General features: G+C 42.0%; 2 protein-coding genes and 4 pseudogenes across 2 annotated transcripts; 3 read left to right on the top strand and 3 right to left on the bottom strand.

The window, feature by feature from the left end:
• Positions 1–26,853: 26,853 nt before the first annotated feature.
• Positions 26,854–42,600, bottom strand: LOC139002492 (endosome-associated-trafficking regulator 1 pseudogene; annotated as a pseudogene).
• Positions 42,601–303,060: 260,460 nt separating this feature from the next.
• FOXC1 (forkhead box C1) lies at positions 303,061–306,465 on the top strand. The gene is made up of 2 exons (XM_070405827.1): positions 303,061–305,005; positions 305,225–306,465. The coding sequence occupies exon 1, from the start codon at positions 303,061–303,063 to the stop codon at positions 304,699–304,701; it is 1,641 nt and encodes a 546-aa protein (XP_070261928.1). The 3' UTR covers positions 304,702–305,005; positions 305,225–306,465.
• A 9,727-nt stretch (positions 306,466–316,192) lies between these two features.
• Positions 316,193–980,291, bottom strand: GMDS (GDP-mannose 4,6-dehydratase). Its single transcript, XM_070403469.1, has 11 exons — positions 980,065–980,291; positions 834,876–834,920; positions 816,356–816,443; positions 814,716–814,825; positions 667,701–667,893; positions 666,786–666,890; positions 626,051–626,178; positions 431,538–431,656; positions 411,850–411,946; positions 316,859–316,927; positions 316,193–316,636 (listed from the first exon to the last, which is right to left on the bottom strand). The coding sequence occupies exons 1-11, from the start codon at positions 980,164–980,166 to the stop codon at positions 316,574–316,576; spliced, it is 1,119 nt and encodes a 372-aa protein (XP_070259570.1). The 5' UTR covers positions 980,167–980,291; the 3' UTR covers positions 316,193–316,573.
• Positions 412,996–413,535, top strand: LOC139001985 (small ribosomal subunit protein eS24 pseudogene; annotated as a pseudogene).
• An 18,095-nt stretch (positions 980,292–998,386) lies between the features above and the next one.
• On the top strand, positions 998,387–1,001,038 carry LOC139001983 (protein SDA1 homolog; annotated as a pseudogene).
• A 26,293-nt stretch (positions 1,001,039–1,027,331) lies between these two features.
• On the bottom strand, positions 1,027,332–1,027,707 carry LOC139002491 (small ribosomal subunit protein eS21 pseudogene; annotated as a pseudogene).
• Positions 1,027,708–1,133,991: the final 106,284 nt, after the last annotated feature.

Below are 1,133,991 nucleotides of genomic sequence, written 5' to 3'. Positions count from 1 at the left end.
TCCCAGGACTTTGAATTTGACTGAGTGTGAACCCCAGGACATGAGGAATGGAAGACCTTTTCCTCTCTCCCCTGGTAATCACTAGGGTACCCTTTCATCTCTTGCTCCCCAAAGCAAGCCCTCATCTAGAGAGAAAGTTTAGTTTATCTCCCACTCCACCCTCTTATTTATACCCCCACCCCGCAGTCACTGGGGTCTCTAGCCACTGTCATTTGCACTTTATCCAGGACCTCCCCACTCCCATTACTTAAGCCCTTCCCCAAGTGTCCCTCCCATGGCCTGTGAAGCCATTATTGTCACGCTTACATTGCTTCCTCATGGAGGAGATGGAGGTGAGGCCCAGGGAAAGCCCCCGGCAGAGGCCTGGTGAGGCAGTGGTGCATGTCCCCTTGCTTGAGTGGCCTGGAAGCTAGGTTTTGTTTCCTTCAGCTAGAAAGACTTCAGAGCCGGCATGCCGGGAAGCCCCAGCTGCAGCCAGCCTGCGCTCTTCTGGGCAAAGCCTCTGAGGTGGCTCCCCAGTCCCCTGTGGGAGGCCATGTTGTTCCTGAAACTGATCAGACAATGCCCTGCACCCAGGATCACACCTCCTGGAGAGAAGTAAGAAGGGGTGGAGGGGGAAAGCTGTTTCCCTTTGGAGCTGGGGAAGACTGCGTGGTTCCCATAAGACTTCGTGGTTCCCATAGTATTACGAATATTGAGAAGCAGCTGTGTGTGGTTCTGTAGCATCAGGCACTCTGCTAGCTTGCATGCAAGATCTGTCAGTTCTTCAAATAGTCTTATAAGGTTCACAGTGCTAACTCCACTTCCTAGATGAGCAAACCTATTCACCCCTACACAGCCAGTAACGGAGAGGGTCGAAATCCTAACCCGAACCCATCGGACTTCACACATCTGAATGGAGTGGTCACCAGAGGATGGGGTGGCAACTGAAGTGGGAAAGGCTTTGCTGAAAGGGTAGGCATGCCATGCCCAACGTGCCAGGGCGTCCATGCCATCCACCCTGGCGATGCATGTGATGCACACAGCATGTATGAGGGCATCCATCCAGGGGCCCATAAATCACCCAAGGCCCAGTCTACACCACTGAAACCTCCCTGCAGGCCTGGAGGAGACAAGGTCTGCAGGCGTCTGGAGAGGGGCCAGTGCTTGCTAGGACTGCCGTTTTCCTGGATGTCCATGTGCCTCCGAAGCCAGGCCTTCCCCCAGGGTGATGCTCCTGCTGATCTTGCAGGACTGTTTCTCAGACCAGGCAGAGACTGAGTCACTGAGGGATTTTTAATTTGGAAAACAAGATTACAAAAGAAAAAGAGAAACCACAATTCTATTAAGAATCACATGTAGAACAGGCTGCAGTTACAACTTTCATTTTCCTTCCCCACGTTCAGTGCTGACATTAGATGAGGCTTTGCAGAATTTCCGAGCAGGCTCTGCGGCAGGAGTGGGAGGTTTGCTTCTGGGATTTCTATTTCCTTTACCAGCAAAGCCCAGGTGAAATGTTAAATCTGACTGAACCACTGGGGCAGGAAAGAGCATGAAGAGGCTTTTTAGAGTAAATTAGGGTACCAGGATGCTCTCAAAGAAATGGGAATTAAATATCTAAGCAAGTGTGCCCCAGTGAAAAAGAACTGGTAAGAGAAATTGAAATTTTCAAGGCCACCCCAGCTTTTTTTTTTTTTTGACTGTGGAGGAAGGGTGGGAGATCTCAGCCCTCCTTGGACTGTGGCTGGAAGACCACCCTGTGTTCCTGCCTCTGCAGTTTTTAAACACAGCCCTGGAGTCTCAGGGCAGATGCTCAGCAAGGGGCGGCGACGGCCTTTGTTGTCCTGTCTTCCTGCCAGTCCTCCTCCTAGCCCGCTGCCTCTGTCACTGCTTGTTTGATATTTTCAAATCCGGCTGAGGCAGATGATGGGGCCACAGGAGGAGAATCCTTCAGGGCGTCTTGTTTGGTTTGGAAATATTTAAATGTCTGCTGCATTTCCTCCGAGAGGGGAGAAGTCAGGGCCTGTGGGAGAGCCCTGCCCTGCAGCCACAGCCCTGCAGGGACCTGGCTCCTCTATCCCTGCACTAGGGCCCAATCCCCAAGGCTCCCCCTTCAGCACCATGAGAAACTCAAGACCAACCCAGACATTCCCCATGACCTGTTTACAGTCCAGTGACTCAGCTTGTCACTCTCTTTAAGCCACTGCAGCAATTGTCCATGATCACAGAAACCTGCTCAGCTCCTGGGAAGATCGTCAGGCATTATTAACCTCCACTGAGGGACCCGTGTTTTCCATGGGTTTCAGTGCAAGTGGCCACCACAGACGAACACAGCCTTTAAGAATGAAGAGCGTATCATTAGGACATTAACGCCTCTGCTTTGTGATATATGAAGCAGCAAATGGCTACACAGATTGATTAAATTCTTCAGCTTCCCTTTGGCACATAAGCACCCCCCAAAGCTCTTGAACCTCCCTGCACTCTACAGGCAGCTGTGACCCTCACCACGCTACAGCCTGTGACCAGGTGGACTTACAGCAAAATGCACACCTCCCCTTGGGGTCCCAGGCACCTGATGTTGGCAGATCTGTATACTCACACCCACCTTCAGAGCGTAGCCAGACTGACAGAGGAACGTGGGAAAGTGGGATATGATACTGATTAACTGATACGGAGTGGGCTTTGCTAAGTCAAAATATTGATTGATGTGAGAGCTTGTGGTCCAAGGAGATTTGACTCTGTAAACACATGGCTCACCATCGTAGCTTCCTGCATCAGGCATAGCCCTGCCTCTTCTGGGAAAAAGCACAGCCCGGCTTTACAGGTTGTCAGGAGTTTTCTGAGGCCTGCCCTGGACAGGTTAGAAAATGGAACACTTTTCCCTTCATGCCTCTCTATATGAGGGGAAAACTCATCATGTTATAATTCTCTGTGCAGACAGCTGACACAGGCTGTGGCTGATCATCCAAGTGTATGGAATTGCCCCTTATGAACAAGTCAGGGTCACTACACTGAGGTTTTTGCCAGAGATTATAACCTTAATCTCTGTTGTTCAAATCTTAGCAAAAGCTATTTTGTTTTCATTTTAAAGATTTTAAATTGATTTTTAGAGAGAGAGAAAGGGAGAGGGGGAGATAGAGAAACATTGATGAGAGAGATACATCAATCAATTGCCTCCTGCATGCCCCCTACCAGGGATCAAGCCTGCAACTCATGCCTGTGCCCTGACTAGGAAGAGAACTGGCAACTTCTCAGTGCACAGGATGACACTCAACACAACTGAGCCGCACCAACCAGGGCAGCAAAAGCTAGTTTAAAAATATAACATTTATAAGAGATTACCCAGCAACACGCAGTCCATCCATTCTACATTCCATCCTTAGCTCACCAGCCCATCAGCCCACCAGAAAGCTAAGAACTTGGGAAAGAATTTTTCACACATACAGAGTTGCCTGTCTGTGTCATATTTGGGCATTAGCCTGAAGCCCACACTGAGGGACCTTACAGGGAACAGCTATTCCATTCTCACTAGTATGTTTACTGGAGAAGGGTTGTTAACAATATGTCCTGCTCCATCGTGGCATCCTATAAGTACCAATTTAAGCACTGGTTCTAACCAAGGGCTCTGAGTCACATAAGTGATGGTCACAGCTCACTCTTAGCTTTGGCCACAGGAAAGTTTCCGAACTCAAGCCCACCCTCACTCCTCCATAACCATAGAGCTCTGTTTGGTATTCCTTTTGCATTCTGGCTCTACCCATCTCTCCTCACCCGGCTTCCTCTCTGCAGTTAAATGCAGGGTGGGGGCAAAAGAAGGTTTACAGTTGTGAGTACATAAATCACAGTTTATTTTTATATTATTATTTATTAATTATTGTGTTATTTTCCATATAAACAACTATAAACCTACTTTTCCCCCACCCTGAATATGTTTGCAAGCTGCCTCGTCCTTTCTTTCCCCCCCCTCCTTATCTTAGAAAGCTTATGTTTTAATTTTTAGTTTTCTAATTTTCTATTTTGTTTTAAATTTTGTTACATTTTCATGAACACATGCACATCAGAGATGTGCAGCAGGTCCACTAGTACAGAGGATGAAAACTGAGCCCCCTGCACAGTCTCCCCTCAGAAACGACCACTGCCTTCCTTCTCTCGTCTCTCAGGGACAGCAGACACACACAGGCCTCTAGTCTTTATTATAATTTTGATATGTACTAAGACCAAGTAAAAATTTCCCAGTTGACTGTTTCCTTTTTATTCTTCTGTACTTACTTATGAGGTCTTAGAGGTCTTGCTGAAAAGAGCTATGGATTTTCTTAAAGACACACATATGCACATGGAAATTGTGTTTTTTAGTGTGTAGAAATTGATCAAAAATTTTTTTCTGCCTGAGCTGCTACTCAAACAAGATAAAAAATCTGGAAAGAAAGAGAGGAGCATGAAGCAAAGGAATTCAAACAGTCCTTATAGCCTACTGCAATGGAAGGCAGATGTGCCTGTCTAAAAGCAATTCCATCCACTGCTGAAAGGTTGGAGAGGTTTCTAGCACCAGCAAAGGAAGGATGAGGATGTCTGTAGCCTGGTGTGTTCCCTTGAGCTGCAGGCCTCAGCCTGGGGACTCAATAGAACACAGCAGTGATCTGGGCAGCCTCTTGTCTGTGTGGTCCAGGGGAATGCATTACCAGAGGGAAACGGCAAGTCATTGATTTGGGGCTTCAAACACAATCTTGTGGCTTTGGGATTTTTTAGAAGAATCATAAAAATAAATACACTTTTTTATCTATAGAGTCAGAAACCATTGAACTGTATTATACATCTAGAGGCCTGGTGCACAAATTCGTGCATGGGTGGTTGGCCAATTAGGGTGGTGGGGGGGGACCAATTGAGGGCAGGGCCAGCAGGGGAAGGGGCCGTGGGCAGTTGGCCAGCCGGCCTTGCCTCCTGGTCGAACTCCCAGTCGAACTCCCGGTTGAGGGGACAATTTGCATATTAGCCTTTTATTATATAGGATGGAAATCTCAGGAGCAGAGCATGTGGGTGGGTGCTAAGACAAGCCTGGGCCTGGGCTGATGACAAGCGCTGGGCCTGGCCTCTGAGTCCTCACATTACCATTCAGGTGAGGTCAGTCCTCATTCTCTGAGTTTATAACAAATCTGCCCAGTTCTGAGGAGAGAGGAGTTCCAGGTGTCCTTGTCTGGATAACCCAGTAGCCAAGGTTGACTGCCTACAGGTGGAGACAGGACACTGTTGTTCCACTGTTGTGCTTGCACCCCAAACAGATCCTTCTGTGTAGGAGCTAACAGGCATGCCCAGGGGGCAGTTATGAGAAGAACCCAAGCATTAAGATATAGCAGCCAGTTCACACATATTACCTCACTTAGTCCTCAGTGAGCCTTAGGAGTTAGGTCTTCTATTATTTTAATAAAAGGGCAAGAGGCTAGGACTGATGCAGTGATTCAACCCGAGGCAATAGGGCAGCTTAGCAAAGACACAGGAGAGGAAGCAGGCTCTCGGCTTTGATTTTGAAAGTGTGGCCATTGCCCTTCAGAGGTCCGATGAGGGAACACAGTTTTGTGATCTTGGAAGACAAAATCTGAACCATTCTGGTAAAATAACAAGACCTTAAAGCATGGGCAGCAGTAGTTCTCAACCAGGGACAATTTTGACCCCTGGGACAGAGGGCAATCTTTGAAGACAGTTTTGCTTGTCACACTGCAGGGCAGGATGCTCACTATGGCAGCTAGTGGATAGGCTCCAGGTGCCGGGAAACGTCCCACAGCGCGCAGGCAGCCCCACAGCAAGGACTTATTGACCCAGGATTTCATACAGTTGACAGAGATTAAGAAACTCTGGTCTATTGGCATAAAAATGTCAAATTTTATAATGGTTTCAACACTTTTTAAGAAGTCTTATAAATCTTTAAAAAGAGCATGCTTCTCTACAGTCACCTTGTATCCACCAAGTTAAACTTTCTGTGTCTTTTGGTGACTGGTGTACTCCTGTTAGCTGCTATCATGGGAGATCATATTGCCCAAGTAAGAGTATTCACAATACAATCTACCTAAAGAAATATTCCTTGTTTTGCCACAGATCTACACTCCAAGATGAAGGAGAAGCTTCGAATGAATATGGATATTTCCAGGCCGGGTCTGCACTGCACAGCAAGAGAGAGGATGGGATACCTAACAAGGCAGCAGGGCACTTCTTCTGCACAAAGCATATTGACTTTGAAAACATCTAATAAATGATAGCAATTGTTAGGGACTCTTAATAAAATGATTCTCCCAGAGTTCCCTGGATTTATCACGGATTTTAACATCACTTTTTGATGGCAGCTAGTTTATCATAATTCCACACCTCTCAGACGCAGATGTAGTTTGGGCTGAACAAACCCCAGGGGACTCATGAGGGGTCCCAGCACAGTGATGGCTCATCCTCCCCCAGATGAAGAAGGAGATGTGTGTAACAGGGCTGCCCCTTCTTTACTCCAGAGCATTCTTACATCTGGCAATACTAGAAACCACAAGTCAAACACAGAATAACTCAACTAGCTAACAAAGAAATGAGCAAGAGAGTCTCTGGCAACCTAAATTGCTATCATTTCATTTCTCTTCTTATTTTCCATTTGAAAGTTTTCACTAATTCTGGAAATACCATTTGACTAAGAAGAATATACACAGATTAATTATGAAACATATAACAAGTTCCTCAAAAGCTATTGCTTTTATTCATTGTTATAAAAATATTTTTGAAATAACATTAATTAAAATTTGCAAAAAAGAAAACAAATCACTTATAATACAACACTTTCAGGAATTTAAACAATAAACACAAAAGAAGCGAGAAGGGCAGAGTGAGTCTGCACCTGGAGCAGGCATGGCCTATGGACCCCCTTAGCTGCAGTCAGTGTGGACCTATAGGGTATGTTGATTTTCCCAAATCCAGTTTATTATGTAAAATCTCCCAATTTTTTAATATTGTCTCATACTTTTTAAGGTACTGTGCCGGCTAAATAAAACACATCTATAGGTTAAATTCAAATGACAGCCAACCAGTTAGAAAACTTTGGTATATAAATTTGCATCCAAATATGAGTGAAGAGAAGACATTGGTATGAGTTTATATATTTTTATAATTTTATAATCAGAACACACTGGAAGAAATAGTTGCAATAATATTAATGGGTTTTAGGCCTCTGAACTTATTAAAAGGCTTTTGAAATAATAATGTAGTTAAAGAAAATATATTGGTGGAACTCATTATACATTTAATCAGAAAAACGTGTCTTAAACATAGTTGCATGCATGTAATTTAGAATTCATCTTTACAAAGAGAAATCTACGGGTAACATAAGTGCAAATCAACTGAGGGTGAAATTGAGAAGATTCTTAGACAATCGATGAGGTCACTATGACACCAGGCACAACTGCAAGGACCATTTTTGAGGATAATTATATTCTTAATAATAAGAAAAATGTGCCTTTTCAATGCTAAAACTAAAGGAATTAAATTGTGACTCATATCATAAGTGAAAATAACTGTGGAGTGTTGTACGCCCACTTCTGCAAAGAGATTTCCACCTTTACAGTAAGAGGAAAGGTTGACCATTTCAAGCACAGATATCAGAGTGTATATGCCATAACTTGGAGCTATGAGTTTATTTATTCATAACTCAAGGGCTAATGTCTATCCACTCATTACTTTTTGAGCATCCTAGACCTTAGGAATATAGAGATCAACAAAACTAACATAGGCCCCACCCTCATAGAGTACATGGCCTGGTGGAGGATACATAACATAAATACAAGTATCCAACTCTATAGCTATAAAAAGCCAGCGACCAGAATGCCATAATGACCAGAATGACCGGTCATTATAATGCCACTGTGGCCTGAAAACCGGCCTGATGGGGGGTGGGGGTGGGGCCAGCTGCTGGCCAACCTCCTGCAGCCACTCCCTCAGGCTGGCCCCACCCATGATGAGTCCCCACCACCCTGATCAGCCTGCAGCTCCCTACCCCCAGCCCAGCCCGTCCCTGGTTGCCCCCCTACCCCAATAGGGTGTGGGGCAGCCGGCTAACCTCCTGCAGCCCCTCCCCCCACCTGGCCCCACCCAAACTGGCCCCCCCACCTTGATCAGGGGCAGGGCCGGCAGGCCAACCACCTGCAGCCTCTCCCCCCAGCCAGCCCTGCCCCTGATGGGCCCTCGCCACCCTATTGGCCTGCAGCCCCTCCCCCCAGCAAGCTCCACCTCTGATCGGCCCCCCCACTCCAATCAGGGACAGGGCCAGCGGGCCAACCACTCATGGCCCCTCCCCCAGGCTGCTGACCTCCAATTACCCCCCCATTGTGGGGCTGGACCCTTGGGCCAATTGCCCGTGGCCCCTCCCCCAAGTCGGCCCAGCCCCAATCGGGGTGGGCTGGCAGGCCAACCTCCCATTTCCTCTTCCCTACAGGCCCAGCCCCGACAGACCCCCCCACCTGTGCACGATTTCATCCACTGGGTCTCCAGTGCCTATATATAATTGTAAGAAAGTGATAAGTACAATGAAGATGTTAATTGGCCTATGGAAATTACTGTGGGTTCTGTCTGCAATAAGCAATCTGAAAATACATGGGGGAAAATCAAGACAACTGACTATTGTGCTATGATTAGCATCCAATTCATAGCCCAGATTCTTGCCTGAAGCAGTTAAAGGCATACTTGGTGTACCAGTTAATGCGGATTTTATAATCAAAGAAAACATGATAATTTCAAGAGAAACATTAAAAGTGCTTTATTCAAAGTAATGTCCATTGCTAGCTACACATTTCCCCCATCTTTCAGGTAATTTGTGGATATCATCCCACTAGAACTTTTCTTGATTTGAGGCAAACCATTCAGAGACCCAACTTTCCACTTCTTCGTAGGTTTTGAAGTGCTGCTCAGAAAGTGCGTGTGTCATCCATCGATCAAAACAAGTGCTAATCTGAAGGAGCAAGGTCTGGTGAATACAGCGGGTGGGTTCATACTTCCCAGGCAAGATCTTTTAACGTGTCTTTAACTGGTGTTGAAGTGTGTGATGGTGCGTTATCATGTAGCAAAATTACTTTGCTGTGTCTTCAGGCACATTCTGGTCATTTCACTATCAAAGCATGGTTCAAATTGATTATTTGTTGTCAGTAGCGATCAGTATTAATGGTTTCACCTGGTTTTAGAAGCTCATAATACACCACACCTTCCTGAGCCCACCAAACGCAGAGCTTGTCTGCGATGTTGATGGTTGACATGGATCAACCCATGATTTTGTGCGTTTGGGATTCTCAAAATAAATCCACTTTTCATTGCCAGTCACAATTAGATGCAAAAAAGATTTTTTTCGTGCCATTGAAGCAACATTTTACTGATGACTTTTCGGTTTTCCATTTGTCTTTCATTCAGTTGATGTGGCACCCACTTTCCTTCCTTTAAAATCTTTCCCATTGCTTGTAAACTATCGGAAATTGTTTTCTGAGCAATGTTTAATCTTTCTGCAAGTTGTTTTTGAGTTTGACACGCATCGTCATCCAATAATGCTTGTAATTGTTGGTCTTCAAACTTTTTCAGTTGACCTGGATGTTCTTTGTTTTTCACATCAAAATCATCACTTTTAAAGAGTTTAATCCAGCGTTCACAAGTATCTTGAGATGGAGCATGTTCACCATAAGCTTCCCGAAGTATAAGATAGCTTTTTCTTTAAAATAAAGTAATGAATTAAAACTTCCCACAAATGCTCTTTTTTTTTGCATGAAATTTGACATTTTTTAAGCATAAAAATGTCTATGATGTTAACACCTTCAGAAAATTTGACATATGAAGTTCTGAAGCTTGTTTGTCAATACAACAAAATAGCATACATACCAAATCGCATATATATCAACATGTGTAACTCCATCTATTGAAAAAAACCCACATTATTAACTGGTACACCTAGGAAAGGTTCTTTAGGGGGAAAACCTTGACAGTATGAAGGTGAAAGTATTATAGAAATATTTAGATGCTGTAATTAAAAGCAAGTATACGGTTTAAAAGAAGTAACTCATTACCACATTAAGACAGAGTTAGGATGCCCTAATCCAGCGGTTCTCAACCTGTGGGTCGCGACCTCTTTGGCGGTCGAACTACCCTTTCACAGGGGTCGCCTAGATATTTACATTACGATTCATAACAGAAGCAACATTACAGTTATGAAGTAGCAACGAAAATAATTTTATGGTTGGATCACAACATAAGGGACTGTATTTAAAGGGCCAGAAGGTTGAGAACCACTGAATCAGACCATATCAGGGACAGTCATCTCTCACAGCAATGACCTTGCACATCAAGGGTGAGGAGGCAGAGCCACTCTTACCCTTGGCCATGGTAAACCCAAACATAGACTAGTATTTCATAATAGACTGCTAGTTCCCGAGGGAGACTGTGAGATCATCCCCCACCCTCAGTCTGAGAAGACCTCCATCAACCCCCAGACGATTTATTAAGTACCTGCTCTTCCGAGGCAATTTTAGCTTGAGCTTATGATCTACCATCACCACAAATGATTTGCTATTGAGAACACATAGACAAGCTTGACTGTAAGACAGGAGCATCAGCAAATGGAGGTTTATTTTTTCTGCTGTGCAAGCTTTGAATAAGGACTTGTCAGTGAGGGGCTATCAGTGTGAGACCAGTGTCCTAAGGCTAACTCCTATTGTGTTGGAGAACTGAATGCCAAGTTTTCTCTGTCATTTTTTTTTCCATCATCTTTATGAACAGAGAGGAGTGAACAGAAGTGAGAATCAGGCTGTGGTTTTCACAGGCAACACCAGTCTTTTTATTTTATTTTATTCATAAAGTCGTTATATTTAGTTTCCAAAGCAGAAATAAGAGGTGACCACAAGTTAATCCACTCATGAACTGGAACCCCAAATCTCTAGCTCCAGCCAGCGGGGTAGCAGACAGGGCTGGGGACCGGGACCAGCACGAGTGGGGCCCCTCCTCTCTGAGATGGTCTGGCATCAGGATGTGCTCGAGAGCCCGCACAGTCTGGGCCTTGAGAGATGTGGGGGTCATGAGGTCAGGACTCATAGTTGCTGGGTTCATCCTCATCTTCCCCAAAGCAGCTGTTGGCTTCCACCTAGATCTCATCATCCTCCTTGTGGTTTGAAGTCTGAGCCCGGCTGGGCGGGGCCGTGGTCTCTAGGCAGCACTCTGCCAGGGTGGGCACCTGCGCGTGGACAATGTGCACTCCCAGCCCAGCCTTTGCTTTTTCCACTTCTTGTAATCAGGGAAGCGTTCACTGTCACCTATCTTAAACAGTGTTTCCCTCCTTAGCTGTTGTACTGCCAATCACAGCATGGTCCTGGCAAGGCTGCCAGAAAGCGTGCAAATAACACGTCTTGACACTGACAATCCAACCCACGGAGCAGAGAGGAATGTGAAGCACGGTGAGCTGCCGTCACAGATCGTCACACAGGTTGTGAACATCCGCAGTCTGCAGGTCCCGTCCGTACAGCTGGGGAGAGGTGATACGCAGTGGTGGCAAAACGGGTGAGTTGAAGACCAAAGACTTGAGCGTATCTATTTGTTCATCAATAAAAATGGGAATGAAACAGGCTGTTGTGAAGATTAAATAAGAGAATTTGGTAAGCCCTAACTGGTTTGGCTCAGTGGATAGAGCGTCAGCCTGTGGACTCAAGGGTCCCAGGTTTGATTCCGGTCAAGGGCATGTACCTTGGTTCGGGGCACAACCCCAGTAGGGGGTGTGCAGGAGGCAGCTGATGGATGTTTCTCTCTCATCGGTGTTTCTAACTCTCTATCCCTCTCCCTTCCTCTCTGTAAAAAATCAATAAAATATATTTTTTTAAAAAAGAGAGAATTTGGCAAAAGTTCATTTACTCTATTAATTCAGATAATTCATAGTAAATGCTCAATACATTTAAGCCATGATTATGATTTCCTGTTCACCTTCACTGGCTACTTCTGTCTGGGTCTGTCATTGAAAGCAAAGGAAAGAGTGGGCCACGTGGTCTCACAACTTCTTCCTGGCCCGGAAACTCTGTAACCAGAGGACAAAAACCCATTTCAGGGGCTTTCAGAACAGAAATCTCCTCTGAAATTAGAGGGCCCAAGTAAGGATCTTAAGTAACAGAACAGAATGGGGGAGTGGTTCAAACTGTGTTTGATGCCAAGGTTTGATACAACTCCCAGATTCGGGCGATCACAAGTGCCTTGGCTGATGCAAGTGACAGAAAGCATCTACTTTCACCTGGCAAGAAAAATGAGTAATTCACAAGTTGTTACGTTTATATATATAATTTTATGTTTACACTAATCACCATTATTGAATACTTATATGTGCTAGATATCATAGTAGGTGTTTTTATATACATTTAAAAAAATTTTTTTCCAAATAACTCGGTCAGGTAGATTTTTATGGATAAGGAAAAACAAGGCTCAGAATGGGCAAGTAACTTGCCCAAGGACACAGAGCTCTTATTTCCATGCTCATTGGTGCAGCCTGGAATTGCACCCAAGCTTATGAGGCTTCAAAACCCATTCTCTTTTCATCATGCTAAGTGTTCCAAGTATCTGTTGATTGTTTTTACAGGAGGAACTTTTATTAATGTGCATAAAACAACAACACCCTGACTGACCACTTTCATCAGCCCATACCAGGGAGTCCATGTGAGTGAGCGGTCAGGCACTGCATGAGCTACCCAGTCTGCTCAGACCAGGCACAGAGAGGCAGCCAGGGGTCAGCAGGGACACACAGTGTTTTAGGGAGTCACTGTCCATAGTGGTAAACAGGAAGGCAGTTGATGCTGATTGTACAGTGAAGAAAAGCCACTCTCAAATTTCTACTGCATGTGGCTTCTCATAGCTGGAAAAACCAAGCCTGCCAGTGTCATCTACCACCAAAGAGAAAGGAGCCCCTAGGCCCTGGAAGATGGACCACCCACGAGAAGTCTAATCAGGATCAGGCTTCCCAGCACTGGAGAAGACAGGGTGCACCAAGATGAGACAGTCATCACCGTGAAATGCCTTCCAAGCCTCCCCTCTAAGCAGAAGTCCAAGTCAATCGCTCTAGCGGGGAGAGGGCTCTATAGGGTCATTTGACCAGGTCCTACCCCTGCAGCCTTCAGGGAACCTCCACGTGAGGCACGGAGCATGATGTCTTTCTCCTCTTTACTCAAAATCCAGCTTTCCTTCCAAAATGCCCAGCCTCCAGCTCTGCACTGTAACTTATCCTCCCAGCCCAGAGTCGTATACGAACACCTAAACGACCCTTACAGAGCAGCTGTTCTATAGCTGGCACTGCTTCCACCCAGAGGGGGGTGTCATCAGCTGGTTTTTACAGATGAACTAAGTGAGGTTCAGAGCGGTAGCTAAGCTGCCATGGCCACAGAGCAAGTAAGTGCTGGAACTGGGCTTCCAGGCTGTGACTGTGGGGCACACCTTGCTGTCTTACCTTTACACCAAGAGAGAATAGATACAGACAAAAGCTAAACAATAACAAAGGACAATTCAAAAGCAAAGGCATGCCCAGGGCTTGGCCCAGTGCTTCTCTGAAATTCCTGTGGCGCTGGGCATCCAGCACCAGCTGATGGCACTTGGGGAACCCATTTCAAGGATTTGTTTTGCATAAAAGGAACATTCCTGTTGCTCTTTCTTATCTCCATTGATACTGCGGACAGCCTTCTGGGGTTTCCTCTACTATTTCCCACCCTGTCCATGTCCAAGCAACATCCTCAAGTGCCCTAGGTCCTCTGCACCGGGCCTCTAGTATTGAATAAGAGCAGGGAAAGTGAACATCCTTTCTTGTTCCTAATCTTAAGGGAAATGCTTTTACTAGTAGTTTTTGTCCACTGAGTATGATGTTGGTTGTGGGTTTGTCCTATATGCCCTTTATTACATTGAGGTATGTTCCCTCTATTCCCACTTTGCTGAGAGTCTTTATCATAAATGGATGCTGGATTTTATAAAAAAAAAATTCAGCATTTATTGATATGACCATGTGATGTTTATCCTTCATTTTGTATATGTGCTATATCACATTTACTGATTTGTGGATAATGTAACAACCTTGCATCCCCATAATAAATTCCACTTGATCCTGCTATATGATCTTTTTAATGTATTGCCAGATGCAGTTTTCTAATATTTTCTTGAAGATTTTAGCATCTATGCTCATCGGGGATATTGGCCTATATTTTAGTTCATTTTAGTGTCTTTATCTGGTTTTGGAATAAGGATAATGCTGGCCTACTAAAATGACAGTGGGAGTCTTCTCTCCTCTTGAATTTTTTGGAATAGTTTAATAAGGATAGGTGTTAGTTCTTCCTTGATTGGTAAAATTCACCTGTGAAGCCATCTGGCCCAGGACTTTTGTTTGTTGGGAGTTTTTTAAATTACTGCTTCAGTTTCACCTGTTGCAGTCTGTTTATTCAGTTTCTGATTCTTCCTGATTCAGTTTTGGAAGATTGTATGTTTCTAGGAATGCATCCATTTCATTCATAATATAAAATTTGTTGGCATATAGTTGTTTGTAATATTTTGTTACAATCCTTTGTATTTCTTTGGTGTCACTTCTCTTTTATTTCTGATTTAATTTATTTGGGTCTTCTCTTTTATTTTCTTGAGGAATCTGGTTTAAGTTTTTTCAATGTTGTTTATCTTTTCAAGTAATCAGCTCATCAACCAAAGGACTTGTATGCATGTATATTAGCATAACCAATGGACACAGACACTGGGGCCATGGGGGCTTGCCAGGGGTGGGAATGACTGGGGTGGGGGGGGGGCGTCAATTGGGGAAAATGGAGACATATGTAAACTTTAGACAATAAAAAAAAGAAGAATCAGCTCATGATTTCATTGATTCTTTTTCTTTTTAAATCTGATTGGTCTACACATTGCATTTGGGAGATATGTCTCTTTTTTAAAATATAATTTTATTGATTTCAGAGAGAAAAATAAGAGAGCAATAGAGATAGAAACACCAGTGATGAAAAATAATAATTGATCGGCTGCCTCACACTAGGGATCCAGCCCACAACCTGGTCAGACAGCAAGGTATGTGTCCTGACCAGGAATTGAACGTAGGCCTCCTGATTCATGATTGACACTCAATCACTGAGCCACACTGGCCACGTGGTTTCATTGATTGTTTGTATTTTTTTATACTCTATTTCATTTATTTCTGCTCTGATCTTTATTATTTCATTTTTCCTACTCATGTTTGTTGTTCTTCTTCTAAATTCCTTTAAGTGTAAACTTTTTTTTTTTTTGAGAGTTTTCAATAATAATTTTTATTTCTTAAAGTATTACAAAGAGTATTACATATGTCTCCTTTTTCCCCCCCATGACATTCCCCTGGCCCCTACCCCCCCGCCCCCCCCCCCCCGTGTCTTGTGTCCATTGGTTAATCTTATATGCATGCATATAAGTCCTTCAGTTGGTCTCTTAATCCCCCCCCAACCCTCCCCAGGCTCCCCATTGTAGTTTAACATTCTGTTCAATGTTGCTCTGCTTCTGTATCTACCCCTGTTCATCAGTCCATACTGGTCCCCTTTATTTGTCCCAACCTCACTGGAGTAGTCTCAACCTCACCAGGGCCATCTGAGCCTCACCAGGGCCGTTTCAACCTCACCTGGGTCGTCCCTACCTCACAGGGGCCGTTTCAACCTCACCGGGGTCATCCCTACCACACCAGGGCCATTTCAACCTGACTGGGGTTGTCGCTACCACACCGGGGCCGTTTCAACCTGACCGGGGCTGTCCCTACCACACCGGGGCCGTTACGACCTGACCAAGGTTGTCCCTACCTCACGGGGGCCGTTTCAACCTCACCGGGGTTGTCCCAACCACACCGGGGCCGTTTCGACCAGACTGGGGTCGTCCCTACCTCACGGGGGCCGTTTCAACCTGACCGGGGTTGTCCCTACCACGCCGGGGCTGTTTCAACCTGACCGGGGTTGTCCCTACCACACCAGGGCCGTTTCGACCAGACTGGGGTCGTCCCTACCTCACGGGGGCTGTTTCAACCTCACCGGGGTCGTCCCTACCTCACGGGGGCCGTTTCAACCTGACCGGGGTTGTCCCTACCACGCCGGGGCCGTTTCGACCTGACCGGGGTTGTCCCTACCACACCGGGGCCGTTTCGACCTGACTGGGGTCGTCCCTACCTCACAGGGGCCGTTTCAACCTGACCGGGGTTGTCCCTACCACGCCGGGGCCGTTTCGACCTGACTGGGGTCGTCCCTACCTCACGGGGGCTGTTTCAACCTCACCGGGGTCGTCCCTACCTCACGGGGGCCGTTTCAACCTGACCGGGGTTGTCCCTACCACGCCGGGGCCGTTTCGACCTGACTGGGGTCGTCCCTACCTCACGGGGGCCGTTTCAACCTCACCGGGGTTGTCCCTACCACACCGGGGCTGTTTCAACCTGACCGGGGTTGTCCCTACCACGCCGGGGCCGTTTCGACCTGACTGGGGTCGTCCCTACCTCACGGGGGCTGTTTCAACCTCACCGGGGTCGTCCCTACCACGCCGGGGCAGTTTCGACCTGTCTGGGGTCGTCCCTACCTCATGGGGGCCGTTTCAACCTCACTGGGGTCGTCCCTACCTCACGGGGGCCGTTTCAACCTGACCGGGGTTGTCCCAACCACACCGGGGCCGTTTCGACCAGACTGGGGTCGTCCCTACCTCACGGGGGCCGTTTCAACCTGACCGGGGTTGTCCCTACCACGCCGGGGCCGTTTCAACCTGACCGGGGTCGTCCCTACCTCACGGGGGCCGTTTCAACCTGACCGGGGTTGTCCCTACCACGCCGGGGCCGTTTCGACCTGACTGGGGTCGTCCCTACCTCACGGGGGCTGTTTCAACCTCACCGGGGTCGTCCCTACCTCACGGGGGCCGTTTCAACCTGACCGGGGTTGTCCCTACCACGCCAGGGCCGTTTCGACCTGACTGGGGTCGTCCCTACCTCACGGGGGCTGTTTCAACCTCACCGGGGTCATCCCTACCACACCGGGGCCGTTTCGACCTAACTGGGGTCGTCCCTACCTCACGGGGGCTGTTTCAACCTCACCGGGGTCGTCCCTACCACACCGGGGCCGTTTCGACCTGACTGGGGTCGTCCCTACCTCACGGGGGCCGTTTCAACCTCACCGGGGTCGTCCCTACCACGCCGGGGCCGTTTCGACCTGACTGGGGTCGTCCCTACCTCACGGGGGCCGTTTCAACCTCACCGGGGTTGTCCATACCACACCGGGGCTGTTTCAACCTGACCGGGGTTGTCCCTACCACGCCGGGGCCGTTTCGACCTGACTGGGGTCGTCCCTACCTCACGGGGGCCGTTTCAACCTGACCGGGGTTGTCCCTACCACGCCGGGGCCGTTTCGACCTGACTGGGGTCGTCCCTACCTCACGGGGGCTGTTTCAACCTCACCGGGGTCGTCCCTACCTCACGGGGGCCGTTTCAACCTCACCGGGGTTGTCCCTACCACGCCGGGGCCGTTTCGACCTGACTGGGGTCGTCCCTACCTCACGGGGGCCGTTTCAACCTGACCGGGGTTGTCCCTACCACACCGGGGCCGTTTCGACCTGACTGGGGTCGTCCCTACCTCACGGGGGCTGTTTCAACCTCACCGGGGTCGTCCCTACCACGCCGGGGCCGTTTCGACCTGTCTGGGGTCGTCCCTACCTCATGGGGGCCGTTTCAACCTCACTGGGGTCGTCCCTACCTCACGGGGGCCGTTTCAACCTGACCGGGGTTGTCCCTACCACGCCGGGGCCGTTTCGACCTGACTGGGGTCGTCCCTACCTCACGGGGGCTGTTTCAACCTCACCGGGGTCATCCCTACCACACCGGGGCCGTTTCGACCTAACTGGGGTCGTCCCTACCTCACGGGGGCTGTTTCAACCTCACCGGGGTCGTCCCTACCACACCGGGGCCGTTTCGACCTGACTGGGGTCGTCCCTACCTCACGGGGGCCGTTTCAACCTCTCCGGGGTTGTCCCTACCACACCGGGGCTGTTTCAACCTGACCGGGGTTGTCCCTACCACACCGGGGCCATTTCGACCTGACCGGGGTTGTCCCTACCACACCTGGACCGTTTCAACCTCACCGGGGCCATCCCAGCCTTACCGGGGAAACAGGAAGTTTGGCCCTCTGTCCCCTGCTGGCGGCTCCCCACTAGACAAAATCTCCAGGCATTCCTGGTGGTTGCACATCCAGCGCTCCTGCCCTCCACCAAGTGCACAGACTGCCTGTCTGCTGTCCCCCAGCGCCCCACAAGAGACTGGGACCAGTGGGCATGTTTCTGCGCTTGCTGGTACAGCAGTTCCACAGTGCCGGCCGAGTCAGGCCCAGCCCTGGCCGGCCCCGGACCCGACTCTGCCCCCCGATTGCGTCCCTCCCAGATGCAAGGAGCTGAAATCTGCAGCCTGCTGGGATGGGCTCTGTACATGGTGCTTCAGCACATCCTACTCAGTCTCAATGCGCTTCTTTCTATGCGAGGAGTTGAAATCTGCAGTTTGTTGGGTTGGGCTCTGTACTTGGTGTCACATCCTACTCAGTCTCAATGTTCTTTCTCTCCTTCCAGTTGTAGAGCTTCCACTGGGCCAAGTTTCCCATGGTTCTGTATGATAGGTGTTTGTCTGATATTTGGTAGTTTCGATGTTGTTGTGCGAGGTAGCACGCACAGGTCTCTTCCTTATGCCGCCATCCTGGTTCTCCTGGGTCTGCTTCTTGAGTGTGTCTCCCATGGCTGCGAGCAGTTGAAGTCTGCAATTTGTTGGGATAGGCTGCAAAAGCGCAGGTGGGTCTTTTTGTGCACCTGGCACAGCTTGGATGGGGATGTAAATTGATTAAGGCTGAGACTCAGGGAGTCGCCATGGCGGAGCAAATAGCACTGGCTGAGTCTCCGCGGCCCCTTGACTCTCTGCCAGGGCTTTGTGTCCCCCAGTGCCAGCGAACAGCTGTGCAACAGAGTCTCCCTCGCTTTCTGATGGCTGCAAGGCCGTGCTGCCTCTCCCTGTAGGGTCTGGTGCTTCACGATCCCGCCTGAACCAGCTCAGTGGATTTGAAAGTTTGCAGAAGAAAAGGTGCTTCTACTTGTGGGTCTGGCACAGCCCAGATGGGAATGTAAATTGCTTAGGGCGGGATCACAGGGAGTCGCCGGGGCGGAGACTCAGCGGCCCCTTGCCTATCCAGGACACCAGGACTTTGCGTCCCCCAGTGCCGGCGAGCAGCCGAGCGCCAGAGCCTCCCTCGCTTCCTGACCGCTGGAAGGCCGTGCCGTCTCTCGCCTTGGGGCCTGGGGCCTCAGAGACCCGCCCGAACCAGCTCAGTGGATTTGAGAGTTTGTAAAAGCACAGTCATTCCCTCTTGTGCCTCTGGCACAGCCCTGAGGGTAGGGCGGGGTCACAGGGAGTCACCAGCGTGGATGAAATAGGGATGGCGGCGTCTCCGCGCCCCTCGCCTCCCCGGGACACCAGGACTTCTTGTCCCTCGGTGCCGGCGAGCAGCCGCGTATCAGAGCTTCCCTCGCTCTCCGACCACTGCAAGGCCGTGGCCGCCTCTCCCTGTGGGATCTGGGGCCTCAGAGACCCGCCCCGAGCAAGCCCAGAGGATTCGAGGGTTCGTAAAAAACCGAGAATCCATTTGCAGCCCGCGTGGCGTGTGACTGCGTACCTCTGGTTTTGGTGCCTCCGTAGCTCCCACTCAGTCTCACTGCGCTTCTTTCTTTTCCTCCAGTTGTAGATCTCCCACTGGGCCAACTTCCCCATGGTTCTGAGTGGCGGTTGTTTACTTCATAGTTGATAGTTTCAATGATGCTGTGAGAGAGCAGCACACACAGGTCCGGTCCCTACGCCGCCATCTTGGTTCTCCCTTTAAGTGTAAACTTAAATCATATACATTAAAAGTGATTATTGCAAGAGACAGATTCTTTATTCTTTATTCTAACTATGTTCTATTTTTCTTTTCTCTTTCTTAAAAAAGACCTCTTTTCTTCTTCTTTTAAAAAAAATCCTCACATGAAGATATGTTTTCATTGATTTGAAAGAGAAAGGAAAGGATGGGGGGGAGGAGAGAGAGAGAGAGAGAGAGAGAGAGAGAGAGAGAGAGAGAGAGAGAGAGACTGATTGAGGAAAACATTAATCAGTTGCCTCCTGCATGCACCCTGACTAGGAATCAAACCCACAACTTTTCAGTGTATTGGATGATGCTCCAACCAACTAAGCCACATTGGTGGCCAGGGCCTTAAAAAAGACCCTTCAACATTTCTTCTAAAACTAGTTTTGTGGTAATGAACTCCTTTAGCTTTTTCTTGTCTGGGAAGCTCTTTATTTCTCCTTCAATTTTAAATTATAGCCCTGCTGGGAAAAATAGTCTTGGTTTTATATCATTGCTTTTCATCACTTTGAATATTTCATGCCAATCCCTTCTGGCCTGAAGTGTTTTTGTTGAGAAATCAGCTGACAGTCTTATGGGCACTCCCTTGTAGGCAACTAACTGTCTTTCTCTTGATGCTTTTAAGAGTCTCTCTTTGTCTTTAACCTTTGTTGATTTAATTATGAGGTGTCTTGGTGTGGGTCTCTTTGGATTCATTTTTTGGGGGACTCTCTGTACTTCCTGGGCAGTGTGTATTTTTTCCTTCACCAGGATAGGGAAGTTTTCAGTCATTATTTCTTCAAATAGGTTTTCAAACCTTTGCTGTTTCTTTTATCTTTTTGGTACCCCTATGATGTGGAGTATATTATGCTTCATGGTATCCCAAAGATCCTTTAAACCAGAGGTTCTCAACCTGTGGGTCGTGACCCCTTTGGGGGTCGAACGACCCTTTCACAGGGGTCCATCGGAAAACACATATTTAATTACATATTGTTTTTGTGATTAATCACTATGCTTTAATTATGTTCAATTTGTAACAATAAAATTGGGGGTCACCACAACATGAGGAACTGTATTAAAGGGTCACGGCATTAAGAAGGTTGAGAACCACTGCTTTAAACTATTCTCATTAAAAAAAATTCTTTCTCCTGTTTGCTTCTATTATTGGGTATTTTCTTTACTTGTCTTCCAACTTGCTGATTTGATCCTCTGCTTCATCCAACATACTGTTTATTCCTTCCAGTGTATTCTTCATTTCAGATATGACTGGTTATTTTTTATGGTTTCTATGTTGGTTTTCATGCTGTTACAGGTCTCACTAAATTCCTTCAGCATCCTTATAACCTATTTTTTTTGAATTCTGTATCTGATAAATTGCATATCTACATTTTATTTAGCTCTTTTTCTGGAGATTTCTTTTATTCTTTCATTTGATGGCAAGTTTCTTTGTCTCCCCATCAGGCTGCATCTTTGTGTTTGTGTCTATGTATTTGGTAGATATGCTATGACTCCCAGTTTTGGTTGAGTGGTTTTATGTAGTAGGTGTTCTGTGAGACCCAGTGGCACAGCTTTCTTGATCAGCCAGTGGGGTGCTCTAGGTATTTCCCTTGTATGGGATACATGGGCCCTCCAGTTGTAGTTGAGTCTTGATTGCTATTGGCTCATTTGTGGGCTGACCCTCAGGCTGGCTGACTGTGAGGATCAACCTTGACCACAGTGCAGATGCTGACTATACTAAGTGGAATTCACTTCAGCAATGTCTGGTTCCTGCCAAGATCTCCCTATGGATATGCCGCTTGTGAAGCTCATTGGATCCTGCTTTGTTGTTGTCCCAAGCTGGCCACTGAATGTGTTAGTTCTGGGGTCTCTTGGGAGGGACTCTGATGCAGGCCAATGTCAGACATTGCCTATTACTGGCCCCGGGCAACTTGTATGGAGCTACAAGGCAATCCACAGTTTGTGGCTACTTCTGCTGGGCTCTGAGCTGGAAGGACAAACCTGCGCACTAAGGCTGGTTTTTACCAGCACCAAGCCCAGGGGCAGGTCAGCAAAAGTTCCAAGTCATCCCAAGATCTGCCTTCAACTGCCTTCACCTGCCTTCACCTGCTAGCTGACTGTTAGGCTCAGGCACTAAAAGAGCCTCAGTCACTGAAAGGTGGTACTCAAGTTGCATGAAGTAGGTTGTTAGTGAGTCACCAGGTAGGGGTGATTAGTGTTCACCAAATTAACACACACTCAAACTCTGTGCCAGTACTAAGTATGTAGTCACTAAGCAAAAGTCCCAAGGTATACCAAGTTTAGCTGAACCCCTCTATGTTCCCCTTCTATATGCCTACAGGTGGGGCAGGGTCTCATAGAGTCATCAGAGTGAGCCCAGCAGTTTATTAGGCCCAAACCGACCAATATTTGGCCATATGAAGGGAAGGTTCTGCACTGGTTGGGCAAGTGAGGGTAAATGGTCCCTGTGCTAGAACCACACACCTCAGTCTGTCCAAGATTCTGCCATGAAGCTGGGGCTAGTGGATCACCCATGAGAGAGAGGTGCTGGACAGGCTTGCGGGAAGGTGAGAAGAGTGGCCCCTACTCTAGAACCACACTAAGTCTGTTTCGAATTCTGGGCAGGCCTCTGCAGGATGGAGCCACCAGGAGTCAGTAGGGTGGTGCTTCTGGGAGCCTGGAGAATAGGGCCAGCAGATCTCCTGTGAGGGGGAGGTGTCAGTCAGATTCATGGAAAAGTGAAGGAATGGCTCCCAACACAAAGGTACACAACTCAGTCACCAAACCCCCTGAATCTGCCCAGACCTCTACACCTTAGCCTAGGCAGCTGACTCCTTAGCAAGGCTCAGTCTCCACAGGGTGTGGTGAGATTGAGTCTAGAAGGTGAGGCTATTGCATTCCCCCAGGCTGGTGCCATATGGAGGGCAGTGTGCCACCCAAGAAAGACATGTGGCATGAGAGAGAGACTCACCATAAATATCCTGGGTGTTGTCCCTTCAGGTCTGTCCCCAGAACCACAAACCCCAGTCTCTCCTTGTGTGATTCTAGCCCATTCTGCCCTCTCTTTGCTTGAGCCCATGGTGAGTGGCTATGAATGATATTTTGTGCATTGGGCCTTTAATGGTGCCTCAGCTGACTCCCATTTCTCTGTGGTATACAGAATCTCTGTTGATTTTCATAGCCATATTTTATGTGGGTACCTCTAACCAGTTCTGGTGCTCTTGGCTGGGGAGTCCAGCTTGAGGTTGAGACCCCACACTTCTCAGAGGGAACCCCCACAGCTGAGATATCCCTCTAGACTAGAGCCTCAGCTGCTACCCATTGGAGCGGGGCAGCCCTTTTGTGGTCTCTGCCCTGTTTACCAGTCTCGGTGTGGCTTCTTCTCTAAATCCTTGGTTATAAGACTTCTCTTAAGCTAGTCTTCAATTGTTTATTATGGTTGCTTGTTCTATATTTTAGTTGTAATTCTAGTTTGGTCCTCACCATTCCACCCCAATAACCCCAACCCAACCCTAGGCAACCACTAATATGCTTTCTGTCTCTATGGATTTATCTGTTCTGGACCATTTCATGTAAATGGGATCATACACTATATGGGGTGTTGGTTTTTGGGGGTGGTGTAGGGAGTGGCTATAGGGTTAAGCCTCAGGCTGACCTGTTGGCAAAGCCACAAACAAGTCCCAGCTTGGAGGGCACAGACCTCTTAGCATAATTAAACTTAACCTTATGAAGCTCCCTAGATCTTATCTGGGTAGCTAATGGGCTGTGGGAGGTGCAGCAAGCTCTGCCAAAACAAGTGAAACTCACAAGAACATTGTAACTATGGTGACCACTACCTTGTTTACCTCTGGCTATAAAATAAAGGCTCAGCTTGTCATCTAGATCTCTCTCTGTGGCCTCAACCAGGCACAGGAAGATCCACCTAGACCCAGCTTATTCTCTTTGTCTGTCTTTTCTACATCCTTCGCTGCCCCCCCCCCTCAGGCTTACCAAACCCTTGGCAGAGCTGGCCCAGCACACGTGGCACCCAGCGCGGCGCCTGAGTTCAGGGGAACTGCAGTTGTCAGGTGAAAGGATGCTCCAGTGAAGCATGTGCAAAAAGTAAAAAGGAAGGTAAGGAGTGAAGTTTAGTAATAACTAGGTGTAAAATATGGGAAATTCAGGATCACAGGAAAAGAATTATATGTATCTATGCTTAAGGCTATGCTCCAAGCATGGGGCTGTTCTGTGAGGTATCAACAGCTTTTTGATTTGTTGGATTTTGTAAGTAAAACCTGCCCATGGTTTCCTGAGGAAGGAAAGGTAAATGTAGAGGCATGGGAGAAGGTAGGAAAACAACTTAGAGATCGTTATGTAGTTGAAAGTCCAGGGAAAATTCCTCTCTCTATTTTCAGTCTGTGGTCCCTGATTCGGGACTGCCTAGAGCCCACTCCTGAAAGGGAATGAATTAATGTGGCAGGGGAACTAAGATGGATAGTGGAAGGTTACCAGAGGCTTAATATTGTCACAAAGGTTTTTCTCTCACCTGAAGACTACTTATTATGGAAGTATTATATGCTTGTTTGTGCTGACATTGGACCAGCCTATGTTCAAGGAGCAATATTAGCTGCCCCATTAAAGGAGATGTTACTCGCTGATCAGCAGAAAAAGGAAGGGGGCTGCTTTAACTGTGGAAAACTAGGGCATTTTGCTATAATCCATTGCCCCCTAGGCAGGGAAACTTCAAGCAGGGCCAGCCCCAGCCCCACCAAACAGTAGGGGCCTTATCCTTAACCCCACTTCAGCCTTTCCAGCTGGCTCAGTAAACCTTCGTCATGCCACCCTGGGAAGCGCAGGATTGGCAAGTTCTTCCTGAGGTGATAGATCAGGACTCAGGCAATAGTGGAAAGCACCAATCCTACTTAAAATGCAACTATAACAACAACAAAAAGGAGGGGAAAGGATGTTATGTGTTAAAATTTTTAAATTACAATGCAGAGGGTCTTACAGTGGCCGAAAGGCATCGGGCCTCCTGTACAATAGCCTCTGCTGGGTTAGCCCGGTGGAAGGATGCACAAACCAGACAAGAGTTTTACCAGATTTAGTAATGATGTGGGGAAGAGGTTATGTTTTGTATCTTTCCAGAAGGAGGAGTGCAGCCAATTTGGGTACCAGAGAGTTACATGCATCACCACAATGGACCCAGAGAAGCTCCTTGTCCCTTCGTTCAAAAGACTGAGAGTTACCCCAATAACAGCAATATGATGAAGGCTATGCAAGAGATTGTGGTGCCAACATGGGGTCATCTGAAGAAGTTAACGACTGAAGGAAAGCAAGATGTGGAAGCTACTCCCTCAATCATGTATCTGGCTATGCTAGCATTGGTTAGCTGCCAGTCTTCTGCAAAGTCTTGCACAGCCAAGTCTGAGGACTTTGAGTAAATCAGCAAAAGAAACTCATTTAGTAGAAAAATGTTACTGTGGTTTGATTTCTCTCTTATTGCTGTGTTGCATTGGCACTGTTTTGTTATTCTTACTAGTTTTAAAATGTTAACACATTGGTATTGTTTTGTTTTAATAGCCAGAGTTTTGTTCTTTATCTTCAAGTTTTAAAATAACATGTCTGTAGTTTAGGTTTTGCATTGGCATTGTTTTGTTATTGTTTTAATAGCCAGAGTTTTTTTCTTGATGCTTAAGTTTTACTTTCATTATAGTAGCTTAAAAATAAAAAGGGTGAGATGTAGGGAGCGGCTATAGGGTTAAGCCTCAGGCTGACCTGTTGGCAAAGCCACAAACAAGTCCCAGCTTAGAGGGCACAGACCTCTTAGCATAATTAAACTTAACCTTATGAAGCTCCCTAGATCTTATCTGGGTAGCTAATGGGCTGTGGGAGGTGCAGCAAGCTCTGCCAAAACAAGTGAAACTCACAAGAACATTGTAACTATGGTGACCACTACCTTGTTTACCTCTGGCTATAAAATAAAGGCTCAGCTTGCCATCTAGATCTCTCTCTGTGGCCTCAGCCAGGCACAGGAAGATCCACCTAGACCCAGCTTATTCTCTTTGTCTGTCTTTTCTACATCCTTCACCGCCCCCCCCCCCTCAGGCTCACTGAATCCTTGGCTGAGCTGGCCTGGCACAGAGTGGCGTTTTTTTTGGGGGGAGGAGAGGGGGTTTATCTTAGAATTTATTAAGAAAGCTGTCAATATGAAAAGGAGGGAGCCCTTGTTTTAAAAAATAACATCTACAGGAAAACAGCCAGCAAGACAGAGTGATGTTATGCCTCCCTACATCAGAAAGCAGCTGGAAAGGCAGCCTGGGAGATTCATGCTAACCAGGAAAGCTCTGCACCTCCTCTGAATTCCTGAATTCTGCACTTCATTATACAAAAGGTCACTTGGAATGTGTATTAAAATCCTCCAACAAAAACATTTTTTTTTCAAACCTGAGGCCCCTTAAAGAGGTTCATTTTGATGGCCTCATAGTGTAGAATCTGTGCCAACCATGGTCCCTCCAGGAGGAAAGCAGCGTCCAACTACATGGGGTGTCCACACTCAGGCCATAAATCACAGGAGCCACCCCTGTGAAAGCTGTAGGAGTGGACTGAGCCAGAGGGGGCACTGAGCAATGGCAAAAAGGCATAAGGCTCCAAGGCAATCATTTGAATTTCGGTTAATTTAGTGTTTTCCTTTACTTGTGAAATCAAGGAAATTGATTGAACTTATCTTAGAATGAACATTCTGGGATAAGAATGGAAGAATCATTTCACAGAACTGCTGTTTTCATGTCTAGTAACTTAAAAACATCAGCTGCTTATATAAGCATCTCTTCCAGTAGATCACTGAGTCTATAACAACTGGGAATTCACCAAGAAGGAAGGGCTGCATAGACGAGAAACCTCAGTGAGACTCACTACAGAATTTAGCTGCTTCTTTTTGTGGTCAGCTAATAATACTGTTCTAGTTCATGAAATTAGCATCTCATGATAAATATTTTTACTGCGAAGACTACATGTTTACAGACACAAAGGCATTTTCAAATCCAGTAAGTGGTGATTGCAGGATGTAAACAGAGCTACGAGCTAGAAGTTTCTCAAGACTCCTCCTCCCATCCTCTTTAATTTCAGAGATTCTATCTATAGATTTAAGGATTTCAGCAACAAGGTTGAGCATTTGGGCTCCAGAAAACAGCTGCTTGATGGAGGAGTGCCTGTTGTTCATGAACATGCTCAGGTTCTGCAAGGCCAAGTCCCTGTTCTGCTTCACCACCATCATGCTGGTGCCCTGGCCCAAGCAGGGCTGTTCTTGGGCTTGAAGTTTCAGACCTGTGCCAGGAGCGAGCTTATGTTTTGTTTGTTTCATGACATGACTTTCTACCTTTACTGCACATTTGGTCATCAGCTCCAGGTTCTGCTCCACCTGCTGAACCATGGATTCCAGGTTGTGGTAGTCACTCTCCTCCTTGATCATTTTTGCTTCTAATTTCCACTCAAACGTCCTCACCATTTAGGTTGAATCTCAGAGAAGCTCTGCACCTCCATCAACTTTCTTCTTAGTTTCAAATTCTCATCTTTCAGTGCTTACTAACTTATCTGCAGCATCCAAAGGTGCCTGTCCCCCCAAAGACTATCTATGGACTGCAAAGTCTACGCTGGCGCTCGCCACTGGAGAGACTCCAGAATCAGAGTCACTCAGTGTCCATGGAAGCAGGGCTCTGCCTGCCAGCTCTGATGGGCTGGAGAAGAAGGAGATGTATGTGCTGTAGGGCAATGCACTGGCTGAGACCCTTGAGGAATGGGTCTGCTCCACAGCATGTAGGCCCTATCCCACCCATCCTCATCCTCATCCTTGTCCTCCTCCTGGAGGTCACTAGCCTCTATTGGGTCTTCCAAAAACGACTGCTGGTATTCCAGGCTGAAGCCCACGGGTGCGAGGCCAGGGAGCTACAGTTGAGGCCCAGTGAATGCCTTGTGGCTTCCTTTGAATGAAGTCTGCTGTGTTGGCCATGTCTTCTTTCCTTTTTAAAAAAAAATAATTTTAATGTTTTTCTTTAACCTCCTATATCCAAAATATTGGCATTTCAAAATGTAACCAATGTAAAAATTATCAATGAGATGTTTTACAATTTTGCACTAAATTTTTAAAAATTCTTTATTGTTTAAAGTATTACGTAAGTCTTCTTTTTCCCACATTGACCTCTCTCCAGCTGCTCCCACTTCCAGAACATGCCCTCACCCTCCTACTGTCTGTGTCCATTGGTTATGCTCATATGCATGCATACAAGTCCTCTAGTTGATCTCTTATCCCCTCACCCCCCACCTTCCTTCATATGTTGGACAGTCTGCTCGATGCTTCTATGACTCTGGTTCTATTTTTGTTCATCAGTTTATGTTGTTCATTATAGTCCACAAATGAGTGAGATCAAATGATATTTATCTTTCACTGATGGATTTATTTCGCTTATCAAAATGCTCTCCAGTTCCATCCATTCTGTTGCAAATGGTAAGAATTCCTTCTTTTTTACAACAGTGCAGTATTTCACTGTGTGATGTACCACAGTTTTCTAATCCACTCATCTGCTGATGGGCACTTCTGCTGTTTCCAAATCTTAGCTATTGTAAATTGTGCTGCTATGAACAAAGGGGTGCATATATGCTTTATGATTGGTGTTTCAGTTTTCTAGGGATATATTCCTAAAAGTGGGATTACTGGGTCAAATGAAAGTTCCATTTTTAATTTTCTGAGGAAACACAATACTGTTTTTCACAGTGGCTGTACCAGTCTGCATTCCCACCAGCAGTGCAAGAGGGTTCTTTTTTCTGCGCATCCTCTCCAGCACTTGTCATTTGTTGATTTGTTGATGATAGCCATTCTGACAGGTGTGAGATGATACCTCATTTTTGTTTTGATTTGCATCACTAGGATGATTAGTGACTTTGAGTATGTTTTCATATGTCTCTTGACCTTCTGTATGTCCTCTTTCAAAAAGTGTCTATTTAGGTCCTTTGCCCATTTTTTCATTGGATTGTTTATCTTCCTTTTGTTAAGTTGTATGAGTTCCCTATAAATTTTGGAGATGAAATCCTTATCAGAGATAACATTGGCAAATATGTTCTCTCATGCAGTGGGCTTTCTTATTGTTTTCTTGCTGGTTTCTTTTGCTGTGCAGAAGATTTTATTTTGATGTAGTCCCCTTTGTTTATTTTCTCCTTAGTTTCCATTGCCCCAGGAGCTGTATTGGTAAAGACATTGCTACGACAAATGTCTGCTATTTTGCTGCCTATGAAGTCTTGTAGGATTTTTATGGTTTCCTGTCTTACATTTAAGACCTTTATCCATTTTGAGTTTATTTTTGTGTATGGTGTAAGTTGGTGGTGTAGTTTCATTTTTTTTGCATGTATCTGTCCAATTTTTCCAACACCAGTTATTGAAGAGGCTGTCTTGACTCCATTGTATGCTCTTGCCTCTTTTGTCAAATATTAATTGAGCATAATGGCTTGGGTCGATTTCTGGGTTCTCTGTTCTGTTCCATTGGTCTATATTTCTGTTCTTGTGCCAGTACCAGGCAGTTTTGAGAATAGTGGCTTTGTAGTATAGCTTGATATCTGGTATTGTGATCCCTCCAACTTTGTTCTTCTTCCTCAAGATTGCTGCAGCTATTCAGGGTCTTCTTTTAAAATTGCAGATGAAGTTTTGGAGAGTTTGTTCTAGGTCTTTGAAATACGATGTTGGTATTTTAATGGGGATTGCATTGAATCTATAGATTGCTTTGGGTAGTATGGACATTTTAAGGACGTTGATTCTACCAATCCATTAACACGGTATAATCTTCCATTTTTTTATGTCTTCCTCTATCTCTTTTTTCAGCGTCTTGTAATTTCTGAGTACAGGTCCTTTACCTCCTTGGTTAAATTTATTCCTAGGTATCTTAATCTCTTTGTTGCTATGGCAAATGGGATTGTTTTGTTGTTGTTGTTTTGTTGTTGTTGTTTTTTGTTTTAGTTACTCTTTTTGTGAGTTCATTATTGGTGTATAAAAAAGCCATACATTTCTGGGTGTTAATTTTGTATCCTGCTACATTGTCGAATTCATTTATTAATTCTAGTAGTTTTTTGATGGAGTATTTAGGATTTTCTACGTACAATATCATGTCATCTGTGAATAATGACAATTTTCTTCTTCTTTACCAATGTGGATGCCTTTTATTTCTTCTTCTTGTATGATTACTATGGCTAGCACTTTTAGTACTATGTCCAAAAGGAGTGGTGAGAGTGGGCATCCCTGTTGTTCCTGTTCTTAGGGAAAATGGCTTTAGTTTTTGCCCATTGAGTATGATGTTGGCTGTAGGTTTGTCATATAAGGCTTTTATTATGTTGAGGTATGGTCCCTGTATTCCCACTTTGCAGAGCGTTTTTATCAGGAAAGAGTGTTAGATTTTGTCAAATGCCTTTTCTGCATCAATTGATATGATTATGTGATTTTTGTCTCTCAATTTGTTTATGTGATGTATCTCATTTATTGCTTTATGAATATTGAACCAGCCTTGCATCCCTGGAATAAATCCCACTTGGTCATGGTGTATGATCTTTCTAATGTAATGCTGGATCCAATTTGCTAGAATTTTGTTGATAATTTTAGCATCTATTTTCATTAGGGATATTGGCCTCTAATTCTCTTTCTTTGCAGTGTCTTTATCTGGCTTTGGGATTAGGGTAATGCTGGCTTCATTGAAAGAGCTTGGAAGTGTTTTTTCCTCTTGAATTTTTTGGAATATTCTGAGAAGGATAGGTTTTAGTTCTTCTTTGAATGTTTGGTAAAATTCCCCTGTGAAGCCAACTGGTCCAGGGCTTTTGTTTGCTGGAAGTTTTTTGATTACTCTTTCAATTTCATCAGTAGTTATAGGCCAACTCAGGTTTTTTTCTTCTTCCTGATTGAGTTTTGGAAGCTTGTATTTTTCTAAGAATATGTCCATTTTGTCTAGGTTGTTCAGTTTGTTGGAGTAGAGTCGTTCATAAATTTTTTTTTTTTTTTTTTTTTTACAATCCTTGGTATGTCTGTGAGGTCAGTTGTTACTTCAAGTCTTTCATTTCTGATTTTGTTTATTTGGGTCTTCTCTATTTGTTTCTTGGTGAGCCTGGCTAGAGGTTCATCAATCTTGTTTACTCTTTCAAAGAACAAGCTCTTGGTTTCATTGATCTTTTGTATTGTTTTTTTGGTCTCTATGTCATTTATTTCCACTCTGATCTTTATTATTTCCTTCCTTCTGCTTACTCGGGGCTTTTCTTGTTGCTCTCTTTCTAACTCTTTAAATTGCAGAGTTAAATAATTTATTACCATTTTTTCTTTGTTTTATGAGGTATGCCTGTAGGACTATGAACTTCCTTCTCAAGACTGCTTTCATTGCGTCTCATAGATTTTGGATTATTATGTTTTCATTGTCTTTGTTTTCAGAATGCTTTTAGTTTCTTCTTTGATCTCTTTGGTAACTCGGTCATTGTTTAATAGCATGCTATCCCTCCAAGTGTTTGATTTTTAATTGTTTTTATTGTAGTTGATTTCTAATATTATGCCATTGTGGTCTGAGAAAATGCTTGATATGATTTCAGTCTTCTTGAATTTGGAGAGACTTTGCTTGTGATCCAAATATCTGGTCTATTTTTGAAAATGTCCCATGTGCACTTAAGAAGAATGCATATTTTATAGCTTTGGGGTAAAATATTCTGAATATGTCAATTAAGTCCACCTGATCTAGTGAGTCATTTAGGATTGCTATTTCTTTATTGATTTTTTTGTCCAGAACATTTATCCAGTAATGTCAGTGGTGTATTAAATTCCCCTAATATGATTATATTGTTGTCAGTCTCTCCCTTGATTTCTTCCAGAAGTTTTTTTATAGATTTGGGTGTCCTTGTTTTGGGTGCATATATGTTTACCAGAGTTATATCTTCTTGTTGTATTGATCCCTTTAGTATTATGAAGTCACCTTCTTTATCTCTTGTTATGGCCTTCACTTTGAGCTCCATTTTGTCTGATATAAATATTGCTACCCCAGATTTTTTTTTTTCATTTCCATTTGCCTGAAAGATATTTTTCCAGCCCTTCACTCTCAGTCTGTGACCCACTTTTGTTCTTAGGTGGGTCTCCTACAGACAGCATATATACACTGAGTCGCCAGATTATTATGACTACCTGACGTTTGTAGGCAAATTAGCTATAATTTCGCGCTGAAGTTGCTAGAGGGCCAGACCATTATAAATAGGGAAGCAGGTTGTTTACCATGATAGTAGAAGTGATTTTTTTCTGAATATATGGGTAAACAATTCGATTTAACAGCCTTTGAAAGTGGGATATATATATACACTGAGTGGCCAGATTATTATGACCACCTGACGTTTGTAGGCAAATTAGCCGTACACTGCATCGTATGGGATATGGAAGCTGAAGGCCTGTTCGAACACCTTTGCTGTCTGCAGTTACCAAGATAAAACGTCTCCAATTTGCACAGGAATACAAGGATTGGACAGTCGAGCATTGCAAAAAAGTCATGTGGTCCGATGAATCATGTTTCCAGTAGCATCATGCAGATGGCAGAGTGAGAATTTGGTGGAAACAGCATGAAAGCATGCACCCCACATGCATGAGTATAACTCTTCGAACTGGTGGGGGCAATGTTATGGTTTGGGGCCTGTTTTCCTGGCATGGTTTGGGCCCTTTGATTCATGTGGAACAACGTCTGAATAACACAACATACCTAAGTATCATTGCTGATAAAATTCTTCCTGTCATGTTGATGGTGTATCCCAATGGAGATGGCTTCTTCCAACAAGACAATGCACCATGCCATGGTGCTCATATTGTGCAGGAGTGGTTTCAAGAACATGAGGGAGACTTGACCTTGGTTAGGTGGCCCCCACAATCACCAGATCTCAATCCAATTGAGCATTTGTGGGACGAAGTTAAAAGAGCCACCAGGCAGCTGGTTCCACAACCATCAAATCTCACAGAATTAGACAGTGCTATTCAACAGGCATGGTGTCAGATTCCTCGCATCACCTTTCAACATCTCGTGGAGTCAATGCCAAGAATTGCCACAGTTTTGAAGGGAAAAGGTGGCCCAACGAAGTACTGATGGGGTTGTCATAATAATCTGGCCTGTCTGCTAATTAACTAATTGGGTACTCTGCTTCTTCTAGTCAACTGTTGAAACCTTCCATACTTTTTTTTTATTATTATAGCTATATCACTCTATATTTCCTCTTGATGTTTATATAAGTTGTTGATTTTCTCATCTATCCGGTTTATGAACTATGTGACCCTTATTCTGGATTCTTTTTCTGACAAATAGCATGCCTCCATTTCATTTAGTTCCTTTTCTGGAGATTTCTCCTTTTCTTTCCGTTGGGGGTTGTTTCTTTGTGTCCCCATTTTTATTTTTATTTTTATTTATTTATTTATTTATTTATTGCTTAAAGCATTACAAAGGGTATTACATATGCCCATTTTTATTTTCACTGAAGGATCTAGGCGTCGAGTCGTACTGGTCCTGTGACTGCAGATGTGAGCTTGGCGGATGGTCGCATGGTCACCAGGTCCGGTGTAGATGTGTCAGGCTTGGAGGCAGTTTTTGTGGTCGCAGCACCTGGAGTTGCTGTGGGAGGCAACTGGGGTTGCTGTGTGGGGCTCAGCTGCTCATGTTCGGTTGCAGCATCAAGGGTTGTTGTGTCAGGCTTAGTGGTGGTTAGCATGGTTGTGGCATCTGGGGTTTCTGCATAAGGCTTGGCTGTTCTCTTGCATGGTCTCAGAGCCCATTGTTGCTGTGTAAGGTTTGTCTGTTCATGAGGTCACAGTGCCCAGGGCTAAAGCATTTCACTGGCTAGAGGGGAGTGCACTCCAGAACTCACAGGAGCCTGAAGCTAGGGAGGCTGGAGTCTCCACGTACGTGGGTCCGCAGCCAAGGCAGCAGGTCCCTGACTGGAGGGGCTGTAGGGTCCTGGGTGGTGTCCGAGGGCACCCTAGGTGGAGGTGAGGCTGGGCTCCCAGTCATAACAGTACTCCCCTTCAAGATGGCATGGCCTCTGCGGCAGAATCGGGACACACACACACACACACACACACACACACAACACAACCACACAGTCTCTTTTTGCTCACTCACTCACTCACTCACTCACACTCTCTTCCTCACTGCCATCCTGCCAGCCATGATCTTCCTTCTTTCTCAGTGTCCTCTTTCAACAGGCTGAAGTTCTTGGTTTTCAGAAACTCTTTAAAGGAGAGTGGATTTGCCTCTTCGAGATCTGCAAGTTTATCATCTCCAAAATGTGTCTCCTGGGCTCCTGATGAACCTTGCTTAGTACACTTCCCCTTTCCTTAGACAAAATTGTTCAGAATGAGGAGGCTGTGGGCCTGGGACAGGGAGGAGATGCCAGGCAGTGTATGTATAGCCTGACAGACATCCATGCTGGCCCTGTGAAGCACCGGTCCTCCCTAGCCTGGCAGCAGTGGCTCCAGGGCTCCGGCTCAGCCCTGGCTGCAGCCCAGTTCCCCACCCCCATCCTATATGAGCTTTTATGTTTATACTAGAGGCCCGGTGCATGAAATTCATGCACAGGTAGGGTCCTTAGGCCTGGCTGGCAATCAGAACTAATCTGTGGGGCAACTGGTGAAGTGATCAGGGGAGCCCCCACTGGCACTCACCTTGGCAAGCCTGGCCCCGCCCCCCGCCACCGCCACCAGTCGCCTCTCTCTGTGGAGCAACCGGCGGGGTGATCGGGGGGCCCCTGCTGGTACCCACTTTGGCCGGCCTGGGGTCTCTGGGCTGGGGGCAGCTCCTGCATTGAGCATCTGCCCCCTGGTCGTCAGTGCACATGAAAATAACTGGTAGTTCTGCCCTTTGTTCTGCTGTTCTGTCAATTTGCATATTAAGCTTTTATTATATAGAATTCTTTCTTTCAGGATGCATGCATGTTGCAGTGCATATAAGTTCTTTATTTCATTACTAGAGGCCCAACACATGAAATTCATGTATTGGTACAGTCCCTAGGCCTGGCCTGTGATCAGAACCATCTTCCCCAGCTGCCTGCAGCTGGCCCCACTCCCCGCTGCCACCCACCTCTGGTTCCCTGTTTGCCATTGGGTGATCAGTGCCTGACGGCCGGAGGAAGGGACCGAGAGGTAGACTGTTCCCACCTGCTCGCAGGCCCCACCCCTGTCGTGGGTGGCCATCAGGTGATCAGAGCCTGCTGTCCAGGGAAAGGGACCAAGAGGTGGTCAGTGTGCCTCATAGTGACTGGTCCAGCAGTTGTTCTGGTTGTTCTGCCGTTAGGGTCAATTTGCATATTATCCTTTTATTATATAGGATAGAGGCCTGGTGCATGGGAGGGGGCTGGCTGGCCTGCCCTGAAGGGGTCCCAGATCAGGGTGGAGGGTCCTCACTGGGGAGAGGGGCCAGCCTGGGCGAGGGGCTGGGGGCAGTTTGCAGGCTGGCCATACCCCCAATCAGGGTGGGGGTCCCTGCTGGTGGGCAGGGCTGGCCTGGGCAAGGGGCCACCGGGGGTTTGCAGGCCAGCTATGCTGGGGGCAGTTTGCAGGCTGGCCATGCCCCCAATCAGGGTAGGATGTTACCGCTTGGGGGCTGGGTCAGCCTGGGTGAGGGGCCATGGGTGGTTTGCAGGCCGTGCCCCCAGCTTTGTCAGGAAGAACATCTGGAATGACGTCTGGAAGACATCTGGTCTATCTGGTTTACTTAGCATATTATCCTTTTATTAGTATAGACTGGCTAATATTGTATTGCATGAATATGTTGTATTTTACTTATCCATTCATCAGCTATTGGACATTTGGGTTATTTCCACTTATTGGATACTAGAGGCCCGGTGCACGAAATTCGTGCACTGGGGATGGGGGGGGGGGGGGGTCCCTTAGCCCAGCATGTGCCCTCTTGCAGTCCGGGACCCCTCCCTTGTTACTGCCCACCTGCTTGCTGCTTCCTACAGCTTGGCTTGCTGCTTCTTCGTGCTGCCACGAAGGCCTTGGGTCTGCTGGGTGCCGGGCCTGCGGGTTTGTGTCTCTGATACCCCCAGCAGCCCCAGCAGCCCCAGCACCACCTAAATAACTTAAGGGAAACTTTATTTAGTCTTCTTTTAAAAGCAATCTAGTTTAAAAATGAGTTGCAATTAAGACAGAACAAAGAACATGGTACCTAAGAGTGAGATAGACTGACAGAGGAGAGGCTGGGCACTGGTCAGGGGCTTACATGCCAACTGTTCTCCACCTGGGAAATGATGTAAAATCGGTTTCTTTAGTTTTCTGCTTAATGGTCTTCTCCAGCACTGAGGTCAGAGGAGCCGCCTTCCAGCCCGAAGACTGCTTCTCAGAGTCGAAAATTTCGCCACAGGCCTCTGCCTAGGACAGGACCTCTGAACCCCCAGGGTGCATAAACACACAGGGCTTCCATCAGGCTCTGCTGATCCCGGGGCAGGAGGCCTCTCGGCTCCACTGATCCCGGGGCCAGGAGGCCTCTCGGGTCTGCTGATCCCAGGCCCGGAGGCCTCTCGGCTCCACTGATCCCGGGGCGGGAGCCTCGGAGGCCTCTCAGCTCCGCTGATACAGGCGGCCGGGAGGCCTCTCAGCTTCGCTAATCTGGGGCCGGGAGGCCTCCTGGCTCCACTGATCCCGGGGCCAGGAGTCCTCGTGGCTCTGCTGATCCGGGGCCGGGAGGCCTCTCAGCCCCGCTGATCCTGTGGTCGGGAGGTCTTTCGGCCCCGCTGATCCCGGGGCCGGGAGGCCTCTCGGCTCCGCTGATCCCGGGGCCGGGAGACCTCTCTGCTCTGTGGCTTCAGGGCTGTTTGGCTTCGCTCTACCGCTTGGAGCCTTAGTATGCAGATTAACCACCATCTTTTAGCTTCTATAATTGAAACATTGTATCTTTTGGAGCTGTTGCTTCAGGAGCTCAGAGCCCCCCAGCTGCAGGCGGGAACCTTGGTTTCCTCTATAGCTGGGGCAACCAAGCATCCTGTTCTCAGCTGCCTGGCTGCTGGTCGCCATCTTGGCTGACAGTTAATTTGCATATATTCACTGATTAGCCAATGAAAAGGGTAGCGGTCATACGCTAATTACCATGTTTCTCTTTTATTAGTGTAGATTATGAACAATGCTTCTATGAATATTTGTGTAGAAAAATTTGTGTGACCATATCTCTTTATTTCTCTTGGGTAAACGCCTAACAGAAGAATTGCTGGGTCATATTGTATTCTATGTTTAATCTTTTGAGGAACTGCCAAAAGTTTTCAAATGAGGCATCCCCATTTTACATTCCCACCAACAAGTCATGAGAGTTCTGATTTCTTCACCTCTTTGTCAACACTTGTTATCATTTATCTTTTTATTTAGATATAGTTTACTGGGTCTGGAATGGTATCTTATTGTGCTTTTTATTTGCATTTCCTTAATGGTTAATGATGTTGAGCATCTTTGCATGTGCTTATTGGAGATATATATATATATATATATATATATATATATATATATATAGTATATATCCTATATAATAAAAGGGTAGTATGCAAATTGTCCCCTCAACCAGAATTCTTCCGGGAGTTTGACCAGGAAGCAGGCTGGCTGGCTGGCTGGCTGGGGGAGGAAAGGGAGGCCACGGCCTGCAGCTGCTAGGGACCCTACCAGTGCATAAATTTCATCCCATGGGCCTCTAGTATATATATATCTTCTTTGGATAAATGTCTACTCATCCTTTGTCCATTTTTAATTGGGTTATCCTTTAATTACATTGTTGTGGTTCTTTATATATTCTGGCTATAAGAGCCTTATTAGATACATGGTTTGAAAATATGTTATCCTGTTCTGTGGATTGTCTTTTCACTTTCTTCAGGGTATTATTCTCAGGACAAAAGTCTTTCATTTTAATAAAGTCCAATTCATCTATTATATTTTTTCTCACTTGTGCTTTTAGCATCATGTCTAAGAGGGGTTTCTTTAATCCCCAAATCATAAGATTTATAGCTACATTATTTTCCAAAGGCTTTATAGTTTTAGTCTTACATTTAGGTTTTTTATTTATTTTCAATGCATTTTTATGTGATGTAAAATAGGGGGTACAACATTATTCTTTTACACCATTCAATGAAAAGACTATTCCCTCATTGAATTTCCCTTGTTGAAAATCATTTGGCCATGATTATAGGTTCTCAACTCTGTTCCTGTGGTCCAGATGTTTGTCCTATGTCTTGATTATTGTAGATTTGATGTACAGTTTTAAATCAGAAAGCATAAATTCTCCGACTTTTTTTTCCAAGAATATTTGACTACTCTGAGTCAATCCTTGCATTTCCATAGGAATTTTAGGATCACCTTGTCAATTTCTGAAACAAATCCAGTTGTAATTTTTATAGGGATTTCATTTAAGCTGTAGATCAATTTGGAAAGTATTAGCATTTTAACAATATTAAGTCTTCTGGTCCATGAACATGGGCTATCTTTCCATTGGTTTGGGTCTTTTTTACTTTCTTTCCACAATGTATTGTAGTTTTCAGAGTACAGGTATTGCACTTATTTTGCTAAATTTATTCCAAAGTATTTTATATTTTTAATGCTCTTTTAAATAAAAATGTTTTATTAATCTCATTTTCAGACTGTTAATTGCTAATATATAGAAATATAATTGATTTTTGTATATTTCTTTTTACACTAAAATCTTGCCTGAATTTCAAGTAAAAAAAAAAAAAAGACAAAATGAGAATAGAATGTAATATGAGGAAGCTGAAGAGCAATTTTGTTTTTATAGATGAAGAAAGAAGGACTATTGGAAAGAGTCACTCAGCAGCAACTGAGACAGCTCTGCTGCAGCAGAAGAATAGAAAATTCATGTATTTATTTGTTATTCATTAAACATGTATTTATTATGTACCTACTATGAGCAAGTTTGCCTGGACTTAAGTACTAGTTCTGCCACTAAACAGAATTGTCAACCCTGCCTATGACTCAAATTCCCTCATCTATTCACTGGGAGAATAGTGCTTACCTCCTACGTTTTTTTGTGGGAAGTAAATGAGGCCCTTAAATAGTACCTGGCTGAGGATAAGTGCTTTGCCGGTCTTAGCTATTGTTTTTTATTATTGCTAGACACTACACACAAAAGTGAGCAAAGACAAAAATTCATGAAGCTTGCATTTTAATGGCAGGGAAGAGTGACTAGGAGGGGAGACAAATAAAGAAGTAAAGCAATGAAGATGTCAAGTAGTGATAAATACTATGAAAAAAAAAATAAAGCAGGGGGGAGTGGGGCCAAGCATTTCAGGTGGAGCCAGACCTTTCCAGTGAGGGCAGGTTAGATTTCTCAGGAAAAGTGAAATAAGAGCAGGGCCTGGAAAGGGTGAGGGAGCCATCCCAGGAACAGGGCATTCCGGAGAAAGGAGCAGCCACTGCAGAGCCCTTGAGCAGGAGCATGCTTGTCATGAAGGGGATGAGGGACAGAATTAAGGCCAGGGGGACTAGAGCTGAGTGAAGGCAGAAGGGTGAGGGAGTGAGGCAAAGAAGGGGCCCAAGTTAATGTCCTGCTGGGCCTTGGGGAGCAGGAAAAAAAGCTGGCTTTTATACACACCAAACTTCCTTACTAGGGAGGTGATCCGTTATCTCACTAGGTGTGGGGAGCTGATATAGGATTAAGCCTAGGACTGACCTGTTGGCAAAGTCACAAACAAGTCCCAGCTTAGAGTGCACAGTCCTCTTAGCATAATTAGGCTTGACCTTATAACACTCCCTAGATCTTATCTGGGAAGCTAATGGGCTGAGGGAAGTGCAGGAAGTGTAACTATGGTCAAAACAAGTGAAACTCACAAGAACAGTGTAACTATGGTAACCACTACCTTGTTTACTTCTGACTATAAAATGGTTGGTGCGGCCTGAGCACTGGTGGAAGTCCTTCCTCTTCAGTTGGACTTACCCGCCTGGCCCCCCAATATTCCCAAATTATCTCTTGTCTTTTCTCTTTCATTTGTGTGAGGCTCCTCTTCCAGATCCTGAACCCTGAACCATGAGGGACGTGGAGGGAAGCATTTACAACAACTAGGTAACAAACCACACCAAAACAAAGTGGCTTACACCAACAATATGCTATTTTCCACAGTTCTGAAGGCTGCCTGTCTCACTGGGTAGGATGCACTCAGCTCGTGGCTGGGTCAGGGCCAAACAGCCTGGTGCATTGGTCTGGTGCCTTGTGCATGGGAGTTCTCATGACTCAGTTTGTCTAGGCCAGTGCTTCCTTCCAGGGCAGCAGGAACATTCCAGAAGGGTAAGCTTTAAAATTCAAATATCACTTATGCTACAATTTATCATCAAAGCAAGCTGCAGGGCCATCCCACATCCAGGAGGTGGAAGAGCAGACCTGCTGCAAAGCTCTGCACCCCATCTTCCATCTACCATGCGTAACTGTCAGACTTGGTGAGTGGCTGGTTCAAAGTCTGTTCTAGGGAGTGGTATGAGCAGCCCTCAGTCTCCTTGGAGTTAGGTTAGATGTAATCTGAAAGTCAGGCCATCTTTTCACCTAGACATCGTCTGTGGCAAATTCTGCCCAGGACATATTTTCAGCCTTTCATGGATCAAAGTGGCACCTTTGCCTGGGGCTCCTTGAAGAACCACTATTTTCCTAAAACTACTCTTTCCTTTTGAGGTTTTGACATCTTGTATTTTGCTTTTTCCCCAGAGCATAGTGGTCTACACTGTGCAATGGAAGTGATTCTGAATGTTTGGCTCGGAAGTCTGGAGAAATCCTCACTGCTAAGACAGACAGAGGAGCTGTGTGATTTCTGGAAGGGCCTGTGCTGCTTCCTAACCTGAGGACTTCCTGAGACTTCTGTTTGATCTGCTTCAGTGCAGCCTGAGTGGGAGGAAAACAGATCTGGTGTCTTGACTGCCATCTAGTGGTAGTGCCCTTAGATGATCAGATTAAATTTAGGTTGGTATAACCTAAATTAGAATATAGAAATTAGTTGTTTCTGTGTCTTTAGTTATTGTGAATAATATTGCAATCTATATATCTTTACAGATAAGTATTTTCAAAAATTTTAGGTAGATACCCAGAAGAGGGATTGCTGGTAGCTCTATTCTTAATTTCTTTTCTTTTTTTTTTTTTTTTAAATATTTTATTGATTTTTCACAGAGAGGAAGGGAGAGAGATAGAGAGCTAGAAACATCGATCAGCTGCCTCCTGCACACCTCCCACTGGAGATGTGCCTGCAACCAAGTACATGCCCTTGACCGGAATCGAACCCGGGACCCCTCAGTCCGCAGGCCGACGCTCCATCCACTGAGCCAAACCGGTTACGGCTATTCTTAATTTCTTGAGGAACCTCCATACTATATTCCATACTGGCTGAATCAATTTATATTCTCACCAGCAATGTATGACAGTTCCCTTTTCTTCCCACATCCTTTCCAACACTTGTCATTACTTGTCTTATTGATAAAAGCCATTCTAACAGGTATGGTGTTGAAACAGCCTAAGTGTCCTTCAGTAGATGATTGGAAAAAGAAAATGTGGTATATGCACAATGGAATACTATTCAGCCATAAAGAAAAATGAAATATTGCCACTTGTGACAATATGGATAGACTTTGATAATATCATGCTATGGAAAAGGACAAGAACCATATGGTTGCATTCATATGTGAAATATAAAACAGACAGCAAAAAATGTGAACAAACAAAACAAACAAACTCATAGGGACAACAGTATGGTGATTACCAGAGAGGAGGGGAGTTTTGGAGGAAAAAGAGAGTAAAGGGGGTTAAATAAGGTGACAGAAGGAAACTGGACTTTGGGAGTGATCACACAATACAATATGAAGACGATGTGTTATAGAATTGTACACTTGAAACATATAATGTTATCAACCAATGTCACCCCAATAAATTTAATTTTTTAAGAATATGGAAATTGAGTTTAGAATTTATATTTAGGTTTTTTAAAATTTCATCTATTTCTTTTAAAAATTGTTTCCCATTTATTTTTATTGCTAAGAGTATTACAGGGGCAGCACAGAATAGTGGTTGAGAACCTGGGCCCTAGAGTCTGACTAGTGGGTTTGATGCCCAGTTTTGTCACGTAAGAGCTGTGTGGCCTCACTGTGCCTCGGTGCCCTCATCTATGAAGTGGGTTGGTAAACAGGTACCTGCTTCATGGGCAGCTGTGCAGATCACTGACTTAGTTCATACTAAAGCACCCAGAACACTGTGTGCACAGAGTACTGAAAAAGTATTGGCTGTTATTATTAATGGTCTTGAAAGTCCAGGGGGAGCTTCTGTGTAAAAATGTAAACCTTTACTGGCATACTCCAGAGATCATGAATCAGGGCTTGGTTAGGGAGGTGAGGAGGAAAAGAAAGACAGTGGAATCACATGGGACAATGACAAGCCATATTTGTGTGTTTATAGTTGTTAAACTCCCTCTTACCCACATTATCACCACCAGCAATGAGGAGGAAAAGGAGAAGAGGCTTTCAATGAAGGCAGATCTGAGATGAAGAGATATCTATTTCCTGGGTGTGTTCCTTCCCTGTAGGATTACTGTGTGTGAGCTAATATATTTGACAGTTACCACAAGAGCAAGGGTGTACTGCATTGTTAGAGATCCTGTGGCCATGAACCTGTGTTTTCAGGGAAGATGGGCTGAATCCTTGGAACTAAACAGAGTTGACATCTGTTAACCCTTGATTCCCCCAATCCTCATTACCTGCTTGCATGTCTACTTTTTATTTTTATTTTTTTAAAATATATTTTATTGATTTTTTTACAGAGAGGAAGGGAGAGAGATATAGAGAGTTAGAAACATCGATGAGAGAGAAACATCGACCAGCTGCCTCCTGCACATCTCCTACTGGGGATGTGCCCGCAACCCACGTACATGCCCTTGACCGGAATCGAACCTGGGACCCTTGAGTCCACAGGCCGATGCTCTATTCACTAAGCCAAACCGGTTTCGGCATGTCTACTTTTTATAAACAAACAAAAAACCCTACAGTTGTATCATTTATGAGTTGCTGTTGGTGTTATTGCTTTTAGGACTACATGTCTTCAAAGGGAAATAGATATAAGACAGGTTTTTCTCTTTTGGGCCAGATTACTAGTTTTACTACATAATTAAAACAAAATCGAGTATTTTAATATAGGAATAAGGTAACTCCACTGTGTTTCTATAGGCCGACTTCACTCTTTAGAACACGTTCATCTCATGTACTCGGCCATCTCTGATTTAATTGTTTCATCTGTCTTACATTTTAAATGCCTACTGAATAAATCTGTGGGGGGAAAACGGCTTGAATCACTCATGCCTACTGTTACAAACGTCTGCTAGGGATTACCATAATGAAGTGTTGTTCTCTGTCCACTTGGCCAAAAACAAAAGGCTCTTGCTTACACCAATCTCAATACCCAATAGGCTATTGTTCTTTGCATGGAACCTACCCCCAAATGAAGTCATTCTGGTGGGACAGTGAGGAGAATGCCTCAGGCCGTGACCTATTTTCAAGGAACAGCCCCTGACAACTCTCCAGGGAGGACCCTTTCGAAAACTGCTAAGTTTAGGGAGACAAGAGAATCTATCCATTTCTTTAAATACACTTTGGGAATTAGGAATTAATGATTATGTTCCCTAGTCACACTATAGCTATTGCCCACTCCCTCAAGATAATAATACTACCTGTCCTCCAGGTAGAATATTAAGTACATTGTATCATCAAAGACTTTGCAAACATTATTTCATGTAATCTTCCTTTCACATGTTTTGGCTTAGAGCCCAGAGAGTTTAGACAAATCTAAAGTTTCACAGTTGGTGAGTGGAAGGAGTAGAATTCCAAGCTCTTCAAGCATTTAGGAAAAGTCTCTGTAGAAAACTAGAAAAAAAGCAGCTCAGACATTAGCCTGTTGTGTGAAAACATTCCCTCCTCCTTCGTGTGTTACTTACCAAGTGCAGAGAATGCTCACACTCCTGTTGGCCTCGCCTTTCTCAGCCTGTCCTTACCAGGGCACATATCCTGATTTTGAACACACAGCATTTTAAGAGTGAGAAATAAGGAAACTGAAGACCAGAACTACCTATCAGAACAAAAACTCCCCAGTAACCTCTGCACAGTGACACACAATTTACTGAAACATCTTTTACATATGTTGCACAGATAAGAGAAGATGTTATTTAAAATTACATGTTCTAACTTAGGACTATTAAAAAGTGTGCTATGCTCTAGCCTGTTTGGCTCAGTGTATAGAGCAGCCGTGGGCAAACTACGGCCGGCGGGCCGGATACGGCCCGTTTGAAATGAATAAAACTAAAAAAAAAAAAAAAAAAAAGACCGTACCCTTTTATGTAATGATGTTTACTTTGAATTTATATTAGTTCACACAAACACTCCATCCATGCTTTTGTTCCGGCCCTCCGGTCCAGTTTAAGAACCCATTGTGGCCCTGGAGTCAAGAAGTTTGCCCACCCCTGGTCTAGAGTGTCGGTCTTGGGTTCAGTTCCGGGTCAGGGCACATGCCCAGGTTGCAGGTTCAATCCCCAGGACGGGGCGTGCAGAAGGTAGCAGATCAATGATTCTCTCTCATCATTGATGTTTCTATCTCTCTCTCCCTCTCCCTTCCTCTCTGAAATCAATAAAAATATGTATATTTTTTAAAGTGCGCTATAATATCAGGACTCTATTCTTATGCACAAAACAAGCAGAGTTTGTGCGAGCACACATCTTATTTTGGAATAATGTACCCCTTGATGCCATCTCTGGGTGCTCATTTATAGACAATCAGGGTCTGAGAGAGAGAGTCCCCAAGAGCAAGTGGCTGCCTTGAGCAGATGCACAGGAAGGCAGGCTGGCCATGCATGCAAGCTGAGGACACGCAATCACCCACGCGGAAAGGGCTTCAAAATCTTAACTCTGCAGTTGACTGTAGCAAAGATCATTATTTCAGTAAGAAATGATATTTTTCCCGCATAGGATTCTTGTAATGAGGGAAAAGAACAAAACTAAAAGTAAAACTCAGAGCCTGTATTTTTTGGTAATGTAGATGAAACACTATCTGTATGAATTTTCCATGATTCATACCATAGTATTGTGGACTTACTAAACTTTAGAAACAGGAGTTTAGGATAACTTTCTGCATCCTAGAGGTCAATACAGGAATACTGGGCCAGAGCCTTGGAGTCAGCCAGCCTGAGTTCAACCCCGCTCTGCGGCCTCGAACTCTGAGGCCACGTGCCTTCGCCTCTCTGGACTGCCTTCTCCTCTCTGGAGAAATTGGAGCTATGATACTCACCTCACCATTTGGCCAGAGAATCAATAAAATATCATTTGAAGTTATTCCTTTCATACACATCATCTGCTTTCAACTATAAATCCACAGAACTCTATAACATATTCCTGACAAGAAAAAGGTTAGTGCAGTTTTATTTAAAATGACCATCTTGGAAAGTGGGAGGTAGAGGAATTGATGAAAAGAAATAATTTGCTAAGCATCTGGAAAATATAATACAGGTATCCTATTAAGAAATACATATCACCATAAAAAAATATACATCCTCACAAGAAAAAAGTCATAACTGCTAGGTGTGGTGATGGATGTTAACTAGACCCCTTATGGGATCATTTTGAAACATATACAAATAATTAATCATGTTATACACTCAAAACTAGTGTAATGTTATATGTCAATTATATCACAATTTTTAAAAAAGAGAAATACTCATCAATAGTTCTGAGTGAGGAACTGCTGGGAAATTAATTAATTTTTCCATATTAGTTTAGGTGTGCATGACCAGCAGTGCTCAAAAGAATGATTTGAGCCTGGCCAGTATGCCTCAGTGGTTGAGCATCAACCTACCAGTATGAACCAGGAGGTCACAGGTCACAGGCTCAATCCCCAGTAAGGGGCATGCAAGAGGCAGCTGATCGATGATTCTTTCTCATCACTGATGTTTCTCTCTCTCTCTCTCTCTCTCTCTCTCTCTCTCTCTCTCTCTTTCACTCTCCCCCCTCTCCCTTCCTCTCTGAAATCAATAAAAATATGTTTTTTTAAAAAAAGAATGATCTGAGCCAGTGGTTCTCAACCTTCCTAATGCCGCCACCCTTTAATACAGTTCCTCATGTTGTGGTGACTCCCAATCATAAAATTATTTTCGTTGTTACTTCATAACTGTAATTTTGCTACTGTTATGAATCATAATGTAAATATCTGATATGCAGGATGTATTTTCATTGTTCGCGACCCATAGATTGAGAACCGCTGATGGATGCAAAGAAACCGAAGCCATTGTATAATGCTTCCGGGACGTAAAATGGTGCATCTGCTGAAGAAAACTGCATGATGATTCCTTTTAAAATTAGAAAAAATTACCATATGATCCAGCAATTTTATTTCTGGGTATTGTTAACTGATGGTCATTGGTGCCAATTCAATGCCAACAGAAATTCCCAAGTTGGGGTGAGGTGAAAAAGGAAACTTTATTCAGTGCAAACAGCTCAGTTATGATATAGCACTGCTGTGAGGACAGCTCACTAGTGTTACAGCTCAGTTATGAAGCAGCACAGCTGTGGGACAGCAAGGCTGGGAGGTGGCCCTGGGGCGAGGCATCCCTTGGGTGAGGTGGCTGCGCTGTGCTCTGGTTGGCTCCACCAGCTCCAGTCTGCTCTGCTCTGCTCTGTCCTACTCTGCCCTGCTCTATTCCACACCACTGATCTGGTGAGACTTAGGTATTCAAGCTCCAGCTCCAGCTGTGGAAACCCAGTTTTCTGCTTTTAGTGAAAAGGGAAAGTGCTCTCTGAGCCAGAGGGGAGCTGACTTATAAAGACAGAAGTCCCTACTCCTGATCCCTGATTGGCCTGACCTCATGCAAATGAAGACTCCAAATCCCCACAGTTTAATTTATCCATAAAGCACTGCCCTGATTGGTTGGAATGGAGCCACTCAGTCAGTAAAGTTGCTGATGAGGATATAGCTATGCAGTTCTGATTAAATGGAGATGTGACCGGTTGAAATATGTGTTCTGTTAGTTGAAATATGACTCCAGAAATTCTTTTATATGGGCTGGCTGGGATGGCAGAAACACAGTGCAGGCAGGCAGTTCAGCATAGGAAACAGGCAGTTCAATGTGGGAGGTAGGCAGTTTAGTGCAGGCTTCTCCATAAAGCATGGCTTGTGTGAGAAGTTCCTGTGTAGAAATGGCTGCTAGGCTCTGTTTTTTAAATCTGAGCCCAATTAGCCACCAGGAGCCTTTCTTGGTAAGTATCTTTTTTCTCAGAGTCCACAGTATATACCCAAAAGAATTAAAAGCAGGATCTAAAGGAGATATTTGTACACCCATGTTTGTAGCAACATTATTCACAATAGCCAAACGGTGAAAACATCTTGAGTCTATCAACAGATGAATGAATAAACAAAAGTTGGTATATATATATATACAGTGGAATATTATTCAGCTTTAAAGAGAAAAGAAATTCTGACATCCTATATAATAAAAGCCTAATATGCAAATTGTTCCCTTGGGCGGTCATTCAACTGGTAGTTTGACCACTCGCTATGACATGCGCGGACACCAGGGGGTGGCGTGGAACATGGAGGTGCTGGCAGCGGGTAGCAGTGGAGGTGCTGCCAGCCCCAATGGGCCCAGATGAGAGCCGGACCATGGCAGGATGGTGGAGCAGGTGAGCAGGTGGCGCCAGGTCAAGGCAGGTGCAAGAGGAGTCCAATTGCCCCGCCAATTGCCCAGCAGACGGCAACCAGCGATGGCAGTGGGGGGTCCAATGACTCAGGTGGAGGGGGTATGCGGGGGTCTGGGGTCCCAGGTGCTGCCCAGGGCCCAGAGGTCAGCTGGGACCTTCCCTTCCATGCCAGACGCACACTGTTCGATCACCAACCAGGCCTAGGGACTGCACCCATGCATAAATTTCATCCACTGGGCCTCTAGTATTTTATAATGGATGAACTTTGAAAATATTATGCCAAGTGAAATAAACCAGTCACCAAAAAAAAACATATATTGTATTATGTCACTTACACAAAGCTTCAAGAGCAGTCAAATTCATAGAGACAGAACCTAGAATGGTGGATGCCAGGGGCTGAGGCGTTAGCGGTCAATGGGCACAGAGTTTATATTTGGGATGGAGGTAATGGTAGCACAGTTTGAATGTACTTAATTCCATAGCATTGTGTACTTGCTACAATTTAGTTAAGATGATAAATTTAAGTTGTTTGCCACAATAAAAGACAATGATCTATTGTGCAGGAGAGGGAATGCCCACTTCTCATGAAGAGGCCATTCTTCTTGTCTCTGGCCCTGGCCATGAGGATAACTCTGCTTTTCCCTGGGACCCTTTGGCCAGGTGGGCACTGTGGTGCAGTGGAAGTCTAAAGCTCTGGATACCACAGTAAAGCCCGCCATCCCCTGCACACCACCCCAGAATTATTTTTATGAGGGCAGATAGCCAAGATTAACCTCAGAAATAAAACAGGAGCAGATAAGACATTGAGAAAATGATAGGAACACACAATTTGCAAACAACTGGATTCAAGAGAACGTGTGCAGTATAAACATTGGAAAGACGCCATCTGTCTGCTCCAAACATGAGGTTGGAAGAGGGGGAAATACTCTCCTGGTTTTCTGGGAAAACTCGACTGTGTGGCATGGGGAGAACGGTCTCCTTTTCTTCCAGCTTTATTGAGATATAATTGACATAGAGCACTTTGTAAATTTAAGGTGTACAAAGCACCACAATAGCGTTAGTATGTACCTCCATCACCTCGTATAATGACTGTTCCTTTTTTGTGGTGAGAACATTTAGGATCTACTTTATTAGCAACTTACAATCATATAATACAGCATTATTAACCAGAATCGCCATGCTGATGTACAACATGAAGCCCCAGAAATTATCCATCCTATAACTGGTATCTTTAAAATTGTTGGGTTTTCAGAGCAATAGTAAAAGTGAAGTTTTCTTTTGTAGCACAACATCGCCATCTCATGGACAAAACTTATATGATGCAAAGTTTCTCTAAACTGAACACTCCCTAAAAGCCTCTGCCAGGAGCTTTCTGCTTCCACCAGAGCAGTCCAACTCTGTACCTTAATGTCCAATATGCTCAGAGGTGGTCCAGAGAGAACTGTTTCATTGGTAAGGCAAATATTTAAGGCAAAGATCTGAATTTCATGATGTCTCCACTTTGTTCTTAAGATTAAAATATCAGTTTTGGAATTTGAATTTCAGATGAGGGTCTGATCACTAGCATTAGTTTTACATTGAAAACTCCCACGAAAGTAGACTCCACAGAAACATTTGATCCTGCCTATAGGAAAAGGTGAAAGTAAACGGCACCACAGCCAGCCAGATGAAACAGTCTGCAAAGAAAAATACCCCTTCCAAGTCAAATTGGAGCCCTCTCATTTCCTACTTTTAAATTTTATTAGAATGGCTCCAGTAGTCTCTGGTGTGTCTCCGTGCTGTTATCCAGCGCTCTTCGTTTAAAATAACTGTGTAAAAATTTACTTTGCAAGTATGGGATATCTTGGATGTTTCTCCAAATCAAGGCTTAAATGGGGAAAGTATTTTTTTTAATTGTATATATTTAAGGTGCACAACAATTACTACCATCAAGTTAATTACCATAAATGTCTCCTCACAGTGATCTTTGTGTGTCATTGTATGGTGTGAGCACCTGAAATCTCTCTCGACAAACTTCCAGAGTCAGTACAGTGGTACTAACTACAGTCGTCACAGTGTATGTTAAATCTCTGGACTTGTTTGTCCTACACAACTGCCACTCTGTACTCTTAACAACCATCTCCCATTTCCCCACCTCTCTGCCCCTGCTGATCACTGTTTCACCCTCTGCTTTTATGAGTCTGACTATGTTAAATTTCACACATAAGTGAGATCATGCAGTTTTTTATGTCTGTGTCTATTTACCATAATTTCCTCCAGGTTCAACCATGTTGTTGCAAATAGCAGGACTTCTCTCTTTTTTAAAACTTAGTATTTGTATTTTTAAGTATTGATTCATCCATAGTCACCGTTTTCATGCTGTGGCTGTTGTTAATGATGTTGCAACAAACATGGGAGTGCAGATATGTCTTCAAGGTACTGATTTCATTTCCTTGGGATATATACCCAGAAGTGGATTGTTTCTGAACTCAAGGGGTTTGCCACTGGGGTTACTCTATTAAAAAATGAGACGTGGTTGTTGTAAGGTAGTTTTACTTACTTGCAGCAAGTAAAGGAGACAAGGGATTCATATCCAAAGCTCTGTCTCCTTGAAGGGAGGCTTAGCCATGGCTTATATACATATTTGGTCAATTATATGTTGATTTCTTCTTTGCAGTTGGCTACTTTTATTCATTGAGTTCTTTACAGCTGCATTTGCAAAATAATGTGCTATATTTAAACATTTAGCGAGAAATAGCATTTAGCACTTTCCAGACCTTGAGACCCTTGTCTTTTCTAACAGGCTGCTGGGTCATAAGGTAATTCTATTTTTAATTTTTTGAAGTTTCCCAGAATGGCTGTTTCCCACCAAAAGTGAATCAGGGTTCCCCTTTCTCTACATCCTCGCCAACAGTTGCTCTCTTTTGTTTTTTGTTAACCATTCTGGCAGTTTGGGTTTGCATTGGGGAAAATGACTTTTTAAAGCGAGTCTTGGTGTTCATTAGCACACATTGCTCTCTCCAGCTATCCTGCAAGCTCCTAGAGATACAACTGTAACTGAAAACAAAGACCTGGCTGCCCCCTTGGGAAGGAGATGAGGAGGATTCTTCCTTCAGTCTGCTTCCCTCTGCAGGCTAAATCTGGCCCGAATAATTTTCTCATTGATTGCAAGAAACAGCCCAGAAGGGTGGGGGACCTGTAGTGCCTTGTGAAGGCCTGGCCTTTTAGGACCTCAGACGTGGGGTTCCGGGGAGAGAGGAACAACATTTCCAAAGATATTAGAGGGTCACCTGTGCCCTTGAATTACTTCAGTGATTCTCTTGTTCTAGCTGGTTTTGTACCCAGTATCTCTTTCCCTGGCTTCTTGAGCCAAGAGCAGTGAGTTCAGGTGGGACAGAATCTTCTGGTTTCTGCCTCTCTGGCTGCTGAAACGGTAAAAGCTCCGGGGGTCCCACAGCAGGACTCCCTGTAGCATCATCAACCTTCCCTCTTTGTGGGATCATTCCCATCAACAGACAAACATGCTATCCTTTCTCCCATTTTCTTATCATCTGTCCCAATTGTCTGCTCCTCTCTGCAGCAGAATGTGGAGCACAGCTATTTGTAATCTCGGTACTCGCTTTCTGTTTAGAATTCCCTCCTCCACCACCACTAAGGCCCAGCGCCTTCTCAGCAGCTCCTGACACAGCCAACAAGGCCACTCCCTTCTGGAAACCTTTCCTCACCAGCCTCTAGGACACCACCTCTCCTGCTCTTCCTCTCACCTCACTCACTCCTCCTTTGGGATCTCCTTTTATCTTCCTAACCAATAAGTATTGGAGAGCATTCTGGATCAGGCCTCTACCCATCTCACCCAGGCCCAGGCCTTGAATACAATCTAGATGCTAATGACACTCGAACACCTCTCTCCTAAACACCTACTGCCTCCCTGCACCTCTGCTGGTCTGCCTAAAAGACAACCCCAAATATAGACTGCCCCAATCCAAACCCCTGGCCTCGCCTACAAAGCCTGTTCCTACTCAGAACAGCACCTGCTCACTCCCACCGGCCCAGGCCTAAATCCTCAGAGTCAGCTTCAACATCTCGCTTTTTCTCACACATCACATCTAATTCATCAAAACATTCTTTTGACTTCATTTTCAAAACAAAGCTGAATCCAACTGCTTTCACTATCACCACCCTGGCCAAGGGACATGATCTCTCACCTGGATTATCACCAAGACTCTCCTCCTGGTCTCTTGACTCCTTTGCAATGTATTCTCAACATGGCAGCCAGATCATATCATTGCCCTGTTCAAACCCTCCATCAGCTTATCCTCTGATGCAGGACAATCCAGAGCTTTTGCTTTACCTACAAAGTCCAACATGAAATGCTCCTGAGCACCACCTCTTAGCTCTCCCTATCTTACCTCTCTGCCCTTATCCCCCTCCGTTCTCCATCCATTGGCTCCCTCCAGCCACATCTGCCTCTGTGCTATTCCTCCACACATCTTGGTAAACCTCCAGCCGGAGCACACTTGTCTTCATGTGTACCCAGCTCATGCTCTCACTAACTCCAGGCCCTCGCAGAGCTTTCCCTGACCACCTACTTCCCACCCCTTCTCTGCTTGGTCCTTTTCCCCAGCAGGTATTCCATGCTGGGTTTCTATTTAGTTCTCTCCTATTGGGATGCAATGTGCTCTATCAAGGCAGACATCTATGTTTCTCTTCACTACTGCCTCCCAGTGATGGGGAGGGTTCATGGCTCCTGGTAGAAACTTGATCAACATCTGCTGACAAAGCAATGGGTGCAACATGGGTAATGGGAAGCACGTGGCCTTTGGAGCCAAGACACAGGTTTGAGCCCTGGATTTAACTTTTATTAGTCAAAGATTTCTAAGACACAGCACCAAAAAACACAATCCATAAAAAAGCAAATTAATAAATTTGATTTTATCAAAAGTTAAAAAATATCTGCTCTTAAAAAAAAGACTATTATCATTCATTTATAATTAAAACACTCAATAAAATGAGTACAGAAGGAAAGTACCTCAACACAATAAAGGCCAAATATAACAAACCCTCAGCTAATGTCATACTCAATGATGAAAACCAAAAGCTTTTTCTCTAAGATCAGAAGCAAGACAAGGGTGACCACTCTCACCAATTATTCAACATGGTACTGGAGGTCCAAGCCAGAGCAGTCAGGCAAGAGAAAGATAAAGATAAGACATCCAAATTGCAAATAATTAAGAAAAATTGTCAGTTTTTGCAGTGATATGATTTTTATATAGAAAACCGTGAAGACTCCACCAACAAACTATTAAAAACAATACACAAATACAATAAAATTATAGGATACAAAAATCAATGCATAAAAATCCATTGTATTCATACATACTAGCAATGAAATTTCAGAAAGAGAAAAAAAAATTCCATTTGAAATTGCAATGAAAAAAATTACATACCTAGAAATAAATTTAACAAGGGATTTGAAGGACTTGTACACTGAAAACTACAAGATATTATTGAAAGAAATTGAAGATAACACAAAGAAAAGGAAACATACTCTGTCCATGGATTGGAAAAATTAACTTACTTAAAATGGCCATGTTATCTAAAGCAATATACAGATTTAATGCAATCCCCATCAAAATCCCAATGGCATTTTTCAAAGAAATAGAACAAAAATTCATCAAATTTGTATGGAACTACAAAAGACCCTGAACCAAACCAATCCTAAAGAAAAGGAACAAACCAGAGATATCATGTTCTCTGACATAAAAATATACTAAAAAGTTACAATAAAAAACAATATAATATTGGCAGAAAAACAGACACACATACCAATGGAACAGAATTGAGAGCCCAGAAATTAAACCACATGTATACGGGCAACTAATTTTTCAACAAAAAAGACAAAAACATACAACAGAAAAATGAAAGCCTTTTTAATAAATGGTGTTGGAAAAATTGGAAAGCCCCATACGAAAGAATGAAACTAGACTGCTATTTGACACCACTAAAAGCAAAAATAAATGAATGGGACTATGTCAAACTAAAACGCTTCTGCACAGCAATAGAAACCATTAACCAAACAAACAAAAATGCAAGCAACCAAATGGGAGAAGATATTTGTAAACAATACATCTGATAAGGGACTAGTATCCAAAATATATAACGAGCACATACAGGTCAACAACAAAGCAATCCAATCTACAAAAATGGGCAGAGGACTTGAAAAGACACTTTTCCCAGGAAGTCAGATGGCTAACAGATATATGAAAGATGTTCCTCTTCGCTAGTTATAAGGGAAATTCAAATCAAAACCACAAAGAGATATCACCTCATATTTGTGAGAATGGCTGTCATCAATAAGTCAAGAAATAACAAGTGTTGGAGAGGATGTGGAGAAAACAGAAATCATCATATATTGCTGGTGGCAATGTAATTGGTACAACCACTATAGAAAACAGTAGGGAGGTTTCTCAGAAGTTAAGAATAGAGCTACCATATGACCATCAATGCCTCTTCTGTATATCTACTCAAAAAAGCCAAAACATTTATTTGCAAACACATATGTAGTCCTATATTCATTGCAGCATTATTCATAGAGGTCAAGACATGAAAACAAGCATGATGTATGATTGGATAAAGAAGAAATGGGGGACATCTGTAATAGTGTCAACAATAAAAAAACAAACAAACATGTGACACATTTATAAAATGGAATATGACTTAGCCATTAGAAAAGATGGAATACTGTTATTTGTGAGAATCTGGATGGATCCTGAGAATATCATGCTAAGTGAAATAAGTCAGACAGAAAAGGTAAAGAACCATATGATTTCACTCATATGTGGAATGTAAAATAGAAAGCAAAAAATAAACAAAAAACTTATAGACACCTACAATAGTAGTTTCATTACCATAAGAGAAGTGGGGGTGAAGAAGGTAAAGGATGTCAAATATATGGTGAAGGAAGGAGACTAAACTATGAGTGGTGAGTACACAATGCAATATACCGATGATGTATTATAGAATTACTAGAGGCCCAGTGCATGAAATCCGTGCATGGGTAGGGTCTCTAGTGGCTGCCGGCTGCTGGCCGGGGCTTTCCTTCATTCTGTGTCACCCCCTGGTGGTCAGCGCACCTCAGAGTGAGTGATTGAACTCCCAGTCTCCCAGTCGAACTCCTGAGGGGACACTTTGCACATTAGGCTTTTATACATATAGATACACTTGAAACATATATGTCACTCCAATCAATTTAATTTTTAAGAAAGACTTATGAAAATGACAAGACAAACCACAGACTGGGAGAAAATATTTGCAAATTATATATGTGCTAAAGGATGTGTTTCTAGCACATAGATAAAAAGTCCCAAAACTCGAAAATAATAAACAGAAAACCTAATTTATGAAAATGGAAAAAATATCTAAACAGACTTTCACCCAAGAAGATATAAGTATGGTGATATGCAATGAAAAGATTTTCAACAGCATTGATTACTTGAGAAGTGCAAATCAAAACCACAGTAAAGAAGTACTACATATGTGTTAACTAAAGAGACTGACCACAGCCGGTGTTGACGAAGAAAAAGAGGAACTGCAACTCTCATAGTGCAAAGGGAGATAAAAAATGGTGCTGTCACTTTGGAAAAGGGTTGATAATTTTAAAAAATCTTTTTAACTTTTCTTTTTTTTTCTTTATTGATTAAGGTATTACATATGTGTCCTTAACCCCGATTGCTTCCCACTGCCCCCCACTTGTGCCCTCACCCCCCTAGTGTCTGCGTCCATTGGTTATGCTTATATGCATGCATACAAGTCCTTTGATCTCTCTCCCTTACCCCCACCCTCCCCTGCCTTCCCTCTGAGGTTTGACGGTCTGATCGATGCTTCTTTGTCCTGGATCTGTTTTTGTTCATCAGTTTGTTATTCATTATATTCCACAAATGAGAAGGGAATCACATGAAGTATAAAAAGTAAAGAAAAGCAAGGCACTGAACCCAAGACTACTCTATCCAGCAAGGCTATCATTCAAAATTGAAGGTGAAATTAGGAGCTTTGCAAACAAACAAACAAAAAAGGCTAAAGGAATTCATTACCACCAAACCAGCAATGTAAGAAATGGTAAGGGGACTGTTGTTAAAAGAATAAACTTAACCAAGGAGGTAAAAGACTTGTACTCAGTAAACTACAAGACATTGAAAAAAGAGATAGAGGAAGATATAAACAAGTAGAAGAATATACTGTATTCATGGATTGGTAGAATCAATATCATTGAAATGTCCATACTACCCAAGGCAATTTATAGATTTAATTCAATCACTATTAAATTACCTACAGCATATTTCACAGATCTAGAACAAATACTCAAAAAATTTATATGGAACAAAAAGACCCTGAATAGCTGCAGCAATCTTGAGAAAGAAGAACAAAGTTGGAGGGATTACAATGCCAGATATCAAGTTATACTAGAAAGCCAATGTATTCAAAATAGCCTGGTACAGGCACAAGAACAGGCATATAGATCAATGGAATAGAACAAAGACCCCAGAAATCGATCCAAAACATTTCGCTCAATTAATATTTGACAAAGGTTGTAAGAACATATGCAAGAATATGCAATGGAATTAAGACAGTCTTTTCAATAAATGGTATTGGGGAAATTTGACAGATACATGCAAAAAAAAAAAAAAAAGAAAGAAAAAGAAACTAGACCACCAATCTACACCACACACAAGAATAAACTCAAAGGGAGGAAGCAAGATGGCGGCGATATAGGCAGACGCGTCCCAGGTCTTGTCCCGGAGCAAACGGAGTAAGCAGCTGAAACTAATAACACCCACCCCGAATTGGCAAATTTACTCAGCTGGTGAGACGGCTTGCAGCCTGGAAGGGCAGACCTCCCCTGGAAAGGTTAAAAACCAGGGATCTGGGCAGGAAAGTTTGCCAGACCTGAGCCCAGAGGGTCGGAGGGAGACCGCATGGCAGACAGCCGCGTCTCTTGGGACAGACACAGACCCTGACCAGGGTAAGGAGTTCCGCGGGTTTGCTGGCGCCAGGAGATTTGAGATTTGGATTTTGTGATTGCGGAGAACTGAGACTAAAGGGGGCATCCTGAGGAACTGATCAGACCGTGCAGTGCCCATAAGAGAGGAGCGTTTCCCAGACCATGCAGTGCTGGTAAGAGGAGCGTTTCCCAGACCGGTAAGAGGAGCGTTTCCGCGGCCGGCCGGCGTTTGTCTGTTTCTTTGTTTTCACTGAACCCTGCTCATAGGACAGTTCGGATACAGACACTCACCTGTGCTGAAGAGAGGGTGAAGGTGCAGACGAGGGGAATCTGGGGAGAGGCTGAGGAAAGAGGGGGAGCCGGAGGAGGTGGCAGCGAATTGAGTGCTGAGACCCCCCTGGGCCCAGGACTGGGGCAGCCATTCCTCCAGAGGGTGGAATTCCTCCCCCCAGCCCCCCAGGCAAGGAGCACAGCCACACCCAGATTCCACCCTGTATGAGATAAAGGACTAAAACAAGCTGATTAGTCCCTGGGAGTTACCAGGGTCTGGCCTATAGAGGGATTTTCAGTCCCACCAACAACACAGAGCAGGGTAAGGATTAAAAAAGGATAGAGAAGCTGTATAGCCTCAGAGGCCAACCCAAAAACACTGCCACCCAGAGGTTGAGCCACAAACTGACTCTTAGGGGAATACAAATTAAGGCAGACTGGATCACAAATACGGCCTGCTTTAAAATCAGGACTGTGATTTACAACACGGAGGAACAGTGTAATGCAGGCAACACTCTCCTAAATACCTGGCAGGACCAAGGCGAACCAGGCTGAAGAGTAGAAGAACCGAAAGACCATCACTACTGCAAATTTTTTCTTTTTCTTTTTCTTTTTAATTTTTTCACCTTTTTACTAAGAAACCAATTTTTTTTTCTCTTTTTCTTCTTTTTCCATCACCTGATTTTACCCTTTCAATTACCACATTTTTATTTTTAACCAGTATTATTACTCCTACCATTTTACCATTTTTTAAAGTGCCATTTTATTTTCTCTTTATTTTCTTTTGGGATTAGTGTTCTCCATTCTATTTTCATCGTTCCTTTAGCATTAATTTTCCCTATCTCAATTCCACCTCTTTGCTAAAACCCTCTTCCTTACTTTTCCCCTTTTGGTGTCCTGTTTCTCTTACCCTATTCCTGCTCCAGACCTTCCCAATTCCCTCTTTTTACCCCCTGTCTAATTCCACCCTACTTATATATCCTATTTCCAATCTACTGCTCTAAATCCTTATACACCTATTCTTTATCCTTCTTCACTTTCCAACCATTTTTTTTTCTCTCTTATCTTTCTATTGTTTTCTTGATTGTTGAATATATTGGGCTTTTTTTTTTTTTTTTTTTTTTTTTTTTTTTTTTTTTTTTAAATTTGTTTGTTTGTTTTGTTTTGTGTTTTTTCTTCTTTTTTAGGACTGGTTGTGAGGTTGTTTTTCTTTTTCTTTTTCTTTTTCCTTTTTTTCCTGCTGGTTTTTCCCTTCCCTCCCCCACCCCACCCCAGCTATTTTTGTGCTTCTGTTTTCCCTTACCCCTCTGGATATTATTGGTGGTTTGTAGTTTGCATTCATCTCCAGGGATCTGTTGCTGGAATTTGTTGAGATTAGTGGCAGTTCTATTGGAGTTTGCTCCTCATACGGGGAGTCTCTTCCCCACTTCTACTTCATTCTCTTTTTTCGCTCTCTTTTTTCCCCCCTCTTTTTTCCCAATTCTATTTTTGCACTCCTTTTTTGTTTGTTTTTTTCTTATTTTTCTTTTCTGTTCTCTCTTTTATCTTCTTCTCTTCTTTCTCCCTTATCCCCTAATTCTCTTAATTCGGTTGGTCACCTTTATTTGGAGTTATTAATATTGTGAATATACTTGTGTTCAGTGCCTGGTACGTTGTGCCTTGCTCTGTTGTATTTTGTGCCTTTAAATCAACGCAGCAGATCCAAGCAACAGCAGCCCCCTGATCACCGCAGCCTCCTGATCACCACAGCCTCCTGATCACCACACCCTCTGTCTGTGGAACAGCAACTGTACGTGAAGCCTCCCCCCACCAGCCAGAAGAGCCAACACAGCTGTGAACAACACCCACCAGAGGAGCTGCTGCCAACTGGAAAGCAGCTGCTACCGCAACCGTCTGAGCAGCAACCACAACCCAAGGAGCCCCTGCCACCCAGGGAGCAGCCACTGAACACCTCAACATCTACATATGTCAGCGAGATCAAACATGGGTAGGCAAAGAAACCCCCAAAGGAAAGAAAAGGAGGACTCGCCAGAAAAGCAGCTAAGTGAGACAGAGATATGCAACATGACGGAAAAAGAATTCAGAATAAGGTTCCTAGAGTACATGCACCACATGTTCAAGAAGCAAGAAGAAACAGATGAAAAACTCAACTACTTATGCAAGAAGCTAGAAGAAACAGATGAAAAAATCAACAACTTAAGTAAGTCCCAAGAAGAAATGAAGAGTGACATAGCTTCAATAAAAAACTCCATTGAAAGTATCAACAGTAGACTGGGAGAAGCGGAGGACCGAATTAGTGAATTAGAAGACAAGGAAGCAAAACACACTCAAACTGTACGGCAAATGGAGAAAAAAATTAAAAGACAGGAGGAGAGCCTAAGGGAGCTTTGGGACAACATGAAACGAAACAACATACGAATAATAGGGGTGCCAGAACAACAGAAAGATGAACATGGATTAGAAAACCTATTCGAAGAAATAATATCAGAAAACTTCCCTGAGGTGGGGAAGAAAAAAGTCACACAAGCCCAGAGAGTCCCAAACAAGGTGAACCCGAAAAGACCCACACCAAGACACATCATAATTACCATGGCAAATGTTCAGGATAAAGAGAGAATCTTACAGGCTGCAAGAGAGAGACGGAAAGTAACATACAAGGGATCTCCCATTAGATTATCAAATGATTTCTCAACAGAAACACATCAGGCCAGAAAAGAATGGACGGAAATCTACAAAGTGATGCAAAGCAAAGGACTGAATCCAAGAATACTCTATCCAGCAAGGCTATCATTCAAAATTGAAGGGGAAATAAGAAGCTTCACAGACAAAAAAGGGCTAAGGGAGTTTATCACCACCAAGCCAGCCATGCAAGAAATGCTAAAGGGACTGGTGTAAAAAGAAGAAATATCAAGCTCAGAAAGAAAACAGCCACACACACACACACAAAAAGAAATGGCTACAAACAAATACCTTTCAATAATAACTTTAAATGTAAATGGACTAAATGCTCCAACCAAAAGACATCGAGTGGCTGAATGGATAAAAAAACATGACCCATACATCTGCTGTCTACAAGAGACCCACCTCATTAGAAGGGACTCACACAGACTGAAAGTGAAGGGATGGAAAAATATCTTTCACGCAAATGGAAAGGAAAAGAAAGCTGGGGTAGCAATACTTATATCTGACAAAGTACATCTCAAAGTGAAGGCCATAACCAGAGATAAGGAAGGCCACTTCATAATACTAAAGGGATCAATACAACAAGAAGATATAACCCTGGTAAACATATATGCACCCAATGCAGGAGCACCCACATACATAAGAAAACTTCTGGAAGATATCAGGGGAGAGATCGACAACAATACAATCATAGTAGGGGACTTTAATACACCACTGACATCACTGGATAAATCCGCTAGACAAAAACTCAGCAAAGAAACAGCAATCCTAAATGACTCACTAGATCAGATGGACTTAATTGACATCTTCAGAACACTTCACCCCACAGCTGCGGAATATACATTCCTCTCAGGTGCTCATGGGACATATTCAAAAATAGACCACATATTGGGTCACAAGCAAAGTCTCCACAAATTCAAGAAGATTGAAATCATAAAAAGCTTCTTCACAGACCACGATGGCATAATGTTAGAAATAAACTACAATAAAAACAACCCAAAATACTCAAACACTTGGAAGCTGAATAGCATGTTATTAAATATTGATTGGGTTACCGATGACATCAAAGAAGAAATTAAAAACATCCTGGACACTAATGACAATGAAAACACAACAATCCAAAACCTCTGGGACACAATGAAAGCAGTCCTGAGAGGGAAGTTTATAGCTCTACAGGCCTATCTCAAAAAACAAGAAAAAATGGTAGTCAATCATCTAACTCTACAACTCAAAGAATTAGAAAGAGAGCAACAAGAAAACCCCAGAGTGAGCAGAAGGAAGGAGATAATAAAGATTAGAGCAGAAATCAATGAAATAGAGACCAAAAAAACAATACAGAAAATCAATGAAACCAAGAGCTGGTTCTTTGAAAGGATAAACAAGATTGACAAACCCCTAGCCAGGCTCACCAAGAAGCAAAGAGAGAGGTCCCAAATAAACCAAATCAGAAATGATAGAGGCGAAATAACAACAGACCCCACAGAAATACAAATGATTGTTAAACAATACTACGAGCAACTCTACTCCAACAAACTGGACAACCTGGAGGAAATGGACAAATTCCTAGAAAAATACAACATTCCAAAACTCAATCAGGAAGAATCTAAAAACCTCAATAGGCCAATAACTATGGAAGAAATTGAAGCAGTCATCAGAAAGCTTCCAGCAAACAAAAGCCCAGGGCCAGACGGCTTCACAGGGGAGTTCTACCAAACATTCAAGGAAGAACTAAAACCTACCCTCCTCAGACTACTACAAAAAATTCAAGAGGAAGGAACGCTTCCAAGCTCATTCTATGAAGCCAGCATCACCCTAATACCAAAACCAGGTAAAGACATCACAATGAAAGAGAATTACAGGCCAATATCCCTCATGAACATAGATGCCAAAATCCTCAACAAAATCTTAGCAAATCGGATCCAGCAGTACATCAGAAGGATCATACACCATGACCAAGTAGGATTCATCCCAGAGATGCAAGGATGGTACAACATCCGTAAATCAATAAATGTGATACATCACATAAACAAATTGAAAGAAAAAAACCACATGGTCATATCAATTGATGCAGAAAAAGCATTCGACAAAATCCAACACCCATTTTTGATAAAAACTCTCAGAAAGGTGGGAATAGAAGGATCATACCTCAACATAATAAAAGCCATATATGACAGGCCCACTGCCAACATCATACTCAATGGACAAAAACTAACACCATTTCCCCTAAGAACAGGAACAAGACAGGATGCCCACTCTCACCACTCCTGTTCAACATAGTACTGGAAGTATTAGCCATTGCAATTAGGCAAGAAGAAGGAATAAAAGGCATCCAAATTGGAAAAGAGGAAGTAAAACTGTCCTTATTTGCAGATGACATGATATTATACATACAAAACCCTAGAGACTCCATCAAAAAGCTACTAGACTTAATACATGAATTTGGCAATGTAGCAGGATACAAAATTAACCCCAAGAAATCTGAGGCATTTCTATACACCAACAGTGAACTTTCAGAAAGGGAGATCAGAAAAACAATCCCATTTACCATCGCACCAAAAAAATTAAGATACCTAGGAATAAACTTAACTAAAGAGGTTAAAGACCTCTACTCAGAAAACTACAGGACGTTGAAAAAAGAGATAGAGGAAGACATAAACAGATGGAAGAACATACCATGTTCTTGGATTGGTAGAATCAACATCATTAAAATGTCCATACTACCCAAAGCAATCTATACATTCAACGCACTTCCCATTAAAATACCAATGGCCTTCTTCAAAGATCTAGAACGAACTCTCCAAAAATTCATCTGGAATAAAAAAAGACCCCGAATAGCTGCAACGATCCTGAGAAAGAACAAAGTAGGTGGGATCTCAATGCCAGATATCAAGCTGTATTACAAAGCCACTGTTCTCAAAACTGCCTGGTACTGGCACAAGAACAGACATATAGATCAGTGGAATAGAATAGAGAGTCCAGAAATTAGCCCGAACCAATATGCTCAATTAATTTTTGACAAAGGAGGCATGAACATACAATGGAGCCAAGATAGTCTCTTCAATAAATGGTGTTGGGAAAATTGGACAGACATATGCAAGAAAATGAAACTAGACCACCAACTTACACCATACACAAGAATAAACTCAAAATGGATAAAGGACTTAAATGTACAACAGGAAACCATAAAAATTCTAGAAGAATACAAAGGCAACAAAATCTCAGACATATGCCAAAACAATTTCTTCACTGATACAGCTCCTAGGGCAGTTGAAACTAAAGAGAAACTGAACAAATGGGACTACATCAAAATAAAAAGCTTCTGCACAGCAAAAGAAACCATCAACAAAACAACAAGAAAACCCACCTCGTGGGAAAACATATTTGCCAACGTCATATCGGATAAGGGCTTAATCTCCAAAATTTATAGGGAACTCATACAACTTAACAAAAAGAAGATAAACAATCCAATCAAAAAATGGGCAAAGGATCTAAATAGACACCTTTCAAAAGAGGACATTCAGAAAGCCAAGAGACATATGAAAACATGCTCAAAGTCACTAATCATCCGAGAGATGCAAATCAAAACAACAATGAGGTACCATCTCACACCTGTCAGAATGGCCATCATCAACAAATCAACAAACGACAAGTGCTGGAGAGGATGTGGAGAAAAAGGAACACTTGTGCACTGCTGGTGGGAATGCAGACTGGTGCAGCCACTATGGAAGGCAGTATGGAGGTTCCTCAAAAAATTGGAAATGGAACTCCCATTTGACCCTGTGATCCCACTACTAGGAATATATCCCAAGAAACCAGAAACACCTATCAGAAAGGATATATGCACCCAGATGTTCATAGCAGCACAATTCACCATAGCTAAGATCTGGAAACAGCCTAAGTGCCCATCAGTAGATGAATGGATTAGAAAACTGTGGTACATCTACACGATGGAATACTATGCTGCTGTTAAAAAGAAGGAACTCCTACCATTTGCAACATCATGGATGGAACTGGAGAGCATTATGCTAAGTGAAACAAGCCAGTCAATGAAGGAAAAATACCACATGATCTCACTCATTCATGGATAATAAAGACCATTACAAACTTTTGAACAATAATAGATACAGAGGCAGAGCTGCCTCAAACTGATTGTCAAACTGCAGTGGGAAGGCCAGAGAGAGTTGGGGGGCAGGAGGGAGGGGAGTAAGAGATCAACCGAAGGACTTGTATGCATGCATATAAGCATAACTAATGGACATAAGACACTGGGGGGTAAGGGAGGGTAGTGGTTTGTCAAGGGCGGGGGGGGGGGGGAAAAAGGATACTTATGTAATACCCTTTGTAATACTTTAAGAGGAAAATAAAAAAAAAAAAAAAAAAAAAAAAAAAAAAAAAAAAGAATAAACTCAAAAGGGATAAAAGACTTAAATGTAAGTTGTGAAACCATAAAAATCTTAGAAGAAATCTTAGGTAGCAAAATCTCAGACATCTCGTATAGCAATATGTTTGTGGATACATCTTCTAGGACAATGGAAACTAAGGAGAAAACCAAAGGGACTACATCAAAATAAAAAGCTTCTGCACAGCAAAAAAAAAACAACAAAAAAAACCATCAACAAAATAACAAGAGAGCCCACTGCATGGGAGAACACATTTGCCAATGATACATCTGATAAGGGGTTTATATCCAAAATATATCAGGAACTCATACAACTTAACAAAAGGAAGACAGACAATTCAATTAAAAAATGGGCAAAGGACCTAAATAGACACTTCTCCAAAATGGACATAGAGAAGGCTAAAAGGCATATGAAAAAATGCTCAAAGTCACTAATCATCCAAGAGATGCAAATCAAAAGGACAATGTGTTATCACCTCAAACCTGTCAGAATGGCTATCATCAAGAAATCAACAAAGGACTAGTGCTGGCAAGGATGTGGAGAAAAGGGAATCCTAGTACACTGCTGGTGGGAATGCAGACTGGTGCAGCCACTGTAGAAAACAATATGAAGTTTCCTCAAAAAATTAAAAATGGAACTGCCATTTGACCCAGTGATCCCACTTCTAGGAATATATACTAAGAATTCAGAAACACCAATCAGAAAGAATATACGCACCCCTATGTTCACAGCACAATTTACAATAGCTAAGATTTGGAAACAGCCCAAGTGCCCATCAGCAGACGAGTGGATAAAATCTGTGGTATATTTACACAATGGAATACTACTCTAGTGTGAAAAAGAAAGAACTCTTACAGTTTCAAGAGCATGGATGGACCTGGAGAGTACAGTGGGGCCTTGACTTACGAGTTTAATTTTTCCTAGACCGAGCTCGTTAAGGAGCTCTTTAAGGAGCTCGTTAACTCAAATTACTCTATCAACTCAATGCAAAAATCGGCGGAGAGACAGCTGGTATCTCAAAAAACTCGTTAGTCGGGACCCTCGTAAGTCAAGGCCCCACTGTATTATGCTAAGGGAAATAAGCCAGTCAGAGAAAAATAAGTATCACATGATTTCATTCATATGTGGAATCCAATGAACAAAATAAATTGACAAATAAAATAGATCCAGAGACAGAGAAGCATGGAACAGACTGTCAAACTTCGGTGGGAAGGTGAGGGAGAATGGGTGGGTGGGAAGAGAGATCAACCAAAGAACTTGTATGTATGTCTATATATATAAAACCCTAATATGCAAATAGACTGAACAGCAGAACAACTGAACAACTGGTCACTATGACGTGCACTGACCACCAGGGGGCGCCTGCGGAAACATGGCGGGCATTGGCAGCAGGTGACAGAATGCGGAACATTGCAGGCATCAGCTGCAGTGAGATGGTGGAGCAGGTGAGTGGGTCGCCAGACCAAGGCAAGGTGCTGGTCGCTGTCATCAGGGCGAGCCTCTGGTGGTTGCTGAAAATTCTTTGCTCCCATGCACCACAGTCCCACCAGCGCTTGCACCTGCTGCCGGCGCCAGCCCTGCTCACACCCCTGCTGGTCCTGATAGCTTGACACTGTCAGCACATGCAAGCTGCTGCCTGCTGGCCCCAATCGCCCCTGAGGGCTTCTCCATCTCCCCCTGCTCCTAAGGGGTGATCCGGGCAGCAGCCTCCACTCACACCCTCTTACATCACTGGCCCTGCTCGCATCCACTGCTGGCACCGGCCCTAATCGCTCTGCACCATCAGCGGGTGCTAGCAGGGCCTGCGCTGTCAGCGTGTGGGAATGGTGGTGGTGGGAGCAGGGCTACTAGCAGACAGGGGACCAGGGGCCATGGGAGGAGCTGGGGGGGGGGGGCACAGAGGATGGGCCGAGACCCACCCCTGTGCCCACTGCAGCCTCATGGCCCACAGTTCCTTTCAAGGTGCACAAATTCATTCACTGGGCCCCTAGTATTTATATAACCCATGGGCACAGAAAGTAGGGTGATGAAAACCTGGAGTGGGGGTTGGGGCAGGCTGGAAGATATCAAGTGGGGGAAAGAGGGGACATTGTAATACTTTCAACCATAAAGATTTTTAAAAAAGAAATGGGAAAAAATAAATAAAATTAAATTTAAAAAATTTCCTTAGGAGGAAATTGCCCTTTAGAAAAGGTATGAGAATTTATACTTCCACAGATTGTTCATGAGAGTTCCAGTACCTAAATCATACTGTAGTAGATTTTATCACCCCCTTTTCTCCTTGTTGGTCTGATACACAAAACAAAACTTTTTATTTTTTTCTTTGTTCATTAAGGAGGTTGGACACCTTTTCTTATGTTCATTGGTTAATTTGTAAGCTTCCTTTTCACATTCTCTCCAAATTTTTATTTGGGTTTCTTTTTTTTAAGTTTTTTTTTTTTTTGTCAATAAGAAACACAATCCTTTACCATGTGACTTGTAAATATCTTCACCAATTTAGTTTCAACATGCTTATTTTATTTGGCTATCCAGTAGTTTTAAGTTTGTACATCTTCAAATACATTGGGCATTTCTGACATGGTTATTTGAAAGACTTCCCCCAACTAAGATTATAAAAATATAACCCATGTTTTCTTATAATATTTTATAATTTCTATATTTACAATTAAATTCTCAATCTCTCTGGATTTTATTTTCATGTGAAAACTTAGGGAAGGCTCTACTTCTACTTTGTCTAAATCACTAGTCTGTTATCACACCCCATATATTAAATAATTAATTTTTTATTCAAAGATGACAAGTCTTTAAATATTTATTTTATACATATTGCACTTTCAGTAATATTCACTTTTGGTGCGTGGTTGCGGGATTTTTGACAAATGTGTAGTTGTGTAACCACCATCACAAACAAAATACAGAACAGTTATCACCCCCTCAAATCCCTCTCACTGGCCGTTTATTCAGACCCCACCCATCCCTAACTGTGGCAACCACTGATCTTTTTTCAGTCCCTGTAGCAGTGCCTTTTCTAGGGTGTCATCTAAATAGGACACCACAGTGCGCCTCTGAATATGGTTTCTTTACTTAGCAGAACACATTTGAGCTCCGTTTGTTGTCGTGTGTGTGTGTGTGTGTGTGTGTGTGTGTGAATAGTTTATTTTTTTTACTGTTGAGCAGTATTCCATTGTACCAGTTTGTTTCCATTAACTAGTTGAGGAGCATGTGGAATGTTTTCTGGTTTTTATGATTATGAATAAAGTTGTTGTATGAACTGTGTGTTTGTGTCCCTCCAAAATGCCGATGTCTAACCCCTAATGTGATGGTACTAGGAGGCAGAGCCTTTGGGAGGCGATTAGGTCATGAGGATGGAACCTTCAAAAGTGGGATTAGTAAACTTATAAAAGAGGCCCCAGGGAGCTCTCTCATGCTTCCCCCTGGAAGGACACAGGGAGAAGGTGGCTGTCTATGAGGTATGAGACACTGAGTCTGCCAAAATTTTGATCTTGGACTGCCCAGCCTCCAGAACTGTGAGAAATTACTGTCTGTTGTCCTCTGGTCTGTGAAGCTCTGGTATAGCAACCTGAACCTACTAGGACATCTGCCTACACCGTTTTGTGAGAACATCTGTTTTTATTTCTTCTGGGTAAACACCAAGGAGTGGGCTTCCTGGATCACATGGAGCACTTCTTAACCTCACAGGAGGCTGTCTGCTGATTCCACAGAGGCTGCACCACTTTGCATTCCCACCAGCAGTGAGGCAGTTCCTGCTGCTCCCCACCCTTATCAGCACTTCGCATTTTCAGGTGTCGTTGTTGTTGTTGTTTTAATCCATTCTGATACCTGTGTAATGGTACTCTCATTGTGACTTTAACTTACATTTCTCTAGTGGCTAATGATGTTGAGCATCTTTTTTCATGTGCTTATTAAGCATTCCTATATCTTCTTTGGTGAAGTGCCTTTTCAAATCTTGTGTCAGATTTATTAGGTTTTTTGTTTTCTTATTTTTGAGTTGACCTGGTAACTTTCTTATACACTACATTTTCATATTTCATATTTCTGGATCCTCTGTTTCAGTCCATTAATCTACCTGTCTATTCCTGGCCAGAACCACACTGTTCGTATTACTGTAACTGTTTTATTACAGTAAGAATGTATTTCATTCATATAAGACAAGTCCTCCTTTATTATTTTTCAAAATATTCTGTTATTTTCAAATGTTTATTACCAGGTTTACTTTAGAATAATTTTGTGCATGTTCTCCCCAAATTCTGTTTGGTGTTTACCTGAAATGATAATGAATTAAATAAAGTGATTTAGGAAAAATGATCCTTTTTACTACTGTCTTCCAATTCAAGAAAAGACAGATCTTTCCCTTTATTAAACTCTTTATTTGTGTCTTCTGGATTGATATTTTTTTCAGATATTTGTATTTAGTCTGTTTTCATAGTCAGCACACAGCAGTATCAGAGAAAAAATCAGGAATGAAAACAGGACACAGGACACGTGGGGCAGAGCTCTGGTTCAGTCCCAAACTGGACAGACTTGGGACTGACCCATGACAATGATGTTCTTTACATCTGTCCTATGTTAGGTATTTGTAAAACGTACAGCATTAAATTTGAGGATTAGAAAGCAAACAGCCCCAGTTACAGTTAAGACTCCACCTCCTTGTGCAGCTCATAACTCTTTACAGTGAATGAAAACGCTTTCAGTTCTTTTTTCACCCAAGGGAGAGCTGACCTGTTACAGAGGCATTCTAAAGGAATCTACATGGCCACTGTGGATTGCAGCCATCATCTGTAGCTACACATTTATGACACATTAAAAATGCCACTTTCTTCATTTTTAGAATAAACATAAGCCCATGTGAGCACTTTTGAAAAGAGCTATTTAGCTTGACTTACAAAAGAATTTTTGTGAATAAGAATGCAATTCATCAGCCTGCCTGCCAAGCTGTCTGAACTCTCCTTCTTAGTGATCAATTGATCAAAGTGATCAGTTCTATTTCCAGGTTTCTCTTCTGGACATTACCAAGCCTAACTTTTGCTTCATTTTCAAGACACTGGTTTCTATAATCAACAATTTTGAAGGAAGAAAAGGGATCTTTATATCTGACTTAAAATCTTTTAAACTTTTAATAAGTGTGTTCCCAGCTTCTATGAAGAAGCTTGATCCTACCCTGGCTGGGTGGCTCAGTTGCTTAGAGCATCTGCCCATCCACCAAAAGGTTATGAATTTGATTCCCAGTCAGGCCACATACCTAGGTTGTGGGTTCAATCTCTGATCAGGGCCTCATGGGGTGGGGGGACAACCGATCAAAGTTTCTCTCTCACATAGATATTTCTCTCCACCTCTCTCTAAAACTATCCTCAGGTAAGGATTAAAAAGAAAAGAAAAAGCTTGCCTGGCTCAGTGGTTGAGCATTGACTTATGAACCAGGAAGTCACAGTTTGATTCCAGGCCAGGGCACATGCCTGGGTTGCAGGCTCAATTTCCAGTGTGGAGTGTGCAGGAGGCAGTCAACCAATGGTTCTCTCTCATCATTTGTGTTTCTATCTCTCTCTTCCTCTCCCTTTCTCTCTCTGAAATATATATGTATATATGTATCTATATTAATTAAAGGTTAATATGTTAATTAGACTGGGAGCCCTTCCAGACAAAGCCATGGTTCTAGGGCCGAGGAAGAGGCGGTTAGGGATGATCAGGCAGTTGGGGTGATCAGGCTGGTGGGGGGGCCAGTTGGGGGAAATCAGGCCAGAAGGGGGGGCAGTTGGGAGCGATCAGGCTGGCAAGGGGGGGGCAGTTGGGGGCGAGCAGGCTGGCATGCAGAGTGGTTAGGGGCGATCAAGCAGGCAGGCAGGTTAGCAGTTAGGAGCTAGCAGTCCCGAATTGTGAGAAGGATGTTCGACTACCGGCAGTCGGACATCCCCCGAGGGGTCCCAGTTTGGAGAGGGTGCAGGCTGGGCTGAGAGACACCTCCCATGCATGAATTTGATGCACCGGGCCACTAGTATAATAATAAAAGTGTAATATGCAAATTGACCAAACGGCTGAACAGTGGAACAACCATTGGATGACCTTTCAGAGGAAGCCAGGGCTGCAAAGGCCTACTCTTGAACAAATTTCATGCATCAGGTCTCCAATATATATATATTAGGGGCCCGGTGCACGAAATTTGTGCACTCGGAGGGGGGTCCCTCAGCCCAGCCTGCCCCCTCTCACACACTGGGAGCCCTCAGGGGATGTCCTACTGATGGCTTAGGCCCACTCCCTGCTCCCCTTGAGAGCGGGCCTAAGCCACAGTCTGGCCTCTCTTTGTGGGAAGTGACTGGGCTGATCAGGGGAAGGCACCAGCCCCATCACCCCGCTGCTGCAGCCACTGCCAGTCACCGCAGCCACCAAGGTGTTTTCATCAACACGGACTCCAGCCCCTTCACCATGAAAAAATGGCAACTTTCATTAGGCATTTTCAAGATGTGTCTTTCATAGGATATGACATTTATTTCTTTATTTTTTTTCTTTATCCTCACCTGAGGCTATGTTTCCATTGATTTTTAGAGAATGTGGAAGAGAAAGGGAAAGACAGAGAGAAACATCAAAGTGAGGGGAACACTTTGATTGGTTGCCTCCTGCATGAGCCCTGACCTGGGCCCAGGCCAGGGAGGAGCCTGAAACCTAGGTACATGCCCTTGGTCAGAATTGAACCCAGACCCTGCGGTCGGCAAGCCAAGGCATTATCTACTAAGCCAAACTGGCTAGGTCAGGATATGACATTTCTTAGCCCTCCAGCAGTGGACCTTCTTTTTTTCTCCAGGAGTGTGGTGGAAAAACCCTAGATCACCTTATTACCCAAGTTACTAAGAATATTACCAGTGGCATACAGGGAGCTTAGCCAATGAGTGGTCAGAAAAGGTGTTGCCTCTGTAGTTCACTCCAATTGCCAGCTCCGCCCCTGCCCAGGCCCCTCCAATTGCTATTTCCACCCCTGTCCCTGCGATTGTTGGCTCCGCCCCTGCCCAGGCCCCTGTGATTGCCGGCTCCTCCACTGCCCAGGCCTGAGGCCTCTGGCCCAGGCCTTATGCCTGGGTAGGGGACCCCCTGCCCCCTCTGATTGCCTGCTCCACCCCTCAGCCACCTCCGCCTCCCCTGCCACCTGCCTGGCCAACAGGTCTGGAGACTTCAGTGGCGGGGCTGAGGGTACTGGGCGCTGCCATCTTGTGGCTATGGGCATGGCCATCTTTGTGACAGAGTGATGACTAATTTGCATATTACTCTTTTATTAGATAGGGTATATATCTACACTAATAAAAGACAATGATGCTAATTGACCGTACCTTTGCTACACCCAAGCCATGCCCACCAGCCAATCAGAGCGACTCTATGCAAATTAACCCAACCAAGATGGTGGCCGGCAGCCACGGAGCTGGAGCAAGCAGGAGGCTTGGTTGCCCCAGCGATGGAGGAAGCCAAGCTTCCCGCCTGCTCTGACCGGCTGTGGCCTCTGCAAAAGGCAACAAAGTTTCAATTATAGGAGCTAAATAAATCCCAGATACCTGCTTCCAGTCAGCCTCCACTGGGAGCTTGGGTGGCTGGGGGCTGTGGCCAGCCTGCAAACAGCCATCAGCCCCTCACGCAGGATGGCCACACCCTCATGGGGTGAGGGTTCCTGCTGGGGGGCTTGGCCAGCCTGCAAACAGCCATCAGCCCCTCACCCAGGCTGGCCAGGCACCACAGCAGGACCCCCCCCACCCTGAAGGGGGTGTGGCCAGCCTGAAAACAGCCCTCAGCCACTCACCCAGGCTGGCCAGGCACCCCAGCAGGACCCCCCTCCCTGAAGGGGGTGTGGCCAGCCTGAAAATGGCCCTCAGCCCCTCACCCACGCTGGCCAGGCACCCCAGCAGGGACCCCCACCCTGAAGGGGGTGTGGCCAGTCTGAAAAGGCCCCTCAGCCCCTCACCCAGGCTGGCCAGGCACCCCAGCAGGGACCCCCACCCTGATCCGGGACACCCTTCAGGGAAAACCAGCTGGCCCCCACCCATGCACCAGGACTCTATCCTATATAATAAAAGGGTAATATGCAAATTGACCCTAACAGCAGAGCGACTGGGAATCATTGGTCACTATGACAGACACTGACCACCAGGGGTCAGATGCTCAATGTAGGAGCTGCCCCCTGGTGGTCAGTGCACTCTCACAGCGGGGAGCTCTGCTCAGCCACAAGCCAGGTTGACGGCTGCCAGTACAGCAGTGGTGGTGGTGGGAGCCTCTCCTGCCTCCTCGGCAGCACTAAGGATGTCCAACTGCAGCTAGGCCTGCTCCCCGCTGGCAAGTGGACATCCCCCGAGGGCTCCCGGGCTGCCAGAGGGATGTCTGACTGGCAGCTTAGGCCTAATCTCCCGGGGAGTGGACCTAAGCCAGCAGGTGGTCATTCCCCGAGGGGTCCCAGACTGCGAGAGGGCACAGTCTGTTTTTTGTGCACCAGGCCTCTAGTATATAAAGGAGCTTGGTCCCATTCATTTTGCTTCCTGGAGCTTTTCCATACTACAGAATTCAAGTAAACATTTTAGTCATGATATAGGTTCAGCTTCCTTACAGGAGACTCCAAATCACAGTGGTGTAGGTGAGAAAGAAGTGTAGTCTCTCTTCTGCAGAAGTATGGTCTGGCATGACAGTTCAGCTCTGTGGAGTGGTCTGGTACCCAGGCCCCTGCCTTGCTGCTCTGTCACCTTGTGGTGTGCCTCTTCCATGCATGGTCCAGTGGCATTACAAGCAACCTCCAGTCCTGAGCATCCAGTGGAGGAAGGGAGGCCACGCGCCTTCCTTTAAAGGCATGAGTCAGGACCGGACATGATACTTCCATGCATGTCCCAAAATGCCTCCAAAACTTAGCCATTTAAAACAACAAATATGTATTATTTCACAATCCCTTGGGGTCAGGAATCTGCATATGGCTCAGCTGGGTGCTTGTAGCCTGAGGTCTCTCAGGGAGTTGCTGTTGAACTATCAGCTGGACTGCAGTTTCATCTGAAGCTTTGACTCGGGGAGAGTCCTCTTCCCTGCTCACTCTCATGGCCCTGGCACGACTGAGTTCCTTGTGGGATGTTGGACTGAGGGCCCTAGTCACTTGCTGACTGTGGGCGGGAGGCTGCCCTCAGCTCTTTGCCATACTGACCTCTCCAGATGGTGACTCGCAATATGGCATCTGGCTTGTCTTAGAGCAAGTGAGTGAGAGAGCAAGAGCGAGCATCCATGATGGAAGACAGTCTTTTTATAACTTAATCCTGGAACTGAGAGCTCCTTTTTGTGTAACACAAGGCAGGGCACATATGGGGACAGCCCAGTTTCCCCTGATGAGTTGCTTTTTGCTCAGGTAAAGCACTGAAGAAGAAGACAGACAGAAACCATGATTATCTAGGACACAGAAAGATACCACAACCAGTTACCAAGCCACATCTCAGCAAGGAGGGAGGTTGAGAAATGTCACCTTTATTTTATGCACCTATGTGCTCAACTAAAAAGTATTAGTATGAGAAAGAAGAGGAGAATGGATATTGAGGAATAAATAAAGTGGTAGCCTCTGCCCCAGTAAGCATTCATAGATGTCTTACAGGGTTCTCCTAAACTTTATTCAGGATGGACAAGGTTTTGCAGCAACAAAATCTCTGTGACTAGCTGAACAAAAGCTAAGCTCTTGCAAAGTCCACTTCAGGTCTAGGTCCCTTCTCAGACAATGGCTTTCCTGGGGGCAGGTCAGTATTCCAGGTTGCTTCATGCACCATCATCATATTACTGGGGGAGCAGACAGCAGAGGAGCAGGCCCTGGCTCCTAAAATCACCACCTCAGAAGGGGCACCCAGTCAGAGTATGTCTGCTCAGATCTCACTGATCTGCCTAAGTCACATGGCCACACCTAACTTCAAGAGAGCAGGAAAGCACAATACCCCTATGAACTTGGAAGAAGAGAACCAGAAGAATGGCCAAGCAACACTATGTTATTGATATCTTAAAGGGCTTTGTTAGCCATGGTGCAGCAGAACAGTCCTAGAGAGGCAGAGGGACAGTTCCTTGCCTGCTGGTGGCTCCCACCCTGGGCCATTCCAGCCTGCCACACTGTGCCAGTGGGTTCCCAGGTTCAGAAGACAGTCTGTTAACTCATTAACAGCCAAGAACAGTTTCCAGTTTTAGCTCTGAGTGAACTTGGAAGCCTTTCTGACAGCAGGAACTAAAAGGACCACAGATAAATTATATTGTTTACTTGTCAACATAGATCACCCACCTTTTAATTACTTGGGTGCTTTGGTGACTTATTAAATAACTTAGTGAGGAAGAGTTGCACACAGAACACTTGACAAGAAAAGCCCTCACAGTGGAAGCCGGCATAAACATGAAATTTCTGTTTTCTATAACAGCTGTTAATCATCAGCAGGGACCCATGGCTTTTCTCAATGAGAATCATCCACTCAAGGGTTCTGGTCCCAGATTATGGTGTCTTGTGGCATCATGAGCTTCAGCATGAGCATCCTCTCACCCCCGGGACTCTATGGTGATTAATGACATGTTTGGGTTACTTTAATTCACTTTTTCCAGGCTATCCCAGAATGCTCTGTGTTATATACATTGATATACACATTGGTATTTCTTTTCCCGATGTGACCATCTATCTCCCTTTACCTACTTTGATTGCTTCTCCATTTGGGGAGAGTAACTCTAGCTGTTGTAATAGATAAGTCTCAAAATCTCCAAGGCTTTACATGGTACCAGTTTATTTCTCATTTACTGGAAATCTCAAATGGATATTCCTGATTATTACTAATAGCAGATTCCAATCCACAGAGGATTCAGAGATCAGGCTAATAGAGGATCCATTATCTTCAACAATGTTTCCAAATTTGCCCTAGTCTTCCACATCCCACCAAACAAAGATAGGAAGAAAGCAAGCAGAGAAAGCACTCTGTATTCCTTGGATAAGGCTATCATAATCAAGTAGTGCAGACTGGGAGACTTACACAACAAGAATTTACTTTGTCATTTCTGGAGGCTGAAAGTCCAAGATCAAGGTGTAGGCAGGGCTGGTTCCCTCTGAGGTCTCTCTCCTTGGCCTGTAGATTGGTGTCTTCTCCCTGTATCTTCACAGTCTTCCCTATATGTCCCTAATTCCTTTCTTATAAGGACACCAGTCATACTAGATTAGGGGCCACCCCAATGATCTTATTAACTTTTATTATGTCTTTAGAGACTCAATCTCTGAATACAGTCACATTCTGAGATACTGGGCATGACCACTTCAACATGTGAATTTGGTGCAGCCTCGGGGGCGGCGGGGGGGGGGGGGGGGGGGGCGGGGGCGGGGGCGGGTGAGACACAGTTCAGCCCATAACATATTCTGAACTAAGAATATGTTAGACTAAGAAGTGGTCTCATTTAAAGTCACTGGCCAAAGCCACTGGCCACAGCCATTTGCACAGCACCACCTAGATTCAAAGGTGTGTGCCCTATACCTGGCAACAGCTTCCCAGCAACTTTTCACTGTGGTATGGAAAGTAGGAGGAACAGCTAGTCAACCCTGCCACAGCAGGAATGCTTTCCTTTAAGCCTCTTTATCCTGACTGTCCCAACCATCATATTCAGGTTGACCAATGCAGAGAATTAAAAGCCTCAGAACAGTCACAGAACGCTAAATAAGCCTGCTCACTGTGTACACTTCTTTTCTTTTGTTGTGTGATGAAGACCAGATACAGCTTTCCAGGTTCTTGCATTGCATGCTTAATTCAGAATAGATTTAACAATTTAGTCACACACTGAGATGATAATTACTGTCCTCACTGCCATCATCAAGAAGAATAAATGGTATAGTTAAAAGAGGGAGAGCTGGGAGACTAGAGATGCTGAGGAAGACCATCTGTAACCCCACACAACAATCTGGGTAGGAATCTCCCAAATGCCTGCCATAATCCTCACCCTTCTCTTCCAATTCCACAACAAATGTCAGCCCTCCCAGAACTCCGACCTTCCAGATGTCCTGAAAGACTAGCTGATTCCAGGATGAGGCCTGATGAAGCGCAGCATAAATGCCAGTTGGTAGGGCTCAGATATGCTTAACAAATGGAGATCAAGTCTTAAGAAATAAGACTCACTCTGATCATCCTGCCCTGGACAAAGGTATTCCTAAGGAAAAACCAAGGCACTCATCTTAAAAACCTGATAAGTGTGTGGCCACACTTTTTCTTTTCCTATAAACAGATATAAATAAAATAAATATCTGTATAAAGATTGCATTTGCTTTTATGAAGCAAGATTCATTGTATAATAGTCCCCTCTTAACCATGGTTTTGCTTTCCAGTTTCAGCTACCCACAATCATCCAGCCAGTCTGAAAATATTAAATGAAAAATTCCAGAAATAAACATTCCAGTTTTAAATTGCATGCCATTCTGAGTAGCATGAGGAGATCTTGTGCTGCTGCCCTCTGTCCCACCTGGATGAGAGTCATTTCTTTGCTCAGTGTCTTTATACTGTATAAGCATACTACCTGCCCGTTATCACTTAGTGGCATCGTGGTTAACAGATTGACTGTCAGGAATCGCAGTGCTTGTATCCAAGTAACTTTTTTTTTACTTAATAATGTCCCAAGCACAAGAGTAGTGATACCAGCAATTAGGATATGGCAATGAGAAGCCATAGAAGACTTCCTTTAAGTGAAAAGGGATATATACATAGGAAAAATCATAGTTGACATAGGATTTTGTACTACCTGGGGTTTCAGGCATCCACTAGGGATCTTGGAACATATCCCCTGTGGATAAGGGGGAGGTATTGTATATACATTAATATGCAGCATGCTTTTTTAAACTAAAATATTTGACTTAATGTATATCCTCCCCATTTGAAGAAATCAAATTTCTTTTTTTTTAAATCCTCGCTGAGGATATTTTATCCATTGATTTTTAGAGAGTGTGGAAGGGAGGAGGAGAGACAAAGGGAGAGAAGCATTAATGTGAGAGAGACATATCAATTAGTTGCCTCCCTCACATCCCCCGATCAGGAATGGGGGTCAAGCCTTCAATTGAAGTACATGCCCTTGACCAGAATTGAACCTTCAGTCAGCAGGCTGATGCTCTAGCCACTGAGCCAAACTGGCTAGGGCAAGAAATCAAGTTTCTTTATCTAATTTCTTTTTGTAGATAGATTGATCTATCAATAGATAGATACATAGATGATAGACAAAATTTTACATGAATTAAATAATATCATGTACATCAAGTTTTATTGTTGGCATAGCCTTCTCTCTCTCCTCTGCTTATCTCTTCACCTGTCTTTTCTCTGTGGCCGCCACTGCAGGGCACAACCTGGCACATGCTCTTTCAGCTCTTCATCCATGCTTGTGCAACCACCTGCATCTACAAAGTGTCCTACAGAAACATACATAGAGGCTTTTCATTGTTTGCTTTATAAATGAGATCATAGTATTCACACTTCTCCAAGCCTTACTTTTTTCACCCAAACACTCTCCCTGGAAATCCCTCCAGGTAAATTGGTAGAGCCAGCATTCATTCTTTTTAGTGGCTGCATAATACTCTAGACTCTAGAGTCTAGAGTATGGATGTATCAAAATTTGTTGAACCATTCCTCTACTGATGGGTATATATTTGCAAAGGGAACAGTGCTACTACATTGTCATCAAGAAGTTAATTATTATAAGTTATACAATATCTACAAATGTGTATTCATTGTAACAAATAAGGTAAAAATTGTATACGGCTATGTGAGCATTTCCCTGGTGTCAAGGTGTTAGCATTCTACCCAAGGATCCCCTCAGATGCTATAATGTTGAGCCCTCTTGGACTCTCACACTCCAACCACCCATGTTGTCCCAAACCATCACTGCTTTCTTTGCTCTCTCCTTTGAATGTCTTCAAGTTTGCCAAGCTCTAAGCTTCCCAAGTAAAAATAATTTTTACTCCACTGATCCCAAAAATTTCCATTACTCAATTTTAACAATATTATTTGGTCCCAAAAGAATCTGGAACAGTGATTCTGAAAAGCACTCATGGGACCCTGGGGAAGTTTGTATCTTTTACGAACCTGACCCTTGAAGAAGGGGTACAGGCTTCATCAAAATCCTGAGTGGAGAGGACAAAGACAGCATTAAAATTTGAAAGCAATCTTGATTGTGAATGACCACACAATAAAAACCCACATAATTTACAATTAAAAGTACATTCCTTCTCTCCTTTGTCTGTTGCCTGCCCCAGAAAATGGGGAAATGGTTTTAGGAAAGCCCTGTTTCTCTTGATTCAGAGTGGTCTTTCCTGCCCATTTGTAATGGGTTTCAGCTGGGACTCTTCACTAGCAAGCTGCAAGATCAAATCACAGGGGATTTTTTTCTACACGATTCTAATGCTTGAACAGCTAATATCTTCTCCACCCCTACATCCCCACCCCAGCTGCATAGTCATATTTTCTCAGCCTGCCTCAAATGTTGCAGCATTGTTGCGAAATTAGAATTCAGGTTAAAAGAACTTTAACCAAGAAGATAAACAGCAGCTGCAGAAGGTTTATAAAGAGAGAAAACCTTATTTGATTGCCATGAAGGGTGAGGCAGAGAGATTATTGTGTTATTCCCATGCACAATGGCCTTAATGTGGGAATAAACTTTGAAAAGTTTGGTCCTGGCTGGTTTGGCTCAGTGGATAGAGCATCGGCCTGCAGACTGAAGGGTCCCGGGTTCGATTCCTGTCAAGGGCATGTACCTTGGTTGTGGGCACATCCCCCCAATAGGGGGTGTGCAGGAGGCAGCTGATTGATATTTCTCTCTCATCGATGTTTCTAATTCTCTATTCCTCTCCCTTCCTCTCTGTAAAAAAATCAATAAAATATATATAAAAAAAAGTTTGAAAAATGATTTTAAAAAAGGTATCCAGAGTGGGCAAGGGAGAGTGATAAGATATGAGGTGAAAGCAGGTAGGGCTTTGCAGTCTTGAGGTAAGGAATTTGGATTTTTTCTACAAGCTTAGAGAGCAGTCTTTGAAAGGCATTGTGTAAGGAATAAATTCAAATAGTAAAAATTGCAAACTGATTAATTAGAATATTACTGCAATAGAAGAGAGAAAAGATGATATTGTTTAGGTAAGGATGGTGGCAGGGGATATAAAGAGAAGTGGATTAATTTTGGACATTTTTTTAAGATAAACCAAATTTGGTGGATTTGAACTTGAGAGTAATTTAAAAAGGAAAAAAGGAAGGAACTTGGAAGTAGTGAAATAGGAACTTTAGGGGAACATAGGCAGGTTTAGGGAATTTTTAGAATTGGGGTCCATGGAAAAAAACATAGGGCTACAGATGGGGAGAAGGTACATTTCCATAACACAGGGAAGCCAGGTGCAGTTACATTTCCATAAGACAAGGTGTTGTAATGTACCCAGCAAATCACAGAAGGACACCTCAAGAAGTCAAATTAAAGAGTCACATTTATTGCAATCCGGAACTATGAGGGGCCATTCCCCAAATCTCATAGTAATAAGATGGTCGCAACTCCAGGTTTATATAGGCAAAGATCACAAAGGTATTGATTATATCCCAGGGTTTGGAATGAGGAACCTGGTTTGCAAAAAAGCAGTTTACAGAAGCAGAATTAAGCATGTTAATTACAGTTTTGGGTCTCTGGATCACTGAGTTGACAGAAACACATTATCTGGGACTGCTGGGTTGACAGGAACACATTATCTAGAGCCCCCGGGTCTTGAGACCACTGAGTTACCAGGAACTCATTATATAGAGCCATCGAGGTAATTTAGAGTAATTGCGCTGTCCTGGTCTTGGGACCACTGAGTCAACTGGAATGCATTATCTGTGGCCACTAAAACAATTTAGGATAATTGTGCTGTCCTGTTTCCCAGGTACAGAAGAATGTGCTTTGATAACCAGTAAGATCACAATCAGTGGGTGATAGATCCTCCCTTCCCCCAACTGGTGGGCGGGGTATGACTTAACCTGCAGCCCAGAAATACCTGAGTGACTAACCAGGTACCTTATATGGACTATACATTGGACCACCAATCCACAACTGCCAAATACCCTAAGCCCTTGTCCTATATGGACAATGCAGTAAGCCACCAATCAGTGTGCGCCGAGTACACTAAGCCCCCCACCCCTTCCCATTCCGCCCCTCAAAAGGCGTGCCCACCCCTGCACGTGCTGCTGTTCTCCCCTTGCGAGACAGCCAGCAGGTGCTTCTCCTCTAATAAAGCCTGTAGTCCTGGTTTTAGGCCTCCGTCTGATCTTTCAGTGGGATATTCACATTATAGTTAATAAGGCATTCAATCGAATGGGATGATTTATACAATTCAGAAAATCAAAATAACCTTTCTATTGTTAAACAAAGCAAATAGGTACAGAAGCCAAACAGCAGGGTTAGAGTTAAACTGTAGTTTCTACCTGAGATGATTGCTACCATACTTCAAAGGGAGCAGCAACAGATACATCTCCATAACACAGGGAAGCCAGGTGCATTTCCATAAGATAAGGGAGTGGCAACAGTTACATTTACATAAGACAAGGAAGCAGCAACACGTATATTTCCATAAGACAAGGGAACTGGAAGTAGTAAAAAAAAAAAAAAAAAAAAAGGTCTATATTTACAAAATAAAGAAGGAAGAAAGCCCAGAAGGAATAGGAGGACAATGAGGGAGGAGGGCCTCAGGAGTCACTATAGTAACCAATTCAAAAGGGAATACTGACCAATCAGAGGGATGTCAGGATACAGGAACTGCAGCCTTTATAAACCATGGAAACAGGAAGTTGGTGGGACCCTATCCCTCTCCCCATGTGGGAGTCTGTACTTGTTCTTCAATAAATCTCCACCTTTGCTATACTACCCTCTGTCCGTGGATTCATTCTTCTACTCCAGCGGACAAAGAATCTAGGTTCCAGTCCAAAAAATTCTGTATTAAAATGGTGCATTGGCTGGGAACTTCTCTGTAAGTCAGTCAACCCTCTTCACATTGAACGGTGAGTAGCCACGGAATATGTTCCCCTGTTCCTTTTCTGTCTCTTGTATGATTTTGGAGGCTGACGGCTGCCTGCCAGTCACTTAAACTTGGCTGCTGCCTAAAAAATGGGCCTCTCTCTCTCTCTCTCTCTCTCTCGCTCTCTTGCTCTTGCTCTCCCTCTCTCTTTCTCTTCCGCTGCTCCTTTCTGGATGAATTCTCCAGGGCCAAAAACCAAAGAGGGCATGGTCAGTCAAGTAAAGGCCACTCGGGTGACTGCTGCTAGAAGAAAAAGTCTCCCATGGAAGGATAAACTGGTGCCGGGTCGGGTTAGAGCATTAGGCTTCCACCAGTCGCAAGTCAAAGCCTGGCCATCAACTAAATGAATACTTGGGTCTCTGACCAGCTACAAAGATCAAAGAGGCAATTCTACCCCCACCCCCCCAGCCCCCCACCCCCAGTCCGGGACTCTCAGATGTTCTTACACGAGTAAGAGCCACAGCAGGGGTGCTGGGAGAGACTCTCCATAGCGTGAAGACCGCCTCATAAGGTTTTAACAACACATGTAATTAAATTCTGACCCGTCCAGGGATGCAGTCAAGGGTTAGTCACCCAGCATTATGGGTCCTCGTGGCTGTCTTAGACAGCTGGGAGAGAGACTGAGACACAGTTCCAAAAAGAACCCCAGCACATTTCTGACCCACTACATATGTCCACTCCCCTGGCCCAGATCCCAAGCAGGTTTTAGTGGGAGAATCACCTGCCTTTTTCTTCTGGTCTCTATCTCAGTCAGTTCAAATAGTATCCAGCCAAGGTCACTGCCTCTGCGGTCTAGGTCCCACTAAGCTTAACTCCTCATTTTCCATTTGTGCAGGCTTTTATAGTAAGGCTCTGAAGGAAAAACTTCTAGGCAAGAGTTAAGAAAGGGAGGGCCAGCTAACTGTTTCCCAATCCTGGCATATGAGCATGGCCTAAATCTTCCCATCAGGCATAACAGGAGTTAATTAATCACAGCCCTTCGCCACTTCTGCCACCACCCCTGTAGAGGTTTTAGCCTTCCAGAGAATTCAGCATTAAAGCCAGACACAGCTGTTAAGTTAGCCCATTAATTACTAGGTAACTCGCCTCTCGCCTTTATTGTGATTCTGTAAAATGGTCGCACACTCTTGGGAGTGTTCTTAAAAGTCTCCTTTTCACCATGTTTCTGTTTCCCAGTCTGTCATTTGAAATTTGGATAGGTGAGCCATTTCTCACAAATTAGGGGTGCTTCTGGGACTTTCTGTATCCATGTAGAGGAAAAGGCTAGTTCAAAGGGAGGCGCTCCACCCAATATTGGGTGGCCTCTTGGCTTGAGCCCCATATCTTCATGGATGCTATAGAATAGGCCTATTTTTCTTTGGAAAATGGTGAAAATGACACAAGGGCAATGCGAGGCAATCAGGTAAGCCACTTGGCCAAAATAGTCCATTGGGAGAATGCTGAGGTTCTGCAATGAACTTCCGTTATTGATTGCTTTGCTAGCTTAGTTTGCTCTTTGCCATTTTTATGAACATAGAAAGCCCTTTGTCTCTGCTCCGTGTAGGTTTTGTGCCACTTAGAACCAAAGGCTATTTTGCTGGGTTGAGATTTGAAGATTCTAAGGCTAATTTGAAAGTGTAAAATTTGTGAAGGTTACATATATGTTAACCCAGGGAAGTTTAAACAAAGACCACTAGCTAAAGTTGTAGCCTGCCTGTGGTTGACAAACCACTGTCTTCCCCACCTGGGGCGAAACTGGAGGGGGAAGGAAAAAGAAAGCAGTTTACTCAGACAAGCGGTTTTTGGTTCCAAAAGCGGCAGAATAAGAGGCGGCACTGGCCGAAACTGTGCAGGTGCTTAGAAAAGGGGGCAGGGTGGGGGAAATTGGCAAGGCCCACCCAGCATCATGTCCATTAAACATCTGGTAGGCAGCATAGGTATTAGTGGGGACCAGGTGGTCCATGCCTGGCTGTGATGTCACAAACCCACACAGGCCCTGCAGAAGCAGGAACTAAGGTTAACTATGAGGTGATCACAGCTTTGCAGCTTCTGCGCCCTTGGGGGCACAGCAGCAAGGGAATGGATGGGTGGTAGGCGTGTCCTCCCAGCATTTCCTCTGTGACACATTCAAGTCTATGATATCTGTGTCGTTACTAAGATATAAAAATTTAATGGTCAAATTGAAAATGATTAATTCTCTGGTCAAGACCAAATCTTTATTGTTAAAACCGGTTTCAGGTTTAATAATCTTTAAATTGGGTATATTTGACAGCTTTTCTGAATGTAATATTTCAAGAATTTAACTGAGAGACAGTTTTGTGACATCCCAAGAGCCCTGAGGTGACACAAAGATTTATTCTCTCTCTCCCTAAAAGGAAATATCTTTGAACTAAATTAGACCAATGCAACATACTTGAGATTGCATGAGGAAATTCTGCCATAAAAATTAATAACAATGTTCTATTTAAAATACATATACTTTGAATGTTATAGAAATTTCAGTCTGCTTTAGAAAGGAACTTACACAAATTCAAAGCCAAGTTCAAAGAGGAAACTTTCAGTCAGGGAAAAAGGGCAAGTGTGATAATTCTCTGTGTCTGCCAGTGACACTGGGGGTTTTACGTTTCTTTTATTGGGATTTATAAATTGTTTTGAATGCTTTAATGCACCGTCTGCAATAGGTCATATGCCATATGTTATATATACAAATTGTTATACTAGAAGGTTGTTGTCTCAGAATATTATAAAGCAAAGGTTTTATCAATTGCATTTTATTTTATTTTATATATTTCTTTATTGATTTCAGAGAGGAAGGGAGAGAGAGAGGGAGATAGAAACATCAATGATGAGAGAGAATCATTGATCGACTGCCTCCTGCACACCCCCTACTGGGAATCCAGCCCGCAACCCAGGCATGTGCCCTTGGCCGGAAACGAACCTGGGACCCTTCAGTCCGCAGGCTGATGCTCTATCCACTGAGCCAAACCAGCTAGGGCTATCAATTGCATTTTAAACAAGTCTATAACCATGCCCCTTTTGAATTTTGCCATTGGACAGCCATTGCCTTACTTTGGTGCATTTAAGTCTTTAGAAAACCCATGGAAAGGACTCTGACTTACTCTAAATTGCAGGCTTCTAAACAGATCATATATTTGAACTAAAAGATGTTTGTAAAACTTCAGGAAATTATTAATTGGAAACAATAACCAAAATATATAGAGAAGGTAGCACCCCTTTCCTAGCATACCTGAATAAAATAAGCTTTAAAAAGAAAGTTTAAAAATCTCCTCCACCAATATACACCATTAATAAAAAATAAATAAAAAGATGTGCCTTTTTCCTAAATAGTTCCCTGAAAAGTCAAGTAACATATTCCTCTCCCAGCAGGGAAGCAACCAAGTTGGTTGCCCAGTTTAAAAGAAGGTGACATTTTTAAGGTTTGAAAATAAAACAGCAGAAATTAAGGATCAGAAAAACTAAAAGTTAAGCTAGTGAGCAGGGAGTTTAAAATATAAAATCAGGCAGAGGATGAATCCTTTAATGACAAGGGCATACAAGGGGTGGGGACTGGAGCTATTGATGCTTTACTCGGATCACTGGCCAAACCAGGGTTCAGGGTATTGTGTAAACTCTCTTAAGTCCTCATTCTAGAGTAGACCCCTCAGGAATTCAGTTCAGCAGGCACTCCAACCCACCCAGTTCAGTGGGTACTTCAAAACATTACAGCCACTCAGGCCCTTTTAAATCACAGACGAGGGACCTGAGAGCAAGACACAGGGTATGCAAGCTCCCCCCATGAGTTAGGGAGGCAAGCAGATGGCCTCTGCATGAGCTCGGGTCATCACCACGGTGGTCAGTGCGGCTAGTCCACCTGGCAACCTTGTTCGCGGCAGTACGTGGGCAAGGAACCCCTCACTCCTAGTTTGAGAGTGGGGATTCCCTTCAGCCTTGGCCAGGTGGGGGACACCTCACTGGCAAGGACATCTTTGTAAACACAATGGATACAGGAAACATCCTTGTGCACTTCTTTTTCTTTTTCTTCTTCTTTCTTTCAGATGGGAAGTGTGTTCTCTACACTACAAAAAGACAGTCCATTAGGATGTAGCCTCAAGAATTGGGATAAGTTTGACCCACAAACCTTAGAAAGCGCCTGAGTTTTTTCTGCACTCAGGTTTGGCCTCAATACCAACTAACAAATGGGGAGAGCTGGCCCACAGAGGGAAGCCTCAAGTATAATGCCATCCTACAGTTAGATCTTTTTTTGTAGGAAAAATAGGCAATGGTCAGAAGTCCCATATGTCCAAGCTTTCTTTACCCTAAGGGACAGGCCAGATTTATATATATAAAAAAATAGAAAGTAAATCCCTCACTCCTGGCAATAACAACCCAAAGTCCACCGAGGAAGAAGGTGGAGGCCGTGCCCCCACCCAGGGCTGAGCCAACCTTAGCTTTCCCCAAGACAGATGAGGATCTGGCCATACTTTAGCCCAGATCCCCTTCTTGCCCCGGGACATGAGACAAATTAAAAATAATTTAAGAAAGTTCTCAGAAAGACCCTGACACATATATTAAGGTCTTCTAAAACCTCATTCAAGTATTTGATCTCTCACATAGAGACATCATGCTCATATTAAATCTAACCCTCTCATGTACTAGAAAAAGCCAGGGAATTTGGGTATGACTGTTTTCTTATGCTGGGGGAATAGAGGACTCTGAGGAAAGAAACAGGGATTTCTTATCAGGACAAGAGGCAGTTCCCCCATGGAATCCTGAACTGAGAGGTGGAAAATAAAGCACTGCCAGTTTTGTATTATAGAAGGCCTCAGATGTAGTAAAACAAAGCCTGTTAACTACTCTAAGTTAGCCATCATTAATAAAGGGGATAACGAAAACCCCTCGGTCCTTTTGGGAAGCTCAAGGAGGCTTCTGGTTAAGCGTACCAACATTACCCCAGATTCAGAATCGGGACAACTGATTTTAAAGGACAAATTTATCACACAGGCTATCCCAGACATCAGGAGGCTGCAAGAATTGGCTATTAGTCCCAAGAGTACCTTACAAAATCTCCTGAAAGTTACCACCTCTGTGTTCTATAATAAAGACCAGAATGAGGAAAAGGGAGAAACAAGGGAAACCAGGCCACAGCCAAGGCTCTTAGTGCTACGCTTCGGCAAGACAAGGGCCTCCAATCAGAGCCCAGAGGCGAACTGTCAGTGCTGGTCACCTGCTACAACTGTAGACAGGTTGGACTTATGCACTGAAGTTGCCCCAACGGATATGGTGGACTCCCGAAGACCTGTTCTGCCTGTCAAGGAAACCACTGGAAGTCAGACTGCCCCTGGAGACTGAGGTCCCTTGGGACAGGGCTGGCAACCAGTGGGCCCCACAGGAGTGATGGGGCTCAGGGTCTCTCAATCCGGCTCCTCAGAGGACTGCCATCTCCACCCAGGAGCCCCGGGTAAGCCTGACAGTGGAGGGCAAAGAAATTAATTTCCTCCCCGATGCTGGGGCCACCTTCTCTGTACTCCTCCCAAACTCTGGTAAATCATCCCAGGCAGGTCTGGGAAGCCAAGAAAGAGATCTTTTTCTCAGCCTTTAGGGCGTAGCTGGGTAAGTTGTTCCTTTCCCATGCCTTACTGATCCTGCAAGAAGACTCATATTCACATCAGAAACAATGTCCTCTCAACCCTGAGGCTCTAAAAGGACTCAATATCCTGATAAATCATCTATTTTAGAAGCCCAAGGTTTATTGAAACCTTGTCATAGTCCTTACAATACCCCATTTTAGGGGTGCAAGAGCCTAATAGAGGGGGAGGACTAGTTCAGGACTTATAACTAGTAAATAAGGCAGTGATTCCTATCCAGCCAATTGTCCCTAACCCTTATGCTTTACTTGCCCAAATTCCAGAAAACACAAAGTGTTTTATAGTACTAAATCTCAAGGATTGCCTTTTTCTATATACTCCTGTCTCCTAACTCACAGTCCCTGTTTGCCTTTAAAAGATCCCAATAATCAAAGCCGTCAGCTAACATGGATAATACTGCCCCTGAGCTTTTGGGAATAGCTCTCATTTATTTGGGCAGGCCTTTAAACAACTCAAAAGGCCCTTTTACAGGCACTGGCTTTAAGTCTCCCTACAGGTCGGCAGCATCAACTCCTAGATCCATCTGTCTCTAGTGAGCCTTGAATGCCAGCACAGGAGGAGGATGAAGCTGCATTGCCATCAACTAGATCATCAAATATCTACTCATGTGAGCCTCTAAAGCAGTGGTTCTCAACCTTCCTAATGCCGCGACCCTTTAATACAGTTCCTCATGTTGTGGTGACCCCCAACCATAAAATTATTTTCGTTGCTACTTTATAACTGTAATTTTGCTACTGTTATGAATCATAATGTAAATATCTGATATGCAGGATGTATTTTCATTGTTACAAATTGAACATAATTAAAGCATAGTGATTAATCACAATAACAATATGTAATTATATATGTGTGTTTTCCAATGGTCTTTTAGGCGACCGCTGTGAAAGGATCGTTCGACCCCCAAAGGGATCGCGACCCACAGGTTGAGAACTTCTTGGAGGCCCTGGCCTGCGCTGGGGATGCCTAAGCGTCAGGGGCCAGGCCCAGGCAGAGGACGGATGTGCAGACAGGGCACTGCTGCAGCAGATGGAAGGCATCTATGCTGCCATCCTGGTGTGGCCACTGGAGACCAGCGCCCATGTGCAGGAGCTGTACCAGGAGTGGCTGGTGGGGAGACGACTCCCCCCGGGCCCAGGCGGCCCTGCACACCACCTAGCAGGGCTCAGGGCAGCCTGCCAGGACATCAAGTGGTAAAGTTCCAGCAGATGCCCGGCCTGCAGGCCGCCTGAGGAGGGGTATCAGATGCGTGAAGGAAAGGCTAAGCGTCTCTGTCATCCCTTTGGTTTTCAGAATTCCCTGCTCCCCATCTGTCGGCTCCCTCCCTCTCAGGGGCGCTGTCATCATCATATTGGTGCAACTGGAATATTGTATTTCGAAAGCATTGCCCCAATGTACATATCCTTTTATCCAACAATGAAAAAATCCCAAAGAACAAGAATGGAGACAGACTACTCTCCTTTAGGCTTAAAAAAACAACCCGGAAGTGTCCTGCGAAAAGCTGAGACTTGGTTCTGTCCATGCACCTCAGAGAGATTGGATGAGGAAATGGCCCAGTTTGACCCTGACTTTACCCCTTATGTTACTCTTGAAGGTGTCTTTGCCACAATGTGAATAAACTGCCACCTTTTGGAATAGGGGCTCATACGAAAGCCTGCATTCCCAACTTTTCTTGAAACAAATCTGTGTTCTGCAGCTGTGGCCACTGTCCTGAGACCAGGTCCTGTTGCTCGGAATCAGGAGGCACTGGAGGGGAGGCCCCCATCCCCTGTGTCCTTTTACATTCAGGGATTGAACTGAACTCACTTTGGGGGAGGCTTGGCAAGGGTGACAGGTGTCACAGATGGAAGGATAGAGAATAAAGAGGCGGACACCTGCTCGGTCCCTCCCTGGGGCAGGCAGATGAAGTCTGGCCAGCCCACCCCACAATTGGGTGAGATAGCATCCTCTGTGTCCACTTCTCACCCTGTGGGCCCAGCCACTCCCCTCAGCTCCGGGCAGCCTCTGCATTCCACAACAGCGTGCTCTGCCCTCACATGCTGCTCGCCCTAAATGAGAAGGAAGAGAGCAGTTGGCCCACAGACAACTACACAGAAAGATACACAGCCACCACAGAGCCCAGCACCCCGTGCACGTTACGGCCATCCTGTGAAGTGAGGCCTGTGGCTGGCCTGGTATTGGTTTCTAGAGCACTTAGATTTTGTTAACATGTGGGTGACATTCTTCTTGAACCCCTCAGCCTGTTAGATTTCCCTCATTCATGTGTTATTGTACCTGTGCACCCATCTGGGTTGATAACTGGGACATTGTGTGAAATTATCTATTTTCTGCTTTCAGTCTATTTACAGTGGGGTTTCATCTTCTGTGGTAACATAGATCCATTTCTGATTATGGAATGAACAGTTGAAGTGTCAAAAAAAAAAAAAAAAGCGGCGGCCAGGTGGCTCCTGACAACTGGCAGGAACGTCTATGGGATGGATCCGGATCCCAGCCCAGCAAGTCCCACTGCCCACCTGGAGGGACGATCGGGTTCTGACTCCCCCATCCCACACCCACTGCCTTTGGGACCCTACTCATCCTATCTAATAAAAGAGAAACATGGTAATTAGCCATACCTCCGCTACCCTTCCCATTGGCTAATCAGGGCGATATGCAAATTAACTGCCAGCCAAGATGGCGGCCGGCAGCCAGGAAGCTAGAAGCGAACATGAGGCTTGCTTGCTTTAGTGACGGAGGAAGCCAACGTTCCCTGCCTGCTGCTGCCAGCCTCTGAGCTTGCAGTTTGAAACATTGTTACAAATATAGAAGCTAAACAAAACCCCAGTAACCGGCTTTCAGCCAGCCGGGATCTCAGAGCTGGAGTTGAAACAGTGTTTCGATTATAGAACCCAAACAAACCAGATACCTGCTTTTAGCAGCCGAGGCCTCAGAGCTGGAGCCAAGCCTCAGAGCTAAAGCTGGCCCAGAATGAAAAAAAAAAAAGGAGCGGTTGGGAGCTTCAGTCACCTGCCAGCCTGAAAACAACCCTCAGCCCCTCACCCAGACTGGCCAGGCACCCCAGTGGGTACCCCCACCCTGAAGGGGGTGTGACCAGCTGAAAACAGCCATCAGCCCCTCACCCAGGCTGGCCAGGCACCCAAGCGGGACCCCCACCCTGATCCAGGACACCCTTCAGGGCAAACCAGCCAGCCCCCACCCATGCACCAGGCCTCTATCCTATATAGTAAAAGGGTAATATGCCTCCCAGCACCGGGATCAGCAGAGGCGCAAGGCCTCCCGGCACCGGGATCAGCGTGACAGGGGGCAGCGACCAAACCCCCTGATCGCCCTGCGGCTCTGTGTGTAATGGGGGGCAGGGCCACAACTTCCCTATCCGCCCTGCTCTGTTCATGATAGGGGAAGGCGCCCCAACCCCCTGATCAGCCCTGCTCTGTGCCTGATAGGAGGGAGCTCCCCAACCCCCTGATCACCCTGCGGCTCTGTGTGTGACAGGGTGCGGTGCCCCAACACCCTGATCGGCCCTGCTCTGTGTGTGACAGGGTGCGGCACCCCAGCCCCCCCCCCCCCCACGGGCCCTGCTCTGTGTGTGATGAGGTAGAGCCATAACCTCCCCATCAGCCCTGCCCTGAGTGTGACAGTGGCGGCGCCCCAACCCTCCCCCCGCCTACAGGCCCTGCTCTATGTGTGACAGGGGGCGGTGCCCCAACTCCCCTATCGGCCCTACTCTGTGAGTGACAGGGGGGAGCTCCCCACCCCCCCTGATGGGCCCTGTTCTGTGAGTGACAGGGGGCAGCGCCCCAACCCCCTGATCGGCCCTGCTCTGTGCGTGACAGGGGGTGGTGCCGCAACCTCCCCATAGACCCTGCCTTGAGTGTGACAGGGGGTGGTGCCCCAACACCCCAATCGGCTATACCCTGAGCTTGACTAGGGGTGGCATCGCAACCTCCTGATCCACCCTGCTCTGTGCATGACAGGGGGCGGCGCCCCAACTCCCCAATCAGCCCTGCTCTGAGCCCGACCAGGGGCTGCACCTAGGGATTGGGCCTGCCTTCTGCCACCCGGAGCAGGCCTAAGCCAGCAGGTCGTTATCTCCCCAGGGGTCCCAGACTGCGAGAGGGCATAGGCTGGGCTGAGGGACCCCGTCTCCTCCCCCGAGTGCACAAATTTTTGTGCACCAGGCCTCTAGTATATATATAAAAGCCTAAGCAACTGTTACGACCCAACAACTAAACGACCGGATTGACTGATCACTATGATGTGCACTGACCACCAGGGGGCAGACGCTCAATGCAGGAGCTGCTCCCTCATGGTCACTGCACTCCCACAGCCAACCTCCTATGCCCCCTGCCCCGTGGCGGGCCAACCCCCCTGGTCCCTCCCCCCATCTGGTCCCTCCCCCAGCTAAGGCTCTGGTCACCGGAGAATCTGTGACCAGGAAGCCTGTTGGAGGAGAGTGACCCCAACACTGATCGAGACAGAGTAGCAGCTTGGAGGGGGCAGAAGGAGCAAGGCAACAGCCTAACTGCAAAAACGTAAAGTAAGCACCACTGCCATCTTACCTCTGCCACCACACTGTGCTGCTTGCCCTTCTGCCCCCATTGGCCACTTCTAGCTCGGTCCCACACCTTTCTGGGCTCCCAACCACTGATTGGCTAGCACTCCTATGGAGGTGTGCCACCATTGGACGAAGTCAACTACCTATCATGCTTGGAGGTGGAGCCCTGAGAAAATGAGCAGCTGAGGAAGGGAAAGACGACCTGTCTATCACCAACTCCATCCCAGGGAGAGTGAGGCAGCTTGAGTACGGGCAGTGAAGTAGAGCTGTATTTCCACCTCAGAGCGTAGCTGGTATTTAGGCCGTTTTGGGGCGCTCTGTCTGTGGTCTTTGCTTGCCATTATCTCAGCACATCTACACAACTAGATCAGGGCCTGCTGGCCAAACTCCCACTGTTCCCCCACCCCCGTGCACAAATTCGTGCACCAGGCCTCTAGTTATTTAATAAATAATACTGTATTGTATATTTGATTGTTGTTAAGAGGTTAGATCTTAAAAGTTCTAATCATAAGAAAAAATTGAATCTTCATATGGTGATGGATGTCAACTAGTCTTATTATGGTGCACATTTTGGGAAAAATTTATTTAAAAAGACCTCTTCAAAACTCAACAGTAAAGAAACAAACAATGCAATTAGAAAATAGCAAAGACTTGAATAGACATTTTACCAAGAGTATGTATTGGTGACAACTAAGTACAGGAAAAGTTTTTCAACATCATTAGTCTTTAGTGATATGCAAACTAAAACACAATGATATATCTGAAGATAACAAGCTGATTAGAGTAGCTAAAATAAAAAATAATGATAATACCAAATGTTGAAAAGGAGTCAGAGATACTGATATCTGTGACATTTCTGGTAGGAATATAGAATGGTGCAGCCACCTTTGAAAATAGTTTCACAATTTCTTACAAAACAAAACATGCATTTACTATAGGGTACAGTGATTAGTCTCCCAGCATTTATGCCAGAGATAGAAAACTAGGTCCACTGAAAAACCCACACACAAATATTCATACAAGCTTTATTACTAATAACCAAAACCTGGATGCAACCCAAATGTCCTTTGGCAAGTGAATGGTTTAACTGTAGTACCTCCATATGATGGAATACTACTCAGTAGTAAAAAGGAATTAGCAATTGATACATGCAATAGCTTGATCACCCAGCTTTATGCTGAGCTAAACAGCCAATTTTGAAAGATAACACTACATACTGAATGATTCCATTTATAAAATGGCAGAATTAAAGAGATGAAGAAAAAATTTTCTAGGGAACAGGGATGATTTCTAGGGAACAGGGTTGGGGAAGATATGCAGCATGGTGTAATTATAAGGAGGTATAAAGAAGTAGAGTAAGAGAGTTTGTGGGGTAGAATAGTTGAGATTTTACTTGTAGTTGTGGTTATATGAACCTATACCAGGGATAAAAATGCACAGATGTATACACATTCTCACACATAAATAAGTAAAGGTAAAAACTGGTGAGATCTGCTTAAAGTCTATAGTCCAGTTATTTTTAATTTCCTGGTTTTTATATCATACTAAATTTATATAAAATGTTCTTTTGGGGAGAGAGGTATAATATCTGTCTGTATGAATTTTGCTGCTTCTCATAGGTCTAAAAGGTTAATTTTTTTCTAAAAAATTCTAAAATCTCTAAGGTAGAAGAGGATCATTTTAGTCAAGGATTATGTTATAAAGATGTGGCATCTCACCTGAGCTGGACCCTGACTGTGGGTGCATGCAACACTCCCACCAAGCCCGCTGCCACAGCTCAAGCCCTGCATAACTGGGTGCCTTGACCCTTAGTAGTAGCAGAATGGGGAGACAAAAAAGCAACCCCCAAAGAAAAGAAAAGGAGAAATCGCAAAAAAAAGGAACTAAATGAAAGAAGGCATGGAATATGTCTGAAAAAGAATTCAGAGTAATGGTCATATAGTTCATAAACTGGATGGATGAGAAAATCAACAACATAGTATGTAAGAACCAAGAAGAAATCCAAAGTGATATGTCTACAATAAAGAACATGATGGAAGGCTTCAACAGTAGACTAAGAGAAGCAGAGGACCAAATTAATAAGCGAGAAGGTAGGGCAGAGAAAAAAGCCTAATCTGAAGAGCAGCTGAAGAAAAAAAAAAAAATAGAAAGCAGGAGGAGAGCCTAAGGGAGCTTTGGGACAACATGAAATGAAGCAACATACGTATAATAAAGGTGACAGAAGGACAAGAAGAGAAGCAAGGATTAGAGAAACTATTTGAAGAAATAATGACAGAAAACTTCCCTGATATGGGGAAGAAAAAAGTCACCCAAGCACAGAGTCCCAAACAAGATGAACCCCAAAAGACCCACCCCAAGACACGTTGTAATTACAATGGCAAATGTTAATGACAAAGATAATCTTAAATGCTGCACTAGAGAGACAGGGAGTTACCTACAAAGGATCTCTCATTAGATTATCAAATAATTTCTCAACAGAAATACATCAGGTCAGAAGAGAATGGAATGAAGTACACAAAGTAATGCAAAGCAAGGGACTGAATCCAAGAATACTCTATCCAGAAAGGCTATCATTCAAAATTGAAGGGGCAATCAGAAGCTTCACAGACAAAAAAGAGCTAAGGGAGTTTATCACTGTAAAGCCAGCAATGCAAGGGATTGTTGTAAAAAGAAGGAAAAAAGAAGAAGAAGAAACACAGGCACCAAAAATATAAATGGCTACAAACAGGTACCTATCAATAATAACTTTCAATGTAAATGGACTAAATGCTCTAATCAAAAAACATCGAGTGGCTGAATTGAATAGAGAACATGACCCATACATATGCTGTCTACAAAAGACCCATCTCAGAACAAGAGACTCACACAGACTGAAAGTGAAGGAATAGAAAATACCTTTCAGGCAAATGGGAATTTAAAAAAAACTGGAGTAGCAATACTTATATCTGACAAAATAGATGTCAAAGTGAAGGCCATAACAAGAGATAAGGAAGGCCACTTCATAATACTAAAGGGATCAATACAACAAGAGGATATAACTCTGGTAAACATACATGCACCAAATGCAGGAGCACCCAAATACATTAAAAAAACTTTTGGAAGATATCAAGAGAGAAATCGACAACAATACAATCATAGTAGAAGAATTTAATACCCCATTGACATCATTGGATAAATCTGTTAAACAAAAATCAGCAAAAAAAGAGCAATCCTAAATAACTCACTAGATCAGATGGGCTTACTTGAAAACTTCAGGACATTTTACCCCAAAGCCACAGAATATACATTCTTCTCAAGTGCACATGGGACATTTTCAAAAATAGACCATATATTGGGTCACAGGCAAAGTCTCTCCAAATTCAAGAAGGTTGAAATCATATCAAGGATCTTCTCAGACCACAATGGCATAATATTAGATATCAACTACAATAAAAACAATCAAAAAATTCACTTGGAGGCTGAATAGTATGTTACTAAACAATGATTGGGTTACCAAACAGATTAAAGAAGAAATTAAAAACATCCTGTAAATGAATGACAATGAAAACACAACAATCTAAAACCTATGGGACACATTGAAAGCAGTCCTAAAGGGGAAGTTCATAGCATTATAGGCCTACCTCACAAAACAAGAGAAACTGGTAATGAATTATCTAACTCTACAACTTAAAGAATTAGAAAGAGAGCAACAAGAAAAGCCCAGAGTGAGGAGAAGGAAGAAGATAATAAAGATCAGAGCAGAAGTAAATGGCATAGAAACCAAAAAAATAAAATAAAAAATACAAAAGATCAATGAAAGTAAGAGCTGGTTCTTTGAAAGGACAAACAAGATTGATGAACCTCTAGCCAGGCTCACCAAGAAACAAAGAGAGAGGACCCAAGTAAACAAAATCAGAAATGAAAGGGGCGAAATAACAACAGACCCCACAGAAATACAAAGGACTGTAAAAAAAAATACTATGAACAACTCTATTCCTAGAAACTAAACAACCTAGAGGAAATGGACATATTCCTAGAAAAATACAAGCTTCCAAAACTCAATCAGGAAGCATCAAAAAATCTCAACAGGCCGATAACTAAGGAGGAAATTGAAGCAGTCATAAAAAAACTTCCAGCAAACAAAAGCCTGGGCCAGATGGCTTCAAAGGACAGTTTTACAAAACACTCAAAGAAGAACTAAAACCTATCCTTCTCAGAATATTCCAAAAAATTCAAGAGAAAGGCACACTTCTAAGCTCTGTCTTTGAAGCCAGCATTACACTAGTCTCAAATCAGATAAACACTTTACAAAGAAAGAGAATTACAGGCCAATATCCCCAATGAACATAGATGCTAAAATCCTCAACAAAATTCTAGCAAACTGCATCCAGCATTACATTAGAAAGATCATACACCATGTACAAGTGGGATTTATTCCAGGATGCAAGGCTGCAACAATATCCCCAAATCAATAAAAGTGATACATCACGTAAGCAAATTGAAAGACAAAAATCACATAATCAAATTAATTGATATAGAAAAGGCATTTGACAAAATCCAACATCCTTTCCTGATAAAAGCTTTCAGCAGAGTGGGAATAGAGGGCACATACTTCAACATAATAAAAGCCTTATATGACAAACCTACAGCCAACATCATACTCAATGGGCAAAAACTACATCCATTTCCCCTAAGAACAGGAACAAGACAGGGATGCCCACTTTCACTACTCCTGTTTGACATAGTACTAAAAGTGCTAGCCATAGTGATCAGACAAGAAGAAGAAATAAAAGGCATCCAAATTGGAAAAGAAGAAGTAAAATTATCGTTATTCACAGATGACATGACATTGTACATAGAAAACCCTAAAGAATCCATCAAAAAACTACTAGAATTAATTAATGAATTCAGCAATGTAGCAGGATACAAAATTAACACCTAGAAATCTATGGCTTTTTTATGCACCAATAATGAACTCACAGAAAGAGAAATTTAAAAAAAAAATCCCATTTACCATTGCAATAGAAAAAATTAATATACCTAGAAATTAATTTAACCAAGGAGGTAAAGGACCTGTACTCAAAAAATTACAGGACGCTGAAAAGATATAGAGGAAGACATAAACAAATATAAGAATAAGCCGTGTTCATGGATTGGTAGAACCAACATCCTTAAAATGTCCATATTACCCAAAGCAATCTATAGATTCAATGCAATCCCCATTAAAATACCAATGGCGGAGGAAGATGGCGACCTGTGACCACAGCTACAGAGCCACGGACACCAAGAGTCCAGAAATCCCCGGGGCAGATCCGTGAGTAACAGAGCCCATCCTCCTCCCCCAGGCTCGCGGGCAGCACCATAGTACCTGATAGACCCACCCCTTGCCCGGGCCTCAGTGCTGCTACAGGGACCTTAGCCTGGAAGTGCGCGAACACCCGGAACTTGTCCCTTACAGCGCAGGCTAAGGGAGCCTTAGCCTGGAAGTGCGCGAACACCAGCAACTTGTCCAGTGCAGTGCAGGCTAGGGGAGCCTTGGCCTGGGAGCTAACACGTAAACACTGGCAACTTGTTCCTCACAGCACGGGCCCCAGGACCTGGATTCTCCGGGCAGGAGGCAACACCAAGCACCAGTGACTTGACTGTGTTTCTTATCACCTTTGCCTGGGATCCCTGATTCCTTGTGCATTCATACTAAGAGCCAGTGACTCCAATTCTTGGTGCATGGGCACACAGGGACCCTGACTCTCAAGGCAAGTCTGCACGAAGCAACAGAGACTCTGATACTGGATTCTTGGGGAACTCTGACTCCTGGCACATGCTAGGGGGCTCTGATTTTCAACACACTCCAGGTGGGTCTCTGTTTCAGCACAGTGCAGTCAGGGTCCCTGATTCTAAGTGCGCACAGGAGGCCAGATTGAGCGCTGGTAACGCTGACTCTGAGCGAGCCTGGTTCCCACCAACCCACAACAACAATACATCTTAGTGTCAGAGCTCTTCAGTGACACTAGGGTGGTGCGAAGCTCCCACTGCACATGGCCCAGGCCCGCGCAACTCGACGTTTGAACCATCTGGAGATAATCAGAATGGGGAGACGACACAACCCCCAGAGGAAAGAAAATGAGGAGTCGCCAAGAAAGGAAATTAATGAAGTTGAAGCATGCAACATGACAGAAAAAGAATTCAGAGTAATGGTTGTACAATTCATTCACCAGATGGATGAGAAAATCAACAACCTATTCAAGAATCAGGAAGAAATGAAGTGATATAGCTACAATCAAAAACACCATGGAAGGTTTCAACAGTAGACTAGATGAAGCAGAGAACTGAATTAGTGAGTTAGAAGATAAGATAGAGAAACAAGCTCAATCTGAACAGCAAGTGGAGAAAAAAATTAAAAAACAGGAGGGGAGCTTTGGGACAACATGAAATGAAGTAACATATGCATAATAGGGCTGCCAGAAGGACAAGAAGAGCAGCAAGGAGTAGAAAATCTATTTGAAGAAATAATGACAGAAAACTTCCCAGATATGGGGAAGAAAAAAGTTACACAAGTACAAAGAGTCCCAAGCAAGATGAACCCCAAAAGACCCACACCAAGACACGTTGTAATAATGATGGCAAATGTAAATTACAAAGAGAGAATCTTAAAGGCTGCAAGAGAGAGACAGAGAGTTAACTACAAAGGATCCCCCATCAGATTATCAAGTGATTTCTCAACAGAAACACATCAAGCTAGAAGGCAATGGAAGGAGGTATACAAACTGTTGCAATGCAAAGGACTGAATCCAAGAATACTTTATCCAGCAAGACTATCAATCAAAATTGAAGGGGAAGTCAGGAGCTTTGCAGACAAAAAAAAGGCTAAGGGAGTTTATCACTACCAAGCCAGCAATGCAAGAAATGCTAAGGGGAATGCTGTATAAAGAAAAAATATAAAGGTAAGAAAAACACAGGCACAAAAATAGAAATGACTACAAGCAAGTACCTTTCAGTAATAACTTTAAATGTAAATGGACTAAACGCTCCAATCAAAAGACATCGAGTGGCTGAATGGATAAAAAGACATGACCCATATATATGCTGTCTACAAGAGACCCACCTCAGAACAAGGGACTCACACAGACTGAAAGTGAAGGGGTGGAAAAATATCTTTCAGGCAAATGGAAATGAAAAGAAAGCTGGGGTAGCAATACTTATATCGGACAAAATAGACCTCAAAGTGAAGGCCATAACCAGAGATAAGGAAGGCCACTTCATAATACTAAAGGGATCGATACAACAAGAGGACATAACCCTGATAAACATAAATGCACCCAATGCAGGAGCACCCAAATACATAAAAAACCTCCTGGAAAATAACAAGGGAGAGATCAACAACACAATCATAGTAGGGGACTTAAACACACCACTGACATCACTAGATAAATCCTCTAGAAAAAAAATCAGCAAAGAAACAGCAATCCTAAATGATTCACTAGGTCAAATGGACTTAATTGACATCTTCAGAACATTTCACCCAAAACCACGGAATATATGTTCTTCTAAAGTGCACATGGGACATTTTCAAAAATAGACCACATATTGGGTCACAAGCAAAATCTCCCTAAATTCAAGAAGATTGAAATCATACCAAGCATCTTCTCAGACCACGATGGCATAATGTTAGAAATAAACTACAATAAAAACAATCCAAAAAACTCAAACACCTGAAAGCTGAAAAGCATGCTACTAAATATTGATTGGGTTACCAATGAGGTCAAAGAAGAAATTAAAAACACCCTGGAAACTAATGACAATAAAACCACAACAACCCAAAATCTATGGGACACAATGAAAGCAGTCCTGAGAAGGAAGTCTATAGCACTACAGGCCTATCTCAAAAAACAAGAAAAAATAATAGTAAATCATCTAACTCTACAACTCAAAGAATTAGAAAGAGAACAATAAGAAAAGCCCAGAGTGAGCAGAAGGAAGGAGATAATAAAGATCAGAGCAGAAATAAATGACATAGAGACCAAAAAAACAATACAAAAGATCAATGAAAACAAGAGCTGGTTCTTTGAAAGGATAAACAAGATTGATGAGCCTCTATCCAGGCTCACCAAGAAGCAAAAAGAGGGGAATCAAGTAAACAAAATCAGAAAAGAAAGAAGCGAAATAACATCAGACTCCACAGAAATTCAAAGAATTGTTAAAAAAATACTATGAACAACTCTAACAAACTAGACAACCTGGAGGAAATGGACATATTCCTAGAAAAATACAATCTTCCAAAACTCAATCTGGAAGAATCTAAAAATCTCAATAGGCCAATAACTATGGAAGAAATTGAAGCAGTCATCAAAAAGCTCCCAGCAAACAAAAGCCCAGGATTTGACGGCTTCAAAGAGGAGTTTTACAAAACATTCAAGGAAGAACTAAAACCTATCCTCCTCAGATTATTACAAAAAATTCAAGAGGAAGGAACACTTCCCAACTCATTCTATGAAGCCAGCATCACCTTAATACCAAAACCAGATAGAGGCAACACAATGAAAGAGAATTATAGGCCAATATCCCTCATGAACATAGATGCCAAAATACTCAACAAAATTCTAGCAAATCGGATCCAGCAGTACATCAGAAAGATCATCCACCATGACCAAACAGGATTTATCCCAGGGATGCAAGGATGGTACAATATCCGCAAATCAATAAACATGATACATCACATAAACAAATAGAGAGAAAAATCACATAGTCATATCAATTGATGCAGAAAAAGCATTTGACAAAATCCAACACCCTTTCTTGATAAAAACTCTCAGCAAGGTGGGAATAGAAGGATCATACCTCAACATAATAAAAGCCACATATGACAAACCCACAGCCAACATCATAATCAATGGGCAAAAACTAAAACCATTTCCTCTAAAAACAGGAACAAGACAGGGATGCCCCCTCTCATCACTCCTATTCAGCATAGTACTGGAAGTACTAGCCATTGTGACCAGACAAGAAGAAGAAATAAAAGGCATCCAAATTGGAAAAGAAGAAGTAAAACTGTCCTTATTTGCAGATGACATGATACTGTACATAGAAAACCCTAAAGACTCCATCAAAAAATTATTAGACTTAATAAGTGAATTCAGCAATGTAGCAGGATACAAAATTAATGCCAAGAAATCTAAGTCATTTCTTTACACCAATAGTGAACTTACAGAAAGGGAGACTGAAAAAGCAATCCCATTTACCATTGCACCAAAAAAATTAAGATACCTAGGAATAAACTTAACTAAGGAGGTAAAAGACTTATATGCGAAAAACTACAGGACACTGAAAAAAGAGATAGAGGAAGACATAAACAGATGGAAGAATATACTGTGTTCATGGATTGGTAGAATCAACATCATCAAAATGTCCATACTACCCAAAGCAATCTATAGGTTCAATGCAATCCCTATTAAATTACCAATGGCATATTTCACAGATCTAGAATGAACTTTTCAAAAACTCATCTGGAATAAAAAAAGACCTCGAATAGCTGCAGCAATCCTGATAAAGAAGAACAAAGTAGGTGGGATCTCAATACCAGATATCAAGTTGTATTAAAAAGCCACTGTTCTTAAAACAGCTTGGTACTTGCACAAGAACAGACATGTAGATCAACTAGATGCCCAGTGCACAAAAATTTTTGCACTCGGGGGAGGTGAGGGGGTCCCTCAGCCCGGCTTGTGCCCTCTCGCAGTCTGGGACCCCTCAGGAGTTAATGACCTGCTGGCTTAGGCCTGCTCCCAGGTGGCAGAAGGCAGGCCCAATCCCTAGGTGCAGCCCCTGGTCAGGCTCAGAGCAGGACCGATTGGGGAGTTGGGGCACCGCCCCCTGTCATGCACAGAGCAGGGCGGATCAGGAGGTTGTGATGCCACCCCTAGTCAAGCTCAGGGTATAGCCTATTGGGGTGTTGGGGCACCGCCCCCTGTCACACTCAAGACAGGGTCAATAGGGAGATTGGGCTCCACCCCGTGTCATGCACAGAGCAGGGCTGATCAGGGGGTTGGGCGCTGCCCCCTGTCACTCATAGAGCAGGGCCCATCAGGGGGTTGGGGAGCTCCCCCCCGTCACGCACAGAGCAGGCCGATAGGGAAGTTGGGGCACCGCCCCCTGTCACACACAGAGCAGGGCCGATCAGGGGGTTGGGGCACCACCACTGTCACACTCAGGGCAGGGCCGATGGGGAGGTTATGGCTCTACCCCGTCACACACAGAGCAGGGCCCATGGGGGGGGGGGGGTGGTTTGGGGCGCCGCACCCTGTCACACACAGAGCTGCAGGGCGATCAGGGGGTTGGGGAGCTCCCCCCCTATCAGGCACAGAGCAAGGCTGATCAGGGGGTTGGGGCGTCTTCCCCTGTCATGAACAGAGCAGGGCGGATAGGGAGGTTGTGGCCCCGCCCCCTGTCACACACAGAGCTGCAGGGCAATTAGGGGGTTTGGTCGCTGCCCCCTGTCATGCTGATTCAGGTGCTGGGAGGCCTCGCTGCTCCGCTGATCCTGGTGCTGGGAAGCATATTACCCTTTTACTATATAGGATAGAGGCCTGGTGCACGGGTGGGGGCCGGCTGGTTTGCCTTGAAGGGTGTCCTGGATCAGAGAGGGGGTCCCCACTCGGGTGCCTGGCCAGCCTGGATGAGAGGATGATGGCTATTTGCAGTTGGTCACACCCCCTTCAGGGTGAGGGTCCCCACTGGGGTGCCTGGCCAGCCTGAGTGAGGGGCCGAGGGCCGTTTTCAGGCTGGCGGGTGACTGAAGCTCCCAACCTGTCCTTTCTTTCTTTTTTTTTTTTTATTCTGGGCCAGCTTTAGCTCTGAAGCTTGGCTCCAGCTCTGAGGCCTCGGCTGCTGAAAGCAGATATCTGGTTTGTTTGGGTTCTATAATTGTAACACTGTTGCGGTCCTGCTCACTCCAGCTCTGAGATCCTGGCTGGCTGAATGCAGGGATCTGCATTTGTTCTATAATTGAAACAATGTTGCTGTCCTGCTGGCTGAAGCCCGGCTGGCTGAAAGCAGGTTTCTGGGGTTTTGTTTAGCTTCTATATTTGTAAAAATATTTCTTAAACTGCAAGCTCAGAGGCCGGCAAGGCAGGCGGGGAACGTTGGCTTCCTCCGTCACTGAAGCAAGCAAGCCTCCTGTTCGCTTCAAGCTGCCTGGCTGCCGGCCGCCATCTTGGTTGGCAGTTAATTTGCATATCGCCCTGATTAGCCAATGGGAAGGGTAGCAGAGGTACGGCTAATAACCATGTTTCTCTATTTTTAGATAGGATGGAATAGAATAGAGACCCCAGAAATCGACCCAAACCACTATGCCCAATTAATATTCAACAAAGGAGGCAAGAGCATACAATGGAGTCAAGACAGTCTCTTCAATAAATGGTGTTGGGAAAATTGGACAGATACATGCAAAAAGATGAAACTAGACCACCAACTCACACCATATACAAAAATAAACTCAAAATGGATAAAGGACTTAAACGTAAGACGAGAAGCCATAAAAATACTTGAGGAATCCACAGGCAATGAAATCGCAAACATATGCCGAAGGAACTTCTTCACTGATACTGCTCCTAGGGCAATGGAAACTAAAGAGAAAATAAACAAATGGGACTACATCAAAATAAAAAGCTTTTGCACAGCAAAGGAAACCATCAACAAAACAACAAGAAGACCCACTGCATGGGAGAACATATTTGCCAATGATATCACCGATAAGGGTTTAATCTCCAACATTTATAGGGAACTCATGAAACTTAACAATAGGAAGATAAACAATCCAATCACAAAATGGGCTATGGACCTAGATAGAGACTTTTCAAAAGAGGACATACAGAAGGCTGAAAGGCATGAAAACATGCTCAAAGTCACTAATTATAAGAGAGATGCAAATGAAAACAACAATGCGGTACCATCTCACATCTGTCAGAACAGCTATCATCAACAAATCAACAAACAGCAAGTGTTGGAGAGGATGTGGAGAAAAAGGAACCCTTCTGCACCGCTGGTGGGAATGCAGACTGGTGCAGCCACTGTGGAGAACAGTATGGAGCTTCCTCAAAAAACTAAAAATGGAAGTCCGATTTGACCCAGTGATCCCACTTCTAGGAATATATCCCAAGAAGCCAGAAACATCAATCAGAAAGGATATATGCACCCCTATGTTCATAGCAGCACAATTCACCATAGCTAAGATTTGGAAACAGCCTAAGTGCCCATCCGCAGATGAGTGGATTAAAAAACTGTGATACATCTACACAATGGAATACTATGCTGCGGTAAAAAAGAAGGAACTCTTGCCTTTTGCAACAGCTTGGATGGAACTGGAGAGCATTATGCTAAGTGAAATAAGCCAGTCAGAGAAAGACAAATACCAAATGATCTCACTCATTTGTGGAATATAGAGATCAACATAGAGTGATGAACAGGGTCAGATCCAAAGACAGAGAAACAGCAATCAGACTATTAATCCCCAGAGGGAAAGTAGGGGAGGGTGGGGGTAAGGAGAAGAAATAAACCAAAGGACTTGTATGCATGCATATAAGCCAAACCAATGGACATGGACAACAGGGGGATGAGAGCATGAGTGTGTGTGTGTGGGGGGGGGGGGGGGATGGGGGTTAATGGGGGGGATGATGACACATTTAAGGATAATTCCTTAACTAATAAAGAATTTAAAGATTTAAAAAAATTGTACATCTAGAACTAATCTATAAATCTAAAAGCATAATATGCTAATTAGACTGGACAGCAGAATGACCTTCCGGGTGTCATTCCGGATATCCTTCCGGATGAAGCTGTGGTAGTGGGGGCTAAGACAAAGGTGGTTCGGGATGATCAGGCAGGCAGACCAGCAGTTAGGGATGATGAAGCAGGCAGGTGAGTGGTTAGGGGCGATCAGGTGGGCAGGCGAGTGGTAAGGGCGATTAGTCAGGCAGGCAGAGGCAGTTAGGGGTGATCAGGAAAGCAGGTAGTGGGGTTAGGGCAATGAGGCAGGCAGGCAAGTGGTTAGGGGTGATCAGGCAGGCAGGCAAGTGGTTAAGGGTGATGAAGCAAGCAGACAGAGTGGTTAAGAGTGATCAGGCAGGCAGGCAGGCAAGAGGTTAGGAGCCAATGGTCTCAGATTGCAAGAGGGTGCAGGCTGGCCTGAGGGACAAATTTTGTGCACCAGGCCTCTAGTACAGTGTTTCTCAACCTTCCTAATGCCGTAACCCTTTAACACAGTTCCTCATGTTGTGGTGACCCCCAATTTCATTGTTACAAATTGAACATAATTAAAGCATAGTGATTAATCACAAAAACAATATGTAATTACATATGTGTTTTCTGATGGTCTTAGGCGACCCCTGTGAAAGGGTCATTTGACCCCCAAAGGGGTCGCGACCCACAGGTTGAGAACAGCTGCTCTAGTATAATAATGTATGCCAATTATACTTTTACTAGAGGCCTGGTGCACAAAAATTTGTGCACTCGGGCGCGGGGGGCGGGGGGGAGTCCCTCAGCCCAGCCTGTGCCCATTCACAGTCCAGGACCCCTTGGGGATGTCCACCTGTCGACTTAGGCCCACTCCCCAGAAGATCCGGCCTAAGCTTGCAGTCAGACATCCTTCTAGCAGCCAGGGAGCCCTTGGGGATGTCCGACTAAAGGCTTAGGCCCCCAGGGGATCAGGTCTAAACCATTAGTTGGACATTCTTCGTGCTGCCATGGAGGTGGGAGAGGCTCCTGGCACCACCACTGCGCTGGCCAGCCATGAGCCAGCTTCTGCCTGAGTGGCAATCCCCATATGGAAGTGCACTGACCACCAGGGGGCAGCTCCTGCATTGAACATCTGCCCCCTGGTGGCCAGTGCGCACCATAGCAACCGGTCATTCTGCCATTCAGTCAATGTGCATATTAGCCTTTTATTATTATTACTAGAGGCCCGGTGCACAAAAATTTGTGCACCGGGGGGGGGGGGATCCCCCAGCCCGGCCTGTGTCCTCTCGCAGTCTGGGAACCCTCGGGAGATAACAACCTGCTGGCTTAGGCCTGCTCCTGGGTGACAGAGGGCAGGCCCAATCCCTAGGTGCAGCCCCTGGTCAGGCTCAGAGCAGGGCCATTTGGGAAGTTGGGGCGCCACCCCGTCATGCACAGAGCAGGGCGGATCGGGAGGTTGCGATGCCACCCTCAGTCACACTCAGAGTACGGCCGATTGGGGGGTTGGGGCACCGCCCCCTGTCACACTCAAGGCAGGGTCGATGGGGAGGTTGCAGCGCCACCCCCTGTCATGCACAGAGCAGGGCCCATCAGGGGGTTGAGGAGCTCCCCCCTGTCACTCATAGAGTAGGGCCGATAGGGGAGTTGGGGCACCGCCCCCTGTCACACACAGAGCAGGGCGGATCAGGGGGTTGGGGCGCTGCACCCTGTCACACTCAGGGCAGGGCCGATGGAGAGGTTATGGCTCTACCCTGTCACACAGAGAGCAGGGCCCGTGTGTGTGGGGCGGGGGGGGGGGGGGGGTTGGGGCGCTGCACCCTATCACACACAGAGCAGGACCGATCAGGGGGTTGGGGAGCTGCACCCTGTCAAACACAGAGCCGCAGGGCAATCAGGGGATTGGGGAACTCCCCCCTATCAGGCACAGAGCTGGGCTGATCAGGGGGTTGGGGCGCCTTCCCCTGTCACGAACAGAGCAGGGCGGATAGAGAGGTTGTGGCCCCGCTCCCTGTCACACACAGAGCCTCAGGGCGATCAGGGGGTTGGGGAGCTCCACCCTATCAGGCACAGAGCAGGGCTGATCAGGGGGTTTGGGCATTGCCCCCTGTCACGCTGATCCCGCTGCCCGGAGCCTCGCTACTCTGCTGATTCCGGTGCCGGGAGGCATATTACCCTTTTACTATATAGGATAGAGGCCTGGTGCATGGGTAGGGGCTGGCTGGTTTGCCCTGAAGGATGTCCTGGATCAGGGTGGGGGTCCCCACTGGGGTGCCTGGCCAGTCTGGGTGAGAAGCTGAGGGCTGTTTTCCAGAAGCGGGTGACTGAAGCTCCCAGCCGCTCCTTTTTTTCTTTTTTTTCTTTTTATTCTGGGCCAGATTTAGCTCTGAGGCCTCGCTGCTGAAAACATCGATGCAATGTTGCGGTCCGGCTGGCTGAAGCCCGGCTGAATGAAAGCCAGTTTCTGGGGTTTTGTTTAGCTTCTATATTTGCACATAGTATATAGTTGCTTAGAGTTGCAGCTGAGAGGCTGGCAAGTGAGGCGGGGAACGTTGGAGTCCACAGTCACTGGAGCAAGCAAGCCTCCTTGCCTGCTTCAGTGCATGGCTGCTGGCTGCCATCTTGGCTGACAGTTAATTTGCATAAGGATATGCTGATTAGCCAATGGGAAGGGTAGCGGTCGTACGCCAATCACCATGTTTCTCTTTTATTAGTGTAGATATAGGATGTCCCTATTTCCCCCCTTTTGCCCCCTCTACCCAGCTCTTGCCCCCCACTTCTCTCTGGCCATCACCATATTGTTGTCTGTGTCCATGGGTTGTGCATATATTTTCTTTGGCTAATCCCTTCTTTAAATTCACTTCTTTAAATTCGTATTTTCAGATAAGTGCCTATAACTGCACTATTATATATTTTCTATTATATCATTTAGAATTAAGATATTTTTTAATTGAACCCTTGTAAATTTTAGCACAATTTAATAAATTATGCTAGAAGCAATTAGGAGATTTTTCATGTAATGCAGATACATTTCAATTAATATTTTATTAATTTTTAAATTTTTTAATATTTAAATTTGAAATAATATCATACATCTAAAAAAAACTATAAAATACTACAGCATATTATATATACCCTTCACCCAATTTCTTAGGTGTTAATAATTTAAACATAACCATTATACAACTAACAGAATTTGGAATATATTTTTCTTATAATCTCTTTAATGTTACTTAATCCATTTACTTTGTTTTTGTTAATCTTCACCCAAGGATATTTTTCCATTGAATTTTAGAGAGAGTGAAGGGAAAGGGAGAGACACATTGATTGGTTGCCTCCTGCACATGCTTTGATAGGGACTGGGGATCAAGCCAGCAACTGAGGTACATGCCCTTGACTGGAATCGAACCTGGGACCCTTCAGTCCACGGGCTAATGCTCTATCTACTGAGCAAAACAGGTTGCAGCTTAATTCATTTACTTTTAATCTATATGTGTCTTTATCTTTAAAGTGGGTTTTGTTTTTGATTCACCCTCATAATCTGTCCTTTAATTGGTGCATTTATGCCACTGACTTTCAGAGTGCTTACTGATAGAGTTACTGCCATATCAGGCGGCTTCTGGGTCTTCTGGGTCCCGCACTACCTTGCCTTTTTTTTTTTCTTTTTTTCTAAGACATTTCAATTTATTTAAGAGAAGCTAATATACAGGACATAAAGGGCATGATATTTACAACAGTACAGTAAATAGGTTGGTTTCCCGGTAGGATCAGTAGTCTTTCAGTGAATATTAACCCACTTTCCCCTTGATGCTCGACCCAGCTGGCAGACAAACAGCAACAGTGGGGTGGGATGGGACTGCAGGATAGAAAGTCTTCCTGAAGGGATTAAAAATCACGTAAATGCTAAAATGTCCACGAAGGGGTCTTGGGGGTGAGGGGTGCCTCTGACTCATTCTTTTGAGGGCTTGGCAGCAGGAATGCTGAGGGATTTGCCCCAAACTAACACATGGCCCACCGTGAGCCTGTAAATCTTTCACCCATGGAATATTCCCTTCCTGAAAGAATCAGCCCTAATCCCTCAGCCAGTGCCTGGAGGAGCCGCCCAGGTCATGGGCACAGCAGGACTGTGGACATTTCATGGCATTTCCACTCCCACTCCAGCTGCCTAACAACTCTGCACTGCTCCCCTCGCCCACCTCCCCCATCACTCCATCAGGACACTGTGCACAGGAGGTTACACTGGTTTTCCCATGCACATTGGGAACTGGCTGTTTCTGTTTTCTGGAGTAAAAAGGTTCCTGTGGGTCGGGTAAGGTCTCTGCTTGGCAAGAAGTTCTGTAACAGAGCCACTGACCACACCCACCTCCTCTGGCCATGGAGCAGCTCTGGCCCTCAGAGCTCATCTCTCCAGCAGAACTGAAGGAAAGACCGTGTGTACCCTTCTGTCCCTCACCCTTCACATGCCCAGAACCATCAGTGTCACACTTCCTAATTCCTATCACTGTATTTCATTAGTTCCATACTGTTTTACTAATCATGAATCTAAACAGATTGGTTCAAAAGGAGATCCTTCTATTTTTAAAGTAGCTGGGGCTTCTGGGGGAAGGCCCTGCCTTGCAGCCTGGACCTGCTGATGAGCAGATCCAGGGCCCCAAGGCAAGACTCGCTGCTGGGGCTTCTGGGGGCAGGCCTTGCCTTGCAGCCTCAACCAGCTGATGGGTGGATCCCTGGCACCAAGGCAAGACCCACTGCTGGGGGCAGGCCTTGCCTTGCAGCCTGGACCCGCTGATGGGTGGTTCCCAGGCCCCAAGGCAAGACCGGCTACTGGGAGCGGGCTTTGTCTTGCAGCCCAGACCCGTTGATGGGCAGTTCCCAGTCCTCAAGGCAAGACCGGCTGCTGAGGCTTCTGGGGGCGGGCCTTGCCTTGCAGCCTGGACCACTGATGGGTGGTTCCCAGGCCGCAAGGCAAGACCGGCTGCTGAGGCTTCTGGGGGCAGTCCCCACTGGGGTGCCTGGCCAGCCTGGGTGAGGGGCTGAGGGCTCTTTTTAGGCTGCCCGCACCCCTTTTAGGGTGGGGGTCCCCACTGGGGTGCCTGGTCAGTCTGGGTGAGGGGCTGATGGCTGTTTTTAGGCTGCCCACACCCCCTTTAGGGTGGGGGTCCCCACTGGGGTGCCTGGCCAGCCTGGATGAGGGGCTGATGGCTGTTTTTAGGCTGGCGGGTGACTGAAGCTCCCAACCTCTCCCTTTTTTCATTTTTTTTATTCTGGGATTTATTTACCTTCTATGGCTGTCACTGGAGCTGAGAGCCAGCTTTAGCTCTGAGGCCGGCTCCAGCTTGAGGCCTCGGGTGCTGAAAGCAGGTTATCTGGGCTTTGTTTAGCTTCTATAATTGAAACTCTGTTGCCATCACTGGTGCTCTAAGCTCTGAGCCCGCTGCCGGCTGAAAGCAGGAATCTGGGGTTTCTTTAGCTTCTATAATTGCAACATTGTTGCAAACAGAGCTCAGAGCTGGGCTGCCACAGGCCGGGAACGTTGGCTTCCTCCATCACTGGAGCAAGCAAGCCTCCTGTTCGCTTCAGCTGCCTGGTTGCTGGCCGCCATCTTGATTGGCAGTTAATTTGCATATCCTGCTGATTAGCCAATGGGAAGCGTTCGGGGGTTAGCCAATGGGAAGGGTTCGGGGGTATGGTCAATTTGCATCTTTCTCTTTTATTAGTGTAGATAAAAATAACCTGATGGTACCCATATATTACTTTTAAAATAAAATTGCAGACTTTATGGTCCCAACTATATGACACTATATGAAGACAATAAAGGGGGTTATTAGGGAGGGAGGGATGAATAGGCAGAGCACAGAGGTAATTTTGGACAATGACATTACTCTGTATGATACTATAATAATGGATACATGTCCAAACCCGTAAAATGCACAATGCCAAGAGTGAACCCTAATGTAAACTCTGGACTTTAGGTAATGATGTGTCAATGTAGGTTCATCAATTGTATCAAATATACCACATGGTGGGCATATTCATAGCTGGAGATGCTATGTGTAGGCAGCACAAGGGGAATATGGGAAATCTCTATACTTGTGGCTCAATTTTGTAAGAAAAAAATTACTCTAAAAACTACTACTGAAATAATCTGAAAAATAAAGTCCATTAATTTTTTTTAAATAAAAAAAGAACAGACTTATAGGTGGAATAAATATCAAAATCCTGGTGTTGTCATTCTGCTCCTGGATGGTAGTCACCAGAATTATATGTAGCCATTATCTCACCTGCAGAAGCAGGTGCTTGGTGGTGGTAGCTACTGTTTCTATTATTCAGGATTAGTCTTCGCTCTGACTTCTCAAGCATTGCTCATAACAACAGCCTAGTCAACAGAGGCACTGGAAAACCTCAGGCCTGTACAACATCTCTAGAATTCAAGAAATGTCTAGGCCCATGAACAGCCCAACATTGATACATTTTCCCCCACATCCATGCCCAGAATCAGAATTTTTTTTAGCTCACAGACTGGATCTTCGTTCTCTTTGTCAGTGAGTTGGACTAACAGAAGCCAGAAAAGTTTAGCTATTTTGGAACAATGCCATTAAAACAGCTATTGAAAAGAAAATGTTAAATCATTCTATTTTGTTTTCTTGTTAGTTTATGCAATACTATGTGACAATATAAATTCTGGAGAATGAAATTCATGTTTTGCTCTCGCAGAATTTTTATCAAGATTCCATTGCAAACAAGTCACCAAGTCTACATGCTTCTTGCTTGGGAGGGATTTATATCCCAGGGCTGAGTGAGGTTGCCTCTCTTCCTGCCTTTGTGAAAACCTACTCTGGGTGGTCAATTGAAAGACCTACAGAGGTGGTCCATAACAAAGGAAGGAAGCAACTAGAAGGCCAAGCCCAAGGGTGGCTATCCAGCACCAAGCAGCCACCTAGTGCTCATTAGGAGAGGTAATGCAAGATGCTCAGCTGTCTATGCATCTAGCTGCTTCTCCATGGTATACTTTCTCTTGTAGAGGTAGATTTTAATTACAAGAGCTAAGTTCTGTGTGAGGCAATCAAAACATGTTTGTAAACTGCACCCAATTGCAGAGACCAGTTTGTGGCCTCTGGCCTGTACTCGCTGAGAATAATGTGTGCCATGCCTGGAAGGTTCCCTCCATGGCCATGCTTTATGATGGTGACAGGCCCTCACAGGGTGGCTGCATGGTGCATCTAAGGAGGTCAGATCCTGGGCCCTGTGCTCTTGTCCTCTGAAGAGATTCCCATGTTTTGGTGACAACAGTGTTGTTGGACTACCAGAGCCCATGCCTATTTGGAACAGGGCCACACTGCTGACTAGAACAGTCTGCTGAAGCTCTGGGGCTCTGTAAACTCCTGTAACCTTTGCGAAATCCTTGGAGGTAGCTCTATGAATGACTGAGATGGCTTTTCTACCAGGTCAGCAGAATAAGGGCCCAGGGTCATATTTGATTTGATTTTGAAAGGAATAAAGAAAAGTGACAATTCTTCCCTATTTGTGTTTGTATTCTTATATTCATACAAAATATCACAGACTGGGTGGCTTAAACAACAGAAATTTATTTTCTCACAGTTCTGGAGGCTAGAAGTCTGAGATCAATTTTTAATGGTTAAGTTAATTGTATATAATTCTGTTGTCAAAGTTGGTTCCTTCCAAGGCCTCTATCCTTGGGTTGGAGTGTCTTTGCCCTGTGTCCTACAAGATCTTCCCCTGTGTTTGTGTCCTAATCTTCTCTTCTTACAGGGACACCAGTCATATTTTTTTAACTTAATTACCTTTGCAAAAACCCTCTCTCCAGTACAGTCACATCTGAGGCACTGGGGGTTTAGGACTTCACCATAAGGGGCTGGGGTGGGGAACACGATTCAGCCCAAAACACAAGGAGATGGGGAGCTGTGTCCATGACCCTGAAAGCCTTTCCTTTAACACAAATTCAGATCGTGTTGTTTCAAATTCTACACCAGCTAACTTCTTCAGGTTTTAGGCTTCTAAACTTGCTCCCCAGACTTCCATACAATGGAGAGGCCTCTTCAAAACTTACCGCACATTCATAACAAATGTTTCCCCAGTAAAATGTTCATAGTTCTAAGGCTGATCTTATCAAAAAGCTTTGTCAGCACAAAGCCTTCTAGATTTACATACGGGACTCTGGAGAGAGCCACATGGTGTCAAGGAGAAGCTGGACTGGAGCCTCCTCTTTTGGTAACCAGATTGATATCTAATCCCCTTTATAGTCTTGTTTTTCAACTTAAATTGTATATTCCCCAAGTCCTCTGCTGAATAAATAAATTGAATTAGGGATGGGGTTGTTCAACTTTGCATAATGCTGGCTCACATCTGTGAAATTCTATATGGCTTTGTCTAGGACTTAGACCAGTTATTCTTGCCCAGCAATAATGGTTTGATTCTCACATTAAACTTATTATTTTGATAGAGGGCCAAAAAATGCAGACTCAAGAATCTGAAATGACCCATATTCCTAAGCAAGGCCCTGGCAAAGCCAGCTATCTGTGGGTGATGGGTGAGGGCCATGGCTTCTAATTTTGTGGTCTCCCTGAGGAACAAACGTTTCTTTTGTGTCTATTTCTACTTTGATGTGGAAATAAAAGTACTTATATATCATTGATGCTTTAGAATAAACATTTTATAAGGAACATATGTCCAGGTATTCTGAACTTTGATACCATTACAAATCAAGAAAATGAAGTACACAAGCAGGTCAGGGTCACTCAGTGGAGCCCAGCCTCCCTGCACGGCCTCCACATCTGCAGCCACCACATCAGCCCCGGAGGCTGAGCCCTGTGGCAGCGAAGTCCTGCCACAGACAGAACTCGTCCTCATTCCACAGGAGGCACTTGTAAGAGCAGAGCCCATGGCACAACCTCCAGGAAACGAGAAGGACAGTGTTTTCTCTGAACTGCAGGCCTGATCCTCCCCTCGGTCCTCACTAATGCATTTCTGTGAATTAAGGTGGGAACTTGAGGAAGGGGCAGAAAGCTGCTCAGGCCATGAGCCAAGATGAGTAAGTGCCTTTGTTTGCAGGCTGAGCAGGACTGTGTGCAGAGTGGGCCAGGTCCTGGTCTCCAGGCCTGCTGACCAGGCCCTGGTTCTCAGCTTTGGTGTGGGGGTAGGGACAGAGATTGACAGAATGCAGGGTGAGGAAGCAAAGACTGGGGTGAGGAAGCCTCAAGCCTCCTCATCCCAAGAGTCTTCCAACCAAGTATCATTTTCCCTTCATGCTCCTTTCTTCCTGGGAATCTGTTGCAGCCCACGGCTGCTGCCATAGGCAGGGCTAAGACCACAGACCTCGGAAGCCTACAGATCTGTGCTTGAATCCTAGCTGCCATTGAGTTTGCAATCTTAGGTATTATGCCCCATATTCACTCTCTTTCTCTTTAAAACAGGGCCCACTGCAACTCTCTCCAGCACTGCCGTGTGGAATCAGAGAGTATGTAAAGAACCTGGGGTCTGGTATTCTTATTATTGTGCTTTTTGAAACTTCAGGTTCAGTTCATCATGTGATAAGCTCATTAGAGAAGAAAAGCAAACACCTTGAAGAGCAAATTCTGCTTGTCTGTCCCTCAAGGGCCTCTAGAGCCACACCCACCTGTGGGCACTGCCCTGACAGCCACGCCAGAGATGGTAGAGGCCTCTCACCTCCTTCCTAGTTCATCTCAGGAAGCCCCACGTGACCACTGGCCTCGGTCTGAGCACAAGAGCCTGGAATGAGGAGGCCGTGAGCACAGGGAGGAGAGGCACCCTCTGCATGGACGTGCTTGTATCCCAAAGAGGAGAGGCATGATGTTCAAAGTGCTGGCACCAGAATTGGAGGTTCTTTCTTTTGTGAAAACCCAGCCAAAGCCAATAGGACACTACTTACCAAAGACCATCCTCCATGTCCTACAAATGAACGTCAGGTTTCCCAAAGTAATGCTTAGGGAACCCTAGGAAAAAAAGTTTAATTTTGAATTGGTTCCCATCTCCCAGACTGTGAGCTTACCCTTAAGAAGAAATAATAAAGGCTGTTAATATTTGTATCCATAGAGTCTGGCAGTGTCTGGCACATAAAAACTATAGTAACAGTGCAACAAATGTTTATAGAATGAACCTCTATGCAGGTTAACATCAAAGTCTTTATTTTCTCCATAAAATGGGTCCAAAATATCTATCTATTCTATATAATGAAAGCCTAATATGCAAATTGTCCCCTCAACCAAGAGTTCAACCACTCACTATGACGTACACTGACCACCAGGGGATGGCATGGAACATGGCGGGTGTCGGGGGGCGACAAGGCACTGGCAGCGGGCAGCAATGGAAGTGCTGCCGGCCCGATGGGCCCTGACGAGAGCAAGCTGGACCATAGCGAGATGGTGCAGGTGAGCAGGCAGCACCAGGCCAATCGGGTCCCCACTCTCACCCGCCTTGGCCTGGTGCTGCCCGCTCACCTGCTCATCATCTCGCCATAGCCTGCCCTGCACCTGCATGGCCTCTTTTGGGTGAGCCAGGCTGCAGCTAGCAGGACTGCAGGGGCTGGTTGGGCTCCCCGTGAGTTTGCATAGGAGCTGGTCTGCAAGGCCAGCCAGGAAAGAGCCCGCTGCCCTCCCGGCTTCTGTGCGGTGCTGCTGGATGGCCCAGAGGCCCACACTGCACCCCAGCCCATGGCATCCAGCTGCGCTCACCGGGCATCTCCACATGGGGACTCAGGTGCTGTGACTCAGGTGGATTGGGGCACAGAGGCCTGGGGTCCCAGGTGCTGCCCAGGGCCCAGAGGTCAGCTGGGACCTGCCCTTCCATGCCAGATGCTCGCACTTTGATTGCTGGCCAGGCCTAGGGACCGCCCCCATGCACGAATTTCATGCACTGGGCCTCTAGTATATACGGAGTATATAAAAGGCTAATATGCTAAGTATCCAACCCTCTGACCATTCGCTATGATGCACACTGACCACCAGGGGGCAGATGCTCAATGCAGGAGCTGCCGAGCTGCAGTGACTTGGCAGCGGTGGTTCTCAGGTGACACACCCCTAAACCAGAGAGGAGGGAGCCCAATTCCTTGCTGGGCCATGTGATTCCACCTTTAGCCATGGGTTATGTTGTTGCTGGGGCACTGTTGGCCCCAAATATGGTTTAGTGCACACTTGCATTTGCATTTCACACCCTATACGACAGCAACTTTATAGAGTGCACTCTTGCACTCTGGGACCCGTCAGGGGATGTCAGAGAGCTGGTTTCAGCCCGATCCCCACAGGCCAGGCCAAGGGACCCCACCTGCCAGAGGAACTCTACTCACTCTGCAGACCCCGGGGAGGGACCACAGGAGGTTGGCTCCAGGGCATGTCCAGCCCATCTCACCCAGTCTTGCCCTGACTCCCCAGCCACCTTCTAATTAATTTCCTTTCAATGTGCACGAATCCGTGCACCAGATCACTAGTAATTAAATATTAGGAATTTCTTCAGAATTTAATCTACAAGAAAAGTGTTTTCAAATATTTGTGGGCCACAGAATCGATTTAGTGAATTGTGGGAAGCACTGTTTTATAATGAGGTAGAAAAAAATTGGACATAACAGAAAATGTGGTTGGAAATATCAAAGTAAATGGTCAGAAGTAAAAGTATTTTTTATAAACCTTTGTTTAGTTACATATATGGGTGAGTACTGGCTTGGAATTAAAAATGTATTTCTTAATGTTTATTGTGGAACAAGATGTTGAAAGTCACTGTCTGGGAGCAGGCTCACCGGCCAGCTCTGGGAGGATGACATCTGAGGTCCGTGTCGCTCTTCAGAGCCGGTCCACCCTGGGAGCAGCAGTGCAGCTTTTCCCAGGTGTGTGGAGCAGCTACTGATGTCTTGTCACACCCTCCAGAATGCATTCATTTTATCAAATATTGCCAAGTTTCACCTAAAGAACAAGTTTCTGAGTGAAAAGTCTAGACCCATGCAAGTCTGACATTTGTTGTTTGAATGTGAAAACAAAACAAAACACACAATTAGGACTACATTGGTCTTTCTCGGGCTCCAGAACCTTTAAGGAGGAATTGCAGAAGGTCTGCAGATCCCATGCAGTCTTGGATCCAAAGAAGATACCAGGAGGAGGAAAATTGAGGCTGGGAATTCAAGAGCCATGAGCTCCTATAATAAGAAAGGTCTGGGAGTCAACTGAGCAGACCCACACACAAGTTCTGCTTCCTTTCAGGAGAGTGTATTCTGTCCTGACTGACTCTGTTCAAATGTCCTCCCTTTTATCCAATACAACCTTTCCTGTAACCTTCAGTCATTCTTTCTGAAAGCCAAAGAAAAAATAATTTCTCTATGAAGTCCCCAAATTGACTAATTCTAAGAAAGCTATTGATAAAAGAAAAAGTTTGATAACCAAGGGCTTATATAATCCTCTGAATTAACCCAACTCAAATATTCTTAAGGGACTTGATCATCATTCACATTCTCCTTTGGCTAGCTTATATTTGTCATTGGTTTGATTTTACAGAAAACAAAATGAGTCACAAAGCCAAACTATTATATGAATGTAAAGAAACCAAATACCCTTTAATAGAAACTTTATCAATATTACCAACACCCAGCCTCAGTCTCCGGTGCTTCTGACCTACTGGCTGTGAATCAGAGGTTCCCATGACTCCCTCCTGAGGTTTGGTTAGTTTGAAGAACAGCTCACAGAACTCTGGAAATCTATTTACTTACTAGTATTAAAGAACAAACATTTAACCAAGTAAATCTGGATATCTAAGTGTTTTTATTGAGCAATTCATGAATCAGACAGCATCCTATTTAGCAAGCAAAGAGATGCTTTTAAGGAACTGTACAACATGGAGGGTTTTTATAGGCAAGAAAAGAGTGGGGCAAGGAAGTTATTAGCAAAAGGAAAATAAAGGATTGTTTCAAGCCAGGACTTCTTTTGGAGGAAGGAAATAGTAGAGGTGTTAATATCTCTCTATATAAAAGTCCAGCGACTGAATGGCAGAACTACCAGAATGACCAGTTGACCAGTTGCTATGATGTACACTGATCACCAGGGGCAGATGCTCAATGCAGGAGCTGCCCCCCCCCCCCACCCCCGGGGTAGTGCACTCCCACAGCAGGAGCAGCAGTTTGGCTGACCAGGATGAGCAGCGCTCCCACAGCGGGCCGATCCCCGTAGGCCACGCCCCCCCACCAGTGCACATATCCATGCACTGGGCCTCTAGTACAGATTATAATAGTCACATTCCTGCGAGAGGTTAAAACTGCAATTAAGTCTTGATTTGTTTTCATGAAGGCAAATGACCCCATTCTGGGCCTATTTCTTTTTTAACATGAGATTACTGGCTTATTACAAAAGGATATTAAAAGATACAAATCAACAGCCACATAAAGAAATACATAGGGCAAGATCCCAGACAAAGGAGCTTCTGTCCTCATGGATCTGTGTCCCAATGTGGTGGTATGTAGGTGTGTTCTGGTCCCCCAACCTGGAAGTTCTCTGAATTCCACACATAACAGGATCAGGGACAGACAGATGGAAATGATACACAGGGCAGGGCACAGGGCAAGGAGGTGCAGCTTCCATGCCCTCTCTGAGCAGGCCACTCTCCCAGAATCTCCATGTGTTCACCAACCTGAAGCTCTCTGAACCCTTCCTTTTGGGTTTTATGCAGGCTCTGTTACACAGGCAAGACATTAAATCACTGGCCATTGGTGACTGATTTGATCTTTAGTCCTTCTCTCTTCCCTGAAAATTAGGGGATGGAACTGAAAGTTCCAACCCTCTATTCTGGTAACTAGCCCCCAACCTTAGGTGCTTTCCAGAAGTCACCTAGTTAGCATAAACCCAGCTGTGGTAGAAAGGGGCTTGTGAATAAGGTGCCCGTTTTACTTTGATGACTTTAAAGCAATTTCAGGAACTGAGGAGAAGAGACCAAATATTACAACAAAAGATGTTCCCATTGTTCTTATGCTCAGAAAATTCCAAAGAATTTGGGAGCTGTAAGCCAGGTACTGTGGACAAAATCCAATATATACTTCTTATTATAAATCACAATATCACAACCTCCTTAAAAGAAAAAATGGCCTGTATACCATTCCCACCCTCAAATATTCAGTTCTCACTGCTCTAATAGGAACAGTTCACCTAAGTCACTCAATATGAATACATCCTAAATGAGTTGAAATTAAATACATAGACAAGAATGAAAATCAGTATGATTATGTGAACTCTTTCCTGTGTACAATGGGAAACCAGGGCTTACCTCCCGTGATGGTGGGAATAAGAAAAGCTTCAGGGCTGACAACTGGTCAAACAGGCTACAGTCCTCACTCACACCTGTGATTCCGGGGCCGCTGGGACTGACAGCCAGGCCTGGTGGGCAGGTACGGTGGGGGAGGGCCAAGTCCCCTGGGCTTTCTCAGACACCCACACAAACCGCTCCCCTGTGAGCCTGGGTCCGCGGTCAGGCTGTTAGCTTAGGCACAAATCCCGCCTGCTCAAACATGACAGACACACACTCAGTGTTCCATTAAGGAGCTTGTATTTCACTCCCGGCTCTGCGAGAGCCTGTCATCAACTCTGGGTGTGACGCTGAGCTGGGCAGGGTGGGCAGCAGACTGGTGTGCACACCTTTCACTCTCCCAGGCCTGGACTGAAGCCCCAGCCCCAATTCCACATGCAAACATGGCCTTGGCAAGCAGACCCCCAACATGCTTTATGTAGAGCAAGAAACCACTGGCAAGCAGCTCATTTGGCTGGGAGGCAGAACTGGCCTACGCCTGACTGCAGGGTGTCCGGGAGGAGCAAGGAGGGACTCGGCAGCAGCTGCAGGAGCGCCTCCCCTTGGCCTTGGCGTGGGCATGCAGACCAGTGCTGTGTCCATCCCTGAACCCTCCTGCCTCCAGCTCCTGTTGGTAATATCTCCTCTTCCTCGGTCAGGCTGCCTCTCAGCATTGGACCTGTCCCAGTAGTTTTCAATAACCAACCCTCCCCAGGAGGCTCTGCCGCTGAGCCTCTGGTCTGCCATGCCCTCACAATGCCACCAAACTGCAGAACCAAGTGAACTTGTGGGCTGTAATCTCAGCTCCATGTCATGCCGTGGCCTGACAACATCAGGCCACATGGCAGTCCCACCTCGGTGCCTGGAGACACCCAGTCACAGCTGCGGTTGGTACTGTACCGCACTCACTGTCTAGGTGTCTGAGACCTCATTCAGGGGTCGCCAAGGTCCTGCTGTCGGTCTCCACTCTTCCCGGGGGTTTGTTGTGCACATGTGTGTGCTTTGTGAAAGGAAAGGAGCCAAGGCACTGGCAAGTGGAGAAAGAGGTCTGACTCTCTCAAAATGAATCGAGGGTTTTTTTCTTTTCCTCAGAAACAGAAAGCCATCCATCAACACCACCGTTTGAGGGAGTTAGTGTTATGAAGGATGAGTAATCATACAGCAGCTCACCTGCATGTCCTTGCTTGCTCTCTCTCCTGACCCTTACACATGGGACTTAGGCAGAACAGAGCTCTCATCATTTTACAAAGGTCAGGTATGTGGGCACCCCAAGGTCATCCAGGGAGGTGGCCAGGGTGGTAAAGGGAGGGTTGTGGGTATGTAATCCAGTACTCTTTCCCTTATACACATCAACCTGGGACCGTGAGCCACGTGACTCTCACATCCCCCCACCCCGGGCAGCTGCACCTCATGTCCTTCCACCGTGGGAGTCTGCCCACCCCGTATGCTTCTCTCCTGCCCAGAGACTCTGCCTCACCAATGAGACTCTGCCTCAGCAGAAAGCAGAGGTGCAGGGCAAACAGCAGAATGTCATCATGGCACAACATCAATCCACCTATGAAGCACCTACTCCCATTGTCAATTTATCAATGGCTCCCTTGCTGTACCCTCATGAGCAGCCAGTGGAAACGGAGCCAGACCTATGAAATATGTTTTCCCTGCCAGGAGGCACAATGGTCAGATTTGTCAGGAGGGCATTGGGGAAGCATTACAGAAGGAGAGAGTCTTCCTTTCTGGCTTCAGTCTGCTCTCTTGTCAGGCTCCTGCCACACGCGCGGTCTCTCCAACAGTGGGTCCCACAGCCTCTGAGGCGAGGAGCTCCCCGCCAGCCCCACCACCGGGGTTTCTGAGCAGAGCGCCTCTGATGAGATGCCTCCTTGTGAACAGCTTTCTCTAACAGAAACCTGCTAGAGGGCAGGTTTCCAGCACACTCTGAAGGATGGATTTCCAGGAAGTTTCACTGGCGCAGCCCTGCATGGGTGGCTCTGCTATTCAGGGATCCATGTCCATGACCTTTCAAAAAGGTCTGGGCCTCAGGGCAGGGACTTGGAGCCCTTTCTTGGGCACTCAATCTCAGCCTTAGGGTGGTGGCCACTCCTTATATAGCTGCTGTATCTTTATTCTTTGAATGCTCTTCTCTTCTAGTCAGTCCTCCAGGACTCCAATCCCCTGTGATAGCTAACAATTTTTTATATTGAATTTTCCTTGTTCAAATTACTGTGGTAGCCCTGGCTGGGTGTGTCAGTTGGTTGAATCATCATCCCAAACACCAAAAGTTTTTGGGTTTGATTCCCAGTCAGGGCACATACCTAGGCTGTGAGTTCAATCCCCCAGGAGGGACGTGTAAGGGAGGCAACCAATCGATGTTTCTCTTTCACATCAATCTCTCTCTCTCTCTCTCTCTCTCTCTCTCTCTCTCTCTTTCTCTCTCCCCTCTCACCAATAAACATATCCTCAGGTGAGGATTAAAAAAAATTGCTGCCCAGCCAGTGTGGCTCAGTGCTTGAGCATCAATCCATGAACCAAGGGGTCACTGGCAAGTGGAGAAAGAAGTCACTGGTTTGATTCCCAGTTACTAGGTTGCCAGCTGGATCCCTAGTAGGGGGCATGGAGGAGGAAGCTGATCAATGTTTCTCTCTCATTGATGTTTCTATCTCTCTATCCCTCTCCCTTCCTCTCTCTCTAAAATCAATTAAAAATGCATTTTTAAAAATTACTAAGTGGTTTATGCCTCCTGATTCAGTCCTGGCTGACTCACAGCCCCAGTAGCTATAATTTTCCCCCTGAAAAACAGCATCGGCTTTCTAGATCCTGAGGAGGGAGACCAGGCCAATGAAGGATGTGGAAATCAGGCCATATTGGGCATAATGTAGAATCAAGAGCAGTGGAAGGAATTGTTGGCCAATGTGATCTTCTGCCTGTGCATTCCTGATAGCTGGCTGTGGAAATGGACTTGGGCCTGTTCTGCTGGACTCAGAAGTCATAGAGAGAGATTACCAACAGGCAAAATCTATTGGAGTGAAGAGAGGGCATATCCCAATTCAACTAAGTAAGAACCTCCTAATCATTCTGGCTGCTTCCACCAGGCTTGGGTCTGCCCTAGCAGGCTGAATAAGGGGAGTGCAGGCTGAACAATTGTTTGGAGGAAGTTATGAAGGGGGTTGGGGCATAATGGAAGGGATTTCTAAGTATCCATTATTCTGAAAGATTTTAACAAGTAAAATATAGAGCAGAACATTGCAAAGATAAAACAATAAGAGCCAAATAATAACATTAGACACCTTTAACCGAAAACCTGGGTCTTCATGTCATCCTCACCTGGTATAACTAGTAAAGTCATTATTAAAAAGTTTCTGTTTTGTTTTTAATATTTTGATATGACATTTCTAACTGAAGAAAAACAATGTGTCAATAATCACACTGAAATCACAGTTATATTGGTTCTTTAAATATATTTAACCATCTGAGTAAATTACATTTTCAACTAAGGTAAAAACAATCAACTAAGGTAAAAACAGTATTACCAGCATGTATATATTGTATAGTTCTATAATTTAATTTTCACTTTAATCATAAAACTCATTTGCTGTTTTTTATCCTAGGAACCCAAGGGCTGCTTAACATAGACATTTATGGTGCACTAAAGTTACTGTGAGACTATTTAAATAGTTACATTAAGTGCACATAAATTTATGGTTCTATAAATGTCCTCTTGAACTGTATAAGATATAGTTCTCCTGGAAGCCTAGCTAAGAAATTCAAACCTAGTTTCATAACTAGTTTCCAATCAGCAAGTAACGTTTTTATCTTCATTGCTCTAAGTTAACAAGCTTAACAAGTACACAGAAAAGGTCTGACTAATCAATCCAGTAATTTAACCAATATCTATTACTTGTCTCTTCCAGCCTCTGAAGAGAGCAATGAGAAAGACAAATGTGGCCGTGCCTCCCACAGTGAAAAAATCATGTTTCCTCATATAAGTGGTACACAGAATTCTGAGAGTGATGGGGGCGTGGGAGAGCCTGGGAGGAAGGTGTGTCAGTAAGGCCTCCTTGAAGAATGGACATTTAGGCTGTGTCTGGAAGGCTGGAGGCAAGAGGCAAGGGAGTGGGAGGAGGGGGTGAATATTGTACATCATATACTCTCATGTAAGAACATGGCAGGAGCAAACATTTAAAAACGAAGGGCACAAGGACTGAGGGGAGGGGAGATGGGGAGGAAGTCAGGAACCAGATCCTTGTGGATCTCACAAGCCACATTATAGATTTAGAACTTTATATTTAGCTTATTCATCTTTATTCTTTGTTAAACAAAATTATCTTTATTGTTGAAAATATTACAGATCCCCCTTTTCTCCCACTTCCCCCTCCACCCCACTCCTGCCCCACACCAGGCCTTCACTGCACTATTATCTGTGTCAATGGGTTATGCATATATGCATATATAAGTTCTTTGGTTAATCTCTTCCCAACTCCACTACCCCCTTCCCTTTGAGATTCAGCAGTCTGTTCCATGCTTCCATGTAATAAAGATGAATATTGAAAATCATTCTGAATCTTAATGTCATAACACATCAAAGTGTGTGTGTCTGGGTGTGCACACATGTGAATTAGTGTATATATTCATTGGGTTTATATGTAAGAAATATTTCTTACCACTCATTCTAATCAAAATGTAGAAAAATAGTAGTATATTATGTTTGCACTAAGAAAGCATAGAAGGCTTTTAAATCACAATAATATGACCTGACTACATTATAAAAGTTTTATCCTGGTGGCAGAGAAGAAATGCACTGGTGAGGAGTGAAACTAGAAGCAAGAGAAGTACCTGCAGTTGAAAAAGTTCATTCTGCCTTAGATCTGGGGATGGAAGAGACAAACCTGAGAAGCATTTGGAAAGAGGCACACAAAGATTTGGCAATAGAGTAAGCGTGCAAAGTGAGGGGCAGGAGGAATCATGTCTGCCAGCCGGGATTCTGGCCTGAGCAATGGCTTGAATAATGGGCCGTCTTCCACCAAAAGGAATCATGTGGAGGCAGCACATGGGCATGGGGAGTGAACGGCTCTATTTAGAAATGTCCAGTTTGAAGTTTCTGCAAAACATCAATTTGGAGATGTTAAGTAAGTAGCTGGATACATGGCTCTGGAGCTTAGGAGAGAGGTCAGGACTGCGAATGAAGATTAATTCAGACATTTATTCGGCAAATATTTTTGAGCTCAACCCATGTAACAGGCACTGTACTATGTTCTAGACACACTTTAGTAAGCAGACATTAGCACCTCCCCCTTGGAACTTAGAGCAACTGCCATTTAACTGAAAATCTAAGTCAAGGGAGTGGATATGCTTGCTGAGAGCAAGAGTTTTAAATAAAATTAAATAGGTTTAGAATTTCAAAATATAAGATTGAAATAAGAGTAGCTGAGAAACACAAAATAGCTTCCGAATAGGCAGACGTGCCCCAAGCCTTATCCAAAAGCAGATAGAAGGAACATCTAACTCGAATAACATCCATCCAGAATTGGCAAAGTGGACACAGATGGTGAGACAATTTTCAGCCAAGAAGGGCAGAGGACGCCTGGAGAATGGTAGGATCAGGGATCTGGGCTGGAGAGAGTTGCGAGACCTCCAAGCCAAGAGAGTCCAAAAGAAGCCACACGGCACCAAGTCCTCATCCCTTGGGGACAGGCATAACATCTGACTGTGGAAAGGAAGTCCACAGGGCTGCTGGTGGAAGGGGATTCTAGATCTAAGTTCACAGCCATGGGAGGCTGAGCCCAGAGGGGGCGGCCTGAACAACTGCCCAAGCCACGCGGTGCCGGAGGGAGAGAAACTCTCAGTGGTGCAGTTGCTTACCCTCTTTTTCGTCTTTGCTTTAATTTGCTAAACCCAGTTCATAAGACCTTTCAAATACAAACACTCACCCATGGCTGAGGTGCAGGTGGAGGTAAGGACTTGCAGAGTCTGGGGAGAGACTGTGGAGGAGAGCAGGTTGGGGAGCAGTGACTGGGAGTTGGGCTCTGGGACATTCCTGACACTCTGGACCTAAGCAGCCATTTTTTTCCTGAAGATCTAGCCTCTCCCAGCAGTTTTCAGGCAACCAATACAGCCATACCCATACTACACCCTGAGTAGTACAAAGGACACAAAAAATCTGAATAGCCCCTAAGAGCCCTCAGGGACTGGGTTGAAGAGAGGCCATTCAGTTCCAGAAAGCAATACAACAATCTCCATAACTATAGCCCTGTCAGAAATAGCCCCTTGAGAGATTAAGATTGACAGCGGGCAGACAGGCTAAGTGGGCAGATTGGTCTCGCCTGCTGGCAGTCAAGGCAGTGGAGATAGATACAAACAGAGGAGCAGTGGATCACTTGGAACTTCAATATGATACTGACTACCTAACAGGAAACTGAGAAGTGGCAGAAAGTACAGAAGAGTGGGATCTTAAACCAGCCCCCATGGGGCATTAAAACTCGGCTGAAACAAACATCATTTCACTTTCTTTTTAATCTTTTATTTAAAACTAGAGGCCTGGTGCACAAAATTCATGCATGGGGGATGGGGTTCCTCAGCCTGGCCTGCACCCTCCCCAATCTGGGACTCCTCAGGGGATGTCCAACTGCTGGTTTAGGCACAATCCAGCAGTCGGACATGCCTCTCGCAACCTGGGACCTCTGGCTCCTAACCGCTAGCCTGCCTGCCTGCCTGATCACCCCTAACCACCTCTGCCTGCCTGACTGCCCCTAACTGCCTCTGCCTCGGCCCCACACCCAGGACCCAGGCTTCCCTCCTTCAACTGGCGACAGGTGCCCAGAACCATGGGTGGGCAACTTCCTGGGCCCAGCTTTGTCAGGAATGAAGTCTGGAAGACGTCTGGTCTAATTAGCATATTACCTTTTTATTAGTATAGATTTTTTCTTTATTTTTTTGTTTGTTTTTGATTGTCTCTATATTTTTTATTTTTTTGCAATATTTTTTCTTTATTCTATTTTTATTTTTTATTGTTATTGTATCTGATTTTTTATTTTTTTACTTTTTATTAATCTATTTTTTTCTTCTTTCTCTTTCTTTTCTTCTTATCCACTCATCCTCTTTCTACCTCCTCTGTACTGAACTGAGATCCTCCTCATATTCATTCGATTACTTAACTTTACTTTCTGTATATACACTCGTCCTCTACAAATTCTGCCCCCACCCTCTTTTCTGGGTGTTTTTTGTTTGCATTATTTGGTTTATCTGTTTGTTCTGTGGTGTTTTCTCTCAATATATGTATACATATACATTTTTTCTTATTCTTCCTTTTTCTTCTTTTTCTTTTCACTCTTACTATTTTTTCTATCATCTATATAATTTTTACTCTCTTTTCTCTCCCCTAATTCTCTTTTCTTGGGTGGTTACTTCTATTGGGGTTATTGGTATCATGAGTACATTCATATTTTGTTCCCTTTGTGTTGTGTCTTGTTGAGTTGTATTTTGTGCTGTTTGGTCAACATGGTAGAGAGCGAGCCACATAGCCAGACACCCTGAGAGGAGACTCCATCCACAAATGGGATAATAACACTCAAGACCCACTCATGCCAAGAGAACCCAAATATCCCAAGGAGGCATCCCTAGATTGCCAAGCCCAGAAGACCGGAGAGATTGTACCACTGGTCCCACAAAACATGTACTATATAAGACAAACTCAAAAAATCTGGGAAGACATAGAAGTTTGATCTGATATATAGAAACAATCAAAATAGAACAGCAAAAATGGGGAGAAAAAGGAACAACCCCCACTTGAAAGAAAAGGAGGAATCACCAGAAAATGAAATAAATGAAATGGAGGCAAGCAATTTGTCAGAAAAAGAATTCAGAGCAATGGTTATAAGGACACTGAAAAGGATGGAAGACAAATTCAACAACATGTGTAAGTACCAAGAGGAAATTAAGAAGAATCAAGAGGAAATGAAGAATAACATAGCCACAATAAAGAACACAATGGAAAATTTCAACAATAGCCTTGAAGAAGCTGAAGACCACATCAGCAAGTTAGAATACAAGGTAGAAAAAACCACTCAATCACAACAGCAACAGGAAAGGAAACTTAACAATTAGGAGGAGAGCTTAAGGGAGCTTTGGGACAACACAAAATGAAACAAGAACTGCATAATAGGGGTGCCAGAAGGAGAGGAAGTGGAGCAAGGAATAGAATACCTGTTTGAAGAAATAATGACATAACACTTCCATGATGTTGGGAAGAAAAAAGCCACAAAAGTCCAATAAGCATATTGAGTCTCAAACAAGATGAACCCAAAAAGACTGACACCACGACACATCATAATTAAACTGTCAAACATCAACAACAAAGTAAGAAATCTTAAAGGCTGCCAGAAAGAAACAGAAAGTTACCTATAAGGGATCTCCAGTTAAAATATCAACTGACTTCTCAACAGAAACACATCAGGCCAGAAGGGAATGGAATGAAATATTCAAAGTGATGCAAAGCAAGGGAGTGAATCCAAGAATACTATACCCAGCAAGGCTATCATTCAAAATTGAAGGTGAATTCAAGAGCTTCATAGAAAAAAAAGGACTAAGGGAGTTTATTATCACCAAGCCAGCAATGCAAGAAATGCAAAAGGGACTGCTATAAAAAGAACAATAGAAAGGGAAGAAGGAATAGCAGCATAAAGAATAAAAACGGAGAAACCAAGATGGCGGCATAAGTAAACACCGGAAATTGCTGCTTCGCACAACCACTTCAAAAATACAACTAAAAGACAAAACGGACATCATCCAGAACCACAGGAAGGCTGGATGAGTGGAAATTCTACAACTAGAAGGAAAGAGAAAAGCACACTGAGACTCAGAGGAGAAAACACAGATGCCCAGAGGAGGTGTGGAAGTAAACTGCATAGGTACGGAGGCGCACGTGGAAAGGGCTGGCAACTGAGGACACGGTTGTCTTTTTCAATTGGGAGGGAGTCTCAAGCTCCCGCTCTGAACTCCAGTTCCGGTCGAGTCTCTGGGGATCCAGACTCATACGAGGAGAAACTGGACTGTCTGGCATTGGTCGGAACTCGGGGGCGGCTTTCTCTCAGAGGTGCTTGCAGCGATTACTGGGACACTGAGACATGGGGCCTCTTAGGGCAGGGCTGAGGAGCAGCCATAGCTGTTTGCTCCACCCTGCTGATTCCCTGAGACCTCACCCCACCCAATCTGTGTGCAGAGGCTTTTGCATATGAAAGGCCTGGCCCTTTGCAATCTGAAAATTACCTAACAAACTGCAGCTGGGTCAGAGAGACCCAGAACTTCCAAAAGAAGGCCCAAGGCCCCACAGCAGCTTGCATTGCTTCACAGCTGGGCCTCATCTGGGCACCTCCAAACCCCAAACAAAGAAGAGGAATCTGCAGATCTCTCCATAGCTCCTGCTGGGCAGCCTTAGGCAGAGGCTAAATTAGCACCTCCTTAGAGATCCAAGAGCCAGTCTACCCAGTGGTCAGAGTGGGACCATCCAGATTACAACTCCTCAGATCCATAAGGGACACACTCAGGGGGCAGACTCAGCGAGCACCAAAGCCCCACTGAAGCAAGTCTTGCCCCAGAAGGGTGTCTCCAGAACAGAAGTTCTCCCACCGTAGACACAGCTGATTCTCACAGGCAATTGGCCTGGAGGTCAATTCCTCCAACTGATACCAACAACAATCAAGGCTTAACTACAACAAGACTGTGCACAAAGCCCACAAAGGGATGCACCAAGAGTGTCCACCTCAGGTAACTGGAGAGGCTGAGCCACTGGGCCCTATAGGACACCTAGCACAGAAAGCCACTCTATCAACACAGGGAAGCAGCCAAAATGAGGAGACAAAAAAAAAAAAAAAAACAGGTCACAAAAGACAGAAATGGAGGAAAGCAAACTACTGGATATAGAGTTCAAAACCACGGTTATAAGGTTACTAAAGAATCTTCTAGAAACCGCTGATAAATTTAGTGAGACCCTCCTAAATCTAGTGAGACCTTCGAGGATATGAAAAAGGACCAACTAGAAATTAAGCATACACTGATTGAAATAAAGAATATTATACAGAGATCCAACAGCAGACTAGAGGATCCCAAGAATCAAGTCAAAGATTTGAAATACAAAGAAGCAAAAAACACCCAACCGGAAAAACAAAAAGAAAAAAGAATCCAAAAATATGAAGATAGTGTAAGGAGCCTCTGGGACAACTTCAAGCGTACCAACATCCGAATTATGGGGGTGCCAGAATAAGAGAGAAAGCAAGATATTGAAAACCTATTTGAAGAAACAATGACAGAAAACTTCCCCTACCTGGTGAAAGAAATAGACTTACAAGTCCAGGAAGCACAGAGAACCCCAAACAAAAGGAATCCAAGACACATCATAATTAAAATGCCAAGAGCAAAAGAAAGAGAATCTTAAAAGCAGCAAGAGAAAAACAGTCAGTTACCTATAAGGGAGTACCCATACGACTGTCAGTTGATTACACAATCAAAACTATGCAGGCCAGAAGGGAGTGGCAAGAAATATTCAAAGTGATGAATAGCAAGAAACTACAACCAAGATTACTTTACCCAGCAAAGCTATCATTCAGAATTGAAAGTCAGATAAAGAGCTTCACAGATAAGAAAAAGCTAAAGGAGTTCATCACCACCAAACCAGTATTATATGAAATGCTGAAAGGTATTCTTTAAGAAGGGAAAGAAGAAAAAAAAGGTAAAGATACAAATTATGAACAACAAATACACATCTATCAACAAGTGAATCTAAAAATCAAGTGAATAAATAATCTGAAGAACAGAATAAACGGGTGAATATAATAGAATCAGGGGCATAGAAATGGAGTGGACTGACTATTCTCGGGGGGGATAGGGGTGGGGGAGGTGCAGGAAGAGACTGAACAAAAATCATACACCTCGCCCTGACCAGTTTGGCTCAGTGGATAGAGTGCTGGCCTGCAGACTCAAGGGTCCCAGGTTCGATTCCAGTCAAGGGCATGTCCCTTGGTTGCAGGCACATCTCCAGTGGGGGGTGTGCAGGAGGCAGCTGATCAATGTTTCTCTCTCATCGATGTTTCTGACTCTCTATCCCTCTCCCTTCCTCTCTGTGAAAAATCAATAAAAATATATTTTTTAAAAAAAGAATAAAAATGGCGACAAACAAGTACCTATCAATAATAACCTTAAATGTAAATGGATTAAATGCTCCACTCAAAAGACATAGGGTAGGCAAATGGATAAGAAAACATGACACATATATTTGCTATCTACCAGAGACCCACCTCAGAAAAAAGGACTCACACAGACTGAAAGTGAAGGAATAGGGGAAAATTTTTCAGGCAAAAGGAAATGAGAAAAAAGCTGGGGTAGCAATACTTATATCTGACAAAATAGACCTCAAAGTGAAGGTCATAACAAGGGATAAGGAGGGTCACTTCATAAACTAAAGGGAGCAACTCAACAAGAGGATATAACTCTGGTAAACATATATGCACCCAAAACAGGAGCACCCAAAGACATAAAAAAACTTCTGGAAGATATCAAGGGAGAGATCAACAACAGTACAATCATAGTAGGGGAATTTAATACCCCATGGACACCACTGGATAAATCCTTTAAACAAAAATCAGCAAAGAAACAGCAATCCTAAATGACTCACTAGATCAGATAGACTTAATTGACATCTTCAGAACATTTTATCCCAAAGCCACAGAATATACATTCTTCTCGAGTTCATATGGGGCATTTTCAAAGATAGACCAGATATTAGGACACTGGCAAAGTCTCTTCAAATTCAAGAAGATAGAAATCATATCAAGCATCTTCTCAGATCACAATGGCATAAAATTAGAAATAAATGACAATGAAAAAAAATCAAACACGTGCAGGCTAAATAGCATGCTATTAAACAATGATTGGGTTACCAAAGAGATCAAAGAAGAAATAAAAAGCATCCTAGTAACAAACGACAATGAAAACACAACAATCCAAAATCTATGGGACCGAGTGACAGCAGTCCTGAGAGGGAAGTTCATAGCTCTACAGGCCTACCTCAAAAAACAAGAAAAACTGGTAATAAATTATCTAACCCTTCAACTTAAAGAATTAGGAAGAGAGCAACAAGAAAAGCCCCAAATATGCAGGAGGAAGTAAATAAGAAAGGTTGACAAAGAGACAAAAAAAAAAATACAAAAGATTAAATAAAACCAAGAGCTGGTTCTTTAAAAGGATAAACAAGATTGATGAACCTCTAGTCAGGCTCACCAAGAAACAAATAGAGAGTACCCAAATAAACAAAATCAGAAATGAAAGAGGTGAAGTAACAACAGACTCCACAGAAATACAAAGGATTGTAAAAAAAAAAAAAAAAAAAAAAAAAAAAAATACTCCGAACAACTCTACTCCAACAAGCTGGACAACCTTGATGAAATGGCCATATTCTTAGAAAAATACAAGCATCCAAAACTCAATAGGAAGAATAAAAAAAAACCTGAGTAGGACTATAACTACTGAAGAAATTAAAGCAGTCATCAAAAATCTTCCAGCAAACAAAAGCCCGGGGACAGTCAGCTTCACAGGAAAGTTTTACCAAACATTCAAAGAAGAACTAAAATCTACCCTTCTCAAAATATTCCAAAAAATTCAAGAGGAAGGTACACTTCCAACATCTTTCTATGAAGCCGTCATTACCCTAATTCCAAAACCAGATAAAGACAACACAAAGAAAGAGAAGTATAGGCCAATATCCATGATGAACACAGATGCTAAAATCCTTAGCAAAATTCTAGCAAATCGGATCCAGCAATACATTACAAAGATCATACTCCATAACCAAGTGGGATTTATTCCGGTGATGCAAGGATGGTACAATATCTGCAAATCAATAAATGTGATACATCACATAAACAAACTGAGAGAGAAAAATGAGGTAATCATATCAATCAATGCAGAAAGAGCATTTGACAAAATCCAACATCCTTTCTTGATAAAAAACTCTCAGCAAAGTGGGAATAGAGGGCACATACCTCAACATAATAAAAGCCTTATATGACAAACCTACAGCCAACATCATATTCAATGGGCAAAAACTAAAACCATTTCTCCTAAGAACAGGAACAAGACAGGCATGCCCTCTTTCACCACTCCTGTTTGACATAGTATTAGAAGTGCTAGCCATAGTGAACAGTCAAGAAGAAGAAATAAAAGGCATCCAAATTGGAAAAGAAGATATAAAACTGACAATATTTGCAGATGACATGATATTGTACATAGAAAACCCTAAAGACTCCATCAAAAAACTGCTAGACTTAATAAATGAATTTGGCAATGTAGCAGGATATAAAATTAACACCTAGAAATCTATGAACTCACAGAAAGAGAAACTAAAAAAAACAACACCATTTACCATTGCAACAAAAAAATTAACATACCTAGGAATAAACTTAACCAAAGCGGTAAAGGACCTGTATTCAGAAAATTACAGGACACTGAATAAAAAAATAAAGGAAGATATAAACAAATGGAAGAATATACCGTGTTCATGGATTGGTACAATCAACATCCTTAAAATGTCCATACTACCCAAAGCAATCTACAAATTCAATGCAATCCCCAGTAAAATACCAAGGGCATATTTCAAAGACCTAGAACAAACTCTGCAAAAATTCATCTGGAATTAAAGAAGACCCAAATAGCTGCAGCAATCTTGAGAAAGAACAAAGTTGGAGTGATCATAATATCAGATATCAAGCTACATTACAAAGCCACTGTCCTGAAAACTGCCTGGTACTGGCACAAGAACAGACATATGGACGAATGGAACAGAACAGAGATTCCAGAAATCAACCCAGGCCAGTATGCTCAATTAATATTTGACAAAGGAGGCAAGAGCATACAATGGACTCAAGACAATCTGTTCAATAAATGGTGTTGGAAAAGTAAACAGATACATGCAAAAAAAAAAAAAAATGAAACTAGACCACCAACTTACACCATACACAAAAATAAACTCAAAATGGATAAAGGACTTAAAAGTCATATGGGAAACCATAAAAATCTTAGAAGAATCCATAGGTAGCAAAATACCAGACATATGTCTTAGCAATATCTTTACCAATACAGCTCCTAGGACAATGGAAACTAAGGAGAAAATAAACAAATGGGACTACATCAAAATAAAAAGCTTCTGCACAGCAAAAGAAACCATCAACAAAACAACAAGAAAGCCCACTACATGGGAGAACATATTTGTCAATGTAACCTATGATAAGGGTTTAATCTCCAAAATTTATAAGGAACTCATACAACTTAACAAAAGGAAGATAAACAATTCAATCAAAAAATGGGTAAACAACCTAAACAGACACTTTTCAAAAAAGGACATACAGAAGGCCAAGAGACATATGAAAACATGCTCAAAATCACTAATCATCCAAGAGATGCAAATCAAAAGGACAATGAGGTACTATCTCATACCTGTCAGAATGGCTATCATCAATAAATCAACAAAGAAGTGCTGGCGAGGATGCGTAGAAAAAGGAACCCTCTTGCACTACTGGTGGGAATGCAGACTGGTGCAACCACTGTGAAAAACAGTGTGAAGATTCCTAAAAAAAAAATAAATAAAAATAAATGCAGCGCATCTGTGCACAGTTCACAGTGACATATCGTGTCAACACAGAAAAATGAGTTCCACAGAGCAAAATAGTACTCAGAGTGACTTTGAACAAAAATGGTTTCATTGGATTAGTGTGACCTGTTCATAAAAAGGAGAATTTACTCAATAAACCCACCAATAAAGGACCACTTGATTCAAAACACTAATGAAGTAAGATTGGGGACTGTGTCATTTGAGACTATGAATGTACTAAAGCAATATTCCCTGGAGACCACACCTTCCATATGAGTGCTGACAGATGTGGCTTTGATATATCATCATGTTCAAGCCAGAAACGAAGGAAGATATCAACTGACCTGTAAATTGTAACATGCAGTTTTCTTTACAAAGCTTTTCAGGGCTCGAGTCTCAGTTTTCTAACTAGCAGAAAGTGTCCATGCTGCACTATTGACATGACTCACAGGGTGGGCTAATCTTTGTCAACTCAGAAACTTGTCATTTATTTTTTATTGAGACTTACAAAAGTAAGTCTCAGCAACATCTTTAACATCATGGCTTCCTCCACAGACAGACAAAGTGCTCAAGGATGGTGGGGAAAAGCGCCAATGAAGAAAGTGTTACACTGGAAGATGAAATTGTGATTAAGCATGTTATGGAAAAGCTATTAAAGCCAATAGTTCATATTTGAATCCCTAAAGAGATTCATTTAGTTCTGCTAGCTGTCACAAGTGCATAACATTTGTTGAAAATAATATCAACTAAACTAGACTGTCAGAAATGGAAAAACGGGCACTAACTTCATCCTATCTCCTCCCAGACATCCAGTCTTGCTGAGTGAGGAAGAACTAAGGTTACCTGAGTCCTTTGAATCAGACTTGGGGCACAGAGCCCAAAAGTTCCCAGGCACTGCTGGGACAGCAGGGGGCGATGTTAGTCCGCACTGTGGACACCCCCAGCCACTGCCTGCTGCTAAGGGAGCTCTCTAATCCTCAGCTGCCACCCTGGCCCAGCAAATAGGACTAGAACAGAAAGTGGACACAGATAGTGCCCTAAAAGTGCAGGGGAAATTTTCCTGCTGTTAAGACATGAGGCATGGAACACAAGGGGGCATACCAACATTCCCCCCCTCCCCCCATCAGTTTGCTTTTGCTCAGTTTAAACAAAGAAAACAAATCAACGTTATCAAGGTCATAAATTAAGGTCACATGTAGATACCATGAGAATGGTCAGTAACATGAGATTTAGGGATGGAGAAGGGCATCAGGACTGTGGCTCCACACCAATGCATCTGATCCAGCTGCCTCTCCTATCCGAATCAGAGCCTTTCTTTTCCTTCTTCTTCCTCCTTCCTCCTTCCTCCTTCCTCCTTCCTCCTTCCTCCTTCCTCCTTCCTCCTTCTTCCTTCTTCCTTCCTCCTTCTTCCTTCTTCCTTCCTCCTTCTTCCTTTCTCCTCCTCCTCCCCCTCCTCCTCCTCCTCCTCCTCCTCCTCCTCCTCCTCCTCCTCCTCCTCCTCCTTCTTCTTCTTCTTCTTCTTCTTCTTCTTCTTCTTCTTCTTCTTCATTTATTTAGAGAAACATCAATTTGTTGTTCCACTCATGTATGCATTCATTGATTAATTTTTGTATGTGCAACCTTGGTGTATCAGGATGATGCTCTGATGCTCTAACCAACTGAGCTACCCAACCAAGGTTCTCTTTTTTTAATGGGCCTGCAATCTGAGTCTTCAGATATCATTTATTTTAATGTAAATGTCTTCCTCAGCCTCAAGCAGCTGAAATTATATTTAATAGGGTAGGACACAAGATGAGCTTCTTAGTGTTTATGGGAGGTCCTATGGACATAAAAAGAGGTTCTATGGAAAGTAATCTCACAGGGTGATCTGGTCATATGTTTTTATTGTTGACAGTATTACAGATGTCCCCCAATGTCTCCCTGCCCTTGGCTACCCTCCACCTAGCCCCTGCCCAACTCCAGGTCTTCACCACACTATTGTTTGTGTCCATAGGCCATTCATATATGCTTATAAGTCCTTTGGTTAATCACTTCCTATCCCGTACACACCCTCCCCTGTCTGAGATCTGTCATTCTATTCCATATATCCATGACTCTGGACCTATCTTTTTGTCCAGTTATTTTGTTTATTAGATTCCACATAAAAGTGAAATCATGTGATACTTGTTTTTCTCTAACTGGCTTATTTGCTTAGCATAATAATCTTTTATCCATGCTGCTGCAAAGGGTAAGAGATCCTTCATTTTTACAATATAGTATTCCATTGTGTAAATGTACCACAGCTTTTTTTATCCACTCATCTACTGATGGGCACTTGGGCTGTTTCTAAATCTTAGATATTGCAAATAATGCTACTATGAACTTAGGGGTTCATATATTCTTTCTGTTGGTGTTTCGGGAGTCTTAGTCTATATTCCTAAAAGTGGGATCACTGAGTCAAACAGCAGTTCCATTTTTTAATTTTTTGAGGAAACTCCATACTGTTTTCCATAGTGGCTGCACCAGTCTGCATTCCCATCAGCAGTGTACTAGGGTTCCCTTTTCTCCATATCTTCATCAGCACTTGACATTTGTTGATTTGTTGATGGTAGCCATTCTAACAGGTGTGAGGTGATACCTCAATGTCATTTGAATTTGCATCTCTCTGATGATCAGTGACTTTGAGCATTTTTTCATATGTCTCTTGGCCAACTGTATGTCCTCTTTAAAGAAGTATCTATTCAGGTCCTTTGCCCTTTTTAAAATTGAATGGTTTATCTTCCTTTCAAGTTGTATGAGTTTCTTACATATTTTGGAAATTAACCCCTTATTAGATGTATCATTGGCAAATATGTTCTCCCATACAGTGGGTTCCCCTTTCATTTTGATGATGGTTTCTTTTGCTGTGCAGAAGCTTTCTATTTTGATGTAGTCCCATTTGTTTATATTTTCCTTTGTTTCTCTTGCCCTAAGAGATGTATCAGTGAAAATACTGCCTATGTTTTCTTCTAGAATTTTTATACCTTCATGACTTACATTTGAATGTTTTATCCATTCTGAGTTGATTCTTGTTAATGGTGTAAGTTGATGGTTTAGTTTCATCTTTTTGCATATATCTGTCCAGTTTTCTCAGCACCATTTGTTTAAGAGACTCTCTTTAATCCATTGTATGTTCTTGCCTCCTTGGTCAAATATTAATTGACCCTAATGGTGTGAGTCAATTTCTGAGGTTTCTGTTCTAATCCATTGTTCTATATGTCTGTTCTTGTGCCAGTACCAGAACTTGTGTTTTGATTATAATGGCTTTGTAGTAAAGTTTGATATCCAATATTGTGATCCCTCCAACTTAGTTCTTCTTTCTCAAGATTCCTGCAGTTATTCAGGGTGTGTGTGTGTGTGTGTGTGTGTGTGTGTGTGTGTGTGTGTGTTCCATATACATTTTTGAAATATTTGTTCTAGATCTGTGAAATATGCAGTTGGAATTTTAATAGAGATTGTGTTGAATGTATAGATTGCTCTGGGTAGTATGAACATTTTAATGATGTTAATTCTTCCAATACATGAACACAGTATGTGATTCTACTTGTTTGTATCTTCCTCTACTTCTTTGTTCAATGTCCCATAGTTTTCTGGTCTTTTACCCTCTTGGTTAAGTTTATTCCTGAGTAGCTTTTTTGTTGTTGTTGCAATGACAAATGGGATTTTTTTTTAAGTTTCTCTTTCTGAAAGTTCATTATTGGTGCATAAAAATGCCATTGATTTTTGGATGTTAATTATGCATCCTGCTACTTGGCTGAATTCATTTCTTAAATCTAGTAGTTTGAGTCTTTAGGATTTTCTGTATATTGTATTATATCATCTGCAAATAATGACAGTTTTACTTCCTCCTTTCCAATTTAGATGCCTATTATTTTTTCTTCTTGAAATTTTTGGAATAGTTTGAGGAGGATAGGTGTTAGTTATTTGAATATTTTGTAAAACTTGACTGTGAAGCCATCTAGTCCAGGACTTCTGTTTGCTGGGAGTTTTTCTATTGCTGCTTTAATTTCATTAGCTGTTAGTCCATTCAAGTTTTCTGATTCTTCCTGATTGAGTGTTAAGAAATTGTATGTTTCTAGGAATTTGTCCATTTCACTCAGGTTGTACAATTTGTTGGAATATGGTTGTTCGTAATATTTTCTTACAATCCTTTCCATTTCTGAGGTGTCAGTTGTTACTTTACCTCTTTCATTTTTTATTTTATTTATCTGCATCCTCTCTCTTTGTTTCTTCATAAGTCTGAGTAAAGGTTCATCAATCTTCATTATCTTCTCAAAGAACAAGTTCTTGGTTTCATTGATCTTTTGTATTGTTTTTTAGTCTCTGTGTCTTTATTTCCAGTCATCTTTATTATTTCCTTCCTTCTACCTACTCTGGGCTTTTCTTGTTGTTCTGTTTCTGGTTCCTTTAGTTGTAGGGTTAGATTGTTTATTTGAGATTTTTCTTGTCTCTTGAGGTAGGCCTGTAATACTATGAACTTCCTTCTCAGGACTGCTTTCCCTGTATCCCATAGATTTTTGTTTATTTCCAGGAAGTCTTTTATTTCTCCCTTGATCTCATTGGTAGCCCATATTAATAGCATGCTATTTAGCCTCCATGTGTTTGAATAATTTTTAAAAATATTTTTTAAATTGAATTTGAGAGAGAGAGAGAGAGAGAGAGAGAGAGAGAGAGAGACATCAATGTGAGAGTGAAACATTAATCAGCTGCCTCCTGTAGGCTCCCCACTGGGACTCAAGCCCACAACCTAGGCATGTACCCTGATCATGAATTGAACTAGCAACATTTTGGTGTACAGGATGATGCCCAACCAACTGAGCAACACTGGCCCAGGCAATATTTGAAAGTGTTGAGTGTTTTTATAGTAGTTGATGTCTAGCTTCATGTCATTGTGATCTGAGAAGATACTTGAACTTTTTGAGACTTATTTTGTATCCTAACATGAGACTATCTCATGTCCACTTGAGAAGACTATATATTCTGCAGCTTGAAGGTGAAATATTCTGTAAATGTCAATTAAGTCCATCTGATCTAGTGTGTCATTTAGGGTCACTGTCTTCTTGATATTTTTGTCCAGAACATTTATCCAGTGATGTCTGTGGAGTGATAAACTTTCCTATTATGACTGTATTGATGTTGATCTCTTCCTTAAAGTCCTCCAAGAGTTTGTTTTATATATTTAGGTGCTACTATATTGAGTACATATATGTTTACCAGGGTTATATCCTCTTGTTGGATCCATCCCTTCAGTATTATGTAGTGACCTTCTTTGTCTCTTTTATGGCCTTTTTGGAAGTGTATTTCCTCAACATAAGTATTGCTATCCTGGTTATTTGTTTTTCTGTTTCCATTTGTATGGAAATGTTTTTCCATCCCTTCACTTTCATCCTATGTGAATCTTTTGTTCTGAGGTGGGTCTCTTGTAGACAGCATATATATGGGTCATGTTTTAATATACATTCAGCTATCCTACATCTTTTGATTGAAGTATTTAACCAACTTACATTTTAGGTTTATTATTGATAGGTACTTATTTATTTCCATTTTTTCTTTATGCCTATGTTACTCTCTTTCTCTATTTCTTCTTATTATTACAGCAGTCCCTCTAACATTTCTTGTAATGCTGGTTGGTAGCAATAAACTTTTTTTTCAGGTTTTCTTTTTTTTAATTTTTGTTTTACTGTTTAAAGTATTACAAATAGTAGTACATATGTCTCCTTTTTAAATAAACTTTTTTAGACTTTTTTATTTTTTGGTCTGGGAAGCTTTTTATTTCACCTTCAATTTTAAATGATATTATTGTTGGGTAGAGTAATCTTGGATTCAGGTCCTTGCTTTTCATTACTTTGAATACTTCATGTCAATCCCTTCTGGCCTGAAATATTTCTGTTGAGAAGTCAGCTGCCAGCCTAATGGGACTGACTATTTCTGTCTTGCTGCCTATACGATTCTTTCTTTTTTTTTTACCATTTGACACTTTAATTATGATGTGTCTTGGTGTGGGTGTCTTTGGGTTCATCTTGCTTAGGACTCTCTGTGCTTCCTGAACTTGTGTAAATTTTTCTTTTACCAGGTTAAGGAAGTTTTCTGTCATTATTTCTTAAAACAGATTCTTTATCCCTTACTCACTTTCTTCTTCCTCTGGAGCCCCTATGATGGGTATGTTGTTTCATTTCATGTTGTCCCAAAATTCCCTTAAACTGTCCTCATTCTTTTTAAGTATTTTTTTCTTTTTGTTGCTCTGATTGAGTGATTTTTTTTCCCCTTGTCTTCATTGATTCAATCCTCTGCTTCTTCTAACCCATTGTTAATTCCTTCCAGTCTAGTCTTTATTTCAGCTATGTCATTCTTCATTCCTGACTGGCTCTTTTTCATGGTTTCTATGTCCTTTTTCATGCTGTTGAGCATTCTAAAAACCATTACTTTATACTCTGTTTCTGGTAAGTTGCTTGTCTCTATTTCATTTAGGTCTCTTTCTAGAGATTCCTTCTATTCTTTTATTGGGGGCCTGTTTCTTTGTTTTCCCATTTTTTCTCTTTCTTTGTGTTTGTTTCTTTGTATTGGATAAGACTATTATGCCTCCCAGTCTTGATGAAATGGCCTTCTTGTGGGATCCAGTGTGTAATCTCCTTGTTCTTCTGAGCTGGATGCTCTAGGAATGACCCTTGTGTGGGTTATGTGGACCCTCCTGTTGCATGTGGGTCTTGATTGCTTTTGTCCCACTCGAGGATGGACTCAGCCTTCAGGCTTGTGAAGCTCAATCCTGACCATGATGTGCCAGCTGTTATATAGGTGCTAACAGAGTAAAACAAGACAAAACTGAAAACAACACATATACACACACAAAAAAACAACAACAATAACAAGAAAGACTAAAAAAAAAACCCCAAAATATTCAAAGACATGAGACAAAAGAAATTAGATGGGGAAAACAAAGAACCAAAAAAAGATAATATGGAAGAAATAAAGGAAGAGAAAAGAAGTAGAATGAGAATAAAAAATAAAAGGAAAAAGAAATAAAATGAAATAACAGTGATTTTTAAAAGTAATAACAATTAATAAATTAAAATATAGGATAGGGCCCAGCCAGTGTTGCTCAGTGGTTGAGCATCAACCTATGAACCAGGAGGTCACAGTTCAATTCCAAGTCTCATACCCAGGTTGTGGGCTCAATCCCCAGTGGGAGGCATACAGGAGGCAGCCAATCGATGTTTCTCTCTCATTATTGATGTTCCTATCTTTTTTCCTCTCTCCCTTCCTCTCTGAAATCAACAAAGATATTTTTTTTTAATTTAAAAGTATATAGAATAGGTAAAGAAGATAGGAAGAGAAAAGAAAAAATATAATAAAATAAGAAAAAAATAAAAAAGAATAGAGAAAATAAGAATAGAATAAAAGAAAGTAGAGAAATAAGAGATATGAAAGAAGAAAGAGAAGAAGAAAAAACCCTTTGGATCTGCTATTTGTGTGTTCTCTGGAATTGGCTCCAATGTTGTTGAATCTGGCCCCTTGGTGTTTTAGTCCTGGGCCTCCTGGGAGTTCTCAGGTGCAAGTCAATGTGAATCCCTGTCTCTTTCTGGCCCTGAACAACTTGACTGAAACCCAGCACAGTGGGGCCTCTGTGGCTCAGAAGCTAGGTCTGCTCTGGGTCTTGCACCTTGATGTCCCTGTTCTCTTTCTTCCCCCCAGGAATTGTGTTCTGCGGGGGAATTCTGGTCTTAGCTAGAATGGTTTGAACAGACTCGGGTTATGGGTAGATCCCATAGCTTGTAGGAAAGGGGGTGAACACTTTCTCTCCTTCCAATGCTCAAGCAGGAGGGGATTTTAAAAAAGAAATTATCCCTGTATCTCACCCCAGTCTTTCAGTGCCACTGGCCCCCATTGGGTGGGGTATCACCCAGCCTCCAATCAGGCCAAATGTCTGAGTCCCCCATGCCATGAGACCCAGCTGCAGGGATGCAGATTTCCAGCCAGAGCCGTGCCCCCTTGCCTCAGGTCACTGCATGGCAAGGCAGAACCAGCCGTTCCACAGGTTGGGGAAGGGAGGCCTCCCCTACTCTTGTGATGGGCAGGACTGATCCTCCTTCCAGAGCCCCAGTGCTCAGTCCCTGTCAGGTCCTCTTCCAAAAGTTCCTCCAGAAAGTAAAGGGTCCCTCACATTCACGGCTGGGTATGTCCGTCAGACCCTTCCATTGGCCCAAGCTCTGCTGTGTGGCCTCTCCTGCAGACACAGATCAGGGCTAGCTTCCCAGGTGGGATAATGCAGTGTGCTTGTGCTGCTCTCTCCAGCGAGTCTCAGCCTTGGACTTCCACTGCTGTGCTCTCAACACAGCCTCTGCAGTCAGCACTTCCTGGCCGCCTCTCTTCACCCCAGGCACTCCCAGGTCGGTGGCCTAGCCGCAGCTTATTCAGTGTCCATCCAGCCCACAGCACTGCCAGCAGTGCCTGGGGCAGGCGAGGCGACAGCCCCCTCCCTAGAAAAACGCCGTTCCTGGACCCTTACTTTTGCAGCCCTGCCCGGCATGGAGGCCAGCAGCCGGGAGGCTGGTGCCGAGTTACAGTTGCTCCCTTTGGCCTCCTCCAAAAGAGGTTCTGCAAATATCCCAAAATGGTGTGTGCTCCAAACCTCTGATCATAAATTTTTAACTGGACAGGTCGTGATGGGTAATCATGTCCCAGGCATGCAACTCTGTAGTAAAAGGCTTACCTTTGCCTTAAGCAAGTGCCCATTTTTCTGTGTATCGAGGTTAACACACCTTTGAAATTCCCCCTTTCAGACCCCTCCTTCTAATACTTAACCATTCTTCATCCCTCCTTCTAAAATGAGAGAACACATAACCCTAACTGTCCTGTAATCCAATCCCTGCCTTGCTTTCTCCCACCTTCATGTAATCTTTCTTACATTTCGTCCTTAATTTAAAATGTATAAGAGAGGCTGCAAAACTATTATTCTGGCCCTACCTGGTTTGGCTCAGTGAATAGAGTGTCAGCCTGTGGACTGCAGGGTCCCAGGTTCGATTCCAGTCAAGGACATGTACTTCAGTTGCAGGCTAGATCCCCAACCCTGGTGGGGGGTTGGGTGGGAGGAAACCAATAAATGTGAGAATCTCACATTGATGTTTTTCTCTCTCTGTCTCTCTCCCTCCTTCCACTCTCCATAAAAATCAATGGAAAAATATCCTTGGGTAAGAATTAACAACAACAACAAAAACTGTTATTTGGTGGAGCACTTGAGATTTTGCACCTCTGCATAGGTTGTCACTTTGGCTCAAATAAACGCTTATAAAAATTCTCTACAGGATTGGACACTTGTTACATCAACATTCCCATCCATGATTCTTATTTCTTTTATCCCTCATCCAGTCCTTCAGTAAACCCTGCCAATTCAACCTTCAAAACAGGTCCAAGTGCAGCCGCCACTCACTGGTTCCACTGTTCCTGCTGAAAACCAGAATGGTGAGCCGAGGTTTTATTCCTGGGTCATGTCTCGCGACATCGAACAATGAGCTCCACAGACCAGAAGATTTAAGCAAAAGTGTGTAAAATTTATTACAAGCAGATTCAGGCTCCCCACACGGGAAGGGGGTGGGGGGGGCAATAATGGGCTGCCCGTTAAAGCCTTGTAGTCTAGGGGTATATACTTGCTACAAGCCTGCTCTATATCTATCCGCGTTGCCACTTGATTCTCTCAATTGTTCTGGCCCAGCAACAGACCTGAACTTTCCCTGTTCCTATGTGTCAGTTCACATATTGTTGCAGACCCTCCCTAGTTTCACATGCCTCCCACTTTGAGTCCAGTACTGTAACATTTTGTTATTTCTGCATGGTTAGGCTTGCTCAAACTGCCATGTGTGCCCCTCCCTACGTTCTACTTGCCTTTGTTTTCCACTGGACCCTGCCTTGTATGCCTACGTGTCAAGCTAATACCTCTCACTGTCCTGATCTGACCACCACTGTCTTCTGTCATCTGACCTGAGATGAGCTAGTAAGCCAGGACAAGTGGAATAGGGAAACTGAGACAGAGTTAAATAGCCAAACAGTTCACAGCCATCTAGTAAATTGCAAAACCTTATCTTCCCTAACCAAGGACAGTTAAGAGTAAATGGTTTACACTTTTCTCCAGCCAGAGGGTAAATAGCTTAGATCACCCTACTTGGGGAGATAGATAACAGAAATCCAATTAGTGCCATTTGTGTCAACCACACCCAAGGGCAGATGAAGTCAGTGGAATAAACCTCATTTTGTCCCATCAGCACAACTGATGAATATTTTATTGAGATCCTCCCCTAAGACCTCCCCTAAAATTCTCACTTTTAGAAAACAGATAAGAACCCTCAAGGCAAAGGCTCAGTGCAGGCTCTCTCTGGAGCACTGCCATGCCTTTCTTCCCTCTCAGGCACACATCTTTACTTTTCTCTCCTAAATTCTAAGGATCCACATGAGACTTGCAACCAGGAGAGGAATGGGCAGCAGCAATTCATCCCGGCTAACCCCCTAGACCTGTCTGCAGGGCCCCCCTCTCTCTGACTTTCCAGTGAGCCAAAGCAGCCCTGCTTGGGCCCACTTCTCTCCTATAACTTTTCTAGAGAGGCAAAGCAGACTCCCTCTTACTGCTTCCTTTTCTCTAAGCCCTTCCTTTGTGTCACTGTCCCACCTTTAATAAAGTACTCTCAAAATAACCTGGACTCATATTGTGAAATCTTTCCTGCATGAAGTCAAGATCCCATACACTACCAGTCAGTCTGAGGTAGATGCGCTCTGGCCTAGTCCCTTTCGGGTGACAGAACTACTACAAAAGCTTCCTAATTGGTCTTCCTGCACCTCCTTGTCTCTTCAGTCTAATCTCCACTCAGCAGCCAGAGTGATGCTACAAAACTGCCAGCCATGTCATGTCACCCCACTGCTCACAGCTCTCCAAGGGCTTCTCATCTTACTCAGAAAAAAAAGCCAAAGTCTTACAAAGCCCTGTATAATCTGACCTTGCTCTCTCTCTCTGACTTCCTCTCTTATTATAGTTCTTCTTGCTCAATCCATCTCAGACATTCTGTCCTTCTTGCTATTTCTTCAGCTTTCCAGGCATGTGTCCACCTCAGGGACTTTGCACTTGCTGTTCCCTCTGTCTATAAGGCTCTTTCCCAACATATTTTCATGGCTCATTCCTCACCTCTCTCAGATCTTTACTCAAGTGCCCCCACAAACCCTTCCTAAACCCATTTCCTGGCTTTATCTTACTTTATAGCATTTATTACATATAAATATTATGCTACAAATTTCACTTATTTTGTTAAACATTTATTTCACTCAACCAGAATGTGAGGACTAATAAGGCAGGGGTTTATTTATTTTATTCAGTGGTGGATCCCTAGAGCCTACAGCATGTCTGGTACGTTGTTGCTGACTTATTCGTTCACTGGGGGATGAATGAACATTGAATGAGTCACACAGATCAGGAAGGATAGAAGCTCATCAAAGGAGGAAGAGAGAGTCTGAGAACCCACTGGTCATGCCAGACATGCTATTTCCTAGTCTATTAGCTAAGAGTAGCCGGAGGAGTCCTCCAGTAGTGTTTTTATCCAGCAGGTACCCATTAGAGTGTCATGAGATCATCTCAGTGGCTGTGACCATTGATATAAATTTTTTTTAAATAAAATAGACTTTTAAAAATTAGGATACAGTATATACAATAATATAAGTATTATTTCATGAAATTTCTGTTTTCAGTGGGTGTACACATATGAACTATTGCAATGTAAAATATATTGCTTATCATAGTTCTCAGTCAACAACATTTGAGAAACCTGTTATAGATGCCCCCTAGAATGGCTAAGATGATCCTGTTTGAATGGTTCTACAGAGAAGATATTCCGCAGCCTCTGGAACTCCTATTACATGCGTGTTGGTGTGCTTCCATGTCCAATATTTCTCTCAGGCTCTGCTCATGTTTCTTCATTCCTTTTTCTTTCTGTTCAGATTGCATAATTTTTACCTATCTACTAGTATCTTCCAAGTTTGCTGACTCCTTCTTCTTAACAACTCATATCTACTGTTGAGCCTCTCTACCAAACTTTTCATTTTTGTTTTTCCACTCCAGAATACCCATTTGGTTCTTTTTTATAATTTCTACTCTTCAGTGATATTCTCCATTTATCTTACTCTCCTTTAACTCTTTAAATATGGTTTCCTTAGTTCTTTGAACATAGTTATAATACCTGCTTTGAAGTATTTAGCTACCTAATCAATGTCTGGGGCCCCTGTAAGTCAGTTTTTGCCTCTTTCTTTCCTGCATATTGGCCACACTTTCCTATTTCTTTGTATGGCTCATAATTTTTGTTGAAAATTGAATATATAGATAACATATTGTAATCTTCTTGTGATTTTCTTGTTAACTTGGTTGTTTGTGTAATTGTTTAGTGATTAGGCTGAGCTAAACCAGTGTGCAGTCTCTGATGTTCCTTCTCAGATATTTTTCCTTGCTTAACCACCCCCCCCCTTTTCTTTAATCCTCAACCAAGGATTTGTTTTTTTCTGTTGATTCTACAGAGAGTGAAAGAGAGAGATATAGAGAGAGAGCCATCGATTGGTTGTCTCCTGTATGTGCCCTGACCAAGATCCAACCCATAACCTAGGTATATGCCCCGACCAGGAATCATACCTGCAACCTTTTGATATATAGAACAATGCTCCAACCAATGAGCCACCGGTCAAGACTTTGCTTATGTCTTTTAAGCTGGCTTCTTAAGGGTCACCCTGGATCCACATAAACAACTTATTGGTCAAAAGTTGCGTTTAAGCCCCCTAGCCATTTAGATTTTCACCCTTTACTATGGGATCTGTGTGTGACTTGGGAACATTGTCACAGTTCAGGGCTCTTATGATGTTGCCTGTCTTCAGCCTGACACTAGTAGTTCAGAGTACCTATTTCCTGAAAAGGCGCAGCCTTGGGCATGTGTAGTCTTCCAGACAACCAGGAATAAATGTGATTTCATTTTACACCTGGCTTCCTAGGAGTCACCCTTTTAGTTTAGCCAGTGCTTGGTCAGAGGTTGTGCTTAAGCCCTTGTTGATAGGTCTGTGTGTGGTATGGGGAGTGCTTTCATGTGCAGGCACGGAAAGGGATGACGGTTCCTGGTCTTCTCAGCTTGTCCCCTCCTGTGTGGAAGCTCCACCCCATGAACAAGCTGGAGTGGGGCAATCAGGCCCCAGCCTTGGCCTGTGACACCTGGGTAAACCCTCACCCTACAAAGAGGGGCTGTGTGGGAAAGAGGGCCCAAGTCCTCAATGCCATGCCCACCCGGAGCACCACTTTCACAACACAAGGCTAGGGAAAACCTTGAGAAAAAGACTGCAGCTTAGGCAAACTGCAGCCTAGATTATGAGCTGGGAAAGTGAGCCCCATGCTCTTTGCTCCACCTGCCCTGGATAGACTACATCACACAGAGCATGAGGTGGGAGTGCAGGGAGCCAGCCATGTCTCAAATGCCACAGACACTTACTACTCTTATGAAGCTTCAGTAGATTTTCTCAAATGACTCTCCCTTTGCCAAGTGCCGTTAGAATAATAACTAGAGGCTTTAAATGCTTGTTGTGTTGTGTGTGTTTGTTTGTTTTTTAATAATTTTCAGCAGTTAAATGGTTGTTTCACTGAAGACAGGGTTTTCCCAGTTCTTCACACCATCATTCTGGATATCCTACCCCTGGGCTTTTTTTGTAATCCACACCAAGGCCTTACTCTATGAAAATAGCTTTCTATGTGGAATTCAAAGGCTCTTGTGCATGGTGACATCCTGCTACCTTTCAGCAGGTCCCCAGGGAATGGGGTCTTCTCAACCTGGAATCTCAAAGGCCCAACTCAAAGAGAAGCCACGGGAGAAGAGGAGTAATGCAAATTCTGAGCACCTATTCAGGAGTGGTGGTGCCCACTCATGGATAATCTTGTTCAAGACAACAAATATTTACTGATGGAGTCATACACATCAGTTCCCACAGGCTGCTACTTTCCACCAAAATATAAGGACCAAGGTGTGTGTGTGTGTGGCGGGGGAGGTGGTTATTTTATCCATACTGTGTGCCCGATCCTGGAATAGGGCTTAATACAAAGCAGGGAACCCATTGACTGGATGCAATTCATGGCCACCACCTCCATCTGTGATTATGGACAAGATGGCGATGAGGCCAGGATTCTGTGGGAGGACCTGTACTTTCCCATGACATGGCTGTTCAGCCCACTCTCTCATTTATCATCACTCCCAGCTCCAGTCCAGGGTGGTTCCCACCCAACCTCAAACAAGTTAGAGTGACAGAGATACAGCCAAAAATTGTCAGAGCTACTCCTTGAGAAAGATGATTCCTTGTCACTCTGTCACTCTTATATTAGTGTCTCATCTGTAAGAGGGTAAGACATGGGTAGTGAAGTCTATTCTGTCTCCATCCCTGGGGACAGGGAGGCATATCCACCATATTTTTAAAAATAATCATTTTGTGTCATGTGCATGGGGTGACGGGAGGAAAGTCTCCTTCTATGTTATGTCTTAAGCCTTGCCACCACCCCTAGAGTAAGGAATATCAGACCATACTTGAGATGAAGAGATGAGGCTTAGAGAGGAAGTACAATCAGCATTCTATATCCAGTGGTTCTGCATCCTTGGGTTTAACCAATCATGGATTGAAAATATTGGGGATTAAGTAAATGTTGTTGCTGATGTGTACTATGTAGTCAGGCTACAATTTTTGCATCTGTAGTGAACATTTACAGACTTTTTTTGTCATTATTCTCTAAACAATGCAGTATAACAGCTATTTATATAGAATTTACATCATTGAATTAGGCATTATAAGTAATCTAGAGATGAGTTAAAGTATATGAGAAGGTATGCATAAGTTATATGCAAATACTACACCATTTTATAAGACATTTTGATATTCATGGGGATCCTGAAACCCATTCCTGAGGATACCAAGGAACTGTAATTTTAAGGTCACACGACCAGTAAGCCTGAGTGCAATGCTCATGTTCTTTCTACTATCTATGCTAGATCGTCCAGGGAGAAAACCAGTATTTTAAATGTCCTAAAAGTCTTTATGGTGGAAAGAGCCTATAGGTGAGCCAGGAGAAGCCTCTCACATTTTGCATTGGACTATTTAAACTGATTTTAGGCTTTGCTGTGTTGACTGAATAAAAATGATCTACAGTATTATCCAAGACAATTATGGTGATCCTTGTAACTTGCTTGACTCAGCAGCAGCTCTTTGCCAGTTTCTTTGACCACCCCAAGCCCAACTCTAATCATGATGTGGCCCTATAATTATCGCATGGGTTTCTTTTGTTACAAATTTTAATCACACAGTACCTCCTTTTGACTGATGCTCAGAAGTGTTCAATTGGAAGCAGCTGACAGTCCTTATTAATATTTAGTGCTATCACTGGAAAAGTTGGAAGCTGTTCATTTTAACTCAGATGACTAGGATCTAGATGTCAGATTCCCCTTTGCCCAAAGCTCTCCTAAAGCAAAGGACACATTAAATAGTACTTCTAAATGACCATTGACCTGCAGTTCTCCCAAACAAAAGTTTTTTTTGTTATTTGTTTTTAATTAGTTCAAAATTTATGAAACACAGTTTGCCAAAAACATGCCCCTCAGAGACATCTGAGTGCTAAGTTCTGACTGAAACAGGAGGAGGCTCTAACAATTAGGCATATCTTCCATGAGCGTGGGCACAGTCCTTCAGCTGATCTAAGAAGGCACTCTCTCTGCAGCTATGTGAGAGGCTCACCAGCCTCATGACACAGACATGGCAAGAGCATGTGTACATGCTCAGGTCTGGTACTTTGACCAGAAGCAGAGGCATACAATTGTGTGTGCCATACTTAATTAAGTAGGAGTTTTATGAGGTGATGGCAGTACCCCTGGGGCCAACTTAGGGCATGGGCTTTATTGAGCACTAACTGCAACTGACAGCCCTCAGCATGCACACAACAGAGCCTATATTATAAGAAAGTCAGTGTTTCAAGAGAACTCTTTCAAGGCAAAGCAAAGGATCCATTCTCTAGTTGGGGTCCCTGCCCCATGACACCGGCACTTCCAGCTGGAGCTCAAGGTGCACACCAGCAGCAAACATGCAGAAGGGAAGATGGGGAGGCAGAAGGAAAGAAGTGTGGTTAGGACCTGCCAAGTGATCAAAGACAGCAGGTAGCAGAGTTCTTAAGATAAAATCACCTTAATTAGGAATGCCAAGAGTGATGGGATTTTAATTCAACCGTTTTCTGGGGATAAGACAGACCAGGAAGGGGTGTGAGTAACACATTTGGTTTCAACAAGAGGACCAGAGCCAGTCACCTGTCTCAAAGTATCATTGCAACTTCACCCCTCCATCAGCCAGATAAACAGAAGGAAGAAAAAAAAATGGGTGATGCAACTAACCAAAGAGGGGCAGTTCACCCCATAATCACCCATGTCTAGCTTTGGGGAACATTTTTAAACATAGATTTTAAGACACACAAAATGCGCTGCTGAAAATAAAAAGAAACACATTGAAGATTTATACCAGGAAGTCTATGAGTTTTAGCACATAAATGAGTCAGAAAATTCCTTGGATTTGGAGGCATCTTCCTTTTGGGGTTTCATACTTCATCTACATGCCATCAGTCTGGGTAGCTCTGGACAGCTCTCTCAGCAGGACCCCAGAAAGCACGGGTAAACTTGAAATGAGCATTTGTTTCCTTGTAAGATTTATTAAAATAAGATGTTCCATATTCTTTTTATTAATCCATAATATTCAAAGCAAACACTGAAAAAATGCAGGGCCAATGTAAGGAAAAGATCTTCGTGAGGAATCCTTAGAGCTGCTCACATGTTTAAGCCGATGTGTCAGGGTGGAAACACTTGAGACCTTTTCAGGAGCTGGTTAGTGTGGAATAGGGTGACCATCAGTCCTAGTTTTCCCAAGGCAGTATCTATCATTTTATCCAGTTGTCCTAGGGTGATCATTAATAATCCCCCCCTTTTTTGTTAATCCTCACCTAAGGATATTTTCCCATTGATTTTTAGAGAAAGTGGAAGGGAGTGGGAGAGAGAGAGAAAAAAATTGATGTGAGAGAGAGACACATAGATTCGTTGCCTCCCTCACATGCCCCAACCAGGGCTGGGAATCAAGCCTGCAACTGAGGTATGTGACCTTGACCAGAATCAAACCTGGGACCCTTCAGTCTGTGGGCCCACACTCTATCCATTAAGCCAAACTAGCTAAGGCTAATGTTCCCTTTTATTCTGAAAGGCATCCCAATTTGGACACCTAAATTATGCAGTGACCTAGAGCTGGAAATCAATCCTAGAGATCTGACAGCTTCTCACTCTTCCAACAACTACAGACTAGTGTCCTCTACTTGCCTTGGGTGATCAACAAGGCACACGGAAGGCCAGATAGTAGGTCAACCTCTGTGCTTGCTAGAGTGGCCGGTCTGCCCTGCACTAGTGACTATGCTTCCTTTGGCCAGGGTCAGACTTGTGGTTCCTCTGTCATCTGCACCAAACCCTTCTTTTTAGGTTGATAGCATCATATTGACAGGAGGAAGCATTTGTCCAACTTTATTATACAAAGATCAAGACTTCACTCTTTCTCTTCCCAGCTAAGAAGTCCTTTTCAAATTTGTAACAGCTCTTAGCCTCTCTATTTGAAACCAAAACCAAAGATCTCTTTTCTCATTGGGACCCCATAACATTTCAGATATCTTGAGAAGAGATTTTGGGAATGAAGTTGACCAGAAATTCTGAAGAACTGAGAATGGCTCATTTGGAAGATGAAAGAGCTTAGTGTTCATGACCCATAAAGGGTCTCCCTTCCATATGTGATGATGTGGCCACCAAGCAATATATTGCCTTCATGGTTATAGGAAACCTCCATCTTTTCTACCGTTTCACTGGGGTGTGTGTTTTCTTCACTTTCACTGGGACATGTGTTGTACAAACTACATACTCTCCAATTATCTCCACCAATGACAGGATGTGCTGCCCACTGTGCTCAGTAACCTGCCAGGCTGGCTCTGAATTGGGGGACCGATATGTTCCCAAGCTGCAGTCTTATTCTCAATCTTATATACATTTATTATAAATCACAATATCGCACACCTCAAATTTAGTATGTACTTATGTCAAAACTTATCAAATTGTACAATTTAAATGTGTAGTTTATTGTGTGTCAATTATACCTCAATAAAATTGTTTTTAAAATGTTAGCGTGTATAAAATAAAATGCTTGCTTTCCCCCCTTAAATATGTTCTGTTGAACAAACTCTAAAAGAGTCTGAAGATTTTGCTAGAGATAAATGGTAGAAATTTATTCAAGGGTCTTAGAGTTTGCAAACTGGGTACACAGCTAGGCAAAAACCCAGAAGTGTTCCAAAAAACAAAGAAAAGTTAAAAGTTCTTATAGTTAGAAGTACATTGTTGAGAATTATCAGTCCCTCATTCTTAGCCCTGGGATTGGTCCAAAATGGCTGGCTACCAGTCATATGTCAGAGGTCTGGAAGATGGGTGCAAAGAGGTCAGGTCAGTCCTGGTGAGGTCTGGATAATGGTTATCAGGTGAGCGTATAAGTGAGTCTTTCAGGGAGTAATAGATGACCTGCATGTGTGAAGTCATCAGGGGATAATTAGAGGGTTACCTGGAGGTACAAATGTATATCTAGGCATTGATGGAGGACTAGAAAGTTCAAAAGAGTTTAAGTTTCCAGGCCAGTTAGAACAGGGATGGAGTCTTCCTTCCCCCATGCCTCAGCCTTCATAATGTTAATGGTTTAATGGTTTAGCAGCTTGCTTAAAATGACTCCATTTTATATATTCTCTATCTTCATTAATAACTCACTTGCTTCCCCATGTTGCTGCCAATTTAGCAAATTGTATCACATATTTGTCCAAATAAAAACCTAGGCGATGAGTTTTGTCCCTTCCTCACACCCATCTGTAATTCTGTCTATTTTGTGTCTCAAATCCATCTACTTATCTCCCTGAACCTGGTTTGAGCCATCATCACCATGTGCCTCCTCAGGTGCCTGCAAGAGCCTACCTGTAGATCTTCACTCTAACTGCCCTCCTATCTTATTGTTGTGTTTGTGTGTGTGTGTGTGTGTGTGTGTGTGTAGTAAAAATGCACATACATAAAATTTACAATTTTTACCATTCTAAGTGTACCATTTATTGGCATTAAGTGCATTCATATTATTGTGCAACCACCATCCATACCCATAATTTTTTTATCTTCCCATACTGAAACTCTGTACCCATTAAACACTAGTTAGTTGTTCCCACTTTGCCCTAGTCCCTGGAAACCACTGTTCTACCTTCTGTCTCTGAGTTTGACTACTCTGGGTGTTATAATCATATTTTTTTAAATATATATATATATATATATATATATATATATATATATATATATGCCTAATATGCAAATTGTCCCCTTGGAGTTCGAGTGGAGACCTGGAGTTCAATCGCTTGCTATGATGTGCGCTGACCACCAGGGGGCAGTGCGGAATGAAGGAAGGTCCCGGCAGGCAGCCCAAAGGCCCAGATTGGCCCTGATCCCCAGCCAGGCCTAGAGACCCTACCCGTGCATGAATTTCATGCACCAGGCCTCTAGTATTAATAATAGGAAGAGAGCAAAGGGAAGGTCAGGCATTGTAAGCATGGTCATTTAAGCTGCTTCACCAGGAAGCTACAGCTTCACACACTGCAGGGAACCACTGGTCCATTCCCTGCACATCACCCAGGGAAGGGATCAAACAAAGGGGGAGATGGGCATGTGCATGGTGAAGTTAAGGTGACATAGAGAAGGTGCTTGCTTGTCAGTCTAGCCTGGGAAAAAGATCATTGGCTAGAGGGGTGAAGCCACTGCAAGTGCATGAAATCTTGGAAGTGTAAAGTCCTCAAGACAAAGAATTCCCTCTCTCTCTTGCTCTTCTTATTCCCTCTCACTCTCTTGCTCCTTGACCTGCACTGGCCCACCATGTAGCCTTAAACAGCCATGGGCCATGTAGACCTCACATGCAATGGACTGTAGCTGGGATCAAAGCTAAGCTAGCCAGATGCTGGACTAGACTTTAATACAGAACAAAAACTCTGGACACTGGCCTTAATTCCATCCCTGCTGAAGACAAGGTTGGACTTATTCCATGGTGGGACTGACAGAGGTGAGTCATTAAAGAAGAACCCCCTTAATTTTACATAATCAATAAAGCTTTCCATGATACCTCATCCTCCTACGGAGGCCTCAGGAAATTCTTTTCCTCATGGCACCCCAAGAACTCTACTTCTACCAATAACATATAAGTGGAATTAGCCATTATTTGTCCTTTTGTATCTGACTTATTTTACTTAGGATAATGTTTTTGAGGTTCATCTATATTATAGCATGTGACAGGGTTTCATTGTTTTAAGGTTGAATAACAGTCTATCGTATGTGTATGCCACATTTTGTTTCTCCATTTATATATGAATGGACACTTGGATTGTTTCACCTTTGTGAATAATGCTGCAATGCAAATGGATGTGCAAATATGTCTTGAAGTCCCTGCTTTCAATTCTTTTAGATAAAAATACCTAGAAGTGGAATTGTGATATCACATGGTAATTCAATGTTTAATTTTTTGAAAAATCTCTATACTGCTTTCCACCGTGGCTGTATCATTTTACATTTCTATCAGCAATACACAAAGGTTCCAACTTCTCTAAATTCTCACCAACACCTGTTATTTTCTGCTTTGTTTTTGTAATAATAGCCATCCTAATGTCTACAAAAAAAGGGCCACATACTAGACCTGACAAGCCAGAGGAGACCTGCATGGAGGCCTTACAGACTCAGAGACCAAAAGGAACTTTTTATCTAAAAGCAAGTCATGGTAGGTAGTCATGTCCTAGGCTGGTATCTTCCTTGACAATTGTCAATCTTTACCTTAACTGAGCCTGCCTATTGTCTTTTTGAACCTGTGATAACATATTTTTGGAAAGTCATAGTAATCCCCCTCTTCCAGAACCCTCAGGGCACAATCTCCCACAAGAACATGAAACCCTTCATTGTTATCTTATTGCCCAAATACCATCTCTATTGCTATAAATGTTAATTAACTACCCTATACCCACCAATGTGAAAGAAGTATTTGTCTCTTACTTTACTTTTTATCCAATCTCAGAGATTTCTCCACTTTGCTTTCTCCTGCCGCCCTACTCTACCACCATGGATTTTACTTAACTACTTATGCCTCCTCCTTTGATTGTAATGTGTAAAATAAACTACAAAACTTCCATTCTCTGGAGCATTTTTCTCAATCTATTGAAATTTTGCTTCCTGGCAATTGTCCTCAGTTTAGCTCAAATAAACTCATAAAAATTCTCTACAGGCCTTGGCCAAGTGGCTCAGTTGGTTGGGACATCACCCCATACACCAAAAGGTTGCAGGTCCGATTCCTGGTCAGGACACATACCTAGATTTGGGGTTTGATCCCAGGTCAGGGCATGTAGGAGAGGCAACCAATCAATGTTACTTTCTCTCTCTTCCTTCCCCTCTCTCTAAAATCAATAAAGCCATATCCTCCTGTGAGGATTTAAAAAAAATCCTCTACAGGTTTGGATGTTTCTTATGTCAACACTAATGTGTATGAAGTGACATCTTATTATGGTTTTGATTTGCATTTCCCTAATGATTGGTAATGGTATCTCTTCATATGCTTATTGGCCATCTGTATATCTTCTTTGGAAAAATGTCTATTTAAGTCCTTTCCCCATTTTTTAATTGGTAATTTATTACTATTATTGGTAACATAAATTAGATCGTGTCCTCTCCTACTTTAACCCTTTATAACAGGTTTTCACTGTATTTAGAATAAAATCCAAATTCCTCTGGTGGCTGACTACCTCCAAACGATCTTGCACCACTTTCCTATTGGCTCATTAAGCAGTCCCCTGGGGCCTTCCTTCTGTTCTTCAAACACACCAAGCTCTTTTCCTGCTCTCTCTTCATGGTCCTTCCTGTTGCAGCTGAGAAAGCCCTTCCCTGACTGCCTCATCCAAAGTAACCTTGGGTTATGCTCTGTACATCATCTTTTTCATTACATCCTGAAATCATCTTGCTTATTTATTTTGCTTTTTATATCTCCCTCTTTGCACAGCTTCTCAATGCATAGATCATAGTATCTTTAACATCTAGCCTGGTGCCAGGCTCATAGCAAGCAACAATAAATATTTGTTAAATTAATAAATAAATCTATCACTTTCCTGAGACTGTTACCACTATTCATACTTGTGTTACTAGTCCAAAGTTTATGTGCCCAATGTTTTGAAAGGCCAAACTCAAAACATCAGAGTTTGGAATACAGAAAGAGTTATTGATGGAGAAGGTGCCAACTGAGAAGGGAGCCCTACTGCTTCCTCAAATCAATCTTAATAAAAGAGTTCTGGCTTCTTTTATGTCAAGGGAAGGGGGAATGGAGGGGTTGTCTTTGTAAAACTCAAGTCTCAAGCAGAATTCCTCCAATGATTAGCATGACTATATGCAAGACCAAGCAGAATCTATTAGCCTGAAGGGAACAAAGCAGGCTTGAACAGATTGAGTCAGAGAGACTTATCATTTTACTATGTTACACTGTAGCATTTCTACTATTTATTGAGAATGTATTATACGCCAGGCACTGTGCTGGGTATTTTAAATGCATTAATACTCTCAAAAAATCTAAAAATTAGGCATTAGAATGCTTACTCCATAGATGAAAAAATTATGACACTAGTTAGTAATGTAGAAGAGCAGGATTTGTTTCTTTGGTGTAAGAAATAGGCCTCTGTGATCCATCTCCAGCATAGTCAACTTTTAATGGAAACGATTACTGAATTTTCCCAGGGCAAACAGAATGTAGGGAAGGGAAGAGGATATAAGAACAAAGAACTGTGGACGTGAGCCAGCATCTTGGTGGAAACCCCCAGGCACCCACCTCAACAAGACAGGCAGAGGTGGAGACAACTAGAAAAGGCCTCAGCCCATTTTTAAAAATGGCCCAATAGGAGACAATAAGACCTAGGTGAGATGTGAGGAAACTATTAACCCCATAGTACTCAGACAATGAGGAGCCAGAGGAGGAACTGTCGCACCCTAAGGGCATTACTGGACTGTGATGCTACTCCATGTGTGTCTGTACAACTGGACAGACACCCACTCTCGAGAATGTATTAAAGGTCTCATTTTCTATCTCTGAGTCCATTATTTTAATTTGGAAGGGTGAGCATTTGGCATAAGGATTATTTTAAGCTAGTTTTTTGTTTTGTTTTTAAAAAACAGCAGGTATGGGAGGAGCCTTAAGAACAATAGGAGTTACCCTTTTGTAAGAGACATTTACATTTATGAGGGAAATTTCCATTTGTAAGGGTGTCTCCTTCTCTATACCAGGAAGAGAAAAATAATTTAATCTCTAGAACTCTTATCAATGGAAAAAGAAAGAACTTTATAAGGTAAACAGAATTCTGGAGAAGGATATGGTATTAGTTACACAGCCATGTGAATGTACTTAATGCCATTGAACTGTGCCCTTAAAAATGGTTAAATGGCAAATTTTATGATATATGTATTTTACCGCAATAAAAAATCTGGAAGGTGGCTAACTCCAAATCTCCCCTGCCTAATCTGAGAGATGTGGGCAAAGAGAGGGGCAAGTAACTCTGGGCACTGCTCTGGCCCTGCTGCCTTCCATACCTTTGGCATCAGAGCTCCTTCTAGCCACACTCATGGGCTGCTTTCTGAATCCACCTGGCCCGGGGTGGGGGTGGAGTGAGAGTGGGGAACAGTGTGGAGAGAGCCAGCATGTAGGCAGGGAAGGCGGCTGCAGAGTGTTGGCCTGGCTTTCTCCTTCTCCCACTCTCACTTACAGGGTACCTGATGCATTGTTTTTTTTTTAAATATATATTTTATTGATTTCAGAGAGGAAGGGAGAGGGAAAGAGATAGAAACTCAATGATGAGAGAGAATCATTGATCAGCTGCCTCCTGCATGCCCCACACTGAGTATCAAGCTTGAAACCAGGACATGTGCTCTGACCAGGAATCAAATTGTGATCTCCTGATTCATAGGTGGATGCTCAACCACTGAGCCACGCCGGCCGGGCTGATGCATTAATATTCGTGCTCTGCAGAGCACTTCCCCAATTCCTCCAGGTTCAGGACAGCCCTGAGCCCCAGACCAACATGAGAGGCAGTGGACTGAGCCCTGCACCACTGGCTCCCTGACCCAGGTATCAGGTCCATGTGTCACCTTAGGTGAGTCCCACAACTTCTCGGAGCCTCCGTCTCCTCATTGGTAAATGAGAGGGCTGGACAAGATGATCCCTAAAGGGCCTTCAAGTGACACCCTTCTGAGAATGGCCTGGCACAGCATGACCCAGTTAGCGCACAGCAACCAAACAGAGCAGAGTCTCAGGAGGAGGAAGAAGGCCAGCCCAGCGCAGCCTTCTTAGAAAGGGACACACTTGGAGGTGAGGGGAAACGCAGGAAGGGCACAGGTTCTGTAATTTCTTGTCTCCTGGAGCAGCTCGCTCTCCCAGGGAAACATTTCACAGGTAACAACACTCCAGCCTGACACGCCTATTTAGCTCCTGCTGGCTCCACATGGCCTGCAGCAGCTATGGGACCCTGCCCCAGCCCACCCCCACCGCCCCCCACATGATGGCGGCCTCAGGCGGCCTCTGCCCCCAGCCCTCTTCCTCTCCCTCCTTCTGGTGGCTGGGCTAGGGGAGGGAGCAGGTCCATGTGCACACCTGTGCCCACCTAAAGGCTGCATCGGGCGTGCAGCCCCACCTGCCCTGGAATTGCTCTACCTTTAATTAGACTCAGTTTTAGGAGGTGGATGGGAGCACCAGATTTATGGAGCCCTCCCTGTGACCTGGCCTTGCTGCCTCTCCCAGGGTGCCCCCAGCACTGGGGACAGGTGCCCCAAGGCCTCTCCTGGCCTGGACTGGCATTATAAACACTCGAATAAGCTCACAGGAGAGGGAGAACGCGAAGGTAGGAACAGCCAGCAGTAAGCCCACAAGGGCCGGGGAAGCCCTGCAGCAAGTTGGTTAGTTGGTTCTCCTCTGTCTCATCATCGTGGAGTGAATGCCTAGAGACTAGAAGCCTGTGAGCAGGACAGTTGTGTTGTGAAGCCTTAACGACCGTGACATGGCTGGGCCCCAATTTAGAGTAATTTCTAAACTAATAATCACCATCTTCATTCACCAACAGGATAAGAAAGGTGATTCAGTTTCTTAGAAGCTACAGGCCTGTTGCCCTGCTCGGAACCAGGCCAAGCAGTGGTTCGAGTGCAGCCTTCAGCCCAGGCCAAAGTCAGGCCAGCTGCAGGAGCACAGCTTTACCCGCGCACACACTCAGTGAGAGTGTCAGGCTCCACATTCGTAGGATGGAAAACCATCACATTTATTGTCTGCTCTTGTGTGGTATTTCAAGTATAACTTTGAATGTGTGCAAATTTTTAAATGTTATTCATTCATTTGGGTTTTTTTCCTATTTTTTTTTTTAAACCAGGCTGACTCTGAGCCAGACTGCGTCTATCCACATTGAAAGGGACCATTCTTTCCTCCCTGCTCCTGGTCGTGGCCTCCTCCCCACACACCCTCCTTCAAGTGAAACCCAAGTGTTTCCTTTTTCCGTAAGGCTCAGCCAGCCAGGCTTCTTCTAGAAGCCCGTGCTCAGCTCCCGAGGCCAAGCCCTGTGGCTTAAGAAGGCCTCCATGAGTCTTGAAGTACAAACACAGGTCCCAAGTTGGGAAACCATCTGTCAACAGTCCCTATATTTATAACCATAAGGCTAACCTGGTCTCCTGGTGCAAAGCTATTATTCAAACCACCAATCATGTCAAAGAGTTCCTAGATCTTTGGTTTTCTCTTCCAAAAGTTCTCTTTAGCTCTGAAGAAACACAATTTCCTCTGCCATCTTGTCTGATGATCACTCTGATTAGGGCGTTTCAGGGAGGAGGGGCCCACAGCACTCGTTCTCTCTACCTGAGAAGACTCCCCTGAGGGAGCAAGCCTGGCAGTGCCCAGAATTACCCTCAGTTCTCGTCACTGTGATCTGAAGTCAGAGTTCTATTTTTATACACCAACAATGAACTCTCAGAGAGGTCTCAATGAATTCTAACTTGCTTTCAGATTTGAAAAACTTACGATGCCACCTAGAGCAAGCATTTTTCTTTCTTTTTTTACTGCAGCCTTGTCAAGTAATTAAATTAGTTTTGCTGACCTAGTAGTTAAAAAGTCATAAACTCTAGAATCTGCTTCAAAGCAAAGAATGCAAGGGGAAAAGGCCCAAGGGAAAAAGGGAAATGGAGAGCATCAGAATGGCTGTGAATTGACTTTCTAGTACAAATTACTCACTTAGAGCTCTTTGAATTTGACCATAATGAGAGATTGAGCTGGGAGATCTGGGATGCAAAGAAGGAATTCCCAGGGACAGAGAATGTCGCTGGCCATTTCCCTCCCTGTCCTGGGTGATGATGGGTCCCGTGCTGCCTCCTGCTACCGCCTCAGGGCTAGTTCCCTTCCAGGGGCTCTCAGGGTCCTGACTGCTTAGTTACCTTTCCTAACCACATGTCCCACCAGGTGAGCTGACTCTCTGCGGCTGTTTGGTCCTCAGAGACAATAGTTCCCATACACGCTCCTTTCTTTTCAGTAGTGGTGACAAGCTTTGTGGTGTTTTGGGGTTTTGTTCACAGCTTTATTGTGATATAATTTATATTTAACATTGTAGAAGTTTAAGGTCTGCAACCTGTTGATTTGATACACTATATATTGCAATACAATTATCATCATAGCTTTAACCAGCACCTCCATCACATCACATAATAATAATTATTATTTTTTTGTATTGAGAACATTTAAAATCTACTCTTCTAGGAACTTTCAAGTATATAATACAGCATTGTTAACTATAGTCACAATGCTGTGTATTAGATCTCCAAAATTTATTCATCTTATAACTTGAAGTTTATACTCTTTGTGACCCCTTATTTCCCAGCCCCCAGCCCCTGGGAACCACTATTCTAGGCTTTGTTTCTATAAGTTCTGCTCTTTTTGATTTCATATATTTGTGATATAACATAGTATTTGTCTTTCTCTGTCTGATTTATTTCACATAATGTCCTCAAATTCCATCCATGTTGTCACAAATGGCAGGATGTCCTTCTTTCTCATGACTGAGTGGTATTCATATATATCACCCCATTTACCATTGCAACAACAACAACAAAATAAGATACTTAGGAATAAACTTAACCAAGGAAGTAAAAGACCTGTACTTGGAAAACTATAGAACATTGAAAAAGAAATAGAGGAAAACACAAGATGAATACACATGCTGAAATCCTCAACAAAATATTATCAAATTGTACCCAGCAATACAAATGGAAATGAATGTCATGTTTATGGATTGGAAGAATTAGCATCATTAAAATGTCTATACTACCCAAAGCAATCTATAGGTTAAATGCAATCCCTATTAAATTACCAATAGCATACTTCACATAACTAGAATAAATACTCCAAAAATGTATATGGAACCATAAGAGACCCCGAATAGCTGCAGAAATATTGAAAAAGAAGAACAAAGTTGAAGAGATCACAATACTGGATATCAAACTATACTACAAAGCCAGTGTAATAAAAAAAGCCTGGCACTGGCACAAGAACAACCATATAGGCCAATGGATCAGAACAGAGACCCTAGAAATTGACCCACACCATTACAGTCAATTAATATTTGACAGTTAAAAATGGGCAAAGGATATTGGGGCCAGTGTGGAAGGGAATCTGCAGAGCTGCTGGTAGAAGGGAACTCTAAAAATCAGCCCATAGCTGGACTGGGCACAAAAAGGCAGCCTCAGATTTTACCAGTGTGTGGGTGCTTAGTGCCAGAGGAAAAGGACGTGCAGAAGAGACTTTTGGAGAATTGTGTGCAGGGATGGATGGAGAGAGAGAGCTACATAACCAGACACCCGGAGAAGAGAGATCATGGGGAGACAAAGAAACAGCCCGCAAATGAAAGAAAAGGAGGCATCACCAGAAAAAGAAGTAAGTGAAAAGGAGGCAAGCAACATGTCAGAGAAAGAATTCAGAGAAATGGTCATGAAGTGGCTGAAAAGAATGGAAGACAAATTCAACAATATGTGTAAGAACCAAGAGGAAATGAAGACGAACCAAGAAGAAGTGAAAATGACATCACTGCTATAAAGAACTCAATAGAAAGCATCAACAGTAGACTAGAAGAAGCAGAGGACAACATCAGTGAGCTAGAAGATAAGGTAGGAAAACATACACAAACAGAGCAGCATCTAGAAAAAAAAACTTAAAAAATAGGAGGAGAGTCTAAGGGAACTTTGGGAAAACACGAAACAAAACAACATCCGCATAATAGGGGTGCCAGAAGGAGAGGAAACTGAGCAAGGAATAGAAAACCTGTTTGAAGAAATAATGACAGAAAACTTCCCTGATATAGGGAAGAAAAAACTCACACAAATCCAAGGAGCTCAAAGAGTCCCAAACAAAATGAACCCCAAAAGACCAATGTCAAGGCACATTATAATTAAATTGGCAAACACCAACAAAAGGTAAGAATCTTAAAAGCGGCCAGAGAGAGACAGAAAGTTACCTACAAAGGATCCCCCATCAGACTAGCAACTGATTTCTCAACAGAAGCACATCAGGCAAGATGGGAATTGAATGAAATATACAAAGTCATGCAAAGCAAGGGTCTGAATCCAAGAATACTGTACCCAGCAAGGCTATTAATCAAAATTGAGGGTGAAATCAGGAGCTTCACAGACAAAAAAGGACTAAGGGAGTTTATTACCACCAAACCAGCAACGCAAGAAATGCTGAAGAGTCTGCTGTAAAAAAAAGAAATAAGAAACGAAGAAGGAACACAGGCATAAAGAATAAAAATGGCGACAAACAAGTACCTAACAATAATAACTTTAAATGATAAGGGATTATATACCCCAATCAAAAGACATAGGGTAGCTGAGTGGATAAGAAAACATGACCCATATATCTGCTGTCTACAGGAAACCCACCTCAGAAAAAAAAGACTCACACAGGCTGATGGTGAAGGGATAGAAAAAGGTCTTTCAGGTGAATGGAAATGAAAAAAAAAAAAAGCTGGGGCAGCAATACTTATATCTGACAAATTAGATCTCAAAGTGAAGTACATAACAAGAGATAAGGAAGGCCACTTCATATTACTAAAGGGAGCAATCCAAAAAGAAAATATAACTCTGGTAAACATATACACACCCAATACAAGACCACCCAAATACATAAAAAGAACTTCTGGAGGATATCAAGGGAGAGATTGATAGCAATACAGTCATAGTAGGGGACTTTAATACCCAACTATTACCATTGGACAATCCTCTAAACAAAAAATCAGCAAAGAAACATCAATCCTAAATGATGCACTAGATCAGATGGAATTAATTGACATCTTCAGAACATTTCACCCCAAAGCCACAGAATATACATTCTTCTCAAGTGCATATGGGTCATTTTCAAATATTGGGTCACAGGCAAACTCTCTTCAAATTCAAGAAGATAGAAATCATATCAAGCACCATCTCACATCACAATGGCATAAAACTAGAAATCAACTACAGTAAAAACAATAAAAAATCAAACACCTGGAGGCTAAATAGCATGCTATTAAACAATGACTGGGCTACCAGAGAGATCAAAGAAGAAATAAAAAGCATGATGGCAACAAACGACAATGAAAACACAACAATCCAAAATCTATGGGGCACAGTGAAAGCAGTCTTGAGAGGGAAGTTTATGGCTCGACAGGCCTGTCTCAAAAAACAAGAAACAATGGTAATAAATTATCTAACCCTACAACTCAAAGAGTTAGAAAGAGAGCAACTAGAAAAGCCCAGCGTAAGCAGAAGGAAAGAAATAATAAAGATCAGAGTGGAGACAAATGACATAGAGACCAAAAAAACAATACAAAAGATCAACAAAACCAAGAGCTGGTTCTTTGAAAGGATAAACAAGATTGATGAACCTCTAGCCAGGCTCACCAAGAAGCAAAGAAATAGGACCCAAATAAACAAAATCAGAAATGAAAGAGGTGAAATAACAACTGATCCGACAGAAATACAAACAATTATGAAAAAATACTATGAACAACTCTATTCCAACAAAATGGACAAGCTAGATGAAATGGACATATTCTTAGAAAAATACAAGCTCCCAAAACTCAACCAAGAAGAGTCAAAAAACCTGAATAGGTCAATAACTACCAAAGAAATTGAAACAGCGATCAAAAATCTTCCAGCAAACAAAAGCCCTGGTTCAGACAGCTTTGCAGGGAAGGTCTACCAAACATTCAAAGAAGAACTAAAACCTATCCTCCTCAGACTATCCCAAAAAATTCGAGAGGAAGGCACACTTCTAAGCTCTTTCTATGAAGCCAGCATTACCCTAATCCCAAAACCAGATAAAGACACCAAAAAAAGAGAACTACAGGTCAATATCCTTGATGAACATAGATGCTAAAATCCTCAACAAAATCCTAGCAACTCAGATTCAGCAATACATTAGAAAAATCATACATCATGACCAAGTGAGATTTATTCCAGGGATGCAAGGATGGTACAATATCTGCAAATCAATAAATGTGATACATCACATAAACAAACTGAGAGAGAAAAATCACATAATCATATCAATCGATGCAGAAAAAACATTTGACAAAATCCAACACCCTTTCTTGATAAAAACTCTCAGCAAAGTGGGAATAGAGGGATCATACCTTAACATAATAAAAGTCCTATATGACAAATCTAAGGCCAACATAATACTCAATGGGCAAAAACTACATCCATTTCCCTTAAGAACAGGAACAAGACAAGGATGCCCACTTTCACCACTCCTGTTCGACATAGTACTAGAAGTACTAGCCATAGCAATAAGACAAGAATTAGAAATAAAAGGCATCCAAATTGGAAAAGAAGAAGTAAAACTGTCCTTATTTGCAGTCGACATGATATTATACATAGAAAACCCCAAAGACTCCATCAATAAACTACTGGACCTAATAAGTGAACTTGGCAAAGTAGCAGGATACAAAATTAACACCCAGAAATCTATGGCTTTTTTATACACTAATAATGAACTCACAGAAAGAGAAACTTAAAAAAAAAACAATCCCATTTACCATTGCAACAAAAAAAATTAAGGTACCTAGGAATAAATTTAACCAAGGACGTAAAAGACCTGTACTCAGCAAACTATAGGACACTGAAAAAACAGATAGAGGAAGACATAAACAAATGGAAGAACATACCATGTTCATGGATTGGTAGAATCAACATCATTAAATATCCATTATACCTAAAGTAATCTATAAATTCAATGCAATACCTATTAAAATACCAATGGCATGTTTCAAAGGTCTAGAACAGGGGTTCTCAACCTTCTGGCCCTTTAAATACAGTTCCTCATGTTGTGACTCAACCATAAAATTATTTTCATTGCCACTTCATAACTGTAATGTTGCTACTGTTATGAATCATAATGTAAATATCTGATATGCAAGATATTTACAACTTAACAAAAGGAAGATAAACAACCCAATCAAAAAATGGGCAAAGGACCTAAATAGACACTTTTTGAAAGAGGACACTCAGAAAGCCAAGAGACACATGAAAACATGCTCAAAGTCACTAATCATCTGAGAGATGCAAATCAAAACAACAATGAGGTACCACCTCACACCTGTAAGAATGGCTATCATCAACAAATCAACAAACGATAAGTGCTGGAGAGGATGTGGAGAAAAAGGAACACTCCTTCACTGCTGGTGGGAATGTAGACTGGTGCAGCCATTGTGGAAAGCAGTATGGCGTTTCCTCAAAAATTTAAAAATGGAACTGCCATTTGACCCAGTAATACCATTTCTAGGAATATATCCCAAGAAAACAGAAACACCAATCAGAAAGGATATATGCACCCCTATGTTCATAGCAGCACAATTTACAATAGCTAAGATTTGGAGACTGCCTAAATGCCCATCAGCAGATGAGTGGATTAGAAAACTGTGGTACATCTACACAATGGAATACTACACTGCTATAAAAAAGAAGGAATTCTTACCATTTGCAGTAGTGTGGATGCAACTGAAGAGCATTATGCTAAGTGAAATAAGCCAGGAAGTGAAAGGAAAACAACACATGATCTCACCATTTATGGATAATAAAGAACATTATAACCTGATGAACAAAAAGATGGATACAGAGGCAGAGAAGCATTGAACAGACTGTCAAATTACAGTGGGAAGGCTGGGGAGTGTTGTGGGGGGAGGTAAAAGATCCACCGAAGGACTTGTATGCATGCATATAAGCATAACCAATGGACACAAGACACTGGGGAGTGGGGTGAGGGCATGTGCTGGGAGGGGTAGGGGAGGCCAAGGGTAGGTCAATGTGGGCGGGGAGGGAAAGGCAACATATGTACTACTATCTGTAATACTTTAAACAATAAAATAAAATTTTTAAAAAATGGGCAAAGGACCCGAATTGACATATCTCCAAAGAGGACATACAAATGGCCAAGAGACAGATGAAAAATGCTTACAACGTCACTAATTATCAGAGAAATGCAAATTAAAACCACAATGAGATATCATTGCACACCTGTCAGAATGGCTATCCATCAAAAAATTAACAAACAAGTGCTGGTGAGGATGTGGGGAAAAGGGTACACTAGTTCCCTGCTGGTGGAAATGCAGATTGGTTCAGCCACTATGGAAAACAGTATGAAGTTTCCTCAGAAGTTAAAAATGGAACTTCCGTTTTTCCCAGCAATCCCACTTCTGGGAATATATCCTAAACACCCCAAAACACCAATCAGAAAGAATGTATACACCCCTATGTCCAAAGCGATGTTATTTACACTAGTTAAGATTTGGAAATAGCCCAAGTGCTCATCCGTAGATGAGTGGATAAAAAAGCTGTAATTACATTTACACAATGGAATACTATATAGCTATAAAAAAGAGGAATATCTTACCCTTTGGGACAGCATGGATGGACTTGGAAACTATCATGCCAGTAAAATAAGCCAATCTGAGAAAGATAAATATCACATGATCTCACTTATTCGTGGAATCTAATGAACAAAATGAATTAACCAATAAAATAAGACCTGAAGCATGGAGGCATGGAACAGATTAGCATATCTCAATGTGGGGATGGGGTATGAGAGGAGATGAACCAAAGAACTTAAATACTTATATGCATAGCCCATGGGCACGGGCAATAGGATGGTGAAAATCTGAGGTTGAGGGGAGGGTTTGGGAGTTGGGGGAAAGTGGGGAGAAATGGGAGATATCTGTAATACTATCAACAATAAAAAATATATATTTTAAAAACATATTTTTTAAAAACACATTAAAAGCAGAACTACTATATCATCCAGCAATCACACTTCTTGGTATATACCCAAAGGCAATGAAAACAAGATCCTAAACAGATATCTGTATTCCCATGTTTATTGCAGCATTATTCACAATAGCCAATATATGGATACAATCTAAGTGTCCACCAATGGATGAATATAAAAATGATAAAAATGCCATCAATTTCTGGATGTTGATTTTGTATTCTGCTACCTTGATGAATTCATTTATTAAGTCTAGTAGTTTCCTAATGGTGTCTTTAGAATTTTCTATGTACAATATCATGTCATCTACAAACAATGAGAGTTTTACTTCCTCCTTTCCAATTTGGATGCCTTTTATTTCTTCTTCATGTCTGATTGCTGTGGCTAGGACTTCTAGTACTATGCTGAATAAGAGTGGTGAGAGTGGGCATCCCTATCTTGTTCCTAGTTTTAAAGAAAACGCTTTTAGTTTTTGCATTGAGTATGATTTTGGCTATAGGTTTGTTATATATGTCCTTTCTTAGGTTGAGGCATGATTCTTCTATTTCCACCTTACTGAGAGTTTTTAATCAAAAAAGCTTTTTGTCAAATGCTTTTTCTGCATCAATTGATATGATCCTGTGGTTCTTATCTTTCGTGTTGTTTATGTGATGCATCACATTTACTGGTTTGTGAATATTGTACCAACCTTGCATCCCCAGAATAAATCCCACTTGATCGTGGTGTATGATTTTTTTAATGTATTGCTGAATCCAATTTGCTAATATTTTGTTGAGGATTTCCAGCATCTGTATTCATCAGGGATATTGGGCTATAATTTTCCTTCTGGGTAGTATCATTGTTTGGCTTGGTTTTATATAATAGCTGTCCTTGCAGGTGTGAGCTGTTATCTCATTATGGCTTTGATTTGCATTTCTCTGATGATTGGTGATGTTGAACACCTTTTCAAGAACCCATTAGCCACCTACATGTCTTTTTTGGAAAAACTTTCTCTTTTATGAATGGGAGCCTCAGGACCATGGGCTCCAGGGCTAAACTAAACTAGTAGCTGGAAGCACTGCTTTTTAAATGCAGGCTACTTTGAGACTCTAGTAGAAACCTGAACTCCAGCCTCTCAGAGACATAACCTGCTCTCCCCCCCCCCCCCCCCCATACCATATAGCGGTCCCAGAGTGCCGGAAATATCCCCTGACTTCAGGTTACAAACCAAGTCTCTCATGAGCCACCAGGAACTCGTGCTGGGAAATTCTCTCTTGAGCTGGTGAAGGCATTGGTGCTCAGGCCATCAGGAACATGCTGTTAACTGGTGAAGAAGTTAAGGGACAGTTTTAGATGATGAAAAAGAGAAACTTGGGGAGAAATTTGGGGCATGGATGTTGAGCATCCAAAGGTCTTTCTACTTGTGAGGATCCAGAGCTTATCTTGACATTCAATACCATTGCTCTGATCTTAAAGAGCTCTCCCCAAAAAACTTTCCCACTGTCCTAGAAAGATATTCTCCCCTATAAACCATTAGGCTTAGTTCCTGGGAAGACATCATTCCTTAACTTTCTGAAGTCCCTGCACTGTGCCATGTCTTTCCCCCTGGCACAGCAAGAACCACCCACATTGCACTTGTCTGCTCATCTATCTGTCTCTCCCATTAGACTCGCATGTCCTGAAAAACAAGAGCATCTCTTGATTCCCAGCATGTGTTGCCTGATAACAGTATTGTATGAATGACTAGCTTTGGGTACTCAGAACCTGACCCTGACTCTCCTTGAGTAAGAGAAGGTAACAGCACTGAGACCCTTTGCAACCATCTGCACAAACAGCAACATTGCCCAGCTTCCCATAGAACCTAAGCAGAGCCCATAGGAATAGAACATTTGGCATCAGCTTCTTATGAACCAGTCACCATTAGGGGATCAGATCCTACTAGTAGTGGAGCTTCATCACCCCAGCAGAATGATCACACCCCCAGGTGGCTCTCTGAGGATAAGCAATAAGTAAAAGCCTGATAATAAAAGTATTGGGCTCTGGTTGGAACAAGTTTCTCTGAGGATCTTAGCCCAGTCCTTCTCTCTGGGTATTATGGGGCCATTTATTTTTATTTGGTTTTGGTTCATTTTACTACACCCACCCTGGAAATATTCAGATCATCTGTACCCTGTGCTTTGCATCAGCTTCACCTAATAGAGTCTGCTTTGTATTTAACAACCCTTCATAAATTTTCAAAAATATTTTACATATATATAAAATGGTCATGTGGCCCAGCCAGCATGGCTCAGTAGTTGAGCGTCGACATATGAACCAGGAGGTCATGGTTCAATTCAGGTCAGGGCACATGCCAGGGCTGTGGGCTCAATCCCCAGTAGGGGACATGCAGGAGGCAGCCAATCAATGATTCTCTCTCATTGTTGATGTTTCTATCTCTCTCTCCCTCTCCCTTCCTCTCTGAAATCAATAAAAATCTATTAATAAATAAATAAATAAATAAATAAATAAATAAAATAAAATGGCCATGTGTATAGCTTTTATTTTTCACATCAAGCAGGACATTACTTGCTTTGTTCACTTAGCATTATGTCTTGGAGCTCTTTCTGTATCAGTACATCTACAGTTCTTTTTATGGCTTGTTCTTTTTCATGGCTGCAAAGTGTTCCTTTGTGTGGAGTTACCGTAACCTATTTAACCTGTCCCCCACTGGTGGGCATTCAAGTTATTCTTAATCTTCTGCTATTGTAAGCAAGGTTGCATATTCTTATAAAATTATACCTATAGGATATAGTCCTAAAAGAAGGATTGCTGCATCAAAGGGCATGTGCATTTTTAATATGGGTAGAAATTTCCCAATTGTTCTGCACAGATGTCAAGCCAGTCCACACTTGTGTCAACAATGTATGCCTGTCATCACTCACACATGATATTGATCACTTGTTTAATTTTGCTAGTCTAAGTGAAAAAAATCGCATTGTAGTTTTGACTACTATAAGAAGTATATTATTTTTTTCTTCTTTTTAAATTTATCTTTATCATTGGAAGTGTTACAGATGTCCTTTTGTTTGTTTGTCTTTTTTTCCCCCCATTGATCCCCTCCTCCCCATACCTGTTCCTCCCAGGCCTTCACCACTCTAGTGTCTGTGTCCATGGGTATGCATATATGAATATAAGTTCCCCAGTTAATCACTTCTCTCCCATTCCTCAACCCCCACCTCCCCTCTGAAATTTGTCAGTCTATTCCATGCTTCTCTCATCAATGATGAGAGAGAATCATTGATTGCCCGTCTCCTGCACGCCCCACACTGACATGTGCCCTGACCAGGAATTGAACCATGACCTCCTGGTTCATAAGTCAACACTTAACCACCGAACCACCCAGCAGGGCTTGAATAATTATTCTTAAGTAAGATTAGTGAAGACCTTAGTTTCAACATACACCCCAAAATGGGTGTTTGTATAGGAAGACATTTTACAATTAATGATAGTGGCAGTAACTATTGATTATCAGTCACTATGTTGAGCATTTGACTTTTTGCTGGTCTTGCCCTTTATCTCAAGTGCCCTGGAGTATGGAGAGAAAGGGCAGCAGCAGCATGTAATCCCTGGGATCCACTGCCCCTGCACCTGCGTCATTCCCTAAGCCAGCCACACAAGACTGCTGGGTGTCCCTGTACTCTCCTGTCTCAACCATGGGGCTAAAGACCCTCCAGGATTACTATGAAGTTTCCACCTCAAGAGTGACCTGAATAAGGATAGGAGTTGTTCCTCGACAGTCTTTTATTGGCCAATATCTTGCATCACCAAAGACGTTTTAGAAGAGTTGGAATAGCCCATTGGAATATCTTGAGAATCCTCGAACAATGAATATGTAGAAATCAAAGTTCCATTTCCTGGAACAGGGACTGTCTCATGAAAAATAGCGTCTGATGTTTCACAGACTTAACTTACATTAATATAGCATAATGACTATGGAGGAGGAATACTCATGATTTGATCCTGAGTGAAAACAAGATTTTAAAAATAGCAGAATATGCACTAAAATCTCAAGTTTTTAATACATGTATATACAAAAAGGAAAAGAAAAATTACTAGAACATTTATAATGGTTATAGCTAAGAGTGGATTATGGGTGATTTTTTGTTTTGTTTCTGAAAATACTTTTTAATAAATGTATTCTACATTTTTAAAAACTGTCATTTAAAACAAATAACATAGTGGTATCTCATAGGTGGGCAAAGGATTGCGGCTAATGCTATTCTATTAGAATTTTATCCTCTAAAGAGGATAATTTTCCAGAAAAACAATTACTGGACCTTAATATGTCTACATAGGTAAAAAGTGTGCTATTATCCTACTGTGTTATTTTTTAAAAGCTTTATTTCGTTTTGGACATAGATATTTCCCCTACATAGCCAGTATTTTCTCTTTTTAGTTTTCTCACTGCTCACCCTGTGATATGATCAAGACTCCTTTAAAAATAAAGAAACCTGGGTAGGTAGCTCAGTGGGTTAGATCATTGCCCTGATATGGTAAGGTTGCCCGTTCAATCCCTGGTCAGGTCACATATAAGAATCAACCAATGAATGCATAAATAATTGAAACAACAAATCTCTCTCTCTCTCATCAATTTTTTTTAAAAAAGAGAGAGAAACTAGGTAGAAAGCTTGAGATCAGCCAGGAACAGAGACCCCTTTGGTTTTAATAGTATCCTCCGCACAGCTCTCGTTTCTCAGAGGCCTATCTCACTAGACAAATCTGATGTTCCTGTGGGATTTATCCTCAGCACTGCTCACAGCCTGGGGGCCCACTCCCACTACTTGATGACCCACATTTTTAAAACGCTCCTGTGCTAAGGCCGTCTAGACCAGTGGTCGGCAAACTGCGGCTCGCGAGCCACATGCGGCTCTTTGGCCCCTTGAGTGTGACTCTTCCACAAAATACCACGTGCGGGCGTGCATTTACAGTGCGATTGAAACTTCATGGCCCATGCGCAGAAGCCGGTATTTTGTGGAAGAGCCACACTCAAAGGGCCAAAGAGCCGCATGTGGCTGGAGAGCCGCAGTTTGCCGACCACTAGTCTAGACAAATGCGGGAATATGCATACATACCTTAATCCTATTTTGTTTTGAGAGGTTTCTAAATTTTATTTTAATTTATTTTTTAATTAAATCTTTATTGTTGAAAGTATTACATATGTTCTCTCTTTTCCCCCATTGACCCCTCCTAACCCGCCCCCACCGCCGCCCCAGGCCTTCATCTCCCTATTGTCTGTGTCCATGCACCTAATCCTATTTTGAAAGCTACAAAATAGGTAGGCACAGACATTTGACATTCCCTTGCTGTGCAATTGCAGTTATCATAAACAACTGACAAGAGAGCACGTGAAGTTTGCAGATACCTTGCTTTCCGGGACCAGGTCTCTGCCCTCCACAAACCCAGCGCATGCAAGCCATAGGGAGGGCTTGTGGACCTGTCCTGCAGCTACTTTTGTAAACAATCTATACCCTGTTCCCAAATACACCTCACATTGATTGTGTCTGCTATTGTTTTGGAAGCGGTGGTGTTAGGTCAAGTTCCAGAACCACCTTATGACCTAACGAGAACGCAAATCTTCCAGGTCAGGGAAATTCACCTGTAAAAGTCATTTAGACACCATCTATACTAATAAAAGCCTAGGTGGTCCTAGGGCAAGACCAGCTCTCTTCCTGAAGCCGGACAATTCTGTTCCTCCCCGTATGTCTCTGGCACCTCTCAAGCTGCTGCCCCAGTGCTGGAGCTCAGAGAGAGCGAGTTCAAGTTGAAGGTCTTAAGAGCAAAAACTGAGATTTCCCATGGAGGAAAATGTTTCTCCTCAAGACTGCAGCATCAAGGCCTGCCCTACAGATTTCAGATTGCCAATTGCACAGTCATGGGCACTAGGTCACACTGAGGAGCAGAAAAGTTATTGGCTTTATTGTTTTTCACAATCTGGCATCACCTCCATTCTCCAGTGTGGAGCTGATCAAAACACAATGTTAAATCAGTCCAATATTTTTCTCTTATCAGTCCTTAATCTGCAAAAAATACACTCAAATTTCAGCTGCTTACTTTTTCCAAATACCTTAATTTGAAGAAACTGGAACAGCTAAACAATAAAAAATGGAGTATCCCAAATGTATGCCATAGAATCGTTGAGGTGTTACACCCAGATATGGCAGGGTTACTGTTAGCTTGATATAAACATACAGGGCAGGGGTCCAGCAGAAAACAAAGGCAGGTGGAACATAGGCAGGGGCAGACATGGCAGTTTGAGCAGCCTAATCACAGAAACCAACCAAGCAGAAATAATATAATGTTTGTGGACTTAAAGTGGGAGGCGTGAGAAACCAAGAGAGGGCCTGCAACAATAAGGTGTGCTGACACATACTAGTAGAAACAAAGAGAGTTCAGCATAGAAACAGAGAAAAAACACATAGAAGCAGGGAGAGTTCAGGTTCGTTTCTGGGCAAGAACAATTGAGAGAATGAATCAGGTGACAACACAAATAGATATAAAAGCAGGCTTATAGCAAATATATAAGCCTGGACTACAAGGCTTCACCAGGCAGCCCATTGTTGCCCCCCCCCACCCCCTTTCCATGTGGGGAGTCTGAATCTGCTTGTAATAAATTTTCCACAGTTTTGCTTAAATCTTCTGATCTACAGAGCTCATTTTTCAGCATCGTGAAACAACCCTGGGAAAAACCCTCGGCTCACCGGTTTGGTTATCAGCAGGCTGGGAGATCTTTGGACTTGGAACTAGACTTGTCTGCTGTGGTGGGATTGGTGTTGGAGGTTCAACCTCAGCTGCTGCTGATGGGAGGCAGGTGGAACAGGGGTTCCAGCAAGTAGAGTGTTATTAGGCAACTGGTGGGAGGCCAGTCAAGCAGGTGGCCTCAGAGAAGTCCAAATAGGTGGCAGATGGAACACAGCTACAAGCTGCAACATTCAGAGATGCAGGCAGGCAGGCTATGTTAGCAGCATCTGTCAGTGGGTAAGAGTAGCTTACTCAGGTACTGGGTCTGGGTCAGAATTAAGACTCCTTATCTTTGTAGAGTCCAGGAGCGCAAAATTGCACCCCAGGCCTAAAATGACTGAGCAGAGTGCTATAGATCTATTGAAGTTCCATATGAAAAAGAAAGGGTGAGGATAACTAAGAATTGATAAGATAACTTGGGTGGAGGGCCTAGCAAAGGTCTGTGCAATGTAGGCATTAGCTACATTGTTGTTTTCTCATTGGCTTCCTTAGCTCAATGTTAGCATGCAAGATGCAAAGCCAGCAAAAGTTGCCCAGTCCAGGTGGCTCAGTGATTGTCAACCCATGAAGCAAGAGGTCGCTTGTCCTTTTGTGGGCTCAATCCCCAGTAGGGGGCATGCAGGAGGCAGCCAATTGATGATGTTTCTCTCATCAATGTTTCTATCTATCTCTCTCCTTACCTCTCTAAAATTCAATAAGAACATATTTTTAAAAAGCCAAGCAAAATTTTAGAATGAAGAGCATCTTTTAAAAAAATATATTTTATTGATTCTTTTACAGAGAGGAAGGGAGAGGGATAGTTAGAAACATCGAAGAGAGAGAAACATCAATCAGTTGCCTCCTGCACACCTCCTACTGGGGATATGCCCACAACCAAGGTACATGCCCTTGACTGGAATCAAATCTGGAACCTACCTTTCAGTCTGCAGGCCAACGCTCTATTCACTGAGCCAAACTGGTTAGGGCTCTTCTTAATATAATGTATTCTTGAGGCGAAATAATTCAGCTACCAGGGTCCTAATGAAATACATTCACTGCAGGATCAGAGGAAAGAGCCTTGATGAGAAGGACCAACGAGGGAAGTGGTCTGCTTGGATTTGGGGCTGAGCACAGGCCGGTATGTGCTTTGTGAGAGGCTTGTAAGGTTGTAAAGCCACTGTAGTGGACAGTGAGGTGACCTCTTCTATGCAAAGTGAGACCTGCGATGTTCAACACACACACACAGACACTTGCATTAGTTACATTTTTATTTCTGTCATCTTGACGATGATACTATTTGTTATGTGTGTAGCCTGATTTGTTTCCTTTGGAAGTATGGTAGCAATCATCTCAGGTAGAAACTGTAGTTTCACTCTAACCCTGCTGTTTGGTTTCTGTACTTATTTCCTTGCTAAAATAATAGAAAAGTTATTTTAATTTTCTGAATTATATAAATCACCCCATTCGATTGAATACGCTATTGATTGTACTGTGAATATCCCATTGGTTGTGGTCATACTGGTCTTAGAAAGCACATTTTCCTTTACCTGGGAAGAACAGCACAATTATCCCAAGGTCAGGGGGCTCCAGTTAACGTGTCCCTGTTGACTCAGTGTTCCAGAGACCCACACACTATAATTTAGATAACATGTTTAAGTAAACTGCTTCTGCTTCTGTAAACTGCTTTTTTGTAAACCAGGTTCCTCATTCCAGACCACAGAGCTCTAGATAATGTGTTTCTGTCAAATCAGTGATCCGGAGACCCAAAACTGTAATTTAGATAACATGCTGCTTCTGCACCTGTAAACTGCTTTTTGCAAACCAGGTTCCTCATTCCAAACCTTGGGATGTAATCAATACCTTTGTGATCTTTGCCTATATAAGTCTGGTGTTGGGGCTGGGGTGGGCACTATGAGATCTGGGAGAGCCAAATGCTCCCTCATAGTCCCGGATTTGCAATAAATGTGACTCTTTAATTCGACTTCTTGAGGTGTCCTTGTGTGATTCGCGGGTTACATTACAACACTTTTAGTTATGGTGTATGCATTTTTCTACCTATAGAACCACTTTTTCCATTTCTTAAGGCATTTATTTTTTTTCCAGTTGTTTTCAGGAATAATTGACATATACTACTGTATAAGTTTAAGGCAGACAGCATGATGATTTGATTTTCATTCATTGTGAAGTGATTACCACACTGGGTTCAGCTAACATCCATCTAAGATGTGACAAACAAAATTGAAATCTCTAATGGAGCAACTTGAGTTAATTTTCTCTTCAAAGTCAAAACCACAATTCTTAAATTCTATTGTGCTTTTTTTTTTTAAGGTTTCTTACACGGTTTCTTAAATTAGATATTGAATCTTGCGTTTAGATCTGATTTCATAGTTTACCCAGTTTTATACACTACAATAACTCTATTAACTTATTTTCTTAGAGGAACTACTTTTTAAAATTAGAAAGTCTACAATGCTTTAGGGTTCATTTAAAAATCAACTCTAAGAATTCTGTATTTTTTAAAATATATGTTATTGATTTTTTACCAAGAAGAAGGGAGAGGGATAGAGAGCTAGAAACATCGATGAGAGAGAAACATCAATCAGCTGCCTCCTGCACACCCCCCACTGGGGATGTGCATGCAACCAAGGTCCATGCCCTTGACCGGAATCGAACCTGGGACCCTTGAGTCCACAGGCTGACACTCTATCCACTGAGCCAAACCGGTTAGGGCAAGAATTCTGTATTTTTTAAAAATTACATTACTGGCAAATTAATTGTAGATTTCAGGTATCTAAATAGTGACATTTTTAATAAGGCTAAAATGTTCCTGAGTGAGACCTGTGTGTTGTCAGAGGTGGGCTGGCTTCCCAGACACATCTGTGAGGGTGGAGATATTTCTCTTTCATTTGAGGTCACTTTGCCTGGCTCATCTTATCCCCATAGCCCAGTCATGGTTTCACTCACAGTGACTAATGCATGGAGTAGGTATCTGGCAGAGGAGAGCAGAGGCGAGCACACCTCCGAGGAGCTGAAGGCTTCCCAGCCCTGGTTAAATGTTCCATGCTAAGTGCAGTGGAACCTGCCAGAAAGCCCCGCTCTCTCCCCCGCAAATTCTGTTATTCTGAGCTCCTGCAGGAGGCAAAGACTTCCCCACCTCTCTCTCTCTCTCTCTCTCTCTCTCTCTCTCTCTGTCTCTCTGTCTCTCTCTCTTTCTTATTCCTGCCCGTGTGTGTGTAAGCATGTATGAAGGTGTGTGTGAATATGGATGTTACTGTGTGTGACTGAATGTCACTGTGTGTTTAAGCATGTGTAACAGTGAGTATGTGTGTGTACACGTGTGGCGGCATTGGAATGTCAATGTGTATGATTGTTTATAGGTGTTGTATGAATGTGCGTGTCAATGTATGAATTGTGTGACTGATGTGTGAACGTGTATGTATGCATGTATGAAGGTATGTGTGTGCATGTGTGTGTGGTTGTGGGAATGTCAATGTGTATGAATGATTGTGAATGGGTGTATATGAATGCATGTGTGTGTCAGTGTGTGAGCCAGGGAAGAGAGTTCTTTCATTATAACCTCAAGGTCTCAAATGTCAACCTTTGGTCTCCTCTTCAGATGAAGTTAAAGTCACAGCCAGACATGGTCAGCCTTGAACCACGATACCATCCAATTCTAACACATGTCCCCTAGTGGACACCACAAACAAAGTCCTGTGAGTCAGTATTTTAGAAAGTAAATTCTATAATTTTCTATGGTGGAACAATCATCACATGGAATCAATTATTTGGGGTTAAAATCTTTATTAATGTAAACATTAAAAGAGGCCCATTTTAAGGCATTGGCACTTCTCATCGGTCTCCTCCAAGGGCGGCTGGGTGGCACCGCTGGCAGTGGGGTTGCCATGGGGGGTTCCATCCTCAGCAGCAAGGGTTGTGCATCAGGGAGGCTGCCGGGCTGGTGTGCTGTGCGCCTTTCACACCTGCACACACTGGTGACCCCCACGCAGAATCCTGGCTTCTCTTAACAGGCCTGTGGGGTGGACAGGAGGGAACCAAGGCTTGCTCAGGGTTTCTCAACAGACCTCACACCCCAGGCTCTTCTCATGACTATGTGTTCAGAAGCCTCGTGAGAGTGGAATTTCAGGTAGCCTGAGCACGTCCCACCATGGTTCTGTTTTAAGACCTGGGATTCTTTTTCTTTCTCTTTTGTGCATAGTTTTATCACAGTGAAAATGACCATTTCCACTGTTTTCCAGTGCACAGTGCAGTGGTGTTAAGCACATTCATACTGTTGTGCCACCCACCCCACCACCATCTCCATCACTTTTCCCATCTTGTCCAACTGAAACTCTGCCCCCAGTAAACAACACTGCATCCCTCACCCCAACCCCACCACCACTGGTACCTCCATCTTGCCTTCCGTCTCTGCCTCCGCAGGACCTGGGGACCTCATGAGAGTGGAATCACACAGCAGTTGTGTTCTTTTGACTGGTTTTTGCACTGAACTTGTCTTCAAGGTCCATCCACTTGTTGCTTGTGTTTTTTAATTTAATCTATTCAGTTGACATTGATTAATAAAGTCCTGTAGGCATCAGGTGTACAAGTCTATGACACGTCCTCTGTATATTGTACTGTGTGCTCACCACCCCAAGTCTAGTCTCCTTCCATCACCATTTAACCCCCTTTACCCTCTTCCACCTCCACCACACCCTTTTCTTCCTATAATCACCATAGTGATGTCTGTGACTATGAGTTGTTGTTTTTCTTTGCTTAATCCCTTCACCCTCTCACCCAGCCCGACAAACACTTCCTCTCTGACAACTGTCAGTCTGTTCTCTTTCTATGAGTCTGTTTCTATTTTCTTTGTTAATTTATTGTGCTCATTAGATTCCACACATATGTGAAACATACGGTATTAGTGTGTCTCTGACTGGCTGATTTCACTTACCGTAATGCTGTTCAGGTCCATACACGCTGTCCCAAATAGTTAAGATCCCCTTCTATACACAGCCAAGTAGTACTCCATTGTGTCAATGAACCAAAAAATTTTTATCCACTCATCTTCTGATGGGCACATGGGTTGCTTCCAAATCTTGGTATTCCAAATAACACTGCAATGAACAAAGGAGAGCATATATTTTTTTCAAATCAGTGTCTCTGATTTCTTGGCAGACATTCCCAGATGTGGAATCCCTGTGTTACATAGAAGTTGCATTATTAATTTGTTGGGGTAACACCTTACTACTCTCTACAGTGGCTTTCCTAAATGCATTCCACCCCAGAGGTGCCCTTCTCTGAACCTGCACACAATGGTGCTTTCCCACACAAAATCCCTGGCTTCTCTTAAAAGGCTTGTGGGGAGACAGGGGGGAAATCAAGACTTGCCCAGAGTTTCTCAACGGACCTTATACCCCAGGATCTTCTAAACACTGTGTGTCCAGAGGCCACCTCGGAGCTGGAATTCAGGTAGCCTGAACGTCCCACCATGGTTCTGTTAGAAGACCTGGCCTTCTTTTCCTTTCTCATTTTGGCATAGATTTATCACAGTGAAATTTACCATTTCCACTGTTTTCCAGTGCACAGTTCAGTGGTGTTAAGGACATTCAAACTGTTGTGCCTCCCACAGCAGCATCATCTCCATCACTTTTCCCATCTTCTAAAACCGAAACTCTGTCCCCACTAAACAACACTCTATCCCTCACCTCAATCACACCACCATTGGTACCTGTATCTTGACTTCCGTCTCTGACTCTGATGGTCCTGGGGAATTCATGAGAGTGGAATCACATAGTAGTTGTCTTCTTTTGACTGGCTTTTGCACTGAAATTGTCTACAAGGTCCATGAAGGTTGTATCTTGTGTCACAATGTTCTTCCAGTTTTGTTAATTGAATCTATTGGATTTACATTGGTTAACAAAGTCCTGTAGGCATCAGGAGTAAGGGTCTATAACATATCATCTATATATTGAATGGTGTGCTCACAACCCCAAGTCAAGTATCCTTACATGACCATTTGACCCCCTTTACCCTCTTCCACCACCATCATATCCATCACTTTTCTCATCTTCTCCAACTGGAACTCTGCTCCCAGCAAACAACATTGCATCCCTCACCCAAACCCCACCACCACAGGTACCTCAATCTTGCCTTCGAGCTCGCTCTCCATGGCCCTGGGGACCTCATGTGAGTGGAATCAAACAGTAGTTGTTTTCTTTTGACTGGTATTTGCACTGAACATAACGTCTTCAAGGTCCATTCACGTAGTAGCTTGAGTCACAATGTTCTTCCCATTATGGTAATTGAATCTATTGGGTTGACACAGGTTAATAAGGTCAAGTAGGCTTCAGGAGTACAAGTCTATAAACCGTCATCTGTATTTTGACTGTGTGTTCACCACCCCTAATAATGTCTCCTTCCATCACCATTTGAACCCTTTACCCCCTCCCACCTCCACCACCCTTTTACTTCCTTAAATCACTATAGTGATGTCAGTATCTATGAGTTGTTGTTGTTCTTTGCTTAATCCCTTCACCCTCTCACCCAGCCCCACAACCCTTTCCCCTCTGACCACTGTCAGTCTGTTCTCTTCCTATGAGTCTGTTTCTATTTTCATTGTTAATTTATTTAACTCATTAGATTCCACACGTATGTGAAATTATACGGTATTAGTGTGTCTCTGACTGGCTGATTTCACTTACCATAATGCTGTCCAGGTCCATCCATGTTGTCACAAATTGTTAAGATTCTCTATTTTACACAGGCAAGTAGTATTCCATTGTGTCAATGTAGCAAAGCATTTTTATCCACTCATCTTCTGATGGGCACATGGGCTGCTTCCAAATCTTAGTATTGTAAATAACACTGTAATGAACATAGCAGTGCATATATTCTTTCCAATCAGTGTCTCTGATTTCTTGGGATACATTCCCAGAAGTGGAATCACTGTGTTACATGGAAGCATGGAAGTTCCATTTTTAATTTTTTGAGGTAACTCCTTAGGGCTTTTCGAAGTGGCTGCACATAATGCATTCTCCCATAGGTCTCCTTCTCTGCACCTGCACACAATGGTGAGCCCCACGCAACATCGCTGGCTTCTCTTAAGAAGACCGTTGAATGGACTGAAGGGAACCCAGGCTTGCCCAGGATTTCTCAATGGACCTCACACAACAGGCTCTCCTCATCACTGTGTGTCCAGAGGACTCTTGGGAGCAGGAATTCAGGTAGCCATAACTGGTCCAACCATGGTTATGTTTTAAGCCCTGGCCTTCTTTTTCTTTTTCTTCTTTGTATAGTTTTATCAGAGTGAAACTTACCTTCTCCCCTGTTTTCCGGTGCACAGTGCAGTGGCGTTAAGGACATTCATACTGTTGTGCCGAGAACACCACCATCATATCCATCACTTTTCCCATCTTCTCCAACTGGAACTCTGCCCCCAGCAAACAACACTGCATCCCTCACCCCAACCCCACCACCACAGGTACCTCCATCTTGCCTTCCGGCTCGCTCTCCAATGGCCCTGGGTACCTCATGTGAGTGCAATCAAACAGTAGTTGTCTTCTTTTGACTGGTTTTTGCACTGAACATAACGTCTTCAAGGTCGATTCATGTAGTCGCTTGTGTCACAATGTTCTTCCCATTATGTTAATTGAATCTATTGGGTTGACACAGGTTAATAAGGTCATGTAGGCTTCAGGAGTACAAGTCTATAACCCGTCATCTGTACTTTGTACTGTGTGTTCACCATCCCTAATAATGTCTCCTTCCATCACCATTTGAACCCTTTACCCCCTTCCACCTCCACCTCCCTTTTACTTCCTGTAATCACTATAGTGATGTCAGTATCTATGAGTTGTTGTTGTTCTTTGCTTAATCCCTTCACCCTCTCACCCAGCCCCACAACCCTTTCCCCTCTGACCACTGTCAGTCTGTTCTCTTCCTATGAGTCTGTTTCTATTTTCATTGTTAATTTTTTTAACTCATTAGATTCCACACGTATGTGAAATTATACGGTATTAGTGTGTCTCTGACTGGCTGATTTCACTTACCATGATGCTGTCCAGGTCCATCCATGCTGTCACAAATAGTTAAAATTCCCTTGTTTTACACAGGCAAGTAGTATTCCATTGTGTCAATGTAGCAAAGCATTTTTATCCACTCATCTTCTGATGGGCACATGGGCTGCTTCCAAATCTTAGTATTGTAAATAACACTGTAATGAACATTGCAGTGCATATATTCTTTCCAATGAGTGTCTCTGATTTCTTGGGCTACATTCCCAGAAGTGGAATCACTGTGTTACATGGAAGCATGGAAGTTCCATTACTTTTAATTTTTGAGGTAACTCCTTAGGGCTTTTCCCAGTGGCTGCACAAAATGCATTCTCCCATAGGTCTGCTTCTCTGCACCTGCACACAATGGTGAGCCCCATGCAACATCACTGGCTTCTCTTAAGAAGACCGTTGAATGGACTGAAGGGAACCCAGGCTTGCCCAGGATTTCTCAATGGACCTCACACAACAGGCTCTCCTCATCACTGTGTGTCCAGAGGACTCTTGGGAGCAGGAATTCAGGTAGCCATAGCTCGTCGCTCCATGGTAATGTTTTAAGCCCTGGCCTTCTTTTTCTTTTTCTTCTTTGTATAGTTTTATCAGAGTGAAACTTACCTTCTCCCCTGTTTTCCGGTGCACAGTGCAGTGGCGTTAAGGACATTCATACTGTTGTGCCAACAACACCAGCATCATATCCATCACTTTTCCCATCTTCTCCAACTGGAACTCTGCCCCCAGCAAACAACACTGCATCCCTCACCCCAACCCCACCACCACAGGTACCTCCATCTTGCCTTCCGGCTCGCTCTCCAATGGCCCTGGGGACCTCATGTGAGTGGAATCAAACAGTAGTTGTCTTCTTTTAACTCTTTTTTGCACTGAACATAACGTCTTCAAGGTCCATTCACGTAGTAGCTTGAGTCACAATGTTCTTCCCATTATGTTAATTGAATCTATTGGGTTGACACAGGTTAATAAGGTCATGTAGGCTTCAGGAGTACAAGTCTATAACCCGTCATCTGTACTTTGTACTGTGTGTTCACCATCCCTAATAATGTCTCCTTCCATCACCATTTGAACCCTTTACCCCCTTCCACCTCCACCTCCCTTTTACTTCCTGTAATCACTATAGTGATGTCAGTATCTATGAGTTGTTGTTGTTCTTTGCTTAATCCCTTCACCCTCTCACCCAGCCCCACAACCCTTTCCCCTCTGACCACTGTCAGTCTGTTCTCTTCCTATGAGTCTGTTTCTATTTTCATTGTTAATTTTTTTAACTCATTAGATTCCACACGTATGTGAAATTATACGGTATTAGTGTGTCTCTGACTGGCTGATTTCACTTACCATGATGCTGTCCAGGTCCATCCATGCTGTCACAAATAGTTAAAATTCCCTTCTTTTACACAGCCAAGTAGTATTCCATTGTGTCAATGTAGCAAAGCATTTTTATCCACTCATCTTCTGATGGGCACATGGGCTGCTTCCAAATCTTAGTATTGTAAATAACACTGTAATGAACATAGCAGTGCATATATTCTTTCCAATCAGTGTCTCTGATTTCTTGGGCTACATTCCCAGAAGTGGAATCACTGTGTTACATGGAAGCATGGAAGTTCCATTTTTAATTTTTTGAGGTAACTCCTTAGGGCTTTTCGAAGTGGCTGCACATAATGCATTCTCCCATAGGTCTGCTTCTCTGCACCTGCACACAATGGTGAGCCCCACGCAACATCACTGGCTTCTCTTAAGAAGACCGTTGAATGGACTGAAGGGAACCCAGGCTTGCCCAGGATTTCTCAATGGACCTCACACAACAGGCTCTCCTCATCACTGTGTGTCCAGAGGACTCTTGGGAGCAGGAATTCAGGTAGCCATCGCTGGTCCCACCATGGTAATGTTTTAAGCCCTGGCTTTCTTTATCTTTTTCTTCTTTGCATAGTTTTATCAGAGTGAAACTTACCTTCTCCCCTGTTTTCCGGTGCACAGTGCAGTGGCGTTAAGGACATTCATACTGTTGTGCCGAGAACACCACCATCATATCCATCACTTTTCCCATCTTCTCCAACTTTAACACTTGGAGTGCGGGTGAATTTCCCGACAAAATATAAGATGGCTCTGTCTTTTGGTTTTGTTCCATCCACCAAAAGGGTGGATTACAAACAAATATTTGGTAATACGCAGTTACAATCGGCCCGAGTTTACACGTTTCCCGCACTCCACCGAAAATCTATATGAACCGAGTTAAAGACGGCTCCCGCGGAGTACGCGCAATTCACGCGAGTCGACTTAACTCGTTTCCCGCACTCCTGCCCCCAGTAATCAACACTGCATCCCTCACCCCAACCCCACCACCACAGGTACCTCCATCTTGCCTTCTGGCTCTGCCTCCGATGGCCCTGGGGACCTCATGTGAGTGGAATAAAACAGTAGTTGTCTTCCTTTGACTGGTTTTTGCACTGAACATAACGTCTTCAAGGTCCATTCACGTAGTCGCTTGTGTCACAATGTTCTTCCCATTGTGTTAATTGAATCTATTGGGTTGACACAGGTTAATAAGGTCATGTAGGCTTCAGGAGTACACGTCTATAACCCATCATCCGTATATTGTACAGTGTGTTCACCACCCCTAATAATGTCTCCTTCAATCGCCATTTGACCCCTTTACCCTCTTCCACCGCCGCCACCCCCCTTTCCTTCCTATAATCACTATATTGATGTCCTAACCTATGACTTCTTCTTTTTCTTTGCTTAATCCCTTCACCCTCTCCCCAGCCCCAAAACCCTTTCCTCTCTGACCACTGTCAGTTCTCTTCCTATGAGTCTGTTTCTATTTTCATTGTTTATTTATTTTGCGGATTAGATGCCACACGTATGTGAAATTATATGGTATTAGTCTCTCTCTGACTGGCTGATTTCACTTACCATAATGCTGTCCAGGTCCATCCATGCTGTCACAAATAGGTAAGATTCCCTTCTTTACACAGCCAAGTAGTATTCCATTGTGTCAATGTAGCAAAGCTTTTTTATCCACTCCGCTTCTGATGGGCACATGGGCTGCTTCCAAATCTTAGTATTGTAAATAACACTGTAATGAACATAGCAGTGCATGTATTCTTTCCATTCAGTGTCTCTGATTACTTTGGATACATTCCCAGAACTGGAATTACTGGGTTACATGGAAGCATGGAAGTTCCATTTTTAATTTTTTGAGGTAACTCCTTAGGGCTTTCCTCAGTGGCTGCACAAAATGCATTCTCCCAAGGTGCGCTTCTCTCCACCTGCACACAATGGTGAGCCCCACGCAACATCACTGGCTTCTCTTAAGAAGACCATTAGATGGACTGAAGGGAACCAAGGCTTGCCCAGGATTTCTCAATGGACCTCACACAACAGGCTCTCCTCATCACTGTGTGTCCAGAGGACTCTTGGGAACAGGAATTCAGGTAGCCATAACTGGTCCAACCATGGTTATGTTTTAAGCCCTGGCCTTCTTTTTCTTTTTCTTCTTTGCATAGTTTTATCAGAGTGAAACTTACCTTCTCCCCTGTTTTCCGGTGCACAGTGCAGTGGCGTTAAGGACATTCATACTGTTGTGCCGAGTACAACACCATCATATGCATCACTTTTCCCATCTTCTCCAACTGGAACTCTGGCCCCAGTAATCAACACTGCATCCCTCACCCCAACCCCACCACCACAGGTACCTCCATCTTGCCTTCCGGCTCTGCCTCAGATGGCCCTGGAGACCTCATCTGAGTGTAATCAAATGGTAGTTGTCTTCTTTTGACTGGTTTTTGCACTGAATATAACGTCTTCAAGTTCCATTCACGTAGTAGCTTGTATCACAATGTTCTTCCCATTGTGTTAATTGAATCTATTGGGTTGACACAGGTTAATAAGTTCATGTAGGCTTCAGGTGTACAAGTCTGTAACCCATCATCTGTATATTGTACTGTGTGTTCACCACCCCAAATAATGTCTCCTTCCATCACCATTTGACCCCTTTACCCTCTTCCGCCTGTGCCACCCCCTTTCCTTCCTATAATCACTATATTGATGTCCTAATCTATGACTTCTTCTTTTTCTTTGCTTAATTCCTTCACCCTCTCCCCAGCCCCAAAACCCTTTCCTCTCTGACCACTGTCAGTTCTCTTCCTATGAGTCTGTTTCTATTTTCTTTGTTAATTTATTTTGCTCATTAGTTTCCACATGTATGTGAAATGATACGGTATTAGTCTGTCTCTGACTGGCTGATTTCACTTACCATGATGCTGTCCAGGTCCATACATGCTGTCACAAATAGTTCAGATTCCCTTCTTTTATACTGCCAAGTATCATTCCATTGTGTCAATGTAGCAAAGCATTTTTATCCACTCATCTTCTGATGGGCACATGGGCTGATTCCAAATCTTAATATTGTAACTAACACTGTAATGAACATAGCAGTGCATATATTCTTTCCAATCAGTGTCTCTGATTTCTTGGGATACATTCCCAGAAGTGGAATCAGTGTGTTACATGGAAGCATGGAAGTTCCATTTTTAATTTTTTGAGGTAACTCCTTAGGGCTTTCTGCAGTGGCTGCACAAAATGCATTCTCCCATAGATGCGCTTCTCTGCACCTGCACACAATGGTGAGCCCCACGCAGCATCACTGGCTTCTCATAAGAGGCTCGTGGGATGGACAGAAGGGAGCAAAGGCTTGCCCAAGATTTCTCAATGGCCATCACACCCCAGGCTCTCCTCAACACTGTGTGTCCAGAGGACTCTTGGGAGCAGGAATTCAGGTAGCCATAGCTGGTCCCACCATGGTAATGTTTTAAGCCCTGGCCTTCTTTATCTTTTTCTTCTTTGCATAGTTTTATCAGAGTGAAACTTACCTTCTCCCCTGTTTTCCAGTGCACAGTGCAGTGACGTTAAGGACATTCATACTGTTGTGCCAACAACACCAGCATCATATCCATCACTTTTCTCATCTTCTCCAACTGGAACTCTGCCCCCAGCAAACAACACTGCATCCCTCACCCCAACCCCACCACCACAGGTACCTCCATCTTGCCTTCCAGCTTGCTCTCCAATGGCCCTGGGGACCTCATATGAGTGGAATCAAACAGTAGTTGTCTTCTTTTGACTGGCTTTTGCACTGAAAATATCATCATCAAGGACCATCCTGGTAGAAGCTTTTGTCACAATGTTCTTCCCGTTATGTTAATTGAGTCTATAGAGTTGACACAGGTTAGTAAGGTCATGTAGGCTTCAGGTGTACAAGTCCATAACCCATTATCTGTATATTGTACTGTGTGTTCTCCAACCCATATAAAGTCTCCTTCCATCCCCATTTGACCACTTTACCCTCTTCCACATCTGCCACCCCCTTTCATTCTTGTCATCACTATTTTGATGTCTGTGTCTATGAGGTTTCTTTTTTCTTTGCTTAATCCCTTCATCCACTCAACCAGCCCCACAACCCCTTCCCCTCTGACAACTGTCAGTTTGTTCTCTTTCTAAGTCTGTTTTATTTTCTTTTTAAATTTATTTTGCCCAATAGATTCCACACGTATGTTAAATCATATCGTATTAGTCTGTCTCTGACTGGTTGATTTCACTTACCATAATGCTCTCCATGTCCATCCACGCTGTCACCAATAGTTAAGATTTCCTTCCTTTACTCAGACATGTAGTACTCCATTGTGTCATTGTACCAAAGCATTTTTTTCCACTCATCTACTGATGGGCAGATGGGCTGCTTCAATATTTTGGTATTGTAAATAACACTGCAATGAATGTAGGACTGCATATATTCTTTCAAATCAGTGTCTCTGACTTCTTGGGAAACATTCCCAGAAGTGGATTCACTGTGTTACATGGAAGCATGGAAGTTCCATTTTTAATTTTTGAGTAACTCCTTACTGCTTTCCACAGGGGCTGCACAAAATGCATTCCCCCCAGTGGTGCTCCTCTGTGCACCTGCACACAATGGTAAGCCCCACGCAGCATCCCTGGCTTCTCTAAGAGGCCTGTGTGGCGGACAACAGGGAACTAAGACTTTTCCAAGGTTTCTCAACGGACCTCACACCCCAGGGTCTTCTCATCACTTTGTTTATGGAGGCCTCCTGTGAGCAGGAATTCAGGTAGCCGGAGCTTGCCCCACCAGACCTGTCCTTCTTTTCCTTGCGCATTTTTGCAGAGTTTTATCACAGTAAAATTTACCATTTCCACTCTTTTCCGGTGCTCAGTGCTGTGGTGTTAAGGACATTCATACTATTGTGTGGCCCACAGCACCATCGTCTCCATCACGTTTCCCATCTTCTCCCACTGAAACTTTTATCCCCCTTATACCCTCTCCTATGTTCCCCCACCCCATCCCCTGTGGCGATCACTTGTGATTTGACATTTGAAAAGTTATTTGAGATGTGCCTTGAGAGCACATGTAGGATTTGGGCAGATGAAGTGTGTGAGATATGCTCAGGTACATAGAGTGGGCAAGTGGCCTGGAGGTAGGAGAGATGAACACTGTAGACCAGAGCACATACCTTTCAGTGGCTGGTGAGTGAGGGGCAGGGCAGGGAAAGGAAACAGAAGACCTTCCACGGAGGGGGCAGGGCTGAGGAGAAAAGGAACCAACCACAGAATGATCAGGACAAGGAAGATATCAGCCCTCCATGGGAAGGCCGGGAGAACGGGGACTGTGGGAAGGGGCAGAGCTGTGGGAACTGGGAACCCTTCATGGGGGGACAGGGGACCCTCCATGGAAAGAGCAATGTCCCCTGTCATCCCTCCCTCCTCTCTTTTCTTCCCTGCTTCTTCCCCTCCATGAAGGGTCACCAGTCTACCCTTCCTGGCCACCTCCATGGAGGGCCCTCTGTTCCTCTGCCCTATACCATCCATTAACCGTCCCCTTTCCCCTGCCCTGTACCTTCTATGGAAGTAACCTATCCCCCCTGCCCTATACCCTAAATGGAAGGTCCCCTTTCCCCCCTGCCTATACCCTAAATGGAGGGTCCCCAATCCCCTCTGCCCTGTACCCTAAATGGGGGGTTCCCTATCCCTCTTGCCCTATACCCTAAATGGAGGGTACCCTTTCCCCCTTCCCTGTACCTTCCATGGAGTGTCCCTGTCCCCCCTGCCCTGTACCCTCCATGGTAGGTCTCCTGTCCCCCTTGACCTGGACCATCTATGGAGGGTCCCCTAACCCCCTGCCCTATACCCTAAATTAAGGGTCCCTGTCTCCCCAGCCCTGTACCCTTCATGGAGGATCCCCTACCTCCCTGCCCTGTACCCTCCATGGCGGTCCTCTATCTCCCCTGCCCTGTACCCTCCAGGGAGGGTCCCCTACCCCCTGCCCTGTACCCTCCATGGTGGTCCCCTATTTCCCTTGCGCTGTACCCTCCATGGAGGGTCCCCTAACCCCCCCTGCCCTATACTCTCCAGGGAGGGTCCCCTACCCCCTGCCCTGTATCCTCCATGGAGGGTCCCCTACCCCCCTGCCCTGTACCCTCCAGGGAGGGTCCCCTACCCTGCCTTACCCTGCCCTGCAGCCTCCATGTAGGATCCCCTATCCTCCTGCTCTGCCCCCTCCATGGAGGGTCCCCTACTTCCTGCCCTGTGCCTTCCATGGATGGTCCCCTGTCCCTCCTCTCCTCCCCCCTCAATGGAGTGTCCCTTGTCCACCCTGCCCTTCCCCCTCAATGGAGGGTCCCCTGTCCCCTCTGCCCTGCCCCCTCTATGGAGGATCTTCTGTTTCCCTGCCCTGTTTCTCACTCACCCCACCTTTGAGATGTGTGCGCTCAGGTCTCCACTGTTCATCTCTCCTGCCTCCAGGCCGCGTGCCCACTCTCTGTACCTGAAGCACATCTCACCCTCTTCATATGTCTAAATCCTACCCCTCAAATAGCATTTCAAATGCCAAATCACAGAGTGACCTTTAAAATATATAAATCTGATCATGTCATTCTCCTGCCTAATGCACCCAAGGGCCCTTTATCAGCTGCCTCTGCTGTACGAAGCCAGCCTGGTTCTCCCCGCCCCGGGGGTACTGCTGTACCTTCAGTGGTGGCTTCCCCTTCTCCATGTGGCCAGCTCTGTCTCAACAGCCAAGTCGGAGTTTCAATCTGACAAGATCTTGGGGAGCTCTTCCTGAGCCTGCTGGGGAATCACCCTGCAGTGCCCCAGCCCAGCCTTATGGGTATCATGTGGCAACAGGTCATAGAACTAAGACAGGTCACAGAGGTAACCTGGCAACTGTCCTGGGTTAGGCAGATGGGCAAAGTTAACCAGGTGTTTGTTTGTTTGTTGTTTGTTGTTTGTTTGTTTTTAATTGTTTTATTGCTTAAAGTATTACAAAGAGTATTATATATGTTTTCTTTTTTTCCCACCCTTGACAATCCCCCTGGCCTCCCCTACCCCCCAGTGTCTTATGTCCATTGGTTATGCTTATATGCATGCATACAAGTCCTTCGGTTGATCCCTAGCCTTTCCTTCCTGCCCCTCAACCCTCCCTGGCTTTCCCGCTGTAGTTTGACCGTCTGTTCGAGGCTGCTCTTCCTCTGTATTGATTTTTGTTCATAAGTTTATAATGGTCTTTGTTATTCATAAATGAGTGAGATCATGTGGTATTTTTCCTTCATTGACTGGCTTATTTCACTTAGCATAATGTTCTCCAGTTCCATCCATGCTTTGTAAATGGTAAGAATTCCTTCTTTTTCACAGCAGCATAGTATTCCATCATGTAGATGTACCACTGTTTTTTAATCCGTTCATCTACTGATGGGCACTTAGGCTGTTTCCAGATCTTAGCTATGGTGAATTGTGCTGCTATGAACATAGGGGTGCATATATCCTTTCTGATTGGTGTTTCTGTTTTTTTTTTTGGGGGGGGGGGATATATTCCTAGAAGTGGGATCACGGGGTCAAATGGGAGTTCCATTTTTAGTTTTTTGAGGAAACTCCATACTGTCTTCCATAGTGACTGCACCAATCTGCATTCCCACCAGCAGTGCACAAGTGTTCCTTTTTCTCCACATCCTCTCCAGCACTTGTCCTTTGTTGATTTGTTGATGATAGCTATTCTGACAGGTGTGAGATGGTACCTCATTATTGTTTGATTTGCATCTCTCGGATGATTAGTGACTTTGAGCATGTTTTCATATGTCTCTTGGCTTTCTGGATGTCCTCTTTTGAAAGGTGTCTATTTAGGTCCTTTGCCCATATTTTGATTGGATTTTTTATCTTCCTTTTGTTGAGTTGTATGAGTTCCCTATAAATGTTGGAGATTAGGCCCTTATCAGATATAACATTGGCAAATATGTTCTCCCATGTAGTGGGCTTTCTTGTTGTTTTGTTGATGGTTTCTTTTGCTGTGCAGAAGCTTTTTATTTTGATGTAGTCCCATTTGTTTATTTTCTCTTTAGTTTCCAATGCCCTAGGAGCTGCATCGGTGAAGAAATTGCTTCGGCATATGTCTGAGATTTTGTTGCCTTTGGATTCTTCCAGTATTTTTATGGTTTCCTATTGTACATTTAAGTCCTTTATCCATTTTGAGTTTATTTTTGTGTATGGTGTAAGTTGGTGGTCTAGTTTCATTTTTTTGCATGTATCTGTCCAATTTTCCCAACACCATTTATTGAAGAGACTATCTTGACTCCATTGTATGTTCTTGCCTCCTTTGTCAAATATTAATTGAGCATATTGGTTCAGGTCAATTTCTAGGCTCTCTATTCTATTCCATTGATCTATATGTCTGTTCTTGTGCCAGTACCAGGCAGTTTTGAGAACAGGGGCTTTGTAATACAGCTTGATATCTGGTATTGAGCTCCCACCTACTTTGTTCTTTCTCAGGATTGCTGCACCTATTCGGGGTCTTTTTTTATTCCAGATGAAATTTTGGAGAGTTCATTCTAGGTCTGTGAAATATGCCATTGGTATCTTAATGGGAAGTGTGTTGAATTTATAGATTGCTTTGGGTAGTATGGACATTTTAATGATGTTAATTCTACCAATCCAAGAATATGGTATATTCTTCCATCTGTTTATGTCTTTCTCTATCTCTTTTTTCAACGTCCTATAGTTTTCTAAGTAGAGGTCTTTTGCCTCTTTAGTTAAGTTTATTTTTAGGTATCTTAATTTTTTTGGTGCGATGGTAAATGGGATTTTTTTTTAGTCTCTCTTTCTGTAAGTTCACTATTGGTGTATAGAAATGCCATAGATTTCTTGGCGTTAATTTTGTATCCTGCTACATTGCCAAATTTATTTATTAAGTCTAATAGTTTTTTGATGGAGTCTTTAGGGTCTTTTATGTATAATATCATGTCACGTGCAAATAAGGACAGTTTTACTTCTATTCCAATTTTGATGCCTTTTATTTCTTCTTCTTGTCTAATTGCAATGGCTAATGCTTCCAGTACTATGTTGAACAGGAGTGGTGAGAGTGGGCATCCCTGTCTTATTCCTAGGGAAATGGTGTTAGTTTTTGTCCAATGAGTATGATGTTGGCTGTGGGTTTGTCATATATGGCTTTTATTATGTTGAGGTATGATGCTTCTATTCCCACATTGCTGAGAGTTTTTATCAAGAAATGCTGTTGGATTTTTGTCAAATGCTTTTTCTGCATCAATTATTATGACTATGTTGTTTTTTTCTTTCAATTTGTTTATGTGGTGTATCACATTTATTGATTTGCGGATATTGTACCATCCTTGCATCCCTGGGATAAATTCTACGTGGTCATGGTGTATGATCTTTCTGATGTACTGCTGGATCCGGTTTGCTAAGATTTTGTTGAGGATTTTGGCATCTATGTTCATGAGGGATATTGGTCTGTAATTCTCTTTCATTGTGTTGTCTTTACCTGGTTTTGGTATTAGGGTGATGCTGGCTTCATAGAATGAGCTGGGAAGTGTTCTTTCCTCTTGAATTTTTTGTAGTAGTCTGAAGAGGATAGGTTTTAGTTCTTCCTTGAATGTTTGGTAAAACTCCTCTATGAAGCCATCCGGTCCTGGGCTTTTGCTTGCCCAAAGTTTTTGATGACTGCTTCAATTTCTTCCATAGTTATTGGCCTATTGAGATTTTTAGATTCTTCCTGATTGAGTGCTGGAATGCTGTATTTTTCTAGGAATATGTCCATATCCTCCACGCTGTCTAGTTTGTTGGAGTAGAGTTTTCCATAGTATTTTTTAACAATCATTTGTATTTCTGTGGGGTCTGTTGTTATTTCGCCTCTATCATTTCTGACTTTGTTTATTTGGGTCCTCTCTCTTTGCTTCTTGGTGAGCCTGGCTAGAGGTTCATCAATCTTGTTTATCCTTTCAAAGAACCAGCTCTTGGTTTCATTGATTTTATGTATTGTTTTTTTCGTCTCTATATCATTTATTTCTGCTCTAATCTTTATTATCTCCTTCCTTCTGCTCACTCTGGGCTTTTCTTGTTGCTCTCTTTCTAATTCTTTGAGATGTAGAGTTAGGTGATTTACTACCATTTTTTCTTGTGTTTTTTTTTTTGAGATAGGCCTGTAGAGCTATAAACTTCCCTCTCAGGACTTTCATTGTGTCCCATAAGTTTTGGATTGTTGTGTTTTCATTGTCATTAGTTTCCAGGATGCTTTTAATTTCTTCTTTAATCTCATTGGTGCCGGAAGCCGGTCCATCCTTGCTGCTTGACAGTCACTGCAGGGAAGAAACATCTGCACAGCATATGTTTCAAGGGACCTGGCGTATATGGCATACTGTTCTTAATGTTTGCTCACCTTCTTGGCCCTGTGTTTTAACCAAGGTCACCTCTCCGAGAAAGGTTGTTTCCCCAGGTAGGGATTTTTCCCTGAAGTTATGGAGGAGATAAAACCCCTTAACTAAGTGCCAGGCGGGTAGTTAATCACTTTAACTACAAACAATCATGCTTAAGCTACATAATCTTTACTCCCTGGAATGGAGATAAGAAACGCCCTAACCTTTGCAATAGAAATTGACAGGATTAAAATCAACTGGTATAAATACAGATGTAACAAGACAATAACCACCAGAACTTCGCTGGAGATCCTGACCAGAACTTGGCTGGAGTTCCTGGCTACAGATCCTGGCTAGGCTGCTGATCAACTGAATGCTGTCTCCGTGTCATTCCTTCTTCGCCGACTCCGTCCACACCTTTGGGGATCCCTGGACCCGCTGGGGTTGGACCCCAGCACATTGGTACCCCAATCAATATTTAATAACATGCTATTCAGCTTCCAAGTGTTTGAGTATTTTGGGTTGTTTTTATTGTAGTTTATTTCTAATACTAGAGGCCTGGTGCACAAAAATTTGTGCACTCGGGGGGAAAGGGGGTTCCTCAGCCCATCCTGTGCCCTCTCCCAGTCTGGGACCCCTTGGGAGATAATGACCTGCTGGCTTAGGCCTGCTCCTCGGTGGCAGAGGGCAGGCCCAATCCCTGGATGCAGCCCCTGGTCGGGCTCAGAGCAGGGCCGATTGGGGAGTTGGGGCGCCACCCCCTGACATGCACAGAGCAGGGCCCATCAGGGGGGTTGGGGCTCCATACCCTGTCACACACAGAGCAGGGCCCAACAGGGGGTTGAGGAGCTCCCCCCTCTCCCTCACAGAGTAGGGCCAATAGGGGAGTTGGGGCACCACCCCCTGTCATACACAGAGCAGGGTGGATCAGAGGGTTGGGGCGCTGCCCCCTGTCATGCACAGAGCAGGGCCCATCAGGGGGGTTGGGGCTCCATTCCCTATCACCCACAGAGCAGGGCCCATCAGGGGGTTGGGGAGCTCCCCCCTGTCACACACAGAGCAGGGACCATCAGGGGGTTGAAGAGCTCCCCTCTGTCACTCACAGAGTAAGGCCGATAGGGGAGTTGGGGCACCGCCCCCTGTCACACACACAGCAGGGCAGGTCAGGGGGTTGGGGCGCCGCCACTGTCACACTCAGGGCAGGGCCGATGGGGAGGTTATGGTTCTACCCTGTCACACACAAGTTTTTGATGACTGCTTCAATTTCTTCCATAGTTATTGGCCTATTGAGATTTTTAGATTCTTCCTGATTGAGTGCTGGAATGTTGTATTGTTTTTTTCGTCTCTATATCATTTATTTCTGCTCTAATCTTTATTATCTCCTTCCTTCTGCTCACTCTGGGCTTTCCATTTGCGTGAAAGATATTTTTCCATCCCTTCACTTTCAGTCTGTGTGAGTCCCTTCTAATGAGGTGGGTCTCTTGTAGACAGCAGATGTATGGGTCATGTTTTTTTATCCATTCAGCCACTCGATGTCTTTTGGTTGGAGCATTTAGTCCATTTACGTTTAAAGTTATTATTGAAAGGTACTTGTTTGTAGCCATTTCTATTTTTTGTGCCTGTTTTCTTTCTTAGCTTTTTATTTCTTCTTTTTACACCAGTCCCTTTAGAATTTCTTGCATTGCTGGCTTGGTGGTAATAAACTTCCTTAGCCTTTTTTTGTCTGTGAAGCTACTTATTTCCCCTTCAATTTTGAATGATAGCTTTGCTGGATATAGTATTCTTGGATTCATTCCTTTGTTTTGCATCACTTTGTAAATTTCCATCCATTCATTTCTGGCCTGATGTGTTTCTGTTGAGAAATCATTTGATGATCTAATGGGAGATCCCTTGCATGTATCTTTCCGTCTCTCTCTTGCAGCCTTTAAGATTCTCTCTTTGTCCTGAACATTTGCCATGGCAATTATGATGTGTCTTCATTATTCAACAAAGGTATAATTTTGCCTTCTTGGCTTTGATTTCAACTTTTTCTCCAAATAAATTATTTATTTTATAACAATGCTCTTTGGGAGGTGGGATTGTTTTTGTCCTTTGCTTTTCAAATGTGTTGTCCACATATGTGCCCTGTAACGGAGGAAGCTCTTTCTTTGTTGGGGTCCAGCCCCAGCAGGTCCAGGGGTACCCAAAGGTGTGGACGGAGTAGGCGAAGAAGGAATGACATGGAGACAGCGTTCAGTTGATCAGCAGCCTAGCCAGGATCTCTAGCCAAGTTCTGGTCAGGATCTCCAGCGAAGTTCTGGTTAGTATCTCCAGCCAGGTGCTGTGTCCATGTTCTCTTGCTAGGTTCTCCAGCCAGGGTTCTCCAGATTCTCCAGCCAGGTTCTGTCCAGGTTCTCCTGCCATGTTCTGTCTAGGTTCTCCAGCCAGGTTCTATAGCCAGGTTCTGTGTCTAGGTTCTTCAGCCAAGTTCTGTAGTAAGGTTCTGTCCAGGATCTTTTGCCATGTTCTATCCAGGTTCTGCCTCTAGGTTCTGTCTCTAGGTTCTTCAGCCAGGTTCTCTCTCTAGGTTCTGTTTCTAGATTCTGTCTCTTGTTGTCTTGTTACATCTGTATTTATACCAGTTGATTTTAATCCTGTCAATTTCTATTGCAAAGGTTAGGGCGTTTCTTATCTCCATTCCAGGGAGTAAAGATTATGTAGCTTAAGCATGATTGTTTGTAGTTAAAGTGATTAACTACCCGCCTGGCACTTAGTTAAGGGGTTTTATCTCCTCCATAACTTCAGGGAAAAATCCCTACCTGGGGAAACAACCTTTCCTGGAGAGGTGACCTTGGTTAAAACACATGGCGCCAAGGAGAGCAAACATATTAAGAACAGTATGCCATATATGCCAGATCCCTTGAAACATATGCTGTGCAGATGTTTCTTCCCTGCAGCGACTGTGTCAAGCAGCAAGGATGTACCGGCTCCTGGCATTTCTTCCTTCTGCCTCTCCAACTCAGCACCCATCTCAGTTGCCGTTGCTGCCGTTGCTGCCTTTGCTGCCATAGAGTTCCTTTCTTTCTGCTTTTTTGGGGTTTTGATCAGAACTACTACGCTCAGTACTTCATCTCTAATAGACTCAAAAGCCAGGACCCTCAGGGTTATGCCCACAAATGTTCCTTATGTGGAATAACCAAATGTTCTAAACTTAGTCTATTCATTCACTCCTACTGTCCCCTTTCCAGGAGAATGACGTGGAACCCCACCTGCCTGCTAACCGTGCACTGCCTCACAGTGTTTTCAGAAGCCTGCATGGGCTTCTCAGGTACCCTGGGGGTCTCCTGGGGGAGAGAGGCCATCACACTTTTGTTCATGGCTGAGGTATTATTTGCATACAACAAAAGTCACCAATTCAAATGTATGATTTGATGTTTTAATAAATGTGTTTAATCATGTAACCAACACCTCAATAATGAGGTAGAACATTTCCATCATCCTAAAAAGCTTCTGCATGCTACTTTGCAGTCCCTTTTCCCCAACCCCCGCCCGGCAACCACTCATCTTTTTGTCACTGTAGGTTTACCTTTTCTAGAATGTTATGTCAGTGGAATGAGATAGTATATAATCCTTTGCGCAACTTAGCATGCTTTTGAGATTCATCCACATTGTTGCATGTATCATTAGCTCATTTCTTTTTATGGCTGAGTAGTAGTCTGCTGCATAAATAGATAATTTGTCTATCCACTCACCAGCTGATGAACATTTGAGTTGCTTCCAGCTATGAATAAAGCTGCTCTGAATATCTCTGGACAAATCTTAGTGTGAATGTGTTTTGTTTTGTTTCTATCATTAGTAATATAGAAGCAATCCAGGAGTAATCTAGGAGGAAAATTGCCAGATTGTATGACAAGTGTATGTTTAACTTAGAAAAAAAGAAAACTCTAGCAAAGAGTTTTCTAACATGATTGTACAATTATACAGTCCTGTCAGCAGTAAATGAGAGTTCTCGCTCTTCTACATTCTCACCAACACTTGATAATGTCAGTCTTTTAATTTCAGCCATCCTAAGGTGTGTGGTGATAATTCATTGTGGTTTTCATTTGATGTTGAGCAGCTTTTCATGTGCTAATTTGCCACTAATGTATCGTTTTGTATAAAACGTCTACTAAAATCTTTTGTCCATTTTGGGAAGGTTATTTGTTTCAAGGTTTCTTTCCATATTCTGAATACAAGTCCTTTGTCTGCAATACGCTTAATAAATACTCCCATTTTCTGGCTTGCCTTTTAATTTTCTTGACAGTGTCTTTCAATGGTCAAAAGTTTAATTTGAAGAAATCCAACTTAGTGATTTTCTCTTTTGTTTTATGTGTCCTATTTAAGAAATCTTTGCCTAACCCAGGGTCCCAAAGAATTTCTGCTATGTTTTCTTTTAGAAAATTTACATTTTAGCCCTTAAGTTAATGATTCCCTTCAGGCTGGTGTTTGTATATTATGTGAGGTAAAATTCAAGGTTCATTGTATTCCATTTATCCTGTTTTCCAGCCCCATTGTTTGAAAGTAGTATTATTCTTGTCTCTTTAAATTACCTTGGTAGCTTCTCAAAATCAATTGATCACATATCTGTATATTTCTTTCTGGATTTGCTCTTCTGTTCTACACATCTACATGTCTATCCTTATGCCAGTACCACTCTATCTTGGTGACTGTAACTACATAATAAATCTTTAAAACAGGTAGTATAAGTCTTTTAACTTTGTCATTTTCTTCTCCAGAAAATGTTCTCTTTTAGGTCCACTGTGTTTCCATATAAATTTTTAATCAGTCTGTCAATTTCTACCAAAAAAAAAAAGAAAGAAAGAAAGAAGAAGTAAGGGAGAAAGAGAGAGAAAGCCTGTTGTCATGCTATGAAATAAACTAACCTGGAGGACATTATGCTAAGTGAAGTAAGCTAAACATAAAAAGATAAATATTGTATGATTCCACTTACATGGGGTATCTAGGATTGTCAAATTCATAGAGACCAGATACTTGCTGGTTGCTGGGGGCTGGGGAAGTGGGAATAGAGAGTTATTGTTTAATGGATAGAATTTCAGTTTGGGAAAATAAAAAAGTTCTGGAGATGGATGGTGGTTATGATTGCACAACAATATGAAGATACTGAACTGTACACTTAAATTTGTTAAAATGAAAATTTCCTATATTATGTATATTTATCACAACAAAAAATGTGTTATGCTTTTTTTGTAAAAACACCTGCTGGGAATTTATTGCAACTTCATTGAATCTGTTGTTCAATCTAGAGAGGATGGTGCCTTAAAAATATCAAGGTTTCTGATTTTCAAGTGTGGTATATTTCTTCATTTATTTAAGTCTTCTTTATTTTCTCTCAGCAACATTTAGTTTCAGTGCACAGGTCTATCCATATTTTGTTAACTTCATCCCTATGTATTTTATACTTTTTGATGCTATTTCTAATGTTTACTTCTAGCATATAAAAATTATAATAGGTCTTTGTATATTGACGATGTATCCTGAGACCTTGCTAAATTTATTTATTTGGCTTAATAGCTTTTTTTGTAAATTCCTCAGGACTTTCTACATAGATGCTTATGTCATTTGTGAGTAAAGACATTATTACATCATTCTTTCCAATTGGTATATATTTTATTTCTTTTCATTGCATTAATACACCAACTAGGACCTCAGTACAATGTTGAATATAAGCAACAAGAACAGACATCTTTGCCTTGCTCCCAGTCATAGGACGAAATTCAATATTTCACCATTAAGAACAATGTTAGCGTTAGGATTTTTGTAGATGTCCCTTATCAGGTTGAGGAGATTTCCTTCCATTTCTAGTTTGCTGAGAATGGTTTTGTTTGTTTTAACCAGGAAAAAGTATTAAATTTTATCACATTTCTTTTCAACATCTATGAAGGCTCATGTGACTTTTTCTTCTTTAGTCTGTCAAAATGGTGAATTACACTGAGTTTCAATGTTATACCAACCTTATATTCCTGGATTAAGACTCACTTGGTCATAATGTGTGTGTGCTTTTAATGTATTGTTGGATTCATTTATTTGCCAAAATTTGCCACATTTTGTTACAGTGTCTATGTTCATGAAATACGTTGGTCTATAATTTCCATGTAATGTCTTTGTCTGGTTTTGGTATCAGGATAATGATGGCTGGGAAATTTCCCTTTCTTTTCCATTACCTGGGTTTGTAAGAATTGATATTATTCCTCCTTAAATGTTTGGTAGAATTTAGCAGTGAAGTCATCAGGAACTAAAGTTTTCTTTGTGGGAAAGTTTTTAACTATCAATTCAATATATTTCATAGATATAGGATTATTTCAAGTTACCTGTTTCTTCTTTAGGTAATTTGGGTATTACAAGGATTTATCCATTTCATCTAAGTTATTGAATCTATTGGCATAATATTGTTTATAATATTCCCTTTTTATAATTTTAAAGTCTGTAGAATCTATAGCAAAATCTCCATGTTCATTCTTAATATTAGTCATTTGTGATTTCAATCCTCTCAACTGTATTGAGAGTTGTTTTATGGCTCAGAGCATGGTCTATCTTGGTGACTATCACAAGTGCATTTGAAAGGCATGTATACTGCTGGTTGTTGGGTGGAATCTACACTAATAAAAGAGAAACATGCAAATTGATGTCACTCCACTACACCCACCAGCAAATCAGAGCGACCATGCAAATTAACCCAACAAAGATGGCGGTTAATTTGCATATGCAGGCAAAGGCTCCGGTGGGAGTGAAGACTGAAGACTGAAGAGGCTTGGCTTCTCTGTTGCGGCCAGACCAAAGGCCTGGGTCCTGGGTGCCGGAGGAAAACCAGTGCCAGCAGCCAGGGGAAGGAAGGCCTATTGAGCGAATCTTCATGCAATGGCCTTCTAGTGTTCTATAAATGTCAGTTAGGTCAAGTTGGTGGATAGTATTGTTCAAGTCTTCTCTCTTTTTATGGATTTCCTGTGTACTTGTGCTATAAATTAGTAAGGGCCACGTGTTGAAATGTCCGCTATAAACTCTGAATTTGCGTATTTCTCCCTTCAGTTGGGAAGCAGTCTTTGTTTTATGTATTTGAACCTGTCTCATTAGGTGCATACAAATTCATGGTTTTTGTGTCCTGTTGATGAATTGAATGTTTTGACATTTTGAAATATTCCTCTTTATCTTTTTATTAATTGTTCTGAAGTCTAGTTTATCTGATAGTAAAATAGCTTTCTTTCTTTCTTCCTTCCTTCCTTTCTTTTTTTCTTTTATTTTTAGAGAGAGAGGAAGGGGAACGAAGAAACATCAGTATCTCCTTCATGCCCCCTACCGGAGATCAAGCCTGCAACCATGTGCCCTGATTGGGAATTGAACCTGCAACCTTTGGTACAGAGATAACACCCAGCCCACTGAGCCACACCAGCCAGGGCAAAAATAGCTTTCTTTCAATTAGTGTTAACATAATACATTTTTGCCATCTTTTTCTTTTTAACCTATTTGTATCCTCATATTTAAAGTGCATTTCTTATAGACAACATATAGTTAGGTCTTGCTTTTTTATCCAATTTAACACTCCGGTGTGGGGTGAATTTCCCGCCAAAATATAAGATGGCGCGGGCAATTATTTAGGTTTCCCGCGCAAAATCAGGGATTTTTATGATACCTATTACCCCAATGGGTATGAAACGGTTCGCATACGCAGGTAGGTATCTTTGTGAACGGCAAACAAACAAATATTTGGTAATACGCAGTTACAATCGGCCCGAGTTTACACGTTTCCCGCACTCCACCGCAAATCTATATGAACTGAGTTAAGACGGCTCCCGCGGAGTACGCGCAATTCACGCAAGCCGACTTAACTCGTTTCCCCCACTCCAAGTGTTAACAATCTCTGCCTCTTGATCCAAATGTTTAAACATTTGCATTTAATGTTTAATATGTTCAATATGGTGGGTTAAATCTACCGTCTTGATATTTGTTTAATCTGTTCTTTTGTTCCCTTTTTCCTTCTTTCTTATCTCTTTTTAGACTGTTCTCAATTATTCCATATCCTCTCTACTGTGGCTTATTAGCTAAACCTTTTTTATTTATTTAGTAGCCTCTCTAGGGTTTATAATATACACTCTTAATTATCATAGTCTATCTTCAAATAATACACCACTCTATGTATAATGTGAGAACCTTACAACAATATACTTCTGATTCCTCTTCCACATTTTGTGCTACTGTTGTCTACCTACAGCTTTGGCTGATTCAAGTGTGTGTAACCATGTGCATGACCAGTAGTCCCACAATACAGCACCCAGGGCCCACCATATAGGGCAAAGAGAGAAATGGAGTATAATGTCCCATGTTAGTAATATTATTTAGGGAGAGACTGACTGCAGAGTCCAAGATTAATCAGAACAGCCACCAACCAGCCTCAGCCCTGGAGCAGGGTGTTCAAGGGCCTTAGTTGCACCAAGCATTGGCCTTGTTTTTGTTTTTTTTAAATATTTTATATATATATATATATATATATATATATATATATATATATATAATTTATTCTTTACAGAGAGGAAGGGAGAGGGATAGAGAGTTAGAAACATCGATGAGAGAGAAACACCGATCAGCTGCCTCCTGCACTCTCCCCACTGGGGATGTGCACACAACCAAGGTACATGCCCTTGACCGGAATCGAACCTGGGACCTTTGAGTCCACAGGCCAACGCTCTATCCACTGAGCCAAGCCGGTTAGGGCAAGCATTGGCCTTTTATTTGCTGGATCATGGGAGTGTCTAGGAGAGGGTCAGGCATTGCCAGGGTAAGACAGGGAGAGGGAAGGTGAGTCTCAGGACAGTAGTTATTTACTAAGCAGTTTAGAAGTATTTCAGTATTTTATTTTATTTTTTTTAATATATTTTATTGATTTTTTACAGAGAGGAAGGGAGAGGGATAGAGAGCTAGAAACATCGATGAGAGAGAAACATTGATCAGCCGCCTCCTGCACACCCCCCACTGGGGATGTGCCTGCAACCAAGGTACATGCCCCTGACCGGAATCGAGCCTGGGACATTTCAGTCCTCAGGCCGATGCTCTATCCACTGAGCCAAACCGGTTTCAGCAGTATTTCAGTATTTTAACACTGGTTGGCCATTCAGGTGCACACCAGCAGTGTATATGTCCTAGAGGTAGTGAAGTTTCCCCTATACATACTTCCTTATGGAGTCTCCAATATGTATGACTAATATAGTGTGAGAGAATTCTCAGGGGCATGAGAAGAGGTTGATCCATCAGCAAAGTCAAGCATAGGAGGCAGAGCAGAAAGAAAAGAGCTTACAAGTGTCTTATAAATCATAATAATGGCAGGTATTTTAGTACTTGCCATCTATCTCTAAACCTCTTCTCTACCTTTTGACAGTGCACTGTTATTCTCAATCTATAGATGAGGATTAGGAGATAAGGAGAGATCAAGAATTTGCTCAGGGTTATATGGCAAAGAACCTGTATTATATCTATGACTCACCCCATTGCTCCTTTTGATCAAGATGTTTTTTTTTCCCCTTCCAATATGTGAAGAATTTAGTCACTTAAAAGGGTTTAATCTGTACTAAAGAGTGTTAGGAATACCAAATAAAGCCCAGGCTGATGCCTCATCTCTCTCAATTCCTGAAACCTGCATTAATTACCTTTCTCAGTCTAGAAGAGGAATCATGGCTTAAAGCTGGAGGAACAAGATGGGTTACCAAGGCCCCATGCTTGTGGGAAATCTGCCTCATAAATACATAGCACTCAAGCCACCTAACCCCAAATCCCTTAATTGGGGCCACAAGAGGTGATCCTAAGGCAGGACTCCCAGAGCCTGCAGCCTTTCCTAAGTCAATATTGTCCGTGTGGAATGGGTAGCAGCTCTTTAAACTGGAAGTGGCTCCTGCCTTGTATTACTAAACCAAAGGATTAAAAATAAAATGAGTTTACATTTTCTTATAGGCAGCATCCTTTCTCTTAGGTGGCCTTACTTGTTTTTTGAATGGGAAAGTGACTCAGCTTGCTGAATGAAGATTAATCCATTTTCAGCTTTTTAAGTCTGACAAATTATATTTTTTTCTTTTCTGGAAAGGAGCACTAAAAAAACTACTGGTCCCAGTCAAAATATACAAAAGCTGTGAGGACTTTCCGTAACACCAAACTCCCAAATCTGTGACCAGAGTAGTAAGTACAATCACTAATGTAATAAAACTAGTGTGGTTTAAAAGAGCTTTTGTTTAATAATTAACACACTTGCTTAGTGTAGCAACTCAAAAGAAAATACACAAAAAGAAACTGGCCTCATAAACATATTCAACTTATGAATAGACTTTATATTCTACTCTCAGAGAATTTAACAAGACTGTACATCAGAACTCTTGGACCTTTATAAGCTCACTAAACATTAAAAAAAAAGCATCCTCAGTAGACTGTATGCACACTTCTATAGTATTAAATTAGTATTTCTGTACTATAGAGTACATAGGTGACTATATATTTTTAGCTTTAAAAAATATTTTCTCAGTACCAATTTAAAATATTCTACCTCCAATTTACTATTTGATAACTAATTTTCACTAAAAAGTTTGAGATTATCCAAACAGTCTTACTCAAAAAATGGCAAACAGAGATCATTGACAGAGTTCCGTTTCTTACTTAATGTTATCAGTGCCCTAGGCTCTGTGCAGCAGCTGCCTTAACAACATATACATTTACGTGACTGTGTCAGCTTAAATATCTGAGAAGCTCCCTTCAATGCTTTTGCTCACAATGCCTTCTCCCTTGAACTTCAATAAGCAATGTTTTCTGATGGCAGATTGAAGACACACCCATATTCTCCTCCTTGGGATGAGCAGATGGCGTACAATGGACAGGAAGATAAAGCAAGGTCTCAATTTTCCCTCAGCTGATTCCAACTTCCTTTTGTTGATTGATTCCTCCAGGAATCAGGCATTTAATTGTCCAGCAGTCTTAATTTTAGGAGGCGCTGTGAGATATTTTCACTTCTCCATGTGAAATCCTGCTTTGCAAAGTTGATCAATGCAGTGAATTTTGGTGTATAACCAAATGGCCTCAAGATATACTCCAAATTTATTTATGAATTAGTTTGAGTTTAACAAAATGACAGGTGGTAAGTGTTCAATTTTTTTATTTTAGAGGAGTTCAGAGAACTCTGGTGGATATGAAGACTGCTACGAAATGACAGTTACTACCATGATGTCAGAATCCACTAAAAGGGTTCATAATTCATAAAGTGGTTTAACAGTGGTCAAGCCCTAGCCAGTTTGGCTCAGTGGATAGAGCGTCGGCCTGCGGACTCAAGGGTCCCAGGTTTGATTCCGGTCAAGGGCATGTACCTTGGTTGTGGGCACATACCCAGTAGGGAGTGTGCAGGAGGCAGCTGATCGATGTTTCTCTCTCATCGATGTTTCTAACTCTCTATCCCTCTCCTTTCCTCTCTGTAAGAAATTAATAAAATATATTTTTTTAAAAAAGCAGGGATTCTAGGTCCAATCTTTGTTGTATTACTTGTATGTTAGGGAAATAACTAATCATCTCTATACCTAAATTTCCTCATCCTTAAACATTTATCAACCCTATCCTTCAAGAATTTTATTGAGCACTTTGGGATTCAAAGATCATCATGTATTTTACTTTCAAAACAGTTTAAAACCAAGTTAGAGACAGTAGTATATAAGAAACAGTACATAATTACAATACAGTAGAGGCCTAGAGCACGAAATTCATGCACGAGTAGGGTCCCTAGGCCTGGCTGGTGATCAGGGCCGATTGGGGCCTCCCCTCCCTGGCTGCTGGCCACTAGCCAGGGCCTGCCTTCGTTCTGCACCACTGCCTTGTGATCAGTGCACGTCATGTTGAGCGATCGAACTGCCAGTCTCCCAGTGAAACTCCAGAGGGGACACTTTGCATATTAGCCATTTATATAGAGAGAAGAGGTACCTAGGAGGGGAAAGGTGGATTAAAATGTGAACCCTGGAGCAAGATTGCCTGGATTGACATTCTAGCTCTATCACTTTTCTTGAGAAGTAGAGCAAGTTACCTAACTCATGAGCCTTAGGCTCTTCATTTCTAAAATAGTGAGAATAGTTACACCTGAGTGTTTTATGAAAATTAAGTAAGTTTAATAGAAAGAGCTCATCAAAACCACAATGAGGTATCGCTTTGCACCCCTTAGGATGGCTATTATCAAAAAACAAAATAACACCAGAAATAACAAGTGTTGCAAAGGATATAGAGAAACTGGATCCCTGCTATAATGCTAATGAGAATGTGAAATATACAAACACTGTGGAAAACAGTAAGATAGTTTCTCAAAAAATTAAACAGTTACCTTATGACCCAGCAGTTACAGTTCTAGGTATGCACTCACAAGAAATGAAAACAGAGATTCAAACAAATATTTTTGATCCATGTTCACAGTAGTGTGGAAGGAACAAAAAGTGGAAGCAACACATTTTCTTGCACAGATGAGTACACAAAATATGACATATACATACAATGAAATATTTAATTTTAAAAAGAAATGTTGACACACACATGGATGCACATTGAAAACACTATGCCAAGGGAAATAAGCCAGGCACAAATGCATAGACAGAAAGTAGAATGGTGGTTCCCAGTGGCTTTCGGGGTAGAGAATAGAGCGTTGTTGTTTATTTATTTTTTAAATCTTTAAATCCTTTATTAGTTAAGGAATTACTAATGTGTCATTAACCCCAATCCTCCCCGCCCCCCACTCATGCTCTCATCCCCCTGTTGTCCACGTCCATTGGTTTGGCTTATATGCATGCGAAGAAGTCCTTTGGTTGATCTCTCCCCCTTACCCCCACCCTCCCCTACTTTCCCTATGGGGATTAATAGTCTGATTGCTGTTTCTGTCTTTGGATCTGTTCCTGTTCATCAGTCTATGTTGTTCTCTATATTCCACAAATGAGTGAGATCATGTGGTATTTATCTTTTTCTGACTGGCTTATTTCACTTAGCATAATGCTCTCCAGTTCCATCCAAGCTATTGCAAAAAGCCAGAGTTCATTCTTTTTTACTGCAGTGTAGTATTCCATTGTGTAGATGTACCACAGTTTTCTAATCCACTCATCTGCTGATGGGCACTTAGGCTGTTTCCAAATCTTAGCTATGGTGAATTGTGCTGCTATGAACATAGGGGTGCATATATCCTTTCTGATTGGTGTTTCTGGCTTCTTGGGATATATTGCTAGAAGTGGGATCACTGGGTCAAATGGAAGTATCATTTTTAGTTTTTTGAGGAAGCTCCATACTGTTCTCCACAGTGGCTGCACCAGTCTGCATTCCCACCAGCAGTACAGGAGGATTCCTTTTTCTCCACATCCTCTACAACACTTGTTGTTTGTTGATTTGTTGATGATAGCCGTTCTGACAGATGTGAGATGATACGGCATTGTTGCTTTGATTTGCATCTCCTGTATAATTAGTGACTTTGAGCATGTTTTCATATGTCTTTCAGCCTTCTGTATGTCCTCTTTTGAAAAGTGCCTATCTAGATCCATTGCCCATTTTTTGATTGGATTGTTTATCTTCCTATTGTTAAGATTCATGAATTCCCGTAAATGTTGGAGATTATACCATTATCGGTGATATCATTGGCAAGTATATTCTCCCATGCAATGGGCTTTCTTGTTGTTTTGTTAATGGTTTTCTTTCCTGTGCAAAAGCTTTTTATTTTGATGTAGTCCCATTTGTTTATTTTCTCTTTAGTTTCCATTGCCCTAGGAGCAGTATTAGAGAAGAAATTGCTTCGGCATATGTTTGTAATTTCGCTGCCTGTGGATTCCTCTAGTATTTTTATGGTTTCCCTTTTTACATTTAAGTCTTTTATCCATTTTGAGTTTATTTTTGTATATGGTGTGAATTGGTGGTCTAGTTTCATCTTTTTGCATGTATCTGTCAAATTTTCCCAACACTATTTATTGAAGAGACTAGCTTGACTCCATTGTATGCTCTTGCCTCCTTTGTCAAATATTAATTGGGCATAGTGGCTTGGGTCAATTTCTGGGTTCTCTATTCTATTACATTGATCTATATGTCTGTTCTTGTGCCAGTACCAAGCTATTTTAAGAACAGTGGTTTTGTAATACTGTTTGATATCTGGTATTGAGATCCCACCAACTTTGTTCTTCTTTCTCAGGATTGCTGCAGCTATTTGACGTCTTTCTTTATTCCAGATGAAATTTTGGAATGTTTGTTCTAGATCTGTGAAATATGCCGTTGGTAATTTAATGGGGATTGCATTGAATCTATAGATTGCTTTGGGTAGTATGGACATTTTGATGATGTTGATTCCACCAATCCATGAACACGGCATGTTCTTCCATCTGTTTAAGTCTTCCTCTATCGCTTTTTTTCAGTGCCCTGTAGTTTTTCACATATAAGTCTTTTACCTCCTTAGTTAAGTTTATTCCTAGGTATCTTAATTTTTTTGGTGCGTTGACAAGTGGGATTGCTTTTTTAGTCTCTCTTTCTGTAAGTTCACTATTGGTGTAAAGAAATGCCATGGATTTCTTGGCATTAATTTTGTATCCTGCTACATTGCCGAATTCATTTATTTAGTCTAATAATTTTTTGATGGAGTCTTTAGGGTTTTCTATGTATAATACCATGTCATCTTCAAATAAGGACAGTTTTACTTCTTCTTTAACAATTTGGATGCCTTTTATTTCTTCTTCTTGTCTGACTGCAATGGCTAATTACTTCCAGTACTATGTTGAACAGGAGTGGTGAGAGGGGGCATCCCTGTCTTGTTCCTGTTCTCAGGGGAAATGGTTTTAGTTTTTGCCCATTGATTATGATGTTGGCTGTGGGTTTGTCTTATATGGCTTTTATTATGTTGAGGTATGATGCTTCTATTCCTACCTTGCTGAGAGTTTTTATCAAGAAAGGGTCTTGAATTTTGTCGAAAGCTTTTTCTGCATCAATTGATATGGCTACGTAGTTTTTATCTCACAATTTGTTTATGTGATTTATCACGTTTATTGATTTTCAGATATTGTACCATCCTTGCACCCCTGGGATAAATCCTACTTGGTCATGGTGTATGATCTTTCTGATGTATTGCTGGATTCAACTGGCTAGAATTTTGTTGAGGATTTTGGCATCTATGTTCATGAGGGATATTGGCCGATAATTCTCTTTCATTGTGTTGTCTCTATCTGGTTTTGGTATTAGGATGATGCTGGCTTTATAGAATTAACTTGGAAGTGTTCCTTCCTCTTGAATTTTTTGGAATAGTCTGAGGAGGATAAATTTTAGTTCTTCCTTGAATGTTTGGTAAAACTCCCCTGTGAAGTCGTCTGGCCCCGGGCTTTTGTTTGCTGGGAGCTTTTTGATGACTGCTTCAATTTCTTCCATAGTTATTGGCCTGTTGAGATTCTTAGAATCCTCTGGATTGAGTTTTGGAAGATAGTATTTTTCAAGGAATATGTCCATTTCCTCCAGGTTGTCTAGTTTGTTAGAGTAGAGTTTTTCATAGTATTTTTTAACAATTCTTTGAATTTCTGAGGGGTCTGTTGTTATTTCGCCTCTTTCATTTCTGATTTTGTTTATTTGAGTCCTCTCTCTTTGCTTCTTGTTGAGCCTGGCTAGAGGCTCATCAATCTTTTCTATCCTTTCAAAGAACCAGCTCTTGGTTTCATTGATTTTATGTATTGTTTTTTTCGGCTCTATGTCATTTATTTCTGCTCTCTTTATTATCTCCTTTCTTCTGCTCACTCTAGGCTTTTTTTTTATTGTTCTCTTTCTAATTCTTTGAGTTGTAGAGTTAAATGATTTACTATCAATTTTTCTTGTTTTTTGAGATAGGCCTGTAGAGCTATAAACTTCCCTCTCAGGACTGCTTTCATTGTGTCCCAAAGGTTTTGGATTGTTGTACTGTTATTGTCATTAGTTTTCAGGGTGTTTTTAATTTCTTCTTTGATTTCACTGGTAACCCAATCATTATTTAGTAACATGCTATTCATTTTCCAAGTGTTTGAGGTTTTTGGGTTGTTTTTATTGTGGTTTATTTCTAATATTATGCCATTGTGGTCTGAGAAGATGCTTGGTATGATTTCAATCTTCTTGAATTTGGGGAGACTTTGCTTGTGACCCAATATGTGGTCTATTTTTGAAAATGTCCCATGTGCACTTGAGAAGAACGTATATTCCGTGGCTTTGGGGTGAAATGTTCTGAAGATATCAATTAAGTCCATCTGATCTAGTGAGTCATTTAGGATTGCTGTTTGTTTGCTGATTTTTTTCTAGAAGATTTATCCAGTGATGTCAGTGGTGTGTTTAAGTCCCCTACTGTGATTGTATTGTTGTCGACCTCTCCCTTATTTTCCAGGAGGTTTTTTACATATTTCGGTGCTCCTGCATTGGGTGCATATATGTTTATCAGGGTTATATCCTCTTGTTGTATCGACCCCTTTAGTGTTATGAAGTGGCCTTCCTTATCTCTTGTTATGGCCTTGACTTTGAGGTCTATTTTGTCAGATATAAGTATTGCTACCCCAGCTTTCTTTTCATTTCCATTTGCCTGAAAGATATTTTTCCATCCCTTCACTTTCAGTCTGTGTGAGTCCCTTTTTCTGAGGTGGGTCTCTTGTAGACAGCATATATATGGGTCATGTCTTTTTATCCATTCAGCCACTCGTTGTCTTTTGATTGGAGCATTTAGTCCGTTTACATTTAAAGTTATTATTGAAAGGTACTTGCTTGTAGTCATTTCTATTTTTGTGCCTGTGTTCCTCTTACCTTTATATTTCTTCTTTTTACAGCATTCCCTTTAGCATTTCTTGCATTGCTGTCTTGGTAGTGATACACTCCCTTAGCCTTTTTTTGTCTGCAAAGCTCCTGATTTCCCCTTCAATTTTGATTGATAGTCTTGCTGGATATAGTATTCTTGGATTCAGTCCTTTGCTTTGCAACACTTTGTATACCTCCTTCAATTCCCTTATAGCTTGATGTGTTTCTGTTGAGAAATTATTTAATAATCTGATGGGGGAACCTTTGTAGGTGATTCTCTTTCTCTCTCTTGCAGCCTTTAAGATTCTCTCTTTGTCTTGTACATCTGCCATTGTTATTTTGATGTGTCTTGGTGTGGGTCTTTGGGGGTTCATCTTGCTTGGGACTCTGTACATTGTAACTTTTTTCTTCCCCATATCTGGGAAGTTTTCTGTCATTATTTCTTCAAATAGATTTTCTAATCCTTGCTGCTCTTCTTATTCTTCTGGCAGCCCTATTATGTGTATGTTACTTCGTTTCATGTTGTCCCAAAGCTCCCTTAGGCTCTCCTCCTGCTTTTTAATTTTTTTCTCCAGTTGCTGTTCAGATTGAGCTTGTTTCTCTACCTTATCTTCTAACTCACTAATTCAGTCCTCTGCTTCTTCTAGTCTGCTGTTGAAACCTTCCATGGTGTTTTTGATTGTAGCTATATCACTTTTCATTTCTTCCTGATTCTTGCATAGGTTGTTGATTTTATCATCCATCCGGTGAATGAATTGTACAACCATTACTCTGAATTCTTTTTCTGTCATGTTGCATGCTTCAATTTCATTAATTTATTTTCTTGGCAACTCCTCATTTTCTTTCCTCTGGGTGTTGTGTTGTCTCTTCATTCCGAATATCTCCAGATGGTTCAAACGTCGAGTTGCGTGGGCCTGGGCCGTGTGCAGTGGGAGCCTCACACCACCCTAGTGTCACTGAAGAGCTCTGACACTAAGATGTGTGGTTTTTGTTGGTTGGTGGGAACCAGGCTCGCTCAGAGTCAGTGTTGCCAGCGCTCAATATGGCCTCGTGTGCACCCTTAGAATCAGGGACCCTGCCTGCACCGTGCTGAAACAGAGACCCCCCTGGAGTGTGTTGAAAATCAGAGCCCCCTAGCGTGCACCAGGAGTCAGAGTTCCCCAAGAATCCAGTATCAGAGTCTCTGTTGCTTCGCACGACCTCTCATTGAAAACTGGGTCCCTGTGTGCCCATGCACCAAGAATTGGAGTCACTGGCTCTTAGTATGAATGCACAGGGAATCAGGGATCCCAGGCGCAGGTGATAAGAAACAAAGTGAAATCACTGGTGCTTGGTGCTGCCTCCTGCCCAGAGAATCAGGGTCCCTAGGTCCGTGCTACACGGGACAAATTCCTGGTGTTCTTGCGTTAGCTCCCAGGCCAGGGCTCCTATAGCCAGCACTGCGTGCAGGATCAGTTCCCAGTGTTCACGCCTTAGCCTCCAGGCCAGGGCACCTATAGCCAGCTCTGCACGGGACCAGTTCCAAGGTGCTTGTGCACTTCCAGGCTAAAGTTCCTGTAGCAGCACCGAGGCCCAGGCAAGGGGTGGGTCTATCAGTTACTATGAGGCTGCCTGCAAGCCTGCGGGGAGGGGAATGGGCTCTATGACTCACAGTTCTGAGGTGGGGATTTCTGGACTTTTGGTGTCCGCGGGTCTGTAGCTGTGGTCACAGGTCTCTGTCCCCAGTGGCTGCAGGGTCTTGGTATGCCTCTGAGATCAGACTGCGTGGTGCTGAGGCCAGGATCCTAGTCTTGAGCAGCTCTGTTTCTCAAGGTGGCATGGTCGCTGTGCCTGTGCTGGCCGCCCAGGAGTGAGCGTTGTTTAATGAGCACAGAGTTTCAGTTGGGGGAATATGAAAGTGTTCTGGAGATGGATGGTTGCACCACAATGAAAGGTGCGTAATGCCACTTAAAAAATGTTAACTTTACTGTATATCTTATTTTTTGTGCCGAGCCAGCTCAGCCAGGTTCAGTGAGCTTTAGAGGGGGCAGTGAGGGATTGAAATAAAGAAAAGAGAAAAAAAGCTGGGTCTGGGTAGGACACTGTCCTCTCTGATGGAGAGCGAGCAACAGTGCCAGAGCCTGTAAGCCACCTCTTTATTTTATAACCAGATTTCATGAGGCAAAGTAAGGACGTGTTTACAACATTCTCCTGGGTTTCGAATCTACTCAATTACATGCACCTGAACTCTATCAAGCCCACATCACTCAGCCATGTGAGACCACAGGCTCAGACCATAGGTTCAAGCTTAGAACTACAGCTTTTGGCTATAATTGTGCTGGGCGGGCTTTGCCCTCCAAGCTAGGACCTGCACGTGGCTTTGCCACAGGAGGACTGTGCCCTCTCATTAGTCTGAGGCTTGGACAGTCCAAACACTGTGGCTGCTCTCCAGTTTTTTAAAAAATGTTTTCATTAACTTCAGAGAGTGGAAAAAAAGAGGGAGTAAGAGAGAGAAATATAAACATCAATGATGAGAATCATTGATTGGCTGCCTCCTGCATGCCCCCCCCCCCCCCCCCCACTGGGGATGTAGCCCACAAGCCAGCACTTGCCCTGACCAAGAATTGAACCATGACCTCCTGCTTCATGGGTCAATGCTCAATCCCTGAGCCACATTGGCCAGGCTAATGTGTATTTTACAATTTTAAAAGCTCAGAACAGAGTCTGCCACATAGTAAGTGCTCAATAAACATTAACTATCCTTAGGGCTTTTGAAAGCGTTTGAGAGAGAAAATTTACACAGTAGATCAGAAATGTAGGTGAGAAGATGTCATTTGAGCTGGGACTTAGTGGATGAGTAAGATGGATAGCAGTTACAGTAATTATTAACATCAGCCCTTGATGAATAAAAAGTCAGATGTTAGGTGAAAGGGGTCTTCAAATGCTCATCAAAATTTAAAATGAATTAATAACTATTACATGCTAGGCATGGGGGTTATATTGATGAAGGAGTTCGAAACACAAATAGGTAAGCATGGAAAATTAATATATTCAAGGATGAAATACCTCTTACTTAATTCCACATTTTATAGGCCAGTTTGCAGTCGTTACTTAAAACTTTGGACTTCAAAGAATTCTGGTTACATCTTAGATCATCCAGTTTTTCCACAACCCCACCATTCCACTCCCTTTCCACTTATTTTTCTACTAAAATCCCAAGTATACATTTTAATAACTCAATGAAATGTACACTTAAAATGGATGCATTTTATTTTATGTAAATAGTATCTCAATAAATTTCATTTACAAACAAAACAAAATGACAGTATATTTTTAATAGTTCATTTAGAAAAAAGAAAATGACATTTTTTTAATAATTTTTTTTATTGCTTAAATTATTACAAAGAGTATTACATATGTCTCCTTTTTTTCCCCCTGCCCTTGACAATCCCCTGGCCGCCCCTACCCTCAGTGTCTTATGTCCATTGGTTATGCTTATATGCATGCATACAAGTCCTTTGGTTGATCTCTTACCCCCCGCTCCTGCCCCCCCACCCTCCCCGGCCTTCCTGCTGTAGTTTAACAGTCTGTTCAAGGCAACTCTGCCTCTGTATCTATTATTGTTCAAAAGTTTATAATGGTCTCTATTATCCATGAATGAGTGAGATCATGTGGTATTTTTCCTTCATTGACTGGCTTATTCCACTTAGCATAATGCTCTCCAGTTCCATCCATGCTGTTGCAAATGGTAAGAGATCCTCCTTTTTTACAGCAGCATAGTATTCCATTGTGTAGATGTACCACAGTTTTCTAATCCATTCATCTACTGATGGGCACTTAGGCTGTTTCCAGATCTTAGCTATGGTGAAGTATGCTGCTATGAACATAGGGGTGCACATATCCTTTCTGATTGGTGTTTCTGGTTTCTTGGGATAAATTCCTAGAAGTGGGATCACAGGGTCAAATGGGAGTTCCATTTCCAGTTTTTTGAGGAAACTCCATACTGTCTTCCATAGTGGCTGCACCAGTCTGCATTCCCACCAGCAGTGCACAAGTGTTCCTTTTTCTCCACATCCTCTCCAGCACTTGTCGTTTGTTGATTTGTTGATGATAGCCATTCTGACAGGTGAGAGATGGTACCTCATTATTGTTTGATTTGCATCTCTCGGATGATTAGTGACTTTGAGCATGTTTTCATATGTCTCTTGGCTTTCTGAATGTCCTCTTTTAAAAGGTGTCTATTTAGGTCCTTTGCCCATTTTTTGATTGGATTGTTTATCTTCATTTTGTTAAGTTGTATGAGTTCCCTATAAATGTTGGAGATTAGGCCCTTATCAGATATAATCTTGGCAAATATGTTCTCCCATGTAGTGGGCTTTCTTGTTGTTTTGTTGATGGTTTCTTTTGCTGTGCAGAAACTTTTTATTTTGATGTAGTCCCATTTGTTTATTTTCTCTTTAGTTTCCAATGCCCTAGGATCAGTATCGGTGAAGAAATTGCTTTGGCATATATCTGAGATTTTGTTGCCTTTGGATTCTTCTAGTATTTTTATGGTTTCCCGTTGTATATTTAAGTCCTTTATCTATTTTGAGTTTATTTTTGTGTATGGTGTAAGTTGGTGGTCTAGTTTCATTTTCTTGCATGTATCTGTCCAATTTTCCCAACACCATTTATTGAAGAGACTATCTTGACTCCATTGTATGTTCTTGCCTCCTTTGTCAAATATTAATTGAGCATATTGGTTGGGGCTGATTTCTGGGTTCTCTATTCTATTCCATTGATCTATATGTCTGTTCTTGTGCCAGTACCAGGCAGTTGTGAGAACAGGGGCTTTGTAATACAGCTTGATATCTGGTATTGAGATCCCACCTACTTTGTTCTTTCTCAGGATTGCTGCAGCTATTTGGGGTCTTTTTTTATTCCAGATGAATTTTTGGAGAGTTCGTTCTAGGTCTGTGAAATATGCCGTTGGTATTTTAAGGGGAAGTGCGTTGAATTTATAGATTGCTTTGGGCAGTATGGACATTTTAATGATGTTGATTCTACCAATCCAAGAACATGGTATGTTCTTCCAACTCTTATGTCTTCCTCTATCTCTTTTTTCAACGTCCTGTAGTTTTCTGAGTAGAGGTCTTTTACCCCTTTAGTTAAGTTTATTCCTAGGTATCTTAATTTTTTTGGTGCGATGGTAAATGGGATTGCTTTCTTAGTCTCTCTTTCTGCAAGTTCACTATTGGTGTATAGAAATGCCATAGATTTCTTGGCATTAATTCTGTATCCTGCTACATTGCCGAATTCTTTTATTAAGTCTAATAGTTTTTTGATGGAGTCTTTAGGTTTTTTTAAGTATAATATCATGTCATCTGCAAATAAGGACAGTTTTACTTCTTCTTTAACAATTTGGATGCCTTTTATTTCTTCTTCTTCTCTAATTGCAATGGCTAATACTTCCAGTACTATGTCAAACAGGAGTGGTGAGAGTGGGCATGCCTGTCTTGTTCCTGTTCTTAGGGGAAATGGTGTTAGCTTATGTCCATTGAGTATGATGTTGGCTGTGGGTTTGTCATGTATGGCTTTTATTATGTTGAGGTATGATCCTTCTATTCCCACCTTGCTGAGAGTTTTTATCAAAAATGGGTGTTGAATTTTGTCAAACGCTTTTTCTGCATCAATTGATATGACTATGTGTTTTTTTTTCCTTCAATTTGTTTATGTAATGTATCACGTTTATTGATTTGCGGATATTGTACCATCCTTGCATCCCTGGGATAAATCCTACTTGGTCATGGTGTATTATCTTTCTGCTGTACTGCTGGATCCGATTTGCTAAGATTTTGTTGAGGATTTTGGCATCTATGTTCATGAGGGATATTGGCCTGTAATTCTCTTTCTTTTTTTTTTTTAATATTTTAATAATTTTTATTTCTTGAAGTATTACAAAGAGTATTACATATGTCTCCCTTTTTCCCCCCCTTGACATTCCCCTGGACCCTACCCCCCCACCCCCCCACCCCGCCCCGTGTCTTGTGTCCATTGTTTAATCTTATATGCATGCATATAAGTCCTTCAGTTGGTCTCTTAATCCCCCCCCCAACCCTCCCCAGGCTTCCCACTGTAGTTTAACATTCTGTTCAATGTTGCTCTGCTTCTGTATCTACCCCTGTTCATCAGTCCATACTGGTCCCCTTTATTTGTCCCAACCTCACTGGAGTAGTCTCAACCTCACCAGGGCCGTCAGAGCCTCATCAGGGCCGTTTCAACCTGTAATTCTCTTTCATTGTGTTGTCTTTACCTGGTTTTGGTATTAGGGTGATGCTGGCTTCATAGAATGAGCTTGGAAGTGTTCCTTCCTCTTGAATTTTTTGTAGTAGTCTGAGGAGGATAGGTTTTAGTTCTTCCTTGAATGTTTGGTAAAACTCCCCTGTGAAGCCGTCTGGTCCTGGGCTTTTGTTTGCTGGAAACTTTTTGATGACTGCTTCAATTTCTTCCATAGTTATTGGCCTATTGAGATTTTTAGATTCTTCCTAATTAAGTTTTGGAATGTTGTATTTTTCTAGAAATATGTCCATTTCCTCCAGCTTGTCTAGTTTGTTGGAGTAAAGTTGTTCATAGTATTTTTTAACAATCATTTGTATTTCTGTGGGGGTCTGTTGTTATTTCGCCTCTATCATTTCTGATTTTGTTTATTTGGGTCCTCTCTCTTTGCTTCTTGGTGAGCCTGGCTAGAGGTTCATCAATCTTGTTTATCCTTTCAAAGAACCAGCTCTTGATTTCATTGATTTTCTGTATTGTTTTTTTGGTCTCTATGTCATTTATTTCTGCTCTAATCTTTATTATCTCCTTCCTTCTGCTCACTCTGGGGTTTTCTTGTTGCTCTCTTTCTAATTCTTTGAGCTGTAGATTTAGATGATTTACTACCATTTTTTCTTGTTTGTTGAGGTAGGCCTGTAGAGCTATAAACTTCCCTCTCAGGACTGATTTCATTGTGTCCCACAGGTTTTGGATTGTTGTGTTTTCATTGTCATTAGATTCCAGGATGTTTTTAATTTCTTCTTTGATCTCATTGGTAACCCAATCAATATTTAATAACATGCTATTCAGCTTCCAAGTGTTTGAGTATTTTGAGTTGTTTTTATTGTAGTTTATTTCTAATATTATGCCTTTGTGGTCTGAGAAGATGCTTGGTATGATTTCAATCTTCTTGAATTTGGGGAGACTTTGTTTGTGACCCAATATGTGGTCTATTTTTGAATATGTCCCATGAGCACTTGAGAAGAACGTATATTTTGTGGCTTTGGGGTGAAGTGTTCTGAAGATGTCAATTAAGTCCATCTGATCTAGTGAGTCATTTAGGATTGCTGTTTCTTTGCTGATTTTTTGTCTAGCGGATTTATCCAGTGATGTCAGTGGTGTATTAAAGTCCCCTACTATGATTGTATTGTTGTCGATCTCTCCCCTGATATCTTCCAGGAGTTTTCTTATGTATGTCGGTGCTCCTGCATTGGGGGCATATATGTTTATCAGGGTTATATCCTCTTGTTGTATTGATCCCTTTAGTATTATGAAGTGGCCTTCCTTATCTCTTGTTATGGCCTTCACTTTGAGGTCTATTTTGTCTGATATAAGTATTGCTACCCCAGCTTTTTTTTATCATTTCCATTTGCCTGAAAGATATTTTTCCATCCCTTCACTTTCAGTCTGTGTGAGTCCCTTCTAATGAGGTGGGTCTCTTGTAGACAGCAGATGTATGGGTCATGTTTTTTTTATCCATTCAGCCACTTGATGTCTTTTGATTGGGCCATTTAGTCCATTTACGTTTAAAGTTATTATTGAAAGGTACTTGTTTGTAGCCATTTCTATTTTTTTGTGGCTGTTTTCTTTCTGGGCTTTTTATTTCTTTTTTTTTTTTTTTTTACACCAGTCCGTTTAGCATTTCTTGCATTGCTAGCTTGGTGGTGATAAACTCCCTTAGCCTTTTTTGTCTGTGAAGCTTCTTATTTCCCCTTCAATTTTGAATGATAGCCTTGCTGGGTAGAGTATTCTTGGATTCAGTCCTTTGCTTTGCATCACTTTGTAAATTTCTGTCCATTCTTTTCTGGCCTGATGTGTTTCTGTTGAGAAATCATTTGATAATCTGATGGGGGATCCTTTGTAGGTAACTCTCTGTTTCTCTCTTGCAGCCTGTAAGATTCTCTCTTTGTCTTGTACATTTGCCATCGTTATTATGATGTGTCTTGGTGTGGGTCTTTTGGGGTTCATCTTGCCTGGGACTCTCTGTACTTGTGTAACTTTTTTCTTCCCCATATCTGGGAAGTTTTCTATCATTATTTCTTCAAATAGATTTTCTAATCCTTGCTGCTCTTCTTGTTCTTCTTGCAGCCCTATTATGCGTATGTTACTTTGTTTCATGTTGTCCTGAAGCTCCCTTAGGCTCTCCTCCTGCTTTTTAATTTTTTTCTCCAGTTGCTGTTCAGATTGAGCTTGTTTCTCTGCCTTATCTTCTAACTCACTAATTCAGTCCTCTGCTTCTTCTAGTCTGCTGTTGAAACCTTCCATGGTGCTTTTGATTGTAGCTATATCACTTTTCATTTCTTCCTGATTCTTGCATAGGTTGTTGATTTTATCATCCATCTGGTGAATGAATTGTACAACCATTATTCTGAATTCTTTTTCTGTCATGTTGCATGCTTCAACTTCATTAATTTCTTTTCTTGGTGATTCCTCATTGTCTTTCCTCTGGGTGTTGTGTCATCTCTTCATTTTGATTATCTCCCAATGGTTCAAACGTCGAGTTGCGTGGGCCTGGGCCGTGTGCAGTGGGAGCCTCACACCACCCTAGTGTCACTGAAGAGCTCTGACACTAAGATGTGTGGTTGTTGTTGGTTGGTGGGAACCAGGCTCGCTCAGAGTCAGTGTTGCCAGCGCTCAATATGGCCTCGTGTGCACCCTTAGAATCAGGGACCCTGCCTGGACCCTGTGAAAACCAGAGCCCCCTAGCATGTGTCAGGAGTCAGAGTTCCCCAAGAGACCAGTATCAGAGTCTCTGTTGCTTCGTGCGACCTCTCCTTGAGAATCAGGTCCCTGTGTGCCCTTGCACCAGGAATTGGATTCACTGGCTTTTAGTATGAATGCACAGGAAATCAGGATCTCAGGCGCAGGTGATAAGAAACACAGTCAAGTCACTGGTGCTTGGTGCTGCCTCCTGCCCCGAGAAACGGGGTCCCTGGGCCTGTGCTATGCGGACTAATTCCCTTTAGCGCGTTTTCTCCCAGCCCAGGGCTCCAAAGCCCACAGTGCAGGTAGGATCAGTTCCCAGTACTGGTGGGTTTGGTTTGCTCCCAGCCCAGGGCTTCTAAGCAGGCTGTGCGTGCGCGAAGGATCAGTTCCAAGGTGCTTGGGCACTTCCGGGCCAAAGTTCCTGCAGCCCTGAGGCCCCAGCAAGGGGTAGGTCTATCAATTAGTTACCCTGGCGCTGCCCGCGAGCCTGTTGGAAGTGGGGATGGGCTGTTACTCACGGATCTGCCGCAGGGATTTCTGAACTTTTGGTGTCCGAAGGTCTGTAGCTGTGGTCGCAGGTCTCTGTCCCCAGTAGCTGCAGGGTCCTGGTATGCTTCTGAGATCAGACTGGGTGGTGCTGAGGCCAGGATCCTAGTCTCAAGCAGCTTTGTTTCCCAAGATGGCGTGGTCTCTGTGCCTGTGCTGGCCGCCCAGGAATGTCCGCGCCAGGAGGGGGACTCCATCGCTTAAGACTGCCTGGTTTAGCAGACCCTTAGAAGACCTGCAGAATCTAACTGTCCCTAGCTCATACACACACACCACACACGTCCACAAACTCCTCTATCACTTCCTTGCGCTCTCACACTCTCTCCCTCCCTACTTTCCTGCTGGTCGCCATTTTCCTCCCAACAATAGACTATTTTAAAAAAACAATATCACAACCAGAAGATTGACATTGATGGTCAAAATACAGTACAGTTCCATCACAAAGATCCTTAATGTTACCTTTCACCCTTGGCTCCAGCCCCACGCCATCCTTTACCCCTGGGAACCAGGAATTTGTTCTCCATTTCTGCATTTCAAGAATGTACATAATTATACAGTACGTATATATGAACCATTCAGTATGGAGCCTTTGGGACTGACTTTATTAAATCAGCACAATTCCCTGGAGATTCATGTAAGTTGTTGGGTGTATCAATAGTTCCTTTTTATTGCTGAGCATCTAAGATGTTTTATTCGTTTTTTAAAAACTAAAGTAAATATGGCAAAAATGATAAAATTAAACAAAGCTAGGTGGGGGAAAAAACCAACCATAATCATCCAATTAATTGAGCAGCAATTAGCAAATATGTTGAGATTGCTTCCAGTGTACAATCTATATTCTAAGCAATATGTGGGTAAAAGGAAATAGAAGACCTGGTCCCAGGCCTCAGAAGCTTACAATCTGATTGTTTCCACTCCTGTTGCTAGAAGATGGACATTGAGATGTCCTTCCCAGGGCCCTGTAACCTACAAGGGCATTTCAGAAAGTATGCTCCATGGAACAGTAATTCCAGGAAATGTTCAGAGGGAAAGAGCTCAGTAGTTAAATGCTTTGAAAAATCATTTAATATTGGCATATTAAAATCTGGGAGAAAACCAGGTGAGAAGTAATTTGTTGCTGGAACTGTTTGTTGTTGTTGTTGTTGCTGTGTTGTTTTCTTGTCAAAATGTATCTGTGACAACTATTCACAGCTATTGACTGCCCATGAAACTCATTGTCAGAACATACTTCAGGAAACACCAGCCCATAGCAAGCAACTGCTTAAAAACTGTTCCTTATTTAAGTTATATAAAAGTTTCAGGATTTAGGGCCAATACACCATTTTCTCAATTAATAACTTTAGTATGCTTTGTTATTTCTGAATATATAACTTTATGCAATAACCATCTCATAGACAAAAGGTGGAAAAAGCAATGTGGTAGAAGGTGTTAGTTGCCTCATAATATGCCTTCTCCCCTTATTCAGTCACAGAATCATGATTTTATTGGGAGTGACAACATGCCCAACTAATAGGCTACATTTCCCAGCCTCCCTTATAGTTAGATATTGACAAGTAACTACAATGAGGCAGTGATGATGGGATTTCTGAGATTTCTTAAAGAGAGTTAGCTCAGTTAGACAGTGAGCCCATTTTGCCCATTCTTGGCTTTTTCATCCTGGTGCCCAGAATGTAGATGTGATGGCAGGAGCTCCATCAGCCATTTTGGACCTTAAGGCTACCTTAAGAGCAGGAGGTATGCACTGAGGATGTATGAGCAGGAAGGCAGGAGAGGCCTGGTCCCTGCTGGCCCTGAGAGTGGGTCACATCAGCTCATGAATGCCTGGATGTGCTTTCCATAACAAAATAAACACTTATATGTTTAAATCACTGCTACATGAGGTTTCCTTTTGTAAGCAATGGAGCCAAATATTAACCAAGGAAAAGAGAGTAACCACTTGAGAGAGTGGTACAGGATTTATTGGCCACCTTTCCAATAAACTTCCACCTTCCCAGCTGTTGCTCCAAGGAAAACATGCTCTATTACCTACAGCAAAATTCCCTTTCCATCCAGGGATTCCTTGTCACCCCAGAATCTTAGCCTGTGGCCCTTTGTCCTTTCTGCAGGACAGGAATTATGTTTTCTTGCCAGATTCCTTACAGAGTTACACCATGTGAGCCTTCGCTGGTCGCTGCTTTTCACAGTGTGAATCTATCCTGTAAATCTTATTCTCATTTTCTTGCGAGCATCTCCTTCTGGATGGAGCCTCTCACCATGAGGTTGCCATGTCATTCAGAGGTGATATTTTCTCCAGGTTCCTCCATCTGTCAGGAATTGAGTTTCCAGTAAGAAGTTTCTTTCTGATTCAGTAAATTAATGTAAGAAGAGAAGCAAAACTATTTTGATGAGAATATGTTTGCTTTTCCAGATGTCTATACAAATTCAAAAGCTGCTTATTTACATTTCTGTGTGCAAAACAAAAATGAAGGAAGGCCCACCATCAAGAAACAAAAGGCTTTCCCAGGGTGAAAATATTGATTCTTCTTCACCTTAGAGATAATGTCATCTCAGGAAAAGTCTAACAAGGTTTATTTTCTTCTTTTAAGCTAACTACATCAGGTAAGAGGAATGTAAGAGTTGAATTTTGTGAAAATTATCCTAGTCCTTTTGAGCTGTTATAACAAAATACCACAGCCTGGGTAACTTTTAAGCAACAAAAACTTAATTCTCACAATTCTGGAGGCTGGAAATCCAAGATGCAGTGCCAGCAGGGTTGGGCAAGGGCCCTCTTCCACGTTGCGTATTGCTGATTTCTCTGTCTTCACACTGTGGAAGGGACTAGGGAGTGCTTTGGGCTCTCTTTTACAAGGGCACTAATCCTACTCATGACCTAATCACCTTGCAAAGGCCCCACCTCCTAATACCATCACATATGCATTTTAGAGGGACACAAAATTTCATGGTTTATTAAGTCACTCGCTTTAATCTCTAGAATAAGAAGGATAGATGTGTGTGTGGGGGGGGGGGGGGGGGCACTATTACAATTATAAGATGACTGAGAGAAAGGAAACTGAAGCCCAGAGAAACAAAGCCCATGGTTTCCCCAATGACACCTAAAATCCAGGGCTCCCAACTCTCCAACCACAGGTCTATTACTGCCACTTTGCCTCATTCCCAATACAAGTGGTCAGGTCAAACTAAGTTCTGCTGCAATAAGAAGCAACCCCAAAATCTCTGTGGCTCAAAACAGCAAAGGTTGATTTCTCTCTCACACTAGATGTCCACAGCTGTTCAGCAGGAGGGCTCTGCTCATCTTAACTAGTCAGAGCCTCAAGCTGACAGAGTTCTACCATCATAGGCTACAGTCTTCAAGGTCACTGCTGCAAGGAAATACAGCGTAGAGGGTCTCACACCACATCTCCTCACCTCCATCTGGAAGCAATGTGTGTTACTGCTCTTACATTTCATTAGGCAAAGCAAGGCTAATAGAAGTTGGGGAACAGTCTACACCTCCCTCTTTGTGCACTACAAAGGTGGGGCTGGTGGATGGGAGACCAAGGCAAGAGTCACCTGCACAATCTGTCTCAAGATAAAATAAAATTGACCGGTGGTTGAGGCTTAGAAAATTACATAAGGAGTCCTTAGAGTCTCAATTCTGGCTGTCTTCAAATCTAAGAACAGTGAAATGAAGACTTAAGACTTCAAACACACACTACTATGGCCATAAAGAAAACCTATTTCTAGGGCATGCTATATTGCTAAGCTGGATGTTCTTTAAAGAATATGAAGCCTGGAAGGAACCACTGTATTTTTAAATTATACCAGCTTTCTAGTGAATATTATTTTCACCATTTTACAAATGATGAAAAGGAGACTCAGAGGATTAGAGAGTTGACCAGTACAATCATAAGAATGAGCTGGATTATCCTATGATAATAAGCACTCTTAAAATTTCCATGCCTTAACATACATGTACTTGTTCTTGCTCACAGGGTATGTCTAAAACTGGTTATCAGGGAGCTCTGCTCTATGCAATCCTGGGAACCAAGGATGATGGATGCTTTGCCACCTCACAGCTATAGCACTGGGAGCACCCATTTTTTTTCTAGTCACAATGGCAGGAGAGGCTAATGATCAGAATGCTTCTGCCTGCACATGACACAAGTCATTTCCACTCAAGCCCTATCAGCATATGGCTGGCTCCCACTGCAGTGTCTGGGAAGGACGGCTCTGTGTATGCAGGGTGGAGTGAGGCTGTGACGCCCGCCAGACCAAGGTGCTGAACAGCAGAGCTGGTCTATGAGGTCACATGAGTTTCCTTCCAGTGTTCCTGGTCAGAAGTCAGAGTCAAGGGCTTAAAGTGAAAATTGAGGTCTAATCTAATGACTCTGGATCAATCACTTTATCTACCAGATACTCAGTTTGCTCCTTTGTAGGTAAGAAAAATATAATCTATCTCCAGGGTGTTTATGAGGATTTCATGAGATAATGAGGACTAGCACTTATTACATCATTGCTGTTGAGGTTGTAGTTTTAAAGCTGTACAATACCACAAATTGACGTTTCTGTCTCTCTAAAATCAATAAATAAAACTTAAAGTAAAATAAAATTTCACATACATTTTCAATTAAATTCATTGAGGTGACATTGGTTAACAAAATTATGTAGTTTTCAAGTGTACAATTCTGATACATCATCTGTATATTGCATTATGTGGCCACCACCCAAAGTCAAAATATATGTCTTTGACCCCCTTTATCCTTTACTACCCCTCCAACCCGCATTCCCCCTGGTAACCACCATACTGTTGTCTGTGTCTATGAGTTTTTGTTTGTTTCTTTTTCTTATTTATTCCATTGTTGCTTTCAATTTTATAACCCACATATAAGTGAAATCATATGGTTCTTGACTTTTTCTGTCTGACTTATTTTGCTTACCATGATATTCTCAAGATCCATCCATGTTGTCACAAAAGGCAGTATTTCACTTTTTCTTATGGCTCAGTAGTATTGCATAGTATATATGGACCACATCTTCTTTATCTAATCATCCACTGAGGGACACTTCAGATGTCTTGGCCATTGTGAATAATGCTGCAATGAACATAGGGGTGCATATATCTTTGCAAATAAATGTTTTCAAATTTGGGCGGTAGATACCCAGAAGAGGGATTGCTGGGTCTTATTTTAACTGTATTCTTAATTTTTTGAGGAAGCTCCACACTGTTCTCCATAGTGGCTGCACCAGTTTACATTCTTCCAGCAGTGAATGAGGGTTTATTTTTCTCCACATCCCTTCCAACACTTATTGTTACTTGTCTTGTTGCTAATAGCCAATCTAGCAGGTGCACGATGGTATCTCATCGTAGTTGTGATTTGACTTTCCCTAATAGCCAGTGTATCTGTTTTGTATATCTGTTAGCTATTTGTATGACTTGAGAGAAGTGTCCGTTCAGGTACTCTGCCCATTTTTAATCGGATTATTTGTTTGGTGTTGAGTTGTATAAGTTCTTCATAAATTTTGGATATTAACCTCTTATTGGAGCTATTGTTTGCAAATATTTTCTCCCATTTAGTTGGATGCCTCTTTGTTTTGTTGGCGGTTTCTTTTGTTGTGCAGAGGCTTTTTATTTTGATACTAGTGGCCCAATGCATGAAATTTGTGCACATTAAAAGGGAATTAATTAGAGGAAATATTTTAATATTGCTATGATAGAAGTGTCAGAGATGAAAGAAAATTAGTAAAATGTATATGAAAATCTTCCTCCGGCCAGAGTCTGGGGCAAGCCACGGGACCCAGAGTCAAGTCCCTGCCCACCCATGTGCAGCTCGAAATCATGCGAGACCCAGACCCGGCCAGCCCCACCCACATTGGGCAAGATCCAGACCCGGCTGGCCCCACCCCCATCAAGACCCGCCAGGTGGGGAGCGCAGGCTCAGGGCCCCCGTCAAGCCCTGCTGGACGGGGGTGCAGCCTCACATCCCCTGGCCCAGTGCCGGGCAGGGGGCACAGCCTCAGGTCCCCCAGCACACCCTCAGGTCCTCCAGCCTGGCGCCAAGGTGGTGGGCATGGCCTGAGGTCCCAGAGCCCAGCACCAGGGTGGGGGGCGTGGCCTCAGGTCTCCAGACCTGGGGCGGAGGGCATGGACTGAGGTCCCCTGTCAAGCCCCGCCAGGTGGGGGGCGCAGCCTCAGGTCTCCCATCAAACCCCGCCATGTGGGGGACATGGCCTAAGGTCCCCCGTCAAGCACAGCCAAGTGGGGAGCGCTGCCTGAGTCCCCCACCCGGCCCGGCGCCCTGCAGCCTCAGGTTCCTGCTGATTGCTTGTTACGGCTCATTACGGGAACCCCGCCTCCGCTGTGGGCACAGCCATCTTCTGACAGCATGACAGAGTGAGGGTCAATTTGCATATTACCTCTATATTAAATAGGATAGTCACATTAATTTATTTTTGCTTTTACTTCCCTTGGTTTGGAGTCAAATTCATAATCACATGCAGATTTTGTTACCAGAAAACAGTGATCGTTAAGTTTTTCAAGCATCAAAATATATTTTAAATACAACATGGATGAACTTGGAAACATGCTAACTGAAGGAAGCCAGTCACAAAAGACCACATGTTGTATGATTTCATTTATGTACAATGTTCAGAATAAACAATTATATAGAGACAGAAAGTAGGCTAGTGGTTGCCTAGAGCTGCGGGGGAGGGGGAGTTCGAGAAATTAGGGGTGACAGTTTACAAGTTCAAGACTTTTTTTGAAATAAAAATCTGTAAATTACAGGCATGCATGCACATCTCTGATATACTAAAAGCCATTAAATTATACAGTTGAATTGTACAGCATGTAAATTATTTATATATATAAAGAAGTAATATGAAAATGAGGTTGGGACTCCATAACGGTCACGACCAGCTCAGGATGAGGGGCCAGGCATGGCTCAAGCCTGAGAGATCAACAGAGGGGTGCTTGCTCCGAGCCTTCATGGCGCGGCTGGGGGCAGGTCCCCAGTGGACAGACACACACACACACACACACACACACACACACACACACACCACACACACGTGGCGCCTGCTCTGAGCCTCCGCAGCCAGATTGCGGCTCATGCACATCAGTAGGACATCCTCTGAGGACTTCTGGACTGTGAGAGGGGGCAGGCTGGGCGGAGGGACCCCCAAACCTCAGTGCACAAATTTCGTGCACTGGGCTTCTAGTATCTTAATAAAGCCATTAAAAATATCAAAAATATATATTACACCATGATATAGTTCCAAGGAGAAAGTGGAGTAAAATATTCTTCAGAAGGCAGGAGAGGTTGGGGTGGGGGGGGGGGGTAAGAGATCAATCAAAGGACTTGTATTTATGCATATAAGCATAACCAATGGTCACAGACTCTAGGGGTGTGAGGGCATGTGCTGGGGGGTGGGGGTGGCTGGGGAGAGGTCAATGGGGGGAAAAGGAGACATGTAATACTGTAATCGTTAAAGAATAAAAATAAAATATTGTTCAAGTAGTAAGGAAAAAAGAAAAATTTCAGATGTCAAAGAAGAGATTTTTCAAATATTTTAAAGATTAATGTCTGCTGAATTACTGAAGAGGCAATAGCGTCTTTAGTCCTGCATGGTGGCTTTGGGCAGTGCTCTTAAAGGACCAATCTGGAATCGGTTTCTTCAGTCTTCCCAAAGAGTCTATAAGCCATGCAATGTCCTTTAATAAATCCCTTTTCTGCTTAAACTAACTGGATTTAATACTGATATCTCCCAGTGAATCTGGGCAATACACATGTAAGCCTCTTTGTTACTCCTTTTCCTATGTATCCTATTTTTATTTTTTCACTAAACCAAGTCACTACACATGGCTCTAAAATATGATATTCATTCTCCTTGGCTAAACCACAGGCTTTTCTTTTTTAAATGCAACTTGAGATTTGCCCTCCATGAAGCCATTTTAGGTGAGTTCTAACACAATCCCCTTTCCTCTGAAACGGTAACTCAGACACTTAGGGGACTTAGAGAACATGAATCAGTTTTAGAGCCAGAGTCAGAGTGCTTCCCCTGGGAACAATTCTTCGCAGAAAGTAAAAAGCATTTTGACCCTAGGAGGGCAGATGAGGAGTTAAAAGAAAAACTAGAGTTTAAGGTTGGAATGGTGTAAGATGTGAAAACTCATGCCTTAAGCCTTTCAAGCCATTTCTCTTCCCCTTTCCTTATCTCTCCCTTTCCCACTCTTGGCAATCAGTAGCAAAACTAGGTGGTAGTTATTCATGCCAATGACAATATTCTCTCATTAAAAAAAATCCAAATCAGGCAGCAAATCCTCCCCACCTTTCAGGAGACCCTGGAACTCAGAGCCACCTCAGTGGGCCTGAGTCTTTTCCAGATCTCAGATGCTGAAGTGCCCAGTGGCGGCTCCCTGGCTTGCACACAGAACCTCCTAGAAACAGGTCCTGGCACTGCTTCCTGTTTTCCATTCTCAACTGTAAACTTTTCAAGTGGCTGGCCCAGAGGATGGCAGGTGAGAATGCAAAAACAAACATACCTAAAGTTTTAAAGAGAAAGTTTCAAAAGAAAACAAAATGAAGAGAGATCATTCCCACAAATATGTGAGAAACCTTTAGGAAATGTGTAAGTTGTGTTTCTCTTTCACTGTGATTCCCAAAGTCACTACTTTTTTTTTTAACATGTGACTGCCTCACTCAGAAGTGGTGTCATGACCATGTCATTGAACTTTGGCAGCAGCACTAAGCAATTTAGAAAATTAAAAGTGCTGATAATTGGCAATTAACAATGTCATTCACATTTTTATCTTCTTACCCAACTAAAGGAAAATGCAAAGTGAACTGGTTAGTTAATCCTATGTGTTTTGTGTCATTTCCATAACTCAATTTTTTTGAATAACAAAACCAACACTTCTCTAAGAACTCAAGAGGCAACTGTGGGAGCATCACTGAAATAGCATTAGGATTTGGAGCTAAGACTTGTATGTACAGATTCCTTAGCTGGAAGGTAGGCTTCCTTACTAAGGACATCTACCTCTTCCTACTTTAATTATTCTTTCTTTTAATGAGTGGATTATGTTACATAGGTTTTTGTTCATAGATGTATATAACTAGAGGCTCAGTGAACAAAATTCATGCACACAAGTGGGGGGGTTCCCTCAGCCCAGCCTGCACCTACTCCAATTGGGGACCCCTTGGGGGATGTCTGACCATCAGGATCGGGCCTAAACTGGCGGTCGGACACCCATCTCACAATCTGGGATTGCTGGCTCCTAATCACTCACCTGCCTGCCTGATTGCCCCTAACCTCTCTGCCTGCCTGCCTGATTGCCCCTAACTGCCTCTGCCTGCCTAATTGCCCCTAACTTCCCTCCCCTGCCGGCCTGATCGAGCTCCCAACTGCTCTCCCCTGCCAGCCTGATCTCACTCCCAACTGCCTCTGACTGCCTGATCACCCCTAACTGCCCTCCCCTGCCATCCTGATCTATCCCCCAACTGCCCTTCTCTGCTGGCCAATTTGGTTCTGATTGGTCAGTTTCTATGCCAGTCAGTGTCAAAAGCTCCACCTCCTAGGCAGCCACTGGCTCCTCACAGTTGACCCAGATTTTGTTCTGATTGGCCAGTTTATATGCCAGTCAGCGTCCCTGGGCCTATCAATGGGGCCTGATCAGAAAGGCGGGCTGATCATCAGCCCCTGTGGAGGCCTGGAGAGAAATGGAAGCAAGGCTGTTGGCCAGGCTGGGAGAGAAAGAGAGGCAAGTTCTGATCAACAGCTGCCACAGAGGCTACAGATCAGACCCTGCCTCTCTCTCTGCAGGCCTCTCTCTGGGCCTGATCCACAGCCCCCTAGACAGTCAGTGCTGGGTCAGGGCTCCCGCAGCCCCCAGTCAGTGCTGGGTCACCACGGCAACCCAGCACTGATTTCTGGTCTGGTCAGCCTTTGGTCTTTAGGACCCTCGCTCTTTATTATATAGATACTTGTCTCACCAGCAATCAACTAGATATTTTAAAAATTGAAACATAGTCTGGGATAAAGTATAAAAGCTGCATTTTGGATATTCTAAGCACTTGTAGTTGCCACTGTCATATTATAAAAATTGAGGTATAGACAGGTTCCAGCACACCTTTGATTGAGAATTTCCGAAAAAAAATCCCCAACTACAGGAAAACGCTGATGAGCCTTACAAATTTGGGACATTACAGGAAGTGACCCTGAGGCATATGCTCTTAAAAGTCATTGTGAAAACAAATGGTGGGTGCCTAGAAAACCAATACCTTCTCACTCCTTCTGCAACTTCATCTTTAAAAAAAAAGACAATTCCTGGCAACCCTTGTATGCATAAATTTATGCAAATGCCACATGGGATCAGGTAGAGATGCTCCCAAATGTGTTTACTTAAAGGCAAAGTCCAGGTACATTTTTTGTATCCTCTTTTTAAAAAAAACACACCATAGTCTTCTAAATACAAAATTTGGTAACAAACACAGGCATGTGTTACTAAAGGTGTCTTAACTACTTCCAAAAATTTGTGAACACATACATGTTTGAAATCCCTTCTTTTCTTCATTTTCAGAGACAAACTTTTAATTTCCTGCTCTGAAACATGTGGAATATCATTTTAAACAGAAGACTATTTGCTGGACTTTCAGGCTTGCTGTGACTGTTCAGGACCAAAAAGCGTTCAGGACTTGAGCTTCTCACACACGGCACAGGGAACTAGAGCAGCACCATGCACAGTCACTACTTGCTTTTCAGCTGGATGATAAATGAGAGAACAGTGGCCAGGTCTTCCCTGTTCTCTGTAGCTGTCCCCAGGGCCTGTGGTATCTTTACTATACACACAGGACCCCAGGAATTAATGATACAACTAGTATTTGCAGGGCATGTTCTCTGTGCCGGGTATGCATGATCACGTGGAATCTCTCACACCATCCCTGGGAGGTAAAGATTATTAATACCTCTGTTTTTTGCCTGATCATAATGAACTATTTTGTAACTTCCAATTTTTACTTCTTAATCAGCTTTCTCTTTTTTCATTCATCTCCTCAACCCTCTCCCATCTGGCAACTATGCAAATGTTCTCTGTATCTATGAGTTTGTTTCTGTTCTGTTTGTTTGTAAAAGTGAAATCATATGGTATTTGTCTTTCTCTGCTGACTTATTTCACTTAGCATAATAATGGTAAGATTTCTCTCTTTTTTATGGCCGAATAATATTCCATTGTATATATGTACCACCTCTTCTTTATCCAATTGTCCATTAATGGACACTTAGGTGTCTTCAAATTGTGGCTATGGTAAATAATGCTGCAATGAACATAGGGATGCATATGCATTTTCAAATTAATGTCTTTGGAAAAATACCCAGAAGTAGAATTGCTGGATCCTAAGGTAATTCCATTTTTATTTTTTTGAGGAACCTCCATTATGTTTTCCACAGTGGTTACACAAATGTATAATCACACAAACAGTGCGTGAGGGTTCTCTTTTTTCATATCCTCCGTAACACTGTTGCTTGTTGATTTATTGATGATGGCCATTCTGACAGGTGTGAGAATGTGGTTTTAATTTGTATTTCTCTGATGATTAGTGATATTAGCATCTTTTCATATGTCTATTTGCCATCAGAATGTCCTCTTTGTAGAAATGTCTATTCGGGTCCTCTGCCCTTTTTTAAATTGGATTTTTGGTGAGGGTTTTATGTTGAGCTGTATGAATTCTTTATAAATTTTGGAAATTAACCCTTATTACATGTATCATTGGTGAATATCTTTTAACATTCAGTAAGCTATCTTTTTATTTTGTTGATGGTTTCCTTTGCTGTGCAAAAACTGTTTGATTTAGTCCCATTTGTTTATTTTTTCTTTTGTTTCCCTTGCTCCAAGAAATATATCAGAAAACATATATTACTAAAATAAATATCAGAAATATTACTGCTTATTGTTTTCTTCTAGGATTTTTATGGTTTCTAGTCTCACATTTAAGTCTATAATCCATTTTGAATTTATTCTTATATATGGTGTAAGCAGGTGATCTAGTTTCTTTTCTTTCTTTCTTTTCTTTGTGTATCTATCTAGTTTTTCCACTTATTGAAGAGACTATCTTTATCCCATTGTATATTCTTGTCTCCTTTGTAATAGGTTAATTGTCATGTAGGTGTGAGTTTATTTCTGGGCTCTCTATTCTGTCCCATTGATATATGTGTCTGTTTTTATACCAGTACAAGCTGTTTTGGTTGCTAAAGCCTTGTAATATAGTTTGACTAGAGGCCCGGTGCACAAAAATTTGTGCACTGGCAGGGGAGGTGGGGTGGGGGGATGTTCCTCAGCCCCACTTGTGCCCTCTCACAGTCTGGGACCCCTCGAGAGATAACCACCTGCTGGCTTAGGCCTGCTCCCCGGGTGGCAGATGACAGGCCCGATCCCTCAGTACCTGCCCCGCCTCCCCGGGTTGCACACACAGCAGGGCCGATCCGGGGGTTGGAGCGCCGATCCAGGGGTTGGGGTCCCGCCTCGGGTCGGGTCGCACATGGGACACCCGGACAGGCCAGCGGATCGCTGCTGCCCCGTCCGGCCACCCCGGGTCAGGTCGCACACAGACACCCACCACCCTTGGTCACAGATAGCAGGCCCGGATGGCGGCAGGGCAGGCGGGATGGCATTGTCCCGCCCTGCCTGCAGTATGCAAATTAGCCACCATCTTTGTTGGCGGTTAATTTGCATATCACACTGATTAGCCAATGGGAGGCGTAGAGAATGTATGGTCAATTACCATGTTTGTCTATTATTAGATAGGATATTAGGTAGCATGATACCTCATTCACAGGATTGCTTTGAGTATTCAGTGTCTTTTGCAATTCCATATAAGTTTTAGGATTATTTGTTCTAGTTCTGTGAAAAATGCCATTAGTATTTTATTAGGAATTGCATTGAGTCTATAGATTGCTTTGAGAAGTATAAACATTTTATTTAATGATGTTAATTCTTCCTATTCTTGAATGTGTTATATGTGCCCACTTATTTGCATCTTCAGTTTCTTTCTTCAATGTCTTATAATTTTCCAAGTATAGGTTTTTTACCTCCTTAGTTAAATTTATTCCTAGGAATTTTTTGAAGCCATTGTTAATAGGATTATTTTCTTTATTTCTCTTTCTGATAATTTGTTCTTGGTGTATAAATATGCACCTAATTTCTGGATATTAATTTTATATACTGCTACTTTAGTAAATTCATTTATCAGTTATAATAGTTTTTGGTGAAATCTTTATGCTTCTCTCTATATGGTGTCATGTCATCTGCAAATAATGACATCTTACTTCTTCTTTTTCAATTTGGGTGCCTTTTATTTATTCTTCTTGTCTGATTGCTGTGGCTAGAACAGCAATGCTCTTAAGGCATATGCTCTTAAAAGTCATTGTGAAAACAAATGGTGGGTGCCTAGAAAACCAATACCTTCTCACTCCTTCTGCAACTTCATCTTTAAAAAAAAAGACAATTCCTGGCAACCCTTGTATGCATAAATTTATGCAAATGCCACATGGGATCAGGTAGAGATGCTCCCAAATGTGTTTACTTAAAGGCAAAGTCCAGGTACATTTTTTGTATCCTCTTTTTAAAAAAAACACACCAGTACTATGTTGACAAAAAGTAGTGAAAGTGAACATCTTTGTTTTGTTCCTGATCTTAAGGAAAAGGCTTTTAGCTTCTTATGATTGAGTATGATATTAGTGGTGGCTTTTTCATATAAGGCCTTTATTATGTTGAGGAATGTTCCCTCTCTTCCCACTTTGTGAGAATTTTTTACCATAAATGGATGTTAGATTTTGTCAAATGTTTTTTACTGCATCCATTGATTTGATCATATGATTTTTTATTTTTCATTTTGTTTATGCGGTGTAGCATGTTGATTCGTGGATATTGAACCAACCTTGCATCCCAGGAATAAATCCCACTTGATCATAGTACATGTATTTTTAATGTATTGCAGAATTTGGTTTGCTAATATTTTGTTGAAGATTTTTGCATATATGTTCATCAGGGATATTGGCCTACAGTTTTCTTTTTTCTGTAATGTCTTTGTCTGGTTTTGAAATCAGGGTAACTCTGGCATTTTAAAATGAGCTTGAGTGCTTTCCTTCCTCTTGAATTTTTTGGAATAGTTTGAGAAAAATAAGTGTTAATTCTTTTTTGAACGTTTGTTAAAATTCACCTGTGAAACTATCCAGTCCAGGACTTTTGTTTGTTGGTAGGGTTTTATTACTATGGCTATGTCCCATAGATTTTTGGATCATTGTATTTCTATTTCATTTGTCTCAAGGTATCTTTTGATTTCTTCATTGATCTCATTGTTAACCCATATGTTGTTTAATAGCATGTTATTTAGCCTCTATGAGTTTGTATATTTTTCAGTTTTCTTCTCATAATTGATTTTTTGTTTCAAACCATTGTGATTGGAGAAGATGCTTCATACAGTTTCAATCTTTTTAAACTTATTGAGACTTGTTTTTTAGTCTAACTTGTGTTTTATCCTGAAAAATGTTCCATGTGTGCTTGAAAAGAATTCATATTCTGTTGCTTTGGGGTGAAATAATCTAAAAATATCAATTAAAACCATCTGATATAATGTATCATTTAAAGCTTCTGTTTCCTTGTTGATTTTCTGTCTGAATTATTTAGCCATTGATGTCAGTGAGGTGTTGTAATCCCGTACTATGACTGTATTACTGTTGATCTCTCCCTTTATGTCTGCCAATTTTTTGCTTTGTATATTTAGGTACTCTTATATTGGGTGCATAAGTGTTTACAAGGGTTCTATTTTCTTGTTGAATTGATCATAATGCAATACCTTTCTTTGTCTCTTATTATAGCTTTTGTTTTAAAGTCTATTTTGTCTGATATTGGATTACCACCTTAGCTTTCTTCTGTCTGCTTTAAATTCCATTTTAATTAAAGTATATTTCCTACATTAAAATGCAGAAATATTGCACTTGACTTCTACAACAATTATGCAAATATTCTTTTATCCAATTTGCTTCATCATTTTGTATTTAAAAAATAATAATATTACAGATCCAGATACAGCCTCACCCCTATACTTCCTTAATTCTTCCCTTCTCAGAGGAAATATCCATCTTACAGTGTATTTTGTACTTATTTCATAGCTAAGGATTCCTAATCAAGATACATCATTGCATATATTGTGTTTTTAAGGTTTACCTAAGTAATATCTGGCAATGTGATCTTTTTGCTACTTGCTTTTTTTAAAACTGATTTTTAAGTTCTTAAGATTTATCCATGCTGTAATATGTACCTTTTAAAATTAATTCTAATTATTTCACTGTATTTTAATTTGTATATAAACAAATTAAAATCTATTTAGCCATTTTCCTACCAAGGGACAGTTGGATTGATTCCATTCTTTAGTTACTACAAATAGTGCTCCAATGGACAACTGGTAACATTTGTCCTTATGTTCAGATGTTAGTATTTCTCCTGAGTGGAGCAGTGATAGGTGTAAGGTGGGTTTTTTGTCTCTATATCTCAAATCCTAACATAGTGCCTGAAATATTAAGTGCTCAATCAGTGTTTACTGAAGGAAGAAATAAAAATATAAACTTTTTATTCATTCCAGAATTAAATACTGATGGACACAAAACTAAAATATCACTAGGGCCCAATTATTAAATTTATGAAGTTATCCTGTGACATTTGTAAATGGAAATGGGATGCTATTTCTTGGCTTAAACTACAGAAATTCCTGTTCAAATGAATCACAGGGGAAACAAAGACATAATGCCAAAGAAAAGCAACTTCTTCCCAAGTTGACTTTAGCTATCTATCCATGTCAGTTCTGAGGACAGACTTCAGTTATTACCATGGGTGAAACTGAAGGCAAGTCAATGATAGGACTCAGATTTATGGCACCAGAGTTGCAAAAGGATCTAAAACCTCACACCTCAATGAGGCCATATTAACTTTCATGGGAATGAACAAAAGCTGAGTCAGAGCATAAACAGATACTGAATCAGAGGATAAACAGATACACTTTACCTCTAAGAGGCTAGTTGTAGCACATTATGCCACATGTTAGAAGCCAACATCAATATCATTGAACTATATGTAATAACTTAATCAATAAAAAATATATGTCATTGAACTGCTTAAATAATTTGATAATTGAGGTGTCAAAAGGGAAAAAACTATTATTCAGTTTTTGATACAGCTTTGTAAACTAAATTTTAAAACTTCATAATATTGTCGTTTTCCAATTTTCCCAGTCATGAACCTCCCATGGGCAAAGACAGTGTCAAGAATTCATGCCAAAACCGGTTTGGCTCAGTGGATGGAGCGTCGGCCTGCGGACTGAGGGGTCCCAGGTTCGATTCCGGTCAAGGGCATGTACCTGGGTTGCGGGCACATCCCCAATGGGAGATGTGCAGGAGGCAGCTGGTCGATGTTTCTCTCTCATCGATGTTTCTAACTCTCTATCTCTCTCTCCCTTCCTCTCTGTAAAAAAATCAATAAAATATATATATAAAAAAAAAAGAATTCATTCATCCCAGACCATGGAACTACCTAGTTCTTCCTTAACCAAATCATTGACAACAGAGATGATTTTATCCTTAGACAAATTTAGATTCACTGCCTGGAGCTAAGAATGAAATTAGCTTTTCCTGACACATAAGTTGCACATTGGAAAGTGGATGCCTGAATGAATTTAAATTTCTATTGAGAGGAAACAAGCAGAATGTTGATGCTTATTAGACAACCAACTGTGTCTGCAAAAGTCCACCTCTTTAACTTTTCAATATCCATGCACATACCTCTTGTCATGCATTGAAATACTCATGCCTACATGAAATATACTCACAACAACTCCAAATCTAGGATCTCTAAGTAATGTGCAGTCTTCATTTCAAGTAGCTTCTCTTTTTCAAGCAATGCACAGAAAAAAATGCAAAAGACTTGCTATTAAAAACAAAAGGCATCTGAGTACAATATAGGCTGGCTTTCATCACTTATCATTGGCTGAGATATGTTGAAAGTTGGGGGACTTGGCCAGAAAGGCATGATAAAATCTCCCACAATCTCACAATGTTTTGAAGATAAAGTCCTATCAGAAAAAAAAGGAGTTTAAAACAAACAATAGGTCTCCATCTCAAGACATTTGTCAGATTCTGAAGTGGTATGTAGCAGCAGTAGGAAATACCTAAACTAACACTCTGAATGGCAAAATGTCCAAGACTGAAGAGACAGAGAACTCAAAGTCAAGAAGGGCCACATCCAAGGGACAGGGATAAACCAGAGCTGAACTGAGTTTTACAAAAACTGCAACCCAGCCCAATCCTGCTTTCATTAAAGTAATCATCTCTGCATCCTACATATAACAGAAGAAAATAAAGACCCTTGATGAAAGATATAAAGAGTCACTATGGTTCTTTTATATACAATGTTAGGTGTACAACAATAAAGAGATAGGAGGATGTGAGCAATAAACAGGACAGAAAAAAACAATAAAAGGGACTGACAAAACCCAGATTTTGGAATTAACACAGAAGAATATTAACTCTATGTCCCTACCCCTCTGAACACACCCAGTCTCGTCTGATCTTGAAAGGTAAGCAGGTTTGGGCCTGGTTAGTACTTGGATGAGTAGGAATACAGGATGCTGTAGGCTTGCCTGGCCAGTGTGGTTCAGTGGTTGAGTGCCAACCTATGAACCAGAAGGTCACAGTTCTATTACCGGTCGAGGCACATACCAGGTTGCGAGCTTGATCCTCAGTGGGGGGTGTACAGGAGGCAGCTGATCAATGATTCTCTCTCATCATTGATGTTTCTCTCTCTTCCTCTCCCTTCTTCTCTGAAATCAATAAAAATACATATTTTTTAAAATAACATATTAAAGAAAGCAGAGAAAAAGATGGACAAAAATCAAATGGAGAAATGGTTAATTAAACAAAGAACTAGAAAGTACACAAAACAATCAAATGGACATTCTAAAACTAAAATACACAATATCTAAAATTTAGAATCCATTGGGTAACTATAATGACAGGCTGGAAACAAAAGAAGTGATATTGAGGACAAGACAATAGATAAAACATAAAAGGAAGAATACAGAGGAAAAAAGGGATAGGATGAGAAACATGTGGGGCACATAGTTAAAAACAAAAACAAAAACAAAAAAACCCTCAGAAACCCCAAGCAGGATAAATAAAAGAAAAACAATATGGGCATATCATAGTCATACTACCAAAACACACACACACACACACACACACACACAAACAAACAAAAAACACAGAGAAATGGCCACAGGAAAAAAGACATATGAACTTCAAAAAAAGTAACAATAGCTCTGGCCACTGTGACTCAGTTGGTTGGAGTGTCATCCCATGCACAGTAGGGTCACAGGTTTGATTCCCAGTCGGGGCATATACCCAGGTTGTGGGTGTGTATGGGAGGCAACCTATCAATGTTTCTCTCACTTTGATGTTTCCCTGTCCTTTCTCTCTCCCTTTTTCTCACTCTAAAATTAATTTTTTAAAAAATTTAAATAACAATAAAACTGGGGGCCATTTTTAAATAGCAATTATGGAAATCAGAAGACAATAGAATAACATCTTTTGTTGGTGTTGTTGTTTTTAATCCTCACCAGAGGATATTTTTCCATTGAGTTTTAGAGTGGAAGGGAAGGAGAGATGAGAGAAATGTCGATGTGAAATTGGTTGTCTCCTGCACATGCCCTGACCAGGGCCAGGGATGGAGCCTGCAACCGAGGTATGTGCTCTTGACCAGAATAGAACCTGTGGCCCTTCAGTCCATGGGCTGATGCTCTATCCACTGAGCCAAACCAGTTAGGGCTAGAATAACATTTTTAAAGTGCAGAAAACCGACCTATAATTCTATACTCAGTAAAAATTTTCTTTGAAAATTAAAGAAATAAAGACACTTCACAGGTAAACAAAGGCTGAGTGAATTATCACAGCATACTGACACTATGAGAAATGCTAAAGGAAGTTCTTTAGGTTGAAGAAAAATTATCATAGATGGAAATATGAAACAGCAGTAGGGAATGAAGAAAGTTGGAAAAGATAGAAACTACTTACTGGAGGCCACCTTTAAAGAAATAGACCCTAGGTTACAAGCCATAGCATGAGAAAGTGTGTCACTGATGATGAACTGAATTGTCCACTCAGGAAAACACTGATTACTTCCTCCCACACATACACACGTCTTCATTACAGTACCTTGAGCAAAAGCAGAAGAATCATACCCTTCCCTTCCATCACAGGCATCATGAATCCTGCTCATATTGTCTCAAGGAACTTTCTCCCATGTGGTAGATAATTATTTTCTTGAGGGGAAAAATCATTTTAAGGTTCCTATTACATAGTCATTTTTTGTTTATTTTGTTTAAAATGTTTTAATATAACAGCTACTTTGAGATATAATTCACATGCACACAATTCATTCATTTAACATGTACAACTTAAAGGCTTTTAGTTTAACAGAGTTCTGAAAACATCACTAAACTCAATTTTAGAACATTCTGTCATGCCCAAAAGAAATTCCATACCCATTACCAGTCACTGCTTGCTTTCTCCCACGCCTAGCACCACTAATTTACTTTCTGTCTCTCTAGATGTGTCTATTCTGGAAATTTAATATAAATGGAATCATACAATATGTGTTTGTTGTTGTTTTGACAGGCTTATTTCACTTGGATAATGTCCTCAAGGTCCATCCATGTTGTAGCATGTGTTAGAATGTTTTTTTCTTTTTAAAGCTGAATAATATTCCATTGTATGTATAGAGCACATTTTGTTTATTTATTTATTTGTTAATAGACATGGGATATTTTCACCTTGTGGCTATTATGAATAGCATTGGTATGCATATAAGTGTACAAATATCTGATACTTGCCCTGCCAGTGTGGCTCAGTGGCTGAATGTCAACCTATGAACCAGGAGGTCACAGTCTTATTCCTGGTCAGGGCACATGCTGGAGTTGCAGGCTCAATCCCCAGTGTGGGGCGTGCAGGAGGCAGGCAATCAATGATTCTTTCTTCATCATTGATATTTCTATCCTCTCTCTCTCCTCTCCCTTCTTCTCTGAAATCAATAAAAATATATTTTAAAAAAACAAATATCTGAGACTTGCTTGTAATACTTTTGGATACATCCAGAAGTGGAATTATTAGATCATATGGTAATTTGATTTTTAATTTTTGAGGAACTACCATACAGTTTTTCACAGTGGCTGTACCATTTTACATTCCCACCAACAGTGCACAAGGGTTTCAACTTCTCTACATCCTCACCAACACTGATTAATCTCTGGTTTCTTTATAGCAGCTATCCTAATGAGGGTTAAGTGATATTTCATTGTGGTTTTATTTGCATTTCCCTAATAATTCCTGTTATTGAGCTTTTCTCTGTTTGTTGGTCAACTGTATATCTTCTTTGGAAAAATATATATTTATATTCTTTGCACATTATTAAATTGGATCAAGTTTATTTTTATTATTTAACTAGAGGCCCGGTGCACAAAATTTGTGCACAGGAGGGGGGGTGTCCCTCAGCCCTGCCTGCACCCTCTTCAATCTGGGACCCCTTGGGGGTTATCCGTCTGCTGGTTTAGGCCCAATCCCTGTGGAATATCCCTCTCATAATCAGGGACCACTAGCTCCTAACCGCTCGCCTGCCTGCCTGCTTGCCCCTAACCCTTCTGCCTGCCAGCCTGATCGCCCCCCAACTGATCCCCTGCCAGCCTGATTGACACCTAACTGATCCCCTGCTGCCCTGATTGCACCCAACTGCCCTCCCCTGCTGGCCTGATCACCCACAACTATCCTCCCCTGAAGGCCCAATTGCCCACAACTGCCCTCCCCTGCAGGCCTGGTCACTCCTAACTGCTCTGCCCTGCAGGCCCAGATGCTACCAACTGCCCTCCCCTGCCGGCCTGATCTCTCCCCTAACTGCCCTCCCCTGCTGGTCTGGTCGCCCCCAACTGGCCTCCCCTGCAGGCCTAGTGGTTCCCAACTGCCCTCCCCTGCCAGCCTAGTCACACCCAGCTGCCCTCCCCTATAGGCCTGGTTGCCCCCAAATGCGCTCCCCTGCTGGCTCAAACGCCCCAACTGCCCTCCCCTGCTGGCCATCTTGTGGTGGCCATCTTGTGGCAGCCCTCTTGTGATGACACCGTGGCGGCCATCTTGTAATGATGTCACGCGACAACACCTAGGCTTTTATTATATAGGACTAGAGGCCCAGTGCACAAAAATTTGTGCACTCAGGGGGTGCCTCAGCCTGGCCTATGCCCTCTTGCAGTCTGGGACCCCTCGGAGGATGTCCACCTGCTGGCTTAGGCCCACTCCCTGGGGGATTGGGCCCAAGCTGGCAGTCAGACATCCCTCTGGCAGCCCGGCAGCCCTCGGGGGATGTCCACTTGCCAGCGGGGAGCAGACCTAAGCTGCAGTCGGACATCCTTAGCGCTGCTGAGGAGGTGGGAGAGGCTCCCACCACCACCGCTGTGCTGGAAGCCGTCAGCCTGGCTTGCGGCTGAACAGAGCTCCCTCTCTGGGAGCACACTGACCACCAGGGGGCAGCTCCTGCATTGAGCGTCTGCCCCCTGGTGGTCAGTGTGTGTCATAGTGACCAGTCATTCCCAGTCGTTCTGCTGTTACAGTCAGTTTGCATATTAGCCTTTTATTATATAGGATAGAGGCCTGGTGCATGGGTAGGGGCCAGCTGGTTTGCCCTGAAGGGTGTCCCGAAACAGGGTGGGGGTCCCGCTGGGGTGCCTGGCCAGCCTGGGTGAGGGGCTGATGGGTGTCTGCAGGCTGGTCACACCCCCTTCAGGGTGGGGGTTCCCACCGGGGTTCCTGGCCAGCATGGGTGAGGGGCTGAGGGCCGTTTTCAGGCTGGCCAAGCCCCCCACCCCCCCGCGACAGAAGCTCCCAGCCTCTCTTTTTTTTTTTCTTTCTTTTTTTTTATTCTGGGATTTATTTACCTTCTATAATTGAAACTTTGTAGTCTTGAGAGGAGCGGCGGGAGGGAAGCTTGGCTTCCTCCAATGCCAGGGGCAACCCACTCCTGCTCGCTACAGCTCGGGGCCACGGACAGCTGAAAGCAGGTATCTGGGGTTTATTTACCTTCTATAATTGAAACTTTGTTGCTTTGAGTGGAGCTCAGAGCCACCTTGGCAGCTGGGAAGCTTGGCTTCCTCCATCATTGGGGCAACCAAGCCTCCTGCTTGCTCCAGCTTCGTGGCTGCCGGCTGCCATCTTGGTTGGGTTAATTTGCATATAGTCGCTCTGATTGGCTGGTGGGTGTGGCTTAAGGCATAGCGAAGGTACGGTCAATTTGTGTGTTTGTCTTTTATTAGTGTAGATTCCTCTTCATCTTTTTTTTTTTTTTAATCTTTATTGTTCAGATTATTACATTTGTTCCTCTTTTTTCCCCACATAACTCCCCTCCTTCCAGCTCCCACCCCACCCTCCACCCTCACTCCCCACCCACTGAGTTCATCCATAGGTGCATGATTTTTGTCCAGTCACTTCCCGCATCTCCCACACCCCTTTTCCCCCAAGAATAGTCAGTCCATTCCCTTTCTATGTCCCTGATTCATTATAGTCACCAGTTCATTCTGTACATCAGGTTATTTATTCACTTGATTCTTAGATTCATTTGTTGATAGATGCATATTTGTTGTTCATAATTTGTATCTTTACCTTTTTCTTCTTCTTCCTCTTCTTAAAGGATACCTTTCAGCATTTCATATAATACTGGTTTGGCGGTGATGAACTCCTTTAGTTTTTCCTTATCTGTGAAGCTCTTTATCTGACCTTCAATTCTGAATGATAGCTTTGCTGGATAAAGTAATCTTGGTTGTAGGTTCTTGGTATTCAGCACTTTGAATATTTCTTGCCATTCCCTTCTGGCCTGCAAAGTTTCTGTTGAGAAATCAGCTGACAGTCGTATGGGTATTCCCTTGTAGGTAATTGAGCCTCTTTCTCTTGCTGCTTTTAAGATTTTCTCTTTGTCTTTTGCTCTTGGCATTTTAATGATGATGTGTCTTGGTGTGGTCCTCTTTGGATTCCTTTTGTTTGGGGTTCTCTGCGCTTCTTGGACCTGTAAGTCCATTTCTTTCTCCAGGTGGGGGAAGTTTTCTGCCATTATTTCTTGAAATAGGTTTTCAATATCTTGCTGTCTCTCATCTTCTGGCACTCCAATGACTCTGATATTAGTCTGCTTAAAGCTGTCCCAGAGGCTCCTTACACTATCTTCACACTTTCGGATTCTTTTTTCATTTTGCTTTTCCAATTGGGTGTTTTTTGTCGAGTCTTTGGTTTGATTCTTATGCTCCTCTGGTCTGCTATTGGGTATAATATTCTTTATTTCAGTCCGTGTATGCTTACTTTCTAATTTCTTTATCGTAGCATCGAGGGTCTCATTAGTTTTCGTGAGGCTCTGCACAAATTTATGGCAAGCCCTCAAAATTGCGATTCTTAGCTCCATATCCTCCATTTCTGTCATGTTTTTTTGTCTCCGCATCTTTTATGCTTTCTTGGTGCACCCCCTTGTGGTCTCTGTGCGCAGTCTTGTTCTAGCCAAGCCTTAATTGTTGTAGTTAACACTAGAGGGATTTGACCACCAGGCCGACTGGCAGTGGAAATCAGCTGTGGGAAAACTTCAGTCCTCAGGGGAGGCGCTAGTCCAGCCCTTGCCTGAGGCGATCGGCAAATGGCTGTGCGCAGGGTTTGGGCGGGGCGGGCTCAACAGGGCGGGGGGGAGGGAGCAGCTATGGCCGCTCTCAGTCCGTCCCCAGGGGCTCTGCCTCTCTGTCCCAGCAATCGCTGCAAACCTCGGAGGGGCCGTAGCCAGACAGTCCCGCTTCTCCCGTTTGAGTCAGGGTCCCTAGAGACTCGCCCGGATCTGTAGCCCAGAGTCTGAGACTCGCTCCTGATTGAAAATGACAATCGTGCCCTCAGCCGCCAGCCCGCTTTGCGCGCGCACCCTCACCACCGCACCGCCGTACCTTTAAATTTTCCACACTGTGCCTCCGCTGAGCTTCGGAATGCTGTTGTTTTTGCTTCTAGTTGAAGAGACTCTCCTCAGCCAGCCTTCCCGTGGTTCTGGTTGATGTCCGCTCCGACTTTTAGTTGTATTTTTGAAGTGGTTGTCCACGGCGGCAGTCTCCGGTGTTTACCTATGCCGCCATCTTCGATTCTCTCCTCTTCATCTTTAGTAACATTTTTATATTGGTCTATTCTGTCTGATATTATAATAGTCACCCTGCTTTCTTATGTTTACTACTTGCATGATATATTTTTCCATTTATTTTCAACTATTTGTATCTTTGAATCTAAAGTGTGCCAGCATATATAGCTTGATATCTGGTATTATGATCCCTCCAACTTTGTTCTTTTTTCTCAGGATTGCTGTGGCTATTTGGGGTCTATTTTTATTCCATATGAATTTTTGGAAAGTTTGTTCTAGGTCTGTGAAATATGCCTTTGATATTTTAATGAGGATTGCATTGAATCTATAGATTGTTTTGGGTAGTATGGACATTTTAATGATGTTGATTCTACCAATCCATGAACATGGGATGTTCTTTCATTAGTTTATGTCTTCCTCTATCTCTTTTTTCAATGTCCTGTAGTTTTTGGAGTATAGGTCTTTTACCTCCTTAGTTAAGTTTATTCCTAGGTATCTTAATTTTTTTGTTGCAATGTTAAATGAGATTGTTATTTTAGTTTCTCTTTCTGTGAGTTTATTATTGGTGTGTAACGTTATATTGAAATAGTTGAATTTATGTCTGCCATTTTGCTTTTTGTTTTCTATATATTTTATGTCTTTTTGTTTCTCTATTCATCATCTACAGCTTTCTTTTGCTTTTGCATTAAGTGAATATTTTCTTGTGTAATATTTTTATTCCTTTCATGATTTTTCTCTATTTCTTTTACTTATTTTTAATTATTTCTAAACATGATTCATCGGATCACATGACTTTTTCCAATGCTTGACTGTCCAATCCTTGTGTTCCTGTGAGAATTGGAGATGTTTTATCTTGGTAACTACAGACAGCAAAGGTGTTTGAACAGGCCTTCGGCTTCCATATCCCATATGATGCAGTGTACGGCTAATTTGCCTACAAACGTCAGGTGGTCATAATAATCTGGCCACTCACATTCAAATATATCCCACGTTCAAAGGCTGTTAAATCGCGTTGTTTACCCATATCTTTAGAAAAAAATCACTTCTACTGTCGTGGTAAACAACCTGCTTCCCTATTTATAATGGTCTGACCCTCTAGCAGCTTCAGCATGAAATTATAGCTAATTTGCCTACAAACATCAGGTGGTCATAATAATCTGGCCACTCAGTATGTGTGTGTGTGTGTGTGTGTGTGTGTGTGTGTATACAAATACATTGTGATTATTATGTTATACAATTGTATGTCTCTTAAAGAAGTTGAGAAAAGAAAGGAGAGCAAGTTTATATTTATAGAGATTCTATTTACCTTCTTATTTACCATTTGTGGCTCTATCTGTTCTTGTGGATTCCACTTATCATCTGGTGTAATTTCCTCACACTAATTCAGCTTTTCTCACAATCACCTCCTTTGAGTGTTTTTGTAAAATACATTACATTCTGTATGTTATTGACTCAACAATACAACTATATAACATCTTTTTGAATAAGAGAAGAAAGGAGGAAATAATCATTACTGGTATCTTTCATCCTATATAATAAAAGCCTAATATGCTAAGTGTCCAGTCATCCAGTCAGTTGTTCAACCAATCAACATATAATATGCTAATAATATGCTAAAGCCCCTCAACCTTTCGCTATGACATGCACTGACCACCAGGGGGCAGATGTTCCAACTGGTAGGTTAGCTTGCTGCTGGGGCCCAGCAAATTGGGACTGAGTGAAACAGGCCGTACATGCCCTGGAGCTCTCCCACAGTCCCTCCCCAGCTGTCCAACCTCCCACATCCCTCCCTGTCCCCGATCGTGCACTGGTGGGGTCCTTCGGCCTGGCCTGCTCCTTCTCGCAATCTGGGACCCTTTGGGGAATACCAGAGAGCTGGTTTCAGCTCAATCCCACAGGCCAGGCCGAGGGACCCCACTGGTGCATGAATCCGTGCACTGGGCCTCTAGTAATTGTATAATTACTTCTATCAGTGTCCTTTGATTTCTCGTGTGTGAATTCAAAATTTTATCTGGGTCACTTACTCCCAACCTGAAAAACTTGCCTTTTATATTTCTGAGTAGGTTGCTAGCAACAAAATCTTTCCGTTTTTTTTAATCTGTAAATATTTTTATCTTCTAAAGACAGTTTTGCTGGATGTAATATTTATTGACATTTTTTCTTCTAGCACTTTGAATGTAATCCCATCACTTCCTGGCCCCCATTGCTACTGATAAGAAGTCAACTGTTAATTATTTTGTGATTCAACTTTTTTTTTTTTTTTTAGAAACTTATTAACTTCAGAATAATAGACTCACATGAAGCTGGGTTGGAGCATGTCATCCTCATCTTTCTAGCTGGTGAACTTGGGTAAATCACTCAAATCCATGAATCCCTGTCAACATTTTTAATATGTGTTTAGGTGTGGATCTGTTGGAATTTATCCTACTGGAAATTTATTGAAGTTCTTGGACATGCAGGTTGATGTTTTTCATCACAATTTGAGAGTTTCAGCCTTTTTAAAAAATATTTTTCTGCTCCTTTCTCTCTTCTCTCCTTGCACAATCATTACATAGGGTTAGTGCACTTCATGGTGTCTTGCATTACTCTGAGGCTCTGCTCATTTTTATTCATCTTTTTGCCTCTCTGGTTTTCAAATTGCATAATTTTTATATTTAAGCTTCCTAATTCTTTTTTTCTGGCAGTTCAAATCTACTATTGAGCTCTTCTAGTGAATTTTTCATTTTAGTTATACTTTCCAACTCTGGAATTTCTATTTGGATCTCTTTTACGATTTTTGCTTATTGATTGATATGTTGTATTTAATGAGACATTTTCATCATATCTTCTTTCACTTCTCTTAGCATAGCTTCCTTTAGTTTTTAAAATATATTTGTAATGATAGCTTTCAAGTCTTCATCTGTTAAATCTGATGTCTAAACTCGCTGGTAGGCAGTTTCTGTTGCCCATTTTTGCTCCTCCATACCCCATTTGTGTCACATTGTCCTGTTTATTTGAATGTCTGATTTTTTTGTTGTTGTTGAAAAACTGGACACTTCAGATAATATAGTATAGCAACTCAGGATACTGATTTCCCTTCTCCCGCTGGGGATTGTGGTTTTTATTGTTGTCATTTGCTCATTTACTATTATTTATTTAGGGATTTGGCTGGCCTAATTTAGTAAAGTTCATTTCCCTTGCAGTGTGAAGCTTCTAATTTTGCTACTCAGAAAACAGAGCCTTAGATAGTGTACAGTCACCCTGGGATGACAGTAGTTTTAGCAGGGCTCTCTTTCACTGTTTCTTTCCCCAATCTATTGGTTAAACCATCTGTCTTTGTTGATATTACATTCAGCTGTTAGGTTCTACTACTTGCCTGCTGGTTGCTCTAGCATTTTTTATAATGTCCTCATGCATAAATTTCTCCATAGTCTCAATCAATTAAATTTGTACCTTTTTACAGGAGTAGTTTTTGAGGCTAGTCTTCAAGATTTTCTTTGACCCACCCCCCAGAACTTTTAGCTTTTCCCCTGGTTCTCTCTGATAAACTAGCTGGCCTACAATTTAGGTTGTTGCCCTGAGTACGAAATTAAGCCTCCTCTTAATTGCTTAACAGCAGAATCCCCATCACTTTTGAAAACTCTCAAGCTTGAACTTCCCACACTCTGTTTTAAACAAAGTAAGTTCATTTGGAGAGAATTTTGTATATCTCTGTTCTAAAGGCCCACCCCTCCTGCTAGCACACTCTCTGTGTCACTGTTCTAAAGCTGGGAAAGGGTAGTGGTGCACTTTTCTTTGAGCAACACCCTCTCTTTATTAGCAGCATGCTGGCAGGTTTGGTAGCCGCTGGTCTTCTCAGCTTGCCTCCTCTAGCATAGAACCTTCACCCTCTGAGTGAGCTGGGGTGAAGTCATTCTGGGCCTAAGTGCTCTTGGCTTGTCATCTTGGGTAGAAGTTCCATTCTACCAACAGAGGAAAGGAGCCCATGACCTCAGCCACACTCACCTGGAATTCAGCCTATTCAACACAGAATTGAAGGAGATGAGAAACACTGGAGGTTTTGCCCTCCTAAAGAGATGTTATAGGCCCTGACTGAGATGATGGGGAAGGAAGCCCTATGTTCTGGGGCACATCTACCTGGAGTGTAGCTTCCACTATGCTGAGCTGATGAGAGTACAGGTTGTGGCTCCAGTGCTACAAACTCTTCCTCTTACCAAGATTTAGTAGAGCTTCTTGAATATATATATATATATATATATATATATATATATATATATATATATTACTCTCTTTCTTAGGAGAATTTTCAGAGATTTAAATGGCTGAAGCTTTTTAAAAATAATTTTAACAATTATGGTTATTATGGTGGGGAACAGATCAGAGATTCTCACACCACCATTCCAGAAGTGAAGCAATCATCTGTGCTTATAAGCATAACAATTCACAGGAAAGAATATTCAATAAATTATGAGTAAGAGGGTAAAGGGAAAGATAAACTTACTCTCACTTAATACTAATCTGTATTGGGATATGTTATTTTTTTAAAAAAATAAACAATAAAAATAAGCAATTTCAAAGGTAGATCATAAGACTGCAGATTCTGCCTTTGTTCACTACTGACTTGCTCTGTGAGTCCCAAGTCATTTTGTAAGGAATTTGACTATCCCAAGGCTGCCATGCTGTGAGGAAGCCCAAACTACAAGGAGAGACACAATTGAGACCAGCCATCAAGTCATCTCAGCCCAGGCGCCAGCCCAAACATTCAAATCATCCCCAGATGTCTAAGTCTTCCCAGCTGAGACACTAGACACTGTGCTTTAATACAAGCTGTCCCTGCTATGCCCTGTCCAAAATTAAGCCTACAGAATCTGACACATAATAAAATATATGTTTTACACCACTAACTTTGGGGTGGTTTGTTACACAGCAATAGGCAACTGACAGAAGAGGAAAACATTCAAGGTGTGTTCCAATAATAGCTCTGTACTCTGATTTATTTCCTCTTCTTCTACATTGAGGTCAGCAGGTAAAAGTTAACAAGAACTTTGTGAGATGTTAGGGAGATGCATCATGTGAGGGAATTTCCATGCCCAGTGGGCTCACACATGCTAGAGCAGTTCTTTCAAGTGGCCTCAGGTTGGGCTCCTCAGATCCCTTACCAGTTGTACACCCAAAAAAGAAAGAGACACAATGAGGTAGGGGGCTGAAGAGCTCCACGAAGTCACATTGACCTAGTTGAATGTACCACAGTGCAGAGACCTGGTGCTAAGTTCTTCACAAACCTGACTGGTCAGCACTCACCAAGACCACAAAAGATAAGTGACCAAAGGGCAATTCATTGATTTACACTGAAAAATATCACCATATGCCTTCTCCCATTCTAGGTGGTGTGATGTTGGAGCTGAATAGTTATCAGAAGTTTGTTTGGTGACCAAAGGATCAAAGCAAGAGGTATTATAAAATAATGCTATAACTAACAGGGATTAAATTCAAATCAGCTGGTAGCTCCAACTCCGCACAGAGGTTAAGGTGAGCAAAGCAGGGACAGGCATGTTATGTGCAGCTCCCTCTCTGACTGACACACAATTTTTATTTTATTTTTATATTAAGTTAAATTCTTATTGCTGAAAGTATTACATAAGTCCCCTTTCCCCACCCCCCCACCCCCCATTGATCCCTTCTAGCCTGCCCCTGTCCCCTGTCCCAGGCCTTCACCAGCCTATTGTCTGTGACCATGGGTTATGTATATACTAGAGGCATGGTGCACAAAATTTGTGCAGGGGGGTGGGGTGTCCCTCAGCCCGGCCTGCACCCTCTCCAATCCAGGACCCCTCAGGGGATGTCCAACTGCTGGTCGGACATCCCTCTCACAATTGGGGACCGCTGGCTCCTAACCGCTCACCTTCTTGCTTGCCTGCCTACCTCCCCTAACTGCCTCTGCCTGCCTGCCTGCTTAATGCCTCTAACTGCTCCCCTGCCAGCCTAATCGCCCCTAACCGCCTCTGCCTCAACCCCCACCACCGTGGCATTGTCTGGAAGGACATCTGGAAGACATCAGTCTATCTGGTCTAATTAACATATTACCCTTTTATTAGTATAGATGCATACAAGTTCTTTGGTTGAACCCTTCCCACCCACCCACTCAACTCCGCCTTCCCTCTGAGATTCCACAGTCTGGTCCATGCTTCTATGTCTCTGTGTCTATTTTGTTCAGTTTATTTTGTTCATTAGATTCCACATATGAGTGAGATCATGTGATGCTTGTCTTTTTTTGACTGGCTTATTTTGCTTAGCATAATACTCTTCAGGTTCCTCCAGGGGTAAGAGATTTTTTTTTTTTTTTACTGCTGCATAGTATTCCATGGTGTAAATGTACTATAGCTTTCTTATCCACTCATCTACTGATGGGCACTTGGGCTGTTTCCAGATCTTAGCTATTATAAGTTGCACTACTATGAACATAGGGGTGCATACATTCTTTATGATTGGTGTTTCGGGTTTCTTAGGATATATTCCCAGAATTGGGATAACTGGGTAAAATGGTAGTTCATATTTAATTTTTTGAGGAAACTCCATACTGTTTTTCATAATGGCTGCACCAGTCTGCATTCCCACCTGCAGTGTATTAGGGTTCCCTTTCTCCACATCCTGGCCAGCACTTGTCATTTGTTGATTTGCTGATGGTAGCCATTCTGATAAGTGTGAGGTGAAACCTCATTGTCTTTTTAATTTGCATCTCTCTGATGATCAGTGACTTTGAACATTTTTTCATATGTCTCTGGCTATCTGTATGTCCGCATTGGAGAAGTGTCTATTTAGGTCCCTTGTCCTTTTTTAAATTGGATTGTTTGTCTTCCTTTTGTTAAGTTGTATGAGTTCCTCATATATTTTGCATATTAACCCTTTATCAGATGTGTCATTGTTAAATATGTTCTCCCATACAGTGTGCTCCCTTTTCATGTTGTTGATGGTTTCTTATGCTATGCAGAAGCTTTTTATTAATACTAGAGGCCTGATGCACGAATTCATGCATGGGTGGGGTCCCTAGGCCTGGCCCAGTGATCAGGGCCGGGCCAATCAGGGCCTACTGGAGGGAGCCGGCCCTCCACCCTCCTGGGAAAGGGGCTGCATCTGCTGCCACCCACCCCCGGTTCCCTGTCCCAACCTGGGGCCCAAAGGCCTTGGTGGAATCGGGAGAGGAGGCAATGGTTGCTGGGCCAGGTATGGAAAGAACAGATACTGATGCCACTGGCCTGCCATGGGAGGTTGGCTGTGGGAGTGCACTGATCACCAGGGAGCAGCTCCTGCATTGAGCATCTGCCCCCTGGTGGTCAGTGCACATCATAGCGACTGGTTGGCCAGTCATTCGGTTGTTCAGTTGTAATGGTTGCTTAGACTTTTATATATATACTAGAGGCCCAGTGCATGAAATTCATGCACTCGGCGGGTCCCTCAGCCTGGCCTGCACCCTCTCACAGTCTAGGCCGCCATGGGGAGCAAGCCTAAGCCTGCAGTAGGATATCTTTAGCTCTGCTGCGGAGGCAGGAGAGGCTCCCACCACCACTGCTGTGCTCGCTAGTCATGAGCCCGGCTCAGGGCTTCTGGCTGAGCGGCACACCCCCTGTGGGATTGCATTGACCACCAGGGAGCAGCTCCTGTGTTAAGCGTCTGCCCCTTGGTGATCAGTGTGCATCATAGTGACTGGTTGTTCCACCCTTTGGTCAATTTGCATATTAGCCTTTTATTATATAGGATAGTCTGGAGGCCCAGTGCATGAAATTTGTGCATGGGGTTGGAGGGTCCCTCAGCCTGGCCTGCACCCTCTTCAATCGTAGACCCCTCAGGGGATGTCCGACTGCCTGCGGGATCGGGCCTAAACCAGCAGTCAGACATCCCTCTCGCAATCGGGGACTGCTGGCTCCTAACCTCTCACCTGCCTGCCTGCCTGATCACCCCTAACCACCTCTACCTGTTGGCCTGGTTGCCCCTAACCGCCCTCCCCTGCCAGCCTGGTCACCCCTAACCACCTTCCCCTGCTGGCCTGGTCGCTCCTAACTGCCTCTGCCTCAGCCCCCGTCACCATGGCTTTGTCTGGAGGGACATCTGGTCTAATCAGCATATTACCCTTTTATTAGTATAGATGGTTACTGAGCAGTGCATTCTGGGGAACATGGGGAACTGGCCCTATGACTCAGAGACCAGGGACTCGACAAGAAGCTGGGAGGCTTTATTGATACTGCCACCAGGGGTGGGTGGCAGCAGAGGACATATTTTACTGATCACTCAGCAGAGGACGGGCCTTGGATCATGGGAGGCTCTCATTGGCAACTCATAGCCTCCCTCTCCATCAGCCGCAGCTCCCAGGACAGATGCATGCACCCCTCAGCAGAGGTGGGGGCACTTGGCCACCTCCCACAGGCTTGCCCTCTGTCATCACCTGGTGGGGTCCACCTTCCGTATATCACCCTCTTGTTACTACTCCCAGGCCTTTCCATGCACTTCCTCTCACCCAGCCTGCTCCTTCCTCCTGTCATGTCTGGAGCCCTAGGTGCTGTCCCTGTGAGGTGTGTGACACTCCCTACTGGACCGTTTCATCTTATTCTTCCATGGCGTCCAGTGTTTCCTCTGCCTCGTTAACTTGGTTTAAATCTGAACAGAAATGGCTCCATCTTCTATTCCTTTTGTTTCCTTTCCACCCCTAAGTTAATGTCGTGTGGTTAGTATGTGGCTATGAGATGTCTCTGTGACTGAGCTGGGAAACCTTTCACGTTTCTCTTTCCTTTTCTTTCATCTCAGGATAACTGAGCTCTGCAGTTTGTGTAGGACCAAGGGCCCTGGGAATACAATGTTGAGCCCTCTGAACTCATTTTATTCTTTATTGTATCATTTGATTACTGGGGTTGAATTAAACACGAAAACAGAGGAAAATATACCTTTAGATATACAATCTGAGTTATTACCCAGAGATTTCCGCGGGAGTTGACACTGAGGCATGAGACACATGTGTTTATTGGTCAGTTTCCTCAACTACGGAACGAAGGTTGAACTTACCCCTCAGATCCTTTGGAGGTTGGATATGATGCATCCAGAGGGATTATCTGGCAACGGGGAAAGTAAGATCGGAAGTCAACAGACACTTGTTTCCTTTACCCAGAGTTAGAAAAACACAACTTCTTTTATCATGACACCAGGAAGGGCTATGCCTGTGGGAGGAGGTGCAGGGAACCAGGGCTGCCCCTTGCTCCTGCCCTGCCCTCCTTCCCTCCATCCCTGCACTGGCCTAGCTGCCTGTCTCAGCCCCTCCCCCATAGCAGAACCACTCAACTCAGGCTCTGGCCCTGCCCATCCCTCAGGGAGGAGCATGCACAGTTTCTTGCAGACACAGAAGCAGCTGTGGAGTAGGGAGGTGGCAGTTTTTCCTGAGGAGGGTGTTTGTACTTTAAAGCTGGCGCTCTCCAAGGGGTCTGCCTTGTGCCCACTCACCAGTCCCCAGTCCTGCTCGCCTGCCACCCAGCCCAGTTCCCCTTGGTTCCCCATTGGTCATCCAGTGATGGCAGCCTGGGGTTGGGTGGGGGGGAGGGACCTAGAGGTGCTCCATGCACTTCCTGGTGTTCAGTCATCCGTTTGGTCATTTATAATGCAGACAGTCCCATTTGTTTATTTTCTCCTTAGTTTCCTTTGTCCTAGGACAGTGGTCGGCAAACTCATTAGTCAACAGAGCCAAATATTGACAGTACAACGATTGAAATTTCTTTTGAGAGCCAAATTTTTTAAACTTAAACTATATAGGTAGGTACATTGTTATTAACTTAATTAGGGTACTCCTAAAGCTTAGGAAGAGCCACACTCAACGGGACAAAGAGCTGCATATGGCTCGGGAGCCGCAGTTTGCCAACCATGGCCCTAAGAGATGTATCTATAAACATATTGTAATGAGAAATGTCTGACCTTTTGCTGCCTATGGTTTCTTCTAGGGTTTTTATGGTTTCACAATTTACATTTAAGTCTTTTATCTATTTAGAGTTTATTTTTGTGTATGCTGTAAGTTGGTGGTCTAGTTTCATTTTTTTGCATGTATCTGTCCAATTTTCCCAACACCATTTATTGAAGATACTGTCTTGACTCCATTGTATGTTCTTACCTCCTTTGTCAAATATTAAATTAGCATAATGGCTTGGGTCGATTTCTGGGGTCTCTATTCTGTTCTATTGATCTATATGCCTATTCAGGCTGTTTTGAGTACAGTGGTTTTGTAGTATAACTTGAGATCTGTTATTTTGATCCCTCTAACTTTGTTCTTCTTTCTCAAAATTGCTGCAGCTATTCAGGGTATTTTTTGGTTCCATATAAATTCTTAGAGAGTTTGGTCTAGATATGTAAATATGGTATTTTAATAAGGGATTGCATTGAATCTGTAAATTGCTTTGGGTAGTATGGACATTTTAATGATGTTAATTCTATCAATCCATGACTACAGTATATTCTTCCACCTGTTTATATCTTCCTCTATTTCTTTTTTCAACATCCTGTAGTTTTCCTGGGTACAAGTCTTTTACCTCCTTGGTTAGGTTTATTCCCAATATCGTAATTATTTTGTTGCAATGATAAATAGGATTGATTGTTTAGTTTCTCTTCCTGACAATTCATTATTGGTGTATAAAAAAGCCATTGATTTCTGGGTGTTAATTTGGTAGCCTGCTACATTACCAAAATAATTTATTAAATCTAGTAGTTTTTTTGGTGGAGTCTTTAGGGTTTTCTATGTATAATATCATGTCATCTGCAAATAATGAGAGTTTTTCTTCCTCCTTTCCAATTTGGATGTTTCTTATTTCTTCTTATCTGATCACTGTGCTAGGACGCACAGTACTATGTTGAATAAGAGTGGTGAAAGGGGATTTCCCTCTCTTGTTCCTGTTCTTAGGGAAAATGATTTTAGTTTTTGCCTATTGAGTATGATGTTTGCTATAAGTTTGTTGTATGTGGCCTTTATTATGTTGAGATCAGCAAAGTGGGAATATGATTCCTCTATTCCAACTTTGCTGAGAGTTTTTATCAAAAATGGGTGTTGTTGCCCAGCCAGCACGGCTCAGTGGTTGAGCATCAACCTGTGAACTAGGAGGTCATGATTCAATTCTAGGTCAGGCACAAGCCTGGGTTGTAGTCTCGGTCCCCAGTATGGAGCATGTAGGAGGCAGCTGATCAATGATTCTCTATCATCTTTGATGTTTCTATATCTTTCTCCCTTTCCCTTCCTCTCTGAAATCAACAAAAATATATATGTTTTAAATGGATATTAGATTTTGTCAAATGCTTTTTCTGCATATTGATATGATTATGTAAATTGTCTTTCAATTTGCTTATGTGATCTATCACATTTATTAATTATAAATATTGTATCAGTCTTGCATCCCTAGAATAAATCCCACTTGTTCATGGTGTATGATCTTTTTAATATATTGCTGGATCTGACTAGCTAATATTGTTGAGGATTTTAGCATTTATGTTCATCATGGATATTGGCCTGTAGTTCTCTTTCTTTATAGTTTTGTTATCTAGTTTTGGAATTAGGATAATTCTGGCCTCATAAAAAAAAAGAGCTTGGAAGTGTTCCTTCCTCTTAAATTTATTGGAATAGCTTGAGGATAAGTGTTAGATGTTCTTTGAAGGTTTGGTAAAAATCCCCTGTGAAGCCATCTGGACCAGGGCTTTTGTTTGATGGGAGTTTTTTGTTTGTTTGTTTGTTTTTAATTTCTGCTTCTATTTCTTTTTTTTTTTAATTTTTTTATTGCTTAAAGTATTACAAAGGGTATTACATATGTGTCCTTTTTTCCCCCGTCCTTGACAATCTCCTGGCCTCCCCTACCCCCCAGTGTCTATGTCCATTGGTTATGCTTATATGCATGCATACAAGTCCTTTGGTTAATCTCTTACCCCCCTCCCTCCTGTCCCCCAACCCTCCCCGGCCTTCCCGCTGCAGTTTGACAATCTGTTTGAGGCAGCTCTGCCTCTGTATCTATTATTGTTCAAAAGATTATAATGGTTTCTATTATCCATGAATGTGTGAGACCATGTGGTATTTTTCCTTCATTGACTGGCTTATTTCACTTAGCATAATGCTCTCCAGTTCCATCCATGCTGTTGCAAATGGTAAGAGTTCCTTCTTTTTTACAGCAGCATAGTATTCCATTGTGTAGATGTACCACAGTTTTCTAATCCATTCATCTACTGATGGGCACTTAGGCTGTTTCCAGATCTTAGCTATGGTGAATTGTGCTGCTATGAACATAGGGGTGCACATATCCTTTCTAATTGGTGTTTCTGGTTTCTTGGGATAAATTCCTAGAAGTGGGATCACAGGGTCAAATGGGAGTTCCATTTCCAATTTTTTGAGGAACCTCCATACTGTCTTCCATAGTGGCTGCACCAGTCTGCATTCCCACCAGCAGGGCACAAGTGTTCCTTTTTCTTCACATCCTCTCCAGCACTTGTTGTTTGTTGATTTGTTGATGATAGCCAGTCTGACAGGTGTCAGATGGTACCTCATTGTTGTTTTGATTTGCATCTCTCGGATGATTAGTGACTTTGAGCATGTTTTCATGTCTCTTGGCTTTCTGAATGTCCTCTTTTGAAAGGTGTCTATTTAGGTCCTTTGCCCATTTTTTGATTGGATTGTTTATCTTCCTTTTGTTAAGTTGTATGAGTTCCCTATAAATTTTGGAGATTAGGCCCTTATCAGATATGACGTTGGCAAATATGTTTTCCCACGCAGTGGGTTTTCTCGTTGTTCTGTTGATGGTTTCTTTTGCTGTGCAGAAGCTTTTTATTTTGATGTAGTCCCATTTGTTCATTTTCTCTTTAGTTTCAAGTGCCCTAGGAGCTGTATCAGTGAAGAAATTGCTTTGGAATATGTCTGAGATTTTGTTGCCTTTGGATTCTTCTAGAATTTTTATGGTTTCTTGTCATATATTTAAGTCCTTTATCCATTTTGAGTTTATTTTTGTGTATGGTGTAAGTTGGTGGTCTAGTTTCATTTTCTTGCATATATCTGTCCAATTTTCCCAACACCACTTATTGAAGAGATTATCTTGGCTCCATTGAATGTTCTTGCCTCCTTTGTCAAATATTAATTGAGCATATTGGTTCGGGCCGATTTCTGGGTTCTCTATTCTATTCCATTGATCTATATGCCTGTTCTTTTTTTTTTTTTTTTTTTTTTTTTTTAAATATATATTTTATTGATTTTTTACAGAGAGGAAGGGAGAGAGATAGAGAGTTAGAAACATCGATGAGAGAGAAACACCGACCAGCTGCCTCCTGCACATCTCCCACTGGAGATGTGCCCGCAAGCCAGGTACATGCCCTTGACCGGAATCGAACCCGGGACCCCTCAGTCCGCAGGCTGACGCTCTATCCACTGAGCCAAACCGGTTTTGGCTATATGCCTGTTCTTGTGTCAGTACCAGGCAGTTTTGAGAACAGTGGCTTTGTAATACAGCTTGATATCTGGTATTGAGATCCCACCTACTTTCTTCTTTCTCAGGATTGCTGCAGCTATTCGGGGTCTTTTTTTATTCCAAATTAATTTTTGGAGAGTTCGTTCTAGATCTGTGAAGTATGCCATTGGTATTTTGATGGGAAGTGCATTGAATTTATAGATTGCTTTGGGTAGTATGGACATTTTAATGATGTTGATTCTACCAATCCATGAACACGGTATGTTCTTCCATCTGTTTATGTCTTCCTCTATCTCTTTTTTCAATGTCCTGTAGTTTTCTGAGTAGAGGTCTTTTACCTCTTTAGTTAAGTTTATTCCTAGGTATCTTAATTTTTTTGGTGCGATGGTAAATGGGATTGTTTTTATAATCTCTCTTTCTGAAAGTTCACTATTGGTGTATAGAAATGCCTCAGATTTCTTGGCATTATTTGTATCCTGCTACTTGGCCAAATTCATGTATTAAGTCTAGTAATTTTTTGATGGAGTCTCTAGGGTTTTGTATGTATAATATCATGTCGTCTGCAAATAAGGACAGTTTTACTTCCTCTTTTCCAATTTGGATGCCTTTTATTTCTTCTACTTCTCTAATTGCAATGGCTAAAACTTCCAGTACTATGTTGAACAGGAGTGGTGAGAGTGGGCATCCCTGTCTTGTTCCTGTTCTTAGGGGAAATGGTGTTAGTTTTTGTCCATTGAGTATGATGTTGGCTGTGGGCCTGTCATATATGGCTTTTATTATGTTGAGGTCTGATCTTTCTACTCCCACCTTGCTGAGAGTTTTTATCAAAAATGGGTGTTGGATTTTGTCGAATGCTTTTTCTGCATCAATTGATATGACCATGTGGTTTTTTTCTTTAAATTTGTTTATGTGATGTATCACGTTTATTGATTTGCGGATATTGTACCATCCTTGCATCCCTGGGATAAATCCTACTTGGTCATGGTGTATGATCTTTCTGATATACTGCTGGATCCGATTTGCTAAGATTTTGTTGAGGATTTTGGCATCTATGTTCATGAGGGATATTGGCCTGTGATTCTCTTTCATTGTGTTGTCTTTATCTGGTTTTGGTATTAGGGTGATGCTGGCTTCATAGAATGAGCTTGGAAGTGTTCCTTCCTCTTGAATTTTTTGTAGTAGTCTGAGGAGGATAGGTTTTAGTTCTTCCTTGAATGTTTGGTAAAACTCCCCTGTGAAGCTGTCTGGTCCTGGGCTTTTGTTTGCTGGAAGCTTTTTGATGACTGCTTCAATTTCTTCCATAGTTATTGGCCTATTGAGATTTTTAAATTCTTCCTGATTGAGTTTTGGAATGTATTTTTCTAGGAATTTGTCCATTTCCTGCAGTTTGTCTAGTTTGTTGGAGTAGAGCTGTCCATAGTATTTTTTAACAATCATTTGTATTTCTGTGGGGGTCTGTTGTTATTTCGCCTCTATCGTTTCTGATTTTGTTTATTTGGGTCCTCTCTCTTTGCTTCTTGGGGAGCCTGGCTAGAGGTTTGTCAATCTTGTTTATCCTTTCAAAGAACCAGCTCTTGGTTTCATTGATTTTCTGTATTGATTTTTTGGTCTCTATGTCATTTATTTCTGCTCTAATCTTTATTATCTCCTTCCTTCTGCTCACTCTGGGGTTTTCTTGTTGCTCTCTTTCTAATTCTTTGCGTTGTCGAGTTAGATGATTTATTACCATTTTGTCTTGTTTTTTGAGGTAGGCCTGTAGAGCTATAAACTTCCCTCTCAGGACTGCTTTCATTGTGTCCCATAGGTTTTGGATTGTTGTGTTTTCATTGTCATTACTGTCCAGGATGTTTTTAATTTCTTCTTTGATCTCATTGGTAACCCAATCAATATTTAATAACATGCTATTCAGCTTCCAAGTGTTTGAGTATTTTGGGTTGTTTTTATTGTAGTTTATTTCTAATATTATGCCATCGTGGTCTGAGAAGATGCTTTTTATGATTTCAATCTTCTTGAATTTGGGGAGACTTTGTTTGTGACCCAACATGTGGTCTATTTTTGAATCTGTCCCATGAGCACTTGAGTAGAATGTATATTCGAGGCTTTGGGGTGAAGTGTTCTGAAGATGTCATTTAAGTCTATCTGATCTAGTGAGTCATTTAAGATTGCTATTTCTTTGCTCATTGTTTGTCTAGAGGACTTATCCAGTGATGTCAGTGGTGTATTAAAGTCCCATACTATGATTGTATTGTTGTCGATCTCTCCTTTGATATCTTCCAGGAGTTTTTTTTATGTATTTGGGTGCTCCTGCATTGGGTCCATATATGTTTACCAGGGTTATATCTTCTTGTTGTATTGATCCCTTTAGTATTATGAAGTGGCCTTCCTTATCTCTGGTTATGGCCTTCACTTTGAGGTCTATTTTGTCCGATATAAGTATTGCTACCCCAGCTTTCTTTTCCTTTCCATTTGCCTGAAAGATATTTTTCCATCCCTTCACTTTCAGTCTGTGTGAGTCCCTTCTAATGAGGTGGGTCTCTTGTAGACAGCAGATGTATGGGTCATGTTTTTTTATCCATTCAGCCACTCGATGTCTTTTGGTTGGAGCATTTAGTCCATTTACGTTTAAAGTTATTATTGAAAGGTACTTGTTTGTAGCCATTTCTTTTTGTGTGTGGCTGTTTTCTTTCTGAGCTTTTTATTTCTTTTTACACCAGTCCCTTTAGCATTTCTTGCATTGCTGGCTTGGTGGTGATAAACTCCCTTAGCCTTTTTTTGTCTGTGAATCTTCTTATTTCCCCTTCAATTTTGAATGATAGCCTTGCTGGATAGAGTATTCTTGGATTCAGTCCTTTGCTTTGCATCACTTTGTAAATTTCCGTCCATTCTTTTCTGGCCTGATGTGTTTCTGTTGAGAAACCATTTGATAATCTAATGGGAGATCCCTTGTATGTAACTTTCCGTCTCTCTCTTGCAGCCTGTAAGATTCTCTCTTTGTCCTGAACATTTGCCATGGTAATTATGATGTGTCTTGGTGTGGGACTTTTTGGGTTCATCTTGTTTGGGACTCTCTGTGCTTGTGTGACTTTTTTCTTCCCCACCTCAGGGAAGTTTTCTGATATTATTTCTTTGAGTAGGTTTTCTAACCCTTGTTCCTCTTTCTGTTGTTCTGGTACCCCTATTATTCATATGTTGTTTCATTTCATATTGTCCCAAAGCTCCCTTAGACTCTCCTCCTGTCTTTTAATTTTTTTCTCCAACTGCAGTACAGTTTGGGTGTTTTTTGCTTCCTTGTCTTCTAATTCACTAATTCGGTCCTCAGCTTCTCCTAGTCTACTGTTGATGCTTTCAATGGTGTTTTTTATTGCAGCTATATCGCTCTTCATTTCTTCTTGGGTTTTGCATATGTTATTGATTTTTTCATCTGTTTCTTCTTGCTTCTTGCATAAGTAGTTGATTTTTTCATGTGTTTCATCTTGCTTCTTGCATATGTTGTTGATTTTTTCCTCCATCTGGTTTATGCACCCTAGGACCCTTATTCTGAATTCTTTTTCTGTCATGTTGCATGCCTCTGTCTCACTTCGCTGCTTCTCTGGCGAGTCCTCCTTTTCTTTCCTTTGGGGGTTTCTTTGCCTCCCCATGTTTGATCTCACTGACATATCTAGATGTTGGGTCATTCAGTGTCTGCTCCCTGGGTGGCAGTGGCTCCTTGGGCTGTGGTTGCTCCTTGGGTAGTTGTGGTAGCAGCTGCTCCTCAGTTGGCAGCAGCTCCTCTGGTGGGTGCTGTTCACAGTTGTGGTGGCTCTTCTGGCTGGTGGGGGAGGCTTCACGTACAGCTGCTGTCCCTCAGACAGAGGGTGTGGTGATCAGGAGGCTGCTGTTGCTTGGATCTGCTGCATTGATTTAAAGGCACAAAATACAACACAACAAGGGACAACATACCAGGCACTGAACTCAAATATATTCACGATATTAATAACCCCAAATAAAGGTGACCACTCGAATTAAGAGAATTAGGGGATAAGGAGGAAAGAAGAGAAAAAGATAAAAGAGAAAAAGGAAAAGAAAAGAAAAATAAGAAAAATAAACAAAAAAGAAGTGTAAAAATGAAATTGGGACAAAAAGAGGGGGGAAAAAGAGCGAAAAGAGAGAATGAAGTAGAAGAGGGGGAGAGACTATTTGTATGAGGAGAAAACTCCAATAGAACTGTCACTAATCCCAACAAATTCCAGCAACAGAACCCTGGAGATGAATGCAAACTACAAACATCCAATGATATCAAGAGAGGCAAGGGAAAACAGAAGCACAAAAATAGCCGGGGGGTGGGGGAGGGGAGGGAGGGCAAAAACCATTAGAAAAAAAGAAAAAGAAAAAGAAAAACAACCTCACAACCAGTCCTAAAAAAGAAAAAAAAAAACACAAAACAAAAGGAGCAAAAAAAACAAACACACAGACAAACAAAAAAAACAATATATTCAACAATCAAGCAAACAGCAAGAAAACAATAGAAAGATAAGAGAAAAAAATATTTGGATAGTGAGGAAGGATAAGGTATAGGTGTATAAGGATTTAGAGCAGTGGATTGGAAATAGGATATATAAGTAGGGTGAAATTAGACAGGGGGTAAACAGACAGAATAGGGAAAATCTAAAGCAGGAATAGGGTAAGAGAAACAGGACACCATAAGGGGAAAAGTGAGGAAGAGGGTTTTAGCATAGAGGTAAAATTGAGGTAGGGAAAATTGATGCTAAAGGAACAATGAAAATAGAATGGAGAACACTACTCCCAAAATAAAAAAAGAGAGAGAGAAAATAAAATGGCGCTTTAAAAAATGGTAAAATGGTAGCAGTAATAATAATGGTTAAAAATAAAAATGTAGTAATTAAAAGGGTAAAATCAGGTGATGGAAAAAGAAGAAAAAGGAAAAAAATTGGTTTCTTAGTTAAAAGGCGAAAAAAGAAAAAAAAAATTGCAGTAGTAAAGGTCTTTCGGTTCTTCTACTCTTCCGCCTGGCTCGCCTTAGTCCTGCCAGGTATTCAGGAGAGTGTTGAATTTCCCTGCAATACACTGTTCCTCCGTGTTGTAAATCACAGTCCTGATTTTAAAGCAAGCCGTATTTGTGATCCAGACTGCCTTAATTTGTGTTCACCTAAGAGTCGGTTTGTGGCTCAGCCTCTGGGTGGCAGTGTTTTGGTGTTGGCCTCTGAGGCTATACGGCTTCTCTACTTCTGCTTCTATTTCATCAGTTGTTATTGGCCTATTCAGGTTTTCTGATTCTTCTTGATTCAGTTTTGAAAGATTGTATTTTTCTAGGAATTTGTCCATTTCATCTACATTGTCCAGCTTGTTGCTATATAGTTGTTCATAGTGTCTACTTATATAAAAATGCTGGGTGTAACATCACAACCCAAGGCGCGACCAACCCGAAAGAAGTCAGTCCTGCGGGGGTTGTCTTGGAAATGGCTGCACCCTCCCCCAGCTGTTCCCCGGAGGGCGAGGTTTCAGGCAGGAACCTGCCCTTAAGGTGAGGTTTTTAAAGCAGGAACCCACCCTCGGAGAGGAGCATGGAAGTACTGAGTCCTGGGTTGCCTTGCCAAGGGCTGTGCCCACCCCGAGCTATTTCCGGCGAGACTTGAGGGAAGAACCCACCCTTGGAGCACCAGGAGCGCCCAGCAGCAGTCAGTACTGGGTTGCTGAGGCAGGGGCCACAGCATGGTAGAACTCTGGGTCTGGCCCAACAGGTGGCATGGGCCAGCCTTCAAACCAGACCCTGACAGTAGGGAGGAGGCAGCCCCATTTCTCACAGAATCTGCTGTTGGATAGCTTGCTGTCAGGGGCCTGCCAGCTAGGAATCCTATTCACCTGCATATCTGTATAAAGTTTTAATACATTATATTAGAGGTCGTGGTGGTACTGTTTTACCCACAGCGTCTACAGGAATTGCTGCAAATTTACTTCTCAGTGGAACCATCTTTCATTCCCAATATAAATTACCGATTCCATTAAATGAAACTTTAATTTCTAGACTCGATATAAATAGTGAAGTTGCTAAAACTATTGAAAAGGTCCAAATTTTCATTATTGATGAATGCACCATGGCATCCAGGCATGCTATTAAAGCCATAGACAGATTACTAAGAAAAATTATGAGTCTGAATGTTGTATTTGGTGGGAAAGTTCTCCTTCTTGGAGGGTATTTTCGACAATGTCTCAGTATTGTACCACATGCTATGCAATTGGCCATAGTACAAATGACTTTAAAGTACTGAAATATTTGGGGATGTTTCAGAAAGTTGTCTCTTACAACAAATATGAGATCAGAGGATTCTGCTTATAGTGGATGGTTAGTAAAACTTGGAGATGGAAAACTTGATAGCAGTTTTCATTTAGGAGTGGATATTATTGAAATCCCCTGTGAAATGATTTGTAATGGCTCTATTATTGAAGCTACCTTTGGAAATACTATATCTATAGATAATATTAAAAATCTATTTAAACATGCAATTCTTTGTCCAAAAAAATGAGCATGTTCAAAAATTAAATGAAGAAATTTTGGATATACTCGATGGAGATTTTCACACATATTTGAGTGATGATTCCATTGATTCCACAGATGATGCTGAAAAGGAAAATTTTCCCATCGAATTTCTTAATAGTATTACTCCTTCGGGAATGCTGTGTCATAAATTAAAATTGAAAGTGGGTGCAATCATCATGCTATTGAGAAATCTCAATAGTAAATGGGGTCTTTGTAATGGTACCAGATTATCTCTTTTTTTAAAAATATATTTTATTGATTTTTTTGCAGAGAGGATGGGAGAGGAATAGAGAGTTAGAAACATCGATGAGAGAGAAATATCGATCAGCTGCCTCCTGCACACCTCCTACTGGGGATGCGCCCACAACCAAGCTACATACCCTTGACCAGAATCGAACCTGGGACCCTTCACTCCACAGGCCAATGCTCTATCCACTGAGCCAAACTGGTTAGGGCCTTATTGTCTCTTTTGATGGCCTTCATTTTGAAGTCTATTTTGTCAGATATGAGTATTGCTACCCCAGCTTTTTTTTTCATTTCTATTTTTATGGAAACATTTTTTCCATCCCTTCACTCTCATCCTGTGTGAGTCTTTTGTTCTGAAATGGGTCTCTTGTAGACAGCATATGGTTGGGTCATGTTTTTGTATCCATTCAGCTACCCTATGTCTTTTGATTGGAGCATTTAATCCATTTACATTTAAGGTTGTTATTGATGGGTACTTATTTATTGCCATTTTAATTCTTTATTCCTATGGGTGTTTTTTCTCTCTCTCTCTCTCTCTCTCTTTCTTCTTCTTCCCTTTAGATGTGTTAGTGCCTGTCCTTAGGTAGCAGGGCCTCATACCACTGCCTGCCATGAGGGATGCAGGCACATCATCACCAGATCATCTACCTTTTGAGAGAGATGCTAGAAATCCAAGTTTTAATTTTAAAATTCCTGATTTTTAAAAATAATGACTCTGAATGTTTGGTAACACCATGTTAGTCCAACACAACACATTCTCAGAATTGACTCGTAGTTGCAACCTCTGGGTGAAAGTCAGGTCTCCTTATGACATGTGGTCATCGTCAGGCTGGCTCACAGAAAGCCCCCAGCTGATTTCAGAGGCAAACTCCTGGACCCAGATAAAGGGAGGCAACCCAGCACTGGCACACAGACCCCACAATGCCCTCATACCAGGCTCAGGTGACATGCTCTCTGAGGAGCTGAAGTTTTGCCTTCTATGGTTGTATCTGCGGCTTCTGGTGCTGATGACATTGTACATAGATGAGGCAGTGAGCACACATGTCATCATTCCTCCCAACTGCCAGATGACCCATGCCAAGCAGTCTGCCAAGGAGCCTGCCAAGGCCAGGGAACTTGGGTCTGAGAGATGTTCAGGGGCGGGAGAGCCCTCATTTATATTCTTTTCACTGTTTTTTTTATCTCCTTGGAGAGCAAACCAGAGTAAAGCAACCTTACATTAACTAAGTCCTATGGCCTATTCTTGCCCATCCCCAAATCTGAGCCCAACTTCACAACCTGGAGCAGGAGAAGGTGACTTTGAGTAATCCTCACTCAGGCTGTTTCCTTCCCATTAAAGTTCTCTGGGCACTCCCTATGGCCCCATCGAAGGTCTCTGGGCACTGCCTATGGCCCCAGGTGCCTATTCCCTGCTGTAGATACTGCGGGCCTTGCACACACAGTGGGCCCACATCAAAACAAACAGCCTTGACAAACAATCGTGGCCCTTTTCTTTCCCAGTAATGAGCTGATGACTAGAGCCTCAATTTTCTGGAGCAGTCTCAATCATGAATGATGGGCTCCTTGATTAGATCATGATGAATGTTGTTCAGGAATTTCCTCAGTGGGTGTAGAACATTTTCTTTCTGATGGCAGGAAATGCAGAGTCTTAGGATTTAACAAACCTGGGCAAGTCCCAGTCTTTCCCAGCTTGTGTCCCTGAATGTCACTTCTACTGAAATCTCAGGTTTCTTGCCTGTGGAACAAATATAACAATCCCTTCCCGGGGTTTTTTAAGAATCTGGAAAATGCAGGGAGGGTGACTTAGCATTTGCGCTCACTAGGTCCCTCCTCCCTGCACCTGGAAGTATTAATCATGGTCCCTAGTTAGAAACTCAATAAACAAAAGTTCCCTTCCCCTAATCCCTGCCAATAGATTTATCTCAACACGAATCCCCACTGGTCACTCAGGGCAGAGCTCCTGTGAAGGCCTGGGGTTTGCCATGTGATGTCAGGATGATGACCACCTACCAACACAGCAAGGAGCCTGGAGTCCTCCCTGGACCTCTGGGTCTGAACGCTCCCCACTCTGGGCCTCCTCCCCTTGTTCCTCTCCTCCCTGTAGGTGTGGGAACTGAGGTTCCTATCAGACCCAGAGGGTTTCACTGAGGGAGTGGAGCTGGGACTATAAAAATCACAATCTCTGAGTTCCCAGGCTCTGTGTCAACCCACCAGCCACGTCACCCCCGCAGCCACTGCGCCTGTGGCCCAGCGTCCCCTGGGTGATGTTAAAAGTACAAGTCTCACTTTCAGAAAACAGGAAGTTGACGGTTCTCCCACACTGACTCTGTGAGCAGCACAGTGAAAGGGAAGAAGGGAGAGAGCTTGATGCCATTTCTACCAGAGAAACCAGAAGATTTGGGCCATGACTTTGCTCTATCAGGAAGAAAGCCATAATCCAATCCAGCCTCAGCCTCGCCATAACACTGACTCCCCACAGACCCCAGAGGCCCAGGGTTCCAGTCTCCATTTGCTTGCTTTCAAAGGAAAAGATTCCAGGAACACCCAAAGTTCTCCTTTCAGAAGCGGCAGGCCCAGATGCCCTGGATGAAACCTGTCCTCACACCCACATGGTGCTGGCCCATCCTGCTCCCTGTCAGAGATGAAAGGCTCGCCTTGTTCTGATGGGAAAACAGGGCTATGGCTCCCCACAATTGGAAAATGCAGTTTTGATGATTAAAGTGTGCATTTCGACAGGCTTTGTGGAAGACATTCTGGGCGAGGTCTGAGGAAAGCAGGCTGCCAGAGCACTGTCTGCCAGCCGTGTTTTCTCTGAACTTCTGGCCCCAGTGGGAAAGGATATTAAAAGCTCATTTTTAAATTTTAGTCATGATCCACAATGCTCAAGGGTCACATCCTGGGGTTCAGAAAACCTATCCGTGAAAAAGATCTGAAAGGCTATAGTCAAGGACTCCTTCCACACAGAAGCTCCAGAGGCATAATCAGGATGGCAAAAGTGCTCTGCACAACAGCGACTTGTACCGTTACACATCCCTAAAGTCATGAGTTCATATCAATAATTCAATCTGCAAATTACCTAATGATCTCTGCAGGACTCTCACACTTGCACATGAACCCTGACTTGATGGGCCTTTGTCTCTCAAATTCTACCATGCTGTCATTCCAATAGTAAGCCCGGTGCTTTTCCTGTGTACTTTTTTGAAGCCAGTTTATAAAGTAACATGCAAAATAATCAATCCTGGCAATAAATGAAAGAGGGACATTGGAGAAAGAAATGGCCTAGCTCAAAATCAATCATTGCTCAATGGATAACTTCATTACTGGTGACTTGGGGAAAACAAAGCTACTCAGGAATGAACAGCTAGTGTCTCTCATTGGCGCCATGGAGAGATTCTAGTGAAATTGGTGACTACAGGAAAGCAAGCAATCCCACACAGTCTTGTTTGACACTCAGAGCTTTCTTCCTTCCTCCCTTCCTTCCTTCCTTTCTTCCTTCCTTCCTTCCTTCCTTTCTTTTCTTTTTTTTAAATTTGAATTACTACTTATATGAGGTACAGTCTCAAATTCATAAAGACAGGAAACAGAATGGTGGTTGCCAGGGGCTGAGGGCAGGGGAGGGGAGTTGTTTAATGGGCCCAGCATTTCAGTTTTGCAAGATGAAGAGCTCTAGAGATCTGGTGTACAACAATGTGAATATATTTAGTACTACAAATGTACACTTAAAAATGGTTAAGATGGTAAATTTTATATTATGTAAATTTCACCACAATAAAAAAAAAAGAGTTGAATTAGTTGCTAACATTTAAAAATCAAGACATCACACTTACACATCTCCATTTCCCTCTCCTGGCCTATAATTGGACAATGAGACTCCACCATCCCGCATGGCAACAGCCAGCTGGGCTGCAAGCGGCTGTCCCCTACATAAGCTCCATTCATCCCAGCCGCCACACCAGGCCACCAGAGCTTCTGGTTTCAGGACCTAGGGCTGGAACAAATGGGACATATTCTACACATTTGACTCAGAGCAATTTAGTTGCAAACATTTTATATAGTCTTCAGAGTCCTATGAGAAAATTATGTAAAATGCATTCTTAGTCATGCTGAACAATAGGTTAGGCAAATAGCAAGTGAAAGAGACCACGGGTTCAGTGGGAGAGCTGCCCCAGAGGCCAGCACCCACACTCATCCCCATCTTGCATTGGCCCAGCTTCCCTCTGATGCTGTGCTGGGCCGCTGCTCTCCCAGCTTCTGCAGAAGACTGGCGCTAGGTGCCAGCTCTCACCTCCTGCAGGGATAGAGGGCCACTCGTCCTCCTCCCAGGACACTCACCACCTGGGCTTCCCCAGGCTGTGGCCAGGGCCCTGAAAGGAGACCAGTGTACGGTGTCAGAATGCGCACTTGTCTGCCTCAGGCTGCAGGAGCCTGGGCCACCAGAAGCTGACTTTGGGAAAGATTTGTGATGTGAAAATCTCTGCCATGGAAACAAAGCTGAGTTCTCTGGCTAGTCATATGCCATCAATCATGGGCTACTGAGAAGGCTCTAGAAGTGACAGCAATCTGAGGCAGCCTGACCCCACCCCACCCACCCCCAACCCAGGGCAGCCGCACAAGCTCACCCTCCTCTTCTGGATCCAGATCATTTCCCAGCAAGGTATCTGCAAGGATCCAGAGATAGGTCAAAAGTTCCAAAGGAAGAAGAATATCTGAAAATGGGCACCAAAGGGAAAGGAATAAGTGGTTATAAAGTTGAGTTTAGCTATCCAAGCATTTGGAAATGCCTCAAAGCCTGACACTGGTTTTCAAATTGTGGTCTCTACAGGGTAAGGAAGGACTGTACTAGTAAGGACAGTGAGAGCCTTGGATACCATTTGTGCCAAGATGTCCCTGGGAAGAAGAAGCACTGAGTCCTGAGGGCAATGAAGAAATAAGCACCAAGAGACAAGTCCAGATGCCCAGCACTCAATAATGACTCAACAATGACATCGAACGTTTAGAAGGGAAGCTAGCACCTGGGCACAGAGCAACCTGATTTTAGAAACCATCTGTGGGTTGTTGTTTTTTTGCATTTATATTTCATTATTTTATGTAGAAAAATCCTGGTTTTAAACAACTTAAGGACAGAATCACAGACAGAAATGGGTAGGATGTGAGGAGGGCAGGAGGGATTGAAGCACTAGCCATGTTTTTTAAAAAAAACCCTACTGTTCTGTTTTCTGCATTTATTTGCTGGAATTTATTACTAATCCAAGCACAACAGATAATTGAGTGGGGTATTCCACTGTCTTTCCAAAAACAATAATGCCACATGTCCAAAATTCCACTGTTTAAAAACCTCATATCCAACAAATCGTTGAGTTCCTCTATGGTAACCATCTCATACCAAATAAATCCTGCCGCTGTCACAGAATGGCATGGTTCTTTCCATTTCTTATGTGGGCTTCGAACAGACCATAAATCCACTAATGAGTTGCTCATATTCTGACCACAGTTCTTTCCACAAAGATTAGACAAGGTATGATGAAGTTAAGCCTGGTGGCCATGCACAGGAAAAACCATACTGATTCTCTCTTTATAAATTGAGGATGAGACATTAGGGGGAAATGCCCAGCAATGTCTCACATCCAGATTCATTGACCATTTATTAGCTGTTTGGACAAACAGCATGCAAAGTTCATCCTTCCAGGGTTCTGGTCTAGTCCACTAGTAACTAGCCATGACTGGCTCAGGTGCCGACTCACCGAGATTAGTTCCTACAGACATCCTGCAGTAAGACTCCAGGTGATCTACAAAAGGCTGGGAAAGAAGATCAGACATGGTCTTGGAAGAAATGGGCAAAAAAGACTGAACAGAAGTTGATAGAGAAGAGAGCAGACAGCTCAACCTCCCATAACCTGAGGGAAGAGGGACCCCCTCTGTGATTTGAAAGCAGAATTCAGCCTTTCTAATTTCTAGAGATGTCACTGCCTGCTTTTAATATCCCTGTTAGACAGAGCGTGGCCTGAAGTACACCCTTTCCTGAGATGGAAAGAGACCCTGTATTAGGCATGTCTTCACCTGGGAAGTGCATAGTTTACCACCACATTAAAGGCCCCTGGACAGGGGACAGCACATTATTATTAGTTAATTCCTGCTCTTGTGACAGATGTAGAGAAGCAATTGGAGGATGATGTGGGAAAAGCAAAGATTCCAGGAAAGGCCTAGGTGTATCAATGAATAGAAAAGTACTTATAAATATATGATGTAATATAGTCACACACAAAATTTCTTTAACCTTATGATACACTGGGTGTCTACAGAGAGGATAAGCACGGTGTGCCTGCAAGGTAACAAGGCTTTCTTTATTCTGTAGATCCCAGCCCTTAGTTCATCCTTCAAGGAGACCGCAGACAGTGTGGAGCACCCCAAGTTCAGAGGAACTGAGACATTGGAAGCCTTCCAGAGAAGAGCCACAAAGTTGAGTTACAGGCTGCGAGGGTTGAGCAATGAAGGGAGGGTCAGTAGTGTGAAACACTGAGTAAGTGCAATAGCTATAAGTCAACCAGGGCAAGAACCAACCTAAAAATAATCACAAGGCCTCCCCCATGAAGAAGGTTTCCATTCTCCTGAGGACCAGGACCTGGGCAGTTGCAGACCACACCTGGGCTCTTGGCCAAAGAACCAACAATATATTTATAACCTGCAGTTTCTGGGGACTGTGATGGCTGCCCTGCCTGTATTGGGATTAGCAAAGTCAGCTGTCATAGACCTGGTCCCATGGAGGGGTGGCAGGCTCAAGCAGAAGCAGTCCCAGGAGCAGTGTGAGGGGCCTCCATTGGTATCGGTGTGCTCACATCTCCCTGTCTCTCCTCTCATCAAGCTCTGTTCCTTTTGCTCTCATCTTTTCCTCTCTTCCTTGTACCTTCTTCCCCTCCTTCCCACTGCAGTGGTCCTTGGTGACCTTCTGTTATGTCAGCTTCCCCAGTCCAGGAAGAAAATGAGACTATGAAAAAAACCATCCTTGAGATCTGAGTGACTTTCCAGATTAACCTCCAGAACTAGACGGTCTATAGATGGAGAGTCTAGCAGATGATTGGTGGTCCTGGGAGACAGTGGGGGTCACTGCTGCCCTCCTCCAGCTCAGTGCTGCCCTGTGAGCTATTCTTCAGCCTGGACCGTGAGAGCAGCACAGGCCCATGTCTGGCATGATGTGTCTGTCCTCCTCTTCCACTCAACCAGCCTGAACCTATCCTTCCCTGAAACATGCAACTTCTTACTCTAAACAAAACAAAACAAAAAATCTGTCTGATCTTCTTTCCCAGCCTTTTGTAGATCACCTGGAGTCTTACTGCAGGACGTCTGTAGGAACTAATCTCGGTTATGGTTTAGCAATGAACCACTCATGCTTCAGCTGCGAAAAGCTCTCCTGAGTTGTCTTCTTTTTAAAAAAGATAGTACTGTGTTGACTGAGAACAAGGTACAATCTTATATTAAGTGATGAAACCAGTGTAAAGAAAATTTCCTTAGCCAGCGCACCTGGAGGAAGAAGTGTGGAGGGATAGGAGTCCTGCTGGGCTAGAAGGGCAGTCCTTTTAAGTACCATCATGCTGCTGTTCAAACCAGGGAAACCTTAGGGCCCTCACACCCTGGGAAGCTAAGATTTTCCCAGAACTTCCTAACATGTATTCACTTCCCTGCCTTAGGAAGAAATCGTCATAAACACGACCATCTTTCTGTAATTCAAATTTAGTCAAGGCCACAGGTCCATCTGCTGAGGTCTGTGGTCATCTCTGATGTAAGAACACAAGACAGACTATCTGCCGACCCCAAACATGGAATGGGGATGAGTGGGAGAACAAGCAATGCAGCCAAAATTCCAGATTTGATTGGGGTGCATGTGAATGTGAGTATTCCTTAGCAATGTTTTGAGCTGCCTCTATTTCTTTGTTTCCTTCCATATGTCCTGCAGCAATCCTATCCCACCCCCAAAAAGCCCAAGATGCTTTTTTCCTTCTGTCACCTGGGTGCCAGTCCTATAGAGTCTGCAGCTCAATATGAGGACCTCCCACTCACCAGGGAGCAGTTGGGCAAAGTTGAAGAGGCTGCAGAGAAATTCAGGCATGTGGTGGATAAGGGTTTATGTCCTATGAGACAGTGGAGAGGAAATAGGTGACCCCAAGGACCTAGAGAGGACATTGACTACCTTGGAGGTGCCCAGGACATCCGAACAGCTCAGGAATCTGAGTCCTGAAGACCCCAGGTGGACACCATGGGCTGAACGTTCCCGGTGACCATTCAGTCACAGAGGAGCTAATTCACCCTGTGATGCAGCCAAATGGGGACAGGGAGAAGTGCCCAAGCCTGGCATAGAAAATACTTTAAACAAACAAACAAAAAAGAATTGCCTGGCCCCTGGGCAGCCTGCCAGCCTGTCTCCAAGGCCATGGCAGCTCTCCACTGGAGTCCTTCCTCTTTTGGTCTGCTCGAGATGCTAGCCACCCCACTGACTCACACTGTAAATGACCCTGCATACCTACGTCACTGGCCTCACTGAGAATGTAGCTTTTAGGCTGGTGAAAAGGATGAGGTGCTCAGCACCTCAAACCAGAACAGGGACAATCTAGAGAGGAGAAGAAGCTCAGGAGCTGGGAGGTGAGGACACTCATTGAGTGGAGGCAAACAGAACTGTCGCTTGGGCAGGTGAAGGCTGTCAGGATCACTCCTACACTGCTAGGGGCCACAGGTGATGAAACGCAATAATTCCACACTGAGGGGGATTATTAAACAGAAATAAAATATATGAACCTGTGCATCATGAGTCATGTGCAAGAATTTCACAGAAACTGGTCCTAACTTCCCCAAACTGGGAATAACTCAGACATTCCACAAAAGTAAAACTAATAATCAGTAGGGTAAAGGAATTTTACAGGCAGTGGAAACAGTGAAGGATAGTTACATGCAGGGAGAAGCATCAATCCCACAATCATGATGTTGAAGAGAAGCAAGACTGAAAAAAATAGGCAACATGACTCCATTTACATAAAAAATTCAAACAGGCCAAAAACCACACAAAACATACATTGTTTAGGGATTATATGCAGGTGGTAAAACTATGAAAAGAAAAACAAGAATCTCCAGAGAAGTGAGATAAAGATTCAATTGGGAGAGCCCGTGGCTCGCTCGCCCAGGGGTGGGATGAGGTTGTGGGGTATTGCAATGCTCCATTTCTTGTGCTGGGATTAGCTTCACTAAGGGGAAGGAAGAAAGATCATTGAATTTGGAAATGAATCCATGGATTTTATTTCCACCTCTGACAGTTATCAGTTATTAAACCCTTAAGTAAGTCATATAACCTTCCTAAACCCCAATTTTCCTACCTATAGAATATATAAATGGTAAAATGGAAATAATAACTCTTATCTCAAAGGGTTGCTGTGTAGCTAAAATGAGTATATATTTTTAAATGCTTTAAATCCCAAATAGCAGCATATACACAGAAGATGTAACTTTATAAACTCCTATCTCACAGTTTTACCTGTACCTGGATATTGACTTGTTAGCTGCCCTCAGTAAACATCTATTTTGTGCTTGCAAGGTGCCTGGCACTGCTAGGCACTGTGCAAACTGCAGTGAGCAAGAGCTGACTTTTCATTGAGGACATTTGCATCAATATGCAAAAGTAAAACTTGGATGTATCAGTAGATGAATGGATAGACAAAATGTGATTCATCCCGACAATGGAATATTACTCAGCCTTTAAAACGAAGGAAATTCTGATACCTGCTATAGCATGGATGCACCTTGAGGACAGTGTACTCAGTGAAATAAGCCAGTCACAAAAGGACAAGTACTATATGATTTCACTCATATGAGGTTCCTAGAGTAGGCAAATTCATAGCAACATAAATTAGAATGGTGGCTTCCAGGGGCTTTAGGGAAGGGAATGGGGAGTTGGTGCTTACGGGGGACATCATGTAAAAAAAAAAAAGTTCTGAAGATGGATGGTGTGATGGTTTCACAACAATGTAAATGTACTTAATGTTACTGAATTGTGCACTTAAAAATGGTTAAAATTGTAAAGTTTATGTTTTGTGTAGTTTACCACAATTTTAAAAATGGATAAGATAGCTTTTAAAAAGTGAACATGGGCAAACACTGGAGGACAAACAAGGATATCCACCTCATCACTACTATAATATCATACTGAGACGCTAGCCAAAGCAATTAGAGATTAGAAAGAAATGTATAAAAATTGAGAGGGAGGTGAGATTCTCACTGTTAATGGATACAACCAGGAAACCTTAAGAAAATCAACCAAAACTACTACAAGCAATACTTCAGGAAAGTGAAAGCAGAATCAACACCAACCTCCACCATATCTTTGCACTTTCTGGTAGTCACAGCCCCATGATCACGCTGCCTGACCAGGGAAGGGCAAGCTGATTTCTAACCCAATACTCTCTCAGATAAAGGCCTTATGCAATGGCACAGATACACAAATGCCTCAGTAAGGGTAAGAGAAGCAAGAAAAACAAGACAGAAAATTAACACATGGAAGAATTCAACAACTTCACATATGCCAACAACTCCCCTTTAAAAGATAGTGAGAATGGCAACACCTTTATGGAAGCACAAGGACAATCACAAGGACAAGACATCTAGGGAAAATTTAACAAGAAATGTGAAAGACTTTTGAATAAAACTTCAAAATGCTCCTGAAGAATATGTGAAAAAAGACCAGTCAGAAATTAAGCATACACTAACTGAAATAAAGAATAATTTTCAGGGATTCAACAGTAGAGTAGAGGGTTCTGATAATCAAATCAATGATTTGGAATATGAGGAAGCAAAGAACACCCAATCAGAAGAGCAAAAAGAAAAAAGAATCCAAAAATATGAAGATAGTGTAAGGAGCCTCTGGAACAACTTCCAATGTACCAATATTTGCATTATGGGAGTGCCAAAAGGAGAAGAGAGAGAGCAAGATTTTGAAAAATATCTCTTTTCCTATTAAAAAATAATGACAGAAAACTTCCCCTACCTGGTGAAAGAAATAGACTTACAAGTCCAGGAAGCACAGGAAGTCCCAAACAAGAGGAACCCAAAGAGGCCCACACCAAGGCACATCATAATTAAAAAGCCAAGGATTAAAGACAGAGAGAATTTTAAAAACAGTAAGAGAAAAGCAGTTAGTTACCTACAAGGGAGTGCCCATACGACTGTCAGCTGATTTCTCAACAGAAACTTTGCAAGCTAGAAGCAAGTGGCTCATCCACACCCAAGCTCACACAGACACAGCCAAAGCAAAAGTGATGAATAGCAAGCACCTACAACCAAGATTACTTTACCCATCAAAGCTATCATTTAGAATTGAAGGGCAGATAAAAAGCTTCACAGACAAGAAAAAGCTAAAGGAGTTCATCACCACCAAATCAGTATTATATGAACTGTTGAAGGGTATTCTTTAAGAAAAGAAGAAAGAAGAAGAAGGAGAAGGAGAAGAAGGAGAAGGAGAAGGAGAAGGAGAAGGAGAAGGAGAAGGAGAAGGAGAAGGAGAAGGAGAAGGAGAAGGAGAAGGAGAAGAAGAAGAAGAAGAAGAAGAAGAAGAAGAAGAAGAAGAAGGGGAAGGGGAAGGGGAAGGGGAAGGGGAAGGGGAAGGGGAAAAGGAAGAGGAAGAGGAAGAGGAAGGAGAAGGAGTAGGAGAAGGAGAAGGAAGAAAATACGAACAATAAAATGGCAATAAATACATATCTATCAACAATTGAATCTAAAAATCAAAATAAACGAACAGGAAATCTAATGAACAAAATAAACTGATGAATAAAAAAGAACCAGAGGCATGGAAACATGGAATAGACTAACGAATCTCAGAGGGAAGGGGGGTGGAGAGAGATTAACCAAAGATCTTATATGCATAAATGAATTACCTATGGACACAGACAATAGGGTGGTGAAGCCCTGGGGTGGGGCAGGAAATGGGTGGAAAGGAACAATGGGAGGAAAAAGGAGGACATCTGTAATACTCTCAACAATAAAAATTTCAAAAAACACACAGAAAAATGAATAGGGGCCAGTTTTAAAAAGTATCAAACATACTCTAAAGATCTACTAATTAAAATTGAAACAGTAGTAGAAGAGTTGGAGCCCTGGCTGGTGTGACTCAGTGGTTAGAATGTTGGCCCTCAAACCGAAGAGTTGCAGTTTTGATTCCCAGTCAAGGGCACATACCTGGGTTGCAGGTTCCCTCTCTGGCCCCAGTCGGGGTGCATGTGGGAGGCAACCAATTAATGTGTCTCTCTCACATTGATCTCTCTCTCTCTCTCTCTCTCTCTCTCTCTCTCTCTCTTTCCCCTTCCTTCCCACCTTTCCACTCTCTCTAGGAATCAATGAGAAAGAAAAAATTATCCTCAGGTAAGGATTAACAACAATAACAACAAAAAAGGGGTCAGAAATAGAATCAAGAAATGTAGAAACAGAGGCTACATTTTAACTCTGAGGCTGTAAAAATGGACTTATTAATAAAATGTAACCAGGTAGCCAGTCAGAAAAAGATTAACTGGATCCATCCCTTACAGAATATACCAAACTAAACTCCAAATGTATCATAGACTTACGTGTAAGAACATGAAACCATAAAAGTCCCGGAAGCCCTAGCTGGTTTGGCTCAGTGGATAGAGCGTCCACCTGTGGACTGAAGGGTCCTGGGTTTGATTCCGGTCAAGGTCACATGCTCAGGTTGTGGGCTTGATCCCCAGTAGGAGGCATGCAGGAGGCAGCTGATCAATGATTCTCTCTCATCACTGATGTTTCTATCTCTCTCTCTCTCCCTCTCCCTTCCTCTCTGAAATCAATAAAAATATATGTTTTTAAAAGTACTGGAAAATTCCAGGCCTTTATAACCTTGAATGGGAAGGTCTTTTTAACTAAGACTCAAAAAATTAGTGGTCATTAAAAAAAGAAGATTGAGAGATTGGTTAATCAAAACATATAAAAGTAAAAAGATGTCTATATGGCAAAGACATCATGGGTAGTATGAATGTAGATAATATTAGGGAATTATTATTTGTTGTTTTGGGTGTTAATAATGGTACAATTGTATAAGAGAACGCCCCGGGTTTTTGGAGGTGCATGCTAAAGTGCTTGGGTTTCATCTTATGTGTGTAGTGCTCATGTTCACATATGCATGTGCTCACACACCCACAAGCTCACACAGACAGGGCAAAAGTGGTAACTGCTATCAATTGCTAAATTTAGGGGGTGGATATATAGGTGATTGGTGCGCTGTTATTTCCATGATTTATTTATTCATAATAGAAAGTTGAAAAAAATACCATAAGCAAAGTCAAACCAATGACAAACTGGGAAAATGATTTGTAATTCATATCATACACAAGGTTAATCTTTCCAATCCATAAAGAGAGTCTATTGATTAAGAAGAAAATTTCTAATAACCCAATGGAAAAGTGGACAAAGGCAGGACTAGTTCACAGAAAAAGATATATGAAACATGACCTTGCTGGTAGGAGGGCAAATGGTGAAATGACAGTGAACTGGTATTTTGTACCTATCAGAACAATGCATTTGCCTTTGACCTAGCCATCCTGACTTCTGGGCACTTAGCTATGGATACTCCTGCATACATATGGAATAACAGACATCCAGGTTGAATTACTGAGTCATTGTTCATTATAGTGAAAGACAGGCAGCAGCATCTCCATGGGCTGTTACGTGAACCTGGGCACGTCCACCACAGAACATCAGGTGGCTCTAAAAGAGAAGCTCCCTTTGGACTAAGGACACATCAACAGGATACAATGTTAAGTGAAAAATATAAGATGCTTTTGTTTATAAAAAGGAGAAAGATAAGAATATATATTTCTTATTTCTTTTTCTACAATGAAACACTAGAGGGACACAACATACTCCCTCCCCCTCCCCCCTCTCCCCCTCCCCCTCCCACACACACAAACTAATTAAAGTGGTTCCATTCCCACTGGGTTCGGGGAACAGGAGGACTTCCCAGTTCAGCCTTTTCCTGCCTTTTCTCTATGTAGCCAAACAACAAAAGTTAATTTTTAAAAGTCCTCAAGAACTTCAGAGTTTCAAATAAAGATTTCTTAAATGATGATGATACTTGTTTTATAGATAATTTTTATGACTTGTCTGGTCAACAACTTGATTCCCAACATTCTCCATGACCTCAGTCATCTCTTTTAAATTGCACCAGTTAAGAGCCAACTATTTACCTGGTGAGTGTCATCCCTGTGGAGAGCTGAGCTCAATAATTCAGAATAACAACAACAAATCCTTTCTCCAGGAACTAGCAACGGGGACTTGCTCTAAGTGATCCCAGCAGCTCTCCCACGTGGTTCTGCTTGTGTAGACACAGCCTGGCTTCTCCCAGATGCCTCTGGGTGCTACCCATCTAGATAATAAATTCCCCTCCAGATAATTCATAAACAAACACAAAGGTGAGAAAACGCACTGTGCAAGAGGCTGGCTGTTGTTCCAGACGGTGGAACTCAGCATTGCTCCACATGCGTCTCACCCAAAACCCAACCCAAAACACACCCCACCCTCTGAGCCGCGCGGATGCCAGAGGCCACACGTGCTGACTGTTCATTCTGGTCTATTCATAGGGGAGACCAGCCAGCGTGTTTGAAATGGCTGCACTATGTGCGGGAAATTCGGAACCATTTGAAACCCACCACCCTCTCCCAGAAGCTAGTTGCTCAGCATGGAAACAGTACTTTGCAGATGCAGCCAGGGTTGGGAGGACATCCGGACTGCTATTCCTCCTAGAGAGGAGGTGCTGTGGGGAAAGGGGCTCAGGCAATCCTGCTGAGCATCTCCCAGTCTCCCCACATCCTGACAAAATATATATATATATATAATTGATTTCAAAGGGGAAGGGAGAGGGAGAGATAGAAACATCAATGATGAGAGAGAATTGATCGGCTGCTTCTGCATGCCCCACACTGAGGATAGAGCCTACAACCCAGTCATGTGCCCTGATGGGGAACCTCCTGGTTCATAGGTCGACACTCAACCACTGAGCCACATAGGTAGGGCCCTACTGTGTGCTTTTGTGCAGGTGCAATCAGCTCAGAAGAGAAAAATTCGTGCACCCAGAGCGGGGGTCCCGCGGCTCAGTGGCAGCACACGGGGCCTCTGAGCCCTGGTCTGGGCCATTACCCCAGTTAGTCACCAGCTCAGGGTGAACCATTTCCGGCATTCTGTTTCCAGAAAAGGCACAGGCTACCTGTCCCGGCAACACACCTGCATCGACAATTTTTCTTCTTCAATATATTCTCCTAAATCCTTTGCCTTTCCCTCCTGTGTTTTTGGCTTCTTCTGTTTTCCTCTTGCAAAATAAAATGACACAGGGAAATAAGATATTTAAATACAGAAAGTGAGACTTCAGTTTTCCCCAAATCAGACAATGTTAGTGCCAAGTTACCATTCAGAGCCTTTCTGAGGAAAGCTCTGGGTTGTGAAAGGGCTGTGAGAACGGCTTAGTCCGTTCTTGCTCGGCAGAACCAGCGCCCCCGCTGACTGGTGGCACAGATCAGTGGACTGTGGGAGGCGGGGAGACACCAAGAACAGTGCCCCTGTGTGGGGACACTGAGAACAGCGCCCCTGTGTGGGGACACCGAGAACAGCGACTAGGCAGGCTGTCACCTACCTCTGACTGGCCATAAGGATCTGCTTCTATCCTCTTATTTCCAAGAGCGAGTCCTTTCTCCAGGGCACTACATGCAGGTTCTCTGTGACTAGAGAAGGCAAGGCAGAGGTCAGGATGGGAGACCCCTGAGTTGCATCATTCATGAAAAGAGATCAAGCCCCGCAAGAGCTCCCTTCTCTCCAGCTAAGACAAAAATGTCTGGGTTAAGACAAACATGACTGAGGGGTCAACCTTCATGCCTGCTGTTGCCTTAGTAAGGCCTTCAAAGGGCCCTTTCAGATTAGGTTCATACTTCCGGTTTTGAAGTAGTGGCATCGGAGTGCATTTGTTTATGCTTAAAAATCACCGAGGCCTGAGAAGTTTGTCCCGCCTTAGTCTCCCTTCCATTCCTGTTGCACACATACAACCACGCACGGACAGTCTTTCTCCAGGGAAAAATGACCCCTTGATTCAGGGTTTGTATCAGCCAGACTGGGAGTGTAGGCCCCTGTGTGAGTGTATGTGTGAGTGTGTCAAGGTGGGGCTATGTGTTGAATGAGCTTGTGGGTGTGCAACTGTGTGGTGTGAGTGTATATTTGGTGTGAGTGTGTGCTGGATGTGTCAAGGGAGTGTGTATTGGGTGGGTGCTCATATGTGTCAGTGTGTGCAAGCATGTGGTATGTGAGTGTGTGTTGGGTGTGAGTGTGTGCATGTGTGTGTGAGTGAGAAAGAGACAGAGCGAGAACATCTCTTGTGTGACTAGGTTACATTTTGAATTACTGGTGAACTGGAGCCAACCAATTCAAATGAAGAATTTCTTTTTTCATTGACTCAAGAAAGGCTTAATAGCTCTGGCAGAAACTCTCCAAAAAAATTTACCTTTGGGCATACATGGCCCGGTACCAGACAAGAGGTTTCAGCCCCAAAGAATTTGGCAGAAAGTTATGAGCAAGTGAATAAAGCGGCTGTGAAATGCAACTCCATTGCTCCCTCTCACTAGCCTGCTCGCTCCTGCTGACCGTGGGAGGCCACCTCTGCGGCCTCCGTCCAGGTGCAGCAGCAGGGCTTGGCAGCTGCAGAATCAAGTCCCATAAAGGTGTTCGTGAGCCTGTGTTAAGCAACCTTTATGGAAATAGTGGAAATACATAGATTGTAGACCTGATAGAAAAGTCTATATACATGTCTTAAAGCTATCTCCTCTATATAGAACCTTACATGCCTAACATACCATGATAATCCTTCCAATAAACTACACACATATAAGAGCATTTTTGTCATTAAATTCATGGTAGGAATTTGTAATGTTCCAGAACATTTGCCAATATATAACATGAAATAAATGGAAAGTGAGGCCCTTCCTAGATTATATGTGACCCCAAAATGCTGGTGGCTGAATGATGTGGGTGAAGCAGTACATGCCCCTGGCTCCCAACCTGACCAATTCTTCACTTCGATGTGCATGTGCCATTAGTTCCACAGATGATCAAAAAGAAAAAAAATGATTCTAAAAACAAAGAGTACAAAAGTGACCTCATATCTACTCTGTTTTATGGAGTTGTCAATTGTCATTTCTTTAAACCTTCATCACCATTTAATAAGCATTTATCAAGCATCTGTTCTGAGGAGACAAAGGTGGGTAAGGCATAGACGCTGCCCTGTGTGACAATCATAATAAGCAATAAAGACTACTTTTCCCACCATCCCAACACCACCAGGCACTGTCCTGGGCACTTTCATTTTAGCCCCAACAATTACAGTCAGCTCCATTAACAACCTTCTGTCCTGAATATGCCGGCAATGTCAGAGATACTGTTCAGAGCCAGCAAAGAAAGTTCCAGTTTTGGGCACGGAGTGAGTATTTGAGAACTGGTGGCTGTGATTGTTCCTATCTAATCTAATAAAAGAAAAACATGCAAATTGACCATACCTTCACTATGCCCCAAGCCATGCCCACCAGCCAATCAGAGCGACTCTATGCAAATTAACCCAACCAAGATGGCGGCCGGCAGCCACGGAGCTGGAGCAAGCAGGAGGCTTGGTTGCCCCAGCAATGGAGGAAGCCAAGCTTCCCACCTGCCCTGGCCCGCTGTGGCCTCCGCTAAAGGCAACAAAGTTTCAATTATAGAAGATAAATAAATCCCAGATACCTACTTCCAGTCAGCCTCCACTGGGAGCTTGGGTGGCTGGGGGCTGTGGGCAGCCTGAAAACAGCCATCAGCCCCTCACCCAGGCTGGCCAGGCACCCCAGGGGACCCCCACCCTGAAGGGGCTGTAACCAGCCTGCAAACAGCCCTCAGCCACTCACCCAGGCTGGCCACACCCTCATGGGGTGAAGGTCCCCGCTGGGGGGCTTGGCAGCCTGCAAACAGCTATCAGCCCCTCACCCAGACTGGCCAGGTACCCCAGCAGGACCCCCCACCCTGAAGAGGATGTGGCCAGCCTGAAAATGGCCCTCAGCCCCTCACCCAGGCTGGCCAGGCAACCCAGTGGGGACCCCCACCCTGAAGGGGCTGTGGCTAGCCTGAAAACAGCCATCAGCCCCTCACCCAGGCTGGCCAGGCACCCCAGCGGGGCCCCCACCCTGATCCGGGACACCCTTCAGGGCAAACCAGCCAGCCCCCACCCATGCACCAGGCATATAATAAAATGGTAATATGCAAAGTGACCCTAACAGCAGAACGACTGGGAATGACTGGTCACTATGACACACACTGACCACCAGGGTGCAGACACTCAATGCAGAAGCTGCCCTCTGGTGGTCAGTGCGCTCCCACAGGGGAAGCTCTGCTCAGCCACAAGCCAGGCTGACAGCTGCCAGCACAGCAGCAATGGCGGAAGCCTCTCCCGCCTCCTCAGTAGCGCTAAGGATGTCCAACTGCAGCTTAGGCCTGGTCCCCGCTGGCAAGTGGACATCCCCCGAGGGCTCCTGGGCTCCCAGAGGGATGTCTGACTGCCAGCTTAGGCCCGATCCCCCGGGGAGCGGGCCTAAGCCAGCAGGTGGACATCCCCCAAGGGGCCCCAGAGTGCGAGAAGGCATAGGCCAGGCTGAGGGGACCCCCCCCCCCAAGTGCACAAATTTTTGTGCACTGGGCCTCTAGTTTAATTATAAATGCAAGATCCTCTTTCAACAGAATCAAGAACCAAATCTCATTGACAGCTATTGCCTAGTGCCTAGCACATGTTTGGCACACACTAGATGTTTAATAATAATGATTTCATGCTTTTCTCATGTATAGAGATGATCAATACCAAGCGTCAAACTGAACAAAGTAAAAGAGAGATGTTGAGAATTTTTAAAAGCTATTGTCATTATTCAGTTGTTGTGCTGTCTCCATAAGAAATGCAAAAATAAGAGGAAAAGTCATAGTATCCCAACAATAATAGTAAATGATGGCTATCAGTTCCCCTGTGGTCAGCCAGGTTCAGAGTGTGCATCTGGGAAGCACTGCCTGAAATATTTGTACTTGGTAACTAAGGTTGAGATCAAGTATGTCAAACTCAAAGGCTAACACGGTCCAAATAAACAAGGTTTAAGTTTACATGGGCCACAAAAAAGCAAAAGCTTCAATTTTCAGAGAAATGTAGGTTTATTTCAATAGAGACATGCAGAATACATAGGTCTGAAATAAATGAGTATTCGTTAACATAAAATAATAGAACATTTTAATAAAAATTAATATTTTTTCTTGAACATTAACTTCCCAGACACTGAATAACTACACAAATTAATAAGCATAATGCAAATACACCTATTTTTCTTGTTCTCTGGAAGGGAAACATTTCCTTTTGGGCACACCAAACAAGTCAGTACAAGACTAAGATGTGGCAATCAGCTGCTAAAATATTCACTGCTAGTATTAGTGGAGAGAAATGGTGTGCCTGTGCATAAGGCATGTAAGGGAAATGAATGCAACATGATTGTAGTAATCAGTCATTAGCGAACGTTGTAGTTCATTATTAATAATTATGTAATAACAGGATATTGTAAAAATTAAGTTATAAAATTTTTATGAAAACATTTCTGACATACCATTATATTGGCTGGGCCACAAAAATATTCGTTGTGGGCCACATGCGGCCCATGGGCCGCGAGTTTGACATGCTTGTTTGAGATGATTATTGATGCAGCTTAAAAAACAAGATCCAAGAGAAGTCACTATACTTTCTCTTTTCTTTTGGCAACTCAAAGTCCCATTCATCTTTGCATTACCCACCCTTAGTGCAGCCTCTCTCACAGTGGGTGCTCAATAAATGCTTCTCACACAATCACATACAGAGAGCAGCATGTCCATGTCAGTACCTAAAAGCCAGGAGACAAATCCCCAGCAGTACTGAGAGGAAAGGAGGGAGCGCATCATTTCATTTACCCAAGACAATGGAGGGACTGAGTCAGTCCCCATTGAGGCCTGGCTCCCACTGCTTCCGCCTGCCCCCACGGGAGCAGCTGTGAACCCACACGCCAGCTCAGCTCCTGGGCTGCAGAGGAGCCTGCATGTTCTGTGCACCCCCAGTCTCCACAGAAGGTGTTTCCCAAGAGGGCGGCCAGACAACAACGGTCTGGGTGAGAGTTCCCTGGTCCACAATGTGGAATTTTAAAATGTACTTTAGCAGCTAAAGGCTTTAAGAAGGCCTGTGGTAGAGGAACAAGTTTGACTTTGCTCAGAATTTCCAAAATGTATGCAAATGCATAATCCATGTCACTACTGTTCTGTGGCACTCACTTTAGGAAATGTGCCCTAGAGGGACGGCTTCATAATCTCACTTTGGAAGCCTTCTTTATCATGAAAATATAAAAAGGACATTTGAAAGTGATCCTTTACTTGAAATATTTTCCCCCCAATAGAGCTCCAAAGGTCAATATCACCAGCTCCAAACAAAATAATCTATCCTACTATATTGAATGCACTCATCTTCAATAGTTCAACAATGATAGAATTCTGGTCTTTAGAATATCCCCAAACTCTATCACTGGGGCCTGGCAGAGGAGGCTAGTACCAGGGCCAGTCAGATCCAGAAACGCAGCCGGTGTTTGATGAGTGACCTTTCTTGGCCTGGTGCAGAAAGATGAGACAGAAAGAGATCATTAACTTCTAACGGAGAGAAGGGTTAAGAATGATTTTCAAAATAATGAGTCTTTATTAACAAGACTATATAAATGCAGTTAATTTGTTATGTGAATTAATTTTGTTTTGACATTAGATATGACCAAAAATTAAATTTCTAGATAATATAATAATCATTAGCTGAAATCAACAGATCTTAAAAATATACATTGAATTTATCAATATATGGTCAATAATCATTACTTACAAATTCCATATTTGCAAATCCTTCTACTGGCTAGAAGTTATTTGTAACCCAAAATCAATAGTCTCATTGTTTCTACGGTTATTCAAGGACATGTGCAGAGCAGAGAAAGTTTAAGCTGCCCCACACCTTCCCAGCTGAGGATGAGCAGGGCTCCACCTCCTCAGTCAGCTCTCACACTGCAAACAAATGTCCTATTCACAGTCTAGTTAGCGCCCCAGCCATGAGTTCAGCTATGTAGTATATGAGGTGTCTTTGAACAGAAACACACATAAAGCAAGGTTATGTACTGATCTGTTAACGAGAATGTAACCAGAGGCTCACGGGAACCCAACCCTGCATTTCCTCCAGGAACAATGGTCCCTATTTGCTAATTCAGAGTTCGTGGCAACCTTATAGAGCTTAGCATCCATGAATAATGAGAATCAACTGTAGTATATTTGGGGAGGACGAGCAAAGTTTCCTTTGAGAAAGTCTTAGTGGATAGAACAGGATCACTGCAGGAGAGTGACAGGCTGCCTGTGTCCATGCTGCATGGTGGGAAGCTGCACCACTGGAGCGAGGCAGCCAGCGTCAGGAGAAACACGCACACAGGAACGCATGACCTCTGCAGCAGTTTGCTGACTCAGCACTATGCGTGACTCCTTTTACTCCTGCCTTCAGCAAAGTTTTCTTTCAATTCCTGGTTGAAACAACCAACTTATGCCCTAGAAGGGAGAATTTATGCATAGCTTGACTCTGCTGCTCTGAACATAATTCTTATCTGAGCTCGTTTACAGTTGAGACCTACTGTGTATAAAATAGCATGATAAGTGCAACTGTTATGACCTCATAAAAATCTGCTGATGTGATCAAACATTTTTTCAGACATTATAGTGTCACCCTTTTCTCTGAAGAATCTAGGAGATCATTCCTGATGAGGCCTGAGTTGGCTCTTGTCCCCAGCTGTGTCACCCATAGCCTGCGTGGTTGGCCTGGCACACTCACACAATGCCTTCAGCAAGATTAATTTCGTTGAGTCTTTGAAAAAGTACATGCTCTGGAGTCAGCCCATGAGTAGAAGGTTACAGGCAAATAACTGATTTTACAGTGTGCCCGGTGGAAAATGCATGCCTAAAGCAGCCAGGCGCCTGTCCCAGTGCAGCATGCTTACTCCATGACACGATCATTCTATAGCTAAAAAGAGATACATTTACAGACTGGAATAGCACATTTTTCCTTTGAACTGATGACAAAATCCTTGGGCGATTTTGAGAGCTGTGCCGAATATATGCAAGGAGCAAAGTGATTCACAAGGGATTTTGCTTGGCTTGCGCAAACACACATTGGCACAAGAAAAACAGGCATGAACACCATCTTCTCAGCTCCATCTGTCACCGAAGGTGCTTTTCCTCCCTGGATGAGCTTTCTAGAAGCCCCCTCGAGAAGGCTGCTTTCACCCCATGAACATCCCCAAAGAATGGGGCGCCTGTGGTAACCTGCCGTGTTTGTAAACACCTCATGGCCAAGCCAAAGGCAGCCAGACCCTGCAGTCCATGTCCAGAGGAGCTGGCCTCTGAGGGCACGCCAGACCGGAGCCCTGCATCATGGGAAGAAGTCCCAGGTAGGTGCCTTAACCAGTCCTAGTTAGACCCTCCTCACCTGCCCTGTCCTGGCCGTTCCTCCAGAGGGAAAAGGGGGTACTTGACAAAGAAAATGAAATGGCTTCCCTTTCTTCCTTTGGAGTTTTAAAAAAAGCAGATTCCTGGGGTACTGGGGTACCGTCATAGGAAAAGGAAGCATTCCTCACCTGATTAGTATTCATTTTGCTGTCACTTGAACCTGCTTGGTCACTGAGGGCCACGAAGGTTGTAAGGCTTCCATAGATGACTGCAGACCTGTGTGTGTGTGTGTGTGTGTGTGTGTGTGTGTGTGTGTCGCGTGCAGGTATGTGTGTGTGAGCTAATTTCTTTTTAATATTTTTGTTTTGCTGTTTTGGAAAAAAAAAAACAACAGACAAAGGCACAAAAAAATGACTGTCTGGCCAAGGAAGAAATTGCTGACAAGCAGAGGGTTATTAACCTAGATAGCAGCTTCCTTGCAGCAGCTCTCCAGGCCACCAGGGGAACTGGCCTTCTGGCCGGGACTCTCCCGGGAAGACGGGGACTCTCCCGGGAAGACGGGAAGCCGTCTGCTGAGTCAGCCCCATTCCCCACCCCCACCTCCCCACCCCGTAAGTTACAAGTCTATTCACATGAAAATCAAGAGGATGAAGCTGAAAGAGTGCCTGTATTTACAGTCTCCCTTTGAACATAAATGGACGCTTCTGATTAAAAAATAAACTTGCAGGTTGTATTATGAATCTCTATGATTCAAAAAGTACAGGAAACAAGGAAACTTGTCAAGGGTTGGTCCTTAATAAAACCCCTTTTTAAAAATTGTGGGGGAAGAGAGAGCCCTATTTTCTCTTTCTTTACGAAAGGTCTGGAATTCTGTTGTCTAAAAACTGCCTCCCTGAAGACCATGGAAAATCTGCCCGTGGAAATGAGACAAGGTGCTGAGCGCTCTCAACAGACAACTGAGCTGAGAGTAACCCACAGCCAAAGAAAAACAACGGGCTTTATGTTCTTCCAGAACAAATCACAACTTTTCCCAGCTCATAAAGACTTTTTATGTAGCTTCACTCAGGCAACACTCGGGCAGGGAGGGTCTGCGGGGAGATAACCACAGTCTGGGATGGCAACTGCCCGGGTGCAGCCACCACACAATGCCCAGGAGTGTCTCCACCTGGCACCCGGCCCTTCGCCCGCCCGCCCGCCCGCCCGGCGCTCCTGCAGCCCCACAGGCCCCGCCTCTGGGCTCTGCTTCCCACCCCCGAGCGGACCATAATGCCAACAGGGTCCACCAGCCGCCGCTCCCTAGGGAGTCGGTCTGACTACCGAAGAAAGCACGGACTTAGAGGTAAAAATTCAAAATATACCTCGAAAACCTCCCAACAGAAGCCCAGCCTTCTCACAGGAGAGATTAAATTAGCCACACGCACCACCACCAGCGGCTGCAAGCACTGCCATCCCACCCGCCGAAAGCGTCTGCGCGCCCCACCCCAGCACAGCTGCGTGGGGCCGGGCGGGAAGGAGGCCCCACAGGAGCAGCATTGCTGAGGACGCTGAGTCCAATGAACCGATGCTAATGCACTGATAGGTGAGCGCGAGCCTCCCACAGTCCCAGGAAACTATTCAACACAGGATGTTGTGTTTTGTTTAAGTTATTTCATTAACACATCGATATTATTCTCAAATATTAATCACTTTATTCATTAATTGTTTAAATGAACTCATCTGGCCACCCATGGCCTCTCCTTTGAAACTCTCAACATAGAAAGCAAGGTGACTCAAACCTCTCACAGTTGAGGTGTTCCAAGGGCTTAGCTAGACCTTAAGGTAACACATCCAAACCCTCAGGACAGTTAGAAAATGTCAGCTAGCTGGGTGGGGGTGGGGTCTCCCCAAGGAGTGGCTGCCCCCCAGCTGCGCTTCATTCCCTGGAATGCCTTGGGGCAGCCCCTGCTGGGACGGCCTGGCCGGTGAGGCTCTGCCCGGCTTCGGCACCTGCCTCCTGCACAGCAGCCTCTGCCGCCTGCTCTGCATTCAGACGCTCAGGGGGGTGAGGGCCGCCACCGACAGACTGTCCAGCAGGTGCCGGAGGTGGAGAGTTTTAGGGAACACGGACGTCTGCTTCCTTCGCTTCACTGCAACATCTGCCTGGGCCGCTTCTCGCTCCTCGGGCCCCACAATCCCCTCCCCCAAATACAATGCAGGACAGCCTTCTTCAGGAGTGACCAGTTAAAGGACCATGTGGGTGGGAGTGCAGCAGGCGCAGCCCTCACACCCACGCAGAGCTGGGGAACCCACGCGCGTCCTGGACGTGTTCTCTTTTGCCTCTCATGCGTACCTTTGGATTTGGTGATGGATGGACCAACGTAGAAAGCCAGATAATTCAAGTTCATTTATGGATTTTTGCCCTCCATGGGGAAACAGACCCACCAAACAGACCCGAATTTGACACTGAGATTCAGCTGCTCCTTTAATGAGCTGGAGTCGGTCCAAGAAGGCAGCAGTAAAACCCATGTGGTTACACTGCCATCCAAATCCACTGGGAAGCTCTTGTCTGGCGAGTATTTAGTCATAAAGCTCAAGGACCTACACTTGGCAAACTCTTCTCCCCTTGCTGGTGTGAACCTCCCATGGCGTCTTTGAAGCCCCTTTGTGCACTTCTCATTGTTGCCACGGGATGGCAATAGAGATCCATCACAGTCCCTGCAGACTGTTGTATTAAAGGACCCACAGTCTGGATTCCTAAAGTAAAAAAGAAAAAGAAAAAGCCAGGAAGTGGGAAGGAGAGTAGGGGGAAATTCGGAAATTCATTCTTATGGAGTCAAGAAGTAACTTCCATCTTCAAAACTGAGGTTCCAGTCTAGTTTACTGGGACTCATGAGAGAACACTTAGCATCAATACATAAAAACTCATAACAACTAAAGTTGCAACAAGTAAGTACAAAATATGAAATCTACCTTTAATTTTCAACTCCATATAAAAATCATTGAACACATTAAGTATGTCTAAAACAAGCTGATTGTGACATTTTAATAATTTCTTTTTCGTAAATGCTAAAGTGCAATAGGAATTGTCTTGGCTGTTATTGAACACAGTAAACTTCTTGATCCTTCTCACCCTTTCCTATTCTCAGAACCTCTCTTCTGTTTAAGGCTGACATCACCTAAGAACTCGGTTCTTCTTCCCCAGGTAAAAGAAGCCAAGAGACTGCATCCTCATGAAAATTAATCTCTCACCGGGGAGAGACAGCCATTTGCCCTGGAGTTGCCAGGCACCCAAACACACACACACACACACACACACACACACACACACACACACCAGCCAAGAACAGCCCATCGGCAATCATCTCAGCTCTCTCCTTCACCTGCCCCTCTTTCACAGCACCCAGCCTTCTCCCCTTCCCACACCTCCTCCACACCCAAGCCCAACAGATAAGATTCATGCAAAATGAGAGGGAAATCAATACTTTCTAAAGCTTTTTTTCCATCAATCCATCAATCATTTTCTTTTTTTAAATTTATATTTATTGTTGAAAGTATTACATATATCCTCCTTTTTCCCCCATTGACCCATTAACCCCACACCAGCACCCTTCAGCCTTCACCACACTATTGTCTGCACCCATGGGTTATACATGCATATAAATACATGCATATAAATTCTTTGTTAATCTCCCTCCGACCACCACATTCTCTCTGAGATTCATCAGCCTGTTCCATGCTTTTATGTCTCTAGATCTATTTTGTTCCATCAGTTTATTTTGTTCATTAGATTCCATATATGAGTGAGAGCATGTGAAACTTGTCTTTCTCTGGCTTATTTCCCTTAGCATAATGCTCTTTAGGTCTCTCCATCCTATCTCAAAGGGTAAGAGTTCTTTTTTTAACAGCTGCATAATATTCCATGGTGTAAATGTACCTACGGCTTTTTTATTCACTCATCTACTTATGGGCACTTGGGCTGTTTCTAGATCTTAGCTATTGTAAATAATGATGCTATGAACATAGGGGTGCATATATTCTTTCTGACTGGTGTTTTGGGTTTCTTAGGATATATTTTTAGAAGTGGGATCACTGGGTCAAATGGCAGTTCCATTTTTAATTTTTTGAGGAAACTCCATACTGTTTTCCATAGTGGCTGCACCAGTCTGCATTCCCACCAGCAGTGCACTTATGGTTCCCTTTTCTCCATATCCTGGCCAGCACTTATTGTTTGTTGATTTGTTGATGATAGCCATTCTGACAGGTGTGAGATGGTACCTCATTGTCGTTTTAATTTGCATCTCTGATGATCAGAGACTTTGGCATTTTTTCATGTCTCTTGGCCTTCTGTATGGCCACTGTGGAAAAGTTTGTTCCCCTGAGCTGCTCCACTCCAGCTTCATGTCAATTTGCAGCGCCTTCATTTTATGAATCAGCAAATGTTATATAAATGATTTACCATTTTAAAGGTGTGATAACATCAGACCAGAGAGAGATAAAGGGCTTTATGTGAAACTCAACGCCATGGTCCTAGGCGTAGCTGAGCCTGTGCTTCTTTGCCTTCCCAGGGGCTATAGACCCTTGTTTATCTCTTCCTCTCGCCAAATTACTTCTAGCCATTTATACCTCTTCTCCCACTGACCCTGCTTCTTTTCCTTCCCCCCTCTTTCTCTTCCCAGCCTCCCCAGGAGTCCCCTGCCTGCCCCACACTCTTCATTGGAATTTCCAGGCCTGGCTGCCAGCTGGACTTTTTAGAGCGGCTGCTCATGATGTGATCATGGACCTCAAATGGAAAATGGGCTTTTCCCAATTCTGTTTTCCCACTTTATAACTTAAAACCCTATATAATCATGCATTAAAGAAATGGTTAGATAACGGAGTCATCCCCCACCCTAACGGTCATTTACATTTTCTATTTTCTTTGATGTTCTTTGTGAGAAAGGATCCAGCAGTGGGTTCGTCACACTCTGCAAGGGCCTTGTGATTATGACTCTTCGTGATCCTATTAATCGATCTTCTCATTAATGGACATCAAATTTGCTTCAAAAAGTATCTTCAGGAAGTTTTTGCTTTGAAGTTTGCACTGTTGAAAACCTCTTTTGTGTTTAAAACCCAATTTACACTAGAGTAGACTGTATAATTTATGTATATTTACAAGTCAAATTCTTAATTGCAATGCAATTCGTAAAGGGCTTTTTTCCCAGACTTCATAGCTCCCTTTGTTTCCCACGGTAACACAATTTCTTCTAAAGCTCAGTGAGCCGGTTCATACACAAACTGCTGCCAACAATGAGGTGCGGGCCAGGGCTCTGAGAACAGCGTTTCCTTGGGCCCTTCCCGCCCGACCCATGTCTCCGTGATGCTGTAAGTCTCTTTATTTGCAGCTTCCTTTCTCAGCAAAATCAGACATTAACTCCTAACTCCTGTCAGCATGTGCTGGTCAGGGTGGAACTCCAGTGACTTGGCACTCCCTGGCACTTAGGAGCACCAGCATGCTCTTTCACTTGCTATTTATAATCTTAAGTTCTTGGATCTACCGATTCCTTTTACAGAAGCATTCCCAAGGTTCTACACTAAGATCAGCTCATAGAAATCCCTCCTTTAACTTTTAAGTTAAGAGATATTATTCTCTCCTTTGAAAACAAGGTAAACTGAGGCACGGCTAAGCACCTCGTGCTAGACGTCCTGTGGATACTTGGAGCAATGGGCCTGGCAGTGTGCGGCCAGAGCCCCTCGGCCCCGATGTGCGCCTGACGCCTCCACCAGGCATGGAGGAAGGTTTCATTTCTGTCAGATTTTGCTTGCAGAGCCTAGCCATTTTGTTCCATTGAAATAATTGGGAGAAGGTTTTTTTTTTACCCCCTATGCATCATTTGGGATCCACTTCAGAAAGAACTATGGCCTTTCACAGTGTGTGCTGTACGTGGGCAGAAATTGGACCAGAGAGGCATGTCCTCGGCATGGAGATGGAAGTGTTCATGGAGAACACTCACTCTCAGCTCAGAGAGGGGAGGACAGCAATAGGATGCAATTGAGTGACCCTCGTCCCCAGAGAGAGCCGCCCACCAGGAAGGGGCCGGACCCAGGCCAGGCAGGTGGGCTGCAGACTCCTGCCCGCCCAGCAGGTGTGATGGCCTCTCCTCCCAGGACCGCCTTTCCCACAGGCTTTACCCCCCTTTGGTGGCCAAGAGGAGAAGGTCCTAGAGGTTTCCAAACAGTATGAATACTGCCGCTGCAGCTGGGCCAGCCTCTGTGTCTGTGTTTGGTGGGGCAGCTGGACACAGAGGCCTCATCCTCTCCTTCCCCTCTGCCCCGGAGGAGGTTTGGTGTCGCAGGCCACTTCTCCACACACAAGGTTTCAGTGGCATCCACACCATGGCCCTGAGCTGGCTGGGCCCCACACTGACCTGCTGTAGGAGAGGGTGAGAGGGTGCAACCTCTTCAGCACTCTTCCTCCACCTGTGACCTTCTCTTTGCCCCCCATCTTCCTTCCCCTCTCCATTGGCACAGTGTCTCTAATGGAGGAAAACGGGTGCTATAAAAGCAATTTGCACTGAAGTGTTACAAAGCTCACATATCTTTACATTTTTTTTAAAAGAGGACACATACTTGAACAAAAACAACCTTACCCCTCAACACACACACACACACACACACACAGCCAGCAGACAGAGGCTCTTCTCTGCCTCCGGCACAGCCCTGGGCTGCCAGCAGGGTTTCAGAGTGAACTCAGCCAAGTGGACAAGGGGGGCTTTCCTGCAGTATCCTGTGGCCTCTTTGCTCCATATAATCATTAAAAAGCCCTTCAACATGTGAAAGAATTCATACCCACAATCATGCTTTCTAAGAGAAAATGGTAACAATAAAAGACCCATCAAACTTTTTCTTCAAAAATTTGGTCCTGGATTTAATCTCTTTCCTGAGCCCAGCTCCATTCTCTCTCCCATGCTCCACACTTCAAAATTTAACTAAAATATTAAATAGCCAGAAGTGGGGCATAGTGGGGGAGGATGAATTAAATCTATCAAGACTTACATTACAGTGAATTATTCAACATTCAATCTTTCCCTAAGAGAAAGGACAAATTATGCATCCGTCATTTTCTGACTCCATTGAATATGGACACTTACCAGTCTTTGGTGGATAACACCGAAAGCTATGCTAATATTGGAAATGCAGATCCGGGCACATCAGAGACGTTTGCTTTTCAAGGGACATTGCCAAAAACTTTGAATCCAGTGCTTGACCTGTATTTAATATTTCTCTGATCCGCCAGGGGACACTTTCTGGATTCTAAATACCTACTTGGAAAATGTTTGGCACAGTCAGAAAACAAAGAAAAGCTCTCTTTGTATGCGATTTACTGTCAACACCATCAGATAACTGAATCTGCCTGATATCAGCAAAGCTGTAGAGATATCATCAGGAAAGCTGATGTACAGACCAGCAAGAGAAGGGAAACAAGAGCAAGAAAAGTATGTTTGTTTTTTCCAGTTAATGCATAGTCAAGGGAGAGTCAAACATGCCAAACTTAGGGGAAATATAAAACACATATTTTTCTAAATTCATTTAAAATGCTACTGCAATGCATTAGCCCTCTGTTTTAAAATATCCAAAGACAAACTAAAGTGGGCAAAGTGTTGGAATCTACGTCTGAGACAATTCCAGAAAAAAAAACCAAAAATAGTTGACATTGATGATAGTGATGTTTACTAGAAATCTAACCTACATCCAGCAGACAGTGGACAAGGTGACTGGCATTAAACAAAATGTGGGACTGAGTTTGCCTCCATATGAAGAGGGTGGAGCCCCGTCTGTTTTCCTGTTATGTAGAACCCCTGCCCGACTCCTCCCAAAACATTTTCCCAGTGACACCTTTGCCTGTCTTTGGATGGGCACCTTACTAAAACAAATACACCTAACAATAATCTTTGGTAGCAAGTGCTCATAAAGGCAACAAAGAAGACTATGACGGGGTGTTCCTTAGCATGGCACCAGGCACTCTGAGGAATTACCACACACAAAAGCAAAATAGTCTGCCTCGATGACTGGGCCAGAAGTCAGCAACTTTTAGAAACTTGATCTTTCTTGGCAAGTGACTAATTTCACCCCCTTTGGGTGCAAATGAGTGGTCCTCTCCCTACTAAGTCACAGTGTGTATATATGTTGTCTACTTTAGAAGACAGAGAAGTAGAAAAACAAACTATGATTACAAGCACACTCACAAATAAAAAGAGAAGGTCTCCTCAGTCGATACCAACACCTTATAAAAGTGTCATTTAACCTTATCTAATCTGGAGCCTGTTTCATCATTGGCATAGCCCACAATGCAAACCTTTGTGTTGAAGAAGGAAGCGCGGGGGCGGTGGGCGTGCCCTGCCTCTGCTGTAGCTGCCTCGGGACTTTCTGCTGCCCAGCAGTCAACGCAGACCTCGCAGTCCCAGGGACAGTGGGTGAGAAAATGATGGATGGGCTGGGGTACAGTGAAGGCAAAAATGGCTAAGAGAATAGTTTCCTTTTCCCATCTGTTCAGGAAGGACGTCAGTGAGATAGACTAAACAAGGCCCTGGGTCGGGATTCCGTGTGTGAACACAGCAGCCCAGCCTTTAAAAGAGCCTTCCTCCGCACACTGAGGGGACAAAGGCAGACCAGACGCCCACAATGGCTGGTCTTGAAGAGAAGCAGGACAGTCCCAGACTGTCGCCGTGACAGCCGGCGGGGGCAGGGCAGTCCTGGGGGAGTCTGGCCCGTGAAGCCCACTGCCCGCTGTGGCCACCAGCTGATAGGACCCAGTGGCCAGCACTGAACACACCAGGCACTTCCTGGGAAGATTCTGGAAATCCTGGCACAGAGGGTCCCCTGGGCACCACTGAGGGGTCTAGGACACGATGTTGTCCTGTCCCCTGGGAGAGCAGAGCCCCTTGGGCCTGAGTGGTAGCCCCACCCTTTGACCTCCCCTCCTTGCCCTGCTCCTACTCTCCCCCTACCTCCCCCCCCCCCCCCCACATACACACACACACATACACACAAGACACATGGCTAAATGCCTCCACTGCACTCCACTGCACCACGGCCTCTGTAGGACTTCAGGTTGAGGGTCAGGGTAACCTGCGGAGGGAAGGCTGGCCTACACTTGGCAAGTCCTGGGTGGAAGCCTCCACTTGAGAAGGAAGACCTCAGACCACCTCTCTTCAAGAGAGCCTCAGTTTCCCTCTATGACATGAAAAGCTTGACTGCCAAACAGTCCCCGCAAAGAATCCTGCAGATTAACCAATCCCGACACCCAACTCTGCTGCCCAGTCTCACCCCAGCATCTTGTGACGCGGAGGCAGTGGAAATGTTTATTTCCTCGCAGTGTCCTAAGCTTTCCTAGCCTACCACGTCTGATCTGTCTAGTCCCTTTGAAAGCAGGGGCAGGGGCTGCAGGGGACAGGTCCAGCATGGGGGCGGGGGCAGGGAAGAGCATCTCTTCTCCCCTGGCCTGTATTTCCTGGAGAACCTTCCTTAGGACAGCTCAGTGGAAGGGAAGCCCCGGAGAGGAGCCCTCAGATGTCACTCAAGATGACAGCAAGCACATCAGCTGGCAGGACCTCTACTTTTTTGCATAGAAATGCCTATGCCCACATACATAGCATTTTCCTGTCCATGAACTCATGTTGTTTCCCCTGCTATCACTACTGCCAGCATCTCTAGAAATATGTTTGCTAATATACTAGCGCAGTGCAAGTCAAGTATATTTACACATGGCAGTAGATCCAAGCACTGATGGAGGTGGCTATTAGTATTTACTTCACAAAGATGTCCAACTGCTCTATATGCAGCTATTAGAATAATGTTGAACATAAAGACAGCCTCCATGCAGTTATTAATTACATGGACTCGTCAATGTACCATTGATCTGAAATGCATATTTTAACATGGAAATAGAGATGAGATTCCTGATGGTGCTTAATAGTTTAATTTTTTTTCCTTCTCTTAACGGCACATCAATGATCCAATGTGACAAGCAGAGTAAAATTGTGAAGGCTAGGCAATCTTGGGCAAGCTACTTATTCTCTTTAAGCTACCCACCCTTTGACCTCCCCTTCTATATAAGATGCAGATAATAGTATGCATATCCGGGACCTTGTGAGGATTAAATAAAATCATTACTTAATGACAACATAAGTGTTCCATGCACCTTATTATTGTTGTTTAAAGGTCTGTGGTTAAGACATGAGAAATGTCATATCAAACAAATTTGCCCTTGGTGAATATTCACACTCTGCCCCAAACCAAGTGTCTGCAGGGGGAGTCAAACCTTGGGGAGAACAAAGAGTTGTCCCATTTGGTGAGCAGAGAGATTTTCTAATTCCAACTGAGATATTTGTGACCCCAAGCAAAAGGGGACCTCAATAAAAGTCGATTCTGGGTTGGTTTGTCTGTTACCCTTAATTTATAGTTTAACTCTAGTCAACTATTGGCCTTAAAAAATATGAGGGCAACCAGAACTACATACTACAGAGCAAGTACCCTTTTTCCTTTCATACATGTATTTCTATTTAACATTCTGTGGAAATGTGCCTCCCTATTTGCCATAGTTTATCTTTTCTTATATCTTTGCTTCCAAACTAAATAGCACTAATCCGAATGCATACCTTTGCAGGCCAACGTCTAGCCTGTGTCTGTGTCTACAGTGTATGTAAATATTGGCAAGTCTTTCCGTGGGCAAAGCCACAGTGTGCACTGTTGGTGTTGTCCTACGGTGTCTCTGGGGTGTGTAAATGTGTGTGGGGGTGTGAGACCGCACTAGCAGCCACCATCACTACCACTCAATAGTCCTGTTCTCTAAACCAGTTCTTTGGGGGTTCAGTTTTTCATAATTAAGACTAAGGAGTGGTTAAAAAACAGAAGTACATTTTCCTGGAAACCAGCAGTTTTCATTTGCAACTTTTATTGGCAAATCTGGCTGCCAGTAAATACATTCCTTGGCATCTCCCAGAATGTAATTCACTTGATGAAGCAGTCCCGCTTTTTCTGTAATGTGCACATCAATTAAAAGGGGTCGCCTGGAAGGAATGTAGTCAGTGGCTGGCTTTCAGTACCGGGTCACCTCTGGCTCCAGGCACCAAAACGCCCCTGGTCTGTGCCCAGGAGTCCGAACTGGTCTCTCTATGGGATTTCAAGACCAGACTATTCCCGCCTGGAGCGTGATGGTTGCAGGGTGTGAACGCATGAGTCAGCCCCTGCGGGGTCCCACCCCAGCAGCATGGCCGCCCCCAGGAACTCTCCTTCAGAGCCCTTTTCCTGGGGAAGGCCTGGGGCGTGCTGGGGGCCTCGCACCATCGGCGGAGGCGTAGCGAGATGAAGCTGCTGTCGGCAGGGGGCGCTCGGAGCCCGAGCAGGGCCCAGTGTGGGTGTCGAGAGGGACGGGCGGACTCGCGACCCCAGAGGTCTGGGACAGGCCAGGAACCTGCGCCCCCATCCCCGGGCCGTGGAGCGGCCTCGGGACTTCCCACACCTCCCCTTCTCTGCCCTGAGCTCGCAGGGAAGAAGCAGGAAGCCTGTGGAGGGCGGAAGGGGCCTCGGCAACCGGGCTATCGCTTCCAGCTGCCAGCGCACCGAGGACAAACCGCCCTCCGGGGAGACCTGTTGCACGGAGCCAGTTTGCCGACCTTGTCCCGGTCCTGAGCGGTGCAAACCGCTGGCTCCCACGAAGGTGCGGCTGTTCCACGCCAGGCCCGGGCGCCGCACCTTACGCACACAGGCTCAGCCGCGCGGCGGGGTCCGGTGACGCCCCGGGGTGGGATGCGGGACTTCGGGAGGAGCATCCCAGAGCTCAGGTTCCCCGGGCGCGAAGAGGGGCCAGGTCGCCGAGGCTCAAGCTCAGCGAAAGTCGCTCTGGGGTGGGAGAAAGGGCCGGCGGCAGCTCCGGCGTGCGGGTCAGGTGAGAGGCGAGACTAGAACCCGGGGAAGCGCCCACCGCCGGCAGGCACGGGCCCAGCAACCAGCAAGGTGCAGCCGGCCTCATCCCGCCGGCGGTTCCAAACTGCCTGCGGGTCTGTCCGCTGATCGGAGCTAACACGCCTTGGCCACGGCGCTTCTGTGCCGGAGCGTGCGCTTTCTGCCCCCGTCCCGGGAAGGCGCGTCGGCCCCTCTGTTCTCGACAGCCCACACCGCCCGCACCCGCAGCCTCTGCTCCGCACCGGCAGCCTCTGCGGCTTGAGGACGGCCGGGCCCCGCGCGGCGTGTGACCCAAAGGAATCCAAGTCCAGAAGGTGGGAGGCGGCGGCGCCTCTACCTTTCAAGGCCCCGGCTTTCGGCTGCGGCCCGAGTCAGCCCGAGACCTGGGTGGGAATAAACCGCGGCGCGCGTGAGCACACACGCACACAAGTAATCCGTTCCGATCACCCCGCCCCTTTATACAAATTGTACACTTGTCCCCGCTTGTTAATGACAAGAGACAGTTCGGATCGCCTTCTACTGATGCCTGTATAAAGAAAGTCCGTCTTTCTAGCCCAGCACCAAAATTAAAGATTTACTTCTCGCAAGCCCCGTGGCCCTTTCTAGCTACTCAGCTCGGCTCTGACCCCCAGGAAAGCTCCGGGAGCCTGGGCTTTCCTGCGGAGTCAACAGGTGGGCCGACCCCAGGGGATAACCACGAGCAGATGTTGGCACATTCTCTCCCTCGTAAGTGACTAGCGGGACGGCCCGCGTCGGGGACTTGGGGGATGACATTAATTAATCCCATCTTATAAACTTCCCGGGGAGGGTTCCCTGCGAGGCCAACTACCCAACTGGTTAAATCATGGAGACAGGCAACGTGGATCACTTTGTCTTTAAAATATAATTTAAAAATAAACGTTCTTTTTATTTATTGTAGAAATTATTTTTCTGCGAAGGAGGGGGCTGAATCAGAGGGACTGCCGCCACAAAACCTCTACTCAGAAACCCCCAACTAGGAGAGAAAAAGGAAATCCACGCCGGACGGGGTCACCCAGACGTTTGCTCCTGCCTCCGGCCTTCGCTGGAGTCACGCTGACGACAAACGCTACCTCCCAGGCTGACAGCTTGATAACGAAGAACGGCTATTGGCCCCAGGATGTGCTCCCCTACCCCTGGGCTTCTGGTCCGCATAAATGAGGCCGCAGGGGGAACTGGGACACTTCTCTGAAAAGCTCAAACACAACCCCAAACGGACTGGCTCCACTTGTCTGTGATTTCAGTCTAGTGAGGAGTTTTCGAGTCGCATTGTCCTGGCAATTGCCTCAATCTTCCACTTCCTCTCGGGCAGGAAAGGAGATGCTAGACGGCTGTGGACTCACAGCCTCCTCCTGGGCGTGCAGAGCCCCCAGAGCTCGCTGCACCATCTGGAGTTGGAGAAGCCCTTCCCTCATCTTCTATGCCTGCGGTTCCTTTTCCCGGAGCTCCTGGGTCAAGGGCTTCTCTCCCCAAGGCGGCACCACCGCGTCCTAGACGCCCCCGCCCCCGCCCCCGGGCTGGCTTCTTGGGCACAACTCAGAGCCCAGAGTGCGCCGAAGCCGGCGGCGGGCGGCGGGAAAGGGGTCTGGGCACGCCAGGGGGGCGATTTGGCTGGCGGGGCTGAGGGACACGCCGGGAAAGTTCCCGAGGGGTCTGTGCACTCTGGACTGGGCTAACGCCCCAGACGAGTCATTTCCTGGACTGCCCCCCACCCTCCTTCTGCTCTCTACTTGACTGGAAAAGAAAAGGAGCGCCTGCCTCCCGGCGACCTGCTTAGGGCACCATCTCCACCCCATCCCTGTACCCCCCCCCCCCCCCCACACACACACACTGAGTCCACCAAGTTCCCCAATCCGGGAGGTCCTGGCGTGCTCAATATGTCCCCCTCCTTGTGTTTTTCTGCTGTAGGGGCCCTGGAAAGCCTTGTCTTAAATATCGCTGTGACGTCACGCCCCTCCTCAGAGCAAAGAACCCTACGTCGGGCCCCTGGGAGTGTAACCTTGCCAGGCCGGTCAGGGAGGGAATGGGGGTCCGGGATTGGCCAAGCGACAGTCCCACCGAACATCTATTACGGCTGTCGCCTGCGGGGCATTTCTGCCAGTGAAGTCAAGGGTTGTGGGGGAAACGAGTTACAGAACTAAGTCGTGGAGTAGGAAAAAGAGGCCCCAAAAACTTTAATCTGGAAATAAAAATTTTAGCTCATACCCCCCAAAACTTTATATCCGCGCCTTAATGTTCAGACAACGCCTCTAGCAACAATAATTACTTGAAATACAATCAAACCGTTTACTGGAGTTTTGCTTCCGAGTAAGCTTATAAATACAAATGCAAATATCTTTTCCTGGCGAATGTCCAGATCTAAACCAGTGGAAAGTTGATCTTTATAAAATTGCACCCCTCTATTTTTTTTCCGCATGCCAGAGACTAATTTCACAACTGCAACTTTTATATCTGAAGCAGGGAGCCCAGAACCCCACTGCTATTCGATTTGCAATTTACATAACAGGCTGTTTACCCTTCCCCGCTCTGGGAGAGAAGGAGGGGAGATACTGCAGAGCATGACTGTCTATTGCAAAACCTGGCCCTTAGGCATTTCCCACATTCGGAAAATGAGCGAGTCGCTGTCGCTGTTTGTCCATGAACACCGCAAGCACTGGAAAAGTATTTTAAAGCCCAAATTCACCAAATGCTGAGGTGTTTAGGGAGAACACTTACTTAACTGGCCTCCATGCTGAGGACAGAGAGCCCCATACAGACCCCGCCAAAGGAGCTAAGTCAGGGTATAGGGCTGGGGTTGGACACGAATTCAGTTTACAAGTCTGGGGGTTTCTCCTCCCTTATTCTCTCGGCAAGTGTTTAGGAATCACCAAGTACTGAGCCTCCTGCTGGTAAATCAAGTGTTTCTTCCAACCCGTCAGCAACTCGGCCTTGCGAACACCCTGGAAAAGTAGTTTAAGTGGCCCAAATTGCAAAGCAGGTCAGGAGGCAGTGGCCTCAGGAATCGGAATTTCTGGGCAACCTCCTCCAGGCCTCTTCTAAAAGTAGCAGGTCCTCCTCTTCTCTCCACTAACCGTCCATTATGAAATACAATATATATTGTTTAATGTTCAAGAGACACGGAGCTGTGCCTGCTACTCAAGTCAGCACCCTTGGCATCAAACAACCGAAGCTGCAATTAGAAATCTTGTGCAAAGGAAGCTGAGATTCCAGCCGGGAGGCCAAAAGGTCCTCCCAACACGTCCTTGCAGTTAAAAATGGTCAGAAACCGGGGGAGTGGAGCTGTAGCGTCTTCAGTCTCCTACACTCGCCAGTTTCTCCAGCTTCTCGTCAGGGATCCAGTTAGTGCTCAGTCTCCAGGAGGGCCTTTTCTAGGGTTGCCCAAAGACAGAATCGCGCTGCCGGCAGAGGAAGGCCCATGTCTTTCCTGCCCTTCGTTCCTTTCCCTCTCAGTTCTCTCTTCCCATTCCATCCCACTCAGCAGAAACCTCGCATCCCAGACGTGTGCACAGGATGCGCCTTCTGTGCTATCCCCCCCGGAATCCTTGAGCCTCCCTGCGGGGGCGATTCTGAGCATTCCTCCCAAACATCCGTTATCTCTGCGAGCCCGCAGCCCCGCGCGTGTGCAGATGGAGACTGGACCCGGACGCGTTAAGTTCTTGGATTTATTTATTTGCTCCTTGTTAATACACTTGCTAATGTCACTGAGCCCGCAGCCTGATGACCCCTCCACTGAGCTGGGCAGGGCAAGAGAGGATGGCGCGCTGCGAACCAGAGGGACCCCGCACGCTCCCCGAAAGGCAGCGCTGGGAAGCCTTCTGGCTTCAGCAGCCCGCAAGCGCCCTCGGGCAGCCAAAGGTTCTAGGGGGCCGAGGAGCAGAGCGTCCCGCAATGGGGCGGCCACAGCATGACTGGGTGAGCCACCGCCGGAAGCTCCCGGCAAAGCCCCCTTTCCTCCTATTTGTACTGGGGAGGGGTCACGGGGACGGCGAGGTGGGGTCGACAACTCCTTCCCCACCAGGCACAGAGCACGACTGTGACTGAGCCCATACAACTCTGTAACCCAGCTCAGGACAGAAGCTCCAGGTGGGGAAAAACTGGAGACGCCTGTGAACTCAGTGAGTTCACCGGGCGATCGGGAGAGGAGGAAAGGGGGAGAGAGGAGAGGTGAGGGGGGGAAAGTAGGAGGGGCCGGAAAATCCCGAAGCTGGAGCCGGCCAGGTCGGCCAACAAATGAGAGACAGTCAGCGCGAGTTGGAACTCCAGGACTCGGCGGTGACATCTGTGAGCAGTGGACGGAGGAAGGGTCTGTGTGGGGCCCAAGAGGGCTCAGGAAATCTGCGAAAACAATGGACGTCCGTGCGGAGGGCCGGGGTTGACAGACAGTGCCCGGCGCCGGCGGCGGAGGGGTGCGAGCGCAGGCCGGACGCGGGCAAGGACTTGGGCTCGGGACCCCGCCGGCCGGCGTGCGTGTGGTCAGCGCGGCGGTCCTCCCGCGGCCCCGCGCGGCCCGGCGGGGCTCGGCCTCCCGCTCACTCAGAGGCGGTTCTCGGCCCCCATTGGCTGCTGCTGCAGCAGGAGGGCGGGGCTCCGCTGCCCGGAAAAAATGTAACTGCGTAAAAAAGTCCTCGCCTGGGTGACGGATGCTCAAAAGTTCAGAAGTTTTCCAATGCTTCCTTAAGCGGCCCGCGCGCGAGAGACTGAAAAAAAAAGGTGACGCGGGGCCCGGGAAGGCGGCCGGCGCGCGGCCCCCCGCCCTGGTGATTTGGCCGCCTTCGCCGGCGGCTGGGGCAGTCTCCTGGAAGGAGCAGGCGGTGTGGCGAGAAGGGCGCCTTCTTGTTTTTTCAGTTTTGGCTCTTTTTTCCGTTCTCGCCTGGAAGTGGCTCCGCGAGTTCCTTCAAGGCCGTTTGCCGCGTCCTGGTCCGGCCCTCTCCCCTAGCACCGACCCTCCTCCGCGGCCGGCGCCGGCCCCGCAGTGGCTGGAGGCGCCCCGGGAGCCCGAGCGAGCGCAGGGAGAGGCCGCGCGCAGCTGGCGGCTCGGGGAGGCGGCGGCGGCCCGACACCAGCTCCGCGAGGCCCGGACTCGGACTGGGCGGCCGGCGCGGCGCGGCCGACCTGAGCGAGGGTGGGGGGCGGCGGGCGGCGCGGGGCGGCGGCGAGCGGGGGCCATGCAGGCGCGCTACTCCGTGTCCAGCCCCAACTCCCTGGGAGTGGTGCCCTACCTCGGCGGCGAGCAGAGCTACTACCGCGCGGCGGCGGCGGCGGCCGGGGGCGGCTACACCGCCATGCCGGCCCCCATGAGCGTGTACTCGCACCCAGCGCACGCCGAACAGTATCCGGGTGGCATGGCCCGCGCCTACGGGCCCTACACGCCGCAGCCGCAGCCCAAGGACATGGTGAAGCCGCCCTATAGTTACATCGCGCTCATCACCATGGCCATCCAGAACGCCCCGGACAAGAAGATCACCCTCAATGGCATCTACCAGTTCATCATGGACCGCTTCCCTTTCTACCGGGACAATAAGCAGGGCTGGCAGAACAGCATCCGCCACAACCTCTCACTCAACGAGTGCTTCGTCAAGGTGCCCCGCGACGACAAGAAACCGGGCAAGGGCAGCTACTGGACGCTGGACCCGGACTCGTACAACATGTTCGAGAACGGCAGCTTCCTACGGCGGCGGCGGCGCTTCAAGAAAAAGGACGCCGTGAAGGACAAGGAGGAGAAGGACCGACTGCACCTCAAGGAGCCGCCGCCGCCGCCCCCCGGCCGCCAGCCTCCGCCCGCGCCGCCGGAGCAGACCGACGGCCCGGTGCCTGGACCGCAGCCGCCGCCTGTGCGCATCCAGGACATCAAAACCGAGAACGGTACGTGCCCCTCGCCGCCCCAGCCCCTGTCCCCGGCTGCCGCCCTGGGCAGCGGCAGCGCCGCCGCGGTGCCCAAAATCGAAAGCCCCGACAGCAGCAGCAGCAGCCTGTCCAGCGGGAGCAGTCCCCCGGGCAGCCTGCCGTCCACTCGGCCTCTGAGCTTGGATGGCGCGGAGCCCGCGCCACAGCCACCGCCCGCGCAGCCCGCGCCGCCGCCGCACCACAGCCAGGGCTTCAGCGTGGACAACATCATGACTTCGCTGCGGGGATCGCCGCAGGGCGCGGCCGCGGAGCTCGGCTCGGGCCTCCTGGCGTCGGCGGCCGGGTCCTCGCGCACGGGCATCGCACCCCCGCTGGCGCTGGGCGCCTACTCGCCGGGCCAGAGCTCCCTCTACAGCTCCCCCTGCAGCCAGAGCTCCAGCGCCGGGAGCTCAGGCGGGGGCGGCGGCGGTGGGGGTGGCAGCGCAGGGGGCTCCGGGACCTACCACTGCAACCTGCAGGCCATGAGCCTGTATGCGGCCGGGGAGCGTGGTGGCCACTTGCAGGGCGCGCCTGGGGGCGCCGGCGGATCAGCCGTGGACGACCCCCTGCCCGACTACTCTCTGCCCCCGGTCACTAGCAGCAGCGCCTCCTCCCTGAGTCACGGCAGCGGTCAGGAGGCCGGCCACCACGCTGCAGCCCACCAAGGCCGCCTCACCTCGTGGTACCTGAACCAGGCTGGCGGAGACCTGGGCCACCTGGCCAGCGCGGCGGCGGCGGCGGCGGCGGGCTACCCCAGCCAGCAGCAGAACTTCCACTCGGTGCGGGAGATGTTCGAGTCGCAGAGGATCGGCTTGAACAATTCTCCAGTGAACGGGAACAGTAGCTGTCAGATGGCCTTCCCTTCCAGCCAGTCTCTGTACCGCACATCCGGGGCTTTCGTCTATGACTGTAGCAAGTTTTGACACCCCCATCTCCTCAAAGCCGAACTGAATCGAACCCCAGCGCAGGAACAACCAAAAGAACCATCAATGCAAAATCGAAACCAAAAAAATCCAATTTAAAAAATCTTGAAAAATATTCACCAAACCAGCGAACAGAATCCCTCCAAAAGTTCAACTCACCAGCACACAAAAAACTATTTTCTTAAAAGATTAATTGAGAGCCACCTCCACTTTGCCTTATCTAAATAAACAAAACCATAAACCATTTTACACAGAGACAGCAAAATCATGGTTTATTAAAGGACAGTGTTACTGCAGATAACACGTAAGTTTCTTCTTGCTTTTAAGAGAGCACGCTTTCCTTTTCCTCCTCTCTCCCATGCCCTTGCCCTTTTCCTTCCCTCACCTCTCACCTGTAAGATATTATTTTATCCTATGTTGAAAGGAGGGGAAAAGTCCCCGTATATGAGAATCGCTTTCTTTTTATTCATGGACTTGTTTTTAAATGTAAATTTCAACATAGTAATTTATTTTTAATTTGTAGTTGGATGTCCTGGACCAAACGCCAGAAAGTGTTTCCAAAACCTGACGTTAAATTTCCTGAAACTTACATTGTGCCTTTTTTTCATTATAAAAAGGGAAACTGTATTAATCTTATTCTATCATCTTTTTCTTTCTTTTTGTTGAACATATTCATTGTTTGTTTATTAATAAATTGCCATTCAGTTTGAATGATACCTATATGTCTGGATATTTTAATACAGCCTTGATTATTATAAGAAAAATATTTCAGAGCTTAAAACACTAGGAATTACCTTTCTCCTCCTAATTCTCTGAAAAATGGAGAAACACTATTTCCTATCAAATTTCACATAGAAGTCTCTTTTGGTTTACTTTTCCCCTACAGCATCTGCAAAATGTTCTATATCGTTAGCTTGCTTTGTGGCTACTTAAAACATATTTTTCTAAATAGATCTGAGTTGGCGAATACACAAATACATTTTCTCAGTAATGACAGAACATGATTTGGAAATTGTATGCCCATGAATCAGCAGTCTTTACCACAGTGATACCTGTGTGTCCAGAGAGGCGAATGTGCCTCTGGACAGACACATACATATTTGGCTTGTGTAGCACATACAAAATTAGGATGTATATTATACATCCCTGTGAACCAAATGCAGGATAGATTTTTTTCCTATTTTTTCACGCATTTATTAGAGGAAAAATAAACCATTTTTAAATGTATGTATATAAGACATCCACATTTACAATCCTCCATGTGTTATGAAGAAGGATTAGTCTTTTTAAAATGTACTGTGTGTTGGAAAGGGGAATTTAATCTTTGGGAAACTATTTTAGAAGATATGTTTGTAGAGCAATTATTTTTTTGAAAAAGTTTTAAAGCAATAACAAGAAAGGAGAGAGGGGCAGAGTATTTTAGTCTAGGGTGTTGTTTTTTTTTCAATCCAATTTTTCTTGCTAATTTACAGCTAAACATAGGGGGCGATCGGATTGGCCCTCCCCCTTTGTAAATAACCCAGGAAATGTAATAAATTCATTATCTCAGGGTGATCAGCCCTGTCAATCAGACTTTAGGGAGATGGTGATTTGATTACAGACATTCAGGGCCTTTCAGTTTGTTTTCGAGATAATACAGTTTCCTGCTATCTGCCGCTCCTATCTAGAGGCAACACTTAGCAGTAATTGCTGTTGCTTGTTGTCAAAATTTGATCATTGTTAAAGGATTGCTGCAAATAAAAACACTCTAATTTCAGTCAAAAAGTGCTTTACGTGGCCTCTGATTTACTCGGGTCTTTTTTGCTCAGAGCCGTAACTTAATAGCCAGGGAAGGTTGCTGTGGCGCAGGGCACGGTGTCTCCTCGGTCAGGTTGGCTGGGACTGGCCCCGCCGCTGTTTGTGAGCCTACGCGCGGCCGGCGCTGCGCTAGGTCCTAGGGCTGCCACGAGCTCCCTCGGGTTACCCCCGCTTTGCTGGATGGTGAAGGGAAAGAACCCATTGACAAAGCTCGTAGAGTTTGTGCGTTGGTCCACTTTTGCGAGCCGAGCGTGGAGTCGGGGTTTGAGGACAAAGGGTCTGGTGGCCGGAGCTGGGTTGTCCAGGCCCGGAAGGAAAGCGGCAGCAGGTGACCGAACGGTCACCCGTCCCTTATGACCGGGTGACCCATCCCCAGCCCGGGCAGTTCTAACAGCCGGAGTCGGTTCCTTCTCCGACATGCCTGGTTCAACCTTTTGGAACAGGGGGACGGCGAGTGGAGGCCTGCGGCTCTCCGCGGGCTGTCCGAGGGGCGTCTCTCGCGGCCTGACGCCGGCCTCCGGACGCCGCTCCCCACTGCAGGCCCTTCGGCTAATTAGTGTAATTACCCGCCGCGGCCCGGGCCCGCTTGTTTGTGTTTGGAGCTCCTTCCTCTCCCCACCTCGCCCCCGCCCCGCCCCTTCCCTGGCTCCTCACTGCCTCCTCCTGAAACCTGCTGTGTGGGGAGAAAATAGAGCCCACGAAGTCCTCGGCTGGGTGGACGGGTGGGAGCGTGGGTGCCGGGAAGACCACGCTGGGGGACGGTGGCACCGGGCAGGGGTGTGTGCGGAGCGCACGGCCCTCGTCGCCCGGCTGGGGAGCCGCGGGAAGGCAGCGGGTTCTGCTCCTCACCCTCTCGCCACCCGGACACAGCGCTCCCTGTGCACACTGCTCGCCGCCTTTGTTTTGAAGACACACGTGTGTTTGGGAGCTCATCCAGGGTGGGAAGGTCACAGGCACTCCGTGGCTCCCCCGAGACAGGGCACCCCGCGCCAGCCGGCAACCTGGGCAGCCACAGGTTTGCAGGAGGACCCCGGCCCCGGCCCCTCGGCCTGGACGCGCCAACCTGCCGGATTCAGCGCTGGGGCTCTAGGCGAGCCTCCCCGGCAGGGCTGCGTCCCCTCGGAGTGTGAAGGCAGTTGACGGAGGCCCCAAATCACTTCGCTGTGGCAGGCGAGGGAGTCGCTTAGCCGAAATGATGAGAGGCGTGCAAGCGGGCCCCGAGTTCCGAGTGCCCGCGACCCTCTGCAGCCGCGACCTGGGGTTTGTGGCCCCAGGGCATCGAGGCTGCAGTCAGCCCGGGGCCTAGATCCAGCCTGACCCTGCTGCCCAGAGCCAGGGGTCACGGGACACAGAAGCGGGCGCGCCGGGAAAGGGCGGCCCTGGCGCCCCAGGGAGCGCTGGTGGCCTGAGCTGGAGTGGGAGCGCTGGGTGAGTTCTTCCTGGTTCCGCCAGGATGTGGAGTGGGCTTCGGGCGCCCCTTGCTCCTCCTTTCTGGGTCTCCAGTCCCTGTGGCTGGAGAGGGAACCGGTAGGAGTATTCTGGCATTAGTGGACCAAGAGGAGCCCCTGGGCAGCGTTTAAGTCCTTGCATGGGGAAGGCTTCTTAACAATCAGTTTTGCCCTTTTGGTTTCCAGCGTTTGAAAATTAGGCATGAAGACATACGTGTCCAGGAAGGTGTTTGTGTCACATCTACATAGCAAAGGTAGTTATTTCTACAGGAATTGCTATGTTTGAGTGGAAGGTCAAACGTTCTACTCATTATTCTGACTTTTGAAACCACAATGTAATGGTTTCTTCTATCACTTTATTTGCACTTGAATTCTTATGTCTCATTTAAGAAAAACCAACTCCTGCCAGCCTTATTTAATCTGGAAGAACTACTAATTCCTTAGTGGTTTGCACATTTGATCTGTACTTTTTCAGCAATAAGGATTTTTTTTCCTGTAAAGTATTAGAAGAAAACTCCTCGATATTTAAACTAACAAATAGTACATTTTGAAATTAGCTGGCAACACGGAATGAACAGGACCCAACAATGGGGACTTGGCTAATTTCAAAATTAGCCTCTGTAGATGGCTTTAGGATAGCATTTTGTCACTTATGTAGCACTGGACACATTTATTTTCTTGGCAAATGCCAGCATGGTATGTGCATCTGAAAGCTTGCATTTGGCATTTGCACGTCTGGTAGAAATGCTTGCTGTTTCCAAAGTTGTGTAGTTAGCCATCCTTTCTTCATCAGATTGCATGCAAACAAGCATGCATTTCACTATTTATCATTCCACACAGTTTGTGTCATTAATAATCAATGTTTGCAGAGGAATAAAGCTCAATTGTGCTGATGGCCCATAAGCTCTTGGCTGTTTCCTGTGGGGTCAGAAACAGGGGTCAGGAAATAAGAATGCCTTATAGCCCTGCTGGGCTCCCCTGAACTTTGATAGGTAAAGAAGGGACATAAGACTTTTTCTCTCCCACTCAGCTCCCCAGAGAGGAGCGTCAGTTTTTAAGGTGGAAGACCATTTGTTTTGTTCTTAATGGTGCAAAACCCCACAGAGGTCCTGACCTCTCTACTGGTTCAGGCTGCTTGGACAGACGGTCCAAGAGGGCCCAGAGGCCTGCACAGGGGCTCCAGGCTTTGGATACCAGTGGTCTCCCTCACTGTTAGTGGCACCTGAAGCAAGGCTGGTTGAAGTGACAGTTGCTTTCTACCTCCACACCACATCTTGGAGTTCCTGGGGAGGGATCCCATTTCCGTCTGAGACCAATTCCCACCACTGGATCCTGTCTGGTGTCGCAGGGTGTGCTCTTTAGACTCCTCTAGACTCATTTCAGAGCTGGTTCATGAAGCCATTAGCCCTTCCCACCCAGTCATAAACAAATGTCACTTTAGGGGCAAGATTGATGGTGGCCAAAGCTGGCCAGGCAGAGTACATTCTGCAAGGGCAGTCATTCCTCAGCAAGCAGGGAGCTCTGAGGGGAGGGAGAAAAGGGATCCAGAGATGTTGTCAGAGTGCTCACCCCACCAAGTTGTAGGGGGCAGAGAGCAGGCTAGCCCTCAGCTCAGGAGAGCTCCCAAAAAGCAAAGCCTAATTTATTCAGACAGTGGCCACAGGCATGACCTCCCACCCTCCCTACACACACACAGATTTGCCATGGACCCTAAATCCAGCTTCAGAAACCCCACTTTTCTGAAAGCTCCTGTTTCAATTTATAATGAAGCCAAGAGGTTCCTTGCAAACAACTTTTATTAATGGCTTCCCTTTGGTATTTGGGCTCTATATTCATAGCCAGAACTTTTGTGGCCTGATACCTCACTCCATCTCCCCTTTCTGAGTGTGAATCCAATATAATCATTAAGTTCTATGTCTCTTTGTGTCTCTGTCCCTCTGTCCATCTCTTTGTCTCTGACACTCGCACTTACCACTCTTTCTCCCAGGTCCCCACAGAGGCCTTGAGGCCCTGAAGTTTCTCCCTGTGTCCCACTCCAGTTGAGCTCTGGCCTGCAGGCCCAGGCACTGAGCTCTTTGGTGATGGGCTGGATGCAAGGGACAGAGCTTATTCCCAGTTCCCAGAAAGACCCGGTGCCCTAAGGGAGCAGGACTGGCAGGTTCCAGGTCTGAGTCAGGCGGGGAAAGGAGCAATACTTTATTAAATGAATTCCAACTCCAAAATCCATTCAGGAGAATCAAAGTGGCTTCTCCAGGACGACGCTCTAAAAGTGATTAGGAGTGGAAAATTGAGCAAAATGTACCATGTCCGCATTATTGGAAACCAAAATATGGTGTAGAGAGCAGAAGGCTGGACTTAGGACCTTTGTTGTGCCCCTTTCCCATCAAATCCTAGCTCCAAAGAAACCTTCTGTTTTATATTAATTTTTTTGTTGTTTACTTGATTTTTTTCCCCTCACTGATTTTTAATTTGCAGCATATTGAGCATATTATAGGAGATGCAGTAGGATCTGGAATTTCCTTGCATATAGGCCCTGGTCCTCCAGACAGGAGAGAAGGGTGGGGCTTCCACTACAAGCACAGCTCAAGAGGAGAGGTGGGTTCTGCATGGTCCTGACAGGGCCTAGCATGGCTTACAGCTCATAATCTCCCCAAAACCCCAGGGTTGCTTCCCCAGGACTCTTGCTTTTCCAGATGGCACCTCCCTCTGTTCTCCCAAAGAGCATCATCTTTCTCTGGTCAGTCCTTAGGTTCCTCAAAGCCCACCAGCCAGCACTGCTGGTCATTTGAACAAAACTGCCCACCCTCTTCTAGCTGTCTCTGCAGGTTGCTCCTAGGAAGACTCGGTGAGCTGCTCATTTGCCCACTAAGTTAACACAGTTGGTGCTACTTGGGTGGGCATGGGAGTGCCATTTGGGAGCCCAGGTTTAGAGCAGTGGGTGGGCAGCCAGGGCCAGGCTGTGCTGCCTATCTATTGACCTGGATGGTGGAACCGCAGGCAAGCCTGGGAATAAGGAGATGCCCCAGCACACAGGACCTTAGGGCCTAGGGACCTGAGGGGCTCTTCTGGGACTCAGAACTGGAGATTGAGGAATGAAGGGGTTTGCTGCAAGGCTTTAAGTAGAGAGAGAGAGAGAGAGAGAGAGAGAGAGAGAGAGAGAGAGAGAGAGAGAAAACTTCTTCCCCCATTACCTACCCCAAGGAAAAAGCAGGAAAACCAACACATTTAGCGCCATTAACCCTTAAGGCCTCCGCATCTCCTTCAGTATAAAAGTAGGTACCAGTGCTGGATTCGGGATCTTGTTAATGGCTATAGGGAGCACGTGTTTAGGCGCCCATGGATTCCTAAAAATCTGCCAGGAGAGGAAAACCGAAAACTTTGTCCTCCGAGTGGAGCAAAATCGGCATCTCCGACGGTGCACAGGGAGAGCCCTGGAGGCTGCGCAAGCTTCCACACCCTCAGCCCCTGTCTCACGGGGCAGCGGTTCTGGGGGGCGCGCGTCTCCTCCGGACAGCCCGCAGCGCCTCGGGGGCCTTTCCTGAGCCTGTGCCCGGCAGAGCTTCCTTGCATTTCTAATGGGGATTCTTATTATAACTAAGCACGGAGGACACCCGCCTTTCGGGTTGCGCCAAGAGGAGGAGTGTGGGCTAACCCGAGTGGAGGCGCCGCCAGAGCCTCAGTTCTGTGTCCGGGGACAGCCAGGGGAATTTGGCCCCACCACTGTTCCCACCGCCAAGGGCTGTCTAAGTGCTAGAAATTCCCAGATAGAACTCCGTGGGGTGCCGTCCTGGGTCGTCAGTCCCCCCCCCCCCCCCCGCGGGGCGTCCTGCACTCCCACGCCCACTCCCACTCCCGCTCTGGTTCCACGGAATATCCGGGAGGTGCAGGGCAGCGATGTACAGTAAGTGTTTGGTGACGGGAAATAATGCGACATTGCTCTGCATTTGCCCCTGGCTTCGGGCGGGCTATGACCTACTCAGTTCCCAGGAAAGAGTCCGTGGAGCCAGGGGCCTCGGGTGCCGCCGGATCACACCTCCCTTTCTTCCTGGCGCTGCCGGGGAGAAGTGGCACAACAGGAAAGCCTCGCCAGAAGGCCCGTCCCGGGCGGCTTCCTCACCATAAAAAGTCAGGCTCCAGCCGAGGTCCTGACCCCTTCCAAATATACATCCCCGCGCCCTCGCCGCCACGCCAGCGCGGGCCTCAGGCGGCGCGGCTTCCTCGCAGGCTGGCCGGCCCCAGGGCCTCCGGTCAGAGTGGTGGGAGTCGGGGAGCCCCAGTTTCAGTTGTCTCCCCCAGGTCACCAAAGCTCTCGTGCTGCGGACCTTCGGCTTTTCTAAGCGTCCATCCCGCGCGCACCCTGAGTGCAGCGGAGCACTGGCGAGGCCAGGACTATGGCTGTGGAAGGTGTTTTTGTTTTTTGTTTTGTTTTTCTTAAGGACACCTGACACCTGTCCATCACCCCCTCAGCTCCCCGCAGGTGCGCCTGGTGGGGAGAGCCGGCTGTCCGCGCCCCTACACGTGCGCGGGGCTTCCTCCCCGGCCTGGGCGGAGGGGCGCGCGGTGTGGGCCCGAAGTTCGCCAGTCCGGAGACCGGGAGGTCGCCCAGGGCTCAGAGCTAGGGAGGGGAGACAGGGCCATCGAGGCCTCCGCAGTCACCTTAGGGGCCCTGCAGCACTGCAGCAAAGCGGTCCCAGCGCCCGTGGCCTGACTCGATGGGCTTGCACACGGGCAGGCGCCTCAGTTCCCGAGTTTAAAGATCAAAAGGGGCAGCTGAGAACCTGGCGTCCGGGCGTCAGTTGTGTGTGACCCCTGACCCCGGAGGAAGGGCAGGAGACCGGGAGTAGGCGCGGGCTCTGGGCCTGGGGTCAGCACGCGGTCGTCGGCCTCCCAGCAGAGACTCCGGCTGAGGAAACCCGTGAGGGTGGAGGGGGGCCCAGCCATGGTATTCCTAAAGAGGCCGTGGAAGGTCTGGGGGATAGAGCACAGGCTGGAGTAGCGAGGGTGCGCTTTGGCTGCCTGCGGGAAGGCCCGCAGCTTGGGCCTGGAGGAGGGAGCGATGGCCACATAGGCTTGGAATGGCCGGACGTCCAGTCTCCTTAATAATCCTGATGGCACACACGTCAAAATGTGCTTCCCGCTCTCAGAGTGCACCGGAGGGAGAAGGAGGTCACAGCGAGGTCTTGGCCTGGAGCGTGCTTGGGGCAGGGCAGCAGCACCCCCAGGACTCCTGGAAGAAATCCGGCCCAGACCCCGGGGTTGGAAAGGACACTGTGAACTGTGGCAAACCTCCGGCTGCGGAGGGTGGGCTAGTCCCCAGAGAGGCTTCGTGTCCCAGTTGTCACTGCTGTTTGTGAAAATTTCCAGTGACTAAAACCCACAATTTCTGGGGATGTCGGTGGCATGTTGGAATATGTTTGTAACACATGTGCACACAGAAACACACGATATTTTTTAAAACCCAGTGGGGGTTCTCTGTACACCCCACTCCTCATTCCATGTTTTGAAGGCTGCAGTGCAGGTCGTGAAAAATAGATGAGTGTGAACTTGGACTTTTGGGATATGTCTTAAAACTGAGAATACCATAAAATACTTTCAACAATAAAGATTTAATTTAAAAAACCCACACATACAAGAATATGAGAATACCTGATTGGAATTCCCACAACAAACAAGATACTGGGGGTGCTTTGAGGCTTTTGGGGGGGGCTTACACATTTATTTGTAAAGTTTAAGGTTATTTTGAAATGAAATTTCAAAGTGCTGTCTCCTACTACAACCTTTAATAACACAGGGAAGGTCTCATTCGCCAGCAGCCAACCAGTGTGGCCAAGGTTCTCGGGAATCTTGGTGGTTGGTGTTGGTGATTAAAGGAGACAAGAGGAGCCTGAAGCAATTCCACAGCCTGAAATCAATGTCCTGAGGAGCCCCCTTACAGGGAGCATTATCTCCCAAGCTCTCCCCCTAAAGGTCCTGCAGTCTGCCAGGGGCCTTGGTTCTAAATAGCTATAGAGGTGTATCAGGCTTCTTATGCCTGACCTAGCTCCCTTCTAATTCCTTAATGACAAAGGGCAGCAGACAAAGCCCATGACAGTCTGGCAGGGAAGTCTGATGGAAAGTGAGGCTGCTGGGTGGCCCATGCATCCATGCACCTTGTTGCTCATCTGGGGCACTAAGGCGGGGTTGGACTGCTTTGCTATTATATTTGAGTGTACTAAAATTGTAAGTTTCTTAGTTTTCAACTTTAAAAAATGGAGATGGAACATATTTTATCACATCAAAAATGAATAGCCAAAGCTGGCAGAGCAGAAAAAAGGGGAAAATAAGTTCACTGAAACTGAATTGATATTTAAGATAAAATTGTCTTGAAGATGTCCAAATGAAATTCACAGCACAAAAAGACTCAGATTTGTTCTCTTTTTCTCCTTTTAAACACACTCAGTGAGGCTTAAAAGCCAAGTGGACCCCCACCTCCCCATTGAGGGTGCAGGAATAAAGAGAAGGTTGCAACCAAAAATACTCCTTGTGTCTTTCAGAAACTGATTCTCCAGACCATTTTGGGAAGAATAGTTTAACGTTATGGCTCCACTGGACTCCCATTAAACCCCTACCTAGGATCTGTCCTGGTCTTCACTGAAGAGCTTAGTATGCCTTTAGGCTAACAAGCCACAAAACACTGAATTGAATGGGGTCACTGCAAGCCCTGGAATGGTCTCTATGCCTGGGTGTGGGATGAGGTGGAGGGTTCAGGGGGTCAGAGGAGAAAAGGAGGTGCCTGTCTGTCAGGTCAAGGCTAAGGGGAACGTGTGTGAATGTGTTTATTTGTGAGTATGTGTGTGACAGTGTGATAGCAGGTTTGTGAGTTATGCTTGCAAGTGAGTGAATGTGTATGAAATGGCGTGTTGGTAGGTGTGTATTTGTGTTTGTGAGTGTTTGGATGTGTGTATTGAAGTCTGTGAGTGACAGTGTGTGAGTATGTAAGTGTGAGTGTGTGTGTATGTGTGCCCACCAGCCTGCCTCGTCCTGGAGGCCCAGTCTGCCAGGGACCATCTGTTTCCAATTAGCAGCATCCCGATTGGGAGAAGGCCCCATCCTGGGGCAGCTTCTGAGAAGGGGGCCGCTAGCTAGCTCAGGCCACCCTAGTTCTGCTCCATCAAAGCTGAGGCTGGCCCTGGCCAGTATGCTGTCGCAGCAACTCTGGGCAGCCACACAAAGAATCCTCTTTCCTGCCGCCAGCCTTTGGAGCCTGGGTCCTCCCCAGACCATAAACCTGCTGGAGACACATTCAGAAACAGTTCGCCCGCACTCACAGGAGATGGGCAAGGCTGGAAGTCCATTTGCTATAAAGTTTTACTTTGTTTTCCTTGGAGGGAAAGTGAAGGGAAGAAGAGCCCTGATTTAATTTGTTCTGCAGCAAAATAAGGCATTTCATGCAGAGGTATCCACCTGTATGCAGATCCTTGCTTGCTGCTGCAGATTCCATATGTTTGTGTGTTCACCTGCCATGGCTGTGCAGACACACTGTCCACAGCTCAAGAGCCCATGCCTGTGGTCCAAGCCAAGCCACCTAAATGATGCACTTAGTGAAACTGGTCAGTGATCCCAGGCCCAGATTTAAAACCTCCTTATTATAATTTCTAATTAATGCTGATGTAGTTGAAGGGCAGAGGACCCGGCATATATTAGGCACTTAATGTAAATTGGTTGAATGACTAAATCAAAATTAGATTTAAAAAGTGATGTAGCACTGAGAAGAGGTTGGAGGTAAGTATTGTGTAAGATTCTAGACCACAAGGGAAAGCATGGCTCACAGACCTCTGGGTAACCCAGGGGCTTCGGGGTGGAATGTTCCAACAATATTTACTTACCTTCAAGTTTCTTCTCCGAACCCCCCTCTATTTCTGAAGCCTTCCTTTGAGATGACTGGAGCCCGTGGGTTCTAATTATAGTCAGCAGAGACCAGAGCGTGTGAATGCCTCCTTTCTGCAGGAACAGGGTTTCCAAATGGGCTGGAGAGACTGGCTTATTGTCACTGGGAGGGAGACAAATGTCCAGGCAGAGACTTAGGAGGACACACCGGCAAAGTCAGCCTGGGCCCCGCAGGGCCTGCCTGCAGGGGCTCTCTCAAAAGCGAGCAGGCCTGCAGGGAGCTATTTCACTCCAAGCCATGGATCGAGGTTTTCTGTTTTGTTTTGTGGCCCTTATAGCTGCTTTTATAACTTGCAGAAAACATGGACACCAACTCCTCCTGCTGGTTTATAGAAAGGTCATTTTTAATCAGAAAAAAGAAAAACCATTTGAAAGCCTCACAATTTCAGCTGTCTAATGACATAATTTCAAGTAAAGTGAACATGTGATTAAAACATCTTTTGATTTCATAAAACCATTCAGAGAAGGCCTCAACAAAGGGAAAGTGGGCCAAACCGGACCGCTGCATCCTGTCCCGGCTGCTGCAAACCTGAGCGGCCACAGGCCTGCTGGCAAGACCACTGCTCAGTGGCTGCGGGGGGTCTCCGGCAGCTCTTGGAAGGGCGCGCCCCGCGCTCCTCCCTGGACCACTGGTGCGGCCCCCAAGGGCTGGTTCTGCCGGGACAGAGCCGGTGGGGCGGCTTGGCGCTGGGCGGCAACGCTCAGGCGTTGGGGTTGTTCCGCATGAGCTCCACGTCGGCGTCTACCATCTCCCGCACCAGCTCCTGGGATCAGAGACAAAGGGTGGGCGCTGAGGGTGAGGTTTCCGTCACTCTCTCCTGGCGACACCTCCACCCCCATGGCGGCTCCCCCCTGCCCCCTCGCTATCCGATCTGGGCACCACCGGCGCCCAGCTGCCCGCCAGGTGGCCACCCTCCCGCAGGGCCCACCCGGACTAGCTCTGTGGCGAGGGGGCCCACGGGTCCCACTGCGCAGGGGACACTTACATCAAAAGCGACCCGGGGCTTCCAGTTCAGCTTCTGTTTCGCTTTGGTGCAGTCTCCTTGCAGAAAGTCCTACGGGTGGAGAGAGAGAGACGGGCGTGGTCAGGGTGGCGGTCCCGAGGCCGACAGCATTCAAGGCTCCCGCTTCCCTCCACCAGGTCCCCGCCGGGCACATCGCCTTGGCTCTGGGAGCCGTAAATCTTGCGATGGTCGCGTTTAAGCAAGCGCTGCACAGCCGGGGAGGGCGTGACAGCCGTCCGTGCGCAGTCAGCACAGCCCTCGCGTCCACCGTCCACAGACGCTCCGTGACTTTACAGTATATACAGGAGTTTGACAGGGACGCTACTGTGTGAACTGTTTGGAATTACTACGTTTCTCAGGCAAGAAGAGGGAGAAGTGAGTGTCACCGTCCCCCAGCTCCTCCCCGTGCCGGGACGCCGCGCGCCCGCCGCTGCCACCAGCCGCGCTGCGCGGTGTGGGGATGCGGCCTGGGGCCGTCGCTCCAGGCGGGCGGGCGCCCCTCTCCTACCGGGGCCACGGTCACTCCGGCCGGGCGGCCCTTCCCGGCGGCTCCCAACCTCTCTGACTCTCTGGAGACCTCGGTTCACACTGCCACCGAGCACACCCCAGGCAAATAAAACGAAACCGAAGCTTCCCGAAGCAGCCCTGCCTACCAGGGGCACTATACACAGCGTTTCCTCTCCTGTTCGGTTCTGGTACGCTCTGTAGAAAGGCTCCTCTCCACCCACTAATGATGCGCATCGGGCAGTTTGCAAACGCTGCCTTGCTGGCCTCCCTCTGCAGTGTCACCTAACCACTCTGCTGCAGGATCAAGTTAATTTTCAAACAACTTCCAGCTCCTATGCGAGAGGCTGGGGCCGCCGTTTGTTTGATACTTAAGTTTCTCCTCCCATCAGATGGGGGCCTTATCAAAATACTAAAAAGTATGAAACTGTGTGCCCATGGCTCTGGCAGTCTGCTCCCTCAGCCACCAGGGCAGAGCGGAAACCAAACACACCAGGGCTTCTGAGAGTTTCCATCCATTTAAAACACTTCCTTGGAAGGAAAGCTTGCTAAAAGAAAACCAGAGGAGAATAAATTAATCCTGCATCTCAGCCCTCACTCACCAATTTCTTATTACAGCTCTCTAAAGAAAATTGAGATGAGAATTTCAAGATGATTTGCAAAAAGGGAGGGCAGAAGGAAAGAATGAGAAGGACAGAAGAGAAAAGACAAGAAAAAAGAAAGAAAAGTACTTGGCCATTTTGGTGGTAAGATAAACATTTAGCTCTTCCATGTACAAATGTATTCATCAAATAGTACACAAGATATGAGTACTCAAAACAGGAGAACTGTTTTGTGAAGGCAGTATGAAAACAGCCCAATTTTAAACAAGGTAAGTATCTCTTGAAGACACCATTTTCCCTACACAGGATATTAAAGAACAACTTAAAACCAGTCATATCAAGTGAAAGTAACAGATAATGGAGCTGCAACTGAGAGCCTCCCCCACAGATTTTCCTGGGAGTCCCCTGAGAGGAGCAGGCCTGGGGTGTGTTGTAGACCCACAGTGGGCAGGCCACCCGGAGCTGGGCAGGCCCTCTCTGCAGGGCATGCTGCACGCTCACCTTCACTAGAAAGCTACTTCTGAATATCTGTACTGTTTGCTTGAAATGGTATGCTAACAGGGTACATTCAACAACTCTCATTCTCAACCATCCATCATTACTTAGGGTTGAATAAATCAAACTCCCAAAGGCTTTTCATTTCACAATACACTGAAGTACCGATTTCCTCTCCGGAGTATTAATAATAGTAAAACAAGTTATTTCTGATGGCCCAGGCGTCCAGGACGAGGGAAGAGTGAGCTCATTCTTCAGGAAAAGTAGGGTACAAAAATTAATACTTAGCAATTTAACACAGTGCTGCTACATGGAACTGGAAATATAAGTGGAAAAACAAATGAATTTATTTCTCTTTCCCTTCCCTAAATAAGCTTGTATGTACTTCTACAATACTTCTGTTTTACTGTAAGAGTCACATAATGATGTTCATTCTTGTTCCCCAGAGGGAGCTGTGAAATGTGGCCTTAGGAGGCAACATGGCCCTGGAATTCTACAGCAGCTACACAGCCTGAAGAAACACGGTTGTTGTTTAATCACGCAACACTTGTTGTAAATCAACTAACGCTGCATAGGATGCAATTCATGACTCTTAACTTATAGTTAGCAAAACCCTAAAACCAACTCTGGCTTCAAGTAATCTCAGTAGGCTTGGGAAAGGGAGCTTTGTATTGTAATTATGTTTCCTGTATTTTTCTACAAGTAGCTCATAATATAAAAACAACTAGGGAACTACAATTAAGGAAAAAAGAAAAATGGTTTTCAAAAGCTTAGAAACAGACATTGCTACCATGCACTGTAAAAGTATTTCATTGAAACCGGAGACGCACCCAGTTAAACTTCCCAATTTAGTTTTGAGCCCAACTCCTACATTCCAGTCTAGCAGCTTACTTTAACCTCCTGCCAAGGCTCTGTCTCCCTGAAATTTAATTAGACCAAAAGACCTTGTGAAGGAAAAGGATGAGGTTCCATCAAAACAAAACAGCGGCTCACTGTGCCAGATGCAACTGAGCTGACATCTAGAGCAGTCCACGCGCTTGTGCCCAGTCAGCGTAGGGGAAGACTAAGGACACTTCACTCTTCCCGAAGGACTTTACTTTTTCCTGTGGCGTCCTTCAAAGAAAATATAAAGTAAATGATTTAGTCTGCAAGGTTTGGGGCACAGGGGGTCCTTAAAAGGTGGCATGGGAAAGGCCAGGCGTGGGAGCGCACGTGGCTCTGAATGACACGGGTGGGTGTGGAAACGCTCCTTTAAATAAGTCTTCTGCTAGCCCCAGAGAAATGAGATTTGGAAACTGAGTTCTTACAATGTAAGTGGTTCTTATAATGATGCCAGGAACCACTCTCCTAATAGGACTGTGTGGAGCAAGGGGGAGGGGAGAGGGAAATAAGGCCAAAACATATTTTACTTTTAGATTTCACAAACCCTCTCCGCTAGGGTGTGATCGGCTCCTGAGGACGAGGGAAGAGTGAGCTCATCTGCTGTGCTCTTGTCTCCTTTTCTGAAAGTTCAGTTCCTTTTTGTTTATGGGCTTAAAGCTACAGGATGACAACAGAGGCAGAGCTGAATTAAAGTGATGATTTTATGTGCAGTTTCCAAAATGGACCTGTGCACTGGGTGGTCTGGAACCTTTCTGTAGAAAAGACAATAAAGCTCTGGGAAAAATTTAAAGCATTTCTATGTGAATATGACATTTCCTGAGCTCCGGCTTCTGGTGTCTTCACCATTTCCATTGCTATGCCTTAGGTGAGCTATACAGTTTCAACATGTGATTTATTATTGTCAAATTCAATTAGGGTTAGCTGAGCATTTCATAGCAGCCAAACAGCATGAGCAAGAGAAAATGGATGTGCCCAGATGCCCAGAGCCCCCTCTTTTTTCTCAGAGTCCCTGACTACTGTCGACTTGTTTGACCTTTAGGAGTTGTCCTTTAACTCTTTGTCCAGGCATAAACCCCAAAGGCCAAGGCCAGTGGTCAAAGCAGCGAACAGCAGCCCAGCAGGAGGAAATGTTTTGCTGCAGCAATTTTTCAGGCTCTCCTGGCTTATGTTCTTGTTCCAGTGAACTGATAAAGGGCCAGACTAAATCCTGGAAAAATCATTAAGCCAGTTTCTGAGCCCACATAGTTAACACAAAGTCCAGAAAAGTAGAGAGCATGCCGTGCCACTATCTTCTACTCTGACTATAATTTTCTCTCCTCCTGTCCGGGCACCTTTTCACCTCCATCAAGATAACACCACATCTTTAAATGATGCTGGCTAGTTTTCTTTCCTTCCCCCAATCTTATTTTATTTTGATTATTATTTAACACATATAATCCCTTTGAAACCCACCCACTTCTAAAATCATTGTAGGGAATGTTATTAAATAGATTATATCACATATCTTTCAAAGTTCACAGTCTCATTTTTTTTTCCTCTTTCCCTGAGGTTGCATTGGGAAAATTTTAATATTTATTTCAAATTATGTGTGGGATACCACATTTCCTACAGGTCTGCTTGTAAAGTTTGCAAAGGACATCTGTTTAGGTGAAGAAACATTTTAAGAGTGTGAGCTCTTTCGGCAGGATGTTAAATTTCTAATGTGCACACTGAGAGAGATTGACTCCATGCTGTAAATAAGGAGATGTACAGACAGATGTTAATGAGGAAGATTAAGACTGGGGAGAACCCTGCTTAAACACCGTCAAGAAGCTAAGCTCTGCAGCAGGAGCAGCACTTTGCATTCATTTCTTTCCTGCCACTTTTCTTAAAAAAGCAAAATTGCAGACTAGCTCAGGCTCCAAGGGAATAAAAGAATGCCAATGAATTTGGTTCTTGATCTAACTTTATGCTAATGGAGAGTAAGCAGGAAAGATTTACTCTGGTGAAATGCTCTTTTTAGAAAGACAAAACTGCTAAACAACAACAACAACCCATACCCCCAAAACTTCAGTAAAATGGAAAAAATTCCAAAGCACATCCCACTCAACATTCAAGACATGCAGCTGAGATAATAATGGGGAGGGGGCAGGGGGAGGAGTCGGAAAGTTCCCTAAGAAAGTTTGCTATATAATGTCTCATTGCTCGGCTTAAACTCGGTGCTCACAAATGTATCCTTTGATTGAAACCTTCCTAGAGAGAGTGAGTCTCAGAGCAGTGAGAAGCACAGTGGTCTTAATAACAGTGATGAGCACTTCCCTTCTTTCTCCCTTTACTGCTGTATTTCAGCACAAATTGAAGTTGAAGCCAGGCATCGCCTTTAATGACAAGGGTCGATAAGAGACAAGGAGAAAACAGCGGGCTGTCTGGTCTGCTCAGGAAGCCAGACTCAGTGGGACTGTCCATCAGCAGGGCTGACAGAATGCCTTCGGAGCACAAACAATGTGGGCTCAACCTCAGGGAAATGGAGTCAGTCAGCACCGGTTCCAACAGTGATCCGACAGTGCAAATAAAGTGGCAAAGGGAGGAAAGCAGAGCGTGCAGGCCCTGCATGGTCCCCATCCTCAGTTACTTGGCAGCGGCCTCTGGGAGCCAGGGGCACAGGGCTATAGAGGGTGCCCTGGACTGAAACCGGGCTGAGCCCTCATGTAGCAACACTGTCACCTCTGCTGGTGGCCTCACATGTGAGCCCCATCAGTTAGAACTCAGGATATATTGTCCTGACCTCCCAGGAGTGCCTGAGGGGGTCTCTAGATTCTGTGACCCCTTGCTTGATCTCATTTTTCTTTGCTGGGAACCACTTATTTACAATTGGTAGCATTTGTCATTTGGAATCGGTAGCTATTAAGAGCTATCAAACAAAGGGATAGAAATCCATGCATATGTACACCCCGGACACTGATGGAAAGGCCTGCCTAGCATGGTAGAGTGTTCTTGGAAAATGAATGAGAACATTATCTTCCTTATGTGTCCACTTGTAAATAAAGCCTAATGTGGCTTTAAAAAGTATTTACTTTATAAAGGGAGAACCTGGTGAATGACATATTCAGTGCAGCCTTCATGTAGATAATCTTTGATTCACTTGTATTTTTAAAATGTGGTTAGCATAAGAAGGGAAATGTAGTTAGGCAAAAAGGGCTCTATAAAGCATACAGACAACACAAGTATATAGGGGAATTGTAGGACACAAACATTTTAACTTCCTTTACAAAATATTCTGGAGAAAGTCCTTTTGAGTAGACATGCTTGAGATGTGCAGAGATGAGGACAAGGGTCCATTCCCTTCTGTGGACACACAGGCTGCACACAGATGCCACTGCAACCCAGCATCTGTCCCCGACAGGGCATCCCTGGAGCAGGATCCCAGGAATACACTGGCCTAGGGCACCCTCTGGCCTGCGCGCCTTGGAGCCTGTCCTGTCCACCAGCTTCGGGCCCAAGAGCTAAGCAGAGAGGAGCATCTCTCAGAAGCTGTACCTCGTAGCTTTTGGGGAGCTCTCTACTCACAGGTAATAGGTTGCTTTAAATAAAATAAGCAAATGAGATTTGGGGGGTGTAGTCTTACGTCATACACATTTATGAGGTACTAAGTCTTTCTCTACCTACTCTACATCTATCATAATTGTAGAGTTGAATTTCTGGGTGCCTGGTGCTCACGGGAGTATCAGCCTGGGGAAGGCTACATTAAGTACTGTGGCCAGGGCTCCTCGATTCTGTTTCTCCCCTGATCTTCACCCTGCCCAGCTGACATGGCGCTGATTCACAGCCAGCGCAGGGCCAGCTAATGAGGGGAGATAAGATTGTTAGTGACCTCAGTGTTCCAGGCTTCAAAGCCAGCACCATCTTTGTCGGAAATTACTGGTTATGTTAATGACTGGATCAGGGTGTAAAGCTCTGCCCGTGCTGGTAGGAGGTGGCACAAACCCCGAGGAAAAGAGATAAAGCACCTTTAAGTGGACTGATTGAGATCATTGTGACATAATTGGCAAGTGGCAATCTGGAGCTTGAGAGGCAGGCTGCTCCTCTTTTGCCACTTAGTGATTTTATCCTCAGAGCATTTCACATACATCAGCTAATTAACCTCCAGTCACACTCACAGTGCAACTCAGGAGTTCTGCATGTTCAGGTGGCCTCTCTGTAGGGTGAAAGCACCCCACAAAGTGACTGAGGGGTGACAGCCTTTAGAAAAGCTTTCCCCACTCCCTTTGAACATTAGTTCTGAAGAATATTGTAAATAATATGAGTGCCTCCATAATATAGATGGGATATTTTTTCCTTTTGGAGTTTTCCTCAATTTATATAATACATTAGGCCATTCAGATTCAAGAAACCGCACTTCAGTAATCCTCCCTCCTACCTCTCATCCTGCCATTCACCATCCTTCTCCCCAAAACAGAAATGACATGACACGGTCATTCACAGGTACATCCGTACGTTCACTCAGCACTCATTCCCTCAGTAACTTCTTAAACTCTAGGACTAACCATCACATCCAAATTCTTGATTTTAGGTTGTTTCTCTGGGCACTTTCATATTTGAGGGAGAATTAAGACAGCTACTATGATATTTGTTAGTAAGGTTTTTGAAAATCAAGGAGAAAAGGTGAATATTGAGATGAATTTTTAAGTTTTCTATTATCTTATTTATTCATTCACTTGGTTTCCTATTATCACGGTTAATAGAGAGTTTTACCAGGCTGTTGGGTATCTGTGCTACATGTCTAACTGACATTCTTTCTTTCTTATCTTTGTAAGAGAAACATAACCCTATACCTGAATGCATCTATAGAGACATTTAAATTAAATAATTTGATTAATGTCATAAAGTAGGGTTTTGGGCTGAAAGCCAGGATTTCTGGTGCTTAGTCCAGCATGCTCAATGCTCAATAGGACAATCCCTCCCTAGAAAGTACTTAAACAATATACTCTATGCTACATTAATGAGTAGCAAACAGATTTCTACTTAATATAGACGACATCAACATAGAAATATCAACATGCTCTAATGCTGAATGAAAGGGATGGACAGAGAAGAGCATACACTGCATGATTGGAGTGTGGGAAGTTCTAGGAAGGGCAGTCAGATTGATGGTGATAGAAATTTGGTTGGGGAAGAGGATCAACAGGGAAGGAACTTTTGGGTGATTGTTTTTATATTGATAGGCATGTAGGGTTCGTGAGTGTATGTATTTGTCAAAGTGGATCAAACTATACAGTTAAGATCTGTGCATTTTACTTCCCATCAATTATATGTCAACTAAAGGCCCAGTACACAAAATTCGTGCGGGGGGGCGGGGGGGGAGAGGAAGAGGTCCCTCAGCCCGGCCTGCACCCTCTCCAATCTGGGGCTCCTCGGGGGCAGTCGGACATCCCTCTCACAATCTGGGACCGCTGGCTCCTAACCGCTCACCTCCCTGCCTGCCTGATTGCCCCTAACCGCTTTCTGTTAAGGCTAGCTATTGGTGCTTTTCTCATTAAGTTGCAGGAAAAGCTATTACTTTAATTTCTTGTAGTAACAATATGGGTGAAAATGTAATATTTTTAAGTGGGTTGTCTTACCTTTTTTCTTTCCTAGTTATATGTTACTTTCACCCTGCCCTCCAAACCAACTCTATTTTCAGGTCATCATTTTCTGAATAATGGTGAACAGAGTATACAGGATTTTGTATTCTGCTTTCCTTCAATTATTGTAATCATTGTGCATGCTCTTGGTTGTTGCCAAACATTTACTGCTTTAGATGCTGGGGAAGCCACTGTGGACAAGATGAGGCCATTCTTGTGAGCTTGTGTTCCAGTAGGGAGAGACAGCCAAGAGCACAGGAAGTGCGAATAAGACCATTTCAGCGATGGAGGAGTGCCAGGCAGAAGGCTTCAGAGGAAGTGAGCTTGATGAAGAGTGGGAGGGTTGGGGGGGAAGGCCTTCCTAAAGAGGTAACATTTGATCACAGAGTTGAATGACAAGAAAAAGATAGTCCCAGGAAGACCTGGGGTAGGAGGGCCTTTGTTGCAAAGGCCTTAGGGAGCAATGTACTCATCTGAGGAGCAGAGGGAAGGCCACTGTGTCTGGACACAGTGATAGAGGGGGGGTCAAAGCCCAAGAAAAAGTTGGAGATGGTCAGTTGGATTGTGTCTGGCCTTCTAGGTAATCCCTATCACAAGGCCCAGGCCTTTGTAGGCAAAGCCAGGCTGTCATAAGACTTTATTCTCTAGTCACCAGCTATCCCTTGAGCACCTGTGGCTGGTAGGACAGTTATAAACCAGCTAAGTCAACTTGATGGAGCTCAAAAGTCTGATTTTTTTTACCCTAATGTAGATTTTGAAAGTAACTATGGGACTGACTTCTAGCTATGTTTTAAAAAGGGTGGATTAGGGGAGACCGGGAAGATGGCGGCATAGGTAAACACCGGAGACTGCCGCCGTGGACAACCACTTCAAAAATACAACTAAAAGTCGGAGCGGACATCAACCAGAACCACGGGAAGGCTGGCTGAGGAGAGTCTCTTCAACTAGAAGCAAAAACAACAGCATTGCGATGCTCAGCGGAGGCGCAGTGTGGAAAATTTAAAGGTACGGCGGTGCGGTGGTGAGGGTGCGCGCGCAAAGCGGGCTGGCGGCTGAGGGTGCGATTGTCGTTTTCAATCAGGAGAAAGTCTCAGACTCTGGGCTACAGATCCGGGCGAGTCTCTAGGGACCCAGACTCAAACGGGAGAAGCGGGACTGTCTGGCTACGGCCCCTCCGAGGTTTGCAGCGGTTGTTGGGACAGAGAGGCAGAGCCCCTGGGGACGGACTGAGAGCGGCCATAGCTGCTCCCTCCCCCCGCCCTGTTGAGCCCGCCCCGCCCAGGCCCTGCGCACAACCATTTGCCGACCGCCTCAGGCAAAGGCTGGAATAACGCCTCCCCAGAAGACAGACGTTTTCCACAGCTGATTCCTACAGCCAGTCGGCCTGGTGGTCAAATCCCTCTAGTGTTAACTACAACAATTAAGGCTTGGCTAGAACAAGACTGCGCACAGAGACCACAAGGGGGGGTACCAAGAAAGCATATAAGATGCGGAGACAAAAAAACATGACAGAAATGGAGGATATGGAGCTAAGAATCGCAATTTTGAGGGCTTGCCATAAATTTGTGCAGAGCCTCACGAAAACTAATGAGACCCTCGATGCTACGATAAAGAAATTAGAAAGTAAGCATACACAGACTGAAATAAAGAATATTATACCCAATAGCAGACCAGAGGAGCACAAGAATCAAACCAAAGATTCGACAAAAAACACCCAATTGGAAAAGCAAAATGAAAAAAGAATCCGAAAGTGTGAGGATAGTGTAAGGAGCCTCTGGGACAGCTTTAAGCGGTCTAATATCAGAATTATTGGAGTGCCAGAAGATGAGAGACAGCAAGATATTGAAAACCTATTTCAAGAAATAATGGCAGAAAACTTCCCCCACCTGGAGAAAGAAATGGACTTACAGGTCCAAGAAGCGCAGAGAACCCCAAACAAAAGGAATCCAAAGAGGACCACACCAAGACACATCATCATTAAAATGCCAAGAGCAAAAGACAAAGAGAAAATCTTAAAAGCAGCAAGAGAAAGAGGCTCAATTACCTACAAGGGAATACCCATACGACTGTCAGCTGATTTCTCAACAGAAACTTTGCAGGCCAGAAGGGAATGGCAAGAAATTTTCAAAGTGCTGAATACCAAGAACCTACAACCAAGATTACTTTATCCAGCAAAGCTATCATTCAGAATTGAAGGTCAGATAAAGAGCTTCACAGATAAGGAAAAACTAAAGGAGTTCATCACCGCCAAACCAGTATTATATGAAATGCTGAAAGGTATCCTTTAAGAAGAGGAAGAAGAAGAAAAAGGTAAAGATACAAACTATGAACAACAAATATGCATCTATCAACAAATGAATCTAAGAATCAAGTGAATAAATAACCTGATGTACAGAATGAACTGGTGATTATAATGAATCAGGGACATAGAAAGGGAATGGACTGACTATTCTTGGGGGAAAAGGGGTGTGGGAGATGCGGGAAGTGACTGGACAAAAATCATGCACCTATGGATGAACTCAGCGGGTGGGGAGTGAGGGTGGAGGGTGGGGTGGGAGCTGGAAGGAGGGGAGTTATGGGGGGAAAAAAGAGGAACAAATGTAATAATCTGAACAATAAAGATTTAATAAAAAAAAAAAATAAAAAGGGTGGATTAGTTAGTTTTGCCCAACATGCTCCACCTCTAATGCAGAACTCTTTCCCCCCGAAAAACCTGCCACTCTTTGATGTGTCTGGGCTGTCCAACCTAGAAACATCTGTTACTCTTGAAGGGCTCAGGTCTGGGACACAGAGCCCAAGATTCTGGGGCCAGAGGTCAGGGACCTGTCCTGCTGCTCTGGCACCTCCTGGGGTGTGAGGTGGAAGCACTATTCCTCATATGGCCAAATGGGGACACATTGAGCCTCCTGAGGGATCCTGAGACTGTGTCCCACCTGCACCTCCTCCTGCGTTAGCAGGATCCTGGCTGGAGTAAAACGGTAACCACAAACTTGCTGACAAAGGAGGAGCCCCTCTCTTCTCCACTAGCTCTCAAAAGAATGGACACAGCACTGACACTTGCTTGGGTGTTTGAAAAGTTTTTAGCAAATTATCTCTCTCAGTGTGTGTTGTATAAATATCTGCTCATCTATAGAGAAAGACGTGCTTTACTTCAACACTCAGTCCTCTCTCAGCCCACTACAGAGTATGGAGTTGGACTGGTTCTTAGCCACTGGAGGGCTCTGAGAACTGCAGGCATATAGCACCTGGCCACTATCAGACTCACTCTGGGTGCTGTGCTGGGTGAGAGATGGACTGTGGAGGACGGGGGACCAGAGGAGGCAATGGTCACAGAGGTGGGGAGGGATGGTGGCAGCGGGAGTGGTGAGAATGGGAAGATGGAAAGAAATGGATAAACTCGGCACTTATTTGGAGGCCCAGTGGAAAGAGGACTTGCTGATGGACTATATATGAGGTGAGGGAAAGAGAATTCATAGAGAACTAATCGGATTTTGACTTGAATGAGAACCTTTTTATTGTTTTCAAATACACTGTATGAATTTACAATGCTACCAGCAAAGTATGAGTATAACATTCTATCACAGCCCACCGGCATTTGATACTATCTTCTTTCCAAGGAAACCTTTCATTTTTATGATTATGAAAGAGACTCTTTGAAAAGATTCCTTTTATAACATTACCTATGATCTCTTATACCACTTCACAGAACATACTGTCTGGTTTTGAATCTTGACTTGATGCCAAAGGTACTTAGATGAGGAAGTCCCATAACTCAGAGAAAGTCACCAAATGTCCACAGCCCAGCTTTAATCTTGGGAAAGGCAGGTGCAGGAAAGGAAGGTGTGGGAAAGGCAGCTGCAGGAAAGGCAGTCACCTGTTCCCGACCCTCGCCAGTAGATAGCCTTGACCGTGTCTTAGGACAAGCAAGTGAAGGGTTAAGTCACACTGGGTCCACTCTGCTTTTAATCTATGACTGCTGTGGGAGGAAGTCCGAGAGGCAGCCTTTCACATGACATCATAAAAGCCTGATTTATCACCAGCCACCAAACATCTAGAAAATCATAACATCCTTTCAGGAAAACACAGTGGAAAATAATCAGGCTGGCTTTGATGAAAGCTCTGGGGGGACTCCCAAGTGTAACACTGTGCACAGTGACCCTGGGCAGGTGCCCTGCCAGCTCTCAGGGTGGCCTGTGCTGACAAGGCCAAGAGGCCTACTCCACGGCTGCCCAGAATGAAGTGTGGCCTCATGGCTGAAGATAAAGCAAGAGCCCGACCACACTTGCTAAAAAGACACTTCAGTGTATATGAGGATGCTTTGGAAGTCACAGCTCTGTCCAGATATGAGAAATTATTGATGGCAGAATATACAAATCACATTCTTGTTCCGTAATCCACCACCACAGAGGTAATGCCAGGCACCCTGGATTTGCTCGGTTCTGGCCATCCTGGGACTATGCTTGGGACACTGCTCAGCAGTTAGCAGTACACCGCTGCGGAGTCACTCTTAATAACTATGGGGGAGAAGAGTTGACAGAGAAGAGACACCCAAAGTGTCAGAGAAAATACAGGGGTGAACTCCTTCTGCCATAGGGAACTGGCCCAGGAATGTTTGCATCTCTGTATTGTTCATCTTGCTCAGTAATTTGATAAAACCACCAGGCAGAAACCTTGTCTTCTTTGATGTGTGTGATGGGCTTTGCAAATAAACACAGGAAAGAGGGACAAAGGCAGACTGGAGTCTTAGATGGTTCTAGAATTCTGGCCACACCACTACAAAGGCCCATTAGCACAGATGTAGGCCAATCTCTTCAAAGTGACACCAGCTATGACGTGTTAGGATCTTGAGTTTGCGGAAGAGCCATGCTCTGAAGATTGAGCCAGGACTGATGAAGGGTGAGTCTGGGCTGGAAGGGTGCTTTACTCCTGCACCTCACATACAGAGTCTGTGTGTAGGATCAGATACTCGTGTGAGTAGCCCCACGAAGGCTCCTGGGAGGTAGGACCTCGGTGTGGCCACCATGGAGGAAAGAGCCTCTAGGCCGGAGGAGCTCAGAGCGTGGGCCCTGACACGACCAGCCTTGAAGAGTGGCCACCCACTGCCACCTAAAGCCACCCTGACCACACCGCTGTTCCATCCTCCCAAGTTTGATTTCATTCATTTATTTATTTATAAATATATTTTATTGATTTCAGAGAGGAAGGGAGAGGGAGAGAGAGATAAACACATCAATGATAAGAGGGAATCATTGATTGGCCGCCTCCTGCACACCCACACTGGGGATCAAGCTTGCAACCCGGGCATGTGCCCTTGACTGGAATTGAATCTGGGACCCTTTAGTCCGCAAGCCAACACTATCCACTGAGCCAAACCAGCTAGGGCCCAAGTTTGATTTCTTAACTGGAAAAGCCTGCCTGTGCCTGATCTCCCCCAGATTCTGTCCAAGGAACAGGAGTGACAGGAGGTGAGGCCTCACTGTGGCTTGCAGCTCGAGCTCTCCTCATCTGGACACCTGGGACCGGCCGGACCAGAAGAATCTCAGGCTATTTTGTAGGCTTCAAGTGCCACCAGGAATGGCCATGATGACACCTTTGTATTTATGAGCAGCTGACACACCAAACAGGGCCCACTTACTCAGAAAGGATTCTTTCCTCTGTGCCTTCAAAACCACGAGCCCAGGAGATGCCCAGAGCACTTCCCTGGCAGATCCAAGCTTCAGGCGGATTCTTCCAGGAACCATCGCTTTCTAGGATGGCAAGGAACACCAAGAGACTCCCGAAGTGGGAATTTTGTGAGCTTGGGAAACTTCCGAAGGACCTTTGCTCAGAACACCCTTTTCTATGAGAAGACTTCAACTCACAGAATTCAAAAGAGCCGTCTGGTTTTATTTATGCCACTGCCATGACTGCTACTAACAGAAAATAGAAAGACACTGCTCCTCAGGGGCACAGCTTTCAGTTCCAGCCTCGGCACGAAGGAGACCACTCTGGACCTGGATGTGAGGAGAGAGTCTGGGGAATACGGGCATCTAAAGACTTTACCCAAATCTATGGAGTTCCTGAGTTTGATAGCGAGAGTTCAGAAAGGGATGCCTCAAATGACCACCATAGTAGTAACAGTAGTAATGATCATAACAGTTATCACAAAAACAACAGTCACATAGCACTTACTATTTAAAAAGGACCCTCCAACCTATTTTTCTCATGCAATCCTGGCAACATTCAGTCATTCGTGCACCCAATAGCTACAGTCTCCTGGTCCTCCAGTTCAAGGTCCAGCAGTGGAGACTGACAAGCCAATGGCAATATCTGATGCAGGTCACAGTGCAGGGTAAGTGACAGAGAGCAGGTGAACAGAGAAGGGGGTCAAAATGTGTGTAGGGGGAGTATGGAGAGGGTTGAGACTTGAAGGGGACAGGAGAGGGGAGGAGAATGAGCTCTGTGGTGGGACTTAGAAGTGTCCTGAGCCAAGCATGTCACTGAAGTGCTTGCATAAATAAGTAATGGGAGGACTCATCTAGAACTGCCCCCTCCCCTAAGTGCTAGGACTAAGCTAGCACTCGCAGAATACACAAGAGCTGTCTGGTCTTATTTATGCCACTGCTATGACCGCTACTAACAGAAAATAGAAAGACACCATTCCTCAGGGGGCACAGATTTCAGTCCCAGGGCCTTGGCACGAAGGAGACCACTCACAGTGGTACAGAGGAGGGAACCACAGCCCAGCAGGGCCCAGAGCAGATGTTCCCTAAACTGGGTCCTGAAGCCTGAGTGAGATGTAGGAAAGCAAAGTGAAGGGCATAGAGATGTTAGAAAATCTTCCAGAATTGCAGTTTGGGATGGCTGGGGGCAGGTGGAGTAAAATTTCCCCCTCTGCTGGGTGCAGACCCCCAGGCGCCCAGCAGTCAGAATTAGTTTAGCCTGAAATTTGGAGTGAACCTAGCTGAGTCCCCATTCCACCATTTATTAGCTGGGGTTTAGTTTCCTCATTTATAAAGTTGTTCAATTTTATCTACTGATAATAAAGATTAACAATAATATAAGTGCTTAGAACAGTGCCTGGTTTTAAAAAGGTGTGGCTCAACATATGTTATGGCTCTATCAGGGCCTGAGGATCAAGCAGGATCCCTCAGATGGATATGCAAGCCTCTGTGCCAGTTCTCCAATGCCACTGCCCACCACCCCCACACAGAAACCGTTAATGAGAGCAACCGGCAGCGTCTTTCACACACTGTCTGTTTCCGTAGCCTGCAATATTCTTGTTCCTCCTCTTTCTTTACGTAAACTACACCCCTATAAAAGCACTTGGGCTTTGGGGTCACAGAAAATTAGGCTGGAATTCTAGATTCACCACTGGCTAGATGAGTCTCAGTCACCTCATTTGTACCACAACCTGGAGCTGTGGCAAGGATGTGGTGTGTTGAGTGGTTGTCACTAAGGCATCCACATATGCTCATTATCCTCCCCCCTCACATCCCTCTTCAAGTCTCAACCCTCTCCATATACCCTGAACTTATCCCAACCTTCTTCTCGGTTATACCTACTCTCCCTTTGCATCCCCACAGCACTGGCAAACCTGCCAGCACAGCTGTCAAGGAGACCAATGGACAGGCAGCTCATGCCTACTCTGGGTGCGGGCAGTAAACCCACCAGCCGGGAAGAAGCCAGGTCATGATAAGAGCCATGATGAAAATAGAACCGCGTAATGGAGGTTAAGAATGTTGACGAGGTGCTGGTTAAGCAGCCATGATTGACAAAAGAGGAGCCAGCTATGGGCGGCGACCCAGGGAATGTGTTGTAGGGGGAAGGGAGACAGCTGGGCTGACCATAGGTGGCAGAGGGATGGCTGGCCAGAAATCCCAGAATTTCAGTCATCATTGAGGATGGGCCCAGGGAAGCTGCTTCAGGTGGGGTGAATTTAAGATGCTTTGCCAAGAAGGATCCCTGAAGACCTTTCTTCCTCTGGGTAGTCATCAGACTCTCTGCCCCCAGGTGTCCTTGGGGTGCCCTTGGGAACCTGTTGGCTGTGCAGGGGCTGGTGACTGGATTGCAGGACAGCCCGGGAAAGGGCTGGAGGCCAAAGCAGCACAGACACTTGCTGTTAACAGTTCCAAAGCCCAGAGGCCTACAGGAAGCTCACTCGGATCCCCTTCTTCTCAGCACCCACCAAGTTCCTGGAGGAGGGGGTGGGGTCTGATGTATTAAGTTCATCAGGGATAACAAGTCACTGTCACGTGTTAGCAGAAATAGATGGAGGGGAATACGCTCTGCCCACTGACGGCACAGGGAGCACCGCTGGAGGCTCTGCTGGGTCACGAATGGAGGCTTTCTGGAGAAAGACTGACCTTCCTCCTGTCGGAGGAGGTGGATGCCTCAGCTGACAGACAACGGGGGCACCTCCTTGCCCAGCGTGGACCTGCCTGACTCTGGCCTGTGGGAACTGAAGGCCCACTTTGATCTTTACCAGGTGACTCAGCCCTTACACCACATCTCTGCCTGGAGCCCTGGGAAAGGGTGCAGGATCCTGGAGCATGGAGGCTAGAGATGGAAAAGACCCCGCCTTGCACTGCAGCAATGCACCTTGCACAGCTTCTCTCTTCTGCCTCCTTTTTTCTCTCCTCCCCTCCTGAAGGATTTGTGTTTAAGTAAAGGCTTTTGACTATTGGCTCACCTTCTGTTTAAAATTCTGCATGTGTCTCTGGAGACTCACCGTCATGAAAGGAAAGAGATGCTGTCAGCAATGCAGCACACCCTCCTCACCCAATGGTGCACACGCTAGAAAGTCCTGAGAGCCAGGATGAGGGCCCACCTCACCTGCCTCTGGGATCTCCATTCCCTTTCTTCCCGATCTCTGTGCCCTGGCACCTCAGGCCCCTGCACTCTTCTTTCCCTCTGGCCTTATCCTCTGTGCTTGCGCCTGATATTGGTGGGCAGTAGCACACTTCATTTCTGTGGAAATCTGGCTAGTTTCAGCCTTTAAACCCACCCCAAAGTCACCTGTACAACAAATGGTCTGCCTGAAAGTTTCAGTTTTGAGGTAGAAAATGATTTCTTCCTTTTATACTTTCAAGGTATTCCCCTCTCCTAGGGTTAAGGCCAATCTAGTCTTGTCCTCTAGGCTAGAGGACTGGTCTTCATGGTGACCAATCTTGAGCTATAAATAAAGTCTGTTTTTCATCCTTATGCATAGAAACACAGTGTAATTTTTTGACTTGATAAACCTGCCTTCATGATGTTTATAGCATCCACATGGAAGATGTAGGGGCCAGCTGTGCCACTGCACTGGGAGTGAGGAGCTGGGCCCAACAAGGTCTGTTCCTCAGAGTCCGCCAGGAAGTCAGGGGACTTGGCAATGCTCAGAGGGCTGGGGGTAGAGGGGGCAGGGGGGCGGGCGGTTGAAGGGACGCTGGTCTCCTGTGCTAATGCTCAAGGATCAAGGAAAGGCTGGCCAAACGCATTCCTTACCTTCAATTCTCACCCTTCCCTCACACGGACCTTTTCCTTATTTTTCTGTCATTTCATTGGTCCCAGTTTCGAAATAGCTCCACCCTCACCTTTGTCCCAGGTTTCAGTCTGCATTGTCCCTGCTTGCTTGGCAGATGTAGCCCAGCGCCCACAGGTAGCTCAGCCACCACACTGCACACTGCACACTGCACACTGCACTATGAGGGCCATTCCCTCAAGCCCTCTCCATGGACATCCCTGCTTTGCTCTGCCAGTGTCCCCTCCATGTGCCCTTCTAGACCTTTTCTCTAGTTGTCAATTAGTTTATTGCTCTCTTGTCCGCCTCCCTAGAATGTAAGCTCCATGAAGGGCCGGAATTACCTGTATGGTTTACCTCTCTCTTCAGGGTCTAGTACTGCCTGGAACACAGCAGGCACCCAATACGTCTCTGTTGAATGGATAAAGGAATGCTTAAACCTGAAGTCAAAACATCCCCCACCCCACACTATATATACCTATTCCCCTACCTATTACTTGTTTCTATTATCCTCCCTTCCCACACTCCATCTGAAAATCATGGTCACCGTTAGCTCCTTCCATATTTTGCCCACATTATTCATTCCCAAATCTTTTCCAAAGCCTTTTGCTCCCAACCTTTCCTTTCCTGGTCTTTAGCTCACATGTACTTGGCGGATGACGGTACTCTCCTTTTTTCATAAACCACCCTTTCCCTGCTCCGTGGCCCCTTCTCTGTTGGGATGCTGCTTGCTCATCCTGGAACCCCGTGTGACATTCCTCCAGTCAGGAGCCTCTATTACAGGCTAAATAAATCCAAACTCTCACCCACACTTTCAACATCTTTTACAATTTGATCCCCACCTACTTCTCCAGGTTCCAGCCACACCTTGCACCCAGGGTAAGTGGGAGTAACCAGGAAGCTCACAGGTGCTGAAGACCTTCCTTTCTCTTCCCATATCTAGACTCAATGAGGAAGCTTAATCCAATGCCTATACAGTCCAGGTAGTAGATGCTGAACACACACACAGCTAAAGGTCATGAGTCTGGAGTGGGGAGGTCAATGCACAAATCAGGTCAGGGAGAACTTGTCAGTCCACCCCTTAAGCAGACCACCTGCTGGCTCCCTTGGGTGTGGGAGGTCATGCCTGCTGCTCTCCTGGCCTGGCTGGGCAGAGGGGATTTGAGTAGGAAAGGGCTTTGCATAAAGGTGACAAGACCTGGTTGGGGAGCTGGGCAGGTGCCAGAGGTAGAGAAGCCTGACTCCTCCTCCAAGTGGCCCAGTGCTCTACAATAATAATGACCAGAGACTTTGGAGAATGGGCCTATGTAATGGGTGACTTTAACCGGCTCTACTCACTAATGTATAACCTCTCTACCAAATGCTTATAATTACAGAAGATCTTATTTGTTATGTGTTATGGGAAGTGGAAGAAGGAGATCCTGAGCAAGAGTGCAGAGTTCAGTGGAAGCTCGAAAATCCCAGAAGCCAGGTGATTTGTAGGAATATTGGGCACATGAGTCAATCATTGTGATCAGTGTGACAAGAACACCAACAGGCATCATAAGGGAGGTTGAAAGGGAAGAGAGGCAGGCACTGGCTCTGCACAGGAGATGGTACCTGGGCTGGGTCCCAAGGAGTTCTGAAAACCTCGTACCAGTGTGGGAAGCACAAGCCACTACTTCTTGTAACACCCTTCTTTGTACCTGGCCCACCAACATTGGACCCTTCTCCTCAAGAACCAGCTAAAAAGCGTCTCCTCCAGAGTCAGTTGACCCCGAGTGACCTGGTTTTCCTGTGAACTCGGGCAGCTCTGCTCCTCACCAACACAGCTCCTTCCCACAGCCTTGATGCACAGGCCTTCCACCCTTACAGCACCTTCCCGAGGGGAGAGGAATTCATCATTATCCATCTCATTCACTCTTGGTACGTGTTTTGCCTACAGTGACTGCTGAAGACGTATTTATTGAAAGAGTGACCACATTCCATGTTTCAAGCCCGCTTTTTTGATTTGATGAGAACAGGTCTGGTTCATCTCTTTTCAAAATGTTTCCACTATCATTCTGTGGAAGTGACAGTAAATAGAGTGTGGTTATTCTGTGTGTAAGAGAATCAGAGGGAGCTCTCTTGGACAGGATCTCTAACAGGTCTGCACATTGTAGGGTCACGCTTCCTGCCTTGAGGAGCTGCGGTGGAGCCGCGTGGTAGTGCGGAGGCTCCAAGGGCCATTCTTACACGACCAGTGAGGGCTGCTCCCTTGGGCACAGCGTCATTTAACAACTAGCAACACAATGTTACTGAATTTATGGGAGAAAAACATAGAACAAGAACCACTTCTGCTAAACCCCTGTTCCTTGCTATTATAGTAAGAAATAGTTTTGAACACATGGTAAAAATATGCAATTACATTTCCCTTTATACAAGGAAAAGCATGACTATTGCCTCCTCAATAAAAATGCAGTTACTTTGCATAGAGAATTTTCAGATCTGTTAGTTTCATAATACTTTAATTCCTAGTTAGTCTAGCTAGTTACCACTCCCAAATAACAAAACACTACACCTATTAATAATTTTAAATGAAATCATTTTTGCAAAATAGCTGCATTTTATTGGTCTAAGTATAAAAGCACTGCAGTGGTTGTGGCCTGCTACCCCTGTTTAGTTTTCCTGCTGGCTGGAGCAGAGACCTCCTGACGAAAGTTCTACAACCTGGACAGTCTCCTCAGAGCTCTTCTTTGAATTCATTGCCCTAAATTTCTAGATATACGTAATGGCTGTACAGGCAACACTATACAGAATCAAAAAAAAAAAAAAGAACACAAACTTATTTTATGACAATCTTTTAAAATATACAAATGTATTAACAATTCTTATTGTCAAAAGTGTTAACTTATAATACTGTCTACAAAGTGCCATTCACATGCAAAGTTTCAGATTACTCTGAAACTCACTGGCCAGGAGGTTGGTCTCATGGGTGTGGGTAGGACACATTAACCCTTTCTAGCCACAGATCCTGTTTCAGGATGATATTGTGGTGCACTCTCAGGACACAGACCTGGGCACCAGGAGGAAATGAGGTTGTTGCTCTGTGGGGTTTTATATGGTCTTGCTACAACAGGTATGTGTCATCCACTTTTAACAGACAGGAAAACTCAGTCTCAGAGGTCAATTCGGAGGTCAGAACATCTGATCAGTTCTCCATCTTTAAATTTGACACATACTTATGTCACAACATTACAAATGTTTGAAGCAACATGCATCTAGCCCTTTTCAGAGCACATTAAGTAATACATTTTAATTTTCCTAATAATAATTAAACTGAGATCCCAGAGGAGCAGAAATCCTCTATGATTGCACCTTGTCACATAAAAGCGTGTTATACAAGGTATGGAGGCTACAGGTCCAGATGTTCTTGCCCTGATTACTACACCTCCTCTGGGTGCAGGCCAAAGGGCAGCCTCCTTCTGCTACAGTCCACCTCGCTCCCAGACAACAGCCAGTAACCCCAGATTTTTCACACCAAACCATGCCTTCTTTGTTTTGAAGACAAGTTTATTGCATCCTTCTCTAATAAGGACACGTTTCCTGTGTGCCAAGAATATTGCTTAGATATTCTGGTCCTAATGGCTCTTTAATGAAATACTCCTCACGTGTTTAACTTCTCTACGTGGGTGACCAGTTCCTGGTTTCATAGTTTTCCTAATGCATCACTCAGAGAGCCCTGAAAAGAACAGAATGGAACTTTCCAGCATGGTAAATCTGTACTTTACTTTCTGAAAAAGGTCAACAGTACCATACCCAGCTGTCTGACCTTGGACAGTAACATCTTCTGTGGCCTCACTGTTTTCATGTGAAGTGGCGGCAGAGTTGGATGTAATGGCTGAGGCCTCTCCTGGCTTTGCAGCTCTAAGACTGCAGCCTTTTCCTCCTTGTCTCATTTTGTGGAGACTAGTGTCAATAATGTCCACACCTGCACTTGCAGCACAAAGAATGGCAATCACCAAGGCAGCAGGGGCCCAGCAAAGATGGAAAGGATCACCTATGCACATGGCTCTAATGACTCTCCTTGGCAGCATTCTTAAGGGTCAAACTCCATGCCAAGAAAAAATAACCCATGATTATACATTAATTTCTTTCTTTAAAACTTGGAAGAGGCTCCTTTAAGTGCTGTGACACTCTTTCAGAGTGTCCCATCAGATGACTCATGACAGTGGCTCCTATTTAAGAACCTGTGAGGTATGCTGCAGTCCATTAGTAACCAGACCAAACCGGAAACACTCAAAGGATTCTCTTACCCATTCTGATTTCATTTCTATTACCAATTAGAATGAATTACAAGTACAGGGGGAAAAACCCATCTTAACTCCAGTCTTCTTAGTTAGAAAAAAAGTGAACAAATGAATGAAACAGAAAAATATTCTGCAATCCTGTCATCCCTTCTGGGGAGGCAGGACCAGCTCCCCGGCCTGTGACAGAAGCAGATCAACATGAAGACAGATGAGTAGCTTTCTTATACTCTTCATGGGATAAAAACTAGGCTTTGCATTCAACAGGTGCACATTCCGCTTTGAGCACCTTATCTAACTAATGATGGCCATGCTGGTTTCACCACCATTAGCAGTGTGTATACTTCCCTTAGATCTAATTGGGCAGGGAGCCACTTTGGGGCTGGTGGCCTTAAGCCTGCTGTGGCACGTAAGTAGCAACCCACACTCACCCCATGGCTTGTTCTCACCGTGTTTATCTCACACCTGTCATACAGGTTAGAAACACTCAAAGACGAGGTCACAAAGTCAGACTGATCTAAGAGACCATGCTGGACTGACTAGCTAAGGCCCAGAATGGTGTTCTTGTGCGCTGTCCTTCACACATGCTCTTTAATTTGCATTTCTCAGCAAGGGACAGACAGGGAAGAAAATATTCCCCTGGAACTCCCTTCTAAGATACTCTGTGAGCCTCAATTTCTGGGTCCTGTGTCACTAAGGCTCCAACTATGTTATGTGCACAACTTCCTTTAAGAAAGAGCAGTTGTGGATGTCTGTAGTTAGGGCTTAGAACGGACTTGGATCTGAAGCTGGATTTAGTTGAGGCCAGACTTGCTACCCCTCCCCAGTCCCTGACCTTGGAGACAGTGGATGCAGGCATGGGGAATTAGTGTTTTTGGCCACTACAGACATTGTTTAAGGTCTCCTTCTGTCTGTCTATAGCCTGTTTTTGGAGGTGTATAGGCTGCTACATACACACATTGGAACTGCTTTGGCCTTGCTCTGCCCTTTGCTAGGTTACCCATTTCTATTTAAGCTTCCCCTTTTATCTCTCAGTTTTGCCTGACTTTGCTTTGAGCCTTCTGGTTCACTTTAAGTCATTCAGATCACCAATCCACAGGATCTTGGCTTTCTGGCCTCATTCCTTGGTTCATGCCACTCATATTGGTCTCACCTGGGTCCTCATGCTGGTCAGATATGCTCTCTTCCTGTGACCCTCATGGTTTCACCCCTGATGCATTCACCTGGTGTCACTTCTCATTTATGCTCTTGACATATTTGTTTAATTTGTCATATCATTCTTATTGGACTACACATTGCTCTAGGGAAAGATTAAAATTTTCTTTTTTTCTGTGATCACATACGGTGCTGTGCTTACAATGGGCCTTCAAAAACAAGTGTCAAAGACAGATAAGTGGAATGACAGATCCTATGTTCATGAATTAGGAGACTTAATATTGCTAAGATGACAATAGTATAAAAATGTAGCATTTAATGCATTACCTATTAAAATCCCAATGGCATTTTCTATAGGAATAGAAATCCACCTTAAAGTTCACATGGAATTTCAAGGGACTGGGAATAGACGGAAGAATCTTGGAAACAAAAACCACAAAGTTGTAAGTCTCACACTTTCTGATTTCAAAACTTATTGCGAAGCTATTATAATCAAAGCAGTATGGTATTGGCATAGAGGCTGGTGAACAGATCGATGGAATAGAATAGAGATCCTAGAAATAAATCTTCACATATATGGTCAAAAGGTTTTGACAAGGGTACCAAGACCATTCAATGAAGAAAAGACAGCCTTCTGAATAAATGGTGTTGGGAAAGCTGGATATCCACACACAGAAGAATGGAGTTGGACGCTTACTTTACACCATATACATAATCAACTCAAAATAGGTCAGACCTGGAGGGTGAGCAGGTAAACTCAGAGCTCACCTCCTCCCAAGGTCACATCAAAATTACAACCATCACTGAGAAGTATCTGAAGACTAGCTGAACAGAATTTCTATAACTGAAGATAAAAGAAGCCCATTGGGACTGGTAGGAGGGGCAATGACACAGACCAGGCAGGTCTGTACTCATGGTGTGACAATTAAAAAATGGGTGGGTTATATTGGTTGTGGAAGTCTCCCCTGAGGAGTGAGTGGTCATAACCCTGAACTGGGCTCCACATTCAGATGCATCAGTGCCAGGAAGGGGAGTCCCCATAACATCTGGCTGTGAAGAACAGGGGAGATTGCATCCCAGAGAGACAACAGACTGTGTGAGAGTGAGAATGCTGCTCTTAAAGGGCCTGCATACAAATGCACTCGCTCCAGCACAGGGGCAACAGCTCAAAAAGTGCCAGGAATATACAGGAAGGACCTAAATTGATGAACTTCAGGGTGAGGACTGGAAAGATAGAGATCAGGGTAACTCTCTCAGGGGACGAAATCACTGGCAGGTTCCATTGTTCCTTCGTGAAGCTTTCCTCTCCCCAAGCTGGCCCAGTGCAGGCGGGCGCGAAATCTGTCCTCTCCATTAACCTGGCTAACACCATTCATCCTGCTCCTGTGATTTCCTAAGATCTCACACCACCCAATTCTCTCCCCAGCAGAGTTTCTTCTGGGGGCTTTTCCACACAAGCAGCCTGCCTTGGCTCATGGTGCAGACTTTCTCCCAAATCTACAAGCCCCACAATTCAGCAGAATCTTTCACAAGTCCACAAATGCACACAAGAAGGAGCCAGCCACAGCTCACACTGTGGGACCATCAAAGGGTCCCAAGCCCAGCATAAGTAGCAGCCAGCCTTGGCTCACAGGTTAGTCTCTCCCAAGTGACTCCAAGCCCAGCACATGCAGCAACCAACTGCCTATCTCTTTGTAGAACCTACCAAGTGGACCAAACCCTGGAACAAGCAGTGCCTGACTTGCTCTATGCCCAACAGACACACCCATGGCCAGCTTTAGACCACACCTGAGCCCCACCCAAATAGCTTCACACCCAACATACCTAAAGTGCAACCCCAGTTGTCACCAGACCCCTGTTAAAGTGACTCCTGCTCTGGCCCTGGCCAGGTGTCTCCGTTGGTATCTGAGCCCTAATTTTTGTAGTATAACACTTAGCACAGTGCTGGCTATATCATGGGACTCAATAATGAGTTAAAAAAGTGCAGAAGTGAATATATAGATTCTGATTAATCTTTTCTTAAATTTCTAAAGCTACTCATACAACTACTTCATGTTCAAACTGACACATGTGTATATGTATGTATATATATTTCTTTTTTTAAAAAGATTTTTCATTGATTTTACTTTTATTTTAAAAGATATTGTTGCGCCAAAACCGGTTTGGCTCAGTGGATAGGGCGTCGGCCTGCGGACTGAAAGGTCCCAGGTTCGATTCCGGTCAAGGGCATGTACCTAGGTTGCGGGCACATCCTCAGTGGGAGATGTGCAGGAGGCAGCTGATCGATGTTTCTCTCTCATCGATGTTTCTAACTCTCTATCTCCCTCCCTTCCTCTCTGTAAAAAATCAATAAAATATATTAAAAAAAAAAAGATATTGTTGAAAGTATTACATATGCCCCCTAATCCCCATTGTCCCCTTCTAGCCTGCCCCCACCCCAGGCCTTCACTACACTTTATTGATTTTAGAGAGAGAGGAAAAGGAGAGAATGAAAGATAGATCTATGGCCTCCTACGCACCCCCAGACATGACCTGGGTATGTGCTCTGACTGGGAATCAAACCAGCAACCTTTGGGTGCACAGGATAGTGCCCAACCAACTGAGCAACATGAGCCAGGGCTTTATTTCTTTTTTTTCAGTGAAGAATTTTTCTGTTTATATAAAATATATACATTAGCTTTTGTTTATAGGTTGAAACTCTATAAAATTTTTTAAAATTGATTTTGAACGAGGAAGGGAGGGAAGGGGGAAGGAGAGTGAGAGAAAGAGAGAAACATCCATATGAGAGAGGAACATCAATCAGTTGCCTCCCACACTCGGCCCTACCGGGGACTGAACCTGCAACCTGTACACTTCTTATCTTTTACCCTGTTCCCCAGGCAGATTTACAACCACTAATCACAAGTTCAGGCTCAAATGAGGTAATATATGCAAAGGGCTTTGTAGATAGTGAATCAGTACATACGGTAACACAGACTGATTTGCTTATTAGAAAATGTCCTTTCTGATCTGGGTTTGGCTACTGGCTACACTGTGGCCCTTTCTCTCCATGTAACTGAGATACTACTGACTGAAGGACTGAGGCCTACAGGGTACAGTACACTGGGCTGAATGGTCCTTTATGTGGCTCCTCACCAGGAAACAGGCTCACAATTACATTTACAAGGCACAAGAACAGACTGAAGTCTGGCTCCTCAGAGGACATGCTGGAGGCTTCCTCAGGGGGCAACAGGCACAGGGAAAGAGGTGCAGGTGAGCAGTGCTGGGACCATGGAGTGACACAGGCGACAGCTCACCAGGGCCCTCTGCTCCATCCAGCACCCCATCTCACTGAAGTCTTACTTACATTCTATACCAGGCCGACCACAGAGAAGAAACTTGTTTTGGGGGGTGAAAAACCATCAGGACACTGTCAGAGACTCGAATAATTACAAATGCTGAATTAAATATTTCATGCAATGGTCAGTGTGATGGTGGATGGCAGGCACACCCTCCTCCCTGTGGAGCAGGTGGGAACTGCTCCAGCTGGCACATAATGGCCGCCTGAGCCTGAGCCCTTCATCTATCCCATAGGTTGTGGTAAAGTGGCTCATCCACGGGATGTGAACTGTCCAACCACATGGAGCTCCTCTGGTGATGGGGATACTGAGGGGGTTGGTGTGGCCACAGGAGGGGCATTAGCTCCCGGGCCCTGTTCTCTGGGCTAACTCATAGGTATCTGACCAGGACACCATAAGATTCCTGACAAGAGCATGAGGCCAGGTGACATGCCTGCGGGCATGGAGATCTCTGCTTCATGGTGGGGTGGCAAGGGAGGCCGAGTGGGGCTGGGCTTGCCTGGCACAGGTGAGCAGATAGGGCCCACCAGGCCCCCCCGGCAGGCGCACTCATGCACTTGGGCAGGTGCTGAAATGAGAGAGTCTGAGCTCAAAGATGCTGGTGGAGCCTCCAGATGAAGGCTACAATGGGGACCATAACAACCAGATGAGCCAGTGGATAAGCACTACATGGTGACTCGTGCACAATAAAAACATCAGTTTTCTGTATTATTTTACAGCATTGACTTGCTTAGGAATGCTTTCAAGCAGGACATGGATACTCTGCATTGCCCAAAACAGACCAAGGCATTTATGAACTGGTATTCACACAGCCCTTTCACTACCTGAGTGTGTGAAATGAGACCACATTTCCTGTCCTTAGTACTCCTTCAGGAGCAGCAACCACAGGGAGCTGCAAAATGTTTCCATCAAGAGTGACAGTTGAGGGCAGGCACCCACGTTCACTTATTCCTGTCCCAACCACTTTCTCTGTCCCTTGAGAGTTAAGCAAAATTCTCTTCCATTAATTTTATTCTTTACTCCTTAAAAATATTCTTGTAACAAAGACCCACGTCCAAGCAAACAACTCACATAATAATTATAGTATTCCCCTGCTGCCTTTTTAAAAGTATGAGGTGAGCTCTGTGGACAGTGGCATGCCCGCCCAGGGCCAGGACGCCGGGCTCACTTCAGCCGTGCCTTGCACAGGGCAGGTACACCGAGCCGAGCCCAATATTTCTGGATAATTCTGGAGAAACAGTTCAGAGGCTGGGATTTTAAAGGGTGTATGTTTGCAAATAAATATCCAAATCATGGTCTAGTACATGTGCCCCTGAATTCTAAACTGAAAGACATTATTTTGAGGACTGTCTTCCCTTTCATTCGGTAGTTCATCATGAACTGATTTTGTAAATATTGCTGTCCTTCATATTAAAGGTGCACATGGTGGTTTCTCTTATGGGGATTTAGGGGAAATGTCAGTTATTACCCAGCAGTTGCTTCTCTAATGAGCACACTTATTCACTCATTCACTGTTTCAAAGCTGAAGCCGCAACGTGTGAAATCTCAGCGTTTCCACTGCAGAAGGACAGTGTGCTCCGCTGACTGCTGGCCGTGCATGTCCCACCTCAGGGAGAGGGTAGAGATATGGTTACCTGCAGGAGGGGGGCCTGTCACAGGCAGCAGATCTGCTCTCATTCACCCAGTGCCTCATCTACTTTATGGCACAATCATGTCAAGCATACCGATCATGATGAAAAAAGCAATTTCTTTAAAAGGTTAATTAAATTAGTTTTTATTTATTTATTTTTTGTTAATCCTCACCTGAGGATATTTTTCCCATTGATTTTTAGGAAGAGTGGAAGAGAGAGGGAAAGACAGAGAGAAACATCGATGTGAGAGAAACACATCAATTGGTTGCCTCCTATACGAGCCCCAACCAAGGCCCAGGTTCGGGCCCGGGAAGAGCCTACAAACAAGGTACGTGCCCTTGAATGGAATTGAACCCAGGACCCTTTGGTCTGCAGGCCCACGCTCTATCCACTGAGCCAAACTGATTAGGGCTTAAATTAGTTTTTAAAGAATAAAAGTGTCAGACTAAAAAAAAAAAAAAATCAACATATGTGTTCATAATTTGTCATCTCAAAACCATAGAATCTGAAATATTTAAAGCATCTGAGAGATTCTTCAAATTGATGTTCCTCTTATAGATCAGAAAGTGGGGCACCCACCATGGGGAGGTCACTGTCCTGACCCGAATCCCCTTGGCAGCATAGTGCTGCCATCCAGCTCAGCCTGCTGTTAAAAATGTCCAAGGACTGAGGATGGGGAGGCACAGTTAGGCTTGCTTAGGGAAGAGAGCTTTGGTCTGGCTAGGGCCTAAGAGTCTTCCTCTGACATCTAATGACTCACAGGGGTGAGGGATTGGAATTGTTAGAGGAAATACATTTAGAAGTTTCATGAAGGCAGCTTTGGTTTTAATAAAAAAATATAACATCCTAATAATATCAGCTTTCTGATAGTGGGATGAACTTCCTTGTGAGCTGGTGACCAAGTCTCTGTCAGGAGCAAACAGACCCTGCGTGGCCTCTGCAAGGCTCTGTGAGGACCTGTGAGGCTCCATGAGGCTCTGTGGGGACCTGGGAGGCTCTGTGAGGACCTGTGAGGACCTGTGAGAACCTGGGTGGCTCTGTGAGGACCTGGGAGGACCTGGGTGGCTCTGTGAGGACCTGTGAGGATTTGTGAGGACCTGGGTGGCTCTGTGAGGACCTGGGTGGCTCTGTGAGGACCTATGAGGCTCTGTGAGGATCTGTGAGGCTCTGTGAGGACCTGTGAGGCTATGTGAGGACCTGTGAGGACCTGTGAGGACCTGGGTGGCACTGTGAGGACCTGTGAGGACCTGTGAGGATCTGTGAGGACCTGGGTGGCTCTGTGAGGACCTGTGAGGCTCTGTGAGGACCTGTGAGGACCTGTGAGGACCTGGGTGACTCTGTGAGGACCTGGGTGGCTCTGTGAGGACCTGTGAGGCTCTGTGAGGACCTGTGAGGCTCTGTGAGGACATGTGAGGACCTGGGCATTGGCAGGAGGCTGACAGATCCCACTGCTCAGCTGGGCAGGAAAACAGGATTGCATACTGGGAGTACCTTTGAAGAAAGTTTCTCTCTCTCTTTCTCTCTCTTCCTTTTTCTTTCTTTTACAACTTCACTGTTGTTTATAATTCACCCATTTCAACAGTACGATTAAATGATCTTTAGTTGCTCTACCAAGTTTTACAACCATCACCAAACATCAGTTTTTAACAATTTGCCCCAGTAGGATCCTACAGGGGCAGTCATTTTAACTAAAGCTCATCTCTAGGGTCAAGGTTGTCTAGTGAGGTGCCTGTATTATGGCCACCAAATCATGATGGTGTGCATCACAGCAGGTGTATTGGGTGCTGTTCCAAAAAACAAGGGTGAGAAGGGGCTGGATGAAGAGGAAGAGATTGGTAGATGGGTGACAGAAAGCCCACGAGTGAACCAAAGGGCTAGGTTCATTGAGGCAGCAACAAAAAAAGAGTATACTCCCTTTTCACTGGTCCTCAGCTCTATATAAGGTTCCAGCTATAATAAATCCGTTTAAGGCAGTGGGCACACATTCTCACAGCTTGACATAGTGCACTTTAGGGGGCCTTTAAGAATACTTGATCACTTGGAAAGGACAGTCATTCAGGAAACTAAAGCTAGCTGCTAGCAATAAAATGGCCATAATTGTAATGTCCCCTTTAAAAAATAGTAACACCCATTTTAAACCCACTTTGAACTCGTTAAAATCATCAGAAAAAGGGAGTCCTTACCAAGCCCCGGCTCCTGTGGTGTATCCCAAAAGGCATTGTCAGTGGCCTTCTTGTGGACACTCTGTGGACATTCTGTGGGCATGTGCTGGCTCTGTGCCCTGAACATGCATCACACTGCTGCTGACCCCAAAGACCTGTGTGCTCTTTATTTCATTTTATGTTTTATTATTTTCAATTACAGTTGACAGTCAATGTTATCCTGTATTAGTTTCAGGTGTAGAGCACAGTGGTTAGACAACCATGCACTTTACAAGTGCTCCCCTGATATTCCCAGTAGTCACCCTGCTTGTGCTCTTAAGGCAGGCAGGTAAGTAACACCATGAGGAAAACTACGTGCATGCTGTTTTGTGGACACGCTCACACTTCCTGGCTTTGGCATGCCTGAGAGGCCCCAGCTAATCACACCTGTGCAATAATGGAAAGGGTGAGGCGAAGCCACCAATCCACGTGCCAATCAAAATCCAAGGGCCCTTCATGGGATGGGAATATATTTTTTTAAGTTATGCCTAGGACTTTAGCTACGATAATGTGACCATCTTAGTTGAGAATTGATTCCTTATACAATACTTGGAAGAGTGGGCTCAGAGTCACTGGGCTTCTAGCACCTAACATCTGAAAGAAAAAAAAAACCAATACAAACTACCTGGAAAACCTAAGAAAGCCATTTCAGTTTTCTGAACCTGAAAATATTGTAACACAGCATGTAAGTCTCCAGAAAAGCTGAGGGGAAGAGAATGTCGGGGTCCCGAGTAGCACTTCTAGTGGGAGAAGATGAAGATGCATGCTCCATCAAAGCTGTAAACTGCGAGGATATACTCTGCTCTGTTCACCTCTTCAGTCAACTGGATAAGAGCCACATCTAACCAGGCTGGCAGTGAATTCTATCTATTCTGATTATTAGCTGACTGGTTTCTGAATTCAAATTACCTACTTATTTTGTAAGATGTCGGCAATATAACATTATATAGGAGGAGAGCAAATCTAACATCCAAATCTTGCTAGAGTCTTTTAAAAATAGACACAACTACAAAAGTGGGATGGGAAAAAATATCCGTGCACAGCACGTGGAATCATTCAGAGAGCTGCCAGAAGACAAGCACATCAGGACCTCTCATTCCTTCAGCACAGCTCCTTGGATCTGTAAATAAATCAATGCTGGTCACACCAGACAGCCTCCCTTTTCTCCCATCTTGACCTTGAGATATGGCCTGAGGAGACTACAAGTCCCAGCAAGCAACTTTCAGTGTGCACTTGAGCAGTGCCACATAAAAGATGAAAGCAATTCCAACAGGCACCATCTGCAGCGAACACCACGATGTAGCCCCTAGACTTCTGGAACATTACTAGGGCGCCTGAAACTGGCCCCATGTTTGGGCACAGGCCTCACTGACATCTTTCAAGTTATGAATCCATTGGGGATAACTTCTCGAGGGCCGTTCTTAGACCTCCGAGTGGAGGGCACAGCAGTGCTGTTAAAACCTTACAGTCATCAGTGAGCGATGATCCGGGAACCTGGGAAGGCTCTAATAATAAGTGAGAACTGTCATCAGGGTACTCAAACACTTACCCAGCTATGCATCTTCAAAGCACATTACAAACATTAATTAATTAATGTACACTACACCCCTGTGATGTCGTTAAGTATTATTATCTCCATCTGACATATAAGGAAACAGGTTAAGTGGCTTGTTTGAGGCCACACACAAGCCCCGAGTGGGACTGGGAACTTACATTAGAAGGCTGACCCGCACTGGCACCCAGGTGTGCCAGTGGTGCGGTGGCTGGCTCACTGGCTGCCAGAGCCCTCCAGTCTGAGAGAGGAGCCTCTGTCTGAGGGCCTGTGGCCGCAGTAGACCAGCTGACCAGTGTCAGAGGAGGCAGTCCCCAGCTGGCTGTCAGACTCTGTCTACCAGGCGATGGCGATGCCACTCCTTATTTTTATACCAGAAGAGTAAGGGTTTGACTGGGAGAGTGGACGAGCCAGCTGTACTCTGGCTAACTCATCACAGGGTCTGGTGCATTGGGCGGTGAAGGCCAGTCTGGCTTCATATTCCTTCATCATAGGGGAAACACACTGACAAGTCTGGCTAAGGGAAGGTGAGCAGGCAGCCACCTTCCCTTAGCCAGGTGTCACATCTAAAGAGTGGGCAATGGAGAGAGGAGAAGATGGAAGGAAAGAGCAAGCATGGGCAGGAGGGGCCCGGTGACTGAGAGTCATTGAGAACAAGGGCAACACTTTGGGAACTGCACTGGGAAATGGGGGAGAAAATTGAGAGCCAAGAGAAACATCACAGAAGGGAGACTGAGATTGGGGAAGAACTACCCTAGCACCTGCAGGTGGGCACAGAGGAGGAAGCTGGGTGGCAGACAGGAAAGGGGGGGACTGGGCAAAGGAGAGAGGAGAGCCAGCACTATCTTGAACACCTTCTGAGTATATGGAGCTTCACAAAACTCACTCATTTAGATCTCAAATCAACTCTACCAGGTGAATATCACGTTATTTTTATCTTCACGTTAGGAATGGGAAATTGAGGTACCAATGGTCTATTTTCCCTACATACCTCTCTATCTCCAGCTCTTGCTTCCTCTGTACCAGGTGCACTGGCCCCTTTGCTGTTCTTCAACCAGCAAAGTACCCCCCACCACAGACTGTGTACTCATAGAGCACCCCCCTGCGAACATCTGCACGGCCTGGCCCTCACCTCCTCAGCGCTGTGTTCAAAGGTCTTGTTTTCAGAGCAGCCTTCCTGATCGCCATATGCCTACTTCCTTTTTCCTCATAGCACATATCCTCCCTACTCTAGTCATTTATTTATTGTCCCTGTGTCCTCCCATTAGAAGGTAAGCACCCTACAAGTAAGGACTCTGCACCCTCAAGGCCAACGCCAAGGCACACAATAAGCACCAGTAAGAACGTGTTGGACAAATGCTTCATACTTGCACGTACCATCTATCATAGTTTCGTTATAATAATTAGGCTAACTGTTGCTTACAAAAAAAGCAGTCCAGCAGTTTTTCACTTTGGCAATTATTTTTGTCAAATGAAGCCTGAAATGCTACACATTCTTACTCCATAAGACCTACTTTGGATCTTAATAATTTTTTTTAGATCAATAATCTGCTCTTTCCTACTTGAACCTTCTTGGCCTTCGGTCAAAACCAATGAGAGCTGTGTCAAAACCAATGAGAGCTGGGACTGACCTGTTGGCCACAAAGACCTCTGAACCATGCATGCATTTCCTTTATCCCCATGACCCCGCCTCATCTGTCAGTCCCCCTTCAACCACTGACTTATGTCACCAAGGGTGATGGCCAGGTGTGTTCTTCTGACTTCATTGCTCAGAGGACTGGGGTCTCCCCTCCCCCTCCCACCAGGGAAAGGAATCCTTTCTCCTTGGAGGGACCTTGGATGAATAGTGTCTATCTGAGAGCTCTCATTCCACTGTGTCTGCTCAACTCTTCATTTACAAACCAGTATTGAAGGTTTAGTGCCTCATGTAAACCACTCCCTGATCAGCTGCAGCTCTGGCCTAACAATTAGAAGAAAAATACTAATATTATGTGTAATAATACTTAATTTAGCAAATCCCAGTATCGCAGTACAGAGGCTGCATATGCGAGTGGAGATTTCTTTAGCTCACTGATATCAAAGGTATAGGGCAGTACAAACATAGTGAAATTGAAGTTAAAACAGTCCTAACTATAGGACTAACATGCTTTACTTCAATAGTGTTCATCATAACTGCTTATACATGACATATGTGCTGTGTAAATAGGTATATCCTTCTACATACCCTGCCAGCTTTCCTTATCCATAACTCCTGTGGATGGAGGAGGATTCATGGAATTGGCAGTTGGTTGGTTGTTTTTACCACTGTATTCAAAGGTGGCTTAGACTTTCAAGGGCACAAAGTGTATAATCCCAATTACTTTAAAGGGTTGCAATTCCATGTCCTACAGAGACCATGGGCCAGCCTAGAAATGGAAAGTGATCATGAAATATGAAAATAAAAGGGAAAGGGGGGTAGACACTTGACTTTTAGTGCAAAGAATCAGACTTATCTTAGGCTCACTTTGTATTACTTTCACCCATATTTTTTCTAGAGTAGGAGTGAGTATCTGGTAGGGAAGTACAGGGTGGAAAGTATGCTATTATTTTTGGTGCCTTGGTTTTCCTCTTGTACTGCAACTCAAGCAGAGGGCCTCCTTCCTCTTTTTGGTGACCATATATTCCTGGTCTGCATTTTGTCTGGACCTGTGCTTTGCTCAGTGGCTGCTGAGTGAAGAATGGAGTAGAGACAAGTGAACAAGATAATGCAGGTTGAAGGAGAAGGGAGGGAAAGACACATACCTGTCTTGCTTCATACATAGCTACAGCTCTAAAAAACAGAACTTTTATACACACAATCATGTCTGAAATGTCATGAGGAAGCTTGCTCTCTAAAATAAATCCCACTGAGCTAAAATAGGACCACTTTCTAATATTCTCTTTAATTGATCTGTTTGGTGTGCTTGGGTTTGTTATATCAAGTTGAGTTATATAACTGGTAGATTATTTCTTTCTGAGGATCTTATTTCTATTTTCAGTGACCTACAGGATTAAACTTGGCATCTGGGGAGTCAGCCAAATAGACTATCAATAGAGGAGTGATAATGACACTTCCACTCAGGTAGGGTAGGAGTCTACAGAGGGACTTTCACATGTACTGCTATGATTCTCATAAGCCACAGGTGGTAGATATGTAGTAGGTAAGTAGATTAGATGTCTGCCCCATGTTATGGATAATAAACAAAGGTTTTGGGAGAATCCTCCAGTTGACAGCTATGACCTCTTAGAACTAGAAATCAGATTTGTATCCCAAGGTCCTCTGACCTGTGTCACGGTGAGTGGTTCTCTTTCTACACCCTCTTAATTCTACACTATGGATCTGGTGGGCTAGGGCTCCTCTCTGATTGGTCCTGAAGATGCACCAAGTCCAAGAACATTGTGGGACAAATATGGTAAATGTTAAGAACTGCCCTTTCTTCCAATTCTCTCTGCTTTATTGTAACAGGAAGGTAAATCTCTGCCATGATTTACTTAAGTTTTTGTCTACCTATTTGTTTAAATTATAAAAAGTTCTTGTAAAATTAAAAAGCACTGATCCAAAGGTAAAGTCAAGAAATCTTTAAAAAACCTTAAGCAACATGAATTTATAATTACACAATCAGCTTTTATTTATGGTGTTGTGATCATTAATAGAATTTATTGAGTATCCACAGAATGCACAGGACCCATAGGATCTTGGGATATACTTTGAATTGGTCCCTTCCTGGAGGAGTTGTTTGATAGGCATCTTTTTTAATGTATATAGCTGATTTATGACACATTTACATTTTGGGTCACTATGATCACAGTGTCATTGTAAGCTTGGCACAAAGTAAGCCAACTGGAATTATGGTAGACATCAGGAACTGACTTCATCTCCTTTCTCTGACAACATAAACTCAGCTGTGCACCTTCTGTCTAGCAGTTGATTTCATCAACTTTCCCAGCTTGTCAACAGCCATTTATGGAGCACCCTCTAAGGGAAGGGCATTGTGTTTTCTGCTGAGCACAAGTACCCTTGGATTCCTCACAGAACAACAAATTGGAACTAGCTAGTTGAGCAACACCAAAGAGTAGGCCTTGAACACATATTAACATGAACCTAGCTGCAGCCATGCCCACCCTGGGCCCCTGCCATTGACTCAGCCAGGATGGGCGTCTTACAGGGTATATGGGGGATGGTGGAGATGAAAAGCAAGTTTGCTCAACAAGCTGCTAGATGGCCAGACCCAGATTGATCAAAGTCTGCCATTTTGCCTTATCTATTTGGAACCATAATTCAAGAATGAAATTGCCCTAGGTTTTCTCCTCCCCACCATTAAATTCCATTCAATCATAGTAGGCAAAATGCAGTCACGCTCAAGCAGCCAGATGTTATCATTACAGACCTTTCTTTATAAACCAATGCTGAAATTTGAGTGGTTGATGAGACCAGCTAAGCAGTTGTACCTTTGACCCGACTGCATTAAACTTGCCCTATCAATTTAAGCTTAGTATAAACACCATTTCCCAGAGCCCCTCATGAAGTCAGCGGTGAGAAGAAGCTGACTAAGCCTAAACATTTTTTAACAGCAATCTTGTCTTACAACACCAAGGGGATTTACTGGGTATCTGGGGCTTTATAAAACCATATGAACATGCTGAAAGAATTAAAATCCTTTAAAAATGAAAAATTGATGGTGACAGTCCTTTCTGGAGACCAGTTGGTATAATGGCAGCATAAGAATGGGTAGGAGAGTTGGTCTGAAACACCTTTGCATTTTTTAAGTGACATATTTTTATTGGTTTTTCCTTTTTCTCAACTGTTTACACTGAGGTGGCCATTCCAATAAAAACTTTAAAAATGTGTGCCACTTATCAGTACCTTCAATATTTTAAGAGAAATTGAACATACTTATTGTCCTGGTTAAATTTCTTTCTAATGAAGATTGGGGCCTTATCTTTATTCAAACATCTTGGATAATGCTATCATAAAATATGATTTGCAAATAAATATACTTCAATGTAAGGCTATTTTAAAAGAGAAGACCAATCTTGGAAGTATTTATTTATTTATTGTATAAAAAAGAATTTTTAGTCACTTTGTGGTTCAGCTTCCAAATAAGTTAGATATTGTCACTTTCTGTTAAAATAGCACACTGGTAAGCAAATAAGTATGAGTAGAAGATTGATAAACTCTAATACAAGTTGCTCTGAAAAATATCTTAATAAGATAAAACATTTTGAATTATAAATCTTAAAATAGGCAGAAAATATAAATATTTTAAGAGACATTGGAGGGAAAAAGGAATGCAAACATCAAAACAGAATATTCTCCATTCAGGGAAAAATGCCATCAACTTAGAAATAGTTTTTTTTTTTTTTTTTGATTTTGTGTTGCTTCTAGCAATATATCATCTGATTTTTGCCAAATCTGACAAGTGCCAGGGCATTAGTTCAGGCCAACAAAGCCGGCCAGTTATCAGAAGGGATTTTCATGTAAACCTCACATGCACTGGGATTGGTGAAGAGCCACAGACTAAGGGGATATGTGTGTGTCCCAAATCAACACTGAAGAAATCAGTTAGTGAAGGAAGAACGCTCTATAACCTTAAAATCTACTGAGGCCTAACAAAACTTTGTCCAATGTCTTGCTCCCTGATTTGAAATATTATACTTTTTACTTTTTCTTCAGAAGGAGATAAAGAGCAAGCACTGAAATAGTGTCTTGGGAAGACTGTCAGTTTTTGACAGTCACGAGCCTCGTTGGGGTGTGGCCACACCTGGGAAAGTGTGCTCAGAGGGGCGGCATCTAATCTTCTTTCCGGCTCTGCACTTTCGGCTCTGAACTTTCAAGGTACACCTTCCTTCTGGGATGCAATTCAGATTCTGTGATCTTAAGGTTCTTCCAGCTTTAGGATTCAATAAATGTAGGAAACATTTGTTTAGAGAGAAAAATGTACTTCTGAATCCCACCTTCCTCTGTTACTTAAATAAAATGAAACAACATGCATTGTGTTTTGCTATTTCAATGGGTGTATTGAAAATGACGTCATCACATTCCATAGCATTTCGCAGTGGGTTTATGAAGCCTGCACTTAGAAGCCAGAGATGTCAGGACCTGTGTGATGATGGCCCAGTGATTGCAAAGACCACAGAAGTCCCCCTGCCCCCGCCCGCAGTGAGCTGCTCAGGGGTGTCCACTCAGCATTAGAAAGGAGGGGAAAGGTTACATGGTGTTTTTTAGACCCATCAAATCTCTAGGGAAAAATAAATGCATGGCACTAAACACAATGAGACTGGGGAAGCCTCCCTGGGTGCTGGGTGGCCTTCTAAAATTATGGGGCAAGAGGGCGATGGTCTGGAAAGGAGAGGGTGCTAAATGTTTGCAAGGAGGACCAAGGACAAGAAGGGGATGCTGTGTGCACAGGTGTTGTGCATAACTCTCCAGAGCAATAGTTTTTTTTGCTTTGACTTGAAAAAGCTATATCAATATGAAGAGCTCTGTTTGTTTGCTTTTTCCACCTAAACTAAAAGTGAGAGGAGAATACTTTGGGAAAGGTTCTGGTACTTAGCCCTTTCCACCTGATGTAACACATGCTGGAATGTGGGATTTGCAAGTTTCTGAGGTATCATGACCGGTAATTTATCCCTAGTTTTTCTTAATCAGCAGCTCAGACATTTAAATGCAATTAATTTATCCATATTGGGATAGGACAGAGAAAAAAAGTACATTAAGGTGAAAAACTGGAATATTTTTTAAGTTGGTTTTATAATTAAAAAGAACATTTAAAAAGAGGAAAATGAACTTTTTATAGTTTCTAAACATAATTTCCCTAAGGTTCAGTAGGACTAGAGAGAGTTTTGTCTTCAGCTATATTTTTAATTTTCATTCTGCATTCCATGGTTCTGAAAGCTGAAGTCATCTACAGGTCAAACCATGGCCTGGGGTGGGTACCTTGTACTTCTTACAAAAACGCATCTTCGTTGAAAACATGAGAACTCTTGCTCTGAGGCTGGGCTCAGTGAACCACTCCTCTGTACAAGTTGCTTGTCTTTCCTCGCTCCCAGGGCCGCTCTGCTGTCACCACATAGCTGCAGGGCCTTTTGAAATTCTAGACAATGAGGTTCATTTCAATGTTACTCACCTCCCAGCAACTCTGGGGCCTTCCAAAGGCTTCAGTCTCTGAGCTGGGGGTAGAGATGGGATGGCAGCATCCTGCAAACCACAATGACTGACAAAGGCCCAGCACAGGCAACTGCTCTGAGGCGTCAATCAGGTGCACTGCGTTTACCCTCTCTAAGCAACCTGTGACCTAGAGATGCCATCCGGGGAGCCTGGTGGCAGGCATATCACTCTCATTTACAAGTTTTCAGGCACATTCATGTTCGTGCTTGTGCTCAGAGGCTGCCTCTCACTCTATGCCCTGCTCAAAGTAAGGACAGCTTTCCTCTTGGGCTGCTTTTCTGTGAAACACCAGAGTGAGGAGGAAAATGAATGGCATGCTGCTGGGATCAGGCCTAAAGCAACAGCACCACCAACACCCCAACCACCACCAAAGACTACTCCTAATAAAGGGCATCTTTATCTTCTAGGCTTAAAGGCACAAATGTATATGACTGTAAATCAATAAATAAACAAACAGAAATACTGAATGAATGACATCATTCTGATGATTTTTAAGAGGCAAGCATTCTGTTAATTTCTAAATACGTACAATATAAATTAAAAGTGGGTAAAGTCACAGATCCAGTACCACCGCACACTCCCTAACTGTGTTTTGTCCAGTACTACCGCACACTCCCTGACTGTGTTTTTTTCTGGATTAAACAATACACACTAGTCTCACAGTGCAGCCACACTTGGGCCTGGCCGCAGAGAGGACAGGTGTGGGTAATTGAGAGGTACTGGCAAATTTGAAGCCATTGCCATGTTATGTTTTCTGCAATGATAAAGGTGGTCTGGTGCCCAAGTCATGACGAATAAATGAGGGGAGATGGGATGAAAAGAGAATGAGAAGGAACTGGAGGGCAGAGGATGGTGGGAGGCAGGATAAAAATGAAGAGAAGAGGCAAAAGTGGAAGGAAAGTGGGCAGCTGAGTCCACGAGAGTTGATTCGGTGGCCTCCGTGTCTATGCATGCAGGCACAGGCATGCATAAATATAAAGGGATCTGGAGTTTTGAGTAATTCTTGAAATACAGTAATCATTCTTAAAAACAAAAGCATCTGTGAAATTTCCAGTTTTATGCCGAAGATTGTAATTATCTAAATCTTTTAGAGTAGAGTAAAAAGAGGCATTTCACAATTCTTGGTTTCTTTAGTAAGCAAAATCAGATGCTGAAAGAGAACTGAAATGGTGAAAAGGTCTCAGGAAAGGACAGGCTGTAGAGGCTTCACATGGGAATGTAGGGAGAAGACCTATGCCACCAGACTGAGTATCTTCCAGAAGGTAAAAAGGGCCTCAAGAGGATTGAAACACCTCACTAGGCCATGACACAGTGGTGACACAAATGTCGGGGGCGAATTTCTTTCTGGGTGTGTGCCTGTCCTGTGTTGGATTCCTCTGGCCCTTTCTCAGTGGCGTTCTGAGCATTGCTAGTTAGAAGCTGGAGGTCCCCCAGAGTCCTTTCTGGGCACATTGGGAAACAATTTCCTGCTGGGTCCACACTCCCCACCACACCCAGCCAGACATCTCAGCAGGGATTCAGGACGGACCACCTAATTCCTAATTCCATATTTTTAAACACAGCATGAAACAAACCATCGATCAGCCAACAGCAGCTGGCAGAGGATCAAGCGGGCCCACCGTGGTTTGAACTTTGGTGAAAACAAATGAGGGTTAGGGTTTCAGAGAACCTCTCCAGTTTCAGGCCATTACTAATACTGATTTTTTTCTCTAACATCTCAGGCCGCCAGGAAGACAAATGCCACACAAAACGCAGGCTGCTGGCTTCCCAGGAATTACAGGGCCAAGAGTCGGGGCACTGCCATCTCCCTCCGCGCCTCCCAATACTTTGGCCTAAGATTCCACGTTTCTCACTGTGACTTCTCTTCAGTTAGGGTGTCAAAGGACTTTTTTTTTTTAATGGACTTTAATTTTTAGAGCAGCTTTAGCTTTACAGAAAAGTTACACAGAAAGTACAGAGTCCTCATATACCACGTCTTCCCCCATTCCCTGCATAATTTCCCCTATTATTATCTTGCATTAGAGTGGTATATTTGATAAACAATTGATAAACCAATACTGACACATTTTTAACTAAAGTCCATAGTTACATTGAGTTCACTCTTTGATCTGTAAAATTCTATGGGTACTGACGAATGTATAATGTCATGTGTTCACTATCACAGTATTGTACAGAAGAATTTTTCTGCCTTAAAAAACCCTGTGCTCCACCCATTTAACCCTCCTTGTCTGCTGCTGAACACTTGCCAACCACCAATCTTTTCACTATCTCTATTTCCGCCTTTTCCAGAATGTCATACAGTTGGACTCATACCATATGTAGCCTTTTCAGATTGGTGACATGCATTTAAGGTTCCTCCATGTCTTTTTTTGTAGTTTGACAGCTCATTTCTTTTTGTGGCTGGATAATATTGCATTGTGTAGATGTTCCACAGTTTATCCATTCTCCTATTGAAGGGTATCTTGTTTGCTTCCAGTTTGTGAATATTGCTAATGAAGTTGTTATAAACATTCCTATGTAGCTTTTATGTGGACATAGTTTTCAACTCCTTTGGACCATGTAATGATACTATGTTTGGCTTTTTATGAAACTGCAAACATTCTTCCAAAGAGGAGGCACCATTTTGCATTCCCACCAGCAGTGAGTGAGTCCCTTCTGTTCCAGACATTCTTGCCAGCATTGAGTGCTTTTGATTTTCATTGTCCTACTTGGTGTGCAGTGGTATTTCGTCATAATTTTAATTTGCATTTCCTCAATGACATGTAACATTGAGCATCTTTTCATAGGCTTATTTGCCATTTGTGTATCTTCTTCGGTGAGATGTCTGCTTAGATCCTTTGCCCATTTTTAATTGGATTGTTCATTTTCTTATTGTTGAATTTTAACAGTTCTTTGTATATTTTGGATACCATCCTTTATCAGATATTTGTTTTGCTAAGGTTTTTCTCCAAGTTTGTGGCTTGGTTTTTAGTTGTATTAACTGCATTTTTCAGTAGATGATCAAGATTTTCTCCCATGCTATCTTCTAGAAGCCTTTTGGTTTTGCAGTTTATACTTAGCTCTCTGATACATATTGAGTTAACTTTTGTGAAGGGGACAAGGTCTGTGTGTAGATTCATTTCTTTTTCTTTTCGCATGTGGATATCCAGTTATTCCAGTGCCATTTGTTGAAGAGACTATGCTTCATCCATTGAAATGCCTTTGCTCTTTTGTCAAAGACCAGTTGACTATGTTTGGGGGTGGGGAGTGTCTATTTCCCGTTCTCTATTCTGTACTACTGATCTATTGTTTTGCCAGTGCCATGCTATCTTGAGTATTACAGCTTTATGGTAAGTCTTGTAATTGGGTAGTGTCAGTTCTCTAACTCTGATCTTCAGTACTGTGTTGGCTATTGCAGGTGTTTTACCTTTCCATATAAACTTTAGAATTACTTTGTCAATATCCACAAAAATATCCTATACTATGTTCCTTCTTTATGAAGAAGAACTTTAAACTTCAATTCTTGCAAGGTAAGTCTACTGGAGACACATTTCCTTAATTTCTATTTGTTTGAGAAGATCTGTTTCTCCTTCATTTTTGATGGATAATTCACTAGATACAGAATTCCAGGTTGGTCGGTTTTTTCTTTTGACACTTTAAATATTTCACTTCACTCTCTTCTTGCTTGCCTGGTTTCTGAAGAGAAGTATGATATAATTCTTACCTGTGTCCCTCTATAGATAAAGTGGCTTTTTCCCCCTCTAGATTATTTTGAGATGTTTTCTTTGTCTTTTGTTATCTGCAGTTCGAATATGACACACCTAATTGTAAATTTTTGGTATTTATTGTACTTGGAGTTCTCTGAACTTCCTGAATCTGTGGTTTGGTGTCTGTCATTAATTTTGGAGAAACTGCAGCTAGTTGTAATTCAGATATTTTTCTTTCTTTCTTTCTTTCTTTCTTTCTTTCTTTCTTTCTTTCTTTCTTTCTTTCTTCTCAATATGCTACTCCCATCATGTGTATGTTACACCTTTTGTAATTGTCCTACAGTTCTTGGATAGTTTAGTTTCAGTTTTTTTCCATTCCTTTTTCTCTTTGCTTTTCAGTTTTGGAAGTTTCTATTGACATATCTTCAAGCTCACTCATTCTTTCTTCACCATGTACAGTCTACTGATGAGCCCAACAAAGGCACTCTTCATTTCTGTTACATTGCTTTTGATATCTAGCATTTCCTTTTGCTTCTTTCTTAGAGTTCCCATCTGTTCTTGCATTTTGACCACTTTTCCCATTAGATTACTTAATATATTAATCATAGCTATCTTAAGTTAAAGATGAATAATTTCAAACTCTTTTCTATATCTGATTCTGATGCTTGCTTTGTGTCTTCAAATTGTTTTTTGCATTTCAGCATGCCTTATAGTTCAAAGCCAGACTTGATGTAGCAGATTAAAGAAACTGAGGCCAACAGGCTTTAAATGTGAGGTTTTATGTTTAACTGGCTAGGAGTGAGCCATATTTATCATTTGCTGTAAGTATCAGAGGCTAAAATTTTCTCCAATGGCCTTGTTTTTGTTTTTGTTTCCTCTTTTGTCCATGGGTTTCCCTATAGAATCCTTCTTAGTCTGAATCTTGCAATTCTTTCAGATGAAATCCCCATAATAATACAGGAGCCTGTTGATGTGGTGTTAAAGTGTGAAGGAAGGGAAAACATTCTATAATCCTATAATTAGATCTTAATTCTTTTCCTGGGTCTGTGTCCCTGGGCTATGACTTTCACAAGTGCTTTTCAGCTTTCCTCCTCACCATCTTAAGCGAAGCAAGAGGACTGAAGGGGGCTGGAGGTGAGTAGTTACCTTCCCTCATATCAGTTAGACTCCGGCAAGTAGTTTCCCTTGAAGGAAGGACTTCATTAAGGAAAGCAGAGAGCTCTGAACCCATTTCCAAAATCGTTACTTTTCTTCTCTCCCTGACAAAAGCATGAGGTTATTTTTCTTTGATCTTCACCCTGAGAATCTAGGACTCCTGAAGGTAAAACTCATGAGAGTATGGGGTCCTCCTAATGCTGAATCCCCAAGAGTTCTGATCTCTCAGGCTAGTCCTCGCTTAACCTTCAGCAATGAGTCAACCACCCTTCTGTGTTGCCACCTGATGCTGGCCCAGGGGAAGTTTCTGCTCTTGATAATCTCCGATTCTCTCTATTCATATCTCTCTCTGAATTCTGAGGGCAGCATTTTGTCCAGTGACTTCAATTCTCTCAATTTGAGAAGAATTGTTGATTTTCAGCTTGTCCCGCTTGCTTCTTGTTGTGAAGACTTTTCATTCCTTACATGCTGGAGCAGAAACTGGAAGTGAGTTCAGTGGGTTTTTAAAAAATTTATCTTTATTGTTGAACATATTAAAGATTTCCCCTAATTCCACCTCCTCCCATTGACTCCCTTTACCCTGCCCTTGTCCCCCTCTCCGGTAGACTTCTAATTATTGTTCTCTTCAACTAAATGTGACTCAGATCAAACATGGAAAGGAAACACATAAGGCGGGCACAATGGTAAAAATCCAGGCAGAACATTTTAGCTTAAGACTCAGTCAAAGGTAAGCAAATTAAAATAGATTTTTGAAATTATTTTTCTACATGATTTCCCTGTGCCAAAATATATTTTCAGGCATTTGTTTTCATTACTTAAACATATCATAAAAATTACTTAAGCATTTTTTTACATAAGAAGTGAAACACAGTCCATCAGCATTGTCAATTAACACTACAGGGATTTCATTATTTGCTTAAAACAAGCACTCTCCACAGCACAGTCTCATACCCATTCTAATTCTGATAGCAAAGCAACACATTTTCTAAATGAGTGCTATTTACCAAAATAGCCCTAGACAAAAAACTGCTTTTCAAATGATTATATAACCTCAATTGCATGTACACACACACTCACACACACCCTTCCTCACAAACATACAATACTCTTTGTCGAATACACATGAGCACACTCACTATGAAAACAAAGAATGACACCATTTCTGCATATGTGTCCTGTGTCAAGAGCAGACAGACAGTGGTTATCAAGCACGCCTGCACTGCTGCCTGGGAGAGCCACACCTCAGAGACACAGTGCCTTCATGAAGCCGGCCTTTCCACTGGATACGAGCCTGTGCAAGGAGCCTGTGATGCCCTCTTCCACAGAAACATGTGGACTGCTCCAGCCCGTGGGGGCAGGCGGGGAAGAGTTTTAAAGTATAAGGAGAGACCAGGACAATAACTATATTTATTTAGAGATGACAACAGCATTGAATAATTCAGGTCAACTGATGCAAGAGCTGAGAAGCTGAGTGTTTCCACCAGTTGGCATGGTCCTCTATCTTATCAGAACAGGCCAGTGTGCCCTGGTTGAGGTTGTCTATTTGTTCAGATTTGCTCTTTGCTCCCCATAGTTGCTGATATTGAACTTGCAGGGGATTAAGATCCATGGATTGTCCATGAAGTAATGACTGAACACTAATGGATATAACAAAGGCTCATCTTGATGTGCTATATGCTTCACTCATGCGAACACCTCCAAGAGGGAGTTTGGCCACTGTAAGTTGCTATAACTCAGTGTGCACCATATTTTGATAATGTACAGAGAGTGTTTTATTGCAGTCAAATAATATCTCACAACAGCAAACTGCAGGAACTTCAAAGGAATTCCAGTCCAACTAGAACCATCATTACAAAACAAATTTTAGCTTTATTGTTAGCCAGACCACAAAGGGGCAGGGACTGTGCCAAAGTAAATGCTTTTGAAATCTCCTCTATATATTACCTCTGAACAATTAATTGGTCTCCTGGAGACAAGGGGTGGGGGGGGGGGGGAAGAAAGAAAACAACATAAAAGATTGACAATGGAATATACTGTTCTTGGATGTTGTAGCATGGATAAACCATAGTCATATTGCACAAATACCTGCGCCAAATTGATCATTAATTTCAACTAGCTGGTAATTTTACAGACTAAGCTAGGTGTCATAAACTAAATTATATTCACTCTGTAGATTATATTTTTAGTTGGTTACAGAGAGAAGATTCTACTGCTTAAGAGAATCTATTGTGTTTAACATCCAGCTGTTAGATGGACCATCATCACCAAGCTTCTAAGGTGACCTGCACATGCGAAGCATTTTCTGTGGTGAACACAAGTTTCTAACATGTGGGCCCTTTGCCAACTGACTTCTTCTGGCATCCTTCAAAGGGACAAGATCTAATTCTGGACAGTCAGGTTGGTGAATAAAACAGGTAGGTGAGCTACAGGAAATAAATGGAGGTTTGACTCATATCAGGAATGAACTGTTTGGGGGTCCCAATCCCAAATATCAGAATCCCTTTGAACTGTTTGGGGGTCCCAATCCCAAATATTAGAATCCCTTTGCCTGTGATAGCTATTTCTCTTTTCACACTTTCTGTCTTTTGAAGTACTGTGCGGCCTAAGGCTCAGATCAGATTTTGGCTCTGATTCTTTACTGTGTCTTAATTTCTGATATCAGAAATGGTGCCTGTCTCAGGGCCCCCTCCCTGGGAGCTGTCCTGAATCTGTATTCCATTACATTATAATGTGACATTTCACATTGATAAGATCCTTTGAGATTCTCATGTTAAAGAGACTTACACAGGCAACGTATCATTGATCCCACATATTCTAGATGCAACATCTGAACTGTCAGAATCACAGAACCATTTCCCTGTAATCACCTTTTGTTTCCTAATAGGCAAACTACAGAAATAAGCCTGCAAAGGGGTCTACCCATGGCTGGTGCCCAAGTGTGATCATCATTTCTGAAGCTGATGGAAGTAACCTAAAGGCTGCTTTTCATGACGAACCACTCTGCATGATGTTTCTTAAAGAAAAATTACAAAAGTGGGCAGAGATCATTTAGCTCTTGGTCTGCTCTCTCTGCCAGCTCACATTTACTGCTGCCTCTTCAGGAGGAAGGCTAAAAAGCAAAAAGCAAAACGCACACACATCCACACACGCACAGACACACACACTCCTCCACTAAAGAGGTGATGGACACAGACAAAGGAATGTGCCGGCACATCTGCTTCTCGCCAGGGTCCTGCCACCTGGACGTGCTGGTATTCGTGACAGAAGCTCTGCCTGACTCACATGCATGACATCACGCCACAAATCCTGTCACATTGTTGGATAAGTCACTCACGTTCCAGTCGGCTATGTCCTAGCATGCAGGGTTCCAAAATGGCAAAGAAAAAGAATGCTGTGGCAGTCAGCATCTGACAGTAGGAGAAATCACAAAAGGCTCCTCACACAGGCCCCAGTGTGGCTCTGATGAGGAGTAAGAGGTGGCCACCCAGATAGGCAGAGGGGCTGTCTGACTGACGCTTCCAACAGAGGTACTCATGAGGCCTCCACTGGGGCCAATCCAACCCCACAGTCCTTCTGATCTTAAACACCACAAGAAAGTGCAGGAGTTTGAATAAAGAGAATGTTGTGAATTTGGCTGTCAAAATAGCATTTAGCATATTCACATAGAAATTTCTCCTTCTCAGATGGAAAGATGATAAGATTTAGAAGACCTGGCTACAAATTATGGACCCTTCACTTAGAAACCTTCCAGCCTTCAGTATTTGGTATATTTTAGGTTTATGAAATGCTCTTTGCTTCCAATATGTTGACACTTGCTAAAGACCTACATATTGCCTTCCAAAGCAGACATAATGGTAAGTCATTCAATGGGATTCATTTATTTTATTGTATAATTTATTCTAAGACGAATACAAAGAAAAAAAGAGTCTATGTCCAAAAAAATCTTTGCACACTTTTTGCAACATGTCACCATTTTAGATGGGAACAAGCCAGCATTATATTAGCGCCTAGAAAAGTTCTCCTTGGCTCCACTCCCCAGTCCTCCACCTCCACCAAACTGAAAGCCAATGTGGGCATTTCTGGGCAGGTTCACAGAGACTCGCTGGTGAGAAGGATCCAGGTGTTTGGCTGTTGCCCACTCTGCCACCTTCGCCAGTTGTGTGGACCAGGATCATAACATGTCCCTTGGAGCAGGCAAGCAAGCAGACAATGCTCCCATGTTGAAGGTCTCCTGGTTTCTCAGAAAGAGGAATCTGGACTTTTCTGTGAAATCTTATGGTATTTAAATTCAATTAGAAAGCACCTCTGTTGGCCCAGTTGTCCCCAGAGGCTCCTGAGTTGAGACCTCAGATGGACCATGTAGAGGAGGGAAGGAAAAGATAGCACGGTGAATGCACACAAACCTCACTGTGCTCATTCCATCAAGTTCCTTTCTGTTTGGTTCCTATAATATACATTTACCCCACTGGTGGCTCTACCTTTAAAATTAACCCTAGAAACTGTAGCTGAAAAGCTCATGTTGGAGGCCCAGGAAACCTGGTTCCATTGCTGGCTTTCTTCCTAACTTTAGCTGATAGAATGGAACCATTTACCCCATGAGTCTCAAGGAGAGGAGGCGGGTAGCATATACTAGTACAAATGACATGATATGCTGATTTGGGGAAATAAAAGCTTTCAACTTAAAGTATTGTGCTCCTGTTTTCCCTAAATTTATTTTCAGTTAATTAATAATTCCTTTGTACACGTTTAACTTTGTATTTCCATCTCATGAGATTGAAGTAGGCTTTTGGCATGTAACTAATCATATTTCATTTGCCTTGAAATCCTCTAGATTATCAATGGAAGTTTTCCTAATTTTAAGTACAGGACATTTTATTTTTAAAATATATCTTTATTGATTTCAGAGAGAAAGAGAGAGGGAGAGAGAGATAGAAACATCAATGATGAGAGAGAATCATTGATTGGCTGCCTCCTGCATGCCCCCCACTGGGGACCAAGCCTGCAACCCATGCATGTGCACTGACCAGGAATCGAACCGTAACCTGGTTTAGTATAAACTGAATTCGCCATCTTTAAAAAAAAAAAAAAAAAAAAAAAAATATATATATATATATATATATATATATATATATATATATATATACTCCCATGTTGAAGGTCTCCTGGTTTCTCAGAAAGAGGAATCTGGACTTTTCTGTGAAATCTTATGGTATTTAAATTCAATTAGAAAGCACCTCTGTTGGCCCAGTTGTCCCCAGAGGACAATGAATATATATATTCATTGATTTCAGAGAGGAAGGGAGAGAGAGAGAGAGAAACATCAATGATGAAAGAGAATCATTGATCGGCTGCCTTCTGCATGCCCCCTACTGGGGATCGAGCCCGCAACCAAGGTACATGCCCTTGACCAGAAATTGAACTGGCTCCCTTCAGTCTGCAGGCCAATGCTCTACCTACCGAGCCAAACCGGCTAGGGCTGAATTCGCCATCTATTAGCTGTGCACCTTATACAAGTCACTTGATCTCTTTAGACTTCAGTTTCTTCACTTGTAATATGGGAGTAATAACATTAACACCTAATTTCACAGTGTTGTTGTGAGGATGAACTGAAATGATATCCAAATATCAGGATGTGGAGTAACTGGAACTCACAGGATACAGGGCAGAACAAATTTGGAAAACTGTGTGGTGGTGTCTTAAGTTAAAAGTACACTCCCCATATACATGGCAACCCTATTCACAGGTATTTACCCAGGAGAAATACAATCATAGGTCTGCACGTGAATGTTCACAGCAGCAACGTTCTATCATTCCACAAGGAAACAGCCCGGCCCTGGGGCTGCTGAATGGGTGAGCTGTATACACTCACACAGTGGAGACCACTCAGCAGTAAAGGAACGACTTACTGACATGTGGAAGAACATGGTGAGTCTCACAGCCATGATGCTATGAGAAAGAAGTCAGACACAAAGGACTAAAAATGACTGATTCAATGTATGTGACATTCTAGAAAAGAAAAAGGTACAAAAAAAGAAAATGTGGAGGGGCAGGACTGCCTGCAGAGGGGGCAGCAGAGAAGTCCCTGAGGAGACGGAAGTGTTCTCTGCTTGGTTATGGTGACAGCTACACAACTGCCACAGTCATCAACCTGCACTGAGAGTGGGTGACTTTTATGTACATTACTAGAGACCCAGTGCACGAAATTCGTGCACTTGGGGGAGGGGGCAGGGAGGGGGTCTCTCAGCTTGGCCTGCACCCTCTCAGTCTGGGAGCCCTCGGGGGATGGAGAGCAGGCCTAAGCCAGCAGTCAGACATCCTTAGTGCTGCTGCAGAGGCGAGAGAGGCTCCTGCTACAGCTGCTGTGCTGGCCAGCCGTGAGCCTGGCTTCTGGCTGAGTGGCGCTTCCCCTGTGGGAGCACACTGACCACCAGGGGGCAGCTCCTGCGTTGAGCACCTGCCCCCTGGTGGTCAGTGTGTGCCATAGCGACCAGTCATTCCTCTGTTTGGTTGATTTGCATATTAGCCTTTTATTATATAGGATACCTCATTAAAGCTGCGTTGGGAGATGGAAAAGCCAAGTGCAGTACCTGGCACTGCGTAAATGCACTAGGTAAACATTAATCTTCCTCCTGTTCATTTGTCACTTACTAGTACACTCACAGCCCTGTGCCTACCTGTGCTAACGCTGCCTCTCTTCTTCCAGGAAGTTTGATACAAACCTGCGGCCCTGCCCCTGGTGTTTCTCACTATTTACCTACCTCAAAAAAACAAAAAGGCAGTGAGACTTGCACTGAAGCCTGTAAAGTGCCTTGGGACACTTGGATACAAAGTGAAACAGGGTGCCAGGTGTTGTTACTACTCTTTTCAAGTATACAAATAGTAAGGCTCTTTGTCTGCTAATTGACTTTAGTAATCAAGAAGAAAAAAAACACTGTTTATTCTTAAAAGGCAATTAAAAGGCCATTTGACGATAAATGCCTCATCTCCAATTATGTGTCAGAATACCCATGCTCACATTTCCAGGCTTCTGCCATGGGCCCACATTCTGAGAGCAGGAGGCCCAGTGATGCTCCACTCTCCTTCCTGTAGTGTGAGTCTCACCAGTGGGCTGGGGCAGGTGTGAGGGAGTGAACATTGGACAGGAAGCCTGGGGTGAAGGAGGGAAAAGGGAACGGAGGGTCATGGAAATGGGCATTTTAGGCTCAGGTTGATGGAAAACCTATGGCTATTTCACTCAACATTTCTTGGCTTTACTAAATAGTAATGTTCTTAAGTTTTTAAAGCTAACAATTTATGACAACCTTCTTAATCTTATCAGTAAGCTCTTAAACATCCACAATGAAGACTTTCTTCATTTCTCTTTCCAACTCTGGGTGATCATTTTCTGAGACAAGATGTGGCTCCCTGCTGGGGATTCCGGACCAGTTCCTGATGACCATGGGTCTTGTCCGGAGGTGTTAGTACAATAGGAGCTGGTAGCTCATACTCAAACCCGAAGGGAGAGGAGAACCAGCGATTCCCAGCCTCTGCACTCTGAAACCCGAGATGCCGGCTCCTTTCCTGTACAACAGCACAGAGAGCTCAGTTGGTGGTGTTATGACTTGTCTGGTTCCCACAGAAGGAGGAATCCTGCCAAATGTTTGTAATCTGCGCTGAAGTATGCAATCAGGGAAACCACACCCAGAAGCAAGTGCAAGGCTGAATAATTAAAATGATCTCGCCTGCAGATGAGATGGAAACACGGTCAGGGGTGGAAGAAGCTGATGAAGGGGCGTAAACAGTTCTAATGCTTTGGCTATCATTCTCTGCACAACATTTTCTCCTCAGACTCCAGGAGCCACGTGTCTTTCTCTAGGCCCCTGTTTGATCACAGCATTTCTCTTTGTATGTGCGGTCATTTAAGGCAGTATCTGCATCTATTTAAGGCATCTAGATAAATAGATCTTACTGACTGATTTGCATTTATGTCATAAGCCCAAATGGATGGCACTTCTGTGCAAATGATCTTTCTTCTAAGGGAAGTGTTGTGTCAGTTTTTATGACAACACTGGGTAAAGTGCATGATACAATAATGTAGGCAACTTTTGGATTGAGCTGCTCCATGTTTCAGGGCTGCCTTCACTATATAAAATGGTTAAAACCATTCACTTTCTGCCCTGGCTGGGTAGCTCAGTTGGTGTGTCATCCTGATATGCCATGGTTGCAGGCTCAATCCCTGGTCAGGGCACAAACAAGAATCAACCAATGAATTGTATAAATAAGTGGAACAACAAATCAATGTTTCTTTCTCTCTCCCTTCTCTCTCTCTCTCTCTCTCTCTCTCTCTCTCTATCTCTCTCAAATCAATAAAAACAAAAAAAAACCACATTCACTTTCTGATGTATTGGTAAGATAAAGGACTAAACAAATTAATGTATCATTTTAGGGTGCAAAATATTTTTTTAAAAAAATGAGATTGAGTAAAGCTGAAATTCATTTTTTATAGTTAGATAATAGCTACCACCAGCGCCATCTGTTGAAATATCACAAAACTTCACTTCCTAATCCCAAATAATGTTTACTTTAAGTAAGGCAACATAAAAACAGTTGGAATCACAGGTAAAAGAAGAACTTTATAGGGTTTTTGTCCATCCCTAGTTTTAGGAAAAATCACGACTATATTTTCCAAGACAAGAGGAACACCAGAACCTCCCAGTGTTTACTAAGCATCTCATAGGCAGAACTTTTCCAGGAACAGAAGCTCGGGCCTCAACATTGATGCATTTCCCGTGGCTTTACTGCCAGGACGGGACATGAGAACCGCCGCACAGCACACACTACACACCACACACAGTCTCCCTCACACATCAGCATTAGTGTCTCAGAGATGACAATGGCCCAGGCTTCCATAACACAGGGAAGTAGAACGAGGCCCAGATCTTGCCCAAGGTCAGACCGGTGGTAAGCACCAATGCTCTGAATTTCAGCACAGAGCTCTCTTCATTTCATTCCAGGTTTCTCCCTCAGTGGTGTGAGACCAATACTAACTCATCCATCCGACAGTTATCACACAGCTCTGTCCTGGGTGCTCTTCCAGGTGACAGGGAGACAGCCGTGAACACGCTGAGCAGAGACTCCGCCCTACGGATCTGAGATTCTAATGGGGAAGAGATGTAAGGAGGTGGAGGGGAGGCCGTGATGGGGGTTTGCCCTTTTACAGAAGCTCCACTGACTGTGACATTTACACAGAGCTGGAGAAGTGAAGGAGCCTGGGGGGAGTCTGAAGGGCCAGTGTGGTTGAAGAGGGGAGTGGAGGTGAGAGGGCAGGGGCTAAACTCATTGAGGTAGGGGAGAGAAGTAGATCATGGGGAGCCTAGTTGGCTGTGGGAGGACCTGGGGTTTCATTCTGAGTGAGATGGAAAGCCACAGGGAGGGTTTCGAGGGAGAAGTAACAAGACCTTACTTGATTTTAAGTGTCACTCCAGCTGTTGTCTTGAGAGTGAGCTGTAGGGGCAAGACTAAGAACTGTGGGGATCCTGTTGGAAGAATTCCAGCAGAGAAAGGTGGCTTCATCTACGGAGGGGTAGGGAGGCCATGAGCCGCAGCTGGATTCTGGGTATGTATTTCCAAAGGAGAATGAACAAAGTTTGTTGATGGTGTGTGAGAGAAAGAGGGGAGTCAAAGGTGACTATGAGGTTCTGGGGTTCAGCAAAAATAATCACTACATTTGTTGAGTTCTTACTATGTATGAGGATATTATTTCTACTAGTCTCAGACACTCTGGAATGTAGGAATTACTCCCACTAGACAGATGAAAAAAAGGCTTAGAGTACTTTGTAGCTGGCTAAGGTCACAGGTGGGAAGTGCTGAGTAGAATACAGGTCTAACTGCAAAACTCTTTCTTTCTTTCTCCCACTGGGATCAGCCTCCTACAATCCAGCACTTCTGGTTCCCCCTGCCTTCTGAAATCCTGCATGTGTTTCCACTTTCAGGCCTCTCAGTGATGATTTTCTGAAACCTCTCTAGCATCCTCACACACATCTGTAGTGGCTCAGTCACGAACCCACCACAGCACTTACCAGGTCTCTATTTTAGATACCAGCCCAACTGGGAGAGTCTGTCCATGGACTGTATACTCCTATGTAGAGCTTAGTATTTCTGAGATACTGCTGTAAGAGTCTTCATTAGGGAATCAGTATCAAATAACATTGTGATTCTATTAAGATAAGAAATGAACACTTTTGAAGTGTATGCAGACTTTTGGGGTAATGTTTTTTCCAATTTTTGGCATCTAGTCAAGGAACATCCTATATAACAAAGAGGCAATATGCAAATTAACCCTCACACCCTCACATGATGGCTGCCTACGACCAGGTCGGCAGGGGGGTTAGTGAGGGATGACCAAACGACTGAACAGCAGGCTGTGTAGGGCAACCAGGCCGGCAGGGGGGCCGTGAGGGGTGACCAGGCAGGTGGAGGGGGCAGTTGGGGGTAACCAGGGTGGGGGGGGCAGTTAGGGGCAACCAGACAGGCAGAGGGGGCAGTTGGGGGCAACCTGGCTGGCAGGCAGGTGAGCAATTAGGAGCTAGCGGTCCAGGATTGTGAGAGGGATGTCCAACTGCCAGTTTAGGTCTGATCCCCAGGATCGGGCCTAAACCAGCAGTCGAACATCCCCCAAGGGGTCCCAGATCAGAGAGGATGCAGGCTGGACTGAGGGGACCCCTCCTCTCCCCCCACTCCCGTGCACAAATTTCATACACTGGGCCTCTAGTGAGTTAAAAAAAAAAAGTCAGCTCTCCAAGCTTTGGAAGGTAAATAAGTGATAGGACTTCAACAAGCTGTCATTTGCACTGGACATCACCCAAAACCAATGTTAGAGAATGCGTATTTGTATAATCATTGCTGTAAAGATAACTTTCTTATAAATGGTGCATTGAAAAATGACACTCTGCAACTATACTTTATACCATTATCAATACTAACAGCCTATTACACAGACAGACAAGTATTTGGTCTTATTAAGTTGAGCTGTGAACTGTGTCAGATACATATGTTCTAACCACTGAAAAGATACAGGAGGAATGACTTGTGTGGGAGCCCATATTTCATGCTGAGCTGAGCTGGATACGATCACAGAAGGATTTGTCTACCACTTACTTCCCTCTCCTCTTCATTTGACTCTGCTCCACACCCAATGACTGCAAACATGAGCCAAGAGGGCCCATAAAATCACTTAAGTGCAGGCCTTTAAAACTAAGTTGCAATGAGTACTTAAAAGCTTTCACTAGCTATTATAAAGTAACTTTTTACACTCTGAATGAACTGTCTAATGACTAATGTCATCCAGCAATGTAGCAATCAAGGGCCCCTCCTCCTGAGTCACAAATAGTGCAGAAGTGAATAGAGGTATAATTTAAAACCTACACCCACATCTTTGAATCAGATACATTTGTATCTTCTGATACAGACATTGGATAATAGTAGTAAACAAGTCCCTGGCAACCCTGCACAGGTAAACTGGTAACTCCAGTGTGGATCCTGTCACTCGTGGACACACAGATCTTCTTTCTCTTCTGCCTGTATTCACTACTCCACATTCCCAGGGTTTTGTCCAGGTTGCCTTTCCATTGCCTACGAGACTGATTGGAAGGCTGTCTTGGATCGCAAACCACTGGAGCAGGAGATTTATATACCATAGTGTCGTGCAAGTGGGGCCCTCCAAATGCCTTCTGAGAAATGCAATAATCAAAAGAGACCATGATTTTCTTAAGTCAAGTGGATCTGACCTAATCTTAAATGAATATTCAAATTGGCTTCTGAAAGCCCACAGAGCAGACTGAAACACCTGGAGTTCAGTTATACACAGAACATGACCAAGTAGTAAGGTTGCTTTTTAAAATGAAATGAAACTGTTGATTTTTACATATGCAAATGAACCAAGAAGTTTCTTCTAAAGAAATCATCTTGGAGTCTAATATTACTTATACTAGTCTTGGCTCAAATTATTTCTGGAGTGTCCCTTTGAGAGTTCCTCAACAATGAGTCTACACATCACATTCCAGACCAGTTCTAGAGCATGCACCATTTTTGTTGTTATTGTTAATCCTCACCCGAGGATATTTTTTTCCTATTGATTTTTTAGAGATAGTGGAAGGAAGAGAGAGAGAGAGAGAGAGAGAGAGAGAGAGAGAAAGAGAGATGTGAGAGAGACACATCGATTGGTTGCCTCCTGCATGGGCTCCGACTAGGGCCGGGGATCGAACCTGCAACCCAGGTACATGCCCTTGACCTGGAATCGAATCTATGATCCTTTGCTGCATGGGCTGACACTCTAACCACTGAGAACACCAGTCAGGGCCATACAGTATTTTCAACTTGTTCTGCTTTATTAAAGTTCATAATTGACATACAATAAGGAGGTCATCCTTATCTTTCTTCCTGTGTGTCATGTGTCCTTTCACATTTTTTCTTTGTCACTGGTTTTGTGCAATTTGATTATGAGGCATATCAGCTCAGTTTTCTTCCTGTTTTGTGTGTTTGGGATTTGTTGAGCTTATTGGGTCTGTGTATTTACAGTTTTCATGAAATTTGGAAAATTTTTAGTCATTGTTTCTTCAGCTATCTCTTTTGTTCTCCCCTCTTTTCAGGGACTCTAATGACATGTCCATTAAGGCACTTGAAGTTGTCCTATAGAACTGACAGTCTGTTCCTTGTTTTGAAAATCCTTTTTCTTTCTGTGTTTCACTTTGGATAGTTCATTACTAGTATGTCTTCAAGGTCTCTAATCTTTTCTTTTGCAATATCTAGTTACATGAGTTCTATGAAATATAATTTTCATGTAGGGCAGTGTAGATTTCATCTCTACAAGTTCACTTTAGGTGTCTTCTTTATATCTTCTACCTAATGTTTTAGACATACGGAACAGGGTTCTAAAAGTTGGTTTAATGTCCCTGCCTCTAATTGTAACACCTGTATCAGTTCTGTGTTGATTTTGATTGATTCTTTTTCTCTTTATTTGGGACATACTTTCCTGCTTCTTCGCAAACTTGGTAATTTTGATTGGATACTATTGTGAAAATGACCTTGTGTGGTGGTAGGTATCTTTGTATTCTTGTAAGAATGCTTGGACTTTGTTCTGGGACACAGTTAACTTACTTGAAAACAGTGTCCTTTTGGATCTTCCTGCCCTGTCACCCTGAGTCCCATGTGCTATTCCCCTGGCTCAACTCCAGCACCTGGACCCAGGGACTCAGCCCGAGAACAGGCTGACGAGAGCCTGTGGTTCCATGAGCAAGCTGAACCCAAAAGAAAGACAAGTGTATACTTTTTTGGGGAATTGGAGTTTTGATAAGAAAAACAATGCTAGAGAAAATGAGAGGACATGATTTAACTTAGATGATGGAGCTACAGGCAGCCAAGTCTATGCATACAGAGAAAAGGGAAGAAGAACAGGAAAGTAAGACAGGCAGAAGTAAACACATTTTACAAAAGGATGATTTGAATTCTCTTGGTTCAGCACTGAGAATTCCTAATGTTTTAAGCAAAAAGAAAAGAACTGTAATGAAATGTAACCAGACCCTTTTACACTGAAGAGTGCCAGCTTGGGCCTGGCCTACTAACGCACACCTGTAGTCTGTCTTGAACAAGAGCATTTCACAAGGAGGCAGGCTGCCCCTCTTGCCCCGCCTGCCCTTCACGCTGGCCAGCCATTTCCCTGGCTGGCTGCTCAGGGATGGGCCACAGAAGTTGCTAATCCTTGTAAAACCAACTGAAGAACCATTTCCCCCTGAGGATTTTCTTGTGTTCTTTGCTAATAATGGTTCCTTTAATTTGTTTTCTTTCTTCTTCACTTAAGTAAACATTCCTCAAGTTGATGCGCCAAACCTTCCTTTTTAATAACAGAGGCGTGATGAGTATCAGCACATTGGCTTATCACCCGCTTCACCAGCAGTATTGCTATTTCTTTGTAAGATGAGCTGAAGTGGAAGGCGGGGGGTGGGGAGGCGTTATTATCCCTATTTCACAGATGAGGAAAGTGAGGCTCAGAGGTGTTAAAGAGGTGACTCAATCCAAGCTATAGAGCTAGTAGCTGAAGGAAGCAGGGCGAACGTCCAGGCACCTTGCTGTGTAGTCCACTGCCCTCTACTCCAGAAAGGGCTTCGCTCCAATAAAGTGAAAGAATGTGAGCATTTATAACAGTGGTTACTGTAAGAAGACTCAGATATAATGTTCATTAGGGTCCTGTGGTCAACCTGCGGCCCTGTGGTTCCTTTTAAGCAGTGGTTCTCAACCTTCTGGCCCTTTAAATACAGTTCTTCATGTTGTGACCCAACCATAAGATTATTTCCGTTGCTACTTCATAACTGTAATGTTGCTACTGTTATGAATTGTAATGTAAATATCTGATATGCAGGATGGTCTTAGACGACCCCTGTGAAAAGGTCGTTCGACCGCCAAAGGGGTCGCGACCCACAGGTTGAGAACCTCTGCTTTTAAGCAACCACTTTTGAAAGACAGAAGTAATGATAGTTGCCTGGTAGGGGTGCAGTAAGACTGAAACAAGCTACTGCGTGGAAAATGCATGGTAGTGGGTCTGCTGCACAGCGGGTGCCCAATAACAGGTATGTTACTGAGGACGAGAGTAGCCGCTTTGCTATGTGAGCCTCACGCCACCAGTCAGCAGGCGTTAGCGGCTGAGATCCCCACACACTCCTCATTAGGGTTAATTACATCTCTGAAGACCCCCCTAGGCTTTGATGGCAGGTCTCACTCGAGTTCTACATGGTACCACTTCTACGACTTGGCCTATAACCCATGGCAGCACAGGCATGGCTGTGTCAGCGAGGAAGGCGCGTGGGAGGGCCCTTCTGTGGGAGCACCTGTACTGGGCCAATCGGGAAAAAGGTTCCCATTGGGAGTTTTTCATTTCCCTTGGCATCCAGTTTAATGTAGGGTCTAGAGCAAAGGTTTCCAAGTGTGAGGGAACCTCACAGTCATCTCGAGGCTTGTTAAACGCAGGCTCCTGGGCCTCATCCCCAAAGGTCCTGACTTATGGAGTGGGCATCATGCCCCGAGCGAGCTACTCTACCATGTTCGCAGGTGCTGCCACTGCTGTTGGTCTGCAGACCATGTGTTGAGAACCACTGGTTTACAGCATGGGGTTGCAGAGGTCTGTGGTTTTTGCATTATTTTCTGTTTAGGATTAATTTATAAAAAGTTGTTTTTAGGTTTTTGTTTTATTACTTGTTTAGTCTCTAAGACTGAAAGGTGACCAGCCATCCCAGTATGCCCGAGTGCTTTTTCTTTGAACATTACTATCTACTTCCATTTTGATTCCTCCAATTAAACTGGGAAGTTCTATGAAAGCCATCCTGCACCCTTGCTCCGTGGTACCGCAGCATACACAGAGATGTCCAGTAGGAAGTACCTCCAGAAAGCAGCACCCTTAGGAGAGAGGCATCAGGGACAGACAGATACACTGGGGACAAAGACTTGCTCCCAGAGCCGCACACCAGACCCTAGCCTCCTCCCTCAGCGGGGCCCCTGGGGCTGCGTCCAACGCCAACATCCTCCTGAGGAGATGAAAGGCCGGCAGTTCACCCTGGTCATGCACACTTGAGCGCGGTGTGTGTGTGAATGTGCACACTGTAGCATGTGCTAGTAGAGATGATATATGTGTGAAGTATTCCTGCCCACGAGGCCAGGAGCGGGTGGCAATACCCGGGAAGTTAGAACCGAGCTCTCTGAATGTCATCTGGTTCCCCACACCACCCTCGCAGGGGAGGTAGAAAAGCCCAGGCAGAGTACCAGCAGGAACCCTCCCTGCAAACCAGGCAGCGAGCCTTTCCTCGCTTCCAGGAAGCGTGGCGCATTCTGTGGTAGCTTCTTTCATCTCTGGGACTCTGCTTACAAGAAAAATTCACAAAATGACAGGTTTCCTGAAGAAGGAAATGCTATGGTCAGGAGATGAGGTGAGTCAGAGTTGCCGCTTTAAGTCTCGTGGACAGAGTTGGAACTGAGGTGGGAAAGCAGTTTGTGTGACAGTGCCCAGCACTGAAATGAAACAGGCAGGCACTGGTCCTGCCGGCCCCCTGCTCCATGTGAGCCTGGGACATGGGATCATCAGACGAGGGCTGCCAGGGGCACTCGGGCCTGGCTTCCTCGGCTCTGTGGTGGGTGCATACTTCCTCAGGGAAAAGCAGGCACGCTTCTCCTCAGCATTGTGAATGCTTTCTTGTCGCCTGGCCTAATGGAAATTCCAAAAGCCCTCTGAATAGACAGTGGTGCTGGAATTTACGGGCACATGTGCCTAGGATCTTGGAGTGACAAAAACTGAGAAACCAACAGTAGCTCAGAGTTTAAGAAGAGTTAGTCCACATGCTCTATGGGCTCCCTCTCATCCATCTTCGTGTCTGTGTACTATCAGAAAGCACCCAGACTGCTAGAGAAGTTATGTAAGGTGTCACAGAGGTAACACTGTGCTGTTCTTCATTAAGGAACCGGTCAGGAAAGAAATAGGAGAAAGAAAAGAAAAACTGCATCAGACTGGAAAAATGAGCCCTCTGGTTGATGCTTTGAGGATGGAAAGAACAAGATGGGAGTAGGGAGAAGGAAAAGAAGCCAGAGTTTAGAGGCTGAGGACGGGACAACAGGATCCAGGACCTGGGGCAGCCAGTAGGGTCTGCAGAAAAGGCTACACAGTGAGAAGCCTGTTGGACTGGCCAGAAAGGGAAAGCCACAGCTAGGGAATTCCCGGCCCTTCATGGGCTGCTTAACAAGTCCCCTGGTTTGGGGGCTTGTCCTGTTATCATTCTGGCTGTGGGCAGGGCCAGTTCCTGCTGGAGGTTGCAGGGGAGCGAATTCATTCCCTCACCTTTTCTGGCTTCTAGAGACCCCAGCATGCCTTGGCTTGTGGCCCCTCCCTCACTGTAACTCCTGCTTGTTACCACATTTTCTTCTGTGGCTGATCCTCCACCTCCCTGTGCACTGGCCAGTGCCCTGCACTGGGGAACAGCTGAGGAGCATGCACAGCCTCCTCACAGGTGAGGCTGGCCCATGTCACCAGGCTCCCGCACTCTCATCTGCACTGAAGAGGCTCAGGTGGGCCCAGCAACAGTTCACATGGTGCAATGCTTCTGTAAAACACTTCCCAAAGTTAGGTATTTTTGCATTCTTTTCTATAAGAGTGGCCCCCAAATATAAAAACTCCTCCAAAAACTATTTGTCCATCTATTTAAAAAAACCTCTCCATCGGAAGCTACTGTTTAATTTGAAGTACTTTGTATTTAAGGATGTGACAGAATTATTACAATGAATAGAAATTCAGGAAAAGGAATAGTTATTTAAGGAAGAATCCTCATGCTCCTACTAATATATTTGAGTATGAAATGTTTGATTTATTATTCTAGAAAACTCACTTTTATTCTCAACTACTCTGAAAGTTTTTATTCTGAATTTTATTTTTATGCTTCATGGAAAAAATCAGCAGTCATTTAATTTCATTTTCATGTAGTCATGAAAGACAAAAATTGAAAACTGGAAATTTGATGTTCAGATCAAATGGAGCTCCGAGGAGGAAGAGCATGAGGTGAGTTTCATAAATTTCAAATTATTCATTTTTCCCTTGTGGGGAAGGAAAAAGTAGAACCTAGAGCAGCGGTTATCAACCTGTGGGTCGCCACCCCTTTGGGGGTCGAACGACCCTTTCACAGGGGTCGCCTAAGACCATCAGAAAACACATGTATAATTACATATTGTTTTTGTGATTAATCACTATGCTTTAATTATGTTCAATTTGTAACAATGAAAATACATTCTGCATATCAGATATTTACATTACAATTCATAACAGTAGCAAAATTACAGTTATGAAGTAGCAACGAAAATAATTTTATGGTTGGGGGTCACCACAACATGAGGAACTGTATTAAAGGGTCATGGCATTAGGAAGGTTGAGAACCACTGATCTAGAGTCTTCTGGCTCCTAGTTGCTCTGAAGGGAGTCCGAGGCTGCACAGGAAGGATTCTACGTCACATTTTAATTTCTCATGGGAAGCCAAAATATTTCATTGAAGACTGCCTGGATATTCTGATTTGAGAAGGAGACAGGGCACCCATCTCCATGTGTGGTGTTTTGAAATCTTGTATGAGAAATGCTCTATATGACAGACAGAGGTGCTAGCACAGTGATGGCGAACCTGTCGAGCTCGGCGCGTCAGCATTTTGAAAAACCCTAACTTAACTCTGGTGCTGTGTCACATATAGAAATTTTTTGATATTTGCAACCATGGTAACACAAAGACTTATATTTTTGATATTTATTTTATATATTTAAATGCCATTTCACAAAGAAAAATCAACCAAGAAAAACGAGTTCGCGTGTCACCTCTGACACGCATGTTATAGGTTCGCCATCACTGTGCTAGCACAAACCTTGAGGCCCCTCCTCTCCACCTGCACAGCCCCCTGAAGGCCTTACTGCCTGTAGCCAGACTCCAGGCACATGTGTGCCCAAGACACAAAGTCCACCCCATCCTGTTCTTGAAATCTGAGATTGTTACTGTCCTTTATGACAATTGACAAACAGACAGGAGTCAAGGAGAGGGCTCAATGTACCATATCCTACTCATAAAACAGGACAGAAAAGTACAGAATTCTGGGCAGATTCTCTGGGGACACTGCCAGGGTACCTGGCCATGACCCTCAGAGCAGGGCGCCTGGGGGAGGGCAGAGTGGACTGCATCATTCTGTTAAAGGAATGAACTCTGTTTATTCTGTTTACTAAGCTGTGGGTTATAATTAACCAGCAGACCCCAAGTCTTCACATGAATCATATTTATTATTCAAAACCATAGGTAACCCTCTTTCATTGTGAACATTCCAGGTGTTTTCTTCCCATGGGGAACAAAATAAAAGCCTTGTCCTTCAATCCCTGCTTCTCTATAAAGCACTCTTTTCCTATAGATTAAATACTGCCTGCTGACAGGTTATCAAGTGTAAGATCCACATCTACTTTGCTAGCCTCTCTCAGTCATCCACAGAGCAGCTTCATTCCTACCTAAGGCAATTTTTGAACTTAAAGATAAGTCTTTACAATTCAAAGGATATATATTCAAATTTATGAGAAATTCGTAATATCTTATGTTCTCTTATGTTCTTTGTGATGACAAAATTAACAAAAAAACACAACTTATTCCATTCCTTTTCCATATATTAGGCCATCAAATCTAAGGTCATTGAGGCAGAAGTCTTATTACTTTTAATTTTAATGTAAATATTAATTATAAGTAACAAATACGTTTACTTATAAATGTCTTCCTTTTCAGATCTCTAGAATGTTTCTTCCATTTCTGTTAGCATATATTCCTATAAAATAAATGATGCTGTTTACTCATGATGGTTATGACCAATAATTTTATTTGGATCAAAAACATGTTCTGATTCAATGAGAACAGTTCTCCCAAAGTGGCTGAAAGCTGATTTACAACACAGGAGTTTATCTTCTACAGGGAGACATGCTGTTATGAACTATCAGATGACCAAGGCTTTGAGATGGGGGGCGAGGGGGATGAGAGGCTCTTCTTAAATTACAGCTCTCTGGAGTATCGGCGACCTTGAAACTGGGATCCTGCTCTAACAGCAGCGAGAGTCTAGGAAGGCGCCACAATGCAACATGGTCAGCGCTGTTTTCTCAGTGATGCCTGACAGTCTCAGGTTTTAGCAAGAGGGGCCTGTAAAGGTATCCCTTAACCCAGGCACTGCTGGAGAACCTGCGAGAGAATCAGACATTCAGAGCAGTAGGAACTCTGGGTCCGGCTCCTGGTTTTATAGATGAGGAGACCCAGGCAGCAAAGCTGGACAAGCACACTTAGCTGGTGGCAGAGCCAGGACTAGAATATTACAGTGCCTTCCACTCTATTATCCACAATCTTCCTTAAAACATCCCTTGTCCACTCAAGAGGCTACTGTGCTGAACCACTTCCTAACAACATAGACACTGGTCATGTTCTGTAATTTCGCTGTGGTATGGAACAGGTCGGAGAGTCGGGAAAAGGGCACTACAAGGGCGGCACTTGATGTTACTGAGCCTCGTTCCCTAGGGAAGAAGAGAAAAGACTCCTGGAGATAAGCCACATGCAGACATTCTCTGTCGCTCTCTCCATCCCCCAGCTCACGGGAATAGCATTGTCCATCAGTGTGGCCTTGGGGGCTGATGGCTTTCAGAGCTTCCCAGGCGGTTCCTGGACGTTTCCGGCTGGTGCCCTTAAGCTGTGAGCACCAGTCCTGTAGTGAGCTCAAGAACACTGGACTGCAGGCAGACACACAGTCTCACTGCCCTTGTGTGGACTCTGGGGATCCCTTCCCCGGAAAGATTACTTTGTCTCTGTGACAACTCTGACTCAGGCCACAATGGGGAGAGACAGTTGAGTGGACCGTGAGTGCTGGTTTTTATGGTCCAGGTTGCTATCCTTGGAGGCTTTCCTGGCGCAGGTGGACCAGAGCCCACACACACCAAGGCGGGGGGAGAGTTAAACTGAACACATGCCCCTGAGTGACAGCGGCAGCGGGATAGTTGAGCTGAGAAAGCTGAAGTCTTTCCTAAGCAAAATAAAGCCAATGCATGGGCAACGAGTTCTTTCTGTGATAGCAGCTCCTGAGCTGAGAGAGTGGTGGCCTGCAGGCGCGGGGATTGGTGGGGGGAGTGCGAGCAGGTACAGAGTCTGCCCAAGGCTTTCTTCTCTCTCCTTCTCTCTCCCTCCCCCCTTCCTCTTCCTCCCAGAGAACAGGTGTGTAAGCTGCTAGTTTGTAAATATTCTGCAGGCAGGCAGTTGCTACCTGAGTTCACCTTTCTTATCTCCAGTCCCACCCTAGTCATAACGGAACATATCCAAACATGCCTTGTCATACCAAAGAGGAGCCTGTAGCTCAAATATTTAAAATCTTTCACTCAAAATAGGTTTTAAAAGTTGCTTTTATATACAACGTTTTCTGTATTGGGTGCAAGTCTATTAGAAACTATTCTGTATAAATAAATACAACCCTCTTCCCTACACCCACGCCGCTTGCCTGCCCCTGAGCGAGGAGGCGGGATGTGGACCAGGAGCTGCTGAGAGTGGCCCACCGGGGACTGAACTGCATCTCCGAGCACTCCTGTGGCTCCCCCTGAGCTTACAGAAGCTACAACGCTAAGGCTTTTTTCCACTCGAGGTGCTGTTAGGTTGTGTCCCTTCTGTGACTTCACTTTTAGATCCAGGTTCAGGACTTGAAGTCATCATGTTTCTCTTCTCCTTTTCTCCCACCTTTGACATGGGTTCTTGTTGAAATTCGTGGAAGACCGCGTCTTCCATGGGAGAAATGTTTCTGAACAGCGGTGCACCTGACCTTCTACGGCCCATCAATCACAGTATTAACCACCTGCAGTTTGTGTGTTACAGTGACAGGCACTGTGGAAGATACAACAGCGAGATAAGACAAGGTGCTGAACCCCAACAAGTGAACGTGTTTGCTAAGGGACTGATGACACAAGCAGCCCAAACCCAAAGGTTGTCTACAGGTTGAATTCAAGCTGCTGGCTCTAAGTACAACAGGGCCACGGCAGAGGAGGAGCCTTATAGGGGAGGGCTGTCTGAGCAAAGGCAGGAAGCCTCCAGGAGGGGCAGTTGTCCGGGTGGTGAGGGGACAGCCCCGCCTGGTACAGAGGATATGTGAATGACAGGGGCAATGGGGTGTTGGTGTGCTCCGGAGGCGGAGGCGGGGCAGAGCAGTGCGACTCCGTGGGGCGGGCAGTGGGGTCACTGCAAGTATCAGGCAAGTAAGCGTTTGGGAAAGAGGAAGGCGAGTGCACTAGTTCTTTCAAGATGGCTTGCTGATGGAAGAGGACTGAGGCACTGCGAGCAGCTAGAAAAAAACTCAGGAAATCAAATGAACATCCAGAAAGGAAGAGGGCTTGGCAGATGAGAATAAAAATATCTGCTTCATGGTGCTGCTGATGAGAAAATACGAGTGCTCAGCACTGTGCCTCATCTATAACAGGTGCCCAGTAAACACTACCTAATAGAAACATCACTCTTTGTTATGGTCTCCATGTATGAGAAAGGAAATAAACTAGTAGAAAGTAAGCTAAACAGCTTCTGCCTGCAGGAAGCTGGCTTTGTGGATTGGTATTAGAGCCATCCAGCCATGAGAGCAGTTCTATCATTTGAGGGGTCGAGTAAAAATGGCTTTGGTGTTAAAGCATTTACTGATAGCACACACAGTTCCAATGCTAGACTAAGCCCAGGCAGAAGTCTTTACATCAATAGCTCAATGACTTTTGAGGAGGAGACACTAGTTCTACAGACAATTCTTAACTATTACTAAAAGGGAAAGTGATGAATATTCAAATTCTATTCAAGCAGGATATGCTGATGGCTGACTTTTTGTCTAGCAAGGCCCTGAGGGTCCGAGTGAAACAACATACCTCCTGGACTTCAGGAGCTTACAGAGCTGCGGCAGACACCCAAGACCAGCAATTAGGACACAGGTGCGCCATCCCTTCTGTGAGAACTTCTGGGAGAACCTTGGGACTTACATTTTCAGCTTTTAGGAGACAGTGTGACCTGTGTAACCACAGCTTAGCGTCTGCTCTGGCCTGTCCGGGAATGACCTTGCTTACACCTGTCTTGGTGTTGCGCCTGACCGGGGCCCCTTCTCCTCTTAGAAGCTGGGTGGTGAGTACATGCTACCCTAGCCTGTCTTTCTGAATATCCCAGTAGTGTCCAGTAGCACCCAGGACCAAACACATTCACATCTCTTCAGAAAAATTAGTGTCTTCAGCATGAAAGGGCGAAACAATAAATACCGTAAAGAGCCTCATGTCTGCTCAGGGCAGAGTCTGCTACCAGACGGCTCATAAGACAAGTTCTGATTTTCTAGAGCTTTCTGGAATTTGAAACCCTGAGTAAGGGAGTGGACTGTGCAGGGTGGTAAGTACCACCTGGTGAAGTGCAGGTGTCACAGAAGAATGGAAGAGGGACACCTTGCTCAACCGAGAGAAGTGACGGAGATGCCCAGAAGAGGAACCAGCACCCTGGGACCTGACTCTAGGCAGAGAACTTCGCTCAAGGAGACGTTGGGAACTGGGGAGGTAGAGGGAAAGACTGTCCCATCAAAGTCCTGGGAGGTGTCAGACAGAGTCAGACAGGACAGAAAGGCCCTTATGAGCGTTAGCCAGAAGGAACATGGCAAGATTTGTGCTTTAAGAAGTGTTCTGGCCACTCTGAAGCTGTTGACTCTGAGGAGGAGCTAGGGACACAAGGGGAGGTGAGAGTGGCACGTTGCAGGGGCGATGCCCTTGAGGGGTGTTCATGAGGCAGTGTCCAAGGCTTGGGGACTGAGCAGATGTGGGAGCGTGAGGGACAGTGAGTGCAGGGAACATCCAGGTTTTCCTGCCTGTTCTTCTAACCTGAGGCCCTGGGGAAAATGCTCGTCTCTTTCCTCATGCCTTTCTTTCTTCTTTTTTTGTTAATCCTCATCTGAGGATATTTTCCCCCCATTGCTTCTTAGAGGAAGTGGAAGGGTCGGGAAAGGGAACGAAAGAGAGAGAAGAGAGGGGAAAGGGGAGAAAGAGACATTGATGTGACATCGACTGGTTGCCTCCTGAACATGACCCAACCAGGGCGGGATTGAATCTACGAGCAATGTACGTGCCTTTCACTGGGAATTGAACTCGTGACCCTGTAATGTGTGGGGCCACGCTCTAACCATTGAGCACTGTCAGCCCAGGACCCATGTCTTTCTTTATTTTAACTGTTGAGAACAAGGCTGAGGTCTGTGACTAAGCCTTTTTGCTCACATTTTCACTTTAAGGCAATACATGTCATTAGAGAACATATGGAAGATGTAGGACATTAGGAAAGTCCCTTAGAGGCCCATCAGCAAAACCCAATGTTAACATTTGTTCTGGAATGAGACCCAGAATACAGGAGAGATTTACTTCCTACTTCTTCTGATCTGTGAGTAGGTTCTCTTACATGGTTATAATAACACTGTTTGTACATTTCTTAATACTGATTTTTTCACTCAATATTTTATCTCAAACATTTTCCTGAGTTATTTCATGGTATGAATGAATGCAATTTTAGTGATTTCTTTGCATTGTGTCAATTTGAAGTATCATGCACAATTATCTTTGGTGATTGGACATTAATGCTGTCCCACAGATCTCTAACCCAAGAAAGTTATTTTAAAGGCAAATTCTATTGCCAGCATTTTAGGGAAGTAAAGAGGCAGTTGGCATCTCTCACTGGTTCCTGGCTCAGACCCTCCCAAATCTCCTTGCTGCCCACCGGACAAGGCATGGAAACAGTTATAACTGGTGGTTTGTGGATAACAGGGTAGCATTTTAGCAGTTAAGTGAATCTCAAGTTTCAGTACCTCTCAAATGTTGTTTACCCAAAATTTCAATATTATTATTGGTTGGGAATAGAAGGAATTAAAATTACATCTCCATTGTGCCCACGAGAACCACGTCTCTGCTAACCATACTTTTTATGTGACTTTAAAAAAGCAAAACCAAGTCATAAGGTTTCAAGGTCAAAATATAGGCTGACAAGATTGTGATCTTATAAAATATCTATCTTTCCATTTATCTATCTATTACTTAAAAATAGGTCTAGGTCTCATAGAAGGGGGAAGAAAGACGTTAAGGATCAATTGAATGGCCACACAGTTGAGAGGAGTAACAAGAGGACGGCTTGCTCAAAGGCTGTGTTTCAGAGCCTTCTACCTGGTCTGGGGAGAGGCACCAAAGGAAGTGGCCTCTGTGTCCCCTAGGGTGGCCCTGGCGCAGACTGTCCACACAAGGCTCTGCGTGGGGAACCTGCGCCGGGTCCCCTGTCCACACAGAGCACGGGGTGGGGAACCTGAGCCGGGTCCCCTGTCCACACAGAGCACGGGGTGGGGAACCTGAGCCGGGTCCTCTGTCCACACAAGGCTCTGCGTGGGGAACCTGTGCCAGGTCCCCTGTCCACACAGAGCACGGGGTGGGGAACCTGCGCCGGGTCCCCTGTCCACACAAGGCTCTGCGTGGGGAACCTGTGCCGGGTCCCCTGTCCACACAGAGCACGGGGTGGGGAACCTGCGCCGGGTCCCCTGTCCACACAGAGCACGGGGTGGGGAACCTGCGCCGGGTCCCCTGTCCACACAGAGCACGGGGTGGGGAACCTGCGCCGGGTCCCCTGTCCACACAGAGCACGGGGTGGGGAACCTGCGCCAGGTCCTCTGTCCACACAGAGCACGGGGTGGGGAACCTGTGCCGGGTCCCCTGTCCACACAAGGCTCTGCGTGGGGAACCTGTGCCGGGTCCCCTGTCCACACAAGGCTCTGCGTGGGGAACCTGTGCCGGGTCCCCTGTCCACACAAGGCTCTGCGTGGGGAACCTGTGCCGGGTCCCCTGTCCACACAGAGCACGGGGTGGGGAACCTGTGCTGGGTCCCCTGTCCACACAGAGCACGGGGTGGGGAACCTGCGCTGGGTCCCCTGTCCTTTCCATGCACCCCACTCTTCCAGAGAGGCACACATTGTTAGCATCCAGACTGGAACTCAGAACATGTGCTTCAATAGAAAAATGGTTTTATAACTATGTGTAGCTTTGTAACTAGGTATAGTTAAACTATTTTTATTAGTATTTTAGATACATTACTGAGAATGTAGGCTTTTGTTGGGCAGGGCTGGGGCCCTAATATCATTTAAAATATGTCCTAAGGGAGAAAAATGTCTTCAGGTGCCACCTCTGTTACTGCACTAAAGAACCCACAAAATAGGCTGAGCCTTTCCTATTCACATGGCAATTCCAGTTTCTTACACGTTTTCTGAAGCAGGGATAAAAAATGAAATAAGAATGAACAAATATATTGTCCATCCAATTTTACTGAGGAACTGCCCAGAAGTACCCAGTAGGCAAGGCCCCTGCTAGGGCTAGGAGGGCCGTTTGCTCACCATCCGCAGGAAACGTGGGAGCAAATGGGGCACACTCACCACTGCACAGGTGGGGAGGCTGTAGCTCCGCAGTGCTGGGCATGCCAGTCTGGGAGGCAACATGCCCAGCTGCAGGCCTGCCCAATGAAGGAAAGGCAGGAGAGGGAGGGCTGAGGAGCCGACCTGCAGTTGGACCCTCTGGGCACTGTCAGCAGTGACAGCGACAAAGACAAACAGGCCCCTGGGGACGGGTCCAAGCTGAATGGCTTGGGGATAAACACATGTGCAGTGAAGCCCGGCATTAACAATATTACGGTTCAGGTATGAAGAAGGTATTGGGGAGGAAATCCCATTGCATCAGACAAGTGGACCATAAAGTGGCTTAGATCATAGGAAAAACAGGTTTGGCTGTTCTGCAAACTGTGCCTGTTATAAAGTCCTCGATAGGTGGTTTCTTTTACATGAAACACTGATGGTCGGCTCTGAGAGTCCCAGGCACACTGAAGGCAGGACAGGGACTGCCAGGGAGGCCTGCGGGCCTTGCTAACATGCCCTCAAGCCCAGGGCAAGAGCATCGTTGCCACCCACAGTCACATCTAACTACTCTGCACCTCACAGCTTTAATTCTTTGTTTTCACATAAACCTGCTCGAGAAGACTTCTTCCTGTGGTAAAATGTGTGGAAGCACATGCTGAAAGGACAAAGGCTCACTGTCAGGTGATGTGGTGGTGAACGCAGGACCCTGCCACATGAGGATACATCTCCAGAACCACGGGGAGAGTTAGGCCACCTGGACAACCCCTCCGATGGCCTGCACACACTCACAGCACCTCAACTCTGCAGGGCAACAGGCAGGTTGTGTCCTGTGCATGCATCACTGATGAGCCCTGAGTTTATAGTGTCCGGCCATTGTGGGTGCAAACACACCCACTGCAACAAAGAAAGCTGCACTGAGAAAGGGCCAGGGCAGACCTTCACAGAATCAAATTGTCCGCCGGCCTTCAGTTCCGCAGCAGAGGGGACTCACTGAAACATGGACAGCAGGTGTCCCTGAAGGTCAAGGGGCAGGAGGCAAAGTTTTCAGGCAGGACCTGGACACAGGACCCTGAAGGAAAGACAGGGAGGCTTACTGGAGAACCACAGCCTAGAGGACATCCGGCCACCACCCTGTGTGTGATCGCAGGCAAGTCACTCAGCCTTTGCCACCCCAGTTTCCCCATCTGAAACGATGGGGAAGATAGGGCTCTGGCGGCTGTGGGAAGTGACAACGAGGCTCTGTGCTGGAGAGGCCAACCCCATGCCTGCAACAGGGCAACAGAGGCCAGCACCTCAGCAAGGGCATTGCTGCCTGTCCCCTGAACTGGGGAAAAGCACATAGAGCTTTAAGCTGGTCTCCACAGGAGCATGCAGACACGGACAAGTGCGGTGGGCCGAGGCCTTGGCTCCGCCCTGCTTCCTATGGCAAGAACTTGATTTTCTGAGCTGCACTTGCACAGCTTTGAGATACTGCTTATGCCAAAGAATAAAGGGGGAAAGAAAATCACCAGGAATTTATGCTATAATTCCCGTTGAGAGTTGGGACTGAGAGTTACATTTTTTAAACCAAAATGTGAAAAAGAAAACTATTTCTTTTGTGAATGAAAATGGTCTTTCGGTTGGAAACCTTCCTGGTTCACCTGAGCAGAGCACGCCAAGCAACGGCTTCGGGCTTAATGACACAATTATTTCTGGAAAGAGCCAAGAAAAAGTGTACATGTATATAAAAGAACAACAAAACCCAAACCTATACAAGCTCACTTCGTGTAAATGACTTCAGATCTTAAAAAATTATTTTCATATTGCCCAAACCCCAAAGTCCGAGACTGTGCTGTCGCTGAGGTCACAGAGCCTCTGGTCGCCAGCACAGCTGTGGGGCTCAGGCTGCGCCCTCCATGCCTGTCGAGTGGACTCTGTCTCTGAACCCTGATTATGTCTCCACCCTCCACTGGACAGGGAGAAACTTCTGCACATGTGCATATTCCTGATACGCTTAACTGTCATGGCTGAGAATGCAGCAGATCTAGTCATCAATTTGGTAACGAAAATCAATCAAACTGGAAATCAATCATATCTGCAGCATTCACTCAGTCATCAGCACTCAGAGGCCACAGGCTCTGTGCCTGCCACAGGATAAACAGGTCACTGGATTAGACCTCACAGAGCACCAGCGTATAGTATCAGAGAACCATGGAGGGCAGTGCAGGACAGATGAGGCCTCACCACAAAACACACAAAACACACGTCTGCACAGACACATGGAAGTAAGCCCTGGAAGTTCTCCTGGGATGTGGCTCACTTTGAGCTAGAGCTCCTGGAACATGGGGCCGGGGAAACTAAGGCTGTCTGCACACAAACTCTTGATTTCTAAATTTCTACCATTAATTTAGCTTTAATGAGTAAGCTGTCTTCTGAAGCTGCCAAGTTCAGGTCCTAAGAACATCTACCTTCCAGGGGACAAAGACCGTCTTGTTCTGTTGTGCCGGGGAAGGAGTCGTGCTTTCCCGAAATGCCCAGGTGAGTTTGTGAAGGGCTCAACTACAGACCTGTGACGGGCTGAGCACACACATCATCAGAGGATACAAATAAAATGTTAACTACTCAACATGAGCTTTTAGAAAATAAAACAGCCTATACAAAGATTCTCAGTGCAGCTGGAACTTGGGACCAGAGAAGAACGGGGCTAGACATCCCACTTCAATTTTGGTTTTCTCAGCATCGATGACTGGGAAGAAATGATGACTCCCTGTAATTATATAAGAAATGCTGGGTTCTCAGCATTTCCCCCATTGGGAAAAATCAGCTTTCATCTGATTCTTGAAGAGGTTAATGAAACCAAAAATGTCAGGGCCAACTTCGCTATCTGTGACCCTGTGACTGCAGACCAAGGGTGTAGCTTTTCCACCTGTGGACCCTGCCCGGTTCGAGGCTGGCTGCCTCCGTGGGCCCATAAAGATTCCTAACTCCCAGAGGACATGGTGGCTCAGCTGGTTTGAGAATAAGCCCTGGAAAAATGTCTATTTTAGTTTCCTTATTTTAGTTGCACCAGGCTTGAGAACCAGAGCTGGGGTGGCCACTGTAATTCAATATGCCTGTAATTCTGCTTACTGCCTGGGTAGAAGTGGGTCTCTGGCCACTGCTCTAAGAACAGGAACTGGTGCATCCACACCAGCGCTGACCTTTCCAATCACAAAGGAAGTGCAGCAAATGGGAATAAGTGGGGAAGCCCATTTGCCACAGTTTACACTGCACCCGCTGCACACACAGCCTGCAGTTGTGAGGGTTCCTCAACCATGTTAACAGGTTAAATAGAAGTACAATGTTTTGAGCCACTTTGCTTACCTCTGTGCTACCAGTCTGCATTCACCTGAGACTCCTGGACACCTATGTCCCCCACCCCTTAAGTGACTTGAGAATCTTTGGGAAGGAAAGCCATCTTTTCAGTCAGATTCCGGGCAGTATGCACCAAACGCCCTGTTAGCCATATGGGATGAGTGGGGGAAAGGGCCTGTTAATATGTCTTCATAAATGCCACTGCAACCATTAGGCTGACATGAGATGCTAACCAGCAGGTGTCTGCTGGATGGCTCTGCTGGACAGTCACCCACAGAATATGCCTTGCAAACCTGGTGCAACCCCTCACCTGAGTGTTTGCTAATACCGACTCACTTCTGTTTGTAATTCCATGATCATGACCTACTCCTTAATCCTCTCCAGCATTGAGAAACAGACTCAAGGACTAATAGGAAGCCCTAAGAGTTCAGAGATTTGGGGCATCACAGCATGGAGGATGTTGATTAATTCAAATTAATCCCAACTCCTTGTTTAAGGAGTTTTCCTTGATAATAATCACATCAATTTATACTAATATGGTATCTTTGATCATAGATCTCTGTGTTTCACAGACAATGATTCAACCTCCTGGTGCTCGGGTGAAGTTTGGCACAATCATTCTCCTTTTAGAAGACAAGGAACTGAGATGATGTGTGAAGATGAAGATGTAGATGTCTAAGCACACAACTTTCTGATGCTGCAATCTATCTTACCTCCCAATTACTGGCCAAAATGTTCTTCCTTGTGGTTTATTTTGGATGAAGGCACTAATATCATCACCAATGATTTACATAAACAACCGTAAGTGCAAATACCCACCCCTAATCTACTACCCACAGTGAGAGCCAGGGTACAGAATGTCACAGACAGAAGATGCAGAAGAAATAGGATTTGTCATCCACTCAATGTTTCAAAACAAATACATGCTTTCCTTTAAGTCTTCATGCAGACCACAGCATGAGGGTGCCAGAAATGAAGTTCAGCTGCCTGGAAAAATTATAAAGATGGAGGAAAGAAAAAAGAAAAGAGGTTGAGTTATTTTTAAAAAGAGTAACATCAAGAAAAATGCAGAAAAGAAAAGCAAGAGCACTTCTAGTGAGCAGTGAGTTGTTTAGTTTGGATTTTAGTAGAGGCTGGTAGAACAATCAATACAAGGTTAGTTAGCTGGGGGAGGGCTGAGGAGAGGGCAGGGGAATCAAAGGGTTGACAAACACACAGGGACGATGGGGATAGTGAAGCAGGTATACCAAGTTGTTTCCCTGGAGAAAGCCAGAGAGCAATTACCATAACCTGTGAACACAAGACTTCATGGACCAGTCATCCATGTTAGATTGGAACATCAGAAGAAACATGACCACTGTGTGTGCTCCAATGGGACAAGCCGTGAACTGTTTTATATTTGTCAGACAAACCCAGAAGACAGGAACCTAAGTGCTGGCCTTCTCATGAACATGGTAAAGAAAGCCTCGATGAAAACCATTCCCGTGGCATGGCTAACGCTGTGTTTGGAATGCCCTGGCTTTGCGGATGGATCCCAGTGTATGTTGGGTTATCTTTGCACTTCCTTTCTGGGATCAGTTGGTGGTTGCTCAGCACTGGGTGCATGATTGGGCTCCTCCCACCGCCCACCCGGGATCAGGTGTTCGCCACTATTTGTTCAGTGTCTCCTTCCTTTGACTGCTGCTGCCCACTGATCTCCCTCATCAGCTGAACAGGAGACAATGCACCTGTTAAGAGCCATCTACCTCTAGGGTAAGTGGGAGGTGCTGATTCATAGAGAGAATATTTCCCATCAGCAGGCTTCCCCGCCCCCACCCTAACACACACTGTGCTTGACAGATGTGCTAATTGTGTGAAAACGGCTTCTCATCATCTCAGTTTGGCAGCTCACAGCACTAGGACGTGAAGGGAACTGTTTTGATCCACATTCCTTCTCTTTTCCTTTCCTATTCATCTGACCCATGGACCCCCTTAGAGTTCTTCATATACTTACTAGATGTTAACATTTTTTAGCAAGAGAGCCATACTCAACCAGGCCGCTTCTCTTCATCTGAGAACTGTGATGGTAAAGAAGACTATTTTAGATGCCTGTTTTAGAAAGCATGCCCAGAGCCTACTCCAGGGCAGTGGACTGATTTTTTCACCAAAACAAGTTCACAAAGAGAACGACACTGCAGGCCCTACTAGGAAAATCTTCTCTGTAACCCACACACACTTCAGAAATTTAAACAAAACTGTTCTAAATGACAGTCACTTATCTCATACAATCACATATTAGAATTTTAGTCCGTACTTAACAGAAGAAAAATGCTGAAGATTCCAGTGAAGAAAGGAACAGAGAACATGCCATTAATTTCTGACAGACTTTGGCTCCACTGTAGTGACTCACTGGTCTATACTTCTCACCTTGTCATTCACTAAGTTTTGGAGGTGGAACACCAGAGGAACATGTGAGATGGGCAATGTTGAAGGAACAATGAAGTGTCTCTTTGCTGTGTGACACTTCACATATACAGTTTCAGAGGAGGTAAAAGAAAGATGGTAGCTCCTGATGAGGGCATGTCTTATTAGCAGCTCAAAGTTGAAAATATCCCCATTTGGCAGGTGTACTTCCTCAGACAAAGCAGCCTGGGATGCATTCTGCATGCATGCTGTTACTGTGCTGTGCTTTCAAGACTTCTGATGTGAGGGTCTCCTATGGGGGTGTACAACAGTGTACCCACAACACACCAGTGGATGCCCATGGGCATCTGGCTCTAGAGTCAGACTGTAACATCTCCATTACCAGTGCTTCCCAAAGAGGCACCAAGAAACAGCTCCGGTATGTTAGCTCATTTAAAATGCTTGGGATATAGTAAAAAGGAAGTTGCAGGGTGGGGAGTGGGGGGGGGGGGGGCAGTCAAAACTTATGAAAAAAAGAATTTTAGAAAAGATGAAGAACAAAAAGAAGGGAAGATCAGCAAAAACAGGAGAAGATAAGAAGGGGCAGAAAAGAACTTATAAAAAGGGAATACACAGAAAAAGGGATAGAAATGGAATATGAATTTTGTTTAAAGGTTGAATGCATAGATGTGAACTGTAAACTCAACACTCATCTTGCCATAGAATCTCAACTAGAAAGAAAAAGAGAAAAAATATTGTATACCTTTCTTGCTATTTAGGATTTAAAGTGTATTACATGGGTTTAATTAATTCTGTTCACACTGGAGATGGTTGGAAAGCATGAGGATGGTTCTTTGATATGGCATACACGCGTTCATTAACTTATCCTCTACTGCATATCAGGTACCATCCAAGGCCAGCAGATGCCATTCCTGCTTTCAGGGTCCCAGGTGGGGACAGCACATCACAGTACATGGGGCCAGTACTTCAAGAGGTCTGAGTGCTAACTGCCTGAGGAAATAGGAGAAAGTTCACCAATGGGCTGACATTTGTATAGGGCCTTTAGACTCACAATTCATTTGTGTTTTTTTTCAATATGCCTATTGAGGTTAGTGGGAAAATATTCATTGTTATGTTACAGTGGAAACATGGAGAGCTTCAGAGCTTTTTAGAAGATTTATAACAGCACTGGGAGCAAAAAGTGTTGAGACTTATACCTTTTTAATTTATACTGCAAGCCAGTAGGATATATCCAAATTGTCACTATACCTTCTTTCAAATTTTAGAATTTCAATAAGGGAATTTGGCACTCTCTCATCTTCCAAAAATAAAACTAATTCACAAATAGATATTGCTTTTCAACAGCCTCTTAACTTACCTTAGAGAAAATTTGACATATTCCCAAAAGTTCAGCAAGTGGTTTTAGATTATCTCATTAGGGACATTTTCTCTGCTAATCTATTTTCCAAAAATAATAGAAAAAAAACAGGACTTAAAAGGCAGTGTCTTTCTAACAGCACTACTGCACAGCATTCATTTCATTCTCAATATGTTTCAAGTGTATATTTCTCTGATACATTATCTGTATATTGCATGTGTGCTCACCACTCAAAGTCAAATCATCCTCTGTCACCATATATTTGGCCCCATTTACCCTTACTATTCCCTCTATGTATACCCTTATTATTTCCCTTACTATTACCCCCATTCCCTCTGGTAACCACCACACAGTTGTCTATGCCTATGAGTTTCAGTTTTATATCCTACATATGAGTGAAGTCATATGTTTCTTGGCTTTTTCCGTTTGAGTTATTTCCCTTAGCATAATATTCTCAAGGTCCATCCATGTTGTCACAAATGGCAGTATTTCATCTTTTCTTATGGCTGAGTAGTATTCCATTTTTAATATGTAGCACATCTTCTTTATCTAATCCTCCATCAAAGGATACTTTGGTTGTTTCCATGTCTTGGCCACTGTGAATAATGCTATAACGAACATAGGGGTGCATATATCTTTGTGAATAAATGTTTTCAAATTTTTTGGGTAGATACCCAGAAAAGGGATTGCTGGGTCATATGGTAACTCTATTTTTTGAGGAACCACCATACTATTTTCCATAGTGGCTGTATGAGTTTACATTTCCACCAGCAGTAAATGAGGGTTCCTTTTTCTGCAAACCTCTTCAACATTTGTTACTACTCGTCTTGTTGACAACAGCCATTCTAACAGGTGTGAGGTGGTATCTCATTGCAGTTTTTTGTGTATGTGTGTGTTTTTTTGTTTGTTTGTCAATCCTCACCCGAGGATATTTTTTCCATTGATTTTTAGAGAGAGTAGAAGGGAGGGGGAGAGACAGAGAGAGAGAAATATTGATGTGAGAGAGACACATTGATTAGTTGTCTCCAGCAGGCACCCTGCTGGGGGCTGGGGACAGAGCCTGCAACCAAGATACATCCCCTTGACCAGAATTGAACCCGAGCCCTTCAGTCTGAGGGCCAACACTCCAACCACTGAGCCAAACTGGCTAGAGCTTATTGTAATTTTGATTTACATTTCCCTAATTGCTAGTGAAGTTGAGCATCTTTTTATATATCTGTTGGCCATTTGTATGTCTTCTTGGGAGAAATGTCTATTCAGATTCTCTGCCCATTTTTTTCCTTTTTTAAATTTATTTTTTATTTCAGAGGAGTGGAGAGGGAGAGAGAGATAGAAACATCAATGATAAGAGAGAATCATTGATGGGCCGCCTCCTGCATGCCCCATACTGGGGATCGAACCCCAAACCTGGGCATGTGCCCTGACTGGGAATCAAACCATGACCTCCTGGTTCATAGCTTGACACTCAACCACTGATCCATACTGGCTATTTTTAAATTGGATTATTTGTTTGGTGTTGAGTTGTATGAGTTCTTTTTTTTTTTTTTTTACTTAAAATTTTTTTTATTTTTTATTTAAATCAATTTTCAATTACAGTTGCCATAAAATATTACATTAGTTTCAGGTATACACTCCAGTGATTAGACATTGTACAGATTACTAACAGATCATCCTGATAAATCTAGTCAGTACCCATCTGACACCATAGTTATTACAATATATTGACTATATTCCTTATGCTTTACTTTACATCCCCATGACTATTCTGTAAAAACCAATTTGTACTTCTTAATCCCTTCACCTTTTCCACCGACCCCCCCAACTCCCTTCACATCTGGCAATTTTGAAAATATCCTCTCCATCTATGAGTGTACCAGTATTTCTGCTCTGCTTCTTTGTGGTTTTTTTAAAAAAATATATTTTATTGATTTTTTTACAGAGAGGAAGGGAGAAGGAGAGTGATAGTTAGAAACATCAATTCAGCTGCCTCCTGCACACTCCCCACTGGGGATGCGCCCGCAACCAAGGTACATGCCCCTGACTGGAATCGAACCTGGGACCCTTCAGTCCACAGGCCAACGCTCTATCCACTGAGCCAAACCGGTCAGGGCTGCTTCTTTGTTTTTAAAGATCCAATTGTTGACAGATACGTATTTATTCAATTTTATTGTTCATAATTTTTTATCTTTTTTTTCTTCTTAAAGACTCTTTAACATTTCATATGATACTTGTTTGGTGGTGAACTCCTTTAGCTTTCCTTTGTCTGGGAAGTTCTTTATGTCCTTCCATTCTAAATGATAGCTTTGCTCTGTAGAGAAACCCTTGGTTGTAGGTCTCTATTTTTCATCACTTTGGATATTTGTTGCCACTTCCTTCAAGAAATCAAGGGAGCTTCCCAGTCTTATGGGAGCTCCCTTGTAGGTAACTAAATGATTTTCTCTTGATGCTTTTAAGATTATCTGTTTGTCTTTAACCTTTTGAATTTTAATGTGTCTTGGTATGGGCCTCTTTACTTGGGCCTCTTCTTGCTTCCTGGTCTTATATGTCTGTGCCCTTCACCAAGTTAGGAAAGTTTTCCGTCATTACTTTTTCAAATAGGTTTTCAATATCTTGCTCTCTCTCTTCTCCTTCTTGCACCCCCATGATGCAAATGTTGGTATGCTTGACATTGTCCCAGAGGCTCCTTAGACTATCCTCATTTTTAAAAATTCTTTCTTCTTTTTTCTGTTCCGATTGGATGTTTTTCACTTCCTTATATTCCCAATTGCTGATTTGATTCTTGGCCTTACCAACTCTGTTGGTTCCCTGTAAATTACTCTTCATTTCAGTTAGTGTATGCTTCATTTCTGAATGGTCCTTTTTCATGTCTTTGATGTTCTCATTAAGATCTTTGAAATTCTCACTAAGTCCCTTGTAGTTCTCATTAAGTTCCTTGAGCATCCTTATAACTATTGTTTTGAACTCTGTATCTAGTAATTTTCTTCCTTCCATTTCATTTAGTTCTTTTTTTTTTTTCTGGAGATTTCTTCTGTTCTTTCATTTGTGACATGTTTCGTCTCCGCATTTTGGCTGCTTTCTTGTGTTTGTTTATATGTATTAGGTAGAGCTGCTGTGTCTCCCAGACTTGATAGAGTGGCCAGTTGTAGTAGGTGTCCTATAGGGTCCAATTGCACAGCCTCCCTGATCACTCAACCTGGCACTCCAGTTGTGCAACCACTCCTCCTGTGGCCTGTGTAGACCCTCCTGTTGTAGTTGAGCCTTGATTGCTATTAGCACATCAATGGCAGGGATTTACCCCACTCCCCTGGCCAATCTGATGCAAGGACTGTCTGCCATCACTGACCACCACTGATCAGCTGTGCAGGGGCCCTCCCCACAGAACTGGACTTACTTCAGTAGCCTATGGTACCCATTGAATCTGCCCCTTGAGTGTGTCACTGTGGAGGTGGTTGGGTGATGATTTGAGGTAGTGTGAAGCTGGCTACGAAACGCACTGGCTCTGGGGCCTCCTGGGAGATACAGGCCTGAGCTTAGAAGTCAGGCCGCTGTACCCCCACAGCCATTCAAGACAAGCTTCACACACCCAAGGTCAGTCTGGGACCTGCTCCTGTCCCTGCAGATAAGGTGGAACTAAAACTCCAAACCACTACAAAGTGGCCTTGGCTCTGCCCACCCAACTTCGCAGGACAAAGATTGTATGAGTTATATATTTTGGATATTAACCCCTATTAGAGCTGTTGTTTGCAAATACCTTCTCCCATTTGGCTGGTTGCCTTTTTGTTTAGTTGGCAGTTTCTTTTGCTGTGCAGAAGCATTTTAGTTTGATATAGTCCCATTCATTTATTTTTGTCTTTATTTCCCTTGCCTTTGGGGTCAAATTCATAAAATGTTCTCTATGACAAAGGTCCATAAGTTTAGTACCTATGTTTTCTTCTATATAATTTGTTGTTTCAGATCTTCTATTTAGGTCTTTGATCCATTTTGAATTAATTTTTGGTACATGGGGACAGACTGAAGTCTGATTTTATTCTTTTGCATGTGGCTTTCCAATTTTCCCAGCACCATTTATTGAAGAGGCTTTCTTTTCTTCATTGTATATTTTTTACTCCATTGTCAAAAATTATTTGCCTATATATGTGTGGTTTTATTTCTGGACTCTCAATTCTGATCCAATAGTCTGTGTGTCTGTTTTTCTGCCAATACCATGATGTTTTGATTATCATGGCTCAGTAGTATAATCTAAAGTCAGGTGGTGTGAAACCTGCAACTTTGTTCATTTTTTCTGGGGATTGCTTTAGCTAGTCAGGGTCTTTTGTGTTTCCATATAAATCTAATGATTTAAAAAATAGTTTTATTTTATTTTATTGATTTTTATAGAGAGAGAAAGGGAGAGGGAGAGAGAGAGGAACATCAATGTGAGAGTGAAACAATGATTGGCTGCCTCCTGCACACCTCCTATCAGGGATCAAGCCCACAACTTGGACATATGCCCTGACTGGGAATGGAACACATAACCTTTTGGTGCTCAGGATGATGACCAATCAACTGAGCCACACTGACCATGGCTGATAATTTTTTTGTTCTATTTCTTTTTAAAATGTCAGTGGGATTTTGATGGGGATTGCATTAAATCTGTATATTGCTTTGGGTAATATGGACATTTTAACTATGTTGACTCTTCCAATCCATGAACACGTAATATCTTCTCATTTCATTGTGTCTTTTTCAATCTATTTTAATAATGCTTTGTAGTTTTCAGTATATAGGTCTTTATATATTTTGGATATTAACCCCTTGTTGGAGCTGTTATATACTTGTTTATTCATAGGTATTTTATTCTTTTGGTTTCAATTGCAAAAAAAATTGTGTGGGTTTTTTTCATTTCTTTTTCTGAAATTTCATTGTTAGTATATAGGAATACAGGTTTTTGTACATTGCAAGATTTTTGTACATTGACATCATATCTTGCAACTTTACTGTATTTGTTTATTGTTTCTAATAGTTTTTTGGTGGAGTCTTTAGGGTTTTCTGTATAAAGAATCATGTTACCTGCAAAAACTGACACTTTTACTTCATCATTCCCAATTTGGATGCCTTTTATTTCTTTCTCTTGCCTGTTTGCTCTAGCTAGGGCTTCCAGCACAATGTTGAATAAGAGTGGTGATAGTGGACATCATTGTCTTGTTCCTGATCTTAGAGGAAAAGCTTTCAGTTTTTCACCATTGAGTATGATATTAGCTAGGAGTTTGTCATATATAGCCTTTATTATGTAGAGGTAATTTTCTTCTATACCCATTTTAGTGAGTTTTTAATCATAAATGGATATTGTATCTTATCAAATGCTTTTTCTGCATTTATTTTAAGATCACATGATTTTTATTCTTTGTTTTGTTAATGTGGTCTATCACATTGATGGATTTGTGTATGCTGAAGCATCCTTGTGTCCCTGGAATGAACCCCATTTGATTGTGATGTATTTTTTTATTTTTTATTTTTATTTTTTAGTGATTTCAGAGAGAGAGAGATAGAAACATCAATTATGAGAGCAAATCATTGATAAGCTGCCTCCTGCATGCCCCCTGCTGGGGATCGAGCCTGCAACCCAGGCATGTGCCCTTGACTGAAATCGAACCTGGGACACCTCAGTCTGCAGGCTGACACTCTATTCATTGAGCCAAACCAGCTAGCGCTGATGTATTTTTTAAAATATATTTTTGTAGAGAGAACAACCAAGATGGCGGCATAGGGTATATACCTGTATGTGCCACTCCCCACAACCACATTAAAACTACAACGAAAAGACAAAACGGCAATCATCCAGAACCACGGGAAAGCTGGCTGAGTGGAAGTTCTACAACTAGAAGGAAAAAAAAAAGTGCATTGAGGCTGGGTAGGAGGTGCGGAGGCTCCAAGAGCAGAGGTACGGAGGCGCGTGAACCGGGCTGCTCCTGGGTGTGCAGGAAGGGAGATACAAGCTCCTGACTGCACTGACCTCGTTTCCGGCGAGTCTCTAGGGACCCAGACTCCTATGGGGAGAAACTAGACTGTCTGGCATTGGGTTGGAAAGCAAGGGTAGCTTTCTTGCAGAACTGCTTGTAGGGATCATTACTGTGGGAGCGCGGGACTCGGGGACGCGGAGACACTGGGACGTGGAGATGCGCGGAGTCGTGGAAACGGCTGACGACAGCCATCACTGTTTGCTCCGCCCCGGTGATTCTCTGAGACCCCGCCCCACCCAAGCTGTGCGCAGCGGCGCAAATGAATTACCTGGCCTTTTGCAGCTTAACCTAACAAACTGCAGCTGGGTCAGAGAGCTCCAAAATTTCCAAACCCCAAACAAAGAGGAGAAATCTGCAGATCTCTTGGTAGCTCCTACTGGGCGGACTCACACAGTGGTTGAATTTGCACCTCCTTGGAGATCCAAAAGCCAGTGTACCCAGTGGTCAGATACCAGATTTCAACCCCTCACATTCATAAGTGACACACTCAAAAGGCAGACTCAGTGAGCACCAAAGCCCCACTGAAGCAAATCCTGCCCCATAAGGGTGTCTCCAGCACAGTAGTTCTTCCACTATAGACACAGAGGGTCCTCACAGCCAACTGGCCTGGAGGTCATTTCCTCCCAGGGATACCAACAGCATTTAAGGCTTAACTACAACAGGACTGTACACCCAGCCCAAGGAGGGGTGCACCAAGAGTGTCCACCTTGGGTGATTGGGGAGGCTGAGCCACTGGGCCCAGTGGGATACCTACCACACAAAGCCACTCTGTTAACACAGGGAAGTGGCCAAGATGCGGAGACAAAGAAACATGTCACAAATGGAAGAAATGGAGGAAAGCAGATTACTGGATTTGGAGTTCAAAACCACAGTTATAAGGTTACTCGAGAATCTTCTATAAACCTCCGAGGAACTTAGTGAGACCTTCAAGGATCTTAATAAGACTGCCAAAAAAAATGGAAAAGGACCAGTCAGAAATTAAGCACACACTGACTGAAATAATGAATAATATACAGCCAAAACCGGTTCGGCTCAGTGGATAGAGCGTCAGCCTGCGGACTGAAAGGTCCCAGGTTCGATTCCAGTCGAGGGCATGTACCTGGGTTGCGGGCACATCCCCAGTTGTAGATGTGCAGGAGGTGGCTGATTGATGTTTCTCTCTCATCGATGTTTCTAACTCTCTATCTCTCTCCCTTCCTCTCTGTAAAAAATCAATAAAATATATTTAAAAAAAAAAAGAATAATATACAGAGATCCAACAGCAGACTAGAGGATCCCAAGAATTAAGTCAAAGATTTGAAATACGAAGAAGCAAAAAACACCCATCCGGAAAAGCAAAAAGAAAAAAGAATCCAAAAATATGAAGATAGTCTAAGGAGCCTCTGGGACAATTTCAAACGTACCAACATCCAAATTATGGGGGTGCCAGAAAAAGAGAGAGAGCAAGATATTGAAAGCCTATTAGAAGAAATAATGACAGAAAACTTCCCCTACCTGATGAAAGAAATATACTTACAAGTCCAGAAAGCGAAGAGAACCCCAAATAGGAGTAATCCAAAGAGGACCACACCAGGACACATCATAATTAAAATGCCAAGGGCAAAAGACAAAGAGAGAATCTTAAAAGCAGCAAGAGAAAAACAGTTAGTTACCTACAAGGGAGTACCCATATGACTGTCAGCTGATTTCTCAACGGAAACCATGCAGGTCAGAAGGGAGTGGCAAGAAATATTCAAAGTGATGAATAGCAAGAACCTACAACCAAGATTACTCTACCCAGCAAAGCTATCATGTAGAATTGAAGGTCAGATAAAGAGCTTCACAGACAAGAAAAAGCTAAAGGAGTTCATCATCACCAAACCAGGATTATATGAAGTGCTGAAGGGTATTCTTTAAGAAGAGGAAGAAGAAAAAGGCAAAGATAAAAATTATGAACAACAAAGGAACAACAAATACATATCTATCAACAAGTGAATCTAAAAGTTAAGTCAATAAAAAAATCTGATGAACAGAATAAACTGGTGAATATAATAGAAGCAGGGGCATAGAAGGGAGTGGACTGACAATTCTCAGGGGGAAGGGGGTGTGAAGGGTGCAGGAAGAGATTGGACAAAAATCTTATACCTATGGATGAGGACAGTAGCGGCGGGTAAAGGCATGGGGTGGGGTGGGAACCAGGTGGAGGGGAGCTATGGGGGGAATAAAGAGGAACATCTGTAATAATATGAACAATAAAGATTTATTTAAAAAATATATATTTGTATTTGATTTGATATTATTTTGTTTAAGATTTTTGCATCTGTATTTATAAGAGATATTGGTCTGTAGTTTTCTTTTTTTGTGCTGTCCTTGCCATGTTTTGGTATCAGGGCTATGTTGGCCTCATAAAATGTGTTAGGAAGTACTGTTCCTTCTTCAATTTTTTGGAAGAGTTTGAGAAGAATAGGTGCCACTGAGAAGAGAAGAATATGTTTTAAAAACACATTTAGATTGATCTTGAAATGACTGTTAAGGACCCATGTTTATGAAATAAACAAATCTCTCTTATGAAAGTAAGCTCTTCCCTATTCTCAATTTTACCTTTTAATCTCTAAAACAACTGTGAACTGTTTAAGAATTCAAATCAAACACGAAACTTTAACTTAATAGAATAGGTGAGGGGACATTTCCAGAATTTGAACCACTCAGAGGTTAATGGCATGTACCACAAGACAGGTCGGTTGTCTCAGAAAGAACAGTGGCTACATGGAGCATAAGGATAACATGTGGCTGGTTTTTAAGACTTAAGACAGCAAGGAAAGAGAAGGTAAAAACAAAGGAAGAAAAAGAAGATGAAAATAAAGGAGGAGGAGCAGCTGGCTGGCTGCAGACAGGCTGGGGGTGTGGAGGTGGGGCCAGAGGACTGCTATCTCGGGGCAAAGGGATGGGCTGGCAGGAACATCTGTGGTGAGGAGCCTTGCTTCTCATTACTCCCCTGCTGAGCTCGCTCTCTCCACAGGACAGGGTCCCTGCATGAAGGTTCATTCCCAGGACACCTCCTGCCCTGACCTGGAATGCTCTCTCTCAAACCACAAATCTTTCTAAAACCCTACTCTAAATCTCCCTTTCTTCAGGACGCCTTTCTTGTCTCTTTGCCTGGTGTTCCCTCAGACTTAAGAATGGTGTGTTCTCATTTATAGCTGCCCAAGTGCATGTTAATGGTATTTTTTTTTTTTAGTGTGTATATTATGAAACGTTAAACTGACAATTAACTAGAGTCCTCCATTTCTTATTTCTCCTCCAAGTAATTAATAATGTGCTTTCCAAACAAGAGAAAACACTGAACCGGCAACAGTTCAAAGTGGTTAATCCAGTGTTCCCTGCCAACAGAATATACCCTGCGCTCCAAGAACGCTCCAGCCTCCCAAGGCACACAGCTCCGCCATCCCTTCAGTCTATCTGTGAAACTTGATTCAGACTTCTGACCCCTGGAATTGTAAGATAATGTATCTGTGCAGTGTTATGCTGCTACATTTATGATAATTTGTTATAGCAGCACTAGGAGACCAACACAGGTTTTAGATGGTATAAGTGCCATCCAGGCTCTAGGAGTAAGAACAAAGGTAGGTTTTTCATTGAGGTTTCTGAGGTAGTAGTGAAGGGTTTGGTTGGCAGTAAACATGGACATGGCTGTTCTCTGGCCTGTTATGGATACTTAGGCACTGGGCAACCACAGAACTTACTGGATGTCAGGGCCTGCTACAGCCGCTAGGGACATACAATGCAGGCCAAATCAAAACAGAAGGTTACCAGTTCAAGCCCCCATCTTCTACCATGATCATCATTTCTATCATCAGGTCAAGAAGAATAGCCGTGTGTGCATGAAGTTATATAAATACAAAGCAAAAGAAGTATTTAAGCCCAGCTGATGTGGTTCAGTGATTGAGCGTCAACCCATGAACCAAGAAGTTGCTGGTTCAATTCCAGGTAAGGGCACATGCCTGGGTTGTGGGCTTTATCCCCTGCAGGGGGCGTGCAAGAGGTAGTAAATCGATGATGTTTCTCTCTCATTGATAATGTTTCTATCTCTTTATCCCTCTCCCTTCCTCTCTCTCTCTCTCTAAAAAAAAAAAGTATTTAAATAAAAGAAGACCTCAAGAGTGGATGAGCTCAAGTATCCTTTCAGATGCCTCTTGATAACCAATGATTCCACAGAGGTGTAATGATGATGATAGTAATTAATGATGATGACAGTAATAAAAATGATAAGATGCAGGGCAGAGTACCTTGTATTTACATAAACCATTTGATCTTTAGGAACCCTAAAATACTTTGCACCCTGACTTCTAGGACACATCAGTTTGGAATCAGGCCTCTGCTTACCTCTGAAATTCAGTCTTGCCTGGATTGAAATGGAGTAATCATCTGTCAGTTAATATAAACTCTTTGGTATTCCCCCTTTAAATCTTGAAGGCAGGGAATAATTATCCTAGGGTAAGAGATACTTTAGTCTGGCCCTAGACCCTGGAATACAAATTCTTAATTTGTGAACTCTGAATTCTTAACCCACTTTTTCAAAATTTGTTTCTGAAACCAACTTCCTGGAATTCAAACTTGCCTAGCTTTGTGACTAGGCTTCTTGATCTTCTCTCCTCTTTGCTCCTACCCCAAACATTCTCTTTCAGGGTACTCATCTCAGTGCTTCAACTCTCAGCACCTGCACACCTAGCCCCCACACCTGACCTCTTTCTTCTATGCCAGGCCTCCAGCCCCCACTCCTGCTTGACGTTCCTACATGGCTATCCCTGAGGCACAGGAGTTTAACAGACCTCAATGCCTTCCCCTGCAAACTGTGTCCTCTCCCTCCATCTCTCCTGTGGGTCATGCCATGACTGTTCGCCCACCACCCTTCACTCTTCAGCCTCTACTCCAGCGGTCACTTTCCATTTCTGCCTGTCTTTCACATATGAGCATCCAATTGGATCCCCAATCCTGTGGTTGCCATCTCTACGATGTCCCGACGTCTGTCATTGTTTTTCTCACCCCACTGTCCTGGTTCAGTTAGCTCCTTGTTATATCTGTCTGTGACTAAATATTATTTATATTTTAAATGTACATGACAAATGTACTATCTAAAGGACTTTTTTTAAGTAAATCCTAAAAATTAGAGAATCTTAGTATCTAGACCTCTGCTCATGTCTTAGCTTAGATATCCTTACACCAGGTTTTTACAAGCAATTTATCCAAGAAATTGGCAAACTGATCACAGCGTTACAAAATGTACAAACTTGATTTTGCTATTAAGCACAGTGCCTATTTTTAACAGCAGCTGAATGAAAGTGGGTATTAACTGGCAGGCCCTGCACATGAAGTGTGGTTGTCGAGGAGGTGATCAGAGCTTCTGGGCCAGGAAGTGGACCTCCTCTGTGGATATCGACCTGCGGGGTCTGACAAAGCAGTCACATGGACCCTCCACTCTGCTGGTGGACATAACAGTGAATGAAGAAATCAGTTTGCCATGAGCCACGGGTGAGGACAGTGAGGCAAGAGGAAGCCTCTAGGGTGAGACAAAGACAGATAGGAGCCCAAAGCTGGTATACACGGATTACATTTTAGTAGACTCAGAATATTTGCTGTCCACAAGAGAATAATGTGCTAGGAGGAAAAAAATCGAACTTGGACAGGAATAGTTGACTTTATTGGAATAGGGTGGAAGAAGAACACCATGGATAGTATTATTTATGAAATCTCCTTGCATATTTTTAAATTATAATTATTTTAGAAGGTAAATATGACTTGATAGAACAGAAACGCATCGCTGAGTTGTTTAAAAAACAAGAGTAAATAGAGATTTCTAAAACTCCAGCACACAGATCTCATTGGTTGGAAGAAATGAAGAGGGGGCAGGTGGTCATGTTGGTGATGGACAGTCTCCCATAAGCACTTCTATTCGTTCAGTGACTGGCATAGAGCTAGTTTATGTAGAAGCTGAGCTCAAGTACTAACTTATTCCTAAGGAAAGCAGCTACAGAGGCTGAAACAAATTTCCGAAATTTTGGAATTTATTTTGCAGATGTCAAGAGGCCGACAGTACAATTACAAATGAGGCTGGTCATTATCTGCACAGCTTTTTTAAAGAAAGAAGGTACAGATTTTGTAGGAATTCCCCATTGGCAAAAGGAATGAAATCATCCATATTAAGGACACCAGCAATACAAAAGGTATTTTAAAATAAGAGACTGCATGTAGTTATGTATACTCATAAAGATTTTTTAGTCTTGAAAGACATGCTTCTAATCTGGATCTAATCATAAGAACCTTCCAGGAAAACTAGAAGGAAGTTGGGGGCATGTTAGTCAGCACACAATCACTATTTCAGTAGCTATGAAATGCTCTTGAGGGGACAGCCACTGAGGAAAGAACACAGGCTTGATGAGGAATGCTATTCATGCCTGGGGGTTTTGTACGGGACCTTATGAAGTATGGAAAACCAAAGAGAGTGAAACTTAAAGCTCTCTTGGTTAAGTCCTAGGAAGGAAAGGGCAAGAAAGGCCAATGTGATTAAGGAAGGACATAAAGATTACCAGGAGGAGCCTAAAAGGGAGTCTCAAAATCTATAAACAGCGACTCATAGAAAAAAAAACATACAACTCATGAAATACAAGTAGTAAGAAGTTCAGAGATTACTTAAAAAAGAGGAAACACTTGCCTTAGCCAGGTTGGCTCAGGGGATAGAACATCAGCCTGCGGACTGAAGGGTCCCAGGTTCTATTCCTGTCAAGGGCACATGCCTGGGTTGCAGGTTCAATCCCCAGAAGGGGGCGTGCAGGAGGCAGATGATCAATGATTCTCTCTCATCATTGATGTTTCTATCTCTCTCTCCCTCTCCCTTTCTCTCTGAAAGCAATAAAAATATATGTTAAAATAAAAAAAAAGAGGAAACACTCTGATGGGGCCTTAGCAACAACACTGCACATGCTGTGTCTGACAGTTACAAAAGCAAAAATGCTGGGATGTGAAAATGGGAAGGGACCTCCCAGAAGGAGCAGTCCAGCCTCTCTGTTTCCACCTCAAGGAATGCAGGAAGAAGGACCCGCCCCTCGTTTGCTCTCTCTGTGTCCTCTTACACAGGCTCCCACCAGTCACACAAAGAACAAAGACAAGTGGGGGTAGAGGGTAGGACTAGAGCCTTAGAGGTCAGAAGAATCAGGACAGGGAGAGATCAGCTGGCTTCTTGCAGAGCTGGGGAAGATGAAGGGATGGAGTAGAGAGGATCTAATTTCTTGCTACATGTGGGTAAGTGTGAGAATGTGGTGAGAACAGGGAGTCAAAGGGGACAGTTTCAGGACCCCAATACACAGAGATGGAACTGAGGGAAGCTCTCACTGGTATTTATATAGGTCCTCTGATGACAGATCAGGTTCCTGAGGTCTGGAAAGTGTTATGTGACATTATTCTAACCAGGGCTATGAGACAAAGCGAGCAACTATGGGCCAGTGAACTTAACATCATTTACAGAAAAACATTAGGAAAAGTATGCAGAGGGGACAAATGGACAAGCATATGGTAATTTGATTAGAAACAGGACACAAGTTTTTACTGAAGGAAGGTGCTACTCTAACTAGCTTGTTAAACTCCCTTAAAGTTATTGTTTTCTCAAGTCTAGATTTGAATTCATGATTTTGCTAATATCTATAAAGGGAATAAACATGAAGTATCTAAGTAAATAAAATAAAACCAATCACAATTGAGGACATTAGAAATACAACGACAAGAAAAATGAATGTGGAAGGCAAATAATATAGCAAGGAAAAATGTAGTTCGCATCATCTACTAGAATTTCAGTTAAGATACTTTTTATGAAAAAATACTTAATTTCACTTTTAGTCTGTGACTGTGTCCCCCATGCCATTTCCTAAAATGCTCTGTAGGGAAAAAAAGATTTTTTTTAAAAAGTGGATTGAGCATTTGATGTGGTTACAAATTTGGCACATTAGGCTGAATACTTCACTAACTCAGCCTTTTTAAATTCTCCCAGTTAAACATTCTCAAACAAGAGGAAGATACCTTTGTGATTAAAGTAAGTAATAGGTCAATATCAATGTTTTTATATTTTCATTATTCCCATACCACTGAACATCTACTTAATCTTCTGAAAGAAGATCAGAAAGGACAGAAATCAAGATAAAACAAGAATAAAATAAATCAAAGTACCTATTAACATTTTCTAGTAGCTTTGATTATACCTTGTTACCTAGCTTTTATTGGTTAATCTATATAATTCACCAATGATGCCATTCTACTTTTCAAAAGGTACTAGGTTTAAGTAACTGATAGAGACCTCTATATCTAGAGTCTCCACAAGAACAGGGGATGTGTCTGTCTTATTTATACCGTATTTCCAGGGTCTAACACAGTGTTTGGTAAATAATGAATAAATGAATAACAATAACAACATCAGACCTGGCTGGGTAGCTCAGGTGGTTAGAGCATCATCCCAATACCCAAAAGTTACAGGTTCAATCACGGGTCAGGGCACATATAAGAATCAACCAATGAATGTATAGATGGGTGGAACAACAAGTCAATGTTCTCTCTTTCTCTACCTCTCTCAAATCAATAAATTAAAAAAATGCATCAATATTGGGTATTTTACTGTGTGCCAGATACTGTTCTAATGAGCATTTTGTATATTGGTATGTTAATTTTCAACAACTCTTTAGAAGAAGTTCTATTATCAAACCCATTTTTAAAGACACAGAAGCACTGAGAAGTGACTTGCCTAAGGGTACACAGCTAGTGATTGACAGTTTCTGAACTGCTGCAGTTGGCCCTGGGGCCTGCACCTAAGCACAACCCTACTTCTCTACAAATAAATGCACAATGTAATGAATCTAGGTGTAAATGTATGCACATATAGAAAACTATATAAGAGACAGGAGTTTTAAGAGGAAGGAACTTAAACATTGATAATGCCATCACCAAATACTGGAATTCAGGGCAATGGGAAAGTTAAAGTCTAATTTTCAGGATTAAACTTTCCACAATAGCAATATTCCTAAATGTTCAAAGGAAACCCAGAGGTTTATAAGAAGCAAAAACGTGACTCTATTCAGTTCTAATTGGATGCCAGAGTCCTTAGCTCAGAACAAAAGCCTTCATTTCATATTGGTACGTAAGCAGGATTGAAGTTTCTGCAGAGGCACCGATGAGGACAGACGTTCCTGGCGCGGTGTGGACATGCTCTATAGGCCAGTGATAGCGAACCTATGACACATGTGTCAGAGGTGACATGCGAACTCATTTTTTTGGTTGATTTTTCTTTGTTAAATGGCATTTAAATATATAAAATAAATATCAAAAATATAAGTCTTTGTTTTATTATGGTTGCAAATATCAAAAAATTTCTATATGTGACACGGCACCAGAGTTAAGTTAGGGTTTTTCAAAATGCTGACACGCCGAGCTCAAAAGGTTCGCCATCACTGCTATAGACTCTCGTGGCCTCCAGGAGGAAAAGAGCCTTTCCCAGGACTAGTCTGCATCTTATTCAAAAAACAACCTAAAGCACTATGTCCCTTTAGTCTTGCTTTAGGTTACTGGTGATCTGAGACCTGATATGTCCCTCACTTTTTTCTTTTCAAATGTTCTCTCTCTCTCTCTCTTTTTTTTTTCCTATCAGTCATTTTGGAACCGTTGGATGATAAGGAGGTCAAGTTTACACCCTGGGCTTTGGAGTTCCTTATGCGCTGAAGATCTTGGGATACACACGATTAAACTCATCAGGAGAACACGCTTTTACAGAATCTGAGGATGAATGCATGGAGCCTTGGGACTGGTGAGAAGAACTTCGACACTGAGTGGGAAGGACACAGTGCAGATGTGGGAGAACTCCATCCTGCACTACACCAAGTGCTGCTGCACCTCAGAGGAGCTTGGCACTTTCCAGGACTCATGCCCAGTGACTCTCTAAATGTGTTGGCTATTAAGGCCCACACCTAAGGTAAGTGAGAGCTCATTTACAAGTCAGTGCTCAGTTCTGGTCACCTTCCACTGGAGGAGTCCTATTACCCCCAAGGCAATTCAACAAAAGCCTATAGAATTGATCCCAGTTTTGGGAAAACTCCTTGTTCTGAGGAATGAAGTTAAAAGTTTAGTCTCCCTGTACAAGAGAAGCTTGCCCAATAGAATACCTAGTTGAAGTGGAGTGAACAAAATTAATGCAGCTTAAAGGCTAAGAAAGATGACATGCAGGTTAACATCCAAATTTAAGCAGTAAATGAAAGCATTGGGATGGGAGCTAGATCAACAAGCAAATAAAGGGGGCACAGGAAATAAGACACCACTCTTATGCTCACACAGCATTAGTGTGAATGGAGTTGCAGAACAGGTATGATAATGACATTTGAATGAACAAAGAAAGGGGGAGGGATGTAGCATCAGGACAGGAAAGAGGGGTTGACAGGACAGACTTCAAGAACTGTCTTGTTAGTCCAAGGGTCCTTTTCCTGTTCAGCAAATTCTTTTGTTATGTGTCCTTATCAATCCCACGCCTTGCCAAGTGAGAATGACAGACAGGCCATTCTTAATGACTTCCGAGCTTCTGAAACGATTTTGGTGTCAGAGAGAGAAAGAGCCATGTAAAATTGTTATAAGGATTGAGCTTTCTGTTGGCTCAGTAAATTTTCCACTCTGAGGTGACAAATTCTGTTAGCATAGAAACAGTTTTGCCTGTTTATGTTATCTGTGCAAAGTTCCAGAAAACTGACACCTTGTGGCACCTCTTAGGACAGGGAAACAACGCCAGTATGGCTAGGGGCTCCGCAGGGACCTCAGTGCTATGTCAGCAGGGTGTGCTAGGATCTTCCTCCCCCAGAAACAGAGCAAGTCCTCTGTCCTCTCCTAGGCATACCCGCCCGCATCAGCACAGGGAGTCTTTGTTCCTAGTGCCAGAGGCCCTGCCACGCCCATGCCAGGACAAAGCTTCCACTCTACAGCCCTGTCTTTTCGCACTGCTTACTTAATCTTTCCTTTCACTTCCTCCTGGGTGCAGGGTGCAAGACTTTTTTTTTCTTTTGTTTGAAACAAGACATTTTAAAGGGTGGTTACTGATGACACAGGCACTTTCAGTCTCTCTTCACTGGGGTTTTCCTAATCTCTGAGGGGTTGTCCAACACACAGGAATTTGGTTCAAAACACAGGTAAAACAGGTTCACAGGATTTCATTTTCACAGTTAATGGGTATGTCACTAGGTAACCATCATGTCTGAGCATTTCTCTCTGGATATGCCATTTCTGTTATCTTTAGGTATATGTAACATGTTGAGTTTTGGTCACCATGGAAGGGTGGACCATTTTAAAGTGTTAAAGCGACAACACCACACTAGAAGGTTCTATAAATTTAGGAAAGGAGGATGATCTAATAATCTACAGGTCATTTCTTAACACAGAAATCTTGATGTTTAGAAATCTATCCATGCATCTACCTATCAATCAACATTTATTAAGCACCCACTTTGTTACAGTAGAAAATATTTTAAAAAGTCCTTATCCTGAGTTTGCAGCTTTGTAAAGGGAGAAAAACATGTAAACAATGAATATAATAATTTTTAATAGATGTTATAATATAATTATGGCTCGCATATATTATAGATAAGAAGGAAAAAATAGAGACATCAGCAGTGTAGTATATTGTCTAGAAAACAAATCAAAGGAAGACAGTACTTGAGCTGTGTGTTAATGTTCAGGGAGACCACTTATGGCTTACGTTTGTGTGTGCACATGAGTATGTGTGTGTGCATGTGCCTGTGTACACTGAGGAGGCAGGCAGCCTTCCAGACCTTGAGACCCTGCAGGCCATGGAGGGCCCTGTAAGTCAGACATCATGTAGGTATCTGGGATCAGCCACCAAAGCAGGGGACTAACACAATGACAGCTGTCATTGATACGAGTCTCTGTTTCAGTAGACTCACCATTTCCTTGGGTGTGTTTTACCCCTGCTTTCCTTTTTAAAGCAATGGATTTTGTGATGAGAACAACATCTCAAATTCAATTCACTGGTCTCTGGTTTGGAACATGCCCACTAAAAGACACCAGATAGTCTGATGGGGAGCTTGAAGGTTGGCTTTGGCATCCAGTGAGCATTTTCCCAGACAGCAGCCAAGTGTGGCCACACACAGGGTGGCCAGGAAACCTTACCACTTCAGTTGGTCGGTAGTATTTGAGGTCCACAGTCACATGAACTTTGCCAGTCTCTTTACATCTGCCCACTTCATTTTCATTCTTTCCTTCCCACCTGTAAAGAAGATAAACACTTAATCAGCCTTTAATTGCTTGGGAGCATTTGGCCACACTGTGATCCCTCAGGCCGGCCCAGCCTTTTCCTTGCAGTAGTAGGTAAGCTCATTAATGACAGGAGCCCAGGCTGCAGTTAACCATGTTATTAGGGAACAGTGACTTTCAGAGCCTTTTCAGATCTCTTTAGAAAGGGCAGGGCTTCCTCCCTCCCCCTTTCTTTTTAAGAAAATCATGATGGGTTCAGAAGCAAGATTTTAGAAATGACCAGATTTTCAAAATAAGGAACTGGGCAACTTTCAGGGATTGAAATATTTTTAACTTCTTTAGACTATTCCTGATTAAGTCAATTATTATGAATTCATTAATTTCTCCTGTCGCCCCCCCTTTTATAAATTTTTGTAGTTTTATGGATATTTACTATAAAGTCAACGCACTCCAGTATGGAATAAGTTTAATACCTAATTAACCATTCCTTTCACCTCTGTATTAAATATGAATTCCCTTGCTCTACATAGTCAGTAGTGGGCCTCAATACATCTCAGATGATTAAATCTCCAAAAAGTGCACAACTAATTGGTTTACTTCCTGCTAAGAGAGGGTATATTAGCATCTCTCTGCCTCCTTTAATTCAGCTATGCTGTTATTCCTTCCTTAAACACCTACAGTTGCCACAGTTAAGGATCCCGACAGTGGCCCCTCAGGTCTACACTGCACAATGCACAGGATGTGCTCATGAGCTTGAAGACCAGCTTTCCACTGGAATTTCATGCTAGGTTCCTGCTTTTTAAAGAAATAAAGCCACTGGCTTGATGTTGACCTCTGGATTTCAAAAATCTAATACCCAAACAGAAAATACTATATAATTTGAACCATTTGGCAAAGACGGGAAAGACATTACAAAGTAATGTTTGACTTTAATGCTTATCCCCAGAGCTAGTTTTCTTTATCAGATGAAGATGAATCCTATGATAACAGGATTCAGTGGGCCTGGATCAGAGTCACAGTGGGGAGTAAAGAAAAGAATAAAGCATTGGAGGAAGAGTGGCTCTCTTTTCCTCCCTGGCTGCCTGAAGACCAACCTTCATCATGAATGACACAGTAACCATCCGGACCAGGAAGTTCATGACGAACAGACTACTTCAGCGGAAGCAAATGGTCATTGATGTCATTTACCCTGGGAAGGCAACAGTACCCAAGACAGAAATCCGGGAAAAACTAGCCAAAATGTATAAGACCACACCTGATGTCATCTTTGTGTTTGGATTCAGAACCCACTTTGGTGGTGGCAAGACTACTGGCTTTGGCATGATTTATGATTCCTTGGATTACGCAAAGAAAAATGAACCCAAACACAGACTTGCAAGACATGGCCTATATGAGAAGAAGAAGACCTCAAGAAAACAGAGAAAGGAACGCAAGAACAGAATGAAGAAAGTCAGGGGGACTGAAAAGGCCAACGTTGGTGCTGGCAAAAAGTGAGCTGGAGATTGAACTACAGAAGGAGTAAAGATTCTTCGGTGACTTTATCTGTGATGGTTGTGCAGATTTTTCATGAGAGGATTAATAAACTATAAACTTAAAAAAAAAAAAAAAGAATAGAGCATTAAGTTAATTACTCAACGATGAATGTTCCATGTTGGCCACAGTTGTATTTTGGACACAGGTTGGGTATTAGAGACAGAAGCTGGCCTCACAGCTTCATTTCTGAGCAATCATCTGAATATCCTACTCTCAATTAACTCTTTGGCAGCACAGGGATACCATTTCATCATTGGAGAAGTAATGAGGTTACCAGTATGCTAAATTTCAATGCACTCAAGGCAACCATGAGAACATCCCACAGCACAGAGAGTTATAGCACAATGTACGGAGCACTGTGACACTGGGCCACCTGCATTTCCCAGGACTTTCATATTAATTGACTAAAAAAGGAATGTTTGATACCTTACTTGTTTGGTTTCATCTCTTACTGTTGATCAGACTGATTTGGCAGAATCAGAGCTAAGGTTTTGGAAAATTCACCTGGAAATGGTATGTGGATGCCTTAAACTTAGAGCATGTCAAGGAAAACGCTGTGAAGTGAGAAAGCCTACAGTGATGAGGAACCTGCACATCTCTGATGGACAAAGATCACATTTTGGCTAATATCCATAGTGAGGAAGAATAATTGGTAAAGCCATAATTAAAAAAAAATACTTATCTAATTCCAAAGGTAATTGTTTAAGTGAAACTTTTTCTTTGGTTAGGCTTTTAGTAAATAAGAGGATATTTGTATCATAAAAGCATGCTTTAATTTTATTTACATTTTATACTTACAGAGAAACAAGTTCAACATCTATCTTTCTGAAAGTATTTCCAACTAAGCCCAAAGGGTTTATAAAAATACTGTTCATAATTTTGCTGTTTTTTTTCCCATTGTAGCCAGGCACGTAGTCTATCATGCTGACTTAATGTGTGCTCATATATCTAACGCCAGCCTTTATGTTGGTAAATCTGCTTCGATGCCACACACTTGAGAACTGATGACTCAGATCTGTCTATAATTAAATTTTCTGGAAACCACACACGAACACACATACGTATTTAAGCTGCTAAAGCCTTAGGAAAACTTGGAGAACGTTCCATGACTGGGGAAGGAGTGTAAGAGAGGGACAGGAAAGGGATGAGGCTAAGCCATGGTATCTAGACTAGGGGTGGGCATACTGTTTCTGTAAAGAGCCAAAAAGTCAATATTTGAGGCTTTATAGCTCACATACCTATAGCCTCTGTTGAACTTTCTTCCTTTCTCTCCTTCTTCTGCTTTCTATTCTTCTTCCTCCTTTTCTTTCTCTTCTTACTTCGCATCATATATATATATATATATATATATATAATTATTATTATTTTTAACTACCCTAGAACTATAAAAATCTTCATAGAGGACAGTAAAAATCAGGCCTCAAGTGGGGTTTGGCCTGGAGGCCACAGGTTGCCCACCCTGCTTTAGGGGGTGAGTTAATGGTATAGCCTCCCCCTCAACTAAATCTCCTTTCACACCAACAGCTTGCATCGTTGGACGAGCATTAATTTTCCTGTCTACTGCTGATTCTCTTTTATTGCTCCACAGTCATATGCTAACATGTGAAATTTGTAACAGCAGCTGAAATGGAAAAGACTGAAGGAAGGAATCTGCAAGTTAGACCTGAGTTTGAGGCTTCCTGGGCACCCGTGGATATGAGCTCCCGGCACGCAGGCTTTCTCTGTCTGAATGCTGCCTGCTGGGTTGCCACTTTGCAAAGGCTATGTACAGTCCAACCATCTCTAAGGGAATGGCACTGCCTCAATAATTGATACAGCTGCACCGAATAATCAACTGCAACCAGGAAATGGTTCAAAGCAGAACTGAGTTGGCAAAAACCACTTTCTAATTTCCACTAGATCTACATGAGGGCAGTAAGCAAAAGTTTCGGCTAAAGGCCAAAAACCATTCAGTTACAACAATATATGAAACACTTGTATTAACAAGTAGAAGGTAACAGCTAACTTGTCCTAACAAGAAATGTTATGACTCAAAGCAGAATTCCATGTTCATGAAATGATGATACGTTGACAGGGAGTAAAGGATATAACTAATTAACAGGGATTGCTAACCACTAATTTAGATCAACAGCTCACTGAGCATGAATCTTGTATAATTCAATTTTTTAAAATAAATTGTTGGCTTCTAATAAGCATTAAAAAGCACTGAAGAATAGCAGACTTAAGCACATTAAGGCAAGATTAGGTGCTATTAAGATTTCCAACTAGGAACCCCTTTAAGGAACACCAGTCACTGGGTACACCCAGTTGAAAAGACACAGCTACTTGTAGCAACCTGAAAATCACAAAGCTTTCAGAAATTATTTTTAAAAACACTATTTCATTAGGACACAGATATAGAGATAGATTAACAGAGGCTAAAATTTAGCAAATGACAACTAGTTCTGGAGAATTATTAGGTTCTGGATAAAGATGGTCATTTGCACATACTTTTGCTCCTTTCAAGATTCCTTTTAAAAAAAGGATAAACCCATAAGGGCTAAAAGAACAGAAGAGAAAAGAGGAACCAAATCCTGGAAGGTGGGCAGCAGATGAATGAGTTGTTTAAGAACTTAGCAGGAGCCCCAGAAAACAGACTCCAAAGCCAGCAGTGGCAAAGCCAAGAATTAACCCAATTTACACCTACAGGAGCCCCCAAATGTTTAGGAAGTGTGAGATGATTATAGCTCTATTGGAGACATAGGCTGATGCCCAGTCACCTCTGAGATACCACAGCACTTGGCAGCTGCCTCACCCTTTCTGGAGAAGAAGGCCCCAGAATTGAAGGTTGGGGTCACTGTGCTGAAATCAGGGAAGGATGAACTATGTAAGCTATATGTTGGGGTTGCCTGGCAGCCTAGGGAGATGGCTGGAAGGCTTGTCTCCTTGCAGGGAGGAGACTGGGAACTCTTCTCCGGTTGTCAGAGGTTCTCCACCTAAATGTCCAAGTCTCCCTACAGTGACACAGTCAACAAGCTCCATGTTTTCAGGAATTCCCAATTCAGTTTTTAAACATGAGCAGAAAACCAAGATTACCAGACAGACATGTGAGCAAAAGCACAGATATGAAAGACAGAAATCACAACAAAGAAATTGAAAAAACAGCAACTTGAAGGAAATAGAACAATCAAGAAAGATAATTAAAAAAAAAAAACCACCATAAACTCACATGCACCACCATTAATATGTTCAGAGACATAAGGAAATATAACAAAAACAAGGTATTATATACCAAAAAAAAATTTTAAAAGACTTTAGATATTAAACACAATTCAGAAATTAAAAGTTCAAGAGAAGATTTTAAGGATAAAGTTGAGGAAATGTCCCAGAAAGTAGAACAAAAACCTGTAGTAAACATGAAAAAACCAGAAGGAAGATAAAAAATCAGAAGATGGCCTCAAGAGGTCAGTATAATGGGCTTTCCAGAGTGTACAGAAAAAACAGAGCAGAGCAAATAATTACCTAAAAACAAATCAAGAAAGTTGATCAGAGCAAAAGAATGGGTATTTTCAGACAAAAAGGGAGCCCCCTCAAAATAATGGATGAGACTAGACTTGAACTTCATTAAGATTTTGCTTCAACAGACAAAGGAGTTTTTAAAAAGATGCCAGAAAATAGGGGATACAACTCAGGAGAGTGGATAAGAGAACCCTCCAGACAAGCATGAAGGCAGGTCAGGCCAGAAGGTTCCAGAAGGCTCACTACAGAAAGACATGACTGATAGAATAACCCACAAGCTAGGGCAAAGTTTTGGGTAGTTAGTGATAAATATATAGAAGATAAGGCAAATGAAGTAAGATGATAATTATTAGCTGTTTGGTAAAAAAGTGACAACTGTGCAGAAAAAAAAATGTAATTGTGGTTTTACTAGAATGAATAACATTGATCAGTCATGATAATGTAACACTAAGCTAACCTAAATTTAAATATAACAATAGAATAAAATAAATATAACAATAGAATATTAAGAGAAAGGAGGGGTTGGGCAAAAGAAGGAAAATTAAAAAAAAACAACAACCCTTGTCTTGAATAAGAGGAGGCCAATAGATAATGTAAGAAACAAAATCAAGAGCCGCAATAAAAATGTTATTTAGAAACATGGAGCTCAATGCCAGTGTATCAGGGTGCAACGGGATTTTCAGAGAGATTAGAAAAACAGAGCAGAGCAAATACTTAGCTTGAGGTAAATGAGGACAACTGACCAAGCAGAAGAGCATACATACATTTGCAGGTGGAGAGGGCCACAGAATTTCTCAAGTAGCACATAGCATGTGAAAATGGAGGGGGAGGGAGAGTGGAAGGTAGGCAATTGCTGGGTTTTCTGACAATTCCTGTAGAAGGATTGGAATTTAAATGATGTGCTAAATTAACTGGGAAAAACAAAACTAACAATGAAGGAGAAACTCATTACCAACACGAACATTACAGAGCATTACAAACCGCAGGCTGACTGACCAAGGTCCTCCCCAATTGCTCCCTCCACATTGCCTGCCAGGGCTCCGCCCACCAAGCCATAGTTCTGCCTCAGGGTTTCTGATCTGCCCACCTGCCCTGAAAACCCAGTGCTTCCTGCCCCCACATCTCCTCCTCCCACTCTGCCTTCTGGACAACCACTGACACTCCTCCTGCCATACCCTCCATAGAGGAAGCCACCCTTGGGGCAGACTGAGGAGCTGACTGGGAAGAGCCAGGCACGCTGCAGACTGCAGGAGAATGGGGGAGAGGTGTGTGCCAAGGGAGGAAGGGTTTTCACTACCAGGTGCTGGGGAGAACTGAAACAGGTCCCTCAGGTTTGGGCCCCTGGGGATGTTAGAAAGAGTGGCTTTGATGGAGTCCTTGGGGCAGAGACAGACTGGTCTGAGGGGAAGAGGGAAGGAGCTGGGAGGGGAGACAGTGAGGAGAGGCAGCTCTTTGTTCATTTTGGCAGAGCAGGGAGATGAGATAAAGGGCAGGGTCTGGAGGGAATGAGTGTTTGTGGAGGGGTACCTTTAAAAAAGATGTTTGGATTTGAAAGTGTCAAAATGCTGATGGGAAGGAGCTGTGAAGAAGGGCTGATGGCAGAGGAGAGAGGGATGACCCAGAGTTTCCTGAGAAGGCAGGAATTTCTGCTCCTAGAAAGAAGTGAGGGGTGGAACAGGAGAGAGGAGGACAGGATATAATTTTTAGGTTCAGGGAGCACTGTTTGAATCACAAAACCTACCCTTATTTCTAAAAGTCAGCATTGTGCAAAGGGGTGTGTGTGTATGGAACTTAGGTGTGTACAGGTCTTTTGGCTCATCACTGAAATGGAAACTCCTTTGTCTCCATTCATGCCCAGTCTTGCTCCATTTCATTCATATTAATAATGATAACTGTTATTAAATTATGGGTTTCGGCTCTTACATTGCAGTTAATAAATAATCAACTATGACAAAAATCTAAAATTTAAATCCATTATACACTGTTCATGTAGAAGACTGTTCATTTTACTTGTTACAGTAATAGGGGCTTTTCTTCTGTGCTTTCCATACAATGGACCTTTTGTAAATATCAGCTGACAAATCCCCAAACTCAGAGTCAGGTGAGTAGTCCAATCTGTAGCTCCTATGTGGGGGAAAAGGAATTTAGGGGACCGAACAATTTACAAAAGGTTTCATGGGGAAGGGTTCAGACGACACCCCTATCTCATAAGGTGGAAATGAGCAGAATGGGTGGGGAGGACACAGTCAATTTTATGGGGAGGACTCCCAAACATCTTCTGTAAGAGTTTTCAGTTGGTCAATATTTCCCTTGCTTTCTCCTTTCTATCAGGATCATTGAGAAACTATTAGAGAGGTTCTCCTTTAAGTGGTCTTTACTTATGTTTTATCGTTAGGAAACAGGACTGGTATAAATAACTCAATGGTAGAAAAGAAAAAAGAAAAGAAGACCAGAGGTTGTTCTCCTCGGCAGAAAATGGCAGTGGAAGGGATTCAAATACACAGTGGCTTCTGCACGAGCCCCAGTGTTTCTGTGCTGTGTTTTTCATGGACCCCTAACCGTGCTCTATCCACAAAACCTACCATTCTTTCTAAAAGACAGCACTGGTGCAAAGAGGTGTGTGTTTATGGAACTGCTATATTTTGATTGATTTTAACTCAGCTAAGATGTCCCACTCCCAAGAATGTAAGTGGAGTTTCTCCTGCTTTATGGGAGTAAAATACACTGAGGTCTTACAAGGGGCTCTGGTGGGAAGGTGGCAATTCCAGGACTAGTGCTCCAGTTCTGTATGAGAGTTTCAGCCATAGTTCAGGGCCTTCTGTTGTCCATACCTCCCATATTTGGCCAACTTTATCTACGCATCCTGCTTCCTTCTCCCTCCCACAAATCTTCACTAAGTACCTACTAAGTGCTAGGCACTAAGCTAAGCCAGGAGCCAATGACACAGGCATGAGTAAGCAAGACATGGTCTTTGTCTCTAAGAGGCTTGGAGACTAGTGGCCACCAAAATGGAGTGTACTAATGACAGCAGAAGGCAGACAGGGTGCTATTAGAAAACCAGGGAGGGCACTTAGCAGGACTTGGCTGAAGGTAGGGTGTGAGCCAGAGGAGGATGCCTAAGCCAAGACCTAGACAATGAGTGTGGGGAAGCAGAGGTACAGTAGGTGTGGGTATCTCTTCATGCACACCAATGTGGTCAGGCTGGTCCAACCCAGCTTACTTGCTTGCCCACTGCCCACATACAGTTTAATAACTCCTGCCTCCATGCCTCTTCTCATGCCATTCCACCCACTTGGAATGCTTTCCTTCTTCTTAACTACCATTCATAACTCCCACTGTGGCTTGTTTAAGTCTACCTTTCTACGGATACCACTCCAGTCTTGATCACGGTGCTATTGCCTCAGTACTGATATAAAAGAGTTGCACAATAACACAATCTATTTGTATATATTTGTAAAGAATGTGTTCTTATCGTCACCCAGTTAGAGCCGACACTTCTCAAGGACAAGAGAATGCCCTTTGATTCTCTTAGATGAGTTTGGCTTTGAGAGAAAAATGAAGTGGGCAGAGAGCATCAATTGTACATGACACATAGTGAGGACTACCTCAGCCTCCAAGACACGGAAGATATCAGGGCTCAAATTAGATCCTGCACCTGCTAATAATTCAAAACGCACTGCTTCAGGAAAGGGCCATATCACTGTAGGCCGTTATAGTTTTTTTTAATGTGTGAAAACCCCAAGTATCTTAGAAGTTATAAATATAAAATGATAGTAGGGCTTAAATTTCCAGAGAGAGAGGGGAGGGCACAACACAAGGAAGAAAGAAAGGAGGGAGTGAGGAGGGGCAAAACTCTTTCAATGGTAAGTTGAAGCTTATATGAAAACACCAAATCTTTTTATTACTAAATGTTATGTGTATACTTTTGAAGAGTATCTCCAGAAAGTTCCCATGGTACCTATATTCAGGAATAGGCTCTCTGCAGGCTGCTCTTAGTGTGACTTCCTAGCACCAGTGACAGATCTACGTGGCAGATGACTGTCTGGGAGCTGTGTTTCCATCACTTGGCAGCTTAGATTTCACTCACTGGGTAGGGACATCAAGGAAACAGGTAGCAAGCTAGTAAGGTGGGAGGTAGAGCCATCAGGGGCTCCCAGGCAGCTGGTGGGAGAACAGATGCCGTGATCCTCTGTCGGGGAAGGGACGCTTGGCGCACCTGTGCACACCTTCAGGTGTGAAATCCCCAGAGGAGAGATGCAGGGCCACATGATTTCCTTCTCCTAACTTCCTCCCTAAAAACCCTGAGAAGTGCATCATGGGAAAATCTGCTCCTCAGAAATGCCTGACTGGAAGGATGTGCTTTTCCCATGTGCAATCTAGCACAGCCTTGAGCCCAGCAAATAGGAATGCAGAATCCACAGCAAACCTGCACACACTGCTTCCTCTTCTCACAAGCCCTCTTCTGAGCCTCAAGGGACAAGGCTCAGAAATCCTACCCATCACAAAAACATTTCCCTATCAGGGAAAGAATACGATGAACACAAATGTCATTATGTCAGCCAGGAGGACTTTAGAAACACTAAAGTGTTTCTTTTAAAATATATAATAATTGTTACCCTTGTTGCTTTTACTGAAAATGTAGATACAGTACCACAAACTATGATCAGTATTTCCCTTGTCTGAAACCACAAACTTGTCTGAAAGGGCCATATCACTGTAGGCCGTTATAGTTTTTTTTTAATGTGTGAAAACCCCAAGTATCTTAGAAGTTATAAATATAAAATGATAGTAGGGCTTAAATTTCCAGAGAGAGAGGGGAGGGCACAACACAAGGAAGAAAGAAAGGAGGGAGTGAGGAGGGGCAAAACTCTTTCAATGGTAAGTTGAAGCTTATATGAAAACACCAAATCTGAAAGGGCTTCAGCCTGTACTGTGAACTTTCCTAAAATTCTCAAAGGTCTATAGCCCTTAAAAAGCAGTGACTGGCCTCTGTGTGCCATACATACTTTGCTAAGCAGCCATAAGCACCCGTAATCATGGTAGCTGACTCAGTTTGAAGCATAGCCCCATGCAGTAGCCGGTGGTTCTTACATGGTTGCAGGCTACTCTTACAACTCCCTTTTCAAAATCTAATAAGATGAATGACAGAAAATTAATCAAGACAAGTATTCGCCTGCTTGGTTTATGATACTATCACTTTAATTGTAGAAGAAAACTGCTTCCTTTTCACATGACTTAGTAATAAATTAATGAGAAAGTGAAAAGCAAAACAATACATTAATGGGAAAAAACAACAACAATGCACCCTCCTTTGAACAAACACATACACACCATGTAATGTTCTTAGAAGAAAACATCTGTGGTCATGAAGGCACCTTCTCAATACTAATGATCAATTGGGAATTTAATCGTCAAATATCACCTTAACTTTCACCAGGATTGCACGTGGGGCTGAGTATCTTCCACTAACCCAAACTCGAACGAATGTGCTATCTTCTGATAAATTCAAAGCAAAAATCACTTAAATGGTGTCAAAGACTTCAAGAGCAAATACTTGCATCAATTCTAAATTTATAGATGGTAACACATTTTATAAGCTTTTCCAGTGAAAATTACAACAGATATTTTCAAAACAGTAGCAGGAGTGAGAAGTGACAACAGATCTGAAAACAGCTAAAGTGAGCATGTTCAGATATTGACCAGTGTGTCTAATATGAAAGGCATGCAATACGAGGTTAGTGCAAGTCCACCAGTTCAGAGAAAGTATCTCTCACCTTCCTTGAAGCACACACAACACAGCAGGTGAAAATGATGGCAGGGAAGCAAGTTTTCTGTCTCACTTGATGGCTCCACTAGTCAAGTTCTCCTTCACTCTCTATATCCAACTGTTCACCAAGTCCTGTTCTGTCTTCCTTGGGTCAGTCTATCCTCTCCATCTCGATGCCTTTGTGTCAACTCAGGTCCTTAGCATCCCTCCTTAGTAGCTCCTGGGATAGGAAGCATGGTGGCTTCCCAGAGCTGTCACCACCACGTGAGAAGGAACCATGCTGGAGGAGTTCCTGCTCATCTAACATGGGGAAATTAGGTTGACATTGGACACTCATGGAAGGACGTTCTGACAAGCGGCCTTTCAGTCTCCATCGGGGCTCAGTGAGTAGATATTATAGAGCACCCACTGCCAGCCAGCTACTGCCAGCACTGAGGACACACTGGTGAATTAGTGGACACCAGTCCTACCCCCTTCCCTTACAGCTAAAGGTTCTCCAGGATGGGATGGGCTCCAGGAACTAGGAGTAGTGCCACTGGGCAGGACGAGATATGCTTCCAGTGACAGACCAAAACAACACGTAGTGAAAATTATCCTTCACACATCCTTCTGATCTCAAGTTTTCATCAGAACTTGGGCCTCAGATGTCCAAAAGCCGAGGCTACGCATCTTGGGCTCTCTTTGCATTATGTTGGGGCTTCTCCTTCCCAGAGGCATGAAGGCCCAGGGTTAATTGGGCAACTTGTTTGCTTATAAGTGACTTCACTATTTGCATGTAAGCCATCACCTTGCAAAGCTTTTGAAGGATGAGAAGTACAATATCAAAGGCATTTAGTTTCAGAGAAATGCAGTGATAGACCCTGGCTCTACCACTCACTGCTGAGCAACCTTGGAGGGTACTTCACTATACCTCCTTTCTCTTCCGTGAACAGTATCCCCTGCCCTGAAATTAAACTGAATGGGTGTACAGCACATGGCATACTCTTGGGCTACAGTGAACATATTGTTTTGTCTACCTAATACCACTTTTTTGCCTTTATTCAAGAAATAACATTCCCATGTTGATGGAGGCCTCTGCTTCTTCCAAACATAGAATTCTCTCTCCCTGATGACAGGATAGGTCCTCAAAGCATGCCCCATGCCCTGGCTTCAGTGATTGGTCTAGAAGTGATCACAGGATTCAGTGGGGACAGCTTGGATCCTTCCTTGGAATTTCTCTTAAGTAGATAGATAGCTATCAAAAAGGGTTCTAGTCCTCTTTGACTATGTTACGTGTATCCTCAGAAACACTATCAATGACATCCTCTGTCACAGGGACATGCTGAAGGAATGTAGATGGCATTCCAAGAGCAGTAGAGCCAAAAGGCAGAGAAGAATGACAGAGTTCCAGATCTCAGACTCAAGTGCCCCTGAGGCCACTGGGAGTCCAATTTCAGTCCCTTAAGAACAAAAGAATTCTGACAAGTAAAATGCTCCTAATATAAATACTTTAATTATGCTAAAGTCTTTGTTTTATTAGCATGAATACTTCACACACTAAGAAATAAGAATTTATATATATCATCCATCACAATTTTTGGAGCTTAACAGTTTCAAATAACCTGGCTCACACTGCTTTCCCACCCTGGTGATTTCTTGAGACCCTGCCCACCCAATTCTTTCAGGGTCTGTTACACACAAACAGCTAGCTTCAGCCTGTACTGTGAACTTTCCTAAAATTCTCAAAGGTCTATAGCCCTTAAAAAGCAGTGACTGGCCTCTGTGTGCCATACATACTTTGCTAAGCAGCCGCAAGCCCCCGTAATCATGGTAGCTGACTCAGTTTGAAGCATAGCCTCTAGTAGGCAGCTCCAAGCCAGCCCAACACTTTGTAGGTCCTACCAAGAGGTCCTGAGCCAGGCCTTGGCAGGAACTTTGACCTGCAGTGCAGTGGATCCCAAGAGACCCCAAAACCAACAAACCCAATGGCCAGGTTCAAATCACACCAGAGCATCACCCAATTAATGGCACACACAACACAGCCAAAGAATGGACTTAGCAAATACCAGAGTCCTGCAAAAGTGAATCACACTCTATGGTGTCAGCCCCTACCTAACAGCTTGTCTGCTGTAGTCACAGCAAATCCTCACAGCTGGTTAGTGAATCCCACCCACTGATGTGCCAACAGCAACCAAGGCTCAAATAAAACAAGAAGGCACAATAACCCACACAAGGGACACCCCTGGAGCATCTGGCTCAGGTGACTTGGGAGTCTGTGCCAATGGGCCCCACAGAACAGGACAAAACACCAGAAAAATAATGAAATAAAATGGAGGCAAGCAATCTACCAGATACAGAGTTGAAAACACTGGTTATAAGAACGCTCATTGAATTTAAGGGAAGAGTAGATGATGTCCTTGAGAACTTCAACAAAAAGATAGAAACCATAAAAAAAACCAGTCAGAAATGAAAAATACATTAGAGGGAACCAAAAGATTAGTTAAAGAAGAGGACTGATTCAGTGATTTGGAAGACAAGGCAGCAAAAAGAAAACCAAATTAAAAAGTGAGGATAGTCTAAGGGACCTCTGGGGCAACATCAAGCACAACAACATTTACATCACAGGGGTACCAGAAGAAGAAGAAAGAAAGAGATTGAAAGCTCATTTGAAGAAATAGTAACTAAAAAGTTTCCTAACTTGATGAAGAAAGTAAACATACAACACCAGGAAGTACAGAGTCCCAAACAAGATGAACCCAAAGAGTCTCACATAAAACACATCAGAATTAAAATGCCAAAGGTTAAAGACAAAAAAGAATCTTAAAAGCAGTAAGAGAAAAACAGTTAGTTACCTATTTCCATATGACTGTAAGGTGGTTTCCCAACAGAAACTTTGCAGGTCAGAAAGGATTTACAGAAAACATTCAAATTGGTAAAAATCAAGGACCTACAACCAAAACTACTCTATTCAGCAAGGCTGTCATTTAGAATTGATGGAGAGATAAAAGAGCTTCCAAGATAAGAAAAAGTGAAGGGAATTAATCAATATCAAACCAGTATTACAAGAAATGTTAAAGGTATCTTTAAGAAGAAGAAAAGTAAAAATATAAATGATAAAATGGCAATTGCTACATACCTATCAATAATTACTTTAAATAAGTGAATTAAATGCTCCAATAAAAAGACATAGGTGGCTGAATGGATAAGAAAACAAGGTCCATACATATGCTGTCTATAAGAGACTAACTTCAGATAGAAAATACACACAGACTGAAAATAAAGGGATGAAAAAAGATATCTCATGCAAATGGAAAGGAGAGAAAGCTGGGGTAGCAATATTTATATCAGACAAAACAGACTTTAAAACAAAGGTTATAATAGGATTCAAAGGGGGACATTTCTTAATGATAAAGGCATCTATCCCAAAAGAAGATATAACCATTGTAAACATTTATACATCCAATATGAGGGTATGTAAATATATAAAGCAAATATTGGCAACAGTAAAGGGAGGGATCCACAGTAATACAGTAATAATAAGGGACTTTAATACCCACTGACATCAATAGATAGATCATCCAGACAAAAAAAATCAATCCTATATAATAAAAGGTTAATAAGCAAATTGTCCCCTCGACTGGGAGTTCGACTGGGGGTGGGCCGGCCAACCGCCAGCGGCCCCTCCCCCGCACCGGCCTGGCCCGATTGGCCCTGATCGGGGCGGGCTGGCTGGACCCCACCTGTGCACACATTCGTGCACTGGGCCTCTAGTAACTAAATAATAGCCTTAAATGACACTTTAGACCAGATGGATTTAATCAATGTTGTTAGGACATTTCACCCCAAAGCAGCAGAACATACATTCTTTTCAAGCACACATTCAATGTTTTTCAGGATACACCATGTGTAAGGCCACAAAACAACTCTCAACAAATTTAAGAAGATTGAAATAATTTCAAGCATTTTCTCCAAACACAATGGTATGATGCTAGAAATCAATTACAATAACAAAACTAAAAACACCCAAACACAAAAAGATAAATAACACACTATTCAACAATGAATGGATTAACAATGAGTTCAAGGAAGAAATCAAATGATTCCTTGAGACAAGTGAAAATTAAAACACACGGACCCCTAATCTATGGGACACAGCCAATGGAGTTCTAAGAGGAAAATAGCAGTACATGTGTATCAGAAGAAACAACAAATATCTCAAATAATCTAGTCTTACGCTTAAAATTTTTTTAAAAAAGAAAAGCCAAGAATGAGTAGAAGGGAGAAAATACTACCGGTCAGAGCAGAAAGAAACAAAATAGACCTAAAAAAACAAACAAACAAACAAACAAAAAACAATATAAAAGATGAATGAAACAAACAGCTGGTTCTTTGAAAAGATGAATGCAATTGATAAGCGTTTAACCAGACTCATCAAAAAATATATACAGAGAAAGGACACAAGTGAAAGAGCATAAGTGACAACTGACACCACAGAAATACAAAAATTATAAGGAAATACTACGAACAATTATATGCTAACAAATTGAACATGGAAGAAATAGATAAATTCCTATAAATATATAATCTTCTAAGACTGAATGAAGAAGAAAATATGAGCAGATCAATAATTACTAATAAATTTCAGTCAGTAATCAAAAATCTCCCAAGAAACAAAACTCCTAGTCTTCACAGGTGAATTTCACCAAACATTCAAAGAATATCCTCAAACACTTATCCTCAAACTATTAATTTATGATAAAAAATCTCAGCAACTTGGGAATAGAGGGAATGTACCTCAACATTATAAAAGTAACATATGTCAAAGCCACACTAATTTCATACTCAATGGTGAAAAGTTAAGAGCATTTTTTAAAATATTTTTATTTAATATATGTTTTTTAAGAGCATTTTTTTAAAATTTTTTTATTTAATATATGTTTTTTAAGAGCATTTTTTTTTTTAATGATCAAGAACAAGTCAAGAATGTTGACTTTTACCACTTGTATTCAACATAGTACTGGAAGACTTTGTCACAGCAATCAGAGAAGGAAATAAAGAAAGTTCATCCAAACTGTAAAAGAAGTAAATCTGTCATTTTTTTTTTTTTTTTTTTTGCAAATGACATAATACTACACAGAGACAACCCTAGTGACTCCACCAAAAACCTATTAGAACTGATAAATGAATTCAGTAAAGTAGTAGGATACATAATTAATATCCATAAATTGGTTGCATTTTATAAAAACAACTAGAGGCCTGGGGCACGAAATTCGTGCATGGAGGTTGGGGGGTTCCCTCAGCCCATCCTGCACCCTCTTGCAATCCGGGACCCCTTGAGGGATGTCCGAATGCCAGTTTGGGCCTAAACTGGCAGTCGGACATCTCTCTCATAATCCGGGACAGCTGGCTCCTAACTGCTGGCCTGCCTGCCTGCCTGATCACCCCTAACCACTCTGCCTGCCTGCCTCATCGCCCCTAACTGCTCACCTGCCTGCCTCATTGCCCCTAACTGCCTTTGCCTGCTTGCTTGATTGTCCCTAACCACTCTACCTGCCTGCCTGATCGCCCCTAACCACTCTACATGCCTGTCTGATCGCCCCTAACCACTTGCCCCTAACCACCTCTGCCTCAGCCCCTACCGCCGCAGCATCATCCAGAAGGATGTCTGGAATGACATCCAGAAGGTCGTTCAGCTGTCTGGTCTAATTAGATTATGCTTTTATTGTTATAGATAAGGAACTATCAGAAAGAAAAATTAAGAATACAATTCCATTTACAATTGCATAAAAAATACCTGGAAATTAGTTTAACTGATGAGGTAAATGACCTTTGTACTTGGAAAATTATAAGACACTGAAGAATAAATTGAAGGAGATACAAATAAATTGAAGAATATACTATGCTCATGGATTAGAAGAATAACACCATTAATATGTCCACAAAACTGAAAGCAATCTATAGATTCAAAATACCTATCAAAATACCTGTCAAAATACCAATGACACTTTCCTCAGAAGTAGAGATAATAATCCTAAAATTCAGAGGGAACCACAAAAGACCCTGAATATCCACAGCAATCTTGAGAAAGAAGAATAAAGTTGGAGGCATCACACTACCTGATATCAAACTATACTACAGTAATCAAAACAGTATGATACTAACATAAAAACAGGCACACAGATCAATGGAACAGAAGAGACAGTACAAAAATAAACCCATACCTACATGATCAATTAATTTATTACAAAGGAGGCAAGAATATACAGGGTAAGGATAGTCTATTCAATAAATGGTACTGGGAAAATTAGACAGATACATGTAATAAAATAAAACTTTCTCACAACATATACAAGAATAAACTCACAATGGATTAAAGATTTAAATAGATGGCTCAAATCCATAAAACTCCTAGAAGAAAACAAAGTCAATAAACTATTTTAACATTGCTCTTAGCAATATGTTTTTGGATAACTCTCCTCAGGCAAGGGAAACAACGAAACAACAAAATAAAACAAAAAAATTCAAATGGAATTACATCACATTAAAAACTTTTTGTATATGGAAGGAAACCATCAACAAAACAAAAAGATAACCTACTGAGTGGGAGAAGATATTTGCCAATGGTGCATCTGATAAGGGTATAATATATATAAGGAACTCATACAACTTAACACCAAAAACCCCCACAATCTGATTTAAAAATGGGCAGAGGACCTGAATAGACACTTCTCCAAAGAGGGCCTACATCTGAAAAGATGCTCAACTTTACTAATCATCAAATAAATGTATACTAAAACCACTTCACACCTGTCAGAATGGCTATTATCAATAAATCATCAAACATCAAGTGTTGGTTAGGAAGTAGAGAAAAGGGAAGCTTCATGCACTGTTGGTGGGATTGTAAATTGGTGCAGCGGTATGGAAAACAGCATAGAGGTTCCTAAAAAATTAACAATAGAACTAACATATGACCCAGCAATTCCATTTCTGGGTATTTAAAGACATATAAAACACTAATTTGAAAAGAGATATGTATCATTTACACTAGCCAAGATATGGAAACTTAAGTACCCACTGAGAGAGCACTGAATAAAGAAGTGGTACATATATACAATGGAATATGAGTCAGCCATAAAAAATGTAATATTACCATTTGTGACAACATGGATGGAGGACCTAGAGGGTATTATGTTAAGTGAAATAAGTCAGACAGAGAAAGACAAATACCATATAAGTTCACTTATGTGAAACCTAAAAAACAAAATAAATGAATAAACAAAAAAACCAAACTCATAATTACAGAGAACAAAGTGATGGTTGCCAGATGGGAAGAGGTTGGAGAGATGGGTGGAAAAAGTGAAGGGGATTAAGAAGTACAAATTGTTAGTTATAAAAACAGTCATGGGGATGTAAAATACAGTATAGGAAATTTAGTCAATAATATTGTAGTAACAATATATTGTGTCAGACATGCACTAAACTTATCAGGGGGATAACTTCATAAGTTATATAAATGTCTAATCACTATGTTGTACACTTGACACTAATATAATATTGAATTTTAAGTGTAATTAAAAAATAAGAACATTTATTAAAAAATAAAATAAAAATGTTTAAAATGGTAAATTTTGTCATATATATTTTTTACCAGAGTAAAAAATTTTCCAAAAAAGAAACTTCCAATCTTCCATGTATACTGTTTCCCACAAATTTTTCAACTATTCCAACAGAAATCTACCTTCAAAATTTTCTAATGCAACAAGTGAATGTAGTGCATGAGTATAAAGTAGACCATTTTCATATGCAGGTGTTGCAAAAGTAGGTTTATAGTTGTTCGTATGTAAAATGAAGCAATAACTAAGACATAATAATACAAGAATAAACTCTGTTTTGTGTATTCACAACTGTAAACCTACTTTTGCCCAATCTTGTACAGTGTAGGATTCACTCAACTGGCAAAACTCCAACCAGGTCTGATGGTTAGTCGGTAGCAGTTTATCATGGTGAATTTCCTGATTTTAATATTTGTATTACATTTATGTGAGAAAATATCTATGTTCATGGGAAATACACACAAAAGTCCTGGGTGATGGGGCACCAGGCTGGCAACCTACTCTCAATGATTCAGAGAAAAGAAGATTGTTTGTAATGCATTGAAACTTTTCTGTAAGTTTTTAATGGGTTTAAAAACCTATATATATAAAAGCCTAAGGTACCATTATGACTGGTCAACCGCTTGACTGGTCAACCGGTCGCTATGACAATGCACTGACCACCAGGGGGCAGATGCTCAATGCAGGAGCTGCCCCCTGGTGGTCAGTGTGCTCCCACAGCCAACCTCCCGCAAATGGCTAACCTCCTGCTGTCCCTCCCGCCAGACAGTTCCAATCAGCCCTGATTGCCAGCCAGGCTGAGGGACCCCACCTATGCACGAATTCGTGCACCGGGCCAGTAGTTTTAAAATATAAATGGAAAGTATTAAAAAAGATTGTGTAATATTATCATATTGACTGGTAAGAGTACAATTAGCTACAGTAATATCATAGTACATCATATATAAATCATAATAAAAAATTAAAGCTTTTCAAAAGTAAAAATATTTTAAAAATAAAAAAGATAAAAGAAATTTTGAAAAGACTATTCAGATAGTGGCAAACACTTCACATAAGTAGATTTGTATGTGTGATGAATAACAAAGTCTCTACTCCATAATGAAACTCCCTACATTGCTTTACAAGAGAGTAAAAAGGGAAAACACAAGCATATATACAAACCTGCCAGAAAATGTTTGATGAATGACCTGAAATCAACTCTCAGGTATACTTACACAATGGTTTTTCCAATGTGCAAAAATGATTTCTCTACAAATTCCCGGACACTATGGACTTCTCCAGTAGCTATGACAAAATCCTCTGGCTCGTCATTCTGCAGCATCAGCCACATAGCCTAGAGAGAGACAGGCAAATCCCAGTTAAAGTTGCAGTCAGCTACCACTTGGGAAATATAATGCTATCAAACACACATAATTGTGTATGGACATTGTTAAAAGGTGAACTGAAGCACATTAATATATTTTTTAAGATTTTCTTTGATCATACCTCAATTTGAATAGAGAAGTGGTTAGGAGTGCTTCACCAACAAGAGCTAGTGGCAAGGTTTTTATAGAGTAGACACTGAAGTGAAGCAAAGCAACGCAAAGCAATTATTTGACTGGCTATAGCTTATGCAATTGCCTTATTTGGGAAAGGCAAGTTAGCTCTTTTTGATTGGTTGTTCTTAAGCTTAATTTTCATGGATTTGAGCGAAGTGACCCTGGCTTAGGCTAGCTTATGTGGCCTGCCAAGGCATTAGAGCCACCTTAGTCTAATAGTCTCCAGGTTTAAATATTTTAACCTACAACTAGAACACAATACAATATTCACACCACTAGAGTAGTGGTTCTCAAGCCATAATGTGCATCATGTGGGGAACATCCTATATAATAAAGAGCTAATATTCAAATGGTTGTCACACCCTCACGCCATCACATCCTAATGGCTCAGACACTCAACACTGGGGAGAGAGGAATGGGGACCAGCCAGGCACAAATGAGCTCACGAGAGAGCAATGGGCACCAGCCAGGCTCAAATGAGCTTGCAAGAGAGGAATGGGGACCAGCCAGGCACAAATTAGCTTGCGAGAGAGGAATGGGGACCTGCCTGGCTACGGCCTGGGAGAGTGACAAGCCACAAGCCCCGCGGTCCTGGGTGCCAGTGGCTGCACCTGCACCTGCAGCCCAGGAGAGGGACAAGCCGCATGCCCTGCAGTCCCAGGCGCCAGCAGCTGGGGCTGCAGCCCGGGAGAGAGACAAGCTGCACACCCCGCGGTCCCAGGCACCAACGGCTACACCTGTGCCTGTGACCCAAAAGAGGGACAAGCCACCTGCCTCGTGGTCCTGGGTGCCCGTGGCTGCAGCCCAAGTGAAGCTGCCTGCCCACAGTCCTCTGTGGCTGTGGCCAGCCCAGGCGAAGCCGGCCCTGGTTCTGTGTGCCTGTGGCCAGCTGGAGGAGGGAATCCTGGGTCCCAGGTATGGGGTGAAGCAGAGGCGGTAAGGGGAGATCAGGCCAGCAGGGGAGCAATTAGGGGCAATCAGGCCAGTGAGGGAGCAGTTAGGGGCAATCAGGCAGGCAGGCAGAGGTGGTTAGGGGCAATCAGGTAGACAAAGGTGGTTAGGGGTGATCAGGCAGGCAGGCGAGTGGTTAGGAGCCAGCGGTCCTGTATTGTGAGAGGCAGTGGTACATCCTCCGAGAGGTCCAGGATTGGAGAGGTTGCAGGCTGGGCTAAAGGACCTCCCCTCCCCTCCCCCCCCCCCCCCCATGTATGAATTTCATGCACCAGTCCTCTAGTTTCAGTATAAGATGCCTGGGTCACAGTTGCTGAAGTGGACTTAGTAGAGAACATGCTTTAGGCATTTTTATCTTTAACATCCAAGATGATTCTCATGCAGCAGGTCCTTGGACAACAATTTAGAGGAACAAGATATTGAAGAGTATTTGTGGCACATAACCTTTCTTATGAAGAATTTAAAAAGCATTATCTAATTTACCTTCATATCATGGATGGAAGGGAAAGAAAAATATTTTAAAGACAGATGTTTATCCCAAAAATAGAACAAAATTTCTTAACAATAAAGATATCAATGTGGTGATATCAAAAAGCAAAATAATCAAGAATTATTAATGGACTTCAGGTCAAGATGGCAGCATAGCCAAATATGGTACTTGCTTCCTCCCACAACCACATAAAAATTACAACTAAACTAAAGAACAACCATCATTCAGAAAAACACTTGAAATCTAGCTGAATGGAAGTCATACAACTAGGGATTTAAAGAAGAAGCCACATCAGAACTGGTAGGAGGGCCAGATATGCAGAATGGGCTGGTCCCACAGCCATGTATGGTAGATAAAAATTGAGAGGGGTAACTAGGCTGTGGAAGTACCTCTTAGGGTGTGGAGGGTTCCAGTACCAGGAAGAGAAATCCCTATATCTCTGGCTGTAAAAATCAGCGGATAGCACTTCAGCCCACAGATTGAAGGGAGTTCAATTCTGATCAAGGGCACATACCACAGTTGCAGGCTCAATCCCCAGCTCAAGTCAGGGTGCATGTGGGAGGGAACCAATTGATGTCTCTCTCACATTGATGTTTCTCTTTCTGTCTCTCTCCCTCCCTTTCACTCTCTCTAAAAATCAATGGAAAAATATCCTTGGGTGAGGATTAACAACAAAACATAACAACAAATATAAACAAACAAACAGTGGAGATAATGGCTGAGTGAGACAGAGGCAGATCCTCTTAAAGGGTCCACATGTGAACTTACTTTGACTCACTCCCTCTGAGCTCCAAAGCTGGGATAGCAGCTTGAAAGGCACCAGGGACATTTGGGAAGGAACTGAATTGTTTGGCATCAGGATGAGAGCTAGGGGACAGCTTTCTCTCAGACAGAAGTGCAGAGGCCATTGTTGCTCTGAATGAGCCCTCCCTGCACAGAGCAGGAAGGTGGGCACCATATCTGAGTCTCCATCAACCTGGCTATCACAGTTTGGCCTCCCTGAGAATTCCCTGAGACACCAGCCAACCCAAGTTCCAAGCCCACCCAAGATGTTTCCAGTAGCTTTCCCACAAGATGGCCTGTCTTGGCTCATGCTTTAGACTTTCCCAAAATTTCTCCTAAAAGCAGCATCTGGCCTCAGGAAGCCCTGTACTTCTCAATAAGTGGCCCCAGGCCTGGCACCAGCAGTGGCTGGCTAGGGTTCACAACGTGGCCTCTCCTGGGCACCTCCAAGCCCAGCACAAGTAGCAGCCATCTGCAGATCACTTTGTAGCTCAAGGCTGGTGGCCCAGGTATTATACAGGTGGTGGCTGACCTTGGCCTGCAACTCCTGGGAGGCCCAAGAGCCAGCACACCCAGTATACAGCTTCAGACCATGTCAAAGCACCATCACCCAACTAACTTCATAGTGACACACTCAAGGGGTGGACTTTGTGGGCACCAGAACCCTGCTGAAGTAAGTCCTTCTCTGTGGGGTTGGCCCCTGAACAGCTGATCCTCCACAGTGGTTGGTGATCACAGCTAGTCCTTGTGGCTGATTGGCCTGGAGGTAAATCCCTCTCATTGATGTGCCACATGGTGGGGGGAGGCACCTGGAGTGCCCAGCTTGGGTGATTGGGGCTGTGCCACTGGACCCTACAGGACACCTACTATATTAAGACACTCTACCAAGCACAGAAGATGTAACAGTTGTACCTGATACATAAAAACAAACACAGGGAGGCTGCCAAAAAGGGAGAAACACCTCCCAAATGAAAGAACAGAACAGACCTCCAGAAAAAGAACTAAACAGGAGGAGATAAGCAATCTACTAGATGCAGAATTTAAAACACTGGTTATAAAGACGCTCAATGAATTTAAAAGAAGAGTAATTGAATGTAGAGAAAACTTCGACAGCATAAATTAGGACATGGACACCATAAAGAAGGATGTGGAAACCATTAAAAAAAAAATACAGTCAGGAATGAAGGATACACTAACTAATATGAAGACTAATATTATGGGGAATCAATAATTGAGTAGATAAAGCTGAAAATCAAATCATCGATTTGGAACATAATGAAGCAAAAAACACCCAATCAGAACAACAAAAAGAAAAAAAATCAATCCAAAACAATAAAGATAGTGTAAGGAGCCTCTGGGATAACTTCAAGGGTACCAACATTCACATAATGGAGGTGCTGAAGGGAGAAGAAAGAGAGCAAGAAATTGAAAATATATTTGAAAAAATAATGATGAAAAACTTCTCTAACTTGGTGAAGGAAATAGACATACAGGTCCAGGAAGTGCAGAGAGTCCCAAACAAGATAAACACAAAGAGGCCCACACCAGGATACATAATAATTAAAATGCAAAAGGTTAAAGACAAAGAGAGAATCTTAAAAACAGCAAGAGGAAAAAAGCAGCTAATTACCTATAAGGGAACTCCCATAGGACTGTCAAGCTGATTTCTTAACAGAAACTTTGCAGGCCAGAAGGAATTAACAAGAAATATTCAAAGTGATGAAAAGCAAGGACCTACAACCAAGATTACTTTACCCAGCAAAACTACCATTTACAATTGCAGGACATATAAAGAACCTCCCAGACAAGAAAAGCTAAAGGAGGTCATCACTCAGGAAAGCGCAGGGAACTCAGGGTTAGCCTGCCTCCACGCTTGACTCACCCACTTGATGGTGTTCACAGGACAGACCGTGGTGGCCCAGCCTGTGCACATGCAGCAGCTGCTGAAGCTCAAGCAGCAGGTTGTGCAGCAGCAGAAGGCCATCCAGCCACAAGCTGGCAGGCGGACATCCCCCAAGGGGTCCCAGATTGTGAGAGGGCTCAGGCCGGGCTGAGGGACCCCCCCACCTCCAGTGCATGAATTTCATGCACTGGGCCTCTAGTACAGTCAATAATGTTATAATAATGACATATAGTGTCAGATGAGTACTAGATTTATAATGATGATCATTTAGTAAGTTATATAATGTCTAGTCACTGGAGTTTAAACCTGAAACTAATATAATATTGTATGTAAACTGTAATTTTAAAATAATGATTTTTTAAAAAATTAAAAAATGAAGCCCCAAAGGGAATTTTAAAAAAATCTACTACCATTTATATACTGATATTATTTAAATTGGATTCCACAACCTAAGATTCAACAATTGATCTATAAATCCATTTCTTTATCTGTAAAACTGAAAGAATGCCACCTACTCAAAGTATTATTATTAATTGTAAAGAGATGAGTCGTGATTCAGCACAAAGGAAATGATCTCAAGCAGGGAATACTGAAACCTAAACATAATGTTGGATTTCACAAGTATTCCAAGACCTCAAGAACTCTACAACTGCCCTTCCCCATTAACATAACTAAGTCTACTATGTTACACATGGATCCTGATTTCCAGTTGCGCAAACATTTTAAAGATCCCCAACTTCTATGAGTAGTACAGCTACCCTTCTAACAGCAACAGTTAGCAATTCATGTACTGCATCTATTTGTAAATATTTTTTCTAGAGGCTTCACTGGTTACCAATCCCACATTCCAACAAAAAGAAAGTACAGCCAAACCCTGTAAAATAAATCTCTGCTAAATTAAAAATAATCATTAATGCAAAAACAATCATGGAATGAAGAGTACTACCACTTTTATAGAGTTCTCTGGGAGGCAACGAGAAGGTGTGTACCAGCTTAGGTTTTCTTTCACCAGGCAGCATTTCAAGGTCAGGTGCTCAATGAGACCTTCCACAGGCACACTTTTTCAACAGGAATGAGAAGGCCAGTGGGGCAGCAATGTAGCCACATGTTTAAGACACTAACTGTGGCCACCATCACAGCTTGGCTCCATTCAGTTATATCAGCTTTTATCAATGACATACAGGCCTTGAGTTTCTATAGCTTGGACCAGCAGTTAAGTTTACAGGTTTTGTTTACACAGATAGAAGATACAGATTTAAGAAGTACAGTTGGTATCTGACAACAGCATGTCTCTTTAAGAAAAATCCAAGCAGGAAACAAATTAATGTGTGTGTGTGTGTGTGTGTGTGTGTGTGTTTTAATCACTCCTACTCACTTTTCAAAATATAATAGGTAAAGATAACAGGCAGTTCATTATAACACAGTGCCCAGTATTAAAGTTGAACTCTTGTTCTTACATTTAAAGAAAACTAATTTGGTTGGTGTCTCCCTAGCTACTATTGTATAAGCTGAAATTTAGCTTGCTGAATTCAACAGGGCAGCTTATTTTCTCTTAAAAAATGAATTCTTCTTTATTCTTTTGAATTTGTGGCAGCCTTCTAAAAATAAGTAAATATTTCTCTTTTACTTGAAGTTACTTCTTGTGACTATTTTGTATTTTTGGCCTATTACATGATAGCTTTAAATCATATTTTTGTTTTATAAAAGATGAGACTTTGGGCAGTTTTACATGCCTTGGAGATGTGGCAACTGGATGAATCAATGGCAACAGATTCAGGTCAGTGATATACTAAAAGTAACTGATGAAATTGTCTTGCCTAGAAGATAGTTCTGTCCTCGTAATGAAATATCTGGTTTTATTCTGCACTAGGTCATAACTAATGAATTTAATCACAATACTTAAAAAAAATCCTCACTGGAGGATATGCATATTGATTTTTAGGAGGGAGCTGGAGCTGGGGTGGGTGGGGGGGAGAGAGAAAGAGAGTGAGAGAGAGAGAGAGAGAGAGAGAGAGAGGTAGTTTATCCCCTTACCAGCCTCGACCAGGACTGGAACCAGAAACCTTTTTTGGTGTATAGGACTATGCTCCAACCAAATGAGCTACCTGGCCAAGGCTAATCACAGTGCTTTTTAAATTTTATATGAATTAGATTAATAATAATAACAAAGTTCAATCAGTTTTATTATTATTATTATTATTGTTAATCCTCATCTGAGCATATTTTTCCATTGATTTTTAGAGAGAGTAGAAGGGAGGGGGAGAGTCAGAGAAATCAATTAGTTGCCTCCCCCATGCTCCCCAACTGGCACTGGGGATGAAACCTGCAATAGAGGTACGTGCCCTTAACCAGAATTGAATTGAGAACCTTCGGTCCACAGGCCAATGCTTTATCCAGTGAGCCAAACCAGCTAGGGCTCAATTAGCTTTTCAATGGTACAGAGTAGATGTTCTCTCTATCTGAGTAGTCCACACAGCACACAGTCTACAAAAGTTTTGTAGCTCCACGGCCGCTGCACACTGTTATCTGCTCCAGGCTAAGACTAAGACGCGGGCTGTGGTCTGAAATGCAGCCTGGCTCTGCTGCCAAGCTTTGTGCCTGGCACCCTCCTTTGTTAGGCTCCTGGGAGAGGTGCCTCTCTATAATGGGCACTGGCTCCAGCAGAGGCCCGATGGGCAGGGGCCTGCTCCTCATGTCTGAGATCTGTACGTGCAGTTCCTGGGATCTAGAAGACCCCCGTCCCTCGTCTGTGTGGGAACTCTGACCTCTCCTTCTAGACTGTGAACAAGAGTCCCAAGTCTAGTCCTAGACATGCGTTCCTGTGATGCCCCTGAATTTCTCTGCCACCCACAGCTGCGCTGTGTGCACTGGGACACAGCCTGCTCTTCGGCCACCCTCCCCCACCTCTCTCCAGTGCACCCACACCCACGCACACACACAAGCTAGCTTTGGCTTTCTTCAAAATGTTTTCAAAGTTTTTAGGAAAAATTAAATTATGCTTCTGGCTAGAATTTCTATTTGAACATTTTTCTGAGGGATTAATGTATACACTCGAATGTGTTTTACTCAAATTTCCATTCTAAAAATAACATTTCAAATAGGTCTTTCAGGACTGCTCAGCTTTATTTTATTTCTTCTAAAATGCTATGTTGTGCTAGAATGCTTTTTAAAAATCACATTTTTAGGCATGTGAAAAAAATAACAGCTTGCTAAAATTAAAGGGGAAGATATGATTACTGGTTAATAGTAGATTCCTTTGTGTAGTAGATCACTTTGTTCCTCAGCAGGAGCCCGGGGATCAGTTGGGGCCTCACTTTCACTAGGGTGAATGCCAAGCAGCTGCTCTTTTCTTTTCCAGAAAACTATCTGCAGCCTCTGACCTATCAATTTCTAGGCATTTCCTCTGAAGTCTATATTGTACCAGACTCCAGTCTGGGAATGGGAAGGGAAAGGATATACAACTCCAGATTTATTTGTTATTACTAAATAGTTTACTGGTTGTACAGAGGGAAAGGGCTTTGTTTAGATTTCCATTGAGCATAATTAATGGTTATTGACTGGTAAATGAAGAACAGGTGACACTCCAGATTGGAAGATAAATGATCTTGTGTTCTGGTGTGATAATGGGTTAGTAATTTGCCACAAAGCCTGGGCCCAGTGCATCCCATCATAATGCTGGGTCATGTCCAGGACACAAAGGCCCCTGTGTGAGGAGCACTCAGCCATCCCCTCCTTATACAGCTGCACACGGTGATCTGGTCTACTTATTCTCTGATGGATGGCACAACTGAGGCAAAAGTTCACCACTTCTCACCTTCCTGTTCACATGCTGAGCACATGACCCATAACACCGCCAGGGCACAATCTGTGATCAAATTGCCACCCAGCTTTGGCTGCAGAATACAGAAAGGATTTTGAGGTTGCATGTTTTAGACATTAATTCTCTCTCTTTGTCTCTCCAGAAATGAAGGAGGGAAAAGACGAAGTCGTCCCATATTCTTTTAGAGCAGCGGTTCTCAACCTGTGGGTCGAGACCCCTTTGGCGGTCGAACGACCCTTTCACAGGGGTCGCCTAAGACCATCCTGCATATCAGATATTTACATTACGATTCATAACAGTAGCAACATTACAGTTATGAAGTAGCAACGAAAATAATTTTATGGTTGGGTCACAACATGAGGAACTGTATTTAAAGGGCCAAAAGGTTGAGAACCACTGTTTTAGAGCCTTTAAGGATATGACGAACTTATCCACTTCCTCACATGCTTTTTTACTTTCAGCCCTGCCCTGATCACCATCAAAAGAAAAACATCTCCTCATTCTTAATCCATCTCACAGGGAGGAAAGACAGTTAGTTAAGTAATTTACCAATGCTTCAGATTCGTCAACACAGAATGTCACTTCATGTCAAATGAACAGCACACTTTTCAAATCATGTCTCACATTCATTTTGCTTTTAAGGCATGTGAAATTTGAGGGAAATCTGACTCCATACCATTGGCTTGACAGCCAAAATAGATAGGTATAAATATTAGTTAACTTTGGACATGTGCTCTCTTGTAACTATATAATTAACCTATCCATTCTACAAATCTAATTTAGAGAAGTCAAAATAAAGTTTTGAGTTAAGAAATTTCAAATAAAAATATTCCTCTCCCACAAGCTACTCTTTGGCCATTGAAATCATGAATGCGGAAGTGGGCAGTGAGGGTCACTCCTTTTTCCTTGACTTGGTAGCTATGGAGGTTGCTTGCAGCTGGACCAGTGAAGGAGAACACCCAGAGTATATCACACAGCCCACTAACCACACCTGATTCCATGCATGCCTTTTGGGGTGTGATGTGTGTTTGTCTTAAAAGTCTGGATTCTACAATTGCTTCCACCTCACCATTAACTTCCAGTTTAGTATCCAAGCCACAAACACTGATTAACTGAGCTGTCATCCATGAATAACAAGATTTGTTAATCAAGGTTATGTTTAACTATGTTATTTGACTGCTGCTTTTTTAGCCCTGCACTTTTGTGCTGCATGGGCTACTGTCATAAGGATTATCTTAAAGGAGAAATATATACATACATATACATACAGTATATTGGGGGAGAATCTATGAAATAATTCTAGTAACAATCATAGAAACTTGAACAAATGGAAATTAAAATTCCCATAAAGGATGCCAGGTGTGGGTCTGCTTACATACATTTTATCTGTAAGCTTCACTCAGTAATGAAGACGACAGCCTGACACTTACAGTTTGCACTAGCAATTCTGTTTTGTGGCACCACATAGGCAGGTCTGAGGGCCAGCCTGAGAGAGTACCCTATACTATAACACAGTTGGGAAACAGGTACCAAATTACCAACAAATAAAACTGTATCAAGAAAATCATCTAGCATGAAAGAAGGTCCTCTGAATCCATTTATTTTCTTCAAGGGCAAAAATACTGTGGTTTGTGGATTCCTCTGGTGAAGGGCTCTTCAGACATTTTAAAGATACAAAGGTAATGAATGGGAAAAATTGTTAGATAACAAATAAAAACACCATAAATAATAAAACACGATTTAGAAAGCTACGTAGCTCTTGCTTCTTGCGTTTGTTGTTAATGTATCATCTGCATTGATATCATATGCACTGAAAGAAAGAGGCTATTTCAAAATCTGCCTGGACCTCTACCCTTTTATTGTAGCCAGGTACACCAATCTCATCCCAGAAACACTATAAACCTAAAGGTTCTTAGTCCTGTGTTAATAATTCTGAATAATTTTCCTGGGTTACCATCTGCTCTTTGATATGCAGATTCAAGTTTTCTCTTTATTTCTTCTATTAATCTTTGAGTGTATTTTATCTCTTCTATTTGTTCCATTTCTTTTTCAGGAACACTAAGTATGCATATTTTTTCTCCTTTCTATGTTTATTATACCCTATCTACTCATTTTAATGTTTGTTCTTATGGATATTATTTTACGTGATTTCCTCCTGTTGTTCACCTGATTATTTTAGTAACACTTATTTTAAATTTGTTGCTAATGTGGCTTCAATCTCTGAAATATTTTTTTCTCTTCCATATCTTTCCTGATTACTTCCAGCTTAAGGCTTTCATTTATTTTCTTTAAGGTAGGGGTCAGCAAATTTTTTCTTACAGGGCCAGATATTAGATATTTTAGATTTGTGAGCCATACGATGTTTAACACAACTATGCAGCACTATACTGCAAATACGGCCACAGACAGCATAGAAATAAGCAGACATGGCTGTGCTCCAATAAAATGTCATTTACAAAAACAGGCAACTGGCGCATGGCCTGCAATTTGCCCACCTTTGCTTTTAGCAATCCGAACCAAAACACGTTGCCTGTAATTTATTTAAATCTATGGAGAAGTTAGTTATCTGAGCACAAGCTGCATATTTTTTCTTTGAAGAATACTCCCTATAATATGTGCTAATCATCTGTTTTATTAAGTGCTCATTTTCTTCTCCTTGGGACCCTCTTCCCCACTCCCACCTCAGACACAGACCATGGGTAGTACCTTTCCAGTTACTATTCCTGCTAGAACACAATTAATAATTGCTGGAGAAATCACATGAGAAAGATCAGGGAAGTGCACAGAGGCAGCCTGCAGCTTGCGTTCAAACTGCTCTCAGAACCATCTTACCTAACGCTACAGCTTCTTCCCCAGGGCACAGCTGTCCTCAGTTTTCAGTGCTCAGATGGTTAACGTGGCTCACAGAATAGCCATAGTCACATGGCCACTATGGAGACATTTCGCAATAACTGCCTCACCTCTGCCTTCTTCTCAGATCAAACTCTATACTGCCCTCAGCCAGGAGGCTGTGACACAGGCAGGACAACTGGTTTCTCCTTCAGTAGCGTGTTTCTGCCATAAGGCAGAATGAGACTGGGTATCCATAAACAGTCTCCATTCCTGTGTAACGTCATTTTGTGGGCCTCTTATTACTCCACATTCATTTGAGCAAAATCTACAGACTACATGCATATATGTAAGCTCAGCATAATATATTCTGAGTGAGTGTAGAAGGAATTATTTTAAGCAATTATATGTATCCCAAAGTTATGTGACCACGTAAATACTGTGTGAAAGAACCTCAGTGAAAAATGTGCATACAAATAAAGGATGTTTCGTTTGTTCAGTGCTGCTTACTAAGCTGTTTTATTGCTCAGGATTCTGTGAGTTAGTTCAGCAGGGCTGGGGGGAGAGGGTGGTGGCTCCTCTGTGCTCTTTGTGGAGCTGATCGAGGTGAACTGGTTGGGGCTGCAGGACCCAGATTGCCTCCCTCACAGGTCTGGGCCCTGGGTGGCGGATGCACTTCAGTTCTCACGTGCCTCCATCCCCATGGTCTCTCACTGCTCCCTTGTGCAGACCAAGCTTTTCTACAAAACAGAAGCTGCACGGCTTCGGAAGGCATCAGCCTGAAGTGACCTGGTATTGCTTCTTCTGCATGCTACTGGTGAGAGGGTCACCCCAAATTCTAGAAATGGGCACAGACTCACCCCTTTATGAGGAAATGGTAGAGTCACATTGCAAGAGGTATGCAGGATGGGAGGGCTTCTGCAGCCATCTCCGGAAAAACCCACCATCTTGTGATGACTAGAACAACAGTTGATTGATTCAGTATAGTAATGAATAATTTTGCCTTTAACTTAAACATTGCTCCAGCTTGTAGTTTCATATAAGGCTTTGTCTACCTTTACCATCATGCAGTGTAGTTAGGTTTATATGGGGGCAACAGTAATTCAGACTAACACCTGGAATATGGAAACTCACTTTCAGGTCACTAGGCTTGAACAGATGTTCTAACTTGGCCCTAACATCATCACTGCCACAACATACTTCCCAGAAGTGCTTGTTTCCTGGAGCATGCCCAGCCACCTACCTCAGCCAGGTGTTTCCCATTACCTGCACCCACTCGCACACCCAGGTAAGCCATTCCAGAATTAGGTCCTGGCCCAGCAGCTCTGGGTGTGCAGCAGGAAGTTACTTTACACTCATGACCGCCTGACCGTCCATCTCCCAACTCATGGGTCCCGCCATGCTGCCTAAATATGCTCCTGGGAAGCCAGCTCTGCCTCCTCGGTGACCCCTCCAACCGGTCCTGACCACCTGGCTCTGCCTCTCGGTCTGACTCTCACCTCTGGAATCCAACTTCTGAGCTGGCTCAGGGCTCCCTTGAACAACAGGTCCTGGCCTTGCCATAGATCTCAGATTTGGTGTTGATCACCATCACTACCAGTAAATAAGATCTGCACACCGTATCGTGTGCTTGAAGGCAAACAATGACAGCACTTCTCAAGCTTAGTCTAAAACGTGCTGCCAACAGAAGTATGATGCAGCCATGGATGACAGTGTTAATTTTCTATTAGTCACATTAAAAGAGTAAAAGAAAATGTGAAGTTCAATTTATGTTTTACTTAATATATACATTATCATTTCAATATAAAATATTAAGACATTTTACAGTATTTCTTCATGTACTAAGGATTCAACATCCAGCGTGTATTAGACGTTTGCAGCACATCCCAGTTCAGACGGGGCCCCCGTCAAGTGCTCAGTAACCACTTGCGCTCGTGGAGCCTGCGTGGGAGTCCAGCTAGAGTCAGCCTCGTGGAGGAAAGGCGAGGCGGGCCTGTCATGTAAGGCACTGCCTGAATCCTGTCTGCTTAACCTGCCAAGACAGTGCTGGGCTTCCTGGAGGAGGCCTCCTCCTCATGGGGCACAGCTGGAGGAATCCTCCCACGCCCTCCTGTGTAATTGTCTCCACCTCCTGCCTCTTCCGTAGTGATTTATCAGTGGTGCCAACTAGGAGAAAGAGGGCTTGGAAAGTAGCATAACTAGCTCCTAATTCATGATCACTTATGACATTTGAATGCTTGCCTTGTTCGTGTGTAAATGGGCATGATACCACACCCCCAACCTCCCAACTGGAATACCTGGGGGGCAGAAACCCCAAGAACCTCCCAGGGGCGTGCTGGAATGCCGTGCTGAGGAGAGGGGCAGAATCTAGAGTGCAGTGGGCAGCCGTCTGAAAGGCCACAGCAGACACTGCTCCTCCAGCCCAGGGTCCAATTCAGCAAATTTGGGCTGGGGCCTGAACCTCTGCATTTCTAACCAGCTCCTCGGGGAAGCTGCTGCTGGTTGGGGGGCTACACTGACAATGATTAGACCACCTGTGTTTAAACCCCTCCAGGAAGCCCAGCACTGTCTTGACTCAGATTAGACCACCTGTGTTTAAACCCCAGCTCTGGAATTTCCTGGGTAACTTCTGGCACCTCTTAATTGTCCAGTGCCTCGGAAAAATGAGAGCAATAATAGTCCTTACAGAATTGCTTTTAGGACTAAATTAGTTAATATATGTAAAGTGCCTGGAGCAGTGCCTGATGTATAGTAAGTGTTCAAGGACTATTATTTATCATGATGATGACAATGGTGATTATGTAGCTTGAGAGGGTTAGTGGTGCCTGAGGATCCAGTTCGTCTCCATGACCAAGCTCTGGCAATGTGTACTGCACTGGGAGGGCGACTGAAAGGGTGGAGTCTGTTTAATCCTCATTCTATCGAAGCCACAGAGTTTTATAGCTGGAAGGGGCCTCAGAAATGTTCTCATTCAATTCATTTTAAAGACAAAGCAACTGAAACCAGATAGATTTCGTGACTCACCTAAGGTCACACACCTATTTAGTGCCTGAGCTGGACCACAGCCTTCATTTCCCTTTCAGTATTCTTTCTATTGCATCACAGGAACACACATTTTCCCAATGACTGTGACTAGGAATGCATTTTCTTGTAGAAGTTCTGTTATAAGTGGTTGTTAGGAATAGCTGCATGGACTTCTGTGGGCTAACCTGGGGACCTGATCCGTCTGTCAATAACTATTTATGGAATGTCTGCTGGTGCCAGGCCCTGCACTAGAGTCTGCAAGTATGTCAGGTGGAAATAAACAAGTAAATGCTGTGCCTTCTTGGGTTATGGACTTCCAACATTTATATAGGAAAAGGATTTTAAAAGTCTGACGTTTGACATAAGTGAGAACTTCTGAGACATAAACTCCAGGTAGTATCCAGAAGACATCAGGCATGGAAGCTTTCCAAAACCGCCCTCCTGATCAAGATTATCCCTGCCCACGATCCTGCTCCAGATGCCCTTAATGTGGATGGACACCTGACATATTCTGGGCCAATCAGAGTCTAAAAAACATCTGTGTTAAGAGACCTAGAACCTGAATGAGTAGGACAGCACCGAGCCTTGGAGCTATATGGCATCACAGGCAGTCAGCGCACCCTGCTAAAGCCAGGGCAGGCCTGCAGAAGCAGCACTACAGAGCTGTGCCGGCGAAGACCCATCTGGGTACAGGAGCAGGAGAAGGGGATACTACAAGGCTTGAGGGGGGTGTGAGGGGAGAGATGCGCAAACACACAGGAAAGCTGGTTTCATCTCCCAGTCCTGGAAAGGATCCCTACACTCCTTTTATAAATACCTTCTTACTTGAATTTGAGTCGCTTCCTGCTCCTTGAACCAACAAGGTCAGATGAAGACAGCTGGAGACCAAGCAGTACTTCCAGAATTCACAGAGTCTGCATATGTGGAGCCAATCATGTTCCAGGCTCTGTACTCGGAGCTGAGAAGGCAGTTCCAAGGGGCAAGGTACCACCTGCTTCCCCAGAATCCACAGGAAGGCTGCCATGTTCCACAACAACACAAGGCTGATGGGGGTGAATGCTAGTGGGAAAGGAGGCATGGGAGCGCCGAGGAAGACAACATACCAGTGGAGTGGGAGAGCTTCGGAGGCCTATCAATCTGTTCTAAATTCCAAAGCGCACTGATGCTGCCCACTCGTTAGCCCCCTGAAGCCTGCAGGCTGGGACACATGCCCCTTCTCTGTAACTGGGAATTGGTGTCCTGTTCAACTCATTTAAACTCATTTCCAATGTGTTTCCCCACAATGTACTCATTCACAAAACTCAGGATTTCAATCTAAAGGTCACTCTCCACTCAAGATCTTAAAGTGAGGTTTGAACAGTTTGAGATTTAATTGTTCTGCCTTTAGTTTTTGGTTGCTAAATATAAAATACCCCAATCTAAACAATACATAAGCTTTGTTCTTCTGTGAGGTCAAATTGCTGTTATTGACTTGGTCTTACCCATGAGCATAATGTTTCTGTTACAATTATTTCTTAGATTCTGACTCTGTAAAGTCCTTGATTGGAAGATATGAAAAAGGAAGCCAGTTATATTTAAGAAAACACTTATAACAGTAATATTTGCACCTAGTGATATAGGAGGAAAGAATTGTACTGTATATAAAAATAATAATTTATAGACAACTTCACCTCCAATAAGGGCTCCTCCAAGCTACTGGAAATTAGACAAAGAGCTCCTTTATGTCTACCAAATTAAAAAGAAAATCAAGAGAGCTCCGAAACATTCAATTATTTTAAAAAACAAATAGATGGTGATGGGAGTTTTTTTTTCTGGGTCTATATAACTCTAGATGAAATCTAGAAAAACAAACTGTAGATAAATTTAATCAACATTTTCTAGATATTTAACTTATCAAGTATTTGAAAATTCTAAAATGTCCAAAAAAATTTTTTTAGAGAAACTAAACTGAAATTACCAGTCTGGAGAACAAACATTTCTTTTTCGGTTACTACAATTTTCAGAAGTCCGACAAGTATCAATGACTGCTTGAGGTCCATTATTAACAATAAACAATTGTCTATTACTATACAACCCCATGAGTAATGTCAACTAGCAAATGCTAAAGGTCGAGACGGAGGAGCAGGCTTTTCTGTACTATAGCACAACATTCCTCACATTCATTTCACATAACTGACAATGTCTTCATTGTTGTCCTGAACACTAATTTAGTGTTGTATTTTTTTTGCTTGTGTCAATGAGTGTCAAAATATTGTTCTTTTAATACATGGAAGTATTTGCATAGAGCTTTATTACTGATCTTTAGATGTTAGCCAGAGGCAAAATAACACAGAGAAGCTCCAGTTGGGAAATCCCACTAGCAATGAAAGGCAAGAGTCTTGAACATATTCTGCTTTTCTGCCAATTTTTCTCTCCAAGTACACAATGGTTTATTGACCCCACAATTGGTGAAATTAAAAGCAGTGTCAGACACCACAAAAAAATACTTCAACTATAAGACACAAGGATTCCATTTCCCTAAAAATGAAACAGAAAGGTTGCAAGGAGAAATATAAACACTAAAAGGAAGTTCTAGGGTCCTGACATGAATTAAAATACAATACCATGTGAACTGATTACAGAAAAGCCAAGAAACACAGTGCGCTTCAACAGTGAACTGAGAAACATATGGGCCATTTTTGTTGTTATGCTTTCCTGCATCATCTCATCATTAAATGCTCAATTGCCTGTAACTGTTTGCATTTATCCCAGTTATTAAGAAAAATAAAGCCACCACATTTTCTGCCTCTTCAAAGTTGAACAGTCCACAAACAGGTATCTGATGCGGTTTTGAGTTCTGTTTTTTCCCTCCCTAACACCAATTATCCTGCCATTGTGGTAGTGCCCTAAAAGACAAAATGCCCTTTCACAAAAAAACAGCAGGCTCCAGCTGCTGGTTACTCACTATGAAACTGAAGGGCTGATCCCTGGCTGTGGTGAGGAAAGAGCAGTCCCAGAGCTTGGTGCCAGGACAGGCTAGTAAAGGCCACGCTCGAACCGCGAGAAGCCAGACCAGCCTTTCAAGTCAAGTGTTGGCTTGTAGACATATAAGTTAATCAGCCATGAAATAAGCACCACAATGTTCTTATTGATCACAAAGGGCTCATGACGCAATCTTGGCTCCATTCTTTCGGCCTCCGACTCTCAGAGAAAGAGAGCACCTTGAGGGGTGTTTACTCAGGCGGGTGTTCACTTCAGGACTGGAACCTGGGAAGATATGCAATGTGCCTCGTCTCCAAAGTGAAGTGCACGAAACCCATCGCAATCACATACCTATTCATTTTGTCAAAGAACATGATGGTGTTCTTATTGCATTTATTAAGAGTAAAAGGGTATTTAGAAAACTTCAAACTAATAATATTTTAAAAATAAATTTTAATTGTCCCTCAATTTTTTTTTATTCACTGTCAAATACTACATAGTGTTGATACTTTTGTTTTTAAATCAATATTATTGATTTAAAGGATAGCTATTGAACATTTGCTCCAAAAGTCCTAAGTGAAGAAGCTGGTCATTTTAAATTGTGCAGGTGGAACATCTGGTGTACCTTTCTGCTCTTGAGAATGAGCCATGTATTAATCACATTTTCTGCTCATTCTGCACCAAATCTTCAGTTTCTACTTCTACTATATCTTTCTAAAACCACAGTGAGAAAGGCAAAGTGGGTGAGGGTGGCTAGTGCTGTTGGAGCTTTAGGACACATTCTAAGATGCTGCTAAATGTGGGCCATCCACAGGTGTGACAATACACAATGAGTCCTCTCCCACTAAGCCAGCCTCATTATTCAGAGGTAGTTTTCCTCCAGAATGAATCCTCTTAAGCAAAATGGAAAAGAACAAATTCAGTACAGAGCTCAGGGAGAGGACTATGAAGTGAGATGAAGAATCAAAGAATTAAGTCTTTAAGAAAAACATTCAGTCAATCGATTCTCTAAGGGCATGGAGATATAGTCCTAGTGTCTCCCCATGAGTAAACCGGCTGCCAAGTGATAAACTCTAAACTCTCATGCGCTGTCCTTGCTATCTGGTTAGGCTCCAGATGCATGTGTCCACAGACATTACAGAGCTGGGTGAGTGAGGGAATGATAGTCACACAATTGCTCCTGCCTTTCTTTTTCCTTTTCCATAGAGTGTGTGATTGACTCCAGGACAAACACAGATGAAAAAAAAAAAAATCAAGTATTGTATTTCTAAAAGTGACATGGACTGCAGATCTGCTGAGGGGGGCGGGGGGAACAATGGGATATCTCAGTCATCATGAAGGCCTAGTGATCTACAAAGCAATGAGAGCCTGTTTCTTAGTTTTCAGGACTCACTTTTGTCTCCAACTCAGTGTTAGTTTGAAACTTTTCTAGAACTACTGAATAAAAGGACAAGCATTAGACATTTGCTCTTAAGAGTGAACAGTGCCCCCCTCCCCCACCCCCCAACTGGGGGGCATAGATTCCCTGATCACTTGGAGGAAACAGTGCCACCTGCTGAAACTCCCATCTCTTTAGCTGAGCGTATTCCCCAGCCCCTGCCCCCTAGTTTGGAGGCTCTGGAGAAGAACAGAGCCACGCATCATAGAACTACTGGTTTCTCATGTGATTCACCACTACTGGAGGTGGGAGCTAAGAGTGAAGAAAAAATGTTTTGTTATATATTTTTAAAAGGTCTTGTTCCCAGCAGTAAACACAGTGCTGGTAGCTTAGGAACCCTTTCTGTGATCACTTGTGTATTTTTATGTAATGGGAGCCTGTGGTGTGAGACTAGATACAAAAACACATACAACAAAAACCCAAACCGTATGCAGAACATGAGAGCTGAGAGGATCACAGCACCAAGACAAGAAGGCCTTGTGTGTTTATTCATCTTTCCAAATGAAGTGTTTTTACAGGAATATAGGCAGCCATAGAGCACTGCCTTTATGCAGTGAAAAGGACTCAGATGGAAGTCCTAACGCCAGTCACTCACCTCATTGCATTAGATGACATTTTGAAAGCACTTTGTGATCTACTAAATGTTATTGCCATTATAAAAGATAATATCATTGGAGAAAATTCCAGAGTTAATGCCTAAGAGATCAGTGCTTCCTAAAGATCACTGAGATATGATGTGACAATTCCACAGACCATTCTCATGCTCAGCATAAAAACACAGAATTTTTCAGAGCACTAATTCTTTTTTATTTTTAAGTGTTTTAGAACGGAATCAGGGTTTCAGTATTTCCATCCTTAGGAATTTCTGATTCCTTGCCCAAAACAGGTCAATTATATTCGAGTTTTAAAAGAGCATAAAAATTCTGATAATTTATATGTTTTTCTTAAATGTGGGGTTCTGCTATTTCAGAAAAACAAAATTTGCATTATACAAGTAGATATTTCAGAGGAGCTTTAAGTCTTTTTTTCTTAATAGTTAGCTTCATTAATCATTGTTAGATAGAGTTCCTTTGTTTAATAGTATTTCTAAATAGTAAACAGCTGTTGATAGAGGTATTTTTCCAACATGATTTCTCAATAAAGAAGAAAAATTCATAAATGGAGCCTGAACTGGGGAATAATAAGCAGATTTAAACAAATAAAATCTTTAAAAGAAAACAACTAAACCAACAAAAGCAAACAAACCTTTATAAACACATTGGTTAACTGGAGAGTGATTTTTGGAACTGGATTCTAACTTAAGCATAATAAGATGTCTAATGCCATCTTTTATTCAACATCATTTTCCTAATTATCTTGGTCTAAGTGTTTCCAAACTTTATTGTTTATGTTGGCATAAAGAGCTCCCACCTCCACTGTCTCCCTTCCTAGAGTGGGGGATGGTGTTGACATGCAGGTTAGGTGGGAACATAACCACTAATAGGCAGCAAGAAGGCTGTGGTCTGAAAAGTACCTCCAAACTGATAAGGAACTAACAAGAGTAAATCAAAGACTGGATCAAGGCTGAGCCCCCATGAAAATATTCATTTTCCATAGTTTTGATGAAAATAATCAGAAAATTTTCTCTAACATTTCGTATAAAGAACGTTATGTCCTTGTCTTATTTTACAGATGGAGAAACTGAGAATGCTGGAGGGAATGACCTGCAAAGGGGTCAGGCGGCAGCAGAATGAGGAACAGAAGGCAGATTTCCTGATCCCTCTGCCAGTTTTCCACCCAACCCGCCCATCTAAATGAACCGGCAGAGGCTTAGTTTTGATAAGCAGTTCCATGAAAACACACTTTGTGCCAGGTTCTCTCCAGTGCCCAAGACACTCCCCGATGGGGAGCTGGGGCTGGGGCCCTTAACTCCTTCAGCACACACTGACTTAGATGCAGCCACAAAACCAGGGCCTTGGGCAGATACTTCCAGGACTTAGCACAGGTCCCTCCTCCCTGTCCCACTTTCAGCCTTCACACCCAGAGCTGAGGATTTTTAAGCCTGTAGCCTGAGTCCTTTGAAACATCCCCGAAAACCTCATCAATGACTCTACTCAAAAGTCCAGTGCAGATGTCCACTTTAACTGCTCAGCCTGGGTCATCTCATGAGAGCTGTGGAGATGAAAGTGGTAAGGCAGGGCGGGGGGCGGGGGGGGGGGGGGGAGGGTGCGCTATGTGAGTGGTCCTCACCATTACAAAGGGATTCCTGCATGTTTGTTACAGACAGTATCTCTCAGTGCATCAACATGTTTGATTCTGTGATTTTTTTTTTTTTTGGAACAGAGAAATTAGGGGAGTTAGGAAACCTAAGCTTTTGTGTATTGACTTACTAGAAAGTGCACAGTAACAAAGATCAGAGAACTTTTGAGAGTTGGCAGGTTCAGCTGGTATTTAAGGATAAGAAAAAGGGGGCCAAACAAGATGTTCCAGGTGGCTAGAGACACACCCAGCATAAGAGCCCACACCTTCTATTGTCCAGGCCAACCCTCTTTCTAGCTCACTATGTATGAGACAGAAATATTTTGAGAATCACAATGTAAGCCAATGAAGAAATGATGTAATATTTGTATGTCTGCTTTTACAAATGAATTAGGAATAACTTTCTAGTGAACAAAAGTACTTTGAAAAGTGATTTATCTTTTTAAAAAAATATTTGTTACTGAAAATATTACATATGTCCCCTTTTTTCTCCCATTGGCCCATTATAGCCTGCCCCCCCCACCCCACCCCAGGCCTCCACCACCCTATTTTCTATGTCTATGAGTTATGCATATATGCATACAAGGTCTTTGGTTGATTTGGTTGATCTTTTCCCACCCACCCAACCATCCCGCCTTCCCTATGAGACTCGACAGTCTGTTCCATGCTTCCATGTCTCTGGATCTATTTTGTACAAGGGTTTATTTTGTTCATTACATTCCACATATGAGTGAGATCATGTGATACTTGTCTTTCTCTGACTGGCTTATTTCGCTTGGCATAATACTCTCCAGGCCCCTCCATGCTGTCTCAAAGGGTAAGAGATCCTTCTTTTTGACTGCTGCATAGTATTCATGGTGTAAATGTACCACAGCTTCTGTATTCACTCGTCCACTGATGGGCAGCTAGGCTGTTTCTAGATCTTAGCTATTGTAAATTGTGCTGCTATGAACACAGGGGTGCATACATTCTTTTTGATTGGTGTTTTGGGTTTCTTAGGATATATTCCTAGAAGTGGGATCACTGGGTAAAATGGCAGTTCCATATTTAATTTTTTGAGGAAATTCCATACTGTTTTCTATAATGGCTGTACCAGTCTTCATTCCCACCAGCAGTATACTAGGATTCCCTTTTCTCCACATCCTGGCCAGCACTTACCATTTGTTGATTTATAGATGGCAGCCATTCTGACAGGTATGAGGTGAAATCTCATTGTCATTTTAATCTGTATCTCTCTGATGATCAGTGACTTTGAGCATTCTTTCATGTCTCTTGGTTATCTATATGGCCTTTTTAGAGAAGTATCTACTTGGGTCCTTTGTCCTTTTTTGAATTGGATTGTTTGTCTTCCTTTTATTAAGTTGTATGAGTTCCTTATATATTTTGGATATCAACCTTTTACAGATGTATCATTGCCAAATATGTTCTTCCATACAGTGGGCTCCCTTTTCATTTTGTTCATAGTTCCTTATGCTGTCCAGAAGCTTTTTATTTTGATGTAGTCCCATTTGTTTATTTTCTCCTTAGTTTCATTTTCCCTGGGAGCTGTATCTATAAAGATATTGCTACAACTTATATCTAATATTTTGCTGCCTGTGGATTTTTCTAACATTTTTATGGTTTCCCATCTTGTTTAATTCTTTTATCCATATTTAATGTTTCTGGATGTTGTAAGTTGGTGGTCTAGTTTCATTCTTTTTTGCATGTGTCTGTCCAATTTTCTCACCATTTATTGAAGAGACTGTCTTGACTCCATTATATGCTCTTGCCTCCTTTGTCAAGTATTAATTGAGCATAATGGCTTGGGTCGATTTCTGGGTTCTCTGTTCTGTTCCATTGGTCTATATGTCTGTTCTTGTCCCAGTACCAGGAAGTTTTGAGAACAGTGGCTTTGTAATATAGCTTGATACCTGAAATTGTGATCCCTCCAACTTTGTTCTTCTTTCTCAGGATTGCTGCAGCTATCTGGGGTCTTTTTTTATTCCATATGAATTTTTGGAGAGTTTGTCCTAGGTCTGTGAAATAAGTCATTGATATTTTAATGGGGATTGCATTGAATCTATAGACTGCTTTCGGTAGTATGGACATTTTAATGATGTTGATTCTACCAATCCATGAACACGGTATATTCTTCCATTTGTTTATGTCTTCCTCTACGTTTTTTTTCAAAGTTCTGCAGTTTTCCGAGTACAGGTCTTTTACCTCCTTAGTTAAGTTTATTCCTAGGTATCTTAATTTTTTTTTTTGTTGCAATGGTAAATGGGATTGTTTTTTTAGTTTCTCTTTCTGTGAGTTCATTATTGGTGTATACAAAAGCCATAGATTTTTGATGTTAATTATGTATCCTGTTACATTGTCGAATTCATTGATTAAGACTAATAGTTTTTTGATAGAGTCTTTAGGGTTTTATATGTACAATATCATGTCATCTGCAAATAATGACAGTTTTACTTTCTCTTTTCCAATTTGGATGCCTTTTATTTCTTCTTGTCTGATCGCTATGGCTTGTACTTCCAGTACTATGTTGAATAACAGTGGTGAGAGAGGACATCCCTGTCTTGTTCCTGTTCTTAGGGAAAATGGTTTTAGTTTTTGCCCATTGAGTATGATGTTGGCTGTAGGTTTGTCATATAAAGCTTTTATTATGTTGAGGTATGATCTCTCTATTCCCACTTGCTGAGAGTTTTTATCAGGAATGAGTGTTGGATTTTGTCGAATGCTTTTTCTGCACCAATTGATATGATCATGTGATTTTGTCTCTCAGTTTGTTTATGTGATGTATCACATTTATTGATTTGTGAATATTGTACCAGCCTTGCATCGCTGGAATAAATTCCACTTGATTGTGGTATATGATCTTTTTAATATATGTTTGTATTTTAATTTCTTTATTGCTATGGTAAATGGAATTTTTATTTTTTAGTTTCTCTTTCTGAGACTTCATTATTGGTATATAAAATGCCACTGATTTCTGGGTGTTATTTTGTATCCTGCTACATTGCTGAATTCTTTTATTAAATCTAGTAGGTTTTTGGTGGAGCCTTTAGGGTTTTCTATGAATAATATCATGTCATCTGTGAATAATGACAGTTTTACTTTCTCCTTTCCAATTTGGATGCCTTTTATTTCTTCTGTCTGATCACTATGGCTTACTTTGCTAGATCCGACTTGCTAATATTTTGTTGAGGATTTTAGCATCAATGTTCATCAGGGATATTGGCCTGTAGTTCATTTTCTTTGTAATGTCTTTATCTGGTTTTGGAATTAGAATAATGCTGGCCTCATAAAAAGAGCTTGGAAGTGTTCTTTCTTCTTGGATTTTTTTGGGATAGTTTGAGGAGGACAGGTGTTAGTTCTTCTTTGACTGTTTGGTAAAACTTCTCTGTGAAGCCCTCTGGACTAGGGCTTTTATTTGCTGGGAGGTGGTTTTTTTAAATTATTATTATTATTACTGCTTCAATTTCCTCAATTGTTATGGTCTATTCAGGTTTTCTGTTTCTTCCTGATTCGGTTTTAGGAAATTATATTTTTCTAGGACTTTTTCCATTTCATCCACATTATCCAGCTTGTTGGCATATAGTTGCTCAAAGTATTTTCTTACAATCCTTTGTATTTCTGTGATGTCAGTTGTTATTTCACTGTTTTCATTTTTTATTGTGATTATTTGGATCCTCTCTCTTTGTTTCTTGATGAGTCTGGCTAAATGTTCATCAATCTTGTTTATCTTTTCAAAGAACCAGCTCTTGGTTTCATTGATCTTTTGTATTTTTTTTTAGTCTCTATGCCATTATTTCTGCTCTAATCTTTATTATTTCCTTCCTTATACTTACTCTGGTCATTTCTTTTTCTCTTTCTAATTCTTTAACTTAGAAAAAATAGTTTATTTTTTCTTTCTTTTTTTTTTTTTTTTTTTTTTTTTTGAGGTATGCCTGTAACGCTATGAACTTCCCTCTCAGGACTGCTTTTGCTGTGTCCCAGAGATTTGGGGTTGTTGTGCGTTCATTTTGTAATTTCTTTTTTTTAACAAGGCACTGGGCAAAGGGTCTAAGATAGGGTTCCCAAATACAGGGACTGCAGGGCACCCAGTGGGTTCATCCTGGTGGCTGACACAGAGAACACCCACTTCTAGAAAGGCAATGCGCACTTCACTCCAGCAGACAGTTCCCATCTGAAAGGATGGAAAACCAAGTGCTATGCTAAAACAAAACAAAACAAAAAACCCCCAAATTTTGGCTGTTAACTTAAAAAAATGTAAAACTTTGCCTGGACTAAACACTGCATGGCAAGCAGCCAGCCGGATGTGGTCCAGTGAGGTCCGCCTGTTTAGCTATCCAGCCTAACTGAGGGCCGATAGAGGGGTGTTTCCTTAGGAAGCTGACAGAAGTGTAGAAATGAGTAAGAATCTTCAAACCTTCTTCTCATACCATCACTGCAGGGTATACTGACCTTGATTCAATTCACCAGAAAAGTAAATAGTCAAACTAGAAAATGTAGCTTCTTTGTTAGTTTACAATACAGATATCATATTTTAGGATACTCATGTTTTTCTACTTTTCTGAAATTGTTCATATAAGAAATGTAAACCACAAAGAGAATATAATTTTAAAACTGGAGCCATATTTTCTAACTCGTCCCCCCCACCCCAAATATCATTAAAGGCACAAGAGAAAACATCCTTTGTAAAAAAGCAAATATAATTACAAAATAATTAGTTGCAGAGGTTCTACATGATAAAAATAATAGCGACCCTTAAATTTCAGTTATCAAAAATCAGGGAAATTTAGGAAATAAAAATGCCAGTTCATTTAACGTAAATTTTAGGTTAAAAAAAAAAAACAGCTAAGAAAAATCCAGTACTATTTCTACGCTACGTTCTGTGCCCCCTTTTGAATGTATTTCCAATAACAAATGAGAAAGACAGAAAGTGCTGCTGCTGGACCTCCCTTGATTCTTCTTGGAGCTGCCACCTTTCCCAGTCACCAGATTGACCTCTGAGTCAAGCCAGATGGGACTGAGAGAGACATCAAGCAAGTGCTGAAAAGGTGACTTGAGTATCTGGCAGCTGAGTCTGGAGTGAGTTTCTCTGCAAATTCTCTGGGGGCTGCTGCTTTCCAATTTCTCAGGAATGTTTCATTCTCCTCATCCCTTTGCTGAATCTCTCTCTGGAGAGGTCAGGGAAGCCTGTGACATCCCCGGAGGGCACTGCCGGACTGAATTAGCATGAGATAACTTTGGACTCTCTTCCAAACATGAAAACACAGGGAGGGAATTTCATTAAAAGTAGAAGATGAGGGGATCCAAGTTAATCCCAGCTCTAAGCTGCCGAGAAGTATGTTCAGTTTGCATCTGACGCTCCACTCTGTGACAGAGTTCACCAGCTCTGTGCCCGCGAAGTTGGGAGTGTCCAGCCTGACCTCAGCTGACCGAACCTTACTTTCGCAATGAAGGTAAAAAGTGGGTTTGGTGGTATTAAAATAAGTATTTAGCTTGTTTATGTGTTACTATATAAAGCAGTAAGATTCCGAGGTCAAAAATAAACATTTCAGTATTCAGCCTTTAAATACCTTTTAAATCAGGAAAGAGGAAACTTTAGTAGGTAACATGAATCATTAACCATACATATGTGTGTAAACACTGGATATCTAATTTAGTAAGGCATGTCCTAGAGACAGGCTTTCTATTACATCTGCAATGTTTGAGAGGACACATTGTAAATATTTAGTGATAGTATAATTAATGAGATATGTTCAAAAAGTACAACAATGACCATTTCATTACTTGTTTTAAAAATTTTAATTCGAAGGATAGCTTTAGAAAAGGTGTCAATGTAGCCTGTTTATAAAATATGACTCATAAATATTAAAGAATTCAAACTTGGATGCTTATCTTGGAGCTCTTCTGCTTCAACCAATGAAGGACTATGTTTACTAACTCTTTGATGAATAAATGTTTCTTATTAGCTACTTCACTATAATGTATACTATGCTTTGTTTTGATTTAAAAAATATCTTGTTTCTTTTTAATATTCACAATTTGTGAAAACTGGCCTTCATAACTATTATAAACCAGTATTCACCTATTGAAGATTTTGTAGACTAAAAGCTATGCTATGCACTTTTAAACATTTTTGTGCACTTTTATACTTTTTTTATTCCTTTTGCTATTCCTTGACTATTGTAAGATATAAAAGGTATGAAATAATATGGCTGGATGAGGAGTAATGGCTTACTTTAATTACAATACATTCTACGATAAACTGCAAAGTACCCAGTGATAAAAAAATTATTTGTTAGTGTATTATACTGTACATTAGGTGATCTGATGTAATCAGTGCCTAGAAAAGTCCTCTGTTGGACTTGGGGATTCTGTGTAATAGGCCCTCAGCTACTTCACTACCGTCCTAAATGAACATATCTTATACAACAGCACCATATATATGTCATAGAGAGGAAGGGAAACAGACTCTCTCTTAAAGAGCACCCAAGGCAGCAGAAAGTATCTAATGTAACTCGTGAGGAGATACATTCCTGAGTGTCAAAGGTCGGTTAAGAAACTTTCAAACTTGGGGAAAATAAAACATATACTATATATTTGGGCCTGTGGTGATGCCTTATCAGTGGAAGCACAAGCAATATTTAAACTGAAGTTATGAACATTCAAACAACACGGGAGACACAGTGAGGAAATTGATTGGCATACTATTATTCCTTGCCCTTTTTTAACCCTTCATGGGCATTTTGGGATGGCCATGGGACTCCGTGAAACCCAAGGTCACAGAACTGCGCTATTAATTAGCCTGTAGGAACACAAGCCCAAGCTTCCACCTGGTTAGTTTTAAGCTCTAAAAAACCAAAGTAGATTAGCTTAGACATGAAATGCCGATACTATTTAGGGAACACAGAGGATAAATTTAACTTTCTGATGATCTATCTTTTGTTATGAATGCTCAGTAAAATCTTAAAATATTTTGTGCATAGTTGTTTCATTTTTTAAAGCAGTAATTATTCACTTTAGTTGGGTCACAGAGCCTTTTGAGAATCTGGTGAACAATAATGAAATTCTTCACTGAAAAATGTATGTGTGAGCCTGCACAGGGGCACAATTTGGCCTAAGATTTTAGGAGATTCGCAGATATCACCTACAGGCTACCTTTGGACGTGAGGCTTGAAAACTTTGATTTACAAAGGTAACACTACAATTCCCACTAATTTTCTCTCATTCATGCTTCTACCCAGCACATATTTACTGAGGATCAAGCTTCAGGCACAGTGTGGAACACGAGAGAGACGGGCCACAGTCCTTGCAGGGAAGGTCTCAGCATGAAGCAGATGTTGGCTGAGACTGTGGACACCACATGACTCTCCAGAGTACTCCTGGGCGGCAGCCTTCTCACTGGTGACTGAGTCCTGCAACAGGGACCCTCCACACTGGGAGCCAGACAATGGCAGCGAACAGTACGGTCTTTGTAAGTGGCAAAACACTGTGCAAATGCTAGTTGTTGATTTTATGAAGTCAAACTTGCCTTCCTGTTCTGAGAGCCAGCCATTGAGTAGTAAAGTGAAAGTTTATACTAGGAAAGTGAAAACCAGGAGGAAGAAAATTAATGAGAAGCATCCATAATGGTATTCCTAATGAGGATAGATCATTTTACCAAAAGTATCCAAACAACTGTTTTGAAAAGATTTTTAAAATGGTGATCTTTTAATAAATAAAGCTGCCAAGGTAATAAATGAAGAAGCATTTGCTAGAGTGTGGGTAAGGCTCTGACTGGCTTAATGCACTCTTTATTTGTTTCACAGGACACATAAATAAAATGATTAAACTAAATGAAATAACAGTATAAGTAAAATGCTTATAAGACATAGTCACTTTGATCCTCACTCATTCCTCATGCTGTACACCCTGGAACCCTGCCCTGCCCTGGCACCCCTGCCCCGCCCTGGCACCCAGCACTGTATTCCTTTGGAGCTTCAGAGAATTAAGCTGGAAAACAGGATGAATCTGGAGCATGTCAGCAGCAAGATCTTAAACACACTATATTCATTTTCAACTATGTTTTCCTCTGTCTTCTCTTTCTCCTAACTTAGGGTGCAGAGAGAAACCAAGAGGAAAGCCTGAGCATGGATGGGACAGACCCTTTGTAGAAGCCCAGACCTGCTGCTCAGTGCCCAGAATGCTGGGCCAGTCACTTCAACTGTAAATACAAGAAAACAAGAAATAAGGGAGAAAATGAGTGTAAAGTACCTGCAACAATGGCTGTCACATAGTAGCAGATCAATAAAAATAGTAGTAACATTACTTTGCATTAATGATGCCAGTCAGTCTGAGTAAATCAGGCACAAGCATCCTAAGGTTATACAGCACTATGTTTTCTAAAACACCCTCATAATATGTCATTTGATTTCACAACAACGTTGAGTTAAAAAAAACCAGGAACTATTGTTTCTCTTTTACCCATGAGAAAACAGTGGATGGGAGATGTTAGCTGATTTGCCAAAGTTCTACAGTGGTATGAGTAAGAATCGGTGCCATGGAAAATGAACAGTTTTCTAACATCTGGAATGCCCAGCAAGGAGAGTACCTAAGGCTCAAGCATCCAGTATGCAGTGATATCTGAGCCAGCTCTACTAATACTACAAATACCAGAGGAGCTAGCTGGGAAGTATGAACACATAATGGAGAGACAATCAGTCTCAAGAGAAACTGAAGAGTACAAGAAAGAACAGAAGACAAGCAAAGAAGCTTTGTCGACTTCTAACAGCAACAGAAAGGACAGCCTTGCAAGCAGACACCTAGTCAGTAAAGGTTAGTTGTATGTGTCCTGGAGAATGAGTGGTGTTGATGAAAACCACTCTACCCTTCAGTCACCTCCAGAATCTCATGCTATTTTCAGTTGCAGAAGGAGAAATTGAAGACCACAATAAACCCCAAAGCTTTAAAAAAAAAAAAAATCCCTGATGGTAGAACAAAAAAGGAATATGCTAAGGAAAAAGTAAAATATGTTCTTTATAATTGGGAAGTTCTTGTGTCTATGTAGAGAAATTCTTGTACACAATTTCCTGAGTCCTTTAATTCTGTATTCAGTAAAAATAACAATTCTGAGTTGATATTTGGAATTTGTGTGTCACTAAGAAAAGGCTCCTGTCAAATACAGAAGGGGCCCTTAAAGAATTTGGATGAGTATTAGGACTGTACCCTCAGAAGCAGTTACACATTTTAGAAATATATTTAGCTCTCGAAATGAAAGTAGCCTGTGCAGAGATTCAGAGGACAGAGACGCTGATTGGGGTGTAGCGCCATCCACTATCCTGTACTAGATTACTAGTATCTACTGAGCAGGACATGAAGCATTATATACCACTGGGCACTCATTTATAAGAACTTTGAAAATAGGCTGGTGACTATGGGAAATGCCTAATGGGGGAGGAACTGGTAGAGGTCTATTAGCTGCTTAAGATAAAACTAAATGTGAAAATAGATGCAAGTATTCTTCTTTTCCTCTCAACTCCTCTTCAAGTGGCAGTTTGTCAGTAACTAGTTTATGGAAAGAGGGTTTTATTGAAAAGATTACCGCTATGTTCCTGTTGTATATTTCTCATGTTTAAGCTGGGAGATATGTTTCCGAGAAAAATACAGGTAAAAAGGTCCCGCAAGGAAGCTTGTGATGATCACTAGTGGGATTAATACTGGAAAACCACATCTTCTTTGTCTGTGAATGCAGGGCCTGCCAACCCCTAACTGCAAACACTGGGCTCAAACAGCAGGTGTTAAAGCAAATGGCTCAATGGATGATGAAAAAATGCAGGGGAAGGTCAAGGGAAAAATAGAGCGTGAGTTCTATACTTTATTCAGGGCAGTTTGGAAACTCAGTGAGGGCCCACTACTTTAAGTGCACTATGAGAGAAACAGCTGTTATTTGGTTAACCAAGGTCTCTCTCAATAGTCATGATATTCCTTGGAAGGTATTAGCATCTACTGAAGTAATCATGCCTCAGATACCGCTCTATTCTTTTATCGAGATGGCAATGAAAGCCCCACCCTGTGCATTGCTCAGAATGGTTTAGTGCTGCACAGTGTCAAACATTGGACATGAAATGCTCATTTACACTAACCCATTTCACAAAAGGGTTTCTGGGCACCTCAGGACAACATCTCGAAGAAGAGTCATACCAATGAAGGAAGAGGGCTGACACCTGGATGGGTAGGTATGACATCAGAGGAATATCTGAGTGTACATGGATGGGCAGGAGAAGTGAGCAGTTCACTCTGAAGTCAGTCAGCTGTTGACTCAGAACTACTGGGTGTGCTGGCCCAGCTCTCAGGAATGTCTACACATGCATTCTAAGTGGTCAGTTCCTCTTGAGAAAATGTGGAGAAAAAACTCGACTGAGGAAGTCACGTCTTATTCCAAGAATGAGTTAATTAAGACTTTATTCTCCTTGGAAAGGATAGAGTAGATTTTAACATGAAAGGGGACAGGCTGTTTGTAAGAAAAATCAAATCATTATCAGGTTATGAGTATCTTAGAGTTCCTGTATTTACTATTGGGTGAATATTAAAACCACTATACATGATACATTTTTGAAAAGTAGAACTAGACTGAATTTTTTAATAGTAGTTTCAATTTAAAGCACAGAAATGACTACATCTATTCAAAAATAGACATTAGAATGACATATAAAAATTAATTAAAGGAAATCTTGAAAGAAGGCGGCCATGGCCATTGTTACTTCTTGCAAAATTTCCAAAGAACACTGAAAATTTTGAAGATAAGGCCTTGTAAATAAATGAATAAAAAAAAGAATTCTACTTCTCTCTTCTCTTCTCTTAGCTGCACTGTTAATATAAATATAGCTGCAGAATAAAGGACAGTATATCATCTGGTGTGGAGAGATATACTGTCTTCTTAACTCACTTGTGCCTCATCACTCCTGTCACGGCTTCCCCTCCCCCGCCTGTGGAAATAGCATCCTTGTTTTATAGCATCGATCCTGTGGGCTCTCCCCGTCCATGGGGGCGGACAGAGTAATGAGCTGATGTGAGATATGGAGTAGATCCCACAAGTAAGAGAGGCAGGCTCTCCGATGAATTACGAGAGTTATTCCTTCACAGCTGCAGATAGTTTTCATATTTTGTAAAACAAAGCACGATGCGATCTCTCACTAGGCTATTAAAAGTGGATTAGGGCCCATCAGCATCCCCAAATGATGGCCGAGTGGAAACGTGCAGACACAGACAAACACAGGCCTGAACACACACATTGTCCTCTGTCTCACAGAAATCGAGGAAAGATATTTTAAGCTGTGGCTCACATTGAAAACACATGTACAGCAAGTGATGGTTCTGAAAAGCATGGTAACTCGGGGCAGGGTAGAAATTACTTGACCCAAACAAAAAAAGAAGTAGCTTCCATAAGTTTTTCTTTGTGTTCACAAAGAAGCAAAGTTCCACACCGAATTCCTGCAGTCATCTTTATCAGCAGCTCTGACTGAAACACAAGTGTGTATGATTTTAGAGAATCAGAAAACCTTAGGTGACCTTGGGTTAAGAAAAGGGGACTGAGTTTCAGAGAGGTGAAGGCAGAGCAGCTGGCCTCAGGCAAAGCCAGGAGGGACTTAGAGAAATGTCTTTGGGACCAGTTGTCTTTGGCTTTTTCCAAAGAACAAGTCAATAAAAGACAACTACTGAATTAAAACCCACAACACCTAACATGAGCATTAAAAATAAATAAATAAAACAACTCAGGGACCCAGGAGTGAGGTTCTTCAGAAATACCAATTCTTCGAGGGATGGAGAATTCTGCTAGCAAGCTCCTGCCCAGCTGAAGGTCAGTGGAGTATTGTGGCCAGTGTTCTACTGAGCATTCAGGCATGTCTTGCTGTTCCCTGGCCTTCCCACTGCCACCTGGGATGCCAGGGCAGCAGGGAAGCAAACCAGCTCACCTCAAGACAGCATCTCCCTCAGTCTGTGCACCAACCCGTGCATGATCTGCAGCAGACAACACACAGTGGTCAAGAAGAGACTGCCTTTCCTAAACCATTCACAGGAGGGCAGGAAAAACATACCACCCATTTATTTATTTCCTTTGAGTTTGAAAAGTCATGGGACAGGTGTTGCCATTTAAAAAAAAAATTGTGTTGTATAGATTTCCGTTGAAATTGAAGGTATTCCTGTTGTTACAAAGCCTTACATTCCACAGTACTTGAGAAACCTTAGGTCCTTAAAACTCAAAGAATGGCCTGCGGACAAGCAGCACTGGGATCACCTGAGAGTCCATGTATGGAATCTCAGGTTCTACCTCAGATTTATGGGATTAAAATCTGCATTTAACCAAATCCCAGAAGCATGGCCTTAGCTCTTTTCTATCAGGGCACTGAACCTGCCTATGGAGAGCCTGTTACCACAGGAAATAAATATAGGGGTGAAGATTGACACTCTTCCCTGACAAGCGCTGCAAACTCCTGGGGGGATGTGGTCGGGACTCATCAATGAGGAAATAACAACAGGGAACATTCGTAGGTGGTCATCTGGCAAAAGGTCACAGATGGCAGGTGTCAGACCATTACCAGTGTGAAAACAAATGGTTTAGACACAAACTCTAGTCACCTCTTACCCTGGGAAATCTGGTGTAATGATAACAAAGCCCATTGCTGATGAACATCTACCAGCCCAGCACCATGCGGGCATGGCACATCTGCCTCAGTCCTTATACAACCACTTTAATAGCCTGCTTGCTCCTATCGGGAAGCGGAAGAGATGGAGGTCAGATGCATTACTGCCCCCATGTCCTACCACTCCCAATTAGCCTGGAAGTGTGTCCACTATATGCCCACTTCAAAGGTGACGTTCTTTTCATGACTCCACACTGCTTTCTTCATGTTCATACTGCTACGGGGAATGTGTAAAAAGTTTTTGTTTTTTTAATTTTGATGTGTCAATTCTACAAAGAAAAATAATCTTTGCATTTTTATTGTATTATTATTTCTTTCTGATGTAGTTCTAAACTTACTGCTGAAGGCTGAGGCACCTTGCTTTGAGAAATTTAAATATATATTACATATTTATTGAAAAAATACTTACACAGTTATATGCAAATATACATATTCACGTATTCCTAAATATACATGTACACATACACATATCCATATATAGGCACATACACATACATGTACATACATACATATCTATCTGTCTATCTATCCACACATGTATGTATCATCTCTGTATGGGAGATCTTGCTTCAACCTTGGGTGCTACACCATGAGTCAAAAGAATTTTCTAAGATCATAATGACATTAATATTTCTAGGAAAAAGGAGAACTTGAGCAAGTCTCTGCTCCTGAAATGCAATAATGTACAGTCGAGAGCCATCACAAGGGACAGACTGGAGTTTAATTGGATGTTCTTTGGATGAAATCCACATTTACAGAATGCTTTCTCTTTGGGGGATGGTGAAGGGATAGCAAGAAGGTATAAAATGCCTTCCTCATTTTAAAACACAGTTCTCTTCAGACTGTTGCCTGTGAATAATGAACCAGGGAATTAAAAGCTTTAAACCTGTTAAAGAAGCAATATTAAGTTTGGTATAAATATAGCTGAAATAATCCAGACAGTTTTATGACCTTACACCCCAAATAAAGGTGAAATACTGAATTCTTTCCCTGGAAATACTGGTAAACATAGCTAACAGATGGAAGAGCTGAATGGAAATTTCAATAAAGAAGGCCACAAAGAAGCATTTGTAAGCTCAGGGGTGCACACTTTAAATAAAGAAGCTGAAAAATGGAACTTTGTTTTATTTTGATAGAGTGCCAAAACAGTACTGCATTCCTTAAAGAGCCGAATAAAGGATTGAGTTAGACTGGCCTTCTCAACACCTCGCGAAAAGCCCCCTTGGGTCTCATTTTGCCGGGATGACTATTTATATGACAGGTAAGGGAATAATTTTGCTGGATTCAGTTACACTCAGGGCTCTGTGACCTCTAGGTCAAAAGAGCAAAAGCAAAAGTGACAATGTAGATAATTGCCCGTTTAGGATAATGGCATACTGATGGAAGCCGATGATTATAACACCTGAAAGATAAATGGGCCGATGTTAAAGGTTCAGGGGAGATAGCAGGCAAGTGGACCAGGCCGCCCAGGAGTGGCCAAGGACCGTGGCATTCCAGAGGGGCAGGTTTCCTGACCTGGAACTTGCTCCAGCATGGAGTGTTCCAACATCTAAAATAGGTTAGTTTGTAAAACATGCCATAAAACAAAAATTCAGCCCCTGCCCCAAACTGCAGGATTAGAGTAACATTGGTTAACGTGGCCCTCCATTAATTTTCACGGTAACCTCTGAAGGCCCAGACTTGCCCCAAATCCATTATTTCTGTCTGTCACTGGAGGGAACTTTCCCTTCCTGCCAGCCAGGAAAAAGCCTGCTGACGTTTGCAGTTCAGACCTCAAAGTGCGTCGACAGCAGCGGCCTGGCCAGTGTGGGCCAGGGCTGTACCAGCTCCACAGGCAGAACTTGGCCCTTTGGATTTTCTTTTTTCCCCTGTAAGGCAGAAAAATGCCTGAGAATGTTTTTCCAACCCCAACACCCCCCGTTGCCCTCCTGGTTCAGGTTTCTTATTGCTGTGCCTGGCCCTTCAAAGGGTCTGTCCTGTCACCTTGTAGGCTGGTGTGGCCTCCCAAGCTGCTCCCCAGACAGGCCTGGCCAGGGCCTCAAGGAGAAAAGCTCTGGTCTGTTTACAAGTTGGGCAGAGGTGGGATACTGTGATCCACAGCCTCCTCAGGTCCAGGGGCTGCTCTTCCCTGGCAGGTCTCTCTAGCAGTCAAGGCTGGGAGCCAGTCTGTCCCAGACCCAAGATCCACTTGATGGGAAACTCCAGAAACAGGTCACTCCTCCTTGGTGCTTCCCTCTCACTTGTGGGCCTCATCCCCATCTGTTTGTGATGGCCCTGACGACACAGCCTCGTGACCAAAGCTTTTGGAGCCAGGAGGACTCCCTTTGTTTCTGGAGGAAGTCCCCGAGACCCAAGGTCACAGATCTGGTGAGGTAACAGTCTGGGATTCCACCAGGCCCTCTTCCTCAAAATTCTCTCCAAAGGCAACCAAAGAGCCCCGAGTAGCTTGAGAAGCTTCTAGAGACTGTAATTGTGGAAGGAAACTTTTGACCCAGCCCACATTTTTCCAGTGGGAGACAGTGCATCTGACCCCTGTGGAGACATCCGTCTTGTCCTTGATGAGCACATGTCTATGTAAATAGGAAAGTCCTCGGACAGGAAATGTCCTCAAAATGGTCCTTTGTTGTTCTCCCTCCACCCCGAAGAACAGTGTATAAGCAGCTGGCCAAGCATAATTCAATATTGTGTGCTAATCTGTTCCTCTAATTGATAGTGGTAAAATAAAAACATGACTGGTCAAATTCAATTTCTTCTTTAATTTATTGAGGGTCACAGATGACTTAAGCTAAGTGTCTGTTTTTAATTGCTCAGCATCCTGAAAGGAGCCAGCCCTACAACTGCGGTCTCAGGTACGTATTCCTGAGCAACAGGTTCAAGCAGGCAATTACTGAACCACCTGGAAAGAATCACTTTACAAGTCCTGTCTCGGTTGCTGATTCCAATTCTGAGTTTCATCTTTTGAGAACACATCCCACCAAGTAGCTCCCTCAGGCTACACACAAATAACCACAGCGTCAGAGAAGCTGGTGATGGGCTCTGAGAATATAAAGAGAGAAGCATATTTAATATACTCCCTCCACCTGCAGCCTGTTGTTGACATATCTGAAATGATAGTTTAGTAACTGCATTTGAGGATATATGAGTAAAAATTGTATTTTCTCAATAATTATTTCTAATTGTTTGGAAATGTTTGACTTCGGGCAAATCATTACTTCTCTGAATCACATTTTCTTCATCTGAAAAATGAGGATAATATGTGGTAGCACAGAGGTTCTTGTTAGGATTAAATTACCATACTTAGCACAGGGAGAGGCACAAAATATATCCCATGAAAGACAACTGCTATTATCTGAAAAGCTTACACGGTGGCAGAGGTGGCCGGAGGCTTCCTGGGCATTGTCTCCATTGGCCTGTGAGAGGGGAGGGACAGAAAGGTCTACTCCTCTGCCTTAAAGCTCCCTGTATACTCTACAGACATCAGATACAAACCATCTCCTTTCCCTCCCCTCTTCCCCAGCTGTGGAGTCCAGGCAGGGGGCCTGCTTGGCAAGAGTGGGCTGTACAGGACACCAGGCCAGGGGACCAGGAACCCCTCATTGCTCTTCCCATTCTCCCTGTGAGGACCCGTTCTCCCATGAGGACCAGCTCAATACAGCTCCCTGTCACTTCCCCACATTGCACATCTCAGCCATATGACTCCAGCAACTCCACGGCCTGACAGGATGTCACACTCAAGGCCAGGCTGTCTTGTTTGGCATTATTATACGTCCAGATGGTTTTTCTTTTTAATCAGAGACCAAACTGCAACCTCAGACTTATGAGTACAGAGTGATGGAGAGATCTGATCTGGTGTAGACACAATGCAGCCTCATTTCTCCATAGCTTGTTTTTTAATGTATAAATTTTAAACAATCATATCAAGAAACCAAATTTCAAATTTCAAAAACCTAGAACAAGATTTTTCTTTTCCTTTTCCCTTTTTTTTCATATCTCATTGCACATACAATCTGAGTTTGCAGAATTACCTGCAGGAAGTGAGGTTTTCCCTGCAACTCTAGCAGCTGGACAAACTGGTCCACGCTGTGAGATCAAGTTCATAATTGCTCTCCCTTGGAAAGGCCCTGATTCGTGAAGAGGTGGAAATCAGAAAAGGTACAAGGCAGCTTGCTGGTTCAAAAAGCTCCTTGCTAACCAACAGTGAGAAAATTACCCCAAGGGACATGAAACAGAACCTCACAAAGGAGTCCCTGCCTCCCTGGCCTTCCTACCGGTGTCACTGCTGTCGACTCAGGTCCCCCGTGAGAGGCAGAAAGCTCCAGGGGGGCTACTCCTGCTGTGACTAGTGGTCTTGGCTTGTTATCCAGCCAGGTGCTCAGTCTGGTGTCTCGCTGCTGATTCGCTCTGGCATGGATTTTGCCATTGTGGCACTGCGCCTGGGTGTGGGTTCCTGACCCTTTGCTCCTAGGGCTAACCGCGCAGCCTCCTCATAGCTTCCTTGTGGCTGGCTCCGAATCGACCTCAGGTGGGTTTGAGTTCTCAAGTGTGGGGCCAAGCCTTCGGGCCTGCGTCCCTCTGCTGTCTCCTGCCACCCTCATTCCCAAGCCGGGTCACCTCATGAGAGATGTGCTGGCAACTCTTCCTCGTGGACTTTAACCGACTGCACTCTCCTTTCAGAGAATAACACCCACATAACATCCTTTCCTTTCAACTTAGGCTGAAAGATGAGTCACTGGGTTCCAATCTTCTTGCTGGTTGTGGAGCCTTTTACAGTTTTATTGTATTGCAAGAATAATGATTTAGGAGTAGCACAATCTTCTCAGAACAACCGTTTTTCTTTTTCTGACAAAAGTTGATTTTCAGAGAACTCCAGCTGTACTGAAATATTGATGAGCAGGGGTGGAATGGGCTAACTTCAAACACCAACCCCTGTCACCACCCTCACTGCCAAATTCAACAGGCTGCACAGAAACAGGCTGTTGTGCTTGGACCAACAGGACTGAGAGTCTGGAGGCAGGCTGGAAAGACAACTGATTTTATTATGAGTAAAATTAATTCAATGGAATTCTATTGAAACTGCATGGGGGGGCGGGGGCGAGAGAGAATTTGGCCTGCGTCAGTCCAATTTTTTAATTTATTTCCTTATTCCAACTTAGCCCAAAAGAAATTTCTAGCAAAAGACCTAGTTACATGTATTTAAAAAGCAAGAAGGAAAAACAAAACCCCCAAACCTAGATATGTTCTCAGTCACCTTTTCTAGATACACATAACCAAACAAACACAAATCTTCAATCCAGCTTTGTGAACATTGGCTTTTTTACTTATCTTGATTAAGAAAAATTGGATAATTTTTTTATCTCATCAGAGGCCAAAAAATGCTCTAAAACCTTAATCTTCTAATAATATCTTTCAAGTCCAAGCCTTAAGACCAACTTTGTTAGAACCAATAAAAACGAATTTAGAGAAAATGGGACCATCATCAAACACATTTTGTATCACCCATCGAAGGATGAATGCTCTGTATGGAGAGACTTTGGATAAAAATACCTCATGGTTAAATGTCTGATTCTTAAAGTTTAATGACTTTAATTTGATCTTGGCAAAGAGAAATCTGAGGAAGGAAGTAATGAAGAGGAGCAAAATGACAATGCAGATTAAAATGAAATGAAATGTTTATAAAATAACTTTACTAAAGGCCTACAATGTTCTAGGCACCAAGCACACCTGCATTTTAACTTGTATAATTCCCAGAACAACAATGGAAAGGAGGCACCATTCTTTTCCTGTCAGAAAGCCGGGATCAGAGACGCTTGACTGGGGGAGTAATCGAGGACTTGGTCTCTCAAATCAAAGCACATGAGCTCAGACACCTCTAATGTCCCTTCTCTGTGGAGTCTTGTCCCTGAGGTTTATGGGTGCTAGTGTGCGAGCGCAGCACCTTACTGATATGTTACTTGTTTACTGTACATGTTCTGAGGGTGGCAGGTGCCTTTCTCACTACCACGTCCTCAGGGCCTGTCACAGTAAATGGCAGCCGAACATTAACTATGGAGGTCACGACCCATATGTCCAAAAGCATTCGAAAGGCAGGGTGCCATTCTCTTACTCTTTGGAATACAAAATCTGAATAAAGTTGTAAATAATAATAATAAAATTATTTTTTTCCTTAAGAAGAGCCATAATGTTTTACACAGGTAATGATAAGCCTGTTGAAATAAATACAACTCTGCCATCTTATGAGGTGGCAACCGTATTCCACTGAAAGTTCCCAAAAGAGAGAAAAGTGAAAACATCAATACAAGCTCTCTGACACTGCAGCTCTTTCACTCATATTAACTGTAAATCCACAAAAGAGAGATGAGTGAAAACATTAGCACAAGCTCTCTGACAACGCCACTCACATTAATGAGCTATAGATACACACACTACAAAAACACAAGGCTCTTTGGTGCTTAGTGACAGAAAGATGTGAGCATGTTGGTTAGCTTGGGTGGTTTACTTCTTTCCCCTCCCTCTTGGGTCTATGACCAGCCTGGATTTGTAATAACTTGGGTAGGTGTAGGCTGGATGCACTGGTCTTAAAAACAGAACAAAAACACAAAAACTTTTCAACTGTAGTTAGGGTCCTGACACCAAATATTAGGGTGTTGCCCTAGCTGGTTTAGTTCAATGGATAGAGTATCAGCCTGAGGATTGAAGGATCCCGAGTTCGATTCCATTCAAGGGCACATGCCTGGGGTTGTGGGCTCGATCCCCAGTGGGAGGGCGTGCCGATCGGTGGTTCTCTCTCATCATTGATGTTTCTATCTCTCTTTTCCTCTCCCTTCCTCTCTGAAACCAATAACAATATATTTAAAAAATATTAGGTTGTTAAATGTGCTGTAACAAAAATTGTATTTTGCATGTTACAAGTGGGCTATTTATGATTGCCATTTAAAACCCCCACCACATTTCTAAGCATAATGATATGTGACCAAGACCAGAAAAGTGCATTTGTAAGTTTCCCAGCCCTCGTTCCCCTTTGCCTGCCTGAGGATGCCCATTGGTCTAGTCCTAGGACTACGTGGACCTGCTGCAAGGAATGCTTGCTGACAAGGAGGTCAGAGGCCGGAGACAGAGGAAGGAGGGAGAGTCAGACATGGGGGGTGGAGGGTGAGTTAGAGTAGGGAGTTTAAGGCTGGGGCAGGAGACACTGGTGGCATTGGGTAGACAGGTGAAGAGGGACTTTAGGGCTCACTGCTTTACCACCTGATCATACCCTGAGCCGCCTCCTCTGAAGATGTAGTAAAGAATAAAACCACTTTTTCCAGAGCGTGTGTGGGGTTGAAGTTATGCTTCTTTTGGATGTGTGACTGCACTCAGCCTAGTTTCCTTTGCATTACATGTAAAACAGACAGACTCCATTCCCTGTTTCAACTTTGCCTTTGCAGATCTGAAAAACGAATCACTGCACCTACCGACACCAATTAAAAACTGTGCAACTCTACTTTAAACTTTACCATTCAGAAAGAAAAAGAGTTTTCCAGAGCAGTTTTACTATCCAAATAATCTGTGTTACAGCATACATTCTTCTCTAAAAAAGCATTAAGAATGACATTTCAGTCTAATAAGGTAAGGGTCAAAATATTAAAAATGTGCTGAATAAAGCTGCAGTAACTCTCAAAGTTCTAAGAATTTGACCCATTATTTTCCAGCAGTCTTATATTAGCCAAACAGGGTTAGGAATATAACTCATGAAGTTCTCTGTGTGGCCATAAGAAATCCAGATGGTTTATTAATGAAAAAGTGGATTAAAATAATGTTTTTACTTGTACTCTTAATAAATCTCTAGTATGAAGTATAAAAATAGAATAAAAACAAAGCTATATAGATGGTGGGTTAAAAAAAATTCTAGTAAGTAGCAAGAAAAGATAGTTTTATCAGATGAAAGTCATAATGTTAAATACAATTGTGATAGGCTGTATCATTAGGCCTCCTGTCCTTAAAGAGAATAATTCAACCACAACTGTGGCTGCCATAGAGATATTCTGTAGGACTTTCTTGTTCATGAGGACAGCATAGAAAAACTATACTCAAAAATGCTTTAAGTTTTAACAATATGGATAACATCTTATTCTGGAGAAATCAGTTTCTAAGAAAATGGCACAGCTTGATTGTAGGGGTGAGGCCTGCTGTTGGTCTGGGAGACTATGCAACAGTCTACTTTGAAAGGGTGCCATTGTACTTGCTTAGGTACTGCGTGCTCCCATAACAGGCAGGCCCTGAGACGCCCATGTCTTAGCACCACTGGGACTACCAGAAATACTGTCCCCCCAGAAGTCATTTAAAATTTCCTAGTAGCCCAATAAAGAGAAACAGGTGAAATGAATTTTAATAACATGTTACTTAATCTAATATCCAAAATATTACCATTTCAACTTGAAATTCAGATGAAAATTATTGAGACATTTGACAGTTTTTGTACTCTGCAATCTAGTGACTAATTTACATATACGATACTCTCAGTTCAGACTAGTCTCGCCTCAGGTGCTCACAGCCACATTGTAGCTAGTGGCTAACATTTAACATAGCCATGTTCCCTCTCTACCGTTGCTTTCCTTGATTCAACTCCATATTTAAAGACAGTTTTCCTTGGATTGATTCAGTGAGTAAGGTCCTTCCATCTTTGGGATATTTCTATTCCCTAGGGAGGCAGAGACCTGTGAGCCCAGGGCCTCTCCATGCGGGCTAACTCGGGCCTTCTCACAGGGTGACAAGTGGATCCTGAGGGCGAGGTGGGCCTGTGTTCCATTCCTGCCACGTTCTCTTCATGGAGGTAGTCACAAAGGCCCACCTAACTTCCAGGGAAGGGACAAGAGGGCCCACCTCTTGACAGAGAAGTGACAAGGTTCTGTAAGAACATGTGGGACTGTGGACATTGCTGTAACCAGTCTAAAAATATGATGTGCCACACCAGTGACCACATGGATCACCTCTGGGTTTCAGAAGAGCTCTGGTCTCTGTGCACCACTCAACACTCAGGTACTCCCATGAACAGGTGAAGACTTACTTTGTGACAAATGTTCCTAGAAATAAATCCAAATGCAAGTGCCGATAAAGGATGGGAAAAGGCCCAGCAGCGATGGTTCTTAGCTGAAAAGCTGAAGTATTGGATAAAGGATGAGCTGCTAAATATGACACTGGTCAAGGAGAAAACTCCACCTGAAACAGGTGTGCCACTATTGCAGCATGATGTTACAGTGCTGGCTGAGAATGTGGACATTGTGAAGGTTTTGCACAGTCTGTTTAATGATGTTCAAAGTCATACTATTTATCCCACACAGAATGATGCTATATTAATGATTCCACAGACCTGGTAAAATAATGAAGCATTAGTACAGCTAAATTCGTTACATACAGCCATCCGTGAGGTTGATAACTATGGTTCAGACAGATGGACCTGGTGTGGCCTGGACAGATAGCATCCACTTGGCACAGAACCTCAGCTAAGGGTGAGGAAGAGAGGAAGTGGAGACCGTGGTGGGCAGCACCAATAAGAACCCAAGAGCAGGGCTCGGGCACTGGGAACTGAAGAGCAAAGACTCCAGACAGAGGTGCTGTCACCAAGCTTGGGCAAGCACTACAGAGCCCTGAGGAAGGCCCTGCTCCCTGGGCAGGAGGGTGACCTTGGCATCTCATGTTCCTGGCCTACCCACTGGTTTTGGCCAGCAAATCGAGCCTTAGCCCTCGTGTGTGGTGGCCGTGAGTACTCAGGTGTTGACCGTTGGAAGAAGTGGGCTAGGCACTAAGAGCATGCTACCCTCTAACCAGAGATTGTTCTGTTGTGAGTGGAGGAGGTCTGGCATCTCCTAATGAGACAGTAACATATTGCAATCATTACAATTGAGAAAATTTGTCAATAATTCGTGGCATTTTTATCTCCTGAAAATTATAATTACTTTGGAAGTAAGCAAGAACAAAAAATGATTATGGATTAATTAAAACAAGAAAAAATGTAAGTTGAGTGTTATGTTATGATGTATCGGTTTTAGTTACACGAAAGTGTCTTCCATTATTTCATCTGCTCTGGACCCACAGCAATGTGCCCCCAGCAAACACAATCCCACAGTTATTCCTGACTCTCCTAACTCTTCTGTGTCAAAACACAAGTTCCCACTTAATATAATGAAAGGCCTATAGACTTGAACATGTTTTCTAGGTATGCCATAATCTCTCCTTGGTTCAGGTACCATCATATAAATCAGGCCCTTAAGTTATTATTGTTCTAGTAGCAATAAAAATAATAATAAAAGTACTGTGAGGTCAGAAAATGTCAAGAACAGTCAGAAAGATGAGAGAGGCATAACACAGTATAAAGACTAGCTCAGACTGGAGAGATTCAGGCATGTACCTCCAAGTGTATTCCGGCAGGAGGTAGCTGCCACTGCTGTTTTATTTAATGAGTTTACACATAAATCCCAGCTGCTAACCATGTGATAAGTCCATCTCTGCAAGGAGAGTCCCCGGTCTCTATCGGCATTCAGGCCTGGCTGCCACTTACAATTGGGGAAAAACAGATCTTGAGATGTCCCTTTGTATTTACGTTTTTCTTTGTGTGTGTGTGTGTGTGTAAGTTCACACATTAACTGGTTTGACTCTAGATTTTGCAACAAAATTAATGTGTAAAGTCCTGAGACCCAAACACAGGAAAAAGAAAGGAGAGCAAGCCCTGGTTACTTGAAATATTTTTAATGGGGTGAAGGTGTAAAGACATTTTCCTGAATTACCAAAGAGAGAATTTAGATGCTAAAGTAAAGATAAAGTCTAAATAAATTTCATAAGCAGTCTGTAATGAGTAAAGAGCAAAGATTTCTTTGGAATATTTTTAATAGGACACATACTTTAGTAAAGTTCTTTTAAAAAATTTATTGATTTTACAGAGAGAAGGGAGAGAGGGAGGGAGGGAGGGAGAGAGAGAGAGAGAGAGAGAGAGAGAGAGAGAAACATAGATTTGTTGTTCCACTTATTTATGCATTTGTTGGGTGATTCCCATATGTGCCCTGACCAGGGATTGAACCCGCAACCGTGGCATATGGGAATGACACTCCAACCAACTGAGCCACCTGGCCAGGGCTAAACTTGTTAAATCCAAGGTTTTAGTGGCTGACACCATTTAAAAGTGGAATGTGTACAGGACTGAAATACAGACTTCTACTTGGTACCAAAAGCTCAACTGGGGGAAGGCAGTGTGGGACAGAGGAGAGAACACAGCCTCTGGGCAGATAGGTTGGGAGCCCAGCCCTGCCACCTGCTCACCTTGCAACCTTGGCAGGTTACTTACCCTCTCTAAGTCTCAGTAACTCAGATGTCAAATGGAATATGAATCCCCAGAGGTTAGAACAGGCAACGAGGAAAGGCATGGCAAGCTAGCCAAAGCAGGCATGGAAAGGACACCACAACCAGGAGGCAGGGACCAGGCAACTACTACCAAGGCCATAGTCAGGAGGATGACCAGAGGTCAGAGCAGAGGATGCAGGCTTGGGGGAGAGGCTCAGAGGATCCAGAGAGAAACCACATAGGTAAAGAGTGCCTCCTTCACACTGATTACTCCATTAGATTTCTCAGTATCTTCCAAATTAAAGCACATTTGGGGCTTTTTTTTTGGCTGGTTCCTAAGAGGCCTTGGCCAGTTCATTCACAGGCATGGCTAACTATGTGGGGGCAATGTCTCAGAAGATTTGATGGGAGAGAAGGAAGAAAGAGGCAGTTTCTGATACTTCACCAGCAATGGAGAGAGAAACAAGGGCTGCAGGGCTGACATCACTACTTTAGGAACCAGGAGAAGAGCTCTGTCAGAATGCTACACACTTGTCACTGGGACCAAACCTCAATCTAGCTCTTCAAAAAGCATCAAAGCTCCATTTGCCTCAAATGCTGTTGGTGCAACTTGGCACTCCATATTTTAGGTAAAATAATTTTCACTTTCAAAAACCATAGGTTTGATTTTAATAAGCTGTCTTAGATTTCTGGATTTTCTTTCATCTCCCTGAATTTGTTAGTTAATAGAATGCAATTCTGACGCTAACCACCCAGAGTTAGACTCCACAGATTAAGGGGCATAGCCCCCAAAAGACTGTCCTCACTTCTGATGCCAGCTACAAATTTGGGGGTCCCACAGCCACTGTACTTCTGACTAATCATCCAGAAATTGAGGGGGTCTCCATGATCCCCTTTCAGGTTTAATAATTTATTAGACTTAATCACAGAACTCAGGAAAGCAGTACACATATGTTAACAGATACAAAACAGAAACAGCCACATGAAGGGGCATGGATATGGTCTGGGAGAGTTCCAAACTCAAAGCTTCTTCTTCTTCTTTTTTTTAAAAATTGATTTCAGAGAGGAAGGGAGAGGGAGAGATAGAAACATCAATGATGAGAATCATTGATTGGCTGCCTCCTGCATGCCCCCTACTGGGGATTGAGCCGGCAACCCGAGCATGTGCCTTTGACTGGAATGGAACCCGGGACCCTTCAGTCCGTAGGCTGACGCTCTATCCACTGAGCAAAACCAGCTAGGGTCAAACTCAAAGCTTCTGTGTTCTCAGGACACTAAACCCTTCTGGCATATCTATATGTCATCAACCAGGAAGCTCCACTGAGCCTTGGTGTCCAGAGTTTTTATTGGGGGTTCACTATGTACATGATTGATTGGAGTATCAGCTACATGGTTGAACTTAATCTCCCACTGCCTTCTCCCTGGAGGCCAGGAGGTTGGGCTGACCTCACATGGCTCAGAGCTCTGAGCCTCAATCATGTGGTTTATCTTTTTAGCATAGGCAACCCCCATCAAGAGGTGACCCATCAGGAGTCACCTCATTAACATAAACTCAGGTATGGTCCAGGGGGCCATTTTCTTATTGCATCTTGCTGCTGGAAACATAGCTAGGTATTTTTAAAAAAATGTTTTTGTTGATTTTTAGAGAGAAGAAGGAAAAGGGCGAGAGATAGAAACATCAATGAGAGAGAAACATCCATTAGTTACCTTCTGCACACACCCTACTGGGGATTGAGCCCAAAACCCAGGTATGTGCCCTGACTGGGAATCGAACTGCTGACCTCTTGGTGCTTGGGTTGATGCTCAACCTCTGAGCCATACCGGGCGGGCATAGGTAAATATTATGCTAGCATTTAATCTTATTCCTGTTGAAATAATATATTTATTAGCTTCTATACTTAGTTATTTGTGATCTACTTTGATATATTTTATTATTTTCCCCTATCTTGTATCCATAAAGATACATTTTTTCATTCTTAAATAGTACAACATGGCATTCATTGCTACTGAAAATTCTATTTTTTATGAAATGTTTCTCCCATTTTCAAGGTCACCTGATAATCTCACTCTTTCTGCCAACAATCTTATCAATCCTAATACTTGTTGATAAAGCAAGACATAAAATTGTCACTCTAGTATGACAGCTCAGGAATAAACTTTCAGGATTTATTCAAGCCCTTTTTGTCAATTAGAAGGTAAATCAATAATTAATAATAATAATGAACAAGAGCTCATATTTACTGAATATCTTCAATGTATTAGGAGGCACAGTCTTACAACAAGCCAATGAGATAGACACCATCATTGTGGAGTTGGGTTTTAAACTCAGTTGTCTGACTCAAGCATCTAAACTCTTAACTCGTTGATATTCTATTTGTTTTAATGGAGATGATTTGACAAGGCAAATTATCTATATCAAGGTTTCTAATAGCTGTAGTTATAATTAAAATTAAATTTGAACTTTCACCTATATCTGTATTATTATGAGAAACATGTGGTTTTAAATATATTTCCATTCATTGACAATAATCCTCACACTTGGGGATTAAGTGTACTGTATAGAAGTTCTATTTGTTCAAACCTGCTGGCTCCCTTTACCTCTTGTGTAGGTTGAATAATGGTCCCTCAAAGATGTCCTTGCCCTAATCCCCTAACCCAGCAGTTCTCAACCTGTGGGTCTCCACCCCTTTGGCGGTCGAAAGACCCTTTCACAGGGGTCGCCTAAGACCATCCTGCATATCAGATATTTACATTACGATTCATAACAGTAGCAACATTAAAGTTATGAAGTAGCAACGAAAATAATTTTATGGTTGGGTCACAACATGAGAAACTGTATTTAAAGGGCCAGAAGGTTGAGAACCACTGCACCTGTGAATATGTTACTTTATATGGCAAAAGTGATTTGCAGATGTGATTAAGCATCTTCAGAAAGGGAGATTATCCTGGTTACCTGGATGAGCCAAATGTCATTGCAAGTCCTTATAAGGGAGGAAGAAGGATCAGAGAAGGCAAAAAAAGTGATGTGAGGACAATACCGAGGTTAGAGTTGTGCTGTAAATTTTGGGGGAAGGGGCCTCAAGCCAAGGAATACAGGCGGTCTTCAGAAGCTAGAAAAGGAAAGGAGCCTCCAGAAGGAACTTATCTGCTGACACCTTGAGTTTAGCTTATAAGACCCATTCAGACTTCTGACCTTTAGAACTGTATGATAAAAAATTTGTGTTTGCCTTAGTCAGCTTGGGCTGCCGTAACAAAATAGCATAGATTTGGTGGCTTAACCAATAGACATTTATTTTTGTGCAGTTCTGGAGGTTATAAGTCCCAGATCAGGGTGCAGCATGTTCAGTTCCTGGGGAGGGCTCTTCTTGGCCAGTAGATGGCAGCCTGCTCACCATGATTTCCTATGGTGCAGAAAGCAAACTGCACCGCCATATTTTATTTTTCTGAAGGGCACTAATCCCATCACGAGGGCCCCACCTTTGTGCCTGTATCTAAATCTAGTTATCTCTCAAAGGGCCCATTTCCAAATGTCATCACATGGGGGTTAGAGTTTCAACACAAATTTTGGTGGACACAATTCAGTCCACAGCTGTGTTGTTCTAAGCCAGCGGTTCTCAACCTGTGGGTCACGAACAATGAAAATACATCCTGCATATCAGATATACATTATGATTCATAAAAGTAGCAAAATTACAGTTATGAAATAGCAATGAAAATAATTTTATGGTTGGGGGTCACTACAACATGAGGAACTGTATTAAAGGGTCGTGGCACTAGGAAGGTTGAGAATCACTGCAAGCCACTAAGTTTGTGGTAATTAGTAACACCACCAATAAAAATTAATACATTCCTTTCCCATCTTCTTTATCTAGATAAATAAAGTTAACATCTTACTGTACTAACTATCTATAATAATAAAAGCGTAATATGCTAATTAAACCAGACGTCCTTCAGGACGACCTTCCGGACAAAGCCGGGGCTGTGAGGGCCGAGCCCCTTGCACGAATTTCGTGCATTGTGCCTCTAGTAGTTAATAATACTCTCTTGTATACTTGAAGATTGCTAAAAAAGTAAATTTTAAAGTTCTCATCATAAGGAAAATTCATAATTGTATGGTAATGGATGTTAACTAGATTTTTTGTGATTTCACAATATACATGGTGGAGCAAAATTAGGTTTACAGTTGTTTGTATGGAAAATAATACAATAATTAATAAATAATAATATAAGCATAAATTGTGTTTTGAGTACTCACAACTGTAAATCTACTTTTGCCCAACTCTGTATACAAATATTGAATCATTATGTTGTACACTTGAAGCTAATGTTATTAGCAATCATATCTCAGTAAAAACAAAATAAAAAAATCTTACTTCCTGTTCCTAGAACATAGTATGCATTCAGATGAAAACCAAATATATTTTAACTTCAATATTGTGTATAACATATTGTCAAAATATATTTGTTTCTAAATTAATTTATAAACTAATAAAATATTACATGTAAATAATATAAAAAATAAATAGTGCTAAATATGTATAATATACTAGTAAAACAGACTCCCAGTTCCCTGCTCCTCCCACCGGTCAGACCCTCCAGAGCCCCTCTCTACAATTATAATAGTTTGCTAAATGATGTGTTAACAAATATTCTGTTATCTCCTGATGAATCCATTTTGGGCATTAACTATAGACTTCCTTACAGCTGCAGGGGATTTTTAGTATATTTATACACTTTTCCACCCTACTTTCCAAAGTAATAAGTTTTTAATTTTTGGTTAAATCTATATTCATAATACCATTAATTTATAAATAAATATTATTCACTCCCAAATCAACTAGTGGATCATGATGTCAGTTCCTTTCTTAAAAATCCCTTTCCTCTCCCCACCATACTTAAAAACTGTTGGGTTTTTGTCATTTAATTAGTTTTCCTTATATGTCTGAATCTTCTTACACCTTTCAATTCCTATAAAACATTTCAATTTAATTGTCAATGCCCTCAAACCTGCCAGAGTACTTATTGGTTCCTTTTAATTTTTCTCCTGGAGACATACTCCTAAAGCTCTCCATCTTCAATTACTTTGTTCTAGACCAGTCGTTCTCAACCTTCCTAATGCCACGACCCTTTAATACAGTTCCTCATGTTGTAGTGACCCCCAACCATAAAATTATTTTCGTTGCTACTTCATAACTGTAATTTTGCTACTGTTATGAATTGTAATGTAAATATCTGATATGCAGGATGTATTTTCATTGTTACAAATTGGACATAATTAAAGCATAGTGATTCATCACAAAAACAATATGTACTTATATATGTGTTTTCCGATGGTCTTCGGCGACCCCTGTGAAAGGGTCATTCGACCCCCAAAGGGGTCTCGACCCACAGGTTGAGAACCTTTGTTCTAGACCATTGCTGTTGTCTTCCTGGAACTTCCTTTGCTGTAATACTGAGAATTCCCTTCCCCCCTGTTTGTGTTGGATCCCTACTTCTTGAATCCTATGCCTTCATTTTTCTTGGTTTACTCCCTTATTTGGGTGGACCATATACTTCAGGAGCTTTCTCAGAAAATTGTGAGAAGGAAAACTTATTTTAAAATGATTCATGTTTGCAAATGTCCTTAATATTTTGACTGGGTTTAAAATTTCAGATTGAAAATCATTTTTTAAAAATTAGAAGGCTTTGCTTTATTGGCTTCTCATTCTAATGTTGGAGCATACATACACAATGCCATTTTTACTCCTGATTTTATTCTTTGTTATTTGCATGTTCATACTCCTGAAAGTTTTAGGATCTTCTTTTTAATTGCAATGTTAATCCCAAGATCACAGTAATGGTCTTTGGTGTGGGCCTTTGTTAATTCATTGAGCTGTACATTCATACAGTTTTTCCAGTCTCAAGATTCATATTCTTCAGTTCTGGGAAATTTTCTTCAAATAGTAATTTGATAATTTTCTTCTATTTCCCATTTTCTCTCATTATGTAATTCTTATTAGATGCTTTTATTTTCAATATATCCTGTAGTTCTTGTACATTTAATCTTCATATTGGGTATGCTCCCGGGCTTAGTTCTTAATGCCTTTTCCCTATCTACACTCACTCTGATAGCGATCTCTTGCAGTCTTAACTTCTTGAGGTTTCCTCTCTGGGCACTGGGAGGCATTTTCCTGGGTCATAAATTCTCAGATGTTCCATGTTCTTTGGTAGTTTCAGAGCCCATGATAAAATAATTATGCATCTGTGATAAACTTCTCTACCCTCGAATGGTTTAAGAAAATATGAAGATGCTCCAGGGGTACAGGCATGGGTTAAGGTGAGCCTAAGAGTTCCTAATGTCTTTAGAATAGTTACAAGAAATTCAGGTAAACTGAAATTCCTATGTTTCTTTAAAGTTGTTCTGAATCAGTGTGGGACACCATAAATTACCTCTTTCCAGAAATTCATGAAATGAAAGCCTGATGTATGTCTGTAGGATGTCTATGGACTCAATGAGTCTGCCCTTGTGCCAAGTGAATCAGTCAACTCCAGGAACACTGGAGGCATCTGCACCACCCAGGTGAAGGTTGTGGGTACCCTACATGCAGAGGTGATGGATACAGAATATTGTGAAGGCAGCTAATCTTTTTACTTTAAAATGCCAAAGGAAGTTAAAACCCACTCTGGGAGGTAATTACTATCCTTTTACCTCCTGCTCTGCAATTTTATGGTCATCTGGAATTCTGGGTCTCTCCTTTTGCTTATTTTTTTAAATTAATATACTTTCAGAGAGGAAGGGAGAGAGAGAGAGAGATAGAAACATCATTGATGAGAGAGAATCATTGATTGGCTCCGTCCTGCACATCCCACACTGGGGATTGAGCCCACAACCCAGGCGTGTGCCCTGACCAGGAATCGAACCATAACCTCCTGGTTCATAGGTTGATGTTCAACCTCTGAGCCACACTGACCAGGCCTTAGTATTCTTGAATGCACATGAATTCCCTGCCTCAAGTCTCAGAATTTCTCCCATATGCTCAAGACTTAAAGTAACAGAGTCTGACAGCTCAGAGGTGTCTCTACTCATCTTAAAGCATAACCTACTGGGGATGGCAGGATAAGGGATCCCTGAGGATGACAGAAAGTAGAATGATGGAAAGAGCTTAATAGGCTATGTGGAAATGGCGTAGTTTCTAAGGAACAGGAGATGAAATAGATATTTCTTAACAAAAGGTGGGGAAGTGAACAATAATGCCAGGAGGGCATGTTTTAAAGAAAAGAAAAATTAGACAAAACAACAAGACAGCATTTAGATCTATATGAGTTCATCCTAATGTTCTGAAGTGAACTGACAAGCCACTTTTCAATGCCATAACTGCATCTAGTAAGTTCCCTCTTTTTTTTAAAAAAAAAAGATAAACCCATGGAATTTCCAACAATTAAATAATTACATTTCAAATCCCATTTATTTATATTTATAGCTATTCTACTCTAAGGATTTCTCAATCTAAGATACTCCCTAGGACACCAGTTCATTGAGAGAAACACTGGGAAACCTGAGGTGGCACCAGCTCCTGGATGAACAGACACATTATCAGTCAAAATCATGGGGGCAGGGGATGGCATTGCAGGGACAGCTCTGTGTTAGGTAGCTGAAAACATGAAGTGGTCACCTATGATTATCCCATGTCTAAAAATTAGAGAAAAGCTACTGAAAATATATGTGCCTGGGAAGAATTTGGCCTTAGTTTGATTTCATAAAAGAGTAGGGTTAATACCGTTGTCTTAGGATGAAGGAATGGTTTGACAAGAGAAGCATTCTGAGCTGTTCTACATTAATTACAGTGGTCCTCAGAGTGAGAGAAAGAGGCTTGAGTAGTTACCCAGTTAATAGCTGTGGGCCAACTAATAGATTGCTCACGTTCCTAAAAGTAAGTTGAAGCTTTGGTTCACTCCAGTAGGACTACCAAATGCACTGCATCTTGCACATGTGTGCACTTTCAGGACTGCTGTCTGTGACCAATCAAAAGTAGTAAATATTTCTTACTTACAGACTGTGCACCCATCATAAAAATGCCCCCTGCATCATCCTTTCCCTCCCCCTTATGTGTAACCAATGTAAATTCTTTCAAGACAACTGACATGTTATTCCCCAAAACATGATGTATAAAGAGCCCGTCAACCCCAGGACAGTGGACACATTTGTCTTCTGCACCCAGCCCTGCTGCTGGTTAGACTTCATGCCCCAGGTCCTGTCCTCTTCTGGCTAGCATTTGGCTCAATAAACCCTGTCTTTAGAAAAGCTTTCAATTATGGGAATTTTGTTTGTTGTTTGTTTAATATATCAAATACCATTTTCAAAGTTTCCTATGAACTCTAAATATTAACAATAGTCCCCAAATCATTTTATATGTTGAAGAACAGTATTTAGTGAAAGGATGTTCACATGTGTACCACAATAGGACACTTTTGTCATCCTTACCCCCAGTACATACATTCCTTTGGAACCTTTGAAAGGGAGATAGAAATGTCCCATTCCAGACTAAATGTGATCAGGTGTTAATAATATATTAAATGTTCTAAATTATATAAATCAATGTACTTTTATATAAAGATTTCTATTTGCTACCAAACACTCTGATGTAGTGATTCCTTTGATTTTTAAGGAATTCTCAGTTATAGCTAAAACCCATGAGATTTCAGAATTACAGTAATGCACACAATGCCAGGCTAAATGCTTACATGGTGGTATGGAATCTAATGGTTCAGTTTCCCTCTGAGTGTTCTAGTCTCTTTTCCCATATATACTATATTTCCATACACATATACACACACACACACACACACACACACACACAAACATATATATCTCTACACACATATATATCTTTAAACTATTAGAAGATCTAGATACTATATTTCCTCATTGGAGAAACATTTAAAATCTGAAAGAAAACTTTTAGATTTCAAAATAATAATCATGCAGTGATAAAATTAAAAAACACCTGGAGATCAGTTATGTTTAAACATGAAGACCACGTGAAATGTTTCAATATTGGGAGGAGCTCTGCAATATAAAGAAAATGTCAATAGATGTTCTTCCTCTGAAAGCTGTTCATTCATTCACATGTTATAACTCAATTTAAGCAGCTCTGATTTAAAGTCATGCAAGAAATATTTGCAACGTGACACTAGAGAAGCACTCAGCCATGTGCTGAGAGTTTATCACAGGTACACACTCTACATTTACAGTGCCCTAGTTTCTATACCAGTGGAGCCAAGTGTGGGAGAAAGGCAGGGCCTGGCCAGTCCCCTTCTTTCTATGCCAAGTCAGCTGAACACAAAGAGGCGACTGGAGCTCAGTCAGAAAATGTTCCTCCCTGAGCATGTGCACAGCTGTGTTCATGCTTCTCCACTAATCCTCACAGTGGTGTGTGCACACTCCTCCACTAATCCTCACAGTGGTGTGTGCACACTCCTCCACTAATCCTCACAGTGGTGTGTGCACACTCCTCCACTAATCCTCACAGTGGTGTGTGCACACTCCTCCACTAATCCTCACAGTGGTGTGTGCACACTTCTCTACTAATCCTCACAGTGGTGTGTGCACACTCCTCTCCTAATCCTCACAGTGGTGTGTGCACACTCCTCTACTAATCATCACAGTGGTGTGTGCACACTCCTCCACTAATCCTCACAGTGGTGTGTGCACACTCCTCCACTAATCATCACAGTGGTGTGTGCACGCTCCTCTCCTAATCCTCACAGTGGTGTGTGCACACTCCTCCACTAATCATCACAGTGGTGTGTGCACACTCCTCCACTAATCCTCACAGTGGTGTGTGCACACTCCTCTACTAATCCTCACAGTGGTGTGTGCACACTCCTCCACTAATCATCACAGTGGTGTGTGCACGCTCCTCTCCTAATCCTCACAGTGGTGTGTGCACACTCCTCTCCTAATCCTCACAGTGGTGTGTGCACACTCCTCCACTAATCCTCACAGTGGTGTGTGCACACTCCTCCACTAATCCTCACAGTGGTGTGTGCACACTCCTCCACTAATCCTCACAGTGGTGTGTGTATACTCCTCTACTAATAATCACAGATGGCTCCAGGAAGTAGGAAGCTTTGTGTTATTATATCCACATCTAATGATCACTGGCTCAAATTCTGCTGTGTGGAAAAATGATCTAAACTGTAGAGCGGGCACGATAAACGTGTACCTGGTAAGAGAAATCCTCTCACTCCCCTCTGCAATTTAGGTAAAGAACATTAATGCACACTTGTTTGTATCTGTGCTGACTTTCTAAGAGACTGTGAGCTCCTCCTGAAAAAGTGTTCTGGGATGCTCTGATGTAAAAGAAGGTGGTAAGTGCGTGTTAACACCATCACCACCACCAGCATCTTCCTAGTTACTGACATTGAAAACAGTCACAGTGTCATGCACTTAACACACATTGCATTCAATCACCCCTTGAAATCCTATGAGGTAAGTACTATTATTATGTTCACTCAGCAAATGGAGAAACTGAAGCACAAAGAATGAAAGCGGGGTCCCAGCTTTTTACCAATGGGCAGTGGTAAACCTGGTGCCTGGTCTCATGGTCTCTGGCTACTGAGCAGATGCTTTTGAATTGTGCTCCACAGGACGTCATTACATGGAATATGAGACAAGTTATGCACTTGGGCTTCAGGCCCCTTTATACTTATCAGACCTTGTGCCTTTGCGTCTACCAGTGCAGGTTGGTAACATCTTGTCCCCCATGACTAGCAGGACACTAATTTTATGGCTCAGCTTCACCTCTGACTCATTTTGGGATATTAATGCTAAGAATGTCACAGTAATTTCCTGGATTTATATACTCAAAAGCGCTCTTAGAAAATGCCCTCCTGCAATTCTTTTGCAAAGTAGTCAAAGGACACAAGTTGTCACATTTTACCTGTTCTGATTTCAATCTCAATTTGTACCAGCTTCAGAAAATACACCTTCCATAGTCTAAGAATACCATTAAGTGTGACTGCACATGGAAGGAGGCCAGTCTTGCCTACCTTCAGATATATGGGTTTACTTCTAATTACTCAGCAATCTCTCTCTCTCTCTCTCTCTCTCTCTCTCTCTCTCTCTCTCTCTTCTCTCTCTCTCTCTCTCTCTCTCACACACACACACACCTACTTTAAGGGAAAAGGTTTAAGGATTTAAAAAGCTATTATTGTAAAATGCAACTCCACACCACTGTTCTGATTTTCCAATACGTGACGGTAATATATCATTTGAAAGAAACCAGATCTTTGGGGACGTAGGAGTAAATCCTCCTGCACTGAGTTCTTCAGGTAAAGACAGAACCTGTAGTACCACTGAGCTTGTGCAAACCCTTCATGTGGGTGGCTCTGGAGCAGCACCAGGCTTTCTGGAAGCTGGGGTGTGAATGAGGGACATGTGACAGGGAGGAGCAGGAGTCTCTCTTTGATCAGAAGAGCTTTATAATTCTCCCTGCAGCCAGACACCCACTGAATCTTCAAGGGAAAGTACACCTCCTCTTGGCATGCTATGTGTCTGGGGGTTCTCCAAGTGGATGTCCCTAAATGCCAAACAGCACCAGGCACTATAAGGTTCTGCTTTGCCCGGCCTCCACGCAATCAGATCCCACTTTCTGGTTTTGGCGCCATGCCTCCAAGAGTAAGAGACAGCTTTGTGGACACCTACACTGGGGTGGGAACTGCAGGCTATGACACATCAGCAGCAACACAAACCTGCATTTTGCCTGTTGAAAAACATGCTTCTAACTATAGGAAGCAGCTGTATGAATTTAGTAAGGCAGGAAGCTGGATGCAAATAACCTAGAAACCCCCAATTTTACTTCTGTCTTATGTGTGGTGTTCTGGGCCAGTCAGTGCTTCATGAGCTGGGAAAGAGATGTTTCAGTCACCAAGACTTATTTTTAAATATGAACTTTCACACCTTCATACCTAACAATCCTCAGGTCATTGTTCAGCTCAAAGATGAGCGAGGGAAGGAATGTGCAACCGAGGGGCTGGAGCCGGAGAAGGAGAACGAAGGGGAAGTGGAAGTGAGGAGGGTGGGGAGCTTATAGTGGGTCCTTACACTTGGTCCAGGCCAGAGCTCCCCATGGGGAGAAGGAGCTGTCCCCACCTTCTTGCCCTCAATGTTCAGGTAATGAAAAAGATGTTTAAAAGGTCAAATTTCTCAGGATTTAACCTCTAATGATAAAGGTGTGTGACCTGAATGTGTTGGCTCAGACTGTAGACTGAAAAGGCCCTAAGCTTGAGCAAGGGAGTGCCTTTTAACCAGGGTTGAGGGTCACAAAGGACTCTTGGCCCACATACACCTAAACTGAGTACCTTTGGTATAGTTTTCCTTTTTAAATTGAGACACCTCTGATGGGTATACTTTTTAAATAGGAAAACTAAGATCAGGATTTACTTTTAATTTAAGGCTGCAGGTCTTCTTTATTGTAAAAATAGACTAAGGAAGGCAAAAAATATAAAACTTTGCTTCTCCTTCCTTAGTCACATTCTAGAATAAAGAGATGTCACATGACCCTAACTTGGAAAGGAAAAGGAAAGCAAAGGGAGAAAGTCAAGAGATTTTGACTAACTGGTTGGGTGGGGTGGGGGGAGAGTGAAAATTGGAGACAAATTCTAGAAAAGTAATTCTTGCATACATGTGTATGCTATTCATTTAATGCTATTGTGTTATCATTAACACGCAATCGCTGACTTCAGAGTTACATCCTACTAAACAGACCTCATGGACTTCTTGCCTAGATTCACTAGTTTGGGGACTCCCTCTTTGAACAGAGAAGAAAACTGATCCATTATTTCCAATACTTCCCACCCCCCACATTTATAACAGACATTTGTTTGAATGAACAAACTATCCAAGGTTTGGGCTATTAGGTCACTCACACCTTCTTGCCAATTCTTTTTAAAATATAATTAAAATCACAGCCAGTGGAGAGTCTCAGTGACTCAGAAGTTTGCTGGAGGGACAGAGAGCAGGAGGCCAGAAGAATGGAATAAAATGGTCTCACATGCACCTGCTCAGGGCTGACCTTTACCTCCTTCCCCAGCCCGCTCTCCCTTCCATCTTAACTAGGGCCTTGGTGGCTGGCTTCTGGAAACCATTCCTTTTGAACAGCAAGGTATCCAGACTAGGTTTTCAGAGTAAATCAGGTCTAGTCTAAGTAATGTGATATAGGAAAATAAGGAGCTTCTGCTCCAGAGAACCATGGGCATGAACCCGGCAGTTGCACATACCAATTGTATTGATTTGGTGAATTCCTTGAACTGCCTAAGGTTCAGTTAACTCATTTCTAAGAAGTGGGTAATAACATCAGTCCGTCTCAGAAGGGTCACTCTGAAGCCCCAAAGAGGGGACGCCTGTAAAAGGTTAGCACAGTGTGCTTATGGTTCCTGCCAATGTGCACTTCTGTATAGTTTGCAGTGCACAGTAACCACCGGCTCCCGGGACCTGGCGACACAGATACAGCCACTCCAAACAGTTGCCGTAGACATGTAACTTTGCTATGAGTGCACAGACATAAGACTGGGCCTCCAAGAACTGTCATGCCACAGGATGCTGAGGGACAAACTTCTGAGGGAGAACTTCCTAGGGAGGAGTTCTGGAGATTGGTAATTCCTGGAAGGGCATGTCCTGGTTTAGGGCTATGGACTTCACAGAGCTCAGCAACAGGCAGTCACCACTTCCTTCCTGCTCCTAAAAAGGTATGTTCCCAGTCTACTTCCAAGCACTCTTTGGAACCCTCAACCTGACTATGAGCCCCAGTGGTCAGCACAGTCTGCCCCAAAGCTTAGAAAGCAAAGTTCTCTGTGAAGCATCCCCATTCCTCCAGACCCATGTTGAAATGACCTTCCAAGGAGGGAGAAATAGGCTTTTGGTGAGGAAGCTAAGCACAGTGGCCTTTATGGGGGACACAGTACACATTTCTAGTTTGTTCCTTTGAGTTTTAAAAATGAAATCCATACTATTTATATGAATGAGAATGGTCCCTTGTTAGAGAATACTAAGTACATAGATTATTGTTGCTCAAGTTGCCAATTCTGGTAGCTGTTTGGTAGATAAGTAATTAGTAACAGTTTTTTTGGTCCATGGATATCAGAGATTTTCATTGCCTCTGAACAGAACCTTAATACAGCAGTAAAGGTTTATAGCTACACAAGCCTGTCCAGCTGGACGGGAAATAACCCACAACATTTTCCATGCAAAACCCACTCACATGATGCATTCCTCACCCGACCTCCCTCCTGCTGGAGAGGCAGGGCAAGAAGCAGATGTCTGCATGGGAATTTTCCCAGGCCTTAGTTTAAGGAGCTAAAGCAGTGAGCACACCTGAGCAGGTGAGGCCTGGACTAGGCCGGCATCCCCACATTTCTGTAAGACTGGTTTACAAGCACAGAGGGCCACTGCGTAGGGAAAACAAATGCATTCCAATCTTTAAAGTTGGGATTCTATCCACTAGTAATGTTCAACTTTATCAGCTTTCAAGAGGTGACAATGAAAAGCTATGGTGTTTTTAGCTTGAGTTTTTTGTGAGTATGTGTGTGTGTGTGTGTGTGTGTGTGTGTGTGTGTGTGTGTGTTCCCCTCCCCATATATAAATGATATTGGACACTAGAATGCTCAAGTAGGCACTGACCTTAAAAAGCAAGGCTAACAACAAGCTTTCGATTTGGACATTTCAGCCAATGATGTGAACAAAGGCTCGTATCTGTTTAGCTAGAGGAACTGCAATGCGGAGTCACACAAGGGAAAAAAGGCTACAGCAGTTTTGATCATTCCAATGCAAATTAAAATCTACTTCCTAAAATATTTTAACAAAGATACAAGTCTTCATTTGAGAACCTGAATTGTATATACCTTAATGAATATATAAATATCGATAGCCCAGGGCCTTGTGTACAATTGGTACTCAATAAATGTAACCTGACTTAAACTGAAAGATAAGACAGAATTAGGTGAGATGAAGAAGAAAAAAATAAAGTTTCTACAAAGCAAGCATTTTCTATCATAGGCATATCCCAAACTAATAGGCAGGAAGTATATTTAAAAAAACATTTTTGCTTCAGGTCTAAAGATTTTCCTTTTCAACTATAAAACAGCTGAAATCATGTATCCTCAGCCCAACATAATTTCACGCCTAATTTATGGAAATAGAATACCAAAGGGCTCTGAACGGGAGAGGGCAGGCAGGAGGGAAGGGATAGTGTGACATTAACACAGGGACCTGCTACTCTGTTGTTTGGCCAGGAGAGAGGCCTGGCGATTCTGCCCTACAGGCAGCGTGGTGAGATTCCAGCAAAAACATGTGTTATGAAGGGAGAAGGGGGGTACTCGGCTGAATGAACTTACTGTTACCTTTTTCCCCCCTAACATAAGTCTTCTTTTTCCTGATACTGTCTGAATTTGAAACATCTAATTTAATCCGTTGGAGGGCCAGTCTTCCTTTTATTTCCTGTCTGTGCCGAAGCAGTCGCCTGTTTCAATTACGTCTTTCTCCAGCTCCTACATCGCTCCTGCTCCAGCTGGCTCAAAGTGCACTTCCTTGGAAGGTAAAACGCACTAACTGCTGATCGGAGACTGATAGCTGGAGAGCCACAATATTTAATAGCTGCACTGATAAGGAGGGTTAAAAAAATCCATTTTTGAGCCTAAACAAAAGGATATTATGTAGCTGTATGTTCAATTAAGACCTAGTTAAATTCTTTTTTCCCATTATGTGCAACTTCATACAGGCAGCAGCCGACATAATTCATAGTGTTATGGCAAATTTCATCAGCACTGTATGTTTGAGAAATGTTCCCCTCCTGCTTTTCAGTTAGTTACTGCTGATTTGGGACCAGCTTGGTGCAATTATTTCAAAGAACAGTACTGTGGGATTGATATGGCATTCTTGCAAAACCTTGGCTGGCTAAAAATAAGACTGTTTTGTAGTTGAGAAGGCAAAAAAGTCTCTGAGCTGTAAACACCAGTCAATGTATTTCTTTTCTGCTTTATGAAAATTGCAATTTTTTCCTCTTCTCCGTCCCTCCTTACTCATAGTGTAGTTTAATTACAGTTTAATCTCTTTCAGCAAGCTGCTCGGGTGACCTTATTATTCAACCACAGCACCAACAAGGCTAAGACTACAAGTTATGGAACAAGGTAGAGGCTCCTCTTAGAAAACCTAAAATCCCTCCTCCCCTGAATAAACAAACAAACAAACAAACAAACAAATTGGTAGATGGGTAAATAAATAGTCACTTTATTTCTAACTCACATTGTAAACTTTTATGAGGCCCCAGGGATGCCAGCACAGTAATTAAAGAAATACCTATGAGGTGTTGATCAACACTTACCCCGTTTAACTCTGCTGGGTCAATAAATCTGTAGGAAAACTTTTAAGTTAACAAGATTGTTTAGGCCTCCAGTTGCTGAAAAGTATTTGGTTACAGGGAGGGGAAATGAGGTGGAGAGAGCGGAGCGGCTCAGAAGTGAAACACCACCTCTCCACACCAGAGGTAGACATATAAGGAGTTTGTTGCAACTGAAGGGGTGAATAAGGTCAGTGAATTATTTTTGCTGCTTTAAGCTCATGTGTAATTTAGTGTCTGATTTGTGGTTCATATTTTGAAAGAGTGACTACAATCCTAAGGTTTCAATAAAAGGGAAGATGTAACTCCACCATTCATTAAGAGAACAAAACAGACAATACAGCCACTACACAGGTCTGAGACAGAACCTGAACCATTACCTTGTCAACCATTTCCTTCACTGTCTTCATTTTTGTAGGTGTTTTGTGGTCAGTCCATTAGTAAAATCATCTTCTCTAGAGAAGCAGGAACAATAAGAACCTTTATTTAGCTCCCCAGTGCAGGCTGGCTACTTGGAAGTTTAGTTTCCCACACTCACTTGGTTCTAATACAAGCCTTTCTCTAACCCCATGACCTTCCTTCCCTTCAGTCTTAAATTATGGCCCAATGGGTCATGGCTGCATGGGGCCTATGGCTTGCTGAACCCGGACCACCCCAGCCATCTCTGAGGCTGGGTCCTCTTACCACCAGCAACTGTGCCCCTGCCACCTCCACTTTGCTGCCACTCTGCTTTTCTCTCCATGATGCCTGGGATTTTATGTTGAAAGAGCTGCTTTATGAATTTCACCAATGAGGTACACCTTCAGGTGATTTATTATCCTCGCTGACCAGTTACCCTGCTACCAGAGAACACATTTATCTCTTATTTATCATGAATTGTATACTTTCATTTGAACTGATAAAAAATCATTAATATACTAACCTTAACAGAAAAAACTCAATAAAAAATAATGAAAACCTACTAGAAATTCACTCCCAATCCTTATCAATAGACACTGTTTACATGGCAGCAATGTGCTGATTCTATTTTGCATTTTTCTAAAACTCTTTAACATCATATGCTCATTTCCATTAGCAGCTGAAATATATTGCCTTAATATTTTTTAGGTCAGTGGTCGGCAAACTCATTAGTCAACAGAGCCAAATATCAACAGTACAAGAATTGAAATTTATTTTGAGAGCCAAATTTTTTAAACTTAAACTATATAGGTAAGTACATTGTTATTAACTTAATTAGGGTACTCCTAAGGCTTAGGAAGAGCCACACTCAAGGGGCCAAAAAGCTGCATGTGGCTCGCGAGCCGCAGTTTGCCAACCAGGGTCTAGGTCAGTGATGGCGAACCTATGACACGCGTGTCAGAGGTGACACGCGAACTCATTTTTTTGGTTGATTTTTCTTTGTTAAATGGCATTTAAATATATAAAATAAATATCAAAAATATAAATCTTTGTTTTACTATGGTTGCAAATATCAAAAAATTTCTATATGTGACACGGCACCAGAGTTAAGTTAGGGTTTTTCAAAATGCTGACACGCTGAGCTCAAAAGGTTCGCCATCACTGGTCTAGGTTAAAGTAATCTCTGCCAAACTTTGAGGCAGAGAACTCTAGGATCTCAATGAAAAAGTTTTCCAAGGCTTCAACAATGTTTGAGAAATAGTGATCTACAAGAATCCTGTAGTCAACCTGAAGAAGTGGGGTGGCTTTCTGCTCAAGGAGAAACAAAGACAGGCACCTCCCTGTTATAAGAGTGTATACTCTCCTCCTGTTTTATCTCAGTTTTGGAACTGACAGTCTCTTTTTGGAACTGACATATGGAACTTACAGCAGCTCTCTCTACATATTTCTAGATTTTCATAATGTAACTTAGTAGTGTAACTCTTTGAGATGGTTCACAGTTCAGCTGTTTGATTTGATTAAGTGCTGACATAAGAGGTGGTCTGAAGTGATGCTTTATTGTTCCTGTTGGATTCTATATGCACCTGAATTTTATAAGATACACTGTTTTCTAAGTAGGGGGAGCATATATTCTTAAAAATACATTCCTTTGTATTAAGGGATTCACGTACATGCTGTTTTATACAATACTGTTCTATGCTGTTGCATATGCATTCCAACAGTGCTCAAAGGATGAACTGGAAACCCGGGAGGTCCCTTTAATGTAGTCTTGAGGGCAAAACTGTTTTTCTAATAATATGAAAACATTACGCCTTTGCCACCATTCTTTCACGAGCATATAATTCTCTAGACACTACCTGACTTCTACTGCAAGAGGCTGTTGAAACAGATAAGAGAACCCAATGGTCTCCTATTCATCCAGACATGAATAAGATTTTTAAAATGTGAAAACATGTCCCTCTTCTCAGTAATTTTTTTTGTGTGGAAAATAGTTATTTTTCACAAAAATGAGTTACTTATGTTACAATGTTATTTTTAAAGAATTAATAAATATCTGTCAAATAACAGCTTTATTTTATAATATGGTAAACGATAGATAACTCACATAAGCAAAAGTAGTTTAAGATCCTCAAAAATTTTTAAGACTGTGAAGGGGGTGGAGCGAGGTTCTGAGACAAAAATAAGTTTGAGAAGAAACTCTGATATAGGGTATTTAGAGTGTGTTCACTTTCGGGCTAATTTATGAGGCAGCTTCACTTTATAGGAAAATGTAGACATATGTAATTGGGGTCTGTGTACAAAAATGTATCTCAATAACCAACTCTGCTCCAGGTCCAAATTCATCTGTTACTTTTGAAAAAGTATTTAGCTATTCAAAGATCAACTTCCAAAGCTTGGAAGAGTTATTCCCATTAATAAAATAGGTCTTACCCCAGTCAGGTCGAAACGGCCCCAGTGTGGTAGGGACAACCCCGGTCAGGTTGAAACGGCCCCGGTGTGGTAGGGACAACCCCGGTGAGGTTGAAACGGCCCCCGTGAGGTAGGGACGACCCCGGTGAGGTTGAAACGGCCCCCGTGAGGTAGGGACGACCCTGGTCAGGTCGAAACGGCCCCGGTGTGGTAGAGACAACCCCGGTCAGGTTGAAACGGCCCCGGTGTGGTAGGGACAACCCCGGTCAGGTTGAAACGGCCCCGGTGTGGTAGGGACGACCCCGGTGAGGTTGAAACGGCCCCCGTGAGGTAGGGACGACCCCGGTGAGGTTGAAACGGCCCCCGTGAGGTAGGGACGGCCCTGGTGAGGTTGAAACGGCCCTGGTGAGGCTCAGACGGCCCTGGTGAGGTTGAGACTACTCCAGTGAGGTTGGGACAAATAAAGGGGACCAGTATGGACTGATGAACAGGGGTAGATACAGAAGCAGAGCAACATTGAACAGAATGTTAAACTACAGTGGGAAGTCTGGGGAGGGTTGGGGGGGGGGATTAAGAGACCAACTGAAGGACTTATATGCATGCGTATAAGATTAACCAATGGACACAAGACACATGCATCTATCAACAAATGAATCTAAGAATCAAGTGAATAAATAACCTGATGTACAGAATGAACTGGTGATTATAATAGAATCAGGGACATAGAAAGGGAATAGACTGACTATTCTTGGGGGGAAAAGGGGTGTGGGAGATGCGGGAAGTGACTGGGCAAGAATCATGCACCTATGGATGAACACAGTGGGTGGGGAGTGAGGGTGGAGGGTGGGGTGGGAGCTGGAAGGAGGGGAGTTATGGGGGGAAAAAGGAGGAACAAATGTAATAATCTGAACAATAAAGATTTAATTAAAAAAAAAAAAAAAGAATAAATGTAGCCCTGGCTGGTAGCTGGCTAGAGCATTATCCCAATGCATCAAGGTTATGAGTTCGATCACCAGTCAGGGCACATACAACAATAAAAAAAACAAAACAAAACAAAACAAAACAAAATAAATAAAATAGGTCTTAGTATTTGCTTATTATAGGCTACTTAAAATATCAAAGACCAACAAAAGTTCTTATAAATTTAGAACTCTTTTTTTATAAATTGAGACCATAGTTTTGGATCCAAGAAGTCAATTCTTTTGGATTAGTGATATATTGTCAATATCATTAATTTAGAAAAAGTCTCTGAATACAGGAATGGGTGCTCCATCTTTGATCCAAAGAAACTGTGAATGTATATGCCACCTTAATTGAGACCTAAATCTGGGAAGTCCATTTGAAATTTAACAAATTAGGACTGTGGAAACACTATTTCCAAATCTATCCATTTTATTTTTTTTGGTTCTGAAGCCTGTTTAGTTATTACAGCCATTAGTGTTTGTCAATGACATAAAGGATTTGAATTTGTCTACGTAATAAGTTTAGGATTCTTACATTTCAAAACTGGAAAGAGACTCTGTTGATATTTTCACACACTCATACCTATAATTGAAGCATAGGATTTTCTTTAAGCAGTAGTTATCTTTCAAAAATAGAACGATAAATACCACTCAAATTCACAAATCAGCAAATAGTTCTCCCTTTGAGCTGAGAGCCACTGTTTAGTCTCTATGTAGCTGTCAAACTTAGAACAAAAGAAATCTCATTGTTTGGCCCCTCAAACCTTGTCAATTCCTATATACTCAGTCATGACGAACAAATATAATCTGCATATTTGGTCTTCATTTAGACCTGTGAGTCTTGATACTGGGCGAGGGTCTGTGTGCTTTGGAAAAATATTTTCAGTTCTGTAATTGTTTCGTTTTACTTACAATATATTTATTTTTAAAACTCAAAGAGCAGACTGTCAGAAGTGAGATTTGTAGCCAGAGATCTCATGCTTGTCATGACAGACTTTTTCTCTCCTGTGCTCCCCTCTCCTCTTCAGTCTATCAGTGATGGCGAACCTTTTGAGCTCGGCGTGTCAGCATTTTGAAAAACTCTAACTTAACTCTGGTGCCGTGTCACATATAGAAATTTTTTGATATTTGCAACCATAGTAAAACAAAGATTTATATTTTTGATATTTATTTTATATATTTAAATGCCATTTAACAAAGAAAAATCAACCAAAAAAATGATTTCGCGTGTCACCTCTGACACACGTGTCATAGGTTCGCCATCACTGGGACTCTAAGTCAAAGGTGGAACCATAGCCTGTGAGCATGTTGGGAGCAGAAACAGTGTCTGTTCTTCATTCCTGTTTTAGACAATGACCGTACATGAACTCAGTTAAGATTCACTTGAAGAATTTATGGATCAAATAATGAATTAAAAAACTCATGTTATTCTAATTTTTAACAAAGACACAAAAGCAAATTTTTAGCGAAGTCACCAAAGCAATTCAATGGAGGAAAGGAAGTTTTCTTTTTCAGTAAGTTCTCTCCCCCACTTCCAAGTTCGGGAGCAACTGTATATTCATACAGAAAAGAAGAAACCTCCACCCCTACCTCACACTACACACAAACATTTTACATTGATCATAGACCCAAATATGAAAACTAAAACTCTTAAAGCTCACTGAAGAAGAATATCATCATGACTACTGAGATAAGCAAAGATTTATTAAGAAAGATAGAAAAAACAGTATCTGTAAAAGAAAAAGAAATGATGAAATGGACTTGATGACAATTAAAAACTGCTCACTGAAAGAAGTCACTAAGAAAGTGAAAACTCAACCCACAGAGTGGGAGAAAATACATTATATGTAACGGACAGAGGACTTTATTTCTAGACTATTCAAAGAGCTCCCAAGATTACTAAAGACAAACCAGGAGCCCAGTACTTTTCTGACTAACACCATCACTTGTCCTGAAAAGCAGGATCACAACAAGTAGCAGGGAGGTAACTTGTGCATTCATTCAAGCCTGTTCCTGCTACTGGATCCTGTGTTAGGAACTGTGCACACACAGTTGATAAAATAAATGGCAAAAAGCTTTCAGTTTAATCATGGAGGCAGAGAAGTAAATGTGAAATTATAACATAGTGGGAAAGGGCAGTGAGAGCCTGAACCAGGCGTGGCTAAATTCAAGGGCAGCCAAAGGTTACAGAACTGATTTCATTTCCTTCTAATCTTACTCTCATTAGTGCCACCTCTACCATACTTACCTAAGTCTTTCTTGCCCATGTCTGTTTTATACAGAGATATGAAGTGATGACCACAGTGAGGTTTAATTGATCGCTTGTAAAATGGATGGGTAGATGTAACATCAGGAACTTACTTTCAAATGGAAGAAACATTCTTAGGATTTCCTCCTTGATCAGTATTTGGAGTTTGGCTTTAGACCCAACTTCTTGACAGTGTTTCATACTGTTAAGTATATAATTGAATTTCTCTAATCCTAGATGTTGCCACATATACATGGATAATAATTACACCAAAGAAAGTACATGTCCGGCTTTAAAAACAACAAATAACTACAGACTAATGTTGCTACTGGCTACTGCTTTCTGCCACATGATGTTTCAGTCAGTGTAGGACCCTGTGTGTGACGGGGGGCCCATGACATCATAATGAAGCTAAAAACTCCTGCTGCTCAGTTAAGTCGTCAGCCTTTGGAAGGTCATAGCTCAAGTCATTCCACCCATGTGTGTGTGTGTGTGTGTGTGTGTGTGTGTGTGTGTTGAGGCTGGTGTAAACAAGCTCACTGCACTGTCAGTTGTGTAAAAGTACAGCATGCATACTTGTGTACAGTACATAGTACTTGATAATGACTCTTATGGTTTATGTATTTACTATACTATACTTTTTACCATTATTTTAGAGGGTACTCTTTCTACTTATTAAAAAAAAAAAAGTTGCTGAAAAGATGCTGCATTATGTCTGCCGCAGTCTCATACATCTGTTTAACCCGGTCTCTTTTTTCAAGATATATTTTTATTGATTTTAGAGAGGAAGGGAGAGGGAGAGAGAGAGAGAGAAACATCAATGATGAGAGATAATTGTTGATTGGCTGCCTCCTGCACACCCCACACTGGAGATTGAGTCCACAACCTGGGCATAAGCCCTGACCGGGAATTGAACCATGACTTCCTGGTTCATAGTTGAATAGTTGATGCTCAACTATTGAGCCATGCTGTTTGGGCTTAATCCTGTCTCTTGATTGCAACACTTCTGTGCTTGATTTAATCTTGTGCTGTTTTATAAATTTAGTGTAGCCTATGTGTATAGTGTTTATGAAGTCTACAGTAGTGTACAGTAATGTCCTAGCCCTTCACATTCATTCATCATTCACTCAGTGACTCACCCAGAGCAGCTTCCAGTCTGCAAGCTCTAGGCATGGTAAGTGCCCTCTATAAGTGGACCATTATTTACCATATTCTTACTGTACCTTTTCTATGTTTAGAACTGTTTAGATACACAAATATACTGTGCTGCAGCTGCTACAGTGTTCAGTCCAGTAACATTATCTGAAGGTGTGTAGCCCAAGAGCAGTAGGCTACACCGTGGAGTGTAGTGAGCTGTCCCATCCATGTGTATAAGTGCCCCTGTGATGTTCACAGTGATAAGGGATGAAATCACCTAACGATACATTCCTCAGAATGTCTCCCCATTGTTAAGCGGCATAGGACTGATCTAGAAAAAAATCAACTTACTTTGTTGGGAACTTCAAGATCATCGTTTTCTCCAAACATTAAAAAGTAAGAATAGCTGGAGTTAAATTGAAGAAAATATTACAAAATACATCTACCTACTTCTGTATCTCTATTACCTCTCCTTCAGGTACATATAATTGAGGGTTAGGTCCTTGTCTTTTTCTTTTCCAAAGATGGTTTTACACCAGTATTTTCCATGAACACATCTGGTGTTTCTTTACAGCCCGAATTTACTAAATGTTGTAGCTAATGAAGGAAGGACTTATGCTTTTTCAACATAAATTCATTTTATTTCCTCCACGCTCCTCCCTCTCTACTCAAAGCTGGTGACTTCTTAAACCAAAATGGTTGGTCAGAATCCAATCAAGCATATAAAGGCAACTGAATAAATAAAGCCATGAAGTAAGTGTAAAATATCAGTGTCCAGACATCCGAGATGTATGCGGCTACTATGAAACGTCCACAGCTGTACTGGCCTGGCACTCACGTGGTCCCTCAGATTTAACAGGACCCATTACCAGTTAAGAGTTTTATTTGCTTAATAAATTACATTCTAAAGCACAATAGCCTAGGTTCATAGCTGTAAAATCGCCAAATATTGTCAATGACCACTCTCTGGTCATAAATAACAAAATAATCTATGACTCATTGGAGTTCTGATTCCCAGGGCAATTTTTTCTCGCCGTTACTCAAAAACGCAAAAAAGTGCCTCTCCGTGGCATTTTATGGAGGTTATAAATTACTCACAGGAGATGACATTGGACAGATTTGTAGGCAAGTAACAGGGACCAGCCAGCCAAATGTGTAAATTAAAAAACTCGTGACAAAGGAGAGGGCGAGAGAAAGAACACTGAAACCCGGAGAAAAGGTCCTGGTTAACCACACAAAAAGAAGAGGGGAACGGAAGGAAAGTGATGCAGAAACCATTCATGGGACGATGCTGTTGGGGGCAGTGTACTGAACTAATTGAACCATCGCCTGTGACTTCGAAGGGTGAGACATAGGCTAACCTTGAAATATATTTTATATTCACAGTCTTATTTGACTGCAACAAAGGGTAAATCTGAATATGTAACACGTGGCACAGAGATAAACCTTGGACAGTTAATTTTTAATAATGAATATCAATTTTCAAGTGTGGTTAATAGTTCTTTCATTTATGTAACTAACACATCATACTGAGCAGTTTCTGTTTGCTTGCTCTAGGCCAGGGGCTGGGTGTTGAAATTAATGAGACACAGGCCTGCCTTCCACTGGAAAAGCTCCCAGTCCAGCAGACACTCACAGCTGGGAGCAGAAGAAGATGGTTACATTGCAACGCCTCTCTGGGCTGACACAGGTCCCAGGCATGGGGTGGTGCAGACTAAGGGCAGCTGGGATGGGAAAGGCATTTCAGGAGAAGCTGTGCCGGGCAGAACAAGTGTGAGGAAACTGAAGGAGTCAAGATGGAGAAAGTTTCCCTGGCAGATGAAATGAGGTGAAGAGTCATAAAAAGCCTCGTCTATCCAGGGAACAGACAGGGAGAAGTGTGGGGGTGAAGGTAAGAAGTAGTGATCACGAGGGATTTCCACTGCCACTGAGAAGGATGGACATCACCTTGGAAGCAAGCAGGGCAATGACAAGATCAGATTGGCATTTTGGAAGATTATTCTTTCATCACCGTGGCTAATTTCAGTATACCATTTAATGATCCAAGTCAAGCATTTAGCTTTTAACAGAATACTTCTTAGAAACTAAAAATGTATTTTTATGTGAATTAATTATGAAACTAGAACAGACTTGGCTACATCCTTCTTACATGTACAGTTATTTTCTGTGGACATGGAAGGTGTCCACCTCATAATGACAGCAGGTGCACACTGAGATGTATTGCTCTTCATGTGTATTGATGCCCCTCCCCTTCATTATGGTTCCTCCCCTTCCAGGATTCTACAGTCATCTGTGATGGTGTTGGGAAGATTTGATAACATGAGGTAGAATCTTGCTGGTTGGTTTGTCCAAGGTTACCAGGGCAGATTTTAAAATATTTGGTTTCTTGATTACTTGGACTGACTGCAGAAAGAATGCTCTGCTGGGCGAACTCTCAGGTGCCCCTGAGTTTGAAATGAGAAATAATTATTTAAAAATCTTACCTTTGTCAAAGAAAAATACATCCCATTTCATAAAAGTCTTCTAAGAACACAGTCATGAGGTCTTTTCTAATAGTCAGTGCAATGCTATAAAGTTCGAATTGCCCCGAACAGACGTGTTGACAAACAAGTCATGTAGGTATTATCAGGTATTAGTCATGTTTATGTCCCTTACAGCTCTCAGTGGTATTTTGCACATAGTAGGTGATTAAATACACCTTAAATAAATAAAAGAAATGAGTCTCGCTTTTAATTATATTTTAATTACATTTTAAAAAGTCTTTAACATAGAAAATTTTATATGTACAATAACTAAAAATATTTTGATTGACCAGATTTTTTTTAAACTAAAGAGCTCAATAATGCTTATGGGCACTTAATGGAGAGAGATACCTTGCCTCCAGTTATAAACAGTATAGGAACATCCACAGGCCCTACCTCCATGCCTCACTGGCGGATGCAGTACAGCTAGCCCTCTCCTGATGCTGTGTACCGTAGGGGCTCAATGTCTGAGGACTGCGGCACACTGGTTTATGTTCCTGTTCTGCTATCTGTTAATTCTCTGAATAAGTTCGATGTGTCCAGAGAATTGTCTTTGGATATACCTGTATAACACAAACTGATTTGAAATTAAGAACTTAATTTTAAAATGCTTTGCTTCCATAATTTTAGAATTAGAAGCTCTGATATTCATCCATTTTATTCATCTAACCAATGATTACTGAGCAACTATGTTCCAGGAACATGCTGAATATATAAAATTAATTATATCTTCTTACTGTTGTGGAAACAAGTCAAGTAGGAGAAGAGAATTATAATTAAGATATGAAAATGGTAAAACATGGATCTGTGTGCAATGCTATGGATCTGTGTGCAAAACTCACAGAAGTTAAATTTAGTTGAGAACCTAGACAATGGAGAGGCATTACCAAGGCAAGATGAGTGGGAAGAGCAAGGAACACAACTGAAAGCAGAGAGTAAGGTAAGGGAGTGTTTAGTACTCCTGGCCATTCCTATGACGAGAACGTGAACAGGGAGATCTGAGTTAATAAATTAGGACCGGATGATAACTTATTGAGGACTTTAGGCTTTCTGTAGCTAATGGTGAATTGAGAAAGGTACAGAAAACCAGGGGTTCCCAGTGCTAGCAACTGTAGAATCCTCCAGGAGATTCAGTAGCAGGGTATGAGGGAGAAAAAGAAGAAAGGGTAGATGAAGGGGAAGGGAAGGAGGAGAGAGGGAGAGAGAGAGGGGGGGAGAAAGAGAGAGAGAGAGAGAGAGAGAGAGAGAGAGAGAGAGAGAGAGAGAAGAAGAAGAAGAAGAAGAAGAAGAAGGAGGAGGAGGAGGAGGAGGAGGAGGAGGAGGAGGAGGAGGAGGAGGAGGAGGAAGAAGAAGAAGAAGAAGAAGAAGGGGAAAGGGAGGGAGGGGAAGGGAGGAGAAGAGAGGGGAGGGGAGGAGAGGAGAGGAGAGAAAGAAGGGGAGTAAGGAGACGACAGAGAGGGGAAGAAAGGAGAAGAGAGGATAAAGAAGAAAAGACAGGTCAGAGGCATTAAACAGGGAGGATGACAACTAGAGTTCCAGTCCCCAAACCCAGGTGGCTGACACAAAAGCTACAAGTGAGAGGATAGGGCCTGCAGAGCTAATGTGAGTGAGCAGCCAGGTCTGGGCCCATTGGTGTGTGAATTCTCAGGCTCACCAAGAAGGAGGTAGACTGTTTTTTATGTTTTTTGAAACAAACAAAAAGTTCCAGTTTGATGTAAAGTTCTTAGACTCCAGTGCACAAATAATTCACATTGGGAAGATAACCTGTTTTGCTAGAGCTTCACAGTAACTGTATGCTTCTAAAATGAGATGTTAAGTATCGATATATGTTTTCAAGAATCTGGGAAAAGAATGAAACTAGCAACTAATAAATAAACTAATCATTTTGAAAGTTTCTTTAGATGAAAGCTCAGAAGGGAAATTCAGAGCTCCACAGCCAATGTGAAGTTATTTTAGGAACTATTATGCCCATGTCATCCCTAACTTCACTTGACTTAAGAAAAAGAAGGACTTCTTCATCTGAAACCTTTACATGATGCCCGAGGCTACAGAGGGAGCCATCAAGTCCCTAAGGAGTGCCTGGGAGTAATCAGTTCTTGGTAGCTAGTAACGCTTGGCTGAGAGAACAGAGAGCTCCAGAGGCTTCCATAGGAGCATCTTTCCAAGGATCACACATCCCCGTTAGACCTAAGATATTCAAAGGAGAAGCAATGTGCTGACTTTTTTAGTAATGATATCTTTACTAACTCATGCTCTCATAGATGATTTAAAACAAAAATGTTTACAATTCTTAGCACAAGTCAACTAAATAAAAAATTCTTCAGCCTATTGTTTTATCATTGAAAACAAAAATATTATAAAATAGAATAAATTCCATGTATTGTTTAATATAAACAGTAATATTTGATTTCATGTATAAAGAAATGTATAAAATATCTACACTAATAAAAGAGAAACATGGTAATTAGCGTACAACCACTACCCTTCCCATTGGCTAATCAGCATATCCTTATGCAAATTAACTGTCAGCCAAGATGGCGGCCGGCAGCCATGCACTGAAGCGAACAGGGAGGCTTGCTTGCTCCAGTGATGGTGGACTCCAACGTTCCCCGCCTGACTTGCCGGCCTCTCAGCTGCAACTCTAAGCAACTATGTTGCAAATATAGAAGCTAAACAAAACCCTAGAAACCGGCTTTCAGTCAGCCAGGCTTCAGCCAGCCGGACTGCAACATTGTATCAAATACAGAAGGCAAAGGCCAGAAACCTGCTTTCAGCAGCGAGGCCTCAGAGCTAAAGCTGGCCCAGAATAGAAAAAAAAAAGAAAGAAAAAAAGGAGCAGTTGGGAGCTTCAGTCACCCGCCAGCCTGAAAATGGCCCTCAGCCCCTCACCCAGACTGGCCAGGCACCCCAGTGGGGACCCCCACCCTGATCCAGGACACCCTTCAGGGCAAACCAGCCGGCCCCCACCCATGCACCAGGCCTCTATTCTATATAGTAAAAGGGTAATATGCCTCCCGGCACTGGGATCAGCAGAGCAGCGAGGCTCCTGGCACTGGGATCACTGTGAGAGGGGGCAGCGCCCAAACCCCCTGATTGCCCTGCGGCTCTGTGAGTGACAGGGGGCGGGGCCACAACCTCCCTATCCGCCCTGCTCTGTTTGTGACAGGGGAAGGCGCCCCAACCCCCTGATCAGCCCTGCTCTGTGCCTGATAGGGGGGAGCTCCCCATTCCCCTGATCGCCCTGCGGCTCTGTGTGTGACAGGGGGGAGCTCCCCAACCCCCTGATCACCCTGCGGCTCTGTGTTTGACAGGGTGTGGCGCACCAACTCCCTGATCGGCCCTGCTCTGTGTGTGACAGGGTGCGGCGCCCCCCCTCCCCCCCCCCACGGGCCCTGCTCTGTGTGTGACAGGGTAGAGCCATAACCTCTCCATCGGCCCTGCCCTGAGTGTGACAGTGGTGGTGCCCCAACCCCCTGATCGGCCCTGTTCTGTGGGTGATAGAGGGTGGTGCCCCAACCCCCCTCCACGGGCCTTGCTCTGTGTGTGACAGGGTGCGGTGCCCCAACCCCCCCCCCCCCCCCCCCCACACACACACACAGGCCCTGCTCTGTTTGTGACAGGGTAGAGCCATAACTTCCCCATTGGCCCTGCCCTGAGTGTGACAGGGTGCAGCGCCCCAACCCCCTGATCCGCCCTGCTCTGTGTGTAACAGGGGGTGGTGCCCCAACTCCCCTATCGGCCCTACTCTGTGAGTGACAGGGGGGAGCTCCTCAACCCCCTGATGGGCCCTGCTCTGTGCATGACAGGGGGGGAGCTCCTCAACCCCCTGATGGGCCCTGCTCTGTGCATGACAGGGGGGAGCTCCCCAACCCCCTGATCGACCCTGCTCTGTGTGTGACAGGGTACGGAGCCCCAACCCCCCTGATGGGCCCTGCTCTGTGCATGACAGGGGGTGGTGCCACAACCTCCCCATCGACCCTGCCTTGAGTATGACAGGGGGCAGTGACCCAACCCCCCAATTGGCCCTACCCTGAGTGTGACTGAGGGTGGCATTGCAACCTCCCGATCCGCCCTGCTCTGAGCCTGACCAGGGGCTGCACCTAGGGATTGGGCCTGCCCTCTGCCACCCGGGAGCAGGCCTAAGCCAGCAGGTCGTTATCTCCCGAGGGGTCCCAGACTGTGAGAGGGCACAGGCTGGGCTGGGGGACCCCCCACCCCCCTCGAGTGCACAAATTTTTGTGCACCGGGCCTCTAGTACTATATAATAAAAGCTTAATATGCAAATTGACCGAATGAATGGCGGAACAACCAGTTGCTATGATGTGCACTGACCACCAGGGGGCAGATGCTCAACACAGAAGCTACCCCCAGCCTGCATGCCCCAGGCCAGCCAAGGTGGGTGCCAAGGGGGTCCCCCGATCACCCCACCTGTCGCCTTGCAGAGGGAGGCGACTGGCAGTGGTTGTGGGAGGTGAGGCCAGCCGGCGAGTGGATGGTGGCAGGGGGTGGGGCTGGCGAGTGGGCGGTGCCAAGCCAGACAAGGCAGGTGCCAGCAGGGGCCCCTGATCGTCCCGCTGGTCACCCCACAGATCTGCCCTGATCACTGGCCAGGTCTAGGGAACCTACCCATGCACGAATTTTGTGCATCAGGCTTCTAGTGTAAATTATAAAACATAACTGTTTCCCATTAGCAAATTTTGAAATTCTGGCATTAGGAAGCTAATCAGACTCTTGGTCTGGTTACATCTGCCTAGGCTGCAGAGGTTTCTGGGTGGCATCAAGACAGGTTTTCATTCTACACATTCACAGGACTGCCAAGAGCAGACTCTGGGACTTTTTCACAAAAGCAAAAAGCATCCCAATTTCAAAGGGCTGTGACTAGAAGGCCTTTCTTTTCTTTCTAAAAAAAGATACACATTTTGGGACCAGAAAGACTATTGGAGCATTATGAAATGTTTTCAACATTAATACCCAAGATAAGGGTGCCCAGAGGGGGAAAAAAGTGCATCTGACTTTGGAACATTTGGGGACCACCCAAGCTGTATCTATAAGTCTATCAATGGTCACTCGAGGTGGAAGAGGAAATAACCAGGCGGATACTTTGAAGACTTAAATAGTGTAAGAGTCACTGATATAAATTAAGAGCCCATTGTGCCTGTAGTTTTAAAGAGTCTCTAGTGGAGGATGAGATTTAATTTGAAGGCAGATTATAAAAAATCACAAGTTTTTTTTGTGTGTGTACTCAATTGTTTCACGTATATGAAACAATTCTGCTTTATAATTGTCTTTAAACTTCTTATACAAAACAAATTAAACTACTGGCATTAATTTTATGATTTTGTAAAATTTCCCAATACTTCAGTTTCTGGATATTTCAGTTTCCAATTACAATGATAGGATGAACAGTTCTGTACTTAGTTGACTTATACTAAGAAAAAGAAAGGTATTTATTATAAATTAAGTGTGAAAAATCGGGTCCAATTCAGAAATAATAGCAAGCATGCAATAAGATATCATAAATTCTAAGACAAAATAAATATAATCATGTTTTGAAATGTTTCGCTCTAAGATGAAATGCATTCTGCTGTGGGTTAAACCCTCTTGTACACAGCACATCTTTTTCAAAGAAAAAACCAGGGCTTTTCTCTATGCTAATGCTTTAGGTCATTTAAGATGATTTTTTTCCCAATGCATGCATGGCCTGCAATAAAAGAGCAATTCATTTAATTTAAAAAACCAGCAATTCATGTTAGGTATGCAGAGAGTGTAGAGCATCAGTCACCCTATAGACAACATTTTTAACCCAACAAGTTATCATATGCAACCATGTATAAAATAAAATAAATATTAGATAACTTCTTTATATTTGGAAAAAAAATAGTTGTGGTGGAATAATTCAATGCCTTTGTTTTTGCTGTTAAATTCTAAACGAAGGCTACTTGTGGACCCGGCCTTACTGATCACACCTGAAAAGGTTTCTTGGCACAGGCAACACCTTTACACTGTACTTGGAAGGGAACATTCACTCCACTAAGTAAATAAGGCCATTTCTTAGAAAACTAAGAGAAAAACCGCTTGAATTTTTGTCTGTTTTTCTCCTTTGTGATGGCCATATGCCTTCAAACATCACTTATTTAAAAAAATGGGTGAAGTTGTCAAAGAAGATTTAAAGTTTGCGTTTTTCTTTTCACACCCTTTTCTCTGCTCATACTAACTGCACTAAATAGATGCACACAGATATCTTTAAGTTCTTAAAGTTTTTCATTTTGCCTTTTGACATTAGGATGCTGCTTCAATGGGAGTTTCAATGGAGGGGTAGTGACAGAGTGTTGGAAGTCCATGGAAACTACCAGAGAAAAGCAGGTCTGGGTGGGGTTATTAGAGTTTAACATTTCACCAACAATTTCTCCCTTTGCTTCTAATGCAGTATCTAGAAAATTAGTCATTTGTAAATTAGCAGTGACCATACATAAGAATATCAGCTTGTGTGTACACACATATATTTAATCCATTCTGTTCTTCACCTATGTGTACACACACACACACACACACACACACACACACACACACGATGCTACTGATAGATTACAATCTAGAACATGCCTTCCTGTTCCAATACAAATGGGTCTGCATTTTCTTTTAACTTGGCAAGGTTAAAAAACAGACTCGTCATAAGTGTGTAATGTCTTGAACCAAAATAGACTTCCTTAATGATTTGTTTTCTCCAATTTCACCACAAAATGTAATGCAGCCAACAAAAGGACTATTCTTCCCCCACATATAATAACATGTTATTCAACAATCATGTAAGAAAGCCTATACATAAGACTGCCAAGGATCTGAAATTGAGTTTCTAACTGAAATGTTTGGGAAGAAATTTTTTTTTTAAAGTTTCACTCCAAGGCTTTGAGTGAAGTGATATAAATATCTAGGGATATACAGTTTTGCTTTACTACTGTAACATGCTTACAGAAGTAGTTATGGTTTACTTTATAACATAGGTCACTGAAAACATTAACAGTAAAAACATATAAAAATACAAACATGTTCTCAGTAGGCCATTTACTTTGTAACAGAACAAACAATTTAATTGCTCTGTCCTTGCGAGGGCAAACGGCTCCAGATGGAGCCAGGTAGGGAGCATGCCTTGGATTTCTGGGGTGCTTACAACCTCAGGCCATTCACCCCAACTCTCTGTAGACATCAAAGGAACTGTACCTTGGAGAGGAGGGAGAAGCCTCATAACAGGAGAAAAGGCCACCTATGCCCTAAATCCTAAAGGAGGTTATGATAAAATGATGGGCTCTTTCTCTCTCTCCCTCTCATTGCAAAGGAAAGAAAAACTATAATGCTGTAAAAAGCTAAGAATGCCAGGATGGTGTGGCTCAGTGGTTGAGTATTGACTTATCAACAGAAGGTTCAATTCCTGGTCAGGGCACAGGCCCAGGTTGTGGGCTTTGTCCCTGGTGTGGGGTGTGCGGGAGCAGGCCAATCAATGATTCTCTTTCATCATTGATGTTTCTATCTCTCTCTCCCTTCCTCTCTGAAATCAATTAAAAATAAACAAACAAACAAACAAACAAATAAATAGCAAACAAAAAGGGGGAAAAATGAATCCACTATTTCCTTTGCTAAAATATAGAGTTGGTCTTAAAATATCCACCAGAGTCATAAGCCCACCAGAAAACCATAGAAATGACAGAAGATTAGAAAATATAAATACAGCATCTGAATGCACAGTAATGCATTAGTACATGCTTTAGGTGTAAATATAATAATGGATATCACTATTACCAAAAATGACTGCATCTCCTGGATCTGATACATTTCTGGAAACATAATTGGGTAAATTAAAATGTATTAGCTAAGAGAAGGCATAGATAATGAATTTTAAAAATCAAAGTATCAAGGACAGTTTGTTGTAATGACTGAAAGTTAGGTTTCTCTGGGTGGGTGACGGGGGGGGGGGGAACTAGTAAAAGCACACGTGTTATTATATACATACGTACATTTATGTCATGTATATTACACATATTGTATATCCAGCACACATACACACATACACTAGATCCTCAAAATGAGCGTATTAAGGACTTGGGTGGGAAAGCCTGGCTTTCAATCCCAGATCCACTATTTACCACCTATGGGTAAGTCACTTCACCCTTCCTGTCTCAAACTGGGAGAACACCTTACCTTTCTGGGTTTTCACTGAGAGATATAAAAAGCTAATGCAGGGAAGGCCGTAGTGTCTTAACCTGCACACAGTAGATACTTATCTAATAAATTAAAGGTAGATATAGTCAATGGATTTCATTATTTCTTGTGAAAAGTACTGGCTGTAACCTGTTACAGCAGGCAGTTTTCATGCATCAGGCCTGCTCCTTTGATAGATATTTCTTTACATCCATTTTAAAATTGGTACTTTGGGTTAGGTTTCTCATAGAGATAAGATTATGGCAGGTAGAAACTTTGAGGGTAATGTTAATCTTATTGTTCCACTGTAATAATGAAAACATTAAATAAAAGAAAATAGCACGCTACAAATTAGAAATCTTCATGCTAAGCAGGAACCACCTCTGCGATTTTGTGTATTTATTTTAGTAATGTGCACGACAATAAGTACATAGAGCACACAAAATGTCTGTCTGATGCTAATAGAGAAGACCTCAGGTACTATAACCATTCTTTAATGAAACTACATATTTCCCAACCTGATGATACAGTTTATAAGCTATATTATCTTTGACAGCGTTAATGAGATGAAACTTAGAGCTTGAAAACAAATTGTAAATGGGAAAAAATAATTCAGGGTAGTTAATCTGCTATTCATGTAATACTGAAAGAAGAGGCATGAATTTTATTATAAAAATAAAATGTGGATAAAGAATGCCTTGGTAATAGAAAAATACACATAAAAGTATTGGATTTCACAATCAAAATGCAATGAAAAATTTTCTCCTTTGGCAGTCAAACAAAAATTCCAACAAAATAGTTTAAATTCCCTTCACAAAGTTCAAATGTAGCCATAACTTGCAAAATAAGAAACACTATTTTGGTATAGATATCTAATCAATAATTACTTATGTACCCTATAAAATTTAGCATTGTTTTGCATTTAATGTATTTGATATTCAATTATTGTTATAGCAGTCTAACATCTATTTACTAAATGTAATTCCATACAGATATATTACAATCTCATAGAATTATATTTAAGTTTTTATGTAAACAATTCACCAAGAGGGATAAGTGGTATTCAAAATTATATTTAAAAGAGAAGAATATTTTAAGACAGGGATAAGTTACTTATGCACTAAAGAATAAATTAATTTCTAAATTTCTGACAAGAACTATATAATTTACATAATGCTCTATAACATAAAGTCTGCAGTTTTTTTTAAAAAAAATCATGCATTCCTCTAAATTTACATTTTACAGACACAAGTTATCCATTAGGAGTTCTCTGCCTGTGATCCTTAGAACACTCTGGCTGGTCACTAGGTTGTCCTGCACACCGGGGTAAGGGCCTCAGCTATGAACCTGGCCCTGGGCTTCTAGCTCAGACCCCTGACATTAACTTACTTTGTGACTTTGATGAAGTTGCATAGTCAGTATGTTTCAAACAGCAATTTACAAAAAGAGTTATGGAAAGTACTGAAGGAACGTAACCTCGTTGTGTGTTACATACATATGGACACACACATTACACCCAATTATAGTTATCCCAAAGTGAAAGGATGTCCTGAGAGAGGCAATTATTATAGCAAACAAGACAGGAAACGTTCTTTTTCATTTCTCCAGGAAACATAGATATTTGTTTCTTGTCTCCTGGCAGAAACAGGAAAGTCTCTAGCATTTTGGAGTTAGAGGTTCCAAGAAGAGTCTGTGCTCAATACTCCTAACCTGGTTCCTTCCTAGTTGGGAGGCTCCACTCAGCCCTGGCTGTGGGGCTGCCAGAGCCTGGGATGGTGGACAGTGGACAGGCGCGGCTGGTGGCAGGTGGGCAGCCCTTTGGGAGCAAGCCTGGCAAAGCCAAGACCAGCAGGAATGAGGAGGGAGAGACTGACATTTCTTTGGTAATAAAAAAGCAATTTATATAAAGTATAGGAGACTTGGTGAGAAAGTAAAAGAGGTAATTGTTCGCATTCCAAATGTTTTAATATATAAACTGTGTAACCATCACTCATGAACAGCGCAGCTGCTAACAATTTTTTTTTTCCTCAGGATAAAAATCATGCTGAAGCCAAGAGATGTTTCTCTAGTGAATGACAGTTTGAAACTCTAGTCAGAACATAACTGTGACATAATAAATTTAAGAATTCAGGGAAGCTGGTAGTCTGAAATCTGAAAGAAGAGCCAGTGTTTACCCCAATTAGAAAGGACCACATTTTAGCTTTCACTACAGGGCAGGCTTAGTCTTCAGGGAGAGGGCCAGCTCTGCGTGCACATCTGTTTCCAGTGTGTTGCTGGTATGCAAACTATTGTCTACTGGAAGTGTGCGGTGGTAGCATTTGCCAGGGTTAAAGACTGGGTCAATTTGATCAAGAAGCTAAAATTAGCTTCTGTGTGTTTTCCTGAAAAGAAAAAAATACTGTAAAGCTCTTTGTTTTCCTTTAAGTTCTGTTCTCAGATTTCAGTTTCTGGTGTGTAAACTACCAGGAAACAGGTCTATGACAAGTGGTTTCTTGTTCATTGCATTCTGTATAATGAAATGATGCAACACGTTACCTAAGCTGAAGGAGGCATGGAAAAAGCACACATGTGCCCCAATTCCCATTTTCCCATTTATTAACATTACAAAATTATTTAAAGTGAATGCATTTGGAATGCAAAACCATAGCTGTGATTTCAAGTATGTGATGGTTTGGCAAAGCCCAAACCTATTAAGAAACTCATCATTCTGGGAAGTATTGGGGTAAGTTTTCGGTCATATATTCCTGGTTTCATGACAGTGCTCTGATTATTTTCAGAGGAAGAGATTTCCTTATGACTAAAAAGAGGGGCGGGGGGGAAGTCATATAAAAACTCCAAGCCAGTAATAATTTGACAAACTCTAAGAGCAAAAAGAAATCTTAGAAAACCAAAATATGCAGTGATGTGCTAATTCAAGAAAAATATCAATTAGCTTATAGATAAGCAAAATTACTTAAAAAATTATTTAACAGTTGGATAGATGAGAGAGAAGAAGGGAGGAACAGAATTATCTGTTATGTTTAAGGCTTTGTGGTGAATGCGCAAATCAACCCAAAGCAGAAGCATGCTTACTTCCATTCTCAGAAATTTGCTGTTTCTTATATTAGATAGTAAGTTCAATTACAATGATCTATTTTTACTCCAGTAAAATGCCTCTTTACTATTTTAGCTGCTTAACTATTGTTAACTTTTGCAATTATCTATAATGTATAAAATATAATTTAAAATAATTGATAATGTAATATTTCCCTGGTAAAGAAAAGTCTGAGAGAAAAATACACAAGTTTTCCCCCAAATACATTATGTGATAGGAAAAGATTTCAACTTAGTTATTCCAATGTGAAATATTATATTTGGGTCATAATTACCACAGGATTTCCTGTTTTCTAGACAGACCCTCCATCTCAGTGACTTTTTGTACTTATTAAATTTAAAGCTAGTTAAAAAGAGTTGGTATGCATACTAGAAGTATGTAGAATATTTGGCAAAACATATTCCTATAGAAAATTTACTTATTTGTAAAATTACCTGGTTTTTATATTTAAATACCCTCTAAAACTTAACATAGAATGAATGGTAATTACCTACAAAGTTATTCTTTTTCTATTTGATCAGGTATTACTGGAAAAACTACCCATTATATATTTTTACATCAAATTTATGAAATTCTATATAATCTCTAATTTCTCAGCACCCACTCTTCAGTTTAAAATTGACCCTCTTCTCAGACAGTTATTTTAAAACAGGGGAATAGTGACATCAAACTGTCTATTCCTCAAGTCTGAAGTTTTTCAGTACTATCTTCCTAATAGTATCACCTTGAAATAACTGAGTACATCTGCTCTGAAGAGATGCTAGGGTTTCTAAGAACTGCCCTTGCCAGGTTGTCCTCCCTTCCTCTCCTGCCAACTCCCTCCTCCTCCTCTTCCTGACACCTGAATTTAGACAGTTCCTAAACTTATGACCTTATCTTCCTTCTTGTTCTTTTCCATAAAGTTTTTTTTTTTTAGTAAATTCAACCTCTAATATGGCTTCAAATATCTATGTTTCTGGTGTAAGGAATTTTAACATGGATACAGAAGACCCACAGGTATACTTCAGGGGTCTGTTAAACTCCTGAAATTATGTTAGAACTAGTGGTCTGGTGCACAAAATTCGTGCACATTAAAAGGGAATTAATTAGAGGAAATATTTTAATATTGCCATTTGCCCTTTATAATAGAAGTGTCAGAGATGAAAGAAAATTAGTTAAATGTATATGAAAATCTTCCTCTTGTCAGAGTCTGGGGCACGCCATGGGACCCAGAGTCAAGTCCCCACCCAACCACGTATGCCTCAGACCCAGCTGGCCCCACCCCCATTGGGCAAGATCCAGACCCATCAAGCCCTGCCAGGCAGGGGCCATAGCCTCAGGTCCTCTGGCCCGGCACTGGGGCGGGGGGTGCAGCCTGAGGTCCCCTGGCCCAGCGCTGGGGAGGGGGGCTCGGCCTGAGGTCACCTGTCAAGCCCCACCAGGCATGGGGTACAGCCTCAGGTCCCCTGCCCCGGCCCAGCACCACGCAGCCTCAGGTCCCTGCTGATTGCTTATTAAGGCTTGTTACAGGAACTCAGCCTCCGATGTGAGCACAGCCATCTTGTGTTACGGAATCCCTGACTCCGCTGTGGGCTCAGCCATCTTGACCATTATGGCATGAAGGTCAATGTGCATATTTCCTCTTTATTAGATAAGATAGAGGCCTGGTGCACAGGTGGGGGCCAGCTGGTCTGCCCTGAAGGGGGTCCTGGATCAGGGTGGAGGTCCCTTGGGGGGCAGGGCCAGCCTGGGTGAGGGGCCTGGGGTGGTTTTCATGCTGGCCATGCCCCCATTGGGATGGGGTCCCCACTGGGGGCAGTGCCTGCCTGGGCGAGGGGTTGGTGTGGTTTGCAGGCCGACCATGCCCCCATCAGGGTGGGGGTCCCTGCTGGTGGGCATGGCCAGCCTGGGTGAGGGGCTGAGGGCTGATTTCAATCTGGCCACACCCCCGTCGGGGTGATGGTCCCCTCTGGGGGGTGTGGCCGGCCTGAGTGAGGGGTTGAGGGCTGTTTGCAGGCTGGCCACGCCCCCATCAGGTGAGGGTCCTCACTGGGGGGCATGGATGGCCTGGGCGAGGGGCTGAGGGTCATTTGGGTGCCGTTTGCAAGCCGGCCAAACCCCCGGCTTTGTCCAGAAGGTCTCCTGGTCTAATTAGCATATTACTTTTTTATTAGTATAGATGTATGAATAATTATGTGCATTTTGTTAAGAATCTTAAAATGTTCATTGAAAGTTGTCCATGACTCAAAAAGAAGGCAAAACAAAAACTAAAAACCTCTTCTCCTCACCATGCCTGATAGCACAGTGTCACCAATCACTCAAAGGCAAGTCCATCTAGTTATCTGCCATATCCTGAGAGAGCTGCTTCTCCTCTGTGCCCTTTTTGGTTAAAATATTACCAAATTCCACCCCTCTGAGACTTTCCTCCTTGCTGTTATCCAACAACTTCAATAGCTGTGAGTCCAGAGCAGTGGTTCTCAACATTGGCTGCAATTAGAATCACCTGGGAATCTTTTTAAAATCCTGATTTCTGGGCCTCATCCTCCGAAAATTCTTTTTCTTTGTTATGGGGTGGAGCCACAACATTAGTAACAAAAAAAAAACCAAACAGAATTTCCGGAGGATGAGGCCCAGAAATCAGGATTTTAAAAAGATTCCCAGGTGATTCTAATGTGCAGCCAAGGTTGAGAACCACTGGTCCAGAGGCTTCTATGTAATGCTCTCCTCTGTCCCACCATCACCCTATTAGGCCACGACCCTTGAACTATGTGATGACTTTGCCTCCTAACTGTCTCCATACCCAGGACAGCCACTGTCACACAAGTGAAGGGGTGATAATTCCTGAAGATAAAGATGTGGTATATATATATACAACAGAATACTACTCAGCCATAAGAAATGATGAAATAGTGCCATTTGCAACTACATGGATAAACCTTGAGAAATTATGCTAAGAGAAATAAGTCAGACAGAAAAAGCTAAGAAACATATGATATCACTCATATGTGGGATATAAAACGGAAACTCATGAACACAAATAGCGGTGTGTTGGTTGCCAGAGAGAAGGGGGTGTGGGGAGATGGGAGTCCTAATATAAGGTGACAGGAGAAGATTGACTCTGGTGGTGGACAAATGATGCAATATGCAGATCTTGTAACACAGAAACCCACACCTGAAACCTATATGTTCATATTACCCCAATCAATTTAATAAATAAAAAATAAACAAAAAACAAAACTGATCTATCAGCTGTTAAAGTGTGTATACATTCTTTGTATGTATGCAAATATATATATGATTTTAAATATTTTATAACTAAATAGAAAAAAATTAAATATTGCACAAGTAGATATTTTTCCCTAAAAATTATTTATCTCCCTAACCCATTTTTTCTGTGACTCATCTCATGAGGTAGATGGGAGAACCATCTTATATTCCAGTTACTGTATCTGTGACCATGTGGTACTTTTTAATTCTTTAACACTCAGCTCAAGGCACCTCCTGTGGGCTGTGTTCCTGGAAAGCGCCTCCTGCCTTGGCCTAACTCAGGTTTCCTTGTTATGTGTTCCCACAGCACCTCCTGGGACCCTTGGTTTTAAGAGTTGTCTTACATGGAGCTGTGCTGCTGGCTCACTCATTAGTGTCTTCTTTCAGACTTGCACTGTATAGTACAGCAGCCACCAGCCACAAGTAGCTTTGTAATTTAAATGAATAAAAATTGTATAAAATTAAAAATCCAGTTAGTTACAACTAGCCACATTCCAAGTACTCAAAATCCACCTGTGTCTAGTGGCTGCCACATGAGACTTGAGATAAACTTATCAGCAGAGAAAGGCCTACTGAAGAGAAATGCTCTTATCCAGGATTTCTCAACCTGGGCTCTGATGACATGTTGTGTAAGATGACACTTTGTCCTACAATACAGGATGCTTAGCAGTGTCTACCTACTAAGTGTCAATAGTATCCCCCCCATGGTGAAAACCAAAAATGTCTCCAAACATTGCTCCTGACTGAGAACCAATATTCTAGACCCTAGACATCTTGACAAACAGGAATAGGTTTATTCAACTTTGTATTCCATATAACCAAGCAGAGTGCTTGGTGTACCACAGGACTTAATGTGTGTTTAGTAATGAGGGGGAAAAAGGGAAACAGAAGAGAAGACTAAGAAATGAGTGTTTTTCCACTCTAATGCTTCTCTAGTAAAATAAATAAATACATACATACATACATATATATACATACACACACACACACACACACACACATGTATATATATATCCCACGTTCAAAGGCTGTTAAATCGCGTTGTTTACCCATATCTTCAGAAAAAAATCACTTCTACTGTCGTGGTAAACAACCTGCTTCCCTATTTATAATGGTCTGGCCCTCTAGCAACTTCAGCGTGAAATTATAGCTAATTTGCCTAAAAACGTCAGGTGGTCATAATAATCTGGCCACTCAGAGTGTGTGTGTGTGTGTGTGTGTGTGTATGTATATGTGTATATCTATCTATCTATCTATCTATCTATAGATATATGTATCTATATATATATAGATATATATTTTTTGATAGCTTTTTTTGCATAGAAGATAAGTGAATGATAAACTATACCTGATATACATTCAGAAATAAATCCTTCACAATTATTATTAACAATATCTATCTATCTATCTATCTATCTATCTATCTATCTATCTATCTAAAAGCCTAAGTGACCTTTATGAAGAAATGACCGGAATGACCAGAATGACAGGAAATACCAGTTGACCAGTTGCTATGACATGAACTGACCATCGGGGGAAGACACTCAATGCAGTAGCTCCCCCCTGGTGGTCGGTGTGTTACCACAGCCAACCTCCCGCAGCCCCTCCCTCCAGCCAGCCAGCCCCTGATAGTCTCTGATCAGGGGGCCAGCCGCCCAACCTCCTGGGGTCCCTCCCCCTGGTGGCTGGCCCCCCTGATAGGCCTCGATTGATCACCAGCCAGGCCGAAGGACCCCACCCATGCACGAATTTGTGCACCAGGCCTCTAGTATTTTTATAATTGATATAAAATTGAATCCCCTGCCCTATACCAAGGCATCTAAAAAATAACAAGTGGAGATAACTATTAGATTCTCTGAGAATACTCCAATTTTTACACTCATATGTGAACATTTACCCAATCTCTCATATCTAAAAAATCATTTGCCAAGGTATTAGAATTTTTAAAGTCATCCTTCAAACACAATTCCATAAACATCACTATGGTGATCATGTTGCTAATATAGATACAGTTTAATATTTCCAAATCAGAAGGAACCTGCAGAGTTGTTCTGTTAAGGTCTTTTAAAAACTATTTCCTGATTGGCTACAAATACACGGCCAACATTGTAGTGCTGGAGGAAGCCAGAGGGCTTTATTCACTCTGAATCATCCCACTGGTCATGCTGCCACCCTGACCTTAGGTCAAAGCCCTCTTGTTCTGAAACCAAAGGAGAAACCAGTGGTTGTGTCCCTTTGCCACCTTTGACAGGAAACATAGGCAAGACAGCCTTGACTCTGGGTGCCACTTACCAGTGCCGCTTAGCTGTTTTTTTTTGTTTTTTTTTTAGCAAAATGAGGAATCATTATAATAATTCCTGCTTTATGGGGGTGAGTGAAGGGAAAGTCTATAAACTGGTAAACACTAAACAGATACCAGTTTTACTTTATATAAGTACTAGTGGCCTGGTGCATGAAATTCGTACACGGGGGTGGGGGGGTTGTCACACAGCCCGGCCTGCACCCTCTCCAATTTGGGACCCCTTGGGGGATGTCTGACTGCTGGCATTTGGACATCCCTCTCACAATCCGGGACTGCTGGCTCCTAATCGCTCACCTGCCAGCCTGCCTGATTGCCCCTAACCACTTCTGCCTGCCAGCTTGATCGCTCCTAACTGCTCCCCTGTTGGGTTGATCGACCCTAACCACCTCTGCCTCGGCTCCACACCCGGTACCCAGGATTCCCTCTTCCAGCCAGCCGCAGGCACCTGGGACCCAGGCTTCCCTCCCTCTGGCTGGCCACAGGCACCGGGACCCGGGCCGGCTTCACCCGGGCTGGCAGCAGCCACAGGGGATGGTTGGGCAGGTGGTTTCACCTGGGCCGCAGGATCTGGTGCCCAGGACTGCAGGGCAGGCGCCTTCTCTGTCTCCCAGGCCTCAGCCAGCCTCAGGCACTGGTGCCCGGGACCGCCAGCAAGCGGCTTTGCCTGGGCCTGGCTCTGTCAGGAAGGATGTGCAGATGGTCGTCTGGAAGACGTCTGGTCTAATTAGCATATTACCCTTTATTAGTATAGATTTTTGATATAGTTATAAAGTTTTTAGCCAAAAGATTAGGGAAGAGCACACATTGGTGATAATTACAAATCCCAGAGGCAGTGTTTAGGGAGGCATAATTTAATTATAAAACAGATATAAACATGGTGGAATACCATGTCACTAGGGAGAGTCATTCTTTCAGCTTCTTGAGGATTCACCTGAACAAAGACTTTGGGGCCCTTCTCAGGATTTTGGTGAAATCCTGAAAGCTCTGTAAGGACCTGCAGGGATTATTTATTTGAGGAGTTAGACTTCGCTTCCAGAGGTATTTGTGAGAGCAAACTAGCATATTGAAAATGAGATGTGTGATGTGTGGAAGCTGTTCAGGCCCAGACTAACCATCAATTGCAGGGTCTCCATGCAGCCAGGGTGCAAGGGCCACAGGTCAGTTCTGGTGACTCTGACTTGCACCATTTCTATCTCTGCTGATTTTTAAATAAACAATTCTAACAAAGAGCTTCTTTATAATCTGGGTCATAGAACAGATAGCCAGAAGTAGATTTTGAAACTAACTTCAGATATGTAATAAATCTGTGAGAACTACCATGTTACGTGGTTGGGCTAGAGCTAAGTGAAGACTGGGGTGCAGAGGAGAAAAACTCCTTAGAGGTTAAATTTTTGTGTGGCATTTTGACCCCAGAGTTGAAGTGATGACTCTCTTGTGCTCAAGCAACAATTGCCTATCCTGGCTGCCAGAGCTCACTGGATGTTCAGGATGAAAAAGCAGAACAGTGGAAAAGAAAGGTAAAGGAAGAGAGAGCCAAAGATTCCCCCTGGCCTTAAAAATAGTCCACCACCTGAACTGTGAACATCCAGTAAGAAAGGGAGCCTTCACACTGCCGAAAGCATAGTTGCAAAAACCCTTTAAAGCAAAAGTTAATTTCCACTTATTTTTTCAGGGGAGCTTCCTCTAGTGCAGACCCGACAAGCTCCATGGAAAGGTCAGCCATGGACATACGATGACTACAGTGAGCTTCAGAGGCCGCATCTCTGTGGCCTGTTTCCAAATCACACTCTCAACCAGCAAAACGTGCGGGCCACACAGGAAGGAAGCCCTCAGCTACTGAAAACCATTAGCAGCACTGAGTGGACTTGCTGTCAGTGTCAGGTTGGCCTCCAAGCACTCACACAAAGGGCGGAAAATCATTGGCGCCACTGAATCCCTGCCCGGCACAGGCAGTGAAAAGCTCCTTCTTTCAAACCAGCAAACCGGAATGGGTAGAGGGTGGCAGGGACCCTCAGACACATCAGTCAGCAGGGGAATCAGCCCAGTGTCACCTCCCTCTGGGCTTTATGGCCCAGACTACAAGTGTCAGCGACTCTCAGGGAAGGGCAGGCCCCAGAATAACACTGGGAGCATCAGATGTCCTCCCTTCTCTTCATATGGAAAGCTCATCTCAGAGGTGTCAGGATAAAACATGAGAACAGCATTTGTCCTCAGAGACAACCATGAGTGATTCACTGTTTCACACAATGAGAGGAGGAGGACACTGTAATAAAAACTTTATAAGGTGAAATCTAAATCCTGAATGCAGTACATATTTTTAAAACTTTTTTTTATTTCTTTTTTATTTTTAGTTTTCTTCCTTTCTCTTCTCCTCTCCTTCCTCAGGGAACAAAACACACTGTAATTAAACGGTAAATTACTTGAGAGAGAAATGTTTAGATTCATGACAAATCTGTGTGCAGAAACAAAACTTCACAGCCCACTCACATTCTGGATAACCAAGTTCTCCCAGCAAAGTAGAAAACTATACCAAAGTTGTTTAAAGATCAATTTTCATATGAAAGGGAAGTGGGTTGAAGAATCTTCATTATTCAAAAGTGAGGTAATTTATGGAGGCAGAAATGAATACCAACCCAAGCTGCTCACTGAATAAAGTAAAGTAAGAGGTAGTTGGTTAGCTTCTCTTGATTTCTAGTCAATGTCTAAACAGGAAATATGCTCCTCTTAAAAGTCACAGTGTGTACATTCATTCAAATCTTAGAACAATTGCAGTATCACTGCTCTTAAAAACTGAAGACTTGAACCTACAAACACAATTGAATCAAGACAGAGGTTAGGTTTTAGCTAAAGTATATTTATTAAAAGGTTAAAAAATTATTAAGGGTCAATATTTGGAAATTTAGTAGTTAAAATCGAAAAGGGGAATGTCAAAGATTTGCAGGTTTGAAGATTTAAAAACATTGAAATGGAAAAGATATTCCATTTAAAATGTTCTCAGTGGTGGGAAAAAAGCTGGGTTATTTTAAGTTCCTGATTTCCATCTGGCAGGACAGACCGAGACCTGCAGTGCAGCATGGCCCTGAGCGATTGCTCTGGGGTCCCAGGGCTCCTGGGGTGACTGAGGGTCACAGGCACCATGATACATCTTCTGTCCGATGGCCCCAGTTGGGATCCATCTTTTCTGAGCACATGACATCTGTGTGGAGAGTCAGCAACTCCCTCTTTCATTTAATAATAAAACACAACAAAACCCTTCATTTATAGTGCTTTTGTGAGATTTAGTTTAAGCACCAGAATTCATTTGTAACATACTTCAAATTTGAATATAAGATCACTTTGTTCTTACAGAGAGTGGATTGAAAAGGAATTTCTTATTAAGCTATGTCATATGCAATAATTCCAGAATTTTTAAAATCAGATATTGCATTCATATAGTTAAAATCTCAAAAATTTACAAGGCATACACTGAAATGTCTTCACCAGTACCTGAACGCTCCCCCTGACCAGTTCCCTGCTTTCCCCAACCAGGCAACACAATTACATTCTTATTCTCCTCACCCACCTTTAAAATGCTACACTATACATGCTGCTATTCGGATCTTTCTTTTTTACCTTAAGACAACTTCGATGTGTTTCTGTTTCAGAGAGAATGTTCTTGTTCTTTTCTACAGCTGCAAGCAAACCATATTATAGATTTATCGTAATTTATTTAACTGCTTTAATTTAGACATTAATAAGTTCTCTATTGATGGACATAGGTTTCCTCTCCACTGCTCCCTACAAATAAATGCAAAATAATAATAAAGAAAAGTGTTTTTGGATTTTAAAATCTTGTTCCATGGTGCTAAGTACTGTATATCTAATCACTTGGGTTTAATTTTTTGGTCCTTGAGTTTGAGCCAAAATTGAAGTCTGTCATCTACCTAGTATAAACAATACTATATCCTATTTTTTATTTTTATATTTTCAACAAGTATTTATTAAGTATCTACTATTATATGTCTAGGTCTTGGTACCCTCTAGGTATCAAGTGGAGGTAGGAGTAGGGACAGACGGAGGCAATTTTTAAAAATCACCAGTGTTCATTAGGAGCTTATAATGCCATTAAAAAGATAAGCCATACAGACAGCTCAACATGGGTTCAATGGAGTCCATGACCAGGTGTCAAAGTAACAGTTGCATGGGTTTATATGTTCTTAGGTAAGTTAGTTAAAATTTTTTTTTTATTTGTTTAAGATAGCAGATGATTTAGTCATATATTTGAGCTCAACTGTAGAATCTGGCATTGACTATCTGTAAGTGAGGTTCTTTTCAACTTTACTCAGTTTCTTTGTGTATATGAAGCGGGTCTTCTTCTATTTCACACAATGACTATGAGGAGTGAATGAGATCACACTACTCACTTCCCAAGAGATGATGGGGCCTCTATACGTGACAGAGCTCTTCCTGAACTCGGAGAGATAGATGATTCCTGACTGGATGGAAATTCTTTTCCCATATTATCTTTCACAGATATAGATGATAGATGATTAGAGAAATAGATAGATAGATAGATAGATAGATAGATAGATAGAGAGATAGGATCATAGCAGGTGTTAAGTGCTGAGATGTGATATGGGTACAGAACCCAGTATTGGGTAGGGGACTACTGTCAGGGATATTTCACTTGAAGATATGATGTCTAAATCAGCTGACGGATATGAGGAGCCGGGTGAAGAGCTCCTAAGGGCCAACAGCTGGGGCTGGAAGTGTCTATCCTGAACATTGCTGAGTCTGGAGCAGCATTCTACTCTGTCCTTGCAGCAGTGGGAATGAGACTCCTACCTGGAATTTCAGTTGTATTCTTTGGGGGTAGTTGTTAAATTCTGAGAATTTTTATCTTGCTTTACAGAAAATAATGTGAAACAAAGATGAACTAAAATGAGATATGTCACTATCATATAATAATCTGAGTAATATTCACATTTAAATCACTAAATTAGATTTATGTCTTTTTAGGTTTGATGAATGTATTTTATAAGTTCTTACACTTTTGTTTTTTAATTCAAATATTAAGTGCAGGTAGGTGGGCATTAATGTCGATTGAATTGCGAGGAACCATGAATCAAATTACATGTAGTCGGTGATTTTGATTACAACGATTCTTAAATATATCATTTTGGTAATACAGCATAAAAGTATTATATCAAGGACAGAAAAGGCTAACAATTTAATGTTCTTGAGGGTCATTAGGAATTCTTTCTCTTGCTTTATTTTTTAATATATATTTTTTATTCCCTAGTGCAGCAATTTTCAACATTTTTCATCTCATACAACACATAAACTAATTACTAAAATTCTGTGGCATACCAAAAATATATATTTTTGACCAATCTGACAAAAAAAAGGATAAAATTTTGATTCACTCACACCAGACAGCTATTGTGTTGGTTATTATCATTTTTTTATTTGACAATCTAAGGGAAAAGAGGTCAGTGCCCCTGAGTAAATAGTCAGGTATTGTGTATTTTACAAAGTCTCGCAGCACACCAGTGTGCCACAGCACACAGTTGAAAATCGTTGTCCTGTGTCTTACCATCTTTAATAGGTAATCTCTTTTCTCAGTGGTTCTCTTGTATCATTGAAAGAAAAATGCTTAAACTGAACTTAGATTTTGACATATGAAAGCCAGTAGAGACCAAATTAAATGCTCAGCTTGGTGTGTATATGTTACAATGACACCACCAACTTAATTTTTGTGCCATTTCATTAAATGCAGGAAGGAATCTTCATTGCTTGCTCTAATTTGTGTTAATAGTTACAGGTCTATTGGTATTTTCTATTACATTGTTAAGTAAACACATTTCATTGAATCTGAAAGCACTTGGAGTGTGCTGCTGTGTATTCTATGACAAAGTAACTAATTTTCTTGCATTCGTAGAATAAAATCTAGCTATTTCAATTTACAGAAAAATATTCTTATTATGAAAACCTATAAAAGGAAGATTGGGTAAAATGGTTGATGAACTGGAGATATAAAATTCATTGTTTCTTCACTGAATGTTGTTGAGTTCTCCCTTTTCTTCTTATAAAATTCTATGGACTCCTGCAAATCCCTTTCTTCTACCGCCAAGTTCTCATTCAAAACAGAGGACACCTGAATTACATAAATCTCGATCACAAAGTTACATTTTCTGTGCAGAGCAAGAGCTTGACAGGAAAAAGGTAATGAAGAAGAATAGCTTAGACAGAGGGATTTAATGATATCCAGCTGCTACTCTATGTTACTTGCTGATAAGACTTTGTTTTAAGTTTACAATAGAGAAAGTTTGGGGAAAAGCTAAAAATTCATATACAGGAAGTGGAAGTCTTTATATTTCATTTGTTCAATTTCCCCTAACTCTTGCAATTATGTTCATACAAGGCTTAATTTTCATAATGTTCAAATGTGTCACTGTAAGACTTTAAAAATAAAATTTAAATGGAATTCAAAAGTGTAGAAATATTGTACCTTAGGGAAAGACACTTAACCTCTTTGGGCTCACCACATGCTTAGATGATAAGATAAAGCTGGGAAAGCACAGATTGTTAAATGTTTACTATCAGTATATGTCATTATTGTACTTTCAAAAGGGTAGGTGGTGGGGGGACACAGTCATTTCTTCATAACACAGTTAAGTTACCATAAAATTAGATAAATACAATCTCTGAGGAATGGAAAAACCTAAACAAATTACATTTCACTGAGAATTCCAATTCCAATTCCAATACTATTTTAACTTTCTAATCTGTTATTTGCATAGATGATGTTTAATGGCATTGTTCAAAGTGCTGAGCTTTGTAAGGGAAGAAATGTATTATGATTAACCTTTGGGTAGTAAAGAAAGTTACTAAAAAATTATTGGTGGAAGCAAAGCAATTATGACTCTTTAAAGAAAGAACTACAAGCTCTGAAATGTGAATACTACCTTCAATGGATTTACTGCTACGGGAGCCAAAGAGTTAAAACAAAGGAGAGATGTTCTTTCAAGCTTATTAAACCTTCCTGTCTGGAGTTCCTTTCCCACTGAGTGGGAAAGGCACGGTATGAATAGCTGGTGCTCTGTGCACTTTCCCACAGGTCTGAACAGGATCTCCAGCTCATACTCTACCTCTCAGAGAGGAAGACGTGCATGGAGGGCAGTTCAGGCCTCCCAGGGAAGGAGATGGGACTGCAGAGATACAACTCAGGCTGTCTTACATGGCTCTGTGGCTGTCCACAGAGGGCTCCGAGAGGCTTGATCAAAAACAGCATTGCTTTTTTTTTTACGGGCTCAAGGTGCATGAAGGTCAGTGGCAGGTACCTGTCTGGAGGCTTTTTTATGCTATTGGTGCAAACCTCCCACAAGCTGAACTTAGAGGCATGTTCCATCCTTTCAGGAAGTCTCCAGATACAGGAAAAGCTAATAAAATGGAAAAGGAGGAGGCTTTGCCTTCCTTCCCCAACTCTGCTCCTACAACATCTCACATTACAAATTTGCAAACTAATTACTTAGAGCCAGACATATTAAAAAATTTACCCTTACAACTAAGTGAATACAGAAAGATTAAAAATAGAGTACTTGGCTCCAGACTCAGATAGGGCTCTGAATTTAAAAGTCTAATTAAGGCAAATCATGTTTGCTATGCAGTTCTCTCAAACACTAGCATTATTGAAATTACTCCTAACGACTTAATTGATTTAACCAAAATATCAAGTAAAGATTAGGCAGTAATTAGTTCAGTCTGCAGTAGTTAGAGTACTAAAGATGAGGAGGTTTTCTATAATGGCTTTGGCAACTTCTATTTTCTACATAAATTGATCTGTGAAATTTCAGGTTGAACAGTTTTACCTTAAACAGACACATTAATAGAAATCAAAATAAAAAAATAGCTGAAATGCTAACTGAAATGGGATGATTTCTTGATTAGTGTTAAGGTTAGTATGGAGCATGGAGAAATTCTTTTTCTGCCTCTTTCCTCTGAAAGGAGAAAGAGGAAGTGGCAGTATTTTGTGACTCATCCTCTCAGCAGCATTCCAAGTGTGATTGACTTAATATAGCCCATAAATCACCTAATGCAGAAATAATCTCAAGATCTGCATGTAAACACAGCTATTAAAATATTACAATTACACTGTTTGCTTAGTGCTCATAAGGTGTATCTCATCTTAAGGTAAACAGCTTTTTCCAAGGTGGGGCATCTGAAGTAGCATCCAAATTACATGGCCACTTAAGAATGCTGCACTTAAGCAAAATATCGTATCATTTAAGTAGAACAAAAACGCATGACTAAGGAAAGGAACTTTTCTACCCGTAGCTGATATTTTTCTGCTTTCAATTTGCTGTACTGGTTTGGGAATCAAATTTATCTAATTTTATGGCTGATTGTTACACTGGTTGGTAATTATTAATCACAGAAAAAAATGTTCAGTTCAGAAAAAAAAGTGAGCATGTCTTTTGAGTACATTTATTTTAAGATTTGCTTTGCAGCAGCCACAGGACATTTGTTTTTAAACAAAAAGTGAGCCAGGGGACCCAGATATATAAGCCTTTTGGTAATACTTATTTTTGACTCACAAGACTTAACCTTGTTTAGCGTGGTAATCTGTAACTGTAAGCAATCTTCTTCCAGATTACTACTGGGTTAAACACTGTAAACCATCTACAATTACTAGCATGATCCCTAACCTCTGTAAGGTGGTAATCCAGTATTGCTTGTTAGCTGTCAAATTTATTTCCCTTTGGTGAAATATACCCTGGATTTAATTAGCAGTCATTCTTGATACTTTATGGAGCCGAGCCCAAGCACTGTGGCTTTGACATTTAACCCCTGACCCTCAAATATTTACCAGCTTTTAAACTAGTTGTGTACAATTATCCCTTCAAGTATATCTCAGATCCATCATTTCAACCACTCTAGTCAATTCCAAGTCAGGTATACTATTCCAACCGATGTGATTTTCACCCTGAGACTGGAAATAAAACCATGTTGTTACACGATGAGCTCTGACAGGAAAAGCTGAAAGCACTTGCCACTAGAACCTACCTATGGAAGGAACAGGATGGGCGACTAGTCATGAGTCACAATGATGAGTGTGACAAGCAGGCAGCAGGTTGAGTGGCTGTGTGTTGCTGTTTTGTGTGTGTGGCTCTAGTGAGCTCTGAGCCTTTTAGAACCAATCTCATCTTTAACTCACAATGAAAGGAATATTTTGGGAACTGTTTTCAGTCCTTAGTTTGAAATCAACTTTACTGAGGTATGATTTGGGAAGCATATTTTTAAAACTCCTCTCAAGTTTCCTAGGCAGCAGACACCTAGATGAAAACAGCACCCGAGAGGCAGGGACTGAATTTTTCTACTTTCATTTAAAATTCCCACAGCACATAATATACAAAACAAGTACTCCTCAGATGTCAGACTTTCAGAAATGGATTCTAATCCAAAGGATTGGGAAGAAAAAGCCCTCACGAGGCCAAAAACAAATGTTAAAAGATACAGCAGATGTTCCATTGAGACATTTCCTAACCTCACAACTGCAAGGTGCAGCCAGGGCTTCACTTCGGGGATTGGCAACACTGCCCACGTGCTCTACCTGCTTGGCCACACTTGCCCTGCACACGCCATGTGCCTGGCACATACTAGGCTCTCAAAGACTACTTTTGAATGGGTATGAAATAAAGATGGCAGTCCTAATGACAGCTCTGCCCAGGCAGATGTGCCAGCCTCCGACGTCAGACAGGTTTGTGTACTTAGGAAGAATGTTACTGGAAGCGAGAGAGTCAGAGACAGGAAAACAGAGAACCTATCACAGAGCTCCTCCCACACCCCTCCCTCTACCCAGTCCCTGCCAGAGAGGAAGAAGAGTGAGAGAACTGTTTACTGCTAGTGGGGAGCCCATGAACTGCGTCTAAATTAGGGCCAGATGCTCGTTTTTGGCTACTTTAAGAAACCAGAGTCTGGGGCAGCTGCACTTCCAAGTGGAGCACTGAGTGGAGGTTCTGATGTCCAGCTGATCCAGAGCCTGTGTTCTTCTGTAAGGAGCCAACGCAGGCCTGGGAGTCAGCCGGACTTACAGAAAGTCTGTGCAACAACCACAATGTGTGGTCTCCGCACAGTCTCCACAGGCTCAGTTTGGGGAGAATACCCCAGTGGCAGTTTGGTGCTGATGGGATGGGATCAGCAGCCACTTCCTTTATGTGGGCAGCGACTGCCACAGGATGCAACTACACTATGCAGTTTTAATTTATATTTGCATAATACAAATTAAAAATACACATTGCATAATACAAATTAAAAATAAATACTGCAGATTGAAATTGATGAATCAAATGTCTTTTGTATTTCTCCAAGGTTGACACACGGACAGACAGTACACAGAATTTTGGTATCAAAAACTAAACAAGCTGCCCTAACTGGTTTGGCTCAGTGGATAGAGCATCAGCCTGTGGACTCAAGGGTCCCAGGTTCGATTCCGGTCAAGGACATGTACCTTGGTTGCGGGCACGTCCCCAGTAGGGAGTGTGCAGGAGGCAGCTGATCGATGTTTCTCTCTCATCAATGTTTCTAACTCTCTATCCCTCTCCCTTCCTCTTTGTAAAAATCAATAAAATATATTTTTTTTAAAAAAGAAACTAAACAAGCTATCCATTTAAAAATATCTGGAATTTTTTTCAAGTTTTGTTAACTAGTGTTTTGGTGAAGTAAAAAAAACACCACACAAATCTTAAATAGTAAAAGAATAAGCTTGATAAGTCTTGGGGCACTTATCTTTAGGGAGTACTAAAGGCTGGGCGTGCTAAAATAAAATGGACTCCTTCCCATATAATCCCTTGCTTTCAGAACATCCTGGAATATTTCAAGGTGTTCCTTGTTTTTAGTTTGGTCTTAGTTCAAAGATGAACTGTATGCAGGGAGGAGGCTGACGAAGCACATTTCAGCCACTTGTAAGAAACATGATACTGAAAATATTATGGCCCCTCCCCCAAACTCTAATTACAAAATTAAACTTATATGAAGCTCAACAAATTGACAAGTGGCTGATAACCAAATACTGAGATTTTTGAAATTATTGAGTCTTTCTAAAGACCAGTGTCACAGCTAATTAGAAATCACAAAATATTTTATTAAAAAGTCACTTTCATTTCTCAAACAAAATTCAGATGGTGGAAGCTGTTAATATTAGAATGGCAAAGAGAACAAATGAAAAATTAATGTCCCTAGTTTTGCTGCAATGTCACTGCCATAGAAATGTCTGCCTCTGTGTGTGTGTGTGTGTGTGTGTCTGTGTGTGTATGTGTGTGTGTGTGAGAGGTGCACACTATGAGAAATTATGCTGACATGGGTAAGGTTACAGAGGCTGGAGGACCTAGGATAGGTCCATCACTCCCTCATATCCCTCTGCCCAGGAAGTTCTGTAGCCCTAACCTCTGAAGTATTTCTCTAAAGATCACTTCCTCTTCATTTTCCCTACCATTCATTGTGTTAATTCAGAGCCTTTCTCAATCTGGTCTAGATATTCCTATAATTCAGAATGGCATTCAAGCTTGGGTGACATACAAAGACCTCCTTCTCATGCTCGTACCTTATTACTCTCATTCTCTAAACTCATGTACTTATGGCTCCCTTCAAAAGAACATGTTATTTCAGACTTCTGAAATTTCTGTACATGCTGTTCCATCTATGTAAAATGTCTTCCTTACCTTCTAACTCTACTTATTCATTAAAACTCAGGAGGAAGATCTGTACCTCTGGGCAGTCTCCTGTAGAGGCTTTGCTGGAGTGACCTGAGTGTTTTCCTACCCTCTCCCTTCCCAAGAGAACCCCTTATGGTGTGTGTTTATCCTCACCTCTGCCTCAGGGAGGCTGACCACAGCGCTAGTCTAACACAATCAGAGCAATCCTGCTCATTGGACTAGCACAGGGGCCAGGAATGGCATAGAACTTAACACTAGCCAGTGCGATGGGACAGGTGTGCTGGGGACTTCTGGGAAACCACGGGGCATCACTTGTTTCTCCAGAGGGAGAAGAATGTGGCCTTAACTGCTCTTGGCAGCTGGCCTACACACATCTCAGAGAGCAGACTAGGGGTCAAGTTGTACACTGTGCACAGCAGAGAGGGCACAGCCTGGGCCCTGGACAACTCCGGATAAGCCAACAGTCAAGCCCAGCCACCTTTGAATATCAAGTCATGTGCGACAATATGTTTCCTTTCAGTTAAACCTAATTTGACTCAAATGTTCTGCCATTTGAAGCTAAAAATATCCTAATTTGAGGGGTATGGTTGGGGGGCCGGTAAACTAGCTAATGACCCTTGTCTTCAAAGTTTGCAATGAGGTACAAAAGCTCAAATTGTATATTTTTAATAAGAAAATATCTAGCTCTCCAGGATGGATGCATTCTGCCTGGGTGGCAGATACTGGACAATATAGAGTATGAACCACATGCCAATGTGTCAGTATCAATGCCACAGCCAAGAGGACAGCCCTCAGAGTGGCAGGTACATTCACGTTCATAGCAGACTATGATCATGTGGGCCAAAAGGAGACATCTGTCAACACTTCTGAATCTCCTGACTCCAATGTTAGAAAAAACAAAACAAAAACCTACATCAATGTACAATTAAGGTGGGAAAGCAACAGAGTCACAATGACCAGGGCTCTGCAGTAGCTCTCTCCAATGCACAGATTTAAAGCCTGCCCTGGCGAGAATGAGGCAGCCACTGACACTGCTGTGCCCACCACATAGGGCCCTTCCAAACGGTGAATGGGGAGCAGGATCCCAGCCTGTCTTAAATGCTGGTGAGCTATGATGTCAGCTTTCTATTTAGATTTTCACCCTCAGCACCTTCTTCTCACTGTTTGTAGGTTTTACTTTCAATAGGACTACACAGCTGATCCCAACAGCAACAACTATGATTTTGAACATCTACCATGCGCTGGGTACCACAGATTTAATTCTCACAATAATCTTGCTTACATGGGTTATTGCCCACAAAGTCCACAACTGGTTAAGTGGCAGAGCTGGGTTTGAATGCAAATTTGTCTCCAAACTTTATATTTTTTCAAGTTTTATATATTGCCAAAGTAAAAAGAGGCTAACAACAAAAACAAAACAAAGCAACCACCAGCAAGTAGAATGAAGTTTTCTCAAATCAAAAGATGAGGCTTAGTTTTTGTGGAAGGCTGATGAATTGGCATGTACTTCAGCCACACACTGAGCAGGCCAATTTGGTCTTTAAAAACAGCTACTCTTACAGCAAACCTACCTCAAACAGTTTTTACCTATTTCAGAATAAAAAGTAAAATTCTTACTATACCATACTTCCTATATTTAACTCAAATTTTGAAACTTAAACATGCTTTTTATATATAATAATAAAAGCCTATATAATAAAAGCCTAATATGCTAAGTGCCTGGTCATCCATTCAACCAATCAAAGTGTAATATGCTAATGATATGCTAAGGCTGCTCAACCGCTTGCTATGATGTACACTGACCACCAGGAGGCAGACAGTCGACTGGTCGACCAGTCACTATGACGTGCACTGACCACCAGGGGGCAGACACTCCAACTGGTAGGTTTGCTGCTGGGGTCCGGCCAATCGGGACTGAGTGAGACAGGCCGGACACAACTTGGAGCCCTCCCGCAGTCCCTCCCCAGCTGGCCAACCTCCTGTGTCCCCACTCATGCACTGGTGGGGTCCCTCAGCCTGGCCTGTGCCCTCTCACAATCCGGGACCCCTCGGGGGATGTCGGAGAGCCAGTTTTGGCCCCATCCTTCTCAACACAGGAACTTCCCCCTGGTGGTCAGTGCACTCCCACAGGAGGAGTGCTGCTCAGCCAAAAGCCGGGCTCATGGCTGGTGAGTGCAGTGGCAGTGGCAGGAGCCTCTCCTGCCTCCACGGCATTCGGACAGCCCCCAAGGACTCCTGGACTGCGAGAGGGTGCAGGCTGGGCTGAGCTCCCCCCCCCCCCCCCGAGTGCACAAATTTTGTGCACCAGGCCTCTAGTTTTGTATATTTTGCTTGAATTTTCTAAAATTCATTGCCAGATAATCTTTATTATCAGAAACTTTATCAACTTTGTACCAAGAATATAACAACCTACACCTTTTTTTTCTAGAGGGATTTGAAGAAAAATCAGATTTTTTTGTTGTTTAAAATACTGTCAAACCTCTTTTCTGAATGTCTCCCATCTTGAACTATTCTGTTCTCTACCAAGTTGTTCACAGAAAAAAACATCTCCATTGTGGAACCAAACTTCAGCTTATGACCTGACAATCATTTCATGAGGATACCTCAGCATGACAAAAAGCATCTCTCAGGCAACAAAGGAGAGACTTCTTTTGTTGCTGCCAAATCAACAATTAGCACAATTTTAAAACATAAAGAGGCCATCAAGAGTGCTATTTTTGCTAAGTATGTGAAAGAAACAATGATCACAGGAAATTGAAGAGGTAGAAAACAGTTACTGATTTGGATAAATGAAAAGCAGTTATCCAGTGACAACATTTCCATTTTGGAGGCAGTGATATGTGAATAAGCATAGATGCTATATCCCTGGAATGAGTGCTGAAAGTGATTCACTTAAGGCTAGTAGGGGGTGGTTCCATAAACTTAGGAAAAGAAATGTTTATTTATAGATTAAATAGTACATTAGACATGTACTGGCATATGAGAAAGGTTAAAACAGGGAATCATTTGGGGGTCTGGAACAGATTAAGTTTACATTTTCTCTAATGGGAAAAAAATGATTCGGTTTCTGAACAAATCGCTTCTTGAACAGCCGTTCGAAATGAATTAAGTTCGAGAACTGAAGTTCCACTCTATCTTGTTGGGGGAACATGGCAATTATGATAATGGATATACAAGCTGCCTATACTACCTACCAACTCACAGTAGCATTACCAAATGAACTATATATCAAAATAACTTTCAGCCCAAGTCCACAGAAATACTTTTTTAATAAACAAGTTAACTACTCTCAGGTAACTTCATTTGAGTAGAAGATACTAATAACAGAGAATTGCATTTGTAATCTTAAGGTAAATGTTTCTTGAATATAAATAGATAATGACTAAATTAACTGGCTCTCTTTTAATAAAATGGAAGAAATCTTTAGGTTTTACAGTACTACTCAGACCTGTGGCTAGGTCTTCCAATACTATGTTGAATAACGTGAAAGTGGACATCCCTCTCTTTTTACTGATCTTAAGGAAAACAGTTTTAACTTTTCACAACTGAATATGATGTTAGCTGTGGCTTTGTCATACATGGCCTTTATGATATTTAGATATGTCCTTTTATTCCTACTCTTCTGAATGGGTTTTTTAAAATCATAAGTTGATGCTAGGTTTTTTCAAATGCTTTTCTGCATCTATTGATATGATCACATATGTTTTATGTTCATTTTGTTTATGTAGTGTATCATGTTAACTGATTTGTGGATAATGAACCAACCTTGCATCCCAGGAATAAATTCCACTTGATCATGGTGTATGATGTTTTTAGTGTATTGATGAATTCAGTTTGCTAATATTTTGTTGAGGATTTTTATGTTCATCAGGTATATTGGCCTATAATTTTCTTTTTTTATAACATGTTTGTCTGGTTTTAAAATCAGGGTAATGCTGACTTTGTAAAATGTACTCAAGAGGCTTCCTTCCTCCCTCTTGAATTTTTTGGAATAGTTTGAGAATAACGGGCTTTAATTCTTCTTTGAATGTTTGATAAAATTCACCTATGAAGCCATCTGGTCTAGGACTTTTGTTTGTTGGGAGGTTTTGTTTGTTTGTTTTGTTTTTTTGTTAATCCTCACCCTAGGATATTTTTCCAATGATTTCTTTTTATTTTGAGAGAGAGTGAAAGAGAGAGGAAAAGACAGAGAGAAACATCAATGTGAGAGAAACACATCAATTGGTTGCCTCCTGCATGCACCCCAACGAGGGATCAGGCTGGGGAGGAGCCTGCAACCAAGGTACCTACTCTTGATCAGAATCAAACCTGGTACATTTTGGTCCACAGGCAATGCTCTACCCACTGAGCCAAACCAGCTAGGGATGCTGGGAGTTTTTTGATAATTGATTTGGTTTTGTTAGTAATAATGGATTTGTTCAGATTTTCTGTTTCTTCTTAATTCATTTTTGAAAGATCATATGTATCTAGGAATTTATCCATTTCCTCCAGGTTGTCCAATTTATTGGCATATCATTTTGTAGTATGTTTTCATAATCCTTTGCATTTCTGTGGTATCAGTTGAAACTTCTCTCTTTCATTTCTGGTTTTATTCATACTGATCTTCTCTCTCTTTTTTTAAATTTTTTTTATTGATTAAGGTATTATAAATGTGTCTTTATCCTCCTATTGTCCCCTCACCCCCCCAGTCTTGCCCTCACCCTCACCCACTGTTGTCTGCGTCCATCGCTTATGCTTATATGCATGCATACAAGTCCTTTGGTTGATCTCTCTCCCTTACCCCCACCCTCCCCTACCTTCCCTCTGAGGTTTGAGCATCTGATCAATGCTTCTCTGTCTTTAGATCTGTTTTTGTTCACCAGTTTATGTTGTTCATTATAGTCCAAAATGAGTGAGATCATGTGATATTTATCTTTCTCTGACTGACTTATTTCACTTAGCATAATGTTCTCCAGCTCCATCCATGCTGTTGCAAATGGTAGAAGTGTCTTCCTTTTTACTGCGGCATAGTATTCCATTGCATAGATGTGCCAAAGTTTTTTAATCCACTCATCTGCTGATGGGCACTTAGGCTAATTTCAAATCTTAGCTATTGTAAATTGTGCTGCTATGAGCATAGGGGTGCATATATCCTTTCTGATTGGTGTTTCTGGTTTCTTGGGATATATTCCTAGAAGTGGGATCACTGGGTCAAATGGAAGTTCCATTTTTAGTTTTTTGAGGAAACTCAATACTGTTATCCACAGTGGCTGCATCAGTCTGCATTCCCATCAGCAGTGCACGAGTGTTCCTTTTTCTCTGCATCTTCACCAGCATTTGTCATTTGTTGATTTGTTGATGATAGCCATTCTGACAGGTGTGAGATGGTACCTCACTGTTGTTTTGGTTTGCATCTTTTGGATGATTAGTGACTTTGAGCATGTTTTCATATGTCTCTTGGCCTTCCTTATGTCTTCTTTCGAAAAGTATCTATTTAGATCCATTGCCCATTTTTTGATTGGGTTGTCTTCCTTTTGTTAAGTTGCATGAGTTCCCTGTAAATGTTGGAGATTAAACCCTTATCAGTGATAACATTGGCAAATATGTTGTCCCATGCAGTGGGTTTTCTTGTTGTTTTCTTGATGGTTTCTTTTGCTGTGCAGAAGCTTTTTATTTTGATGTAGTCCCACTTGTTTATTTTCCCTTTAGTTTCCATTGCTCTAGGAGCTGTGCCAGTGAAGATATTGCTTCGGCATATATCTGAGATCTTGCTGCCTGTGGATTCCTTTAATATTTGTATGGTTTCCCGTCTGACGTTTAAGTCCTTTATCCATTTTGAGTTTATTTTTGTGTATGGTGTAAGTTGGTGGTCTAGTTTAATTTCTTTGCATGGGTCTGACCAAGTGTCCCAGCACCATTTATTGAAGAGACTATCTTGACTCCATTGTATGTTCTTGTCTCCTTTGTCAAATATTAATTGAGCATAGTGGTGTGGGTCAATTTCTGGGTTCTCTATTCTATTCCATTGGTCTATATGTCTGTTACTGTGCCAGTACCAGACAGTTTTGAGAACAGTGGCTTTGTAATACATCTTGATATCTGGTATTGAGATCCCTCCTACTTTGTTCTTCTTTCTCAGGATCACTGCAGCTATTCGTTTTTTTTTTGTTGTTGTTTGTTTGTTTGTTTGTTTTTATTCCAGATGAATTTTTGGAGAGTTCTTTCTAGATCTGTGAAATATGCCATTGGTATTTTAATGGGAAGTTCATTGCATTTATAGATTGCTTTGGGTAGTATGGACATTTTAATGATGTTGATTCTACCCATCCATGAACTTGGTATGTTCTTCCATCTGTTTATGTCTTCCTCTATCTCTTTTTTCAACGTCTTGTAATTTTCTGAGTACAGGTCTTTTACCTCCTTAGTTAAGTTTATTCCTAGGTATCTTAATTTTTTTGTGTGCAATGATAAATAGGATTGTTTTTGTAATTTCTCTTTCTGTAAGTTCACTATTGGTGTATAAAAATGCCATAGATTTCTTGGCATTAATTTTGTATCCTGCTACTTTGCAAAATTCGTTTATTAAGTCTAATAATTTTTTGATGGAGTCGTTAGAATTATCTATGTACAGTATCATGTCATCTGCGAATAATGACAATTTTACTTCTTCTTTTCCAATTTGGATGCCTTTTATTTCTTCTTCTTGTCTGATCGCTATGGCTAGTACTTCTAGTACTATGTTGAACAGGAGTGGTGAAAGCAAGCATCCCTGTCTTATTCCTGTTCTTAAGGGGAATGGCTTTAGTTTTTGCCCATGTTGGCTGTAGGTTTGTCATATAAGGCTTTTATTATGTTGATGTATGATCCTTCTAATAAGGGTGCTGGACTTTGTCAAATGCCTTTTCTGCATCAATTGATATGATTATGTGATTTTTGTGTCTCAATTTCTTTATGTGATATATCATGTTTATTGATTTGCAGATATTGCACCAGCCTTGCATCTCTGGAATAAATCCCACTTGATCATGGTGTATAATTTTTCTAATGTAATGCTGGATCCGGTTTGCTAGAATTTTGTTGAGGATTTTAGCATCTATGTTCATCAGGGATATTGGCCTGTAATTCTCTTTGTGGTGTCTTTCTCTGGTTTTGGGATTAGGGTAATGCTGGCTTTATAGAAAGAGTTTGGAAGTGTGCCTACCTCTTGAATTTTTTGAAATAGTCTGAGGAGGATTGGTTTCAGTTCTTTGAATGTTCGGTAATACTCCCCTGTGAAGCCATCTGGTTCAGGGCTTTTGTTTGCTGGAAGCACTTTGATTACTGTTTCAATTTCATAAGTAGTTATTGGCCCATTCAGGTTTTTTGATTCTTCCTGATTGAGTTTTGGAAGGTTGTGTTTTTCTAGGAATGTGTCCATTTTGTCGAGGTTGTCCAGTTTTTTGGAGTAGAGATGTTCCTAGTATTTTTTACAATCCTTTGTATATCAGAAGGATCAGTTGTTACTTCACCCCTTTCATTTTTGATTTTGTTTATTTGGGTCCTCTCTCTTTGTTTCTTGGCGAGCCTGGTGAGAGGTTCATCAATCTTGTTAAACCTTTCAAAGAACCAGCTCTGGGTTTCATTGATCTTTTGTATTGTTTTTTTGGTCTCTATGTCGTTTATTTCTGCTCTGATCTTTATTATTTCCTTTCTTCTGGATACTGTGGGCTTTTCTTGTTGCTCTCTTTTTAATTCTTTAAGTTGCAAGGTTAAATAACTTATTACCAGTTTTTCTTGTTGTTTTTTTTGAGGTAGGCCTGTAGAGCTATGAATTTCCCTCTCAGGACTGCTTTCATTGTGTCCCATAGATTTTGGATTGTTGTGTTTTCATTGTCATTTGTTTCCAGGATGCTTTATATTTCTTCTTTGATGTCTTGGTAACCCAATCATTGTTTAATAGCATGCTATTTAGCCTCCAAGTGTTTGATTTTTTTTTCATTTTTTTTATTGTAGTTGATTTCTAGTTTTATGCCATTGTGATCTGAGAAGATGCTTGTTATGATTTCTATCCACTTGAATTTGAAGAGACTTTGCCTGTGTCCTAATATGTGGTCTATCTTTGAAAATGTCCCATGTGCACTGGAGAAGAATGTATATTCTGTACCTTTGGGGTGAAATATTCTGAAGATGTCAATTAAGTCCATCTGATCTAGTGAGTCATTTAGGATTGCTGTTTCTTTGCTGATTTTTTTGTTTAGAGGATTTATCCAGTGGTGTCAGTGGGGTATTTAAGTCCCCTACTATGACTGTATTGCTATCGAACTCTCCCTTGATATCTTTCAGAAGTTGTTTTATGTATTTGGGTGCTCCTGTATTGGATGCATATATGTTTACCAGAGTTATATCTTCTTGTTGAATTGCTCCCTTTAGTATTATGTAGTGGCCTTCCTTCTCTCTTGTTATGGTCTTTACTTTGAGGTCTATTTTGTCAGATATAAGTATCGCAACCCTAGCTTTTTTCTCACTTCCATTTGCCTGAAAAATTTTTTTCCATCTCTTCACTCTCAGTCTGTGTGAATCCTTTGTTTTGAGGTGGGTCTCTTGCGGACAGCAAATATATGGGTCATGTTTTCTTATCCATTCAGCTACCCTGTGTCTTTTGATTGGAGCATTTAATCCATTTACATTTAATGTTATTATTGAAAAGTACTTGTTTCTGGTCATTTTGATTCTTAATGTTTGTGTTTCTTCTTGTCTTTCTGTTTCTTCTTTTCACAGCAGTCCCTTTAGCATTTCTTGCATTGCTGGCTTGGTGGTAATAAACTCTCTTAAGCCCTTTTTTTGTCTGTGAAGCTCCTCATTCCACCTTCAATTCTGAATGATAGCCTTGCTGGGTATAGTATTCTTGGATTCATTCCCTTGCTTTGCATGACTTTGTATATTTCATTCCATTCCCTTCTTGCCTGGTGTGTTTCTGTTGAGAAGTCAGCTGATATTCTAATAGGAGATCTCTTGTAGGTAACTTTCTGTCTCTCTCTGGCAACCTTTAAGATTCTTACTTTGTCATTTGTGTTTGCCAATTTAATTATGATTGGTCTTGGTGTTGGTCTTTTGGGGTTCATCTTGTTTGGCACTCTATGTGCTTCTTGGACTTGTGTATTTTTTTTCTTGCCAATATCAGGGAAGTTTTCTGTCATTACTTTTTCAAACAGGTTTTCTATTCCTTGCTTCTCCTCCTCTCCTTCTAGTACTCCTATTAAGCGAATGTTGTTTCATTTTGCATTGTCCCAAAGCTCCCTTAGGCTCTCCTATTACTTTTTAAGTTTTTTTTCCAGTTGCTCCTGTGTTTGTGTGTTTTTTCCTATTTTGTCTTCTAATTTGCTGATGCGGTCCTCAGCCTCTTCTAGTCTGCTGTTTAAGCCTTCCATTGTGTTCTTTATTGCAGCTATGTCGTTCTTCATTTCCTCTTGGTTCTTTTTCATGCTGGTGACATTCTCATTCAGCTCCTTATAATTCTCATTGAGTTGTGTGTATTTGTCATTGAGTTGTGTGTATTTGTCATCCAGCCGTTTGAGCATCCTTATAACCATTACTCTGAATTCTTTCTCTGATACGTTGCTAGCCTCAGTTTCATTTACCTTCCTTTCTGGTGATTCTTCTTTTTCTTTCCTTTGGGGATTGCTTTTTTGTGTTCCCATGTTTTGCTGTAATGTTTTAACTGTAAATCCGATTGCTTTGCTACCCAGGTTCTTTTGGGTATGGTGCTACTGGTGTGATCTCTCAGCTTTGTAATCTAGTGTAGCTCCCTACTTGAGCTATTTGGGTTCTCTTGATGTAGGCCTGTGAGCTAGAAAAGCGCAACTGTTGTGTCTAGAAGTCAGCAGCAGCCATGGAGGGGGATGTCCCAATTTTTGCTCTTGGTTGAAGTCGCACATGCCCAGCAGGGACTCACAGTGGCACTGGAAGAGTGTGCAACTATAGTGTCCATACTTCTGCAGCTGTGGGGTGGGAAGACTCAGTTTTTGCTGCTGCACCTGTGGTGGATAGGCGTGTGCTCCCAGTGGCAGCTCACCGGGGCACCAGCAGTGCGTTTGCCAGCGTGGCATGCTGAAGCACTCTGAAGGGCCCTGGTATTGAAGCCACATAATTGAGGTGTCTGTGGGCAGGTATCCAGGGTGAGTGAATTCAGAATTTCTACTGGCGGGGGTAGTGCGTCCCTGTTTGTCCAAGATTGTACCTAGTAGGGGCTTGCAGCAGCTCCCATGAGAGCCCTGTGGATAGATGGGCTCTGGGTGCCTGCTTGTTGGAAATGCGTGACTGTGGTGATGAGTTTGCCAGCGCAGAGCTCTGATGCACTCTGAGGGGCCCTGGCACTAAAGATGCGTAGCTGGGCTGTCTGTGGGTAGTTATTTCAGGAAGAGGGAATTCAGAATTTCTACTGCGGGGCAGCGCGTCCTTGTCTGTTCAGAATCACACCCAGTAGGGGTTCACAACGGCTTCCACGAGCTGCCTATGGAGTGGTGTGCCCTGGAAGTCTATGCCCTGGAAACACGCGAATGTTGGAAACGTGTGAATGAGCATCAGGAGTTCTGCCGCTGGGGATGGGGGAAGTTACACTTACTGCTGTGGGAGTGGTGCACCTTTGTAGGTGGAAGTCCCCGGGTCCCCAGGTCTGTGGGTGGGGCAGCAGGATTTTGGCTGTAGTGGCTGCTGGGTCGTGGGCAGTGTCCAAGGCCTGTCTGGGTGGTGGTGCTGATGAGTTCCTAGAAGAGGCTGCTCTCCCCTTCAAGATGGCGTGGGCTCTGTGCCCGACTCCTGCAGTCCAGGGAGTGCCTGCAGCGTTGGTAGTCTCTCCCTGACCAAGAGAGCCTGGTCTCCCAGCCTCTGCTGCTCCTGCCAGATTTAACTGTCCCTCACTCACTCACACACACACCATACACATCCACACACTCTCCTTTCATCCCCTCACTCACTCAGTTTCTATCCCTCACCTCCATCTTGCCAGCTGCCATCTTTTTCAGCCCCGACATTCTCTTTTTTTACCTTGACGAGTCTGGTTAAAGGTTTGTCAATTTTTGTTTTGTTTTTAGAAAAACTGCCCTTGTTTTCAATGATCTTTTAATTGGTTTTTGAGACTCTATTTTATTTATTTCCACCCTAATGTTTATTCATTTCCTGCCTTCTACTGACTTTGGGCTTTGTTTGTTCTTCTTTTTCTAGTTCCTTTAGGTATAACGTTAGATCATTTTTTTGAGATTCTTCTTGTTTCTTGAAGAGGCTATGAATTTCCCTCTTAGAACTGTTTTGGTTTTGCCTCATATGTTTGGGTCATTGCGTTTTCATTTTTCTCAAGGTATTTTTAAATTTCTTCCTTGATCTTATTGCTAATTCATTCATTGTTTAATAGCATGCTATTCAGCCTCCACATGTTTGTGTTTTTCATGTTTCTTGTAATTTAGTTCTTATTTCATAATATTGTGATCATAGAAAATGCTTGAGACTTGTTTTGTGTCCTAACATATGGTCTATCCTGGAAAAATGTTTCATGTGCACTTGAAAATAATATATTTTCTGTTTCACACTCTTGGTTGAAGTCACACATGCCCAGCAGGGACTCACAGTGGCACTGGAAGAGTGTGCAACTATAGTGTCCATAGTTCTGCAGCTGTGGTCTATCCTGAGGGCCTAGATACCATTACTTATATTGTCCTTTTATCTTGAAAATTCTAAAAATCAATAAAAATAAAAAAAACTACTCCAACACAGGGTTAAAGTGAACCATAGTTTATAAAATCATGATGAATAAGTTTATCTCCATAAAAAGTACAAAAGATGGGAAAACTACGAGTCTGGAAGGAGTGATGAAATAGAAATGAGAAGGCATAGGGGAATCCAGAGAGAGAAAAAATTCTCTTCATCTCTTGATTGAAATTCTAGGCTATAAACGCTGATTTCCTCCACTGAATTGTTAAATTTGCAACATGTATTTTAGAAAAATAGGGCTTGGCAAGTCAAAGCACAAAGATGAAGAGAGTATGTGAACATTAGAGATGTGGCCGGAAACAAGGTCTTACCTGCAGCAAAGCAAAGCCCAAGGATTACATCTGAGCAGATATGTTTTAAAATTTAGAACATTTACTGGTATAACCCATATATTTTAGGATGTAGCAAATTTATCAATTTTGACTCTACTAATCCAAGAAAGCAAGAACTCTGGTAAAACAAATTCTCTCTCTCTCTCTCTCTCTCTCTCTCTCTCTCTCTCTCTTTCACAGACACACACACACACACACACACACACACACACTTCTAAGGGAGGAAAAGTAGCTGACATCATTCTTGACTCTTTTGATATGTTTAATTGTTAAATAAGCATCATTGGAAAGATGGTAAATGTTCTCAAAGAAATCTAGAAGATGGCCAAAATGAAAATTGGAGGAGCAATGACATTTCCATTCTTGGCAATGTTCAAAAGATCAAAATAGCAGAAGTGTATCCAATCTGCCTCATGTATTTAAATATCACTACAACAATTAACTTTTGCATCTACATCTACATCCCTACTTCTCATCCATACTTCCCATGCCTGCTAAATCTCTCCACACTAACACTTGCCAGCCCTCCATACCTGCATGTGCAAGATGGAACTCAGTTTCTTCTTTTTAAAAATATTTTTTTATTGATTTCAGAGAAGAAGAGAGAGGGGGCGAGAGACAGAATCATCAATGATGAGAGAGAATCATTGATTGCTGCCTCCTGCACGAACCCCATTGGGGATTGAGCCCCTAACCCAGGCATGTGCCCTGGCCAGGAATCAAACCATGACTTCCTGGTTCATAGGTCAACGCTCAATCACTGAACCACGCTGGCTGTGTATGGAATTCAGCTTCTTTGTGGCTGGACATACATCAACCTATTTGTTTACTATGCCAACTTATGAACCACCAGTTCCCTGTTAGGTCTTAGAAATGGAGTCATCCTTGATTAGTCTTCATTAGTCTGATACTTTGTCCTGATATAACAGGTTGTTAATTCTACAGTGTTTGCCTAGGAAACACCTCTGACAACCAGGGCTGACATTCTAATTTGTGCTGGTCTGAGTGTTCTGGTAGACCAAGGCAGACATAGCCCCTGATTTGAGAGTTTACAGTGTAAGGGTAAGATAAGCACCATGAAAGGAGAAAAGAGTGCCACAAGATTTATGGCAGACAAGTAGAAGATACTATGGGAGTGTACAGCATGAGCGTCAAGACAAGCCTTGGGAGTTGGGAAACTCTCTGAGGAAGTGACATTGAAACAGAGACTTCAGGATGCAAGGTGAAAAGCAGCGGGTGGTCCATGTACTGCTAGTTTAATTTTACTGCACTCCATCTCAAATCTTGTCAATTTCCAATTTCCTTGGCTCCCAACAGCCTACAGAATGAAGTGCAGCATTTTTAGCTTTGCATTTAAATTCTCCTTGATTGGGCACCAACTTATCTTTCCATTTCCATCTTCTACTTCCTTTTAGTATGCACTGCTCAAATGGAGCACTCCACCACTATTTCCTGATCACATAGCTTCTATACATTTGCTCATCTGTTTCACTCACCTGGAATCCCAGGTGTCTAATTGCTACGTATCTTTCAATGCCCTGCTCAAATGGCACCTTCCCTAAAAAATATCCATAGACATCTTCCACTACCACCCCAATGCAATTCTTCACTGCCTTGAAAGTGAGCTCCCATCGGTACTGGTACCCTCTCTTGACATTTATTATTCTCTGCCTTAGGTTATTTATGCATTTGACTTACCTAATATTTTATTTATTTATTTATTTATTTATTTATTTATTTATTTATTTTGAGTGCCAATCATGTGCCTAGCAGAGTGCTATAAGCAAATGTTTGGAGGAAAGATGGTGAATTACATTTTGAGGTAGACTTTGAGCTACTGGGTAGAATGGGACTGTCTAGAGGGCAGGCTGTTCAGGGCTGGAAGAGGGAGAGGTCTGGACTGGAGACAAAAAGTGGAACTACAGTATACATGGCTGTAGAAACTCCAGGAGGGAAGCAATGCCCCAGGGAGGGACTGTAAAGTTTAGCCAAGAGAGTTGGCAGGGGGAATGGGTGTGGACACGTTTTCTCTTATATAAGAGCAGTTTTTCAGCAGTGGCATTATTGAAATTGTGGGCTAGATAGTTTTTCTTGTGGCGCTGTCCTGTGCATTGTAGGGCGTGTAGCCTCAACCCACTACACGTCAGTAATATTGCCCCCTTTCTCCATCGCCCAACAACAGCTGTCTCCAGACACTGCTGTATGTCCTCTGGGGGCACAAGCACCAATAGCTGAGAACTACTGGCTTAGACCTGTTAAGTGCAGTTTCTAGGTATGTTTCTTTCTTCCTGGGATTTAGCCACTTGTTGATTAAATTAATCATTGAGCAAATACTTGGTAAGCATCTGTTGTGTAAAAGGCACTGTGTTAGCACTAAAGGCTGATATTTACTAAATACATGGAAAATGTTACATTTCAGGGGGAAAAAACCTGGTAAAAGGAATATGATCACTGAAAATGTGCAGATCAAAGTTTCACATTCATGCACCCACAGGCCACATGTGTCGATGAATAAACAACGCCAGACAGTAGGAATATAGTGACCTGATGTATGATAATCTTTCTCAAAGCAGATAACATAGGGCAAAGAAGCAATAGCACTGTTATTTCCTTTACTCTCCATATGCAGAAAAGTTGGTTCACTTGTTAGTAAACACAAGAGCATTCATGCTCCTTATTTGTGAATAACTTGTGAATATTCAGTAAATATTCTCAGCTTAAACAGATAGATACTTTTTTTATTATAAAAACAAATCCCAGAATTGCCGTTGCTGTAGCTTTTCCCTGAATATGACTTTCTTAAATTTTTATTACAATATCCTCATTCTAAAACAAAGTACACAATTAGGATCCTATTATGTTTAGAGAATCGACAGTTCCATTTGAAGTTCTTGGCCACATTATATAAAACAGCAACACTATCAGCATCATTATGACAGAATTTTGCAAATCTCTTTTCTCCACCTAACAAAGAACTTTTCAAATCCCCCTTTGGAAGCCAGAATTGCTTAGAAAAAGTGGGTGGGTCCTTTGCAAAATATAAAGTTTGTTTTTCACAAGAAGGAAGCTAGGTCTCACATAACTATTGTATCTAAAGACACTTGCTCTATGTCCAATACTATTTGTTGCCCTGCAAATGATCCTTATGGGTCCAATGTAGAATACCAAAGGTACCCTATTTCTCATGGTGTATTTTCTTCCCACTTCTCCTCATTCATACACGTGGGCCTTCTGCCCCAAGTGAAAGTATAAGCTGGCAGCAAATGGATGACAAACTTCTAAATACTTGTGCCAAGCTGCTATTGAATGTAAATTCATTCCAAGACTGTGTTAAAAATGGGGCCCTTTCTGGTTCAGCTGAGGTTTCTATTACCCAAGTTCTGTTCATTAGAAACTCATTACAGTGGACATAAGTGTCAAAATACGCATTGTGGTGAGTGCACAGCCAAACTTTTATCTAGGCCTCTAGGTGTGCTTTTTATCTTTGTCCGTTTTCAATTAATTTACAATGCTGGCTTGTTTATCAGAACTGGAACTGGGCCAGGCCCTCAGTATATTTGATGAGTCTCACAATAACCCTGAGTGCACCTGTTAATTTTGCCTCTGGGTAAACAGTTGAAAACTCCTCAGCTATTTCCTCAAATTGGGTGAAAACAAAGAAACATGAGATTTTTAAAAAATGTCTAGATTAGGGAATTGGAGATGCATTAATTTAAAAAGGGAACAGGGTCAAACTAGGGGCTAGGAGGCTAATAAGCACAGAGCACACAGCTAAAAAGCTCCCAGCAGGGTAAGAGTTCACTCAATTTATCCGGCGATCTATTCCAGACGCAGCCAATGATATATTATTGGATCCAGACCTGCGACTGCTTCCTAGGACCAACCTCACTAAGTGTCACCGCCTGCCCTTTGAGAAATATTGCTGTTACACAAACCTGTTCACAGGGAGGCTTTACTCAGCTGGCAACCCTCTAACGTGCTCTTTATGATGCTCCCTTCAACTCCCCTCTCCACGGCGGGAATGAGGCTAACAAGCACCGTGCAAACCGCAGAACACCCAAGTGGATCCTCCTCTCAGAGATTTTTAGAACTTTATTATTACATGGAAAGCCAATCCCAGGGATCACAGACTATAAACAGCAAAGGCTCTATCAGGCAGGCTGTCCAAGGTTAAGGACTCTGATTTACTGAAGGGGCTGTGGGAGGGGGTGTATCCTCAATCCAATGCTCCTTACATGGTAGACTAAAGACAAAACAGACTCATGGAACATAAAACATCCTAGCTAAGATATTTAGAAAACACGTTTGTTCCAAAAAATGAGGGGAAAGGCTGAATGATTAGCTATAATTAAGGCCTGTCTTCTAACCTTTTAATTATTATTAATGTGCAGTGTTAATAGACTGAGAAAATACATATATTTTATTGCACAAGGAAATAAGTTTTAAGTGCCTGCTGGTATCATTTAAATATTTAAATATTTAAACAAGGTTAGTAAACAATCAATAATACTATACTCATGTTAAGTGGTTTACTGGAAATAACATACTTTATTAAAGTTAGGAGCTTCAGGGCAGGAATTCACTTCTTGCCTGTGCTGCTATCTAATTGTTTGAAAACACACACACTCTAAAGCAGAACCCACAGTGAATGGCAGAACATAGGCATTTAATAAGGAGAAGGTCTTTGTAGGGCTATAAATACAGGACAACTAGTAAGAAAGTGGTCACCAATATTAAAGTGCTATGGAGCTTTTCCTTACCCTGGTGTTCACCACACCACACCATATTTTTGAAAATAATAATTAAAAAAAGAAAAGCTGTACTTGAGAGCTATCTAGGCATTGTATCCCTTTAATGAAATCATTTTAGTGACAGTCCAAGGTGATTGTATTTTGTCATTTTTATAACACATGGATATCCCTCTAGCAAGTGCCGCTTCTGTTTCTTATTGAGAAAAATCACCTTTCATTTGGGGAGATTAACACTTTCAAATGAGAACAGAATGGTAGGCACTCCACAGACAGCGCAGAGCATGCCCCACTTGCATGCTTAATCGCCACCTGCCCTGTGTCTGTGACAGCTTGTCCCACTCCCACCCCTCATCACAGCAGACAAGACTGGCAGGGAAGCTCTTCTGACAGTCTTGCAGACCCTTTGGAAGGAGTGAGGGGTGTGGAAAGCATGTTTCTAGGCACACAATGTGCTGTCTTCCGTGGCACAGTGTGGCCCTGAGATACTGTCCGTCCCTTGTCCCACGCATAATTCACACGCTGTAGCAGAGGCAGAGGATGAAGACTGGAGGGCACATGGTGAGAGTGTCACAACACCCATGAGTGAAGGCATGGATGTGTAGTATGTGTGCCAATAACTTAAAATAAAATAACATATTAAAACTCCTTTTGGTCAAAAAAATTTCAAGTACATTTTCTGTAACAGAAGCCTTTTGTTTAATGAATAAACTAAGAAATGGAAATATTTTAGTACCCTTTTCTTTATAAAATCAGCAATACATCCTATGCTCGATAGCAAACCAGTTTAAAGGCAATATTTCACTATTGTTGTACACAAGGTTTTCCTTTCATTAAAAGATGTTTTTCCTCGTAATTTATGCTTTGATAATTTTGCATTTTATCCTTTTCATTCTCAGTTTTACTCTTGACTTTCATGATTAACTACCCTCAACTACTTTTCCTGTTCCAGAGGATGATGGAGAACTGTAGGAAGTGGCACCAGTCTTCCAGTCTGTTTCTCATATAGAGAATGTCCTCATTGGCAGGAAGGGCACATGCAGGTGGGGCTTGCTAGGATTCCTTCCATTTCTTTTCTTTCCTCCTCACCAAGTACAATAGGAAACGTCTAAATAGTATGCAAGACATGCAATACTTCCAACACCAAGCACACAGCATAGTATCTTTTCATAAAAGTTGTCTCAAGGTTACACAAGGAGATAACAGGTGCATGTATGTGTGCCAGTGTGCTCACCACATACATGACCTAGGACAAAAAGATTATTTCAGGCTGACCGTATCTGCTGTGCTTATAGCTACAGAGCCTGCCAGGATTTTAAAACATTAACTCAGACTACATTGAGGTGATTAATTTACTAAAGAGAACACTCATAATTGGGCAATCATTTTAGCAGTTCAAGACTCAGAGAATCTGGGATGGAACCGGAGGCATTATCAAGTTAGATGTACTACAGGTGGTGAAATATACAAATCCTATGTGGATCAAACCTAGCTACTCATTTCAGAAAATCCCCTGAGCTGAATGAATGAGTCATGCACATAGGTCCATTTAAAAAAATTATTTCCCCCACTCTGATATCAGTGCCAAATCCTTCCCCTCCTCAGTCCTTTCGGACCATTCAGAGGCATACAATGCCACCACTGTTCTCAGAACGCAGACACGGTCAAGAGTGGAATAATATAATGATGCCATTTGAAGCAGGGCAGCTAAGGTTGTGTCAGCATTTCCATTATAAAAATTTCTTTTCAAGGATTAATATCTCAGTTGTAAAAGTTCACGCCCAGGTAAACTTAGGGTAGCAGAAACAGTTTCATTCTGTAAAACTGGAAAATGTGCTTGTTCAAAAAATCTTATTTTTAATGTACGCCAATTTTTCAAAAATAAAAAAACTTAGAGAAGATGAGTATGTGTCTGTGTGTGTGGATGAGTGGATGAGGCCATTGGCCTTGAGGTGTTCCTTCGTGGCTGTGTTTTACAAAAATCAAGAGTAAAAACACCATGCACCAAATTGGAATTTCAGTTTAAAAAACTCAGATTTTGTTGTTGTAAGTCTCATGACAAACTTCCAATATCTTCTGTTAATACCATCCTCCAGCACTCTCTAACCTCCACCCATCCTTCTAGAACAGTGGCCCTCCATGGGGGGAGGGGGGATAGTTTGTCCCCCCAGGGGTGTTTGGCAATGTCTAGAAACATTTGCTGTTGTCACACTGGGGTTGTGTTTGTGCTACTGGAGGGTGGAAGCAAGGGATACGACTAAACAGAAAAGAATAAGTTATATGGCTCAACATGTCAATAGTGTGAGGTAGAGAAACTATTCTGGAAGTTACTTCTGAGAACCCCATTGCAGAGCCATCCTCATTCAGTGTGAGTATATTAGGTATTTGAAAGCTGTCCACAGCTTGGTTTCCCTGCTCCTAGGAAATTCACAATCAAGTAGGGAGTAGGCCTCTCACAAACAACCTTATCCCCCCTGTCCTGAAATGTTCACTTCTGTGTTTTACTTCTAAGTTTACAGAAGAGGAGACACTTCAAGATCTCAGGTTAATTATGCTGGACTACTCCCTTTATTATTACACTGTCTTACTAAGAGTGAATATTTACTAACCCACAGATAATTAGAATAAAAGAAAGGAGAGATGAGAAATAAGTGGCTCTGTGCCAGAAACTGGTACTTATTTTTTATGTTTTAATTAGAGAGGACGAAGTACTGTTGGGCCAGAGTGCATAGCTGTCTAAAAAACCCAAGAGTGTCTAGTTTATAGTAGGTACTCCCCTGGCATTTAGAAACCATTCACTTAATTTACCTATGACAGATACTAATGCCCCAATTTTATCTGTTATCTTGTGTCAGGGCAGATGTTAGGGGGCTCTATATGCTTTGATGATCTACCACAGGAACTGGGCAAGGCAAGCACAGATCATGTACATTCAAAGGAAATCCCCAATTCCATGTTTAGCAATTAGTGTCAATATCTTCTCCAGGTGCCATCCATTTGCTAAAACCATCAATATCCATTAACATATTTTGGTAATTCAAATTTCAACTTCTAGAACTTCCTTATTTCTACCATGAAGGAAAGGTCTATTTAGTAACTAGAGAGTAAAAAAGCTGGAGGCTGGACAGATGTACCAGTTAATACAACAGGATAGACCTCTATTCAGGACAGAGACAGACCACTGGAGAATCTAGAATTGGCAAGTTCAGACATGGTTGACACCATTCCCCCAAAATGCCATGGTCAGGACACTGCTATGATTTCCTTTATCTATTATCTTGATAGTTGTCATGAAGTGACAAATAATGTTAAATGTCAGAGGAAAAAGAACTGAAGGATAACGTTAAGCAAAATATGCAATTGGAACAAGCTAGAAAAATAATACTTCTGTTAACCAAAATACAGTGTGATAGCAGGAGGCCAACCAGCAGACTGATGGGCAAACAGTATTTTCAGGTAAAAATTTACAAAAATTCACCCTTTCAGAATTGTAAACACTTAAAATGATATTTAAATTTACCTTTCCAACATATTCTTCTTCCACTCTGCTACTACTACTGTTACTATAACACACATGCACACATCCTACATATGTGTGCATAGATGAGTGCATATATATTATAAGGAGATTTGGAAGTTGCAGGATTAGATTTATAAACAAACATTCATACAGACTGTGTGTGTTTGTGTATCTATCTCTCAACTCCAAAATCTCTCCACAATAGTTTCAATGTCCTGAATTCGAAGCCGCTGAACAATGAACACTGGAACATTTCTGGGAATCCAAACCTCCCCGTAGGTGCACAGTCTGCCTGCCTTTAGGAGATAAAGGCTTGTATTTCAGAGTGTAGTGAGGGGGCATCAGATATGATCCTTGTTGGTGTGAGAGTGATAATGGTAGTGGGTGTGTGTTTAAAATACCTTAACTACTGTCATCTCCTGATTTGGATGAACAAGGTGCTGAAAATGAAAATCTTCGTTATAGTTCACCTGGTCCTGATGCTAATATGTTGTATAAAAATTAATACAGAAAACTGCACTCTAATAATCTTCCTGCTAGTGGTGGCCTCTATCTATCTATCCCTCCTTCCAACTCAGCACCTACACTCTCTCCTTTAACTTCCACAAATCAGGAAATTCTTCTGGCCCTAAAAACATTATACCATATGGTATGCCCAACTTCACTGCTGATGTAGATATCAGCTCTTCACTTGGCTGAGAGCTAACCTACTTGCACAGATAGCATTTTACCATTCTGCAGTGGTAGTGGACTCCACTCTGTCCCTGTCAGGGGTGCCCCAGCTTTGCTCGAGACAGGGGACCCTGGCACGCTGCCCAGAGCATGACAGCTGTAGCTCATCTGTACAAATGCAACAGAGAACCATCACTTATTCACAACAGGGTCAATGTGGAGGGGCCCCACCATGGATCCAACAGCTCGCCTAGAAGAGCTTACTAGTAACCTAGATGAGCTTTTTGTTAGGCTGAGTGGTTTTAATATTTCTTCCTATACATCTCACCCCTGTGACCAACTACCTCACTGTTGGCACAGCCACACTGAAGTGGACAGACTCATTCCTTAGGTCATCCTGGAGGCGAGGGACATCACAGTCTAAGACAGCGGTCGCCAACTGGTGGTCCACGGACCAATGGTGGTCTGTGAGGTCCGAAAGATTGGTGACCGCTGGTCTAGACATTAGCAGGTGAAATCAGCCCCACAATGCACACAGCTGTAGCACCTGCTAATGGATTTCTGACCCTCCTGAGTTCAGGGTGCTTCCCAGATGGAGTGAACATGCTGTCTCCTCACCCGGCAGCCCTAGCGCTCAGAGTGTGGATTTATTCTTGAGACATGACTGAGGCTGTGTCTTAGAAAACACTGACTTCACTGCCAGGTTATGCAGTATGAAAAGGACCAGACCTTGGAAATGGGATGGAGGACAACATGCGCACGCGTTCACTGTAGTGAATGTAATTGGGTACTGCTGCCTGCACATTTCTAAGACATCATTGGACAGTCTTACATGCTGAATGTCCTCACACATCATAGCGGGAAGAATGGGATTACTCACCCAGCTACCGATACACAAGAACAATGAGTGAGGCTGGGACACGGAGATAGTGACCTCAGAGTGCTGAGGCTGGACTTGGCTGGGGAGTGGCGTCCATTCCAGTGTCTTCAGGCAGCACTGTGAAAAGGGCTGTCTGGTGCTGGCTAACCGTGGCTTGAGTTAGGGTCACAGTAGGGCTAATTTGTGAAGTGTTCCTAAACTTCTTTTTATCAGGAATGGCCTCTTGAGGTTGATTATATGGCTTCCTATTTGTGAGTCTGAGCACCACCTAGCAGAACACAAATGTCTGGAAGCCTTGAGAAGACAGATGTCTCCACTTTTTTTGCATTACTGGGGATATAAAACATGTATTTCAATTACTCATCATGTTTTACAACATAACTGAGCTGTGGTCCACGTGCAGACTTCTTGGTTTGTTTATTCGTTGTTATAAATCTGGCTGCAACCACTCTGACAATCGACAAATTGTCACTGTGATTTCTGTGATTGCAAGCAAAATACACTGATATATCCATCTCTAATCATCACTTTGGAAAATTCATCAGATAGATTTTAAGAGAAACTCCTGCCACATCTCCCACAAGCTTGTGCTGTATTTATGAACATGTCAGACCACGTAACAGTAAAGTGTGTATATTTATGAGGATCGATGTCACAGTACACAAGAATAAAGGTATACAGCTGAGAGTTGGGAGTCTTGTATCTTATTAGCCTATGACTCCAAATATCTCAGAACATTGAACAAAACATATAAAAACAGACAAAAAGAGCCTAATGTAAAATCTTCAAACAATAATGAAACCTAGAGAAAAGTGTTTAGATGTTACCCCTCATTTCTTGCAAAGTAAGCTCATATTTAAGTTCAGATGGACCAGGTTAACAATCACTATTTTTACTGTTAAAATGCCCCAGGGAAGTTATAAACGCACCAAGTATGCTGTTAACCTTCCTTTATATTGTGTGCAGCTGTATGGCTTTGTACCAGGGACCAAACTTCCTCACTGGGCCAGCAACGTGAAAGAGGCTTTTTTCCAAAACCTTTCAATAACAATGCTTTGCTTGTCACTAGATTTCCATTTCGTTTTTTCTACTACTTCACACTAGTATTTGGTTTACATTTTACTTATTCCAATTACTTTCTTTGGTTGTTATTTTTTCTGAGGAATGCATTATATATTACTGAATAGAAATAAAAACAGAAAAAGAAACATTATGGAGAGAAGAAGAGTAAATGCAAATGTTTATTTCCAACACCCAGGTCAATGCTTTCTCACCGTCCACTTCGCCTCTCACTCAAGTTGAAAGAAACATTTTCTAACATTTCTGTAGACCTTCCTGGTGTCATTAATATATTAAAGATTATCAATTGATCTTAGGAGAATTCAACAAAAATGAAGATTTTTTTTCTTTTAAATATATTTTATTGATTTTTTACAGAGAGGAGAGGGAGAGGGATAGAGAGTTAGAAACATCGATGAGAGAGAAACATCGATTGAGCTGCCTCCTGCACACTCCCTACTGGGGATGTGCCCGCAACCAAGGTATATGCCCTTGACCGGAATTGGACCTGGGACCCTTCAGTCCGTAGGCCGACGCTCTATCCACTGAGCCAAACTGGTCAGGGCAAGATTTTTTTTCTTATTGTCTACATGGGAGGTTACAATCTATTCAACTTTTTAAAAGAGAATTTTAATGGCTTTAGATCATTTACAAGCGTTGGCAGACTACATTAAAAGAGAAAATGTCAGCCATATTTCAGTGCTTTTCTTTTTAAACATAAAACTAAGATGAATTCACAAGGTGGTCAGAGTCTCAGGTCTGAGGAGACACACTTTGTCCTCCTGGTTTATGCTTTATGCATGTGATACTCAGACCTGTACAAACATGGCAACTCAGTAGGCCCTGGCAGTAATTAACTGACTAGCATAGTGTATGTAGTTTTTTGTTTTGTTTTGTTTTGTTTTTATATCCAGACACAGCACTTACCTAGGAGATCAACAGTAGATACTGATATACCTAATCAGAGAACAGAACTTCAACCAGAATCCCTTGTGTTGTTCAGTTTTGGGGATGAAAATGCTTTCTTCACATGCCCCTGCTAACAGGAAGGCAATCTATCAACTAATTACTAAAATATATCTCATGGAAGAGAAAAAATAAAATGAAAATTTTCTTAGGCTGAAGGTCAAATTAGGCTAGGCTTTAATATGTTGTATAAAATTTAATACAACAAATTTGATTCAATTTGGTATAAAATTTTATCTGTAATGGCCACCAAAAGTGCAATGAAATGAGTCTAATTGCCTTAACTAGTTTATGCTTCATCATGATACTGAACTTCAAATCCTTACTTTTTTGTTTTTGCTTTTTAAATAAGAAAAAAAGGATCCTAAAGCTTTGTTTCTGGAGGGACTGTCAATGGCCACACCCCTCAGAGTGAGGGCTGGGTAAGAACTTAAGAGTTCACCATTCCTGCCCTCTTACTACATGGGTAGCCGAGTGGCCCCTGTACCCTCTCAAATTCTCTTCTGCAAAATAGAAGGGATTGCTCAGATGATTTCTACAGCCCTTATATTATAAAAAGGTCACACTGGAATTATGAAATATAACATTTAATTGTATCCAAAGAATAAACATCATAATTTACTTATTAAATGACTTCCAATATATTCAATCCTTATTTTAAGTAAGTAGCACTTAAGTATACATTTTAAGAGATTAGAAAATGTTTTTTAATATCATTGTTCTACAAGCCTAGAATGCAGATTGACCCATATGGATCAGAAGACTATCGTGTTCCCCACTGGGTCATCCAGACCTCATATTCTAGTGAGGAAGAGAGACTAGTAAAGCAAGTAACAATTAAAAAAAAAACCCAAAATAAAAACACTACATATTAATGTTACAAAAAGAAATACATGAATTAAAACCAAATCACTGACCTCAGACTTTAATTGTACATAATTGAAAATAATAGGAATACATATAATTTAAATTTGATATATTAAAAATATTATAAGTTCTGTAATTTTTTAAATTAAAAAATAGCCAAAGCAATCTTGAGAAAGAACAAAGTTGGAGGTATCATGCTCCCTGATTTCAAACTATACTACAATGCGATAGTAATCAACTGGCACAAAACAGATAGGTAGATCAATGGAACACAAAAGAGAGCCCCAAATTAAACCCTAGGTTATACTGCCAATTAATCTACAACAAAGAAGGCAAGAAGATACAATGGGGTAAAGGCAGTCAACTCCAATAAATGGTGTTGGGAAAACTGGACAGATACATGCAAAAAAAAATGAGGCTGTATCACTTTCTTATATCATATACAAAAATAAACTTTAATAAATGGATTAAAAGCCTTCAACTATAAAACTGCTAGAAGAAAACATAGGCAGGAAACTCTGAAATTGATCTCTGCAATATCTTTTTGAATATGTCTCCTCAGGCAAGGGCAACAAAAGCAAAAATAAACACATGGGACTAAATCAAACTAAAAAAATTCTGAACGGCAAAGGAAACTATCAACAAAATGAAAAGACAACTTACTGAATGGGAGAAGATATTTGTAAATGATATATCCACTAGAGGGTTAATATACAAAATAGATAAGAAACTCATATAAAATAAAGAACTCAATATAAAACAATCTGATTAAAAAATGAGCAGAGTAGCTGAATAGACACTTCTCCAAAGAGGACATACAGATGGCCAACAGAAATATGAAAAGACGCTCAATATCACTAATCATGAGAGAAATGCAAATCAAAATCAACTTATACTTGTCAGAATGGTTATTATCAAATAGTCTACAAATAACTAGTGTTGAGGATGTGGAAAAGAGGGAACCTTGGTACACTGTTGGTAGGGTTGCAAATTGGTGTAGCCTCTATGGAAATAGTAGGGAGATTCCTCAAAAAATTAAAAAGAGAACTACCATATGATCCAGGAATCCCACATCTGGATATTTATCCTAAGGAAATATATTCTACATTCATTGTAGCATTATTTACAATAATCAAGATATGGAAGCAACCTAGGTGTCCATCAATAGTGACTGGATAAAGATGTGTTGTATGTATAAAGAAATGAAATCTTGCCATTTGTGACAACATGAATGGACTGAGAGGTGTCATCTTCTAAGTGAAATAAGTCAGATGGACACAGACAAATACTGTATGATTTCACTTATATGTGGAATTTAAAAAAGCAAAATAAACAACACAAACAGACTTTTAGGTACAGAGGGAAATGAGGAGGACATGGTTGAAAGGATGAATGGGAATAAGAGGGGCAAACTTCCAGTTATAAAATAAACAAGCCCCGGAGATGTAGTGTACTGCAAAGGGAATGCAGCCAATAATATCGTGATAACTTTGCCCAGTGACAGATGGTCACTAGACTAATCATGGTGACCACATTATAAGATACATAAATGTGGAACCACTATGCTGAAACTAATATAAGATGGTATGCCAACTATACTTTAATAAAAAAAAATTTAAAATTCTCATCACACAAAAAAGTTGATCCATATAACAAACTATTGCTCAGCAATAAAAAAGGAATACACTACTGATAGATGTAATAATAGGGATGAGTCTCAAATGCATATGCTAAGTAAAAGTAGACTCCAAAATCTACCTGCTGTATAATTACATTTACATGGCATTCGGTATAAGAAGAAACTATGCAGCAGAAAACATAGTGATGGCAAGGGGTTAGAACTGAGGAAAAGAGAGGAAATGGACTATAATGAGAAATGGGAACTATTGGGGTGATGGACTATTCTGTATCCTAATTATGGTGATGATCACATGATTAATGTAGTTTTAAAAAATAAAGAACTATACACCAAAAAAAGGTGAACTTAATTGTATGTAGGTTATACCTCAATAACCTGACCAAAAAAAAAAGCAGCTAATATTTTTCACTAATATATGTATATTGTCCACAAAAAGGATGAGAAGAGTCTAAGATCTAGTGTTGTCACCTGTGAATAAGAAGGCCTGATCCACAGGTTTGGATTTTTAGGACTTAATTAAGAAAGTAAAATCAAATGATATTTTCAAAAGGTTAAGTAAGTTAAGTTCTCCAACTTGCTGAGCCATATAGCCAGAAAACACAGATGGGAAGGAGATAGGAATAGGAATATTTCAGCCTTTATCACAATTGTACCACCTGGGCAAGGTGCCTTTCCTCATCCTGCTATATTGGCTGCTGGTCATTTAGCAGTACTCAGTTACAGATCCTTGCTCAGAGCCCACCATCAGGACGATGAAACACCAAAAACATAACTTAAAACAAGATCTCTTTCTGCCTTCTAGTTGGTGTACTGATAACCTAAGTATGATGTCTGCTATAAACAGACCACTAGTGAAGCATTTTACCAATGCCTGCAAGTAAAACACACACAGAATAAGGCACCGTTGGTATTGGAAGACCCTAACACTAGACTGACATCTCTGAGGTTCTGGGCTCATCATTCATACATTGAGTTATTGCACATTCTAGGAGGAAACAGTATTTCTAAAAATGGGAAATGATAAAATATATTGAAAGAAAACAAAAAAAGTTGCATAATGAACAAATAGGACTGAGAATTCCAGGGCAGTATGATGTTATTTTGACCTCTGCAACAATATAGATGCTTTCTATTTCCTCTATTAAATAATAGTCTCTACATATGAAAATGTAGCTTTCCAGTTTCTGCTTTAGGTCAAAACATATAGTAAAGTAGTTACTAAGCAATATTTAAAATGACAACCAAATGATGTTAATTCCTTAACTCAATCACCAAAAGGGTCATTCTCTGTTCACCTCTGTCTGGTGGCCAGCAAGTCGGCCTTGTGTCACTCAGAACCTAGGAGTTGAATAATCTCCAAAATCGATGCCAAGAAGGCTCAGAATGTTATCCAAGCAATGATATCACTGTAGTCACAGGGAGCAAGGAGCTGGAACCAGGAAAGGCCAGCTTAGTACACCTTGGTGACACAGACAGTGGGGTAAGCATCCTGGGATTGTCATGCTTTTTAGAGGGAAATCAAGAGAGCCTGATTCTTGGGAAAATAGCAACATATAGGCCTGGATTCCTCTGATTTCAGGACCTAAAGCAGAAATGTCATGGGCTAAAGGTAGAATTTCTCCTCTAAAGTAGTGAAAAAACGAAGAGGTGCCTACGAGTCCCAGAGAAGGTGCCCATCTGATTGGGAGTTATTGGCCCTCTTTTTGCCTCAAGGCACTGTCCTGGGCCTCTGCAATAGGAGGCCAGTGTGTGAGGCTGGACAGGTGCGCTTCAGTCTGGTCCCAAGTGAGTCTAGAGGCTGGGAAACACACTTGGTCCCATAGGGTTTGTCTAGATGACAAAGACAAAATGCATTTTATATATTATACTGAATATTATTTTTGTTAAAATTCAAATAGAAAAGCAGGCATTATTCAATAAATATAAGAGATCATAGAAATTACACAAACCTTAAAATTATAAGAGTTTCAGAGAGAACATTTGCTTCAATCACTTTCCTGACCATCTAAATTTTAGTTGTACTTTACACCTCTGAGTATTTCACTGTAATTTATTAAAAGTAACTTGAACAGGAAAGAACAGATACTTCCACACTAAGAATTCTTATTCTGCTTAAAACAGACCAATGAAAACAAAGTTTTGTTTGATGAGGTAAGCTCATTTATTTATTTTAGAGGCTGTGGGTGATCCACCGTATTGAAAGAGAAATAAAAATTATTTTGTTTAATATTTCAAATTAAAACAGTGGTTTTTCCCTTTATACAGACACACCTTGAACAGGAGACAATAGGGAAAGGCAGAGTATCCTGCTGTTACCACTTCAGGCTTCCAGCAGAGCATCACAAAATTATATTAGCAACACACACTGTGGCAGCGTGAAGTGCTGAGTACCGCACACCCATTACAGAGAATTTGCTGAGCATACCAAATGTGGATCTCCACAAAGTCCTCTGTGTTAGCTAGAACAAGGCTAGCAAACACAATAACCTTTCAAAAAAGGAGTATGTGATTTTTATATTTCTACAACCAGCGAGAGGGTGTGCTGATTAGTCTCTGTCAGCCACACCCAACAAGATCCTGTATTGATAACATCAGATTACCTTGGAAACTTCAAACATTTTATTCACATAATATTTTCCTAGGTAAAAAATTGTGGATTTATTACTTCGCACCACTAAGTGGTACTTTTCTTTAGGCTAAAACAATGGGCACAATATAAATTCTATTGGGGAAGAGATCACAATGTTATAACATCGAGAAAAGGTCTTTTCCAAGCTGCATCCTCTCTTTCAAATATAAACTTGCATGAACAACTTACACAAAGCACCAAAAAGAAAAAATATCCCTGAAGTTAGAGAAGTAAAATATTGAAGTTATAGATAATTTTTTATGAGTAGTAGCTGCTTAGAAGCTAGACTAATGACATCATTTTACTTTTTAATATGTAAGAAATGATGCTTGTATTTTTACTCTGTAGAACAGAAAGAAATATTGTTTAGGGAATCTGATTTTAGACATTAAGTTCAGAAGGTTCTGCCTGTTACCTGTTGCTTCAATGACCTTTACTACCTGTGTGACTGTAAAAGAGGTGGCAGAGATCTGGACAATGAATTCAATGTATCAATGGGCTCTTAAGAGGTGTTACAATCATATATAACCATTAGTTTCTTCTAATATTATATTGAGGAAAACTCCCCATAGGAAAAATTCTAACAAGTAAAAAAGAAAATGTTTTAGGATTTCACCTTAGAAGGTGTATTTTTCCTATTCGTTTTAGCACATTTTTGTGTATAGGGAGTGTGAACTGGAAACAGCACCCACAAATGCTTGGCTGTAAACTTTAAAGTATTATGTAATGTGTCCAAATATTAATTCCTTATATAGGACCTCCAAACACAGGATATGATTGCGTGTGTGTGTTTTGCAGTATAAATAGGTGGAGGGAAAACATTATATTCAATACCTCTAAATTTACATAAAGTATCTGAATAGCTTTTTTTTAAAAGAAAAACTTTTAAATCGCATGAAATGAGCAGTTTTATTATTAGTAATTTAAAGATTCTGATACCACTTCTTTTAAATCTTATAAATTAAATTCATTCTTGTTTTTCATTGTCCATAAATAAACTTTTATAGAACACAGGCATAGCCATTTGTTTATGTATTACCTATGATTGCTTTTATACTACTTCAGATAGTTGCAACAAAGATTGTATGGCCTGAAAGCTTAAACTATTTACTATTTGGCCTTATCAAATTCAAATGAGCTGATTTTATCTCCTGTACACAGTTTGAATATAAGGAAAGAGTTGAATATCCAAATACAGTGGGGCCTTGACTTACGAGTTTAATTCGTTCCGTGACGGAGCTCATAACTCAAATTACTCATATGTCAAATCTTAAAGTGAACGAGTGAGACACGTGATGCTAGGCTGATGTTGTGGCGTTCACTGTGACGTTCGCTGTGCCAACTAGCGGTGGGGTATCTGAAGCTGGCTCGTAACCCGAATTTTAGCTCGCAACTCAAAGCAAAAAATCGGCCTAGAGACGGCTCGTATCTCAAAAAACTCGTTAGTCGGGACACTGGTAAGTCAAGGCCCCACTGTATGTAAATTATCAAATGATGAGGCACCTGTTTTGGTCTATCATTAAAAGACCATTTCTGAGAAACCACAAGGCTGCAATAAGACAGGCACTCCATTACTTGCTGTTAGGAATGTAAACAGGCTCGTGTTCTGCAAAGCAGTTTAGGAATAGGCATCAGGTGCCTCAGAGATCACTTTCTCTGCTGTAAAGGATTGGACCATAAGAACATACCACAATTTATTCAACCATTTCCCTACTGATAGCTATATGCATTGTTCTCAAGATTTTACTAATTAGAAATAATGGCATATGTAACTTTTTAATGAATGATGTATTTAATATTTTTACGTATTTAACATAAATCATCAACTGATGCTAAATCTATGGGAGTCCCATTTTATGTGGAACAGAGTATTTTATATGATCTCTAAGTTCCTAGGGTATCATCTAAAGGTGGGCTTGCTGGATCACAGGTAATGAACATCTTCACCTTTACTAGAAATTGCCAAAAATGTTCTCCAAAATAAGAACAGTTTATTCTATGTCAACATTTTTCAGGCATATTATTATTGCCAATCTGATGGAGAAGAATAGCATCTCACTGTTATTTTCAACTGCCTTTCCTTAACTGCTAGTAAGATTATATTTTTTTAAAAAATGAATAGTTTATTGAATTTTAGAGAGAGAGAAAAAAGGAGCAGGAGAGAGAAACATCAATGTGACAGTGCAACACTGATCAGCTGCAGAGTTAGACTTGTTCACCTGGTTGCTTCAGCTCATAAAATAAGAACATCTTAATATATGTCTAAAAAATGCAGTAGTTTCATAATCTATAAATCACTTTTTCTTTGCCACTACTGTAAAATATACACAGGGGTGGACAAAACTAGGCTTACAATTGTTCATATGGAAATAATGAAATTAAATAATACAATAATTAATAAAAATAAGAATAAACTGTGTTTCATGTAGTCGTAACTGCAAATCTACTTTGTCCCACCCCTGTATTTATCATTACAGTGCAAACACCTCACATACATGTGTATTCCTTTACTCTGGTGCGTTTTAGCGAAATAAATCACTAACCTTTAAAGTTACCCACAAAATAAAAGAATAGATTTGATAACATTTTCTAGTTTGTGTACAGCCTTTAAAAAGACATTAACCAATTTCAAACAAAGCCAATAAGCCAGCAGGAAAAAATGTGGTCATGTTCAAATAAAAAAATTAAATTATCTAAGAGGGGTAGACCATAATATTTTATTTATAAAATTTTTAAGTCACTTTTTAAAAAAATTAGAAATGTGCTATTTTCTAGTTAAATGACAGTTCAAAAACAATCCCTAGAAGATAAAACATATAGATATCAAAGTTATTTATATAAACTTTTCTTATTACTTATGGTATTACTATATCAGAACAATATTTGATTAATCTTTCAAAGCAGGGATTTGGGAAGATATTGGTAACTTCTGTGTTAGAGGAAAAGATAGGGAATTTCAATACCATATATTTTTACATAATGTCGTTCCTAATAGCACCCTTAAAAATAGAAGTATATATTTAAAGAATCATGACAAAGAAAAGTGATGAATTGATAAAACAGCATTTAATTGTTTTCAAAGATTAGAAATAGTAAATTATTTATTTTTACTTTAAAGAAACATTTTAATTATCAGACTACTAGTCAAGTTTACGAAGCAATGGATCAATCTACAATGCCATTAAATTTTTCTTTGTAGCAAATACCCAGGGTTGGAAACAAATTTATGATCCCCATCCCTGGTCTTCATTCATTTAGTAGTGTTTACTAAATGTGGCAAAGGTAGATTGGCTGGTGATGAACTCAGGATAAAATGGGAAAAATGTGAACCTTGACCTTTTTAACACCACTTAAAAATCAGAACCAGACCCATCAGCACACCAGCCCACTGCCTTCAGCCTAACAAATTGGAAACCTGATCTCCGAGTCCTCCGAGCAGAGTACACTTGCTAAGAGGCAAACTCCTGGTGTCTCTCTCTGTGGCCTACTCCCTCCAGATCAAATACACAGAAGGGTTCCAATAAAGTCAAATTTCTTATGGTATTTAGAATTTACAACAATGTTGGATGTAGGAAACATTTCTGAACTATTTCCTTTGCCTTGTTTTCAAATTCCATTTGCCAAACATAATATAGAGGATGTAAATTCTGAACAAGAGAGAATAACAGAAACTCCACCATCTGTGCTCATCGGCTCTTCTCTTCAATGTCTCTCTTCAAAGTATTATCACTTTAAATCGACCAAGATATCCTAAATTAATCAGTCTGCACTCACCACAGACATAAACTACATTCTCAAGAAATATTTCCCAGCTGAGGGTTTCCCTATAACTTTTCTTCCCGGGTTTGTCCTTGATTGCAGAATCTTTTATATCTTCTTTTCTACTCTCCAACCTGGTAGATTTGTAATAGTAGCAAAAGCAGTAGGAAGATCACAACTCTTTGGCATAATGTCTAAGACACAATTGAGTTGTATTTATTTCAAAGAAAAACAAAGATGACTGAAAATACCTGTTTTCCTTTAATTTTTCAAACTAGAAAACCTGGAACTAGGCAAAATTGTGGTGAAACTTTACAACATATTCAGCTTAAGGTGATAAAATCCATGGGGGAAGAGGAGGAGGAGATTAAATGACATTTAAAAATATCCCAGCCTTCATTTGATTAACTTTAATCTAATTATAAAAAGTCACTGCTCAGTTCCCTACCAAACAAGGAGACCTCAGAAGATTTAAGTTAAAAAAAAAAAAAAGGTTAGAGAAGCAAAAATAATGCTGAATTAAAGCACTTGGAGACCAATGGCTTTGAACCTGGTCTCCACCAGTCATTCCAACCAGCGAGGCTGTCTGCAGAGGTTTGGGCTCTTGTTAACAGAGCCCTCATTGTTTTCAAAGGCAGTTAGAAAAATGCTGCTTTATATCTCCTCACACCACAGGCTCCGTGCACAGCCCTGAGAAAAGGCGGCTGAGAGTGTACAGTCCACAGGAAGAAAAAAAATGCATGGGTATATACACAACTCCTCACCCTTCACCACCACCCCCCTCCACCCCCCGGCCATACAGAAAAACACATTTTCTGCTATAAAGTACCTCCAACTCAATTCCTGGCTCCCAAACTGTGGTAAAGGATGTTATGGTGGTGCATAATTTATAACTGGACATTCCTGATTCATGTGGGATTTGGGGCATTTCTTTGCCTTTTACCCACTGCCTCTCCATTTCCACCTCAAGCCCAGGGAGGTGAGAGCCATCAGGCAGTGGGGCTGATGCCATCGGGCAGGGAGGAGATAAACACTGCATTTTTGAGAGTGCAGCTATTCCACACCTGTTTAAAATGTTTATACAGTAATTAAAGATTAATGCTTATTCCAGACCAGATAAATATTAGACAGTGCATGTGTATATACATGCATGAATCTGCAACGCTGCAGAGAACAAAGCTTTTATTGTATGGCGCTTTCCTAGTGAAGGATATAGGCTTTAAAGAAGCCCGAGCTTCACAGAGTTTATATTACTGAGGAGAAAAAAGGCTTAAAAATGTTAAGTGGTTGGAGCTACTGAGTGCCATACAGAAAGCAGGTAGTTAGCAGTGAGTATGAGCTAATTCTGCTGCTAATCGTTTGGTTTTCTAGTTATTAAAGGGCAGTCCTCAGTCTCCTCCTGCCCAGCAGTCAGTTCAATGGGTCCCTCTGACTTGCTTACTGAAGTTCAAAAACCAAAACCTGCTGAGACCGCAGCAAATAAAACATTTGTTGTTTTATTAAATTACTGACTATAATAGATACAGGTTTTGTTCTTATGTTTTGAAAAGGCAGAGCAATGAGCTGTATTTGGTTCATTGTCATCCTCAGGAAAGAGCGGAGCCTACTATGTGGCAGACACTGTCCAGGAGTACGCGGGGCAGCCTTAAGTCCCTGTGAGCAGAGTTTGCTGCATGGTGAATATGGTTGGCCAGTGTCCTTTTCAGGAAGAAAATCACCCAGCCCATCACACTCACTGAAGGACAACATGAATATATTTGTCAGTTTATAATACATTGATAGTTTTATTAGCTTTTTCATTAACACCAAATAAATTCACAAAGAGTAAGTGTTATGTTTCAGTTTATGCAAAATCATGCCTCTGACACATTGCGTGGATATATTAAGCCATATTTCTCAATTTAATTATAGAGATCCTATGTAGTCCTTTCTGATGATATTCATTCTGGTAACTTCTTTAATATATAGAAAACCTACTTTGAACTCAAAGGAGTTGTAAATTGTGACCAAATTTTAAAATTAAAATATTCACATATTGCATTTTCAAAAAGAGTATGCTAATAGAGTAAAAATAAGGATTACTTTAAAAAGTGGTTAAATAAGTCTCATGAAATAATCTTTATATGTTTTCTATAAAGAAAAGGTTTTTTTCTTTTCTTAAATGTAATGAAGACAAATTTATTTATACTATTATTGAGTAATACAAGCAGACACGAGTTTTAAAAGATAATAAGGTTATATCTGAGAGATGTGATACAGCTTGTGGGCCAAAATACAGGGAAGTAATTTTGACAAAAACCTGGATTTTACAACACTGTGCACTCAGACCACTGGAGCACTTTACCTCCTAACACCCAGCTAAGTCACTGATACCCAGCAGTCTACAGGAGAAACCTGCCAGCCTCCCTTAGGCATCACGCAGGTCCCACCATGGAGATCTCTAGATTAAGTGGACATGCATCGAAGAATACAGATACAAAGGGAAATGTCCTTCTACTGCTTGAAGTAATTTTGAATTATTAGTAAGTAAGATGTTTAGTAAAAATAAGTCAGTAAATAAAAAGAAAATTCTAAACAAAACAAATTAGAATAAAACTCATTGAGAGAAGAAACTATGGAGAAAACACATCTTCAAGAAATACTGATGAAAGAATGTTTGGAGATGGAAGAAACACTATCACAAACTAGCTGCTGTTACTGTAGGCATCCCTGTAGGCCTACAGGTAGGTTCTCCCCCCCCCCCCCCCCATGAGACAGTTCTTGGAGGACAGGGTTCTAAATGTTAATTTTATCTCCCAAAGGCTGTTCTGTTATCAGTAGATGTTTGCCTGCAAATTCATTCATCAGCCTATTCTAAATGGGTGATCAGGTAACCTGGAAAATAGTTTTCTATACTGATGAAGTGACTGTGGAGAGAACATACAGAGGACTGAAGGAGACAGCAATGATCTAAGTTGAATGCACTTAGCTTTATAAATTGAGTACACGTCATCTCAAGATTACCTCAAACCCAGGCAATAGAAAATGATGGAAGGAACTTGAGAATACTATTGTGCAGAGCACTGAGATGTTCATTTTTACATTCCTTACCTCATTTAGTAATTTTTAAGACTCTCTGAGTTAAAGAATTTTACAGATGATGGAATTTATCTCAGAGGTGTCAAAAGTGGCAGAGCTGGGATTCGTTCCTAAATCTGAGTTAAGTTGAGGGCTCTTTTCTTATACTCTGCTGCAAGTGTTACACATAAATGTTGAGTATCTGTAGAATGTACAGAATATGGTACATATGATAATATACCCAGATATTTAATACCCAGGTAATGTGGCTTCATAACTGGGAGTCTCATAAAGCAGTATTTGTATGTTATTTGGGATCAGAAGTACAAAGGTACACATGTCCAGGTACAAGAGAAATCAGTACTGAGAAAGTAATATGGAACATGACTATAGGTAATATAGATAGGTCCTAAAAGTTCTTATCACAAGGAAAAAAAACATTTTTCTTTTTTTATATCTATATGAGATAATAAATTTTAATTAAAAGTATTGTGGTAATCATTTTCCAATATCCGAATCAAGTCATTATGCTGCACATCTTAAACTTATACATTACTACATATCAATTACATCTCAATAAAACTGAAAAAAAATCAGGAATAGATTAAGTACATTTTAAGTTTAAAATGTTCATTTTAAATTAATTACTCCATTTATATCTACTTTCCTTCTGAAATGATTTAAGATAGCTTACAATGTGAACACCTACAATTGACTAACATCTTATATAATAAAAGCCTAATATGCAAATTGTCCCCTCTACTGGTAGTTTGACGGAAAGTTCAACTGCTCGCCATGATGTGCACTGACCACAAGGGGACGGGGCGGGGCGGACCATGGCGGGTGTCGGCGACGCGGTGCTGGCAGCAGGCGGCAGTGGAGGTGCTGCCGACCCTGATGGGCCCTGACGAGAGTGCGACCACAGCGGGATGGTGGCGCAGGTGAGTGGGCAGCACCAGGCCAAGGCGGGTGCGAGCAGGGCCGATTGCCCTGCCGATCACCCTGCGGACTACGACCAGTGGCAGGGGGCAAGGGGCGGGGCTGCTGCCCAGCTCCCAGGCACTGAGGGAGCCAGGATGACTCAGGTGGAGTGGAGTGTGCGGAGGCCTGGGGGCCCAGAGGTCAGCTGGGACCTGCCCTTCCGTGCCAGATGCTCGTGCTTCATGTGCGGGCCAGGCCTAGGTACCGCACCTGGGCATGAATTTTGTGGGCCTCTAGTTAAAAAGAAATGTCAGAATAGGAACCTGACACCACATTGTGATAGTGAGAGGGAAGCACATAAACGCCAAGCTTCTCTCAGTCTCTATGCAGATGATGCAACTGAAGCAAGAAAGGTGGCTGCCGGATAGTATAGCTCATGCTGTTTGAATACAAGGAAAACACTCATCTTCAGGGATGCTTTTCTCTGGCACAAGTCCAGGAATTCTCATATGTGCATATTGAGTTACACAAGTGGAATGTTTTCCAAGGTGTCTTTATAGAAGCTAAAGTGTTTCTTTGGTTTTTGTCTTTTTTTTTTAAGTAGCACCCCTAAATAGAAGGTAAAGGCACACATGAATCCTAACACAGCAGGCCATTCGGGCGAAAAGACTGTAATGTAGTTTCTTCTGAGGCCAATACTGATTTACAAGTGGAGAGGTTGGCATGGTGTCCTTCTCTGAACAAGTGACTGCAGACTCCTGGTAGAAGCTGGAGGACTGACTCCCTGGTAACATCTGGTATGTGCGTGTTCTGTGTGAGATCAGATCAGTGTGAGAGCCACAACATGTAGACAGCCAAGCAGTAACATTTCTGAAGTGGTGACGAACACTGAAGAATCTGCAGTCACCTTGCTCCTGCTTCTCAGCAGGGGAGGAAAGTAGGTAGCAGAAATGCTTATAGGCAGAAAATAAAATTTAATGTCACAACAATAAAAGGCTGAGGAGTACAGAAAACACTGTTTGGAAGTGCACTGCAGGAAAGAGACTGCACACTAGCATTCAGTGTGCCATTTCCCCTCTCACTGTGGAGGGCACCTGCTCAGGACCGGGGCATCTGTCTTCCCCCACTGTTGCCTGTTTACCCCCCTCCCTGCCCCATGCTGCTGTCACCATGCTCTGCAAGGGGAGGCAGCCATCTGACTCATGTGCCCAGGAAAGGCTCCTCTGCCACAAGTCATGCTGTGGGGGAGGTGGTCCCCGATTACATGTCTGCCACCAGGTGCTCCTGAATAAGTGGTGCTTTGCCAGGCCGAGGGCAGAACAGGCCCAGGGCAAGCAGTCGCTCCTACCATATTCCTGCCAATGTGCCCTATTTGGCACTTGAAAGGTTTAACTCAGTGGCCACTTCCTAGTGGTGTTTCTTCAGGAACGAGCAGTGACATCAGTGCTGGTTTCCTTCAGTCCCTCCTGCTCCTCATGGTGGGTGACAGCTCCTGTAGGACAGGTCTGTGTAGAGGGGCATTGGGACAGTGGGTGGACAGTGACTAGGAAAGCAGGACACACCTACCAGTGCCCAAGACCAAAAACTCAGGACACACACTTCCCCAGTGTGCCCTCTCAACAAATGCACTTGTGTCACCCTAATCTCAATCTCTCTCCTGTCCCCAGCACACATGTACACACAGCACAGCTGCAAACCTACCCAAGCCCAATTATCACTACGGCTCTCTGTGTGTGACCCAGGAAGCCTTGGCGTGTCTCTGTGTGCACAAGCTCTGCACTGTGTTTTCAGAGGGGAAATGACTCCTGTGCCAGTTATCTGGAGTTAAGCATCTTTAACTGCACGCCTCCTGACACAAACTCCGTTCAGTGGAATCATTACTCTCATTACACCCAAGACATGCTATGGAGTTTAAGAAGTCATTTAGGAATAGTATTCAAAACAGATGTAAGACACATACTATTAGTTCAATTAACCCAGATTAATAGTTCTATTTTTCTTTATATCACTTCTCATAGAAGGCAGTGATATATTCAGAGATTACACCAACCAGTAAATTTTTGTAAGCAAACAAAAGCATGAACGGGGCCCAGGGAACTGAAAATGTCTCCTGTTGCACATGCTGGATGAATCAACATCAAGTTGGCACAGAATTTACTACCTTGCATACAAAACAATCCCCGGTTTGGGTGGCTTCCCCTATGAGCAAGTAAACACCTGTCTTCTCCAAACTGAACAGAGCCATCCACGTCTTTATCCCTTACACCCCTGAAACACACATCTAAACCATTACCTAATGACACTGCAAGCACCCCAGAGGAGAGTTACCAAGTCCCACGAATTAAGAAAGGGTGGCCAGGGAAGAGGCAGAGGAAATGAGGAACCAGAAGGAGAACCCTCCAGCTGGGGCTTGTTGGTGACTTCTTGGCCTCACTGTTTGAGACTCTTTGGCATTTTTATTGCCTGTTGTCTCAGTGATAATGTGCAAGCACAGAGATAGTAAGACCCTAAGTAAATATATTAAAACAAAGACAAAGAATAGATCATTAGAGAAAATGGCAGAAGAACATTAATTTTGAAGTAACATGTAAAGAGAATACAATATTTTAATTTTTAAAATTGCCACAAAAGTGTTAGCTAAGGCTATGATTATATCAATTGAATGCTTTGGGGAGTACAGACAGATAAATGAATTATAAATGACATTTCATGAAATACATGCTGAAAGAAAACTTTGGTAAGGTGGGCATTTCCTATTCTTCTCTGTTATAGAACTGCTTCTTCATGAAATTGTGAGAGAACTAACCTACGGATTTTACAGAAGAGCACAGCTACCCTCATCTCAGGTTTACCTGTTCCACGCCAAACACAAAGCATTGCTGGCTCCAAACTGCTGCTGCAAATACTAAGGAAGCCAATTACAATCCATTCTTCTAAGGATTGAAAAAATAGTTACAAACAGCTCAATTCTTCTCTTATTAGTCATGAAATACTTTCTACAAAAACACAGCCCAGGCTAAGATTAACAACATGGCAAGCCATCTGTCCTTTTCTCTTTTCTGAATGGGAACAAAAACGTGACACCAGAGCCAGCCGCCCACGGTGCTGCCAGCACTGCCCTGTGCGATGCAGGGAGCACCTCCAGGCACCAGATCACTCCTTGAGCAAATGAAGTGCTTAAGCTTAAGTAGCTAGCCAATCACACACCCTCCGCTGTGATAGGACAATTATCTTCCCAGAGCCCCTTTTACCAACTAATCTCTCTCTTGCCCTTAGTCCTATCTTCCCCTTATACACTGTCTTCTAACAGTGAAAACGATTCCCTGGGAGAATCGTTCCCTGCTGGCCTAGATGCAGTGCTGAGCTGACTGAGGACATCCGCCAGGCTTCAGGCAGGGATATCTTACTTTTCACAATGAGAACAAAAATTGTAACTGTAATAATTCAATCCATATTAATGATAATAATCCAATACTTATTATTTATATTCTTTTGCCTATGACTTGCATGTGTGTGATATATCTGAGTAATAACCAAGAAAAATTGAAAGTCTGAAGAAGAAACATATTTGTTTGTAAGAAGACTCTTTAAAACATTTCTCCCCAACTGCTCTGTCAGAAGAACTCTTTCTGCAGGGACATGAAGGTCCTATGAATAAAACAGCCCACATTTGCTAGCTACATGCGACAACATCCAAAAGGGGTACAATATATCACCCAAGCATCTCAGAAACTGGCTAGTCACATTATTTATTATGAGCCACACATGTGACAAATTATTTAACTCAGTTGATCCTAATAAGTCAAAGAGCAAGCAATTAGCTAACTCAGTCAGAGGGCTGTTTGTGGCAATTTATAGATGCGCTCAAGCTGTCCCGGCACTTCAAAGCCCCATTAAGGGGAAACCTTTTAATGACTCACTCGGGATGACAAGTATTACACAGCACATATGGCAGCCAAGAATGTGGCAGCCAATTCTGTTTCAGCCTCTCTGGCCTGCACCGGCCCCACCAGCTGTTTGCCTGTTTCAGTCTGGGCTCTGCTGTTGTGTGCGGCACAGCGCTGCAGGATCGGGCAGCACAGTGTGTCCAAGAGCAACACGTGCCATTACATTCTTGCATCACACAGGTTTCTGGGAACTGCTGAAATCCCCACCGTTTTATGGGTCTGGGTGAGTTATTTCACAGGAGAGGAAAGACAGAGAGACACTTAGACAGTGAGGGGCAGCCCTGGTAACTTAGGCAAGTCACATATTCCAACTCTGTCTCACTTTCTTATAGGAAAAATAAAGATAGCCTATCTTAAAGAGGTGTTGGGAAAATTAACTAACTAAATGTTAGTTAGATGCCTTGGAGAAGAAAAGGGTTATCTATAAATCCTGACGATGCTTATTATTTATGACAACATTATCTGTGCATGTCAGAGGCTGTTCTGCATTTTGACTTCCTCCCACCACTTTTTGTTAAGCAGTTTTCACTTGGGCTGAACCAATATCCACATCTGTAGTTCCACTGCCAGCTATCCTGCCCACCTGTGGAAGAAGAATGTGGCCCACAACTCCACTGCTCAGTGGAGAAGTTCTGAGCAAGGGCTGCCCAGAGGGACACCTAAACAAGAGCCACTTTCCCCTGGAAACACAGCAAACAAGTGAGACACTTAGAAAAGAAGTGTCAGCTGCTGCACCCCATTTCATGCAGCACTGAAGAAACAAGCACGAAGGAAGAAGGACTTAGAGATAGAGGCTGCAGAAGTTTACTATGTAAAAAGCTGAGAGGCCTGAACACCAAAGCAGCATGCTGATTTTTAAGTGAAAAAGGTCCTACCTCTTGACGTGCAGTTTCAAGTACCTCAGTTAGGTCAGCCTGGTAATAGACTAACTGAACTGATAAGAGGGCTGGGGACAATAGGAAAACACAACACCCTGACTTGTTTGGAGGGGCCACAGTTTACTAAGAAAAGGCAAGTGTCAACCTCTTCCAAAGTACCAGCAGCCACAAGGATTCATTAAATCCTCTTGCTCCGCACACTTGCTTATTCACATGAAACAATCAATGGACTGTGCTCTTGTGTTCCCCAAAGGTCACCGCTGTATGAGAGCCATGCTGTAATTTCAGCTCCAAGGAGGCAGGCGGACAAACAAGGAGAGGGAACCACTGTCTCCCACAGGGCAGGGACTTGTGCCACCCCTCAGGGGACACCACCCAGCTCTGGGTGCTTCGAGTTACTCTGTTATTGTCTCTAGTTGCTCACATTGGCCTGATGGAATTTTGGGTTTGTTATTTTGGTTACATAGAAGAGCTTGATAGAAGAAATTCAAGAGGTAATATAGAAAGAAGAGTGGAGAGGTAGACTTTTTTATTTATTTATAGTTATGCTTTAAACTTTCAAATTTCCTTTCCAATACCTCCAGCAAAACTGGAATCACCTTATATCTGAGCCCTAACAATATGCTGTGTATTATGGGGCAGTCTCTCTACTATATTATTTGGAACAACTAAATGCTGTGTTGGGGTGGCAGAGCGAGAGAAAAAAACGTATTAATTTCAAATAACACCAATCAATCCTACTTTCTATGCTGCAAGGAGTCATGTGAAAAAAAATCTATTTAAAAAGAGAGGTAAAAAAGCTGTTCACTGGAGACTGTGGCTTGGACTAGACTTTCTGTGTCAGCATCAGCAATGGACTCCATAGCCCTGCATGAAAATGACGTGCTCTGGAAAACAGATGACTCAAAAAGGTGTCAAATGTGTGTTTGAGAATATTGAATAAAATCATTTTACAAAATATGAATAGAACAAAAACGTATTTCTAAATTTCCCCATGCTATTTAAAATATGTATATGTACTTCATTTAGTAATTAAACATTTATAGTAATTTGACCATTTGTGCACATTCCTAAATGTTTAAATATTCAGTTGGCTTAGAACATTTTTTTAAATTTCTTCTCTTTGGAAAATATGGAACTGTCTCATATTTGAGGTCACCTATTCTTGGGCACATGTAACTCAAAATAAAAATACAAAATTTAAAAATAGTGTAAGAATGTCCAAAAAAAGTTCTATTCAAAAAATTATTTCAAACTAATGAATTTGACCTAATTTACGAGAGCATTAATTTTGATGTTTATGATTCAGATTTTAGTTATAGAAAATAAGTGAATATCTTTAACTAAATATATTTTATTTCTAGTCTTTTTTCTATTTATATACATATACATAAATACACACACACACAGACTGTGTGTGTCAACACAATTTTTGAGTGTCAGAATTAAGAAGTTTTTTAAATGTCTAAAAATGCTACAAGATGTATTATAAAGATTTTAGACATTTAATTAACACAGAGATACATATCCACAAAAATAAAACCCATGGGTCTCTATTATTCTCTCAAAACTGCTGAATACCAGTATTACATGGATGGATTAGAAATCTTAGAAATTTTCAGAGTATAGAATCTTTACTCCTATTATTAAAATCACTGTATTATATCTCAAGATGTCCTAAATAGTTTTTTTTCTTATAGTACTGTCAACTACTTTCACAATTTCTATTTGCCAAATGTGCCAAAGTGAGCTTTTGACAAAGTAAAATTTGCTCGAAATAAGAATTGTTAATTTCATGTTTTAAAATATGTATGCAAAACCTTATGCAGTCTTCTATTATATCTTAATTAAAAAATAAAGATTAATTCGATGTAAGACTAAAGGTATGATCTGTGTTTTCTATTATGCTCAGGAACTGAAGGTGATGAGAAAAAAAGAGGTTTTGAAGTGAAACATAAGAGATCTTTTATTGATTTATATAATATTTAACGTAAAAATGTAATCCTCAATGTAATAAGCAGACTCTGAATGTAAATGTGAGGATTTGTTAAGCCTATGACCAGGCTACTGGGAGGTGTGTGTGATGTTGGGCTGGGAGAAAGTGAAGGCAGTTAGGAGTGAAGACCCAGGATCCTGCCCAGCTTTTGGGCCTCTCCTGAACCTCTGTGATCTTGATCTCCTTCACTGAATGTGGGGACAATAGCACTAACTAGAGCTACTGTGAAGAGTCATTAAATGAGGTTACTCAGAGGAGATCTTTGGGAAAATTTGACACACAATAGAAATGTTAGGTATTATTACTGACAAACTTCTACTTAGACTGTACCATGAATGAAATTCTTGCCTTTCTTCTTGGTTTATAGTGAAAAATATGATAATTAATTCTCATATGTACGGAGGTTCTCTGAGCATCCTTATCTCTTTCCCTGGTGGACAAAACAGGAGAGTGACCTTGTAGGAAAAAATGCCCCGGGCAAGAGTTATGGCTAAAATACTACTCTGTATTAGAACCCGGTCCTTCTCAGAGCAACAGAAAGCATCACCTCAAGCTCTGATTTCTAACATGGTGATCTTTCTTTTCCCTTTAGGGTCACCCCAGAAAAGTCACCCTGCGGGAACCAAGTGTAAGAAACTGCATTCACATGACTTTTCTCAAGCCTGCAGGCAGACCCACAGGCAAGTGGTCTCCTTGTGCATCAGGTCCCAGCTGTTCAGTAGAACTACTGATAGAGAGAATTCAGGGGCCTAACAAAAGGGTCATGTTCTTTCATCGAGACCCCATTATCCTCTTTAGACTTGGACTCTATATAAAAGCACATTTTGGAGGGAAATGCAATTAAGACACATCCAGGATGGGTCATTAGTAATACACTGAGAGAGATTTAAAGACTAAACTGGTCTCAGGGACACTGTTTCACTGGTCATCTGGCATGACAGAACTTCACCATGTATGTCCCAGGTTGTGGGGTTAGAGGAATTTCACATTTTTTGAGGGATGCTTCCTTTGGGGGTAAATTACACAAGTTATAAGATCTATAAGCAAAATACTTTTGCTCTATGGATCAAGCTTTCATAATTTAGAGGTCAGCCACACCTATTTGCACATTCCAGTTCACCTGACCATGTGACTGTCTATATCCAGTTCCCAGTAACTGTAACACAAAATTGTAGAAATATTATCTCTTTAAAAAGTCCTGCCATGTGCCTCAGTTGGTTGGGTATCGTCCCTTGAACCAAAAGGTTGCTGGTTAAATTCCCAGTAAAGGCACATGCCCAGGTTGTGGGCTCAATCCCCAGTAGGGGGCTTGTAGGATGCAGCCAACAGATGTTTCATTCTCACATCAATGTTTTTCTCTTTCTTCCCCTCCCCCTTCCTTTCTCTCAAAATCAGTACAAACTATAAAAAGAGAAAAAAGTCCTTAGGTTAGCTATGTAAAATGATCTACATTAGGTTATTCCTCAGGGACATCCTTTCGTTTTTATAACCATAGATATTCTAAGGGGCGATGTGATGGGTTAACCCTCAAAAATGTCTGAATAAAATTGAAAAGACTCTTAAAGAGTGAATATTTCCCCAATAGATATAAAGTCAAAAGAGCACATGTGGGTTTGAAACAGCACCAACTCTAATTATATTTGGGCCCAGAGCTATCATCATATACATCACCACTTAGTGTAATTGACTTCAGTGAGCATATTTCTTTAATTTTTTATATATTTTTTTGTCCTCACCTGGGGGTATGTTTATTGATTGATGAGAGAGAGAGAGAGAAACATCGATCTGCCTGTACGTGCCCAGGATCAAACCTGCAACCTAGACATGTGAGCATGTTACATTGTCACACAGTGGATCTTGGAGGTCAGAGGTTGTATTGTATTCATCTTGTCACCCACCCTTGGTGCAAATCAATAAATTCTCTATAAGTGGCTGGCATTCAAGAAATATTTGCTAAATAATTATAACAAGTTGTGAATGAAGGAAAAAGGTGAAAAGGAATTCAAGAATGTTTCCAAACTTTAGCTATAAACACAGAAAAGAAAATTAACTAGTTATTTTCTATTTAAATAGGTATTAGGTACAAAACAGAAAAATATTTAGGTATGTGAGAAGGACCACTTGACAACACTGCTTCACCTCATACCAAAACTGCATTGCTTCGGATACTGGCTATTCTGATCAATGTCCAAAGAGCTGCTAGAGTTATTTCCGCCAGGCTAACCAGAACATTATCCATGGTAGCTTCCATGGTATCTTTCAATGCAGAGGTGGGCAGCAATATGGTGGTTTCAGTATTTCCCCAATTCCAGCCATGCTCCATTAATATACTTAGATAATTATCAGCAATAAAGGTGATTTCCAGCAGTAGAAACCACGTACCACATCCATTTGGAATCTCAGACACTACCTACCTATGACAAGATCTTCATATATTTGGGGGACACTGAAATGAATAAATAAATATGTATCCTTGTCAGGTAGTGATAGACAGTAGAAAAATTGAACTGGAAAGAAGGGTATAAATTGTTGATGAGATATAATAGTATAAATCAAGAATGAAGAAATAATAAAAGAACATCTCATTATCTTGGAAATATTAGACTGAACCAAAAGTAAAATAAATCATGAAGTATATTTCATAGATGGAAAGAGAAAATTTCAGAAATAGATTTTTTCTGTTCTCAGTAAAGAAGGCAACCATCTATTAAATAAATAAATAAATAAATAATCTTATCTAATAAAAGAGAAACATGCAAATTGACCACACCTCTGCTACACTCACAAGCTATGCCCACAAGCCACGCTCACCAGGCATCAGAGTGACTATATGCAAATTAACCCAGCCAAGATGGCGGCCAGCAGCCACTGAGCTGGAGCAAGCAGGAGGCTTGGTTGCCCCGGCGATGGAAGAAGCCAAGCTTCCCGCCTGCCCTGGCTGGCTGTAGCCTCTGCTAAAGGCAACAAAGTTTCAATTATAGAAGACAAATAAATCCCAGATACCTGCTTTCAGCTAGCCTCCACTGGGAGCTTGGGTGGCTGGGGGCTGTGGCCAGCCTGAAAACAGCCATCAGCCCCTCACCCAGGATGGCCACACCCTCATGGGTGAAGGTCCCTGCTGGGGGGCTTGGCCAGCCTGCAAACAGCCATCAGCCCCTCACCCAGACTGGCCAGGCACCCCAGCAGGATCCCTGCCCCCCTGAAGGGGCTGTGGCCAGCCTGCAGCCATCAGTCCCTCACCCAGGTTGGCCAGGCACCCCAGGGGGGACCCCCATCCTGTAGGGGCTGTGGCCAGCCTGCAAACAGCCATGAGCCCCTCATCCAGGATGGCCACACCCTCATGGGGTGAGGGGCCCCGCTGGGGGGCTTGGTCAGTCTTCAAACAGCCATCAGCCCCTCACCCAGACTGGCCAGGCACCCCAGCAGGACCCCCAACCCTGAAGGGGCTGTGGCCAGCCTGAAAACAGCCATCAGCCCCTCACCCATGCTGGCCAGGCACCGCAGCAGGATCCCCCTCCCTGAAGGGGGTGTGGACAGTCTGAAAATGGCCCTCAGCCCCTCACCCAGGCTGGCCAGGCACTCCAGTGGGACCCTCACCCTGATCTGGGACACCCTTCAGGGCAAACCTGCCGGCCCCCACCCATGCAGTAGGCCTCTATCCTATATAATAAAAGGGTAATATGCAAATTGACCCTAACAGCAGAATCACTGGGAATGACTGGTCACTATGACACACACTGACCACCAGGGGGCAGACGCTCAATGCAGGAGCTGCCCCCTGGTGGTCAGTGCGCTCCCACAGGGGAAGCTCTGCTCAGCCACAAGCCAGGCTGCCGGCTGCCAATACAGCGTGGTGGTGGGAGCCTCTCCCGCCTCCTCAGCAGCGCTAAGGATGTCCAACTGCAGCTTAGGTCTGCTCCCCGCTGGCAAGTGGACATCCCCCGAGGGCTCCCGGGCTGCCAGAGGGATGTCTGACTGCCAGCTTAGGCCTAATCCCCCCAGGGAGCAGGCCTAAGCCAGCAGGTGGACATCCTCCGAGGGGTCCCAGACTGTGAGAGGGCACAGGCCGGGCTGAGGGACCCCCCCGCGAGTGCACAAATTTTTGTGCACCAGGCCTCTAGTAAATAAATAAAACAGCCAATAGGAAAAGGGTAGTACAGAGAAACCAAACAGACCAAACACATGAGAGAAGTAGTCTTTCCTGCAGAAATGGACCCAGAGACCCAGATGATAAACTTGGATGTATATCCAGAACACAGAGGAAATGAATAGGATGAAACAAAAGGAGAAGTGACAACATTCTACACTACATTTAACCCATCTGCAGTCAAGCCCTTGTCTTGAAAATCAAACTTACAAGACCAAAAATTTAAAATACTCATTAAGTAATTTAAAAAAAAACAAACAACCAAGACTGAAAATAAGATGGCTTACTTTCTAGGAAAAGAAGTCTGAATACAGGTTGAAGTAAAGTGATTCTGTACAAACCCTAAAGTACATCATTGTAATCTCTGCCATGTAACCTTGCAAGAGCAATACTGATATGGCCCAAAGAAGGGAATCTGAAGAAATACTGAGTTCATCTTAACCTGCAAAGATGTGATTAAAATAAGAGCCACACAAATGAGACAGATGTATCTATCCCAAAATGCCTGTTCTGTTTTCCAGTGACCCTCTCATCTCTCTTTCTCATTGTTTCATCTGGACTGCTCCAACTTCCATCCCTGGAATCCTACTGAGTTTCTGGAAATAACAGGATTCAGATTACTCCAATGATCAAGAGCATCTGCTTCCCTGCAAGATGCACAGCGGGATGAAGCAAAAGACGTAACTTAAGATCTGGCAAGTTGACCGACAGTCACAAAGAGATCTGGCAAGAATTACAAGTAGGAGGAGGCCGAAATAACTTTTGAGAAAGGAGACAGGGAGAGGTGTGTGATTCCAACTCTAGTAGCTACACAAAAAGTTCAAGTATTTTCCCAGGTAAAGGAACCTTCACCTGCAAAAGACACTCAAAATGATTAATTTTTTCAAACATGAATGTAACTATGTTTATTTATGTTATTTTACACTTAAAACCCCTTTTCTAAATCAACCAAGAGAGGCACTGGCTTAAAAACATAGTGCTGCATTTTCAAACTGGAGAATACAATTTTTGCTGTTGAAATTAGGCATAGCAGCTGGCAGCAGGGTCTGAGAACCCTTCACAGGCCTTAATCCCTCAGAGCTGGAGGCAGAGAAAATGTATGCATGATGCTTTCTGTGAGGCTGACCAAAGAGCTATTCAAATGGCTTTTTCAAATGGATATATGATATTAATCAGAAATACAAATACTGGTTACAATTAAAATCATTCCATTTAGTTGAGCATACACATATGTGTGAATACATGAGTATATATACATACACTAATATAAAACTAAAAGGCTGGGATGAAATAAACCAAAGTATAAACAGAAGTGCTCTTTGGGTGCTCTTAAAACAGAATGACAATTTGACTAAAAAATTCCATATTTAGCAATTAGAATGGTCATGACTTAGGAACACTTAAAAAGAAGAGAGAAAAATAATGAAATGAAGAAATTCTACATAAAGACTTAGGAGGAGAAAAAAATTCTAAAATTCAGCCTTCAACTCAACACCACTAGCAATATCTGGCAAGTAACCCACAGTCATAGAGAGTTAGTGACCAAGAGAATCCTAACATGCCCTAGCCAGCTTGCTCTGTGGTAAGAGCATTGGCTTGCAGACTGAGGAGTCTCAGGTTTGATTTTGGTCAAGGGCACATCCTTGGTTGCAGACTCGATCCCTGGCCCCAGTTGGGACACATGCAGGAGACAACCAATCAATGTGTCTCTCTCACATCAATGTATTTCCTCTGTCTCTTTCCCTTTCTTTCACGCTCTCTCTCTCTAAAAAAAAATCAATGGAAAAGATATCCTCTGGTGAAGATTAACAAACAGAAAGAGAGAGAGAGAGAACCCTAACACAATTTCTGTTGCTGATTCTTAAGATAAGCACTAACATGGCTACAGATAGGATCTTTAAATTTGTTAGCTCTTGAATTCATTATTTGATGATGCTCAAGAATGGATTTATAAGGGTAAGGCAACTTGATATAATAGGAAAAAGCATGGATTAACCAACTCAGAGTCCCCTGACTTTAGACTTATATACCTTTGGGCTTCGCTCCAGGTTTTTCATCTGTAAAATAAAGCTAACAATATCTATCATGCATATTATTGTGAGGATTAGATGAAATTGTGTATGTCATTTAGCCTGGTTCATAGTAGCTCATAAAATGGTAGCTATGCTGGCAGTAGTAGTAGAAGCCATTACCTAGAGAAAAGGATCACTCTTTTTACACTAGACAATTGTGATATTAAAAATAAATGCATCCCTGGCATATGTGGTTCAGTTGGTTGCGCATCATCCTGTACACCAAAAGGTTCGATTCATGGTCAGGGCACATGCCCAGGTTGTGGGCTAGATCCCCTGGTAGGGGATATGCAGGAGGCAGCCGATCAATGTTCCCCTTTCACATTGATGTTTCTCTTTTTCTCCCTCTCCCTTCCTCTCTCTCTAAATATCAATAAAAATATTTAAATAAATAAGTAAATGCATACCTCAGACCTTTATTAAAAATACAAATTTATGGAATTAATTATAATAGTCCATTGATCTATTTTTTTACATATTGATCAATAGATTTTAGAAATTAGTAATAAAAAAGAAAAAAAATTAAACACAAATTAAATATTTTAAAGACTAATATAAATAATAAAAGATCTTTGCACATACATTTTAAAATAGATTTTTACCTATCTAGTCTGAAATCTGAAACCCTGTCTTAACTGAAAAATGTAGGTGAGTCTTTAGCTTGCATAGACACACGCAGATTATGGATCAGATATGGGACTGAAAGTCAGTACCCTGGTACCTAGAGATTTTTCCTCCTACCTAAATATGTACAAATTATTTTGTATACTAAGCCAAATGATTTTAAAAGTTTCAGCATTTAAATTAACATTTAAATTTTATTATTAATTTAATTTAAATATAAAATATACTGAAAAGAAATTTTGACCATGTTTTCTCACCAGCAAATAAAAGTTAAGACTCAAGTACATTATTATATACCCATTTAATCAAAGCAAGCTCTGGCTGGGTGGATCAGTTGATTGGAGCATTGTACCCTTACACCAAAAGGTTGCAAGTTCGATTCCTGATCAGGACATATACCTAGATTGCAGGTTTGATCCCCTCTAGGGGTGCATAAAGAGGCAACTAATCCATGTTTCTTTCTCACATCGATATCTTTCTCTTTCTCTTTCTCTCTCTCTCCCTCTACAATCAATAAACATATCCTCAGGTGAGTATAAAAAAAATTTAAAAAATAACAACAAAATGTGTTTCAATTATAACAAAATTTATTTCCTAATTCTACTTCCATTTCATTTAGGATTAATGGATGGAATATGGTCCCCTCCATAAAATCTAGCATACAATCTTCAGTGAGTAAAGACTTTTTGATATAATGGAATTATAACTAGAGCAAGAGCTTCAATTTAAGAAAGAAGTCATGATCAACCCACATGTGGGAACCTGGATTGCTGTCATTGTCCTACCCCTTTTCTCTTCTTTACTCACTAACTGGTACCAAGAACCCAATCAAATATCTACAAGAAAATCAGATCAATACAATAATTCATTAAGCTCGTACAGTTGACAACTTCCTTTATGAGAAGCATCCAAAGATCAAAACACTGCCAACAAAGCAAAACATAGCATAGGAGACAATTTATATGTAACTTAAATCATCAAATTTAATACAATGTACAAATCCCAGAGCCTGGGGAGAAAATGATGCAGCATAAAAGAGGGAAAGTCTACAAATAGGACTGGTGGTCAGTTATGTCTTTGCCAAAGTGGCATTTTTGCCAACAAGACTCTTGACAGCCCTTAGGGGGCTAAACTAATAAAATTTACCAAATATGGTGTGGAGAATGAAAAAGTCGCAGACATTAGCATTTATATCTGAGGCTAACATAATGCAGTCCACAGGCTGCCATCAGACTGCACCACGAAGTGATAACTGAAGCCGTGGAATGCAAATAATCCAGTGGTAGACATTAGTGTTATGCTCATTTGTAAATGTTTCCAATCCCCTTCTGGCCCTAAGGGTACCTCACTTGCTTTTTAGGGGCATAACTCATCGGCAGTATGTTTTAAAAGGAGTTAAACTGTAAGAGCACCAGTTAGTCATGATTTACTCATTAGAAACGTAGATTAGGCTACAATGTTTTGTGCTGCTCCACCTGGTAGCTGATCACTTCTCAACTTCTTGAATAGAAGTTAGTTACTCACCTACTGGTAGTGGCCCAAGATTTATCTATTCATGCCAGAGGGTTCTGTCATTTATCTCTAAGCTCCCTACTCAATGTGAAATTTTGAAATGCTGATTTAACAGAAGGAAACTCTGTTGGAAACAAGTGAAAAATGAATATAGAACTCTGATAAAACAGGAAATATTGAAGCAAGCTAGCACCTCTCCTCTGAGAAGGTAAAAGGATGTTTCAAATTATTTATGTATTTGAGAGGATAAAGCCCTTGTTATAAAGAAACAGGGTCAAAAGGCACAGAGCACTTGACCCAGAAACACCACATTGGACTTCTGATTCTGGAAGAGAGTGAAACTCTGTAATTTATTAGAAAAGCCTGCATGGGAATTAATTTACAGCCTAGTTATCTCCATGCTACAGAGATAAATATAATTATTTTTCATGTTGAAGTTGAAAAAGAAAAGCTATCTTAGAATAAGTGGATTCTCCCACTCATTCTCTTTCTACTTGTTTATCTTAGTCATATATCACATTAATGTGTCTGCAAATCCAAGTAGAGAAGTCAAGTGTTTAATCTAACTTTATGTCACTTTCTCATACCAAGGAAGAGGAGGAGAAATGGTGGAATATATCTAAACTGACACTGGCTGGAGACTACAAAGGCAATGGAACAAAGCGGTGTTTTCATCTGTTAAAAACACCCTAGTGTTTCTAGTTTAAAAAGATCACAGTGAAAAGTGATGAGGCAATATCATGATTGTTTCTTGGCCTCAGGCTCCCTAGGTATCAGAAGGGCAAATACAGCCCATCTCAGGGGTATGTTTCTATCCTCTCCACCCTCCAGTGCTACCATTCACTGGCCATTCCCTAAGACATGTGCCCTCTGGTCTGGAGAACGAAGCCCACAGACTTTGTTTAAACCACTCCATTGGCAGGCCAGCCTGGGGCACTGCACCACCATGCCATCCAGCCTCAGGGAGAGGGGCCAGCTTTGCCAAAACAGAGCAGAGTGCTGAACTCACTGGGCCCCACTGACAAACCAGACTGTGCCTGGTTCCCAGACTGCTTTGATTACTGCTGTCTGCAGAAATGAGAAGGACAGGATGAACCAAAGTGACTTATCCGGGAATCACAGCATGCTATTCAAAGTGAATGTTTTTGTAATTTATAAAAAATTTCCTGCTTGGTCATTTGTCTGAGAAAAGAAAAATTATAATAGTCCTCCTTCCCTCCTCCTAAAAAGTAAAACCAATGCCAAGAATGTCCCCTAAAACTAAAACATTAATTTTCAACTACAAGAACTTAACATACTGCCATCAAGTTTGATCTCCATCAGAAATCCATCGGGGACTATGCTTTTAAGAACTATCAAACCATTTTTCCCCAGTTGTGTAATTCTGTTGGAATTTGTCTGTAACAAGCACTAAAATATCAATGACAAAGGGATGACCAGAAATGGCACAGATTTTATTCTTTAATAAATCAAATAATTTCATCACATATCAGAGATGGAAAGGTAAAGATAACTTAGAGACCCTGTTATGAATGCAAGCAGGCTTTTAATAATTAAGACAGTTCATTTACAGTGGCCTCCAAATCTGATAGCTGCTATGTTAACAACGTCCTAAATAAGAAACGTACTGTTAGGATTACTTGCTAGCCCATCTCACTCTGACTGTGGAGTTGTGCAGTGAACAGTGACCACTTTGAGTTATGCTTTAGCTACTTAATTTCAATTAATTGCACTTTAAAAAAATCAAAATCAAGAACAAAAATAATATTTATTTTATCACATTTGTCAATGCCAATGACTGAGGGAAAAAATTAAATTTTGCAAGTCAGAGGTAGTACCATTTAAGTGCTGTACCATTTAAGAGATTAGATTGACTCTTTCAGCATATGGTAAACCTGATCACATCAGCTTCTGGCTTTAATCTGAATAAATGATTAAATCAGTAGAGCTCATTCTTATTGGTTAGCTCTCATTAACAACTGGAGAAAAATTTTCTTCTTTTTTATTATTTGTGCTTAGATTTTTACTCTGAGTTGTGGTATTACCTTAAATTATTGAGCACTTACCATGTTCCAGGCTCTGCACTTACATGCACTTTCTCATTTTCTTATCATAACAGTCACATGAAATAAGTACTTCTATCCACCCACGTTACCAGTGAGAACACAGAGACACAAAGAGGGTAGTAACTTCCTCTGGATCAGAACCCATGGCAGTCTATTCTAGGCTTTATTATTATTATTTTTATATTATTAAAATTATTATTACTTTTTACCAATTAGTTAGCAGCTACATTTTTCAATAAAACTTTTTCAATCATCCTAACAGAAAACTTGCAAGTGGATACTATTATGGCCATTTCAGAGCTGAGATCACATACTTGGAGAGGTTTATAAAATTGTGCTGAAGCTTGTGAGCAGCAGTGCTAGACCTGAGGTGATCACAGGGGAGGAGGCCTCGGGTTAAACATGTTATACAATGACCAGTTACCAACTGCTATATCTCTATATGTTTTCATTAAGTAAAATAAATAAATAAATAAATAAATAAATAAATAAATAATACAAACTTTTCATTGTGGTTTATGTCTGCCTCTCCAAACTGAGAAGGGCGGGACAGCGGAGGTGGTCCTGAATGTTTGCCATGCCTAGATCCAGAGTTTTATTTTATTTAGTTTTCTTTGCTTTGCTCTCATTATTAGTTATTCCTTTCTTCTGGTTACATTCACTCTGCTTCTAAATTTTCTTAAGATTTTTCCTTCTAAACAACATCGAAACCTTCCTTCACCCCTCAGTAATTTCTTCTTTCTTTTTTTTCACCCATTCCTTGAAAAACTAATCTACACTACCTTCCATAAGCCCCACTCATTTAAACTTTGTATCTGGCTTTCACATCCATTGCACTTGAAAAATGAAATCCCCCAAACATCAGTCAATCACACACTTGTCTTTCCATAGCATTACCTTGTTAACCACTCACCTCCTCTGTGAATCTGCCCCTCTCCTTCCACTTCTCTGCACCACTATCTCTTCCCTCATTATCTCTTAGACCAGTGGTTCTCAACCTGTGGGTCGCGACCCCTTTGGCAGTCAAACGACCCTTTCACAGGGGTCGCCTAAGACCATCCTGCATATCAGATATTTACATTACGATTCATAACAGCAGCAACATTATAGTTATGAAGTAGCAACGAAAATAATTTTATGGTTGGGTCACAACATGAGGAACTGTATTTAAAGGGCCAGAAGGTTGAGAACCACTGTTTCTTCATCTGAGCTTTTCCTGGTCCTTAAAAAAACATAGCTGTCTCCTCAGGTTCTGCACTCAGATAGCTTCACTACTTTTACTCTGTGCTCTCCTGAATATGGGATTCACGTCCACAGCTTCACCCACAGCTCTATGCTGAGCTTCAGATGTTTCCCTCTCTCCCAGGTTTCAAACACCCACTGGACTTTGCCTTTCTATGTATTCTTGGTGTCTTGAGATACATATATTTTTTTTAAAAATCATCTTCATTGATACATAATTTACACACCATACAATTCACCCAGTTAAACTGCATATTTCAGTGGATTTTAGTATATTCACAGAGTTGTGGAACCATCACCACAATCTAAGTTTAGAACATTTATTATCCCGCAAAGAAACTTCACATACCCATTAGCAATCATTCTCTATCCTTGGTCCCCAGTCCAAGGCAGCCTATTACTCTACTTTATGTTGCAACAGATGGCCTATTCTGGACATTTTATATAAATGGAATCCTATAAGATACCGCCTTTTAGGTTTGTTTTCTCTCACTTAGCATAATGTTTGTAAGATTCATCCATGTTGTTCCATGCATGTACTTCATTCATCCATGTTGCTTCGTGCATGTACAATGAGTAATATGCCATTGTATGTATATGCCACATTTTATCTGTATGGATTTTTGGGTTATTTCTACTTTTTGGCTGTTACAACTAGTATTGCCACAAATATGCATGTACACATGATTGTGTGGACATTTGTTTTCATTTCTTTGAGATCTATACCTGTATTTAACATTTTGAGAAATTGCCAAACTCAGATTCAACGGCTGAGACATTTTACATTTCCCTTAGTGAAGAATGAGGATCCCGATTTCTTCACATCCTCACCAACACTTGTTAAGGAGCTGTCTTTTTGCTTACAGCCATTTTGGTGGTTTTGATTTGTGTATCTTCAATAATTAAGTATGCATCTTGTTATATGCTTGTTGGTCAGAGGAACAACTTTGGAGAAATAGCTATTTTAATCCTTTGCTTATTTCTAATAGAGTTACTTGTTATTATTATTGAGTTGTAAGAGTTATTTATATACTAGAGGCCCAGTGCATGACATTTGTGCACTGGGAGGGAGCCCTCAGCCCGGCCTGCACCCTCTTGCAGTCTGGGAGCCCTCGGGGGATGTCTGACTGCCATGGAGGTGGGAGAGGCTCCCGCCACTGCCACCGCTGCTGTGCTCGCCAGCCATAAGCCCAGCTCAGGGCTTCTGGCTGAGTGGCCCTCCCCCTGTGGGAGCACACTGACAACCAGGGGGCAGCTCCTACATTGAGCATCTTGCCCCCTGGTGGTCAGTGCGCATCATAGCGACCGGTCATTCTGCCTTTTGGTCAATTTGTATATTAGCCCTTTATTATATAGGATTCTGATTCCTTATCAGATAATGATTTGCAAATGTTTTTCTCTCGTTTGTTGGGTGGCTTTCTCATGACAGTGTACTCTAAAACATAAAAGTTTTAATTTTGAAAATGTCCAATTTATCTAATTTTTTCTTTTGTTGCTTGTATTTTAGGTGTCATATCTAAGAAGGCTTTGCCTGACTTAAGGTCGGGAAGATTTTTCTCCCATGTATTCTCCTAAAAATCTTATAGTTGTGTTATATTTATGTTTATAAGCCATTCTGAGTTAATTTTTGTGTATGGGAGGTTCTTCCCCCATTGAATTGCCTTGGTACCCTGTTGAAAACCAATGGCTAAATATAGCAGAATACGAAATTAACACCCAGAAATCTATGGCCTTTTTATACACCAATAATGAACTCACAGAAAGAGAAATGAAAAAAAAATCCCATTTACCATTGCAAAAAAAAAATTAATATACCTAGGAATAAACTTAACCAAGACGTAAAAGACCTGTACTCAGAAAAACTACAAGACATTGAAAAAAGAGATAGAGGAAGACATAAACAAATGGAAGAACATCCCATGTTCATGGATTGGTAGAATCAACATCATCAAAATGTCCATACTACCTAAAGCAATCTATAGATTCAATGCAATACCTATTAAAATACCAATGGCATATTTCAAAGATCTAGAACAAACTCTCCAAAAATTCATCTGTAATATAAAAAGATCCCGAATAGCCACAGCTGTCCTGAGAAAGAAGAACAAAGTTGAAGGGATCACAATACCAGACATCAAACTATATTACCAAGCCATGGTTCTCAAAACTGCCTGGTACTGGCACAAGAACAGACATATAGACCAATGGAACAGAATATAGAACCCAGAAATTGACCCAAGCCATTATACTAAATTAATATTTGACAAAGGAGGCGAGAGCATACAATGGAGCCAAAACAGCCCCTTTAATAAATGGTGCTGGGAAATTTGGTCAGATACATACAAAAAATTGAAACTAGATCACCAACTTATACCATACACAAAAACAAACTCAAAATGGCTAAAGGACTTGAATGTAAGACGGGAATCCATAAAAATCCTGCAAGACTCCATAGGCAACAAAGTTGCAGACATATGTCGTAGCAGTATCTTTACAGACACAGATCCTAGGACAAGAGAGACTAAGGAGAAAATAAACAAATGGAAATAAAAAGCTTCTGCACAGCAAAACAAACCATCAACAAAACAACAAGAAAGCCCACTGCATGGGTGAACATATTTTCCAATGTTATCTCCGATAAGGGTTTAATATCCAACATTTACAGGGAACTCATACAACTCAACAAAAGGAAGATAAACAATCCAATCAAAAAATGGGCAAAAGACCTAAATAGACACTTTTTGAAAGAGGGCATTCAGAAAGCCAAGAGACACATGAAAACATGCTCAAAGTCACTAATCATCCGAGAGATGCAAATCAAAACAACAATGAGGTACCATCTCACACCTGTCAGAATGGCTATCATTAACAAATCAACAAACAACAAATGCTGGCGAAGATGTGGAGAAAAAGGAACCCTCCTTCACTGCTGGTGGGAATGCAGAATGGTGCAGCCATTGTGGAAAACGATATAGCATTTTCTCAAAAATTTAAAAATGGAACTGCCATTTGACCCAGTAATACCACTTCCAGGAATATATCCCAAGAAAACAGAAACACCAATCAGAAAGGATTTATGCACCCCTATGTTCTTAGCAGCACAACGATTTGGAAACAGCCTAAATGCCCATCATCAGATGAGTGGTTAAAAAACTATGGTACATCTACACAATGCAATAAATACTACACTGCTGTAAAAAAAGAAGGAATTCTTACCATTTGCAGCAGCATGGATGGAACTGGAGAGCATTATGCTAAGTAAAATAAGCCAGGCAATGAAAGAACAATACCACATGATCTCACTCATCTATATATATAAAAGCCTAAGTGACCATCGCAACCGAACGGACAACCGAACAGGCTGCGTGGGGCAACCAGGTCGGCAGGGGGGTTAGTGAGGGACGACCAAACGACTGAGCAGCAGGCTGCAAAGATGGTGGCGCCCACAGCCAATAAGGAGGGAATATGCTAATTGACTGCCACGCCTTCAAAGATGGTGGCACCCACAGCCAATAAGGAGGGAATATGTTAATTGACTGCCATGCCCTCAAAGATGGCGGTGCACATAGACACAAGATGGTGGCGCCCAGTCCCCTCAGCCCTGCCGCGGAGTCAGGTGCGTGGCAAGGCCGGGCCCGCCTCCAGGTGGGCCCGGCTGCTCTGTGTGCCTGCCTCTGGAGTCCCCCAGTCCCCTCAGCCCCCCCAGCTGCCCGGGGCCGCCCAAGGCTCAGGTAACCAGGGCCGGCCGAGGCTTGCGCTTTCAGCAGTGGCAGCAGCAGAGGTGTGATGGGGGCATCACCTTCCCCTGATGGCCGGGTCGCCTCCAGCCCCTGAGGGCTCCTATGAGAGGGAGCAGGCCGGGCTGAGGGACCCCCTCCCCCCCAGTGCATGAATTTTCATGCACCGGGCCTCTGGTTTATGGATAATAAAGAACATTATAACCTGACGAACAAAATGATAGATACAGAGGCAGAGAAGCATCGAAGAGATTGTCAAAGTATAGTGGGAAGGCTGGGGAGTTTTTTGGGGGGTGTAAGAGATCAACCGAGGGACTTGTATGCATGCATATAAGCATAACCAATGGACACAAGACACTGGGGGCTGGGGGGGGTGGAGTGAGGGCATGTGCCCTGGGGTAGGGGAGGCTGGGGGAAGGTCAATGGGGGGGAAAAAAGGAGGCATATGTACTACTATTTGTAATACTTTAAACAATAAAATATAATTTAAAAAACAACAGAAAACCAATGGCTATAACTGTATGGGGTAATATTTTAGAAATCAAGCCTTACTTCCTTTCCCCAAACCAATTTCTGATATTTAAGAAATATGGCACTGCCACCAGTCCTCCTGGTCTAATATGTGGAGTGACCTTTGATTCTTCCCTTTGTCTCCCATGCACAAACACGTGTTAAGCCATGTGATTTCCACCTCTACAAGTTGTTTTCACTTATTCTTTCTTTTAAATTCTCAATGGCATTGCTCTCGATCGAATGCTTACTTCTGTTGATTTCAGGACAGTGAGATATAAATCCATCTCTAACCTGGCAAACCAAACTGTTCTTAGAGCAAGCTACCATAGCTGTCATGTTCAAAGTAGAGGAGTCTGATGTGCTGGAATATGGAATAAACTGGTGCTGTGAATGGCTGTGCTAGAGCAGGGGCCCACTCCTATGCTTATCCTTAATACTTGAATTTCTAGAATGAATTACATTAATTTGAAAAATATGTTAAGAGCAGTCCTGGATGGTTAGAAAACCTCCAAATTATTTAAAAGAAATGATCAATTTGGTATAAATATTTGAACTACTAATTTAGTCAGATGGGCTAAGTTTTTAAACTTTATTGAGGAATAAATGACAAAAAATATTTGCTATATCTTTATATTATGAAATGATCACCACAAACAAGATAATTAACACATCCATCTCCTCAGAGTTTACATTTTATTATTCTGTATTTTAGTATTTTCATGGTGAGAACACTTAAGACTTCCCCTCTTAGCCAATTTCAAGGCTATAGTGCAGTGTTAACTACAGTCACCGTGCCATACATTAGATCTCCAGAACTCCACATTTTTAAAACACTTTCCTAATTTGGGGCCAGGATGCGGGTTAATGACTAGGACTGCAACTGTGCCGTTGTGGTACCAAGAGCAGCAGCAATGCAATTAACTGGGAAGTTGTTAAAATGCACATCCTATGGACCCGCTCAGACCTACTATGTGAGAAACTCTGGGGTTTGGGCCTGGAGATCTGTTTTAATAAAGCTTCCAGGTCATTCCTGTACAGGCCAGAGTCTGAAAACCCCTGGTCCAGGATGACAGCGATGAGGATCCTGGAGGCTGGGAAATGGCATCTGTGTCAGAGGTCACATGACTACCTCCATACCTCTTCTAGATGCTGGAATGTAGTGAACCCAAAGAACTTCACACACTCAACTGACTATCAACAGTCAGGAGTTATGTCTAAATGATATAGCTACATACATAAATTGTAGGGGTCAATGGTTAACTTCTGAAGGTATTAGACTTTTGAAACAATTCAAAATTTAGTGTTCTCTGCAAAAAACAAACCCACAAACTACAAATAATAAACTTGCTTATTTTGATATCACAAATACCATATAATAGAAGCAACATAGTAGAGATATCAATAACAACTATAATTAAACTATGCTTAGATTTAAATATTATATTTCTTTTCTCTTGAGAGAGACTAAAGTATATACCCAAAGAGAAAAGCAAGGACACACACGCAACTTTTACCTAGAAGTATGTCTTCCCTAGACTTTGAAATCAGTCAGCCTTTGGTATCTAGAATCCTCCTGTGTGCATTTCCATAACACATCTTTTTACCAAAGCCCACAAAAACTCCACTTTTAATTAACTTTCTAACCCTCTATGAATTGCTTAAAATTACTTCTGGATCTGACAGATAGACTCAAACTGAGCAGGGTGGCTTTAAGTTCAGTGGTGTTTGTAAAAGGGAAGTGTTACTATTTTTTTGCCCCCTGTTGTGTAAATGTGAACATCTGATGCCTTGGCCTACTTTGATTAGACATGCATTCCCACTCACAGCTGCAAACCCTCTGCCCTTCCTGCAGGCCACTCCTGGATAGGACATGCGATTCTGCCTGGGCTCCAAACCTCCTCCAGGCCACTGCTGCCATTTTCCTCCAGCTGCCGAGTTCCACACTGGCCCCTTGTTTACAACAGTGCTGCAATGAAAGCCAAGCCAAGAAGAGAAGCCCCAAGGAGAGTGACAAAAGTACAAGGCTAAACACTGATTTTCAGCTTCAGCCTCCCTACCCCACCCACCAAATCCTCCCCATTCTACCTCAATTAGAAAATGGAAGCAGGCCCAGGCAGGGGAGAAGGAAAGAACACCAGGAAGAGGATTATAAAGGATTCTCTTCTTTCTTTGATTGTTTCCCTGTCTCAACCTTCTCCATCCTCTTTTTCATTTTCAGTTGCCATTTTGGGCTTTCTTCACAAATTGAGTCCTGTTTTCCAAATTGGCCAGAGAAAAGTTTTTGCCATGTTGAAGTCATTTCCAGAACTAAATCGGGAAACCTGAGGCAGCGGGCACTCATACAGCTGGCTGGAATGTGGCTTGCAATAAAAGGCAGTGTGAATAAGGTGCATTGAAGCTAAATTGGATTCATGTGAAGGGCCATTTATTCGGAGGGGAGTGGAGATGGAAGAAGAGGAATTAATGAATATAAAAAATTAAATTAGCTCAAGCAACCCTTTAAAAAATATACTGAAAAATAGTTGACTTCATGAATCTGTACAAACCTGAGACCTCTGGGTTCAGACCACGGAAGTTCACTGATATCCCTCTCCAAAGGGAGCCCTCTGGAAGGAAGGGGCCCTTGAATTAGATACGGCAGAGCCTGAAAGTGGTTGAGAAGAATCTGGTTTCGCCTGACTGCTATCAGGATGGAAGCACAGTTGTGAAAATCAGTATGCAGCTGAGAGACAAGAGGTCACCCTAACAGTTAGGGCCTAACTGATGAAAATATTTAATTAACTAATCACAGAATACCTGACACAAAAATAAACATGTCTTTTCATCTTAGCTATCACATTTTTCTTCAATGAAATGAAAAGAAGTCATGACCTATCATGTTCTTGAAAAATTATCGATCGATTTATAAGCCTAATGTTTTAATTGACTGCAATAATATTTTACTCACACTTCTAATCTGATCCTACTGCCATGCTGAGAAAAGGCATGGGAAGTCCAACTGGAAGAATGAGAGTAGTCACAAGCAAAAAGGGTTTTACAGACATGTATCAATATTGTCCTATTACAATTATCTGGTTGTGAAAATTTTTTCTGCCTTAAATAACCATCTAATTTTAATATTAAAACATTAATAAAATGGGACAGAATAATATATTAAATAGCTTAAATGCTGATGAGTGCTCTCTTTAATTTCAAAGTGGAAACACACTGATCTAACTTTCATCTAATCTTTCTCTTATTATGTAGAAAGTAAGATGTTAAACCTATTGTTTTACTTCCATAAGGAGGTATCTATTAATCCCAAGAAGAATATACCTGCCAAAAAGGACCCTTGTAAGAGAGCTCCTAGGATAGAAATTTAAGCAATAGAACTGAGACGTTGCCCTCCAATTAAAGATATGCAGCTATAGCCTTATTTACATCTTTGCCAACCAATCAGAGTGGTTCCATTCCAACCAATCAGACACTGCTTTTTGAACCAATCAAACTGTGAGGATTTGGAGTCCTCATTTGCACAAGAACAAACCAATTAGGGCTTGGAGTGGGGCCAGGAAAGGCTGTTCTCTATATAAGCCAGCTTCAATTTTATCTCCTTGAGGCTCTCATTCAGTTTCCATCAGAGTGTGTTTTCCCTGCTGGAGGTGCAGTATTACCTGGGGCTGCAACACCGAGCTGAACTATAACCCTGGAGCAGTTAACACCCAGTTCTCCTTGCCCAGGCAACCTTCCCGGGAGCTATCTCACAGCCATGCTGGTCTAAAGCTGAGCTGTATCATGATTGAGCTGTTGAGATTGAGTAAAGTCCCCAAATTGGGGACAACTGTCAGCATTGAATTGGTGATGCCAAACTTTTGTCGACACTAGTAAGGACATAAACATATACCAAGTACCAAAGGCTATTGTGCCAAAAACATTAAAGGGAAATAGTATAGAAATTTTAAAAAAATGTATTTTAAAAGATAAAATTTCTATGCAAAAGATTCTGAGCTCCATGGAGTTTGGGGATTAAATCTTACAGTCCTCTCAAATATGCCCTCAATGCCTACTGATATTGGGGTCACAGCAACAGGTATTCAAAATATACTAGTATTTGTTGATTTGGCTTATTTTATTTATTAGCAATTAAAAATTATTTTAAAAAGATCATTTACCCTCAAAGTAAATGCCAAACAAAAGGCATTCTTTCCTCTCCATTAGGCTCTATAATTAACAAATTTAATATTTTCTAGAATTGACTGACATGCATCCCCATTTGAAAGTGGCACATTCCGAATCAGTTCAAAGGTCAGAGAGGTTCTAGGAGTTCTTACAGCACATTGTTAGGGTCTGGTATTGGGAGTAATTCTATTCCATGGGCTATGAGTATGAAGTGTCTGAAGGGGCCACCTGGCTTGCCGGCCATTTTTTCTGACTTTTTCCCAGGTGAGTCTTCCTTCCATTAGCCATACACTGAGGAGATAACCCAGAACATTGGGTCTCAGGAAAAATGGACTGTTTCCCAACTACATTGCTTTTTATTTTTTTGAACTTTGTGTTACTTATCATTCTTCCCTGCCCAAGATGGCCATGATAAGGTTAAGAAAACATTCCCAAGACTGCCGTGTGTGGTGAGGCAGTCTGAAAGCAGACCCCAGGTCTGTACAGCCCATTAGTAACCACAGACTGAATGCAGCCACACAAGTTTACTTTAATTAAAGTGAATAAAATTGAAAACCGAGCTTCTCAGTTGCACCAGCCACACTTTGAGCTCAAGCCAAGCACGGTTGGTGGCCATTGTTCACACAGTGCAGATATGGAGCATTTCTAAGATGGCAACAGTGCTGGAATAATTATTCCTCTTACCTTCTCTGACATGAATTCTAGCTCCTACACAGCATAAATGAACAACAAAATGAATGTGCATGCTGATAATCAAGAGTCTGTTTAGCACTAGTGTCCTGGCCAATGCTCTCTGTTTATGCTCCACCTTGTTCCTCTACGCACTTCCAATCATAACCACCAGATACAGATACAGAGATATAGAGTTAACCTAGCTTTAAAACACAGAGGCAGAATTTGCATTAGTATTTTCTACCATTCATTTCTTTCTCCATTCATCCTCCTACTCAGTTATCATTTACTGAGCCACAGGTCAGGAACTAAAGGCTCAATGATGCCCAACCTCAAGGAGCACAGTTTAGGAAGGGTATGCAGAGCAAAGCCATGACTGGGGAGTAATGTCCTAGAACCACAACAAAGGCACAGCAGAGCCATGAGAGCAGGAGGCTGGGCTTGGAAGGACAGCTTCCTGAGGGACAGGAGCTGTGGCAGAGATCCTCAGAATCAACACTATGGGCATTTGGAGCTGGAAAATTCTTTGTCGTCCTGTGCATGGTAAAATGTTTAGCAGAATCCCTGGCTTCGACCCACTAAAAATGATAATTTAAAATGTCTCCAGACATTGCCAAACGGCCTCTAGGGGACAAATGATCCCTTTCAAAAACCACTGAGCAAAAAGGCTGTTAGGACACATTCCTTTATTTACTCAACAAAATCCAAGGGACACCTACTGAAAGCTAATTGGTGTGGATAACAAGATGAAAGGGTGAGGTCCTCATGTTAAATAGCTTAACATTCTAGTAGAAATTCGAGTGACTAGGTGGGGTGAAGTTGAGAGGAATTTCAAATGGGGGAACGGCATGTATAAAAGTATAGAGGGATGGAAAACATGAGAACTTTACAGAATGGTACATGGGTTGATACTGTGAGGAGAGAGGGTGTGAATGGCAAGAGAAACTAAGATAGAGAGGCAGACTGAGATTGTGAAGGTGTTGGTATGTTTTATGTAATTGTATCAAATTTGGATTTCATTATGAGAACACCTGAACAAGGGAACAACAGGATTCAGATATTTTGGATGGTGGTGTAGACTTTATGCCATCAAAGTGTGACCTACAGCCACAAGTGCCATCAGATAACTACATACAGCAGGTTATGACCCTTTTCTAGGTAAAGACAACATGGTTCCAAATCATAGGGGACACTAGTGGGAATGAATATGGAGACAGGAATTTGATTGATATCTTTGGAAGTGGAACAAACATGGCTTTGAGACTCACTTTGGGGCTAGGGGAGGAGTATGAGGAAAGACCTCTAGGATGATTTCCCAGTTCTAGGTAAGCGTGGCTATGTATGTGGTAGTCACATGAATAAAGGTAGTAGATTCTGCTGGTGGTATTAATCTGAGCTATGGTCGGGAAATACAGGTGGCTGGTGAAGGGGGATGAGCAGCAACATGGTAGTGAAGAAAAGAAGTAACTCAGAATAACAGGAGACTTAGGTTCAAGGAAACTTACTTTGAATCACTGCAATAATTCTGGACTTTAACTCCATTCCCACTGGAATGACCCACAAATCTTTGTCTCTTGACTTCCCTTGGGCCGTCATCAGCCTTTTTTATATGAGCTAGCTGCAATGGGTTTTGTCTACTTTATCAGAAGAGCTGTACCCAAGGCCTCAGGATACAAGGCTGTGCCTCAAAGACACACTCAAACACCACTCGGGTATCCAAAGGCTGGACCAGGCTGCCCAGGGACAGGTAACACCTTCCCTTAAGTTACTCACTGCGCTCATCACTTTGCCTCTGCTGTCCACTGACTAACCTTCCCTAGAAAGTACCCTCTCACCAAAAGGTCAGGTGACTGGCATAGCAGACAGTACAGAGTAGTTGATAGGAAGGGATTCCCAGTCATTCATTTTTGTTAAGTTATCTGTGAATGAGAAGGTTTGGCTTCTGCCACCATTATGTACAACTTAAGGAATGTCACACATCTGAAGTCTATGATCAGATGGAGGGGTGGCATTTATGGAGAGCAAAATTAGTCCTGGCCTTGCATTAGTGGAAGTGCCAGGTGAATGCAAGGTACCCAGTAAAATTTTAATTTCATACAAACAATGAATAATTTCTTAGTATACCTATTCTCATGCAGTATTTGGGACACATTTATACTAACAATTATTTGCAATTTACCTACAATTAAACTAACTGGGTTCCAATAATTCTATGTGTTAAATCTGGCAGCCGTACCACAAAAGGACTGCTTATCATTTCATAAATACTTGAGGGCAATTCTGATCACTTACAACAGGTGATTAATTAAAGCTATGCAAGAACACACCATTCACTCATCCAATTTGACTCAGGATCAACTGTGTACAAAACCCTGACAGGCACAATATAGGCACATGATCCTTGCCTTTAGAACAAAGCCCAGGGAGGTAGATGAAGCACGAAAGCAAAAATGACTATTACAAAGGAGAAAGTGGTGCTGGTAACTTGCCACACAATCTGAAAGAGGAGAAAGCCCCTACACCCTGGGACGGATGCTTTCCTGGTCAGGCCCCACTGAGAACCTGAATGGAAGGCTGGATGGATGGTGGAGCGAGAGCAGGCCACACAAGGCCTGGACTGTCAGGCCAAGCATGGGGGCTTCATTCTACACACCAGGGAGCCAGGGCCCTGAGGAGGGGTTCTGTATTGAGCAGTTTCACCAGAACTACTAATGTCCCAACTTGACAAAGCTAGCCTACCCAAGCCCACCTTACAAGTCTGATATACCCCAGAGGTCTGTGTGCACAATTCCCTATTAAAAGTCTTAGATTATTTGGTCACAAATCATAGATATGCCAGGAATACAAGGTCTATTTGAACATGCACTCCATGAAAGTAAGTAGGTCCCCGAATCTTAGGGTGAGAGCTCCCTGGGTGTGGAGAAGGTATAGGCAGGCAAGGACTCCAGTGCAGATTCCAAAAGAACCTTGCTCTGAAACCTTTTCCTGTTTATCAGAGAACTCAGAACACAGACATGTCTGAGAAGGAGATGAAACTCTCCTGAGGTGAGCCATTAGGAAAGGGAAACTCCAGAATATTGCTTTTAAATCAATGCTTATTAAGCCTGCCTAAAGGTCCATAATTATAATTACAAATTAAACCAACATTGTATCAAAGTCACTAAACAATTCTGATCACAGAACAGATACTATTATATATTGAGAAGAATTTTAAGTTCATTTTAGTAATGTTTTTAAAAATATTATTGCATTTAAAATGCTCATGAAAGTAATCTGGCAGGGAAAATGCAGCATATTTTCTCTACCTCCTTCTACAACATGCCTACATTAAAATTTCAAAGATTTTTCATATGAATTCAAGTACCAAAAGAAAAAAGAAACTAAGAAATTGTTTTCATAGCTTCATTTTTAAATTGAGCTCGAATTATTATTTTTTGTTGGAGAGAAAATATTTATGTGATAATGCCACAAATATTTTCTCTCAACCAAAAAGGTATACATAAAAAGGTATTATAAAGAATTAACATAAAATGCAAAGAGTTGACAAGTAGCTTAATTTTTGAAAACACCAAGAAAGTGGTTTCGTAAAGAAATTTTTCTCTTTGGCTTGACTGCTTCATGTTTAGAATTCTCACAAGTTACATGCATTTTACATTTTGTTTAAAATGGTTCGTGGCTTTAACATAGCCTGACTTCAGGCACACTCATCCACCTAAGAGGTTTGGCAATTATAAGTCTGATTAAAGTGCTAGAAACAAAGCTCAAAGGGGAATTGTATTGTACTCAAAACACTATGAATAAAATGTGCACTAATTTTAAAAAAAGGTAAAACCAAATACTAGTATTAAAGTCTTAGAAAACACTACCTTGTAAATTCACAAACATGAACTTATAATGAAACTGTGTTACTAATGAAATTACATTTTATAAAGGAAGTGAGTGTGTATATGTGGACTTCTAATTTTCAATATTGTGATTTATCAAAATTACTCATCTAAAAAAAATGCATATAGGTCTGGCTGATGTTGCTCACAGGTTAGAGCAGTGGTTCTCAACCTTCCTAATGCGCGACCCTTTAATATAGTTCCTCATGTTGTGGTGACCCCCAATTTCATTGTTACAAATTGAACATAATTAAAGCATAGTGATTAATCACAAAAACAATATGTAATTATATATGTGTTTTCCGATGGTCTTAGTCGACCCCTGTGTAAGGGTCTTTCGAACCCCAAAGGGGTCGTGACCCAGAGGTTGAGAACCGCTGGGTAAGAGCATTAGCCCTTGCACTGAAGAATGACAGGTTCACTTTCTAGTCAAGAGTTGCAGGTTCAGAGGAGGAACCAAGATGATGGCATAGGTAAACACTGGAAATTGCTGCCTCGCACAACCACTTCAAAAATACAACTAAAAGACAAAACGGACATCATCCAGAACCACAGGAAGGTTGGCTGAGTGGAAATTCTACAACTAGAAGGAAAGAGAAAAGCACACTGAGACTCAGAGGGGGTGTGGCAGTAAAGTGCAGAGGTATGGAGGCGCACGCAGAAAGGGCTGGCAACTGAGGACGCGGTTGTCTTTTTCAATCAGGAGGAAGACACAAGCTCCCGACTGCTCTGAACTCCAGTTCCGGGCGAGTCTCTGGCGACATACAGGGAGAAACTGGACTGTCTGGCATCGGTTGGAACTCGAGGGCTGCTTTCTCTCAGAGGTGCTTGCAGCGATTACCAGGACACTGAGACCCGGGGCCTCTTAGGGCTGGGCTGAGGATCAGCCATAGCTGTTTGCTATGATTCCCTGTTGATTCCCTGAGACCCTGCCCCACCCAAGCTGTGCGCAGAGGCTTTTGCATATGAATGGCCTGGCCCTTTGTAATCTAAAATTACCTAACAAACTGCAGCTGGGTCAGAGAGACCCAGAACACCCAAAAGAAGGCCCAAGGCCCCACAGCAGCTTGCACTGCTTCACAGCTGGGCCTCATCTGGGCACCTCCAAACACCAAACAAAGAGGAGGAATCTGCAGATCTCTCCATAGCTCTTGCTGGGTGGCCTCAGGCAGAGGCTAAATTAGCACCTCCTTAGAGAAGCAAGAGCCAGTGTACCCAGTGGTCAGAGTGGGACCATCCAGATTACAACTCTTCAGATCCATAAGGGACACACTCAGGGGGCAGACACAGTGAGCACCAAAGCCCCACTGACAAGTCTTGCCCCAGAAGGGTATCTCCAGCACAGAAGTTCTCCCACTGTAGACACAGCTGATTCTTACAGCCAATTGGCCTGGAGGTCAATTCCTCCCTGTGATACCTACAACAATCAAGGCTTAACTACAACAAGACTGTGCACAAAGCCCACAAAGGGGTACACCAAGAGTGTCCACCTCAGGTAATTGGGGAGGCTGATCCACTGGGCCCTATAGGACACCTAGCACAGAAAGCCACTCTATCAACACAGGGAAGCATAAAAAATGCAGAGACAAAGAAACAGGTCACAAATGAAAGAAATGGAGGAAAGCAAACTACTGGATATAGAGTTCAAAACCACGGTTATAAGGTTTTTCAAGAATTTTCTAGAAACTGCCAATAAATTTAGTGAGACCCTCAAGAAATCTAGTGAGACCCTCGAGGTTATGAAAAAGGACCAACTAGAAATTAAGCATACACTGACTGAAATAAAGAATATTATACAGAGCTCCAACAGCAGACTAGAGGATCCCAAGAATCAAGTCAAAGATTTGAAATACGAAGAAGCAAAAAACACCCAACCAGAAAAACAAAAAGAAAAAAGAATCCAAAAATATGAAGATAGTGTAAGGAGCCTCTGGGACAACTTCAAGCATACCAACATCCGAATTATGGGGGTGCCAGAAGAAGAGAGAGAGAGCAAGATATTGAAAACCTATTTGAAGAAATAATGACAGAAAACTTCCCCTACCTGGTGAAAGAAATAGACTTACAAGTCCAGGAAGCACAGAGAACCCCAAACAAGAGGAATCCAAAGAGGACCACACCAAGACACATCATAATTAAAATGCCAAGAGCAAAAGACAAAGAGAGAATCTTAAAAGCAGCAAGAGAAAAACAGTCAGTTACCTACAAGGGAGTACCCATATGACTGGCAGCTGATTTCTCAACAGAAACTATGCAGGCCAGAAGGGAGTGGCAAGAAATATTCAAAGTGATGAATAGCAAGAACCTACAACCAAGATTACTTTACCCAGAAAAGCTATCATTCAGAATTGAAGGTCAGATAAAGAGCTTCACAGATAAGGAAAAGCTAAAGGAGTTCATCACCACCAAACCAGTATTATATGAAATGCTGAAAGGTATCCTTTAAGAAGAGGAAGAAGAAGAAAAAGGTAAAGATACAAATTATGAACAACAAATACACATCTATCAACAAGTGAATCTAAAAATCAAGTGAATAAATAATCTGATGAACAGAATAAACTGGTGAATATAATAGAATCAGGAGCATAGAAAGGGAGTGGACATTGACTATTCTCGGGGGGAGGGAGGGGTGTAGGGGGTGTGGGAAGAGACTGGACAAAAATTGTACACCTATGGACGAGGACAGTGGGGGGCGAGGTGAGGGCAGAGGGTGGGGTGGGAACAGGGTGGAGGGGAGCTATGGGGGAAAAAAGAGGAACAACTGTAATAATCTGAACAATAAAGATTTAATTTTTTTAAAAAAAGAGTTGCAGGTTCGATCCTCGCCATGGTCAGGGCATGTGTGGGAGCCAACCAATTCATGTGTCTCTCTTGCATTAATGTTTCTCTCTGTCTCTCTCTTTTCCTCCCTCCCTTCCAATCTCTCTAAAAATCAATGGGGAAAAATATCATTGGGTGAGGATTAAAAATAACTAACTAACTAAATAAATAAATAAATAGATTAATTAAAATAAATGGTATGGGAACAAGCCTAAACTGATTATTTTATGATCTGTACATACAAGCAGAGCATAAAATTTACCGTAAATAACAACTAAAACCTTGTTTATGGTCCCAATGATGCATCCTTAATGTGTACTTTTTGATGAACATCAAGTAAAAATAAAATTTCAGAAATTTGTTTGGAGGTGTCTAAAGGTTGCTAGAATGAGGCTCTCTTCCTAGCTATATCATTGTGAGAATTTAGCTGCATTTTGCTGTAGGTCAAAAGTGACAAATACTACAAACAAGTAAACAAGGAGCAAGTTGCAGGTAGATGGCAACTGTGAGAGGCAAAGGCTGGGGAGGACAGCTGAGTTTCAGCAGCAGGGCCACATCACACACTGGGGCACCAAGCCAGTGCAGCACATGGTGTCAGCCTGGTGAAATGTGTGGATGAGTTACAGGTTCATAGAAGGCTTGATCGCAGGGACAGGGAGTCTTCAGGGCAGTGCGCCCCTAATTGCTGAAGTGGGATGCCTTTTGCCAACTACTGCATTGCAAGCACGTTTGGAAAGCAATTCTTATGACATGCTGCTTTCTTAGGCAACTGGATGTTTATACATCAGAACGTGGCCATTTAAATTCCAGGAAAATCTGATACATTGTATGAAGCACAGTGAGAGAAGGAGCCAAGGATGTATTCTTTCAAAATGTGCATAAATAAAAAAAGGCATTGCTTTAAATTTTTACTGTACTAGGACATCTCACAATTTCACAGTACCCGGTGGGGAGTGCTTTTGTAAAATGAACTTCTGCTCCCTAAGTTTAGAAGTACATCTTTTTGTAAATCAACCCTTTCGATTTTTCTACCCCCTTCCCCAGGACACAGTTCTGAGTCTATACAAGTAACTCTCGTTGCCTAAAGGGAAAGATGTTTTGAAGTTCTGATTCATATGTGGAGAGACAGTGCTGGCATATGATAGTCTTGAGATTCCTCTGAAAAAGCACTGATCCAATGCACCAGCTGGGGACAGGCTCAGCACCAGTGTTCTGGACCCAATACTGAGTGATTTCTTTCACCAAGAAAGAAGCCACTTAAAACACAAGGTGTCTAATACCCTGTTCAGGCTGGATTTATACCAAGGTCATCCCCTACCCACCCAAGACACCATGCCCCCTGCTGTCTGATTTCTGCTCAAGGCTCACAGTGGACAGCAGACCCTGCCCCACAAGAAGATCCTCAAGGCCCTTCCCCTTGCTTCTGTCCAAAACAAAACTTACAGAGAAACCTTCTGAATTATGTTTTTACAATTAGAATTACAAGATACTTTAGAAACTTAGCTGGTTCAGTCTCTCAACAGATGCTAAGCTCCTGGGGGTGGGATCATTTTTTCAGAATAGATGGGCAGTAAGTGTTGGGTAAATGAGTGAATGGATGGATGACTTCTGCCTGAAGGTCCCAGCAGCAGAGGCAGTGTGTGTCCTACAACAGGTTAACAAGTCTCCTCACTCCCCAGGAAGCCCACTCACCCTGTCACTGTTTTTAGCAGGTGACATTTATTGATCATGAAGCAGAACTACTTCAAAAACTTGAAGGAATCTTTTGTCCTAAGATGGATGGATTTTTGGGTGTGGCATGTGTGTCTGAATGTTACAATTACACGTAATATCTTCAACCAGGGAGGAAAAAAGTGACTGCCCTAAATCTCCTTCACGAATTCCCCTGGGCAATCTGGGGACCCCAGAAGTTCTCAGGTGAAGCACCTCAGTCTTCTTGGAGACAATTCAGAACAGCATGTCAGCCTAATCAGGCAAGCTTGGACTTGCCTCTCCCTGAAGGACAGGAGGAAAACATCAACCATTACTGCTAAACTTTGTTTTCAGACCCCCTTCCTCTAGGCTGCAGCTGTGCCTCTGGGGACCTGGAAACTGTCTTCTTCTGAAAGCAGTCGAAGTACACTTCATACTGAGCCAGGGTGATGCAATGGAAAAGCACAAGACAAAAAGTCAGAAGAACAGCTAGTGATGGCTCCACCACACCAAGTGACCCCAGTTAACCATTCACTCTCTCAGATTCTGACTCCCTTTTCTATAAATTGGGCAAAACAATAATGTCTGGAGAGTGTTTACTTGTCTGTTCATTCAACAAACATTGACTAAGCATCAACATGATTCTGATAACTAAAGCAAGTGTTCTGAGTTTCAAAATAAAGAACAAGATGCAGTGGGAGCTTGCAAATGGATTCTTAAATTGGGGGTCAGAATAACCTCCTAAGGAGATTCACACTTAAGGTGTGAGTGCTGTGAGAATCAAATCTCTTCATCTATCCATTTAGTAAACACTCGCTAGCCTATCACGAACCAGAAAGTGGTCAGTGGCTGGGGATTCAGAAGTGAACAGGACAACTGGGCCCTGCCCAGATAAACTTGCAATGCAGTGGAGGAGAAAGATCACCAGGGATTACACAGTTAATGACTGAATTACAATTGTGACAAGTGCCATGAAAGAAAAGAACTGAGATCATGCATAAAAAGCGCTTTAGGAACTATCACATTCTTTGCAAATGCTCCTTTTTGTTAAGAAACTAGAAATGGTGATGGAAGAACATAAGTGGAGGGAAAGCTTCCTTCCTTTTTTTTTTTTCTCTCTCTCCCTTCCTTCTCTCTCCCTTCCTTCTCTCTCCCTGTCTACAGAGCTGGAGAGAAATCTATTATGAGCAATACTCACAGTGTTGGATTTCAATGTAACCAATGTCATTTTTTTCCCTAAATGCTCTGGTCCAATACTAATGAACTAGGATAATGAACAATATCTGACTTTTTGACCAGGAGGAAATTTAAAGCACTGTTTCTGTGCCTCATGGCTCATGGAGAGCAGGTGAAGTGAGTAGTGGTTACATTCTCAATGTGGCAATGGGATAAAGATGATCCAAGAGATTTCTAAAGAGTGGTTACATTCTCAATGTGGCAACATGGGATAAAGATGATCCAAGAGATTCCAAGAGCCGACACTAAAGAGAGAAGACTTTCACTAAGAAGGCTGTATAAAACCAAGAGAGAGAAAATTCTAGGGCCATTCCAGGAAATGATGGGAAAAAGCAGGAGTTTTAGTAAGTTTACTATAAAATATATTAATTTCAAAGCCAAAAAGCCATCTCCAAAGGCTTCAGTAGAACCTTAGCACAGACTATTGTGTAAACATGACCTAACCTTTATTGAAAACAGCATCAGCTGGGACCTGGCAATGGTGGGAAGCTGAGAAAAGAGAATAATCACCTGTGACAGGATGCCCTATGGTTAGTCCCCAGAGAGTCCACACAGCCATCCACACATTTTAAGCTAACGTGGAAGGTTTAGGTCACTTTATTTATTAACTAGAGGCCCAGTGCACAAAATCGTGCATGGGTAGGGTCCCTAGGACTGGCTGGCAATAAGGGCCAGCCCGAGCCTTCCTTCCCCTGGCTGCCGGCAGCCGGCAGCCGGCCCTGCCCCCCACTCGAACCAGCCATGGCCTGGCACTGCCCACCAGCCACCCCCAGTTCCCTGTTTCCCATCGGGTGATCAGGGCGCCACCTCCCACCCCTGGTTTCCCATTCCCCATTGGGCGATTGGGGCCTGACGGCGGGGGCGGGGGCGGGGGGGCGAAGAACCAGGAGGTTGGCCAGCCAGGGCCTTCTTTTCCCTGGCTGCCAGCAGGGCCCCACCCCCTGCCTGCACCCACCTTGGCCTGGTGCTGCCCGCGTCCACCGCCTCCTTCCCCTGGTTCTCTGTTCCCCATCAGGTGACTGGCACCTCCTGGCCAGGGGGAAGGTTGGCCAGCAGGCCCTGATCAGGTGATCGGGGTGGTCAGTGTGCATCATAGTGACCGGCCATTCCAGTCATTCCACCGTTCGGTTGCTGGGCTTTTATATATATAGATGAACTGTCCCTGGGAAAGACAGCTCTGAGGAGCATGGAGCCCTATTTGTGCCCAAGTAGTGGCCCAAGTCCTCTCAACAGTCAGGGCCTTCCACTGGGTGACGGGGGTGGGGGGAGACCTCCCCCTGTGGTATATAACATGGGGTGGATGACCACCCAAGTGGAGGCAGTTCCTGAGCAGATGCAGTAGATAACTGCTACAATTTAACAATCTAATACTTTTGTCATGTGGAGTCTGCTATGAGCACTGCCAACAATGCAAAAGGGAAAAACTGTCTGGCACTTTAGCACATAGCACAGAGCAGCAGTCAAATCCATCTCTTTATAATAGCCCCCTCAACTTTAAATGCTAAGCATGTATTATCATTAAAAATATGTTTATAAAGAATCCATGCTAGTATAATGTCAAATTTCATAAATCACTGTGTTTTAAAAAAAATATATACTGAAGTATGATATACAAATAAAAAAGTACATATTAAAAAAGTACACATATTATAAACATGGCTAGATGTATTTCCAGAAACTAATCATGAAGTTTTATGGTCAACTTCTAACAATCTTTAAAATTATGTGACAAAATGAGACAACAGTGGAAAGAAAAAAACAGTAGCTGAAGAGGTAATTTTTTTTTAATTTTCTTTTTAGTTCTGGCTGTACAACACTGGATAAATCATTGACTTCTTTGGTGTTCATTTCCACATCTAATTGGAGTGGACAATTTCTAAGTGTACTTTCCAGTCTAAAATGTTATCCACTGAAATGTAGGCTGCCTAACTTCAAGAAAATGCCTCTGGATGATATCACTTGGAGAGTGCTTCAGACGACTCATTTAGGCCAATATGCTATAATAACACACTGCTAAACTAGAAAGAAAGTTAGGTTATGCTGGAACCTTTTTTCCTCGCTAGGCCATTTCCCTCACCTTATGTGCTTATTACTGGGCTAGACACTGAAGAAACTAAATGAAACACAACATACTTGCCCTTGAGGAATTTGTAATCTGTCTGGATAGACAGACACATAAACAACCAAGTAATAAATCATTACTATGGAGGCTGCATGAACAGAGAAGCTAAATTGAGGAGGAGGCTTGTTGTGGGTGCTGAGAAGATTACAGTCCAAAGATAAGAGTACAATTTTATTTAATGATGAAAACTGAAGAAATATAAAAGATAGCCTAATGGTTTGGAAAATTGGGTGGGGTGGGGAGGAGGTTTCTTTACAATAGCACATGCTATGTCATATAACAATTGCCAATGGGCTCAAAGTGTATAATTAAAATTTGTGTACTGAGAGCTGAGTACAAGAGTATTCAAAATAGGCACTAGGAAAGGTTTGTTTCTCTAAATCTCTCAATTCTTATAACCCAGCCTTCATGATACGTGGACCTGGGTCTTCCACCCTTATACAGTATTAGTAAAATTTAAGTACAGAATAAAAAGCATCAATAAATAGAAAGGTCATTTATGGACTAAGCAATAAAGCATGAAATAGCAATCTTTCTGAGATATCAATTATCTGAACTAATAAAAATTTAAGTTTGAGGTAAATTATTTTTTTCCAGATAACCAACTAAATAAGTAAAGGGTCCTTGAGGAAGGCCTTTGAAAATCCAATATCATATTGCTAGGCCCTTAAGAACTCTAACTGATCTACTAGTCCTAAGTAATCTCAATAGAAATATGTAACTTCATCATCTGGAAAATAGCTGTTATTTCTGAGAAATTGCATAGGTATGCTAAAAAGTCCATTTAAATTACTGCTTCAAATTATAGGGTAAAGAATACCAAGAAGTGACCTGGCTGATTTGGCTTAGTTAGTTGAGTGTCATCCTGTACACCAAAAGGTTGCAGATTAGACTCCTAGTCAGGGCACATACCTGGGTTGCAGGTTCAATCCCCAGTCGAGACCCATAAAGGAGGCAAGCGATCGATGTTTCTCTGTCACATAAATGTTTCTCTCTCTCACATTGATGTTTCTCTCTCTTTCTCTCTCCCTTCCTCTTTAAAATCAATAAAAAAATATCCCCAGGTAAGGATTAAAAAAATAAACAATAAACTAAGAAGCTATATATGATCACTTATAATATTAAAAGAGTTTAGTAGATTTAAAAAATTCTTATACCTGGATGTGGTTATACATTTAAATACCTGGGTAGAATAATAGATATAAAAAACAATCAGATTACTTCAGTTAAAACCAAAACTCAAAAATCTCTTTCATAGATATACTGTTTCATTACTCAAGTTCATAAAGAACAAAATTTTCAGGTCTAGAACGTAAACATCAATATAGCATTGTCAGGAAGTCTACCATTCTGGGAAAAGCTAAACTTTCCATTGATAAAAGTTCAATGTTAATATAAAGATATGCTATATAAAATAGCAAGCTCCAGAAAGAACCTCATTTTTTTCCTTTTAAAGTATTCCAATTATTCACACCAATTATCTATTATAGATTGTACAGCAATCAAAAGATTACTATGTTTTGCTTATGAAGTTTCTAAATAGCAGATTGTCAGATATCCAGTAAGGAAAGTATACATATTACCACAGGAAAAAGACTGTTGATGAATTATTAGTCTTTGATGGTGCCTTTTCTTTTTCCCAAATTTAGAATCAAATCACCACAGTGGTAAATATTAAGTTTAAAGGCCTACAAAAACATGGCAACTATGTGTGGTTTTAAATGATATTATATCTTGTTTTCCATTTCAAATGCAGTGCTTTGTTTGTACATATGGAAAGTTAGTTCATGTCGCATATTCTCTTCCACATGATCTGCTCAATGGTAATTTTAATCAAGTGCCTGTTTTTGGGTGGTTATGTGGAATCATGCAGAACTAAAGGAAGAGTCCAGGGTAAATCCTAGTCCAAAAGCTATCCTGTCTAATACAGCTTTCTGTGAATAAAACACCTTGAATATGTTTTATCTGCACAGCTTCTTTGGTCTAAAAAGTTTACAAGCTCAGTGTGAACCAGGCATTGATTTTATTACAATATTTTTTACAATGAAACCTCCTTTACTTGGTTCATTTTCTTTTTTTGTCTCCTCAATTAAATAAAAACGTTTGGGCTATTGTGTTTTCTGTCCATTTAAACATTGTACACACATCGCCTGATAGATAAAAATTTTTCTCGTTGCAAAGCTTGTCTACTCCCTTCACACTAGATAAAGCCCCTCAAATGCACTGACGGGAGCCTGCCTCCTCCCCCTCTATGTCCTCCCAACCTTGGATGCCTTTCCTGTCCTCCTCCAACATATTCTTGGGTGGGCAGAAACCTGGGAGACACAGCCACTAGGCAGCCTGCTACTCTCCTGAAGCACATCTGGGCTTTATATCAGGCCTTTAATTAATCCTCAGTGAAAGCCAAGCTGTGACATTTTGACTGGGTAGGCTCCAGTCCCGGACAGGTCTTGATTTATTGCGACTGAGTCTCAACCAACATTGATTTATTTCAGCGCTGGGGAGGAGGGCAAGCTCAGAACAGAAAAGCGCTGTTGAATGCAGAGCACGTGATGTCAGGACAGGACCTCCAGACTTCTGAGGGCGGCAGGACAAACGCTTCAGAGCCGCTCTGAGAAAGCCATTTAAAAAAAAAAATCTAAGATTTAAATAACATAAAATTGTACAAAACTAAACAAACGTTATACTGGAGAGAGAACGGTCCCTGAACTACTTGGCTGACTGGAGCAAGGTGGGGAGCTGAAGCCTTAACTCTGGGGGCAGTTCCCAGGGGGCATCGGTGTTAATTGGAGCCTCATTTGCATGCAGGGAGCTGGGGTCCAGTCTGCCTTCTTTTCTATCTGGGAGGAAATCTCCCAGGATGTCTTCCCTCCTCAGCTGATTAAATAAGGTAGATTTTCCATGCTTATTTCTTTAGGCAGACAGAATAAGTCAAAAGAAGGGACAGTTATTTGATTAAAGAAAGATAAAAGAATTAGTCAACGTGACAGTGAACTAACTTGTCCCTGTCATTGGAAGGCTGTCAGCAATACCTTCTCCCGGCTGAGGCTTTGACATGGTGCTGCTACCTCCTTGTGCACAGCCACATCCAGATAGTGACCCCAGTGCCAGCAGAGGGTACGCAGGTGAAATTCCAGTGATGCTTCTCTGCAGCTTCCCCTGAACAACACAGTGCCCAGACAGAGAGCAGGAGCTTCTGCCACAGGGTCTGCGACTGCGAATAGAGCCCTCCTTCCTCTGGAGGGCGACAGCCTGAGTGCAGGGTTCTGCCCAGTGTCAGAAGGAGCACATGGGTGACAAAGGAGAACTGTCAAAAGTCAGTAGAGGCAAAGGTAAGCTTCCTGAAGAGAGAGGATGGTAGGAAAAATGGGTTCCACAAGAAAAAAGGAGGGGATAAGGCCATCAGAGGCAGATAGAGGGGCCTGGAAGTGGGTGACACTAGCGCATGTGCTCCGGGTGAGCTGCTGAGCCGAGCCTCCTTTCAGTGGCAAAATGGGGAGAGAAACACTCCTTCTGCAGGGCTGTTTCAGGAGCCAAGGAAACATGGGCAAAGCTCTCACCACGTCAGACAGGGGGCCCTGGTGCTGAAGACACAGATGCGGAGATGGGGCACAGGAGAGAAGTTCTTCACGTTCACATGTGTGGTACAGCACCGATGTACACTACAGGTATTGGTAAGTGACGATGGCCCTAAAGTAGGGGTGGGAATCCTTTTTTTCTGCCAAGAGCTATTTGGATATTCATCACATCATTCTCAGACCATACTTAAAATTATCAACTTGAAAATTAGCTTGGTCAAATATTTAATGAATTCACCCCTAATGCCTTGGCAGGGCCAGACCAAATGATTTCCCCAGCCTTATATGGCCTGTGAGCAGGACGCTCCCCACCCCTGCCCTAAAGGGTGCCCGTGAGCATGTGTGCAGGAGGCTCTGAGAGGACATGCCAGGGTCTGCAAGGGCCACCCATCATACATGGAAAAGGACAGTACTCACTGCCTTTCTTCACAGAGCCACATGGAGAGCTGTTCCTAAAGACACAATGATCTCTACCTACAGCGACTGCATGACACTGTGACAAGGATTGGTATAACTGTCAGACTTAAGGTAAGTGACAAATAGCAATGCTAGGTAAGCAGCACCTTACAGAAGTACACCATCTATCAGTGCTGGCTTCATGACAATAGGCCATGCAGGGAAACCATCTGATGGGTCTCCACTAATGGTTGATGGCCAGCTTTGAGGGGTGGTGTGTGAGAATTCAGCAGGAACTTCCAAGCATGGAGTGAGCCTTTCACTTTGAAATCCACAGAATCCCTGAGTTTCTTAGGTAAGACTTAGGCCACAGGATAACACTAATTTCTATAAATTAAATGACCACAGTTAAAATCCTTTTGGTCACTGAAGCCAGCATATTTTAATTTGTATGGTCTTTTTTAAAACCTAAAGTCAAAGTTATTTGAATGCATCTATTCATTGATTTTGAAAATCAAACTTTTTATACTCTATGGCAGTGGTTCTCAAACTTCTGGCCCTTTAAATACAGTTCCTCATGTTGTGACCCAACCATAAAATTATTTTCGTTGCTACTTCATAACTATAATGTTACTACTGTTATGAATCATAATGTAAATATCTGATATGCAGGATGGTCTTAGGCGACCCCTGTGAAAGGGTCGTTTGATCACCAAAGGGGTCGTGACCCACAGGTTGAGAACTGCTGCTCTATGGTATTCTAGTTTCTCCAAGAGATTTTGAAGCTGTTGGGAGGTGGTAGAGGCTCAGGTGAGAGATGCTGTACACATACAAGTCCTGTTCGATGTAGATATCCTGGTCCTGTACACCAGGGGGTCCCTGTAGCATCCTGGGCTGGGAGCAGGGGGAGAGTTCTGTCCTTGGGACACACAGGAAACCAGTAGGGCTGAAGAGGTCTGAAAAGAATGTTTCCTGTTTCCTGCGGGTCCAAGGCTACCTACAGCACAGGTTGCAAAGTCCTTCTCATTAGCCACTCATCAGCCCAATAAAACCTGACACAGCAGGAAGGGGCAGGGGAACTCCTGCAGGGCTCTCTCCATGCACAGCAGATCCAGATTCCTTGAGAATGTGGGAGTCAGGCAGGATAGCATGTGTCCCTCTGCCTGACCACAGAGTGTGAGTGCTTAGACACATGGCAAAACCACTGGGTCACATGCTGCCAGAAGCCATCATTTTCTCTGTCAATCTGTGAACATGCAGATGAGGTTGAGGGTAATATGTCCATACATCTATACCTGCATGCTCACCTCTACCTTTATTTTCTGTTTTACCTATGTGATTTCTCTCCCATTTGTCTGTTGGCTCCTAACGGAAGATGACCATATGTAGGCTAGTGTACCTGTACATGTGCTTCTACATCCATGTGGGCATCTACACTAACACCAACTGCCACACAAACTTGTACATGAGTTCTCACAAATCCATGTCCACACAGTCCTGTGTACCAACTTTCAAGTGGAATTTAAACAAACAAATAAAAATCAACCTGGCACAAAGCAACATATTGTGACCTATGAATAGAGGTCATTTTCTAAAGGTATTTTAAAGAGAAATTTTGTTTAAGAAATCAAAGATTGGATACCTGCTCTAGACCAGTACAGTGATAAAATGAGGGAAGTAATATGAACTTTCCTAGGAATGTTCTACCTTGAAAGGGGTCATTTAGTTAAAATAGGCAAACCCTTTTCTTATAGAACACAGTGTATTTATGTTCCCAATGAACAGGCCAATAATTTTATGCAGCGAATGTCAGGGACTTGTTCACCATCGCCAGACCAGGTGGTCAGCACTCACAGGACAAACTTCTTCCCCGTAAGCCAGCTGGCCTCTCGCAAATAAACAAAATTTTAAATGAATATGGGGTTGTAAATAACAAGCTGTGTGCCTATATTAGACATAAGAGCTGATCAATAAGTGAGCTATACCTTTTCTTTTATTTTTCTTATATTTAGAAGTTCCACCCATGACTTCTCTTTGCCATGTAGTTTACAAGTATTGATCAGTTTTGCTCTGAATTTCTTTAGGTAAAAAATATGTATTAAAACAACAAACTTTCTTTGAGATACATGCAATTTGGGCTATGAAATAAACTCAGTAAAGACTTCATCATTTTAATGTAATCATCTCAGCTAACAGAAATATCCAGAAAGGAGCAAAGAAGTCATGGAATGTTCAGCCCTATTTCTCTCTTCCTCTGATCACTACTTGGATCCTACGACATACCCTCGTAATCTCAAGCACGTGTTGTATGCTCCTGGGCTCAAAGATGACAATACAGACGGGGAGAAGTTTGCATTTTGCCATGGGCATTTCCTCACATGCAGGTGCACATATGTGGGGATGATGTGTAGTATCCTGCTTCTCCATATTCATAAATAATAAAGGTAAGAGCAGAAATTCAAGACTCAGGGGTCCTGGGTTAAAGTCCCAGATCTGTCCCAGACTAATGGTTGACCTTAAAGACCATAATGACTGGCAACATAAATTGAACCATTAAGGATTTAAATGTTCCTCATTAACTTTTATTAGTCTAAATTTTTAACTTTTTCTCTTCCTCTTAAAATTAAAAAATAAGCATTCCCTTCAACTTTGCACACCTTCCAACAGCATTCAGGCTAAGCAGGGTCTTGGAGGGGTCACAGACTAGTAAGGGTAAAAACAGCATCCATAACTGAATGCCTGATGCAGTTTCTTTCAATGTCTCTACACCCTCCATAAAAACCAGTAAGTCAGGTTACACTTTTAAACTTATGAGAAGAATCAGAGATTTCACAGTCCTGTTATTTTAGTACTTATCATTCCTCACCACTAAAAAGCACCTAATGAAGATTTTGGGAAGGGCTCTTTCTTCTTTCAGTCCTTCCTACAGTGCTTAGGCAGTAGGTTAAGCACTTAAAATTTATTATTGTAACATTTGTTAAATGTAGTGCCTACACATTAATCAACAGGATATCTACAAAAAAAGAAAAACAACTGCCATAGTGTCTTCCTACCCCATAGCTTCCCTGTGCATCTGATTTGCCATGTGATTGATGATGTGCGTGGAAGGAAGGCAAGAGGTGGGGCCACAGAACAAATGTTCCAAAAAAACCTTGATTTGTTTTTGTTTCTAAAATGATGTTACATTAAAAAGTAGCATTTTAGAAATAGAATGTAAGTGCACATTTGGTTGGAAATTTTTCAAAATTTGTGTAATGTTATAAAAATGCAGAATTTCACCTCTTCATACACATTCCTTTGTGGAACAACAGCCAATGCCCAGGTGATCTCTGAGGGCACGGAAAGGCCAAGGCAGCATCACAAACCACCTGTTAAAATCAGATGTCCTACTGCCTTAGACAATTTGGCTCAATGGTAAGAGTGTAGGCCCTCAGACTGAAGAGTCGTGGGTTCATTTCCAATCAAGGGCATGTACTTCGGTTGCAGGTTAGATCCCTGGCATAGGTCAGAGTGTGTGTGGGAGGCAACCAACTGATGTGTCTCTCACATTGATGTTTTTCTCTCCCTGTATCTCCCCCTCCCTTCCACTCTCTCTATAAATCAATGGGAAAAATATCCTCAGGTGAGGATTAATAAAAAGAACATCAAAGCAGGCGAACCTCACCTTAGTCACACAAGGTAGGAACTGAGCACAGAGAGCCTTAGGTTATAAAATTTGCTTACTTGATTATTTATTGTCAATATCATCCTTTACTGTTAATTGTTATCTGATTGTGTAAGAAAATTAATTATTATATATGCACAATGGAATATTATTCAGCCATAAAAAGAAGGAAATCTTGCCATTTGCAACATCGGTGGACCTTGAGGACATTATGCTAAGAGAAATAAGTGAGACAGAAAGACAGACACTGTATGTTCTCTCATGTGTAGAATCTAAAACAATAACTAACCCCCTTCCCTAACCCCCAGATACAGAATACAGACTGATGGTTGCAGAAGGAGGGAGGGAGTGAAGGGTGGATGAAATAGGTGAAAGTGATCAAAAGGTACAAACTTCCTGTTATAAAATAAAAAGGTTCTGGGATACGATGTACAGCATGGTGGCCATAATAAATAAAACTGTATTGTACATTTGAAAGTTGCTAAGAGAATAAATCTTAAAAGTTCTCATCACAAGAAAAACATTTGGTGACTATGGTGATGGATGTTAACTAGACTTATTGTGGTGGCCATTCTGCAATATACAGTATACAAATGTCAAGTATTATGCCATACACATGAAACTGTATCTCAATTTAAAAAAAAAAAAAAAAAAACTAGTTATTCCAAATCAACCCTTTAAGAAAATGTGTATTGTAAATATGTTATGATTATTTTCTCAGTCACCTCAGCTTGCTGGCATGCAAAATTGGTAGGCCAGGATCTAACAGATATTTTTAAAGCAACTTTTCTTTATCAAAGAATTAAATGCTGTAATTCTTTTTAAAAGCCTAAATTCCAGTTAGAGGAAAAAATTCTATGTCAAAAGTGACAATAATATGCATTTTTTTCACCTTGGAAATCTTAGACTTGAAAGCAGCCCACAGTGTAACTTTTCCATGACTCCCGCTGAATTCTGAGACCACCAGTGTAACAGCACCACTCAGAAAACCGCATGCCTGGCCCTGCTGGAGCACAGACTGGCTGAGGAGCAGGCAACAGGCCAGATGGTTCTGCTGAGGGAAGCACTTTTTTTTTTTTTATAAAACCAAAAAGAGCCCTAATAGGTCAAACACAAAAATGTAGATATCGTAAAATGGAAAGCTAACAGGGAGAGTTGTATAAATGAGACAAGCATAATTTTGCACTGTTTGCATCCATACCAGTAAATGGGTGTAGGGGAAAGAGGAAGGCAAAACAAAACAGCAGATTTCTACTGGATCTGAACGATTTTCCCGATAGGGAGAAGAGCTATTAGCAATGCTTAAATAGTCACAGAGGCAACATTTTGGAAACCAATAATAGCACATGATTTATGTAAAACAGAGCACCTATGAGTTATCCTAAAAACTTTAAAAAAATGAACCTTTAAATACAGAGTCCAAAGTGACTATAGCCACTCTGAGTTCTTGTACATCCAATTAATGTGTTTGTCCACAGTGCAAACGTGGGTGGGACAGTGTATGGTGAGTTAGGAAAGATCCCACTGAAATGCTTAACTAAGCCAATCCAATTCCTTTGAGCTTCACTAGACTTCTAACATCCAGAGCCCTATATCATGCATAATTAAACAAGCAAACCGGTAATTCATTAGGGCTAATTTAATAGATGACTCATTGGCCTTGGACAATGATGCTTTGGTTCCCAAAGGCAGATAGTTAACTACATGAAACTCAGCTGCCACTGGCAAAGGCAGTGGAATTCAAATCACCTGCACCACTTCTTCAAGCTTCTTCAGTTTTTATGAAGATAAGGATCAAATGAGATTATGTGTGTATTAAAGCTGTACTTCCTGTACAGAGTTGGTATCTTTCTCAAATTATATGATTGTACAGCTATTAAACTTCAGAGGAAGTTTTCTACTTAGGATGTAGACCTGGCCTTTTAACTTCTGGCTCTTCAAATGTTTTACAGCTTCTTTCTAATTCAATTTCTCATACTTATGTTCTTTGTTTCACCAGATGAGTAGAGATTCTAGAACAGTGATGGCGAACCTATGACACGCGTGTCAGAGGTGACACGCAAACTCATTTTTTTGGTTGATTTTTCTTTGTTAAATGGCATTTAAATATATAAAATAAATATCAAAAATATAAGTCTTTGTTTTACTATGGTTGCAAATATCAAAAAATTTCTATATGTGACACGGCACCAGAGTTAAGTTAGGGTTTTTCAAAACGCTGACACGCCGAGCTCAAAAGGTTCGCCATCACTGTTCTAGAAGGTCATTAGTAAAAATGCTAGTTTATTTGTAATTCCTAGTGAGGGGTAAAAAAAAAAGGCTTTAAAATCTTACAGGAATGACTAAATATACCAACAATCAATCCAGGCGCTTTGTGCTGTATCCCAGGAGGGGCTGCATGGAAGAGTAAGTAGGCAGGGCTGGAACCACTGTTCACTATGAGGCCAGGACTTTGGGCTTCTCTTTTCAAAGCTAGCTTTTTCATATGGGAAATGCAAATACTAATTTCTGCTCTCCTAGCCAGAATCCGAAATTGGTTGGGAGAATCAAATCCAAAGATGTAAATGACAAAGCAAACACAAATACAAGAGGATAACCTTTAATGCTTTAAAAGGAGGTCTGATCAAAGCTTTGTATTTTGTTTTCAAACTGCACATTTAAGATCCAATGAAAATCAGCAAGTAGTTCTGAACCTAAAAGAGGCACTATGAGAAAAAACACAGGAAACTATGAAGCCCCCTATTCTGATCTTTTGTCTTTGCACTGATGAAAAGGAGGGAGGTGCAGTGGCCACATCCAGATGAGTATTTGTATTGTGTGGATGTAGTTACGAAATGACTAAGAGGCAAGGGCCACTGTCACCTTCTAGGAATGCAATCTGCCTCCCCTAGGCTCCACCCAGGTAACCACATACCACCCTGGGGCTGATGCACAGCACTCCACTTCAGAGTCAGAGCGGGGGCAGCCTAGGAACAGGGATCTGTGCTGGGGGCCTGTGGGTACTGTGCAGCAAGGAAGGAATGAAATGGCACACTCAGAACCCAATGATCCTGCAGAGTGTTTCTTTTTCATTCTCACTGTGCAGTTTGCAGAGATTTTCTACAGCTACTACCAAATAGCTCTAGGAATCTTTAAGTTCACTTTTACACATAATTAAGAAAAACACACCATTACTATTAGAAAATGACCAGCTCCTAATGTGTGTGTGTGTGTGTGTGTGTGTGTGGCAGCAGGGAGATATGGACTGGGAGGAGGATGGAGAAGTGGGAAGACATGGCTGAGTAAAAGTTTTCCAGAATGATAAATCTGTGATGGAAATCTCTATCTAGAAGAATCCTCTATCAAAGAAGACTCTGGAAGACTGAGAAGAAGTGATGATCACACAAATAAGAGGTTTCTGAATGTCAAGATGGCAATATTACCAGTATAAGTCACACTGAGGGACATTTGATCTTGGAAACTAATGTTACTTTTGTGATTTTAAAATGTTTATTTTATATATCAGGGCAAGTGTATCATTCTTTCTATTTTTTTTCCATGTGCTTGGTTAGCTTCCTGTAAAAAATAGGAATAAAGTCTACTCACAGTAGAATCTAGGATATGGGTAACTTACCACAGCATGAAAATATAATGGCACTTTTCAGTTTTCCTTTGTGGGCTGCATGCAACAAGAGAGAACAATGCTTGAAAACATGTTGCTGCAATCAAGTCAATCTATCACAACTAATACCAAAATCAGTAAGTTCATATTCAGTGGGAAATGTCTTAGGTAAGAAAACAATCTTTTGATGGCAAGAGCAACAAAACACATTTAATATATACATATTCATTTTTAAAAATTGTATAAGGAAATGCTCAGATAGGGAGACTCCATTCAATGTGTTTATTGGGTTACAGAGCATTCTATTTGGAAAAGGTTTTTTCTTTGTTGCTTTGGATGCAAAGGCAAAATTAACACATGTTTGGCCGAAACCGGTTTGGCTCAGTGGATAGAGCGTCGGCCTGCGGACTGAAAGGTCCCAGGTTCGATTCCGGTCAAGGGCATGTACGTGGGTTGCGGGCACATCCCCAGTAGGAGATGTGCAGGAGGCAGCTGATCGATGTTTCTCTCTCATCGATGTTTCTAACTCTCTATCTCTCTCCCTTCCTCTCTGTAAAAAATCAATAAAATATATTTTAAAAAAAAAATTAACACATGTTTGTATTAAAGGGCCCTGGATCCATGCCTGGGACCTGGAGCCTGGGCTCCTGAGACAGCAGCAAGGAGCACTGGAGTGGTCTGAGAAAGTTACAGAACCGGGCCCCAGGGCCAGGGCCCTGTGAGGACAAAAACACAGAATTTTAGTAAATGGTTTATTGCAACAAAGCACTGAGAAGTAGGATAAAGCCAAAAGGTACTTTAGAATGAACTTAAAAATGAGGATTTTGATGAGAGATAGATACTATTTTCTGGGTGCACCTTGAATGCAAATACTTTTTTGTGTGTCCTTTTTAGAGTGCATTAGTGTAAAGATGAAGAATTTAATATTAAGGATATATAACTTCTACAGGCAAAATCATCATAAATTTAGGTGATGTCATATTTTACAAGAGGCAATTACATCTATATCACATATAGAGTGTTGTTATTAAAGTTAAATAGCCAGTTTAGTTGGAGGTGGAATCGCATAGTACCCTCCAAATGTATATGAACGAGCACCAGCAACTAAGAGGAAAAAGAAGTTTCTTACACCGTTTCCAAGGACTTTTATTTTCAGGAATGGAACCATGTTTTCTTAAGTACAAGCAGTCATTTACTGATCCACAACAGTGTGATGACATTTGGCATCAAAGGGAGTGAGTATAGGGTGGAGTACACACTTCTACCTTAATGTGGTTAATTGCCACCCATTAGAAAATAAATGCCATTTACACAAAATTTCTTAGTCCGCTTCCATAGGCATTATATCTACTGAACGTGCAACTCCACTCTGTTCATTTTCATTGTCTCTCCACATGCATGCACTTTATACCTTTGTCTAGACCACTTTTCCAACTTAATCTCAGATGCTCAGTTTTGTATTTTTAAAATTCAACTGAAAATATGATCTAAAAATGCACCCACGTCCATGTTTCTAAATTATCAGTGGATGGAAATTTGATGAATAGTCCATACTAGAAATATGGATGATGCTGGCTTCATTTATTAAAACAACATTTTAAACAGGTCCCTACGGTTTCTGGGAACTGAGGGTGTGAGCACTCCTGGATATGTGAACACTCCTGGGTGTGAGTACTCCTGGATATGAGCATTTCTGGGTGTGTGAGCACTCCTGGGTGTGAGTACTCCTGGGTGTGAGCACTCCTGGGGGAGGTGAGCACTCCTGAATGTGAGTGTTCCTGGGTGTGAGCACTCCTAGGGAGTGAGCACTCCTGGAGGGGTGAGCACTCTTCAGGGGGTGAGCACTCCTGGGGGCCTGAGTACTCCTGTGAACCTGCCCTGGCTAGAGTAAGTCAGGCACCATGACATTCTGCATTTCTGTTAAGTGAGACCTTACTGAAGATTGGATTCTGGTACCATTAATACTTGAGAGAACTCAAACACATTAAGAAATCAAGCTGTTCTCCTGAATATGAAAAAGAGGTTTGTTGATGTTGCATTAAGCAAGCTTTTCCTTAAATAATATCTCAAACTGTTTAAATGGCATTCTTTACCTCCAGATCAGTGTGAATTAACAAAAGATATAAGATGTTAGCAGCAGACCACATGAAACTTGATGAGAAAGAAAGGACTGGGAAACACTGGTCAATTCTTCCCAGATCTGTCAACAGTCTCCTGCCCTGCTGCCAGAGGCTCCCACCTTCCCCTGTCTCTGTTATCAGCTGAGAACTGAGAGCTGTAATAAAGGTTAACTCATTTACAAGCCAACAGACAGAGAGACAGACACCTAACCAAGCATTTTCCTCACACACCCTTTGTGTTGCTGCTTCATACAGCCAATGAACAGCTTCAGAGAGATCTGATAGCTGTCTTACAGATACTTGTCTTCCCCTTGGACCATATATGGTAGAAAGTGAAAAGTGAGAGAAGCTTAATTTTCTGTCTCTGTGCAAAATGGAAAGTTATCCAGATCCCACTGCTAATATCCTTATTCCCCTCACTTCACTATAAATTAGTTATGAGTGTGGCTCAGGTATCAGGCGAGGGCTGGAGTTAGGGCCACATTCACCTCTATTGGCCATGGTTTTGGGTGAATATGTTATCTGAACACTCTAACCCTCAGTTCCTTCTTCCATAACATGAGGACATACTCTCTACCTTTCAGGATTGTTGTACGTATTATTATACGTACTTATAATGTATATAAAGTCCTTAGTAAAGTTTCTGGCATATAATAAATGCCCAATATTCAACATTTGACAATTATTATTTCTAATAGTAGCTTTTAAAAAATTAATCTGTGTTCCCTGCCCTTCTGTCCCCCATAAAAAGAAATAAAGAAAAAAGAGAGAAAGAAAGAAAAAGGTGTCTGGGGGAAAGCAATATTAAAATTCAGATGATTCTCCATCCTCACCCGATGATCTGAGTGTCCCCTGACAGCCCCTGGACCATCACATCTCTTCAGGAGCACCTGCATGGTCAGCTGTTGGCAGTATGGCTTTTTACTGAGTGCTGGAAAGAGCTCAGACTTAGGTCACTTGATTACCTGCATATTCCAAGTGCAAGGGACCATCTTATTAGTGGGTAAAAGCTAAAAGGCACTTCCAGTCCAGTTCTTATAAGTATTTTCTGGCTCCAGTTGTGTTTTACCTAGTTTTATCAAGGTGGGATCATGGTGGGGCCTTGCTAATCAAACTGCTACTGTTGATTTATTTAAACACATGGTGTCAATTCCCAGCTCTGTCCTGCTAAATGTTAATATTTATTTTTAATTAAAATGGTAGAAAGGTTAGCTAAGTTTGAGAAAACTTCTATTAACCAGAGCAGGTAGTAGTGCAGATTCACATATCTTAAGTTTTGAGAAGTCAGTCTGGCAATAAAGACACATGCTTACCTTTGTGCAATATAGCATTTTGCAGGATTGCTTGGCTTTGGACAAAGTTTAGAAGACTGCCATTTACAGCCACTAGAACAATGACCATGATTAGTACTCAATAGAAGATTCCCTGAAGGAACAGTGTCACTCAGGGAAGTTAGAGGTTCTCTGGTTTGCAGTTTTTGGGTGTTGCTCATGCAATACTGACCACATGAATGGGCGTGGATCTGGTATACAGCTCCACTGTGTTTTCCTGAACATGCGGAATGAGGGAGGCAGGCATGAAAACAGGTTGTGTGCTATCACAATGATTTAAAAAGATAAAAATATTTTGAAAGTTTGAATTGCCAACTTACTATATCCCATAAAAATGCAAAATTTTTATAACCTATGTTTGTGTAAATTGAGTATTTATAGGTCTACCACAGCAATTTTTAAATACTAATATTTCTCAAAATGCAACAAAAATGTTCATTATAGAAACTGGATGTTTATGGTAAAAGGCATTCAACTACTCTGTTTAAAATGTTTATATTCAAATATTGGAAAAGATGTAACTGCATATCACTTGATTATTAAATACAATATAATTTAATATAGTTTTTATATTCTTCATTTCATATTAAAATACCTCTTATTCAAATATTTTAAAAATCATTTTGATCTAGGGAATAAGAGTATAACTGAATGTTGATGATTCTGACTCAGCAACAGGAAGTGATTTTGTATAAATTGTTGCAAAAATGTTTACAAGGTGAAGGTAGATTCTAATCATGTAATGTACAGCACATTAATGCTAATTTTTTACAAGGCTGTTATTATGTCCTTTCCACAGATGTGCAAATTTAGATATAAAACCTGGCTAAGGCGAAGGAGCAAATTGCTGACAGCTAGGTCACCTCCACCCTATGTCAAATGCTCTACTCTTCATCATGGAAATTCACTCATAAGTAACAAAGTATAAGGTGCTTAATCTAAAGACACCAGTACAATCTGCCTGTGTGTAAAGAGAGGGAGACGCCATAAGAGCTGCTGGACTTGTGCTCGCCAAGGCGGCCCGTTCAAAGCTGATTACAGTGCCAGAATGCAGATATGTGGTAAGCAAACAATGCTTCTCTTTTTTTATTCTTATGCTTTTTAATTTTAATTTTAGCAACATTTTACTACATTTAAAAATGCAAGGGATGGCATTATTTCTTAAAATGGAGATAGCAAACCATGAATTCTTACTTAATGATAGCTTTTAGAAATCAAGAATCCATCAATAAGAACCATAAAAATGCTCTGACATCATCAACATGTGTCACTGTCAGAACCCCAAGGAGATCATTAATACAAAAAACCCACTTGTATTGTGGAACAAATCAGGTCTTGAATGCCAATGAGAGCAACTTAATTTTGTATATGTCTCTCTGTAAAATTTGACAATGTTTTACTTTACCAAAAGACCAAAACATCTTGCTCTTAAATTTTGCTTCTGGGTATGCTGTATTGACACGATCTTGTCAAGGAATCTTCAAATGACATCATTTGGGAAGACCTCTTTGAAGTCTTTGAGCCTAAATATTTATAAAATACTTTTATTTCAAATGAATATAGATGTGGGGCCTTTGTACCCAAGTTTGAGCTACACCTAGGAGCAGTGGTAGCCTCTGCATTTTGGGAGTCAAATAAGAGCAGAATCCTTCTTCCAGATCCACTAAGCTCACAACAGATTTTCTCATTACTTATGTATTTATTTAACAGTCTCAGGCATTTTTTTGTAGATAGTTTAGCCTATTTTAAAAATGTCATTTCTTTTGTTTCCTGATTTAGAAATTTTATACATATTCATTTCACATATATGGAAAATATAGAAGTATAAGGAAAACAATAAACATAACTAGTAATAAGCATTCTTAACATTTTGATGTTTCTCTATCAAAATATATTTCCAAGTTCCATACAACCTTTTTCTTTACCCCAGTGCAAAAGTATAAAATAAAATAGAATGAAACTTGACCTATTTGGTTCCTGAATTTAGAGAACCAGAGTTTAAATAAAGAGGGATGCCAATAGAGTCTTCTATGTAACCCTAAGTATAGTAAGGTAGCTAGAAGGCTACACATCCAAATGCTATTATTAAGGAAATATGTATTTATTTTTACAAAATCTACCCATATTTATACATAGGTAAGGCCATATAGGTTAAACAAAAGAGATTTTCAACTTCTCCTGCTAACATCTCCTTTCTCCACTTTCTTATACTTTCTGAAAGTGTGGTCTTATATATTTTTTAATGTAATGCTCTTAAAATATATCTGATTAATGTCATAAAATTCTTCTTTGTAATTACAGCTCAGAAAAACATATTTTAACGTAAAAATTAAATATTAAACATATTTAATGTTGTGCTATTCAAAATTTAAAATCAGAACTAGTTTTTTTGGTCCACAATATAAATCAGTAATAGGTGTTCAAATACACAATTTTAATTGTTATAAACAAAGATAGTCACAAATGCAAAGCTAACCTCTGTGTTAGCCAGTGAACTACTTATTTGTTTTCTTTTATATGTTCAGTTTCTCTCTGAATTGCATCAATGAACAAAGAAGTCAGATTCGGTTTCCCAGAGACGAATCATTAAGGACAGAAATAGTCTCCCGAGCACAGGAAATCTGTATGCACCTGAACAAGGACAACTGGGCTCCCGGGGAAATAAAAATGTCACTACCATGCTCATTCAGGTCTGGCCACAGAACCACCAGTGATATCTAAAAGTATACTAGTAAGGGAAAGACAAAATGTTTGTTCAAAGAAAAATCACACTCCTTACATATGTAACACAACCCAAAATTTAATGTGCAGTATATAAATCTTGGGAGCGAATATTTAAATTTCCCTTTAACTATATCCATTATTCTGCAGTAGCATCTTCAACATCTCTCTGTGTCTCTCTTTATGTAATGGACAAAGTACACTGGCAAGCAAAGTTAGTTTATTGCTCTATACACTTTAAGAAGTAAACAAGACTCCTAAGCAGCAGAAACCAAAAGCTCTATAAGAGTATTACTCTTAGAGTAATTTAGTAGAACAATGTTAATTTGAATGTCTTAGATTATACAAATTGAAATTAGGAGTATTTCTTGAACATCTGAGAACTAGTAATAATGCCATTGTAATAACCTGGTTATTATTTAACAAGAAAGGATGAAAGGGAAGACTGGATATAGGTGTGCCATTTATACATCTTTGCCAAAAAGATGCATTTAACATTATCCAAGTCAGTTCCCTGATGATGGATTGGGGAAGGGGATGGACAAAGACAGTTTCAGTGGTTCTCAACCTTCCTAATGCCGCGACCCTTTAATACAGTTCCTCATGTTGTGGTGACCCCCAACCATAAAATTATTTTCATTGCTACTTCATAACTGTAATTTTGCTACTGTTATGAATCGTAATGTAAATATCTGATATGCAGGATGTATTTAGGTGACCCCTGTGAAAGGGTCATTCGACCCCCAAAGGTGTCGCGACCCACAGGTTGAGAACCGCTGGTTTAGATGAATGCCCAGTAAGGTCTGAGTGATGTGGGAAGGTGCTTGTCTGTCAATCACACCTGAAAGCAAGTCAGTGGCCAAGATGTGTGAGGCCACTGCAAGCACAGGAAACTTGAATATTTAAAGCTTCCAACCAAAAGAAGTTCCCTTTCTTTCTTCTCCCTTAGGCACACCTGATTCCTGGCTCGCCTGTGGCAGGGGGATGCTTTCCCCTGTGCCCACACAGTGCACGGCCTTATTGGACTCCACACATGGGCTAATAGACTTTAATTAGCTTGGATACTGAGCCACACCCGGCTGAAACATGGAATAGAAGCTCTGGACACTGGCCTTTTTTGGCTCTGCTGGAACCCCAGCTGCACCTTTTCCAGGACTGGCTTAGGGGTGGGGGACTTAGGAACCAGAAAAATTTAACTCCACCCAAATAAAGTTTTCATCCATATCCCATCCTCCCATGGGGGCTTCTGAAAATGCTTATTTCAGTGGTGCCCTCAGTACCTCCACCTTGCTCCCATGAGCGACAGGGGAGTTTAATTCTCCGATAACAGTACCTTTATACCAAAAATTTATTTCACAGTTGTATGTGTATTGGGAAGAGAGAAGGGAGAAGGTGCAAAAAGTGGGGACTTGTAAAAAATCTTTGTAAGTGAAGAACACCAATGAAAGATTTTTTCATCTATCATCTAAAACAATGACCAACACATTTTTTTTAAAAAAAACTTCCTCATTCAAGCAAAATTCAGTATAATCTATATGTACTCTGAATGGAAGAGCCTTAAATTGAAAGTAGTATGAGCTTAAACATATCTCATTAGCAAAATTTTATGTGCTACTACCTCTACCACTGGAGGCCTGGCATTAAAGCACCAACTGATACAGGTATTTTTAAGAACATGAGTTAATTCCTACCTCTACGTAGTCCTTGGCGTGTCCCCAGTCTCGTTTGGCATCCAGATTTCCCAAACTGAAACGTTCCAGCTGTCCAAGGTAAATCTTAGCTACTGACCGGCTAATTTTTCGAGTAACAAAATTAGCTCCTAAAAAGAGACAAAAGATGTATTATCAGTAGAGTGCATTTGACATCTAACAGTTTGGTGAACCAAATGCAACCTCAGCCTCTGGGCATTCCTTTCATTCCTCCCCTCTTCCCCCTCTTAAAATAATAAAAAGAAAGAAAAAGATCATTAACTGTCATTTAGACAAGTTAAGAAGCTCTAATTCTAAGTGTCACCTCAGCTCTATTTTCATAACAAACATTTTTCTTTGGGGGACTTATGTCTTAACATTCCTAATACATTGCTGCAATATGCGACCCAGGCATTAGGCCAAAGAAAAGCTATCCCAATGCCAGTTTTTAAACAGAAAATTCAAAAGGGTTGTATAAAGGGAAATGCCAGAATGGAAGACAGACATCTAAGACCACCCTGATTTTTTAAGAACATAAACATAATATACTCCTATTAATAAAACTATTTTGGGCTCATGGGGAGAGGGGGAAGAGTATAACTTAGCTCACAGGATGTATATCTGGTTAAAAGAAACAAACAAGGAATGCATTTAGGTTGTCAATAAATGGTGATCACTTTTATTTAGAAACTTGCATAACTATCCAATTATAAACTATGCTCCAATTCTAAATCAAAGTTTCTCTGTACTACACTTACTGCAATGCTACCTTCCAGTTTCACTTAAGTGTTATATGTATGAATGGGCTCCTGAATTCTTTATAAATATTTTGAAATGAATGAGTAAAAGCGGTCATAAATTTAAGAAAGCAATGAAATTGTTTTAATGTTCTAGAGTCTTTAATGAAAGTCTCTATCTACTTTTAAAAGATCACAAAAGGGACAAAATTAAAAGACACTGCTGAGACAATTTTATCAATGCCCCTGTATCTAGGTGAAGTTATCACAAAACACCAAGTAATGCCAAGTTCTCCAGGTACTAACACACATATGAGCTAGTCAATAATGGCTTCCCACAGTTTAGATAGATTACTATCATAATTTATCACATTTCAATAACTTCAGCTTTGTTCTTTGCAGATGAAGCAGGAAGGTGAATGTTATGATGAAAACTTTTGGCTTCTAGAGAAATTGGCACAGGAATAAGGGGAATTTTTCTAAATAGGTTTTCTAAATTTTGGCAAGAATATGGCCCAGTGCAAGTTCAAACCTATACTGGATTCACTTACTACACAAACTCGGTGTATATATTTAAACCAATGCCATGTCCTTAAAAATGACGGGAAGAGATCAACCAAAGAACGTATATGCATATATGCATAGCCCATGGACACAGACACTAGTGTGATGAAGGCCTGGGGGCAGGGGCAGGCTGGAGAAAGGCAGAGGGGGAGAAAAAGAGAGACATCAGTAATAGAGTCAACAATGAAAAAAAAAAGACAATGGAAATCCACATTTTCAGTTTCTCTTAGCAGTTTACAGAGCACCTTAAGAAATCCAAAGTTTCACCTTCCCACAGCTATTTATAAAACACCCAGACCTGTTTCAAAATGAAGAAATATTTATTAGGTATAATCCTTCAAAATCTATCACTGATTAGCACTATTTATTTTCTATTGACAGTAACAATTACATTGATAACTAAATGGAGGTTTCTTTATGTATTTCTATTTTAATGGCAGGACTATACTAGATAAACTTGTGATGCCCAACCATTAGAGGAAGTTCCCAAAGTAGTTCAGATTATTCTATCTGCCAATAAACTACTGTTTAGGAGTACAATGGAAGCATGAGAAGTTCAAATAATCTACTTAGGCCCTAACCTCATGTCCATTCTTTCAACATGTTTTAATGGGGCACCTACCAAACACTAAAGTGCCAGGCTAGGGGGTCCAGGAGTGAAGCAGCAGCCCCTGCTCTCAAATAGCACAGATAGTGTAAGGGAGACAAATAAATCCATACTGCCAAAAATTAAATAGCAGCTTTTCAAGGTCAGGGCCTGTGACCCTGCTGCTGCTATGGTCAGGAGATACCTACCAGAAAAGAAGCCGGAAATGAGGCTCCTGGTGAGGTCATGAAGGGACTAAAGAAGTTGTGCTACAAGGACAGTGATCCAGGCAGAAGGAATAGCACATGCGAACACAGTGAGGCACCTTGCTCGTTAAGCTCTTGCCATAGCCTGGCAATGACCACAACCATGACACCTCTGGTGATGGCTGTTGCTATTAGCACAGTACTAACCTATGTAGATGCAGAAACTCATGTAATTCTCAGAGCAACCCACAGCTAAGAATTATTATTACCCCCATTTTTAGATAAAGAAGCTGAGATTCAGAGAAGCTATGCGAATTGGCCATTCTAGAAGAGAATTCAGATCAGTGTCTGTGTGACCATCAAGCCCAGGCTCTCATCTTACCTGGACTCAGAATGGCATACTAGGAGTCAGGGAGCCTTTCTTACCTGGATATAAACTCTATCTTGCATAATTAGTCAGACTTATTTAAAATTTCTAGCTTTTTAAATTTCATTTATAACAGCTGTATTGAGATATAACTCACATACCATGCATTTCATCCACTTAAAGTATCTAAGTCAATGGTTTTAGCGTACTCAGAAATTGGGTAGCCATCACTACAATCAATTTTAGACCATTTTTGTCACTCTAAAAAGAAACCCCAAATCATTTAGCAGTCTCTCCTCATTTCCCCCCAACCCTCCTGGCCTTAGGCAAGCACTAATCTGCTTTTTGTCACTATAAATTTGCCTATTCTAAACACTTCATATGAATGGAATCATATATGTGGTCTTTTGTAACTGGCTTCTCTCTCTTGGCTTAATATTTTCATGGTTCAGCTATATTACAATATAAGTCACTACTTAATTCCTTCTTTTTTTCAATCTTTAATTTCTTTATTGATTAAGGTATTACATGTGTGTCCTCATCCCCCCATTAACTCCCACCCCCCACCCCCACTCATGCTCTCATCCCCCTGTTGTCCATGTCCATTGGTTGGGCTTATATGCCTGCATACAAGTCCTTTGGTTGATCTCTCCCCCTTACCCCCACCCTCCCCTACTTTCCCTCTGAGGTTTGACAGTCTGATCGCTGCTTCTCTGTCTCTGGATCTGTTTTTGTTCATCAGTTTATGTTGTTCATTATATTCCACAAATGAGTAAGATCATGTGGTATTTATCTTTCTCTGACTGACTTATTTCACCTAGCATAATGCTCTCCAGTTCCATCCATGCTGTTGCAAATGGCAAGAATTCCTTCTTTTTTACTGCAGCATAGTATTCCATTGTGTAGATGTACCACAGTTTTTTAACCCACTCATCTGCTGATGGGCACTTAGGCTGTTTCCAAATCTTAGCTATGGTGGATTGTGCTGCTATGAACATAGGGGTGCATATATCATTCCTTCTTTATGGCTGAACATGTGGATATGACATTTCATTTATTGTTCATCAGAAGATGGACATATGGGTTGTTTCCATCTTTTGGCTATTGTGAATAATGCTACTATAAACATCCATGCACAAGTTTTAGTTTGGATATTATGTTTTAATTTCTCTTGGGTACATATCTACAGGTGGAATTACTGGGTCACAGGGGAAATCTAGGATTATTGAGGAACTGCCACACTGTTCTCCAAAGCAACTATACCTTCTTACACTTCCACCAGCAGTAAACTGAGGTTCTCATCTCTCCACATCCTCCCTAACACTTGTTATGGTTTATCTTTTCTTTTTAAATATGTTTTTATTGATTTTCAACCTGGCATGGTTTATCTTTTCCTTTTTTAATGCGTTTATTGATTTCAGAGAGAGGAAAGGAGAGGGAGAGATAGAAACACCAATGGTGAGAGAGAATAATCAATTGGCTGTCTCCTGCAGTCCCTCTACTGGGAATTGAGCCCACAACCCAGGCATGTGCCCTGACCAGGAATAGAACCTTGACCTTCTGGATGACACAGGCAAGGCTGGTTTCTCTTACTGATGATACTCATCCTAGGGGATACTGAGTGTTATCTCATTGTGATTTTAATTTTATTTCTCTGATGGCTAATGATTTTGATTATCTATATGTTCATGTGCTTATTGGCCATTGGTTTATCTTCTTTGGAGAAATGTCTATTCAGATCCTTTGCCCATTTTAAAATTATGTTACCTGTCTTTTTATTATTTGAGTTATATGAGTTATTTATATATTCTGGACCCAATTCCTTTATCAGATATATAATTTACAAATAACTTCTCATTGTATTGGTTATATTTTCATTTTCTTGATGGCATCTCTGATGTGCAAAAGTGTGGGAGATTTTTTTATATTATAATGAAGTTGGATTTATCTAATTTTTGTTTTTAGTAGTATGAGCTTTTGGTGTCATAGCCAAAGGGTTTTGCCTAGCCCAAGATCATTAAGATTTTCTCCTATATTTTAAAATATATTTTATTGATTTTGTTCTTACATTTAGGTCTTTCACCCATTTTTCGTTAATGTATGGTATGATGAAAGGGCCCTACTTCATTTGCATATGTGCACATAGCTGTCCTAACACTGCTATAAAGGTTATTCTTTCTCCCTTTGACTGTCTTGACATCTTTTGTCAAAATTCAATCAACTGTAAATGTGTGGGTTTATTTCTTACTTTAATTCTATTCTGTTGATCTATGTATATCTATATCCTTATGACAGAGCCACAAATTCTTGAGTACTATAGCTTCACGTAAGTTTTAAAATCAAGAAATGTGAATCTTCTGACTTTGTCCTTCTTTAAGACTGCTTTAACTATTTTCAGTCCCTTGAATTTCCATATGAAGTTTATGATCAGCTTGTTAACTTCTGCAAAAAGGTCAACTGGGATTTTTTTGATAGGGATTGTGTTAAATCTGTAGGTCAATGTGGGGAATACTGCTGTTTTAACAATATTATATCTTCCAATTAATGAACACAGGACATATTTCCATTCATTTAATTCTTTTAAAATGTCTTTCAGGCTGATGTGGCTCAGTGTTTGAGTATTGACCTATGAACCAGGAGGTCACAATTTGATTCCGGCTGGGACACAAGCCCAGGTTGCAGGCTTGATCTCCAGTTACGGGTGTGCAGGAGGCAGCCAATCAATGATTATCTCTCATCACTGATGTTTTTATCTCTTTCTCCCTCCCTTCCTCTCTGAAATCAATTAATTTTTTTTTCTTTCAGCATCATTCAGTAGTTTCCAGAGAAATCTCATAATGTAACTTTTCTTAATTTCATTTTCAGATTAATTTTTAAAAATATTATTGCTACCATATGTTTTACTAGTTAATTCTTAGGAGAGGCTTAAAATGGAATTTTAAAAATGTAGTCTCTTTATTTTTACTCTTTATCATACGAGACTGCTGATTTAGGAGAGAACTATATAAAATTATTATACACGAGGGCTAACATCTTACAAGTCACCTTGTTCAACTATCGCAAATGTGCAGGGGAAGAAAGAGAGGGAAAGAGAAGCTGAGTAACAGTCAGGACAAGTACCCAAGCCTGGCTTTGGCCTGTGCACCTGGAGCTGTTTCCACTAACCCACAGTGCAATGCAGGAGGCATCCTTCCTAGATTAGATAACTCAAGTGCCTGTGGACTGTAACACATGTGGGCAATGGAACTCCCATAATTACTTTAAATACATGTTTGGTTTCTAAGAGCCTTAAACTAGAAGACCCCACTAAGAAGAAGACCAAGAAATGAAAAACTAGCCAATGAGCTGACCGAAGGCCAGCAGTCAGTTATCAGCATCAATCATTTAATAACTCTGGAGTTATAGTTTCCTCTATAAACTACCATTACAGTCATATTCACCACACCGAATTCAAAGGCACACTATGTAGATGAAACCACATTGTAGAACATAAATCACTACTGACACGTAAAGAATTAATACCAACATGTCCTTGTTTGTAAAATAATAACAGTACTTACCATGCACGTTTGATATTTAAGTGAGAATATGTGGGTAATGTGATTAGAAAGTCTTCAATAAATGTTAGCTATTATAATAATTATTATGTTACAATGTTAATGGTCTCTATAATTAAGCCTCAATAAAAAGTTCAGATTTCTTAGTTCTTTTATGACTAAGTCTGTTAATTCTCTGATTTTAAATTTCTGAGATTGAGAACAGATTTAAATACTAGTAAACAGCCAAAGGCAGGCATGCAGATGCATATACTGTAGGTTACTTTTTCTATGTAAACTCATTAACCTAGGAAAAATAAAGTACCCACATAAATGTATATACACAAGAAAGAGATCAATTAAGAAGTTTAGCCCTGCTGATGTGGCTCAGGGGATTGAGCATCGTCCCATGAAGCAAGTGATCCTGGGTTCGATTCCCTATCAGAGCACATGCCCAGGTTTCATGCTTGATGCCCAATGGGGGACATGCAGGAGGCAGCCGATCAATGATTCTCTCTCATCTTTGATATTTCTATCTCTCTCTCCCTTCCTCTCTATCTAAAAATCAAAAAAATTTTTTTAATAGTTTTGGCTCAAATATTAGTTCTAAGATTATGATTGTGTTTTAGTATCATTGACAGAATGAAAAGAACAGAACTTTAGCAATATAACAAATAGGAAAAACTGCCACATTATAAAAACACCAAGATGTGTTGGGTAAAATGTAATTATAATGTATTTAAACTCAGAGCTGAGTCCCTACTAAGTGCTCAGGTGAAGGGGAGCTCCAGAGCACCCGTCATGGGTAACTCTGAGGGGTCTGTGCTGAGAGCCGAACCGAAAGTGCCTTTCAGGACCTGAACACAGGCTTCAGTTTTTGATATCCAATCCGAGGCCTCGCAGATGAGGTCTTCCAGATAGAACAATGGAAATGGTTACACACCATGTAAGTTACTGGTCATTCTGTTACTGTTATCAGTGCTATTATCTTAAAAAAGTGTTTTAATTTTGTAGTTGCCTTGTCTATAAGATAGGATAATAATCCATACTGAGGATATAATTCAAAGGCTGCAGAGTACTGTATCGATGCCAAGTACCTCTATTAGTTATAAATGGGCTTGGACATTTTCACTGTGATAAATCTTTTAAAATAGGAAGGCTTTTTTCTTTTGCATTTCTCTACATGATCATCTCCATAGTTAGCCCAAGGCTGGAAAAAGATTAGAATATTCATCCTATTATTCAAAATAGGATTCTGTAAAAAGATGGTAAATATAAAAGCAAGGCTTCATGAAAAAGTAATTTTCTAAATAATTGTAGTGTAGCAAACACCAAATGTAGTCCCAGCCCCAAGTTTCTCCCACAGCGATGCCCGTGCAGGTTCTGATGGCAGGCATGCTGACTGAGGTCCTTTCAGAAGGACAAGAAGGAGTAGAAGCAGAGGTTCTAAGTCTCCACCCCTTCTGAACCAGTGGAGAAAGACATGAGGAGAGGCAGAAGTGAATCTTCAGTATTTTAATCTAGCCTCTTGGGGATGAGATAACAAGTAAAGTAGACTGATGGTATCATTGAGAGAAGGAGCTTTGTGCTATTTCATGTTGGGAATCTGGAGAGATCTTCTGAGGATGCCAGCCAGGCGGATCTGGGGTAGTTGCCTCAGCACATGTTGAGCAGTGATGCCAGGCTCTCCTAAAGGTGTGAGCAGTGGCATGAGAGCCAGTAGGCCCACCGGGGACTGAGGAGGCCTGAGATGGAAAGGAGAGCGGGGCCTTGTAGTTAAGGTTTAGAGGTAAGACCACCTAGGCCAGGGACCACATGTGAGATGAGGCAGTGGGTGGGCATACAGTCCATATACCAGTAAGGGATGGAGTGAGGCTGACTCTTCCCAGGGTCCTATGGAAAGAGAAGCCCCTGAGTTTTATCAGTAGCAGACATCAGGAAGAGCCAGACCTGGGGCTAGTGCAGCCGTGGGCAAACTACGGCCTGCGGGCCGGATCCGGCCGGTTTGAAATGAATAAAACAACAACAACAAAAAGACCGTACCCTTTTATGTAATGATGTTTACTTTGAATTTATATTAGTTCACACAAACACTCCATCCATGCTTTTGGTTCGGCCCTCCGGTCCAGTTTAAGAACCCATTGTGGCCCTCGAGTCAAAAAGTTTGCCCACCCCTGGGCTAGTGCCACCTTCTTGGCCACAGGGTAAGGAAGTAGCTTACCTGCTACTCTGCAGCGGAGAGCAGCAGGCCCATAGAGTGTACCATGGGCCTGAGGATGCCAACTGCCCCTTTATCAACATCTGTGTCCCAAACACCCAGATATCATCTTGAAGAGAAATAAGGGAAGACGACAAAACTAGAAAAACTGACTTCAGATAGAGAAAGACAAATACCATGATTTCACTTATATGTGGAATCTAAAGAACAAAATAAATGAACAAACAAAACAGAAACAGACTCTTAGACACAGAGCATACTGATGGTTGACATAGGAAGCAGTGTTGGGACCTGAGGGAGAAAGGTGAAGGGACTGAGAAGTAGATTAGAAATTAAGGGATAGTTACAAGGATGTAAAGTACAGCACAGCTTACAGAGTCAATACTATTCTAATAACTACATATGGTGCCAGGGGGATCGCTTTGTAAAGTATATGATTTTCTAACCACTATGCTGTATTCCTGAAACTGAAACAAAATAATATTGAATATAAACTGCAGTTAAAAATAAATTGACTTCAACATTATATTATAGTAGACACGAGATTACATTTTTAAATAGAACTTGTTCTTTTTGAGGAAAGTATAAATTTAATTTTTTGGACAACATTAATCTCCTGTGGCTGCCATAACAAATTACTACAACTGGGCAACCTGAAACAAGTGAAATTTACTCTGTAGTGTGGAGGCTGCTGGTCTGAATCAGCAGCACCACGTTCCTCTGGGAGCTCCAGGGAAGAGCCCTCTCCTTGCCTCTCACTGGGTAGCACAGCTTCATGCAATTTTGGCTTATGGTGGCATCACTCCAACCTCGGCCTCCATCTTCACATCACCTTCTCCTGTGCGTCTGTGTTTTTTTTGTGTGTGTGTTTAGTTTTATTTTATTTTATTTTTATTGTCTAAAGTTTTACATATGTCTCCTTTGTCCCCAATTGAACCCCCTGCCTCAGCCATTCCTACCCCAGGCAAGCCCCCACCACCCCAGTGTCTGTGTCCATTGGTTATTCAAATATGCATGCATGCAAGTCCTTTGGTTGCTCTCTATCTCTCCCCCCACCCACCACCACCATTTGTCTCTGGATCTATTCTTGTTCATCAAATTATGTAGATCATTATATCCCACATATGAGTGAGATCATGTGATATTTATCTTTCTCTGACTGGCTTATTTTGCTTACCATAATGCTCTCCAGTTCCATCCGTGCTGTTGCAAATGGTAAAAGTTCCTTCTTTTTTATAGCGGCATAGTATTCCATGGTGTAGATGTACCAACGTTTTTTATTTTTTATTTTTTAATCTTTATTGTTCAGATTATTACAGCTGTTCCTCTTTTTTCACCCCATAGCTCCCCTCCACCCAGTTCCCACCCCACCCCATGCCCTCACCTCCCCCACACTGTCTTCATCCATAGGTGTAAGATTTTTGTCCAATCTCTTCCCGCACCCTCCACACCCTCTTCCCAATGAGAATTGTCAGTCTGCACCCTTTCCATGCCCCTGATTCTATTCCATTCATCAGTTTATTCCATTCATCAGATTTTTTATTCATTTGATTTTTAGATTAACTTGTTGATAGATATGTATTTGTTGTCACTTTGTTGATCACAATTTCTTATCTTTACCTCCTCCTCCTCCTCCTCCTCCTCCTCCTCCTCCTCCTTCTTCTTCTTCTTCTTCTTCTTCTTCTTCTTCTTCTTCCTCTTCTTCCTTTCTCTTCCTTCTTCTTCCTTCCTCTTCCTCCTCCTCCTCCTCCTCCTCCTCCTCCTTCTTCTTCTAGAATGCCCTTCAGCATTTCATATAATACTGGTTTGGTAGTGATGAACTCCTTTAACTTTTTCTTGTCTATGAAGCTCTTTATCTGACCTTCAATTCTAAATGATAGTTTTTCTGGGTAGAATAATCTTGATTGTAGGTTCTTGGTATTCATCACTTAGAATATTTCTTGCCACTCCCTTCTGGCCTGCATAGTTTCTGTTGAGAAATCAGCAAGCAGTTGTATGGGCACTCCCTTGTAGGTAACTAACTATTTTTCTCTTGCTGCTTTTAAGATTCTCTCTTTGTCTTTTGCCCTTGGCATTTTAATTATGATGTGCCTTGGTGTGGTCCTCTTTGGATTCCTCTTGTTTGGGGTTCTCTGTGCTTCCTGGACTTGTATGTCTATTTCTTTCACCAGGTAGGGGAAGTTTTCTGTCATTACTTCTTCAAATAGGTTTTCAATATCTTGCTCTCTCTCTTCCTCTGGCATCCCCATAATTTGGATGTTGGTACACCTGAAGTTGTCCCAGAGGCTCCTTACACTATTTTCATATTTTTGGATTCTTTTTTCTTTTTGCTCTTCCGATTGGGTGTTTTTTGCTTCCTTGTACTTCAAATCTTTGACTTGATTCTTGGGATCCTCTAGTCTACTGTTGAATCTCTGTATATCATTCTTTATTTCAGTCAGTGTATGCTTAATTTCTGACTGATCCTTTTCCATTTTTGGCATTCTCACTAAGATCCTTGAAGGTCTCACTAAGATCCTTGAAGGTCTCACTAAGTTCCTCAGAGGTCTCACTAAGTTCCTCAGAGGTTTTTAGAAGATTCTTGAGCAACCTTATAATTGTGGTTTTAAACTCTATATCCACTATTTTGCTATCCTCCATTTGTTTCATTCGTGAAATGTTTCTTTGTCTCCGCATTTTGGCTGCTTCCCTGTGTTGATAGAGTGGCCTTGTGTGGTAGGTGTCCTATAGGGCCCCGTGGCTCAGCCTCCCCAATCACCTGAGGTGGACACTCTTGGTGCACCCCTTTGTGGGCTGTGTGCACAGTCTTGTAGTTAAGTCTTGATTGCTGTTGGTATCACTGGGAGGAACTGGCCTCCAGGCCAATTGGCTATGAGGACCAGCTGTGTCTACAATGGAAGGACTGCTGTGCAAGAGACACACTTATGGGGCAGGGCTTGCTTCAGTGGGGCTTTGGTGCTCACTGAGTCTGCCCCTTGAGTGTGTTGCTTATGGATGTGAAGAGTTGTAATCTGGTATGGTCTCACACTGACCACTGGGCACACTGACTCTTGGATCTCCAAGGAGGTGCAAAGTCAGCCACTACCTGAGGCCACCCAGCAGGAGCTACAGAGAGATCTTCAGATTCCTCCTCTTTGTTTGGGGTTTGGAAGTGCCCATATTAGGCCCAGCTGTGAAGCAAGGCAGGCTGCTGCTGTTGGGCCTTGGGCCTTTTTTGGGAAGCTTTGGGGCTCTCTGATCCAGCTGCAGTTTGACAGGTTTAAGCTGAGAAAGAACAGGCCATTCATATGCAAAAGCCACTGCGCACAGCTTGGGTGGGGTTGTAAATTGGGTGGGGTGGAGTCTCAGGGAATCACCAGGGTAGAGCAAACAGCAATGGTTGCCAATCAGCCCTGTACCTGAGAGGTCCCTGTGTCCCCGCGTCACTGCATCAGGCGGCCCCGCGCAGAAACAATGATTGCTGCAAGCACCTCTGAGAGAAAGCCGTCCTCACGTTCTGGCCTGATGCCAGACAGTCCAGTTTCTCCCCGTATGAGTCTGGGTCCCCAGAGTCTTGCCCAGAACTGAAGTTCAGAGCCATCAGGAGCTTGTATCTCCCTCCCGACTGAAAAAAACAACAACAGCGCACCCGGTTGCCAGCCTGTTCCGTGTGCGCCTCCGCACCTCCACACCTACCCGTCTCAATGCACTTTTTTCTTTCCTTCTAGTTGTAGAACTTCCACTCAGCCAGCTTTCCCATGGTTCTGGATGATAGTTGTTTTGTCTTTTAATTGTAGTTCTGATGTGGTTGTGAGAGGCAGCAAGTACAGGTGTTTACCTATGCCGCCACCTTGGTTCTCTCTGTGTCTGTGTTTTGACCTCTTGTGTTTCTTATAAGAACACTTGTCACTGGATTTAGAATCCCCCCTGGTAATCCAGGATGATCTCTCTGTCCCCAGATCCTTAACTTAATTACATCTGCAAAGACCCTTTTTCCAAATTCTCTGCCCCAGATCCTTAACTTAATTATATCTGCAAAGACCCTTTTTCCAAATAAGGTCACATTCACAAATTCTGGGGAAAAGGATGTGGACATATTGTTCTGGAGCTACCGTACAAGCCACTATGAGGATCAAAGATAAGAATAGTTCAGAAAATATGATAAAACATGAATCAAGCATTGTTATACTAGAGGCTCGGTGCACGGGATTTGTGCACTGGTGTGGGGCATGGCCTGCAGGGATCAGCCGCTGTGGGAGCACCACTCATCCCGGTCAGCTGAGTGGCTGCTCCCTGGTCCGGCATCCTTCATGGAGCTGGAGCACTCACCTCTCCAGGGGACCCGGTTGGGGCCAGGCCCAGGTACAATAGCACTGAGAGGAGGCGGAGTAGGTCTCAGTCCTGAGGCGGCCACGAACCCGCCCCCCAGTCTCTGGCGTCAGCTCTGTGAGCTTGGAGGAGGCACTGTGAGGCTTATGGGCGTCCAGAGGAGGTGGCAGGGAGTAAGAAGGAGGAGTCTCGGGTGAGAAGGCAATGATAGCAGCCTGGGTTCCTGCCCATTGGCCCTGGGTTCGCAGCAGGAGCAGCCACTCATCCTGGTCGGCTGAGCGGCGCCCCCACTGTGGTAGCGCACTAACCACCAGGGGGCAGCTCCTGCTTTGAGCATCTACCCACTGGTGGTCAGTGTGCGTTATAGTGACTGGTCAGCTGGTCATTCTGGTTGTTCCACTGTTCAGTCGCTGGGCTTTTATTATATAAGATCATCTTAAGGATACTTTATCCTTTATGAGCACAATAGGCAAATACAGTTGCCAATTGTAAAAGATTAATTTAAGGTGATAAAATAAGTTTCCTCTCTATTTAAACTCTGCAATTTTGACTCAGTTAACAAAAATAGCTCTCTGGATTGCAGGGAGGAGGAGGAAGGTGGAGGTAGAAGATGGTATAGGGTGGATAAAATAGTGATGAAAAATAAATAAAAGAACGTCCCTGAAAGAAAAAAATGCATATATAAAATAAAAAGGTAAAAACAAACAAACAAAAATCCCTGGGGGTCTTTTTATTTTTTAATCCTCACCCTGGAATATGTTTTATTTCTTATTTCATTGATCTTAGAGAAAGAGGAAGGAAGAGGGAGAGAGAGAGAAACATTGATGTGAGAAACATTGATTGGTTGCCTCCCAATATTCTCGGTAACTTACTTAGGTCCATCTAATTGTTTCTCAGTAGTCTAATATTTAAGGTAGCTATTTAATTCTTTATTTTAATAACTATTTTTACATCTGAAATTCTTTCTTTTTCAAATCTGCCTAGACATTTTTACATCTTGTTGTTGCTTATTTATTATGATGTATCATTTTTTAAATTTAAACATGTCTTACTAATTTTATATTCTGAATTTGACAATTCCAATACTTAAAGTTCTTGAGGGACTAATTTTTTCTTATGCTGCTGACTTTGATGCTTGTTCCCTATGCATTGGTGACACTAAGAGTTCATGTTTACTAATCTGAATCTCCTGGAGACCAGAGGACAGCTCTGAGAGTGCTTTCCTCCTGAAACGGTCTGCATTGGTAATGATGACAGACAGGAGACACTAACCCCGGTGACATTTCACCCCTTCCACAGTTTCCAGGTGAATACAGTTATGTTCTTCTATGATGTTTCTGTCTATGGCCAAACTTAAGCCTTCTAATTAAAGGGATAGGAAGATGAAGACAGATTTAGAAAAATAAATGTTTTTCTCTACACATCTGGATATAATGTGAACAACTATGATACACTTCATATATTTATTTTCATTTTCATGTTTAACATGTTTTCTTTTCTATGCAGTATATCTGTATAATGAATATCCTATCTAATAAAAGAGTAATATGCAAATTAACCATCACTCCCTCACTCTGTCACTCCATCACAAAGATGGCGGTGGCCATGGAGCTGGAGTGAGCAGGAGGCTTGGGTTGCCCCCAGCGATGGAGGAAACCAAACTTCCCACCTGCCCTGGCCGGCTCTGGGCTCCGCTCAAGGCTACAAAGTTTCAATTACAAAAGGTAAATAAATCCCAGATACCTGCTTCCAGCCTGTGGCCGTGGCCAGCCTGAAAATGGCCATCAGCCCCTCACCCAGGCTGGCCAGGCACCCCAGCGGGAACCCCCCCACACCCTGAAGGGGTTGTGGCCAGCCTGAAAACAGCTCTCAGTCCCTCACCCAGGCTGGCCAGGCACCTCAGTAGGGACCCCCACCCTGAAGGGGGTGTGGCCAACCTGAAAACAGCCCTCAGCCCCTCACCCAGGCTGGCCACACCCCCATGGGGTGAGGGTCCCCACTGGGGGGCTTGACCAGCCTGCAAACAGCCATTAGCCCCTCACCCAGGCTGGCGAGGCACCCCAGTGGGACCCCCACCCTGAACCGGGACACCCTTCAGGGCAAACCTGCCGGCCCCCACCCATACACCAGGCCTCTATCTTATATAATAAAAGGGTAATATGCAAATTGACCCTAACAGCAGTACCACTGGGAATGACTGGTCACTATGACACACACTGACCACCAGGGGGGCAGACGCTCAATGCAGGAACTGCCCCCTGGTGGTCAGTGCGCTCCCACAGTGGGAGCTCTGCTCAGCCACAAGCCAGGCTGACGGCTGCCAGCACAGTGGTGGTGGCAGGAGCCTCTCCCGCCTCCTCAGCAGCACTAAGGATGTCCGACTGCAGCTTAGGCCTGCTCCCCGCTGGCAAGTGGACATCCCCCGAGGGCTCCCGGGCTGCCAGAGGGATGTCTGACTGCCAGCTTAGGCCCGATATCCAAGGGGTCCCAGACTGCGAGAGGGCACAGGTCGGGCTGAGGGACCCCCCAGCCCCGAGTGCACAAATTTTTGTGCACCGGGACTCTAGTGTACTTATAAAAGTGTATGAATAAACTTGAAATTTGTCTCACTGTTTTGCTCACACTATTTCTCTGGCTTAAGTACAATTATTTGTAATAATTTTTTTTTTGCATATGAGGGAAACTATACTCTTCCTTATGAAATTATGGAACACAAGATCACCTTGTCTCTGGTTCTTCCTAGGGTCTCACTACCTATAAGGACAGACGATGAAGTCCTGCTGTGAGACCATCCCAGCACCAAAACCCAGGAGGTGGCTCAGATACAAAACCAAAGCCATATTTCTAATTTCCTGGCTTTGTTCTTGTGTCAAATCCTTACATCAATGTGTGTGTGTGTGTGTGTGTGTGTGTGTGTATGCGCACACACACTCACACACACATATTCCTTGTTATTTAAACTTTCTACTGTAATATCATGAAATATACTAACATAATATTCCCAAAGTCATATTTCTTCTAAACCAAAAACTGAAGGAAAAGGAGAACTGACAAATCTTATAAAACTCATACTGTAAATAATCAGCATTGAACTTGAAGACAGGAATCGTAAGTAGTAAACTTATGGAAATTAAAGAATTAGCTCATCCGTTAAATCACAACCTTTACCACAATGCATTATACTTCTGCAGAGTTTTACTGTTTAAATACAAAATGCACCACTGGACATCTTATGATGATAAAGTGGAAATAAAGGAAGAAACACTGAGGGAGATAGAGTAAGACAAACTAGGGACAATTCTCCTACTTATCATATTGAACAAAAGGACTTCTTTTTCAAACATATATTTATTTCATTATGGCCCTATCAGAAGCTCTGACATATGACAAATTGTATTGTGTGAATGTGTATACATGGACACACAATTGTGTATGAGCACATACATACAGGTAAAATGTATCTCTGTCAGCACCCAAATAGTAGTGAAGTAACCACAATTTATCAAATGAAAATTCTATTCCCTTGCACAGTACTTCATCAAAAAGCTTTTGATTTAAAGGTTTTTTAGAGTTAAAGTACAAAGACAGTTTGGACAATATTCACTGGAAAACAGAAATCTTTCCAATTTATCCTGAACCCCACATGAACCTCTGCCTTGGAGTCCTATATTTTCCCCCTGTGGTGATCTCTGGACACCCCACTGAGAACTGCCTGGGCCATGGCTTAGTGTGGACAGGGTGTAGAAAGAATAGACACTGGAAAGGTCACAGCTGACTGAGCAGATGATCAAGATCAGAGAGCTCATACCTCATTTGCTCACCAAGTCCTGCCAAGAGCAACACGCCTTAACTGCAGGTACTCAAAATCCAGCAGGCATGCTGCAAGGAACCTCAGGCTTATAGAGCACCACTCACAATGTGCATTTGTTGGAATAGCTACCACCTTTTGGCAACTATTCATAAACATGTGTCTTAAAGATAAAGGTTCAAACTACTTTGTTATTTGCATCAAATGCTCAATTCCTTTTCCACTGAGAGATCATTCAAATGAATAAATCCTCATTCCAGGGTTTCTCAACTCTGTCATTGTTGACATTTAGGGCTGGATAATTCCCTATTTGCTGGGGAATATCCTGTGCATTGTAGTGTTTAGCAGCATCCTTGGTTTTACCCACTAAATGCTAAGAGCATCCCCTACTCCATCATGACAACCAGACATTGCTAAACTTTACTGGGGAGAAACGCTGCCCTCCTTGAGAACTACTGCCTCAGTCAAACCAATCAGCCCTGACAGAGATAAAACCCCATCAAATTAAAGCAAATATATAATAAGTGCTAACCTTACCTACAGATGCACTGTGCTATTTTAAGTCTTTCTATTCATTTGATATAGTGATCAAATACCAGGGAACTAACAAACATGAAATATTAAAGTCAGGTTGAAACAAGGTGAGTGTTCCTATTATAATAGTCAAGGGGAATGTATGAGCCTGGCCTTCCCAGGAGGATCCAGGTTGAAAAGCACACATTTAGGAAACATTGATGGGTAGATGATAATTCAAGTCCTGAGACTGGCTGAAACCACCAAGAGAGGGAAGTGAGCAAGAAAACACAAATGGTCTAACAACTAACCCACTGACACTACAACTTTAGAGGTCAAACAGATGAGGAAGCAGAGCAATGAAGACCACAAAGGAGAAAGCAGTGAGGCTGAAGGGACACAAGAGCACGGAGGAATCCTGAATGTCTGGGACCTGTGTGATGGAGGTTGTTTACCACCACACCCTCAAGTCAGGGAGGAAGACAGAAGAAGATGGAAAAATGACCACTGGTTCTGGCAGCACTGAAGTGATTAGTGACTTTGTTCAGAGCACTTCAGAGAAATGTGAATAAAAAGTCTGATGGGTGAGAGGGTTCAAGAGAGAATGTAGAGAGGAGCCTATACAACTCTTTTTAGGACTTTTGCTACATGGTGAAGAAGGAGAGGTTCAGTGGATTTATTTTAAAACAGGAGAAAAAGAAGCACCTTTGCATGCTAAAGGAAAGACCTAGTGATCGAGAGAAACTGACCCAGCAGAGGTGAGAACTGCTGGTGTTGCATCTTTGAGAAAGTAATTAGACAGGAGCTAGTGGACACATGGCGGGCTCCATAGACAGCTCATCCATAGGCATAAGAGAGCACAGATGTAAATAAAAAATGCAGATGTTCCATCTGAGAGTTCCCTTCTCCCCTCAAATCTTAAACACTCCATTCCACAACTTATCCTCCAGGTCCATCACGTCCATCCTCACAGCTGCACTACACCAGTCAGCCAAGCACACTAACTCCAAGTCTCAATCATTCCGTCTGCAGTCTTTAGTCCCTTCCTTTTCATATTATGATCCATCACTTCAGCCATTTGGTTGCTAATGCCCATAAGCCCTTTGCTATCCTTGTTGTTCCATTTTACATAGTCTGCAAAACCTCAAATCAACTTTTCTCATGGTCTTTCCTTCTTTGAGGTGGCCTCTGACTATGGGAGGAAAACGACATACCTGTGATGCTCTCCAACTCCAGCTAAGCTCTTGCTGCCTGGTAACTATTTTATGTGACCTGCCAGTCAGGTTTCCCTCCTGTACCTCAGGGGATAGAACCTTCGCCTCATTCAAGTCTCCTTTACCTCAGGTGACATTATTTTTTGGATATCACTGCTTGGTGAATAGGCTCATCATCTATCCAGCTGCCTTTATGTTCCCTATGATTCTTTTCTCATTCACATCCTCCAGTCAACTCCTCAGGTCCTACTGATTCTACTCAGACATTCCTCCTAAAGTCCCCAATCCAGCCTCTAGCAGACTATGATTGGTGACTGCCCAATTTACAGATTCCCCCAAGGGCATTCTTGTGCTTTTCTTCTTTGCATGATCCTAATGGCAACAGCCCAGCTGTCTCTCTGACTGCACTGATTTATTCAGGACCATGAGCCTAACCCAAGCTGATCCCCAAGATCCACGCTCTCCTACTATAGTGACTGGTTGAGGGATGGACACTGGATCAAGGCAGACCTTAGAGCCTTTCCCCAGAACTTTTCCAAACAGAGTTGAGGGAGAAAACCTATTTCCTTCACAGTAGTGAGACTGAGCTGACAGTGCCCCTAGTTCTAGCTGTATGGAAAAGAGTGGAATGAAAAGATGAAACCAAGACAGGAAGAAAAGTGGAGAAAAGAGACAAAGAGAGAACATTCTGAAGATATTTGAGTTTCTGACTCGTTGCCCCTGAGGTCAGGCTAGATATATCCCTGCTACTTCCACATGTGGGTAATATCCACCTAATCCTCTATCTTTAATTATTCTACTTAAGCCTAATGTAAGCTTGGTCATTTGTAAACCCAGATTCCTCATATATATAAGCCCAAACTCAGTGGACAACTCCTTCTGGTCCAACCCTTATCTTCTTGTTGGGATCACTGCCATCCCTATCAGATGCTCTTCCAGTTTTGAGTATCTTTTCTCTCCAATCTGTTCTAAACCTTATGGTTCCCAAATGCAAACCTCATCACAACCCTCTTTCTTTAGTGATAACAATATTTCTGTGTTATCTGTCATCTGCCACCTTCTAGCTTTCCCTCCTGCTTCTTCCACACCTCAGCATTCTCTCCAGCCCCATCCAATGTATGAAGGTTCCTCATCAAGGCTGAGTCCTTTCTTCTTGGTACAGTCTCTCCTCTCTGAGAAACATCTGTAATCCACATGTTGCTACTGACTGTTCCACTTCAAGTTTCACCTCAATGAAAGGATTTCCTCAAAACTTCCCCTTACAAAGGGGTAAGCTATCTCTCCTCTATGCTCCTCCATCACCTTTTGCATATGTGTACATGTTTTTATTATATTCCATTGTAATTTTGTTTACTTATCTCAACTGTGAAAATTTTAAAGCCAAGCATTATGTTCTTCATCTCGTTCACCAGTGTCTAGTATAGTGCCTATCATATGATAGAATTTCAATTCACATTTTCTAATAGGGAAAAAAGAAGGTAGGTGTATCCAACAATTTAAATAGTAAGATATCTTTTCATTGGTAATTTAGTACATAATAAACTTAGTTTTTTCATTCTTTTGCCAGAATACCAGATTCTTAGTAATGATTAAACTCTTAAACTGGTATGTATTTTTACAAGCACATACCCACCAGTAGGCATAACAAGACCATCACAGATATTAGTAAATGACAAAAAGATTATCTGATCATACTTGGCAGTTTGTCTCTCTTCTGACACATCTTAGAATTTCTCCATGGTCTCTGTGTTTGTCAGGACCTCTGTAAACTAGTTTTACCTCTATAGTAAGAGGTGGGGGTGAGGAGAGGAAATGGAAAGAAAAGAAATATAATGCAGAAGGATCAAACTTTCTGACATGAGAAAATATATTCAATTTATATAAGAATGAAAACCACATGGGAATAATAAAGATATAAGTATATGATCTGAAATCAACTCTTTTTTTAAAAATATCATTTATTGATGTTTTACAGAGAGGAAGGGAGAGGGATAGAGAGTTAGAAACAATAATGAGAGAGAAACATCGATCAGCTGCCTCCTGCACACTCCCCACCGGGGTTGTGTCCACAACCAAGGTACATGCCCTTGACCGGAATCAAACCTGGGACCCTTGAGTCCGCAGGCCAATGCTCTATCCACTGAGCCAAACCGGTTAGGGCCCAACTCTTTTTTTTATAGAAATTACTAAGTAATATTAAAAAGGACTTATCCCACATCATTCTATATTATGCTTGGGCTCTATTTCAGAATTTATATAGAGAGATTTAGCAGAATGACAACATCTGTACTTCTATTTGCCAATGCTCACACTTAAACCTCTTAAATTATGTTTCTTCTTTAGCTCCCACTTGACTCAGAAGCGTATCAACATTTGAGAAGTAAAGCAGGGCCACTTCATATAAATTTCATTGTCATAGTGACTTAACGAAAACAACAATATTGGCTTATTGCCGTCCTAGTGTAAAGACCAAAGGAAGAACATCTTTAAAAGGCCTTTGACTCATATTCTTCACCTGATAGAAAATGGGAACACAGCATATGTCTATAAAATGAGGCAACTGTATCTACTTCCCTAAAAATCTTACTTGGCTCTCATAATAGAGTTTTTCTTATTCTCTCCTATTACAGAAAAGTAAATATACACAATATCCTAAAAAATAAAGAGAGAGAGAACAAATAATATTTCTTTCACCCAAGGAAAGCAACCTGCCTCTTCTGTAATAACTGTTGCTAATATTTGACTTTGACATCAGTTTATGTAACATTTTTCAAGAAGGGTCAGAATCCAAGGGCAAGAACAACTAGAAATAAAGGATGACTTCTAACTATTGGTTGCCAGTCAGTAAATACCACCTTAATTGTTGATGTGGAATATATGCATAATGTTAAGGGATGGAAAAACACAAGGAAGGTAAAATATTACTTTCTTATTTATTACAGTTTCTCTCCTCTACCACTATCTATACCTTCTTGGGACCCCTTATTGGAGCAGCCCAGGGAACCTGATAAGCACACAGCATGGTAAGAGCCATCTCTGAGGCACACTAGAGCAGGGACAGAGAATGTGTCTGTATTACAATAGGAAGCAAAGCACAAGATCATTTTCAGGAAATTTAGGGAATGATTTTAAAAAAAAAATATGTTTCTATTGATTTTAGAGAGAGAGGAAGAAAGGATAGAGAGATAGAAACATTGATGAGAGATAAACACATAAATTGGCTGCCTCCTGCATGCCCCCTACTAGGGATGGAGCCTGCAACCTGGGCATGTGCCCTGACTGGGAATCAAACTGGTAACTTCTTGGTTCATAGGTAGACACTCAACCACTGAGCCAAACTGGCTGGACTAGGGAATTATTTTTTAAAAAGCATTTGGTCACTATGATGATATGTGTCAACTTGATCAGTCCATGGGGTGCACAGATATTTGGCTAAATGGTTATTTCTGGGTGTGTCTGTGAGGATTGTTTTCAGTGAGTTACAATTTGATTAAATCGGTAGACTGAGCAAAGCACAGTTGCCCTCTCTAAAGTGGGTGGGCCTCATTTAATCCCTTGGAGGTCTGAATAGAACAAAAGGTGGATGAAAGAATTCCTTCTCTCTCTCTGCCTGAGTGTTGAGCTGGGACTGGTCTTCTCCTTCCCTGGGGCTGAGACTTATACCATGAGCTCACCTGGTTCCCGGGCCTTTAGACTCAGACTAGAACTACAACTGGATATCCAGCTTTCTGACATCAGAGCATGGGACTTCTCAGCCTCCATAGCCATGAGCCAACCCTTAAAAAGAATCTCATTAATGTATAAATATCTCCTACATGATTCTGTTTCTCTGAAAATCCTAATAATCAGTGCTAGATAAGATGTTTTAAGACATACTGATATTAGACCAAATATGCAAGGAGATAAACTATTACACAATTTTGTTGCTGTTGTTTAGAAAGTTTCATCTTGAATTTTAGAGTCTGCATATATAGCTCTTAAGGCCCTTATGTGATTTGCATGAAAGCAATGTCTGTGAGCTGCAAAACCCAATATTCTTCAAATCTACACTAAAAAAAGAGAAACATGGTAATTAGCGTACGACCGCTACCCTTCCCATTGGCTAATCAGCATATCCTTATGCAAATTAACTGTCAGCCAAGATGGCGGCCGGCAGCCATGCACTGAAGCGAACAGGGAGGCTTGCTTCCTCCAGGAACTGCAGACTCCAACATTCCCCGCCTGACTTGCCGGCCTCTGAGCTGGCAGTTTGAAACATTCTAACAAATATAGTCCAGGATCACAGAGCTGGAGTTATACATTGTTTCGATTATAGAACCGAAACAAACCAGATAGCTGCTCTCAGAGCTAGAGCCAGAGCTAAAGCTGGCCAAGAATAAAATAAAAAAAATGAGCGGTTGGGAGCTTCAATCAACAACCGCCAGCCTGAAAGCAGCCCTCAGCCCCTCACCCAGAGTGGCCAGGAACCCCAGTGGGGACCCCCACCCTGATCCAGGACACCCTTCAGGGCAAACCAGCCAGCCCCCAGGCCTCTATCCTATATAGTAAAAGGGTAATATGCCTCCCAGCACCGGGATCAGCGGAGCCACGAGGCCTCCTGGCACCAGATCAGCGTGACAGGGGGCAGCGCCCAAACCCCCTGATCGCCCTGTGGCTCTGTGTGTGACAGAGTACGGCGTCCCAACCCCCTGATCGGCCCTGCTCTGTGTGTGACAGAGTGCGGCGTCCCAACCCCCTGATCGACCCTGCTCTGTGGGTGATAGAGGGCAGTTCCCTAACTTCCCTATCGGCCCTGCTCTGTGCATGACAGGGGGGAGTTACTCAACCCCCTGATGGGCCCTGCTCTGTGTGTGACAGGGGGTGGCGCCGCAACCTCCCCATCAACCCTGCCTTGAGTGTGACAGGGGGCGGTGCCCCAACCCCCCAATCAGCCATACCCTGAGCGTGACTGAGGGTGGCATTGCAACCTCCCAATCCGCCCTGCTCTGTGCATGACAGGGGGCAGCACCCCAACTCCCCAATCAGCCCTGCTCTGAGCCCGACCAGAGGCTGCACCTAGGGATTGGGCATGCCCTCTGCCACCCGGGAGCAGGCCTAAGCCAGCAGGTCGTTATCTCCCAAGGGGTCCCAGACTGCGAGAGGGCACAGGCCAGGCTGAGGGACCCCCCTCCCCCTCACCGAGTGCACAAATTTTTGTGCACTGGGCCTCTAGTCGGTTTATAAGAACAAATATTGTTGCTATCAACCAAAAGACAGTTTTAACAATCATATAAATATATAAACAATATAAAGGGTTCTAAAAAATAAGGGTAGCTATCACTCAGCAGTAGAACTGATATAGCATTCCCGGGACAGTCTCTATAAACTCGAAACCATGAAACATAGCCTCTGAAAGTTAAGAGTGAATTACAATATAGTCAAATGATACCCCAGTTTCTATGTCAACTACATGACAAAACTCAGGTGAAAGAATTTGCTTCCATATTTTGCTTCATCATTCATTTTTTCACTAATTAAATTTAGTGAGACTAAAAAGAAAAACCAGGAAAGTAAAGAAACAGTAAAATGTCAAGCAGGAATAAAGGTCCTCAGGAAAAAGCTGAGAGTCAAAAAAGGGGGCTGATGTGACTAGAGCAGCTCATTCTGAGAAATACAGTGTGATTGGTGAGAGAGGAGCTGGCATAATATAGTGGATAAACTTAGGGCTTTTGGGTTCCCATCCTGTGCCCTTCACTTACTATGGAAAGTAATTTAATCGCTCTCAATGTCTGTCTCCTCACCTATAGAATGGATGTAACCATAGTTTTGTAATAGTTTTATTGGAGGGGATTAAAAGAAATGGGTGAATTACAGAGTACCCTTGCACAAGGCAAATGCTAAGCAAGCGTTAGCTGCTTTGTCACTTATCGTTATTATCACTAACATGTTAATAGGTTTTCAAAAATGAAGCTATTCTCTATGGAGCCCTTCATACTTCTCAAGAATAATTTGTGCCTCAAGATCCCAGTCTTAGAAGCTTAAGATTTGGCTCAGGAAAAAGGGAATGTGCTAAAACATGATGCTAGTGTCAGAGGCCTTGGGGCTAGTGGCCACAGGGCATGCTCACTCATCAGCTGGAGGAAAGGGCCTTGTAGCAGGGCAGCACCTTGGATGCCAAGTAGGTAAGTCTTCAGAGGAGCCACCCTCAGCAGTCCTGCCTTCAGATCCTGAAGCACATCTCATGGAGAGCATTCAACTCCTGGAATCCCACCCCCAAATCCATTCTGGAAAAGGGATTTCAATTTCTATAACCATCCATCTTAATTCACAAAGCAGTATTCAGCTGTGTCTACAAGTCCTCCTGTTTATCCTTCAGAGAGGTATACATGTCAGTTTTTTTCGTATATGGTATATTAGCTCTTTGTAGTGCTGAGTATAGAAGCGTAACTTATATTCATTTTTTTATATCTTCCATTGCTCTGCCTTATATTTGCTTCCTATAAGAAATCATTCCCTTTGAAGGTTTAGGAAACATTCCCAAATGTATAGCACTTCAGACTTAATGACTCTCACAAACTTAAGAGCATACAGTTTGACTGCTATCTCCAAGAACATATACCAGTAATAAGGTTCTCAACAATATTCATTTTGTCTTTCTTCAATAAAATTCATCAATGCTCCTCTGAGAAACTCCTTCTTCTTCCTTAATAAAAGGTTTTGCTCCTTTGTGCAAATTCATTGTTAAGATTTTAAGAGGCACCTGGGCCAGGGCTGAGCTGTTTCCTGTGTACTTCAACACAGCCTTCTTTAATATCTTGTGGGCACTGGGGCTTCCCCTATTTCATTGATAAAACTCTCCTGCATACCCACCTTTCTCACAGCCAGGAAGTGTTTTTTTGTGATCAGATTGTAGTTTCACTTCCTTAATTGCATCCCATTACAGGCTACTTATCCTCATGCACATCCTGCTTCAGTGCCTTTTTAAGAAATCTAAAACTTATTCAACATTTAAGAAGTTTTACTGTAATGATCTGCGATTCTGGCAGTAATGAGCCAGCTTTAACGTAAATTTTTGCTCACTCTGGGGATTTGTACTCTACCCATCATTAGGTTCTATCCAGACCAAGAATGTCTGTATAATAGTACCTGGAAGTGTTCATTAAACCAGAATAGTATGAAGATGGCAAAGAAACTGTTGAGAGTGATTGAGCCCCAATTCTAACAAGATCCAAGTACAACTCATCAAATGTATTTAGGCAACCTGATGCCCCAGGATCCAGCAGCCTGAAACTATAAAGGAGACCAGAAGCAGCATTGGGGTCCAACTTTGGACCCCTACCTGCTGATTTCCAAGCAAAGTTGGAGTTCATGGGAAATGTTAAATATTCTTAAGAACAGTGGTCTCAAATTCTCACCCTCCTAGCATTAAACTACTTCAGGGAGGAACACAGTCAACAGCATTCTCCATGGGAACTCTAATGCCCACAGCAGCTGCTCAGAGCTGCACAGGTCCAGGGGGTGTAAGGGGCAATGAACTTCTCTCAATAAATTGTGTTTCACAAACAAAAGTGGGGGAAATGCCCCTTCCTAACTTAGGGTCTCATTTGTAATGTGATCCTCAAAGGAGTATCTCTTGCATTCCTGGGTCCCTAATCTCACAAATTTCTTTTTTTAAAAAAGTCTATACACCTATACTATTCTCACTTTGCACCATCTCTCTTTTCTCATACCTGGTTATGTGACTCAACATTAAAAGGTGGCCAATCGTGCTCTTTTGGCTACACTTAGTCTGTACTTGCTGTTAAGTGTGTTTGGGATTCTGGTAAAAATGTCCAATGCCCTCTTACCGCCTACCCTCCCCCCCAAAAAACAGTAACAACAAACAAACCCAAAAAACCCCACAATAATCTTAGCCTATTCTCTTCATTGTGACCCTTACAGGTTGTTCTGCCCCATGGTTTTGCTCCCAGAATTGCACCGTTACATTTTATTCTAAGCTTACGCACTGGCCAAACCCATTCCTCAAGCACTAAGCCATTGTTAGCTGGTTTTATGCATGGCTTTTGTTCCTTCCTGAGCTTCCAGAAAGCTGTCGCCTGTGGGTCTGGAGTGCTGTGGCTCGTTTGTGAGCTTCTTTTTCTTTCTTCATAACCAGTATTTTCTTACAAAATAAGGTGTGTTTTTTTTCTACAAAGGGTGAGCATAACAGATTAGTATGAATTTTAAATCTTCCATCTAGAACAGGGATAGGAAACATCCAGCCCTCAGGCCATATGAGAAATCATTTGGTCTGGCCCTGCCAGGGCAACTGCAGGCAATACTAGAAGTTCAATAAATCTCGGAGCTTTTTTTCATAGCAACATAAATTTTTATTAAGTGAATTATATTAAGCAAATCTCTCTATATAAAAGCCTAAGCGACTGTTATGACCAGATGACCAGCCGGTAGCTATGACACGCACTGACCACCAGGGGGCAGATGCTCAACTCAGGAGCTGCCCCCTGGTGGTCAGTGTGCTCCTGCAGCCAACCTCCCCCAGCCAGCCAACCTCCCACAGTCCCTCCCCCCCCCAGCTGGCCAGCCCAATCGGCCCGATCGCCGGCCAGGCCAAGGGACCCCACCTGTGCACGAATTCGTACACTGGGCCTCTAGTGATGTTATAAATATCCAATGGCCCTTGGCAGAAAAAAGGTTCCCCACCTCTGATCTAGAACAACTTTTCTGCTCAGAGTTTTAAATTAACTCTGGAAATTAAATATCCCATAAACAACAGAAATGAAGAGCATTATTTCTGTAGATACTCTGTGTTCAGTATAGTGTGAATTTCTTTAGGACACCTTATCTACTTTAATTACCAGTTTCCAAGCTCTGAAAGCTCAACTTCTTAACTTGTTCAAGAAAGGTAATATGTGTCAACTTTACCATTTATTATTTTTTTCTTTTATTTGTCCTTTTTATAATTATTACATTTTAAATTGTGAGGTGGCACAAATTAATGCTCCTCCTCCAGATACATTAGTAGTAGCAGTGGCTATAATAACAACAATGTGCTAAAGACCTCCCTTACATTATTTCCATTAATGTGTAAACAACCCTAAGTGAAGACTATTATCCTCTTTTACAGATGAGAAAACTGAGGCTCAGAGAGACTGAGAAACTTGGCAAAAGCCATTCATTTAGTAAGTATGGAACCTGGACTGAACCCAAGCTGTTGACTACTTCTGTGTCCTTACCTGAACCAGACCAATTAAAAGGGGAAACAAGAAAAAAAATAATGAGAGAACCAAGATGATGGCATAGATAAACACCTGTACTTGCTGCCTCTCACAACCAAAAGACAGAACAACTATCATCCAGAACCACGGGAAAGCTGGCTGAATGGAAGTTCTACAACTAGAAGTAAAGAAGAAAGCACAGAGAGACTGGTAGAAAATGGAGAGGGGTGTGCGCGCGCACACAGAACAGGCTGGCAACCCAGAGCGCTGCTTTTTTAATCAAGAGGGCAATACAAGCTCCCGATGGCTCTGAACTCCAGTTCCGGTGAGACTCTGGGGACCCAGACACATATGGGGGGAAACTGGACTGTCTGGCATCAGGCCAGAATGCGAGGGTGGGTTTCTTTCAGACGGAGGGGCTGGCAGTAGTCATTGTTCCTGTGCCTGGACCTCTCTGGTGCAGGGCTGACTGACAGCCATTGCTGTTTGCTCTGCCCTGGTGATTCCCTGAGACTTCACCCCACCCAATTTACAACCCCACCCAAATTGTGCACAGTGGCTTTTGCACATGAATGGCCTGTCCTTTCTCAGCCTAAAACCTGTAAAACAGGCAGCAGCTGGGTCAGGGAACCCCAAAGCTACCAAAAGAAGACCGAAGGTTTGGCAGCAGCAGCCTGCCTTGCTTCACAGCTAGGCCTCGTCTGGGCACTTCCAAACCCGATACAAAGAGGAGGAATCTGCAGATCTCTCTGTAGCTCCTGCTGGGTGGCCCCATGCAGTAGCTGACTTTGCACCTCCTTGGAGACCCAAGAGCCAGTGTACCCAGTGGTCAGTGTGAGACCATACCAGATTATAACTCTTCACATCCATAAGTGACACACTCAAGGGGTAGACTCAGTGAGCACCAAAGCCCCACTGAAGGAAGTCCTGCTCCATAGGGGTGTCTCTTGCACAGCAGCTCTCCCACTGTAGTCACAGCTGGTCCTCACAGCCAATTGGCCTGGAGGTCAATTCCTCCCAGTAACACTAACAGCAATCAAGATTCAACTACAACAAGACTGTGCACACAGCCCACAAAGGGGTGCACCAAGAGTGTCCACCTCAGGTGATTGGGGAGGCTGAGCCACGGGGCCCTATAGGACACCTACCACACAAGGCCACTCTATCAACACAGGAAAACAGCCAAAATGTGGAGACAAAGAAACATTTCACGAATGAAAGAAATGGAAGAAAGCAAAATACTGGATATAGAGTTTAAAACCACAGTTATAAGGTTACTTAATAATCTTCTAGAAACCTCTAAGGATCTTAGTGAGACCTTCAAGGATCTTAGTGAGAATGCCAAAAAATGGAAAAGGACCAGTCAGAAATTAAGCATACACTGACTGAAATAAAGAATAATATACAGCCGAAACCGGTTTGGCTCAGTGGATAGAGCGTCGGCCTGCGGACTGAAAGGTCTCAGGTTCGATTCCGGTCAAGGGCATGTACCTGGGTTGCGGGCACATCCCCAGTAGGAGATGTGCAGGAGGCAGCTGATCGATGTTTCTCTCTCATCGATGTTTCTAACTCTCTATCTCTCTCCCTTCCTCTCTGTAAAAAATCAATAAAATATATTTAAAAAAAAAAAAAGAATAATATACAGAGATTCAACAGTAGACTAGAGGATCCCAAGAATCAAGTCAAAGATTTGAAGTACAAGGAAGCAAAAAACACCCAATCGGAAGAGCAAAAAGAAAAAAGAATCCCAAAATATGAAGATAGTGTAAGGAGCCTCTGGGACAACTTCAAGTGTACCAACATCCAAATTATGGGGGTGCCAGAGGAAGAGAGAGAGCAAGATATTGAAAACCTATTTGAAGAAATAATGACAGAAAACTTCCCCTACCTGGTGAAAGAAATAGACTTACAAGTCCAGGAAGCACAGAGAACCCCAAACAAGAGGAATCCAAAGAGGACCACACCAAGACACATCATAATTAAAATGCCAAGGGCAAAAGACAAAGAGAGAATCTTAAAAGCAGCAAGAGAAAAATAGTTAGTTACCTACAAGGGAGTGCCCATACGACTGCTTGCTGATTTCTCAACAGAAACTATGCAGGCCAGAAGGAAGTGGCAAGAAATATTCTAAGTGATGAATACCAAGAACCTACAACCAAGATTACTCTACCCAGAAAAACTATCATTTAGAATTGAAGGTCAGATAAAGAGCTTCACAGACAAGAAAAAGCTAAAGGAGTTCATCACCACCAAACCAGTATTATATGAAATGCTGAAGGATATTCTGTAAGAAGAGGAAGAAGAAGAAGGTAAAGATAAAAAATTGTGATCAACAAAGTGACAACAAATACATATCTATCAACAAGTTAATCTAAAAATCAAATGAATGAAAAAATTTGATGAACAGAATAAACTGGTGAATGGAATAGAATCAGGGGCATGGAAAGGGTGCAGACTGACAATTCTGGGGGGAAGGGGGTGTGGAGGGTGCGGGAAGAGATTGGACAAAAATCCTACACCTATTTGGGGTGGGGTGGCAATGGGGGTATATGGACACATATGTAATACTTTAATCAATAAAAACAAAAATCTTACACCTATGAATGAGGACAGTGGGGGGACGAGGGCATGGGGTAGGGTGGAGGGGAGCTATGGGTGGGGAAAAAGAGGGACATCTGTAATAATCTGAACAATAAAGATTAAATATAATAATAAAATAATAAAAATAAATTTAAAAAATAATAAATGGGGAAACAAAATTCCATAATAAATGGTAAGAAGAAAGCTTTGACTCAAACTAAATTTGGGGAGGAAAATGCCATTTTGAAAAAAATTCGTAATTTATCTTATAATTTAAAAAATTTAAAGTATAATTGTATTTTTTTTCTTAGTATATCAAAAAAGTGTTTTTTGTGATTTGTAATTATTTTGATAAGACAAGATTTTGTAATTCACATAAGATTTTTATAAGACCATTAATTAAAATATCTGAATCATTTTAAAAAATACTTGAAGGTTTCATTAATTTTCCCTAGGTGTTTCAAAGACCTCTGGTGTTTACCCATATCCTTCCATATTCATTATCATCCTTGTGGACTTCCCTAATTTAAACATGTTCCCTGGTTTAATTGCCAGAACCCTTGTTAATAAACAGTTCTTCCTGTGAGTCCAGCAATTCTCCAATACTACTTACAGTTTTTCTTTTTGCAGCTCATGGATGTCTCAGTGACTACTCTAATTCATCTGTAAACATCATTAATATATTCTCAATTTTTGGTTTAGAGCCATCAGTACTTGGCAGGCCCATCTGGATCCACATTTCTCACCATCCTAATCTCATGCCAATGGCCACCAGAATCCCACAAATAGGATTCCAAAAGAGTTTTTCACGAAGGGGAGAAGTAAGGAAATTAATGCTCTAAGACTCAGCACTGAAAATACAGGAACAGGGAAGACAAGAGGAGGGAAAAGGAAACAAACAAATGATCAAAATCTACCAGGTACTATTTTCATCTTTGTCACATATGCTCTCTTGATTCCCTTCACAATGAACCCACAGGTAAGTGTACTGCCTCTGATCCTAAACATGCACCTGGCAGGTAGGCATTATTATCAATGCAAAAGAGGAAACTGAGGCCTAAGTAACATGTCCAAACTGAATCCATTCAGGCCTGGATCTGAGTGGCTTAACATATTCTTAACCACTGTGTGCCCTGCCTGCTCATACACCATTGTGGGAGCTGTATTCTGTGAGACCGGACAGTCATCAGTTTGGTTTCAAATGTTAATATCACAGAAATTACAAAACATTAAAAAAATAAATTTAACAATCCTAGAAGCCTCACCTTAGTAGGTGGTAAAAAACTTAGTTTAGTGGTAATAACCACCTCAATGAGACCAACGATTGCTTCAACAGTCTTTCATGTTTGAGCAATTACACCTCATCTCTAGGCAAAGAATAATACAGGCCTGCAGTTCTGTGCTCTCTAAGTGTGAATGTCATCCATGAAGTACACAGTCTACACACCAGATGATGTCATTTTGTACCCAACCAGAAAGGCCACCTAGAACCCGGCGGGTCCCAGGTGAGTGGCCAATAACTTAACCATTGATACACAGACCAAATGGTGTTATGTACAACCTACAATGTTCTGCTGAACTTAGACATGAAATTACTTCATTCCCTGATTTCACAATGGCAGCTAAATTATTTTTTCAAATTAAGGCTATGATGCTCACTTAAAAAAACCACAAAATACCTTTAATAGCTAGAAATACAAATAAAATCTTGGGCTGTTAGATACTGGTTTGCTTGTTTCTTCGTATTTGTATAGCAACAAGAATTGAATTTGCTATTCAGACTAGCAAATACTAACTTAGTAATTTGTAAAAAGATTATTTACATACCCATACATAGAGAAAGAGATGGAGAGAGAGGGAGGCAGGGAGAGTTGTGGGAATAAGAGTACTTTCTGCCTACTGTTATTAAATAAAAACAAGTTATAGTTATTTATGTCATGAATTCTATTATCTTCTAAAGGACTAAAATATCTATGAATCAGAATAATTTTATTTATTTTTAATTTTTTTGTTAATCCTCACCCAAGGATATTTTTCCATTGATTTTTTAGGGAGAGTGGGAGAGAGAGGGAAAGACAGAGAGAAACGCTGATGTGTTTTCGACCAGGGCCAGGGCTGGGGAGGAGCCTGCAACCAAGGTATGTGTCCTTGACCAGAATCTAACCTGGGACCCTTAGGTCCACAGGCTGATGCTCTATCCACTGAGCCAAACCAGCTAGGAATGAATAATTTTAAAGAAAAATCATCCAATAAAGTGACCTTCTAACATTAATAATACTGTAATGCTATGCATATGAAAGGTGATCTTGAATCCATTTTAATGGTTGTCTTATAGCAAAGCCAGAACATGGGCGCTATAACTTATTCCCAAAGGAAAGCTTTGTTCTTGTTATAATTTATAACCAAAGCTGATCACGCTCATTTATTCTGGGGGTGAAGGGAGAATCATGGGCCCACCTGGACATTCTGTAGACCAGTGAGTACTGAAGTGAGACTTGTCCAAATGATGAGGAGAGCCCCGAGATGACAACTCTGTTACCTACACTCCCCAACATGGGCAATACCTGCCATTGACCAGAATACTTAAGGCCTGAAGAGTCTCACATGGAGGTATTTAAATTAGGATGTTTTCCTCCCTATTTCAGTGAATGTTTGCTAAAGCTCTAGGAAGGATTCATTGCAAAGTAAAGGAATATGTAAAGGAAGAGAAGATCCTGGTCTCACTGATGACATTTGTCTAATTGGTGGTAACATCAGAGCAATATTTCTCATCCTCAGCATTACTGACATTTGGGGCTGGGTAATTCTTTGCTGTTGGGGCTGTCCTGTACATGATAGGATGTTTAGCAGCAACCCAGGCTGCTACCATCCCTCATCTCCAGTTGTGATAACTAAAAATATCTCCTGATATTCTCACATGTCCTCAGGGGAGCAAAAATCACTCTCCCATCCTCATTTCTCAACCCCCCATTGAGAGCCACTATCCTTCAATATTAATCTTATGTTTAAAGCAATGAATAAAGAACAATCTATTAAAAATGAAGAAAATTATTCAAAATTTTACTGACGTAAGTAATTAATTTTTACATAAATAATGTTTTTAAAATTGTGAAGATTAATTTATGATAATAAATATAGTTAGCCCTGGCCAGTGTGGCTAAGTTGATTGAGTGTCATCCCTGCACCAAAAGGTCATGGGTTAAATTCCCAGTCAGGGCATATGCAAGACAACCCATTGATGTTTGTCTCTCATAGGGATGTTTCTCTCTCTCCCTCTTCCCTCCTCTCTCTTTAAAATCAATAAAAATATTTCTTTTTTAAAAAAGGGAAATTAGGTGGCCATAGATGTTTAAAAATAAATAAATATCCCTGGACAGTGTTTCTCAATGGTTAGAGCATCGGCCTGTGCCCCAGAGGGCTGTGGATTCCACTGACAGTCAAGGACACATACCTGGGTTTCAGGCTCAATCCCTGGCCCAGGTCAGGGTTTGTGTGGACGCAATCAATTGATGTGTCTCTCCGCCTCCACCCCCACTTCCACTCTCTCTCCACTCACTCTCTAAAAATCAATGGAAAAAATATTCTCACTATTTGGGTGAGGATCAAAAACAATAAATAAGTAAATCTATAATAATAAAAGGGTAATATGCTAATTATAGCAGACGTCTTCCGGACGTCATTCCGGATGTCATTCCGGATGTCCTTCCTGACCAAGCCAAGGCCAGATGGAAGCCAGCCAGGGTCCCGGGTGCCTGTGGGTGGCCCAAGAGAAGGTAGCCCAGGTCCCGGGTGCCTGTGGGCGGCCAGAGGAGGGAAGCAGCCTGAGTCTCGGGTGCCTGCAGACGGCCGGAGGAGGGAAGCCCGGATCTCAGGTGCTGGAGGGAAGCCGGTGCCAGCAGCCGGGGGAAGGAAGGCCTACTTTTGCACAAATTTTCATGCATCGGGCCTCTAGTCAATAAATAAATAAATAAGTAAGTAAGTAAGTAAGTAAGTAAATATAGTTAAACATTTTAAGAAGTAAAACAATTGGTCGCTAGAAAAAAAACTTTAAGTCTAAAACTCAAAACCACAAGTTCATGAACTTTAAGATGTCAGATTCTCTCAGCTAGGTGAATACTGTGTTTAGACTGATATGTATGATTTCGTATGAAGCCCATATTTAGAGGAATGCGCTGTGTCATCTAAAAATAGTTCAATATATAAACAACATCAGTACCCAACAATTTGTGGTAGTCAAACTGTTAATTATGGGCACATGTAAAGTACTTTATAACTTCTTATTGTCACATGATTTTCAATGTATTTTTTATTAGTTCTACTTCTCTTCATTTTCAACTTCTTGGTCATAAATAAGAGAAGTTGTTTCATACCTTATTTACATTTTAATATTATAAAACTGTTTATTTTAATTATTTCTGTTAACGATCTGAAAATATCGCCTTTAATCAAACTAAGTAATGTCTTTTAGAAAAGATAAGAGCAATTCAGATGTATTTCCAACTTTTCCACTTGCTTCACTACAAGTTATGAGTAACCTGCGCTGCCTCATGGGGGTTTAGTTGTTCCAGTTGCTATGTCTACAAATATGAATATTAAAGTCAGTCTTTCCTTCCCCAGAACTGCACCGTTACATTTTAGGCTCAGTGTGGACAAGTGTTAGTTTTGTGACCTGGGACAACTCAAGTGCATCATTTCTTCATTGATAAAATAAGTGGGATAGAATGATCTTTAAATTCCTTTCTATCTTATAAATTCTGAGTTTACTTAGGGAAAAAACATACAGGTAGATGCTGTCTATTCCCTCAAAGCTCTTTCAAATAAAGAATATAAACTACACATTCTTTAAAATATGTTTTTAAAAATTAGATACATCCCTACACATAAAGAAGTGTATAAGTGAAACAAGTTAGTCAAAATGCCTCCAAAAATACCTTTAGAACCCTAGCTGGTTTATTTGAGAGGATAGAGTGTTGGCCTGTGGATCAAAGGATCCCAGGTTCAATTCCGGGCAAGAGCATGTACTGCTATTATTCCCTCAGCTAGGAAATGATAAAAAGTTTCTCTTGACTAAGGAAGAAATACAAAATAAAATAAACACATACATGCATCAGCCTCTTAGTGGTATTCATTAGGCTTTCTTGGATTTCAAAAAAAATAGGGAGTACAGCGGCGGAAGAGCTCCTGAAGGAAGAAGGCAGTGATGAAGTCTCTTTATAAGGCTCCATGGTCACAGAGAAGGTAGCATAGTTACATATCACATATGGAAGAAACATCAATTAGGAGTCAAAGATGGAAGAAGAATAAAAAAGAAAAAAACCTACTTTATCCAGAGCTGTGTAAATGTTCCATTCTTAAACACTGAAGAAGGAGAAGGAGAAGGAGAAGGAGAAGGAGAAGGAGAAGGAGAAGGAGAAGGAGAAGGAGAAGGAGAAGGAGAAGGAGAAGGAGAAGGAGAAGGAGAAGGAGAAGAGGAAGAGGAAGGAGAAGGAGGTGGAGGAGCAAGAGGTACAGGAGGATGGGGAGTAGGAGGATGGGGATCAGGAGGAGGACAATGATTACAGGGAAAGAGAGCAGGAGGGAAACAGGGGGAGTAGACTAGAAGAAAAAATACTGCTAGCATAAGTGTGATTTCTTACTCAGACTAAAGATATCCAAGGGATGAAGCCAATCATGGCATGTGACTCCCTGCTAGTACACTAAGGACAATGAGTAGGCTCACTTAGCCCAACTTTACTTCTTCAGTTGATTCTAGAAGTAGTAGTTACTATATTGTCCAGACTTACCTAATGACTTACACATTAAAATAAGTCAACAAAAGAAAAATATCCTCACAAAAAGACTGGAACTCTTAAATTGGCCTTCTTCTCCAAAACCAGCAGGATCCATGTGAGAGTCAAAGTAAACCGGCCCCACTACTGTGAACCAGCAGATACTGGCACCCCACCTGCAACACCAGGTAGCAGAGAACTTTCACCAAGTAGACCCCTGGTATGGGCGTTCTCCTCAAGACACAGACACTGAGAAATCTCACCACTCTCTATCTGTAGGAACCTAAGACTCATTCTGAACTCATTTTGAAAATGACAAAGTCACATTCTAAATAAAAAAAGTTTACTGTTATGTGCTATTGTCATCAAAGTGAGGAAATCAAGTCAAGTTTATTTTTTTATTTTTCTATCAGCTGAAACTTGAAGATGGGGGTCTCTCTTTTTTTGTTCACTCTTCATGAAGATACAAAATGTTTTTTAATTGCAATATTATTTTATTTACAATAAATTGATGTTACTTATAGTTTTTTAAAGGTTAGCAAACTTGTATTTGGGACAAGTCGAAGTAGTCTATTGATATAAGAATCTATACATATAAAAGGCTAATATGCTAATTTTACCTATCATTTGTTATTAATTCATAGTCAATATTACTGAAGTGCCTTCGTTTTATAAAAAGCAAACCTAAAGCATAAGCATCTTCATGCCTTGTTTGAAAGAATGGCCAGATGGATGGATGACTGAGGGGAACAGAGACCAAGTCCCTAGATCAATGGATTTTTTTTTTCCCCAGGTCAATGATATCCGAACGTCAATTTTGTGCCAACCGCAGGTGATCCAGACTATCTTTAGCAGTATTATAAACTTCTTTTAACAAAACAAGTACCTTAAAAAGAAAACCACAAAGGACTGGAATGGGGAGAAGTCAAACCGAGGAGCGAGAGCGGCTTGTGCTGAACTCTGCTACAGGTCGTTGGTAAGTTCCTAGTTTATCTGTTTCCACATCTCATACTTCAATAAGCACAACAGACTGACCAAAATGCTCAGGAATTCTGTTTATGGATGGGTTAACTATTGACTTTCTTTTACTTTAACATTTATTGAAAATCTTTCTTTAAGACTATCTTGCTAGCTTGTGAGAAACCCATGTTAAGCCCAATTGAAAGTTTTTTGTTGTTGTTGTTGTTTTTTTGTTTTTGTTTTTTGAGGATCTAACTATTCTAAAGCTGGGGCCAGAAAATGCTTTCTTAAAGGGCCAGACAGTGGATGTTAGGCTTTGCAGGCCCAGGATTCCACTGTGAGAGCATCTGCAGATACTTTGTAAACAACTGGGTATGGCTGTGCTCTAATAAAACTTTATTTACAAAAATAGGCTGTTGGGCGGGATTTGGCCCATGAACCACAGTTTCCCAACTTCTGGTTTAAAATAGCTTTATATTAAAAAATACTTCTTCCATTCTTTTTTAAAATCAGAATTCTCATGGAATTTTATTCATACAGTCAAAGGGGGCATTGTCAATTATTTTTCATTAGAGAAAAAGTATATGTCGCAAAAGAGCTGCATCAATTTGGGCTCTTCTAATTGGGCATTTTAATTTTAAAATGAATTTTTAAAAAACAAAGTGATTACCATAAACAAAGACAACAAATATTTTTATTTATTTATTTTTTAAAATATATTTTATTGATTTTTTACAGAGAGGAAGAGAGAGGGATAGAGAGTTAGAAACATCGATGAGAGAGCAACATCCACCAGCTGCCTCCTGCACATCCCCTACTGAGGGTGTGCCCGCAACCAACGTACATGCCCTTGACCGGAATCGAACCTGGGACCCTTCAGTCCGCAGGCCGACGCTCTATCCACTGAGCCAAACCGGTTTGATATATTATCAGATATGCAAGTGGAGGATTTGGGGGGATATTTTTATATTTAACTTTTCATTCTACAACTAAGAATACTTTTCCCTACCCTAAAAACAAGTGAATTTTAGTTATTTTTTGCAGGTAGAAAGGTTAAAGGGAGAAAAACATGGAAACCCAAACTATGTGTAAGACATGTTTGTGGCTAACAAGGCAAGGGCCATCTGAACAGATTTCTTGAGCATCCCCCTTACCACATGCTATAAGCAAGAATCACCACATCCTTCCTCTTCCTTTTTCCTCTAAGGACATCCAAAACCACAAAATTAAATTTAAAATGATTCTAGCTGCTTGTTCATTGTTTTCCTTTTGAGGAAGAGATGACAGACTGGGCCTTTATGCTATCAAGGCCCATCCTGGGAATTTTTTACCTACACAATTATAAAATAAAAATGTACTGACACTAAAAATGCCTTACAAACCTGTCACTTTCACCTTTTTTTGTGTCAGTGTTTAATTATGTGGCTATATAATCACATAAAATGTCATTGAAAAAGTTATAAGCATTACTAGTTGTTGGGCATGACACAACTTATAACATGGACTTCTCATTTATTCTCAAGCTAAAAGGCAAAGTGATAGTAAAATTTAACAAAAATTCTTAGATTGTACAGATAATTTTAAATGGTAAAGAATGCACGTGTTTTGTAAAAATTTCTCATGATTTAGTAAATCAGAAATTAGTATAGGAATAAACAATTTCTTATTTAAAACCCAATATTTGAAACAGCAGATCTACCATATTGCTAACAGTCTCAAAGAAAAACTATGAAAAGACAACAAGACAATACTAACAAATATGTCTTTTTGAAAGAAACTGATAATGATTCTAAATATAAGATATTGGAAGCCAGAGGAGGGGTACATATGGCCAAAGATGATGGAAATTAATTTAGTCCCATTTCCCCAGAACTAGAGAATAATATGCTTTATGATCGATGACCTAGCCTTAAAAACTATGCCCTTTGTAGTTAAAAAGGGAATTAACCTTCTGTAGCAAAGCAATACCAAGAGTACTTAGGATTATGGGATATCATTTTAGAGAATGCCTTATACCTAGTAGCAGAGAGGGAGAGAGCAGGGGGAAATCCTAGCACCCAGAAACTTCTCTGATTAGTAATCCTTATGAGCTAAGAATAGCTGTGCCTCTAACCATGTTTGCTGAGAGGTTACTGAGAACATATTAATATAACTGTATGAACTACTTAGAGTCTGGCTGAATTTAGGTTAACTATGTACTGCCAATCTTCGTTGGGCATACAGAGGAACAATATGCAGGGTGGGGCGAAGTGAATTTACAGTTGTCTATATGAAAAATAATACAACAATAAATAAATAATAATATAAGAATGAACTGTGTTTCATGTACTCATAGCTATGGGTCTACTTTTTCCCTACCCTGTACCCTCACTTCAGTATGTTCTGCTTTCCCACTGGGTCACTGGGCCACTAAAGTTTTATTCCATATGTCTTTGCCCAATTGACCTGCCATAATTAGAGTTCATCAGCGATCCAAAGCAGAGATAACTCTTCCCATTTATGTGAGATTACTTCTATAATTCTGTTCATTTTACTTATATTTGTAGAGCCCCTTATTTTATTTCACAGAGTATGTGTTCATGAAATGCACAGAACGTCTAAGTTTGCTGACATGAAATTGGAAGGACTTTGTGGTCAAATCTTTTACGACAGGAATTCCTTTTTTATTATTTTCAATGTTGTGGTACCCAGTCATTCTGGAAACTTTTAGTCCCCTCACCCCTCAGAAGGCAGCTGTTCTACTTTCGAAACTCAGAGGTGAGCAGACATCTGCCTCCCACCCTGTTGTTGTCTCTTTCCTGGAGCAGCTGCCAGAACTATCTGCTTTGGGAACACTCATGTAGTCTTTTCTTTTCTAAGCTAAACTCTTCTGGGTCTGGCTAGTATTCTTCATAAGACAAGTCACCTTTCTGATTGACTTCCTCTGAATATATTCCAATTTTTCAAAACAGTCTATGAAATGTGGCATTCATAATTAAGCCAGGAGTCTAGATCTAGACTGACCAGAGAAGAAGACTATAGCCCTCTCCTGTTATCCTGGGAAAATATAAATCTTGTGCATTAATATAAATTTACTAATAGTTTCTTGCTGTGATGGTTGATAATGAGTCAACCAAAATGCTCCAACACTTCTCATCTGAACTGTGGTAATAGATGAGAAGCAGAGTTTGAGGTAATACAACTGTGAGGGAGGTTGTGGATCCAGTGTGGTTGTGGACCCAGTCCAGATAACACAGCTAATGACAGTGCCCATTGGAGCATCCAGGTTTTCCTATTCTCCAGAGCTCTTTCCTCTCTCACTGAAATGGGCTGATGATATAATGTTCTTAGAACTAATCAAAGATGTCTTTACAATCATGGCACTAAATCATCAAAGTGACTTTTATACAAGATACTGTAGACATTTCAATCAATGATGGACCGACCACATATACAGTGGTCCCATAGGACTGTAATGGAGCCAAAAATTTCCTATCACCTACTGGTGTTGTAGCACAAGACATTACTCAAGTGTTTGTGGTGGGTGAGACTAGGGTAAGCAAGCCCAATGCGCAGACAGTCATATAAAACTATACCACATACAATACGTACAGTACATAGTACTTGATAATGAAAATAAATAACTGTGCTCTTTATGTATGTATTTACTATGTACATTTTATCAATATTTTAGAATGCATTCTTTCTAAAGAAGTGATTTCAAGTATATTTTAAAATATACTCTAGAAACATAGTAATTTCTGGATGCCTGTCTAAATGGAATATTTACAAAACCTATTGAATATCCAACTGATTCAAAGTAAAAATATATGTAGATTCCACAAGTTGAGTATATAAATAACAGTGACTTCCAGACACAAGTACTCATTTACTACTTATTCCTTTTCATTCACACAAAAACTTCCTAATATTTAGGCTGAAAATATGCTTGATAAGACTTATCAATGAACATGGTAAAATTGGAACAATATTCAGTTTTTCTTGTCAGAATAAAACACCACCTAAAAAATGTAATAAGTAATTAAGGCTGGATTTTCTTCATTTATCACTTCTGACACCCATAATAGTTCAAATGAGACATTTTCCACAGTTGATATACTACAAAGGCAAAATATGCATGCAATTTTTGTTGTTTCGTTAAAATCTTAAGTTCTCTTTTCCAATGATATATTTACTAACCTCTTCGAGGACTCTCATGATTGAAGAGAATACCATTCACAGCGAAGAGATTATATGCCTCACGGAAGTTCACCACAATCCAGTAGGCATATAGTTTTGCTGCCCCTGTTGGAATATTTTTTAAAAAGCAAATAAAAGACAGTAATAATTACAAAAGACAGTGTCTTATTATTAAAAAGCAGTGATTTTTACTCATCTTAAACAAGTAACAACTTTCAAGAATTACAATCTATAATGTATCGAGATAGAAAAAAAATGGGTCAAATGCCAAAGACAAAATAAAGGTTCCTTTGCCAGTTAATCAAGTGTACAAGGAAATATTTAAGAATTGCTTAATTCTGTAATATCCATGGTTCTTTCTTTCACAATCTGATTTCAACTACAGTGTGTGCCATCTATCAAGTGGACCTTCTTAGATTTTATTCCCTTTTTCTTAGTACTAAGGAATTAGAAAGTGAAAAATATGGGATCTTAATATTCTATCTGCTTAGAAATTTCATTGCTGAATTCTATTTTTTTGTTTTGTTTTTGCTTTTTAAGGGTTCGAACTCAGGGAAACTTTCATCAGGAGATTAAAAAACACGAAACCTTATCACTTCAGCACAACAGTTCAGAAAAAGGAATCATGTTTGGTCCAATTTTCCTTTGAGTGATCTGTATGAAAGGGTTGAATGAACATGAATTGGTGAGGTGAGGTGATAATTTCACCTTGGGGGCAATGGCAGCAAACGCTGTAGTTAGCAATGTATAAAGGTATGCTTCTCAACAAGTCTAGTCACTTTAGTCTATCTTAATGTGAATCTCACACCCAAATGACTTCAGCCATGAGACATGAACAGAATTAAAGCAGAAACACACATGCCGACACCCATAGAGAGCACGGCGCATGCGCAGATGGTGTGTAGTTATTCTTACCGTATGGTGACCGAGGGTAAAAGGGAGTGGTCTCCTTCTGGGGTATTTCTTGCACTTTCCCATAAAGTTCACTTGTTGAGGCTTGATAGAACTTCACAGAGTTGATAAGGCCACAGGTCTTAATTGCATCCAAGAGCCGTAAAGTGCCAACTCCGTCAACATCCGCAGTGTATTCAGCCAGGTCAAAAGAAATCTGGAGACAGCAGAAGGCAGGGGATACAGTAAGGGAAACAGCAACAAAGATGCTGATGGCTAACAAAAATTTTTTACAATATCACACACATAGAAAAACTATGCTTGTGAGAAAATATTTCCTAATAGAATAAAAGTGTGGATATCATCTATTTCTAACACCAAGTGGATGGAAATACCTTAAGAAATAAATATATGTGGTAAAATGAAAAACACTAGAATCACACCCTTCACGTCCTAATTCTAGGCTGCAGTCCCCAGGGCAGTGTTTCTCAAAGTGCAGAGCCCAGCTCCTTGACATCACCTGGGGTGTTCCTGGAAAATAAAGACAGGCCCAGTGTTTGGGGGGAGGGCTGAGGAATGCATATCTGTAATGAGTCCCAGTTGATTGTATCCACAGAGAAGTGTGAGAAAATGAGCTTAAGAACAGCTGATTAAAAATGATTGTTTTATTTTTTATTTAAGATACAACAATGACTTTTGGGATGTATAAATAATCTTTTTCTTATGAGGCATACTGAATACTGCAAATCGTTAACATATATTGAACTAAATGATTTCTAACCACAGGGTGTAAAGGGATAATTCAATATTCAACAGTTTTAACATAATCTTTAAAAATAAATAACATGCTTTTTTCTTGTAAGCACAATAAACAAATTTACCTAATATTCAAATTGTGTAAAATAATAAGGCTGAAAATCCTTGTCACTGGTTTATTTACTGCCAAACACAGCCAGGCACTATGCAGACCTGCTTCCTGCTGCCTAGTGAACAACCTATGGTGCTCACCTGGAAGAAGCCTTCTCTGGGTTAGAGGTTACTGGCCTTCATTACTGCCCAGTCCTGGCGTCCCCCAAGCAGTACTCTATGCATACAGTACTTAGGGAATGTAAGCAATGGTTAATCAGGGCCCTAACTCAGACCACTAGACTCATGTTATGTAGGCCTGTAATAAAGCTCACAGAGTAGCCATGAGATAAAACAGAAACGTTTCACCCATAAACTTTCAAAGCCAAGGAAGCACAATTTGGGACTATTTTATTCTTTTATAAAAATAATTTATTGTGATAAAATTTACATACCATAAAACTTACCCTTTTGTAGTTTACAACTCAGTGATTTTTAGTATATTTGCAGCTGTATGTAATCATTACCATCTAATCCAGAACATTTCGTCATCCCCAAAAGAAACTCTGTACCTATCAGCAATCACTTTTCATCTTCCCATTCCCACCCTGACAACCACTAAAAACTTTCTGTCAATATGCATTTACCTAATCAGGACATTTAATATAGACAGAATCATACACTATTTGTCCTTTTGTGACTGGCTTCTTTCACATACCATATTTTCATTTCTCTTGAATGTGCACTTAGGAGTAGGGTCATTTGGTAACACTATGTTTGACATTTTGAGGAACTGCCAGATTGTTTTTCAATGTGGCTGCACCATTTCACATTCTCACTAGCAGTTAATGAGGGCTCTAATTGCTCTATACCTTACCCAGTAGTCTGTCTCTTTGGTTATAGACATCATACATTGTGTGGTATCTTGTTGTTGTTGTTGTTTTAATCAAGATATAATTGATCTATAACATTATATTAGTTCCAGATATACAATATAAAGATTTGATAAGTGTACCATATATAATATGAAATGCTCACCATGATAAGTCTAGTTAACAATCATCACCACACATAGTTATAAATATTTTTCTTGTGATGAGAACTTTTAAGATATACTCTCTTAGTAACTTTCAAATATACTGATAGTCACCATGCTATACATTACATTTTTATGACTTATTTATTTTATAACTGAAAGTTTGTATCTTTTGATCACTTTTGCCCATTTTGCACACTGCCCACCACTCCTACCCTGCCTCTGGCAGCCACCGAAGTGTTCTCTGTATCTATGAGTCAATTTTTCCTTTTTTTAATTCCACAAATAGGTGAGTTCTTAAAGTATTTGTCTTTCTCTGACTTATTTCACTTAGCATAATGTCCTCAAGATCCATCCATGCTATTGCAAATGGCAGGATTTTTTCTTTTTCCATTGATGGACTTAGGTTGTTTCCATATCTTGGCTACTATCAATAATGTTGCAAGAACATAGGGGTACAGATATCTGAGTATTTTCATTTCCTTTGGATAAATCCCCAATGTGAAATTGCTGAATGATTTGGTAGTTCTATTTTAATTTTTTTAGAAACCTCCACGATGTTTTCCATAGTGCCTCACCAGTTCACTTTCTCACCAATAGTGCAAGCAATTTATCAGGACTATGCCACCAATTCTCCCTCCTACTTCCTCTTTACCTACTGTACTCTTACCTCAAAATACAGATTAAAAAAGAATGCACATTTTAAAAAATCTGAAACCTATAAGCCAAACGTTAAATAAATAAGAAAAGACACAAAAATACCCGCCCCCCACCCCCAATTAATACTAAGGTGTAAGGTTCATAAGGGCCGGAGCCTTGACTATTTCTGCTCACCATTAAATTCCCTAGAATGACATAACAGTCAAATGTACCTGGAATTTAAAAATGAAAATTCATTTGAAGAAAAGTTCTATTTATATCTATTTATTATGAATTAAATAAAACATATATTTAACTATCCTACAACTGTTAATAGAACTATTATCTTCTAAAGCATAAATAAATTGAAAAAAGTATTTGAATAAAAATTTGAGTAAAGAATAATTCAAACACAGGAGAAAAAACATTTCATAAGAAATTGATAAATAAAGCCTAACTTCTTTCAGACTTTTCAGTTGAAACAAAAAAGAAAAATACATGGATGAATTTAAAGAAAGACAAAATTATGTCAAAAGAAATGAAATGGCAAGATGTAGCACAGCAGTTAGGAACTGCAATGCAGGATCTGACCAAATAATACATCAGACTTCCAGGAAAACCTATGAACATAACCACCATTGAAGTCTATACTCCCACTAGAGGCTGAAGAAAATGGACCCGGAAGCTTTCATGCAAGTATCCAAGAAGAAATTGATGATACATCAAAACAAGAAATGCTGATAATTATAGATGATTAGAACACAAAAGTAAAAATAATGTTGAAATGAGGCATTGCGGATTTCTACGAAACTAACAACTAGTCAGTCACATAACATATACTTCACAGCACTGAACAGATGACTGTACACATGGACATCACCAGAAGGCCAAGAGAGACATCAAACAAACTATGTACTTGGAAGCAGGAGATGGAGAAACTGTACTCTCTTCTAAAATAGACCAGGAGCTAATGGTGGTGCTGACCACCAACTGTTCACATCAGAAAAAGGCAAGAACTGTTCACATCATACCTCTGTGGTATGAGAGGAAAGCTGTGGAAGAGCACTCAAGGAATCAGTGCTCAAATGTCATGGCAATGCACTACAGATGAATTTGAAAATCTAGGTGAAAAACTGACTTGTATATAAGTTTAATTGACTGAGAACCAGAAGAACAGTGAACTGAAACTAGAAATATTAGAGCAGAATGTAAAAGACAATGCCAGAAGTAAAAACAAAAGAAAAATAAAGATGGATGACTATCATCAATAAATCAATAAACAAGTGCTGGTGAGGATGTTGAGAATAGGGATCCTCATGTACTGTGGGTGGGAATGCAGACTGGTGCAGCCACTGTGGAAAACTGTATAGTGTCTCCTCAGAAAATTAAAAATGGAATTGCCCTTGGACCCAATGATCCCATTTCCGGGAATGTATCCAAAGAAACCCATAACACTAATTAGAAAGAATATATGCACCTCCATGTTCATTGCAGCATTATTTACAATAGCCAAGATTTGGAAACAACCAAAGTGACCATCAGTAGATGAGTGGATTAAAAAGCTGTGATACATTTACATGATGGAATGTTACGTGGCCATTAAAAAAAAGGAAATCCCATCTTTTGTGACAGCATGGGACGGACCTGGACATTATTATACTAAGTGAAATAAGCCAGTCAGAGAAAGACAGATACCATATGATGTCACTTATATGTGGAATCTAACGAACAAAATAAACTGAAGAACAAAATAAACTGACGGAGAGAGACAGAGAGAGAGACGGGGGCATGAATACATGGAACAGACTGACAGCTGTCGGAGGGGAATGGGGTTAGGGGACTAGATGAAAGAAGGTAAAAGGATTAAGTAAAAAGAAACAACTATAATAATAAAAGGGTAATATGCTAATTAGACTGGACGTCTTTCCGGACGTCATTCCAAACGTCATTCTGGACATCCTTTTAGACAAATCCGAGGCCAGAGGGAAGCCCAGGTCCCGGGTGTCTGGAGGGAAGCCAGCCTGGGTCCCAGGTGTCTGGGAGTGGCCAGAGGGAAGCCAGCCTGGGTCCCGGGTGCTGGGGGAAGGAAGGCCTACTCTTGCATGAATTTTCATGCATCGGGCCTCTAGTATAAACATAACACATAGACCCAGACAATAATGTGGTAACAGCCAGAGGGGAAGTGGATGGGATAGGTGAAGTGGGAAAATGGGGACAGAAAGAGATTTTACATGGGGTGATGGGCTCATGATGCAGTGGGCAGATGACGATTTACTGAGTTGTACACTTGAAACCTGCATGGTGTTGTGAACCAATGTCACCCTAATAAATTCAATTTTAAAAAAGAAACATAAATATAGCCCCAACCGGTTTGGCTCAGTGGATAGAGTGTCAGCCTGTGGACTCAAGGGTCCCAGGTTAGATTCCGGTCAAGGGCATGTACCTTGGTTGCAGACACATCCCCAGTAGGGAGTGTGCAGGAGGCAGCTGATCGATGTTTCGCTCTCATTGATGTTTCTAACTCTCTATCCCTCTCCCTTCCTCTCTGTAAAAAATCAATAAAATATATATATATATATATATATATATATATATATATATATATATATATAAAATCACCCAGAAGCATTAGTCCTTTTCCAGTTCACTTTTGACACAACTATAGTTACTCCTGGGATTTTTATCTCATTTAAATGATTATTTTTTAATTTCTTTCTTAAAACATCTAAAGTACTGCCAACATCCACTCAAAGCACTTTATTCTGTTATCCCAATTACTGTCATCATTAAACCCTTTTGCAATTGAAAATAAAAGATTGATGACAGTAGAAACATTAAATATTGTTTAAGATAGGTAAGAATCAAAAGTTAAATGTGACAGAACACTAAACACAGCTTGTTTTATTTTTCTTCTTTGCAATTCCCTAATGACATGATGTTGAACATCTTTTTATGTACTTATTTACCATTTGTAAATCTTTGTTGGTGTTGTCTGTTTAGGTCTTTGGCCTATTTTTAATCAAGTTGTTAATTTTCTTTCTTTTTATTTTATATAATTTTTTATTTTTCAATTACATTTGATTGCAATATAGTTTCAAGTGCACAAATCAGTGATTAGACATTATATAACTTAGAAAGTGATTACCCTGATAAATTAGTACCCACCTAACACCATATAGTTATTACAATATTGTTGACTATATTCCCTATGCTGTACTTTATATCCACATGACTATTCTGTAACTACCAATTTATATTTCTGAATCCCTTCACCTTTTTCACCCATCCCCCCACATCCCTCCCATTTGGCAACTATCAAAATGTGCTCTGTATCTGAGTCTGTTTCTGTTCTGTTATTTCGTTTGTTTTTTAAATTCCACTTACAAGTGAAATCACATGGTATTTGTCTTTCTTTGACATTTCACTCAGCACAATGTCCTCAAGTTCCATCCTTGTTGTCATAAATGGTAAGATTTCATTCTTTTTTAAGGCTGAGTCATGTTCAATTGTATATATGTACCACTTCTTTATCTACTCATCATGGGATAGGCACTTAGGTTGCTTCCATATTTTGGCTATTGTAAATAACACTGCAATGAACATATGAAGTCATATGTCTTTTTGAATTAGTGATTTGGGGTTTCTTTGGGTAAACACTCAGAAGTAGAATTGCTGGGTCCTTCTTTGTCTCTTATTATAGCCTTTGTTTTAAAGTCTATTTTGTCCATATGAGTATTGCTACTCCAGTATTGCATTTTTTTTCCATTTCCATAAAATAACTTTTGCCACCACTTTACTTTCAGTCTCTGTGTGTCTTATGATCTGAAGTGAGTCTCTTGTAGACAGCATATGTGAGGGTTTTATTTTGTTACTAGAGGCTCGGTGCACAGGTCCCTAGGCCTGGCCGGCAATCAGGGCCGATCTGTGGGGCGATCGGTAGGGTGAACAGGGTCCCCGCTCGCACCCGCCTTGACTGTCCTGGCACCACCCCGGCCCCACCCCCCGCTGCCAGTCGCCTCCCTCTGTGGGGCAACCAGTGGGGCGATCGAGGGACCCTGCTGGCACCCGTGTTGGCTGGCCTGGTGCTGCCTGCTTGCCAACCCCGACTGCTGCTGCTGGTTGGGGCCTGCGGGCTGGAGGCAGCTCCTGAATTGAGCATCTGCCCCCTGGTGGTCAGAGCACATCATAGCGACCGGTCATTCCACCATTCAGTCTCTTTGCATATTAGGCTTTTATTATATAGGATTCTTTCAGCCACCTTATGTCTTTTGATTGGTATATTTAATCCATTTGCATTTAAGCTAATTGTTGACAAACGTACTTATTGCCATTCTACTTTTCATATTTTTTTTATTTCCCCCCCTCTCTTCTTTCTTTTAAAAATATTTTTTTATTGATTTCAGAGAGGAAGGGAGAGGGAGAGATAGAAACATCAATGATGAGAAAGAACCATCAACCGGATGCCTCCTGAATGCCTCCTACTGGGGATCGAGCTTGCAAGCTGGGCATGCACCCCAACCAGGAATAGAACCATGACCTCCTGGTTCATAGGTCAATGGTCAACCACTGAGCCACTGTGGCCTGGCATCCCCCTTTCGTCTTTTCAAAGAAGACCCTTTCACATTTCTTGTATTACTGTTTTGGTGGTGATGAACTTCTTTAGCTTTTTCTTGTTTGGGAAGCTCTTTACCTATCCTTCTATTCTATATGGCAGCCTTGCTGGATAGAGTAACCTTGGTTGTAAGCCCTTGCTTTTTATTATTTTGAATAGTCTGGCCTGCAAAGTTACTGTTGAGAAACCAGCTAACAGTCTTATGGGAGCACCTTTGTAGATAACTTTGCCTTTTTCTTGCTGCTTTTAAGATTCTGTCTTTAACCTTTTGCATTTTAATTATGATGTGTTTTGGTGTGGGCCTCCTTGAGTTCATCTTGTTTGGGACTCTCTGCACTTCCTGGACTTGTATGTCTATTTCCTTCACCAAGTTAGGCAAGTATTTTGTCACCGTTTTTTCAAATATGTTTTCAATTTCTTTCTCTCTCTTCTACACCTGGCACCTCTGTGGTATGAATGTTGGTACACTTGAAGTTGCCCTAGTCTCCTTAAACTACCCTCATTTATGTGGATTATTTTTTCTTTTTGCTCTTCTGATTGGGTGTTTTCTGCTTCCTTCTCTTCCAAATCTCTGATTTAATCCTCTGCTTCACCAACTCTACTGTTGATTCCTTTAATGTATTCCTCATTTCAGTTATTGTATTCTTCATTTATGACTGGTTATTTTTTATGTGTTCTATCTCTATTTTTAGGTTTCCTATCTCTTTGTTGAATTTCTCAGCAAGTTGATCTACTCTAACCCTTAGTTCATTACGCATCATTATAAACAGTGTTTTGAAATTTGTATCTGGTAGATTGTTTATCTCCATTTTGTTTAGTTCTTTTTCTGGAGTTTGTTCAGTTCTTTCATTTGGGGCATGTTTCTTCATTGCCTCACTTTGCCTCCCTGTGTTTGTTTCTGCTTTGTCTCAAGGTTTTGATAGAGTGGCCTTATAAAGCAGGTATTGTGTAGGGCCCAGCGGTGCAGCCTCCACAGTCACCTGAGCTGAGTACTTCAGGTGGACCCTTCCACTCCCCCCAACCCCATGTGGGCTGCATACAACCTCCTGGTATAGTTGAGCCTTGACTGCGGTTGGCACTTCAATGAGAGGTATTTACCCCCAGACCAATTGGCTCTGAGGACTGATCGTGGCCACAGTGAAAGATCTATTGTGCAGGGGCTGACCTGATGGAACAGGACTAACTTCAGTGAGTCTCTGGAGCCTGAAGAGTCCAGCCCTTGAGTACATCATTCATTAAGGTGGATGGGTGGTGCTTTTGTGTGGTCTGAAATTGTCCACTGGGTCTGCTGACTCTGCAGCCTTCTGGGAGGGGCATGCCAAGGTTAGCCTCCACCTATGCCCTGCCTGGGGCCACATGGTATAAGCTACAAAATGATCTGTAGATGGCTGCTACTTGTGCTGGGCTTGGAGGTGCTCAGGAGAGGCCAATCCATGAAGCAAGGTCAGCTGCTGCTAGTGCAGGGCCTGTGGTCAGTTAGCAAGAGGTACGGGGCACACTGAGGCTGGATTATGCTTACTTGAGGTTTTTGAACCTTTAATAGATTTTTAGGAAAGTCTGTAGGTGAGACAAGACAGGCCATTTATAAGAAAACACCACTGGAAAAGGATTGGGTGGGCTGGGCCCACCGAGAACTCTGAAAACAGTTTTTCAATATGGATAAAGAAAGCTATTACAACAGTCACTGTAAGGAGATAGAAGAGAACAATAAAAAAGGAAAAACCAGAAATCTCTATCAAAAGACTCAAGAAATAAAAGGAAAATTTAAACCTAGAGTGGCAATGCTGAATGACCAATAAGTAAGCATATTATCTGACTAGGAGCAAACAAAGGGAAGGTGGAAACAGTATACTAAAAATCTATACAGAAGAGTCAAAAGGATGACATATACCTTTGAAGAAGACTCCTATGAGGAATAACCTGTATTCTAGAAAGTGAGGTAAAAGCTGCCCTGAAAGTACTGGGAAGAAACAAATCACCAGGGGTAGACAGCAGATTAATAAAATTATTTCAAGCCACAAAGACTGAATCTGTCAAAATCCTAACAAGAAATTGTCAACAAATATGGAAAAACAAAACAATGGCCTACAGACTGGAAATGTTCAACATACAACCCAATCTTCAAGAAAGGAGATGCCAAGAAAGGAGATGCAGTCACTACAGGATCAATAGTCTATTTCTCACACAAGTAAGTGATGCTGTGTTTTGTGGAGCAAGAAATGCCAATGGTTAAGCCAGATTCTGAAAAGAAAAAGATACTTGAGATCTAATTGCAAATATCCGTGTGCTCCAGAAATTTTCCAAAAAAGATAGACTCCAGTCAAGCCTGGACTGAATGGAGCATGAAGAGCTGTGGGTTGCTCTGAAAGAAATGGGCACACCTCAGCACTTGACTGTTCTGATCCAGACCCTGTGTTGTGGACAGAAAGCTACTGTGAGGACAGAATACTGAAAGACAGATGGGTTCCTATAGGCCAGTGATGGCGAACCTTTTGAGCTTGGCGTGTCAGCATTTTGAAAAACCCTAACTTAACTCTGGTGCCGTGTCACATATAGAAATTTTTTGATATTTGCAACCATAGTAAAACAAAGACTTATATTTTTTTATATTTATTTTATATATTTAAATGCCATTTAACAAAGAAAAATCAACCAAAAAATGAGTTCGCGTGTCACCTCTGACACGTGTGTCATAGGTTCACCATCACTACTATAGGCGAAGTGTCAGACAAGAGTGCATTTTATCTCCCTATTTGTTTAATTAGTATGCTGAACATCTATACTAATAAAAGCTTAAGTGGTTCTCACGCCCTTGCACGACGCCCTCATGTCATCACAAGATGGCCGCCCTCACGTCATCATAAGATGGCCGCCACAGGATGGCCACCACAAGATGACCACCACAAGATGGCCGGCAGGGAAGGGCAGTTGTGGGCAATCAAGCCGGCAGGGGAGGGCAGTTGGGGGGCGAACAGGCCAGAAGGGGAGGGCAGTTGGGGGTGATTGGGCCAGCAGGGGAGGGCAGTTGGGGGGGACCAGGCTGGCAGGAGAGGGCAGTTAGGGGCATTAGTCAGGGAGGCAGGTGAGTGGTTAGGAGCCAGTGGTCCTGGATTGCGAGAGATATGTCTAACTGCCGGTTTAGGCCCGATCCCACAATGATCGGGTTAAACCAGCAGTCAGACATCCCCCAAGAGGTCCCAGATTGGAGAGAGTGCAGGCCAGGCTGAGGGACACCTCCCCTCTCCCATGCACGAATTTCATGAACTGGGCCTCTAGTGATGAAATAAATCTAACAGAATTATTACTAGCAAGGAGATTGAATCAATAACCAAAACCCCCCAACAAAAAAAAATCCAGAACCAGACAGTATCACTGGGAATTCTACCAAATGTTCAAAGAATCAATACTAAGCCTTTTCAAACTCTTCCATAAATAAAAGAGAAGGTAACTCTTCTAAACAAATTTAAGAGGCAAGCATTACCCTGATAAAAAACCAGACAATGATCACACTCACACACACACACACACACACACACACACACACACACACACATTACAAGCCAATATCACAAATGAACATAAATGCAGAAATCCTCAACAAAATATTAGCAAACTGAATGAACAAACTGAATTATTTTAATGATGATTAAAAGGATCATATGCCATCATCAGGTGGGATTTATTCCAGGGATGCAAAGATGATTCAACATCTGTAAGTCAGTTAATGTGATACACCACATTAAGAAAATAAAGGATACAAATCATATGATCATCTCAATAGATGCAGAAAAAGCATCTGACAAATTCAACATCCATTTATGATAAAAATTAAAACAATAAATAAAATGGGTGAAGGAAAGTTGCTCAACAAAATAAAGGCTATATATGACAAGCCCACAGCTAACATCATACTCAAAGGTGAAAATCTGAAAGCTTTCCTCTAAGATCAGGGACAAGACAAAAATGTCCACTCTCACCACTTTTATTCAACATACCATTGGATGCCCTAGCCAGATTAATGAGGGAGGGAGGGTGAAAAGGAGTGAGTCCATGCAAAGGAATCCATAGTGAAAAGGAAGATGTAAAGTTTTCACTATTTGAAGATGACATTATATTATACTAGAGGCCCGATGCACCAAGATTCATGCAAGAATGGGCCTTCTTTTCCCTGGCTGCCGGCACCACCTTCGCTCCGGCTGGAGCCGCCTATTCGCCTTCACTCCGGCCCAGAGCTGCTTTTCCACCTTCCCACGCTGCCCAGAGGCCCAGAGAGGCTGGGGCGGTGCGGAACACCTGAGTCGTCATCATGGCGATGACGCAAGCATCCCGCCCCGCCACCTGGCCGCTCAGTGCCTGCACACGTGTGCGCTGCCCACAGGACCGCCATCTTTGTCGGGTTAATTTGCATACTCACTCATGATTGGATGTGGGATATCGCGACCGTATGGTCAATTTACATATTTGTCTATTATTAGTGTAGATATCAAAAACCCCAAAGACTTTAACAAAAAACTGTTATAATTAGTAAGCAAATTCAGTTAAGTTGAAGGATACAAAAATGAATAAATGAAAATCTGTTGCTTTTCTTTAATCTAATAAGAAACTCTCAGAAAGAAAAATTAGGAAAACAATCCCACTCACAATTGAGTCAAAGGGAATAAAATACAAAGAAATAAATTTAAGCAAGGTGGTGAAAGACCTGTATATTGAAAACAATAAGACATTAAATGAAAACAACAAAAACACAAGACATTAAATAAATGGAAAGCTATTCCGTGCTCATAGATTGAATTAATATTGTTAAACTGCCCATACTACCTAGAGCAATATATAGATGCAATGCCATGTCTATCAAAATTCCAAAGGTATTTTTCACAGAAGTAGAACAAACAATCCTAGAATTTGTATGGAACCACACATGTTCACACACACACACACACACACACACAACACCTACTATCCAAAGAAATCTTGAAAAAGAACAAATCTGGAGTCATCACACTCCCTAATTTCTAATTATAATACAAAGCTATAGTAATCAAAACAGTATGGTATAGGCATACAAAACAGATACACACATAAATGGAACAGAATAGAGAATCCAGAAATAAACCAACACATATATGGTGAAATAATTTATGGCAGTGCAGCCAAGAATTTACAATAGGGAAAGGACAGTTTCTTCAATAATGATGTTGAAAAAAATGAATAGCTACATACAAAAGAATGAAACTGGGCCGATTTCTTACTCCATATGCAAAAATTAACTCTGAACAGATTAAAGACTTGAATGTAAGACCTGAAACCATAAAGACCTGAAACATGGCAGTAAGCTACTTGACATAGGTCTTGCTGATTATTTTTGAATCTGAAACCAAAAGCAAAAGCAACAAAAGCAAAAATAAACAAGTGAGACTATATCAAATAAGAAGTTTCTGCACAGAAAAGGAAACCATCAACAAATGAAAGGTGGCCTACTGAATGGGAGAAAATAATTGCAAATAATATACTTGATAAGGGGCTAATATCTAAAATACATAAAGAACTCATACAACTCAGTAACAACAACAACAACAAAACCCCTAAATATCCAATTTAAAAAATGGGCAGAAGATGTGAATAGACATTTTTTTTCCGATGACAAACAGGTACATGCAAAGATGCTCAAAGTATTAATCATCAGAGAAATGCAAATCAAAACCACAATGAGAGATCATCTCGCACCTTCTAGAATGGCAATTATGAAAAGACAAAAAATAACAAGTGTTGGCAAGAATGTGAACAAAAGGGAACTCTTCTACACTTACATTCCTGCTGGGAATGTAAATTGGTGTAAATTATAAAGAGAACTACCATATGATCCAGCAATTCCACTTCTGTGTATTTACCAGAAGAAAATAAAAACATCGATTTGAAAAGATATCTGCACTCCCATGATCACTGCAACATTATTTACACTAGCCAAGATATGAAAACAACCTAAGTGTCCATTGCTGGATGAATGATAAAGAAATTGTGGTATACACACACAAACACAGAAGTATTATTTAGCCATAAAAAATGAAATCTTGCCATTTGCAACACCATTAATGGACCTTAAGGGCATTTTGCTAAGTTAAATAAGTCAGGTAAGTAAAAAATGAAAAATATCACATAATTTCAGTGGTATGTGGAATCTACTCCACTCCCCCAAAATAAAAACAATCAAGCTCATCAAAGGAACAATGACCTAGGCCCGCACTTACATCTGGGAGAAACCTGCCCCTCCAGCTCTTGCCCTAATGTCAAACAGTTCAGTTCTTCCCTGTATGTCTCTGATGCCTTTCAGACTGCTGCCCCAGCACCAAAGTTCAGAGGGAGCGAGTTCCAGGAAGTGCATGCATGGGCCCTTTAAGTGGAACTGCCTGGGCTTTCAGCAGCTGCAGCCTCAGCCTCAGCCTCAATCCATGCTGGTTTTTACAGCCAGAAGTTATGGAGACTTCTCTTCCTGACACTGGAACCCTGTGTGGGACCTGGTGTGGGACTGGGACACCTTGCTCCTCAAGGGGGGCGGGGGGGCGCGGGGAGGGAAGACCTATGTACCCTAGATATCCCTCCTGATTTTTATCCACACGTGAATGTGGGACCAGGCCGTTATGTGTCTCCGCCCCTCCTATCAGTCTTGATGTGGCTTCCTTTTTGATTCCCTAGTTGTAGGATTTCCATTCAGGTGCTTTTGAATGATGGTTGTTCTATAGTTTAGTTGTAATTTTGATGTGGTTGTGGGAGGAGATGAGTACCATGTTTACCTACAATGCTATATTGACAGGAAATCTATCATCAAACATCTTAAAAGAACAGTCATGATTGACATTCCTCTTGTTATTCTTGATCTCCTGTGACTTGGCTCTCATTTCTATGACTTTATATTGCCAAATTCTGTGATTTCTAGGATTGCCGTTCTTTATTTTCTTCACTGGTTCTTTTTACTCTTCATGGTCTTCCAAATGCAATGCTTAGTGTCATGGGTTGAATTATGTCCTTCCAGAAAGATATGCTGAAGTCCTAACCCCAGTACCTCAGAATGTGACCTTATTTCTGTACTAGAGGCCTGATGCACAAAAATTTGTGCACTCGGGGGGGCAGGGGGATCCCTCACCCCGGCCTGTGCCCTCTCGCAGTCTGGGACCCCTCAGGAGATAATGACCTGCTGGCTTAGGCCTGCTCCTGGGTGGCAGAGGGCAGCCCCAATCCCTAGGTGCAGCCCCTGGTCGGGCTCAGAGCAGGGCTGATTGGGGAGTTGGGGCACCGCCCCCTGTCATGCACAGAGCAGGGCGGATTGGGAGGTTGTGATGCCACCCTCAGTCACGCTCAGGGTAGGGCCAATTGGGGGGTTGGGGCACCGCCCCCTGTCACACTCAAGGCAGGGTCTATGGGAAGGTTGCGGCGCCACCCCCTGTCACGCACAGAGCAGGGCCAATCAGGGGGTTGGGGCGCTGCCCCCGTCACACACAGAGCAGGGCCCATCAGGGGGGTTGGGGCTCCGTACCCTGTCACGCACAGAGCAGGGTCAATCAGGGGGTTGAGGAGCTCCCCCCTGTCACGCACAGAGCAGGGCCCATCAGGGGTTTGGGGAGCTCCCCCCATCACGCACAGAGTAGGGCCGATAGGGGAGTTAGGGCACCGCCCCCTGTCACACACAGAGCAGGGCGGATCAGGGGATTGGGGCGCCGCCCTCTATCACCCACAGAGCAGGGCTGATCAGGGGGTTGGGGCGCCACACTGTCACACTCAGGGCAGGGCCGATGGGGAGGTTATGGCTCTACCCTGACACACACAGAGCAGGGCCTGTGTGTGTGTGTGTGTGTGTGGCGGGGGGGGGGGGGGTTAGGGCGCCGCACCCTGTCACACACAGAGGTGCAGGGTGATCGGGGGTTTGGGCGCTGCCCCCTGTCACGCTGATCCGGTGCCAGAAGGCCTCGCGGCTCCGCTGATCCCAGTGCTGGGAGGCATATTACCCTTTTACTATATAGGATAGAGGCCTGGGGGCTGGCTGGTTTGCCCTGAAGGGTGTCCTGGATTAGGGTGGGGGTCTGCACTGGGGTGCCTGGCCAGCCTGGATGAGGGGATGATGGCTGTTTGCAGCTGGTCACACACCCTTCAGGGTGGGGGTCCCCACTGGGGTGCCTGGCAAGTCTGGATAAGGGGATGATGGCTGTTTGCAGCTGGTCACACACCCTTCAGGGTAGGGGTCCCCACTGGGGTGCCTGGCCAGTTTGGGTGAGGGGCTGAGGGCTGCTTTCAGGCTGGCGATTGTTGACTGAAGCTCCCAACCGCTCCTTTTGTTCTTTTTTTTTTTTTATTATTCTGGGCCAGCTTTAGCTCTGGCTCTAGCTCTGAGGCTTCTGCTGCTGATTGCGTTCTATAATCGAAACAATGTATAACTCCAGCTCTGAGATCCCGGCTGGCTGAAAGCTGGTTTCTGGGGTTTTGTTTAGCTTCTATATTTGTTACAAAGTTTCTTAGAGTTGCAGCTCAGAGGCTGGCAAGTCAGGCCGGGAACGATGGAGTCTGCAGTCACTGGAGCAAGCAAGCCTCATGTTCGCTTCCAGCTGCCTGGCTGCCGGCCGCCATCTTGGCTGACAGTTAATTTGCATAAGGATATGCTGATTAGCCAATGGGAAGGGTAGCGGTCGTATGCTAATTACCATGTTTCTCTTTTATTAGTGCAGATAAGGTCATTGCAGATGTAATTAGTCACACTAAAGCAGAGTGGGCCCTGACCCAATATGATTGGTGTCCTTATAAGAAGATGGCCATTAAAGATAGGGGCACTCAGGGAGAATGCCATGTGACAAAGGAGGCAGAGATTAGGCTGTAAGCCAAGAGACACCAGAAACTGCTGGCTACCCCCAGAGCTAGGAGAAGACACAGAAGGATTTCCCTATAGGTTTTAGAGGAATCATGGCCCTGCTGACACTTTTTTTTCAGACTTCTAAACTTGGGAACTGTGAGACAATACATTTTTTGTCTGTTTAAGCCATCTACTTTGTGATATTTTGTTAGAGTGGCCCTAAGAAACAGATGTACCCACACATGTGCTTTGGGTCTTTTCTCCTCTACTCCCACCACTAGGATAACTTCATCTATCCCCTAGTTTCAGAGTATTCCACAAAATGTATTCTACCCAGCACTCCCACCTGAGCCCCAGATTCACACTGAGCTGTCTCCTGGACCTCACCTGGATGTACTATAAGCATCTCAATCTCAATCTGTCTAGAACTGTATTCACCAAACTGTCCACTTCCCCTCGTGCCTTCACTATCCATGATTTCCATCTCACTTGAAGAGCATCACAGACAATGCTCCCCCATCCTGAAGCCTAAAACGGCCTCTCTTTTCTATCCCCACTGCTATTATTTCCAGGGCGGGCCCACAACTGTTCAGCCACACTAGCCTCCAATGCTGCCCCTTGAACTTGTCACAAAGGTTCCTCATCCAGGGGCTCTGTACTGGTTACTCCTTCTGCCTGAAGTATTTTCCTCTAGAAACCTACATAGCTAAATACCTCAACTTTATTCAAGTTTTTGCTCAAATGTTACCTTTTAAACGAGGCCCCAATCACCCATGCCCCTATCACTCCTGATCCCATTGGCCTATGGCAGTGGTCGGCAAATTCATCAGTCAACAGAGCCAAATATCAACAGTACAACGATTGAAATTTCTTTTGAGAGCCAAATTTTTTAAACTTAAACTATATAAGTAGGTACATTGTTATTAACTTAATTAGGGTACTCCTAAGGCTTAGGAAGAGCCACACTCAAGGGGCCAAAGAGCCGCATGTGGCTCGCAAGCCTCAGTTTGCCAACCATGGGCCTATGGTATTAACACTTTCTAAAAGAACATTTAAACCACTTGCCTTACAGCCTGCTTACTTATTTAGTACTAGAGGCCTGGTGCACGGAATTTGTACACTCGAAGAGGGGGTCCCTCAGCCCAGCCTGTGCCCTTTTGCAGTCCAGGAACCCTCAGGGGATATTGAACTGATGGCTTAGGCCTGCTCCTCCTGAGCACTGCCTTGGAGATGGGAGTGCACTTACCACCAGGGGGCAGCTCCTGCATTGAACGTCTGCACCTGGTGGTCAGTTCACATCATAGCGACCAGTCGGTCCACCGTTTGGTCAATTTGCACATTAGCCTTTTATTATATAGAACTAGAGGCCTGGGGCACGAAATTTGTGCATTGGGGGGGTGTCCCCCAGCCCAGCCCGCACCCTCTCCAATCTGGGACCCCTTGGGGGATGTTCGACTGTCGGCAGTCGGACATCTCTCTCACAATCCGGGACTGCTGGCTCCCAACCACTCACCTGCCTGCCTGATTGCTCCTAACCACTTCTGCCTGCCAGCCTGATCACCCCCTAACCACTCCCCTGCCAGGATGATTGATGCCTAACTGCTCCCCTGCCAAACCAATTGCTCCCAACTGCCCTACCCTGCCAGCCTGGTCACCCCAACTGCTCTCTCCTGCCAGCCTGGTTGCCCCTAACTGCCCTCCCCTGCAGGCCTGGTTCCTCCCAACTGCCCTCCCCTGCCAGCCTGGTCCCCCCCAACTGCCCTCCCCAGCCAGCCTGGTCCCCCCAACTGCCCTCCACTGATGGCCTGGTTGCCCCTAACTCCCCTCCCCTGCTGGACATCTTGTGGCAGCCCTCTTGTGACCACAGGGGGGTGGCCATCTTGTGCGATGGCATGACAGTCAATTTTCATATTACCTCTTTATTATATAGGGCTAGAGGCCTGGTGCATAAAATTCAAGCACTGGGGGAGGGGGGGTCCTCAGCCCATCCTGCCCCCTCTCACATTCCAGGAGCCCTCAGGGGATGTCCTCTGCAGGAGGCAACCAGGCTGATCAGGGAAAGGTGCCACCCCCATAACCCCCACTGCTGCTGCTGCAGCTGCCAAGGTGTTTTCATCAACATGGACTCCACTCCCTTCACCACAAAAAAATGACAACTTTCTTTAGGCATTTTCAAGATGTCTCTTTCATAGGACATTTCTTTCTTTCTTTCTTTTTTTATCCTCATATGAGGATATTTTCTCATTGATTTTTAGAGAGTGTGGAAGAGAGAGGGAAAGGCAGAGAGAAACATCAATGTGTGAGGCACACTTCGGTTGGTTGCCTCCTGCATGAGCCCTGACCTGGGCCCTGGCCAGGGAAGAGCCTTCAACCTAGGTACACACCCTTGATCAGAATCGAACCTGGCCCCCCTGTCTGTTGTTCTCTCAGGCTCTGGGCCCACGCAGGGCCCCTCCTCCTGAGCTGGTCATGACTGTTACAGCATCCCAGCCTAATTTGCATATTATCTCTCTCTCTCTGGACTAGTGGCCCAGTACACAAAATTTGTGCACGGGGGTCGGGGGGAGGGACCTGTCCCTCAGCCTGGCCTGCACCCTCTCCAATCTGGAACATCTCTCTCGTAATCTGGAACCACTGGCTCCTAACTGCTCACCTGCCTTCCTGCTTGATCACCCCTAACCACTCTGCCTGCCAGCCTGATCAACCCCAACTGCCCCCCCTTTACAGCCTGATCACCCCTAACTCCCCACCCCTGCTGGACTGATTGCCCCCAACTGCCCCTCCCCACCGGCTTGCTCGCCCCCAACTTCCCTCCTGCTGGCCAGCTCGCCCCTAACTGCCACCCCCCGCCAGCCAGCTTGCCCCCAACTGCCCCACCCTGCTGGCCTGCTCGCCCCCACCTGCTCTCCCCTGCTGGCCTGATCGCCCCTAACGACCTCTGCCTCAGCCCCACCACCTTGGCTCTGTCCAGAAGGTCTCCCGGTCTAATTAGCATATTACCCTTTTATTAGTACAGATTACTCCCTGTCTTCCCTCATGAGTGTCCACCTCGCTATAGCTTATATCTTTCTCTGTTGGGTCCCAAATACCTAGAACAGCACCTGGTGCAGAAAAGGTACTCAATAACTATTTCCTAAATGAATTAATTTACAGAAGATGAACAGGCTTCTTAAAGGTATCCAGTCCCCAGCTTCTGTCCCTCCCAACAGATCCCACACACTGCCCACAAAAAGTTAGAGACTTTTCAATAGATCTTTATTTGAAACTGGAGGCTCGGTGCACAAAAATTTGTGCACTGGTGGGGGGGGTGTCCCTCAGCCCCACTTGTGCCCTCTCACAGTCTGGGACCCCTCGGGAGATAACGACCTGCTGGCTTAGGCCTGCTCGTGGGTGGCAGAGGGCAGGCCCAATCCCTAGGTGCAGCCCTTGGTCGGGCTCAGAGCAGGGCTGACTGGGGAGTTGGGGCGCTGCCCCCTGTCATGCACAGAGCAGGGTGGATTGGGAGGTTGCGATGCCACCCCCAGTCACGCTCAGGGTAGGGCCGATTGGGGGGTTGGGGCGCCACCCCCTGTCACACTCAAGGCAGGGTTGATGGGAATGTTGCGGTGCCACCCCCTATCACACACAGAGCAGGGCCGATCAGAGAGTTGGGGCACTGCCCCTGTCAAGCACAGAGCAGGGCCCATCAGGGGGGTTGGGGCTCCGTACACTGTCACACACAGAGCAGGGCCGAGCAGGGGGTTGGGGAGCTCCCCCCTGTCATGCACAGAGTAGGGCCGATAGGGGAGTTGGGGCACCGCCACCTGTCACACACAGAGCAGGGTGGATCAGGGGGTTGGGGCGCTGCCCCCTGTCACCCACAAAGCAGGGTCGAACAGGGGGTTGGGGCACTCCCCCCTGTCACACTCAGGACAGGGCCGATGGGGAGGTTGCTGCTCCACCCCGTCACACACAGAGCAGGGCCTATGGGGGGGTTGGGGCGCTGCACCCTGTCACACAATGAGCAGGGCCGATCAGGGGGTTGGGGAGCTCCCCCCATCAGGCACAGAGCAGGACCGATCAGGGGGTTGGGGCGCCTTCCCCTGTCACGAACAGAGCAGGGCAGATAGGGAAGTTGTGGCCCTGCCCCCTGTCGCACACAGAGCCACAGGGCGATCAGGGGGTTTGGGCGCTGCCCCCTGTCATGCTGCTCCAGGGGCCAGGAGGCCTCGCGGCTCTGCTGATCCCAGTGCTGGGAGGCCTTGTGGCTCCGCTTGACACAGGGGCAGTGAGGCCTCGAGGCTCCACTGATCCCGGTGCTGGGAGGCATATTACCCTTTTACTATATAGGATAGAGGCCTGGTGCACGGGTGGGGGCCGGCTGGTTTGCCCTGAAGGGTGTCCTGGATCAGGGTGGGGGTCCCGCTTGGGTGCCTGGCCAGCCTGGATGAGGGCATGATGGCTGTTTGCAGCTGGTCACACCCCCTTCAGGGTGGGGGTCCCCACTGGGGTGCCTGGCCAGTCTGGGTAAGGGGCTGAGGGCCGTTTTCAGGCTGGCAGGTGACTGAAGCTCTCAACCTCTCCTTTTTTTCTTTTCTTTTTTTATTCTGGGATTTATTTACCTTCTATGGCTGTCACTGGAGCTGAGAGCTGGCTTTATCTCTGAGGCTCGGCTCCAGCTCTGAGACCTCGGCTGCTGAAAGCAAGAATCTGGTTTGTTTGGCTTCTATAATTGAAACACTGTTGCAACTCCAGCCCAGCTGGCCGGCTGAAAGCATGGGGTTTGTTTAGCTTCTATAATTGCAACATAGTTGCTTAGAGTGCAAGCTCAGAGCCCAGCAGCAGCAGGCGGGGAACCTTGGCTTCCTCCTTCGCTGGAGCAAGCAAGCCTCCTGTTCGCTTCAGCTGCCTGGCTGCCGGCCGCCATCTTGGTTGGTAGTTAATTTGCATATCGCCCTGATTAGCCAATGGGAAGCGTGTCGGAGGTATGGTTAATTACCATGTTTGTCTATTATTAGATAGGATAGCTCATGAATAATAAGAACTATTTTAAAACAACAATCTGGCACCACAGATATAAGCAGATCATATAGCTGTTTTCCTTGCAGAATAAAGTCCAGATTCTCTCACGTGACACTCACAGCCCTCCATGGCCTGGATGTCTCCTATCATTACCATGTGTCCTCTCATCTCACCCTTTCCCAGACTCACACTCTACTCACTATAGAGTCAGTCCACCAAGCTGCTCTTTGCTTCCAAATTGGCCAGGTATAGTCTTATTTCTATTATGTTTGTTTCATTGTAGAGAATGTTGCCTTATTCATACAGTAAATTCCTGATGATTTCATCCTTCTTTTGATAATCCCTAAATCCTAGGAACTAATTTAGATATTCCTCCCTGTATCATTTTTGATATTACATTATCAATGGTTTTAGTCATCACCCGAGAACAACTTAGAAAGGAAGAGAAACATCAATGTGAGAGAGAAATATTGATCAGTTGCCTTCCATATGTGTCCTAACTGGGGATCAAACTGGCAACCCAGGTATGTGCGCTGAGTGGAAATTGAACTGGCAACTTTTTGGTGCACAGCATGAAGCTCAATCAACTGAGCCACACTGGCCTGCCATTATCAATTTTAAAATAACTCTACCACACTGATTTGTGGACTCCCTGAGTGCAGAGCTTGAGGCTTTTCCACCTGTGTATACCAGTACCTCTGCAGAGGGCCTGGCACACAGTAGATGCTCAATAAACATCTGTTACAGGCAGACACTGAAATAAAAAATAAAACCTTACCAGAACATAAAGAATTATCATCAAGCAAGTAACAAAAATATATTGATGGAGACTTTCTGTATCTACTATATCTTCAGAATTACATTTCATTATTTCTGTGAAGTTAGTCTAGCAAGAGTCCCCCTGCCTTTGATGCTTCTCTTAATAATTTTCTACCCAATAAACCGCTCACTCTGCTCCTTGGCTATAAATTCCACTTGTCCTTTTGGATTTGAAGTTGAGCCTGCTCTCTCTCCTCAACTGCAATATCCTTGCAGCAACAGTCTGGAATATAGTCTTCCTTTACATTTTAACAAGTATCAGAATATTTTTTCTTTTTAATAAGTGTTTCATACTAAGAACATGGATTTTATAAAATAAGAGTTAAAAGATGATAAAAAACAATCCATTTGTTCAACAGGTTTTTATTGTGAGTCTCCTATGTTCCAGTCATTACTCCAGGCATGGGGAATACTGTAGTGAACAAAACATATGAAGTCCCTGCCTTCATGGAGCTTCTATTCAGTGGCAGAGTATAGACAATAAATTTATAATAGGTCAGGTAGTCACACTAACAGATAATACTTATAGAACACTGATCACAAGCCAGGTGTTGTTCTAAAAGCTTTGTCTATATTATTCATTTATCCTCAACACTATGAAGTCCATATAGTTATAGCCCTAATTTTGCACAAAAGGCACCTGAGGCACAAGGAAGATGAGCTGCCTGCCATAAGTCACAACATAGTTGGTGAATGGGAGAGCCAGGTAGTCTGGCTCTGAGGCTGGGCTCTCTACTGCATACCAACTCTCAAAGTACAGTAAGGAAAGAAAAGATAACAGGTAGACATTATGTGCAGATATGGTAAACCGAGATCTAAATTTTGTGGGAAAATAAGACATATAAATATCTTCGGAAGAATTTTCCACATGGAGGTTACTGAAGTACAGAGCCTTTAGTGAATTCCAGGGAGAACAAAGAAGTTAATATGAAAGGAAGTGAACAAGGAAGAATCTGACAGGAAATGAGCCTAAGGTGGCCAAGAGCCAGGTCACTTCAGGACTGAAACACCAAGGCTAAGTGCTCTAAGAGATAAGGAAATCTCCTCCAATTTTATTAGATGATATTACTTTCTTTTAATATAGTTAACACTAACATTCTGTTCTGTGGCCTTATTTCACACAGTTGTTCAGTCTTACATTCTTTATTTTGATTCATCAATTTGCTGGCTAAACTTTGGTTTTCCAAAAGGAGTGCCTAGGTGCTGTATGACCCACATAAATTTTGTTTTTAATTTTGTTTTAAAATGGTCTTCCAGGGAATATTGGATTATATAAAGTTCCTGAACCACATTTGCTTTGCTCTACCATCTTCCAGAGCCAAGGGTTTTTTCATTCATTCATTTAACATGTACTGTTGAGTGCCTATCATTTGTTAAACAGTAGTGGGGAAAGGAAACCACTTCCCTGTCCTCATGGGTCTTCTAGCCTAGTGGAGAGAGATGAGCTATCAACAAAAATCAGTTGGTGACAATTATTATGGAAATAATGCAGGGCAGAGGAGGGATATACTTAGATACTTAATTGAAAATGGAAACATACTGTCAAAATATTTCCGCTTCAATGTTTTTATGTTTGTTTAACTTTCAGGGTATTTTTAGGAACTAATGTTGAATACAGTGGAAGAGCATTAACCTGAAGATGAACAGTTCTTGCAGTCACTATTATTTATAAATCGAAAATATCTTGTCATGAAATCCTACCCTATAAGTAATGTGAAGAATTAAATGTTGAAAAAGGTTCTAGGCAGTACATCTCTATTTCATAGTAATTTCAAGTACATCTGAAACAAACATCAGAGACTTTTTACCAAAAAGACCATACAAGAGATTTTTTAAAAACACTTAGAGAATACAGTCAAATTCAACAGCTACTTATTAAGTTTCTAGCACCTTCAAAACATTGTACCTAAAAAGGAACCCAAACTCAATACAGTATCTTTGTCTTCACAAATGAGACGGTACTTTAAAATAATGCCTAAAATATCTATTAATCATACTTGGTGTGAAAAAGTTCTTGGTATACAAGTTATTTTAAAAAGCTGGAATTTTTTCAACCTACTTTCCAACTAACAAGTCATGAAAAGAATATTAACATGAAGGGTCCCTGTCTAAATCTGTAGAATCTTGGCTAATACAAGACCCTCTTCCAGAAAATTGCTTGATAATAAAGCACATGCTTCCACAATAATGTTGTTGCTAGATAATGATGATGACACATATTTATGTGGCATCTGGACCCCACTGAGGTTTTTAGTTATCTTATGAACATCCCTTACATCCCTTGAGACAAGGAGAGAACATATATTCGTTTAGTTCTGCAAATTGGGAAACCAGGAATAAAATAATTTAGTTAAAATTTCACAAAGTCAAAGCACAGCCCAGTTACCTCCCCAGGAAGCACCCTGTCTATTAAACTTTAAATCCACAAAGCACTTGTCATTTTCACCTCCCCCACTCCCCCAAAGAATCTGAGACAAAAATAAAAGCAAATTTTCAAATGGCAGCAGCAGCAAATTCCAAGGGCATTTCTTAGAACAAGACTTGCCAGAAATAAGGAGCCACATAGGACTTTGATCATAAAATATTTGCCTTACAATCTCAGAATAGTTAAACTGCAATACAACAGAATTTACCAAGTTCTTAAATTTTGAAACCTGCCTTGCAATAGGGAGGGATAAAGTCATCTCAGGACAAAACTAACACCTTTCAAAGGTAAGGGAAATCACTGCCCAGGATTAGTGCAAGGTCCCATTATTTAAACTGCTATTGCAACCAAATCCTATGTATTATGACCCCTTTTCCAAAGCCATGTTTGTCCAAGAAGGTGATTTTACCCTAAATTTCTGATAAAGATCCAATATAGGTATTTTTATTTTGACATGTAGACCTCTACCACATGCTAAAAGTAAGACCACACGGTATGGTCACACAATACCCTGCACTATATACTACACGATTAAGTATTCTTTGGCTACAAATCAGTGTGTGCCCAAAAAAGCACTTTTCCAGAGGTGACTAAAATTAAACTAGATGTATGTCTCTACATTTTTTTTTAAATATATTTTATTGATTTTTTACAGAGAGGAAGAGAGAGGGATAGAGAGTTAGAAACATCGTTGAGACAGAAACATCGACCAGCTGCCTCCTGCACATCCCCCACTGGGGGTGTGCCCGCAACCCACGTACATGCCCTTGACCGGAATCGAACCTGGGACCCTTCAGTCCGCAGGCCGACGCTCTATCCACCGAGCCAAAACGGTTTCGGCTGTCTCTACATTTTAAATTTATTAACCTTTTAAGAGAATGTCCATTGCCCAAAGGCTACGGGGTAAACTCCTTGCAGGAGACCAACAATTTAGAAAGTTTTTGTTAGTCATATCACATCTATACCCTAAAAGGATAGATGTAGATTTAAAGCAGCAAAATTTCCAAAGCACTTTTCTAGGTATCAGCCTTAGCAGAGATCAGAAGCCATGGAGGCTGGCCAGAAGCCACTGTTCATTATCCCCCACCCAGATATCTACTGACTAAAACTTCAAAGCAACTCCAAGTGTGAGAACAGAATTTAGCTATTTTTTAAATTTTAAAATAACGTAGTGATTGACTATAATATTAAATAATTTAAAAATTAAAGCTTTTTCTTATCTTAAGACCTTCACAGTGATAAGAGGTTATGCCAGGCAACTCTGACCTCCCATGAGCTGTCAGACACAGGGGACTTGATTTAAGACTCCACCCTCTGGGTTTGGCCCAAAATTGTTATTGACTAAAAGCTTTCTAAAATATCATTGGGCCTCATGGCTGATACAAAAGTTTTAGACTTTGGCACTGTCACTTAGGGAACAGGAAAATAAATCCTGAACACTTCACCCACAATTTCATAAAATTGTGTGGGGAAAGTATGGAAGTGATGGAAATAAGGACTGTGGGGAAAACAGCAAGGAATACAAAGATTAGACCCTAATTTCAAGCAAGCTTTAAATGGGTTTCTGGTGTTTGGAGTTCTGCTCTTTAGAAAATTATTTGAGCTAATGTTTGGCATTAACTGCTGAAAACTGTCTATAACATATAACAATTGGAATTAAACTAATAAAATCTTACACCGTTTCAATCCATAGATTTAATAACTAGATAAGGGTGATTTGCAATGACTGTATAGTTTGTAAGAAAGTGAGAGCTTCTAAGTACTTAAGAAGTACTTTCGGGTGCTTATAAACAAAGTCCTGTTTTAAATAGTTTGAACATTCTTGCTAAAATCTTGTTTGCAATATTAGGTTGCTTAGTTGAAGTTTTTTCAGGGACTGTTATGGTGAGTTTTAATAAGCCCTGTTCTGGAATTGCTCAAATCTTGACTCAATGGGGACTGGATTAATAAGGTCTTAAATTCCCTCAAACACAAGGCCTTGTGCGAGATGTTAAGTACTAGGGAGATCAACTACATGGTTCAGCTAGATAGAGGCAAGAAAATTCTCATCAGAGTCAGTCTATCAGGCCATTTACCCCTCAGAAAACAATTTACCCTTCTATGGCTGCAACTCTTTAAAAAAAGAGGAGAGGTAAATTTATGTAGCTTGGAGTGGACAGAGCTGGGAGTTAAAATCCTAAATCCACTGGCATTTTGATATGAAAAATCAATTTTAACAGTTTTGTAGGCCTGTTATCTATCATAAATTTTGATAGATTGGAAATTTTGGTAAGATTAGGAAAGCCTACATGACACTGCCTATCACTTTATTCTCTTTATCAGTACCAATACTTTACTTTCTTGATTTTCATGAATCGAACTAAAATCTAACTATTTGTATTCTCTGTTCCTAAATTAAGTGTGTTCAAGCTCATGGAGAAAACCAGAGATAATAGCAATTGGCATACACTTCCAATGAATGCACGGTTACCAAACTCAGCCAACTGCAAATTCAGTTGGTTCTCCACCATTGGGAAATCCTTTTGAAGGCAATGCACTCAAAGAGACTGTACCACACTTCTTTAAATACTTCTTCCCTTCGTTTCTGAACACCTCCAATTCCTAACTCTCTTCCTGCTTCTCTCATCACTCCTAGCTGGGCTCTTACCCTTAACTCTTGGTATCCCCAATGCCACCTTTATCTTCCCCACAGACTTCACTCAATCAGACTGAATTCTTCACATTGTCACCACTTAATATACTAATAACCTCTAAATCCTCATCTCTAATCGAATCATCTTCTGAACTCCAGACAAGCATGTTTACCTGCCATTAGAATAGCATTGCCCGAACTTCAACCATCATTCACCCAGCTAAATGTACAGAAATTTAGAAATCATCAAATCCATTGGCTCCAGAGGGTGAAGGAGAATTGGTTTCTAAATCTCTGCTCACAGCAATACATTTAATAACAATTCCCACAAAAAAGATATTTTTATAGGCAAAATGAATATTTTAATATTGTATTTTTATTCTGTTTTAACTATGTATATTCTCTATAACTGAAAACACACTTTTAAACATCATTCTACTGTCTGCCCACCAATAATTTTCCACCACCTTTTCCATTCTGTAACCAAAAAGTTAGCAAAGGTATTTAACTTTCCCCCTAAATAAATCAATCATCACAAATTACATCACTTTGACCTTTAAATTAATTTACATGAATCCAAAGTGCACACAGTTTTCAGTCACAGACTTCAAAGCAGTTAAAGAGCCATTTCCAGGGCACACTGCAAATATTTTGTCCTCAAATGTAGAAGTGTTTTGAGCTATATTCTTAGTGTAAGTTTTATGTAAGAGGAAAATACCAAACTGCTGTTTTATAATTTCCTGTTTTCTAATTTAGGGGTAGGGGAAAAAGTGAGAGGAGATAAAAGAAAGTTTCATATAGAGTAGTCTTTGTACTCTTAAAAACACAATAAAAAATAACAATTTACTTTAAAAACACCACAATAAATTTGAGCAAGTTTTGATGGAGTGAAGTAATTGTGCAACAATCTCATCCTTCAATGGCTTCAAGGTATGAAATGCAGTATGAAATGAATGTCTCAGATTCCTTCCGGGGTACAGTTAGTCCATAAAACCACACCCTCAAGATATATATGAATAAATATACATATTTATATATTTAACACCAGACCAAAAGCAAATAATGCAATCCTAATGAACCATGAGCTTTCCCCTAATTTAAAACATGACATTCCTTCACAATTCTAAGCATATGCCCCTCTAGAGAACATTATCCCCCTGGTTATGTATAATGAAAAATTATATAAGAAATATATCCTTTAAGTTAATTAATTTCCTCTTATCAGTTCTACTTTTTTCATTCATGTTCTCTTGAATGTAAGATTATATAGCTTGGTACTCTGTTTCCTTACTATGTTTTCAAATTTACTTGATTTTATCAAAAAAGGGCTTGACTTTTTCATTTCTTTTTTTTTTTTTTTAATATATTTTATTGATTTTTTACAGAGAGGAAGGGAGAGAGATAGAGAGTTAGAAACATCGATGAGAGAGAAACATCGATCAGCTGCCTCCTGCACATCTCCTACTGGTGATGTGCCCGCAACCCACGTACATGCCATTGACCGGAATCGAACCTGGGAGCTTTCAGTCCGCAGGCCGACGCTCTATCCACTGAGCCAAACCAGTTTTGGCAACTTTTTCATTTCTTGGCATGTGAAGTTTAAAGCCATCTGCACTGTTTAAGCATCTAGTTCTCTAAATTTAATGAATGATATTATAAAGTGCTACATTTTTTGGGGAAATATTCAAACAATGGTAGGATTCTCAAAAAAGCAGATAATTCAGCTGTGACAATGGTATGTTCTCATTTCTTGGGTATTTGGTTACACAAATCTTTTCAGGTTTATCTGTAAGTTAAATATCAAAATTTAAATGCTTATTATAATGTATTATAAATAAAATAAACTATAACCTTATTTTATTATTGTTTAATTTCAGAATATTTTAAAAAATATAATTTCTACTCCATTTATTTTCAAAATACTTTTTCAAAAATATACATTTGTAATTCATACTCTATTTTACATCCAAAATGCCTGAGAAATAAAAGATAATAATTAGATTGCTACCACATCATCCTCTGTCATCATTTAAAAGGTTGCATATCAGTTCTTCATAAGGTAGGAACATTTTTTTTGGCACTAAATTTCAGGAGAAAAGTATATTTAACATAACTTTTACTGAATACAAATATCCTTATTAAAAATGTTTCTTATATTTATTCCTGATTCAAAAATACAGTTTGATTTATAACTATTTAAACCCATATTTCTCACACTTACTTATGATACATTTTTTCTTCACTGACTGTGGAGTTAGTATGTTATAGAGTATACTCTGGAATGTGAGGACATTGATCATCATTGTCCCTGGCTGTCGTTTTCAAATATTGCTCAACTTATCTACTTGTGACAAGAGCTGAAGTAGTTGCCAATTCATAGTGAGCTTTGGATACATGACCAAGATGCTATTACTCTATATTGCTTGGAAAAAGACAAGCATATCTTATAGATACTGACTAAAAAATAAGAAACTTAGTTTGCATTTTCCTCAAGCCATATCTGTAGGCCAGTAGCAAATGGCTCAATTTAGAAAGATTACCAAATATTTTAAATCTTGAACGAATCTTAGATCTACTAAGTGCTTCAAGTTCCTCCTACAATCCTTGCCAGAAGTCCCTTCAGCTCCTAAGCTTGTCCAGCATCTGCCCCAAGGCACACGTGTCAACCCCTCCGTGGTGCTCACCTCAGTGTCAGACAGCCTAGCAGGCCACTCACTTTCATCTCAGTTGCCTCACCAATTACTTTTTGAAAAGCAAGTTGCTGAATGGTAGCCAAGCTTATAAAAACTGAAAACAGATTAAAGTGCTTGCCATTATTTTATTACTCTCATTATTTTATATTCAGTATATCATTTAATTTTTACAACAATCCAATGAAGTAGGTATTAATTTTCTAATCTGATAAATAAGAAAAATGGGTAAGTTTGTATTTATTTATTTATTTTATTTATTTATTTTTTCAGTTGATCAGCAGCCTAGTCAGGATCTCTAGCCAGGATCTCCAGCCAAGTTCTGTTTGTTTTTTTTAAATTAAATCTTTATTGTTCAGATTATTACAGTTGTTCCTCTTTTTTCCCCCCATAGCTCCCCTCCACCCGTTTCCCACCCTCCCTCCACCCCACCCCCCACTGTCCTCATCCATAGGTGCACGATTTTTGTCCAGTCTCTTCCTGCATCCCCCACTCCCCTTTCCCCACCAAGAATAGTCAGTACACTCCCTTTCTATGCCCCTGATTCTATTATAATCACCAGTTTATTCTGTTTATCAGATTATTTATTCACTTGATTTTTAGATTCACTTGTTGATAGATGTGTATTTGTTGTTCATAATTTGTATCTTTACCTTTTTCTTCTTCTTCCTCTTCTTAAAGGATACCTTTCAGCATTTCATATAATACTGGTTTGGTGGTGATGAACTCCTTTAGCTTTTCCTTATCTGTGAACCTCTTTATCTGACCTTCAATTCTGAATGATAGCTTTGCTGGGTAAAGTAATCTTGGTTGTAGGTTCTTGCTATTCATCACTTTGAATATTTCTTGCCACTCCCTTCTGGCCTGCAAAGTTTCTGTTGAGAAATCAGCTGACAGTCATATGGGTACTCCCTTGTAGGTAACTGACTGTTTTTCTCTTGCTGCTTTTAAGATTCTCTCTTTGTCTTTTGCTCTTGGCATTTTAATTGTGATGTGTCTTGGTGTGGTCCTCTTTGGATTCCTTTTGTTTGGGGTTCTCTGCACTTCCTGGACTTGTAAGTCTATTTCTTTCACCAGGTAGGGGAAGTTTTCTGTCATTATTTCTTCAAATAGGTTTTCAATATCTTGCTCTCTCTCTTCTTCTGGCACCCCTATAATTCGGATGTTGGTACGCTTGAAGCTATCCCAGAGGCTCCTTACACTATCTTCGTATTTTTGGATTCTTTTTTCATTTTGCTTTTCCGGTTGGGTGTTTTGTGCTTCTTCGTTTTTCAAATCTTTGACTTGATTCTTGCGATCCTCTAGTCTGCTGTTGGAACTCTGCATAATATCCTTTATTTCAGTCAGTGTATGCTTAATTTCTAATTGGTCCTTTTTCATAACCTTGAGGGTCTCACTAGATTTCTTGAGGATCTCACTACATTTATCGGCGGTCTCACCAGACTTTTTGAGGGTCTTACTAAATTTATCAGCGGTTTCTAGAAAGTTCTTGAAAAACCTTAAAAGTGTGGTTTTAAACTCTATATCCAGTCATTTGCTTTCCTCCATTTCTGTCATTTGTGACCTGTTTCTTTGTCTCCGCATTTTTTATGCTTCCCTGTGTAGGTAGAGTGGCTTTGTGTGCTAGGTGTCCTATAGGGCCCAGTGGATCAGCCTCCCCAATTACCTGAGGTGGACACTCTTGGTGAACCCCTTTGTGCACAGTCTTGTTGTAGTTAAGCCTTGATTGTTGTAGGTATCACTGGGAGGAAGTGACCTCCAGGCCAATTGGCTGTGAGAATCAGCTGTGTCTACAGTGGGAGAACTTCTGTGCTGAAGACACCCTTATGAGGCAAGACTTGCTTCAGTGGGGCTTTGGTGCTCACTGAGTCTGCCCCCTGAGTGTGTCCCTTATGGATCTGAAGAGTTGTAATCTGGATGGTCCCACTCTGACCACTGGGTACACTGGCTCTTGGATCTAAGGAGGTGCTAATTTAGCCTCTGCCTGAGGCTACCCAGCAGGAGCTACGAAGAGATCTGCAGATTCCCCTTCCTTGTTTGGGGTTTGGAGTTGCCCAAATGAGGCCCAGCTGTGAAGCAATGCAAGCTGCTGTGGGGCCTTGGGCCTTCTCTTGGAAGTTCTGGGTCTGTCTGGCCCAGTTGCAGTTTGTTAGGTAATTTTCAGATTGCAAAGGGCCAGGGCATTCATATGCAAAAGCCTCTGCCGCAGCTTGGGTGGGGCCAGGTCTCAGGGAATCAACAGGGTGGAGCAAGCAGCTATGGCTGATCCTCAGCCCTGCCCTAGGGGGCCCCGAGTCTCAGTTTCCTCGCTGCAAGCACCTTTGAGAGAAAGCCGCCCTCGAGTTCCGAGTTCTGCCCACTGCCAGACAGTCCAATTTCTCCCCGTATGAGTCTGGGTCCCCAGAGACTCACCCGGACCTGGAGTTCAGAGCAGTCGGGGGCTTGTGACTCCCTCCTGACTCAAAAAGCCAGCCGCCTCCTCAGTTGCCAGCCCTTGCCGTGTGCGCCTCTGTACCTCTGCACATCTGCACCTCCTCTGAGTCTCAGTGTGCTTTTCTCTTTCCTTCTAGTTGTAGAGTTTCCACTCAGCCAGCCTTCCTGTGGTTCTGGATGATGTCCGTTTTGTCTTTTAGTTGTATTTTTGAATTTGTTGTGGGAGGCAGCAATTTCCGGTATTTACCTATGCCACCATCTTGGTTTCTCCCAAGTTCTGTTTTTAAGTTTGTATTTAGTGCCACTTCTTGACTGACCAGTCACATTTGGAAAATACATTTTAGGCCTTTTATTCCCAAACTAAACTCCCACATGTACATCACACATCCTGAGGATGCTACACTCTGTCTTTCCTCATTGACACTCATTCAAAGAAACCATAGATAAGAAATGGCCAACCTAAATCTCAACAGGGAAAGGGTGTTACTCAGTCCTATGCTAGACCTATGACGAAATCAGAAACGGGCCTGGGAACATTATCTTTAGCAGCACAGTGAAATTTAGGAAATGTCTGGAAAACCACACTTCTGAGATCTTGGGTCCTATATCTAATTGCTGGCAAAGCTAGAGTAGAATCTAAGACTCTCAATTTGAAGTCCTAAGAAACTTCTTGCAATGCCACACAGATATGCTTTTAAAAAGGTGGAGGGAATCTGTTCACAAATGCATAACCTTTCAATTGTGTCTCTATCATTGATTTTCAATAGTACTCCTGTAACTACTAGTATTTTGATTAAGGGAGCTCATTAATCATCGAAAATCTGGGGGCTGGGTGAATGCATAAAATTTTCCCCCAATTGTCTGATTTTCCACAATCTACCATTAAGTTTTATAGATTAAAAAAATGATTCTATTCTGTTGAATTTAAAATTATTTCTGTTATGAAAACTGGCAGTGATAAACAACTCATCTACTTATATAAAAACCATGGGTGGTGTTCATCACATACAGAGGAACAGCCAGGACCGAGCAGAAGGAAGTAAGTCCTACAGGGATTGTCTTGGCAACGGCTGTGCCCTCCCCCAAGCTGTTTCCAGGAGCTGTTTCCTATAAGGGTGGAGTTTGAGGCAGGAACCCGCCCTGGGAGCATGGAGGCAGATCTTTCTAAAGTGTGCCGCGCCAGTACAGGGTGAACCTGAGTGGGGCGGCTGAAAGGCTTAGAAAAGACAGACAAGAGAATGAAAGCCAGGTCTCAGTGGGACGCTGCTTCTCTGAGAGACAGGGACCACGCCCACAGCCATGCTTTTATTTTATAGCAGATGCTAGGAGGCAAAGTAAGGGCATGACCAAGATGTTTACAAACATTCTCCTGGGTTTCAATCCTACTCAACTACATGCACCTAAACTCTATCAAGCCCACATCACTCAGGCACGTGGGGCCACGTGTTTGGACCATAGGTTCAAGCTTACAACTACAGCTGTTAGCTATAATTGTGCTGGGAGGACCCTGCCCTCCAAGCTGGGACTTGCATGTGGCAATGAGAGGACTGTGCCCTCTCATCAGTCCAAGGCTTGAACCTATCGAAAACACTGTAGCAGCTCCCCACAATAAAGTTTTAATTCTGTTTCTTTGTTACTAATGTTGTGCCCGCCTCCACCCCCCCCCCCCCCCCCCCCCCCCGCCCAACAAAGAAACAAAGGAAAATTTCCCCATCGAATTTCTGAATAGTATTACTCCTTCGGGAATGCCGTGTCATAAATTAAAATTGAAAGTGGGTGCAATCATCATGCTATTGAGAAATCTCAATAGTAAATGGGGTCTTTGTAATGGTACCAGATTTATTATCAGAAGATTACGACCTAACATTATCAAAGCTGAAGTATTAACAGGATCTGCAGAGGGAGAGGCTGTTCTGATTCCAAGAATTAATTTGTCCCCATCTGACACTGGCCTCCCATTTAAATTGATTCGACGACGGTTTCCTGTGATGCCAGCATTTGTGATGACTATCAATAAATCACAAGGACAAACTCTAGACAGAGTAGGCATGTTCCTACCTGAACCCGTTTTTGCACATGGTCAGTTATATGTTGCTTTCTCTCGAGTTTGAAGAGCATGTGATGTTACAGTTAAAGTTCTAAGTACTTCATCACAAGGGAAATTAGTCAAGCACTTTGAGAGTGTTTTCACTCTTAATGTGGTATACAGGGAGATATTAGAATAAGTTTAATCACTTTATCAGTCATTGTTTGCATCACTGTTGTTTTTATATCATGTTTTTGTTGTTCTCATATGTTTCTGTCGTTTTTATATCATGCCTCTGTTGTTGTTATATCCTTTTGTTACTCTTTATTTATTAATAAATTTATATATTATTTTCATATACATTTTACTAATTTCCTTTCATCTCTCACATTTCTATTATAGAGAAAGGGCAAATAGCAATGTTAAAATATCTCTGCTAATTAATTCCCTTTTTTAAAAATATATATTTTATTGATTTTTTACAGAGAGGAAGGGAGAGGGATAGAGAGTTAGAAACATCGATGAGAGAGAAACATCGATCAACTGCCTCCTGCACACTCCCCACTGGGGATGTGCCCGCAACCAAGGTACATGCCCTTGACCGGAATCGAACCTGGGACCCTTGAGTCTGCAGGCGGATACTCTATCCACTGAGCCAAACCGGTTAGGGCAATTAATTCCCTTTTAATGTGCATGAATTTTGTGCACCGGGCTACTAGAAGATGCATATAAACACAAAACACCACCATTTAACCACTAGACTCCAAGGATTAGTAAGATATAGAGAATTGGTTATGTGACCTCAGCAAGTTTTTAAAGATGTTCTAAATGATATTAAGAACATTTAAGAACATTGTATTAAGAGATGAGGGAAAGGTGTGTGTATGTGTTTGTGTGTGTGTGTGTGTGTGTGTGTGTGTGTGTGTGTGTGTGTAAGCAGAAGAAAATCATGATCAGGCTATTTCAAATCTGAGAAGTTACAAGCGCACATCCAAATAAATGACATCACATAGACATCAAACCAAAAAGAGGGGTCTGTCATTGAGTACAGGACATTTTATCTTTTGAAATAATAGCATGAGAACGTTTACTTTTATATATTGCTTTTGTATACTGCACTCTTGCTAAATTTATTTATTAGTTATGTTTCTATATATTAACAACAAACTATCAGAAAAAATATTAGAAAAACAACTCCATTTAAAATTGCATCAAGAATAACATACTTAGGAATAAATTTAATAAGGAGGTGAAAGATCTGTACACTTAAGACTATAAGACAATGCAGAAAATTGAAGATGATGAAAATAAATGAAAAGATATTGCATGCTTATGGATTTAAAAAATTAATATTGTTAAAATGTCCATAGGGCCTAAATCAATCTACAGACTCAATGCTATCCCTCTCTAAATTCCAATGGCATTTTTCACACAAAAAAAGGAAGCAAAAAATTTTTTAATATATTTTATTGATTTTTTAAAGAGAGGAAGGGAAAGGGATAGAGAACCAGAAATATCGATGAGAGAGGAACATCGATCAGCCGCCTCCTGCACAATCCCCACTGGGTATGTGCCCGCAACCAAGGTACATGCCCTTCACCAGAATCGAACCTGGGACCCTTGACTCCGCAGGCCGACGCTCTATCCACTGAGCCAAACCGGTTACAGCAGAAGAAAATTTTTGAATGAAACCACAAAAGACCCAAAATAGCCAAAGCAATCTTGAGAAAGAAGAACAAAGCTGAAGGCATCACACTACCTGATTTCAGACTATATTACAAAACTACAGTAACCAAAGCAGTATGATATTGGCATTAAAACAGACACACAGATCAATGGAACAAAATATAGAGCCCAAAGGGAACCATCAAAATGCAAAAGATTAAAATTGGAACCCTATCTTACACCATACGTGAAAATAAACTTAAAATGGATTAAAGACTTAAATTTAAGACCCGGAACTATAAAATTATTTAAAGAAAACATAGGGGTAATACGCTTGACATCATTCTTGGCAATGCTTGATATGAGAAGCAGAGGCAACAAAAGCAAAAATAAACAAGTAAAACTAAAAAGTATCTGCACAGCAAAGGAAACCATCAACAAAATGCAAAGGAAACTCACAGAATTAGAGAAAATATTTGCAAATCATATATCTGACAAGTATTTAATACCCAAAATATATAAAGAACTCACACAACTCAATAGAAAAACAAACAAACAAACAATGCAATTAAAAAATGGGCAGAGGAACTAATAGACATTTTTCCAAAGCAGGTATACAAATGGCCCACAGGTGCACAAAAGGTACTCAATGTAACAAGTCATCAAAAAAAAAAAAAAAAAACCAACACAAAAAAACCACAAAAAACAAAACAAAATCAAAACCACTATAAGCTATCACCTCACATATATTAAAATAGCTACCATCAAAAGACAAGAGAGAACAAGTGCTGGTGAGGATGTGGAAAAAGGCAGCCCTGTGCACTGCTTGTGAGAATGTAAATTGGTGCAGCCACTATGGAAAATGGTATGGAAGTCCTTCAAAAAATTAAAAATAAACTACCACGTGATCCAGCAAGCCCACTTTTATGTATATATCCAAAGAAAATGAAACAGCACCTCAAAGTGATATCTGCACTGTCATGTTCCCTGCAGCATTATTCCAGATATAGAAATAACCTAAAAATCTGTCAACAGATGAATGGATAAAGCAGATGTGGGATAGATCCATACAAAGAACTCACACAACTTAATAGAAAAACATAATGGAACATTATTCAGCCATGAGAAAGAAGGAAATCCTGCTATTTTCAACATGGATGGAATTTGAGGGCATTGTGCTAAGTGAGATAAGTCAGACAGAGAAAGACAAATACTGCATGCTATCACCCTACATGGGAACCTGAATAAAATTCAAACTTGTAAAAACAGAGAGTAAAAGTGGTTGCCAGGAGCAGGGGGAATGAGGAAAACAGGGAGAGGTTAGTAAAAAGGTAAAAACTTTCAGATATAAAATAAATAAGGTCAGAGCATTTAGTAAATAGCATGGTGGTTCTACTGTATTTATTGTATAAATAAAATATACTAAGAGAAAATTGAAAAATGCTAAATACTGTCACCAAAAAAATTTTTAAAAAGCAAAGTGGAAATGCTGCACTATACATTACCATGAACAGTATATAAGTGTTCAAATATCTCTACATCCTTGCCAATACTTGGTATTATCCATCTTTTTTATTACAGACTAGAGGCCCGGTGCACAAAATTCGTGCACGGGGTAGGGGGTGTGTCCCTTAGCCCAGCCTGCACCCTCTCCAATCTGGGACCCCTTGAGGAATGTCCAATTGCCCGTTTAGGCCCAATCCCACTGGGAAGTCGGACATCCCTCTCACAATCCAGGACTGCTGGCTCCCAACCGCTCCCCTGCCGGCCCAATTGCCCCTAACCACTTCTGCCTGCCAGCCTGGTCATCCCTAACTGCCCTCCCTTGCCAGCCTGGTTGCCCCTAACTGCCTTCCCCTGCTGGCCCGGTCACCTCTAACTGTCCTCCCCTGCAGGCCTTGTCCCCCCCAACTACCCTCACCTGCAGGCCTGGTCTCTCCCAACTGCCCTCCCCTGCAGGCCTGGTCTCTCTCAACTGCCCTACCAGGCAGGCCTGGTTGCTCCCAACTTCCCTCCCCTGCAGGCCTGGTTGCCCCTAACTGCCCTCCTCTGCTGGCCTGGTCATCCATAAATGTCCTCTCCTGCAGGCCTGATCGCCCCCCAACTGCCCTCTCCTACAGGCCTGGTCCCCCAAAACTGCCCTCACCTGCAGGCCTGGTCCCTCCAACTTCCCTCCCCCCTGCAGGCCTGGTCTCTCCCAACTGCCCTCCCCTGCAGGCCTGGTCTCTCCCAACTGCCCTCCCCTGCAGACCTGGTCTCTCCCAACTGCCCTCCCATGCAGGCCTGGTTGCTCCCAACTGCCCTCCCCTGCAGGCCTGGTCCCCCAAAACTGCCCTCCCCTGCAGGCCTGGTCCCCCCAACTGCCCTCCCCTGCTGGCCTAATCACCCACAACTGCCCTCCCCTGTCGGCCATCTTGTGTCCACATGGGGGTGGCCATCTTGTGTGTTGGAGTGATGGTCAATTTGCATATTACCTCTTTATTATAAAGGATAAGTGGGCTTAAAGTGCCATTTCATTACGGTTTTGATTTGCATTACCCTGATGGATAATGATGTTTTCATGTACCTATTGGCCACTGACAATATATAAAAAATACCAATGATTTCTGTATGTTGATCTTATAACCTAAATGTTCAATGAACTCATTTATTAGCACTAATAATTTCTATTGTATTCTTTAGAATTATCTATAGACAATGCAAAATCATATTATCTGCTAAAAGAGACAGTTTTATTTCTTCATTTCTAATATTTTTTTTTCTTGCCTAATTAATCTGCTTGAACCTCTAGCACAAGGTAGAGGTTCTTATTCTTTACCTTAGCGGGGAAGCATTCACTCTTTCACTATCAAGTATAATTTTAGCTGTAGGTTTATTGTAGAATAGGGGCCCAGTGCACGAATTCGTGCACCTGAAAGGACCTGTGGGCTGTGAGGCTGCAGTGGGCACAGGGGCAAGTCTCAGCCCATCTTCCATGCCCCCGCCTGGCTCCTCCTGCCATAGCCCCCGGTCCCCTGTCTGCCGGCAGCCCAGCTCCTGCCGCTGCCGCTCTTGCCACTGCCAGCGCTGGCTTCACTCACACCCGCTGACAGCAAGGAACAATTGGGGCTGATGCCAGCAGCGGGTGCAAGAGGTGGCTGCTGGCCCCAATTGCCCCTCAGGAGCAGGGGGAGGTGGAGAAGTCCTGAGGGGCGATCGGGGCCAGCAGCCACCGCTCACACCTGCTGACGGTGCTGAGCGATCGGAGCCGGTGCGAGTGCCAGGTGGGACCGTGGTGTGCGGGAGCAAAGAATTCTCAGTAACCACCAGAGGATCACCTGGATGACAATGACTGGTGCCCTGCCTTGGTCTGGTGCCCCTGCTCACCTGCTCCACCATCCTGCTGCGGCTGATGCCCACCATGTTTCGCACTCTGCCACCTATTGCTGATGCCTGCCATGTTCCGCGCGCACCCCCTGGTGGTCAGCACACATCGTAGCAACCGGTTGTTCAGTTGTTCTGCCATATTAGCCTTTTATTATATAGGATGACCTTTTTCACTTTAAGTTCTCTTATATTCCTAGTTTGTTGAGTGTTTTCATCATGAAAAAGTTGGATTTTTTTCAAATGTCAAGTTTTCTGTTTGTTAACAAGATTATGTGGCAGTTGTCCTTTATTCTATTGATATACTGTATAACATTAGTCACATTTTGTGAATTAAACCAATTTTGCATTCCTGCAATAAATCCCACTTGGTCACAGTGTATAATCCTCTTTATATTTGCTGGATTTCATCTGCGAATATTTTGCTCAGGATTTTTGCAACTGTTGTTTTTCCTGTGACATCTTTATCTGGTTCTTGATACTTTAAATTCCAAGTTTCACCTAAATCTTAAACTAGCAACAGTCTAAAACACTGCTGAGCTTAGGTGTTTATCTGACCAATGCTATACACATTCAGGATATTTATCCCAAGAAAATGATATTTTGAGAAATTACCCTTGGGAATAATACTTAATAAATATGCCTCAAGGTTATAATTTAGGGGTAATAAATACCATATATGCACACACATTTATATATCAATTATCAGAGATAAAATACAGAATACTAAACAGCAAGATTTAGAAACTAAAATAATATGAAAATAGTCTTAATTTTATAAACTTTCTCAATTCTACTATTTAAATTAGGGTAAGCAGTCTGCTTCCAATTTAAATATATATATATATATATACACACACACACTAGAGGCCTGGTGCACGAGATTTGTGCACTGGGGGGGAGGAGGTCCCTCAGCCCAGCCTGCGCCCTCTCACAGTCTGGGAGCCCTCAAGGAATATCCGACTGACAGCTTAGGCCCGCTCCCCAGACAGCCTTAGCACTGCTGCGGAGGCAGGAGAGGCTCCTGCCACCGCTGCTGCTGCACTTGCCAGCCGTGAGCCTGGCTCCTGCTTTGAGCATCTCCCCCTGGTGGTTAGTGCGCGTCATAGCGACCAGTCATTCTATCATTTGGTCAATTTGCATATTAGCCTTTTATTATTTAAGATATGTTTTAGAAAAGCAGAGTCTTAGCATAACTTTGTAGAAATATTAAAATAATTATAGATAATATGTTTTTCAATGCTTTAATAATCATGAAAAAATACTACAATGAATTCAGATTAATATATTATTTAAAAATCAAAATTATCAGAAAGACCTTTAATGGGAAAAACACTTTATAAAATAAAAATAAGCCGGAACCGGTTTGGCTCAGTGGATAGAGCGTCGGCCTGCGGACTGAAGGGTCCCAGGTTTGATTCCGGTCAAGGGCATGTACCTGGGTTGTGGGCACATCCCCAGTGGGGGATGGGGGATGTGCAGGAGGCAGCTGATCAATGTTTCTCTCTCATCGATGTTTCTAACTCTCTATCTCTCTTCCTTCCTCTCTGTAAAAAATCAATAAAATATATTTAAAAAATAAAAAATAAAAAAAATAAAAATAAAAAAATAAAAATAAAAGTGACCCTTTTAAAAGCTGCATAAATATCTAAAGAGAAGTTTTGCAAATTCGGAAAATAAAATTATCTGAAAATACATCTGTTCACACAGGAGGAAATTTTGTTTAAACCATACATAGATATATTTGTTTTCCTTAAATCACAGATGGAATGTTACTTTAAAAAATGTAAAGCCTCAGATTGAATATGTGTTATCTACTAAGCATATCTGGAAAAATAAAACAAACGTGGAAGGTTTTTTAAAAATCACTTAGCTCTTCTACCCCCAGCTGAGATGGTCTTGTGCTTCCTCCTTCGCCCAGCTGTTGCTTGTGCATTTGGCTTTAATCAGGTGCAGAGCAGGAACTCAACATCCTGTTGCTTTACTCTGATTAGGAAGAGTCAGATTCTACAAATTGGCAAGTTTCTGCTGTTAGTGATTCTACGTGATGAATCATTTGCTTTTAAGTATTTGAAAGGGATTTAAAGCAGCATCCCAGCCTATTGCTATTTCCCGATCTATTTATAATCAGCCACTCCAAGGACCCAAATACTGAAAATTTAGGAATACAGCAAAAAAGGATGGATAACTACCTAATATCTGAAATAATAACAGTAGTGATCAATGGCTATGATGCTAATTGTAGAAGTCTAAAGATCATTAAAATATTAAATCAGCAGGCTAAGTGACCAAGGTACTTTTTTCCTAAACACAAAGAGACATACAGTGAGAATTTAAAGGCTGAGTCCAAAAACTCAAGGATTCAGTCTCTAGAAACAGTAAGTATAGAATTAGAGATATAGAGAGGGGAAAAAAGCTCGAACTTAATATAATAAGTGAAATATTTATGACTCTCTTGGACTCCAGGCCTTGTCTTAACTTCAATTCCTAAAACTCTAGTCGCAGATATAAGCTACTGAAGTTACAACATCTTGGAGGAATAGAACATAATTACATCCACTAGTGATGATGCCCCAAGTAAATTCCCATCCCCACCCATTCAGGACACAGCTCCTCACCACACACACCACAACACACCCCTCCCCACCCCACCCCACCCCACACCACACCACACCACACCCACCGCCTCATTCTGGAGTCCAGCAAGGTTGCAAGGTGATACTAACAATGCATATACCACCCAGCTGGTAGGGTGGCAAGGAGCCAGACTTCCTCAGCTGTACTATCTTGATTTAGAAATTGTGAAATCACAGTCTCATTAACACTTGGCCACTGTCTCTCTCAACATCATTAAATTGAAAACATAGCCAGCCCAATATCAAATGGCCTTTATGTAATCCTATTAAGCCAAAAGATGAGGAAAGTTGGACTTGAGGGTGAGGGAATGCTATTCGTAGAAATCTGAGTTCCATATCTCTTTTATGGCCTGACAGGCTCCCTAAGCGTAACAGGGCAGCAAAGTGTGGAAAGATGGCACAGATGACACGTGTTGGCTGTAACCAGCCAGGAGATGCAATGCCAAAAGGACAGGGACTGGTTTTAAAGAAACCAAAGTGGAACCAAATTTATTTTAAAAATAGAGGCCCAGTGTACAAGATTCGGTAGGGTCCCTAGCATCAGACTTCCTTTGTTCTGCACCACCCCCTAGTGGTCAGCGCATGTCATAGCAAGCAATCGAACTCGCGGTTAGTTGAACTTCCGAGGGGACAGTTTGCATATTAGGCTTTTATATATATAGACTAGTGGCCTGGTGCATGAAATTCGTGCATGGGGGGGTGGTTCCCTCAGCCCAGCCTGCACCCTCTCCAATCGGGGACCATTTGGGGGATGTCCAACTGCCCTCTTACAATCTGGAACCGCTGGCTTTTAACTGCTCACCTGCCTGCCTGCCTTATTGCCCCTAACTGCGCTCCCCTGCCAGTCTGATCTCGCCCCTAACTGCTCTCCCATGCCGGCCTGATCTCACCCCCAACTGGCCTTTCCTGCCAGCCTGGTGGCCCCCAACGGCCCTCCTCTGCCAGCCTGATTGCCCCTAACCCCCTGCCTCTGCCTTGGCCCCCACCACTATGGCTTTGTCCGGAAGGAAGTCGGATATCCGGAAGATGGCCGGTCAACCTGGTCTAATTAGCATATTAACCTTTTATTGGTATAGATTATATAGGATAGGATTGCTTAAATAGGGGTGGAGGGGGAAAAGCTTTTTTCAGCAGGAGGAGATGCTCTTGTCAGACAAAAATACTTAATCCCTATAGCTGGACTGATAGCCACCCATATGCACTATACTGCCAAACCAGTCATTAAAAAATTGAACTGCTTTCTTACACCTTACACCAAACAGCTGTTGCCCTTAAAACCCCTCCTCAGCCCCACCTTAGGTTCTGCCTTCGCAGTTCATCTAGATTAGATTCTGATTGGTGGGTTTCCATGCCAGTCAGCGTCAAAAGCTCCGCCTCCTAGGTAGCCACTGTCTCCTCACAGTTCACCCAGATTTGGTTCTGATTGGTCGGTTTCTATGCCAGTCAGCGTCAAAAGCTCCACCTCCTAGGCAACCATTGGCTCTTCGTACTTCACCCAGATTTGGTTCTGATTGGTCGGTTTCTATGCCAGTCAGCATCTCCGGGCCTATCTCCGGGCCTGATCAGAGAGGCAGGGCTGATCAGCAGACCCCCAGCCCCCACCATCAGCTGGGGAGGCTCAGAGAGAAAGAGAGGTGCGGCTGCTGGCGAGGCCCAGAGAGACAGAGAGGCAAGGGCTGATCAACAGCTGCCACGGAGGCTGCAGATCAGACCCTGCTTCTCTCTCCGGCCTCTCTCCGGGCCTGATCCACATCTCGGCAGTCAGTGCTGGGTTGCCACAGGTGATCCAGCACTGACTGCAGGACTGACTTCCAGTGTTCAGTTGAGCCTTCAGTTGTTTTGGGCGTTACAAACCCTGGCTCTTTATATATATAGATATCAAGGGGCAGGGGTATGGCTGAAGAAAAATAGGAAGCAGCTCTAACAAGTTTGGCTCAGTGGATAAAGCGCTGGCCTGCGGACTGAAAGGTCCCAGGTTCAATTCTGGTCGGGGGCATGTACCTTGGTTGCGGGCACATTCCCAGTGGGAGGTGTGCAGGAGGCAGCTGATTGATGTTTCTCTCTCATCGATGTTTCTATCCCTCTCCCTTCCTCTCTGTAAAAAATCAATAAAATATATTTTTAAAAAAAGAAAAATAGGAAGCAAATAGAACAGCCAGGGTCAGCAAGCTTTCTAGGTCCTAAATGTAAACAGGTGGATAAAAAGAGTAGTTCCCACCCAGCTGGTGTGGACTAGTGGTTGAGCCAGGTGGTCATGTTTCAATTCCCAGTCAGGGCATATGCCTGGGTTGTGGGCTCAGGTGTGCTGGAGGTTGCCGATCAGTGATTCTCTCTCATCATTGATGTTTCTGTCTCTCTCTCCCTCTCCCTTCCTCTCTCAAATGAATAAAAATATATTTTTAAAAGAGTAGCTCCTGACCAACCTCATAACCAGCAGAAACTCATATTCTGAAAGCCAAGGGAGCATTTTTGTGGAATGTTCTGGTATTCTTTTGTATTTTTTGAGATTCATAATATAAAAAGAAGTATAGTGATACCATTCATTAGTTAAAATAATAAAGAGCTTCAATCATTTTTAAAATTTAAATTTTAAAAGGAAGGGGGAAATCACAAATGAGATCATTTGTTAAATCTGCTAACAATTATGCATATTACAAAATGAAAGTCACAACCACATTTATCTCTGTATAAAACCAAGCTTCTTAGCTACATAATATTTGTTATGCATCTACCATAGGTGCTGGTGCACAGAAACACTTTAGAGTGATATAGATATTTTTGAATTTCACCTTGTATTTGACTATCCATGAAAGAAGCATTCCAAAAAAAAGGTAAGATTTTACTTCACACATAAATAATTTAGGAATCAGTCAGTTAGAAAGCATCTCAGAAAAATAATTTTGCAGCTTTAGAACACACTAAGAGAATCCCCAAACTCCAACCAGCTTTCCTTCCAAGGAACTTGTCAGGCATCTCTTATGAACTAGGTGTTCTTAACATACAATTAAGAGGGATTTAAAAAATCATTTAATTAACTTCTATCATTTATTTCCTTAAATACATAGATCTTGAGCCTACTTAGCAAAACATGTCAGGTAATATTAATGTGGGTCCTAGAATCCAGGTGAATGGTTGTGCAGCTGTGTTCCCAGAGATGTTTCAGGCATTTTCCAAATGGCTAACTTGAATTTCATTTTAAATTATATTGAAAACAATACTCAAACACACATGTAAATTACACTAACATTGAAAACAGTGGCAGATACCTAAATATGTACTTATGCTATCAAGTTAGAGTCATTTTGATTTAGACTGCAGAATAAAGGTTCTTCTATCATCCTATATAATAAAAGGATAATATGTAAATAGACCGAACAAACAACCAAAAGACTGGTCGCTATAACGTGCACTGACCACCAGGGGGTGCATGCAGAACATGGCGGGCTTTGGCCACGGCAGGATGGTAGAACAGGTGAGCGGGAATGCCAGACCAAGGCGGGGCGCCGGTCACTGTCATCGGGGAGAGCCTCTGATGGTTACTGGAAATTCTTTGCTCCCGTGTGCCCCAGTCCTGCCCAGCACTCACACCCACTGCCGGCGCTAGAGCCACTGCTTGCACCTGCTCCTGGCTCCTAGTGCCAGCCTCGATCACTCAGCACCATCAGCAGGTGCAAGTCGTGGCTGCTGGCCCCAATCGCCCCTCAGGGCTTCTCTACCTCCTCATGCTCCTGAGGGGTGATCAGGGCCAGCAGCCGCCTCTCACACCCACTGCTGGCGATGGCCCCACTCGTACCCGCTGCCAGCCCCAATCACAGGGCTTCTCCATCTCCCCCTGCTCCTGAGGGGCAATTGGGGCAGTAGCCACCGCTTGCACCTGCTGACAGCGCCAGCCCCTCTCGCACCCGCTGCTGGTGCTGGCCCCAATCACTCTGCACTGTCAGCAGGTGTGAGCAGGGCCAGTACCATCAGCATGTGGGGGTGGCAGTGGTGGTAGCAAGGCTGCTGGCGGACAGGAGACCAGGGGCCGCGGCGGGAGGGGCCAGGTTGGGGCGCGGAGAATGGGCCAGGCCCGCCCCTGTGCCCACTGCAGCCTCGCAGCCCACATTTCCTTTCAAGGTGCACAAATTCGTGCATTGGACCCCTAGTTTTTACATAAACTTGAACTGCTTTTAAATGCCATTAATTAGGATCATTATAAGCTACAAGAGGACAGGACTTCTGCCTTGTCCTCATGATAGCTATTTGTTGGGTAAATAGACTTCTGTGTTGTAATTTTCAGAATTCAAAAGGTAAAAACTTTGTTTAAAAAGGTGAAGTGGACCCTGGCAGAAGCAGATTGCAGGCCTCCTCAGAGAACCTTGGATAACTCAAGCTACACAGAAACCCCAGGAAGCAGAGCTGCAACACAATAATTTCACTCCAGGAGTGAGAAATAGACAGTGTGAAAGACTCTCTTAAATAAGCATATTTGAAATATTCAGACATAAAATAAGGAAGTAAAGCCACAAAGAAAAGGTGGATTTGAAGAAAGCACTAAACTAAAAGTCCATATAGTCAGTAAGCAAAAGGCATGAATAAACAGTTTGAATAGTAGACAAAACTATTCAAAAACTAGCTAAACTACCATTCAATAGTACAAGCAACATTTAGATATTTTCAGACAGAGGTATGCAATTTATAATTCACACAATTTCACTGAAACTACTATTAAAGAACCTATTTTAACAAGAAGGAAAATAAATTCAAAAAGCAGGAACAGGATGGAAGAAATAAGGGTGAGTAAATAAATTAATTAACTCAAATAAGTCTAAACAATTACAAGCTATGTTTAAAAACAACAATAATAATGACTAATGTGAAGAATATGCAAACAGGGTAAAATTAAATGACGGGACAATACATGGAGCATGGGGGCAGCAGATCAGCATTAGAGTTCTGAGTAGGCAGTGAAAACCATTAATTACACATAGACTTCATAAAGTATAAGTCTTAAAATTAAGCCTAACAGCAAAAAGGATATAAATGGCAAGGATGACTTCTGAACCAGTAGCTGAGGAAAAGGAAATAAAAAATTCAAACTAAACAAAGCAAGGAAAAAGACAAGCAAAAAAGAGTAGAAAACATATTAAGAAGATAGAAATAAGCACATGTATATCAGTAATAACAATAAATGTAAACATTTAATTATCTATAAAAGTAATAAACAATAAAATTGAAGTTAAAAGAGAAAGTAATGCCTAATTATTTTTTATAAATACTGAAACCGAAAGGACACTGTATTGTTGAAAATGTAAGGAATAGAAACAGAAATCCCAGACAGCTACTTACAAAAAGAAAGTTGATTCAGTGATATTAACCCTTTTTTTGCTTTCCATCAAGAATAATGAGGTACAGTACATACTGGTAACACCATCCACCAAAAGATATGATAATCATGAACAAGGAAAAACAGATAAGTCCACAACAATAGTGAGAGATTTTAATAGTTTGTGGGATTACTATAATATTGAATTTAATCATTTAGAAAAAAAAAGAAATAAGTGAGCCTAACAATTCAATGGAAGAAGAAACAGAAAAAGATATTAAAATGGTTTTTTTGTTTTGGTTTTGAAATACATCTAATTTGTTTCCATTTACTGGAAGAATTAAAAAACAAACTATTAGTTCTGTAAATATGATAAGGATGTGTGTGTGTGTGTGTGTGTGTGTGTGTGTGATATAAATATTTAATGAGTGCCTATTAAATAGCTGGTATAAAATCACCCAGAAAAAAATGGTGCTTAGAGCCTACTGAAAATAAATATTTAGAACTCTTAAAGTTTATATACACACAGGCAGACACACACACACGAGGATTTCTTTTTGTACTTGAAAAATTTTCCAACCAAGTGCTTACTTAATATTACACATGTGTTATTAGCCCAGTAAATTCAACTAACATACTGCATGAATAATTAGTCTGCTGGTTCAAAAGACAGTACTTTCTACCTTGTACTTTAACCTGTAGATCTATAAATGAATAAGTGAATGATCATTCAGAATGAATAAATGTGCACTCCATGAAGCCAATAGCCAGGTCAAGATGTTCTCTGGCAATCTAAAACCACTTTTCAAACTTAAGTATTTGGATAATGAAAAACAAAACAAAAAATGGGAAGGTTCGTTCTTAATTCTAACAAAGCGACATAGAAAATATGTTTGTTTGAATGAATAATTGGCTCTGTAGAGAAGATGATTTCACCAGTCACATGTTAAATTATCAAGTGTCCCTTGCTCAAAGATATTGTCTTTAAAAACATTAAAAAAAGATTTTAAGTTACTACATGGTCCTCAAAATTTTGGGACATAAATACACCCAAAATTAATTTTAAAACTGCTTTGCACATGCTGCCAAATGCTCAAGTTTTCTTTTTTTAATTTTTTAATGTAAAAGGTGTAAACCTCAGAACAATCACTTTAAGTTCAATTAGCATCACTAAGCTGCCAAACAAAAACAGTGCTGAAAAGGCAAAGGGAAGTGGACCACCAACTGGCCCTACGCCATTGCCATTACACCCCTTGGGCTTTCTGGCTGTGGCTCTCTCTGTCTGAATATATAGGAAATCTCCCTACTTCTCTCATTTCAAACTCAGAAGGCCTTGGTTCCCAAGCACACACCTTCACTACACATTCAGTAGGCTCTATCTGTTCCTTCAATGGTTGCTGGCAAAGCTTATCTAACCCTAATACAAACGTCATCAGTGAGCAACATGAGTTTATGAAGTGGAAAATAAGGATAATAAGGAATTTTTTCAAATAAAACATCATGCAAAAAGACTTTTGCAATTTATACATGAAATATAAAAAGGAGGTTTAATACTAATACATAGTCCATTTTGCTTGGTAAATGAGAATATACTACTCAAAGCCACAAGCATCTGGAATAGTCATTTTTATTTTCTACTTTGCTGGCTATAGGTGCAAACTTATTGTGGAAGTTGGTTTTGTCCTTTGTATATCTGTACATGTTATCAGAAAAATCTTTAATTTTAACATTAACATTTCCTATACTGCTCACAACCACTCGCAGTATTCCCTAGGAATGCTTCAGAAGGACTGGTTTTAACGTTGCCTATGAACGCATTGCAGAGTGAACCTCACAGAACCAGTGTTGGTGGCTGAGGCAGTCAACCACCTGGCCACCAGATTAAATGAGATGTTAATTCATATTAATCAAGTCTAAATTAGCTACTTTATAAAATGTCTGTTAAATCTTCATTTGTTTATTGAATGTGGTCTATGGACAAGCTTTTTATTAATACTGAGATGTAATCAAGAAATAGGAAATGAATCCATAAATGTTTCCAATGAAAAGTATGGACTATATAAGAAATAAGATAATAATAAGATAAAAGAAAAACAGACTAAAATTAAATAATCTCAGGAACTATGGAATGCACATTAACACGTATATAAGCTAAAATACCATGGTAAACTAGGAGCTGACACCAGAGAATATAGTATGAATTAAGATAATTTAGTCTAAAATGACTTCACAAGGTGACCCTGCGGTCCTTTTAGAGTTGAGGCATTTTGACTGAATGAAGAGAAGAAGAGCAGTGCTCCTGAGGAATACACAGGGTACTGGACAAGGCTGGGCAGGAGTTCGCAGGTGTTGAGCAAGGGTTTATCCAGGTCAGCCCGGCTATGTGGCAAGAACAAGTGAAGGTTCAGGGAGGGAAAAGGCAGTCCAATATGAAGAGATGAGCAGGCAGAAAGCTGTGATGGGCATAATTTGTTCTGTTTTCTTCTCCTTGGATTTCTAGTATGCTTGGAAGGAAGCTTAGGTGATTTTTTTCTTAATGTTGGAGATTAAGAAAGATGATTCTATTTGGAAATATAAGATGTGCAGAAACAGAGGGGGTTATTCTTTTATTTTTAATATATATTTTTATTAATTTCAGAGAGGAAGGAAGAGGGAGAGAGAGATAGAAACATCAATAATGAGAAAGAATCATTGATAGGCTGCCTCCTGCACGCCCCACACTGGGGATTGAGCCCGCATCCAGGCATGTGCCCTGACCAGGAATTGAACTGTGACCTCCTGGTTCATAGGTCAACACTCAACCTCTAAGCCATGCTGACAGGGCGAGGGGGTTATTCTTATAAGAAAATAAAATCAAGGAGAAAACTATTAGGGTCTGAAATAAGAAAAGGAATGATGAACATAATGGGGATAATTTGGCATATTCGTATGAACAAAAACAGAATTTACTGATGCCCCAATGACAAACAACAAGACAGAATTCTTCTGGAAACAAATGTAAGGAAACCAGAGGACAGCAGAGCACATGATAGTTATTGGAAAATCAGTAAATGGCATGTCATAATACAGACTTAATAAGTCATAAATGTATGCTTCATAAAGTGTATAAAAGCCCTTTTTATTAAAAATGGGTTTATACATGAAAAGTAGAAACTTCAGGAAATTATCTGTATAATCAAATTAGCTTTCTACAGTGATACAACTAATGAACTTATGCCACGACAGAGTCCTTTGGTTATAACTTTCACACTAGGAAAATTTCTGGTGTCTATACTTCTTTGAACACAGGTTTAAAAAACTTTTAATATTTCAGGAAAAACAAAGAATTTGGGGGGGGAAAACACACTCTTAAAGATAGCTCCTAAAATGGACCTAGAAAGAGGTCTGACTGGTAAAACAATATCTTACACTGTTTAATAAGTTTTGCTGCAGATCTCTATTTTAGCTTCCTTTAACAGATATACTTAAATATAAAATGATTACATTTATTCAAGCAAGGTCTCATTCTGTTTAGTATAATTAGTTTGTACAAATTTGTTCAGGATGTGACATAGATATAAAACATCCTTGTAAGTTGAAAGAAGCACAGATAAGGTGGTAACTTAATTGAAATTAAATATGTTTCAAGTTCTTAATGGAGAAAAGATACATATATTTTTAAATCCTAAATCATTTATCCTTTGCAATTATCTCATCTACCAGAACTCCCAAATAAATTTTACTGGACTTTCATTTATGCTTTAAATAGGGAAATAAATGTCACTTTTCTAAATTTAATTAATTGAAACAAAAATTCCTAGGACACCCTAAGTCAGAGTGGACTAAACAATACATCTTAGCAGCTCAGAACAAAAGGTCATTTGGAAGGGATGTGCCTTTAAGGGTTTACAAAGGCTTGGTCTGCAGTCCTGTAATAAAGAGGAAGCACATCTCAACAAAGGAAGGATGCCCACTTTAAATAAGGAAATGGGTTTGCAGGATGCACACATGCTGCTTTCTATTAATGAGAAGCACAGTCTACAAAACCAGTCTCAGACTGCTTTAGCTTTCATGTAGAATACCTGCAGAGAATGCCTAACATAAACAAAACGACAAGTAATATGTCCACGCACCATTTTATTAAATGATTTATGCATTCTAATAGAGGCTAAACCCTGATGACTATATTCTAGTTAACTGCTATAATTATTGGTGTGATGACTGTACACCAGGGCCAACGCCAATAATGTTGGGAAGAGAAGCGCAATTCATAGGTTTATGAGGATAATTATACAACATAGATGGCTTTGCTATGGAATTTTTTTTTTTAACCAAAGGAAATAAGGCAGAGATTTCTTGAGACCTTTACCATAACTTTTTAAAAAATATTTTATTGTAGATGTTTAAGACATGTAAAGTTTGATCTCCTTCAAGACACAAAATAAATCTAATCCATATTTTAATAAATATTAATTTAAACTTAATTTGACCATCACCTTTTGGATTCTTCCATCTCTCTCTGTTTCTGTCTCACCTCTCCCCAAATCTGACCCTAATCAGATATTCCTTCTCACCATCTACTGATAACCTTTGGAGTTTTTGCTGTTTCTTAGCACCTCAACTGAGAGGTATGCAAAAGCAGATAAATTACTTACCTAGCAAATCTACTACAAGTTGTTCATAATATTGGTAATTTCCAAGAACTGCCTCAATGATGCAGGGAGCTCAGATTACAAACTACACCTTCAATTCCTCGCAATCTCTCTACACCACGTAAGTTGCAAATTTTCTAAAATTGAAAAACATATGCTCATTGTACAAGACTTGTGTCAAGCATCACTTCTATTATGAAATATTACTGAATTGTATTCTGGCGGATCTGGGGTTGACCCCTGCTCGACCATATAACAGGTTGAATAAGTATATGTTTAGAATTGCACTACTTTCTTCAAAAGAAAAAAGTTTATCTGCAAGAAAGTTATCTAGAATTTTGACATCAAAATATTTCAAAGAAGTCACTTTTATATGTGCATGTTTTTAAATTTTGTGTCATTTTTATTACATACTGGGTTGTGAGGAGGCAGCATAAAATATTATTTCCATGTTTCAGGTCCTTTCAAGATTTTAACCTGGTCCTGGGCAAACCTCTAGTATAAAACAGATTACATGCATTTTATCTCACTGTTGAGCTGTATTTCTCACCATGTGATAAAGAGCACCAGAAGGACTGTCCAGACAAGTGGACAGGTTGAAGAAGAAAGGAAATGGAATGCTTACACAGGGACTGTGACAAACTCCAAGTCACTCTTACAGCACAGTCTGCACACCAGGCACCAGCTCCCTTACTGCTGGCTACTGTGCATTGCCTCCACAAGAGTCTGCTCCTGTTGTCCGGATTAACAGATAATTTCATCACAGAGAGTGAACAAGAATAAACATATACCCACATTTTCTTAAAGCATTTGTAAAGGAATACATGGGAATACTCATGTCAAATGTGTGAAGTTAGAAAGCTGAGAAAAAGATGACTGAGGCACTTGAATTTGGTGCTTGCAAAGTACCTCAATGACATTTTGCTATAATAGTCAAAAACTGAAAATAGTTCAGGTGTCCATCCACAGAAGAAAGACTGAAACAACCTGGTATCCTATACAATGGACTATTACTCAACAGTAAAAAGGGACAACTACTGATACATGCAACAACATAAACAAATCCCCAAACATTGTTACAAGTAAGGGAAGTCAGACAGAAAAGAATACAGACTACCTCACGCCATCTGTGTGAAGTTCTGGAACAGGACTTACTAAGAAAGAGTGCAGTGATGTTCTGCATCTCCATAGAGGTTGGGTTATACAGTGTATATATCTATCAAACTCCTCAAGGGTATGTTTAATATCTGTGCATTTCATTGTATGTAAGTTTGACCTAAAACGTTTTCAATTTATAAAGAAACATATGATGTATATACTGAATTACACTGATGTTAGAAACTTACTTTGAAATTCATAAAAAGTAAGGTGGGTTCATGGAATAATAGACAGATGGAAAAATGGATAAAACAGTCTCGATGTGGCTTCACTGTATTCATCGTTATGGGGGTTCTGTTCAGCTAGTCTTCAGGTGGTTCTCAGTGATGGTTGTTCTATAATTCAGCTGCAATTCTGATGTGGTCATGGGAAGAGGTGAGCATAGTAGTTAATCACCCCACCACTTTGACCCTTTACTGTTCTTATATCAGTATCTGAGAATTTGTAAGGAGAGGATAAGAGAGGATACACAACGTCAAATGTTACTCCAATTTCTTTCTTTCTGTTTTTTTGTTAATCCTTACCTGAGGACATTTTTTCCATTGATTATTTTTAGCGAGAGTGGAAGATTGGGGGGTGGAGGTTTGGGGAGGAGAGAAACATCAATGTGAGAGAAACACATCAATTGGTTGCCTCCTGCATGCACCCTGACGAGGGCAAGGGATTGAACCTGCAACCCAGGTATGTATCCTTGACCAGGAATCGAACCTGAGACCATTCAGTGCATGAGCCAACTCTAACCACTGAGCCCCACTGGCCAGGGCCCAGTTTCTTCTTACGTGGACCGTGCTCCACATATAAAATATAAAAAGAGTACTTTCTTATCTAAAATTCCCCCAAGGATTTGAAGTGAGCAGAGTTTGTACAATAGACTTAATCACAATGAGTCTTGAAGGTTCTAATGCTCCCCAGGGATCAAAGACATGTGTGCAGAGAAGTATTTATAACACTCACTGTAGCTGTTCCCTTGGAACTATTCCTTTCTGATGGAGAAAGTAATAGATATTTTTTAAACCAGCATACTTGCCAAATATGTACTGGTGCCAAACAAGGGAGTATGCATTAGACAAACATAGTAAAACTGCAGTAAAGTGCTTCACTAAAACGTGGATATACTTCTGGTCAAAATGCATTGCTTGAAAACAGCCCACATTTCCCTTCAATATAAAAAGCCTAGAACATGAGCATTATCCTTGTGACTTAATACCAACATAATAACAAGGCTTTATTCCAATTCCTTTATTATAAACAAAATGAATTATTGCTGCATCAACTCTCTCACACAGAAATTGATCATATGACTTTCTATCCTGTGGTCACACATTCAAATGCTCACTGAGGCAAGGGAGTAATATAAATATAAATAAGCGAGGCAGCCAGGTGTGGTCACCAAAGATTCTGCATTTTGAAGAATCTCTTTGGAAAGCAATGAACTAGAGACTTCTTTTCCATTTCTGTTACTTTATCTCAGAACTAGAGGTCCAGTGCACAAAATTTGTGCATGGATAGGGTCCCTAGCAGCTGCCGGCTGCTGGCCGGGGCCTCCCTTCCCTGGCTGCTGGCTGGGCCTTCCTTCATTCCAAACCGCGCCCTGGTGGTCAGCGCACATCATAGCGATTGATTAAACTCATGTTGGTCGAACTCCCAAGGGGACACTTTGCATATTAGGCTTTTATTTATATAGACTAGTGGCCCGGTGCACAAAAATTTGTGCACTCAGGGGGTCCCTCAGCACGGCCTGTGCCCTCTCGCAGTCTGGGACCCCTCGGGGGATGTCCACCTGCTGGCTTAGGCCCGTTCCCCGGGGGACCGGGCCTAAACTGGCAGTCAGACATCCCTCTAGCAGCCCAGGAGCCCTTGGGGGATGTCCACTTGCCAGCGGGGACCAGGCCTAAGCTGCAGTCAGACATCCTTAGCACTGCTGAGGAGTCAAGAGAGGCTCCTGCCACCACCGCTGTGCTGGCAGCCGTCAGCCTGGCTTGTGGCTGAGCAGAGCTCCCCCTGTGGGAGTGCACTGACCACCAGGGGGCAGCTCCTGCATTGAGCGTCTGTCCCTTGGTGGTCAGTGTGTGTCATAGTGACCAGTCATTCCCAGTGGTTCTGCTATTAGGGTCAATTTGCATATTACCCTTTTATTATATAAGATAGAGGCCTGGTGCATGGGTGGGGGCTGGCTGGTTTGCCCTGAAAGGTGTCCCGGATCAGGGTGGTGCCTGGCCAGCCTGGGTGAGGGGCTGATGGCTGTTTTCAGGCTGGCCACACCCCCTTCAGGGTGGGGGTCCCCACTAGGGTGCCTGGCCAGCCTGGGTGAGGGGCTGATGGCTGGTTGCAGGCTGGCCAAGCCCCCCAGCGGGGACCCTCACCCCATGGGGGTGTGGCCAGCCTGGGTGAGGGGCTAATGGCTGTTTTCAGGCTGGCCACAGCCCCTTCAGGGTGGGGGTGTCCTGCTGGGGTGCCTGGCCAGCCTGGGTGAGGGGCTGATGGCTATTTGCAAGCTGGTCAAGCCTCCCAACGGGGACACTCATCCCATGGGGGGTGTGGCCAGCCTGGGTGAGGGGCTGAGGGCCATTTTCAGGCTGCCCAGAGCCCTTCAGGGTGTGTGGGGGGTCCCTCTGGGGTGCCTGACCAGTCTGGGTGAGGGGCTGATGGCTGTTTTCAGGCTGACCATGCCCCCCCCAGTGACCCAAGCTCCCAGCCTCTCCTTTTTTTCTTTTTTCTTTTATTTTTTTCAGCACCTCCTTGAGCGGAGGCCAGGGAAAGCTGGAAGCAGGTATCTGGGATTTATTTATCTTCTATAAATGAAACTTTGTAGCCTTGAGCGGAGCCCAGGGCCGGCCAGGGCAGGAGGGAAGCTTGGCTTCCTCCATTGCCGGGGCAATCCAAGCCTCTTGCTTGCTCCAGTTCCGTGGCCACCACCATCTTAGTTGGGTTAATTTGCATATTTGCTCTTGATTGGCTGGTGCTCGTGGCTTGTGGGAATGGTGGAGTGATGGTTAATTTGCATCTTTCTCTTTTATTACTGTAGATACAGTCCCCACACAGTAATGCAACCAGGCTCAGTGCTGACCAATTTCTCAAACGAAGCTGAAAATTAATTCATTCAACAAATATGCCAACCTTGTCTATGTTCCAGGTATTTTAGTCACCTAAGTTAGTGAGCCAGACAGACACAGATGCATACCTTCATAGTTAATAACAGAGGAGAGAGACAACTATCAAGATAAATAAGTAGACCCTGGCTGATGTGGCTCAATTGGTTGAGTGTTGTCCTGTGCACCAAGAGATCATAGAGTTGATTCCAGGTCAGGGCACATGCCTGGGTTGTGGACTCAATCCTCAGTAGGGGGCATGCAGGAGGCAGCCAATCAATGTTTCTCTCCCTTCCTCTCTCTTTCTCAAATCAGTAAAAACATTTTTTAAAAAAGATAAATAAGTAAAATGTATAAGCTAGTAGCAAGTACTTAGGAAGAAAGATAAAGTGAGAGAGGGATGATGTGTGTGCTCAAGGAGTAGTGTGTGTGCAGTTTCAAATGGGATGACTAGGGATGATCTCACTCAGAGAACCTGACATCTGAGTCCCTTGAAGAAGACAGAAGAAAGCTAAGAGGATATCTGGGGTAAGAACAAAGCTGAGTTGTGAAAAATGGGCTTAGAGCATTTCTGGCATATTAAACTGAACTGCTGTGGAGGCCAAGTGGCTAAGAAGCAAAGTGAGTATGGGAAAGACTGGTAGGTGATCTTAAAATCTAAATACTTTATATGTTATCTTCAGATTTTTAAATACTGAAAAACTAGTCATATACTTAGAAAATAGTAGGCCTCTGATAATCACTTTAAGACTTTGAAAATACAATTAACTTTTTAATAAAATGAAAAAAATCAGCTATTTTTATCATTACCTAATTTCTTCTAAACTCTTCAATTATATTGAAAATATGTAACTTTATAACCAGAACTTATTATTGAAAATGTGTGAATGTAAATATCCACCAAGAATAGGTGCAGAAGTTTGGATCTCTCATGATCAATGGATGGAACAAAATCCCAGCAAAAGATAATATTCAGTTGTCTTTCATCTGTGAGTTTGCTACCTTTAGTTTATTATCTGGAAGAAGTACACTGTGAGCTGCTTTTCTGGTGGTGATGAGAGTTTCTATGGGACACAATAGTACATCTAGTCCTCCATCTCTGTGTAAACAATGTGAGGCATTTTAAAGGAGAGTGGCCAGACCAAGGATACCTTAAGAGACAGTACATCGAATCTGCCTCTTATCTTTTTGATACAGAATCCTGTACAACTGGAAATCACAGAGCCAAATCTGCCACCCTTCTCTGGAAATTATATAGAATTTCAGGTATGTAATCTATACTATAATTCATTCTTGGTACTAGCTTATTTTGCTACTTATATGTTCCAACTGTCTATTCCTCCTTACCAATATTTATTTTTCTTTTGGCATTTTGTATATATGACCACATTCCTTAAGTTTCATTAAATTCTTTTCTGAAGTTCTAGAATTCATCCATTCATTAAATTTTTACTGAGTACTAGATGTTATTTTAGGGGCTATGCATACATCAGAGAGAAGAAGAGAAAAAGATCCCTGCCCTTAGGGAGAAAGTAAAAATGCATATACAGGAAAACAAGATAAAAGTAACTAGTTCACAAAAAGTCAGATTTAACCAACCACATAATTAGTAGCAAGATTTCCACTCATCACTATAAAACTGCTAATTCACTGCCAGTGGAAATGTCTTCTTCAAGGTCACAGTAAAAATAGTGCAAACATCTGGAATAGAACCCATCTTGACAGACACAAAATATTTCCTCTTACTGATTTGCTATACAACTCACTGACTCCTAGAAGAGAATACAAAGAAAAATTTTAACACCAATTTGAGATGTTTTCAAATTTCATTTTCAAAAATTCTAAAGTAAAAGTCATAAAAATGAAAGTAAAATAAATAAAACCCATGTAAGGTAATTAAACTAAGTTGCTGGTATTAATTAAAAGAAAAGACTATATTAAATCTAGTCAATTGAATGAATAATCAGGTAGGAAAAGAAAGATCAATGGTTTTGCAACAAGTTATTCCTTATCCTAGATTGTTTAATTGATATTTTCTTCATTTGTAATTTGAGTCAAACCATATATACAAAATCATTCAATCAATGATTCATTAATCAACGAATAATAACTGCAGAAAGAAACCATAAACCCAATTATGTGGTTAAGAAGAATTCAATGAGAAGTTCCCAAAGTATCACATTATACTGCTTTTAAACTGATAAACTAGAGCAATATTTACTTCCCTCAAAAATTATCATATGTATAATTCATTTATTCAAAATGTCCAAAGCAGGCAAATCTACAGAGACAGAAAATACATCAGCAACTGCCAGGGGTTAGAGGGGTTAGGCAGGAAATGCAGAGTAACAGCTAACATCTATGGGTTTACTTTTGGGGGTGATGACAATGTTCTAAAATTGACTGAGGTGATGGTTGCAAAACTCTATGAATATACTAAAAATCATAAAATTTTATACTTTAAATGGCTAAACTTCAGGGTATGTTAATTATATATCAATAAAACTGTTATTAAAAATATAACAACCATTCTTGTCTCAGGGCGGCATTTGGCTCACAGGCCATAGGTGGTTAACCACTATTGATAGCAGCTGTTCACGAAGTGTGGTCTGGGAACCTCTGAGGGTGCCCAAGACACTTGGAGGGGGCTGCAAAGTCAAATTCTTATCATTAATACTAAGATGTTATTTGTCTTTTTCATCCTTATATTCTCACATGTATACAGTGAAGTTTTCTTATATTCTCAAATATATACAGTGAAGTTGTCCAGAGGCTAATTGACAGGTGGTACTGAAACAGACCAAATGCAGAAGCAGATGGGAGAATCCAAGCAAGCTTTCTTCCTGCCTGACCATACGGTGGTGAAGCAGCCACTATGAGACCATGCGGAAGAAGGCCAGGCTAACAGTTGAGAGAAAAACAGTGGAAGCTACCACGCCTGAGAGCACTGTGGAGTGGCTGTCTCATCTCTAGTCTCCTCCTCTAAGCTTCCTGCCACAGAAGAAAAAATAAATTCATTTAGGCTGTTTTCCAGGCTTCCATAACTTGAAGTTGATTAAATCATATATGTCTACATTATCCCATCTCTCAAAAATTCGTATATAGAACACTGTCAGTTCTCAGCTAGCCTCAAGGAGGTGACTCACTGTGGAGGGATGGCCTCATTGAAAAACAGCTGAGAGGTCAGTCAACTGTTCTCCCCTATATCCAAGCTTTCCTTCCTTGGTGCTTCTGAATGCTGTGTTGAACTGCATGGATGCCTTTTCCCCAACTTCCAAAGTTCAAAGCTTAAACATTCTTCAAGGCCAACCTAACTAAAGAATTTCCTTCTCAAAAGCATGTCTTCCTTTATTGTCCACAGAATCCCAACTCACATCTCACCTCTCACATCTGTGCCTCAAATGGTGTTACATTTTATTCATTCAATGTCATATTTACCACAGGACTTTTTACTAAACAAAAGCTAAAATTTGTCAATGATAGCAATATTACTACTCATAATCAAGTTCGTAGGAAATAGCAAACATCATAAAGCTAATGAGTACTCCAAGATCTCCTCTCTAGCCCTGGCCAGGTGCTCAGTTGGTTGGAGCATCTTGGAAGGTTTGATTCCTGGTCAGAACACATACCCAGATTGTGGGTTCAATCCCCAGTCCGGGCATGTGCAAGAGGCAACCAATCTCTCTCTCTCCTCTCTTTCTCTTTCTCTCTCTCACACACAATCTCTCCCTTCCTCTCTCTGTAAAAAGAATCATCTCCTCTCCATGAGTAATTTCACATCTTAGGCCAGTTTAGTCTAATGAAGTGTCTCAGCCTTCAATTTGTTGTGCTATTAAGAGTAAAAGGACAATATTTTCCTTTACCCAATTTGAACTTAATATAAGTATTTGTTTGTGTGCCTAATGAAAATCAGGTGAACCCTTAACTCCCTGGGGTAGTGGGGGCTTTTCCTGGGGGGTGGGAATGGTGGTGGGGGGGTCAATCAGGAAAAAGGAGACATATATAATACTTTAAACAATAAAAGAGTAAAAAAATAAAGTCAGTGAAGGAAATCATGGAGACTTAATTAAATGGTGAAATAAAGCCTTTTTAAGGAGGACTTATTACCCTTCTATGTAAAGTATTTTAGATAACAAGATGTTGATAAATTAGGTTTTGGATAGATTAAAATCTAAACATGTGCGTGTAACTGATTATGAAGTTGTATTTTTATAAGTGCACATCCCCACTCTTCAATGTTTGCTAACTAGGAACAAAATCACTGCTTTCAGTGCCTTATGGCTGAACATCAATCAGGCTGATTAGCTACTGACACCTATAAATCCAAGCTATGTCCAACAAGAGAAGGTCTGTCTCAGGGATCCCTCAGTACTTCCTCTCTTCTAGGCTGCAGCTGTCTATACTAGGCATATAGATATTCCTGGCATTATCCATTTGCCTATTCCAAATAAGCAGCACTCTAGGCAAAATGCCAAGAGAGCTTAAAACAATAAAATCATATATGCTGATTAATGATAATTCTTTTCCTATAAATGGCAGGAAGTAAATATAGGATATACTGAGGATAAGCAGTTAACCTCATAAAGAGTATTCTAGAGGAAAAATAAATAGTAAAAAAAAAAAAAAAGGTTTTAAAAAAGTTGTTTTATACGTAAGACCTAGAGGGGTAGGTAGGGGCTGGGAGGAAGGGGGTACGTAGGGGAAAATTGGAAATATCTGTAATACTATCAGTAATTTTTTTTAAAAAGTTGCTTTAGGGAAAGATTTCAGAGCCTGTGAAACTGGCCAGAAAAGCAGTGTTCCCCAAATCAGTATCACCACAGATCACTTTATAGCCTCTTGAGCCATCAAATACACTTTCAGAAGTAAGGTATAAAATAAATACTCACTAGATGCCTCAATTTCTACTTTTGGTCTACCTGGAATAATTTTCTTGATGTAGAAAGATACTAAGGTAAAAACATGCACCCTTGAAATTTAAAAAATGGACCCATCATGATCATCAACAACATTTCTCTAAAAAGGTACCCCCATTGATGGAGCTCTCACATCAGGTGGTGTGCCACTCTCAACTGCTCACAGCACACACATTCTGAGGGCTGTTTTTTTGGAAAAAGAAAAGAAAAAAAGGTAGGAAACAGATAAAAATCCAATTGGAGATTTACAAATGATCCAAAAAGTAAGTAAGCCAGATTAACTTCCTACTCTGTGACATTAGTCAAAAAGCTATGCCGCCCTGACTGATTTGGCTCAGTGGATAGAGGGTCGGCCTGCGGACTGAAGGGTCCCAGGTTTGATTCCAGTTAAGGGCATGTGCCTTGGTTGCGGGCACATCCCCAGTGGGGGTTGTGCAGAAAGCAGCTGATCGATGTTTCTCTCTCATCAATGTTTCTAACTCTCCATCCTTCTTCCTTCCTCTCTGTAAAAAATCAATAAAATATATTTTTTAAAAAAGCTATGCTATGCCACTGTGACAAAAGCTTTAAATCACACATTCCCACTGAAACATACTCCTTCATTCGCAGGCCCCTCACAGTTCAGGCTGTGCTCATCACAGACCTCTGCATAGGGGCTGTGTCATGACAGGCACCTCCCTAACATGGTAGGTGGGCAGCACCGGAAATTGGCTTTAGGAAAGCCAGAGCACAAATGTGCTGAGAGGCTGGATTCCACCTTGTATGGAGAACAAAAAAACTGAATATACGGGACAGTATCACTGCTCAACTAAATTGTAAAGAAATTTCTGGAAGTTAAATTGTGAGGTGATAGGGTGGTTGCATTTCCTGGTGAGGAGGATCTGACTATCCTGGACTTGGTTCTGCTGCTCTCTAGTGTTTACAAACATGGATGCTGGTATCCCTCTACATTATGGTCTGCAAGGGGCTCACTTGCACAATATTTCTAAAGTAGCTTAAAGTGAAGACAGAAAGATAACAAGTAAAAGAAGACAGGAAAGCAGGGAAAGTTAGAAGAAGAAAAAAAAAAAAAGTGGCAGGAAAAAAGCTACCTGAGCAGTACAACAGTGATTTACAGAAATAAGTGCTTTAAGCACTCCTTGCCACAATAGATTTTGTTTACCTGCCTGGTGAGCCATTCCTTTAAAGTTAGCCTTGAACCTTGAAATGAAGGGGGTGGGGAAGCCTGGCTCACCAAAGAACTCCTTATAAATGAAATCCTGCAGTTGAGCTCAGGCACTTTTTACTGAAGACCAGCCCCTTCCTCCTGACACAATGCTGTTTTTGTCCCCATTCCTGCATAGGCTGCACAGTACAGAGTGAGCATGCTGAAAAGCAGCTGTTTGCTGACAGACTGAGCTGGGAAGCTGAAGTTAAGTGAAGTGGTTAACCCACATCCCTTCCCCACTGATAAAGTGCTTTGATAAGCAAGCTACACTGGCAAAAGCTAGAAGGACTGCCAGAACAGCCACTCTCGGGAATAAATGCAGGCTTGTTTGGTAGACACTGATGCTTTCCTGTCCTTACCATTCACTCATGGTCTCCAACTTCCACTGGGCCGGTGTGCTTCAGCGTTCTCTGAGTTTGACGCAAGAGCAAGTCTTTGATATGTCATAGCAATATCCTGTTCACATGGGGGAAATATATGTATATATATATATATATATATATATATATATATATATATATATTGCAAGGAAACTTCTTTTCATATAGCTTTTTCTCAAAAGTATTCTCCCTAATTCAAACTCCTACTTATAAGCACAGACAACATTAAAGAAAACACTCCCACATAAATATAGAAATATGCTCATTGGATCAATGACTACTCAGTAATATAGGGACACAGATTTTTCTCCGAAGTTCAAAAATGTGATTAATTTGGAGTTTCACCTCTGAAGTACCTCTGGACATAGAGTTGCTAATTAAGTGCAGAGGGCAGGGAGACAGATCCCACACGAACCTTAATGAATACTTCCTTCATGAACATGTCCCTCATTTAACTTTCTAGGCTGGGGGCAAGTATGTAAGTTAAATGGTTTCTCACTACCTGAGTAAGAAGACAGACACATCAGACCACATTTTCCTCTCTTTATAGAGAAAAAGAAAAAAATGAGGTGACAGCAAGGCCTGGGTGTCACGTGCACAAGACTAATTAAATCAAAGGCTCAATAGTGATCTAGTCTAATGTGAGTATTTAACAATATAACTAGTAGCAAGTCACATGCATAGTGCCCATTGGGGTGAAATCTTACTCAAGTGAATATAATTTTATAAGCGTGCCACTTAAAGACAGAGTCAGTGAGTGTGTGAAAATAGAGACTGGTTACTACTCAGAATAGTGTTAGAAAAGTTATGTGATCTATTCCACATATCTCTCAGAAAAGATTGTTCTCTATAGCAAACAAGTTAATAATATTATCTTTGCATTCATTTACTTGTATGTTCTTTACTTCCAGAAATGTACATTGATTTTTAAAGTAAAATATATCAGCTTGTTAGAGCTGTGGAGAACTCCCTGTGGTGGAATCAAAGGTGATGGAAGGCTACTATGCTTGCAGAATTCTGACTCTCTGCCCCTAAGGCAGAGAGCCGACAAATGCTCAAAAGGATATGGCAAAAGGTACTTATATACAAATGCACTTATATAGAAAAATGTACACATACATGTATGCCTGTATAAACAGAATTTCTAGTAACTGCAAAGCCTGCTATAACAGATGAAAAAAAATAGAGAAATCAAATGCCTAAAAGACTGCTATAATATGTGGGCCATAAAAAAGTAATGAATGATAAAAAATGAAACACAAGAAAGTATGACTACTTTAGTTGCCTCAAGAGTTTGGTGCATTAAGTAAAGGACCACAGGTAATAATAACAGCACCCATGACATTGATCTTGGACCATTTAACTTAGCTATCTTGCCTGAGACATTTTTACAGTCATTTTGACACCAAGGCCATTTGAACTGCATGTAAAGAGAAACAAACCATTGAAATATCAACTTTTAAAACATTACCCATTAACATGTGCTACAGAGAGCTGATCCTATCCCTGATCCTCACCTTCCCATCCTTGGGCCTGAAGGAGAGATAGGGGAGCAGAGAGAGGTGGGGACCACGTGTACAAGTAGGGACCAATACTGAACATACTGCTTAATACATTTTTTAAACATCAAATTTAAATCTTAATATGACTTTATAAAAACAGATTGGGAAAATATTAGAAAAGTTCTGGGTAAGAAGGTTAGAAAGGATGCCACAACTACAAGTGTGGACAGAGTGAGGACAAAGACAGTGAGGAATGCCTTTAGAAAAAGAAAGTGTGCCCCAGGAGAGGGGACAATATTACCCGTGAATGCGATCACTTGACCATGTGGCACTTCCACAGTAGTGCAGGTGTAATGTTCTATCCCACCCCACCAAAGCACGTAAATAGAAGGGACAGCACTTAAAATTCGGGTAAAACACCCTGACCAACTAGTGAAATATTTTTTTCTGAAGGACATAATATGAAATAACAGGAAAAATCATGACAGAATGAATTCAAATTTTAGAAGAGGTAGTAAAAGGAAAATCAAAAGTTAACTCGCTTGAATGTCACATGTTCTTACATTTGTTCTACAACTCTAACAATCATGACTTTGATGAGTAAACATTCTTAAAGTATTCGACAGTAAGGAAAAGATTAGCCTGCTAGGAAGCACCCACATGGAGAGGAAATCATCCTGGCCCCTTTTCTTCCTCTTAGTGTGTCCTCTGTTGGTGTGTCCTCAATCCTCTGTTACATCTCCCAGTATTGCACAAATCCATTCTTTCCTCCACCAGACCTACACTAAACAGGTGTCCTCCAATCCTCCACAAGGTAGCCAGTTACATTGATAAGATGCACATCTCTTCTCCACAGCTTACAGCATATGAATTACATGGGAAATTTACTCTAAAACAGATTTATGTCAAATGAGATTGTAATTGGAAAAAGTCCAGAGTAGAATATATGAACCTGAATTTTGAATGTGAACCCCAGGTGATTCTAAAGTAAGTGGTCCTCAGAAACTATTCTGAGAAGTGCTGGCCTAAGGGATTCGGACCCTACCATTTTCAAAACAACTTATAAACATGGGGAATTTAATATTTTTAAAAGAGCCAGAGCCATTTCTAAAAGTGATTTTAATGATTTTCTTTTCACACAAACACACACAGACACCACACAACAAAACATTTAGAGCATAATTACCCTTCACTTTGCTAAATCATCACTCATATACCACTTTCTATAAGTTCCCTTGGTTCACTAAAGTAATAATAAAAACAGCATTATAGCTTGGATAGAATTTGTGGAATTCTCTGGTGTTTGATCAAGTCTCATGGGTCAGAAAGACTGACCTGAGGAAAAGGGTTATTGCACATGCACAAATTTACAGCCATCACTCAACACATGAGTCCATGGAGGCAGAGAGAACTTGGCCCACAGAGATAGCTGTCCTACTTCATAACTGGCTAACCTGGTTTCACAAGTTGGACCTTCTTACTGTCTGATATCCAACCAGCCCTTGTTTCTGTGACTTAACAGGGCTCCTACAAATCTTGGCTAATTCAAGAAATCTTACCAAAATAAGTATCTAAGTATATCTCATAAATTCTTAAAGTTCCTCTCCCCATTTTTCTCTCAACAATCTTAACAACTTGATAATATGGATAGAGCTAGAAAAAACCAAAGCCAGACATTGGGAGGGACAAAGAGCTACAAACAGACAGCCTACACCTGAGCTGTCCAAAATGAAAGCCACAAGCCACTTGAGGCAAATGAACACCTGAAATGTGGCTACTGCTGTATGTTAAACAATATTTTGGATATTCTGGATTAAATTAAAAGTTTCATTAAGATTAATTTTCCTGATTCTTTTTGCTTTTGTGTGGCTACTAGAAAAGTTTAAATTATATATGCTGCTCACATTATATTTTTAGTTTAGTCACTTACATCTGAAATAAAAAAACAAACCTTTCTTTATGTAAAACATACATTGTCAAAGCAACTACAGGAAAGGCTATTTTTAATAGGAACACTTCAAGTGTTTCCTGGCTAAGTATGTCTGTTAAAAATTTCATATAGATTTCTTTTCATTTAAGTTTGAGACTTTTCATAGCCTATATATATATTTTCTCTTTTTTGTGCCTTTGCTAGCTTCACAATTCAATTAGGAACCATTTCACCATTTTTGGTGCCCCACAAAAGTTAAATGGCTTAGGAATCATCTATTCATGCCCTGCCCAGCAAGCATGGCTCAGCGTCAACCTATGAACCTGGAGGTCGTGGTTTGATTCAGGTCAGGGCACATGCCCGGGTTGCAGGCTCGGTCCCCAATGTGGGGAATATAGGAGACAGCCAATCAATGATTCTCTCTTTGGTCTCTCTCTCTCTCTCTCTCTCTCTCTCTCTCCCCCTTTCTCTCTTAAATAAATAAAAAATATATTTTAAAAGAAGAGAGAAAGGAATAAAGACTTAAAAAGGCAAACAAAGATGGCAGCATAGGTAAACACCTGTACTTGCTGTCTCCCACAACCACACCAAAATTATAACTAAAATACAGAACAACTATCATCCAGAACCGCAGGAAAGCTGGCTGAGAGGAAGTACTACAACTAGAGAGGTAAAGAAGAAAGTGCATTGAGACTAGTAGGAGATGCAGAGGTGTGTAATGGGCTGGGCTGGCACCCAGGTGTGCCGCTTTTGTAATAGGGAGGGAGATCACCTGTGCGGAGGCCACACAGAGGAGCGAAGGGTCCGAGACCCACATCAGACCCCCAACCCACGTTTTCAGAGCTGGGGAAAGAAGTCCCTACAGGCCCTAAGAACTACAGACTGTAAAAACCAGTGAGGATTGGGCTGAGTGACACACAGGCTGCTGGAGACCCAGCTGTTCCTCTTAAAGGGTGGCACTACGAACTGAATTTACAAGCTCCCCCTTGCTCTAAGCTCCAGTGCTGAGTGAGGCTCTGGGGAACCCCGACACATACAGGGAGAAACTGGACTGTATGGCATCAGGGCAGGAATGTGGGGGCGGCTTCTTTCCAGACGGAGGTGCTCACAGTGGTCATTGATCCTACGCTGGTACCTCCCGGGTGCAGGGCAGACTGGCAGCCATTTCTGTTTGTTCCATCCTAGAGGTTCCCTGAGACCCCGCCCCTCCCAAGCTGTGTGCAGTGGCTTTTGCATATGAATGGCCTGTCCTTTCTCAGCCTAAAACATGTCAAATAAGCTGCAGCTCGGTCAGGGAGCCCTAAAGCTATCAATAAAAGGCCCAAGGCTGGCATCAGCACTAGCCTGCCTTGCTTCACAGCTGAGCCTCATCTGTGCACTTCCAAACCCCAAACAAAGAGGAGGAATCTGCATATCTCTCTGTAGCTCCTGCTGGATGGCCCCGGGCAGTGGCTAATTCTGCACCTCCCTGGAGACCCAAGAGCCAGTGTACCCAGTGGTCAGTGTGAGACCATACTAGATTACAATTCTTCACATCCATAAGTGACACACTCAAGGGGCAGACTCAGTGAGCACCAAAGCCCCACTGAAGGAAGTCCTGCTCCATAGGGGTGTCTCTTGCACAGCAGCTCTCCCACTGTAGTCACAGCTGGTCCTCACAGCCAATTGACCTGGAGGTCAATTCCTCCCAGTAACACTAACAGCAATCAAGATTCAACTACAACAAGACTGTGCACACAGCCCACAAAGGGGTGCACCAAGAGTGTCCACCTCAGGTGATTGGGAGGCTGAGCCACTGGGCCCTATAGGACACCTACTATACAAGGCCACTCTATCAACTCAAGGAGACTTAGCAGCTACCCAATACATAAAAACAATGCGGGAAGAGATTAGACAAAGATCTTATATGCATGTATGCATTACCTATGAACACAGACAATAGGGCGGTGAGGGCCTGGGGTGGGGTTGAAACTGGATGGAGGAGAGCTATGAGGGGCGGGGAGGGACATCTGTAATAATCTCAACAATAAAGATTAATTTTTAAAAAAAAGCAATCACAGGGAAGCAGCCAAAATGCAGAGATAAAGAAACATGTTACAAATGAGAGAAATGGAAGAAAGCAAACTACTAGATATAGAGTTCAAAACCACAGTTATAAGGTTACTCAAGAATCTTCTAGAAACCTCTCAGAAACTTAGTGATACCTTCAAGGATCTTAGTGAGAATGCCAAAAAAATGGAAAAGGAGCAGTCAGAAATTAAGCATACACTGACTGAAATAAAGAACAATATACAGCCCTAACCAGTTTGGCTCAGTGGATAGAGCATCAGCCTGAGGACTGAAAGGTCCCAGGTTCGATTCCGGTCAAGGGCATGTACCTTGGTTGCAGACACATCCCCAGTAGGAGGTGTGCAGGAGGCAGTTGATCGATGTTTCTCTCTCATCGATGTTTCTACCTCTCTATCCCTCTCCCTTCCTCTCTGTAAAAAATCAATAATATATATATATTTTTAAAAAGAACAATATACAGGGATTCAACAGTAGACTAGAGGATCTTGAGAATCAAGTCAACGATTTTAAATATGAGGAAGCAAAAAACAACCAAACAGAAGAGCAAAAAGAAAAAAGAATCCAAAAATATGAAGATAGTGTAAGCGCCTCTGAGACAACCTCAAGTGTACCAACATCCGAATTGTGGGGGTGCCAGAAAAAGAGAGAGAGCAAGATATTGAAAACCTATTTGAAGAAATAATGACAGAAAACTTCCCCTACCTGGTGAAAGAAATAGACTTACAAGTCCAGGAAGCACAGAGAACCCCAAACAAGAGGAATCCAAAGAGGACCATACCAAGACACATCATAATTAAAATGCCAAGGGCAAAAGACAAAGAGAGAATCTTAAAAGCAGCAAGAGAAAAATAGTTAGTTACCTACAAGGGAGTACCCATACGACTGTCAGCTGATTTCTCAACAGAAACTATGCAGGCCAGAAGGGAGTAGCAAGAAATATTCTAAGTGATGAATAGCAAGAACCTACAACCAAGATTACTCTATCCAGCAAAGCTCTCATTTAGAATTGATGGTCAGATAAAGAGCTTCACAGATAAGGAAAAGCTAAAGGAGTTCATCACCACCAAACCAGTATTATATGAAATGCTGAAGAGGAAGAAGAAGAAAAAGGTAAAGATAAAAAATTATGAACAACAAAGTGACAACAAATACATATCTATCAACAAGTGAATCTAAAAATCAAAGGAATAAAAAATCTGATGAACAGAATAAACTGGTGAATGGAATAGAATCAGGGGCATGGAAATGGAACAGACTGACGATTCTCAGAGGGAATGGGGTGTGGGGGGTGCGGGAAGAGATTAGACGAAGATCTTATACGCATGTATGCAGTACCTAGGGACACAGACAATAGGGTGGCGAGGGCCTGGGGTGGGGTAGGAACCGGGTGGATGGAGCTATGGGGGGAAAAAAGAGGGACATTTGTAATAATCTCAACAATAAAGATTTAAAGAAAAAAGAAAAATAAATTTATGTTGTTTATAGGGGGAAAAAAAGACTTATTAAAGGCTTATAAAAACACCTAGAAAAAGAGCTTTTAGACATATAACTATCATTGTTACTAGGTCTTGGGTTAATAGTCTACTTGGGTTTTCTTGAATCAATTTTAATACTTTATATAATTTGTATTTTCCTGAAATTGATTTCACTAATTTTTCCATATCTTCTATGATATTTTCCATATCTTCTTTCATATTGCATGTAATAAAATAGTTGAATAAAGTAGCTCTATCTTGCTCATTATCTGATGCATTTTTCATACTTATTGGGGAGAACAATAAAGAAATACTGCAGTAATTACAATACTAAAAGTATCCCCCCAAAATTAATCATATTCTTTACATTAAATGGTGGCTTGAAGAATTAGTTTTACAATGAGCAAAAATATGCTTCCTACTTGTACATACTCATGAGTGTGTGCCATACATAAGGATGCTTGCAAACAAATAAGAATTACTAGAAACTCTGACAATCTTAAGTACAAATTTCACCTTTTAGTTATGTTCGGATAAATTCCAACACTACAAAAATCAGAAGCAGCCTGAATATATACTAAAATCAATACCCAATTCACACCCTAGATTATAGTACCCTCATAATGGATATTTGATATTATCCACCAGAACACAAATCTCTGGCAATTCTCCTTAGATGATCTTGATCAGTTTGAGCTGTATTAAAATTTTAGCACAAAGCTCTTGGAGTAGCCTTGTAAACTCAATCCAATTTTATGAAAGAAGGAACTGGAGGAATGGGGAAAAGGGCATGTTACTGGGATCCCAGAGGGATCTCTGCCTTTGTAAAACACATTTGCATGCAGTTCCCCTTAAATAGCAACTAACCTGGCATCATTTTATTTAAACTCAATTATATACAAGTCATTCACATAACATTTAAGAGTAAAATCATATAAAGTAAGATTATATACACTGAATATTTTTTTAATTTTTTTAAAATATATTTTTATTGATATCAGAGAGGAAGGGAGAGGGAGAGAGAGATAGAAACATCAATGATGAGAGAGAATCATTGATTGGCTTCCCCCTGCATGCCACCTACTGGGGATTGAGTCCACAACCTGGCATGTGCCCTTGACTGAAATTGAACCTGGGACCCTTCAGTCCTCAGGCCGACACTCTATCCCCTGAGCCAAACCAGCTAAGGCTACACTGAATATTTTTAAAATGCATTGTTACCCTATAAAGAACATTCTTTCTGGCAAACTACCTCTAATTTTAGAAAACTGGGTATCAAAATCTGAAAACTGAACTTCCATTCCAGATACTTTTAGATATAGCTATATCAATGTTTGCTAAATGCTTATACCATTGAGTTTAAGCTGAATAACAATATTAAAACGGTATGGTATAAAAATTCTTGCCTTGACCGGTTTGGCTCAGTGGATAGAGCATCAGCCTGCGGACTCAAGGGTCCCAGGTTCGATTCTGGTCAAGGGCATGTACCTTGGTTGCGGGCACATCCCCAGTAGGGAGTGTGCAGGAGGCAGCTGATTGGTGTTTCTCTCTCATCGATGTTTCTAACTCTCTATCCCTATCCCTTCCTCTCTGTAAAAAATCAATAAAATATATTTTAAAAAATTCTTAGTGTCCAGTAAATCAATGATCATTCCTCAGGCTTACACATTCTCATTTACTAATATTCTCTGAGAGCCAATAGTCAAAAACAAATTCAAACTGTAAAGACCAAAGAACACATCTGATAAGCTCCTTGTATTCTGTATAAAAAAATTTTCCCTACCTCGAGGTTATGAAAATATTCCACTATATGATGTTCTAGAAGATACTTCTTTTGCCTTTTGCATTCAGATCTATGATCAACCTACAATTGTTGTTTATGATGAAAGATTATCTCCCATATGGCCAGGCAATTGACAAAATACCATTTCCCCCACATTCCTCAATACTATTACTATAGTATTGACTTACAAGTCCAGGAACTTGTGTTCCATTACTATATCTGTTACTCTAGGGCAAAAGCCTCAGTGTTTTAATTAACATCCTATCTAATAATAGACAAACATGGTAATGAACCATACCTCTGACACGCTTCCCATTGGCTAATCAGGGCGATATGCAAATTAACTGCCTACCAAGATGGCGGCCGGCAGCCAGGCAGCTGAAGCGAACAGGAGGCCTGCTTGCTCCAGTGATGGAGGAAGCCAAGGTTCCCCGCCTGCCTTGCCGGCCTCTGAGCTGCACTCTAAGAAACAATGTTGCAATTATAGAAGCTAAACAAAACCCAGATACCTGCTTTCAGCTGTCAGAGCTGGAACGAGCAGGACCGAAACAATGTTGCAATTATAGAACCCAAACAAACCCTAGATTCCTGCTTTCAGCAGCCGAGGCCTCAAGCTGGAGCCGGCCTCAGAGCTAAAGCCGGCTCTCAGCTCCAGTGACAGCCATACAAGGTAAATAAATCCCAGAATAAAAGAAAAAAAGAAAAAAAGGAGAGGTTGGGAGCTTCAGTCGCCCGCCAGCCTGAAAACGGCCCTCAGCCCCTCACCCAGACTGGCCAGGCACCTCAGTGGGGACCCCCACCCTGAAGGGGGTGTGACCAGCTGCAAACAGCCATCATCCCCTCATCCAGGCTTGCCAGGCACCCCAGTGGGGACCCCCACTCTGAAGGGGGTGCGACCAGCTGCAAACAGCCATCAGCCCCTCACCGAGGCTGGCCAGGCACCCAAGAGGGACCCCCACCCTGATCTGGGACACCCTTCAGGGCAAACCAGCCGGCCCCCACCTGTGCACCAGGCCTCTATCCTATATAGTAAAAGGGTAATATGCAAACTGACCCTAACAGCAGAAAGACTGGGAATGACTGGTCACTATTACACACACTGACCACCAGGGGGCACACTCTCAATGCAGGAGCTGCCCTCTGGTGGTCAGGGCACTCCCACGTGGGGAGCTCTGCTCTGCCACAAGCCAGGCTGATGGCTGACAGTACAGCGGTGGTGGTGGGAGCCTCTCCTGCCTCCTCAGCAACACTAAGGATGTTTGACTGCAGCTTAGGTCTGCTCCCTGCTGGCAAGTGGGCATCCCCCAAGGGCTGCCGGGCTGCCAGAGGGATGTCTGATTGCCATCTTAGGCCCAATCCCCTGGAGAGCAGGCCTAAGCCAGCAAGTGGTCACCCCCGAGGGGTCCCAGACTGTGAGAGGGCACAGGCCAGGCTGAGAGACCCCCTGCCCCCGAGTGCACAAATTTTTGTGCACTGGGCCTCTAGTAACCTAAAATAAATCTTAATAACCATCTGAGCCATTCCTCCCACCATGCTATGCTTTCTTCCAAGAGTATGTTGGCTATTTTCTTTTGCTTATTTTCTTTTTTTGTTTGTTGGATTGGCTATTCTTGTCTGTTTGAATTAATTTTATAAATTAATTTATAAAAATTAAATTTTTATAAATTTCAGAATTAGCTTATCGGTTTACACACACACACATCTGCTGGAATTGCACATAAATCTATACATGAATTGGGGAAAAATTTACATTGTAAACATACTGCATACAGGTAGGAGGTATAGTTACTTCCTTTTATTTTGGCCCTCTGTAATTTTCTACCAATAACTTTTTTTTCTGTTGTGATATTACATATTGTTACTACATTTGGTGTTTTTCTGCTATTATAAACAATATCTTTTTAATATTCTGATTTCTGTCCATTGCTGTTGTATAAAAATACAACTGACTTTATCCATGATATTGACTTTGTATTCAGCAACATCCTGTTATGAACTGAACTGACTGACTGTGCCCCACCCCCAAATTGTGAATTTTGAAGCCCTAAACTCCAATATAACATTTTGAAGGTGGAGCATTTAGGAGGTGTTTGGGATCAGAACAAGTCACCCCGAGATGCAATTCTGTGGTAGACACATTACTTTGAACTAAAGGCCACTGAAATCCTATGGGAACAAAAGAACCTTCTGCCCTTCCCTTTGACTGTCTAGAAGAATTTAAATCAGTGGCCTAGCCCACAGTAAGTTATCACCAAAAATAATTTTCTATGGCTTAACTATAGGACAGGGCAAACTATAATAGTTGAATGTCTGTTCCTTTCATCATCCTGACATGACCTTTCTCTCCTCTGAAACCCAAGGCACCTTACCTCACCCACAGCTTACAGAATGCCACATATACCTCATTTTAACTTTCTGTTCCAGGACCCCTCGTGTACGTGAGTTCTCTGGCTCTCATATATTTGAGGTCCCCAGATCACAAATGTAATTAAATATGGTTATTTTCTCTTGTTAATCTGTCTCATGTATATGGAATTATTGGAACAGTGAAGGGGAAGGTTTCTTCTTTTCCCCCCACAGAGGCAAGTAGGGTTAGGTGAAGTCATAAGCTTCCACATATGGGGTCCTTAAGATGAGGTTAGTGCCCTGAGAAGAGGCACCACAGAGCTTTCTTTCTGTCTTTCTCTCTGCCACCTGAGGACATGGTGAGAAGGCAACCATCTGCAAGACAGAAACGGAATTGCCCTGAGCTTAGCCTTTCAGCCTCCAGAACTGGCAGAAATTCCCATTCTGTCATTTACCCACCTAGTCAGCATTGTTTTGTTTTAGCAGCTTGAGGTGGATAAGACATATGGTGCTGAGAGTGGAGTGTTGCTCTAACAAATACCTGAAAAGGTGGAAGTGGCTTTTCAAATGGGTCATGAGTAGAAGCGGGAAGAGTTTAAAGTGCATGCCAGAAATACAGACATTAGGGGTGAATCTGGTTAGAGTGAGGATCATGTTATTTAAAAATGTAGGAAAGATAAACCTTATTGTAAAGTGACAAAGAACTTGGAGGAAAAGTATTTTAGTGTTTTCTGGAAGGCAGAGTTTGCCAAAAAAGAAACTAAATTTTTAGCTAAGTGGATTTCTAAGCAAAATCTGAAGGAGCAACATAGTTCCTCCTGACTGCTTATAAAATATGCAATTAGAGAAGGATATACTGAACAAGAAATTGTTAAAAAGAACTCTAAACTTAAATATTTGGAAAATTATCAGCCTATTCATGTTATATATCCTTAGTAAGTATGTTCTGAAGGGCAGATAAAGAGCTGACAGGATTATGTGCACACAAATGCTGCCAGTTTGACCTGAAGGGGATTGAGATGGAACAAAATAGAAAAAGGCTGGAGGAAACTCCATACTGTTTTCCACAGTAGCTGCGCCAGTCTGCATTTCCACCAGCAGTGCACGAGGGTTCCTTTTTCTCCACTTCCTAGCCAGCACTTGTCATTTGTTGATAACCATTCTGACAGGTGTGAGATGGTACCTCATTGTTATTTTGATTTGCATCTCTCAGATGATTAGTGACTTAAGCATGTTTTCATATGTCTCTTGGCCTTCTGTATGTCCTCTTTCAAAAAGTGTCTATTTAGGACCTTTGCCCATTTTTGATTGGATTTTTCATTTTTCTTTTGTTAAGTTGCATGAGTTCCCTATACATTTTGGAGATTAAACCCTTATCAGATATAACACTGGCAAATATGTTCTCCTATGCAGTAGGCTCTCTTGTTGTTTTGTTGATGGTTTCTTTTGCTGTGCAGAAGCTTTTTATTTTGGTGTAGTCCCATTTGTTTATTTTTTCCCTAGTTTCCATCGTCCTAGGAGCTGTATCAGTAAAGATATTGCTACAATATATGTCTGATACTTTGCTGCCTATGAATTCTTCTAAGATTTTTATGGTTTCCCATCTTACGTTTAAGTCCTTTATCCATTTTGAGTTTATTTTTGTGTATGGTATAAGTTGGTTGTCTAGTTTCATTTTTTTTGCATGTATCTGTCTAATTTTCCCAACACCATTTATTGAAGAGACTGTCTTGACTCCACTGTATGCTCTCCTTGCCACCTTTGTCAAATATTAATGAAGCATAATGTCTTGGGTCAATTTCTGGGTTCTCTGGTCTGTTCCATTGGTCTATATGTCTGTTCTTGTGCCATTACCAGGCAGTTTTGAGAACAGCAGCTTTGTAATACCATTTGACCCAGTAATCCCACTTCTAGGAACATACCTCAAGAAATCAGAAACACCAATCAAAAAGGATATATGCACCCCTATGTTCATAGCAGCACAACTTACAATAGCTAAGATTTGGAAACAGCCTAAGTGCGCATCAGCAGATGAGTGGGTTAAAAACCTGTGGTACATCTACACAATGGAATACTACAGTGATGTAAAAAAGAAGAAACTCTTACCATTTACAACAGCATGGATGGACCTGGAAAGCATTATGCTAAGCAAAATAAGCCAGTTGGAGAAATATAAATATCACATGATCTCATTTGTGGAATGTAATGAACAACATAAACTGATGGTAAAAATAGATCTAGAAACAAAAAAGCATTGAACAGACCTCCCCACCTCAGAGGGAAGGCAAGGCGGGTGGGATGGTGGGGTGGTGGTGGTGGTAAGAGATCAACTAAAGGACTTGTATGAATGCATGTAAGCATCACCCATGGACATAGATAGTAGGGGGAGGGTAAGGACATGTACTGGGGGGTGGGAACAGCCAGGGAGGGGTCAATGGGAGGAAAAGGAGACATATGTAATACTTTAAACAATAAAGAATTTAAATTAAAAAAAGAAAAAAGAAAAAGAAAAAGGCTGGAGGACTTCTTAGAATTGACAGGAGGTAAAGATGGTGCTACTGACTGTGAACATCCACTATGCTAGAGGCTAAGACCAACAAGTAGTTAGCATAATAATGTGAGAAGTCCTTTAGAAGGCTAATGGACTTTGATATTCAGCAAGGTCTGAAAATCAGCATTGTATTACCCTGCTGCTGGCTGAATGGCTAAAGGCAATCCCCTAACCTGATAATCCTTTATTGTTTACCAAACCTTACCATTGATGTCTGGTTTGCTTTGCTAAAGGGCAAATGTGTATTCTAGTAAATAAAAAGCTAATGGCTCTGGGCATTAGGGAACCTCTCTGCTAGAGAGTAAGGTCTCTGCCTGGCTTCCCCCATGCCTTGTAAATTTATATTTCTTGTCTAGTATATCTGTTTGGCGTGGCCCCTTCTCCAGACCTTGAACCCTAGCCATGCCTATCGCGACTTCACACCACTACTCTTCAAAAAGCAGGAAAATGACAACAAAGAAGTTTCAGAGATCATCAGGACCACCACCTGGTTTTCAACAGTACAGGGAGCCTCTTCCCAAAGCCTAGGGGGTGGAGGTGGGAGTGGGCAGGGCCACTCTGCAGAGCCATGGGGATGGAGCCACCTGGAGCCTTGGGGGCAGAGACTGGCCCAGCAAATGGGAAAAAGCTCCCCCTAGAACCTACAGAGGCAGGTGATGCTGCCTCCTCGGTAGACCTGGAGGGCATAGTTCAAAACAAACAGAATTATTCTTAAGGCTTAAGATCTAATGGAATTTGCCTCTCTAGGTTTTGAACCATCACCTCTTTCTTCTTCCAATATCTCCCTTTCTTAGTTGGAATGTCTATACCATTCCTCTTCCACCATAGTATTGTGGAAGAATATAGCTTATCTTGAATTTTGCCACAGGATGAATCACACATTGAGTCTCACTCATACATGATTTAGATAATATTTAGATGAATAGTTTGGACTTCATACTTTAGAGTTGATGCTGGAATGAGTCAAGACTTTTAGGGTTGTTTGGATAAAATGAATGTATGAGACAAGGGCATGAATTTGGGGTGATCTGGAACAAAATATAATGAACTAAATGTTTGTAACCTCCCAAAACTCTTGTGTTGAATGAAGCACTAACCCCCAATGTGATGGTATTTGGATGGTATTTGGAGATGAAGCCTTTGGGAGGTAATTACAAGCCAGAATGAGAGCTCAAACCAGGAACTGACCAGGCGGCACCTAATCTTGGATAGCTTTCATAACCTTGAGAAAATTAATTTATGTTGTTTACGCCACCCAACTATGGTATTTTGTTATATGAGGCCAAGTTAAGTCAATTCCTAAAATTACTTATTAATTCCAATATTTTATCTATAGACTATTTTTCATTTTGCTTTATCACAATCATATTCATCTGCAAATAATAGGGGAGATTTCTTCCTTTCCAAACCTATATTTTAACTGTTTGCCAAATTGCACTGGACATGTCCTACATCTCAAGGTCAAATAGGCATGATGCTAATGGGCAGCCTGGTCTCACTTCCTATGTCAGAAATGTTTTCATAATTAACTATCATTTCTTTGTAAACTTTTTAAACTCTATTTTAGCGACCCTCTGCTAGGTAGACTACCCCCCCCCCCTCCCCGCCAAAAAATGATGTCCATGTCCTAGTAATAGAAACCTATGAATATGTTGCAACTTATAGCAAAAGGGTATTTGCATGTGTGATTAATTTAAGGATCAAGAAATGGTGAGAGTGTCCTGGATTATCCAGGTGGAGGAAATGTGACCACAAAGCTGAAGCCAGGCCATAAGACATGGCAGCCTTTAGAAGCTGGGGAGCAAGAACACAATTCTCCCCTAGAGCCTCTAGAATAAACAACACTCTGCTAACCCATTTTGGACTTCTGACCTCCAGAGCTGTAAGATAATAAATTTGTGTTGTTTTAAGCCATTAAATTTATAAGAATTTGTTAAAACAGCAGTAGGAAACTTATACACTACAGTAGATTTTATAAGTTCCATTATTATCAAATAACTATCTGCTTCCAGTAAGAAAATATATAATTTATTTCCTTTATTTAAATAATGTGCTGAAATACATTAATTGATTTTAAAATGTTAAACACATTCTTGAAATAAACTAAATTGGCTAATAATATATTATCCTTATTATATATTGTGGGCTTTGGTTGGCAGTTACTTTGTTTATAAATTTTTTGTATGAAAGTTCACAAGTGAGATTGGTCTGTAATGTTCCTTTCTCTTAATATCCTTGTTAACTGATACTATAGAAGTGATACTACTTCATAAAAGGAGTTGGGGAGTATTCCCTCCTTTCATGTTCCCTGCAATTTGTCTACTTCCCCTTTTAGTTCGGTCAACTTCTGCTTTGTAGCTTGATGTTAGGTTGCAAAGTGCAGACACATTCAGAATTATGTCTTCCTAGGAACTAAACTTTTATCACTGTAAAGGTAGTATACCTATAGCAGTGATTTTTTGCCTTAAAGACTCCTTTCTTTCTGATATTCAAACAGACTTCCGCAAATAAATTATATGTAAACTAGTAGTTAAAGGATATGGAGAAAACTGATAGGCATAGGAGGAAAAATTCCAGACAGCAATGAGAAGGTCCTAGAAGCAAGAGAGAATATAGTGCTTTTGTAGAACTAAAATATCTTTGATATCTAAAATTTGTATGAACTACAGACTCTACCTGACACTTCTCCCTTATTTGCCACCAGAGTCCTAAATTTGTTCTGGTACTTATTTTGCTGTGTAGTCAGGAAACACATGGTCTAGTTCAAGAAGGTAAATCATAGTTACTGCAAGCCAATTATGACAATTCTATTTCCCTGGCCAAGGAGACATGGGAAAACACCAGGAAAAGGTTTTCCCCTCTAATAATACATTCATGGAAGAAAACCTGGATGTCTGGAGCTATAGCAACCATTTTGTGATAATGAGGGAACTAGCCCTAAGAGTAAGCTACCTTGATAAGGCTGCCAGGCCAAAAAGATGGAAGGAGCCTCTGTCCACACTGACATTGCTGACCTGGCCCTGTGCCCAGATTTCCTGTTATGCAAGTTTATAAACTTTTCATTGTTTAGAGGGCTTTTAGGTTGAATATTCTGCTCCTCAAGGCTGATGCATCCTGTTATACCACTTCTTGATTTTTTTCATTCCCAGTTTTAAATAAGAGATTGCTGAAGAACAGTTAATTGCCAAAATAAAACAATCTTTGCAAACAATATTTTTATTTTCTTCCAAAAGATTAATATACTTATGCATTTCACTATAGTTGAAAATATTAAGAAATTTAACTTTTAAAACATTATTATAAAAATATGTTACTAATCTATAATCCTTAAAATAATGGTTTTATAATGGGGGATAAAGAGAGACATACTTTCAACAATAAAGATTTTTTAAAAATAATGGTTTTATAGAAATTCTTTTTAAAAATAAAGTTTCCATGTCTGGTCATGATAAAGTGGAAATAAAAATAAATTAAAATAATACATAAGCCCGACTGACATGGTTCAGTGGTTGAGCGTTGACCTATGAACCAGGAGGTCATTGTTCAATTTCCGGTCAGGGCACATTCCCAGGTTGCGGGCTCGACCCCTAGTAGGAGGCGTGTAGAAGGCAGCAGATCAATGATTCTCTCTCATCATTGATGTTTCTCTCTCTCTCTCTCTCTCACTTCCTCTCTGAAATCAATATATATATATATATATATATATATATATATATATATACACACACACACACACACACACACACACACACACACTAGAGGACCAGTGCATAAAAATTTGTGCACTCGGGGGGGGGGGGGTCCCTCAGTCCGGCCTGTGCCCTCTCGCAGTCTGGGACCCCTCCGGGGGAGACCACCTGCTGGCTTAGGCCTGCTCCCCGGGATATTGGGCCTAAGCTGGTAATGAGACATCCCTCTGGCAGCCTGGCAGCCTTCGGGGGATGTCCACTTGCCAGCAGGGAGCAGGCCTAAGCTGCAGTTGGACATCCTTAGCGCTGCTGCAGAGGCAGGAGAGGCTCCCACCACCACCACTGTACTGGCAGCCATCAGCCTGGCTTGTGGCTGAGCAGAGCTCCTCCATGTGGGAGCTCACTGACCACCAGAGGGCAGCTCCTGCATTGAGCGTCTGTCCCCTTGTGGTCACTGTGTGTCATAGTGACCAGTCATTTCCAGTCTTTCTGCTGTTAGGGTCAGTTTGCATATTACCCTTTTACTATATAAGATAGAGGCCTGGTGCACAGGTGGGGGCCGGCTGGTTTGCCCTGAAGGGTGTCCTGGATCAGGGTGGGGGTCCTGCTTGGGTGCCTGGCCAGCCTCGGTGAGGGGCTGATGGCTGTTTGCAGCTGGTCACACCCCCTTTAGGGTGGGGTCCCCACTGGGGTGCCTGGCCAGTCTGGATGAGGGGCTGAGGGCTGTTTTCAGGCTGGCAAAGCCTGCGACGGAAGCTCCCAGCCTCTCCTTTTTTTCTTATTCTGGGATTTATTTACCTTCTATAATTGAAACTTTGTTGCCGCTCCAGCTATGAGGCCAGGGCCTGCTGAAAGCAGGTATCTGGGGTTTGTTTAACTTCTATAATTGCAACTTTGTTGCTTAGAGTGGAGCTCAGAGCCGGGCCGCAGCAGGCGGGGAACCTTGGCTTCCTCCATCACTGGAGCAAGCAAGCCTCCTGCTCGCTTCAGCTGTGTGGCTGCCGGCCGCCATCTTGGTTGGGTTACTTTGCATATCCTGCTGATTAGCCAATGGGAAGCGTAGCAGAGGTATGGTCAATTACCATGTTTGTCTATTATTAGATAGGATATATATCCTATATAATAAAAGGCTAATATGAAAATCGAACGATCAGTGGAACAACCAGTCGCTATGGCGCACACTGACCACTAGGGGGAAGAAGCTCATTTCAGGAGCTGCCCCCTGGTGGTCAGTGCACTCCCACAGGGGGAGCACCACTCAGCCAGAAGCCCTGAGCCGGGCTCATGGCTGGCGAGTGCAGCGGTGGGGGCGGGAGCCTCTCCTGCCTCCCGGCAGTGCTAAGGATGTCCAACTGCCAGCTTAGGCCTGCTCCCCATGGAAAGTGGGCCTAAGCCGCCAGTCGGACATCCCCCAAGGACTCGTGGACTGCAAGAGGGTGTAGGCCGGGCTGAGGGACCCCACCGAGTGCACGATTTCCTGCACTGGGCCTCTAGTATTACATAAAACTGAATATAATTAAATCCCAGGAACACACACACACACACACACACGATGTAAATCAGCAGGAAAGCATTTCATAAGAATTAGGGTTGCTTAATTTTCAATAAATTAGCAAGTACAAAAACGAATATATAATTTTTTTATTTTTCATAATTCCCCACCCTCTCACTTATACCTATTAACTTTTTATAGTTGCCATAGAAAGTATAAATTATATAATAGTTATATAATTTATAATATAATTATATAATATTTCAAACTTGAAAAAATTATAGGAGAGCAAGGCACATATTTCTAATCCAATAATGAATTAAAATTTCACAGAACATAATTTTGAGAAGAGATTAAACACACAGATAAATTTATTTTTTCAGGTTTAACATAATCAAGTGAAAAAAAACCTTGATTTTGTAACCACAGTCACAGAATAACTCAAAATAAAATATTTTTATTTATAAACATACCTTGCTAATTATGTTGGTATTATATAAATCAAGTAAATGGTTGGGCAATTATCAACAGAAATTAATCAGAGTTCATTTTTCATGTACTAGTATATATACATATCTATACTAATAAAAGGGTAATATGCTATTTAGACCGGGAGACAGGGAGACTGGGAGACCAGACATCCTTCTGGACAAAGCCATGGTGGCAGGGCCAAGGCAGAGGTGGTTATGGGCGATCAGGCCGGCGGGGGCGGGGGGCAGTTGGGGGCAAGCCGGCCAGCAAGGGGGGGCAGTGGGGGGCAAACAGGCTGGCAGGGAGGCACTGGGGGACGAGCAGGCTGGTGGGGGGGCAGTTGGGGGAGGGCAGACTGGCATGGGGAGGCAGTTGGGGGTGAGCAGGTCGGCAGGGGGGGCAGTTGGGGGCAATCAGGCCAGCAGACAGAGTGGTTAGGGGCGATCAGGCAGGCAGGCCAGTGAGTGGTTAGGAGTCAGCGGTCCCGGATTGCGACAGGGATGTCCGACTGCCAGTTAAGGGGATTGGGCCTAAACCGGCAGTCGGACATCTCCTGAGGGGTCCCAGATTGGAGAGGGAGCAGACCAGGCTGAAGGACACCCTCCCGCCCCGTACACGAATTCCATGCACTGGGCTACTAATATATCTATAATTATAACAGCGTAATTAGACCAGATGTCTGAACAGCAGAACGACCATCTGGATGACCATCCAGACGACCATCCGGGACCACGCTATGACACCCACTGGAACCAGGTCAGCCAAGGCAGGTGAGATGTATTTGGTCAGGGGCCCAGCCATCGCCCCATGATCACCCTGCAGAGGGAGGCCCAGGCCACCAACCGGTGGGCTGTGACAGGTGGGTGGACCTCCCTTTATGAGGGAAGCCTGGGTCCTGGGTGCAAAAGGGAATCTGGTGCCGGCAGCCAGGAGAAGTGAGGCCTACTCTTGCACGAATTTTGTGTGTCGGGTCATCTATCTATTTATATAAAAACCCTGGGTTTAACGCGTCACATCCGAAGCTCGACCAACCAGAAGGAAGTCAGTCCTGCAGAAGTTGTCTTGGCAATGGCTATGCCCTCCCCAAGCTGTTTCCCGCGAGGGCAAGGTTTCAAGCAGGAACCCCCACTCGGAGCGTGGATGCACTGAGTCCTGGGTCGCCTTGCCAAGGGCTGTGCCCTCCCCAAGCTGTTACCTGCGAGGCCTGAGGGAAGAACCCACCCTTCAGAGTGCCAGGTGTGCCCAGCGGCAGTCAGACCTGGGTTGCTGAGGCAGAGGCCATGCCGTGGTAGAACTCTGGGTCTGGCTCAACAGGGGGCGTGGCCGGCCTTCAAACCAGACCCTGACAGTAGGGAGGAGGGAGCCCAATTCCTCACAGAATCCACTGTTGGATAGCTTGCTGTCAGTGGCCTGACAGCCAGGAACCCCATTCACATGCACCCTGGACCCTGACAGGAGGGAGGAGGGGCCTGCCAGCTAGGAATCCTATTCACCTGCATATCTGTATAAAGTTTTAATACCTTATATTAGAGGTCGTGGTGGTACTGTTTTACCCATAGCATCTACAGGAATTGCTGCAAATTTACTTCTTAGTGGAAGCACCTTTCATTCCCAGTATAAATTCCGATTCCATTAAATGAAATTTCTAGACTCAATATAAACAGTGAAGTTGCTAAAACTACTAAAAAGGCCCGACTTCTCATTATTGATGAATGCACCATGGCATCCAGTCATGCTATAAATGCCATAGAGAGATTACTAAGAGAAATTATGAATTTGAATGTTGTATTTGGTGGGAAAGTTCTCCTTCTTGAAGGGGATTTTCGACAGTGTCTCAGTATTGTACCACATGCTATGTGATTGGCCATAGTACAAACAAGTTTAAAGTACTGTAATGTTTGGGGATGTTTCAGAATGTTGTCTCTTACAACAAATATGAGATAGAGGATTCTGCTTATAGTGGATGGTTAGTAAAACTTGGAAATGGCAAACTTGATAGCAGTTTTCATTTAGGAATGGATATTATTGAATATCCCCTGTGAAATGATTTGTAACGGATCTATTATTGAAGCTACCTTTGGAAATACTATATCTATAAATAATATTAAAAATATATCTAAACATGCAATTCTTTGTCCAAAAAATGAGCACGTTCAAAAATTAAATGAAGAAATTTTGGATATACTCGATGAAGATTTTCACACATATTTGAGTGATGATTCCATTGATTCAACAGATGATGCTGAAAAGGAAAATTTTGCCATTGAATTTCTTAATAGTATTACTCCTTTGGGAATGCCGTGTCATAAATTAAAATTGAAAGTGGGTGCAATCATCATGCTATTGAGAAATCTTAATAGTAAATGGGGTCTTTGTAATGGTACCAGATTTATTATCAAAAGATTACGACCTAACATTATCGAAGCTGAAGTATTAACAGAATCTGCAGAGGGAGAGGTTGTTCTGACTCCAAGAATTGATTTGTCTCCGTCTGACACTGTCCTCCCATTTAAATGGATTCAATGACAGTTTCCCGTGATGCCAGCATTTGTGATGACTATTAATAAAGCACAAGGACAAACTCTAGACAGAGTAGGAATATTCCTACCTGAACCCGTTTTTGCACATGGTCAGTTATATGTTGCTTTCTCTTGAGTTCGAAGTGCGTGTGATGTTACAGTTAAAGTTCTAAATACTTCATCACAAGGGAAATTAGTCAAGCACTCTGAAGGTGTTTTCACTCTCAATGTGGTGTACAGGGAGATATTAGAATAAGTTTAATTACTTTATCAGTCATTGTTTGCATCACTATTGTTTTCATATCATGTTTTTGTTGTTTTTATATCATGCCTCTGTTGTTATATCCTTTTGTTACTGTTTATTTATTAATAAATTTATATATTATTTTCATATACATTTTACTAATTTCCTTTCATCTCTCACACTTCTATTATAAAGAAAGGGCAAAGAGCAATGTTAAAATATTTCCGCTAATTAATTCCCTTTTAATGTGCATGAATTTTGTTCACCGGGCCACTAGTGTGTGTGCGTGTGTGTGTGTGTGTGTGTGTGTGTATATTTCTTTTAACACATATATACACAATTACATATATATCTATCCCCCCTTCATGGAATTACTTGAATAGTCAAAGCTTTTTACATTTGATTTATAAAACCTAGTATTTTTTTCTTTTATCCTCACCGAGGATATGTTTTCATTGATTTTTCAGAGAGAGGAAGAGTAAAAGAGAGAGAGAGACAGACAACATCAATGTGAGAGAAAAAATCAACTGGTTGCCTCCCACGGGCACCCCAACCAGGGATTGAACTTACAACCTTTTGGTGTACAGGACGATGCTCCAACCAACTGAGCTACCCTGTCAGGACAAAGCTAATAACATTTATTAGCAAATCAAATATTTCCATATAAGAAATAAAACATTTTAATTTCTACAAGGAAGACATCAAATGTGCTTACTCAGAATTCAGAATAAGTTACTCTCATGAAAGACACCCAAGTGTTAAAAGAGTACTTTCAGTTCTCATGGAAAATGGAAAAAGCTGCAGATCTCCAATTTTAGTTTATTGGGAAGTAGAAATGTCATTGTTCTTTCAACATAAAATGTAAGTTTTATACATATCTCCCTCACTAGAAACATTTGCAGGTATTAAAACATAAGCAGCCCAGAAGAACCCTCTTCTGAAGGGAGAAAGAAATACCTATTTTTTAAACCATTGGCAGATAATAACTAAACATCAACCATGGACAACATCAACAAAACAAGAAGACAGAAAAACCAAGTGCTTAAAGGTATTTGAGAGCATTTCTAAAAGCAAGGAGATTCTGGAGGGGAGATGACACCTGAAATAAAGATAAAGGAATGACTAAGTGAATTTCCTATTTTTCATGAATTTTAGCTTAAGGGCAAGCTCCAATTTTTACCATGCAGAAGCAGCAAAACCTCCCACAGAAAATCTACTTCTCACTGGCTTAAAGAACCAAAGGCCAGAGTTTAGGGCAACCATAGCTACTGCATATGAGGTTGGCAGGGGCAGGAATCCCAGTAAAGAGAGAGACAGAGAAGACAATACACACTTCTGTGTCTAAACACTGCTCAAATCTCTGGCTGACAATGTAAACCATGATCAGACCGAAGGAAATGAACTGTGATTTGAACTACTGCCCAAAGACAGAGTTTGCAGTTTGAGTCATTCAAGTTAATTTTTTTACAAAAACAACAACAACAAAAAAATCAACACTATTAAAAGGAATGTTACAGAATCAAAAAAGGAGAATCGATAAAGATATATTTTTAAAAATAACTATGTGAAACTCATAGTCATCCTACATGCAGGATCCATTCTCCAAAGATAAGATAATCAAGAAAGATTGACTCTGAGATGATCCCAGATATTGAAATTAGCATAGATTATTTTCTAATTTTTATTTCTTGATGAGAGAGAGAGAGAGAAATATCGATTTGTTGTTCCACTGATTCATACATTCATTGGTTGATTTTTGTATGTGCCCAACCAACTGAACTATCTGGCCAGGGCTGAAGCAGCTACTGTGACTTTGGTCAAGGATAAATACATGAAAAGGAATCTTAGCATTATGAATGAAAAGAAATATCATTAAAGAAAAAGCCCTATTAAAAAATCAAATATAAGTTCTAGAAATATAAAACATCATATTGAAAATGGGCTTTATTAAGCAGCAGATATACTTGGTAGCAGATGGGAGATGACAGAGGGAACAGAAGGTAAAGTAGGAGACAAGAGTTAAAGAAAAGAAACTATGGAATCTGAAGAATGGAGCAAATAAATATTGAACAAAAGGAAAAGAGCTTAGAAACCTGTAGCGCCATATTAAAACATCCTTGTAACCGGACTCCCAGAGAGAAAGAAATAAAAAAGGAAATAGGATAGTCTGGTCAGTGTTGCTCAATGGTTGGGTATCGACCTATGAACCAGAAGGTCATGGTTCAATTCCTGGTCAGGGCACATGCCAGGGCTGCAGGCTCAATCCCCAGTGGGGGAGGGGGGTGTGCAGGAGGCAGCCAATCAATGATTCTCTTTCATCACTGATGTTTCTCTCTCTCTCCCTTCCTCTCTTAAATCAATAAAAATATTTTTTTTAAATAGAACTAACCAACTCTGAGCATTACACACACACCTGTAGATTAAATATAAGAATAGTTGAAATAGAACAGTGGTTAAGTTAACAAGCTGGGTTTTGGAGCAAAATGTATTTGATTCTTAGTTCTGGAACCTTCTAACTGTCTCAAAATAATCACCTAAAAATACCTATAATTATTAATTTGTTATGAATATTAACTGCTCAGCACCATCCCTGGCACACAGAAAATGTCTGATAATTAACTCAAATTATTATAGTCACAATTAAGTTTTAAAAAAACACCAAGCTACCCTACTTTTTTAAAACAAAAATTAGTGCTTCTAATCATTTGTATTTCATAAAATATATGAATCTAAGACATCATCAACTGTAAGATACTCTTATTTTATGTAGCAGACAGACATTGTCTTGTTCATATGATTCCAGAGACATAACGTGTACATCTTAGAATCAAGGAAATAAGGTACGCATATTAACCTGTGTAAACCTCATAAAGCTTTACAAGATACCAGTAAATGCTAGCATCCCCATTTGAAGTCACTTGCCTGAAGTCACAGAGTAGGTAAAGTGAGGCAAGATTCAAAGATAGGAAACCTGCTTCATAGTTCTTGGTATTAACCACTGTATACTAAATGCCTGTTTTTCTTGGGTTCTGTCATTTTATTAACTTTAATATGCTTTTATTGATTTTTTTAGAGAGAGAGGAAGGGAAAAGGGAGAGAGAGAGAAACATCAATCAGTTGTCTCCTGTACACACCCTGCACAGGGATCAAACCTGCAACCTAGGTATGCACCCTTACTGGGAATTGAACAGGTGACCTTTCAGTGCATGAGAAGATGCTCAACCAACTGAGCCACAATGGCCAGGACATCATTTTATTAACCTTAAATTTTCAATAGTACAACAGGGCTCAATTCTGCAAGAATGTCGGGTACTGATTGGTGGAAAAAAGAGGCCACTCCATGTCACAGGAAGACATAAAATTCTACACAAGAGACAAGTGGTTTCCAATCCTGGCTGCCCACAGAATAACTTCAAGTGCTTACAAAGCCATATTTACCAAGAATAACCCCAGACTGAGTCAGAATCTAGGAGCAGAAGACAGGGACTGCATTCCCTTTAATGCTTCAAAAGTGACTCTGCTACATATCCAGCCCCAAGGACCAATGCACCTTATTTTTTATTATTTAACTAGAGGCCCGATGCACGAAATTCATGCACAAGTAGGCCTTCGCAGCCCCGGCTGCCTCCGCCAGCCCTCGCAGCCTCGGTTGCCTCCGCCGGCCCTCGCAGCCCTTTGTCCCAAAGGTTGTCCAGACAGCCGTTCCACTGTTCAGCCATTTGGTCTATTTGCATATTATGCTTTTTATTATTACAGACTAGTGGCCCGGTGCACTAAATTCGTGCACAGGGGAGGGGGTGTTCCTCAGCCTGGCCTGCACCCTCTCCAACCTGGGACCCCTCGAAGGATGTCCTATCGCCGGTTTACAGGGATCAGGACTAAACCAGCAGTCAGACATCCCTCTCGCAATCCGGGACTGCTGGCTCCTAATCGCTCACCTGCCTGCCTGCCTGCCTGCCTGCCTGATTGCCCCTAACCACTCTGCCTGCTGGCCTGCTCACCCCCAACTGCCCCCCGCCGCCGGCCTGCTTCCCCCCAAGTGCCCCCCCAGCCTGATCACCCCCAACTGTCCCCCCTGCTGGCCTGCTCACTCCAAACTACCCCCCCCCGCTGTCCTAATCACCTCCAACTGACCCCCAATGATGGCCTGCTTGCCCCCAACTGGCCCCCCTGCTGGTCTGCTTACCCTCAACAGCCCCGCCACCCACCAGCCTGATCACCACAACTGCCCTCCCCTCTTGGCCTCTAACCGCCTCTACCTCAGCCCCGCCACCATGGCTTTGTCCAGAAGAACATCTGGAAGGTCTCCTGGAAGGTCCCCCAGCCTAATTAGCATATTATCCTTTATTAGTATAGATTTTTCCACCAGTGCACTTTCTATCACTTTTACCACCAGTGATCTGTACCCAGGTAATAAAACATTGACTTTCCACCAACCAAAAATATTCTGGTACTACTATAATCTTGATTTAACCTCCTTATTTTAAAACTAGGGACCCAATGCACCAATCCGTGCACCTTGAAAGGAACTGTGGGCCACGAGGCTACAGTAGGCACAGGGGTGCAGGGGGGGGCGGGTCTCGGCCTATCCTCCATGACCCTGCCTGGCCCCTATCACTGTGGCCCCCGGTCCCATCTGCATGGCAGCCCCACCCCCGCCACCACCACTCCCACATACTGACGGTGCCAGCCCCGCTCACACCTGCTGATGGCATGGAGCGATTGGGGCCAAGTGATCGAGACCCACACTGGGCACCAGCTGCGGGTGTGAGTGGGGCCGGCGCTGGCAGTGGGTGCAATCTCCTGATCTGAGCCTCTCCAGGGGAGAGACCCCAAGATGACAATCTTCTCCAGATAGGTCAGTGCCAGGACAGAGTAGGAACTCAACAAACACGTGCTGAATGAGGAGTGAACAAATGAACACTCTTTTACTACTATGGCATATTTCATACTACTGCAGACTATAATATATATATATATATATATATATATATATATATATATATATATATACACACACACACACACACACACACACACACACTAGAGGCCCAGTGCATGAAATTCATGCATGGGAGGGGGGTCCCTCAGCCCAGCCTGCACCATCTCCAATCAGGGACCCCTTGGGGGATGTCTGACTCCCTCTCGCAATCCGGGACCACTGGCTCTTAACCGCTCACCTGCCTACCTGCCTGATCGCCCCTAACCCCTCTGCCTGCCTGCCTGATCACCCCTAACCACCTTTGCCTAGCCTGCACTCAGGACCCAGGATTCTCTCCTCCAGCTGGTCGCAGGCACTGAGGACCTGTACTGGCTTCGCCCAGGCCAACCGCAGCCACAGGGACCATGGGCGGGTGGCTTTGCCCGGGTTGCAGCCACAGGTGCCCGGGACCATGGGGCAGGCGGCTTGTCCCTCTCCCAGGCTGAAGCCCCAGCCACTGGTGTCCAGGACCGCAAGGCATGCAGTTGTCCCTCTCCCGGGCCGGGCCGCAGGCACAGCCACTGGCGCCCAGGCCCATGGGGCGTACAGCTCGTCCCCCTCCCGGGGCACAGCCCCAGCCACAGGCACCCAGGATCATGGGGTGTGCAGCTTGCCCCTCTCCCAGGCCACAGGCACAGGCGCAGCCACCAGTGCCTGGAACCACGGGGCAGGTGGCTTGTCCCTCTCCCGGGCCGCAGCTTGGCTGGTCCCCATTCTTCTCTCAAGAGCTCATCTGTGCCTGGCTGGTCCCCATTCCTCTCTCCTCAGTGTTGAGTGTCTGAGCAGCTAAGGTGTGATGCGTGAGGGTGTGACAACCATTTGCATATTAGCTCTTTATTATATAGGATATATACATTATATGTTTTTAATACTGTTTAATCATGTCCACACTTCCTTTTCCAGATAAATCTCTAACTACAAAACCTTGCATACCTTAATCCCCACTAATGCAGAATCACTCATGTCTATCTGTATTACCCAGTTTTCCCAAGAAATTAATAACGCCACTAATACCTACTCTCAAAATTATATTAATGCTTCAAAACATAAATTTAATCCCATCCCTTCCATTAAAACCTGCCTGATCTCCTCACACAAAATGTATCACTTTATTAATCTCCTAGAGTAAGATTAACAGCATCAGTGTAAAGAAATATGGAAAAACAATTTATGGCATTCTTTTTATGTTTTATGGTGCTAACTAATGGTTGAATATCCAAGTAGAGAGACACCATTCAGTAAAACTTGCTGCAATGATAGAAATGTTCTATATTATTGCTGCCTAATAGCCACACATGGATAGCCATGGGAAAGTAAAGTACAGCATAGGGAATACAGTCAATAACATTGCAATAACTATGTATGGTGCAGATGGGTATTTGATTTATCTGGGGGATCACTTCATAAGTTATATAAATGACTAATCATTATGTTGCACACCTGAAACTAATATGATATTTTATTTCAACTGTAATTGAAAACTAAAAAATTATTTAACAAAATAAAATTATAAGGCCAATCATTCTTCATTCATCTAAAAATGAAAAAATCAAATTACAAATATAACAATTACTTCATTAATAATCCAAATCACCAAGGTTGAAACTACAATGCATTGATTTATTCTTAAAAACAAGTTAATAACATTATCAGTCTAAAACCTACATTTAGAGATGAGTCACAATGGAAAGGATCAACTACAACAAATAGACTGGAGATTTTAAATTCTCAACACTGGCTCTGTGATGTGGAGTAAATTAATTTTTCTGAGTTTTAGTTCACTTAACTGTAAAATAAAAATATTAATAGTCCTTTCTCACTTGTTAGAGGTATATATACAAAGCTTGCAGCTCTAAATAAACTGTAGGTATTATTACTACAAGTTTGCTCTCTATAATTTTTTTTGTCAGAACTTACAAACACGGTGCTTGCCCCCAATGAGCAAAGGATACAAGCTGCTACACACAAGCCCAGGACCAAAGTTTCAGGAGGGTAGAGAGTTGGTCTGATTCACTGCTACCTTCTCCATGCATAACACAGTACCTGGACTTTAAATAGCTCTGAATATATATATATATATCTTTTGACTAGAAGGAAGAAGAGTATTTTAATATCCCTCAAAGTTGGGATCAGCCTAATCTTTTGCATCATTTCCTGCTCTAATAATAGACTCTGATACTTCTGATAGTAAAGATAAGCAAAAGGAAGATCTTTAATTTCTTAAGGAATTGTCTAAAATGGTAGAAATTTCTTATATGTTTTATAATCTGCAAATAAATATATGTCAAGACATTCATACTTTGAGATTTAAAAGGCAAAGGAATCAAAAATCACAAATATTCACAATTATAAACACAATGGTTGTGTTTCCCATAATAGAAAACTATGCTAAAAAAAAAAAAAAAAAAAAAAAAAAGACAGCCCTAGCTGGCTTGGCTCAGTAGATAGAGTGTCGGCCGGCAGACTGAAGGTTCTCAGGTTCAATTCCAGTCAAGGGCACATGCCCAGGTTGGGGGCTTATCCCCAGTAGGGACGTTCAAGAGGCAACTGATCAATGATTCTCTCTCATCATTGATGTTTCTACCTCTCTCCCTCTCCCGTCCTCTCTCCCTTTCTCTCTGAAATCAATGAAAAAATATATTTTAGAAAAACATAACAAATGCTACACATAATTCTAGTACTGCTCATAAAACCAAACTATAATAAATATCCTATATAATAAAAGCGTAGTAAGGAAATTGTCTCCTCGACCAGAGTTCTTCTGGGAGCTCCACCAGGGGGCGGGCCGGCTAGGGGAAGGGAGGGAGGCCCTGGCCAGTGGTGGCAGCAGGCAGCCAGGGGAAGGCAGGGAGGCCCTGGCCCTGGCAGGTGGCCAGGGGAAGGGAGGCAGGCCCTGGCCAGTAGCCACTAGGGACCCAACCAGTGCATAAATTTCATGCACTTGGCCTCTAGTTAATATATAAAATGTTTGAGAAAACTCTTAACTCTGTAGCTAAAGCCTTTCTAAGGCTGGTTCTGGTAGGCATGTCCTAGTTCAATGATGGCGAACCTCTTGAGCTCAGCATGTTAGCATTTTGAAAAACCCTAACTTAACTCTGGTGCCGTGTCACATATAGAAATTTTTTGATATTTGCAACCATAGTAAAACAAAGACTTATATTTTTGATATTTATTTTATATATTTAAATGCCATTTAACAAAGAAAAATCAACCAAAAAAATGAGTTTGCATGTCACCTCTGACATGTGTGTCATAGGTTCGCCATCACTGTCCTAGTTCAATAAAGGAGGGTGATGCCACAATGGCTGTCAGAAAAGTGCAAGTCACAATGCAGCTCAGTGGGAACAAAGACCCATGGAACCCAGTGTTTCAGCAGCTCTAAATAAAGTCCCACCTGTCATTATGTCAAATGATTTGGCCCACTTCCATGACAATACAAAAGTCACTTTTGTTGCAAGTCCAGTGTGCTGAGAGAATGAGCTGGGAAAGGCTGTTTGAAGGTTAGAAATACTCTGACCAGTTGAAACAGAATAGCAATAAATAAAACTTCTTAATGCCCCTAACATTACTGGTTAAAATAATCATGAATTAACAGATGTTACTAGTATAGCTATATGCCCAGATGATAAACAAATTGAGTTACATAAATAGGTGACCTGCAAATAAAGAGCTCAAGAATGAATAATTAATTATAGACCATGTGGAAAAGATATCTCGGAAATTTAAAACATCAACAAATGGCACCTAATGAAATGGTTCATAATACAAAGAGTAGATCTCATATTTTCCATCACCTGAAACATAGACCTTGTCATAAAGTATGTTTTCATACATCAAACTGATACTGAAAGGGTAATTCAAGCTTAGCGAGCTACTTTAGTATTCAACATTTAAAAATTAAACTGTTATTAGTTCATCACAATTGTATAAATGTAATTACTTCATTTTTTCAGTTTGTTACAATTTAGTCAAAGTATTTTTAAAATGAGGCTAAGACATACCAAGGCTGATCAAATGTTTAAAAAAAATCCAAACACCTAAGATAGGGGAGTTCAAGGGAAGGAAGGAAGAAAAGGAGAAAGAACTAGAGGTGGGGGTAAATGGGGGTAGGACAAAGAGAGAGAGAGAAAATAATGCATTTTGACCAACTATTCTTACCTCCAGCAAATTAGATCTTTGCTGAGTACTTTCCCGTTATCTTCCTCCCTGGGGCAGGTTGACAGACACTTTGTCCATGAAGGAGGAAAGTCTGTTTTACCCCCTTTTCCTATGACCCTGAGTCCCACCCCTTCCATCCCCCGCCCCAGCCCTCTAGTCCTCACAATTTCTCTGGCTTTATATCCCATCCTGCTCTCCATCTACCTGAGGCAGGCCAGGTCTCTCAAGTCCTTCCATCCTGGCTGTCTGCATTTCCACCTCCAGACACAAGTTCTAGTAGTGAGTTAAGGAGCACTGGGCTGGTCAGCTCAGCTGGTGTGGGAGGAAAACAAGTAGTCTTGCCTCACTGGCTTTCAGAAAAGCTAGGCTTATTTCACACCAGGTAATTCTGTAGGGATTTCACATTATTCCTCTTATAGAGTGTGTTTTTTGGAGGGGGAGGCATTCTAAGCACCACTTATATTCCTACTAGAGGCCTGGTGCACAAAATTCTTGCACAGGTAGGGTCCCTAGGCCTGGCCGGTGATTAGGGTCAATTGGGGCCTTCCGGCTGCTGGCCCAGGCCTTCCTTCATTCCGTGCCACCCCCTGGTGGTCAGCGCATAGTGAGCAGTCAAACTCCCAGTCCGTCGAACGCCTGAGGGGACAATTTGCATATTAGCCTTTTATTATATAGGATAAACTTCACAATAATCCTGTGAAGTAAACACCATTATTACCTCTTTGCTATAGATAAGGAAACAGGGGCACAGAAAGGCTGTGACTGGTCCAAGGTCATTAAAGCCACACCATTACAGAGGCAGGGTTTGAGCCCAGGCCTTCTGGCTTCAGACCCTATGCTCTGCACCACTATATCCCACTATCCTGACACTCTTTTCTCTGAAACTCTATTTAGAGTGCATAGAAGCAAATCAAATAAGGAAATATAACAAATAAAATTTGGGTTTAAAGTACTTACTATTAAAATTCCTATATTTACTTATTGCAAATAGATATTGAAAGGTGGCAGAAAATTTGACCCCAAAATACAACACTTGGGAATAAGAATTATTTTGAGTTAAAAGTACTTGAAAAACATCAGATGCAAGAAGAGCACTCCAACCTCCTTTTAATCTGAAAGCAGGAGGAAAACTCCCATGAAAAAAGATGTCCTGTGGTTATCTGGAGGAAAGGAACACTCTCATTACCAGAGACTGAGAGTGAAGGAGAAGGAACATCTGTACAAACACCTGAATGTTAAAGTAACTTTCATCTTCCTTATACTTTAGCTACTTTTCTGCATTGCCTCTCTTTGTTCAACCTAGTATATAAACACGCAGGCCTAGCCACTCTCTTGAGTCTTTGTTTTCCCCAGGGGTCTTCTGTGAACATGTAAAATCTGTGTACTTTTCTCCTGTTAATCTGCCTTATGGCCATGTAACTCTCAGGCCCAGCAGAGAGCTTAAAAGAGTCAAGTTGTGCTTCCCATACAATACAAATCTCATAAGAAATAGATGAAAGGAAAGCAAAACAAATCAAAATAAAATAATAAATTCACGAAAAATCCTTTCTCTTAAAGAGAAGATGGTTGTAATGTTTTACACCTCTCTGGGTTTCAGAGTAGGCAGCAAAACCAATCAATCAAACAATTTTAAATGGCTTTAGATCAAAACAAGGAAGAAAAAATATAACATATGACATTCATAATTATATAAGTTTCCACATCTTGGAAAAGAGAGACATGATTTGATAGCATTTATGCAGTTAACACGTTACAGACCACAGAACTTCAGTCTATTCAGGGTGGTACAGAAATATTTCAAAGCTAGAAAGATGTCAGACCACACAAGTAGAAACACTTGCTGGATTAGGGGAGGCATCTGCGTTGAACCATCCTACCTAAGCAGAAGTATATGCGCATGGCAAGGTACACCAGGGAGTATGTCCAGTGAGGAGTTGCTGAGTGACTGTCAGAAACAGATGAAAGGAAGAGGTACATTTCTATATGAAAGGAAGAAAGATTTATATTAAAAGGAGAAAATCTATTCTGTGTTACTCCAAAATTATGACTATGAATAAAAATGTCCCAGGCAAATATTTTCAAAATTAAGAAATGCTTAGCAATATCAATGGCTTCATGTAAACTAGAAAGCCTGTAACTAAAAACATTCTATCATATTGTAGATACAAATAATTCACTCCAAAGTTCCCAAATGCCCACCATATACTAGACCGGTGTGGCACAGTGGTTGATTGTTGACCTATGAACAGGAGGTCACTGGTTCGATTCCCAGTCAGGGTACATGCCTGGGTTGCTGGCTCAGTCCCTGGTGTGGGGCGTGCAGGAGGCAGCCAATCGGTGATTTTCTCTCATCACTGATGTTTCTGTCTCTCTCTCCCTCTCCCTTCCTCTCTGAAAGCAATAAAAATATATTTAACAAAATAACAACAAATGACAAGTGCTGGCGAGGATGCGGAGAAAAAGGAATCCTCGTGCACTGCTGGTGGGAATGCAGACTGGTGCAGCCACTATGGAAGACAGTATGGAGTTTCCTCAAAAAACTAAAAATGGAACTCCCATTTGACCCAGTAATCCCACTTTTAGGAATATCCCAAGAAACTAGAAACACCAATCAGAAAGGACATATGCACCCCTATGTTCATAGCAGCACAATTTACCATAGCTAAGAATTGGAAACAGCCTAAGTGCCCATCAGCAGATGAGTAGATTAAAAAACTATGGTACATCTACACAATGGAATACTATGCTGCTGTAAAAAAGAAGGAATTCTTACCATTTGCAAGAGCATGGATGGAACTGGAGAGCATTATGCTAAGTGAAATAAGCCAGAGAAAGATAAATATCACATGATCTCACTCATTTGTGGAATATAATGAACAATATAAACTGATGAACAAAAACAGATCCAGAGACAGAGAAGCATGGATCAGACTATCAAACCTCAGAGGGAGGGTAAGGGAGGACAAGGGTAAGGGGGAGAGATCAACCAAAGGACTTATATGCATGCATATAAACCTAACCAATGGACACAGACACCAGGGGGGTGATGGTATAGGTGGGGGAGGGGGAGTATGGGGGGATAAGGACACATATGTAACACCTTAATCAATACAGAATAAATAAATAAATAAATAAATAAATAAATAATAAAAATACATAATTTTGCCCTGGCCAGTGTGCTCAGTGGTTAGAGCATTGGCCAAACAATTAAGGGTCTCAGGTTTGATTCCCAGTCAAGGGCACGTAACTTGACTGCTTGCAGGTTCATCCCCAGTCAGTCAGGGTGCGAGTGGGAGGCAGCCAATCAAGGTGTCTCACATCACTCTCTCTCCCCCTCCCTCCCTTCTACTCTCTAAAAATCAATGGAGAAAATATCTTCAGGTGAGAATTAACAAAACAAACAAAAAAATAAAATGGAAAAAAAAACAGTAAAAAAAATACATAATTTACAAACAACCACAATATACCATTGTAATTGCAATAATCACGGTGTAAAGGAAGTGTTACAGGTACTCCAAGCAAGACTTCTACAGAGGCACTGATATATTATGATGTAGCTGGAACTAGGTGGATGGGGTTATATGAAAGGGCCCTTTCAATTACATAAACACTGAAGAAGAAAGATATTATCAAAGTGAAGTACACTCAAATTTCAACAGGTGTCAGAAAACCGTTCCCAGGTTACCAACTCACACTTTTTCAAAATAAGCTCATATCTTAGCAAGTTAATCCATGAAAGTTATGGCTTTAACTCTATTGCCAACAATTTAACAACAGGCAGTTTTTTATATCTCATATTTACTTTAAATGCTAGAAAACTGAGACATTTTTATAGAGAAAATGGGATGTTAAAAAAGTATTAATACAAATTTTTACCACTCCAAGAATATTATTTACTTTTAGTTATTTTTGCATAAGCATATATCATAATCATAATGTGTCTTCAATTTATATATCCTTCTCTATTACCATCCATTTTGCAGAAAACTTAAGTCCAAAATGTTAAATGTCTTGTCCAGGTACATTCATCTAGGAGGTAACAGAGTTCGGCATTGAATTCAGGCCGTCTGGCTAGAGGTTATGCTCTTACCCCAACCACTTCAGATTGCCTAATCGTTATTAAAATCTGATTGTAACTAAGAGAGCTGAAACTTAATTGTATTATATCTTTCCTGTTGTAGAGGAAAGCTCTCTGTGTTCATTCATATGCCATCTCTTAGTCATTAATCAGATGTCTATTTAGTACCTGTATGAAGCCACTGTGCTGGGGACACCATTTTTGTGCCATGGACCTTTGGCAATCTGTGAAGCCCATGATGCTTTCTCAGAAGCATGTTTTTAAAGATACAAAATAAAATACATAAACTTACAAAGTAAGCAAATTATATTGAAGTACCATTATCAAAATATTTTGAAAGGCAAATTTATGATATAACAATACATGACCTTTATTTAAAATCTAGCAATTTGATAGAAGACAAAGCAGCTGAGGCTGGAATAGTAATAAAATATACTAACTGCCTAGCCAGTGTGGCTAAGTGGTTGAGCATCGACCCATGAACCAAAAGATTACTATTTCGAATCCCAGTCAGGGCACACACCGGAGTTGCGGACTCAATCCCCAGTAAGAGGCGTGCAGGAGGCAGCCAATTGATGATGTTTCTCTCTCATCAATGTTTCTATCTCTCTATCCTTCTCCCTTCCTCTTTGTCTAAAAATCAATAAAAACCTATTTTTATAAGTATACTATCCAAAATACATTTTTATATATGTTTACAGACATTATTAATACTAAATGTCTTTTAAAATAGATAACAAAGGGAAGAAAATGCCATATGACAGAAGTCAGATGATCTCAAAAACCAGTTCTAAGTGCACTAGTGGCTCTCTAACCCGCTTTTTCCAGTCCCAATTCACTTGACCTCATGGTCATTCTTGGACCCCCAAAACCCCCTGACTTGTGGCTTCTAAGACTCCCATATTTATCTGTATCTCCTAACTTTCCTAGGGCTCCTATCTCTGCTTCTTCCATTAATTGTTTCCAATTTCTGAGTACAAACATGTCCAATGGTTTCTTATCAGAGTATACATCATAGAACTAGTATCCCATGGAACACTGCTTGGTAAATTCTTCATTGGCTCTCCTGGTATTCACCTCGAACCGCAACACACCACGTTACTCTTACATCATGCTTCCTCACTCCTGTCTACCCACAGAGCCATGCCCTTGCTTCAGAAATGACTCCCACAGCCCCCAAATAACAGATTGTCACCAAGCAGATGCAAAGATTACTTACTCTTTTCCCAATGCCTTCTTCTGTTCATTGTCCACATATGCACAGATTTTCTTAAAAGTCTGATTTTCCAGCAAATGGACTTCAACAACCTCACATCCCATGTTAACTGGGCCAAAACCAGAATAAACCACAAATCCTAAACTCCCACTCAATTGTGTACAATAGCCAAATTAGAAATTTCTCATATATAGTGCACAGGGAATGTTAATAGCACATCCTCCTCCCTCCCAACCTTTTTTATTCTGAGTTAACTAAGATATTCAAGGACTTGTTTTATTCATTTAGTGAAAGTGCAAGTAGACTCAGACCTGAGTGAGGCACTCCATGGTTCCTTTCCCTGAACCCACCTACCCTAATAGACAATGAATTCCTTGAGGACAAAAAAACATGTATTAAATATATATCCCACACAGCTGCCTTGTACAAAACAGGAGCTCAGTAAATATTAAGTGAATAAAGAACCATAAAGTGAATACAGGAAACTGAAGGTGTGCCAGAGGCTATACTTGAACAAAGAAGAAGCATCCCACTTTCCTTAACCATTCAATTGAAGACTAAGAAGCTATGAAAAACAATGACATATGGAATACTTAAAAAAAAAAAAAAAAAAAAGAAGAGGAAACTAACTAAAACTCTAAACCAGGGGTCCTCAAACTACAGCCCGCGGGCCACATGCAAATACAAATATTGTATTTGTTCCCATTTTGTTTTTTTCTTCAAAATAAGATATGTGCAGTGTGCATAGGAATTTGTTCATAGTTTTTTTTTAAACTATAGTCCGGCCCTCCAATGGTCTGAGGGACAGTGAACTGGCCCCCTGTTTAAAAAGTTTGAGGACCCCTGCTCTAAACCTTCAAACTCCAAACCCCCAACACCGCACCACCATATTTGAAATTTCCAAGATGGCAAATGACAAAATGACAAGTGCTGAGATAAAGATTCAATATCACCCCCAAGATGGTGCAATCAAGCTGTCCATGACTATGTGTCTTATATTTTCACTGTGATCTTGGGTAGTTCACACTACATACCCAGGCCTCATTTTGTTTATTGCCATTAAGGACCCAAGGGAAAAATGAGTAAAAATTACAGTAAAGCTTCCTGTCACTATGTAAAACAATTCTGAACCGTGTCCAGCATGACCAGTGGTGAACCTGAGGTATGTGTGTGTCGGGGGGGGGGGGGGGGGGGCAGGAGGCAGACAGTGAAGGATTAAAGAAAACAGACAAGAGACTATAGCTGGGGCCAGGTGGATCACTGTGCCTGGATGAGGAAACAGTGACACAGCCTTACTGACACAGCCTGTAAGTCGAGTCTTTATTTTATAGTCAGAACAAAACAAGGGAGTGGTCAAGATGTTTACAATGTTCTTGCGAGTTTCAAATCTACTTAATTACATGCACCTGAGGACTCTATCAAGCTTTGTTTCGTCAGCACTTGCTGCACCTCCTGCAGCCCATATCCCTCAGCCACCTGGGACCACAGGGTCGGACCATAAGGTCAAGCTTAAAACCATAGCCTTTGGCTATAATTGTGCTGGGAGGGCTTTGCTCTCCAAGCTGGGACTTGCATGTGGCTTTGCCACAAGAGGACCATGCCCTCTCATCAGTCTGAGGCTTGAACCTATCCAAACGCTGTAGCTGCTCTCCACACAATTCTTTATTAATGAAGAAATCAATATAATGGACCAGAAGATTCCTGCCAGGCAGGATGGTGTGTGTGTGTGTGTGTGTGTGTGTGTGTGTGTGTGTGTGTGTGTGTGTTGGGGGGGGGGGGCAGTGTAGATAAGGGATGATAGTGTGTCTATGTGTGTTTGGCCACGGATACATTCTTGTACAGTGGGGCCTTGACTTACGTGTTTAATTCGTTCCGAGACCAAGCTCATTAAGGAGCTCATTAAGGAGCTCGTTAACTCAAATTACTCTGTCAACTCAATGCAAAAAATCAGCGGAGAGACAACTGGTATCTCAAAAAACTCGTTAGTCGGGACACTCGTAAGTCAAGGCCCCACTGTATTTAACTTTTCCTTTCAACAATAGAAAATGCATGCCAAAGGACAAAGCTGACATTCATTTATTTAAAAAGGCAACTTATTTAGTTTCTACAGCGTAGATCCCCTAAGACATTTAAAATTTAAGAGGGGGGAAACCTCCTCTGCTCCTAACCCTCAATTCGGTAACTCCAAAATTCCATCAGTTGCTCTTCAAGACACATTTGAAGAAAAGACATCTAGAAAGCTTTGCAATGTCTAAAGACCTGTGTTATTGTTTTAAATAGAACTGACTGATCATGGATGTATCATTGATCCAAAATAGGCTGTACTTTCCAAATCTCTTAAAGCTATTAGGTACATGGACTGTAAATTCTGGTTTCATAGCAGTAGGGAGTGAATTGTGGGAGTTATGGTTTATTTTTGAGTGACCAACTTCTGCAAAGTAAAGTTAAAGGAAAGATACTGGAAGTCATCCAAGATCAATCTTCTCTCAATTTCATTATTTTGGGACAAGCAGCAGATCCTTCACACTGCATGGAACAAAATCAATAAAAGCCAAAAACAACAGGCGCCACTCTTTCAAGATCATTTCATCAGGACTTAGCAGAGGCAAACACAATGAAGTATCTGTAAGCTGCTAGAATAACATTTCCACTTTGTTATTCACTGTACTCCAATCTGAACTCTATCTTCCTGTTCCAAATGCCATTTCAATATTTGAAATCTCTGTAGCTGGTAAAATCACAAACACATCTGTGACTTTCTATCCCCTTAACTTAGATGAGTGTGTAACCTTTCTCTATCTTGGGTTCAGATATTCTGCATTAACATACTGTTTTCTTTTTCCATATATTCTTTTTATCCATCTGAGGCTCAGTGACCCTTCCCTGGAAATATCAACTATCGGTTTTGTTTTCAACATTGGAATGTTTAGATTAGACAGTCAGTGCACAAGGAAAATTAATATAGCTCCCACCTGCCACAACTCATGTTAAATTCTACACATGCCACTCCTGTGCTGAGCACACAAGAGCATCTCGGGAATAGCCCTGGGCTTGGGGAGGCATCTTTTCTAAACATATCTGGTTACACTTCATCATCATGGCATCCTGGGAGGGCAGAGCACCAATCTCCAGGATGCGGAAAAGTCACTCAGCAGACATGTGGGAAAGTAACATATTTAGTATTGAAGAAATGGTGTTCAGCTTCAGATACCAATCCTATATTCATGTTCGGTAAATAAATAAACTTAGAAATAATTATATTGGGAACCCTGAAATCACACTCCCTTCCGTAATCCTTAATAGTCACTTACTCAAAACAACATTGGACAAGATGTCCCTGTTGATCCTCACTTTTCCATTTTCTGGTGTCAACACAGAATGTGTTCTCGGGCTTTTGCATCATGATGGAACATCTCTTGGCTTTCACACTATTCATTTAGTAAGTTTTTAAAATATGGTAAATTCCATACAGAAAGCAGTAAAAAAATAGTGAAAAAATAAAGAGAAGAAGCTAGGCTTCCTGAGTATTTGATCTTTGTTAGTTATTAGGTTGGACAATCTAATACTTCTGATATTCAACTATTTGGGGGCTACAAAATGACAATTTCCTATATCTCAATTGAATAATTAATAGAAGCTTTGATCTTCTTTGAAATTGAGATATCTCCTTCTCAATATGGCTATTGAATGGGGACACATATAGCAGTATCACAATTATTTCAACATTTTTACTGAAGTTTTGCTAATAAGGTATATTAGGAAATGTCACAAGCCCATATTCTATTTTTTAAAATTCTTAAAGATGAAAAGAGATCAAGATAAAATCAGGACTTTGCAAAAACAAACAAACAAACAAAAAAACAACAACTCAGGACCGAGAAATGTACCCTACATAAAGGCTGTCTGTCTCTAGCTACATACTGTCAACTGACAATCATTGGTGCCAGTTCAATGCCAACAAGAATCCCCAGTTTGGGGTGCAATGGAAAAGGACACTTTATTCAGGCAAAACAGCTCAACTGTGATACAGCACTCTGTGGAAAGAGCAAGGCCATGTATCAGCTCAACGGTGATACAGCAATCTGAAAAGTGCAGGGCCATGGAACATCTCATTTGTGATATAGCATGTCTGTGAAAACAGGTCGGCTAGGAGGCAGCCCTGGAGAAAGGCCCCTCTTCCATTAGCCAGCTCTGCTCTGCTCCTCGATGGTCTACTCCTTGCCAGTATGTTTTGCACTGCACTGGTCTGCTCTGCTCTGATCTGCTCTGTTCTGTGCCAGTCTACTCTGGCCTGCACACATCTGCTCCTCTTTGCCCTGGTGAGACATCTTTGATATTTGAGCTCAGCCAGGGAGATGCAGGCTTCAGTCCTCAGTGAAAAGGGAACATGCACTCTCAAAGCCAAAGGAGAGCTGGCTTATATGGACAGAAGTCCCTGTCCCTTGTTGGTGTGTCCCCATGCAAATGAGGACTCCAAATCCTCAGAGTTTGATTGGTCCAGAGGCACTATCCTGATTGGTCAGAATAGAGCTGCTCTGGTTGGTTGGAGCTGTACAGCTCCAATTGGATGGGGAAAGCTTCAATCCTATTGGTTGAAATAGAATTCCAGGAACTCATATATAAAAGCTGGCTCAGATGGCAGAAACATAGTACAGGAGGCAGTTCAGTACAGGCTTCTACTTGAAGTGTGCTTTGCATGAGAGGCTGCTATATAGAAATGGCTGCTAGGATCTGTGTTTTTTCTGTTTTGTTTGTTTGTTTGTTTTTGCTTTTATCCAGTTAGCCATCAGGAGCCATTTTTAATAGGTGTCTTCTTTCTCAGGATTCACAATGCAGACTTTGCATATTAGTGAGGGCTTAGTGCCATAGGCTGCTAAGTGCCTTCTATGAGCAGCCCAGTAGAAAGCCCAGACAACTTTAGCAAAGATTCTACAAAAAGCCATCACAGTTTTCAGCACCTCCCTTTTGGATTCCTCCAGACCACACTTCTTATTGGTCCATTTCCACCCTCCTGATCTGGACTATCCTCAGCCTTCAGACCTCCCCTCACCTAATCATTTGGATTCATCAACCAGTTCTGCAGCTTAATCCTCTGATATTGGCAGCTCTCAAAGGCCAAAAATAGTAGCATTTGTCTTTCATCAATAAGACTAACCACAGCCCTAGCTGGTTTGGCTCAGTGGATAGAGTGTTGGCCTGCAAACTTAAGGGTCCCGGGTTTGATTCCGGTCAGTCACATGCCCGGGCTGTGGGCTTGATCCCCAGTAGGGGGTGTGCAGGAGGCATCCGATCAATGATTCTCTCTCATCATGGATGTTTCTATCTCTCGCTCCCTCTCCCTTCCTCTCTGAAATCAATATTTATATATATTTTTTAAAATATAAGACTAACCACAATCTCAAAGAGCACAGGCCACAGGCCAGACTCCACATGAGGGAGCAGGGGCTATGATGTACCTACATGCTCTCATAGGTCTCTTAAGAGTACTGATTTTAAATTGGAGCCCTGTTCTCTTTTTAGAGAACATTCACCATATAAAATTCAGGTTAGGATTGTGATCCCCCATTTCTATCTGTTCTCACAAGGTCTTTGTAAGTCCAATATTGATGTGCTTATGCCTGAGATCTTCCTTCTCCCAAGCAAAATAATATCCACATATCCACAAAGGAGGTCTCTCAAACATACTAGTGTACTGGTTAATAATGCGGATTTTGTAATAAAAGGAAATACGATAATTTAAAGAGAAACATCAAAAGTGCTTTATTCAAAGTAAAGTCCATTGCTAGCTACACATTTCCCCCATCTTTCAGGTAATTTGTGGATACCGCCCCAATAGAACTTTTCTTGTTTTGAGGCAAACCATTCAGAGACCCAATTTTCCACTTCTTTGTACGTTTTGAAGTGCAGCTCAGAAAGTGCATGTGCCAGCAATCGGAAAAAGTGATAATCTGAAGGAGCAAGGTCTGGTGAATACAGCCGGGTGGGTTAATACTTCCCGGGCAAGATCTTTTAATGTGTCTTTAACTGATTTTGAAGTGTGTGATGGTGCGTCATCATGAAGCAAAATTACTTTGCTGTGTCTTCTGGCACATTCAGGTCATTTTACGATCAAAGCATGGTTCGATTTGATTATTTGTTGTCGGTAGAGATCAGTATTAACGGTTTCACCTGGTTTTAGAAGCTCATACTACACCACACCTTCCTGATCCCACCAAACGCAGAGCATTGTCTTCTTTCCAAAGCAATTTGGCCTTGCAGTCGATGTTGATGGTTGACCTGGATCAACCCATGATTTTGTGCATTTGGGATTCTCAAAATCAATCCACTTTTCATCGCCAGTCACAATTGGATGCAAAAAAGACTTTCTTTCGTGCCATTGAAGCAATATTTTACTGATGACTTTTTGGTTTTCCATTTGTCTTTCGTTCTTTTGATGTGACACCCATTTTCTTTCCTTTAAAATCTTTCCCATTGCTTGTAAACGATTGGAAATAGTTTGATGAGCAACCTTTAATCTTTCTGCAAGTTGTTTTTGAGTTTGATATGCATCTTCAACAATAATGCTTATAATTGTTGGTCTTCAAACTTTTTCAGTTGACCTGTTTTTTGTCTTTCACATTGAAATCATCACTTTAAAAAATATATATATATTTTTTATTGATTTCAGAGGAAGGACGACCCAAAAGTCATCACTTTTAAAGTGTTTAAACCAGCATTCACAAGTATCTTGAGATGGAGCATGTTCACCATAAGCTTCCTGAAATATATGATAACTTTCAGCGGCACTTTTCTTCAAAATAAAGTAATGAATTAAAACTTCCTGCAAATGCTCTTTTTTTGGCATGAAATTCAACATTTTTAAGCATAAAAATATCTATGATGTTAACACCTTCAGAAAATTTGACATATGAAGTTTTGAAGCTTGTTATCAATACAAAGTAGCACACATATCAAATTGCATATATATTAACATATGTGTAACTCCATCTATTGAAAAAAATCCACATTATTAACCAGTACACCTAGTACTATCCACTTCAAAAGTGTCTCACACCTAGAGGTGGGACGAGTGAATATGTTATAACTACTAATCCAATGTCCAGCTCAACCTCACCACTACCACAAATTTAAGGAAAGTTAGCCACAGTGGGGAACTGCCTTATTTTTCTAACATAATTGAAAACTATACCATTCATCCCATCTATGAAAAGTTATTGCATAGCAATAACAGTTAAAATGAAGAAAAAGGATGAAAAGAAATATACAATGTGTTCCCTACTTTACACACAGAGAGTCTCCAACATAGAAAATACATGTATTTTTCCAAGGATCCACTGCTTGAAGAGCATTTATCATAGGTTTCATTCACTTGCCACTCTCCTGATGCACTTCAAATATGTTCCTTTACAATCAGAGAAGGAAAGGTAGTACAAATGTAAATGCTGCATTACCTCTGTTTCTGTCTGATCAATCTACTAGTCTAATTTCCACTCCTGAATTCTGCTGGCTTCTGTTCCAAGGAAGGACAGGGTGAGGCACAACCAGCAGAGGACAGACAGCAGAGGTGACTGCTGCTGGCCCAATCAGTGTGCAGCTTCCTGGCATGATGGGGACCACGGCAGTCCAGAGAGCTGCTGCTATGTGCCACACAGCTCACAATCACAGGTGTGGTTTTCCCCACTGCGTGCCTCCATGTTAGGATGAGGGTTACAGTTTGTCATCGCCAAAATTCAACTCACATTTTGGTCCAAAAAAATCTTAAAATTAATTCCTAAAATTTAATTTAAAATCCTAAAAAATGAAATGGCTAAGAGCATCTATTGCAGTGTTTTCCAAATTAAAAGTGATGGTTGTGGGTCATAAAATCGATTTTGAAAATGGCATTAAAAAAATAAAATAAAATATATATTGTACACAGTGAGGATTCTGCTGGTCTTAAAATACACAGTTATTTACTGAATAGTTTACAAAATATACTTATTACTGTGGGTTTGAAAGCATAAATCTAACCCAATATCCTTATTTGGCAAAAAATAAAATTGAAGCCCAAAATGGTTGAAACACCCACAATTACACAATTTGATACTGGCAGGTACTCAACATAATTATTCTTCATAAGATGTCTTTTTTAAAAAAAACAATCCTATTTTCTGTAATTCTTTCTCTTAAAGTCCTATTAAATATCAGCATTTGTTTGAAACACAAAATTCAGGTATTTAACAAATTTTTCAGAGAACTGAACATAAAAAAAATTAAAACAAATCTCTTGGCACATCTTGACTCTAACAGTAAAATCAAACTGAGATTAGAAACCAGATACTGTGGTTCTTAATCAACACAAGACTACATTTAACATATAAGACTTTGATACAATGTAAGGCACTTAATAACTGTTAATATCTTCCTTTGTTATAACTCCTTACTTTTCCATCATGTAGCCTAAGTCAAGATTGACTTCAGATCACCTAAAACTATAGAAAATCTCCTACCACAACTAAGCTAACTGCCCGAAAGCCATATCTAGCCTTATTAGATCACCTGAAATTCTTCAAGTATCTATAATAGCCCAAAGAAAACACACACAAAAAAGCCACACCTTGAGTTATTCCAGTGGGTTTTAAATTAAATTACACAAAAAGAAAAACAGTATCTAAAACAACGATTTAGAAATCAAATCAGATCTATTCAAACTGAAGTATCATTTCAGAGTATTAACTACCTATATCTTCTGACACTTGGGTTAATTCTGTTTTTTTAAAAAAAATGGCCTCAACACTTTCTAGAGTTGGGAGTTGAAGGTTGTGTCTCAGAAGGCTGATTTTGCTTTGATTTTACAATAAAGTCTCAGGTTTCTCATAAGTCTTCATGCCATTCTGAGTATTATTAAATACTAGAGGCCCAATGCACAAAAATTTGTGCACTCGGGGGGGGGGGGGGTGAGGGGGTTCCTCAGCCCGGCCTATGCCCTCTCGCAGTCTGGGACCCCTCGGGGGATGTCCACCTGCTGGCTTAGGCCCACTCCCCAGGGGACTGGGCCTAAGCTGGCAGTCAGACATCCCTCTGGCAGCCTAGCAGCCCTCGGGGGATGTCCACTTGCCAGCTGGAAGCAGGCCTAAGCTGTAGTCGGACATCCTTAGTGCTGCTGAGGAGGCAGGAGAGGTTCCTGCCACCACCACTGTACTGGCAGCCGTCAGCCTGGCTTGTGGCTGAGCAGAGCTCCCCTGTGGGAGTGCACTGACCACCAGGGGGCAGCTCCTGCATTGAGCATCTGCCTCCCTGGTGGTCAGTGTGTGTCATAGTGACCAGTCATTCCCAGTCGTTCTGCTGTTAGGGTCAATTTGCATATTACCCTTTTATTATATAGGATAGAGGCCTGGTGTACAGGTGGGGGCCAGCTGGTTTTCCCTGAAAGGTGTCCCGGATCAGGGTGGGGGTCCTACTGGGGTGCCTGGCCAGCCTGGGTGAGGGACTGATGGCTGTTTTCAGGCTGGCCACACCCCCTGCAGGGTGGGGGTCCCTGCTGGGGTGCTTGGCCAGCCTGGGTGAGGGGCTGATGGCTGTTTGCAGGCTGGCCAAGTCCCCCAGCGGGAACCCTCGCCCCATAGGGGTGTGGCCAGCCTGGGGGAGGGGCTGAGGGCTGTTTTCAGGTGGGCCACAGCTGTGGGCTGAAAGCAGGTATCTGGGATTTATTTATCGTCTATATATAATTGAAACTTTGTAGCCTTGAGCGGAGCTCAGGGCCGGCAGGGCAGGAGGGAAGCTTGGCTTCCTCCATTGCCGGGGGCAACCCAAGCCTCCTGCTCACTCCAGCTCTGTAATTCCGCTATTAACTGGAATTACCAAAACATTCCAGTTAATTGGGGGGTGGGGAAGAATAAGGCATTCTAATGCCCCACATTAACAGAAATTATTTCAACTTGAACAGAAAAAAAAAATATAGCTAATGCTAAAATAAATAATATTTAAGATATAATTTATATATATATAAAAGCCTAAGTGACCGTTACAACCAAATGACTGGAACGACCAGTTGACCAATCACTATGACACACACTGACCACCAGGGGGCAGATGCTCAATGCAGGAGCTGCCCCCTGGTGGTCAGTGCACTCCCACAACCAACCTCTCACAGCCAGCCAACCTCCCCCAATTCCTCCCCCTGGCCAGCAAACCTCCCACAGTCCCTGCCCCGTCCCTCCTGCCCCATCCAGCAGGCCCTGTCTGGCAGGCCCTGGCTGGCAGCCAGTATGCCCCAACTGACCTGGCCCTGATCGGGACTGGGCAAGATGGCTCTGATAGGCCCTGATCACTGGCCAGGCCTAGGGATCCCACCTGTGCATGAATTTCGTGCACTGAGCCTCTAGTAAATAATAAGCAAGTCAGTCAAAATTATGTCTCAAGAACAGTTGTGGGTAGAGAAAAACAAATTAACAAGTATTTTATCAAATGCCCTCAATATGTAAATTACTCTACTAGACTCTATCTATAGTCTAGTGCAGCCGTGGGCAAACTACGGCCCGCGGGCCGGATCCGGCCTGTTTGAAATGAATAAAACTAAAAAAAAAAAAAGAACGTACCCTTTTATGTAATGATGTTTACTTCGAATTTATATTAGTTCACACAAACACTCCATCCATGCTTTTGTTCCGGCCCTCCGGTCCAGTTTAAGAACCCATTGTGGCCCTGGAAATTCTGTTTCTTTGTTACTAATGTTGTGGCCCCACCCCATAACAAAGAAACAGAATTTCTGGAGGATGAGGCCCAGAAATCAGGATTTTAAAAAGATTCCCAGGTGATTCTAATGTGCAGCCAAGGTTGAGAACCACTGCTATAGTCTAAGTAAAGTCAGGTAAGTTACTTTTTCTGAGTAAAATCTCAGGTCAGATGATAGAAGTTATACTTCATCCTGTAACCTTGATCTTTTCTATCATCCCCTTGGATACTTTTCATATAAGCCTATGTATTCCTAGTACCTCTCCACCCATAATGTAGAGGTACCTGCATTTCTGGGTTTGAGAAGTTTGAGTGAAAGAACAATTTCTAAATCATACAGACTATAATAAAGCAGTGAACAAGAGGTAGCCCTGTCAATACACCGTTTTGAATAAACTGAATGGATATACTTTGAGAAGCTGCTTATTTGCTCAAGTGACAGATGAGATCCAATTTTCCAATCTCTAAAATTGCTACCAGATCCTAAATTAGTCAATTACTCTTCATTTTATAGCAAGTAGCTACAATAAAATAATCCAAATAAAATTCCTGAATTAAAAAATTAAACTTTCGCTAAGAAGGTTGGCTCTCGCACAGTTGGAGTGAACCAGAGAGGACATCCCTTTCACCAGAGACTTCCTAACATTCTTAGAGGGAAAGAACCAGCCTTGCAGTTAGTCATAAAGAACCACAACCAAACTCATCAGTCAGTGTGAATCTAGCAACCTTATTAGTTTTTCAAGGTTATAATAGTTTTTACTAGGCAAAGCAAATAAAGCTTAGGAAAATATTCTCAACTAACATGCTCACTTTTAGAAAAGTTTGCCTCTTCTACAACAATGTTTAACCAATGTCATGGGATCCTTAAACTTATGAAAGTATTCACTCTTCCTTTAAAGAAGCAAAAAAAATGTTTTCTTGTCTTAGAAATCTTTAAGACAACCCCAATTCCACTTCCACATCTATCCCCCTCTTTTTCTCTTTCCCTTCTATCCATCTCCCCAATAATCTGTAACAGGGGTCATGCTATTTTATTTCTCTCTCACTTTTTTTTTCTTTCACCTATAGATTTTTAGTCTAGCAAATCAATCAAGCTTGTTTTCTCACTTAGTCAAGAAAATGAGTAAAACATGATGCTCTTAATTCAAGAAGAAATAATCACATCACCTTTCCTTTAAATGCCTATACAGCGACAATTTTTTTTTTAGCAATCATACATTCTTCTAACTTCTCTTTCTCATATGTCCATCTCATCAGAAGAGGGACAAAACCTACTATGAAATTTAGATATTTTTAAGTCAAATGGGCCTGTATTCAAATCCAGGATCTCCCCTACTTAGCAGGCTTTGGTTGATCCACCCAGGTGAAAACAGACATAGTCCCATAAACATGCTTCCTTTTCTTCTAGAGTTGACACCTAGAAGAACATTCCACTAAAAAGAGTCTAAAACTCTCTGTGTAAGAACATTCACCCAGCCATGTGCATCTTGAGGCACAAATAATTCCATATGAGCATTGACCTTCCTGCCTGCTAGCACAATCTATGAAAACCCTACCTGAGCTCCCTTTCCTCTTTCTCTCCCTCTACTAGAAAAAACACTTCTTTTGCTCTAAGACACAATTCAGAGAAGCATCTAGTCTTCCACAATAGAAAATTATGCCCACAGAGTGGGGGTGGGGTGGGGGGTGGGGGGAATGGAGGGATAAGGACACATATGTAATAACTTAATCAATAAAGAAATTTAAAAAAAAGAAAATTATGCCCACATATCTAGGTTTCCCATCATTCTAATACAATGGAGACACTTTACTAAGCTCCAGGCCCTTCAAGGAACATTACCAATGCAATATATCCACTTAAGTCATGATATGATAAAAAATCAAGAGCAACCAGAGTAATAGGTTCCTCCTCAAAGCTGCTATCCTGCAGCGACCTCAAGGGCTCCAAAATGACTTCCAGTAGTGAGGAGAGCTATTTCCCAGCATTTACATACTTTTCAATTCATGTAATAGGCATGTTAAAGACAGTGTTGATAGACTTTATTCTGCTGATACACATCAGTTAAATGTGTTTTATTTCCCTTCTGGGCTGAGTGCTGGCAGAGAATAAGACAATGAAGAGGTAGTGGTATACATTTCCAGGCCCTTTATGGTCAAGATTATGAAAGAAGGACTTTGACCGAAGAATGTTTAGGCTGACTATAATAGTTTTCATTTTAGTACATTATTGTTGCCATGTGTTTGCTGCTGTCTGGATTAATAAAAAAGCTCTGAAATATCTGCCTGCGTCCTTCATGGACTCAAGAGTTTCCATAAGAGAAATCACTTGGAAAATCACAATATTGCTCCAAATAAAATATTAACATAAAAAACTTGTTGAAATGTTGAGCTAAAATACTAAAGAATTATTACACAAATGTAATTTATGAGGGTCTGAGTGCCTTGGCTTCATAAAGGCTTTCCCATTCCCACTACAAGCCCATGTTTGCTATTGTTCTTCATACAACATTAATGCCACCAACCAGAATGAATTGGTTTGGGGGATGCTCAGAGTTCTGACAGAACAGATGAGAATGACAAGGAAAGAGTACTCTATGAGTAAATCCTGGATAAAGTACATATAATAAAACTATATCCAGCCCTTACAATTTTATTTAAAGAAATTAAAAGTATTTCTTTCTTGTGTATGAAAAATGTAGTTACATTTTCCTTCTTTCTATCCTCCTAATTGTAGATTGATTCCTAATGGAAGGATTTGGCCTTGTAACTGCAATAAGTTACCAGTAGTAGTAACTTGTAGAGTTAGCTCAACATTGGTAAAATAAATAATCTTTTAGTATCCATGAATTCTCTCCAATCTTAGAGCAAATCTTCTCACTAAGAAAACCTTCAACAGAAGAGATTGAATTTGTATTCAGGCCCTTTATTTCATCTTCACTTTTCAAACTTAAGGGCAGGTTGCTGTACTGATCCACAATACATGGAAACTGCACACTCAGTAAATGCTATGCTAACTCAATGGGACATTGCAATGTCCCCTGAGTGCCACTGCCTTTCCTATGGACCTGAAAATAAGTCATGTGTCTGGAGCTTTCAATGATCCCAAGACCTAACACAACCTGACTGTTCTTAAATATTGCCAACATCAAAGAAATTTTTATTTTTGCCAAAATTTTAGATTGAGTGAAGTTATCTATATCACCCAAGCTTTGTATCCTAAGATTCTTATTGATATTAATGTATATACTCTGTTGAAATATTTTGTTTATACAAGTAAGGTCTTTGTTTTTCCTAAGTCCACAAGAACTGAAAAAGGAGTTTTGCACTTAACAATTAAGTCAGCTTATCTATTTTACTTGCCTGCAAAGTAATTATATTTATACACTGGAGGGGAGGAAAGAGAGGTGGTTAGAAAGAAGGTCAAAATAAGAAATAGTTATAATAAAATGCTGTGATATGAAACCTTAATTTTATAAATGAGAATGCTATAGAAGAAAAAAGGTCAAGTGTCTTGCCAAGGTTACAAGGCTAAATTAGTCATTATAGCTGGGATCGGGGAGGTGGGAGGGAAATGCAGTCAAGAGCAGTGTGTGGAGAATCTGCTATTTAGTTAATGCTTCTGGAAGTGAACTAAGTGACTCATTTTCAAAAATAAAGGATGGTGAGAAGTTAACTGGCCTGTAAAATGGCAATAACAGGAATCTGCTTTGCCTGTATCATAACCTTGGCATAAAGATAAAAGGAGATAGACAGCACCTGGGAAAATGTTCTGTAAACCATAAAACACCTGTAAATGTAGTGTTCCGCCTACCAACCTTAACCTGCCTAATTACTCACACTTTCAGCGAAGTTATCTGCTTTCTTTAAACCATTAATCCACTCAGAGAACATCTGTTTATTAGACACCTATTATGTGTAAATCACTATATGAAGAGCCAGCACCAATACTAAAACAAGATAAAAGGACTCTCATTCTTCAAAGAGCTTATAGGTGAATTTCTAATATAGTAATCTAGTACGGAGATGAAGCATATGAATAAATGGCTCTCAACCATTTCCCAGTTCCTAATACCTTAGCCCAGTGGTTCTCAACCTTGGCTGCACATTAGAATCACCTGGGAATCTTTTTTAAATCCTGATTTCTGGGCCTCATCCTCCGGAAATTCTGTTTCTTTGTTATGGGGTGGGGCCACAACATTAGTAACAAACAGAATTTCCAGAAGACGAGGCCCAGAAATCAGGATTTTAAAAAGATTCCCAGGTGATTCTAATGTGCAGCCAAGGTTAAGAACCACTGCCTTAGCCCTTCATATAATGAAGGAAGGTTAGCTGTGGCAGGATCACAGGGAAACCAATGAAATTTTCATAGAGACACTGCTGCAAGACTGTGGGAAGGGTCTAATTAGCTTGAACCCGCATTGCTATTGAATTTGGGAAGAAAAAAATTAAATTAAAGTCAACCAGAAGGTTCTAACAACAGCCCATTCGTGAGACAGGGAGGAAGACCTTAGCCAAAGCAATAGCACCAGGAATAAAACACAAATTCGAGCAGGGGATCACTTTCAGTGAAAACACTCTTAACTGAAGAAGGGAAAGTAGATAGTAAGAAAGAGAGAAGAAAGAAAAAGAGAAGCAGTACATGAAGCAGAAAAAAGATGTGAGAAGAGAGGTTTCAGTAGAAATTACTTTTTTCCTTGAGTGCCTGCTTATTTTTTACTCTGTGCTGCTCATTGCATTGTAAAATTATCTGTGAGACTTTATTTGTGATAACTTCTTCCAAAGAGGAATTTTGTTAGGTTCTGTCAGAAATATAAGGTTCTGCAAGTCTGTGAACTCTTAACACTAAACGCTGCGCTTAAGGTTTTCTGGACTGCCCAGTTGATGTGACTGTGGATTACAATATGCTTGAGGGCATACCTGAGGTTATACCTCCTCAGGAATTTCCCTCTAGTCTGCTCTGCTTAGCATCAAAGCAATGTTCCTGTGGAATCTCCTGGAAGTAGAGAGAGGGTGTATTATCTAATTCATCCTAAACTGAATGAGGTAGCCCTTTGATTTCTGTCCCTCTCATCACAGGTACTGTCCAAAGGAAATTCCACTTTATAAATGGGTGAGTGCACTTAGAATTAAAACAGCCTGAATATGTGGCTTACCTCTCCCACTTTTCAGTAAGTATTAGCCTAACTGCTTACTATTTTGTTTGTTCTTCAATTATTTCAAGGATATTTATAATTTTTAAATCCTTATCCTGTATTTTTAGCTGTCCTCAATAGAAGATTTGACACAAATAATCTAGCCTACAATATTCCTGGAAATAACACAGAACAATGAATTCAAATCTCTATACACAAAAAGTATATGGTAAATTAAGGAAATATCTGGTTCAAAATCGGCTGGTAATAACAAGGAAAAAAGTATTAAAAATTCCTATATTTAGAAAAAAAAAGTATTTGAAAAGCTAAAAGTAACACTCATTTTGAGACAGGCCAGTAAACCAGGACAAGTGGAATAGGGAAACTGAGACAAACAGCTGAATAAACTGGCCAAGCAATTTATAGCCAGATACAAAAGGTCATCTCCCTAGAGATAACATCTAGACCTCAGCTGTATTTCAGCTCCAGGCTCAGAAAAGCAGCAAAACTAGGTGGGCAAAGACCAAACCAGATGCAATGGCTAACAACCCCCTGCCCTAGCACTGACCAATCAGTGGAGCCCAGGATACTCAAACAGCTCACATGGAAAACTGATGAATATTCTGCCAAAATACTCCCCTGAGACCTCCCTTCTAAGATTCCCTCCTACAAGAGAGAGATAAAAACCTCAAGACAAAGGACCCAACCTGCTCTCTCCCTCTGGGGAACAGACCTCACCATTCCCTGCCCCCTTCCCCCACAGGCATGCATCTCCAACTCTACGTGTCCCATGAGACTTGTAACCAGGGAAGCAATGGGCAGCTGCAGCTCCTCCCAGGTTAATCCCCTGAACCTATCTCCAAGGGCCCCTTTTCCCTGAATTCCCAGAGAGCTAAGGCAGCCCAGCCTCGGCTCTTCTGTTGCTTCATCTACCCCAAGCCCTTCCTTGTTTCACTGTCCCCAGCTTTAATAAACATACCCTCATAGTCACCTGGATTTGTGTTGTGAAATTTTACCTACACGAAGTCAAGATCCCACACACTACCAGCTGGCCCTAGGCAGACCTGCCAAGGGCCAGGTCCCCTGTCTGGTAACAATTTGATAGTTATAAAGTTATTTACCACCAAAAACAACTTATTTATTAGGCCATCGAGCAATGACTACACAGATAATACTCCTAATAATAATGTACATCACAAATCTCTTAAATTTCCAAAACAACATTCAACCAGAATAAACAAGAACAGATTTTTTTTTAAATCTTAAGTTCAGAAAGTGACCTGTTATACATTGTTTTCTAGGATTTCAATCACAAGCTAGAACAAAACAAAACAAAACAAAAACAACAATAACAAAAAATCTATTTCTCAATTGTAATTATAATGGTATAAAAAACAAAAGTTTTTGGAATGGTATTTTAATTTAACTGACACTAGTTCAAATTAAAACAAATATTTCAAAATGTCTGAACTCTTACTATGTTTATAATGGCATAAAATGATTTGAACAATCCTCCAAAACTGAAGTGGAATATGTGCTTTAGACTATCCAAGAAAGATTTAGCTGAAGTTTCAAGGTCTCATCAGTTATTAGTTCAAACTATCAGCCTAACAGAACTAAAAGGAAAAATGACACTATATTCATTATGTAATTTAAGTACAAAACACTGCCATGATAAATATTTGGAAATTCCAAGCTTTTATAAAAGCACATTTTATGTACAATATCAGCATTCATCCCTTTAGGGTGTACAATGTGGGCTGCCTCTGGGGGAAATTTATCTCATTTCATTTTCATTCTACATTCCACTTTTGAGTTGCCAACTAAATTGCTTCTTGGTTTATAGTATAGAAGACTTCATAATGTTTAGCTGGAATTGCTTACTTTTAAAGTATGCTGATAGAAAACCCATTGTGGTCTGAAATATCCTCACCAGATGTTTGGATGGATGTGAAACCAGCACATATCAAAAGGAGATCCAAAATACCATTAGCTGTATGATACATAGCCTCATACACTTAACAAGTTCAAGTAATGAGAGCACATTACAGCATTTTCAGGGAAATTGAACTTAGTTCTTACATTTTCTATTGCCAGGTACTCAAATTATATCCAGTCTTTCTTTGTCTCTCTCTGTCTTTCCCTGCCTCTCTCCCTCCCTCCCCTTCTTTCTATTTACTAATATCAGGATCTCCATAAGTATCAGGTGATAATGAGCTAAAAATACAGTTTAGGTACATTTAATATGACGGGACAATGGGACAGTTGGATATGGTTACCAAAATAGGCTTTCACAATACTGGTCTGAAAAACAGAACTTTAGTCTTATTTCTTTCCACACCAGTCAGACCACAACCTCGTGTAAGATGTTTAATGCCAAGCATTACACCTGAAGGAGGATGCAGATAGATGGGCTGTGTGGACAGACAAAATCAGGATGTTACAGGATCTGAAATCCACACAATGGGTAGGACAACTACAGAAAACAGGGTGGTGTGCCCATGAGGAGAGGGTCATGGCCGAGGCAGGGAGGAGGGTGTTTGCAAGGGAATAACAACCCTTTCCAAAGTAAGAGAATAGAAATGTAACAAAATAATTGGTTTTGTTTTATGTCAGCAATTCTCAACCTGTGGGTCTCGACCCCTTTGGGGGTCAAACGACCCTTTTACAGGGGTTGCCTAAGACCATCGGAAAACACACACACACACACACACACATATATATATATATATATATATATATATATATATATATTTGTGATTAATCACTATGCTTTAATTATGTTCAATTTGTAACAATGAAATTGGGGGTCACCACAATATGAGGAACTGTATTAAAGGGTCTTGGCATTAGGAAGGTTGAGAACCACTGTTTTACGTAAATTCCTAAGGCAAACACTAGAAACAATGGATGCAAAACAAACTACAGGAGACAGTGTTTCAAACAGAAATGTCTGAGGATGAAAGGGACTGCCATGACTACCAGTAGCAGTGGAGTAGTCTGCTCTGTCAAGGTGGACTTGTTCATTCTTACTGAGTGTCCCATGCACCTCTATACAACTAAGACTCTGCTGTTCTCTCTGAACCAGTTCCCTTCTTTGACCAGCTGGCAAAATATAGCTTCCATCATTCTAGCTCAGACACAGTCCCTTTCTGCAATTTTCCCTGATACTACCTGTTCCTCCAAACCCCTCCCATCTTTAGAAGTCATCATTCCCTCATCCAAGATCATGCAGCACTTTTTGTGTGCTTCTACTGTAATATTTACCAACACTAAAGTGTGGTAATAGGAGATAATTTTTTTTTTCTGGTACCTACATATGCCTGCTCTAGTGCTTGTCATGTTATAGGCAACAGATGTGTTTTGCAATGTGTATAATAGTCAAATACCAGATGCAGAGTCAGGTTGGATGACTTTAAGACACTGAGAGTCTATAGTTCTAGGAAATGTAGAGACATTTTTAAGGCCTCTTACCAGTGAAGACAGATATTCTACCACTGATATCCCTCCGGGTGAACATTAAAGAAAAAAAAAACTACAAGCACACCCTAAAATGAAACAGAAAGACTTAGAATCCAGTGCATTTCTCCAAATAGTAAAAACAAAGAGCTCATCCAGAACGCCAAAGGTAGAAGATGGGCATTTACACACTCTAGCAATAAGACCAACTTTTAATTTAATATCGATATAAATTATATTCTAAATAGAGCAGAATGTTTGGCCCTGGCTGATGTGGCTCAGTTGGATGGGCATCATCCTATACACTGAAGGGCTCACAGGTGAAATTCCTGGTTAGGACACATGCCCGGGTTTCAGCTCAATCCCCATTAGGGGTCATGTAGGAGGCAGCCAATCAATGTTTCTTACATGGATGTTTCTCTCTCCCTCTCCCTTCTTCTCTCTCTAGAATAAAAAATATATTTAAGGGGACATCTGTAATACTTTCAACAATAAAGATAAATTTTAAATATATATATATTTAAAAAGCAGAATGCTTGATGGATAAGGAAAAATACGGAAAGGTTTTCAGAGAAACATGTATATTATCAGATTATACAAATTTATAGAACAGAAATTCTTCATTATCCTATTTTCAGGGCTATATAGGAACCTGCTCATTAAATATGCCAAAACTACAAAATAAGGCAAAACAGGAAACCCATAGTCTCACCACCAACTCTTTTCTGATGTGACCAGTCTTTCCAGATGTAACTAAATGTATGCTAAAAGAAAATGTATGCTAAAAGAAAAAGAAGTCTACAAGACCACAAAACATTCTTTCATAGTTAAAAGATGACCAAAAAGAAAACCAACAAACACACAGAAATTATACAAATAAACAGAACAAAAACTGTATGGTGTATTTTTCTTTGTGCATTATGTACTATTTTTTATAAAATAAGAAAGAATAAATGATGAGAAAAAAAACATGGATTTGCCTTAAAAGAAACATCCAAGGCATGTGATATGGTCAGCAGACCCAACCTAATCCCCTAACTACAGGTAGTTATTAATGACTGTAATAATAGCAATTACAGAAGTCAGAGAGGGGATACAAATAAATAATAAAAATGCAAAAGAAAACATTTTAATCATAATGATAAATACAAAGTTAAAAATAATTCTGCATGATTTTTCAAATTGACTCATGTAAGATTATGCAGTCACTAAAATGCTGCTTATTGTAAACATATTTTTTATAAAATTTAATTATAAAATAACATACAAAATTGAATACCTATTATGATTCCATGTAAGTCAACTGACTAGCAAGAAAAACAAAACAGTACAATGTAGGTTCCAGTATTAAGATTTCAGGTAACTTTTTTCAGTTTTCCAAATATGCTATAATGCTATTACTTTTGTAACTTAAAAACAAAATTTCAAAGAAAAAATTTTTTTAAGACTTGGAATAATGGGAAAACAGTAATGAAGTTGGAATGGAGTTGTCATGAAACAATTTTGTGTCAATTCTCCACAATCTTCAAACTTCTGTAAAGTTTTTCATGATGTTCATATAGACAGGATAATAAAACACAGGCCCTACGAGAAACCAGGGAGGTTCTAACCGACTAAACGACCATGACCCAAGGTAGCTGAAAACCAACTTCAGCACATATCCACAGGAAAGGTTCTGCTGCATGCAACAAGGGATCCCTGCTCAGACATGTTCTGTTCACACATGTCAGCAAAGTGGAAACATGTTTAGAAAACATGCTGAGCACATTAGAAATGGATAATGCTGGAAATGATTGCAACTATACTAAACACTATGAAATAGAATAAAGCTTTTAAATTTGTGCAATCACTACAACTGGAAAAACTTCATTTAGGTCTATAAGATGGCAACTTATAAAAGGTGAATCTGAAATCCTCCACTATGTCCAAATACTGAACTATAAAAGCAGAGCAGCAGAAAACACAGCTAATGGGCCAAATAGCTGAGAAAAACTTGGGTATTTTATTGTCACTCAATAGCAAGGAATGACTACCAATAAAGCAAATATGATTCCAGACTGCACAAAAGGAGAAGATGGTAGCCTTGGAGTGGCACGTGATTTACTCAACCCACATTCTACACGGGACATTAGCACAATGAGCACGCAGAGGAAACAGGGGAGATTTAGGCTATATTCATTATCTTAAGTTGAAATTATATAAAAAGAGGGATAGGCACTTTGGGGTAGATTGGTGGTCTGGGAGAGCTAGAATCATGGATGGAGATAGAAAATAAGCATATGTGAATTTACTAGAGACCTTTCTGACAAGAAAGCAGTCCAAACACAGAGTAGGCTGCTAGTAAAAGCAGGTAGCTCCATGCCTGTGAGTTTTCAGACAGAAGCATAAATGAACTTATAGTCAGGGAAGCTATAAAAATGATTCTTGCACCACATAAAAGATAAAATTAGATTCCCTGTAAAATTTCTTCCAACTGCTAAATTCATGATTTGTTAAGCCAACTAGGTATGGTACAGGCACAACTATATAAACACTGAATATAAAGTAGATTCTCTATGAAATTTTCTCTCAAAATAAGAAAAATGGTTATTTCCTTTAGTGATTTGGAAACTGCAGAGCAGATGGCACACTCCCTCGAAACACTAAGCACATGTATCTCGCTTTACAACACAGCACAGAAGGTCAGGCATTCTACAGGAGACACTTGTTCACAGGTTAGTATCTCTGAAGTCAGTCTGTGCCTTACAATCCATGGTATCACACAGCTGCAAACAGCCAGAGGATGGTGTGCTGTGTAGTTGTCAATGTCTGAGCATGCGCACAACTGGTTATCACTGTCCATGCTGTCACTGTAAGTGGTGCACGCCATACCTGTAAGTATATTCTCATTTACCAATAAAACAAAAAGTGATTGTACACCAAAGGAACTAAAATACACACTGGGCACAACTTTAGTATTAACTTAGGCAAATCTTTGTCATTGGAGGAAAGTCTACAATTCCAATCTTCTTACAAAGTAACCAATTTATTTGGTATACAGTTTATTTGTGATATGTGCACAAGAGTAAAAAATGTCTTAATATATGTCAATCTAAATAATTTTTCAATAAGTACAAAAGTATTTAAATTGTATTTAACTGTATCACAGTTTAATAGAAAAACTTATCCTTTCCCAATGATACATAAAATAATGATGTATCTGAGAAAAACAGTGGTGTCTTCGATTCAATAAAATACAGTGTGTTTCTTGCAAATCTGGTGCATACTTTATATCACACAGTGCTTTATTTTTAATTTACCTGTCTTTTAATGAAATCTCAGAATTGTAGAGTTGGAAGGAAAGTTTGAGTTTATTTGGTCTAACTCAACCAAATGTATGAATGATTTCAACAATAAACCTAATGTATTGTATGACTTTGCGTTCATCTGGTCTATCAACCAAATGTATGAATGATTTCAACAATATCCCTCATGTACTGGAGGACTTTGTGCTCATTTGGTTAACTCAACCAAATATATGAATTATTTCAACAATATACCTAATGTACTGGATGACTACTTTTAAAGAACATAAAAGATTCCTAGCAACTGTGGAACCTAATAGAGAAAATATGCTACCCAAAAGAGAATTTCTCAAACAAATCACACAAAGCACCCCCTTTCTAAAGGGTCCAACCTCAAAAATAATTTAAGATTTATCTTCAGAGAAGGACACTGCAGACAAAGTTAGCATAGCAGTGACAAACTAGAAGAATGTATTTGCAACATATATAAGTGATAAGATTTATAGTAATTCCTATAAATCAGCAATAAAAATGGCAGAAGAGCTGAATAAACAAATGATAGGAAAAGGTATTTCACAGAAAGAAACACCAGAATATCTAATAACCATATAAAGTTTGACCCCATTATTAATCAGATATATGTAGCTATGACATTATATAATTGTTCTCTCATTTGTAGAATAAATGGATAGATTTTAATATTCAGTAAAGTAACACAGAAAGTTTATCAAAAAGAACCACCAAATAAATTCTTTTATAAGGTAAACTACAGGCCCAGTGCACAAAAATTTGTGCATTCGGGGGGAAGAGGAGGGTCCCTCAGCCTGGCATGTGCCCTCTCGCAGTCTGGGATCCCTCAGGAGATAACGACCTGCTGGCTTAGGCCTGCTCCCGGGTGGCAGAGGGCAGGGCGAATCCCTAGGTGCAGCCCCTGGTCGGGCTCAGAGCAGGGCTGATTGGGGAGTTGGGGCGCCGCCCCGTCATGCACAGAGCAGGGCGGATCGGGAGGTTGCGATGCCACCCTCAGTCACGCTCAGGGTAGGACCAATTAGGGGTTGGGGCACCGCCCCCTGTCACACTCAAGGCAGGGTTGATGGGGAGGTTGTGGCGCGACCCCCTGTCACACACAGAGCAGGGCCAATCAGGGGGTTGGGGCGCTGCCCCCTGTCACTCACAGAGCAGGGCCAATCAGGGGGGTGAGGAGCTCCCCCGTGTCACTCACAGAGTAGGGCCGATAGGGGAGTTGGGGCACCGCCCCCTGTCACATACAGAGCAGGGCGGATTAGGGGGTTGGGGCGCCGCACCCTGTCACACTCAGGGCAGGGCCGATGGGGAGGTTATGGCTCTACCCCGTCACACACAGAGCAGGGCCCATGGGGAGGGGGGGTTGGGGAGCCACCCTCTATCACCCACAGAGCAGGGCCGATCAGGGGGTTGGGGCGCTGCCACTGTCACACCCAGGGCAGGGCCGATGGGGAGGTTATGGCTCAACCCTGTCACACACAGAGCAGGGCCGATCAGGGGGTTGGGGCGCTGCCCCGTCACACACAGAGCCGCAGGGTGATCAGGGGGTTGGGGAGCTCCCCCCTATCAGGCACAGAGCAGGGCTGACCAGGGGGTTGGGGCGCCTTCCCCTGTCACAAACAGAGCAGGGCGGATAGGGAGGTTGTGGCTCCGCCCCCTGTCACACACAGAGCAGCAGGGCGATCAGGGGATTTGGGCGCTGCCCCCTGTCACGCTGATCCCGGTGCCGGGAGGCCTCACGGCTCCGCTGATCCCGGTGCTGTGAGGCATATTACCCTTTTACTATATAGGATAGAGGCCTGGTGCACAGGTGGGGGCCACTGGTTTGCCCTGAAGGGTGTCCTGGATCAGGGTGGGAGTCCCGCTTGGGTGCCTGGCCAGCCTGGGTGAGGGGCTGATGGCTGTTTGCAGTTGGTCACACACCCTTCAGGGTGGGGGTCCCCACTGGGGTGCCTAGCCAGTCTGGGTGAGGGGCTGAGGGCTATTTTCAGGCTGGCGGGTGACTGAAGCTCCCAACCTATCCTTTTTTTCTTTTTTTTTTATTCTGGGCCAGCTTTAGCTCTGAGGCTTGGCTCCAGCTCTGAGATCCCGGCTGGCTGAAAGCAGGTTTCTGGGGTTTTGTTTAGCTTCTATATTTGTAACAATGTTTCAAACTGCAAGCTCAGAGGCCGGCAGCGGCAGGCGGGGAACATTGGCTTCCTCTGTCACTGAAGCAAGCAAGCTTCATGTTCGCTTTAAGCTGCCTGGCTGCCGGCCGCCATCTTGGCTGGCAGTTAATTTGCATATCGCCCTGATGAGCCAATGGGAAGGGTAGCGGAGGTACGGCTAATTACCATGTTTCTCTTTTATTAGATAGGATATTCATTTTACAGTTAAAAATGATCAAGTTAATTTGTTTTTTAAATTAAGGTTTTTACATATCAGGTTGTTATGAAGTAGCATAATATCTGTCCAGAGAAATAAAATAGATTTTATAATTTCCAGATAAAAATACATATATTTAACTCATTTTTCTTTCCTTACCAGAACTTGTTTATATTTTAAAAAAACACAACACACTTGTAAACTTGGGCAAAGTTTAAGCACAATTCAGTAAGGGAAACACTCACTGTGTCTGTTTCAGAAACAAAAAATTTAATGTTAATGATGTAGAAACCACTACCATCAATGGTTTGCCAATGGCAAGTTGGGTAGCAGATATTACTAGATCGAGTGCAATTCAAAATCATTAATAGCAATGTATGGTTATTTCTAATAAATATTTCAACAGGCTTGATAGCTGTGAAGTTCACATGTTGCTCAATAATTTTAAGACTAATCAAAAGCGGGGCAGGGGTGGGGGGGAGGGTGGTGGAGAGGGGAGCATTCTCACTAGCCTGGGAACAGTAGAAACCTATTTGACCTGTGTCAGAGAGGGAGGTTCCCAACTCAGACAGAAGTATAACAGTTCTAAAGTACTCACTAAAAGCCCAATCAAGTCACACTGAATACGTGCCATGAAAAGCCGACATCAATTTTATACTTTAGCTGTGTACATAGACATCTAGAGCCCATTTAAGTTAGTGATTGCAAGTTTTATATTTCAAAATGTCTATATACTTAAGAGTCAAAGAATAAGTTTTAAGTTTTTTATCTTTTTTTTTAAATATATTTTATTGATTTTTTACAGAGAGGAAGGGAAAGAGCTAGAAACATCGATGAGAGAGAAACATCGATCAGCTGCCTCCTGCACACCCCCCACTGAGGATGTGCCCGCAACCCAGGTACATGCCCTTGACCAGAATCGAACCCGGGACCCTTGAGTCCGCAGGCCGACGCTCTATCCACTGAGCCAAACCGGTTTCGGCAAGTTTTTTATCTTTTTAACGAAAGATAGTTACTATAGACCAGTGGTTCTCAACCTTCCTAATGCCAAAATCCTTTAATACAGTTCCTCATGTTGTGGTGACCCCCAACCATAAAATTATTTTTGTTGCTACTTCATAACTGTAATTTTGCCACTGTTATGAATCATAATGTAAATATCTGATATGCAGGATGTATTTTCATTGTTACAAATTGAACATAATTAAAGCATAGTGATTAATCACAAAAACAATATGTAATTATATATGTGTTTTCCGATGGTCTTAGGCAACCCCTGTGAAAGGGTCGTTCAACCCTCAAAGGGGTCGAGACCCACAGGTTGAGAACCGCTGCTATAGACAGCCACATAATGTATACATATTGATGGACAAGTGAATCTATTTAATAGGTTTCATCTTAGTATTATTATCCTGTTTAAAATACAAAGAAAATAATGCTATTTGAAAGGGAAAGAAAAATATAAACTATACAACTTTGCAAGTTCCAGGTAATAAATGAAAAAAATTTTTTGCGAGAATACCTAGAAGTCCAAGAGGTTTCTACAGATCATTAAATTTTTGAAATCTCAAAATTCTGTATTTTTATATTTTACTAGAGGTCCGATGCACAAAAATTTGTGCACTCAGGGGTGGGTCCCTCAGCCCGGCCTATGCCCTCTTGCAGTCTGGGACCCCTCGGAGGATGTCCACCTGCTGGCCTAGCCTCACCCAGGCTGCCAGGCACCCCAGTGGGACCCCTACCCTGATCCGGGACATCCTTCAGGGCAAACCAGCCGGCCCCCACCCATGCACCAGGCCTCTATCCTATATAATAAAAAGGTAATATGCAAACTGACCCTAACAGCAGAACGACTGGAAATGACTGGTCACTATGACACACACTGACCAGCAGGAGGCAGATGCTATTGCTATTAATACATTGCTATTAATAGCAACCATACATGGCTATTAATGATTTTGAATTGCACTCGATCTAGTAATATCTGCTACCCAACTTGCCATTGGCAAACCATTGATGGTAGTGGTTTCTACATCATTAACATTAAATTTTTTGTTTCTGAAACAGGATGTTTCTCTCTCATCGATGTTTCTAGCTCTCTATCTCTCTCCCTTCCTCTCTGTAAAAAATCAAATTTTTGTGCATCGGGCCTCTAGTAAAATATAAAAATACAGAATTTTGAGATTTCAAAAATTTAATGATCTGTAGAAACCTCTTGGACTTCTAGGTATTCTTGCAAAAAATTTTTTTCATTTATTACCTGGAACTTGCAAAGTTGTATAGTTTATATTTTTCTTTCCCTTTCAAATAGCATTATTTTCTTTGTATTTTAAACAGGATAATAATACTAAGATGAAACCTATTAAATAGGTTTCACTCCCTGGGGGAACAGGCCCAAGCTGGCAGTAAGACATCCCTCTGGCAGCCCGGCAGCTCTCGGGGGATGTCCACTTGCCAGCTGGGAGCAGGCCTAAGCTGCAGTCGGACATCCTTAGCGCTGCTGAGGAGGTGGGAGAGGATCCCACCACCACCACCACTGTACTGGCAGCCGTCAGCCTGGCTTGTGGCTGAGGAGAGCTCTTCCTGTAGGAACGCACTGACCACCAGGGGGCAGCTCCTGCATTGAGCGTCTGCCTCCTGCTGGTCAGTGTGTGTCATAGTGACCAGTCATTTCCAGTCGTTCTGCTGTTAGGGTCAGTTTGCATATTACCTTTTTACTATATAGGATAGAGGCCTGGTGCATGGGTGGGGGCCGGCTGGTTTGCCCTGAAGGGTGTCCCGGATCAGGGTAGGGGTCCCACTGGGGTGCCTGGCAGCCTGGGTGAGGGGCTGATGGCTGTTTTCAGGCTGGCCACACCCCCTTTAGGGTGGGGGGTCCCCACTTGGGTGCCTGGCCAGTCTGGGTGAGGGGCTGAGGGCTGTTTTCAGGCTGGCCAAGCCCCCCGGCGATGGAAGCTCCCAGCCTCTCCTTTTTTCTTTTTCTTTTTCTTTTTTTATTCTGGGATTTATTTACTTTCTATAATTGAAACTTTGTAGCCTCGAGAGGAGCTCAGAGACGGCCAGGGCGGCAGGAGGGAAGCCTCCTGCTCACTCCAGCTCTGTGGCCACGGCCGGCTGAAAGCAGGAATATCGGGTTTATTTACCTTCTATAATTGAAACTTTGTTGCTTTGAGTGGAGCTCAGAGCCCAACACGGCAAGCGGGAAGCTTGGCTTCCTCCATCATTGGGGCAACCAAGCCTCCTGCTTGCTCCAGCTCCGTGGCTGCCGGCCGCCATCTTGGCTGGGTTAATTTGCATACAGTTGCTCTGATTGGCTGGTGGGCGTGGCTTAAGGCATAGCAAAGGTGCCGTCAATTTGTATGTTTGTCTTTTATTAGTGTAGATTGTTACTGGAAGGTATATACATAAACCTCCATTGGAATAATGCCTGGTTTATTGTTTTTGAGAGAGAACAAAACAGATGGTTCCAGTCACACTCTTAAATAACTCTCTTAGTTTACACCTACCTACTGAAGGGGGTGGTGGTATGACTAATGGCTAAGAGGATGTATGCTGCAGAAAAGAGAAAGAGGGTGGTAGTTTAAATAAAAAATGGACAGGTAGAGCAGTGAGGGGTAAAACTAAATGTAAATTATGTTTGGCTTTAATGTAAGATTTTTAATGTTTTATTAGTAATAAATCTACCTTCCCCCTCTAAACTGCTGTCACAACAAGTAGTAGTGGCCCCTGACAAATTCTTGAAATCTTTGACATCATTGTTACACAGGAAAGGCTCTGAAAGAATTTCAAGCAATCCTGTCATATATCATACTTTGAAAAAGCAAATGAGATGCAATGGGTAGAGAAGATTTAGCTCTGAATAAAGAGTAAGAAAGTTCTAACTTCAATCCCAATTCTGCCCTACATAACCTAGCTCTGACCCGGGACAACGCAAAGCAAGGAGCTTATGTTCTTGAAAGTTAGTTATCCACTATGTAAAATGAAGGAATTAGATCAGGATCTTTCAGTTACAAAAAGGTAGTCACCAGTCTACCAGGTTAAAATTGCAGAAACAAAACAAATTCAAATAAATACATTGTTGTCATCAGTTATAGCCTATAATTAATTTTCAGGCATTTTCTAAATTTACTACCATAGCTTAAGAAAAAACAAACAAAACAAAAAACTTCAATAAGCTACCAAAAGCATGAGAAAACAATATAAAGCTGATTAAATACTTTTTTATATTAGCAAAAACAAATAAGCTAGGATTATATTAAGAAAATGACACAAGTTATTTTTAGAACTGCTGCTTAGATAACAAAAATTTTGTCACAAGAAAGTAATCTATCTGAAAAATGTTTAGCTTTCATTGAAGATGGCAAAAGTTAAAAAACAATCTAAGAATTTGCATGTAATTTATAACTTTGTTTGTTCGTTTGTGTTTGGGTTAATCTTCACCCAAGGATATTTTTCCATTGATTTTTAGAGAGAATGGAAGGGAGGGGAAGAGACAGAGGCAGAGAGAAACCTCTATATGAGGGGGACACATCAATTGGTTGCTTGCCACATGAGCCCCAACCAGGGTGGGGGATCAAGTCTGCAACCAAGGTACATGCACTTGACTAGAACCGAACCCCTTCAGTCCAAGAGCTGCTACTCTATCCACTGAGCCAAACTGGCTAGGGCTTTATAACTTCATTTGGGAACAAATTCTGAAACTCTTAAGATAATTGTATATAAGAAAGGTAGAGAAAATTCTAAGTTTTACATGATTGCTTGAATTATACTTATAGCAATCCCTGAACAAAACTTTTAAGATTTCCACAAGTCATATAAGAAAACTTATAAAAAGCTCAGAGTAATTATTTTGGAAGTATGCTACTTGGGGCAAGGCTGATAATAAGTTCTAAAAACACATTTGCTACCTTGAATGCATGAAATGCCACTAAATGGAAAGCAAATCTAGATGAGTTAAAAGTAACTGAATCTATGCTATTTATTATAACATGATGTTGAAGAAATTTTCACTTGGGAATATAATATTTAAATATTATAAAAAATAAATACTATGACATCTAAAAGAAAAGAAGACATGGTTTTATTAGTATGTAGTATTTTTCTCTGACTTTTATAAACTCCATAAGTAAACGGCAATTCTTTATTCAAATAATAAATTAACAAAAAATAATGTCTTGAAAATTAAAACTTTTGGATTTTTTTTAAATGATTAATTTGGGCCGTGCCAGTGCAATTATAATGTTATTTTTTAAAGTTTCACTTTGTTTTCTGAAATCATTGTCTATATTTAACCACTACATTTCATATTATAAAGTCCCATTTAGCATTTAGTAGAGCAGCCAATACTGATAAGTGACAAACTCTATTATTATCCTACAAATCAAACATACACTTTAAACTTAACTATTCCTCCAAACAAGCCCCTTCCCCCAACCCCTGACCTTGCAAAAGCAACAACAATTCATTAAATAGAAATTTATGGCAAGTTGTACTGTAATGAAAGTTACTTACAATATTTAGAAGCTTAGTTTCCATAATTACAAACTGTATATTCAATATAGTCAGGGCATAAAATAGGTTTGTTTACTTTTCCCCGATAAACATACTTGGGGCACATAAGATTCAATTGCAATTGTCTAAAAGTTTTAAGAAATAAAGATGTAACTACTAAAGTGAAATGTAGAAAATAAAATGACATCTATATTTACTTATATACCTCAGAATTATCTTATAAAAATGCATATATGTAAAAAACTAGCAGGCATTATTCAAAAAGCCAACTTATTTTATTCATCCAAATTTCTATTTTACAGAAAATATTAACATACCAATTTTCTCTAGATATGACATTATGACATTCCCATGGCTAGAGTGTGATTGCTTGAATTACACTTAGAAGTAATCCCTACACAAAACTTTAGTCTGTATTTTCTGACAAAATGGGATAGAATGCTTTTTCCATCCCAGAGTTTCCACTATTCTGTATGAAAATTTTAAAAAGGTATAAACCTAACTTAAATGATTTCAAATCATTGAGAAAACCATTATGTACTAAAATCTTTCCATTGATTCTTCCCAGAAGTTTGGATTTTAAGATAAATTGTTTGAATTTGTCAACCCTAGTTTTTATTAACACATTTAGATTTGACAAAACGCATAATATATATTGATAAGCATAATACCACTGCAAAAGCATATCAAGTAATTTTAGGGTTGAAAGAGATTTTAGAGAACATATAACCTAACTCCTCCCTATTTCCCAAAGTCTCACACACTATTTTAGTGATAAGGAAACTGGGCCCAGAGAAGTCATGTCTTTTTTTTATAAGTTTTGCTTTACATGACTAAGAAGACCAGAATTCTGAAAAGTCTAATTCCTTTCATTTCTTATCATAAAGAAGAAATACCCTGTACTGGTATTTACAGTGTTTTACATTTCAATATATGGATCACAGATATAATGTCAATGAGGTCAAAATAGTAGATTATATAACTAAAACTAAGCTAAATAAATAATACATATAAATTGTCAATACAGTGAATACTTAGCTCATGAGTCAACCATGTAGTTATCATTTAGATTTAATACAAATTTCTAAGAGATAAATAATTTGAAATTTTTCAGACATTAGCCATGTTTAAGCATGTTTTCTTAATGAATTATATGTTCTGACAATGAGTGTTTTCATAATTATAGTGATATTTCATTAAAATACCTGTATATGCTACAAACTATTTTAATTTTATGAACTTCTATTTATAAAATCTAAAGTCCACAATACAATTTAAATAAACTATAAATTATTCAGTAAGGAATCTGGTATGTGGCCGCAAATATGTATTTAATACAGATGGAAGACTGCCATTAAAAAGTAAATGACAGCAACAAAATCTATAAAACTGAGAAATCAAGCATCAGGTCACAGAGATAATATTTTTAAAAAACACCCCCAAAAAGCATGTGGCTAGAACACTACACAATTGTCATGTGCTAATATTTGGAACTAAGATTACTAGAGTGAAGAAAGTTAAATGTCCCTACAAGAAAATGACAACAAGACAAGTGAAATGTTCCTGAAAAGCAAAGGCAAGCATTAAATCTCTGAACTTGATTGTTATTGTTGTACACATAGAAATGTAATTGTTATCCAGAGAACTGATTTCACTAAAATTTTTCAATTGTATTAATATTTTCTTTAAGAATGTATGAAAATGAGTAAGATGAGTCAAAACTCTTTGTAAACTTTTATTTTATTATAAAAATATATAAATAACCTACAATGTTTCTATTAAATATTTCATGAGCTAATGAGTTGAGATTAACACTTCTTTTTAAAAAATGTGAGTGTTAAGAAGTCAAATTTTACTAGGAAGTTTTTGTCAAAAATACTAAATGAAATTTATGATACATTATAATTAATGAGCTTATCCTGATTTGCAATTTAAAATCTCTGATCAGATAACTGTGTAACTGGGATATTTATGTTGTCAGTGAAAATACATCTTTTCGAAAATGATTTACCTATAAATTCTTTCAGAATTAGTGTGGCAGAAACGCACATGCACATCACTCACACACACACACACACACACACACACACACACACACACACACACACACACATACACACAGAGGAAATTCAATGAACCTTGTCAAAAGAGAAAACTCCAGAAAAAAATGACAAGTTAATCTTTCATACTTTGGAGACTTTTGTGTTTTATGGATTGTCTCTGGACCCTATGCCAATCAAGTTGCACCACCAAGACTCATCACCATAAAAGTTGTTCAACTTCATAAGTGGAATCCTCAAAAAGAAACTGAGAGGGGAACAGGGGATTCAGGAACTAGATACAAAAGAATCTCCCATAAAATAAGAGAGCACATCAAATATATATAAAATAATCCCTCAAGTGTTCAATCCAAAAATAAAAATGCAACCTGTAAAAAAGAAAAAGAAATTTTTTAAAGAACAAATCTAAGGCCAAAATTGGTCATTAGGACATTTATATTAATGTTTCCACTGATTATTAAACTTCATAAAATCAAAATATGCTTTGGGATTATAGTCTCTCTCATCTATTACTTTAAATAATTTAAAAATATTTATATATTTTAAAGTATATAACATATTTAAAATATTTTTATCAGATTACTTTAAAGAGCAAAATTTGGGCATAATAAGAAAGAAAAGCTAAGAATTATAAGCACAAACATTTTAACAGTACATTAACAAACAACAGAGTGCACTCTATTTTACTCATCAACTGGAATGCTCCTTAATTAATTACATGAAAGTTAACACAATTAGGAAAAAAACTCAAGATGCAAGATATCATTATATTATTGTGGAAATTTTCAAATAGCTACGATTTAGTCATTTTACCAATGTAAAGCCATCACAAGTTACAACTGGTTATAAGATGCCAATAAAATAACTGATATAAATTCTACTTTTCTAGTTTAAACAGTGTATCTAAAATTATTTACAGAGTGCAATTCTTTCTAAAATCCATCTAAAAGATTATAAACAAATTAAAAAAATTGTAATTATTAAACATTTAGTTGTTTACATAAAATATTTATAGCATTTTAACAAGGAAAGTTGATATGCCAGTGCTAATAATATTAAGAAAAAAAGTTTTAAACAATGTTCTTCTGTTGAATTTGCCTGCTTCAGACATGATTCTTTGAAACCAAGCTATTGGAGGAAGTGGTGTTGCAATACTGTCCTTTTTATAAAAAGTGTGGTAGTGAAAAGGTCACATAAATAATCTGCATGATACTATCCTATTAAGAAAAAGTGCAAAGTCTAAATCTAATGACTGCCAAAGAGGAACAAAAAGTGTAAGAGAAAAAGTATGCTTCACCTGCAAAACATATTGTATTCTGGTTAAAAGTTGTTTTCAAAGAGCATATGTTAATGTAAAACAAAAAATATGTGTCAATATCTATTTCTAAAACAAATATATTTGACATATTAAATGATCTATAAAGAAATTTATATGTAACTGTGACTAATTCACACACATTATGCCTTGGTTTGAAGAATTACATGATGTTGAAAGTTCATCTTATAAAATTCCATTTACTTAATGAAACTGAAAGTCCACACAATCAAAGATAACTACATATTTAAATAAAATTCAAATTTTGATTAGTTCACATTTTTCTCAGTTCTTATGTTTACACAGCTCATACTCCAAAAAAATATTAGAGTAACACAGGCCTGTGTGTGCTTACAAATTGAAGTCAATACAATAGATTATTTCAAAAAGAAAAACAGAACGTATATATGTGTGTATCTTCTTTTTCTGCTGATATGTAACAAAGTACAATCATTCAATCATTAATAAGTAACAAGCAGCAGCCGAAATATGTTTTATGCTTCATTATAACAACATTGAGGCCCATTACTGTGCACAGCAAATGGGGCTGGAAACCGCCGCACCCCTGGCAAACCACATTCCCCCCTAACCTCATTTGCTGGGAGCAGCTAGAGAGTGCACAGCAATATGCTCTCAAATAAGCCTTTATTAAGTATGAGAAATAAATTATATTAAGTGTTATTTTTTGAACCCAGAAATGAGGGAAAAGGTTGTTAAGATATCAAATTTACTAAAAAAATAATTATGTGAGAAATAAGCTGCTGTCACAGAGAGACTTGCCAGACATTGCACTTGAGCAAGTTGTTATACACACCTTTGGAATCAATTCTGTGACACAGAGATTAGCCTGTGGAACTAAATCGCCGGAGAGTCGCTCAGAAAAAAACTAGAGGGTAAGGGAAATGTTTCCCTGAACTCTATTACATTACTCTAGAGATATTAAGAAGTTCTTATGCTTCCAAGTATAAGATACTGACATGATTCGATAGTTCAGAACATGTTAGAAATTGCTTTTTTATAACATGCTCCCATAGCTCAGATTTCTGATACATACGATTTCACTTCATTAGATCCTCATGTATGCAATTCTACCAAATTCAATTTTAAAACTTGAAGATTACTTTGGAAATTTGCAGGAAGCCACAAACATACATTAAATATTAACTACAATGACTGTCATATTTTATAGTGCTTATGTCATTATTTCGGAATGGTAATTAAGAAACAAAATGACTTGTTAATTGCAAATGTAGTCTAAATAAATACATTTATACTTGTGTGCTTAATAGCAAATCCGGCAAGGGGACCAGACCATAATAGACTGCAGTTCTATTTTCTAAAATGCTGACATTTGAGCAAATGTTCCCATGGAATGTTTGCCTGCTTTGGGGACTGACATTTCCTCTTTGTAGCTTGCTTAACAAGGAGACGTGCAGGCCAAGCTCTCCAGTCCCCACAGGCAGCAGGCCACTATACTTGCTGCTGCCACTTGTGCAAGGTTTCTCTTTTACTTCCCCCTTTCCCACCCACCGCCAGCTCTTTGCTGGCTCTTTATTTTGACATGCATATTATCTTGGCTGATTTCTATCATCTTACAGGAGTGGATGACATACCTTAAAAGATTAAGCCTCCCCACCTGGGATTTGTCCAGAAATTATAGCTTCTTGTAGCCTTCTTCATTCTCCTATATTCTTGTGTTATCAATAGTGGCTTTCTTATTTTATGTTTAGCCACAGAACACAGGCAACTCTGTTAATAGAGGTCAGTTTATATTGTCACTCATCTTTCATTACAACTACAAGGTTGACTTCCGCTGTCTTGTAACACTTTGCTGCCATCTACACGTAGAAAAGAGCACAACACTCTTCTAAGCACCAGAAATTTCCTCATTCCAAAAAGAATCATGTCTCTAGAGCAGCAATTCTCAACCTGTGGGTCGCGACCCCTTTGGGGGTCGAACGACCCTTTCACAGGGGTCGCCTAAATACATCCTGCATATCAGATATTTACATTACGATTCATAACAGTAGCAAAATTACAGTTATGAAGTAGCAATGAAAATAATTTTATGGTTGGGGGTCACCATAACATGAGGAACTGTATTAAAGGGTCGCGGCATTAGGAAGGTTGGGAACCACTGCTCTAGAGTCTAGACCAGCCGTGGGCAAACTACAGCCCGCGGGCCGGATCCGGCACGTTTGAAATGAATAAACCGAAAAAAAAAAAAGACCGTACCCTTTTATGTAATGATGTTTACTTTGAATTTATATTAGTTCACACAAACACTCCATCCATGCTTTTGTTCCGGCCCTCCAGTCCAGTTTAAGAACCCATTGTGGCCCTCGAGTCAAAAAGTTTGCCCACCCCTGGTCTAGACAGATGACAAGGGGAGCTTCAGGAATAATTTGCTTCCCCACAAAAATGTAGAAGCTTACCAGAAATTTCTATTTATTTCTCTGTGAAGCAACTTTTTAAAATGGAAAGAGTACTGAAATGCATTATTTAACATAAAGGCAAACCAATACTTTTTCTATTATTATCCTACCTAATAATAGACAAAAATGGTAATTGACTGTACCTTCGCTATGCCTCCCATAGGCTAATCAGTGAGATATGCAAATTAACCACCAACAAAGATGGTGGCTAATTTGCATACTTCAGGCAGGGCGTGGGTGACCCCAGAAGCTGCCTGCCTGCCGCCCATGATCGGATCCAGTCCCGGGCCGCTGGCCGGCCCCGTAAGCCCCAGAAGTTGCCTGATATGGCAGTAACTCTATCAGTAAGCACTCTGAAAGTCAGTGGCATAAATGAATGCACTAATTAAAAGACAGATTGTGAGGGTGAATCAAAAACAAAACCCACTTTAAAAATAAAGACTCATATAGATTAAAAGTAAATGAATTAAGCTGCAGCCTGTTTTGCTCAGTGGATAGAGCATTAGCCCGTAGACTGAAGGGTCCCAGGTTAGATTCCAGTCAAGGGCATGTACCTCAGTTGCTGGCTTGATCCCCAGTCCCTATCAGAGCATGTGCAGGAGGCAACCAATCAATGTGTCTCTCCCTTTCCCTTCACTCTCTCTAAAATTCAGTGGAAAAATATCCTTGGGTGAAGATTAACAAAAACAAAGTAAATGGATTAAGTAACATTAAAGAGATTATAAGAAAAATATATTCCAAATTTTGTTAGTTGTATAATGGTTATGTTTAAATTATTAACACCTAAGAAATTGGGTGAAGGGTACATATAATATGCTGTAGTATTTTATAGTTTTTTTAGATGTATGATATTATTTCAAATTAAAATATTAAAAAATTAAAAATTAATAAAATATTAATTGAAATGTATCTGCATTACATGAAAAATCTCCTAATTGCTTCTAGCATAACTTATTAAATTGTGCTAAAATTTACAAGGGTTCAATTAAAAAATATCTTAATTCTAAATAGTATAATAGAAAATATATAATAGTGTAGTTATAAGCACTTATCTGAAAATAAAAATTTAAAGAAGTGAATTTAAAGAAGGGATTAGCCAAAGAAAATATATGCACAACCCATGGACACAGACAACAGTATGGTGATGGCCAGAGAGAAGTGGGGGGCAAGAGCTGGGTAGAGGGGGCACAAAGGGGGAAATAGGGACATCCTATATAATAATTATAAAAGGCTAATATGCAAATTGACCGAACGGCAGAATGGCCAGTTGCTATGATGCACACTGACCACCAGGGGTCAGATGCTCAATGCAGAAGCTGCCCCCTGGTGGTCAGTGCACTTCCATATGGGGAGTGCCACTCAGCCAGAAGTTGGCTCATGGCTGGCCACCGCAAAGGTGGTGGCAGGAGCCTCTCCCACCTCCGTGGCAGCACTAAGAATGTCCAACTAACGGTTTAGGCCCGATCCCTTGGGGGCCTAAGCCTTTAGTCGGACATCCCCCGAGGGCTCCCTGGCTGCCAGAAGGATGTCTGACTGCAAGCTTAGGCCTGATCCCCTGGGGAGTGGGCCTAAGTCAACAGGTGGACAACCCCCAAGGGGTCCTGGACTGCAAATTGGCGCAGGCCAGGCTGAGGGACCCCCTGAGTGCACAAATTTTTGTGCACTGGGCCTCTAGTCATTATATAATTTTTCTTAAAAATTTTAACTAATACTAATATGGCAACTTCTACAGTCAAAATTGAAAAAAAGGTAACAAGAAAAGTGGAAGTTTTAAGTCACTTAAATAATTACAATAAAATGAATGTTTGCAAAATTACAATCTAAGTATCTTGCTAAATAATTTGATGAAATGATCAAGCCAAAACACTTTCATAATATTTAATATAAAGTAAATGTAAAGCAACCAGATAGAAAGCATTTTACTTACATTATTTAAACTACAATAACTCAACTATTATGACCTAATAGTCAATTAATCTCTACAAACACCCAAGTGCTTCTCTTCCAGGGAAGATGAGAACTATATCGGAACACTAGAGAGCCTTTCAACCTCCCGTCCTCACAAATGTAGGTGTCAAACAAACAAACAAACAAACAAGAACACTCCACTGGGAACCTTAAGCAAAACAAACAAACAAAAAAAACCTCTACTAAACCATTTAATAATTAATTACACAGTAAAAGTAAAGATTGATATTTCCAATCAGGACTAATGATGTGTTAACAGTCCTAAAGAATGCCCCTTAAAGGCTTATTTTGTCAATACTACTGATTTCTAAAACACTTTTTACTATTAAATAAAACGGCGCCAATAAAATATATAGGAGTGGGAGTGGAAAGGAGACTCAGGAAAAGGTTTTACTCTAGCATAACAAACAAAATGAAAAGCTCACTGGCTGCCTTCCTTCTACCAGTTCACCATTTACAATAACTACATAATTACTATCAACACTATGTACTTACCCTAGTATAACAAGCAAAACCAAGCCTACATGCATATTACTTGTAAATAAAGCAAATTTCAATTCTTCATGAATGATTTTTTATTAACATCCCTAAATAATGTACACATTATGTGAACATTACAAAAAAGAGTAACATAATGAAATCTACTAATCTCATACTAGAATTTTTCAAAATATGAACATATAAATTAAGGCAATTTTGTTATAATTTATTTCTTGTTGGTACTGGTAAGGTATCCAGTCAATGATGAATAATGTAAGTTAATTAAAAAACTTATGCATTAAATTTCTTTGAAATAGAAAAGGTTTCGTTTTATTTTATTATACCAACTTTAAGGATCCAACTTTAACAAAAAGAATTTTATAAATTACACTTGTATGAAGAGGATTAAAAGAATCATATTTGAGACCAAAACTTATTAGGTGTTTTAAATTCTTAAATATGCATACAAGTTATTGTTATTTCTTGTGTGGTTGTGTGGTTTGTTTGTTTTTATTGTTGTTGTTGTAGTTGTGAGGGGGATAGTCAACTAATCTCTACAAACACTCAAGTACTTCTTTTCCAGGGAAGATGAGAACTATATCGGAACACTAGAGGAACTTGTGGTACTAAACAAGTTATTATTTATGTCTACATTTTAATGTTTGCTAGTTACATAGTATTCTAATCTAATTGGGAATCCAAAAACACTTTCCATTCACCATTAAAAGTCCAAGACAAATAGTTTCACTCACAATACATTCATTAACTTACTATTTGTTTACTATTTGTGTTTATAAACATACCTAGAAATTGATATTAAGATAAACATGTATATTTAGCTATTTGCATTAATTTTAGCTTAATTGTTGCAAAGCTAAAATAACACTTTGGATTTTATTTAATAAACAAGTCACTATTGCAAGTGGAATAAAAGTACAAAACCTAACAAACATACCTTTGTGTGGTCCACTAATTATAAGTAAAATTCCAGACATTATTAGCTGTTATCAAAATTACAATACCACCTAGATCTAATAAAACCAAGCAATCTGTTTGAACAGGGAGAGGAGAACTTTCATAGAGTGTTCTCTCTCACATAAATCCTTAATGGACTATAAAGAACTTTTAAAGTGGTTTTAGATTTGAATTCAATTGCTCCAATCCATAACAGACTTCCAAGAAGAATTTGGGCCAGATGACACATGGGACCCACCAGCCATGTACAGTCCCACTTCACCCTCATGGGTATAAGACTAAAAATGCTAAATTTCTTACTAAGAACCATAGGCACAGATGAGCCATATTTACAGTAGTGCAGCTTATGCATTGTAAGCACAAACATCAAATTATTAAATGAAAATATTTTTGTATTGTTTGCCTTGTAATAAACTAAAGTAGTTACCAATTTTATTAAATATCATAGGCACTGTGCCTGCACGATCAATCAGAAAGAAATGGAGGTTTGGAGAACAAAAACAAGAAAAAACATGTCATTCAAGCTGTCTATCTAGGGAGAATGAAAACACCCAATATTTGCTCCATTCACCTTGTCCACTTCACCTATAAGAGAGCTAATTTTCCCAGAAACAGACACATTACTGCATACATGGATATTAGGTCTAAATGCAAACACTCCTTATTAATACTCATGTTCTCAAAGTTATACTCACTGTTCTTTACCAAGTAAAGCCTTCCACCCATAAGTACCTGCATAATTTCAACATTAATAATTTGCTAACAAATTAGAGTGATTTTGTGTTGCTCTGAGCACATTTAAGAATTACCTATGAAAATATAAAAATTAATTTTAAACTTCATAAAATATATAAACCTGTATTAATCCATATATATAACTAAGTTAAATAAGCTATCTTCAGAGACCCAACATGAAGTTATAATGGGTATATACTAATATGTGGACAGAAATTTATTTGCAATATTACAACAAAAATATTTATTTTTAAATCTTAAACAGGTTAACTGACAGTATAGTCATATAAGAGTCTTGGCAATTTCTTTTTAAAAAGTAAGTATACAAATAGGAACAAATTACTCATTCTGGTTATTAAGCTATTGATTCTTCTGATTACATACGTAACAATTATTTGCCTCCCACAGCTTTTAGGGAAACATACTTACACACCAGGACAGTGTAGGGACTCATTATAAAAACTGTATATTGAATTGAACTATCCTAACAAAAAGATTGTGATTCTTCCTGATGAGTTAGTATTATGGATTTCTATGCGCCCTATATACTAATTTTAGTTTAGTATTACTGACATGTTAACATTACACCTTCCACTGATGTATTTGGGGATCTTCCTAGCTATGCAAACACTATTCATATGGTATTAATTATAACCAGTTCACTCCAGCAAGGAAAGAACAATGTTTTTAACTCAAACCTAAACATTACCTCACTGTAATAAGTAGTGGGAATGACAAGAGAGGTAAAACCTCAAACATGGGAGTCTGTGTTATCTTCCCCTCATATTTCAGTGAAATCCCCTCCCCCTCTCCCCCCATAGTCTTCTCTGATTAGCAGTATGACAAGAAAACCAAGCAGCCTCAGATGTGGGTTCCAGCCTAGATAGTGGGCTCTGTGGCTCATCAATGGAGTTCCAGGCAGTCCTTTGTGAAGTAAGGGCCTGAGCTGGCTAGTCGCCAAGATCTCCTTCACCTCAGAATTCTATGGTCCATTTAATAAAAAACCAAGGCTCCAAAACATCCTTTTCCCCTTCATAGTATGTCATAACAAGTTAAAGTTTCAGTGGCAGGATTTTGAATGAGAAAAAACATTCTTGCATAAAATTTCAAACAGCAGATGCTGCAAAGGGCAGGCCTCTGCACTTTAACTAACAGTGTTACCTTAGCACATTCATTTCTCCAGATAATCTCCTCATGTTAGCCTAAATTAGAAGCAGAGAGCACACAGGGTTTGGAGAGAGGTAGGCGGGGCAGCAGAGTAGCCAATTTGCATTTCCTGCACCCTTCAGCCCCAGCTCCTAGGACATTTCTTTGCTAGCCTACTTTACTCCCTTGGATGGATTGTCAGCTACTCCCAGGAGAACTGCTGTTGTAAAAAGGATGGTCAGGACAGCCTTGCTGGGAAGCTGACATTTAAGGGAAATTAGAAAAAATTAACAAGTAAGTGGATACCTAGGAAAGAGAATTACCACCAAAAGCAAGTAGAAAGGCCCACAAGACCCACAACCTAAGGTGGGTCCTCATTTTACAGATGAAAAGATGGAAGCTCAAGAAGGCTGAGCACTCTGCCAGAGCCTAGCACGTGACGGGGCCAGGATCTAAAGTTTTAGGATGTGTTCTGGGAATTCCAATGTGCGCCCCTGATAAGAGAACTCTGGCCTATACTACAGTGCCTCATGAAAACTGTCCTCCCTTCTGCCCATGACAGAGTCACCTACTCCAACACTCTTCCCAGCATTCTGTATCTGTGAGTGTCTGTGCATCAGACCCTGGTGAAAGGTAGCAGCCAGAGTGGATGAGAAGATAGGTGTACTCACACAACTTGACTAAATGAACTCTAACAAGCAATTGTGTGGGACATGGAGTGAGAGTCTCACCCAGATTTAAGAATGCTCTGACAATTACTTTTCTAACATCAACTATGCCCCTGCCTCATCCTCATTTTCCTACTCTACTCACACCTCCCTGTCCAGCTCTCTAGGATCCAAAGTAAATACAGGAATGAGCAAGGACACAGAAGAACAGTCCTCTCTGCTGTTTGCTCTAGGTTTTTAATAGGCCACCCCCTTGCTATAATTATACAGTAAAGGGTCACACTGTTACAATTTTATTTTGTTCTATATCTGGGTTATTCAGGCACTAACCAGATGTTCAACCTAGGCACCTACCCTTCCCCACCATAAGTAATTCTCCCAATACATTTAGTCACCTACCCCACCCACTCCCTTCAATTACAGCAGCCACAAGAGGTTTAGGCTTCCGGGAGATAAATATGGGAATAAGCGCTTCCAGCTATAAATTTCGTCTCTCAGGACCGACCAGCCAGGAAAAGGCCACTGGAGATGACAACTTTGTAACTAAGGTTACAACTGTTCAGTCCCCTTCCCAGGGGCCACTCTTCAATTCTCATACATCTTTTTATTCCCAGCTTCATTCCTGGTCTGGCTTTTCTGTCTCATCTCTGCCTGATTTTGATTTTGCCTAACCACTACTTGGCTCATAATCAGCTCTGCTTCTTGCCTAGTTTTCTAGGCTGGAAGTACCACTATGAAGACAATTTAGATTCGGCTCCTTTCTGCTTCCATGTTCAGAATTTGCTAAATGGACCCATACAACTAGAGTAGAAAATCCCACGTCCACTCACTCAGGTATGCCCCAATTTACCTTCTGCGCACTTATGCCTCCTCGCTATCATGAAACAAAATTAAACAGATAATTTATATAGAGTTGAAAAGGAAAGTAAAAAAAAGATAATTAGAGAGTTAGAAAATGAAAGAAAAGTACAGAATTATTCAATTTGAATAAGACAAAGTTAAAGGAAGACTGAATAATGGTTTTCAACACTGAGAAGGAATTGGAAAATCAGAGGAGTAAATGACTTTCTCTCTCTATAAAAGACACCAGGGAAAGAATAAGCTTAAGAAGAAACTTAGATATGCAGAGAAAGAAAGTTCCAGTCCTAAATTGGACAGTAACCAGTTTGTGACTTTGAGCAGGCAAATTCATTTACAAAACGAAAATTATATTAAATTCTGTCTAAAGTTCCTTTTAACTCTAACATTTCATGATTGCATAAATTTCGTTCTTTGAAAAAAATAAAGGCAATTCCAACATGGCATTATGAGAAAACAGGGAATAACATGGAACCGCATTTACTCTGGAAAGATCTCGTTCAACACTAGGACTTCAAGAGTGATGTAAGATAATCAAAGAAGTTGTGAGGGATGGTGGACACATCAAAACCATGACAATGAGGAATGCTGAAGAAATAAGAAATTTAAAATAGAAACTATTAAAAAAAAACTATTATTTATACAGGGGGGAAAAAAAAGAACAATAAAGTAGGCTCCAAAACATTTCCCCATCAAAATGGGCAACACTGTACACTGGATAATTTGTTCCTACTTGCATGATGTCATCATGCGAGGTTTAACTACTTTTAATAATGAGTGCATTTCAGTCACCCCTCACTTTTTCCCACATAAGATCGAATCAGCCTCTCAATGGCCTATACTTCATGAGTCATAATTTTTCTGTTTATGATTCACAAAATGTCTTCAGTCAGTATTTCCCAGACTGCTGTGAGTTTATTCCAAGAACCAATTTCATCTCCATTGGCTTCCTACAGGAAACCAGACCAACTTCCTATTATTTTATTTTCCTTACTTTTAGCATACCATAGCCCACATCAAATTAACTGGAAGTGAGAGTGATAGAAGACTTCACTCTGTGCAAAGAGAAGCCAACACAAACAATGCCCAGTCTAGAAGTCACAGATTCAAAAATAAATAAAAAATGTGCTATTATTAGAACCTTCTTTCAAAAGAGTTCCAAACTAAATAATAAGAAATATATTTTAATTAAACTTATTACAAGCATTTCACTGTAGGAAAGAACTTTTTTTTAAACTATTGTCTATGAATGCAGTAAATCCAACAAAGCTAACAAATATACAGAAATTAATTATAAAAAATAAAATATGTATTTTCCATCCTATTCCCTAACAAGCTACCAGGAGAACAGGCAGACACAGCCCAGTGCACAGAGCCTGGGAGTTGTGGGGACAGAGAGACGTCTCCAGAGCAACCTGGCAGTCAGTCCATCTTCTCCAGCTGCCTATGCCAGCCCCTGCCACATCTACTCCTCCATGACTAAGGATCAATCTGACTTTACACCACAGCAAAAATAGTGGCAGGAACATGGACTTTTAAACGACCTCTGACAGTGGCTTGTATTCATGCTATTCTCCTAAAACACTAGGAGTGCCCGAGTAGTATTTACTCTCATGGACTACATACTGCTCAGAAAAAGATTTGAATGGGAAGAATTTGGATATAAATATATATTGCATTCTCCTTAGTTTATTTCTTTTCTCATCATCCTGATTGTATGGATACAGTTTTAGGCTTTAAAAGCTCACAGAGTCATTAACTGATAAGAAACAGGGTTTTACCATGTCAAATTCCAAAGATGATACATAAAAGGAAAAAGGCCTAAGAAGAATGAATTTAATGCAGATATTACATGTGGAGAAACCAAGAAACCTGAACATTGGAGCAGTAGTTTTCAAAGTGAAGTCCCAGACCAGGAGCAGCCTCACCTGGGCAGTCCTAGAAAGGAAGGTCCTCAGACCCACTCCAGACATACTGAATCAGAAGCTCTGGGGAAGTGAGTTTCATCATATTCTCCCTTCCTTTCCCAAGAAATTTCTAGAAAAGACTCTACTCAATTTATATTTCCCTCACAACCCCATACCCTCTGTATTCTGGCTCCTCTTGCAGGGTATTGCTAAAATTGATGTCATTTTAAAAGACACCAATCATCTCAAACCAATGATTGTTCCCTGTGCCTCCCTCTCCTAGACCTATATGAATTACCTAGCACTGTGGACATCCCCTCCTGCTTGAAATGTCCTAATTCTTTTACTTCTATGACACAAGTCCACCCTCCTGCCTCTCCATCTCTCACTTGCTGTCATTGGGAACTACTCTTGCTCCTTCCACAATACAAATACATGCATGTCTCAAAGGTTCAATCTTCAATCTTCTATTCCTTTTTTTAGCTGCTGCTTTGGCATCTCAAGAACATCCAGAAATGAATTTACATCTCTGTACCTGAATCTCTCTCAACCCTCTCAAATTACTCTAAATGACCTCATGACCTGTTTCCCCTGAATGTCCTTCCAGTACAGCCAATGGAATGTATCCAAGAGGGAACTTCTCATTTCCTGATTCCAACAGTTCCTCCCTGAATGCCTGGTTCCCTGCACACTTAAGGATCATGGTCCCCATATCTTGCCAGCAGAGGGATCAACTCTACCAGGCAACCTGTTTCATCCTCATCATTCCCATTTCTCATGCCACCATCTTCATCCAACAGCTTCCTATGTCTTCTGAAGCCCTACCACAAGACTTACCTATAAAGCTCACCTCTGATTCTATTTTCCCCTGTTCAAAAACATGTGGAGATTGCCCAAATGCAGCCCAACTTTCTACCTAGCCTTACCTCACATTTATCCTCAACAAACGTTTTGCTCAGCTAATCTAGAATGCTCAGCATGTTATAAACATGTCCCAAGTTTCCTCACTTCTGACTCTTGGCCTTATATTACTACCTCCATTTTAAATATCAGTTTCCACTAACTATGTCTATAAATTTCACTCCCCAACTCCTCCTTAACAACATGCATAATTCCCTCAAACTGAAGTTCTCTTTCACCTGTCTCTATAGACCCAAATATTTATTACTAGCCTCTGTCACTTGACACCATGCACCCCTACAAAAGGTGAGACCCTCCACAACAGAAGTGGGTTTTACAGATCTTTGTGTCCTCCACTCTACCATGCATGCAAATATTTGTTCAAGGGCTAAATGATCTTAAAGCCAAAGTTCATACTCAAGTACCATTTCTGCCACTTAACCAGCCTTTGGGAGTAGGTGAAACACAGTACAAACAGATAAACTTCACATACATAGCAACTTAGGAGGAATCAACTCAATCTCCTATGCTTTCTATACTTACTGCAGTATTAGGCTCACTTCAAAGTAAGGAAAGTATGTCAGATTTTTTGAACTACAAAAACATTCTAGAAAAAGATCGGCTCACTTATTACCACAATGGAAGAAGGGAGTCTTTCTATAAATAAATCTTTATAAAATTTCCTTCATCTCACACCATGTCAGTTTACAGTTTTCAGAGGTGATAAACTATCTGAAATCCCAAAGGAAACTTCCTGATCTGAAGGAAGTTAAATAACGGAGCATTCATTCCAAAACATTCTATTTTGTCTGGAAGATACTCTCATGTTTGATCAGGAAGGCCGAGCAACTAGATAAATTATAATGTGAAAGATGGATTGCTTGCTTCAGTTAGGGATAAGTAATTCATTCCTGCAGTGATAGTCACTGCTTCTCTAGGGACAGAGGAGTGATAATCTCTCAACACATGGTGTGCAGGATACTCTCTGAAAATGAGAGGATACATTTAGAGTCATTTAGAACAATTGCTCTGTTCTAACCTTGATACCTTTCACAAATCAAAGCTTAAGCCTGGATACAGTACAGAATCATTAGAGATTAGAAAGGGGTTAATTTTTTTTCCCCTAAAACAGCATAGACAAGAAGTGTTTTTATTGATTGGTACGTAGCCACCCTTCAAGGTCCGTATTTTAGAGAAAAAGTATAAGGATTTATACTCAAGTTTTAAATTTGATATCAATTACAAAACACAGGGCTTACCACTGTGTTTCTCTATATTCTATACCTGGTTTCATTTTATCTAATTCATAATTTCTCCCTTAAAATAGCAGAGATATAAAACATGCATATAGCTTCCATTCTGTCCCAAATTGGGATATGGAGAAATAGCAAACAAATAACAAATTACCTTAAATACTTTCTAAAATAAGACTGCTGAATTCATTCATCAAACAGCAAAAAATACTGATAGAGTTTCTGGGCTGTTTTAGAGTTAATTTGCTTTTATTTCAAAGTTCCACTAACTATTCTGATTAAATAAGTATCTAAATAGACATCATATCATCCCTGCCTTCAGATTTCACTCACTCAAGTGAGCACCAGAGTTCAACAACAAAAACTTGACTGAAACAAACTGCTAGAACCCTAGGGGTGGGCTGCTCAGGTTTACTGCAATTTGTTCCAAAATAAAAAACTAAAGAGAGGTAGGTATAATACCGGAGAAAAGAAATCAACATTAGCTGTATCATACTGGGGTGACAAGAAGCTAATAAGATTTTCTTCCAATGATTTTTACTACTTATAATAAAACATTTAATTTCATTAATTTAATATATTATCAAAACTCAAGAATACTATTTTCTCAGCCAGTGATATAACCACTACCAAAAATTAATATTAAAATAGAAGTTTTATTAAGTTACATTTTCCAACATTAAAAAAAAAACTTCATCTACAATGTAATTTCAAATGGCAGAAAATACATCCAAGTGGGGTTTATAACCACAAGACCAACCCAAAATAAATGAGTGAGTATTGCTATTTTAACGTTAGTAGTAACTTTGTATTATATTGTTCAATAACAGAGAATGTACTTAAAAATGTATTAGTATTTCTATTAGGATTAATACTTAAACTAACATTAATGATAAAACTTAGGATTATGATTGTATTACTGCATTAGAAACAACAAACAAAAAATAAAACACAGACTAATTCAGGAGCACAGCCAGCGAAACCATGACAACGGAAAGGGCTTACTTTGACATGGCTCTGGGCACCAAGGTTGTAGATCTCAGTGGGCTTTACTTCATTGATGATCTTTACAAGGCAGGTGCTGTCAGTGAGATCACCATAGTGTAACTTCATGTCTTTAGGGTTCAAAAACATAGCATTAGATAGAAGAAAATGACATAAGCCCAATTTTTTTAAATATCAAAGTTGAAATGCATATTCTTAAAGTCTGAAAACCAGACTGGTTCCAGAACAGCAAAGACTTTAAAAAGTGAAATATTCGTATTTGTTGCTGGTGTCCCTACAGGATTTATAAAAACAGACTAACTTTTAAAAAAAATCACATTATGACAGATGTTATACAATTAACTATGGCTTCCAGGTGATTGTAAGGTATGCTACCTAAGAGTGAGATTCAGACAAAAAAAAAAAAAAAATCTCGCCCTAATGTGCATACTCTCTAAAAAAAATCAAACACACTAATAAAAGTGAAGACAGCTATGTTCATATACTTTATCTAGCAATTTTCAAGTACTTCATAAGCATCAATCCTTCAGCCATCCATGAAATGTGTGAAGTAGTGACATAGGTGATTAAAGGACAACTAGCCTATTCTAACCCTAAATCTAAGCATATCCTTACATTGACTTCATTAGTCAAGGACACACATACTAGTATATGGATGATTTGATAACTTGATCTTTTCATTATTTTTATACAATATTGATTTATGTCTAGATCCATTGGCAGTACCATTCTGTACTTTGCATAAAAATAACAATTTTAAGAAGTATTAATGAATAACCTAAATATTAAGATTTACTAAGGACAATGAGGTCATCATCCTGATGATGTCACTACTCATACAAGTAACCCAAACCTTCAAATATTCCAGGCTCTGAGGTAAATATGAAATCAGTTATGGTTTAAAGCTGACTGGATTATCCCTGCTAGCTGGAAAAACTGGACAAGTAAAATAGGATAAACTAGGAAGCTAAAAATTGCCATGTCCTAGTCCCAGTTCTGTCTTTTACATGGTGTGTGGCCTTAATAAAGTGACAACATCTCTCTGCCTCCATTTACTTATCTGTAAAATGATCTCATTCACTACCTTGGGAGCTGCTGGAAAGATCACATGAGAAAACACAGTGACTATGCCATGTAAATCCTACAGATACATCCTGGCAATTTCAGTAACAAAAATAAAAAAACAACTGTAAATACTGACAATGATCTACACAGCAATTAAATACAGTTTTTATTGCCATTTGGTTTGGGACATGTCTTTAAAATTAAATAAATGTACGAAGGTTGTTTAACATAATTACATTGGAACAAATATAAAAATCAAGAATATTCCAAAACTATGGAGCTGGTCTTACTTGAGGGGATACGAACACCTGGAGAAGGGTGATCAAAGTCATGTCTTCTCTTGGTCTCTAGAGTGGCAAGACCTGACTAACATCCTTGTAACAGCCTCACCAAGATGACAATGTGACCCGGGGCCAGCAAGCAACAAAGGGTTTTCAAAGACTGCAGATTGCATTCATTACAGGTAATTTACGATCAATAACTACAACTTCGTGGGCTTTGAGAAAAAGGACATTAGAAAATACCTCTAATATAGGACGTTATAGAAAGAGATTTTAGAAAAGACTATTACTTACTTCCTTCAATATGAGCTTGGGGGTTCTTATACAGATGTTCAATTCGGCCAGTATTGAATGAACTGGATCTCCGTACAATTCCATGAACCTGCATTTTCATAGTGTGGGACGATATGAATAAATTATAAATGTGCAATGAAGATTAAAGAGCAATTCAGAGTTCTTTTGCTAATATTTAGCTTTGCTATATATATATATGCATATATATATATATGTATATATATATATATGCATATATATATATGTGCGTGTGTGTATAACTATCATTTACAAAAATTATTTTTGCATTATTAAAAAAGTCCCACTGCTTCCATTCCCCGCAACCACTGCACTCCAGCCACTGTGCTCTACCTCCATCTTCGTCAGTGTTTTCACTGCCAATCTCAAAAAAAGTAATCAGATAGTTACGTGATTTCACAGCAAGTGCTCAGTGGTAGATACTCAAATGTCTCCTTTTATAAACACACATGTACAGCCTTACTGCTGACAAAAATATCTCTTACATTTGAAACTGAAGACAGACCATGTGAGTCCATATCAGTAAAATAGCCTTGCAACCTCTTTAACACAGAACAGGAGGCCAAAAGGCTCCAAATACCACCACATCTGTTCAGTGTCCTTGGACCTTTGTACCTTACACCTATTATACACACACACACACACACACACACACACACACACACACACGTATATATATCTGGGTCCACAAATATAATCAGAGAGCAGTTGCTGTGTGGAAAAGTAAGAAGCTAATAGATTGGGGACAAAACTTATGTACTACTAAAGACATACAGAAAATTCAAATAAAGAGAGGACTTTAAAAAATATTTATCATTGACTTAACCATGATAAGTGTGAGGGAGAAAAAGTCATTGGAAAAGTGCATACCTGTCTAATACTGAAGAAAAGACTATTTGTATCTGATACATAAGATAAATTGTTCAAGTTCTGGTACCACTTCCTTCTTGTGTCAGGATTGCTCCCTTTCTGTTGCCAATGCTAACAGCAGCTATGTCACTATCTGTGCAAGTTTCAGTTCCACTGGTGGCAGTTTAATTCCTTCACTTATTTCAGAAGTGTTCCTTCTAATGCTGGGTAGTATCATTTGCAGCTGAATACACTTCTATATTTTAACTCACTTCTATATTTTCTGTCTATTCCAAACAAAAACTAATCTTTGGCATGACTCAAATATCCCAAGTGCAGCAGGAAATGATAAGCACATAAGACTTCTTTCAAATAGAAAGAAATGCCATCATCATTTTACATGGCATATATGAGAAACTGACATCTAAAAAAGGATACCACACTGCCACAATCAATAATTCTGTTGGTTAGTTGCTTTGTAGTCAAAGACAAACGCATCCATGCACCTATTTTCTAAAAGAACTACACCAAAAAAATTGGTAAACCTGAAAATATTTTAAGAAGGAAACATCACAACCTTGGTTGTCAAGAAGGTAGAATCTAGGAAACATTAAATTGAGATGTGGGTATACATATCTATTTCTTAATTTAGAAGTGAAGAAAATAACATTTATATTAAAGTTGGGGTTTATTCTACTTGAAGGTCTCTAATTTTTCCAATTATTATTAACTAGAGGCCCAGTGCACGACTTCATGCATGGGGGGGGTGGGTCTGGCCGGCCCACCCCAATGGGGGCCATCGGGGCCGGGCCAGTGGGGGGAAGGGGCAGCAGGAGGTTGGCCGCCAGCCCCACCCCCAATTGGGGCCCAAATGAGGCTGGACCAGTGTGGGGGCACACGGGAGGTCAGCCAGCCCCATACCCAATTGGGGTGTGGGGGGCCAATCAGGGGAAAGGACAGCTGGAGGGAGAGGCCACGGGTGGTCGGCCGGAGAGCCTCGCCCCTGATCAGGGTGTAGGGACCGATCAGGAGCTAGGCCAGCCAGGGGGATGGGCTGCAGGAGGTTTGGGGGGGCAATCAGGGCCCCCATCGGGCCAGTTGGCTGCCACAGTGCAGGTCATAGTGACCGGGTCGTTTCAGTAGTTCAAGTCATTCCACCGTTCTGGTCGCTGGCATATATATATATGGACTAGAGGGGCCTGGTGCATGAAATTTGTGCACTCGGGGGGACCCCTCAGCCAGCCTGTGCCCTCTTGCAGTCGGGAGCCCTTGGGGAAAGTCCATGGGGAGCGAGCCTAAGCCATCAGGTGGACATCCTTAGCACTGCTGCAGAGGTGGGAGAGGCTCCCGCCACCACCACTACGCTCACCAGCTGTGAGTCTGGCTTCTGGTTGAGCAGTGCTCCCCCTGTGGGAGTGCACTGACCACCAGGGGACAGCTCCTGCATTGAGCGTCTGCCCCCTGGTGGTCAGTGCACGTCATAGCGACCAGTCATTCCACTGTTTGGTTGATTTGCATATTAGTCTTTTATTATATAGGACTAGAGGCCTGTTGCAGGAAGATTCCTGCAAGAATAGGGCTTCCTGCCCCACTTGCTTCCCTCCCATCTCCGCCACCCCCGCTTGCTTCTCCGCAGCTTCGCTCCCTTCTGCAGCACTTAGCTTCCTTCTACACTGTCTTCAGTCTTCGCTCCGCACCTGCATATGCAAATTAACTGCCATCTTTGTTGGGTTGATTTGCATAGTTGCTCTGATTGGCTGGTGGGCATAGCGAAGTGATGACCAATTTGTATGTTTCTTTTTTATTAGTGTAGATTACAAAGTTGAACTGCTCTACAAATTTAATAAATGTTGTTTAATAAAAAACAAGTTCACAAATGTACTTATACAGAGCAAAATTTGTGTTTACCACCAAAGTTATTTCTGAAATATAGATTTTTCAGTTTCATTTCATTGGATAGAGAATAATTTAAATGTTCTAAAAACAGATAATTTAAACTTGACAATGAAAAACACAATAAAAATATGGTTTAGTCTATTTTTTCTCTTGATTGTTTAATTCTGGGTAAGTCACATATTGGAACAACTCAAAGAGAAATGCCACATACAAATATATTGTATATAAACATATAAGCTCTGATTTTTTAAAAAAGTAAATAATATTGATGGATTCAGTATGAAAATCAGACAACTGCACAAAGTTACAGCATGTAAACAATACAAGTGTGACATTAGAGCATTAAGCACTAGTGTTTTTTGTGTATCTTTTTTTAATACCAAATAATGTGTTTTAATTTCCCCTCACTCCCAAATTTTGGTGTATGTATACAGGGAAAGAAAGACTTGCCAAATGCTTAATCCATGATAGCATGTGTTGTTCTAAGAACTATGAAAGCTAAGTCTGTCCACTTTTGAGACAGGTGAAATGCAAACTTCAACACAAGCCAAAATGTGTGCAAACTGGATAATCTCATTAAGAATTTGAGATTAGTGGCTTTCTCTTTACATAAGGGATGTAAGTGGGGTTTTTTTTTTGTTTGTTTTTATAAAGATTTGGGGGGGAAAGAGATGAGGAGTTGGAAAACCAAAGTGAAAAGACAAATGAGCTGCATGTGACTCCCTATAAACTTAATCATAGTCATTATTAAATTTTGGCAGTTCAAAAACAAAATATAATTTTGAAAAACTGAGATCTTAAAATAAATGGAAGTACTTTGACAAATAAATTTAATGTCCCATTTAACTAAGAGATGAAAAAGAAAACTTCAAGCTCTCTCGGTGTCAAAACAAAGTTGGTTTGACTTAAAAACCTAGAGTCTGTAATAGTTACAGAAATCCTTCCTTTCTTTTTCCCTTACTTTCTTCCCTCCATTTCTTTCTTCTTCCAACCAAGAAATCCATTTGTTTATTTATGTAGTATTTCATATAGTCAAAAATATAGAAAATTTTTACCACTGGATTTCAAATTCTTCAGTATCTAGATTTTTCTTGGAGGCAATAATGCCTTCTAGGTATGTTTAATGTCACTTGTTTGGTTTTTTTTGTAAAAGTAAAAGTTTTGTGGGTAACATCAACAGCTAACATGTACATGGCAATGACTATGTGCCAGACACTGTTGTTTATAGATATTAAAATACCTGATCTTCACAACAACCTTCCTATTATTACTCCAATTCTACAGAGGATGCTGCCTGTGACCATGCAGCTTGTAAGTGGTCATGTTAAAGGGTGGGTGGGGGTGGGTGGGGCCCTGGCTGGGAAGCTCAGTAGGTTTGAGCATCATCCTGCACACAAAAAGGTTGTGAGTTTGATTCCTGGTTGGAGTGCGCATGGGAGGCAACCTACCGATGTTTCTCTCTCCCTTCCTCCCTTCCTTTCTCTCTCTCTCTCTCTCCCTCCCTCCCTCCTTTTGTCTCTCTCTAAAATCAATAAACATATGTATCCTCTGGTGAGAATTAAAAAAAGGAAAGGATGGATATGGCCCATCATGCTAACACTCAGTATGGTTTCAAAATGAAACCATAAAAAGCTTTTTTTCACCACAAATTCTAGGATATCCAACAACCCAGAAAAGTATTTCAGAGATTGTCACAGATCAAGAATGGAATAGCAGAAACTCCATATCCTAACAAATAATTTCTCAGAGATAGCAATTACTCAGTCTTTTATATCCCATTTTTGTTCTCCTGATCTCCCTAATTATGATACCTTTCCTGGAAGTGAAACCCACAATTCACCTATTCTTTAACTTCTTATATGTGTTGACGTAGTTGTCACCCAATTATTTAATATAGGTTGTTCACATATTCCCAGATAAATTTTACCTTTTAAAGGATTTAATTCTGTCCTTCATTTATCTGGTTTCTCTCTGTATTTGTGCAGTTTACATTCAATATTATTTTGCATTAGTTTCAGGTGAAAAAAAATATGCTGCTGGCTCACTGCAAACAATGACTCTAGGAAAGCACTGGAAACTAGAATGCAGTTTTGTAAGAAGCTTCACTTCTGTCAGTTTTCCTTGTTCCCTTATTATGGAAGGAATATAATGTGCACAGGGCTAGGATCCTAGGACATGTAACATCCTGCCTTCCACTAATGCTAAGTAGTGAACTGTACTAAGGAGCCTTCTACAAAAACTGTAGCACCAGGCACTGTAGGACTCTGTTACTCCCATAACCATAAGCCCCATAGACCCCACAGAACTCCTCTGGACTGTCTACCACAGACTGTCATACTGAATCTTTATGATAACCTTGGGGAAAAGAATGCCTAACAGCCCCATCCAGGGGGAGGGACTAAGCCTTAGAAAGGTCCATTGACTTGCCCAAAGCCCCAGAGCCAACAAGTGGCAGAGGAAGGTTAGGACACAGGTTGTTCAGCACCAGGATCAACTGGCTTCCTCTCCACAGAAAGCTGAGCAACCTCATTCCCCTCCTTCACTCTGAGCTAGTTGACAGAGTATAAAACAGAATTATCCCTTTGCTCTTCAACAATGTGTAGAAATAAACACAAAGTTTTTTTTCTTGTTTTGTTTACTGGCCCCTGTTGCATATTTTTTATTTCCTTATTTTTAATTTTTTAAATTTTATTTTGCAAATAAGGACTACATTCAGTATTGGTTTGTATAGTTTCAAGTGTACAAAATAGTGGTTAGACAATCATATAATACTAGAGGCCCAGTACACGGATTTGTGCATATTGAAAGGAAATTCATTAGAAGGTGGCCAGCAGGGCAGGACTGGGCGAGATGGGCTGGACACGCCCTGGAGCCAACCTCCCACGGTCCCTCCACTGCATCTGTGGAGTGAGTGGGGTCCCTCTGGCAGATGGGGTCCCTCGGCCTGGCCTGTGAGGATGGGGCTGAAACCAGCTCTTCAACATCCCCCAAGGGGTCCCAGAGTGCGAGAGGGCACTCTGCAAAGTTGCTGTGGTACAGGGTGAGCAGTAAACCAGATTCGGGGCTGACAATCCCTCAGCAAGGGCTGAAGGTGGAATCTCCCGGCCCCGTGAGGAATTGGGCTCCCTCCTCTCTGTTTCGAGGTGGGTCACCCGAGAACCACTGCTGCCAAGTCACTGCAGCTCGGCAGCTCCTGCATTGAGTGTCTGACCCTGGTGGTCAGACCAAGCCATTACGACTGGTAGATGGGTGGAGGAACACTTAGCATATTAGCCTTTTATATATATACTAGAGGCCCAGTGCACAAAAATTTGTGCACTCGGGGGGAGGGGAGTCCCCCAGCCCGGCCTGTGCCCTCTCGCAGTCTGGGACCCCTCGGGAGATAACAACCTGCCGGCTTAGGCCTGTTCCCAGGTGGCAGAGGACAGGCCCAATCCCTAGGTGCAGCCCCTGGTCAGGCTCAGAGCAGGGCCAATTGGGGAGTTGGGGCGCCGCCCCCAGTCATGCACAGAGCAGGGCAGATCGGGAGGTAGTGATGCCACCCTCAGTCACGCTCAGGGTAGGGCCGATTGGGGAGTGGGGCACCGCCCCCTGTCACACTCAAGGCAGGGTCGATAGGGAAGTTGCGGCATCACCCCGTCATGCACAGAGCAGGGCCAATCAGGGGGTTGGGGCGCTGCCCCCTGTCACTCACAGAGCAGGGCCCATCTGGGGGGTTCGGGCTCCGTACTCTGTCACACACAGAGCAGGGTCGATCAGGGGGTTGGGGAGCTCCCCCCTGCCATGCACAGAGCAGGGCCCGGCCATCAGGGGGTTGAGGAGCTCCCCCCTGTCATGCACAGAGTAGGGCCAATAGGGGAGTTGGGGCACCACCCCCTGTCACACACAGAGCAGGGCGGATCAGGGGGTTGGGGCGCTGCACCCTGTCACACTCAGGGCAGGGCCAATGGGGAGGTTATGGCTCTACCCTGTCACACACAGAGCAGGGCCCTGGGGGGGGGGGGGGGGGGGGGCGCCGCACCCTGCCACACACAGAGCTGCAGGGTGATCAGGGGATTGGGGCGCCTTCCCCTGTCAGGAACAGAGCAGGGCAGATAGCGAGGTTGTGGCCCCGCCCCCTGTCACACACAGAGCCACAGGGCGATCAGGGGGTTGGGGAGCTCCCCCCTGTCACACACAGAGCCTCAGGGTGATCAGGGGATTGGGGAGCTCCCCCCTATCAGGCACAGAGCAGGGCTGATCAGGGGGTTGGGGTGCCTTCCCCTGTCATGAACAGAGCAGGGCGGATAGGGAGGTTGTGGCCCCGCCCACTTTCACACACAGAGCTGCAGGGCGATCAGGGGGTTTGGGCACTGCCCCCTGTCACGCTGATCCCGGTGCCGGGAGGCATATTACCCTTTTACTATATAGAATAGAGGCCTGGTGCACGGGTGGGGGCCAGCTGGTTTGCCCTGAAGGGTGTCCTGGATCAGGGTGCGGGTCCCCACTGGGGTGCCTGGCCAGGCTGGCTGAGGGGCTGAGGGCCGTTTTCCAGCTGGCGGGTGACTGAAGCTCCCAACCACTCCTTTTTCTCTCTTTTTTTTTTTATTCTGGGCCAGCTTTAGCTCTGAGGCCTCGCTGCTGAAAACACTGATACAATGTTGCGGTCAGGCTGGCTGAAGCCCGGCTGACTGAAAGCCGGTTTCTATGGTTTTTTTTTAGCTTCTATATTTGCTACATAGTACATAGTTGCTTAGAGTTGCAGCTGAGAGGCAAGTCAGGCGGGTAACTTTGGAGTCCACAGTCACTGGAGCAAGCAAGCCTCCCTGTTCGATTCAGTGCATGGCGCCGGCCGCCATCTTGGCTGACAGTTAATTTGCATAAGGATATGCTGATTAGCCAATGGGAAGGGTAGCGGTCGTACGCTAATTACCATGTTTCTCTTTTATTAGTGTAGATTAGAGGCCCGGTGCACAAAAATTTGTGCACTCCGAAGGGGGGCGGTCCCTCAGCCCGGCCTGTGCCCTCTCTCAGTCTGGGGCCCCTCGGGGGATGACCACCTGCTGGCTGAGGCCTGTTCCCCAGGGGATTGGGCCTAAGATGGCAATCAGACATCCCTCTGGCAGCCTGGCAGCCCTCGAGGGATGTCCACTTGCCAGCAGGGAGCAGACATATGCTGCAGTCGGACATCCTTAGCGCTGCTGAGGAGGCAGGAGAGGCTCCCACCACCACCGCTGTACTGGCAGCCATCAGCCTGGGTTGTGGCTGAGCAGAGCTCCTCCATGTGGGAGCACACTGACCACCAGAGGGCAGCTCCTGCATTGAGCGTCTGCCCCCTGGTGGTCAGTGTGTGTCATAGCGACCAGTCATTCCCAGTCTTTCTGCTGTTAGGGTCAGTTTGCATATTACCCTTTTACTATATAGGATAGAGGCCTGGTGCACAGGTGGGGGCCGGCTGGTTTGCCCTGAAGGGTGATCCGGATCAGGGTGGGGGTCCCGCTGGGGTGCCTGGCCAGCCTGGGTGAGGGGCTGATGGCTGTTTGCAGGCTGGTCAAGCCCTCCCCCCCCCGTTGGGGACCCTCACCCCATGGAGGTTTGGCCAGCCTGGGTGAGGGGCTGATGGCTGTTTTCAGGCTGGCCACACCCCCTTCAGGGTGGGGGTCCCCACTGGGGTGCCTGGCCAGCTGGGTGAGGGGCTGATGGCTGTTTGCAGGCTGGCCAAGCCCCACCACCAGTGGGGGCCCTCACCCCATGGAGGTTTGGCCAGCCTGGGTGAGGGGCTGATGGCTGTTTTCAGGCTGGCCACACCCCCTTCAGGGTGGGGGTCCCACTGGGTTGCCTGGCCAGTCTGGGTGAGGGACTGAGGGCCGTTTTCAGGCTGGCCAAGCACCCCGGCAACGGAAGCTCCCAGCCTCTCTTTTTTTCCTTTTTGTTTTTTATTCTGAGATTTATTTAGTTTCTATAATTGAAACTTTATTGCCTTCAGTGGAGCTCAGAGGCGGCCAGGATGTGGGGGAAGCTTGGCTTCCTCCATCACTGGAGCAACCAAGCCTCCTGCTCGCTCCAGCTCCGTGGCCACGGCTGGTTAAAAGCAGGTATCTGTGGTTTATTTATCTTCTATAATTGAAACTTTGTTGCCTTCAGTGGAGCTCAGAGGCAGCTAGGATGGGCGGGAAGCTTGGCTTCCTCCATCACTGGAGCAACCAAGCCTCCTGCTCGCTCCAGCTCCGTGGCTGCTGGCTGCCATCTTGGTTGGGTTAATTTGCATATAGTCTCTCTGATTCGCTGGTGGGCGTGGCTTAAGGCGAAGTGAAGGTGCGGTCAATTTGCATGTTTGTCTTTTATTATATTAGATACTTCACAAAGTGTTCCCCACCCAAATATTTCTAGTAGCCACCTGGCACCATATTTACTACACTATTATTGACTATATTCTCTGTGCTGTATTTTAAATCCATATACCTATTTTGCAACTACCCATTTGTACTTCTTAATCCCTTCACATTTTTCACCCTGTCACCCAACCACTTTCCTCCATGGCAAACAGTCTGTTTTCTGTATCTATGTGTCTGTTTCAATTTTGTATGTTCATTTATTTTGTTCTTTAGATTCCACATATAAATGAAATCACATAGTATTTCTCTTTCTCTGATTGTCTTATTTCACTCAGCATAATACCCTCTAGGTCTATCCATGTTATCACAAATGGTAAGATATCATTCTTTTTTTTTTTTTTTTTTTTTTTTGGTAATCCTCACCAGGGGATATTTTTTCCATTGATTTTTAGAGAGTGGAAGGGAGGAGGAGAGACAGAGAGGGAGAAACATTGATGTGAGAGAAACACATTGTTTGGTTGCCTCCTGCACACACCCGACTAGGGCCACAATGGAGCCTGCAACCGAGGAACGTGCCCTTGACCAGAATCAAACCAGGAACGCTTCAGTCCAAGAGCCGATGCTCTATCCACTGAGCCAAACCAACTAGGGTTCATTCTTTTCTATGGCCAAGTAATATTGCATTGTAAATTATATATATATATTTGTATATTCACCACTTCTTTAAACTCTTATCTACTCATAAGCCCTTGGGTGGCTTCCATACCTTCGCTATGTAAATAACACTACAATAAACATAAGGGTGCACCTATTCTTTTGCATTAGTGTTTTGGGTTTCTTCTAATATATACCCAGAAGTAGAAACATGGGGACATACGTCAGTTCCATTTTTAATTTTTGAGGACTCTTCATATTGTTTTCTACAGTGGTTGTACCAGTCTGCATTCCCACCAACAATGCATTAGGGTTCCCTTTTCTCCATATCCTCACCAACACTTGTTCTTTGTTGATTTATTGATGGTAGCCATTCTGACATGTGTGAGGTGATATCTCATTATGGTTTTCATTTGCATTTCTCTGATGATTAGTGATGTTCAGCATCTTTTCATATGTCTATTGGTCATCTATATGTTCTCTTTGGAGAAATATCTATTCAGGTCCTCTGCACATTTTTTAATTAGACTATGTGTGGGTTTTTTTGTTTTGTTTTGGTTTTTTTTGGTGTTGAGTTGCATGTGTTCTTTATAAATTTTGGATATTAATCTCTTATCAGACATATCATTGGTGAATATCTTTTCCCACTCAATAGGTTGTCTTGTTTATGGTTTCCTTCGCCATGCAATACCATTTTAGTGGGATGTAGTTCCATTTTTTTATTTTCCTTTTTGTTTCCCTTGCTAGAGGAGATATATCAGAAAAATTACCATTAGAAATGTCAGAAATTTTACTTCCTATGTTTTCTTCTAGGGGTTTTATGATTTCAAGTCTTATATTTAAGTCTTTAATGGATTAAGTCTTTAATCCATTCCAAGTTTATTCTTGTATGTTCTGTAAGAAGGTGGTCTAGTTTCATTTTTTTGCATGCATCTGTCCAATTTTCCCAACACCATTTATTAAATAGACTGTCTTTATCCCACTGTATGTTCTCACCTCCTTTGTCAAGTATTAATTGATCATATAGGCATGGGTTTATTTCTGGGTTCTCTATTCTGTTCCATTGATCTATGTATGATTTTATGACAGTACCATGCTATTTTGTTTACTATATCTTTCTAGTACAGTTTGGTATCAGGTAGTGTGATACCTCTGACTTTGTTCTTTCTCAAGATTGCTATACTACTGGGTGTCTTTTATAGCATATAAAATTTTTAATTATGTTATAGTTCTGTGAAATATGCTATTGGTATTTTGATAAGGATTGCATTGAACTATAGATTGCTTTGGGTAGTATGGACATTTTAATAGTGTTAATTCTTCCTACCCATGAGAATGGTATATGCTTCCATTTATTTCTGTCTTCTTCAATTGCTTTCTTCATTATTTTATAATTGCCCAAGTACAAGTCTTTTATCTACTTGGCTAAATGTATTCCTATGTATTTTTTTTATTTAATTGTAATTGAATACTTAGTTTGTGTACTTAGTTTCCCTTTCTAATGATTAATTATTGATATATAAAAATGCAACCAATTTCTAAATACTTCTTTTGTATCCTGCTACTTTACTAAATTCCTTTGTAAGTTCTAGTAGTTTTGGGGTGGAAACTTCAAGGTTCTATATATACAGTATTATGTCATAGGAAAATAATAACCGTTACTTCCTCCTTTCTAATTTGGATGCCTGTTATTTCTTCTTGTTGTCTGATTGTTGTGGCTCTGACTTACACTACTTTATGGAATAATAGTAGTAAAAGTAGACAATCCTGTCTTGTTCCCGATCTTAAGAGAAATGCTTGTAGTTTTTGCCCATTGAGTATGATGTTAGCTATGGGTTTGTCATATGTGGTCTCATTATATTGAGATATGTTCTCTCTATTCCCACTTTGCTGAGAAATTTCATTATAAATGCGTGCTAAATTTTATCAAATGCTTCTTCTGCATCTACTGATATGATCATATGATTTCTATCCTTCATTTTGGATATGTATTGTATCACGTTAACTGATTCGCAGATATTGTACCAACTTTGTGTCCCAGGAATAAATCCCACTTGATCATAATGTGTGATCTTTTTCATGTATTGCTGAATTCAATTTGCTAATATTTTGTTGAGGGTTTTTGCATCTATGTTCGTCAGGGACATTGGCCTATAATTTTCTTTCTTTGTAGTGTCTTAATCTGGTTTTGAAATTCAGATAATGTGGGTCTCCTTGTAAAATGAGCTTGGGAGTCTTCCCTCTTGAATTTTTTGGAATAGTTTGAGAAGGACAGGTGTTAGTTCTTCTTTGAATGTTTGGTAAAATTTTCCCATGAAGTCATCTGGTCTAGGACTTTTTTTATAGGCAGTTTGTGTGTATGTGTGTTTGTGTTTTGTTGTGTGTGTTTTTTTTTATCACTGCTTCAATTTCCTTAGTTGCAATCAGTCTGGTCAGATTTTTTTTTTTTTTTTTTGTCTTAATTCAGTTTTGGAAGATTGTATGTTTCTAGGACTTTATCCATTTCTTCCTGAATATTCAATTTGTTGGTATAAAGTTGCTTGTAATATTCTCTTATAATTCTTTGTATTTCTGTGGTGTCAGTTGTTACTTCTCTTTGATTTCTGATTTTGTTTGGGTCTTCTCTCTTTTTTTCTTGATGAGTCTAGTCAAAGATTCATCAATCTTGTTTATCTTTTCAAAGAACTAGTTCTTGGTTTCATTGACGTTTTGTATTGTTTTTTTAGAGTCTATTTTATTTCCACTCTCATCTTTATTATTTACTTCCTTTTATTCACTTTGGGCTTTGTTTGTTTTTCTTTATCAAGTTCCTTTAAGTGTAAAGTTATATTGTTCATTTGAGATTTTTCTTGTTTCCTGAGGTAGTCATATAATACTATGAATTTCCCTACTAGGACTGCTTTCACTGTCCCATAGATTTTGGGTTGTTGTGTTCTCATTTTCATTTGTATCAAGATATCTTTTGATTTCTTCCTTGTTCTTGTTGTTAACATATTCATTGTTTAACATATTATTCTGCCTCCGTGTGTGCTTTTCAGTTTTTTTCTCTTAATTGATTTCTGGTTTCATACCATTGTGGTCAGAGAAGATGCTTGGTATGATTTCAACCTTCTCAAATTTATTGAGACTTGTTTTGTATTCTAACATGTGATCCATCCTGGAAAATGTCCCTTGAAAAGAATGTATATTCTGTTTTTGGGGGGGTGAAATGCTCTGAAAATATCAATTAAATCCACCTGATCTAATATATCATTTAAGGCCACTGTTTCCTTGTTGGTTTTCTGTCTAAGATCAATCCATTGATGTCAATGGGGTATTCACATCCCCTACTATGACTGTATAACTTTCAATCTCTCCCATTATGTCCATCAAAATTTGCTTTGTATATTTAGATGCCCCTATATTGGGTGCAAAATGTGTACAAGAGTTATATCCTCTTGTTGGATTAATCCCTCAATCACTATGGAATGTCCTTTTTTGTCTTTTATTATAACCTTTGTTTGAAAGTTTGTTTTGCCTGATACAAATATACCTACCACAGCTTTTTTTGTTGTTACCATTTCCATGAAATATATTTTTCCATCCTTTTACTTTATCTGTGTGTCTTTCATTCTGAGGTAGGCCTCTTGTAGACAGCATATAAATAGGTCTTTTCTTTTTTTTAATCCTTACCCAAAGATATATGTGAGTTTTTTTTAAATTGATTTTAAAGAGGAAGGAAGAGAGAAAAAAAAACATTGATGTGAGAGAGAAACATGTGAATGGTTGCCCCGTACTCACCCTAACCGGGGATCAAACCTGCAACTTAGGTATGTGTCCTAACCAGAAATTAAACCCACAACCTTTTGGTGTATGGGACCATGCTCCAACCTAGCCAGGGTGGTTCTTGTTTTCTTATCCATGCAGCTATACCATGTCTTTTGATTAGAACCTTTAATACATTTACATTTAAAGTGATTATTATAGGTATGTAGTTATTGCCATTTTATTCTTTATAATTCTGTTCCTCATTTCTCTGTCTTTTTAAAGAAGCAAATATATAACATTTTAAAGGGTGATATTCTATAAAACCTGACAATTCTTAGTGTTTTCCTCATCATGAGTGACACCTATAGATATTGTATAAATAATGAACTAGGGTTTGATCCATTCTCTTTATGCTCTCCTTAATGTTTAATCTTGATTAAAATTCAAGAAACTATCAAGATTAAAAACTGTAACTTTAAACCTTCAAATAGAGTCTCTTCTCAATGAGAACTAGACCAGGGATGAAGCATCCCTTCACTTTTTCATGTGAAAATAGTTCATTCAAAACATGACTACTAGTAGATGGGAGGATTTCAGGGGCCAAATTAGGTGATTATGTCCAACAGCTTCGGACCTACTGTGTGAAGTCATACAAGGTATTTAATACAGACTAATCAATCTATTAATACATGACATTCCTTTTCAAGTTGTTTGCCAACGTTATGTTTTTGCTTTAAGATTAGCCAACCTTTTTATACCTTTACTTTGTTGGTTGTTGTTTTCTTTGTTACTAAAAAGGAGTAAAGGGGTATATTTAATTGTGCTATTTTAACTCTCTATAGAGTTTATTCTTGCCCATGCAGGCCCATCATCCCTACCCAACCACCCATTTACTCTTCAACTTGCCTCCCTCCAGCTGACTGTTGCTTCCCCATTTTCACAATAAAAAATGACCTTGCTATGCTAGCTAGTTAAAGTCTGCCCCTTTGTTTTCTAAGAAGAACTCAGCCTAGGTATTGTCTATTCATAGAATTTGTAGCTCTTCTTCCCAGTGTTTATTTGCTCCTGCTTACACATTGCTGCCCCAAAGTATATTGTTTCCAGTTACTTCTGAGCCTAGTGATATTCCTTATACAAAGGCCAGATTCAAAATCAGATGAAAGCTCAGAGAAGCAAGTCCCCACAAATTATCTTATGATTTAATTATCTCATCTGAATCTTTAGGTGCACTGGTTCTCAAACTGTGGTACCCAGGAGGGCAGCATCAGTTACAACTAGGTGCTCGTTAGAAAGGCAGATTCCAGACCTTTGAGTCAGTCATCTGTGTTACAAATGGGCTCTGGAAGATTCTGATGCACATTGAAGATTGAGCACATGTTGAATTAGAAGTCTATGCCCACCCAAAATTGCTGATGTTGACCCTGTCAATGCAGGTATGTATCTTACTCTTATCCTACTACATGCTATTTAATAATCCTGTTATTTTGCTCATGGTCTTGAGCAATCAGGGACTGCTGCTGATAATTCTGGAAATTTTCCAATGTAGCCTCTTCAAAAAATCACTCTCATATTTACTTTGACCTAAGACAGAAAAATAAAGCCTGTTACCATCAGATTCCTTTCAATATTTCTTCTCCAATTTGATCAATCTCTTAAAACTGCAGACAGCAGCCTATTAAAATTGAATACATTTTGGATAAACACCTTTTTACTCCCTCTCATTCATACATAACACATTTCCCCTGTGCTATGAGGAGGAATCATTTCTGGTTATGCTTTGTAGCTCTGTATTGTCTATAATACTTCTTTATATCACATTTGAGAATCTCACTCCTCAACCTCTCTTTTCTTGCCAATCATTGTTCCAATGATTCATGCCACCCATTGACTGTGACTTGCCAACTAGGCCTTCTATTGTCTATCCTTATCAGAATCACATCTGCTCTTAAAATTTCAAATGCCAGTGGAAGACAAACATTTGAGAATGTTTACCATCCACCACATCCAGAGGAACCACATGACTGATCACTAGTCCACAGGTCTGAATATTAGTCCACCATCTATCACAAAGGCCAGGCCCGATCACCAGTCTACCACCTATCACAGACATCAGGCCCCAACACTAGTCCACCATCTATCACAGACACCAGGCCCCATCACTAGTCCACCATCTATCACAGACACCAGGCCCCATCACTAGTCCACCAGCTATCACAGACACCAGACCCCATCACAAGTCCACCAGCTATCACAGACACCAGCCCCATCACTAGTCCACCAGCTATCACAGACACTAGACCCCATCACTAGTCCACCAGCTATCAAAGACACCAGGCCCCATCACTAGTCCACCATCTATCACAATCACCAGGCCTGATCACTAGTCCACCACCTGTCATAATCACCAAGCCTGATCACTAGTCTACCATTTATCACAGACGCCAGGCCCCATCACTTGTCCACCACCTGTCATAGTCACCAAGCCTGATGACTAGTCTACCATTTATCACAGACACCAGGCCCCATCACTAGTCCACCAGCTATCACAGACACCAGACCCCATCACTTATACACCATCTATCACAGATACTAGGCCCCATCACTTGTCTACCAACTATCACAGAGATCAGGCCCCATCACTAGTCCACCATCTGTCACAGACACCAGGCCCCACCACTTATCCACCATCTATTACAGAGACCAGGCCTGATCATCAGTCCACCACTTGTCATAGAGCCCGCCATACCTCACAAAGCCATTCCCTTTTCTCTGGACTAGCTACAGACACTCCTTGTTCCCACCATCCTCATCTTAAGTCTCAGTCTCCTGTGTCCACCTTGTAAGTAGACCCTAACACCTATGCAGTCCGAGGATTCTTTCTGATGTACCACCTCTCTCTTCCATAACTGTGATGACTATAATGTGGTTCAGGGAACACTACCTCGAAATAGGGCATCTTGGCATATTGAGTAATTTAGTTTGAAGGAATTTTAGGAAATGGCAGAAGCAGGATGGTCACTCTGACCTTCCCCCCGCCCTTGTCCCGTGAAGCAGTCATAGAGCCCTCATGTAAGAGGTGTTCTCTCTACACGCAGAGAAGAGGAGCATCCTTATCTCCAAAAACAAGAGTACATCTAGAAGAATCCTAACAAATAGACCTTGCTAGGTTTCCCCCAGTGTACTACACTTACCTGGCAATCCTCGACCTACCATACATCTCCGTGACTGTCCCCACTCCATCAAACCTAACATAAAAATACTTAAGTTTCATTGTTTCTCATATCTTCAGTTCCTCATGAAAGCTTCCTGTCATGTAAAACTTTTATTAAATAAATTTGTATGGTTTTCAATTTAATTTTCAGACCCAGCCAGGGACCCTAGAAGGGTCGAGGAAAAATTTTTCCTCCTCTACATTAAACTGACAAAGACAGATTTACAGGAAAAACTTCTGTCATTTTCTCAGACTCCTTCATCTAAAATATCCATTATGTGAAGGTGCCAGATTTTGGAGTAGCGTGTCCTGAACTCATGAATTATTACTCAGCGCCTTCTCTTTTACTCGATACACAACCTCTCTAGCTACCAAAGACCCCTTGTTTGTCCAAGGTCTCTCTGCCACGCCTTTCCTTTTAGATTTACTGAAAGATTATGTTAATCTTGCCAGAATAAAAACCAGTCTGGCCTGGCTGGTGTGCTTCAGTGGTTGAGTGTCAACCCATGCACTAAGAGGTCACCAGACAGATTCCTGGTCAGGGTGCATGCCCAGGTTGCAGGGTAAATCCCCAGTAAGGAATGTGCAGGAGGCAGCTGATGGATCAATGTTGGTATTTCTCTCTCGCTGATGTTTCTATGTCTCCCTCTCTTTTCCTCTCTCACTAAAATCAATAAAAGTATATTTTTAAAAAACAGTCTGCACCTAAAAACACTCTTCTGTACAATATATAATCTATTCTAAAATCTGTTGCTCTTTAGAATATGTATTTATCACTCAATTATAGCAGGAATCTATGTATATAAATATATGTGTACATGTATAATACATTCATAATTACATGGCCTTATTTTCATATTATTGTAAGATACAGAACTAGCTATTAGATAAGGGTACAAAAGGTACTAAACATATCTGATATTACTTCTTAAAGTCTAAAAGTCAAGGCTCTCAGAAAAGATTACGAGTTAAAGTAATAAAATAAGTTTCCTTTCCTTCAAATGCTTTTGGCAGTTAGTTGCCAAATTCCTTGCTGGTGTTTGCCCATTTGCCTATAGAGCGATGCAACTCCAATTGGGATAAACAGAGAATCCAAAATGATTAATGTAAAAACTCCCAAATCAGGCCAGGGCATATGGATCACTGTGCAGGTTTTTGTTCTCTGTATAACATGAATTTATATAGATATACATATCTGAAAACTGGTTTTTTAAAAGGTAAGGCATATACACAAAGCTATATCAAATTTAAAATACAGTACCCTTGCTTCTTTTAAAGAAAGCAGGAAGTGTTGAAGGAGAAGAAGGAGGAGAAAAAGAAGACAACAATAATGATGACGATAGCAGCGAACCCCAAAGTTTCAGCTTCCATAAATTATATGGCTACCTTTCAGAAAGCAAAAATCTGTAAGTGTTAATTTTTCATTTACGCTTGCCGAAGATCAACTTGGTTTTTATTGCTCTGTGTAATTTCCGAATTAAGTGACTTCACTGTGAGTGGAACTTTTTTATGTAGCACATCACATCATAAATTAACCCAAATGATGTTATAGTTGTTAGCTTACACAGGTTGCTGCTTTATCTTAGAATGTGGGAAGCGTGCAGAGCAGTTAAACACTAAGGAACAGGGGAAGCCACCAGTGCTCACCAGTAGATAAACAGCACAATGAGCTGGCATGGTTACAAGCCAAAAGGCACATTCTTCCCCTGATTATGATTTGTTATCAGAGTTTCAGTGGAAAACATGCACAGGAGGACGGCAGCAGAGGAAGCGGGAGGCCACTGTGTCCGAGTGACTCCACCAGCCTGTGCTTGCTCACTGAGTCACTCACCTCATAGCCTTTCTCCAGCAGGAACTCAGCCAAGTATGAACCATCCTGGGAAGAGAAGGAAAATTGAAAAACGTCAGGCCCATCATGGCCAGTCAAGAAGGCAGGCAAGACTAGGAGTTTTGAGTAAAGCGTTTAAGAGGTTCTATAAACTTAAATTATGAATCATGGCAAATAAAATAAAAGTAATACAGATGAAGATGGTAAACACTAAAAGGTGTCCCACTGTTGACGTTATTTCATTTGAATGCACAGTAAAGTGTTATCATTGTCATACTCACAGAGAAAGAAGTTAAAATCCAGGGGATTAACATGGGACTAAAGAAAGAACATGACACTTCAGAAGTAGATGGATTTAGAGTTAGGTTTGGCCACACTGGTGTCTAAAACAGCAAATTTCAAGTAATGTGCTCCAAGAATTTTTAAAATATGCAGTACCTATTTAGTCTGGGTCACTAAACTCTTTTCCCTTAGATTGTCAAATAAAAAAATGGCAACAGCCAACACAATAGCCATCCTGTATGAATGAATCAAAATATACCTATTTTTTTGACACATCAGCAAAAGAATTTTTGCCACATAATTTCAACAATTAGTTTATATGCCATGAGATAAAAAAGCTTGAAAATCACGCATGTAAAATATACAAAATATGTGAGGCAAAGAAGAAGGCTTTGGTAAAACAAAACTCTAATTCTGAGAGTTGCAAAAGGCATCTCTGGGAAAAGGATGAGAAAGTAGTTATAGAGGTTTGGGGAGAGAGCAGTGTGAGTGTGAAGAGGAGGCAGAGAATACCAGGGTGCTGACATCATAGAAAAGACACCTTGGTGGAGAGGAGGAAGGAGAGCGCCTTTGCAGGGAGGCCTTCCAGGCACAGTGAGAGTTTGCTTCTAATCCAAGAATTATGTAAAGTCACTAAAGAAAGGATTTTGAAGTGGGAGTCAGGGTGATAGGGTGGTAGACATGATCAGATTTGTATTATTATCACTACATATATGTGTTCATGCACACAAACTTAAAAGAAAGTTGTTTATCTTTTTTATCCTATATAATGAAAGCCTAATATGCTAAGTGTCCAGTCATCCAGTTGTCCGGTCAACCAATCAAAGCATAATATGCTAATGATATGCTAAGGCCACTCAACTGCTTCCTATGACATGCACTGACCACCAGAGGGTAGACAGTCGACCGGTCGACCAGTCTCTATGACATGTACTGACCACCAGGGGCAGATGCTCTGACGGGTAGGTTAGGTCCAGACGATGGGGACTGAGCGAGATGGGCCGGACATGCCCTTAAGCCCTCCCGCGGTCCCTCCCCGGATGGCCAACCTCCCATGTCCCCGGCCCCATTCGTGCACAGGTGGGGTCCTGAGGCCTGGCCTGCGCCCTCTTGCAATCCAGACCGAGGGCTTCCCCCTCTCCCCTGAGTGCATGAATTTCATGCACCTGGCCTCTAGTAAAATAATAAATACTTAATTTGTATGCATCTTAAATCATGCAGTTAATCTCTACATTAAATGAGGGTGTCTAGCCTGGCCGATGTAGCTCAGTAGGTTAAGTGCTGTCCTGTGCACCAAAAGGTTGCCAGTTTGATTCCCATCCAGGGCACATACTTGGGTTGCAGGTTCGATCCCAGGTTGGGGCATGTACAAAAGGCAATCAATGGATCTCTCTCTCTCTCTCTTTATCTCTCTCTCCCTCTCCCTCTCTCACTCTCCCCCTTTGTCTTTCTAAGCATGTCCTCTGGTGAGGATTTTAAAAAGAAAAGTACATACGGGTGTCTGACTAAACACAGGGATTTTCAATCAGTTTTTTATAATTCTTTTAAATTTTTCTGAGTAAGAATGGTCCATTTAAACTAATATATTCCATGTGCCACTGGCAGGTACAGAAAGTATGAGAAATCGCCATTCTAGAGGTTCTATAAAAAGTCACCAGCCTTGCTCAGAAAATGAATTGCATAGACATTTTGCAAGCAATCCTGCAACTGCTCTTCTGCTTTTAGTCCAGGTAGGTCCTCTCCATCCCATCCGGATGCACAGAAAGATGGGAGGCTCCAACTACTAGAAATTTGTTTACTCAAAAATAGCTGGGAATATTCAGGTTTTCTTTGATTTCCTCTGTTTAAAAAAGCTTAGCCCTGGTCAGTGGTTGGAGCATTGACCTGTGTACCGAAGGGCAACAGGTTTGATTCACAGTCACGGGCATGTACCTGGGTTGTGGGTTCCATCCCATGTGTGGGAGGCAACCAATGGATATGTCTCTCTCACCTCAATGTCTCTCTCTCTCTCTCTCTCTCTCTCTCTCTCTCTTCTCTCTCTCTCCCCTTCCACTCTCTCAGAAAAGCAATGGGAAAAATATCCTCGGGTGAGGATTAAAAACAAAGAAACAATAAACAACAACAACAAAAAAGCTTAAAATAATCCATTTAATTTCAAAAGTTCCTATCTAATACACCAGGGAAAAGAAAAGGCCTTATTATTACCATTATTTGACTTGGAGACACCTACAAGTCCTGGAAAATGACAGGACTGCCCAGAGGATGTTTATTACTTAATTCAGAAGTCACGCATAAATTTAAGCAGGATGACCAGGCAAGGCATACAGGGACATACTCTGTGGCTCACTAAAACATCCAGCAGATTTTCTTCTGACTTTTTGACGTAAATATTCTGGTTTGGCAGACTCAAGTGGAGAAAAAGAAAAGTAGTTTGGCATATTCCTTTCCTTTCAATCTTAAAATATACACAATTGCATAATTTTTATATATCCAATATGCAAACTAAATCAGATGAGAGGGTTAAGTAATTCTGACCAGGACAAGCCGGGTCATTCTCCATGATCATCGGAAATGTGAGAATAGTCACTAGTCTTACAAATTGATCAATAAGAAAACAGCTTAATAGAAAAAGCATTTACAGTACGATGACTACTTTTATGTTAAGTGGAAAAGCCTAAGAAGTATGTATTTTTGTTTTATCTTGTTGGTGTTATCATTTTGAAGCAAACAACACCAAACTTTTCATGTTTCATAATTTCTCTTGGAATAAAAAGTTAAAATACTTTATGGTCTAACACAGTTGCACAGAAGGTGTTGGTTTTCTTGTCTTTTTTGAGGCAGAGGTGAAAGTGCTAGAGGCCCATGGGGGCAGGAGAGCTGTGATTATGTAGAAGGCTGATGTGAAACAGACCTGACAAGACTGAACCCTGTCAATAAGGTCTTGTTCTTCTCACCCAGGCCACATCTCAGACTTTCCAACTGCGCTGGAACATTCTGAACCAGTAGTGGCATGCGCTTCCTCTTCACTTCCTTGCCAGGCCTCCCAAGTGATAGGGCCTGGGCAGCACAATGAGTGGGAAGTGGAGCACAGCAAGGCCTCCTGGTCTCTGTCCCAGGGCGCCCAGTGGGCCTCCCTTCGTCCTCTCCCCAGGTCCCTGAGGGGACTATGCTTGGAGACACGGAATCTAAACAGACAAGCGTCCCCCAAGCCAGAAGGATTACTGTTTCTAACTCCTCTAGAAGAACAGGGTTGTTAGACTAATGACTAATGTCATGGTAACTGAGAACCTGCAACCAACACTAAATTCTCACACCCAACTCCTCAGAAAGCAAGGAACTCATGGACTAAATTTCCAACTCATTCGCTATGAACATAATTAGTCTGATACAAATTCCAGCCTGGGTTCAATCCCTGTTACAGAAAACTTTAATTGGAGAAATAATATCCCAATTGTGACTCTTAAATTTAATTTTGCACGTGGTTATTAAGAGTATCCATTTCATATTAAATGCTACATAGTTTTAAGTAATCACCATGGCTTTAACATTTTCAAGACAGAAATATTTTCTCATTTTTACAAGAACTCGGCCTAGAAGGCAAGCTGCCATTTGGCATCTGAGATAACTAAGGCACATGGAGGTTAGCCAACTTGCCTAACATCACACTAGAGACGAAGCCAGGATGAGAATCCACATCTCCCATTACTTTGACCTAGGAAACAGCCTCCTTCTTCACCCTCTTCTCTACATGGGACATACCAAAACACATTTGAACCCAACAAAATAAAATAATATAAGTGTATTCATTTTAAACCAAATTGATTTAGTCATTTTCCAGTACAGAGTATTTTTATGGATTAAACAGTGCTTCTAGTTTTAATCAGGTGACCCAAACTCAGAGACATCTTGTAATTTTAGAACAGGGCACAGCGTCTGAAATTTCTCAGATCTCATTGGGCACATGCACTACTTAGGGAGCAGTGTAGTATTGTTTGGAGGTGAACTTCAATTGGTGGTAGGTGTATGTTTTGGGCTCTAGAGCCAAGGGGGCAGGGCCACTGCCCAAGGTTCAAAAGGACCAAATTTAGGTGTGCCTGGTATCTATAGTCCCTATACTTAGGTATCTCTGTTTACCTTTCACAAGTACTCAGAAATGTTCCAGATAAACAGCCATAAAAATTAAGAGTAATTCCAGCAATTAATTGGATTGTCTGTTTTCTTGGTATTGAGTTGCATAAGTTCTTTATGTATTTTGGAAATTAACCCCTTATCAGGTATATCATTGGCAAATATGTTCTCCCATACAGTGAATTCCCTTTTCATTTTGATGCTGGTTTCTTTTGATGTGCAGAAGCTTTTTAGTTTGATATATACCCATTTGTTTATATTTTTCCTTTGTTTCTCTTGCCATAGGCATTGTATCAGTGAAAATTCTGCTACATGAAATGTCTGATATTTTGCTGCCTACGGGTTCCTCAAGGATTTTTATGGTTTCACAGCTTACATTTAAGTCTTTTATACATTTTGAGTTTATTCTTGTGTATGGTGTAAATTGGTGGTCTAGTTTCACTTTTTTGATGTACCTATAGAATGTTCTCAACACCATTTATTGAAGAGACTGTCTTTATTCCAACGTATGCTCTTTCCTCCTTTGTCAAATATTAACAGCATAATGGCACATGATCTCACTTATATATGTGGAATCTAATGAAAAAAAATAAACTGATGAACAAAATAGATCCAGAGATACCGAAGCATGCAACAGACTGATGTATTTCAGAGGGAAGGGGGAGGGGGGTATAGGAAGAGATTAACCAAAGAACTTATACCATATATGCATAACCCATAGACACAGACAATAGTGTAGCCAAGGCCTAGGAAGTGGGGGAAGCAAGGTGGAGGGGGTCAATGTGGAGGGAAAAAGGGACATCTGTAATAATTTCAACAATAAAGATAAAATTTTAAAAAGGGGGGAGTAATTCCAGAAATTACCTAAATCATATCTTGGCTGCAGTATGAAAACTACCTTAGACTTCACATCTATAAAAAGCTGATGGACAGAAGTTTTCCCCTTCTCCCAATGGCCACAGAAGACTGAAAAAGCATAAACAACCCTCATCTCAAACCCACGTCCAAACATGTGTGTGCCAGGTAGACTACCTTCCTGCAGAGAAGACTAGCATTTCTCCTCTCTCATCAAACATGGATGAACTTACAGCCCAGAAGGACAAATGAGCACGATACTTTTTTCTATGCAATTTGAGATTGTGGACTCTCTGAACTGCATACTAAATTATACTGTATGTTTCTGCCTAAGCACCTTTTGGCAGCTTCTTTGAATAGAATAAGATAAGAAGTATTGGGCTAAAGAAATCATGCCATAATAAAATGAATTTCTTTGTTTAGTTCATCTCAAGCATCAGGAAATAGAATATTTTCTGTAAGAAGAGAAAGCACTAGCTTACACCACCTTTTATGCTCCCTAACTCAATGCATTCTAATTACTCTAAAATAAGCATCTTTTTACAGAGGCAGAGCTGCCTCAAACTGATTGTCAAACTGCAGTGGGAAGGCCAGAGAGAGTTGGGGGGCAGGAGGGAGGGGAGTAAGAGATCAACCGAAGGACTTGTATGCATGCATATAAGCATAACTAATGGACATAAGACACTGGGGGGTAAGGGAGGGTAGGGGTTTGTCAAGGGCGGGGGGGAAAAAAGGACACTTATGTAATACCCTTTGTAATACTTTAAGCGAAAAAATAAAAATAAAAAAAAATAAAAAAAATAAGCATCTTTTCAGCTAATTGCAATTACAGTAAAAGTAATCTATTATCTCCAATAAGAAAAATGCAAACACCTAAATAAATAACAGAGGGTGCTGTTTTGATTTAAAATTAAAGTTACCAAAGGGAAGATTTGCCATTGTAGTGTGAAAAGCCCAGAGGCAGACTATATTTGAAAAGTGTTTTAACCTGGCTCATGTTTGTAACACAAATCATTGAATAAAATTTCTGTCACACTCAAAGAATTTAAAAGACCATAGGGATTAATTAATCCAACTCTCTCATTTTACAGATCAGGAAATTGAGATTCAAAACAGAGAAATGTTTAGTGTACAGTCACAGTTAGAAAGCAGCACACGCTGTATCCCCACAAAGAACAAGAAGGAACAATAACAAAAAGCAGGTCTCCGGATTCCCAGACTTCAGAATTTTTCACTAAATATACAAAGAAAAGATCTAAGACGAAGACACTGGTTGAATGTCTACAGTTCAGAACCAAGTAAAACATACCTTGCATTACCAAGTGAAGAAAAAGAACATAGCCACTAATTATCAGGAGAGTGATAATTAACTGATTGACTGAAAGACAAGCACACCATCAATATGTAAAACATATAAATAACTCCCATCTCCTGTATTCTTCAAAGTTGAAAATTATTTTCTCAAAAACTGACTTCTACTTTCTTAGATTAGCCTCCTAGTAGATAGGAGCACAGCAATTCAGAAACATGATCAACAAGCTCTAAACAATAAAGAACTGATGGTGCCAGCAATTGAGATAGTCTTTCTGTAACCACTCCTTCGTGCTGAATGTTTGCCAGGGAGAGAGCCCTTCAAGCTCAGTGGTTGCACACACACCTTATATCCACATAGCAGGAAGAGAGAGCGGCTCTGCTGCCAAACTCTAGACCTGCCAGTAAATCATGAGCTGGAAGATCATCTTACATATTGGTATGCCATTGCCCTGAATATTTCCCCACAGACATGCTCAATTGCAAAAAAAAAACGGTAGCCCTGGCCAGTGTGGCTCAGTTGGTAGGAGGGTCATCCTATACATCAAAACGTCATGGGTTCCATTCTCCATCAAGGCACATGCCTAAGTTGAGGATTCAATTGGGGCACATGAAGGAGTCAACTGATTGATGTTTCTCTCACATTTATGTCTCTTTTTCTCTCCTTCCTTTTCTCCAATCTCTCTCTCTCTCTCTCTCTCTCTCTCTCTCTCTCCCTCTTCTCTCTCTCTCTCTCTCTCTCTCTCTCTCTCTCTCTCTCCACTTTCTTCCCTTCCCCCTCTCTAAACATCAATGAAAATGTGCTTGGGTGAGCATTTTAAAAAGAAGGGAAAAAAAAGACTGTAATTTTAAATCTTATGTCCATGGTAAAATCTTTAAAATATTTACATGTGAAAAATATCACAGAGGAAAGAAATGATCCAAGTTTAATTTTAGAAAATATTTCCGCAATTTGATAAATTAAAAAATGATGTTTTTCTTTCAATTTGGGATTAGTATTGAGAATGAAAAGTATTTTTTATATTTGTGACCATATATTTTATTCCTTCTGAAAATTATTTATTCTTATATTTTATACAGTTTTCTAGTAGCTGTATTTTGCTAACTGATTTGTTCTTATAAGTATAGAACATATATAAAATTTACTATTTTTTATCTCCAATAAAAGCCACTCAAAAATATTTTGAAACAGGTTAGCAGATGTTCAATGGAAGAACTTCCATAATAACCTGGTTTAAAATGCACATTTCTTTCAGTTTGCAAATGGTCATTGTAAACTCTGAGTTTAAATGGGAAGTAAGAGGACAAGCACCACAATGTAAGCTCCAGGTACATTTGTACAACCCAGCATTCTTAACACCATTCATTTCCACATAGTAAAACACATTTCTGTAGTTTAGGCAAATGCTATAAAGAAAATGGGCTTAAAGGTTAAAATAACAGAGCAGAAAGTTAACAGTTTTTAATAAGGTATAGAAAGATAATTTTTTAATTGATTAGGAGGGCAATACACAAACATATATTTCAAACAGTCTCAAAAATGTTTTAAAAACCTCAAAAGTAAGTCCAGAGACATTTATTAACAGTCTGCATGTGTGCAGACATATCAAGGGTGAGCTAACCTGTTCATCTCCACATAAATAAAAGCATGCTTAAAGAATACTGCACCCACTGACTTACTTGCCTATTTAAATGTAATCTCCCTTAGCCTGAACCTCACGTGTTTTTCTCTCTCCCACTCTGCCATTCTTGACACTCATGCTGAAGTTTTTATCCCTCAGAGGAAAAAAAGTCTTAAAATGACCTATTAGTAGTACAAAATATGGTGATAAAAGTAATAATAATAAAGGTAAATACTTGTGCAGCATTGAGGATATGCCAGGCATGTTCCAAATGCTTTATTATCTCTACTTTATAAAGAACAACCTGAGATGAACTGAGACCAATAAACTTCCTAAGATCTCAATAGCCAGAGCAAGGATTTGAAATATGTATGTGCTTGTGTGTGTGTGTGAATTATTTCTACGGCAATTTGCTTCACTAATGGGATCAATCACTCCATAATGATGGGCCTATAGGTGTTTTAACATAAAATGTGGTCTCTATAGAATTTATTAACAATGCAAAGTGTCCCAGATTAATGAATATCAAACACTCCCTTGGGTCATAGGTGTTACAGAACAGAGGACAGGAAGGAAATTAGAGATTTAGTCCCTGCCCTATTGATCTGAGAAGTATCTGGGAAGCCAGGCATTTCCTAGCCTTGATAGTTATTTCACAAGCATTAGCCAACCCTCAGAAGGAAAGTATGAGAATATTAACCTGGATAGCTAATCAAGGTGTTTTACTATCTGGAATACCAGTAGATGCATTAGTCATGAACAGAGGATAGTGAGGCTGTGTGCATTAAAAAAAAAAGCTATGAAATACTACCATACTTATCTATTCTCTACTAGAAGGCACAGTGCCCTGGAAAATAAACCACCACAGGTGAGCATGAAATCAAAGTGGGAAAAACACTAAAAATACAAGAAGCACAATCCTGTGGAAATCCTCCAAAAGATCCGCCCACTGGCCAGATAAGTGCTGGTGTGAATAACTCCTTTCACATTTAAAATAATATGCTAACTGAAAGTTTTTAAACTCAGGGCTCCAAATACATTGACACAGACTTATATAGAGCTATAGAGAAGTTAATAATAAATTACTGATAAAATTTATGCTTAAAAATAATTTCTTGGCTCCACCAAAAAAACTTTTAGAAATGATAAATTAATTCAATAAAGTAGCAGGATACAAAATTAATAGTTAGAGGTCAGTTGAATTTTTATAAACCAACTAGTGGCCCAGTGCACAGATTCATGCACATTGAAAGGAAATTAATTAGAAGGTGGCCAGCGGGGTGGTGGGGCGGGACTGGGCAAGATGGCCAGACATGCCCTGGAGCGAACCTCCTGCAGTCCCTCCCTGGCTGACTGCAACTGGGGTGGCGCTGTGGCTCAAAGAGCATCTGCAGTCACCACAACTGGGCAGTAAACCAGATTTGGGATGACAGTGCCCCAGAAACAACATAACCCACTGCCAAAGGTGGAATTGCGTGGCCCCGAGAGGAATCAGGCTCCCTCCTCTCTGGTTCCAGGGTACATCACCTGAGAACCGCCGCTGCCAAGTCACCACAGCTCGGCAGCTCCTATGTTGAGCATCTGTCCCCTGGTGGTCAGTGCGCATCAAACCTACTGGCTGGTTGGATGGTCGCTTAACCTTTTATATATATAGTTAATGAACTATCAGAAAAAAGAATTTAGAAAACAATCCCCTCTACAATTGCATCAAAGAAAAAATATCTATAAATAAATTTAACCAAGAAGGTAAAATACCTATACTTGGAAAACTATAAGACAGTAAAAGAAAAACTGAAAACACAAATAAATGGAAGAATACACCATGCTCATGGATAGGAAGGTCATTAAAATGTCCATACTACCCAAAGCAATCTATAGATTCAATGCAATACCTACGAAAATACCAATGGCATTTTTCATAGAACTAGAACAAATAATCCTAAAGTGGATCCACAAAAGACACCAAATAGTCACAGCAATCTTGAGAAAGAAAAAAAATTTGGAGGTATCACACCACCTGATATCAAACTGTACTACAAGGCTAGAGTAATCAAAACAGCATGGTACTGGCTTTAAAACAGACACACAGTTCAATGAAACAGAACAGAGAGCCCAGAAATAATCCCACACCTATATGGTCAATTAATTTCTTACAAAGAAGGCAAGAATATACAATGGAGTAAAGACAGTCTCTTCAATAAATGGTATTAGGAAAACTGACAAATGCATAAAGTAAAATGAAACTAGACCACTTTCTTACCATATGCAGAATACACTCAAAATGAATTAAAGTCTTAAATGGAAGACATGAAACCATAAAACTCCTCGAAGAAAACATACGTAGTAAACTCCTAATACTTATGACTTATCTAGGATATTTAACTATATTTTTTTAGATTTAGATCATACATTTAGAAAAGGTTGAAAGTATTTTTTCTACCAAAACACTAGACTTAAAATTCAGATAAGCTATCATCTTTTAATTGATATAGTTAGCCCACCAGTGTGGCTCAGTGGCTGAGAGTCGACCAATGAACCAGGAGGTCACGGTTTGATTCCCAGTCAGGGCACATGCTCCGGTTGTGGGCTCAATCCCAACTTGGGGGCATGCAGGAGATAGCCGATCAATGACTCTCTTTCATCAATAATGTTTCTACCTCTCTCTCCCTCTCCCCTCCTCTCTGAAATCAATAAAAATATTTTTAAATAGATGTAGTTAACCCAACCTTACATTATAGCACATGTTTTTTAAATTATGTTATTTCTATCAAAATAATATGTCATATTTCTATAATTCCTTATGACTGCTAAGTACTCTAAAATATTTTCCCCTTTATATCTCACAACACCCTGATGAGGTAGCTGATATTATCTCCATTTTTCTGTATTAGAAAACTGAATTTGAAAAGAACTCCTTTGTTCAAGGTCATAGAGCTAGTTAGATAACTAAGCAGAACATGAGACCAATTTGTCTAACCCAAACTATAGTGTTATTTCCACAATACTTCTCCTTCAATCACAATAAAAGTGTTTCAATCAAAACTAGATGCCACAAAGGGTTTTTTTTTTAAGCTTTTCAATGAACTAATAATGTATATGAAACATATTGTTTGGTGCAAAAATACCATCAATTACTTTTGCAATAATCCACTATTAAGAATGATTACCTAAAATAATCTCTCCTTCAAACAAAATGATCTTTTGTATGGATGTACAGTAGCCCCGCCCCCCCCTTATCTGCTATTTCACAGACATTCCTTTTGTTTCAAGATAGAAAAGAAAATCGTATATTGGAGTAAATATTACAGAAATATTTGTAAAACTCATCCATGACTCTACCAATGAATGCTGGCAAGAACCCAAGATCACTGCCTTCTCTGTCTTCTCTTTGATTCAGCAGGTCTGTAAACTGGCATTGATTCACAGATTTCCATGTGTTGATGGAACAATTTTAACTTGGAATCTATGACACTTTTCAGAGTTTGTTTCAGAATATAGTAGAAGGAAGCAATAAGAGAAAAAACAGTTTCTTGTTTTCAAATTCTAGTAAGTGTGGATAGTTGAACTAACATAACTGCAGTGTTACCTGTTGTGACAAAAATTGATTTATTCCTATCCATCTAAAATTCTTCTTTGACATATGTAAGACATTCAAAGATATCCATGCTACAAATTTGGTAGTTTAGACCACAAATTAACAAGATTTCTTTGTAAATGTTTTAATCTTTTGAGACAAGGGTATCTCATGTGTTTACCTGGCAGCAACTCATATGTCACACAACTAGTGTACAGCTAAAGGGAAGTACTTGAAATTCTTCAAAATTCAGATAAATTAATCTTTGATACTGTTAGAAAGACCTTGTATTCTACAGGCAATTGTTTGGTGATTTAATTATATGCTTTGAGATTTTGTAAAACATATCTTTGTGTTTTCTCATAATTTTCTAATAAAACATCAGTAACTAAAATTATTTATTTTGCCATCTCACCACCTAAAAATGGTTATCACCCTGATGGTGTAGCTCAGTTAGTTAGAGAATCATCCTGATATCCTGGATACTCCAAGGTTTCAGGCTTGATCCCTAGTCAGGGCACATATAAGAAGCAACCGATGAATGAAGATTTTTCTTTGTTAAATGGCATTTAAATATCCTTCCTCCTATCTAATAAAAGAGAAACATGGTAATTAGCCGTACCTCTGCTACCCTTCCCATTGGCTAATCAGGGCGATATGCAAATTAACTGCCAGCCAAGATGGCGGCCAGTAGCCAGGCAGCTGACGCGAACAGGGAGGCTTGCTTGCTCCAGTGACAGAGGAAGCCAGGTTCCCCGCCTGCCTTGCCGGCCTCTCAGCTGCAACTCTAAGAAACATTGTAACAAATATAGAAGCTAAACAAAACCCCAGAAACCTGCTTTCAGTCAGCCAGGCTTCAGCCAGCAGGACTGCAACATTGTTTCAAATACAGAAGGTAAACAAAGGCCAAAAACCTGCTTTCAGCAGCAGAGGCCTAAGAGCTGGAGCCAAGCCTCAGAGCTAAAGCTGGCCCAGAATAACAAAAAAAGGAAAACAGGAGAGGTTTGGAGCTTCAGTCACCCGCCAGCCTGAAAACGGCCCTCAGCCCCTCACCCAGACTGGCCAGGCACCCCAGTGGGGACCCCCCCACAAGGGGGTGTGACCAGATGCAAACAGCCATCATCCCCTCACCTATGCTGGCCAGGCACACAAGCGGGACCCCCACCCTGATCCAGGACACCCTTCAGAGCAAACCAGCCAGCTCCCACCCGTGAACCAGGCTATTCTATATAGTAAAAGGGTAATATGCCTCCCAGTACTGGGATCAGCGTGACAGGGGGCAGCGACCAAACCCCCTTATCGCCCTGAGGCTCTGTGTGTGACAGGGTGCTGCACCCCAACCCCCGCCCCGCACGGGCCCTGCTCTGTGTGTGACGGGGTAGAGCCATAACCTCCCCATCGGCCCTGCCCTGAATGTAACAGTGGCGGTGCCCCAACCCCCTGATCGGCCCTGCTCTGTGGGTGATAGAGGGTGGTGCCCCAACCCCCTGATCAGCCCTGCCCTGAGTGTGACAGTGGCGGCGCCCCAACCCCCTGATCTGCCCCAACTCCCCTATCGGCCCTGTCTGTGAGTGACCGGGGGGGGGGAGCTCCTCAACTCCCTGATTGGCCCTGCTCTGTGCGTGACAGGGGGCAGCACCCCAACCCCCTGATCGGCCCTGCTCTGTGCGTGACAGGGGGTGGCGCCACAACCTCCCCATCAACCCTGCCTTGAGTGTGACAGAGGGCGGTGCCCCAACCCCTCACACAAGATGGCCGCCCCCCATGTGGTCAAACATGGCCAGCAGGGGAGGGCAGTTGTGGGTGACCAGGCCAGCTGGGGATGACAGTTAGGGGCAACCAGGCTTACAGGGAGGGCAGTTGGGGCGATCGGGCCTGTAGGGGAGGGCAGTTAGGGGCGACCAGGCTGGCAGGGGAGGGCAGTTGGGGGTAATCAGGCCGGCAGAGGAGCAGTTATGGGTCGATCAGGCTGGCAGGGAAGTGGTTAGGGGGCAATCAGGTAGGCAGGCGAGCGGTTGGGAGCCAGCAGTCCCGGATTGTGAGAAGGATGTCTGACTGCCAGTTTAGCCCGATCCCCCAAGGGGTCCCAGACTGGAGAGGGTGCAGGCTGGGCTGAGGGACACCCCCCCCCCCCCCAGTGCACGAATTTCATGTACCGGGCCTCTAGTAACTTATAAAAGGGGGAAATTTGGACACACACAGACCCACACAGGGAGAACATCATGTGAATATGAAGGCAGACACTGAGGTGATGCTTACAGAAGCCAAATCGCCAAATATTGCCCAAAAACCCACCAAAAGTAAGGTACTGGAGGCTAATTCCAGAAGGTCAAGAAGTTCATCAAAATGCAAGCAGTTCATCAAAAGATTGATGGAACCTTGAGGCTTCAGCAGGGCTGAATACATATTATTGTCTACTGGAACAGCCGAAAGCATTTCCCCAAAACTGAATTTAAATAAATAATTGCCTGCTGCCAAACAGCTGAGGGCATTTTAATCTACATGTTATTGCCTCCTGCTGGCCAAACACCTGAACAGCTGAAGGCAGTTCCCCAACCTGACAATGCCTACTGTATACTAAACCTTGCCTTTGATAGGTATATCTACTTTGCTATAGGGCAAAATGTGGGAATAAAAAGAGCCCTGGGTCCGGAGATAGGGAGAACTTAGCTACTACAGCTAAGCTTCCTCTGGCTCCCTCATGGATTACAAATTCATATTATATTTCTAGTCTCTTTATTAATTTACATGCAGCACCTTCTTCACATTCCTGAACCCTTCTAGATGCTGGGAAAGACCCCTGGCATAAGGGGTGAGTCTTGGAGCAGATTCTCTCTCATGGCCCTCAGAAGGAACCAACCCTGCTGACCCCTTGATCTCAGACTTTTAGCTTCTAAAACTTTGAGAAAATAAATTTCTGTTGTTTAATTAACCCACCTGTGGTACTCTATTGTGGCAGACCTAGCAAACTAATACAAGACCCAAAAGAATGAGGAGTGGCAAACAAAAGGTCAGACAGTCCTGGGGTATAAAAGTTTAGAGAAGAGTTTCTGCTCCTTGCACTTCTAGTTGGCTGTCAGGAAATTCCAGGTTAAAGCCAACCCAGCCCTTTCTCCCCTGCTCTGCCTGCAGGCCACATAATCCCTCCTTTGGGCTCCATAATCCGTCCTCCTTGAGCTTCACACAGGCTGCTCCCTCCTCCTCAATTCTCCTGACCATCCCTGTCTCTCACTTGTCCACTCAGTGTAACTCCCATAACTCTAGATGTCAGTTCAACAATCATTTCTTCAGAAAATCCCTCCTGATCTGCTCCACCCTGAGACAGATGCCAGAAACACTCAAAGCACACAGTTCTCTCCTGCATAGCTAAGTCACATGTTTCATTATGAGTCAGTGACAATGTATTACATGCCTTCCCCACTGGACTGTAGGACAGGACCATGGCTGCTCTGCTCATCACGATCCACACACTCAACATGCTCACAGGATCATAACACAGCAACACACATTTGCTCAACAAAGTAAAACTCAATGTCTTTGAGCTTCTAATCTCACAGGTCCTAAGCCCCAATAGACTGCAACTTATATGTCAAAACTGTCTTATTCATCAATTTGGCCTCTTTGTCTAAAAACAAAAAAGTACAATCACTGCCAATCAAAGAGCACTAAAGACTTTTGTTGTTGTTGATTTTGAGAGAGAGAGACAAACTATCTCGATTTGTTGTTCCACTTATTTATACATTCATTGGTTGACTCTTGTATGTGCCCTGACCAGGGATCAAACCCATAACCCTATCAGAATGATGCTCTAACCAACTGAGATACCTAGCCAGAGCTATAGACTTTCTCGTGAGCTCTTACTTAGGGTGCTTCTCAGATTCGCAGCTGCTGTCCCCTTCAACCCACCTCATCTGGTCACTGCCCTGGTCTCCCTGCCTCCAGTGTCTACTCTAAACCATCTTCATACACCCCCCACACAAGGGCTGTGTTACTCTTACATGAAACTCCTACAATGAAATTTAAGGAGAAATCTAACAAGTAAAAGGTATTAACACAGAACTGTCTGGCTTCAAGGTGGGGGTTGCTGTGGAGGGATTTAGGAGAGGCGAGTGTCCCTGCTGTGCACTTAGCCTCCCACTCTCCTCTATGTCATACCCTCTACCCCCAACCCCTCAGCAAACCTTGATGAATCTCCTGGAAACCTGGGGTTCTTCAAAACAGCTTAGAAATCATTGGCCCATCTGATTAAAGTTAAATTTCTAGTAAAGAGCTCAAAACTCTCAATTAACTATCAGCTCCATTCCCCAAAACCTAACCAGATAAAAATGTTTTTAATGTGGGCATTTCATACCCTGATTCCAATCTTTCCTGCCATATGATTTTTTTTTGTTGTTCATTCATGTGTCAAATACTTGTTGATGTTCCAGGCAGAGGGTTACAGAGATAAACTTTATCCTTCAAGAAATGAAAATGCAGTAGACGGGAGAACTGTGTTGATATATGTAATAAGAACAGTGATAATAAAAATAACAGGCAATATTTATCATAGGCAGGACTGATATAAATATGCTATAAGCATCAGCCTTCTGAACAACTCTAACAATCAGTAGGATCTGACTGTTATCCCAATTTTAAGAATGAGGAAACAGAGTCAGCTCACACAACTAGAAAAACCAAAAGCTTATGTTGAAGATGTATTAAGCCCCCATTTTTGTAGCTGCATTATTTTAAAAAGTCAAGACATGGAAATAAACTAAGTACCCATTGATGAATAAATGGATGAAGAAGTTATGATACACACACAGGGAAAGAATTCAGACATAAAAAAAAAGAGGAACCCTTGCCATATATAACAACATGGGTGGACCTTGAGGTATTATGCTAAGTCAAATAAATCAGATAAAGATAAATGTTTGATTTCATTTATACATGGACTCTTTAAAAAAAAAAAAAACTAACCCAAGTTCATAGAAAAAGATATTAGACTTGCGGTTACCAGAGGCAGGGGATGGGGAGAGTGAGATTGGATGAAGGTGGTCAAAAGGTACAAATGTCCAGTTATGAGATAAAAAAGTACTAGGGATGATGTAACCTGATGACTACTACATTTAACACTACTATATGATTTATATGAAAGCTGTTAAGAATATAAATCCTAAGAATTCTCATCACAAGAAAAGAAAATATTTTTTTTTATCTATATGAGATGATGTTAACTAAACTTACGGTAGTCACTTCACATTATATGTAAGTCAAACCATCATGCTGTACACCTTAAACTGATACAGTGTTGTATGTCAGTTAGACTTCAATAAACTTATAATATTTTATATCATAGACTAGAGGCCCAGTGCACGAAATTCATGCACTCGGTGGGGGGGGGGGGGGGTGAAGTCCCTCGGCCCGGCCTGTGCTCTGTCGCAGTCTGGGAGCTCTCAGGGGATGTCCATATGCCTGCTCACTGCTCCTTAGCACTGCCGCAGAGGCGGGAGAGGCTCCTGCCACTGCCACTGCGCTGACCAGCTGTGAGCCCGGCTTCTGGCTGAGTGGTGCTCCCCCTGTGGGAGCGCACTGACCACCAGGGGTCAGCTCCAACGTTCAGCATCTGCCCCCTGGTGGTCAGTGTACATCATAGCGACTGGTTGTTCTGCATTTGGTCGATCTGCATATTAGCCTTTTATTATATAGGATTATCAAATGATTTCTCAACAGAAACTATCAGACCAGAAAAGAGTGGAAGGAAATTTACAAAGTGATGCAAAGCAAGGGACTGAATCCAAGAATACTCTATCCAGTAAGGCTATCATTCAAAATTAAAGGAGAAATAAGAAGCTTCATAGACAAAAAAAAGGTTAAGGGAGTTTATCACTACCAAACCAGCAATGCAAGAATGCTAAAGGGACTGGTGTAAAAAGAAGAAATAAAAAGGTAAGAAAGAACACAGGCACAAAAAATAAAAAATGGCTACAAACAAGTACTTTTCAATAATAACTTTAAATGTAAATGGACTAAATGCTCCAATCAAAAGACATCGAGTGGCTGAATGGAAAAAAAAACATGACCCATATATATGCTGTCTAAAAGAAACTCACCTCAGAACAAGGGACTCACACAGACTGAAAGTGAAGGAATGGAAAAATATCTTTCATGCAAATGGAAATGAAAAAAAAAGCTGGGGTAGCAATACTTATATTTGACAAAATAGACCTCAGAGTGAAGGCCATAACAAGAGATAAGGATGGCCACTTCATAATACTAAAGGGATCGATACAACAAGAGGATATAACCCTAATAAACATATATGCACCCAATGCAGGAGCACCCAAATACATAAAAAAAAACTCCTGGAAGATATCAAGGGAGAGTTCGACAACAATACAATCATAGTAGGGGACTTTAATACACCACTGACATCACTGGATAAATCCTCTAGACAAAAAAACAGCAAAGAAACAGCAATCCTAAATAACTCACTAGATCAGATGGACTTAATGGACATCTTCAGAACATTTCACCCCAAAGCCGCGGAATATATGTTCTTCTCAAGTGCACATGGGACATTTTCAAAAATAGACCACATATTGGGTCAAAAGCAAAGTCTCCCCAAATTCAAGAAGATTGAAATCATACCAAGAATCTTCTCAGAGCACAAAGGCATAATAGTAGAAATAAACTACAATAAAAAACAATCCAAAATACTAAAACACTTGGAAGCTGAATAGCACGTTATTAAATATTGGTTGGGTTACCAATGAGATCAAAGAAGAAATTAAAAACATCCTGGAAACTAATGACAATGAAAACACAACAATCCAAAACCTAGGGGACACAATGAAAGCAGTCCTGAGAGGGAAGTTTATAGCTCTATGGGGCTACCTCAAAAAACAAGAAAAAATGGTAGTAAATCACCTAACTCTACAACTCAAAGAATTAGAAAGAGAGCAACAAGAAAAGCCTAGAGTGAGCAGAAGGAAGGAGATAATAAAGATCAGAGCAGAAATAAATGACATAGAGACAAAAAAAAAACAAAACCAACAATACAAAAGATCAATGAAACCAAGAGCTGGTTCTTTGAAAGGATAAACAAGATTGATGAACCTCTAGCCAGGCTCACCAAGAAGCAAAGAGAGAGGACCCAAATAAACAAAATCAGAAATGAAAGAGGAGAAATAACAACAGACCTCACAGAAATACAAACGATTGTTAAAAAATACTATAAACAACTCTACTCCAACAAACTAGACAACCTGGAGGAAATGGACATATTCCTAGAAAAATACAACCTTCCAAAACTTAATCAGGAAGAATCTAAAAATCTCAATAGGCCAATAACTATGGAAGAAATCGAAGCAGTCATCAAAAAGCTTCCAATAAACAAAAGCCAGGGGCCAGAGGGCTTCACAGGGGAGTTTTACCAAACAGTCAAGGAAGAACCTATCCTCCTCAGACTATTCCAAAAAATTCAAGAGGAAGGAACACTTCCAAGCTCATTCTATGAAGCCAGCATCACCCTATTACCAACACCAGATAAAGACAACACAATGAAAGAGAATTATTCTCTTTCAGGCCAATACAGGGCAATATCCCTCATGAACATAGATGCCAAAATCCTCAACAAAATCTTAGCAAATCGGATCCAGCAGTACATCAGAAAGATCATACACCATGATCAAGTAGGATTTATCCCAGGGATGCAAGGATAGTACAATATCCGCACATCAATAAACGTGATACATCACATAAACAAATTGAGAGAAAAAAACCACATAGTCATATCAATTGATGCAGAAAAAGCATTTGACAAAATCCAACACCCATTTTTGATAAAATCTCTCAGCAAGGTGGGAATAGAAGGATCATACCTCAATATAATAAAAGCCACATATGACAAACCCACAGCCAACATCATACTCAATGAGCAAAAACTAAAACTATTTCCCTTAAGAACAAGAACAAGACAGGGATGCCCACTCTCACCACTCCTGTTTGACATAGTATTGGAAGTATTAGCCACTGCTATTAGACAAGAAGAAGAAATAAAAGGCATCCAAATTTGAAAAGAAGAAGTAAAAATCTCCTTATTCGAAGATGATGTGATATTGTACATAAAAAACCCTAAAGACTCCATCAAAAAACTATTAGACTTAATAAATGAAATCGGCAATGTAGCAGGATACAAAATTAACGCCAAGAAATCTATGGCATCTCTATACACCAATAGTGAACTTACAGAAAGAGAGACTAAAAAAGCAATCCCATTTACCATCACACCAAAAAAATTAAGATACCTATGAATAAACTTACCTAAAGAGGTAAAAGACCTTTACTCAGAAAACTACAGGAATTGAAAAAAGAGATAGAGGAAGACATAAAAAGATGGAAGAACATACCATGTTCTTGGATTGGTAGAATCAACATCATTAAAATGTCCATACTACCCAAAGCAATCTATAAATTCAACCCACTCCCCATTAAATAAACAACGGCATATTTCACAGACCTAGAACGAACTCTCCAAAAATTCATCTGCAATAAAAAAGACCCCAAAAAGCTGCAGCAATCCTGAGAAAGAAGAACAAAGTAGGTGGGATCTCACTACCATATATCAAGCTGTATTACAAAGCCACTGTACTCAAAACTGCGTGGTACTGGCACAAGAACAGACATATAGATCAATGGAATAGGATACAAAACCCAGAAATCGACCCAAACCAATATGCTCAATTAATATTTGACAAAGGAGCCAAGAGCATACAATGGAGTCAAGACAGTCTCTTCAATAAATGATGTTGGGAAAATTGGACAGATACATGCAAAAAAATGAAACTAGACCACCAACTTACATCATACACAAAAATAAACTCAAAATGGATAAAGGACTTAAATGTAAGATAGGAAACCATACAAATACTAGAGGAATCCAAAGGCAACAAAATCTCAGACATATGCCGAAGCAAATTTTTCACTGATACAGCTCCTAGGGCATTGGAAACTAAAGAGAAAATAAACAAATGCGACTACATCAAAATAAAAAGCTTCTGCACAGCAAAAGAAACCATCAACAAAACAACAAGAAAGCCCACTGCATGGGACAACATATTTGCCAATGTATCACCAATAAGGGTTTAATCTCCAACATTTATAGGGAATTCATACAACGTAACAAAGGGAAGATAAACAATCCAATCAAAAAATGGGCAAAGGACCTAAATAGACACTTTTCAAAAGAGGACATTCAGAAAGCCAAGAGACATATGAAAACATGCTCAAAGTCACTAATCATCCGAGAGATGCAAATCAAAACAACAATGAGGTACCATCTCACACCTGTCAGAATGGCTATCATCAACAAATCAACAAATGACAAGTGCTGGAGAGGATGTGGAGAAAAAGGAACACTCGTGCACTGCTGGTGGGAATGCAGACTGGTGCAGCCACTATGGAAGACAGTATGGAGTTTCCTCACAAAGTTAAAAATGGAACTCCTATTTGACCAGTGATCCCACTTCTAGGAATATATCCCAAGAAACCAGAAACACCAATCAGAAAGGATATATGCACCCCTATGTTCATAGCAGCACAATTTACAATAGCTAAGATTTGGAAACAACCTAAGTGCCCATCAACGGATGAATGGATTAGAAAACTGTGGTACATCTACACAATGGAATACTATGCTGCTGTAAAAAAGAAGGAATTCTTACCATCTGCAACAGCATGGATGGAACTGGAGAGCATTATGCTAAGTGAAATAAGCCAGTCAGTGAAAGAAAAATAGCACATGATCTCACTCATTTATGGATAATAAAGACCATTTTAAACTGATGACAAAAAATAGATTCAGAGGCAGAGCAGCATTAAACAGACTGTCAAACTACAGCAGGAAGGCTGGGGAGGGTTGGGGGGGAGTAAGAGGTCAACTGAAGGACTTGTATGCATGCATATAAGCATAATCAATGGACACAAGACACTGGGGGGGTAGGGGAGGCTGGAGGAAAGTCAAGGGGGAAAAAAAGGAGACAAATGTACTACTCTTTGTAATAATTTAAGCAATAAAAAAAGATTATATTATAGTTTAAATTTTAAAGCAATAACTGATAACATTAGTGTCAATCAATTTGCAATGTGTTTAATTGCCTCTAAAATCTAAAAAGCTTAAAGGTAAATGAAGCTTGGGGAATAAAGAGGTTTTCTTGAAAAAAAAAAAAAACATGAAAGAGAAAGTCACTGGTATATCTGGTATACCATTAACTGAAACTGATGGACCCAAATGCAGAAGAAAGTAGAGTTCCATTTTGCCTTGTATTTATTGAGCTAATTCTTAAATTCAGAATGTCTATGTTTCCTTGATATGTTAGAACCAAAGAAAGAATTTGGAATGATGTAAAAAGCCATTCAGAAAACTCTTTAGTTTTGATGAAATCTAAAATAAGTTACCACTTGGCCAAATTGCAGAAGTAATGCTCTGAAATAAATTATGAAGATAATCAAAAGGATAATCCTTAAAACTCTGACACAGCAGACTCTGCCAAAATTAGAAAACCAACCTCACAGAGATGTATGCTGAGAGTCCCTAATTTTGGTGCACGTAACAGTGGTTGCTAACCCAGAAAAGATGCATGAGATTCAGAATCTACAGTTTCCAGTGACTTAGTCCAAAAGTATTAGATATTTTTAAAATATTCCAAAAGGAGAAGGGAAGACCTAGACCAGTGATGGCGAACCTATGACACACGTGTCAGAGGTGACACGCGAACTCATTTTTTTGGTTGATTTTTCTTTGTTAAATATCATTTAAATATATAAAATAAATATCAAAAATACAAGTCTTTGTTTTACTATGGTTGCAAATATCAAAAAATTTCTATATGTGACATGGCACCAGAGTTAAGTTAGGGTTTTTCAAAATGCTGACACGCCGAGCTCAAAAGGTTCGCCATCACTGACCTAGACATAAGATGTCTATAACTTTGAGACCCTAAAACTAATTCTCTCTAGTTTGGCATTAAGACATCGGAAACCTCTGCATCATTCCCAGATCAATCATACTGGAGTCCCCTACATTTATCAATTTAGCCCTCTCTCCCCACATATATGCATGCCATCACCATATATGAAATGAGAATAGCAATCCTGTACTTCTCACAGACATCCAATTCTTAAAGAGATGTTTACAAAGTAGATCATGGTACAGAATACAAAACTTTTCTCTAAGAGCTTAAAAAACATATAAAGACTAACCATGTCTAGTAAATAAATGCTTTAGAGAAACTCCACTGGGCATACTAGATAATTCAGCAACTTAGAAACTAAAAGTAGTTACATTTCATGCATAATGAAATAGATGTGTTGCTAACAAGATGTCTTAATAAAATATTTACATATTGACTCATATTTTAAATATGTTAGGAGTATTCCCTATTTAAAAGAATCCTGTGTAAAAACTTCTATAAAGGCAGTTGTATATTAGACATTCTCAAAATGGGGCACCTCTACCATAGAACTAAGCTCCCTGTTTCAGTCCAGTGTTTTGAAACACATTTTTACTATTCCTGGAAGCACTTTCACATTTTTGTCAGATGTTGAATGAGCAACAGGGTAAATAATGTTTCAAAAGCATTTTTAGAGTAGTAAAACCTTAAGTTCCTTGCTAAAGAGGCGATCCAAAATAAATTAAATCCTGTGTGACTAAGCCGAGTGTGGTAAATTCTGATTTGTAGTGTGAAAACCTCCAGTTAATAGATCTATTCAGTGACTCAACATGCCACTTCGAAGTCATAAGTAGGCAGCTCGGTAAAAATATAAGACTTGAAAGCATCCCCTGGTCTCTGGGCTTGTGTTCACATCTGAGAAGTTGGTAGATGACAGTAAGGTTTCTCAAAGAGTTCTTGTCACACTCTGGTGTGTTGCATCAGTTTTGTCAGAGGTAAAGTTTAGGGAGCTGTGCTTCCAGAAAAGCCCAAATCTGAGTAAGTCCATGGGAGCAACATTCATGGATGTGTAGAATATGGTAGAAAAACAGGTTAAGAAACTGCTCGTGTAGATTATACTGGAACCCTTCAAATGTAACACTTATAGTGGGCCATCCAAAGCACCATTGCAACAGTTGTGAATCATAAAATAGACTTGGAGAGGGCCTCAGAGATCAATTACATCTAATTACTTCACTGGTGCAGAAACAAAAACCTTGACAATATTATATATGATTAAACAAACAAACAAACTGTTCTTTTGCTTGCCTCAGTATAAGGATGTTACAGGCTTTATATTAATTAACAAGAAAAAAAGTAGGTAATTATTTTCTTATTGGGAAAAAAGTCACTGAAGAGCCAGTGGTTTGGTTTGAAGAGATAATTTGCTTAGTTAATTTCATTAAAATGAATATAAAGACAACAAGATGTGTTACCTTTTTATTTATTAACCAAACTGCTACCAAATATTGGGTCATTTATGTATTTCCTTCTGTTTGGAAACCTATAGGTCAGTGATGGCGAACCTATGACACGCCTGTCATGGGAACTCATTTTTTTGGTTGATTTTTCTTTGTTAAATGGCATTTAAATATATAAAATAAATATCAAAAATATAAGTCTTTGTTTTACTATGGTTGCAAATATCAAAAAATTTCTATATGTGACACGGCACCAGAGTTAAGTTAGGGTTTTTCAAAATGCTGACACGCCGAGCTCAAAAGGTTCGCCATCACTGCATAGGTGGACAGTAAAACCACCACAAAACTTGGAAGAACAGGCACACACAGTGATGTGTACACAAGGATTATGTCAGTCACCTGAATTTAGGCCCATTAAAAAATGCAGTGTGGAGTACAGCAGCTGTCCCAACACCAGCAGCAACAGGGATGAAAATGTTCCCACGCCAGCTCTCCTGAATCTAGTCTATTTTATGCTCTTACGTGGATTCAAGGAAACAGAATTACTATTTAAACGTACATTTACAAAGAAGCCTTTAAAAAGTGTCAAAATAAATTACTTTAAAGTGTTTTTCACCAATACGCCTCCAGCTCTCCTTTTCCTATTTGCTGTTCCATAGAACCCGACTGTGACTATATTTAACTAATTTTACAAGCTGTGGGGAGATTGAGCACACAAGGCAGACCCCAGCCAGAGCTGTGTGCATTAACTAAGTCCCAAGGTTTTCTGATTTAGGAGTTTTCTTTTCTTTTCTTTCTTTTTTTTACGTGTCTTAAAATTATCTTATATCCTGAGAACAAGAAGAAATACTTAGAAGACCCTTTATCTAGATTTGTATGTATGTTGAGCCCTGAAATTTATTTTTTATTAATAACAGCAGGTGCTCAAGGCAAACACTGGCATGACACAGTAAAGTTTGTGTTTTATTATTTCTCAAAAAAATGCTGGTTTCCAACCAGCACATAATACTAAAGAAGAATAAATAATTTGTCTAATGATTTTATTTTACAAACAGGTATAAAAATATTAAGTATTAGGTAGAAACTGACTATGAATTCAAAACTTCCTGCAGATTTGCCTGAGGGAGCGGGTCCATGGAGGAGGGGTAAGGGAACATCTTGTAATATTTTCAACAATAAAGATAAATTTAATAAAAAGTAAAATTTTTACAAAAGCTTCCTAAGATTTGAAATAAATTAATAGGGATCCTCTGAGTGGAATCCCTCTCTCTGAAGTCCACTTTTCCCACTAATATAAAACTATCTCCAGGGAATTCCAGGGAACTCCAGCATGCAACTAGCTTTACTAATAGTTGATTACATTGTCCTGTGGAAAAACCACTTGCTGCTTTGGGCTTTAGTTTTCCCATCTATACAACTAGAACTGTAACGCAAAAATAATCTCTGAAATTATTTTCACCTATAAAAAGCAATTGTTTCAGATTAACAATTCATAATTGAAACTAAGAAATATTGAATAGATTGATTCTTTCTGCAAACTTTTTAATATATTAGCCATATATATTGAGTCTGATCATTCGGCAAATTTTAAAGTGCTATGGTTAAGCTAACATTTCTAAATATATCAATACCTCTTCCATTAATTATTATGTAATATCTAATATAAGCCACCTCGATTCCACAAAAAAACAGATCATAAAGTTTGCAGCTTCTAATTAGTCTGAATATTTAGCAATTTTGAATATGAATATGATTGGACTGCTTTTACACTAAGTTTCCCTTAGAGATGCTTGAATAGTTAGTAATATATTGGGATATTTTGAGATAATGTATTTGTAATGTTTTGTCTATAAGGAAAAATTAGCTTTAAAATATTTAATTTTATTTTTATTGAAGAGTGACAAATGGAATTATAACTTTGAAAAGTTACTGTCATATAAGTATGAATGCATCAGAGTGAATTCTGAGAATAAATTTTACAGTGTATATGTAGGACAGTCTTCTTCTGGCTACATGATCTAGTGTGAATAAGCTGCATCATTTTTTTGAGACCATAAAACTCGGAAGATTAATTCTATCAGCATGTGAGATAATGCATAAAAAGCTCTTAGTATAACCTTTAGTTCACAATAGTCATCATTATTATTACATGTAGTATTATTTATTAAACACTGCCATTAAAATACATAGAAAAATATGTGCATAATATTATTCATCGAAAACTGCATTTTCCAAATTTTAATCAATCTCTCTCATTCTTTAAGAATTCTAAAATTTATACACTCTTTTTTACTTTTCTTTCTAAAATGATTTTGCTTTGTCTTTAACCTTTTTCTAAGCAAATGTCAAACAGAAAATTGGGTGAGTAATTTTTTCCTAAGATAAATTAAATATGTAACTATTAATTTAAAATGAACTTCTCAAAATATTTATGTTATCTTTCCAACAGTTTTGAGAAACACTGAACTAAACTGGCATTTCCAAGTTAAACCTCACATCTTTTGTCAGAAAGTTCACAATATTTAAAGGCCACATACAAGCTGACTGGTCAATGTCATAAATAAAATTTTCTAATAAGAAAATATTAATGTTGTAAAAAAATACCTAAATCTAATATTTTTTCTTCTTATAATTTAGCTTTATTTCTTTAAGAATGGTACTTTAAGTCCCTTTATTAGAAAGAAAATTAAATTCAAGAGTACCTTCCTAAAAAGGCTATTTATAAGCAATTTAAGGCACTCAAAATACTTTATTGGTCAATTTGGAAAGTATTTGAAAGACTAAGAACTGCTACTAGTGAATGTAATTAGATGAGAAAGTAAAAGATAAAAATTATTATTTTGCAGATGATATAACTGTATACCTAAAAAACAAGATTCAATTCTTAGTCACCTGTTTGTAAAATTGTTATTCAAAATCAAGAGTTTTCCTATTTAAAAATAATATAAAAGAAAATTATACTGTGGGAAATATCCTATTTATACTAGCAACAAAATTTGAAAACTTAAAGATAAGGCTAACAAGATATTAATAGGAACCATATACTAGTAAAAATGCTTTAAGCTCTTCAAAGATGTATAAACAGAAGGTATTTTTAAACACTGAAAGACAATCAATCCTTGCTCTTGGATTATAAGATTCAACATTATGAAGACATCTGTACCCTAACTATCCTTAAATTTGATTCAATGCCAGGGTATAAGCTTTGGACAGAAGGTGACAAAACGATATGCTAGAGTCAAATAAGCATTTAAAAATAACCTGGAAATCCTGAAAAGATTAGTAGAAGGAGTGGAATGCTATCATGAAAATTATATATTATGAAAAGACATAATACAAGTAGAGAGACAATAATGATGCAATCAAAACCTAGATATAGTCCCAAATGTATACAGAAATGTAGTATAAGATAAAGCATATTTCAACCAATGAAGAAAATATAGATTACTAAATAAATGATGCTGGGAAATAGCATTTTAAGAAAAATTAAAGCTATAACTCTACTTCATTCTTTACACAAAAATAAATTTCAAGCACAACAAACAAAAGTTAAAAATGAACTCTTAAAAATAATAGAAAAAGCATGCATAAATGTATTTACAATCTTAGAGCAAGGAACAGATGAAACAGAACACAAAATCCAGATCATAAACAAAAACATTGATTACTTGACGGACTACAGAAAAATTAAAATTTCTGTAAGTCCAAAAATACCAAATAATTAAAAAGCAAATGAGAAAATGGATGGGAAAAAAATCTTCTATATAACAAAAGAGCTAATGTCCTCATATACAAAGAATATGACTAAGAAGAAAAACAAACAGTCCAGTAGGAAAAAAAAAAGGCATAGTTATGACTAGACAATACACAAAAAACATGTAAAATGGGCAATAAATATATATCCAAAGATATTGACCCCTACTCAAAATAAAATAAACATAAATCAAAATGAGATATCAATATCATACTTTTTACCTAGTTACATGTATGTGTGTGAACAAAGATGTTTATTCTAACAAGGGGCAAAATTGTATGAAGAGTTAGTGTAACATTCATGCAAATTTTAAAAGAATATGTACTGGCACATGCATAAGAATATTTCTGAAAAGATGCACTAAAATGTGTACTCTAAGGGGAGAATACAGCACTAGAGTAAATGTGATGAGAGGGACTTGCTATACAGTTTGCTTTTTGCCTTGTCTGTATAATAGTTTTGCATAAAACATAAGAAAGCATTTATTAAGACTGCTTTTATAGTTTTTAAAGTGAGTATTCTCTATACTTCCCAAAGATGCATACAACTTCAAGTCATAATCACATTTACTGAAAAGTTAAACAGGAGGATTTGATATTTCACAGTAGATTTTAGACACAAAAGTAGGATAAAACAAAGTATATTTAGTCTTTCCTCTTGAGATGTTGACCCCGTTAACATTTTTCTGGACTTAAAAGAAAAAAAAAATGGCTTGTAGTCAATGAAGGAAAAATACCACATGATCTCACTCTTTCATGGATAATTAAGACCATTACAAACTTTTGAACAATAATAAATACAGTGGCAGAGCTGCCTCAAACCGATTGTCGGACTTCAGTGGTAAGGCCAGCGAGGGTTGGGGGACAGGAGGGAGGCTAGTAAGAGATCAACCGAAGGACTTGTATGCACCCATATAACCATAACTAATGGACATAAGACACTGGGGGGTAAGGGAGGGCAGGGGCTTGTCAAGGGTGGGGGGGAAAAAAGGACACTTATGTAATACCCTTTGTAATACTTTTAGCGAAAAAAAAAAAAAAGACTGGAAACCCTGTCATCTCACCTGCCACCTGTGTAACCCACAGCAAAGCCTTCGAAATTTTTAAACTTTCTAAATGTGGGAACAGGGCATTATAATGATATATTTCTTATAAATTTGTTTTGAGAATTTAAAAAAAAAATGGCTTGTGATTATACAGTGATCCTATTTGGGAAATCTTTTACCTATTTCAGAAATTCTTTTCAATATCAAAATGGCATATTAATTACATTTTCTGTTCTGATTGTTGTTAGTACTTTTCATTAACTAACACAAAAAATAATGTTTGAAAAGCACTCCTATACTCAACATTAAATTAAAATACTGGGAGTGGTAAGTATCTAGAATTCTGATTCTGGCACATAAAACTGAAAAGAAAGTCAATGGCCACAAGTATGCACCAACTCTTTCTCCAACTTAGATTTAGTAAAAGACTTTTTTCCACCTAAACTTAGACTATTCAACTTCCAAATATTTGGTGTCTGGTGCCACCCAAAACTACTTATCTTGATTAATCCTAAATTTATATTATTAGACTAATAATTATATCAATAAATGTATGCACTGAAATATAATTATATTCATGATCAGAGTAAAAGCTGGATTTTTCAAAATATTTATCACTTAAGAACCTAAATTTCTGGCCAGACACAACCCTACGCTAAATTTTATCTAATTAAAAGTGAATTTTAACTAGTTAAAGGTGAATTCAATAAAATCTTCTAATTGACCAAATAAGTCAATTCCCAGAGTACTGCAATAGGCTGAAAGGTTAAACTGTATGAAATATATTCAACAGTTTACCTACAGTTTTTTACCTATTTCATATAGCTCAACCTAATATTAAACCTTAAAAAGGCTGATTACTTTAATCAATTCTTTCACAACATTTCTTTAATTGTTTGAACTCATAATATATGCAATCATACTTTATTTTTGAAACACGTTTCCCAAACCAGAGGTGAGGTTCTTCCTTATGGGATGCTTAGTCTCAGGTCCTTCCATAATACAGGCACAAGTACTCAGTAAATGTTGTCAATGTAAAACAAACAAACAAAACAAAAACAACTAACTGCTTTAGGTAAGGCTTTATATGCTTTATATAATACTAGAGGCCCAGTGCACAAAATTTGTGTACGGGGGTGGGGGCTCCTTCAGCCCGGCCTGCACCCTCTCCAATACGGGAACCCTCGGGGGATGTCCTACTACCTCTCGAAATCCAGGATGCTGGATCCTAACAACCCGCTGCCTGCCTGCCTGCCTGATAGCCCCTAACCACTCTGCCTGCCTGTCTGATCACTCCTAACCACCTCTGCCTGGCTGCCTGATTGCCCCTAACTGCTCCCTTGCTGGCCTGATCGTCCCTAGCTGCTCCCCTGCATGCCTGATCACCCCTAACCACCTCGGCCTGCCTGCCTGATTGCCCCTAACCACCTCTGCCTGCTGGCCTGGTTGCCCCTAACTGCTCTCCCCTGCTGATCTGATCACCCCAACTGCTCCCCTGCCTGCCAGATTGCCCCTAACCACTCTGCCTGCCTGCCTGATCACCCCTAACTGCTCCCCTGACGGCCTGGTTGCCTGTAACTGCTCTCCCCTGCTGGCCTGATTGCCCCTAACTGCTTTTCTGCCAGCCTGATCACCCCTAACTGCTCCCCTGCCTGCCTGATCGCCCCTACCTGCCTCTGCCTGCCTGCCTGATCATTCCTAACTGCTCCCCTGCTGGCCTGATTGCCCCTAACCGCCTCTGCCTTGGCCCCCGCCACCATGGCTTTGTCCAGAAGGATGTCTGGAATGACATCTAGAAGGTTGTTTGGCTGTCTGGTCTAATTAGCATATTATGCTTTTATTAGTATAGATAATGCAGCCCTAGCCAGTTTGGCTCAGTAGATAGAGCATTGCCTGTGGAATGAAGGGTCAAGGGTTCAATTCCGATCAAGGGCATGTACCTTGGTTGTAAGCTTGATCCCTGGACCTGTTCGGGCCTTATGTGGGAGGCAACCAATCAATGTGACTCTTTCACATCAGTCTCTCTCTCTCTCTTTCTCTCTCTCTGTCTCTTCCCCTCCATTCCACTCTCTCTAAAAATCAATGGAAAAATATCCTCAGATGAGAATTAACAAATGTGTATGGATAACCAAGTTTATCTTTGCTGTTTCCCAGTAATTATATTTAACAGATGAAACATAAAAGGAAACAAAGCACAAAAGGACAATGATTTTTTTGTCTCTTAATTTGACAATTAATAAAGAGATCAAAAAATTGGTCAGTTTCCAAAAATTAAGTAGGTTCACAGACTGACTTGAAAGGCTATTAGCATTTGGGTGAGTGTCTTCTGTGGCTAAACCTTGTGACCAAATACCCACAATTTATTTTGGACCTCTCTTATCAATGGTCTCCCTATTTGAAAGTAAGCACTTGCTTGACTCCTTACCACCAATATATGAGAGCTCTCAGCCTTTCAACTAATTGCATCTGACGAACAAGAGAAAATTCATGTGTCCTAAGCAGCAGATAAGAACATAACTTGTTTTAAATTTTTCAAATGCAGGCACCATTTTCCAAGGAGTTCCTTATTAATGGAGCTTGTGGGGATACCATTTCCTTAAGAAAAATGCATTGCAAGAAGAATAGCCATAATGCTAATTTCCTCTTTAGCAACAGGTTCAGCAAGCTGTTTTCCTTTAAGTGGAAGGTAAGAATCATTGTTTCTGCTGAAAGGTGTTTTTAATCAGGTTGTGAAGATTTTATAAATGTGAATTGACACTTATGTATATGAAACCAAATACAATGGCCATAATTTGAAAAAATATTTTAAACCAACCTATTAACAAAATCAAACTGAGCTAAAAAGGTTCAAGAAGGTGGGATACTTACAAGTTGTTGCCAAATGTTAAAAAAAAATCTAAATAGATGATTTAGTGTTTTCTTCCTTTAGATCTTTTCAATCAATACCATTTTCTGCCCCAGAGCTTAGAAAATTAAATATACTATTCAGTACCTTAAAAACTGATTCCCATGTATTTGCAAGTTGTGTGTCATCTGAAAGATAAATACTAGGGGCAGAGAAATTTCCAATCACTCGAAAAACATATTTTTGAGGTAACTCAATTATATGTATGTTCCTATTACTGTAAACTGGAAAAAAATATTCTTACTTTAAAAAAATGATACTCAAGGAAACCTGATCAAGATTTCTGAGCCCTAGAAGGGAAGGGCCCCAGCTCTGCAGTGTTATTCCAGAGCATATGCTCAATGCAAATGTGAAGTAAATGAGAATTCGGCACACAATGAAATACTGACTTGCATGATAAACTAAAAAGTCTGTGGTTTTTTAAAATACAGTCTTAGAACATATATTTGATAACTATTAAAATAAGACTATATTAACACTTTAGTTTTCTAAAAAAACAAAACACTAAAAATGTCATAATGTGACCAACAAAGTAAATTACTTTTTCTTATCCTACTCAGGTAAGGAATACAGGATATGTTTCAAAACATCACTGTAAAAAAAAAAAATATTTGGGGGTAAATGTTATTTTTGTCTCTGTGCATGAGAACCTTCTAATTTCTACCCTGAATGTGCTTCCATTTTCTTTACAAACGCCAAATATCAACCCATACTTTCTTCAATGTCCTATTAAAATGACAGGAAAGTGTTAAAGAATACTCAAGGTTTTAAATAACAGAGCTAAATACCACAGCTTTGCATACATTGCTGAACTTGCAGAGGAGAATATCAAACTATCACCAAACTATTATTATTAAAGGAAAACATAGAACTAATTCAGGTTTTATTTCTACCAGTATATATAATAAAAACTTTTATTCCTTCTAATTTCAGAGGGATTTACCTTTTTGGAAACTTCCATAATGAGTGATAAACCCACTAACAACTCTATTTGTAACAGCAGCACAGCACAGATTGTCTGAAGACTCAATCCATTCCAGAGCAGAGCTTCTCAGACTCTACTGTGTATCCAAACAATGTGATGTCTTGTTAAAATGCAAGTTCTGATCTCAGGGGATTGGGAGAAGCCAGAGACTGCATGTCTAACAGGCTCCCAGGGACACTGTTCATCTGTGAACCATACTTAGGGCAGGAAAAATCTGAAGAGACCTCCCCTAAGACAAGTGCTAAAGTGTTCAGGTGCATTGAAATTCTTTGTCTTCTTTCTGAATGGAGACATTATGATATGGTCATTTTGTGGTACAATGGGCGCTATCAGTCTCAGATGCATTTTAAGTGACCCAGGAAATAAGAAGGTGGTAAAAACTCAAGTGCTGCCTCAGCCCACTGACCAAGGACAGTGTTCTGACTACAAGATCACCCATCCCCCTAGCTAGTCTCAGCACACAAATGTTGTCTTGACCAGAGATGCCAGTGCTCATCTCATAGTGTGAGTATTTGTGCTGCCAAAAGGAAAGACAAACTTGCCAAAAAAAATCAGGGCTTCAGCAATTCAGAACTGCAAGCCATTACACATCTTGCATCACTCAGAGATGAATGGGAACACTTGCAAAAGTATTTCACCATGAGCCTGTTTTGTGAGAGAGCCACAAGGGGGAAAAACAGGAATTTTTAAATTCCTTTATTACCCAATACAATTATGTATTTCAGCCTAAACTAATGCTGGCACTGTTGAGCAGGATTCCTTCATTCCACAAGGGTAAAATGAGAAGCAGAACAAATAGACTGTCTATGTTAGCCTTTCCATGTGTATCTAAGAGAGACATCTCTGTTTGGAAATGGGCATTAAAACCTGCCTGGCTGATACAGTTCTGATTCACTATTGTCTTGAAGATGGTAGCTGAAACAAAAACAAACCTCAGGCCCCAAACCACATCAATATCTCCCTCCCCTTTGAAAGCTCTATTCTTTCTTGTTCAGCTCCCACAGTGGCCTTTTTATCACCCGGCTGGTTCCAAATTTTATTTTCCCTTCACAGTACTAGTAATATTGAAAAACACATGCACACAATGACTTATATGTATCCATAGTGGAAACACAGAAATCAACAGTCTCTGGGAGGAAGTACTTAGTGTACGGTAAGAAAACACTTTCTGAAGTATGATGAGAATAGAACACAAAAGTAAAGTACAGTGGGGCCTGACTTACGAGTGTCCCTACTAACGAGTTTTTTGAGATACCAGCTGTCTCTCGGCCAATTTTTTGCATTGAGTTGATAGAGTAATTTGAGTTAACGAGCTCCTTAACGAGCTCCTTAACAAGCTCGGTCTCGGAACGAATTAAACTAGTAAGTCAAGGCCCCACTGTAAAACCAAGTTCTGTGACAATTGTGGTGGTTGGTTTCCTGAAAAAAAAATGAATTGAAAGTATTAAGCAAAATTTCCAATTGACTTCAAATACATACCATCTAGACTAAAACAGTACCTAAACTAAACTAAAACTAAAACGGTACCTCCCACTTGATAATGCTTCAAAAGACCTTAATGTGGGAACTTCCACACTTGGAAAGAATCACAGATCACACATGTCCCTCCTCAGTACAAATTTCCATTGGAGGCCTGTGACCATTTGCTGCTAAAATCATTGCTCTGACCTTCCTTCACCAAGGGGGAAAATAGTAGGAATAAGGGCTTAGCAAAATCCCTTCTGATTACTCCCCTTAACCTCCATTCAAACTAGTATACCCAGACAAGCTAACTATAGTTTTTCCTTGTCTTACTGGCATAAACAATGCTTCTTTCCCTCACTATGCCCATCTTAACTAATTCTCTGTCCTGCTGGAGGTAATGAAGTCCTTCACAAGTCCTTAGCTGTTTGTGACAAATACAGCTGCTTATATCAAGAATATTCCAGGTACTCCTACAAGAAAGAAATAATCAAAGTAATCTGGAGGAAGGATCAATGATTATATGCCCTGGGTAAGCAATAACAAACAGGTACTTATTAATGTTTATATATATATATATATATATATATATATATATATATATATTCATTTTCCCCTCAATAGTGCAGAATTGTGACACTTTACAAAATACAACCAAAAGCTCTCTACCACCTGTTAAGATAAACCAAGCCCAACTTTGTGGATATATATTAAATGTAAGCCAAAAAAATGTTTAAAAGTTCTTTGTACACATATGCAAATATCCAGTTTTACAGCACCATGTGTTTATCATCACAATGCACAGAAGTGTAAATGAACAAAAAAGAAAAAATTATTTGACTACAAATATAATCTAATCATTTTATAGTTAACTAGAGGCCCGGTGCACAAAAATTTGTGCACTCGGGGGGGGGTGGGGAGGGGGGGTCCCCCAGCCCGGCCTGTGCCCTCTCGCAGTCTGGGACCCCTCGGGAGATAACGACCTGCTGGCTTAGGCCTGCTCCCGGGTGGCAGAGGGCACGTCCAATCCCTAGGTGCAGCCCCTGGTCAGGCTCAGAGCAGGGCTGACTGGGGAGTTGGGGTGCCTCCCCGTCATGCACAGAGCAGGGCGGATTGGGAGGTTGCGATGCCACCCTCAGTCACGCTCAGGGTAGGGCCAATTGGGGGGTTGGGGCACCGCCCCCTGTCACACTCAAGGCAGGGTCAATGGGGAGGTTGCGGCGCCACCCCCGTCACGCACAGAGCAGGGCCGATCAGGGGGTCGGGGCGCTGCCCCCTGTCACTCACAGAGCAGGGCCGGTCAGAGGATTGGGGGGCTGCCCCCTGTCACTCACAGAGCAGGGCCCATCAGGGGGGTTGGGGCTTCGTACCCTGTCACACACAGAGCAGGGTCGATCAGGGGGTTGGGGAGCTCCCCCCTGTCACGCACAGAGCAGGGTCGATCAGGGGGTTGAGGAGCTCCCCCCTGTCACTCACAGAGTAGGGCCGATAGGGGAGTAGGGGCACCGCCCCCTGTCACACACAGAGCAGGGCGGATCAGGGGGTTGGGGCGCTGCACCCTGTCACACTCAGGGCAGGGCCAATGGGGAGGTTATGGCTCTACCCTGTCACACACAGAGCAAGGCCCGTGGAGGGGGGTTGGGGCGCCACCCTCTATCACCCACAGAGCAGGGCGGATCAGGAGGTTGGCACGCTGCACCCTGTCAAACACAGAGCTGCAGGGCAATCAGGGGATTGGGGAGCTCCCCCCATCAGGCACAGAGCAGGGCTGATCAGGAGGTTGGGGCGCCGCACCCCGTCACACACAGAGCAGGGCCGATCAGGGGGTTGGCGCACTGCACCCTGTCAAACACAGAGCTGCAGGGCAATCAGGGGGTTGGGGAGCTCCCCCCTATCAGGCACAGAGCAGGGCTGATTAGGGGGTTGGGGCACCTTCCCCTGTCACGAACAGAGTAGGGCGGATAGGGAGGTTGTGGCCCTGCCCCCTGTCATACACAGAGCCGCAGGGTGATCAGGGGGTTTGGGCGCTGCCCCCTGTCACGCTGATCCCGGTGCTGGGAGGCATATTACCCTTTTACTATATAGAATAGAGGCCTGGTGCACGGGTGGGGGCCAGCTGGTTTGCCCTGAAGGGTGTCCTGGATCAGGGTGGGGGTCCCCACTGGGGTGCCTGGCCAGTCTGGGTGAGGGGCTGAGGGCTGTTTTCCAGTTGGCGACTAACTGAAGCTCCCAACCACTCCTGGTTTTCTTTTTTTTTTTTTTTTTATTCTGGGCCAGCTTTAGCTCTGAGGCTTCACTGCTGAAAACATCGATACAATGTTGCAGTCCGGCTGGCTTTTAGTCCGGCTGGTTTCTGGGGTTTTGTTTAGCTTCTTATTTGCAACATAGTACATAGTTGCTTAGAGTTGCAGCTGAGAGGCCCGCAAGTTAGGCGGGGAACATTGGAGTCCGCAGTCGCTGAAGCAAGCAAGAGTCCCTGCTCGCTTCAGTGCATGGCTGCCAGCGCCATCTTGGCTGACAGTTAATTTGCATAAGGATATGCTGATTAGCCAATGGGAAGGGTAGGGGTCGTACGCCAATTACCATGTTTCTCTTTTATTAGTGTAGATAGGAGGTAATATGATCTACTTAAGACTACATATTAATATATCTTTAAATAAATTTTAAGGCAAAGTACTATATCCCCCCCCCAAAAAAAATGTATAATAGCTTTATCTCTACAAATTGCAGCTTTCTTTAAAAAATGCTACATCTGGACTCCGAGAAGAGAGAATTTTGCACAGTTACTCTTCACTAGAAGAAGAATGACAACCGCAGCTGACATTCATGGAGAGTGTCCACGTGCTGTGCACGCACGTAAGAAACACAACTTCTTTCATCTAATCTTCACTAGGGCCTGATGAGGGAGCACCACTAAGATCCCAGCCAGAAATCATCTCAAATAAAAAGAAGTCAACCCATGTCTGATGCCAAACTCAAAATCTATTATTTTACATATTTTAAATGAAGTCTTAAGGCAACTCCATTTGCTAAACCAACACAGATTACAGATATTCTAATAAATATCACTCCTTAAATATGTACTGTTAGGCATTCTTCCAACCTGAATAAACAAAGACCATACCTTGCAGCTCTTTGAAACATTTTTTAAGCTTAAATTGATTTGTTATCAACTCTTTCAGACTCACAGAGCTGCAAGAGAAGACCTCAAAGGGAACTGACAGCAGTGATGCACAACTCGTGTGTTCTGAAGACAAGACACTAACCTATGGTGTCTGTCTCCACTGTCAAATGGGAATGAGTCAGGACCGAAGCAGAAACAGCACCACCAGTGGCATTTTCACTGACAGCTACCTAACATCTAAGCACATGCTGAAAATAAAACTTTAAAAAAAGAAGAGATATGAAACAGTGTCCTGGAGCCAACTCTGTAATTACAGAAGACCACTGTTCCTTGAGACATTTTTAATAAACTTTGTCAAAAGTATTATGATAAGATAATTTTAGAGTATAATCTTTAATTCTATGTACATTTTAGTTTCAACTCATGGACTGAAACAAGCTATTTAAATAGTAATAAAAAACATGAGAGGCAATAGGTATTCACAGAGCACTCACTATATCCACTATCCCAAACATTAAGAGTACTGGGACACAATTTATACACAAGGCAGATAGAACAGTACCCTCAGGGAGCTTCGAAGTGTTTCTTTAGGATTTTATTTCCACTTGGATGTACTTGAGGATCTGGAAATTCACTTTCAACATCATAACAAAGCTGTGCTATGAAGCCCTGACCCAAAGGCGGCTGGAAAGACCCCCAGTTACCACCATGACCCTTGGACCAACTTCTCCAGGACAGAAAAAGAATCCATGTCGGCTAGCTGGTAAAAAGATAAAGCACCTCAATGGAGAAACCAAAGAAACCTTTTACACAAAGTTACCATTTCCCAAACTCTCCCTGAAACCCAAATAAGGGCTAAGGGTTGGGTTTCAAAGGACTTCCTGGTTGTGACTCAGGCTGCTAGAATCAAAAGAAAGCCAAGACCTCCACCAAACATGTCACTAATGACAAGTGTCACTGTCAATAAACTCAAAACTAAGATTTGCCACAGATAAGCTATAAGACAGCTAATTCACTCAGGAAAATCAGTTAGCTGGCTCAGTGTATGTGTTTTATACCACAATATAGTCACCTAGAAAAATAATATTCTGCCAAGGAAAATCTTAATGACACAGGAAATTGTCTATGCCTGATAAGGTCACTGCTTTCAGAGACACAATCTCTTGAGACTAAATTGGCCCCAGAGCCACATCACACGATATATATTCTAGTGCTAATTTTAAAAAAATAAAAGAGGTCCATTTTCCAAGGATGGAAAGCACAACTAACTAACTGTGGGTGCCTAGGCTCTTAGAAATGGTTCTGCCTAAGCTGTGTGACCTTGGAATTTTAAGCAAGTCAGTGTAGAGAGGCCAGTTTTCACACTGGTGAAAAGGAACTAATTGGACAAGTTCAGTGGTTCTCAAATTCTCCTCTCGTGGAACACCAGTTTTCCACAAAGTAAGACTGGTTTTCTGTAGCTAAAATCAAATAATAAACATTTGTTCTCAAAGTCCTTTCCCATAACTTTTTTTCTTATACCTCTGGAGCTTGAAACTATCTGTTGCTATGAGCTAGCAGAAATTGATTGCTAACAGATAAGAATAGGTTTGTTTTGTATATTACAACCTCATGTATTTAGGGTTGGAATTTTAAACTTCATACTTAAAGTAATTATATTTATTGCTAGTAAAATTATTCGTGGTTCAAATGACAGAAATAAAGACACCAGGTTATTCATGTTCTGCCATACACACACACACACACACACACACACACCCCCATACACACTCATACACATACCTTCCTGATGCTCTGCTACATGACCAACTTTGAGACTCACTAGATTAGTAACATCTAAAAAGCAGTCCTGGATTGAGAAAAGACAGCAGCTATGGATGTGTCCTCCTAACTCACACTGCTTCCCAGAGGCCTGAAATTCCATCCTGATCTCTAGGTTCTGGGACCATTGCAATTTCATGTCACTCCTGCCATTCTGTGCCTGTACTCATCCATTTCTATCACCCAACATGTTCTATGACTACATCTAAGAATAAAAAATTAGAGGACCAACAGCCTATCAATTACACAACAGGCAAGCATCTCAGCTCCTCAAGATTCTTTACCTGGAGGGGTGACCCAAACCTCCATTCCTGAGCCATTGTAGTCCTGCCTGGATTGGGTTGTAGTTTTCCACAGAGTTTATACAGGGCATGATAATACTAAGCAATGCTCTAAGGCAATGGTTCTCAACCTCTGACCCTTTAAATATAGTTCCTCATGTTGTGACCCCAACCATAAAATTATTTTCGTTGCTACTTCATAACTGTAATTTTGCTACTGTTATGAATCATAATGTAAATATCTGATATGCAGGATGGTCTTAGGCGACCCCTGTGAAAGGGTCGTTCGACCGCCAAAGGGGTCGCGACCCACAGGTTGAGAACCGCTGCTCTAAGGGATCTTCTGTATTCCTTACCTCCATTGTGGAGTAGTATTACAATTTTCCCATGGTAGTCAGGATAAATCACTCCAGCTAACACCTAACTCCTTCTTTGCCTGTGAATCAGAGGCATGAAGAGCCCAAAGTGATCAGGTAGCTATCTTAACTTCCAGTGCAATGTGATTATTGCTGTAATGCCTAGTGGAAGCATTCTTCCCTCTGGAACTGAGACCTCTAGGCTGCATAGCATAGTCACAAGAACAGAAATAAAATATGTTGCTAGTAGGTCATTAGGTTATTGTAATAGTGAGTGGGTGCCACCTCCATTTCCATGGCTTGATTCCTGGACCTGTGAACCCTAGATATGGAAGAAATGGCAGTGCGTGGTAGACTCTGAATCAGAATGCACACAGCATTCTGGAGAACATGGCCCCAGCCCTGCAAGGCACCTAGCTAGCACTCTGAGTCTTCAGAAGGCCATTCCAGCTTTTCTAGCAAGCCAGCTGCTTCACAGCAGTGGGAACATGCAGAATTCATTGAATTCCATGAAGACTGGCCCACTGCTGCATTTCTTTTGCTGTGAAGTGAGATCACTGATCAGAAGCAATTCTGTGTGTAATACCAGGACAGTGGATACAGCACTCTTAATTCATGAATGGTAGTTTGGGCAGAAGCTTTGTGTGCAGAAAAGACAAATATGAATCCAGAGTAAGTGTATATTCCAGTAAATGTTGCCCCTTCCACAAAGGAAGCAGTCCAGTGTAATCAATCTGCCACCAGGTAGCTGGCTGATCACCCAGGGGAGTGGTGCTATGCCAGGAGCTCAGCGTTAGTCTCTGATGCTGGAAGACTAGGCATTTAGTGGTGGCCATGGCCAGTTCAGCCTTGGTGAGTGAAAATCCATGTTGCTGAGGGCATATGTAACCTCTGTCCCTGCTCCTACTGTCACTTTTGCTCATGAGACCATTGGGTAATAACAGGGGTGGCAGAGAAAGAAGCTGACAAGTATTCACAGAATGGGTCATTTTATCCACATGATGATTAAAGTCTTCCTCTGCAAGTTGGGGGAGAGAAGGCAGTGTCACTGAAGTAGGACCACAAGTATTTGGGTTTCTTCTTCATGTAACTTTTTTATGCCCTCTACACCATCTCAGCCCAATCTTATATAAACCACTTCCATCGGATGATGGAGTGCTTCTGTGCATGCCCAACTCTACTGCCTGGTGGGTCAGATAACACCCAGCTCAAATTGCATGGTACCTTGGTAGGTCTATGGGTAGGTGTTCAGTCTCTACTAAGGTCCAATAGCAGACTAAAGGTTGGTTTTCATATTTCTCAAAAGGAGAGGAGTTGTCTGTGGAAGATGGCAAGGCTTTACTCTAAAATCCTCAAGGTCTATTCATCTATATGGGTCTGCCAAAGGTGATAGCACCGTATCTTTTACTGACATTTCAAGTTCCAGTGGACCTGTGAATCACATGGCTCAAGGGGTAGAGCAGCTTGCATGGAAGACTGAACCTGTTGCAGAGCTTCCTTCTGTTCTGGGCCCCACTCAAAACTAGCAGTTTTTTGGGTCACTCAGTAAAAGGACCAGAGTATTACACCCAAGTGAAGAATATGTTTTCTCCAAAGTCCAAAGAGTCCCAATAAGTGTTGTGCCTTTTATTGGTAGTAAGAGGGGCCGATGCAACAAATTCTTCACCTTAGAAGGGATATCTTGACATGCTCAGACCACTGGGACTCTAGAAATTTTTCTGAGGTAGAAGATGCCTGAATTTTAGTTGGATTTATTTCCCACCTTCTGACACCCAAATGTCTTACCAATAAGTCAGAATAGTTGCTACTTTTCCACTAGATCCAATCAGAATAATGAAATCAACATAATGGGCCAGTGTGACTTCTTCTGGAAGGGAAACATGATCAAGATCCCTGCCAACTAAATTATGATGTAGGGCTGTAGAGTTGATATACCTCTGAGATAGAACATTAAATGTGTATGCTGGCTGGCCAGCTGAAAACAAACTGCTCTGGTAATCCTTATTGACAGTTCAGGAGAAGAAAAAAAAGCATTGGTCAGATTAACAGCTGAATACAAGAGAATGTGTTGGTTTGCTCAAGTAATGAAACCACACCTTGTACAGCAGCTGCAACTGGAGTCACCACCTGGCTAAGCTTACAATAATCAATTGCCATTCTCTAAGATCTACCTGTCTTTTCCACAGACCAGATAGGCAAGCTGTATGGGGACAAGACTGCAACCACCACCTCTTCATCTTTCAAGCTCTTGATAGTGGCACTACTTTCTACAAGGCCTCCAGGAATGTAGTGTTGGTTTTGGCTTACTATTTTCTAGGCAGAAGCAGTTCTAGTGGCTTCCACTTACCTTTTCCACCTTAATAGGAGGAATTGCCAGAAAAGGAACTAAATGAAGTGGAGGCATGAAATATGTCAGAAAAATAATTCAGAATAAGGGTCATATAGTTCATAAGCCAGATGGATGAGAAAATCAACAACCTATGTAAGAATCAGGAGGAAATATGACCTGGCCGGTTTGGCTCAGTGGATAGAGCATCGGCCTGCGAACTGAAAGGTCCCAGGTTCAATTCCAGTCAAGGGCACATGCCCAGGTTTTGGGCCCGATCCCCAGTGGGGGACTTGAAGGAGGCAGCCGATCAATAATTCTCCCTCATCATGGATGTTTCTATCTCTCTCTCCCTCTTCTTTCTCTGAAGTCAATAAAAATATATTTTTTTTAAAAAAGAATCAGGAGGAAATAAAGAGTGATACAGCTACAATTAAAACCAATATGGATGTTTTTAACAGTAGGCTAGGAGAAGCAGAAGACCAAATAAGCGAATTAGAAGACATGGAAGCAAAACACATCCAATCTGAACTGCAATTGGAGAAAAAAATCAAAATACAGGAGGAGAGCCTGTGGGAGCTTTGAGACAACATGAAATGAAGCAACATATGTATCATGGGGTGCCAGAACGACAAGAAGAGGAGCAAGGGTTAGAAAATCTATTTAAAGAAATAATGTCAAAAAAATTCCCCGATTTGTGAAAGAAAAAAGTCACACAAGCACAGAGAGTCCCAAACAAGATGAACCCCAAAAGACCAACACCAAGACACTTTGTAATTACAATGGCAAACGTTAACAACAAACAGAGAATCTTAAAGGCTGCAAGAGAGAGACCGAAAGTTACTATCAGGGAGCTCCCATTAGTTTATCAAATGATTCCTCAACAGAAACACAACAGGCCAGAAAGGAATAGAAAGAAGTATACAAAGTGATGCAAAGCAAGGGACTGAATCCAAGAGTACTCTATCCTGCAAGGCTATCATTCAAAATTGAAGCAGAAATCAGGAGCTTCACAGACAAAAAAAAAAAAAAAAAAAAAAAACGCTAAGGGAGTCTATCACTATCAAGCCAGCAATGCAAGAAATGCTAAAGGAACTGGTGTAAAAAGAAGGAAAAAAGAGGGAAGAAGGAACACAGCCACAAAAATAAAAATGGCTACAAACAAGTACCTATCAATAATAACTTTAAACGTAAACAGCCTAAATCCTCCAATCAAGACAACAAGTAGCTGAATGGATGAGAAAACATGACCCATATACGTATATGCTATCTACAAGAAACCCACCTTAGAAAAAAAGACTCACACAGACTGAAAGTGAAGGGAGGGAAAAATATCTTTCAGGTGAATGGAAATGAAAAAAAAAAGCTGGGGTAGCAATACTTATATCTAACAAAACAGACCTCAGAGTGAATGCCATAACAAGAGATAAGGAACGCCACTTCATAATACTAAAGGGATCACTACAACAAGAGGATATAACTCCGGTAAACATATATACACCCAATGCAGGAGCAACCAAATACATGAAAAAAATTTCTGGAAGATATCAAGGGAGCGATTGACAGCAATACAATCATAGTAGAGGACTTTAATACCCCACTGGCATCACTGAATAAATCCTCTAAACAAAAAAATCAGCAAAGAAACATCAATCCTAAATGACTCACTAGATTAGATGGAATTGACATCTTCAGAACATTTCACCCCAAAGCTACAGAATATACATTCTTATCAAGTGCACATGGGACATTTTCAAAGATAAACTACATATTGGGACACAGGCAAAGTCTCTTCAAATTCAAGAAAATTGAAATCACATCAAGCATCTTCTCAGATCACAATGGCATACTATTAGAAATCAACTACAATAAAAACAATAATAAAAATTCAAACACTTGGAGGCTGAATACCATGCTATTAAACAATGATTGGGTTACAAAGAGATCAAAGAAGAAATTAAAAACATCCTGGAAATGAATGACAATGAAAACACAACAATCCAAAACCTACTGGACACAGTGAAAGCAGTCCAGAGAGGGAAGTTCATAGCATTACAGGCTTACCTCAAAAAAACAAGAAAAACTGGTGATAAATTATCTAACTCTACAACTTAAAGAATTAGAAAGAGAGCAACATGAAAAGCCCAGCATGATAAGAAGAAAGGAGATAATAAAGATCAGAGCAGAAATAAATGACATAAAGACTAAATAAATAAATAAATAAATAAAAATGATCAATAAAACCAAGAGCTGGTTCTTTGTAAGAACAAACAAGATTGATGAACCTCTAGCCAGGCTCACCAAGAAGCAAAGAGAGAGGACCCAAATAAACAACATAAGAAATGAAAGAGGCGAAATAACAACAGACCCCAGAGAAATAAAAAAGATTGTAAAAAAATACTATGAACAACTCTACTCGAACAAACTAAACAACCTAAAGGAAACTGACATATTCCTAGAAAGATATGACCTTCCAAAACTCAATCAAGAAGAATAAGCAAAATCTCAACAGGCCGATAACTAAGGAGGAAATTGAAGCAGTCGGAAAAAAAGCTTCCAGCAAACAAAAGCTTGGGCCAGATGGCTTCACAGGAGAGTTTTACTAAACATTCTAAGAAGAACTAAAACCTATTCTTCTCAGACTATTACAAAAAAATCAAGAGGAAGGCATACTTAGAAGCTCTTTCAATGAAGCCAGCATTACCCTAACCCCAAAACCAGATAAAGACACCACAAAGAAAGAGAATTACAGGCCAATATCCCTGATGAACACAGATGCTAAAATCCTCAACAAAACTCTAGCAAATCATATCCAGCATTACATTAGAAAGATCATACACCATGACCAAGTGGGATTTATCCCAGGGATGCAAGGCTGGTACAATATCCGCAAATCAATAAATGTGATACATCACATAAACAAATTGAGAGACAAAAATCACATAAACATATCAATTGATGCAGAAAGGGCATCTGACAAAATCTAACACCCTTTCCTGATAAATACTCTCAGCAAAGTGGGAATAGAGGGATCATACTTCAATATAATAAAAGTCTTATATGACAAACCTACAGCCAACATCATACTCAATGGGCAAAAACTACATCCATTTCCCCTAAGAACAGGAACAAGACAGGGATGCCCACTTTCATCACTCATCTTTGACACAGTACTGGAAGTGCTAGCCATAGCACTTATTTATGTCTCAACCCATTCTGCAGAATTATTCACGTAGTGAAGTATAGATACTATGGGCAGTCATATGGCTTTATCACCACAGTTGTCATTTTCTTGAGGCAGTGAGAACAAAAGGGAAAAATTCAGCTTTCATATTAGTTTTATTTTCTTTATTTTCTAAACTATATTTGTTTGCTAATACCTTTTTTTCTTACTAAATTCAAACGATGAAAAGGCCAAGATTAATTATCAAATTTGGGGTTATCAACTAAGACTAGCTCCTGGTTAGGAGGACAAGTGAAAAAACAGGTTAGCTCTGGTATACCAGGTGTACCGGTTAATAATGCAGATTTTGTAATCAAAGAAAACACGATAATTTCAAGAGAAACATCAAAAGTGCTTTATTCAAAGTAATGTCCATTGCTAGCTACACATTCTCCCCATCTTTCAGGTAATTTGTGGATACTGTCCCAATAGAACTTTTCTTGTTTTGAGGCAAACCATTTAGAGACCCAATTTTCCACTTCTTCGTACGTTTTGAAGTGCTGCTCAGAAAATGCGTGTGCCATCAATCAGAACAAGTGGTAATCTGAAGGAGCAAGGTCTGGTGAATACAGGGGTGGGTTAATACTTCCCAGGCAAGATCCTTTAACATGTTTTTAACTGGTTTTGAACTGTGTGATGGTGCATCATCATGAAGCAAAATTACTTTGCTGTGTCTTCTGGCATATTCTGGTCATTTTGCGATCAAAGCATGGTTCAAACTGATTGTTGTCGGTAGCAATCAGTATTAATGGTTTTACCTGGTTTTAGAAGCTCATAATACACCACACCTTCCTAATCCCACCAAATGCAGTGCCTTGTCTTCTTTCCAAAGTGCCTTGCAGTCTATGTTGATGGTTGACCATGGATCAACCCATGATTTTGTGCATTTGGGATTCTCAAAATAAATCCACTTTTTATCACCAGTCACAATTCGATGCAAAAAAGACTTTCTTTCGTGCCGTTGAAGCAACATTTTACTGATGACTTTCGGTTTTCCATTTGTCTTTTGTTCAGTTGATGTGGCACCCATTTTCCTTCCTTTAAAATCTTTCCCATTGCTTGTAAATGATGTAAAATTGTTTGCTGAGCAACACTTAATCTTTCTGCAAGTTGTTTTTGAGTTTGACACGCATCTTCATCCACTAATGCTTGTAATTGTTGGTCTTCAAACGTTTTCAGTTGACCTTGATGTTCTTTGTCTTTCTCATCAAAATCATCACTTTTAAAGTGTTTAAACCAGTGTTCACAAGTATCTTGATATAGAGCATGTTCACCATAAGCTTCCTGAAGTATATGATAACTTTCAGCAGTACCTTTCTTCAAAATAAAGTAATGAATTAAAACGTCCCACAAATGCTCTTTTTTTGGCACGAAATTTGACATTTTTAAGCGTAAAAATGTCTATGGTATTAACACCTTCAGAAAATTTGACATATGAAATTTTGAAGCTTGCTGTCAATACAACAAAATAGCATACATATCAAATCGCATATACATCAACATATGTGTAACTTTATCTATTAAAAAAAATCCTCACTATTAACCAGTACACCTAGTATACACCTTTCTCTGCAGCATTAACATCTTCCCAGACAGATCCAGGTGTTTTTATTTGGTCTGGGCTCTGTAAGGTGAGATCCTTATACAGTGGGGCTTTGACTTACGAGTTTAATTCGTTCCGAGACAGAGCTCATTAAGGAGCTCGTTAAGGAGCTTGTTAACTCAAATTACTCTATCAACTCAATGCAAAAAATCCGCAGAGAGACAGCTGGTATCTCAAAAAACTCGTAAGTCAAGGCCCCACTGTATTCTTCTTTTATTTCCTTGAGAGAGGTCCTTTGATATTTTGAAATATGCCTGTTTTCCACAGTGGCTGCACCAGTCTGCATGCCCAGCCTCTGGCCTCTTTGCCTACTTTGGTAGTCAGTTTTGACAGTTCTTTGGCTTTCATTGATTTAATCCTGCACCTCTAAACAGTCCTGAAGTGCCCCCGCCACTGTCATTCAGACCTCAGATTGAGAGGCATTGCTTAGCTACTTTACCTGCAATTAACCTGTGCTTTATGCTTGTCCTTTGTCAAAAAATTGTGCCACTATTATAGTGTATCTTTCTCAATTTTAAGCATGGTCACATGGCTGTGTCACCTTAAATTTTATTGAATTTAATTGATTTTATTTACTTGGACAGTTAGTCAAAATTTCGAAGTTGCCCTAACCGGTTTGGCTCAGTGGATAGAGCATCAGCCTGCGGACTCAAGGGTCCCAGGTTCGATTCCGGTCAAGGGCATGTACCTTGGTTGCGGGCACATCCCCAGTAGGGAGTGTGCAAGAGGCAGCTGATCGATGTTTCTCTCTCATCGATGTTTCTAACTCTCTATCCCTCTCCCTTCATCTCTGTAAAAATATCAATAAAATATATTAAAAAAAAATTTCGAAGTAGAGAACCTTAAAATATTCCTCCCACCCCTTTGCCCCCTAAAAACGGCTTAGCTGAAGTCACACAGCCAGTCAGAGCCCAAACCTCTGACTTCAAAGTCTGTTTTTTTAAGCACTGTTGCATTGCCTTATTGTAGTTCTCCAATGCTTAAAAATTTAATGGTCAGATAGCATTTCAATATGGGCCTTGATACTGCAACTTCTTGAAATCAGATTTTAAAGATACTTTTACATTTCTTGTTATAAAGAACAACTGCCTCTTTCTGCGAAGGAGTTATCATGAACTTAAGTTGGAATCCTATATAATAAAGAGGTAATATGCAAATTGACCCTCACGCTATAATGCCGTCCTGGCATCCACTTTGTGCGGCTTCTGCTGGGGTTTCCGTGGCCCCACGTGTGCGCTGCGAGTGCAGGGCCTGGCGGCTGCTGCACACAGCTCAAAGGCGGGGCATTGGGGTGGCACTCCAGGACTCGGGGCTATCCCACAGCGTGCCGGCCACGCGGGGCGGGACTCCGGGACTCAGGGTGGTTCCATGGTCGGGGCGGGGAGAGGTGGGAGGGGTACCGGGTCTTTGCTCAGCAATTCAAAAATCACTTGCTTATGTTATTACAATGTAGGACTGGGTCAGTACCTTAAGAATAGCAAAAGTGCTAATTAATGGAACTCGGCATAAGTCTGTCTATTCCGTTTAGCTGATTCCTAAAATCAGGCCAAGGGCATTTTAAAGATTTCCATTAAAGTATCTGAATACCTGAATATCTGAAACAACTTGGATAGAGGGGAACTGTAACAAGTCCTTACAGTTACTTCTACGGAAACAATGTGTTAGCCAGCCTTTCTATAATAAATTAAACAGGTGAGGAGAAGTTCAGCTCTATATTTGGTTTCCCCTCTAGCTACTTTCAAGCATTTTCTATAATACACACTGAAGACCATTGTTTAGTTTTGTTTACTAATTTAAAAGGGAAAAAAAATCCATTCTGTCAAGTAAAACTAAAAACCACACAACCACCTATATAGAAGGTATATCAAGATCTGACTAATCAAGGTGCAGGACTGAAATCACTTGTGGATATGTACTAGTACTCTCAAGTTGCTGATGTTCAAAACCAAATGGGCAACTAAAAAAGTCTTTACTTTGGTATTTCACAACTCACAAATAAATATATATACCAGTACTGTATATATATTTACATATGATATATTTGATAATTTAAAGTGAAGTCTGTTATTAAACATTAGTAAAACTCTGTTTCAAAACAATAAATTTTTTTTTTAGTTTGAAAAATTTATTGGTATTTTAGTAAAGACATTCATCTCAGTTATTTCTCTCTCCCATCTTGACCATAGGCTAATATTTCATTTGAGTCAAGAAAAGAATATGCAGGAGAGGGATTTTATTTTAACAATAAAATAAACAAAAATGAAAAGTTTGCCTACATTAAAGTGAGTTAAATTCATGTATCTTGATATCATTAAATCAAGTAGGTAAGAACTAATAGTTATTTATACATTTCCATTGTTTTACTTGGGACTTACTCTAATAAATGAAAGTGAACAAAGTGGTAGGAATATATACAGGCTGCTTCTCTGGAATTACTACTTTTTAAAAGAGCTGAGGGATTAGTTACCACCATTAAGCCAGTCTGAAACTGCCTGAAAATTTAACATTGTAAGAGTTTTCAAGGAAATCATTATATCGCATTTTTCTTTTATCTATGACTATGCCTTTAAAGATGTGTTTAATCGTCACATTAAAAAAGAATTCATATACAATACAAAAGTACAAAAACAAAACAAAACCCTAAAACACATAGCTCTAACAAAGTATATGTGGTCAAAGATTCCATAAAATGCTTGAAGATGCATTTTCTTTCCTTCTATTTTCAATATCAAAAATGTGCTTTTAAGAGGCCATTGGTTAATATGTATACACTTAAAATAAACCATTTTATTGTATTAAATAAGAATTCCTATAGTTAAGTACAAATCAGAATGGAATTCACAAATTAGTAACTTAAGTGGTATGACAAAATTACAGAAAATGCATCTTTCTCATTTCCATCTTGACACAATGTTGTTTTTTTTGCTGTGTTACCTTTTAAAAAATAAAAACAGCCAAATACAGTGGGGCCTTGACTTACGAGTTTAATTCGTTCCGGGACTGAGCTCAGCTCGTTAAGGAGCTCGTTAACTCAAATTACTCTATCAACTCAATGCAGAAAATCGGCCGAGAGACAGCTGGTATCTCAAAAAAAACTCGTTAGTCGGGACACTCGTAAGTCAAGGCCTCACTGTGGTTAAGTTTTATGTACATTTAAAAATTTTGGTGGTGGTTTGTATTTTAAAAGAAACAGCTTCCTATGACCTGCCTCAAGTCTGGTGGAAAAGCTTACAAGGAACTAAGCTAATAACAAAAACCAAGAGAAGCACATTTAAAATACTGATTTACTTCGGTAGCAGTTGTTCTTTGTAGACTAATGAAGGCAGACAAGACCCATTAAGGTGAAGTGGGCTATATCAAATACTCAACAGTTTACATAAAATTTAAAAAATTTTCTTTTAAAGAGCTAAGCCTCTGTATCCACTGATAGCAATGCAATATCTAGTTTGACTTGAAACAAAACAAATGCCCATTAGGGAAAAAAGCAACATTTTAATTTTATCCAATTCACTTTCAGTCAATACTCCAGTAACATTTTCCTCCCAATATAATACTCCCTCTTTATAAGGCTGTTCCTGGAAGCCAGAAAGTTTGGGTTAATAAGGGAGTTAAGTTAGAGTAATTGCAGTTTTAAAAGACAATAACTTTTTTGCTTCCCTCTTAATGTGCTAATAGTTGTGTCTAAAAAATATGCAATTCTTAGAAAGGTACCATTTCTGACTTTTTTAAAATTATCTGTAACCTTTGGAAACTAATTATGTGAAACTACAAAATTAGCAAATGTCTTGAAATATGTATGTAAAACATAAATTATGTCTAATTTCAAACTCTCATTTATTAGTGTGCCACTCAATCTTAAAAAAAATTTTTTTTAAAAAAAGGTGGTTCCAAAGATAGTCTTATATCATTCTTTAAAAAAGAAACTGTTCCTTTTAACTTTACACCCATCCCATGCCCCAATTTCAAAACATATCATTTAACGGTCTTGGTCATGGACATTTCCAAGATGAGATTTTATATTTCACTCCCATATCAGAAAACCCATGCTTTCCTTTATTAAAGGAGTTTGGTCCTACTGATGTTGGTGTATCCCTTCCGATACCTTTCATCCTCATCTTTGCTTCTGGGGGCATTTCCTCTGGTTCACTATCTTCATCTTCATTAAAAGCTGCTGCTACTGAAAGGGTTTTTGGAGCAAGAGTTGGAACAGTTTCTTTAGGTTTACTTGATCCAAGTTAGATGGATATGGATGAGGCTTTCGTTGTCGTCTGACTACCTATGGCAAATCCAAACTTGGATATCTTTGTAGGCTTTGTTGGGAGGTCTGCAGCTTCTTCTTCAGCTGATCGCTTCTCAGCGCTGTGACTGGAACTTTCTCCTCCATTACTCAGGAGGCTCCAGCTCGCTGTGGCTTCTCCCAAAACAATAAATATTTTTAAAACTTTGCCAGCTCATTTAAATATCCTAGATTCCTGCTTTATATCTTACTACATATCATGTCTGCTTTATTAATTTAGCAATGACATTATTTGTTCCCAAGTCAAGTTCACAAAAGAACAGATGAAGAAGTTGGGTTCAGCTGGTTCTCTCCGCACTGGGGCAGGAGGGAAGGGCAGCTGGTCAGGGGGTAAAGCATTCCTGACTCGGGTGAAGGACAGACCTTTCATGTTTTCAGATTCTATTTCAGCTCCACCCTACTGGTCTAAAACGAAGTCACAGTAACTAGCAAGACCTATAGAATACCTGTGAAGCAAGTTCCATTCTTTTTATTCATCACTTGACAAGCATTCATAGTTCTTTGGATTTGACTCACCTATGGCCCCATTAGTCACAGTCACAAGCCTGACTCTCATCCAAGTACACCTAAGCTACTCCTTGGAGAGGTACCAAGCTGTTACACAAAATACAAAGTGGAAAAAGCACAGAAATGTCTCGCATTTTTGTGTCATGAGAGCTACAGTGCTATGTGCTTGCTATCCATCACTTCATTTAATCCATTCACAAGCCTATGAGGGCAGTGCCATCATTATTCCCATTTTTCAGAAGAGAACACTGAGCTCAGAATGAAGTTAAGAAGTCTTTGCCTATGATGAAATGTGAAACAAATAAAATAGTAAAGATTTAAACCGTGGGCTGTGACTTTTATCTGCCTTTCTTTCACTGTAATTGGTGATACCACTAGTGGATATATACCAGTATTCTATAAAATGACATCCACATTAGGGGAAACAAGCTGAAATTGCTTCATTCAAAGGAATTATTATTTTTAAATGTTCTCAAGCCCAGCTGGTGTGGCTCTGTGGTTGAGCATCAACCTATGAACCAGGAGGTCACGGTTCCATTCCCAGTCAGGGCGCATGCCTGGGTTGCAGGGCTTGATCCCCAGTGTGGGGCATGCAAGAGGCAGCCAATTAATGGTACTCTCTCATCATTGATGTTTCTATCTCTCTCCCTCTCCCTTCCTCTCTGAAATCAATAAAAATATATTTTAAAAAATAAAATGTTTTCAATATGGTCAATTATTAAAGAGCAGAATATTATAGACTAAAACCAGCACCCTCATTTTAGATTCACTGAGTTCAATTCTTGCCTCTAAAAACAATGCCCACAAGGGATTTGCTCAGTAAAGCAGAAAAATAAGGTCTCCAAGATCCTTGCAGAGCTTCCAGCTTAGCATTGACATAATCAGCACCCTAATCCTGGTTGATTCATAACTGACAAATTAACTTGTTATACACTCAGGCTGGTCTTTCTTAGGCTGACAGCGTGCCCCATTCTCAGAGGCAACATATCCATCTCCAAAGAAGAGGGAGGATATAAAGTGATGGGGGTCGTCTGGCTGGTGTGTTCAGTGATTAAGCATCAGTCTATGAATTAGGAGGTCACGGTGTGATTCTGTCAGAGCACATGACCAAGTTGTGGGCTCGATCACCAGTAGGGGGCAACGGATCAATAATTCTCTCTCATCATTGATGTTTCTCTTTCTCCCTCTCCCTTCCTCTCTGAAATCAATAAAATATATTTTTTAAATAATAATAAAATAAAGTGATGGGGGTCACAGGGGAATGGGGCACAAGAGCTCCTGCACTATATACAACTGAAATATGGATTTGATTATTTTACCTAAATGTTCAGAATTCTCGCCTCAAACACAAAGTTCAATTTAGCTAAAACTCATCAATAGTCAAACAGAAGTAATTTTAGCTTTTCCATATTTAATATTTACTTCCAACCAAAAGTAATTTAAAGCTGCCTATAAAAAATGATATCAAGAACCTTCTTTTAGTCTCTACAGAGGCCTCATTGAACTGTCTAAAACTATTCTATAAAGGTCACAAAACCAACCACCCCTTAAATTCCAAAATAAATGCTCTGCCTTGATATGAATTGGGTTCATTACTGAGGTAGGAAAAGGTAGTAAGAGGTTTCAATTCTTATTCTTTGCAACAATAAAATACTTTCCAGGTAATTTCAATGATAAAGAATTCGAAAAATAGTTATTGACCTATTTACAATGGTTGAGATTCTTTACTATGTGATGTAGGGGTATCTAGATGAGCTAGTCTAGGTTTTCAAGTTTAATGCCCAATAATAAGGATAAGCCAATAACCAATTACGGTAACTGGAACATACCGCAGGGGATTCTAAGGCGATGGCAGCTCATCTGGTAAGGAGGAACCAGGAAGTCTTCCTTAAATTAAGTACCTGACATTGATCTGGGCCATGACAAACTGAGAGAGCAATAGGGTGGGGCCCCAAGCAGAAGGACACCATTCCCAGGAGGAACAATGTAGGTTTGTGAGAAAGGTGAGGCAGGGTGAAAGAACAGTCAATCGTCTATAAGGCCAAAGCTGTGATATACAGAATGAGATAAAACTGTGATGACATTACAGAAGGGCTTGAATACCAGGCTAAAGCATTTAAGTTTATTCAACATCAGTATGATACTCTAAGAAAACAGACCTCATATTTGTATAAACTAGTGGAGAAAACTAATTCCAGTAAAGTCAGTGAGAATGCAAATCCCAGGTGAGGGTCAATGAGAACATGAACAGGAACTACTGAGAAGGACTGCTCAGAAAAAAAATGGCAATAAACTGGTCTGATGGAAAAAAAATGAGCATAAAATCATTCAAAGGGATCTGATGTTTTAAGTCTGGGTAGCAGGGCATAAATCAAGCTAATAACAGGAGTTGGGGTGAATGGGTGGGTGGTCAGGGTGTAGATGTTACCTTTTACTGGTGCTGACTTCAAGATTTAGAGAGAACACCCAGGTGAAAATATCAAATGGACTAGAACGGCGAGCAAATCTTATCTTTGGAAGGTTAGTTTTCCAGTTCATAATGATGAGTCCCCAATCTTTATGACTATCAGAATCAACTGGGGAGCCAACTCAAACCAAAGACTCCAGGCCCCACCCTAAGTATACCTGGACAGGACTCAGAAATGCAAGTTATTTAGAAACCAAGAATGGGAACCACTGCTCTATGGCATGCTGCTCACTTTGCAGTTCATAATCTCCTGCCTTTACAGTTCTGAATATACTTCCAGAACATATTCACTCTGATGGCATTTGCAGAATATGAAATAAGTACACTCCTTTGGAAGACTGGAAACACTTTCACATCTGAAAGTAATTATTTCTCAGTCTATATCCCACTGGTTACAGGGAATGGCTTTGATATTCTACTACATAAGTGATGGTTTAGGTCTACAAATATCAACCACTACAACACAGAGATCAATTCTGCTCAAACATTTTGTAACCAAGCTAACTCCTGACTCCATTACTACTGAGCTGATGACAGCGTGTAGCAAGCAGTTCTCTTTTTAAATGATGGAGCTCAGTGAGATTATGGGATAACTTACATAATCAAATGTAAATCTTTCACAAACTTCAAAAACTTTAATATGTATTTCAATATACTTCTTTTTCTCTCCAAATCTTCCCACTACTCCTATCTCCGTTTCTCCTCAGGTTTAAGACAAAGGAGAAATCATGAAGCTCAGGAAGGCAATTTGGCCAAATGAAAATATTCAACTGGCAACTTTTATTAAAAGCACAAAATGTGCCCAGCTCTGTTTCTCAGTGGTTTACATCTACCTATGAACCAGGAGATCAGAGTTCGATTCCCAGTCAGGGCACATGCCCAGGTTGCTGGCTCAATCCCTAATAAGGGGTGTGCAGCAGGGAGCAGATCAATGATTCTCTCTCATCATTGATGTTTCTCTCTCTCTCTCTCTCTCTCTCTCTCTCTCCCTCTTCCTTCCTCTCTGAAATCAATTTATAAAAATAAAAATAAAATAAATAATTTAAAAAGCCCTAGCCAGTTTGGCTCAGCAGGTAGAGTGTTGGTCTGCAGACCGAAGGGTCCCAGGTTCAATTCCAGTCAAGGGCATATGCCTTAGTTGCAAGCTCCTCCCCAGCCCAGACCCTAGTCAGGGTGCCCGTAGGAGGCAACCAATCAATGTGTTTCTTTCACATCAATATTTCTCTGTCTTTCCCCCTCTTTTCTACTCTCTCTAAAAAAATCAATGGAAAAATATCCTCAGGTGAGGATTTAAATAAATAAATAAATAATAAAAAAATAAAAGTACCCTAAAAAAAAAAAAGACAAAATGCTTTTTATTTTGTATTTTATTCCCAGTGATAATAACCATGGAGGAAGAAAAAGAGCACGATGGAATGAAAACCTGATATTACAAACCATGGGAATTTTATTTCAAATATTTTTATTTATTTCAGAGAGGAAGGGAGAGGGAGAGAGAGATAGAAACATCAATGATGAGAGAGAATAAATGAACGGCTGCCTCCTGCACATCCCAAACTGGGGATTGAGCCCACAACCCAGGCATATGCCTTGACCCGGAATCGAACTGTGATTTCCTGGTTCATAAGTCAACCACTGAGCCATGACAGCTGGGCTTCTTAAATATTTGTAATTTAAAAAAAGCAAACTTGGGCCCTGGCTGGTGTGGCTTAGTTGGTTGAGTGTCACACCACGACCAGGAGCTGGCCAGTTCAATTCCTGGTCAGGGCACATGTTCGAGTTGAGAGCTCGATCCTGGGGGAGCGGGAAGTGGGGGGGGCATCACGTGTTGGAGGCAGCTGATTGATGTTGGGCTCTTATATTGGTGTTTCTCTCTTTCTCTAAAAATCAATAAACTATTCTTTTTAAAAAAACACAAACATAGTTTAATATGAGAGTAACTCTAACACCATTTATTGCTGGTTTTCTCTTTTGGTTAAAAAAAAGGTAAAAGACTATTACACATTCACTTTCTAGACATTGTGCTGCCCAGCCAATGTGGCTCAGTGGTTGAGCATCAACCCATGAACCAGCAGGGGGCTCAATCCCCAGTGGTAGGCATGCAGGAGGCACCAGACCAATGATTCTCTGTCATTACTGATGTTTCTATCCCTCTCTCCCTCTCCCTTCCTCTCTCAGAAAACAATGAAAACACATTCTTAAAAAATAGACATTGTGCTGTCTTTACACAGCATTTCTTTTGTTTTCCTTTTTATTGAATTTGTTGGGGTGACATTGGTTAACAAAATTACACAGGTTTCAGATGCACAATTCCACTGTGTTGTGTGTTCACCACCCTAAGTCAAGTCTCCATCCATCACCATTTATCATTTATCCCCCCATACTCTCCTTTACTTCCCCTACCATAACCCCCGATCCGCTCCCCCCTCCCCCGCCCCCGCCCGGCAACACCCCTCCCCGGCATTCACTACACAGTTGTCCATGTCTATGAGCTTTCTTTTTTCTTTTCTTTTTTCTTAATCCCTTGACCCCTCCCCACCCAGCCCTCCCAATCCCCACCCCAGACAGTTGTCATTCTGCTCTATAAGTCTGTCTCTATTTTGCTTATTAATTCAGTTTGTTCTTTAGATTCCACAGATGAGTGAAATCATGTGTCTTTCTCTAACTGACTGATTTCATTTAGCATAATGCTCTCCTGGTCCATCCACACTGTCTCAAAGGATAAGATTTCCTTCTTTTTTTACAACTGAATAGTATTCCAGCATTTCTCTTCTAATTCTTACAGCTACCTTATTATGTAGATAATCTCATTATCCTCATTCTACAGATGAGAATGCCCATGCTTGAATAAGTTTTTGATCGGGTTCTCACTTCCTGTAAGGGACAAAGTTAGAATTCCCACCCAGTGATTCCTGATGGCAGTGTCCTCTTGGCCGTGATCCTAAGGACCTGGCACATCATGGGAGAGAATGCAAAGGTAGGAGGAATAAAGCTTATCTTTGAAATAATCCATACATGGTTTCTTCTCTGGATCTCACCTGTGATCAAATTACCTCCCCTCCCCTTATACTACATGGACATATACTGTCTGTATTTTCTCACACACATGAATGAGCTCCCTCAGGAAGGAAACACATGTCATTCATTCTGCACTCTGTGGCACTTATCACTGCCTGAAAGATAGGTTCTTAACAGTGTTGTTGAATAAACACAGCCAAGTAATTTGCTAGGGACATACCACTGGCTCTCACAGCCTACGTTCCCATAGCCCTAAGTGGGTTTTGAAAATTTAGGACGGCATCCTGGTTGACACAGCCATTGGGGGATGCTGCTGCTTAGAGGGTGGAATCCTAGAGGTACATCAATGCTTGGGACGCACAGCCAAAGATGGTCTTGTGTCCCTCATAACTTTCAAAAGTCCTGCTGTATATTTCTTTGCAGAAAAAGAAAAATTTTTCTCATTATCTGAGCAGAGAACCTAACAGGTTTTTACATAAGCACAAAATATGTGTTACAAAGTATGTGTTAAGGAAAACTACTATTTTATTCCATATTTAACCAAATTGAACCATTTCAAAAAATGACACCAATAGCATGCCCAGAGAATTTGCTGAGTTGGCACTGCCACCATGGATTTTTGCCATCTGTAGCCCTCATGTCTGGGATTCTATGTTAGGTGCCCATATCTGAGTGCTTCCCCCAATGTCCTCATGCAGCAGCATCTACACATTTATATACAGAAACACACATTCTCCTTACAAAGTGCTTTTCTTTTATTTCTTTTTTTGATTGTAGTAAAAACATTATATGGATATAAAAAAATAACATGTCAGTTAAGATGTTATCCATGAATTTCATTTTAAGATTGTAAAACTGCCGAAACCGGTTTGGCTCGGTGGATAGAGCGTCGGCCTGCGGACTGAAAGGTCCCAGGTTCGATTCCGGTCAAGGGCATGTACCTGGGTTGCGGGCACATCCCCAGTGGGAGATGTGCAGGAGGCAGCTGATCGATGTTTCTCTCTCATCGATGTTTCTAACTCTCTATCTCTCTCCCTTCCTCTCTGTAAAAAATCAATAAAATATATTTAAAAAAAAAAAAAAAAAAGATTGTAAAACATCAAATACACATGAAATGGCCACAAAGACTCCTGAAATGGTGGAAACTTAGTGAAAGTACTAAAAAAAAGTACATAAATATTACTTGTTTTTCTCAACATGATGCAAGGAAAGCTAGGTAAGTAGTTCCCCACCTTACCCAGACATCACCTCCACTTTGTGAACAGTTTGGACTGTGTTCATATGAAGGGAGGCACCTACTAGTATTGATCAAGGCACTTGTGTATTCTATGCTTCAGTTCTTTTCATATCAAAAGCTTAATTTAAATACTCACTGAAACTTCTGAAGCAACAAGCAAAACTAATTTTAAAAGTTTTAAAGCAAAAGGAAATGGCATTAAAATATTTATAATGCAAAAAATCGTGAAAACCTTTTAAAGAAATATGAAAAATAAAGTTGGGGAAAATATGCTTCACAATTCTTATTTTTGTTTTGTTAATTCTCACCTGAGGATATTTTTCTCATGGGAGGGGGGAGATACGTGCCCTTGACCGGAAATTAAACCCATGACCCTTCCATCTGCAGGCCAACTCTCTAACCATTGAGCAAACAGCCAGAGGCTTCCCGATTCTTAAGGTCAAGTCCTTATGGGATATTTTTTAAACACACACATACACAACTGATTAAATACAATAAATATTACGTCTGAAAGTATTATAACACTAAACTATATCTTTAAGCATTTTCTACCAATTTTGCTTCATTGTCAACTTGCTCTGTATCTCTAATTTTTTTATCGTTATGATAAAAAAATTTTATTTTTATAACAAGCTACCAGTATAAGTAAAAGATAACTAGAATTAGAAAGTGTTACATATGCCCCAGCCAGTTGGCTTAGCTGGTTGGAGCATCATCCCGTACACCAAAAGATTGCAAGTTGGGATGTGTCTGGGAGGCAACCAATCAATGTTTCTCTCTCACCCAGATGTTTCTCTCTCTCTCTCTCTCTCTCTCTCCCCCTTCCTCTCGAAAATCAATATAAATATATCCTTGGGTGAGGATTTTTTTTTAAAGTGTTACACACACACTTTGTTGTTGTTTTATTCCCTAATCATGAAGGAGGAGAAAACATACATACAGCTTCCTCTACACTGTTCACAAACAGTAATAGTGGTTTTTTTTAATCACATCAATTTCCTTGACAAAAATCAATACCTTAACAAAGATTCATTGTTTAAGACTCTTGGTTACCACATGGCTAACCATATACAGAACGGGAAATTCAGTGTAGTCTACTGAACATATATCAAAATTTCAGACACAGTAAACACTGCTTCTGACCAACTGCAGTAAAATGATGCTCATGTAAATGCTACTTTTTAGTCGCAATCACTCCTTAAACAGTCTTTGGAATTATCAGCCTTCACTTCACTAAAAAAGACAGGAAAATATTATGTTTACTAATATCAGTAAAGACTTTCATTTCCTTTTTGAGGTCATTATACTTACCTGGAGTTAACAAGACTAAATAAAATTGTAATAATTTTAAAACATGTATTCAAAAACAGTTCATCTTTTCTTCAGGAAATGTCTAACTGAATTTTACCTTTTTTTTCCTTTTCCTGGTCTGTAACAGAAATGATACTACCTTTGTCTAAAAATGTTGAAACAAGAAAACTGGGCATTAAATTTTTGAAGAAGTGCTTTATTTTACACTATGCATTAAGCTTATCAAGAAAAAAAATCTTACTTTCAGGAAATCTGTGATTGAAAAATAAAAAATACAAGAACTCCTCCCCCCAAAACAAAAATAAAAGATGCTGTGTCTTGATTTGCTAAAAAAGCATATATCCCATGAGTTACTTTTACTTAAAGTTTATTGTACATATATTCTAAAATGAAACAAATATTTTGGCATTTTAATCCTTTTGTCTAATGTAAGTGGAAAGCTACCGAACAACTTCCTTCTCACTGAATAAAATAGACTTTTAAATTCTTTGGGGGCAATAATAAATTCACAAAAAAGTATGTGTTGATTTCTCAGGTATTGTGTGTCTCTCAATTTCCTACAGAATAAGGGCATAAAATAAGAAATATAAACCATGCTGACAGTTTAAATTTCAGAAGTGAAATTAAATACCCATTTATCTTATTTGTAACTGTGGACAGTATATGAAAAAATAAACAGATTTAAAAATTATCATGATATTCTAAGATGACAATGTGGGCACTTATTTCAGCCAAAAATAGAAAAAAATGTTCAAGCTTTTGTGTAAATCTAAGCAAAACACAGCATTTGGATCCAAAAATTTATAAATGCTAGTCAGTGACACAATTCAAACAGGCCACCTTTTGCTTTAACAGTCTAAGATTGTGTGGGGAAAATAAACAGTTCTGACAATGGGTTTTACTAAATGGTCTCTCTGAAGTACAAAGCAGCAAAACTTCAGTGCAATGATCAAGGACTAAGAAGTGCAGATGCTATGTACTTGAGCCACCTGGTGGTTTATTGCCCTCACTGCACTAGGCACACAATCTTGGATTCTACATTGTTTTACTTTTAGTGCCAAGACCCAAGAGAATTTAAACTTACCAAAATGTAGTAACAGTGTGGGTCACAAGGCACAACTCCACTCAGAAGCATTGTAAAAACTTCATTGATGCTAAACTTGGACATCACTACTGAGAATGTAGCATGGCAGGTTTTTGTCTTTTGAACAGCGCTTGCCACCTACACTAAGTGATGAATCCAAAACAAATTCAAAGTAACTGTAGACCACAACAGACTTGCCTGTGGCTTATTTACATCTTGCCTAGGTCTGAGCAGTTCAGAACACAGCAAATATAACTTCTAACAGGACACTGTCCTAACTGTTGGCAATAGATGCTCAGAGATAACAGTTTAAAAACAGAACATTTAAAAAGAGGTATATTCTGTTAACAAGAGAAAACTTAAGAATACCAATCTTTATGACTCTCTGTTTGACATTATATTATGTCAACTAAAAGAAAACTCAAAAAGATTCTTAAGGTGCTCAAAGTTTTATAAGAGCAAAATATGCCCAAAGCAAATTTTTATCTTAAAATATAATAGCCTAGCAGCTAGAGAACATTCGACAATAGGCATGATAATTCTAATGATGATAATGGTGAGAATTACATAAAACTTGAATCTAAATGTATATCTGCCAAAAAGTCAGTGACAATTTAAGCCTTTTAACTAGTGAAAGGGTCAGGGAGGTGAATGTGTCCAGCAGCAGTCCAATGCCCTTCCTAGGAGAAGCAACTTCCTCAAGTTTCAGTTATCCCTTCAATGAAGAACCAATAAAACTCAGCATGAAAGAAAAGCTATTAACAAACTTACACATGCATTATAACCACTATTTCCCATTAATGATTTTATTGGGAGGTGTACTAGGCATGGCTTCAGAGGCTCCTCATCCTCACTCAAAGTGCTCTACGTTACTGACTCATCCCAGTGATTCAAGGCCGCACAACTTGCTCAGTGGAAACACTGAATGAATAGAAGTCTCAAAGGATCGCTGTATTCCTCTTCTAGCTCAGATTCTTAGTGGAGGCTAGGCTGCTATTAAAAGACTAGTTTCCTGAGGAAGGTAGATAGTTTCGGGAAAAGACCATTTGGCTGAAAGGTAGAGGCTCTCTTGCCAGCTGTTTCTCCAGCTCCCTGTGTGGTCTTGAGTTAAGTTGCTAAACCTGACCACGTCAATGGCCAGGTCTATAAAAATGACTACATTTCCCGTAAAAAACCCTGCCTGGTTCTGCACCATTTGCCTTCATAAGGGAACACGGCAGCTTGAGACGCTCTGGCTTTGCTGTGAACACATCAAAAGGTGAGACGTGGGCTCAAGACCATGGCATGGAACATTTCTTCAGTACAAATAAAAGTGTCCCATTTCCTTGAAGTGCTCTAACAAAGGACAATATGGCTTTAGTTTTCAAAACTTCCTAATTCTAGCCCTAGCTGGTTTGGCTCAGTGGATAGAATGTTGGCCTGCGGATTGAAGGGTACCGGGTTCAATTCCAGTCTAGGGCACATGCCCAGGTTGCGACCTCAATCCCCAGTAGGGGGTGTGCAGGAGGCAGCTGATCAATGATTCTCTCTCATCATTGATGTTTCTATCTCTCCCTCCTTCTCCCTTTCTCTCTGAAATCAATAAAAAATATACATATATGAGGTATAGGAAGATGGCGGCATAGGTAAACACCGGAGATTGCCGCCATAAACAACCACTTCAAATATACAACTAAAAGTCGGAACGGACATCAACCAGAACCACAGGAAGGCTGGCTGAGGAGAGACTCTTCAACTAGAAGCAAAAACAACAGCATTCCGACGCTCAGAGGAGGAGTAGTGTGGAAAATTTAAAGGTACGGTGGTGTGGTGGTGAGGTGGTGCGCGCGCAAAGCGGGCTGGCGGCTGAGGGCGCGGTTGTCGTTTTCAATCAGGAGTGAGTCTCAGACTCTGGGCTACAGATCCGGTCGAGTCTCTAGGGACCCAGACTCAAACAGGAGAAGCAGGACTGTCTGGCTACGGTCCCTCCGAGGTTTGCAGCAGTTGTGGGGACAGAGAGGCAGAGCCCCTAGGGACGGACTGAGAGCGGCCATAGCGGCTCCCTCCCCCCACCCTGTTGAGCCCGCCCCGCCCAGGCCCTGCGCACAGCCATTTGCCAATTGCCTCAGGCAAAGGCTGGATTAGCGCCTCCCCAGAAGACAGACGTTTTCTGCTCAGCTGATTCCTACAGCCAGTCGGCCTGGTGGTCAAATCCCTCTAGTGTTAACTACAACAATTAAGGCTTGGCTAGAACAAGACTGTGCACAGAGACCACAAGGGGGTACACCAAGAAAGCATAAAAGATGCGGAGACAAAAAAACATGACAGAAATGGAGGATATGGAGCTAAGAATCGCAATTTTGAGGGCTTGCCATAAATTTGTGCAGAGCCTCACGAAAACTAATGAGACCCTCGATGCTACGATAAAGAAATTAGAAAGTAAGCATACACGGACTGAAATAAAGAATATTATACCCAATAGCAGACCAGAGGAGCTCAAGAATCAAACCAAAGATTCGACAAAAAACACCCAATTGGAAAAGCAAAATGAAAAAAGAATCCTAAAGTGTGAAGATAGTGTAAGGAGCCTCTGGGACAGCTTTAAGCGGACTAATATCAGAATTATTGGAGTGCCAGAAGATGAGAGACAGCAAGATATTGAAAACCTATTTCAAGAAATAATGGCAGAAAACTTCCCCCACCTGGAGAAAGAAATGGACTTACAGGTTCAAGAAGCGCAGAGAACCCCAAACAAAAGGAATCCAAAGAGGACCACACCAAGACACATCATCATTAAAATGCCAAGAGCAAAAGACAAAGAGAAAATCTTAAAAGCAGCAAGAGAAAGAGGCTCAATTACCTACAAGGGAATACCCATACGACTGTCAGCTGATTTCTCAACAGAAACTTTGCAGGCCAGAAGGGAATGGCAAGAAATATTCAAAGTGCTGAATACCAAGAACCTACAACCAAGATTACTTTATCCAGCAAAGCTATCATTCAGAATTGAAGGTCAGATAAAGAGCTTCACAGACAAGGAAAAGCTAAAGGAATTCACCACCGCCAAACCAGTATTATATGAAATGCTGAAAGGTATCCTTTAAGAAGAGGAAGAAGAAGAAAAAGGTAAAGATACAAATTATGAACAACAAATATGCATCTATCAACAAATGAATCTAAGAATCAAGTGAATAAATAACCTGATGTACAGAATGAACTGGTGATTATAATAGAATCAGGGACATAGAAAGGGAATGGACTGACTATTCTTGCGGGGAAAAGGGGTGTGGGAGATGCGGGAAGTGACTGGACAAAAATCATGCACCTATGGATGAACACAGTGGGTGGGGAGTGAGGGTGGAGGGTGGGGTGGGAGCTGGAAGGAGGGGAGTTATGGGGGGAAAAAAGAGAAACAAATGTAATAATCTGAACAATAAAGATTTAAAAAAATATATATACATATATAAATATATATTATATATTAAAAAAAAAACCAATACTTCCTAATTCTAGGTGCTACCATGCAATAATCAGCACTGTGAAAGAAGCAATGGCACTGCTTTTTCCTCCTTAATACCATTTTTAATGAGATATAATTGACAAATGAGTTATATTAGTTTTAGGTGTTCAATGAAAGGGAGTTGAAAGGTGCAAACTTCTAGTTATAAATAAGTCCTGGGGATGTACAGCATGGTGACTATGGTTGACAATACTGTATTACATATTTGAAAGTTGCTAAGACAATAGATCTTAAAAGTTCTCATCACAAGAAAAAAAAATGTGCTTATGTGCGGCAATGGATGTTAACTAGACTTACTGTGGTGATCGTTTCACAATATATACAAATATTGGCACTGTTTTTCTATGACAAAGTAGGGAAAACAAAGAAAAATACTCTGTAAAGAAGTCATCTTTCTCTTAGTCTCTCCTCAATCTGCAAGGCTAAAAGTAGATGTAAGTTTCAATTACTCAATCATTTCTTCAAGAAGTTATTAAGAAATTACAAGGGTATTACTGGGAGGATGTGAGCTTTAGAGCCAGAGGCCTGGGCTCCAATCATAGCTCTGACATTTACCATCAGAAAGAACCTTCCTGTGCCCATCTGTAACCAGGAAATATTGCACATCACCCCACATGCTCATCACCCATACAGCTGAGGGGAAGGTAGGTGGAATATACTAAATTTAGCAGCCACTGGAAGCTGAAACCAAGACTGGCTGAGGAAAGGAGGAACAAAGAATGCAGAACTTATACCTGGAGCTAGAGAGTTAATTTCTTGACCATGATGAGAAATTGGGGGATATATATATATATATATATATATATATATATTCCTAATAGATTATGTTTCCTGAAAAGGGGGCTAACTTGTTAACAGTCTCATCACTGCTTACCTCATAATAGAAAAAAATACTCATTAGGAAATGGTATATGTCCAGAATGCAAAGAGCGACTTGGAGGGCCCTGCGATAAACTAACATACTTTACTTCTGCTTCAATTACACAATTTTCAATCTGTTTATTTTTCCTTTCTACAATATGAAAGCATGACAGGACTCTTTAATGAGTAGAAGGTCCAAGGTTATATCAACTTTTAATCCTACCCCAAAGATCACTGAATTAGAAATATAAAGAATGAGGGAACTGCCCTGGCCAGGTGGCTCAGTTGATTGGAGCATCGTCCCATACACCAAAAGACTGCAGGTTCGATCCCTGATCAGGGCACATACCTAGGTTGCAGGTTCCATACCTGGTCAGGACGCCTATGGTATCTCTCTCTCTCTCTCTCTCTCTCTCTCTCTCTCTCTCTCACCAATACAAATATATCCTCAGGTGAGGATTAAAAAAGAAAATGAGGGAATTAAGCAATAAAGAAAAGTACAGCTTCGGGTAAGAACTAAGTAAAGAACATTTTATTTTACTGATATAATGTATTTTACAGAATCAGAAAACTATGATTGACTGTGTAAAACTGGAAAATATTATAACTATTATAACTTCTATACCACATCAGACTTCCCATCAATTTCATGAAAAACTAAGTATTAAAAAAAACACACACACAACTAAGTACTGTACACATCTTGGTGTCTAGAATACAAAGAGCAAAGGTCATGGATCCCAAATCAGAAAAATTATTACTAGTCTATAAGATGCCTTTAGCCTGTCTACAACGATTCTCAGTTAAAATAGGAAGAGACAGAAAAAGCCATTTATGGAGTCTATAATTCAGGTAGACATTTGCCATTGCTGCCCTAAAGAGAGAAAATATATCCTTATTCACAAAGTTGAATCCTTAATTTCTAACAATCTATTCATGTCAAATGCAATTTCAATTTTTTAAATATTCAAAACTGCAATTTGAAAAGGAAATTTCCTATATCATTTAAAAGACTTTATAAAATAAAACTCTGTTCATTTTTTTATTGGTCATACTGGATAAATAATTAGTTTAATTTACTTTGTGTTTTTAACTTTCCTGTCCACAATACATGGTGTTGTTTATTTAATAATTGAGATTTCCCTAAAACCAATTTAATGAAAAAGTTCTAATTTTATGGATGGCAACAAAAATTAATGTTAAACTAAAATATCTCCGTTAGACTTTAACAGGAACCCAAAATAAGTTAACTCCCTGGTAAAACAACTTTAAGTCAACTAGAGAGCTTCGTAAATGTAAATTATGGAAGATGTCACTCCAGTGACTTCCCATGTCAACTGGAATACAAAATTCAACACAATCCATCTCCTGCTTACTTTTTGCCCTCATAGGGCTCTCTTCTCTCCCCTCCACCCTCTACCTTCACCCTAGCACCTCCTCCAGGGCACTGGCTCCTTCTCTCCATTTTCAGTTCTTAATGATACCTTCTCAAAAGGCCGCCTTACCAACAATCTAATGCAGTACCCCAACCCCAAGCCCAATTTACTCTCTATCCCTAAAATTTTATTCATGGTATTTATCATATGTTGAAATTTTCTTCATTTATTTCAGTCTCATTCAAATATACTAGTAAAAATCCTTGATAGTAGGACTCTAATCTGCCTGTTCACCACTTTTCAGCAGTACCTAGAAATAATACCAAGCACAGAGCACATACAGCAAGTATGAGCTGGGAAGTCTGAGAATTATGGCTTTCCAAAAGATAAAGGGCAAAAAAATCGGAAAGCATATAATAAATGCTATTCTAGCCCATAGCAGATTAGAAATATTATATAATTGTGTTACACATATTAATGCTATCATTTGTACCTTACTCTAGGTACAAATAGCTCTAGAATACATTCATTCATTTATTAAACAAATATTTATTGCACACCTTCTATGTGCCAGACAGCATTCTAGGGCAGTAGGGTTTCCAGCAAGAAGTATAATCAAAGTCCCTAAACTTGGAAAGTTTACACCCTAAATAAGGGAGATGGTATAAACAAACACATGTCAGATGATGCAAAGTACTATAAAGAAAAATAAAATAGGAAAAGGGAGTACATGGGAGGACATTGGTATTTAAAACAGAATTTAGAAACAGCCTCATGAGAAGATGGCAACTTACCAGACATGAAGGAAGAGAGAGAGCAAGCTATGTGGGTATGTGAGCTAGAAAGATCCAGGCACTTGGGACAGCAAATGCAAAGGCTCCAAGCTGGGAGTGTGTTGATGTATCTATCCATAGAATAACAAGGAGGCCAGTGTAACTGAGGTGAGCAGGGGACAAGTGGTGGAAAATAAGGTCAAAGAAGCAGGAACTATTTCCTGAAAGGCTTTAGCATGTCATAGCAGGCCTTTAGCTTTTTCTGAGTGAGGTGAGAAACACAATTAGTCTACAAGGAGGATTTGGGGGAGGGGATGACATGACCTGCCTTACACTTCACAGAAAACAGATCACTGAGAGCAAGGGTTAGAGCAGGAAAACTAGTTAGGAATCACTGCAGTAGAAGTAAGGGTCTTTGCTATGGACTAAGTGCTTGTGATACATAGTACTTACTTTAATGACTTAGAAACCTTTGTTTTTTACAAAAGCAAAAGCTTACAAATAACTACGATTTCTAGGCCATTAGCGTGCTATTAAACTAAAAAAAAAAAAAAAAAGACATTTTTAGATACACAATGCAAACCCTAATCATAAGAAAAAATGAGTGGCTAATTAATATCAAACAAAGTAGACTTCAAAACAAGGAATACTGCCCTGGCCAGTGTGACTCAGTTGGTTGGGTGTTATCCAGTGCACTGAAAGGTTGCAGGCTCAATCCCTAGTAGGGGCTATGTTTAGGAAGCAACAGATCAATGTTGTTATCTAACATCTATGTATCTCTCCCTTTTTCCTTCTCTCTTCTTCCTCTCTCTCTAAAAATCAGTAAACATATTTTTTATTGCATTTATATGTTGTCAATAGTTTTCTTTTAAAAAGGGGGGAATATTATCAGGGATAAATAGAGACATTTTTAAATGATAAGCAGGTGACTTCATCAAAATAACATAGTAATCTTTCTTAATGGAGTACAAGCCCAATGACAGGGCTTTCCATACAATAAGTGGAAAAAAAAGATGTATGAATTATACACTAGAGGGAGTTGAAACAGCCTCTAAGAAGCACCTGTACAGCTTTTTAGTGTAGCTGCTTGGGCTGAGAACCCCAGATTGGAGGAACCCAGATCACAGGCTATGACCTGTTTTATTCTAAGCTGGGGAGACAGCACTTTCATGCTCCAGGATCTGCTGCCCTATAGATCCCACGAGGATCCACAGTTATATAACTTGGTGTCCATGTTCTAGTTTGTCCTCAGGTCAGTGGCAGGCCTGGCCATTCCCCACCACAGCACACTAAATTAAAGCTAGGCAAATTCTAAAATGAGTGAACATAACAGTGACCACCTGAAATCTTGAAACTAAATTTTATCTTGAGCCATACGATGCTGTTATTTATATGGGTCAAATGGTTAACTTGAAGGATTGAAAATGCCAGAGGAATAAGTGGATAGACATGCTCCCAGGACCAAACCTGAATTACAATTAAAATACACACACACACAAAAAAAAATCCTCAATAATCAACTGCAGACTAGCTGGAGAGAACCTTGATAACCTAGGACAGAAAGTGTAAAACGCATAGAGACTGGTAGGAATGGCAGAGGTCTGAGAGGACGGGCTAGGCTCCCACAGACAGCAGCTGAAGTTCTGGAGAGCTATCTCAGCTGTGGGGGGTTGCCACTGAGAACTCTGGGGTCTAATCCCTAAGCTAGAGACCCCCAGCAGAGAGCACCAGAACTGAGAAAGGTGCCCACATAACATATGGCTGTGAAAAGCAGCAGGGTTGCTGTCTGCCAAGGAGAGGCAGCCAATGCACAAAATGTCATGTGCAGCCACTCACCTTGGACTCTGGAAGAGAGAGGGCAGAGTGGACTGTAGCTGTGAGAAGAAGAAGCTAGGTTTCCTGTGCTGAGTCATTCCCTCACACTGTGGAGGTCATCTTCCACAGCCAGACCTTTGCTATCCAGGTGGTTTTTGCCTGGGGGGAAGACAGTTGATCCACCCTATTGGAAAACCCCTTGCCTCACCCTGTGGAGTTTCTGAGGCCCATTAGGAGACTGAGAATAGCAATTACCCTCCAGAAAGAAGCAAATGCCACACCCTATTGGAAAACCAGTTGCCCCACCTGTGGATGATTGCCTGAGGCTACTCAAGACTGAATCCAATTAGTCTACAAGTAGAAGCAGGTCCCTGGAGGCTTTGGGTAGTTGCCTGGTCTAATTAGGCAGAAACAGCATTTGAACCTGTCCTACACTACAGATTGGGAGGTATGGCAGATCTACCTAGTACATAAACACAAACACAAATAGGCACCCAAATTGGAAGACAAAAGAACCCCCCAAATGAAAGAACAAAAGAATTCCCCAGAAGAAGAGATAAATGAAATAGACATAAGAAATTTATCAGACATAAAGTTGAGAATAATGATGGCAAAGATGCTCAACAGCATGAGAAAAGCTGTAAAACTTATGAAGAATGACATAGCATTACTAAAGAACACAGTGGAAGGAATACACAGCAGATTAGGAAAAGCTGAGATTCGGATCAGTGAATTAGAACAGCGGTCACCAACCTTTCGGACCTCACGGACCATCAGTGGTCTGTGGACCCCGGTTGCCGACCACTGAATTAGAAGATAGGGTAGAAAAAATTACACCATCAGACAACCAAAAAGAAAAAAATTAAAAACACAAGAGCTTAAGGGAGCTCCAGGACAACATGAAATGTAACAATATTCACATAATAACTATACCAGAAGGGAAAGAAAGTGAGCTAGGGATAGAGAATGTGTTTGAAGAAATAATGGGAGAAAACTTCCCTAATCTGGTGAAGGAAAAAGTCACATAAGTCCAGGAAGCACAGACAGTCCCAAGCAAAAAAAATCCAAACAGACCCATGCCCAGATGAATCATAATTAAAATGCCACAAATTAAAGACAAAGCGAGAATCCTAAAAACAGCAAGAGAAAAGCAATTTGTTACCTACAAAGGAGCTCCCATAAGGCTGTCAGATGATTTCTCATCAGAAACTCTATAGGCCAGAAGGGAATGACATGAAGTACTCAAGGTAATGAAAAGCAATGACCTGAAAGGGCTTCCCAGACAAAAAAATGAGTAAAGGAGTTTATCACCACCAAACCAGCACTATAAGAAAATGCTAGAGGGACTGCTGTAATAAGAAGAAACAAAGAGAAACATAGGCATACAGAATTAAAATGGCAATAAATTATCAATAATAATCTTAAATGTAAATGGATTAAATGCTCCAATTTAAAGACATAGGGTAGCCAAATGGATAAAAATATACATGACTCAAATATATGCTGTCTACAAGAGACCCACCTCAGAACAAAAGACTCACACAGGATGAGAGTGAAGGGATGGAAAAATTTTCCCACACAAATTGAAATGAAAATAAAGCTGGGATAGGAAAACTCATATCTGACAAAGTAGAATTCAAAATGAAATCCATCACAAGAGAAAACAAAGGTCACTACATAATACCAACGGGATAAATCCAACAAGAGAATATAACCTGGTAAACATATATGCACCCAATATAAGAAAACCTAAATAAAAATAAATAAAAATCCTAGAGGAATTTAACAGAGAGATCATCAACAATAAAGTCATAGTAGGGGATGTTAACACACAGCGGAGTTCACTGGATAGATCTTCCAGACAAAAAATTAACAAGGAAAAAGTGACTCTAAATGATACACTGTATCACATGGATTTAATTGACATTTAGAGAACACTAGAGGCCCAGTACACAAAAATTTGTGCACTCGAGGGGGTCCCTCAGCCCAGCCTATTCCCCAGCCGCTCCCTGGGGGATCAGGCCCAAGCTGGCATTCAGACACCCCTCTGGCAGCCCGGCAGCCCTCGGGGGATGTCCACTTGCCAGCGAGGAGCAGACCTAAGCTGCAGTCGGACATCCTTAGTGCTGCTGAGGAGGCGGGAGAGGCTCCCGCCACCACCGCTGTGCTGGCAGCCATCAGCCTGGCTTGTGGCTTAGCAGAGCTCCCCCTATGAGAGTGCACTGACCACCAGGGGACAGCTCCTGCATTGAGAGTCTGCCCCCTGGTGATGAGTGTGTGTCATAGTGACCAGTCATTCCCAGTCGTTCTGCTGTTAGGGTCAATTTACATATTACCCTTTTATTATATAGGATAGAGGCCTGGTGCATGGGTGGGGGTCGGCTGGTTTGCCCTGAAGGGTGTCCCGGATCAGGGTGGCAGCCCCGCTGGGGTGCTTGGCCAGCCTGGGTGAGGGGCTGATGGGTGTTTGCAGGCTGGTCACACCCCCTTCACGGTGGGGGTCCCCACTGGGGTGCCTGGCCAGCCTGGGTGAGGGGCTGATGGCTGTTTGCAGGCTGGTCACACCCCCTTCAGAGTGGGGGTCCCCACTGGGGTGCCTGGCCAGCCTGGGTGAAGGGCTGATGGCTGTTTGCAGGATGGTCAAGTCCCCCCCAGTGGGGACCCTCACCCCAAGGAGGTCTGGCCAGCCTGGGTGAGGGGCTGGTGGCTGTTTTCAGGCTGGCCACACCCCCTTTAGGGTGAGGGGGGTCCCCACTGGGGTGCATGCCAGTCTGGGTGAGGGACTGAGGGCCGTTTTCAGGCTGGCCAAGCCCCACGGCAACGGAAGCTCCCAGCCTCTTTTTTTTCTTTTTTTTTTTTATTCTGGGATTTATTTACCTTCTATAATTGAAACTTTGTAGCCTTGAGTGGAGCTCAGAGCCGGTCAGGGTGGGCGGGAAGCTTGGCTTCCTCCATCGCCAGGGGCAACCCAAGCCTCCTGCTAGCTCCAGCTCCATAGATATGGCTGGCTGAAAACAGGTACAGTGGGGCCTTGACTTACGAGTGTCCCAACTAACAAGTTTTTCTAAATACAAGCCATCTCTCGGCTGATTTTTTGCTTTGAGTTGCGAGCTAAAATTTGGGTTACAAGCCAGCTTCAGATACCCCACTGCTAGTTGGCACAGCAAATGTCACAGTGAACACCACAACATCAGCCCAGCATCACGTGTCTCACTCGTTCACTTTATGATTTGACATACGAGTAATTTGAGTTACGAGCTCCATCATGGAACGAATTAAACTCTTAAGTCAAGGTCCCACTGTATCTGGGGTTTATTTATCTTCTATAATTGAAACTTTGTTGCCTTGAGTGGAGCTCAGAGCCAGCTGCGGCAGGCGGAAAGATTGGCTTCCTCCATCACTGGGGCAACCAAGCCTCCTGCTTGCTCCAGCTCCGTGGCTGCTGGACATCATCTTGGTTGGGTTAATTTGCATACAGTCGCTCTGATTGGCTGGTGGGCATGGCTTAAGGCATAGCGAGGGTATGGTCAATTTGCATGTTTGTCTTTTATTAGTGTAGATTTCACCCCAAAGCTGAAGAATATACATTCTTCTCAAGTGCACATGGGTCATTCACAAAGATAGAACAGATGTTAGAACACAAAACAAGTCTCTACAAGTTCAAGAAGACTAAAATCATATCTTCTCAGATCACAAGGGAATAAAATTAGAAATTAACTACAGTAAAAACACCCAAAAACATTCAAACACATGGAGACTAAATAGCATGTTATCTATAATAATAAAAGCATAATATGCAAATCGACCCAACAGCAGAATGACCGTCCTGACGTCTATGCTATGACATCCACTGGTGCCAGGCAAGCCAAGGCGGGTGCAATGTGATTAGTCGGGGGCCCGGCCATCACCCCATCATCGCCTCGCAGAGGGAGGCCCCAGGCTGCGGCAAGTGGGCACGGCCTCCCTCTGTGGGGCGCGATCAATCACCCCAAAGAGGGAGGCCCAGGCTACCCTGCAGTGGCACTGCAGTGGGTGGGCGGGGCCTCCCTCTGCAGGGGCAATCCATCGTACAGCCCCGGCCAGGTGGGCAGGGCCTACCACTTTGGGGCGATCGATTGCAGGGCTCCCAGACTGTGAGAGGGCACAGGTCGGTCTGAGAGACCTCCCTAAGTGCAGAATTTTTTGCACCAGACCTCTAGTTAAACAATGAATGGGTTACCAATGAGTTCAAGAAAGAAATAAAAAACATCCTGAAAACAAATGAAAATTAACACACAACAACACAAACTCTCTGGGACACAACAAAAGCAGTCCTGAGAGGGAAATTCATAGCACTACAGGCATAGCTTAAAAAAAATTAATATTGAACTATTTAACCCTACAACTTAAGAATTAAAAAAAGAACAATAAGAAAACAGTAAGTGGAGGGAAAAAATAAAGATTAGAACAAAAATAAATGACATAGAGACTAAAAAAAAACAATACAAAAAATCAATGAAACCATGAGCTGGTTAATTGAAAAGATAAACAAGACTGATGAACCATTAGCCAGATTCAACAATAAATAAACAGAGAGCACCCAAATAAATAAAATCATAAATGAAAACAGTGAGGTAACAACTGAAACCACAGAAATACAAAAGATTGTAAGAATATAGTATAATAAACTATATGCCAACAAGCTGGACAATGTAGATGAAATGGACAAATTTCTATAAAAATTAAATCTCTTAAAAGTGAATCAGGAAGAATCAGAAAACCTGAATGGGCCAATAACAACAGAAGAAATACAAGCAGTAATAAAAAATAAAGCACTGGTCTGAATGGCTTCATAAGGAAGTTTTACCAAACATTCAAATAAGAACTAACACCTATACTACTCAAACTATTTCAAAAAATCCAAGAGGAAGGAACACTTCCAAGCTGTTTTTATGAGGCCAGCATTATCCTAATTCCTAAACCAGATAAAGACACTACAAAGAAAGCAAACTACAGGTCAATATCCCTGATGAACACAGATGCTAAAATCCTCAACAAAATATTAGCAAATCGGATACAGAAATATATGTAAAAGATCATACACCATAACCAAGTGGGATTTATTCCAGGATGCAAGGCTGGTACAATAGTCACAATTCAATAATCATGATAAATCACATAAACAAATTGAAAGACAAAAAACACATGATTATATCAATGGATGCAGAAAAAGCATTTGACAAAATCCAACACCCATCTACACTAATAAAAGAGAAACATGCAAATTGACCATCCTTCTGCTATGCCCACCAGCCAATCAGAGCGATATTCAAATTAACCCAACAAAGATGGCGGTTAATTTGCATACACAGGCACAGAGCTAAGACTGAAGACAGCGTAGAAGGAAGCCAAGCACTGCAGAAGGAAGCAAAGCGGCGGAGAAGGGAACGGAGCTGAGGCAGTGGAGACGGGAGGAAGCAAAGTGTCAGAGAAGGGAGGGAGCAAAGTGGTGGACATGGGAAGAAGCAAGGCAGCGGAGACGGGAGGGAGCAAGGCAGTGGCTCCCAGAAGATACGGGAGGAAGCGAGGCAGCGGAGATGGGAGGGAGCGAAGCGACGGAGACAGGAGGGAGCGAGGCAGCAGAGAAGGGAGGGAGTGAGGCAGCGGAGACAGGAGGGAGCGAGGAGGCGGGAGGAGGTGGGCTTTGCTCCCTTCTTTGCTTTGCTCTGGTCTCAGGAAGCCCTATTCTTGCAGGAATAGGCCCGAGGAAGCCCTATTCTTGCAAGAATCTTCCTGCAACGGGCCTCTAGTCTATACTAATAAAAGAGTAATATGCTAATTAGAGCGGGAGACCTTCCGGAGATCTTCCGGACAAAGCCATGGTAGCGGGGCTGAGGCAGAGGTGATTAGGGGCAATCAGGCCGGCAGGGGAGAGCAGTTAGGGGGATCAGGCCGGCAGGAGAGGGCAATTTGGCGTGATCAGGCTGGCAGGCAGGGGCAGTTGGGAGCCATTGGGCAGGCAGGGGAGGGCAGTTGGGGGTGATCAGGCAGACAGTGGAGAGCAGTTGGGGGCAATCAGGCCGCAGGGAAAGGCAGTTGGGGGTGATTGGGCCAGCTGCGGAGGGCAGTTGGGCGTGATCAGGCAGGTAGACAGAGGCAGTTAGGGGTGATCAGGCAGGCAGGCAGAGAGGTTAGGGGCAATCAGGCAGGCAGGCAGGTGAGGGGTTAGAAGCCAGCAGTCCCAGACTGTGAGAGGGATGTCCGACTGCCGGTTTAGGCCTGATCCCTGTGAGATCAACTGGACATACCCTAAAAGGTCCCCGATTGGAGAGGGTGCAGGCTAGGCTGAGGGGGGCCCACCCGCCCGGGGCCACTAGTTTTTGATAAAAACTCTCAGCAAAGTGGGAATAGAGGGAGCATATCTCAACATAATAAAGACCATATATGACAAAGCTATAGCAAACATCATACTCAATAGGCAAAAACTAAAACCATTTCCCCTAAGAACAGGAACAAGACAGGGATATCCACTTTCATCACTCTCATTTAACATAGTACTGAAGTCCTAGCCACAGTGATCAGACAAGAAGAAATAAAAGGCATCCAAATTGGAAAGGAGGAAGTAAAACTCTCATTATTCACAGGTGACATGATACTGTATATAGAAACCCATAAAGACTCCACCAGAAAAATACTAGATTTAATAAATGAATCGGGCAATGTAGCAGGATACAAAATCAACACCCAAAAATCGATGGCTTTTTTTATACACCAATAATGAATTCTCAGAAAGAGAAACGAAACAAACAATCCCACTTATCATTGCAACAAAAAAATTAAAATACTTAGGAATAAACTTAACCAAAGAGGTAAGAGACCAGTACTCAGGAAACTACAGGACGTTGAAAAAAGAGATAAAGGAAGATACAAACAAGTGGAAGAATATATTTTGTTCATGGATTGGTAGAATCAATATCATTAAAATGTCCATACTACCCAAGGCAATCTACAGATTCAATGCAATCCCTATTAAAATACCAACAGCATATTTCACAGACCTAGAATAAACACTACAAAAATTTATATGGAACTAATAAAGATCCCAATAGCTACAGCAATCTTGAGAAAGAAGAACAAAGTTGGAGGACTCACATACCAAATATCAAGTTAAAATACAAGCCATCGTAATCAAAACAGCCTGATACTGGCACAAGAACAGGCATATAGATCAATGGAACAGGACAGAGAACCCCAAAATCAACCCATGCCATTATGCTCAATTAATATTTGACAAAGGAGGCAAGAACATACAATGGAGTCAAGACAGTCTCTTCAATAAATGTTGTTGGGAAAATGGACAGACACATGCAAAAAAATGAAACTAGACCACTAGCACCATACACAAGAATAAAGTCAAAATGGATACAAGACTTAAATGTAAGTTGTGAAACCTAGAAGAAACCATAGGCAGCAAAATCTCAGACATCTCTAGTAGCAATAGGTTTATGGACACATGTCCTAGAACAGTGATGGCGAACCTATGACACGCGTGTCAGAGGTGACATGCGAACTCATTTTTTTGGTTGATTTTTCTTTGTTAAATGGCATTTAAATATATAAAATAAATATCAAAAATATAAATCTTTGTTTTACTATGGTTGCAAATATCAAAAAATTTCTATATGTGACACAGCACCAGAGTTAAGTTAGGGTTTTTCAAAATGCTGACTTGCCGAGCTCAAAAGGTTCGCCATCACTGTCCTAGAGCAAAGGAAACTAAGGAGAAATAAACAAATGGGACTACATAAAAAAAAAAAGCCGAAACCAGTTTGGCTCAGTGGATAGAACGTCGGCCTGCGGACTGAAGGGTCCCGGGTTCGATTCCGTTCAAGGGCATGTACCTTGGTTGCAGGCACATCCCCAGTAGAAGATGTGCGGGAGGCAGCTGATCGATGTTTCTCTCTCATAGATGTTTCTAACTCTCTGTCTCTCTCCCTTCCTCTCTGTAAAAAATCAATAAAATATATTTAAAAAAAAAAAAAGCTTCTGCACATCAAAAGAAACCATCAACAGAAGGGAAAGGGAGCCAACTGTATGGAAGAACATATTTGACAATGATTCATCTGATAAAGGTTTAAAATATAAGGAACTCATACCAATTAACAAAAGGAAGACAAACAATTCAATTAAAAAATGGCAAAGGCCCAAGCTGTCTTGGCTCAGTGGATAGAGTGTTGGCCTGCAGACAGAAGGATCTCAGGTTCGATTCCGGTCAGGGGCACATGCCTGGGTTGCGGGCTCGATCCCCAGTAGGGGACCTGCAAGAGGCAACCAATCAATGATTCTCTCTCATCATTGATGTTTCTTTCTCTCCCTCTCCTTTCCTCTCTGAAATCAATAAAAATAAAATAAATAAAATAAAATAAAATACTAGAAAAAAAATGGGCAAAGGACCTAAATAGACACTTCTCCAAAGCATACATACAGATGACCAAGAGACATATGAAAAAATGCTGAAAGTCACAGATCATCCGAGAGACGCAAATAAAACCAACAATGAGGTACCATCTCACACCTGTCATAATGGCTATCATCAACAAATCAATAAATGACAAGTGCTAGTGAAGATGTGGAGAAAAACGAACCCTCGTACACTGCTGGTGGGAATGCAGACTGTGCAGCCATTATGGGAAACAGTATGAAATTTCTTCAAAAATTAAATATGGAACTGCCATTTGACCCAGTGGCCCCACTTCTAGGAATATATCCTAAGAGACCCGAAACACCAATCAGAAGGAATGTATGCACCCCTATGTTCACAGCAGCACAATTTATACCAGCTAAGCTCTAGAAACAGCCCAAGTGCCTATCAGTAGATGAGTGGGTAAAAAAGCTGTGGTACATTTACATCACAGAATACAATGCAGCAGTAAAAAAGGATCTCTTACCTGCAAGTGGGACCTGGAGAGTATTATGCTAAGGGAAATAAGCCAGTCAGAGAAAGTATCACATGATATCACTCATATGTGGAGTCTAATGAACAAAATAAACTGATGAACAAAATGGATCCAGAGACACAGAAGCATCAAACAGACTGTTGAACCTCAGGGAAGGCGGGGAGGGTAGGTGGGAAGAAATCAACCAAAGAACTTGTATGCATATATGCATAACCCATGGTCACAGACAATAGGGTGGTGAAAGCCTGGGGTGGGGGATGGGGGTGGGCTAGAAGGAGTCAATGGGGGGGGGGGGGAACATATGTAATACTTTCAACAATAAATATTTTTTAAAAACCTACAATCCTCAAAAATTGTGTATTTCTGTATAATGTAGGCAATATATTAGATACGTATATTTATTACATAGAAAATCCATCACAGATGGATTTGAAAATTCAGATAAACAAATAGAAAAAAATCTTTTCATAATTATTATTGTGAATTTTCTCTCCACAATTGGATATTATACATATGGCATTAGTAATCTTCCTTTTTTCATTTAATATGAATTGTAAATATATTTATAGTCAATAAATGTATAACAAAACCTAAAAAAAGGTGGCACAGCAGATAAGAACAATAACCTGATAAAACTTCTAGTAACAAAAATATATATATAATTATAAAAAATTAAAATTTAGCCCTAACCGGTTTGGCTCAATGGATAGAGTGTCGGCCTGTGGACTCAAGGGTTCCAGGTTCGATTCTGGTCAAGGGCATGTACCTTGGTTGTGGGCACATACCCTGTAGGGAGTGTGCAGGAGGCAGCTGATCAATGTTTCTCTCTCATCGATGTTTCTAACTCTCTATCCCTCTCCCTTCCTCTCTGTAAAAAATCAATAAAATATATATTTAAAAAAAATAAAATTTAAAAAAAGGTTTACTTGAACATTGGTAAGTTCATATGATTTAACCTAGTAGATTTAAAAGAAACACAAATCATCTCAATTGGTGATGATTTCCTTGTTAACTATAGACAAGCACTTATAATCCTCAGCCTGAATTTTGGTGTAATAATTCAGCAGCAGTGATCTCATAGAACTATTCCTCAGGAGACGTTCTTAACTTCATGTGGACTGTGTGTTGGGTCCAAGCTCTTTTCATGTGTTCTTTAACACTCAGCTCAACCCATTATGCAGATGTTCCATGTAGTAATGAGAAAAAAAGTCAGATTGGCTCCAAAAATACTTTAAGTATTTTGAGAATGAAAAAGATATCATCTTTTTCAATGATTAAACCTTAAAGAGTAGTTTTAGGGGGAAAAATTTTTTTAAATAGTAATATTTGTTTGCACTCAATTTAGTATCTACTATGGGGTACTTTCCAATGCTATTAGAGTCAGCCATTATTATTACTAATTAATATAACCTTATAGTAAATAATTACATTATGGCAAAGTGCCAAGTTGCACCTAGCTGGCTCACAGTAACTTAGATGTGGACTTCAAACAGTCATATGAGACTATTGCTGTATTCTTAGTTGTCCTCTCTCTCTCTCTCTCTCTCTCTCTCTCTCTCTCCCTTTCTCTCTCCCTCTCCCCCCGTCCCCCATATATACAATACTAGAGGCCCAGTGCATGAAAATTCATGCACTGGAGGGGGGTCCCTCAGTCTGGCCTGCCCCCTCTCACAGTCCGAGAGCCCTCAGGGACGAGAGGCAACCCAGCGATCAGGGGAAGGTGACGCCCCATCACACCTCTGCTCCTGCCACTGCCCGCAGTGCAAGCCTCGGCCGGCCCTGGTTACCTGAGCCTTGGGCAGCCCTGGGCAGCTGGGCAGCCGACCGCTGAGGCTTGCCTGCACCTTGGGCCAGCCCTGGGTGGCTAGGGGACTGAGGGGCTGGGGGACTCTGGAGGCAGGCACGCAGCAAGGCTGGGCCCGCTTGGGGGCAAACCCAACTTTGCCGCATGCCTGCCGTCTGGCGGGGCTGAGGGGACTGAGCACCACCATCTTGTGGCTGTGGAAGCCAACATCTTTGGGGCATGGCAGTCAGTTAGCATATTCCCTCCTTATTGGCTGCGGGTGCCACCATCTTTGAGGGTGGGGCAGTCAATTAGCATATCCCTCCTTATTGGCTGTGGGCGCCGCCATCCTTTGCAATGGCATGAGGGTCAATTAGCATATTCCCTCTTTATTACATTATTAGGATTCTCTAACATGGGTGTCCTCAGATGTCTGTTTGCAACCAAATATTTGTTTAACTACCTCATAATTCTCTCTGTACCCTTTGACTGAGAGGACAGAGTTAATTGATGAAAACGAGGTATGGTAGGAATAGCCATGACAGCCAAGAGGCTCAGAGATTAGACTTGTGACTCACATCCTTCACAAAGGCAGAGAGGTACAAAAAGAGCTATTGAATTTAACATGGTACCAAGACTGTTATGGTTAATCTCAGTAGAATACACTGCTTCTGATCTGAAATTCTTCTCACTCTAATCAGAATGAGCTGTGCTCTTGGTTCTGGTTGGAGCAAAGGATGAAATGAAGAAGGTCCCTGAATCATTTGCACAGGCCTGGAGAAGCAATCTGGCTTTTAACACCTGACAGATTCTGCAGAGAGTCAGCGTGAGTTGAGTAGCAAAGGCCCCTGGATGAGGGCTGTGTACCCCCTTTGCCATAAGTATTCTGCTGTATTTTAATTTGAAAGGTTTCTAAGAAATGTTCTTGGTGTGTCTTGAATAGTTCATACTCGTTAACTTTATAGGAATGTGTGTTCATAGGAAGCCTGTTAATCAAATTGCCAATATAAATTACTTTTCCTCATTTCTGAAGGCTTGTCCAATTAATAAAAGGCTGATGCTTATGTACTAATTATTTGAGGCCACTAGGGGACTGAAGGGAGTTACATTTATTGATTCAATGTAGACTTTCCTGTCACTTTGAGGACATTTATTCAATTCTGAAATGAAAAATGATGGTGAAATTGGAAAAGAATATGTAAGAAAAGAAATTCGTGAAAAACAATTCCCCAATTTAAAAATAATACTGCCTTCCCTGTCAGACTCGGCTGCCAGCTTTTATTTAAACGTGTGTGCTCTGGTGGTGCGAGTCAGCGTGCAAAGTTCTGTATTCGCAGGAAACCAGGGCATTTATTATAGAGTTCCTGTTATTGACTTACTCTTAGACAAAATGCCAAGTTTCTTTAGACACAGTACAGTGGCCCCACTGTGGACGCTCTGTGTGAGTACTATTGTGACATTTAGGCTGCAATTTTTGTTTTATGTGTCAAGACTTTTTAAATGACTTTTAATACATCCCTACAGCATTTTCTGTAATGATTTCGAGAAAATGGTTGACTCTATAATGGATTTTTTGTGTTTTAAAAATTAGCATTTAACTGGTCTACCAAAGAAATATAAGTAGTGTAGGTTGATTGCAATGATTCTGTCCTGTTTCCTTCCTAGAAAACCTCACAGTGGCCCTTTTAGGTAGAGGGTAGTAGGTTAGAAGGCTGGGAGGCACAGAGGGGGAAACGTTTTCACAGTAATACATGAAATAAAAATGCTAAAAATGATGAGCCTATCAAAAGAAAGACAATCTAAGAAACTGGTTTTATCACTGGTTTTGACACTGTGTCAGGGGCTGTTATACATATTTACTACAAGCCTAAAACTATGATGACCATTTGTTTCCATAACAAAAATCAAGTCACAGTATGTATGTTTTGACAAAGAGCTTTTTCTAATCTAGACTTTTTTTATGGGTAAAGAAAAATAGTAATGACTAGTATGTATTGACCATTTACCCTTTGACCATTAGGTACTGTTCTAAACACTACTAACATACGTTTTGTCATTTAATTCTCCGAGCAATCACCAAGGTGGCTGGATCTCCATTTTGCAAATGAGGAAGTTGAAAATACAGCATAACTTGGCCAAAGTCACACTTATAATAATTGTCAGAGCTGAAGCAACTAACTCAGAGTTGTATGGTCTGACACACTATATCATTCATCCTCTGCTTAAGCCACCATTACATATAAAACTCCCTCATTAAAAAGTTCTCATCTCCCAAATCCAATCAATACTGTAGCAAATCCCATATATTCTGCCTCCAAAATACATTCTAAATCCGCCAAATTTTTGTAAGTCCTGAAGGATGTGGTCCTTGCATACATCAGAGAGCTTACCAAGGGCATTCTTACAGTGGTGGCTTTGCCTGTTGTTCCCTCCTGTATCCTGTCCCCTAGATCATTACATGGCTGATTCCTCTCCATTGTTTAGTCTAAGCCTTCGGGGATTTTGTGTATTCAGGAGGGCTTTTGCATGTGTGTGAGAGAGAGGTGGGTTTTTTTTTCCAGTTTATTTTTAAAGAGAAAGGAAAGGAGAGGGATAGAGAGATGGAAACAACAATGAGAGAGAAACACTGATGAGAGAGAAACATCAATCGGCAGCTCCCGCATGCCCCCAACAGGGGATTGAGCCCACAACCCAGACATGTGCCCTGACCAGGAATCGAACCAGGGACCTCTCAGTTTCTGGGTCAACACTCAACCACTGAACCACACTGGCCAGGCAAGAGAAGGTTTTTTATAACAATACTAGAGGCCCGATGCACGAAATTCATGCACTGGCGGGGGTGGGGGAGGGCCAGCCTGGCCTGTGCCCTGTCACAGTGCAGGAGTCCCACAATCGATCGCCCCAAAGAGGTGGGCCCCACTCACCCATCTGGGGCTCCTTGATGGATTGCCCCAAAGAGGTAGGCTGGAGCCGGGGGTCTCACCTCCGCACCGCGCGGAGCTGGGAGGCAGGCCCCCCAGGACCCCATGTGGAGGCCTCGCCATGTGGAGCCGGGACCCCCAGGCAGGCCTCGCCACACGGAACTTGGAGGAGGCGGGACCCCCAGGCAGGCTCCATGCCACGCACTCAATGTCAAGCACAGCCCCGCCCACCTGCGCACACCCCCTGTGCACGCAGCCATCTTGTTACAGCGTGAGGTCATTACAGCATGACGACCACTTAGGCTTTTATTAGTAAGGATCAATTTCCTTAAAAGAAATATAATACTATGCATGTGCTGTGTTACATCATGAGTCAGTTTTGGCAGATTCTCTTTTTCAAGTAAGTTTGTCCATTTTTCATTGAAACAGTTTGATGATAGAACAGAACATAAAAAGCACAGATCTCCAACACTGAAATCCGATTTCCCATCCAAAATGTGATTTCTTTTGTTATTAGATAGCTCTGGGTTCTCACCTCTGGTGGGCTTCACTGACTGGCAGACCCCAGGGATGCCTCTAAAGAAGCACATGACAGCACCAAAAGTTGTGCCCATTCCCTTGAGGGACAATCTTATCTCTTGCATGAATTCCTACATCTTTTTAAAAGTGCTTGTTTGTCAGTTCCATAGTAAATAAGGGAAAATAACTTGTGCAGAGTCCAAATGGTCATTTTTACCAACTTCAACCCCAACTAGCCCATCGTCATCTGGCCTACCTCATACGCACAGACCTCCATGTTTGTCTAAGTTACAAGATGCAGAAGATCATGGTTCTCAAACTTGAGCTTGCAGTTGAACCACTCATTAAAACACCGATTATTGAGCCTCACTTTTCAGAGTTCTCCTCAGGTCTAGAATGTGGCCCTAAGACTACAAACTATGAGATTGATGCCTATGTTGCCGATATGGGAAGCATATTTTAAGAATCTCTGCTTAAAGTTTTTCTAGGCTTACCTGTTTGGGATGAATGCAGCTCAGGTTCCTTAATCTGAGGATTTCCTTACTTGCAATCTGAATGAGTGTCAGCAGGGGCCATGAAGGCGAGATTTATAAACCACCAGAAGTCTGCTCAGTGGCAGTGTTCACAATCATGCATTAAGGTCAAAGACGACTATGAACACATGAGTTGCTCACAGTTAGGACTAAGTGTAAGGTAATAAGTCTGGTAGTAGTCAGACAACAGCTGGTATTGCTATTAATTACTAGGTTAAAAATAATCAAGGACCTACGTTCCTTCTATCTTTCTGGCTTCTATCCTCAAGTTTCCCTTATCATCCAAAATTGTTGGGCTCCAGACATCACATCCACATACTAGGTAATAGGAAAGAGGAAAGTAAGGGCTATAAGGGGCATTTCTCCAAATACCCTTTAACCAGTCTCTTCAGAAGTCACACAAAGTACTTCCAGTTATACTCATTGCTCAGAATTAAGGCATAGAGCAGCCGTGGGCAAACTACAGCCCGCGGGCGGATCCGGCCCGTTTGGCTGTTCTATCCAGCCCGCGGAGCCGAAAGAGCAGAGGGTTCTCTTGCTCTCCCCTCCGCTCCTTCACCAGCAGCAGTGTTAACATGGCAACATCGGGAAACACGGCTGCAGCTCCTTCTTCTGAGTGGGCGGATATAAATCCGCCCATTCAGTAGAAGGAACAACCTCTCAATCTTCCAGAGGCTCCTTGTAATGCCCGCGGAGGAGTCTACGGACATCACCCTGGGAATGCGTAGACACGTTATCATGGTGATGTAGGGAGACACGCCCCTGGAGAGCACAGTATCAGAGCCTTTCTGAGGTAAGATTAAGAGCTCTACTCAAACACAATTTTTTCCTGTTCCCACATTCTGTACATCACAATGACTTGTTAATAAAACAACAAAGACTTTCAGCTTTTAGGGCTTGTATCCACTGGTTTTTTTTCCCACTGCAGACGCGCGCAGCAGGGAAAAAGACACACAGAGGACATGTGACACTAGCCATGCTGCGGCTGCATTTTTTTGCTGATACGGATGCGGTATCAGTAACACTACCGTGGCCACTAACCGCATGTGTTAGCGGCAAAACAAATGCATTTTGCGCTGCGTTTGCTTCTCCCCCTTGCGCCTGTAAAAATCCGTGCTACAGGGCATTTGTGTTAACATGCACCATTGCACATTAGCATCAATGCAAACATGATGGAAACCTGTGTACCCTGCATTACCCCTAGCTGCGCTGCATTGCAGTACTGCACCACACTGCAACGGCAGCACGGCTAGTGTGAACGAACCCTAATTCAGTGGGTTGAACAAAAAGATTGTATAGAAATGTGATGAACTAAAGATTTTATTACAAAATTGCTTAATTTCAGGGTTTCAGAAGTAATTGGACAAATGAAAAACTGAAAATCAAATGTTCATATCTAATACTTGGATGAAACCCTTTCCTGGTAATGACAGCCTTAAGTCTTGTACTTATGGACATCACCAGATGCTGGGTTTTCTCCTTTGTAATGCTCTGCCAGGCTGTCACAGTAGGGGTATATATATAAATATCCTGCCATTTCCAGCTTTTAGTAAGAAAAACTGTTGCAATGGGCATTTAAAAGTGGCACTTGGTTGTTTTTATGGAGTCCAGTGGATGCAATCTGACATTGATAATAGGCTCTTTCACACTATGTGCACTGCGGCTGTTTTTTGCCAGTAACGGAAGTGCTAGTGGTAACTACTGGTTACCCATATTTTGCACTGCCCTAGCACCTCCCATACAAGTATGTCTGGAAGACACAGCAATGTGCAGCTATGTGTGTTACCATAAACAAAGGGCCTGTGTGAAAGATACAGGACATAAACTACGGCCCGTTTGGGGTACCGTCTTGGTACCATGTTAAATTCAATAGCTCTTTTTGTATCTCCACAGGTTTCCTATGGAGGAAAGGGGTTGTTCTCTATGGTCAGGGTGTGCCTCTGTCCCATGTCTGAACTTTTTCAGATGATTTTGTTATATATATATTTTTTAGAAGACCAAAAATGTTATAGTAGAGCAAATTTAATCACTTGTTTTAATACTTTACTGTCTTATTTTAGTAAAGAATTTAGTAAGAGAACTGTACTGTTGGTTTTAGCCCAATATTAAACATGAGTGGACCAAAGAAAAGGAAAGTGGACAGTGAATGCCGAGTGTTTAAGAGGGAGTGGACAACAAAATATTTTTTCACCGAAGTCCGATCAATGCCGGTATGTCTGAAATGCCAGGAAACACTTGCAGTCTTCAAAGAGTACAATCTCAGCCGTCACTTTGCCACAAAGCATAGCAACTATGCTAGCAAGCAGTCACCTCAAGAACGGGAGGCTACAGCACAGAGGTTGATGGCTAAATTACAGGCTCAGCAAAATGTCTTTCACAGACAATCTGCAATTCAAGAGACAACTACCAAAGCAAGTTTTATGCTATCATTCAACTTAGCAAAAGCTAGCAAACCTCTCTCTGAAGGCGAGTTTTTGAAAGAATGTATGATAGAGACAGCAGGTGTCTTGTGTCCAGAGAGCAAAGGCAAGTTTGAAAAACTCAGCTTATCGCGCAGGACAGTGACTCATCGAGTGGAACTGATTGATGAAGACTTGGCCAGCAAGTTAAATAGTAAGGCAGAGTTCTTTAAGTTTTATTCACTAGCATTGGATGAAAGTAATGACGTAAAGGACACTGCTCAGCTCTTAATTTTTATCCGAGGGATTAGTGACAATTTTGAAATTACAGAGGAGTTTTTAGCCATGGAGCCACTGAAAGGAAAAACACGGGGAGAGGACTTGTATGACCGGGTGTCTACTGTCATCGAGAAAATGAAGCTACCATGGAGTAAACTTGCTAATGTCATGACAGATGGATCTCCAAATTTAACTGGAAAAAATGTTGGACTGCTAAAAAGAATTCAGGATAAAGTGAAAGAGGCAAACCCTAACCAAGATGTTATTTTTCTTCACTGTATTATTCACCAGGAATCATTGTGCAAGTCTATATTACAACTTAATCATGTTGTTAATCCAGTTGTAAAGCTTGTTAATTTCATTTGAGCAAAGGGACTTCAGCACCGTCAGTTTATTAAGTTTCTGGAGGAAACTGATGCGGATCACCACGACTTACTTTACCACTCTCGTGTCCGCTGGTTGAGTTTGGGCAAAGTTTTCCAACGAGTGTGGGAGCTCAAAGAAGAGATTGGTGCATTTTTGAAATTAAAGGGGAAGTCTGACAAATTTACTGAGCTGAGTGACAAGAATTGGCTGTGTGACTTTGCATTTGCTGTAGATATATTTTCACATTTGAATGAGCTAAATGTGAAGCTACAGGGAAAAGATCAGTATGTACATGACATGTACACTAATGTGAAAGCCTTTAAATCGAAGCTGATTTTCCTTTCCAGACAAATTTCAGACAAAGTCTTCACTCATTTTGCCACACTAGCCACACAGAAGGAGACCATCCAAAACGTGAAGAAATACAGCAAATCACTGGATGACCTGCATGCAGAATTCTGTCGTCCCTTTTCTGATGTTGAAAAAATTGACCAGTCACTTCAACTGGTGGCCTGTCCTTTGTCACAAAACCCTGAAACAGCACCAGAAGGGGTGCAACTGGATCTCATCGATCTTCAGTCTGACTTTGTCCTAAAGGAGAAATTCAGCTCTCTTGAACTAAGAGACTTTTATGCTTCACTTAATGAAGCCACTTTTCCAAACATCTGGAGGATGGCACAGAAGATACTGGTGCTGTTTGGGTCAACCTATGCTTGTGAGCAGACATTTAGCGTCATGAACATCAACAAAGCCCCTCACAGATCCAGCTTAACTGACGAACACCTCAGATCTATCCTGAGAATAGCCACAGCAAAACTAACTCCAGACTTTGATGCATTAGCTAAAAAAGGAGACCAACAACACTGTTCCCACTGAAGTTGATGTTTTAAAGACGAAAAACCTTTCAACCCAGTCTACATTGCCATCTACATCTACGTCCCGGGCATAATTTGGAAGTTGCACTAAAGAAAATGTTTAATTTACTGTTTACACATTTTGTTCTTTTCTATTTGTTTTAGTTTAAAATTATTTTATTATATTTAAGTTTAATTTGAAAGGCTTTTGTACCTTTCCTTTGTTAGCCAATTTTATTTTGCCTTTGCCATCTTCAATATAAGGTATGTTATTGTGCTATGATTCCTCCATTTTTTGAAGTTTCAAATGATAATAATTAGTGTTTACATTCTTCTTGTTAAAATGTTTGAAATGAATAAAACTATTGAAATTAAAAAAAAAGACCGTACCCTTTTATGTAATGATGTTTACTTTGAATTTATATTAGTTCACACAAACACTCCATCCACGCTTTTGTTCCGGCCCTCCGGTCCAGTTTAAGAACCCACTGTGGCCCTCGAGTCAAAAAGTTTGCCCACCCCTGGCATAGAGTCAGAGTAACTGCTAAGGAAGTGAGAAAAAGGCATCCTTTGAGCACAAAGCTGACTCCATATAAAATAAGGATTGTGTTTATAAACAGGAAGAAAAGAATGGTAAATAACTAACTGGTTGTCTATGCCACAATGAGAAGAAAATATTGAGCTTATAATTAAGAGTTTTGAATTGTAATCAAACTTACAAAATGTATGTCAGACTCAAATCGCCTATTAGCTTATCAGCATTGTTCCTAAAACTGTTTCATTCCTAGCAGATATTCAATAAATATTTGTTGAAGGAATGAACACTATCCATGAGTACAATTTGTATACCATCTACACTAATAAAAGAGAAAGATGCAAATTAACCATCACTCCGTCACTCTGCTACACCCACAAGCCATGCCCACCAGCCAATCAGGAGTGAGTATGCAAATAAACCCAACTAAGATGGCAGCAGCCATGGAGCTGGAGCAAGCAGGAGGCTTGGGTTGACTCCGGTGATGGAGGAAGCCAAGCTTCCCGCCTGCCCTGGCCGGCCCTGGGCTCCGCTCAAGGCTACAAAGTTTCAATTATAGAAGATAAATCCCAGAAGAAAAAAAAAGAAAAGAAAAAAGGAGAGGCTGGGAGCTTGGGTCGCTGGGGGGCGTGGCCAGTCTGAAAATGGCCATCACCCCTAACCCAGGCTGGCCAGGCACCCCAGCAGGACCCCCCCACCCTGAAGAAGCTGTGGGCAGCCTGAAAACAGCCCTCAGCCCCTCACCCAGGCTGGCCACACCCCCATGGGGTGGGGGTCCCTGCTGGGGGGCTTGACCAGCCTGCAAACAGCCATCAGCCCGTCATCCAGGCTGGCCAGGCACCCCAGCGGGACCCCCACCCTGATCCGGATCACCCTTCAGGGAAAACCAGCTGGCCCCCACCCGTGCACCAGGCCTCTATCCTATATAATATGCAAACTGACCCTAACAGCAGAAAGACTGGGAATGACTGGTCACTATGACACACACTGACCACCATGGGGCAGATGCTCAATGCAGGAGCTGCCCTCTGGTGGTCAGTCGCTCTCACAGCGGGGAGCTCTGCTCAGCCACAAGCCAGGCTGATGGCTGCCAGTACAGCGGTGGTGGTGGGAGCCTCTCCTGCCTCCTCAGCAGCGCTAAGGATGTCTGACTGCAGCTTAGGTCTGCTCCCTGCTGGCTAGTGGGCATCCCCCAAGGGCTGCCGGGCTGCCAGAGGGATGTCTGATTGCCAGCTTAGGCCCAATCTCCCTGGGAGCAGGCTTAAGCCAGCAAGTGGTCACCCCCGAGGGGTCCCAGACTGCGAGAGGGCACAGGCCGGGCTGAGGGACCCCCTAACCCCGAGTGCACAAATTTTTGTGCACCAGGCCTCTAGTATAAAAATAAAAGTGATTCTCATATCAGACCCCTCCTTCTCTTCTGTGACGGGGGCCTTGGGAAGGTTCTCCTGGGATGACTGCAATATTCATATTGCTGGAAACAATTTTCTTTAGTACTAAGACTTGCACAGGTAAACTCCTCTAGGTAGGAAACATTTGAGAACATTTCTCTAAATAAAGTCTTGGGAATCAAGAAGTTAAGCACATAATTTGCCAACTGAGTAGCTTTCTTCCAGGAATGTAGGTGGGGAGAGGTGAGATGGTGAAGGTAGACAAGTATTTCCTTTCCCAAATTAGAAAGAACCATCCATCATCTTAAAAACGACCTGTTCTGTCTGCAGCTGTATCACAACATTTAACTAGCTTAAGAGCATTTACTATTCCCAGTTTTATGGATGACAAAACTGTCACAAATAAAGGCTGAGCAACTCACCTAGTGATAAATATTAAATCCATAGCAAAATGAAAAAGGAAGCTACTATTCTTGATCCCCAGTCCACATATATTTACAGTCACAGGAGAGCTACCCTAGAGTGCTGTTCAGGTGATGTATATACAATTTTCTCACTGCTTTACAGGGCCACAAAGAGGTGGCACTGATCACAGTCCACATATCTCAGATGCTTATAGGAACTGTCTACATAAACTCAAACATTTTCCTATAGATTGATAGCAGCTTAGACTGTGGAAGAGCTCAGAGTAAGCTGAAATACCCAAAGGGAAGTAAGCACTTTAGAAAATAGCATGTTCAAATTATGGTAATTTGAGAAACCACATTTTTAGAAAAACCATTTTTTACTATTTTCTTCCATAAAACCTGCACATTTCTGTTAAATTACTATCACTAACTGAATTCAAAGCCCTATAGAGTGGAGTACGTTAAAAAAGCTATGAAACAGGCATTTGAATACTTGCTTCCATCACCCTTACTTAAAGAAATAGAAGGTATCTTAGGTTAAGATGATCCAACGTTCTCAATAACATAGATGATGACTATGTAGTAGCTGAGGGCATAGACTAACATGACCCTGCAGTCCAAGGACCAGAGCAAGGACCTCACTAAACTAAATCTGAAGCTCAGTGTTCAAAACCCCTTCTGTTACTTCAAGATTACCACTACTGCCCTAGCTGGTTTGGCTCAGTGGATAGAGCGTCAGCCTGTGGACTTAAGTGGCCCAGTTTTGATTCCTGTCAAGGGCACATGTCCAGGTTGTTGGCTCAACCCCCAGTGTGGGGTCTGCAGGAGGCAGCCGATCAATGATTCTCTCTCATCATTGATGTTTCTATCTCTCTACCTCTCTTTTCCTCTCTGAAATCAATAAAAATATATTTTTTAAAAAAAGATTACCACTATGCTTGAATCTCCTTCTCCCTAGCTGTTAGTGACAGACTTGCTCCTTAACAGTGCAGGTCCCTGACCGAGTGTTCACCAGGCCATTGTAAAGCAGAAAAGAAAAGAAAAATTAAGATAATGTCAGATAAGCCCATGGCTCAATAATACTCAGATATCTTATAAAATCTTCTACCATTCAGATTACTTCCTAACTATTTTGGTGTTAAAATATATATATTTTAATGAAGGCAATGTTTAGTATTGGCCTATGGCAGCGTTTTTGTTTGTTTAATTTTGGTTTTATTTTAAATATCCCTAGGTGACAAAATAAGAGCCCAGTACTGTTAACCCAGAATTAACATATACTTGGCAGGAAGGGGTAGATGCTGCTAAACCTTCCCTTCCAAATGGGATGTTTCTCATCTCCTCAGCTCTGGGACTAATTACTGAACTTCTTCCCTCTCTAGGGGGAGCATTCCCTGCACAACAGACCAGCTTAACCAAGACTTCCTAGATAACAGGCAGGTACCAATGCATATACATTCTGAGATTCCACAAGTGTCAAGTAAAATAATAACAGCCATGTTCAAATTTATATCTTTAACACACACATACACAAACATGTACAATTTTTTAAAAAATTAATTTGAGAAAAATGTCTACTGCTTATATACTTATCATTATCAAACATGCATTTAATAAATTGGTAAGTGGTTCTAAAACAGGGGTCCTCAAACTACGGCCCGCGGGCCACATGCAAATACAAATATTGTATTTGTTCCCGTTTTGTTTTTTTACTTCAAAATAAGATATGTGCAGTGTGCATAGGAATTTGTTCATAGTTTTTTTTAAACTATAGTCCAGCCCTCCAACGGTCTGAGGGACAGTGAACTGGCCCCCTGTTTAAAAAGTTTGAGGACCCCTGTTCTAAAATATAAGATAAAGAAACTTTAAAATTAAGAAAAATAAATAAATTCAGGAAAAAATATATCTTGGGGGTTTTAACACATGATTTATCACAATATCTAACACAATGCTTACGACAGATTCTTAAGCTATTTCAATAAAACAAGGGGTCCATGAGCCAAATGCCTGTTTTAACACTACTGCTGTGAGCCACATAAAGATAGACAGAACATATGCTCCTTACCCATCAGGACCCAAAAACCTAGTTAATATACATGAAAGGATTCTTATACAAAGTAGCCTGAACATATATAAAGGTGACATATTCTGTTATATATATAATTAGTAAAAAATAATAATAATTGTTCATTCCACACTGTAGAGAAACAAGAAGTTTCATATAAGTGAGTTTTCTAGCTAGTAAAGGTGGATAAATTTCGATCTTTAATTCTTATTTTATCATTAACATATGTGTATAAACTATTTCAAATACACATTTCTTATTTTCCACAGGTGGCGTTTTGATAAAGCAAGGTTTGGGATGGTAGTGCTGGGTTAGTGTTCCTAGTACAAGGTGCAATGTTGCCCCAGTTTCTTTCTATAACCCTCAGCTTCACCTACCTTAGCATACTGGTAAAGGACTAAATGAAACACTGCACATAATGTACTATGGCACTTAGCCTGGCACACAGTAAATGCTTAATACATTTTAGCTATTACTAAACAAAAGTGCAGTGGTTGGTGTTTGTTAACTACCAAGTTTCCAAATAAAATCCCAAATGTGTTTATCCATCCCTCCTCAGTGCAGCTCAACCCCAGGAATGAGCCAATGGATGGATGAGTTAGGAGTGAACAGGAGGGTCAGCACAGACCAATGAGAGATGAAAAGAAGTCAGCTGGGGATTTTTCTGAAGAGATTTTCTTACTCCTAAGAGAGAACTGTGCACACAGCCCACAAAAGGGTGCACGAAGAGTGTCCACCTCAGGTAATTAGAGAGGCTGAGCCACTGGGCCCTATAGGACACCTAGCATGCAAAGCCAAGGAAGCGGCCAAAATGCGGAGACAAAAAAAAACATGTCACAAATTAAAGAAATGGAGAAAAGCAAACTACTGGATATGGAGTTCAAAACCACGGTTATAAGGTTACTCAAGATTCTTCTAGAAACCTCCGAGAAATTTAGTGAGACACTCAAGGATATGAAAAAGGACCAATTACAAATTAAGCATATACTGACTGAAATAAAGAATAATATACAGAGATCCAACAGCAGACTAGAGGATCCCAAGAATCAAGTGAAAGATTTGAAATACGAAGAAGCAAAAAACACCCAACCGGAAAAACAAAAAGAAAAAAGAATCCAAAAATATGAAGATAGCGTAAGGAGCCTCTGGGACAACTTCAAGTGTACCAACATCCGAATTATGGGGGTGCCAGAAGAAGAGAGAGAGCAAGATATTGAAAACCTATTTGAAGAAATAATGACAGAAAACTTCCCCTACCTGGTGAAAGAAATAGACTTCCAAGTCCAGGAAGCACAGAGAACCCCAAACAAGAGGAATCCAAAGAGGACCACACCAAGACACATTATAATTAAAATGCCAAGGGCAAAAGACAAAGAGAGAATCTTAAAAGCAGCAAGAGAAAAACAGTTACCTAAAAGGGAGTACCCATATGACTGTCAGCAGATTTCTCAACAGAAACTATGCAGGCCAGAAGGGAGTGGCAAGAAATATTCAAAGTGATGAATAGCAAGAACCTACAACCAAGATTACTTTTCCCAGCAAAGCTATCATTTAGAATTGGAGGTCAGATAAAGAGCTTCACAGACAAGAAAAAGCTAAAGGAGTTCATCACCACCAAACCAGTATTATATGAAATGCTGAAAGGTATTCTTTAAGAAGAGGGAGAAGAAGAAAATGGTAACTATACAAATTATGAACAACAAATACACATCTATCAACAAGTGAATCTAAAAATCAAGTGAATAAAAAATCTGATGAACAGAGTAAACTGGTTAATATAATAGAATCAGGGGCATAGAAAGGGAGTGGACTGACAATTCTCGGGGGCTAGGGGGTGTGGGGGTTACAGGAAGAGACTGGACAAAAATCATACACATATGGATGAGGATAGTCGGGGGGGGGCGGTAAGGGCATGGGGTTGGGTGGGAACCAGGTGAAGGGGAGCTTTGGGGGGAAAAAAGAGGAACAACTGTAATAATCTGAACAATAAAGATTTATTTAAAAAATAAAAAGAGAAGGAGATAGAAAGAGACAGGGACAGAGGCATCTCTTAAACCTTCATATATGGACACAGCTCATGAAAATGCTTCAGCCATCTGGCACCCTTTCATATCACATGTGGTTCACCTCTTTAAAAGTACTTGATAACAACCTAAAATAGTATTGTTTGTTTACTTTATTTATTATATGTCTGCCCTTCCTCAACTCCAGTGATAGGAAAGTTGTCTTTTGGGGTGCACATATAACTTCCCTCACCAGAGTACTTAATTACTGAGAGCAGGGGATCCATTGGCTCCTTCTGGCTTTGAATGGGCCTGAATATAATATATGCTCAACAAGTATAGGTTGAAGAAGTAATTAAAATGATCTTATTTCATAACAAGAATATTTGACAAAGTATCCGTTTTTCCAAATAACATCTGATTTTCAAATTGTTCTAATAGCATTATCAATTACTCTTTCTCCTACAATCCTCTAATTTGCATTTTAAACTTCAGACAAAACCAATTCAATAGTGATAACTGCCCTACATGTTTTCTCATAGGGCTTTAATGAAACCCATGCTTTCAATAAAGCAATAGGCTTTTTTTTAAAAAACTCCCCAAAAATATGCAAGGCTAAAAAAAATTTTTTCATGTTAAAATCAACTGTGTTATAGGATCAGAAAATAGTCATTAGTGAAAATAAGTCCAAAAGATTACTAGAAAATTCTAAACTCCCATAAAATATTCATTCCATTTGAAAACAAGACTACCAAGTTAACAACTTGAATCTCTTAGGTAAGCCACAGCAGGAACTAAAGTACCATACTCTTGTAAGACATAACACAAGCATTCCAAAATACAACTTTCCTGTCACTTTTCCCAGTTTAACCACTTAAAATTTAGTTAAACTTTCAATGACTGATCATTTAACCTATGAATGACAAAAAGGCTATGTAATAAAGCTGACAAGCTCAGAGGAACCATAGAGCAGGCCTGGCAAGTTCAGTGACAAATGTGACCACAGCACAGTCTGATCACAAATCCCTAACAGGACAGGTCAGGTCAGGTTGCCACATTCCAGGCCTACAGTTGCCATAGCAAAGGTCAACCTTTACTTTAAGTGAGTCCTGCCCACCACTGTTTTTATGCATCAAGGATAATACAGCTTTGAAATGTCAGAGTAATTTTCTTTTCCAGATTCCTTGAAGACACAAATGCTGGCACCAGAGCACAAGATCACCAGACTATGAGATTCCTCATTGTTATCTTATTGCCAATACCTTCTCTGTGTACTGCAAATGTTAAGTATTAACTACACTGTACTTGCCTACATAAAAAAAGCACATATCCCTCCATTTTGTATTTGTGGACAAAAAAAGGGGTTCTACAGAAAGTAATCACACAAGGTGATCTGATCATAAATCCCTAACTGGCAGGTCACGGTGGGTAGTGGTGCCCAAGGCATATAACTTCTTTAGTAAAAGGCTTATCTTTGCCTTCAGCAAGCCCTGTCCATGTTTCCATGCATCTAGGTTAACACATCTCTTTTCAGACCCCGCCTTCTAAAGCTTTGACCACCCATAAGAGAGCACATAATCTTGTTTACCATACTGTTATCTGATCCCCTTCTTGCTTTCTCCCACCTGGATGTAATCTTCCTCAGTTCCCTCCTTAACTCCAAATGCATCAAAAAACTGCAAACTATCCTTCTCTGGAGCATGAGTGAGACCTTGCCTTGGGCAACTGCAGTCAGTTTGTCGAAGATAATAAACTCATAATAATTTTCTAGCCCTGGCCGAGTAGCTCAGTTGGTTGGAGCATCCAAATGTATGCTAAAAGACTGTGGGTTCGATTCCTGGTCAGGGCACATACCTGCCTGTAGTTTCAATCCCCGGACAGGACCATACAAGAAGCAGGGAATAAATGTTTCTCTCTCACATGGATGTTTTTCTCTCCCCCCCCCCCCCCCCCGCTTCCTCCCTCTCTAAAATCAATAAATGTATCCTCAAATAAGGACCTAAAAAAAAAAAAAAAAAAAACTCTACTAGTTTGTCAACACTTTTCATCCAAACCTAGAGATTTCCCCACTTTGCTTTTTCCCTACTCCTTAAACTACCATCAACCGATTTCATATAACCTTCTGTTATGCCCAGATTTCAGGATCCCCAAAAAACCACATCAGGGAGCCAGCCATGTCCGATGCAAAAGCATAAGAGTCTTTATTCGAGCTAGCTCGGCTCCCTCACCTTGCTGACACAGCAGCAGGAAGCAGAGAGAGAGATAACTCTGTGTGGAGATGGGTTATATAGGCAGAGTTGGAGTAAGGGGAGGAGAAAGGACTGTGCTCTGCCGATTGGCCAGGCACAAGTCGGTGTCTTGTTCCTGGGTGTGGCTAGCAGAGGCTTAGACTTCCGGGAAGAAGCTCCTTGCCAAGCATGTGGCCAAGGTAAGATGGAGCACTTACCCTGGGGCAAGGTGGAGGGCGTAGCCCTTACCCTGGGGCAAGGTGGAGGGCCTAGCTCTCGCCCTTTCACTTCTCCTTACATTTTCTCCTTTGATTCTACATGTATAAAATAAGCTATAAAACTGCATTCTCTAGAGCATTTTCTCAGTCCTCTAAGATCCTCCTTCTGGGCATGTCCTCAAAATTTGGCTGGAACAAACTGCCGGGAGCCGGTCCATCCTTGCTGCTTGACACAGTCGCTGCAGAGAAGAAACATCTGCACAGCGTATGTTTCGGGGGACCTGGTGTATGTGGCATACTGTTCTTGATATGTTTGCTCCCCTTAGCGCTATGTGTTTTAACCAAGGTCACCTCTCCGAGAAAGGTTGTTTCCCCAGGTAGGGATTTTTCCCTGAAGTTAGGGAGGAGATAAAACCCCTTAACTAAGTGCCAGGTGGGTAGTTAATCATGCTTAAGCTACATAATCTTTACTCCCTGGAATGGAGATAAGAAACACTCTAACCTTTGGAATAGAAGTTGATAGGATTAAAATCAACTGGTATAAATACAGATGTAACAAGACAACAAAACACAGAACCTAGAGACAGGACTTGGCTGGAGATCCTAGACAGAACCTAGACACAGAACCTAGAGACAGGACCTGGCTACAGAACCTAGAGACAGAACCTAGAGACAGAACCTAGCAGGAGAACATGGCAAAAGATCCTGGAGAGAACCTGGCCACAGAACTTGGCTACAGAACTTGGCTAGAGAACCTAGACAGAACATGGCAGGAGAACCTGGATAGAACCTGGCTAGAGAACCTAGCTACAGAACCTAGCTGGAGAACCTAGAAAACCTGGCAATAGAACTTAGCTGGAGATCCTGGACAGGACTTGGCTGGAGATCCTATACAGAACCTGGTTGGAGTTCCTAACCAGAACTTCGCTGGAGATCCTGGAGGGAGAACCTCGCTATGCTGATGAACTGAAACCAGTTTCCATGTCATTCATTCTTCGCCGACTCCGTCCACACCTTTGGGGATCCCTGGACCCGTTGGGGTTGGACCCCAACAACAAACATAAAACTTTTCTACAGGTTTGCATGTTTCTTTATCAACAAACTCTTCCCTTTTGAATTACAGTTAATGTAATTAAATAAATAGAATTTCATGGGGAATTTCAATGTTACGATACCTAACATGTGTTGTATTGAGAACATATGTTGTATTTCTCTGTAATTTAACTGATTAAAAACCCAACAAGATGTGATATTTTGTGATGTAATAAACATAAGTTATACTACCTCTAACATGAACTTTTTTAACATCTGAATTCAATTATAAAATAGTAACACCTCAACTAACGAACTCTTTATATGGCTTGAATATTGTTTTCTTTTTTAAATATAATTGTATTGATTTCAGAGAGGAATGGAGAGAGAGAGATAGAAACATCAACGATGAGAGAATCATTACTCGGCAACCCTACGAGGCAGCACCTGGGAGACTACTGCTCAGAGAAGGCCAAGGAAGAGAAAAGAGGCCTCCTGGAGGCCACAGGATGGCCACACAAAGAGGCTTTCTCTTTGTTTTCATACATGTGTGCAATCCCATCACCTCTGAACCTTGGGAGGACAATCAGCGATAGGCTATGGAGGTGACCCTCCAGTTCAGACTGGGAGTAAGCAGTGGCAGGCTGAGCTTTGGGATAATTTTAAAGGCTGTACAAAATGTAGATGCAAAAGCATTTGAGATGAAGGAAAGCTAACTCAGCTCTCTCCAATAAGGCACGTGGATCGTCACTGAGAATAAATCTGAGTGAGGCTAGAACTCAAGCTTACGGGGATGGGGGGAGGGAGAACTGCACTCCCACTGTTCATAGAGTTTTGGGTTAAATTAAACATCTCATACAACCATTTGACAAATATTTATTAAGTTTCTAATATGTATAAAACACTGAGAAGCAGCATCACGCATAGACTTTTAATTTTTTATTAAAAGACTTTCAAAATGAAAATAAACCTGCCCTCAAGCACCTTAGAGAAATAACTGATTCCAGATTTGGAGCTGGAAAATAACATGGATAGTCTCGTCACACCAGAAAGCAATGAAGCAGACTACCAAAGCTGCATCAAAAGAATGCAGAGGCCAAATGAAACAGGTTTTCCTGGCCATAAATTAGGCAATTTGAGCAAGAAACAATGGACAAAACACATCAAAAACATTTAATTCCATGAGTTCACAGTGATACACACACACAAAAAAAAAAATGGTCACAACTGGAAGATGGTATAGACCAGTGGTCGGCAAACTCATTAGTCAACAGAGCCAAATATCAATAGTACGATTGAAATTTCTTTTGAGAGCCAAATTTTTTAAACTTAAACTATATAGGTAGGTACATTGTTATTAACTTAATTAGGGTATTCCTAAGGCTTAGGAAGAGCCACACTCAAGGGGCCAAAGAGCTGCATGTGGCTCGCGAGCCGCAGTTTGCCGACCACGGGTATAGACCAACTCATTTACAACTGGTAAAGAAAAAGAATTGGTAATTTATTTTGCTTTTCCTACACCCCAGGGTAAACAAATATTTACAAGTTTCACTTTTTAGAAGCATTTCAGCTAATCTATAAAGAAGGAATTACAGAATACATTTATAACCTCTAATAAATTACAAACGCTAATAAAATAATAGCTCCTCGTGAAGATCTCAATGGCTGCTATTAGGAAAAAAACAAAAAAAAAAAAACAAGACATTATATGCCCCCATTTAAAATATATATAAATACATATTTTTAAATTTTTTTTTTATTTCAGAGAGGAAGGGAGAGGGAGAGATAGAAAAATAAATGGTGAGAGAGAATCATCAATCAGCTACCTCCTAAACACCCCCACCAGGGATCAAGCCCGCAATCAGGGTATATGCCCTGACCAAGAATCGAACCATGACCTCCTGGTTCATATAGGTCAATGCTAAACCACTCATCCACACTTGCTGGGCTGCCCCTGAGGAGGAAACTGGTCTTGCAAGGCGTGTCAGGCCATAAAAACTGTGAACAATGCACTGCCCTGGGGGGGAGGGCGGGAGGTCGTTATCACTGGCCCCAGGACAGATCATCAGATATGGCCTGGGGACCCCCAACACGTGGGGGCCTCGGAAACATATCTGCAAGACAAGGACCCCAGTGGGATATATATAGACAGGCTCTCTGCATGTTTCTTCACTCTGATTTGGAAATTATTCCCTGAGTCCACTAGTGTTAATAAACGGGGTCCCTCCCTTTCTCTAGGAAGTGTGCTTGGTATTTCTTTGGTCTTTTATAACATTCCCTCTTATTAAGATTTTTTTATTGATTTTTAGAAAGAGAAGAAGGGAGAGGGAGAAAGAAACATTGACAAGAGAGCAAAAACATGAACCTGCCCCTCCTGAACACACCCCACCTAGGATTGAGATTGAGCCCCCAACCCAGGCATGTGCCCTGACCTGGAATTGAACTAGCAACCTTTCGTGCATGGGAGGATGCCCAACAGAGTCAGGCTGTCCAGGGCAACATTATATGCCTCTTAATGGAAGTACACAAGACAAACTATGAAGTGCTCTTGTGGTCACCACCCACCCAAAAAACCAAGAGTAAACTTGATCAAGCCTTTAAATCTAAACACCTATCTACAGGAAATACAAGGGATAAAAAAAAAAAAAAAAAAAAATCACAGGAATGAAATCAGCCAATGTCAAACTATGGAAACAAGACACAGCCAATGGTAGGGGTGGGTTGGGCGGGGGAAGCTAGGGAAGAAGAAAGGGAGACGGAGAGGGGGAGGGGGGAGAGGGAGGGGGAGGGGAGGGGAGGAGAGGGGAGGGGTAAAGGAAATAAGGACTGAAGAAAGGGAAATGAGGGAGGGCTGAGGAGATTAAAAGACTTAAGAGATATCAATCATGCCGAAACCAGTTTGGCTCAGTGGATAGAGCATCAGCCTGTGGACTAAAAGGTCCCAGGTTCGATTCAGGTCAAGGGCATGTACCTGGGTTGCAGGCACATCCCCAGTAGGAGATGTGCAGGAGGCAGCTGATGGATGTTTCTCTCTCATCGATGTTTCTAACTCTCTATCTCTCTCCCTTCCTCTCTGTAAAAAAATCAATAAAATATATTTTTTAAAAAAAGAGATATCAATCAATCCTATCTAATAAAAGAGTAATATGGGAATTAACCCTCACTCCATCACAAAGATGGCAGCAGCCACGGAGCTGGAGTGAGCAGGAGGCTTGAGTTGCCCCGGTGATTGAAGAAGACAAGCTTCCTGCCTGCCCTGCTGGCCCTGAGCTCTACTCAAGGCTACAAAGTTTCAATTATAGAAGATAAATAAATCCCACATACCTGCTTCCAGCCCGCAGGGTGGCCAGCCTGAAAACGGCCCTCAGCCCCTCACCCAGGCTGGCCAGGCACACCAGTGGGACCCCCCACACACACTGAAGGGGCTGTGGCCAGCCTGAAAACAGCCCTCAGCCCCTCACCCAGGCTGGCCAGGCACCCCAACGGGATCACCACCCTGATCCAAGACACCCTTCAGGGCAAACCAGCCGGCCCCCACCCGTAAACCAGGCCTCTATCCTATATAATAAAAGGGTAATATGCAAATTTACCCTAACAGAAGAACAACTGGGAATGACTGGTCACTATGACACACACTGACCACCAGGGAGCAGACACTCAATGCAGGAGCTGCCCCCTGGTGGTCAGTGAGCTCCTACATGGGGGAGCTCTGCTCAGCCACAAGCCAGGCTGACGGCTGCCAGCCCAGTGGTGGCGGGAGCCTCTCCCGCCTCCTCAGCAGCGCTAAGGATGTCCCACTGCAGCTTAGGCCTGCTCCCCGCTGGCAAGTGGACATCCCCCGAGGGCTCCCGGGCTGCCAGAGGAATGTCTGCCAGCTTAGGCCTGATCCCCCAGAGACTGGGCCTAAGCCAGCAGTTGGACATCCCCCAAGGGATCCCAGACTGCGAGAAAGCACAGGCCAGGCTGAGGGACACCCCGCCCCCCCCAGGAGTACACAAATTTTTGTGTACCGGGCCTCTAGTTGTGATATATGTACTTTATTTGGACCCTGATTCAAAAAAACAAATTATTAAAAACAATTATGAGACATTTGGGGAAATTTGCATACTGACAGATATTTGATCATATTGATGGCTATTAACTTATTAAATTATGGGACAGTATAGTTATTTTTTTAAGAGAATCATTTAAAGATATACAGAGGTCCTGGAATAACATCACTTCATTCAAAGTGGTTTCGTTATAACAATGGTAAGATGCTGTGGGAACTTGTTTATATCAATTAGGCTATGGTTTCATCATATGTCATTTTGACACGGTTAACTTGAAATGCAGGCAGATAGGGCAGGGATCCAGTGGAAAACAAAGGCAGGTAGAACATAGGCAGAGGCAGACACGGCAGTTTGAGCAAGCCTAATCACAGGAACCAACCATGCTGAAATAATAAAATATTTCTGGACTCAAAGCGGGAGGCATGGGAAACTAGGGAGGGCCTGCAGCAACAAGATGTATGAACGCATAGAAACAGAAAAGGATCAGCATAGGAACAGAGAAACAACACAGAAACAGGGAAAGTTCAGGTTTGTTGCTGGGCAAAAACCACTGAGGGAATCAATCAGGTGACAACACAGGCAGACATAGAGCAGGCTTGTAGCAAATATATACCCTTGGACTACAAGGCTTTAACAGGCAGCCCACTATTGGGTCTCCCTTCCCGTGTGGGGAGTCTGAATCTACTTGTAATAAATTATCCACACTTCTGCTTAAATCTTCTGGTCCACGAAGCTGAGATATGACCCCGGGAAAACACCTCAGTTCACTGTCCCAGTTATCAGCTTCATTAAAAGTAGCAAAAGCTATCAACAACATTACTAATATACAGAACTTAAAGTATACTACAATAAATAGATACACCAATATATAACTGTAATAATATAATGCCCAGAATTTACTGTAAAAAACATGGTGGGAGAGGGTCATGGAAAAATATAGAGCTACACATAAAATAAATTTTACTACAAGTTGATAATTGTAGCATCTAAGCTATAGGTATGTGGAGGCTCATTATACTACTGTAACTTCTACTTTAGTATATATTTTAAAATTTCTTTAATAAAACTGTCTTGAATCATTTTTTAATAAGGCAGAATATAAATAAAAATTTTAAATACTTGGAATTATTATAATGAATTTTAAAGAGGATTTTTAAAGTATACACTACTTAAAAGGACAGATCGTTAAATATTTTTAATTTCTAATTTTTTTAAATATATTTTATTGATTTTTCACAGAGAGGAAGGGAGAGGGATAGAGAGTTAGAAACATTGATGAGAGAGAAATATCGATCAGCTGCCTCCTGCACACTCCCCACTGGGGATGTGCCTGCAACCAAGGTACATGCCCTTGACCAGAATCTAACCTGGGACCCTTCAGTCCCCAGGCCGACGCTCTATCCACTGAGCCAAACTGGCTAGGGCTTTAATTTCTAATTTATAGTATTTAAAGTTCAGAAATGTGGATAATGTTTTAAAATTCTGTAAAGAGAATAATACCCTTTAATCATTTCACAGACTTATAATTTATTAATTATCATAAATAAATTATCAAAGTGATTACTGTCATTTATGATAATTTTTTTGAACATTTTAAGAAAACCATGATCTCCACTGGCTCTAGTTAGTATGAAACAGACTCCAACTTAATCAGAGGAACCTGCATGTGCCTCCAGAGTTTTGTGAACCTCAGATTACATAGAGGGGTATGTAAGTGTGTGTGCATGAAAGTGTGTAAATGAATGTGCAAGTGTACCTGTGCATGTGTGTGTAAGTATGCACTTGCACACACTTATTGCACTCATGTGTTTCCATGGGGAAAGATCCAGGCTTGAATCAAAAGGGTATGTAACCCAAGAAGAGTTAAAAAAAAAAAAAATGAACTCAGATGTGCTTATTGTCAATTCTCATACATAAAATTTTTGTCTCTAAAGATACAAGAGAATCACTAAAATCACACATATCCCTCTCCCACTACATTTAACACATGTTCCAAATACACTCAACTGCTTTAAGTGGGCTGAACAACTATGGCTGTTTATCACCTTGCCTTTCTTTTCTTTGTGCAGGTGCCTCTAACTGGCCTGACCTCTCCCCAGTCCCACTCTGCCAGCTAATTCCTACTCCTCTTTAAAGGAACTGCATTCAGCTATCATCTGCTCCCAGATGTCTCCCACTCCTACCACGGTGCCCCTGGGCCCAAGTTCAGTATTTACCACCACTCTTACTGTGCATAGGGACCTATGTAGGTAGTGTCTGTCTCTGCCATGATATTGGGAGCCCCAAAGGACACACCTGCCTTTAGCTGTTCACTGGGTACTGAGAGCCAGGCAGTCCCCACCCACTGCAAAGAGATGTCAATTAGAGGTGCCACTCCTGTCCCATGGCAGGTGTCTATGAGATGTAAGGACTAAGTAGGTAAGCAGCTCAGCACCATAAAAACACAGTAATCATTATAAGCCAGTTTCTCTGAAGCCCAAGCTGTGACATCTCCTAATCCACTAAAAGCCTCCTAAGCCTCTTGCTTCACCTCCCTTCCATCTGACTCTCTACCCTTTGCTTTCATCCTACTTTTCTTGTTCTCACCAACAATCCCAACCCCATCACTACAAAAGATGCTCTTCCCCTTTAGTTCTCTCTTCTGTATTTTTTTTACTTCCACTCACCTTAATCTCAACTATACCAAGAACTAAAGAGAATTGTTCCATGTGTTATCCCAGAATATAGGCCACAGTATATTTTTAATATACTGCAATGTATAATCCTACCTAATAAAGAAGGAATATGCTAATTGACCTTCACACTGTCACAAAGATGGCAGTGCCCACAGCCAATAAGGAGGGAATATGCTAATTGACTGCCACGCCCTCAAAGATGGTGGTACCCACAGCCAAAAGCTAGCTGGCAGGGGAGGACAGTTGTGGGCGATCAAGCCAGCAAGGGAGGGCAGTTAGGGGCAACCAGGCCAGCAGGGGAGGGCAGTTGGGGGCAACTAGGCTGGCAAGGGAGGGCAGTTGAGGGAGACCAGGCCTGCAGGGGAGGGTATTTATGGATGACTGGGCCGGCAGGGGAGGGTAGTTAGGGGTGACCAGGCCTGCAGGGGAGGGCAGCTGGGGGGAACTGAGCTGGCAGGGGATGGCAGTTTAGGGGCGACCAGGCTAGCAGGGGAGGGCAGTTAGAGGCAACCGGGCCAGCAGAGGAGGGCAGTTGGGGGCAACCAGGCTAGCAGGAGAGGGCAATTGAGGGCGACCGGGCCAGCAGGGGAGGGCAGTTGGGGGCAACCGGGCCAGCAGGGGAGGGCAGTTGGGGGCGATCGGGCTGGCAGGGGAGCAGTTATGCGTTGATCAGGCTGACAGGAGAGTGGTTAGGGGGTGATCAGGCTGGCAGGCAGACAAGCAGTTGGGAGCCAGCAGTCCTGGATTGTAAGAGGGATGTCTGACTGACAGTTTAGGCCCAAACCCAGCAGTCGGACATCCCCCGAGGGGTCCCAGATTGGAGAGGGTGCAGTCTGGGCTGAGGGACACACCCACCCCCAGTGCACAAATTTCATGCACCGGGCCTCTAGTCTATATTATAAAAGGCCAATGGCCGTAACACCGTAACGTCCAAACAACCAGTGAGCAGCACAGCTGGTCTCGGGTCTGGGGTCTCATGCGATTTCGCGTGCTGGGCCTCTAATATCATATAATAGAATATAGTAGCATATTGCATATAATACCATATTTTAATGTTGGGTAAAGACTTATATTTGTGGTTTGTTGTTTAATTTTAAAGGGGATATATATTTTCCCCAACCTGCTTTTTAACTAAGCATTTTACCAGGGTAAAGCAGGAGAAAGATATCCTAACCCTGGATTAAATGGTAAACACTAAACTACCTTTACAAAAATTTTGTGCCCTGCCTGTGTGGTTCTATGGTTGAGTGTCAACTTGTGAACCAAGAGGTCACCTGCTTGATTCCTGATCAGGGCACATGCCCAGGTTGTGGGCTAAATCCATGGTAGCGGGTGCAGGAAGCAGCCAATCAATGTTTCTCTCTCATTAATGTTTCCATTTCTCTATTCCTCTCCCTTCCTCTCTCTCTAAAATCTATAAAAAACATAATTTATTTTTAATTTTGCAAATGGCTCATAAAATGATGAGACCCTTATGAGGATTAAATATGCAAAGATCTCAGCACATTCAGGGCTTGGCACATATAAGCACTCAGTATATTTTAGTTGCTGTTATTGAAACAGGAATTTTAGGGGAACATAGGCAGGTTTAGGGAATTTTTAAAATTGGGGTCCATGGAAAAAACATAAGGCTACAAATGGGGAGAAGGTACATTTCCATAAGACAAGTGAGCAGCAACAGTTGCATTTACATAATACAAGGAAGCAGCAACAGGTATATTTCCATAAGACAAGGGAACTGGAAGTAGCCAAAAAAGGTCTATATTTACAAAATAAATAAGAAGGAAGAAAGCCCAGAAGGAATAGGAGGACAATGAGGGAGGAGGGCCTCAGGAGTCACTATAGTAACCAATTCGAAAGGGAATACTGACCAATCAGAGGGGATATCAGGACACAGGAACTACAGCCTTTATAAACCATGGAAACAGGAAGTCAGTGGGACCCTTTCCCCCTCCCCACATGGGAGTCTATTCTGTGGGACTCTTTCCCTCTCCCCATGTGGGAGTCTGAACTAGTTCTTCAATAAATCTCCACCTTTGCTATACAACCCTCTGTCCGTGGATTCATTCTTCAACTGCGACGGACAAAGAATCCAGGTTCCAGTCCAAAAATTTCGTTTCATTATTAATCCTAATAATAGTTAAATTATTAGTAAAATGATTTTCAGTGTTAATAACTGAAATTTCAGGGCAGTTTACTACTAGTGAGCTCACTGAAGTAAGGTGACTCTTATTCTTCCCTGAACTTGCCAACTCCAACAGGGCCATGCACACACAGGCTGCTCAAAGAATATCTTCTGAATGAATGGAGTCAGATGGAGCCAAAGCCTACCCAGAAACAAGAACCCTGTACATCCTCCTCTGAATGGAGGAAACACAAAATTAGCTTTGCTCAGGATAATAAAAAGCCAAGCAATATTTTTTAATAAAGATCATTTAGACTCGGGACTTACAGAAAACAAATACTCTCAGGTCTGTGGACTAAAAGGGCCACATGCTAACCTGACGAACTCAGGAAAGGCCTGAATGGCAGTCTTGCAAACTCAAAGACCTAAAGTAACCACAAAAAACGGTCTGAAATTAAACTTTAACTAAAAACAGTTATGGTGGGTAGTTACATCCTAGGCAGGTATCTTCACTAACTAGGTCAACCTTTACCTTAACTGAGCTTATCAGTCTTTTTGCATCCATAATAATATGCCCTTTGAAATGTCTTGGTAACTTGTAACTTCCCTTTTTCTGGACCCCTTGGGGCACAACCTAATGTGCTGGGCGCCAGGACAGATACCACAAATTCCTTCATTATCATGTTAATTGTTCCTGTACCCACCTAAGTATGTGTCTATCATTTTACTTTTTATCCAATCCCAGGTGTTTCCCTGCTTTGCTTTCTCCCACCTCTAGTCTATCACCAGTGGATTTCATGTAACCCACCTATGTCCCTTTCTTTTGATTGCAATTATAAATACAGATGTAACCTGCCAATCTCAGGGGCATTATCTCAATTCATTGAGGTTCTGCTTCCTGGCATATGTCGACAGTTTGGCTCAAATAAACTCACAAAAATTCTTTATAGGTTTCAGTGGTTTTTAAAGTTAACAAGTCAAGATCAGATCCTAACCAGAACCTAGCCAGAGAACATGGCAAAAGATCCTGGACAGAACCTGGCTACAGAACTTCACTGGAGAACCTAGACAGAACATGGCAAAAGAATCTGGATAGAACCTGGCTAAAGAACCTGGAGAACCTGGCTGGAGAACCTAGCGAGAGAACATGGCACCAGAACTTGGTTGGAGATCCTGACCAAAACTTGGTTGGAGTTCCTAACCAGAACTTCGCTGGAGATCCTGGAGGGAGAACCTCGCTATGCTGATGAACTGAAACCAGTTTCCATGTCATTCATTCTTCGCCGACTCCGTCCACACCTCTGGGGATCCCTGGACCCGTTGGGGTTGGACCCCAACAGAACTGGACATCCTTACAGCCTTTTAAATACTATAAACAAAGAATCACTTCCTCCATATTCTACAATTTAAAGCAAACACTAAGGCCAGTCTAGATGCAAAGGTTTTCAGTGGGCATGCCACTGTAATACAGAGTAGAGCAAGAAAGCACTGCAAATGGATCTGAAAGCAAACAAATTGGTCAACATAACATGTAAGAGGTTAAGAATATAAACAAGCATTGGATAGTATTGGCTAAAACATTTCCACTGCCCTCTATTTCAACCAGTAGCTCTGAATATTTTTAGAGAGCTTAAAAATGTACCACCCATTAGGAACTCACATAGAATTATTGACACTCTGAAGGAGTGTATCTCTCCTATTATACAGTACGTTTCTTATTAGTAAATCCTGTGTTTTATTCACTGGCATACGTCCAGTTATATTACTGAGAAATCATAGTCCTTTAATAAATGCTTTGATATTAAAAAAAAAAAATAAATAAATAAATAAATAAATAAAGTTAACAAGTCAAAAAAAATTGAGAAATGGTTTGTAAAACTCAATATTTACATATGGCCAGTGGGCATGCCCCTAGTCTCCTCAACACCTTTCACTACACCACCCTGCCTGAAACGGAGTGAAATGCTAGTCTGACTCGATTTTATTTTATTTTTTGTTAATCCTCACCTGAGGATATTTTTCCATTGATTTTTCGAGAGAATGGAAGGGAGGGGGGAGAGAGAGAGAGAGAGAGAGAGAGAAACATCAATGTGAAAGAGACACATCACTTGGTTGTCTCCAGCATGCTTGCAACCGAGGTACGTGCCCTTGACTAGGAATTGAACTTGTGACCCTTTGGTCCATGGGCCAATGCTCTAACCATTGAGAAAACAGGCTAGAGCTGACTCCATTTTGGGGGGCCTGTGTTGCTCCCATGACCTTCAGGCTAATTGCTCCTGCTTTAGGTACGCTAATCATTAGAGGAACTCTGCTTGGAGCTTGAGCTTTTACAAAAACAGCCTCTCACATTTTCTTTTCCCTTGACATAAAAATTCTCTACTTTAAAATGGATTTGTGGATTGAACCCCCCACTCCCCCCCAAATCTTCTCTATTTGGCGCCTTCTCAATCAGTAAGTTTCCTTATTCCAAACTGTGACATTTTGAGATTTGGCCTTCTGAAGCACCAGACACATGGAGTTTGGACTGGTAACATTCCCACTGGTGCTACAATCACCCCACCCAAAGTCTGATAAGTCCATTTTCTCACTTACCCTTTTTTTTTTTTAAATCCTCACCCAAGGTAGGGAGAGATGGAGGGAGACAGAGAGTGAAAGATAAATGATTGGTTGCCTCTTGCATGCGCCCCAACTGGGGATCGAACCCTCAACCTTTTGGTGTACCAGCCAATACTCCAATCAAGCCACACTGGCCAGGACATTTTTCCCTTTTTTTTTTTTTAATAGACATTTTATTTATTTATTTATTTATTAATATATTTTATTGATTTTTCACAGAGAGGAAGGGAGAGGGATAGAGAGTCAGAAACATTGATGAGAGAGAAACATCAATCAGCCACCTCCTGCACACTCCCCACTGGAGATGTGCCCGCAACCAAGGTACATGCCCTTGACCGGAATCGAACCTGGGACCCTTGAGTCCGCAGGCCGACGCTCTATCCGCTAAGCCAAACTGGTTAGGGCACATTTTTCCCTTTTTAAAAAACATCTGCAAGGGTTGGAATGGAAATCTCAGGGGGCATAAAGGAAAAAAAGTTAAAGGGTTATAAAGAGTTCATCTGAATACCAAGATATTCAGAACAATCCACTGGAAATTGAAAGGTTAAAGGAAAGGAAAGTGATAAATGACAACCAAAAAATCCCATTTTTCTATAAGGCAAAACAACATAAGTTCCCTCTCATCTTAGTTATAATGAGGAAAACAAGGGAGAGAAACATCTTGGCCCTGGAAATGCAAGATGAGGGCAAACCAGGCAGATCAGATCATTGAGACATTTAAAAAAAATTTAATTATATTCTGTTTATTGGGTTAAGAGCCCATTTTTGCCAGAAATCAATGATTAACATTTGCAAATAATTACACATCTTGGGATGGAGAGTAGGTACTTTTTATACTCTATCTCAGAGAATACAGGACATTTATAGTATCTTATTTTTATCCTTCCCATGTGATAATTCTTCAATATATTTTAATACACACTTTTGTAATTTTGAATCTTTTGTCTATTTTAACATGTGCATATATTAAAGAGTTTCAGATTATAAAATGCCATACAATTTACTGTAAACTATGCAATGGTCCAACAACCCTGCAATTAAGTGTTAATTATCCTCATTCAATAAATTGAGACACTGAGGTACACTGAGGACAAAGTTTATTCAAGATTACAAGGTCCCAAAATCTGACCTAAAACTAGAGCTCTTGGTCTCACACCACGCTGCTTTCCATTCGACTTTCCGCATTCTGTGCATTCTTCATTAGCATGTACTTCCTGTTAATTACCTTCATAGTTGAAATGTTATGGGCAAAAATAGAATATTGGGGACTAGCTATAATTATAAGAAATATTAATCATGCTCTATTAACTGTGGTTGCCTTGTTCTGATTGAAGAAAGGGCATTCTGCCCTAGCACGTTTGGCTCCATGGATAGAGCATTAGCCGGCAAACTGAAGGGTCCTGCATTTTCTATTCCAGTCAAGGTCACATGCCCCAATTGCAGGCTCAATCCCCAGTAGGGGGCATGCAGAAGGCAGACAATCAATGATTCTCTCTCATCAGTGATGTTTCTATCTCTCTCCCTCTCCATTCCTCTCTGAAATTAATATCTATACTAATAATAGAGGAATATGCAAATTGTCTGGGATGCCGTCACAGTAACAGTAACGACTGAACAGCAGGCTGTGTGGGGCAACCAGGCCAGCAGGAGGGTGAGGGACGATCAAACGACTGAACAGCAGGTTGCGTGGGGCAACCAGGCCGGCAGGGGGGGGGCAATGGGGGCAACCAGGCAAGTGGGGGCGGGGGCAGATAGGGGTGACCAGGCCGGCATGGGAGCAGTTGGGGGCGACCAGGCAGGCAGGCAGGTGAGCAATTAGGAGCCAGTGGACCCGGATTGTGAGAGGGATGTCCCAGATTGGAGAGGGTGCAGGCTGGGCTGAGGGGAACCCCCTCCCCCATGCATATATTTCATGCACCGGGCCTCTAGTATATATATAAAAGAAAGGACATGCTAACCTGGCTGGGAGTTGTGCACCATCCAGGACCTGGCAGTCAACCTTGGACCTGGGAGTCAACCTTGGAATACCATTCTCATTCAAGAACTGCCTAATATCATAGAAAGATTAACACCCTTATTACCCAAACAATGGAATCCTGCCCCAGCCCACACACCTCTCCCATACTGCCAACAGTATGCAGTATTGGAATAAATGCTCAGATATGATTCAACCCTGTATCTGTTTAATTGGCTCAAGTAGTGACAGGCAACCTGGACCCATTGGCTATGTAGTTTCAGTTAGAATAACTACCTTGTTAAAAGAGAACATCTAACTTCCCTACTTAACAATCCACATCTTTGGTTATGCAGGCTACATTTTAAAACATTTTAGTGAACATTAACAATTTAATTCTATTAAATTGCTCAAACTTAAATGTTCTATAGGTTTTCACTGAGATTATTTCACAGCCAAAATTATGTAAAGTCCCCTTAAAAAGTCTTCTAGATTAAAATTACTACAGCTATACTCTGAGGGAAATTTTAGGGCTCTTGAGAACAGTTTTTGTACTTGCCATGTGAAGACTCACTGAGAAAGTGAGACTGTCTTGTGAGTCCAACTACACTCAAGAGAGAGGTGCCCTCCTACCTCTGTGGCTCATCCCTGTCAGTCTGTCAGCTTTCAGAGTCCATCACTCTCACCACAATGAAAAATCAGTAAACATAAAAGACAGTACTGTCTTCTCATCATCAATTTAAAAGACAATTATTTGTTTGAAGCAAAAGAAAATAGTCTACATCTGAGGCAAGACAGGAAGAAATCAGGAAAATTCCTTGGCAAGTGGAATAGGGAAACTGAGACAGGTAGCTAATTTAAAATGGATTTTTAAATTAGTTACCTTGGGAGGAAACCAAGATGGTGGCATAGGTAAACACCTGAAATTGCTGCCTCGCACAACCACTTAAAAAATACAACTAAAAGACAAAACGGACATCATCCAGAACCACAGGAAGGCTGGCTGAGTGGAAATTCTACAACTAGAAGGAAAGAGAAAAGCACACTGAGACTCAGAAGAGGTGCGGAAGTAAAGTGCAGAGGTATGGAGGCACACACGGAAAGGGCTGGCAAATGAAGACGTGGTTGTCTTTTTCAATCAGAAGGGAGATACAAGCTCCCAACTGCTCTGAACTCCAGTTTCAGGCGAGTCTCTGGGGACCCAGACTCATACGGGGAGAAACTGGACTGTCTGGCATTGGGCGGAACTCGAGGGCAGCTTTCTCTAAGAGGTGCTTGCAGCGATTACCACAGGACACTGAGACCCAGGGCCTCTTAGGGCAGGGCTGAGGGTCAGCCATAGCTTTTTTCTCCACCCTGTTTAATCCCTGAGACCCCGCCCCACCCAAGCTGTGTGCAGAGGCTTTTGCATATGAATGGCCTGGCCCTTTGCAATCTAAAATTACCTAACAAACTGCAGCTGGGTCAGACAGACCCAGAACACCCAAAAGAAGGCCCAAGGCCCCACAGCAGCTTGCATTGCTTCACAGCTGGGCCTCATCTGGGCACCTCCAAACCCCAAACAAAGAAGAGCAATCTGCAGATCTCTCCATAGCTCCTGCTGGGTAGCCTCAGGCAAAGGCTAAATTAGCACCTCCTTAGAGATTCAAGAGCCAGTGTACCCAGTGGTCAGAGTGGGACCATCCAGATCACAACTCCACAGATCCATAAGGGACACACTCAGGGGGAAGACTCAGTGAGCAGCAAAGCCTCACTGAAGCAAGTCTTGCCCCAGAAGGGTGTCTCCAGCACAGTTGTTCTCCCACCATAGACACAGCTGATTCTCACAGCCAATTGGCCTGGAGGTAAATTCCTCCCAGTGATATCTACAAAAACCGAGGCTTAATTACAACAAGACTGTGTACAAAACCCACAAAGGGGTACACCAAGAGTGTCCACCTCAGGTAATTGGGGAGGCTGAGCCACTGGGCCCTATAGGACACCTAGCACAAAAAGCCACTCTATCAACACTGGGAGGCAGCCAAAATGTGGAGACAAAGAAACAGGTCACAAATGACAGAAATGGAGGAAAGCAAACTACTGGATATAGAGTTCAAAACCACGGTTATAAGGTTTTTCAAGAATTTTCTAGAAACCGCCAATAAATTAAGTGAGACCCTCGATAAATCTAGTCAGACCCACAAGGTTATGAAAAAGGACCAACTAGAAATTAAGCATACATTGACTGAAATAAAGAATAATATACAGAGATCCAACAGCAGACTAGAGGATCCCAAGAATCAAGGCAAAGATTTGAAATACATAGAAGCAAAAAAGACCCAACCGGAAAAGCAAAAAGAAAAAAGAATCCAAAAATATGAAGATAGTGTAAGGAGCCTCTGGGACAACTTCAAGCATAACAACATCTGAATTATGGGGGTGCCAGAAGAAGAGAGAGAGCAAGATATTGAAAGCCTATTTGAAGAAATAATGACAGAAAACTTCCACTACCTAGTGAAAGAAATAGACTTACTAGTCCAGGAAGCACAGAGAACCCTAAGCAAAAGGATCCAAAGAGGACCACACCAAGACACATCATAATTAAAATGCCAAGAGCAAAAGACAAAGAAAGAATCTTAAAAGCAGCAAGAGAAAAACAGTTAGTTACCTACAAGGGAGTACCCATATGACAGTCAGCTGATTTCTCAATAGAAACTATGTAGGCCAGAAGGGAGTGGCAAGAAATATTCAAAGTGATGAATAGCAAGAACCTACAACCAAGATTACTTTACCCAGCAAAACTATCATTCAGAATTGAAGGTCAGATAAAGAGCTTCACAGATAAGAAAAAGCTAAAGGAGTTCATCACCACCAAACCAGTATTATATGAAATGCTGAAAGGTATCCTTTAAGAAGAGGAAGAAGAAGAAAAAGGTAAAGAAAAAAATTATGAACAACAAATACATATCTATCAACAAGTGAATCTAAAAATCAAGTGAATAAATAATCTGATGAACAGAATAAACTGGGGAATATAATAGAATCAGCGGCATAGAAAGGGAGTGGACTGACAATTCTCAGGGGAAAAGGGGTGTGGGGGGTGCGGGAAGAGACTGGACAAAAATCGCACACCTATGGATGAGGACAGTGGGGGGGGGGGGGGTAAGGGCAGAGGGTGGGGTGGGAACCGGGTGGAGGGGAGATATGGGGGGAAAAAGAGGAACAACCGTCATAATCTGAACAATAAAGATTTACTTGAAAAAAAATAATAAAAACATATTTTTAAAAAAATAATAAAATAAAATAAACAAATAAATTAGTTACCTTATCTGACCTCAGTCAGATAAGGTAGTACCCTGCCTCACCTGTCTCCTCCTTACACAACCACTCCTTAAGCATTAAGCCCACAGAATAATGACGTTCTGAACAGCATCAGATAATCTCAGGAACAAAGACTTAGGTCTGTTGACCACACAGACTGAGTTTTGGTCAAACTCCAGATACCATCTGCGCGTAAGTTACGGTTTAGCTCCAGGCCCAGAGGAGCAGCAAAAGCAGAAAAGCAACGCCATGGCTGACATCAGGACCAGATGCACTGATCAACTACACCCCTACTAGTGCTGGCCAATCAGTAGAGACCACAACCCTGAACCTATAAGCTCATTTTGATGAATCAACATATTAAAGGACATACCTGGGAAGCTGATATATATTCTATTGAGATGCTCCCCTGAGATCTCCCCTGAAATTTCTGTCTTTAGAAAACAGACACAAACCCTTAAGGCAAAGGACCCAGTGCACATTCTCTCTCTCTCTCTCTCTCTCTCTCTCTCTCTCTCTCTCTCTCTCTCTCTTTCTCTCTAGCAGCGGTTCTCAACCTGTGGGTCACGACCCCTTCACAGGGGTCACCTAAGACCATTGAAAACACATATATAATTACATATTGTTTTTGTGATTAATCACTATGCTTTAATTATGTTCAATTTATAACAATGAAATTGGGGGTCACCACAACATGAGGAACTGCATTAAAGGGTCGCAGCATTAGGAAGGTTGAGAACCACTGCTAGAGCATGCCTGCACCTTCCTTCATCAGGCATGTATCTCTGCTCTCTTTCTCCTAAGCTCTAAGAGCCCTTCTTTTGCCTCTGTAACTTGCTTCTGAGTCCACACAGCCCAGCTGGCTCACTTCTGTCTCTGTGACTCTCTCTCTGAAAGGCAAAAGCAGCTTTCTGAGCAGCCTGTCCAAATCTTCTCTTCAAGTGTACTTTTTGTTTTGCATGCAAAATAAACTTCCTCTTGTGTTAAGAGTTCTTGGCTCTGAATTCTTTGTTTGCCAAACTCTAGAACAGAGGTTGTTGAAACAAGAGCCCAGATCACTGAAAACATACCTAATCAGCAACACAGAAAAGTTGACTCTGGGTCTACACTGCTACCCCCATATGTATCCAAATCTCACAAAGTTCTCAAAGAGGATTATCTGATGCATATGAAATACATTCGCTCTGACACTCAAATATAACTAACAAAGTCACAGGCTTCCAGTGACTCCTGTGAGATGAAGAAATGGGGAGGTAAAGGCAGGGGTAAAGAGAAATACTCCTGAACACCTATTTGGATTTTATGTACTTTAAACATTTAATTAACTCACCTCAAGCTAGTTCCCCACTCCTGAGATAGAGAAAAAGAAAGGCCAGGGCCTGGGCATAGGTAGGTAGTTTTATATAAGGAAGAAAGCAAAAAGGAACTAAATAGTAAGTTTAATAAACTAACTGGTAAGCTGAAGCAGGACAGCATTCCATGCTGGGAAACTACAACATAAAGAGCCTCTAAGTCCCAGAAAGGAAACAGGGGAATAGCAGCAGCAGGAGTCCTGGGTGCCAGGGAAGGGACAGTGACTCTAGTGGTGACCACCAGAGCAGGGATGGAGCAGTAGAGAGGAAGGGATTACCTAGTCTGGGGCTGGAGTTGGCAGACTACACAGAGGACAGCCCTACTTTTACAGCCGCCAGATGGAGCTGCTGTGGGGGGCATATAGCAAAAAGGATATAAAGTATACCACTGTCATGACAGCCTGTCTGTCAGTTATGACAAAGTAAGAGCAGCTACTAAGCTCCCAGATAAGAAAGCTATTCCACTCTCACCTAACAGAGGCCATTCGCAAGTATACCAGCATAGATCCAGACTCGCCCAGAGGGGAAACAGTGATAGCCACACACTTTGTTAATCAATCTGCCTCTGATATTCAGAAAAAACTACAGAGACTGGCACTAGGCCCCCAAACACCAATAAAGAACTTATTAGACATGGCTTTCTCTGTCTTCCACAATCAAGATCAAGTTGAGAAAAAAAAACAAACAAAGAAAAAAAGCACATCAACTTTTTGGCAGCTGCCTTAGGAGTGGCAGATTGACCTCAGGGAAGGCCCAAGGTCGCCCTCCCCAGAAGTTGCCAGGAGAGGATGTTACTCCTATAGGAACTTGGATCACTGGAGCGGACAGTGTCCTGGAAAGACCCAACACCAGCTAAGACACACCTTGACCCATATGTGAGAGAAAGGGGCACTGGAAGAGGAACTCTCCACTGTTCCAAGGGAAAGAGAGAGAGATCCTTCAGCAAATGGTGCTAGTGGACTGAAGAGGTCCATGGTTCTCAGAAGCACCCAAAAGAAACATCAAGATCAAAGGGGAAAAACCACAGGCAGTCCTTGATGTAGCAAGTAACCTATTCAATTTTTAATTGATATGGGAGCCACTTACTCTCTTTTAACTTCTTATTTTGTTCCTTTGTCTTAAAAAACCTGCTCCATTGTCAGGTCTAAATGCTTTACTGAGCCTCTCCTCTGTATCGGGGAGACATGTTAGTAAATCATGGATTTTTAATTATGCCTGAGTGTCCATGTCCATTACTAGTATTAGGAAGAGATTTTTTGGCTATACTAGGAGCTATTTTAAGCCTACCAGGGGTCCATGGTTTCTTTCTGGCTAGTCTATATCCCTTTTAAGAATCCCAGCCTTACACAGTCCCCGCCACACCAACATATGGTACCAAGTAGAACCCCAGGTTTGGGACAGCAAAATCTGCTCAACCAATAAAAATCTCTCTTAGGGACCATATTAAATTCCCATGTAAATGCAAGTAATCTCTCAAACCAGAAACCAAGCGAGGCATCCAGCTCTTCATAGATAAATTTTTGAAACATGTCCTTATAGTCAGTTCCATGTCATTCTCCATGGAATACCCCTATTTTACCTGTACTAAAACCAAATAGGGACTTTAGAATGATACAAGACCTTTGAGTCATAAATACGACAGTCTTTCTCTTGCATCCTGTGGTACCTAACCCATACATTATTCTAGCCCAGATACCAGATGACACAGCCTGGTTTACTGTCTTTGACCTTAAAGATGCCTTCCTTTGCATCCATTTACACCCAGAGTCTCAATTTTTATATGCCTTTGAATGGACTGACCCAACCACTAATGTAACTCAGCAGTTCACGTGGACAGTCCTGCCACAGGGCTTCAGGGATTGCACATATTTATTTGGCAACATTGGCACCAGAGAACTCAGGGAACTTACTTTAAATTCTGGGGTTCTCTTACAATATGTAGATGACATACTAATCTGTAGCCCCACCTTGGAAGAATCAAACAAAAACACCATCCAGGTCCTCTATTTCTTGGGAGAACAAAAATATCCTGCCAAGGCCCAAATTTCTAAACAAACAGTAACCTATCTTGGCCATGTCCTTAGCCCTGGTCAGTGAAAGTTGTCAGTCCAACATAAAGAGGCTATCTTTATCTAAATAAAAAAGCAGCTCAGCCCGGGTTTTGGCACCAAAAAAAAAAAAAAAAAAAGCAGCTCAGAACATTTCTAGGCATGGCAAGTTCCTGTTGAATCTGAATACCAGGATTTGGAGTCATTGCTAAACCACTATGAGTCCTTAAAAGGCTCTGACACTGATCCGCTTGCATGGGCAGACACACAACAGCAGGCCTTCAAAAAAATTAAGTATTTGATGACAACAGCCCTATCACTGGGGAATCCAAATCTCAAAAAGCCATTTGACTTATATGTAGCTGAGAAACAGGGTGTGGCCTTAGAAGTTTTTATCCAGAGGTTAGGGCCAGAAACAAGACCAGTGGCCCACTTTTCCAAACAATTAAACTCAGTGGTAACAGGATGGCCAGCATGTTTAAGGGCCATTGCAGCCACAGCCCTCCTAGTAGAAAAGGCCATAAAATTAACACTGGAACAGCCACTATAGGTCCTGAACCCACATCAAGTTCAAGGGGTCCTAGAAGTTAAAGGCCATCAATGGCTAACAGGAGGGTGCCTCACTAGACATATAGCAGGCCTTACTCCTTGACTCCCCTGAGGTGACTCGTATGTCAAACTTTTAATCTAGCATCCTCCTGCCTATGAAGAAAAAAGAGAAAATTTTACACTCCTGCATAGAAATAATAAAAAACATTTATTGAAGCAGACCTGATCTAAAAGACCAGCCACTAGGCAATCCAGATAAAGTACAGTTCACTAGTGGCAGTAGTTCCATTTTTCTAAAAATTTAAAAGCTGAACATGCAATAATAGACCTTTATCGGGTCATTGAAGTCCAGGCATTGCCTTCTAAAACCTCAGCCCAGAAGACTGAACTCATTGCCTTGACTAAAGCCCTACAGGTGGGAAAGGGAAAAAGAGTCAATATTTACACAGACTCTATGTATGCCTTCCTCATCCTGAAAGCCCATGCAGCAATATAGAAAAACAGGGACTCTTAACAGCAAAAAACTCCCCGATCCAACATGGCCAGGAAATACTCGCCTTCCTACAAGCAGTATTAGAACCTGCAGAAGTAGCTGTAATTCACCGTAAAAGGCATCAAAGGGGAAACACAGATATTATTACAGAAAATAACCTACCTAATACTGCAGCAAAAAGGGCTGCCTTACAATTGGCCCCGCTGCAGACTGGCCTATTTCCACATAATTCTGTCCCGCAACAGAGGCCACAATACACAAAAAAAATAAATGGCTGGGGTCAGAAACAAAAATATCAACTAAATCCTAAGCAATGGTGGGAATTAAATTACCGATTATTCCTCCCTCAAAACTCTCAATGAGAAATCATTCAGGGGCTTCATAATTCCTCTCATTTAGGCAGAGATGCAATGACCTCACTAGTTGATAGAATTTTTACAGACTTGGGCTCCACAGACTATAAAGAAAGTTACAAAGGCTTGCAATTTATGCTATACTAATAACCGGAGGAGGAAAGATTAGAACTCCTCCCCTCTTAACCCTCATCCAAAGACAGGGGACCTACCCAGAAAAAGACTGGCAAATAGATTTTACTCAAATGCCACTTTCTCGTGGAAACAAATACTTACTACAGTTTACTAATACCTTAATGGGATAGGTAGATGCATACCCTACTAAAACAGAAAAGGCCCAGGAGGTTGCTAAATTCTTACTAAAAGAAATCATTCCCCAATTTGGACTTCCTGAGTGATGATGGTCTTTTTTTTTTTTTCCAACCCTTGACTGGAATCGAACCCGGGACCCTTGGGTCTGCAGGCCAACACTCTATCCACCGAGCCAAACTGGCCAGGGCGATGATGGTCTTTCTTTTGTTCCTAAAATTATTCAACAAGTGTCCTCTACTTTGGATATACAATATCATCTCTGCACTAGCTGGAGACCCCAGGAAAAGTTGAAAGAGCCATTCATCAGAGACCTGAGAACTTACCTATCCCTCTTCTTGGACTAAGAGTAGCCCCCAAAGCTAATCTTAATCTCAGCCCGTTTGAATTATATGGGAGGCCCTTCCTAACTTCTGACTGTCTATCACACACTGAAACTCATGAACTTGCCAAATACTTAACTAACTTAGGAAAAGTACAAAAAAAAACCCTATCTGAATATGACAATGAAATTCTGCCCAATCAGGGCTCTGTCCCCACTTGAATTAGCCCAGGTGACCTAGTCTTTCTCAAAACTTGAAAGGAAGGCTTTCCGACTGACCAATATCAACCTAAGTGGAAAGATCCTAACTGCTCCCATAGTTAGGAGACTTCAAGGGATTACTAGCTGGGTCCACCTGTCCAGAATTAAACCTTTCTTCTGAGCATTTCTAGGAGAGTCCTGAAGAGGGAGCCCATGAGCACACCTATGACTGTCAACCCTTGAGGGCTTGAAATTTCTCTTTAAAAAAAGAAAGTCTTCCATCTAGAAGCTGTCACACTACAAATGACTCCACCACAAGGATGCCAGCTTGTCCAGCAGCACCATCCTCAGTGCCATCCTTTGGACATCCAGCAGGCTGACCTGGACTTTGCAAAAATCCTTCTTCCCTGCATGAGGACCTCCCTTTTTGCTCCTTTCTTCCTTTGACAGATAAGGAAAACCTCTAAGCCTTAAGATAGGCAGGACTATGCCCCTTTGACAACACAAAACAGTTACAGAAAACAGAGACCTTCACCCATTTATCCTTGTAAGATTATAAGGCTCTTGTTCTCTAGGGGGAGAAATGTTAGCATAGGTAGCTAGTTTTATAAGGAAAAAAGCAAAAGGGAATTAAATAATAAGCTTAAACTGAGAACCTAAAGCAGTTATCAGGACATCATTCCATCAAGCTTGCTGGGAAACAGATTACACAGGGGACTGCCCCCCTAGGAGACTTAATCCTCAGAAAGACGAGGATAGCTCCTAGAGGGAGGAAGAGGGAAAATTCCTCTGCTGTCCACATATGCAGGAGATATCAGATGACATAACAGAACTTTTGGAGATGGGTAACAAGAGCATAGACATAGAGGGGCAGTGCCAGCCCTGAAAATACTGGAAATGTAATAGGATTGGAGAGAGGGCATGAAACCTTAGCAGGTCCAGAAATAAGAATTGCTGGGAAGAGGGCCTGACTCAGTCCTAGGAAAATTCAGAAACTTGGGTTGGATGGCTTGAATGGTGCTTTGTTTTTTACTATGAACCAAGAAAATATATGGAGGATTAATATATAGGATTAATATCTTTTTAAAGAAGTTAGGAAGGGCCTCCCATATAATTCCCTCTTCTTTCTATTAATATATAAAATATATAGGAGCCTCATGGCAGTTGCTTCTAGAGCCTGCCCATCCTCTACATTCCCGAGAGCGTATTCATTCCCCTAACCCCAAATAAAATCTTGCCATCAAGTTTAAACTTTTCCAGGTATGTGCCCTTTAAAATCACCAGTAACAAAAGAAGCAAAAAGGTTCAACTTAAGAGTGAATCTCTGCCTGTGGTGAGTTGTTAGTTCTTGGGATTTTGTGTTTCCAAGGGGGAGAAGGGTGTTATCTCCAAACTTTAGGGACTCAAATTCTGACTCCACCTTCTGGTTGGGAGGGGTCCTATTCCTAACACCATCTGGTAGTGTCATGGTGTTTGTCTCCCTCAGCCCCCCTGCCATTTGTGGTGTCAGTTTTCATTATGATGATGATAGAATGAACTTTGGGATCCATCTTGGACAATTTTTCCTCCATCTTGGAACGATCTGGTTTTAGCCAGTACTTACTGGTGTTGACTTCTGTGACCACTGCTCTGACTTTCTTGCCCTGTGCTGGATTTGTTTTGTTTTGTTTGTTTTTTGTTTTTTTAATTAATTAATTTATTTATTTATAATCCTTACCTGAGGATATTTTCCCATTGATTTTTAGAGAGAGTGGAAGAGAGAGAAAAAGACAGAGAGAATATTGATATGAGAGAGAAACATCAATTGGTTGCCTCCTGCATGTGCCCTGACCAGGGCGCTGGCTGAGGAGAAGCCTGCAACCAAGGTACCTGCCCTTGACTGAAATTAAACCCGGAACCCTTTGGTCCGCAGCCCGACACTTTATCCACAGAGACAAACCAGCTAGGGCTGTTTTGTAATTTTTTTTTAAAATATATATATTTTATTGTTGATAGTATTATAGATGTCTTCCACTTCTCCCCCCTTTTACCTCCCTCCTCCCAGCCCCTACCCTCCGCCCCAAGTCTTCACCACCCTATTGCCCATATCCATGGGCTATGCATGTAAGTATATAAGTTATTTGGTTTATCTCTTCTCATCCTAAGGTGTTTTCTCTTTGATCCTGCTCGTAGGTGGGGGCTCTGGTGAGAGGATGTGGGCTCCTACTTCTTCATTCCACTTGTTGGAATTTTTCGCTAACTTCTTTCTATCCTGCCTCACATCCATTCAGTCAAAGGCAATAGCCCTGAAGAAGAGGGGGATTCTGCTTCCCCATAGCCTTTGGACTCAAGCTTCAGTATCAACTCTTTCTTGGGTCTCCAGCCTGCAGCCTGCCCTACAGATTTCAGATTTATCACACTCTACAATCACATGTCGCCCAATTCCTTTAAAAAAATCTCTCTCTTCTTGTAAATATAGAGCCAATTGGTTCTCTTTCTCTGGAGACCCTGACAAATACAGATACAGTGATTTCCAACATCAGAACATATAATGGCTGAATTACAAGGTGCACACACAGGGCAAAGGTCAGTGCTGCAAAGGCAGAAAGTGCTGATCACAAAGGGCCTGGACTCTAGGAGTTCACACTTCCCCTTGGGACAAGATGGAGCCGTTGGCGGTTTTAAGCAGAGGAGGGGCATTACCAGGTGATCATTTCAGCTAGAACTCACTGGCAGCAAATGAATGAAAAACGGAGAGGCTAGAGATAGACCAGGTAGGAGGTGACTGTCACAGCCCAGGTAGGATCAGGTGACCTAGTTGGGCAGCAAGAGGACCAGAAGAAATAGCTATGCAAACTGTGTTAGGGTATAAAATCAATAGGACCTGCTAGTAAAGACAGGAGGGTAAAGGAAGAAGAGAATAGGATGACTCCATGGTTTTTTACTTTGGCTCCTTAATATATTGTGATGCTGCTCTGAATCAGGATGAGAATCAGCAGAGAAATGAGTAGGAGGAAGTGAGAGCACAAATTCATCTTTGGACATGTGGAGTAAGAAATGATACCAAGGAAATACCTACATTGAAATATTGAAGCATTTGGAATTCAGGGTCTGGAACTCAGGAAACAAATCTGAGCTGGAAACAGAGCTTTGGGAATCACAAGAGAGGAGTACCTACAGCTCTAGGCACAGAAAGTGGGTAAGGGAACAAAGAGAGCTGGGAATGGGATCTTAAGATGTACCAACTTTCAAAGGTGGGAGAAAGAAGAGGAGAAGGTGAGGGGGTAGCAGTACTAACAGTGAGGTAGAAAACAAACCAGCAGATGGTAGAAAGTCAAGAAAAAGTGCCTTGCAATGACAGCAGGTGCCAAGAAATCAAGCAAGGCAAGGATTGAAGTTACACTGAGTTAGCAATGAAATGTTTTTGATGATCTTAGATAATAAGGTTTTAGGATATGATGGAAAAGTAATCAAGTAGAGTACTTAAGAGAAGAAAGTGGATATAGTGACTAAAGACACTTAGCTGTGAAACAAGGTCTATGGGAATAATTAGAGGAATAGCTTTTCTGAGAGCCCTTTGTAGAAGAACCCTAGAAACTGCCCATCCCTACTGACACAGTTGAAATATGATGTTGGAAATCTTGCAATACTCCAAAAAGTAGGAAAGTACTTTCAATTGGCAACCAATTGCTTCTTCATTTAAAAAATCTTAATGCTTCTTATAAGAGAAATACATTTATTCTACAAAGAGTTTATCAAGTAGTTTTAGCTATTTTACATATATGTTTCTAGTTACAGGAGCAAAAGTGATCAGTGGTCAAAAACATTTTGTATACAAGTCTGGTTTTTTGTCTCAGAACAAATGCTCATAAAGAAAAATACCATGAGCCCCAGCCGGTGTGGCTCAATTGGTTGAGCATCATCCTGTACACAAAAAGGTTGCTGGTTCAATTCAAAGTCAGGGCATATGACCAGGTTGCAGGCTAAATCCCTGGTCTGGGTGCATATCAATGTTTCTCTTTCTTTCTCCCTTCCTCTCTCTCTAAAATCAATAAAAATATATAAAAAACAAAACTAAACAAAACCCCAAACTCTTAAAAACTCTTAAAAAACAACAACAACAAAACCCCAGCATTTGTGGACTAACATCAAATACCTTAATAAAACATGTTTATTTGGACATGAAAAGAAGAATTAGTGAAGTATTCCTGTCAAAATTATAGCCTATCTTCAAAAAAAGAATTCTGGTGCAAGGTAGACTAATGTTCAGAACAGTTAATAGTAAAATATCAATGTGTACTTATTATGTGCCAGGCATTGTGTCCTTAACATGCATTATCTCATCTCACTTTCACCCCATGTGGTAGGTAGTGTTATTATCCCCATTTTACAAAAGAAAATCTAAGACACAGAGAGACTGAATACCTGCCTCACAGCCACAGAACCAAGAATTGGGAGAGAAGCCATCTGAACATCGGTGTCTCTATATAATTTCAGCCTTTCTCATATCGACTTTATTGAAGACAAAGGGGCAGAACAAATAGCCCCTTTACCATATACTTTCTCTGTTAGTGAAGGCCCTGCCCCTGCACCAGCTCTCTTCTGCGGTTCATTCTGGCTGGTCCCGTGCCACTCTGTGTGTGTCATGTCATCTGCTAGCCCTTAGGTTTTCCAGCTTGCATCCGGATCAGTGTGTTTGCTATAGACCAACACAGGTGGCCAATACCACACCTTACTTACACATTACACTAGGAATCTAAAGAACACGATTGTTGAAATTCAAACATAGAGTAGAATAAGGAAATGTTTCAAGGTTGAAATGAGAGGGATGGTATCAGGAAAGTGCCAGTTTTCATCTGGACCATGCCCTATAATATTATTAATGCTCCTTCCAGAACTATTTAAATACAATTACATTGTTTGCTTTTAAACTCTCCTAAGGTACAACTGCAACCGACAAGGCAATCAGTCACTGGAAGGCAAGGACTACCATTATAGCTCTCCTGCCCTCTCACTTCCTGGCATGTGAACTCTAATAATAAGCCCAGATAACAAGTTATTCCCATTCCAACCTTTGAAGGCCTGGGGCTGGGGGAGAGGGGGTGATATGTAATTGTGAGGGGAGACAGCAAAGGGAAAAAATGTAAAAAGAAAAAACAAGGCGGGGGCGGGGACAAAGAGCAAGAAGAAAGAAAACAATTATACAAGGGACAGTTTCTAAAAGATGATCCCCAGCCAGGTGAGCAGTTAAGATTTATACCCTGTGTTTATTTGTTTGTTTGTTTATTTACTAGTGCTTTCCAACATTTCACCATGTCTACAAAATACAGCACCAACTTTCAAGAGAAAATCAACTGAGAAATCCAAATAGAACCTCACCCTTGTGCCAGGTGAGGAGTCTCTATCTCCACCCACCGAGGATAGAGAGCAATCCCAGTTCTAGGTACTTGCCAACAACATACTTGATTTCTCTCAGACCTGGCCTTGGATTCAGAATCTTGGTTCTTGGGTAGTAATAATATAAATCCTGTGAAGTTAGAGTCTTTTCTACCCAAATGCAGTCCATAAACTTTGAAAGAATATGTCAGAGCTATAAGGAAACCTGTGAAATCATGATCACTAGCTGGATTGAGGAGTTAGTTTGCATATGATAACTGTCCATAAGAATAAAAGTGGGGGAGGGGAGAGGAAGAAACTTTCCCTTGCCCATCAATGTTCTTTTGGCAAGTGTCTAATAATTAAATCAGCATGAGAGTAATGAGAGGAATTAACCAAAATTAATTACATATGCACATATGGGAAACCCACATATATAAGAGGTTCAGAGAGAGAAAGGTAAAATGGTATACATACCGTATAGCATTCTGAGCCGAGGATGAGATAAAGCACATTGAGGCTTCAGAGGGGAGGAAGGTCACTTGCAGGACAATAAGAAAAACAGATAGGCGTTCAGTAATCAGAAGTTTGCCCTGCCTTATAGGGAGGTCATAAAAAGTTAACTCTTATTATGATCAAGGCCCCTAATTTCTATTCTTTCAGGGAAAGGTAAAAGTTTCTTATGAGCCAGAGGGTCTCGATTGCCTTCAGCTCAAAATAATTCACATACCAAAGTGGCACATCTTGCGGAGGCCTGTTCTAAACCTTTTAAGTACAACTAAGTTTTGCCTTTAATCTGTTTTATAGTGAAATTTAAATATTAATAAATCAAGTTAATAGAGTGCTTTCATAGAGACATCATTAACAAAAATGAACTGAAAAATATACCAAGAGCAATACCCCCAACAACAAAGGTAAACAACAACCTCCCAATCAGAATGAGCAGTAAACAAATATGAATATCTAAAATTGCAATCTTCAATCAACATCACAGAAATTCTTTAAAATTTTTACATATAACATATCAAAAATCACTGAACTCTGATTCTATTTGCATTTCTTTTTTTTTTCTTTTTCTTTTTTTAAATATTTTTATTGATTTCAGAGAGGAAAAGAGAGGGAGAGAGAGAGACAGAAACATCAATGATGAGAGAGAATCATTGATCAGCTGCCTCCTGCATGCGCCCCACTGGGGACTGAGCCCGGAACCCAGGCATGTGCCCTTGACCGGAATTGAACCTGGGACCCTTCAGTCCACAGGCCAATGCTCTATCCACTGAGCCAAACCAGGAAGGGCTCTATTTGCATTTATTTCCCTAAATTATATCATCTCACTGAAAATATAAAAACAAGTAACATTTGAACTAAAATACACAAGCATATGTCTATGATAATAGTAATAGAGGCCAAAAAGGTGCTACATGGGCTACCTGATTAGAAATCTTAAAGATAAGCTTTTCTTCACCCCTGAACCCAGAAGTGTGCTCCACAGTTCCCTATAGTCCTTGTACTCAATAAGTAATTTCTGACTCCTAAAGAAGCACTCAGGAAAGATTCCACATCTATAATAATAAAAGCGTAATATGCTCACTAAACTGGACATCCTTCTGGACAACCTTTTGGACGAAGCTGGGGCTGCAAAGGAAGCCTGGGTCCCAGGTGCCAGAGGAAAGCTGGGGGAAGGAAGGCCTACTCTTGCACGAATTTCATGCATCAGGCCTCTAGTCCACTATAAAATCTGTACCCTCTTCCAGTCCAATAGTATTTGCTGAAAAGCAGTAAAGCAAATAGAAACACTTTAGTTAAAACCGTGAAAAAAAGATAATGTTGGCCAGTGATTAGTTCTAAGTGGAGTGACTGAATTACTGGGGACGTTTATAAAAACAGTCAGTCAAAGGCCCACTCTAAATCCACTAAATTATACAGGGGAAGAACCAAGACTTTTCCAAGCTACTCAAGTGATTCTACCATACAACCAACACTGAGAGCTATTTAGGCTTTATAGACGATTCCTATTTCAGCTGCAAAGGTGAGTTTCTTTTTTTGGGTGGGTGAGGGGGGCGGTTAGTTTCTTTGGAGAGGGTTGAAATCAAAGGTCAAAACACCAAAAAGAGCCCTAGCTGGTTTGGCTCAGTGGGTAGATCTTTGGCCTGCAGACTGAAGGGTCCTGGGTTCAATTCCAGTCAAGGGTACATTGCCTGCGTTGGGGGCTCGATTCCCAGAGGGGGGCATGCAGGAGGCAGCCAATCAATGATTCTCTCTCATAATTGATGTTTCTATTTTCCTCTCTTTTCCTCTCTGAAATCAATAAAAACATATTTTTAAAAAATACCAAAAAGAAAGACAAAGTATTCTTTTGGTTGAACTCCAAATCTACAGTTACAGTGGATTCTGGTGAAAATTTCACTAATTCCTAGAGAGTGAACAGAGAAAAGGAACCTTAGCAGGAAACACCAAGATGGATGCAATAAGAGAGGTGATAGATTAATCAGGGTTGGAGCTGCAGAATGGATGGAAAAGACAGGTTTGTTTCCTTGGGATTCTGGAATAAAGGGCTGTTTTTCACAGGTACAGCTTGGGTCACAGTGGTAGCTGCATCTCAGTAGGCACACTAGCAAGTGAGAGAAAGGCAGAGCCAGGGCCCTCTGGGCATGACCACGTGTGTATGGCTGCCCAGAACTAACTAGCAGTTCCCCAAATGCAGGCCCTCACACATATTTCCATCTTCTCAGTTCTGGGCAGCATTTCCAGGAAACCTGGAAATCTGCACACTCCTGAACTTTGTAACTTGCAGTCTGGATGCTGGCGTAGATAAACACAGTAATCGCCTCCTCCTACAACCACATCAAAATTACAGTTAAACTACAGAGCAACCATCATTCAGAACTGCCTGAAATCGAGCTGAACGAAAAGTCCTACAACTAGGGAATTAAAAAAGAAGCCACATTGAGACTGGTAGGAGGGACAAAGACGTGGAACAGGCTGGTCCCATGCCTATATGTGACGGATAAAAATTGGAAGAGATATCTTGGCTGTAGAGGTCCCCCCTAAGGAGCAAGGGGTCCAAGCCCCACTCCAAGGCCCCCAGCCCAGGGTCCCTGTGCCAAAAAGACAAGTCCCCATAACTTCTGGCTTTAAAAATCAGCTGAGAGAGACAGAGGCTGCTAGAGTCCCAAGCAGTTCCTCGTTTTTTGTTTTTAATACTCACCCAAGGATATTTTTTTCCATTGATTTTTAGAGAGTGGAAGGGAGTGAGAGAAAGAGAGAAACATCAATGTGAGAGAGACACAGGATTGGTTGCTTCCCACACTCACCTGAGGGCCAGGGATCGAACCTGCAACCCAGGTACATACCTGCCCTTGACCGGGAATCGAACCCTCAACCCTTAGGTTCACAGGCTAATGCTCTAACCACTAAGCAAAACAGGCCAGGTTGCAGTTCCTCTTTTTCTTTTTAATTGATTTTAGAGAGAGAAGGAGAGGGGAAAGTGGGGGGAGAGAGAGAGAGAAACATCAATTTGTTGTTCCACTTATGCATTCAATGGTTGGTTCTTGTATGTTCCCTGACCAAGATCAATCCTGCACAGGGACTAACTCTGACTCACTCTCTCTGAGCTCCAGAGCTGGGACAGCAGCTTGAAAGTCACTAGAGACATATGAGAAAGTACTGAATGTCCAGCATCAGGGCAAGAGCTGGGGGGCAGTTTTCTCCCAGACAGAAGTGATGGCAAAGGCCATTGTTCCTTTGATAAGCACTCCCCCCACACAGCCAGCAGGAGGGCACAATATCTGAGACTCCATCAACCTGGCTCACACTGTTTACCCCATCCTGGTGATTCCCTGAGGTACTGCTCCAGCCAACTTCCTAGCCCACCCAAACTGTTTCCAGTGGCTATTCCATACAAATGGTCTGTCTTGGCTCATGTTTCGAGACTTTCCTAAAATCTCTCAAACAAGCAGCATTGGGTGCCAGTGTGTCCTACACCTCTTGTTAAGTGGCCCCAGGCCTCGCACTAGCAGCAGTCAGCCTTAGTTCATAGCTTGGCCTTTCCTGGGCACCTCTAAGCCCAGCACAGGAAGCAGCCATCTGCAGGTACTTTGTAGCTCATGCCAGGTGGCCCCAGGCAGAACACAAGTGGGGGGCTGATCTTGGCCTACACCTCCTGGGAGGACCCACAGCCAGCACATCCAGGAACAGCTTCAGACAACATCAAAACACCACCACCCAACCACCTCCACAAGTGACACACTCAAGGGGTAAACTCAGTAGCCATCAGAGCCCTGCTGAAGTAAGTCTTGCTCTGTGGGGTGAACCCCTGTACAGCTGATCCTCCAAGGTTCTCAGAGGTCAGTGGTCAGTGGTCAAAGCCAGTCCTCATGTTGTAGGCAGTGGGAATGGTACTAAATGTCTGAGCTGTGGGGTCAGACCAAACCTGCGTTCAGCAACCTTGGTACTTGAGTTCTGGCTAGGAAAGAATTCAGAGTCAAGACCCAAACTATAAGAGAACATTTATTTGATAAATCATAGAGGTAAAAAAGTAATTCCTAGCCAACCATTGTGGCTCAGTGATTGAGCGTCAACCCATAAACCAAGAGGTCGCTGGTTCAATTCCCAGTCAGGGCACATGCCCGAGTTGTGAGCTCGATCCCCAGTAGGCAGTATTCGGGAGGCAGCCAATCAATGATTCTCTCTCATCATTGATGTTTCCATCTCTCTCTCTCTCCCTTCCTCTATGACATCAATAAAAACATTTTTTTAAAGTAACTCCTAGAAAAAATTTGTTTAGGAAACAAGTTATAGAGGTAAAGGAAGGGCCCTTGCAACTTGGAAATGAGGAGGCTAATGTAACATGCCTGAGGGGGAGGGGTAAGAGGAAGGGGAAAGGATAGGGAAAGGCCTAGGCATGCTCCCAGAAGGGATAGCTCATTAGGTCCTCCTCCTAAGGGCTTTAAGGTTGGAGACTTTAGGGAAGGTCCCAGTGGAAGATCTCAATAGAAATTCAGTAGTTTTCCAGGTGTGCCCATTCAAGGTTGTGATCTCCACTGATTGATAGGCCCACACCAGGACAGGAAGTCATTATTCATTGCAGCTGGTCCTGAGGTCAGCGTGGCTTATCTAGGCCTGGAGCTGAAATGCAATTGAGGCATAGATGGTATCACTAGGGAAGAGAAGTCAGGGGGTCCAAACCACATGACCAGCAATATGCTAGGGCCCAGTGATGGCGAACCTATGACACGCATGTCAGAGGTGACCCGTGAACTCATTTTTTTGGTTGATTTTTCTTTGTTAAATGGCATTTAAATATATAAAATAAATATAAAAAATATAAGTCTTTGTTTTACTATGGTTGCAAATATCAAAAAATTTCTATATGTGACACGGCACCAGAGTTAAGTTAGGGTTTTTCAAGATGCTGACACGCCGAGCTCAAAAGGTTCGCCATCACTGTGCTAGGCAGTGGTCGGCAAACTGCGGCTGGAGAGCCACATGCGGCTCTTTGGCCCCTTGAGTGTGGCTCTTCCACAAAATACCAATTTCTGCGCATGGGCCACGAAGTTTCAATCGCACTGTACCCGCACGTGGTATTTTGTGGAAGAGCCACACTCAAGGGGCCAAAGAGCCGCATGTGGCTCAAGTGCCGCAGTTTGCTGACCACTGTGCTAGGGCAAGGTCCCACCCTATAAGATATTGTCCATTGCTGGGCACCTGGGGATTTCCACCCTGATGACCTTCTGTAACTGGCCCATCAGCCTTGCTCTGCTCATGTCTGTCTAACTGCCTACCACACCTGCAGCTGATCAGCCTAGGGGTAAATTCCACCCATTGACTTGGTTGGAAAGTTTGTAAGGAGGACATTCCAAGAAAAGGGAAGTGTGTGGAAGGCCACCTGTGCTGCTTATCAGAATTCCAATTTAGGGGAGTGACGAAGGCAGTGCCCCTAATTACTCCTTGACCTTTCCAAACAAGTCTGTGCACATGCAGATCCCCGGGTGTTTATTGAAATCCTTATGCTTAAATCTTTGGGTGTCTTTGCTTAAAGGACACTATAAACACATGTGTCCTCCCAATATTACTTACCCTACTGATTGTATCTAAAAGATAAACTTTATCTCAAACAGCTGCTACAATAAAAGCCTAATGAGACAGGCAATTGAGGCTACCTGGTTCCTTGAGCCAGGTAATCCTTAGCCCTCTCTTTCACAGCAAACGTTGTGTCGGAGTAATCCATTCATCCCTCGCTCAGGGTCTGCTGGTCAATCCCAGCACAAGAGGAGGATGTACACAGCCTACAAGGGGAAAGCACACCTAAGGTGACTACCTTGGGTGATAGGGGAGGCTGTGACACTGGACCAGCCGTGGGCAAACTACGGCCCGCGGGCCGGATCCAGCCCGTTTGAAATGAATAAAACTAAAAAAAAAAAAAAGACCGTACCCTTTTATGTAATGATGTTTACTTTGAATTTATATTAGTTCACACAAACACTCCATCCATGCTTTTGTTCCGGCCCTCCGGTCCAGTTTAAGAACCCATTGTGGCCCTCGAGTCAAAAAGTTTGCCCACCCCTGCACTGGACCCTGCAGGACACCTACTACATTAGGCAACTACCAAGCCTGAGATGTAGCAACTCTACCTGATACACTGAAACAAACACATTTTGGGAGGCCCCCAAAATGAGGAGACAAAGAAACATGCCCAAATGAAAAAACAGAACAAAACTCCAGGAAAATAACTAAACAAAATGGAGACAGGCATTCCACTAGCTGCAGAATTCAAAACACTGGTTATAAGAATGCTCAATGAAATTAATGAGAACCTCAACAGCATAAAAAAGGACCAGTCAGAAATGAAGGATACACTAACTGAAATGAAGAATAATTTACATGGAATCAACAATAGAGTAGATGAAGCCAGGAATCAAATCAGCAAGTTGAAATATAAGAAAGCAAAAAAACACCCATCAGAACAGGAAAAAAAAGAATTAAGAAAATGAGGATAGCGTAAGAAGCCTCTACAACTTTAAGCGTACTAACATTTACATCATGGGGGTGTCAGAAGGAGAAGAGAGAGAGCAAGAAACTGAAAACCTATTTGAAATAATAATGACAGAAAAATTCCCTAACTTGGTGAAGGAAATAGACATACAAGTCCAGGAAGAACAGAGAGTCCCAAACAAGATAATCAAAAGAGGTCCACACCAGGATACATCATAATTAAAATGTAAAAGGTTAAAGACAAAGAAAGAATCTTAAAAGCAGCAAGAGAAAAGCAGTTAGTTAACTACAAGGGAGCTCCCATAAGACTGTCAGCTTATTTCACAACAGAAACTTTGCAGGCCAGAAGGGATTGGCAGAAAATATTCAAAGTGATGAAAAGCAAGGACCTACAACCAAGATTAGTCTAATCAGCAAGACTTTCATTTAGAATCAAAGGACAGATAAAAAGCTTCCCAGATAAGGGAAAAACTAAAGGAGCTCATCACCACCAAACAAAGTATTATATGAAATGTTAAAGGGTCATCTTTAAGAAGAAGAAAAAAAAGATCAGCCCTGGCTGGATAGCTCAGTTGGTTTGAGCATTGTCCTGATATGCCAAGGTTATGGGTTCAATCTCCAGTCAGGGCACATACAAGAGAACCAATGAATGCATAAATAAGTGGAACAACAAATCAATGTTTCTCTTTCTCTCTCTCTTTTTCTCTCTCTCTCTCTCAAATCAATAAAAAAAATTTTAATCAAAATATATACAATAAAATGACAATAAATACATATTTATCAACAATTGAATCTAAAAGTCAAAATAAATGAACAAGAACAGAAACAAACTCAGATACAGAGAATGTTTTGACAGTTGCCAGATGGGAGTGAGAGAGGCTAGTAAACCAGGACAAGTAGAATAGGGAAACTGAGACAGATAGTTAAATGGCCAAGCAGTTTACAGCCATCCAGTAAATCATAAAATCCTATCTTCTATAACCAAGGATATGTAAGAGTAAGTAGTTTCCACTTCTCCCCAACCAGAAGGTAAATAGCTTAAATCACTCTACTCAAGGAGATAGCAGAAATCCAATTAGTGCCATTTGCCAATCACACCCAAGAACAGATGAAGTTAAGGGCGGGAGGGAGGGGGGGGGGGATGTCCGGCCCTCGGGCAGTATAAGGCCCATGAAATCATTTGGTCTGGCCCTGCCAAGGCAACTGCAGGCAGGATTCAAAATTCAATAAATCTAGGAGCTTTTTTCATAGCAACATAAATTTATATTAAGTGAACTATATTAAGCGAATGATGTTATAAATATCCAAATGGCTTTGGCAGTAAAAAGGTTTCTACTCCTCAGTTAAGGCAATAAATCTCATTTTGGCACAGCAGAATAAAACTGATGAATGTTCTATTGAGATCCTGCCCTAAGACTACCCCGAAACTCCCAGCTTTTAAAAACCCTCAAAAGGAAGGTCCCAAAGCACGCTCGCCCTCTAGGCAGCACATCAACACCATTACCTTTTCCCTCTTCTTCCCCCACAGGCATGCATCTCCTAAACTCTAAGACCCCATGAGACTTGTAAAATAGGGGAGCATTGAGCAGTGGCAGCTCATCCCAGGCTAACCTCCTGAACCTGTCTCCAAGGCCCCTTTTCTTACGTCCCAGTGAGCTAAAGCAACCCAGCCCAGGTATCTCCTGTTGCTTCTTCTATGCTAAGCCCTTCCTTGTTTCACTGTCCCCAGCTTTAATACACATACCCTCACCTGGACTTGTGTTGTAAAATTTTTCCTACACAAAGTCAAGAACCCATACACTATCAGCTGGCCCTAGGCAGACCTGTCAGGGCCAGGTCCCTTTCCAGTAACAGGAGGGGGCTAAGAGGTATCGGTGAAAAAAGTAAAGGGATTCAGAGTACAAATTGGTTGTTACAGAATAGTCATGAGAATGTAAAGTATAGATAGGGAATACAGTCAATATTCTAATGACTATATAGGGTATCAGATGGGGGCAAAATTTATTGGGATGATCACTTAGTAAGTTATTTAATGTCTAATCACTGGGTGTACACCTCAAAATAATGTAATATTGAATGTCAACTGTAATTGAAAATTTAAAAAAAAAAAGAGCCATTGCACTGCCATGCGAGGCCCTCTCTCCAATGCATGGTAAGGCCTGTGAAGCATCTACACTGGGAAGCATAATACAAAAGGAAAGCAAGCAGCAACTTATACCTGCTGGTGCTGAACTTGGATAAAATATACCGTCCTTAATAGCAGAGAATTTGGGAAAATTCTTCTTCTGCATTTCTCCTAAAGAAAAAGGAAGGGCACCCAGCTGGTGTGGCTCAGTGGTTGAAAATCGACCTATGAACTAGGAGGTCACGGTTCCATTCCAGTCAGGGCATATGCCTGGGTTGCAGGCTCAAACCCCAGTGTGGGGCATGCAGGAGGCAGCCAATCAATGATTCTCTCTCATCATTGACGTTTCTCTCTCTCTCCCTCTCCTTACCTCTCTGAAATCAATAAAAATATATTTAAGAAGAAAAGAAACATGAAGGGTAGACATCTATTTGTGCTTGGCTTTTCTTAGAAATAAGCAACAAGGCTTTGTTAACTCAAATGCCACTCTGTATCAAGTGTTTATGATCTCATCGCTGACTTAAAAGGATCTATTTACAGTGGAAAAGTCAACAACACCTGCTATGCTTCTTAACAATTCTTCTGCCTCTCCCTTTCCTCTTCTACTTTATAAGCTCTCCCTCTTTCTTCACTGTCCACTCCAACCCCTCTCTGCATAGCTGAGCCCAGTTTTGAAAGGAAAACTGTGTTTAAGAGAGGAGCCTGCCCGGCTCCTCAGTGGCTGAGCACCAACCTATGAACCAGGAGGTCACGGTTCGATTCCTGGTCAGGGCACATGCCCAGGTTGCGGGCTCTATCCCCACTAGGGGGCATGCAGGAGGCAGCCAATCAATGATTCTCTCTCATCACTGATGTTTCTATCACTCTCTCCATCTCCCTTCCTCTCTGAAATCAATAAAAATATATTTTTAAAAAAAGAGAAAGGAGCCACTTGTTGCAGACTGCAATAAAAAAGCAGCCCTTCCCCACCCCACAGTAGTCATGCTTCAACCTGTTTGGCGGGCTTTTGAAATGGTGGTACTAACTGATCAAAGGCGCGTATGCTTTGACAAATCCTGCCAAAAATACCCTTGCAAAGCAACTATTTGAAATTTGTAACCCATTTCTCAAGAAGAGCACTCAGCTGAACACAAATTTGTTCCTGACATCCATAACATGTGTTATGAGTAACCTTAATAATATTTTTCTACATAGAATGGCTTACTCAGAGTACAGTGGGGCCTTGACTTACGAGTTTAATTCGTTCCGAGACTGAGCTCGTTAAAGGAGCTCGTTAACTCAAATTACTCTACCAACTCAAGCAAAAAATCTGAGGAGAGACAGCTGGTATCTCAAAAAACTCGTTAGTCGGGACACTCGTAAGTCAAGGCCCCACTGTACACTTAACCTCTGTGTTTCTTGGGGATAATAAGAAAACCATCTCAGTGGAGTGCTCTGTTGCTTCAGTAAGTTAATAAATGTAAACCCTTTGAACAATGCCTGGCACAAAGTAAATGCTCAATACATTAATCTATCATAATCATCATCACTATCATCAACATCTAGAACAGTGGTTCTCAACCTTGGCTGCACATTAGAATCACCTGGGAAGGATGAAGCCCAGAAATCAGGATTTTAAAAAGATTCCCAGGTGATTCTAATAAGCAGCCAAGGTTGAGAACCACTGATCTAGAACATCAATGTTACAGTGTTACCAGAACATGATGTTACTAGAACATCAATGTCATAAGGATGGTCATTTCTGTCTGTCTTGTTCACTGTTGAAACCTCGGTGCCTGACATATAGTTGACACACAAACATTTGTTGAATGAATTAATTATGGTTACTAGTACTTCTATTACTAAGTAGAGGGTGACTTGCATCAAAATGTAATTGCGATCCTGGCTGGTGGGATGCGTCATCCTGTGCACTGAAGAGTCTTGAATTCAATTCCCAGTCAGGGCACATACCCAGGTTGTGGGTTCAATACCTAGTCGAGGTGCATACGGGAGGCAACCGATCAATGTTTCTCATATTGATTTTTCTTTCTCCCTTTCTCTTCCTTTCTTTCTATAATAATAAAAAATATCCTTGGGTGAGAATTTTTTAAAAATGTAATTGCCTATGGGAGAAAATTAGGTATGGAAAAATAACTGCTACCTGGAAATTTAGAAGAGGTATGAAATAAAGAACTTCAAGAGAGAAGAGGAGAGGCTACTCTCAAGTTAAAGAAGCATCTTATCAGCTCAAACTAACCCACCAGAAGAAAAGACAAGTCAAAAGTATTTGCTGGCCCTGGCCAGGTAGCTCAGTTGATTAGGGCATCCTCCCGATATGCCAATGATGTGGGTTTGAACTCTGATCAAGGCACATACAAAAAGCAATCAATGAATGTATACATTAGTGGAACAACAAATCGACGTTTCTCTCTCTCTCAAAATCAATATTTTTTTTAAAAGTACTTGCTAAGGGCATTTGCAGCCAAAAGACATTAAGGTTTAGACAAGTTTCTTTGTCCATAGAGGTGCAAGAATCTAAAATAGGGGCCTGGCTGGCGAGTAGCTCAATGGTTGAGCATTGACCTATGAACCAGGAGGTCACAGTTCAATTCCCTGTCCAAGCACATGTCCAGGTTATAGGTTCAGTCCTCAGGAGTGGGCATGCAGGAGGCAGCCGATCAATGATTTTCTCTTATCATTGATGTTTCTATCTCTCCATCTCTTTCACTCTGAAATCAATTAAAAAATTGTTTTAAAAAATCTAGAATAGGGGACTTCTAAGTACCTAAGGAAGATCTAATCTGGGCCATACCAGCAAGGACAAACCCCACTCTAGTAAGGAAAGTAGCATTAGAGAAAGGAAGTAATGTATCTAAGGACACAACAAGCGAACTGGGAGCTGTAACTCAAATCAGTATACAGTTAAAAAGAGGGCCCTTGAGAACAATTTGTAGAGGCCACAAATCAAGCATCTCAGCTTCTTACCTGCCTTTCTCCACCAATGGAAAACTGGGATTATCCACGTGCTCATCAGGGCTCTGCAAGCTCTCCAGGCACAATTTTCATTCAGACATCCCATCATCCAAGCTGCGGTGTCTGCAACCTACCTGTTCCTGACTATCCCAAGAATTATCTACTGGTGCTTAGCCCTCCACTGAAAGACAGCAGTTTATGGGCAGAGAAAGTCACTTTGCTCTAAACACTTTCATCTTTTACTGTAAAAATCCTCAGAGAACTGAGAAAAAAAGCTGGGGAAAGGAGCCACCAGGAGTCTTCAACAGGCCTCAGAAAACAGAGCCTTCCTTCTACTCCCTTCCCCATCCTTATTCCAGGCTTCCACAGACAAGCTACTAATGTTAACTTCTCCTAGTGGATATGGTAAAGCACTAATCAAAATATACAGCAAGCAGCCTTTAAAAGCAGCGTATTTCTCAAAAGCAGTGAACTTCAACAGTTTGTCGACAAATTAGCCAACAGAGCTAGTCTGACTTGACAAGAGAGAGAAGGTCCTGAGAAAAACTTAGCATATTAAAGGTCTTTAGGCAAGTTCGAAGTTCTCCAAGTCTGTTTCTTGTTTGAAAAAATATAAATATGTACTACCTAGGGTTAAATGAGATAATTAATATAAAGTGTGTGGCACATTGCCTGGCACATGGTAATAATTCTATTAATGTCAGTAAAGTTTTTTCTGTATCCTCCCCGCAAATAATTATTTATCAGGTATCTAGAATGCTGTTAAAGGCAAACATTTTTGCCTCACTCCCTAATCCTAATTCTTTACAGGGAATCACAGCCTCAAAGAAAGCCATTCAGGATCAAAAGACTTTTAGTTCACCTGAAAATTGAGTAAGTAACAAAAATCACCCTTAATTTCAGCCTTGGAGTCCTGAAGCCAAACATGGAGATACGCAGCACTAGGTTTTCCCACATCACCCATGGAGAAGGTAGTGCTCAGTAAGCTTGGAGGCGCTGGAAGCAAGCGACCAGCTCAGGCCTTGCGTAAACTAAATTCTCTAAAGAATGTATCATCTAAAGTGAACCTCTTGCTTTAGTCCCTATATCTTATTAATTTTCATATGTAGATCAAATACTAAAGATTCCTATTTAATTACCCTAAACCTCTCAATCTTTTCAAACTACAAATATTTTATTATAATAAAATGTTAAATTTTATATAAAGTTACCATTTCCTTAAATATTAAAATAGATTTTATTACTTTTTCAGATGTACATTTATTATTATTCAACTTTATAGAACCCTATAATATACATTTTACTACTATATACCGTCTTTTATTCCCATTTTTCTGGCTCAAAGTAGTCTTTCTTGTTAGTTAAGGACAATGTTGGAAAGACGAGAACCTGGGATCTAATCCTAACTCCAGCACTAACTTACTGTGTAACTTAGGGAAGTCACACTTTCTCAGTCTTCTTTCCTCCTCTACAGAATGGTGGTAACTTAACTCCAGTTCTAAAATCACAACATGTAGGCCAAGAAATTTTTTTTTTTACTTTAGTGATTATGAGTACATAAACAGTAGGAAATATATCACACAGAAGTGAATACGTTATTTTTCCCCCTGAAATGGATATATTCCAAGTCTTTAAAATCTGAAATTATAACAAATCATTTCATCTCCTAAATTGCAACTTATCTGCGGTATATGCTATCCAATTCTCCCCAGTACCCTGATAATGTCTTGTTACTACCCAGCCAAACAGGAATGCATCACAACATTTTCTTTCAATTTCTACAGACTTCTACAATTTCCTGGCAAGTTTTCTCAATAAATATCAGTAACTAAAGGTTAATTTAATTATCCAATATTTTGAGTACCTACCTAACCTGTACCAGTTGTGATAGACGGAGAGATAAGTGATTAAGACACTTTTTTTCATATCCTCAAGGAATCACAATCCGTAAGGACACTGCACAGATACCATCACTCCAATCCTTCTCCTAAGCAGACATCACTAATCAACCATGGTCTCTCCCTTGAACTGGCTAGTCTTGGCTCGCGGATTCCATGTAGCCATTACCAATCACATGGGCTGGTTTTAACAGACCCATCACATTTCACTAAATCTCCATTACACAAGTGATGATTCTGATACCTATATTTGAATGTAGAAATTTGTGGGAAGCTGAATATGGCTTAGAAAGTAAAACCAAAAGAGGTAGTGTCCCTATCATCAAAAAGGGTAATATGCTAATTAGACCGGACGTCCTTCCAGATGAAGCCGGTGCCAGAGGGAAGCCCAGGTCCTGGGTGCCTGCAGGCAGCCGGAGGGAAGCCAGCCCAGGTCCCAAGTGCCTGCCGACAGCCGGAGGGAAGCAAGCCCAGGTCCTGCATGCCAGAGGGTAGCCGGTGCCGGCAGCAGGGGGAAGGAAGGCCTACTCTTGAAGAATTTCGTGCACCAGGCCTCTAGTCTTTTATAATTCAATTGAAGCATAAAGAAAACTGGGGAGAGGGTGGGAGGAATGGTACTCCTGCCAATTATCAATTACCATTTTCTAACATTCTAAATTAATCTATATATATAAAAGGCTAATATGCAAAGTGCCCCCACGGGAGTTTGACCGGGAGACCAGGAGTTCTATCACTCACTATGATGTGTGCTGACCACCAGGGGGCAGCGCAGAATGAAGGAAGGCCCTGGCTGGCAGCTTGCAGCCAGGGAAGGGAGGCCTTGGCAGGCAGCCAGAAGGAAGGCCCTGATCAGCCCTGATCACAGGCCAGCCCTAGGGACCATGCATGAATTTCGTGTACCAGGCCTCTAGTTCTGAAATAAAGAGGATGAAGTCTGTTAAGAACCACCTGAGTCTGAGAATCAGGTTATCCATTTTACATATGTTTCCTTTAAAGGCCAAGATTGTTTTATGGTAGCTAGAATAAACTCAAAAGAAACTAATGAAATTAGGAAAAATTAAAAGAACCAACAAGGCTATAAAATTAAAATTCTGAAACAAAGTAATATGGCTTAACTAATCTGACCTAATAACTTAGAGTCCAACTTTTTCATCTAACATAAGACTTAACAAAAATTTGTCTTCCAACCACAGATAAGTTAACTCTTCTTGACCATGACTGACATTCAACTATTTAAAGATAAATGCTTTGTTCTCCAGGCATCATGGTGCAAAACTCTAGAACTTCGAATTGGTACTAGTTTAAATGGCTGACCAGATCTCAACCACTTCGTAAGGAAAATCTAGGCCTACCTGCAGGTAGAAAGGACACACCATATTACATTCTTCCCAATTTAGAACACTATATTAACCTTACTACCAAACACACTTGACAAAGGATTCTACAATTCCCCCAACTTGTCTGCTCTCCTAACAGAGACCAGCTTAAAATAAATATTAGAAAAGGGAAAATTTACAAACACTAACCATTCAATTCTCTAACGTCTCCATCCACCAAAAAGTGTGCTTTCGCTGTCCATTAAAGAATAATAAAAGTGTCCTAGGAAGATGACTCTGTCTTCTTTAAGAAACTACTATGGAACTTATTGAGCATCATGTTATTCTGAGTCTGTTGTTTAACAGTTATCCTGCTGAGAGTTTAATACTAATAAAATGTTGCAATCACCTATCCATTTTGTCTTGACTGTCAAGAAGGTCAAAACTGAATTTTTTTTTAAATATATTTTATTGAATTTTTACAGAGAGAAAGGAAGAGAGATAGAGAGTTAGAAACATTGATGAGAGAGAAACATCGATCAGCTGCGTCCTGCACAACGCCCCCCCCCCCCCCCCCCCCCCACTGGGGATGTGCCCGCAGCCAAGGTACATGCCCTTGACCGGAATTGAACCTGGGACCTTTCAGTCCGCAGGCTGACGCTCTATCCACTGAGCCAAACCGGTTAGGGCCAAAACTGAATTTTATGCCCACCTGACAACATCCTCGGCTTTGGGTTTTGGTACACTACCTCCATCTTTCTATTGCCTTTTCTTCTTTTTATGATGGTTTATGTTTTTGTTTGTTTGTTTGTTAATCCTCACCCAAGGATATTTTCCCATTGGTTTTTTAGAGAGAGTGGAAAGGTGGGGAGAGGGAAAGAGAGAGAGGAACATCAATGTGAGAGAGACACATCGACTGGTGGCCTCCTGCATGTACCCAAACCCAGGTATATGCCCTTGACCAGGAATCGAACCTGTGACCCTTCTGTGCATGGGCCAAAGCTCTATTTCCTCCACACACCAGCCAGGGATAGTGCTGTGTTTTGTTATTTTTTATTGAAGTCACCTCAGAATTCTTTTGGAAATGAGCAAAGGATATAAATAATTTAGTAATTTAATTTCCTTCATTATTACTATTTATTTTTCCTCAGTGTCCCCTAAAACTCTCCCTTTTTTGTACTCTTGTGCATGCTGTTTACCCCAAACATAGTCCCTGCTATTTCTAGCATTCAATGACTTCTCCCAGGCTCCTGAGGTTGAATGAAGCATTCATTTGGCTCCTACCATACCTTGACAATACTGATTTTTTTCCATGTGCACTGTCTTTTCAAGTTCCTCAAAGACTATGAGATCCTAATGGAAAGAGAGTACATCTTACATATATTTATATTCCCAGCAGCATCAAAACAAGCCTTGCATGGGGCAGACACACAGTAAAGACATGTTCTGTTAATGGGAAGGGTAAGTTAGCATTTTTGAAAGCTCACTGGGTGAAACTATGTGGGAAGTAGGCTGAAAAGGAGTTTCTATCTTAAAGCAATTTACAAACCAAAGAACTAAGATAGTAAATTACCTATGTAGACAACAGGAATGGCATATATATAAACACACATAAAGTTCTCGGAATGGCTACTTTTGGCAGGATTAGTCAGCGTTCACAAAGTCTTTTAGTGCAATTCAAATGAATAAGACTATGAGGATATTCAGTCACAATTTAATGACTCCAAAGATGTGCAAGGCGACAGTATTCAAAGAACAGCAAGTACATTTCCATGGATGTAGTAAAGAACGACAAGCATCATTAGACAATGGAGGTGAATTTGGGGGACTGCTGACAGAGGGCCTAGCTGAGGCAGCAATGCAAAGCTAGGGACTGGGTTTTTTTTTAAGGTAATTTAATTAGGTAAAATCTTTGAAAATGATGCACAACTACTGTGTCAACAATCGATAGGAGAAAGAAAGCTAGACTATGAGGCCTGACAGTAAATACTAGTGATGCCAGTAAGTACTGGCTATCTGCACTCATTCTCAGGTGGGTATGTAGGACAACCCATTTAAGAGCCCATCTGGGCACAATGGCCATGATAGCCCTAAGGGCCAGAGCAGTGGTTTCTACCTCACCTTTTTGAATCTGAATCCTCAGAGTAAAACAATCTCTCTCTCTCTCTCTCTCTCTCTCTCTCTCTCTCTCTCTTACACACACACACACACACACACACACACACACACTCACAGAGCTGTAATTTCAATTGTGTGGCTTACCACAGAGGCAGTATAACAAAATGACCCAGAGCTACTCCTGGGTTCAAATCTCAGCTCTGACACTATTAGGTGTGCACTCTCAGGGAACATATTTAACTTTACTTAGCCAGATAAAAATTGTACCTTCCTCTTAGGTAGATATATAAAACGTTTAGCAGAATGAGTAGTTCAGTAAGCTCTCATCCAATATTATTTTTTAAATGGACAATAAGGTATGGATTTTCAGACCTCTTATATTTACTTCACAGTCCTCTGAAAATCCTTGATACCCAGGTTGGGAGTTGCTGTCTTAGAAGTAAATTCCATCAGCAAGGATTTATGTGGCAGCTACAATGTTCAGCATTGTGCCACGGCCTATAGAAGCCAACACAACACCCAACAAGTAAGGGGACAATGCAGAGGGTGGATGTTGGAAGGACATGGGATTGTTGCATAGGTTAAAATGAGACTAAAACTCAAGCAGGAGTTTAAAGTTGGAAATGCTATGCGGAGCCAAAGAGGTCTGGTCAGGGAGTAGCATGCTGAACATGTGCTTAAGGAAGACTACCCGTTGGCAGCCTTTAGGGCAAACTAGAGTAGGGACACATCTCTTACCACTCAGAAACAACCAGGAGTCTGGGCTCAAAGCTCTAAAGAAGGTTTCATCCCTAATCTGCACTGATTCATACTGCTGGTCACTTAAATTGGTTTAAGCCATACCACTGGTTACATTAACAGCTTAACTAATTTCTTCATAATACTTAGAAAAAAATATTACCTAAAACAACACATGTAAGCTTAGTAAATATTTGAGCTTCAGATTCAATCTAAGAAATTGGAAAAAGGGGAACTACCTGCAAAAGAGTCCTCAGCATTGGAAAAGGATAAACAGTATGTAGGCCCTTGCCTGAATCTAAGGGTTCCCATCCTCAACCTCAAATCCTTGATCTACCCGCCTCTCTCGCCAGTTTTCAAACATGTGTTTATTGTAATTACCTTAAACATAGTAAGATGCATGAATAACCAGAAATCAATCAGATATCCAGTAGTTAAAACTCTCTAATCTTTTTTGACTCTCCATCTGGCCAATTTCAACTTCTCTCTAATGCTAGAGCTTTGAGAGCAGAGTTTGAATCCCAACTGGGCATTTCCTAGTTGTTTGATGTCAGGCAAATCAAACTCCCATGCTTCGGTTTGCATATCTGTGAAGCGGGAATAACCTGTCAGAAAGTAGTTGTGAACACTAAATGGTTAATATCAGTCAAGTGACTAAAACATAATAAGCACAATATGTATTAGCTATTATTATCATCTTTATTACAGAGTAATATTGGCTACCACCAGATCTCCAGGAGTACAACTATCACATTTTTTCAACAAAAACACACGGGCAAAACTATTTCATTGTCACTGAATCGCACACAGCACAGCTAGATAAGAGGTAGTGGTCAGCCCCTACCTGTTGCAACACCTTTAAGAGATGACTGTCACAAACTGGCCTGCACATGACGCTCCAACATGCAGGAATGCTCCCCCTGAACTACCTCGGCCCAGAGCTCATTTCTCTGGAAACAGAACCCTAGCATGTGTGAATAGGAATCTCAGAAGTTCATGAAATTTAAAAAAGTTTTTGTGAGATATGTTGTTTTTTTTTTTAAAAAAAAAAAAGTATTTCCTGGGCTGTGACCCACAACACTACTTTGTCATTTTCTCTTTTCTATCTAGAAATCTGTGAGACTGAACCAAAACAGTAAGAAACTTCCTCCCCTGCTTCCCAAGCATTAGCAAGTAAGCGGCCCTTAGGTGACTCCACACTCATCTTCACAGATAAACGGTCCGCCCCCTCCACCACCCCCCGCCCCGGAGCACTAGGGTCCGGTCTGCAAAGAACTAAATTCCAAGTGCATCCTAGAGGGCTTGTAAAGACACGGCTCCCGTCGCCTGTGGACAGGGGAGAGGGGCGCCTTGCTCAGGTGTGAGGACCCCATCCCGTGCAGGACCCGCGCTCCCACACCCCGGGAAGACCAGAAACACTCAAAGCAGTGAGCACACTCCCACAGCCACATCTGTCCGCGACCTCTCGGGCAGCACCCGCCTTCCGAACCGCCCAGGAAACTGTTCCCGGAACGCGGGCAGCCCCGGCCGGCGCGAGGTGCACACGTGCCCGGCGGCAGCAGGCCCGGCTCGGCCCCGCCTCGCACTCACCTGGCCCGTGATGCCAGTGATGAGCGCCACCTTTCTGGGCTTGCCCATCTCGCCATCCCCGGAGCCCCGGGTGCTGGGGCAGCGTGCCGGAGCGTGTGCCATGTCTCCGCGAGGCGTGCGGCAGAGAGCAGGGCGGAGCGACAGGGAGCGCAGCTGAGGCAGCGGTGCCAGGGGACGTGGGAGTGTACCCGCGCGCAAGCTGCCTCGCCCGGCTGCAGGGAAGAGCGCACCGCGCGGCCAGCAGCCACAATCTGACAGGGAGCTCGGAGGCGGGTGGGAAGGGCAGGGGCGGGCCCAGCGGCGGGCGACGCGGCAGTGCGGCTGCAGCCAGGCGGGCGTGGCGTCATCCCGTAGGCCAGCGACGCTCCCGCGGCGCCAGCGGCAGGCCCCGCCCCCCGTCAACGGCCTTGCGGGAGGGGCGGGGCGCCGGAGGGCGGGGCTTGCCGCTGGGCTAATCTGCAGCCTCAGGAAAGGAAGTGATACTGGTCCAGCGCCTGGCTGAGCCCTGGGCCAGGGCGAGAGTGGGCGGGGTCAGCCTTCTACGGCCTGTACGTCACCATTTCTCCCTGTGTGGAACCCCCACGTCCTCTCCTTCTCCGTCCCAATGTCCCAGGAATCCTAATAAGAGCCCGAGGATGCGGGGAGAAACTATGAGCAGACGTTTCTGTTAGGAGAAAGCCTTGAATTCCAAATCTGGGTGTCACGGGGCCTGGGTCAAAGGCTTTGACAAATAATTTCTGGAAATTTGTTGCAATGTTTTTTTGATGAGTCTGGTTTTATGTTTCTTGAAGGTCACTAGCGTTACAAGACCCCTGAATGGGGATCACAGTTGTGGAGAACAACTAACCTCACCTCTAGCCTGGCTTTCTGGCTCTTTTCACATTTCCCAGAGTTCAGAGTACTGATAAAACACAATAAAGTCTCTGGCCCACACACAATAAGGAAATGTTGAAAATAATAATACAATAAGGAAATATTGAAAAGAATGCCGGATCAATAAACCTGAACGTGGCTAACCTCAAACAAAAATTCAAATGCAGTTTGGCTTCTATGGGCAGCCGTGCATTGAGCCAGGGAAGGAGCAGAGGTGACTGAGACACTGGAAGGACAGCAGGTGTGTGTACATAAGCAGTTGACTAGAATCCAGAGAGAATACCGAAACTTCCTTATCTCCACTGCTCTACTAATGACAGGCAAGACCATCACTTTAAATCACAAATTAAGTAATTAGCAGAGTGCTCAATCTAACACACAAATCAGACCTCAAATCCCAAAATCAGAAAATCTCAGTATTAAATTAAAAATATCTTCCCCGCTCTGGCCAGGTGGCTCAGTTGATTGCAGCCTCCTCAAAATGTATCCTCAGGTGAGAATTTTAAAAAACAATCTTTACCCCCTAAGCGCCTCGGAAATACTCCTTAGCTTTATAGATAGGCTTGTCTTTGATTTCACACCTTGCCTCTCCTCTGTCCATAGTATACAGAGAATAAGTGAATAAGTGTTACTTGCAGTAGCATAAGGCACCTCTGAGTGGTGAATGAAAAAGGCCTGGTGTAGAGACTGCACACTTCAATTTAGGGAAAATCACTGTAAGCAAGTAATGTCTTTGAACTCTACTAAATTACCTTAATAACTTATTTTTTATTTAATATTAAAGTGCTTTGAATTTGCAGATAAATCATTTAACATTTTCCCAAAAATTGCTGGGAAAAAATGGATATTCAGAGAGGACATGCCAACTTTATCCTGCAGCTGTGAGACTTCCTATCATGCTACTGAACACTGGACACTTGCCTGTCCTAGTAAGAAGAATGACAGTTGAAGACCCATAGAAAGAAAATTCATATTATTTATAGGGCCTGAAAATAAAATAATTGCAAAATATTGAGGTAAATGGTAGTTCAGAGATACAGTGGAAGATTTTTAAAAGGGGGATATTTGTCTTAAAAAGTTCTCTTGAAAAAAAGGTAATAAAAGGACAATATGTTTGTTTGTTAGGGTTGTCATAATAAAATACCCAGACATGGTGGTTTAACCAACTGAAGTTTATTTCCTCAGTTCTGAAGACTGAAAGTTCAAGATCAGTGTGGTTTCTTCTGCAGCCTCTCTTTTTGTCTCACATGTGGCCATCTTTATGTTCACACGGCAGTCTCTATATGTGTCTGTGTCTAATTTCCTCTTATATGGACATCAGTCATACTGGATTAGGTCCCACCCAATATTCTCATGTTAACTTAACTACCACTTTAAGAACCCTATTTCCAAATAGTCATATCCTGAGTTATTGGGGGTTAGGACTCTGACATATTAATGGGGGAGAGCAGGGGCAATTCAATCCATAACAGGCAGCTGGAGGGAAAGAAAGGTTTTTCTTTTGTGTTTTTTTTTTGGGGGGGGGGGGGGACAGGTGGGGAGGAGCAGAAAATGGGGCTGATTTTTCTGGTGAGATCCTCTTCCTGGTTTGCAAAAAGGCCATCTCGCTGCTCCTCACTTGGTGAAGAGATAGACATCTCTCTCCTATCTCCTCTTATAAGGGCAATAATCCCATCATGAGGTCTCCACTCTGATGGTCTAATTACCTCCAGACCGCCACCTCCAAATACAACCACAATGCAGGTTAAAGCTTCAACATGTGAATTTGGGGAGGACACAATTCAGTCCATTCTGGGGTCCGACCCCAGCAGGTCCAGGGATCCCCAAAGGTTTGGATGGAGTTGGCGAAGAAGGAATAACACAGAGACAGCGTTCAGTTGATCAGCAGCCTAGCCAGGATCTCTAGCCAGGATCTCCAGCCAAGTTCTGTCTAGGATCTCCAACCAAGTTCTGTAGCCAGGTTCTGGTCAGGATCTCCAGCGAAGTTCTGGCTAGGATCTCCAGCGAAGTTCTGTCTCTAGGTTCTCCAGATTCTCTAGCCAAGTTCTGTAGCCAGGTTCTGTTCAGGATCTTTTGCCATGTTCTCCTGCTAGGTTCTGTCTCTAGGTTCTGTTTCTAGGTTCTGTCTTCTGTTGTCTTGTTACATCTGTATTTATACCAGTTGATTTTAATCCTGTCAATTTCTATTCCAAAAGGTTAGGGTGTTTCTTATCTCCATTCCAGGGAGTAAAGATTATGTAGTTTAAGCGTGATTGTTCTTAGTTAAAGTGATTAACTACCCTCCTGGCAGTTAAGGGGTTTTATCCCCTCCCTAACTTCAGGGGAAAATCCCTACCTGGGGAAACAACCTTTCTCGGAGAGGTGACCTTGGTTAAAACACATAGCGCCAAGAAGGGGAGCAAACATGTTAAGAACAGTATGCCATATATGCCAGGTCCCTTGAAACATATGCTGTGCAGATGTTTCTTCCCTGCAGCGACTGTGTCAAGCAGCAAGGATGGACCGGCTCCTGGCAAGTCCACAGCATCAAACATTTGGTATGGTACTTAATATATTGAATAAGTTTTTTTACATCTTTGTTTTCCATTTCTTGAATTGAGTAGAGGCTAATTATTCAAGAATAATGCCTCTGCTTTCCCCTCCGAATTATCTCTTCTTTTAAATATTTCTTAGCTTTTCTCTTACAGAACACTTGCTAATCTTTCACCATACCACAGTTTGGAAAACCAATGATAATGGTTAGCATGCATTGAGTGAGCATGTAAGATGAGCCATATCTTACTTAATTCTATGAGATAAGTATAATAAGAATCCCTATTTTGTAGAAATTGAGAATCAAAAAGGTTAGTAAACTTTCCCTAGGTCACATTGCTAGTGACTGGTTATGGTAGATACCATGATTGGTTTTTTCAATTCCTGTTCCATATTCTATTTGGGAAAGCTGAAGTGCTAAAACCCACACTTCCCAGATCATTTTGCATCTAGCATTTTGGAAGCAAATTTAGTTCTGGCAGCCAGACATGTTCCCCCTTAATCTGGTGGTGGAAGTGAACGGAAGCCATCTTTTCACTTCTTTTCACACCGACCTGAGAGTTTTTGGCAACTAGACTCCAAGTTTGGGTCTAGTCACAAGTTTCATGAGTACACCCCAGTAGGGGTGGTGGCAGCATCAGTTTCCTAAATTCTGGCTTAGAACTATATGGCTGGCTTAGAAGTATGCCTTTGACATCAACAGACCAGGCTTCTGCTCCTCCTCTTCTTAGAAAAATTTTTTTTAACTGAAGTTTTCATTGAGATCATTGTAGATTATAAGAAATAACACAATGATATCCTGAGACCCTTTAACCCAATTTCCCTCATGGTCACATTCACAAAAACTACAGGGCAATATAACAAGCAGGATATTGACATTGATACAATTCACCAATCATATTCAGATTTCCCCTGTTTTACTTGTACTCATTTGTGCCTGTATGAGTGTGTTTAGTTCCATACTGTTTTGTCATATGTGTAGGTTTGTTCATCTACCAAAGTCAAAATACCAAATAGTTCTGACAACACAAGATATCCTTTTACAACTCCATCCCTTACCCCTGGAAAACATTAATCTGTCCTCCACTTCTAAAGTTTTGTCACTTCAAAATGTATTATAAATGGAATCACACAGCTTTCAGTCTTTTGGGATTGGCTTTTTTTTGCTCAGCTTACATTTCCTAGGTATTCATCCAAGCTGTGTATATCAATAAGTTGTTTATTTTTATTGTTGAGTAGTGTACATTTATGATGTGGATGTACCATAGTTTATTTAGCCATTCACCCATTGAAGAAATTCTGGGCTGTTTCCAGTTTGGGGCTATTACAAATAAACTGCTCTGAATATTCATACACAGATTTTTGTGTGACTGTAGTTTTCATTTTGCCCAAGAGTACCATCACTGGGAAGTATGGTAATTACATGTTAAGTTTTCTAAAAAACTGCCAAACTGTTTGTAATTGAATTTCTTACACTAAATTCCCTTCTACTTGAAATGCCTACAGTGGTTTCTGTGTTTCACTCACAAGCTGACATGGCACTACAGACAAAACACAAACTCCAAACTCAGGGCTCTTAACCAATATTGAAGGACCAATAAAATGGTTACTTGTATGTGTAAGTATGATTGATAGCGACACATTATAGCAGGTAAAATATTCAGTGGAGAAGTAGAGACTGCCCTCCACTTCAGAATTTATATCACTTTTCCAATTCAGGAAATAATCAAGATAGAAGTAGCAAATTTTTAAGTAAAATCTTATACTAGTAAAATCAACTCTATTGGATTTTGATGAGAAAAGTATGAGTCTCAACTGTCCCACTATGTTTCTCATTTATTTAGTTTTGTTTTGCTTTTTTAATATATTTTTATTGTTGATGGTATTACAGATATCTCCCATTTTCCCCCCTAAGACATAGTATAACATAACATAACAAGGGAGTGATATCCCATCACCTTTGACATATTTTGTTGATTAGAAGCAAGTCATAGGTCTCATATTTACTAAATGAGAAGGAAACCCACAAAGGCATAAATACCAGAGGTAGAAATTTTTTACCATAGGGTCTGGCCACCACACCCCATATTTGGAGTCCCCAAAATTAGATAGCTTAAACAAAAAATTATTATTTTCACTTATAGTTCTATGGATTGACTGGGCTCAGATGAGAAGGTGTCACTTAAGATCATTCTTATGGTTTTTGTCAAATGGCATCTGGGGCAGGAATCATCTGAAGGCTAGATTAGGCTAGAAATCCAGTACGGTTTCTTCACTCACATGGTTCATGCCTAAAGCTCAGAAGGCACCCAGGTTTTCTGTGCTGAGTCATTCCCTAATCCTGCAGAGGACATCTTTCTCCAGCAGACCTTCACCATCCAGGAAGCTTTTGCCTGGAGAGGGATAGCAATTGCTCCACCCTGTTGGAAAATCTCCCACCTCACCCTATGGAATCTATACCCTGTAGTGGTTGAGAGCCTGGGGCAAATTAAGACTGAATAATAACCAGACTGAAGGCACAGGCAGATTTCTGAGGCTTTGAGTCTTTGCCTGATCATCTCCTGGGTCCAAAGCTAGGAAAAGCAGACGTTGGTGCACACCTTGATCCATTCAAAAGGCACCCAGCCCCATCAATAGATGCAGAAAAAGCTTTCAACAAAATCCAACACCCAATTTTAATAAAAACTCTCAGCAAAGTGGGAATAGAGGAAGCATATTTTAATATGATAAAGGCCAGATACAACAAAACTACTGCCAATGTCATATACAAAGGGCAAAAACTAAAAGCATTTTCCCTAAGAAGAGGAACAAGATAGGGATGTCCACTTTCACCACTCTTATTCACATAGTTCTGGAAGTCCTAGCCACAGCAACTAGACAAGAAGAAGAAATAAATGGCATCCAAATTGGACAGGAGAAAGTAAAACTCTCATTAGTCACAAATGACATAATATTATACATCGAAAACCATAAGACTCCACCAAAAAACTACTAGATTTAAAAAATGAATTTAGCAATGTAGCAGGATACAAAACCAACACCCCAAAATTGATGGCTTTTTTTACACACCAATAATGAATTCTCAGAAAGAGAAACTAAACAAGCAATCCCATTTACCATTGCAACAACAAAAAAAATAAGATACTTAGGAATAAACTTAACCAAGGAGTCAAAAGACCTGTTATCAGAAAACTACAGGACATTGGAAAAAGAGATAGAAGAAGTATAAACAAGTGGACGAATATACCTTGTTTATCAATTGGTAGAATCAACATCATTAAAATGTCCATACTACCCAAGGCAATCTACAGATTCAATGCAATCCTTGTTAAAATACCAATGGCATATTTCACAGGGCTAGAACAAATACTCCTAAAATTTATATGGAATCAAAAAAGAACCCCAATATCTGCAACAATCTTGATAAAGAAGAACAAGGAAGGAGGAATTACAATACCAGATTTCAAGTTATAGTACAACTAGTGGCCAGGTGCACGAAACCCGTACACATTGAAAGGGAATTAATTAGAGGAAATATTTAATATTGCTATTTGCCCTTTCTCTATAATAAAAGTGTCAGAGATGAACAAAAATTAGTAAAATGTATATGAAAATCTTCCTCCTGTCAGAGTCTGGAGCACACTGCGGGACCCAGAGTCAAGTCCCTCCCACCCACGTGCACCTCGAAATTGTGCGAGACCCAGACCCGGCCGGCCCCCCCCCCCCGTCAAACCCCACCGGGTGGGGGCGCAGCCTCAGGGCCCCTGTCAAGCCCCTCTGGGTGGGGGACACAGCCTCAGGTCCCCCGGCTCACCCTCAGGTACCCCGGCCCAGTGCCGGAGAGGTGGGCATGGCCTGAGGTCCCCTGGCCCGGTGCCAGGGTGGGATGTGTGGCCTCAGGTCCCCTGGCCCAGCGCTGGGCAGGTGGCGCAGCCTCAGGTCCCCTGTCAAGCCCCGCCAGGTGTGGGGCACGGCCTCAGGTCCCTTGGCCTGGAGGCGGGGTAGGGGGCACAGCCTTAGGTCCTCCATCAAGCCCTGCCGGGCAGGGGGTGGTGCAGCCTGAGGTCCCCTGTCAAGCCCCACCGGGCAGGGGGCACAGCCTCAGGTCCCCTGCCCCAGCCCGGCACCACGCAGCCTCAGGTCCCTGCTGATCACTGGTTAAGGCTCATTATGGGAACCCTGCCTCCACTGTGGGCGCAGCCATCTTGTGTTATGGGAACCCTGCCTCTACTGTGGGTGCAGCCATCTTGTGACAGCATGACAGAGTGGGAGTCAATTTGCATATTACCTTTTTATTATATACAATGTCACCGTAATCAAAATAACCTGGTACTGGCACAGCATATAGATCAATAGAACAGAACAGAGAACCCAGAAATTGATCCAAGCCATTACACTCAATTAATATTTGACAAAGGAGGCAAGAACATACAATGGAGTCAAGAGTGTCTCTTTAATAAGTGGTGTTGGGAAAATTGGACAGATCCATGCAAAAAGATGAAACTAGACCACCAACTTACACCATACACAATAATCTCAAATTGGATAAAAGACTTAAATGTAACTCACAAAACCATAAAAATACTAGAAGAAATTATAGGCAGCAAAATCTCAGACATCTTTAGTAGAAATATGCTTACAGATACATCTCCTAGGGCAAAGGAAACTAAGGAGAAAATAAACAAATGGGACTACATCAAAATAAAAACCTTCGGCACAGCAAAAGAAACCATGAACAAAATGAAAAGGGTCCCTAGCCGGTTTAGCTGAGTAGATAGAGCATCAGCCTGGGGACTGAAGGGTCCCAGGTTCGGTTCTGGTAAAGGGCATGTACCTCAGTTGCAGGCTCCTCCCCAGCTTGGGCCCTGGTCTGGGCACATGCAGGAGGCAACCAATTGATATGTTTCTCTCACATCGATATTTCTGTCTCTCCTTCTCTCTTCCACTCTCTCTAAAAATCAATGGAAAAATATCCTTGGTTAAGGATTAAAAAATGAATAAATTAATTAATTAATTAATTAATATCATATAACAAATATATTATTTTAAAAAATGAAAAGGGAACCCACTGTATGGAAGAACATATTTGCCAATGATACATCTGATAAGGGGTTAATATCCAAAATATATAAGGAACTCATACAACCTAACAAAAGTAAGATAAATAATCTAATTTAAAAATGGTCAAAGGATCTAAATAGACACTTTTCCAAAGTGAATATACAGATAGCCAAGAGACATATGAAAAAATGCTCAAAGTCACTGGTCATCAGAGGATGCAACTTAAAATGACAATGAGGTATCCTCTCACATCTATCAGAATGGCTATCATCAACAAATCAACAAATGCCAAGTGCTGGCAAGGATGTGGAGAAATGAGAACTCTTGTACACTGCAGGTGGGAATGCAGATTGGTGCAGCCACTATGGAAAACAGAATGGAGTTTCCTCAAAAAATTAAAAATGGAACTTCCATTTGACACAGTGATCCCACTTCTAGGAATATATCCCAAGAAACCAAAAACACCAATCAGAAAGAATGTATGCACCCCTATGTTCATAGAAGCACAATTAACAATAGCTAAGATCTGGAAACAGCCCAAGTGCCCATCAGTAGATGATTGAATAAAAAAGCTGTGGTACATTTATACCATGGAATACAATGCAGCAGTTAAAAAGAGGGATCTTTTACCCTTTGAGACAGCATGGAGGGACCTGGAGAGTATTATGCTAAGCCCATCAGAGAAAGACAAGTATCACATGATCTCACTCATATGTGGAATCTAATCAACAAAATAAACTGATGAACAAAATAGATCCAGAGACATTGAAGCATGGAACAGAGTATGGAATTTCAGAGGGAAGGCGATGGTGGGTGGTGAATGGGAAGAGATCAACCAAGGAACTTGTATGCATATATGCATAATCTATGGACACAGACAATAGAGTGGTGAAGGCCTGGGTTGGGAAACAGGGGCAGGCGTGAAGAGGTCAATAGGGAAAAAAGTGGACATATGTAATACGTCCATCAATAGATATTTAAATTTAAAAAAAGCAAGTCATATGGACATCCCAGATTCAAGGACTGGGGATACACTAGAACATGAATATTCAGAGTTTTGGCTTATTGGAGGAGTCATTTGTGGACACTAATTATTAAAACCTAAAATATGTTAAGCTCAAAAATTAGCATGATTATTTCATGATTTCCAAAACTGTCACTCATAGACATGTTACTGAGATGGCCATCCAGATTCTAAATGGAATTTTGACTTGGCAGTCAATGCTATGTTGGTGCATTATCCACTGATTATTTAATAAATCCAGGCATCAAACATGCATTGTCACTCTGAAACTGCACAACTATGGCAAAGCATGGACATGAATCATCACATTACCTTCGATAGCTCAAGACCTAAGAGTGCAGTGCTTATCACAGGAAAGAGTCTGCTGAAAACTTCTGTAAAGGGTTTTTCTTCCTGAAAAGAAATAGACAATGAAAACTTGTTTTTCTGTTTTGGGGTTATTATGCGAAGGTATGATGCCTGGAATTGCAATATACATCTTGTGACTGTGAGGAAAAAGTCAAAAATTGTAGAGAAACAACTGAAAACCTTGACATAATGAGGAGTTATAGCAACCAGTCCAGAAATTTATCATCTCTGGCTTCTTATGTAAGACATTAGCTTCTTAATTTTAAACCACTCTAACTGAATATTCTGTTACTTACAACTCAGTGTACTCTTATTGATACATATCTCCAGGCCACCCAGCAGTGGAGAGCAAAGGAAGTTGGTAGCACAGAATGCTAATGGCTACTAAAAGCATATACTAGTAATCACCTGGCACATTGACAGGAGAACTAAGATTATATTTAAGGGAGTTTATCAATAATTATAAAAAAACTTGGTGTTGCCTCCATCTGTTCCACAGATTGTTACTAAACCCAAAATTAGAGTCAAATGACCTTTCTTGAGATAGTGTATTATTCTCTTAGGGTTGCCTTACTAAATTACCTCAGAATTGGTGGCTTAAATTAAATATATGTTCTCACAGGAGGCTGGAGGTCTGAAATCAAGGAGTCCTCAGAGTCATGCTCTCTCTGAAGGCTCTAGGAGAGGCTCTTTCCTTGACTCTCCTTTGCTTCCAGTAATTGCTAGTAGTCCTTGGTGTCCCTTGGCTTGGAGATGCATCACTCCAATCTCTGCCTGTCATCATGAAGCATTCTCACTATGTGTGTTTATGTCCAAATCCCTTCTTTGTATAAGGACACCACTCACTTTAGCTTTAGGGCCCACGCTATTCCAGTTTGACCTCATCTTAACTTGATTACATCTACAAAGATCCTATTTTCAAATAAGGTCAAATTCACAGAAGCCCAAAGTTAGGACTTCACTACATCATTTTGAGACTCAATTCAATATATGACAAGGTCTTTTAGAGAAAAATAAATAAAAAGTAATAAAACATCCATTTGAAGAAATGTTCAACTTAATACAAATTAAAACAAGATACTATTATATCATAAACTTTTGAAGAATTCCAGATTGGCTATTCAGTTTGGAGAACGGGCTGAAGACTTGGGCACTTTTATGCGCTATAAGTGAAAATATAAACTATTATTGTCTTTGTTTAAGGCAGTTTAGCAGCATCTGTTGAAACATACCCTCTGGTCCAGTATCTAGCATATTGCAGGCGTGCAATATTTGTTTGTTGACTTAATACAGGATTATTTTAGGCCCACACGGGTGGGGAATGTCTAACTCACGGGCCATGTAAGGCCCGTGAAATAATTTGATCTGGCCCTGAAAGGCATTAGGAGTGAGTTCATTAAATGTTTGAGCAAATATAATAGGCTAATTTTTAAGTTGATAATTTTGTATGGCCCAAGAATGATGTTATAAATATCCAAATGCCCCTTGGCAGAAAAATGGCTCCCCACCTCTGCTTTAGGGAATGGAAATAGCATGGACATTACCTTCAGATAGAGTTCAATTTTATCCCTGGCCTTGCTATTATTTACTAAGTAACTTTAAAGCAATTTACTTAACTTCCTTTTGAGCCAACTTTCTTTTCTAGAAAATATGTAATGGCACAAAAACTCAATTTCTTTAACATGACCCTTTCTCCTTTCTCTCTGTCCACTCCCTTCCTTGATTATTAAGGCCTTACGACATCAAACTGTCTTAAGAACAGAGCCTCAGGTCTGTTGACCATAGCTCCAGTCCAGCTAAAGAAAACATTTTGACTTCAGTGTGATTGCCAAGTTATAAAAGAATGACTTTATTCTCTCCCAAATGATTTCTTTGGCCACTCAAGAGAATTTCATTTCTTTGGTTACTTGATGCAACTTCTTTTTACATTCTCCTTCCTCGTCATCTAATCACCTCTCTATCTAAACCAGCCTTCTCAAATCTACTCTTAGGTTCTTTCCTTTTGTGCTGCCAATAGTTCACTAGTACCTTATTTAGAAATACATTCTCCACAGATTATAGAAATGTCTCCTATTATATGTTTCAATGTAAGAAACATTGAAAACCGTAGGGATTTTTTATGAGTTTATTTGAGGCAAAATTGATGACAATTGACAGGAAGCAAGATCACAAATGCTCTGGAGAATAGAAATTTCGCAGTTTCTTTTATGCATTTGAGAGTAAGAGGGAAATATCACATGAAGGTGGAAAAAAGCAAGACAAGGATTGCATTATAGGATAGTTAATATTATGTGCTCATTTGACAGTGATTATGTCTTAGTTAAAAGGTGTATTAACCTAGATGCACACAAAAAAATGGACAGGGCTTGCTTAAAGCAAAAATATACCTTCTATTAAGAAGTTATATGCCTGGGGCATGGCTACCATTCATGACCTTCCCAGTTAAGAATTTATGATCAGATTACATTGTAAAGTTACTTGCCATATAACTCAATTTTTGTCCACAATTTCCCTTTTTGCTCATAAATTAAACTAAAGGATGCATTGATGATCAACCTTTTGGTCAGATCATGTGGTCTCACAGCATTAGGAAGGCTCATTCCTAGGAAGTCTCAGTGTCAACATTGTATTGTTTAAACAGTGGACCATGGAATTTGGAAATTCCATAACCATGGACTGTGACTTGAGGTTAACTTTTTCCAAAAGGGAAAGGCAGGTAAATGAAAGGCAGTCAGGTCTTATGGCCCTCACTGCAAGACAAAATAACAAAACAAAAAATAAAATAAAAAACCCTTCACACCCTGGATGATTTCTATTCTGTGAACCATCATGATCTGAGTATTGCCATAACTCATTTTTTTGTATTTTTCATCTAGTATAACATTTATATAAGCCATAAAAAGAGAGTATTAACAGTTATTTTATATATGGTCAGTAATCATGAACAATTGGATTATATAGAGAAACCCAAATAACATGTATAACAATTATTATTATTAATACTAGTAGCCCGGTGCATGAAATTTGTGCACATTAAGAGGGAATTAATTAACAGAAATATTTTAATATTGCTATTTGCCCTTTCTCTATAATAGAAGTGTCAGAGATGAAAGGAAATTAGTAAAATGTATATGAAAATAATATATAAATTTATTGATAAATAAACAGTAACAAAAGGATATAACAACAGAGGCATGATATAAAAACAACAACAAAATGATATGAAAACAACAAAAACATGATGTAAAAACAACAAAAACATGATATAAAAACAACAGTGATGCAAACTATGACTGATAAAGTGATTAAACTTATTCTAATAGCTCCCTGTACACCACATTAAGAGTGAAAACACTTTCAGAGTGCTTGACTAATTTCCCTTGTGCTGAAGTATTTAGAACTTTAACTTTAACATCACATGCTCTTCGAACTCGAGAGAAAGCAACATATAACTGATCATGTGCGAAAACGGGTTCAGGTAGGAACATGCCCACTTTGTCTAGAGTTTGTCCTTGTGCTTTATTAATAGTCATCACAAATGCTGGCATCACAGGAAACTGTCATTGAATCAATTTAAATGGGAGGACAGTGTCAGATGGGGAGAAATCAATTCTTGGAATCAGAACAACCTCTCCCTCTGCAGATTCTGTTAATACTTTAGCTTCAATAATGTTAAGTCATAATCTTTTGATAATAAATCTGGTACCATTACAAAGACACCATTTACTATTGAGATTTCTCAATAGCATGATGATTGGACCCACTTTCAATTTTAATTTATGACACGGCATTCCCGAAGGAGTAATACTATTAAAAATTTTTTTGGGAAAATTTTCCTTTTCAGCATCATCTGTGGAATAAATGGAATCATCACTCAAATATGTGTGAAAATCTCCATCGAGTATATCCAAAATTTCTTCATTTAATTTTTGAACGTGCTCATTTTTTGGACAAAGAATTGCATGTTTAGATATATTTTTAATATTATCTATAGGTATAATATTTCCAAAGGTAGCTTCAATAATAGATCCATTACAAATTATTTCACAGGGGATTTCAATAATATCCATTCCTAAATGAAAACTGCTATCAAGTTTGCCATCTCCAAGTTTTACTAACCATCCACTATAAGCAGAATCCTCTGATCTCATATTTGTTGTAAGAGACAACTTTCTGAAACATCCCCAAACATTGCAGTACTTTAAACTCGTTTGTACTATGGCCGATCGCATAGCATGCGGTACAATACTGAGACACTGTCGAAAATCCCCTCCAAGAAGGAGAACTTTCGCACCAAATACAACATTCAAATTTCTCTTAGTAATCTGTCTATGGCGTTTATAGCATGACTGGATGCCATGGTGCATTCGTCAATAATGAGAAGTTGAGCCTTTTTAATAGTTTTAGCAACTTCACTGTTTATATTGAGTCTAGAAATTGAAGTTTCATTTAGTGCAGTGGTTCTCAACCTGTGGATCGCGACCCCTTTGGCAGTCAAACGACCCTTTCACAGGGGTCGCCTAAGACCTGCATATCAGATATTTACATTACGATTCATAACGGTAGCAACATTACAGTTATGAAGTAGCAATGAAAATAATTTTATGGTTGGGTCACAACATGAGGAACTGTATTTAAAGGGCCAGAAGGTTGAGAACCACTGATTTAGTGGAATGGGTAATTTATATTGGGAATGAAAGGTGCTTCCACCGAGAAGTAAATTTGCAGCAATTCCTGTAGACGCTGTGGGTAAAACCGTACTACCACGACCTCTAATAAAATGTACTAAAAGTTTATAAAGATATGCCTCCATGCTTCGAGAGCCAGTTCCTGCCTCAAACCTCGCCCTCCTGGGAAACAGCTCAGAGAGGGTGCAGCCCTAGGCAATGCGACCCAAGACTCAGTGAGTCCACACTCCGAGGGCGGGTTCATGCCTGAAACATTGCCGTCCTTGCGGGGAAACAGCTCAGGGAGGGTGCAGCCATTTCCAAGACAACCCCTGCAGGACTGACTTCCTTCCTGTTGGTCGAGCCTTGGGTGGTGATGTTACACCCAGGGTTTTTATATAAATAGATAATTAGCGGACAGATAAAGACAAATAAAATGGTTTCTGAGTTCAACATTAATCTGTAAACATACAGGCCTGTTGATGTCTTGGGATAGCTGTCTGCCTCTGGTGTCAGTAGCTTCTCATCCTTGGTAAGTCTTTGATGTTTGTAGACAGGGGGAAATGTTCATATACTCTTACCATACAACCCAACAATCACACTCCTTGGTATTTTCCTAGATAAGTTGAAAACTTACTGATAACTGGAACAGTGAGCTGAGGTTTTTTTTCCAGGATCATATCTTGCAATGCTGAAGAATGAACTCTGTGGACCAGAAGATTTGAGCAAAAGTGTGGAACATGTATTACAAGTAGATTCAGACTCCTTGCACGGGGATGCAACCCAATAATGGCCTTCCCGTGAAGCCGTGTAGTCCAGGGGTACATATTTGCTACAAGTCTGCTCTATATCTATCCAGGTTGTCGTCTGATTGATTCCTTCAATTGTTCTTTCCCAGTAATGGACCTGAACTTTCCCAGTTCCTATGAGTCAGTTTACCTTATTGTTGTAGACCCTCCCCAGTTTCATATGCCTACCACTCTGAATCCAAAAACATTTTGTTATTTATGCATGGTTAGGCTTGCTCAAACTACCATGTCTGCCACTGCCTATATTCCACCTGCCTTTGTTTTCCACTGGACCCCTGCCCTGCCTATGTGTCAGGCTAATTCCTCTCATTACGTCTACACAAAAACCTGCACATAGATCTTTGTTGCAGCTTTATTCATAATTGCCCAAACTTGGAAACAACCAAGATATCCTTCAATAGGTGAATGGATAAATAAACTTCCCTATATCTAGACAATGGAACATTATTCAGTGTTAAAAAGAAATAGGCTTTTAAGCCATGGTAAGCATGGAATAACCTTATTAAAGACATGGAGTAATGCATATTACTAAGTGAAAGAAGCCAATCTAAAATGGTTACATACCATATCATTCCAACTATATGGCATTCTGGTAAAGGCAAAACTATGATGATAGTAAAATCAGTGGTTGCCACTCTAGCCAGGTTGGCTCAGTGGATAGAGAGTCTGCCTGTGGATCGAAGGGTCCCAGGTTGGATTCTGGTCAAGGGCATGTACCTCAGTTGCTTGATCCCGGTTCTGGTTGGGGTGCGTGGGGTAGGCAACCAATTGATGTGTCTCTCTCACATTGATGTTTCCTTTTCTCTGCATCTCCCCCTCCCTTCCACTCTCTCTAAAAATCAATTGAAAAATATCCTTGGGTGGGGGTTAAGAACAACAACAAAAAAATCAGTGGTTGCCAAGGGTTGGAGGTGGGAGGGAATGAATAGGCAGAGCATAGAGGATTTTTAGGCCAATAAAAATACTCTATATGATATTATAATGATGGATGCATATCATTATACATTTACCCAAACCCATAGAATGTACAACACCAAGCATAAATCCTAATATAAACTATGGACTGGGTGTGATTATGATGTGTCAATATAGGTTCATCAGTTTTAAAAAATATATCGCTTTGGTGAGTGATGTTGATAATGTGGTAAGCTATGCATGTGTGGGGGCAGAAGGTATATGGGAAATCTCTATATCTTCCTCTCAAAAAAAGTGAAGAGCCTAAAAAACTAAGTAAAAAAAAAGGCTGATCCCAGCAGCAGCAGAGAGGCAATTGTCCCTCAGAGTCTCTAAGTGAAAGAAGAAAATTTTTGCTATTGTAAGAAAAATATAGAGGATGTCAAAAATAAAAACAATACATTAACCTCCTAGAATCCGCTCAGAGAAATAAAGGAGTTAGGGGGACTTGAGATCCCATTACTGCTGTTGGATTGAGAGTCACTCTGATGTTATTATTGTCTTCTTGTTGTTATTGCTACCCCCAAGCTTTAACTACCATCCACGCTAGGCTGTGTGGTCTAAGAAAATGAGAGATACACTTGTCATTTAGAAAAAAAAAAAAAAGATATTTAAAGGTTTAAAAAAAACTTCTTAAAGGTCCAGATGGAGAATCACTGGACATGAATTAATGGTTGTTGGGGTTTGTGAATGAGTACATGGGAATTTATTTAAAGTATTCTGTTTGGTGTTTTGTATTGTTTGTTTTTGTTTTTGTTTTGTGTGTATGTGTGTGTGTGTGTGTGTGTGTGTTTATAGATGCTGAAATTCTCCATACTACAAAGTTATAAACAGCACCAATAATAACTCTTCTGACATAGTGATAACTATTATGTTGGAGTAGCTTATCTTTTGTCACTCTCTTTCTTCCAGCATTGATTACTGATAGAGCACTCAAACAAGGATAACAGGGAATGAGCATCTAATGCAGCATATTATATTTGGTTTGGGGCACAACACAATCTTGTTCTAGGAAGCATTAGAAAAATTTGGCTCAAATTTGAAGCCTGAGTGGTTTCCTATCCTCCCTCCCACCACTCCATTATTTTGGAATAGATTCACCCACCAACTTACTCATGCAGTGAGAGGTGGCAGAGCTGGAACAGAGAAATGATGGTAGATTGCCTGCTGCCTTGAGAAGGTGGGGGATCTTTCTCACCAGGTGTGTTCATCACAAGGGAGCTGAGGCAGATGAGACCCTGCAGAACCTGCTCACAGAGTGAAAAAAAAAGTGAGGAGCCTTGTTCCTGCTTTTAGGCACTGTAACTCAGTGACTCCTCACCAATCACAGTCTGCTTCATCAAAATTCTTCCCTTGGAGTGAAGAAAGGTGTATAGGTAGAAGTCAGAAGTTTCAATAAAAATTTCTCCAAGGAAGAAGAAGGGGGAGGCTTGAACCAAAGTTCTGTCCATCCATGGGACCAAAAAAAAAAAAAAAAAAAGTGGAGCAATAAGTTTACCTAAGAAGAAATACTATCAGAAGAAACATGGTCTATTAGGAAGCAGCTCAGGAAAGCAAAATGTATTCCATAAGGGTACGGAAAATCTGAAGTTATGACCCTGGTTATAATCTCGGAAAAGTTCCTTGTCCTCAATTACCTCACAACGAAATGGGGAGAAAATGCTTTCCCTCAACTTCCACTCCTCTCTCTCTAGTTTTGGAGCCTATGAGAACTAAGGCACAGGCCTCCCCTCAAAGAGCTAAGGTCTTAGGGTGCTGGAAAAATATTACTGTTTTCTGTTCTTTCTAAAAATTTGAAATCTATGATCATTAAAAGTATGGTCTACCTCCTGATGAAGCCAGAGTTCCCTTTCAGTTATAATTTGCATGAATTTAAATCAACCAAGACACTAGCTGGCTTTAAGAGCCAAGATAGCACTGCCTGCTGAGCATTGCTGGGGAGGGGAGGGATGTTTCTGGTCACACTCCATTCTTGCCGCAGCTGGGATGGTTGGTAGTTGCCAGCGATGTAGGTTTTTTAAAACTTCTCTGCATGGAGTCAATCAGCAGCCAATATGTCCAACAGAAACAACAAGCTGCCCAGCAACCTGAGCAGTTATAGAACCTGATCAAGTGAGACTGGCCTACGTGGAGGACTTTCTACAGCAGTATAATCACTACAAATCCAATGTGGAGAATTTCAGATTACAACCAAATAAATCCAGCGAAGACTTGGCATAGCTGGTGATGTTTATGAAACAGATTGGTCACTGCTACCCAGAACATTTAAGTAACTTTCTCCAAGAGTTGAAAGATCTTGTCTCCTACAATCACCCTGTCTTGTATCCAGATCTTCTAATGACATTTTGCAAAGCTTTGATCTTGCTTAGAAATAAGAATCTCATCAATACATCAAATTGCTAGAACTCTTCTTCGAACTTCTGTGTTGCCATGCTTCTGGGAAAGATTTTATACATGGACTGATATCAAGAATACAAATGCAGCCCTAGCCAGTTTGGCTCAGTGGATAGAGCATCGGCCTGTGGACTGAAGGGTCTCAGGTTTGATTCAGGTCAAGGGCACGTGTCTGGGTTGTGGGCTCAATCCTGAGTAGGGGCGTGCAGGAGGCAGCCATTCAATTATTCTCTCTCATCTTTGATGTTCCTCTCTCTCTTTCTCTCTCTCTCTTTTCCTCTCTAAAATCAATAAAAATAGCCTATATAATAACAGGGTAATATGCAAATTAACCATCACTTCATCACAAAGATGGCGGCACCCATAGCCACAAGATGGCAGTATCCAGTCCTCTCAGCCCCATCAGAGTCCCCCAGTCCCGGGGGGTGGGGGTGGGCACGCAGCCTCTGAGAGCAGGCAGCATGAGCAGCCTGGCAGAATGCTTGCTTCACCCCTGCCGCAGAGGGCCTCTGGGCAGTGGGCACAGAGTGGCCGGGGGTAGGGGGGAAAGCTTGCGTCATTGTCCCAGTGACGAGGCAAGCGTTGTGTGCCCAGCCGCGGATGGGCCTCTGGGTTTCAGAGAGCCTCTGGGCAGCAAGCGTGGAGTGGCCAGGCCCCGCAGAGAGCTACTGGCACATGGATTCATGCGCAGGGCTACTAGTATTTTATAAAAAGAATATAAATGCAAAGCACAAGAACAATAAAGTGAATGTAGTGTTGCAGAATTTCATATATACCATGTTAAAAGACAGCAATGGAACTGCAACCAAGATATCTTTGGATATGATAATTGAAGTCTACAGAAGAAACATCTGGAATGATGCCAAAACTGTCCATGTGATCACAACGGCATGTGTCTCTAAGATCACCATGACACATGTTGTTGTTATGACATTCATCCTTGGGAAGGATGAAGAGGAGAAACAGGACAGCGACTCAACATCTGAAGATGAGGGACCAAACAGCAAGAGACCTGCAGTGCAGTATGCCACAGGGAAGAAAAGCTTCAAACACAAGAAAAGGTTGGAAAAGGCTATGAAGGTGTGCAAGAAACAAAAGGAGAAAATAAAAAGAGGTGTCTAACTTTTTAGCTATTCACTTGATTCATGATCCCCAAGATTTTGCAGAAAAACTACTAAAGCAGATAGAGAGCTCTAAGGAGAGGTTTGAAGTGAAGATGATGCTCTTGGACCTCATTTACAAATTGGTGGGAATTCATAAGCTTTTTCTCTTTAACTTCTATCTCTTTGTGCAAAGTTTTCTGCAACCCACCAAAGAGAAGTAAGAAAGATCCATCTGTTTGCCACACAAGCATCGCATCACTTAGTATTCAATCATTGCTTATGGTTGTGGCCAACAATTTTGTTATCCATAAAAACTCTGGGAAAACCATGACAGTGGGACTCAATGCTATGAAGGAGATAATAGCTCATCCTCTAGTTATGACTAAAGAACTTCTCCAAGACCTGGTTCAGTATAAATCACACAAAGATAAGAATGTTATGATGTCTTCTAGAACTTTGATTCAGCTCTTCCGAACACCAAATCCTCAGGTGTTACAGAAGAAATTCTGGGGTAAGTCTACAGAGGCAGTAGTACAAAAATATGGAGAATAAGATGCTAAAATTTACATTCCAGGAATATAAATTCTAGAAGTTAAAAAAGAAGAAGAGAATGCTGAAAACGGGTTGGAAAGTGAACATGGGTGGGAAAGTGCCCGTCTTAGTGAAGAGGCTGATGAGGATGGTGATTGGGTTGACGTGCATCACTCTTGCGATGAAGAACAGCAGGAAATCTCCAAGAAGCTGAACAGCAATGCCCTCGGAGAAGTGGAGACCAGAGCTGTAGCCCTCAGCACCAGCCAACTCAGGAAGATATCCAGAAAATCTGGCCCAAATGAGGAAAGAACTCAACTCTGTCCCCGGGAAAGCCCTAACTAGGAAATGCACTGAAATAGACAGTGATGAAGATTGCAGGAGTGAGTTACTCTCTTTGGGACATTGAACGCCTCGCCTTCATAAAAAACAAAAGTCTGACAAGGGGACAAGACTAGCAACTGCAATAGCTGGAAAAACAGACTGAAAAGAATTTGTGAGGAAGAAAACGAAAATGAATCAATTTTTCAGTCCCACAAATAAAGAGAAGAAAAAAAAAAGAACTTTATGATGATGCACTATAATCATAATGTCCACTCAAAAAGCAAGCATTCCTTCCAAGAAAAGCAGTTGGCACTACAAGATGCACTTTTGAAAAAGAGAAAAAGAATGAAGTAACCCAGACAAGCAAGTTTTCCATTCCAAGGAGAATTTGTGTCATTACTCTGAAAATTAATAAATCAAGAATGTTTACATTAAAAAATAAATAAATAAACTAAGACATAAATTGAACCAAACATTACTATTGCTTTTTGTTTTGTTTGTTTGGTTTTTGGATAATCCTCACCGGAGGATATTTTTTCCATTGATTTTTAGACAGAGTGGAAGCGAGAGGGAGAGACAGAGAAAGACAAACATTGATGTGAGACACATAGATTGGTTGCCTCTTGCATATGCCTGGACCGGTGGCTGGGGATTGAGCCTGTCACAGATGTATATACTCTTGATTGGAATCAAACCCGGATTCCTTCAGTCCTTGGGCCAGCGCTCCAACCATGGAGTCAAAACTGCTAGGGCTGCTACTATTTTATTTATATCCTAAATTAAGAATCTTACTGGAGCCCAGCTGGTGTGCTCAGTGGTTGATTATCTACTTATGAACCAGGAGGTCATGGTTCGATTCCCAGTCAGGGCACATTCCTGGGTTGTGGGCTTGATCCCCAATAGGGGGCGTACAGGAGGCAGCTGATCAATGATTCTCTCATCATTGATGTTTCTCTCTCTCCCTATCCCTTCATCTCTGAAATCAATAAAAGCATATATATTTTTTAAAAATGCTACTGGGAATTCTCTTTAATATTATATATCTTCCTGGTCAGTCCTGAAAATATACATAAAACTCATCTGCAGAGGAAAGTTGATTTTATGTACTTAAATTAAGCAATTAAATTTCAAATAAACAATATTGTTGCATAAAATATAAGTAAATAATAAATCTGATCTAAAATATGAAAATGAATACTTTAACATGTTTTTATTTTGTGTTTCTGATTAAATATGTGATACTATGATTTATAATCCTATCTAATAAAGAGGTAATATGCAAATTGGCCATCACTACAACACACAAAATGGCCGCCCATGTGATCAAAGATGGCCACCCCCATGTGGACACAAGATGGCCAGAAGGGGAGGAAAGTTGGGAGGGACCAGGCCTGAAAGGGAGGGCAGTTGTGGGTGATCAGGCCTTCAAGAGATGACAGTTAGGGGTGACCAAGCTGGCAAGGGAGAGAAGTTAGGGGTGACCAGGCCAGCGGGAGAGGGCAGTTAGGGGCAGAAGTGGTTAGAGGCAATCAGGCAGGCAGGCAGGTGAGTGGTTGGGTGCCAACAGTCCTGGATTGTGAAAGGGATGTCCTACTGCCCGTTTAGGCCCGATCCTGGTGGGATCGGGCCTAAACGGGCAGTTGGACATCTCTCAAGGGGTCCCAGATTGTAGAGGGTGCAGGCTGGGCTGAGGGACAGCCCCCCCCCCCCCCCCAGTGCACAAATTTTGTGCACCAGGCATCTAGTAAATATATAGTCAGTCAGATGACCAAAATACATTTCTCATATATATTTGGTCTTTATTCATGGTTCCTGGTTTACAGCTCCCCAAATCCTTGAAATTTCTTGACTAGGAAAAGCAATGGGAGCATCTTTTTTCATAATATTTGGTATATTGACCCTAGTTCCTGAAATAGCTTCAGAGCCATAAAAGTAAAATGGGTGTTCTGTTATACATAATAAACCACTTTCCACCACAACTGGGTTGATGATATGACTTTTGGAAAGCACTTAAGGATGGGTGCTGTCTGCCAGGAGAACCAACCATGAGTGGAAGTTTGGAATTTGCCATCACAAATGTGGCTGCAGTCCTGATGTGGCCTCCTGTGAGCTGCTCTAGCAAAATGATCAAACCCAAGGCAGAGGCCACTGCAAACTCCAATCTGAAACAAGTCGGTTAGAAGAACAGGTGACGACCTGGACTTTATACTGGTGTCTGTAGTTGGGGCAGGAGGAGCAGTCTTATAGGACAGGCCCTTAACCTAAGGGATCTGATGCTATTTCCAGGTAGATTATGTCAGAATTGAGTTGAATTGTAGGAAACCCATCTGGTGTCCAAAAATTTCTTGTTGGTGTGGGAAAACCCCTCCTTCACACATTGAAATTGTGTGACCAGAATCTTTAGTTGGTGGTCAGAGAAAGGAATTTGCTGGAATAGCTCTGGTTCAAAGAAACATGTGCTTATTAAGATTAAGGGTAAAAAGGAATGGGATGAAGAACCTTTGATCCCTGAATGGCTACTAGTCACAAAGAAATAAAATGCAGCCATGGACAGTGTTTCTCAGTGATTTGAGCATTGGTACGAGCATCAAAGGGTCTAAGGTTCGATTCCTGTCCAAGGGTAGATATCTCGGTTGCAGGTTCCATCCCCAGCCCCAGTTGGAACATGTGCAGAAGGCCACCAATCAATGTGTCTCTTTCACATCGATGTTTTTCTCTCTCCCCTGCCTGACTCTATCCCTTCCACTCTCTCTAAAAATCAATGGAAAAAAAACATTTTTGGGTGAGGATTAAAAAAAAATACTAAAAGAAATAAAATACAGTCATCATAGTAAACCTGCTCTAAAATCAAGTAGGTTTAGACATGAGGAAACAATTCTATTCTTCTTTTAATTAGCCTGGGAACTAAACTTTTGAACTTTGCAGTCCTGTGTCAATGCTTGCATATCCATTGAACTTTCAGATAAAACTCTGATCACCCTCTGAATACTAAGGTATGAATGTTCATGTATCCAGATCACCTGACATCTACCTAGCATCCATCATCCAGACTGTCTGATATCTGTCTGATAACCATGCTAGACCAATCCTAGGGCCAAGCATGCAGGGCTGATTATTTTCTTTCCTTTCTTTTTAGTTAATCCTCACCCAAGGAAATTTTTTCCATTTATTTTTAGAGAGAGTGGAAGCAGACAGAGAGAGAGACAGAGGGAGGGAGAGAGAGAGAGGGAGAGAGAGAGAGAGAGACATTGATGTGAAAGAGACACATCGATTGGTTGTCTCCCACATGTGCCCCAACCAAGCCTGAAACTGAGGTACATGCCTTTGACTGGAATCAAACCTGAGATCCTTCCATCCATGGGTAGATGTGGGGAAGCACAGGACTTGGATGGAATGTCTGTAAGGAGGATTTTTTAAAAGGTCGGGGGTCACTGGGGGGTCCTTGACAAAGGCGGCAACCCCTACCTTGACTTTTCCAAACAAGTCCGATCCCCAGGTGTTTTGCTAGGGTCTTTGTTTAGTCTTTTAGACCCAACCTTGTAGAAGCATGTGCTTTCTCAAGGATGCTTACCGTGCTGATTGTATCTAAAGGTTAATTTTAGTTCAAGCTATCCTATCTATTAAAAGAGTAATATGCAAATTGACCATCACTCCAACACACAAGATGGCTGCCCCCATGTGGTCAAAGATGGCCACCACAAGATGGCCTGCAGGGGAGGGCAGTTGTGGGTGATCAGGCCAGCAGGGGAGGGCAGTTGGGGTGGACCAGTCCTGCAGGGGAGGGCAGTTGGGGGGGAACCAGCCCTGCAGGGGAAGGCATTTGGGGGGAACCAGGTCTGCAGGGCAGTTGGGGGGGGGGGGGACTAGGCCAGCAGGCGAGGGCAGTTAGGGGTGACCAGGCTGGCAAGGGAGGGCAGTTAGGCATCGATCAGGCTGGCAGGGGTGTGGTTAGGGGCAATCAGTCAGGCAGGCAGGCGAGCAGTTGGGGCCCCACCGGGATCGGACCTAAATGGGCAGTCGGACACCCCTTGAAAGGTCCCAGATTGGAGAGGGTGCAGGCTGGGTTGAGACACACACACACACACACACACACACACACACACACTGTGCATGAATTTCGTGCACTGGGCCTCTAGTTGTGACAATAAAATCCTAAGGAGGCAGTCATTTGAGGCTTTTTTGGCTTCTTATGCCACTAGCCCCTTAGCTTCTCTTTCACAGAAACATATGCCAAGTAATCATTCATCCGTCGTTCAAAGTCTTCCAGTCAGCGCCAGCAGGTGGATGCTCTATCCACACAGCCAAATGGAATAGAGTAGGACTGATTATTTTCAAGAATGCACTTTTTACAGTAAGAACTCTTAATTTTTCTTTCTCCTGTGGAACACTTCTGGGGTCTTGCTTAGCTGTGTTTTCAGTTTGCAAACTCAGAGACCCTTGAATAAATCTTTATCATTTTGTTACTGTAGACAGTCAGCTGTAGTGCAGGCAGCTTGTAGCAGATTGAGCAGGGCCTGGCTGGTCACTTCAGAGGGGTGGACCATATGGGGGCTATACAGAAGTCATTGGCACACTGGGATCCAAGGGTGCCCCACAGACTCTAACTACTTCACCTGAATGTGCAGTGCCATGTCCACTGTGGGGAGGTGGGCTGAGGGCTGCGATATCTTCAGGCTTCCTGACAGCAGGACCTGCAGCCACTCCCTCCTCACTGACCCTGATACCAGTAGATAGTCAGAGAGCATTGGGGAGATTCCCCCATTGGCCAAGATGGTGCAGGGGCAAGTTCCTGCATTGAGCGTGCCAAAGGCTAGAAAGATGAATGGATAGGACCTGAGCACTCCAAAAACTAACAACACAATTTGATAGAAAAAAAGGGTCCCTTCCCTCCTTATCCCTGTAATAACCATTCGATTGAGCAGGAAGAGGAGATGGTCTTTGAGTCCACCATTCTCTAAGGCAGTGATGGCGAACCTTTTGACCTCGGAGTGTCAGCATTTTGAAAAACCCTAACTTAACTCTGGTGCCATGTCAAATATAGAAATTTTTTGATATTTGCAACCATAGTAAAACAAAGATTTATATTTTTGATATTTATTTTATATATTTAAATGCCATTTAACAAAGAAAAATCAACCAAAAAAATGAGTTCACGTGTCACCTCTGACGTGTGTGTCATAGGTTCGCCATCACTGCTCTAAGGTGTGAATGAACTTCTTTTCTTTTGCACAAGCACCTGTCTAACAAGTTTGGCTTTTGTTGTGGCAAGCAGCTGAACCTCCATTTTAGTTACAATTTATTTCTAGCTAAGCCTCCAGACTCTTTTAGAGTTTATCTGGCATCATTTATGGTATGAGTGAACTTTCAGCTGCACTGTGATCAGTTACTTATCCATTTCCTTGAGTTCTGTGAGCCATGCTAACCAATTAATTGAACCCAAGGAGGGGGACATGGTAACCTCCAATCTGTAACCAATCAGTCAGAATCATAGGTAATAACCTAGGCTTGTGTTTGGCATCTGAAGTGGAGGGTGGTCTTGTGGGAATGAGCTCTTAGCCTGTGGAATCTGATGTCTCTGGGACTAGTATCAGAATTAAGTTAAATGTTGGGACACCCAGCTAGTGTTGGAACTACCTCCCCACAACCACCACACTGGAATTTTGTTCAGAACATTTAATATGTCATCTAAGAGTAGTTATTGCAACTTGTAAAAAGCTGTAGCCTATCTTTTTAAAAATCGCTGGAAAAAAGGTCTCATAAAAGGCTAATTCATGACGAGAAAAGGGCAATGAGAATAAGTAAAAGGAAAAAGTTATAAAGCATTTATTCACTCTGCTATGCTGGAAACTCCACTTACATATGCAAAGTTTATATGAACTTCTTTGGAATCCAGCATAAACCTTTGATAGTATTTAGGAAAAAAGAATGAAAGAGCAAATGGAAAGAGTTTAAAGTGAATGGAAACTTTTAGTTAAACATTTCACACTTTCCTGTCTTTCTCTGCCTCTTGATTCAAAGCTCTAAGGCATGTAAACACTGGAAATTAATGTTTACTGCAAAAGCCTTCTTAGATTATACTAAATAAAAACCAAGTTCTTAATGAATTATGAAATTATTGAGAAAGAAGAGCACCTTAGAAGCTACCAGCTCTTCCAAAGCATGACTGTGCGTTTTCCTTCTTTTAACATGCCAGATCACATTGGGAAGATGTTCAATAAATGCTGACTAAATTGAGTGTTGATGAGAAACAGACAGTGCTGTTCTTTTACTTATTAGTTTTATTTTATGGGGATAGCTTAAAAATTTATCCAGTTAGATTATGACATTTAAATTTAGGAATGTTCTCCTCCTTCCTTCTTCCTCACTCTATTTGTGGCAACCCTTTCAGCGTATTGTATTCAATATTCCTCCCAGCTTAAAATACAAAGATTAGTATCCAGAATTGCTATAAAAATTTAAAAACAAAACAAGTGCTCCTATTAAAAGTCTTTAAAAGTCATCTTGTCAAGAGAAAAGATTCATTTAGTTAGTGTTCTCTTCAAGCCCAATAAAGGGCTTTGACAAAAATGCTGAGCAATTTTCTTCTTGCTAAAGTCCAAGAAAGATAAAAGGGATCTATATTTATACTTTGAACATTTTCTTTAGTCAACCTTTACTCACAAAATATTTGTGTCTACTACATACCAAACGCTATAATAACCAGCTCTTAATGCTGAGTTAGCTGCAGGAGTGAGCTACTAAAGGATGTAGTTTCATATGAATCATTACAGATCTTTGATGTAAAGTAAGATAACTCTCTATTCTGAAGGGGTGACAGGAAAAAAGGAAATGGAACTAGGTAAAACTCAAGGTGCTCTTTTTCATTCTAATTCTTACTTCATGCTAATCATAAGTCAAGATGGGAAAATCTCAGTCATTCTGACTTAAGAGGTGTTAAAAGATCATAAATTTTGGTTGGGTGAGAAAAAGCCTTAGACACCATTCTATTACCTATCCTTCCAGTAGTGAAATTAAGTGAAATACAATTAAACACTAGTGAAGAATAACATAATTGGTTTTATTGAATCAGTAATTGGATGTAATTCTACAATAATGATGAACCTAATGGTGAAACTTTTCTACCACTTAAAAACCCATCCTATCTAATAATAGAGAAACATGGTAATTAACCGTAACTTTGCTACCCTTCCCATTGGCTACTCAGCGAGATATGCAAATTAACTGCCAACCAAGATGGCGGCCGGCAGCCACGCAGCTGAAGCAAACATGAGGTTTGCTTGCTCCAGTGACGGAGGAAGCCAAGGTTCCCTGCCTGCCGCAGCCCAGCTCTTAACTCCAGATGCAACAATGTTGCAATTATAGAAGCTAAACAAACCCAGAAACCTGCTTTCAGCCACCAGCGGGCTCAGAGCTTAGAGTGCCAGTGATGGCAACAGAGTTTCAATTATAGAAGCTAAACAAACCCAGATACCTGCTTTCAGCCAGCCACAGCCTCAGAGCTGGAGCCGGCTCTCAGCTCCAGTGACAGCTATAGAAGGTAAATAAATGCCAGAATTTAAAAAAAAGAGAAAAAAAAGAGGCTGGGAGCTTCAGTCACCCGGCAGCCTGAAAACGGCCCTCAGCCCCTTACCCAGGCTGGCCAGGCACCCCAGTGGGGACCCCCACCCTAAAGGGGGTGTGACCAGCTGCAAACACCCATCATCCCATCATCCAGGCTGGCCAGGCACCCAAGCGGGACCCCACCCTGATTCGGATCACCCTTCAGGGCAAACCAGCCAGCCCCCACCCGTGCACCAGGCCTCTATACTATATAGTAAAAGGGTAATATGCAAACTGACCCTAACAGCAGAAAGACTGGGAATGACTGGTCACTATGACACACACTGACCACCAGGGGGCAGACGCTCAGTGCAGGAGCTGCCCTCTGGTGGTCAGTGAGCTACCACATGGGGGAGCTCTGCTCAGCCACAAGCCAGGCTGATGACTGCCAGTGCAGCGGTGGTGGTGGGAGCCTCTCCTGCCTCCTCAGCAGTGCTAAGGATGTCCGACTGCAGCTTAGGTCTGCTCCCTGCTGGCAAGTGGACATCCCCCGAGGGCTGCCGGGCTGCCAGAGGGATGTTTGATTGCCAACTTAGGCCCAATCCCCTGAGGAGCAGGCCTAAGTCAGCAAGTGGTCACCCCTGAGGGGTCCCAGACTACGAGAGGGCACAGGCCGGGCTGAGGGACCCCCTAACCCCGAGTGCACAAATTTTTGTGCACCAGGCCTCTAGTCCTATCTAATAAAAGACAAAAAGGGTAATTAACCATATCTCCGCTATGCTTCCCATTGGCTAATCAGCGAGATATGCAAATTAACTGCCAATCAAGATGGTGGCCGGCAGCCATGAAGCTGAAGCAAGCAGGAGGCTTGCTTGCTCCAGGGATAGGGGAAGCCAAGGTTCCCCGCCTGTTCCGGCCAGGCTCTGACCCCGAAAGCAACAGCTCCAAAAGCAACAAAGTTTCAATTATAGAAGCCAAACAAACCCCAGATACCTGCTTTCAGCCAGCCGTGGCCTCAGAGCTGGAAGCGCCAGTGACAGCAACAAAGTTTCAATTATAGAAGGTAAATAAATCTCAGAATAAAAAAAGAAAGAAAAAAAGGAGAGGCTGGGAGCTTCAGTTGCCAGCCAGCCTGAAAACGGCCCTCAGCCCCTCACCCAGGCTGGCCAGGCACCCCAGTGGGGACCCCCACCCTGAAGGGGGTGTGACCAGCTGCAAACACCCATCATCCCCTCACCCAGGCTGGCCAGGCACCCAAGCGGGACCCCCACCCTGATCTGGGACACCCTTCAGAGAAAACCAGCTGGCCCCCACCCGTGCACCAGGCCTCTATCCTATATAGGAAAAGGGTAATATGCAAACTGACCCTAACAGCAGAAAGACTGGGCATGACTGGTCACTATGACACACACTGACCACCAGGGGGCAGACGCTCAGTGCAGGAGCTGCCCTCTGGTGGTCAGTGAGCTACCACATGGGGGAGCTCTGCTCAGCCACAAGCCAGGCTGATGACTGCCAGTGCAGCGGTGGTGATGGGAGCCTCTCCTGCCTCCTCAACAGTGCTAAGGATGCCCGACTGCAGCTTAGGTCTGCTCCCTGCTGGCAAGTGGACATCCCCCGAGGGCTGCCGGGCTGCCAGAGGGATGTCTGATTGCCAGCTTAGGCCCAATCCCCCAGGGAGCAGGGGTAAGCCAGCAAGGTGGTCATCCCCTGATGGCTTCCAGATTGCGAGAGGGCACAGGCCGGGCTGAGGGACCCCCGCCCCCTGAATGCACAAATTTTTGTTCACCAGGCCTCTAGTGTTGTATAAATCTAGATCAGTTGTGTTCCATTGTAGAGAAACTATGGCCCATGTCGCTCAGTGGTTATACCAGCCTGCACACCAAAAGATCTCAGGTTTGATTCCTTGGCCCCAGGTGGGGTGTGTGTGGGAGGCAACCAATCAATGTGTCTCTGTCACATCAATGTTTCTTTTTTTCTCTCCTGTCTCTCTCCTTACCTCACTCCTTTCCACTGTCTCTGGGAAAGCAATGGAAAAAATATGTTCAGATGAAGATTAACAAAAAGCAAAAATTATAGCAACTATGAAAGTCTAGTTCAGAGACACTGCTAGACCCAATAGCTTCTTTAAGGATCCCTAGATGTTTAGGTTCTTTCAAAGACCCCATAATGGGTCACCAGGGTGGACCTGGAGGGACCACCCTCAGAAATGATCTAGAAATTATACTAGGTAGGTGTAAATGATTTTTTTTATTATTTTTGCCATTCTGAATTTAATCTGGAATGCCAGCATTAGGATTTAAAAACAAACGAACAAAATAACATCCAAAGATAAAACATAGAGTTGAACCTAACAAGCCAAGTTGGAAATGAGACTGGAGAGGAAAGTTAAAAATAGATAATTTTGGGTAGGATTTTCCCTTGGCAATTATTGAGACAGGATTTGAATGCAAGTATTTTATTTGGGAATTGTGAAAAATATCAGTAGGGAAGTGAGAAAATGTTACAAAGAATGGAAGGCAACCAATAAAGGGTGTGTTAACAAGCTAACTACTGCTGTAGTGACTGAGCCTAATCATGTAGGAAAACTTGGAAATAATCCTATATAATAAAAGCCCAATATGCAAATCGTCCCCTCGGCAGCCAGAAGATTGACCAGGAGTTTGACTGCTCGCTATGACGTGCGCTGACCATCAGGAGGGAGGCGTCAGCAAAGCGGCACTGGCAGTGGCCAGCAGTGGAGGCACTGCCAGCCCTGATGGGCCCCAACGAGAGTGGGACTGCAGTGGGATAGTGGAGCAGGTGAGCAGGCAGTGCCAGGCCAAGGTGGGTGCAAGTGGGGCCTGATCGCCCCGCCTATCGCCCTACAGATGGTGATTAATGGCAGTGGTGGGGGTGAGGCCGCTGCCCAGCTCCCAGGTGCTGAGGGACCAGGATTGGGGGGGCCCTGTTCCCGATTGATTGCCCCGCAGACGGGATGGTGGAGCAGGTGAGGGGGCAGTGCCAAGGTAAGGCAGGGTGCCAGGTGGGGCTGCAGGGCTTCAAGGCTGGGGGCATAAGCTGGGGCCCAATCCCCACAGGCCACTCTGAGGGACCCCACCTGTGCATGAATTCTTGCACTAGGCCTCTAGTATAGAATAATACCTCATTGTTATTTTACCAGGGCAAGGGAGCAGAGGTATTTATACTCCAATTTCTGTCAGTCTTGTTTGAAGATCCTTAGTATGTTTGGGGATGTAGACTATTTTTTCAAAAACAGATGGAGATGAAATATCTGGAGCATAGGAATATAGGCAGAGAATGAATATTAACTGCTACATAGTATATGTATTTATAAATGTTTTTCTGGAGATCAGTACCAACCCTAGCTTGTTCTTATCCCACCCAACAAGACAACAGTGTCAGGCTAGCAAGTGTTACTGAAAGTTTCAGCATATGAAGCAATAATTGTCAAAGCATACTCATTGGTTATAGAAGGAATTCAAGATTGAAAGCCTAAGAGCCAGTTAAGAGGATGTTGCTGTAGTGAGAGGAGTTAGAAAATAAACAAAATAAATAAGTAAAATATGTTAGAAAACAATAAGAAAAATAGCCCTAACCAGTTTGGCTCAGTGTATAGAGCGTCGGCCTGCAGACTGAAAGGTCCCAGGTTCAATTCCGGTCAAGGGCATGTACCTTGGTTGTGGGCACATCCCAGTAGGAGGTGTGTAGGAGGCAGCTGATCGATATTTCTCTCTCATCAATGTTTCTAACTCTCTATCCCTCTCCCTTCCTCTCTGTAAAAAATCAATAGAGTGTATTTAAAAAAAAAAGAAAAGAAAAATAGAGCACAGAAGGGGATAGAAGGTATCAGGAGGCTCTTGTAGACGGATATGATTCTAAATTGTATGGTTAGGGAAGGTCTCACTTTGAAGTTAAATTTCAACAGAAAGTTGAAAGAAGTAAGGGAATAAGCCATAAGTGTAACTGGATTTAAAGTGCTCAAGGCAAAGGGAAGACAAAAGCTCTGACTGAATGTTTGGCTTCCCCAGAGAAAAGAAAAGAAGGCAGAGAGGGAAGTATGAAGATCATGGTGGTGGGCAGTCTCCAAGGTGGCCACAGATTCCTGACTCCCAGAAGTCCCACCTTTGTATGATCATTCCCTTTAAGTATAGCTATACTTATTAAGTCATTTCTAACAAACAGAAAATGGCACCAGGGTTGAGTTGGGATGTGATTTCTAAGACTGTGGCTTCCATCTTGCACATCCTCTCTCTCTCTCTCTCTCTCTCTCTCTCTCTCTCTCTCTCTCTATCTCTGTTTTGAGTCACTTGTACTGTAGGAAGGCAGCTTCTATGGTGACAGCATCCTCTATGTCAGTGATGGCGAACTTATGACACACGTGTCAGAGGTGACACGCGAACTCATTTTTTGATTTTTCTTTGTTAAATGAAATTTAAATATATAAAATAAATATCAAAAATATAAGTCTTTGTTTTACTATGGTTGCAAATATCAAAAAATTTCTATATGTGACATGGCACCAGAGTTAATTTAGGGTTTTTCAAAATGCTGACACTCCGAGGTCAAAAGGTTCGCCATCACTGCCCTATGTAGAGGCCCACACAGTAAGATGAGGAGCTGGGGCTACTCCAGCCATCTTGCAAAGAACCGAAGCCTGCCAACAATCACATGAGTGGGCTTGGAAGTGGATCCTTCAGCTCTAATAGTGACTTAAGATGACTGCAGCCCTGGCCAATAAGTTGATTGCATCTCGTGGAAGACCTTGAACCAAAATTAGTCAATTAAGATCTTTTCAGATGCTGGTCATACAAAATTGTTAAATAATAGGCATTTATTTGAAACATTGTTTTCTACTGCCAAGTTTGGGGACTCTCTATTATACAGCAATAGATAACTAACACAGACAGGTAGAGAATTGTAGCCCATTCTGTGAGTTTGCCCTTTACTCTAAGTGAGAGAAGAAGCCATTGGAAGATTTGAGTAGAAGAGTAAATTATTGGCCTTACATATTTAAAAGGTCATATTGGCTACAGTGTTTAGAATACACTGAGGGGAAAGTAGGGAGCAGGAAGAAAAGTTAAGACACTATTTAAATAACCCAGGGTAGACATGATAATGTTGACTTGTACCAAGATGATAACAGTAGAGATGGCGAGAAGTAGTTACCCCTGGATGTATCCTATCTAATAAAGAGGGAATATGCTAATTGACCCTCACGCCATTGCAAAGATGGTGGTGCCCACAGCCAATGAAGGAATATGCTAATTGACTGCCCCACCCTCAAACATGGCAGCACCCACAGCCAATAAGGAGGGAATTTTCTAATTGACTGCCACACCCTCACAGATGGTGGTGCCCACAGCCACAAGATGGCAGTGCCCAATCCCCTCAGCCTCGCTGGGGTGTGCCTGCCTCCAGAGTCCCCAAGTCCCCTCATCCTCCCAGGACCAGCCTGAGGTGCAGACAAGCCTGGGATGGTGGCTGCCCAGCTTCCCAGGGCTGGTCCAAGGCGCAGGCAAGCCGCCCAGGGTCTCCCGAGGCTCAGGCAACCAGGGCTTGCCGAGGCTTGCGCTGCCGGAAGTGGCAGCAGCAGAGGTGTGATGGGGGCATCACCTTCCCCTGATCGCTGGGTCGCTTCCTGCCCCTGAGGGCTCCCAGACTGTAAGAGGGGGCAGGCCGGGCTGAGGGACCCCCACTGCAGTGCATGAATCTTCATATACCGGGCCTCTAGTCTACTTATATAAAAACCCTGGGTGTAACATCACGGCCAGAACCGCGACCAACTGGAAGTCAGTCAGTCCTGCAGGGTCATCTTGGAAATGGTTGCGCCTTCCCACAGCTGTTTCCTGGAGGGCGAGGTTTCAGGCAGGAACCCACCTCAGGGCAAGGTTTCAGGCAGGAACCTGCCCTTGGAGTGGAGCATGGAAGTGAAATGATTTGATCTATTATTGAAGCTACCTTTGGAAATACTATATCTATAGATCAGTGGTTCTCAAGGTTGGCTGCACATTAGAATCACCTGGGAATCTTTTTAAAATCCTGATTCCTGGGCCTCATCCTCCAGAAATTGTTTCTTTGTTATGGGGTAGGGCCACAACATTAGTAACAAAGAAACAGAATTTCCCGAGGATGAGGCCCAGAAATCAGGATTTTAAAAAGATTCCCAGGTGATTCTAATGTGCGGGCAAGCTTGAGAACCACTGCTATAGATAATATTAAAAATATATCTAAACATGCAATTCTTTGTCCAAAAAATGAGCATGTTCAAAAATTAAATGAAGAAAATTTGGATATACTAGATGAAGATTTTCACACATATTTGAGTGATGATTCCATTGATTCCACAGATGATGCTGAAAAGGAAAATTTTCCCAAAGAATTTCTTAATAGTATTACTCCTTTGGGAATGCCGTGTCATAAATTAAAATTGAAAGTGTTTGCAATCATCATGCTATTGAGAAATCTCAATAGTAAATGGAGTCTTTGTAATGGTACCAGATTTATTATCAAAAGATTATGACCTAACATTATCAAAGCTGAAGTATTAACAGAATCTGCAGAGGGAGAGGTTGTTCTGATTCCAAGAATTAATTTGTCCCCATCTGACACTGGCCTCCCTTTTAAATTGATTTGTTCACTGTTTCCCATGATGCCAGCATTTGTGATGACTATTAATAAATCACAAGGACAAACTCTAGGTAAAGTAGGCATATTCCTACCTGAACCTGTTTTCGCACATGGTCAGTTATATGTTGCTTTCTCTCGAGTTTGAAGAGCATGTGGCGTTACAGTTAAAGTTCTAAGTACTTCATCACAAGGGAAATTAGTCAAGCACTCTGAAAGTGTTTTCACTCTTAATGTGGTGTAAAGGGAGATATTAGAATAAGTTTAATCATTTTATCAGTAATAGTTTGCATCATTGTTGTTTTTATATCATGTTTTTGTTGTTTTTACATCATGTTTTTGTTGTTTTCATATCATGTTTTTGTTGTTTTCATATCATGTTTTTGTTGTTTTTATATCATGCCTCTGTTGTTGTTATATCCTTTTGTTACTGTTTATTTATTAATAAATTTATGTATTATTTTCATATACATTTTACTAATTTCCTTTCATCTCTCACACTTCTATTATAGAGAAAAGGCAAATAGCAATATTAAAATATCTCCGCTAATTAATTCCCTTTTAAAAAAATATATTTTATTGATTTTTTACAGAGAGGAAGGGAGAGGGATAGAGAGTTAGAAACATCAACGAGAGAGAAACATCGATCAGCTGCCTCCTGCACACTCCCCACTGGGGATGTGCCCACAAACAAGGTACATGCCCTTGACCGGAATTGAACCTGGGACCCCTGAGTCCACATGCCAATGCTCTATCCACTGAGCCAAACCGGTTAGGGCAATTAGTTCCCTTTTAATGTGCAGGAGTTTTCATGTACTGGGCTACTAGTCTTAAATAAAGAGTAATCAGGATTTGCTAAAGTATTATATGTAAGGAGGGGAGAAAAAAAGAAGTCAAAGATCACTTTAAGGTTTTGGCTTGAGCAACTGGAAGAATGGACTTGCTATTAATTGAGCTAGAGAAGACTGTTGGAGGGAGCAAGTTTGGATGGGAACTAGGACATGTCTGAGATGCCCTTAAGACATCTGAATAGAGCTATTGAGCACGATGTAGGATATTTAAGTCTGGGGTTCAGGAAAGAGGAATTGGCTGGAGCTACAAGATTAGAGTAATCAATCCACATATATATGACATATAAAGAGAACAAGTATAGATAGAAAAGTGTTGGCTGAAGGATGAAACCTGAAGTCTTCCAACATTAACAGGTTGGAGAAATGAGGAATGGCCAGTAGGGCAACATCAGGAGAGTGTGGTGTCCTGGAATCCAAGAAAAGAAAGTACTTTAAGGAAGGAGTAATCAACCATCTACTGCTCCTAATTGTTTGAATAAGATAAAGACAGAGAACTGGCCATTGGATTTAGTACAAGATGGTGAATAGTGACCTTGATGTAAACAGTTTCAGTGGAGTGGTGCTTGAAGTGAGCTCAAGAATGCACAAGGGGATAGGCATTTAAAACACCAAAGGTAAGGGTTTTTGAAAAGTTTTGCTGTAAAGGGAATGGCAGAAATGGAATAAAGACTAGAAGAAGACACAGGGTGATGTGAAATAATAGCAAATTTGTAGTGTGTGGGAATTTGTTAGGATAGAACAAATTAGTGATGTAGGAGAGAGAAGGGAGGTCCACTGGAGTGGTGTTCCTGAGTAGACAAGACTGATGACATCCAGTGAGCAGACAGGCATAGGCCAGTCTTAGCTAGGATCTCAGACCACTAACCCACACAACAGGACACCGGACGTGCACATAGTTTGACTTGGATGGTTTGTGGCAGTGGGCACTTGTGGAATTATCTTCCGTTTTCTCAGTTAAATAGACAGTAAGGTCTTTAAAAGTGAGGATGGGGGAGGGATGCTGGAGACTGGAGGAGAGGGTATGAGAGAGTCATTCAGGAAAGGAGAAATGTGAATAGACTTGGTAAATTGTATGGCAACACTAAGGGATCACTTGGTTAGTTATTTTGTATTTAAAGTAAGACCAGTCAGCAGATTTATGAGTTTTTCCTGGGTTGTGTTCAACTTCATGGTCTTGGCAGAGTGTTTGATTTAACTAGGACTGTGATTTTGGCAAGAAGGTATGACCAAACAAGAAAAGAGGGGATTGATTGTATGGAAGAATGTGCTGCTGGTGCTGAGCCATTGGATTAACCGTGACAATGAGAGAAGTGAGTAAATGAAGGCTGAGGGACAGCAAATGGTGGATGAATCAATGTATTGTGGGTCCTGGTGAGGTTGGAGTGCTAGAGGATGAGAGAAAGCGAATAGGAAACATTGTAGAGAGTGCTTGCTTGAAATTGAAATTATGGTGGGAAAGCAGGTTTTTTTTTGTTTTGTTTTTTGTGCTGAGAAAGTATAAGGTCTAATCATGGGAGCAGATATTTGAGGAAGAATGGAAGACAAGCTCTTTGGAGAAGAGGAAGGAACTTAGGGAGCCAGGGCATTGGATGAATTGTTGGATATGAGAATCACCAAATCATGTAGAAGTGACAGAGAGAGGAATGAGGAGGAGTGGCCTGGGGGTTCAGTCAGCAACAGTAACAATGAGAGCATGTGAGAGACACAGTCTGCCAACATGAGATTCAAAGCTGTGAGGACTCATGGAGGTAGAAAGGAGAAATCCACCCACCTACAGACCTACTGGTACAAAGGTGTGGCAGAGAAAACAGGTATCATCTGAGAGAGCTGCAGGGCAAGCAGTGACCACAGGTCAAGGCCAAGTCTCAGTAAGGTCCAGTGCTGAGCAACGGGAATGGGCATTTTACTGAGGATTGACTGTCTTACAGACCAGAGCTTCTCAAACTTCCATGTGCAGCCATATCACCTGGAGTCTTCTTGAAATGCAGATTCTGATTCAGGAAATCTTGGGCAAACTCAGGATTCTGTATTTCTAATAAGGTCCCAGGACATGCTGCTGCTGCTAGTTAGTGAACTTTACTTTGAATACTGAGGTTCCAGGGCTGCTCTTTTGTGTTAATAGTGTGTTCGCTATGGTTAGTAAGTACTTGAGGTGGGTCATAAGGGCAAAATACACAATGGATTTTGAGGACTTGGTACCAAAAAAAGAGAAAAGAAATGTAAAACATTTCACTAATTTGTATACTGATTATATACTGAAATAATATTGAAAAAAATATTTTGGATATATAAAATTAAAATATATTATAGATAATTTTATCTGTTTATTTTTACCTTTTTATTTTTTATTTTTATTTTTATTTTTATTTATTTATTTTTTTTTTTACAGAGAGAAAGGGAGAAGGATAGAGAGTTAGAAACATTGATGAGAAACATCGATCAGCTGCCTCCTGCACACTCCCTACTGGGGATGTGCCTGCAACCAAGGTACATGCCCTTGACCGGAATCGAACCTGGGACCCTTCAGTCTGCAGGCCGACGCTCTATCCACTGAGCCACATGGGAGTGGTCTGAGGAGCTTAAAATAATGAGAATTAGAGTTAGATAAAAGAATGTGTAAAGACTTATGGAGGTCAGATTCCAGAGGAGTGCTGGGCCTGTGTCACACTGATGTATAAAGGGCCAGGTGACATTAGACCCGATGATCCTGAGGCTAGTGGCAAGGCCGAGGCTGAGAGAGGTGGGCGCAGGGGCCAAATGCAATGCCTGGAAACAGTGACACATTTTAACACCAAAGTAACTAAATATATTTCCACATTTCAATACTAAAATAACTGGAATCGAGAATGCCCAGAATTTACAGAATTTGCTTGGAGCTAACCAGGTGCCATAGGTCCCAGGACAGTACTTACTTAATTTGAAATAATATGATCTACAGAGAAGGTCAATAAGGAGTCAAAAAGTTCTCAAAGGTATTAACCATAAAACACCACGTTGAAGAAGATTGGAACCATTTTTTTAAAAAAATAAAATTAATAATAATACCAAAGAAAATTCTTTTTAAATATATTTTTGTTGTTGATAGTATTACAGATATTTCCTACTTTCCACATCTATACCCCCTTCCTCCAAGTCCCTAAACCCCCACCACCAGCTCTTCACTACCCTATTATCTATGTCCATGGGCTATGCTTATTATTGTATACGTTCTTTGGTTTGTCTCTTCTTGTCCCCCTAACCCCACATTGAGGTATGTTAGTCTGTTCCATGCTTCCATGCTTCGGGTCTTATTTTGTTGGCCAATTCATTTTGTTCATTAGATTCCACAAATAAGTGAGAGCATGTGATATTTGTCTTTCTCAGATTGGCTTATTTCACTTAGCATAATATTTTCCAGGTTCATCCATGCTGTCTAAAAGGGTAAAAGATCCCTCTTTTTTATAACTGCATAGTATTTGATAATGTAAGTGTCCCACAGCTTTTTTATCCATTCATCTCCTGATGAGCACTTGGGCTTTTTCTTAATCTTACTATTGTAAACTAGAGGCCCAGTGCACGAAATTTGTGCACAGGAAGGGGGTGGTCCCTCAGCCCGGCCTGCACCCTCTCCAATCCAGGACCCCTTAGGGGATGTCTGACTGCTGGTTTAAGCCTGATCCCTGCAGGATGGGGCCTACACTGGCAGTCAGACATCCCTCTCGAAATCTGGGACTGCTGGCTCATAACTGCTTGCTTGCCTGCCAACCTGATCACACCTAACCACTCTACCTGCCTGCCTGATTGCCCCTAACCACTTGCCTGCCTGCCTGATCGCCGCTAACTGCCTCTGCTTGCTGGCCTGATCACCCCCTAACTGGTCCACTGATGGTCTGGTCACCCCCTAACTGCCCCTCTGCTGGCCTGGCCATCCCCTAACTGCTCCCCTGCCAGCCTGGCCACACATTAACTGCTCCCTGCTGGCCTGGTCGCCCCCTAACTGCTCCCCTGTCGGCCTGTCTGATTGCCTCTCACCACTCTACCTGCCTGCCTGATCACCCCTAACTACCTCCTATTGCCGACCTGATCTCCCCCTAATAGGTCCCCTGCTGGTCTGGTCACCCCTTAACTGCCCCCCTGCTAGCCTGGCCATCCCCTAACTGCTCTGGCCACACCCTAACTGCCCCCCTGTTGGCCTGGTCACCCGCTAACTGCTCCCCTACTGGCCTGCCTGATCTTCCCAAACCACTCGCCTGCCTGCCTGATCACCCCTAACTGCCTCTGCTTGCTGACCTGATCGCCCCCTAACTGCCCCCCTGCCGGCCTGGTTGCCCCCTAACTGTCCAGAAAGAAGTCGGACATCCAGAAGATGTCCGGTCGACCTGGTCTAATTTGCATATTACCCTTTTATTAGTATAGATAATGCTTCTATGGACATAGGGGTGTATCTATTCTTTCTGATTGGTGTTTTGGGAATTTTAGGATATATTCCCAAAAGTGGGATCACTGGGTCAAACGGAAGTTCCATTTTTAATTTTTTAAGGAAACTCCATTCTGTTTTCCGTAGTGGTTGCACCAATCTGCATGCCCACATACAGTGAACTAGTATTCCTTTTTCTCCACATCCTTGCCAGCACTTGTTGTTTGTTGATTTTTTTATGATAGCCATTCTGACAGGTGTGAAGTGATATCTCATTATAGTTTTAATTTGCATTTCTCTGATGATTAATGACTTTGAGCATTTTTTTCTTCATATGTCTTGGCTATTTGTATGTCCTCTTTGAAGAAATGTCTATTCAGGTCTTCTATCCACTTTTAAATTGGATTGCCTTCCTTTTGTTGAGTTTTATGAGTACTTTATATATTTTGGATATTAACCCCTTGTCAGATTTATCTTTGGCAAATATGTTCTCCCAAACAGTGGGTTCCCTTTTCATTTTGTTGATGGTTTCTTTTGCTGTGTAGAAGATTTTTATTTTGATACTAGTGGCCCAGTGCATGAAATTCATGCACTGGGGTCCCCCAGCCTGGCCTGTTCCCTGTCACAGTGCAGGAGCCCTGCGATCCATCTCCCCAAAGAGGTAGGCCCCATCCATCCATCTGGGGCTCCTCGATGGATTGCCCCAAAGAGGTAGGCCGGAGCTGGGGGAGGCCTGCAGACCCATGGGTTGGACCAAGGCGAAGGCCTGCTGACCCCTGGTGCAGGTCTATGGAGGCCCCCGCCGCTGCCCTGTCCCCTGGCTGGGCCACAGTGGAGGACTGTGAACCTCCATGCGCCTGCAAACCCTAAAGCCGAGCCTATGGCAGAGGGGCCTCTCCATGCACCTGTGGACTCCGGTCGGGGCTGCAGCAGAGGGGCCTCTCCATGTGCCTGTGGACCCGCGGCACAGGCACACAGAGAGGCTTCTCCGCCGTGGCCCCACCCCCATCCCTGATGCTGCAAGTCCCCACCCAGCTGTGCCTGCTGCGCACGCAGCCTGCTGATCAGTCATTACTGTGACACCATCCCAACCAATTTGCATATTACCCTATTAGTGTAGATAGTCCCATTTGTTCATTTCCTCCTTAGTTTCCTTTGCCTTAGGAGATGTAATAAACATATTGCTATAAGAGATGTCTGAGATTTTGCTGCCTATATTCTCCTCTAAGATTTTTATGGTTTCACTACTTACATTTAAGTCTTTTATTCATCTTGAGTTTATTCTTGCATATGGTATAAATTGGTGGTCTAGTTTAATCTTTTTGCATGTGTCTTTCTAGTTTTCGCAGCACCATTTGTTGAAGAGACTGTCTTTATTCCATTGTATGTTCTTGCCTCCTTTGTCAAATATTAATTGACTGTAATGGCTTGGGTAAATTTTTGGGGTCTCTGTTCTGATCCATTGGTATATGCCTGTTCTTGTGCCAGTAGCAGGCTGTTTTGGTTATAATGGCTTTGTAGTAGAGCTTGATATCTGGTATTGTGATCCCTCCAACTTTGTTCTTCTTTCTCAAGATTGCTACAGCCATTCAGAGTCTTTTTTGGTTCCATATAAGTTTTTGGAGTATTTTTCAAGTATGCCATTGATATTTTAATAGGGATTGCATTGAGTCTATAGATTACTTTGGGTAGTATAGACATTTTTAATGCTGTTAATTCTTCTAATCCATGAACATGCTATATTCTTCCATTTGTTTATTTCTTCTATTTTTTCAATGTCCTCCTGTTGTTTTCAAAGTATAGGTCTTTTACCTCCTTGGTAAGTTTATACCTAGGTCTCAACTTTTTTGTTGCAGTGGTAAATAGGTTTGGTATTTTTAGTTTCTCTTTCTGAGAATTCATTATCTATATATATAAAAGCCTAAGTGACGGTTACAACCAATCGACCAGTCGACAAGTTACTATGGCTTGCACTGACCACCAGGGGGCAGACGCTCAATGCAGGAGCTGCCCACTGGTGGTCAGTGTGCTCTCACAGCCAACCTCCCACAGTGGGCCAACCTCCTGCAGTCCCTCTTCCCCCGTGGACTGGGCAAGACTGCCCCCATTGCCAGCCAGGCTGAAGGATCACACCCGTGTACGAATTTGTGCGCTGGGTCTCTAGTTGGTGTATAAAATGCCATATATTTCTGGACCAAAGGAAATTCTTTACAGAAAAGCCATTGACTAGTACTAGAGACATGTACAGGTGAGAAACTGATCAAAATATGTGAAAATAAATTCCTCTCTGGCTATTGACTATAGACCTTCCTCAGTTCCTTGTGAAAGGGCCTCTCCATAAAGAAGCTCATAACATGATAACTGGCTTTCTCCAGACTGAGTGGTCCAGGAGAGACAAAAGAAAAGAGAGCAAGAGAGAATGTCCAAGATAGAAAACAATCTTTTATAACCTAAACTTGGAAGTGACATACCATCACTTCCACTATACCTTATTGGTCACTAGGCCAATCCTGGAACAATGTGACACAGGACTGCCTAGGATATAAATTCCAGGAGGCAGGGATCCCTGGAGACTATCATGGAGGCCATATACTACAGGGTGCATTCTCAAAAATATTGAGAACACTCAACCAGAAAAGATTACCTTTATATCTGTGAATCTAACATATATGCTGAGATAATATATTAAAATACTTATCACAGTACCTGCCATTCTATATAATAAAAGAGAAACATGCAAATTAACTGTCCCTCTGCTATGCTCAAGTCACGCCCAGAAGCCACGCCCAGAAGCCAGGCCCACAAGCCAATTAGGAGCAGGTATGCAAATTAACCTAACTAAGATGGCAGCGGCCATGGAGCTGGAGCAAGCAGGAGGCTTGGGTTGCCCCTGGCGATGGAGGAAGCCAAGCTTCCCGCCTGCCCTGGGCTCCACTCAAGGCTACAAAGTTTCAATTATAGAAGATAAACAAATCTCAGATACCTGCTTCCAGTGGGCATGGCCTCCGCCAAAGGAGGGGCTCAGAGCCTGGGTTGCCCCAGACCTGGGCTCTGCTCAAGGCTACAAAGTTTCAATTATAGAAGATAAATAAATCCCAGGAAAAAAAAAAGAAAGAAAGGAGAGGCTGGGAGCTTGGGTTGCCAGGGGGGCGTGGCCAGCCTGAAAATGGCCATCAGCCCCTAACCCAGGCTGGCCAGGCACCCCAGCGGGACTCCCCCACCCTGAAGTGGCTGTGGGCAGCCTGAAAATGGCCCTCAGCCCTTCACCCAGGCTGGCCATACCACCATGGGGTGAGGGTCCCCACTGGGGGGCTTGGCCAGCCTGCAAACAGCCATCAGCCCCTCACCCAGGCTGGCCAGGCACCCCAGTGGGGACCCCCACCCTGAAGGGGTGTGGCCAGCCTAAAAATGGCCCTCAGCCCCTCACCCAGGCTGGCCAGGCACCCCAGTGAGATTCCCACCCTGATCCGGGACACCCTTCAGGGCAAACCAGCCAGCCCCAACCCATGCACCAGGCCTCTACCCTCTATAATAAAAGGGTAATATGCAAATTGACCCTAACAGCAGAATGACTGGGAATGACTGGTCACTATGACACACACTGACCACCAGGGGGCAAACACTCAATGCAGGAGCTTCCCGCTGGTGGTCAGGCGCTCCCACAGAGGGACCTCTGCTCAGCCACAAGCCAGGCTGATGGCTGCCAGCACAGCAGTGGTGATGGGAGCCTCTCCCGCCTCCTCAGCAGCGCAAAGGATGTTCGACTGCAGCTTAGGCCTGCTCCCCTCTGGCAAGTGGACATCCCCTGAGGGCTCCCAAGGCTGCCAGAGGGATGTCTGACTGTCAGCTTAGGCCCTATCTCCCAGGGAGCGGGCTTAAGCCAGCAGGTGGACATCCCCCTAGGGGTCCCAGACTATGAGAGAGCACAGGCCGGGCTGAGGGACTCCCCCAAGTGCACAAATTTTTGTGCACCAGGCCTCTAGTGTATTTATACTGAGTAAATGATAATTTCCTCATTTTCTGAATAATATCATGTTAGATAAGAAAAATTATACTAAGATAGTTTTGTTATATTATTTTTAATGTCAAGATAATTCACACAAATAAAAGAATGTTCTTATTATTTTCTCTCTCTTCATTTCAGGGGTGTGGGTTTACAAACCATAATCAGCAAGATAGGGTAGGTAGGATAGAAGTCAAATTACAAAGGGAGAGAATATACCAACTACAGACAGTCCTCAGGTTACGTTGGACTCGACGTACATCATTTTGTGGTTATGTCGCCATCTCCCATTTATTTATTAAAAAAAAAAAGTTCCATCATTTTGTCATATGTACATATGTGCTTTATGTTTTTTATTATTTATTTTCCACAAGTAATAGTCAGGAATTGTTATCTTTCATTTAAATTGGTTTTTTTTTACTGTTTCACTTGATTACTGCTGTGTATGTGCTCCATGTGAGTGACATAGGTGCTTATGTAGGTGGGTTCTGACTTATAGCGAAAATTGTGTTACGTCACACCATAGGAACCGATCTCCAGCATAACCTGAGGACATACTGTACCTCTTGTCTTTTTCAAGGGTGGACTTCCAAACTGCAGCAGGCTTCATCTCTCACAGGTGGGAAAAGAGGGTAAGCATCAGGCATCAAATGCAAAAGCAGTTTAAAATTGTGGCTTTTACTTGGGACAGGAAAATTCTAAGGGCTGTGTGAAAATATATATTACCATGTACTGATAAAATGTAAGAACTCAAAGCAAAACTTCAATCTTCAGAAAATGAGGTAAAATGAAGTTTGCTGGGTAAGCTTAGTTGTGTTATTATTTGAGTCCTTCAATGAAATTGAAAATAATACAGTGGCAGTTCCATTTTTAATTTTTGAGGAAACTCCACTGTTTTCCACAGTGGCTGTACCAGTTTACATTCCCACCAACAGTATACAGTGGTTCCCTTTTCTCCACATCCTCACTAACACTTGTTATTTATTGATTTATTGATGGTAGCCATTCTGGAAGGTGTTTTTATTTTTTTTATTTTTTTTATTTTTAAATATATTTTATTGATTTTTTACAGAGAGGAAGGGAGAGAGATAGATAGTTAGAAACATCGATGGGAGAGAAACATCGATCAGCTGCCTCCTGCACATCTCCCACTGGGGATGTGCCCGCAACCCAGGTACATGCCCTTGACCAGAATCGAACCTGGGACCCCCCAGTCCGCAGGCCGACGCTCTATCCACTGAGCCAAACCGGTTTCGGCAATGGAAGGTGTTTTTAAACAATAGATTTGACAATAAGCTCAAAGGAATAGATGGTTAATACTTAAAGAAGTATGATTTAAAGGTACTTAATTCTAGTTGATGACAGTAAAGAAAATTTCCTCAACTGCAGAAGAAGAATACTCTTTCATGGTGACAGGGTGTTGGAAGCCACCTGTGTACCCAGCATTTGACCAGTGAGTAGGTGAAAGGTGCACATGAGGTCCATGCAGCACTGCATGGCAATTAGAAGCAATAGATTAAAAATAGCAATGTGGATAGGGCTTAACAACAGTGTTTTCTGAAAACAAAGTAAAGGAATAGAATTTTATATATAGCAATGCCATTTACATAATTAAAGCAACACAGCACTGCCGGGAGCCGGTCCATCCTTGCTGCTTGAATAAATCGCTGCAGGAAAGAAACATCTGCACAGCATATGTTTCAATGGACCTGGCATATATAGCATACTGTTCTTAATATGTTTGCTCCCTTTAGCGCCATGTGTTTTAACCAAGGTCACCTCTCTGAGAAAGGTTGTTTCCCCAGGTGGGGATTTTTCCCTGAGGTTAGGGAGGGGATACAACCCCTTAATTAAGTGCCAGGCGGGTAGTTAAGCTACATAATCTTTACTCCCTGGAATGGAGATAAGAAACGCCCTAACCTTTGTAATAGAAATTGACAGGATTAAAATCGGCTGGTATAAATACGGATGTAACTAGACAATAAACATCAGATCCTCATCAGTTCCTAACCAGAACTCCAACCAGAACTTTGGCTATAGGTCCTGACTAGGCTGCTGATCAACTGAAGGCTGTCTTCGTGTCATTCCTTCTTTGCCGACTCCGTCCACACCTTTGGGGACCCCTGGACCTGCTGGGATTGGACCCCAGCACAGCACATTTTATAAGAACACATACACACAGCCCTGACTGGCTTGGCTCTATGGATAGAGCAACAGCCTGTGGACTCAAGGGTCCCAAGTTCGATTCCGGTCAAGGGCATGTACCTTGGTTGCGGGCACATACCCAGTAGGGAGTGTGCAGGAGGCAGGTGATTTATGTTTCTCTCTCACTGATGTTTCTAACTCTTTATTCCTCTCCCTTCCTCTCTGTAAGAAATCAATAAAATATATTTTTAGAAAAAGAACACATACACACAAACAATACACATTAAAGGGAATAAAGTGATTGACAATGGGGGAAGGACAGGCCATAGTTATGCTAAGTGTCCAGTCATACAGTTGTCCATTCAACCAATCAAAGCGTAATATGCTAATGATATGCTAAGGCTGCTCAACCACTTGGTATGACATGCACTAACCACCAGGGGGCAGATTCTCCAACTGGTAGGTTAGCTTGCTGCTGGGGTCTGGCCAATCAGGACTGAGCTAAATGGGCCGGATATGCCCTGGAGACCTCCCATGGTCCCTCCCCAGCTGGGCTACCTCCTGTGTCCCTCCCCGACCCCAGTTGTGCACCATTGAAGTCCCTCGGCCTGGGGTGCACCCTCTCACAATCTGAGACCCCTCAAGGACGTCGGAGAGCTGGTTTTGGCCTCATCCTGCAGATCAGGCCAAGGGACCCCACTGGTACACGAATTTGTGCACTGGGCCTCTAGTCCTTTATAATAAAAGGCTAATATGCAAATTGACCAAACGGCGGAATGACTGGTCACTATGACACGCACTGACCACCAGGGGGCAGACACTCAGTGCGGGAGCTGCCCCCCTGGTGGTCAGTGTGCTCCCACAGGGGGAGCACAGCTCAGCTAGAAGCTGGGCTCATGGCTCCTGCCTTTGCCGCAGCGCTAAGGATGTCTGACTGATGGCTGAGCAGGCCTAAGCCATCAGTCAGACATCCTCAGGCCGGGCTGAGGGACACCTCCCTCCCACCCCCAAGTGCACAAATTTTGTGCACCGGGCCTTTAGTAAGGGAATAATAAGCCTTACAGGAACCTATGATAGAATTAAAGGCTATAAAAACCCACTGGGGAGGCTCACCACTCTAGCAGTGGAGTCGGGAATCTGAAGAGTGGTGGCTACTTTCTTAGTGGCAGGAATGGAGGTGTTGCACTGCTGTCTTGGACCCAGTGGGAACAGTAAGAAGTTCTTTGAGATGATGCCTTGGACCTTGGGCATTCAGAGAATGGAGCCATCTGATTCACCTATCTGCCAATAACCCCACAGATAACAGAGGTTTCAAACTGGCCATTGAACCTACCTGTCACCTTGTCGACCTCAGCCACATTATCTGGTTGAATGCATGGTCCTTGGAGTCAATGATGTGATTGCTGGTGGAGCATTTCTTCAGCACATACAGGTCCACGAATTCTCTGGCATCGTTTTGATGTCAAGGGCATGCCTGCTGCCACTATGAGCACGTCTGCCAAAAGCTTGGGCAGATTTCTTCATTGTTTCATACCATGTCTGTTCCTTGGAAATATTATGTGTGTAATTTAGGCGCTAGAGTAACGGGCATGTGGATTTTAAGTGTACTCAGTCCGTGACTGTAAAATAGACATTCAGAAAAATGTATTTTTTTCTTGTTTTTATCCTACAATTTATTATTTTGAAAAAATTAAAATATACTAAAAAGTTGCAAGAAAAGTGCAACTGATAACCTATGCCCTTTATTTAGATTTATTGCTTAGTAACATTACTTTTTAGTACTGTATTTTAAAAAAAAACTTAAATTAGACTTACAGAAAAGTTGTAGAAATATGAGAATTCCTGTATATCTTTCACCAAGCTTTCCCTAATGTAAATACCTTACACAACCATATACAGTTATCAAAATCAAGAAATTGATTCAGTACTATTAATTAATTCAAGGTTTTATTTTATTTTTGTCAGTTTTCTCACTAGTGTCCTTTTTCTAGTCCAGGATCCAAACCCAGGATCCTGTTGTGTATTCAGTTGTCATGTCTCTGTAGTCTTCTCCAACCTGCATAGTTTCTTAGTCTTTCTTTGCCTTTCCTGACCTTGACATTATTGAAGAGTACTGGACAATTTTTTGTAGAATGTTTCTCAGTTGAATTTCTGGTGTCTCCTCATAATTAAATTAAAATTATGCAATTTGGGCAAACACACACACATACACACACACACACACAAACAAAAAAACACTGGGCCCTGGCCCGTGTGGCTCAGTTGGTTGGGCTTAGTCCTGCGCAACAGGAGGTTGCCCATTTGATTCCTGATCAGGGCACATGCTCGGGTTGGAGGCCCAGTCTCCTGTAGGGGACATGCAGGAGGCAGCAGAAAAATGTTGCACTCTCACACTGATGTTTCTCTCTCTCCCTCTCCCTTCTTCTCCCTCTAAAAATCAATAAACTATTTTTTAAAAACAAAAAACTGACTGGGATGCAAAAGGAAAATGAATTATGCTAAAGAAAAAATTTGAATTTTCTCATTAGAATTTTTGTCAGATTTTATTTGGAAATTTTAAATACATTCAATATTTAATACTTTCCTGAATACTCAGAATTTAATTTTTATTTTAGTAATATAATACAAAGAAAATGTAATAAATTTTTCACAAAGTCCCATGCAGATACCTTCTCATCATCCCTTCCCATTTACCTAGCACATGGAAAACTCAACTGTTATCCATTATTGTCATGAAGTTGATGAAAGGGTTAAGGAGCACCAATGTCCTTTGGTTGTTAGACAGAAACTTGACAGATGCCTTCTGCTCCCTACCCTTCCATAAAGCAGCCCTAGTTCTATGTTGGAAATACATTACATGAATGTTCTGGTTATGTTTTTTTAAGGTTTGATGGTATTTTTTTTTCTGCAAATCTGCTACCCCTGCTCTCCTGGTCACTCCTGATGTGATTGAGCAGCCTAGTCTCATGGCCTCTCCCCAGGGCTGCCTGAGGCAATTGGGTTTTCATGAATCTTACTGTCTATGTAATTCCTGCTTGGCTGCTGCTGACCTATTCTCCCAGCTCTAAGGGTAAGGGCCCAGCTTTCTGAGAACCTATAGCTGTTGGAAAACCCACCCCTCTTCTCCATGGTGTACACATGCTCTATTCTGCCAGGAGTGGTTAAAACAAATACCCCTCATTTCCTTCTTTGGCTAGGAATGTTCTCTTTTCTTTCCCACTGGGTCTCTGGCAGTAAATGTGCTGTCTCTGCATAAAGAACCATTTATTGCCCTAGCTGGTTTGGCTCAGTGGATAGAGTGTTGGCCCATGGACTGAAGGGTCCTGGGTTCCATTCCAGTAAACGGTGTGTGCCTCTGTTGCAGGCTGGACCCCAGGCCCTGGTAGGGCACATGCGGGAGGCAACCAATCAATGTGTCTCTCTCACATCTGTGTTTCTCTTTCTGTCTCACCCGCTCCCTTCCACTCTCTCAATGGGAAATATCCTTGGGTGAGGATTAACAAAACAAAAGAAAAACAAAAATCATTTATCAAACAGTGGTGACTACACATTAGAATTGCCTGGGGCCCTAACCGGTTTGGCTCAGTGGATAGAGAGTCAGCCTGCAGACTCAAGGGTCCCAGGTTCGATTCTGGTCAAGGGCATGTACTTTGGTTGCGGGCACATCCCCAGTAGGGTGTGTGCAGGAGGCAGCTGATCGATGTTTCTCTCTCATTGATGTTTCTAACTCTCTATCCTTCTCCCTTCCTCTCTGTAAAAAGTCAATAAAATATTAAATAAAAAAAAATTGCCTGGGAAGCTCTAAAAGCATACTAATGCCTGGGCCGAACTCAGACAGATGGAATCAGAATTGCTAAGGGTGGAGTTTGAACATCGGGAGATTTTAAAAGCGCTCCTGATGATTCTAATATGCAGCTAAATGTTGAGATCCACTTTTTTAAGCTCTACATTTGAAACTAAAAAATTAGTTTTTAGTTGACAACTTTGAAAAATTAAAATTTCAATCTTCACATCAGTGGCATAAGATTACACTTTAAAATCCTAATAAAAAATTTTCAAAGGATGAAATTTTTTGCTTATCAACAGTCTTTCTCTCATCTCTAGATTTTGTAGAAATCCTTGGGAAATTTTTGCATGCCTTTCTCACTGCATACTTGCAAGAGAGACACAGTAAATATAACTATTCCAAGTTAATGCCAGGGTAGAGTCAGATGGTTAAAGACATTCCTTTTTCAATTAATTCATCCCATTTTAAAAATTTATTCAATTCTTTTGTTAAATTTGTCATCATTTTATTTCATGAATACCTATTGACCACCAGATTATATGCAAGAAAGTATTCTCACATATTGTGGAATAAAAGATGCTTGGGACACTGCTGTGGTCTTCAAGGTGTTTTTAGTCCAACTTTTCACAACAAACTAAACACAAGGTGGTTTATAATTCCTTGAGAAAGGATCAAAGTTATATAATTCAGGACTTAGTAGAGATGAAGCTCAAATTAGGCTGGGATCACATTGGAGAAGGTCTTATGTCAATAGCTTACACTTCACAAGCAATGAAGAGTTTACGAAATGAGGTGATTGGTGTGGTAGCATGACAAAGTGGGGTTTTAGGATATTAGTTCCTGGATGAGTGGTGAGTTATGCTAGGTAGAGGATAGTCTTAGTCAAGGCACAGAAACCAATAAGAAGACTACTTAATATCTAGGTTGGTGTGAACTAAGTAATAAGGGCTGGGCAAACTCATCTCTGGTACAAAAAAATTAGGATAGTGGTTACTTTGGGGAAGAAAAGTGGGGAGTTACTGGGAAGGGACATGAGGAAACTTTTTTTGGGTGCTATATCTTGATAGGGATTTGGGTTAAAGGGTCTATCTATTCATTTGTAAATATCAGTAAATGTATGCATGAGATTTGTATGTTAAATCAGATCTAAGTTTTATCACAGAAGAAAAACTGCCAGCAAATAACTCTAGTTAATGGCATACATACAAAAATATTTAGAAGGAAGTGTACTTATGTCTGTAATTTACTTGGAAATGTATAAAAAATTAATGGATGGAAAGTTATGTATTAAAGCAAGTGTAGTAACATGTTCATAGTAGAATCTAGGTGGTGGGTATAAGGATATTTGTTATAAAATTCTGTCAAATTTGCTATATGCTTAAATTGTTTCATAATAAAATGTAGGAGGAAAAGGGTTTGAAGCAGAGGAGAAGGCTAGTGGCATTTTATAATTTGTCATGAAAGAGCTTGGCATACAAAATTGAATGTAAAAAACGAGGAACATGAAGAAGTTACCAAAAACTTAAATGGTCAGGATACCAGAAAAATAAATGTACTACTCTTATTAATAGGAACCATTTATTGAGCCCCCAAGTGTGTGCCAAAAATTGTGGTGTTTTACATAGTTTGTTTCTCATCTTCATAACAACTCTATATGGAAAATAATATTATATTCATTTTAAAGATAAGAAAACAAATGCTCAGACTAGTTAAGTAATAAAAGAAATAAGGAAGTTAGGAAGAGTTAAAGGAGGAAGATGATGAGTATAATTTTGAGATGAAAGAAGGACATTTAGGTGGTAATATCTAATAGGAAGTTAGAAATGTATGATTCAGTACAAAGAATATGCCAGAGATATAGACTGTGCAATTTCATAAACTCAAAGACTCTCAGAAGCCAACAAAACAGAGATATCTGCGGAGAGATCATTGAAAGTAGGTAGGCAAATAAAACTCTGAGCAGTGGTGATAGAAAGAGAAGAGGGATGAAAATAGAGAAATTTGGAGAATGTCCACAACTGGAATAGAAAGAATAAGGAAACTAGAAAAGTATACATGGCCAGAGTATTTCCTAGTACCTATTCTGTTGGGGGAATAGACGGGGTAGGACTAGGAGCTCCAATTGGCAATTTTATGTCTCACACTATGAGATGGAGCAGTTCTTTCTACTCCCTCCTGACTTATGCTTGGTCATTGAGACCAGTGAACAGTTCAGATTTGTGACTCATCTACATTTTAGCTTATCACCTAGTGAAATTTCCCCTCATTCTTCTACTTGTTTGTTTGGGTTTTTTTTCTAACCCCATTTCCCAATAATTTGGGACCTACCTGTTATGACTCCCAAATGGACACTAGGGATCTTCACTTAGTAACTTGATGTACTCGTACCTCAGCCCCAACTCCTGACTATGGACCTGGGACAGGATAAAGGTGCCTGTGACTGTGACTGGCTAGCTGCAAGCCTTTGTGATGAGGCTATGATGCAATCCCTGCTGCTGTGTCATAGTCAGAATTGTAGTGGCATCGCTCATCACTTAACTAGTCCTATCCAATCATATTTTGACCATTTACACTTTGAATTCTTTTTTATTCCCACAATATCTACACTAATAAAAGAGAAACATGCTAATTAACCATTATTCTGTCACTCCGCCACTCCGCCATTCCGCTACACCCACCAGCCAATCAGAGTGACTATGCAAATTAACCCAACAAAGATGGAGGTTAATTTGCATACGCAGGTGTGGAGCGAAGCCTGAAGAGGACTGAAGATGGCCGCAGCCATGGAGCTAGAGCAAGCAGGAGGCTTGGGTTGCGCCCGGCGATGGAGGAAGCCAAGCTTCCAGCCGGCCCTGGACTCCACTCAAGGAAGGGCTGGGCTCCACTCAAGGAAGGGCCCCCAGCCCGCCCTGCTGGGCTGTGCTCAAGGAGCTGGAAAAAAAAAAAAAGGAGGGGCTGGGAGCAGCCGTACGGGAGAAGCCAAGCCTTGCTGCTGTGGCTGGACCAAAGGCCTGGGTCCTGGGTGCCGGAGGGAAACTGGTGCCGGCAGCCAGGGGAAGGAAGGCCTATTGTGCGAATCTTCATGCAACGGGCCACTAGTTTAACATATAAAAGAAGTGGAGGTAAGATGGTTGCAGAATGGTGCATTGTGACAATCTGAGGGAACAGATGTGAAGATGATGAGCAGCAGTCTTGGCTGATACGGAGGAGACATAGAGAGATAGGAGCCAGGTAAGGTATTTGAAGATTGCAATCAATTGTTGTCTGACTTACTAAGTGTAAGACCTGATATAAATATTCACAAAATTTCTACCATCAATTATTTAAAGACTAAAAAAAAAACACCCCTTTTTTTAGAGAGGAAGGGAGAGAGAGAGAGAGAGAGAGAGAGACACTGATGTGAGAGCAAAACATCAATTGGCTCTCTCCTGTACCACCTCACTGTGCCCTGACCAGGAATCAAACCGGCAACCTTCTTGTTCATGTAATAATGCCCAACCAACTGAGCCACACCAGCCAGGGCTGTTGTTCCACTTATTTATACATTCATTGGTTGCTACTTCTATGTGCCCTGACTGGAGATTGAACCTGAAACTTTGGCATATCTAACCAACTGAGCTACCCAGCCAGGTGTATTTTGAACTGTAAGTATCCAAAAGAGAAAAGTACAAGAATGGTTCCAAAACAACATTTTAATAAATAATGACTGTAAGTTATTTAAAACTAGTGAAAGATAACAAAGAAAGCTTAGATCCAAGCCTATAAACCCAAATCAGGATAAATTTTTAAAACTACACCTAACCACACTATAGTCAAACTGTTAAAACCAAATGAAAATCTTTAGCATAACTATATTAAAAAGGCACTATACTTGCAAGAGCAACAAAAGACTGATAATTGAGTTGTGAGATGAAACAATGGAAGTTGTAAGACTTCTAGAACAACATTTGAAAAGTACTAAATGAAAATAATTGCCAGTCTAGAACTCTACACAAATTAAAACTATTCTTCAAAAATGAAGGCAGCCCTGGCCAGTGTGGCTCAGTGGTAGAGCATTGGACTGCACATCAGAGTTGAGAGTTCGAGTCCTGGTCAAGGGCACATACCTGGGTTGCGGATTCATTCCTCACCCCCAGTGTGTGCAGAAGGCAACCAATCAATCTCTCTCCCTCTCCCCAACCTCCCTTCTACTCTCTCTAAAAATCAATGGAAAAAAATCCTTGAGTGAGGCTTAACAAAAAATAAATTTTAAAAAATGAAGGCAAAGTTAAGATATTTTCAGACCAATAAAACTGAAAATATTCATCAGTAGCAGATGTGCACTAAAAGAAATACTGAAGGGAATTCTGCAGAAAGGAGAAAATAGTACTATACAGAACCATGGAAACACAGGACAATAATTAAAGAAAATAAAAAAGGATAATAAGGGTAAATATTAATAAATATTGACCATATAAAGCAATAATTTAATGTCTTATGAGAACTAAAATATGCAGAATTAAAAGGACTGAAATAAATAAGTATAAATGCAGAGATGTATAAAACAAATGTTCAATAGAAATAATAAGAAAACAAAAAATGTACTATTGGAAAAGAATAATAAAATTGATAGAGCCTGTAGTATGCCTCTATGAATGAAAGGCAAAGGTACAAATTTCCAATATGAAGGGGTAAAATGGGACATCCCTGAAGTTCTACAGATATAGTAAAGATAATAAGGAATAGAATGAATAAATATATTCTATTTACAACTTTGATGAAATTAAAAAATCCCTAGGAAAATATAGCTTACCAAGTGAACACAAGGAGAAATAAAAATTCATGTCTATCCTAAAAATGAACTTATAATTAAAACCATTTATTTACTTATTTTTAATATATTTTTATTAATTTCTGAGAGGAAGGGAGAGGGAGAAAGAGATAGAAACATTAATGATGAGAGAGAAACATTGATTGGGCTTCCTGCATGTGCCTCAACCAGGGCTGGGGAGAGAACCTGCAACTGAGGTATGTGCCCTTGATGGGAATCAAACTTGGGGATCCTTCAGTTCCTAGACCAACGCTCTATCCACCAAGCCAAACAGGCTAGGGCCAAAGGATTTATTTACCCTCCAAACAACTTTCATATATATCATGCAGCAGTGGCTACTGCAGTCATCATTTTGTACATTACATCTTTAGTACGTATTTATCTTATAACTCGAAGTTTGTGCCTTTTGACTACCTTCACCCAATTCCCCTGCCCCCACTCTACCTCTGGCAACCACAAATCTGATCTCTTTTTTTCCACGAGGTTTTCTTTTCAGGTTTCACACGTAAGTGAGATCATACAGTATTTGTCTTTCTCTCTCTGATTTAATTTCACTAGCATAATGCCCTCAAGATTCAGCCATGTTGTCCCAAATGGCAGAATTTCCTCATTTTCTATGGCTGAATAATAGTCCACTGTATATATGCCACAAATGTCTTTATCTGTTCACACATTGATGGACACATAAATTGTTTCCATACCTTGGCTATTGTATATAAAGCTGCTATGAACATGGGGATGCAGATACCTTCTCCAGATAGTATTTTTGTTTCCTAATAAAGCTTTAAGAAAAAGGCTTAGAAGAATATTTTTTATGACCTTGAGGTTGGCAAAGAGCTCATAAAAAGTACCAACCATATAAGGAAAAGTGATAAATTGACCTATATTTAAATTAAGACTGTCCTGGCCAGGTAGCTCAGCTGGTTAGAGCATTGTCCCAATGCATCTTTGGTCAAGGCACATACAAGAAGGAACCAATGTTGTGGGGTGAGAGGCAGGGGCAGGCTAGAAGGGGTCAAAGAGGGAAAGGGGGAGACATGTAATATTTTCAACAATAAAGATTAAAAAATAATAAAGGAAGAAAAGAGAAAAATAAAAGTAAACAGTGGCTCAGCCAGCTGGTGTAGCTCAGTTGGTTGAGTGTTGTCCCATGCACCAGGAGTTCGTTGGTTCAAGTCCTGGTTTGGGCACATGCGGGGCTTGCAGGCTCGACCCCCCTAGGGCATGTGTGGGAGGCAGCTGATGGAAGTTTCTCTCTCATCGATGTTTCTTTTTTTTTTTAAATGTTTTTATTGATTTTAGAGAGAAAAGAAGGGAGAAGGAGTGGGACAGAAAGATAGAAACATCAATGAGAGAGAAACTTCCATCGGCTGCCTCCTGCATATCCCCTACTGGGGATTGAACCTGACACCTGGGCATGTGCCTTAAGCAGGAATTGAACCAGGGACCTCCTGATTCATGAGTTGATGCTCAACCACTAAGTCACACAGGCCAGGCTAATTGATGTTTCTATCTCTTTCTCCCTCTCCCTTCCTTTCTCCGAAATAAAAAACATTTTTTTTTATTAAATAAGAAACTTTTTTTAAAAAGAAGTAACCAATGAATGAATAAATAAGTAGATAAACAAATTAATCTTTCTCTCTCTCTCCCATCCTCCTCCTCTAAAAAAAATTAATCAATAAATAATAAGTTAAGAGCAACAGTTCCTCAAAAGATAATATTATGAGAGTGAGAGGCAAGCCACAAACTTAAAGTAGATATTTGCAGAGTGCATACCTGGCAAAGGATGTGTAACTTATAACAGATATAAAGATGCCTAAAATCAATAAGGGCATACAGGCAATGTAGTGAAAAGTCCAAATGAAAGCTGAGGGTGAAACTGGCTTTGGAAGCTATTGAAATAAATATCTAGGACCAAGATGGAGCTACTTCTGCTTGGGGTGCCATGTCAACAAACTGAAACTTAGATAACTTTTGCGTCTCTGTAAATGCTTTGCCTGACTAGAAATGCAGTATATTGAGTCAGCCAATCCCAACACCAAGCCAACTCTGAGCCTTTCCACCCTGAACAAAGTAGATTGTGTGACCCAGCCAATCAGATATTTTCTAAGCTTCTTTCTTGCCTTCCACCCACTTGCAGTTCTCTGAAAAAAACTGTCCACTTCATAAGGTGTTAATTTTTTTTATCGCCTAAATCCGTGGTCGGCAAACTGTGGCTCTTTGGCCCCTTGAGTGTGGCTCTTCCTAAGCCTTAGGAGTACCCTAATTAAGTTAATAACAATGTACCTACCTATATAGTTTAAGTTTAAAAAATTTGGCTCTCAAAAGAAATTTCAATCATTGTATTGTTGATATTTGACTCTGTTGACTAATGAGTTTGCCGACCACTGGCCTAAATTATCTTATTTTATTATTTTTTAAAGCAAAGGTCCTCCAATAACAGAGAACAAAGGAGATTATGGTGAAGCCAGAAAGTGTCCCTGGGGTGACAGGGTGAGGAAAAGGAACCTCTTATGGAAGGAAATTCAGTTCAAGGATTCAAGTTGGCTTGAAAATCACCTAATTTAATGTAATCAAGCTTCAGACTCAAATCCCTTTGCTGCACCCACCCTTATGTGGTCACACTGTACTTTAATGTGGAAAGAAGATCGATTAGATGGAGTTTCATCTCTATACTTCTGTAAATTACCCTGCTTCTGCTGAATTCTCCATCTAACTCCATCTTTCTTCTTCCCAATCAATGTGGAACACAGCTGTTTTGGGTGTTGTTTTAACTTGCCACAAATGTTTGCTGACACATGGCAGATGTATAGAGAAGTCTTTTATCACAGTTGTTTTTTTTTGTGTGTGTTTTTTTCTGGGAGGAGGGAGGTGGAGGTAATCAGGAGAATTATAAATGAGTGCAAATTATTAGACTTCCTTGTTCTAAGTTCTGTTAAAAAGAAACAACAGGTCCAAAATGGCATAACTTGTGCTAAGCCCAACCAAGACTTTATACCTAGCCTGATTGCAGTTTCAGGTGCACCCAGGAGTGGAATTTTAAACCAATTAGCCTGGAGTTTCCTGGTGTGGATGAAAGGGGCACAAGCTGACCTGACAAGCTCAGGGAAGGCCTGCATGACAGTCTTGCAAACTCAAAGACCTAAACTAACCACAAAGGATGGTCTGAAATTAAACTTTAACTAAAAGCAGTTATGGAGGGTAGTCACCTCCTAGGCCGGTATCTTCACTGACAAGGTCAACTTTTACCTTAACTGAGCCTATCTGTCTTTTTGCATCTATGATAACATATCCTGGAAATGTCTGGGTAACTTGTAACTTCCTTTTTTCAGGACCCCTTGGGGCACAACCTAATGTGCAGGGCGCCAAGACAGATATCACAAATTCCTTCATTGTTATTGTTATCATATTAATTGTTTACTGTTAACTATCCTGCATCCACCTAAGTATCTTGTTACCTTTTATCCAATCTCAGGGATTCCCTCCCCCTTTGTTTTCTCCTGCCTCTCTAATCTATCACCAATGGATTCCATGTAACCCACCGATGTCCCTTCCTTTGATTCAATGTATAAAAATAGATGAGAAACTGCCATTCTCTGGAGTACTATCCCAATTAGTTGAAATATTGCTTCCTGGCAATTGTTGACAGTTTGGCTCAAATAAACTCACAACAAATTCTTTACAGGTTTCAATATTTTTACGTTAACACTGGTTAGCACTAGTGAGGTAATTTGCCTGAAAAGACCCACTGCTTTTCTCTAAGGGAAGGTGATCCTGCCTGAAATAATCCACTCTTTTAACTTTGTTGTCATGCCTGGCCGGCATGGCTCAGTGGTTTAGCATTGGTCAAGGTTCAATTCCTGGTCAGGGCATGTGCCCTAATTGTGGGCTCAATCCTGATTGGTAGCAGCTGATCAATGATTCTCTCCCATTATTGATGTTTCTATCTCTTTCTCCTTCTCCCTTCCTCTCTGAAATCAATAAGATATATGTAATAAATAATTTAATTGATTAAAAAATAAAAACACCTTTCTTGTCCTGGACAGTTTCTGCCTCTGAAAGCCTTTCATTTTGTACAGTGCCTTGGAGTACCTTTCTATTTACTAGACATGCTGCCTGATACATGACTTGTTCAATAAAGCAAATTAGATATTAAATATACTCATAATTGGCCGAAACCGGTTTGGCTCAGTGGATAGAGCGTCGGCCTGCGGACTGAAGGGTCCCAGGTTCGATTCCGGTCAAGGGCATGTACTTGGGTTGCGGGCACATCCCCAGTAGGAGATGTGCAGGAGGCAGCTGATCGATGTTTCTCTCTCATCGATGTTTCTAACTCTGTATCTCTCTCCCTTCCTCTCTGTAAAAAATCAATAAAATATATCTAAAAAAAAAAAAAAAAATACTCATAATTGAATTTTTGTTCTTTAACAGTCCTCAACTCCCATCTCCCCAACCCCCTTTTTCACTGAGGGTTCCAACTTTCTGGGCTGCAGAATCCTGTCCTTTTTTCTCTTTTCTAGGAAACTCCAGATTCTTTATCATGCTCTCCCAGTTTCTCACTCCCCTGATTTTCCAATCACTCCTAGGGCTTGTCTGTTACCAAATGACAGAAGTGTTTCCCTAAGCAAAGGAGAGGTCTCTAGAGCGGAATTTGGGGGCTAGCCTAAAAATAATTCTTTAAAACCAAAATTGAATTCCTCTCTTCCCAACCAAGTTCTTGCACCAAGATATGCATTTCTCCTTCCTTAGAATTTGCCAGGAAGTTCACACTGCATTACGTAGATTCAAACTCTCATTGTTAGTGTCCCTAATTCGAGTTTCTGCCCCCGTGTGTGTTGAAATTAAGAAACATCCAAATACGTAAAGGATTTTTATACAGTTTATTTGAGTCCAAACTGATGTCATGTGCCAGGGAGCAAAATCTCAAATGCTCCAGAAATAAGTATTGTAGCTTCTTTTATTCATTGGAATATAAGGAAGAAACTTAAGGAAAATATTGGATTACAGAATAATTAACAAGATTATGTGCTCTCGTGAGTGTGGTGACAATTTATTTCAAAGGTGCCTTAACCTACATGCATAGAAACAATGGACAGGGCTTGCTTAAGTCAAAGATAAACCTTTTATATGCTCTGGGCAGGACTACTCACTGAGAACTCACCATGACCTGCCCAGTTAGGAATTTATGACCAGATCACCTTGTGAGATTACTTTCCATAGAAACCCTCCCCTGCCCCTCCTCCCCCCTTTTTTTGGTCTACATTTTCCCCTTTTGGTAATAAATCAAACTAAAGGATGCATTGATGATCAACCTTTTGATTCAATAGTGTGATTGTTACCAGACAGGACTGGGCCTGGAGTGGGTCTGCCTCAGGCCAGCCTATAATGTATGGGTTCTTGACTTTCTGCAGGAAAGATTTCACAATATGAGTCCAAGTGATTTTAAGAGTACATTTATTAAAGCTGGGGACAGTGAAACAAAGATGGTCTTAGGATAGAGGAAGCAACAAGAGCGAGCCTAGTCAGGGTTGCTTTGGCTCACTGGAAAAGAGAGAAAAGGGGACCTTGGAGACAGGTTCAGAGGGTTAGCCCAGAATGAGCTGACACTTTCCATTGCTCCCTGGTTCAAGTCTCATGGGGACCCTTAGAATTCACAATATGCCTGCCTGTGAGGGAAGAAAGGGATGTGCACAACCTCCCAGGAAGGAGAGAGCACCCAGGGTCCTTCATCCTGAGGGTTTTAAAGGCTGAGAGTTTAGGGGAGGTCTTAGGGCAGGATCTCAATAGAATATTCATCAGCTTTATGCTAATGGGATAAAATGAGTTTATTCCCTGTCCTTGGGTATGGTTGATACAAATGGCACTAATTGGATTTCTGCTCTTTATCTCCCTGAGTAGGGTGATTTAAGCTATTTATCCTCTGGCTGGGGAGAAGTATAACCATTTATTCTTAAGTGTCCTTGGTTAGGGAAGATAGGATTTTGCAATTTACTAGATGACTGTTGCTGGGGTCCAATCCCAGCGGGTCCAGGGGTCCCCAAAGGTGTGGACGGAGTCGGCAAAGAAGGAATGACACGAAGACAGCCTTCAGTTGATCAGCAGCCTAGTCAGGACCTCTAGCCAGGATCTCCAGCCAAAGTTCTGGTCAGAGTTCTGGTTAGGAACTGATGAGGATCTGATGTTTATTGTCTAGTTACATCCATATTTATACCAGCCGATTTTAATCCTGTCAATTTCTATTACAAAGGTTAGGGCGTTTCTTATCTCCATTCCAGGGAGTAAAGATTATGTAGCTTAACTACCCGCCTGGCACTTAATTAAGGGGTTGTATCCCCTCCCTAACCTCAGGGAAAGATCCCCACCTGGGGAAACAACCTTTCTCGGAGAGGTGACCTTGGTTAAAACACATGGCGCTAAAGGGAGCAAACATATTAAGAACAGTATGCTATATATGCCAGGTCCATTGAAACATATGCTGTGCAGATGTTTCTTTCCTGCAGCGATTGTGTCAAGCAGCAAGGATGGACCGGCTTCCGGCAAATTCCCCCTTTTTTATTTTTTAAATGATAGCGCATGCAAATCAGCGGCCACCTCTCAGATTGGGCTGTTTAAGACTCGGAAGAAGACTGGCAAACAATGACAACAAGCATAGCTATAAATATAGTGGATGAAGCACACAAGGAGCCCCGTTCCTTATGAGGTTGCCGGCCTCTTCAGTCAAGAGATTTCAGCTGTCCTCAAGTTGTTGGTTTGGTTGGCCTTGTTGGTCTGGCTAGCGGGCGGCATCACTGGCGACGGGCTTCCCGACGTGTCAGCGAGTTGAAGGGCTGCATCAAAGGGTCCATCAGGGCCGTGCTTGATGGTGGTGTCGGTGTCCAAGGAGGAGTAAGCTGTGTCCTCTGGGTCAGCTGTTATGGAGGATGGAGGGTAGTAGAGAGAAAAAGAAAAGAAAGCAAAAGAACTACAAGGCATGGAAGTGTTTAGAAAAAAGAGGAAGTAGAAAGGGAAGAAGGCAGCATCCTGCTCTAGCCCTTTCTTTCAGCTGCCCTTTTCCCTGTGGTCCAAGGTAGAAATGGGAAACAAGTCCTGTTGCAGTGAAAGGGAAGCTGCTGTCAGCCAGGTCTCTTATCTAGGTACTGATCTCAGCTGGACCAAGTCTCTTTCTGTTCCCGATCTGAGCTGGGCCAAGTCTCTATTCGTTATCTGGGTCCCTATCTGGGCTGGACATGGGAAGCGAGAAGCAGCGATGGGGGAAGGAGACCTTCCTCAGAAGGGGCGAGTGTTCAAGCCCCTGCACCATTGGGGAGGTGAGGATCTGTGCCCCACCTCTGTTGAACCCCAAGTTCTCTCCTACTGGCCCCTCTGTGACTGTGCCTGTCTTAGGTTGTTCCTCCCTGAGGAATCTTACCCGTCTTTGACTAACCAGCCAAGCTCCGGGGCCAAGCAGGGTAATGTGAGGTTCAGTTCTGTCTCCTTGGTAGTCTATGTCCCTCTGGCCTCCATGCCCAGCATCTGCCTTTGGATCCCCTCGCCTGCTGGCGGGGTCCCGGCATTGATCACATATCTTGGGGAACCCAGGTTTCTTCTCCAGAGAGAACCCAGCTCACTCCATTGGGCGAGAGACATATCCATGGTACCAGTCACCGTGACCTCAGCATTAACAGAGAACTCAGGCAACAGCTGTGGGCAATTGGATTGTAAGAAGAGGGTCCCTCTTGACACAAGGGTCAGAGGGGCCAATACAGGAAAAAGGAGAGTCCCGGGACAGGGCTTTCTCAGCCCAGGATGTCAGGCTCTTGGCACAAGACAACTCCATGTATGGGACATATACCAAACATCCATAGTCACGGCATAAAAGGGAGGTGCCCTTCCTGGAACAGTAGGGTAGGGAGATTCTAGAAAAGGCTGTGTTCAGGAGAGAAGGAGAAAGGCCAAAGAACCAGCAAACAAGTAGTTAGATTTTAAAAAAAGGAAAAAGGAAAGGAGATGTGGGGCAAAGCTGGAACATAAGGACAGACAAAAAGGGGGCACATGTGATCCTTCCAATGGACAGGTGGTTCCAGCTCAGGGCTGCACATCTGCTGCAGACCGGCACTGGTAAGGTGTGCTAGGGTGAGGTGGAAACGGAGGGCGGTGAGACATAAGGTCGGACTAGACGGTCTGGAATCCACACAGGTGAGTCTGTGTCCTGTGGAAATATACAAGCATATCCTCTCCCCCGGGTTAAAAGTACATCAGGTCCCTTCCAGGCTCCTGTAAGCAAGTCTCTCCATTTGACGAGGACTTTAGGTTTAGTTAGATCAGGGTTCCAATGCCTGTACATCGGGGAATTTCCCTCAGAATCTACATTTAGTATATTAATTACAAATAGAGTATGTTGTAGAACATGATGAGGAGAGGAATATTTAAACTCATTTTCTTGTAATTTTTTAATTTGTGTTTTTAAAGTTTGGTGAGCCCTTTCTACTATTGCTTGGCCTTGAGGATTGTAAGGTATTCCTGTAGTATGTGCGATGCCAAATGTAGAGCATAAGTTTTTAAAAGCTCTAGAGGTATAGGCAGGCCCATTGTCTGTTTTAAGTGCCCTTGGTATTCCTAGGTAGGAAAAACATTGGAATAAATGTTGACTTACATCTTTAAAGGCTTCTCCTGTACGTGCAGAAGCAAGGATAACATGAGAAAAGGTATCAATACAAACATGCACATAGCAAAGTTTGCCAAAAGATGGGACATGAGTAATATCCATCTGCCATAAGTCACAGGGTCTAAGTCCTCTAGGATTAACTCCAGTAGCAGGGCTAGGAAAATGAGTAGGACAATGGCCGCAGTCACGCACAATACTTCGAGCAGCTTCTCTAGATATGCGATAATATAGACGGAGAGCAGAAGCATTTTGATGATGAATGGCATGAGACCGCCGGGCTTCTTCTAGAGCTGTACAAACTACTGGGCGAGTTAGTAGATCCGCCTGATAATTTCCTTCGCTTAAGGGTCCTGGTAGGCAGGAATGAGCTCTAATATGTCCAATATAGAAAGCCTTTTCTCGTTTATGAATGTAAGTTTGTAGCTGAGTTAACAAAGAGAAAATGGCTGTTCTTCCTTGTGGGAGAGAGGCGGTCTCAATATGAGGAAATAATTTAACTATATATTGAGAGTCAGTGTACAAGTTAAAGGGAACCTGTTGCAATTGTTCAAAAGCATAAATGACTGCCAAAAGCTCCGTTCTCTGGGCTGACGTCTCTAGGGTTTGTTGAACATGGGTTATTGAGTCAATGATTGTTACTGCCCTACCATTAGAGGAGCCATCTGTGAATACTAAGGAGGCAGGAGGTGATAATGGCTCTTCTGAACATTTAATAGGAAATATAAACGGATGTAGGGAGAGAAATTGCAATATAGGTGATCTTGGCAAATGATGTAAAATTTGTCCTGGAAAGTTACCTATAGCTATTTGCCACTCTTCTTCAAATTGTAATAGTGTGTCTAATTGTTCTCTTTTATAAGGTATTATTATCTCAGTAACTTCTCTTCCAAAGAGTTCGATACTGCGACGTCTACCTTTGATAATGAGAGTGGCCACTAGGGAAGGATAGGATGGTACAATCTTCCTAGGAGTGACAGGTAAATGTATCCATTCTAATGGTCCTTCCTGCCATAAACATCCTGTAGGAGTATATTTAGTGGCTAGAATAATTAAGGCCCAAGATTTAGAATAATCTAGATACTGTAGTTGCTGTTTATTGATGGCTTGTTCTATTTTTGCTATAGCCTTTTCTCCTTCTACAGTTAATTGTTGGGGAGACTTAGGGTTAGAATCTCCCTTTAAAATGTCAAATAGAGGTTTTAAGTCAAGAGTGGTTATTTTTAGATATGACCTGACCCAGTTGATATCACCTAATAGTTTCTGATAATCATTTAATGTGTTTAAATGATCTTTTCTTAATTGTAAAGGCTGATGGGTGATAGTAGAGGTATGTAATATTCTGCCTAAGTAGGAAAAAGAAGGTTCAGTCTGAATCTTTTCTGGGGCTATTTTTAGACCATGTTCTTCTAAAGCAAGGACGGTCTGAGTAAGAATTTCCTGTAAAGTAGCCCGATCTTTATGAGCTAGTAAAATATCATCCATATAATGAATAAGATATAGATCTGAAAATTTCTTTCTAATAACTTGCAATGCCTGATCTACAAACTTTTGACATAATGTAGGACTATTTTTCATCCCTTGTGGGAGAACCTTCCATTGATATCTCTGATAAGGCTGTTTAAAGTTTTCTGATGGTATGCTGAATGCAAATCTTTGACAATCAGCCGGGTGAAGAGGTATAGTGAAAAAACAATCCTGTAAGTCAATAACAATAACACAATACTCCTGTGGAATTGCCACAGGGGAGGGCAATCCAGGTTGTAAGGAGCCCATATCTTCCATGGTGTCATTTATGGCTCTTAGATCTTGCAAAAGTCTCCACTTGCCTGATTTCTTTTTTATTACAAATATAGGTGTGTTCCAGGGACTATTTGATGGCTCTATATGTCCCTCTGCTAATTGCTGATCAATTAATTGTCGGGCTGCTGATATTTTCTCAGATGTTAAGGGCCATTGCTCGACCCATACTGGTTGTGATGATTTCCAGACTATGGGATCAGCAGTCCTATGGGCAATGGCTCCAATTATAAATCCTGTCGAGGAGTGTGAGGTATTACTCTCTTTTCCTAATCCCTTTTCTGGATTAAATCCCATGTGCAGCATCTGTGATGTTACTCTATCACTGGGGCTATATAATAGAACTCCCATTTGAGACAAGATATCTCTTCCCCATAATGTAAAGGGGATAGTCGTAATTACATAGGGACAGAATGTTCCTGAATGTTGATCTTCATCAGCCCAAGTAAAAATCTGAGAACTCTTTTTTACATTAGATGCCTTGCCTAGTCCTACTAGGGAAGTGGAGGTGGTATGCGTGGGCCATGAAGAGGGGCAATCCTTCCCTGCTATGCAGGAAACATCTGCTCCTGTATCCAATATACCTTCAATTGGTTTTCCCTGAATTTGTAAAATTTTTGTAGGTCTAGTAGCATGGATTTCTTGTATCCAAAGTGCTGCATCACTAGATCCAAAGCCTCCGGCCCCTCTAGCTTCCTGGGTAACAGCTGTCCCTATTTTATGTATTGGTAACAGGAGTAATTGGGCAATTCTCTGGTTGGGCTGAATCTGTATAGTTGTGGTGGGTGGGGAAAGTAAAATCTGTATTTCTCCTGTGTAGTCTGCATCAACAACTCCAGGGATGACTAAGATCCCCTGTAACGAGGTGGAGCTCCGCCCTAATATTAATCCTACAGTTCCCTCAGGCAGCGGCCCAGACACTCCTGTAGGAATGGCTGCTACTGGCGAGTCTGGGGTTAGTATTGTGTGGGTGGTTGAATGGAGGTCCAATCCTGCACTGCCTGGGGTTGCTCTGAAGAGGTCACTGACGGATTGAAATTTGCAGCAGAGGGGTTGAGGGTCGATGCCCCTATTATTGCAGGGGCCTGGGGCCGGCCCCTTCTCAAGTTTCCCAATTGAGGTGATGGGATATAACCTCCTTGGGAGCGATTTGTAGAATTTAAAGGCCGACCATTTTTATGGTATTTCGATCTACATTCCTTTGCCCAATGGAATCCTTTCTGACATCGGGGACAAACGGTTTTTGGAGGATTAATATTATTCCCTGATGTATTTCCAGGCTGTCGAGGAGCTTGCCATCTGGCTTGAGTATTATTATTTCTATTTGGGCATTCTCTGCTAAAGTGCCCAGATAAGCCACAAGAGTAGCAGTTCATATTTCTTTTATTACCTGTATTATTGCTGGCTTGTCCTATGCCCTGTACATAGTGAGGGTATGTCTCCCCTTTGAGAGCTGCAGCTATAGCTACACCCTGTATAAATGCTGGACTTACATCAGCACACTGTTTTATAAAATCATTTATACTTCCCGTTCTGCGAATCGGCCTTAATAAAGCCTGACAGGTATTATTAGCATTTTCAAAAGCCAGTTGTTTGATTAGGATATCGGCAGCCTCTTCATTTTTGATTACTCTCTTGACTGCCTGTATGAGGCAAGAAAGGAAATCCTGATATGGTTCCTCGACCTTCTGTTTAATCTCTGTAAGGGAGGTTGTTTTTCCTGCTGTATAAGGTAGGGATTTCCAGGCATTTACTGCACAACTGGTTACTTTAATAAGTGCCTCTTTGGGCATATACATTTGCTCCTGAGCCGTGTTAAAATCACCTTCTCCTAATATCATGTCTAGGGTTACTCCTCCTCTGGATTTTTTGCTAGTGGCTACAGCTTTCTTAGCAAGATCGTCATATTCAGTTTTCCATAATAAGTAATTGCCTCCTGAGAGACAGGATTTACAAACCTGTGACCAATCATAAGGAGTCATCCATTTATTGGCTAGAGTTTCTACCAAGGTTAGTGTGTAAGGAGCTAGGGGTCCATATTCAGAGCAGGCCAATTTTAATTCTTTAAGTATTTTGTAAGGTATAGCCTCCCAGGTGGGGTTTTCGTCCTCATCAAACTCATTCTCATATGCAACTGGGAAGCAGAGTGAGAACTCAAGATCTCCATTAGCTTCAGCTTCTCTTATCACCCTTTGAAATTTAGACATGGAGCTCCTAGGAGCTGCAGGACCTGGTTTAGGCTTCCTTTCTAATTTAGGGAGCCTGTTTTGAATGGGAGGGCCTCTCTCCTCTCTACTGACTGGAAAGGAACAATGATCATGTTTATGATATTTATTCTCCTTCCGATCAGTAGGCATAGCTAAATTGCTCTTAGATTGAGCTGGAGACAATAATGATGTGTCCTCTCTAGGTGGATCCGAGGGACTATTTAAAGTTTGAGAAATTTCAATAATTTCTGCCTCTGGTGCCAAGGTGCACGAATTGAATTCCAGAGGGAAAAGCTTTTTGCTGGGACCTTCTCAGATCCATGGTAGCTGTAATAGTTCATTAATTGCTTTCCTACTTTAGTCCAAGTTTCTAAATTAACAGTTCCATCCTCAGGAAGCCATTGACATACATCTTCTATAAAACTTTCTGTCTGACTGGGAGTAACCTTAACTCCTCTGCTAGCAAGCATATGCGTTAAAACATTAATACAGACTCTTTTTTCTTTAGACTCAGTATGACCCATCTTGTCAATCTAAGTTCTGTACTAACTACCTGCTTACCCTACTTATCCTCTATAGGAGGGGTCTGCAGTACCCTACGGTGCAGTCCTATCCGTCCCAAGTACTTCCCAAGTACGGGGGGACTTACCTTTTGGCCCCAAGTTGGGCGCCAGTTGCTGGGGTCCAATCCCAGCGGGTCCAGGGGTCCCCAAAGGTGTGGACGGAGTCGGCAAAGAAGGAATGACACGAAGACAGCCTTCAGTTGATCAGCAGCCTAATCAGGACCTCTAGCCAGGATCTCCAGCCAAAGTTCTGGTCAGAGTTCTGGTTAGGAACTGATGAGGATCTGATGTTTATTGTCTAGTTACATCCGTATTTATACCAGCCAATTTTAATCCTGTCAATTTCTATTACAAAGGTTAGGGCGTTTCTTATCTCCATTCCAGGGAGTAAAGATTATGTAGCTTAACTACCCGCCTGGCACTTAATTAAGGGGTTGTATCCCCTCCCTAACCTCAGGGAAAGATCCCCACCTGGGGAAACAACCTTTCTCGGAGAGGTGACCTTGGTTAAAACACATGGCGCTAAAGGGAGCAAACATATTAAGAACAGTATGCTATATATGCCAGGTCCATTGAAACATATGCTGTGCAGATGTTTCTTCCCTGCAGCGATTGTGTCAAGCAGCAAGGATGAACCGGCTCCCGGCAGACTGTAAACTGGTTGGCCATTTAACTATCTGTCTCAGTTTCTCTATTCCACTTGTCCTGCCTTGCTAGCCTGTCTCATGATCTCACAGCACTAGGAAGGCTAATTCCTAGGAAGTCTCAGTATTGACATTGTCTTGTTGATCATTGGCAATGGGGAAATACTTTAATTGTAGAAATAAAGATGGATTAATGGTTGAGGGGAGGAGAGAAGACAGAGGCATGCCACACTACAGAGAAGCTGGTGACCCTGTAAGAAGAGATATAGCTATAATTCTCTTTTATTTTAAATTCCTTCCATATCAAAAATTATTGACTCAACAATCTGAAAATTAAATATTGAAATTACTCATTTTGTATTTTATTTTTTTTGTTAATCCTCACCTGATGATCTTTACCCATTGATTTTTAGAATGGAAGGGAGGGGTATAAGACACACAGAGAGAGAAACATTGATATAGGAGAGATACATAGATTGTTTGCCTCTTGCATGTGCCCTGACCAGGGCTGGGGATTGAGCCTGCAATCGAGGTACATGCCCTTAACGGGAATTGAATCAGGAACCCTTCAGTCTGCAAGCCAATGCTACATCCACTGAGCCAAATTGGCTAAGGCTATGTCAGTGGCTTTTTTATACACCAATAATGAATTTTCAGAAAGAGAAACTAAATAAGCAATTTTATTTACAATGGCAAAAAAAATCAAAATCAAAATCAAATACTTAGGCATAAACTTAACCAAGGAGGCAAAAGACCTGTAATCAGAAAACTACAGGATGTTGAAAAAAGAGATAGAAGAAAATATAAACAAGTGGAAGAATATACCTTGGTACAATCAACATCACTTAAATGTCCATACTACCCAAAGCAATATACAGATTCGATGCAATCCCTATTAAAATAACAATAGCATATTTCACAGATTTAGAACAAATACTCCAAAAATTTATAAGGAAACAAAAAAGGCCCCAAATAGCTGCAGCAATCTTGAGAAAGAACAACAAAGTTGGAGGGACGACAATACTAGGTAGCAAGTTATAGTACAAAGCCACTATAATAAAAAAAGCCTGTTACTAGCAAAGGAACAAGCATAGACCAATGGAACAGAACAGAGAATCCAGAAATTGACCCAAGTCATTATGCTCAATAAATGTTTGACAAAGGAGGCAAGAGCATACAATGGAGTCAAGACAGTCTCTTCAATAAATGGTGTTGACAAAATTGGACAGATACATGCAAAAAGATGAAACTAGACCACAAATTTACACCATATACAAGAATAAACTCAAGATGGATAAAAGACATAATGTAAGTCGTGAAAGCATAAAAATCCCAGAAGAAACCATAGGCAGCAAAATCTTAGACATCTCTCATAGCAATATGTTTACCAACACATCTCCTAGGGCAAAGGAAACTAAGGATAAAATAAACATATGGGACTACATCAAAATAAAATGCTTCTGCATAACAAAAGAAACCATAAACAAAATGAAAAGGGAACCCATGGTATGGGAGAACATATTTTGCAATGATACATTTGATAAAGGATTACTATCCAAAATATATAAGAAACTCATACCACTTAACAAAAGGAAGACAAACAATCCAATTAAAAAACGGGCAAAAGGCCTAAATAGACACTTCTCCAAAGTGGACATATAGACAGCCAAGAGACAAATGAAAAAATGTTCAAAGTCACTGATCATCAGAGAGATGCAAATTAAAATGACAATGAGGTATCCTCTCACACCTGTCAGAATGGCTATCATCAACAAATCAACAAATAACAAGTGCTTGCAAAGATGTGGAGTAAAGGGAACCCTAGTACACTGCTGGTAGGAAGGCAGACTGTTGCAGCGATTATGGAAAACAGTATGGAGTTTCCTCAAAAAATTAAATATGGAACTCCCATTTAATCTTGTGATCCCACTTCTAGGAATCTATCCTAAGAAACCTGAAACACCAATCAGAAAGAATGTATGCACGCCTATGTTGACAGCAGCACAATTTACAATAGCTAAGATCCGGAAACAGCCCAAGTGCCCATCAGTAGATGAGTGGATAAAAAAAAAGCTGTGGTACTTTTATACCATGAGTTACTATGCAGCAGTAAAAAAGAAGAATCTTTTACTTTTGAGACAGCATGCAGGGACCTTGAGAGTATCATGCTAAGTGAAATAAGTCAGTCAGAAAAAAAACAAGTATCACATGATCTCACTCATATGTGGAATCTAATTAACAAAATAAACTGATGAACAGAGAAGATCCATTGACATGGAAGTATGGAACAGATTTGGAAATCTTGGAGGGAATTTTGGGGAGGGTGGGTGGGTGGAAGGTAATCATCCGAACACGTTGCATGAATATATGCATAGCCCATGGACACAGACAATTAGGTGGTAAAAGTCTGGGGCGGAGGATGGGGGCAGGCTGGAGGGAGTTAATGGGGCAAAAAGGGTACATATGTAATACTTTCAACAATAAAGATTAAAAAACAAAAGACAAACAAACAAAAAAGCCTCAAGGCAAAGGATCCATGGAATGCTCCTACTAGAACACAGACACCTTGTATATCTGCTCTCTTTCTCCTACATTCTAAGGGTCTCCAGGAGACTTGCAACTAGGACAGTAGCAGCTCATCCAAGGCAGCTCATCCCTGTCACTGTGACTTTAACGTCTCAGTTTTTTTTTATGTAGCCCAGCCTGGCCCATTTCTTTCTCATAATGTTTCTAAAAATCCAAAGCAGCCCTGTCTAGGCACTCTCATATTGCTTCTTCTATCCTAAGCCTTCCTTCATTTAGGTATCCCCAGCTGTAATAAATGTACTCTCAAAATCACCTGGACTTGGGTTATGCATTTTTTCCTGCACAAAGTTAAGAATCCACACACAACTGGCCTGCCCAAGGTAGACTTGCTTCAGGCCTGGTTCTTGTTAGGTAACAGAAGAACCAAAGTGTATTATACTAAGTGAAATAAGGCAGACAGAGAAAGCCATATACCTTATGATTTTACTTATACATGGAATCTAAAAAACAAAATAAATGAATAAACAAAACAAAATTGAAACCCATAGATAAAAAGAATAAGTTGATGGTTGCCAAGGAGGAGGAGGGTGGAGGATGTAAATTTTTAAAAATTGTGAACAATAAATAAATAAATAAATAAATAAATAAGATTGATAAATGTAAAAAAACATTATGATCAGAAGGAAAAAATAAAGATGGAGACATACAGCCCTAGTTGTTTTGGCTCAGTGGATGGAGTGTCGGCCTGTGGACTGAAGGGTCCCGGGTTCAATTCCAGTCAAAGGCACATGCCAGGATTGCAGGCTCAATCCCCAGTAGGGGGTGTGCAAGAGGCAGCCGATCAATGATTCTCTCTCATCATTGATGTTTCTATCTCTCTCTTCCTCTTCTTTTCTCTCTGAAATCAATAAGAATATATATTTTTTTAAAAAGATAGAGACATACAGAGGGAAAATGATGTGAAGACAAGCACATAGAGAGAATACCATGTGAAGATTGGAATTTTGGTGCTGTAAGTTAAGGAACTACCAGAGGTTAGGCAAGAAGCATAGAATAGATCAGTGGTTCTCAACCTTCCTAATGCCGTGACCCTTTAATACAGTTCCTCATGTTGTGGTGACCCCCAACCATACAATTATTTTTGTTGCTACTTCATAACTGTAATTTTGCTACTGTTATGAATCATAATGTAAATATCTGATATGCAGGATGTATTTTCATTGTTACAAATTGAACATAATTAAAGCATAGTGATTAATCACAAAAACAATATGCAATTATATATGTGTTTTCTGATGGTCTTAGGTGACCCCTGTGAAAGGGTCGTTTAACCCCCAAAGGGCTCGTGACCCACAGGTTGGCGACCACAGGTTGAAAACCACTGGAATAGATCCTTCCCTTGGTCCTTCAGAGGCCTCAGTTCTATTTTAGCTCCAGGCTTAGAAAAGAAGCAAAATCAGACAATGGCTGACGTTGGACCACCTGCATTGACTAATGACTCCCTGCCTTGGCCCCAATCAATCAGTAGAGACCACATCCTGATAGACACACCTGGAAAGTTGATCAATATTCTACTGAGATCCAGGAGAAATCCCCACTTTTAAAAGAACACAGCACAGCTCTCTCTATGAGGCACTCTACTCCTTTCCTTATCCTCCTCCCCCAAGACCAATTTTCCTTGTCTCTCTCTTTTCCCTAAGCTTTAAGGATCCTTCTTTTGCCTCTGTAACTTGTTTCTTGATCCCATTTCTTTTACGGCTCACTTCTACCTCTGTGACTTTCTAAATCAACTATTTCTTATAGTTTGAAAAAAAAAAATAAACATGAAGTCTAAGTCATACAGAAAAAAAATAATGAAGAAACTATGAGAGCTATTTGATCAGAAGAACAAAAATAAGGATAATAGGTAAATGAGAAGGGGAAGAGAGAAACAAGAGGGGGGAGAGCTTATGTTAGAAAAATAAAAGCTGAGAACTTCTCAAATGTGGGGAAGGACTTTGATATGCAAGTTCACCAAGTTAATAGAACACCTTATTTTCTCAATGCAAAAAGACTCTCTCCAAGAAACAGTGATAAAGAAAGAATCTTAAAGGCCAATAGGGTAAAAAAGGAATTAACCACAAAGAAACTACCCATTAAGGCAATAGCAGATTTCTTCGCAGAAACTCTACAAGCAAGGGGGGAGTAGAATGACGTATTCAAACGGTTGAAAAATTAAAACTAGATGGTTTGGCTCAGTGGCTAGAATGTTGGCCTATGGAATGAAGCATCCTAGGTTTGATTCTGGTCAAGGGCACATGACCAAGTTGAGGGATCAGTCCCCAATGGGGGGTGTGCAGGAGGCATCCAATCAATGATTCTCTCTCATCATTGATGTTTCTATCTTTCTCTCCCTCTCCCTTCCTCTCTGAAATCAATAAATATATATATATATATATTTAAAAAGTACACCATAGGAAATATAATCAATAATCCTATCTAATAATAGAGAAACATGGTAATTAACTGTAACTTCGCTACTCTTCCCATTGGCTAATCAGCAAGATATGCAAATTAACTGCCAACCAAGATGGCGGCCGGCAGCCAGGCAGCTGAAGCGACCAGGAGGCTTGCTTCCTCCAGTGAAGGAGGAAGCCAAGGTTCCCCGCCTGCCACACCCCAGCTCTGAGCTGCTCTCTAAAAAACAATGTTACAATTATAGATGCTAAAAAAACCCCAAATACCTGCTTTCAGCCAGCTGGGATCTCAGAGCTGGAGTCGCAACAAAGTTTCAAATACAGAAGGTAAACAAAGCCCAGAAACCTGCTTTCAGCAGCTGAGGTTTCAGAGCTGGAGCCGAGCCTCAAAGCTAAAGCTAGCTCTCAGCTCCAGTGACAGCCATACAAGGTAAATAAATCCCAGAATAAAAAAAGAAAAGAAAAAAAAGAGAGTTTGGGAGCTTCAGTCACCTGCCAGCCTGAAAACAGCCCTCAGCCTCTCACCCAGACTGGCCAGGAACCACAGTGGGGACCCCCACCCTGAAGGGGGTGTGACCAGCTGCAAACAGCCATTATCCCCTCATCCAGGCTGGCCAGGCACCCAAGCGGGACCCCCACCCTGATCTGGGACACCCTTCAGGGCAAACCAGCCGGCCCCCACCCGTGCACCAGGCCTCTATCCTATATAGTAAAAGGGTAATATGCCTCCCAGCACTGGGATCAGCGGAGCCGCGAGGCCTCCTGGCACTGGGATCAGTGGAGCCGTGAGGCCTCCCGGCCTGGGATTAGTGAAGCAGCGAGGCCTCACTGCCCCTGTGTCAAGCAGAGCAGCAAGGCCTCCCAGCACCGGGATCAGCGGAGCCGCAAGGCCTCCCAGCACCAGGATCAGCAGAGCAGCGAGGCCTCCTAGCACTGGGATCAGCGTAGCTGTGAGGCCTCCTGGCCCCTGGAGCAGCATGACAGGGGGCAGCGCCCAAACCCCCTGATCGCCCTGCGGCTCTGTGTGTGTGACAGGGGGCGGGGCCACAACCTTCCTATCCACCCTGCTCTGTTCATGACAGGGGAAGGCGCCCCAACCCCCTGATCGGCCCTGCTCTGTGGGTGACAGGGGGCAATGCCCCAACCCCCTGATCCGCCCTGCTCTGTGCATGACAGAAGGTGGCGCCGCAACCTCCCCATCGACCCTGCCTTGAGTGTGACAGGGAGCAGCGCCCCAACCCCCCAATTGGCCCTAACCTGAGCATGACTGATGGTGGCATCGCAACCTCCTGATCGGCCCTGCTCTGTGGGTGACAGGGGGGAGCTCCCCAACCCCCCTGATGGGCCCTGCTCTGTGCGTGACAGGGGGTGGTGCCTCAACCTCCCCATCGACCCTGCCTTGAGTGTGACAGGCGGTGGCGCCCCAACCCCCTAATCTGCCCTACCCTGAGTGTGACTGAGGGTGGCATTGCAACCTCCTGATCCGCTCTGCTCTGTGCATGACAGGGGGCGGCGCCCCAACTCCCCAATCGGCCCTGCTCTGAGCCCGACCAGGGGCTGCGGGGCAGGCACCTAGGGACTGGGCCGGCCCTCTGCCACCCAGGAGCGGGCCTAAGCCAGCAGGTCATTATCTCCCGAGGGGTCCCAGACTATGAGAGGGCACAAGTGGCACTGAGGTACACCCTCCCCCCACCAGTGCACAAATTTTTGTGCACCGGGCCTCTAGTCCTATCTAATAATAGACAAACATGGTAATTAACCGTACCTCCAACATGCTTCCCATTGGCTAATCAGGGTGATATGAAAATTAACTGCCAACCAAGATGGTGGCTGGCAGCCAGGAAGCTGAAGAGAATATGAGGTTTGCTTGCTCCAGTGATGGAGGAAGCCAAGGTTCCCTGCCTGCCGCCAACAGCTCTGAGCTCCTGAAGCAACAGCTCCAAAAGATACAATGTTTCAATTATAGAAGCTAAAAGATGGTGGTTAATTTGCATATACCAGCTGCAAGAGAAGACTGAGGCCAACATGGAGGCCAAGCGGTACAGAAGGAAGCTATGTAGAGCCCGCAAGGACAGAAATGGAGCCAAGGCTGCGGAGGTGGGAGGCGGGAGGTGGGAGGGCAAGCCCAGCCACAGCGGCTGGGAGCGGAAGGGGCAGCGGCTTGGAGGAGAAGGGGCAGTGGCTGGGAGGGGAAGGGGCAGTGGCTGGGAGTGGGAGAGCAAGCCCAACCACTGTGGCTGGGAGCATAAGGGGCAACGGCTTGGAGGGGAAGGGGCAGCAGCTGGGAGCGGGAGGGCAAGACCTGCTGCAGGGGCTTGAAGCGGGAGCGAAGCCTGCCTCAGCGAGTTTCGCTCCCTTCTCTGCTTTGCTTCAGCCACAGGAAGCCCTATTCTTGCAGGAATATTCCTGCAACGGGCCTCTAGTCTATATATAAAAGCTTAAGTGACCATTCCACTGTTTGACCATTTGACCAGTAGCTATCATGTGCACTGACCACCAGGGGACAGAAGTTCAATGCACAGGCATGGAAACACAAAACAGACTGATGAGTCTCAGAGGGAAGAGGGGACGGGCGAGGTGGGAAGAGATTAACCAAAGATCTTATGTGCATATTAGAGGCCCAGTGCATGAATCCATGGGGTCTGTCAGCCTGGCCTGCAGAGATCAGGCTGAATCCATGCACTAGGCCTCCGGCATCCCCTGAGGGGTCCTGGATTGTGAGGGAGAACAGGCCAGGCTGAGGGACTCCACCGGTGCACAAATCCATGCAGGGGGCCTCTAGTATTGGAATAACTGTGTATGATCAGATGGGTATGAGATTTATCAGGATGATCACTTAGTAAGTTATGTAATGTTTAACCACTGTACCCCTGAAACCAATATAATGATGTATGTCAACTGTAATTAAAAAAACAACAACAACCTTGCCAACCAAGAATACTTTACCTGGCAAAATATGAAAGAGAAATGAAAGCCTTTCTAGACAAACAAAAGCTGAGGGACTTTACCATCACTAGAAGTGCCTTGCAAGAAATGCTTAAATAGTTCTATAAGCTGAAATAAAAAGACAATAATTAGAGACATGAAAACATATGAAAATACAAATACTTTGGTAAAGATGAAAAATAGGCAAAATGTAACTCTATGTTAAAATGATGCATTAACCAATAGTATAAAGTTTAAATAAAACTATTAAAAATGACTATAGCTACTATACTTTGTTAAATACATGGCATAAAAAGATGTAAATAGTCCTCCTATACATTTAATATTGCAATTTCATTGCAGAGTATGTCTCTGTTAAAATCACAGGGCAGAAAGGACTGTTTTTCAGTTTAGGATCAGTAAAGTATGACTTTAAGCCAAATAGGGTCATAAGAGACAAAGAAGTTCATGATATAATGATAAGGAAGTCAACATATTGAAAGGTGTTTTTAGGGGTAAAATAGGCAGGTTTAAGTAGTTCTAGAAATAAAGAAGGTCAATGGGGAAGGGCTTCAAAGGTGGGGGCTGGGAGCTGCCAAAAGGCATACATTCACAGAATAAAGGTAGAGACAGTCACTGATTCACAGAATAAAGGGAGAGGAAGACACTCATTCACAGAAGATAAGGGGAAAGCCACAGGGGGTAGAAAAACAAAAGGGAGAAAGAGGAAAACAGATTTTCACAGAGAATTGAGAATCCTACCACAAGAGGGAGAGAAAAGGAGGGGGATCCCACTTGGGGTTTGAGTTCTGAAGCTACTATAATGACCAATCAGAGGGGATGTCAGGACACAAAGAACTGCAGCCTTTATAAAGCTTAGGGAAGAGGAACTTAGTGGGACTTTGGAACCCCCTCCCCCATGTAGGAGACTGTGCTTGTTTCCCAATAAATTTCCACCTTTTCCTATACCACCTTTTGTCCATGGCTTCATTCTTTGAATCCATTTGGACAAGGACCCAGGAAAGAAATCACCTTTGCATCCTGCCCGGAGGAAAAAACCACGTGTTTTAGTTTAATTTCCATGTTTCAATATCAATAAGCTATAACAATGGTAAATACATTATACACCCAATATTGAAGCACCTAAAAACATATTAAGTAAATAATAATAGATCTGAAGGGAGGGATAGATAACAATATAATCATAGTAGAAAACTTTAATACCCCATTATCAACAATGGATAGATCCTCCAGACAGAAAATCAACAAGGAAACATTTGAATTGAAATGTACTTTACTCTTTATAGACATATATAGAACACTAGAGGCCCGGTGCATGAAATTCATGCATGGAGGGGGGGTGTCCCCTCAGTCCAGCCTCTACCCTCTTCAATCCAGGACCCCTTGGGGGATGTCCAACTGCCAGTCAGACATCCCCCTCAGAATCTTGGATCGCTGGCTCCTAACCACTCACCTGCCTGCCTGCCTGATTGCCCCTCACTGCCCCCCCCCTCCCACCAGCCTGGTCACCCCTAACTGCAACCCCCTGCCAGCCTGGTTGCCCCCAACTGCTCCCCTCACTGGCCTGGTTGCCCCCAACTGCTGCCCCCACTGGCCTGGTTGCCCCCAATTGCCCTCCCCCCCCTCCCACCGGCCTGGTCACCCCTAACTGCCCCCCCTGCTGGCCTGGTCGCCCCACGCAGCCTGCTGTTTGGTTGACCGGTTGTTTTGGTCGTCATGGTCACAGCCTTTTTCTATATATAGATTCCATGTATCAGCAGAAGAATCTTCATTCTTCTTCTTTTTTAAAATATATTTTATTGACTTTTTCACAGAGAAGAAGGGAGAGGTATAGAGAGTTAGAAACATTGATGAGAAAGAAACATTGATCAGCTGCTTCCTGCATATTCCCTACTTGGGATGTGCCCACAACCAAGGTACATGTCCTTGACTGAAATCGAACCAGGGAACCTTGAGTTCATAGTCCGACGCTCTATCCACTAAGCCAAACTGGTTAGGGCAGAATCTTCATTTTTCTTAAGAGCACATGGAACATTCTCCAGGATAGAATATATGAAAGGACCCAAAACAAGTCTTAGAAAATTTGAGAAAATTGAAATCATTGTTATGCCCAGATTTCAGGATCCCCAAGAAACCACATCAGGGAGCCAGCCAGTCCGATGCAAAAGCATAAGAGTCTTTATTCGAGCTAGCTTGGCTCCCCCACCTTGCCGACACAGCGACAGGAAGCAGAGAGAGATAACTCTGTGTGGAGACGGGTTATATAGGGGGAGTTGGAGGAAGGGGAGGAGAAAGGACTGTGCTCTGCCGATTGGCCAGGCACAAGTCAGTGTCTTGTTCCTGGGTGTGGCTAGCAGAGGCTTAGACTTCCGGGAAGAAGCTCCTTGCCAAGCACGTGGCCAAGGTAAGATGGAGCACTTACCCTGGGGCAAGGTGGAGGGCGTAGCCCTTACCCTGGGGCAAGGTGGAGGGCCTAGCCTTTACCCTGGGGCAAGGTGGAGGGCCTAGTCCTCGCCCTTTCATTCCCCCCTTTGTCTTGGAACTTCCGGCTCAATCATGAGACGGACTGCATTTCTATTCCACCGTTGCTAGAGGCCCGTACTGGGCATATCTTAACAAATGGTCTGGTGGAAGGGAAATAAACCATTTTAGCTTTAACAACTTCTATTGAAATAGGATTTTTCTTCTTAAAATTCCTCCATGGCTATCAAAAAGCCAAATCAAGATTAATTTATCTACTGTCCTGATGTTTGCATAAACACAACAAGAATGGTAACTGACTACCTTTGCTGGAATCTCATGGTTGAATCTTAATATGCCCCGTAGGGCCAGGAAGCCACTCCACTCAGCTGCCATCAGGCCCGCCTGCAGTATCTGCTGAGTTAGGTGAATCCCTCACCTGTAGCAACTCCACCTGAGCCCACGCTCTAGGCTTTAAGGCCCATCTCAATAGCCCTCCTACTTGTTGCGGCCCAGAGTGTGTGGGGGTTCCGCAGGGACGCAAAGGCATCTTTACTGCTCCCCTTCTACTCTTACCAACTGCCAGTGATGGTAGGGCATCTGCCTGACACTCCAGCGCCAGCCATCTTCAGGGCTTCCAAGCAGGTTACTAGGCTTTCTTCGTGGCATTCTTACTGGCTTCAAGTCTTTAGAGCTCAGACAGGGCTCTTTAAAACATGATACTCCAGTCAAAGTTTTCCGTTAATAAAACCACTATTAGGAACCGGTCTTATTGAATCTATGCAAAGAAATGTATTGCCATGTTAGCATTGCCAAATTTCAGAGGAATTACATAAGAAGAAAGACATACTGATCTACTCTAAGATTTTCTGACTTTCCTTGCTAATTCCTTTTCATGGATTTAAAACAAAACAGCAACTGTTGGCATTAAACTTTCTTTCTATGCATAACCATGCCTTAGACCTTTTATTCCAAACAGGCCTTTCCCAGGTTTCTACAGTTGAGGTTTGTACTACCCCTGACATGGGCATGGTTTCGCAGGCCTGCAAGACAATATACAGGCTGCCAACCATCAACTGTCTCTCAACAGAGACCAAAACCTGATGGGCACCCTTCCCTGCCCAGTTGAGCACCTGCCCTCTTGGCAGCCAGACACCCTCTACTCTTGGGGTTCACCCCACACAGTCCCCTTCCAGGACAGCCAACATACATTCAAACCTGCAAGAGAATCAAAGGTCAATATAACATATCAATACAATGAAACATAATATTGGCATCATGGCCGCTTCAGGCAGCCAAATTCTACTAATGTCTATTCTTGACCTTCCTATGAATTGTCCTTATCTCTTTGGAGCCATGTCCATGAAGATGCGGCATCATCTCAGTCTATTACACAGTATTGTGGGGGCTCCCGGTAGCAGGAGTGATCGCGAGCAATGTTACCAGCATCAGGCAGGTCGAGCATGCCGTAGCTTGAGCTTGAGCGGGTTGCGTTGATCTTGATTGACGCTCCATTTGGGGACGAAGTCTTCCCGGATCACAGATGGACCCAGGTTGCGACGCTGTCTACCTTGAGAGCGGTGGGGGTCGTCAGCACCACAGTGTAGGGACCCTTCCAACATGGTTCGAGGGTCTCCTGGCGGTGCCTTCTGTCGTAGACCCAATCTCCTGGTCTGTGCTGATGAGGAGTTGGGGTTGGGCTGGTCTCGTACAGATTCTAGGGCCCGTTGCCTTCCTTTCACAGGCAGGGGGAAGGGCCCATGAAATCTCTGCCCTGAGGAACTGTGAGCCCCACCCTTAAATGTCCCAATCAGACTAGAAAATCCACAAATACCTTTTAAATCTACCCCAGAATTCCAAAATCCCAACCCAGCACAGAATATCACATAGCAAATCAAAGTTCCCAGCAAACAAACAGACAGAGATGTTTACTAGTTAGGCGGGCCGATTTAAATCTACCCCAGAATTCCAAAATCCCAACCCAACACAGAAATATCACATATCAAATCAAAGTTCCCAGCAAACAGACAGATGTTTATTAGTTAGGCGGGCCGATTCCACCTCTGACAGAGAGCAAGCGCCCTTAGGGAAAGATCCCAGTGGCCGCTCAGGGTACTTTGCTATCGGTCAGAGCACTCAGCCTCAAAGAAATCAAGCCTGTGGGTTTTTCTTTTTTGCTTTTTTTTTTTTTAGACATAAACAGAAATTTCACTAGCTAAACAATTTTCAATAAAGACAGATAACATTTCCCATTAAAAACTTTGAATCGAAAAGATAGAGGGGAGACCAAGATGGCGGCGTAGGTAAACACCGGAGACCGCTGCCGCAAACAACCATTTCAAAAATACAACTAAAAGACTGAACGGACATCACCCAGAACCACAGGAAGGCTGGCTGAAGAGAGACTCTACAACTAGAAGGAAAGAGAACAGCAAATCGAGGCTCAGAGGCGGCACAGTGTGGAAAATACAAAGGTACCGAGGTGCGCGCGCAAAGTGGGCTGGTGGCTGAGGGCGCGGTTGTCGTTTTCTGTCGGGAGTGAGTCTCAGACTCTGGGCTCCAGATCCGGGCGAGTCTCTAGGGACCCAGACTCAAACGGGAGAAGCGGGATTATCCGGCATCAGTTGGAACCTGAGGGCAGCTTTCTCTCCGAGGTTTGCAGCGGCTGCCGGGGTTCTGAGAAGCAGAGCCTCTGGGAACGGGACTGAGCGTGGCCATAACTGCTCCCTCCGCCCGCCCTGTTGATCCCGCCCCGCCCAAACCCTGCGCACAGCCATTTGCCGATCGCCTCAGGCAAAGGCTGGATTAGCGCCTCCCCAGAAGGCAGACGTTTTCCATACAGCTGATTCCTATAGCCAGTCGGCCTGGGGGTCAAATCCCTCTAGTGTTAACTACAACAATTAAGGCTTGGCTAGAACAAGACTGCGCACAGAGACCACAAGGGGGTGCACCAAGAAAGCATAAAAGATGCGGAGACAAAAAAACATGACAGAAATGGAGGATATGGAGCTAAGAATCGCAATTTTGAGGGCTTGCCATAAATTTGTGCAGAGCCTCACGAAAACTAATGAGACCCTCGATGCTACGATAAAGAAATTAGAAAGTAAGCATACACGGACTGAAATAAAGAATATTATACCCAATAGCAGACCAGAGGAGTACAATAATCAAACCAAAGATTCGACAAAAAACACCCAATTGGAAAAGCAAAATGAAAAAAGAATCCGAAAGTGTGAAGATAGTGTAAGGAGCCTCTGGGACAGCTTTAAGCGGTCTAATATCAGAGTCATTGGAGTGCCAGAAGATGAGAGACAGCAAGATATTGAAAACCTATTTCAAGAAATAATGGCAGAAAACTTCCCCCACCTGGAGAAAGAAATGGACTTACAGGTCCAAGAAGCGCAGAGAACCCCAAACAAAAGGAATCCAAAGAGGACCACACCAAGACACATCATCATTAAAATGCCAAGAGCAAAAGACAAAGAGAAAATCTTAAAAGCAGCAAGAGAAAGAGGCTCAATTACCTACAAGGGAATACCCATACAACTGTCAGCTGATTTCTCAACAGAAACTTTGCAGGCCAGAAGGGAATGGCAAGAAATATTCAAAGTGCTGAATACCAAGAACCTACAACCAAGATTACTTTATCCAGCAAAGCTATCATTCAGAATTGAAGGTCAGATAAAGAGCTTCACAGATAAGGAAAAGCTAAAGGAGTTCATCACCGCCAAACCAATATTATATGAAATGCTGAAAGGTATCCTTTAAGAAGAGGAAGAAGAAGAAAAAGGTAAAGATACAAATTATGAACAACAAACATGCATCTATCAACAAATGAATCTAAGAATCAAGTGAATAAATAACCTGATGTACAGAATGAACTGGTGATTATAATAGAATCAGGGACATAGAAAGGGAATAGACTGACTATTCTTGGGGGAAAAAGGGGTGTGGGAGATGCGGGAAGTGACTGGACAAAAATCATGCACCTATGGATGAACACAGTGGGTGGGGAGTGAGGGTGGAGGGTGGGGTGGGAGCTGGAAGGAGGGGAGTTATGGGGGGAAAAAAGAGGAACAAATGTAATAATCTGAACAATAAAGATTTAATTAAAAAAAAAAAGTTGAAATAAAAAAAAACAAAAAAAACTTTGAATCACCACAGGAGAAAATAAAACAAAACAGAAATAAACAAAAACACTTTTACACAGGCGCATGCCACATTTACAGCACAAAATACCAACAGATAACCTAGTTTGATTAACATATTATCTAGAGCCCTTGGGTAACCTGGGTTAAACTTAGGCGTGTTATCTAAATTACAGTCCTGGGTCTCCAGAACACTGAGTTGATAAGTTAACTGGAGCCCTCCGATCCTGGGACAGCTGTGCTGTCCCTCCCAGGCAAAGGATTACTGCTATCAGTCCCTTTTAAAAACTTTGACATATTAAATAAATCCGAGAGGCAAGCACACTTCCTGCCCCATAAAACTCCGCCTTAAAGCTCCACCCTTGACTAAATCAGAGGGAGGGGCCTTTGCTGTTTCAAGATGGCGGCCCCCAGGGGAGCGGCAAGTCATGTGGCTGACATGGCGGCTGCCAAGTCATGCAGCCCAAAATGGTGGCTGTCTACACTTTTTTTTTGCAAATCAGGATCAATAAGCAAAGGCATTTAGTTACCAGAATTACACAAATTTTCCCAATTCAATCCGAACCTTAAACTTTTAGCTGGCAAGTCAAAATATTCAGCATTTCTCAATCAGTCTAGAATCTAGCTAGCATCCCTTTTTTTTTTTTTTTTTTTGGGTAAATGATCAGTCTTGGGCTCCATCCTGCACATCTGCAAAGAGACTCTAGCTCAAAACTCTATCCAAAATCAGACAGTGCGCGCATTAGTTTTAAGCCAGCTTTTCTCTCTACACGTGCACAGAAATCCCAGACGCATTTACTTGGGGAGGGGGTGACCTGTTTTCACAGATCCTCACTCAGATGCCCACCTGACCGAAGTCGTGGAGCCACACAAAGGAGGGGAGAGGGCAGGCCCCCTCCCTCCACACTCACACACTTTCACCAGACATTCACTCAGAGTTTAAACAATAACAACTTCCCAACTCCTGAGGGAGCTCTACAGCCTCCCCCAATCTCCTTGAAATGATCAATCACAATACCCAAAGGAGCAGTCTGAGTGCGTCCCATAACATCCGTCCAGTAATTCTACAGAAAACAAAAACACAGACACAGACAAACAGGGCCCCAAAGAACAGCCTTCCAACTCCATGGAAGCAACTAGACGATGGCCTTATGCCAAACCGGCGGGAGTGACCCGCCTCGTCTCAAATCCGCGAGAGGAATACACATCTCTCATGAGGGGAATACACATCCCTCAAATCCGTGAGGAGAATACACATTCCTCGTGTGGAGCAGAACGTCTTCTAACTCTCGCCCGCCTGTGGTCGTTCACGGCGCGTCCGCCTGGACCCCTCAGGCACAGATTCCAGAAGTGAGCTCACACAGGACAGATAAAGAACAAGTCCCTGAACAGAGGCAGTAGAAAACTGCCTAGGAATGCTTCTCTTCTACCTTTTTTAAAAGATAGGCCAGATTCGAACCCTTAGCCAGTCCAAGTTTTGACGGTGAGTACCATCTAGAAGCCATTCCTCCAGATACAGGAAAAGTCCCTTAGAGATAACATATATCACACAGAACAGAATACACAACACACAGACACTTACCGCAGCCAGTCAGACTCTACGGATTGGGGGGGGGGGGTCCCTCAATGGTTTTGGGGATCCCGGACGAGCCCCCAAATGTTATGCCCAGATTTCAGGATCCCCAAGAAACCACATCAGGGAGCCAGCCAGTCCGATGCAAAAGCATAAGAGTCTTTATTCGAGCTAGCTTGGCTCCCCCACCTTGCCGACACAGCGACAGGAAGCAGAGAGAGATAACTCTGTGTGGAGACGGGTTATATAGAGGGAGTTGGAGGAAGGGGAGGAGAAAGGACTGTGCTCTGCCGATTGGCCAGGCACAAGTCGGTGTCTTGTTCCTGGGTGTGGCTAGCAGAGGCTTAGACTTCCGGGAAGAAGCTCCTTGCCAAGCACGTGGCCAAGGTAAGATGGAGCACTTACCCTGGGGCAAGGTGGAGGGCGTAGCCCTTACCCTGGGGCAAGGTGGAGGGCCTAGCCTTTACCCTGGGGCAAGGTGGAGGGCCTAGCCCTCACCCTTTCAATCATACCACCTATTTTGTCTGGCCACATTGGTATAAAACTAGAAATCAATAACAAAAGCAAAGCTGGAACATCTACAAATATGTGGAAACTAAAAAACACATTTCTGATCAACCAAAGAATCAAAGAAGAATTCAAAAGAAAAATGATCTCAAAACAAATAAAAATGGAAACACAACATAGCAAATTCTATGTGATGCTGTAAAGGCAGTTCTGAAAAGAAGGTTTATAGTAATAAATGCATATATTAGGAAATTAGAAACATCTCAAATAAAACTAACTTTACACCTCAAAGAATTAAAAAAGGAAGAACAAAATAAGCACAAAGTTAGAAGAAAATGAAAATAATAAAGATTAGTGTGGAAATAAGTGGTATAGGAACAAGAAAAACAATAGAAAGGATCAATAAAACTAAGAGTTGGTTCTTTAAAAAGATTTTAAAAAATAGACAAGTCTTTAGCTAGAATAGCCAAGGGAAAAAAAAAGAAGACTCACATAAATAATATTAGAAAAGAGAGATGCTACAGAAATACATAGGATCATAGAGACTACTATGCCAATTATATCTCAACACATTAGATAACTGTGAATAAATGGGTAAATTCCTAGCAACACACAACCTACCAACATTGAATCTGGAAGAAATTAAAAATTTGAACAGACCAATGACAAATAAAGAGATTGAATTAGTAATCAAAAGCCTCCCAACACAGAAAACACCAGGACCAAATAGCTTTACCGGTAAATTTTACCAAACATTTAAGAAAGAATTAATGCCAATCCTTCTCAAACTCTTCCAAAAAATTGAAGAGGAAGAAACACTTCCCCAAATTCATTCTATAAGGCCAGCACTATCTTGGTATCAAAGGTAGATAAGGACCCTACAATAAAATAATATGATAGTCCCTGATATATCCCTGATAAATATAGGTGCAGAGAATTATGAACAAAAAATTAGCAAACCAAATTCAAGAAGAGATTAAAAGAATTATACACCATAACCAAGTGGAATTTATCCCTGGGAAGCAAGGATGGCTCAACATACACAAATCAATATATGTAATACATGACACTAATACAATGAAAAGTTAAAAATCACATAATTATTGTAATAGATGCAGCAAAAGCATTTGAAAAATACAACATCCTTTCATGATAAAAGCCATCATAGGTATAGAAGGAACATACCTCAACATAATAACAGACATATGCAACAATCCCACAGCTAACAATATATTCAATAGTGAAAAACTGAAAGCGTTTCCTCTAATATCAGGAACAAAAAAAGGATGCCCAACCTCATCACTCTTATTCAGTGTAATTCTGGAAGTCTTAGCTTGAACAAGTAGGTAAAACAAAGAAACAAAAAAACATTCAAATTGGAAAGAAATAAGTTAAATTGTTGCTATTTGCAAATAATACAATTATATACAGAGAAAATCCCAAAGACTCATCCATAAAGCTGTTGGAACTAACCAACAATTATGGTAAAGTTCCAGGATATAAAATCAATATACAGAAATGTGTTGTATTTCTATCACTAGTGATTTTCAACCTTTTACATCTCAGGGAACAACATAAACCAATAACAAATATCTGCAGCACACCAAAAAATATATTGTATTTTTTGCCAATCTGACAAGAAAAATAGGATAAAATATTGATTCATTCACAACTGGACTTGTGTTGGTGGTTGCTATTTTTTTTATTTTTTATTTAACAATCTAAGGGAAAAGAGTTCAGTGCCCCTGACTAAATAGTCAGGTATTGCATGTTTTAAAAAATTCTTGCAGGACACCAGTGTGTCACTGCACACTGGTTGAAAATTGCTGCTATCCTATATAATAAAGAGGTAATATACAAATTGACCTTCATACCTCACAAGATGGCTGCCTACAACCAGGTCGGCAGGGGGGTTAGTGAGGGATGACCAAACGACTGACAAGCAGGCTGTGTGGGGTGACCAGGCCAGCGGGGGGGGGGGGGGGGGGGGGGGGGGGAGGGGCAGTGGGGGTGACCAGGCCAGCAGGGGGGGCAGTTGAGGGCGACCAGGCTGGGGGGGGGGGCAGTTTGATGTGACCAGGCAGGCAGGGGGGCAGTAAGAGGCAACCAGGCCAGCAGGAGGGGGTCAGTTAGGGTCAACCAGGCTGGCGGTGCAGTTGGGGGCGACCAGGCTGGCAGGGGGGGGCAGTTAGGGGTGATCAGGCTGGCACACAGAGGCAATGAGGGGCGATTAGGCCAGCAGGGGGGTGGGCAGTTAGGGTTGATCAGGCAGACAGGCAGGTGAACGATTAGGAACCAGTGGTCCAGGATTGTGAGAGGGATGTCTGACTGCCAGTTTAGGCCTGATCCCTAAACCAGCAGTTGGACATCCCCTGAGGGGTCCCTGATTAGAGAGGGAGCAGGCTCGGCTGAGGGGACCCTCCCCCCCCGGCCCATGCATGAATTTTGTGCACCGGGCCTCTAGTACACTAATCAGTAAACATTTAAAAAGCAATAAAGAAAAATATCCCATTCACACCTGTTAGAATGGTTATCATCATGAAAACAAGAGAGTAAGTGTTGTCAAGGATGTGGAGAAAAGGTGAGAATAATTTGATTCAGCCTCTGTGGGAAATAATATGGTGGTTCCTCAAAATATCCTGTTTTAAAAGTTTTTTTAAATAAACATTTTAAAGTTCCATTTATGTAAAATTATTTTACACTTGGGCTCTAATCTACTTTCATATTTTATGCTTTTTATTTGTTCCATCTATTTAGTGTATCCTTTTCCTCTCTTGCCTTCTTTTGGAATATTTTTATCATTCTATTTGCCTTCTTCCTGATTTATATATTATTGTTGCAAGTATTTCAATCTTGCTATTCATTGTCATTATTTGGTTATGGTTTATTTAGGCTAACCAGATATTAATAACTGTCTTTGCTTTTTATTCTTACTTGCACATCAGATCTTCCATTAGGTTATTTTCTTTTGCTTGAAGTATATTCATTAACATTTAGAAAATATAAGATTGGCATTTATTTTCTTTTAACACATTGTTTTCTGATTTCCATGGTTGCTATTGGGAAGTCTGCTTTCACTCAGTATTTTGAATGTAGCTGCTTTTAAAATGTTCTCTATATTTCACAATTTTTATTAGGATTTATTTTCTCATTGTGATTTATTTGAAGCTACATGATAATTCTTTTTACTTAGCAGGCTTCTTGAATTGGTAAATTGGTGGTCTTTCATTAGTTCTAGAAAATTCTGTTATTCCTTTCTTTTATTCTCACTTTGCTCCCTTGGAACTCCAATTAGACATCTTAGAGCTCAGTTCTAACCCCTTTTCCATATTTTGCACCTTTTTGTTTCTCTACGCTACATTCTGGATACTTTATTCTGACCTATGTTTTAATTTACTAATTTTTACTCTGCAATAGATTTGAATCTTTTGTTAAATATATCCAACAAATTTTTAAAGTTCAGTTTTTCTATTTCCATTTATTATTATACTAGAGGCCCAGTGCACAAAATTTGTGCATGGGTGGGTTCCCTAGGCCTGGCTGGCAATCAGGGCCAGGCCATAGAGGCTCAAAGGCCCCAATGGGGTCAGGAGAGGAGGTGACGGCTGCTGGGCTGGGCGCAGAAGAAACGGATGCCTGATGCCGCCACTGCCACCATGCAGTTCCCCACCTCCTCCTTCCCTTGCCACCACCACTGTGGTGGGCGGGCGGCAGGCCGATTGCAACTTGCCAACCAGGGGGAGGGACAGGGCTCAGCAGGTTGGCCACCAGCCCTTAGGAGGGAGCAGGCCCTCGGCCCCCCGGGGAAGGGGCTGAGTACGCCACCACCACCTTCGGTTCCACATCCCAGCACGGGGCCCGGCCCCAATTAGACAATCAGGGCCTGTTGGCTGGGGGGAGAGACTGAGGGAGATTGGCTGGCCGGGGGAGGTTGGCTGTGGGAGGGCACTGACCACTAGGGGGCAGCTCCTGCATTGAACATCTGCCCCTTGGTGGTCAGTGCATGTCATAGCAACTGGCCATTGAGGTCATTTGGTTGTAACGGTTGCTTAGGCATATATATATATATATATATATATATATATATATATATATATACTAATGGCCCAGTGCATGAAATTCGTGCACTGGGGGCGGGGTGGTGTCCCTCAGCCCAGCCTGCACCCTCTTCAATCTGGCACCCCTTGGGGGATGTCTGACTGCTGGTTTAGGCCTGATTCCACAGGGATCGGGCCTAAACCGGCAGCTGGACATTTCTCTCACAGTCCGGGACTGCTGGCTCCGAACCACTCACCTGCCTGCCTACCTGCCTGATTGCCCCTAACTGCTCCTGCCTGCCAGCCTGATCACCTCCTAACCACTCCCCTGCCAGCCTGATCAACACCTAACTGCTCCCCTGCTGGCCTGGTCACCCCTAACTGCCTCCCCTGCCGGCCTGGTCACCCCTAACTTCCCTCCCCTGCAGGCCTGGTCCCTCCCAACTACCCTCGCTCCCCTGCAGGCCCGATCACCCCCAACTGCCCTCCCCTGCTGGCCTGATTGCCCACAATTGCCCTCCCCTGCCGGCCATCTTGTGGCAGCCATCTTGTGTGAGGATGTGACGGTCAATCTGCATATTACCTTTTTATTATATAGAATACTAGAGGCCTGGCGCACAAAATTCATATGCAGGTATGGTCGCTAGGCCTGGCCTGAGATCAGGGCCATCTTCTCCAGCTGCTGGCAGCCAGCCTCTCCCCCCACCGCCACCCACCCCCAATTCCCCATTCGCCATCAGGTGATTGGAGCCTGCTGGCTCAGGGGAAAAGAGACCAAGAGGTTGGCTGACAGGTCCTGATCAGGCAGCTCTAAGGATGTCCGGCAATCAAAGCCTCCTGGATGGAGGAAGCTCCTATGTTGAGCATCTGCCCTTGGTGGTCAGTGCGCATTATAGTGACCTGTCTTTTCACCGTTTAGTCCATTTGCATATTACCTTTTTATTATATAGGATATACATAACCCATGGACATGGGCAATAGAGTAGTGAAGACCTAGGGGTGGGTGGATAGGGGCTAGGGGAAGGGAAGTAAGGGGGGGAATGGGAGAGATCTGTAATACTATCAACAATAAAAATATATTAAAAAAAGATACTCATCACATTTCTAATCACATGTTTAATGTCTCTTTCCCATTGTTCAAGCTTCAAGAAGGTAGAACTGCAATCTTGTTTCTTTATGTGTTCCTAGCACCAAGGACAGTGCCTCACACATAATAATTATTTGTTGAAAGAGAATGAATGAATAAGGACAACTTTCTTTTTCTGGGTAATTCTTATTCACTTAGTAAGGACCAAGGCCAGATGTTATATCCTCCAGTCAAACCTGATACATCTTTGGATCCTTAGGGCCTAGTTTGGAACTTAGTACATGATTCATATCTTATAAAATAAAAGGCTAATATGCAAATCGACCGAATGGCAGAATGACCAATCGCTATGATGCGCACTGACCACCAGGAGGCAGACACTCAATGCAGGAGCTGCCCCTTGGTGGTCAGTGCACTCCCACAGTGGGAGCACTGCTCAGCCAGAAGAAGGGCTCACAGCTGGTGAGTGCAGCGGCAGTGGCGGGAGCCTTTCCCACCTCCATGGCAGCACTAAGGATGTCTGACTGCTGTCAGTCGGACATCCCCCAAGGGCTTCCAGACTGTGAGAGGGTGAAGGCCAGGCTGAGGGACCCCCATCCCCTGCCCTGAGTGCATGAATTTCATGCACTGGGCCTCTAGTGCATAGATATTTGTCAAATAGTAATAAACTCTTGGCCAGGAGTTGATAATTATTGAAACTGAGTGATGGATATAGAGCAGGATTCATTACACTGTTCTTTCTCCTTTCATCTATATTTTCAAATTTTCAATAATAAAAAGTGAAAACATTTATATTCATCTAAAGCAGTGGTTCTCAACCTTCCTAATGCCGCGACCCTTTCATACAGTTCCTCATAAATTATTTTCGTTGCTACTTCATAACTGTAATTTTGCTACTGTTATAAATCATAATGTAAATATCTGATATGCAGGATGTATTTTCATTGTTACAAATTGAACATAATTAAAGCATAGTGACTAATCACAGAAACAATATGTAATTATATATGTGTTTTCTGATGGTCTTAGGTGACCCCTGCGAAAGGGTCGTTCGACCCCCAAAGGGCTCGAGACCCACAGGTTGAGAACCGCTGATCTAAAGTCAAGTGAAAGTGTAGTCAAAGATGATCTTGAGATTTCTGGCTGAAGCAAACCAATAGATGGTGGTGCGGTTCACTGGGGTGGATGAAGTGGAGCTGCAACCAGACTCGAATATGCATGTGCATGGGCTAGCTTGGAGAGGGTTCTTTTCCACCCCAGTGAAAGTTCTTTGAAGGTCAATAACGGGGATGAAAGAATAAATTTTGGATTCAACACCTTTAGTTTTAATTACTTGAAAGCATCTCCAGTCAGCTGTGCAATAGTTAGCACCTACAATAAATTAAAATCTCTGCCTTAACCAATGAGCTATGAGAGGGTTTCTGGATGGTAACCTTCCCCCTCGTGATCCTCAGTGGCCTCTGGGGCACTGATCTGACTGACCACTGGCAACTGTCCTGCTATGTAGGAAATCTGCAATAAATACTGTGCCCCACTTGTGCTTCTTTCACACTTCTCATCCATACTCTCCCTTTCTTCTTTACCGCTGTTTTATTTCAACTGGGGAGCAATTTATTAACATCAGCGAGGCCTTGGTGGGTTCACAGCTTTATGTTCAGCAGCAGGTAGCTGTCAAGAAAATTCTGGTTCCCTTTTGACTTCACCACCTTCTGACTGCAAGTTGCTTGACCTTTCTGAATCTCAAATGCTGCCTCTGAAAAATAAGGCTAACAATCGTGTTGACTTCACAGGACTGATGCAAGGATGAACTCAGGCAAAGGGTTCAACACAGAGCCTGGCACAGTGTGAGCGGTTGATAAACAGGAGCTATTATTATCGCCAGTGCCATGTCCTCCTTGGCTCTCCACCTGGATGTCGGGAGAGCTGCTGCAGGAGTGGAGCAGGCTGCCCTCCCCTGCAGCTGGCTCCCGCCCAGTGAGTACATGGCCGGGCTGGGATGCGGGGAAGGTCCCACAGGCGTGCAGGAATGACTCTGGGCCAGGGTGTAGGGTGGCGCTGGGCTGGGCAGGGTCCGCAGAGACTGGGCTGCACTGTGGGACCTGGGAACCCCATGTAGGGTTGGCGGCTGGCATGGGGGTGGGGCCGGGGGCTCACCTAGGCCAGAGGGTCCCGCTTGCAGCCCCAGCTTCCTCGGCCTCCTGCCGCTGCCCCCACCGCCCCGGCTTCATCCAGAAGGAGTTCCAGAAGGTCATTCGGCTGTCCGGTCTAATTACCATATTACCCTTTTATTATAATAGATAGATTATTTTTTTTTATTTTTATTTTTTTTTAGATTTACCAGGTCACTTTTTAAAAATATATATTTTTATTGATTTCAGAGAGGAAGGGAGAAGGAGAAAGAGATAGAAACATCAATGATGAGACAGAAGCCTTGATCGGCTGCCTCCTGCATATTCCCTACTGGGGATCAAGCCTGCAGTGCAACCCCAGCATATGCCCTGAGCGGCAATTGAACTGTGACTTACTAGTTTATAGGTCAATGCTCAACCGCTGAACCATGCTGGCTGGGCCAGGTCACTTTTTAGAGGATTCTATTTCCTGCACATATTATTGTTAAGCATGGTGAACATGACTTTTATAATCTATGGCCTATTTACTTATGGCTGATAACTGGCATTTTTTGTGGTGTTATACACTATGAGTTTCCAAATTCTTTTTTTTTTCCTCCCTATAAGTGATGACGTCTTCTCTCATTTTTAGAACTTTTTCGCTGAGCAGATATAATGCTGCTGCTAATTCCCTCGGCATTTCTCTTTCTGAAAATAACTGAAGTTGTCACTCCACTGGCTGCCTGATATGCTTTAAAAAAATTACTTGCTTTCACTTCCCATCCACTCCCACCCTTCTCTCCCCTACAGCCTGTTTAACTGGAATTATGAACCACAACTGCAGGGAAGTAAGAACACAAACCAACAGTACCTCACTGGCTTCCTGTGCCTGTGCCTTTAGGCACATCCTGAAGGAATATCCTTTTCCTAAAACATTGCTTCCCTGTCTTTCTTTATTCCCAGGAACACATTAGGGTGAGTGTTTAGGACTGACATAGGCTTTGCCTGGAGGGTCTTCCCAAGTCAACCAGGTGGATTGACTGGATTTTCCTGTGTTGTTGGTGTTTTCAAGGACAATGGGTAAACTACAAGAACCTTGGAGGAGGGGCCTTATAACCACGATTTATGCTGTTTGTTTATTCATTCATTAAAAAGAATATTTATTTATCTCCTACTAAGCCCAGTTAATATACATTAAACTCTTAATACCTGGTACATAACTTGTGTATATAAGTAGAAAGTCCGACCACTTGCTATTATTATTCACAGCACCTTACTTTCCTAGCCAGGTGGGAGCTCCTGGTGCTGGAAATGCCTTTGACTATAACCTAGACCCATAAGTAGAGGGGGTGTATTAAGGCCATTCTCTCCTAGATGAATCTCAGCTTAACCCTGTGGCTCTTCAAGGCCAACACCAAGGAGCTGGGCATGCAGGTGAGTCTATGGGTGGACAAGTTGGTGCAGTGCTTACTGGGGTCTGGCACCTTATGCAGCCGCTCCCCCTGAAGCACTATGGGAGGAACCCCTGCCAGCCTGGGGAGTCTATTTGCCAGTGATTGGCCACATGACTTGATGGGCCAAGGTGAGGAAGGAGCTTTCGGGTCCTGCAGAGGGGCAGTTAGCAGCAACCACTACCAAGGCCATGGTCTGGAGGAACTAGGGCAGCATGTGGTGTTGGAGGAGGAAGATGCTGTGAGTCCTCGGGAAAGGAAGAGCAAGCAGGCACAAAGAGACGGTGTCAATCCACACAGGAAGCCCAACTCTCAGATTTTATTTCTAAACTATGGCTGTTTCAAGATTGTCAGACCAGATAAGAGAGTGTATAGGTGTGGTGCATTTCTGGCACTAATAAGGTTTATTTCATACAACTCTGTTGAAAATGCTAAAAAATTTTTCTCTCGTTGAGTAAAAGCAATCTATATCAGACCTGTTCAAAATCTCATCATCTCTGTTCTCCAAAGAGAAGACACATTGAACTAAGGAGGCCTCATTCACAGGAACTGCTACTGTTGCAATTTAACCTGGTTATGAATAACAGGAAAGGAGCAAAGGCATGCCACTGCGCAGCTTTGCCAGGAAGCTGCAGTTTAACACTCCCCAGGAAGCCATCTGTCCATTTCCCACAGATCACTGGAGAAAGGGACTAGACAGGGGAAGAACAGATGCATGCCCAGTAAAGCACAGGTGAATAGGAAAGTTACTTATTTGTCAGTCACACCTGGGAACAGGTCATTGGCCAGAATAGTCATGCCCACTGCAAGCATGGGGAGATTTGAGATATTTAATCTCTTAAACAAAGGAGTTCCTTCTCTTGTTGCTCTTGCTTGCTTGTGCTTGACTCCTGGCCTGTGGGCCTTTCACGCTCCTGCATTCACCCACATGGCCCACAGCCATGTGGATGGTACACACAATGGACTAATGGACTACAACTAACTTAATGTTAAACTGGACTTGGCTGTAATATGGAACGGAAATTTTGGACACTGGCTTTGCTTCTAGCTCTATTGAATACCCAGATGTACTTCTTCCAGGACTGAATTAAGGGAAATGGGACTTTGGAAACTCAAGGATGTAATTCCACACAAATAAAAATCTCACATCCTCCTGTGTGAGTCTCAAGATATTACAAGGACCCCACCCCAAGCACCCAGTGGGGAAAGGGATACCTCAGTTCCACTGATAACAGAACTGTGTGGCCACTGCAAAGACAAGAGATTCTCCTGTGGGAATACAGCTTTAAATACTAGTACGTCATGTGACAGCAGTGTGACTTCTATAGGGCACCTCAACTTTTCTTATAACAGACTGTATTGCTTTCTTTTGTGCAACTTAGCTATGACTGGCCCTGAAGAATGGATTAGGCTATTGTCCTTTTGGTAGATTGTATAACAATTGTACAATATGAATAGAATAAAATAAATAAAACAAATGATCAAAACTCAATACTGGAGCCTAAGGCCCTTGAAGATTGGCTGAACTAGTCACACAGTACACGCAGGCTATCCCACATTCCATTCTAGTTCATCGCAGGTCAGCAGCCTCTACCACTGCTGGTGGTGCGGTGGGGAGAACAAGGTACAAAAGATTCTCAGTTGAAAAGGGATCACACTCCTAGAGTCTTGCTGTAGTCTTGTTACAGGGCTGCTCCTCAGGGTTTGCTTCTATTTGTCAGCATTCTCTACCTTTTTTTCTCAGAGTTGGGTAAGACTCTGGAGATTCAGTGGGGCATCTGAGAAGTGCCTAGTGCACTAGTAACTCCAAGGAGATGCAGCAAGTGAATGATTGCAGAAAGTAAGCACCTTAGAGGCTTTCACTTGGTAATTCCATCTGCTCAGCTCTGGTTCTCAGAATGTGGTCCTAGACAAGAAACACTAGCATCACTAGGGATTCTGGTCCCCACAGCAATCTGGTTGTAATAAGTCCTCCAGGTGATTCAGATTCTAAAGTTTCAGTATAGTGTGAAAGAAAAGTGGGCTGTAACCACACAGGATGGTTAGGTTACAAATTTCTAATGGGCAGATGATTGAGGGGGTGGGGTGGAGGTGGAGGCAAGGAAGGGGAAGAGTCACGTTCTAGGTCTACAGCTTCCTTAGCACACGTCAATCTTAATTTAAGTGAGCCCTGTTCATGGCTCTTATGCGTCAAGGATGACATAATTTTAAAATTTCAGAGAAAATTTTCTTTTTTAAGACCTCTAGAAGGACCAACTGCAGGCACCAGAGCACAGAACCACAGGACCCCTCATTGCTATCTTGTTCCCCGAATACCATCTCTATGTGCTGTAACTGTTAATTGTTAACTACCCTGCTCCCATCAATGTAAAAAAAAAAAAAAAAAAAGCACGATTCTCCATTTTTCTTTTTATCCAGTCCTAGAGATTTCCCAGCTTTGCTTTCTCCCACCCCATTAATCAACCACCAAGAGATTTCATCTAACCCTCCTCACATCTCCTCCTTTGATTGTAACATAAAATAAGCTTAAAGTTGCCATTCTCCAGAGCACATTCTCAGTTCGTTGAGATCTTGCTTCCAGGCATGTCCTCAAAATTTGGCTGAAATAAACTCTTATAAAATTTTCCTTTAAGTTTGGATGTTTTTTCATTGACAGTAGTCACTTTAATCTCTTTTTTGGTATTGTTCCTTTGCCTGAAAAAGTCCATTTTATATCCTCCTAATGATATTTAGATATTCATACTTAGATGTTTCTCCAAGACGCTCTTTTAAGAATAGAAAGAAGTCAATAAACTTTGGCTGTTAGACAGGGTTATGTAAGCCTCAAATCCAGCTTAGGACTTGTTTTTATATAGCCCTAGAAATAAGAAAGGTTTTACATTTCTGAAAGGTTGTTAAAAATAAACAACAACAAACAAAGAAAAATAGATGACAGATACAGTATTGCTCTCAAAACATAAACTATTTACTATCTGGCCCATTAGAGAAAAACTCTGCTGATCTCTTAAGTGATGACCCAAGAACCTTATTAATTTAACTTAAATGGGCACATTGTTTCTTTGAATGTATTCTACATCCAAATCCATGGCAGAATCAATGTTTTCCTCAAAAGCAATGCTATGCTTTGCTGTGCTTTTCTGTTAGAGATATTGAAACTATGAACTGCTTTTAAGACTGCCTATGCTCTGGTTGGAGAAGAACAGCCACCGGGTATTTCACTCTCAATGGACAAATACTTATTGAGAAGACACAACACTGAACAAAGTTAAATTTGCCTTGAGTGCTTAAGGATGCATTAGAAAAGTCTGATGTGTAAATGGATAGCTTGAGATGATTGTGAATGATGGGCTTTAGGAACACAAATAAGGGTACATTTATTTAATATTCCATTATAGGGATGTACCCTCACTTATTTATCCTGTGCTTTGATGAAGATATTTTGGTTGTTTTTAATCTTTTCTTCTTTCTATCAAAACAGTGCTGCCATGGCTACACTTGTACATAGTTCATACACATAGGACACATTTCCAGGAGCAGAATTGCTGGTTGAAGGCTCTGTGCTGAGAGACTGAACATGCCAATGGACAATGGCCCAACCATTGTCTATGTGAAAGTAGAGCTCTGGCCCATAACTGCAGCAACCAGCCCAGGAAGCCTACCAATACCCTCTGCTGCAATTGACCAAAAATGGCCAGGACTTGATGAATAACTGACAGCTTCCCTAACTTTTGTCCCTGCTTCCAATTGAGGACCAATCAGAGAAATTTAAATTTGCACCTGTAACCAATCCCATGGGATGCTCCACTTGTAGTTAGCCTAACTCCAGCTTCTCCAGGCCCACAGCTTCTGATCAGGGCACACCTGAAGACTTCCCTTTATTCCACTATAAAGTTTTCCCTCTCCTCTGGCTGTCTTTGAGTCTCTGCCAAACACAAGCAGTGGAGGCTGACTCCTTTCCTATAGCAAGTTCTGAATAAATAGGCTTTATTTGTCTTATCAGGTTGGTCTTTGTTTATTTCCACAGTTACACTGAAGGTTCCTCTGAGACATGGCCTGCACTGGCTGTGCCATGGGCCCAGTGTTCAACCAGGTGTAGGGCCCCACCCTTGTAGCTCACAGTCACAACATTGTAATTAGCACTGGGTTTCAACTTCACTCTCTCTGCATTAAGTTCTTTGGCTGTTTAATCTCAAGTTCTGTTATTCGTTCCCAATTTTGGGGCATCCCTGGTATAGTCAGGTCATTCTGTTTTATCCCTTTTTGCTATATTTTGTGATACTTTTTTGTGTTGTTGTGTTGTCATAAGGAGAATAACAAGGTAGAACAAAGCATGTGCCCTATAAGCCTATTGTGGGAGCTGACCTCCCAGGTGGTGTGTTTGCGGTTCTCATCAGATCAGCATAACCCTGGGACAACTTTGCTGTGGGTCACCAATAAAACTGAATAAGGTTCTCGTTTTGATTTTGTCTCCTGAGAATTTAGCTTTGATACAGAGAGAGTTTTCTCCCTGTTTTCTGCCTTCTGGGGGCATAGAATGTGGGGTCTGTATTTGGAGGCAGCGAACCATCAGGCAGGTGCACAAAAATGTTCCTACCGACTGTTGCCAGCTCTCATGGGGTCACCTTAAGTCTAAATTGTCTCCTCTATTTGGGTTGAAAATTTGCATATTATTACCTGCTGCTTCTTATACATACTCTCTTTACAATGTTCATTCTTGTGCCTATCTTTCTATAAATGTTATAACTTCACCACAGGTGATTTGAACCTTCACTGGCCACTCTGGGGAACATTTGTTTCGAATATCATGATTTCTTTGAGAAGAAGTGCTGGAGGCTAAGAATAGTAGTTAGCATAATAAATGTGAGAAGTTTGTCAGAAGGCTGATGGACATCTTCAGCAGGGCTGAAAATCTGCATATTATTACCTGCTGCTGGACAGCTGTAGGCATTTCCCCTAACCTGATAATCTTTTCCTGTTTACCAAACTTTACTTTTGATATGCCTGTTTGCATTCCTAAAGGGCCAATGTGTTTTCTAGCAAATAAAAAGCCATGGGTCCAGAGATTCAGGGAGCCACCCTGCTAGAGTGTGAAGCCTCCGCCTGGTTTCCCCATATGCATTCTAAGTTTATATTTCTTGTCTTGTCTCTATTCATTTATGTGTAGCCCTTCTTCAGATTCCTGAACCCTAGCTGCAGAAAGACTGCGGCATTTATGGCACCCGAATAGGGACATCTGGAGAAGAAGATTATTCACCTGAACGAAGGAAGAGGTTCACTGGTAAAGGTGGGGATCACCGGTAAAGGTGGGAATCACCAAAAATTCGGTGGGGATATTCACTGTGCATAAAAGTTTGCACCAGCTTTGGAATTCACAATCCAAAGAGGGTGAGGATGTCTTTTTCAAGCCAGGCCATAATGGGGAAGAATTCGGTTAAAAGGCAAAATTATAAAGAAATTGAAATATCAAAAGGTACTTTCTTAAATCAGGCTCAAGGAAAAAGAGTGCCCTTGTTATATTTAACTATGTGGGGTCTTGTTCAAATTGCAAAATGCCTAATTCATAGGGGATCATAAGTCTGTCAGAACTAAAAAGGCCCTGGATCATCAGCCTCTAGTGTGGAGAGACTTAGTAGCTAGAGAGAGTGGAGCTGTCAGCTTTCTCGAAGGGGAACACTCTGATGCTTTGTTTGAAAATTACCATATGATGCCTTGGGAGGCAGAGTTTAGCTAAAATAACTTTAAAGGTAGTCAATCCTATGGAGAGAAATTTCCAGGAAAAGAACTGTGATTTATTAGGTCTTGTCTATATGTTTGTTGTTCTGTCATTTTTATTTGGTTTAATGTGTTTGTTACTAGTCTATTAAGCATGCCTTTTGTTATGCCCAGATTTCAGGTTCCCCAAGAAACCGCACCAGGGAGCCAGCCGTGTCCGATGCAAAAGCATAAGGGTCTTTATTCAAGCCCGGGCTTGGCTCCCCTACCCTCCTTACTGACGCAGCAGCAAGTGGCAGAGAGAGAGCTAGCCCTGTGGGAAGAGGGGTTTTATAGGGGGTTGGAGTAAGGGGAGGAGAAAGGACTGTGGGCCCTGCCGATTGGCCATGCGAAAGTCGGTGTCTTGTTACACAGGCTGTGGTCATATCTATGGTGCGCACTTCCCTTGATTGTCATTGGTTAGTTTAAAGAAGTCCTGGGTGTGGCTAGCAGAGGCTTGGGCTTCCGGGAAGAAGCCTTGCCGAGCACATGGCTGCCCAAAAATGGAGGATCCAGGGTAAGATGGAGGGCGTAGCCCTTATCCTGGGGTAAGATGGAGGGAATAGCCCTTACCCTGGGGCAAGATGGAGGGCGTAGTCCTCACCCTTTTGCCAGAAGCCGGTCCATCCTTGCTGCTTGACACAGTTGCTGCAGGAAAGAAACATCTGCACAGCATATGTTTCAAGGGACCTGGCATATATAGCATATTGTTCTTAATATGTTTGCTCTCCTTAGTGCCATGTGTTTTAACCAAGGTCACCTCTCTGAGAAAGGTTGTTTCCCCAGGTGGGGATTTTTCCCTGAGGTTAGGGAGGGGATACAACCCCTTAATTAAGTGCCAGGCTGGTAGTTAAGCTATGTAATCTTTACTACCTGGAATGGAGATAAGAAACGCCCTAACCTTTGTAATAGAAATTGACAGGATTAAAATCGGCTGGTATAAATACGGATGTAACAAGACAATAAACATGAGATCCTCATCAGATCCTCATTAGTTCCTAACCAGAACTCCGACCAGAACTTTGGCTGGAGATCCTGGCTAGAGGTCCTGACTAGGCTGCTGATCAACTGAAGGCTGTCTTCGTGTCATTCCTTCTTCGCCGACTCCGTCCACACCTTTGGGGACCCCTGGACCCGCTGGGATTGGACCCCAGCATCTGGCGCCCGAACAGGGACACCTAGGTAAGTCCCCCATACTTGGGACGTACTTAGGACAGATAGGACTGCACCGTAGGGTGCTGCAGACTCCTCCTATAGAGGATAAGTAGGGTAAGCAGGTAGTTAGTACAAAACTTAGATTGACAAGATGGGTCATACTGAGTCTAAAGAAAAAAGACTCTGTATTAATCTTTTAATGCATCTGCTTGCTAGCAGAGGAGTTAAGGTTACTCCCAGTCAGATAGAAAGTTTTATAGAATATGCATGTCAATGGGTTCCTGAGGATGGAACTGTTAATTTAACAACTTGGACTAAAATAGGAGAGCAATTTATGAATTATCACACCTTCCATCCGCAGGACGAGAAGGTCCCGGAAAATACCTTTTCCCTCTGGAATTTAATTTGTGGCATCTTGGCACCAGAGGCAGAAACTATTGAACTTTCTCAAACTTTAAATAGTCCCTCGGATCCACCTAGAGAGGACACATCATTATTGTCTCCAGCTCAATCTAAGAGCAATTTAGCTATGCCTACTGATCGGAAGGAGAATAAATATCATAAACATGATCATTGTTCCTTTCCAGTCAGTAGAGAGGAGAGAGGCCCTCCCATTCAAAACAGGCTCCCTAAATTAGAAAGGAAGCCTAAACCAGGTCATGCGGCTCCTAGGAGCTCCATGTCTAAATTTCAAAGGACGATAAGAGAAGCTGAAGCTAATGGAGATCTTGAATTCTCACTCTGCTTCCCAGTTGCATATGAGAATGAGTTTGATGAGGACGAAAACCCCACCTGGGAGGCTATACCTTACAAAATACTTAAAGAATTAAAATTGGCCTGCTCTGAATATGGACCCCTAGCTCCTTACACACTAACCTTGGTAGAAACCCTAGCCAATAAATGGATGACTCCTTATGATTGGTCACAGGTTTGTAAATCCTGTCTCTCAGGAGGTAATTACTTATTATGGAAAACTGAATATGATGATCTTGCTAAGAAAGCTGTAGCCACTAGCAAAAATTCCAGAGAAGAAATAACCCTAGACATGATATTAGGAGAAGGTGATTTTAACACAGCTCAGGAACAAATGTATATGCCCAAAGAGGCACTTATTAAAGTAACCAGTTGTGCAGTAAATGCCTGGAAATCCCTACCTTATACAGCAGGAAAAACAACCTCCCTTACAGAGATTAAACAGAAGGTCGAGGAACCATATCAGGATTTCCTTTCTCGCCTCATACAGGCAGTCAAGAGAATAATCAATAATGAAGAGGCTGCAGATACCCTAATCAAACAACTGGCTTTTGAAAATGCTAATAATACCTGTCAGGCTTTATTAAGGCCGATTCGCAGAACGGGAAGTATAAATGATTTTATAAAACAGTGTGCTGACGTAAGTCCAGCATTTATACAGGGTGTAGCTATAGCTGCAGCTCTCAAAGGGGAGACATACCCTCAATATGTACAGGGCACAGGACAAGCCAGCAATAATACAGGTAATAAAAGAAATATGAACTGCTACTCTTGTGGCTTATCTGGGCATTTTAGCAGAGAATGCCCAAATAGAAATAATAATACTCAAGCCAGATGGCAAGCTCCTCGACAGCCTGGAAATACATCAGGAAATAATATTAATCCTCCAAAAACCGTTTGTCCCCGATGTCAGAAAGGATTCCATTGGGCAAAGGAATGTAGATCGAAATACCATAAAAATGGCCGGCCTTTAAATTCTACAAATCGCTCCCAAGGAGGTTATATCCCATCACCTCAATTGGAAAACTTGAGAAGGGGCCGGCCCTAGGCCCCTGCAATAATAGGGGCATCGACCCTCAACCCCTCTGCTGCAAATTTCAATCAGTCAATGACCTCTTCAGAGTAACCCCAGGCAGTGCAGGATTGGACCTCCATTCAACCACCCATGCAATACTAACCCCAAACTCGCCAGTAGCAGCCATTCCTACAGGAGTGTCTGGGCCGCTGCCTGAGGGAACTGTAGGATTAATATTAGGGCGGAGCTCCACCTCGTTACAGGGGATCTTAGTCATCCCAGGAGTTGTTGATGCAGACTACACAGGAGAAATACAGATTTTACTTTCCCCACCCACCACAACTATACAGATTCAACCCAACCAGAGAATTGCCCAATTACTTCTGTTACCAATACATAAAATAGGGACAGCTGTTACCCAGGAAGCCAGAGGGGCCGGAGGCTTTGGATCTAGTGATGCAGCATTTTGGATACAAGAAATCCATGCTACTAGACCTACAAAAATTTTACAAATTCAGGGAAAACCAATTGAAGGTATATTGGATATAGGAGCAGATGTTTCCTGCATAGCAGGGAAGGATTGGCCCTCTTCGTGGCCCACACACACCACCTCCACTTCCCTAGTAGGACTAGGCAAGGCATCTAATGTAAAAAAGAGTTCTCAGATTTTAACTTGGGCTGATGAAGATCAACATTCAGGAACATTCTGTCCCTATGTAATTACGACTATCCCCTTTACATTATGGGGAAGAGATATCTTGTCTCAAATGGGAGTTCTATTATATAGCCCCAGTGATAGAGTAACATCACAGATGCTAGACATGGGATTTAATCCAGAAAAGGAATTAGGAAAAGAAAGTAATACATCACACTCCTTGACAGGATTTATAATTGGAGCCATTGCCCATAGGACTGCTGATCCCATAGTCTGGAAATCATCACAACCAGTATGGGGCGAGCAATGGCCCTTAATATCTGAGAAACAGGTTCCCTTTAACTTGTACACTGACTCTCAATATATAGTTAAATTATTTCCTCATATTGAGACCGCCTCTCTCCCACAAGGAAGAACAGCCATTTTCTCTTTGTTAACTCAGCTACAAACTTACATTCATAAATGAGAAAAGGCTTTCTATATTGGACATATTAGAGCTCATTCCTGCCTACCAGGACCCGAAAGCGAAGGAAATTATCAGGCAGATCTACTAACTCGCCCAGTAGTTTGTACAGCTCTAGAAGCCCGGCGGTCTCATGCCATTCACCATCAAAATGCTTCTGCTCTCCGTCTATATTATCGCATATCTAGAGAAGCTGCTCGAAGTATTGTGCGTGACTGCGGCCATTGTCCTACTCATTTTCCTAGCCCTGCTACTGGAGTTAATCCAAGAGGACTTAGACCCTGTGACTTATGGCAGATGGATATTACTCATGTCCCATCTTTTGGCAAACTTTGCTATGTGCATGTTTGTATTGATACCTTTTCTCATGTTAGTCTTGCTTCTGCACTTATGGGAGAAGCCTTTAAAGATGTAAGTCAACGTTTATTCCAATGTTTTTCCTACCTAGGAATACCAAGGGCACTTAAAACAGACAATGGGCCTGCCTATACCTCTAGAGCTTTTAAAAACTTATGCTCTACATTTGGCATCGCACATACTACAGGAATACCTTACAATCCTCAAGGCCAAGCAATAGTAGAAAGGGCTCACCAAACTTTAAAAACACAAATTAAAAAATTACAAGAAAATGAGTTTAAATATTCCTCTCCTCATCATGTTCTACAATATACTTTATTTTTAATTAATATACTAAATGTAGATTCTGATGGAAATTCCCCAATTTACAGGCATTGGAACCCTGATCTAACTAAACCTAAAGTCCTCGTCAAATGGAGAGACTTGCTTACAGGAGCCTGGAAGGGACCTGATGTACTTTTAACCCGGGGGAGAGGATATGCTTGTATATTTCCACAGGACGCAGACTCACCTGTGTGGATTCCAGACTGTCTAGTCCGACCTTATGTCTCACCACCCTCCATCTCCGCCTCATCCTAGCACACCTGACCAGTGCCTTTTTAATATGACTATTTGTTTGTTGGTCTTTGGCCTTTCTCCTTCTCTCCTGAACACAGCCTTTTCTAGAATCTCCCTACCCTACTGTTCCAGGAAGGGCACCTCCCTTTTATGCCGTGACTAGGGGTGTCTGGTATATGTCCCATACATGGAGTTGTCTTGTGCCAAGAGCCTGACATCCTGGGCTGAGAAAGCCCTGTCCCAGGACTCTCCTTTGTCCTGTATTGGCCCCTCTTACTCTCATGTCAAGAGGGACCCTCTTCTTACAATCCAATTGCCCATAGCTGTTGCCTGAACTCTCTATTCATGCTGAGGTTGAAGCCTCATGGTGGCTGGTACCATGGATCTGTCTCTCGCCCAATGGTGTGTACTGAGCCCTCCCTGGAGAAGAAACCTGGGTTCCCCAAGATATGTGATCAATGCTGGGGCCCCACCAGCAGGCGAGGGGATCCCAAGGCAGTTGCTGGGTGTGGAGGCCACAGGGGCATAGGCTACCAAGGAGACAGAACTGAACCTCACATCACCCTGCTTGGCCTCGGAGGATGGCTGCTTAGTCAAAGACGGGTAACATTCCTCAGGGAGGAACAACCTAAGACAGGCACAGTTGCAGAGGGGCCATCAGGAGAGAACTTGGGGGTCAACAGAGGTGGGGCACATATCCTCACCCCCCCAACTATGCAGGGGCTTGAACACTCGCCCCTTCTGAGGGAGGTCTCCTGCCCCCATGGCTGCTTCCCGCTTCCCATGCGCAGCTCAGATCGGGACCAAGGTAAAGACAGAGACTGGCTGACAACAGCTGCCCTCTCACTGCAACAGGACTTGTTTCCCATTTCTACCTTGGACCACAGGGAAAGGGGCAGATGAAGGAAAGGGCTGTGTCAGGATGCTGTCTTCTTCCCTTTCTTCTCCTTCTTTTTTCTAAACACTTCCATGCCTTGTAGTTCTTTTGCTTTCTTTTCTTTTTCTCTCTACTACCCTCCATCCTCCATAACAGCTGACCCAGAGGACACAGCTTACTCCTGCTTGGACACCAACACCACCATCAAGCACGGCCCTGATGGACCCTTTGATGCAGCCCTTCAACTCGCTGATGCTTTGGGAAGCCCGTCGCCAATGACACCGCCCACTAGCCAGATCAACAAGGACAACCAAACCAACAACTTGAGGACAGCTGAAATCTCTTGACTGAAGAGGCTGGCAACCTCCTAAGGAACGGGGCTCCTTGTGCACTTCATCCACTATGTTAATAGCTATGCTTATTGTCATTGCTTGCCAGTCTTCTTCCGAGGCTTAAACAGCCCAATCTGAGAGGTGGCCACTGATTTGCATGCGCTATCATTTAAAAAATAAAAAAGGGGGAATTTGCCGGAAGCCGGTCCATCCTTGCTGCTTGACACAGTTGCTGCAGGAAAGAAACATCTGCACAGCATATGTTTCAAGGGACCTGGCATATATAGCATATTGTTCTTAATATGTTTGCTCTCCTTAGTGCCATGTGTTTTAACCAAGGTCACCTCTCTGAGAAAGGTTGTTTCCCCAGGTGGGGATTTTTCCCTGAGGTTAGGGAGGGGATACAACCCCTTAATTAAGTGCCAGGTGGGTAGTTAAGCTATGTAATCTTTACTCTCTGGAATGGAGATAAGAAACGCCCTAACCTGTGTAATAGAAATTTACAGGATTAAAATCGGGCGGGCATAAATACAGATGTAACAAGACAATAAACATGAGATCCAAATCAGTTCCTAACCAGAATTCTGACCAGAACTTTGGCTGGAGATCCTGGCTAGAGGTCCTGACTAGGCTGCTGATCAACTGAAGGCTGTCTTCGTGTCATTCCTTCTTCGCTGACTCCGTCCACACCTTTGGGGACCCATGGACCCGCTGGGATTGGACCCCAGCACCCTTTCACCTTTAATTTAATAAGAAAGGATGCCTGGACAGCCAGGCCAGTTGCTAGTTTTCCCCAGAGTGAACAGGATGTGTAAGGGTGGGGAGACACATGAGACAAAAGGAGGTATAGATAAAAATTGGCAGAATTCAAGGAAGATGTCTGGATTTCTGTACTTGTAGAGAGAGAAAGCTGGCTTAAGAGAAAAGCACGCACCGTCTGATTTTGGATAGCTTTTGGGCTGAGCTCAATCTCTTTATGGATACTATAGAATAAACCCAAAACTACTTTCCTCAGAAAGATCCTGAAAATGACCCAAGGAAAAAATACAGGCCAGTTTTAAGCAACAAGATTAGTGTTTCCATAATAAAGGGCAGTATTTGAATAATAATGGACCGCATTCCAAAGTTAACCTGAAGGCCACTGAAAGTCAGTAAGTTAATCTCTATTACAGAATTTGCCAAAGTAAATGCCTTGGATAATAATAATTGGCTTTAAAATCTCAAAATTGTTGAAACATGGATAAATGGATGTAACTAAAATAAAGAATTTGTGGTAGAGCTTTTCAGTGATAAGTATAGGTATATTGATGGAGGAGGAGGAGACTGGTCTTATTTCCTGGGGCAATGTTATCTCTGAGGAAAGAATGTGACAATTTTACATTTAAATAGCTACAAGCCTATTTGCTTCCCTGCTTCCTCCTCCTTTTGTCAGCCAAAAACATAGTTTTCCAAAGTCTATGGCAACTTGGAGCTTTGGAGTTTGCTAAAAAAATGATAAAAATTTATTGAATATCTAGGTATTTTCAAATGACAAAATTCTGAAATATTAATCTGAATTTGCCTCGTATGAAAAATCTAGAAGACAAAGTTGAATGTATTAATTAAATATGTCTTGCATTTTATTTGAAATATATTCTTAAAAATGTAAAGTTATTATTAGTCTGAGAAATGCTAAGTATTTAACTTGTCAGCTAAAATTTAAGGCTTCTAAGAGTTTAAAGTTCAAATTAAGTTGGGAAAAATCATATAGTTGTGATAACAAAATGCATAAAGTATAGAAATTTATTTTTGAGAAAATAATTCTTATATTTTCTCTGGAGAAATTAGTAGTTTAAAATACATTGTAGTCATTATATGTACTACGTATGCTAAAATTTCAACCTAGGTCTGATTGAAAAAGAGGATTAATTCTATTGGTCTGAACCAAATTTTTAATATAAAAACCAGTTTAAATTTAATTGATATCTTTTAGAATAATTATAAAAAGTATATAATATAATCTTTAGAATAATTATAAAAAGTATATAATAAATATAATATAATATAATAAATACTTTTTATAATAATTATAAAAAGTATATTTTATATATATATTTGATGATCTTTCCAAGTTAAATTTCAAGACTTTAACTGAGAGATGACTTTGGAACATTCCAAGGGCCCTGGAATGATTCAAGGGTTTATTCTCTCTTAAAATATTTTTTAGGCTGATCTAATATACTTGAAATCATGTGGAAAGCTTTATCAAATAAAAATTAATAAATATATTTTATTTATATACATATATTTTAAATGTTATAAAGGTTTTAACCTCTAAGGTAGGGCAAGGCGAAGTTGTTCAATATTTCTTCAGCAACGGAATTTTAAAAACAAAAGCAAACAAAAGCCCTCAGTTAGCCTGCTTTTTAAAAAAATATATTTTATTGATTTTTTACAGAGAGGAAGGGAGAGGGATAGAGAGTTAGAAACATCGATTAGAGAGAAACATTGATCAGCTGCCTCCTGCACAACCCCCACTGGGGATGAGGCAGCCTGCTTTTTAAATAGGCTAGGGCAGTGGTCGACAAACTCATTAGTCAACAGAGCCAAATATCAACAGTACAACGATTGAAATTTCTTTTGAGAGCCAAATTTTTAAAACTTAAACTATATAGGTAGGTACATTGTTACTAACTTAATTAGGGTACTCTTAAAGCTTAGGAAGAGCCACACTCAACAGGCCAAAGAGCCGCATGTGGCTCTCAGGCTGCAGTTTGCCGACCACGGGCTAGGGGAATGGAATGTCATCTGTACTTCATAGGTCAAACATATAAGTTTGCTTTTTTAATAAAGATGCCTACTTTAATTACTTAATAAATTAGCTTTTTAAAATATAATCAAGGTCTCATATAAAATCAGTTATATGAGAACCCAATGTTTTTATAATTGGCTTTAACAAAGGCCAAGGTAAAAATTTACATTACTGAGACATCCCATGACCCCTCTGTGTATGCAAATGAACACTAGCTAAAAAGAATGCTGTTTAAAAGTAAATTTTAAGCTTAATTAAAAAAGAGAAATTTTAAAATCTCTTCCACTACTATTTACAAGGTAAACTGAAGTTTATTATTCAAGCATTAAATCTGATCATTAATCAGTCACCATAAGTAAAAAGAGAGTCACTTGAAATATAGGCATGACAGTATTGGCCAACACCTAAAAAGCAACCAAGTTTGTTGCTCAGTTTAAAAGAAAGGGAAAAAGTTTTTAAAAGAAACTTCCTAAATGTGGCCTAGAAATTACTCTGGAAGGAAGTAAGGGGAAATGCCCTTCAGATATCTAGAACACTATAGTTAAAAGTTAATATATTAGGCCTGAAAAAGAAAAGAAAATGATTTGCGTTTTTGCTTCCCTAAACAAAGGTTTTGTAGATATATACAAAGACTGATAGCAGAAATGTAATTAGTGTCGTTTGCTGTCCACACCCAAAGACAAATAAAGTTAGAAAATAAGCCTTATTTCAGACTAATTTAAATTGGAATATTGAAATAAATAAATATTCAGGGGAACTTAGTTGTACTAGGCAGGAAACTATTCCTGGAGCATTAAGTAATTTTTTACTAATGGTTCATCTCATAGTAAAGCTGCTTATTATGCAATGAATTCAGAGCAGTCATACTTCTGCACTAAGAATTGAATTAAAAGCTATCAAGGCTGCATTGCTCTATTTCCAAAAGCCTCTTAATATTATTTAAAACAAAAAAGGGGGGATAGTAATCTCCTGTAAGTAAACTACATCAAGCCTTAATTACTTTACATTTTTTCACTTTGAAATTTTTTTCACTTGTAATGCTGATGGCAAGAAGCCCATGAAATTACACTGTTGTCAGAATAAGCCAAAGGAAAATAGTTTGGCAAAATGAAAAGATCAAGTCTAGTTTAAGGAAGGATCCCTTTATTAACCTGTGGTTGAGAATATGCTTGTATATTTCCAGAAAACTCCTCCAATCCTGTGTGGATCCCTGCAACAATGGATGCAAGAGAGGAACTGACCAGACTACTCCAGCCATAGATGGTGGTGGTCCCAAGCAACACGCTGACGAGACAGAGGAAAAACAGTCAAGAGATGGGAGATGGTGAAGATGCCTTTCCATGCTAGCGGTCATCAACTGTGCATTGGTACAGGTTGCCCTGGACCAACCAAAGAAGGTCGGACCTGCATTGCCATTGCTCACTGTTTGTCCACACTCCAGAACTAGAGTATCATTGCTGTCATGTCACAGGGGATAGTGATTGGTAAAGGAACCCATAAAAAACTTGGACAGTGATTGGAAAGGGGACTCAAAGAACTATTGGCCCAGAAAGAAGCTTGCTGTAGACTGATTCCTTTGATGCCTGGCAGCAATTTAAAAGGACATAAAAGAACTCAATTCTTTCTATTGAACTTAAACATTTTAAAAAGACCTGAGCTCTGCAAATGGCATACATTCTTGTTAAATTTATAAAATCAAAAAAGGGGGATATGCTGGTGGCTAAGAACAGTAGTTCGCATAAAAAATGTGAGAAGTGCCCCGGCTGGTTTGGCTCAGTGGATAGAGCATCGGCCTGCAGACTGGAGGGTCCCAGGTTCAATTCTGGTCGAGGGCATGTACCTTGGTTGCAGGCACATCCCCAGTGGGGGGTGTGCAGGAGGCAGCCAATCGATGTTTCTCTCTCATCGATGTTTCTAGCTTTCTATCCCTCTCCCTTACTCTCTGCAAAAAAATCAATAAAATATATTAAAAAAAAATGTGAGAAGTTCGTCAGAAGGCTGATGGACATCTTCAACAGGGCTGAAAATATGCATATTATTACCTGCTGCTGAACAGCTGTAGGCATTTTCCCTAACCTGATAATCTTTTCCTGTTTACCAAACTTTACCTTTGATATGCCTGTTTGCATTCCTAAAGGGCCAATGTGTTTTCCAGCAAATAAAAAGCCATGGGTCTGGAGATTCAGGGAGCCACCCCTTTAGTGGGTGAAGCCTCCTCCTGGTTTCCCCAAATGCCTTCCAAATTTATATTTCTTGTCTAGTTTCTATTTATTTATACATAGCCCTTCTTCAGATTCCTGAACCCTAGCTGCAGAAAAACTGTGGCAAAGAAGACAAGGGAATAATATTTCTCAGGCTCAATGGGCAGCATTTTTGGTTGGTATGCAGAAACGTCCAAACAAAATTGAGTAAAAATGGATTCATTAAAGATTCTTTGACCAATGCTAATGAGCAATTAGGCAAAATGAAGCAAGAACAAACTACTCATTTTGATATCAGCTCTCACTTCCCTGATTTCCCTTCTGACTTCTTCCTTTTGTGCCTCAAACAACTCCTCCCTCATCTTCCTCTTGTCCAGACTCCCTACCTTTTCCAAGTAACTCTCCCAACATCCAAAGTGCCAGTTGCCTCTAAGTATTCATCCCTCCCATGAGTTAGAATTTGAACCTTAAAACTGAGCTGAATTAAGAACAATAATAAAAGATTTTCCTAAACTCAATAAGACCAACAAATATTTGCAGAAGACTGAATAATGCTTTTGGGGCCATATGTGATCTAGGATTATCTGACTCATATCAATTTGTACACATGTTGTTCAGGAGCTCAGATACTGAATCCTGGATGATAAAAGCTGATAGACTGACCTGAAGAAAAAAAAAAAAGGGATTTACAGGATTCCTCTTTCCTCAATAAACTTGAGGGTTAAGAAAAGGCCAAATATGTATGTTAGAGTCTCTTAAAAGTCATACCTGAAACATTTCCAGTACAAAACTACTGGACCATAATTTAATTATGCAAACAAACAAAAAGATGAAACTATAGGAGAATTTTAGTATAGATTAAAAAATTCCTTTGGACAATATTCAGGGGTTAAATAAGATGCTGACAGTACAGCAGAGTGCTCATCTCATTTTGTCAACAGAGTTGAGCCTGAAATTGAAAATCTAATATTCAAACAGAAATTAGAATGGGAACTAGCCCTTTAGCTGGACTACAGCATCTGCCAGAACATTCTGAAGGGGCTTTAGATAAAACATGAGACAGGATCCAAAGTAAACTTGCCTGGCAGATCACATAGCTAGTGAACAGCAGCAGTCTTGAGGAAGCTGTACAGGCACTGGAGGGTGAGTGGGTCTACTACCCCCACCAACCACCTACTGACAAGGACACTTGTAGATCTTGTAAGCTGGAAAAAAGTCCTCTCTCTCTCTCTCTCTCTCTCTCACACACACACACACACACAAATAAAGACAAAGAAAAATCCCCCAATTTAGATAAATGAGGGTACTCCAAAGAGGGGAAAAGGGCTCAGTAGCCTGCCATATCTTTAAACACTCAAGGTGAATTATCTGTAAATATAGACGGTTATCCTTATCAGTTTCTGGCAGTTTCTTTTACTACCAGATACCTTTGCTCAATCTTTCCTCAGAGTAAACAGAGGTGGTAGCCATTTCCAATAACCCACAGTTTTCCCTATCTCCCAGCCCTTAGCTATAATCCTGCCCTCAACTGAAAAGCAGTCCTTTCTGCCCTGTGATAGAACCCCTGCAATTTTATTGGAAAGGCTTACTCTGCAAGTGGAGGGATTATTTTTTGACATCCCAGAGGACTCCTCTATTACAATAAAGTTGTATTGGCTCTGACCATAATTATGCCCCTGTATCATATTTGATGTAGACTCCAGACAAGGCTCAGAAGTCATGCAGGTTTGGGGAAAATTTGCTTTATGACTTAATGGAACACTTTGAACTGTTAGGAGAAAAATAATACATATAATATTGTCAGTAGTAGCTAGTATAATATGTATACAACATCCCAATAAAAATATTTGTCAATATTTGGTATCATTACATTTAGTGTAAAACAAAGAAATATTGAGAGCCTAGTAGTCAATTGAGAAAAAGTCCTAAACTTACATTTTGAGAGAGAGGTTTATATTTTTACTAGCTGCTAATTGTGAGAATGTCTCACTAGGGTTGATTACAGCAAGGTTGGTTTTTTCCTCTTTGTGATGCTGTGGGACAACATGGCCAACTCTTAGCACTCACTGCAGACACTCAGACAGACGGTGGGCCTGCCTCATTTGGAAGGCCCAGCACTGACTTCTCAGCACAGCTGACTGTTGCTGGAGGAGAAGGCAGGCCCACTGCTGTGCATTCCACACATTGTCCCTGAGACACCAGAATCCAGACTTAGCATCGAAAAAGCTGGTATGTCAATGTTGGAAATTGATTCATCAAAACAACAAAACAACACTGTGCAGGCAAAACAGATGGGGCAGGCAGTATCCAGCCCACTCTGCACTTAGGGCCATGGTACTTTGCAGGCTTCATTCACAGCTTTTGGAGACCTAGAAAGCTTTCCCAGGTGCACTTTTCTCCTTCCTCCCTGTTGTACTTACTGTTCATATTGGTGAGTTAGCCCTCTCTAGGCAAGCTGTGTTTCCTGTGTGCTAGTCTTGTCTCTGCACTTGCCCTTGCTCTGTATTCTCTGTGTCTGCTCCCCTACCCCAGGTCCCAGCCCTCAGCACCACCCTCCACCCAATCATTTGGGGACACTTTGCAGTCCTCTTTGTCTCCTTCACATTCCTCCTCACATCATCAGTCACCAAGTCTTACCCATTTTGTAGACCAAATGTTTTCACATCTACCTCTTCATCCCCAGGACAACATTGCAGATCCAAAGAGGAGCCTTACCATTTCTCTAAGCCACATCTGCGCGTGTCCCTTACAAGTCTATCCTCCACTCAGCCACCACTATGATGTAATTGTCACATAAACCCAACTAATATCTCCCCCATTGAAAGCCTCCAGAATGCCAACAGAGAAAAGTTCATGATAGGCCCCCACCTATCTCACCCAGCCTGGCCTCCTGACATCCTTCGGGTCCTGACATACATTTTCATGGGGCCAGCACCTTGTACACCCACACGGTACGTCATCTCTCCACTGGGAATGCCACTTCCACCCCTTTGCCAGTCTCACCTTTAAGGCTTGCTTGTGGGTCCTCATAGGCAAAAGGACCTCCCCTGGGCTCCCACTGCACCTCAAACATTCATCAGTCTGATTATTTCTTTTATTACATTGAATCTATCTGTTTGCTGCCTGATTTCTCATTTGTCAGAAAGCTCTTTGAGGGCAGGGCATGTAGCTTATCTATTTTTAAATTCCTGGTGCTAGCACAGGTCCTGGTATACAGCAAAAAGTTGATGATTGTTGTTCAACTGAACTGTTCAGCACCATTGATCTGACCTCAGTGTTGCCTCCCCCTACAGCTGCTGCCATCCTGGCCTTCAAGTTTCTGAAGGAGTGCCTCCTTCACCTAAGGAATGTTATGAAATGAATGTTCCTCCAAAACCTATATGTTGAAGGCCCAACCTCCAGTAAGACTATATTTGTAGAAAGGGCCTTAATGGAGGTAATTGAGGTTTAATGAGGTCATAAGGGTGGAACCCTGGTCCAATAGGATTAGTGTCCTAAGAACAGACACCACAGGGCTCATAGTGACTCAGGGTAAACCGCATCAGTTCTCTAGTTTATTCATCTGTAAAAAAGGAGGATTGGATTGGATTGGACAATATTAAAAGTCCTTCTGAACTCTAAGTCAGGGCCCAGCACTCAGGCATACTCATTCAAGTTTTATTCTTCATTTCTGAAAATCAAGTTTCTGAGAATATTTTTTACTGTATTGCCAAGTCAAAGATAAAATAGTTATTGAGCGAGTTTGTTATTTTATGTCATTCCTTCTAGCTAACTACTTTGCAGAATATCCTATAATCCTGGTGAAAGGGAAGAAAAAGAAATCATGAAGCGAAATACACATTTCATTCTTAGTTCTACAGATTAGTTCATTAATCCCTCAAATATTTACCCACCTCCTAATGCTCCTTTGTCCTGGCCTCGGGGGAGCTCACTGTACAGTTCAAAGTCTGAAAGAAAGGGAATCTTTCCTTTACAAGCCTACAGTGCTAATGATTTTTAAAAATTACAAATTTTAATTTAAATGGGAAGGTTTTAAAAATTTAAGTGAAAACTCACTAACACTGAGTTTTAACTAAGGCCTTTACTAAAAAGCATATGCTGTGGTTTGTAAGTTGTATTGATGTTTCTGGCTGTTTTCTTTCCAGCACACCGTTCTTCACTCCCATTGTTACTAACAGGGTCTGGGCCTGGAGCAGGTCTGCCTTAGGCCAGCTGGAAGTGTGTGGGTTCTTGAATTCATGCAAAAAAATTTTTCACAAGAGTCCAGGTGAATTTTGAGAGTATGTTTATTGATGCTGGGGACAGTGAAACAAAGGAAGGGCTTAAGGTGGAAGAAGCAGCAAGAGAGAGCCTAGGTTGGGCTTCTTTGGCTCCCTAGAAAGAATGTAGGAAGGAAGTGAGCCAAGGTGGGGCTGCTGTTAGTTCACTGGGAAGTCAGAGAAAAAGGGGGCTTTGGACACAGGTTCGGGGGTTAGCCTGGGATGAACTGCCACTGTCCACTGCTCCCCTGATTGTAAGTCTCATGGAATCCCTTAGAGTTTAGGAGAGAAACAGCAGAGCTACAAGGCATGAGCCTGCTCTAGTGAGAGTGCACCGTGGATCTTTTGAGGCTTTTTATCTGTTGGGGTCCAACCCTAGCAGGTCCAGGGATCCCCAAAGGTGTGGACGGAGTCGGCGAAGAAGGATCTCCAGCTAAGTTCTATTGCCAGGTTCTCTCGCTAGGTTCTCCAGCCAGGTTCGGTCACCAGGTTCTCTAGCCAGGTTCTCCAGCCAAGTTCTAGCCAGGTTCAGTCGCCAGGTTCTGTCCAGGTCCTTCTGCCATGTTTTGTCTCTAGGTCTCCAGCCAAGTTCTGTAGCCATGTTCTGTCCAGGATCTTTTGCCATGTTCTCTTGCTAGGTTCTCTCTCTAGGTTCTGTCTCCTGTTGTCTTGTTACATCTGTATTTATACCAGTTGATTTTAATCCTGTCAATTTCTATTCCAAAGGTTAGGGTGTTTCTTATCTCCATTCCAGGTAGTAAAGATTATGTAGCTTATTCTTAGTTAAAGTGATTAACTACCCACCTGGCACTTAGTTAAGGGGTTTTATTCCCTCCCTGACTTCAGGGAAAAAATCCTACCTGGGGAAACAACCTTTCTCGGAGAGGTGACCTTGGTTAAAACACATAGCACCAAGAAGGGGAGCAAACATATTAAGAACAGTATGCCATATATGCCAGGTCCCTTGAAACATATGCTGTGCAGATGTTTCTTCCTTGCAGTGACTGTGTCAAGCAGCAAGGATGGACTGGCTCCCGGCATTTATCCTTCTTTGGCTGGCAGGATCCTAGAACAGGTCTCAGGGAAGAGTCTTAACAGAACATTCATTAGCTGTCCAGGTGTGTACTTCAATACATTGATTCATTAAAATGTGTGTATAGAGGGGTCAGGCAATATTTTAAGTTTAGTTTTTTTCCAAAGAATATCATTGAAGATGGACTGGGACTGAGGCCAGTCTGCCCTGGGGTTTTCTGGAATGTATAAACCATTTACTCCTAAGTGTCCTTGGTTAGGGAGGATAAAACCTTGTGATTTACTAGCTGCTATAAGTTGCTCAAATTGTTTGGTCTTAATTATTTTGTGTCAATTTCCCTTATTCTACTTGTCAAGGAATTTCCCTGGCTTCTTACTATCCTGCCTCACCCTTACCACACCCAGTCCACCAATAGTCAGCATTACCAGTGTCTTTGGGGCCAAATTTTCTCATCCTAGGTCCAGGATTTTTATTTCCTAACTAGAGGCCCGGTGCACAAAAATTTGTGCACTGGGAGGGGGGAGGGGGGTCCCTCAGCCCGGCCTATGCCCTCTTGCAGTCTGGGACCCCTCAGGAGATAACGATCTGCTGGCTTAGGCCTGCTCCTAGGTGGCAGAGGGCAGGCCCAATCCCTAGGTGCAGCCCCTGGTCAGGCTCAGAGCAGGGCTGATTGGGGAGTTGGGGTGCCGCTCCCTGTCATGCACAGAGCAGGGCAGATTGGGAGGTTGCGATGCCACCCTCAGCCACGCTCAGGGTGGGGCCGATTGGGGGGTTGAGGCATTGCCCCCTGTCACACTCAAGGCAGGGTCGATGGGGAGGTTGCGGTGCCACCCCCTGTCATGCACAGAGCAGGGCCCATCAGGGGTTTGGGGAGCTCCCCCCTGTCATGCACAGAGAAGGGTCGATCAGGGGGTTGAGGAGCTCCCCCCTGTCATGCACAGAGCAGGGCGGATCAGGGGGTTGGGGCACCACCCTCTATCACCCACAGAGCAGGGCTGATCAGGGAGTTGGGGCACCACCACTGTCACACTCGGGGCAGGGCTGATGGGGAGGTTACGGCTCTACCTCATCACACACAGAGCAGGGCCTGTGGGGGGTGGGTTGGGGCGCCACACCCTGTCACAACAGAGCAGGGCCCATCAGGGGGTTGGGACGCCTTCCCCTGTCACGAACAGAGCAGGGCGGATAGGGAGGTTGTGGCCCCGCCCCCTGTCACACACAGAGCTGCAGGGAAATCAGGGGGTTTGGGTGCTGCCCCCTGTCACGCTGATCCCGGTGCTGGGAGGCATATTACCCTTTTACTATATAGGATAGAGGCCAGGGGTCCTGCTGGTTTGCCCTGAAGGGTGCCCTGGGTCAGAGTGGGGGTCCCCACTGGGGTGCTTGGCCAGCCTGGATGAGGGGATGATGGCTGTTTGCAGCTGGTCACACACCCTTCAGGGTGGGGGTCCCCACTGGGGTGCCTGGCCAGTCTGGGTGAGGGGCTGAGGGCTGCTTTCAGGCTGGCGGTTGTTGACTGAAGCTCCCAACCGCTCCTTTTTTTCTCTTTTTTTATTTTATTCTGGGCCAGCTTTAGCTCTGGCTCTAGCTCTGAGGCTTCGTATCTGGTTTGTTTGTCGTTCTATAATTGAAACAATGTATAACTTCAGCTCTGAGATCCCGGCCGGCTGAAAGCTGGTTTCTGGGGTTTTGTTTAGCTTCTTATTTGCAACATAGTACATAGTTGCTTAGAGTTGCAACTCAGAGGCTGGCAAGTCAGGTGGGGAACGTTGGAGTCTGCAGTCACTGGAGCAAGCAAGCCTCATGTTCGTTTCCAGCTTCCTGGCTGCCGGCTGCCATCTTGGCTGACAGTTAATTTGCATAAGGATATGCTGATTAGCCAATGGGAAGGGTAGCGGTCGTACGCTAATTACCATGTTTCTCTTTTATTAGTGTAGATAGGAGCCCAGCGCACAATTTGAAATTGCGTGGTGCTGCCCACCTTTGAGTCGCTGGTCCAGCCCTGCCTCATTCTCCGGGCCCCACAGCAGCCACAGCTGCTGCTGATCAGGCCCTCCCCCATCACAGGTGCATGGAGGACCCTGCCGCCTTGCCCCCAATGCTGTGTGCGCAACCTCATCCTATCCAATATACCTGTTATGGCATTCCAGTTAATTAGCATATTTCTTTATTATATGTATATAGATTGTAATAATTTATCTAATATCAGCCCTGGCCTGTTTTGCTCTGTGATTAGAGCTTTGGCCTTCAGACTGAAGGGTCACAGGTTCGAATCCAGTCAAGGGCATGTAGCTTAATAATAAATTCTACTGTATAGCTTAAAGTAAGGCCATCTAAACCTGTAGAAAAATTTTGTAAGAGTTTATTTGAGACAAACATGCCTAGAAACAGATCTCAAAAGACTGAGAAAAATGTTTCTCAGGACAGTCACAATTTTTTATACATCTGGAATTAAGGAGAGAACATAAAGAAGATTACATGATGGTGGGAGAAAGCAAGTCAGGGATTGCATTACAAGATATTTAATAAGATTTCTAGGGGCCCAGTGCATGAATTTGTGCTCCTTAAAAGGAACTGTGGGCCTTGAGGCTGTGGTAGGTACAGGGGCACCCATTCTCTGCTCCCCTGCCTGGCCCCCTCCTACTGTGGCCCCCGGCCCTCTGTCTGCCGGCAGCTCCTCCTGCTGCTGCTCCCATGCACTGATGGTGCTGGCCCCACTCGATCCTGCTGATGGCGCGGAGTGATTGGGGCTGGTGCCAGCAGTGGGTGCGAGCGGTAACTGCTGCCCCAATCGACCCTCAGGAGCAGGGAGAGGTGGAGGAGCCCTCAAGGGTGATCAGGGCTGGCAGCCGCCACTTGCACCTGCTGATGGTGCCAAGTCATTGGGACCGGCGCTGGGCACCAGCAGCGTGTGCAAGTGGTGGCTTTGGCGCTGGTAGCGGGTGCGAGTACCGCGTAGAGCACAGGAGCAAAGAATTTTCAGTAACCACCGGAGGCTTGCCCCAATGACAGTGACCAGTGCCCACCTTGGTCTGGTGCCCCTGCTCACCTGCTCCACCATCCCACCTCAGCCAATGCCCAACATGTTTTGCACACTCCCCCTTATGGTCAACGCACATCATAGCAACTGGTTGTTAGGTTGTTCTGCCTGTTCTGCCATTCAGTCTATTTGCATATTAGTCTTTTATTATATAGGATGTGCTCTCTTGAGGGTGGTTATGCTTCCAGGGGGTCTAAAAAAGAGGTATTTTAAAGGAGTGATGATCTAGATGCAAAAAAATAAGCACTGGATAAGCTTTAAACAGAAAAATCATTTTAATAGATAAATTTAGAGTCTATTTTTCTTTGAGTCTTTATGCATTTTTCCTAAGTGTCATACGTCCCATGATGGCATTTATTCTCTAGCAACTTGTTGGCAAACTACAGCCTATAGTCTGAATCTGGCCTGCTACTCATTACTGTACTACTCTTGAGACAAGAATGGGTTTTACATTTTTTTGGGGGGTGGGGTGGGGGGGGTGTTTACATTTTAAGAAATGGTTATGTAAGTACCCACATAATATCCTTAGTTTTGCCTCTTGACTCTCTCACAGCCTAAAATATTTACCATCTGACCCTTTAAGAAAACTTTTCCAACCCTTCTCTACTTTACAGGGATAAAGAACTCAATCTGGCCTTTCAACAATGCCTACTGGAAGGATAATGTACAGCAAACCTGAAAACTTTGGTAATAAAAAAGACTGAGAAAATTCAAAGACGGCCTGGAGTATTTTAATGTTTCTAACTCCCAATGTGAACTTGTTTTTCTCTCATGCATATCTTGCTCTGTATGTTTGCAGGAAAATACCCATGTAGTTCCAAAGCTCTTTCCTGGGCAAGGTAAACAGTGGTGCTTTTCTAACTAGGAGACAGATAAAGTATATATCCACTGGATAAATAAGAGTTGGAAATGAAAGACTATACATGGAGCCAAGAGAAATAGATGGATCATCAGGGTTTTCAAAGGGAGTTCACAAGTAATCTCTGCTAGGATGGAGTAATATCTTTGAAAGTTTCAAAACACAGATAAGATGAACTCATTTGTATTTCTTGTGAATTACTGTTGAAACGATCAGAAGCGCCAGTCAGGTTTAGGCTGTTTTGGTATAGCCAATACCACCACCTGCTGGCATAATTGAGGAAGGCTATTTGGGTCAACATTGTCTTTTATAGTAACTACCAGTATGCTTTAAAAATAAATCACCTGTCAGGATGGTGCAAAGTTCTAGTATTTAAAAATCCAGTGTCTGTTCTTTTCTTTGCCAATGACTTACCCAGAAACGTGCTGTATGTGTGACCCTTTAAAAAATATGAGTGCAGATGTATTGAGATTACATATAGCTACAAATAATTTCCAATATACTTATGGAAGTTATAGGAGTTTTAAATCGTTGTGTTGCTAATTTTTTTTTTTTTGTAAATACCCCTGGTCCAAACTTTAAAAAAAAATTAAAGTTATGGGGGTGCTACTTGTCAATAAGGTCATATAGGCTTCAAGTATACATTTCTAAGATACATGATCTGTATATTGCATTGTGTTCCCAACACCCAAAGTCAAATAGTCTTCTGACACCATATATTTGACCCCCTTTACCCTTTACTATTTCCAAACCTCCTTCCCACTGATAACCACCATACTGTTGTCTGTGTCTATGAGTTTCAATTTTGTATCCCTCATATGAATGAAATCATATGGTTCTTGACTTTTCCTGTCTGATTTACTTTGCTTAGCATAATATTTTCAAGGTCCATCCATGTTGTTGCAAATGCAGCATTTCATCTTTTCTTGGGGCTGAGTAGTATTCCGTTGTGTATATGTACCACATCTTTATCTAGTCCTCCATCGAAGGACACTCTGGTTGTCCCCATGTCTTGGCCACCATGAATAATGCTGCAATGAACATAGGGGTGCACATATCTTTGCAAATAAATGTTAGGAGTTTTTCAGGTAGATACTCAGGAGAGGCATTGTTGGGTTATATGGTAACTCTATTCTTTATTTTATGAGGTGCCGCCATACTATTTTCCATAGTGGCTGTACCAGTTTACATTTCCCCCAGCAGTAAATGAGGGTTCATTTTTCTCCACAACCTCTCTAACACTTGTTATTTCTAGTCTTGTGGATAATGGCCACTCTAACAGGGGTGAGATGGTATCTCATTATAGTTTTGATTTGTATTTCAATGATTGCTAGTGAAGTTGAACATCTTTTTAAATACCTGTTGGCTGTTTTTATGTTTTCTTGGGAGAGGTGTCTGTTCAGGTCCTCTGTCCATTTTTTAAAAAAAACATATGTTTTTTTAATTTTTTTTTGAGAGAAAGAGAAGGAGAGGGATAGAGAGATAGAAACAGCAATGAGAGAGAAACATTGATCAACTGAAAGCCCCCTGAGGATTGAGCCCACAACCTGGGCATGTGCCCTGACCGAGAATCCAACTGTGACCTCTGATTTATGGGCCAAAGCTCAAACACTGAGCCACACCTCTGCCCTTTTAAAAAAAATCTTTATTGTTGAAAGTATTATACTGTATATGTCCCCTTTTCCCTCCTTGACCTCTCCCAGCCTGCTAATGCCCCCACTCCAAGCCTTCATCCTACTGTCTGTGTTCCTAAGTTATGCATATATGCATACAAGTTCATTGGTTGATCTCTTCCCACCCGCCCACACTCCCCTGCCTTCCTTCTGTGGTATGATAGTCTGTTCCAAGCTTCTATGTCTTTGGATCTATTTTTGTTCATCAATTTATATTGCTCAATAGATTCCATATATGACTGAGGTCATGTGATATTTGTCTTTCTTTGACTGGCTTATTTCACATAGCATAATGCTCTACAGGTCCATCCATGCTGTAGCAAATAGTAAGAGTTCATTCCTTTTTATAGCTGTGTAGTATTTTACAGCTGTGTGTAGATGTACCACAGGTTTTTAATCCACTCATCTGCTAATGGGCACTTAGGTTGTTTCCAAATCGTAGCTATCATAAATTGTGCTGCTATGGACATAGGGATGCATATATTATTTCTGATTGGTATTTCTGATTTCTTAGGATATATTCCTAGAAGTGGGATTACTGGGTAAAATAGGAGTTCCACTTTTAATTTTTTGAGGAAACTTGATAATGTTTTCCACAGAGGCTTCACCAGTCTGCATTCCCACCAGCAGTGCATGAGGGTTCCATTTTCTCCACATCCTCGCCAGCACTTATGTGTTGATTTGTTGAGGATAGCCATTCTGACAGGTGTGAGATGGTACCTCAATGTTGTTTTGATTTGCATCTCTCAGATGATTAGTGACTTTGAGCATGTTTTCATATGCCTCTTGGCCCACTTTGGAGAACTATCTATTTAGATCCTTTGCCCATTTTTAAATTGGATTGTTTGTGCTCCTTTTGTTAGTTTGTATGAGTTCCCTATAAAATTGGAGATTAAGCCCTTATTGGATGTATCATTGGCAAATATGTTCTTCCATGCAGTGGGCTCTCTTGTTTTATTGATGGCTTCTTTTGCTGTGCAGAACCTTTTTATTTTGATGTAGTCCCATTTGTTTATTTTCTCCTTAGTTTCCATTGCCCTAGGAGCTGCATCTGTAAACATATTGCTACTAGAGATGTCTGAGATTTTGCTGCCTATAGTTTATTATAAGATTTTTATGATTTCATGTCTTACATTGAAGTCTTTTATTCATTTTATTTTATTTTTGCGTATGTTGTAAGTTGGTGGTCTAGTTTCATTTTTTTTTTTGCATGTATCTGTCCAATTTTCCCAACACCATTTATTGAAGAGACTGTCTTGACTCCATTGTATGCTTTTGCCTCCTTTGCCAAATATTAATTGAGCATAATGGTTTGGGTTTTTTCTGGGTTCTCGGTTCTTTTCCATTGATCTATACACCTATTCTTATGCCAGTACCAGCCTATTTTGAGTACAGTGGCTTTGTAGTACTAGTATAACTTGATATTTGTAATTGTGGTCCCTCCAACTTGGATCTTCTTTCTCAAGACTGCTGCGGCTATTTGGGGTCTTCTTTCATTCCGTATACATTTTTGGATAGTTTGTTCTAGGTCTGTGAAATATGCTCTTAGTATTTTAATGAGGATTGCATTGAATCTGTAGATTGCTTTGGGTAGTGTGGACATTTTAATAATGTTGATTCTACCAAACCATGAACACAGTTTATTCTTCCACTTATTTAAATCTTCCTCAATCTCTTTGTTCAATGTCCCTAGTTTTCTGAGTACAGGTATTTTACCTCCTTGGTTAGGTTTATTCCTAAGTATCTTAATTTTTTTTTTGTTGCAATGGTAAATGGGATTGTTTTTTTAGTATCTCTTTCTGAGAGTTTATTATTGGTGTATAAAAATGCCATAGATTTCTGGGTGGTAATTTTGTATACTGCTATGTTGCCAAATTCATTTATTAAATCTAGTAGTATTTTGATGGAGTTTTCAGGGTTTTCTATGTACAATATCATGTCATCTGCGAATGATGAGAGTTTTACTTCCCCCTACCAATTTGGATGCCTTTTATTTCTTCCTCTTGTCTGATCACTATGGCTAGCACTTCCAGTACTATGTCAAACAAGAGAGATGAAAATGGGCATCCCTGTCTTGTTCTTAGGGGAAATAGTTTTAGTTTTTGTTGTTGTTTTTTAAATTAAATCTTTACTGTTCAGATTATTACAGTTGTTCCTCTTTTTCCCCCCCATAGCTCCCCTCCACCTGGTTCCCACCCCACCCTCTGCCCTTACCCCCCCCCCCCCGCCACTGTCCTCATTCATAGGTGTACAATTTTTGTCTAGTCTCATCCCGCACACCCCACAGCCCTTTCCCCCCAAGAATAGTCAGTACACTCCCTTTCTATGCCCCTGATTCTATTATATTCACCAGTTTATTCTGTTCATCAGATTATTTATTCACTTGATTTTTAGATTCACTTGTTGATAGATGTGTATTTGTTGTTCATAATTTGTATAGTTACCTTTTTCTTCTTCCTTCTTCCTCTTCTTAAAGGATACCTTTCAGCATTTCATATAATACTGGTTTGGTGGTGATGAACTCCTTTAGGTTTTTCTTATCTGTGAAGCTCTTAATCTGACCTTCAATTCTGAATGATAACTTTGCTGGGTAAAGTAATCTTGGCTGTAGGTTCTTGCTATTCATCACTTTGAATATTTCTTGCCACTCCCTTCTGGCCTGCATAGTTTCTGTTGAGAAATCAGCTGACAGTCGTATGGGTACTCCCTTGTAGGTAACTGACTGTTTTTCTCTTGCTGCTTTTAAGATTGTCTCTTTGTCTTTTGCTCTTGGCATTTTAATGATGATGTGTCTTGGTGTGGTCCTCTTTGGATTCCTTTTGTTTGGGGTTCTCTGTGCTTCCTGGACTTGTCAGACTATTTCTTTCACCAGGTAGGGGAAGTTTTCTGTCATTATTTCTTCAAATAGGTTTTCAATATCTTGCTCTCTCTCTTCTTCTGGCACTCCTAAAATTCGGATATTGGTATGCTTGAAGTTGTCCCAAAGGCTCCTTACACTATCTTCATATTTTTGGATTCTTTTTTCTTTTTGTTTTTCCGGTTGGGTGTTTTTTGCTTCTTCGTATTTCAAATCTTTGACTTGATTCTTGCGATTCTCTAGTCTGCTGTTGGGTCTCTGTATAATATTCTTTATTTCAGTCAGTGTATGCTTAATTTCTAGTTGGTCCTTTTTCATAACCTCGAGGGTCTCACTAGATTTCTTGAGGGTCTCACTTAATTTATTGGCGGTTTCTAGAAAATTCTTGAAAAACCTTATAAGAGTGGTTTTGAACTCTATATCCAGTAGTTTGCTTTCCTCCATTTCTGTCATTTGTGACCTGTTTCTTTGTCTCTGCATTTTTGATGCTTCCCTGTGTTGATAGAGTGGCTTTCTGTGTTAGGTGTCTTATAAGGTCCAGTGGCTCAGCCTCCCCAATTACCTGAGGTGGACACTCTTTGTGCACCCCTTTGTGGGCTTTGTGCACAGTCTTGTTGTAGTTAGGCCTTGATTGTTGTAGGTATCACTGGGAGGAATTGATCTCCAGGCCAATTGGCTGTGAGAATCAGCTGTGTCTGCAGTGGGAGAACTTCTGTGCTGGAGACACCCTTCTGGGGCAAGACTTGCTTCAGTGGGGCTTTGGTGCTCACTGAGTCTGCCCCCTGAGTGTGTCCCTTATGGATCTGAGGAGTTGTAATCTGGATGGTCCCACTCTGACCACTGGGTACACTGGCTCTTGGATCTCTAAGGAGGTGCTAATTTAGCCTCTGCCTGAGGCTACCCGGCAGGAGCTATGGAGAGATCTGCAGATTCCTCTTCTTTGTTTGGGGTTTGGAGGTGCCCAGATGAGGCCAAGCTGTGAAGCAATGCAAGCTGCTGTGGGGCCTTGGGCCTTCTTTTGGAAGTTCTGGGTCTCTCTGACCCAGCTGCAGTTTGTTAGGTAATTTTCAGATTGCAAAGGGCCAGGCCTTTCATATGCAAAAGCCTCTGCACACAGTTTGGGTGGGGCAGGGTCTCAGGGGATCAACAGGGCGGAGCAAGCAGCTATGGCTGCTCCTCAGTCCTATCCTAAGAGGCCCCGCTTCTCAGTGTCACGGTAATCGCTGCAAGCACCTCTTAGAGAAAGCTGCCCTCGAGTTCCGACCGATGCCAGACAGTCCAGTTTCTCCCCGTATGAGTCTGGGTCCCCAGAGACTTGCCTGGAACTGGAGTTCAGAGTGGGAGCATGTGTCTCCCTCCTGATTGAAAAAGACAGCCGTGTCCTCAGTTGCCAGCCCTTTCCACGTGTGCCTCCGTACCTCTACACTTCCACACCTCCTTTGAGTCTCAGTGTGCTTTTCTCTTTCCTTTAAGTTGTAGAATTTCCACTCAGACAGCCTTCCTGTGGTTCTGGATCATGTCGTTTTGTCTTTTAGTTGTATTTTTGAAGTGGTTGTCTGAGGCAGCAATTTCCGGTGTTTACCTAATCCGCCATCTTGGTTTTCTCAATAGTTTTAGTTTTTGCCTTTGATTATAATGTTGGCTGTAGGTTTGTCATATAAGGCTTTTATTTTTTATTATTTTTTAAAATATCTTTTTATTGATTTCAGAGAGGAAGGAAGAGAGAGATAGATAGATAGAAACATCCATGATGAGAGAGAATTATGGACTGGCTGTCTCCTGCAAGTCCTCCACTGGGGATCGAGCCCACCACCCAGGCATGTGCCCTTGACTGGAATCGAACCTGGGACCTTTCAGTTCGCAGGCCAAAGCTCTATCCACTGAGCCAAACCAGCTAGGGCATAGTGGAGAAAAATTAGAAAAATAGGGTGAAACTTTAGCCACTGTTGGCAGCTTTCATTAAATGCTTCTTGGAAAGTAAGTTTAATATTGTTGGCTAAAGTGAGGGCCCAATTCACTGCATTTAAATTTATTCTCCATAGTCATAGAATACCATTATTTTAATGGAGTTACATTGATTTAATCATAAAGGTACTGATGTTTATGTTTGTATGTATGCTTTACAGAAAACATTTACTTCCCAATAAATGTGCTGGGAACCACATGTTTGATTTTGAAAATAAATTTAGCTGAATGTTTTTACTACTGCCTCTGGAATATGACTGTATTTGACATTACTTCTGCATTAGTTTTTTAAGAATAAGGGCTAAATGAAAGAAATACATATAAGCACCATTTGTCATAATAAGCCAAATGCTTTTAAAAGTGGGGGGAAGGTTGACTTAGGAAAACTTCATGAAAGCATACATTTTATAATTTTTAGATCAGTTAAAATATATAAATCAACGCAAAATGATAATACTGCACTTAAAGTTTCCAACGCATGTACTTTGAAGAGTAGCATAATTAGCCAAAACCGGTTTGGCTCAGTGGATGGAGCGTCGGCCTGCGGACTGAAGGGTCCCAGGTTCGATTCCGGTCAAGGGCATGTACCTGGGTTGCGGGCACATCCCCAGTGGGAGATGTGCAGGAGGCAGCTGATCGATGTTTCTCTCTCATCGATGTTTCTAACTCTCTATCTCTCTCCCTTCCTCTCTGTAAAAAATCAATAAAATATATTTAAAAAAAAAAAAAAAAGAGTAGCATAATTAGCCAAAGACAGGTAAATCTATATTCCTAGGTGGGATTTTAGAATTTCAAGCTGCAAAACAAACAAACGAACAAACAAAAAATCAAACAGAAAATTTCCCAACAACTCTCCGCCAAAATTATTAATTATAGATTTATACTTTAACTTTTATAATATTGCAAATTGGGATAGATAACTAAAAGTATGTTCATATGAGCACACAAATAAAATATTTTGGTTAAAACAGATTTTTGGTTTGTATCTCTAAGGCAACACAACTTATTTTCAGCAATGCTGTCTCCTTGGACTCTAAGTACATTTTAAGAATCTCGGAGAATAGCCCAGCGTTTCTTACTTAGTGGTTTCTTCTAGTTGGAGTGCTTGGCATTTGTACTTCTTTATAAATTAGTTGCAACTACTGCTCACTAAATGATCATGTCCAGTTTTTGAACTGAGAGATACTGTAACAGCCACCTGAACCACCTGACCCAACCTTTTTGTTCCCAGAAATGGAGGTCCTGAATGGTGAAGCAGTCTACATTATCCAAACATGTTTCTAATTGAGTCAGGACTAGGATGAAAGTTAAATACATAGTGGGGGTGTCCTGACTGAATGAGCACTAAAACATTTTTTTACACTGTTTTTCACACATTAATGGGTTCACTTTGTTTCCACTATATTTAAAAACAGTCTTGTCTGGCAGTGTGACTCAGTGGTTGAGCATCAACCTATGAACCAGGAGGTCATGGTTCGATTCCAGGTCAGGGCATATGACTGGGTTGTGGGCTGAATCCCCAGTAGGGATGTGCAGGAGCAGCCAATCAATGATTCTCTCTCATCATTGATGTTTCTGTCTCTCTCTCCCTCTCCCCTCCTCTCTGAAATCACTTAAAAATATATTAAAAATAAATAAATAAAAATAGTCTTTTGGGTCTATAAATATATATATTTTAAAAATTTTTCTGTTGATGTATAACATATAAAGTAAAAACCCAATAAAGTCCATATGATTTCAAAATGAGAGCCTTACATTAAAAGATGACCTCACAACAAGACCCTGTTGCTCCTTCTAGCAGTTAGATCTGCTTAAGGACGAGGAGGATGTGTGCTGCTGCTGGGTAAGGAAGAGGAGGTAAATTCCTGAGATCTCTGTCTACTCCTGAGTAATACCTCCTGCTCTCTTTACTGTCCATAGGACTGGTCCCAAGTGATGAGCCCTTCTAGTCATTTGTTTTTTCGTTCATTCATTCCATTCAGTATCTGCTATGTTTATTGAGGGCCTATTATGGCAACATCTGTGTTAAATAATATGTGGCAAGAGAAAAGAGGAGAGATGAAAGAAAAAAGGTGCTTTTATATATTTTTTAATCCTCATTTTTCTTCTTGTGGGTATTTTTACTCCTCCCCCCCTTCAAGCAGACCAGACTCTGAGGTTTCCTTGCCTCTTTTCTTCTATTTGGCATTATTCCCCAGAGTTCTTTTCTGCTCAGAAGCAGAAAATGTTTTATTAGGGACTCCTGAGACATCATATTTAGATGCATAGAAAAAGCAAACTTAGGAAAAGCTGGCATAGTATATTTTCATATGAAGTTAATATGGATCAGCCCATGAGTGACTGGCTGCATTTTTATCACAACCCTTTAAATATATATGGCGAGTCTTTTTTCCTTCTCAAAAATGTGTTTTAGTAATATAGATTAATTTAAAAATTAAGTTGGTTGATTGTAATAGACTCATGACTTATCTCTGTTTATCTGAGATCATTACTGTAACTCACCTACATTTTTTGTCTATACTTTGGTGTTTCCAAGTGTAAATTTAGTTGAGAAATATCAATCTGATAAAACCAAACAGCATAAGGATGTTGCTAATATCCCAAAGTAAACCACAAAGTAAAGTAACATAAATACTTAAGAAAACCATTTTGCTTAAAACTATTTGGAAATTTATTATCTCATAGAATAAAAAATCTAGAGGCAGGCACTCAGTATCATTGTGAAAAAGTCAGGTTCTTTCTAGTCTTCCCCACTGCCATCTATAGCATTGTAGGAGATAGAATATAATGACCCCCCAAGATATCTATGCCCTCATTCCTAGAGCCTGTGAATATGGCGTCAAGCAGTTTATAGCAGGAAGTAACTTTATTATTTTTTATTTTTATTTTTTTAAAAATATATTTTATTGATTTTTTACAGAGAGGAAGGGAGAGAGATAGAGAGTTAGAAACATCGATGAGAGAGAAACATCGATCAGCTGCCTCCTGCACATCTCCTACTGGAATGTGCCCGCAACCCAGGTACATGCCCTTGACCGGAATCGAACCCGGGACCCCTCAGTCCGCAGGCCGACGCTCTATCCACTGAGCCAAACCGATTTCGGCTGTTTTTTTATTGTAAATAAAAAATTTTGTCTGCATGTTTTAAGCAAATGAATTCATTGCAGAGTGGCATTTGCCATGGCCCACTGTAAACAAAATGTTTATGTTACAGCATACAAGCTGGTCCTGTGACTGTCTACAGACCAAATTAACAGATGACATGTAACAATCATGCTAATTATTCAGAGATCAGAAAAAGATGCTTTAAACATTTTATATCCTAACATTATGTATTACTTGTATCTAGACATATATAGACAGATGTCACTGAGTTGTACCTATGTTTTAGGAAAACTGTTGGGGTTATAAGGGTTGCTGTGCAATGTAGCTCAACTTTTAAAATCTATTTACAAATAGTGGAAAATAGGCTCAATGTTTTTGCACAGAACAGTTGATTTTTGAGAACACAGTAATGATGTTAAGTGGGTGGTGCTGGAATACCCTGAACAGGCCCCTGATCTGCAGGTGTGCCACCGCCCCTCCTGTGCCCCACATTTCTTGCCCAGCCTATCGCAGTCACCTTCTGACTGGTCTTTCTACTTCCATTACTGTTTTCTTAGCCTCTTTGTCATAAAGCAATAACAGGGACTTTTAAAATTGTGGTTAAAATATACATAATGTAAGATTCATGAGTGTAATGATTCCTTTTTAAAATGTATTTTTATTGATTTCAGAGAGGAAATGAGAAGGAGAGAGAGATAGAAACATCAATGATGAGAGAAAATTATCGATCAGCTGCCTCCTGCACACCCCACACTGGGGTTTGAGCCCACAACCTGGGCATGTGCCCTGACGGGTAATCGAACTGTAACCTCCTGGCCTATAGGTCGATGCTCAACCACTGAGCCACATCAGCCCGGCTGTAATGATTTTTAAGAGTGCAGTTAAAATTGTGGTAAAATGTACATAAGATTCATGACTGTAATGATTTTTAAGTGTGCAGTTCAGTGGCATTAAGTGCATTCATGTTATTCTGCAACCATCATTACTATCTGTTTCTAGAACTTCATGCACCCACGAGCCCACCCCTCCACAGAGCCTTCCAGTTATGCTTCTAGTTAGCCCCACAACAGGGAGTGTGCTCTGGGGAGGCACTGGATACAGTGTGGCTGTGAGGACCCAAGGAGATGATATAGTTAGGGTGCTTCAAAAAGCTAATATTTGTTCAGAGAGGGGCAAGGTTGGCTATCTATTATTTTCATCTTTAAAATATACCATATAAATTGAACAATAATAGATACAGAGGCAGAACTGCCTCAAACAGATCGTCAAACTGCAGTGGGAAGGCCGGGGAGGGTTGGGGGACAGGAGGGAGGGGGGTAAGAGATCAACCGAAGGACTTGTATGCATGCATATAAGCATAACCAATGGACATAAGACACTGGGGGTAGGGGAGGCCAGGGGATTGTCAAGGGCTGGAAAAAAAGGAGACATATGTAATACTTTTTGGAATATTTTAAGCAATAAAACAATAAAAAAAAATTAAAAAAAAATAAAATAAAATATACCATATAAATTAAGCTTATTTCCAAATTTCTAACCATCTAAGGCATAGATTCATGACTAAGACAGACTGACTATAAATGACAAGAGCTCAGTGTCACCGACAGTCCCACTCTAGAAATATTAGTAATGGAAACCACTTCAGACCCATCAGAATGGTAACAATTAGAAGAATGGATGACCCAGGCATTGACAAGGATGTGGAGAGACAGGGTGTGGCTAACTGGTACAGTCACTCTGGAAAACCTTCAGTTTCTTTGTGAAATTAAGTGAGCATCTGTCCTCTGACCAAGCATCCCACTTGCAGTTGTATAATGTGCTCCTTTCACAACTGTGCACTGTGGCCCTGATGCAAACCCACACAATGAGCTGCTGGACTATCGGGGGAGCGGTCCTTCTGCCTGACAGGTGTTCCGAAGATCTGGGTCCATCCCAGCAACAGTGCCTGAAAAAGAGAAGAAATAAAACTAGTGCATTTCCGGTACTGAAAAGGAAAGCTGTCGTGTCATTGAGAGATCCTCAAATCCTGGTGGACCCTGTGAAGGGTCCGAAGCTGTGCCTCTAGGAAGCAGATCTACGGAGAGAATGCAGGAAGGGTGTCTGGAGGATTGAGTGCTTAGAACCACAGCCCTGGGAAAGTGGGTGATGGAGACTGTGTGGACTCAGCACAGAGGGAGTGTAGGAAGCTGCAGAGCATCTCTCACTTGGAGGACCTCACTCGCTGCAGCAGGAGTCAGCTGCAGGGTGAGGGCCCAGCTCAAAACGGTGCTGGGTGGGGAGCAGTGAAAACTAGTTCAGCAATGGAAGTAGCCAGCTGGCCACTGACAGGGCTCTGTGGTAGAGCCTTCCAGGATCCCTGGATGATCCAAGAAAGGACAAGAAAGTACATGGTTGGGATCCTGGAGTTCCTGATAATCTGTAGGTGGAGGCTTGAGCTCATTCTATTGAATCAGGAAAAGTAGAGTAAATGAGGCAGCACCTGCAGTAGTAGGCCAAGCATTGCTGAATAGTTCCTGTGTGCTGCCTTCATTTAAATTTCCATTTCCTTACTAGGTTCTGACTTTTTCAAAAGCAGAGTCCAACTTTTATTCTACTTTATATCTCCATTACTTGTCACAGAATCTGTAACATAGCAGTTCTCAGTAAATGTTAGCTGAAGGGGTAAGCAAAGGGAAAATGCAGATGGCAGACACCGGTGGACCTTGTGGCGGCCAGAAAAAGGCAGGGGAGAGCAAATGGAGTCTCAGAAATTAAGGCAGGATTCCCTAAAGCCCTCCCCACCCCTCTTTCTCTTTAACAGCAAGATCTACATCCTACATCAGATTACTTGCTCAGAAACCTGGTGAGAGTCAAGTTACTATTTCCAGAAATCCCTCTTGAAGAAACAAAATGTAGGGAAAACTATTGATAGAAAGTGATGATTATTCTATAGAATACCAATTCTACAGAATACCCATTATTTGTTTTGACAAACCTTGGAAGTTTATCCACCTCAAAGAGCACTTTTAACTCAGGTTTCATGCTGACCTATTCTGATCTATCCAACTTTTATTTGTGGAGTTGTTACCAATAAAATTCTGGTTAGATCATGTATAATGATTGGACATGGAGAAACAAATTACCCACATTCCAAGAGCTGTTGCATATAGTAGGAATTTGACTCACATATTTTTATTGGTTTACTAGAGGCCCTGCGCATGAAATTCGTGCACGGGTGGGGTCCCTAGGCCTGGCCGGAGATCAGGGCCGATCAGGTTCTCTGCATCCCCACCTCTTCCTTCCCTCACCGCCCACACACCAACACTGTACAGTTCCCCACCTCCCTGCTTCCCTGCCTCCCTGCCTCCCCCCTTCTCCTTCCCTTGCCACCGGCTTCCTTGACCATCCACCCCTGGTTCCCTGTCCCAGCCCTGGGCCTAGCCCCAATCAGGCGGCTGGGGGGAGGGACCAGGAGGTTGGCCAGCAGGTCCCATCAGCATTTGGGGCCTGGGGGCTGGGGGCAGCTCTTGTGTTGAGCATCTTCCCCCTGGTGGTCAGTGTGCATCATAGTGACCACTTGTTCTGGTTGTTCCATTATAATGGTTGCTTAGGCTTTTAAATATATTGATTTCCTTGGAATAGAATGTTTTCTTACTTTTTTATTTATAATTTAAAAAAAATTTTCCCCCGCCGAAACCGGTTTGGCTCAGTGGATAGAGCGTCGGCCTGCGGACTGAAGGGTCCCAGGTTCGATTCCGGTCAAGGGCATGTACCTGGGTTCCGGGCACATACCCAAGGGGGGATGTGCAGGAGGCAGCTGATCGATGTTTCTCTCCCATCGATGTTTCTAACTATCTGTCTCTCTCCCTTCCTCTCTATAAAAAAATCAATAAAATATATTTCAAAAAAAAATTTTCCCCTTTCTTTATTGATTAAGGTATTACATATGTGTTCTAATTCCCCCATTGTCCTCACACCACACCCCCCACTCATGCCCTCAACTGCCGGAAGCCGGTCCATCCTTGCTGCTTGACACAGTCGCTGCAGGAAAGAAACATCTGCACAGCATATGTTTCAATGGACCTGGCATATATAGCATACTGTTCTTAATATGTTTGCTCCTTTTAGCGCCATGTGTTTTAACCAAGGTCACCTCTCCGAGAAAGGTTGTTTCCCCAGGTGGGGATCTTTCCCTGAGGTTAGGGAGGGGATACAACCCCTTAATTAAGTGCCAGGCGGGTAGTTAAGCTACATAATCTTTACTCCCTGGAATGGAGATAAGAAACGCCCTAACCTTTGTAATAGAAATTGACAGGATTAAAATCGGCTGGTATAAATACGGATGTAACAAGACAATAAACATCAGAACCTCATCAGTTCCTAACCAGAGCTCTGACCAGAACTTTGGCTGGAGATCCTGGCTAGAGGTCCTGACTAGGCTGCTGATCAACTGAAGGCTGTCTCCGTGTCATTCCTTCTTCGCCGACTCCGTCCTCACCTTTGGGGACCCTTGGACCCGCTGGGATTGGACCCCAGCAACTGGTGCCCAACGTGGGGCATGAAGGTAAGTCCCCCCGTACTTGGAACATACTTGGGATGGATAGGACTGCACCGTAGAGTGCTGCAGACCCCTCCTATAGAGGATAAGTAGGGTAAGCAGGTAGTTAGTACAAAACTTAGATTGACAAGATGGGTCATACTGAGTCTAAAGAAAAAAAGACTCTGTGTTAATCTTTTAATGCATCTGCTTGCTAGCAGAGGAGTTGAGATTACTCCCAGTCAGATAGAAAGTTTTATAGAATATGCATGTCAATGGGTTCCTGAGGATGGAACTGTTAATTTAACAACTTGGACTAAAATAGGAGAACAATTTATGAATTATCACACCTTCCATCCGCAGGACCAGAAGGTCCCGGAAAATGCCTTTCCCCTCTGGAATTTAATTCATGGCATCTTGGCACCAGAGGCAAAAACTATTGAACGTTCTCAAACTTTAAATAGTCCCTCGGATCCACCTAGAGAAGACACATCATTATTGTCTCCAGCTCAATCTAAGAGCAATTTAGCTATGCCTACTGATCGGAAGGAGAATAAATATCATAAACATGATCATTGTTCCTTTCCAGTCAGTAGAGAGGAGAGAGGCCCTCCCATTCAAAACAGGCTCCCTAAATTAGAAAGGAAGCCTAAACCAGGTCATGCGGCTCCTAGGAGCTCCATGTCTAAATTTCAAAGGGCGATAAGAGAAGCTGAAGCTAATGGAGATCTTGAGTTCTCACTCTGCTTCCCAGTTGCATATGAGAATGAGTTTGATGAGGACGAAAGCCCCACCTGGGAGGCTATACCTTACAAAATACTTAAAGAATTAAAATTGGCGTGCTCTGAATATGGACCTCTAGCTCCTTACACACTAACCTTGGTAGAAACCCTAGCCAATAAATGGATGACTCCTTATGATTGGTCACAGGTTTGTAAATCCTGTCTCTCAGGAGGCAATTACTTATTATGGAAAACTGAATATGATGATCTTGCTAAGAAAGCTGTAGCCACTAGCAAAAAATCCAGAGGAGGAGTAACCCTAGACATGATATTAGGAGAAGGTGATTTTAACACGGCTCAGGAGCAAATGTATATGCCCAAAGAGGCACTTATTAAAGTAACCAGTTGTGCAGTAAATGCCTGGAAATCCCTACCTTATACAGCAGGAAAAACAACCTCCCTTACAGAGATTAAACAGAAGGTCGAGGAACCATATCAGGATTTCCTTTCTCGCCTCATACAGGCAGTCAAGAGAGTAATCAATAATGAAGAGGCTGCTGATATCCTAATCAAACAACTGGCTTCTGAAAATGCTAATAATACCTGTCAGGCTTTATTAAGGCCGATTGGCAGAACGGGAACTATAAATGATTTTATAAAACAGTGTGCTTATGTAAGTCCAGCATTTATACAGGGTGTAGCTATAGCTGCAGCTCTCAAAGGGGAGACATACCCTCAATATGTACAGGGCATAGGACAAGCCAGCAATAATACAGGTAATAAAAGAAATATGAACTGCTACTCTTGTGGCTTATCTGGGCACTTTAGCAGAGAATGCCCAAATAGAAATAATAATACTCAAGCCAGATGGCAAGCTCCTAGACAGCTTGGAAATACATCAGGAAATAATATTAATCCTCCAAAAACCGTTTGTCCCCAATGTCAGAAAGGATTCCATTGGGCAAAGGAATGTAGATCGAAATACCATAAAAATGGTCGGCCTTTAAATTCTACAAATCGCTCCCAAGGAGGTTATATCCCATCACCTCAATTGGGAAACTTGAGAAGGGGCAGGCCCCAGACCCCTGCAATAATAGGGGCATCGACCCTCAACCCCTCTGCTGCAAATTTCAATCCGTCAGTGACCTCTTCAGAGCAACCCCAGGCAGTGCAGGATTGGACCTCCATTCAACCACCCACGCAATACTAACCCCAGACTCGCCAGTAGCAGCCATTTCTACAGGAGTGTCTGGGCCGCTGCCTGAGGGAACTGTAGGATTAATATTAGGGCGGAGCTCCACCTCGTTACAGGGGATCTTAGTCATCCCAGGAGTTGTTGATGCAGACTACACAGGAGAAATACAGATTTTACTTTCCCCACCCACCCCAACGATACAGATTCAGCCCAACCAGAGAATTGCCCAATTACTCCTGTTACCAATACATAAAATAGGGACAGCTGTTACCCAGGAAGCCAGAGGGGCCGGAGGCTTTGGATCTAGTGATGCAGCATTTTGGATACAAGAAATCCATGCTACTAGACCTACAAAAATTTTACAAATTCAGGGAAAACCAATTGAAGGTATATTGGATACAGGAGCAGATGTTTCCTGCATAGCAGGGAAGGATTGGCCCTCTTCGTGGCCCACACACACCACCTCCACTTCCCTAGTAGGACTAGGCAAGGCATCTAATGTAAAAAAGAGTTCTCAGATTTTAACTTGGGCTGATGAAGATCAACATTCAGGAACATTCTGTCCCTATATAATTATGACTATCCCCTTTACATTATGGGGAAGAGATATCTTGTCTCAAATGGGAGTTCTATTATATAGCCCCAGTGATAGAGTAACATCACAGATGCTAGACATGGGATTTAATCCAGAAAAAGAATTAGGAAAAGAAAGTAATACCTCACACTCCTCGACAGGATTTATAATTGGAGCCATTGCCCATAGGACTGCTGATCCCATAGTCTGGAAATCATCACAACCAGTATGGGTCGAGCAATGGCCCTTAACATCTGAGAAAATAACAGCAGCCCGACAATTAATTGATCAGCAATTAGCAGAGGGACATATAGAGCCATCAAATAGTCCCTGGAACACACCCATATTTGTAATAAGAAAGAAATCAGGCAAGTGGAGACTTTTGCAAGATCTAAGAGGTATAAATGACACTACGGAAGATATGGGCTCCTTACAACCTGGATTGCCCTCCCCTGTGGCAATTCCACAGGAGTATTGTGTTGTTGTTATTGACTTACAGGATTGTTTTTTCACTATACCTCTTCACCCGGCTGATTGTCAAAGATTTGCATTCAGCATACCATCAGAAAACTTTAAACAGCCTTATCAGAGATATCAATGGAAGGTTCTCCCACAAGGGATGAAAAATAGTCCTACATTATGTCAAAAGTTTGTAGATCAGGCATTGCAAGTTATTAGAAAGAAATTTTCAGATCTATATCTTATTCATTATATGGATGATATTTTACTAGCTCATAAAGATCGGGCTACTTTACAGGAAATTCTTACTCAGACCGTCCTTGCTTTAGAAGATCATGGTCTAAAAATAGCCCCCCAGCATGGATGGAACTGGAGAGCATTATGCTAAGTGAAACAAGCCAGTCAATGAAGGAAAAATACCACATGATCTCATTCTTTCATGGATAATTAAGACCATTACAAACTTTTGAACAATAATAAATACAGTGGCAGAGCTGCCTCAAACCGATTGTCGGACTTCAGTGGTAAGGCCAGGGAGGGTTGGGGGACAGGAGGGAGGGGAGCAAGAGATCAACCGAAGGACTTGTATGCATCCATGTAACCATAACTAATGGACATAAGACACTGGGGGGTAAGGGAGGGCAGGGGCTTGTCAAGGGTGGGGGGGAAAAAGGACACATATGTAATACCCTTTGTAATGCTTTAAGCAATAAAAAAATAAATAAATAAAAAAATAAAAAAATAAAAATAAAAATAGCCCCAGAAAAGATTCAGACTGAACCTTCTTTTTCCTACTTAGGCAGAATATTACATACCTCTACTATCACACATCAGCCTTTACAATTAAGAAAAGATCATTTAAACACATTACATGATTATCAGAAACTATTAGGTGATATCAACTGGGTCAGGTCATATCTAAAAATAACCACTCTTGACTTAAAACCTCTATTTGACATTTTAAAGGGAGATTCTAACCCTAAGTCTCCCCGACAATTAACTGTAGAAGGAGAAAAGGCTATAGCAAAAATAGAACAGGCCATCAATAAACAGCAACTACAGTATCTAGATTATTCCAAATCTTGGGCCTTAATTATTCTAGCCACTAAATATACTCCTACAGGATGTTTATGGCAGGAAGGACCATTAGAATGGATACATTTACCTGTCACTCCTAGGAAGATTGTACCATCCTATCCTTCCCTAGTGGCCACTCTCATTATCAAAGGTAGACGCCGCAGTATCGAACTCTTTGGAAGAGAAGTTACTGAGATAATAATACCTTATAAAAGAGAACAATTAGACACACTATTACAATTTGAAGAAGAGTGGCAAATAGCTATAGGTAACTTCCCAGGACAAATTTTACATCATTTGCCAAGATCACCTATATTGCAATTTCTCTCCCTACATCCGTTTATATTTCCTATTAAATGTTCAAAAGAGCCATTATCACCTCCTGCCTCCTTAGTATTCACAGATGGCTCCTCTAATGGTAAGGCAGTAACAATCATTGACTCAATAACCCATGTTCAACAAACCCTAGAGACGTCAGCCCAGAGAACAGAGCTTTTGGCAGTCGTTTATGCCTTTGAACAATTGCAACAGGTTCCCTTTAACTTGTACACTGACTCTCAATATATAGTTAAATTATTTCCTCATATTGAGACCGCCTCTCTCCCACAAGGAAGAACAGCCATTTTCTCTTTGTTAACTCAGCTACAAACTTACATTCATAAACGAGAAAAGGCTTTCTATATTGGACATATTAGAGCTCATTCCTGTCTACCAGGACCCTTAAGCGAAGGAGATTATCAGGCGGATCTACTAACTCGCCCAATAGTTTGTACAGCTCTAGAAGAAGCCCGGCGGTCTCATGCCATTCATCATCAAAATGCTTCTGCTCTCCGTCTATATTATCGCATATCTAGAGAAGCTGCTCGAAGTATTGTGCGTGACTGCGGCCATTGTCCTACTCATTTTCCTAGCCCTGCTACTGGAGTTAATCCAAGAGGACTTAGACCCTGTGATTTATGGTAGATGGATATTACTCATGTCCCATCTTTTGGCAAACTTTGCTATGTGCATGTTTGTATTGATACCTTTTCTCATGTTATCCTTGCTTCTGCACGTACAGGAGAAGCCTTTAAAGATGTAAGTCAACATTTATTCCAATGTTTTTCCTACCTAGGAATACCAAGGGCACTTAAAACAGACAATGGGCCTGCCTATACCTCTAGAGCTTTTAAAAACTTATGCTCTACATTTGGCATCGCACATACTACAGGAATACCTTACAATCCTCAAGGCCAAGCAATAGTAGAAAGGGCTCACCAAACTTTAAAAACACAAATTAAAAAATTACAAGAAAATGAGTTTAAATATTCCTCTCCTCATCATGTTCTACAACATACTCTATTTGTAATTAATATACTAAATGTAGATTCTGAGGGAAATTCCCCGATGTACAGGCATTGGAACCCTGATCTAACTAAACCTAAAGTCCTCGTCAAATGGAGAGACTTGCTTACAGGAGCCTGGAAGGGACCTGATGTACTTTTAACCCGGGGGAGAGGATATGCTTGTATATTTCCACAGGACGCAGACTCACCTGTGTGGATTCCAGACCGTCTAGTCCGACCTTATGTCTCACCGCCCTCCATCTCCGCCTCAACCTAGCACACCTGACCAGTGCCCGTCTGCAGCAGATGTGCAGCCCTGAGCTGGAACCACCTGTCCATTGGAAGGATCACATGTGCCTCCTTTTTGTCTGTCCTTATGTTCCAGCTTTGCCCCACATCTCCTATCCTTTTTCTTTTTTTCTTAATCTGACTACTTGTTTGCTGGTTCTTTGGCCTTTCTCCTTCTCTCCTGAACACAGCCTTTTCTAGAATCTCCCTACCCTACTGTTCCAGGAAGGGCACCTCCCTTTTCTGCCGTGACTGGGGGTGTTTGGTATATGCCTCATACGTGGAGTTGTCTTGTGCCAAGAGCCTGACATCCTGGGCTGAGAAAGCCCTGTCCCGGGACTCTCCTTTGTCCTATATTGGCCCCTCTTGCCCTTGTGTCAAGAGGGACCCTCTTCTCACAATCCAATTGCCCACAGCTGTTGCCTGAGTTCTCTGTTAATGCTGAGGTCACGGTGGCTGGTACCATGGATCTGTCTCTCGCCCAATGGAGTGAGCTGGGTTCTCTCTGGAGAAGAAACCTGGGTTCCCCAAGATATGTGATCAATGCCTGGGCCATGCCAGCAGGCGAGGGGATCCCAAGGCAGTTGCTGGGCATGGAGGCCATGGGGGCATAGGCTACCAAGGAGACAGAACTGAACCTCACATCACCCTGCTTGGCCCCGGAGGATGGCTGGTTAGTCAAAGACGGGTAAGATTCCTCAGGGAGGAACAACCTAAGACAAGCACAGTCGCAGAGGGGCCATCAGGAGAGAACTTGGGGGTCAACAGAGGTGGGGCACAGATCCTCACCCCCCCAACTATGCAGGGGCTTGAACACTCGCCCCTTCTGAGGGAGGTCTCCTGCCCCCATGGCTGCTTCCCGCTTCCCACGCCTAGCTCAGATCGGGACCCAGATAACAGAAAGAGACTTGGCCCAGCTCAGATCAGGACCCAGGTAAAGACAGAGACTGGCTGACAGCAGCTGCCCTCTCACTGCAACAGGACTTTTTTCCCATTTCTACCTTGGACCACAGGGAAAGGGGCAGATGAAGGAAAGGGCTGTGTCAGGATGCTGCCTTCTTCCCTTTCTTCTCCTTCTTTTTTCTAAACACTTCCATGCCTTGTAGTTCTTTTGCTTTCTTTTCTTTTTCTCTCTACTACCCTCCATCCTCCATAACAGCTGACCCAGAGGACACAGCTTACTCCTCCTTGGACACCGACACCACCATCAAGCACGGCCCTGATGGACCCTTTGATGCAGCCCTTCAACTCGCTGACACGTCGGGAAGCCCGTCGCCAGTGATGCCGCCCGCTAGCCAGACCAACAAGGCCAACCAAACCAACAACTTGAGGACAGCGAAATCTCTTGACTGAAGAGGCTGGCAACCTCCTAAGGAAGGGGGCTCCTTGTGCGCTCCATCCACTATGTTTATAGCTATGCTTGTTGTCATTGCTTGACAGTCTTCTTCCGAGTCTTAAACAGCCCAATCTGAGAGGTGGCTGCTGATTTGCATGCGCTATCATTTAAAAAATAAAAAAGGGGGAATTTGTCGGAAGCCGGTCCATCCTTGCTGCTTGACACAGTCGCTGCAGGAAAGAAACATCTGCACAGCATATGTTTCAATGGACCTGGCATATATAGCATACTGTTCTTAATATGTTTGCTCCTTTTAGCGCCATGTGTTTTAACCAAGGTCACCTCTCCGAGAAAGGTTGTTTCCCCAGGTGGGGATCTTTCCCTGAGGTTAGGGAGGGGATACAACCCCTTAATTAAGTGCCAGGCGGGTAGTTAAGCTACATAATCTTTACTCCCTGGAATGGAGATAAGAAACGCCCTAACCTTTGTAATAGAAATTGACAGGATTAAAATCGGCTGGTATAAATACGGATGTAACAAGACAATAAACATCAGAACCTCATCAGTTCCTAACCAGAGCTCTGACCAGAACTTTGGCTGGAGATCCTGGCTAGAGGTCCTGACTAGGCTGCTGATCAACTGAAGGCTGTCTCCGTGTCATTCCTTCTTCGCCGACTCCGTCCTCACCTTTGGGGACCCTTGGACCCGCTGGGGTTGGACCCCAGCACTCACCCCCCTGGTGTCTGTGTCCATTGGTTATGCTTGTATGCATGCATACAAGTCTCTGAATCTGTTTTTGTTGATCGGTTTATGTTGCTCATTATAATCCACAAATGAGTGAGCTCATGTGATATTTATCTTACTCTGACTGACTTATTTCACTTAGCACAATGCTCTCAAGCTCCATCCATACTGTTGCAAATGGCAGGAGATCCTTCTTTTTTACAGCAGTGCAGTATTCCATTGTGTAGATGTACCACAGTTTTTCAATCCACTCACCTGCTGATGGGCACTTAGGCTGTTTCCAAATCTTAGCTATTGTAAATTGTGCTGGTATGAACATAGGGGTGCATATATACTTTCTGATGGTTGTTTCTAGTTTCTTGGAATACATTCCTAGAAGTGGAATCATTGGTTCAAATGTGAATTCCTTTTTTAGTTTTTTGAGGAAAGTCCATACTGTTCTCCACAGTGGCTTCACCAGTCTGCATTCCCAACAGCAGTGCACGAGCGTTCCTTTTTCTCCACATCCTCTCCAGCACTTGTCATTTGTTGATTTGTTGATGATAGCCATTCTGACAGGTGTGAGATGGTACCTCGTTGTTTTGATTTACGTCTCTCGGATGATTAGTGACTTTGAGCATCTATACTAATAAAAGGTTAATATGCTAATTAGGGCAGACGTCTTCTGGGTGTCCATCTGGACAAAGCCGCAGTGGCTGTGAGGCCTGGGGTTCAGGCAGCCTTGAGCCCTGGTGGCTGCGAGGCCCAGGGCTCATGGCAGCTGTGGGCTCATGGCAGCCGTGAGCTTAGGCAGCCATGGTCTCATGCAGCTGTGAGGCTCGGGGGCTCAGGCAGCCATGAGCCCCGCTGGCTGGCAGTGGCAGCAGCAGCGGAGTGATGGGGGTAGCGTCTTCCCCTGATCAGCCTGTCAGTGGGACATCCCCTTAGGGCTCCTGGACTGTGAGGGGGGCAGGCCGGGCTGAGGGACCTCCCTACCCCCCAGTGCACAAATTTTTGTGTACCGGGCCTCTAGTATTTTCATATGTCTCTTGACCTTTCTAATGTCCTCTTTTGAAACATATCTATTTAGGTCCACTGCCCATTTTCTGATTGGGTTGTTTCTCTTCCTTTTGTTAAGTTGTATGAGTTCCCTGTAAATGTTGGAGATTAAACCCTTATCGGAGATAACATTGGCAAATATGTTCTCCCGTGCAGTGGGCTTTCTTGTTGTTTTATTGATGGTTTTATTTTGCTGTGCAGAAGCTTTTTATTTTGATGTAGTCCCTTATGTTTATTTTCTTTTTAGTTTCCATTGCCCTAGGAGCTGTATCGGTAAAGATATTGCTCTGGCATAAGTCTGAGATTTTGCTGCCTGTGGATTCCTCTAGTATTTTTATGGTTTCCCATCTTATGTTTAAGTCCTTTATCCATTTTGAGTTTATTTTTGTGTATGGTGTAAGTTGGTGGTCTAACTTACAGTTGGTGGTCTTACTTTCATTTTTTGCATGTATCTGTCCAATTTTTCCAACACCATTTATTGAAGAGACTGTCTTGACTCCATTGTATGCTCTTGCCTCCTTTGTCAAATATTAATTGAGCATAGTGGTTTGGGTCGATTTCTGGGTTCTCTATTCTATTCCATTGATCTATATGTCTGTTTTTGTGCCAGTACCAGGCAGTTTTGAGAACAGTGGCTTTGTAATACAGCTTGATATCTGGTATTGAGATCACCCCTACTTTGTTCTTCTGTCTCAGGATTGCTGCAGCTATTAAGGGTCTTTTTTTTATTCCAGATGAATTTTTAGAAAGTTCCTTCTAGGTCTGTGAAATATGCTGTTGGTATTTTAATGTTGAGTGCATTAAATCTATAAATTGCTTTGGGTAGTATGGGCATTTTAATGATGTTGATTCTACCAACCCATGAACACAGTATATTCTTCCATCAGTTTATGTCTTCCTCTATATCTTTTGTCAGCGTCCTGTAGTTTTCTGAGTAGAGGTCTTTTACCTCTTTAGTTAAGTTTATTCCTAGGTATCTTAATTTTTTGGGGTGCAATGGTAAACGGAATTTTTTTTTTTTTTTTTTTTTTAGTTTCTTTTTCTGTGAGTTCATTATTGGTGTATAAAAATGCCATAGATTTCTTGACATTAATTTTGTATCCTGCTACATTGCCGAATTAATTTATTAAATCTAGTAGATTTTTCATGGAGTCTTTAGGGTTTTCTATGTACAATATTATGTCATCTGTAAATAATGACAATTTTACTTCTTCTTTTCCAGTTTGGATGCCTTTTCTTTTTTCTTTTTGTTTGATCATTGTGGCTAGCACTTCCAGTACTATGTTGAACATGGTGGTGAAAGTGGGCATCCCTGTCTTGTTCCATTGTTAGGGAAAATGGTTTTAGTTTTTTTCCTGTTGAATATGATGTTGGCTGTAGGTTTGTCATATATGGCTTTTATTATGTTGAGGTATGATCTCTCTATTCCCACTTTGCTGGGAGTTTTTATCAAGAAAGATTGTTGAATTTTGTCACATGCCTTTTCTGCATTAATTGATATGACTATGTAATTTTTATCTCTCAATTTGATTATGTGATGTATCATGTTTATTGATTTTCAGATATTGTACCATCCTTGTATCCCCAGAATAAATCTCACTTAGTCATGGTGTATGATCTTTCTATAGTAATGCTAGATTTGATTTGCTAGAATTTTGTTGAGGATTTTAGCATCTATGTTCATCAGAGATATTAATTCTCTTTCTTTGTAGTGTTATTGTCTGGTTTTGGGATTAGGGTAATGTTGGCTTCTTAGAAAGAGATTGGAAGTGTTTCTTCTTCTTGTATTCTTTTTGAATAGTTTGAGGATGATAGATTTTATTTTTATTTATTATTTAAAAAATATATATTTTATTGATTTTTTTACAGAGGGGAAGGGAGAGGAATAGAGCGTTAGAAACATTGAAGATAGAGAAACATCAATCAGCTGCCTCCTGCACACCCCCTACTAGGGATGTGCCCGCAACCAGGGTACATGCCCTTGACCGGAATCGAACCTGGGGCCCTTCAGTCTGCAGGACTCTATCCACTGAGCCAAACCAATTAGGGCAAGGACAATAGGTTTTAGTTCTTCTTTGAATGTTTGGTTAAACTCCCCTGTGAAGCCTTCTGGTTCCAGGCTTTTGTTCGCTGGAAGTTTTTTGATTACTGCTTGAATATCCCCCATAGATTTTTTGATTCTTCCTGATTGAGTTTTGGAAGATTGTATTTTTATAGGAATATGTTCATTTCTTCTAGGTTGACTAGTTTGTTGAAATAGAGTTGTTCATAGTATTTTTTATAGTCCTTTGTATTTCTGTGGGGTCTGTTGTTATTTCGCCTCTTTCACTTCTGATTTTGTTTATTTGGGTCCTCTCTCTTTGCTTCTTGGTGAGCCTGGCTAGAGGTTCATCATTCTTATTTATCCTTTTTAAGAACCAGCTCTTGGTTTCATTGATCTTTTTTATTATTTTTTGTCTGTATGTCATTTGTTTTCACTCTGATCTTTGTTATTTCCTTCCTTATGCTCACTCTGGGCTTTTTTTATTGCTCTCTTTCTAATTCTTTAATTTGTAGAGTTAGAGAATTTATTGCTAGTTGTTGTTTTTGTTTGTTTGTTTTTGTTATTTTTTTTGAGTTAGGCTTCTAATGCTATGAACTCCCCTCTGAGGACGGCTTTCACTGTGTCCCATAGATTTTGGATTGTTGTTTTTTCACTGTCATTTGTTTCCAGGATTTTTTTTTAATTTCTTCTTTTATCTCTCTTGTAACCCAATCATCTATCTATCTATCTATATAAAAGCCAAGTGACCTAATGGCAGAATGACCAGAACAACCAGAACTAATGGTGGCTATGACATGCTCTGTGGCAGCCAACCGTCCTGATTGTGGGCGGGGCTGGCCAGCCAACTGCCCGTGGCCCCTCCCCCTGCTGGTGCTGCCCCTGATCACCCCCCCACCTCAATCACACTTCAGTGATTCTAAATAAGTAAATGTTCTCTAGCCTTCATAGACCAGGAACCTGAATGATGAGTGATCAGGAGGAAAAGAGCTCACGGTCTTGACTGTCAGTCAGGTGTCCAGGAGAGGTGCCCAGCACAACCACCATCTTTCTGTGTTCTCTCTCCACTGCTTACTACCAAACAGGGCAACCACATCACACCACTGCCTCTCTCTAGAGCAGTGGTTCTCAACCCGTGGGTCACAACCCCTTTGGCAGTCGAACGACCCTTTCACAGGGGTTGCCTAAGACCATCCTGCGTATCAGATATTTACATTATGATTCATACAGTAGCAACATTACAGTTATGAAGTAGCAACGAAAATAATTTTATGGTTGGGTCACAACATGAGGAACTGTATTTAAAGGGCCAGAAGGTTGAGAACCACTGCTCTAGAGGGTTTGTCAGCAGGGAACTAAACCACATTACCTGTCTAGGGAGAGGCTTAGAAATAGAAGCTATAAGTGTCCCTGACACTAAAGTGCCTTTGAAGCTTTGACTCATCCAAAAGCCAATAGGAAACCTGTATACACCCTGGAAAGATCTTTGACATTAATAACTCCCCCCGGCCAGCCCTGCCCCACGATCGCCTCCCCGCCCTGATTGGGGGTGGGGGCAGCTGGCCAACTGCCCATGGCCCCTACCCCGGGCCGGCCTTGACCCCAATCAGCCCCCCCACCCCCACCCCAATCCGGGGCAGGGCAGGCCAGCCAACCTCCCATGGCTTCTCCCTTGGCCTGGCCCGACCCCATCGAATCCTCCCGCCCCAATTGGGAACGGGTCAGCTGAACCCCACCAGTGCACAAATTCTTGCACCAGGCCTCTAGTTGTTTAATAGCATGCTATTTAGCCTCCAAGTGTTTAATTTTTTTATTGTTTTTATTGTAGTTGATTTCTAATATTATGCCAATGTGATCTGAGAAGATGCTTGATATAATTTCAACCTCCTTGAATTTGAAGAGACTTTGCCTGTGTCCCAATATGTGGTCTATCTTTGAGAATGTCCCATGTACACTTGAGAAGAATGTATATTCTGTAGCTCTGGGGTGAAATGTTCTGAAGTTGTCAATTAAGTCCATCTGATCTAGTGAGTCATTTAGGATTGATGTTTCTTTCTTTCTTTTTTTTTTAAATATATTTTATTGATTTTTTACAGAGAGGAAGGGAGAGAGACAGAGAGTTAGAAACATCGATGAGCGAGAAACATCGATCAGCCGCCCTTGCACATCCCCCACTGGGGATGTGCCCACAACCCAGGTACATGCCCTTGACCGGAATAGAACCTGGGACCTTTCAGTCTGCAGGCTGACGCTCTATCCACTGAGCCAAACCGGTTTCGGCTGATGTTTCTTTGCTGATTTTTTTTGTCTAGAGGATTTATCCAGTGATGTCAATGAGGTATTAAATTACCCTACTTTGATTGTATTGCTGTTGATCTCTCCTTTGATATCTTCCAGAAGGTTTTTTGTTTGTTTTTTGTATTTGGCTGCTCCTGCATTGGGTGCATATATGTTTACCAGAGTTACATCCTCTTGTTGTATTGATCCCTTTAGTATTATGAAGTGGCTTTCCTTATCTCTTGTTATGGCATTCACTTTGAGGTCTATTTTGTCAGATATAAGTATTGCTACCCCAGCTTTTTTCATTTCCATTTGCTTTAAAGATATTTTTGCATCATTTCACTTTCAATCTGTGTGAGCCCCTTGTTCTGAGGTGGGTCTCTTGTAGACAGCATATATATGGGTCATGTTTTCTCATCCATTCAGCCACTCAATGTCTTTTGATTGGAGCATTTAGTCCATTTATGTGTAAGGTTATTATTGATAGGTACTTGGTGATATTTTTATTCTTTATGCCTGTGGTCCTTCTTCCCTTTATATTTCTTCTTTTTACAACAGTCCCTTTAGCATTTCTTGCATTGCTGGCTTGGTAGTGATAAACTCCCTCAGTCTTTTTTTTATCTGCAAAACTCCTGTTTTTCCCTTCAATTTTCAATGATAGCCTTGCTGGATAGAGTATTCTTGGACTCAGACCCTTGCTTTGCATCACTTTGTATACTTCATTTCATTCTCTCTGGACTGATGTGTTTCAATTGAGAATCTATTTAATAAACTAATGTTTGATCCTTTTTTAACTACCTCTCTGTCTCTCTCTTGCAGCTTTTAAGATTGTCTCTTTTTTGTTAATGTTTATCATTGTAATTATGATGTGTGTTGGTGTGGGTCTTTTTGGGTTCATCTTGTTTGGGATTCTCTGTGCTTGTGTGACTTTTTTCTTTCCCAGATCAGGGAAGTTTTCTGTCATTATTTCTTTAAATAGGCTTTCTAATCCTTGCTCCTCTTCTTTTTGCTCTGGCACCCCTATTATACATATGTTACTTCATTACATGTTGTCCCAAAGTTTCCTTAGGCTCTCCTGCTTTGTAATTTTTTTTTCTCTAATTGCTATTCAGATTGGGTGTATTTATCTGCCCTATCTTCTAACTCACTAATTCGGTCCTCTGCTTCTTCTAGTCTACAGTGTTTTTTTTTTTTTTTTGTTTTTTGTTTTTGTAGCTATATCATTTTTTATTTCCTCTTGATTCTTACATAGTTGTTGATTTTCTCATCCATCCTGTTTATGAACTGTATGATCATTAATCTGAATTCTTTTTCTGACATATTTTATGCCTCCATTTCATTTAGTTCCTTTTCTGGCAATTCCTCATTTCCTTTCCTTTGGGGATTGTTTCTTTGTCTCCCCATTTTTCTATCTCTTTCTGGCCCTGGGCTCCCTGCTTGGGGTCCGAGGGGTTGAAGCCCCTAGCAGTCGAATTGTACTGGACTTGCTAGCCCCAGGGCCAGAAAGAGACACCTTTCTTGAGTTTCACACCTTTATTGTCTCTGCTCTGAATTTTACCCCCTTCTCCCACAGTTTTGATCCCTCAGTTATCTGTTTTCGGGGTTGGCAGGGTCGGGTGCACAGTTCCTCTGGTCTGTGACTCTCTGTGAGGGCCCAGAGCCCTCTGGCATGCAATTCGCTGTGTGACCTGAGGCGGTAAGTTGGGATGGTGCCCTAGGTCTCTCTGGCAGTGCACTTGAAGCATGGTCTTACGCCCTGGGGCTGGGCACACCAGGTTGCACCAGCAGCTCTGACTTGGGCAGGGGGTAGGGCACATGCTTGGTGACAGTTCTCTCTGTGCTGGGTGCAGAGCATGCAGAGATTAAAGGCTCTGTTTCTGCCAGGGGTGTAGCACACACTGGGCTGTGGCACTGTCTGTGCCAGGGGCGGGGTGTGCACCAGCCAAAGGTTCTCTCTGTGCTGGTGGCAGAGCGCACTGTCTGTGCTGGGGTTGGGGTGTGCACAAGCCAAAGAGTCTGTCTGGGCTGGGATGTAGCATGCACCTGGCTGTGATTTTGTATTGGGATCAGCATGGAGTGGGGAGTGGCGTACTTGTGGCTTGCACTCACAGTGTAGGGACCTGAAGTGTGGGATCCTGGGATGCTGGGTTTGGGCTCTGGCTAGGAGGCACAGCTTGGGAGGCCTGTCTGGTGCGCACTCACTGCAGATGTCTGGGACCCACGTCGCAGTACCATGCTGCTCACTGCTGCAGCACAGTGGTGGTTCCACACGAGTTATGGCTGGAAAACGGTTTCCTGCACAGGTCTGGGGGTGCTGTCCGAGGTTGGTCTGGATGTTGGTGTGGCTGCATTCCTGGCCTTTGTTGCTCCCCTCTACAAGATGGTGTGGGTTCTGTGCCAAAGCCGAGCTTGCCTGGGGGTGCCCACAGTGGTAGCAGGGTCTCCCCATCTTGGAGTGCCAGATCTTCCAGTCCCTGGGACTCCTATGATATCTATCTGTCCCTCACTCACCCACACACATACCACACATGTCCACACATGCCCCTCTCACTTCTTTATTCTGTCACACTCTCTTCCTCCCGGCAGTCCTGTCAGCTGCCATGTTGGATCTCGATTCATTTTTCTTTTTGCTCTTCTGGTTGAGTGTTTTTTGCTTCCTCATAGTTTAAATTGTTGAGTTGATTCTTGGAACCCTCTACTCCACTGCTGAATTCTTTATTTCAGTTAGTGTGCGCTTAATTTCTGACTGGTCCATTTTCATGTCTTTGACATTCTCACTAAGATCCTTGAAAGTCTGAGTCCCTTGAAGCTCTCATTAAGATCCTTGAGCAACCTTATAACCATTGTTTTGATCTCTGTATCCAGTGATTTGCTTTCTTCCATTTCTTTCATTTGTGACATGTTTCTTTATTTCTGCATTTTGGCTGCCTTTCTGTATTTGTTTCTATTTATTAGCTAGAGCTGCTATGTCTTCTGAAATTAGTATAGTGCCTTGTGTAGTAGGTGTCCTGTAGGGTCCAGCGGCTCAGTCTCCCTAGTCACCTGAGCTTGGCACTTTCGGTACACCACTGTGTGGGCTGTTTGCACATTCTTGTTGTAGTTTAGCTTTAATTGTTGTTGACACCACTAGGAGAAATTGAACTCCAGGCCAATTGGTTGTGGGACCAGTTGTGACGACAGTGGAAGAGCTGCTGTGCAGGAGACACCCTTATGGAGCAGGACTTGCTTTAGTGGGGATTTGGTGCTCACTGAGTCTGCCTCTTGAGTGTGTCACTTGTAGATGTGTAGAGTTGTAATCTGGTATGGTCTGAAGCTGTCCACTAGGTGCACTGGCTCTGGGACCTTTCTGAAGGCAAAGTCAAACCACTGCCTGGAGCCACCTGGCAATATCTACAAAGAGATCTGTAGATGGCTGTACTTGTATTGGACTTAGAAGTACCCAGGTGAAGCCAAGCTGTGAAGCAAGGCAGGCTGGTGCTACTTCCAGGTCTTGGTCCTCTTTTGATAGGTTTGAGGCATGCTGATTCCAGCTGCTGCTTTTTTGAGAGATTTTAGAAAATTCTGAAGCCTGAGCTGGGACAGGTCATTCACATGAAAAAGCTGCTGCAAACAGCTTTGGTGGGGCTGCAAATTGGATGTGGCGGAGTCTCAGAGAATCACCGGAGTGGAGCAAACAGTGTGGATCAGGCTGATGGAAACTCAGATATGGCTGCCAGTCAGCTCTGTGATGGGTGAGGCCCCAACTCAGGAACAACCCCTGTGAAGACCCCCATCTGGGAGAAAGCCATCATAGAGTTCCTGCCCTGGTGCCAGACAATGCAGTTCTTCCCTGTATGTCCCTGGGTCCCCCAAAGGAGCCCAGTGCTGGAGCTCAAAGGGATCGAGTCCAAGTAAGTTCATGTGCTGGCCCTTTAAGAGGAACTGACTGGGGCTCCAACAGCCTGTATGTCACTCAGCCACAATCCCAGCTAGTTTTTGCAGTCTGATGTTATGGGGACTTCTCTTCCCAGCAATGAAACCTTGGGATAAGGGTCTGGTCCCCCTTGCTCCTCATGCGAGTCCTCTGCAACCAAGGTATCACCCCCGTCCCCATTATAAAAATGGAATATGTGGGTGTTGGACAAGCCTGTTGCATGCCTCTACCATTCCTACCTGTCTCAGTGTGCTTTCTTCTTTACTTCTCTAATTGTAGGACTTCCATTCAGCCAGCTTTCAGGCAGTTCTGAATGATGGTTGTTTTGTATTTTAGTTGTAATTTTGACATGATTGTGGGAGGCAACTAGTACTAGCATTTACCTATGCTGCCATCTTGGTTCTCCTATATCAAGATATTTAATGTTTATACATTAAATTTCATCATCAAATTCCTCCTCTAGAAGCTAAGACTATAAATGCAAGAACTCATCCCTTTCTCCCTGGTGCCCAGAAGAGAGACTGGCATGAATCAACTCAGTGTTTTCACTTTCTCTTTCTTATGAAGCTAGTCTATCCTCAATATCAAAATCTCAAAAATTTCATCTAGGCCAGTTATTTTTAACCTTAAGAAATATCCAAATAAAATTCTTTTAAAGAAAAATATTTCTCACAGAGTCCCCCAGTTTAAATGACTTACTGTTGTAAGACTTAAATATATATAATCACACAACTGTGTATAAACTCCCCTCATTTATAAATTTTTAAAATTGATTTTTAGAGAAAGAGGAATGGAGAGAGAGAAAAACACGAATATGAGAGCAACACACCAATCGGCTGCCTCTTGCATGCCCCCTACCAGAGATCAAGTTCACTACCCAGGCATATGCCCTGACTGGGAATCAAATCAGAAACCTTACAGAGCACCAGAGGATGCCCAACCAACTGAACCACATGGGCCAGGACTTTACTTATAAATTTCATGAGTACATTATATAATTTTACATTCTAAGTATAAATTTATATTTAGAATGATTTACATATTAATCCTTTCAATGTGAATATTGTATTGACAATTAAGATTTGTTTATTTTTCCATTTTTAATTCCGTATAACCATTTTATGATCTTTGGAAAAGTGATTCTATTCTATCATTTCTCTATTTAAACTACTAGAAAATTTCCCTGAAGCACTCTGTTATCTTGTCTGGGCTTCACCTGGATCAATTCATTGTTTAGTTCAGGGATGGGCACATTATAGCCTTCAGTCTGTTTTTATAAATACAATTTCACTGAATAGGCCACACCCATTTACTTATGCATTGTCTGTGGCTGCTTTCATACTATTGACCAAACTGAGTGTATGCAACAAAAACTGAAAGCCCTGCAAAGCCTGAAATAGTCACTCTCTGGTCCTTTACAGAAACAGTGTGCCTGCCCCTCATTTCTATGATCAATCTGTTCTTTTATGAGTGCATTTAAATTAATGTAATACTTTTTGGCACTGATGTCCCCATGCTGGAAACAAAGATCAACAGTAATTAATATAAATGTTAGGAGTCTGGCAGAAGGCTGACCAGGACTCTTTTTGATATTCACAGTGTGAATATCTACATTTTATTACCTGCTGCTGACTCAATGGCCTAAAGCAAACTCCCCCAAAACCTGACAATCTTACTGTTTACTAAACATTACCATTGATATGTCTGTTTGCATTCCTAAAGGCAATTGTGTATTCTAGCAAATAAAAGCAGCTGGAAACGAGACTCAGAGAGAACTTGACTGCTATGGTTGAGTTTTCCTCTGGTTTCCCCCCGTATTAAAAAATAATATTTCGTCTTGTGTATCATTTGTGTGTCAGCTCTTTCTCCAAGCCTTTGAACCTGCTAAAGCCACGCTGGCCATGGACTTTCGCATCCCCATACAGCTCTGTGCAGAACTGAGTGTTGTTTTAAGATGAGGAGCTCATTTGTGGGAGGCATTCAATGATTTGGAATGTGTTTACAGATTATGGACTATTGCTTCTGAAGTAATTTAGATCACTTTACACTACCAGATGCTAGGTGTTTAACATTGATATAAAATTAGAGGGGGCCATTTACTGGTTAAGACAAGCTAATTTATTGAAGTATGGTACCTATTTGCTTTGTTTAACAATGGACAGGTTACTGTTATGCCCAGATTTCAATATTCCCAAGAAACCACATCAGGGAGCCATCCAATCCGATGCAAAAGCATAAGAATCTGTATTTCAAGTTAACTTGAGCTCTCCATCCACCAGACTCACCGACACATCGGCTAGCCAAGTGGCCAAGAGAGAGACCGAACCCCTCCCAGAGACCGGTTATATAGGGGGGGTTGGAGTAAGGGAGGAGAAAGGACTGTGCTTTGCCGATTGGCCAGGTACAAGTCGATGTCCCGTTCCTGGGTGTGGCTAGCAGAGTCTTAGACTTCCATGAAGAAGCTCCTTGCCCAACACGTGGCCAAGGTAAGATGGAGGACGCAGCCCTTACCCTGGGGGAAGGTGGAGGGCGTAGCCTTCGCCCTTTCATTCCCCCCTTTGTCTTGGAACTTCCGGCTCAATCATGAGACGGACTGCACTTTTATTCCACCGTTGCTAGAGGCCCGTACTGGGCATATTTTAACAAATGGTCTGGTGGAAGGGGAAGAAATCATTTTAGCTTTAACAACTTTTATTGAAATAGGATTTTTCTTCTTAAAATTCCTCCATGGCTATCAAAAAGCCAAATCAAGATTAATTTATCTACTGTCCTGATGTTTGCATAAACA

The sequence above is a fragment of the Myotis yumanensis genome, unplaced genomic scaffold (assembly GCF_028538775.1).
Source record: "Myotis yumanensis isolate MYYU_CA2020_CCGP unplaced genomic scaffold, mMyoYum1.0.hap1 SCAF_2, whole genome shotgun sequence".
NCBI lineage: Eukaryota > Metazoa > Chordata > Mammalia > Chiroptera > Vespertilionidae > Myotis > Myotis yumanensis.
This window is presented reverse-complemented; position numbering and strand designations above follow the sequence as displayed.

What these genes read in the sequence shown, in the direction of transcription:
- FOXC1 (XM_070405827.1), top strand. Translation starts at nt 303,061, where the DNA reads ATGCAGGCGCGCTACTCCGTGTCCAGCCCCAACTCCCTGGGAGTGGTG.
- GMDS (XM_070403469.1), bottom strand. Translation starts at nt 980,166, where the DNA reads ATGGCACACGCTCCGGCACGCTGCCCCAGCACCCGGGGCTCCGGGGAT. An exon ending in GTGCCCAGAGCCATGTCAAA is followed by an intron (nt 667,894 to 814,715) that starts GTAAGCCCTTTC and finishes TGCTGTCTCCAG; the next exon opens with ATTTCTTTTGACCTGGCTGA. An exon ending in AGCCCCGGGTCGCTTTTGAT is followed by an intron (nt 316,637 to 316,858) that starts GTAAGTGTCCCC and finishes CTCTGATCCCAG; the next exon opens with GAGCTGGTGCGGGAGATGGT.